Source organism: Balaenoptera ricei, chromosome 2 (assembly GCF_028023285.1).
Source record: "Balaenoptera ricei isolate mBalRic1 chromosome 2, mBalRic1.hap2, whole genome shotgun sequence".
NCBI classification, from domain to species: Eukaryota; Metazoa; Chordata; class Mammalia; order Artiodactyla; family Balaenopteridae; genus Balaenoptera; species Balaenoptera ricei.
Genome location: NC_082640.1, coordinates 11,169,473 through 12,322,905, shown reverse-complemented (window position 1 = coordinate 12,322,905; position 1,153,433 = coordinate 11,169,473). Strand labels below are relative to the sequence as shown.

Here is a 1,153,433-nt window from a genome sequence, read left to right as displayed (position 1 = left end):
TAATATTGACCTCAAATCCAGCCTGTTATAAATGGAACATGTGGTATCCTAACCGTCTCTCCAAATTTGCTTTGTCCCCTGTATTTCTTTTATTTTGTTTTGTACCCTTCCTCATGTATCTTGACTCTGTTTCATTCTCTCCGCCTCCACTGCCACAGCCTTCTTCTGGCCGTTGTCATTGATTGCCTGGGTTATTGCAGTCGTTTCTTCACACAGCCTTCCAGCTAGCCACTCCGAACTCCATCCAATTCCAGATCCAAACTGTCATCTTTCTAAAATAAAAATCGGCTCACGTCATTCTCCTGCTTAAAACCCTTCAATTTCTCCGCATTGCCCTTAAGAAAAGTCTAAACTTTTTGGCATGGCATATGCAACCCTTCAAAAGCCTAAGCCACGCTGACCTCTTCTGCTTTGTTTCCTGCCATTCCTCTCTCAGCTCATCCCTAACTTACAGCCCTGCTGGACTGTTAGCAGCCCTGAGAACGTGAGGATGGGCCGTTCTTTCGTTCACCTCTGTTTCAGTTGCCTGAAAGCAGCCTTCCTTTTGCCGCTCTTCCAACCACCTCTTCTTGGTTCTGCTTACGTGCTCTCCCCCTCTCGGTGGCCCTGGTGCTTCTTCTGCTTTCACCGCATTGCGCCTGCGTGTTCTATCTGCCTGTTTACTTCTTTTGTTTCCATCACTAGACAGAACGCTCCTTGACTGCAGGCACTCAAATCATGTTTACGGCTCACTTCCCCACAGCCCAGGACAGTGCTGGTCTCACAGTATACTTTATGAATTAATAAATGAGTAATTTAAGAGCTTGAATGAGAGGCTGTTACTAAGGCTGGCATAAATGCAGGAGACTTCCAGTAGCAGCATCTTGGCTGAATGAAGTTGTTGGTCCTGTCTTATGGTATCATTAATGTATTCAAGTCCTTTCTTTCTGATTTTTTTTTTGGCCACACCGCGTGGCACGCAGAACCTCCCCGACCAGGGATTGAACCTGCGCCCCCTGCAGTGGAAGCGTGGAGTCTTAACCACTGGACCACCAGGGAAGCCGCAAGTCCTTTCTTAACTTAGACAGAGGTGAAGTTTCATAGTCCACCAGCAAGTATGCATCTTGTCATTCCTACTCATAATAGGCTGAACTCTCTCTCCAGTAATGTGTGAGGTATCCTGTGCACAGGAATGGATGCGTTTGGGAGGCTTATTCATTCGCCGATTTTAATAATCGAAACCGATGAGAGTTATGTGTGCTGAAGCATTTTGAGATATATGCTGAACGTGGGTCTCCTACTTTTCACTTCCCCACATTATGAGTCACGATGTCCTTAGAGGAGCTAAAATGTCCTTTGAATGTTAGGATCCCATTTCTCCATCTCTTCCTTGGTGGCCTGGAATTTACTTTCAGTATGAAAAAGTATTCAATTTCACCCCATTTTACCATGATGGATGAAATCAATTTGTTTGTGTGGCTAATGGTCTCGCAAATGAAAATAATTCCCTTGGTTCATAGCCAACCTGGTGGAAGAAAAGTGTGAAGAGAAAGTTTTAACCTCCTGGCTTTCTTTTCTATATTCTGAGACATCTCCATTCTGAGATTCTGTTAGATTGTGTGTCTTGAAAATATCTGTGACTAATTATGGGCAATTGAACCTGGAAGAGAGACAGTTCAGGTACAGGTTTTGAAAAATGTTGGGGTGAGGGCATATCAGCCGACATCTTTCATGATGTCTACTTTTAAAATAAATTTTCTGGAAAAATTGTTTTTAGAGGCACAGAGTGGTCTGGTGTGTTATTATTTGTTTCACTCCTGACAGCGGATTCCGTATCTCACATTTCTCGAAACCCACCCTCAGGTTAGAGGGAAGACAAGAGGCAGTTTGTGGGTGTTTGTGAGCCCATGGTAGAACCAGTTGGACGCCAGTTTCTATCCTTGTTCAATTATCCTGTGGTGCATGTGAAGCCCAAAATAGTTTTCATAAAGAAACAGATTGAATTGCACTGGGAACATTTTGGTCAATTCCTAGAATCTCAGAATGTCGTTAATTAGCAGTTGGAGTTGTTACCTGTCAGGAGTGATTTAATGAATTGAAATAGTATTAACTTTGTCTCCCCTTCTTTGGGTTCTTAAGACCTTTACATTTTATTTACTCTTTAGCTGTGGGCTTAAGCAAGCCTTTTTTAGAGTGGAAGTCAGTGAACAAAATATTTGTTTGCTCCAAAGATAGGTTGATTTTATTGCTTTGAATTGCATGGGAAAAAATTGTACTTTGATCCAAATGTTAATTGAATGCGGAAGAAGTGTTTCTTAAAATTTGACTATTTTTAACCACTTTGATGTAGGTGCCCATTAAAATAACCACATGTGACATTCACTTTTATTTTCATTAACTCAGAATTAAGAAGTATGTTATAAATATAATTTTCCACTATTCATGCAATCTTGCACTTTCTCTATTTCCCATAGGTATTTTATGTTTGATTACATTTATTTTGAAATGTTTTTTCTCTTGTATCAAAAGCATTAGTTATGACTTGTCAGTAATGAATGTAAGCATAAAGGAAAGACATTTTAATTAACTCCTACCGTTAGATTTTATTCCATGTCTTTAGATTGTTGGCTTAAAAAATTTCTATCATAAGCCAAAGTAAATAGGCATTTACTGAGTGCCTTCTATGGGTCAGGTCTGCACTAAGCTATGTGTTACATATGTTATTGAATTAAGCTATACAAGAGCCCTACAAAGTATTAATATTTACAGTTTCACATAGAAGGAAGCTGAGGCACAAAGTTAAGTACCTAACCCTGGTCCACATAAATAGCAATTGGTGGATTTGGGATTGTAGATCTTTGAAATTAGATAGATGCTCTGCACGTCAATTGTCCAATCTAATGCCTCTTATTTTTTTTTATGAGAGCTTCAGTCTTTACATAGAAAGTATTTTGTGCTTAGTTGAAAAAGATTCTAGATTTGATAGACAGTGGAGCCAGTGAAGTAGATATCAAACAATAATAGAGGAAAAACTGGCTAACACCAGTGGCTCTGGTTAGAGTTAGAATGTCCATGAGGACACCATGGAAGCCTTATAGAATGGAAAGATAGCATCCTTAGTACAAGGATTAGGAGACCATTTGTACCCCAAGAAGCATGACCACTAAGCTCACAATTGTTAATAGAAATAATTTGAGAGCTCTGTACTGTAACATGCTATTTCTGTTATGCCTGCTTCATCTGTACGTTTTGCTTGTGAATATAATCAAAGGTCAAATAGCCACCCACCATTTTTTTGATTGAAGTAACCATAATAATTTTAGAAAATTTAGGATGCAAGCTAGGAATTGGATTTGGAGCTTGGCAGCTTGCACGTGGCTGGGTTGACCCAGCTCTCTTTAATGTATTCTGAAAACATTTGGAAACAGGAATCTTCTGATTGAAGCAAGCATTATCTAGACTTCCAGTTTCTGGAAGAATGTTGGAGAACAGAATGGGAGTCTATTCCATAATAAGCCAATTAATCTTTTTTAATGATTGAAAATACTATTTGTCGCAAATCCACACTAATCTCAACGGTCAATCAATGAAAAATCATTAGGAGCTTTTGATGTACCAACCCATCTGAGTTTTTTTTTCCTTTTTAAATTTATTTATTTATTATTTATTATTTTTGGTTGCATTGGGTCTTTGTTGCTGTGTGCGGGCTTTCTCTAGTTGCGGCGAGCAGGGGCTACTCTTCGTTGTGGTGTGCGGGCTTCTCATTGCGGTGGCCTCTTTTGTTGTGGAGCACGGGTTCTAGGTGCATGGGCTTCAGTAGTTGTGGCACACGGGCTCAGTAGTTGTGGCTCGTGGGCTCTAGAGCACAGGCTCAGTAGTTGTGGTGCACAGGCTTAGTTGCTCCGTGGCATGTGGGATCTTCCCGGACCAGGGCTCAAACCCGTGTACCTGCATTGGCAGGCAGGTTCTTAACCTCTGCACCACCAGGGAAGCCCCCATCTGAGTTTTAAAACATCTATTTTTTAGAACAGGAAGGAAATCATAGATCTTAAAACTTTCAGACTTTCCCTTTCAACTCCTCCTTTGCTGCTTAATTAATCTAACCCCTCCTTGTCTCCCTGACAAACTCTTTTTTACCTGCAAGACCCAGCTCAAAATGCCCTCATCTATAAATTCTTTCGTATAAATTCTCAATTGATTACGTCCATTGCTCACTGTTCCTTCTTCCCTGCCGCATTCAGAGTTAAACCCTCCCCTGTGTCTCCTGTACATCGTTTAATGCCTGGCCTACTGGCTGTCCTCTCTGCTGAGCTGTGAGGGCCTAGGGAGGAGTGGACGGATCATTCATCTTCACTCCACAGGGGATGATACAGTGCCTGGTACATACGAGGCACTCAGTGTTTACTAAAAAAAAAATGAATGAATAACACAGGGTAGGCAAAATGTGTGTACTGTGGACAGTCTTGTCAAAAAGAAGCAGAAATGGAAGAGGAATTTGCCCAGAAGAACTCCAAAGAGAGAAGGATCCCATCCTTGACTAATCTTCTCTGTTCTGCAAGGAAACATGATGACCATTCACAGCAGCCTTCCTGGCCCTGTATGACCTGCGTAAGGAGTCTCTTTAGACTGAAAATTTACTAGAACTCAAAGTTTCACCTGTTCTAGAAGGAACCTTCCCAACATTTTCCCAGATAGTCTAATGGCCAGACTCTCCTTCCATTTTTGTTATGAACTTTGATGGATCTTGTTGGATCCTGTGATCCTGACAGCGTTCACCAGGGCATGATGGGGGCCCGGGGGGGCAGCTGTCAAGACTGCTGCCTCCATATCGTCCCCCACCGCTCTCTACCCCCTTCATCCTTAATGTCCCCGGGTCTCAAGCATAAAGTGTCCCTCCCCTTCTGGTTCTACCCTCCAGCTTCTCTTTGGGGCCCTTTCATCCTGACATTCAGCTTGTGAAATTCCTAAATGCTCCTCTTTTTTTGCTTTCTCAGGTTTCCTTCATCTCTGGGCATCTTCCGAGAGAAGGAGCTGTTACGTCCATTGTACCATTTCCTACAACTTTTTTTTTTTATGAGCATTGCTAATTTTTTCCATTTTTGAGCCTTAATCAGTGATATTTAATAGCTACATTAAGAGGAAAGATAAAGTCAAAGGAAAAGGAATTTTAAAATACCATTGGCAAATGATTTAAAACCACCAGATTATGAAAACAATAATTAAATACAAACTGAATTTCTTCCTCATTATACAAATATGCAGGCAAACCACAGACTGTGTAGCCATCAGGGCTGGCACTCCTGATGCAGAGGTCTGCAGCTATACCACCCCCATGCAGATTCTTCTAGGTGCAGCTGCCTCCAGATGTGGCCCAGATTCTTTCCTGAGCCGTAGAGCAAATGGAGGAAAACGTTTGGAAGAGAAGAAAGCTTAGACCCTTGGAGCTTACTAGGAGAAGTTAAAATCTTGACGAAATCCTAGGAACCCAAAGGAAAAAAAATTGAAGTATATATGGCTGTTCGTAACCACGGACCTTTTGCCATGATCCAGGGAATTAAGACTCCTGGTTTAGTCCCAATTCAGTTTCCAACTGGCTATATCATTTTGGCCAAGTCTGTTAATCTCTACCACCTTCAGCAATCATAGAAGTCTCTAATAGTGCTAAAATTCAGTATACTATGATCCTATTGGTAAGAGTGTACAGAATGTGCAATGTAGAGATGAATGTAGATTATCTTTTCTCCCAAGCGGCCTTGAGTGTGGAGTGAAATACTTGTAACTACATGAATGCAAAGCAACAACAAATGAGGAATGAAAAGAGAGGAGAAACAGAAAATAATAAGCCTAGAGGGAGAAGATTTAATAGGTTGTGGTGGGAATAGCAATACCAGCAGGAGAAAATAGAAAAGTCAATAGTCAAAACAAGATGCTTGGCCATGCTGTGTATCTCCGAGAGCCTAATGGGCTGACTGTGAGCTAATGATTACAAGAATGACTCCAGTTCACGGCCAGTAATGGTCTGTGCTTCATGTCGGTCACAGTTATGAACCAGTACATGATTGCACTGATATTTCATTTTACTTTCTAATCATTCACACATATTTATATTCCTTTCGTCTATTATGTGATTCTCAGGCCTGCCTTAAAGTATAAGGTTAAAAAAAATAGAAACCTATAGATAAAGAAGAATTGATGTGGGTTAATATTTTGAAGAATAATATTGGGAATGCTAAAGATGAGTTTGATGGTTAACTATACGGTGCTTTTAGTGTTTCTTTTTGAAAAGACTGGTATCAATTTTTGGAGTATCAGTATTTCAGTATTTTTTTTGGACATGTTTTTCTAATTCTTTATTTATTTATTTATTTATTTTAAATGAGCAACTGGTCAAGAAGCTGGCCAAGAAGGATGATGCCTTTTTTTTTTTAAACTTTGGGATTATTTATTTATTTATTTATTTTTGGCTGTGTTGGGTCCTCATTTCTGTGCAAGGGCCCTCTCCAGTTGCGGCAAGTGGGGGCCACTCTTCATCACGGTGTCTAATTCTTTTTTTATTGTGGTAAAATACATGTAACATAAAATTTAGTATCTTCACCACTTTTAAATGTACAGTTCCAGTGGCATTAAGCACATTTATATTGTTGTACAATCATCACCACCATCCATCTCCAGAACACTTTTCATCTTGTGAAACTGAAACTCTGTACCCATTAAACATTAACTCCCCATGCCCTTCTCCCCCTATTGCCTAGCAACCATCTTTCTACTTCCTGTCTCTGTCATTTTGACTGCTCCAAGCACCTCATATAAGTGGAATCATATACAGTATTTGTCTCTTTTTTTAAAAAAACCCTGCTTATTTCACTAAGCATAATGTCCTAAAGCTTCATCCATGTTGTATCATTTGGCAGGATTTCCTTCTTTTTTAAGGCTGAATAGAATTTCTTTGCATGTATATACACATTTTGTTTAACCATTCATCCATCAATGGACACTTGAGCTGTTTTCACATTTTAGCTATTTTGAAGAATGCAGCTATGAACATGGGTGTACAAATATCTCTTCAAGACCCTGCTTTCAATTCTTTGGTATATATCCAGAAGTGGAATTGCTGGATCACATGGTAATTCAATTTTAAATAGAATTATTTAATAATGCACAAGGATTCCAATTTCTCCACATCCTTGCCAAAACTTGTTTTCTGTTTTATGGGGTTTTTGTTTGTAGTAGCCATCCTAATGGGTGTGAGGTGGCTTTAATTTGCATTTCCCTAGTGATTAGTAATGTTGAGCATCTTTTTATGTGTTTCTTGCCCACTTGTATATTTTCTTTGGAGAAATATCTTTTCAAATTCTTTAGCCATTTTTGAATTAGTTTGTTTTTTGTTGTTGAATTTTAGGAGTTCTCTATATATTCTGGATCTTAATTTCTTATTGGATATATGATTTGTAAATACTTTGTCCAGTTCTGTGGGTTGCCTTTTTACTCTGTTGATAGTGTCTTTTGATGCACAAAATTTTTCAGTTTTCATGAAGTCCAATTTGTTTATTTTTTCGTTTTGTTGCCTATGCCTTTGGTATTATATTTTTTAAAAATCCAGTGTTGTAAAGGTTTTGCCCTATGTTTTTTCTAAGAGTTTTTAAAAACAGTTTTGGGTCTTACATTTAGGTAATGGATCCATTTAAAGTTGAGTTTTGTATGTGGTGTTACATAAGGATCCAACTTCATTATTTTGTCTGTGGATATCCAGTTTTCCCAGCACCATTTTTGAAAAGACTGTTCTTTCCCTATTGAATAGTCTTGGCACCCTTGTCAAAAATCATTCAACTATATATGTGAGGGTTTATTTCTGGGCTCTCTAGTCTATTCTGTTGGTCTATATGGCTGTCTTTATACCAATACCACACTGTTTTGATTACTGTAGTTCTGTAGTAAATTTTAAAATCAGGAAATTTTTGAACTCTGGTTTTGTTCTTCTTTCAGAATTGTTTTGACTTTTCAAGGTCCCTCAAGATTCCATATAATGTTTAGAATGGGGTCTCCCATTTCTGTAAAAAATGTCATTGAGATTTTGATAAGGATTAAGCTGAATGTATAGATTGCTTTGGGTAGTATCGACATCTATTTTTTTTTTTTAAACATCTTTATTGAAGTATAATTGCTTTACAATGGTGTGTTAGTTTCTGCTTTACAACAAAGTGAATCAGTTATACATATACATATGTTCCCATATCTCTTCCCTCTTGCATCTCCCTCCCTCCCACCCTCCCTATCCCACCCCGCTAGGTGGTCACAAAGCACCGAGCTGATCTCCCTGTGCTATGCGGCTGCTTCCCACTAGCTATCTATTTTACATTTGGTAGTGTATATATGTCCATGACACTCTCTCACCCTGTCACATCTCACCCCTCCCCCTCCCCATATCCTCAAGTCCATTCTCTAGTAGGTCTGTGTCTTTATTCCCGTCTTGCAACTAGGTTCTTCATGACCTTTTTTTTTTCTCCTTAGATTCCATATATATGTGTTAGCATACTGTATTTGTTTTTCTCTTTCTGACTTACTTCACTCTGTATGACAGACTCTAACTCCATCCACCTCATTACAAATACCTCCATTTCATTTCTTTTTATGGCTGAGTAATATTCCGTTGTATATATGTGCCACATCTTCTTTATCCATTCATCCGATGATGGACACTTAGGTTGCTTCCATGTCCTGGCTATTGTAAATAGAGCTGCAATGAACATTTTGGTACATGACTCTTTTTGAATTATGGTTTTCTCAGGGTATATGCCCAGTAGTGGGATTGCTGGGTCGTATGGTAGTTCTATTTGTAGTTTTTTAAGGAACCTCCATACTGTTCTCCATAGTGGCTGTATCAATTTACATTCCCACCAACAGTGCAATAGTGTTCCCTTTTCTCCACACCCTCTCCAGCATTTATTGTTTCTAGATTTTTTGATGGTGGCCATTCTGACCGGTGTGAGATGATACCTCATTGTAGTTTTGATTTCCATTTCTCTAATGATTAATGATGTTGAGCATTCTTTCATGTGTCTGTTGGCAATCTGTATATCTTCTTTGGAGAAATGTCTATTTAGGTCTTCTGCCCATTTTTGGATTGGGTTGTTTGTTTTTTTGATATTGAGCTGCATGAGCTGCTTGTAAATCTTGGAGATTAACAGTATTAAGTCTTCCAATTCATGATCATGGGATGTTTTTCCATTTATTTATGTTTTCATTACTTTCTTTAAGAAATGTTTTGTAGTTTTCATTGAACAAGTCTTTCACCTCCTTTGCTAAGTTAATTCCTAAGTATTTTATTCTTTTTGATGCTATTGTAAATGGAAATTGTTTTCTTAATTTTCCTTTTGGATAGTTCATCGTTAGTGAATAGAAATTCAGTTGATTTTTTTGTGTTGACTTTGTATCCTCCTACTTTGCTGAATTTGTTTATAAGTTCCAACAGATTTTTGTGTGGAATCTTTAGGGTTTTCTACATAGAAAATCATATTACCTGTGAACAGAGGTATTTTTACTTCTTCCTTTCTAATTTGGATGCCTTTTATTTCTTTTTCTTGCCTAATTTGTCTGGCTAGGACTTCCAGTACTATTTTTTAATTCCTTTTCCTCCCAGTTTTATTGAGAAATAATTGACATATGCCACTGTATGTTTAAGGTGTAAAGCATGATGGTTTGATTTACGTACATTTTGAAATGATGACCACAATAGGTTTAGTTAACATCCATCATCTCATACAGATACAATAAAAGGAAAAGAAAAAAATTTCTCCCTGTGATGAGAATTCTTAGGCTTTCTTCTCTTAACAACTTTACTATATATCATACAGCTGTGTTAACTATAGTCATCATATTATACATTACATCCCTCGTAGTTATTTATAACTGGAGTTTTGTACCTTTTCCACTCGCAGAAATTAACCCAAAAAGAATTAAAGAGTTAAATTTAAGACCTGAAACCAGGAAACTCCTAGAAGAATATTAGGAAAGAAGCTCCTTGACGTGGGTCTTGGCAATGATTTTTTGGAACTGACACCTAAAGCACAAGCAGCAAAGTCAAAAATAAGCAAGTGGGACTACAGAAAACAAAAAGAGCTCTGCATAGCAAAAGAAACCATCAGCAGAGTGAAAAGACAACCTATGGAATGGGAGAAATATTTGTAAACCATATATCTGATAAGGCATTAATATTCAAAATAAAGAACTCATACAATTCAATAACAAGAACATCAGTACTATGCTGAATATAAGTGGCAACAGTGGGCACCCTTGCCTTGTTCTTGATCTTACAGAGGAGCTTCCTGTCTGTCGCCATTAGTTTGATGCATGCTGTGGGTTTTTCATATATGGCTTTTATTTTGTTGAGGTATATCAGTGTTTACTTTTGAATGTTACAGTTTCTCTGAAGGCCTGGTTTCAGCATAGATAGTTTTATTGTGTAAAAAGCAATAACAGGAACAACAGCAGCACTCGTAATGATTAGGTGATGGTGTAGAGAGAAGATAATTATGTCTGACAGACCTTAGGCTGATTCAAAACTCTTCGGTTTTATGGTTATTGGATTTGAACAAGGTGCTTCACTTCTATGAGCCTCCAGTTTCCTGTCTGTGGAATTGCCCTCAAAAAGTTGTACGCATGCTATAAAAGTTTCAGGTGCTTCTATATCCACACCTGCATTTTGTGTATGAAGAGTATACTACTTTTCTGTGTTCCTTTCAGTAGAAGGAGGGAGAAATTATTTCCTTGATACCGTATCCCCATTTAGCTGACTTCTTCCATTTGCCTCATATTGTACATACATGTAGGCAACTAGCCAGTTTTATTTTATTCTGAGACTTTTCTTTCTCCTTAGGTTTAGGGAAGTTTTAACTCTCTGCTGAGGCCCTCACATATACTTTTTGCAGGAGTTGGCACGGACAGGTTGGTGGGCATGCATAGAATAATCAAGACGGTGAGGAGCTGAAGGTGCATCCCATCATGTAGCCCTGCCTGCCCCTCCATGGGTCAAGCTCCCTTTCACACCAGCACGAAGGCTGTGAGAACAAGAGCACTGGCCATGATGATGTACGTGCTACAGTGCACGGCCAGGGCAGATGAAAGTAACTTTTTTCACCGCCCTGCTGATTGACTAGTCCCTGATGTTCCCACTTCCGCTGAATAGGACTGAAAGTGAAGTTAGTAAAGAATTTGCATTATAAAGGTGCATCAGTATGCACTGGGATGGAAACATTTAGGAATGAGCAAAGCACAGGGGTCTGGAATGGACAGTGGGACAATAGTTGAATTCTAGGAGTCAGAGTAGGGCGTCTCTATTAGCATCCTAAACTTTTTTTTAACCTTTTCCTAATAACAAGGAGAAGAATAACAGTAAAGGCAAAAAGAGGTAGCAACATGAGAGGATGAAAAAAAAGTCAAAAGTTTACTAAGACCAAGGCTCTACAAATACTTATGTTGAGATAGTTTACCAGCTGGTAAAGAAAGAAAAGTTCAGAGAGTTAAAAAAGTATCCACTTCAAGGCTGATGTAGTCCCACATTCAGTCACTCAATCTTAAATATTGATTTAAAAAATATAATTGGGCATTTAGGTTGAACTTTATTGTTAATTGCAATGTTAGTTTTGATAAACACTGTAGGACAGTTGGACAGACAACTCTTTCCCTTGTTTTCCCTTCTCCTTCTCTATCACCCTTCTCCTACCCCAGCAACATATATTAAACTTCAGAAAAAAAGCATTCATTTGCTATCCTACCTAATACTTGCTACTTTCAAATTTCCAAGTCTTATCAGGGTTACTTGGTAATTTTAATTTTTTTGAATTATCGCAGTAAGGAGTAATTTGAAGGTGACTTGCAGAGGAAAATGCGGCTAATGAGAAGGTAGACAGTAGTTAAATTTCTGTAATTAGCAATGATTTCAATATTCTTCTACTCTGTAGGAGATTTGCGTCAGATGATAAGTTGAAAATCACGTATTCTAAAAGAAAACTGGGTCCTTCCTTAAGAGATTTTTCTGTCTTCTAAATCAAGTGTGGTTTCATGCCTTGGGATTTCCCTGGTGGTGCAGTGGTTAAAAATCCACCTGTCAATGCAGGGGACACGGATTCGATCCCCGGTCCAGGAAGATCCCACATGCAGTGGAGCAACTAAGCCCGTGCGCCACAACTACTGAAGCCCGCGCACCTAGAGCCCATGCTCTGCAACAAGAGAAGCCACCGCAATGAGAAGCCTGCGCACCGTAACGAAGAGTAGACCCCACTCGCCGCAACTAGAGAAAGCCCGTGCACAGCAACGAAGACCCAACACAGCCAAAAAAAAAAAAAAGGTCCCAAGTTGTCAGTTGTCAGTAGGGGGGTGGTAGAGTGAATGTAGCAAATATTGATTTTTGCTTTTGTGATATTTAAATGGTAACTTTTATTCATGGGAATGATCTTGACGTATAAATAAACAGCTAATAGTTTGATCAAGTTTATCACCATGTAGTTTCCTCTAGGCACCGCTTAATAGCAAAGAACAGTCATTTATTTTTCAACCCCAATGTTAACTGTAAGTTCATTCAACCAACATTTAGACTCACAGAAGCCATTTGTCTCCAGAGCCATGGTTATCACTATGTGCTTAAGTTGCCTCTTTGGGAACATGTCATTCTTATTCTGGCCTCTGTTCAGTTATTCATTCAGCAAATATTCATCTCTTGTGCTAAGCCCAAGACAAGCAGAGATAGGAATACAGAGTCCTATCTCCTGTGGGCCTCATGGATTAGCTGGGAGACACAGGAGCATTCAGGGTGCTATGGAAACACAGGGAAGCAGTGAATAATTAGGTAAGTGGTGGGAGAGAGTGGTCAGAAATGGTTTCCAAAAAGATGGACAAAGAAGGCAATGAGTGTGATGGTGGAGAGAGATGAACATGTGTGTAGTCTACCCTGAAAATTACACCTGAGGGTGGGAGGAGATGAGGATGCAGAGGTCTGTGTCATGGAAGAGCTGGCCTTTGCCCTGGAAACTTTGGGGAGACGGAGGGTTTCAAGCAGGAGAGTAATATGATCGAGTTTTCATGTAGAGATCAGTTGGGACAAAGGATTGGAGGTGGGCTGGTCTGGAGGGAAGGCTGAGGCTGGGGCTTGCAGTATTCCAGGTGTGAGGTGCTGGAGCCCCAACTGAGGAAACAGAGATGACAAGAAGGACAATTTTACTCCTTGAATCTTTTTTTAGAGTTAAGAAGAGCCAGGAATGATTAGCAGTAATTTGAACCTGGAGATCCTAGATTGGTCTGAACAAGCCCATGATGAATGTCTGATCTCATGCAGACAGAGATTCTAATGGGAGGGAAATAAACAAAAAAAAATGCAAAAAAAAAAAAAAGAATTGGAAGGTCAAGGTAACTGACCTTGGATAAAGGAGAAGGAAGACGCTAGGACCACTCAGGTTAGGCAGTTACTATTCAGTTGGGGAGGTGCCATTCACCAAGAAAACAAAGGACCAGGATGCACTTGGGTGGGCAGGATTTTAATAACCTTCTCCTGTCCATAGTTCCTTAGCACAGAAGTGTGTATGTAAGAAAAACTCTAACAAGACAAAAAGCACTGCTTTAGTAGTAATAAGGTAAGCATCCTGCACCCCAAAGCAAGCCCAGAGATGAGGCTTAAATCTGGGAATCCAAGCGGGGCTTTCTTCTTTCCTCCTGGGAGGTGGGTGCCAGGTTCTCTAACTCAGGAGACCAGAAGGAGGGGGCTGGCTGGTTGCCCCCCAGGCCCAGGTCCTGCCCAGAAGTACTTTCCCTGGAAAAGCAAGACTTGGGAGAAAACTTATCTCTGAATTAGAAAATGACAACCAAGTGGGTGAAGCCCCATTCTGTCTCCAAAGAATGGTCACCTCATCCATTCTTAAAATGGGGCCCAATGAATGTTTCAAGAGCTGACCAATAAAATTTGTAGCTTTTCCTTTGGGGAAGAAACAGTGAGGGGGTGGAACAGTGGGGCAGGGTCACTGTATCTTCCATGGTCAGAGGTAGAAGCATGGGGACAGTGACAGAGCATGTTTCTTTCACACAGCCACCTCCAACACTGGACCCAGTGACTCTGGAGGCTTTGAAACAACCAAGAGGAAGCATGGCAACGATTCTTGCTCTGGAGAGAAATTGCAGACTGGGAATCATGAGAATGTTGGTTGTGGTTAGAAGTGTCGGAGTGGGGGAAATCTTCTGGGAAGAATGTTTCATGATGGGAAGGGAAGTGGATGGAGGATGGAATATGGGGTCACCGATAGTTAAGTGACAGACCAAAGAAGTGGTATCTAGAGAGGTAAGTAAAACAGGAAAAAGCATTGTCATTGAACCCATGAGAAGAGTAGGTGCTAAAAAGGAGGGGACCATGAATAGGGTCAAGAGCTGCAGACATCAGGTCACACAGGTTTCAAAAGTGCTCACTGAAGTTTTCAAGTTGGGGCCACGGGTAACTGGTAGTGTCCATGGATAGTTGGGGGAAGAAGACAGTTCTATGCACACAAAAGGAAAGGAGAGAGGAAAAGGCTGAAAATGCAAGGCTCAGTGGGGATAAAAGGAGCAAAGTTTGGAGATGCTGGCAAAGGTGGGAGGGAGCCAGAGCTCCAGGTGAGCTGGAGCCTCAGGTGAGCAGCCCCTTTCCCACCTGACATCTTTGCTTCTCCGTACTTCCAACTCTTTACCTGCCAACTCCTGCTCATCTTATATGTCTCTTCCTCAAATAACGTTCCCCAGAAGCCTCAATCTCAATTAAGTGCATCTATTTTATTGTTTCATCACTTCCTAAATCTATTCTTGAATTTCAGAGCACTTGTCACCGTTGACAACTACATATTTTTCTTCATGTTTATTTGTTTAATGCTTGTCTCTCCTCTTAGACTGAAAGCCACATGAGGGCAGGGATCCTGTCTGGTTTTCCTCATAATTGTGTTTTTAGCACTTAACCTGGTGTCTGTCATGCACATAGTAAACGTTCAGTAAATAATATTTGTCGAATCTGTTGGTGAAGTTTCTTGGACTATATTCCTGTCTACTGAAAGATACTTAACCTTTCATTTTGTGGTTGAGGAACAAGGGTATACTTGTGAACTCTTTATGAGGATAGTATAAGCTACCATTTTTAGGATGTAGGGGAAGTACTGTTTTAAAAAAAATTTTTTTTAAACATCTTTATTGGGAGTATAATTGCTTTACAATGTTGTGTTAGTTTCTGCTGTATAACAAAGTGAATCAGCTATATGTGTACATATATCCCCATATCCCCTCCCTCTTGCGTCTCCCTCCCACCCTCCCTATCCCACCCCTCTAGGTGGTCACAAAGCACCGAGCTCATCTCCCTGTGCTATGCGGCTGCTTCCCACTAGCTATCTATTTTACATTTGGTAGTGTATATATGTCCATGACACTCTCTCACTTCATCCCAGCTTACCCTTCCCCCTCCCCGTGTCCTCAAGTCCATTCTCTATGTTTGCGTCTTTATTCCTGTCCTGCCCCTAGGTTCATCAGAACCATTTTTTTTTTTTTTAGATTCCATATATATGCGTTAGCATACGGTATTCGTTTTTCTCTTTCTGACTTACTTCACTCTGTATGACAGACTCTAGGTCCATCCACCTCACTACAAATAACTCAATTTCATTTCTTTTTATGGCTGACTAATATTCCATTGTATATATGTGCCACATCTTCTTTATCCATTCATCTGTCGATGGACACTTAGGTTGCTTCCATGTCCTGGCTATTGTAGATAGTGCTGCAGTGAACATTTTGGTACATGTCTCTTTTTGAATTATGGTTTTCTACCATATAGCCTGAGAAAACCATAATTCAGAAAGAGGCATGTACCACAATGTTCATTGCAGGGGAAGTAGTCTTGATTTTTGAATGCAGCAATTGAGCTTCACTGTGATCTGTGTCACAAGAGATGAGGAGCTGAGAAAATACCTAGACGTGGCTCTTTACCACTTAGTGCAGCCCAGGGATGGGTTAATTCAAGGATTCTGGGCTGAACTTCTCTCGTGGAGGTGCTTGGAGCTAAGGATGGTTCAGGTTTGCCTGGATCTTCTGGAGCCACACAGATCTCCAGCAAACCTTCCAGAGCCATGCCAGATACGTGAGCATTGATGCCTGCGCTGTGCTATTCATGCTCCTGGGGGCTTGGGGGGTCCTCAACTAGATGATGCACAGCCCTCATTCCCACAGAATTTCAAGACTAGTGAGGACTTAGTGTAATGGAGAAAGAGGTGAGAGAGCATTGATTGCTACTACATCATTCTTTCATACCAACTCTCATTGGCTTTGCTATAATGACCTTAGAGTCATTCTAAGCTCTATTCAAAACTCTGGAGCACATTTGGCTTCAACATATGCAATCAGTGCCTGCCATGGGAACTGGCTCCCTTTAAACTCAAAATTAATTATAGGCATTTATATTTCCAGTAACCAAAATGGGTAATCAGACCTGATTAACTGGTAGTCAATCAATGCTTCTTTTTTTCCGCTATCCTTCCCTATGTACAGTGGTAAGCAAGTGAAGATAATTTTGAATCTGAGAAGATTAGAAACCCTTGGGAGTCTGATGAGAACCATTCTGACATCATGCCTGGGGATTTGATCTGTGGTTTTTACTTCTGGTAATGATGCATGGTGGATATGTACCCATCTCTCTCACTGTGCTCCAAACCCACTCCTGCTTGGCTTGGTGGTTTTCATGTCTTCTATGCCAGAGGCTTACTAAAATGTGCAAATCCTATTTCTCAAGTGGTTACACACTGGATGAGCCTTGATTCTTGCTGTCTGCCTTGTTTAGGCTTCAGTTGAGTTGCATTTAGTTTAGTTACACATTGTCTATGATTGGTTAAAAGATCCTTTCCATCTAAGCTGAATTTTCACCAACTACTCGCTGGTAGGTAAAGTTTAGTGTGTTCAGTTGTGGTGATAGAAGGGGAAAAACAGGAGTTTGTGCCATACCACTTCAAAAGCAATATCAAAATATTGCTACATTGGCCCCCAGCGATGGAGATGATCCTGTGAGGAAAGTTATTATATTGTAGCTGCCATCTAAAAAGTTAGTTACAGTTTTCTTTTTGAGGAGTGATATTAATTTTCCTCTTATTCAGCCCTGAGTCAATCTGGGTCCTCTAGCATCTTCATGGTGTACCAGGTCTTCCCAATGTCCCCAAAGTAAACAGGACATAGGAGTAGCATCTGTGCCCAGATAGACCACTCTGTATCTCCATTGGCTTCCAAGAGCCCATCTTTTTTCCCAATATCATGGAACTCCATGGAGTAGGAAACCTGATGGGGTTAAGGAATATATTGGTTACAGAAAACAGGTCACCTTTTTATGACTGGTAATAGTAGTGCTGCACATTCAAGGTACTTTTGGTCAAGTTTGAGGCACTCCTCAATGTGACAACATAATGTAGCATATTTTTAACCTGGCACTCTTTCTGTGATCATCCCGTCCCTCCTTTCATCACCTTGATAGAAGTCTTCAAGTGCTCGGAAGTTCTAAAGAAGTGTCCTTTTTTTAAAATAACTTATTTATTTTTTATTTATTTATTTTTGGCTGCGTTGGGTCTCCGTTGCTGCACGTGGGCTTTCTCTAGTTGCGGTGAGCTGGGGCTACTCTTCGTTGTGGTGCGTGGGCTTCTCATTGCGGTGTCTTCTCGTTGCAGAGCACGGGCTCTAGGCGCGTGGGCTTCAGTAGTTGTGGCACGTGGGCTCAGTAGTTGTGGCTCGCGGGCTCTAGAGTGCATGCTCAGTAGTTGTGGCGCATGGGCTTAGTTGCTCCGCGGCATGTGGGATCTTCCCGGACCAGGGCTTGAACCAATGTCCCCTGCATTGGCAGGCGGATTCTTAACCACTGCACCACCAGGGAAGCCCTAAAGAAGTGTCCTTTGTAAGAGCAGAGCTATCACTGAAATGATGCCACCAGGTTTGGTTATGATATTTCCTTTTTAAAAAAAATTAATGAATTAATTATTGAGATATAGTTGGTTTATAATATATTAGTTGCAAGTGTACAACATAGTGATTCAAAACTTTTATAACTGGATTATACTCCATTTATAGTTATTATAAAATATTGGCTATGTTCCCTGTGCTGTACAATATATCCTTGTAGCTTATTATTTTATATACAGTAAATTTGTACCTCTTAGTCCCCTGCTACTATCCTGCCCCTTCCCCCTTCTCTCTCCTCACTGGTAACCACTAGTTTGTTCTCTATATGTGTGACTCTGTTTCTTTATTGCTATTTTCAGTAGTTTGTTTTTTTTTTTAGATTCAACATGTGAGTGATAACATACAGTATTTGCCTTTCTCTGTCTGACTTATTTCACTAAGTGTAATACCCTCCAAGTCCATCCATGTTACTGCAAATGGCAAAATTTCATTCTTTTTATGATATTTCTTATGCCATTGTTAGAGCCACTGCAGGTATGGTTTCTTATGTGGTTCAGGTTGAATAAAACTCTCCCCTAATATAAATTTCCCAGTTTGTAGAGTTTCTGCAGTGAATATTAGAACCTAGTTTTTTCCTTCTCATACAGTATGCTTTTGAACCACTTTCTTGTACCATAGGTTTTGATTTAGAAAATGCAGGCAAACTTTTAATACTAGCACAAGTAAGATAGAAATGAAAAAGTATATGTTTTTGCTACCAAATCCCCCAAAACATATTACTCCGATCCAAGCTTGTGAATCAAGGTACTGGTGCTTCTTGATGATATTTTATGGCATTTATATTGTATATAGTAACCCTGGCCACTGTACAACAGATAAACTTGAAAATCTCAAGGGCTGAACACAATAGAAGTTTATTTCTTGGTCATATAATGTGTGTTTCTGATTAGTGGGTGGTACCCTTCCAGGCAATGATTTGGAAACTCAGCTTGCTTTCATCTTGTGGCTTTGCCATTTTTGATACAAGGCTTCCAAGTTACCATGAAGGGAGAAAGGGCATGAAGGATTGATTATGTTTAAGGACCATGGCACACATCACTCTGACTCACAGTTCCTTGGGCAGAATTCAGTCACGTGTGAGAAAACTGAGACTGGGGTCCAGCTGTGTGCCCAGATGAAAGAGGACACAGCTGTGGTCCATGGCTAGCTCATCTCTGTCAAAACTGTTTCCTCTTCTCCTTTACAGCCTTTGCATTCCTTTGCAATTTGCCTTTTTTTACTTCTGCAGTGTAAAGTTTTGCGGTATAGCCCACGTGTTGGAAATTTATGAAAGCATCTAAAAATACACAACCCTGTCAAATTTTATGAATTTTAAACTATGTGAATTTTTAAAGTGTGACTTAAATGTTAGTAAATATTAGCAGAATCTCATTTTATGTGTAAAATTTGAAAAAATAAAATATGCCAAATTTTCAAATCATCTGAATTATGTAATTTCAAAGCTGGCTGGCCAAGCAAATTATAAAGTATTTATGCCCTTGACAGTTGGAGGTTCCACCTTACCTGATACCAGAAATACCCACCATCCCTAGTAGGTATAACGTGAATCATAAAATTCCTTCTGTGCCTTAGAATCTCTGATGATGGTTTTAATGACTGATGTGCTGGCCTTAAACTTGGGTTATAGGCGCCTTGTTCTGGCTCCTGCACCTTGGGGAGTGTCACCCTGGCAAGAGGTCCTTAGGGCCCAGGGTACCTGCCAATCTGGAGCCCATGCCCCCTGTGCTCCAGGTCCTGGGGACCTTGGCATGCCTGCTCAGATGACCCCCAAGTTCACTTCCAAGGTCTGTGCAGACCTGCACTGGCAGTTCCCTTGAGGGTTGGGAAGCATGGTGGATGTAGGCATCCCTAAGCCTGAGGTTGGCCCAAGGGGTGGCTGTTTGCAGAGGAGTGTGGTTGAGCTCTGACATCAGCCAGGGCTGTCCACAGCCTGCCCACCATACTGTTCATGGCCGGAACCCAGGAATAGAAGAAAAGGGGAGTGGGGTGCAGGCTGGGGGCCCGGAGTCTTCCTATGCTGCTGTTTCCCATGTGAGACTCTGAGCAGCCCAAGAATTTTAAATTCATCCCTAGTCTCCAAGTCTGTTAAGCAGTTAGGTTTGTTAAGATAGGAAGCTTGAGCATATTTAACAGTTTATGAGCTTGATTTATAAGTTTTTGTCTTCATGCATCTGGGCCTCCATTTCTATTCATGTCTGGGCCCCATAGGTGTAAAGGGTCGATGTCATGCAGAACATGAAGCTGATGAGATAGGTTGCAGTCAAATGATAAAGATCTTGACACGTCATGCCAAGTAGAAACAGGGAGCTAACAGACATTTTCAAGAGTCACACGATGAGATGAGTTTTTATAAAAGACAACTCTGAGGGCAAGGTGAGGCATGAGCTGCTCCAGGGTTAGGGTTAAGGACTGTTGCAGACAATTAGGTCACAGAGAACAAGGCAGTGAACATACAGGTGGGATGATGAGGAGGATCTGGATTTTTATGAGGTGGAATCAGTGAGCTTTGCTGATTAATAGGCTAATGGGTAGAGTGATAGAATGGGAGATGGAGAGTTAGAAAAACTCAGAGGAGGAACTGAGAAGGACTTAACTCTGCTGTCTGGGAAACTGTAAGGGTGGTGATGCCATTGATGGAGATTGGAAGGCAGAGAGGGCTTTGGGGGAGAGTCAAGTTCAGGTTCAGGTTCAGGTGCCCTACGTTGCAGCGGTGGGTGTGCAGCAGGCAGTGGGTGGTATGGAGCCACACTGGGCAGAGAGGCCAGAGCTGCACCTAGACCTTTGTCCTTCTTCACCCTCCAAGCCAAACAGGTGTTGTAGCGTGAGAGTTGATCAACATGTTGTACAAAACGAATGACCACTGTGACCACCTAGAGGGGTGTGGGATAGGGAGGATGGGAGGGAGATGCAAGAGGGAGGAGATATGGGGATATATGTATATGTATAGCTGACTCACTTCGTTATACAGCAGAAGCTAACACACCATTGCAAAGCAATTATACTCCAATAAAGATGTTAAAAAAAAAAAAAGACCAACATTAATGCTCCCTTAAACTAAACAGACTAAATGTTCGATTTAACTTAAGAATTTAAACTTAGTTTATGATAGACTCAACATTTTAGGTCATTCTAGTATTTCATATCACATGGAACTTCAGGGCGGTTAAATTACCTGTCTAGACATGTTGCATTAAAATGGGATAAATCTGCATTTTCTTCCTTTGATATGACTGATTTGTAGAGCAAGACCTTTTCATCACAGACTTTTCCCCAGTGGTCAGTGACTTCTCTCTGTATTTTATTTATTCTTAATTTAAACCATTTTGTGTTGTAACCCTGTTAACTTCTATAACTATAAAACGTAATTGTTCCTCAGACATAACAGATAATGTTATGAAAGTAACATTGAACCAAAATGACTTTCACTGAGTCAGGTAAAGAACTCTAATGATTTCTTTTAAAATTATAGGGCAGGTCATGTTCAGGAAAGAATCAAATATTAAGCAGAGGAATGACATTGGATCAGTGCCCGGATTCTTGAGAGACCATTGAAGATGATAACCTGGTTTCCACAGAGCTAGAATACACATCATGTCTGCTTAATATAGCATCCCTCACAGTGAGCTTAGTTCTTCAGATGCCTCCGTAAAGGACATTGGCAACACTGTAGTTTATAACTTGATTCTTTAAGGAATTTAGTCAGTGTTAACTATGTGAACTTTGGGGAACTATTGGGAAATATATATATATATATAATTTTTCATCCAGAAAAATATAGATGATGATGCTCTTGTGCCTAACTTATTATTGCTTTATTCACACATTTATTTCATACGTATATTCATAATATTCTTCTATATAAACCTCTTCTCCCAGGTTACAGTTGTTTACACCATAAGGGGCACTTTTTGCTATAGGTATTATTACCTGAGGTTAGTATCTCAATGAAATATTTATTAATACTAATTAAAAATCTAAAGATATTATTTTAAGACATATAGACAAAATTACTGGAAAAAATACATTGGAATTACTAGTATGTGTACTGAATGGTATGAATATGGATACCTTTTCTTTCTTTACACATATCCTGTATTTTCCAAAATTTCTTCAATGAACACACAATTCTTATATTTGGAACAAGGAAATATGTCTTTTTTTTAAGGAAAAAGATGCATGAGGGTTATATATGGCTGAGGAACAGAGTGATGAGGTCATAAGAGGTCATATGAAGGCTCACGTGTGTGCACACTCATACATTCAGTAAAAGGAAATAATAAAGCCAAGAAAAAGGAAAAAAAGAGAGCAGCTGTCAATATCCTGCCATCCCTTTGAAATGGAAAGGAAGTTGAACTACAGAAAATACTTGCTTTCTGTCTCTTTAAAATGTCACTGACTAGCAGTCTTAACTAAGGATGTATTTGTGGCAGGTAGAAGCATCCATTGCTGCATAAGATACATCTTTTCTTTATAACTGGAAGAGTTACCATTACCACTTCTTTTTAGTATCGTTAAAGATTTAAGCATAGAGAAAAATGAAATGGCCATGAGCCCACAGTACAACTTTGTCAAAACCTGGCATTTTGCTCGATCGCTTCAGATATTGTGTTGGTCTTGTCAAGTAGAACATTTACATCTTTATTGTGGGAAACGAGGGAAGACTTCAGGTGTGCCTTGATTGGAGGCTGTTGGCATGGGGACATTGTGGGCAGGCTAACCAGAAGTAGGCCTCCTCTGTGATTGGTTAGGAGTGCATATTTGGCTTTCTTTGATTGATCCTAAGTTGAAAGCGGGACAAAAATTAGGGAAACTGTCAATTATTAATCAAGTCCTGGCCATTTCGGGCTGATTGTTACAGAAGTTGCTGGGTGGCCTCCTGGATTGTCACTAAAGAAAGCTGTCCGGCTTCCTGCAAGTCTGACTTAAAGCAGGCTGGCTTCCTGGGCTGTTTATTGGAGAGAAGGGGTTAGTTTCCTGGGCAGGTGGCTGTAGGTTGTGGGTAAGAGTTCTGTTTTTACATAAGGGCTGGCCATTGTCTGTTTGTATATTCAGTCTTTCATGATACTCAAACCTCAAATTTATTCATGTTTATCCGATGAATGGTATTTCATTGTATAACTCTGCAACAATTTATTTATCCATTCTTTGGCTGATAGACTTGGACCCCAGCTTTTTACCATCATGAACACTGCCGCAATTAATATTCATGTCTGCTTGTAAAAGAAATACTTTTATTCAGTGCTTCATACCATGACTTTCCTGGTATATATCTGCTCCAGAAAGAAATGATGACGTTTTATAACTCGTGTCTTTCCCTTTGGTCAAATCTAATGTACTGTATACTTTAAGAGCTGAATCAAGGATTGCTAGAATTAGTAAACTTTGTCTATGACATTCAGGGCCTACAGAGGTAGGCCAGCAAATCACATTTGCCTGGTGTTTAAATGTTTATGATTAAAAAAAAAATCACTTTTGCTCCTCTTTCTGCAAAAATACAAATTCCACCACCTCTTCTTCCTGTCTCTCTCCTCTTCATCTGGAATTAGTCCGTGGCAACTTCACCACTTCACCAGGATGGGAACCTCTTGAAGCTAGCCATTATAAATAGCCTCCAGTGTTGCATATTCAGGACATTATATCACATAAAGCTCACTCACTGTGAATGTTTACGGTCAAGGCCAGGTAACTAATAGATACTTAACTAGAAGTTAAATTGACCGCAAGTTCTAAGATGAACCCCTGCTATTGAGTACTTGTCGGCGTTGTTATTTTGTGTTTACCTTCTCCTTTAAAAGCTCTACTGTGTATTGAATATTAATATTGTAATACGACCTTTTACGTGTATATGCTTTGTAGGATTTTTATAGCTTTTCTATTCACTCCAGGTGATCGCTTAGTGGGCACTCATGTGAATAGTATTTATTTCAAAGAAATTGTAAAAAAAATTTTTAAAACATACCTGATAGAAAAAATATGAAGTTTGATCCTTCCTTTTGTGATCAAGTTTTAAAAACCCAATCTCTTAATTCACAAGCCTGTTCCCTTTGGTATATCCCACTGCCTCCCTTATTTTTTGCCTGGATTTGAAAACAAAAAGATACTTTCTAACAAGTGTTGCTGTCTCTGGGCTTACCCCCTTCAGTTTATTTTTCCAACTGTGATCAGAGTGATCTTTCTAAAATGAAAATCTAATTACCCCCCTGTTTAAAATCCATTAAGGCTTCTTATCATCTGTAGGATAAAGTAACACCTGCTTAGTCTGATATGAAAGGCAGTGAATGCATCCTCTCTAAGCGCCGCACTGGCACTTTCCAGCGCAGCTACACACCAGGCAGCCCTATTCTTCACCTACACCCTGGGGTTCCCAAAGATGCTGCAGGGTCCTAGACCCTTTGCCAGGAATAGCCCTCCTTCTCCTATTTATCTGACTAACTCACCCTTTAGGACTCACCTCCAGAGTGCCTTGCTCTATGAAGCTGCTCCCTTGCCCACAGAATCAGGTCCCCTCCCCTCTCTTTTGTAATTAAGAACATGTTTGCCTCTCCCGTTAGACTGTGTGCTCTTTGAGGGCAGGTACTGTCTTGCAATGCTAATCTCTTTTGCTTTTTCAGTTGTGAATTAAGATTAAAAAAATGTGTACACATATATACGTGCGTACACACATATATATGCAGACATATACCTGACTCCTGTCTGCCACTTGCTTTCTGAACTTGGACACGTGATTGAACCTCAAGCCTTCAGGTTCCTCGCGAGGAAGCTGAGCTTAGTTAGGTGTGGGGATTTTGGAAGAGTCATTAGAAATCTCAACCAAAGATTCACCAAGGAAAGACTATTTCTCTTAACTCCCTTTTCTATCATTAGCACACCCAAAATACCTAACTTGGTAACTGTTGAATAACTGGAGGGAAGAAAGGAGTGAAAGAGGAAGGACAGTGGGCAGGGAGGGAGGAAGGAAGGAAAAAGAGTGAAGGAAGGCAGCATGTGATGATGTGAGACGTTTCTTGAGATCTGCACGGGCGAGGGGTTACCTAAACAATAAGGAGTTCTATTGGAAAAGAGGAAAAAGGAGGAAACTGATACTGGGTAAGCAACTAATAGTGTCCGCGCTAAAAATGTCTTGTGGGATACAAATGGATCTGATGTGCAACCTGCCTCCAAGGAGCTTTCTCTCTGGTAAGGGAAATTAAAACATGTGTCTACACAGAATTACAAAGCAAGGGGGGAGAATTGTCTGGGGCAGTTGGCCTTCTGTAAAAGTCCATTGAGTGAATACATAAATGAACAAATAGGTATATGGATAAAGTTCTTAGGGAGGATGGGGAGAGGAACATTCTAGGTAGAGTGACGAGTGAAGAGGAATGCATGGAAGCTGAGATTAATCCAGTTTGGCCAAACAATTCAGTTTTGATGACTCACAGCGACGATGGCTATGCCTCTATCGTTCCAATTTTTAACAAATTTAGATACATATTATTTACTCATCTTGGCTTTTCTACTGTTAATGATAGCCATCGAATACTATTGCTACCTCTCTAAAAGCTTAAAAATATATTCAGAGGTAGCCAGAAGAACATTAGTGACAGATAACTATTATAACTCCAGTCTTGCCACATGCAACGTGTGGGGTAGGCGGAGAGCTCCCTGGTATGGTGGTGGCAGAGTTGTCATAGGCTTGTTCCCTAATTAGGAGTGCAAGTTCCTCAACCAAAGTAAACCGAAGGCTAAAGGAGGTGCTAAGATCAGCAGGCACGGTGGACCCGGAAATGTGGCTGTGCCTGGCCCTGTGGAGCGGCACCTTCTGCTTGCGCTGCCCAGGAGTCTAAATTCCTGCGGAGAAAGAATGTTTTCCAGTCCTCACAGCCTAATGTTTAATGGTCACGACAGCTATCTTTGTGTGCTGCTCACAGGTCCTCGACAGAGGAGATTGAGTATGACAGTGAGAAAGGGAGAAAATGTTTTCTGTTTTATAGACATTTAAAAAATGTTAAAGTGCAATAGCATCTTTTTCTTTCTAGTAACGTTTTAAAATTTAAAGTAGATCTCTGCATCTTTTTTTTGTGTATTATAAGCAATCATATAAAAGATAGTAAAAGGGGAAGTTCAATATATTTTTTAAATAGTATGAAAAAAACAATTTCCTTATCTTTATGAATTATCTCCTGTTTCCAAATGTTCACCATTCACGTGGATTCTCTGGGGTAATTTAAATATAGAGTTTGATAAATGGAAAATACTCCTGTTAGCAATAGAATGAGAATATATGAGATTCTAAGAGATTTATGTTGTCAGCTTTCAATAACTACTGGTTACCTGCTGCTACATCTGGTATGAGGCTGTGTATTGGAGATAAAATAGTGCATAAACTTCCCTGACAGTGTCATTGGAGGGTCAGGAGAAGCAAGCAGCGTCTCACAATTCTGGGCCATGTAGGTAAAGAGAGTGGTAAACACCCGTGTCTTCAGGATCTTGCAGGAGTGCGCTTAACCCAATCTTGAGGGTCAAGGAAGGACCCTAGAAGGCCATTGAGTTAGAGTAACTCAAAGGGAAGGGCTGGAGGTAATGTTCTGGGACAGAAGGAACAGCATATGCGGAGGCTCAGAGGTGAGAGAAAGCAATATTGCAAGGGAGATGGCCAGGAGCTGTGAGAAAATGAAAGCAAACCAAACCAAAATCCATCACGCGCCCAACTTCCATATTCAAGGTGCCATACACATATTGAATTTCTGAAACAGAAATAGCCTTCCTTGACTGATATTTCTTTTCTAAACCCATTGGTGAAACAAATAATTGTATTTTTTGTTTTGTTTTCATTTTTTACAATCGTGAACAGTGTTTTGATGAGCATCCCTGTATATATATCTCTGTACCTCTGTCCCGTCACTTCTTCACAGTAAATTCTTAGAAGCAGAATTACCAGGTGAAACCCAAGCACACTGTAAGACTTTTGATGAATTTTGCCATACAGTTTTATTTATACTCCTGCTAATATGACAGAGTGTGCCTTTATCTGGATCTTGATTCTCAGGTGTTGACTGCAGCTCTGTCTGCTTACTCAAACACATACTTCTAAAAATGTTAATCTACTGGAATTCCTTTTGGAGTATATTCTTTAGGACAAATTTTTTTAAGTAGTTTTAAAAAAATATTTTATTTATTTTTGGCTGCGTTGGGTCTTAGTTGTGGCGTGAGGGCTCTTCGTTGCGGCTTCTCTCTAGTTGTGGCGTGCGGGTTTTCTCTTCTCTAGTTGTGGCGCGCAGGCACCAGGGCGTGTGGGCTCTGTAGTTTGCGGCACGCAGGCTCTCTAGTTGAGGCGCGTGAGCTCAGTAGTTGTGGCGCGCAGGCTTAGTTGCCCCACAGCATGTGGGATCTTAGTTCCCCCACCAGGGATCGAACCCGTGTCCCCTGCATTGCAAGGCGGATTCTTTACCACTGGACCCCCAGGGAAGTCCCTAGGTCAGAAATTTGTGAGAAGTCTGTTATCTCATGTTTGTGGTTTTGTCACTGGCAAATCTTTTTTTAAAATGTAATTGGTTATTGGAGAGTTAAGATCCCTTTCCATGCCATTTGTAGGTAGCCTGTTGGGAGAAACATGGAATGTCTGTGCTGGAATTCCTCAGGGAATTCAAAAGCCTCGGTCCACTAAGGAGGCCACCAGGTTCATGATGGAGGAAGCACCTTGCCCAGGGTCACTCAGCCTCCAGGGCAAGAATGAATTCTGTCTACAGTTCATGTTTCTAAATCCCCATCCTGTGCAGTTCCCCTAACACCTGAAGTTTCATCCTACATTTTCCAGCAAAGGCTTTGTAGGGATGTGCTAGTTCTTTTGTAAAATGTCTACTGTGACATTATCCTTTGCTTTGCCCTCCTTCCTTCCCATGTGGAGCTTTCAATTAATTAATGAAAGGTCAGGTGACAAATGATTCGCCTTCTGATGCGATTGTGCTGTGAATTGTTGAGCGTGGTTATGTGTGCACATTTTGGGGACGGCAGTTTCCTTACAGTGCTCATTTCCATGGCTAATTACGGCGTGTGGCACTTGTGAGCCAGCTCTGTCGGGTAGGGGCAGGACAGGGACGGGGAGACGCCACCAAGGACATAACACAGAACGCCCAAATTAGGCTCTTTCATGACTAAACAATTAGAGGCTCATTTTAGATAAAGCCAAGTGACTTGTTATTACAATTCTCAAGGTCCTTTTGCTTGAAGCTTCGGATGGCCATAGAACTCAGTGACATTAAAGAGATGAGCTGCGGGTCACAGGGGACGAGTTTTGATAAATTTCTTTACAGTGTGAGGCGGTAAATGAACTCTCAATTACGAATAAAATGCAAAGCTCTTTTTGCATCTAATTCTTAATAAAGCTGTTACTGAGACCAAATGAGAAAACTTTTTTTTTCTGTTTCCCTTCCTTTGATTGCCAAATAAGTGTATTAAAGAAAAGAGGAATAACTTCTATTTTATTGATTTTTTTTTTTGTATTTTTATTACACTGGACCTTGTTAAGTCATCAATATTAGAAGCTTGTGATTCTTCTCAGTGTTGGTGACCTTTGTTTTTAATCTTGGTGATTCAACTTTTGTGTCTTGATTTCTGAAACAGACCACTGTGTGAGTAATCTGGGATTACACAGTTCACTAGTCACCTGTAACCCAAAACAGCCATTTCTAAGTTCTCCTTTTTCTGTAGTTCAGAACCTCCTTTGATGCAGGTTCTGGAATCAGACATTTTTGGGTTCTTATCCCAGCTTAGCCTCTTATCATCTGAAAGACACTGGGTAAGTTGACGTAAACCTTCTAAGACTTAGTTTTCTCACCTGTACAATTGGATGACAGTAATGTCCACACCAAAAAATAAAGAAGATTCCCTGTCATCTTTGCCAAGCTGTCATATGAACACTTGCATGTTGTTATATAGATACATGTATTTTAAATGAATCTTAGTACCTTTCTTCATGAAGAATGTATATATTTTTTTAAATGTTGGGCTTTTCTTTTTTAATTTGAGAGAACTACGTTGTGCTTAATTACTATTTAAATCACTGCAGCGTAATATTAATGACACAATTAGAGTTTGCTTTTTAATTAACTGTCAAAGAAATAAAATAGAACTTTGTTTTCTTCTTCTGGTAAAAAACATGTCCACATCACAGGGTTTTGGTGAGGATTCAATGGGATAAAAAGGATAAAGCTCTTAGCAAGTTACCAAGCCTATCATAAGAGTTCAGTAAATACTATCAAAATATAATGTGACTGGTTATGTAAAATTTTTTAGATTTTCTGGATTGCATTTGCCATTTTAAACTTTTGTACCTGTGCTTTGAGTTCCATTACTGAGAAGTGGCCAACTTCAGTCATTGAAGCATGTATTTCTTTAACACTTACTGAGTTGTCGATGAGTGATCATACTGGTGATATTTGTAGTAAATGCCATGCAGAAATTTTCTTCTGGTGAAAATAGCTCATTTTAAAAGAATAATTGATGTTTCCTCATTGTACTATCAAGTAAAATGAGGGAGAAAGGACTATTTGTGAGATCTCAAGTCTCTAGATGGGTAGCTTTCTTTCAAAGGTCCTTTAATTTGGTGTATTGATGTAGATCTTCTTAAGCTAATAGTAATATGACTTCTGGCAATAATAATAGTTGAATATTTGAATGCTGTTTTCAAGAACTTTGCATCATGAAAAATTTCAAACATGTATGAAAATAGAATAGTATAATAAGCCTCCAATGTGCATATCACCTAACTTCAACAATTAACAATACATAGCCAGTCCTTTTTAATGTTTTATTCTTCCTTTCCCAGATTTATTGAGATATAATTAACATACAACATTGTGTAAGTTTAAGGTGTACAATGGCATGATTTGATACATGTATATATTGTGAATGATTACGAGAATAAGTTTAGTTATTCCTTTCTAATCTGGTTGCCCTTTATTTCTTTTTCTTGCCTAACTGCTCTGTCTAGGATTTCCAGTACTGTGTTGAATAAAAGAGGCAAGAGTGAGCATCCTTGTCTTCTTCCTGATCTTAGAGGAAAACCTTTTCACTGCTAAGTATGATGTTAGCTAGGGGCTTGTAATATATGGCCTTTATTATGTTGAGGTTTGTTCCTTCTATACCTAATTTGTTAAGAGTTTTTATCATGAACCGATGTTGAATTTCATCAAATGCTTTTCTGTTTCTATTGATATGATCAGATGATTTCTTCTGTCATTCTGTTAATGTGATGTGTTGCATTTATTGATTTGCATATGTTGAATCATCCTTGCATCCCAGAGATAAATCCCACTTGATCATGGTGAATAATCTTTTAAATTTGCTACTGAATTTGGTTTGCTAATATTTTATTTTGCATCTCTATTCATCAGGGATATAAGTTTTCTTTCTTGTAGTGTCCTTATCTGGCTTTGGTATTGGAGTAATGCTGGCTGTAAAATGAGTTTGGGAGTGTTCCCTCTTTTCCATTTTTTTGGAAGAGTTGGAGAAGAATTGGTGTTAATTCTTTAAATGTTTGATAGGATTCACCCATGAAGCCAACTGGTCCTGAGGTTACCTTTGTTGAGAGGTTTTTGATTACTGATTCAGTCTCCTTACTCATTATTGTTCTGTTCAGATTTTTTATTTCTTCATGATTCAATATTTGTAGGTTGTATGTTTTTAGGAATTTATCCATTTTTTCCTAGGTCATCCAATTTGTTGGCATCTGTTCATAGTAGTCCCTCTTTTTTTTAATATAAATTTATTTATTTATTTATTTATATTTATTTTTGGCTGCATTGGGTCTTCGTTGCTGCGCGTGGGCTTTCTCTAGTTGTGGTGAGTGGGGGCTACTCTTCATTGCGGTGTGCAGGCTTCTCATTGCAGTGGCTTCTCTTGTTGCGGAGCATGGGCTCTAGGCATGTGGGCTTCAGTAGTTGTGGCACACAGGCTCGGTACTTGTGGCTTGCGGGCTCTAGAATGCAGGCTCAGTAGTTGTGGCACACGGGCTTAGTTGCTCTGCGGCATGTGGGATCTTCCCGGACCAGGGCTCGAACCCGTGTGTCCTGCATTGGCAGGTGGATTCTTAACCACTGTGCCACCAGGGAAGTCCCAGTGCGTAGTGCTCTCTTATGATCCTTTGTATTTCTGTGGTATCAGTTACAATGTCTCTTCTTTCATTTCCAATTTTAGTGATTTGAGTCTTGTCTTTTTTCTTAGTCTAACTAAAGGTTTGTCAATTTTGTTTATTTTAAAAAGAAGAGCTTTTAGGTTCATTGATCTTTTTGATAGTTTTTCTGGTCTTCAATTCTTTTATTTTTTTCTAGGTCCTTAAGGTGTAAAGTTAGGCCGTTTATTTGAGATCTTTCTGTTTTTTTGATGTAGGCATTCATAACTATAAACTTTCCTTTTAGAACTACTTTTGCTGCATCCCGTTAAGTTTTGGTGTGATGTTTTCATTTTCATTTGTTTCAAGATATTTTTTGATTTCCCTTTTGATTTCTTCTTTGACCTATTGATTATTCATGACTGTGTTGTTTAATTTCCACATATTTGTGAAATTTCCAGTTTTCCTACTGTTATTGATTTCTAGTTTTATTCTTGGAAAATATACTTGGTATGATTTTTTATCTTTTTAAATTCTCTAAGACTTGTTTTGTGACCTAATGTATTATCTATCCTGAAGAAGTTCCTTGTGTGTTTGAGAAGAATGTGTATTCTGCTGCTGTTGGATGGAATGTTCTATAAATGTCTTTTAGGTCCATTTGGTCCAAAATTTCCAATTGTATGTTCTGGAAGCCTATTGTAAACTTTTCCTTTGTTTTGCAATTTGAGCTCCTTCTGTACCACATTCTATCTGGAAAAATATTGGTGTCTATGGAAGGTTTCATGACCTTCATCCCTAAAAGCGATGAGTACCCTAGAAATGAATTAAATAGAAACTCTCTCTTTTGGGTGATCATTTTATGATACATTTTATCTTTGTAAACTAGGACACTAGAGGGCAAAAGAAACATTTAGTCTGTCCAGTAGGGTTAGCAAAAGGACACGCCTTTTCACTTCTAGCTATTCCAAAATGGTTGCTGGTAAATCATATTGAATACTTTCAGAACCCAGCAATGCTGTTGATGCCTGTAGAAGCTGGGCTATTTAAGGGGAATTACAGAGAATCCTTTTGCAAAGTGAGGAATGCATTATTCTGAACCTTGAACAAATAGTATCAATTTAGTTCTCTTATCGTAAGCTTTCATATATTAGCCTTTTTCAAATGGATCATGTTTGAATGTCACTACTATTAAAATACTATCATATTCTTACCCTTTTTGTCTTAAAGTGAGAATGGATGTGGGTAAAAATTCTAAGCTTCTATGGCCTTACAACTGCTCTGTTTTACAGAATTGAATTTCCCTGAGATTCATTTACTTTCCTTCTCTGAGCCAGTGTTAGGTTGAAATGGAGCCAATGATATTCTTTATCCTTGTTTCATTGTGCCTTACAGAGTGTTAGACCAGTGGGTTGAGTGATTATCCAGAAACTACCACGTCCCATGTGGGAGAAGGGATGGCACTAAGTCTGCAAGGTCATTGAAGCTCCGGGTCATGTCATGGAAGAAATGAGTGAAGTTTTGTGCATAGTTCTCTTCTATTAATTAATAATTGTGGGCATTTTATTCTCATTACTCTGCATATTATACCATCAGGATGAGACCCCGAACTCTTCAGTTGTCCCACTGTGGTCACAAGCATGGTGACCCAGAGAACCCACTTCCACTAATGGAAAAGCAGCTCACAGGGTGTCCTAATCAGGCATTTGCATCACCTAGAACCCCTTCCTATGCCACTCCAGAGAGCATGTGTCCAATATCTGCTTGGTGCTTTGTTCACTTGGTTAACTTATGGTACTGACTCTCTGGCTAAGGATTAGATGTCTGTGTGAGGAAACCACATTCTTGTTCGTGCCTTCCTTCATCTTTCTCCCCTCTTCTTCCTATTGTAGTACTCTTTTCTTCCTGGACAGTTTGCACTGCAACCAGGAGAATATTCAGTCATTCAGTGAATATTTAGCATTATTACATATACTTCTACTGAGCACATTCTTGGAAAGGGAACAAAATGCCTTGGCCAGTAATCCGTTGCCTAAAACACGCTGATAGTTACTAACCATACACAGTTTTGCACATAAAGTGTGTAGTGTGGAAGCATCTGCTGTTTGGGCCTGGGCTCTTTGCTGTCCGTGGTGCTGGAGCTACGCTGCCTCCCTCTGCCCTAGGGCACAGGCTGGCCGTGGGCAAGTCCATATGAGCTGTGAGCTCCAAGCCCACAGAGGTCATTTAGGCTTCTATCAGTAAAAGCACTTAAAACGAAAAGGAGATGATTTCATTTTGACCTTTTCTCCCCATGTTTCAAAAGGTGAACTTAACAGTCACTCATCAAAGGCATTTTGGCTATTATTATAAAAACATCGCTTTTAAAAGTAAGCAAATGCTTATTAAGAGGAAATTATGGGCTTTCAGATAGTCTTCAATGTAAAAAACATCCTTTAACAATCATAGACTTTCTAGAGCTTTTTTTTTTTTTAACATCTTTATTGGAGTGTAATTGCTTTACAATGTTGTGTTAGTTTCTGTTGTGTAACGAAGTGATTCAGCTATACATCTAGAGCTTCTTAAACTTTGCTTTCCAAGTTGCTTTTAAGTCATTTATTTATAGACCAAAGTGCACAGAGAAATACATCATTCCTTCCCACCTGTTTGGGAAGTTGGTTTTTTAAGTGGATGCTTGTTCAATGTCCAGTCCTGCTGAGATGGTCATTTCTCGCTGATGTCCACTATCGCTGATCGTGAAGTACTTAAATATTTTTGGGAATATTCTAACACATATTAAATAGATGTTTTGGGGGATAAAAGTTTTCATACAATAACTTGACTTGGGGGTAAGTTGAGTAGTAAGGAAGCCACCCCAGCTGGTTCTGCTTTGTATTTCCTTCTGATTATAAGGGACCAAGCAGAGCTCAACTTTTTGCTAAAAGGAACACATTTTTTTTACCATGCTTTTGCTTACAAGAGCTGTAAAAGCTGTTGTTCCTGTTTTCATTTAGCTGACGAAATTGCAGCTATCTATTTTAAGGGAGTATTTGATTTTTGTTAACAACTGTGAGTCATTTCATATATAATACATGCTTTGGTTTTTATTCTGGCAAATTTCAGAACAAAATTTTAGATTTCTTGAAATAAACATGGGATATATGCTTTACCCAATGTAGAATAAACCTGACCCATAAATTAATTTACACAACATAAACAAAATAAATGCATAGTTAATAACCTTAACCTGGGAATCTGGGATCCCTAGAAGATCTGAAAATACCCTGAAAAATGTGGCTGATTTTTTTTTTTAACATCTTTATTAGAGTATAATTGCTTTACAATGGTGTGTTAGTTTCTGCTTTATAACAAAGTGAATCAGTTATACATATACATATGTCCCCATATCTCTTCCCTCTTGCATCTCCCTCCCTCCCACCCTCCCTATCCCACCCCTCTAGGTGGTCACAAAGCACCGAGCTGATCTCCCTGTGCTATGCGGCTGCTTCCCACTAGCTATATATTTTACGTGTGGTAGTATATATATGTCCATGCCACTCTCACTTTGTCCCACCTTACCCTTCCCCCTCCCCGTATCCTCAAGTCCATTCTCTAGTCTGCATCTTTATTCCTGTCTTGCCCCTAGGTTCTTCTGACCATTTTTTTTCTTTTTTTAGATTCCATATATATGTGTTAGCATACGGTATTTGTTTTTCTCTTTCTGACTTGCTTCACTCTGTATGCCAGTCTCTGGGTCTATCCACCTCACTACAAATAACTCAGTTTCGTTCCTTTTTATGGCTGAGTAATATTCCATTGTATATATGTGCCAATGTGGCTGATTTTAATGTATATGTGCAAGTCTCTCTTTTTAAAAAAGTTTTTTTACTGGAGTATAGTTGATTTACAATGTTGTGTTACTCTCTGCTGTACAGCAAAGTGAATCTGTTATACATGTACATATATCCCTTCTTTTTCTTTGGCCATGCTGTGTGGCATGTGGGATCTTAGTTCCCTGACCAAGGATTGGACCCGCACCTCCTGCATTGGAAGCGTGGAGTCTTAACCAGTGGACCACCAGGGAAGTCCCGCAAGTCTCTTTTGATGAGAAAAATATAAAGATATATTCTTTTACCTGATTGTCAGAGGTCACTTGTCAATCAAGTGGTTTTACCACTTGTAACACAAATGTCAGGAGGGTTTCCTACTCTTTGAAGAGCTGCTTACCCCTGGCCTGACCAGTTTCCCAGCTCATGACACCTCAGAGTCCTTTGTGGGAGGGGCTGGGGAGCTCTGGGGCTTCCTTCCTCAGGGGATCCTCAGCCTCGGTGCCTTCAGGTCTGTGCAGGTCTTCTGCTACACCCCAGCCTGGCAATCAGACACAGCTTCTTCTGTAGTCAGTTTTCACAAGAAAAGCCCCACTGGTAACATTTCCTGATTTTAGTAGCCTTTGTTGACAATCCTGGGGCAGTGGGGGAGGGATCACTCAGGAAGTTGCCCTCCTCTGATATCTCCCTGGCTGTGGCTCACTCTCTCCCGATCCCTCCCACAACTCTTTACCCCTCTTCCCCTCACTAGTGCTGTTGGAGGTCTCAGCTTCTACCCCTGGTGCTTCGCTAGATATTTCCCAAAGGAAATCTGGCGTATAAAACGACCTCCATCTTGTTACATGCTGTGCAAAGATTTTAGCTTAGGTTCCCAAGAGGCACCATGTGTGTTAGGGAAGAGCGCCCGCCGGGAAAGCCAGGACACCTGCGTTCCGCTAGGCCTGCCTCTTACTCTTTGTGTGACCTGGTCTAAGTCATGTGACCTCTCTGATCCTCAGTTTCCCCATTTGTATAATAGAGACAATAACCCCTGTGTCCCCTTCCTCAGAGGCTGCCACATTTGTCTCCCACGTTCCCCCTGACATCCTGGAGGGCTCAGTGGCTCCAGAGTCCCTGCCTTCAGCAAAATGCCCACGAGATTACAAATCGGGTGTTATGCACCCACGAGGGCCTTACACAAGAGACCTTCGGAGGAGCAGAGTACTTTGCGTGCAATGACTTAAGCACTTTGTCAAATGCATATTTTGATACAAATATTGGCCATGCTATCATGTATGTCTGGAATATTCCAGCCACGTCACCCTTCCGCATGGGGGGCCTGAGTAGACATAAGGGTATTCTCAGGCCTGAAGGCTTGCGAGGGGGGAACACTGGCCCCCTGGATGCTGGTAGGGGTGTCTTCATTGAACATTCACATACCTGGTGCCACCAGGCCCGTTATATAAACTCATTATCCCCTTACTGCCTACAACCACCGTGAAGATAAGATATTTTTATCTCTAGTTCAGAAAGAAGGAAACTGAATTTCTGAGAGATCAAGCAACTTGCTCAAGGCCCCTGTTAGTAAGTGCGTCTGATTCCAAACTTATGAATGCCTGACTCCAAAACTCATTATTATATTGTTACAAGCGAGGGTAGAGGTGGTCGTTCATCTTAGCAGACGAGCAGCATCTATGCTTTTTTGCTCCCACCTGTTCTCTTGAACCACAGCAGGAGGTGTAAGCTTGGAGGAGTGATGTATTAGAAGACCTTTAGGGTCACTGCCAGCATTTTGAGAGGTTATGAATCCAGTTCTTCAGCCACAAGTTAAACTGAGTGCTCACGAAAGGGATTTCTTTGTTCCTCGTTTTGCTTCTTCCTTTATTTAGAGCAGGAGTCTCTGGAGTGTGGCGTCTGTGACCACACTCCATCAGGTGTGAGGGTAAAGTACTAGACGGGAAGGTGACGTTGCCAGTGTCTGAAGGCCTGGCCTGGGAGCCAGCATCCTGGATTCCGTAGGTCGGGTGGTCACAGTGTCCATCCAGACTCAAGAGGAGGACAGAGACCCCGCCTCTCATGGAAGCAGTGCCACAGGATGTCTGGCAGAGGACATTTATAGGAGCTACTTGCTGAGTTCCTTTCGCCACCACCTCCATCCATGAACTGGAGGGACTGACCCTCCGAATACTCCGTACGCTCCAGGGTGTTTAAAAAAAATCCTAAATCATTAGAGCTAAAGACATAGGCAATCACTTGAATTTAGCATTTTTCTTCTGCTACGAACCAAGCTGAAAACTTAATGATGGAGTGAATGTAGGCTCCCTAGAGTTTGTTGCCTATCTCATGAAACTAGAAAGAAAGGGTAGATTATTATATCCCCACATATTCTGAAATGTGTAGGTGAGCCCTGCCGGGCAAGGTGTTCTATTTCTGTCAATTAACGTCATAACAATAGCTGGCAGCTTCTCTGCACACAGAGTCCTGGCTAGGATGCTCAGTTTAGCTAAAGTGTAGAGTCTGTGGGAAGGAGGGATGGGAGGTGATGCCGGAGAGAAAAGAGGGGCAGATCATGAAGAACCTTTGTATTGTTTGTTCGGGCTGCCCTAACAAAGCACCACAATGGAGCAGCTTAAACAACAGAAATCTATCGTCTCACAGTTCTGGAGGCTAGAAGTCCAAGATCAAGGTGTCGGCAGGGTTGGTTCCTTCCGAGGGATCTGAGGTCAGGCTGTCCCCTGCCTCTCCGCCGGCTGCTGGCGGTCTTTGGTGCTCCTTGGCTTGTAGGAGCGTCACCCTGACCTCTGCTTCCATCCTCATCTCAGCATTCTCCTTGTGTACATGTCTGTGTCCAGATTTCTTCTTTTTGTCAGGTCACCAGCCCACCCTGATGACCTCATTTTAACTAGATTCCCTCTGTAAAGACCCTACCTCCAAATAAGGTCACATTCTGAGGTACTGGGGGTTAGGACTTCAACATATGAATTTTGCGGGAAACAGTTCAACTTCTAACAGCCTTGTAAAGCAGCAAAAGAAAGTTGAGACTTTGTCAGAGTTTTTATTAAGATCATGTAAGATATGTTTATGAAAGCACTTCACAAACTGTGAAGTACAACACAGATGTGAGCTATTGCTGTTTTAATTGCTATGTATTTTACAGTTTTTCAGCCTATTTCTTCCCATTTTCCTCTGATGTTTGGACATTGCAGAGTAGGCTGTGTAGAAAGTATGAAGAAGGCAAAATGTTTCTGCTACCACAGGATTATTAAACGAGAGAGAATAATTCTTCTAAATTATTAGGATCTACTAATTAATTTCTGGTTTTCTGAGGGAATCCAAGAAACTTCCTCCAGAATATTTGTTGGACTTACCAAGACTATTGTACTCAAGGCCACTGGGCTTATTATGTATGAAATTGAAATGTTCTGTTAAAGGAAACCTAGCAGCTTCCATTCTACACTTGAATGAAAAAGCCTGAGGACCACTCTTTGGAATGTCACATTTAAAATATAGAAAAGGGTTTATATTCAGAGAGGCAGAAAATAGGGTAGAGTTCTATTAGACTAAGAATTAAGATTAGCCCTATAAGAAATGCCTTTCTAAGATGCAAACAAGATTAATTTTCAAGTGATTTCTTTTTTCTTTGCCTGTATGATATTTTTCGGGGAGCAATTTTGTTTGCTTTGAAAACTATCACCACCGGGTGTCTAAGAAATCCCTTGGTTGCTTTTTCATCTGGTTACAACCCACCAATCCCCCTTCCTTCCCCAGCCTCTTATATTTTCACAACAATAGAAGATCAAAATTCATTTAAACAGGATGGAAAACACCCATAAAACAGAGCAAATAACGTTATAGGAAACAAGCCACTCATCCATTCTGAATGGATTTGTTGCTCTGCCTAGGTATAGAATGACTTTATTCCTCAATGGATTTGATGTGGTTCATAAAACCACATAAATTACAATAGGATTAAGTAACAATAGAGGGAATGGAGGTCCGGGAGAGAACTTGAGTGATAAAATTAGAAAACTAAGGGTAGGTTTAATACAGTGACATGCATACCACCTGGTCCCGTGTCCTTGTCGGAGGTGGACTTCAGATGGATGGTACCCATCTTCTCAGTGGCCAAGGCACTCATCACAGGTGTCTGGGCTCGCTAACATTATACAGCTAATGAGCTCCTCACCTGAGCAGCTTCCCCGAGTCTTGTCTGCAGGGAGATTTATTCCTTGGAGCCTCATAAAGAGGATACTGAGATGACGGGCAGGGCTGGTAGATGAGTAGTGGGTACCATGTGCTTGACTTCTTGTGTCATCCCTCAGTGTGACCTCACTGGTATAACACTAAGAACTAATTTTTAAAAAGCCAAGTCCAAAAAACATGGTTCAAGTCAAACTTTCTGATGGTCTGACTCCATCTAAGGGTTTAACTGAGAAGAACCAGAGCAGCGTTTCTGAATCTTTTGGGGGTTATGGGCTCTTTTAGTAAGAAGAATACTGGCAAATATAAACTGAGCACCTGCTGTGGACATACATTGTTCAAAGTGCTTTACCCAGACACCTGAGATGATCTGGTTTACTCTGCACGGCAACACCTGGCATAGGTACTGTTATTATCCCCCTGTTACAGGTTAGGAACTTGAGGCCCCCAAAGATAAGCAGCTCACCTGAGGTCATACACTTACGGAAGGAGGTATGATTCAGGCAGTGAGTGGGTGGCTCGCTCCCTGCACAAGCAGAGAAGTTGGCCAGGGAATCCCTGCAGAAAACTGCTCAGGGCTGTCCCAACACATGGATGAATGAGTGATTGAGGCTCCAATGGTTTTGCCTACAATAACCATTTTAGCCAGGAAATAATTGTTCCAGTAACACCACGTTGGCCATACGAAAATTTCAGTAAAGCAGCTGCAGTGTACAGTGTATCTTCCTTTTAAATGGTGTGGTTTCCTGGCAACCTCCCTAGATGAACTCTGCAAAATGTGCCCCCAGATATCTGATTGACTTGATCTGTTGCATAGAGTTAGTGCATCCGAGCAACTAAAGGTTGGAGGATCTCTGAGATTGATGATGGGATTTTGATTTTAGAATAGTTGACCTAACACTATTCTTTCTACTATTCTCAATTGTCTATTGAAGCAATATCTCCTGACAATAAAACCAAGAAGAGAAGAGAAACTTGCCATTTTTCTTATCAATCACATGGAAGTCAACCAAAGGGTGAAGCCATTGTTCTGCCACCTGAAAGGAGGCTCCTGACATTGACCCTTGAAGTGGTTTATGAAGCAGTTCTGAGTAAGCCTTAGTAACCACGGAGTGATATTGAGTTCATAGAGCTTTCCAAAAATAATAATGCTCGTTATAGCTAATGGTGTGACAGTAGTCTTCTGAGACCTTTGCATGGATAATTTAATTTATTCTCCACACCCCATGAGTTTATTACTATTATTACCATCCTTATTGTACAGATAAAGGAACTGAAGCCCTTTCCACAAAGTGCACAAGCATTTTATGCCAGTCAGATTTCTCTACAAGGTGATCGAAGGTACTTTTCCATGTGGAAAATCTGGACTACAGTTGACTCAAAGACCTAAAAAGACAGAATATCAGAATATTTTAAAATTATAAAGTTTAGAAGGGATCTCTGATGGAACAGTGGACTTATAATTTGGAGTAACAAGTAATAGCCGTCATTAAAAAAATGCTATGGACTGGGAATTCCCTGGCGGTCCAGTGGTTAGGACTCGGTGCTTTCACTGCAGTAGCCTGGGTTCAGTCCCTGTTTGGGGAACTAAGATCCCACAAGCTGCGCAGCACGGCCAAAAAAAAAAAAAAAGTTATGGACTCACAAATGTCTTGCGGTGATGCTGAGGTGCACCACCCAGGCCCGGCTTCAGGCCGAAGGCTGCGTTTCCCCAGCTGCTGGGTGTGTCACTGCTGAAGGCTCGCAGCTGAGTCCCTCTTACACCAGGGGCAGCCAACATCCTATGGCCGGTCAGGTCTGAGGTGTAAAGACCCAGCCCCCTGCCTCGCCCTTGGATGTCTCTGAAAGGCCACCCCAGCTCCAGAGCTTCCTCCGGGATCAGCTGAGGCTTCTTTGGTTCCTAAGGAGCAGTTCAGCGCCTCCCTCCCCTCTGTCCTGCTGCCCTCACACCCTAGAACAGCACTCCTCCCAAGGGCACGCTTTAATAAACATCATGCAAACACGTTTTGATCTCAGAATCTGTTTCTTGGGGTACCTGACCTATGATTTCTATCTTCGTTTACGATTTTCCTTTCTTCAATTTTATTTTTTTTTAATTTTTTAATTTTATTGAAGTATAGTTGATTTACATTGTGTCAAGTTCTGCTGTACAGCAAAGTGATTTAGTTATACATATAGATACACATTCTTTTTTAAATATTCTTTTCCATTGTCATTTATCATAAGATATTTAACGTTCTCTGTGCTATACAGTAGGACCTTTTTGTTTATCCATTCTATACATAAAAGTTTACATCTGCTGACCCCAACCTCTCACTCCATCCCTTTCCCAACCCCCTCCCCCTTGTCAGCCACCAGTCTGTTCTCTGTGTCCATGATTCTGTTTCTGTTTCATAGGTAGGTTTGTGTCATATTTTAGATGCCACATATAAGTGATATCATATGGTTTTTGTCTTTCTCTTTTTGACTTACTTCACTTAGTATGACAATCTCTAGATCCATCCATTGTTGCTGCAAATGGCATGATTTTGTTCTTTTTTATGGCTGAGTAGTATTCCATTGTATATATGTACCACATCTTCTTTATCCATTCATCTGTTGATAGACATTTAGGTTGTTTCCATGTCTTGGCTATTGTGAATAGTGCTGCTGTGAACATAGGGGTGCATGTATCTTTTTGAATTACAGTTTTGTCTGGATATATGCCCAGGAGTGGGATTGCTGGATCCTACAACAACTCTATTTTTAGTTTTCTGAGGAATCTCCATACTGTTTTCCACCGTGGCTGCATCAGCTTACATTCCCACCAAGAGTGTAAGAGGGTTCCCTTTTCTCCACACCCTCTCCAGCATTTGTTATTTGTAAACTTTTTAATGATGGCCATTCTGACCGGTGTGAGGTGGTACCTCAATGTAATTTTGATTTTCATTTCTCTAATAATTGGCGATGTTGAGCATCTTTTCATGTGCCTATTGCCCATCTGTATTTCTTCTTTGGAGAAATGTCTATTTAGGTCTTCTGCCCATTTTTCAATTGGGTTGTTTATTTTTTTGCTGTTGAGTTATATGAGCTGTTGGTATATTTTAGAAATTAATCCTTTGTTGGTCACATCGTTTGCAAATATTTTCTCCCATTCTGTAAGTTGTCTTTTTGTTTTGTTTATGGTTTCATTTGCTGTGCAAAAGCTTGTAAGTTTGATTAGGTCCCATTTGTTTATTTTTGTTTTTATTTGTATTACCTTGGGAGACTGACCTAAGAAAATTGGTTCGATTTATGTCAGAGAATGTTTTGCCTACGATCTCTTCTAGGAGTTTTATGGTGTCATGTCTTAGGTTTAAGTCTTTAAGCCATTTTGAGTTTATTTTTGTGCATGGTGAGAGTGTGTGTTCTAACTTCATTGATTTACATGTGGCTGTCCACCTTTCTTCAATTTTAAATCAATGAAAGATTGCTTTCTCATTTCACACAAGATATCTATTAAATTAGTTTTTTATGAATAGATCTATTCTTCTTATATCCCACTGCTTTATGGAAGAAATACTTCTGTAATTGCATCTTGATAAAACTACTATGATTTTACTTTGTGGCTTTGTATGCACACACCACACACACACAATGACCAAGAAATTAATATATGTGCATTTATACAAAATTAAAATCATATGTAACTTCATGAAATAATGATAGAAATTTGAACAAAAATATAGACATAAAGGTAAAAATGTTTTGCATACATAAAATCATTATGTGGAACTCTATAGACATATAGACTAAATATAAACAAACTATAGACACACAGACAAGAACATAGCCATGGGCATAGATATGCAATTTTGCTGTTGGATCGTGTTTTCAGAATAACACTTCTTTTTTTCTGCACTGCGGGCACTTCACCTTTCTCAGGAGGATAGGTGAAGTGAAGCTGTTTAATTACGGCTTAAATCAGCTGCTGGGATAGTTCAGGGAAGGTTATAACTATGTGCTGCAGATATGCTGCAGAATACTGCAGGGCGGTGAGTACATCTTTCTTTCTGAGGCTTTTGTCAAGGGCTTGCTTTCTGTAGAGGCGAGCATGCTACAGAGTTGGGTGAGAGGTCCCTTTGAACGTTCTGAATTTCTTCTCTTCGTGTGAATGCAGGCCAGAAGAGCCACTCACTCAGATGCTTTGTATTGAACATGATACACAACCAGATTTTTTGAAACACGAATAAATGTTGGTCTCTTCCTTGGGCAAACTTTTTTTTAACATTTTTAAAAAAGAGACTATATGTGTGGGCAATATGAACATGAGTCTTGTCCTTGGTAGTCCTATCAGTCTGTATCTTGCCCTGAGTTGCTTTTTCAGTGCAGCATTAGAGAGATCCGCACTCCCTTGCCAGTGGCTCTTACACCAGTGGTGAGTACTGATGAGAGAGCTGGCGGAATAAAGTGTGTAGTCTGAGACAGCATCATTCCTGTTAGTCCTGTAGTCTAACTAACCCAGTCCTGTAGTCTAACTAACCCAGTCTCGTGTGTTGAATGAAACCTAATTTGAACTCAAGACCAGGACCCTGGAAGAGGACAGTGAAAGGTAAATTCTTTTAGTTAAGGTCTCTGATCATCTGATCAGATGGAATTCTCATCTTGGGAATTCCCATGACATTCAACCTAGAGATGCCTGACAGCTGATTGAGGGGTGTGTGAGTGTGTGTGTGTGTGTGTGTGTGTGTGTGTGTGTGTGTGTGTGTATGAAAGAAGAGTGAGAAGGTGTAGAATGGGAAAGGGGTGTTGAAAAGAATGTTGTCATTGATGAGTCATGTGACAATATCCCCACAGGTAAAAAGGATGCGTATCTATGTGCAAATTAAAAGTGACGGCTAAAAAAGTCCAAATTGAAAAATAAACAAGAAATGAATGATAAATTGTGAATGATTATTTTTTTTACATTATATTGGCTGTGCTTTTGGATACTAGCATAAACTGGAGGCTCAGATGGTAATTTTCCATTTCTTCAAATCCTACCCTGGTTACTAAAACTCTATTTACCTTGGTGATGACCTTCTAATTTTATATTCATCAGCCTTCCTAAGGTACCATTTTACATTCTCATGAATTATGCTGTGAGAAAAAAATTCTCAAAACAAACATCTGGGTGGGGTTTTTTTTGGGTATTCACATTTCATATTCTATTACTTGCCTCTGTCATCTCTTCTAGGAATAATGATTTTTTGCTAACCTAGTTGAATCTTCTTAGGTTTGAACCAACTGCCTTTACTCTTTTGAATGAGTTTAATTTGCACTGCAACTTTTTCTTTTTGCCGACTCTTCGAAGATTGCAATCAACTCCTTTTTGGCCTTCACTGTACATTTTCAAGTTATTGATTCACTTGCTATGTGGTATATAAATGAAGCTTACAAATGCAGTTTCTTTGGTTCTTTGGGTTTTTTTTTTTTTTTTTTCTTCCCTTCAGCTCTCTGATGTCCCAGCAATTCTAACTCTACATTCACAGTATCTCGGCCCATTAGCAGCTAGGATTTGTTTGAGCACAGTGAACTATATTTCCTTGCTCTAATGAAGCACACAAAATATAACTTCTATCTCCTCAGCAGGCTACCCTTTCTAAAGAGGGCAGAGCAAATGTGCTCTGAGAGCAGAGAATGCTCTTAATGAACTCAAAGGGTATGAAACTCAACAGTTCGTGTTCACTGGGTCAGCTGCTCCTGTCTGCACAGAGCCCTACTGGCCTTTTGAATGGACACATTCACTCTCTTTGAGTTTTGGTTAGTTTCGTGCATTGGTGACCTGGATAACACAGTCAGCTATGGTTTCAAACCCCATTTTGCATTTTCTGAAATGGAAGATTCAGAGATTTTGAAGAGTTCACAGCCTGAATGAAGGTCACAAGATATCGTGATTAGATATATACAACAGAATATTACTCAGCCATTAAAAAGAGTGAAATAATGCCATTTGCAGCAACATGGATGGACCTAGAGATTGTCATACTGAGTGAAGTAAGTCAGGCAGAGAAAGAGAAATATTGTATGATATAGCTTATATGCAGAAGCTAAAAAAAAAAATGGTACAAATAAACTTATTTACAAAACAGAAGCAGATTCACAGAGAACGAACTTATGGTTACCATTGGGGAAGGGTTGGGGAGAGGGATAGTTAGGGAGTTTGGGATTGACATGTACACACTACTATGTTTAAAATGGATAACCAGGACTTCCCTGGTGGCACAGTGGTTAAGAATCTGCCTGCCAATGGAGGGAACATGGGTTCAAGCCCTGGTCCAGGAAGATCCCACATGCCACGGAGCAACTAAGCTCGTGCACCACAACTACTGAGCCCGAACACCACAGCTACTGAAGCCTGTGCGCCTAGAGCCCCTGCTTCGCAATAAGAGAAGCCACCACAATAAGAAGCCTGCGCACTGCAATGAAGAGTAACCTCTGCTCACCACAACTAGAGAAAGCCCATGCACAACAATGAAGACCCAACGTGGCCAAAAATAAACAAACAAATAAATAAGCAAAAAATTTTTTAAAAGGTGTCTTAAAAAAATAAAATAAAATAGATAACCAACAAGGACCTACTGTATAGCACAGGGAACTCTGCTCAATATTATGTAACAACCTAATTGGGAAAAGAATTTGAAAAAGAATAGATACATGTATATGTATAACTGAATCACTTTGTTGTACACCTGAAACTAACATAACATTGTTAATTAACTGTAGTCCAATATAAAATAAAAATTAAAAAAAAATAAAAGAAATAGAAATTGGATGTAGAAGCCACATCTAAGTGAAGTTTCTTAAAATAACGATGTGCTGTTACATGGAATGTTGGGGGACGAAGCCTGGGCTGTTATTGCTGGAGCATGGGGGAGGGGAATGGATTAGGGATATATTGCAGGTGAAGTCTGGGAGCCAGAATCCCACCTGGATGGGGCGTTTTAAAAATAGCCAGATAAGGAGATTGACATCCTTCAAGAAGATACGTGCCCATCAAAGGCAATGCGATCATATTTGTGTTTGGAAGTGTCGGATGAATATGTCTGAGTTGACGTGAAAGAGCTTCATTGCCTTTCACTTCAACACACAGGAATGTCAGAAAATTATGAAAATGTAATAACATGGGCCAAGTTCAAAATCAAGAAATGGGACTCCTCAGCTGTCAGGAATAAAGAAGAACTCAAAGTCAGATCAGTGAGCAGGAACTGAAGCTTAAATGGACCATGAGAGAAAGCAGTAAGGATGCAGGCCTTAACTGCTGCAACTGAAGTTTTAAGTCCCACTGGAGAGGGAGTTTAAGCCAGAATCTCAGATCTGAGCTACATGCACCAAACCAGGAGTCACAGTGGGCTGCCTAGCTGCCTAGCTCATTAAAAACAGGACAAGAAAACTGTGCACTGGCTCAGAGACTTGGTGACAAAGCTCAGAGACTTGGTGACAAAGCTCTAGGGCAATAGGGGAAAATACCACCAAAGAGAAATGAGAACTACAGGCTATTGTCACTGCGGAGTTATACTCTCTAGGTGACAGGGAACCCAGTATTGAGAGATTAACATGAAAAACAGTTCTGGAAGAGGAGGAAGTAGTAAACCTCTAGCAGAAGCAACTACAGCCATCACATTGATACTCATCCCAACAGAACTCTAATGGAAAACAACCCCACTGAAAATGAGGTCACCTTCAAAAAGTATAAACCATAAGGATAATGAAGTACCATTGAGAGAATTAGAAGACCCAACAAATGGTAGAATGTAGGTTCCAAGAACTAGAAATGATAGAATAACCAGAAACATCAACATATGTATATTTAGAATGTTCAAAGAACTAAAGAAAATAAGAAACACCACAGGGCAAGTACAGAACTGTATAGAAGTAGGTATATTTGAAAATAACCAACAGACTTTCTAAAATTAGAACTGTAGTCATTTAAATAAAAAAGGTAATTGGGTGGAATAATAGACCAAACAGATACAAATGAATTGGAATATTAATCTGAGGAAATAATGGAGAATTTAGTGCAGAAAGGTAGAGATGGAAAATATATAAGTGAAGTTAGGTTCTATCAAACTCTCAAAAGCCAGAGACAAACAGAGAAAGACAAAGAGTCTATCACAAGGCATGTGTAAGAATATTTATGGCAGGATTATTCATCATAGTTCCAACTGGGGACAACCCAAATGTCCATTATGTAGTGTATACATATAGTGGAGTACTATACAGCAATGAAAAATAATTACCAACTACTAAATGCAAAAACATGGATGAACCCCATAGATATAATGCTGAGTGCAAGAAGTCAGATACAAAAGAGAACTTTCTTTCTTTCTTTCTTTCTTTCTTTCTTTCTTTCTTTCTTTCTTTCTTTCTTTCTTTCAGCTAGCATTCAAAAATAGGCAAAATTAATCTATGGTGATAGAGGTCAAAATAGTGGTGATGGAGGGCAATGACTGAGAGGGGGCAGGTGCAAAGGAGGTTCTGACAATGCCTATATCTTGATCTAAGGGGTAGTGACACAAGTGTGTTCAGTTTGTAAATATTCATCAAGACATACCTTTAAGATAAGTGCCATTGGGCTTCCCTGGTGGTGCAGTGGTTAAGAATCTGCCTGCCAATGCATGGGACACGGGTTCGAGCCCTGGTCTGGGAAGATCCCACATGCCGTGGAGCAACTAAGCCCGTGAGCCACAACTACTGAGCCTACGCGTCTGGAGCCTGTGCTCTGCAACGGGAGAGGTGGCGACAGTGAGAGGCCCGCGCACCGCGATGAAGAGTGGACCCCGCTCGCCGCAACTGGAGAAAGCCCTCGCACAGAAACGAAGACCCAACACAGCCAAAAATAAAAATAAATAAATAAATAAATTTATTTTAAAAAATAAATAAATAAAAAAGATAAGTGCCATTTATTGTATTTATCTTATATCTCAGTGATAAAGTTAGCAAGCAAACAAATAAATATAAAACACAAAACAATACTGTATATTGTTTATGGATACATAGTATATATACATATATCTGTAATCGTGTGTGTGTGTGTGTGTGTGTGTGTGTGTGTGTCTTAAAAGTATAGATACTGGAATGATACACCCAAATTCTTAAAATTGTCTTTGGGGCAGGAGGGAAAGGAGTAGGGCTGGAAAGGGAACAAAGGTGAATTCAGTTTTGTCTGAAATGCTTCATTTCTTCTTAGAAGAAAATTATATTTACAGCAAAAGCTACATTGTGTTAATTCTTTGTTTTTTTCTTACATGATTTTCTGTATGAGTGTTTTAAACTTTTTAAAACACACAGTTAAAATGAGAGGAGAGTTCATCCTTACTGCGACATGAAGATGAGAATTGGAGGGCGAAGACTGGAATTGGAGTTGTGATTTAGGAAATGGTTGTACTATTCTACATGAAAGATGGTGAAGGCATGAACCAGGGCGATAGTAGAGGGGAGAAAGTGGAACATTAATCCCAGAGGTTTTTTTTTTTTTTTTTGGCTGAGTTGCGTGGCATGCAGGATCTTAGTTCCCCAACCAGGGATCAAACCCGTGCCCCCTGCAGTGGAAGTGCAGAGTCTTAACCACTGGACCACCAGGGAAGTCCCAATCCCAGAGATATTTAAGAGCTTGGATTATAAGACGTTTGCAGTGGCCTGAGTTGGGAGACAAGGCAGCGAGCAGACCCACAGGAAATTCTGAGGTTTCTAACCTGCTTTCTGAGAGTATGTCGTGCATGTACTATCTGAGAGGTGGGAACAGGAAGAGTGTGCATTTGGTATAGCTACAAGGGGAGCAGTATAGCAGGAGTGGAGGATTAAAATACTGTTTGAAACTTACGTTTGAGATGTTAGCTGGACACTCAGGTGGATATTTACGTAAGGCAATTGGAAATATAGATCTGATTTGGTAGAAATCTATATAAATAACGAAGTTATATTTGACTACTTAGAGAAAGGCAACGGAGAAATGTCAATCCCTATTTCTTGTTCTTCGTAATGTTGTGAGAGAATATATTTATAATTTAGATAATTAGGTGTATATACATGGTAACTATTACTAATAGCATATATTAGTGTTAATTCATGTGAACTCCTTGGAAACAAGGGGTTCACTTTATTTCTGTGTCTTCCATTGGGCTTAACACAAGCTGTAGTAGGAGCTTGGTATAAGGTTGATGGATGAAATAATGAGAATAATTATTCTTGCTCCTTTGGCTTTTAAAAATCAGCTTCATTGGGATATAGTTCACATATCATACAATTCACTCAAAGTGCACAATTCAGTGGCTTTTAGTATATTCACGGAATTGTGCAACCATCACCACAATCTTAGAACTTTATCCTTATCCCAGAAAGAAGCCCCATGCCTAGTAGCTGTCACCCCCCTTCAGCACCCCTCCCCCAATCCACTTCCCACCCTGGCCTTAGTTAACTACTAATCTATTTCCTATCTACCTCTCTAGATTTGCCTATTCTGGATATTTCATATAACTGGAATCATGCAATATGTAGTTCTTTATGACTGACTGCTTTCCCTTTCAAGGTTCATCCATGTTGCAACACAGATCAGTACTTTATTTCTTTTTATTGCCGAATAGTAGTCCATTATATGGGTATATCACATTTTATTTATCCATTTATTGGTTGATGGATAATTGGGTTGTTTTCACTTAGGGTATTATGAATAATGCTGTTATGAACATTCATGTACAAATTTTTGTGTGGACATATGTTTTCATTTCTCTTGGGTATGTACCTAGGAGTGGAATAGCTGGGCCATATGGTAACTTACTGCTTAACCATTTGAGGAACCACTAGATTATTTTCCAAAGTAGCTGCACCACCAGCAGTGTATGAGGGTTCCAATTTCTCTACATACTCTCCAGTACTTACTATTATTTGATGTTTTGACTATAGCCATCCTAGTGGGTGTGAAGTGGTATTTCACTGTGGTTTGGGTTTGCATTTCCTTGGTGGCTAATCATGTGAGCATCTTTTCCTGTGCCTGTTGGGCATGTGTATGTCTTCTCTGGACAACAGTATCAGTTCCTTTGACCTTTTTTCAAAATGGGCTATTTGTCTCTTTATTAATGAGTTGTAATAGCTCTTTATATATTCTAGATACAATTCCCTTAGAAGACATATGGTTTGCAAAAATGTCTTCCTAGTCTGTGAGTTGTCTTTTCACTTTCTTTTTTTTTTTTTTAAACATCTTTATTGAAGTATAATTGCCTTACAATAGTGTGTTAGCTTCTGCTTTATAACAAAGTGAATCAGTTATACATATACAATATGTTCCCATTTCTCTTCCCTCTTGCATCTCCCTCCCTCCCACCCTCCCCATCCCACCCCTCTAGGTGGTCACAAAGCACCGAGCTGATCTCCCTGTGCTATGCGGCGGCTTCCCACTAGCTATCTATTTTACATTTGGTAGTGTATATATGTCCATGACACTCTCTCACCCTGTCACATCTCACCCCACCCCCTCCCCATATCCTCAAGTCCATTCTCTAGTAGGTCTGTGTCTTTATTCCCGTCTTGCCACTAGGTTCTTCATGGCCTTTTTTTTTTTCCTTAGATTCCGTATATATGTGTTAGCATACTGTATTTGTTTTTCTCTTTCTGACTTACTTCACTCTGTATGACAGACTCTAACTCCATCCACCTCATTACAGATACCTCCATTTCATTTCTTTTTATGGCTGAGTAATATTCCATTGTATATATGTGCCACATCTTCTTTATCCATTCGTCTGTCGATGGACATTTAGGTTGCTTCCAGGTCCTGGCTATTGTAAATAGAGCTGCAATGAACATTGTGGTACATGACACTTTTTGACCTATGGTTTTCTCAGGGTATATGCCCAGTAGTGGGATTGCTGGGTCGTATGGTAGTTCTATTTGTAGTTTTTTAAGGAACCTCCATACTGTTCTCCATAGTGGCTGTATCAATTTACATTCCCACCAACAGTGCAAGAGTGTTCCCTTTCCTCCACACCCTCTCCAGCATTTATTGTTTCTAGATTTTTTGATGATGGCCATTCTGACCGGTGTGAGATGATATCTCATTGTAGTTTTGATTTGCATTTCTCTAATGATTAATGATGTTGAGCATTCTTTCATGTGTCTGTAGGCCATCTGTATATCTTCTTTGGAGAAATGTCTATTTAGGTCTTCTGCCCATTTTTGGATTGGGTTGTTCGTTTTTTTGTTATTGAGCTGCATGAGCTGCTTGTAAATCTTGGAGATTAATCCTTTGTCAGTTGCTTCATTTGCAAATATTTTCTCCCATTCTAAGGGTTGTCTTTTGGTCTTGTTTATGGTTTCCTTTGCTGTGCAAAAGCTTTTAAGTTTCATTAGGTCCCATTTGTTTATTTGTGTTCTTATTTCCATTTCTCTGGGAGCTGGGTCAAAAAGAATCTTGCTGTGATGTATGTCATAGAGTGTTCTGCCTATGTTTTCCTCTAAGAGTTTGATAGTGTCTGGCCTTACACTTAGGTCTTTAATCCATTTGGAGTTTATTTTTGTGCATGGTGTCAGGGAGTGTTCTAATTTCATACTTTTACATGTACCCGTCCAATTTTCCCAGCACCACTTATTGAAGAGGCTGTCTTTTCTCCACTGTATATGCTTGCCTCCTTTATCAAAGATAAGGTGACCATATGTGTGTGGGTTTATCTCTGGGCTTTCTATCCTGTTCCATTGATCTATATTTCTGTTTTTGTGCCAGTACCAAACTGTCTTGATTACTGAAGCTTTGTAGTATAGTCTGAAGTCAGGGAGCCTGATTCCCTCAGCTCCATTTTTCGTTCTCAAGATTGCTTTGGCTATTCGGGGTCTTTTGTGTTTCCATACAAATTGTGAAATTTTTTGTTCTAGTTCTGTGAAAAATGCCAGTGGTAGTTTGATAGGGATTGCATTGAATCTGTAGATTGCTTTGGGCAGTAGAGTCATTTTCACAATGTTGATTCTTCCAATCCAGGAACATGGTATATCTCTCCATCTATTTGTATCATCTTTAATTTCTTTCATCAGTGTCTTATAATTTTCTGCATACAGGTCTTTTGTCTCCTTAGGTAGGTTTATTCCTAGATATCTTATTCTTTTTGTTGCAATGGTAAACGGGAGTGTTTTCTTAATTTCACTTTCAGATTTTTCATCATTAGTGTATAGAAATGCAAGCGATTTCTGTGCATTAATTTTGTATCCTGCTACTTTACCAAATTCATTGATTAGCTCTAGGAGTTTTCTGGTAGCCTCTTTAGGATTCTCTATGTATAGTATCATGTCATCTGCAAATAGTGACAGCTTTACTTCTTCTTTTCCGATTTGGATTCCTTTTATTTCTTTGTCTTCTCTGATTGCTGTGGCTAACACTTCCAAAACTATGTTGAATAATAGTGGTGAGAGTGGGCAACCTTGTCTTGTTCCTGATCTTAGTGGAAATGGTTTCAGTTTTTCACCATTGAGGACAATGTTGGCTGTGGGTTTGTCATATATGGCCTTTATTATGTTGAGGAAAGTTCCCTCTATGCCTACTTTCTGCAGGGCTTTTATCATAAATGGGTGTTGAATTTTGTCGAAAGCTTTCTCTGCATCTATTGAGATGATCATATGGTTTTTCTCCTTCAATTTGTTAATATGGTGTATCACATTGATTGATTTGCGTATATTGAAGAATCCTTGCATTCCTGGGATAAACCCCACTTGATCATGGTGTATGATCCTTTTAATGTGCTGTTGGATTCTGTTTGCGAGTATTTTGTTGAGGATTTTTGCATCTATGTTCATCAGTGATATTGGCCTGTAGTTTTCTTTCTTTGTGACATCTTTGTCTGGTTTTGATATCAGGGTGATGGTGGCCTCGTAGAATGAGTTTGGGAGTGTTCCTCCCTCTGCAATATTTTGGAAGAGTTTGAGAAGGATAGGTGTTAGCTCTTCTCTAAATGTTTGATAGAATTCACCTGTGAAGTCATCTGGTCCTGGGCTTTTGTTTGTTGGAAGGTTTTTAATCACAGTTTCAATTTCAGTGCGTGTGATTGGTCTGTTCATATTTTCTATTTCTTCCTGGTTCAGTCTCGGCAGTTTGTGCATTTCTAAGAATCTGTCCATTTCTTCCAGGTTGTCCATTTTATTGGCATAGAGTTGCTTGTAGTAATCTCTCATGATCTTTTGTATTTCTGCAGTGTCAGTGGTTATTTCTCCTTTTTCATTTCTAATTCTATTGATCTGAGTCTTCTCCCTTTTTCTCTTGATGAGTCTGGCTAATGGTTTATCAATTTTGTTTATCTTCTCAAAGAACCAGCTTTTAGTTTCATTGATTTTTGCTATTGTTTCCTTCATTTCTTTTTCATTTATTTCTGACCTGATCTTTATAATTTCTTTCCTTCTGCTGGCTTTGGGGTTTTTTTATTCTTCTTTCTCTAATTGCTTTAGGTGCAAGGTTAGGTTGTTTATTCGAGATGTTTCCTGTTTCTTGAGGTAGGCTTGTATTGCTATAAACTTCCCTCTTAGCACTGCTTTTGCTGCGTCCCATAGGTTTTGGGTCGTCGTATCTCCATTGTCATTTATTTCTAGGTATTTTTTGATTTCCCCTTTGATTTCTTCAGTAATCACTTCATTATTAAGTAATGTATTGTGTAGCCTCCATGTGTTTGTATTTTTTACAGATCTTTTCCTGTAATTGATATCTAGTCTTATAGCGTTGTGGTCGGAAAAGATACTTGATACGATTTCAATTTTCTTAAATTTACCAAGGTTTGATTTGTGACCCAAGATATGATCTATCCTGGAGAATGTTCCATGAGCACTTGAGAAAAATGTGTATTCTGTTGTTTTTGGGTGGAATGTCCTATAAATATCAATTAAGTCCATCTTGTTTAATGTATCATTTAAAGCTTGTGTTTCCTTATTTATTTTCATTTTGGATGATCTGTCCATTGGTGAAAGTGGGGTGTTAAAGTCCCCTACTATGATTGTGTTGCTGTCGATTTCCCCTTTTATGGCTGTTAGTACTTGCCTTATGTATTGAGGTGCTCCTATGTTGGGTGCATAAATATTTACAATTGTTATACCTTCCTCTTGGATCGATCCCTTGATCATTATATAGTGTCCTTCTTTGTCTCTTGTAATAGTCTTTATTTTAAAGTCTATTTTGTCTGATATGAGAATTGCTACTCCAGCTTTCTTTTGATTTCCATTTGCATGGAATATCTTTTTCCATCCCCTCACTTTCAGTCTGTATGTGTCTCTAGGTCTGAAGTGGGTCTCTTGTAGACAGCATATATATGGGTCTTGTTTTTGTATCCATTCAGCCAGCCTGTGTCTTTTGGTGGGAGCATTTAATCCATTTACATTCAAGGTAATTATCGATATGTATGTTCCTATTCCCATTTTCTTAAATGTTTTGGGTTTGTTATTGTAGGTGTTTTCCTTCTCTTGTGTTTCTTGCCTAGAGAAGTTCCTTTAGCATTTGTTGTAAAGCTGGTTTGGTAGTGCTGAACTCTCTCAGCTTTTGCTTGTCTGTAAAGGTTTTAATTTCTCCATCACATTTGAATGAGATCCTTACTGGGTAGAGTAATCTTGGTTGTAGGTTCTTCTCCTTCATCACTTTAAGTATATCCTGCCACTCCCTTCTGGCTTGCAGAGTTTCTGCTGAAAGATCAGATGTTAACCTTATGGGGATTCCCTTGTGTGTTATTTGTTTTTTTTCCCTTGCTGCCTTTAATATGTTTTCCTTATATTTAATTTTTGACAGTTTGATTAATATGTGTCTTGGCGTGTTTCTCCTTGGGTTTATCCTGTATGGGACTCTCTGTGCTTCCAGGACTTGATTAACTATTTCCTTTCCCATATTAGGGAAGTTTTCAACTATAATCTCTTCAAATATTTTCTCAGTCCCTTTCTTTTTCTCTTCTTCTTCTGGGACCCCTATAATTCGAATGTTGGTGCGTTTAATGCTGTCCCAGAGGTCTCTGAGACTGTCCTCAGTTCTTTTCATTCTTTTTTCTTTATCCTGCTCTGCAGTAGTTATTTCCACCATTTTATCTTCCAGGTCACTTATCCTTTCTTCTGCCTCAGTTATTCTGCTATTGATCCCATCTAGAGTATTTTTAATTTCATTTATTGTGTTTTTCATCATTGTTTGATTCCTCTTTAGTTCTTCTACGTCCTTGTTAAATGCTTCTTGCATTTTGTCTATTCTATTTCCAAGATTTTGGATCATCCTTACTATCATTATTCTGAATTCTTTTTCAGGTAGACTACCTATTTCCTCTTCATTTGTTAAGTCTCGTGTGTTTTGACCCTGCTCCTTCATCTGCTGTGTGTTTTTCTGTTGTCTCATTTTGCTTATCTTACTGTGTTTGGGGTCTCCTTATCACAGGTTGCAGGTTTGTAGTTCCCGTTGTTTTTGGTATCTGTCCCCAGTGGCTAAGGTTGGTTCAGTGGGTTGTGTAGGCTTCCTGGTGGAGGGAACTAGTGCCTGAGCTCTGGTGGATGAGGCTGGATCTTGTCTTTCTGGTGGGCACGTCCACGTCTGGTGGTGTATTTTGGGGTGTCTGTGGCCTTATTATGATTTTAGGCAGCCTCTCTGCTAATGGATGAGGCTGTGTTCCTGTCTTGCTAGTTGTTTGGCATAGGGTGTTCAGCACTGTAGCTTGCTGGTCATTGAGTGATGCTGGGTCTTGATGTTGAGATGGAGATCTCTGAGAGATTTTTGCCGTTTGGTATTACGTGGAGCTGGGAGGTCTCTTGTGGACCAGTGTCCTGAAGTTGGCTCTCCCACCTCCGAGGTACGGCCCTGATGCCTGGCTGAAGCACCAAGAGCCTTTCGTCCACACGGCTCAGAGTAAAAGGGAGAAAAAATAGAAAGAAAGAAAGAAAGAAAGGAAGGAAGGAGGAAGGAAGGAAGGAAGGAAAGAAAGAAAGAAAGAAAGAAAGAAAAGAAAAGAAAGAAAGAAGCTATAATATAGTGAAGTAAAATAAAGCTATTGTAAAGCAAAGCTATACAGACAAAATCTCCCCCAGAAGCATATACATATACACTCACAAAAAAAAAAAAGGAAAAGGGGAAAAATTAATATATCCTGCTCCCAAAGTCCACCTCCTGAATTTGGGATGATTCGTTGTCTATTCAGGTATTCAACAGATGCAGGCACATCAAGTTGTTTGTGGAGTTTTAATCCGCTTCTTCTGAGGCTGCTGGGACAGATTTCCCCTCCTCTTCTCTGTTCGCACAGCTCCTGGGGATCAGCTTTGGATTTGGACCCGCCTCTGCATGTAGGTCGCCTGAGGGCGTCTGTTCCCCGCCCAGACAGGACGGGGTTAAAGGAGCAGCTGCTTCGGAGGCTCTGGCTCACCCAGGCCGCGGGGAGGGAGGGGTACAGAGGAGGCGGGGCGAGCCTGCGGCGTCAGAGGCCGGCGTGACGTTGCAGCAGCCTGAGGCGCGCAGTGCGTTCTCCCGGGGGAAGTTGTCCCTGGATCACGGGACCCTGGCAGTGGCGGGCTGCACGGGCTCCCGGGAGGGGCGGTGTGGAGAGTGACCTGTGCTCGCACACAGGCTTCTTGGAGGCGGCAGCAGCAGTCCCAGCTTCTCACGCCCGTCTCTGGGGTCCGCGCTGATAGCCGCGGCTCGCGCCAGTTTCTGGAGTTCGTTTAGGCGGCGCTCTGAATCCCCTCTCCTTGCGCGCCGCGAAACAAAGAGGCAAGAAAAAGTCTCTTGCCTCTTCGGCAGCTGCAGACTTTTTCCCGGTCTCCCTCCCAGCCAGCTGTGGTGCGCTAACCCCTTCAGGCTGTGTTCACGCCGCCAACCCCAGTCCTCTCCCTGCGGTCCGACCAAAGCCCGCGCCTCAGCTCCCAGCCCCGCCCGCCCCGGCGGGGGAGCAGACAAGCCTCTCGGGCTGGTGAGTGCTGGTCAGCGCCGAGCCTCCGTGCGGGAAGTGCGGGAATCTCTCCGCTTTGCCCTCCGCACCTCTGTGGCTGCGCTCTCCTCCGTGGCTCCGAAGCTTCCCCCCTCTGCCACCCGCAGTCTCTGCCCGCGAAGGGGCTTCCTAGTGCGTGGAAATCTTTCCTCCTTCACAGCTCCCTCCCACTGGTGCAGGTCCCGTCCCTATTCTTTTGTCTCCGTTTTTTATTTTTTCTTTTGCCCTACCCAAGTACGGGGGGAGTTTCTTGCCTTTTGGGAGGTCTGACGTTTTCTGCCAGCGTTCAGTGGGTGTTCTGTAGGAGCAGTTCCACGTGTAGATGTATTTCTACTGTATCTGTGGGAAGGAAGGTGATCTCCGCGTCTTACTCTTCCGCCATCTTCTCTCCTCTTTTCACTTTCTTGATGGTATCCCTTGAAGCACAAAATTTTGATGATGTTCAGTTTATTTATTTTTTTGTTTGTTTGTTGCTGGTGTGATTTGATGTCATATCTAAGAAACCATTGCCTAAACCAAGGTCACTCTCCCTTGGTTTTTAAAAAATAACTTTTATTACTGTTTGGTTACCTTGAGTAACTTTCTGTTTTGTTTCATGACAGCCCTTTTTTAATGTATATATACCTTGTACAGTCTTTGCTTCTGTTTCTCTCTGTAATTATCCACCTTTGAAAAAGATCCTCATGTATATAATGGTTTGATCCTGTTTTTCTCACTTAACATTTTGTAGTGATATTTTCCAATATCATTCAAAATGTTTGGAAAAGATCACATAAAATAGCAGTAAATCCTACTGTGTAATTTATGTACCATAATGTATTTAGTCATTTCCATACTCTTGCACATTTATAACTTGCTTTCAATATTGTGGTATTACTATTAAAGGCTAGTAAATGTGCGTATAAATATACCATGGTCCAAATGCCTAGTTTTTACCTAGGATAGATTCTAGTTAAGAGGTGGAGTTACTGGATCAAAGGGCATGAACATCTTTCTAGACTGAATGCAACTTGCTTTTCAGAAAGGTGTGCCAATTCACACTCTCCTAGTTAGTGCCTGTTTCATTGTATCCTTATCAGTATGAATATTATTTTAAAAAATCAGGTAGCAACTGTAGGACCCTTCTCTTTGATGCCCTAATCCACTCATTTACTTAAAGCTTGAGAATGTAGCTGCCAATTCCATTATGCTGCAGTCCCCAAGGAAGCCAGAAATTCTACCAGAGCTTTCACAGTAAATACTGTGACTTTTCAGTGACTTCACACTTCATTTAAAAATGCACAAAACATTTACCAGGTCATTAGCAAGCAGATTTTTAAGGAGCTGGAGAAAAATCTCTCAGAGAGATAATTTCTGAGCTAGGGTTGTCTTATTTGGGGGGGAGGGGGTGGGATAGGAATTATTGACACAAATGAACAATTTAGAGGCAAGCATCGATTTATGGGAAGAATTAGCAAATCATCTTGCTCACTAGATTTCCAGGACTCCAGCTTACTCTTAAACTGAGAGGCACTTAACATCATAGTGTCCAGGCAGGCAGATCAGTGTTAGAACCCAGGTGCTACCACTTTCTGGCAGTGTAGCCTTAGGTTGGCTTTAACTGCACATGAAGCATTTAGCATAGCTAAGCACATACTAGGTACTCAATAAATGTTAGCTATTTTCCATTATTATTCATCTTTTTATCCCCAAAAGGGCAGGAAGCACTGGAGAGAGCTGATAACAAGTACTCAATACAGTTATTAAATGAGTATATAAATAAGTTACGGAAAAACTAAAAGGGATGTGTATGGAAGGAATCTCCCAGTTTTTCATATTATCAGCCTCTCATAATCCTCCATCTCACGTTTGAAACTATGCTTCCTTGGTGAGATTTTACTCTGAAATAAACCATTATTTGTAGCCTGTCATGTTTATATGTTTTCTTGCAGGGATATGCATTGTGTTTTAGTTTTGCTATTTTAAATCATTTAGCAGATAAAAAAAAAAAAGGGAAAAAAAATCACTTAGAGTCTGATTTAATGAAGAGGCACAGGATGAAGTGTGAAAAATCCAGTGTTGTTCTGCTCCTCGGCTTTATTGAAGGCTGCCAAAAGGTATAAATTAAGAGACCTTTCCTTTTAAGTAAGACCTTTCCTTACCTTTTATCATATTTTATGGCTCTGATAAATTCCCCAGGCTAAGCGGTGGTCAGAGAAAAACATGTGAGTGAGAATACGAGGATCCTTTCTCCACAACTGCACCTTTCCATTGAGTAGATGAGATAACGGATTTGAAAGTGCCTCAAGAAAAGTTAAATTTTATAAATCTAAAGTATTATTATTATAATGTAGGGGATATAAGCGCAGCAAAAATATGAAAAAGTTAAAATTGAGCCAAAGTTTCTTTTTTTGTCATTTCATAAGGTCTTAACAGCCAGAGGGATTGTTAGAGGTTTTATGGTCTAAATATCTCACTTTTATATATGAAAGAAGAGTCAAGTGACTTTATCAAGATCACATTGTTTAAAACCAAAGTTCTTTTGCTCTCTATAAAAATAATGGATAGTAAAAATTAAAATTTAAAGTGTTCATAAAAGACTGTATTCTTTATCTTCACAATGCAAGAAAATATAAACTTATATAGTTCATTTCTAATGAGTTTGAATGCATTTTAAATGTCATTGTCCTAAGGTGAATTAAAAAATCTGAAATGAGAAATTTCAATTATGGAGGCTTCATTGGAATTGATCAGTTTAGTGTTTTGAAAATGTTTTTGCTGCATAAGCAGTGCAAAGTTTAAATTCCCAGTCTCCACACTTACTGTGAGTTAGCCAAACAGCCTTGTCCTTTGGAAAACTGCTTTGAAGATCGTAAGCAGGGTGTGATCTTCTCTGGAGGTTAATTTATGTTGAAATTAATAAAGGTTATTGAAGTCTTTTAGGAACGTCCTTTTTTTCCTGTGGGGCCCCATACTTAAAGTTAAGCCCTTCCCTTAAGCAAAACCTTAAGAAAGTTGTTTCATGGTAGCCAGCATTCATTTTACTTGGAGCTATAAAAGTTCTGCATGCAAGGTAGTGAGTGACATTTTGAATACACAAAAACAAACACTAGGTTGCAATTTTTTTTTGCAAATATTACTTTGATTCTTAGGAGGTGTACTTTCCCACACCCACATTTGGATGATACTGTATTTAAAGTACAATTCTCCTTTATCCAACCCTATCTGGAAAGGCTGAAGAGTGGAGGAGTGAGAAACCTAAACCACTTTAGAGAGAAAATACTAAATTTTACATTATAACTTGAAGGGCAAATGGATGCGTGGTTGGAGAGTAAAGCTTTTGTATCGTTTATCACTAACTAGAGAGACCTAGTCAGGAGGTGAGCATCAGAAATTGTCAGTATTCTTTATGCAACAGAGTAGGGCACACAGAAATTCTGGAAAGCAAGCAAAGACAAGGAGAGGGAAATGGAAAAAAAGATGACTCTGCTCCTCTCAGGCTACAGCATATACTGCTGTCCCTGCTGCTTTGAACTTGAAATTACAATGAGCACTGCAGAATATGTGTTGCAGAAGTACTTGACCTCGGATAATCCTACGGAGTTGGGAAGCAAGGTGATCCTTTTCCCCTTGCAAAAAAGACAAAGTCCTAGTTCTTCCAAGAGCAGTGACTATTACATAACACTCATTTTTAATGATTTGAAATCATTTTAATTGGTACTTACCTGGGAAGCTATATCACTTTTCATTTCGCCAACTCGCTCAAAAAGCCATAGTGTATTACCACTCATCGGCAGCTGTGAAAGTATGATAAGACAGGATGATGTATACAAACGATCTCTTCTTCAGAAGAATTCATCCAGAAGAATTGTCAAATTATTTTTAAATGGCTGTAGCTCTTAATGAATCATTGCAGGAGAACTTTAAAGCTTCACTTGCATGAGGGTGGCCTTGCTCTTTGGTAGTTCTGTCATAGAATCGTGGGATGTGTTTGAGCTGGGGCATGCTTTAGGGACTGTCTTTGCAAAAGCACTCCTTTTTCTAATGAGATAACAGAGATCCAGAGGGGTTAGTTAGCTTGAAGGCTATAAAGTAAATTTGAGGGTAAAAGGAGCCTTCGGCAATCCAAAAGCTCACAGTCGCTCATATAATTAATTGTGGAGGAGGCTAATGTCCAAAATTTCTTCAATATTGACAATAGGACATTGGAGATGGGAGCAATGAAGAGATGGAAACAGGCTGTTAAGAGGAGTATTTCATTAACTTTGGCTACAATGTTGGAATAGTAGCAGTATCATTTTGAGACAGTATTGATATTTCAGAAGAGCTTTTGGCTGATAGCCATGTAGGTTTTCTATGTGAAATATAGGGGCCAGGCTCTCATTCTGAACAGCATTCTGGGAAGGGCTCAAAGGGACTGGTGAAGTCCAAAGTGAAAACTCTTTTGCGTTTATTCAAAAGCTCAATTTTGAGTCACTCATATTTTCCAGACTCCCTCATGGTAGTCTCTCTCACATGAGGAATAAGGAGGAAGAATCAGCAATCTTAATCTCTGTATTTGGGTCCAGAGACCAAGACACAGGGCATTCTGTGACAGAGGCAAAAACCGAACCTGTATCTGCTCTAGAGCATCTCCTGCTTTTTAGTGCTTGTCTGATCATGATACAGGTGACCAGAATCAGCTGGGGAGAGTGAAAAGCCTTGGTCGCCTTGATGGATGATTTGGCCTTTGGCAGGGTCTAAGAAAGTAGGAAAGAGGCAGATGAGGTGGGTGGAAGGGGCTGGCCAGACTCTTGAAGAAATCGCCCACTCTTGTGAGCTCTCTTGACAAATGTCATGACCTGGTGACTAATTTCTTGCCCTATGAGGGATTATCTAATAGCCCTAGGATTATTTCATTACTCTTAGTATCAATAAGGCAAAGATGTAAGCTTATAATAATTGCATTCTAATAAAATATTCCCTAGATACCAAATGGGTTTAAAACGATTGTCATTATTCATATTACTTTACCCATATAAATCATAGCATTCCATTTAATACCTCCATTTTAATATTATTTGCATAATATTAAAGTATTATTTGAATTTATTAAGAAAGAGATTGTTGAGCAGAAATTCTATGGAAAAAGATGCCAGGAGCTCCTCATATTTTTCCCTTCTTCTTGCCTGGTAGCAGAACCCTGATATTAGTGGGGCACATGCTACCATGATAAAAGACTTACATGGTCCAGGTCCCTTGCAGCCAGGTAGGGTCACATGATTAGGTTCTATTTAAGATGATGTAAACAGAATTATTGTTTGGGACCTTTCAAGAGGTCTTCTAAAAGAGAGGGGTGTGCCCTTTCTCTGCCCCTTCTCCTTCTTGTTGGCTGAATTTACAGGAGATGGATGGAGCTCTAGGAGGACGTTGAACCTAAAAGTAATATGGGAAAATATGGAGCAGAAGAGATATGGGCCCATAGCTGCCTTGAATCCCCTGCTGCTAGACTTCTTTAGGTGACAGAAAAATTCATGTCATTCTCATTTAAGGCACTACTATTTGGGGATCTCTGGATATATTCAGCCACATATAATCCTAAAGAATACAAGTCTTAAAATATTATGAAAAATGTTTAGCCCATATAGAAAAATCATCAAGCAAAAAGTCTGCCAGCAGACACACAAAAATATGATGTCATTGTAAATGGCAGTTTGCCGTAGTAGTTGGAAAGTTTTCACGTCATAATGTTGAGTTTTTGAACCAGATTTCCCCTTAAATGCTTTAAGGGGGGCCTTGAGAGAGGAATGCTGGACCAATAGCTCAGAAAACTCAATGCTGTACCCCCTGAGTCACTTACTGGTGCTGTGCTCTTGAATAAGCCATCATGACCTTGGTTTGTCTCTCTGTAAAATACAGATTCTGGACTAAGTTGTCTCCATAGTTCTTCTAAGCTCTGTGGGCTATAAATTTATAAAATTACCTGTATCCTTTTAAAACCACTAGAACTGTTTCTGGCCCTAGTAAATATAGGTTAACAAAAATACTTACGGAGTGCCTTGTGTATGTAGATGTCACCCAATTTTGCATTATATGGGAAACCTGTGTGTTGGGGAGAAGAGGACGCAGCAAGTCGTAAGATTTTGAATGACCCATGTCTCCTGACTCCTAGTTGAATGCTATCTCTTCTATCCCATGTTCCTTCTCTTACAGAGCTCCACGTATTAAATTGACAGAGGTCTCCTGGCTATGTGGTCTATAGAGCTCTTATTAAATTCCAAAAATTTCATGTAATACCACAAACTACAATTCTACTCTATTATGACTCATCTAAGGCTAATCTGCTTGCTATAACAGTCATTCGACTTCTAATTAACATAAGCTGTGCTTTATCTCACTTACAAAGCTACATGTCAACGAGGGCAAAATAGCCTATTAGTAACTGAATGATCACGTGTCAAAAGATTTGATGGAACAATTAAATCAGAAAAGACTTTCTGATAGAGACACAGACATAGAGAACAAATGTATGGATACCAAGGGAGAAAGGGGAGAGATGGGATGAGTTTGGAGATTGGGTTTGACATATATACACTACTATGTATAAAATAGATAACTAATGAGAACCTACTGTATAACACAGGGAACTCTACTCAGTGCTCTGTGGTGACCTAAATGGGAAGGAAATCCAAAAAAAGGGGATATATGTATACGTACAGCTGATTCACTTTGCTGTACAGTAGATAGTAACACAACATTGTAAAGCAACTATACCCCAATAAAAATTAATTTAAAAGAAAAAAGAAAAGACTTTCCTGAGGAGGTGAGCTTTGATCTGGAGTTCTAGGGAGGTGACAAATGGGGGTGGTCAGAGAAGTTGGGAAGTCATGTTAATGGGGCGGCGGTGGTGGGGGTGAGTGGTGTTTGCAAAGGGGCTGAGTTGGGAATGATCAAGGGCATGTGACAGATGGCAGCCAGGCTGGCTGTGGGGAGTGGGACCTGAGACCTTTTCTTTCTTTCTCTTTGGGCCCTGACTCTCTTATTAGCATGAAATACACCTTTCAAGCCCAGTGTTTGTTTTGAGTATGGAAGGAGCTCATGGAGAAGAGAGATGGGTGAGAAGCCGACTCTGGTGGAAGTCGTTTTAAAGATACAGAGCAAGGAATGGCAAAATCATCACTGCAAGAATGTGTTCCCTTTGCACAAAGATATTCTGTTTGCATATTTATGTTTAATGCTTCACTGTGTGCTTATGTGGTGGTGATGAGATAAAGTTGCAGAAGGAACTTCGAATTGCCTGACTTTAGAAAGTTAAGTCAGCTGTGACTTTCCAGTAATAAGGTATCTTCATGGGCTTATTTTTCTGGCAGCTGTGTGTGTGTGTGCGTGTGTGATGTGTATGTGTGTGAGAGACAGAGAGATTTAATGCAAAGGGAATAAGTAGGCAGCTGATTTATTGCAAGCGGTATATTTACCACAGTGTATCATCACTGAAATTATCATAGATATTAGAAGTGGAAAAATGTCCTGGTGTTTAGTGTCAGCTCCTGTCTCCTCCTTTTGCAGCACAAATCTGCCCGACAGAATCATGATAGTTCCTAAGCACTGATTTGGACTTTGTCACAGGAATAAAGCACAAAGCCACATGTTCAGCACATGAACAGCTGTCTGCAGCAAACTGGACTGGCCAACCCAAAAGGAATGCATGCACATTACAAACCAATGGGATACTGGTTTGTGTTTTCAGTCAGAGGCGTGGAAACAGTTCTCCCTCCTGGGTCCTCTTCCAAGCTTCTCTGCCATCTTGCTTGTGCCTGGTAAATACTTGTGCACATCAACAAACACAAATGACCGAAAAAACCTTGAGATGAAGGGAGCACTTCCACTTTCCTTCCTTTTTATAGCTAATTTCTTGGAGTCCTTTCATCTACTTTCCATGTACCTATCCATACGTACGCATATAGCTGCATGAATTTGCTCCACAACAATTGTGTACAAAAACACCACATTGCTGTATGTTTCTGTATCAAACTAAATCTCTGTTTTAGCCTCTGTTGACTAGTGTCGCCTGCTACCCAATATCACTCATTACTGGAGGCTTCTGCCCCTGATCGTGGTATTCTGTGGCTTAGAGGAATTGGGGAAGGACTTCCAACTCTGTAGGCCATTGTGGTCACTGCTGAAATGTGTGTTGTGGTCTATTGCAAGGCAGGAGGCTCATTTCCCACTCTGCCAGATGTGGGCTTGGGCATCACTCTTCACGTCAATCAAGGCTCCTTGTGTTCAGGCTCCAGCATCCCAGACCATCTCATCAGGCATCCTGGACAGTCAGTAGAACGGGGTGGTGGGCAGGCTCTGCAGCACCTCTCCAGTCCCTTTTAATTTCCACTCCAATCTCTTTTAATTTCCAGGTCATTTTTTTTTTAATAAATTTATTTTATTTATTTATTTTTGGCCGTGTTGGGTCTTTGTTTCTGTGCGTGGGCTTTTCTCTAGTTGCGGCGAGCAGGGGCTACTCTTCCTTGCGGTGCACGGGCTTCTCATTGCGATGGCTTCTCTTGTTGCGGAGCACAGGCTCTAGGTGCGTGGGCTTCAGTAGTTGTGGCACGCGGGCTCAGTAGTTGTGGCTCGCAGGCTCTAGAGCACAGGCTTAGTACTTGTGGCGCATGGGCTTTGTTGCTCTGCAGCATGTGCGATCTTCCCAAACCAGGGCTCGAACCCGTGTCCCCTACACTGGCAGGCAGATTCTTAACCACTGCGCCACCAGGGAAGCCCTTCCAGGTCATTTTAACCATCTAAACTCAAAGCCACATCCATCTCTTTGTCTAGTAACAGACTCCAAAGCCTGGGTAGGATTATTTTTTAAGTTTCTGGAAATTTCTGTTTTCAACTCCTAAATGTACTATTTCTGGGAACCGTGAACTCAGAACTTAAGACTTTGTCTTATCCAGAAGAAAGGGGGCAAAATTTGCCTTATTTTTCCTGGATCCTACTGCAGTAGCAGGAACAAGAATATAAATTCATATTTTAATAGATTATCTTTCCACATACTTATTATAGGAATTTGTGGCAGGTGGGAAGAAAAACAGGATTTTTTGATCAGTGGAAAATTAGCAAAATTCTTCTTTGTTTTTATTATTGGTGTTGTTTGGTGTTATAAAGTGTAAGAGTTTTCTAAAGGTCAATGTGACTGATAAATTGAGTCACTAACCAGAATTCATTGCTTGTTTATGCATCAAAGACCTACAAACTTGTTCCGTTTATGAATCCAGGTTAATTATTCTTCCAGTCCGGTGGTGTAGTGCAGGATCATATGTCCCTTGAATGCTTCAAGAAGCAAAATGTTTTGCTTAAACCTCTTACAAGGATGGAGAGGCATTTACAAAAAGCCAAATGAAGAAGTTTTTCCCAGAGAGGTTTGTGAGAATGTGAACGAACTAAGTGTTGATAGTAATGATCTGTGCTTTGTGAATGAGTCCCTCTAGATTACTAAGTTTATCCTTTGATCTGAAGACATGACAGTGATTGAAAAATCAATTAGCACGTACACCATATGTCCAAACAGCCTAAAATAAAGACCAGGGAGGTGATTTTTAAATTTTTTAGAAGCCTCCAACCCACGAACCACTCCTTCCCAAATTAAGCAGTGTTAACTATAATGTATGTATACTGTATTCGTTTTCTATTGCTGCTGTAACAAACTACTGCAAATTTAGTGGCTTAAAACACTCATTTATTATCTTGCAGTTCTGTAGATCAGGAATCCTGGTACAGCGTGCCTCAACTGGGTCCTCCACTTGAAGTCTCAAGAGACAAAATCAAGGTGTTGACAGGGCTGTGTTCCTTTCTTTAAAAATTTATTTATTTATTTATTTGGGCTGCATCGGGTCTTCATTACTGCTTTCAAGCACGTTCTGTTGTTGATCAAATCCACTTCCTTGTGGTTGTAGGACTGTGCTTCCTTGATGGCTGTCAGCTGGGGGCCATCCTTAGCTTCTAGAGGCTCTTTCTGGTCCTGGCACAAGGCCCCTTCCATCACGTGACCCTCTCCATCCCAGAGCCAGTAAAAGCTTTGACTTCTTCTCACACTTAGATCACTTTGACTTGCTCTTTTGCTGTGTCTCTTGTCTCTAGCTGGAGAAAGTTCTTCACTTTTAAGGGCTCATGTAAGTGAATTGGACCTACCCAGATAATCCACATAGTTTTCCTTATAGCACATAGTTTAAGATGTAATCTTATGCTTTTTGGAAAGAGGAAAATGAAAACTCATTATATTTTAGATATTAAATCATAATACGCTTTCTAGTATTCTAGTTTTTCCACATTAAAATCTCAGCTTTTCCTTATCCTTTGGGTCCCCTTTAAATAGTTTTACGTTCTTAGAAGTCGTATTCATGTTTGCATGTTAATTAATCTGTATTGGTGAGAACACGTATAAATAATATATAACATGTATAATAAAAGAGCAAGTAACTGATAGGAAAACTAACTCTGGCTTTAATGAGGCTGTATTTCAGGCTGCTTTTGGTTATTAAACCTTGTTTAATAACCAAACTATTGCCTTAGTTATTACACTCAGCAGGACTGGTTATTTGATTATGAGATAGTTTCAATATTGGTTTAAATAAAATTGATTTTCATGGACTACGGTTTAGTTCTGAATATCTGTGTATTATTCTGGATTGTAATGCCTTTAGGAAGTAGTGGATAAAGGAAATATCCAATTTGCCATAGATTGAAATGGTGTGCATTGCTCAGGTCTGGTAACATGACTGAGTGGTTTAAAAAAAAAAAAAAAAGCAAACTTCAGAGTCAGGCAGACAGACCAAATGCTGGCTTCGTTCCTTAGCAGCTGTGTGACCCCAGGCAAGTTGCTCATCCTCTCTGATACTCAGTATCTGCATGTGCAAAATGGGGATATCAATATCAACCTGTGGGAGGGGGGTGTTGGTGAGGATTAAATGAGATTAATGGGAAATCCCTAGAAGCTTCTGCTACGCAGGCAGAGTTCAAAAATTACGATTTACCATTGCCTTTCCTCTCGGGGTCTCTAGTATGCTAATATGTGAACCTCATCCTCAATAGCCAACCTGAATCTGAACCCTAATTTTGTGATGGAAGAGTTGGTCCATTTAGATTTAATATTCTTTTATATTTCTTATTATATTTGAAAAAAATTTTCAGTTACATCCTTAGGGTCTACTAAAAGAAGTATTTTATGATCATTTGCTAAAGCAATAATAAAAAATGCTTTCTAAAAAGGATTAGAAATTTGAAGTTTCATAACAGGGCCAGAAACTATAGAATTTTATTATTTTTTATACATCGGATTTGTCATTTCAATAGCACATGCTCCTAGTTGAAAGGTCTTACCGTAAGAGCTTAGTCATTCTTCTCAAGAGCAGCTAAAATCTCCTTTGTGTTGCATGTTTTTCGGAATAAAAGAAAGTAGCTTTGATTGGTGATTTGGATGCGGGGTCACAGTCCCGCCATGGTTCCTTTGGAGTCTGCTTTATAGCGCCTTCCAGATGCCGCTGTCCGCGGTGCTGACCGCCAGACAGGCTGTGCTCCAGTTTAAGTTGTTATATTTGATGGCTCAGGGTTTCTTCCATGCCGGGTATGTAAAGAACTCCCTTTGGTTTGTAGCTGCTGTTCTTCTCTGTTGAGTCTGTGTCATTTTAAGCTCTTCTTAAACTTCCCCAGTGCTCAAAGGGCTACCTTGTCCCTGGTTACTATTTTTTAAATGCTCTTATCCTGTGTCTTGTTTCATGCCGTGGTTCAGAGTTTTTTGAAATGTTTCTTGGCCCAACTCACTCGTGGTTGCTGAGATTTAAGTCCACTCCAGTGGTATCCTCATTCCCTCATTCCACAAACTTTTACTGCTCCCCTCCCTTTTAGAAAAATCTCAGTCTTCCTCCCGTGTTTCTCTTATACTCTCACACTGCAGCCACACTCACAACAATTCAGGGATCAACCACAAGTCCAGGTTGTCACCTGTGCTTCTGACCAACAGGCTATAGATCCTGGGTTCCAACAGTCTCCCTCCATGGATTCCATTAATTTTCTAGAGCAACTCACAGAGCTCAGAGAAACAGTGTACTTATGAGATTACTGGTTTATTACAAAAGGATATAACTGAGGAACAGCCAGATGGAAGAGTTGTACTAGAGAAAGGTATGGGGAAAGGGCATGAAGCTTCCACGCACTCTCCCAGCACCTCCATGTTTTCACCAATCCAGAAGCTCTCCTAACCTTGTCCTTTTGGGTTTTTATCCAGGCTTCCTTACATAGTCATGATTAATTAAATCACTGGCCATTGGTGATTGATTCAACCTCCAGCCTCTCTCCCCTCCCCAGAGGTTGGGGAGTGGGACTACAAGTTCCAACTCTGCAGTCACATGGTAGGGCCCCTGGCAATCAGTCCCCAACCTCAGGTGACCTAGAGGCTTTCCAAAAGTCACCACATGAACATAACAAAAGACACCTTGATCACTCTCCTCACTTAGGAAATTCCAAGGGTTTCGGGAGTCTGTACTAGAAACAAGGGATGTTCCATACAAGGAACAGAGATGAAGACCAAATATATATATTTTTTATTATAAATCACAACACTACTCCTCCTAAGTACAGACTCCTGTCATGAGCACTACAGGGAAATAAAAGGGGAATATGACTTGGTACCTGACTTCAAGAAGCTTAGAATCTGGTGAGAGGTGAGGGGGGAGATCAGTAAACAGATTTGGGAAATCGAGGCAGGTATAAAGTAAGTGTTGTAGGAGAGGTGCGAGTAGTGTGCTATGTGAGCCCACAGCAGTGACTCAAGCCTGGCCACAAAGAAGAATCACCTGTGAGGCTTTTAAACATCCTGGTGCACACGCTCAATCCCAGACATATTCAGAAGCTCTGGGGATGGAGGTCAAGGTATCAGTATTTTGAAATCCCCAGGCGATTCCAGTGTGCAGATACAGTGGAGAACCACTGGCCTAAAGACAAGCCTGACAAATTCCAGTTCTAACTGGCTCTGTGGCAGGGTCATAGCAAAATCTTGGATACCTTTATTTCCGTTTGATTTCATGCACCTCATGCTCCATATTGGATTTAGACGACTACCCGCTTTAGTGTTGGTAGAAGCTTGTATAATTAGTATACACTCAATAAACGCTTGTTTGTTGATAGATGAATACCCACTTGTCTTAATGCCCCCGCCCCTTTAACAATGTTTATTGAGCACCTACTGTATTTGGGGATAGAGCAGTTCCAAGTGCTGGGGATAGAGCAGTAAGTGCAGCCGTGTCTCTGCCTGGATTCTCTGTTTTCTTCTCCTCCATGAGATCCATCTGGGGAGCTTGTAACAGATCAACCTCTGCGATGCTTCCCCAGCCTATTTTGGAGTCTCTGGGCGTGAAGTCCAGGGATCTTCTTTGTTCACAAGCTGTCCAGATGATTCTGTGCACACGAGAGCCTGAAAGCCCTAACAAGGACTCAGTGCGGACAGAGCAGGGTGAGGAGCATTGTGGTGCCCCCTGCAGAGAGACTGACTTTCAGGGGAGACAGGAAAGGGTGCTGGGAAGGGGGTGGCCTCTGAGCTGGGTCTTCAAGGATGATTACTGACTCACTTGGAGGAAATGGGAGGGAGAGCATTTCAGGCAAAAGGAAAACTCCTGGTCGAGTCGCAGAGACGAGAATGAACACAGCACGTTGAGGAGACTGGAGGCCATCCGTGAGGAGCCATTTGTAATTTTAAGTTAATTAACCTTTATTGATTTCCTGCAATGTTCTGAGCACTGCATACGAGGAGCGTAAAACTGCTCAAGGAAAAGGGTGTTACTGGGTCTGGCTCTGAGCTTTTGTTTGGTTCGGCAGAGCGATGCCCGGTCACTGCCAAGCTCTGGAAGTCTGCCAAGAACCCAGGTTCATGGGGTTGTAAAGCCACAGGTGGGGGTGGCAGTGTCTCTGTGGGAAAGGCACAGAGCTCTGGCTTGTGTCACCAGGATCACCTCTTCCTGATGCATCTCCAAACCTCTGAAGGCTCTGAAGGAGGAAGAGTCTGGTCTGGGAGGGTAGGCATGGAGGTTGGCTGGCAAGACACTAGTGGAGGTCACTGCTGGTGATCCGATGAAATTGGTGGTTTGCTTTATAACACTATGAATGCTGGGCTGTAAACATTCTGAGTAAAACAGACTTTGGAAGCCTAACCTGGAATTCTAACCACTGTTTATAACTTTTTGTCTCGGGAAAGAGTAAACCATGGTCCAAAAACTAAATTGTTTTTGAGGAACGATAGCTATTTATTGATTACTTAGTAGGCACCAGGCCTCCAATGCTCTGAGCTTTACATTTTCTTTTTGTTACCACTCGTCGATGTCTCTCCCCAGCCCTCTGAGAGATGTGGTGTTATTCTGTCTGCTTTACAGATTGTGGGGCTTGTGAGTGACAGAGTTGGGATTTGAATCCAGGTACATGTAGCTATTAGAAACTGAGTGTGTAACAACCGTGCCAGGCTGCTTCTGGAATGTGGTTTTTTACTAAATTGGTGATTTCCTTTGCCTTCTTATTTCACATACACATCCCACAGTGTCTATAGATTTCTTGGTGAGTAGTTAACCATAAAACAGATTGAAAATAAATAAAATGCCCCAGAATAAGTTGGAAGAAAAATACTGCTTTCTCTCTTTTATCCTTCTACATTACTCACATTTGTATACAAAGTCTACAAAGTCCTTCTTCCCAAGTACTTTCACTTAGGAATGCCAGATAAAGGGGTAAGAAAATGTAACATTATTCAATTTGGCAGGAATTGCAGCTAAAGTGGAATATCAGATCCCTCTGTTCCAAGGAGTGTTTTCAGATACAGTGGCTATAAGATGATTCTGATTCTGTAAAACAAAGTTTATAAGGTTAGGATGAATTCAACTGAGTTATGAAAACAAGTGCTGTGATTTGCTAAGTCTAGACCTTGATCATCTGTTTTTTTTCCCCCTGATACCTAGATAATTGCCTGGGGCTTGAATCATGGTTTACGCTTAGCCATCTGATTGTTTGCAATACCTGAAGGGAAAGGTAAACTGTCAGTTCTGTCAATTCTGTTCGTAGGTATCATCTCCACAGGTGAAACATAGAGGCTTCTTAGGTGAGAACTTGCAGCTGAAATATACAAAAGGGGAAAACTGCAGAAACAAAATTCCTTCACAGTGATCTGGTGTTTCAGTAATATTCAGTTATTAAATATTTGCTCTTTTTTACTCAAAAGTTTAATTATTTGCACATTTACAACTTTCTGCTTGGCTGGACATTTAATCCAACTGTTTTATATTTATTCATTGCATAGTCTAAACATGGTCTCACTTTCTAAACTATGACTGATCTTTAGAGTCATTTGATATGGTTTAATTGTGTCGTATTATTGAAATAATACTCTCCTGAGTGCCTTCTGTGTACCAAGTATTTGTAATTTTCTCATCCATGTGGTAATTTCAGGTACCAAAGGGTTGACAAAAAGTATTGCACAGTTGTTAGACATTTCAAAATATTTATAGTGAAGATATGAATTTACATGACCTCTGAGTAAAAAGAAATTAATTGAGCTCCTGCTGTGAAACTAAATAAATCGGTGGGAAGAAAAATGGTAGGGTTTACTAGCGGAAGTAATTAGATCAAAGGATTCTTCTGTATTGTGCTAAGTTGCCTCTGTTTGTTTCTGAATGTCTGCTGATGTTTAAATTTCTGAGCTGCCAGACTTTTACTATTTTGCCAACAACGTTTTCTCTATTTCAAGTGTTACTGGAAAACTAATCAGGTGCAGTAATTCATTTAACGACAGAATGATTCAATAGTTTCAATCTTCCGTAAAATCTCCCTTATTCTTCATTCTTAAGGTAAATTATCAATTTATGGGTCTTCGCAGAAAAGCATTTATTTCTCTTTGCTCCCTTAAAAAGGAGAGTTCTCTGCACTCAAATTTGTTTTGAGGTAAGATGTTCCACCTGCGGAGCCCTGTGCTGAGATATTACTAATACTTCTTTGACAACCAGCTCTAAGATGGTAGTCCAGTATGATAATTACATGGCCTTGTTTAAAATTGCATGTAATCAAAATAATGCAATCTTGATAGAAGATGGCCTTGTCCAGGACTGACTGAGAAGAATTCAGTTGTAGAAGTTGTGTGCTTGCCTATTGCTGTGATAAAGGGTCCAGGGTTTTGCTTTCTGGAACCTTCGCTCTGCCTCACCTACTCACCTAGATCCCAGTCTTCTGATGGGCAACATGCAGATTTGCCCTTACAGGCATGTGTAATACCCATAAGTATATGTGTATAATCACATATATATGTATATATGCTTAATGACCAGAGGAAGTACTAACCACACATGAAAACTGCGGATTTCACGTCAAGGCTGGACAGCTCCTCCAGTGCTCAGAGGTACTGAGTGTGGCACAGGGCTTGTGGTTGAGGGAGTGGGATGGGGTGGGCAGGAGACACCACTCTGTAGAGCCCTGAACCGAGTTGATCCCCTACTTCTAGAACTTGTCTTCTCTGCTGATTCTTGGATAATTGGCTACTTCCCTCCAAACAGCTGGGGACCCTCTCGACTTCTGCACGCCACCACTGTTGCCCAAATCTCTGCACAGCTGCTTTTCCAAATCCTCACTTGTATACCTAAGGAATTTTTTATTATAAATGCAATATGTGTATTGATAATAAAATTTGAATAGTACAGAGATGATCATATAGAAAATAAATATCTCCTCCCCTAACCAGATCCTCAGTCTCCAATTTTCTTTTTCAGTTCTTGTCGTTACCTCCATAATCATCCCAGATAATGTGCTGATGCTTCCACCTCTTGATTTATCATTATATACTATACTATTTAACTTTAAACAATGTATATTGATTCCCTGCCATGAAATATGAGGAATTTAGTATGCTTGTGCTATTTCTTAAAAGGTTTTATTCTTACTAATGATCCATTTATTAATTGCTTTTATAACTTTAAGTAATATATGTAAATCTTTTTCTTTTTTCTATACATTCTTTTTTTATATTCTTTTCCATTATGGTTTATCACAGGATATTGAGTATAGTTCCCTGCACTATACAGTAGGACCTTGTTGTTTATCCATTCTAAATGTAGTAGTTTGCATCTAGCAACCCCAAACTCCCAGTCCATCCCTCTCCCTCCCCCGCCTCCTCCTTGGCAACCACAAGTCTGTTCTCTATGTCTATGAGTCTGTTTCTGTTTTGTAGATAGGTTCATTTGTGTCATATTTTAGATTCCACATATAAGTGATATCATATGGTATTTGTCTTTCTCTTTCTGACTTACTTCACTTAGTATAATAATCTCTAGTTGCATCCATGTTGCTGCAAATGGCATTATTTCATTCTTTTTAATGGCTGAGTAGTATTCCATTGTATATATGTACCACATCTTCTTTATCCATTCATCTGTTGATGGACATTTAGGTTGTTTCCATGTTTTGGCTATTGTGAGCAGTGCTGCTATGAACATAGGGATGCATGTATCTTTTATAGTTTTGTCTGGGTATATTTCCAGGAGTGGGATTGCTGGATCATATGGGAATTCTACTTTTAGTTTTCTGAGGAACCTACATACTGTTCTCCATAGTGTGTGCACCAGTTTACATTCCCACCAACAGTGTAGGAGGGTTCCCTTTTCTCCACACCCTCTCCAGTATTTATTTGTAGACTTTTTAATGATGGCCATTCTGACTGGTGTGAGGTGGTACCTCATTGTAGTTTTGATTTGCATTTCTCTACATAAATTTTTTCTTAATACATCAACCTTAGGCACTGTACCTAGACTCCTCAATATATCTGTAAAATGGGGATAACTATAATACCTACTTTATAAGGCTGTTATAAGAATTAAATGAAAGAGTCCTTTTAAAGTGTTTAGCAAGGGTCTGGCACTTAGTGAATTCTCAGTGTATTTGGCCAGTATTCCATGTGGGCAATCCGCACCCTTCAGCTCTTCGCTGCTCTCACTAAACATCCACCTCCATCCATCTCACTGACATCCACCTCAGTCAGCTGCAGTGTGACTTGCACATTATCAGTATTTCCGTACATTCTCAGCTGCAGCTTTCAGCATTGACATAAAAGCAATTGCTTGCCTTCACCTGATGACTGGGGTCATCAGCTCTTTAACAGCTTTGTTACATGTGAAGACATTCTCTTGGGGCCATTTGCTTTTCTCTTCCAATTTGGACTGATTACTTTCTGGACTGTGGCATAGTCATCCTGGTTATGTTATGTAAAATGATCAGGGAAGGACTTGCTGGAAAAGTGATACTCAAGCAAAGACCTGAACTAGGGAGAGGAGAATTCTAAGCAGAGGAAACAAGTGCAAAGACCTTGAGGCAGAAGGACCTTTGCCTACTTGGGGCACAGCAAGGGGGCCAGCATGGCTTGAGTGAGTGGAGCGAACAGTCTGGGTGGAAGTGATGGAGGTTATAAGTGTTTTGAAGGTTCAACTAAATGGATTAGATGTGGAATATGGTAGAGAGGAATTAAGAACCACTCCAATAATTGTGTTCTAATCAGTTGGAATGATTGGGTTGCTCTTCACTAAGATGGCGAAGAATTCGGGAAGAGCAGCTTTGGGCCATGTGGGGTCGGGGTGGGGTGGCAGGAAGTGGCAGAGAGCAAGAGTTCAGTTTTGGAAGTGTTTATTTAGAATGCCTACAAGATATCCAAGCGGGGATGTGAAGTGGGAAGTTGGGAATATGCTCTGGGGTTTGGGGCAGACATCTAATCTGGGAGTTGAATATGTGGTCCTTAGGCCATAAGATGAGTGAAGTAATGGAGGGAGAGAGTGTGAGCAGAGAAGAGAATAAATAGGGCCAAGGGTCACATTCTTGGTTATGCCCACGTTTGGGTGGCAGGGGGGGGGTGGGGGGTGGGCGGAGATGAAGAAGAGCCAATAAAGAAGATGAGAAAGAGGCCATTGAAATAGGAGAAGAAGGATGGAGTATATGAAGCCAAGTGAAGAAAGCATTTCAAGAGGAAAGAGTAAAAGAATTGCAAAGAGGATTAAGGAAAAAGTAGAAGAAGAAGAGAGGGATAAAAGACAGAATGTTAACAATAGGAAAAAGAATATGAGGGTTGAGAGCTGACTTCTGGGTTTAGTAAAGTGCAGCTCATTGGTAAACTTCATAAAAGCTAAGTGGTTTTAATTTAGCTTCTCTAAGGAGGAAAGAGGGACCATCCCCAATCCTTGGGGCATTTTTATTCCCAGAGATGATGAACAGTCTACTGCCTGCTAGCACCTGCATTAGCGCTCAGCAGGACTGTGCTTTAGTCATGAATGTTTCCGCTCTGTTCTGGTCCAGGGTGATATTTACTTCTTTAAAAGCCTGGCTATGTTGTTTTTGTTTCTCTTTTTCTATTTGGTCGCATTGACATGTGTTTAGAGACGTGGGAGTGTGACAAAGTATGAATCTATTATACCATTTTGACTGAAATTTTTTTCTGCTATATTTTTACCTTCTTTACTAAATGTTCCTTTTATCTTCCAGCCTCACCTGCCTCACCATTAAGGATGTAATTTTTGTGGTCACTTTCTCAAATGGAGAGCCTTTTTTTCTCCACTCCATATAGAATTGGGTTGGTGAAGTTGGTGTCTTACTACATTACACTGCCACTAAAAGTCACTTCTCCCTCATTTATGCTCGTCTCATTTGACATATCCCCCTCTGTTCCTTCTAGTGTTTGTTACTTATCGACCTCCTGGCCACTCCCTGTTATGGGCTGAATTGTGTCTCCCTCTCCAAATTCATACCGAAATCTTAAGCCCCCAGTATCTTAGAATGCAACTGTATTTGAAGATAAGGTCTTTATTTTTTCTTAAATTTTTATTGGAGTATATTTGATTTACAATGTTGTGTTAGTTTCTGCTATACAGCAGAGTGAATCAGTTATACATACACATATATCCACTCTTTTTTAGATTCTTTTCCCATATAGTTCATTACGGTGTATTGAGTAGAGTTCCCTGTGCTATACAGTAGGTCCTTATTAGTTATCTGTTTTCTATATAGTAGTGTGTTATGTGTCAACCCCAATCTTCCAGTTTATCCCTCCCTCCCTTTTCCCCCTGGTAACCATAAGTTTGTTTTCTACATCTGTGACCCTATTTCTGTTTTGTAAATAAGTTCATTTGTACCATTTTTTAGATTCCACATATAAGCGATATCATGATATTTGTCTTCCTCTGTCTGACTTACTTCACTTAGTATGATAATCTCTAGGTCCATCCATGTTGCCGCAGATGTCATTATTTCATTCTTCTTTATGGCTGAGTAATATTCCATTATATATATGTACCACATCTTCTTTATCCATTCATCTGTCAATGGACATTTAGGTTGCTTCCATGTCTTGGCTATTGTAAACAGTGCTGCAGTGAGCATTGGGGTGCATGTATCCTTTCGAATTATGGTTTTCTTTGGGTATATGCCCAGGAGTGGGATTGCTGGAACATATGGTAGTTCTATTTTTAGTTTTTTAAGGCAACTCCATACTGTTCTCCATAGTAGTTGTACCAATTTACATTCCCATCAACAGTGTAGGAGGGTTCCCTTTGGAGATAAGGTCTTTAAAGAGGTGACTAAGGTTAAATAAGGTCATTCAGATGGGCCTTAATCCAGTATGATTGGTGTCCCTATAAGAAAAGGAAATGAGGACACAGACATACAGAGGGAAGATCGTGTGAAGGCATAGGGAGAAAACAGCCACCTGCCCTGCCAACACCTTGATCTTAAACTTCTAGGCTCCAGAATTGTGAGAAAATAAATTTCTCTTTTTTAAGCCACCCAGTGTGTGGTACTTCATTACGGCACCCCTAGCAAACTAAGAGATACCCCCTCACTCACAGAAGATTCTGGCACTTAGTTCACAGACCTTCTTTCCACCCACTGCCCTGCCCTCCTCCTCACCAACTTCAATGTCAGTAGAAAAGGTCCTTTCATCTCCGAGATCCTCTTTTACTCTGCTCAAGCCAAGCACTCCCAGGGCCATTCATTCTCTGGTTTTCACTCAGAACAGTTTCACCTTTGAAATGACACATCCCCCTTTCCAGCGATCTCATTCAATTATTTTTTAATATACTGGTTCTTCAGCTACTTTGTCACATAGGATGTTATCTTCTAGATTTCTCCCTGATTAGCAGGCAACTCTTCCTGGCTTCCTCTTCCCTCACCCAGCTTAGACCCCTTCCTTCAACCAAACGCTACCAGCAGCCCGAGCCGTCTTGTTCTATTGCCTTCTTGTTACATCTGCTTGGCAAACCCCAAACTGGCATTGATCTGAATGCCTGTTTTCTCCATGTCTGCAACTGGGACACATTATAATTTGTTTAATGATGGTTGGACATATGGAGATTGTTTCCTTTTTTACTATTAAATAAGACTGTGGTGAATCTCATTCATTGTACATACCTCTTTGTTTCTCTGTGGGTTACTTAAGCTAAATTCCTAGCAGTGTAGTTATAGGACCCAAAGGTTTAAGACTTTCAAAATACAACATCAGGTTGCCTTTCAGTAAATCTGTAATGATTTTTCATCATTGATGTATGAGAATACATATTTCACTACAAATTTCCTGGAGTTGGGAAAAATGAGTTCAAAATGTTTAATTCAACTAAACAAATGAAAAATGACCTTTAAGATATTATTTTCTTTCATTGCTAGGAAGATAATAGATTTATATGTTTATTGACAACTTGTTTTCTTGTTTTTTGTTTCATTCTATTTCAGCTGTTTGTTTTGTTTCTTTTTAATTGATTTTGTAAGAGATCTCTTTTTCTCATTAATTATTTGATATATTGTTGACTGAGAACTTTCTTAAACTCATAAATGTTCTACTCTATTATGAGTTTGATTATTGTTTTAATAATCTATTATTTGCTCTTATTGTGTCTCAGGGACTACCAGTTATACATACACAAGGGATTTTTTCCATTTAAAATTTGTCATGCTCTTTATCATTATGTTCATCTCTATCCTTTTCCTCTGTATTCTGGAAGATCATCTCAATTATTTTCATATTTCTTTGATTTTTTTGTATTTTTATTTAAGTTTTAAAATAATTTTGCAGGCAGATTTTTAATTCTGCCAATACATTTGTAGTTTTCTTATAGTATCTTCTTATTTTATCTAGTTCCCTTTTCTTCTTTTCCTGTGTCTTAAGAAGCTTCTTGTTAATTTCTTGCTGTCCTACTACTTTCTTTTCTTGTTTCACAGCCTGCTTACATTTTGGAAACACAAAGCTATATTGCTGACAGTCTTGTGACTTTTGTAGTAGACCTTTTCTTAAGCAGAAAGTTCCTCTTCATCTTAAATATGACATTTCCCTCCTTTTTGGTTGCAGAATTTTTTCCGTTTTATCTTTTACCTCTTTGCTTATCTTTAATGAGAAGGTCACTCTTTGGGTCTGATTTTATCAAGGTATAGGATGAGTGAATTCTCTTTGGTGTCCCTCACTGTTCAGTTAGTTGCAGTTAGAATTTCTCTCGCACATAATAATAGCCTGGATTATTTTATACAGAGCCTTTTCTAATCTCCTGAGCCTGGTGGTTATTTACATACAGTATGACTGTGCTGGTCACCCTACATGTCTAATACATCTCGATTTTCTCTTGCCTTTACCTCCCATATATATATTGAGTTCCCACCTGGAGGACAGTTGTTGTCTGCCCTGGAGAATTGCATGGTTCCATAGTATAGACTTTTTGTGAACAAGAAATACACCTTTGTTGTTGCAAGCTTTGAGATGCTGACATTGTTTGTGGTCACCTCATAATTTAGCTCATCCTGACCAATACAATATATGTCAGCGTGTAGTTATGCATTCCTTTTAGTTATTTGGGTAATGTCATCCTTTAAATTGTTAGATTGAGGAGTGGAGAAATTGTGTCTCTTTTCTGTATCCTCAGAACCTGGTACAGCTCCAGCACATAGAAGGTACTTAACAGCATGTGTGGGACAAATGAATAAATAAAAGGACAACAGAAAGCTTCATATTATTGTTGATACAGTTCCTCAAGTAGCTTGCTGTAAGTGTTGTTAGAATGAACGAATAAAGGAGTTGATTTTTGGCTATAATTTATGGCATTTTAACAATGGAAGCCTTGAAATATATAGATCTTCAGTTGAGAAATAGGAACTAATGCTGGAAATAAGCTAGAAGCTGGCATTGAGTTGTCTTTTCTGGGAACCAGTTATCATTTACACATGCAGTCACCATCCATCTAAATTCTGATGTATAGGGAGCTTCAATAGAAGTTAGTTCCTGTGGAAAGTTCTTTGCTTACCTTCTCCTCAGGGCAAGGATCCTGGATCTGTGTTGAAATAAGGGGAAGTGAGGCAGTTGCTCTGAAATGACCTAGAGTAGCACTTGGTTAATAGAGTGTTACTCCACTCATCCTTCCTAAGGAGCATTCTGAAAGTTCATATCAGGATAGCGTTCTCCTCAATACAGCTGAGCTTCACACCTCGCTAACTGCTTCACAGTTGCTCTCACTGGATATTTTTTATCCTTCCAGCTCTCTGGCTAACTCAACTCTTATTCCCTAGATTGATCAGAAGACTTTTTGTCCAAACCCGTTCTCAGCTGTAATGGCCTAAGGTCTTCCAATGTGACAGTCTCTTGGTTGACCTCCTCTGTTCTCTCAGGAGTCCTCTGCCAACTTCCAGGCACTTATAAACATTCATCCATACAGCAAACACATCACAGTCTTACCTGCTTTCTAATCTGAATAGCCCATAAATCCATCCTTCAGAGTCTGCTGTGAATTTTTTATTGTGTACTCAAACCAGGAGCCTATTTTTAAATACAGTTTACAAATTGAACTTTGCAGAATGAGGTGGACCAAATTCTAGCATTTACCACAAGTAAATCCCTAAAAGTCCATCCCATTAAAGAGTTTTTAATTAAAAAGAACAACCCACAGGTGCCTCATTGTTCTAGCTTACTGGATCATTCAGCAGCCTTTAGAAGAAACAGAAGAGTTTACTCCCTGGTTAATGTCCTCTAGACAAAATTAACCCTAGCAAAGAGCTGGGCTGCCTATTAGAGGCTAAGGTAATTTTGTCTGAAGTGCTACCAGCTCCTTACTTTCATTTCTTTAAGTCTCCCAAAATACCAAAGAAAAGAGTAATCATGTCCTCAATTCTTTTATTTCCTCCCAACACCATTTTCAAATGAATTTCAAAGAATGCCAGCTGACAATACCACAGTAGGGGAAAAGCCAGATGCAGAAGTGTAAATAGGGATAGGGTAATTTTCCTCTTCACTACTAAGCTGTGATCTTCATGAAGGAAGTTACAAAGAGTAGCACACCTTCATAGGCCTCGTTCCTGATAGAGCACATCAAGTGTAGTAGCCTTTCAATGAATGTTTTTGAAAGAAATTCACATAAGATTTTGCAGTGCTTTCAATTAATAAATTGTGATCTTAGAAGGAAAAAGTCCCAACACTTTGTTAACTTGTGATGGACTTCAGAGGTCAGTAGATTCTATTCCTCAGACTACAAGAGTTTCCTCTGTTGCCTCTAGTGAACATATATTGTCCAATAGAGTTGATCAGTTATTTATTAGAGCAAAAAGGACAGGACTGAATAGGAGGCCAGAGATAGAAAGGAGTGAGAATCAAAGGGTCAGTTAAAGAAAGAATTTGCTGGAAGCAAAGCTCTGTCATTCGTAATGATGATCTTTAGCTGTAATTAAAACTACTTTGTAGATTTGTTCATGCCTGTGTCTTAGAGTAGATAGAGGTCCCTAAGCCTGTGTCTGCATCAGGATCACCTGGAGAGTGCTGGGTGCAGGTAAAAGGGGTTGAATCAAGAGCTATGGCTGGGACCCAGGAATCTGCATTTCATAAGTGGTTCATGTGTTTCTGATGCACAGCTAGTTAGGAAACCACACTACCTTTAGGAATATCCAGTATGAGTGGAGTGCCATGCCTTCCCCTTTAGGGAAAAAGTGGGGAGTCTTTTCTCAGGAACTTCACATTGATGGATGAATGGATAAAGAAAATGTTACAAACACAATGGAATATTATTCAGCCATAAAAAGAAGGAAGGACTTCCCTAGTGATGCAGTGGATAAGAATCTGCCTGCCAATGCAGGGGACACAGGTTCGAGCCCTGGTCTGGGAAGATTCCACATGCTGTGGAGCAGCTAAGCCCGTGCGCCACAACTACTAAGCCTGCGCTCTGGAGCCCACGAGCCACAACTACTGAAGCCCGCGCACCTAGATCCCGTGCTCCACAACAAACAGAAGCCACCGCAATGAGAAGCCTGCGCACCACAACGAAGAGTAGCCCCAACGAAGTTTTCGCCGCAACTACAGAAAAGCCTGCACACAGCAACAAAGACCCAATGCAGCCAAAAATTAATTAATTAATTTAGAGAAAACGAAGGAAATCTTGTCATTTTTGACAACACGGATGGATCTTGACAGCATTATGCTAAGTGAAGTAAGATAGACAAAGACAAATAGCATATGATCTCACTTGTAGATGGAATCTTTAAAAAAAAAATGGCCTGGGAATGTAATGTACAACATGGTGACTATAGTTAATAATAATGTATTGTATATTTCAAAATTGCTAAGAGACTAGATCTTAAAAGCTCATATCACAAGAAAAAAATGTGTAAATGTGTGAGGTGATGAATGTTGACTTATTGGGATCATTTTGAAATGTATACGTGTACTGAATCATTATGTCATACACCTGAAACTAATATAATATGTTAATTATATCTGAATAGGAAAAAAAAAGAAATTTACAAAGAATCAGTTGTAATACATTGGAAGACAAAAGCAATTGATTGACTGATGTACAGGGAAAGCCATAGATATGGTAAAAAGCCTTCTGATATAGAAGTTAAGGACAGGGAAAATCAATTTCATTAAGTATATATGAAAAAACATTTTAAACGTTTCAGTCTGGTTCAAAGAAGGGTGTAGATGAAGAGACCTCAAGCAGGAGACAGCAGAGGGGAGGCAGACCCAGAGAACCAGGACGAACAAGTGTGTGCTGCTTGGTAATGTTCTCTCGGATGCAGCAGGAAAAAGCCGTCAGAGAAGGATTGCCCTGCCCACTCAGGGAGGGACAGCCAGTCCAGATCCCCTGATGCCTGGGCTCCTCCTGTGATACAGTGGACCAGCTAGGTTCTGTGACAGCTCAGACATGAGTCTGTGAGGTTGTCTGGGGAATGTAACTTCATCTTACTAAGTCTTCCTCTCCTGAAAAATGAGAGAGATGGAGAAGAGTAGTGATTTTCAATTCAGCGTGAGAACCTATGTTTCTACATTATCATTTTAATGTCATCACGAGGAAACCAACACGAGGGCAGTTGTAATTTTAGTGACCATTGGTTGAAAAATTGGTGATAACTGAAGAACGACAAACTTAGAACTTCTTTTCATCAAATTTCATTTTATTTCTCACAACAGCATCTCTCTACATTTTCAGAACAGTCGCATGTACATGTTTATCGCACATACCAGTCCTATTCCTTAAATTCTGGTATATACGAAATGTCGCTTTTAAAACGCTACTTAAATCGGGCTCTGAATATCACAAATATGATTTTGTCCGTATAGTAATTTATCTACTTTCAGTCATTATTGGGGCTCCCCCTTCCATCCTAGGATCCCTATAACCTTCAACCCACACTGATTAGCCCTGAAATACTCATCGATCGAAACCACTTGCTTCTTTTACAATTGCCTCCTTTGCTGGTTCTCTGCAGGGGGTCATCTTTGCCGCGTCTAAAAGTCCTGGTTGTCCGAGTGTATACCTTCCCAGACATACCAGGCATGCTAGAAGACTAGAAAGTCCCTACCTCATTGATTCTATTGCTGCTCCCAGTCTCCTGTACAATCTCAAAAGACTTTCATATCTTTTTCAGTATGGAGCACCTTCCTTCCTTTGACTTAAAGCTTCCATCTGTCTTCCCTGCTCTTAATTCATCCAAGGAGCTTAGGGTTTCAGAAAATAAAATCCAGGAAGAAATGCAAACTTGTGAGCCAGTGTTGCACAAAGAACTTGACTACTATCCTGGAAAGGAGAAGGGAACACAACTGATTTCAATATAGTTTAAAATGTAACAACTGTGTGCGAATGTGTTTGTGTGTATGTGTGTGTGTGTGTGTGTGTGCGCGCTGCATATGAGGCTGGTGGCATTTATAGATTCATAGTTCCTTTGTTATGATAGCAACCCGAAGCCCAGGAATATGGGACCTCTGGATTAGAGGATCTCTAAAATTCTTTCCAGCTCTGTTTAGTGCTTCCTGGATCTCTTTGCCCTTCGGTATTGACCTTGACTGATAGGGGCTGCAACCTACAGCTTCCAACAATAGGCACTAAACTCTATTATGTGTCATGACATGAGTAACTTTGGATGGAATTGTCATTGTTGGTTGGTTGATTGGTTTTCTAACCTGAGGTGAAGTAAGAATATATTCAGAGTCATATTTGGAAAATTAATGCCACAACCTTCCACGAACCGCATGCCTTGAGCCCTTCTTTCCCTGGTTGCCCAAGGGAAAACCACTGCCTGCAACAGTCAGACTGTAGCTGTAGTGATATGTGGGGTTCTTCTACATAGAAGCAGCTGTTTTTCAGTATTTCACATTAAAATATCAACTTTATTACTTTTGGCCATGACATGTTGCAAAGCTTTCATTCCAAAAAACAAGTACAGTGTGTACTTCCGAAAAGGTTATGTGCTTTCAGAAGTATTTTTAAGTATACAAATTTACAACATTGTAGAGATGGGTTTATTAGCCTCATAAAAGCATTTCTGAGTTTAGACTGAAGTGTCTAAAATGACTTTACTGTGATTTTTTTTTTTTTGGCAGACAGTACAAAAACAATTACTCAGGGTCACAGACGTATAAGACTTTCGCTTCTGAATTAGAATATCATGTAGACTTTCAAAGGCATATGTGCTCACTGCCATTTGCCTAATGGCATTTGCAACCATGGTGCTGAATGTCACTTGTCTAAGTATAAGAGGGGTGAGGGTGAGCAGCTCTACGTCTCCCATCACTGACCTCCTAAGCCTCCTCTTCAGGCTGGGGAGCAGCTACAGGCTGGACTTCATAGCCCAGGGCAGGGCCCTTCTTGCTTCTTGCTCTGTTCTTTCTGACTTTCTCTTCCTTCACACAGCTGAGGTAAATGCATAGGTATATATTTTTTATTTTGACACTAAACTCTAACTGACCTTAATGGTGAGATCTTTAAAAATTTATACCTCTGGTTTCCTAGGTGATAATTTAATATAATTCTTTCTTTGCTTCCAACCTACTTGGAAACTACTCCATTTCACTTTTCCATATTCTTTTTCGTGTGATTTCCACTATATAACCCACATCAAAGCTGGCAGGATTCCCTTGCCACCTGTAAAAAGTATATCATTTAATGATGTTAATATTACACATAGTAATGGAATATCTATATACAGGACCAACCATGTTTAAAAATAGATAGATTAAACAAAGAGTTTTGGAGTTAAGAATTGTTATTCAAGTACTTCCTTTGTTCCTTTATTTATAAGCAATTTAAGCATACCATTTTAAAAAAACTATTCAAATACATTACTGCTATAGTAATAATAAAGAAAGGAATTTTTAAAGTGCTAACCATGCAGATCGTAACTATCTTTATGGTTTGCTTTTAACTTGCTATGGGCAAAACAGAGGTCAAGAAACATTACATTTTTAAAAATGTTCTTTTGTATCTTTTTGGGGGGGAGGGGGAAGGGCTCATTATTCTCTGTTATACAAGGAACATGACTCTTCAAAGATTTTGGTAGAGGCTATAGACTGAAAGCTTGTGTACCCCTAAAATTCATATGTTGAAACCTAATCCCCACTGTGATGGTATTAGGAAGTGGGGGATTGGGAGGTGATTATATCATGAGGGTGGAGCCCTCATGAATGGGATTAGTGCCCTTGTAGCAGAGACTCCAGAGGACTCCCTTGTCCTTTTGGCCATGTAAGGACACAGGAAGCAGATGGTCATCTATGAACCAGGAGGCGAGCTCTTACTAGACACTAAGTTTGCTGGCACCTTGATCTTGGATTTCCCAGCCTCCAGGAACATGAGAAATAAACATTTGTTGTTTATCCACCCAGTCTGTATTACGTTTGTTTATAGCAGCCCCAACAGACTGACAGTGGAATATCTCTTGTCTAATAACACAGGCATGAAAGCTGCATGAAGAAAGATAGACTTTGTGAAATTTCATGTTGACGTGGATTGAGTGATGAAATACACAGATACGGGGGGTTTATGGTAGTCATTTTATGGGCTGTAAGCAGTGAGGTAGGCAGAATGGACCCCAAAGACCTCCATGCTCTAATCCCTGGAAACTGAATATGTCACATTACATGGCAAAGTGGATTTTGCAGATAAAATTAAGGTTACAGACCTTAAAATAGGGATATTATCCTGGATTATCTGGGTGGGCCCAGTTAAATTACATGAAGCTTTAAGAGCAGAGAACTTTCTCCAGCTAGAGTCAGAGAGATGTGGCAGAAGGGGAAGTTGGAGAGGTTTAAAGTTTGAGAGGACTCCACCTGCCACTGCTGGCTTTCTAAGGAAGTGGAATTTATGAAAGCGGAGGCCATGAGAGCTGGGACACAGGCTAGAATTGTAACAGATGTGTGATTGCCCCTTGTTTGTGGAAGAGCTCCATTCCAGCAATGTTGACCCCAAAGCATATTCATAAAGCATACTCTATACCCACCACTGTGCCTTATAAAACTGGAGGTGTGTTTCCATGGGGGAAACCTACTAGAACAAGTTGAAACACTGGTTAAAATGGAAACCAACCACTCTTTTTCTTGGTTATCCTGGAATGCCACCAGCCAAGCCTTTGAAGGATTATATTCTGCACCTAGAAAGTAATGGTTCCTTTATAATATTTTCCAAAGCCATGATATCTCCTTTGCTGTTGGCTGCTTTCCTCCTATCAGATGCCTGGCCCCTTGCTTCTATAGGGACGGATCTTAGAACATTTCTCCCTTTTTCTTCTATCTGATTATTTGTAATAGTGGCCAGTGGAGACACCAAAGATAAAATCAAGATGCTTTAGTGAAGACCAGTAACGTACTGAAGAGAGGAAAAAAAGTGTAGAGCAGAAAGAGCATTAGTGCCTACTGACCTAAGAGTCACATAATTACTCCAGCACAAAAGAATGGGCAGTCTGTATTTGTAGAACAATTTACCAAACATTTCCATATCCATTAAGGGATAGAATTTTTGTAACAACATAATGTGTATTTATCCCATTTTATGGCAAGAAACTGAGACGGTTCTGAGAGCGTAAGGGAATTGCCAAAAGCCACACAGCTAATAAGTGATAGGAACAGGGTCTTTGGACTCCAAGCCCAATGTTCTTTCCAATACCCTACTGTTGCTATAGACAGTCCCTCAAATTGCTACATGTTATAGACATGTCCTCAAATAACCATGAGCGTTTCAAGAAACAAAGCTATTATAAACACATTTATTGATGCTTACATAGTAAGCTCTTTTTCTTTCCTCTAAGGAAGCTAACCCTGAAAAATATCTGATTTGTCCTTCCAAAAACAGCAGAATGTGGTAGAGGAGGATGGCAGGGGTGGGGGGAGGCTTCTGTTAATAAAAGGCAGTATGAGGAGTCTGGTGGTAATGGAGCCGCTCAGTATCTTGAACGTGGTGGTGGATACATGTGTGATAAAATCATATAGAACTTAATACACCCATGAATGAGTACAAGTAAAAGTGTGCAAATCTGAGTAAAATCTATTGATTTTATCAATGTCAAAAAAAGTTATTTTGAGCCCTCCAGAGAACTGATTATCTCCACATGACTTTCTCTTTCATTCTTTCCTCACCCCCTGTCTTCAGATAAAACATTACTCATTCCTCACTTTTACTTCCCTTCTTATGAATCTAAGCTCCTGTCCTATTCTCAGAATCTCAGTTGAACCTCTTCACTTGTACAAACTGTTTTCTGGTTGACCTCAACCCACTGTCTATGCTATGAGGCTTGTGTGCTGTTTTTGCCCTACATTAACTTGTGCTCAATTGAATATTGTGTGTGTGCGTGCACATTATATACACACAATTAAATTATGGGCTTTGTAGGAAGAAGTACACTTCCTTCCAACTTTATTACTTAATTCCTTTAACAAAGCTTTATTGAGCTCCTATCATGTATCAACAACTGTTCTAGCTGCTGGAGGTATTATAAGGAACAAAAACAAAGTCCCTCTTCTCATGGAGCTCATGATTGTTGTTAGAAGGCAAACACTAAACAAGTAAATATATGGTGATGGTGATGAGGGCGATGAAGAAAACTATAGAAAGAAGAGTGGCTGCAAGGGACAGGGGTGGAAGGAATGCTGTTTAGGGTAAGTTGATCAGGGAAGGCCTCTGACCAGGAGACATGATGGAGACCTAAATAAAGAGATGCACACGGCAAGAGTAGTGGTCCAGGTTGAGGGCACCGTGGAGTGTGACGCCCCCAGGCAGGAGAGTGTCTGTGCTCAGAACAGCAAGCAGGCAGGTGAGGCTAGAGCACAGTAGGTAGGTCAGGGGGAGATTGGCAGGTGATACAACCAAAATGGTAGGTGGAGGCCAGATCAGATAGGACCTTGTAGGCAAACATAAGGATTTTATTTTATTCTGAGAAAGTTAAGGAGCCTTTGGAGGGTTTCAAGCAGAGATGAGTCATTATAACCACCTTCCTGACTCCTGCTATTGGCTGTTGCATTTCTTGAAAAAATAGTCACTGTTTACCATTTTCTCTTTGGTATGCTCTTCACTTAAAGCTGTTGAACTCAGACTCTATCAAGGATAAGGTTGCCTGTCAATTGCCAAATCCAGTGTCTTTTTTCAGTATTTATCTTTCCAGACTCTTGGCAACCCTTAATGCCTTTGACCGTGGCCTCCATTTTGAAACGCTCTTCATGGATTTGTAACCCAGTTCCAGCAATGGTTAGTTCTGTAACCTGGAGCAAGTTGATAAATATCTCTGTTCTTCAGTTTCCTAATCTGTGAAATGGGAAAAGTAATTGTAACAAATGCATAGGGTGTTGTGAGGGTCATAAGAGATAAGTACTCACTAAATGTTAGCGACTGTCATGTCCCCAACCAAACCCCTTATCTTACACCCTTCTCCCACGCCAGCTCCTCCTGTTAGCAGCACCGCTGTGTAATCCAGAAACTTTAGTCATCCTTGATATCAATAATATTATTAATTATTACTACTAATAACCTTGCGGGTTTTACCTCCAAGATCCCCCCCTCCTCTCATTCCTACTGCCACCACCTCTTCCCTGTAAGGGTGTCATGCACAAATACACACACACACACCTTTCTTACGTACTCTGGCTGTATTGAACTACCAGCCATTGAACTACTCTTTGCAAATTTTCCTTGGACTCTTTCAATGGTCTCCTACTTAGCTCTCTGCCTCTATCTCTAACAGTAAGAACAAAAACAACAGTGGGAATAAATGCTACTGTTTACTCTGGGCCAGCAGACAGCATAGTCTATCACAATACATTTCTTTATAACTGGCTTTTTCTCACAAACAAGATACCATTGATATCCTCCCATGTCAGTGGCTGTAGATCTAACTCATTTTTCTTAATAAGTATATAACACTTCATATTTTACATATTTTATATACTTTTAGCAATATGATGTTCCATAATTTGTTTAGCCATTGGCAATTGATAGATAGTCAGGTTATTTTCAGAGATTTCTTTGTGGGGAAAGGTCACTACAAATAATGCTACATTACAATTATTTTACTAGATGTTATGGATTACTTTCTTAAACTTAGTACTCACGTTTCCACCAGCAGCTGTGAGAGAAATTTTTCCTTTGTCCTAACCAGCACTGGGGATTAGTGTTCTTTGTAATTAATGCCAGTGTGATGGATGAAATATGGCACCTCATGGTACATTTAATTTGCGTTCTCCAGACTATTGGTGAAGTTGAGCATCTTTTCATTTATTTACTTATTAACCATTTGGACTCTCTTTTGTGGATTGTATTTTGAGGTTTGAATCAGATTTCTTGTTCATTTTTGTACTGACTTCTATGCCTTTTCCTTATCAATTTATGTATTATGAAATTTCACTCTCAATCTCTCATGTGATTTGCAAATATTTTTTAGTCTGTTACTCATCTTTTGACATTGTGGTATCACTTATTATTTCAAATGTTTTTCTGGAATTTCTTTTTCTAATCAAAACTGGCTTTTTCTTTATAGTTTTGGAGATTCCTCTGTTGCTTAAGAACTCTAAATTTCATTTTGTTATTAAATTTTTAAACATCTAAACCTTTAATTCATCTAGGATTTATTTTTGTACTTGTCGTGGATGAGGTCCAAAATTGCTTCCTCAAAATGGTTAGTCAACAATGCCTGCAAAATCTACCAAACCTTATTACATTTTAATTTAGTGGAGAAAGGACTAAATAAGCCATCCTTTCTCTTCTAAATTAAATACCATTTTTTCGTGTGTCAATTTCCCATGGATCCTAGGATATTTTTCTGGATTCTGTATTGATCTATCTGTCTGCTCCTGTTGGTTTGATTAAAGAAACTTTAAAATAAGTTTTATAGCTGGTAAGGCAAATCAACGACCTTCTCAGCCTCAAACACAACATGTTCTACTCCTCTTTCTCATAATTCAAAATGTTCTTGGAGACTAATTCTTTCATGTGAACATCAAATTACTTCACCCAGTTCCAAAAATAAAATAAATAAAAATAATCCCCCCAAAAAAAAAAAATAATCCCTACTGTACCAAACCAAACATACAACCCTCTAGGATTCTACTTACACCTTCATTATATTATACGTTATTTCAGGGAGAAACATTGCTGTCTTTATGATATTCAGTCTTCCCATCTCAATGAAAGTTGCTTATTTGCTGAACTGATATCATAATGGTTGCTTCAAGTTGATCAAGTCTCTGGGAAAACTTCCCCATTGGGCCTGGATGGTTCTATTTTATTGATTAAAAAGCACTAAAACTGAAGTAGGTAAAATTTAGTAAAATAAATTTTATGTTCAGCAAGTTTCTATCTTTGCTAGATAAGGACCTAATATTTCCTGTCAGTTTACCCACTCTTTATGATTCCAAAGAGCAAGAAATCCCCTTCCTAATGGGAGCCCTGGTGGTCAAGGGGTTGGTTTCATCTTGCTGATTTCCTAGTGGCTGCTGCCCTCTTAGCCCTAGGCTTGTGTTCCTCTAGTGGGAGGGACCCACTCCCCAGGCACTGTACCCAGGCTTAGGAGGGAGGGTACCATGAGAGCTTCCCTGCTGCTTCTCTCCCAGTTCACCTGAGCCTCCTGGCCTGGCCACTCTGTTTCCAGACCTTTGTGCTCTGTAGACCGCGAGCCCTCAGGTCACAGTTCAGAGGCAGCACAGGCAAGCTTGGCAGGATGGACACTTGTCCTGCAGTCATGGTATGCCCTTCCCCGTGTTTCCTTGTGCCCCTCTGGTTCAGGCTGTTTGTTTTTCTGTTGCTTTTTACCCTTTCTCAACCCCCAAAATGCCTCTGGACCACATGGCTTTCTTTGCCGCTGGGAAAGCAGTCCAGGTGGCCAGCTGCTCAGTTAATCCAGTCTTGGCATAAAGGATTCAAAGAAAGACCAGCAGACAGGCTGAGGAAAGCCTGGGCAGAGACTGCCCTGACATCAGGGCACAGGGACACTCAATCCACTGCTCAAGTTGTGCCTGGGGCTCTAGGAAGAACGGGCAAGTGTATTTGCCTACATCTCTGTGCTTGTCTGTATATCTCTTTGTATGATATTAAAAAAAAATAATTCATCCATCTGTCATCAAGCCATGACTCTCTTAGCAGTCTGCTTCGGTCAAGATGCAGTGGTTGCTTCATTGTTCCTTCTGATGGTTGACATTTTCCAACATCTGCAGCCTAGATATTGAGCAAATAAGTGGCCATCAACTCACTCAGGTGGGGAGGATCCTTCATTTCTCTTGTGACCTACACCTAGGACACATGGCAGGGCCTGAGCTGTCTGTCCTCTTTATTAGCAAAGTCCCATTTCTCAGGCCTGCTGCATGCTTAAGATGTTTGCAAAAACACTTTATTGGCTGTAGCTGCTAATACAAAGTTACTGCTTGATATCACAAGTTGGGGATACACTTCCATGCCTATTTTTGAATAATATTTGAAAAAGTGTCTTCCCTTTGGAAAAACTAGAATGTCTTTCATAAAAATAGACCTGTCCTAATGTCAGTTTTCTGCCTGAATAAAAGTGAAGGAATATTAAACATTGCTGCAGGCTGCCCTGTCATTGGAGTTCAAGATTCTCTGCTGCAATAAATAATTCTGTAAAGACACAAATTTTTGTCTAAGCAGTGCTCAGCACAGAGTTTTTGTAAATGCATTTTCAGTCCAGGGTACATCTATTTGCAGCTTAATGTGTGACCATGAAATGTCAGTTTTTAGAATAAGTAGCATATATTTTGAAAGAGCAGTATAGTCACCCACCTGGTAAAAGGTGGTCCAGTGGCTAAATGGGGAATAGACGATTTTCCTAGTGAGACAATAGTGTATGTCTTGGAGGGAAAGTGAGTCACATCCAGCACTACGGAATTGATGTGCACTTGAATTACACATTGGGCCTCAGCTGAAGGAAATGTGATGTGAATGAAATGTGATGTGTTGTGTAAAAAGAACATTGGCCTCAAATCAGCAGACTTGGTTTCCAGTGGGTGGCAGCTTTGCAACTCGATGACTGTGTGACCTCAAGCATTTTATTTATGCTTTCTGAGCATCGCTTTTATCGACTCCAAAAGGGAAGTATCAGCCTAGGTGGGAGTTCTAAGCCGCGTTATTTTACACACTGGTGTGTCTCAATCGATTCTGAGGTAAGTAATTTATTGCTGCTAGGAATAAAGTCCTGACGTTTGCAAGCAGTTTATAGTTGGAGTGCAGATAAGTTTAGCCCTGTGATGTCATTCTCTCCAACTCACCTTCTGAAGGGGTTTCTGAAGAGTGTGAGTTGTGGCCGCCATACTGGTAAGACCAGTGCCACTGCCACCAAGAACCTTTCAAATGACCAATTTCATTATTGGCGTGCCTATAAAATGTTTTCATGGATACTGCTCCCCCAAAGTTTCTGGATATCTGCCTTTCATAAAAATATTTTTTGTCAACATTTCGCCAACATTCTGTCAACATTTTGTCAACTGGGCAAAATATTGTCAGTCGAGATACTGTCTTCTGGGCACAGCCTGGAGAAGACAGTATCTCTTAAATATGGCCCACCCAGTGTGAACTGCTGGCTGGATTTCCCCTAGCGTTCCTTCTGGCTAACCACCCTCTTTGCAAAGGTAGTTATGGGTGAGGACACACACGGAGTGGGGTGGCTGAGGGAACTGATGCCGATGCTGTTGACACCTGGGAGTGATTCTGGAGGCAGAAGTGTCTCTGGAATGTCTCTGCTGCTCTTTGATTCTGATTTTTGCCGCTGGCTCGTGGAGAGTGATTTCCTGGGGTTTGAGTACTTTGAATGTCAAATTCCATATTTTCATATTCTGGAATTTTCTTTGCCCCAAGGCATCTTAACAAAAGTATATGCTATGAGTCCAGCTATAATGAATAGCTCTCTCTTCGTCCCATTCCCCTCCCCACCCCACCGCTACTCCCACCAAACACAGACACTTAAAGAAACACCAGTAAATGGATAAGGTCACACCAAGGAGTGGTGATAACAGCCAGGGTAGTGAGAACACAACCCAACTCTGCCAGGGCTTTTTTATTGCTTACCCTGTAGTAGGCAGGGGCCAAGTTTTACATACATTAATTCTCATAACTCCATGAGGTAGGTAATATTAATATCTGCATTTTATAGGTACAAATGCTGAGGCACAGAGAGATTAAGTAACTCACCCAACAGGTAGCAATTGGCTGAGATTCACACTCAGGCAGTTTGGCTCCAAAATCAAGTCTCTTGACCCCTCTTCCATGCCCTGTCATCAGTACTCTAAGTTGACTGAGCTTCTGTTAGCTACTTTCACATAGCTCTCCTCTGAAGTAGCTCTTCTTATCCCAGTGTTAAATTTGAAGAAGCCAAGGATAAGCGAAGTGAAATAAAGTGACTAAGTTCCCATGGCTGGAAATATCAATAGGCAGTGAAGGAAATGGGATTTTTTTAATTGAGGTATGATTGATGTACAATATTACACAAGTTACAGGTGTACAGTACAGTGATTCACAATTTTTAAAGGTTATATTCCATTTATAGTTATTATAAAATATCGGCTATATTTCCTGTGTTGTACAATATCCTTGTAGCTTACTTATTTTATACATAGTGTTTGTACTTCTTAATCCCCTATTCCATCTTGCCTCTCCCTCCTCCCTCTCCCCACTCATAAGCACTAGTTTGTGCTCTATATCTGTATGTTTCTTTTTTTAGTTACATTCACAAGTTTGTTGTATTTTTTAGATTCCATGTATAAGTGATGTCATACAGTACTTGTCTTTCTCTGACTTATTGCACTTAGCATAATACTAAGTCCATCCATATTGCTGCAAATGGCAAAATTTCATTCTTTTTTATGGCTGAGTAATATTCCACGGTATATATAAACCACATCTTCTTTATGCATTCGTCTGTTGATGGACACTTAGGTTGCTTCTATATCTTGGGAATTGTAAATAATGCTGATATGAACATTGAGGTGCATGCATCTTTTCAACTTAGTGTTTTCATTTTTTTCAGACAAATACTCGAGAGTGGAATTGCTGGGTTATATGGTAGTTCTATTTTTAGTTTTTTGAGAAACCAAGGAGTTGGGATTTGAACGTAGGTCTCTTTGTCTATAAAGCCACAGCCTTGACTGTATTTCACATTGTTTTCTGAATAATAAAGTCATCTCATGGAAATGAATGTGAAACACCCCAGAATTTTTTCTGAAGACATTATTTGTCCTAACAGTTTGGAGTTTTCATCTGTAGTAGAACATCTTTTTCTAGTCACTGATTATTATTATTATAATTTTGCCAAGCACCAGGTTTTGAAGATCTGTGGAAGAGTCACTTTCACTACTGCTTGGGACATACATTCCAAATACATGGGACTGCCTATCGATCTCTACCTTCCAAAGCCACACTCAGGTGCTGATAACATTTCATCCTCAGACTCAGCCCCTTCAGTCCTGAGCCAGTCAGAATGTGGTTAATCCCTAAATCCCACCCTCTGGTGGGCAAGAAGAGCTAGTAAGCTGTCAGCTTCGTAGCCAATCAGAACCAAGCCTGACAGTGTACCAGATGTTCCCCCTCACCAGCGCTGTTAGGATCTAGAGTTGGTTTTGCTTACCTAAGGCAGCTCTGTGAGCTGCAGCTTCCTTCTTAAATGTCACAGGTGACCCACCAAAAGATGGATGCCATGTCCTCATTCTTGACTTTTCAGTCAAGTTCTTTGATGGGAACTTTGACCACTGAAAAGCCATCAGCGCAGTTCAGCTCCCCTGCTTTGAAAACAGACTGTCATTTATCCTCAGTCATTGGCTAGGATTAACCCAAGTATCTCCCCCTTCCATCCCCATCCCCCAAATTGATCAATTACAAGTTTGCTAAGCCTTTCTAAGTATTTGAATGACACGTCGGTTACCACTCCTTTAATGGCGAGGTCTTTTCAAGCCTCCACCCTAACCTTGGGTTGTTGGGAGGATTCAATAACTGCTATGAAAACTCAGTAGCAGTCAATCACCATTTGCTAATAGCAGCAAGAGTGATAGTAAACAGCAGCTCCAATATGTCATTTTCAATTTCCCGTTCGAAATAACATTCATTAAGTGTTCCCATGGCAGGCACTGTGCTAGGCCCCAGGGATCAGTGACAGTGAGCCTGGATCATGTCCACAAGCTCTTGCAGACTCGTTTGTGCCAGCAGAGCTGCCTTCCACTCCAACTTTAATCTACTTTTCTGAGAAGGTCAAATGACCTGTTTCTTTCAGGATCTTTATATGATTGCATTTGCCTATTTGGGGGGAAAATTTTTAAAAACAGCTCCCAAAATTTAATTCAGAAGAGATACTGCAAGTATTGGTCAGAAGTTGTAGGAGCCCCAGCGTGAGACCACGTGGTCTGGGAAACACAAGAGGAGCATGGGAAAATCGTCAGCGGTGCCTTCCAAAAGGTCAGGGCTTCACAGAGCCAGTAAAGGAGGAGGGCACTCCCAGAATGAACCTGGAAAGGATAAATGGATTTTCAAACACTGAGGAGAAATAGAAAGTGAAAGAAGTTTAAACGTTACCGCGAAGCCTCCTTCTCAACTTGGAGGAGAAAATGTTTGCTGTCAGTTTCTCAAGAGCAGAAGTTGCAAGGCTGACTGCGCTGTCTGCCTCGCGGGGCCAGTTCCCCCAAAGACCACCTTGCACCAACCTTGCCAAGATTGCAAAGAGCTTCATGTACCACCAATGAAAGCTAGCTGGTGGAGATATTTCATTTCAGCCTTTTCCCTTAAGGGAAACAGTTAGCAAGTTAATTATTTGGATTTTTTTTCCCCTTGCTTTTCTATTTTCAAAGCTGCTTTGCCTTGATCAGTAGCCTAAATACTTTTACATGCTCACCGAGCTTGCTTCCACGGTTCTCAAGGCAAGTTTGCGAAAATAGAGCGTTTCAGAAAAGCCAGCCAACTAAAGTGAGAGTTTAATTTCTGACTGTACTCAGCGGAAACTCTTTATATGTTTATATACAATTAATTTTAGAAGAGAAATAGATATGGAGATAGATTTCCAGTTGTTTTCCCAGAGTTTATCTTTGACTTTTAGTATTTTGAGGTCAGATTTCCAGCATTTTCATAATGAAACAAACCCAGAATAAGCAACCAAAGAGCCTTCACTTACTGGTAAGTGAAGTAGCAGGAAGTGACAAAAGGCTGTTCCAAAGCCCATGTATCTTACTCAAGTAGAAACGCAGAGGCTCTCACTGGCTAAAAATGATGTAAAAAATAAAGAACCAAATGAGAAGCAGGATATTCTAATAGGGGAAATCAGGGTCAGAACAAAACAGTATAAGGACAATAATCTGGGGCCATTAAATGTAGGGAGAAGTAACCTGCCACTTCACAGAATCTTTTCAGAGCACTACAGCTCTTGCAATTCATACTCGCCACAAGAATAAAATCAGATTATGTTTAGTATACACTGAAAAGAAAAAACAGCATCATGATTAATGTTCTTTATAAATAATTCAATAAAAGTAAGAACATTTTTCTGAAGGATGCCTCTTAAAGGAAGGTAATTTATCTAAAAAATGAATTTATGTGGAATACCTCTTCTGTGAAGATGCTAGATGATGCATTAGGTTATATCATTGATCATGTTGCATCCTCTCTTACTTGTAAGTTAGGTATTATTACTCCCAACTTTAAGAGTCATAGTAAGGTGAATGGAATTAAGCAATATTTGCATATTCCAGGTGTGATCCAAGACACCATCACTTCTTCTCTAGTTACTGACTTCATCCTATGCAGGTTTGGACTGGAGGGTTGGAGGGAAAACAAGCAGAGCCCCATTGCTGTTCTCTTTTGGTCCTCCAACCAATCTCTCACTCTTTCTTTCTCATTGCTCAGAATTGAATTGAAAGTTAAAATATTCTTTGCCTTAGGTAAATGCAGATTACAAAATGCCAATCTTACACCATTGTAAAGCAAGAAAACTTAAGTACACATGCAATACTAGTCAAACATTCCAGTTATATGAACTAGCACAGTCCAGTTCAGTTGAACTTTGCATAGTGGCAGCAGTGAAGGGAAACACCACCAGTCATTAAGTGAGCACTTACTGTATGCCGAGCATTGCACTTTATATAAGAACATATGTAATACGTGCTTTACTTACATGATAAGAAAATATACAGTATTTATGGAATCATTTCTGTAATTCACCCAAACCTGTCTTCTGTTTGATATTAACCAAGTCCCATTTGGTTTTTACCCTGATTTTCACCCTTCATGGTTAGTTATCATAGCTTGAGCTCCCAGCTTCTCCTACAAGTCTGCTGTGAGCCAACGTGAATTTATCTAATAATCTCTCCTTGATAGTGTTATGACATTTACCTCTTTTTTTTTTTACTTTTAAATTTTATTTTATTTTTGGCTGTGTTGGGTCTTCTTTGCTGCACACAGGCTTTCTCTAGTTGTGGTGAGAGGGGGCTACTCTTTGTCGCGGTGTGTGGGCTTCTCATTGCGGTGGCTTCTCTTATTGTGGAACACAGACTCTAGGCGCGCAAGCTCAGTAGTTGTGGCACACGGGCTTAGCTGCTCTGCGGCATGTGGGATCTTCCCATACCAGGGATCGAACCCATGTCCCCTGCATTCGCAGGCAATTCTTATCCACTGAGCCACCAGGGAAGTCCCAGCATTTACCTCTTGATCGCCATACGTTTTGTATTTTCTGAGTAATGCTGTCACTTCTTTTTATTTATATTCTAAATTCTCTCTTTCAGATGTCAGGAGATGTTCCTTCATTGTTTAGTCAGCTCATGAGTCACGTGGCCAGAGTTCTGGCTCTACCACTAGTTAGTTTTGAGATCCTGATTTATTCACTGAGCATCCCTTGACTTCAGTTTCCTCACCACTATGACAGAGGGTGGTCCTTAAGTTTCTACTGTCCCTACCTCTCTCAAATTCTGTTATTTTATGATCCGATTAATACCCTTTGTGATTTCATAACCTTTGCTCACATTCCTTTATCTGGAACAGTACTGTAGCAATATATACCATCATTTGGAGATCTTTTCAAAAATATTTGATGCCGGGTCCCCACTCCAGACCAGTTAAAACTGGGGGTGGAGTCCAACAACATATTTTCAATTATGTTTCCAGTTCATTCAAATCTACAGCCAGAATCAGGAATTCCTAGTCTTCACTAAAGCATCCTGGTTTTATTTGTGGTGTCTCCATTGGTCAGTACTACAAATAATCAGATAGAAAGAAAAGGGAAAATTGTTCTCAGATCCCTCTTTATAGAAGCAAGGGGCCAGGCATATGATAGGGGGAAAGTAGCCAATAGCAGAAGAGATATCATGGTTTTGGAAGATATTATCAAGGAACCATTATTTTCTAGGTGCAGAATATAATCCTTCAATGGCTTGGCTGGTGAAGTTCCAGGATAACCAAGAAAAAGAGGGATTGGTCTCCATTTTGACTTGTTCTAATAAGTTTCCCCCATGGAAACACACCTCCAGTTTTATAAGGCACAGTGGTGGGGATAGAGTATGCTCTACGAATATGCTTTGGGATTAGCGTTGGAATGGAGCTCTTCCACAAACAAGGGCAATCACACATCTGTTATAGTTCTGGCCTGTGTTCCACCTCTCATGGCCTCCCCTTTTATAAATTTCACTTCCTTAGAAAGCCATCTTGCAACAAGTGTTGCAATTGAATTGGAATCTGTCACTCAGTGCTTTTCTTCTTGGCTTTGAAACATTTACCTCTCTTCCAATGGAAAAGAAATAGACTCAAAGCAATATGTGTGTATGGGTTTATCTCTGGGCTTTCTATCCTGTTCCATTTATCTATATTTCTGTTTTTGTGCCAGTACCATACTGTCTTGATTACTGTAGCTTTGTAGTATAGTCTGAAGTCAGGGAGCCTGATTCCTCCAGCTCTGTTTTTCATTCTCAAGATTGCTTTGGCTATTCGGGGTCTTTTGTGTTCCCATATAAATTGTGAAATTTTTTGTTCTAGTTCTGTGAAAAATGCCATTGGTAGTTTGATAGGGATTGCACTGAATCTGTAGATTGCTGTGGGTAGTTTAGTCATTTTCAAAATGTTGATTCTTCCAATCCAGGAACATGGTATATCTCTCCACCTGTTTGTATCATCTTTAATTTCTTTCATCAGTCTTATAGTTTTCTGCATACAGGTTTTTTGTCTCCTTAGGTAGGTTTATTCCTAGGTATTTTATTCTTTTTGTTGCAGTGGTAAATGGGAGTGTTTCCTTAATTTCTCTTTCAGATTTTTCATCATTAATGTATAGGAATGCAAGAGATTTCTCTACACTAATTTTGTATCCTGCTGCTCTACAGATTCATTGATTAGCTCTAGTAGTTTTCTGGTAGCATCTTTAGGATTCTCTATGTATAGTATCATGTCATCTGCAAACAGTGACAATTTTACTTCTTCTTTTCCGATTTGGATTCCTTATATTTCTTTTTCTACTCTGATTGCTGTGGCTAAAACTTCCAAAATTATGTTGAATAATGGTGGTGAGAGTGGACAACCTTATCTTGTTCCTGATCTTAGAGGAAATGGTTTCAGTTTTTCACCATTGAGAATGATGGTGGCTGTGGGTTTGTCAGATATGGCCTTTATTAGGTTGAGGTAGGTTCCATCTACGCCTACTTTCTGGAGAGTTTTTATCATAAATAGGTGATAAATTTTGTCGAAAGCTTTTTCTGCATCTATTGAGAAGATCATATGGTTTTTCTCCTTCAAGTTGTTAATATGGTGTATCACATTGATTGATTTGCATATGTTGAAGAATCCTTGCATTCCTGGGATAAACCCCACTTGATCATGGTGTATGATCCTTTTAATGTGTTGTTGGATTCTGTTTGCTAGTATATTGTTGAGGATTTTTGCATCTATCTTCATCAGTGATATTGGCCTGTAGTTTTCTTTTTTTGAGACATTTTTGTCTGGTTTTGGCATCAGGGTGATGGTGGCCTTGTAGAATGAGTTTGGGAGTATTCCTCCCTCTGCTATACTTGGAAGAGTTTGAGAAGGACGGGTGTTAGCTCTTCTCTAAATGTTTGATAGAATTCGCCTGTGAAGCCACCTGGTCCTGGGCTATTGTTTGTTGGAAGATTTTTAATCACAGTTTCAATTTCAGTGCTTGTGATTGGTCTGTTTATATTTTCTATTTCTTCCTGGTTCAGTCTCTGAAGGTTGTACTTTTCTAAGAACTTGGCCATTTCTTCCAGGTTGGGTCACCTTATCTTTGATAAAGGAGGCAAGAGTATACAATGGAGAAAAGACAGCCTCTTCAATAAGTGGTGCTGGGAAAACTGGACACCTACATGTAAAAGAAAGAAATTAGAACACTTCCTAACGCCATACACAAAAATAAACTCAAAATGGATTAAAGACTTAAATGTAAGGCCAGACACTATAAAACTCTTAGAGGAAAACATAGGCAGAACACTCTATGACATAAATCACAGCAAGATCCTTTTTGACCCACCTCCTAGAGAAATGGAAATAAAAACAAAAATAAACAAATGGCATCTAATGAAACTTAAAAGCTTTTGCACAGCAAAGGAAACCATTAGCAAGACGAAAAGACAACCCTCAGAGTGGGAGAAAATATTTGCAAATGAAGCAACTGACAAAGGATTAATCTCCAAAATATATAAGCAGCTCATGCAGCTCAATATCAAAAACAGAAACAGCCCAATACAAAAATCGGCAGAAGACCTAAACAGACATTTCTCCACAGAAGATATACAGTTTGCCAATAAATACATGAAAGGATGCTCAACATCACTAATCATTAGAGAAATGCAAATCAAAACTACAATGAGATATCACCTCACACCGGTCAGAATGTGAGGAGATAAATGCTGGAGAGGGTGTGGAGAAAAGGGAACCCTCTTGCACTGTTGGTGGGAATGTAAATTGATACAGCCACTCTGGAGAACAGTAGGGAGGTTCCTCAAAAAACTAAAAGTAGCACTACCATACAACCAAGCAATCCCACTACTGGACATATACCCTGAGAAAACCATAATTCCAAAAGAGTCATGTACCGCAATGTTCATTGCAGCTCTATTTCCAATAGCCAAGACACAGAAGCAACCTAAGTGTCCATCGACAGATGAATGGATAAAGAAGATATGGCACATATATACAATGGAATATTATTCAGCCATAAAATGAAATGAAATTGAGTTATTTGTAGTGAGGTGGATGGACCTAGAGACTGTCATACAGAGTGAAGTATGTCAGAAAGAGAAAAACAAATGCTGTATGCTAACACATATATATGGAATCTAAAAAAAAAATGTTTCTGATTAACCTAGGGGCAGGACAGGAATAAACTCGCAGACTAGAGAATGGACTTGAGGACACGGGGAGGGGGAAGGGTAAGCTGGGACAAAGTGAGAGAGTGGCATGGACATATATACACTACCAAATGTAAAATAGATAGCTAGTGGGAAGCAGCCACATAGCACAGGGAGATCAGCTTGGTACTTTGTGTCCACCTAGAGGGGTGGGATAGGGATGGTGGGAGGGAGGCGCAAGAGGGAGGAGATATGGGGATATATATATATATGTGTAGCTGATTCACTTTGTTATAAAGCAGAAACTAACACACCATTGAAAAGCAATTATACTCCAATAAAGATGTTAAAAACAAAAAAGCAGTATGTGCTTATGGCTGAGACCACTGTGAAATTCTACAGCTATATTTGAGGACAACAGCAAGGGGTGAGTTAGGAAGGGTTAGATTTGGGGTGAGAGGCAGAGCAGTGCAGTAGAGACACTGGTTTATGTGTGCCTCAGCATGGAAATTATACTAACTCTGCCGCTAAGTGATTTTATCCTGCCAACTTCTTTTTAGCTTTTCAAAGTTCTCCATTTCCAAACCGGTGGAATGAGGGTGTGTGACAAGATCAAATCTAAGGTTCCTTTCAGCATACAGGTGCCATAGTTTTAAGCTTATGTGTCACTAGCTGTACTTTCTTTGGCTAACGAATAGATCGTCTTGTCTAATTTTCCTCTTTAAGTGATACTGAAGTTTCTAAGACTGTTATAAGATGTGGTCACATGTAAGGCAGAGAGCCCAGGGGCCACCTCCTCCATAGGAGGCGTTAGACCAAAGGAGGTAGTAAGTCTCAGCCATATCACTACAGCCTGTTTGATTCTTCACTTTACTTTTATATAAGCTTTTATATCTGCGGGAGAGAATTTTTATTTTAATATGTCCTGATGTGTGAAATGATATTTATTATTTTTAACATTTCTAGGACAGTTCCCTTGCACCCTCAGTCTAATGTTTTCCATCCATGAGCAAAACTCTTTCTATAGCTAGAAATAATGAATATTGGAAAAGTGAGACAACTCCATATTTGACATGTTTGTATTAACAGTGTGTATGCTTCAGTATCTTGAGAAGTTAATATATTTTTGCCTAAAGTAATTACAGTTTTTCTAGGATATATAGATAGTTTTCAGTGAGCCATAGATCTTTTGCCCCGTTAGATATGCACAGTGGTCTTTAAAAATTAGGAAGCTAATTCTCTTTGATAGCTTCTGAATAAATGTTCGCTATCAAAGGCTTTAACATTAGATATAAATTGACACTTGAATATCAAATAGGCTTTAAAAAATCTCTCTTCTTGCTTTGCTAGCATCCATTTTGTCATATGCCAGATAAACACAGGTGCATAAAAGATTCATATCGTGATGCAATGTTCCTGATAGAGAGATTCACGGACACAGCGAAATCTTGATTTGCAGTGACATAAAGGCATCGGGTTTCCACCGTTTCTTGTCAAGCTCCTGCAGAGGCACCGTGGGAGCCAGACTGCCGGGGGTGGGGGGCAGAAAAGTTACGGGTAACACAGATGCGGATTGTCTCAGCAAGGAGACGCAAGTGCCCTCTGCTTTTTTCCTGGCAGGAAAGCTCTAAAACAAGACTGACTAATGAGACAGCTTGGCTCCAAGCAGCGCGAGACACTGAGTCAGATCACAGCAAGAAAAATCGTGTCGTGATTTATATTGAAATAACATACACTTCACATTCAGCTCTTTGGGGAGGAGGCATACTTACGTGCCAGAATGTTTTGCCTGTATCACCAAACCAGTGGATAGCGTCCAAAGGTGGTGTTCCAACTGCTGTTTGGGTCAGCTCTTCCTTCTTGCTTAAAAGGATCGCACTATTTTTCTCATGATTCAGTTGTATAATTTTTTTTCCCAGAGGAGTTTGTTTGCTACGATATAAAAGATTCAGTCATTCATTCAACAAATATTTACATTCGTGTTTGAGGCTCCGTTTCAGATACTGGGCTCTCTTGAACCTGTATGCTAAGGGAGAGACAGAATTAACAAATAGGTAAAAGATGTGGTATGCCAGATTGTGATAGGTGCAATGGAGTAAAATAAAGCAGCGAGTTCAGATAGGGCATGCAGGGTGAGGAGAGGGTGCTGTTTCAAATAGTGTGATCGGGGAAGGCCTCCCTGAGTAGATGATATTTGGGCAGTGAAATGGAAGGAAGTAGAGAGTAAGCCATGTGCCTGTCTGGGGAAAAGTGATGGGGGTGAGTGCTTAGAGGCATGAGGAGAGAGCAAAGTATGAAATACACATAAGGAAAACGAGTAAGTCAGTGGACACGGGAAATGTAGGATTGATGGGCAGGTGAAGGATTACAGGTTTGGAGTGAGACCAGCAACATGGTGATGTACGTGTTTTCCAGCCACATTCAGCTGCTTGCCTGGTACAGAGGACCTGGAGTGCTGGGTGCAGCCAGGGTGGAGTTTGCCAGGTGAACAAGGTGGAGGAAGAGGGGTCCACAGAGTTGAAGCTGTATGCAATGGTGTGATGGTAATGATGAACCCTACGAGGCATGCTTGGGGTAAAGTGAGAACACCGGCTGGGGGTGAAGTATGTGAAAAGGTGGTAGGGTTAACGGATTGACGAGGTGTATAAGGTCGTCAGTAATTACTAAAGACATGGTTCTAGTAGTTCATTATGGCATGAAACTATTGTCTATTTTGGTGAACGGTAAGCACATTCATCACTGAAGCTGATTTTACTTTGAATCTACTTAATTAAGTTTTCAGCCATTAAAATTAAATTTATGCAAAGCGGACTATGGCTTTGAACATTAGTATGCATTCTTTTACTTACAATTATGAAATGAATATGTTAGTGTATAATCTAAAAACAATTAGTGATTGCTGGAATACATTTCAGTAATCTGTCTCTTGTAAAGTAATAAATTGCCAAAGACAGAACTTAACTATCCCGAGAACTTTAAAAATATGTATGCTTCTTTGTAACCCCAGTGGTTTGGGAAAATGATGACAAACGACATAATCTATCTCTCCTCCTATTTTGTAAATCACTTTAATTTTTCTAAATTGCTGAAAAGGGATTTACTGTGGTTAAGGAACACTTTTCAAAAATCTAATTGATAAAATTGTGTTCTATAAGACAGATGCCAGAGCTATGAAATGCTTGACCTTGATACGATTTTGTCCATTACACTTCAGAATTTCTATATGTGTATGGGGGTTTAGCCACGCTACAATCTAACCCAATGACCTTTCCCTCCACTGACCTGAGGGGCCATCTTGGATACCTTGCTCCATGCCCACTTCCCTGATTGGATGAGAAGTACCATTTTCCTCTAGCATGAGGACCCGGCCTGGTGGGCCCATGTGCAGCTGTTTCCTCTCACACAGCCTTGTAGCCAGGTCACTTTCCACTGATTCTGTTTTGACTGGTCATGGCTGATGTTCTGCTGCCTGATGCTGGGGCCTGCTCACCCACTTACTAAGATTTAATCACAACACAGGTGTGAGGGACAGTGTAAACCTGTATTGTTTATCCCTTTATCTGGGATAAAATACAGACTCCAGTTCTGGTAAATGAAGTTGCCTCTTTCTGGTCTCGAAAGTGTTATAACATTCATCAGCATAAAAGTTAGACTAAAATTTCGAATACATTTAAAAACAACCAAAACACATATCAAAAATCCCACAGTTTTGAGGTTTATAACCGAATTCCTGGTTAGGACGAGATGACTCGATGTTTGCTTCTATTTCTCAATTTGGGAAGCTTGTGGTCTCAGTCTTTCCTCGCACTCAGTCTCTTGGTCCATACCAGTGACAAATCGTCGAGGCCAAGTTCAGAGTATTTACTATTGTTCCCAAGATTCTCAAGCCTAGATCCACTAGCCATTGTCTTGCCTTCGTATGAGATCAGTCTGGAGCCTGAGTGAACCTAGTAAGGTGGCTCTGGGTTCACCTATATATCCAGTCCTCAACTGACTCTACTTGAACTTCTACCTTGAACTGCTATGCTTAGATACAGGTCTTTGACAAAAGTAGTATTATGGTCTGCATACAGCATATCATGCTATATGGGCTGGATGTCTAAAGCTTTTCTATTTGAATCATGACAGAAGAAAACTACAGCAAGTCCTCTATTTTCACATATAATGTGTTTCTGAAGATGTCAAATGTGGGAAAATTGAAAAATAGACTTATATGTTTCAAGGGATTTCTATTTCTATAGAGATTTAAAAAAATTAAGTCCCTAATTACATTTTACCTATAATCTTCAATGATATGGTTTTAATATTGGGGATACATTCTTAAATTTTTTTCTTTCTTCAAAATTAAACAGGCATCTTCTTAGTTCTAATAAGTGTTCAGTTGAGGCTAGAGATATGCTATTTTGTTTAACAATCTGTGTTCCTTATCAGTAGTATCAGAGCTTTCATTGTGTCTTCTGTTCATTCCTGTAAGATAATCATGATAAAATGCAATATCGTATTCACATTCTCAAATAAACTTCACTGAACAGATGAAGATAGCAGTGTCCCAAACCTGAGCCATTGTATATCAGACATTGCCATTATGCAGTGACTTGAGAGGCTTATCCACCATTGATATCAAAGTATGGCTGTTTAGAGGACCAATGATGCATAATCAGTGGTTTCATGAAAACCAGACTATCACTGCCAAGGAGGGCCTGCTTACTACTTTCCAAAGCAGATGCCATGAATGAGGGAGAGAAAAGTGTTGAAGGGGAACTAGGATAGAGTGGCTAATGGGGGATGGAGGAAGAGGTTACAAGGTGCCCCAAATTTGCCTTACCTGTCCATTGAGGATGGTTGGGAAACATGATTCAACACTCCCTCACATTTGAAGTATGTTTTATTTTGTGTGGAATAGCATCTGGCAGTAATTTTTCTTTTTTTAACATCTTTATTGGAGTATAATTGCTTTACAATGTTGTGTTAGTTTCTGGTGTATCACAAAGTGAATCAGCTATGCATATACATATATCCTTATATCTCCTCCCTCTTGCATCTCCCTCCCACCCTTTCTATCCCACCCCTCTAGGTGGACACAAAGCACCGAGCTGATCTCCCTGTGCTATGCGGCTGCTTCCCACTAGCTATCTATTTTACATTTGGTAGCGTATATATATCAATGCTACTCTCTCACTTCGTCCCAGCTTCCCCTTTCCCCTCCCCATGTCCTCAAGTCCATTCTCTAGTCTGCTTCGTTATTCCTGTCCTGCCCCTAGGTTAATCAGAAACATTTTTTTTTTTTAGATTCCATATATATGTGTTAGCATACAGTATTGCTTTTCTCTTTCTGACTTACTTCACTCTGTATGACAGTCTCTAGGTCCATCCACCTCGCTACAAATAACTCAATATCGTTTCTTTTTATGGCTGAGTAATATTCCATTGTATATATGTGCCACATCTTCTTTATCCATTCATCTGTCGATGGACACTTAGGTTGCTTCTGTGTCTTGGCTATTGTAAATAGAGCTGCAGTGAACATTGTGCTACATGACTCTTTTTGAATTATGGTTTTCTCAGGGTATATGCCCAGTAGTGGGATTGCTGGGTCATATGGTAGTGCTACTTTTAGTTTTTTGAGGAACCTCCATACTGTTCTCCATAGTGGCTGTATCAATTTACATTCCCACCAACAGTGCAAGAGGGTTCCCTTTCCTCCAAACCCTCTCCAGCATTTATTGTTTGTAGATTTTTGATGATGGCCATTCTGACCAGTGTGAGGTGATACCTCATTGTAGTTTTGATTTGCATTTCTCTAATTAGTGATGTTGAGCATCCTTTCATGTGTTTGTTGGCAATCTATATATCTTCTTTGGAGAAATGTCTATTTAGGTCTTCTGCCCATTTTTGGATTTGGTTGTTTGTTTTTTTGATATTGAGCTGCATGAGCTGCTTATATATTTTGGAGATTAATCCTTTGTCAGTTGCTTCATTTGCAAATATTTTCTCCCACTCTGAGGGTTGTCTTTTCGTCTTGTTTATGGTTCCCTTTGCTGTGCAAAAGCTTTTAAGTTTCATTAGGTGCCATTTGTTTATTTTTGTTTTTATTTCCATTTCTCTAGGAGGTGGGTCAAAAAGGATCTTGCTGTGATTTATGTCATAGAGTGTTCTGCCTATGTTTTCCTCTAAGAGTTTTATAGTGTCTGGCCTTACATTTAAGTCTTTAATCCATTTTGAGTTTATCTTTGTGTATGGCATTAGGAAGTGTTCTAATTTCTTTCTTTTACATGTAGCTGTCCAGTTTTCCCAGTACCACTTATTGAAGAAGCTGCCTCTTCTCTATTGCATATTCTTGCCTCCTTTATCAAAGATAAGGTGACCATATGTGCGTGAGTTTATCTCTGGGCTTTCTATCCTGTTGCATTGATCTATATTTCAGTTTTTGTGCCAGTACCATACTGTGTTGCTTACTGTAGCTTTGTAGTATAGTGTGAAGTCAGGGAGCCTGATTCCTCCAGCTCCGTTTTTCTTTCTCAACATTGCTTTGGCTATTCGGGGTCTTTTGTGTTTCCATACAAATTGTGAAATTTTTTGTTCTAGTTCTGTGAAAAATGCCAGTGGTAGTTTGATAGGAATTGCACAGAATCTGTAGATTGCTTTGGGTAGTATAGTCATTTTCACAATGATGATTCTTCCAGTCCAAGAATATGGTATATCTCTCCACCTGTTTGTATCATCTTTCATTTCTTTCATCACTGTCTTATAGTTTTCTGCATACAGGTCTTTCGTCTCCTTAGGTAGGTTTATTCCTAGGTATTTTATTCTTTTTGTTGCAGTGGTAAATGGGAGTGTTTCCTTAATTTCTCTATCAGATTTTTCATCATTAGTGTATAGGAATGCAAGAGATTTCTGTGCATTAATTTTGTATCCTGATACTCTACCAAATTCATTGATTACCTCTAGTAGTTTTATGGTAGCATCTTTAGGATTCTCTATGTATAGTATCATGTTTTCTGCAAACAGTGACAGTTTTACTTCTCTTTTTTCGATTTGGATTCCTTTTATTTCTTTTTCTTCTCTGATTGCTGCGGCCGAAACTTCCAAAACTATGTTGAATAACAGTGGTGAGAGTGGGCAACCTTGTCTTTTTCCTGATCTTAGTGGAAATGGTTTCAATTTTTCACCATTGAGAACGATGCTGGCTGTGGGTTTGTCATATATGTCCTTAACTATGTTGAGGAAAGTTCCCTCTATGCCTACTTTCTGGAGGGTTTTTATTATAAATGGGTGCTGAATTTTGTCGAAAGCTTTTTCTGCATCTACTGAGATGATCATATGGTTTTTCTCCTTCAGTTTGTTAATACGGTGTATCACATTGGTTGATTTGTGTATATTGAAGAATCCTTGCATTCCTGGTATAAACCCCACTAGATCATGGTGTATGATCCTTTTAATGTGCTGTTGGATTCTGTTTGCTAGTATTTTGTTGGAGATTTTTGCATCTGTGTTCATCAGTGATATTGGCCTGTAGTTTTCTATTTTTGTGGCAACTTTGTCTGGTTTTGGTATCAGGGTGATGGTGGCCTTGTAGAACGAGTTTGGGAGTGTTCCTCCCTCTGCTATATTTTGGAAGAGTTTGAGAAGGACAGGTGTTAGCTCTTCTCTAAATGTTTGATAGAATTCGCCTGTGAAGCCACCTGGTCCTGGGCTTTTGTTTGTTGGAAGATTTTTAATCACAGTTTCAATTTCAGTGCTTATGATTGGTCTGTTTATATTTTCTATTTCTTCCTGGTTCAGTCTTGGAAGGTTGTGCTTTTCTAAGAAATTGTCCATTTCTTCCAGGTTGTCCATTTTATTGGCATAGAGTTGCTTGTAGTAATCTCTCATGATCCTTTGTATTTCTGCAGTGTCAGTTTTTACTTCTCCTTTTTCATTTCTAATTCTATTGATTTGAGTCTTCTCCCTTTTTTTCTTGATGAGTCTGGCTAATGGTTTATCAATTTTGTTTATCTTCTCAAAGAAGCAGCTTTTAGTTTTATTCATCTTTGCCATCATTTCCATCATTTTTTTTTCATTTATTTCTGATGTGATCTTTTCTTTTTTAATGATTCAATAGAACAAAGACTTTTAATTTATTTCTCTTTCAAAAAAGAGCATGAGCAAGGAAGTTATCTTTGCATTCAAAGTCTGACATTAAGATTTATGTAGTAAAATCCATATTTATATATTACTAATTGGTATGATTAATGTTTAAGTTTATTTTTGGCTTATAGAACAATTGAATTAATCAAGATACTACAGTGACTAAAATAAAATTGATCCGAATTATATTTTTAAACATCTGAGATTATCCTTTAAGAAGTTTTTCAAGTCCCACCAGCTCTATTCTCTCTCCTTGGCACCTCTAGCTTGAATAATCTCTCGCTTTACTGAACACTAAGGATTTACTGTCTCTACAACTTACTTGTCAATGAACTGGGTGCTACACTGGGGCCCCTGGTTTTTTTTTTTTAATATTTTAATTTCATATTATTTATTATTTTATACAGCAGGTTCTTATTAGTCATCCATTTTATACACATCAGTGTATACATGTCAATCCAAATCTCCCAATTCATCACACCACCACCACCAGCCCCCACCGCTTACCCCCCTTGGTGTCCATACATTTGTTCTCTACATCTGTGTCTCAATTTCTGCCATGCAAACCGGTTCATCTGTACCATTTTTCTAGGTTCCACATGTATGCGTTAATATACGATATTTGTTTTTCTCTTTCTGACTTGACTCTGTATGACAGTCTCTAGATCCATCTGTGTCTCTACAAATGACCCAATTTCATTCCTTTTTATGGGTGAGTAATATTCCATTGCATATATGTACCTCATCTTCTTTATCCATTCGTCTGTCGATGGACATTTAGGTTGCTTCCATGACTTGGCTATTGTAAATAGTGCTGCAGTGAACATTGGGGTGCATGTGTCTTTTTGAATTATGTTTTTTTCTGGGTATATGTCCAGTATATGTCCAGTGTGATTTCTGGGTCATATGGTAATTCTATTTTTAGGTTTTTGAGGAACTTCTATACTGTTCTCCATAGTGGCTGTATCAATTTACATTCCCATCAACAGTGCAAGAGGGTTCCCTTTTCTCCACACCCTCTCCAGCATTTGTTGTTTGTAGATTTTCTGAGGATGCCCATTCTTACTGTTGTGAGGTCATACCTCATTGTAGTTTTGATTTGCATTTCTCTAATAATTAGTGATGTTGAGCAGCTTTTCATGTGGCTCTTGGCCATCTGTATGTCTTCTTTGGAGAAATGTCTATTTAGGTCTTCTGCCCATTTTTGAATTGGGGTGTTTGTTTTTTTAATATTGAGCTGCATGAGCTGTTTATATATTTTTGAGATTACTCCTTTGTCCATTGATTCCTTTGCAAATATTTTCTCCCATTCTGAGAGTTATCTTTTCATCTTGTTTATGGTTTCCTTTGCTGTTCAAAAGATTTTAAGTTTCATTAGGTGCCATTTGTTTATTTTTGTTTTTATTTCCATTACTCTAGCAGGTGGATCAAAAAAGATCTTGCTGTGATTTATGTCAAAGAGTGTTCTTCCTATGTTTTTCTCTAAGAGTTTTATAGTGTCCGGTCTTACATTTAGGTCTCTAATCCATTTTGAGTTTATTTTTGTGTATGGTGTTAGGGAGCGTTTTAATTTCATTCTTTGACATGTAACTGTCCAGTTTTCACAGCATCACTTATTGAAGAGACTGTCTTTTCTCCATTGTATATCTTTGCCTCCTTTGTCATAGATTATTTGACCACAGGTGTGTGGGTTTATCTCTGGGCTTTCTATCTTGTTCCATTGATCTATATTTCTGTTTTTGTGCCAGTACCATATTGTCTTGATTACTGTAGCTTTGTAGTATAGTCTGAAGTCAGGGAGTCTGATTCGTCCAGCTCCATTTTTTTCCCTCAAGACTGCTTTGGCTATTCTGTTATTCGGGGTGTTTGGTGTGTCCCTACAAATTTTAAGATTTTTTGTTCCAGTTCCGTAAAAAATGCGATTGGTAATTTGATAGGGATTGCATTGAATCTGTAGATTGCTTTGAGTAGGATAGTCATTTTCACAATATTGATTCTTCCAATCCAGGAACATGGTATAGCTCTCCATCTGTTGGTATCATCTTTAATTTCTTTCATCAGTGTCTTATAGTTTTCTGCATACAGGTCTTTTGTCTCCCTAGGTAGGTTTATTCCTAGGTATTTTATTCTTTTTGTTGCAGTGGTAAATGGGAGTGTTTCTTTAATTTCTCTTTGAGATTTTTCATCATTAGTGTACAAGAATGCAAGAAATTTCTGTGCATTAATTTTGTATCCTGCAACTTTACAAAATTCATTGATTAGCTCTAGTAGTTTCCTGGTGGCATCTTTAGGATTCTCTGTGTATAGTATCATGTCATCTGCAAACAGTGACAGTTTTACTTCTTGTTTTCCCATTTGTGTTCCTTTTTTTTCTTTTTCTTCTCTGATTGCCGTGGCTAGGACTTCCAAAACTATGTTGAATAATAGTGGTGAGAGTGGACCTCCTTGTCTTTTTCCTGATCTTTGAGGAAATGCTTTCAGTTTTTCACCATTGAGAATGATGTTTGCTGTGGGTTTGTCGTATATGGCCTTTATTATGTTGAGGTAGGTTCCCTCTATGCCCACTTTTCGGAGAGTTTTTATCATAAATCGGTGTTGAATTTTGTCAAAAGCTTTTTCTGCATCGATTGAGATGATCATATGGTTTTTATTCTTCAATTTGTTAATATGGTGTATCACATTGTTTGATTTGCATATATTGAAGAATCCTTGCATTCCTGGGATAAACCCCACTTGATCATGGTGTATGATCCTTTTAATGTGTTGTTGGATTCTGTTTGCTACTATTTTGTTGATTTTTGCAACTATATTCATCAGTGATATTGGTCTATAATTTTCTTTTTTTATAGTATCTTTATCTGATTTTGGTATCAGGGTGATGGTGGCCTCATAGAATGAGTTTGGTAGTGTTCCTGCCTCTGCAGTTTTTTGGAAAAGTTTGAGAAGGATGGGTGTTAGCTCTTCTCTAAATGTTTGCTAGAATTCACCTGTGAAGCCATCTGGTCCTGGGCTTCGTTTGTTGGAAGATTTTTAATCACAGTTTCAATTTCATTCCTTGTGATTGGTCTGTTCCTATTTTCTGTTTCTTCCTGGTTCAGTCTTGGAAGGTTATACCTTTCTAAGAATTTGTCCATTTCTTCCAGGTTGTTCATTTTATTGGCATAGATTTGCTTGTAGTAGTCTCTTAGGATGTTTTGTATCTCTGTGGTGTCTGTTGTAACTTGTCTTTTTTCATTTCTAATTTTATTGATTTTAGTCCTCTCCCTCTTTTTCTGATGAGTCTGGCTAATGGTTTCTCAATTTTGTTTATCTTCTCAAAGAACCAGCTTTTAGTTTTATTGATCCTTGCTATTTTCTTTGTTTCTATTTCATTTATTTCTGCTCTAATCTTGATGATTTCTTTCCTTCTGCTAACTTTGGGTTTTGTTTGTTCTTCTTTCTCTAGTTCCTTTAGGTGTAAGGTTAGATTGTTTATTTGAGATTTTTCTTGTTTCTTGGGGTAGGCTTGTATAGCTATAAATTTCCCTCTTAGAACTGCTTTTGCTGCATCCCATAGGTTTTGGATCGTCGTGTTTTCATTGTCATTTGTCTGTAGGTATTTTTTGATTTCCTCTTTGATTTCTTCAGTGATCTGTTGGTTATTTAGTAACGTATTGTTTAACCTCCATGTGTTTGTGTTTTTTACAGTTTTTTCCCTGTAATTGATTTCTTATCTCATAGCATTGTGGCCAGAAAAGATGCTTGGTATGGTTTCAGTTTTCTTAAATATACTGAGGTTTGATTTGTGACCCAAGATGTGATGTATCCTGGAAAATGTTCCTTGTGCACTTGAGAAGAAAGTGTAATCTGCCGTTTTTGGATGAAATGTCCTATAAATATCAGTTAAATCTCTCTGTTCTATTGTGTCATTTAAAGCTTTTGTTTCCTTATTAATTTTCTGTTTGGATCGTATGTCCATTGGTGTAAGTGAGGTGTTAAAGTCCCCCACTATTATTGTGTTACTGTCGATTTCCTCTTTTATAGCTGTTAGCGGTTGCCTTATGTATTGAGGTGCTCCCATGTTGGGTGCATATATATTTATAATTGTTATATCTTCTTCTTGGATTGATTCCTTGATCATTATGTAGTGTCCTTCCTTGTCTCTTGTAACATTCTTTATTTTAAAGTCTATTTTATCTGATATGAGTATAGCTACTCCAGCTTTCTTTTGATTTCCATTTGCATGGAATATCTTTTTCCATCCCCTCACTTTCAGTCTGTATGTGTCCCTAGGTCTGAAGTGGGTCTCTTGTAGACAGCATATATATGGATCTTGTTTTTGTGTCCATTCAGCAAGCCTGTGTGTTTTGGTTGGAGCATTTAATCCATTCACTTTTAAGGTAATTATCGATACGTATGTTCCTATGACCATTTTCTTAATTGTTTTGGGTTTGTTTTTGTAAGTCCTTTTCTTCTCTTGTGTTTCCCACTTAGAGAAGTTCCTTTAGCATTTGTTGTGGAGCTGGTTTGGTGGTGCTGAATTCTCTTAGCTTTTGCTTGTCTGTAAAGCTTTTGATTTCTCCATCGAATCTGAATGAACTTCTTGCTGGGTAGAGTAATCTTGGTTGTAGGTTCTTCCCTTTCATCCCTTTAAGTATATCATGCCACTCCCTTCTGGCTTGTAGACTTTCTGCTGAGAAATCAGCTGTTAACCTTATGGGAGTTCCCTTGTATGTTATTTGTCGTTTTTCCCTTGCTGCTTTGAATAATTTTTCTTTGTCTTTAGTTTTTGTCAATTTGTTTACTATGTTTCTCGGTGTGTTTCTCCTTGGATTCATCCTGTATGGGACTCTCTGTGCTTCCTGGGCTTGAGTGGCTATTTCCTTTCCCATGTTAGGGAAGTTTTTGACTATAATCTCTTCAAATATTTTCTCGGGTCTTTTCTCTCTCTCTTCTCTTTCTGGGACCCCTATAATGCAAATGTTGTTGCATTTAATGTTGTCCCAGAGGTCTCTTAGGGTGTCTTCATTTCTTTTCATTTTTTTTTCTTTATTCTGTTCTGCAGCAGTGAATTCCACCATTCTGTTTTCCAGGTCACTTATTCGTTCTTCTGCCTCAGTTATTCTGCTATGATTCTTTCTAGTGTATTTTTCATTTCAGTTATTGTATTGCTCATCTCTGTTTGTTCTTTAATTCTTCTCTATCTTTGTTAAACATTTCTTGCATCTTCTCAATCTTTGCCCCCATTCTTTTTCCAAGGTCTTGGATCATCTTCACTATCATTATTCTGAATTCTTTTTCTGGACGGGTGCCTATCTCCACTTCATTTAGTTGTTTTTCTGGCGTTTTATCTTGTTCCTTCATCTGGTACATAGCCCTCTGCCTTTTCATCTTGTCTACCTTTCTGTGAATGTGGTTTTTGTTCCACTGGCTGCAGGATTGTAGTTCTTCTTGCTTCTGCTGTCTGCCCTCTGGTTGATGAGGCTATCTAAGAAGCTTGTGCAAGTTTCCTGGTGGGAGGGACTGGTGGTGGGTAAAGCTGGCTGTTGCTCTGCTGGGCAGAGCTCAGTAAAACTTTAATCCGCATTTCTGCTGATTGGTGGGGCGCTTCCTCTCCTTGTTGGTTGTTTGGCCAGAGGCGACCCAACACTGGAGCCTACCCAGGCTCTTTGATGGGGCTAATGGCGGATTCTGGGAGGGTTCACGCCAAGTATTACTTCCCAGAACTTCTGCTGCCAGTGTCCTTGTCCTCATGGTGAGACAGAGCCACCCACCAACTCTGCAGGAGACCCTCCAACACTAGCAGGTAGGTCTGGTTTTGTCTCTATTCGGTCACTGCTCCTTCCCCTGGGTCCTGATGTGCACACTATTTTGTGTGTGCCCTCCAAGAGTGGAGTCTCTGTTTTCCCCAGTCCTGTCAAAGCCCTGCAATCAAATCCCGCTAGCCCTCAAAGTCTGATTCTCTAGGAATTCCTCCTCCTGTTGCCAGACCCCAGGTTCGGAAGCCTGACGTGGGGCTCGGAACCTTCACTCCAGTTGGTGGACTTCTGTGGTAGAAGTGTTCTCCAGTTTGTTAGTCACCCTCCCAGCAGTTATGGGATTTGATTTTATTGTGATTGCGCTCCTCCTACTTTCTCATTTTGTCTTCTCCTTTGTCTTTGGATGTGGGGTATCTTTTTTGGTGAGTTCCAGTGTCTTCCTATCAATGACTGTTCAGCAGTTGGTTGTGATTCTGGTGTTCTCACAAGAGGGAGTGAGAGCACATCCTTCTACTCCGCCATTTTGAGCCAATCTCTCTGATCTGATCTTTATGATTTCTTTCCTTCTGCTAACTTTGGTGTTTTTTTGTTCTTCTTTCTCTCTTTGCTTTAGGTGTAAGATTAGGTTGTTTGAGATGTTTCTTGTTTCTTGAGGTGGGATTGTGTTGCTATAAACTTCCCTCCTAGAACTGCTTTTACTGCATCCCATAGGTTTTGGGTCATCATGTTTTCATTGTTATTTGTTTCTAGGTATTTTTTGATTTCCTCTTTGATTTCTTCAGTTATCTTTTGGTTATTAAGTAGCGTATTGTTTAGCTCCATGTGTTTGTATTTTTTACAGATTTTTTCGTGTAATTGATATCTAGTCTCAAAGCGTTGTGGTCGGAAAAGATACTTGATACGATTTCAATTTTCTTAAATTTACCAAGGCTTGACTTGTGACCCAAGATATGATCTATCCTGGAGAATGTTCCATGAGCACTTGAGAAAAAAGTGTATTCTGTTGTTTTTGGATGGAATGTCCTCTAAATATCAATTAAGTCCATCTTGTTTAATGTATCATTTAAAGCTTGTATTTCCTTATTTATTTTCATTTTGGATGATCTGTCCATTGGTGAAAGTGGGGTGTTAAACTCCCCTACTATGATTGTGTTACTGTCGATTTCCCCTTTTATGGCTGTTAGCATTTGCCTTATCTATCGAGGTGCTCCTGTATTGGGTGCGTAAATATTTACAATTGTTATATCTTCTTCTTGGATTCGTCCTTTGACCGTTATGTAGTGTCCTTCTTTGTCTCTTGTAATAGTCTTTATTTCAAAGTCTATTTTGTCTGTTATGAGAATTGCTACTTCAGCTTTCTTTTGACTTCCATTTGCATGGAATATCTTTTTCCATCTCCTCACTTTCAGTCTGTATGTGTCCCTAGGTCTGAAGTGGGTCTCTTGTAGACAGCATATGTACGGGTCTTGTTTTTGCATCCATTCAACCAGTCCGTGCGTTTGGTTGGAGCATTTAATCCATTTACATTTAAGGTAGTTATCGATATGTATTTTCCTATTACCATTTTCTTAATTGTTTTGGGTTTGTTATTGTAAGTCTTTTCCTTCTCTTATGTTTCCTGCCTAGAGAAGTTCCTTTAGCATTTGTTGTAGAGCTGGTTTGGTGGTGCTGAATTCTCTAACTTTTGCTTATCTGTAAAGCTTTTAATTTATCTGTTGAATCTGAATGAGATCCTTGCTGGGTAGAGTCATCTTGGTTGTAGGTTTTTCCCTTTCATCACTTTAAGTATATCATGCCACTCCCTTCTGGCTTGCAGAGTTTCTGCTGAAAGATCAGCTGTTAACCTTATGGGGATTCCCTTGTATGTTATTTGTTGTTTTTCCCTTGCTGCTTTCAATATTTTTTCTTTGTATTTAATTTTTGATAGTTTTATTAATATGTGTCTTGGTGCGTTTCTCCTTGGATTTATTCTATATGGGACTCTCCGTATTTCCTGGAATTCATTGACTATTTCCTTACTCATGTTAGGGAAGTTTTCAACTATAATCTCTTCAAATATTTTCTCAGTCCCTCTTTTTTTTCTTTTCTTCTCCTGGGACCCCTAGAACTGGAATGTTTGTACGTTTAATGTTGTCCCAGAGGCCTCTGTGTTTGTCCTCAATTCTTTTCATTCTTTTTTCTTTATTCTGCTCTGTGGTAGTTATTTCCACTGTTTTATCTTCCAGGTCACTTATCCGTTCTTCTGCCTCAGTTATTCTACTATTGAGTCCTTCTAGAGAATTTTAAATTTCATTTATTGTGTTGTTCACCTTTGTTTGTTTGCTCTTTAGTTCTTCTAGGTTGTTGTTAAACGTTTCTTGTGTTTTCTCCATTCTATTTCCAAGATTTTGAATCATGTTAACTATCATTAGTCTGAATCCTTTTTCAGGTAAACTGCTTATTTCCTCTTCATTTGTTAGGTCTGGTGGGTTTTTACCTTGCTCCTTCATCTGCTGTATGTTTCTCTGTCTTCTCACTTTGCTTAACTTACTGTGTTTGGGGTCTCCGTTTTGCAGGCTGCAGGTTGGTAGTTCCCGTTGTTTTTGGTTTCTGCTCCTAGTGTGTAAGGTTGGTTAGTGGGTTGTGTAGGCTTCCTGGTGAAGGAGACTGGTGCCTGTGTTCTCCTAGATGAGGCTGGATCTTGTCTGTCTGATGGGCAGGACCACGTACCATGGTGTGTTTTGGGGTGTCTGTGAACTTATTATGATTTTAGGAAGCCTCTTTGCTAATGGGTGCGGTTGTGTTCCTGTCTTGCTAGTTGTTTGGCATAGGGTGTCTAGCACTGTATCTTGCTGGTTGTTGAGTGGAGCTATGTCTTAGCTTTGAGATGGAGATCTCTCGGGGAGCTTTCATTATTTGATATTACATGGTGCTGGGAGGTCTCTGGTAGTCCAGTGTCCTGAACTCGGCTCTCCCACCTCAAAGGCTCAGGCCTGACACCCGGCCAGAGCACCAACACCCTGTCAGCCACACAGCTCAGAAGAAAAGGGAGAAAAAGAAAGAAAGAAAGATAGAAAATAAATAAATAAATAAATAAAATAAAGTTATTAAAATGGAAAAAAATTATTAAAAATACAAAAATGAAAAAGTAATTAAAAAAAAGAGAGAAAGAAAGAAGAGTGCAACCAAACCAAAAAACAATTCCAGCAATGATAACAAGCGCTGAAAACTATACTAAGAAAAACAAACAAAACAAAAAACGGACAGTCAGAACCCTAGGACAAATGGCAAAAGCAAAGCTATACAGACAGAATCACACAAAGAAGCATACACATACACACTCACAAAAAGAGAAAAACGAAAAAAATATACATATATATAAAAAATAAAAAAAGAAAGAGAGCAACCAAATCAATAAACAAATCTACCAATGATAATAAGCTCTAAATACTAAACTAAGATAAACGTAAAACCAGAAACAAATTAGATGGAGAAAGCAAACTCCAAGTCTACAGTTGCTCCCAATGTCCACGACCTCAATTTTGGGATGATTCGTTGTCTATTCAGGTATTCCACAGATGCAGGGTACATCAAGTTGATTGTGGAGATTTAATCCTCTGCTCTTGAGGCTGCTGGGAGAGATTTCCCTTTCTCTTCTTTGCTCGCACAGCTCCCGGGGTTCAGCTTTGGATTTGGACCCGCCTCTGCGTGTAGGTGGCCTGAGGGCGTCTACTCCCCATCCAGACAGGACGGGATTAAAGGAGCAGCTGATTAGGGGGCTCTGGCTCACTCAGGCCGGGGGGAGGGAGGGGTACGGATGCGGGGCGAGCCTGCGGTGGCAGAGGCCGGCATGACGTTGCACCAGCCTGAGGCACGCCGTGTGTTCTCCCGGGGAAGTTGTCCCTGGATCACGGGACCCTGGCAGTGGCGGGCTGCACAGGCTCCTGGGAGGGGAGGTGTTGATAGTGACCTGTGCTCGCACACAGGTTTCTTGGTGGCTGCAGCAGCAGCCTTAGCGTTTCATGCCCGTCTCTGGTGTCCATGCTGGTAGCCGCGGCTCGCACCCGTCTCTGGAGCTCATTTAGGTGGTGCTCTGAATCTCCTCTCCTCGTGCACCCCAAAACAATGGTCTCTTGCCTCTTAGGCAGGTCTGGAGTTTTTCCCGGACTCCCTCCCAGCTAGCTGTGGTGCACTAGCCCCCTTCAGGCTGTGTTCATGCAGCCAACCCCAGTCCTCTCCCTGGGATCTGACCTCCGAAGCCCGAGCCTCAGCTCCCAGCCCCCGCCTGCCCCGGTGGGTGAGCAGACAAGCCTCTCGGGCTGGTGAGTGCTGGTCGGCACTGATCCTCCGTGCGGGAATCTCTCCGCTTTGCCCTCTGCACCCCTGTTGCTGCGCTCTCCTCTGTGGCTCCAAATCTTCTCCCCTGCTCACCCCCGTCTCTGCCAGTGAAGGGGCTTCCTAGTGTGTGGAAACTTTTCCTCCTTCACAGCTCCCTCCCCGAGGTGCAGGTCCCATCCCTATTCTTTTGTCTATGTTTTTCCTTTTTTCTTTTGCCCTACCCAGTTACGTGGGTAGTTTCTTGCCTTTTGGGAGGTCTGGGGTCTTCTGCCAGCATTCAGTAGGTGTTCTGTAGGAGTTGTTCCTCATGTAGTTGTATTTCTGATGTATTTGTGGGGAGGAAGGTGATCTCCACGTCTTACTCCTCCACCATCTTGAAGGCACCCTGTCTGGCAATAATGTATACCTACCTTATTGATTTACATTGATTGATAGATTGATTTGCAATTGGGAAACAAATTGTCACCATCATTAAAAAGAAAGAAAACCTGAACTTTAATCTTTGTTCACTGCTGAAGGCAACAAATGGCTTCCCTGGAAGTTACTCCGAACAATATTTCTCATGCTAAGTATTAAGTACTGCAATGTCTTCTACTTCACTTCTGGTTTAAGTGTGTTTATAAATTCTCTCTTTGTGAAGCATTGTATAAATTGGAAAATATATGTATGATTCCTCATGAACATGGGTTAAAGAATGAAAAACTGTGGCTAATGCCACAATTAATGAATTAATTAGAAAATAATTCAAAAAGCTTGGTCAGAGATAATGAGACAGAGCGACTGTTAATTGTGGTGGGAGAGTTTTCACTTTTAGAGTGGACTATGCCAGAGGGATAAACCATCTGATACTTTAACCTAGAATGTTCTGCATTAGAGTAATAGCTGCTTTCAGCTCATGCTGGTTTTTTTGTTTTTGTTTTTAAACAAATCAGAGGATTAAAAGCAAGGGCAGATGTATTCCTTGAGTTATTATGGTCACTTCAAGAACCAAACAAATAATACTATGCTGTATTGAAATTATAATTTCTTGAACTGAACGAAATTGTGATGGAACATTGGTTAGATCTAATCAGTGTCCTAACTCACTCTTGACTTTAGGCAAATAATCTAAAGGAAAGGCATGAGACTAGGCTATATTTCAGATTCTAGCTTTCAAAATTTAAATTGTGCAGAGTAAAAAGTGGGTTGTAAGTGAGCTATTTTTGCTTAAAAAATAAAATTTAATTAAAAAAACTTGGCACCTGAGTGTTGGTTGCTGTATACAAAAGAAAATATCAGTATACTTTTCTTACCCATTCTTGATTACAGGCATACCTCTTTTTATTACACTTTGCTTTATTGCACTTTGCAGATATTGCTTTTTTTACAAATTGAAGGTTTGTGGCAACCCTGCATCCAGCAAGCCCATCAGGACCATTTTCCAATAGCAGTTTTTCACTTCCTGTCTTTGTGTCGCATTTTGGTAATTCTCACAATATTTCAAACTTTTTCATTATTATTATATTTGTTATGGTGATCTGTGATCAGTCATCTTTGACGTTACTCTCGCAAAAACATTACTACTCACTGAAAGCTCAAATGATGGCTGGGATTTTTTAGCAATAAAGTATTTTAAAATTAAGGTATGTACATTGATTTTTTTTTTAGACATAATGCAATCACATACTTAAGAGACAGTATAGTGTAAACATAGCTTTTATGTGCACTGGGAAACCAAAAAATTCATGTGACCAGCTTTATTGTGATAGTTGCTTTATTACCGTGGTCTGGAACCGAACCAGCAATGTCTCTGAGGTGTGCCTGTGTTCTGAAGCTGAAAGTGTGCTCTGTGGATGCCCAGACATGTCTGACCGCTGGAAACATGCCAACATCAGGAAAAGGAGATGTGCTGTCTGTCTGGTGACTGCCTACTTGTCCCTTCTTGGAGCAGCAGGTGGGCAAGCCATAGCCTGAACTCTTGTCATCTTCACCTTTTACACCAGTTCAGCCTGGTAATATGCTGTCAGTTCAGTAGTCTCAGAAGCAAAATGATTTTTCAAGGTAGAGTGGCCTCTTTTTCACCAGTAGCCAGACTGAAATCCAGGGAACAGTAGAATTCAGCCACTATAATACAGAATCTCTTGCTTTACCAGTTGCCTCTATTTATCCTATCACAGGCACCGATACGTGGTGGAATTAGAGGAATTATTCCAGCAGATTTGCCCTTTGCTGCAGGCTTCAGGTTTGTTCCAAGGAACTCTTATGTCTGCATCCTGATCGTGGGAATAGCAGAGGGTCTGGCACCTGCTGGTTTCCCCAGGATGCTAATGATCGTAGGGAGCCACAGTCACTAATTAACTCATTAGTCCTTAACTCACTGCCTGGAAATTCAACTGGAAAGAGAACTGTTTGGGATGGGTCACCCACCCCACCTTTCCTTCTCTTTTCTCTCTCTTATCATCCCACACTATCATCTCCTATTTGCTTAAGCTGCAAATAGGAAGGAAGCATTTCTACTTCCTTCAGCCAAGGAAACTGGGTGTTCTTTGAGTTCTGTACTTCACACTGCACTGTTATAAAGCACTTAAGCTGAAATCTTTAGATGAGGATAGTGATGGAGAGTAGATTTGAAGATGAGGGACTTCACCAAGGGGGAGTCTCAGACAGAAGCAATATAGGGGGCAAAGTAGAATGAGAACTGCTTCTCTCAAACTCCTCAGCTCGTTTATAGACTTGACCTCCATACGTTCAGGAAAAGCATCTTGTTCATCTTTGTATCTTCAGCACGTAGTCCTGTGTTTGGCACTTAGGAGGTACTTGATGAACATTTGATGCACCGAGCAGAACTCCGACACACAGCTGAACCAGGAATGGTGGTCAATTAGTGACTGACTATGTTTGATGAAGGAGCAATGGGAGAAGGAAGGAAATAAACTTCTCACCCCTGGTTTTATCCCGGAATATCTCTCCACTGTATCCCTGTTTGAAGCTGTGTGCTTATGTCGCTCATTTGTGCAATCAGCTCTAAATGGAGCTGCCTTTCAAATCACTGAAATATTAGCAGTTGTTGTACCCACGGGTAGTGGATTATTTGTGTAATTTGGGTGCCCAGACAAAATAGTTATTTCCCATAATCACTTCAACAAACGTGAAGCGTTGCCTGCTATTTGAAATGTAATGACTTGTGTTTCTGATTCCATTCTGGATATGATAGCGTCGGTCATGCCTTTACTGCCGAGGGTAGTTGTAGAGTCTACAGCTGTTAGTAGATAAATCATTATCCTGAGGTTGGCCCCTGTTATATCACCTGCCTAGCCTTTACAAAGAGTGAAAAAAAGAAATAAAAAAATCTGACACTCCAGTGACACAGTAGTAAGCTTCCCTGATTTCCAGCAGCCTTGAGTACCAAGTATCACTCTTACTGCTAACTTCGTGGGTGTCATCATGGGTGTCTTCATATTTGGATCAGAAAACAAGATCTTCCTAAAACACACTTCTTTGAAAATCTGATGTCTTGTTCATTCATTCAAAAGGATTGTCACCAGTGGACGGTGTTTGCCTGACCCTACCAGTCAGTTGCTTTTTCCTCAAAGCCCTTTCTGAAACACACCAGCTCTGTGTTGAGCACGCCTGGGGAGAGTGATTGTGGAAGCAGCCAGATCAGTCAGAGGCCAACATGTGCTTGCAGACTAGAGGGTCAGAAGGAGGTATCTGCTGGGCTTTGGTCCATTTGTTTCATTTGTAACATGTTCACTAGAGGGCAGTAGTGAGAAGTTGTGTGTGTTCTCTGAGGTTGAAGCTATCAACCACTTGAAAACCAAACAGTGGACTTACACCAAGGACAGCTGAACCAACAGGAGAGACGCAAAGTTCAGATTCAGGTTCTTTTTACGTGTTTATTATCTGAAAAGACAGGTCTTCTGTTACTAATGTAGCCTCTTTGAGGCTGGGTGGTTAGGATCTTTATTATAGTTTAAATGGTTTTCTTTTCCCTAAAAATGTGATTTAATAACAGATTAGTAATTATTAAGGTGCTAGGAGCTAGGAAACTTTTTAACTTAAAATAATTTTTTTTAAGGAATACCTAAAATGTTACAAATTTTGAATTTTGGACTCAAATTCATCAACTGCTCTACCGGTAGAGAACACATGCTCCCATGTCTTATCTTGTAAGTGTACCAGCAATGTAAGGGATTTGAGGCCCTTGCTAATTTCATATTTACCATTAAAATATTTTGGGCTATATTTGATAGAGAAACAGATTGAGTCAGGAATCCTAGAGTTTAGACTTGGCATTGCCATTGTCTGGCTTTCTTATCCTGGGGATATCATTTAAACCCTCTGAGCCTCAGTTTCCCCAATTGTAAAAAATAAAAGGATAATAATATCTTACACCATTATTTGATAATCATATCTAATAATGTATGTCAGAGTATTTCTAAAAAATGTAAAGTATTATGTAAGTGTTTATGTTTAGACTAGATACGGGTGCAAAGAAAATGGACCGTTTATTTGCTGGGGGGTGTTGTTTGTTTTTAATCTCAAAATCAGATTCCTTTGAAATTTTTCCATTAGTGATGTAAAAATCTTATAACAGAGTTGTACAAAAAAAAAAAAAGTAAAGAAAGAAAGAAACACAGCTATAGGCAACCATTAGGATGAGTTAGAATCTGTGTCTAAAGAATGTGAATCTTTTCACATCTCTGTCCTGAGGGGTCAATATCTATGGTCACACAAGAGAAACAAAATTATATCTGTGAATACAAGCCAGTCCTGAAATCAGGCTATAACAGTACTCATTTTTAGTTATCTCTTTTATATCATGTTTTCTTGGCTTCTTTTAAATAATAATCTGTCTTGTTGGGTTTCTATGAAGATCCAGATATGACTGGCCTGTAAGAACCTGAAATATAAAAATAAGTAAGAAATTTTCCAGTGACTCGGATTCCTTTGGCTTTGGGGAAACCCGAAGTAAATAGTATCCAGTGAACATTTGTTATATATTTCCCTTATGAAGTAGGGAGATGTATAATGTTGTGTAAGTCACATTAATTCTCATAAATTTTTGGTACATTTTTTAGGGTTTCTTCATAGGTAAGATTGTTCTCTGTAGATAGAGAAATATTTGCAATATCTTTAGCAGAATTTTACATCTTCAAAACAATACAATCAAGTTTGAAGCTGGTTTTGTGTAGCTTTCCAGACATTTCCACCTCTCGCATAGGATGTTCAAGACACGTTTGGGAAACAGGTTACTAAACTATCTGTTATTCATTTTACCAGGCTACCACCTTTGGGTGTTAAACCTTGGGACTAAGTTGAAGAACTTGAACTAACACTAAGTTGACCTCATTCAGTAACCATCAAAAGGATACCAAGACTGAAGTTAGGATAGACATTTGCCTGAACTGCTTTTTTTCCCTCTTATTCTCTCTCTTTCTCTCTCTCTCCCCCTCTCTCTCCCCCACCCCCTCCCTCCCTCCCTCTGTCTCCTTTTAGGCAGAAATAAGTGGGATGTTGAATAGATAGTTGTATATGTGATCACGCATATGAAATCATCTGTCTGAATTATGGACATCTGAGTGGTTTACAGTTTGGAACTATTATGCTTAAAGCTATTCTGAATTTTCAGCAGAGGCTATGGTGTTGACATGTGTTTTCATTTCTTTTGGGTGAATATTCTTGGTCATAGAGTAAGTGCATATATAACTTTACAAAAAAATTGCTAAATTGTTTCTAAAGTGATGGGACCATTTTATACTCCTGCCTATAATGTGTGAGAGTTCAGTTGCTCTGCATTCTTGTCAATACTTGGTATTGTTGGGTTTTTTGATTATGGACATTCTAATGAGTATGTATTAGTATCTCGTGGTTTTTACGTCACATTTCCTGATTGACTAATGATGATAAGCACCTTTCATGGGTCGTTATCCATTTACATACCTTCTTTTGTGCAATGTCTGTTCTGATCTTTTACCCATTTATTAGATTGTCGTCAAGAGTTTGTGCCAGATTGATATTGCTTTTCTTCTTAAGTGGTTGACGGAATCCACCAGGGAAGTTATCTGGGCATAATGTTTTCTTTGTGGAAAGCTTTTTGGTTATAGATTCAAATTCTTTAATAGATACAGAGTCATTCAGATTTTCTGTTTCCTCGAGGTAGTTTTTTGGTAATTCTGATGTCAGTAATTTATGTTTTTTCCTCATTTTTCCATACTTAGTCTTGCTAGGAGTTTATCATTTTTAATAATCTTTTCAAAGACAAAACGTTTGTTAATATTCTGTTTTCTTTGTGTTGATCTGTGCTCTTATATTTATTATTTTCTTCTTTCTATTCACTTTGGGATTAATTTGATTCTCCTTTCCTCAATTCTTAAGGTAGACACTTAGATAATAGATTTAAAATCTTCCTCTTTTTAAAATTTAGTCATTTAGAGTTATAAACTTTCCTCTAACTTTCCTCTAAACTTTTCCACATGATTCTGATGTGTTCTGTTTCATTATCATTTATTTTGAAATGTTTTCTGATTTATATTGACTCCTTTAATCTGTGGATTATTTAAAAACGTATTTGTTTAATTTTCAAACATTTGAGAATTTTAAAATATCTTAGTGTTGCTGATTTCTAATTTAACTCTTTTATGATCAGAACACACATTTTGTCAGTTTGCAAATTTTTGCAATTTATTGAACTTATTTTATGGTTAAGCATTATGGTCTTATCTTGATGTTCATGTGCTATCAAAACAAATATGTATAATACAGTTGAATAAAATGATCTGTAGCTGTCAATTAAGTGAAGTTGGTGGGTAGTGTCTTTCAGATCTTCTATATCCTTACTAATTTTTTGCCTACTTGATCTACTTACTGATAGAGCAGTAATAAAAAACCCAACTTTGTCTGCTAATTCCAACATATAGATGGCCCCAGGATCTATTTATATTGACTATTTTTTCTCTTGATAACAGACTTTTTTCTGTTTCTTCACATGTACAGTAAGGTCTGACTGATATTGGAAATTGTAGGTGATATGCTGTAGAAACTGGATTCTGTTTTCTTTCTCTAAAATGTATGGATGTTTGGTCCTGTATGAAGTTCAGTTTCTGAATGATCATATGAAATTTGTATTAAGCTTTTCCATACTTTGTTAGATTGGATCTGTGGAAAGCCCAAGGTGTTTCCTAAGCTCTTCAAATTGACAAATCTTCAAACTCTGTCTCTCCTGTGGATGTTGACGAGGTGTAGTTTTACAGTTGGTAAAGACAGGTATAGTGGAAGTCCTACTTTAAGTTATGGTCCTTTCTCCTAAGACACAGCCCTTCTGGTGTTTCAGCAGTGTCAATATTGGATGCTGGGATATTACAAGGGTCTCTCTCGTCTGTTTGAGCCAGAATTCCAAAATAACCCAGCACTGCTTGATCTCAATATCTCTGGTTCTCAGCCTGGTTGCAGTAGCCCTCTGGTAAGCCTTGCATATTGCTGTGTGTATGCACAGCTGAACCCTTAGCAAAGGGCTTGTGGGGAACACACACTGAGACTTCCAAGTCTGTTTCTCCCACACCCTGGCAGCTGTCTACACTCTAGGACCCAGCCACTCAGGTTTCAGCAGCTTCTTTGCTTGGGCTCCAACCCTTTGTGTGAGTCAGAAAATTATCTTCAGGCAGAGTTCCAAGGTAGTTATGGGGCTCATCACCTCATGGGTTTCTCTTCTCTCAGCGATTGCTGTCTTGTACATCTGTTGTCCATTGCCTAGAAATGATTGCCTCATATATTTTGGCTAGTTGTTTATGGAAGAAGACCTGGTGCTGCTGATATTAGATGTTGAGGTCCCTAAATTCTTTCTAGAAATTTCTTTTGTCTGGTTTTCTTCTTAAACTCCAAGTGTTAATTTTCTCTTATTCGTTACTGTTTCAGTTATTTTTTTTAATTCTAAGAACTATTTATTTTTATATTTTTTAATTAAAAAATCTGTTTCTGAATTCTTATTTGTTTGATTTTAAAAATGAAAACCACAGGAATGTATATATATATATACACACACACACATACATACATATATATGGAAAATAAATGCCATTCATTTCAACAAACTATTAATCAAAACATAAAGAAAAGACATTATTAAATGCTTTAATGTCTGTTTGATTTGCAAATTCCCTTTTAAACGTTGCTGTCAGGTAGTAATATATGTTGAGGTTTCTTTTATGAGAACATGGGTAACTTTTAAGCAAACAGTACTTTTTATGAGATTTTTCCTTTAGTCTGGTTTCTTCTAACTAATGGGAATAAAATTATGATTACAGTAAGCTGGAAGGCTGTTTCCAGTCCCCAGTGGCGTGCTTCAGAAGCCTTGTGGAGTTTTATACATCTGTTATAGCCAAGTGAATCATCTTCCATAATATGTTCAGTGTCTGCTGGCCTCAGGACTGAGAGTCTGCTGACAACCATTGGCCTCTCGGTAACAGAAATCAGCCTGTGAATTAAGAGTTATTAATGACATGCATTAAGCATCAGTTTCCATTTCCTCCAGGGAAGAGAAGTCTCCTGGACAATTTGGACAGTGTACCTCATTTATTGTGTTAAATGTCTTTTAATAATGATAGCTTACTTTTTCATTTTATTCAAGGCTCACAAGTTTGAGAGAGTCATATGCTCTATGTTATAAATAAAAGATACCACAGTTAAGAATTTTGATAGAACTGGAGTGGAAATAAACCTACAATGTAAAATAAGTAATGCCATCATCAACTAACCATGACTTGATGGTAAAAGAAATAGGTGTCTAATTCCTCCTGGCTGCTTTATGGTATAGAAAACACAACTCGGCATTAAAGTCTCTTTGGAAAGTAGAAGAATGACCAAAGGCAAATAGCTCCATATTTCCGTACTCTATTTACAGGATCATTTTTGTCCACTTTCCAATTTATTTTTCTTTGTTTTTGTTAATTCTGTCACCATTATCATGCCATCCAATTTACATTAGATGCATCCTTAGATTTTATTTTGCCAAGTAAAAATATTCTTCTGAATGAAATTGTCACTCTTTTATTAACACTCACTCCACATACTGCAAGGAGTTCTTGCTGTATATTTCTGTCCTCTTCCTCCCCTCACCCTAATCTCACCCCAAGGAAGTCATCACCTGATTATAATGTCTTTGATTCAGGATGTGGATAGAGATCTTGCTGGTGACCTCTACAAAGCTATTTCAGGCTTAGGTAAATCATGTCTGATTTCATTTTGGCCTCTTGAAATCTCTGGCCTTTCATACAGTTGGGTAATGTGTGATGATGAGGACTTATGAAAAATAATTCTTTCAAAAAACTCATGTTTCAGTAGGTTATCTTGGGGGTGGCATCCCAAAGATTGGGTTTATCTCTTACAGGAAGTCTTGAGTACCACAACCTGGATGACACTTGCTTTCTCTGCAAAAACATCCTTAAGCTTGATATGTTTTCCATTATCAGATATATTTTTAAATTCTTGGTGTTTTATGAGACCTGCATTTATTTTGACAAAATTGAATCAAGTGAAAATAGATTTTGTACATTGAAGCACTGATTGAGGTGGGTGGTGATTCATACATTCTGAAGGTTAGAAACTCTTAAGTGGACACTTAGGACTTTTGCTGCTTTCAGTTGTTGGCTGGCCTGTCTCCATTTTGATGGAAACAACTGTGGTCAGTCTAATACTATAAAGAGACATTCCTACATTTCCTTAATAACATTTTTTTTGGAAATTAGTGGAGAATTCTTGAAAGGTAGGACTGTGAACCTCCCTAGATGTTGATGTAGTTAAACTTGTTCATCAGAATCTATTTTAACCACCTCCATTGGTAGAAATAAAGTTCTGATGTAAGCAGTGCTACTCTGTATAAACAGATACCATAGCTTGAGAATGACCTTGTCAGCTTACCGAATGAGGCATGTGATCTGGGGGTCCTCATCAACTTCCTTATTCTCATTTTATTTATAAATTAAAAAAAAATTTTTTTTTTGCTCCTTCATCTGCAACAGTGGTCCAGGTTGTCTGACATGACTAAAATCGTCTCAACGGCACCCTCTTGGTTTGATTTTTCCCTTGGGGTATCCACTGCCGGTCATTCTGCTCTTGGCTTCAGTTTGAACCATCACCATGCTTTGTAGCGCTCATTGACCTAAGGGGAACAATGGACTCAGGGCTTCAGCTGGTGAATTTCTCTGATGGTGACCAGGGCTGTGGGTGGGAGCTCTAAACACCCATGGACTTGACCAGCTGTGGAGCCAGGGTGTAGGGGTGGATCTTCCCATGTTGAAAATTTTTCTAGTTAGCTCCTGGGGGGAAGGAACACTAACTGGCAGCTTGGAGCCCATCCATTATCTTCAACCTTTGCTGAACTCCGGATGATAACAGGACAACAATTTTTAGTTTTATTTGACATGAGGACAAATCACTGTTCCTTGTAGAACTAAAAAGGTCATTCTCTTCTTAAATATCCAAAAAAACTCTTTAAATTTCTACAGTGTATTATACAAATTTAATACCTTAGTCTGACATGACATGATACTTTATTTAATGGTAAATGATTTTTAAATTGTTTTAAGTTCTCTCCTGTATCCTCAATATCCCTTCTTTTGTAAGTAGAATTCTATTTTGGGTTAGGCTAATGGTGAAAGTTTAGAGAGACACTGCCAGAGCATCTGTGATGCGGCTGTGTTCTCCTGTGCCAATGCTTAGCTGTTGCTAAGGGGGTATAAGAAAACAGTGACTACTCATATTTTATTGAACAGGCTGCACCTAAATTCTGACTCTAACCAGGAGATCGGTTGCTTTATTACAGCAGAATGATTTTCTAACCTGGAACTTGGTTTCATATATACTCCATCATGCTGATCTCAATTCTGACATTCAGAGCACAATCTTTTGGCTGGGAAAAAAGAAGTTATATATTTATAAGACATATGCATTATACATGTACAGCCATCAAACTGTATCCAAAACCCAATTTAAGGGTTAGAACACAACTAGCATCATTGAGAACCCCTACGTGCTCTTTCCCATTTCATGGCATCACCTTACTCTCTGTAATAGCTTTACCATGAATGCTTGTACCTCTAAGAATTATATTGTAAGTTTGCAGGTGTTTGAGAGCTATAAAAGTTGAATTATACTCTATATTCTTCGGCAACTTTCCTTTTAAAATTTTTTTAAAGTTTTCATTGTGGTAAAATACGCTTAAAACTTAGTATCCTCTCAAGTGTACAGATGAGTATTAATAAGTATATTCGTATTATTGAGTAACCAATCTCCAAAACAGTATGTTGCAAAACTGAAACCCTATACCCATTAAACAACAGTTCCCCTTCTCCCTACCCCCAGCTCCTAGCAATGACCATTCTACTTTCTTTCTCTATGAATTTGACTATGTTGGATACCTCATGTAAGTGGAATCAAACATTATTTGCCTTTTTGGGACTGGCTTGTTTCACTTAGCATAATATCCTCAGGGTTCATCCATATTGTAGCATGTGTTAGAATATCCTTCCTTTTGAAGGCTTAATGCCACTTTCTCTTGATCCACTCAACATTAAACTTGTGGGCTGAACCATGTTGATATATATAGCTATTGTTTGTTTAAGTTTTACTGCAATATATTAGTCCGTTATATAACCATTCCATAACTTATTTACCCATTCTTTTTTTTCTGGACTTCCAGTTGTTGCCAGGGTTGATTGGTTGGTTTGTTTACTTTACAACCAATTTCTCTGGAGCAGTCTTGCTCATAGCATCTTGCTCATGTTGTACGTACCTGTGCAAGCGTTTTTTTAGCGTATAAACCCAGGGAAGTGCTGAGTGATACAGTATATGCGTGCTGACTTTACTCGATAAGGCCAAATTGATGCCTAAAATATTTATACCGATTTACATTTTTGCATGAGAGTTCTTGTTGCTTCATATCATTGCCAGTGATTGATATGGTCAGAATTTTTAATGTCTACCAATCTGGTGAGTGTGAAGTGATATCTTGTCGTTGTTTTATTTTGCATTTGCTAATGAAATTGGAGCATCTTTTTGTATGTATGACTTGCATTTTTACTTTTTGGACTAACAGAGAAGAAATATATGTCTAGGGAGAAAGAGAATAAGTGCTCTATATCTAAACCGTAACTCTGTAATTGACTATAACTCTGGCAGCTTTTTCCGCCGGTTGGAGCAATTTAAATATATAAAATGAGCACTGCCTTTAAATCCCCTGTTGAATGACTTCTGTCCTTCTGATGCTGTTCATAACATTTGAATGAAAGAGGTCACATAGGCTACTAGCCAGGCCGTGAGAAAGCTCATAGGACCAAGAGTCTAGCTTTTTTGACCAAGAGACCCCTGTGAATATTTATGTGTGTGCATGTGTGTGTGTGAAACACATTCTTTTTTACAAAAGAACAAATCCACACTTTTATTTACTTACTTTTCAATAAGTTTAAATCCTTAAGGGGTACAGCATTACACGGACTCTGTTTCCAATGGCCTTAGCAGGAAGGTTGCTTCACAATTTTGGCACAAACCATGCCACTGTTTCCATAAGCATGAGTTACCTTTCCCCAGATTACCCTGGTTTTGTTCGGTTTGCCACCAGGAGTTACTGTAAAACACACACATGCACCTGCACATAAAAATACCACACACCACAGTAAAACAAAAATTAAATTTACTAGGTGCACGATACAGTTTGATATTTTTACTCCAATTTATTCTAGTCTCCTTTCTTCTTTTTCTTCCTTCCTTCCTTCCTTCCTTCCTTCCTTCCTTTCTTTTCTTTTCTTTTCTTTCTTTCTTTCTTTCTTTCTTTCTTTCTTTCTTTCTTTCTCTCTCTCTCTCTCTCTCTCTCTCTCTCTCTTTCTTTCCTTCCTTCCTTCCTTTGTTCCCTCCCTCCTTCCTGATTGGCACCAGCTAAATGGATTTCACAATATACAAATTGTGAAATTTGTGGTGGTTCTCAGTGGGGACAATATTGCTTCCAGGGAATATTTTGGATATTTGTGAGGGAGTTCATGGCATTTGTTGGCTGGGAACCAAAGATGTGATGTATGGCTTAGTCCCCAACAATGAAACATTATTCCCTGTATCTCAGATCTTTAGATATTGCTACAGGTGATCATTGGCTATTCATGTAGGTTTAAAAAAATTATTAACCTGAAAAAGAACTTCCTTTCACCAAGTACATTTTGCATAGGCTGAGTTTACAATATACACTTCTGTTATAAGACTAATGTCGGTCTGTCCTATAAAATAGTGGTCTGTCACCTGCTGGAATGGAAGATCCTTGAAGGCCTGAGTGGTGTAGCATTCATCAGGGTAACGTCTACAAGTGCTCGGCACAGGGCCTTGTGTCTAGGAGATTGGGAGGAAGTATAGTAAAGGAGTGAGTGCACAAGCTTTAGTTAGGGAAACACTTGATTTAAATTCCAGCCATATCCTGTCTATTTGTTGTGGACAAGGATAAATTATGAAGCTCCTCTAACATCCATCAATCACCTGCAAAATGAATCAATAATACAAAAATCATAAAGTTTCTGTGGAGGTTAAGTAAAATAATGTTTGTAAAAGTGCATATAGTAGTTGCTCAAACTATCATAACTGTTATGACTGGTAACAGTTACTTTCCTTTAATAAATGTTTGTTCCATTGACTTTGACCCATCTTGTTCGAATATGTTTATTTAATGCTAATAATAAGCACTAACATTTATTGAATGCTTGCTTTGTGTCAGACATAAAAGCTTCACAGGGCTGCTTTCCTTAGGTTAACAGTTGCTACAACCCTCCTGTAAGGTAAAATTTACATAAAAAGAAGCTAGGTAACCTGTTCAAGATCTCACTGTAGGAAGGAAGGAAGACAGGGTTTGACCAAGGAAGTCTCATGTCATCATCTATGTCTTAACCATTTTTCTGTTGTTTGCTAATATAAAGAACTTTAAAAAAAAATTTTCAAAATAAAGTCTTCCACTTCAACTGGTTTCAAGTTTGACAACTCTTTGATACTATCCTTCAGAAAATAAAGTTTACCGATATAAAGCAGGAAGTAAAGCCTGGGCCCAAGGATACAAACATGAGAAAGTGTGTAAAAATGTTGCAAAGTAACTTATGTTGGAAATCAAACATCTAGCTCCACAATTTAATTTATGACTTAGGACTGAATGTGTTATGGAATCTTGTTTCTCTAATCATGCCTTTTCATTACTTAACTAAGAACTGAAATATTAAAGAGCTAGCTTACTTGGGTGTGAATCCAGATGATGTGATAGACTCAACCATGAAGGTAAACATTCAGCAAATATATGGAACTTCTCTATTGAGTCCAGCGTGAAGTACAGTGCTGGTCGACCCAGCATTTGTCTCAGTTCTCTGTGTGCTGGTCAACAGCCCTCTGACCCGTGGCCGTGAAGGAGCTGTATTTTTAACCACAGCTAAGTATCAAATGCAACCCTCTAATCTCATGGAGATGGAGTGAGAAGTCTGGATGGATGGACGTGAACACGTCAGCACTACTGGAAACACAACTCAAAGTACCTTGCCATCCTGAGGCGGGGTCAGGTGAAACGTCTTGTTTACCATATACTCTTTATATATGATGAATCATGCAAGAGTGTGAGAAGGAGGGCACAGGAGCCATGCTGAGCTGCTGAATCAGTTCATAGCAGTACTTCAGAAGCAGCATCAGACGGCAGGCAAGGCCGTGCATGACACGATCCCATATGAGTCAGACCACCAATCTCACAAAAGTGCTCATGACAGTTTAATTGTGCTGAGAATGACACGTGACTGGCTGATGAAGTGTAGTAAAGTTAAGACAGGAGAAACCCTCAGCAGAGCTGAGGTCCGGGTATAGCCGCCTGACTGCCCCATTGATTTGACAAAAGGGTCTTTGAGCTCAGTTCATCAGAAGGTTCAAGAGGTCCATAGATTGGAGGATATTGTGGAAGAAAAATAGTAGCAGAACGGCCAAGGGAAAGACTGAAGTGGTGCAAGAAATAGAAAACTTTGAGGGGTAGGGGGGAGGGGTGGAGATGTTAATGACAGGAGGGGTCCTAAAGGAAGGTGGAACAGTTGAGATTGGTGCCAATTTCAAGGAAAGCTTTTCAGCTCCTTTGCACTGTTTTGAAAGAATATACAGTAGTCCCCCTTTATCCACAGGGAATATGTCCCAAGACCCCCAGTGGATGAAACCGCAGATAGTACTGAACCCTATATATACTATGTTCTTTCCTACACATACATACCTATGATAAAGTTTAATTTATAAATTAGACACAGTAAGAGATTAACAACAGTAACTAATAATAAAATAGTACAGTTATGACCATTTACTGTAATAAAAGTTATGTGAATGTGGTCTCTCTCTCAAAATATCTTATTGTACAGATTTAATGCCTTTTCCATCTTAACTAAGCACTTACCCCGCACCGTGGCTGTAACTTTTGCAGTTTGAGGTGCGACAGCAAAACTAGCACAAATTTCTTTTTTTCGTTCATAATTTCACAAATAGAAGGTTTCTTCTTACCGTAGATCTCAGCAGCCTCAGCATACTATTGTTTTCCTTTTCCTTGTTAAGTTGAGAACTTTCACCTTTTCACCTAAAGGAAGCACTTTACAGCTTCTCTTTGGCATAATCCAAATTGCCAGCATCACTGCTCTTGTGCTTTGGGGCCTTTATTAAGTGAAATGAGGGTCACTTAAACATAAGCACTGTGGTACCATGACAGTGGATCTGATAACTGAAGTGGCTACTAAGTGCCTAATGGGCAGGATATGCAGGACAAAGGGATGATTCACATCCTGGGCTGGACGGAGCCGGATGGAGTGAGATCTCATCACCATATTCAGAATAGTGTGTGGTTTAAAATTTATTAATTGTTTATTTCTGGAAATTTTTATTTAATGTTTTTGGACTGTGGTTGACCTGGGTAACTGAAACCACAGAAAGCAAAACCATAGATGAGGGAGGAATACTGTTTGTGGGTAGGAAAATGAAGCCTTCCAATTTCTTCCTGTAAGGTGATTTTTGTTACTAGTCCACACAAATATCAGAAATGGGGATGAAGATAAAGAAGTTGCTCTTTCATCCTATTAGTTTGTTACTGTTGTTAAATTTATAAAATTGAGCGAATTCAATTTTTGGTATTTCCTTAAAACTTGCACGTAGTGAACTTAACTAGTTTCTATCAGGTATGGGTGAGTCTTTGATGGATATTAGAAAAAAAAATCTGAAAAGTCTTTCTAGCCCTGGGGTTTGGGGACAGGTGTATGGTTTCTTTTATATTAAATGAGGGAGAAGTCATTCCCATATACAATCAACCACGTATCTTCAGATTATCAAGAGTTGACAGATTAATTTGCTCAACTACAGTTTAGGGTTCGTGTGCTAGAACATACAAATTCATTGCCATGTAGCTCTTTTTTCTTTTTTTTTACTTATTTTTGGCTACGTTGAGTCTTCGTTGTTGTGCATGGGCTTTCTCTAGTTGTGGCGAGCGGGGGCTACTCTTCGTTGCGGTGCGCGGGCTTCTCATTGCGGTGGCTTCTCTTGTTGTGGAGCACGGGCTCTAGGCGCACGGGCTTCAGTAGTTGTGGCACGCAGGCTTCAGTAGTTGTGGCGCACGGGCTTAGTTGCCCCGTGGCATGTGGGTTCTTCCTGTATCAGGGCTCGAACCTGTGTCCCCTGCATTAGCAGGCGGATTCTTAACCACTGCGCCACCAGGGAAGCCCTGCCATGTAGCTTTTGGAGGACAGTGTTTCTGTGTAGGGGAGCAAAGTTTGCCACCCTAAAATGTGTCTCTTTGGCATGATGATTAATTTAGGTTGATTATTTTTAAGAAATAAGAGACTTAGGAAGTCTTTCTTGTTACCCATCTCCCTCCGTTAGCTGCCTAAAGAATTTAGGTAAAGGGCCTGTTCCCAGAATGGAGCTCTCACCTGAGATATCTGTAAAGAACATGGGCTCAGTGTGCTGGGGGAAACTTGGCAGGGCCTAGAGATCAGGGTCCACTCTGAGTCCCATCATCTGTGCAGGCCCAGCAAACATTTGTTTACCAAACATTTGCTTTTCCATCTCCATGCAAATTACCCTCCTCCCCTTTAACATCCCAAACCACTATGCCCCACATCCTCTTTTGTCTTTAGCTAAAGATGGTATTTAAAGTAAGGGTTTTGGCCATTTGGGGGAGTTATTCAGTTCTTCTGCATCTCTCCATGTTGTTAAACTTTGGTTTGATTTTCTGCTGCTACCCTGTCTCATGTCAATTTAATTCTTAGACCAGCTAGAAGAACTTAGAAGAGTAGAAGAAAATTTCTTCCTCCCTGACACTGTATATACTAAAATATTTTTGTTCAGCCCCTCTCTACCCATGACTGACAGTAAGCTAGAGAGTGCTACAAAGTGGAAGACTTACTTGTATGAGTCTTTGGTCTGATGATGAGTCATCATTATGTTTTCAAAGGGCACGCCAACTGTAAATGCAAGTGGTTTAAAAGATTTTAACATCAAAAAGAAAGTACTGCATGTGTATTGCCTGGAATGATATCAGAAACACAGTGGGTGCTCTGTAGACATTTGATGACGGCAATGAAATGATAAGAATGGGTTACCTTAGCAGTAGATATATTATAATGTTACCATGTTAGGTGTTAATCACATCATCTGACTAGATACCTGAAATAACCATAATTAGTATTTATAGAGCCTGTTATATTTGGCAAAACTTTTCTTATATGTATTTGTCAGGATAGGCTAAGTTTTGCCATTCTTATAACAATCTCCAAAACATTCTTGGCTTAACACAGCACAGGTTCATGCCTCATTCTTGCAAAGTCAGCTGCAGGGCGAAGTGGCCTCCAGACTATGGGTCAGGACTGCTTTTGCTTGGGGCACCTGTACTACCAGAGTCATCACAGCAAGCAAAGGAAGTACATGAAAAATGATGTATTGGCTCTTGACTGCTTCCACCTGGAAGTGACACATGTCCCTTCTGCTCACATTTCACTGGTCTAAACAAGTCACGTGGCCATGTTCAACGGGCAGCTAGTGCTCAAAAGACCCAAACTCCCCCGTGGCTCTCAGGCAAGGGTTTTTAAAGGCAACATTAGGGGTGAGGGCTGCAGGGTGTGTGATCAGCTCATGGACATTTTTCTGACTGGTTGGTGGTGAGGTAACAGGGTAGTGTTTCAGGCATCTTAAACATCAGCCTTCCGGTTCCAGCCAATCTGGGGTCTACGTGCTTGTGGTCAGCATGTCGTTACCATCCTCCACCTGGATGGGGGTCTTAGTTTCTGCAGAACAACTCAAAGATATGCATCAGATTGTTATGTGTATCCCTGGAGGAGGGACGAGGAGTCCTGTGACTCTGTTTTATTACTGAACTTCTCGAATCATTAAGTGTTTGAATCTGCTCTTTGTAACTCGGGGAAGGCCAAACAAGAAGCGGGGGACACAGAGGGGCTTGTACCAGGAGGGCCCTGCAGAGTCCTGCTCAGTTTCAGTGCCCCCTTTTCTTTGATACTTCTCAATCCTGAGGGGAACAGGTGTGGGACAAGAAAGGGAATAAAGTTTTGGTTAGAGAGGTTAATCGTGAACTCGGCAGAGGAACTTGGTTTTAGGGGGACTCGGTTTCACTGTGACCAGAAGGAAATGAGAAAATGAAATATTGGTGAGCAGAGTCGAGTCACTATACCTACATTATCTTATTTATCATTGAGTCTGTCAAAGAGCTCGCTGAGGGTCCAAGTTCTAGTACTCTTGTTTGGCATGTGAAAGATAAAAGAACCAGAAAGGTTAAAAAACTTGCCCCCAGTCACTCAGCTAGTACGAGATGGGCCAGGCTTTGACCCCGGCCCTGGAACTCCAAATGTCTTACTCCTTCCATCCATCACTGGGATGAGTCCATCGCTGAGAGTGTGTTTTTAGGAACAGACTTCACATCGACTTGGTTTATCTCGCAGAGTAGTCACCCTGTTGCCAAGCATGGACCTAAAGTACCAGTATGTGGCCTGACCTCTGACTCTGATGTCGGGAAGGAGCTGCTTATTATGTTGCTGCCGAGAAAGTTCCCAGGTGGGTGGGGAAATCCGCCCAGGACCCTGGAACACACGCGCTGTCTGCCGAGCGGACCCAGAGGTCTGAGCAGAGTGAGTAGTCGGAGCTTGTCTCTTCGGGCCTCTCCACTTAGGGACCGGCCTTCTGTGTGTACCGTGCTGTGACCTGCCCTACCCACAGACACCAGCCTGGAGACGAAGGAGTTCAGCCATCAGCTGGCCTTCCTTCGGGCGCCTTAAGTGTGGTTTCTACTATACAGAGGAGGACAGCAGGCCCTCAGAAAGGTTCAGTCACCTGCCCAAGGTCATGGAGATAAGGGGGTAGGGGAGGGGAAGCCCTGAACGCCATGATCCTCAGGGAGACTCCTTTGATTATACCAGATGGCCTTAAAGTAGCCCCACAAAATGCTTTGCCTGGACTTCTGAGAGCAGATTCGAGGAGGGAGAGGGGGTGTCATTTGCACCCATCAGCTGGAAAGAGCCCATTCTTTAATAAAAAGGGAAAAGAGTTCATGACTATCTCATTCATCAGACAGTATATCATCATCATCCCCCCCAAAATTTGAAACATTGAACAATGAATGTGAACCATTCCTCCCAAATCCAAGATTAAGGTTGTCATGGCAGAGAAGTGGGAACATAAATAGACACTTGCACATACCCCAAACATACAACCAAGGCTTTTCTCATGATCTTATGTTCCTAATCTCTTCATTACTCACTACTTTCTTAGAATAACCAGATGTAAAATGGAAAGTATTTAAACAACAAATAAGAAGTGGAAAAAGAAATTATTTCTGTAGATGTTAGGGGTTTGGGGTTATGAGTGATTTTAGTTTTTTTTTTTAATTTGGAGTAAAACTATAATTAGGGTCAATTTTTATTTTGATTTATATAAAGTAGTCTTAGTACCAAAAATATTTCACAAACTCCCAATTTGCAATTTCTTGTAGAATTGTATCTGGGAAAATAGTTCTGGGTGGACTGCTTAAGAAAGTTGATCAGGGAATTTCCTGGTGGTCCAGTGGTTAGGACTCTGTGCTCTCATTGCCGAGGGTCTGGGTTCAATCCCTGGTCAGGGAACTAAGATTCCACAAGCTGCGCGGTGCAGCAAGAAAAAAAGAAAGAAAGGGGTGGGGGGAGAGAGAGAGAGAGAAAAAAGAAGGAAGGGAGGAAGGAAGGGAGAGAGGGAGGGAGGAAGAAAGCTGATCATCTCCAGGACTAAGTCTCCAGCATGCATTAGTTTCATGATTGCTGTGAGGTAGTCTAAAACGTATGAGAACAGTCCTTAGGGTAAGACAAGCAAAGCTGTGGTTCTTGTTCCTGGAACCCAGCAGGTGTGTGGACATCAGAAAACAGAGAAGTCTCGCTGTAGACCTGATGTAAAATCCGCCCCCCCCCCGCCCCGATCCTGGCTTAATTTCTTTGTAATTAATGATCAGACAAGACCACTGCCACCCACCATTACTGAGTTCCTTTACATTTAATGAATGCCTTTTTTGAGAATGTGTGTAATTTAATGGGCTGAATTCTATCACAGGAAGAATGTTTATGAGAAAAGTAACTGCTTTCTTCAATGACTCAAATATTTATACACTGAGATACTAAGAACACCAGGGTATATGAAGTGGTCTGAGGCAGCTTAAAGCCCCTGATGGATTTCTATACATAAATAATTGACATGAAAACTGCACACTGTTCTCCCATGTGTGTTAAAGCAAATGGCCTAAGGACCAGTATTGGGCTGCTGCTTTGCTTGAGTTATTCAACAAGTAGGCTGTGTCTATTTTCTTTTCTCCCTCTTTTCTTCTCCCCTACTGCCTTCCTCCTTCCTTCTTTTCTTTTCTTCAACTAATAATTATTGAGGGGTAACTATGTGCCTGCCCCTTATCTAGGCTCTGGAGAAACAGCCATGAACATGGCATAACTCTCTTCTCACAGAGTTGGCATTTGAGAGTAAAGGGGAAACCTGGCAGCAAATAGAGGAAGATCATTTCAGGGAGGGATGGGCGCTGTGGCGTTAATGGGACGGGCTTGGCATTGATGCAGGATTGGGTAGTCAGGGAAGGAGTTTGCATTTGAAATGTGAGCAAATGACACATTTGGGAAGACGTTGGGGAGAGAATCCCAGGAGGAGGGAAGAGCTGAAGCAAACGCAGAAGGCAGGGGGCATGTTTGGTTCTGAGAGCTTTTCTGTGTGGCTGGAGCAGGTGATGATGACATGCACAGGATGAGAAGGCGGGCAGGACCCAGACTGCCTACGGGTTGTCTGCTGCCGAGGAATTCAGGTTTAAGATGCTATTGGTGTATTGCTTTGTTTCAAATTTTTTTCGCTATTTGGATTTCATCTTCTGAGCTATACTTCCTCCAATTCCAAGGCTAATCCTTCCCCTTCAGAACCGGTGCCCCTACTGCCCCGATGGTGGTGACAACGCCCTCTTCTCGTTTTCTTCCCACCTCTCTGACTGCTCTGTCTCTGCCCCTCCACTGGCTCTTCCTTGGTAAGCCCCTCAGCTGTTGCTGTGCCCAGATGTGACCCTCGACTGACTTCTTTCTCTAGACAGCCTCTCTGGGTAACCTCTTTTGGACCATAGTTTCTGTTAGGACTAGTTCTCCAACCCGACCCTGACTTCTCAGCTGAACTTACGGGCCAGCTGGACATTCAGTGGGAGATGTCCAGTCTTTTCAGTGTCAACCTTCCTAATGTCTCCATTTCCCTGAAGGATGAGTGACCCTTATGCTCTGCCCCTACTCCATCTTCAACCCTATAACGGTATCTTCCTCCCAAGGCTGTGAGACACCGGTAGGGAGGTTGTAGGTTACTGTCATCACCCCCAACTCTTTCCCCAAGTTCACTTCACTGAAAAGCTTGCTCCATGTACCTCTGGCCACCGAATGGCTATCAGGTGATACCCTGGGGGCCCAGCACAGAAAGATGAACAGGACTGCCTAGATTCATAGGTGAGACAGGAGGTCAAAGATGAGGATGGTGGAGTTCAGGGCAACCAATAAGGTCTCAGAGGACATAACTGAAAGTGAAGAATGTGTTTACAATTTTTAAAGAGCCTGTCAAATTATTTTTAAAAAGGAAATTGAGCCAAAGCATGATTTGGGGAAAAGGAAGAAGGGATAGAAAAATGGTTAGAAAATGGAAGTCATGTAGGAAAGAAAAGCTGAGGAAAAAGTGGACAAACTATTTCTGAACCTTAGGTGAAAATGCCTTCTGAAGAAACAGGGAAGAGTGGGGATTTCTAGATAGGAAAAAGAGAATAGGCAGACTCCCAGGGAAATCTCCACACTTCTGCAATTAGATCATGGACAGTGGGTCCAGCTGCACTCCTGACTGCTGCAGCAGCCTTTACAACCCTCCTCTTCCCTAAGCTAGGGGAGACCTCCTGTAGAACCAGGCTCTAGTTTAAGTAAAAGGAAATGAAATACTCTGAAGAAGAAAATTAAATCCTGGGTAAAGAAACCTTAGGTGTGAAAGATGACAAGGCAGATAAAGACAACCTGAAGCTGTTCAATTCAGTAGGGCATTAGGTGTAAGCTGGTCTGTCCCCACCACTGCCATGAACGGCCACAGGCCTGAGGGCTGGTCCATGGTGGTGATGTCTGGCCCTGAGCAGCATAAAGGCGGCTGGCCAAGAGAGAAATCAAACCCCTGGTCCAGGCCGTATTAGCAAGATGCTCACACCTGTTGGGTCCAGCAGCATGGAACTGCAGATGGTGGACTTCAGGGCTCCTCCAAGGTCTGTACTAGTCAGGATTGGAGTCAGTAATGTACACATTAAAGAAAACACTATTTGTGACACTTGTGAAAGATGGTAAAGGAAACTTTATTCAAAGGGGACAACTATAATGGGGTTTTACAGTAGGGGAGAGAAACCAGCCTCAACTCCTAATACAATAAGGAAAAGTAGAGCAGGTTTAGGAGCAGGGTTAGGAGTTGGTGAATAGGAAATTACTTGTCATAGGTAACCTGTAATTTCAGAGATATGGATGACCATTCCTGGTCCCCAACACAATTTAGATTCAACCAGCACTTAAAGAATATCTACAATGTACAAGTTGCTGTCGAGTGCCTCCATATATATATATATATGTGTGTGTGTATATATATTTTTTTTTTTCTTTTTTTTTTTAATAGTACTGCAGTAAAAGAAGATTTTTTCCTCATGATAGGGAGAAGGTGGCAGCAAATGCCTACAGAAGGGTTTATCAGGGTTTGACAACCACAGCACGTACAATCGTTCCAACTTCCTTTCCCCATGTTTACTTTCTTGGTTAGGAGACTTTGGGAGTGGAGACTTCCCTGCCTGAGATGGAATCCCAGATTCCAATCCATATATTATTCATTTCATCCATACAAGTATCCTGTGATGTAGGTATCAGTAACCCAATTCTAAAGGTGAGAATATTGAAAGTAGTGGAGGTGACCCACCCAATGTCACATCTCTGATAATTGAAAAGCCAGGATTCAAGTCATCTGGCTCCAAGGTCAGAGGTATTTCCATAGCTATGCAACTGTCTACAAGGTTCTAGACTGACCTTATTATCTGCCTGCCTGTGGACCCTTAATCATTTTGAAATGGTAAGAAGTCACCCAAAACAATCTCAGTTCTCCACACATGGCCTGTCTGTATTTCCAATTAGAATTGTTTTAATCATTGGCAGCTATAAAACTTCTACCATTAAAATGCAAACATGGGGGAGACCTTCAAGATGGCAGAGGGGTAAGACATGGAGATCACCATCCTCTCCATAAATATATCAGAAATACATCTACATCTGGAACAACTCCTACAGAACACCTACTGAACGCTGGCAGAAGACCTCACACTTCCCAAAAGGCAAGAAACTCCCCATGTACTTGGCCGTGTGGCAAACAGGGTCTTGGTGCTCCGGCCGGGTGTCAGGCCTGTGCCTCTGAGGTGGGAGAGCCGAGTTTAGGACATTGGTCCACCGGAGACCTCCCAGCTCCACGTGATATCAAACGGCGAAAGCTCTCCCAGAGATCTCCATCTCAACACTAAGACCCAGCTCCACTCAACAACCAGAAAGCTACGCTGCTGGACACCCTATGCCAAACAACTAGCAAGACAGGAACACAACCCCACCCATTAGCAGAGAGGCTGCCTAAAATCATACTAAGGTCACAGACACCCCAAAACACACCATCAGATGCGGTCCTGCCCACCGGAAAGACAAGATCCAGCCTCATTTACCAGAACACAGGCACCAGTCCCCTCCACCAGGAAGCCTAGACAACCCACTGAACCAACCGTAGCCATTCGGGGCAGACACCAAAAACAACGGGAACTACGAACCTGTAGCCTGTGAAGAGGAGACCCCAGACACAGTAAGTGAAGCAAAATGAAAACACAGAGGAATGCACAGCAGATGAAGGAGCAAGGTAAAAACCCACCAGACAAAAAAAATGAAGAAGTCTACCTGAAAAAGAATTCAGAGTAATGATAGTAAAGATGATCCAAAATCTTGGAAATAGAATGGAGAAAATACAAAAACGTTTAACAAGGACCTAGAAGAACTGAAGAGCAAACAAACAATGATGAACAACACAATAAATGAAATTAAAAATTCTCTAGAAGGAATCAATAGCAGAATAACTGAGGCAGAAGAACGGATAAGTAACCTGGAAGATGAAATAGTGGAAATAACTACTGAAGAGCAGAATAAAGAAAAAAGAATGAAAGAATTGAGGACAGTATTAGAGACCTCTGGGACATTAAATGCACCAACATTCAAATTATAGGGGTCCCAGAGAAGAAGAGAAAAAGAAAGGGACTGAGAAAATATTTAAAGAGATTATAGTCAAAAACTTCCCTAACATGGGAAAGGAAATAGCCAAGTCCAGGAAGCGCAGCAAGTCCCATACAGGATAAACCCAAGGAGAAACATGCTGAGACACATAGTAATCAAATTGGCAAAAATTAAAGACAAAGAAAAATTATTGAAAGCAGCAAGGGAAAAACGACAAATAACATACAAGGGAACTCCCATAAGGTTAACAGCTGATTTCTCAGCAGAAACTCTACAAGCCAGAAGGGAGTGGCATGTTATACTTAAAGTGATGAAAGGGAAGAACCTACAACCAAGATTACTGTACCCAGCAAGAATCTCATTCAGATTCGATGGAGAAATCAAAAGCTTTACAGACAAGCAAAAGCTAAGAGAATTCAGCACCACCAAACCACCTCTACAACAAATGCTAAAGGAACTTCTCTAAGTGGGAAACACAAGAGAAGAAAAGGACCTACAAAAACAAACCCAAAACAATTAAAATGGTAATAGGAACATACATATCAAAATTACCTTACATGTGAATGGATTAAATGCTCCAACCAAAAGACACTGGCTTGCTGAATGGATACAAAAACAAGACCCATATATATGCTGTCTACAAGAGACCCACTTAAGACCTAGGGACACATACAGACTGAACGTGAGGGGATGGAAAAAGATATTCCATGCAAATGGAAATCAAAAGTAAGCTGGAGTAGCAATACTCATATCAGATAAAATAGACTTTAAAATAAAGAATGTTACAAGAGACAAAGAAGGACACTACATAATGATCAAGGGATCAATCCAAGAAGAAGATATAACAATTATAAATATTTATGCACACAACATAGGACCACCTCAATACATAAGGCAACTGCTAACAGCTCTAAAAGAGGAAGTCAACAGTAACACAGTAATAGTGGGGGACTTTAACACCTCACTTACACCAATGGACAGATCATCCAAACAGAAAATTAATAAGGAAACACAAGCTTTAAATGACACAATAGACCAGATAGATTTAATTGATATTTATAGGACATTCCATACAAAAACAGCAGATTATACTTTGCTCTCAAGTGCGCACGGGACATTCTCTAGGATAGATCATATCTTGGGTCACAAATCAAGCCTCAGTAAATTTAAGAAAATTGAAATCATATCAAGCATCTTTTTTGACCACAGCGCTATGAGGTTAGAAATGAATTACAGGGAAAAAAATGTAAAAAACACAGACACATTGAGGCTAAACAATACGTTACTAAATAAGCAAGAGATCACTGAAAAAAATCAAATAGGAAATCTAAAAATACCAAGAGACAAATGACAATGAAAACATGAAGATCCAAAACCTATGGGATGCAGCAAAAGCAGTTCTAAGACGGAAGTTTGTAGCTATAAAAGCCTACCTCAAAAAACAAGAAAAATCTCAAATAAACAAACTAATGTTACACCTAAAGGAACTAGAGAAAGAACAAACAAAACCCAAAGTTAGCAGAAGGAAAGAAATCATAAAGATCAGAGCAAAAATAAATGAAATAGAAACAACAAAAAAAAATAGCAAAGATCAATAAAACTAAAAGCTGGTTCTTTGAGAAGGTAAACAAAACTGATAAACCATTAGCCAGACTGATCAAGAAAAAGAGGGAGAGGACTCAAATCAATAAAATTAGAAATGAAAAAGGAGAAGTTACAACAGATACCGCAGAAATACAAAGCATCCTAAGAGACTACTACAAGCAACTCTATGCCAATAAAATGGACAACCTGGAAGAAATGGACAAATTCTTAGAAAGGTATAACCTTCCAGGACTGAACCAAGAAGAAATAGAAAATATGAAGAGACCAATCACAAGTAATGAAATTGAAACTATGATTAAAACTCTTCCAACAAACAAAAGTCCAGGACCAGATGGCTTCACAGGCGAATTCTATCAAACATTTAGAGAAGAGCTAATGCCTTTCCTTCTCAGGCTCTTCCAAAACATAGCAGATGGAGGAGCACCCCCAAACTCATTCTACAAGGCCACCATCACCCTGATCTGAAAACCAGACAGAGATGTCACAAAGAAAGAAAAATACAGACCAATATCACTGTTGAACATAGATGCAAAAATCCTCAACAAAATACCAGCAAAAAGAATCCAACAGCACATTAAAAGGATCATACACCATGATCAAGTGGGGTTTATCCCAGGAATGCAAGGATTCTTCAGTTAATGCAAATCAATCAATGTGATAAACCATGTTAACAAATGGAAGGAAAAAACCCATATGATAATCTCAATAGATGCAGCAAAAGCTTTCGACAAATTCAACACCCGTTTCTGATAAAAACCCTCCAGAATGTAGGCATATAGTGAACTTACCTCAACATAATAAAGGCCATATATGACAAACTCACAGGCAACATCATTCTCAGTGGTGAAAAACTGAAACCATTTCCTCTAAGATCAGGAGCAAGACAAGGTTGCCCACTCTCACCACTATTACTCAACATAATTTAGGAAGTCCTAGCCATGGCAATCAGAGAAGAAAAAGAAATAAAAGGAATCCAAATTGGAAAAGAAGAAGTAAACTGTCACTGGTTGCAGATGACATGATACTATACATAGAGAATCCTAAAGATGCTACCAGAAAACTACTAGAGCTAATCAGTGAATTTGGTAAAGTAGCAGGATACAAAATGAATGCACAGAAGTCTCTTGCATTCCTATACACTAATGATGAAAAATCTGAAAGGGAAATTAAGGAAACACTCCCATTTACCATTGCAACAAAAAGAATAAAGTACCTAGGAATAAACCTACCTAAGAAGACAAAAGACCTGTGTGCAGAAAACTATAAGACACTGATGAAAGAAATTAAAGATGATACAAACAGCTGGAGAGATATACCATTTTCTTGGATTGGAATAATCAACATTGTGGAAATGACTATACTACCCAAAGGAATCTACAGATTCATTGGAATCCCTATTAAACTACCAAGGGCATTTTTCACAGAACTAGAACAAAAAATTTCACAATTTCTGTGGAAACACAAACGACCCCGAATAGCCAAAGCAATCTTGAGAAAGAAAAACATAGCTGGAGGAATCAGGCTCCCTGACTTCAGACTATACTACAAAGCTACAGTAATCAAGACAGTATGGTACTGGCACAAAAACAGAAATATAGATAAATGGAACAGGATAGAAAGCCCAGAGATAAACCCACGCACTTATGGTGACCTTATCTTTGATAAAGGAGGCAAGAGTATCCAATGGAGAAAAGAGAGCCTCTTCAATAAGTGGTGCTGGCAAAACTGGACAGCTACATGTAAAAGAATGAAATTAGAACACTCACTGACACCATGCACAAAAATAAACTCAAAATGGATTAAAGACCTAAAGGTAAAGGCCAGACACTATAAAACTCTTATAGGAAAACATTGGCAGAACACTCTATGACATAAATCACAGCAAGGTCCTTTTTGACCCACATCCTAGGGAAATGGAAATAATGAAACCTAATGAAACCTAAAAGCTTTTGCACAGCAAGGGAAACCATAAACAAGAAGAAAAGACAACCCTCAGAATGGGAGAAAATATTTGCGAATGAAGCAACTGACCAAGGGATAATCTCCAAAATTTATAAGCAGCTCACACAGCTCAATATCAAAAAAACAACCCAATCCAAAAATGGGCAGAAAACCTAAATAGACATTTCTCCAAAGAAGATATACAGATTGCCAACAAACACATGAAAGGATGCTCAACATCATTAATCATTAGGGAAATGCAAATCCAAACTCCAATGAGGTATCACCTCACACCAGTAAGAATGGCCATCATCAAAATATCTACAAAGAATAAATGCTAGAGAGGGTGTGGAGAAAAGGGAACCCTCTTGTACTGTTGGTGGGAATGTAAATTGATACAGCCCCTATGGAGAACAGTATGGAGTTTCTTAAAAAACTAAAAATAGAACTACCATACGACCCAGCAATCCCACTACTGGACATATACCCTGAGAATACTGTAATTCAAAAAGAGTCATGTACCACAATCTTCATTGCAGCTCTGTTTACAATAGCCAGGACATGGAAGCAACCTAAGTGTCCATCGACACATGAATGGATAATGAAGATGTGGCACATATATACAATGGAATATTAGCCATAAAAAGAAACGAAATTGAGTTATTTGTAATGAGGTGGATGGACCTAGAGACTGTGATACAGAGTGAAGTAAGTCAGAAAGAGAAAAATAAATACCGTGTGCTAACACATATGTGTGGAATCTAAAAAAAAGAAAAGGTTCTGAATAACCTAGGGGCATGACAAGAATAAAGACGCAGACATAGAGAATGGACTTGAGGACACGGGCAGGGGCAAGGGTAAGCTGGGACGAAGTGAGAGAGTGTCATGGACATATATACACTACCACATGTAAAATAGATAGCTAGTGGGAAGTAGCCACACAGCACAGGGAGATCAGCTCGGTGCTTTGTGACCACCTGGAGGGGTGGGATAGGGAGGGTGGGAGGGAGACACAAGAGGGAGGAGATATGGGGATATATGTATATGTATAGCTGATTCACTTTGTTATAAAGCAAACTAACACACCATTGTAAAGCAATTATACTCCAATAAAGATGTTTAAAAAAAAAAAAGAAATGCAAACAAGTTCACACCCTTTTCATTTTACCATCACATATAAGAACGTTTGCTATAAGAAGCAAAGTTTATTTTTTCTAATGTATTTGTGTGTGTGTCAGAGAGTGTGAGTGTGTGTGCATTTAGGGTGTGTGTGCATTTAGGAGTTCTGTTTCTCTGACTAACCATTCTCTTCCCCACCCAACTTCCAAGTTAAAATACATAAATAATAGGTTTGAGAAGGAAATTGTATTTATTATGGGTGTGGCAAAATGGACCAGCATCACTGAGCGTTTTAGTAAGGCCTTTGATGGAGCTGGTCTTGTCTTCCGTGGTGAGGGTGACTGTCTAGTTAATGGTTATCCAGTTAAGACAGTGGAGGCTCTGCAGCTCCTTCAGCTCTTACTTCTAGGTAGAGCCACGCTTTGTAGTTGGTCGCAGCTGGGATGAGACTCCCTTGTCAATCACCACCTGGTTCTGTGTGGTTGTAAGTTGAGTTGTGACAGCATCGAGTGCTTCAGGTAATGATGAACGAAAGGCAGGATGGGCACTCGTAACACCCTCCCCTCTGCCACTTCTTTGTCACTAGGGGGCGTAGTGCCTTGACAGGCATCCCTTCCCTCCTCTCCCATTTACCCGCTCACTGATGCTGTGATTCATTAACAAAGAATAAAGCCCCCTCACTTCTCAGATTTAAGGGGAACTTTAAGTGCAAATTCCCTTGAGGGAGGTAATGCACTGACTGAAATTGACATGGAGGTGCTGCTTCCCAGTGGGTCAGGTCTCAGGCTGTGAGCCTTTGGGAGCTGTTGTCCGCCTGTCTGCACTCAGACTTAAATTTAAGATAGTCTTTTAGAGAAGGTCTGGGAGCACCAGGACGACCTGTTGGGCTCTCGTGTAAAATTGAAGACATTGCATAATAAAATAAAGAAGTCACCTGCCTTTTCATGTGATTGGAATAATGTAATAACACGTTCCCCTGGAAAGAATTTGAGAAGCAGGGTCAGAGCAGCAGAAATACAGAGCAGGCATTTAGGCTCGGGTAGCAAGAGGAGGCGTGGATTGCTACTTGTCTTAGTGCCACTTCATTGTCCATAAATACAGTGACTCAGCTGCTTCGGTCAATCTGTCAGTGGTGTTTTCCTTAGAATGTCATTCTGTCTCCTGAGTTGTCTGTACAGCAGCCCCAACATAGCACGGCCAGCTTTGGAGCAAACCAAAGCAATGTGATTGCCACCCATTTACCCTTAGGAGCAAAAGTCACCCCTGGTAACTGTCCTTTCCTGAGATGGCCTTTGAGTTCGCAGTGACTTGTGACAGCCAGCCAGAGTCTTAATGGAGACGTCCTTTTACTGGGAAGAGCGCCCCCGTAGGCTCTGCATTTGCCTCCTTCACTGCAGGGCAGATAAAGGGGCTGTCAGACCAAATCATGCCTGGAGAACAGACATCCTCCCAAGTGCATGAGTTTATACTGTCAAGGAAGACTAGCCGAACTCCGCCGTACTGGCTTTTTACCCAGTGCTTTTCTGTTCCTAAAAAAAGAAAAAGAGGGTTTTTGTTGCTCCTTTATTAGCCCTGCCACCACGATATGCCTTACACACGTGCGTGGGGGGCTGGAGGTGCTTTTTGGATGGAAGCTGGGGGGTGAGGAGGGTGGGAAGATGATTTAATTAGAGGATCAAGGGCTGGAATGGAGAGATAAGTGAGGCGGGGGGTGCCCAGGGACCACTGGAAAGTCCAGGGATGGTGGAGTGTGAGGCAGGCTGCCAGGGAAATTCCTGCGTCCAAAATAGTGTTGGCATTCTTAGTTGGTGTACACTCCAAGAGAGAAAAAAATTCATCCAGATCCTTTAAATAGAGTAATAAAAATATTACTTCTGTTCCTTTTCTAATTCTGCCTTTATGCACTGGAGAGGTGGATGGTCAAATGGAGAAGCATCTTTGGGAGGATGAGGGGGTGGAAGTAACTGCCTCCTGCTCCTTCCATCTGTGATCGTCACGCGTGTGAGGCAAGGCGGCCGATCTGTACTCACGCTTTCAACCCTTCATTCACCCAACCGACATTCACCACAGCCTCCTCGAAGCCAGCGCTTCCTAGATTCTGGAGAAGCAGCAGTTTACACTGACGACATTTCCTGCACAAGTGGAGGGCTAGACACAATGCTAAAGCAGGGGCACAAAGTCAGAAGAGGGACCCAAACCAGTCTGAGGGCTCAAGTAAGACAACCCTATGAAGGGGACGCTGGGGCCAAAGTTTGAAGGTTGGGTGGGCCTTGGCCAGGCTTCCAGGTAGGAAAACCCTTCCAGATGGAAGAAAACTTCTTCTTAGTGGCAGAATGCAACTTAACAAAGGGTCTTGCCTGAGATGTGATGGGGTCACATCTGAGGCCAGTCACAAGGGCACTCACTTCCATCTTTTTCCTCCGTTATGCCCAGGCCCGGTTCCATGGGCATAATTGGAGGCCACAGCAAGTCATCCTCCCTCACCCTACATCACCCCAGCCCAGGCTTGGGGACAGCATGAATGCCTGTCAACCCTCGGTGTCTAGGTCCAGGACGATTCTCCTTTGCACTCAAACCCATTCAAAAAGAGAGGAAATAATTGGCGAGCTGCCTGTTTTGTGATGTTTGACAACCACTCTGTATCCAACCCAACTGAATCCACACTCCCAACCCAGTGCCAGGAAAGGGTGTGGCCAATGCCTTCAAGATTGGGGCAGTGAGGCCTGGACCTAGGAATGGAGTAGGGAGGTGACAGTGGAGCTGGGCTCCAGCTGCCTGGGGAGTTGGCTTGCCAGGGGGGTGGGGGCATTTGTAGTTATGCTCTGATGCTGTCTTGCTCAAGGGAGATTTGGAGTGTAGATGTAAGTGTGAGTCATTTGATGTATTTATTAATTGAAGAATTGAGCAAGATATCTCAGCGAGAATGCCTTGAGTGAGACGAAAAGAAATTATAGATCAGACCTGAAATAACCAACACTGGAGGGAGGGCAGAGAAAAGAGGAGAGACGGGGAGGGGAGGAGAGGAGGGAGGAAGAACAAGAAATAGCTGGAAGGAAGGATGGAAATTAGGAAAGCGAAATTGCACAGAAACTAGGGGCAGTGTTCAATGCAGCAGAGAAGTCATATAGCTAAGAAAAAACAAGTGGACTTGGAAACAGGTGGGTCATAAGCAACCTGGGCACACACTGGTAGTGATTGCAGTGGATTGAGGTGCAAACAGTTTACCTGTGAGGAAGAAGGGAGAGAGAGGGTGGTAACCGTAAGAGGTCGTGGATTTGTGACAGATGCTTTTTGGTTTGGTTTTAATATTGTACAGACATGGATGTGTTAAAATGCTATTAGGAACAGAAAAAAAGGAGATGAGGGGAAAATACATGCATGCTGGTCCTTAATTTTGTCACACGTACCATGGCAATTAATGTGAGATGCTAACATTAGGGAAAACGATGCAGGGTAGATGGGAACTTGCTGTACTATTCTTACAACTTTTCTGGAAATCTAAAACTATTCCAAAACAAAGGGTTTATTTTAATATGAGCTATTGGGAAGATGCCGCTAAGGAGAGACCAGGGAGAGAGAAAGGAGCAAGACTGGGAGGAAGACAGGGCCAGTGACCAGACCTAGGAGGGAGGTTTGGGCAGAGAGAAAAGTACATTTGTAGATGTGATGGTGGCAAGTTCAGGGCCTCCTGGAGGGGATATGTTTTCTATGTCAGAGAGAAGGGTCTATCGTTGGCTAATTTGAGCGGGGGGGAAGAAATGGAAGATTAAGGGCATGGAGATTCTTTAAAAGCCACAGTGTATAATGGGACAGGGAGAACGCGGAGGGCAATGTAGAATATCTGAGCTCCGTGGGTGTGTTGTAGGCACGTTACTATATGCTGGTTTTCAGTGTTCTATTGTGTCATTTAATAATACTCAGCCTCTGGTTGCGTATATACCGCAGTCCAGGTTACTGTTGTCAGATTCTTCTTGCTCCATTCTAACGAAAATGTTCATCTAAAGGTAGCTTTACAGATTGACTGATGTTCAGTGAGGGTGGCTGACACGGGATGCGTCCACTCAACTTCTCATCAGCTGTGGGTCTGCAGGACGGTAAATTAATGCCTGTTCATCCTTGGCCTCCCTCCTTGGCTCTGAGCAGTTCCAACCCAACTACGGTCCGACGGTCCCTCCTCTAAACTCTCCGACATCCCTATTGCTGAGCGCCAACACCACTTCATATATGCTTCAGCAGGAGGTAGCCTTATCTCATTGTATTGCAATCACTTATTTGTTCATTTAATGCTCTGGAGCTAGATTAAAATAAGCACATCGTATCTTTCAAATGCGCAATATGAAAGCATTTCCTTGTAAAGGTTATTAGAGAATTAGAGGTGGTGACCAGAGGGTTTCTTACCCATGTAACTTAGAAACATATCCTGACACCCTGGTAAACTGGAATTGGAAACTTCGGCTCATTGCTTCTTTTTTCTCTCTCCCTTCTTATAGAATAGAATATATGTGCCCCAGGGGGCCCCACATTTTAATGTAACATTTTAGGCCATGCTTCATAGTTCATTTTAGCGTGTTGACAACATCTTAGTGGCTATTATGCCCAAATTAAACAGGAAGTAGTGGAGGAAAACTCAGAGAAGGACAGCATTGCCCAGAGATGCTAAATTGATTCAGAATGGAAGACTTGCTGAATTTCAGTTTCCAAAACCACTCTTTATTCACCAAAAAAAACCCCTCTTTGATTTCAGCCCATTCAGTTGCCAGGGCAGTCGGGCTTCCTACTGCAGGGGGACATGGGGCTAGGTCAGAAGAGGTCAGTGGAAGAAAGAGGGGGAGATTCTGGACTGCCATGGGCGGTGGCAGGGAACAGGTGTGTTTGGGGGTGGGAGAGAGAGAGAGAGAGAGAGAGAGAGAGGGAGAGAGAGAGAGAGGCAGGCAGTGGGATTAAGTAACATATCGGAGATCTGGAGTCCAGGACTCTGGCTATGTGAATGGAAAGTGACTTGCGTTTGAGTTGGGAAGTACTATTTCCCAGAGCTTGTCTGTTACAGTCAATATGCAAGAAAGGTCAGTGAGAAGCGCCAGCAAGAGAGTTCCAAGGAGGTGACACAGGACTCTCCCCAACCGTCCAAACTGCTGTCGCTGACAAATGACATCTGCTTCCCGTTCCCACTGCTCATCCTAAGTATGATCATCAAGGGAGGACAGGGAGAGTGATTCCATCGCCTGCACCTGGGAGTGGCCTGTGTCTCCAGGTTGCCTGTGGTGAGGTTTGATCACCCAGCTCTGTTTTGAGGTTCACGCTATGTATTATGTGTATCTGTACAGACATATGTGTGTATATAATGAGCTAGACTGGTTTTAGCTTAAAAGTTTTAAAATAGGATTCATTTTTTCAATTGAGAGTCAACACATTTTTTTATCCCACTATTCTTAGAGGGGAAAAAAACCCAAGAGGCTAAGGACAACTTGGCTTATCTCATCCACCATGTGAAAAGCAAGTGGAAAAACAAGCAGTCACAAATGGCTCTTGTCATGATAATGTAGCATAACTGACCCTTGGCCAGTCCTTTCGGGCCGCTGTTTTTAGCCAGGATAACCTTTGCATGAGGCCTGCTCCAAGTGCACGGTCACGGCTGAGACCCCTTGGGAATGTCACGGTTCCCACAGATGCTTCAGTGGGAAGGCGTCTGTGAGCCCTTGCGCCATGGCAGAGCCATCCGCAGGCTGCCACCAAATCCTGCTCAGGACAAAAACAGCCAAGTCCAGAGTGTTCCTAGCCTTGGATGGGACATGAATGATTTTACATCCCATGTATCGTGGTAGTTTTGTGATCTTTAAGAATTTAAAGAAGAATGTATAGTCAGTGTCAATACACCAGCAAAAAAAAAAAAAAAACCTGCCCCCAGAGAGCAAATTTGCTGAGAGCGGATGTTGGGATGGTTGTCTTTGCACCAGTGGTGCTGCTACCAAGTCAGAGCTGCATGTCCCTGACGCATGCACGCCCTCAAGAAGCGCATGGCCGTTGAGAGCAGGTTTCTGAGGAATAAGGGGCAGGGCATGTGGCATCAGTAACTGAGGCAAAGGTCTCATTGTCAGTCTGTGATGTTCAGAGAAATAGAAATGACACCCCCATCCATCACTCAGTGTTTATTGTCTTTGGTTTGGGATCATCTGGGTGAAGGTTTATTGCATGGAAATAGTAATCTGGGAGTCCCTAACCAGAAAGGTGTCAAATGCGAAATGTTAGCTCTGTATGTTTGAAGCTAGTCACAGTCTTTGAATAATTTATTCACTTACCTTGGCTACAGCCACCCCCCACCGAATAAATCGCTAATAAGCTATGACTATGCAGATTCATTCATTCATTCAACAAATATTTATTCATACTTATGAAGCGCTCAGACACTGTCTTAGGCTCTGGGAGCAAGTGACAATGTTAGTTACCCATGGCTTTGCTCTCAAACCGCGTTCTGCGGGTGCTGGCCCAAGGAGAGCTGACATGAATCTCGAGGGGTCTCTGTGACAAGACTGGGAAGATCCCAAAATTCTTCCCCAAGCCTTCCTTCTCCTCCACGGCCTAGTTCTTATGTGGCTTCTGCAGGGCAGAGCACTGTGTAGAGTTTACTGGCTTCTAGAACTAAGGAGTTTTACAGATACATCCAGAATGAAAGGGCTTCCAAGAAAGACCAATGCAAGGGGCAGTCCTCCAAGAGAAGACTCCAAATAGGGTGACATTAAAGAGGTCTTGCCCCATGAACAGGAAGGTCATTAAGCCTGCACTCCACACCCAGCAGGACTGCCACCAAAGGGGTGCCTCTCAGCCTTTTTCTGCCCTGAAACACTCTCGGGAGGACTCAGGGGGAGGGGAGAGGTCCTAGATGTCCTTTTCCAGGATCTTGTGTGGGGCCAGCCATGGGGATGCAGATTCAGAGGTGGCAGTTGGACAGTTTTTTTTTTAGTCCCTAATCATCCCATCCTGGCCTGTCCTCTCCTTTGAGAAGGTCTCTGGATGGATTGATTAAAGAGTATTTGATTTCTGGACTGATAAAATTTTGCTTTGAAGGCACCTTGAGCTTTTTGGGTGGCCACAGAATTCCTTGGTCTCTCTGGGGTCTTTCAGGTTGATACTTAAGATGAGTCATCAGAACACTTGAGACTTGGCCTTAGGATGATTAAACACCACATTTGCAAGAACCTTTGAGGACATTAAGGCTAATCCCCTCCTGTATCCCCTTTTGCCACTCGAATCAGTCTGCCACATTCTGACGGGTAATTTTCTGGCTTCTTTTTTAAGACAGTCAATGTCAGAACTTCTCTACCTCAAGGTAGTCCGGTCCACTGGTAGCTCTAATGGGCAGAAAGTTCTCCTGCTATGTGAACCTAGTTTCAGTTTATATTAAACTTGTTTCCATTTTAAAGACAAAGCATTACTTTCATGTTTATATGGGACTATTTCAACAACTGACACATTGGTTTCTGGTGAAATGCACGTGTTGGGATTCCTATACCCAACAGGGAATGAATGATTTCTCTACGAGATTGGGTCAGAGGGACAGAACTTCCCTTCCCTGCAGCTGGAGCCCAAAACAGACAACTGCAGGCTCCTTGCAGCCCTGTTTTCTGATCCAGTAAACAGGTTCCATTAGAAAGAGCCCTTTGGGTTCTCCTGGTTCCATATGATTGAAAGATTAGTTTGAGATTCAAGCATATTGTTGTCACTTCCTTCTCTTATGGTGTTATTGAATCGGGGGTCCCGCTGCTTGCCGCTTACAAAAATCAATACTCGCCAATGTTGGTAGCAAAAGAAAGGTGCCTGTAATCAGAATGCTGGCAATCTGGGGAGATGGTGGACTCAACCTTCCCCAGAAACCACCTTTGAAGACTCTGCTCAGCTATGAAACTTTTAAAGGGAAGGAGCAAAGTCGTATCATTTAGTCACTGAGATGGGGGTACAGAGTCATTGCCATCCCCCGCTGTGTACAGGCTCATGGACCCCTTGTGATCTTCCTCTAGACCTTATCTCGTTCACCCAGTTTGGTTACGCAGTGTGTTTGCGAGATTACCGAAGGGGAAGTGAGGGAAGAGATCTGGTCATCTATTAATGACTTATTCTTTGTTTCTACTTCTTCGATCTATGGATAGAACTGACAAGTTAGACAAAGTATGATGTGATTAAAAGATTTGAAAGGTGTGCTTGGGCCTGAGATGAGCAGAGCATGGGGGTGCGTGGTTTAAAAGTTAGTTACGATATAGCTTTGCTAAAGCGACAGGAAAGGAGGCTTCCTGCTGAGGGTGGTTTCCTGCAAAGCGCTGCCTACAATGGTAGATATAGTATTGCCTATCTGCTCTTACATAGATATTTCAGGTGCAGTGCAAGGATTCCACTTAAACTTTTCAGGGAAATCAGAACCCAGTCACCAGAAGGCTCCAACAGCCCCTATTTAAGGTGACTTCCCTGGTGGCACAGTGGTTAAGGATCCTCCTGCCAATGCAGGGGACACGGGTTCGAGCCCTGGTCCCGGAAGATCCCACATGCCACGGAGCAACTAAGCTCGTGTGCCACAACTACTGAGCCCAAACACCACAACTACTGAAGCCCGCGCGCCTAGAGCCCGTGCTCCGCAACAAGAGAAGCCACCGCAATGAGAAGCCCACGCACTGCAACGAAGAGTAGCCCCCGCTCGCCGCAACTAGAGAAAACCCACGTGCAGCAAAAAAGACGCAATGCAGCTAAAAATAAATAAATTAATTAATTTAAAAAGATGTGTGGTGTTTTGAGGTGGATGCTCAGGGTGGTCTCTGCAGAGTCCGGTGATTTTCTTCGGGGAGGGTGCTTGAGGATGAGCAGATTCTCCCAGTTGGCTCTTTGGTTGGAGATAATTGCCTGTTCCTTTACAGAACAGGTGCGGATGTATTTGGTTCATAGCACTGCTCCTAGCATTATTAGCAAAACGTTGTTTGCCAGGTTGTGACTTTGTGTATCCTTGACTCAAGAACTGAGAGCATCAGAGTTCAACAGATAATAAAGGCTGTGAGGGGGTTATCTTAACGACAGAAAGTGTTGCTGAGGATTACATGAGCATGGGACAAAGTAAAGGAAAACTTAGCCATAACTGAGGGCATTGAAAAGAAGGTGTCTTAGTCCATCTGGGCTGCTAGAAGAAAAATATCATAAACTAGGTGTCTTATAAAGAGCAGACATTTATTGCTCACGGTTCTGAGACCCCTCTTCTGGTTGCTGATTTCTGGTTGTATCCTCACGTGGCGGAAGGGGCAGGGAAGCTTTCTCAGGCCTCTTTTGTAAGGGCACTAGTCCTATTTATGAAGGCTCTGCCTTCATGACTTCGTCACATCCCAAAGGCTCCACCTCCTAATACCATCACCTTGGGGGTTAGGATTCCAACATATGAATTTTAGGGGGACACAAAAACATTTAGACCATAGCAGAAGGGGTAACATTATAAAGAGTACAGTAAAAACTTAGTTTTGATGCAGATTATAAGGTAAACCAAGTAGGACTTTTAAAAATAATAATTCTGTGCTCAGAATGGTAAGAAAAGCATACTGTAGTAAGCTGAATGATGGCCCCTAAAGATGTCTACATCCTCATCCTGGAAGCTGTGAATGTTACTTTTTATGGCAAAAGGGACTTTGCAGCTGTGTTTAAATGAGGGATTTGAGATGGGGAGATTATCTCAGCGTGTAATCTAAAGGGACCTATAGGAGGAAGGCAGAGGGAGACGGGTGTAATGATAGAGGCAGAGATGGGGTGATATGCTTTGAAGCTGGAAGAAGGGGTTAGAAGCCGAAGAATACAGGTGACCACTAAAAGCAAAAAAAGGCCAAGAAACAGTTTCTCCTCCCCAGAAGAACCAAGCCTGCTGACACCTCAACTTAAGCCCAGTGAAAGTGATCTCTGACTTCTGACCTCCCCAACTGTAAGGGAATAATTTTGTGTCTTTGTAAGGCACTAAAGCTTGTGGTAGTTTGTTACAACAGCAACAGGAAACCAGTACTCCTATCTGTATGTTCTTTCCCAAGTGATTAGAGGAAAGTCAAAAATCCTGGAGACTGATGGAAGGAAACTATAATTACCGGAATGCCACAAGAACAAGTGGAGAGTTCTAATCATGAACATAAGGTGCATAAGGTGTGCAAGTGAGCTGGGAAACTTCTGCATGAGAAGAAAATGTAAGGTTGTTTAATACCTGTGTATTGTCAGAGGAAGACGGAAAGGTTATACAAATTTTGTGACGAAAGGAGAACAGAGAACAGCAGTAGGATCAGAGTATTTTAGAAGGAAAGTGACCTTAAAGGTCATCTTATCCATCTCCTCCCATATTGTAGCTGAAGGAATTTGGACATGGAGAGCTTCAGGAAATAGTTCAAAGTCACACAGCAGGGCCACAGCGAGCTGGGTCCATACCCTTTGCCTCTTGATTCCAAGTTCCTCCAGGGATTTTTCTCCCACTCCATTATATTTAAAAGTTTGCAAATAATCTGTAATGAAAAAAAGAAATGAAATGCTATAGATAAAATCCAGTGCACAGGGCCTCAGTAATAGGCGCTAAGCTCATTCTTCATTATGACTTTATCATCGGGATTGAAAGACGGAGTGGAAAACATTATTGCTGTTTGCAAATGCTAGTAAATCAGGGTATGGAGTTTACTGTTACTGGGGGAAAAGGAGATAACAAAGAATTTCAATGTAGACATTTGAAAATATAGATTTACTGAGAGAAAACATTTTTGATAATCTGGTAGGCAGAATCGCGTTCTTCTGAGAGACCCAGAAACTGACATGTTTTTCCCACTCTCCTGGCCTGAAAATGTCTTTGAGGTGAAATACATCTTTTTTTTTTTTTTGGTCCCCAAAGTGTTAAAATTGCCTAGAAATGTAGGAGAAGGAGAGGAGGAGGGAGGGGCAGACCAAGAAGAGGAGGAAAGAGAGGAAAGAAGAGGAGAGAGAGGGGAAACAGCGGCAGTGGCAGCAGAAGTGGAGGGAAAAGAAGGGGAAGGAAAGAATCTATGAAGGGTGGGGTTTGCCCACTCTCCTTCTTCTCCTCCAGCACACTTAGACCTGTAGCCATTCAACAGAGCGTTATGAAGCCAGAGCCAGGCCCTGGGAGGCATCCAGGAAGGAAACTGCTGGGGCTTCTCTCCAGTGGGGAGACATACAGTAAATTAGAGACCTGTTAAGAGAAGGGCCATGCTAAGTACCCCTCTCTTCTCCCACCCGCCTCCACGCTGCATTGTGCCAGGGTCAGCATCTTCTAACTGTCTCTGGCCTTTCCCAGTTTGCTTAATAATTTTCTGAGTTTTTGAAAGAATTTCTTGACTTGAGTGAATTGTCGCTGCACAGTCAGCTTTGATGCTGTTTCATGTTTCACAGGCACAAGCATCATTTTCTCATGAATCCTTAACGATCTTCCAGAACTTGCCACCTCTGATTGAGGTGCTGCCCGTTCGTCATCCTGGAGTGAGAACAGTGGATGGAACCCTGGGCGAGCGTGGACCGGCTGGGTTAATTTCTGATCCCTGTCTCTTTCTCGCCCTGTGACAAGTTACCGAACAGATAAACTTGGGGTCTGGGATTCAAGGAGGCCCCCAATAAAAACAGCACTTCTCTTTTCTGCCTGCATCTTGATCAGTTGAGAATTGAAACAAAGTAGTAAGGCAGATGGGTGTCAAAACGACACCTACATTCTGGACAGAGATGATGCCAGAGAATTTGGCTTGTATCTGCGGGCCGGTAGACTTTCTCTCATTGAATCTCAGGGTGTGCATACTTACCCATCCTCCATCACTGCGATGGTGGGTCCAGGCAGACCTCTTCCCACTGGGGCAGAGGGTGTTCCTAAAGAACCGGGCTAAAAACTCTGCTCGGGCACATTGGTCCTCAGGAAAGGGAAGGAAGAGGGGCTGATTTAGACAGGCCTGGTATCTCCTCCCTGCTCCTCAATTAGATTGAGTCACTTCCCCTCCCGAGGGGAAGGTGGGATAAGGGAGCTTAACAAACCAGGAGCGTACCCATTGGTGCTCCCTGCACATGAAAGGAAGCATCAGAAGTCAAATCCTTGAGCTTCTCATCTTTAAAATGGGTTAATACTCATTTCATGTTAATCTGATGACTATGATGAGGTGTATAGGGAAGACCCTCTATCCCAGTGCCTGGAAAATTGTGACCTGCCTGTCTCCCCTCCTCCCTCCCCTTTCCTCCCTCTTGCCGTCTTTCAATCCCTATCTCCCTCCCTCTCTGCCTCTCTGTTTAGAGGAAGTTACTTGAGAAACAAATCTACCCTATTTGTTTTTTTTTTTAAATTATTCCTAGAATTATTTATTTATTTATTTATTTATTTTTGGCTGTGTTGGGTCTTCGTTTCTGTGCGAGGGCTTTCTCTAGTTGCGGCAAGTGGGGGCCACTCTTCATCGTGGTGCGCGGGCCTTTCACTATCGCGGCCTCTCTTGTTGTGGAGCGCAGGCTCAGGAATTGTGGCTCACAGGCCTAGTTGCTCTGTGGCATGTGGGATCTTCCCAGACCAGGGCTTGAACCCGTGTCCCCTGCATTGGCAGGCAGATTCTCAACCACTGCGCCACCCGGGAAGCCCAACCCTATTTGTTTTAGCTGCCTGAAAATGTTTCCCACAAGTGGATTTCTGCTCTGGCAACAGTACCATTTTCTCTTACCTGTCTTTCCCTAGCAAGTCACAAGAAAGGGGTGCGTGTGTGTGTGTGTAGGTAGCCAGATGTTATCTGTAGTTGAGGTTCTCCTCTTGCAATACTACTGATAATTACTCTATTTAAAGTGTAACATGGAAGTGATACGAAAATTAGGGCTACATAAAACCTCCAGTAAATTTAAGATAGTGTTTTGAGGCATCAAAATCATATTTTATTTTACTATACAAGAAGACTGGTATCTTGCAGTGAGATGCTCATATATGATTCACAGTGAGGATGTGTGTTCAAGAAAGTAAAATCTTAAGGAAGATAAAATGGTTATGCATTTGACCTTTGGGCAAATATTTTGGAGATGGGATTTATCAACCCTCTGTCATTTCCCAGAATAAATGCTTCTGAATGTTTTCTTGCTTTGTGTCCCCTGAATGTCACCTGTTTTTGTTGTCGTGGGTTCTGTAGCACAGATGCAGGTATAAACAGAGGTGCTGTTCTGGCCTCCAGAGATCGGTGAGTTTCTTTTCCAGGCTTAGTTCTGAAACTATTGTGCGATAAACCAAACATCACATTGAACACAAGACAGGGATCTCACGTATAAAAATAAGTATCATGATAATCACTAATAAATTCACCAGAAACCTGCATCACCCAATCACTGAGGACTAGTGCTGCTAGATTTAAGGTCAGATGCAGCAACTAGTGCCCAGCAAACCAGCCAACATGAGTTCCTGAGATGATAGCTTGCTCACTGTTTAAATGTGTAACTTCAAAGAAGAACCAGCAACACTCTACCTCTGTAGTCTTAGCTGGCTTTTGCATAATCATCAAACCATTCAGTCCCTCCCTGAGACACTGTGCTCTTACATTTCACAAGCAAGCCCCATCCTGGAAGCTCTTGCTGAGCAGCACAAGGTTCCCTGAGAGAAGGTTAGACTTGGTAGGGCCATGATCTAGATCTACATGGTTTCTAGCTCTTCATTTTCAAAGCAGATAACACATTCTAGTTGAAAACGTTGCCTTTAACAGCTCCCTGAGAAAGTAGCTTTCCAGAAATTCCAGATGTCCATCAACTGATGAATGGATAAACAAAATGTGGTATATCCATACAATGGAATAATAGTTGGCCATAAAAAGGAATGAAGTAATGATACATGCTACAACATGGATGAACTTTGAAAACCTTATGCTAAGTGGAAGAAGTCAGACACAAAAGGCCACACATATAATTTCATTTATATGAAATGTCCAGAATAGGCAAATTCACAGATGGAAAGTATGGTTACCGGGGGATAGAGTGGTGGTAGGCGATGGGAAGTGACTGCTAAAGGGTGTCCTCTTGGGGTGATGAAAATGCTCTGGAATTAGACAGTGGTGATGGTTGCACAATTTTGTGAATATATTAAAATCACTGAATTACATACTCTAAAAATGAAAAAAAAATTGCAGTGTTAACATTTTCTTTTTTAGTACCATAGTAGACCTTTCTCTTTGCTTATGATTATGTATTTAATGGTCTGTTTGTTCATTTTTTTAATATAAATTTCATTATTTAGTAAGTAGTTATTGAGTGCCTATTGCATGCCAGGTGTTATTCTGGGCCCCAGAGATAGAGGATTGAATAGGGCATTTTTCTCATAGAACTTGGAGCCTTCGGATGTGGAAAAGAGTCAATGAACCAGGAATTATATGCACATGTGCTTATATAGTGCTTGCTATGTTTCATGCTCCCAACAATCCTATGAGGTAGATACTATGATCATCTGCATTTTACAGATGAGGAAATTGAGGTCCTTGCAGCTCAAGGGTTCACAGAGGTCATAAGGAACTTGAACACAGGTGGTATGGCCCCAGAGTGTATTTTCTTCACCTCCATGTGGAAAATTAAAATATGGTGAATCCAAAGCCGTGGAGTGGTTACTTTCAATAGAGAGGTATCAGCAGGCCTCTCCATCTGAAGTCTGAATAACAAGAAAAAGTCAACTGTGCAAAGATGGGAGCAAGGAACAGCATGTTCTAAGGCTCTAAGGCACAAATAAGTTTGGCACTATAGAGCATCCACAAGAAGACCAGTGTGGCTGGCAAGTCAGAGGAAAAAAGTCCACGATGAAGTGGTGATGCAGAAGCCGTATCAGGTAGGGCTTTGTCAGCCAAGAAAAAGAGTGAGTGTGAACATTGATGATTTTGTAAAATATTGCAATGCCAAAAAACATAAAATAAAATTTAAAATACAAAACCTTTCATTTACTGTTGATTAGTCGTACAGTTTTTCTTCTTGGCTAACGACCATGAAGTCAGCATCAGTTAGAAAGAAAAGGCAGTATGGACACGCCAAAATAAGGGATTTTAAAATCAACCCCTGGATCGATACAGAAAAATGTCAGGCTTCAGTAATGTCTGCTTCTGTGTCATCTTACATAGTTATTATCTAAATATTCAAACTAGAAAATGGTTGGAATTCCCAGGGAGTGGCAGTAGGGCTTCAACAAGACTGATGTCCACATTTGTTCTATATCATCCACTTTTTTTTTTTTTTTTGGTCTTTTTTTAAACATCTTTATTACAGTATAATTGCTTTACAATGGTGTGTCAGTTTCTGCTTTATAACAAAGTGAATCAGTTGTACATATACGTATGTCTCCATATTTCTTCCCTCTTGCATCTCCCTCCCTCCCACCCTCCGTATCCCACCCCTCTAAGTGGTCACAAAGCACCAAGCTGATCTCCCTGTGCTATGCGGCTGCTTCCCATCATCGACTTTTTGTTCTCAATTCTACAGCACACATTTTCTCACATCTGGATGTTTTCAGAATTGGTTTGCATCTTACAATCAAAATGTGCATGTATATACTACCAAAATAACTGGCAGGGTCTTTCAGAAGTTGCAATTTCTGCATCTTGCTGGAAAAGGACATTTTGGAAATTGAGCTATTTACCATTTCAACAGAAGCCAGAATCAGTGAAATAGAGCTTTCCAGTGTGTCTGTGACTCCTTTGGCAGAAGTTAGACATCTGAGGATGCTCTAGCTCCATCTCATTCATGGAAGTTAACTCAGTGTGAAGATGGTGTTCCTGAAGTTAAGGCCTACATTCCATGCCTTCAAGTGTCACTTGACCTTGTATGTTTCACAACCATAGACAGCCCCTCGGTATTGGCCCTGCCCTTCCTCAGATGTGTCCCTCACATTGGTCTCCTGAAAGATCCGTCAATTATATAGAACTTCAGTTCAACTACCTCACTGTCTTTTTCAAAATTGAAAGATACATAACACGTCATAAGTCTGGTAGCAGTATCATCATCAAATGGAATGTAGCAACAGAATATTACGTTAAATGCTTTTCTGTAGTTTTCTGCAGTCCCTGTTTTTAGGCTGTGAACTAACTCATCCTGTCTGTCTCTATTAGGTATCACTTACAGCAACACTAGCATTTGCTGAGCGCTTCCTAAGAGTCAAACACCATGTTAAATTCTTTACCTGGATGCCTTGAGCAATTCCCATAACACCCCTGGATGGCAGGTATTGACGTTAGCATCTCCAATTTATAGATGAACAAACTGAGTCTCAGACAGGATGAGTAACTTGTCCTCGGTCATGTAACCAGTAAATGGCAAAGCTAGGATTTGGGTCCACGATCCTACTCACTTACCTATGCCCTTGTCTTTTACCCCTGTACCTAGATACCAAGAGAAAGAAGATTCACTGTGTCTGGGTCACTCCATCAACACTTACCTAGACTAGACTATAAGCTCCTGGAGGCACAAATTATGTCTTTCAGTTCTCCTGTCCCCAGCCCAGTACCTGACACAGAATCTGTGCATGATAATTATTGGTGGATGGATTATCCCTGTTCAAGTATAGGAAACCGCATCAGACTGACCTGAAAGTATTAGCTCGCCAACAACAAATCAGTGCCATTTTCCTTTCTCTTTCTTGGTATTAGATTTACCTTCTAATGTTTTGTTTTAATAGATGGCAAATATGCAATTTCTTAGAACTCTTGTGTATGAGAGTCCTGGCAGGAAACAGATGATTCACTCAGGCAGAGTAATTGAAAGGTGTGGTAAAGAGGCTGTTTGCAGAGCGGTGGACAAAGTTTCAAGGAACACAGCAAAGGACAGTGAAGTCATTCAAGGCTAGTGGCTTCAGGGGTGTCGTCACCCCTCCACTTGAAAAGGCAAGGCTTGGGGGACCATACTGTGGCTTTAGTAGAAAACCACCCCAGCAGCCCAGCAGGAAGAAGCAAGAGAGTAAACCTTGGCTTTGCCATTCTCCCACCTGCATCTCCTGCCCGTGCCTCCCTCTTGGCTGAAGGTAACCGGAAGCCAAGGTGCAAGGGGGCCCTAACTGCAGTCCTGACGTCAGTCTCCTGGGCACAGATAAAGTGCAGAAGGCTGAGAACGTGACTGGTGCAGCAAGCAGACGATATTCATCACAACGTGTGAGAAAAACCAAGAGCATAGTGATGGAAAAAGTTTTCACATACTGAGGTATGGGGAAGTCATTCTGGCTTATGCATGATTTGGCTTGAACTGTGTGCTAACTAGAACAGCCTGTCTTACGGCCTGTCACACGTGCATTGTACATCTGCTTTAACCATTAATGAAAAGAATACGTTTGAAAATCAAAGTGGAGTAACTGCAGTTCAGGCATTCAAATCAAGCCAGTGGCCATTGTTCATGTGGTTTCAGACAAGTTCCTGCATCACAGAGAACTTGAATTCTCTGAACTGTATCAAACTCAAGGACACCACCAGTCATTCTCAAAACAGTGTCTGCTAGCAGTTGCCAGCTGCAATTTTATGGTCTTAAGGTCTCCCGTTGTAACTATGCAACCATTTCAGATCCCAACCAATTCTTGCTTGATGAGCACCCTTTTTTCTTGCCAGCTCCAATCCTAATTCTCAACAAACAACTTGTGTCATTTTGCGGGTTTTACCTTTATAGGCTTTTCCCATTTTGTAGTCCAGCAGAACACAATTCAAGTGCTTCTTGAATCTGTGTCTCCCAGGCTATCATCCTCAGTTTGGATCGAGTAAAATTCTTTTCTATGCCTATTATAAATTGTTTATTGATTATTTGTACCAACAGTAGCCTGTATAGTTCAAAAGTATATTGATGACCTAGTTTAGCTCTCACTTGCTTCATACAGTATTCATTCATTCAACAACTAGTTGTTGATGGTCTCATACATGCTAGTCAAAGTACATAAATTAAGCCAGATTCTTCCAGTCTTTAAAGTGCAACTTTAGAGAATCTTGAAAATGTTAACTCTTCAAAGACGCTTGAGCAATATAATGTATCATCAACTCCAGGAGCCTAATACACAACTATGAAGAAATTTGTACATGGGGAGTGTGGAATAACTACAACATTTTTCACACACAGAATTTCCTCAGACACTATTGAATCTTGCCCTCATGGAGAATTTTCTTTATGGTTTTTAGACAGTAATATTTATAACATCATTTTTACTTCACACTGTTGGTATAACATTTGTTTTTACACTAAAAAGTATGAGTTCTGAAGTCATTAGGTGTTATCTTTCTTCAAAGTAGCCAAATAGATGGTATTAACCATTACTGTCTGGTTTTCAGATTGTAGAAGAACTGGTTGCACACCAAAATTAATAATTATGATAATGAGGAAGCAAAAATAAATAAATGAATACATTTGCCTAGAAAAATGAGCAAATATTAAGCAAAATTAGGGCCTTTTATAAGCAACGCCCTTCGTTCGTCAATGAGCTAGAACTACAGGCGGTTTATAATGTAGAGGCAATATATATAATAATATAGATATATATATTATATATATCTAGTGCTGTAGAGGCATTGTATTAGCCTTTCAACACTGCTTATGATTGCTGTTATTTTGCCCATTTTACTTCCTGTATAATAAAATCAGCATATTCTTTGCTGAACATCGTGGAGCTAGGGCCTGTTAGTATGTATTCCGTGTTGATATCTTCCCTACAAGCTGTTTAATGACACTGAAGGGAGGGCTGATGATAGAAGTTGATAGAACTTCAGACTAAAGGTTATTGTTTGAAAAGCCTCAAAGGGCAACACTCTTCACCGAAGGCTGAGTTGGCTTCTGAGATGAACGTTCTGCTTTGGCCTAGGGCTCCGGGGACCCAGGACATGCTCTTTGCTAGGCTACCAAACCCTTGTGCCTGGAGCAAGGTCTTGCCTTTCTGAACCTTCATCTGTTTAGTTGCGAAATCATTGTGCTAACTTTCAACAGTCACCAAGTTGCTTTCCAGCTTTGAAGTTCCATAATTTTCTGCTAACCAAAAATATAAAGTGGTTTTAGGGTATATTTTTTAAGTTCTCTAAATCAAACATATTCAATGCAAATGCATTAATTTCTCTGGTCTCCAAAGATAAATACCATGAATATTGACCAGAGCATGGAATTGATGACTCTAAAAATCCACAGGCTATTCATATTTTCCTTTGCTACATTGGTGGCATTTCTCGTTAGGATAAGTAAGGTCTATGTCCTATAAGGAAATGGTGACAGTGCAGAGAAAGTGGCACGTCCTGTGTGTTGAATTCTTGGCCTGTTTCAAAGCTGTGGAAGCCAAAAAATGAATAGGAGGCGATTAAAGACCATGGGTTGATTGTTAATTATTAAACTGACTTCAAGTCAATATAAATGGGCATGATTATCCAAATATCAGACTTCTGTCAACCCCAGACCACTGAGGAAAAAACAACTGAACATTCACAATAGTCGCCAGCAAATATCTGCATTAAAGCAATGCACTTTTGTCTGTCCTCACTCAGCAGTTATTGGCTCTAATTTAACCTGGAATTCTCAATTTAACATGCAGTTTTACCTGAAATCCTACAGACTAGATTATATGATTCTCAGACTAAGGTATAAATAAACTAGGAGCTAGGTAAAGGGAGACTCTTAGAAATACACATAATAGGGACTTCCCTGGTGGTCCAGTGGATAAGACTCTGTGCTCCCAATGCAGGGGGCCCGGGTTCAATCCCTGGTCAGGGAGCTAGATCCCATATGCATGCCGCAACTAAGAAGTCCGCATGCTGCAACAAAGATCCCACACATGGCAGCGAAGATCCCACGTGCCGCAACTAAGACCCAGAACAACCAAATAAATAAATACATATTAAAAATAAAAATTAAAAAATATTTAAAAGAAATACACATAATAAAGGCAAGGGAAATGAGGTTTCAGAGCCTAGATCTGAGGAATAGATAAAATAAATAAAAGTAGACAGAAGAGGACTTCCCTGGTGGCGCAGTGGATAAGACTCTGTGCTCCCAGTGCAGGGGTCCTGGATTCGATCCCTGGTCAGGGAACTAGATTCCACATGTAAGCCGCAACTAAGAGTTCACATGCCACAACTAAGGAGCCCGCCTGCCGCAACTAAAGGAGCCTATGTGCTGCAACTAAGGCACCCGCGAGCTGCACCTAAAGAGCCCACCTGCCTCAACAAAGACCCGGCACAACCAAATAAATAAATAAATAGTAATTTTAAAAAAGCAGACAGAAAATTGTATTATAGAGACTATAACTAATATTCATAATAAAGTAATCGTATTATTAATGATATATTGAGTTATTTGCACTAGCATTCATTTAAGAAACAGTGTATAACATTATCTCTAAAGATTTTCATCAAAATGGTTACTTTTTCTTTTAAGTTTTGGTGAAAGAGATGAGCTATATATATATATAAATCATTTATTTAGAAGAACAGAAGCCCAGCTGATGGTGGATAAATATCAGGGTCCCAGTGGGAAACAGATGGCACACACGAATTAGGGTAATTCTAGATGGCTTGTTAATAAAGGGACTGATTACAAAGGAGGCTGTAAGAGATACGCAAGAGCTAACAGAAGCCAAGATATCCCCACCCCTTGTTTCAAAGAGCAAGAAGAAGAGTTTACAGGAACCAGGAATGAGATAAAGTCGAGTAGAGCAGGTGGCCTGGTGACCTTCTGTCAAGGCACACAGCAAGGCTGGGCTCATCTCACAGAGATGAACTAGGTACGTAAGTTCTCTGGCCCCACTCTTCTCAGTTCCTCCCGTCTCCTCCTGGGACTTCCCATCTGCTGAATCCAGCTGGAAGCCAGAGGTCATGGGAGTCCATTGATGTAGCCTATTTAGGTCAGCTTCCAGGGGCTGAGAGAATGGTAGAGAAGGATAGAGTATAGGTTGAGGGCCAGAGGAAGATACCCGGCACACTACTTATGGTGGGTTAAATTGTGTCCCCCAAAAGATATGTTCAAGTTCTAACCCTGGTACCTATGAATGTGACCTTAATTGGAAATAGGGCCTTTGCAGGTGTAATCAGATTAGAATGAGGTCATATGGGATCAGGGTGGGCCTAAGTTCAATGACTAGTATCTTTATTTGACAAAGCAGAGGGATATTTGGACACAGAGATACAGAGGCTATACACAGGCTGTGTAACCATGGAGATAGAGATGGGAGTGATGCAGCTACAAGCTAAGGAACAACAAGGATTGCCAGCAACCCCCGGAACCTAGGAAGAGGCAAGAAAGGATCGTCCCTAGAACCTTCAATAGGAGCACAGCCCTCCTGACACCTGGATTTCAGCCTTCTGGGCTCCAGAGTATCAATTTCTGGTTTTTTTAGCAACCCAGTTAATGGTGATTGGTTATGGCATCCCTAGGAAGCTAACATACATAAAGCAGTGTGTTGTACAGTACCAGTGCACTACAAATACAGTTGAGTTCTCCTTCATCTGATTCTTTTAGTCAAGTGATCACAGCCCCAAAGCTAGGTAACAGATGATGTAATCATAGGGATGGAAGTATTTGGAAATGAGAGAGGGGTGTACCTGCTAGGACTAGAAAATGGTGTTCTTAGACTCCTGGGTTGGGTAATACTCTGCTCACACAAACAAATGCTCCCCTACCTGGCTACTCTGTGGCACATTGACCAGCCTTCCCTAGGGTTCCCTGGAACTCGTTCCTAGAACCTGGCCTCCCAGCTCCCTGAGGATGACCTGCTGGTACTTGTCCTTCCAGACTCCACCCTCTTCACTGTACATGTCAGGCAGTGCTGCCTCAACACTGTTCACCAGAATCTGTGCCTCTCCCAGCCCCACTAACCAAGGCTTCATATGCTGCTTTCAAAAAAAAAAAGAAAGCTGGGTTACAAAAGATAGCTGACAGGAAGATCCATAGACCAGCAAGTTAATCCCTTCTTTGCTTCCCTGCAGCGTCTTGCTTAATTTGGCATCATCATAAATAAGTAGGAACTTGTGCTTCAGGCCAAATTGGGGTAACAGGTCCCTGGCTTTCTCTTCCTTGTTCCTTAAACAATTAATACACCGGGGGAAATATAAGAAACATTGGTTTTCAGACATTAGCTGTAGGCAATATAGGACAGTGATTCCTGAGAGAGAGGAAACAAATGAGATGAGCCTTATCATTGCCCCAGTTTATTTCCTGGAGTGAGTTTCCAGACTCCAGTACTGTGAAAGGAAACCCAGGCAAAGCCCAGAGAAAATCCTGGAGTTGGGAATTCAGGGCAGCCACGATGGCTAGTGTTCACAGGGCAGGGTATCGGAGAGAAAAGAGCTGTTCAGAGAGAGAGCACTGGAGTTCTGGAGAAGGTCCCTCTCAAGTCTTTTGCTGAGTATATTCAGCACATGTGTGTGAAGAAACTTCCTAAGGCTGAAGAAAAAACCAAAGAGGGAACAAAAATTTCTTCAGAGCTCACCTAAGGCTTGGAATAGTTGGTGTTTCCACCAGCCAGAGTAAGAGGGTTTGGTAAACATGAAAAATAAATTTCTATTGAAACTTCAGAAGAGCCAAGCCTTAGGAGACCAGTCTGTATCCCAAGACTAAGGATTCATCCTAAGATTAGAGGTGAAAAGTGAAATAGAACTGTCCTAACAAAATGAAAAAGCAGTGCTTCACAATGTCAAAACAGTCAACCAGTAATTTAACTGCCTGCTAGAGCAAAGATCTACACTCTTCAGAGGAAGAAAACAAAATTCGATGCCTCTATAATATGTTATTGACAATGTTCAGTATATAATCAAAATATGTGAAGAAAAAAGAAAGTATGACCAGAAAAAACAGAAGTAGTAGTAAATAGAAGCAGTCACTGAGAAACCAAGGATTTGGGGATTAGCAAAAAGTGACTTAAACAGCTTTTATAAATATGTTTAAGAACATAGAAAAAAAGATGATAACAATAGGTAGACAAATGAAGAGTATCAGGTGAGAAATGGAAACCTTATTTTTTTTTATTGGAGGAACAAGGAAGAGTAGCTTTATTCTTTTCTTTTATACAGCTGGTTTTTATTAGTTATCCATTTTATACATATTAGTGTATACATGTCAATCCCAATCTCCCAATTTACACCCCCCCCCCACTTTCCCCCTTGGTGTCCACACGTTTGTTCTCTACATCTGTGTCTCCATTTCTGCCTTGCAAACTGGTTCATCTGTACCATTTTTCTAGATTCCACATATATGCATTAATATACGATATTTGTTTTTCTCTTTCTGACTTACTTCACTCTGTATGACAGTCTCTAGATCCATCCACGTCTCAACAAATGACCCAATTTCGTTCCTTTTTATGGCTGAGTAATATTCCATTGTATATATGTATCACAACTTCTTTATCCATTCATCTGTCGATGGGCATTTAGGTTGCTTCCATGACCTGGCTATTGTAAATAGTGCTGCAATGAACGTTGGGGTGCATGTGTCTTTTTGAATTATGGTTTTCTCTGGGTATATGCCCAGTAGTGGGATTGCTGGATCATATGATAATTCTATTTTTAGTTTTTTAAGGAACCTCCATACTGTTCTCCATAGTGGCTTTATCAATTTATACATTCCCACCAACAGTGCAAGAGGGTTCCCTTTTCTCCACACCCTCTCCAGCATTTGTTGTTTGTAGATTTTCTGATGATGCCCATTCTAACTGGTGTGACGTGATACCTCATTGTAGTTTAGATTTGCATTTCTCTAATAATTAGTGATGTTGAGCAGCTTTTCATGTGCTTCTTGGTCATCTGTATGTCTTCTTTGGGGAAATGTCTATTTAGGCCTTCTGCCCTTTTTTGGATTGGGTTGTTTGTTTCTTTAATATTGAGCTGCATGAGCTGTTTATATATTTTGGAGATTAATCCTTTATCCGTTGACTCGTTTGCAAATATTTTCTCCCATTCTGAGGGTTGTCTTTTCATCTTGTTTATAGTTTGCTTTGCTGTGCAAAAGCTTTTAAGTTTCATTAGGTCCCATTTGTTTTGTTTTTATTTCCATTACTCTAAGAGGTGGGTCAAAAAGGACCTTGCCATGATTTATGTCATAGAGTGTTCTGCCTATGTTTTCCTCTAAGAGTTTTATAGTGTCCTGCCTTACATTTAGGTCTTTAATTTATTTTGAGGTTATTTTTCTGTACGGTGTTAGGGAGTGTTCTAATTTCATTCTTTTACATGTAGCTGTCCAGTTTTCCCAGCATCACTCTTTGAAGAGACTGTCTTTTCTCCTTGTATATCCTTTCCTCCTTTGTCATAGATTAGTTGACCATAGGTGTGTGGGTTTATCTCTGGGCTTTCTATCTTGTTCCATTGATCTATGTTTCTGTTTTTGTGCCAGTACCATATTGTCTTGATTACTGTAGCTTTGTAGTATAGTCTGAAGTCAGGGAGTCTGATTCCTCCAGCTCCTTTTTTTTACCTCAAGATTGCTTTGGCTATTCAGGGTCTTTTGTGTCTCCATACAAATTTTAAGATTTTTTGTTCCAGTTCTGTAAAAAATGCCATTGGTAATTTGATAGGGATTAGATTGAATCTGTAGATTGCTTTGAGTAGTATAGTTATTTTCATAATGTTGATTCTTCCAATCCAAGAACATGGTATATCTCTCCAGCTGTTGGTATCATCTTTAATTTCTTTCATCAGTGTCTTATAGTTTTCTGCATACAGGTCTTTTGTCTCCCTAGGTAGGTTTATTCTTAGGTATTTTATTCTTTTTGTTGCAATGGTAAATGGGAGTGTTTCCTTAATTTCTCTTTCTGATCTTTCATTTTTAGTGTATAGGAATGCAGAGATTTCTGTGCATTCATATTGTATCCTGCAACTTTACCAAATTCATTGATTAGCTCTAGTAGTTTCTGGTGGCATCTTTAGGATTTTCTGTGTATAGTATCATGTCATCTGCAAACAGTGACAGTTTTACTTCTTCTTTTCCAATTTGGATTCCTTTTATTTCTTTTTCTTCTCTGATTGCTGTGGCTAGGACTTCCAAAACTATGTTGAATGATAGTGGTGAGATGGACATCCTTGTCTTGTTCCTGATCTTAGAGGAAATGCTTTCAGTTTTTCACCATTGAGAATGATGTTTGCTGTGGGTTTGTCATATATGGCCTTTATTATGTTGAGGTAGGTTTCCTCTGTTCCCACTTTCTGGAGAGTTTTTATCATAAATGGGTGTTGAATTTTGTCAAAAGCTTTTTCTGCATCTATTGAGATGATCATATGGTTTTTATTCTTCAATTTGTTAATATGGTGTATCACATTGATTGATTTGTGTATATTGAAGAATCCTTGCATCCCTGGGATAAATCCCACTTGATCGTGGTGTATGATCCTTTTAATGTGTTGTTGGATTCTGTTTGCTAGTATTTTGTTGAGGATTTTTGCATCTATATTCATCAGTGATATTCATCTGTAATTTTCTTTTTTTGTAGTATCTTTGTCTGGTTTTGGTATCAGAGTGATGGTGGCCATGTAGAATGAGTTGGGAGTGTTCCTCCCTCTGCAGTTTTTTCAAAGAGTTTAGAAGGATAGGTGTTAGCTCTTCTCTACATGTTTAATAGAATTCACCTGTGAAGCCATCTGGTCCTGGACTTTTGTTTGTTGGAAGATTTTTAATCACAGTATCAATTTCATCACTTGTGATTGGTCTGTTCATATTTTCTATTTCTTCCTGGTTCAGTCTTGGAAGGTTATACCTTTCTAAGAATTTGTCCATTACTTCCAGGTTGTCCATTTTATTGGCATAGAGTTGCTTGTAGTAGTCTCTTAGGATGCTTTGTAGGGAAATGGAAACTTTAAAAAAGAATCAAATGGAAATTCTGGAGCTGAAAAGTACAGTAACATAAATGATAAAAATCACTGGATAGGCTTAACTGCAGATTGGAGATAGGGTCTATTAACTTGATTTCAGAGCAACAAAAATTATACATCAGAAAGAAGAGAGAGGAAAGAAGAAACAAAAATTAAATGAGAGAAACAATGGAGCAGAAAAAGTATTTAAAGTAATAATGACCTTCTGTTGTAATCCCGGCATTGAGTCTGAAACAAATAAAGGTATGTTTTAAAGGCATTAAACAAAAAAGAAACAGTGGCCCCCAAAATCCCTAAATTCATGAATAATATTAATTTACAGATCAACATATCTCAAGAAAACAAATTCTGATAAATCAAGCACATACACACACTTAAGTGCATCATAGTAACAATGCTAAATAACAAATATAAAATTCTGAAAGCAACTGAAGGACGGTGATACATTATATACAGGGAACAAGGGTAGACAAGAATCCTTACTTTCCCCACTTCTATTCATTGTACTGGAGACCTTGGCCAATGCAACATGCCAAGAATAAAAATATATATAAAAATATACACACACAAATATATACACAACTGACCCTTGAACAATGTGTTGGTTGGGGTGCCAGTCTCTGTGCAGTTGGTAATCCATGTATAAAATTTGACTCCCCCAAAACTTAACTACTAATGACATAAACCGATAACATAAACAATTGGGAGACACATATTTCTTATGTTATATGTATTATATACTGTTTTCTTACAATAAAGTAAGCTAGAGAAAGGAAAATGTTATTAAGAAAATCATTAGGAGGAGAAAATACACTTAAAGTGTAGTACTGTATTTATCGATACCATAAGTTTACATTTACAAGATAAATTGTCTGTCAGTACCTACGTCAATATTGTCTTATATGGTAAAAAACAGTGTAGATGTTATATGTATTACTAACACTAGACATCAAAAATGAAAGATAATGTGAAAAAAATTCTTATTTACTTACAGATATAACAATTCACTCATTGAAAATTTAGCAGCAGCAATATGATTGCTTTATGGTCACCTAGTGTGATTGATACAATCACAGTTGCCTAGCCTATACACTAATGAATGAATCATTATAAAATTTTTATGCCATACAGTATTATGTATTCATAATACAATATTGGAAACATTGTTACATTTTTAAAAGCCAGTTACCTGTAATAATAGCTTCTCCAATTATGAGAGAGGCATATTGTATGGCAATGTAATTCTTTGAAAGCAGATTTATAAAACAGCAAGAAAACTAACGCATTATTAATATTATATTAAATGTCACTCACCTTATGCCTGTGTAAGGATAGGCTAGCCACTTAAATATAAGTCTTGCAAGAGATATTCTACATGTATGTTTTTGTATATTTATTGAAAAAAATTCGTGTGTAAGTGGAGCTGTACTGCTTAAACCCGTGTTGTTGAAGAGTCCATGTGTGTATATGTATATGTATAAAGTATACGGCACTTCCACAAAATGGAAGTATAAGGAAAGTAAGGAAAAAATAAGAGTTAAAAACTGTCTATATTTACAGATGACATGATTTTTTTAGAAATTCCTGAGCAATCTACAAATCAACTACTACGACAAATAAATTTACCAAGATCTCAGAATTCAAGGTCAATATATAAAAATCAATTGTGTATCCATCTAGTAGAAGCACACAATTGCAATGTGAAATGTTTTAAATCAAAAAACATAAGCTAATTAGGAATAAGTTAAAGAAAAGTGGTGTAATACTTGTACACTGAAAACTATAAAATATTGCCAAAAGAATTTATAGAAGATCTAAATAAATGGAGAGATATACCATGCTCATAGGTTAAAAAAGTCAATATTGTTAAGTTGTTGTTTCTCCCAAAACTCATCCACAGGTTCAGGGCAATTTTGATCAAAACCACAACAGGGGACTTCCCTGGTGGTGCAGTGGTTAAGAATCCACCTGCCAACGCAGGGGACATGGGTTCCATCCCTGGTCCGGGAAGATCCCACATGCTGCGGAGCAGCTCAGCCGGTGCGCCACAACTACTGAGCCTGTGCACTAGAGCACGTGTGCCACAACTGCTGAGCTCATGTGCCATAACTACTGAAGCCCACGTGCCTAGAGCCTGTGCTCCGTAACAAGAGAAGGCCCCGTTTGCCGCAACTAGAGAAAGCCCGTGTGCAGCAACGAAGACCCAATGCAGCCAAAAATAAATAAATAAATAAATTTATAAAAACACACACACACACACAACAGGCCTTTTCTGAGTAGAAATTGAGAAGTTGATTCTAAAATTTATATGGAAAAATGAAAGCCCTAAATTAGTTTAAAACATCTGGAAGAACAAAGTTGGAAGAACCACACTATCTGATTTCAAGACTTCTATAAAGCCAAAATAATCAGCATAGTATGGTAGTATGATAAGAATAGACAAATAGAGATGGAAAAGAATAGTCCAGAAATAGATCCATATATATATATAGGTGATCGATTCTTTTCTTTTTTACCAAGGCACCAAGGTAATTCAATAGATAAAGTCTTATCCGTCTTATCCGCGTATGATGTGGGGAAACTGGATACACAATGAAAAGCTAAACTTTGGCATCTACTTCATCCTGCACAGAGAAATTAATATTAGATGGATCTAATAATAAAAGCTAAAACTGTAAAGCATCTTAGAAGCCAACATAAGTCAATCTCTTCACTACCTTGTTTGGCAAAGATTTTTTTTTCAGAAAGGATACTAAAAGCTCTAAATGTAAAAGAAAACATTGATACATTGTACTTTATCAAAATGAAAAACTGCTGCTCATCAAAAGATGACAAGCATTAAGAAATGAAAAACTATATTCTCTGTACATAAGAAACTCTACAAAATAATAATAAAAGACAGAAAGACAGTGAAGAAGTTGGAAAATGAGTTGCATACATACTTTATCAAAAAAGGTATACAAACAACAAACACATAGAGAAGTGGTCAACATAATAATAAAAGACAGAAAGACAGTGAAGAAGTTGGAAAATGAGTTGAATACATACTTTATCAAAAAAGATATACAAATAACAAATAAACACATAGAGAAGTGGTCAACATCCTTGATCATCAAGGAAATGTTAAATAATTCCACAATAAGATATCATTTCACACTAACTAGAATGGCTGAACCTAAAAAGATAGGTGACACCAACCGTTGATGAGAAGATGGAGAAATTGGAAGAGTCATGTATTGCTGATAGAGATACACATTGGAAAAGTTTGGCAGTTTCTTATGAAGTTAAACATACATCTACTTTATGATCCATTAAGTCCAGTTCTAAGTAATTAAACAAGAAAAATAAAATATACATCCACAGAAAACACTTCTACAAGAATGTTCATAACAGCTTGCTTCATTATATCCACAAATAATGCAATTTTCATCAGAAGGAGAATGGATAAACAAATTATGATATGTTCATACAATAGAACACAACTCAGCAACAAAAAGGAATGAAATATTGATACCTACAACCACATGGATGATTTTCAAAACCATTAATGAAAGATGCTGGACACAAAAGACTGAATACTATATTAATCCATTAATATGAGGTTCAAAAGGAACTTAGCACTACTTTGTGATGTAGAAATTTGAACAGTGGCTGCTTTTGGAGAGAGGTGGGAATCGATTGCAAAAGGAGATAAGGAAACTTTCTGCGGTGATGGAAATGTTTTGTATTTCAATTGAGGAGGTGGTTACAGAAGTGTATATGGTCTTCCCTAGGTATCCATTGGGGGATTGGTTCCAGGGCCCAACCAAGATACCAAAATCTATGGTGCTCAATTCCCTTATATAAAATGGTGAGCATTTGTATCTGACCTACCCATATCCTTCTATATACTTTAAATCATCTCTAAATTACTTATAGTATGTAATACAATGTAAATGCCATGTAAACAATCGTAAATACAATGTAAATGCTATGTAAATAGTTGCCATCATGCTGCAAATTCAAGTTTGGTTTTTTGCAAATTTCTGCAATTTTTTTTCAAAATTTTGTTTGTATTTTTTACTGAAGTATAGTTGATTTACATTTCAGGTGTACAGCAAAGTGATTCAGTTTTATATATATATATACATATAAAAATGAATCACTATATATTCTTATATTCTTATATGTATATATATAAAAAATGAATCACTATATATATATTCTTTTTCAGATTTTTTTCCATTATAGGTTATTACAAGATATCGAATATAGTTCCCTGTGCTATACAGTAGGTCCTTGTTGGTTATCTATTTTATATATAGTAGTCTGTATCTGTTAATTACAAATTCTAAATTTATCCCTCCCCTTCTATCCCCTTTGGTAACCATAAGTTTGTTTTCTACATCTGTGTGTTTGTTTCTGTTTTGTAAAATAAGTTCACTTGTATCTTTTTTTTAGATTCCACATATAAATGATATTCTATGATATTTGCCTTTTTCTGTCTGACTTATTTCACTTAGTATGATAATCTCTAGGTCCATCCATGTTGCTGCAAATGGCATTATTTCATTCTTTTTTATGGCTGAGGAGTATTCCATTGTCTATATATGCCACATCTTCTTTATCTATTCATCTGTCAATGGACACTTAGGTTGCTTCCATGTCTTGGCTATTGTGAATAGTACTGCTGTGAACATTGGGGTGCATGTAAATATCTTTTCAAGTTAGAGTTTTCTCTGGGTATATGCCCAGAAGTGGGATTGCTGCATCATGTGGTAACTCTATTTTTAGTTTTTTAAGGAACCTCCATACTGTTCTTCATAGTAGCTGTACCAATTTACATTCCCACCAGCAGTGTAGGAGGGTTCCCTTTTCTCCACACCCTCTTCAAATATTTTTGATCCCTGCTTGGTTGAATCTGTGCATGCAGAACCCTCTGATAGGGAGGGCCAACTGCACATTTATGAAAACACAAAAAATTACATTGAAAATCTGTGCAAAGTAAATTTTATCTCAAAAAAAAAAAACAACCAAAAAACTGCCTCATCTCGGAACACTAAAGGGCTATCAAAATTCTTTTATTATGCCAGAGAGATTTTTAAAATCAAATATCTCTTCATTTAAAATAAGTGGTGCATTTGCTGGAACTTGTAAATGATTCTCCAGTATATTTAGTTTCTAATAGTGGTAATACTTATTAGTTTAAGGGTCCATTTCTGTAGGATTCTGCACATATGAAATTACAGGACTATTAGCAAGAAAGAAGTAGAAGGTCTGTTCTGACGTATAAAGGCTACCCACAGCTACAGAAGGGCTTTTCAAGTCTCTGTACCTGTTTTCAGCTCTTGGGTAACTGTAAAGTCTGGTTTGTACACCCTGAGAATATTTGGCTGTGGAACTTAGTCTCATGATTAGTAAAGGTCTACATAGATAATAGTTATAAACCACACAGAATTCTTTCCGGCCATACCCACTTCATGAAATACGGCTAACCCTTCTTCTGGGCAGTTTCCCACCCTTCTCCACAGGTTTTTGCCTGAAGAAATACACACAGGCTGTGTGCCTCCAATGTCTGTTCTATTAAAAAGAAAAAAACAAAAAAAAGTAAGGGAGCTACTTGGCAGGTAGAAGAAAATATCATGTAGAAAAACAACCTGACTAAAATCTCATTAAGACTTCCTGATTTATTTCAGGGTCTCAGATTGTGTGTTTTTAAAATTATGTATGTATTTATTTTAAATCGAAATTTTACCCATACACACAGCCATGGTTGAGTTTAAATTCACCCTTCCCATAACAACAATTTTTCAGGCAGATGCAACTGACATCTTCACCTTCCAGAGGAATGAAAAAACTGTAACATAGAACAGCCCTGTGTAGAAATGATCACTGCTAAGTGTTGTTTTCATCTTTCTTTTCCTTTTTTATTATTCTAATACTTAACCTGGCAGGACTTTATCATCACATAAGAGTCTACATATAGACTCTTCAAGAGTCCATAAAAACCCATCTTTCTAATGGGTGAAAGGTTTGTGTAATATTCTGGTTTGAAGGGATGGGGGAGGGGGAGGAGAGAGTTTGAAAAGACCACTTTATTCCTAGTAGAATTAAAATGTAAAGATCAAATGTGTATGCATGTGTAATGAAACATTTGTGACTTGAAAAAAAATGTAGTTAAAAATATTTCAAAGGAGCCTTTGTTTTAGCTGCCCCAAATCTGTATTATGACTTTTAAGCGGTGAATATTGATCTCATTAGCTAATTCTCCATTTCTACGACTTGTAATTAGAGTAATCACATTATATGCAATCCGTAGATAAACATCCCAAGGTTTTTTTTAGCCAATCCTATACATTTCATCCCATAACAAAGCTTTTCACCTAGTTATTCAAAGCAGTAAAAGTAGCATTTTTGCATTTCATAATCTTTCCTCTCCTTCTCTCTTTTTTTCAACAAGAGATAGTAATAGGTGGTGACTGCAGTAGAGTTAAAATTGTAAAATTACCATTAAATTCCTTCATTCATTCAATAAGGTTTTATTGAGTGCCTTACCGTGTGGCTGGCACTGTTCTTGGCAAGGAGATACAGCAGGAAACTAAATAGATAAAAATTCTGCCCTCACGGAGTTTAAACTCTAGTATTGTGATATGAACAAAGATAAGTACATAGGTGACATCATAGATGGTGATGATTAATAAGGGGGAAAGTTAAGAAGAAACATCTAGATAAGAGGAAATGTACCTAATCCAATTTTGGATAATTGAGAAATTACTGCATTCCCGTCAACTCCCAGCCGTAACAGAGAAGAGGATCTTTTTCCTTAAAGCATCAACTCGGATCCTTCCAACACTGGTCATTTACTCAGTTACCTTTCACCCACCGCCACAGGGAACAGAGGCTTTGCAACATGTCTGTGACCTAATCTGATCATCTTCTCCGAGTTCTATATACAAAAATATTACACATTGTCCATTTGTTTGCCTTCACGAGGTTAGTTCATGAGAGTGTGCTGCTGGTACCAATGGAAACCCAGTAGAAACATGGGAAGTTAGCCTGTCAGTAGATAAGGGCTCAGATTCTAGAGAAAACTGCCTTGGTTCAAATCCCATCTCTCGCCAGCTGTGTGACCACAGCAAGATACTGAACTTCTCTGTGTTTCAGTTCTTCAGTTATAGAGTGAGGATGATAATACTTCATAGCATTATTGTGCTAATGTGTACACAAAGCACTTAGAACAGTGCCTGACTCGTTGTTTATTAAATAAAACAATACAGAGAAGACCACTTGGGGTATTTGTTCAGCAGGGTTTCAGATTTAGGTTGGGTTGAATGTTACGGTCAATACCACAACCAAATGCTATTTTGTTAATACCTTGAAGTGATACTGGATTTAGTGAAGTTTTCTTCTAGACTTAAAGAGGTGAGAGATGCTGTATCTCTTAGTTTTGTTGTGGTTTTGAAAAGAAAGCTGAGTCCCTGTATATCAGAAAAGCTTTATTTGTTCTTTACTCTTTACCGTCATTTTCCTTCCACTAAAAGGTAAGCTCCATGAGGGCAAGGATTTTATTTTTGTTCTGTTTCTGTTTTTGCTTTGTTGTTGTCTTGTTTTGTTTATAGATGTATCCCAAGTGCCTAAAATAGTGTTTGGCATGTGGTAGGCATTTAATACATTAGATAAATATATGAACAAAAGAATGAAAGAATGATGAATGAATGAATGAGTGAATGAAGTACAATGTAAATAGAAGTCTGAGGAGCTGGGTTTAATTCTGGTTTAGTCACTAATCCTGATAGGGCTTTATTACTTATCTAGCTGTAAAATTTACTCATTTTTAGAACTTTTTTGAATGCCAGTCTATACAAGTTAATCTGCTAGACTGTGAGCGCTCAACAGGCTCACAGTTTGGGAGCATAGGTATGAAAGGGACGTAAATAAGTAACACAAGGTAGAAAGAACTAGGTATTCTGAAAAGAAAAAAAAAGAAGTGAATGTAATAAAGTGGGAGAGATAACTGGAGGGGTCAGAGAAGATTCTTTACTGGCCTTTTATCTTTTAGGGATGGTTGGGCTGATTCATGTGATCCTCCCATGAAGTCTTCTTAAATAAATCTTTTGAAAATTAAGATATTTGCCAAGTTCACAAACCCTGTGAAAGCCTGACAGAAAACACATGGGGAGTTCTAGTAAAACAAAATACTCTCATGTGCAAAAGCAAATAAGCAGTGAGAGGACAGTTGTTTTCTAGGGGACTCTGATGAGATTTTGTAAGTCTGATTATTTTTCGGTTGGTTCATATATATTTACACCTCCAGTTGTTTCGTTACTTCTCAGAGTTATTTATGTTATTTAATTTGTAGAAATACACAAGATTGTATGACATATGCAGAGTGAGAATGTGTTTCTCTGACAATGATTACTTATATCCGTACAGAATAACATTACAAATGCATTAAATCCAGATACCCCCAAAGAAACTGCAGCTATAATTTTCACTTACCAGAAAAGCAGACATCAACTTTCCTTTATTTTTTACTTTTCTTAGATTTAATCTTTATAATATCAAAGAAAAGATTGTCTGGTTTTTTTTAAAAGCCACTCTGCTGAAAGTCATTTATGATCTTGACAATGAAGGTCCTGTGAATGAAATTTTTATTTAACCAGTTGAAAAGTGTGCAGTTTTGTGCAGATAAAGCAATGGAGAAATATCAAAATGAGAAAATTGTAACTTCTTTTTAAAAAAGAGTACCTATCTATCTATCTGGCTGCGCCAGGTCCCAGCTGCAGCACGTGGGACCTTCGTTGCTGCCTGCGGGATCTTCATTGAGGCGTGAGGGGTCTTCAGCTGCAGTATGTGTGATCCTTTAGCTGCAGTATGCAGAATCTTTAGTCATGGCATGTGGAATCTTTAGTTGCAGCATGCGAACTCAGTTGCAGCATGCATGTGGGATCTAGTTCCCCAACCAGGGATCGAACCCGGGCCCCCGCATTGGGAGGGTGGAGTCCCAACCACCGGACCACCAGGGAAGTCCCGTAACTTCTTGATAATTAAAATTCTCTGGTTTGTTTGCTAAGCCATCTTCAGTTGCACAGGAAGTGAATGCAGTGGGAGAGCATGACAATCTGGAATCAGAATAACAACAGCTAACGTTTACTGAGCACGTCTTATATATCAGACACTCTTCTAAGACTAAATTTTTAAACTCATTGGATTCTTATAATAACCATGGGAGGCTGATGATTTTATGATCTCAGTCATATAGATTAATTAATCAAATGAGAGGCATTAAGGAAACTGCAATCTTCCAGGGCCACTAAGTGGCAGAGCAGAAATTTAAACCAAGATCGCACTGCCTTTAACTCTTTAATCCCTAAAGACTCTGTATCAAATGTGTTGACCCACCAGGCAAATAGTAGTTATGTAGTAGTTGTAATTATGGCAACTATCTAGCCTCTGTCTACAAAGTTTAGGACATTTTTCTCTATAAGATTATTAGGATTTTTTGGTAATTCTTACACTGAAGTGTTGTGAGAATTCTATGATTGCTTTATGAGAAGACAGCAGTTAAGATCAAGTTCAAGTGCTGAATGGTGGAGTATTTCAACATTTTTTCTTGTATGTTTTCATAGTGTTAGCTTTACATTTCATCATTTCTGATCCACGGAAGTTTTAAAGACCTAAGTGACAGGACTCAATCGCAGACAGGAGGATGGGGGGAAAGAAACATTTAATGAGCATGTAATTGGGCCAGGCTTGTGCCAGGGCCTTTACTGGTATTATCTCAAACAAAACACAAAGTAATTCTGTTATTCATTTATTCACTAATTCATTCACTGGGAATGGTGATGGAAATGAATTTCAAGTTGGAGAAGTACAGATGAAAGTGGGGTAGGGTTAGAGACTGGGATGGGGCTGAGGTTGGGTCCAAGAATACAGAAAAGGATAGGATGGAGATGGTTTTGTGTTGGGAATGGGAAGAGGTTGGAGACAGCATATCACCATCTGGCATATTATATGTATTACTTATTTGTTTATTGTCTCTTTCCCCCTACTAAAATATGAGCTCCATGAGGGCTCAGATTATTTTTGTGTTTTCTCTACTGTTGCGTTTATGTGGTCTAAAACAAGGCCTAAGCTATAGCAGGCGTAAATACTGAATGAATGAATGAGTGAGTGAGTGAATGAATGAATGAACAATTTTATAAATATTCATCTTGCTGTGCCAATACTGGAGTGTCCATGATAAAAGAAACTGCCTTGGCTCTTAATAAACTTACAGTTGAGAGATGAACACATAAACGGGATATTACCATTGATGTGAAAGGTATTACTGTGACAGGAGGAATTCAGGAGACACCTCTGTGATCCCGTGAACCTAATCCAGCCCTAGGGAGGCAGAATGGCCTTCCTAGAAGAGACAAGAGCATCTAAGCTGAGACCTAAGGCAACATAGCAGTAGCCAGAAAAGCTAGAGGGAATGATATTTCAGTCAAAGGAAACAATAAGAAAAAGGCTGACAAGTAAGAAGAAGCAAGGCAGGTTCAGGGAACTCTTAAGATTCTCTTAATGTCCTTGTTTTAGTTTTGAGAAGATTGAAGGTCAGAAAATAAAATAATTGGCCCTAGGTCACAATGAATCAAGATTCCAACTCAGTTCTGTCTACATTCAAATGCCATAGCTTTTCCAGTCTGCTGTATCCATATGACCTCACAGACCTGAATCTCTTAGTGTATCAAACGCCCTCTTCCTGTTCATGTAGCTATAGCTTTCCAAATGGAAAACATTGGTCTCATTTCTTACCATTTAACATATTCCTTAGAGAACCACAAAGCTAACTTTTCTGTTTTTTCCCATGCGATGCAGAGTGGGACCAAGCTAAACATATAGGGAGTTGTGTTCACTTACTTAGGACACCAGAGATTCATTTTTTGGACTGAAATGTACATTTAATCAGTGTAGCTTAAAGGGTTGGAAGAATTCATGCACCATCCAAAAAGGTTGATTTTCTCCTGGGAAATAGCTTGCACACAGGGAGTATCATCCTTGTTCCAGGAGATAATTGCTCAACAATTGTTGGGCCAAATTCTGCAATAAGCAGAGACTAACTGATGGAAGATTGGCTTGTGTCCAGCCAGTACCATGTGCATTATGCAGCCTCATTCCACATCACCTGTTGGCTAGCTTTGCCTTCTTCTGGAGACTTCATTTGTCCTTACCCACAGAACCACACATTTCTGAGTTGGAAATGTTTCTGACCTCTTATTTTACATTTCTGCTATAACCATCACCACCCATGTGCTCTAGACCTTTCTGTCTCCCCGTCATTTCTGTGTACTCAGCAGGTATCTTACAAAGGTAGGAACGTAGTGAGATTCAAGTCTGTAAAAGGCAGTCCTATTGCGATCTGTTCTTGAAACCATGGGGGCTGTAATAGTGTCCACTGCTGAGAGAAATTGCCCCCGACTGAATGCTACGAACAGGGCAGTTCTAAATACCTGGAGTCAGCTAGGGATTCAAGAGTTCTTCTATCATGGCAGTGTTAACAAGACTCTTCAATACTCTTCTGGGCCATTTTCTTCCATCTAGCAACAAGGTACTAGGATTTGGAAAATCTGAGTCTCAGCTTTAGCTCTGCCGTTTAGAATTCCATAGTCTTCATGAGCCTCAGTTTCCTAATCTATGAAATGGGGACGGTATTACTGGACTTGCCTACTTCCTAGTGTTGTCAGAAGGAACAAATGAGATAGTGTGTGTGAACATAACCTGTAAACCATAAAACATTCCATAAATGTAAGCCGTTAACATTATTATTATTATCCATGGGTTGCGATACAATTGGGTGTTTTTATTCAGCTCTTTGACTATGACCAGCCATCATTTCAAGCAAGAGGACTTGGCTCAATGATGTATCAATAGAAACGTATTGCTGAGTGTCGGTGGCACCTCCGAATCACTTGGACCACCTGAGCTCACAAAGTGAGGAAAGGCAGCAACACAGATTTCAGGGATTTCACACAAGGGGTCCTATTAACGCCACTTCTTGTCTACTCTCTGGGAGAAGACAGTCAAGAAATTCTATAATTCTGTTTGATGATATCAAATATTATTGAAAGACTAATTTTAGGACTGGGCTCTTGGCAAACATGAGGTACGTGGTCTAGAAGGTATCATATCATGGCTGGAAATATGGGCTCTGATGTCTGCCTGATATTCTAACACAGTGTTTTAGTTGGGTTTGTACTTGCTTATGCTACAGGAACGAATTAATCTTGAAATACCCATGGGTTAACATACTGTAAGTGTATTGATCTTTTATGTAAAATCTGCTGCAGGTCAAGAATGGTTCCCTTCCATCTCCAGTGTCTCAGGAATTCAGGCTCCTTCCAGCTTGAGACATTGCTATCTCAACATGCAGCTTCCAAATTTGCCAAGAAAAGGGGAAAAGCTGGTATAAAATTGACACACCAGCTCTTGAATGCCTTGGCCTCTACGTATCACCCATCACTTCCATCCATGTTTCATTGGCTAGAAAAGTCTAATGGTTTTGCCTAACTACCAGAGTCTGGGTAGCATAGTCCTCCTGTGTTGCCAAGAAGTAGGGGAGAACCAATATGGAGAAGCATTAGGGGTCTCTACTGTACCCAGCCTTATCCCCTTCTTAGCCAAGTGAGTTTTGGCAAGTTAGGTTTCCTTATGTATAAAATAGAAGTAATGATAGTTTCTGCCTCATGTGGCTATTGCACTGATAGATCAAATGAGATAATGAATCTAAAACACTTAGCATAATACCTGGCACAGACTAACTACATAATAAATGTTAGGTATTATTATTGTTGTTATTGATGAACTGATTGACCTAAGAGTTAATTGTATTAGGAGCTGACTTCTGAATTACTTGGTGGAGAGCCTTCAGCACAAGAGTCAGTTTATTTCCAGGAGGCTTTGAGTTTTTTCCCAACAACGATTAAAACATTATGAGTTTCGTAATTTCTAAATGAAACTCTTCTCTTGCTATGAAACCGATATTTTCTTGATTTAGGTCAGTTTTATCCAAAGGCCAGATGAAAATGCATTTGTGTGATAAGATATCAGCTCTTTGAAGGGTTTGTCATTTTCTGCATCCATTGAACAAGGCTGTGGTGTGATTTTTTTTTTTTCGGGTGGCTGTTTTGTTTTTATTTAAACCCATCTGGAGCTTTCTTCCTCTAGTAAGTCAATTGCCAGAAAAATTAGAGCAGGTATAATCAGCAGGCAGGAAAATTCTTATGCGTCCTGGCCACTGGTTCACTCCTCAGTGAAAAGGGAGGGAAAATGAACATATACTGACTACCTGCTCTGCACTGAGCACTTGACGTGTCATTTCAATTAATCATCACAGCACATTTGTGAGGTAGGTACCATCCTTCAGTTTACAGATCAGAAAACTGGATCTCAAGAGGGTCCAGTCACTGGCTCAAGGTCTCAAAGCTAGTAAATGGCAGGGCTTGGATTTGAGCCATGGTTTGAGGGAGGGGGAAGAATAATAGAAAGAATGTACACTTTGCAGTGAGGAAGAGCTGAGTTTGAACCCTGGTTTTGCACTTACCAACACTGTATCTAGATTAAGTTACTTAATCAAGTCTATCCATCTGTATATAATGAAGAGAATAATACTACCAACAGTAACACCAACACATAGAGTGCTTCTTGGCAAGGATTTTTACACAGGGCTTACTATTCCAAGTTCTTTTAATGTGCTTCATGTATATTAACCCACTTAGTCTACACAACTGTCTCACTGAGATGGGCAACATTATTATCCCTATTTTACAGAAGACAAAACTGAAACATTCAAGGATTAAGCAACTTGCCCAAGGTCACATGGTTAGTAAGCAGCAGAGTGTGAATTCAAACCCAAGCATCCTGGCTCCCCTCAGTGGGGGTTCTTAGCTCCTAGCTGTCCTCCACTCAAGGTGATAACGTTGTGCAGTGCAAATAACAAATGAACAAATGAAGTGCAGTGCCCACCCACGGGAGGGCCTCAGCAAATACACATCATTATCACCATCACCTTTCCACTCTACAATCCTGAGATGATATTTCCAGCAGATGATATTTCCTCTGAAAAGGGGCGATCTGGTCTGGGGACCACTGACCATTGGCCCAATGATGAATGACTCTTCACTCCCTTTATCCATCAGAAGGCCCCTCTCCTGCCCTTTATAGTGTCTTGGATGCTGTCCTCCATGGACCAGACATTTATAGTCGCTCTCACCATAGGGAAATCATGTTTTGGATGTCACTGTCTGGCCTCCATTATCCATATCAGGCAGGTTGTCTGCCCCATGGAAAGGCTGTGGGTGATGAAATGCAAGGAGATTAAGGAAGCAAAACATGGCATTTGAGACCATCCACCAAATGGCAAGTTAGCTGGAGAGTATAATTGCTTGGAGATTTTATCATATATTTGGTTTTTGCTAATGGAGAGCCTTAAATAACTACAGTCCTCTTAAATTGATTCGCCATTACTCGTGTTGTTAGCCTGGTAGGTAAGAATGGTTCCTCATTTCCTTTCAGTCCATTTCATCACAGAAATCTATGAGATGAGGAGAAATTCTGTTTTCAGATGAGCAGTTGAATGGACAGGAGCAATAAGAGAAAATGTGACGGCCTGAAATCTTTAGGTTAGATATGGAGTCTGATGAATTTGGAGGAAACGCTGAAAGAGGGAACAACTTGCTAGCTGAACAAAAAGCTAATAAGCTATACTGACTACGGAGATCAGTCATAGTAAGTTACTACGAAAATATTTTCCAAACCTCCAGGCAAAAGCACAGACTCAGTGAAGACAAATAACTCTCAGAGTCGTTTTGTTAGGTGAATCCATAAGGGAGCTACAACTTATGAACAACTCTAATGGCCCCATTTTATCTTCTTCCTTTCTAACACTGAATAAAAAAAGTAAAAGTTGGGGTTAAGTGAGAGCGTGGCCTTTCTTGGTACTTTTGTGTTCCTAGATCTTTTGACATTTTTACCCCACATTTAAGACCTAAAAAATATACAGTACACACACACACACACACACACACACACACACACATTAGTCTTAGCATTATTGTATATCCTATGAATGGCTGTGTGTCCTTGGTAACTTAGGAGGAACATTACAGTAGTTCAATATACATCATTGCAGACATATTATGTTCAAGGCAGTAGGCTAATTACCTCACTGCATTAAGATAAGATGTCTTTAGCAGTCACCTTTATGCACCTTCTAATCGGTTACCAAATCCTGTGGACTCTACTGGGAGGACCTTCCCCACCCCACCTCCTCCCTGCCTTCCCTTTACCCTCAGGTCCTGCTTCTCACCCACCTCCCCATGCCTCTTCCCTTCCTTTGAACAGGCGTCTGTCCTTTAAAATGTAAATCTCATCATGCCCCTCCCCGACTGAGAACTATTCGGTGGTACCCAGCTGCCCTCAGCATCACGACCCTATTCACCTTGACCTTACAGGATCTGGCGTGTGCTGCCCTCACGTACCTGGCCAGCATCCGCGTGTTCCTGGTCCAGCTGCACTGTTCTCCAGTCTCACTTGCTCTTGGTCATTTCCTCAAATGAGCCCTGTCCTCTCCTGCCACATCTGCTGCTTCTGCCTGCGCAGATTTCCACCCTCACTTCACCTAGCTAGCTCCTATACGCCTTTCAGGCACTATGTACTGTACTCTGTGTACTCTGTACTGTGACAATGTCGCCATCATCACAGTTTATTTGCATACTTAATTGTATAATTAAGTTGCAAGTCCCACAAAAACAAACTCCCAGACCTTCGTGAGGAGGTGATTGATTGCTGTATCTGCAGCGTCTAGCACACCTCCCCACGCATAGAGATGCTAAATGTTTGTTGAACGAATAAATGAAATAACTTACTATTCTTGGAGAGCAAAAGAATATTTGCAGCTAACCTAACAGAAAGCAGAAAGAAAGCCACCTTGTGGAGTACAGATAAGACAGCCATTCATTCCCTGGGGTGGGACTGAGAAACTCTCCACAGATGAACAGGGACTTGTAAGGATGAGCAGAATTCAGATATGCCAAATAGAGGGAAAGTTCCTCCCATTCAGAGAAAAGCACGTGGCCAAAGGCAGGCAAGCACATGGTAGTTTGAGGAATGACAAGTCTAGTAGAGCTCAGATGTAAGGGGCTGTATAGTGGCAGGTTGCTGGAAGGGAAGGTGGCATGGGAGATGGATGCCACACCAGAAAGTTGGGGCAAGTCTATAAATAAGAGACAGCCTTTACTGCCCTTGTGAGGGAGAATAGCATGACCCCGGATGATTTTAGCAACACTTCCTAGGTGAAAAAAAAAAGAAAGCCTGAACTTGGCTAACGGTGAGAATAAAGCAGGGAACAGATGCAAGAGAGAGTGCAAAAACTGAGATTTCTTTTCACATTGAAATCAAATGCAAGTTTTGCATAAGAATTTCTTGAGAACAACAGTGACTTTTCCCCTGTGAATGATTCATTTATTTGAAACAACTCTTTCTAACTTTTCTAGGAAATGAAAGAGAGAGATGGAGAAAGATTGGTTGATTGTTTCGGTTGCAAGAAGAGGTGAACTTAACCCCACTAGTTTAGGCAAAACGGAGAATGTATTGGCAGCCTGTCGTGCTGTAGAAAGGCTAACTTGCTGCTGGAGACTCTTTTTACTTCTTGTCATTTTTCATCTTTGTTTTACTTTGGGTATCAGTTTTACTCTCTCAGCTACTTTCTGAGCTTTTTCATGCAAAAGTTGTTACCATGCTTGCTTTCTTTCTTTCTTTCTTTCTTTTTTTTTTTGGGGCCGCACAGCTTATGGGATTTTATAGTTCCCTGACCAGGGATCGAACCAGGGCCCTCGGCAGTGAAAGCGCAGAGTCCCAACCACTGGACCGCCAGAGAATTCCCCACCATACTTTCTTTAGATGTTATTCGAAAATTCCTAGAGAAGTGCTCTCAGTGACCTAGTTGGGGGCTGTACATGCACTTCTGGGGCCTAGAAGAGGTGTGCTATGACAGCCCCTCTCTAGAACCATAAGCTTGACGTTGTCTGGTGGAATGGATCTCTAAACGAAGAGGAGTTCCATTAAGGAAAGAAGGAAAAGGTCTGGTGAGACAGAACAGTAGATGTCTCCTACACACACTGTGGCATACAGCATCTGAAGTGCTGGATATTGTCACATATCGGGGTGCCAGAAATCAGCACAGCTATTCGCATGTCTCTTCCTGGCATTCATTCACATGTCTTAAAATAATCGACAATACCTTCTCCAGCATGCCCTGCTTGCAATTTGAAGAAAATAGAAAAGCTTTTTTAATTTTACCCTCTTATGGATCTTGGGCTTGGTTAACGGAAAGGTTATGCTCTTCTTTTAATGAAGTTGGAGAGCCCTCTTTTCATTCCAGAGATAAAAGAATATTTGTGAAGAAAAGGAAATAACTGAACACAATATTTCTGCTGCTTCTGATTCTACTTTGTTTCATAGTTGAATAATGTGCTAAAGGGCCAAGGGGAAATAAATAAATGGAACCAATATTTCACTTAAGAAATTTAAACAAAGCAAAACAAATACCCATTAAAGCTCCCGGAATCTAACCCCGTTTGACCCATCCTAATGGGTTCATTAAGGCTTTATTCCCCTATATATGTTCAAAATAATTCATTTTACAAAGAACAGATGAATATGGGCTAATTGCTCAATAGCTCATCTTATATTTCATGTAGTCACTCTTACATTATTTATTTTATAATAGCAAAATAAGATTTGACAGATGTGGATTTGAACAACTATATCTGAGGGCAGATAATTTAAAGCACGTTATACTTAAAAGAGATATCTTGATATTCCTAAGAAGCCAAAACCACTAAAATATGAGATTACAATGCATTAAGAATGTTCAAATTATATTTTTTATGGTTTATAAATTGCAAGATTTTTTTCACAAAGCCTCCAGGGGATTTTAGAATTTGCATTGGAAGCCATTCTGTGGAATTCATAAAACACTTTAAAGATAGGAGTGTTCGTGGGTCACTAAGGGCTTCTGTAGGGCCCCATAAAAGTGCAGTTTCCATAAAATATCATATTAATACATTTAAATTTATTTATCTTTGTGCCTTTCCTCCAGCAGTAACCTAACAATCATCCTATCTTTTACTTTTTATGTTATACTTCCTTATGCTTATATTCAGATACAAATCTCTACATTCATTATATTTCATATGGCCTTTTCCGGACCATGTTATCCAAAGATAATATTTGAAATGGCACTGAGAAACATTTTTGTGAAGCTATCAGCCAGCAGTGCTGTGGGTCGGGAGCAGGTTGAAATGAAGACTTTTAAACATTTCCTAATAAGAATATTATACAGCAACAAATTTCATGACAGTTTCTATAACTAAAAAAAAAAAATTCAGCAAGCATTGCATTCAAAGTTGTTCCTTATTCCCTCTGTGTGTACCATAGGTTGGCTGGTAAAAGGGCACTTTCTCATGTGTTCTCACACCTAGAAACTATCTTAAAAATAATCCCTGTGCTTTTTTTTTTTTAATGTGGCAAATTGAATGAAACAGATCTAATGAAGTCTAGGAAAATTATTCTTTTGAGAAGCAGCTGAGCTAAGATGGTGTATGAGTTTGCTAAGGCTACTATAACAAAGCATCACTGACTTCCTGGCTTATACAGCAGAAATTTATTGACTGGCAGTTCTGCGGGAAGAAGTGCAAAATTAGGGTGTCGACAGGGTTGGATCTTTCTGACGGCTGTGACTGAAAGATCTGTTTCAGGCCTCTCTCCTTGGCTTGCAGATGGCTTTTTTCCTGTGTCTCTTCACATTGTCCTTCCTCTATGACACTGTATTTCCTGACATTGTATTTCCTCTATGAGTATCTGTCTCTGTGTCCAAATTTCCCCTTGTTGTAATAACGTCTGTCATATTGAATTAAGGTCCACCCTAATGGCCTCATTTTAACTTGATTACCTCTGTAAAGACCTTTTCTCCAAATACAATCATATTCTAAGATCCTGGAGGTTTAGGACTTAAACAAATGAATTCGGGGGGCACTCAGGTTAACTTGTAACAGGTCGGTTGGCCTGGCTGTCTGACCACGTTGGCCTGCACTGGCCAAGGAACTTCTTAGGTGTTATTCTCGTGGAGAGTGGTTGAGAGAGTAGGTCCTGGAGTTGGAGGGCCTGGATTAGAATATTGCTTCTGACACTTGTTATCTGTCTGACGAGGGACTAATACTTAACCTCTCAAGATCTCAGTTTCCACATCTGTAAAATAGGGGTAAAAAAGAACCTGCCTCATTGGTTGTTCTGAGGCTTAAATGACATATTCTACAAAAGTGCTTAGTAACTGGAATAAACTCAAATATGGTACCTCCTCGTATTATTTTTATCATCATTACATTTTCTGTCTGAAGTTATGGTTGCCCTCCGGTATTGGAATGTTTCAATAATAACACCTTTTATAATTATGTTAACAAAAAAAGGAGGTCCCTTGGTCTACTTGAATATTTGTAGTTTGGATGTGCATCAAGGAACTTGAATGAAGCTACTGTGTACCATGCCTGCAATCTGATTATATTTAGAAAACTAGTGGCAGACTGAATGGTCCCCTCCTTCCATTCCAGTGAGTACATATAAAAGTTCTGATTCCATCTGTGACTTAAAAAAATTATCTTGCACACATAGGACTGGACTGAAAGTGAACTGGACTAGAATTTCTAGTCAAGATTCTGCTACGATCTCTCTGTATTTGTTTCCTCTTCCGTACAAAAGAGGATCCCTGACCTGAGGGTAAGGTTTTGTCATTCAAACCTGAGCAGGAAGGGCTTCTCTTCAAACACGGCCACTAGTTGCCTATCATCAGACAGAGCACATGAGGAGGGGGGTGCCCAGGCTCAGATCTTGCTTCATTTGTGTTGGGTATTTTACAGACAAAATCTTAATAAAATATTAAAAAATTGAAAATCTAGAAAGGAAAAAAAAAGGGAAAAGATTTTCAGGTCCCAGGTAATGATCTTAATTCAAGTATTGGGTTGAACTGCAGTGAAATGGACAATATTTGACCTTTTTTGACCCACAAAAGTAGCAGTTTCATATGGAATAGATGAATTCTCAGAGAAAGGAAGTGTTTCACCATGAACGAAGCTGATAGGTATATGCTTAACAGGGAAGGCTCTCCAAGAGGTACGTGTTGTTTCTTTTCATTTCTTTATTCATGAAGTCTGGCTTTATGGAATTTCACTTCTGGAAAGCACCCAGAACGACCATCTTTTTTGTTGTGATTTTTAATAGTTTTATTGAGATATAATTCATATACCATACAATTCACTCATTTGAAGTGTACAATTCAGCACAACGTACTAAAAAGTATATTCACAGAATTGTGCAATCATCACAATTGATTTTTGGCCCCCTGAAAAGAAATTCTGTAGCTCTTAACAGTTAATCCTCATTACTAACCAATTTCCTAGTCCTACACAACCACTAATCTACTTCCCATTCTATGGATTCACCTATCCTGGGCATTTTGTATAAATGGAATCATACAGTGTGTGGTCTTTTATGACTGACTTCTTTCACTTAGTATAATGTTTTCAAAATTCATCCATCTTGTAGCATGTGTCAGTTCATTCTTTTTTTATTGCCAAATAATATTCCATTGCATGGATATACCACATTTTATTTATCTATTTACCAGTTGATGAAGATTTGGATTGTTTCTACTTTTTGGCTATTATGAATAATGACATTACAAATATCTGTGTACAGGCTTTTCTGTGGGTATATCCTTTCATTTCTCTTGGGTGCATACCTTAGAGTGGAATTTGGGGGTCACAAACTACGTTTAACATTTTGAGGAACTGCCAAACTGTATCCTAAAGTGGCACCATTTTACATTCCCATCACAATGCATAAGTGTTCTAATTTCTTCACATCTTTGCCAACACTTAATGTCTAATCTTTATTATAGCCATCCTACTGTGTGTGAAGTGATACCTCATTGTGATTTTGATTTACATTTCCATACTGCAGGTTAAGCATCTTTTCATGTGCTTATAGGCTAATTTGAGATCTTCTTCTTTGAGGTCTTCTTCTTCATGTGCTTATAGGCTAATTTGAGATCTCGATGTCTAATGAGAACCTTTGCTCATTTTTCAATTGGATTATTTATCTTTTTATTACTGAGTTGTAAGGATTATACATATTTTTTTTTTCTGGATACAAGTCTCTTATCAAATATATGATTTTCAAATATTTACTCCTATTTTTGTAGGTTGTCTTTTCACGTCCTTAATGGAATCATTTGTAGCACAAAAGTCTTTAATTTTGTTGAACTCCAAATTATCTGTTTTTTTTCTTTTGTCATTTTTCCTTTTGGTGTTGTATCAAAGAAGGTTTTATCCATGGTGACAAAGATTTACTGCTGTGTTTTCTTCTTAGAGTTTTATAGTTTTAGCTGTTATATTTAGGTCTATGATCGATTTTAAGTGAAATTTTACTTACGGTATAAGAAAGGGGTCCAACTTCATTCTTTTGCATGTGAATATCCAGTTAATCCAATACCATTTGTTGAAAAAACTATTCTTTCCCTCATTGAATTGTCTTGCCAGCATCACCTTCTGAATATTCTAGAATCAAATGTTGATCGATGGTCCATGAATTTTTATGGTTATTTTGTTAAACAAGAATTTCCTTTCTTGTGAGAGAATTTACATAAAATTTACATTACACTTCATGAGAAAATTACCATGTAGCGTTTTGTTACACTCCAGTTTTCATACACATTTGTCAGTATTAAGATTCTGCTTGAATTGAAAAGCCTCAGTTTGAAAGGCTATATACATGTCTTTGATTTTTCTCTATCATTGTAAAATTGTGATACCACTTTGTCAGCTGATGCTGATGAGTTCAAAGTTTTTTATGTCCTTGTTATTTAGGTGCAACGAGAATTAAGTATAGGAGAAAAAACAGCTCTAGAGAAAGAAAAGGGAATTACTAAAGAATGTTATCCTGATCATCATAATCATAGTTACCATTTATTGAGCACTTACTCTGCACTACGCATATCGTCTGATTTAATCCTTGAAGCAGCTTATTTTACAGATTAGGATCTAAGACTAGACAGATTAAGTGATGTCTCCAAAGTCATGCTATTTATAAATGGTAGAGCTGGGATTCAAAGCCAGGTCTGCATGAATTTAAAGTTCAAAGACAGCTTACTGCCCATTTCTGAAATGGTTTTCAGCCTCACAGAGGCTCATGCTGAAATCCCATAAAATGGCATCCTATATTAGGGCAACAAATTCATGTATTTGTCCAGATAAAAGACAGTTATTTTGCCCAGGTTGAGAAATACCAGTTAGCAAATTCATAACCTACTAAATATACTTCAAACAAGCACACCACTCCCTCCTGCAAAAGTTCTTCTTCCTCACAGGTAATGCTGAGAAACTGGCTCTTGTTGTGAGTCTGTTTGCTTCTGTCAAGTCTTAGATTTCACACCAATCTTCATCAGCAGGTTTTTTCCCCATGGGATCAACTTCTGATCAAGACAGAAAGTATGACTCAAAAACAACAACTCTTATTTCAGCTCAGGAAGGAAATGCAACCACGTTCCGAATGGGCTTGCATGTTCAACACTCTGGAACAATCCTAGAATCAGATGTTAACAAAGTAACCTCCAAATACATAACCAAGTTTGCCAAAGTTGAAAGTGAAAAAGAATGTGACTGATAGGGAAGGCAACTGAGGTTAATTCACTGACCGAAAGAAAGGAACATTCGCATCGACTGTGTATACCCCAGATTGAAAAACACAGCTTAAAAGGCTTAGCCCCTAGCTTTCTGGGGCTCATTATTAATAAGCTGCATAATGAAGGTTTTATACTGGGCAGAGGAGTAAAAGCCTGTGCTGTGAAGGACTGGGTTTTAAGTCTATGTTCAACAATTCCTAAGATGCTAACCTTGGAGAAATTTCAGAGCCTCAAATTACAGTTTCCTTGTCCATAAAATGAGGATGCTATGAACTGTTAAATACGTAGCCTGATATAGAGATCAGGGACCTGGGCTTTGTACTTATTTACGCCAGGATCTAAATCCTAGTTCCTCTTCTTATCAACTGTGTGATGTTGGTTAAATAACTAACCTCTCTGAACCTCAGGTTTTTCTTTTACAGATGGTGTTGTTAATACAGAGGGCTTGTGGAGATTAAGTAAGATAACATGGATAAAGCACATAAAATTGAACTTGGCTCATATTACATGCTAAAAAATACACGTACCATCTGTTGTTTATTATCTGTTGTTTATTATCATCACTACTACTACTGTTTGTGCTACGTGAAACACCTAGTACAACGCCTACTGTGAAGAGGAACTCAGTATATATTACTTCTCTCTCCCCACTTTATAATTTGAAACAATATTCATAAGCTTAATGATTATCCTTCCCTCCTATGGATGGGTATTTCCTCCTTGGCCATCATGTAAACGCAGAAAACTTCTGGCTCCTTTTCGTGAGTTCTGGGTGTAGCTGTGTTCTTTCTTTCTCCTTAGCAGTTAACTTGAGAGATTTCGTTTAATTACTCAAAGCACATTGCAGAAAGCATGACTTTCCTGGGTCAGTGGTGCACACAGCTGATACACACAGAAGTAGAGGAGCTGGGGTGATGGCTTGCTAGTGCCCCTTCTCCTTACATGGAAAATACGCATTTTCAATTAAGAATCTCTGTGGAAGCCACTGGCTCCAGACGCAGAGACTATTTTTATCAGGAGAAGCTGGTCCCTGAAACTTTCTTTGCCAGCTGATTTTACGGCACCCTCACTCCTCTTGTCTGGCTCCCTGCATTCCTTTAGACTGGAAGTGAGATCGGGTTTCAGGGAAATGCTTGGCAGGCAAGCAGGACACATTTTATAAAAAGCAAGTAGCTGAAATTAAGATTTCAACCTGCTGTCCCCACAGCAGCGTCTTCCAGCTGTTCGTTTCTACTCTGAAACAAAATTAGAAATACCAAAAGTTCCTTTGAAAATAAAAGGTAAAAAACGAAGCACTTCATTGGTTCTGATGAAAATGCACAGGCCAGTGCTTCCCTAACTTCCTTGTATGAGTCACGTCACGAGGAACTTACAAAGAGGGACTCACATCACTTACCAGGGTAGAAGTGACTCCCCATGGAAGATGCTGCCGGTGGGAGGAAATGTGAGGGTCAACTATTCCGAGCTGACTTTGAGACCCCAGCGGTTATACTCAGAGCCTCACAGGTACAAGGGTCCCACCCTACCACCCAACAGCACACCTCCGTATTGGGTTGAGTTCCTGGAGATTTCTCATCCTCTTGCTTCCCTTCACTTCTGAAAATGTCACAATGGATCCTTGTAATAGGGGTTATTCATCTGGAAATAGAGATGTTTCCACGTGGCTGTTACCATTCCATGCCCAATTCCCTTTTTGACCCACTGCACCTATTTTCCAGACAGCTTATCTGGGCTAGCCACGCAGACAGTGAGGCACCCACCTGTCTGTGTACGGACTGCACCTAGTAGCAGTTTGTGCCTCTCTCTCTCTCTCTCTTTTTTTTTAATGTATTTTTTCTAAGTCTTTATTGAATTTGTTACAATATTGCTTCTGTTTTATGTTTTGGTTTTTTGGTGACGAGGCATGGTGGGATCTTAACTCCCCGACCAGGGATCAAACCCGCACCCCCTGCATTGGAAGGCGAGTCTTAACCACTGGACCGCCAGGGAACTCCCTGTGCCTCTCTTTTCATTCATCCCCCACAGATCCAGAATGAACTCAGAGACTCCCGGTTCAGTGTCAGAACTCACCAGATCAGCCAATCACATCCACTCATTTTTAGATGAAGGATTGAATTGAGTCTTAGGGAGATAAAGCAATTAATCTACAACCACCCAAGCAGTTTGTGGCAAAACTGGAGCTAGAAATCAAGACCTTTCTTCATCATTCCAGACTGCCGCGTTTCCTGTTACCAAGCAGTGGGGTAACAGGAGTTACCCCACTGAGTAACTGAGTAACAGCTTAACTGGATGTATTCTTCCTCTACAAGGTTAGAAATGGTCTAGTCTCAAAGGAACTGCGACTGTTACATCATTGATAACGACTTAGGCAATATTAAAATACGATAATTTGTGCCCAAAGGCACAACTGCTATTTCTAGGCAAATGACACATACATCTCTGCCAAAACTCTCCCTCTTGACTCAGGCTCACATAATATTTTGTACACAAGAAAATTATTCCTTAATACTCCATCAGCACAGATTTAATGAGTACCTCCAAGAAAATTATTCCTTAATACTCCATCAGCACAGATTTAATGAGTACCTCCAATTTAATGAGTACCTCTTCTAGGTGCTCTAGAGATTAGAGGAAAAGACAAAATTGTCAATACAGATTTAGAAGGAGTTGCCTGTGGAGGAAAGTTAGAAGGAAAATGTCCAAAGACTTTGGTTCCCAAAGACATGCTGCATCTGGAAATGTCAATGGCTGCTCGTGGGCAAGTACGGATCAGAGATTTTATATAAAGTCCCACTGAGGACAATGTTATATCACACCGACCAGGTCAAGGGAAAACTCTTGATGTTTCAAGATGAAATATACTTTGCTTAAATCAAGACTCTGTGTGTGGGTTTAATTTGTTCTAAAGGGGTACAGGAGCAAAGTCAGTTGCAGCCAGAGAGCTAATAAAACCCCGTGAGACACCACTCTCTTTCTCAGCGGAATAATAGCTAAAAGTTAAAGATGATTATGACTTTTAGTCTTCAAGCCTTTCTGCTGACACAGATCTCTTTCATTATATACGGAACGAGGGGTACCCTTGAAAAAATGTTGCCTCTAGAATTAGGTCCTTCTTGGTTCCATAAGCATGATTTGCAACCCAAGGTTTGAAAAGAATTTTGATTTAATTGAGAGAAGAAAAGCATGTTTTGAAATGGTTTCAAACTTTGTCAAACTTCTTTTCTTTAACCAGTTCTGTACCATCTTTCAACCCTAGTTTTCAGAATGTTATAAATGTATATAACTCTGAAGTTTATAAAACACTTTCATTTCCCTGCTTAGAGAGGAGGGAAGGGCAAGCAGTATTTTTTTTCCCCCTTGTAATCAGTACTATTTATTGAGCATTTACTATGTGTCAGACACGGGTTTTTGTTTTGTTATTTTTAACATCTTTATTGGAGTACAATTGCTTTACAATTAGTTTCTGCTGTATAACAAAGTGAATCAGCTGTATGTATACATATATCCCCAATCCCCTCCTTCTTGCGTCTCCCTCCCACCCCTCTAGGTGGTCACAGCACGGAGATGGTCTCCCTGTGCTATGCAGCTGCTTCCCACTAGCTATCTATTTTACATTTGGTAGTGTATATATGTCAATGCCACTCTCTCACTTCATCCCAGCTTACCCTTCCCACTCCCCATGTCCTCAAGTCCATTCTCTACGTCTGCGTCTTTATTCCTGTCCTGCCCCAGGTTCTTCAGAACCGTTATTTTTTTTAGATTCGTATTTGTTTTTCTCTTTCTGATTTACTTCACTCTGTATGACAGACTCTAGGTCCATCCACCTCACTACAAATAACTCAATTTCGTTTCTTTTTATGGCTGAGTAATATTCCAAGGTATATATGTGCCACATCTTCTTTATCCATTCATCTGTTGATGGACACTTAAGTTGCTTCCATGTCCTGGCTGTTGTAAATACTGCTGCAATGAACATTGTGGTACATGACTCTCTTTGAATTATGGTTTTCTAATACCATAATATTCTAATAATATGGTTTTCTATACCATAGAAAACCAGGGCATATGCCCAGTAGTGGGATTGCTGGGTCGTATGGTAGTTCTATTTTTAGTTTTTTAAGGAACCTCCATACTGTTCTCCAGAGTGGCTGTATCAATTTACACTCCCACCAACAGTGCAAGAGGGTTCCCCTTTCTCCACATCCTCTCCAGCATTTATTGTTTGTAGATTTTTTGTTGATGGCTAGTCTGACCGGTGTGAGGTGATACCTCATTGTAGTTTTGATTTGCATTTCTCTAATGACTAGTGATGTTGAGCAACCTTTCATGTGTTTGTTGGCAATCTGTATGTCTTCTTTGGAGAAATGTCTATTTAGGTCTTCTGCCCATTTTTGGATTGGGTTGTTTGTTTTTTTGATATTGAGCTGCATGAGCTGCTTGTAAATTTTGGAGATTAATCCTTTGTCAGTTGCTTCATTTGCAAATATTTTCTCCCATTCTGAGGGTTGTCTTTTCATCTTGTTTATGGTTTCCCTTGCTTTGCAAAAGCTTTTAAGTTTCATTAGGTCCCATTTGTTTATTTTTGTTTTTATTTCCATTTCTCTAGGAGGTGGGTCAAAAAGGATCTTGCTGTGATTTATGTCATAGAGTGTCCTGCCTATGTTTTCCTCTAAGAGTTTGATGGTGTCTGGCCTTACATTCAGGTCTTTAATCCATTCTGAGTTTATTTTTGTGTATGGTGTTAGGGAGTCTTCTAATTTCATTCTTTTACATGTAGCTGTCCAGTTTTCCCAGCACCACTTGTTGAAGAAGCTGTCTTTTCTACACTGTATATTATTTCCTCCTTTATCAAAAATAAGGTGACCATATGTGCATGGGTTTATCTCTGGGCTTTCTATCCTATTCCATTGATCTATATTTCTGTTTTTGTGCTAGTACAATACTGTGTTGATTACTTTAGCTTTGTAGTATAGTCTGAAGTCAGGGAGCCTGATTCCTCCAGCTCCGTTTTTCTTTCTCAAGATTGCTTTGGCTATTTGGGGTCTTTTGTGTTTCCATACAAATTGTGAAAATTTTGGTTCTAGTTCTGTGAAAGGGATTGCGTTGAATCTGTAGATTGCTTTGCATAGTATAGTCATTTTCACATGGTTGATTCTTCCAATCCAAGAACATGGTATATCTCTCCAGCTGTTTGTTTCATCTTTAATTTCTTTCATCAGTGTCTTATAATTTTCTGCATGCAGGTCTTTTCTCTTCTTAGGTAGGTTTATTCCTAGGTATTTTATTCTTTTTGTTGCAATGGTAAATGGGAGTGTTTCCTTAGTTTCTCTTTCAAATTTTCATCAGTAGTATATAGGAATGCAGGAGATTTCTGGGCATTAATGTTGTATCCTGCTACTTTACCAAATTCATTGATTAGCTGTAGTAGATTTCTGGTAGCATCTTTAGGATTCTCTATGTATAGTATCATGTCATCTGCAAACAGTGACAGTTTTACTTCTTCTTTTCTGATTTGCATTCCTTTTATTTCTTTTCTTCTCTGATTGATGTGGCCAAAACTTCCAAAACTATGTTGAATAATAGTGGTAGAGTGGGCAACCTTGTCTTGTTCCTGATCTTAGAGGAAATGGTTTCAGTTTTTCACCATTGAGAATGATGTTGGCTGTGGGTTTGTCATATATGGCCTTTATTATGTTGAGGTAAGTTCCCTCTGTGCCTGCTTTCTGAAGGGTTTTTATCATAAATGGGTGTTGAATTTTGTCGAAAGCTTTTTCTGCATCTATTGAGATGGTCATGTGGTTTTTATCCTTCTATTTGTTAATATGGTGTATCACATTGATTGATTTGCATATACTGAAGAATCCTTCCATTCCTGAGATAAACCCCGCTTGATCATGGTGTATGATCCTTTTAATGTGCTGTTGGATTCTGTTTGCTAGTATTTTGTTGAGGATTTTTCCATCTATGTTCATCGGTGTTATTGGCCTGTAGTTTTCTTTTTTTGTGACATCTTTGTCTGGTTTTTGATATCAGGGTGATGGTGGCCTCGTAGAATGAGCTTGGGAGTGTTCCTCCCTCTGCTTTATTTTGGAAGAGTTTGAGAAGGTTAGGTGTTAGCCCTTCTCTAAGTGTTTGATACAATTTGCCTGTGAGGAATAAAGATGCAGACCTACTAGAGAATGGACTTGAGGACACGGGGAGAGGGAAGGATAAGCTGGGACAAAGTGAGAGAGTGGCATGGACATATATACACTACCAAATGTAAAATAGGTAGCTAGAGGGAATCAGCTGCATAGCACAGGGAGATCAGCTTGGTGCTTTGTGACCACCTAGAGGGGTGGGATAGGGAGGGTGGGCAGGAGGGAGACGCAAGAGGGAAGAGATTTGGGGATATATGTATATGTATAGCAGATTCACTTTGTTATAAAGCAGAAACTAACCCACCATTGTAAAGCAGTTATACTCTAATAAACATGTTTAAAAAAAAAAAAGAATTTGCCTGTGAAGCCATCTGGTCCTGGGCTTTTGTTTGTTGGAAGATTTTTAATCACAGTTTCAATTTCAGTGCTTGTGATTGGTCTGTTTATATATTCTATTTCTTCCTGGTTCAGTCTTGGAAGGTTGTGCTTTTCTAAGAATTTGTCCATTTCTTCCAGGTTGTTCATTTTATTGGCATAAAGTTGCTTGTAGTAATCTCTCATGATCCTTTGTATTTCTGCAGTGTCAGTTGTTACTTCTCCTTTTTCATTTCTAATTCTCTTGGTTTGAATCTTTTTCCACTTTTTCTTGATGAGTCTGGCTAATGGTTTATCAATTTTGTTTATCTTCTCAAAGAACCAGCTTTTGTTTTATTGATCTTTGCCATTGTGTCCTTCATTTCTTTTTCATTTATTTTTTATCTGATTTTTATGATTTCTTTCTTTCTGCTACCTTTGGGGTTTTTTTTGTTCTTCTTTCTCTATTTGCTTTAGGTGTAGGGTTAGGTTGTTTATTTGAGATGTTTCATGTTTCTTGAGGTAGGATTGTATTGCTATAAACTTCCCTCTTAGAACTGCTTTTGCTGCATCCCATAGGTTTTGGGTCATCGTGTTTTCATTGTCATTTTTTTCTAGGTGCTTTTTGATTTCTTCAGTGATCTCTTGGTTATTTATTAGTGTGTTGTTTAGCCTCCATGTGTTTGTATATTTATTTATTTATTTATTTATTTATTTGGCTACATTGGGTCTTCTTTGTGGTGCATGGGCTTCTCACTGTGGTGGCTTCTTTTGTTACAGAGCACGGCTTCTAGGCATGCAGGCTTCAGTAGTTGTGGCACACAGGCTCAGTAGTTGTGGCTAGCGGGCTCTAGAGCACAGTGTCAGTTGCTGTGGTGCACGGGCTTAGCTGCTCCGTGGCATGTGTGTTCTTCCAGACCAGGGCTCAAACCCATGTCCCCTGCATTGGCAGGCGGATTCTTAACCACTGCACCACCAGTGAAGCCCCATGTGTTTGTATTTTTTACAGTTTTTTCCCTGTAAGTGATATCTAGTCTCATAGTGTTGTGGTCGGAAAAGATACTTGATACAATTTTAATTTTCTTAAATTTACTAAGGCTTGATTTGTGACCCAAGATATGGTCTATCCTGGAGAGTGCTCCATGAGCACTTGAGAAGAAAGTGTATTCTCTTGTTTTTGTATGGAATGTCCTATAAATATCAATTAAGTCCATCTTGTTTAATGTGTCATTTAAAGCTTGTGTTTCCTTATTTGTTTTCATTTTGGATGATCTGTCCATTGGTGAAAGTGGGGTGTTAAAGTCCCCTACTATCACTGTGTTACTGTCGATTTCCCCTTTTATGGCTGTTAACATTTGCCTTATATATTGAGGTGCTCCTATGTTGGGTGCATTAATATTTACAATTGTTATATCTTCTTCTTGGATTGATCCCTTGATCATTATAGTGTTCTTCTTTGTCTCTTGTAATAGTCTTTATTTTAAAGTCTATTTTGTCTGATATGAGAATTGCTACTCCAGCTTTCTTTTGATTTCCATGGATTATCTTTTTCCATCCTGGGCAAGCATTATTACCTTCATGTTACAGATGAAGAAACTAAGCTTCAGAGACGTTAGGACACTTGCCCAAGGTTATACAGCTACTAAGTGGCAGAGTTAGATGAGGAGAGAGGTCTTTTCTGATTTCATCCGGTGTTCCTTCTGTTACACTCCAGTAGCTTAGTGTAGAAGGAAGGAAGGGAGGGAGGGAGGGAAGGAAGGAGGAGGAACGTAGGGAGGGAGGAAAGGAGGGAGGGAGGGAGGGAGGAGGAAGGTAGGAAGGAAGGAAGGAAGTTAGTTAGTTGAGGAAAGGCAAGGGTTAGGACTGGTGGATACCTACTAAGGTAATCCAGCTTCCTGAAAAGCAAAACAGTTGGAAATGAAAATCCTCTCCATTTTTATATGTTTTAAAGCCCTCACCAGTGTCATATAGAATGAAAAATGAATGAACACCTGTAAAAGATTTTATTGCCCAGCTCCCTGTGGCCATGATTTAAAGGTAATGTTATTTTCTATATTAATAGCTGTTCCCAATGATGTTTCCTTTTACGTTAATGCAGATGCCAGGTAATTTGGAAGAGACCAAATAGACCATGAGGAGCAACTCAAATTGCTCACTCAGCAGCCCTCTAATTTGAAAAGAGAGCTTCAGGAGCAGTTACTACCACTGGGACCACGTCTGGGGTCATTAGGTGCACACAAGCTACTCCTTAAGAGTAACATCCCCTATTTCTTATCCTTTGGAAAAACTTGTGGTCTCCTAGTAATTGTGGACTAGAATTCCATTATCACAATACTCCCACTGATTTTCTCTGCCACTGCTCATTTCTCAAACATTTTCCTTAAACATGACTGCTTACCCCAGCACAGATAAGGGAGTAGGATGACACATTGTGCTCATAAAACGGCAATGATCATCATCATGGTGATTTCAGATGAAGAATGGAAATGTCCTGAGTCTGAGATCCAAGCTGAGTATTCAGAGACATCCTCAAAATTTTGCAAACTCTTAAGCCATGTCTTTATTCTGGAAGAGCTGAAGCTGCAGCACCTTCCTTTAACCTTCAGCCTGACCTCCCTCAAGGAAAGAGAACCTTCTGAATGTTCCCAGGTTCTTTGCTCCCCCTCTTCTGATCAGAAACGTATTTCTCTGAACAGGAAACAAAGGAAATGTATGGATGTCTTTTCTGACACTGGTTTGAAGTTACTCTGGTAAATTAACCTAAATTAGAGTGGAATTTCTCAAGTATGGTGAATATTTCACGTTGAATTCATGTTGGAGGTTTGTATATGCCTTTGGCCTTTGAAGCACAATGCTATGGGGAATTAAGGGACTAGCTGTAGAAATAACAGACTCCAAATATTTCCAGTAATAGATGTACCTCCATCTATGTAGAATGTGCACATGTTACTCTACAAGCATGTACTAATACACAAAATGCTTTTAAACACACACATAGAAAATGCAGGCTGAAAGATGACATAACTATAAATAGGAGTTGTATTTTTTTCTTTACTTTTAAGAATCATCTTAAGTTCCTCCTTAACCAAACTTTTAAAATCCTCTTATGAGGTCACGGGACTAACCATCATGTTCTATCCGCCATTTGCTCTCCAATTGTCCTGTGAGGATTTGGTAAGGAAAGCAATCTTAATGTACTTTACTTGAGTTATTTCTACTTGCTTGTTACCTGAGTAGCAAAATGAGCATGGCACATGGATGGTGGCACAGTTCCCAAATACCAGGAACATTAAGTAAAGAACAGTGGGGCAGAGACCCAGCTGCATCTTTCCCTCAAAGTCATGTCTCCAATGAATGACTATATGTCTTTGTTTTTTTTAAAAAAAATTAATTAATTAATTAATTTATGGCTGCGTTGGGTCTTTGTTGCTGCACATGGGCTTTCTCTAGTTGCGGCGAGTGGGGGCTACTCTTCATTGCGGTGTGTGGGCTTTTCATTGCGGTGTGCGGGCTTTTCATTGTGGTAGCCTCTCTTGCTGCGGAGCACGGGCTCCAGGTGCGCAGGCTTCAGTAGTTGTGGCACGCAGGTTCAGTAGTTGTGGCTCGCGGGCTCCAGAGCTCAGGCTCAGGAGTTGTGGCACACGGGCTTTGTTGCTCCGTGGCATGTGGTATCCTCCCAAACCAGGGATCGAATCTGCATCCCCTGCATTGGCAGGTGGACTCTCAACCACTGCGCCATCAGGGAAGTTCCTGTTTTTTTTTAAAAAACAATTTTTTTTTAATGTGGATCCTTTTTTAAAGTCTTTATCGAATTTACTACAATATTGCTTCTGTTTTATGTTTTGGTTTTTTGGCCTTGAGGCATGTAGGATCTTAGCTCCCCAACCAGGGATCGAACCCACACTCCCTGCATTGGAAGGTGTATCTTAACCACTGGACCACTGGGGAAGCCCCTATATGTCTTTTTTTTTTTTTTTTTAATTTACTTTTGGATGCATTGGTTCTTCGTTGCTGCGCGTGGGCTTTCTCTAGTTGCGGTGAGCGGGGGCTACTCTTCATTGCGGTGTGCAGGCTTCTCATTGCAGTGGCTTCTCTCGTTGTGGAACACAGGCTCTAGGCATGTGGGCTTTAGTAGTTGTGGCACGCGGGCTCAGTAGTTGTGGCTTACAGTCTCTAGAGTGCAGGCTCAGTAGTTGTGGCGCATAGGCTTAGTTGCTTCGCAGCATGTGGGATCTTCCCGGACCAGGGCTCGAACCCGTGTCCCCTGCATTGGCAGGAGGATTCTTAACTGCTGAGCCACCGGGTAAGGCCCTCCCTGTATGTCTTGATTTAAATGCTCTTATATAAAATCACTTTGAACCACAGAAAATAGAAGAGAAAAGATATTACTCTTCCCAACATTCATTAGATTTATGGACTTGAGATTTCAGCGGAATCTTAGAAGTGATTTTGATGTTCTCACTGAGTTCCAGAGAAGTTGACTGATGTGCCCAAGTTTACGTAGCCAGTCCCAGTGGGTGGCAGGTCTAATGCTCAAATCCTTCTCTGCTCATTCTCACTCTAGTAGAATTTATATTTTAAGGTGGAAGAGTGTTAATTCCCGGGGCATGTAAAATCCCACATTTTATGCTCCCTTAAAACCTTTTTCTCTTCATGCCTTTCCTAAGGGAAAATATATTGTAATAAAGTCTCCTATGTGCCCTTCTTTTTTTTTCTGATTTAAGCTAATTTTTTCCATTTTATTGTAAAATAAAACATAGATACAGAAAACCACACAAAACCCATATTTTTTGTTTGTTTGTTTTCCTAGGGAGGATTTGAGAGCACGGTTGCCTGACCCTCAGCAGGTTAGCGGTGCTGCCTTTCCCAGCCCTGCCCCTCTCCCCACACAGCTGTCCTCTCCCATCCGGTGCTCTAGTGGGGAAGCCAACTTACAGCATCACAGTAAACCCCGCTCCCTCCAGGGCCCGCCCATCCTCGTGTCTCTGGATGGGCTGCTGCAAGGCTCTCAACCTGGAATGTTCCTTTGCTGATATCAACTGATTTTCTATTTTAAAATAGGACTTCCCTGGTGGTCCAGCAGTTAAGACTCCACGCTTCCACTGCAGAGGGCATGGGTTCGATCCGTGGTTGGGGAAGTTCCATGTGGTGCGGCCAAAAAGGAAAAAATAAATTATTTGTTTCTTAGTCCTCATCTCTTTGCCCTGCTTTCTGGAGGATTTATTTAACTTTATCTTCCAGCTTGATTATCATTGTTTAAGTTTTTAATGATTAACCTTTTTAAATGTCGACTATTTTATTTTCCAAAAATTCTTTTTTTATTCACTGATTGTTTCTCTTTTATGGCCTCCTGGGTTTATTTTATGGAGACAGTATTTTCTCTGTCTGATGATAGGGTTGAACATATTTCAAGTTTTCCTCTATTCTTTGCAGTTTCTCATTTTCTGACGTGATTTTTCTTCTTGGCGTTCGTCTTAGTCTGTCTCTTTCAGGAGGAGGCTTTGTTCAGGGTCTGATGACCTCGGCCATCTGCCCTGTTTGAGGAGTGAGGGGTCTGAAAGCTAGATGGAGGGTTCATGTGGGGAGGGCTGGCTGTGCTGACAGGTGAGCATCTCAGGTGATCAGGGGACCGTGCAAACAGGTGACAGATGGTGTTATCTGGAGACTACCTCTCTGAGGTCTTAAGTGTCTGCAGAGCTGAATCATCCGATTTAACTGGCTGGCAGCATTCTGGAAGCAAGACCAGGGAAGGTGTCCAAAGATCCCACCATTCAACATGTAGAGTTTCACCTCATCTTGTTTTGAGTGCTTCTCTCCCTGGCAGTCTTCACTCCACCTGGTGCTTTGAGTCCTGGGTTCATCCAGAAAGAGTGCGTCAGATTTCCTGTAGGCAGAGTGTGTTGGGTGGGTAGAGAAGGAAGGGGACAGCCATCTGGTAAGGCATCAGAGAAGCCCACAACTCTTTCAACCATCCCCCTACTTTGGCCTTCTTCCCCTTCTAAACCCCCAGCTTCCTGGTACCTGGTGTCTCCAAGAGCTCTGCTTCCATCACTTCTGTAGGGAGAATCAGCTGGCTACTTATTGGCCTGGTGGGCTCTTGAGCCATAATTCTGCTCTGCACAATCTGTTATCATTCCTCTTTCATTTTCCTTTCCCTAATATTTGTTAAAACTTCTCATCTTTGCTGTTTACTCCATGTTTTCATGTCTATATGGTTAGTGCCTTTTTAGGTTTTACAAAAGAGAGGAGATAAATGGATGTGGTTAATTTGCTATTTTAAAATCTGGTATTGGGACTGCCCTGGCAGTCCAGTGGTTAAGACTCCGTGCTTCCAGTGCAGGGGGCACGGGTTCGATCCCTAGTTGGGGAACTAAGATCCCGCATGCCACACAGTGTGGCCAAAAATAAAATAAAATAAAATAGAATAACTGATATCACTAGGCTTCATTTGCCTTCTCAATATTAGCCATTATCTCCATAAAGGAACTTCAGTTATATAGTCAATTGCTCAAGGTTACTTAAAAATTTTAAATAAAACTATATTTAGACCAAAGTATAAAATGTCATTTATGTGCCAGGGGATCCTTTAAGACAACAGAAAATTTATCGCTTGCTCACATGGCAGTGATTTTAAACTGGCGGAAACATTTATCGATAGCATCTATATGAGATTTGTTTGGGTACTTTTTGAAATTATAAGGAAATTTAGTTTAATTCAGATATTCATTTCAAATTATAGCATTTTAGATTGAGTCTTCATTTTAGAGAAATTTTCCTGAAATAATTTCTTTGAAATTTTAACAACTTCATCTTAAAATTATAACCATAGCTTTCCTCTTTAGAAAGCATTTGCTAGATTTAGGCAGCCAAAACTTTATCTCACGCTCCTTGTTCAAGAGGAAGAGGTTTAATGCCAAACACATTTGACAGATCAAGAATGGGAGGCACATAGCAGTCACTAAACAACTGTAATTCTGCAGTCGCCCTGTGAAAATGTTGCCAGGTCATAAACAAGAGAGTGTTCCTTGACTGGTCCCAGTTCTGCTCCCTGGGAGCAGCCCCCAGTACGTGGTTCTCCGTGGCTCTTGGCTCTACCTGCCAGGAGGTCCTTCCTTTTGGATCACCTTTCGTGGCCACATCTGAAGAAGGTTGTATTGAATATATCCTTCCTGGTAGCTGAGCAGCTTTCTCTGCCACATCCCTGCCTATGGACTGTTGGTTGCCCTTAGGTCTTTTTACCGCCTAACAGTCATAGGTTCTTTTAACTAAAGGTGGCAGTAATTCTGCCAATATAATTATCTCAAAAGCTTTGCAGGTTTTCCATGTATTTGATTCCAGTCAATTCTTGTGTTTAAGCCACACCCACCATTCTTTTCCTGAGGCGGTGTCTTACCGACTTCATCTTTGATTTGATAAGAAACAGTTTCATTTCCAACCCAACAAGTCCCCAAAACTTCTGGGCTGTCTATTCTGTTCGCAGACTGGCCTTTTCTGAATTCATCTCTTTCTTACAGTACTTTACCAAAGGAACCAACTCATTCTGTCAACATTTTGCCTCAAAACTTTCTCACCCAACACGTTATTATGAATATTCTCTGTGCTCTAAATTATCACAGAGGACAGTCTTATCAGTTGGTTTGTCAGTTCCATAGCATAGGTCACAATTTTTCCATTCTCCTATAATGATTTCCTCATTTCCTGTCAGCTGATCTCATAGCCAATGCTGCAGTGATTTCTTTTGCTAGCGCCCTACTTCTAGGTATCAATTTCTGTGTTAGTCAGCGTTTGCCATGTAACAACCAAAATCAAAATCTTAAGGGGCAAAACAGCAAGTATGTATTTGTCTTGCTCATGGTTCTTCAGGTTTGCTTGGCATGGCTCCAGGCTTTAGGCTGGGTTCAAGTTGGCTCCCCAGGTCTCCTCCTTCCCTTTGGACTAGTGACGACCTGAACCATGTTCTCATGGTGGATCACAAGAGGGGTGGTCAGAGATGCATGATGCCTTGTAGAGTCTTGGGTCAGAAGAAAGTCACTGTCACTTCTGCCCCAGCTCTCTTGTCCAAAGCATGTCACATGGCTAAGCCCCAAATCAATGCCTACTTTACTGCTCTGCAAGTCATGTGGCAGAAAGAGGAAAAGAGTTGAGACAGACAATCAATTTATCTTACATTTCATAATGTGCCTTTGTTTTAATATAATTGCTTAAATATTTACCCTGAAGACTTTAAGTAAAAGTGATATTCCAGGATTATTCCATGGCTTTGAACACTTCTGACATTCTACCAAATGCCACCCCCCCCCCACCTCCCAGTACATTTCGTCCAATTTAGAAGGCGGAGCTTCAAAAAAATTGTGCCTCAAGCATTGGGATGGACGATGATCTTGCAGGTCCCTTCTGATAAGTATATTCTGATTCTCTGACAAGGGATAAAGGAGACACTGAATACTTCATCTAGTTCACAATTTTGCCTTAGGCTGGTTTGAATCAAATTATGTCACTTCTGAAATCTGGCCTCACATGCTCCCTTTTTTCCAGCAACAAAATTATGAGGAGTGAGAATGAATGTGAGAGAAAGCCTTCCTTTGAAAACATGTACAGATTGTTTAGCCTGTGAGCATTGCAAAAGGAACAATGCAAGAATACAATGTCCTTTTACTCATTAATTCATTCATCAAATACCTTTTACACATCTGTCACGTGTCAGATGATGATGCTGGTGGCTAAGGATGTGATGTTGCGGTGGTTAACAAAGTGGTCTAGGGATCCTGCGTGTCCCTGAGAAATTTCAGGTGGTCTTCAAAGGCCAAGCTATTTCTATAACAATCCTGAAAAGTTATTTGCATTTTCACTCTTGTTCTTAATATCTTAATAGAAGATAGAGAAGTTATCATTTATTATACCAGATACTTAAAAGATTTCCAAAAATATAAAACAATGCCACTCTTCTCACTATTTTTTGTTTTATTTTGGAAAAATATAGCCATTTTTCATAAGGGGTATTATATGTATGTTACTATGTAAAGATTTCATTATTGTTATTTTAAATGAATTGGTAAATTAACACTGTTAAATATTCACAATTTAGTTTTCCATTGTGGTAAATATTGGTAGATATAAGCCATATAAACAAAAGCTCTCGTGGGTATCCTCAGAAAGTTTTAAGAGTGTAAAGGATCCTGCGACCAAAATGTTTATGAACTCTGTCAGTAGAGAGAGTACAGGAAAGCAGGATGGATCCTTCCTGTTTGGAGCTTGTATGGAATTATCTGTAGGCAGCCTCGAAACACTCCCTTCTACGCACCGCCCACTATCACGGGAGCTGGAAGCCTGAGAACTCATTTCCCAGAATCCCTTGCCAGGAGGGCTTCAGATTAGATTCTGCCAATGAGACACATTCTCACAAGATGTGGAAAATAGACCCAAGCCACAGCGCTACTCCATGGGCGGGCGTCTGGGCTCTAGTAGATGTGAGATTTTCAACAGCTCTTGGTATTGCTATAATTACTGGTTTTGGTGATTCAGGCAGCTAAGATTATCACCAATCATTTCCTGTACTTCCAGAAAGTTCCTGACTCTCTTAAAGCTAGTGGCAAACTTTGCTTGTCCTCCTCCCGTCATTTCAACATTTTTGTAACCCTAGAATTCCCTTATTTTTATCTCCTTCTGCTTGGAATTACCTGGAGAAGTTTTGTTTTCCTGAACCAGCTTACTTTATAGCTGGAGAGTCAAAGACCAAATGAACAAATAAATTACAAAATGCATGCAGACTATAAGTACCACAAGAGAAATAAAACGAGTGCTGTAATATAGACTAAGAATGGACACTTTAGGTTAAAAAATGTGTACATGAGAACTATATAATCTGTTCATTTATAGTGCTGATTCGGTATCTGTTTTTTGTTTCCTAAGAAGGCATTCATTTTTTTTTAAAGTTTCAAAGCATGAGGAAATAAAATCATAAAATTATATCAGAAAAATGACATTGACTTTAAGAAATTAATACCAGTGTTCCTTGTCACAATGATTTGTGAATGTGTTATAAAATTTTACAGACTCTTACCATATGGAAATGTTTTACATAGAAATTCTTGGGAACATAATTTAGAATCTTGTTACAGAATAGCTTGATATAAAACATTGATTTGGTGATGTGATTAATGAAAAGCAAAATTTCCATTAATTTTATTTTCATTTCTGAGAAAATTTCTACTTCATTAACTTTTCCAGAAATATCAGCACAAGCTAAGTCCTGTGAAACATAACTTCCAGTAACTGGAGAGAAAACTTAGATTGTAGCAACAAAATATATCATACCTCAGCTTTGCAAAAATAAGTGATGTTCACCCTCAGTAATTTATTTAATTTAAATATTTTGCCAAAGTTGGAAGGAAGACAGATGTTGCAATTATATTCATCAGAGAAAATGGATGCAGGGTGTTTGTCTGTGTGTGTGTGTGTGTGTGTGTGTGTGTGTAGTAGAACTAGATCTCCCTGAAATTTAGAGCTGTCTTCTTAGGTCTATCAGACAGAAAATAATGTGGCATGGAGGTACACACGTTTGTCATTATAAACAGTCTTAGAAGTCAAATACCAAATCAGTTCATTTTCCAGATTTCAAAACCCGACAGGGCTAGTGACTGTTCCAAGGGGACACCCAGAATGCAGCCACTGCCTTGATTCTAGAGCAGTTAGTGGAGCCCAAGATCCACCAGCCACTGAGAATTTTCAGAGCCAACTTTCTGGAATTTGTATTATGAAAACAATAGACCTTTAAACCTTTGTCTGAATATAAAATTTACTATAATATTTTAAATACTTTTGAATAACTCTGTCACCCTTCTCATTATGTCATGTATAATGAAGTTTAGAGATATTAAGGAGCTGAGTGTATTGCAAATATATTTATTGGGATTAATTCATTGATGATAAACGATACAAAGAGAAGGACTCTTTGATTAAGTGTATTGTCTCCTAACTTCAAAAGTGAATCATGGCACTTTTTTCCCAACTAAGCAGGTGCTATAAAAAGTCCCACCTGAGCCAAGGGATTGGATTTTCATAGTTTTATTTGTGAATTCTCCTTAAACCCTTTTCTACTTCCCTTTTCTACTTCTTTTCATTAAAGCCTTCAAAAATCATTTTTATCTCGTTCCAGTAAATATCAGTATAACTCCATCACTATTGTTAATATCCTTTTAAAAATGAGGTGGTTTTTTGGTTTATATTTAATTGCAAGAATCCACATTCTTTTCCTAATTCGGTTTCTATGGGTACCTTTCTCTTCTAATGATGAGTCATATCTGTGGGTGCTGAAAAGAAAGGAGGCTATCTAAAATATATTTAAGAAAAGCACACACTTTATTTTTTTTTCTGTGTTTTTTCCCCCAAAGGAGGCATATCTGTTTAAAGTACCACTAGCTTTGTAAAATCTAAATTACTATAGGAGGAATGACAGAACCATGGTCAAATGAAAACTGAGGAATTGTGTTTTAATTATTTTTAAATTGCTGCTCTACATCATTTCTACAAGAGGTCCTGATGAACAGACAAAATGACTTTTTTTACCTGGTAGCAATGGGTGTTACGGGTAATAAATTGATGAATAAGGTGAAAGTCAGAGAGAGAAGAAGGGCTAAAGAGAAAAGAAGTAGGTTATAAGGGCGTAGGTGCTGGAGGTAGAAAGAACCTTGCAAAACAATTTAATATTCCAAATCCCTCATTTTATAAATGAGGAAGTCGCAGGCAAGTGAGATAAAGTGACAATAAAACAGAGAACCTGCCCCTGGAGAATCAAGGGTTATCTGACTTCATCTGTACATGAAAAGCAAAGTGAGAAATGGAGACCCTTCTCTCTGCTTAAATTACATTTAGAACCAGAATCATCAAGTTGTGCTAAGTTGATTGGGTCATCAAACTACTCGGGTATTTTCCCGATTTCTACTAACAGTTGTGCTTTGCAAACCCAGCCTGTGTCTGTACAGGAAAGGAAAGGTCAGATCCTGCGACCCTGAGGCTACCTGGACAGCATTTAACGTCACATACAGCTCTGCTTTGTGCTGAAAAACGACCTTCCCACAATCCTGTTTACATTGGCTTCTCTGCTATTTCCCATGTACTCCATCATCTTAGCACCCGAGATGGGCATAGCCCTGGGTTCAGTGCTTAATGGGAATATAAAAGTCCAAGGAGCTTGCAATCTAATTAGGGGAGAAATTGATGGGTGCAGAAGTGAAGTGACAGATCACGTGCCTCTGTGTGTGTGAGAAGTTCAGCAAAGGGAGTGACTTCTGCACACTGCCCTGGATTTGAGCTGGACCAGGAAAAGTGGATAGATTCTAGGTGTATGAAGTTGATGGGAACTGCATTTGAGGGAAGGAACAACATGTGTACACACTTTACGTTGGTAATAAACACCATATATATCAGGATCCAAAAGGAAAAGTATCTGTAGGGGAATCACGGTTTCATAGTGAGGAATAGTTAGGCAGCTCCATTTTACAAGGACTTGAATACCAAGCTGAAACACTTTATCTAGTTAAATACAGCAATCTTACTACCTCTTCATGGTGGAAAGTAGGAAAGATAAATTGCCTTGCGATCCATTAAAATAATGACATGAAGCCAAGTTGCATGATTTCCCAAAAACCCATCATTTCATGAGCTACTCCTCGGGTAAAATTACTTTTCTGACTGTAACAATATAAAAGAATACTCTCCAAACCACAGCATTGAAACAAGCTGGAGCGCTTTGGGTTGTGCTCCCCGGGTGGATTTATAAGTCTTTATTGCTTTTTCATTGTGGAAATTGTTTTGGCAAATATGTATTCAGAAGTGCATTCAAAAAGCAAAAGCTTACGAAGTGGAGAGACTAAAAATATAATGGATCTGACAAAGCAACAGAGAAATAGAAGTGACGGGGCTTGAATTTCCAGTAAATGTATCAGTATTTTGTGTGACTGAACCAAAAGGAGATGAAACACCCTGCTTACCCTATAATGACCTCTTAAATGTGAAAATGAGACCTGAGAGAAACAGGAAAGTGGTGGGGCAGATGGAGGGAGCCTCTAGAAGGAATCACTTGAATATGCTCCTGGCATGATGTGAGGGTGAGGATCCACCAGGATAAGGGATGGTCCCCATAAGATATGTTTATTTGGCAGAGAACAAACATCAAGGGAACCAAGTTCCATCATTTTTTCTTGGCTGTCCTCATGCTGGGATGTTTCAGCCAATGGTCTGGAGGGAGACTTTGAGGTCAGGATATGAGCTGTCATGGCGTCCCATTGTCCCCTATCACCGTGAAGCTCAGCATCCCTGTTGGTTCCTACAAATGGGCCAGAAGAGCCAGTTTGGGGGTTGTGGCTAGGTCACACAGCTTGTCCCACTCCACTGAGCTTGCAACTCCAGAAGGGACATATATGAAGGGGGGTGGTAGATGGGGTGGAGGAAGGGAGGGCAGACCCACTTAACCAGCCAGATCAATGAGTCAGCGCTTCAGGATAACAGAATCAGTGATGTCACAGCCAGCTTTCACTTCACCCTTCTTTGTACAAACATGTCATTTAAGACACTTGCAGTCACTTCTTCCCATGGACTCTGATAGCTTTATTTTCATCCCCAGCTGCATACGTTGACTGAATAGCAAGCCTCGGGGCTCCTGCTGTGGTCTTCACTCCTTTCTTGTGCTGGGCTATTTGCTCAGCCCCTGGTCCCAGCTGGAAGCAGTCAGAACCTTCAGGACCTCCTTGTGAAGCTCTGGTGAACAGGCCACTGTCCAGTCATCTCAAATGTCTCAGAGTCAGGAGCTTGGCTACGTGTGGGTAGACTTTTCTAAAGACATGCTGGCTGGAAGCAGGTCTTCTGAGTCTTCCTGGGGCTCAGCCCGGGCTCTTAGGCATTCAGGAGAACAAAGAAATGTTCCAGAGTTTAAAAGCCCTCCTGCTTCTCCCGGGTGGATGGGGTCCTACTCCAAGTTTAATGACTGCTTCAGCTCATGGTAGATTTGAGGATCCCTAGAGGAAAAGGGAGAGATGTGAGTGACAGAACCAGCTCTCTTTGAACTAACCTGGTAATGACTGTGTTGTATTCCTAACCCAGCCTAGCCTAGAGAAAGCCTCATGTGGAAAAGCCTTCCTTGGTTTTGAAACCACAAGTTCATGCTGCTGAAGCCAAACATGACCTCAGTGGTCCTTTAGCTGCCATATCACATACCTGGCTTGGGAGTGTGAGGATGTGGGCATTTGAGGAATGGGGGGGTCAGGGATGCCGACAATAGGAAACTTCCTTTGCGCTGATTTTAGGACCTAGGACAGTCCCGCTGTTCAACACCATCTCGCACATGGGCAGTCAGTGTTGCTGGGTTCGTTGAAATCCTAAATCTCCCGCACAGGGCAGGCTTTGGAGAAGTGGAGCAGAAGAGATGTATGAAAATTAAGGAGGGGCCTGAGACTAAATTTTTATAAGTCTAAACCCAGAAGGCTTTCTTGAAGGGGTTGCTGTGGAAGCCAAAGATCTGATCTGGGGTTGACCCCCAACTTGAGGACGTTTCTGAGCATCGTTGAGCATGGCACCACCAGGGGGCAGTGTGAAGCTGCGTCCGGTACTCATCATTTCAGTCTTGACCGAAGTCAAATCGAAACCACGCAACCCTTTCTGTCCCTGTACAGGAGCTTCAGAGAAAGCCCTCAGGTGGCATTTAAACTTGAAAGCTTTGGCAATGATTAGTAAATCTGACAGCATCATTAAGAGTATGCTGGATCCTCCCCTTGAAACCAATACCAAATTCAGTTTTACTGGGAGTATGTTGCCATCATTTCCTCGTCTAAAATGGCCATTTTTCGCTGGTTTCACTGTCTCAAATAAGAATGTAAATTTAAATAAGAATGCATTATGGAATGCTCCTGCCCTAGGTTGTAAAAAAGGAAATTTGCTTTCTTATGTCATGTAAAGCTTTGCTTCCAATCCATGTTATTAAAATTTAAAAGTCTCCAAGGTCAGTACGGTATACCAGAGACGGATTCACACTCAGATTAATGTTTTGTTCGGCTCTTGCCATGTGTCAAGCATTGCCCTGGGAATGGCATGGAGAACTTACGGCCTCCCGGGGCATCAGAACTTACGGCTTCCCGGGGCATCAGACGAAATAACAGAAGAGCCAGTTCCCTGGTACTCTGTTAGCTTTTAGGAAATAACTGGTCAATTTGGAAAATGAAAGAAGAAACAATAGAATAATTTCTGGAACCATCACAGCTTAGGGAACCTGACATGTTCATAATCTCAGATTTTGGGGTAGTAATCCTCAAGTGAATTTTCTACTCTATCAATTCCATCCCAGCCAAATTAGGGTAAACAGCTTTCCCATTATTAAGAGAGCATTTCCCCTTTTCTTAAAGTTTTCATTATTTCCTCACTAGTATTAAGTATTTTCTTAGGGCAGTTTTGCAAATATATGATACTTAGGAATAGACACAGGATGAGGTGGTGATCCAGGACTGTCTCCTAAAAGCTTTGAGAAGTTTGGAAGAACATTGAGTTTTTCAATTGAAACAGCAATGAAATAATGTCACTGTGTTATGAACAGGTGCTGCCTTCTTGCCTAATGTGTGTTAATTCTAATTAGTTAAACAGCAAAACTGAACCCTGATTTTTTGGCAAGGTTAAGCTTATGGTTGAGTGCGCTCGGCACAGGATAGCAATTTACAAACTCTGAATCCTGGTCCCAGGTCTATTATTGACTTTGGGAAAGTCATTTAACCTCTTGTTTCTTATTTCTCTGGAGTGAAATGGAAGTAATAAAATGGGCCTGGGAGGCCGTGATTAATGTCACAAATGATGGAAATATACTTTGCAAATTCAAATTGGTATCGCAGTGCTGGTGTGAACCCCTAGCAAAGGGGCATGTGTCCTGTTTCATAGACAAGGAAACCCTTTTCCTCCTTCTTTTGCCCACCTCTGTCCTCTATGTCCAGACACTCCCAGAACCTTACCCAGCCCTTCTCGCCTTTGTGTGAAGCAAACATGCAATAATTTCGAAGACATTTAGAAAGCATCTCATCTTTACATTCTTCAGGAAGCAAGACTGTGAAAGTCAAGTTACTGTAGCTGTGCTTGCACCCCTTCTTGCTTCAGAGTGATGGGGAAGGGGTGGGGTTTGGGGAAGATAGGGACAAAGTGGCTTTATTACGTACCAGTACCTCTTGCAGTGGATTTGCTCTCACTAGACAGTGAGCATACAAACTAGAACCAGGCGATTTTCCTTTTTATTGTGTACCCAGCAACGGGCACAGTGCTTGACACAAAATAGCCACATGATAAATGTCTGTTGGAGGAAAGATGGAAAAATCAGCTGATTCAGTTGCAATGCTAATAGTCACACCAAAGTGCTCAGAAGCTGCATTTTCCATGAAGATCTAAATAATGATATTCTCATGAAATAACAGAAGTAATACCAGTCAATTTTATCTCAATGTATGCATAAAATAAAAATTTAATACATTAATAAATGAATTTTAACTTCCATCTTTGTTGTTTTTTTGGAGGTTTTTTAGCAGTCAAAATTTTCTACAAGCCTGAGTGCCAAGAATGCAAAAAAAAAAAAAAAAATGAAGAGAGATGCTAGTTTAAACTTATACTGTGGAATTTCCAACTAAACCTAGGTCACTCACATCGGAAAATGTAATTTCAGTCAGATGGATTTTATTCTTGTTTACTTCTAAGCATCCAAAATATTTTAAAAAGTAAAGGTATAAAGAGGAGATGCAAATGCCTTCAAAACCAGTGTTATTTCTCAGAAGCCCAGCGTTGCTTGAGAATTGAGAAACAGCATAGCTTGGTGGTCTAATCTTTTTCAAAAGTAGAAGTAATTCCCAGGTCTCACCTACAGATGATTTGTACTGGGATTTCAGCAGTTTGTTCTTTCAGTGTTCTCTTGAAAAGAAGAAGCCACATTTCAAGACTTTCTACCAACTTAGAGAAAGTTCTATCATGAAAGGAAAAAAGAACTAGGTATTATTTCGAGAGAAGAGTTATATTCTCTCAGATTACCGCGTGTCCCCAAAAAGCTATTGTTGAAGGGAAAATAGATGATCGCTTGGGAGAAAATGTAGGCGTAAAGCCATTTTCAAAAAATATGCTTTATTTTTTTTTTTAATGACTTGGATCCATATTCAATAAAGAGCTTTGCTAATCATTTTTCCTAATTACTTTGGCTAATTCATATTTGATGAAAAAAATATATTGTGAAGACTGCAGTAAAGTGTAAGTTGCTCTCCCATGTAATTAGTTTGTTCTGGGAGCTCATTTTTATTATGAAAATAATTTGCGGTAAGTAGTTATAAGGGAGGGGGCTCAAGCTGGAAGGCTTCGGGATAATATTTCCTGTATGAAGCCTTCCCTACCATGACAATTCATTTTATTCCTTGGAAGTCAAACATCTACTTTACATCTAATTTCAGATCAACAGACTCAACAAGCTCAGGCCCTCGACTGTCTGACAGCATTTCTGTGGCATTCCAGTTGTGAAGGGAATTAAAGGCTTCAGGCATCAGTGGCCGTGTATTTCCTTCCAGAGTACCTATTTCTGGGGTCCTGTTTCTCTTTCTAGCTTCTCTCTCCCTCCTGGTGCCAAATTGATTGCATGGAAGATACAGGGACTGATGGAGGATGGAGGGAGTGGAAAGCCATGCCCATACCTGAGTGACTACCCTTTGGAGACATTGACCACTTTTGTTCATGGTACCCTAAAGCCAGGAGGAAAAGGGGAGGTGCTTTCATTTTCTTTTCTAAAACCAATCTCTCTGCCACTGCTCCGGATCCTATCCATACCAACCCCCAGGAACTTTCTCTCAACTATTTTCAATTTTATCCTCCACTTGGCTCTTTCTCCTTTGCCTTCAAACATGAGTAAGTTCATTTGTATTAAAAAGAAAAAAGAAAAAAAAGACTTAATCTTACCAGTCTTCAAACAAATGTTCTTTCCCTGGTGCTTCTCTTTCTTTGTGATTCACTTCCTGACTTTTATGTACTTTGCAGTTTTGGCCCGATCCTGAAATACCTTTATTTCTAACGTGTTAACTCAATAAAATCAAACCTCAGTACAGAAAAGAACTCCAAGAGACGATCTGATCTCAATCCGTAACTTCAGGCATCGGTGGCCATGCATTTTTCCCCCAGAGAACCTATCTCTAGGACCTTATTTCTTTTTCCTACGTCCTTCTACCTCCCGGTGTCGATTTGACAACGTGGGAGATGGATGGAGAACGATGTTCTGCCTGTATCTGCAGTGATTCCCCATGTTTCAGATAAGGCACTGGGACCAACAGCCAGGGGAGGCTGTGTCTTTGGATAAATCTTAAGGTGTTGTCTCATGCTTTTCAGTCTTTTAACTATGTTTGATACAGTTGAAAGACCAGTTGTGTTTCCAGGACATGGTGTTTTGAATTTAATTTTGAATAATAGGGGAGAACTGGTTAAGGACCTGGACACTTATAAAAAGTCACAATAATCCTGTGGATCGATAAAGAACTACCATAAACAGAGGGCCTTCTATGAGAAAAACCACCGGCATGATTCTAAAAGAGAAAGATGACTGACTTAAAAACGATTCAGAGCTGAGTCATTGTTTAATTAGGGTTCTTTATTTAGACTCTGGAAATATTTCCAAGAGAAAAAGGGGACACTGACTAAGTTACAGTATAAAAGACACTATGTTTAGATATGTATTCAAATATGCACAATTGAATCTCTTTCATTGGGATAGTTTTATAGTCACCTTTCTGAGAATAGTTCTATCACTAAAATAGCCATATATAATTTTTTCCTTTTTTTTTTTTTTTGACTTTTCTTCTGGCCACTAATATTAAACAGTTGGTAAGAAAACTCTGCATTGCATCTTAAAATGAAAATATATATCAGTTAGATTGCCTTGTTGTGTGTGTATTTGGTAGTGTTTGTTTTGGTTAGTCTGTTGAGTGATTCAAACAGGAAAATTCAGAAGAACAAGATGAAGGCTGTGTATTTGCTCTGGGGAGAGTTCCTAATCACAGGAAATTGCAGGAAGCTGACCTGGCCTAGGAGACTGAGGGTTCGCAGACTCTGAGCTGCTAAGGCCCATCTTGGACCCTGGGCAGAGCCAGCTGGGCTCTGACAATCAAGGAGCCGGAGCAATGTGACAAGGGCAAGGCCACTGACATCCTTGCCACTACCATTACATATAACCATCCCATTGTCTTTGAGTCATTCCCTTGGGGTTTAGAGAGGAGCTCAGGTCACCTGCCTGGGCCCTGGCTGCCAGGACTGCTGAAAAGTGTTGGGGGAAAGGGAAGGAAAAGATCTGAGAAAGATTACTCTTCCAGCTTCCTTAGATTGGAGGCTGAGAAGACAGATTCTCTCAACAAGTCTGTACAGTGGAGAGAATTACTCTAGAAAAGAAAGGGGCCTTGGATTTTGGACAGCTCCCCCGCTACCCTCCCCCACCCTCAGTATTCATTATAGAGAGAAAATGTATTCGAAGACTCTGGCTAATAAAAATTCCATCTGTCCTCTGTTGATTTATTAAATTACTATAGAACTCATAACACTGTTCTAAGCGTGGTTAATATTGAATATATTGTAATAATTTCTAGCATTGTATACTTTTGTAATCCAACTCAGTTAAAAGTACATACCTTTACACAATTAGAATCAGGCATTGAGGAATATAACATGCATGTTTTAGGGGGTGATGTCATTTCTTCAGCTTCAGCTATCACCCTTGTTTCACATTAAACCAGCAATATCTAGCAAAGAGTTTAAATGCTTTATTTAATAGGAACTAAATTAACAAGATCCTCTGACCTTTATACTCTTCAAATAATATTTCTTTAACTCTGAATACCATCATTTCACATTTAGGAGAAATTTCATCTTACATTCTTGCATTCTATCTAGTGCAACCAGTTTGGATTTCGCAAATGAGAAAATTTCATCGTTAGCCAGTGGACCAGAGGGAGAAATTCAGCTGCAAAAAAAGGCAAGTTTCACAATTGCTTTTCTCACAAAGATTATGCTGGTAGAGGATAACCCTCTGATAATTAAAGTGTCACTCTGAATCGTAGAATGTTTTCCATAATTCTGCTACTAATAGTAATTTGCAGTATCAAACAATAACATTTCATTCATTCAGACTCAGTAGTTTCATATTCCTCTTATCTCTAAGTCTCTAAATTCTGAAATAATTTGGAATACAGCTGGTTTGAAATCAATATTTACTAAGCAAACTCTCTCTTCCAAAATCTTACAAACTGGGTAGCAATACTCAAAATGTTCTAGGGGCCTCTTTATTTTATTCAAAGACAAGATTTTTGGGTAGTACCAAGTATTTTTATTTTTTTAACAACCAAATGATTGCAAATGGCTATTTTAGGGTCAACAATTAAAAATGTGTTTGTGACACATTTTAATTGTGTTCAATGAATTTTTTTCATAGTTTCATCCATGATTTCCTTTCCACTTAGCAGTGTGTTTCTCTGGTTATTAAGAAGGGTCGATGTAAACAGATTTCCATTTGGGGAAATGTTGTCCTAAAGGGTTGTACTGTTCTGTGTGCCCTCAGTTCACTGACATCAACTAAACTACCAGAACTTCTGGCAGCATAGAAATCTGCTGACTGTAGGGAAAGATGGCAAAGTCAAGTTCTACTTTGGAGGGTTCCTCAGTGATCCTGAAATCTTCCTCTGCAGACGAGGTGCCTCTTGATCTCATCCGTAATTTCAGTATCTTTATGTTGGGCAACTCATGTCCTTCGGTGGCCCAGCCTCCTGCTACGGGTCCTGAATCCCGTGGTTATTTCCCATTTGGTACGGCTGATGGAATCCAGGCATCTCTGTACAGCAGGCTCTTGAAATAATCCAGCAATCAGGGCTGCCCATCACTCCCAACAAAGGGAGCAGAGAGGCCCATCAGAGGTGGCCCAGCCATTCATTCAGTCTCTCTGATTCTCAATTGGCCTTCCTGATTTCCTTCCGCCCCCAACTACACAAGCCTGCCCTTATTTTCACGGTTGATCTAGTTTAATATGTTTCCATTCTTTGGTAGTGTCTAACTTAGGTTTTGTGAAAAACTGGAAGTTAAAACCTCTGGCTTTGGGTAACTTGTACAAAGGCGTATGTGGGATTACGAGGCATTCTGTGCTACACATCATACATGTATACATTGTACTCTTTGTTCTTCCTGTGTTTTTTTAATCAGCATGAATCTCTAATTACTCAGCAGTTGCTGGGTGGAACCATGACATTATTATTTGTATTTTTCAGATGGAGAGACTGAGGTCCTGAATTTGTCCTGGTTGTCCTGTGCACTGTGTGTCCAGAAGACGGAGTTGGAGTCCCAATCCAGAGCCCCTGGGTGTCGCCCCAAAAGACTGTGCTACTTATCGGTGGAGGACGCCTCCTTCTCATTTTCTTTCTAGGTAGGTCTATCTTTTTATTAAATCATAAAGCGAGCATTCATCATCTTGACAGTGAACGAATTATGAGCTAAAGGCCTGTCTCTAAAACTTGGCTTCTGTTAATTCCTCCCTAAGCCCCGAGGAACAAAATGTCTGAGTTGAACTGTTCACTTTTCCTCCAATGTGTATTTATTCTGATATGCAGCTGTTTTATTTTTTTTATCCATTCTTTCTTTGAGCTTGCAGGCAGTGCCGTCGATATAGGTATTGCTTTTCAGGCTGTGTTTTATGTTAGCCTGTCTTTGTGTTCAGACTCTGGCTTGAAGCCATCATGATGACTAAAGAATAAGAGAATGTTCAAACATCATGAACTTTTCGCAAACAATTTGTGAACCTCTGTAGGTATCTGATGACTTCGTGTCTACGGAGTGAATAGAATGAATCAAAAATAAGAACCCTTTTAGTCCTACCCCATGATATGATTTTGATCAAATTCAGGGTCCCACAAAAGTGGCAAAATTAATTTGCCAGTTTGATTGAGGTTCTTTTACTTTGCCCAGATTAGCCTATGGAGGTGGACTTGGGTGTCTGGAATGGTGGGATGACCAAATTGACCTCCAGCTTTAGCTGTACTCATTTGGCCCAAATTCTGATCATAAATCCACCAGTTCAATACTTTATACTAATAAAAGCAATTTCCATTTTGAGTTTTCTCCCATTGCAGAGGTCCTCATAGAGCCCTTACCATTCCAACACCACACTGTAAAATTTTGATATTCGATCCGGAAGAAGCTAGGAAAGAGAATAGATACATACTGTCCCAGTACAGTCCTTATCAACTTGGATTTGCTTTAGTGAGCAGTGTGAATCAACACTCAGTCTCACTGCTTGTTACCCAAGAACATCACGACTTGAGAGTCACTGGCAAGAAGTCATTGAACTTAGTTTCAGCAACCTCAGAATCAGTAATTCATGGCTTCCACGTTTGTACCAGCTCTGATGCAGGAAATTCACTGAGTCATACAAGAGTCAGACTTACAGAACAGCTCCTGAATTCAGGGAACCAAAGAGGGCGTTTCCTCCCCTTCTGTAAAGTGACAGTGTTGGTGGAACACCATCAAATAAGAGAGAACCTGTGGATGCTGGACTTCGTACAGATAGAGAGCTGGTTAGTAGGTCCTAGTTACTCTCAGCCAGAAGCTAAAGCTCAGAAAGGGAGTTCAGGAGTCCTCTTAGCTCCCGGTGATTTACTCTGATTTCCCTTCGTAGGCATATGGAGTCAATTTTCTACTGTCTCTATAAATACTGTTGTGTCTGTCTCTCTGCCAAACCAGCTACCTTTCTCACCCCAGGGAGAAGCCAGAGATCAGACATTCCTACACTACAGCCCCATTAGACATCATAAGGGAAGGGAGCAGATTTGGCAGTCAAAATGATGTGTGTATTTGAATCTTGAAAGAGCCAGGCTAAACTTAGAGTCAGTGGGCTCCCATAAATAACCTGTGTTCCTCTCTCTTTGTGTGGTTTGGACTAGAATGCCTTTCTCTTTAGAGTTGTACAAGCAGCCAGAGATCAAAGAGTCACCCGTTTATGGCTGCGTAGTTCATCACAAAGTCATCATGCTCAGCGGGGGGACTCGGGCCCCAGCACTCATAATTTTCTCCTGTTACTATTTTGTTGCATAGATTGGGTCTGGAGGGCACTCAAAGAACTTGCAACTACTTTAAATAACTTTTTTTAAAAAGAGTACGATGAAAATTCACTTTCAAAGGAGGGTTAAAACTTAACTGGCAACTTTCTGGGCTATGGAATGTGGTAAGAGGGAAGAGGAAGTAAAGAAATTGACCCATTACCACATGGAATGTGGTTTAAAAAGAATAATAGAAGGCAGAACAGTATCCTGTGTAATTGACTTACCCTTGAGTCAACATTACGGAGAGCCTTTGATAAGCAGAGCAGAACATATACAGGAATTTTTTTTTTTTTTTTTAAAGCCCAAACTAGATAATGTATTTGAAAAACAGACTTGGAACTAGTTTGCTAGAATGTGAAGAATAAACGTGTTTCAAAGTATAGCGTTGGTGATGTTAACAGTCCCCGGATTGTGGTTAATCACAGTGATTCAAACTAGTGACTACTATTTGTTCAACGTCTACTGTGTGCTTGTGCTGGGCGGTATACGTGGTATCTTTTAATCCTCCCAGCCACACACAGGGAGGTGTATTCTCCCCACTTATACACAGGGAAACAGAACTGCACAGAGTTTAAGTGCATTGCACAAGGTCACTCAGTCGTTAAGTGGTGAGCCCAGAATCTCTGGAATGAATCAGAAGTGGCGGCCAGTTAGCCTGTAGTTAGCGTTTCTGAATCCCCACGCCTCCTCTGGCCTCTGTTGCAGGAGTTATCGGAGCTCCTTTGCTTTCTGAGTTGGGGGGCTTTGCAGTCTTGTGCTTGCAGCCGTTCAAGCCAGGGTCCATCATCTCCAAGTCCTGCTTCCCTGCCTTCCCCATTACCTCACCCACAAGTCCCGCTCTGGCTTCTAGAACTACCACCAACCACACGCAGGCCTCCTGCAGGGAACAATCCCTTGAAGGCACGATGAAGAAAGTGCTTAAAGAAAATACTTTGTCAGGTCTATTGCCCTTCTCAAGGGCAATAAGGGATCCTTATTGGACTTCTTGTTTAATTTGTATACAGTATGTCAAATACTTTCTTTGAAAGACAACTCAAGATACTGAATGAGTCTGTGTGTTTGTCCACAGGCGGTCAGACTTGATCCCTGCCCCTCGTACGGTGTATTGCATAGCTAAGGTCCTTGATCTGGTGTTTTTGCATGAACAATCAGGGACTACGTATCTAGTAAAATAACTCCTATCACACGCTTGATCGGTTACAGTGATTGCCCGAAGAACATTTCTTCAAATGTATTCTTTTAACAGGAATCATGTTCTAGTTCCTTATACTTTCTTACTTAAATCTTAATCGAAGCTGAACTGTGTGAATCTAAAAAAAAAAAAAAGTATGTGGTGTAGTGCAAAGAACTCAATGAATAGAGTCAATACAAAGTCTCAGTGGCTATGGAATCTCTGGGAGCCTTGTCCTTGTCACAGGTACAACCTGCATCACAGAGATGCCACAAGATCACATAATTCAGATGATGGGAAAACTACAACCCTCTACAAATGTTACCTTCTTTCTGTTCCTTTCAGTGTTATTACCTTTCATCCATCCCATCTCTTTATACTGCTTTAAAAAATAGTTTAAAAGGGTCAGAAATAGAAGCAAATAATCAATCGATTCTTTTTTTACCAATTTAATTGAAAAGCAATTGAGAGCATCATCCAAAATCCTGTGGCTCTTCCCCCCTCCAAGTTTTCTTGAAAGATTTCACACGTGCAACGTAAGAAATTGTGAGTCAGCCTTCTCCGATCCTGACTTTAAGAGTTGCAGAAATCATCTGCCAGGCAGCACATATGTTCTTAGTTCCATGAGAGGAAGAAAACACATTTGCTGAAAAGAAATGGAAATTTTAAAACCAGTTGAGTTGTAATAAAGACACTTCAAATTTTGCTAGCTTCTTTTTCCCTCTGGTGCCTGACTGCTTTCCTGGCCCTGACAGTTTCTCCTGCTCATGAGGCATCTGTCACCCCAACTCTCTCTCCCTGGGGCGTGGGCTCCAGTTGGCCGTGGAGGGAAGGCACAGGAAGTGCAGAATGACAGAAAGGTGGAATTATGATGCAGAAATAATAAGTCGACAGTGACTACTTCTTGAATGCAAGGCACTCAAAGGCTGTAAATCCATTTTCTTATTGAGATCTTGTAACAATTCAATGTGATAATAACCTTTGGTAATAAACTGCAGTCTGCAGTTAAGGGAACATGGCCGTAGCAGATGAAGTCACTTGGCCAAGGTCACACAGCTAGCGAGCCAGGCAGAGGTGAATCATAACGCCCCTCAGTATAACATTACATACGGGACCTCCAGACGTGGGGGAGGTATTTTCTTATTTTCTCTTGGGCAGTTGTCTTCAAGGAAGCATACTCATGACCCCGTAACATCCTAAAGAACCGATTGCTGGCCAGTACTATTGCCTCTATGTTAACATTGCAGAAACCAGATGCCAACAAGTTGTGGGTTTCTTTTGAAGCAAAAGAAATCAATTATAGGGGAAATGAAACTCTCAACTCAGTGCTCTACTTAAAAAATTTTAAATTCATTTTGTGATACTTTTTGCCCTTCTTCACCTCTCACTGAAGCTGTTCTCTTCCTCGGTAATTTACTTGGTGGTTCTCGTGGATTGTCGGTCAGCATGTTTTTATTCATTAAAATGTGTGAGTAAAAATCGATGCGATGGGAGAACCATGGCAGCCTCAGCCACAGAACAAAGGCTTTTCTAAACCAGCATTTCTCCCATCACATCTGGGTAGATGTTTCATGTGGGTTTTCTTTCCCCAAGTATCCAATGGCATGATTGCATGTTTAGACAGAGTCGACAGTGACATTTTCTTCGACCAAAAAAACAAAAAAGAAAGTAATGAAAAAAAAGGAAGAAATTTCTACATTTAACTAGAAAACCTAAAGGCAAGTTGAATAATGCTTTGAAAATTTATTTCCATTTTGTGATCTAAAGCAGACCTAAGGTGTTTCTGCAGACAGGTGGTACAGTCGCAGGTCTGCTGTGAGTCCTTGGGTAAAGGATTGTGTTGACTTTCTGAGAATATTTCAGGATTCACCATCACAAAGGACTTTTTTTTTTTTTTTAAGATTTATTGATTGATTGATTGATTGATTGCTGTGTTGGGTCTTCGTTTCTGTGCTAGGGCTTTCTCTAGTTGCGGCAAGCGGGGGCCACTCTTCATCGCGGTGCGCGGGCCTCTCACGGTCGCGGCCTCTCTTGTTGCGGAGCACAGGCTCCAGACGCGCAGGCTCAGTAGTTGTGGCTCACGGGCCTAGTTGCTCCGCGGCATGTGGGATCTTCCCAGACCAGGGCTCGAACCCGTGTCCCCTGCATTAGCAGGCGGATTCTCAACCACTGCGCCACCAGGGAAGCCCACACAAAGGACTTTGAAACATGGTGTTAAACTCCATTGAAATGGGTCACAGTGTAAATGTTAAAGAGAAAACCAACCCAGGTAAACCCAGGATCTTGGCTCCTTGTCAAACCTCACCATTTAAAACCCCAGCTCAGGGACTTCCCCGGCGGTCCAGTGGTTAAGACTCTGCGCTTCAAATGCAGGGGGCTCAGGTTCCATCCCTGATCCCACATGCCATGTGGTGTGGCCAAAAATAGTAGAAACCCCAGCTCAGCCTTCCAGAAGTCCTCCAAGGGAGTCTTCTCTAAGCCTGTCCTTGTCACAGACACCAGCCCTGTGGCTTCCTTGATCCCGCTGAAACTTAGCCAAGAAGCAAAAGCTCAGAGAGTGCCATTTTGCGTAAAACTATCAGGCAGGAACGAGCACAGCAAGGGAGAAATTCCTTAGTCACAGAAATCCGAGGGGGGGGGTTCGATGGTAAGACAGTAGTCTCTGTCTTTCAGATGAGTGGGGAAAATTCTCCCTTGTGCCTTTGAATGAGGGATTTCCCTAAAGACAATACTGAACTCTGTGTTTAGTTGCTGAAATTCTGCAGCCCTGGGATTTTCTTTTAAAAAGTCAGAGCTTTCGGAGGAATGTAATGCCCATTATAATGAACTGTAACTTAGGAGCACCCAGTAGATACAAGAGAATTGAAGGCTTTTTAAATACGGTCTTAACCAAAATATTTAAACTTTGGCTAGATCAGGTCGACACTGATTTCCACATGCCTCAGTGAGTAGAAAAATGTACCTTTCAAAACTATAACTTTTTTTGGTCACTGATAGCATCTTAGCCCATAACATTTTTTATGATTGAAATGCAGTTAATCTTCATTATTCACAGAGTCTGTATATGCAAATTCGCCTGCTCACTAAAATACATTAAATCAATACTTAGGTGCTTTCACAGTCATTCAGGGACAAGTTGCCGAAAACGCACACACGTTCTGAGCTGAGGTGCACCCTCTGCCTCCCTGTTTGGCTCATACTGTAAGAAAGTGTCCTTTTCATGGCCTCAGTGTCACATTTTTCACATTTTTGTGCTGTGCATTGATGACATCACCATTTAAAATGGCCCCCAAGCGAAGTGCGGTCGTTCTCCCTAGCGATCCCGAGTACAGGAAGGCTGTGACGTGCCTTACAGAGATAGTATGTGTTCGATGTGCTTCGATCAGGCGTGAGTTACAGCCCTGTTGGCGGTGAGTCCATGTTCATGAGTCAACCAGATATGTTAAACAAGATGTCCTTTGACCGAAACACATAAAACAAGGTTATGTATTCATTGTTTGATGAAAAAGTTGTGACCAGAGGCTCTCATGAACCGTACCCTGTATTCTCCCCTAGGAGCAGTGGTTTAGTACCTGCTAACTCAGTATTCCATGGATACTATAGAACATGAGTACTGCAAATAATGAGAATTGGCCGTATGTGACTGAAAGCTCTGTACCATCTGCTCACTTGAGTGGCTCTGTGGTGTGTAGATAGTCTTCACTTACCATCTCAGGTGGGACTCAGAAATGTCCTGCTGTGTTTGGGACGGGGGTTATGGAGACTGGATGAGAATCCAGTGAATTTTATACATGAGGCAAAGAAAGGGAAGCTGGTACTGGAATGTGGAGAGAGAAGAGAAACGTGGCCATAGGTCATGGCCAGGATTGCCATAAAGGAAGGGAGGTCGAGGTGGAGGAAGAAACTGAAGAGAGAAATCTGAAAGTAGAGGAAAAAATGCATGTGTTCATAGTGAAACTCAGAACCGGTACCCAAGATAATGCCATTAACCATGGGATGTGTCATTGAAAGTGTTCAACATCCTCCTCCCACTGGATTATAGAGCAGGAACATTAATGTGCATAAGATGTCATCTGTTGTATTTTCTTGAGAAGCAGTAGGTGAGATACCGAGACATTCAGCAGAACTTAATGGCATCATTTTTACATAAACTGAGCTTTGTTTGTTTTTTGTTTTGTTTTGTTTTGGTTTTGCCTCGTGTAGGGTCATGACTCTTTGTTTCACAGCTATCCAGAAGAGACAGTTTTGATTTTGAATAGATACCATCTGTAGAAATGTTTCTCTTAAGCCAGGGGCATTTGGATGCACTTAAGGTAATGGAATTTTATAACCTATTTAATTCGCGATGGCAAGAGAGAGATTTTTACTAGCTAACTTAGAGAAACGACGTGTTCTCATATTCATGCAAAAGGTAATTTGTGTTATAGGCAGGAAATAGAGTTTACAGTTTGAAATAAACAAATCATTGCTTTAAACAGTGTAGGAGAAAGCATACTACTTCAGAAATTATTGCTTGTTTACAGGCATTTGCTTGTTGGAAACAAAAGACTGAAATGAGAGCCCCTGTATCATTAGTCTGCTATGTGAGAAATGAGAAAGTATATACAGGAACCCAGAACAGGAGGGAGAATTTCCCATAATCCCATGTGGACATGATAAATTGTACCATTTGGCCACTTACTGGTATATTAGATCAATACAGCATCTAACTCATGAGCTTCAGTTAGAAATCTCAAGTCTGATGGAAAAGTATTTTTTTGTATTTCAGGAAAGATTCTCAAAACTTTAGGAAAAATCAGTGCTGACGAAATATGGCCAAATTATATCTTCACATATGAAAAAGGTACTATTTTTTTCTAGGAGTTTGAAAGTCATTTTGAGCACTAAGATTTTTTTTAAGCAGTGTTAAAATCACATTGAACTGCTGCTAATGAGTTATATCATACTCATATTTTTTGAAAATTAAACAAAATAAGGCACAAAATATACAAGACAAAAATTAATACAAATTTTTCAGTAAGTATTAGCTATTATAATAATATTGTTGTTATAGTGAATGTTGACCCTACAATAGTATATAATTATCTAAGTGTCCTAAACCAAGTATCATTTTCTTTTGATTATCATGCAAATGACCTTGTCATTCTTGAAAACCCCTAGAACCAACAAAGTAAAAGATAGGAAATAATGAAGCAAAAGGAAATTTTGAGGGCTACTAAGATACTTTCCTGAATCCTCCAAGACATTTCCTATAAAAGACTATGCATTGATTTTGCTGGTCTGCATTCATATCTGCTTTGTTAGTCAGGGTAATTAAAACTCACTGCTATAACAAGCAACTTCAAAATCTCAGTAGCTTAAAACACTAAAGATTTATTTGTTGCTAACGTCACAGTTATGTAGAGTCTGGTGACTCCTCTGGGGGTTCTCCTTTAAATGGTTTCTTCCACCTTATAGCTTCCCCAGTCTCAGAGGAAGGGAAAGAGTTTGTACTGTCGTTAGGGAAGTTTAGGGCCAGGCCTAGACATAACAACATACTTTCCACTCACATTCTTTAGACCAGAATCTCATTCTAAGGCCACAACATAACTTCAGATTATTCTGGGAAGTGCTGTCTTCCTGTTTGCATGGAGAAAAGAAACAGGATATGCTTTACTGATTCTAAAGAGATACTAAAGGTTTAAACTTTCCAGTGTGCTCTGTTTATTTCTTAGCATGCCATTAAATAGGGTTAACAATTTATTATAAGGGTACCATTTGACATCATAATTTTTGTATCTCAGCATGCACAGTTGATGTTGGTCCAAGTCTTCCCTGAAGCTTCCCTGATCATCTCACCATGCCCTATAGTGATCCTCTGATCTATGCTGTTATAGTGACGTTTAGCAAATCATCTTTGTAGTCTTTATTCTTTCTACTTATTATACGTATTATCTTCCTATTAGACTCTAAGCTTCTTACATAGTCTAGTCTAGTCTAGTCTAGTATGATATAGTACCATATCATATAGTATTGTATGGTAGTTAATGACATGGTCTCTGCAGTCAGACTGCAAAGGTTTGAATCCTGGTTTCATTACTTACTAGCTATTTACCTTACCTAATTATCTAACCTCTTTGTACCCTAGTTTCCTCATTTAAAAATAAGCATAGTCACTAAAGTGCATACCTCATATATTTGTTATGAAATTGCACATGATAAAGTATGTAAAGCACTGAGAATAGTAAGCATTTAAAAACTCCTAGTGAGTCCTTGCGAAATGTCAAATGTAATTACTTATACAACAGAACTATCACTTTTTATTCTTGAATCCTCTACTGCAGCTAGCATATAGGCCTGCCCACAGGAGGTCACAAGAAGTGTTTACTAAGAGAAACAATGAAGATTTTTGATTGATGAAGTAGAGAGTCTTCTACTTCCACATAAGAATCCTTCCTCAATATATTGCCTCCAGTTCCACACAGATACCAACATTAAGGTATAATGTTTTTTCTTTATAATTAGGAATTAACCTTAAAATGGCTTTTTTTTTCACGTAAACAATGCAACGCACTAAACTTTAAGTGAAACACTTCCTGATATAGCATGTCTAAAATTCGGGATCAAATAAAACATCTAATTAATTTTCATGTATACCTGAGCTGTTATGAACATAAAGGAATACCTGCAAAGGCCACAGATTATACGAAAGTGCAATTCTACAGAAATTCATTCTGAGGTGTTTGCCTATTCCTTGTGACCTGGAACCTGGGTTCCAATGGTTACACACAGCAGATCAGAAACAAAGCCTAGGACAACAGAAGAGTAAGAAGATAGATCGGAGACATAGATAAAAAACAAGAAGGGGGATTAGTATAAAAAAATCCCACATCTCTTAGAGAATTAATAGAGATAATTGCTTGCCTCAGCCTTCATTCACTCTGAGAGGAGCAGGAGAAAGAAAATAGCCATCTTCAAAATGCCTAATCTCAATCCTACCAGGTAACCATTGTAGCCACCAAAAAAGGGCAGAATTTGAGTTCAAAGTGGCATCAAGTTGATAGTCTCCCAGGTACTTGACAGGAGAAATGCAAATCTTCTCTGAAAGAATGCATCTTAAACCTAAGCCTCACATTTAGGAAAAAAGTTTCCAGGGAACATGAACTCACACACAAAAAAATTACCAAACAAAAGGGAATAGAACACTATTAGCAAAAGCCAAGAGAAACAGCAAAGTGAAGAATTTCAAAATTGGAGTTTTTATACCAGGAATATGTAAGTTTTATATCTTTAATACTCTCAAGAAACTAAAAGCATATAGCAAGTGTCAAAGTTACATGACATTAAACTGTGGAATTTGGAAAATATTAACTTTCTGGAAATGAGAGATATAATAATTGAAATCAGAAACTGCTTTAAACATCAGGTTAGACTAATTGAAGAAAGAATGTGTAAACTAGAAGATAGATTAACAGTAATAATTAAGAATGCCATGTAGACAAAGAGGAGGTAAGCATGAAAGAGGAGTTTAAAGGTGAAGAAAATATAGAAGGGAAGGTAGAACACATGTCAAATTGGAGGTATAGGACAGGAGTGGGCAAATTGTTCCTGTAAAAGATCAGAGAGTAAATGATTTAGGGTCAGTGGGCCACAAGGGCTCTATCAACCCTGCCATTGTAGTGCAAAATGACACTCTGAGAAATACTCAACTCTGTCATTGTAGTACAAAGCACCCATAGATAATAACATAAACAAATGAGCCTGGTTGTTTACTTACAAGAAAACAGCATACTTGATTTGGTGCATGGATCATAGTTTGTCAACTCGTAGCCTAAGAAATAATAGAAAATCAGGGCAGAACAAAATTTGAGAAGATAGTGGATTACATCTCAACCAACATGCCCTCCCCCCAAAAGTAAAACAATTAAATCTCAAAAGAAAAAGAAGAGGTACAATAATGGCTGGGAATTTTTGTTAAATAATAGAACACAACAATTCTCAGATTCATAAGACCAAAAAATCCAAAGCAGGGTAAAGTTAAAATAAATTCACAACTAGATAAATTATTGTGAAACTGCAGGACAAGAATGACAAAGAAAGATTTTAAAAGTCGCCATTAAAAATTATTAAATTCATTCCCCTAAAAAGATGTAGAAACTGGACAAAATTTTCAAAAATATATCAGGGCCCTGGAACTTGACCTAAGATAAACAATAATTGTGAAGCATTTATTCATGAAAAACTGCTAGAACTTTGAGCGAGAATGGTAGAAATCTGTGATCTTCATACCTGGAGTTAGTCCAGACACCCCACTACCAGCAGCAGCTTGGCTGATGCTATCTATAGTTTTACATGAGTGGGGTTGGATGTGAAAACCAGAAGTTTAACTGTCAGAGAGGAATGACTTGGAATGAAAGGTGAAAACCCACACTCAAGAGTTTTGTCAGTAAAAGTAGCAAAGTTGATAGGAAATGAATTGGAAAAATCTGGTGCTCTTCACCTTAAACTTGAGGTCCCATTTGAGTGAGCAATGGACAAGCAAGAAATTTAATAATGAGATCTTGAAAGTGAGAAAATCCCAAAGAAATGACAAAAAAATTCTTGGAACTAATAAGCAATTATAGCAAGGTAGGAGGATGCAATATATAAATAGTAAATCATATTAATATTAATATAATTATATATAAACTAATATCAATAATATATAATATATTAACATATTGTATAATAATTATATGATATACAATTATTAATTGATGTGTTATTAATAATTAATATTAAATTAAGTTGATGTTAATCTTGATAATTAGTTATGTGTTATGCATTAATTACATAAATTAGTATTATTATAAATTAATTAATATTAAAAAGTCAATTGCTTTCCTATATACCAGCAATGAACAATTGGAATTTGTAATTAAGAACACAGTACCAGTTACATTAGCACCAAAAAAGTGAAATACTTTAGGTATAAATCTAACAAACTATGTACAGGATCTATATGAGGAAAAAACTGTAAACTATGATGGAAGAAGTCAAATATCTAAATAGATGAAGAGAGATTTCATGTTCATGGGTAGGAGGATTCAATTTCCTAACCTGATCTATAGATCTGAAGATTTGCATCCAAAATATACAAAGAACTCCTGAAACTCAACAGTGAGAAAATGAACAACCTGATTTTAAAATGCGTGAAGTCTCTGAACAGACATCTCACCAAACATGATACACAGATGACAGATAAGCATATGAAATGATTCTCAACATTATTTGTCACTAGAGAATTGCAAATTAGAGCAATAATAAGATACTATTAAACACCTATTAGAAGAGCTAAAATACAAAACACTGACAACAGCAAATGCTGACAAGGATATGGACCAACAGGAACTCTCATTCATTGCCAGGAGAAATACAAAACGGTACACTCACTTTTCAAGATAATTGGCAATTCCTTACAAAGCTATACGTGGGCTTCCTATAAGATCAGCAAATGCATGCCTAGGTATTTGCCTAATGAGTAGAAAAAATTATGTTTACACAAAAACCTTCACATGAATGTTTATAGCAGCTTTTTTCATAATTGTCAAAAACTGGAAGGAACCAAGTTGTCCTTCAGTAAGTGAATGGAGCAACAAATTGTGGTACATCCATACAATAGAATATTACTTAGCAATAAAAAGAAATCACCTATCAAGCCATGGAAAGACATGGAGGACACAAATGCATATTACTAGATGAATTAAGAGTTTGTAAAGGCTACATACTGTATGATTCCAGCTGTACAATATTCTGTAAAATGCAAAACTATAGACACTAAAAAAATCAGTAGTTGCCAGATAGGAGAAGGAAAAGGGAAGAGAATAGGGATGAATAGGTGGAACATTAGGAAAATTTTTAAGGCTGGGAAATTATTCTGTATGATACTCTAAAAATGGACACATGACATTATGCTTTTGGCAAAATCCATAGCATTGCATAACACAAATTGTGAACCATGATCTAAACCATGGACTTTAGTTAATCATTATATGCCAGAATTGGTTTATCAATTTTAAATGTACCACATTAATGCAACATGTTAATAATAGAGAAAATTTTGTGCAGGGGGATAGAGGGTATATGAGAAGTGTCTGTACTTTCTGTGTACTTTCTCTATAGACCTAAAATTGATTTTTAAAAAGAAAGTCTCTTAGAATGTTTTTAAAGGGATCAAATGAAAATTCTAGATTTGAAAAGTAAAATAATCAAAATGTAAAATATTTTGGATGGTCTCAACAGCAGTTTGAGATGCTAGAAAAAATAATCAGTGAACTTGAAAATAGATCAATAGAAATTATCCAGTCTGAATATTATAGAGAAAAAATATTTTAGAAAAATGAACAAAAGCTCAGAGCCCTGTTGGACAACATCAAATATACCAATATGCATATAGTAGAAGTCCCAGGAGGAGAGGAGAGAGTCAAACAGGCAGAAAATTAATGGCCCAATACTTTCCAAATTTGATGAAAATTATTACTATACAGACCCAAGAAGTTCAGTGAACCCCAAGTAGGATAAAGAGAGAATCTCTACAACTAGACACATCACAGTTATTACTCTGCTGAAAAAGCCAAAGATCAAGAGAAAACCTTGAAAGCAACAAGAGAAAATTAACTTATTATGCACAGAGAATGACAAAATAATTAAAATATGACATCTCATGAGAAACAATTGAGACCAGAAGGTAGTGGAATGACATTCATTCAACGTACTGGAATAAAAAATTCTCAACCAGGAATTCTCTATCCAAAAACACTGTCTTTCAAAACTTTGGGGAAATAAAGACATTCCCAGATGATCAAAGACAGAAAAGTCATTACTCACAAATCTGCCTTACAAGAAACATTAAAAAAAAAAAAAAAAAAAAAGAAGTTAGTATGAAAGAAATGACACCAGACAGTAATTTAAATTCAAAGGAAGAAATGAAGCGATCAAACATAATAAACATGTAGGTAAATATAAAGCCGGCTATATTTTTTTTCTGTTAATTTTTGTAAAAATCATAAAATTATATGAAGCCATAAATTAACACTGTATTATTGGGCTTATAACAGATACACATGCAAAATATATATGACAATATTAGTGCAAGGGTGGGGGATAAAGCTATATTGGAGAAAAATTGCTTTATTTTACTAGAATTTAGTCAATATTAACTTGAAGTAGATCATGATAAATGTATGAATCTAGGTATGAATCCCTAGAGCAGCCCCTAAGAAAAAAAACTAAAAAATAAAGCTTAAAAATAGTAAAGGGGGCCTCTCTGGTGGTCCAGCAGTTAAGACTCCATGCTTCCAATGCTGCGGACCTGGGTTCGATCCCTGGTTGGGGAACTAAGATCCCACAGGCTGCATGGTGTGGCCAAAAAAATAAAAAATAAAAAAAAACTTTTAAATAATAAAAAAAAAATAAAGAAATTAATAGTAGTACACTGATGTTTCTTAAACACAAAAGGCAGTAAAGGAGGAAAATAGGAAGAAAAAAGACATGAAACATTTAGAAAACAAATGACAAATAATGTATAGGCATCTAACACCAAAACCCCAAAATACATGAAGCAAAAATTGGAAGAGTAATAGGAAAAATAGATAATTCAACAATTATAATGACAAATTTCAGAAAGAATTATAGTGGCAGATTTCACAGAGAAAAGATAAATCATCCAAAGGAACAACAATTTGACTATATCTGATATCTCAATAACAATGGGGGCCATACGCAGTAGAAGTATCTATAAGGATATGAGGAAAAATAACTGTCATGCAAGAATTTTATACCTAGCAAATTATCTTTCAAGGATGAGAGTAGAAGGAAGACATTTTTTTCAAAATAATAAAAAAACCCTGGAGCATATTTTACCAATAGGACCTCACTAAAGAGATGTACTGTACACATCAGAATGATAATTTGAGATACGAGTATTAAGATCTGCCTCTTTTAGTATGTGTGGCATACTTCAGTAATTTTTAAAGTCACTTATGTTTCCATATAACAGGAACAAATAAAAAAACTTGAAAATGATATCATTTTCAATAGTGCAATCAATATAGGCTATGTAGGAATACATCTAACAAAAGGTGCATAATTCATAGGCTATTATAAAACATGATTAAAAGACTTTAACTCTTAAATAAATATGGGAATCAATCTAAACAAGCAACTATAAAACTGTTAACAAACTGACAATTAGACTGATGATGATGTTTAATTTATACTTAAAAAAAATCAAGGGACAATTAATCTTAGACCCCACTAGCATATAAATAAGGAGGGGATGATTGAAATAATATTTCCTGGGGCATTGCGATTGTTCTGAAGAATGGGGAAGGGAAAATATTCATTATTTTTAGAGTTATTAAAGATAAATATTTAAACACATAAGGTAAACACTAAAAATAGCATGTATCTTTCCAAACTTATAGAAGAAAAGGTTACAAGAAAGGAGAAGAAAAAGTCTAAGCAAAGAAAAAGGATCAAAGAAAAATCAAACTAAATAAAAAGGGCAAAGTATGAGAATACAAATAAATCTAAATGTATCAGAAATCACAAAAAATATAAATGAACTATTAATGTAAATCATTTCATTAACAGTTTAAAGGAGTAAAACTATGATTATTCCAAAAGATTCAAAAAGAAAAATAAACGAAAGTGCATGATAAAATTCAGCAGCCATTCATGTTCAAAATTTATAGCAACTAAAAACTAAAGGAAATATATTTATACTGAAAAAAGAATCTACAAAAATCCTACAGCAAATCCGACCATACTGAAGTATTAAAATAATTATCTTTATATTCAACAATAAGACCCAAATGCTTACTATGACCATTTTATTTCAAAATTGTACTAGTGAGCTTAGCCATCACAATAAGAATAGAAAAAGGAATAAAAGGTGTAAGGATTAGAGATGAAGAAACAAAAATGTCATTTTTTGCTGATTACCTACCTAGGAAATCCAAATGAATTCATATATTATTAGAGTTAATAAAGCAGTTGGTAAAATTGCTATATGTAAGATCAAGCTAAGTTAACGTTGTAGTTGAGCATATAAAGAAACTGGAATTCTCCTTCTTTGCTGAGTAAAGAGTAAAATTTTACAACCATTCTGACAAACTATTTGTCTTCATCTATCAAGCTAAATACATATAAACTCTGCAACCCAGAAGTTTCCCTTCAACACATACAGGTATAATTAAGGGAAATAAGTGCTTATGTTCTTCAAAAGATGTACAAGAATGTTTTTAGCTGCTTTACTCATAATATAAAAAAATGAAGGAGAGGAACCAAGATGGTGGAGTAGAAGGACGTGCTCTCACTCCCTCTTGTGAGAACACCAGAATCACAACTAGCTGCTCTACAATCATCGACAGGAAGACACTGGAACTCACCAAAAAAGATACCCCACATCCAAAGACAAAGGAGAAGCCACAATGAGATGGTAGGAGAGGCACAATCACAGTAAAATCAAATCCCATAACTGCTGGATGGGTGACTCACAGACTGGAGAACACTTATACCACAGAAGTCCACCCACTGGACTGAAGGTTCTGAGCCCCACATCAGGCTTCCCAACCTGGGGGTCTGGAAACGGGTGGAGGAATTCCTGGAGAATCAGACTTTGAAGCCTAGTGGGATTTGATTGTAAGACTTCAACAGGACTGGGGGAAACAGAGACTCTACTCTTGGAGGGCACACACAAAGTAGTGTGCACATGGGGACCCAGGAGAAAGAGTAATGACCCCAGGGGAGACTGAACCAGACCTACCTGCTAGTGTTGGAGGGTCGCCTGCAGAGATGGGTGGTGGCTGTGGCCTCACCGTGGGGACAAGGACACTGGCAGCAGAAGTTCTAGGAAGTAGTCCTTGGCGTGAGCCCTCCCAGAGTCTGTCATTAGCCCCACCAAAGAGCCCAGGTAGGCTCCAGTGTTGGGTTGCCTCAGGGAAACAATCAACAGAGAGGGAACCCAGCCCCACCCATCAACAGTCAAGTGGATTAAAGTTTTTCTGAGCTCTGCCCACCAGAGCAACAGTCAGCTCTACCCACCACCAGTCCCTCCCATCAGGAAACTTACACAAGCTTCTTAGATAGCCTCATCCACCAGAGGGCAGACAGCAGAAGCAAGAAGAACTACAATCCTGCAGCCTGTGGAACAAAAACCACATTCACAGAAAGATAGACAAGGTGAAAAGGCAGAGGGCTATATACCAGATGAAGGGACAAGACAAAACCCCAGAAAAACAACTAAATGAAGTGGAGATAGGCAACCTTCCAGAAAAGGAATTCAGAATAATGATAGTGAAGATGATCCAGGACCTCGGAAAAAGAATGGAGGCAAAGATCGAGAAGATGCAAGAAATGTTTAACAAAGACCTAGAAGAATTAAAGAACAAACAAACAGAGATGAACAATACAATAACTGAAATGAAAGACACACTAGAAGGAATCAATAGCAGATTAACTGAGGCAGAAGAACGAATAAGTGACCTGGAAGACAGAATGGTGGAATTCACTGCTGCGAACAGAATAAAGAAAAAAGAATGAAAAGAAATGAAGACAGCCTAAGAGACCTCTGGGACAACATTAAATGCAACAACATTCACATTATAGGGGTCCCAGAAGGAGAAGAGAGAGAGAAAGGACCAGAGAAAATATTTGAAGAGATTATAGTTGAAAACTTCCCTAACATGGGAAAGGAAATAGCCACCCAAGTCCAGGAAGCACAGCGAGTCCCATACAGGATAAACCGAACAAGAAACACGCCGAGACACATAGTAATCAAATCGGCAAAAATTAAAGACAAAGGAAAATTATTGAAAACAGCAAGGGAAAAACGAAAAATAACATACAAGGGAACTCCCATAAGGTTAACAACTGATTTCTCAGCAGAAACTCTACAAGCCAGAAGGGAGTGGCATGATATACTTAAAGTGATGAAAGGGAAGAACCTACAACCAAGATTACAACCAAGATTACTCTACCCGGCAAGGATCTCATTTAGAATTGATGGAGAAATCAAAAGCTTTACAGACAAGCAAAAGCTAAGAGAATTCAGCACCACCAAACCACCTCTACAACAAATGCTAAAGGAATTTCTCTAAGTGGGAAACACAAGAGAAGAAAAGGACCTACAAAACAAACCCAAAACAATTAAGAAAATGGTCATAGGAACATACATATCAATAGTTACCTTAAACGTGAATGGATTAAATGCTCCGACCAAAAGACACAGGCTTGCTGAATGGATACAAAAACAAGACCCATATATATGCTGTCTACAAGAGACCCACTTCAGACCTAGGGACACATACAGACTGAAAGTGAGGGGATGGAAAAAGGTATTCCATGCAAACGGAAATCAAAAGAAAGCTGGAGTAGCAATACTCATATCAGATAAAATAGACTTTAAAATAAAGAATGTTACAAGAGACAAGGAAGGACACTACATAATGATCAAGGGATCAATCCAAGAAGAAGACATAACAATTATAAATATATATGCATCCAACATAAGAGCACCTCAATACATAAGGCAACTGCTAACAGCTATAAAAGAGGAAATCGAGAGTAACAATAATAGTGGGGGACTTTAACACCTCACTTACACCAATGGACAGATCATCCAAAATGAAAATAAATAAGGAAACAGAAGCTTTAAATGACACAATAGACCAGATAGATTTAATTGATATTTATAGGACATTCCATCCAAAAACAGCAGATTACACTTTCTTCTCAAGTGCGCACGGAACATTCTCCAGGATACATCACATCTTGGGTCACAAATCAAGCCTCAGTAAATTTAAGAAAATTGAAATCATATCAGGCATCTTTTCTGACCACAATGCTATGAGATTAGAAATGAATTACAGGGAAGAAACGTAAAAGAAACACAAACACATGGAGGCTAAACAATACGTTACTAAATAAGCAAGAGATCACTGAAGAAATCAAAGTGGAAATCAAAAAATACCTGGAGACAAATGACAATGAAAACACGACGATCCAAAACCTATGGGATGCAGCAAAAGCAGTTCTAAGAAGGAAGTTTATAGCTATACAAGCCTACCTCAAGAAACAAGAAAAATCTCAAATAAACAATCTAAACTTACACCTAAAGGAACTAGAGAAAGAAGAAAAAACAAAACCGAAAGTTAGCAGAAGGAAGGAAATCATAATGATCAGAGCAAAAATAAATGAAATAGAAACAAGGAAAACAATAACAAAGATCAATAAAACTAAAAGCTGGTTCTTTGGGAAGATAAACAAAATTGATAAACCATTAGCCAGACTCATCAAGAAAAAGAGGGAGAGGACTCAAATCAATAAAATTAGAAATGAAAAAGGAGAAGTTACAACAGACACCGCAGAAATACAAAGCATCCTAAGAGACTACTACAAGCAACTCTATGCCAATAAAATGGACAACCTGGAAGAAATGGACAAATTCTTAGAACGGTATAACCTTCCAAGACTGAACCAGGAAGAAATAGAAAATATGAACAGACCAATCACAAGTAATGAAATTGAAACTGTGATTAAAAATCTTCCAACAAACAAAAGTCCAGGACCAGATGGCTTCACTGGTGAATTCTATCAAACATTTAGAGAAGAGCTAACACCCATACTTCTCAAACTTCCAAAAAATTGCAGAGGAATGAACACTCCCAAACTCATTCTACGAGGCCAACATCACCCTGATACCAAAACCAGGCAAAAAAAGAAAATTACAGGCCATTATCACTGATGAATATAGATGCAAAAATCCTCAACAGAATACTAGGAAACAGAATCCAACAACGTATTAAAAGGATCATACACCATGATCAAGTGGGATTTATCCCAGGGATGCAGGGATTCTTCAATATACACAAAGCAATCAATGTGATACACCATATTAACAAATTGAAGAATAAAAACCATATGATCATCTCAATAGATGCAGAAGAAGCTTTTGACAAAATTCAACACCCATTTATGATAAAAACTCTCCAGAAAGTGGGCATAGAGGGAACCTACCTCAACATAATAAAGGCCATATATGACAAACCCACAGCAAACATCATTCTCAATGGTGAAAAACTGAAAGCATTTCCTCTAAGATCAGGAACGAGACAAGGATGTCCACTCTCACCACTATTATTCAACATAGTTTTGGAAGTCCTAGCCATGGCAATCAGAGAAGAAAAAGAAATAAAAGGAATACCAATTTGAAAAGAAGAAGTGAAACTGTCACTGTTTGCAAATGACATGATACTATACATAGAGAATCATAAAGATGCTACCAGAAAACTACTAGAGCTAATCAATGAATTTGGTAAAGTTGAAGGATACAAAATTAATGCACAGAACTCTTTTGCATTCCTATACACTAATGATGAAAAATCTGAAAGAGAAATTAAGAAAACACTCCCATTTACCATTGCAACAAAAAGAATAAAATACCTAGGAATAAACCTACCTACGGAGACAAAAGACTTGTATGCAGAAGACTATAAGACACTGATGAAAGAAATTAAAGGTGATATCAACAGCTGGAGAGATATACCATGTTCTTGGATTGGAAGAATCAATATTGTGAAAATGACTATCCTACCCAAAGCAATCTACAGATTCAGTGCAATCCCTATCAAATTACCAATGGCATTTTTTACAGAACTAGAACAAAAAATCTTAAAATTTGTATGGAGACACAAAAGACCCTGAATAGCCAAAGCAGTCTTGAGGGAAAAAAACGGAGCTGGAGGAATCAGACTTCCTGACTTCAGACTATCCTACAAAGCTACAGTAATCAAGACAATATGGTACTGGCACAAAAACAGAAGCATAGATCAATGGAACAAGATAGAAAGCCCATAGATAAACCCACACTCCTATGGTCAACTAATCTATGACAAAGGAGGCAAGGATATACAATGGAGAAAAGACAGTCTCTTCAGTAAGTGGTGGGAAAACTGGACAGCTACATGTAAAAGAATGAAATTAGAATACTCCCTAACACCATACACATTAATAAACTCAAAATGGATTCGAGACCTAAATGTAAGACCAGGCACTCTAAAACTCTTAGAGGAAAACATAGGAAGAACACTCTTTGACATAAATCACAGCAAGATCTTTTTTGATCTACCTCCTAGAGTAATGGAAATAAAAACAAAAATAAACAAATGGGACCTAATGAAACTTCAAAGCTTTTGCATAGCAAAGGAAACCATAAACAAGACGAAAAGACAACCCTCAGAATGGGAGAAAATATTTGCAAATGTATTAATGGACAAAGGATTAATCTCCAAAATATATAAACAGCTTATGCAGCTCAATATTAAAGAAGCAAACAACCCAATCCAAAAATGGGCAGAAGACCTAAATAGAAATTTCTTCAAAGACATGCAGATGGCCAAGACGCACACGAAAAGCTGCTCAACATCACTAATTATTAGAGAAATGCAAATCAAAACTACAGTTAGGTATCACCTCACACCAGTTAGAATGGGCATCATCAGAAAATCTACAAACAACAAATGCTGGAGAGGTTGTCGAGAAAAGGGTACCCTCTTGCACTGTTGGTGGGAATGTAAATTGATACAGCCACTGTGGAGAACAGTATCGAGGTTCCTTAAAGAACTAAAAATAGAACTACCATACAACCCAGCAATCCCATTACTGGGCATATACCCAGAGAAAACCATAATTCAAAAAGACACATGCACCCCAGTGTTCATTGCAGCACTATTTACAATAGCCAGGTCATGGAAGCAACCTAAATGCCCATCGACAGACGAATGGATGAAGAAGTTGTGGTACATATATACAATGGAATATTACTCAGCCATAAAAAGGAACAAAATTTAGTCATTTGTTGAGACGTGGATGGACCTAGAGACTGTCATACAGAGTGAAGTAAGTCAGAAAGAGAAAAACAAATATCGTATGTTAACACATGTATGTGGAACCTAGAAAAATGGTACAGATGAACCAATTTGCAGGGCAGAAGTTGAGACACAGATGTAGAGAACAAATATATGGACACCAAGGAGGGAAAGCCTCGGGGGGGTGGGGATGGTGGTGTGCTGAATTGAGGATTGGGATTGACATGTATACACTGATGTGTATAAAATTGATGACTAATAAGAACCTGCTGTATAAAAAAATAAATAAAATAAATTTCAAAAATTAAACAACAACAAAAACCCTGAAAACAGAAAAAATAAATTGTAACGTCATATAATTAAATACTACATAACAATGAAAAAGCAACAAACACATACAACAACATGGATGAATCTCACGGACTTTATAGTGAGCAAAGAATATAGGAATGAAAGCATTCATAATGTGTTATTCCATTTATGTGACGCACCATAAAAAGGCAAAAAATAAATCTCTGTTGATAGAGATCAGAATAGAGAGTACTTGGTGGGGGAGTCTGTATTGGCTCAAAAAGTGCATGATAGACCCTTTTGAGAACCTGGACACAATCTACATCTTGAACCAAGTGATGGATGGTTATGCAGGTGCGTACATGTATAAAACTCAATCACTCATAATATTTTTATTTTTAAAAAGGTAGATAGTCAAAATCTCCAGACCTTTATCTATTTTTATTTATTTTAATTAGCTTTATTGAATTATAATGCACAAATAATAAATTCACAATGTTAAGTATACAATTCACAAGTTTTGTTAAATATGTGCAGTCTTGTAATCATTACCATAGCCATGATATAGAACGTTTCTACCATCCGCAACATTTCCATCCTGCCCTTTTGCAGTCAATCTCCTTCATCCACCTTGGCCATAAAATAAATGGAATCATACAGTACGTAGGTCTTTGTTCCTGATTTCTTTCAGTTATATCAGTGCTTTTGCTTATCAGTAGTTTATACCTTCTATTTTTGCATAGTATTCCATGGACATTATTTTTACCCACTCAGTAGTTGATGGATATTTGGGTTGCTTCCAGTTTGGGACTTTTATGAATATAGCTATTATGAGCATTTGAGTACACATCTTCATGTGGATGTGTTTTAACTTCTCTTGCATAAAAACCTAGGAGTGGAACGGCTTAGTCATAAGGTAAGTGTCTATCACATTTTACCAAAAATTACTAAACTGTTTTCCAAAGAGGTTGTATCATTTCACATTTCCACCAGCAATGTATGAGAATTCCATTTGCTCTACATTCTCACCAACGTTTGGTATTGTCAGTATTTTTAATTTCAACCATTCTAATAGGGTTTTAATTTACATTTCCTAAATGAGCAATGATGCTGAACATCTTTTCATGTGCTTATTTGCAATTTATAAATCTTGTCTGGTGAATTAAGTGTTCAAATATTTTACTTATTTCTAATGAATTTGTCTTTTTATTATTGATTTGTAAGAGGTCTTTATATATTGTGGATGCAAGTTCCATTATCAGATATATGTTTTGAAAATATTTCTCAATCTTTGGCTTACCTATGTAAGTGTTACTTTTAAGGAGGAATTTTTTAAAATTTCGATAAAGTGCAGTTTAACAGTTTCTTCTTTTGTGGTTCATAGTTTTTGCATCTTACCTAAGAAATCTTAGTCTAACATAAAGTCATGTTTTCTCCTAGAAGTTTTAAGCTTTTCCATTAACATCTATGATGCATTTTGAGTGGATATTTGTGTTTGGTGTGAGATTTGAGTCTTGTGTTTTGCCTATGATACCCAGCTACTCTAGTGTGACTTATTGAAAAGACTATCCTTTTCCCCATTAAATTGCCTCAATACCTTTTCCAAAAATCAATTAACCTGACATTTATGGGTCGATATCTGGAATTTCTATTGTGTTCCATCGGTGTGTATGTCTATTCTTATTCTAAACACATTCTTGACAAATGTAGCTGTGTAATAAAATCTGACACTATGGAGAATAGGTCCTCCACTTTTGCTCTTCCTCTTTGAAATTGTGTTGGCTATCCTAGTTTTGTTTTTCTTTTTTACATTTCTATATATTTTAGAATCATTCTCCAATTTCTACAGAAAAGCTGGCTAGGATTTTGATTGGGGTTGCAATGAATCTACAGATAACTCAAAGCAGAGCAATAGCTAGCCTTTAATCCATGAATGTGGTATGTCTCTCTATTGATTTATGTCTTCCTTAATCTTTCTGAGCAAAATTTTGTAGTTTCTGGCATACAAGTCTTGCACATATCTTGTTAAATTTATCTTGAAGTATTTCACATTTTTGATGCTATTATAAATGGTATTTAAATTTTTTAATTTCCAATAACTCTTTTGCTAAAATATAGACATTCAGTTAATTTTATTTTTTTAATTTTTTTAAGTTTTTATTTACCTTCCCTTATTCCTTCTTTGATACTCTTCCTTTCCTTATGAAGATTTGAGTTTCTGACCTGTATTATTTTCCTTATCTCTAAAGAACTTCCTTTAACACTTCTTACAAGACTGGTCTACAGGGAACAAATTCCCTCCATTTTTGTTTGTCTGAGAAAGTTTTTTTTTTTTTTTTTTTTGGCTGGTGCCTCACGGCATGCGGGATAACTCCCCAACCAGGAATCGGACCCACGCCCCCTGCAGTGGAAGCACAGAGTCTTAACCACTGGACCACCAGGGCAGTCCTAACATTCAGTTAATTTTATGTATAGATCTTGTCTCCTGTGACCTTGCTAAACTTATTGGTTCCAGTAGCTTTATTGTAGCTTCTTTTGGATTGTCTACATAGAAATCATGTCATGTATAAAGACAGTGTTACTTTTTTCTTTCTAATCTGAATGTATTTCTTTTTCTTGTGCTGCTGTACTGGCAAAAATACCTCAGTAAATTGCTGAAAAGAAATAAGAGCAAACATCTCATCAGAGAGAAAGCAGTCATTCTTTCACCATTGAGATGTTAGCTGTTAGTGTTGTTTTTGTTTGTTTGTTTGTTTGTTTAATCAATTCCTTTTATCAGATTAAAGGTGTTCTCTTTTATTCTTAGTTTACTAAAAGTTTTTACTGTGAATGAGTGTTGACTTTGTTCAAATGCTTTTTCTGGTTCTACTGAGATGATCATTTTTTTTTCTTTTTTTAATCTGTTAAAATAGTGAATTACATTGATTGATTTTCAAAAGCTAGAGTAACTTTGCATTTCTGGGTTATATCTTTCTTAGCATAATATATTATCCTTTTCATATAGTGCTAGATTCAAATTGCTAAAATTTTCTTAGAGACTGTTACATATATGTTCATAATAAATTTTGGTCAGTAGTTTTCTATTCTGATAATGTCATCTAGTTTTGGTATCATGTTAACTTGGCCTGATAGAATGAGTTAGAAAATATTCCCTTTGCTTCTATTTTTCTGGGAAATTGTGGATAGAATTTGTGCTCTACTTCCTTAAATGTTTTTTTTTAGAATGAAACAATGAAGTCATCTCAGTCTGGAATTTTCATCATGGAAAGGTTTTTAATCACCAGTTCAAGTTTCTTTATAGATATAGGAATATTACCTAAATCTTCTTGAGTGAGTTCTGATAGTTTATATCTTTAAAGCAATTTGTACATTTCATCTAGGTTGTTAAATTTATTGGTAAAAAGTTACTCATAACAATTTCTTTCTGTAGTGATGCCCTCGCCTCCATTCCTGATATTGATAATCTGTGTAATTCTTTTTTCTCAATTAGGCTGTCTAGAGTCTCATAAATTTTACTGATCTTCTCAGAGAATTACCATTTGGTTGCATTGATTTTTCACCATTACTTTTCTGTTATCTTTTTCATTGATTTTTGTTCTTCATTGCTTAATCCCTTTTTCTTCTTACTTTAGATTTAATTTTTTTCAAGGTTGAAGCTTAGATCATTGTTTGAGACCTTTTTTATTTTCTGGCAAAAATACCCATAATATAAGGCTATATATAATGCCATAACCTTCCTTTTAAGCATGCTTTAGCAACATCATTCAAGTTTTTTATGTCATGTTTTCATTTTCATTCAATTTAAAATATTTTATAATTTTCCTTGCTATTTCTCCTTTAACTCATGGGTTATTTAATATTTGGAGATTTTTAAAATAGCTTTCTGCTACTGATTTCTAATTTAATTCCGTTATGATCAGAGAAAATACTCCATGCATTTCCATATCTCTGTGCAGCACCCTCCTGTGATATGTTCCCCTAAAATGTTTGCCTTTGCTTCCCTGAACTTTGAACTCTGTCTCCTCAGCTCAGAGATATAGCTGGCCTCAGTTTGAGTGTCCCTTCCCTTCACTGTGGTCTGGAAACTCTCCCAGACAGTAACCACAGACATTTGTTGGGCACTCCTCATTTGTTTTTATTCTCTCAGCAATCACTTTCCTGTGTTGTGCATTGTACAGTGTCTGAAAACCATTGTTTCATATATTTTGTCTATTTTCCTAGTTGTTTGAAGAGGAAGGGTAAATCTGGTCTCTTTTATTCTATCATTGCCAGAAGCAAGCCATAAACTGTTTAAAGTCAATTGTGTTTCCTCAAAACAGCAACAAACAGAAAATGTAACTTTAAAATGATACCTTTTTCAGTAGCAGAGATAAGATAAGGTACCCGGAATATATTTAACAAAAGATGTGTAATTTGTAGAATATTATAAAATATGCTAAAAATAAATTATTTAATACCTGAATAAATGGATAGAAATATAATGTTAATGGATAGGAAGACTCAATCACATAAATTTATCTGTAGATCAATGCAATACCAATGAAAAAAATTTTCAGCTTTATTGAGGTATAATTGACATATAACGTGTAAGTTTAAGGTGTACAACATTTGCATTTGATATATTGAAAAATGATTACCATGATAGCATTTCCTTTGCTGTGCAGATGCTTTTTAGTTCGATGTAGTCCCACTTGTTTTTTTGCTTTTGTTGCCTTTGCTTTTGGTTTCAAATCCAAGACCCATGTCAAGGAGCTTACCCTCTTTTCTTCTAGGAGTTTTATGGTTGTAGGTTTTTCGTTCAAGTGTTTAATCCATTTGACTTGATTCCTGTGTATGGTGTAAGATAGGGGTCCAGTTTCATTCTTTTGCATGTGGCTGTCCAGTTTTCCCACCACCATTTATTGAAGAGTTTATCCTTTCCCCATTGTATATTATTGGCTCCTCTGTCATGAATTAGTTGACCATATATGCATGGGTTTTATGTCTGGGCTCTCTCTTCTGTTTAATTGATCTATATGTCTGTTTTAATGCCAATACCATTCTCTTTTGATTACTGTAGCTTTGTAATATAGTTTGAAATCAGGAAGTGTGATGCCTTCAGCTTTGTTCTTCTTTCTCAAGATTGCTTTTGCTGTGCAGGGTCTTTTGTGGTTCCATACAAACTTTAGGATTCTATTTCTGTGAAAAATGCTATTGGAATTTTGATGGAGATTGCATTGGATCTGTAGATGGCTTTGGGGAGTATAGACATCTTAGCAATATTAATTCTTCCAATCCATGAGCACCGAATATCTTTCCATTTATTTGTGTCTTCTTCAATTTCTTTTATCAATGTCTTACAGTTTTCTATTTCTGATAGTTTGTTGTTAGTGTATAGAAATATAACTGATTTTTGTATATTGATTTTGTATACTGCAACTTTACTGAATTTTCAAATTTGTTCTAACCGTTTCTTGGTGGAATCTTCAGAGTTTTCTGTATATAATATCATATCATATAAAATAGAGATAGTTTTACTTCTTCCTTTCCAATTTGGCTGCCTTTTATTTTTCTTGCGTAATTGCTCTGACTAGGACTTCCAATACTATGTTGAATAAAAGTGGGGAGAGTGGGCATCCTTATCTTGTTTTTGATTTCAGAGGAAAAGCTTTGAGCTTTTTACCATTGAGTATGATGATAATTGCGGGTTTGTCATATATGGCCTTTATTATATTGAGGTATATTCTCTCTATACCCAGTTTGTTGAGTATTTTTATCATGAAAGGATGTTGAATTTTGTCAGATGGTTTTTCTGCATTTATTGAGATGATCATATGATTTTTATTCTTTATTTTGTTAAAGTGATGTATCACAATGATTATTTATAGACGTTGAATCATTCTTACATCTCTAGAATAAATCCCATTTGGTCATGATGTGTGTTCCTTAAAGTACTGCTGAATTCAGTTTGCTGATATTTTGTTCAGGATTTTTGCATCTGTGTTCATCAGGGATATTGGCCTGTAATTTTCTCTTCTTGTAGTGCCCTCATCTGGTTTTGGTATCAAGATAATTTTGGCCTTGCAAGATGAGTTTGGGAATGTTCTCTCCTTTTATATTTTTTTGGAAGAGTTTGAGAAGGGTTGGTATTAATTCTTCTTTAAGTGTTTGGTAGAATTTACCAGTGAAGCCATCTGGTCCTGGACCTTTCCTTGTTAGAACCAGTGAAAAATATAATAGCTTTTGTTTTGTGTGGAACTTAGCAAGATGTTTATAAAATTGCATGAAAGAGCAAAAGACTAGGAATACCCAGGACACTCCTTAAGAAGAACCCTTGCCCAACCAGATATCATGATTTATATGAGTCAGATTTGCACAATCTCTTTGGATAGATTGGGTTTCTAATCCTGCCTAGATACAATTTACTTCTCTGAGCCTCAGTTTCCTCATCCATGTAACAACAGTGACCACTTCACAGGGTAATGATGAGAAATAAATAAGTTACCATGTAAAAAGTACTTGGAACAGTATCTGACATATCATACATGTCAACATGTATTAGCTATTTTATTATTATTTAGTTCTAATTATTAAGACAGCAAAGACAAAAGGGTATTTGTCTATTAAGGGATAGACAAGTAGGTAAACAAAACATATTCAAGAATTCAGAAAAGACTCACACAAAAATGGAAACGAATAAATGACAGAGCTGACATTGCAGATCCATGGGAAAGGATGTATTATGGTGTGGTGTAATTGATTGCTTGAGTATCTATGTGGAAAAAAATAAAAACGGATCCTTTCCTCACCCTAAAAACAAACCAAATGTTCATCAACTGCAGAATGTAATATGCTCCACTATATAAAGTGAAAATGGATGAATTACAGTTTGTCATGTACATACATATAGGAATCTCAAGAAACGTAGTGCTGAGCTAAAAGTAAATCACAGAAGCACAAATATTATTGAGGTCATTTATATAAAGTAAAAAAAAAGCAAAGCCGAACAATATAATGTTTATAGATACATGCACATTTGCAAAACTATGAAGAAAAACAAGAGAATCATTAAAACTTAATCCATCAAAGCTGTCACATCAGGGTCCAAGGGGCATGTGACCTATTGGAAGCACTTAGAGGATTTCACATTCTCCAAAGGTAGTATTTTATATCTAAAGCTTGGCAATAAGTGTGTGGGTGTCCTTGTATTTTTTTTTTATCTTTACATTTTAGTATAGATCCTTTTTATATTTGCTGTATCTCAAAATTTTTAAAAATTATCTGAGTAGTACCTAAAAATCTAAATATCATTTATGTGGTATATCAATAGTTTCCCACTTCCATAAATAAGTGTTATATTTGATATTTTAAAATTTTAATACTGTGTAATAAGCTCTTTGCCATAACCTAAAAAAAAAAATTCTATGTTATAAATATCCCATGAAGAGCTTTTCCAAACAGCAGATTTTCCAGGGATTAGAATTAGGGGTCTCCTAAGGACATAAACAAAGACGTCAAAGAAACAGAAGTGAAGGAAGCCAAGGGCTGTGAAATGACGTTAAAATATAATGGAAAATGAACTTGTATTTCACAGTTTTCTTAACTGCCCATAAGTGGGTACATTTTTCGTCTATGATATATTTTTTAGGGAGGAAAACAATTATCTGAATAATCCTACCTTGGATTGGAGTTGCAAAACAATCCAAAAAGAGACCTTTAGAGCCTCATCGGTTTTGGAAATTAGAAGTGTCTAAAAACTGAGAAACACCAAACCTCTCTTTAAGATACATACTGTTCTGTTTCTCTGCATAAATATCTACATTGCCTTGTTTTTGAACATGGGTCTGCAGAGATATGAGGGTTATAGACTGTTCTTGCACAGCATGGCATAAATTCTTTCTTTCATCCACTCTAAAGAGTATTCGGTGACTGGGGTGAGCTTCTTTTGCTTCATAAAACAAATGCAGACTGCTCAGTGAATCTTTATTCACTCAGAAAAAAAGTGGGACACTCTGGTATAGGAGCTTCTATAATATAATTCAGGGCAAATTTTGGAAAGTTGAGGCCAAAGCATTTGCTAGCAAGGATTCTAAAGCCATGAGGGGAACCTCTCCCTCACTTCGAGGAGGGTGTGCTATTCCTTTCAAGAAAAAGAGATGCTCTCTAAGGAAAAGAAAGGACAGTGGCAGGGAAGCAGAGATAGGAGACAAGTTCTGGAAGGGTGGCTTTAGAGTCTTTCTGAGGCAAATCCATCTCTAGTCTTGCTCATTACCGTTAGAGTAGTCATTTGCATTTGTCTTTGTTAAAGTAAGGAAGAGAGAAGGGAATTAAATTCCAATTCCAAGGGCTTTGCATCCGCTGTTTGCAATGTGGCTGTGTGACAGTGCAAGGGGACTTGTTGGGTCTGCTGGCAGCCATGGTTTGGCCTCACAGAAAACAATCACATCTCTTTTCTGGTAGCAGAATGGCTCTGCGCATCTCCTTAGATCCATCTTGCGAAAACAGAATTTGCATCTAGGCATTGCCCAGAGACTACAGAAGAATGGAGAGAGGGAGAAGGTGGACCATTGTCTAGCCCTAGTTTCACAAGGAGAAATTACAGCGCCAACTGTGTACAAATCTGAATATGAATAATTTTTATTGTGATAAAATATACCACTTTGACCATTTTTAAGTGTACAGTTCTGTGGTAGTAAGTGCATTCACACTGTTGTGCCGCTATCACCACCATCCACCTCCAGAACTTTTTTATCTTTCTTAACTGAAACTCTACCCGTTAAACACTATTCCCCATTCAACCCCCTCCACAGCCCCTGGTAGCCAGTGTTCTACTTTCTTTCCCTATGTATTTGACACTCTAGGTGCCTTATATAAGTGGGATCATACAATATTTGTGTTTTTATGACTGGCTTATTTCATTTAGCATAATGTTTTCAAGGTTCATTCATGTTATAGCATATGTCAGAATTTCCTTCCTTTTTAAAGCTGACTGATACTCCATTGTATGCATACACCACATTTTGTTTACCTATTCATCTATCGATGGACAATTAGGTTACTTCCATCTTTTGACTACTGTGAATAATGCTGCTATGAACATGGGTGTACAATTATCTGTTCAAGTTCCTGCTGTCATTTATTTTGGGTATATATCCAGAAAGAGAATCACTGGAGCATATGGTAATTCTACGTTTAATTCTTTGAGAAACCACCAATACCATTTTACACAGTTGGCTGCTGTATTTCATATTCCCACCAAAAGTGCACAAGGGTTCCAATTTTTCCACATCCTTCCCAGTCCTTGTTATTTTCTGATTTGGGGGGATTTTTGTTTGTTTATTTGTAACATTAATCCGAATGGGCATGAGGTGATTTCTCATTGTGGTGTGTTTTTTTGTCTGCGTTGGGTCTTCCTTGCTGCACGGGGGCTTTCTCTAGTTGCGGTGAGCAGGGGCTACTCTTCGTTGCCGTACGCAGGCTTCTCATTGCGGTGGCTTCTCTTGTTGCGGAGCACGGGCTTTAGGCACGCAGGCTTCAGTAGTTGTGGCACACGGGCTCAGTAGTTATGGCTCATGGACTCTAGAGCACAGACTCAGTAGTTGTGGTGCACAGGCTTTGTTGCTCTGCGGCATGTGGGATCTTCCCGGACCAGGGCTCGAACCCGGGTCCCCTCCATTGGCAGGCGGATTCTTAACCACCACGCCACCAAGGGAAGTCCCCTCGTGGTTTTGATTTGCATTTCCCTAATGATTAATGATGTTGAGCACCTTTTCATGTGCCTACTGGCCTTGAATAATTTTTAAAGGTGTGCAATCTTATATTCAAAGAGCCGTTTTTTAATTTCACTATGTCTTGGTGGCTGGTTTCTTTATTACTTTTGTGTAAAATTTACTGTGGTTTGAATAAAGAGAAAAGAGAATTGTAATCTTTAAACATTTAAAAACAACATTTGTGTGTTGTCTTTGGTGCTGGAGCACATCTCAAAATGTTTAATGGATGCACTTTCTCCTCATCTTGCATCAAAAGTTAATTGAATATATTGCATATTGTTAATTTATTCAGTTTTCTTATTCACATCATGATTTCTTGAACCCCTTACCACCATTAAATCAGAGCATTTTAAAGCCTATGGAAACCAGAAAGGATTTCTCTGGTATTTCAGAAAAGCAGCAGGTATCTGTTGAACTAAATGTCATTCTATATTTCCACAAGTGCCTGGAAGTTCTGAAATAACCTCTTCTTACTTTTTCCTTTTTTAAGATTTGGCTTTTACTAACCTGGAATATTCAACATGTTGGATGTTTTATAATAACTAAGAACATGAGCAAGATAATTTGAAATTATACACATGGAGCCCCATCACCTTTTTAAGTTACTGCAAGAATTAATAAGCTCATGCACTTGCCAAATAATCATTGTGTGTTGCTTGCCTCCTTCAAGTCTTCATTGGATTTATCTGGTGTTTTTTTTTTTTTGCTTCTCAGAACTATATTGATCTAGTTAGGATTCTTTAAAGGGAAGGTGGGCGGTGTCCTCCATCACCATCGCCTCATGTGCATTTTAGAGTAAGTAAAAGGTACTGCCCATTAGAATTACAAGTATTTTAAAACCTCACGGATGAATCTGAATACACTATTATTACCAATAAGTCATAAGAATAACTTTTAGGTTACTCAGTGTTTTCCAACTGTTATATTTTAAGTTATACTTTCAATAATATCACTGAAGTACAGCCTAATAAGAAATAGCTTATCTTTACTTCAGGATTCTACTGTTAAATATAAAATTTTAACTTGCACTTAGAGCAGATATGATTCTTAAAATGGCACATGGGAAACCAACCGTCTGTAACTACTGAATTCCAGCCTCTATCACAACCTGGCCGTCTAACACATTTTTGGACAACTTTTTCAGGCTGCTTCCAAATCTACGCTTGGTTCCGATAAGTTGTTCTGCCTCCTCTGTATGGGAATGTTTTGCAATAAAAACCAAAAAAGTTCTTCTTGGCACTGACAATTTTATAACATACCGAAGCATGTCCTAAATAACTTTAAGGTTCTTTTACAATATAGAAGCGCAGATGGGTGACATCATGGTGTAAAGCAACTTTTATTGAGCTCATAAAAAAATGCTTTTTAAAGGATTCTTAGAAATTAGAGTTGTTAAATCAAGAAATCTCTCTGTCGCATTTAACTAGGAAATTGAAGAATCTGAACATACAAGCCTTTTTCTGGAATCTTAAGCATGAAAAATTTTACAAGGTACGTTCAGACCACAGACTCAGTTATTCAGGCATTCAGACTCTTCCTCCATACATCTAGCAACCTATATAAATTAACTATTGGTACCAAATGGCAAAGCATGGTAGAATCCAGCTGGCCAAAATGGTGGGTGTTACTCCTGGTCCTGTGTTTTGTCATTGTTAGAATCAATATTGGCTGTTCATGGAGACCATCGTGAGACTTACCTTGAGTCCCTGAATGTGATGTAAGGTCTAACTAGAGGGAGGTAATTTGAGAAATTGTTCACATCTAGATTTGGAGCCAGAGCACAGTGTGTTCAGTTAGACGTAGAATGAGGCAAGGAATCCATAAAGCAGGTTTTAGTCAAGGAGACAGGACTCAGAATGATATTGTCATTCACAGACGGTTAATTGGCTGCTATAGAACAGAGATCAGCAAATAACAGGTAACTCTTGTCACACCTGTTTGTTGTTTTTTTTAAAGATTTATTTATTGATTGATTGATTGCTATGTTGGGTCTTCGTTTCTGTGCTAGGGCTTTCTCTAGTTGCGGCGAGCGGGGGCCACTCTTCATCGCGGTGCGCGGGCCTCTCACTATCGCGGCCTCTCTTGTTGCAGAGCACAGGCTCCAGACGCACAGGCTCAGTAGTTGTGGCTCACGGGCCCAGTTGCTCCGCGGCATGTGGGGTCTTCCCAGACCAGGGCGCAAACCCGTGTGCCCTGCATTAGCAGGCAGATTCTCAACCACTGCGCCACCAGGGAAGCCCACACCTGTTTTTATAAATAAAGTTTTATTGGAACACAGCCTTGCCCAATCACTCATGTTTGGTCAATGGCTGCTTTCACACTCTGATAGCAAAGTTGAATAGTTCCAGCAAGGATCATACGGCTCTCAAAGCTGAAAATGTTTACCGTCTGGCCCCTTACAGAAAAAGTCTGCTGACCCGCTGCTATATGAAAGGCTCTGCTGGGATACCTAAGTAGTCTTCAGGAAGGACAAATAGGAAAATTCGTCATTTACATCCACAAAAATTATTACCTTTAATTCATGTGTTATTTTACAATTGTCAAAGTACTTTCATATTCATTATCTTACTTGATCGTTGCAACAGCCCTGTGATAGAAACAGAACAGATACTAGGAGACCTTTTTCAAGGTGATTTGGCTGTGAGAGGTGAAGTGACTTCTCTCTGGCGACACAGCAAATGGGGGTGTTTCTGTAGGCAGGGTGAGCTCAGAAGGCAGACCAATCTTACCAAGTTGTTCTGCTTGACATGTGGCCAGAGAGCAAGATCAGGAGGCAGGGACAGGAAAGGGCAAGACGCCTGGGAGGCGCTGGTACCCAGGCACCTCTCCTCCTTGGGAGAGCGCGCTGCCCCCTCAAGTTCCTTCTCCCCCAACCTTCTCCATGGGCTTGTTGGCTCCACCTCAGAAGCTCCTCACTCACACCTTCCAGGCGGCCGCTCTCCCGTCCACTCCCCAATGCAGGATCTGTGCTTCCAGCCTGGAACTGCTTGACCCCCATGACTCCAGACTCAGGCACACATTCTCTGCGGGAACTCTTGCAGCTACGGGCTTGCGGTGCATTCAGGGGTTTGGCACGACATCTAAGAGGACAGAGGCACTTTTCCCAGGTCACCGCTGTGACTAAACAAGCACTGAATGTTCACACTTGCTGTGCAGTGTGAATTACAATCAGACTTTTTGATGTCTAGAGCTGAGGGCAGACTCTCAGGCCAGACTGCATTCAAATCTCAGCTTCGGTACCTTCAATCTGTGAGATTTGAGGTGAGTTTCTAGGACTCTGAGTGCCATAGTTTACTCATCTGTAAAATGGGGATGAGAACACACACCAAATCGGCCATAAACATGGTGGTCCAGAGACCAGGGATGTTCATGTTTGTCCGACGAAAGTGTTGCTCAGGAAACCCTAACATCTGTCATCAGTTTTCTCCATGTTCTTCCTCTTAGGGTGACTGTGAGGGATAAATGACTTAGAGCAGTGTTGTGTATATAAAAAATGCACAATAAGTGTTAACAATCACTATTAATGATCATTACTCTCTCAAGGAGAGCCAGGGTCCTGTAGCAGCCTGTAGTATTTTCATCTTGGGAGGCATCTCTATTGTCTTGGGGGACCTGTTGCCTTTACCCTCTGAATTGGACATGCATTGTCATCTACAATTTCTCACCTACCCAAGGGACATCCTGCAGGTTGGGATAACTCAGTCCCTGTCTGCAACTCCAACTCCAAGGTGCACTGGGAAGACATTAATCATTCCAACTTCTGAGGCAGTGTGGCTGCCTGGGAAGGTGGCCAGGGCCGATACAAGTCTCCAGATCAAGGGGAGAACCTCAGTTAGACAGGACACAGAACTCTCATCATGCAAGACATCTCTTATGGATCATGAAGAAATGAGGGAGAGTATTCCCTTATGGATGATCTCAATTTCCATGTCAAAACAAGAGAAAGTTTGTTCAAAACCTATAGGAGGGATTTGGGTGGTTACAAAATCAGAATTCAGGAGCTATAGCACAGGGTCAGAGCCAGGAGGAAGAGAGTTCCTGGGAAGAGCTGGCCGGTTTACCCAAGCCCCGTTCTCCAAACATCATAATGATGTCTCTTTCGTGAGGAATTAATGTCAGCAGAATGTGGATTTTTAGGGGAGTGGGCGGAGCTAGAGGCACCCAGATGTGAAGCTAAATAAAGATATATGTGGGGAGGGGGTCTGGGAAGAGCAAAAGTACAATGAACACTAGTGATGAACTTTTAGTGATAACACTAACAATGGTTCAGTAAGATGTTCTCATACTGAAAGAGTGGCAGTGGCTAGTTTAAAATAGGGAATTTTAGAAAAGGAAGAAAACGTCTTTCTGAAGAGGATTATTAGTCAATCCCAGAGGTACTGACAGTGAGATTGTGAGACTCAGGGAGAAAATCTAGAGTGCCTGGGGGGTCAAGGTCATCATCAGTACATGTAAGAAGTTTGTTACAAAGAGTCTTAAGTAGAAAGCTAACATCAAGGTCCAGAGTGTTGACCAGTGCTGTGATTAGGTCATTGTGGGAAACAAGTGGGAATAAAGCCCAAGAATTCAAAGTAAGCCTGAGTCCAAAAACTCAGCTAGGGAATGATCTTAGTCTGGAAGTGTTGTTAGGATCTGGAGTAGATGGACAAGTTGCCTGTTGATCACAGGAGAGAAATTGTCTACTGTAGATTAAAGGAGCTTTCTTGGAACAAGCTGATAGATGAGTACTATTTCCCAGAGAAAGGGAAGGTTTGTTCTGTATGGGCTGGTCTTTGCCCTGAGGTCACTCACAATTCAAACAAGGATCCTTGTGATCCAATGGCAACTACCTAACTTTGGAATCAAACAATGATAAAATAACATAGACCACAAATTTTCCTCTTTCCCTTTTCCCTTTTGTGCTAGGAATCTCAGAGCCAAATTTGCTATCTGTCTGAAGCGTGGAAATATATTTCCATGTTCTGACTTTTCTTCCAGCCTCTATTATTATTTATTTCTTATTTTAACTTCACATTAACTTCCGTCTAGTAGTGTATGTATTTTGTAAGTCAACTAAGATCCTTTTTTGAAATGAGGCAAAGAGAGAAAAAAATTAATAAAACCTCTGCTCTTAATTTCCATCTTCCATTTTTATAAGGGTTTTGTTGGGCTGGTTTGGGGTTGCATGGGCAAGCAAATGCTTCTGTGTCAGCTTTCACTTATTTTCTTGGTTTAAAGTAAAAATATACCACCATTGTTGACCAGACTTTATGATGGCCTGAGGGTTTGATATATACAAACTGACAAAGCATCCCAGGACACTTCCAGTGAGTAGAGAGGAAAGATATTGAACCATGTGGTGTTCCTCAGTGTGCTTTAAAATATTGATCTTGTGGATGAACTAATGTTGTTGATTTTTTAAAAATAAATTTATTTATTTTATTTATTTATTTTTGGCTGCGTTGGGTCTTTGTTGCTGCGTGCGGGCTTTCTCTAGTTGTGGTGAGCAGGGGCTACTCTTTGTTGCCGTGCGCAGGTTTCTTATTGAGGTGGCTTCTCTTGTTGCAGAGCACGTGCTCTAGGCACACGGGCTTCAGTAGTTGTGGCACATGGGCTTAGTTGCTCCGCGGCGTGTGTGATCTTCCCAGACCAGGGCTTGAACCCATGTCCCCAGCCTTGGCAGGCGGATTCTTAACCACTGTGCCACCAGGGAAGCCCCCTGATGCTATTTAAATGGATGCATTTTTCCTGCAGACATGTGAAGTCTATTGTCTGAGTGACAAGGTAAGACAAGTATTACAGCTGAAACCGAGTATGTTTACTGAAACTCTGATTACTTGACAAGTGAAATTGGTTTGGTGTTCTCAGACAGTTTCCCTGGAACCCCCATAAGGGACCCACCAGGTGACCTGCTCATGACAGGTGGTCTCTAAAAATGGAAGGAGCAAAAGCAGCAAACATCCCTGCAGGTGGCCCTCCCCGCTGAGGTGCAGCAGCATCCGGAGGGCAGCCAAGAAAAGCGTGGTCTGGGCACAGGGAAGGGAGATGCCCTAGCACGGCTCCGAAGCCTGCTGCGCCTCAGAGTCACTTGAGAATCACTTTTGTAAACTTCTTGGAACCCCTCCTGGGTGTTCTGCACCATTTGCATCCCCTGGGCCTGAGATGGAGGGAGCCTCAGGGATGTACGTGTGTATATATATATATATATATATATATATGTCTGTGTGTGTGTGTGTGTGTGTATGTGTGTATATACAAACACACACATACATACACATTTTTTCTCAGGGGTCTCCAGAGAAACAGAACCAATAGAAAATGATAGACAGATATAAATATATACATAAATAAGATGTTTGTTATGTATATACACATATACATACATATATATGTGTGTGTATATTTAACAGGATAGATATAAATATATATATATATACGTAGGATGTATGTTTTATATATATATACGCACACACATACATACTTATGTGTGTGTATATGTTTAACAGGATCGTTAGATACAAATACACATATAAATAGGACGTATGTTATATATATACAGATATGCATACATATATTGTGTGTGTATATATGTTTAACAGGATAGATGGATAGATAGATCTAAATATATATATAAGTAGGGTGTATATTTTTTGGGGGGGTGTATATTTTTTATATATATACACACACATATACGTACGTGTGTGTGTATGTGTAATATGTTTAAAGGATAGATAGATAGATAGATATAGATAGATAGATAGATAGATAGATAGATAGATAGATAGATGGGTCCTATTGGTTCTGTTTCTCAGGAGAACCTGACTAATGCAATCCCCGCCTGTACAAGTAGCCTGCTCCATAGCTGACCTTGTGTTTTCTCTCTCCTTCATAAAATGTGTCTAATTATACTGGGCTCTCCCAGAGAATGAAAGTGCACTGTAATGAGCCGTAATTCCATTCCTCGGAAATGCTTCTCTCCACGTTACACAGGTAAACCACCTGCTTCCAGTGGTGTTAGGATGACATTACGCTTCTTTCCTCGTCCTTATCCTTCCAGCCAGCTGCCCAGGCTACCGTCACTGCCATGCACCATAGGTCTTCAGCAGCCATGTGCTTTGCACACCTCAGGGTCCAAGATAAGTCATTGTCGGTCATGGTTCTGAGGTATGATTTTTTTTTTTAATTAATTAATTTATTTATTTATTTTTGGCTGTGTTGGGTCTTCGTTTCTGTGCGCGGGCTTTCTCTAGTTGCGGCGAGCGGGGGCCACTCTTCATCGCGGTGCGCGGGCTTCTCATTGTCCTGGCTTCTCTTGTTGCGGAGCACAGGCTCTAGACGTGCAGGCTCAGTAGTTGTGGCTCACGGGCTCAGTTGCCCCGCGGCATGTGGGATCTTCCCAGACCAGGGCTCGAACCCGTGTCCCCTGCATTGGCAGGCAGATTCTTAACCACTGTGCCACCAGGGAAGCCCTGAGGCATGTTTTAAAATGTGAGCCTGGCCTTAAGAGTGGTCACTTGGCTGGTGAGTGAACTTTTCTGACTGCCAGATCCTATGTCTCAACTCTGATGTTCTCCACTTGACTGTCTATGATGTGGTCAGAGTCAGTTTCCTTATGAAATCTGTTCTTGAAAAAAAAAAGCTGACTGCTAGTGCTGGTGAAGAAAATGAAGAAACCCACAGAGGCCTAAGAAAGCAGTGGTTCTCAGGCAGAAGTAAAAGATAATGTGGATAAATTAGAGCATGGAACTATCCTATTTGGACAGAATTATAAAGAGTAAAGGGGTCACTTAAATTTGGTAGTTATACTTTCTGGTATTTAAAGAGATGGATTTTATGATAGCACAGTATTTGCAAATGTAGTGAGTAGCTCATTTTGTTGACAGGACGCATTTCTCATATTATCAAGGGTCTTCTCTCACATTGCTTTCTTCCAGATCTACGGGTTGGAAATCAGGAATGTAATCTCACAGTGGTCTCTCTGGTCTGGGTCAAGGATTTGATTTTGTAGCTCTCATATTTTATAAGGCTGTACTAGACCTGTTGGGAATCATTAAAACTGTAAACTTTTAGAAGGACACAACAAGGAAATTCACAATTATTGGGTGCTATCATGTGCCAGACAGACAAGGTGCAGATTTGTCACTTTGGTTGAATTACTATCACAATTTTATTGATGAAAAAAAACCCAACTTGCCCAGGGCCAGGCCCACATTTAGAATTTAGAGGTAACTTTAGGTCCAGTTGATTCCAAAATTTATACTCTTTCCAGCTCATAATTCTGCCTCTGAAAAGTGCTAAGTAGCTGAGCATTAATCAACTATAAATGGGGAATAGCATGGTATTTACACTGGGAATGGAGTAGTGTGATCACATATTCCCAGAATCTTTTTATAGTTCATAGAAAGTTTGTGTAGACTCTCCCTAAGGGAAAACAGAATAATTGAGGTTGGAAACAGCTTAACCCCAGTCATAAAAATCTCTGACATGGGAAACTAAGAGGAAAATGGTTGCCCTTAGTGGGGAAAGGGTTGTGTGCCCCTGATACAGGCTGTGTGTTCAGTTGGTGGAAGGAATGTCTTCAGCCTCAGGAAAATATGACCCCTTGAACACACTTTGTTTTTATATCACTACTATTGGTCTTTCAGAAAACACGGTAATTACAAGTATTCATTTGTTCATTAGAATGAAGTCTAAACTCTTTAAAAGGTAAAATAATTTATATCTTTTCCTCAGACGCCCCCCCCCCAACCTCACACATACACACACGCGCACACAGACACACACCACACCACATCTCACTGACACATAACTCCCCTTATCATGAATTAGTAGGTATCCCATGGCAGCCCAAACAGGTATGGAAATTACATTCTTCTGTTTTCTCTCTTTTCCACGGTGCTACATGAGTTCTGTAAACAGCAGAAGTAATTTGTAGGTGGGCCTTCATTATATGGTCAGCCCTTGGAATATAATATAGAAATGTGCTAAAGTAAGGAAATATTTGCTTGAACTAATGCCTGGAAACTGAACGTGGTATGCACTTCATCGTAATATAAACTGCATATCTATGGGGATATACGTATGCGTATAGCTGATTCACTTTGTTATAAAGCAGAAACTAACACACCATTGTAAAGCAATTATACTCCAATAAAGATGTTAAAAAAAAAAAAAACAAATCCCTGCACATCTGGCTTATTTTCATATATTGTACCTGAGTGGGTGGGGTGATATTTACATTCTTTTTCCACTTCTGAGCTGTCCGGTGTCATCCAGTCTGTGCATGCTAGGAAGTTGTGTGTGTGTGTGTGTGTGTGTGTGTGTGTCTGTTTTACATTCCCTCTTCCAGCATCTGCCGTTCACTCTGAGTTGGAGCATGTACCATTGCAAAACTGTCACCGGCATCTTCGAAACACACATGTACATTCCACAGGTCAAGTAAATGGGCTTTGTGACTGCATGATGGCTTTTTGTTTAGAAGAAATCCAGGTGGCAAGCCCAGCACTTTCCATCCAGCAGCACTTTATACTGTTAACTGTGGCAGCTGAAAAGTGACGCTCAAAGGATTTTTTAGAAGCTGTGCCCCAGCAGGTAGCATTCTGGGGTTGGTTCTTTTTATTGTTGTTTGTTTTTTTTTTTTCTTCTGCTGTTTAAAATGTCCAAACCCTCTCGCTTGGCTAGACCTTTCTTTGCTAATGCAGTTTCTAAGCTGCCAACATCTAGAAGGGATGATTTAAACAGCAAACAGAAAAAAAACAGCTTAGGGGAGAAGATTTTGAAAACTGGAAGAGAAGGAAATTTGGTCAAACAGCAGCAGGTGCAAACGGCAGCCACTCCTGCCCAGCGGAAGACTTCGCCACACAAAGGTAATGTTTTAAATCAGCTGCTTTTGTCAGTTTAGGCTTAGAAACTTCTTTCTTAATAATACTGCCACGTAACTTGAGTGAGACTCTTTATGGTTTCAAAAACTTATCTGTGTGAGCGTGGCATTTTCTAAAATCCTAGAGTGCATTGCTAAAATAACCAATAATTAGGAAGATGGAGGTATTAGAACTTTCTTTCGTTAATTAAGGAATGATCAAAGAAAAACTGATTGCTTTCCCTTCTCTTCGAGAATGAGAGATTTTACTCTTGGTTGTGTTTCAGTCTTTCTTAATCCAGTTATATACACATGAAGTTTCTTTTTTTATTGGTTATCTATATGAAAAGAAACAAAAGAAGAAATAATACGTTCTAAAAACACATCATTAACTAGCAAAAGAATTTTTACATGCTTAGTTTTTTGCAGTCTCTTTGAAAAATGAACTTGTATCTGAAATGATAATCTAACGATATGGTTCCTGGCCAAGCATGACAAAAATCTCTGCTAACGTTGTTACCGGAAGCATTTAAATGAGTCTTCTCAGGTGATTATTAGAATGTTTCACTGAGCAAGAATATTGTTGAGTTTTTGACATGGAATTGAGAAATGGAGCAACCAAATAAAGCCATCTGTTGTTTTTGTGTATATAATCACAGAGGGCAATGAAATCATAGTTTAAAATATCATAATTTCCTTCATTATACCAAGAGCCACATATTCAATCACTAAACAACATTTATAATAGTTATTTTAATACATTTTGAACTCTCTATCAAAAATGTAATATTTTTAGCCCTGTGATTTTATACTAAAATAAAAAATTGTTCTAATATACTCATTCTTATAAATAGAAGTTTTTATTTTGTAGAAAAAAATAAGTTCATTGTATAATTTTAATCCTGACCTCTTCTCTATTAAAAACTGTTACCAATGAATATGCAGTTATACATTTTTGTGCCAGGTGCTATTTTAAGGATGCAAATTGCTGTCTGGAAATTTAAAATTTTTTCCTTGATGTGGCTTATTATTGGTTTATCCCCTGTGATCAATGAAGTGTTTGTACAAAAACTATTTCGTTAACCAAAATGCTTTATAAAAGACACATACAGTGAGCACTGAAGGACTTTAAAATGCTTAATAGGCTGAATTTCAGCTGCCTAAAAGGAAAGTTCTCTTTGATGTTATAATAGTCTAAAAAATTCTTCTAAAAAGGAATGTCAATCCCCTCAATCTGAAGAGTGTCCAAACATTTATATGGTATATATATATATATATCTGTGTCTGTGTCGGGTATACTGGGGAGGGAGTTTTTAAACAAACAATCTAAGGCTAAATGCTTATCCCGAAGATTACTCAAAATACTGATCTTCTTTCAGCAACCTATGGGGTTTGAATGGACTTAGTGCGTGAAAATAGTTTTTCTTTAATAACAAATTTGGTTTGGGGGTTAGTTAAAAGTTATTTGAAACCAAGAATGATTATCAAGGTACAAGGTCCATATAGATAATGCACGTTTTTGTAAAAAATAAACTGGGGGCCGATTAAAAAATAATATGGTGGTATTTCCTTTGAGTCTCCCTGAGAGGAGGATCTAGGCTGTCCAAAAGGAAAACTTGAAGAATTTTGAAATTGGCAGCAGGACTGGATTATTTGGAACAACAATACTCATCAGAATGTATATTTGTTTTTCTTTTTAATCAGAATCCTTTTTTCATGGCCACACGTCATATCATACAGAACCAATAGAAATCTATAATTGTTGGAGAACAGGGCTAAGGCTCTCTTTATAGGATAGTCATGTTGTATTAGGCTTTTACTTAAAGTGGTTATTATAAGATCAAGAAATCCAAATAATAGTCATGCTGTCTTAGGTTGTGTTGAGTTGGTATGCATTCTTACCCATGGCGATAGGACCTTAGTGTTCGTTCTTTAGAATGTTTATTTCATGTGATCCACAAGGTTTAGTTTAGTCTCTTTATGTAAGTTCTCATGGACCTGACTTCCTTTTTTCCCTTGTGTAATTTGTTTGGTAATGTATGTGTATTCTGGTACCTTTTTAACTTAAAAAAAAAAAAAGTTAGCCTCTCATTTAGTTTATTCCTTAAATTAGTGCAGTGAGCTTTCCCTTTACTTCTTTTCTATGCCCCCCTCTCTACCTCTTAAATTTTATCTTCTGTACTTTTGTTTTCTTATTAAAAAGGTTGATAACAGTTATTTTTTCATTATCATAATTCATGGTTTATCTATAGGCTAATTCTAAAAGTTGAAAATCAATAAAGTGTATAACTAATAAGAGTTCATAAATATTTTCATTGCTAAGCCAAAAAGTGTGCTGTCATCATTTTCTCTTACAGCCTTAAAACTCTTTTTAGTCTTCTCTCCTCAGCATTTCCGATTCTCCCAAGGACAAATGGATCTGATCCTGTTTATAAAACTCATTTTCAGATACTTGTCTCAGTCCTTTTGCCCTACTTTTTCCTGACTGATTTTCAGAACCCCTGGACAGGTCTCTCTTCTGGAGCACATTCCCGAAATACTTCCTAAGAAGAGCTAAATGGATGTAAACTTTCCAAGTTTTTACATGTCTAAAAAATATCCTTACTCTCTTTTCCCTCTTCAACAGTAGTTGGGACAGGCATAGAATTTTAGACCCAAAATAATTTTCCCCCCATAATATTAAAGGCTTTTCTCCATAACCTTTCAGGATCAAGAAGTGTTGATGAGAAGTCCCATGTCGTTCATACATTCCTTTGTAGGTGATTTTTTTCTCTCTCTTGAAGCTTTGAGGATATCCTCTTTATCCTTGATGTTCTGAAATTTCTCTGAAGTATTTAAAAGTGTGGGGTTCTTCTCGTTCACTTTTACTGGATATTTGATGAACCCTTTCAATTTAAAAAGTAATAGTCTTCAGTTCTGGGAATTCTTTTTTATTATTACTTTGATAATGTCTTCCTCTGTATTTGCTCTAATTTTCTCTTTGTGGATCTCCTATGAGTTGGCTGTTAAATCTACTGTATCAATTTTCTCATACTTATCTTTCCCTTATATTTTTTATCTCTGTCTTTTTATGTTTTCTAGATTTTTTTCGACCTTACCTTTCAGTTCTTCTAAGTTTGATCATCATCATATTTTTAATTTCTAAGACGTTTTCTTCAATTATTTTGAGACCTAAATACATGGGGGTTATTTTCTATATATAAGCAGTAGATCTGTGTGCTTTATTTACCTGATGTAGTTATCTTTGTCTGTTCCAGCTTGAAGGTACAATTCATCCAAGTTTATTGATGTGAGTAACCACATCACTGTGATGTTGGTGTGCTTTTCATTCTGAGCCAATAGTCCGTATTGGCCCCTAGAATAGAAAAGCTTGGCAATCAACAGACTTTAGGACAACAGCATTAATATCTAATTTTCACCATGAAGAACTTTCTTCATTATGAAAACTGTCCACATGGAAGATGAATGTTGAAGTGTGTGTTGAGATGTACCAACAATTTTATTCAGAATCAGGGTACGAGTCAGCATCTGAGAATGTGACATTTCTTCCCGAGTTTTCTGTACTCCCCTGAATTCTGTTTAGGTATATTCCCTCAAATTGTCCTGTCCTGATTTTATTCATTTATGTAGCCTCTTAACTCTTCTAAATAAAGGAAAGCATTTTTTTCAGAAGTGGCAGGAGCACTGACCACTATCTTGGTTTGAAAAAATATCTTCTGTCTCCTGTACATTTGTAATGATGATGATGATAGACTTCAACCTTTATTGAGGTCATCCTATGTGGCCAGCACAGTTCTAAGCACATTATAAATATATTACCTCATATAATCTTTAAAACAATCCTCTGACATCCCTAGTTTGCAGATGATAAAACTGAGACAAAGAGTTTCAGTTATTTTCCCAAGATCGTAAGGTAGACAGAAAAAGGTAGAACCAGAATTCTGCTTCTAGCGCTTTTGACTCATGAACCTACATACTTCGCCACTATGCTAAAGCACCTTTCTAGACAGAAAAACAATTCTTTCATCAAAGAAGTTATTAAAAATTAATCAAAACCTTGAGATTGGATGGACTGGTCCCTGAAAATAACTGTCTGGTGACATTTTGTAGTTCAGAATATGCTCTTCTGTTTTCAGCCTTTTGATTTGTTGCCCAGGGTTGCTGTTTCTGAGACAAAACAAAGAAATGAAGAGGGAAGAGAACAAATTTCAGAGTTAATAAATATATCACAATACTGTAAATGTTTTTCTAATATTGAGGCATGAAAGGATGCACTGAATATAGGACCTTGCAATCCCAACATGTACACTCTTGCCTACAGACTTGAGTGTGTATGGGTGCGTGCGCACACACACAGAAACACAAATACTCTGCGTACAATTCTAGAAAGGCTCTTCCATCTCATGTGACCTGGTGGTCCAAGTACAAGCCTGTAGGCCAAAAATCACTCAAGTCTAATTCTTTTCTAACACAGGCTACCGACGTGGCCTTGAGCAAGGCAATTATCTCTCCTGACTGAGTTTCATCAACCATTAAAGAATAATAATATGTGGTTTATGGTGTGAAGTCGTGGTGAGGATTAATGACTTAGTTAATGTGTGTCCAGAGCTTTCAAGAGCACATGTGCTGCGTGAATACTCTAAGTCAAGCACAATGGGGTCTCTGTTTACATTCAGTTGCTGTGGAACTGTATTTTTTCACAGATATCACACATGTACTCCCGCCAGGAAATCTCCATAATCAACCCCTGACTGCATGCCTTACGCTCTTCTGTATGAACACGGGGTAACCCCACGTGCATCTTATTTGCCAAAGCACATATCGACTGAGACTGTCTCTGGATACCTGGTGTCCAGTATTGTCTGCCTCTGTAAGTCAAAAAGATTAATAACTGGAGCACAAGTGTGTTTTCTCTCTAGTAGCATTCAAATTCATTCTGGATACTGCTGATGACTACAGTGACATTAAGCCCTTGTACATTAGACTTTTGCACAGGGAAGTAATATGGAAGGTAATCACGTCTATAGGTAGGCAGTGTTGCTAAAAGGTGTCCTCAATGGACTGCTTTTACATGTAACAAGCTGATAATACCAGTGAACAGTCATCAACCACTGGTAGGGCCTGCACTTTGTCTAGTACCTTCCAGAAGCAGCAGTGGTTTTGTACTGATCGTGTATGTCCTTTATCTGGTTGCCTTTGTGACCAACACCTCTCACTTTAGAGGAGAGTTGAGGTCAAGTACACAGTAATTCTTCAACAAGGCAGTGGTAACATGCTCACACAGTTAACGGAAATCATACTTTTGGCTCTTTATTGATACCGTTCAGTCCAGAGTCATGCATTACACATCTGTATAGCTCAGCAAGTCTCTCTCCAACCTATCATTGAAACTCACATGGCCTACCTTGGAGAGTTGTTTTACAAATAAAATCTAAACATACTTAATGCTGCTTACCAGTACTTAATGGCATTTTTTCTTCAACTAGACACAGTATGCACTATGACTGTGTGAATATTGAAAATGAACAATTTCTTCTAGAGTTTGCCTTACTTTCCTTGATTTATCTTATCTATATTTGTCTTCTTCTACCTAGTAAGATGAGAAGAAATATAACATGTATTCCCATATTTCGTTTGCTTACTTGATGCTGTTAAAATGTAATATGTCAGAAAAGGAGTATGAGACCACCTCTTAAAATTAATCTGGGATTTTCTTTGAGTAAATCTGTGTGTTATTAGTTACTTTGACATAGTCAATTTATTCTAGAGGGGTCAGTAACTCACAAGTCTGATCAAAAATGAAATGCCCCTGTACCAAAGAAGCATAGGCCACTGAGGAAAAAAAGAATTAACAGTCTCAGAACTTTAGAGTGGGATAAAAACTTTAAAATCATCTAATTTATCTCTCTCTTTTGGTACATATGGAAAAAGCCTAGAGTTACTTCTTTTGATCAAGACTGAAGGTGCACTGTTTGAGCCAGTGTCTTCCAACTCAGTGCTTTTTTCCCTTTCCTTTAGCCTACATGGAAAAGGCAAAAACTACTGGAACATCATGAAGTTTCCCTTCAAATGTTTGCTTCCTTGACATGGACTCCTTTTGACCTCTGATATGTAACATCTCTTGTGCTATGCAACCTACACTCCTAGTTCTCTGTTACTTGCTTCTTCCAAGTTCAAGATTACTGGGCAATGGATGTGCTAATTCTTTATTGGATATTATATATGTAATTAAATTATAATCAGAGCTCATTTAATACTGAAAAGTTGTGAGCACTATCTCTTATTATGTTTATGTTTGGTTGCTTATCTCTAATGAACCTGATAAAGAAATATATGTCTTAGCTTGATAAAGTTAGAAAATCATAAAATGATTTTCTGTCTCTCCTTTAGCTAGAGTTGAAACCTAAAGTAACAAACTATTTTTACAAATCTTTTTCTCAAATCTGTATTATTCAGTACCTTCCAAAATTTAGATCTGTGTCCCAGTGAAGTTTTTCTTCTATAAAGAGCTTAAGAGGTTGTATACAATCACAAATGAGAAATTTGCCAACCTCAATAGAATATTTTACTACCTGAGCTACTTTTTCACTTTCATTCCCTATGCTCAGATTTTTACTTTGTTGTGTATATTGCTTCTAACTTTGAGCTGTCAGGTCTAATGAGCCAGATTATCTTCAAAATCCTTCTATTCCATTGGGTCTATTTAAGCAATCAGAACTTGGCCATTTGAAAAAAAAATCAGAATTAATATAGATGAAAGAGTTTGTGGTTACCTTGCTATTTGGGGATATAGTTATAAAAATTCTTCCAAGCTAATAAATCATCTCTGTATATCATTATATGCCATATATGTTCTTAAGAATAGTTTCATTGATCGTGGCCATTTAGGAGCAAACTACCATGAATCTCTACTTGTCTGTCTGCCTACAAGGCACTTATCTCTTCTATAATCACATAATACCAAACATCTTAGCTCATGGCCAGATATGGGTAGGATGACTGTCTGGGAATTTGAAAACCTTCACAGAAGAAAGGCCTTCTTGGTGATGCTGCTATACCTGGTTAACTATTACAGCTTCTTGAGTTAATCATCTCTAGGGTCTTAAATTAAGTCAAAAACTCTACCTCTGTGTTTTTTCCTCGCCTTTTTGCAACAGGAAAAAAATCTCAAATGGGTTCAGGTTCATTTTATTTTCCATGTTTCCAAAGTGTACATTTACATTACCAAAATAAACTAGAGAAAACCACAAACAAGTAAAGAATCCTTTCTTATGGAAGAAATTTCAGTTGAATGTTATCTGTCAAGAATAGAATTGTTATATTTTGTACTTCTTGATAATTCATCTTTACAAATACACAAGTTAGACTTTAAAGGAAATTAATTTTTTAAACATAAGTATTTATTCAGACCGTGGAATATTATCCTTATATTTGACATACTTATCATATCATGCTTATATCTGCATATGCTTATCATATGCATTATGAATATGTATAATATGCTGGTATATTATATGTATTCATTACTTTGAAATTAATAAACTTAAGAAGTTCCATTTGAACATATGTTCGATAGATAGACCTTTTTGAGCCAGTATTTTAATACTTGATCTTGGTAATTAGGTTGTTTTCTGATAATATAATTGCTACAATCCCTTTACTCACCTAAAAAAATAACTCACTGACTATCTACTCTATGTCTGGCATTGTGCTAAATACTAGAAAATTAGAAAACAAGCAAAACAAAACCTAAAACATGGTTATTGACTTTGAGGAAGATCATATTGAGATATCCAGGTTATCTGATCAAAATAGAATTCTCTGAATAGATTTATATACAACATTGAAATGAGTGCATGGAAAAAGCAGAGCAGGCTACTTCCCCCAGGTAATAGGAGTTTACCAGGTAGGGAAGAAAGGATTATAAAAGACCACATTGCATTTATAAAATGGCAAAGTAGACCAGTGTTGACGGAGTAAAACAGAACTGGGGGAAAAAGAGATGGAGGGAGGGAGAGGGCTATTTGGAATGATTTCAGAAGAGAAGAAGATGTTCATATTTCCATTCCTTCAGTAAACAATTATTGGGCCCCTACTATTTGTCAGGTGTTCTTCTACGCTCTAACCAACTTGAAGGCCATGATAGATGAAGGCTGTGTTTCCATAGGGCTTACTTTATAAAGTGGGTTCTGTGATAAACAGTAAACAAGGCAAAGTCACAGAGTAATGGGAAGCAAGGCAAGGAACTGAGAAAGTCAAAAGTTCTGTTTGTGATATGAATGTGGACCGGCTAGTCAGTATTCAAGAGACAATGCCAGAAAGGAAATTAGAAACGTGGATCTAGAGATCAGGGCAGGGCAGGGGCTGCTGATACAGATAAGTGGATCACCAATATATAAATATTATTTAAAGCCATGGGACTGGATGAAATCACCTATGGAGGATGTAGAAAAGAGACTGTAGCCCATGTCTGAGAAGAGAAGGTGGCCCCGGACTCCAGAGCACCCCAACATTCAAGGGTCAACACAGGGACAGGGGTAGGACCAAAATCTTAAGGCTCGTGTACACCAACTTGAGAACGTTCTTTTAAAACTCCAGGCCAGAGTATTCTAAACAATCTCTCTCAGCAAGACAAATGCATTCATGCCCCCATCTGTGGATACAAACAAATACCCCAAGTAGGAATTTTCTTTGAAATGTTTTATATTTAAAATTATACAAGCCTGAACTCTAGACCATGCTATTTTTTTTGAAGATTTTTTTTGATGTGGACCATTTTTAAAGTCTTTATTGAATTTGTTACAATATTGCTTCTGTTTTATGTTTTGGTTTTTTGGCCACGAGGCATGTGGGATCTTAGCTCCCCGACCAGGGATCGAACCTACACCCGCTGCATTGGAAGGCAAAGTCATAACAACTGGACCGCCAGGGAATTCCCCCATGTTATATTTAATATAACATCATATTTAACTGAATTACCATCAGAATTAAAATGTTTTCGACTGTGTTTAACTTATAGCTTTAGGTATCCACAAAAGCCTATTACATATCACGGGGGTGCCCCTATTACACTTTAAGAAGAAAGATTCAGCAATGGGGAGCCATTAAGAGACTTTCAACATCATTTCATTCTTATTTGCAATTTAATATTTATATCACAGAATTATTTTATATGGCTTATTACTATTTGGCTGGCTATTCTTCATATATCCCTGAGAGTAGTGTTTTCTGTTTTTTGATTATGAACTTCTTTCTCAGAAGGTGAGGGTTCATTTGCTACTTCAATTTCTAGCACAACATAATGTGAATTTTTTTATGGTGAAACATCTATTTTCATTCTTCGAGATTTGTGAAGACACATCTGGAATATTTAAAGATAATACACTAGGAAAACCTCAAATCTGTTCTGTTTGCGCCCTATCTATTAATTTCACAAAGATTTTTAAATAGCTGTAACTAGAAGAATCAACAACAAGTAATAATGGAAATAGTACATAACAGATGTTCAGAGAATGCCCTCCCAGGAGAACAAAGCTAAAAACAACGGTTGTTTTAAAAATACCATGTATATCTTTTGTAATGCCTGGTTAATCTGACAGGAAAACAAAGGAATTTCTCAGAGGCCAAAAAACAAAAAACAAGAAAGCTTCAATGCAAGGAATAACTGAAAGCCAGACCCATCATTTGCTGTAATGGTGTCTGTCCATCCCTTGTGGCCCAGGAGATTTTAATAGACACCTCCAATGGAGAAGAAGTAAATCCTGAGTGCCAAGAAGAGTGGTAGTCATATTGGTAGAGTGGTAGAGTCATAACCTCTACAAAATCAGGTTGACACCATCAGCGGATGAACAAGGAAAATACCAGAGGGGGACCCTTGGAGAAAGCTCTTGACTCAACCTCAGCTCTGTGTGGAGAAGAATGAAAGAAAGGAATGTCCTGAGTATGTCTGAACTTGTGTCTTCACTCACATAGTCTTGGGGCCTAAAGTTATATTATTGTGGAGTAGGGAAAAATCCAAACCCTCTCCCCCACCCCCCCAAAAAGCCAAAAGTATTATATAATGGTAGCAGACTGGCAGTGTCCCCAGCTGCCTAGTGTCAGAAGACAAAAATTATCTTGAAAAAAAGACACTTTATATCCAGGTATCTAAGAATTCCCACAGGTAAAAGTCCAAAAACATGAGCCCCCAATAAAAATTCACAAAATATGTAAAGGAACAAGTGACCATACGTAAGAGTCAGAAAGGGAAAAGAATTGCAGAATTTCAAAATCTACATAAATTGCCAATATTAGAATTATCAGATATAGACTATGAAATAAGTGTATTATATATATTGAAAGAATAGATTCTAACAATATTGACCTGTAACATTTGAACAATAGATTTTCTAGGAATGAAAAATATAATAACTAAAGAAAAAACTCAGTGGACTTGTTAAATGGCTCACTAGCATGATAGACTTTTAAAATTCCTAATAATACAGCGCTGAGAGACAAAATGATGGAAAATATGAAATAAGGGTTAAAAATACAAACAATAGAGTGAGGAGGTCCAACATAAGTCTAATTGGATGTCCAGAAGAAGACCATATGGAGACTAAGAGAGACACATTACTTGAGAAGATAATGGCTGAGAATATTCCAGAGCTGATCAAAAGACATTAATATCTGAAGTCAAGAAACCCGACAATTCTTAAGAAAGATGCGTTAAGAAGGAAAACACTACCACACCTAGACAGAAAAATTATGATAAATAATTATTTAATTTTTATATCTATGGAGGGTTATGATCAAACAGCAGTTGATAGATCGGTATACAGCAGTTCATTAATTTTAATAAAATGTGTCCTCTGTAGATATGTCTATGGATAATACATTAACATGTAAGTTACTAGTTACTAGTTCTTGTTATAATTGGACCAAATACATTTGAGAGATGTGTGTTTTCTGGCCACATCTTGCTTTTTGACCCAAGCAGAAACACAATAGTTAAAACTCAACGTAAAGTGTAAGAGCTACCACCTGTTTTCCCATGGGGGCGGGGGAAGGAGCATCAGTGCTAATATGTTCAAGTTTTGCTGTAAGTGTTTTCAACTCACTTCCATTTGCATACTATCAGATGAGAGAAAGGTTGAAAAAAGGGGAAACTATGTAGAGAACACTATGCAAATGGGCATTAGAAAATGGAATTCTAGAATGAATATAAATTGTTTTATACTCAGGGCATATATATGCATCACTGAAAGCATGTCTCTATGGAATTCAACAAGTAGCCATGTCGCTTGGATGACATTGTAGTCTTGTTAATATTTGTAAGGATATTGCTATAATCATCATGTCTTGAGTATTCGAGAAAGTAGATGCTATATCTACTAAATAAATCACTATATGTGTTAACATACCTATTGAAACCGATTAAAGGGAACACCGTACCATCACTGAGGGAATTAGAACTTCCCTTAATGTATAATCCCCAATTACTGAGATATTGTTTCTTTTCCAGTTATCCATCTAAACAGCTAGAAATTCTAAAAACTGTGCAGATAATTATGTAATCCTCTTCTCTGTGAATCAGGAGTGCACAAAATATTGCAAGTTGTGTTTGTAAAACCTTCATTGGGGAAAAAAAAGTGGTTTGATAAGTACTTTTATACTCACTGGTTCATTTATACATTTAAAACTCTACCGAGGGGCTTCCCTGGTGGCACAGTGGTTAAGAATCCGCCTGCCAGTGCAGGGGACACGGGTTCAATCCCTGGCCTGGGAAGATCCCACATGCCACGGAGCAACTAAGCCCGTGTGCCACAACTACTGAGCCTGCGCTCTAGAGCCTTCGAGCCACACCTACTGAAGCCCGCGTGCCTAGAGCCCGCGCACCAAGAGAAGCTACCACAATGAGAAGCGCGCGCACCACAACGAAGAGTAGCCCCCGCTCGCCACAACTGGAGAAAGCCCGCGTGCAGCAACGAAGACCCAATGCAGCGTAAAATAAATAAATTTATTAAAAAAAAACAAAAACAAAAAAACTCTACCCAGCTGAACTTCATGCACTAAACATTGGTCGTCCTAAGGCTATCTTTCCTCTTTCCACTTGTACTCAGGTAATCTCAGTGTTTCTCCAGATCTGACCCTTAATTCCTAAGTGAAATCAGCAAAAATAGAGAAGAGGGGGCATTTTAAAATCTTTCTTTATAACTTAATATTTTGTTAAATAGACACCTTGCTTAATGATTCCTGATTTTGAAGCACATGTTTTGGGAAGTCACGTTTCTGCTTTGTTGATCCTCTAATGCCAAAAAGTGAGTAAAAGATCAAGTATAGTACATACAGCCCGGTGTGGATTTACACAAGATGAAGAGCATATTTACACCGTGCTGAATGGTTAACTAAATGCCATCAGTTATCAGATGACTAAACGTGAACCATGAGTGCAGCCATAACCCTGAAAAGGCATTATTGCCCATCATCGTCAGAATGTAGGGAGGAAATGTAATGAGCATTGAGGAAGGAATGGGGAAGTATGGCACAGAAGGAGAGAGAGCAGCGAGATAAGGAAAATATATTTGGAAAATGACAAAAATAATAGAATATTATTTTGCTTATTATTTCACCATCTTTTAACTCAGCAGACAGAATCCTTGATTCAGAAGTACTTCCTGAGCATTACTTTTTACGAATGTTACTGAAAAGCAAAAAGGGAAAATGTCTACTCTGTTTTAATAATAAAATCCAATTCCAGAGGAGAGATATCTTGAGAAGCACTAATTTAGTAAAGACATCCTAAGTGGAAGATAGGTCAGTTCATCAGGAAAGAAGAAATAAACATTGTTCTTTCCTAAATGTATAAGGTAAACATAAATCATAATAACACGATCATTTGTGTGCTGCTATTGAGATGTTTAATCTGAGGTTCTCAGTAACATGTTACCTTTGTAAAATTCGTTGAGGGGCAGTGTGTGCTTCCTGACAAATGTGGTCAGATAGCTTCAAGGATCATTAGGTCATTCAAAGGTCAAATGACAAGTGTCATTATTAAGTAGCCACCACCACAGAAGCCTTAGCTGTGCTTCAAACACTGATAATTCAGCAGGACCTGGAAGACTGCTGAGAAGGGGGTGAGTGACATGATCAAATGTATGATATCAAGGTAACTTTGGAAGCAGTTTGGAGGATTGGGAGATGGAGATTAAGAACACAGACAGAACTAAAAATAGAATTACTAGATGATCCAGCAATCCCACTCCAGGGCATATATCCAGACAAAACTATAATTCAGAAAGATACATGCACCTCTATGTTCATAGCAGCACTATTCACAATAGCTAAGAGATGGAAACAACCTAAATATCCATCAAGAGATGAATGGATAAAGAAGATGTGGTACATATATACAATGGAATACTACTCAGCCATGAAAAAGAACAAAATAATGCCATTTGCAGCAACATGGATGCAACTAGAGATTATCGTACTAAGAGAAGTAAGTCAGAAAGAGGAAAATCCTATATGATATTACTTATATGTGGAATCTAAAATGTGACACAAATGAACTTATCTATGAAACAGACACAGACTCACCGACATAGAGAACAGACTGGTGGTTGCCAAGGGGGAGGAGTCTGATGTAAACTTATAGAATGGATAAACAACAAGGTCCTACTGTATAACACAGAGAATTGTATTCAGTATCCTCTGATAAACCATAATGGAAAAGAATATTAAAAAAAAAAAGAATGTAAAAAAAAAAAAGAACACAGATGGAGAGTAAGTAAACCCAACAAAGAGGGACAGGATCCGGGGCAGGTGAATCTTTTCTTTCACTCTCTTGGGGAACTTCTCCTGCCTCTAGGAATCACATTCGCTTTCAAGTGTACAGAGCAGCTCTTTCAACCTCCCTAACAGTCCCCCTTTACAATGAGGAAACTGAAGCTTAGAAAAGTTAAGTGCCTTATTGAGAGGTCTCAAAAGTTGGAGAGTTGCAACCCAAACTCAGGGTCCTCTCTCCCCTGTTCTCTCCTGTCCTAACCAATAACATACAATAAAAGCCTGTTCTCCTTATTATGCTAAGAGAATACTAGAAAAGAGGTAGAGAGACTTGAAATCTTGTGAGTTCAGAAATTTTTAAAAGGATGCTATTATACTCTCAGATGTAATAAGTTGAAATTACTATTTAAAAATTAATAGTAAAAATACTATTTAAAGGAGATTCAGATGTAAAGGACTATGAGGGTCAAGGGAAGAAGCATTATTTCAGGAAGAATTTGGCCCAAGGAATTGAACTGGGCCTTGGGGTTTGGGGACTGGCCACTATTACAGAGAGGAAGCCCAGATGGAGTGGTCCTCTGGGGACCCTGAGAAGTCAGGCCACCTGTAGAAGGGACGTTTGCTTTTTTTTTTCTTGGCCGTGCCATGCAGCTTGTGGGATTTTAGTTCCCCAACCAGGGATAGAACCCAGACTGCCAGGGACTTCCCTATGCAGCTTTAACATACTAGCCTGGCAACTTTCTAGGATTTCTCCTCAGCAAAAGCCAAATCTATTTACTTTGAATGAACTGTTTTTCTCTCCTGTGAGAATCTTCACATTGGACATTCACCAGCAATGCCAATGTGTGGGCAGGTACCTGGGCTCTAACATTGGTGTCTCCTACGACTAGCTGAGTGACCCTCTCTGAACCCCAGTTTTCTCGAGTAGGATGCAGGACACAGTAGATCGTTGGTTTCTAAGTTTCCTTCCATGGCTTTCTTATTCCATGAGAGTGTGGTCAGTGCCGTGGCACTTGGGGTCCTCTTGCCTGTGGAACACACTGGAGGGTTAAGTTAACCCCCTTCATCCCTCCTTTGATGGACTGATTCAGGAAAGGATTTGTCAAGTGTCCATAACGGGCAGGGATTGTGGGAAAAGACAACTATGAAAGAGACGTGAGTAAAGAAAACAAATACTGAAAGGCAGAGAAGAGGAGATGTCCTGGGATGTGTAACTGTGAGGTTTGGAATAGAGACAGAGTGTAGGGGCAATGGGAGAGCAGCAGTCACTTGCACCCCCAAGGAGGGCATGTGAATTTATCATAGGTCCATGAGGCAACTCTGAGCACCGGAGCTGGGTTTGGGCCCTTCCTGTCCACACCATTAAGCCCTCCTGACCCACTGTTTATCAAACGACCACCTCTTATCATTTTCTCTCTGTATGAGCGGGATAGCCATCTCCTTTTCCCTTAGAAAATAAATGGCATAATACCATTTTCCCCTTCATGGTATCATATTGTCATTAAAAAGAAATAAGGTAAGCCTATTTAAATACAAACAAGGTATCTGATTATTCCTATTCCTTTGAAATACTGAAACAGGCTTCCTGTAAAAGATCTATGGTTGCTCTTGGATAAGAGATTACCCATTCCTTGATAGAACGTTTTCTTGCACCCAGATTGATCTTTTGCAAAGGGGAGTGCCACTCCTGACACTGTTCGTAGATAACTTTTGGGATGGTGGCGCAGCTCACATCTACATCCTTTTCACCCACAGATGTGGCCCCGACGTCTATAGTAATATTCGCATCCCCAGCGCCAGACTATAGGTGACCCTACTGAAATGAAACACTGATATAACAGATAATCTCTTCTGAAAATTTAGAATTGGATCTGAGAGATGATAGGAAGTTTCTGTTGGTACTTAGACCAAAATATCCTGGCACATCCAAGTTTGGCCCAGTGCATAGAGAATCAGAGAAAAACAGTTTACAGGGAGAAAAAAATAGAGACGTGCAGAGACACAGATGAGAGAGGCAGAGACAGATGAGACTGCTGAGTCCAGACTCTCCGGTGGCCCTTCTGTGCATCTTTGTGTCTTCTATGAAATGTTGCTGCATCCTTTAAATCTTTTCGCTTAAGCTAGCGTCAGTGGGTTTCTGTTGTGTACAACCAAAGGATCCCTCATTAAATATCTGGATTTCCAACACTTTCTCTACCTTTCTTATTTTTGTTTAAGGCTTCTTGTAGGTGTGTCAGTTCTGGCTAGCAGGGTGAGAGATGAAAACAGGCTCATTGTACTGGTATTGGCTGTTGGCTATGCAGGCTTTTTCAAACTCTGATGATACTCTAAGCTGTTTGGTTGTTTATCCAGTGCTCCTGGGTCAATGTTTGTCCTTGGTTTTTTTAAAAAGGATGGAGGAATAAGCAGGGATACTCTGTCCTTGGCATGACTAGCATTGCTCAGTGGCACATCTGTTTTCCTAAGTCATTAATGGGTCCTTCCGGAAGCAGCCAATCCTTCCTCAAGCATTAGGTCAGCAATCCTGATTAGAATCGCATCAACCACCCATGAAACTAGAAGCTTCCCTGTGATTTATTGTTACAATAAAACCTCACTAATTAATCATAATTAGGAGGAAAAGCCCGTCTCAATTTTAAGGTTCTGAAAGAAACAACATTTTAATTTCTTCCAACTTTACATAGTGATTTAAATTAGGTTAACAAAGTATATTTGACTTGACGTATAAATAAAAATTATTTCTAGATAGCACATCGACTTTATATGTGCATTTCCGGTATGTAAATGGTCTTTAAGGAACAGATTGTTTTTTCCAGGCAATTTAAACATTCTGCTTACACTTTTAGAGTATTAATAGTTCAGGAAGTGCTTTTTCCCATTGAAAGCACAATGGCTAACTTAATCTTAACACGACATGCAGAGAGACAGATGAGAGAGAGACAGATTATTTTTAAAATAATCTGTCAAAATTATTTTTAAACAAGTAGGTTCTGAATTGTAGAGATTGTTGTTATTTTTGGATCAACATGACAATGATTAGGGGAACAAATAGGTTAAGTTAGTATCATGAAAGCCTGTTTGAAAGCTTTTCTATATTTTTCACAGGGGTTTACATCACAGTCAAAAATAAAGCTGATTTATTTAAGTCTAGTGGGATGATTGTGTTGTGGATGTGCTGAAAATTGTCTCTCCTGCCCATTTGATAACTCTGTGATCTTTACACTATGATTCCAATTTACAGAGAGACAAGGGTACATGCAAATAAGCCTGGGACAGAATGTTTGGTGCCCCGTATCATTTCCCCTGATTGTTTATTTGCTTTTATGAAGTCTAAAGAAAATGAGCTAGGAAGCCAAAGCTGATGCTGTGAATAGAGCTATCTTAAAAGCTATGCTAATTTCAAGCCTGCAGGAATGTCTCTATAGGACACCTGATGTGTGCTCATTGGGCTATCATGGCCCAGAGTTTTTATTTTCTGTTTGGGAAACAGATAAAAGCTGGGATGAGGGAGCTGGACACAGCATTTGGATTGACCCTGGGACCACATTTGCTGAGGAGTCCAGAGGACCTGACTTGTGCTGGCTGTTCGTCTCCTGCTGGTGCCCTCTCCCCACCTCCTCTTCCTTCCCATTACATTGGATGCTGTCAGCTTCCTGCCTCACTTTTCACCTGAGCCCATAAAATTATCTGCACAGTCTAGTAGGTTGATGCATGCTTGAAAACTAAGGCAGGTTTTTAGAACTCCTTGGAAACTGCCTACATGCTGGTGTTCCTTCCCCTAGGACGAGAAGCTGCAGCCTTGCCCCGTTGGGCCCAGAAGAGCATCTTCTGACTTCACAGGGTCAAGTCTGCCAGAGGTGTACCCCCCTTGGCAGATCTCCCAGGCAGGTAAAGACAGGGCTAAACACGGCCTTAACGTTGCCAGAATTAGTACAGAAGATGAAAAGAAGCTTTCTGTCCTTGAAAGCCATGGGGCTTTGTCCCCACTTGCCTCTGGACAGGAATGACTGAGGAGTGCGGGTAACTTATCCTCCAAGGAATTTACTATGCTCGCCCAGGGTACCAGCTTCTGTCCCAGTTTTGGGGGGCTTCCACATTTTTGAGTATGTGTGTTATTTGTTTGCCATCCTTATTTCCTTTTTACAACTTTTTACTTTATAAAAATAAAGCATGTGTGAGATACCGCGATCAAGTTTTCCTAAAGAGGGACAGGCGGCAAGCAGGGCCTATGGCATGAGCACAGCCTTCCTTCCAGGGCCACACTGCGGTCTCTCTCCCTGCTTTCCTCCAGTCGTGGTTTCCTGATCACAGCGGGCACCTGGCCTAGAGGACGCTGCTGGCACAGAGCCCCTGAGCGTCACCCTGCCTGGGCTCTAATCCAGACCCTACTATTTGCTATTTGCGTAACCTCCGGCAGACTACTTCGACTCTCCAGCCCTCGGTTTTATGAAAAATACAACTGAATGATATAAGAGGACGTGCTCAATAATCGCTAGTTAGCTTCATGACGTAAGAGTTAGGGTAATAGATGGGCCTTTATATATCTTGGGGGAGAATTGGTCCCCACATCTTCCCAAGCACCTCGACGCAGTAGAGGAATAGCACTTTACGTTTCCGAGTACTTGGACATACATCTCAATATTTTGTTCATCGACTATTAATTAAATTATGTTTGCTTAACTGGTGAGGTGATAAAGCAAATTTAAAGCCAAATGTAAATCTAAAATTACTTCGTTAAGAAATTGCAACTAGTTCCATAGAGGGGAAGGGGGAGGAGGGAGCTGAGGCTGCCCTGGGTTTCAGCCTCAGGTGGTGAGTGATGACGGTTCTTTTCACCCAGGCAGGGATCGCAGGGGAGGGCGCCACAAACAGGTTGATGATCATCAGTCTATCTGAGGACCTGTTGAGTTTCAGGTGCCCCGGGAATATCTAGAGGAGATGTCCAATTAGAGGCTGGACCTCGGGAGAGAAACCTAAGAGCTAACACGTTATAGTTACTAATTGTTTAGTCTTTGCATTTGCCTTCTTCCTGTCTGGAGCACTCTCTTCAGGAATCGCCACAGTTGGCTTTCTGTCTCCTTCAGATCTTTGCCAACACATCATCCTTGCGTTCAGACCCTTCCGGGCACCCAGTTTTAATGGGCAAGTGTTTTCCACCCAAGCACTCCCTGTCCACCTTCTCTGCATCATATTTCCCCCATAATTTGTAGCATTATCTAAACTACTGTATATTTTCCTTATTTTTACTTAATTATCTCGCTTACGATATTCTATTTATTAGAATGTAAGCTCCACGCAGGCAGGGATTTTTGTCTGCTTTGCTTACTTCTGTATCTGCAGCAGCTAGAATGGGGCCTGGGACATAAAAGCTGTCAATAAATAGTTGCGTAAGAGAACGAGCCCTTCCTGTGTGCCTGACAGTAAATGCTTTGTATGTACTCTCTCCGTCTCGGTGAGAGAAATAAATTTAGGAGCTACAGCTTTATAGTTAGCAACGAGCGCCATGAAAATGAATGAGATCTGCAGAGAGAAGAGGACCTAGAACAGAAAAATAAAGGACGTCATCCTTTCAGAGACAGGCAAATGTGGAAATGGACTACACATAGGAACCCAAGAAAAGTCACTCAGAGAGCAGGAGGAAAACCAAACTGCTGTTTTGCTGTCAGACCAACTGGGGGACCATTTCAAGAGGGAGGAAGTACCTGCAAGTGTCGGGTGCCGCAGAGAGGTCGACTTAGATAAGGCACAAGAAGTGATTAAGAGGGATGAACCTGTAGAGTCTCCCCAGCTTGTCCGCTGCATCTGATTCAGATTCCTACTGACAAACCTCTTACCAAAATGGGTGGAGTTGTTTTTACTGTCTCCTCTGACAAAGCATATTGCAAGGATATAAATGGCAGAGTTTACTCTTAAGCAAAATGTAGGTAATGATATATAGTTCAGTGGTTCCTAGACTGTGGAATATCAAAAAATACAAACATCTGAGAAAAAAAAAATGGGTCACTGAAATATTAGATTGCCTTGCCAATCATCTTGTTATTCTGCTCAGTGCATATTGGACAGCCTGACCACAGGGAAGGAATAAATTCAGAATCATTTAGGAGACATGACACCCAGACAACAAGATCATTTCTGTTGGCTTGGCTTCTGGGCCTCAGTGTAAGTCAGAAATCCTTTTGGGAAAAGGGTATGGCTTCCGGTCCTTTGCCACCAACAACTCACCCTATTGCGGGCGCTCTCATTTGCCCTGCTGCTTCCTTTGCCTTTGCCTTAACTCACATCTGTGAAATTCTGGATTGAATCAGAGAAACAGTGGTTCCTAGAGGTGCCAAGGAGTAGCCTGCGAAGTCTTTAGCACCTTTGACCAGTAATCTCCATCAGTCTCCCCACCCCACAAATAAATACACAGCCATATAATCTCAGTTTTTAAGTGTATTTGTTATGTCACTTGAAGGCAAGTCCCCTGGCTGCCCTCACTGTCCCCCTACACACACACACACACATACACTGTCTCTCTCTCTCTCTCTCACGTGCACACACACACACACACACACACACACCCCTAGCACTGGGCAGGTGAGATTCTATGTGATGTGGTGGTCTGGTGCTGGTTGTTAATGGAGTGAGGCTTTAAAAGGAGGAAAATACTGAAAACAGGGCAGAAGTAACTCCAAAAAAGAGCCTTGACAAAGGAGGCTTTTTTCCAGAGGCTTTTGGCAGTAGAGCAAATTAGGCATTCCTTTTGCTTCTGACAGTATTTCAAACCAGTATAGCTTCCCTCATTTTTGGAGAGTACAGATACTCTTTCGTTATCAGATTGACATTAGCCAGAATATTTTAATGTCAACAAAGACACGTGAATGATTGTTCCCCTAATTATTTCTTATTTCCCCTTTGGAAGTTTCCATGTGTACAAGATTTTAAATAAGGAGTATGTCCAGATTAATTTTTTTTTGGTTCTTGTAAGAATCCTGAATTTTATCAAGGATGCAGTTTAAGTGAACTTGGAATAAAGCTTTAGTTTCATATTTTCTGGCTAATGTTCCATAAATGTCATAACTTTGCTGTTTAATGGGGAATGTGTTTTTTTATGTAATAGATACGCCAAACATTAATGAAGGGAAGAGAGGGAATGACTGAGAAATGCCATCTCAAGCTCAAGAACATCAAAATTAGCAATAAAAATAGAAGTTTCTTATCACCAGGAATGGGAGGAAAATAGTCACAGACATTGAAACAGATACAGCTCAGTCCGTGCTCCCAGTTTCCCACGAGTCCCTCATGGGGTGACCTTGACCCAGCAGTTCAACTATCTCATGCCTGTATTTCCCTCATCTGTTCATCGGGGACTAATTGCCTAAAAGACACGGAGGTTTCCAGCTGGTGCAGGGGGGTTGTTACAGTGCTTCCATGACATGGACCTAGGTCACCGCACTGTCCTCTAAGGCCCTGGGTAGGGGCACTCATCTAATCTGGAGATTCATGCATGACATCCGTGGTCTCCAAACTCAGCAAATCTATTAATCCTTAACTGAAAGCCACTCTGCAGGAAAAGTTTTAATACCAACCATGACTAAGGGCAGCAGAAAAAGCATTGGTGTGATTTATTTGGAAGTATGAATCCTAGAAAAGCTTTAGGAAATGTAGTTTTATTTCTTTGACAGATTGATAGTAACTAGGATCAGGTTAAATCTGGCCTAATGGCAATTCTTTAACAAACACTGAGACACATTTTTAAGAGTGGTCTGCTTTTAATGTGTTTTCTTTGTGTGCTTCTAAAGGTACCTCTAAAGTGGGGGTCCTTGAAAATTACGGTCCTACATAATTTGCACATTCTTCTATGACTATATTTATGTTACTCTTTGGCTTAGTAAGTATTTATTTCAGTGTTAAATTTTACATACTTTCCAAATGAGTCTCAAATTGTTAACTAAAGGGGTCCAAATATATGAAGTTTTATTATTGTTATAGTTATCTTTTAGCCCAGATTTTCTCTGCTCATGCAGTGCTTGGCAAACATAATAAATGTTTGAATAAATGAATTAGTGAATAAATGAATGAATGAATGAATGAATGGCAAAAGGCCATAGATTTAACCCTTATACCCCGTAGTTGGTTTCATGTTATTCCATTCTGCAGAGACAGAATCCTAATTCTGACCATCTATTTAGTGCCATCTGCAAAGTCCATTTGTACAATCTAGGCTTAGTTCAGGCTGCTATAAGAAAGTACCATATATTGGGTGGCTTATAAACAACAGAAATTTATTTATCAGAGCCCTGAAGGGTGGAAGTTCAAGATCAGAATGCAGCATGGTCAGGTTCTCGTGAGAGCCTGCTTTCTGGTTCACAGATGGCCATCTTCTCACTCCGTCCTCACATGGAGAAGGGTGAAGGGACCTCTCTGGGGTCCCTTTTATAAGGGCACTAATCCCATTCATGGGGGCTCCACCCTCATGACCTAATCACCTCTCAAAGGCGCCAACCTCCTACAGTCATCACATTCAGGATTAGTGTTTCAACATATGAATTTGGGGGGGACCCGAATGTTCAGTCTGTAACAGCCACAAAGGAGAGCATATTACAGCCATGTGACATGGGGTTCCATCACAGCAGAGCTTCTTGCTCATGGTGACAGATCTCAGCACGCTTCACATTTACACATTTAAGAGTAGGAGGGATTAATAGGGGTATGCACTTCCTGGATGCACAGGAGTTAGAAAGAGCACATTGTGAGTCATTCCCTCTTTACACCAGACCAAGCTGCATTAGGTTACCCAGGCCTTCCCCGATGGGATGTGAAGGAGCAGGGCATCTGCTGGTTTCCCAAACCATGTGAGTGGACTGTCCACTATTGACGAGGTAGCCCAAATGTCCCTGCTCTGGGCTCCCTGGTCCATTCCCATTCCACATCTCCCAGTGGCCCTAAAACTGTGTTGGCATAGGACAAACTTCAAGGATTAGGATGAGAATGGCTTTTCCCTGGAGAACAGGTTTATGGCTTTGGGACACATGGCTTTGCTTCAGCCAGGCTCAAGGAGTCCTTCCAAACTCACATTCTCCAAGTCTCTGAATTCTTTTTTTTTTTAATTTTTTTAAATGAAGTGTAGTTGATTTACAATGTTGTGTTAATTACTGCTGTACAGCAAAGTGATTCAGTTATATGTATACATATATATGTACATTTTTTATTATTCTTTTCCATTATGGTTTATCATAGGATATTGTATATAGTTCTCTGTGCTATACAGTAGGACCTTGTTGTTTATCCATTCTATATACAAAGGCTCACATCTGCTAACCCCAACCTCCCACTCCACCCCTCCCCCAACCCCCTCTCCCTTGGCAACCACCGGTCTGTTCTCTATGTCCGTGATTCTGTTTCTGTTTCATAGATAGGTTCATTTGTGTCATATTTTACATAATTCAAAAAGATACATGCACCCCTATGTTCATAGCAGCACTGTGAACATAGCAGCATTATGAACATAGCAGCACATAGCAGCAGCACAATAGCCAAGACATGGAAACAACCTAAATGTCCATCGACAGATGAATGGATAAAGAAGATGTGGTACATATATACAATGGAATATTACTTAGCCATAAAAAAGAATGAAATAATGCCATTTGCAGCAACATGGATGGACCTAGAGGTTATCATACTAAGTGAAGGAAGTCAAATAGAGAAAGACAAATACCATACGATATCGCTCATATGTGGAAAAGTCTGTGCTGTAACGCCTCTTGGCCACTCTGCCTTGCTCTCTGCCTTCTCCACTGGGGACACCCCGATCACTCACTGAGATTCAGTCTCTGTAGACGCTTTCTTAAACGTGTCTTCTCTAGACTTTCCAAACAGAGCTAAGCTTCCCTTTCCTGTGCTCCGCAATGACACAGATCACATTGGATTCTAGTCTCTCCTTTCCGAGGGCATTTGTGACAGGGGCGGGGGAGCGGTGGAGAAGTAGGAAGAGAGACTGTGAGCATTTTGAGGGGAGGGTCTCTCTCACCTACACCAGATCCCCAGCCCCCAGCATAGAGTGGCTGCTCTGGAGATTCTGGAGTGATTCAAAATCAAGCAACAACTTCATAATCACAGAGCTACTTCCTAACATTCTCAGCCCCGCGTTAATGGTGCTAAGTATTTTGGAAGGAATTTCTCAAAGGTATACACAAATGTATTTATAGTATGGCAGGCTTGCAATATGTAACAGTGTGGCTGAGAAAATCAGAACAATAACCAAAAGTCATTAAAGCACTAGTCACCTGTGTAGATTATTTCGGGATTCACAGCCCAAGTTGCCATCTGCAGAATTCTTCCCTGGTTATATTAGACTTATGACTGTCTTCAAACCTTTTCCAAAAATAAGAGGTTATGTTTCCTGACGTTAAACCCCTCATTTTTTCAGGTACATTAAAATGAGATTACTGCAGCAAGTTCTTTTGTACAGAACTATTCCACAAAACATTTATTGGTTCCTATGAGTTTTGAAGGCATTAAATCGGATATCCAACAACTAACTGTGTTATTATCAGTCCTGCTCCATCTCACAGTGAGGCTTTATGGAATCTGAGTGATTGGCTGGAGTCATTCAAATATCCCCTGAAGGTCTTAAATCCATCACTTCATCCACAACCTACCCAACAACGTGCATCATCATCATTCTGGGTGATAGAATGCTCTTTTTCTGAGTGGGTCATTCTTGTTACACTATTTTCTTTTTAAGGGTAGAAATAGAGGAGGAAAAAATATAGCCTGCTTTACTCATTAATGAGTCAGAGGAAAAGTCACCACAGCTTCGAATTATCAGGTGTCAATGTCAGGGTCTCTAACAAGGAAACGTGTTTATTTTATCAAGAAGCCTGGCTAAGATGCCAAACTGTACAAGGTTAGGGGAATTTCCATGATCATGTCACCTGCCCCCAAGTCCTGTACATACCCAGGTCCTGTGACCTGGGGACTGTTTGGTGACTTGGTGGTTATTTGTGACATTGAGATCAAATTTTGAATATCAGAAGACTATTTTTATAGAAAATGAGGCGAAAACATACCTCTGGGGATGAATCTGTAGCTTTTCTTCTTTTCCTGGCACCTGCTTCATCACTGCTGGACAAGCAAATGTGACAGACTTCCTCCTCCAGAGATGGTGATTGGCTCTTAGAGAAGAGAGGGAGCATGATGTAATCATGAGACAGTCCAGTTGGGGTCAAGGGTTTATGTGGTTGGGTCGTTTGAAAGGTCTGACCTTGTCCTCTACTGTCCCCTGTGAGGTCACTTTAAGGTCAGACTAGGGCTTTGAAAGGCTCGTGGCTTTCCTGCTCTCTCAGTAAGACGGAGCGGGTACCTCCTTCGAATCAAAAGCCAGTCCCTCCCAGCCTCTCAGCAATCTTACTCTGCCCTTCTCCCCCACGCCCTTCTCTTTCCCTCATCTTCAGGCTCTCCCTGTCTGCTTTCTCCTTCTCACCGTCATTAAACACACGCAAGTCTTTTTTATCTTTGGGTTTTATCTTTCAAACCCTCCCTCCCATAACCTCCAACCACAGCCCTGTTCAGCATCTCCGTGTCAGTTAGAATTCTCCAGAGCCTTGCTTTCACTTACTGTATCCCCCTCCTCCCTTCTCTTCTACTTCTTAACCCTCTCCAATCCTGTTGTGACCTTACCACCTCCGCAAAACTGCGAAGTCTTTACAATACTCATGATCATCAAGTTAAACATAGCAGCTTTACTGTATAACTCAGCAATCACACGCCCAAGAGAAATAAAAACTTATGTTCAGGCAAAACCTGCATACGAATGTTTACAACAGCTCTATTCATAATCAACAAAAACTGAAAATTGTCAATGTATCCTTCAACCTGCGAATGGATAGACAATTTGTGGTATGTGTATCTGCAAGATGGAATACTACCCAGCAATGAAAAGGAATGAGCTACTGATTCATGTAATAACATGAATGATTCTTAAATATATGTTGCTACGTGAAAGAGGCCAGGTCCCAAAGGCTACATATGTATGATTCCATGTGACATTTTGGAAAAGACAAAACTCTAGGAGTGGGAAATAAATCAGTGGTCTCCAGGAGCGGGAAGAAAGGTTGAACTACAAAGGGATAGCGTGAGGAAGTCTGGGGGCAAGGGAACTGTTCTGTCTCATGACTGTGGTGGTGGATACATGATTCTTTGCATTTGTCAAAACCCAGAGAACTCTATAGCACAGAGTAAATTTTACTGTATATTAATTTTTTAAAATATCAACTAGGATATAGGGGACCAAGCCAAATGGAATTCAAACTAACAAATGAAAAAACAACACTAAGGACCCCGCGGCCCCATGGTGCATCCAACACCTTGACAGACTTTCTGCCCTTAGCTTTCTGGGCAGTGCGCCCTCTTGCTTTCCCCCTGCGTAATCGGCTTCTCTTTCCTGAACCTCCTTTGCAAGCTCTTTCTTCTCTCCTCAGCCTTTCCATGTGGCCGTTTCTTGAGCCTCAGGCCTAGGCTACTCTTTTCTCACTGTACAAGGTCTCCCTAAACAACTTCATCCACCCCCATGGTCTCAATCACCAAATACACCCATGAATTTCCAACTTCTGCCTCACACTGGGACCTCTCTTCTGAGCTCTAGACCGATGTATGCTGCTGCCTGCTAGAAGTATCCGCTTTGGACTAAACTGTCCCAAACTCAGCTTCGCACCTAAGGCTTCCCCACACTCGTACCTGCTTCTTCTCCCGGGCCCCCAACTCATTAAAGACTAAGAACTTGGACTTCCTCCTTAACTTCCCTCCCCATCTCTTCCTTCTCCTCACTGCTGACCCTGGCATCTCATTCTCTCTTGAATCCACATGTTTTCTCTGCTTCCACTGACGAGCATGGTACCACCCTGGTCCAACCCACCCCATCTGTTGTCTCCAGTACCACCCCACGCCCCCATTTGGTCACCCAGCAGCGTCTTCTTCAAACCTTCTCCACTGTGTAGCTGGAGTGATCTTTTTAAAACACAATCAATTGTTACATTTCTCTGCTTCAGACCTGTCTGTGGTTTCCCATTGCTTTTATAATAAAGCCCAAATTCCTCAACGCATCCTCCCAGGAGTTGCGTGGTCTGCCCCCTGGTGACCTTTGGCCTTTCTTTCCCACGATGCTTCCCCATATCTCTCTGCCCCCTTCCCTCTTCCCACAGATGCATCAGACTCTTTACCCCATCAGGCCCTTTGCGTACACGGTCCCCTTCACCTGCGCCTCACTAATTAATCGTCATTCCCCCTTCAGGCTTCAGCTTAAATGTCGTTCTAGGGAGGCTTTGCACGATCCAAGAGACCAGCTTTGCTTCCCTCGTTACGTGCTTTCACAGTTTCTCTTTCTGAGCATTTATCTTAAATATCAGCCCCCTTCTCTAAAAGGCAAGAAAGAAATGGGTCTGCCTATTCATTTCCCTAGAGCTAAGGATGATGTAGAAGACACTGCAGGCACGGAACAAATATCTGTTGGCAGGAAATAAATGAGTTTAGTAATGCACAGCGCAGTGCATTGCATACAGGTGAGGGTGCGCCACTGAACGCACCGGTGCATGCGAAGAAAAGAGGAGACTGTGTCAAATGGTATTAATTTGGTAGTCATGGGCAGGGGCGATTGGGGAAACGTAAAACACAGAAATGACCATATGATAGGCAGAGTATGGGGTAATAGGATTCTGGGTTAGAATGGTGACAGTACGAATGGAGAGGAAAAAAGACATTATAGGATTGGATGACTCATTGTATTTGGAAGTGAGAAGGGAAAACATAGAATCAGAAATTAGGGTCTGGCGATTTTTTAAAAATAGTAAGACATTAAGAAAAGAGAACTAGCTTTCAGAGGAAGCTAATGATGTCAGGTCAGTAAATTGTCCTGGGGACGGTGAGGCTTACAAAGAAGAATTCCAAGTGGTCTAAAAAACAGAAGTCAGATTTCAAAGACTGTCTGCATGCCTTTTCCAAATCAGGACCATCTGCAGGGAGAGCTGGAGTGAAATTGTTGTTTATGCAGATCATTTTCTCCGCAAGTGGTCCCCTTCTCTTGGGCCTGGAGGGGCGGGGATTGTGTGCGGCCATGGCCACCGCAGCGTGGGAGGTACCTGCACTCTCTTCCAGGGAGACCGCCTGGACTGGAAGCCTCAGTCTCCATAGTCCAGGGCGTCCTACCCTCCCTTCCTCTTGCCTTCCCACGAGCTGCCACCGGCCTTTGGCATAGGGTGACGCAGAGGAAAGGCCGGAGAGCTCCAGACGATAACGCAGTGACCTGTGAGTGTGTGGGTTGTGGACCTGGTAAACTCTGGCTTTCTGAGGCAAAGGGAGAGGAGTAGCCGTCACTAAGACACGTGGATTCTACGGAGACAGCGAAGCTGAGGGGGCCCTGGGCAGGGTGGGACCGGAGGAGTGGTCGCAGAGACCTGTCTCAGCGCAGGGACTGAGAACTCACCCAAGTGCGGACGGGATGGGACTCTTTCGCCTAACTTAGAGTGAGGGGGGAGGATAGAGAGCGGTTTTAGGCTCCACAGCCTGGAGAAAGGAGATGTCTGAATATGGAACTGAGGTTTGCAAAAAACCAGTAGGGCCGGAGCCAGGACTGCTCAGCTGCGCTCTGCCGGGGTGGCTTCTGGCCTGGGAGGGGAGAAGGTTTTGCCCAGCTATGTCCTCAGAGACCAGAGGCGCAAGTTAAGGGCTCAGACACTCTAGTGGAGCAGGACCCATGCCAGTCACTCTCCGGCAGCTCTGGAACCAGGGGAAATTCCCTGAGCTCTGCGGGGAGCTGGGAAGTGGGTTTAACTTGGGCTCCATAGTGTCGTTCTTTGTTCAGACTCCAGACTATTTGACTATCTAATGAGAGCAGTTTGTAGGTCTCATCTGTCTGAGTGAGAGAGAGAGAATGTGTGTGTGTGTGTGTGTGGCCGTGAGATAGAGAGAGAGAGAAAACACTTCTGTTTGAATTTGCCAGTGTCCGTCTTGGCAGGGGTTCAAGACCAGACTACACCCACTTGAGTCCAACCACGGCTGAAAAAACAACAGCAAGAAAAGCTTCAAGGCTCCCTCTCTGATCCCGCTCATGAATCCTACTCTTGTGTCGGCAAATCATTTCCCAACTCATAGGAGGAAGCCTTTTATCAATATTATCCACTGCAGAGGTCAAGTTTCCTAGTTCTGCCACTGGGGAGATTATTCCCACCTGCAACACAGCCAAGCTTCACCTTCCTGAAAAGGAAGACTTAATTTTATTTACTTGTGTCTTGTTTGCTGGCCAATATATCCTACCTGGTAGGAGGGTGATGGCAGCTATTAATACGTCATTAGGACAATCTATTTCTTTATTTGGCCTCCTTTTCTCTCTGGTCCTCACTCTAGCAATCACCCTGCAAGATCCGTGTGTCTTATTGCAGTGATCTTCAGATCTTTGAGGGTTTTTTCATCACTCCACCAGGGAACAAGGGTATGAGACTGCCGTTAGGAGAGTTATGTTGGTAACGAGCCCAAGTTGTTACTCTACTTGGCCAGTAACTTCTGAGGACACCAGGGTGCACGTCTGTCTCAGGGACTGAGAATAAAAGGTGTCTCTGCAGATGGCAGCCTTGTGGGTGTATGTTCTAAAGGTCCCCAGAGAGAAGTCTCTGTAACTCCTGGTACTGAGTCAGGGAAGCAGCAGTAGTAATTTGGAGAGATTTGTCCTCCCCCAAATACTGTATATTCCATACTTTGGGCCCCAAAATTATCAAAAAAAGAATGACAACAAAATAAACATAACTAAAAGTTGCCAGATTATAACATACACTTTCTCAAGTCTATCTACCGATCCTCAGCTTTTACCGTAACTAGGATGCGTTTTCACTCTTATATAAGGCTAGCACTTAATACATAAAGTGAATATTGCTTTTAGCAAGACTGTCATTTAGTTTGTGTCCTGGCCCAGTTTAGAGAGTTGCCTTAAAGGCAAGAAATATTATTAACTCTTCTCTTTCCAAACAATTCTAAAAGGATATCAATTTTTACAATAGAGGATATATTTCTAGTAGAGTGCAATTTGTATTATAAATAATTGAAATTATCCCAGATAGTTTGCTTCTCCATTTTCTTCCTTTTAGTATCAGTTTTAGGGAAATTGTTTTGTTGACATGTTTCTCGTAAAATGGGCTAGGAAAAAAAAAAAAATTAGCTCTGCAAGCCTGTTATTAACTGCTCTAAGAAAACACATGCAAAGAATATATCCAGGGGACCTAGAGGGGGTTGTTCAGTAATAGGAACTTCCTGGCCATTTTGCTGGAAATTTTAGCTCTGCTAACAAGCATTTTTTAAGGTTTTTATGATTTTTTTTCTTTTTCTTAAAAAAAAAAATGTTCCACATGTTACTATTGTCCAAAAGAACTAAAACAACAAACTGCAATTTGCTCACTCAAATCACAATAACAGTCAAGGTCAAGATAGAGTCACAGCTTGGAGAAAGCGGCAACCCTGTGTTGATAGCAGACACTCCTGCAAGAACCCAGCTGATAGGACATCTCAGGAGGAGATGCTAGCAGAGGGCATACAGGATTGGCACGAGTTCCATGTTTTTTTCTCAAATGAGTGTTAATGGAGCTTTGTAATATGTTTATAGATTATTCATGAAATCCCCTAACAAGTTTAAATGCTGTAAAAAAAAAAAAAGTTTCATTAAAACTAGTTTTAAGTATTTAAGTAGTAGTTAATGGCAACCGCCCAGGGCACCCATTCTTATAGAGATGGTTACACTGGAGGATGCTTAAATCCAGGATTTGAATGTGATTTGAAAACGTTTGCAATTTTCATCGATTCATGTTTGGCTGCATAATATTATTCCTATGCCTGGGAGCTGATTTTCAGTTAAATTGAAGGGCTAGAGTCATCAAGATTTTCTGAAACAATTCAGTGATCCAAATATCCCGATGTAAATATTAGATTGAGCTGTATGAAATTGCCACCGTTAGGTCATTTTGCCTATAAAAATGACAGTTGCATAGTGTTTAGCCTAGTATTTTTTCACTTGGAAATCAGTCATATTGTGCTTTTTTCCCTTCCAGTTTTACTGGGGATATAATTGACATACAGCACTGTAGTAGTTTAAGGCGTACAACATGACGATTGATTTACGTACATCATGAGATGATGATCACAGTACAGTTAGTGGACATCCAGCATCTCATATCAATACAAAAGAAAAGAAAAAGAAAACACATTTTTTCCTTGTGATGAGAACTCTTAGGATTTCCTCTCTTAACGACTTTCATTTATCACATACAGCAGTGTTAATTATATTAATCATATTATACATTACAGCCCTAATACTTGTTTATCTTATAACTGGACGTTTGTACCTTTTGACCACCTTCATCCAGTTCCCCCTCCCCCTGCCTCTGGTGACCACAAATCTGATCTCTTTTTCTATGAGTGTGTTTTTTGAAGTATAATTGACCTACAACAGTATGTTAGTTCCCGGTGCACAACATAGTGATTCAATATTTCTATACATTTCAAAAGGTTCACCATGATAAGTCTAGTTACCATCTGTTACCGTACAAAGATATTATACTATTATTGACTGTATTCCCCACGCTGTACATTTTTTCGTCATGACTCATTTATTTTGTGACTGGAAGGTTGTACCTCTTAATTTCCCTCATCTATTTCACTCACCACCCCCAACCCTCTCCTCTGGCAACCAGCTGTTTGTTCTCTGTATCTACGATTCTGTTTCTGTTTAGTTTTGTTTGTGCATTTGTTGTTTAGATTCAACATATAAGTGAAATCTATTTGTCTTTTTCTGTCTGACTTATTTCACTTAGCATAATACCCCCCAGGTCCATCCATGTTGCTGTAAGGCAAGAGCTCATTCTTTTTATGGCTGAGTAATGTTCCATTTTATATATATATATATATATATATATATATATATATATATATATATATATATAATTTTATACATATAATTATATATATATCACATCTTTATCCATTCATCTATCAATGAGTTTCCATATTTTGGTGATTGCAAATAATGCTGCAATGAACATAGGGATGCATATACATTTTCTTTTTTAAAAAAATTAATTTATTAATTTATTTATTTTTGGCTGTGTTGGGTCTTCGTTGCAGCACGCGGGCTTTCTCTAGTTGCGGCGAGCAGGGGCTACTCTTCGTTGCAGTGCGCGGGCTTCTCGTTACGGTGGCTTCCCTTGTTGCAAGCACAGATTCTAGACACGTGGGCTTCAGTAGTTGTGGCACGTGGGCTCAGTAGTTGTGGCTCTCGGGCTCTAGAACGCAGGCTCAGTAGTTGTGGCGCATGGGCTTAGTTGCTCCGCGGCATGTGGGAATCTTCCCCGACCAGGGCTCGAACACATGTCCCCTGCATTGGCAGGCAGATTCTTAACCAGTGCACCATCAGGGAAGCCTGCATATACATTTTCAAATTAGTGCTTTTGTTTTCTTTGGAAAAATACCTAGAAGTGGAATTGCTGGATGTAACTATAGTCCAACCAATGAGATTGAAGTGGTCTGTTGTACAGGACTTCAGGAAAACATCTTCAAAAAGAGGGGGCAAGAATTTGTGACAACATGGAAATAAGTCAGACAACGGAGGACAAATACTGTATGTTTTCACTTACATGTGGAATCTAAAAAGCAAAAAATATATATAATAAATATAACAAAGACAGAAACAGAATCACAGCCATAGAGAACAAACTAGTGGTTACCAAAAGGAAGAGCAATGGGGGAGGGGCAAAATAGCTGAAGGAAATTGTTTTGTACAAACCACCAGTTATAAAATACCTAAGTCACATGGATACAATGTACAGCACAGGGAATATAGTCAATATTTTACAATAACTTTGTATGGTGTGTAATCTATAAAAATGTTGATTTACTATGTTGAACACCTGAAACTAATGTAATGTTGTAGGTCAACTATAATTCAATAAATTAAAAAGTAAAAATTAATTAATTAATTAAAAGAGGGTGCACAAACATCTTCCTCCCTTTCTCCTTCCTAGAATGCAGATTTAGCAGATGGCACTCCAGCAGCCATTTTGTTCCAGGAGGTGACTTGGAGTCTGAAAGCCAGCTCTTGGATACTAGGTTATAAAGATAAAAGAGAACTGGGTCCCTGAGTATGTGTCTCTCCCATTCAAGCCCTGAAATGCCTATGAGCTGACTTCTTTTATATGACAGAATAAAACCCCTGTGTGTTTACGCTTCAGTCATGGGGGTGGGGAAACTCACTTACCTTCAGCTGAATAATAAGCCAGGAAAAAGGTTCTCATTGAATATCTCAGCTTGTCTCGCCTTTCTGTTATCAAGAGTCTATGCCAGATGAACAACAGAATACATCTCAATCTGCTCTGGTCAGTTCACATATTTTTCTGCCTAAATGCACAGGATAGAACCAAATCCTCTTGCAAAGTCCCCATCAGCTATTTCATAACCCATATAAATATATATAGTATATCTTGGAATGTCTTGGTACACCAAATCTCCTAGCAATCAGAATCTTTTTCCTGATAAAAGGCCCTTGCACTCACAGAAGGGATGAAGAATATTGCTTAGTGTTGCGAAGGGGCAGAATAGTTCTGGCAAGGTGCTGGCTGTGATATCATTGATAAGTTACTTCCTGTTAATTGTGGAACTGATAAAGTGGAAGAGAAAAAAATAAATGAAAAATTCATGGTTTGATCACATTACTCTGCGACATGGTTGGTGACTCAGTGGAGTTGCTCACACAAAAGCAGGTCTGGGGGTGCACCTAGGAGAGGGTTCAGAGCACCCAGCAGGCATCTTATGTCAAGGCAGGGAAGAGGGGGTAGAGAAAGATGCTGTGGGAATTAGCAGCCAGCAAGGTTCTGGAAGTCTCCAGATGTCAGATTTGACCTCTTACCCTAAGGCAGACTATCTTACTTTATCCACCAGTTGTGAGCAACTCTGTAACCATAGGGATTGTTTATAACAGAAGGAAACCACACATCTTCAGAAAAATACTAACCTTGATTGAGGCAGGGACAGAAATGCTAGGATTACCTCAGAGCCAAAATTATTTAGGTGGCAAAAATCAGATAAAGCCACCTGATAATCATGTTATTAACTAGAATTCAATGACTGAAGGGCTCTTGAGCTTAAAAAGACATCGTAGGCTGGATAGTAAATAAGAGCTAGAGGGAATCGAAAAAATGTGGCACTTTAAGTTTTAAAAGATAGTAGCAAAATACATCTTAGAATTTACTGCCCTGAAAGCCTGGCTTAAATCTGTTGTGCAACAGTTGAACGAATATTAAGAGAAAAGAAACCTTTAAGCCAACTAAAGGTTAGAGAAACCCAGAGTTAGAAATCATGTTTTTTACTAACTCGATTGCTTTTTCATGGAATGATAAAATTAATGGATAAGGAGAATGCAATAGACATAATATACCTGAACTTCCAAAAAGCAGTTTTTGTGGGCTTCTCTGGTGGCGCAGTGGTTAAGAATCCGCCTGCCAATGCAGGGGACACGGGTTCGAGCCCTGGTCCGGGAAGATCCCACATGCCGCGGAGCAACTGAGCCTGTGCGCCACAACTAATGAGCCTGCGCTCTAGAGCCTGCGAGCCACAGCTACTGAAGCCCGCGTGCCACAACTACTGAAGCCTGAGCTCTAGAGCCCATGAGTCACAACTACTGAGCCCATGAGCCACAACTACTGAAGCCTGTGCGCCTAGAGCCCGTGCTCCGCAACAAGAGAAGCCACCGCAGCGAGAGACCTGCGCACCACAACGAAGAGTAGCCCCCGCTGGCCGCGACTAGAGAAAGCCCGTGTGCAGCAAAAGACCCAACGCAGCCAGAAGTAAATAAATAAAATAAATAAATTTATTTTTAAAAAAAAAGCAGTTATTGCCAAGTCACTGAATTTTCCTGGATAAGTCAACTCAGACTTGCCAAGATCTAAATATGTCCCCTGGATTAAAAAGTAAATAGAAATCTTGGTAACATCTAATAATGATGATGGAGGTAGGGGGGGTTTGAAAAAGCAAAGAGCTCCCAAAACTGGCTATAGCTTGCATTTTACTTTATTCATCACTCTTTTCCTTAAAGATCAGAGAAATGGGATCAACACTATGAATAAAACAAAAAAAAAACAAACAAAATGCCACTATGGATGTTTAATTTATTTAATGTCACAAATGGAAAGAAACGTACTAACTCTTTTGTCTGCCTTCCCAGTGGCCTTTTTAATTTTTCATTGTGATAATTACCTTGCTTTATGTAGCTAGTTGAGTTCATTAACTTTTCAGTTGAATTGTGGTCTTTTTTTTTTTTTTTTTTTAACACTGTAGAGTTCACTGGGTATATTACTGGGCAGTATTTACATTGATCCGCAGCTTTATGGTCTCTGGATGCTTCCCACTTTCTGTCAATAATTCTCTGTGTGCCGGAGAAAACCAGCCAAAAGGCGAATAGATGGAAATTGGGTGATGGAGTGGAAAGTAAGCTAAAGGGGATCTGAAATGAACAGAAATCCAGATGGACATTCAGGGGGAAATGAAGAATGTTGAAAAGGAGAGAAAGAAAGCTTAACAGTTAAAGGATGAATGGAATGCTGGATCCAGAAATAAATATAAAAAGAAACAGAATAAAAAGAAAATGATGAAAGATGAAGCTATGATAGAGGGTTTAGAACAATAGAGGATTTGGTTTGAGAACAGTTTGGACTTGGGGGTTATTGAAATAAAAATTGCATTTGATTGCAGCTGATAATTCATATGTTTTTTTTTCATTCATCATTTTTTTACATACCCGTCAAGTGCAGAATGGCTCTGGTATAACTGTGGTTGAAAACCGGACTTTGGGACAGTCTTACAGACTTGAGTTTGTACAAGAGAATTGTAGTTCATAATTTTCCTTCTCAATATTGGTAAATCAATTAATCTCTGTCTTCATATGAAGATGGACTAGTTGTATATTTTTATCCATCGTAAAAAAGTGAAGTATCAGCACAGATGTTCAGAGCTCTCCTTTCTCCATATGTAAAGTAGGATGATCTGTGATTTTATTCATTGGCCTCAGGGAGCAAAAGAAAAAAAAAAGCGTAAAAACGTGAAGATTCATTTTCCAAAAGAGTTTGTATTCACTATTAGTGATTGCCATGATTGGGCAATAAAAACGTACAAATTTCAGGTTGGCATCCCTTTAACAGTGAAATGAAAGTATGTAATTATGCGGCTGGAGAAGAAAAATACATGTAGATTGGGGCATATATATGCGAAGTCCTGACCAATAGCTTTTTTCCTGTCTTCCTGTGGCTCCACCTAAAGCAAATAGATTATAAACCTTTGTTGAAAAGTGTTATGGGAAATAATTCATTAATAAATGTTAAATGTTACCAAATGGCAAAATGGCACAGGTTTTAAGTGCCTATTACGCCAGTAATGTTTCTGCATTGTAAATTTGAATTTTAAATTATCAGGGGATAAATAGTTAGGTTAGAACAATGCAAGTTTTAGTTTCCTCAAAGTGCATATTAAAAGTCAGGTAATTTGACAGCTATTCACCAAAACCTATTTTCAAATTATTTTTTTCAGACATGACATACTTTTAATACTTTTTTCTTTATGCATTCTATTAACTTAAATATTCAGACTTTTAATAGCTACGATGGGCATTGTATTAACATTTTTAGTGACACATTAATGTATGCCAAGAATGATTGTGTTATGTGGTTTGTTATACCAGTAGTTATTTTTGATGTTAGCTATTTGGTGCAAAATACAATTCTTACATGTTATGGGAACATAAACTTTATTGCTGTCTCATTACCATGCAGAGGCCAAATATGAGCAAAAGAATAGCATCTTATATTAATCTTCCAAAGATTGGTTATGGGTAACCCAAGTGATTATATTATAGTTTAATTAGTGGAATAGGAGGGAATGAATAGGTTCAGTGCTGCCTGATAAATGTAATTCTCTCATGGAAAGATTTGTACAGTGAAAAACAATAAAGGAGTGCTGATGGAATGGCTTTTTGTCTAGTTCAGTAATGCAATCATCTCTTCTATGCCCATAAAAAAAAAAATCTCCATCCTAAGCCTATATTTTGTAGTGTCATTTTAGGTATTCATTTTGGGGGGAAATACTTGCTTCTTCAACTTTAAAGAATTAGATCCCATTGAACTAGAAATAAAAAGCATCTAAAATAGCTTAAATTGTTTTTTGTTTTGGAAATGCAAAAAGTCATCACACTGTACATGTGTGAAGTGGTATTAGTTTCAATGACTGTGTCTGACATTTTTCTGCTCTGCACAAACACTTGTCCTTTGCTGATGGTCCTACGGAAATTTCCCCTGGGCAGAATAAAATCAGAGGGGTGCATTCACGGAGGAAAAAATTTAGATGAGGGGGTTGGTAGTTTTGAGGGTTTATTTGGGGTCAATTATGGGCATTTCCCTGTAACTTTAAGATTTTCTGACCACAAATGCATTGGAAGAAAGCCAGGCATTACTATGTATACAGAGTGGTGGGTACCTGTACGCATACTATGAGTGTTAGGATGTGTCTGAAGGTAAAACAAACTGCAGTGTCTTTCCCTTCCTTCCACACCAGTATGCTTACCTGTAAGTCTTTCTAACCTCATGTGTCTGTAGCTGTTTGGTTCAGCTGGCCGGGAACAAATAGCCATGAGGCCAAGATGTTTGACTTCTCTGTAGGCCAGATAGCCTTATTTTGTTCCATAGGCTGCAATCTGTACCCTGGTGGAGTGGGTTGAATAGTGTCCCCACAAAATACACATCCTCCCAGAACCTCAGAATGTGACCTTGCTTGGAAATAGGGTCTTTGCCAAGGTTATTAAGTGACAATGAGGTCATAGTGGATTAGGGTTGGACCTGAATCCAATGACTAGTATCCTTATAAGAAGACATGAGAACACAAAATTAGAGAGGAGAAAGCCATGTACAGACCCAGGAGGCAGAGGTTAGAATAAAGAATGCCAAGGAATGCCAAGGCTTGCCAGCAACCACCAGAAGCTAGCAGCGAGGCATAGAAGAGATCCTCCCTCAGAGCCCCCAGAAGGAATTGATTCAGCCTCACCTTGATCTGGGACTTCTGGCCTCCAGAACTGTGAGCGAATAAAGTCCTCTTGTATTAAGGCACCGAGTTTGTGTGGTGTCTTGTTGTGGCAGCCACAGGTCACCGAAACACCTGGACGGACAGCTTGTTCACATTCTACCTGTCACAACGGCATCCCGGTGAGACTGTAGGCAGGTATGCTTCTAGGTCCACCAGTGGGAGTCAACAGTCTACCGGTCAGGAAAAGAATGCATCTTCACAGTGAAAGGGTGTAACTAATGTGCCCTCGTCCATCCCTGCCAAACAGCAGCTCCGGTTCTCTGCCTCAGAAACACCACATCCAGAACAGGGAACCTCAACGTGACCGCTAAATTCTAACATCTCTCCAGTACAAAGTCTGATGGTAAAACACTGAGAAAGCTCTTTCAGAAGCCAGGCTTTTCCTCCAGGTGTGTCCTTAATGAGGGATTCGTATGGTTGAAGATAATGGAATCCGCTCTATTTTAAACAAAAAGGGAATTTTGCTCAAAAAATTGTTAGAGAGCCAGGGGATCAGGATCTAGGCTGGGCCTCAAAAAATGGCTCCTGAAATAACCCCCTCCAGCAGACCCAGCCTCCCTCTGTCACGACCAGGAAGATGAGGACCAGGGAGCCACCGTCCCAGCTGGTGACTCCTGGATCATGGCCCCTGAGGCAACATCCAGAGCACTGGAGGCAGTTGCCACACCTGCAGCTCTGGGAACCCATGGCCCTGGCTTCCTGCAGAGTGGAAGAGGCTGACCCCAGGACCACTGGCAGGACCGGCGACATAATTTGTATGGCCCAGCGCCAAATGAAAATTCAGGCCCCTCATTCAGAGTTAATTAAGAATCGAGACAGCAACAAAAAGCATTAAGCCAAGTGTGGGCCCCTCTAGACTTGGGCCCTGTGTGACTGCTCTGGTCACAGCCCAGGAAGCTGGCCCCAACTGTCGCCATATTGGCCTGCTAATCGCACCTGCAAAACAGATGCATCCTGGACCATTGCTCCTCCCCACCTACATCAGGACCAAATCCACGTCTGTGAGAGCGCAGAAGCCTGCCGAACCCTGGCTGCAAGGGCATCTGAGAAAAGCATCCTTTCCGGCGGTGCAAGCTCTTCCAGAGGAAGCACTCTAGGAGGAGCTGGGAAAGACACTGTGAGCTGCTCTGCTTATCTACCCAAACGCTCAGACTGCAGAAGCAAAGATGCCTTTTGTGGAGCAATGTCTTCTCCCTCCGTTGTTTCGAGACCCATCCTGCTCTGTTGTGGCTTTTCACTCACGACATCTGACGCACGGCTGACCGAATGGCATGCGTGCCTTCTCTGTGGGAGGCATGTGTTGGGTGCTGGAGATGCCGTGGCAGTGAAGGAGGATGATGTCCCCGCTCACTGGAGTCTCCCTCAAGTGGGTGGAAATGAAAAATTAGCGCCTGAACAACCAAGTGGGATGACGTCAGGTAGCCATTTCTGGGGGGCAGAGTTGCTATATTCCAAAATACATCTCAAAGCCATTCTCTCCCCTTGAGCGTCAGTGGTACCATTTTATCCCAGCCAACACCATCTCTTAGCTGATCTCCTCATTTTCACCCTTACCTCCCTCCAATCCATCCACCACGGCGCAGCTAGGGAAATCCTTTTGAAAACCTAAATCAGATCATGGACATTCCCTCGCTTAAATCCTTCCCCTAGTTTTGGCCTGCCCTTGGAAAAAGTCCAGACCTCCTCATCAGTCCTACAAGACCACATGCCAGCTGCTCTCTGCCTGTCTCTAACCATCCCCCACTTGCCCACTATGCCGCACCAGTGTCCTTTCTGCTTTTGGGGACATGCCAAGTTCCTTCTGACCTCTGTCTTTGAACTTACAGATCTTATAGTTCACGGGACACCGCAATCCTTCTCAGCTTGCGGGATTCAGCTGACGGGTCACCTTCTCAGAAAGGTTATCTCTGGCCGCCTACCTAGGGCAGAATCTTCACCCCACCCCACAGTTACGCTACAGCATGTGTTTCTCCCCAAGCATATCACAGTCTGAAATTATCCTGTTTATCTGTTTCCGGGTTTCCCCTTCCTCTCCATGAGGTCAGAGACGCCACCTATGCGATTCAGTCCTTCACCCCAAGCTCAGCACAGTGCCTGGCACATAGTAGCAGCTCTAGAAATATTTGTTAATGGGCTGACTTTCTGACAGATGGATGAGTGAAAGCATAGCTACGCTCACGGGGCCTGGAAAGTTGGATCAGCGCTGCTTATTTAAGGAGAAGGAATTAAACTTAAAACCTGAGCAAGATTTGGGGTGGCTGGAGAGTTTGGGAAAATTGAAGCAGAGATTTCAAAGTGACAGGCAGTAATCAAATCATGCAAGTCAGCTATTCTGGAAAAAATGCAGGCTGGCTTCGGGGTGAAAAGGCCAGGCCAACAACTGTCCAGTAGGACGGATGATCTCACACTTGTTCACGGGTTGTTTTCAGGTTATTCTCTTCCTGTTCACATGGTGCACGTTGTCACAGTGAAATCACTTGCTCACTGGAAACAGATGCCCTGTTCTTCTCCGGTGGCTCCAGTGGCCCCTGTAGCACTGGAGCGGCTCCCTGCTTCTTATACAAGACCCCTAAGGACAGAGGGACTAAGTGCTGGAAAGGCCCAGCTGCCGTACTTGAGGGTTTTCTTTTCAGGTTGATTTCCCAGCTTTCTGCCCAGCCCCAGATTAGGGCAGACAACTGTCCAGATTCCTTGGGGCTGAGGAGGTTCCCGGATGCCAGGACGTTCGATTTTAAAACTAGGAAAGTCCAAATTGGGACAGCGGAGTCACCCTTCCACCAGGCCGCCGAAAGAAAGTGTCCAGCATCCTTATTTTTTTCCTCAAGGTCTTAGTCCTGGCAGCTTGCTGCAGCCACTTCCCACTCCACATCCTGACTTGTGACTAATGTTCATTGTTTTTCCCTCCACTTATGGCTTTATGTGCTTCTCACTCTCAGCCCTGCTTCTTTGGCTTCCCTCCTTGATGGTGTCCGGATTCTGCCTCAAAGTGTGTCATCCTACACCACCCTTATATGGTCTGATCCATTTTGTCCCCCAGGAGCTCGGGGTTTCACCCCCTCCTTGTAACCCCAAGAAGCCCTCCTGCCACGTCTACTCTGGGAGGAGTGGGAGAACGTTTAGGGGCATTCCTTAAATACAATTATAATCATACCTCTGACTATACAACTCAGGGAAAAAAACGCCTAAGTATTCATAGTAGTGACCCTCTGTCATATTGAAGATGGGTCTGCAAGCGTTTTCTGTAAAGCTTGCAGTAATCTTTTAAGCTAGACAGTAATCTTTCAGGTTGTGTGGACCATACAGTCTCTCATAACTACCGAGCTTTGCCACTGTAGCACGAGAGCAGCCAAAACAGTATGTGAACCAATGGGCCTGGCTGTTCCAATAAAACTTTATTTACAAATACTGGCAGTGGGCCTGATTCAGCCCCTGGGCCATAGTTTGTGGATCTCTTATGTAGAGCATTCTTCCAGATAATTAAAACATTTTTTTCTTAAGTCCACAGAAGCTTTCTTTGTCCCCACCACACAGATAGGCCATAGCTCCACGTACACCTTACACCCCTTCTTCTGTATTCCTGTCTTTACCTCCTTTGATCATTCATGCCATCACTCAGCTGGGCTTATGGAAACATCTGCCCCACAAAGTAAATTCTTGCACAACGACATTGACATGGAAAGAAAGATCATGTGGAACTTACTTTTAGAGGATGTTTGATGCCAGTTTGTAATATAAAAGCTGGATATGGAGTCTGAGCCAATAACTAGGATAACTGAGATTAATACCTAGTTGATGCTTTGTCAATGGGATTGCTAGATTAACAGGGTAAAACTCCTCTGATGAGCGTAATGTCCTCACCGTCACCCCAAATAGTGGCTTTAAAGGGAGGTTTTGAGATGTTCGCTGTTTCTGGTTTTGTTTTTCAAACTAAAGAGTATTAATCTGTGGGGTCAGGGGGCAGGCCTCTGTAGGCGTGAGTGGCTTACTAGAGTGCTGCTTTCATCATATGTGCAATTTAATATTCCTGAGCCAACCAGCATCTTCGTAACATATTTTGAGATGTGCTGTCCTTAGAAGTATACTTTCTTTTCATGTGCCCCTTGGCCATCTGTATGTCTTCTTTGGAGAAATGTCTGTTTAGGTCTTCCACCCATTTGTTGATTGGGTTGTTTGTTTCTTTGATATTGAGCTGCATGAGCTGTTTGTATATTTTGGAGATTAATCCTTTGTCAGTTGCTTTGTTTGCAAATATTTTCTCCTATTCTGAGGGTTGTCTTTTCATCTTGTTTCATCACTAATTATTAGAGAAACGCAAATCAAAACTACAATGAGGTATCACCTCACACCAGTCAGAATGGCCATCATCAAAAAGTCTACAAACAACAAATGCTGGAGAGGGTGTGGAGAAAAGGGAAGCCTCTTGCACTGTTGGTGGGAATGTAAATTAGTACAGCCACTATGGAGAACAGTAGGGAGGTTCCTTAAAAAACTAAAAATAGGATTACCATATGACCCAGCAAGCCCACTACTGGGCATATACCCTGAGAAAACCATAATTCAAAAAGACACATGTACCCCAATGTTCATTGTAGCACTATTTACAATAGCCAGGATATGGAAACAACCTAAATGTCCATTGACAAAGGAATGGATAAAGAAGATGTGGTACCTGTATACAATGGAATATTACTCAGCCATAAAAAGGAACGAAATTGGGTCATTTGTAGAGATGTGGATGGACGTAGAGTCTGTCATACAGAGTGAAATAAGTCAGAAAGAGAAAAACATCGTATCTTAACGCATATATGTGGAATCTAGAAAAATGGTACAGATGAACCTATTTGCAGGGCAGGAATAGAGATGCAAACATAGAGAATGGACATGTGGATGGGGTGGGGGGGAAGGGGATGGTGGGATGAATTGGGAGGTTAAGATTGACATATATACACTACCATGTGTAAAATAGATAGCTAGTGGGAACCTGCTGTATAGCACAAGGAGCTCAGCTCAGTGCTCTGTGATGACCCAGATGGGTGGGATCAGGGGTGGGAGGGTGGGAGGGAGGTCCAAGAGGGAGGGGATATATGTATACACATAGCTGATTCACTTTGTTGTACAGCAGAAATTAACACAACATTGTAAAGCATCTATACTCCAGTAAAAAAAAAAAAAATCATGACAAAAAAAAGTATACTTTTTTAAATTGAAGTATAGTTGAATTACAATGTTGTGTTAATTACTGCTGTACAGCAAAGTGACTCAGTTATACATACATATATCTATATACACATTTTTTTTCATATTCTTTTCCATTATGGTTTATCACAAGATATTGAGTATAGTTCCCTGTGCTGTAAGAAGTATACTTTCAAATGGAGAAGGGGTAGAAGGGGAAAGAAAACACTGGTAACATTTTAAATTAATTTTCAAATATGATCCATCAATCGCAAAGTGCACGTACGTGGAAACTGTTTATCTCAGGTGAGAAATCAAGAGGTGAATGTGAAGAGACAGGGAGAAAAAAAAAGGGGAAAAGAAGCTTGTATTTCAGCAGAACAGGGTTATGTGCGTTTACCTGTCCCAGAGGTTGGATGTGATTGGAACAGGGGACTCTGACAAACAGGGCACTAACATTCTGTTGACCCTCTTCCTCCAAGTCCTCTCGGCTGGTGGGGTTATTGCAGAAGAAGAGAGCTCTCCGCAGAGCAGCAGCAGCCCATGTGCGCTCATTGCTGAGCAGATACTGCTGAGTCTAGAAAACGGAGAGCCTTAACAAGTAAATTCCACACCCCCTCGAATTTGTGCCTCGGTAGGGAAGCCTCAGCAGGAAATCCTCCATATGTTTTCCTTTACTACAAGGAACTTCAGAGAATGAGTTCATGCTCTTCCAACATCCTCTCATTGCTGTAAAACGGCACCGGTTGGATGATGAGAAATGTCACCAGGAACCCGAGAGGACGCCTACAAACGGAGATAGGGGAGCAGTTACTCTTCTGAATTAGATATTAGTTTGGGAGAAGTTTTATTTTTCCTTTGCTGCTTACATTCTGGACTTCGTGGGCTTTTTTCATTTTGGTTTTTTTTTTTTTAAGGACAGTCTTTTGTTTTTGACTGCTTCCTAGTAGAGCTTGGTTACTTGGAGAAATAAATATCGAAAGAAGATTTCTCAAAGATTTGTCCTATGGAGGAATGGAGCTTACCCTGAGGACCAAAGGATTACAGCTCAGATTAGCCTTTGCTCTTAAACAAAAAAGCCAAATTTGAAATTCAGGATTACTTGAAAAATATCACTGCAAGTAAGTACTTCGTCTTTATTGTCTTCTTTTCTTCCTTTTTAATCTCCTAATAATAAGCATCTTTTTGGCATATTGTAATCTCAGTGAAGTTAACAGTTGGATTCTAAATATAAGTAAAATGATTTTGCTGGCTCGTAAATTAATTGCAAGATGAGATATGAAGTGCTCTGCTCTTAACACTGTTTAGCAGGTAATATTTATAGAAATGTTTATGTTATCATGCCAAGAATCACTTAATTTCATTAACGTTTCAAGTGAATATCTTTTGCCTCATTTCCTCCAGTAATATAAACTCTATTTTAGATTGGAAAATAAGCCAGTAAAAATGTCTTCTGAAAAGAGCGTGGCTGCCCTAGTAAGCAAGTCAACTTTTGTTGACTTCTCTGGAATATTAAGGGAGATTTGCTGAAGGACCTGTAAATTTACAAAGTAAAATTTGCTACAACTCTGACTCTTGTGAACCCCTTTTGAAAATAGGATGAAATCAATGTAGCAAATGTGAAAGAAATCTTAGTGGCAAAAGGGCATTGAAACATTAAAATATTTCAGCAGCTATTACCTTTTCTTGATTACACTATTAAACTGAGCTCCAGCTGTGCATATGTTGTTACCTGCTCAGGACTCCAGGAGTCAAGAGCTGTCAAGCCGATCTAGCAGGATGTGGTAGACGGTGCACAAGTCATCAGGGAGGAACTAGAAGTGGCCAAAGATGTCCTGTTTCCCTCCAGATTCCTAATTTCCACCACCCGTCCCTCTGCCCTCCCTTCCTGATGGGGTAACTGCATCAGTTTGTTAGGAGGTGTCGTGCTCCCTCCCTGGCAATCGTAAACAAAGAACTGGCTGCTTTCAAAGTCAAGCCATGTCTGATTGATCTTTGGACAAGAATGAACATAGGAATGATCTGTGCTTTCTCTGCACTCCAGTTCCCCCACTGCACCACTAAAGCCATCCTCCGGGCCTCAGCTTTCCATACACCAGCTGGTCTGAAACGATGTATTCCAAAGAAAGATAATCGTGAAAGTCCCTTCCATGAATGGAGCGTGTTGCACTCCTTCCTCCCTCCAATTTCCCCTAGTCTGTAGAGACTGTCTGCCTTGTCCTCTAAGAAACATGATTCCTGTTCATCACTGGTTGCCAAAGCCAAGTTCTCCCAGCACTGGCCTCATTACTGTGTAGCCTGTCAGTTAAAGATCATTATCTGCCAAGCCATCTGTTATTTTCCCTTAGGAGAGGGTGTTATTTCAGTTCTATGGGTATCCTTTCAATTTTCCCTGCATGTTGTGTAGCAGCTAAATGTAGTCCAAGGGTTAAGTCCTGTTGATGGCAATGGGAGTCTGTGTCCCACTTTTGAAAGTGTTAGCGGTAATGGTGTAATCTTGACTGGCCCAAAAGGGAAGGGTGAGCTGGGGACTGTGAAAAATGCAGCCAGATGAGAGGCTGGTCTTTGCCATCCTGGAAGGTTGTTGCTTTCATTTTATTTATTTATTTTATTTTTTTATTTTTTTACAAAATTAGCTATAGGTAGAATTGTTTGTTTGTTTGTTTGTTTATGGCTGCATTGGGTCTTCGTTGCTGCCTGCAGACTTTCTCTAGTTGTGGTGAGCTGGGGCTACTCTTCGTTGTGGTGCATGGACTTCTCATTGCGGTGGCTTCTCTTGCTGCGGAGCACGGGCTCTAGGTGCATGGGCTTCAGTAGTTGTGGCACACGGGCTAAGTAGTTGTGGCTCGAGGGCTCTAGAGCGCAGGCTCAGTAGTTGTGGCGCACAGGCTTAGTTGCTCCGCGGCATGTGGGATCTTCCCGGACCAGGGCTCGAACCCGTGTCCCCTGCATTGACAGGCGGATTCTTAACCACTGCGCCACCAGGGAAGTCCGGGTTGTTGCTTTTAGAGGAATTACTTGCTTCCTGATTTAGTTGTGCCTAAGGACTTGTGCTTCTTTTGTGGGGCATCGTGTTGTCCTAACAGCCCCTGTTACGGATGCTGGCTACCCATCAGCGATGGCAGTTTGGAGGCTTGACCCTTACAAAGGAGACCCATGAAGAATGTGAGCTTTCCTACTTGTCACACTCCTCCTTCACTAGTTAGGAAAAAGACTTTGCCTTCTTTAAGTGGTCTATGATCTATCTGCTAAGTGAGAGTGGACCTCTATAACTTCTCCCCCTCAATAATGGAACTTACATTGCTGAATTTCAAAAGCCATCAGGTCATCTATGCAACCTTGGAGAACTTTCCTTTGTAAAGAGAAAGTTTCCTTTGCTTTGAGCAGCTCTTTTATAAACTTATGTCCTGGACAGATCTGAAGTACCCTGTCCTGTGGTACTAGCAGGTGATGACGATGACGATGACGATAATGACATCTAACGAGTATTGACTGCCATCTTTTGCCAGGTGTGATACTAAATATCTATGACACTTATGACATTAAATCTTCCCTGCCTTACCTGTAATGCAGGTAATGTAGACAGCCTCCTTCACACATTTCAATGGAGGAGAAACAAAAAAGATCCAAGAACGTTCCTATCAACTAGCATCCTGTCTTCTTTTTGTTTGTTGTCTTTGTATCTCTCATTCAACTGTCTAATGACCAAGGTTATGGATTGTCCAGGTTCCTTTCTGTATGACTTTAATTCATGGATAACATTTCTGGCAGAACCTAGGCAGTGGGCTGGGGTGGAGTGACGGGAGAAATTGGGACTTCAGCAGTGAGCTTTAGGACATGTATTGGAAATGGATTTCACTTCTTTCTGCTCTGCATTAGACTCTATGTAAAGTGTGGCTTCACCCCACATCATGCTTCTCTATGCTTCACTTTCTGCAGGGTTATGGGGATAATTAAACTTTGTTGGCTTAAAAGCATCAAAATCCTGGGGAGAAAACAGCACATTCGTGAGCAAACGTGTTTTAACTGCTCATGTTGGGCCAGGTTCTCATTGGGAGCAAATAATACACTTAGAAGATAGAACAAAGTGTTTCAAATTACCAGAAGGTGGGTAGTATGGAGGGAGAGGGTTCAGATTTTTTTTTGCAATCATAAAACGTATATTTTAAGTAAGGTTTACTATTAATATCTACTGTTATAAAGATTTTATTAACATATGACAAATTGGGATAAGCTGGTTTGTAGATGATGATTCAGGACAAATGACATCTGAAATAATCAATGAGTAAATGAATAAATAATACATTTATTAATTGGGAAATGGAAGTCATTGGGGATTTAATAATACTTTTTTTGCTTTTTGATATTGTTTCTAATCTGGGTCATGGAAACATTTTAAGATAATTTGCTGCCTTGATTACATCTTTGATTCAATGATTGTTTATTGAGTATCATTTAGGGTATCACTCTCTGGAATAATCCATGATTACATTTGGGAACAAATGTAGGGCTATAGGGTGAGTGAGTATATTAGATGAGGAGAGAGAACAATTGAATTCAGAAATACTAACCTCTCACAACTTCAGATTCACAGAAATTTGAAACTAGGATAGATTTTGGATCATCTTATCCAACTCCTTTACATTATATATGAGGAAACTGAAGTCAAAAACTGATTTACACATCACTAATTAGCTACAGAACTAGGATGAGAATTCTAGCCTCTGGCCTCCAAATCCAATAGCTTTTTGTTTACTTTTCAGTTCTATGTTTTTAATATATTATTTTTTTAATCATTCAAAAATAAAGGTATGCTCCATGATCATGCCAATTGCGTTGCTCTTTCGCCTTTTAAATATCTTAATGTAAAATATCTCAAACACACAAAAATAGTATCATGATTATCTGCAAACACACCACCAAGATTAAATGTTATTTTGCTATCTTTAGTTCAGATAATGTGTAAAATAAAATGAAGCACATTACAAATACAGTCAAAGCACTATCCCCACCTTTCCCCCCTCTTCCCTCCCAAGAGATAATTATCCTTAAATTGCTATATATGATTCCTATGTACTATACTTCAGTACTTTTACTATGTGTGTGGGTTTGTATATGTGTGAGAGGGTGGGTTTTTAGGTCCAGACATGGATGTATCTTTGTGAGGTTATATCTAACATCTATTTGTGGTTATATTATTGCTTTGTGTTCAAATTTTAAGATATATAAAGCATTGTCTTTATATATTTATATATTCTCTAACTTTTTTTATTCAAAGTTGTTTTGGAGATGTATCCATGTTGATACATAGGTATCTAGTTGATTTTGTTATAACTGCAGGTTAGTATCACATTGCATAAATCATTGAAGGTTGATTTATCCATTTTCTTACTGAGGGAAATTTGCATCGTCTCTGCAGTTTTGCTATCTAAACAGTACAGCAATGGTCTTTGTATGTATCTTCTTACACTTGTGCTAGGATTTCTCAAGAAGAGTTCAACCTAGAAGTAGAACTGTCAGGTCATAAGGGTACACATTTTCAGAAGAGATTGTTAAGCTCTTCTGCAAACTCTACTGGTTTATTTGACCACCAACAATGTTGAGCAGTAGTTCTAAACTCTGCCTGCAGAAAGAATCACCTAAGGAGCACTTTAAAATTACCAATGTCTAAGTCCCACCCCAGACCAATTAAACCAGAATCTCTGCAGATGGAAGCCAAGACAGTTTTCAAGTTCCCTGGGTGATTCTGATGTACAGCTAGGGTTAAGAACCACTGATTTAGCATTTTTCTGTTTCCCCTCATGTTTTCCAACATTTGGTATTATCAGACATTCTGTTTTGCTAATCTCTGGGTGCAAGGACTTTGTAATTACTGGTGAAGCTGAGTATATTTGTATAATTTTATTGAGCATTCCAGTGACTTCCATTGAGAATTATGTGTGGCATATTTCACCCATTTTTCTTCTCTTTAATTGTCTTTTATTATTGATTTGTAGGCACTTTCTTTACATTCTGGACAGTAATTGTGAGAGGGGGGCATATAATTGCCAAATATCTGCCCTAGTCAATAACTTATCTTTTCACTTATTTGTGCTACCTATCATATATAGAAGTTTAAATGTTTTAATGTACTTAAATCTGTCAATATTTTCCTTTATGCTTTGTATGATGAGAAATCTTAAATACTTTCTACATGATTTTGTAAATCTATGTTTCTATCTTTTCTTCAAAAAGTTTTACAGTTATACTTTTTCCCAATGAAGTTTTTAATCTGTCTAGAATTTATATTTCTGTATGGTGTAATGTATTGATCAAATTTTATCTTTTTTTTGGTTCTAGTACAGTTTTCTAACTAGTCCATCTTTTCCCAGTGACATTTAGTGCTATTGAGACCTCATATGTCGATTTTTTCCATTCCATCCTTGTACCAATGCCATGTTTTAATTATTACAATCTTATAATAAATGAACCACTGTAAACTATTTTTCCAAAAATGCGCATTGCCTATTCTTGAATATTTACTATACCATATGAATGTACATGCAACACCGTTTCAGGTTACATGAAAGACAGTGTTGTGATTTGGCTTACAATTGCATTGAATTTATAGATTATTGGGGGTTGATTTCTCTATCTAAATTCGAGTCTCCCCATTCATGTACATAATTTAGCTTGCCATTTATTTAAGCTTACTTTCATGTCTTTCAATATATTTTATACTTTTCCCTACAAATATTTTCCAGATTTTTGTTAGATTCATGATTGTTGTTGAAGTGAATTATTCTTATTGTAAATTTTATTTTTTCCTGAAATGTTCTAACTATTGGCTGACGGTTCATAGAAACATACTAGATTTTTGTTTAACTCTTGTTTCCAACCATGTTGAGCTCATTTGTTTTAAAAGTTTATCAATTACTTAGATTTTCTAAATAATCATATATACAAATAATAACAATTCTGTTCATTCTTGTAACATTGATATGTTTTATTTTAATTTAACTGAGTATAAATTAAAGATTTAATTAATTAATTAATTTATATTCTATATATATTTTTTTCTACTTGCTATCATGATTAGGCACTCCTGCACAAGGTTAAATAGAAGCATTGACAGCAAGCATCCTGTCTTGTCCTGAGTTTTATATAAAATTCCTTTGACTTTTTCACGATTAAGTATATTTTCTTGAGTTTTTACTGGATATTTTTTATCAGGTTAAGAAAAAGTTTCCTTCTAATTCTTCTTTGCTGAAATGTTTTATTAGGAAAGTATTTTGAGTTTTATCAATATTTTCTGCATCTGTAGAGATGAATTTATGGTGTTCCCCTTCTAATATGTTAATTGGTAAATTACATTAATAAGTTTTTCTAAAATTGAACCATCCCTGTATTCTGGGATAATGCCTACTTGATCATAATTTTTAAAATATTCATTCTAAGTTTGGTTTGCTAATATTTTGCCTAGAATTTTTATATTTATAGATGAAACTGGCCTGTAATTTTTCTTACTCGTTGTACATCAGTTTATCTTCTTATGGGTTAAAAAATGATTATCAGCTTATTCTATTCTATGGAAACATTTAAATAAGATTAGGATTACTTTTAATTTGAAACTTGATAGAATGTATCTGAAAAAATCCTAGGTCTGTCTGTGTGTGTGTGTGTGTGTGTGTGTGTGTGTGTGTACAGACTTTAGTGATTCCGTTTCTCTTAATATTGGTCAATTAAGGTTTTCTCTTCCTTCCTGAGTAATTGTTAGTTACATTTATAGTGAATTGACCATTTTGGCTAGATTTTCAAATGCATTGACATAAAATTGTTCCTGATATTCTCTTTTTTAACAATTTCTACCTTATCTGTAGTTGTTCCTTTTTTTTCATACTAATATAGTCATTTGTGCTGTCCCTTTCTCTCTTTTTAAATCAGTATTGCAAGAATGTTATCAGTTTATTAGGTTTTTTTCAACTAATAAACAATTTTTGGTTTTCTAGGATATCTCTGTCATTAATTGGCAAATACCCTTGGCAGTCAAACCATAATTTAGTTGGGTATATTATTCTAGATCGGCAGGTATTTTCTCTAATTCATTTTATTGGGTTGGCCAGAAAGTTCATTCAGGATTTTCCGTAACAACTTACAGAAGAACTCAAATGGACTTTTTGGCCAACCCAATAAAATATTCTATTGATTTCTGTTACTTATCTTTGGTTTTGAAAGTCTACTGTGCCTATTGTTATCCCTTGGTGCAACTGATCTTTTCTCTCTGGATACTTTTAAAATCTCTTTTAAGATCTCTTTGTAGTTCTGCTGTTTCACTACAATGTATCTCATTGTGGGTTTGTCTTTTATTTATCTTGATTTCTTCTTAACTCATAGGAATCATATATTTAATCAATTCCGGGACATATACAGGCCTATATCTTTGCATATTGATGCTTTGATAATTCTGTTCGCTTTGTGAAATTAATGTTAGACATGAATGTTTTGTTCATTTCATGCTCTCTGTCTCTTAATTTTATATTTATCCCTTTATCTCACTGTGCTGCATTCTGAGTTGTTCCCTTAAACCTGTCTTTCAGACCATTGATTATGCCTTCAGCTGTGTCTATACAGCTGTTTCACTTCTCCATTGAATTTCTCATTCCATAGCTATAGTTTTCATTTCTAGATAGTCTACCTACCATTATTTTAATACCGTGTTTTTCTTTTCATATGGCTTGTATTCCTTTTAGTGTTAGTCATTTAAAATTTATGTGAAATAATCTCTTATTTTGTTCATTTATCCAAAGTCCTTAGGGTTCAGAGTCTTCTATTTGTTGTGTCTGGTGGTATACTTCTTCTGGTGGATTGTTTCTTCATGTGATGAGTAATTTAGGACAATGAGCTCATCCTCAGTAGGGAATACTGTATAAAAATATGCAACCAGGGTGTCCCCTTCAGACATTTTGCATTTGTTTTTGCTTTTTGTGTCCTAGGATGAATCCTTAGGCTAATTTCTTGATTCACGTATTCCTGGACCACACAAACAACCCTGATTATAAATTCTGGCACTATCTTTTCCCTTCACTTGGTATCTAGATAGAGACAGACAGGCATCTTTACCGTGTCCATTTGCTGGGACTCTATCACCTGTCCGTACCCTTACATAGGAATTTAAACCCAACCTTCTGGGTTACTGAGACGTGTAAGGTTCCCTGATGCAGACCACAATCTGTTTGTGCCCTTACCATACTGCTTTTTAGATCCACATGTCTTACACCCGGCCTTCTCTCTTGCATGCTCTTTCTCTCACTCTTGCTTTCTTTTTTTGCAAGCTTAGTAATGCATTTAAAAGAATAGTGTCTTTTTATCTGTTTTTTCTAAGCATTTCTAAGTGGGAAAGTTTTCAAATTTTCTTGAGAAAAAAATTCAGAACAAGAAGTCCTAGTTTGGCCTTTTTGACATTAAAAAAAAAGCCTAAGAATTTCACAAATCATATTCTCCATGCAAAGTTTTCTCGATAGCTTCTGTAGAAATGTAGCTTATCCAAAAATCAGCTCGAAAATTATTAATGCAACTCTGAATGTTTTGCTGTATAACTGCTGAGGAATTGCATTCCTTTGAACTTCTACGATAAACTCAGCCACAGCCTGGTGTGTTGAGAATGATGGGGTGAGGAGGGGCTATATCCTACTTTGAGAAATTTTTCAGGGAGTGTTCTGTAGAGGAACAAATACTGTTTTCTGAAAAAGTGCAAGCATCATTTGCTTTTTCTTAGTGAGAGACCAGAAGGATATATATTTTTAAAGGTTATAATGAAAACCCCAAAGCCCTTTCTGGCTCTATAATTCTGTGTTTTTTTTACTATCTTGAGAAAATTTCCCAACAAATCTTACAGCCTGTGTGCAGCTTTGTAACCAAATCCTAGGAATCAAAGTTCCTTAATCTTCCCAAGATGCTCTCCTGTTCTCTCTGTCATTCACCATAGCATCTTAGCAAGTCCATAGATATGAAAGGGACTGGGTTCAACTTTTTTTTTTGCTGTTAATATTTTTTGATCTGATTTTTCCACGGGATGTCAAAGAATACATTGCCAAACAAAACAATTAGTTGACTAAAGAGAACGTTAATTATTGAATACTATCTAAACATGACATATTTCAAAGTATACACTGTTGGAAGTTTTCAAAACTTCCGTTGAACATGCTATAATTTTGAGATATTTTACCCCAAAATTCTCTTTGGAAGCAACAACTTAATAATAAGACACAGTTGAAATAAAAACAAAGGATTCATTTAAAAAAATAGCCAATGTTCTTTCAACACTCGATACCCAAAGTTATTTCCGAGGCCTCACCGTATTATTTTAGATTAAATATCTAAAACAAATTATTACAAAAATAAACCCATCCCTTCACTGGATTTCATTCTGTGTTTGGATTGGGGTGGAGTCAGTTGTTAGCTGCATGATCAGAGCACAGGCGCTGAGTCTTTTTATTTTCTTAATTATGAATTACCGTTTCAAGCCCTCATTGGTGGTTTACCATGGCAGCAATCCCTACCAAAGCAGTTGTTCCTCTAGATCCTAAGTGGTTTGCTAGAACATTAACCTCGACTTGACCCCTGATGGTCACAGGAGAGATATACAAGGGTCAATAATTCCAACTTCTAGAAAAGCTATCAAGGAGGGACTGCACCCTGAATTATGTTACTTGCCTTTAAAAATAATTATAGTGTGTTTGTCATTCAGAAGCCCTAGGATCAGCAAGACTAATGAAAATGTTTAAATCCTTATCAGTTGGAATGAAAAGGGCTGGCTCCAGAAAGTGCCGACCTTGGAATTTTTGCGCTGCCTGTGTTGATCCTGTGTGCTGATGCACATGACCCACTGATGTGTGGCTTGGCAAGCCATAGAGGCTTATTCACCCATGCTGGATGTGAAAGGGGCTTCCGGGCCGCTCCCTGTGCTGTGGCATTCCTCTAGTTCTCTAACAAAGCTTTCAACTGGCGTCTGTGACTAATGAGCATGCAGTCCCAGGAGCAATGGAGCATAGTTTTCCGTCACCCATTAAGACGAGCTCTAAGCCCCAAGCTTATCAAGCCTGAACCAGGAGAAGCTAGGGCCAAAGGCTGAAGATAAAACAGTCACTAATAGTTTCATAAACTGCGTGAATCATTCCGCGTTAACAATAAATACTGCATGTTTAGTGACATTACCTCAGCCCTTATAGCCAAGGTGCTCCCTGGCCCTGGCCATTAAAGGCAACATAGCTCTTTTCAGGAGAATCTGAATTAACCCTACTTTACATAAAGTTCAGTCTGAGGACATTTCTCCAAGTAATCTTCCCCCTCTTTGTGTAGACAAGCGACCTCATTCTGCCTGGGGTCACATGGGATGAAGTAAGTGCTAGAGGTGGGCCATCCTGAGCTGGTGGGAAATGTACAGAAAATCCTGGTGCAGATGATTCTGCCTTAGGATTTCAGTTATTTTTGCATTTTAATTTAACCTTTCAATTATGTGCCTTGCTGCAGTGTAATCGGGGAATAAATAGATTAGAGGAGAAGCAGGACGAAAAACTACTCATAGTCGTTACCTATTATTTATTCTATTTGGTCAAGGATGTCAGAAATATAAGGTCATTAAAAATCAGTAAGTTGTTGGAAATGGGAATGATGGGGAGGGGAGTCATACCCCTTCCCTAAGACCTTAACACTGATGTTTGAAAGGACACTTGAAGATCCTATTTGGCCACTGGTATATTGTAGACTTCATACTTATAAGTGGCATAAGTTAATACGGAGACCTACTCAATAAAAATATTTTAAATGTCTTTAAAGTACATAATCATTAATTTTTAATTCTAAGGCTGTTATAGTCTTCCCCACTCGCATTGGTGATCTTGATTTTACACAGCCATCCCTGTACTATATGGCTCTACTATTTTTTGTCCTATATATTTGTATCCTACCATTTCTACTTCTCTGTCTCATTTATTTCACAATTCTGTTTGAGAATCCCTGGAGACCTGGCTTAAACTTCCTTTCATCCTGTCCAGATTGGCCATCTCCTTCCAGTTTTTCATTGAGCTCTTCTTTCTTTCCTCTATCATGGCATTCCATTGGCCCATCGTTGCTCTTAATCAGGTCTGGATTCACGGTCACAGGTCTCATGGGTCTCTGCCCATATACACTGTTCCATGTTACCTTTGATGCCCCCTGCCTCCTTCTTCCTTTCTAATAGGACCTGCATCCTTAACATCTGCAGACTAGTTGAGAAACTTGTTGATCATTCTCTCCTGCCATCTCTCGCACAAAATGTTTCTTTGCACATCCCCTCTGCCCTCAGTATATAAAGTATAACTCAACCTTTCAATGTAAACTTACTTGATTTGGGACTTTTGGGTATTTGAAGTATAACTTGAGCAACACTCCTTTCCTGTGTTAAAATATGTGTGATTGACATGCATTGGGAAGGCTGGATTTGACTGGATACCAGATTATAGGCAATTGTAAGGCAGTCACTAGGTTTCATGTTCTGTAGCATCGCGTGTGAATCCATGAACTCTTAATTTGCAAAATCAGTATCACAGCAGCTGATGGTGGTGGTATCCAACCCCCTAAATGAACTTCTAGCAAATACATAGAGTTGGCAGAGTGCCGTGGAGTTCTAGCATTATTTAAATTATTTTTAAAAAAAGTATCCAGGAACCACCCCAAACAGATAAATCATCCAGATGCTTATAAAAATCGGAACAGTATCCCTTGGAATTACCTTTTCATGCACCTAGTGATGGGCATATACAAGTTCTCAATAAATATTAAATCTATCATCATTGGAATATGTTTTCAATACCATATGATTGATCACCATCATCAACTCTTCCAGCAATTTTTCTATAAAATCTGTAGCTAGTTTAAGGTTACATCAAGAATCCCAAAGCCACTGTGAAATCAATGCAGCAATTGGTGGTCACAGCTCCTTAAACTGAAGTTCTTTAACCTAAGGGTGCAAGCTTCCATCTTCCCTTGGTATGCCTAAAAGATACAAAGTTAACATTTTTCAAGATTGATGAAACAGTGATAACAGTTCTTCCTCATGGAAGAATGAAAATATACATCTTTAGATTACTACATGAATGATTTAATTCAAACATAAAGAATTATCACAGTTCAGCGTTATTAAATACTAAAACAGAAGTAGAAGATATGCAATCACCTTTCTTATATTTTATTAAAAATAGGGTAACACATTGAGATCCAAGGTGGATTTGGAGACTAACTTAAGCTCTACAGACCTAGGATTTTATACTTATCAATAATAGTTCCCCTGTTCTTTGATTACGTGTGTTTCTTTCAAGTTATTTGTAACTTTAGAACACTGAAGCAAAGATGTTCAAATTCAACCTTGGAATTTAATACATCATCTCTTTCGCCAGAGACATTTCACTGATCCTGTGTTATTTAAAGGCCAAATGGAACTGTTATGGTGAAAATCTGAAAAGAATGTCAGAACTAACACAGTATGGAGATCACATTTTCACAGAAATAATGATTCCAAGTCTTGTAATTTAATTTGCATGGTTGAATGAACTTGTCTTTCTCCTACTCCAGAAATACAGCCTACCACATCCCGAACTGCAGCCCTTTCGAAAAGAGGCCAAGTCCCTGAGTTAGCATTCCACAATCATGCCCACTCCACAACTTCAAACCCAGTAACAATTTTTTAATTAAAAATGAATTCTAAGCCTACAAGCTTATCCTTTCTGAGAAAATGATGGGAGAAGGATGGAATTGCTCTATATTTCTTTTAACTAAAAATGAAGTCACTTAACCTAAAAATTTATATCTCAGGTGGGGGCATGCGAACTATCACAGAAAGGAATAGGTCGTGTTACCCGGAACCCAAGGACCACTGGTGGTACCTTCTCAGGACAGCTGACAAAATTCTTCCTAGGAGAATTTCCCTAGGTTGCTTTCATGAGTATATTATTAGAATCTAGCCCTCTGTGTTAGTGGGCATAGTTCTATAATAAACAATATCCACATTTCAGTGGCTCATCACTAAAATGTGTGTTTATTACTCACAACGTAGTCCATTGGTGTGAGGATGAACAAAGCGTGAGGGTTCTGCTCTAAGCAGTCACTCAGGGACCCAAGCTACTTACAACATGTGACTTTGCTCTTTCTAGGACCCCTACCTTCTCTGCACTCAGCCCACCAAAGGGAGCCAATCACAGAGGACTTCCTGGGAGGTTACCTGGGGCCAGATCTGAAAGTAGTGTATGGCTCTTCTGTCCTCATCCCATTGGCTGGAACTCAATCATACAACCCCATTTAACTGCAAGGGAGACTGAAAAATGAAGCCTAAACGGCTGCCAAGAGGAGACTGAAAAATGAAACCTAAATGGCTGCCAAGAGGAGAAAAAAATAGGATCTGATGAACACTGAGCAATGTCTGTCACATCTTTAGTAGTTTTGAGTTGGGGTTGATTAACGGGGTATGTGAAAATGGCCCCATGGTTGGTCTTGAACACTAGTAGCTATAAGAAAATATTGGACCAAGGGTGCCCATCCCAGGAAGCTGTAACTATATGTTCCCTACTAGGGAGGGTGCTCAATTTTAATGTTGTGAGAAATATAAGATGAATCAGATATTGTTTCTGCCCTCAGGCAGTATATAGTCTCCTAAAGGAGTAGGCTATCTGTATAACTAGCTGTGTTCTAGCTCGTATAACAGGATATTAAATTGGAAGTTTTTACTAAGACTCCTAGATCTAATAGACAGGAAATGCCAAAGTTAAATACCAGATCAAGGTTCAGATTTTCAAAGGGCTATCAAAAATGGGTTCCATAACCTAAAATTTTCTTAGCTACAAGTAGGATATAAAAGGTCTCTGAGACTGAAAGTTGAGAGAGGATATCCTGAGGAGGATTTCTGCTTAAAAAATAAATTAAAAAAAAAATTTAAACCATGCTGTGTTTTCACCCACATCCCTGAGGATGAGGGCTGGGGGCTGTCTGCCGCTTCACCTCAATTCTAATAAGACTGACTTCTACAGAGCCATCTAGAGAAGTTGACCTCTACCTCCTGAGGTTGGGAGAGGGGACACAGTAGACTGATGTCTCCCTCAATTCTGAGAAAGCTGGAGGGGGATACACCATGACTGGTTAGCTGTTCTGATGGCAGGAGCAAAGGGAAGTTGTTGCTGGGTTGAAATCAACCTGCATGGTGGCATCTTAGATTCTGTCCAATATGGCGGCCCAGGGGCGATGGGACCTCAACAGAGAAATGCTGGAGGTGGACCGCTAGATGTCCAGGGGCTAAGAAAGGAGCAGGAGGCTGGACTAGAGCTGCAGTGACTGAGTCAGCAAGTCAGGGGAAGACCTCAAGAGTGGGAGAGTGAAGAACCCACAAAAGTGATCTTAGAGAAAAAGAGTCAGCTTTCAATATTGGCCACACCCTCTTATGATTCTATCAGTCAAATAGATCTTTCCTGTCCCTCTTATCTGTCTTCCATACTTCAACTGTGGGGATGGAGGTTGGTCAGCAAAAGCAATTAGTGGATGAAGAAAGATGGAAATGAGGGACTTCCCTGGTGGCGCAGTGGTTAGGAATCCGCCTGCCAATGCAGGGGACACGAGTTGATCCCTGGTCCGGGAAGATCCCACATGCCGCAGAACAGCTAAGCCCGTGCGCCACAACTACTGAGCCTGCGCTCTAGAGCCTGCGAGCCACAACTACTGAAGCCTGTGCGCCTAGAGCCCGTGCTCCACAACAAGAGAGACCACCACAATGAGAAGCCCATGCACCACAACGAAGAGTAGCCCCTGCTCACCGCAACTAGAGAGAAAGCCTATGCACAGTAATGAAGACCCAATGCAGCCAATAGATCAATAAATACATAAAATTAAAAAAAAAAAAAGAAAGAAAGATGGAAATGAGACAGATGGAGGAAACCAAATGCACTCTTTATGTTGAAGACACCAGCTTGCCTGCAGGCAGCCTTGGATGGGAGATGACGATGGTTCAGCTTTGAGTGATGGTTCAGGGCTGATGAATCCCGAGCTGGGCATTCTCATTTCTGAATTGAGACTGTGTTTCGTAACCGGCAGAGAACGTAGAACTTTTCCTTAACTAGGGATGAAAAGTCATAGCTCTGCAGGAATTTTCATCAGGGACAGGGGAAGAGCTAATTTCTTTAATTAGGCTTAAAGGGACAGTGACAGGCAAAAACAATGCTCTTTTTAAAAAAATTTATTTATTTTATTTTTGGCTGCATTGGGTCTTTGTTGCTGCCCGCAGGCTTTCTCTAGTTGCGGCAAGCGGGGGCTACTCTTCATTGTGGTGCGTGGGCTTCTCATCATGGTGGCTTCTCTTGTTGTGGCTCGAGGGCTCTAGAGTGCAGGCTCAGTAGTTGTGGCGCACGGGCTTAGTTGCTCCATTGCATGTGAGACCTTCCTGGACCAGGGCTCGAACCCATGTACCCTGCGTTGGCAGGCGGATTCTTAACCACTGCGCCACCAGGGAAGCCCAACAGTGCTCTTTTATGACTACAGCTGACATAGCTGATTTGTTCAATGTGCCATTTATGTTTGAATTCTGGTGAAGTGCCCTAGGAGAAGTACAAGTAAAGTGCTCTGGGAGGCCGTATAAACAGCGCTTGCTTCTAGCTGGAGTGGAATTGTGCCTAAGGTAGGGATGTGTGGAGAAGAAGGCACATGCAGCAGACCTTAAAAATAAAGGGATTTAAATGTGCAGAGATGTGGGATGGGCTAGGGAGGGTAGGTGGCTGTTGGAGCTTTGTTACAGGCATTTCTAGCAGAGCAAACAATAGAAAAAGCAAAGGATGTGTCAGTGTACATTCATCCTTGGTATAAAAACAAAACAAAACAAAAAAGTGCCATTCTCATGAGGGATATTGATAATGGCTATGCATGGGTGGGGACAGAGGTATATGGGAAATCGCCTTACCTCTCTCTCAATTTATTGTAAACCTAAAATGCTCTTTTAAAATTGTCTTTTTTAAAAAAGGTAGGGAGACAGAAAAACATAACAGATGCCTATAGAATAGCAATTAGTTCCATTTGGCTGAAGCCAAGCATGGGGCAATAATAGAAAATAAGATAGAAAGTGTTGGGCTACAGCTTAGGTAAAAAGCATCAGGCAAGCTTGAAACCTCAGCAAGGAGTCTGCAGAAAAGGCAAGGAATCAAGGACGAGGCAGGCTACCAGGGCAAAAGGAGAAGCCTTGTAGTTGGGCTGACCTTCATGGTAGGCGGCCAGACGTCTACCTTACAGTGTCCAGCAAGGTACAGGGCATTAGTTTGTATCTACATAGACCACGTTGATGCCCAAGGGGGGATAATGTGATAAGTAGGGTGTGAAAACAAGAACCTGTAGGCAATGAAGATGATAAATTCAGTAAGTTGTACCTGAAGGTAGGAATTTCATCTTGGATTAGGTTTGGGAATCAAGTCTATACAGATAGGAAAGGCTTCTTTTCAGAAAGGCAGCTCCAACACACCAGTTCTATGACCTCTGACCAGTAATCTAACTCCTCTAAGCCTCAGTTTCCTCATCTATGAAGTGGTAATAATAATAATATATGATAATTCAGTCCACACACAGATTACCCAGCATGGTGCCTGGCACATTTTTGGTGACCAGGAAAAACCAACTCTCTTCTCTCTCCCTCAAGAGGGGGAGGCTGGAGATTCCTAATAAGCAGACTGCAAATCAGGTTATGGTCCCCGTCTTGGTGAGGGAACTAGAGAAAAAACTCTGTAAGCCACAGCAGATGCTCCATTTCATGGACCAAGCCAGTGGGGGGTGGGGGTAGGGGTGGGAGGGGGGCTTGAGAACAGTGGGTCTTTAGATTCCCTTCATACTGAAGTTAGAGCAAAGAGCACCCACCTTGTGGCAGTTCTCAGCCTGCTGGCCTTGGGTGGGATTGGCTGAGGGACTGGGTAGGGCTGAGTTTGCAAGTCTCAAGTTCTCAGTGTTTTAAGGCTGTCTGGGAGGCAGGAGAAGAATGGAGAGTGGAGAGCAGGTGTGCAAGCCAGGAAGTTTGAACATGATTCCAGTGCAATCTCCAGCTTTCAAGGAGGGCAGAGCTGGAAGAGGGGAAAGACCTGAGACTTCACATGTCCATGCAGCCGAGGAGATGGCAGGATGAGCTGGTGGGGTGGCCCCAAGAGTGAAAACAGCATGGACCATGGCCTGGAGGCAGAAAGAAAAGTAAGAGTCCAGAGATGGGCTCTAGTCATGGTTCTGCCGCTAAGCTTTCTGAGCCTCGGTTTCTCCAGCCATCAAATGCGCTTACAGTGACACTTTACTTACCCACAGGCTGTGATCTGAAACTTCATCTATGCAGAATTTAGCCAAAATAGAAAAGTAAATTAAGATGGTCTTTGGGCAGTCAGTGTGGACGTGATTACAACCTTCATGCTGAAAACATGAGAGAGTACTCCTCTCCAGTTTATTCATCAAGGACTATATACTTAATTTGAACACAATTTTAATATGCTTGACATACTAGTTACTCTTCCCAGGAAACTGAAGATGCAAACAAAGAGGGGGCATTAGAGTAGGAGAAGAACAGAGGAACAAGCAGGGACGGAGAGCCCACTGCAAATAGGAGATAAAAGGAAGTAAAGGAATTATTTTAGAGATAGCAATGTGGATCCACTCAGTACAGGGACAAACAATGTGTGTATCTCCATGTGCTCTGGGGACTATTCAGATTTGTGCTCTAGTTTCTGGAATCTGCAAACAACATGACTAATCTATGTTTGATAATTGAGTCCTCAAAAAATGGATAAATTATAGAAGAGACAGAGCAGGGAAGTAGAATATATTTTTAAAGTACTATTGAAAATTATAGAATTTTTAAAATTTGGGCCTTCCAAGGCCCAAGTCTTCATTATATGGATATATTCATTTATCCAATATTTGTCTTTTATAGATCTCAGTATTCTTATACAGACCCACTGTGACTATAAGATGTTCAGACTGCTTAAAAAAAAAAAAAAAAAGAGGAAACAGGTATACCAGAACATAGTCAAACGAATGGTCATATCGGGAGGCTATAAACTTACATTGATAATCCTACCATTAGGGAGAATTTTGTGTGTGTCATTTGTATTTATTGAGTATATATAGCCTTTTAAATAAGTTTATAATAATATAAGGCAACAGCTTCCTTACTTTAGAATCTCAAGTTATTATTTACAAAGAAAACCACCAATGACAACATATTTTAAGCTTGGTTCTTCTAGAAAACACTGGCTGAGCACTTTATGACATAAGGACACACTGGCTGGCCCTTGAAATTAGCTCAGAGTGAGGCTGAATTATTCGTATTGTTCACTTTTTGATGACTTTCAAGACATTAGGCCTACCCTAAAGGTCAAAATCCTGCCACCACTGAAAAGATTAGTTTAAAGGTACCATAAACCCTAGTGTCAGGATCCAAAGTGGAGTGTCAAAGATGGTTTGAATGATGGTGGCATCATTAAAATAAGGTGACTCCTTTGAAGGGGACAGTGGTCATTTAGTGTGTAAGTTCTGGCATATTTGTTTTAAAAATGCATCCCATGGAATCACACTGGAGAAGGCATTGATCATTATTAGTCCCTTTACAAAAGTAAAAAGATTGTTGTCATATTGGACGCTACCTTGGAGCCTGCAGATTGCAGAGGCTCAAGTTCACCCTCACTGCTGCCGGCAGGATTAGAGTTCTCTGTCTGCCCCCGGCAGCTGGGCAGGTTGATGACTGAATCCTGCCAAGACCCAATGACTACAGGTGCCCGGGCTTGTAGCAAAGCATTGCTGGGCCCTCAGGAAAGTGCTTTCCCAGTGGTGATTGAGAACAGAGACCGACACCTGGCAAATAGCCTGCTGTTCCACCTACACCTGCTTTGAAAGTCCACACCACGTTTGAACGAACCTGCTTTTCCTGAAATGTCTAGCACCATGAAGGTGGGCCGAGAGCCAGCACTTTTTGCCCAGACTTTCTTTCAAATTGTTATGAACTGAGTTCATTTTTTAAGCATAGAGTAAGATCATATTATTACGTAAAGTATCGCAAGCCATTTCTAACTCTACCAGGATGTGCCAAGCCTGAACCTGAAAACTGTGAAGATGGTATGTTGTATTTGGAAGGTTTTAGCATCAAAAATACCTTGTTCACCCTAATGACTATGAAGCATTAAGGTTTAATTATCTATGTATTCTCTGATTAAACTGATGTCATGACATCTTATTAAAAACACTTCTTGGGACTTCCCTGGTGGCGCAGTGGTTAAGAATCCACCTGCCAATGCAGGGGACACGGGTTCGAGCCCTGGTCCGGGAAGATCCCACACGCTGCGGAGCAACTAAGCCCGTGTGCCACAACTACTGAGCCCACCTGCCACAACTACTGAGCCTGCGCTCTAGAGCCTGCGAGCCACAACTACTGAAGCCTTCGCACCTAGAGCCCGTGCTCCACAACAAGAGAAGCCACCGCAATGAGAAGCCCACGCACCGCAATGAAGAGTAGCCCCCGCTCACCACAACTAGAGAAAGCCCGCGCACAGCAACGAAGACCCAATGCAACCAAAAATAAATAAATTAAAATAAAATTTAAAAAAAAAACACTTCTTTTCTACTCATGTTCTTAAAAAGCCAGGTTTAAGTAGACATGTCAATTCATATTTGGCAATTCTTTCAAAAGCACAAATGAATTCTGTTGGGATTTTTTTTTTAATTGCAAAGGGCATTTGTTTTGCTTTAAATAACATAACTTAAAATATAAAACTAATATATTCTTAATGTAGATTTGAAAAATAGAAATTTAAAAAATCTGTAGATAATGACTGTTAAAAATTGGACTTGATCAAAAATTAAAACTTACTCTGCAAAAGACACTGTTGAATGAATGAAAAGGCAAACTATGGACTGGGAGAAAACATTTGAAAATGAGACAGTTGACAGAAGACTTGAATAATGAACAGAAGACAAGAATAATGAACACTTAAAACTCAATAGTTAGAAAACAACCCAATTAAAAAGCAGCGTGTGACCACCTAGAGGGGTATTGTGACCACCTAGAGGGGTGGGATAGGGAGGGAGGGTGGGAGGGAGATGCAAGAGGGAGGGGATATGGGGATATATGTATATGTATAGCTGATTCACTTTGTTATAAAGCGGAAACTAACATACCATTGTAAAGCAATTATACTCCATTAAAGATGTTTAAAAAAAAAAAAGAAGCAGCAAATGACTTAAACAAACACTTAACCATAAAGAAGCATTTATGGCTGGCACATAAGCACATGAAAAGGTGTTCAACTTCATTAGTCATTAGGAAAAGGCAAGTTAAACCATGATAAGATGCCACTATTAACCTATTAGAATAGATAAAATTTGAAAGATTGACAATGCCATGTGTTGGTGAGAATGCAGAGCAAATGAAACTTTCACATACTGCTGGTGGGAATGCAAAATGCTGGAAAACAGCTTGGCAGTTTCTTGTGAGGTGAAACACACAATATGATCCAGCAATCCCACTTCTAGGTATTTACCCTAGAGAAATGAAAACTTGTGTTCACACAAAAACTACACAAATATTTATAGAAGCTTTATTTATAATCTCCAAAAACTGGTAACAACCCAAATCTTCTTCAGAGGATGAGTGGGTTAAACATACTGTGATAAATACTGCTGATAAATACTGCTGACCTGAAACAAATAGACTGACAAGTATTTCTCCAGCAAAGGTGGGTTTATTTGGGATCAGCAGAGAACTGCAGTCTGAGTCTGCAAGCCATGTGCAAGTCCTGGAAGGGCAAGGCAAGGAAAATGCTTTTACAGAGGGGAAAAGGAAGTTGGGAGGGCTACAGTAAACAAAGAGTCCATGGCTTGTCATTGGCTGAACCTTGCCAGGTCTTTCTTCTTCCTGTTGGGCTATGGACACAGGGTATGAGAGCTCCCCCTTCTGGTCTCCCTATTCTATTTAATTGGGGTTTCTGTTTATAAATTGTTTTACAATACATATAGGGGAATAGTCTTCGACAATAAAATGGAATGAAATTTTGACACGTACTTGTATAAATCAAACAACTTGTATAAATCATAAAATAGTTATGCTGATTGAAAGAAGCCAGACAAAAAAGTTTACCTAATATATGATTCCATTTGTATGACATTCTCAAAAGCCAAAAGTATAGTAACAGAAGATCGGTGGTTAGGTATTAGGGAATTGTGACTGCAACTGGATAGTAAGAGGGAATTTGATGGGTGATAGAACTTTTAGGTTTCCTGATGGTGGTAGCAGTTACATGGAACTATATATGTGTTTAAATTCATAGAACTGTTAAATTCATAGAACACACATGCACAAAAGTCAATTTTATTGTATATCAATTAAAAAATAAATAGTATCATGAGTAGGCATAGGTACTAGAATTCCTATGAGAAAAATTAATTTTACTATTAAATTATCACAGCATAGATAATTTTAAAGTAGTTCCAGACTTTTAGTTGTCTTCAGACTATAGGCTACAGCATATTTGAGAGCAATAGCCACAATTTTGCAGAAAAAAACTGTCCTCCCCCACTTTTCCAACTTCGAAATCTTTATTTTGTAATATTCAGGAGATCACAGAATTTTTCCAGTCATCCAGACTAATCTTTTTCATGCAGTCACTGAGCAGTTCTGGCATGTTAAATTTGATAATGGATAGAGTTACTTGATTAAGAAATTGAATCTTTCTTCAAGGGTCTCCTGAGGATTTACTCAGTCATGGGAACAAAATGGTCCAAGGCACAAACAGGTAGAATGCTTGCCTTCCCAGGCTGTAAGCAGACAGGAGAGAGTGTGGGGGAAGTAGAAGACAGCCCCTTGGAAACAGGAGGAATGATTTCTGGGTCAAATATCCTCTTCAAGGTCCAGAGAGTTCCATTGTGTTGAAGAATAATCCTGCCTGCTTGGTACAAAATTGCACAAAAGGAAGTGGGGTTGTTTTTGGTGGGGGGATGGGGGTGGCAGGGAGAATCAGCTCAGGACTTAGTGAAACGCAAATTCTTAAATTGAAATGAGATCGTTTTCCTGCCCTGACTATGGATTCAAGCCCCCAGGTGTTCAGTGGGAGAAGGTGTTCTAATCTCTGCTGGTGTGTTCTAGCTGGAAGACTTGTTTGGAGGAGGCATCTGGGCTCCTTTCAGTTGTGGCTCTGGCACAGGTGACTCCACGCTCACACCTCCGTGATCTGTGTTGAGGCTCTTGGGGTTTTTATGACTTCATGGCAGCCCCTCTGAGAAATAAGAACTGGGTGATTTCTTTAAGGGGATGTTGAACCTTTAGGTATGTGATTTTGGCAACACTTTAAAACAACAAATATCTCCATGAGAAATAAACTTTAGATGTATTGTGGACAAGAATGAAAATGACTCTTTCTTCCAGAACAAATGGGTGGGGGAAAAAAAAGAGAACGGGGAGAGTTAGTGTTGATCTTGCAGCAGCATTTAAATATTTGGGTTGGTTGGGTAAAGAATTTATGAGCAATGTTCTTCACCCTCAGATGGTTATTAGCACTGTAAATTAGCATTGTTCTTAACCCTCAGCTGACTCCATTGGAGAGGGTCAGATCATGACTCCAGAGAATTTCCTCCGAATTCTGAGTCCAGTCACTGGATTCAACAGCTGTGGTCTAATGATATTCAGCCACTGTTCTCTAACAAATACATATCTGGGGTCCATCGAACTTCTGATGCCAAAAAGACATAGATGATAAAAGCAAATTGAATCTGATCTCTACTTTTGATCATTCAGAAGGAGCCAAGATCAACATATACATATAGTACAAGCTTACGGAGCTGTTATATTTATTCTTAAAATATTATTTTAATTGACTTATTAAAACTTAGAAGCAAGTAACGTATAACAATGATGTTAATATAAATAATGATTAGATTCTTAGGCTATCCTTTGAGGATCTATTTAATCTATGACAAAGATGGACTATGGAAACTTGTCACACACAACCTTACTTCTCTTGGAAAATGAATTCCAATTTGAGACACAAAATAGGCGGTGCACATTGTTCCATCCAGGCAGCTAGAGAAGGACCCCTCTACCCTCTCAGTGGATTCTCTGGTGGGCACACTACACATTTTCTTAGGGTAGAAACAAAGCAGAAACACTAAACTCCTTGCTATGGGGTGAATATTTGTGTCCCCCCCAAATTCACATGTTGAAATCCTAATTCCCCAAGGTGATGGGACCTTTGGGAGGTACATAGGTCATGAGGGAAGAGCTCTAATGATTGAGATTAGTGCCCTTATGAAAGTACTGTTCTCAATACTAAAAAACCAGTATATATACAGGAAGAGAAAAAGAATTTATTACTAACGTCAAAGACCCAAACTACCATAATTCCACAGCCGGAGAAAGACATGAATCTACACCATACTGAAACTGTTTTCTTACACCATTATAAAGTAGGGCAGAGAGGAGAAATAGTAAGGAGCAGTTCTCTGGTTGTTTCAGGTAGATTCTTTAGGGTTGCAAAGGGCACCGTGATATGCACTTTACCTTAGCTGAAGAACACTTAAAGTTAAATAAAGAAATAAGGAGGGAAGCGTCTGCATAGCTGAGTGGAGACCTGGTGGAGCAGGGGAGCAGCGCAGGGTGCAGCTGGAGTCTTGCTGCCCGCTGGTCACAGCAGCTGTGACGACCCGCTTATCTTGTCAGCCTGTAAACCTGTGCCCCACCGTGTTAGGGGCTCACTTACCTTCTGTTTCTACTTCTACTTATTTTGCTGCTGTAACCTACTAGTGAACCTTCCTTCTGTGCCCCATACTCAGTCTCACTAAGAACCAGGGTTTGAATGGTTCAGCCAGTCAGCACTTGAGATGTGGCGGCCTTCTTCACACCCTGGCCTCCTATGTGAGCAGGGAGCCTTTGGATGAGTAAAAAGTAATGCACATGTTGGCTGTGTGCATCATTAGACTTGAACCTGCACAATCTAGACAGAGAAGTGAAAAAACAAAGGCTCCAGCAATAAATAAGAAACTATAATAGAATTTTTAAAACTAAAAGTAGAGTTGCCATATGATCCAGCAATCCCACTCCTGGGCATATATCTGGAAAAGACAAAAACTCTAATGTGGAAAGATCCATGCACCCCAATGTTCATAGCAGCAGTGTTTACAATAGCCAGGACATGGAAGCAACCTAAGGGTCCATCAACAGAGGAATGGATAAAGAAGATGTGACATATATATATATGTATATGTGTATATATATGTATATGTATATATATATAATAGAATATTACTCAGCCATCAAAAAGAATGAAATAATGTCATTTGTAGCAACATAGATGGACCTAGAAATTATCATACTAAGTGAAGTAAGTCAGACAAAGACAAATATTATATGATATCGCTTATATGTGGAATCTAAAATAGTACAAATGAACTTATTTACAAAACAGAAACAGACCCACAGACATAGAAAACAAACCTATGGATACCAAAGGGGAAGGGTGGGGAGAGATAAATTAGGAATGTGGGATTAACACATATAAACTATGACATATAAAATATTCAATAGATAAACAGCAAGGATATACTATATAGCACAGGAAACTATATTCAATATCTTGTAATAACCTATAGTGGAAATAATCTGATATATATATGTGTATGTATGTGTGTGTGTGTGTATATATATATATATATATATATATATATATATATATAAAATTGAATCACTTTGCTGTACACCTGAAACTAACACAATTATAAAGCAACTATACTTGTTTTTTAAAAATCTAAAATTTAAAGAATCAGAAAAAATTTATTAAATAAAGAATTTTATTTTTATTCATGCATACACTCAAACTTTATGGTACTTTTCAGTCTTCAGTAAGGGACTAAATTTTCAAAGTATGCATCTCACTTTATCAGTCATCTATGACATATTGGTAATTCAGAAGCCTTTAATTGATTAATGTTAGGAAAACTGAGCAAAAGAATGTTTATGTAGCATCTCTTGTAACGCAAAGGCAAAAGGAAATAAAAGGAAAAATACGAAGTAAAAATAAATGTAGAGTGAGCCCTGGTAAGAGTAGAAGGGATGCAGATTTTAAAATGTGTTTGCAAGCCTCACATCTGCTCTACCCTCGTGCTTCCATGGTTGGTTACAAGGATGAGAGGGGAAAATGTTATTGACTCAGTTTTGTGATTCATGTAAATTCACAAAGAGAAAGCAATGTAACATGAGACTGACTTTTTAAAGTAAGAAATTAAGAAATCCCCGTGTTAAGGGCCACCAGTACGAAACAGGATATGTAATCAGTATCTTTACTGAATAGATAGGAAGGAGGTGATGTATTTTTAAAAGACGTCTTTTTATAGATCCAAACTGAAATGGCAGGATTTGAGTACAATGGCAGATCGAATCCCCCTGGGACGATTTCCTACAGTTCTGCTATATTTAGATGTTGTGCTTACTTCTTCCTTATGTCCTACCGTAGCCTGTCTCCAAGTTACTCCGTACATCTGCTTTTCCCTCTTAACCCCACCTCTCACATCCTTTATAATTTATATATCCTGCTTCTCCGTGAGTTTTCCAATCCTGGACAAAGAGTTATTTACAACTGCCAAGTGGGCACAATGGTTTTGTAAACAGGGAACTCATTTGAGTTAATGATTATCATCTTATTTGGGTTTTCACTGCAGATCAAAGAACACTTTGGAATTTGCTTTACTATGAGATTGAACATTGTAGAGGGTCTCTTTTGGAGCTGCACAGAGAGAAGAACGCAAGCAAAGTCTTCCTACACGTGAACTGGCTCGTGTTCCCAAAACCTACCTCTGCAGTTCCTATTTATTTTATCTCTGCCCCATCGGCAGCAGTTACATAAACAGGTCTTGAATTGTTAGAAAATCGGGATAACAACCTTAAACAATTTGGTCAAGGTTAACTCTGTCCTATTCTTCCTTGTCTGCTTCACTGGAGTTTCAGGCCTTGCTCACAAACACATCCAGTGTTGATAATCTGAGATTACTCAGGAGCTTAAATTATAATTATTTTACACACCTATACAGGTGGTCCTTTTATAAGAGCTATTCTGGCCGTTAATTCTTATAAAAGAATCATATAAACAAGACTTCAAGAAAAGCAAAGCCAGAAAATAAGCGTTGACTGAGTAACCAGCATATGTTTATGCTTTTTTTTTTTTCTTTTGCCTTTGTAAGAAATTCAAGGTACTTCCCTGGCAGTCCAGTGGTTGGGACTCTGCACTTCCACTGCGGGGGCGTGGGGCACGGGTTCAATCCCTGGTTGGGGAAATAGGATCCCGCATTCCGAGCAGCTCGGCTAAAAAAAAAAAAAAAAAAAGAATTTCAACCTTCACCTTATGAAAGGAGACAAGCATCTACCTGTGACAAGAATCAACCACTAAGTTTTACATTTGTAACATTTGGTCAGGAAAGAGACAATGATTGAGCTCCCCCTGCACATTTTCCTGTTTTTTCAGCACCTCTCAAAGTATTTAGTGTGAATACCCTTTGATGTTTGAAGAAAATTCCAAAGTTGCCCATTATCATTTATAGGCTAAGTTTCTAAGTTGTATAAGTTTTATAGAGAAATACTCTCTTTTTAGAAATTATCTCAAAGAGAATCTAGGCACTGTTGCAGGAACCGTCAACTTGATCTATAGAGAACCTGCATCCCTAATTTCACACAATCTGATCATTATCAAGAATTTATTAATTCCCTGATTGAAATATCAAACAAGGTGAATACAGAAGCCTCATCCTTTGTCTGCTAAGCCCTGATGGGAGAAGATAGGCCAGGACGACCCACCTTTCTACCTCCCAAATATGGAGGAAGAAGGGAGTCACAAAACAGATATGTGTAAGAGAGAGAGCTGCTTGGAAAACACTTGGTGCTTCTCTAGGGATCTGAGGGTTGCTCTGTCTCTTCAACATCCTATGCTTTGGCTTACAAACTTCAGTGCACCTAAGAATCACTTACGCATCTTGTTAAAAAAAAAAAAAAAAATTCCTGGAGATTCTGATTCCAATACAAAAAGATTTGGTGAGGTCCCAGGATCTGCAGTTTTAATTAGCCTTTCTCAGCAGTTCTGGAAGAGTCTGGGTAATAGCTTCTGCTGGTTGATAAATGTAGGACATCTTGTTCTGTTCTACCACTGTTTTCATTGCAGAGATCAAACAAGCACCCTGTTTCCTTTTGAAAGTTTGCAAACTTAGTTTTTTTATTTTTGTAATTCAGTGGGGATAGGGTGGGAGTGAAGAGAAGATGATCTTTATTTCTCTAAATACATTTTGTTTTCTAGGAAAAGAAAAACATTTCAAAGTGATCTAAATTGTCAATTCTTAGAGAGCCTCCCTAAACCTTGAAAGCACCATGTTGGAAATTCTTGGAAGGGTCCAGTTAATATCAGAGTTTTAGAGAGTAAGTTGTCCAGCAGATGTGCTGTGTCTAAACAGGGGTAAAATCATCGTAATGTCAGAGATGTACATTGAACAAAGTCATTCAGTCATCCGCAAAATGAACTTTCTACTCTGTGACTAGATTCACTTTGCAATGACGTGTTTTAGAAAATACAAAATAAAAGCTATTAAACTTAATGTATGTGTTATTGAAACACTAGTTTTTAAAAATATAAGGTTAAAATATTGTCTTAAATATAAATAGTCACTTTTGAGCGTATAAGTCCAAAAGAGCTAAGGGGTTTTTTTTTTTTCCTCCACCTTCCTAAAAATAAGTTGCCTTTGAATAAAAACCATATATGGAATATTTATCCCTAAAGGAGATTTTTTTCTTTCTTTGTTTTAAATGACTAAAACTATTTTGCATTCTTAACTACAGCATTCATTCCTATGAATAGATTTGAATTTTTTCTTGCACATATTTGAACTGAGCTTTATAGAACACTATGTAGTGTTATGTAGAAGAACTGCTACTTCTGATGCTAATCTTTTACATCTAAACAGAAAGACACCGGTTTCTAAAGCTAAAAATAAAGTTAAACTTAGTATTTTTCCCACTTATATTTAATTGTACTAAGAAAAGATGTATACTTTTTTTATCTGAATATATATTTTCATTTCTATAAAATGTTTATTCCTGACCCTCAGACCTTAATCTCTTTTGTGTGTCAAAAAATAATATGAAAACTGCAGTGAGTTCTTATTGTTGTTGACACAGATAACCTCATTCTGTGCTAAAGTGAGAATCTTTGGGTTTTGTAAACCCCCTGCTTACTGCCTGGCATTGGGTTTCCCTATGACATCGTCCTTAAGGCCTCCTGGATTTTATAGATGCCCGGTGTGAATGATTTGATAGAACTGACCATTTATAAAAGGGTATAATATCAACAACAAATATTTGCTCCTCAAGAACAGTTATGTGTGTGTGTGTGTGTGTGTGTGTTTTCATGTAAGAAAATAGAGGTGGCTTGTTTATAAACGGATACTAGATTTCATGTGTGAGCTTGAAGTGTCTGGAGGTAAGAAGAAAAATTTAAGACAGATTTTCTTTTTCAGTAGGACTGCAAGAAATTCTGTATTTTTCTTAAGCATTTTTTTAGAAGGCAGGAAGACCTTGTTCACCAATGTGTCCCTAATTAAGAAGAGAGCCAACACTGAGAATTTATTTAAGAGGATGGGCAAGTCTTGCTTCCATATCTTCAGGGACTGGTCTGATTCTGGGTCCACTGGAGAGTGTGGGCCCAACTGCGGAAGATCTATGGGGACGGAAGGGCTTGTTTAGAAGCAATCCTGGAGGTTCTACTGATTTTCAGGTCTACCTTTCCCTCCCTCCTTCTACTCTTTCATGCATTCTTTCAATTGTCTGCGTGGAGTTCAGCTATCAGATCTCTCTCACTTGTCAGGAGCAGAAATCAGCATAAATTGGCCTGGGGGTGGTATGAGGTAAAGATAATAATCAATTGATTATGCGACAAAATGACTGCGGATATATCAGCATCAGGCATGTCTGCCTCCAAGGTCACTGTCATTGGGAATCTCTTCCCCTCCCTCCTTCTCTAGGCTCTTCGTGTCTTTCGGTGACTTATTCTCAATAAGTGGATGATCTCCCAGAGCTGACGTCTTAAAAAAGGGCATACTTTTCCCATGAGGATTTCAGTAGTTGGAACTGGAGAGTGTTATCCCTACTGGCAGACACAGAGGCAAGACTGGCCTGGTCGGCAGCCTTGAGAATTCTGGATTCCAGCTCATACCTGAAATGGACAAGCATGTTATCCGTAGGGGCCAGGAGTAAGATGAGCCAGGGGATGAGGCTTGGAAGACTGGAGAAGCTGAGATCAGACCTCCGGATCCTGGAGATGAAGCCAAATGTTCAGAAGCCCGTTGTGCCTGGAGCTGAACAGAGAGAGATGATAAGTCAGAAGGAGGGAGGCACACTTGAGGCAATTGCTAGAACTAAGTCCTAGAGAAATGTCCCAGTTCTTGTATTTGTGAGAGCTTTGTAAAGACAGACATCACATACTTTGCAATTCCACAGTAGTTTGTGCTACTCAGATCACATTTGGCATATTTTACCTGGTTGAATAAAAACCTCATGTTAAGGATCAGGAGACGGAAGCTTTGAGAGGCTAAGAAAGTGGCTTGCCCAACGTCACTCTCCCCAGGCAGGGCTAGAATCTGGCCAGAGGAGGGACCTTCCTGGAGTTCATTCATTGAGCATGTAGCCCGTGCCAGGCATGCTTTGAGATTCCATGATACAAGCTGGAAGAGAGGTGTCCCAACAATTCAATGCTGTGACATGTTTAAGAGAGGGATGGACCCAGTGCTGTAGGGAGTGGTGTCATCTGGGTGTGAGTGCTTCATGAGGACGTAAAAGCTCCCTGGAGAGAGAACGCTCTCTTGTCTCGGGAAAGAATACATCTGTCTTCCTCTCTACTTAATTTCCTCCCTAAATTTTGCTGAATGTCCCATTGAGGGTCCTTTGCTAGATGCACTATTAGCTTTTTGTGTGGCTTTACCAGAGAACCATGGGCTTATAATGCTACACAGAGGGACTTCCCTGGCAGTCCAGTGGTTAAGACTCCAAGCTTTCAATGCAGGGGTTGAGGGTTCGACCCCTGGTTGGGGAACTAAGATCCCACATGACATGCAGTGCGGCCAAAAAAAATAAAATTAAAATAATGCTATATAGACCCAAGGGAAGGATTTAATCCAGTCCCCTCATTTTATAGGCTCAGGAACTGAGGGCCAGAGGGATGGGTGGATTACTTGAGGTCACACAATGGGTTAGTGGCAGTGCTCACACGTGAATCTAATTCCAAATTTGGTGTTTTTTCCATACTAACCCCAATCACGTAAGTTTTCAGATCAAAGTTAAGTCCCTTGCTGTTAACCAAAGTAGTGAAGTTTTGTGACCATAGGCCAGACCTGACATTTTAGGTTAGAACAACCTTTCTCTCTTGTTCTGCCTCCTTCTTTCCTCCCTCTTAACTTCTTAACTTCCACTGTCGCAAGAATGCTTTGGTTCTTGGCTATGGATAATAAACTCTCTCTGTCTCTCCCTCTCTCAGCACTGAGTATATCATGCAATGAGTGTATGATTTTCTTCTGATGTGCTTTTATGTATTTTAAACTCTGGTTTGACTAGTGTGCATTTGCTGTAAATGCCCAGATTGCAAATGGTAGCGAGGAGCTGTAAAAATAAAACGCTATTATTCTGGTAAATATCCACAGCTAGAGACAGAGCACCCGTTCCCATTTCCTTTCCTTCTCATTTACTGGATAAGTACTTAGCCTTTTAAAAACCCTTCCTTGTGAATAAGTATGTAAAATATTTGCTGTATGTGTCAAAACTGGAAGTTAATGAATTACAAAAAATTCTTATTTTGTGAAATAGCATTTTCTAGCTCTTTCTGCATGAAGGATACAGAAATAGGCAGTGGCTTTCAGCGTAATGATGGTCTTTACAAAGGGGAGATTATGTTGCTTCTGTGAGACTTCGCAATCCCCCTCAACATCCAGTAAATCTCCTTTTGGACTAAATAAGGCAGAACATATTATGCCTTTTTCATTTATTGTCTAATACTTAAAAAAAAAACAAACTTTACCTTGTACTTCCTATTCCCTTTAAAAAGTACAAGTTCTCTTTGTCAAGAAAGATTGTATTGCTTTATTTTAAAAGCAATGCCAAATGTTTTAGCAAGAAGGGAAGACTCTTAAGTTTGGATTTTTTTTTTTTTCTCATTAAAAACAATCTCTTCCTAGAAATTGTGGAATGCTCTCAAGGTTCTTTATTAATGAATAAATAAGTTTCATAAGACCCGTAGAGAAAAGGAAACAAATTCATGCATGCTGGAGTTAAGAATAAACCTAAGAACAGTTTTGTTTGGAAAAAAAAATAAATTCTTGAATGTTAACAAAGCTGACTTAATAGGGTGCCTGCTGGGTGCAAATCCAGTGTTCTTGGGCCTTAGGGCCTATTGTCACCTTCGTGAACTGTTACCCTAAAGTCAGTAGTAGGCCCATCACAGGCAGGCCCTTTATCCTTTCCACCATGAGGTCTGGCTGCGGGACTGACTGTCTGGTTCACTCTGGGGTTGATTGACTACAGCTGGTCTTGGAAGCAAATGTTCCTTCATGTAACATTAAGGATTGCAATCTTGCACCCTAGGATCCACCAACAGCTGAAACAGCAACCGGGAAAGGGTTAGTTTACGCTTTTGAGGGTAAGAACACCACTTGTGGTTATGTCTGTCTGGAATCTTATTCTGTGTTTTCTAGAGACACTTCACTCTAAACATGGGAAGTAATAAAAACATAGACAGTGGTTACATGATATTATGCTTGTTTCAGGAAGAGCTTGGAGCTTTACACATTTTCTCGAACTCATTTTTATTTCACCTTGGTTTTAGGAATAAACCTAAGTAATATAAATAAACACACACACACACATAATTTATAGAGATGGGGAGACTGAGCCACTAAGGTTTTAGAGGCCTATTATAGTCTAATCAGGACTGGCAGTAATTCCACTGACCTATATACTGTTGTCCATCTTCTGTCCCCACTTTGCTAGATCACTGCCTTTTCACTGACTGTGTTATTATCTGATTACAGTAATGGAAGGATTAGGGCTGACCTATGTTTCAATCCTGGCCCACGGATGTGGTAGTTGTGTGATATAGAGCTCCCCACTCAAAGTCTTAGTTTGTTCACCACTTTTTAAAAAAAGGATAATTTCTACTTTTTGGAAGGATTAAAGGAGATAATATAAGAGCACTTGGTACTGTATGATTCGACTTATATGAGGCACCAAGAGTGGTCAGATTCATACAGACAGAAAGTAGAATGGTGGTTCGCCGGAGACTCAGGGGAGGAGAATTCGGAGTTATTGTTTAATGGGTTTGGAGTTTAAGTTTTGCAAGATGAAAGGAGTTCTGGGGGTGGATGGTGGTGATGGTTGCCTAACGATGTGAATGCACGTAATGCCACTGATCTGCACCCCTAACGTTGGTTTAGGTGGTATATTTCACGTGAAATGTGTTTTCCACGTGTAACACTCCGTGCATTGCCAGGCCACTTTTGTTAAGCTGCCACTCCTGCACCCTTTCCTCGTCTTCCTTTTTGCCCTTGGCAGCTGGCTGACCTCACTGGAGATCTGATCAGGGGTTATCTGGAACTCTCTCAGCAGGGCAACTTGGGCAGATCCATGTAACCCTAAGTCGCAATGCTGAATCCACTCCTCAGAAGCTCAGAATCACAGATTGTCCGAGATGATGAGCTCAGAGAATATCTAAGTCCCACGTTTTCACATTAAACACAAGAAAACTGAGGTCCGTAGAAACGGAGTTTTTTGCCTAAAATGACACACACGGAAAATCAGTGGTGGAGCTGGATCTAAAACCCAAGAGTATAAATTCCTAGTCCAGTCTCGGGAATCCTTTGCTTCCCAAGAGATCATGGATCTGTGGACATCCCTAGACATCATTTGGGCCCCTCTGGTACCTCAAGTCGGGGTAAGGGTTTTCTGTACTCTGATAAGATAACCTCGGAGACTAGGATGTAAAACATTACCTTGAAAGGCAGTTGTTCTAAATAGCTTTATGGAGGTATAAATGAGCTACAGAACTATACACATTTAAATTGCACTATTTGAGGACATATGGAATATTCAGCTCTTTATAAAGCCAAACCCATCTATCTTTTCCTTAGTGATATGTTCTCCCACTTTGAAATTCAGAAAGTCTTTGTCTACTGGAGTTTATCAAAGATTCATTTCATCTTCAAAAAATAATAAATTGTACAATCTGATAAGACTTGTCGTATGTATATACCGTGAAGCCATCACCACCATCAGGATAATGGCATGCCCATCACCGCCACAGTTTTCTTGTTCCCGTTTTTAATGTTGCTCCCTATCCTACCTTATTACCAGGCAACCACTGATCTGTGTTCTGTCACCATAAATGGGTTGGCATTTTCTAGAATGAATGGAATCATACATACTCTGTTTTTTCTCCTTCTCTCACCCAGCGTAATTATTTTGAGATTCATCTGTGCTGTTGCATTTATCAATAGTTTATTCCTTTTGTTGCTGAGTAGTAGTCCATTGTTTGGATATACCACAATCTGTTTATCCATTTAGCTGTTAACACGTATTTAGGTTGTTTTCAGTTTGAGGCTATTACATATAAAGCTGATATGGACATTCATGTAAAGTCTTTGCATGGACATCTGATTTCTGTATTAACCATGTGTTTCTGATGTTACGACATCTGGTGATCTTGGAGAGGCTGCCCCCAGGTCAAGTGTGCATTTCATGTCCAAGCTAATCAATCCAGAGCACTTACTCCCCAATGCCTCTTTTTTGGTGCTCTTACAATCTGGGCCACCATCCACCTGCACTAACTACCCCCAGGCCAGGTATCAGACAACTAGGAGCAACCTCCACACTTTGGAGACTGTTGAAATCATTCATACTAGCCAGTCCTGACCCTGCCTGGCCGGCTTACCCTGACTCGCTCATTCCTTCTCGAAAACACCACAGTGAAAGCTCTTGCCTTTATCTTCGCTCGCTCCTTTTGCCTCCTGACTGAGCCACATGCTTCCTGGTGTGGTACCCCTGCATGGTGTGCCACGCCTCGGTTTCTAGGCAAGTGTGAGTAAACCAGCTTCCTTCATGACAGTCATTTCTACATGTGCGTGTCTTACCAGACCTGATTAAAACAAATCCCAGTTTCATTTTTCAACACTTTCATTGCTCTTGAGTAAATCCTAGGAGTGGAACGGCTGGATCACATGGTAGGTATATGTTTAAGTTTTTAAGAAACTATCAAACTGCTTTCCACATTGCTTGTACCATCTTACATTCTCAACAGCAGTGTAGGAGAGTTCTAGCACCTCCATTTCCTCACCAACCCATGGTATTATCAGTCTTTTTAATTTTAACCATTCTAAAAGCTGTGTATCTCATTGTGGTTTTAATCTGTGTACCCTTAATGAACAATTCTGTTGAATTTTTTTTTTTTTAAATATATATTTTTTAAGTATTTGGTTTTTTTTTTAATTTTTATTTATTTATGGCTGTGTTGGGTCTTCGTTTCTGTGCGAGGGCTTTCTCCAGTTGCGGCAAGTGGGGGCCACTCTTCATCGCGGTGCGCGGGCCTCTCATTATCGCGGCCTCTCTTGTTGCGGAGCACAGGCTCCAGATGCGCAGGCTCAGTAGTTGTGGCTCACGGGCCCAGTTGCTCCGCGGCATGTGGGATCTTCCCAGACCAGGGCTCGAACCCGTGTCCCCTGCATTGGCAGGCAGATTCTCAACCACTGCGCCACCAGGGAAGCCCTGTTGAATATTTTTGTATACTAATTTGCCATCCTTATATCTTCTTTGGAGATGTATCTGTTCAAATCCTTTGTTTACTTTTTTATTTTTTTTATTTTTTTTATGGTTGAGTTTTGAGAGTTCTTTATATATTCTAGATACAAATTCTTTATCAGATACATGGTTTGCAAAGATCTTCCCCCAGCTCCTGACTTATCTTTTTGTTCTATTAGCAGTGTCTTTTGAAGAGCAAACGTTTTCAATTTTGATGAGTCCATTTTGTCAATTTGTTCTTTTATGGATTTTGGTTTTGGTGTCAGATCTAAGGAATCTTTGCCTGACCCAAGGTCATAAAGATTTTTCTCTTCTGTTTTCTTTTAGAGGTTTTATAGTTTCAGGTTTCACAGTTAGGTCTATGATTTATGTAGCACTACTTTTTTATCTGGTGCAAGATACCAGTTGAAGTTTTTGTTTGCTTTTTTTGCATATAGATATCCAATTGTTCCAGCACCACTTGTTGAAAAGACTGTTCTTTCCCATAGACCTGCCTTTGTATCTTTTTCAAAAATCGGTTGTCCGTATACATGTAGGTCTGTTTCTCAATTCTCTACTCTGAGATCTCTTTGTCAGTCTTTCTGCTAATTCCACACTGTCTTGATTACTATAACTTTACAATAAGTCATGAAATCAGATGATGTTAGTCCTCCAACTTTGTTCTTCTTTTTCAAAGTTGTTTTGGTGACTCTAGGTCCTCTCCATTGGATATACATGTAGAATCATTTTGTCAATTTCTACACAAAAACCTTCCGGGATGTCAATCAGAATACATCAATTTGGGGAAAACTGATATCTTAACAATATTAAATCTTCCAACCCAAGAACACAATATATGTCTCTCCATTTATGTAGGTCTTTTTAACCTTTCAAGCAATATTTTGTTGTTTTCAGTGTACATGTATTGCACATCTTTTGTGAAACTTATCTTTAAGTATTTCACATTTTTGATGCTATGTGAATGGTATTCTTAATTTCAACTTCCAATTAGAAAAAAACTTGTTATGTCAAACTTGAATGCTCTCTTTCCGTAGAGAAAAGTAAAACAGTGGTTTCCCTGTTCTATTTTGGCCCCTATCTCTCTTTGTTCTATTTTGGCCCTTATGTGTCTCAAGAAGTTCTACAAATGGATTTTCCTCTCTGCCTTTCAAACTAAATGCCATGAGTCCTATCGTGAGGCTGAAAATGTAACCATATTGCCCAGAAGGAGCTAACTGTGCTGTCCTCTTTTGCAAAAGGAGCGCTGCAAACTGAGTATATCAGAAACACAAAGTTCTAGGGCTTGTAAGAATTCTGTCAAGAGTGCATAATGGGGATAAATTACTCTTGCCGTGAGAACTTCAACTTTTGCACTTCCTGGCTTTACTATGGCTAAAATTGAAATACCAACGTGGTAGTACCCAAAGTGCTTGAATTTAATACCGTTAATTACCAAGTCCCCACAAGTCTATAAATTCTTATTCTAAAATTCAACTTTTCTATTTGTAATTCCTAAGAGTGCTTAACTTTCAGCTCCTTACCTGTAAACTTTACAAAAAGTAAACAACCTCGCATCTGACATCAAATCTTTATAAGAAATGAGTGAGCAATTCTGTCTCCCCAACGAAACAGTTGCCCTCACAAGCTATCTCTTGGTCAAAATTTGGCTGACTCTTATCTCTTTCTTTTCTATAAAACTCTTACTCTCTAGGAGCCCTGAGGAAATGTGTTCTGGTAAACCTGTTCAGCATAACATATTAAGAACAGAGAGCTGGTTAATACTCCTAAGAGTATTTGCATTTCAAGAGACTTATCACTGTAATGCAGACATGTATTGTAATCGTGGATTTCAGGCATTGTGGGAGGGAAGGCTACAGAGGGGCAAGAAAGCTTCCAAGATTCCCTCATATCTCATAGTTAGTCATACCTTCGGGTAGTTCTGACCCAGCCTTCACCTCTGACTGTGTGACGGTTGGGTTTTAACTCTTGAAAGACGTTACTGATGCACACAAGACTTTTGTGTCCCTATGTCCCCAACTGTGTAACTAGTAGATCACGGATCTTCCTTCCTTCCCTCCCTCCCTCCTTCCCTCCTTTCCTCTTTCCTTTTCCCTTTCTTCCTCCTTTCCTTCCTTCCTTCTTTCCTTCCTTCCTTTCTTCCTTCCTTCCCTCCTTCCTTTTCTCTCTCTCTCTCTCTCTTTCCCTCCCAGGAAAGTTGAGAGGTAGCACACAATATTCAAAGACACCCTAAAGAAAGTTCAGACCCAAGTTGAATTGCCATGATTACCATGATTCAACTCCTTCCTTACATGCCAGCCTCTCAGGCACTGGCACTATTTGGTGACATTTATTAAGCCCCCACTGTTCAAAGTCTTGAATGTCCTTCAATTCAGAGAATTAATGTGGGGAGCCGGAAAAGACACCCCCAGAGACAAACAGGATGTTGAACCAAGCTCAGATCTACTCAAGCGTGAGGACTAGTGGTAAGAAGGAGAAGGGTAAGAAATGATACTAACTAGATAGCATCTCTTTAGAAAAACTTTATGAATCTAGTGCGCTCAAACTGATATCTGAAGAAGGAAAGAGACATAGTCTAGCAGAGGAACAAGGGTAGGGTGACTCAGGTGCCAGGTGGTGCCTTTAAGACCCAAGGCACACCAGCATAAGTATATTCCATGCCCTAAATTGCAATTTTAAAGAAAGTATCCACATACCTGGAACGGGTTAAGAAGGTATGAAATTTGAGTTCATTGACATCTTCAAAAATCTTTTCCACCAAATCCAGGGCAGGGAAAGAGCAGCCTCTGGAAATTTGCAGTTCTCTGAAAGCGTGAAAATAGCAGCAAGACTGTGCATGTTTAAAGGAAGTCTGCCTAAAGCCATGCTTTATATTCCCTCTTCTCTGTGAACATGAAACTACTGCCAGGCCTTTGTTCCAGGTTTTCCAAGGGAAGTTGAACACCGGCTGACACCTGCCATGAGTTGTCCTTAAGGAGGTGGTGTTGGTGTTCGGCAGGACCCCAATCTCCCCTCTACATCCCAGTTGGCAGAGACTGAGCTGAGGCAGGTCCTTGAACAGAGCAAGTGTGTCTGTCTCTCTCCTGTGTGAGAAGGGCTGAGAAGATGGAGTTATCCCTGAGTAATACAGCCCATCACATGGTACTGAGGATGATTTAGAAGAATTGAAGCACTGTGCCTGTATCAGTTACCTTTAGTGGCACAAAAAGTGACCCCTCAAGATGTCAGCCTAAAGAGCAAATCTTTATTATCTCACAGGTTTATGTGTGTTTTTTGCGTTAGGAATCTGGAGCACTTGAGCTGGGTGGTTCAGGCTCAGGATTTCCTATGAGGTTGCAGTCAACCTGTTGGCTGGGACTGTAGTCACATGAGGCTGGAGGATGTGCTTCCAAGCTCATTCATGTGTTGCTGGCTATTGGTTGAGTATCTCGCTTGTTCACCATGTGGGTCTTTCCATAGGCTGTCTCAGCATCCTCACACCGTGGCAGCTGATTCTCCCCAGAGTAAGTGAACCGAGAGAGAGACCAAGATGGCAGCCACAGTCTTTTATAACCAATCTTGAAAGTGGCATACCATCACTTCTGCCATATTCTGTTGGTCATCTAGACCAACCTTGGTATAATGTAGGAGGGGATTCTAGAAGGGTGTGAATATTAGGAGGTGGGGATCATTGGGGGCCATCTTGAAGGCTGCCTCCACCATAGTCTAACTGTGCTGAGAACACAGTTGGCCCTGGTGTTTGATATAATGTATATCATGTAACATGTCTTAGCTTAGAGATCCTGCAGTGTAGTGGCGAGACTAGTGGACTTGGAGTAGAGGAGTTTGAATTCAAGTTCAACTCTGGCAATTATGAATGCTATGTGAATTTGGAATGCTGCTTAACATTCCAAATTGAATATCTGTTATCTCATCTGACATCTCAGGGTTTTCCTTAATAATGTCAAAGATATCTTTCAGCTCCAAAATTCCATGCTGCTAAGAAATAGGCTATTTGGGGCATGAATGTTATGAAGGCAATTTTAACAAAATGGGCAATTCTAGTGAGAGTTGTCTTATTTCAAAGTAATAAGCCAACTGGAGAAATGGCACCTTAGAGCTTTCTTGGACCTTATTTCTTTTTCATTCGTGATCCATATTTTATTCTAGTAAGTAAACCTTACAATAGCATATTTTTATTTTATAATGCTTTAAGATATAACATACAAATTTTAATGTGCAAGTAAATTCATCTGTAAACCCCATTGGAAGATATTAGGCATGGGAAGCCTTATAGCTCTGTTCTTCCAGTTCCTGGTGGCTGATGTCTACGTGGGTGACAGTTTGGCCAGAGCTACTGATAAGGATGCTTCCTGGCACATGACCCAAATAAATGGATGAAATGCTCACTTATGAAGAAAAGTAAAACTTCTGAGTCTAAAGAGACAGCTGTAGTGGCCTCACGTATACAGGTGTACTAGGACCAGAATGAACAGTGGAGTTCTTTATCTCACGTACTAGCCTGGAGCAAGCAGAGGACAGGGAGAAGCATCTTGGGATGTTTAAGTCTAAGATGAGAATGGGAAAACCACCACTTGCTTATCTTAAACTCCTTCAACATGCCAAACAAACTCTCCTTTCAGGGCCTTTGCATTTGCCCTGCTTGGGAATCATTTAGGTCCAGTTTGGTGATCTCCCCTTCAGATAAGCCTTCTCCGGCCACCAATCTTAAATGGCACCCTTCTCCTTGTAACCATTCTACCCGCATTTTACTATCGCAGAGCGCTTAGCACTATCTGAAATCATCTTGCGGGCATACCTGTTTAAGGTGTTCACCTCCAGTAGACTGTAAGCTGAGAGAGGTCACCCGTCCGTCCCGCTGCTGCCATATCCCTGGTGCCTCCAACAGTTCCCAGAGCAGAGTAGGCACTCAAGAGATATTTGTTAAATGGGTGAATGAACTGGGCAGTCTAGAAAGGCTTGTGGTTTGATGGAGGTCAGCTTCAGGAGATGTTTGGATTGGTGATATGAGAGAATATTAACTGGGCCTTTTTCCTCTTCCCTTGGAATCCATAACTAGGGACTGAATCTGAGAACACAGGCTCCAAGTATCCCACACACCAAAGATAACCCCCAACAAGTGGAAGCAGACACCTTCCCCAAGGCTTCAGGAAGAACAGGCCCAGCTACTAGAAGCAACAACTGTGTTCCAGGAAGGGGAGAAGAGGAGAGAAGGGTTTCCTGTAGTATCGGGGACCATGCCATGAATGCATTTTGACAGAGCAGCCTCTCCCCTGGAGACAGCAGGGATGCTTTTCCCTTCTTAAAAGCCAAGGGAAGATTGACTTTGAAGAGAAGGGTACTGGCAACAGGGGAAGACTGGCACCCCTCTCGCTTGCCACCTCTGCTTAGGTGACAGGCCAGCCAATCAGCTTCTGTGCCTGGTTGACCTGGGGAGACGGAATAGGAGAAAGATGGCAGAACAAAGCAGAGAAGAGAACTGGCCATGAAACCAGTGGTACTTGCAGTGTGTGGGTGGCAAGGATGGGTAGGTTTCTTGCGTGGACCATGGGGGAGGGCAGGCTGGCGCCATCTTGAAAGTTCTCCACTAGCAGACAAGGCTCCCAAGTTTCTAAGAGGATGCATGTATGGGGCTGGGGGTGGGGGCGGGGACCGAGGCAGGGGAACGCTGCTGGTAGTGGGAGCTGGGGGTGGGTGGGTGGAAGAGGTTGAACAAGGGCCTGTTCTGCCATCTCCAGGAACTGTGTAGACCCTGCAAAGTTAGCCAGAAGATTCAGTCAGGTGCTCAAGGGTCACATTTACACAGTAGATGCTAAGAGCTTGTCCGTGTCAGCCCAAGAAGCAAAGAAAACTACCCAGAGAGATTTCATCTGATCCCTTCTCACTGCCCCAAACCCACTGAGGAGTCAGATTTTGGAGGAGGTGGGGGGGTAGAGGAGCCCAGAGGCAAACCGTGTCCTGTCCCCACGGGGTATCCCTAGAGCCACAGCCCAGCCTGTGCTGGGGGACAGAAGAGATGAGATTTTGATTGGATACGAGATTGGCGTTTTAAACTGACCTGGATTTTTTATAGGGGAAAGTGACCAGCAGTCTATAGCATCTAGCAGAGTTGTCATTAAGGGACAGGCAAAAGGTATTTGACAGAGCATGGTGGAAGGCAGGAGCAGGAAAAAAAAGTAATATTGAATATTATATTAAATATTAAATTTTCAACACTGAGTTCAAACTATCCAGTCGCCTAGTTACAGCAGGAAAAGGCAGTTCGATGGACCTTTATTAAGCGAGTTTCTCAAGCCTTTGCTTTTTCTTTGTGTGAACTATTGCTGCTTTTTGTCAGAGGCTAAGGTGACAAGACAGTTTATAAAATCCATGATTCAAGACACACCCTTTAGTACTGCAAATTCAGTTACCTTTCCTTCTTCCACGCACCCTCCCCAGGAGAAGACTAAATGCTAATTTTGTGAAAATCATTTTCCTACAGCTTCAAAAGATTTTTTTTAGATCTTTGAGCAAATCATTTTTAAAATTTCAAAGATACTTTTTACTAAAATGGAGTGGCTAGGTTGAAAGAAAAGCACCTCACTCGTTCCCTCCTTGCTTGATAAATAAATCACCAGGAAAACCCGTCAGACTATTCCCAAAAGGGGGGATGTCCTGGGAAGGCATTTCCTGTTGCTGGTAAAAGCTAGTTCAAGGGAGGACCTACTGAAATCCATGTTCGGAACAGCCTGGGTCAGAGGCAACAGTTTGGTTGTTGTTAGCTGAAAGAGAAAGTTTTCTGGAAAGGAATGATAGTTGAAGAAGTTAAAAGTTAACTGTATAGCTTTGGGTTTTACATAATCTATTTTCAAAAGGAAAATATGTTTCTTGAATAGTTAAAAAAAAAAATCAGAAAACACACTTACTTTTAAGGGGTAACAAAGGTATCTGATGACAGTAAACTGGTAAAACTGTCTTGCTTGGACCTCTCTAATCTCTGCTGCCAAGAACCCCTTTCATCTTCCTGATAAAAAGCACTGAATAACACCTACACCTACGAGAGACATTGGAAAGTTTGTGTGTGTGTGTGCACGAGTGGGGTGTGTGTGTGTGTGTGTGTGTGTGTGTGTGTGTTACTTTAGATATAACAAAAATGTGAAGCAAAGCAATGCCCTGTGTGTGTCCTTTTCAGAATTTTGTGGAATTCGAAAACTTTGTCATGGTATTTGTGCAGTCGTTAGTTGGTTAACAGCCAAAAGTCAAGGTGTCTTTATTTTTCCTGCAGTTTATACATGAAAAACCCAGCTTGAGATGGAGAGGCCCCTCTCTGCCAGGCATGGGATGGTGATCTTGTCAGGGGCCAGGTACCCTGGCCTTCCCGCCTCCGAGACCCCGAAGCTTTTTCCACTCTGCCCAACGCTGACAACTGTGAACTACTCATTGGCCTTCCATTATATGATTATATCCATCAACAAACCCCTTTCCTCACTGACCCTACTCCCCTCCCTCACACAAAACCAATATTTTCTTGTTTTTTTAAGTGTTTTACTTCTTTTTATTTTAATTTTTACTTTATATTGAAGCATAGTTGACTAAGAATGTTGTGTTAGTTTCAGGTATACAGCAAAGTGATTCAGTTATACATATACATGTATCTATTCTTTTTTCAAATTCTTTTGCCATTTAAGTTATTACAGAATATTGAGCAGTGTTCCCTGTGCTATACAGTAGGTCCTTGTTGGTTATCTATTTTAAATATAGTAGTGTGTACATGTCAATCCCAATCTCCCTAACTGTCCTTCCCTCCAACCCTTCCCCCCTGGTGACCATAAATTCGTTCTCTAAGTCTCTGAGTCTGTTTCTGTTTTATAAATAAGTTCATTTGTATCATTTTTTTTTAGATTCTGCATGTAAGTGACATCATAGATACTTGTCTTTCTCTGTATGACATACTTCACTTAGTATGATAACCTCCAGGTCCATCCACGTTGCTGCAAATGACATTATTTCGTTCTTTTTAATGGCTGAGTGATATTTCATCGTATATATACCACATCTTCTTTATTCGTTCATCTGCTGATGGACATTTAGGTTGCTTCCATGTCTTGGCTATTACAAACAGCACTGCAGTGAACATTGGGGTGCATGTATTCTTTTGAACCATGTTTCTCTCCAGATGTATACCCAGAAGTAAAACCAATATTTTCTAGTCGTCATTTAGACCCAGTATAGGAACTAGGTTTTATCTCCTTTGATAGTCGCCATCTGTTGTTAGAGGATGCTGGGGGTACAGAGTTGAGAAGGATTCTGAGCAGGATTCCGGGCAGAACTCTGTGGTAAAGAAAAATGCGATGGATGGAAGAAGTCCTGGAGCAGAGAGTGGTAACATGTTTATGAAGCATTTGTCTTCCCTGATCTAGGCATTGTGTCTTCCCTTAAAACCTCGAACTGTGCTAATGGAGAGACCATCAGGATCCTGATTCTGGAAGACTTTTCCTTCTCAGACTGCTGCTGAAATTGAACCTTTGGAGTCTCTAGGCACATGTAACATAGGGACCTCAAAATTATAAGATTTAAATTGTTATTAGTAACAGTAATAAAAATGTTAGATGATTATTAAGAATAGTAATAAAATGAATTATTATTAATAGTAATAAAAATTATGCCCATCAAGAATTTTCTACTAGACGCTAGGTAATATGTAGATACGGATGTAGGTAAGGCTACAGGTATATAACTTCCCGTCCCTAAAGCCTACGTATAAGGAGGGAATTATTATTTTTACAGATGAAGAGACCGAGGCTTGCAGAAAGTATGTAATTTGCCCAAGGACACACGCGAGTAGGTAGATAAGCTGGGTTTCAGTCCTGAGTTTGTCTGACTAGAGCACGGCCTCCTTCCAAAGAAAACTTTTCAGCAGGAGCTGAAGTACTGCAGGCCGTTTCATCTGGGCTGTGGAGACCTTTTGTGGAGGGGTGGGCACGCCGAGAAGTCTCTATGGGATCCACTATGGGATCCCTGCATTTTCTTTTTTAAGAGAAACATGGCAGAGTGAAGAGCTGATTATTAAAGAATGAGGTTCCTTTCTGAATGATACAGTGAGGTGGGAAGAAGGAGCCGGCTCGCCCAATATATCAGGGGGTTTCCTGACTTCCCCGCGGAAGCAGAAGGGGCTGCCCCCGTTCAGCCCGTTCCCTGGGCCAGTCTCGGGCTCTCCCTGGCCGCTGCCTGACATTGTCAGCGTTCACGTGTGTTGGCATCCAAGGACACCCTGCATTCCAGAGCACCCCACCTCTCAGTTGCTGGAGAAATCGTTCTTCTATTAAGCAAAGAAAAACCCCACAGTCTAAAGAGGCCGTTTTTCGTCTGGACCATCAAACAGCAGCTCTCAAGGTGTATATAAGTCCCCTCTTGGCTGTGCTTGCCAAGCTCACGATCCAGGGGCTGAAGGGGCATAATTCACGAGATTCTGGCTGCCAGCAGGGCCTGGAAGGAGGCAGGAAGGTTGGCCGCTCTAACCAGCTTAGTTAACTCTTCAGAAGCATGAGATACAGCAACACTTCCAAAGATCCTCCGCATATTGAATTTTTGTGCTGTGGCCACTTTTATTTTTAGTTCCCTTTAAATTAGCAAGGGCATTAAAACTCAGAGCTTTGGGGCAAGAAGGCTCTTGATGAATACACTACCGCTTCTCATCAGCGCTCAGCACGAAATTTACGAGACCCTCACGGTTTGGCCGGGGCTGGACCTTCCTGACCGTGTTCTACCACTGTCCCCTCTGTTCTGTCTTTTCTGGTCTCTCCTAGAGACTTCCATGGTGCTCTCTGTGTTTATCAGATATGCTTTGCCTCCAGACGTTTGAGTGTGTTTGCTGTTCCTTCTACCTGCAACGTTTTTCCTCTAGGTGCCAGCGTGGCTCCTTCTACTACCTCATGTAGGTCCCCAGAGCATCAGTATTACCTCATCAGACACATCTTCCCTAATCTCCAGCCCCTGCCCCCCAAAGCACACTGCCGTCACTCTCTACCCCTTATCCTGCCTTGTTTGGCTTCGCTGCTTTTATCAGTCCTTGTTTACTGTTGTCTACGCGACCGGAAGGCTAGCTCCATGAGGACAGGGAATGCATTTTGTTCCCTACTATGTCCCAATGCCTAGCCATTATTTAATAATTTTTTTAAAAAATCATGGTGAATGAGGGAACGAAATACCGATCTGGAAAAGATGTTGGTACACAATCAGTCAGCAAGTCAGTCAAATTTTACTGAGGACTTAACCTATCCTGGGTTCACTGGGCCAGGGTCAGGCATCCTAGATTGCCAGGACTCTTCCAAGGGAGAGGGTGCTTCTCTTAGAAAAATGGGATTAAATTTCTGTTCTCATTTTGGTCGCCATCTTATTTTCGTGGCAGCCTGTACGTGGCGCTTCTAACGCTGAGCCATTTATAGGCAGTAAAGCACCCAACGCTTGTAAAACAGGGAAAAATCCAAGCTCACTACATTGCTATTTTGCAAGATAATTTACTAATATTCAAAAGGCTTTAAGGGATTTTTTTTTCCCCCAGAAACAAGCTATACTTAATAGCAATAGTTGAATATATTATGCCAGTTCATCTCTGCTAACCATGGAAAATGTACAGATTTTGTCCTAGTATCGAGGCTATTGGGTCTGGTTATCTGCACATGTTCATGCATTATACAAAATCCCAAACTAAATGTAGAATAACATTTTCCAGTGCTAGTTTGTTTTTGTCCTAAATACAACAGCGTTGAAAAGACTTTATTTCATTTGCTGCCCTTTGCCTGGCGGCAAGTTGAGACTTTAGAGCAGAGAAATGGAGTTGCTTCCGAAAGCAGAGAGGAAGGTGGGAGTCCCAGGGGGAACTGGCCTTTGTGTTTGGACGAGCGAGTCTTTTTCAGGTATCTCTGTTCTTTGGTTTTTAAAGGAAACAGAGGCACTCTCCCATCTGTCCCCAAGTCCATTGTGTGAAATTTGCCTCGTTTGGGGACTCCGTTATTTTCCTGGCTGTGAAATGGAGAGTCCCTGGGATTTGCAGGAATGTGCTGTCTGGAGACGTTCCCAGGGGAGATTCTTCTTTGGCAGCCTTCCTCATAGTACAGTCTGGGGACGAGCGCTCAGTAAATAAGCCCAAGTTCCATGACAGAGAGAGGACAAAGGCAGTGGTGAATGGATACAACGGTCAAAAGACGCTCTCCACTTCAGACTTTTTGTTCATATTCTTACCACCTCTACTGCTGTAGGTAACAAAAGGTTGAAGTTGTCACCATCCATTTCTATTCTGACTTGACTAAAGCTGTGTTCATCTAAAAGGCGCCATAAAAACTTGAAGAAAAGTCTGCAAGGTTTGAAAGTTAGAAAAAATTTTAAAAATAGTGTGGTTTATAGTTTCATGTCCTCTGGTTGCTCTGACTATAAAACTGCCTTGAAGGGGGGTCCCAGATGGACCTGCTTTTTTCAGGGTAATATCCGTGGAAAAGCGAAGTTCCATTGTTTTCTGAACACCCTCTTTTCTCTAACCTGCATCAGCAAAACTGAGCCTTACCAACCCGTTTAGGAGAGCTAGAAGCTTAGATTGACAGGACCAATTTGCCAAACAAGGCGTAATGCAGTTCGTTCACTCAGAGACTTGTCTTCATACCACTGGAATTTCAGAATTATCCTCAGCCGAATTAGGCACCGTTCCAATGTAAGTACTCAAAGAGAAAAGGTTTGTTACTGTCATCTTCATCACCATCATCATCACCTTCATCATCATTTTGTAGTGAACTTGTAACACCAAAATATACTGCCCTGACAAGAAAAGTTCCAAGAAACATTTTTGTTGAAAAGATCTCATGAGTAGGGGGTATAGTGTGCCTGGAAGGGACTTCGCTAGGCTAGATATTTACAAAAAGCTCAGAAATTCTTTTTAAATAAACAATCTTATTAAAATTTTTAATAAAAAGCATTTGAACTATTTAAAATAAAATACTGTTTTCCCTTCGATAATGATGATCAACATCATAATCCAAATCATAGCAAATAGCTAAGAGTTATTGAAATCTTCCTACCAACCAGGAGCTGTGGGGAGCAGTTTACATGCATTGTTTTAATTTAATCCTCACAACATCCTCTGAGGTTGGTGCTATTTTTATCCCTATTTTACCAAAGAGAAAACTGAGGCTTAGAGAGGGCAAGTGACTTGACAAAAGTCCTATTGTTGGTTTGTGATGGAATCAAACTTTAAACCCAAAAGTGTTGGCTACTGTACTGAGTGTGTAATTCACACAGGCTGGTACAGAAAAGAATTGAATAAATTTGACATTCTGGGTTTTTATTGAGAGAGCAGCCATTTGAATGAGATATAAAGGTTTGTTGTGACTTGCCTTGAAGTGGTGAACAAGGAGAAAAGTTTTAAAGGAAAAGCTGTCCAATAATTTGTCTTTCCTAGAGGAGCTATTTTCCTACTGCTACTATACCAAGAAGGTATTCTTTCATGTCCAGATTCATAGAGACAGGATAAATAGCCTGCTCCAGGATTCTGGAAGTCAACAGCTCAGTCACGATTTTGAGAAGTCTGTGTAGTTCCTAGAAGACCACAAACCCTGGAGCCAAACTCTCTGGGTTCAGGTTCTGGCCCCAGTACGTACTGGCTGTGTGACTTTGGGAAAGTTAGTCAGCCTTTCTGTGCCTCCATTTTCTCATCTGTAGAACTGAGACAATAACAGCACCTATTTCAATGAGATTTTGAGAGGATTTAATGAGTCAACATTTGTCCAGTGGCTAGAGCATACAAGGCACATAGTAAGTACTTAATAAAGGTTGGCTATTACTAGTGCCTACACGGGAATAACCCTTGTTTAAGGCCCGACAGTTGACCAAAGAGTTCAGTGCTGTTCATGATTCCCTATCTGTCCACAAGTTCAAACTCAGAATCTCTGTGTATCTTGTTCTTCAAGGTGTTTAGGGTCTATTTATTTGCTACTGTTTTCTCCCTTTGACATGATGCTTCAGACCTGCTTTCACCTTCCTGGCTCATTTTTAAATGAACATGGACTTTTCCTTTGTTCTGCCCGCAAATTAATGTGTCAGTGAAGTTAATTAACAAGATCATTCACAGAAGCATAAGACTCAAAAGTTACCGAGACTACTTAGATGATATCATAAGAGTTACAGAGACTAAGGATTCCCATTCTAAACTGATCTGGTTCAATCCTCTATCTAAATGGATGGTTCAACTTTGTCACATTAAAATGTTCTATAAGAGGTTAACCTCAAAGGAAGCAGGAGACGATTTTGGGTGAATGAGACTGTTTTGTATATTGATTTTGGGGTTGAACTGTATACATGTATCCAAACTGTCACTAATGAACACACTAGCATGTATAAATTTTACTTTATAGAAATTGTCTTTAAAAAATAAAGGAGAAATGACAATAGTAAAAAAAAAAAAAATGTTCTGTAGGCATTCAAAGTGGAAACTGCTTCTAAAAATGGAATTTTTCCTAGATAATGCTAAAATTTAAAAAGCTTAAAATATGGCCTGGTTCATAGGAAATACTTAATAAATATCAACCAAATTATTGATATTGGTGTTAGCATTAGTTTGAGTAACTCAAGTCTTCTGCCTCCCAAGCCTGTGACTACAAGAAAGTCATATCACCTTCTTTTTTTTTTAAGGAATTCCTTTATTTTTTTAAAAAAATTATTTATTTATTTATTTATTTATTTATGGCTGTGTTGGGTCTTTGTTTCTGTGCGAGGGCTTTCTCCAGTTGTGGCAAGCGGGGGCCACTCTTCATCGCGGTGCGCGGGCCTCTCAGTATCGCGGCCTCTCTTGCTGCGGAGCACAGGCTCCAGACGCGCAGGCTCAGTAGTTGTGGCTCACGGGCCTAGTTGCTCCACGGCATGTGGGATCTTCCCAGACCAGGGCTCGAACCCGTGTCCCCTGCATTGGCAGGCAGATTCTCACCCACTGCGCCACCAGGGAGGGAGGCCCCCATATCACCTTTTAAATTTCCAATATGAAGCCTGAGCTGCGTGGATTTGCCATGAGATTACCAATTTCCCTGTACCCCTCAGGCATTTCTGAACATCCCATCGGGGCTTTCATGTACCCTCAGGACCACGTCCCTCGTGACATACATCATGTTCTACTAGTTGTAGACACCGTGGCCTCAGCCTTGGTAGCACACCATGGAAATGTCCCATCTCTGGGCCTGGTTGCTCTTTGCAAGGTCACTGTCAAGTCCACCACTACCCTGCCTCTGAAGAAGGGACTCACGGCCCAGCGGGGGCAGGACCTCACTGTGAATGGAGATAGGCTTCCTGGGCATTCCATGGAAATGTAAGGGCAGTTCGATGAGGAGCACAAATTATTGTCAGTACTCCTGCTTAGAGCCCCCAGACCCAGGTGTTTCCAGGTCTGCTGGCTCCAGGCTTGCTGCCGTGTGACCTGGCTAGATCTACCCTCATCACAGGGTGTACACCAGGCATCTCCATGTCTCAGAGTGCACACCAAACCACCACCAGAGCCTAGGAGAGAGGAGGACACCCGCATCCCCCCCAGCACCCCTCCGTCACACACCTGCAGCCGCATGCACGCCCACACACCCAATTTCCTGTCACAGAAAATGATTCTCCCAGAAGACTGAAGAGCAAGGATTCCACTTCCTACTTAGTAAAACCACATCCTCCTAAAAAGACGGTGTTCTTGCCTCCCCCAAGCAAATAGTTTACATCAGAACATACTGTTTGTAACTAGTACATCTGGGTTACAGCTCTGCTAAAATATTTAAGTTGCGTAATCAGACCACTTAATATCTCACTCTGAAATATCTGCATTTGGGCATTTCTTTAGTACTACTTTTTTGTCTTTCCCTTGCTTACATTTCATTGGTTAAAAAGCCCATTGTCTGTCCCAAGGTTAAATTCAAGTCTCTAAAACTCTATAAACTGCTTATAACTTGAATTGATCAAATTAATTTGATTTTAAAGCTTAGTCTACAATCTCAGGGAATCCCTTGAGAAGGGACAGACAAATAGGTACATACCCACCCTCAAACGCACATACACATGCAGAATAATTAAAAGTAGGGAGAGAATATTGAGAATTTGATGTGCTATCCCTTAAAAAGGAGTCACTACAAACTTCTTCACAGGGCGATGGGTTAGCGGGATCTTCCAACAGTTTATGTGGGAGGAGATGGTGACTTTGACGAGGTGGAAGCAGTGGAGGAGGGGGAAGGGGTCACAATTGGGATATATTTTCAAGGTAGTGTTAAAAGATGTTACTATGTAAATTGGATATGGGATGTTAGGAGGCGAGAAGTGATTTTGATTTTGTGGAATATTATTCAGCTATAAAAAAGAAGGAAATTCTGCAACAGTAACAGTATTGGGAGAAAAGGCTCACACGTGCCTTATAGGATCATCTCATAAGATCAGATCTGTTTGGAACTGTTATGGAAGATGTCCGTGTGCAGGTGAGTTATGTGCCACAAGCCAAGATAGGCTTGGGGCTACCAGAAGCTGGAAGAGGTAAGGAAAGATTCTTCCTTAGAAGCTTCGGAGGGATCACGGCCCTGCCGACAACCTGATTTCAGACTTCTAGCCTCCAGAATTGGAAAAAACAAATTTATCTTGTTCTAAGCCACCCAGTTTGCTATAATTTGTTACATCAGCCCTAGGAAACTAATACAGGAGCTATAGACGTTTTGACATATTACACATATATGTGTAAATCTGTGTAATAAAGGTGTTCTACTACTTTTACAAGTATCTCAAAGGATGGCATTTTAAAAAATCTCAACTCAGAAAAAAAATGCACAAAATCCAAATCAATGCCCATATTTATTTTTTCCCCAAGTAATTAAATTTAAGGTGGTGGCAGAGGCTAGCTTCCCTTGATTTCCAGTGAATAGTGTTGATGAGTCAGGACCATTATGTCTCTCAGAAAATGCCCTACAAAGCAAAATCTGAGTGTTGTGTTTACTAAAGTGATACCGTATGTCGGTTGATTAACAAGTTGTCAGAATATTAGAAATTCTTGTCTGATTGCAAGAAGGAGCATCTGTTTGCTAAATCTTTTATCTAATATGTGTATAGATATCAACAGGTTTGGCACTTTTCCTAAATATCAGATATAAATTTTTGCAGTATTTAGCCTTCAGAGAGTGACACTGATGTACTGCTGGGGTTTAAGATATTTATTCTCAGGAAAGCAAATGGAGTGAGGCCAGTGAGACGAAGTATACACTTAAGAGTATTATGAGTCATTCATAATTGTTTCACCATTTTATCTCACATCATCTCCTACAACTAATGTTTCCTTGAGTGTCACTTGCATAGTAATTAAGGAAAAAATAAAGATTACATCTCCTTTAGAACTATTTATTGCTTTATGTATTGATAGAATTTAATAATGCCTTCTATTTACAAAGCGACTTACAGTTTACAGATGCTTCAGTAAGGTTGCTCCCAACCCTGTAAGGATGGCAATTAATCGTGTCCCCATTTCACAGATAGAGAATCTGCAGTTGAAATGAGGTAAATCAATCCATCTGGCTTGGAAGTGATAGAACCAGGACATGCAGCCTGGTCTTTTGGGCTCCACCCCTGCACCACCTGCAAATTCCATATGTAGAAGTTCAGGAGCAGGTTGTGGGTACAATAACAGGATCTAGTTAGGGTGAAATTCTGGAGTTTTCCTTTGTACCTTTTTACACCCCCTCCCCCGTTGATTCAATCAGCCACCATATAATAGACTGTTCCATTCTAATTCTAGCAAGTAGATTCTGTTGAGGAGGAAAAAAAGACTTTTCCTCTACCCTCTTAGGTTCAGTGTGTGGGGTCTGCAAATTTAATTGACAAAAAAAAAAAAACAGATTAAGAGGAAAAAGGAATATAAATTTTATTAATATTTTACATGCATGAGATTTCTCAGAAAAGAAGTGAAATTCAAAGAAGTGGTGAGACTCAGGGACTTATATACCATTTTAACAAAAGCTTTCTTTCCTTTGTTTGGGCTTCGAGGGATGATAAATTGTGGGAAAGTGACTAGAAAATACATGGGGGGAACTAATGGAAGATAAGGGTTATTTTAGTAAGGTTTGTTGATGCAGACTCACCTCAGTGCTGACTGTCTCCAGTGATGAGAGTTGCTCTCCTCTTCCTGGTACAGGAATGGGGGACCCCTTCACAAAGGGAAGTTTATGCCCTGCTTTTAGGTTGAAAGGGGGAGGGCAGAGAGTTCCTCCTGCAGCTGCCTTTTCTCAATTGCCTTCAACTCAAAATAATCCTTATGCCAAAGTGGCATATATTGGGGTGGCATGTTCTGATTCCCTTCATTAACTTCGAGGACCTCTACAGTCAGGCCCTTCCCTATATTTCCAGTCATATCCCCAACCACTCTATTTCTGAACCTTCTTTTCAGCAAAGTGCTTCACTTCTTGCCCTAGACTTCCCTTCCTCTGAACTCGTGCTCCTACTTGTGTATCTGTCTACAATGCCGTTTTCCCTCCTCCTCTTCTTTCCAACATTAGCCATCCTTCAGCACAAGATCAAATTAATTTTCCTATTTTAATACCTCCTCTGACCTGCAGCCACATCAGGTAGCTGCCTCTTCTAACCGTTTTGGGCTCTCGTTGTCTGAGGAATACATCTGACAGTCTGTCATTTAGTCCTTCAGATTTTCCGTGGTTGTTTGAACAGTTACATAAATCATCTCTTGTTATTTAACTTCTCACATTTTGCTCCCTTTTGTCTCTTTAACCTCAATTCTGGTTCTCTCCCCTTGCTCTCTCTATCCTGGAGTATTGCTTTCCAAAGTGTGAGCCCAAGACAGTCTGCATCAAAATATCCTGAGTTCTTGTTGAAAGGTAGATTCTGGGACTGACCGTGGTCTGCCGGTTCACTTCCCAGGTGATTCTTCTGCACGGTAAAGTTTATGAATCACTGATATAGAGAGCACGTCATTCATTAATGCATTCATTCAACAACTATTTGAGCACAAAGTAGATGCTAGGTACCTGGGATGCAGCAGTGGTTGAGGCAGACAGGGTCTTTGTTATCTTGGAATTTCTAACCTAGTTTCGGAACCAGACAATGAAGAAGGACATAAAAGTATGATGTGGGTTACAAAGGAGAGCTGTAAAGACCTGTGCGGCTATCTAAGAGGGGACTTAACAGGGGCAAGGGTCAGGGACTACTTACCCGAGGATGTGGAGTTGAGATCTGAAGGAGGAGGAGAATCTGGCTAGAAGAAGAAAGAGAGGGAGAAAGGCAGAGGCAGAAGGAATAGCATGTGTGAAGCTCTGAGATGGGTAAGAGTGTGGCCTCCTCTTTGGAGGGGCAGGGAGTGTCATGACTTGAGTTCTCGAGCACGAGGGGGGAGTGACAGGAGGAACAGCCCGAGAGGTACCAAGTGGCCAGATCATGCAGCACCTTAAGGCTAAGGAGTTTGGAACTTATCCTAAGGGCAGAAGGAAGCTATCAGAGATAACTTTTGTCTTTCAGATCGTTTTGGTTCTAGACTGGAGCAAGCGTGTACCTGCAGAGGCTGATTGGGAAGCTTCTGCGAATGTCTAAGACAGAGAAGATGATAGGTTTGTCCAGGGTGGTAGCGGTAGGGTGGATTCAAATGGTACTTAGGAGATGGATAAAGTAGAATTTAGTTATTAATAGTATACTGGGGTGAAAGAAAGGGAAACGTAAGGGATGTCCTTCATTTTTGTTTTGGTAACAGTTGTCGAAGCCTTGTAACACTGGAGAGGACCAGGGCATGAAGATAAAATTACAAGTTCAATTCCAGGTATACAGATTTTGAAATACTTGTGAAATATTCAGGTGGTCCCTGTCATGTACTTTTTCATATTTCTCATGGAAGAGGTGGAATTTAAGTGGGCTTTGAGAGAATCGTGGAAATAATTAGTACCAGTGGGGATCCAGTTAGAAGACCACAAATATGTTTTTCCATCAAAGGGATTTCTTTGTGTCTTTTTTCTTACTTGGTATTTGGTGTTGAGCTGAGTTCTATATTTTTTCAATTCATCTTCAGAAGTGACTCATTTCTTCAAGGAGATTATGATGGCTTTGTTTATTTGCTTTTAATTTTGTTTTGTTTAGGAAGTGGTTTGGCTCTTTGCATGTATTTGTTCCTTTGGTTGAGGACAAGCTTAATAAAGGTGTGCATGTTCTTAAAAGTTAATCTGTAAATACAGCCTGTATTTTTCTTAAGGTAGCATATTAACCAGTTACAGATGAGCTCAAATATACTAGAAGATCTGAGAGAACTTCCATGAAGAGAACAAATGAAAACAAGGGGTCTATCTTTTTGTACCAACATTGTAGTACTGCTGGTGAAAATTCAGGTCCCGTGAGAGATTTTAGGAGACTGTAAGAGAGAGCTGGTCTTTGATGTACTTCAGTTGTGCAATGCTTTAAATTTGATATGATTATTCAAATATAGCCTAATTTCCAAGAAAGAGAGGATAATGGAAGGCTCTGCATTCTCCTTCTACCCTCTGATCTTCCTCCCCTGTTTCTGTTCATCATTGGCTTCTCATTTATCTTCACAAAGAGAATAAGGAATAAAGAAACAATGGGGCTAAATTACTCTTTTTGTCTTAAAAATAATAACCCCCAAATCATTATTCTCTAAGTTTCAAAAATTACACAAAAGGCTTTAAACTAAGCATGCATGTAAAAATAAGTCATTTGGTTGGTCCTGCATTCCAGGATGAGAAATCTCCACACAATGGAGATTCCTGAGCAATGCTCATCTGGCCTCTATTTGGTTATTCTTAGTGGCAGGGAGCTCCCCCTCTATTTTAGGAATCAACCAACTTTGTTATTAAGTCCAATTAGACAGAGTATCTTTCCTAGAATGAATCAAAATGAGCCCACTTGCTGACACTGGTTCTGCACCTCAGAGTAAATCTATTCTGTGTTTCGCGTGACAGCCTTTCAAATGTATTAAGACAACTGCCGTGTCTCCACAAGCCTTCTCTTCTGCAAACGAAATCGCTCCAATTCCCTCAAGTACATTTCTTGCAAGGCTCAGTTTCTACATCATTCACCATCTTTATAACAACGTCTCTCCTCTGGGCCCTCTCCAAGGGCAGTCACCCCCTTCTAAGTGACAGCCGCACTGACCAGGGACATGTCCGGCAGGACGGCTGCCTCTTTCTTGTTCTTGTGCTTATGTTCAATGACAGACACTTTCGTTTTAAACAGAGGACAATGAGTAGAGACCCAGGGCTGTGTGTGATGCATGTTGTTTTTAGAACTCTGAGGCATTCCACAGTAGGTGGAATATTTATGTTTGGTTTATAACAGAGTGGTTTTTCATTTGTGGGACTTGAAATGTGCTGATGAATCCCAGTGGAATGACTCGGTAATAAATGGGAGGGATTTTAAATTCCATCAGAGTAAAATGGGAAGATATTTCCCTTTTTCACTTTTTATGTGGCAGTTGTACCTTAATCTGCTTTTAGGCACAGCTGTTATGACAGATGTTCGTTTTAGATGCTATCTTTTTTTTTTTTAGTATACCTAGCAAAATCCTTTTCATGAAGAGATGTTTCTGAAAGCCCAGATCTTTTTTCTAATGCAAATAAGCTTCCATTTGTATAGCATATTCAGTCTGTCACCCACACTGACTAAGCACCTTCCAACCTTCCAAGGACACAGTCTGCTACTCCAAGTCATAGAGGCCTCACATGGAACCAGTGCTCCCTCCTGGCTTCAAGAAACTTTCAGTGTCCTGACTGCTGTCCGGGCAGGCTTCCAGCTAATGAGGAGGTCACTGGCCAAAAGAGTAGACTTGATGGGAACAGGAAAGTTGGCCCCATAGCTGGGCGTATTAGACTCAGAGCCAGGAGCAGCATAACATTGTTCTTTTTCCTAATGAGCCTCATTTTTAAATTTTTTATTTTTATTTTTTAATTTTCATTTATTTATGGCTGTGTTGGGTCTTCGTTTCCATGCGAGGACTTTCTCTAGTTGCAGCAAGCGGGGGCCATTCTTCATCGCAGTGTGCGGGCCTCTCACTGTCGCGGCCTCTCTTGTTGCGGAGCACAAACTCCAGACGCGCAAGCTCAGTAGTTGTGGCTCACGGGCTTAGTTGCTCCGTGGCATGTGGGATCTTCCCAGACCAGGGCTCGAACCCGTGTGCCCTGCATTGGCAGGCGGACTCTTAACCACTGCGCCACCAGGGAAGCCCTAGCCTCATGTTTAGATTTGGGGCCCTAGCCCCACAGATAGTCGTTAAAACAAGAAGGAAATCACAGACGTGCTGATGCAGGCTGCTCTTGGTTGGTGGAGGGGCAAAAACTCTATTACCTCAGAGAAAAAAGTATTTCTCTCATTACCTACTGTATATAATGTAGATGCATGTACCATTTATAAAATAGGCGTTTCTATATGCAAAAAGAGAAAGAGACACATGCTGTAATAGTATTTTTCAAATCACTGACCTAAAATGAAACAGGAGACCCTCAAGAAGAGGTTCCCCTTCTAACCTCTGGTCTCCATTTATTTATGATCTAAAAGGGGACATTCTTGGCTCAAGAGTAGACTCCTGGGATCACCATTTACCCAACTGTCACTAATGTGAAAGTCTTCACACTTGCACTGTGTGCCCATAAAACCACAGGTAAGATCCCAATTTTGAGTAATATCGATGCCCCCAGAAGATATGCCATGTGTTAACCCTACAGTATAAGGAATTCCAGTTGAAGTAACTTACAAGTGCATATACCAGGACACTACTCAGTTCCGCTCTTTGGTTGGTAAAATTTTAATTAGAATCCCCTCCAAGACATTCTCTCTTTAGCATTCTCCTTGGAAGTCCTGAAGCTCTTCCTTGTAACTGTTATTTATTTTTTATTTATCTTAAAAAGTAACCTGTAGTAACGTTATTCAGCCATGATAAAGAAAGAAATCCTGCCATTTGCAACTACACGTGTGGATCTTGAGGGCTTTATGCTAAGTGGAATAAGCTAGACAGAGAAAAGCAAATACTGTATGATCTCACTTACATGCGGAACCTAAAAAAGCCAAACTCAAAGGAACAGAGAGTAGAATGGTGGTTACCAGGCACTGGGATGAGGGAAATGAGGAGATGTTGTTAAAGGTACAAACTTACAACTAGAAGATGAATAAGTCCTGGTGATCTAATGCGCAGTATAGTGATTACAGTCAACAATACCGTGTTATAAACTGCCAAGTTGCTAAGAGACTAGATCCTTAAATGTTCTCACCACAAAAAAGTAGTGATAATTATGTGATGGTAACGCAATGGTGGTAATCATATTGCAATATATAAACATATCAACTCAGCACGGTGTACACCTTATTACTTACACAATGTTATATGTCAATTACATCTCAATTAAAAAATTAAAGAAAAAAATAACCTGTACACATGATTTTAAAAAATCAGAGTACTAATCCATACATCTATTACCTGATTTACTAGCTTTAAGGAATGCCTTTTGACCCTCGATGTGAAAAACAAAGAAAGCAACATATGTACCCTAACTTCTAATCTCTCTCCCCTCCACTTTCCAATACATGTTAGCAACATTGTTAAATTCAGTGGCCGTTGTTCATAAAATTTATGTTCTGAAATTATAATTTTTAGTACCAGATGGATTCTGTCCTCAAGGCAGCTCTTTGACTCCAGTTTTTTCAATTCTCTCTTGGATGACTGGGGTTTGCTCTTCCAATATTTCTGCAAAAGGGCTTACAGAAGTTATTTACCTGAATTCTTAAAATTGAAAATCCTTTGCCTTTCTACTTGAATGACAGTGCTGAGTGTAAAATTCTCGAGTCACACTTGACATCTCCGAAGCCTTTGTGCTATCACCCTCTGCCTTCCAGAGTTGACTTTTCCTCTCATGATTTATTTGATATGCATCTGTTTTTTTCTTAGTCTATGTTTCAATCTGTACATTCAAGTCTTATTTCAGAAAAGCTTCTTAAATGATCTCTGGATAGAATTATACCTTTTTCTCCTCCTTGGTCTTCTCCAGAGATACCTATTATTTACAAGTTGGATCTCTTTGGTTTTCCTCAGCTATGATTTTTTGTCTAATCACTTTTCACCCTTTTTTCCCCAGTTCATTTTACTCCGTTTTCTCAGCTCTACACTATGACTCAGATTGTGTTTCCAGCATCATAACCTCCTCCTCTTTTCTTCTTCCAGCGTTGTCTCAGTTCTAGGATAGTTTTATTTATGTGCCTTTGAAACTTTCCTCACAACCCTGACCTCTGCCCACTGTCTTCAGGATCTGTTCCTAAACAGTTTCTGTTTTCTTTTCTTTTTTAAAGAATAAGAAGTGGATTTTATTTTATTTTATTAATATTTATTTATTTATTCATTTATTTGGTTGCGCTGGGTCTTAGTTGTGGCAGGCAGGCTCCTTAGTTGCAGCTCGCCAGCTCCTTAGTTGCAGCACGTGGGCTCTTTAGTTGCGGCATGCATGTGGGATCTAGTTCCCTGACCAGGGATCGAACCCAGGCCCCCTGCATTGGGAGCGCAGAGTCCTATCCACTGAGCCACCAGGGAAGTCCCTGTAAACAGTTTCTGAAAACTTGATTAGGATCCATTTTTCACTCAGTCTTTCCTAACCTGAGCTTCCTCCGTAGTCACAGCATTGCGTGTTCACTAAGCCTCTTTCTCTCATTCTTTTCTCTTTTATATTTGCTCACACAACTTTTGTAGCTGACTGAGCTAGTCATAATTAACCTCTTCACAGTTCTTCCCCCACCCCAAACCTCGCCTCCCAGGTCATCTATTTCCTTTCTCATTCTGGAAGGTCCAGCTTCTAGAAAATATCACTGGCTCTATGTGTCTGTCTCCCTTCACTAATTAATACATTCTTTGCCTTTTAGCTGTCCCTTCTCTAATTAATACATTCTGTACTTTTTAACTGTTTCCACCCAGTTATGAAGGAACCCCTATCAGCAGAGAAAAGAGAAGAAGTACCCTTGGGAACTCAAGGGTGTAAACCCTGAGGGAGGTGACCTCATGCATGCAGTTTCTTTGAAGTCCAGCGTTTTATCTTAAAAATAAGGCAATATTTTTATTCAACTTCATAATATCTGTGTTTGTTTTCAATGTCTGTTTGAAGTGTTGTAAATTACTTCGCTATTAAATTACTTAATTCCCCCACCCCACCTCTAATCTTTTGAGTAAAATTGAAGCCTCAAAGAGACAAGCCATAATAATAATAATGAGATTTCAAGAACTTTCTAGGATGCCACTGGGGGATCCCCGGGAGTATGATGATCACAGCCATGAATAAATAACATGTTTAAAAGGGTCCCTCATTTGCATCTTTGAGTCCCTGGCCTCTGGCACAGTACCAGGTGCAGATTTGGCAGTCAGTAATTGTTTGTGGAATTGACTGGCATTGAAGTTGCAAGATTTCTTCACTCCATTCGGTAGCTGCTGCCTATTCTGGCTGGTTCTTGGTGCTTTTCTAACTAAAATGCAGTTCTCCTTTGTCCTGAAGGAAAGATGGAGGTGGGGCCTTAAAGAATCAGTTGTGACATGTGTTTATACTTTGATCATCAGGAGTCAGCTATTGAAGTAGGTGTTTTCTGGTGGTTCCTTCCAGCCTCAAGAAGACCAGACACTGTCTTGAGTACTTGAAGGAGTACAGTGGACTGTTTGGGAGCCTGGGCTCTGCAGTCAAATTGCCTGATTGCGAACCCTGGCATTACCCTGGTATCTGTGGGCTTTCTAGTTGACCTGTCAAGGCTTCATTTTCCTCAGGTGTAGAACGGGGCTGATAATGAGACCTACCTCATCAGGTTGTTGAAAGGGATAAATGACGCCACCTATGAAAACATTCAACATAAATCCTGAGGCAAAGTCTGCACTCATTAAAAGGCAGATGTTCTTACTACTAGTTGACTGAAGGGGTAGAGAAATCATAGGATGAGCCCAAAAGAGTTCATCTAAAAATACTTTGAAAATGTGACCCAGAGACTAGGAAGCAGCTCTGGACAATAATTAATTGCCTTGGTGTAAAATTCCAAAATTCCCACGATGAATATAATAATTTAAAGTATTTTGGCACTCTCCACCCCTCTGCCATACACACATATACATACACTCTTCACCAGCAATAGTAAAATAGTAGGGGAAGGTTTTGCCTAATAGAGGAAGGTCTTACGCTGCAGCCATTTTTCATCCTTTTCTTCTAAAGCCGGAACTTCCCGGAACAGCTTGGTGTGCATGGGATGCAGAACCACCTAGCTCGTGGTAGAGTGGTGAGCAGCCTTGGACTCCCGCCGAGCTTTAGAAGCTAGCGTTAGAGCTTTCCCGTGGCAGGATTGCCCTGGCTGACAAACATAAGGAGCCCCAAAGTTTCTCCTACCCACAGATTTCCCCATTCCCCCATTCCCCCATATGTCCTGGGAAAGCCCAGCGCTATCTAGGAATTCCAGAATTAGAATGCGCTACTGAAGGTGTCATATTTAAGGGTAGGCAGGCTGCCGACTAGTTATATTTTTTAACATCTTCCCATCCTTTGGCATGTACTCCAGGAAACGCCAGCCAGAACTCTCTGATTAGCTACCATATGGATAGAATTCTATAAGAAAACACTGTATAATCTGTATCATTTAAGTGCTCTGGTGAACAGGTGATTTCATGGTAAGGAAAGGATCACAAGCACATCGGTTTGGCCTGCTGTCTTCTTAAAAAGTTATCAGGCAACCTTGCACCACTATTTTTTTCCTAGCACAGTTTTACTCTGTTGAATGTGATTTAAAGACCTGCATTTTTACCTGATTGATTTGGTCAGGAGTAAGAAACATTTAATGCACAGAATAGAAAAGTTTTTCATTCAAGAGAGGTATTTATGGTTTTGAAATTCCTGCAAAAGAAATCCAGATGGTGATCAAAGACCAAAGCAGTGAAATAGTCATTGTGACCTCATTTTCCAAAGACATCCCCACAAGGTTAAGTGCTTCACATCCCCCTGTTCATGGCCCAGGCTTCTAAGAGAGGCATATTGGAGACAGGTGACATGGGGCCATGCTAGGGTCCTCCAACCAGAGCTAAAGGTCACACCCAGATGAGGACTAGCAAGATCCCTAAAGGCCTGGAGAAAACCATAGGGCCTAATGAATTCATTCTGTGTTTGTGACCAGAAGTGATGTAACAAAGGCTTGGGTAGTGCCTCCCTCAAGACTTTGGGAAGCTTACCCTGATTATGGCTAAACAGCTCTAGCTGCAAAAATCCCTCAGGTAACTTTCCCCTAGTCTCAAACAAACCTTACAGCTCTGGTTTTATTGAAATCCTGTGGATTTACCTTGTTACCAAATCAAACTTAGGTCTGCTCGTCCACCATGCAGCAAAGCCAATTTACTGACACCAGATTGTGGTGAAAGTACAGCATTTATTTCAGGGCCAGCAAGGAGTCTGGGCAGCTCACGCTCAAAAGACCTAAACTCCCCAGTGGTTTTCAGGGAAGCGTCTTTAAAGGGAACATTTGGGGTGAGGGCTGCAGGGTGCCTTCTTCTGATTGGTTGGTGGTGAGGTAACAGGGTGATGTTCCAGGAACGTTAATCGTCAGCCTTCTGGTGCCAACAGTCTGGGGTGTAAGTGCTTGTGCTCAGCAGGTAGTCAGCATCCTCCACCTGGAGTGGGCCGTGAGGTGTCTTTGGTTCCTATAGAACAACTCGAAGATATCCTTCAGATTGTTACGTGTATCCCTTGAGGAAGAACTAGGACTCTCTTTTATCGCTGAAGTGTTGTCATTACTTTTCTTGTTTAAACTGCTTTCCCTTTGTTTCTGCATTCCCTCACTTCCCTAATTAGTTACTGCCTGAGCCTGCTCTTTGGAACTCAGGAAGGGCCTAGGAGACTAAAGCCTTTTTCTACAAACAAGAAATGGGAATATGTTGCAGGAAGGGGGACCCCTTCCAGGGCCTGAGAGTGGGCTCTTGTCTAACACTCGGAAATGAATTGTCTGAGGAGACACACATGCTGACCAAGCAAGAGACTTTATTGGGAAGAGGCGCCCAAGCGGAGAGGAGCAGGGTGAGGGAACCCAGGAGGACTGCTCTGCCGCGTGGCTCGCAGTCTCGGGTTTTATGGTGATGGGGTTAGTTTCCGGGTTGTCTCTGGCCAGTCATGTTGCTTGGCGCATAGTCTGACTCAGGGTCCTTCCTGGTGGTACACGCATCGCTCAGCCAAGATGGATTCCAGTGAGAAGGATTCTGGGAGGTTGGTTGGACATATGGACTGGCGTCTTCTCTCTCCTTTTGACCTTTCCCAAATTCTTCCGGTGGGTGGTAGCTTGTGAGTTCCGCGTTCCTTACCAGAACTTCCTGTTGTAAGATAACTCATGCAAGTGGTTACTATCAGGCCTGGCCAGGGCTGGCAGTTTTGGGCAGTGATTCCCCTAAAAGATAAGGATGGACTTTTGTACCCAGAGGGCCCTGCGGGGTCCTGCTTGTTTTCAATCTGGAGAGAGTATTGGCTATGAAGCAGTAGAGGTCTGATACAAGATTTTGTGCCAGTGACCAGTTTAAACAGTTCCTTGGCAGTGTCCCTCCAGGATCCAAACGCTGAGCCCTATGTAGACAGGAGGGTCTTGGCTGTCGTACGGATCGTCTTCTGTCCTGCTGGGTTATAAATACAGCATGAGAAACTCCTTCCTCATCTTCTCCACCATCAGGTCACATAATACTTGTCTTCCTTTAGCTACAGGCGAGAATTCTCTAAATCGTTGCCATCTAACCTGAACAAGAACGATGGTTTAAATTGTCTCTCCTTGAGGAAATAAGTATGCTGCTAGCTGCCCTAGTCCAAATAGCTCTGTCTGTGTCAACAGTAGATGAGAAAAAATGTTCTATCCTTAGCATTTGAAGGGTGAGAGCAGATCTCAGCTCTCAAGAAAGGGCATTTCTTTTGTCTTGGTGGTTTCTCCCTCTTCTGTGTTTTCTTCACAAAAAGAATAGTCACATACGTGCACTTTGGCTTGTTGATTTAAAGAGAATTTTTAAACTTGGTTAGAAAAAAAATGAGAGGATTATACCACAAAAGAAATTCAAGCAGAGGCAGCATCGCCTGGAAGTAGTTTTTGGGCTCTACAGGTGGAAATGAGCTTGAACGCCAGTTCCTCCCCTTCCTAAGGATGGGAGCTTGGTCGAGCTAATGAATGTCTTGTTTCCTCATTTGCAAAATAATAATAATAGTAATACCTTCTTCCTAGGACTGTAGGGAGGATTAAATATGAAAGCACATTTAAAGAGTTTAGAACAATGACTAACACGTACTAAGGGATAGTTTGTGATTTTAAAAAGGCCCCACTTTCCTTACCCAAGTTCTGAACAAATTAAGTATAAGACAAAAGGAGACTAAAATACTGGGGACTTCCCCGGTGGTGCAGTGGTTAAGAATCCTCCTGCCAATGCAGGGGACAATGGTTCCATCCCTGGTCTGGGAAGATCCCACATGCCGCGGAGCAGCTAAGCCCATGCGCCACAACTACTGAGCCCTCATTCTGCAACTGCTGAAGCCCGCATGCCTAGAGCCCATGCTCCGCAACAAGAGAAGCCACCGCAATGAGAAGCCCGCACACCACAACGAAGAGTAGCCCCCGCTCACCACAACTAGAGAAAGCCTGCGCGCAGTAAGGAAGACCCAACACAGCCAAAAATAAATAAAAATTTTAAAAAAAAGGAGACTAAAATATTAACTTGGTTCCTTGATAAAGTCAATGCTGAAATATAGCTGAGGGTTAGGGCAGCAGTGGGCTGTACCCCTGAATGAGGCTAACATTCTCACCAGTTACATTCTCACCAGACACATGTGGGCCATCTCAAGCCTTCCCACATGGGGGCCCAGAGAAAGACTGAGGGACACAGTGTTAGACTAGACAAGCCCCAATCCTCTCTGGGAGAGAGTGAGGAGCTGGGGAGAGGGTTTGGGGGGAAATCCCACTTTCTGGAAAGTCAGGGAGTGGAAGAAGTGCCTCCCTGCCAACGTGATCATTTATTGTGAGCAATTATAATTCAACCGTGGACCCATCACGTTTAATCTGCATCATTATGTAGTTGAACTGGACATAGGGACCTCCGGACAGATGCTTCTGAAGGGATCAAGGAAGGAGTGCTGTGTCTTTTGCTGTTTGTTTTTATTAAAAATCTCCAAGGAGACTATAAGTAATTTGCCATCCCTTCTAGGAGACCTTCCCCACCAATCCTGGCCTTTATTTTCACCCTCTTCTCAATTTCCAACCCAGGAGTCTGTAGGGCTCGCTTGGGCCTTAGCACAGGTGAGCTGTATTTGCATCGATTTCGTATACCTGTTCTCTCTCTCCACCCACCTCATCCCTCCATGTTCCTCAGCGCCCTGTGCATTATGGGTGTTGCACCATCTCCCCAGATTTCGTGACATTTCCCGCTCCATGCAGAGGCCAGAGGGAGACCCTGGACATGTATCAGAGGAGAGCAGAGCAGAAGCGAGGGCTGATCCACGGACCTTTCTGGACCACAGTGTCTCTACTCTTCACACTGTTTCTACCCCCAGATTGGTGAAGTTGCTATTTAATTCAATTCAACAACCACTTAATAAAAACTGGTGGTCATGGAGAATGAGACAGGCCCTCCCCTCCCCCCCCCGCCCCCCGCAGGGTCACCCTCTGGGGAGACCACACTCAACCAGGCAGCCCCCCGGAGCTGTCTCTCTCCAGGCTGCACGAAGTGCTTCCTCCTCTTGCTTTTTCAGGCCTAGAGAAGGTAAGCGTCCCCGTGCTGACTGCAGCATCCCTTGTGGGCATGTGTTGGACCCTGCCCACCCCTATGGAAACACTGCGGTCCCTTTATTAAGCTCTCCTCAGTTACCAGTCCGGGTGCCATCTCTTCTCACTCCAGACCCCGCCTGAACAAAACGTTAGGCAGATGGCCCGGGAGCACGTGTCCGTGTTTAAACTGAAACCCGAGTCGTCCTTGGATGATGGCTCTGAGCCTGCCCGCTGCCGGGGACACGGCACCAGGAGCGCCAGGCTCTTGTGCAGGCGGCGGCTGTGTGCCTCTGCCCCATCCTCAAGGCTCTCTGGGTGTCAGTTGTTGGTAAAGGGTTTTTTTTCGAGGGCATCCACCAACAGAAAGGCAGGTAAAAACAGAGGGGAGGGAGAGATCAGAGGGCAGCAGAGCCAGTAAGGTGATGTGTGAAAGTGGTCCCGGGAAAGTAGGGATGTTGGGAAGTCTGACGATTCCAAGGTGGGTGAGGAAGTGGCAGAGTGGGGAGGACAAATGAGGAGGAGAGGCAGCTAAGAGATAAAATGGGCCCAAAAGGGAGCCATGGGAGATTTATATATATATATATATATATAAAGAACTAGGGCTTTGCTATTATATTATTTTAAGAATATGTAACTGTGTTGAGTTTCTGCGAGAAGCTGGTCTCTGTGCTAGACACAGAGGACCCAAAGATGAGCTTCGGACAGGATAGAGGCCTTGCCCTGGAGGGCTGGGAAGCCCGTGCCGTGGTTTCCAACCTTGCTTTTGCTTCCATATATAGGAACTTCCATATATTTATCCCCTCCCTTCTGGCCCCCGCTGAGAATCACTGATCCCCTGGCGCGCACACACACCTACCTGAAGTGCTAGGCAGGCGCGATAAGCTACACCGCGCAGGTAAGCGTCGCCCTAACAGCACTGAAGAGGAAGCAAGAGGTAACATCCGAGCCGGACCTTGAATAAGGAGTGTGATACGGGTGGTGAAGTGAGCAGAGCATCCCAGACGGGGGAGGTGGTGTGAGCAAGGGCAGAAGAGTGAAGCACCCAGTAGGTCCAGGAAGAGCAAGCATCCTTGCGCCCCACGCAGGAAGGGTTGCTGGATTCAGTAAATAAAAATAACAGATTGTCCCCCAAATTAGGGCAGATTGATATTTTAAAAGTATTCATTGTTTATCTGAAACTCCAATTTGACTGGGCATCCTGTATTTTACCTGGCACCCCTACCTGACCCATAGGGCCTCTGGGCACACCTCCTGGCCCCTCTAAGGAGCATGTCCGGCCCCAGGGCTTCCAGGCAATTTGCCCAGGAAGCCGCTCAAAGCAGTGGCCTTACTGAGACTTGCTTGGCCAGCGGTGGAAAATGTTCCTGATTGTGTTCTGGTTTCGTTTTTAAATTATGATTAGCACAAGAGGAAAGCATTGCCAAAGGTGGCTATTTCAAATAGCTCGGCGGTGAAATCATACTACTGTTCCTGCTGTACCAAGTACTGGGGGCTCTTAGTAAAAAGAAATGCTGCTTGGGAAGCATGGACGTTTCCACCCTGCAAAGGGCAACGCTGACATCCAGAAGCACGCTTTTGACTCTCTTGCCCTCTGGTGGCCGAATATCTACACAGGAATTTGAGTTCCTGCTCCTCAGTCTCTCGTGCCCTTGGACTAACTGCTCTATCTCTGCAGTAAGTGACATAATTAAGGAAGATGCAAGCAGTTGCAGGTCCAGGCAGATCCTAAGCCCCAAAGCCAGCCCGAGAGGTGCTTGGATCCAGGGAAGAGGCGTAGAAGGCTGTGTTTCTCTTCTGTAGCCTCTTCGTACTTCATGAAGCTCCTGGGCCAGGTTTCAGGCCCTGGGGATTGAATCTGCCCACCGTTGCCTTTACTTTCATTCATTTATCCGACAGATATTTCCAGAGTGCCTGTGATGGACCAGGCACTGTGCTGGGTGCTGGACATAACATCTGGCGTATTTCATTTTGATGTGGAGTTAAACCAGAGGGTTGGCACACAGCTCTAGAAATCGCCCTCAAGGCAAATTGAACACATCACTAGGCACAGGAATTTTAGAATTGCAAAAGCACCTACATGACTAATACATTTTTCGTTGACTCCAATTTTCCTGCCACATCCTTCCTTTATAACTCATACCTACAGCGTCTTTTTGATAAACGGTCCTGAGACTTCTTGGCAACCATTCATAATTTGGCACACAGTAATCAATCAGACTGCACATAATGCAAAATTAATGCCATGTGATGTGCCTAGAGCTATTCCTAACTTTATGAAAAAAGAGGGTCTTGGCAGAATGTTGGATTTTTCCTCCTTTCCTAGAACATGCAATGCTCAGTTGCTGACAGTGAAAGAATGTACCAACAGAAAGCTATGAGAACAGTGAAGTTGTTTTGGAAAGAGTTGGGTCTGTTTGTGGTCGTACTGACCCAAATACATCAGTGTAAAAACCTAGGTGGGATGTTGATACGTCACCTGAGTTTGTTCAGCTCTACAGGGTCACGTTCCCAACTTCTGCCACCCCACATGCAGTTCATCTTTACACCATGCCAATTTCACTTCCTATGTAGTTCTCCAATCTACCTGCTCTTGATGCAGATTAGTATCTATAGGATGGATAAACAACAAGGTCCTACTGTCTAGCACGGGGAACTATATTCAATATCTTGTGATAAACCATAATGGAAAAGAATATGAAAAAGAATGTATATACACGTGTGTGTGTGTATGTGTATATATCTGAATCACTTTGCTTTATGCCAGAAATTAATACAGCATTGTAAATCAACTATACTTCAACTAAAAAAAGAATTTTTTTTAATGAAAATTTGCCTTCAGCTTTCCCTTGAAATTTAAAGCACTCATGTTTCAAATCAATAAATACTTTCTTAAATGACCCCCAAAAAATCTACCTGCTCTTTTAATCCTTACTTCCTCCTTAGGTCAGATTCTTGCATCTTTTTCCCTGAACTGCTACAATAGACACTTTAGTGTAGTCCGTTTTCCTGCTTCTCTGAAATACATTCTCCACACAGATTTGTCTAAAACACAAATCATGACTCTGCAGCACTTACAGGATAAAGCAAACTCTCTGTGCATGGAACGCGTGGGACCACCACCTGTCTAGCCGCATCTAACATCACTTCCGCGTCCTTCCCATTACGTCCCTGCTGGGGTCTTGTAGCTGCTCTGAATTGGTTTGTGGACCTGTTAAACGAACATCCAAACATAGATACCTACTTCTGTGCTACATTGCTTAAGGGTTTTCTCCCTTATATAACCAGGTAGCCCTGAGGTGACCAAATCCCATTCTAACCATACTATGAATCTGTCCTGACTGTGTTTTCAGAGTGCTGTCATCCATGAGTACTGTGTTTGTCAGATTCCAGGCTTCCTGCCTCCCCTTCCCCTGCCCCCAGCTGTGTAGGATTCTCTGGCTAATTCTCTTTGCGTCCCCAGGGTTGCATGAATTGGATTTTGACCTCAACGTGGAGTAAAAATCCTTTGGTTATAAAGGCCTATAACCTTTTTTTTTTGGAAAGGTTACTGGTGGGGCAAGGGTGGGGACGCCCAGTCTCTCTAACTGGGGAACAAGTTTGTTCCTGGCAGGTGCTTCCTACACTAAATTTCAACGTGTTCTAACTTTCCCAATCAGTCTTGCAAACATAATGTCACTGGGCATGCCTCATCCAAATCTATTCTTGATATTTCCATTATGTTTAGATTACTGAGGTCACTGCATTTTATTTTTGTTGAGAGCGCTACAGACTTTGAAGAAAAATGCCAAAATAATTTCCCTGAATTCAGTACAGAGGGAATAGCTACGTGTATCACCGTGTGGGAATGACCTGATGAATACCAAGGGATCTCGGGGTTCTGCCCAGCAGCGTCACTTTCTACCTTGACCCAGCAGCCTTAGTCACCTGTCTGGCTCTGTTGGGGATCATGGCCCACATGGGGATGATAAAGGATGGTGTATCATGTTATCACTGAGATCGATAGCATTGCCTATCAGGTTCTATTTATTCATTTACCACACTAAAATGGCACTTATGAGGTGCCGGGCACCGTTCTTCTTTTATCCTCATAACAACCCTGTGAGGTAGGTACTATTATTATGTCCATCTTATTGGTAGGAAAACTGAAGTCACTTGCCCAGGTTGGCATAGCAAGTAAGGGATGGAGCAGAGACTCAGAGTCTGCGCTCTCTCCATGCTGACACTCCTGGAGAAATAGGAGCAGCTCAAGGTGACTAAAGCCATGTGCTTCTCCTCACCTTAGAGCTCAGTGTGTACCCCGCTCAGCCTCTGTGTAAAGACGAGGCCTCAAGAACTAGGCTGTAGCTTGTATGTGCAGACAGTATTGGTACTCAAGGTAGAACACTGAGAATAAAGCATAAGCAACTCTCTGCTCCCTCCCATTAGTACAGCTGGGGCCCCGGATGGAAGAGCTGCTTACGAACGAAGTAGCCTGAGTTAGTATCCTGCTTCCCAACATGAGCCTGGGTTGTCTGCAAAAGCTGTAGTAGAAGAACTGAGATATTAGGTTATCATTGCGAGGGGTCTCAGAATTTATCCAGCCTAAAGCCTTCATTCTACAGGTGAGAAACCCCAGGGCCCAGGAGGTTAAATAACCACTCATCCAGGCTTCCCTGGTGGCTCAGTGGTTAAGAATCCGCCTGCCAATGCAGGTGACACGGGTTCGAGCCCTGGTCCGGGAAGATCCCACATGCCGTGGAGCAACTAGGTCCGTGCGCCACAACTACTGAGCCTCCGCTCCACAACAAGAGAAGCCAAAACAATGAGAAGCCAGCGCACCACAATGAAGAGCAGCCCCCACTCGCCGCAACTGGAGAAAGCCCATGCACAGCAATGAAGACCCAATGCAGCCAAAAAACAAAACAAAACAAAACAAAAAACAAATAAATAAATTTAGGAAAAAAATTATTTTAAAAAAGGCAAATCAGCTTTATTAAAAACAAACAAACAAAACCACTCATCCAAGATCACACAGCTCAAGCGTGAGCATGAATTTGCTTCTGTGTAAATTGAGAACCTGAATAAAACAGCACTTTGTTAATTACTAGTTTGCTGCCTCTGTTTTGTTATCTTTGGATTTTTTGTTCACCAGGCCACACTTATTGCTGTTGATTTTTTTTTTCTTATTGGATAAACATAGATGCTGGTCTACGTAATTTCTGTGTCATAGTGACTCAGACTTGTGTGAAGTGGATGAGCTTTTCCTTGGGAGAATATTTAAATCAGGGTGGGCGGATCGCAGAGCATGTGCTCTTGTGAACAAATACGCAGAGAAGGCGGGAAGGGGTAACAGAGAGACATTGCCCATGACTCCAGCAGACACACCATGAAACGGTTCGTTTATTATAGCTCCTAACTAACTGCCCTGCTGCTCATCTCCCCCCTGCCCGCCACTCCATGCAATACAGCCTCCATTGTGCCAACAGAATCACTTTCTAAAGCACAGATTTGGTCCATTCACCCCTCATGGCCTACAGATTACAATTTAAACTTCTCCTTTGAAATGCAAGAACCCTCAAAATGGCCCTTACTTATTTTATCAATCTTCTGCCAATCCCCATCCCCATCATCAATTTTTAATTTATTTTTTAAAAATTAAAAAAAAATTGAACTATAGTTGATTTACAATGTTATATTAGTTTCAGGTGTACAACATAATGATTTGATATTTTTATAGATTATACTCCATTTAAAATTATTATAAAATATTGACTATATTCCCTGTGCTGTAGATTACATCCTGTGCTGTGTCTTATTTATTTTATACCTAGTAGTTTGTACCCCTTAATCCCCTTCCACTATCTTGCCCCTCCCCCTTCCTCCCCACGGGTAACCACTAGTTTATTCTCTGTATCTATGAATCTGCTTCTGTTGTGTGATATTCATTCGTTTGTTTTATTTTTTAGATTCCACATATAAGTGAAAATATACAATATTTGTCTTTCTCTGTTTGATTTACTTGACTAAGAGTAATACCCTCCAGGTCCATCCATGTTGCTGCAAATGGCATTATTTCATTCTTTTTTATAGCTGAGTAACATTCCATTGTGTATATACCGTATCTTCTTTATCCCTACATGTAATGATGGACACTTTGGTTGCTTCCATGTCTTGGCTGTTACAAATAATGCTGCTATGAACATTGGGGTGCATGTATCTTTTCGAATTAGTGTTTTCGTTTTCTTCGGATATATACCCAGGAGTGGGATTGCTGGATCATATGGTGCTTCTATATTTAGTTTCTTGAGGAACAGACATGCTGTTTTCCACAGTGGCCGCACCAACTTATATTCCCAGCAACAGTGCACAGGGGTTCCCTTTTCTCCATGTCCTTGCCAACATTTATTATTTGTTGTCTTTTTGATGATAGCTATTCTGACAGGTGTGAGAGATCTCATTGTGATTTTGGTTTGTATTTCCCTGATGATTAGTGATGTTGAGCGTCTTTTCATGTACCTGTTGGCCATCTTTATATCTTCTTTGAAAAAAATGTCTATTCGGGTCTTCTGCCCACCATTAATTTTTTAAAACGTCTTCATTTTCGGCCATTATTTGTCACCATCCCCTACTCCTCACACCCCCTAACACATACCCCACAACTCATGCTCTCAAGGCATTGGCTATTGCACTTGGGTTCCCTGAGTTGAAATGCTCTTTCCCCAGAGATTTTCCTGGTGACACTCTATTTATTCTTTGAGACCACATGGCACCCTCTCTCCCATCTTTCCTGTTCTTAACAAATATGGTTGCTCCTCCTTCCATGCCCCTAGTTTATATCTTTACTAGAAATCTTCTCATCTTTCTCTAATTAAGTCAACATAGATATTATCTTCTTAGTCTACGTGGTATCATCATTCCTTCATTGATCCCACCATGCAAAACATTTTCTCAGTGTCTCAGTGGGCCAAGGGCTGTGGTACGAGCTGGGGATTCAAAAATGATCTAAAGCTATTCTCACTCCTTTGAGACCTTACAATCTCATGACAGAGGCTCACGTATGAGCAAATAAATACTGTGCAGTGTGATAAACATTCACAAATCTATGGCTTGTCTTATCAATTCCTCCATCCTTAACATCCACCAATGGCAAAGTAGTGCTCGATAACTTCTTGAACAAATGATGGTATGAATGAATGATGCCATGGATGGATTGGTCACCTTTAACCTAAACCAGTACTCCACACTGCAGTGTCTTATGAGGCACGTTTAAGAGTTACACAAACAAAACATTTTACTTTTAAAAAGCAGTTATGTGTCTACTCTACTATATGTAAGAAAATGTATAATTATTTATCAAACCCATACTTCTAACAATATTATAGATGAGAAAAAGCTTAATCTTTTTGAGTCAATATAAAGTCCATACTAATATAATGTGAAAATTTGGTTGCAGAAAATAAATGGCTGAACTTTTAGAAATACTGCCTTAAACAAGGTAACTTTCAGTTTCCTTTTTTCTTTTTTTCATAAATTTATTTATTTATTTATTTATCTTTGGCTACGTTGGGTCTTTGTTGCTGCCCGTGGGCTTTCTCTAGTTGTGGAGAGCGGAGGCTACTCTTCGTTGCAGTGCGCGGGCTTCTCATTGCGGTGGCTTCTCTTGTTGCAGAGCACAGGCTCTAGGTGCGCGGGCTTCAGTAGTTGCAGCATGCGGACTCAGGAGTTGTGGCTCGCAGGCTCTAGGTGCGCGGGCTTCAGTAGCTGTGGCACACGGGCTTAGTTGCTCCGCAGCATGTGGGATCTTCCTGGACCAGAGCTTGAACCCATGCCCCCTGCATTGGCAGGCGGATTCTTAACCACTGCACCACCAGGGAAGTCCCCACTGTTCGCTTTTCGTAGGTTTTGTTCTTTTCCTCAATCCAGTCTATATAAATTTACCTTTAGAATTTGGGGAACCTCTTGAAATAAATCTTTTAGTGTAAAAACTTGCAACCAAGGGCAACTTAAATCTTTAAAAAGATAGGACAAAGAAAGTGTGTGTGTTGAAGATGTACCAAACCATATTTATATTGGTTTATTTCAGAAGTGATTCTGTGAACTCTTCACGCGGCTGTGCTGAGTTTCACAGGTGAGACGTGTTCAGATGACAGGGGACAGAACTACACATCGGCTGGGTTGAGGGGGAGGAAGACTGGGGAATAGGCTTTGCCAGGCATTCTGAGCAGTTGGACATGGTTCTCTGACATCTATTAGGTACAGCAGTAGCTACACGAGGATGAGGATGGCAGCAACTCTGGGAAACCAACAGGGATCTGTCCTTGTCCTCGTACAGCTGTTTCATGCCTACCTGGTCTTTTTTTCCTGTGACTGCTGCTTACTCTTTTTTCTTTTTTTTTTTGGCCGCGTGGCATGTGGGATCTTAGTTCCCTGACCAGGGATCAAACCCGCGCCCCCTGCATTGGAAGCGCAGAGTCTTAACCACTGGACCACCAGGGGAGTCCCTGCTTACTCTTTATTTCTCCCTTCTCTCTTCTCTCTCTCTCTCTCTCCCTCTTTCTCTCTCTCTCTCTCGTCCATGGCTTTTGCCTGCTAACGTCTCTGTTTGTGGGTCTCAGCTTTTTACCCATCATATGCTTGCATCTGGGGTGACTAACTCAACCCAAGTTCCCTGGGACTTCCCAGGTTTTAAGCCCCGAATTTCCGCATCCTGGGAACACCCAAAGTCCTGGGCAAACCATCTCTTTTCTATATGGCTCATATTCAAATTTTGTAAGAAAGAAGAGGGAAGACCTGACTGGGTCTCTTAACCCCTCCCCTGCCCAGAGCATCTGAGCTGTCCCACCAGGCTCTCCCATCAGGGTGCTGATCCCTAGTGGCTGGACCAAGGTCAGGCTTGGGGGTGGCATAGAGAAGCTTCCCCAGCGCCTTCCTCAGAAGGCGCTTGTGAGCTGGGCAAGCCTGGAAATTGCTTTGCTGGTCCCCTTTTCACTGTTCACACCAGTTTGTCATTTATCGGGGTCCTGGGGTTCTTATGCATATTGGCTGTGGGTGTGTTGAATGGCGGATGTGTATATGTGAGGGACCAGGTAGAAACTACCTGTTATCATTTCATTCCTTTTATTTTTATGAAATCAATCATGGTACACAGATTAGACTCCTAATATAGTGTTATGGAAACCCTGGCCCAACTTCTAATTATGATCCCAACCCTGTCCACTCCAGAGAACGTAAAGTTTGCAAAAAGGTATGTTTCAATAGCAAAACAGCATAACCTGGGAAACGTCGAATTTTAAGCACACGGGGATGAACACAAAATTCCCCCCCCCCCCCCCCGGCTGGAAGGCAGAGAAGCTGAGCCGTGGAGTGGTTGGTAAAGGCCGGAGGTCTTCATCTCCCTCCCCAATTTCAGCACCCCACCAACCCACTCGGCCCCAGAAATTAGGTCGGTCCTTCATTATTAAAACTGTTTTTCCCATCTGCAAGAGACAGAAGTTCCCCCCGCCTCTTAAATTCTAGGGGCCGGGTTGGGGGAGAGAAAAATGAAATCGCTGTAAAACTACTTAAGTTCTGAAGCACATGATTGGTTTTCAGGAATTGACCATAAAACTAGAGGGTGAATAAGCTGGAGGGCTGAGGCTCGGGGCGGGGCGGAGCTGCGGCAGCGTCCCGCACCCCATCGCACCCCCGGGGCAGCCCCCGTCCTAGGAGCACCCCGCGCCCTTGCAGCATCTGCAGCGCCGCATTCCACGTGCGGGGTGAACTCGGCCAGCTCCGCGCCATCCCGGCGTCACTGCGCGCCCCTGTCGCCCCCACACCCCCCCCCCCCGCGTCCTCTCCCCCCTCCCCTCCCCCCCACCTCTCGGGAACCGAAGGGCCGTATGTTTGCACTGACCTTTCCATTCTCTGCTGTCGGTGGCTCTCTTACAAATAAAGTTTGTGGCTGTTACTCACCAAAGCTAAGAACTGATGAGAAAACTGAAAAAACAAGTCTAGATGCACTATTGAAACAAAGTCTAGTTGAGCGCTTACTTGGCACTGAAGCATATGGAGACCGTCAGTCCAGTTTGAAATGGGTTCCCCTGCCCTGGTAGGAAAGGTGAGGAGCTCTGAGTTCTAGAGGCAGGGGTGGAGGAGAGCAGAGGCTCAGGGGAGGGAGCAGTAAGGACCATCCCCTCCCCTTAGGGCCCCAAGACGCACATCTGTAGACCTGGTTTCTGCTGAATCAAGGTCACCTCCAGGGCAGGCTCTCAGGGCCCCACACCCCACCCCTGTACTGTACAGGTGTGCCTTCCTGGCCACGCCTCCCCCAGCTCATCTCACGGGCTCTTTCCCCTACTGGCCATGTCCAGGCTCCTCTCCGGCATCTCTGATGGCTGGTCCCAGCCTCGCCTCCTCAGGGAAGCCCTGCCCACCTGGGACGGTCCATGGCGGTGCAGAACCAGCACACCGGCTGGCACACACAGCCCACACCAGGTCTCAATGAGCAGAGAGGACGCCGTGCCTGATGCCACGTGGCTTGTACAGCAGTGCTCCCCGAATAATACCAGACCCAATTCTACAGTTGAGGGGAGAGGGGTTTTAGAAGCTGGGTATAACCTCCCCTTTACCAACCCTGACCTGATTCTTCATTTCAGTAGAGCAAAAGGAATTAGAATAATTGAGAGACCCCCTAGGGTGGCCGTGAGAAAAGAGGATAAAAGATCCTAAGTAGGGGGGAGGGATAAATTGGGAGATTGGGATTGACATGTACACACTACTATATATAAAGTAGCTAACTAATAAGGACCTACTGTTTAGCACGGGGAACTCTACTCAATACTCTGTAATGCCCTATTTGGGAAAAGAATCTAAAAAAGAGTGGATATATGTATATGTATAACTGACTCACTTCGGTGTACACCTGAAACTAACACAACAATGTAAATCGACTATACTCCAATAAAAATTAAAACAAACAAACAAAAAAAAGATCCTAAGTATTCAGCAAGTTTAACAGGGCGAAGGCTGACCAGGGTACAGGAGAGACAGGACCCTGACTGGCATTAACGCTCCGGGCCTCAGTTTGCTCATCTGCAGAATGGGGGAGGCCAGTGGGGAGAAGGGAACCACAGGATCCCAGTCTTCTGGCTCTGTGATTGGCTCCCCTTAGTTCTTGTTCCCCCCCACCCCGACCCCCGACAGCTCACTGCAGCTTTTGAGGGAGGCCATGTGGAGAAGCCCAAAAGCAGAAATAGGCCAGTAAAGTCCCTTTCCAGTGAGGCCTCACCAAATACTCCATACTGAAAGGGTTCATAATGGTACCACTGGGAAAAGCGAGGAAGCCAGCAGGGCGCTTACGTCTGTGGAAGTTCTCACATTCCCGTGGATTCCATCCTGGGCCTTTAGGAATTCTGTGGACTCTGTCGTGGTTTAGTTCACTCTGGGAGAAAAGGCGTGATCATATACAAGTTGCAGTTTTCACTTAAAAGCTGCCACCTGGGATCCAGACCGGGTCTGCGGTGACCCCGCGAGAGCTCCTCCCGGACATGCTGTACACATGGCAGCTTAGCTGCAGTGTTTTGCAGAGGTCTGTGCTCTCCTGTATCTAGCAACTTAAAAGAGATAAAAAGAAACCCCAATAAAAACTAACATCAATGGATTCTTTTGAAAAGAAAGCAAATCTGCTTAAAGCATTAACACATTGGATCGAAGTGTGGCTCGTGTTTATAAACGCATGAGGAATTTGTTATGACGTAGGGGAGGAAAGTTCCAGCACATCGGAATAGAGAGATTTGAGTGGAGCGGGGGGCTCTTGGCCCCCTCCCTTCTCCTTGGCCAGCAGGGTCTCTTTGGAGCAATTGGGATTTTAAGAACTGTAAGGAAGGTTGGTTATTCTGTGGAGAGATGCTGGAGCTATAAATGCTTACCTGGTCCCATCTGTGAGATGTTTGCCCTAAACACAGAAAGGAAAATTCTGTTTTGATGGATGAATCATACAGAATATCATATTGTAGAATTTGTGTTTCTTGATGTGAAATTGTTGGTGGGGCTTGTAATACAGAGGTGAGGTTCACACCTTTAACTAATGCTTAAGTTTCTCTTAATGAGGTCTGTGTTGGGAAACTCAAGCAGCATTATTATGTTCATTTTGTATTTGGAAACCAGAGGAGTACGTAGGGCTTATCTTGGACTACACTTGAGTGACCATCTGTGCTGGTTTGCCAGGAACAGTCACAGTTTCTGCATCGTGTCCTGTTGTCATTATTAATGGTGTCCCCTTTCCCTATCACAAGTGCTCTGGTTTATATTTAAGTATACGGTCACCCTACCCAGCTGACACACAGCTGGCAACAGTAGGATTGAAGATCCTCCATCTCATTCACCAGATCACCCACTTAAGCAAATGTTTTCCCAGTTGTCAAAAGTCCTTTATTTCTGACTTACAGAGTGACACACAACAGTGTGTCCTTTAGAAAAGGAGGTGGGTGACACATCAGACATGAGGTCTCTGGTTGAAACATTGTTGCTTGTTTTTCACTTTGTTTTGTTTGACTTTCACAGTTATCAATGCCTTGGAAAATTATATTTTATGACTGTGCCCAGCATTAATTATTTCTTTTCTGTCCCAGTGTCATATTTTAAGCTCTCATGTTCTTAATAGGGTTTAAAGTTAAAAAAAAAAGAAAGAAAGAAAAGAAAACAAAAATTGAAACATAGCAGCACAATTCCACAAATGCTTGATTTCTTGATAGCCATGATTTCTCTCTTGAAAAACTTACACAAAGGAAGTTGACATGCTTTTTTCCTCAGCCCTGTAATTAAATAGGCCTGCCGAGAAGTCATACACAACAGTTTATGATTTTTGTGATTAATGCCCAGCATGGCAATGCCTGTTGAAATTCTATTATCACAACCAGTAATGGCCCAGTTGAGTCATAGGTTTGCTCTGAGTGCAAAATCACCATTTGCCCTTACATCACTCTTTTATCTCATCAGTTGTCTTTCCTTTTATTTTATTTATTTTTAAATTGTCTTTATTCAGATGATACGATTTTTTTTTTTTTTTTTTGGCCATGCCACGCGGTGTGTGGGATCTTAGTTCCCCAACCAGGGATCCAACCCACGTCCCCTGCGTTGGAAGCATGGAGCCTTAAACACTGGACTGCCAGGGAAGTCCCATCTTTCCTTCTAAATGACACTTCTCTGTGTCTTAGCTCATTTTGAGCCATGAATTGCCAACATATGGAGCCATTAACCAAGAAATCGTCTTGCACCCTTCCTGGTTAACTGAAATAGAGTTGAAAATGTAGCCTGCTGGTAACCTCTTGTAGCTCTCTATGTGACTGCGAGAAAATCACATGTCAAGTTCTTCCCGCTTTCCTTACGCCTTTCACAGCAAATTTCAAAGTCTGGCAGTAGGCAGATTGGTTTGTCCTAGCAATTTTTTAATCCAGAAATTAAATTAAACTGAAAAGCCTTGTATACATCTAGTTCAAATAGTGTTTCTTCCAGAAAGAACATCTCCACAGTAACGGCAATGACAATAATAGTGTGTTTCATGAAGATATGAATTACTAGGCTAATGTAGATTGTAGAATACAGTTACTGTTTTCCAGACACCCCTCTCAGAGAAACTGACAATCAACGAAAAGTTCTTAGTAAGGGCTGTGTGTTTTGGGGAGAGATGTATAGAATAGTGCCATGGCATTAACACAGAGCCTCTCAAAGTGTTTCCAGTTCCTGTTCTCAAGGAGGAGGAACAAAGGGCCAGTAATGAGTAGAGAAGAAGCTTTTCCCCACAGAATGATCAGAAAGTTTGACTCCAGGAGAACATGTTTTACTGTAAATATGTCTAAATTTCGTGGTCCTTAATGATTTATGTTAATGATCTTCACTGCTAATGCCTTTTTCTTTTGTGCGTTCCCCAGAGAATTCTGCTTCGAGGAATGTCTACAGAGGCAGCAGTCTGCTTTGCTTTGGGGGAGGGGAGGGTTCGATCAGCTAAGACACGTGGTCCCCCAAGGGGGTTCCTTGGGCTGCCAGGAAACTAAGCAGAGCTCAAGGCGGTTGGGAGAGCTGCCTCCATCTTGCTTATCCCGGAATCAGCAAGAGGAGCTCATCTGCTCTCACACTTTCCAAACAGCCCCAGGCAGGCATAATCTGCATCTCAAAATGAATCTTTTCTGCCTGGATTGAGCTAGTCTGGAAGGGCCCCAGGTAGGGCAGGGTGCTGTTGGTTGTTGAGGACCGCCATTGTAGGTGCCTTGCTGTCTCCTTCATCCTGGGACCCTGTACTCTCCTTTGCCTCTGTACTGTGTCAAGTGACAGGTAGCAAGTGCCAGGAGCAGGCTCTGCACACGCCACATCAAGTCGGGTTGGTGTCCGAGCCCAAAGCCCAGGGACGTCTGGTTTAGGCTGGTGATCTGGTGCTTCAGAGTTGCTGTCTCTCCCCGCCCCCATCCTTTCTGGCGTGAATCATCTGAAGACAAATACACAACATCTATACAAGGATCCGGATAATCTGGACCTGGGGGCCTGAACACAGATCCCTCCTTCATAAGCACTTTGTACCCAAGGAAATAGTCGGGTTAAAAGGAGATTCGTCTGGCTTTTGCCGCAGGCCACCAGTACAGAAACTGTTTAAGATTAGTTCCTCCTTAAAGCAAGATTACCAGGTCATTCTGTTGCAAAGTCACGGAGTCCTTGAGTTACCTGCCCCTTCAAACCCAACTGCCTGCCTTCGTGCTACCAGGCTTGGCTTTAACTTTCTGGATGATCCACCACTTCTTGGGTTTCAAGAAAAATTCTTTTAGGAGTTGAGGGGTCTCTTCTTCCCTTCCTGATGTGACTTGAGCTCACTTCCCGGCAGGATGACTTTTCTTTGTCCTTTACAGCCTTCTGAATCTTTTTTCTCCTAAATGGCCAAAATATGTCCCCCACGCTGCCAAAGCACACAGGTGACTCAAGGTCAGAATCTGGAGGATAGGCCAGCCATTGTTCTGTACACATTCTTCATCTAAATTTAAAACCTTGCCTGAATGACCTGTAAACTGGGTCAAGTTATGGTCAGTGGCCTAACCACTGTGTTCCCCACCCCCCAAAATGATGGGGCTCCTACAGATTAAAATATCACGCTCTCCCTACCAGTGAGTGTGTTACTTGTCCATATCTGAAACAGCAGCACCCACATTGCTCAGATTATTTTCCCGTATTTTTTTTGTGTGTGTGGATACTGTGCCTCCTCTTTTCACTTTCTGGGAAATTTGCCAGTGTTTCAAGGACTGGGTAAAGAACAAAATAAATATTTGTAGGTAGTTTAAAGGGAGAATGAGTAAGTTGGATGTAACTCTGTCCCTTCCAAAGAAAAGCATTGAATCCATTCAAATATTTTAAAGTAATTAACTGGAGAGATTCAAAAGGTTGATTTTACTAGTTTAGTTTTCAGATTTGTGATCAACGTGTGTGTGTGTGTGTGTGTGTGTGTGTGTGTGTGTGTTGGGGAGAGGAAGAAGAGTCGAGAAAGTGTAGGGAAAGGAGTACAAACTTTTAAAAGTCCAGCTGAAGACACTGAAATTGATTGCGTGAAAAGTCAGCTGCCTCTTTGTGTCTGTTAATCAAGCTCTAAACAGTTGGTGCTGGGAAGTGTTTACTCAAGAACCTTCAGCATATACCCTGTCTTTCTCATTGTCCTTTTAAAATGGGATTTCACTGAAATTTGGGACGTTCCGCAGTCGGCTGTTTATTTCTCTGGATATCAGCCTATTGGGGAGGCTGATTCTGTGTCTGAGATTAAAGAGACGGGAGAACCGGCTTCCAGCAAAGGCTCCTGCCGGCGATCCTGGGAAATGTTTTCCTTCCTAGGCTGCGGAGTCGCCGCAGTTGGTGGCAAGGGCCACAGGCCGTGCGGGTCCCGGGCAGGAGAGCGCATCACCTGTTGGGGCCGACGGGAGCGCGCGGCGCGGGGCTGGCCGGGGCACAGCCCGCGTTCCTCGGGGGCCCGGCCCGCGGGCGGGCGGACAGACGGACGGACGCGGGGACGCGCGCGCGGGGGGACGCGGGAGGCCCGGCGCTGGAATGCAGTTTTCCCCGGCGAGAGAGACTTTGTACCGGAGTGGAGAGTAGTTTGGGGTGGGGTTTCGCACCGTCCCCTCCTCCCCACCCCCGGGCCCCCTTCCAGGCGCTTTCTGGGAGCTTTTTCAGAACTGCGCTCTGAAGTTTAAAGACCAGCGAAGGGCCTGGGCCGTAGGCAGGGACAATGGAAGAAAATGAAAGCCAGAAATGTGAGCCGTGCCTTCCTTACTCAGCAGACAGCAGACAGATGCAGGGTAAGTAACAGGCTCATTCAAAGATGGAGTTACGGTTCCGCGTGTCCCTCGCCGCTGGCTGCTGCTTTTTAGAACTGCAGACCGGGTGCCTGGCACAGAAAAGGCGTATTTCTTGGGGTGGTGCGTTTCCCAAACTGAGTGGAGAGCTGTGAGCTGGACTTTATCTCTGGAAGGATTTGCTTAAGCAGCAAAAGAAGTGGCGGGGTGATGTCACGTTTGTAGCCCCGTAAGCCGTCAGTACGTGCTAGATCTCTAGGCAATGACAAATATATCGCTAAAAGCAGCTTTTCATACTCACTGCTCCAGCCGTGGGAGAGAGGAGCTCTTTCTGGAAAGCTCTCTCTGGGACGGCAACACTTCCATTCATTGGTTGGGGGATTCCATGAGGCAAAGGCACGTTGGATGCAAGTTTTGTCGTATTTGAGAGTTAAATCGCAGAGTTTGGGGCTGTTTTCTTTTCCAGATCGGAACAGCAGGGGTGCACTTGTCCAAGTGGGGGAGAGATGGAAAACTCGGTGAATTTTCTGTATGTTTTAATTCAAAAGTTGGGAGCTGTTAGATAATTTTGGTAAAATTTCTCCGAGCAGTTTCCCTTTGTGTTTATAATAGACTTGTGTTTTCCGTAGGGAATTTCCAGAAGCTTATGTTGTTCCAAAGAAATTTTGCAGTGGGGTTGGGTTGCGGTGGAGAAAGGACTCCTTTGCTGTCCAGTGTCTGACGTCTGTGATTCCAGAGCCTACCCTGCAGTATCATACAGGCAGCATGTTCGGACACCAAACAATCGAGAAGCTCCCAGCCCCCAGCCTACCCCAGGTTCATCCGGGGGCCAGTTAGTAATGGTGTTTGCGGGGCTGCTGTGATGTGCGTGGGAGAAGCAACAATGCACAGGGGAAAAGGTGTGTGTTTTCTAAAAAGGCAAAAGGGAAGTAACAAATGACTCATCCACACCGAAAATGCAAAACTAAGCCAGACAGAAGAAAATGCAATTAATTAGAAGAGATAGACACACACACACTCCCAGCCCCCCACCAGTGAAATGCAGGAAACCTTAAGACCAGTAAACCCTGGAGAATCCCAGTCGCATAGCCATCAACTAGCCGGCTGTGTTTGTGCTTCCAAAGCACCACGCTCTCCTCAGTGGGGCTCCCTCGCCTCCCTTTCTCTCCCCATTTTGATAGACAGGATCCTACAGCAAGAATTCAACCTCTGCGCTTCTGTTGAAATAAAAATACTCAGAATCTACAGGGGCAACAAGAGTGGGACCGATTTAAGAAACGACTTTCAAACAACCATAGCAATTCGAAGATACTTCAGCGGCTGGAGACGGTCAGACTGAGTGTGATCACTTTCTTTATTCATTCGTTCAATGAATATTGAGCGTCTGTTACTTGGGAGTTACTGTTTTAGCAGCTGGGGATACAGCAATGACCAAAATAGACTAAAAACACTTGCCTTCATTGAATTTTTATTCAAAGGGCCAAGTTTGGGGGGAAGGGGAGTGGTGGAGCTAGACAATGAACAAATAAGGAAAATAGATGGCATATTAGATGGCAGGGTTACCAGATTTGGCAAAGAAAAATACAGAATGCTCAGTTAAATTTGAATTTCAGATAAATGGCAAATAATTTTTTAGTATCAGTATATCCCATGCAATATTCGGGACATACTTATGCTAAAAATTATTTGTTATTTATCTGAAATTCAAATTTAACTGGGCATCTTTTATTTTAGCTAGTAACTCTGTTAGGTGGAAATAAGGCCGTGGGGAAAAAATAAGTCAGGGAAAGGGAGGATTGAGTGTGGGGAGGGGGCAGGGGGTGAACCCATAGTAAGGTCATTAGGGAGAACGTCACTGCTGTGATATTTGAACAAGCATCCCCGAAAGAGGTGAGGGAAGGAACAGGAAGAGCATTTTCAAAGAACAGAGTGGGGAAAGGACGGGAAGAAAAGAGGTTAAGAGATAATTCTAGGCCGTATCAGGTAGGGCCTGTGAGAGTGTAGTAAGGACTTGGGCTTCCGTTTCAAGGGAGGTGGGAGCTGCTGGCAGGTCTGAGTGGTCTCATAAAGGGTAGATCCTGGGTGCTGTACTGAGAGTCACCCCAGTGGGAGTGGGGGAGGGCAGGGAGCCCAGTTGGGAGGCTTCCACAGTAAACCAGGCCCTAGCTTGGACCAGCGGGTAGGGTAGTAGAGTATTGAGGATGAAACCAAATTTGCCAAGGGATTGGATGTGGGGTATACGAGAGACAGAGGAGTCAGAGATGAGTTCAGAAATTTTGGTCTGCGCCTTTGGGGAGTTGCCATTTACCTAAATGGGAAAGTGTTTGAGAGGAGTAGCTGAGAGGGTGTTTAATGGCTTGCAAGTGGGTGTAGAGCAGAAAATCTTATGGATTTGGTAGGATCGAGAGGCTTATCAGCCATCCAAGTGGAGATGTTGATTGCGATTTGGATATTCATGGCTGGAATTGAGGAGAGGGGACCAGGGATTGTGAAAGATGGATTAGGATTGGGTCCATGTGCAGAAGGAAAGGTCCCAGAGATGCGCCCCAGGGCACACCAGCATTTAGAGGTCAGGGAGGCTGGAAGTGGTGGCTGGAGAGATTGTGGAAGGGAGCTAAGAATCCCGGTTAGATTTCTAAGATCCGGTTGAGTCCTGGGTGAAAATGGTGCTGTGAAGGAGTGTGGCCTCATCTCCAGTTCTTTGATGCGCAAGAGGCCCACGCAAGGGAGGCCAGGCCTCTGATGCCCGCATCACCCGAGATACCACACGCCCATTCCTATCCTTGCACACTTGATCGTATTTGGCATCGTAATGCCGGTGGCAGTGTGGTGTTCGGGGGCAGAGAACATGCCTTCTTTGTCTTCACATCCCCAGCACCTAACTGAGCACCAGGCATGAGACAGGCGATCAAGAAATACGCGCTGAACTGAAGGCAAATTATACCACCCCCGGGCTTTGAGTTTATCAATCTACAATAGATAAGGATCCCTTGGGTGATCATGTAACTTGTTCAAACCGAGACAGTTTTGAGAGTGAAAGGGGGGAATGCTATAAATAATTTCGCTGGGACGACAGTTGTAACCCAGAACTGTTTGGCAAACTGGGCGCATTATGGTCACCTCGAGAATAGCTCTTATAAATGAGGCTCCCAGGGCTAAATCGTCAGCTAGTGAGTAATAACAGTGTGAAAGGGTACTTCCAAGTGCAGAGAGGTGCTTAGTAATTAGCAGTTGAATTTCAATCTAACCGTATCACACTTCTTTTGAAGGCCCTGGGCGCCTCAGAGTGGTCCTGGGGGTTCCCGGGGATGCATGTCTGCCCACAGCAGCCCTGAGGTGACTGCTTTCGCTCTGGCCTTCAAAGGTCTTGAAACCCCTGTGCAAGTGAAGTGCAGTCAGCCACCTGCTTACCTCTACCAGCCCTGATTCTCCCGTGTCTTAAGATATTAGTATTTACTATGGTGGTAATCATTTCACAATACATAAGTGTATCAATTCAATACATTGTACACCTCAAACTCAGACAAGGTTATATGTCAATTATATCTCAGTGAAGCCGGGAAAAAAAATAGTATTGGCAGCTCCACAGGGTGCAAGCTCGGGGAGTCCCAGGCATTTTGGTCTCTGCTCCGGTCTCCTCTAAAATTACCCCATCAGTTTCTGTCTCTTATCCTGCTTTACCCTTCAGAGCACTTATCGCTATGTGACATTTATATACACATTATCTGTTCGTTGTCTGTCTCCCTAATTATAATGTGGATCCTCTTTGAGGGAAGGGAATTAAGTCTGTCTAGATCGCCATTTCACTACACTTCCTAACCCCTTTCAGTGTTTGGAGCAGTCACTCAATAAATATTTGCAAAAAATGAATCGATCAATTAATCAGCAAACCAACCTTTGAGACAAGAATGCTTTCCTGGGTAGGGGAGGGGCTGTTGCTATTTTGTCTAAAATCTCTACCAGAAACCTTCTCTTTTTTAAAATTTCGTAAGGTTTTTAGAGGAATGTACATAATGATCTGGTTTCAGCTGTAATTTCTGTGCCAATTTGTCTCTGGTGGTGATCTTTATGATATTAACAAGAGAGCTGGCAAACTGAGGAACCCTGTGGGCCCCCAACAGAATATGTGATACATAGGAGTCAGATAACCTGATTGCTGTAATGTCTGTGGTTTAGCATAATCAAGGTTAATTTTTTTGAACGCAGTGGAACGTGGACATTCTTGGCCAAGTGGATCTGCTGGATGGTTTACCTGCAGGCCACCCTGGGACCTAGGTTCCTTCTGTCTACTTATGACGCCATTCCCCAGGCTCTGGGAGGCTTCTGCTGGAGCTTTTGCATTTAACCGGCCAAAGGGGAAAGAGAAAGGGCACGGAAGATTATTCAGGAGGTCAGGGGCCAGGACTACTGGTGGCCCACGTCACTTCTGCCCACATTGCATTGACCGGGATTAAAACAAGGCCCCAGCTAGATGAAGGGGACTGGAAAATGCACTTTTCTTCTGTGTGCACAGGAGTATGTTATGGTTTGAATACACGGACAGACAAAATGTGGCTGCTGCCGTGGTAGATCCAGATAGATTGTACAGCGAGTCAAAGCTGCAACTCCCCGCGATGTTCCGATGCAAGAGAGCATCCCGGCACAATTGAAAAAGCGACACCTTAGAGACAGCTGACCAGCAGCCGCTGTGAAGCAGTGGGGGACTCCTTCCCTAGGAGGCCAGGGCCTGCCTAATCTGACCCAGGAATACAGTGTCAGGAAAGCCATCAGCCCTGTTCCCGGCTCTCAGGTAGCAGGCAGGCGTGGAATGCCTAAATGATGCCAGGTCCAGATCCCGGACTTCAGGTCAGCCGACCCAGCCCAGGCAACCCGAGCGGGGGCCAAGAAGCCAGTCTCGGCAGCTCCCGCGGTCTCCCGCCTGCAGGATGATTTGCTGTGTGGGTGTTTACCTTTGGATGACCCATCTTCCATAATCCACCGCCTCCCCAGCATACCTGGTACATACCTGCCCCTCCCCATGTCCCCACTTTCTACTTTTCCTTTCCAGAAGTCTCCATCCCAGCCAGGAGGCCCTTTGAAACTCAGAAGAGTCTCTCTCTGGCACTTCTGCCCTCTTGATCCCCACCCACTCCTGCTTGGGAAAGGTTGGAGGGGCCATTCTCCACTGGAAGCTCCCGTCTTGCTCTTGGCCCTGCTGGAAACGAGCTGCTGGGAGGGATGGCTCTGGGCTGGGGAGGGGCAGGGAGGGAAAACTGGAAGCCTTGTCTTCAGGCTCCAGCTTCATTATTTGTTTGACACCGATTCCCAGAATAGCAAACAGCTTGACACACCCAGACTTAAATGTTAGCACCAAAGCGCACTGCAGGCAAGGTTAGAACTGTGTTTCTGTTTCCACGCCTTGGGCAGCGTGTCCATGTGGATAGTGCGGAATGGGTGGGACTTGAGACCTCTGACTCCGCGCTGGGGAACTGTGACCACACACTCTCTGCTGCTCCCCTTTGTTTGTTTCCTGCTCGGCTGAAAGATCCCGTTCTCCCCAGATGACCGGAACGGGAGAGCCGTCTCCTGTCCCTCGGGCGTGGGAGTCGGTAGCTTCCAAGAACTGAGTCTCGTAGTGGGAAAGGCTCCGGTGACCGGGAGGCTTCGTGTGGGAACGGCGTTGGGTTGTTACGGGTGCCGTGAAAGTGGAGCAGGGGCCTGGTGGGGCCCCGTGAGCAGGCGGGGCCCAGAGCTGAGTGAGGGGCAGGCAGGTGAGGCCGGGGAGGGAGTGGGCGCCCAGGGCAGTTAGATGTCTGCCCCGGGCTGTGCACTGGTGCCATTCGCTGCTGTCCTCCACCTCGCCTTAAACCTCCGTAAGCCCCTGGAGACATTTTAGAAGAATCCACAAGACAGAAAAAAATGGAAAAGTAACCTAAGATTGACGTGACCTTCTTAGTGGGCAGTGTTAGGAAGGGTGGGGCTTGGAGGGTCACAGAGTTGGGGGCTGCTCAAAGGTGGATGTTGACAGATGGACTCTGAACTCCAGCTCTGCCCCTCCCCGCTCCTTTCCCGATTTATTTCAAAGAACGTGCAAAACTCTTTTCAGTCTCCAAGGGACTGCTGTTCTGGCTGTTTTGACCCCTTCTGAGGATCCTGAGATGAAACAGAATAGTTCTTGTGAGTCTGTGTGGCAAAGCAAGGCCGAGTGGAACTTTCTGCCCTTGTTGGTAGCTGAAGAACAGGAGTATTTATCCTTATGGGTGGATGGGGATATTTGTGTGTTATTTCCAGGTGAAGAAATCACCTTCCCAGCGATTCTGTCCTGCTAATTAATCTAGATGTCCTGGATGACTTTTAAAATATATTATTTTTATGATGTCAAAAGTAATCAAAGGCATTTCCTGGCGGTACAGTGGTTAGGACTCCGTGCTTCCAATGCAGGGGGCACAGGTTCAATCCCTGGTTGGGGAACTAAGATCCCACAAGCCGTGCGGTGCAGTCAAAAAAAGAAAAAAGAAAAAAAAAAGTAATCGTAAAAATCCATTTGGAAGTCAGCTGTGTTATATCACGTATATAACAATTTTGGCTAATACAAAACTCACATGCACACACTCACTCAAAAAGATAAGGCTGAACCTCTTCAGATTGTCCACATATTTACCAACCTGAGATACGGCATTTTCTGCACCTGGCTTTATCCCGTAGATCCTGTTACCTCTGTGTCGTTAGAGAAGAAACCACAAATAAGGTAGCCATCACATGAGCCCATATAATGAGAAGGTAAACTAAATGAATGGAATGATAGTTAATCTCCCAATATCTTTTTTTTCCCCAACCCGAAGGTCTTTATTGGATGCTTACTAATGATTAGCATGGGCTGGGTGCTAAGGGAAATTCCAAAGAAACACATGCATGAAAGCTCGTAATAAACAGTCGAGTTCTCTTCTCACAATTTTCTTATTGATCCTGCAGTATCAATAGCACAGGTAATATTATTGAACTCTCCATTTTGTAGGTAGGAAATCAAGACAGACAGACACCAGACAGCTTGGCTAAAACCACATGTGGAGTAGGCAGTGGAGCAGGGCCTAGTACTCAGGGCTTCTCTGTAATTCCTACCGCCATCCCCTTCCCTATTGAAAAAATACTTCACTCAATAATTGCGTAACTTGAGGTGCTCCCATGTTCAAAGTGATTTTCAGTGGAAGACTCTTCTCATCATTTGAGTAAAAGGGAACAATTTCCACCCATTCTTCCAGATTTCAATTCCATTATTTCAGGAGTGAGTTGAGCCTCCCTGGTTTCTTACTGAGTCCCAGAGCCTTTTTATTTACTTGTTTTTTTCAATATCTTTTAATCCAATAGTTCTGTCGTCTCCCCTTCTAAACGTACTGCTGAAACTAATGAAAAGTAGAATGAACTAATTGGGCTATTTTTTTCCTTCGCTTTCCTCATCAGTATCTGATGGAGATGCTGTAATTAGCCATGTAATGAGAAGGGAAGGGTAAACGAGAAGAATTATTCCCAGAACACACATCTAGGGGTGAAAAACTGGAGCAGGACAACGAACCGAAGATTACAGTATTTTCTGTGCCTAAGCAAGGGCGTTGTACCTACAGTTCTAGACACAAGCATTTCTAGGTAAAGAAGAGGGAAACTGTATTAGTGTCATTGCCTCTGGAGGAGCTAGTTTATGTGTAAACTCTGGACACGTGTTGGTTTATATCACTGGCGTCAAGATTTAGTTCTCTGAGACTCTAGTCTAGAACTCTTAAATATTGGGTGTATTTTCTGTACTTAATTTTTTTTTTTAATTTTTATTTATTTATTTATTTATTTATGGCTGTGTTGGGTCTTCGTTTCTGTGCGAGGGCTTTCTCTAGTTGCGGCAAGCGGGGACCACTCTTCATCGCGGCGCGCGGGCCTCTCACTATCGTGGCCTCTCTTGTTGCGGAGCACAGGCTCCAGACGCGCAGGCTCAGTAGTTGTGGCTCACGGGCCTAGTTGCTCCGCGGCATGTGGGATCTTCCCAGAGCAGGGCTCGAACCTGTGTCCCCTGCATTGACAAGCAGATTCTCAACCACTGTGCCACCAGGGAAACCCTGTACTTAATTTTTAAAGATAAATAATTAGCAAATACACTCTTAAATTGGAAACTTATTTTTAAAAATAATTTAGAGTATATTTATAATAAAAAAATTTTTTTTTTTAATTTTTAAAAGTGGACTTCCCTGGCAGTCCAGTGGTTAAGACTCCATGGTTCAAATGCAGGGGGCATGGGTTCAGTCTCTAGTCAGGGACCTAGGATCCCACATGCTGCGTGGCGTGGCACAGCCAAAAAATAATTAACAAATTAACAAATAGAGAGTATTTAAAAGATTTAAATTTGCATATCTAATACCAGTTCAACCATGCTTATTTTATTAATGAAAACAGTGAGGCTGAGAGAGGTCCCGTTGTTTGTCCTCAGTCTAGGATTAAAGGCAGGACTCCCTAGACCCAGCCCTGTGCTTTTTGCAGGGAATTCAGTGGACAAGGATACCTTACTCTGCCTGCGTCTGTGTTACTGTATATGAACTGCTCTACATGAAGAGAACTTGCAAGCTTCTGAAGTACTTCAGAATGCTTATTACTTTCTCTTCCTATTCTGGTTTTTGTTCTGTTTTGTTTTGGGTTTTTTTTTAAGAAGTAACTCCTGGGACTTCCCTGGTGGCGCAGTGGTTAAGAATCCACCTGACCTTGTAGGGAACACGGTTTCGAGCCCTGGTCCGGGAAGATCCCACATGCCACGGAGCAACTAAGCCCGTGCGCCACAACTACTGAGCCCGCGTGCCACAACTACTGAAGCCCACTTGCCTAGAGCCCGTGCTCCGCAACAAGAGAAGCCACCACAGTGAGAAGCCCGCGCACTGCAACGAAGAGTATTCCCCGCTCGCCGCAACTACAGAAAGCTCACACACAGCAATGAAGACCCAACACAGCCAAAAATAAATAAATAATAAATAAATGAATTCATTAAAAAAAAAAAAGTAACTCCTCTTTCTCAGTTAACTGAAATATTCAAACCTGACACTCCATTTGCCATCCACTGAGCATGAGTGGAGATTCCCTATGCGTGGTCATTGCCGGCCCCAGTTGCTCAGTTCTAAGTAGGAATCACTTGTTCTTACCTGGCCAGCTCAGAGGCCAGGTGTCTGGGTCAAGACCTTCAAAATGCACCATCTCTCTTCCCTTTTCATTGAGTATTTCAGATAAAATCTGTTTCAAGTAAAACGTGTCTAAACCTTTACATCCCCTTGATTATTACCTGTAATAATATTCTTCTGCTTGCTTGGTTTGTGATAACAGGGAGAAATTGAATTTTCAAGTGGTTCACATGTCCATGATTATAATGGCTATTTTTGGTCTTGGAGATAAAACAAATGTTTCAGAAACCACCTTCAGATTATAAAAATATAAAAAATCCTGTTACCAGGATGAAACTGTGTTTAAAAATAAAGAAATAATCAGAATCACGGAAGTTAACTTTTCTGTAATTACAGATGAAGGTGAAGGGTAACCCAAATTGCCTGCAAACTAGTCCGACCAGGGGTTCTCGTTTTGAATAACCTCAGGGAAAGAGTCAGAAACTGTAGAGATTTTGCTGCAACATCTTGATTTCTAAAGTGCAGTTTTGCATATTTCTTTCGATTGTTGATTTGCTCCCCTTCTTGCCACACACACACACACACACACACACGCACAAATGTGCTAAGTTGCATTCATGTATTAACAGCTGCCACAAATGCTCTTGGTGCTCTGTAAATGAGATTTCTAGTGTGAAATCATTAATTGTGAGGTGTATCTTTTTTGTTTTTCAGAACACGGAAAGAGCAATCTTCAGGTAGCATCCTTAGAAGATGCAGAATGTCGCAGAACCAAGGAACGCCTTTCTAATGGAAACAGTCGTGTTTCAGCTTCCAAATCTTCCCGAAACATCCCAAGGAGACACACCCTAGGTGGACCTCGAAGTTCCAAAGAAATACTGGGAATGCAAACATCAGAGATGGATCGTAAGAGAGAAGCTTTCCTAGAACATCTAAAGCAGAAATACCCCCATCATGCCACAGCCATCATGGGCCACCAAGAGAGGCTGAGAGACCAGGTACAAATATGCTGCCATTTCACTCTGCAGAGCTCATTCTTTTTTTTTTTTTTTCCTTTTTCTTCCACTTTTATTGAGATATAATTGGCCTATGGCGCTGTACATTTAAAGCATACAGCATAATGATTTGACTTACATTCATCATGAAATGATTATCACAGAAAATTTAATGAACATCTATCATCTCATTTAGATACAAAATGAAAGAAATAGAAAAAAATTTTTTTCCCTTGTGATGAGAACTCTTAGGGTTTACTCTCTAAACAGCTTTCATATATAACCTACAACAGTGTTATTACGTTCATCATGTTTACTTTACATCCCGAGTACGTATTTATTTTATGACTGGAAGTGTGTACCTTTTGACCACCTTCATCCGATTCCCCCTCCCCGTGCAAAGCTCATTCTTTAATGAACATGAGGGAAAGTAAAGACCTTCAGTTTAAAGGGGAAACAAATAGTTGAGTGGATTGTGCCCACTGTTGCGTTGTCCCAGATCTCTTTGGGGGGTTATGGGAAGGAGGCAGATTGGTTTGACCCGACGGCTCAGACCTCTTTACCAGCAACAGTAAGAGAACCGGAGGTGAGAGAAGAGAGACCCGGAGAATATGCAGTTCCCCTAAAAGAGCGTCCCAGGTTCAACCACAAATACATGTAAAGTGCAGGCAATGCACGGGTATCACTTGACTGAGTAAAGCATGGGACCAACTAATGTGTACCCCGATAGCACTGAGTGCTGGGCACAGTGAATGAATGAATACATGCATACATACGTACATACATTTTTCAGGCTAAAACAGAGCATGCAAAGGGGTAGACTTGTGATAAACCCCTTTTCCTTAAAAAGCTGACATTAGGGTTTTGTTTCCTGCTCTTTTTTCTTTCCTAATCAGAGATGTTTTCCTTTTGCATGCTTGGCTTTCTGCTGTCATCAGCTACCTGTTTTCTCAGGTTATCTTGACAGCCATACAGATATCACCCGACTGTGGCTCAGGATGTTTTTGTTTCTTGTCTGTGTGTAGTTACTTTTTAGCAGACAGCGTGGGTTTGGGGTTACAGGAGATGGGGGGGGCCACCCTCCTCTGTACCCCTCACAGATAGGCGTCTCCATCTGTGGATGGAGACCATGGTAACGGAAGCAGAGCACACTTAGCCATAGGACTGGTCGGGGACAAGGGCAGGCTGTTAATTGATTTCGACACTAATTGAAATTAGTAGAGAGACAGGTAGAGACAAGCTCTGTGTTTTAAGTCTGCTCTCTTGCCAGTTAGTTACAAAAGCGATGTCTAACTCGGCTTTTGATCGTCCGTGGAAATGGAGATTGGCACCATCCCAAGTAATTTAAGTCTATACTTTATCCTCAATCTCCTGTGCCCCTTTAAATGGAAGCTTCTCTTCTATGAAATCTTTATCAGAGTGCCTAAAAATGTGAAATATGCCTCATGAACTGCATGTTGAAAAGTTCACATTCCCAAGAGGCAGTAGGCCCAGAAGAAGAGAAACAAAAGAAGAATCCGGGTTGATGTAGAGATGAGCAGATTAATTCTTCAGTAAATAAGAAAAGGATGGCCATCTTCATTTCAAGCATATATAGAAAATACGCCATTTTCTTTTATTTCTATTTATTTATTTTTTAAATTTATCTCCCCACCCCAGTTTTATTGAGATATAATTGACATATAACAAAAATACCTCTATTTTCTATTGATAGTTGGACACTATCCATTTAATCAATGGAGTTTGTGCCTCTCTCTGTGTCATAATATGTGAGGCATCGTACTTTATCCAGTGCTCTTCGGATTGAGGAAACTCAGGACAGTTACGATTATACAATTTGCTAAAGAAAAGTTGGAATTTGAATCTAGTTAAGTCTAAATCCTTGTTTAGTCCACTGTTCTATTAGTTGAAAATAATTGCGTATAGAGCAGATAGTATGGTCTGTGTATGGGGTGTAAGGGACATGGAGTGTGTGTGTGTGTGTGTGTGTGTGTGTGTGTGTGAGAGAGAGAGAGAGAGAAACAGAGATAGGGAGAGAGGAAGAGACTATAGGGACAGCAATCTGGGTGAAGGAGGCTAGAGAGTTGATTTGTGTTGAGTGAGGAAGGCAAATGTATATTTTTGAAGTTAAAATGTATTATTTTGCAAAGAAATATAGAAATTAGTCTGTCAAAAATGGTAAATTTTCCATTTAAAAATTTTTTCAATTGCTGTAACTGTTATTATTTGTGATGTCATAATTGTTGCTACTACCATGATGATGATGGCTTTGGATAAAGTTATTATATGGGGAGCCTAAAAATAACCAGAAGGTTGTAAAGGGCGATGGTGTCAAAAGACAAAGAGTAATGAATGTGGCTGAGTGGCCTCAAGCTCCAATCTCGTGTCACTTGCATCTCTGCCATAATGTAGTCTGGCCACGGCTGGTCAGCTGCCCCTTCGTTGGGTAATTTGAGATGAGTTCTTGTGTATTCCAAGCTGACTATCCAAAAGGGGAAAGGCTGTGATGCTGGATCTGTGTATACATTTTTCCTTCTGCTGCTGTGTTGCAAAGGAACCTTAATCAGCATTGTAAACATTAGAGAGACGCTTAGGTGACGACTTAGGAAATTCCTATGGACAGCACTTCACCTTCTGTCTTTTTCATTCTTTTTCTCCTACTGCCCATTTCCTCTTTCCTATCCTCTTCTCCACAACACCCTTTGTTCCTCCCTGACCTTCTGACAATGGATTATTCCAGGCTTCCTTTACAGGAAGATCACGTGACCGGCCATAAGGAGGAATGCAAATATCACAAGTCTGATGCACTTTCCAGATATGGAGTTTGTAAACACCACATACTCTTCTGGTGGCTGTTTTCTTGGTTGCTTTCCATAAAGGTGGCCTTAGTGAGAAGAGTGCCAGTGAGCGAAATCAAGAATAGCGTGACGAAAATGCTGTATCCGGTACTATACATGAAATATCTTGGTGCTAAGGGAATCCAGGTTCTGATTCCTTGGTATCAAACATCAGGAGAATCAGAGCACGCCTTATGTTTTGAAATATGAATTCAAACACTTGGAAGATTCCTGGTTGAAAACTTATAGTGGAGACTTTGAAAATAAGTCAGTCAAGAATTTTCTTCAGTCTAAATTATTGAAAAGCACAAAGGTTTCCTTTAGTCTCTTCTACTATCTTTAAAAAAATGCAGATGACAGTATTGCAGGATAGAGCTTATCTGCATATAGTAGACGGAATCTTTATTACTCCCCAGCAGACTCCTGTGAGGCGGTCAGGCTGTGAAGCTGCATCATCTGGCAGCGAAAGGCTTGGCTCTGGGGTCCGGCAGGACTGGGTTGGAATCCACTCTCCACCATATGCTCGGTGTATGATTTGGAGCTGATGACTTAATCTTTCTGTTTCAGTTACCTCATTTGTCAAGGGAAGATAATACCTATATCACAGAGTATTGAGAAAGAAAATGACGGATTCTCTTCCTGTTTCAGTGGCAGCGCTTAGCATTACAGTATTCTGATTTGTGATGTCCAAAAGAAGAGTCTCGGAGGCTCTTATTTTCAAATTAGTGTTTAAAGTCATTTCACTTTTTTATCAACACATATTTGAGTACCTGAAGGTGTTAATTTTTCCCATTGTCAGAGCACAATTTTGTTATATTTCTGAAATTCGCTTGTATTTTTCCTTCATTAAAAGCTTCAAATTTGGATTTCTTTCACTTATTCATCCCATATATATTTATTTGGCACCTACCATGGAAAAGGCATTGTGAGAAATACAGACAAAGAGGCACGGCCCCTGCCTTCAAGTCAGTAAAAGAAATAAGGCATTCACATGCAGAGACTAATCTTTCCAGATCCAGCCTAAATGTCACACCTGCTGAGCTGGTCATAGCATCTTGCAGTACCTGTATTGTAGCATCTAATTGTGCCTTTATTGTGCTTTTACTTATGTTTCTTCTCCCATCTAAAATATGCTTTTGGAGCAAGAACTTTGTCTGAATCACCTTTGTAAAGTCAGCATTTAAGGGAGCACGCAACCAAAATTAGGCATGATTAATTTTTGTTGAATGAATAAATGAACGAGTGAATATTTCTAATACAATTAGAATGTGATAGGTACCATTTGTTTGGTACAGATAGAGAGCGGTGGGGAATCCAGGGGTAAAGAGATTGATGACAGTTTGGTCAGTCAGAAGGGACTGAGGCTGAGAAGCTAAGGAAGGCTAAATAAACAATTACCCTCAAGTCAAGAAGCCAGCAGGTCGGCCAGGGTCTGAATTTCCCAAGTCTGTGGTCTCTCCATTTGTTATTGACCTTGGTGTTTGCTTCCTCTGCCTTTCATTTTTCTAAAGTTTTGATAACAAATTACATAGCTCACAGTGGGTCAGGCAATAGAGACATTAATTCCATTGCCATTTCTTTAAAAAGAGAAATTTTATTCAGTTCCCGAGCATATGAGATAACCATAGAAAATAGATTCGAGTATATATTTTACCTTGACAGAAAGTTACTTTTTTGAAATAGCTCTGAGTTCAGAAAGGTCTGTAGTTCAGCCATCTCTCTAGGTCATCGTCACTGTGTCACTCTACAGTTTGGAAATGCTCTTCTTTCATGTCTTTTCTAGTGAAGAAACAGATGTCCAACTGGCCTCTCTCCTACAGAAGCCAGCTGTCCGCTCCTAGTCTCAGAAACCCTTCTGAAAATAATTTTTCAGTCCTTATTCCTAGTTACACACAGAATTTCTATTTAACTAACTAGGTATATAGTATTCTACAGAGTATTAGTTTATGTGTATTCTTATATCTAATGTGGTCAAATCTTTGGAGGAAAGAGGAACACAGTCGGCCCTCCGTATCTGCGGCTTTCACATCCTTGGATTCAACCAACCGCAGATAGAAAATATTGGGAAAGAAAAATTCCAGAAAGTTTCAAAAAGCAAAACTTGAATTTACTGAGCTCTGGCAACTACTTCTATAGCCTTTGCATTATATTTACAACTATTTATATAACATTTCTATTGTATTAGGTATTATAAGTGACCGGGATGATTTATGGTATATGGGAGGACGTACATAGGTTATATGCTAATACTATGCCATTTTATGTAAGGGACTTGAGCATCTTTGGATTTTGGTATCCGAGGGGGGTCCTGGATCCAATCCCCCATGGCTCCCAGGGACCACTGTACATTTTAACTTAAAAGTCTAATGTGTTCTTCCATTCAGTACAAAGAGTGAGAGAACTATAAAGGTTATTTTCCTTTAACGTGAACATTGTGGAGGGTTAAAATAAGGAGATAAGTACATGAACAATGACAGTATCTGAAATGGGGTCCGTAAGTTCAGGAGGCATTTTGTCCGACCTGTCGCTGTCTCTGAGTGCCCCTCAGGTCTCCCTAGGTCTCTCTTGTGTGTCCGTGTGGAAATGACACTAGAGCTGTTTTCTCCGTTCCTGATGAGTTGGGCACCACTTCCACTGTCTACTGTATGTAGTCCAGCATATCTGGAGCCTGCATGTAATTATGCTGCCAACTGTGGAAGTGAAGATAAGGAAGATATCTATCAGTCTGTTTACTCAGAACCATCTCAAGTTCTAGTTCATGCTAGTCTTTTAAACAGCCTCTAAAGAACTTTATCCATTAGTGAAGAGCTGTACTATGGAACTTGGAACTAGAGTTTCAAGTTCAAGCTCAACATTATCCCTTCCTCCACTATGGAAGACAGTATGGAGTTTCCTTAAGAAACTGAAAATAGAGCTACCATATGATCCAGCAATCCTACTCCTGGGCATACATAGGAAAAGACAAAAACTCTAATTTGAAAAGATAAATGTACCCCAATGTTCATAGCAGCACTATTTACAATAGCTAAGGCATGGAAACAACCAGAGTGCCCATCAACAGTCAGTTGGTTTAAGATGTGGTATATATATGCAATGGAATATTACTCAGCCGTAAAGAAGAATGAAATAATGCCATTTGCAGCAATATGGATGGACCTAGAGATTATCATACTAAGTGAAGTAAGTCAGAGAGAGAAAGGCAAATATCATATGATATCACTTATATGTGGAATCTAAAAAATAATACAAATGAATCTATATACAAAACAGAAACAGACTCACAGACATAGAAAACAAACTTTTGTTTACCAAAGGAGAAAGGGAGGAGAGGAGGGATAAGTTAGGAAGATGGGATTAACAGATACAAGCTACTGTACGTAAAATAGATAAGCAACAAGGATTTACTGTATAGCACAGGGAACTATATTCAATATCTCATAATAACCTATAATGGAAAATAAGCTGAAAAAACATATATATATAACTGAATCACTTTGCTGTACACCAGATACTAACACAATATTGTAAATCAACTCTACGTCAATTAAAAAATAAACATCCATTCCTTTGACTGACATCTCCTTATCAGATGGTATATAACTGATTTTGTCAAGAATCATGAAAATCACACAGTTAAAGACAGAAGACAAGAGAAGTCTTAACTGCATTTGAATCAGAAGAGCAGGTATTAAGAAGTGAGCACTGCTTCCAGGTGGTAGAATGAAGGCATTCTTACTCCTGTTCCTTAGTAACTCACTGAGAACAATTAAGGGTATCAACAATGGAAAGAAAGAGGGGGGGAAAAAAAAACAAAAAACCTCTGTCTTGCAAAAAACAAGGAAATTATCAGGACCTATGGAATGTTTCTGTGAAGTATACACAGAATGTAGAAAGTGAAATAGTTTTTAAAAAGCAAAGTGTGCTACCAACTATTTGTATGATCTTGACCTTACCTTCAGTAGAGGAAGCTTTCTGGATGAAAAGCCAAGTTCATAGATGAGAGGAGGCAGTGTTACCAGATCAAAATACTGCCAGTCGCAGGGAGCCTGTGATTTCAAGGGCTGTGCTCTGTGCCTCCCAGACGAAGAATGAGGGTAACACGATTTTAGGGCAAAGCAAGTAACATATTATTGTGGGGAAGGCGTTTGATGTCACAAATCACAGACGAGGGTGCAGGTTACCTCTGCTGACTTCTCCCCCCTGCATGCTAGCTTTCAGTAGCTGGCTGGCCCCATTCAAATGGGAGTTATAAAGAGAAAGGAGTCAAGAAGAGAGGTATACCTTACAACTGATGTGTTAATCAGGATGGTCTTGCTTATGCTGCATAACAAGTAAACCCTGTAGGTTTTCTGATATGACACAAAAACGTTTTATTTCTCATGCACACAAAGTCAGTTATTTGCACACCTCTCCAGAGAAGCTGTCCTTGCAATGACTTTGTGGTTCAGGCTATAACCATGGTGTGGTGATGCCATCTTAACACATGGATTCCAAGTCACCATGACAGGGAAAGAGAGAGCCAATGGTTCTGCACAGCCTCTTAAATATGTTGGCCCAGAAGTGGCATCTGTCACTTCCCTTCACCATAGCATCTTGGTTCTAGCACCTACAGGGATATTTGGTTTATGCAGATTTTGGCTGTGGAATTTAGTTTCAGAAAGAAATCCTCCCCCACCCCAATTTCCTTATATTAGCTTTCCCAAATGTAATGAATGGTTTTATCTACTTTGTTGTACATAACACTTTATGCCTACCTGTACACTAGAATCAATCACATTTATATGTAATATAAATATATTAACATATATTTACATCTGCATATAATGGCACCTTTTTTCATTGAAGTATAGTTGATGTACTATATATATATATATTTGTTTTTTGGGTTTTTTTATAAATTTATTTATTTTATTTATTTATTTTTGGCTGCATTGGGTCTTCGTTGTTGCGCACAGGCTTTCTCTAGTTGTGGCGAGTGGGGGCTAACTCTTCGTTGCAGTGCATGGGCTTCTCATTGTGGTGGCTTCTCGTGTTACAGAGCACAGGCTCTAGGCACGCGGGCTTGAGTAGTTGTGGCTCGTGGGCTCTAGAGTGCAGGCTCAGTAGTTGTAGCGCACGGGCCCAGTTGCTCCGCGGCGTGTGGGATCTTCCCAGACCAGGGATTGAACCCGTGTCCCCTGCATTGGCAGGCGGATTCTTAACCACTGCGCCACCAGGGAAGTCCCCTATATATATTTCTTGGCTGCCCTGCATGGCTTTTGGAATCTTAGTTCCCTGAACAGGGATCCAACCCGTGCCCCCTGCAGTGGAAGCATGGAGTCCTAACCATTGGACCGCCAGGAAAGTCCCGATGTACCGTATTATATGTTACAGGTGTACAAGATACTGAGCCACAATTTTTAAAGGTTGTACTCCATTTATAGTTATTACAAAATATTGGCTATATTCCCTGTGTTGTACAGTATATCCTCGTAGCTTTTTTTATCCATAATGGTTTGTCTCTCTTAATCCCCATGTAATGACATCTTTAGACTTATTTTTGATGAATTTAATTGTGTCATAGCAGAACTTCTATCACACTGGATCACGCCTCATGCCATGGATTTCAGGCTATCAGTTTATACCTTGGGGATAGATGTAGTCCCTCCTTCATGTATGAAAAGCTCCAAATTAATCAAATTTTTGTCTATCCCATTTGTCTTAACCCTGATCAACCCAGATATGTGAAGTGTTCAAAATTCACAAATATGCATTGATATTCATGGATCAATGTATCAGCAAAGCCTGGAAGGGAAGGCTAATGGGAACTACAGATACTCTAAGACCATAGACATAGTGGAGGGCTTGGGATCTGGTAAAAGGCTAACATTGTAGGGGGATAGGTTTTGTACAATTATGCATGTTTTGTAAATAAATAAATACACAAATGAAAAGCTTATAAGTTATAGTAAAGGAGATAGACCCCCAGCTAAGAATTTCCTCTTTAGAGCTATTACTTTATCCTAATCCAAAGTGGAAGATGACAGTAGAATAGCCATGTTTAGCATCAGAAACATATTTAGCTGTTTAAACTAATGACCGAATTGGGGTTTACAGACCAATTTCTTGCCTAAATCTTAAGGGAAGAGGAAACAACTTCTTGGCAGTTAAGAAATCTAATACAGTGTATGCAGAGCAAATAATAATACCAAGTCAAAACAGGAAGAGGGAAGAAATACCCTTACACAGACTGCCGTGCACGTAGAGAATCTTAGTTAAATGTTCAGCTTTTCTTTAGCACTGTTTTCTCAGCTGTTATTTATCGTGGTGGAAAAGTGGAGAAGACTTACAAGGACTACAGATTATTGGCAGCCGCCAAAATTGTGACACCGTTGCAATTTACACATATAAGTATAGTCCATCCTCCCCCAAACCCAGTAGGGTAGGCACTGTTTATTATGAACTTTATTTAACAGAATGGCACAGAGCAGTTAGATCTTGCCCAAAGTGACACAGCAGGTAGGTAGCAGCACCAGGACCTGGGTGTGGGAGCCTTGCTCTTACCCTCCAGATTATCCCATCTTTCTGATGGGTGACAGAATCCAAAGATACTCCAAAACATTGAAGAAATAAGGAAGGACTGGAATGGGGGAGCAGTTTGCCCAGCATCAATATGTAAGAAATTCAGTGGTGATCCCAGAATGGCTGAAGTACCAGCCTCCTGATTAGATCAGCCTTTAATCAGTTTGGGGAAGAAAAGGAATTTGGCACAAGAGAAGCAATGGCATCAATCATGGTGTGTATCTGAGAAAGGTAGAAATTGAGAAAATGTTTCTATTGCCAGAGCAGTGCCTCCAGATGAAAGGAGCACATGTCATAACGGGATTACACAGTGTATTTGGAGAATGTATATTAGTGTATGTGTGAGTATGTGTTTAATGAACTACCAGAGGCTTGTGAATAAAGAATATGATAGGACTGAAAGAATCAGTATAAAAACATTTCTTGTTCTCAGAAATTGCAAATACTATTAGATATGTCAAAGGGAAACAATAGTCATCTAAAGTTGGATGTGATGGAAAACAACAGTAAAAAAATATGCAGAAGGAGCGCTGTGATACTTAACAGATGATGCTACTCAAGGGACCAGATGAAGGAGCTGGCCTGGAAATACTTCCCAGAAGACTGATATTTTGCATTGTGGCTTAGAGGGTGGGGGAGGTGTATTTCAGCAGATTTGGAAGATTACGTGGTACGATGTGTGGCACGGACTCAGTGAAAAAAGACTAAATTCAAGGGGGTGTAGTTTTTACTTGTAAACTTGACATCCAGTTTACATTAATCATACAGGATACAGAAAAAGAGAGAAAGAATACTGAATGTGGGGATCATTCATAACGCATGGCTTTTGATCCATGTTTAATTGGGTGCCACCAACCCCCACGTTAGCTTTCATTTTAATTAGTGTTGTGGAAGAGCAGGAGAACACATCTTGAGAGCAGTGCTATATTAAGAAGGGCTTTCCGAAAAAAAAAAAAAAGAATCAAAATAAGATTCTACTGGAAAATCTGCTGAAGGGTGCCTGGGAGTAGGTGGGAAAGTTGGGGGAAGTCAAGAACTGAAGTAGAGCTGTGCAGTGGCAGGAGACACCTGGGAAGTGGTAATCAGTAAAACCTAGAGAAAATCGCCACCAAAGTAGATGGAAATTTTGGTATTGAGGAATCGGAAAAAGACCGGTGTGATGCAGTCCACACATTGATGCAGAAGTTATATTGCAAACGTCTGAATTGTCCTAACTCTCCTCACTCATCAAGCTCACTTCTTCGCCGTTATTCATCCTTCCCCCTGCAGTGTTTTCTTGGATTAATCCAGTCAAATGGTTACTTATCATGGTCCTACGCTATGAGCTTGGCATTGGGCAGTATGTAAAAAATACAAAACACAACACCTGCCCTGCCAAGTGTACATCGCTTTAGTGGAAAGAGTACCAACTTTTGGATCCGACATGAGTGAGTTGAAACATGCTAAGACACTCAGCTGTGTGACCGCAGGACAGTCAGTCTGTTTCCCTGAGGCTTTTTCTTAACCATAGAAATGAGACAGATAATAGTGTTGGGGTGCTGATTACATGAGATAATATATCTCTACTGTAGCAGGTGTTGAATGCATGTCAAAACTCTTCTCATCAAGGAGAGCATTCTCCTGGGGAAGTCAAGGCCAGTGCCATTAGCGCAGCACGAAACAGTGTACGTTCTCAATGGCAATGATCGAGACCAGCATTTTGTAAAAGTATGTTCTACAGAATCCTAGATCCCTGGGCTGTTAATAGCTGTTTGGGGAATGGGGAGAAAGTTTCTAATTTGGGGACATTCTTGGTTAACCACAGTTAAATGAATTTCTACATTGCAGGGCTGGTCAGATCTTTTAATATGCCAGAAGGCATTGTGAATCCCAGGTTGGAGATTTGGGAGCAGGTGGGTGAGGAATGAAGTAGGCAGTGTTTCCCAAACCTATTTGCTGAATAATTATTGTTGGGGACTCTTGTTTCATGGGACACATTAGAAAGTGGTGGAATGTTATGAGAAAGCTTGTATTCAGAGCAGTGGGAGATTTCAGAGAGGGAAGGTTTCATACAGGAGATCAGATGTTGAATGGAATCTCATGGAATGATTGAGGGTCTTGGCGACAGGAGACTATCCTAATTATCTATTTCCTCAATGCCCAGTATATAGTAGGTATTCAGCAAATATCTATGGCAAGGTTATTGACAGATTACGATCTGAATGATATGATGAAGATGTGGAGACATCCTGATGGAGGGGAGTGGCCAGGAGAGGCAGTGAGGTGACAAGAATGGAGGTGGCTCCCTGGTGAGTCAGTGAGTAGGCCAGTCTAAGTGAGGTGGGAGTGCCATTTGGACAAGGGGGGGGGGAGGTCAGTGGAGTTAAGTAAAGGGAAGTCAGATTGTGCTGGACCTTGAATGTCCAGCAGAAAGCTCAGAATGGCAGGCACAGGGTACCGCTGTAGCCTTGAACCCGGAACTGGAATAAAAGCCAAGTTTGAAGGTTAGCTTTCCAGTGCTATGCAGGAGGGACCATGTGAAAAGCCTGGGTGCTGGCTGGAAGCGGATGGAGTGTCCCGGTGGCTGTGATAAGGTCCAAGGTAGTGGCAGTAGGCATGGTACTCAGCCGGAATGGAAGGATGATGACACATCAGATATTCGAATGAAAAAATGAGAATGGGGACTTCCCTGGTGGCGCGGTGGTTAAGAATCTGCCTGCCAATGCAGGGGACACGGGTTCGAGCCCTGGTCTGGGAGGACCCCGCATGCCGCAGAGCAACTGAGCCCGTGCGCCACAACTACTGAGCCTGCACTCTAGAGCCACAACTTCTGAGCCCGTGTGCTGCAATTACTGAAGCCTGCGTGCCTAGAGCCCATGCTCTGCAACGAGAGAAGCCACCGCAATGAGAAGCCCATGGACCACAGCGAAGTGTAACCCCCACTCGCCGCAACTAGAGAAAGCCCGCGTGCAGCAACAAAGACCCAACGCAGCCAAAAGTAAATAAATAAATAAATAAATTTTTTTTAAAAAGAAAAGAAAAAATGAGAATGACTTGGCGACTCATTAGAGAAGGAAGAAGGTACGAAGAACTGCAGCGGTGTAGCAGAAAGGCAGGAACACCCAGGGAGGCCTGGTTTCTGGTTCCCAAACCCCAAGACCTGGTTTCTGGTTCCCACTCTTCTCCCACCTGTGCCAGCTCCTTGTGCAAGTCACTAAGCTGTCTGCATCCGTCCATATTGTGTGACCCACTGAAGATTTAGAGAAGTACCACTGAAGGTTACAGCCACCATCACAAGAGGAATGGGGAGAAAAGGACACCAGTGTTAACTCTTGGGATCTGATGTTGGAGGTGGAATATGGGGGGGAAGATCTGGTCGGAAGCTCAGTGGATTTTCTGACACAATTCTATAGTGTCTTCCTTCTGAAAGGCTCTCAGATTTGCCCTCGCAGGGCCCCGCTTTGCACCAGCCTCATTCTGCATTCCCATCTCGGCATCTTTGTCGTGTCCGGCCTTTTCTTTCTCCTTCCCTTGCCCTAATCTGAGGTTTTCAGACCTTGCGCAGGTGTGAAGGTGAATCGTGAAGAGTGAGTTAATGTCGTGGGCTGTCGGATGGAGCTTTGAACCGAGGTGTTGATTTTGACAGAGTGTGGAGGGAGATGCAACTTACTGCAATTAAGTAAGAGGCCTCGCTCCATCTCCTGCTTGCACCTAAGATGTACTTAGGGGTTAATGAATGTGTGAGGACTTTGTTTCATGAGTACTTACTGAGACCACCACTGGGGCAGTCAACAGTTCTACTCGGACAGCACCGAGATGCTGAGGGGAGAGCAGGTGGTTGGTGTAATACTTTAGGTAGCGATGTACCTGAGAAAGGAGCAGGTGTATGCACTGTAATTACTGCGGGTGGATTCCATCTTTTGGGTCCTTCTGCCTCCCTCTATCCCTCCTTTCCCATTCCTTTGTTCCTTCTTTCTTTCCTTTTAGCTTTTAAACATTTCAGTTAGACCGGAACATTCTCATATATGAAAGAGTGCTGAATATTAAAAGTGTGAGAACCGTTGCTCTTCCAAGTCAGCCGTGTACTTGTCCCATCTCTGTGATTCTTTCTCCAGCTGCTCTGTACAACATCTGTTTTACTTCTGGTCAAGTACCAGGAAGCTTAGTGCCCATACAGGCTTCTAGAGAACAAATGTCATTTGTGTACTCTCTTGGGTTTACCTGCTTTATTCGTTATTTCAAAGAATCAGTTTGCATTTATTTTTCTTTTCCATATTATTTGTTTGCTATCTTGTTACTCTCAGCTTTTATTATAGTTAATGGCCTTTTCCTAGTTTTTTAAGTTATCATCGTTGTCTTTTATACTTTCTTAGAATGTGTATTGAGTTCACTTATTTTTAGTATTTCTTATTTAATAATGAAGGCATTTAAGGGCAAATATTTCCTGACGCCAACTTGGGCCATGTCCTGCAGGGGTTTTTTTTTGGTTTTTTTGTTTTGTTTTTCTTTTTGTTTTTGGCTGCACCGTGCAGCTTTCAGGATCTTAGTTCTCTGACCAGGAATTGAATCCCGGCCCTGGCAGTGAGAGTGTGGAGTCCTAACCACTGGACCACCAAGGAATTCCCTGTCCTGCAGTTTTGTATGAAATATTTTCTGTTTCATTGTTTAAAGAAAGGTGAAAATTACAGTTTTGATTTTTCTCTTTTATTTAAGGATTGCCCAGGAATATTTCATTTCCAAGTAGTTGAGATTGTCAGTATTTATTTATAATTTCACTGGATGTGATCAGAGAATGCAGTCTGTAAAGTTCCTACTTTTAAATTTGTTTAAGGATTTGTTAAAAAACATTTTTTTGAATAGTCAAATAGGCAGTCAATGTAAGTATGCCATAAATATTCACGGAAAATTACCTATTTTATGTTTTTTATATATGCCCCTGCATGCACATATATATGTCAGGTTTCTTGTTGTTGTTTTGTTTGTTTGTTTGTTTTTTAGGTTTGTTGTTTTTATCACTCATTGTTTCTCAGTCCTTATTTTGTTATTCTACTGCTATTCAGTTTTAAAGTATAATAAAATCACTCACTATACTTGTATTTTTATCCTGTTTTTGCATTCTTTTTTTTGGGGGGGGTTTGTTTATTTATTTATTTATTTATTTATTTATTTATTTATTTATGGCTGTGTTGGGTCTTCGTTTCTGTGCGAGGGCTTTCTCTAGTTGCGGCAAGTGGGGGCCATTCTTCATCGCCGTGCGCGGGCCTCTCACTATCGCGGCCTCTCTTGTTGCGGAGCACAGGCTCCAGACGCGCAGACTCAGTAATTGTGGCTCACGGGTCTAGTTGCTCCACGGCATGTGGGATCTTCCCAGACCAGGGCTCGAACCCGTGTCCCCTGCATTGGCAGGCAGATTCTCAACCACTGCTCCACCAGGGAAGCCCCTGTTTTTGCATTCTTAAGAATTTTTGCTTTATAGGTTTTTAGTTGTTTTATTTGTTGCAAACAAATTTGCGATGATTAGCCCTTCTTCCTAAATTATGTCTTTTTACATTCTGTTTAGTGTGTGGTTAACTTTTCTTAATATTAACATTGTCACTCTTGCTTTAAACTTGTTTGCATTTGTCTGGTATGTTTTACCCATCTATTTTCAAATTTTATTAATGAGTATGTATTAGAAATGACATATAACTTGGCTTGCTTTTTTAGCCTAATGTATCCGTCTTTGTCTTTAATGGGAAAATTCAGTCCTTTGATATCTAGTGTAATAACCAATGGACTTGATTATATTCCTTCATCTTAATTTGATAGCAAATATGTTTATTCTTTATTAAATACCATTCACACTCACTAATACTAAACAGTTACTCAAGTTTTAGTCTTGGGACTTCTCTGGTGACGCAGTGGTTAAGAATCCACCTGCCAATGCAGAGGACACGGGTTCGAGCCCTGGTCTGGGAAGATCCCACATGCCGCGGAGCAACTAAGCCCATGCACCACAACTACTGAGCCTGCACTCTAGAGCCCGCGAGCCACAACTACTGAGCTCGCGTGCCACAACTACTGAAGCCACACTCCTAGAGCCTGTGCTCCACAACAAGAGAAGCCACCGCAATGAGAAGCCCGCACACCGCAACGAAGAGTCACCCCCGCTCGCCGCAACTAGAGAAAGCCCGCGTGCAGCAACGAAGACCCAATGCAGCCAAAAATAAATTAAAAAAAAAAAAAAGTTTTAGTCTTGACAGACCGCACTTGCCATGACAGTAGGAGCTCCAAGTGAAAATGACTGTTACACAGTCAGAGATAGAAGAGGACCAGGACCTGAGCCAGGAAACAAGACTGGACAGAAGCGTACTGGCAGTATCTGCTTGATTAGGGTTCTTCAGAGAAACAGAACCATAGGTTAGAGATAGAACAAGAGTGAGCATGAGAGAAAGAGACTGATTCAGTTTAAGGACTTGGCTCCCACAGTTGTAGGGAGTGGTAAGTTTGAAATCTTTAGAGCAAGCTGGGAGGTTGGAAATTGAGGTACGAGTTGATGTTGCTGCCTTGAGTCCAAGATCGGCAGGCTGGAAACTCAGGCAGGGTTTCTGTGTTACAGTGTTGAGGCAGAATTCCTTTTTTGGGAACTCTAAGTCTTTGCTCTTAAGGCAAAGGCTTTGACTGGATGAGGCCCACCCACACTATGGAGGGCAATCTGACTCAAAAGTGTGCTGACTTAAATGTTAATCACATCTAAAAATACCATCACAGCAGCATCTAGACAGTTGTCTGACCAAACAACTGAGCACCATAGTCTAGCCAAGTTGACACATAAAATTAATCATCACCTCAGTACCATAGAAAAAGCTGACTAAATGTGAATGGATAATTTCTAAAGCAAATGACATCTACAAACAAAAACAGAACCACAGATCAAGGACTTAGCATTAGGCAATTACCACAGTTGGTTTCCATTGTTTCATTAAAAAATCCAAGTGTTCTTAAGCTTTTGGTGATACTCTATAGTGTGCTCTTGATTTACAAAATGTATCCTTGTTTTATTCTTTTTAATGTTGGTCAGTTTTTCTTTACACCAGAACTTCAGGTTGAAGATGCTCTTTGAGAGTGGGCTGTTTTGTTAACCTTATCTGTTTCGTAGTGGTGCTGTTGGTCTCAGGGTTATGAGCTGTAACATGTTAATCCTGCTCCGTGAAGTCCTTGCAGACCTCCACACAGCCCAAAGCTAAACAAATGCCACTGCTCCACTGACGCTGCTATGCTGATGGAGTAGCTCGGTCTGGACTGTTCCAGCCCCCATACCAGCTGTTGACTTGGTATATATGAGAGGACGTGCAGAGAGTCTGTGTTGCCCTTTACAATCCAGTATAGTCAACATTCCTTATCTGCGGGTTTTGCATCCATGGATACGGAGGGCTGACTGTACTACACCATTGTGTATAAGGCACTTGAGCATCTGCAGATTTCGGTGCCCACGGAGGTCCTGGAACCAGTCACTGGTGGATAACAAGGGACGGCTGTATATATTTTCAGATGAGTCTGCTAAATAAATCTTTTCAGCATAGCTTAGTTTAGTTACTATTTAATATCTCCAATTATAAGCAAATTTTTTTATTGGAGCATAGTTGATTTACAATATTGTGTTAGATTCAGGTGTACAGCAAAGGGATTCAGTTATAAATATGTGTATATATATATTTTTCAGACTCTTTTACATTATAGGTTATTATAAGGTAATCAATATAGTTTCCTGGGCTATACAGTAGGGCCTTGTTGTTTATTTTGTATATAGTAGGGTGTATCTGTTAATCTCATACTCCTAATTTATCCCTCCCCCCTTCCTCTTTGGGAACCATAAGTTTGTTTTCTATGTCTGTGAGTCTGTTTCTGTTTTGTAAATAAGTTCATTTGTGTTACTTTTTAGATTCCACATTTAAGTGATATCATATATTTGTCTTTCTCTGTCTGACTTAGTATGATAATCTCAAGGTCAATCCATGCTGTTGCAAATGGCAAAATTTTCATTCTTTTTCACAGTTGAGTGATATTCCATTGTGTGTGTGTCTGTGTGTGTGTGTGTGTGTACCACATCTTCTTTATCCTTCATCTGTTGATGGACATTTAGGTTGCTTCCAAGTTTTGGCTATTGTAAATAGAGCTGCTTATGAACACTGAGGTGCATGTATCTTTTCAAATTAGAGTTTTCACAGTTTCTGGATAGATGCCCAGGAGTGGGATTGCTGGATCATATGGCAGCTCTCTTTTTAGTTTTTTAAGGAACCTCCACTGTTTTCCACAGTGACTGTACCAATTTACATTCCCACCAACAGTGTAAGAGGGTTCCCTTTTCTCCACACCCTCTGCAGCATTTATTGTTTATAGACTTCTTAATGATGGCCATTCTGACCAGTGTGAGGTGACGTCTCATTGTAGTTTTGATTTGCATTTCTCGAATAATTAGCGATGTGGAGCATCTTTTCATGTACCTGTTGGCCATCCGTATGTCTTCTTTGGAGGAATGTCTGTTTTGGTCTTCTGCCCATTTTTTGATTGGATTATTTGGATTTTTTGATACTGACTTGTATGAGCTGTTTGTATATTTTGGAAATTAAGCCCTTGACGGTCACATCATTTACAGATATTTTCTCCACATCTGTAGGTTGTCTTTTTGTTTTGTTTATGGTTTCCTTTGCTATGCAAAAGCTTATAAGTTTGACTAGGTCCCATTTGTTTATTTTTGCTTTTACTTATTTTGCCTTGGGAGACTGATCTAAGAAAATATTGCTACGATTCTTGTCAGAATGTTTTGCCTGTGTTCTCTTCTACAAGTTTTATGGTGTCATGTCAATTATAAGGAGTTTTATTAAACTAGGGATAGCAGTGCCTAGTGGTTAAGCACATGCGTTTTGGTGGGTTTTTTATTTTATTTTATTTTATTTTTTTGGCTGTGCCACGCAGCCTGTGGGATCTTAGTTCCCCAACCAGGGGTCAAACCCGTGTCCCCTGCAGTGGAAGCGTGGATTCGTAACTACTGGACCACCAGGGAATTACCAAGCACATGAGTTTTGGATTCCAATCTTGGATCTGCCTGGATTCAAACCAAGATTCCAACCCTTAGTAGCCATCACTCAAATTACCTAACCTCTCTTAGGCTCACTTTCCCTTTCTCAACATGGGGATATCCATCATTCTTGCATCATACTACTGTTATGAGGCTTAAATGACATAAGGATTGGTTATTTTCATTATGAAAGTACTATTTTTTTTCTACTCAAAAGTGGTATTCCTTTTCTACGTGACACTTCTAACTCATGTTTTTAAGAAACAAAAATTCAGGCCATCAGTGGTGAAAGCCAATGTCTTTCCCAAGTTATTTGTGTTCCTATCTTTCCATGGACTTTTTCAGTGAGCAGTTTTCTATGTCTGTTATAAAGTAGGTTTGATGAAACAAATTCAAGAGAAAGAATTTATATGCCATCCAAGTCCATCATGGATACCTAAAATGTTGCTAAATGTAGAAACAAAATAGCCCAGGAGTATGCATATATTGAGCTTTGACTGGGTTACTGTGGTGCTAAGTTGCTATCAGGCAAATCGCAATGCTGCAATGCTGTTAAAGCTTCGTCCTACTTGATGGTTTCCTCATTTTGGGGATGGTAGGAAAAATCAGAAATAGACTGGTCACCTTTCAGCAAATCTTGGCCTTTCTGCACAGCCCTCACATGTGTTGTCCTTACTGCCGAGATTACTGCTCAAAACTTTCCCCACTCTAAATAGCTCAAGATTGTCACATATCATAATGATGTCATTGTTTGGGTTACAGAGTCTTCGGTCAGTGATGAATGAATGGGTTAATCAAGCTGCTTTCACATCTGAGTTATTTGTGGGACTGTCTCCACTTGCCTGACTTTCAGATTCTGACTCTTCTCCCTCTCTTTTCCAAGCTTGAATTCAGTAAGTAAAAGCTGAGATATTGTCATTTCCTAAATAACCCAAAGGGAAGATCTGGCATAATTTATAAGCACTCTGATGGCTGCATCAACTCTCCCATGCTCCTCTCCCTAATGGAACTTTGAGGAATAACCCTAACTGAAAAGAGCCTCCACTCCATCTTTGAATTTCACCGAACAAAGCCTAGATCTGGTTATTTCTTGTTTTTGTTTGTTTCGCATTGTTTGTGCCCCACTGGGTAAAGCACGAGCGTGGCCTTCATCTGGATGTGTTTTCATCTCACAGAGGCAGTAACTGAATCTCTGACATAGTCTTGCCTCCGAGGAGTGTTCCAACTTGGGCTGCTATCTTAAACCCGTGTAGTTCTCGGTTCCCTTAGAAGGTAATGTCCCATCTGTGGACTGTGAAGGATGGCGATGCAAAACTCTCAGAAGAGTCAAGGCTGGGGATCCAAAGTATCTACTGTTCCTTCCATGCAAAGAGCCATTCTGAGTTTGTGAAGATGATGCTTTTACCTATGACCCTCTCTGCAAATACCTGGGCCGCTTCAGCACGGGGCCGGGGAGTGGGGGGGTTAGTATTTGCTCTCTGACCTTTGAGGACAGAGTTCTTGAGCCTGTTTCAGTTTGCAGCAGGAGCTATGGCAGATTAGCGCAGACTGCCCTCCCAGCCCGTGCTGCTCCCAGGACCCTGCAGTGTTATAGTAGATGCTACTGGAAGCTGCCTTCAGGTGCTTCCCAGCTCCCTGCTCAGCCCCACTGAAGAATTTTCCATGATGGCATTTGACAGCCATTTGACAATATTATTATAAATTCTCACAGATTTGGAGGAAGGTCCCATTCAAACCTTTCTGGTATCTTGATATCATGGATCTTGGACTTGGGGGCATGTGGTGTGTCTGGGGTGAATTTAGAGGTGAGAAGAGAAGGTGCTGAGCCCAGTGTCACCAAGAGGGGTTGGGCACAAATTTGGGGACTCCATAAAATTTGGGATAGTGAAAAGTGAATGAATGAAAGAAGGATTGAATATCTTAGAGTCTAATGACCCTTCCCAAGAAAAGTCAAGAACATGGATTTCAGTGCTATTGTGGTAACATATATAAACTAGGACAAACGTACAAAAGATGTGAGTATGTTAGGAAAGAGTTAAAAAAATTCTCAACACCTTCTCCTACCACCTCTGCAAACACAGAGGCCAAGAGAAAATGCACACACACACACACACACACACACACACACACTCTCTCTCTCTCTCTCTCTCACATTCCAGCAAAGAACCTGTTTTGCAAGTTTTGCTGGTAAAAAGCAGGAAGGGGGTTGCTGGAGAGTGGAGTGGAAAAGCCTTAGAAGTATTCGTAGAAGGTTTTTCAAAACCCAAGTTTTCAACGTAACTTTATCCTGCAGAGAGAGGCACATGGCCCGCTGTAGGTTTTTCTTCAACCAATTAAGCGCATTGTTGGACAGGGAGGGGCAGATTAACGAATGCCTATAATTTTGATCATTGTTTTCTGCAAAACAGCTCAGGCTTTGAAAATGAAGCCATCGTTCTTGGCGGAGTTTCTGCCAACAGCACAAATTATACTGTACAGAGATCCAAAGCCCCTAAAAAGGTTTCATTAATGAACAATTTCAGATGATTGTTTAAGTCTTCGCCCGACAGGTAACGTTGGCATGTAAGCAGGTGGGGTTAGGGTTTCCGTGGAGATTTATGATGTCATGCTTGAAAGAGCATGTCAAGACAGCCAATTTAACAAGTAGCTACTCAAAAAGTCCTATAGGCTGGAAGTAGCTTTTATGCAAATGACAAAAGAGTTTCACTGGGAAAAACTGCAAAAGAAAACTGTAGAGACATGGAGGGGGGTTTACCTGACAGCTCGGAAGGATGACCCCGGAGTCCATTAGAGACGAAAACTTCCAGAAGCCGAATTAGATTTTTCTGCTTTAACGGCCGCTTCACCTGTGGAGCTCCAGGTATGGGTAAATATGGGTTTTTTTTTCTTCTGAGTTATTGCCAAAAATTATTTGGAAACATTGAGGTCTCTTTCTCTGAATTGTTCTCTTGGCAGGAAGCACTGAATCAATAAGCATGGCTTTCCCACACTGAATATTGGAGTGTTCATGCTTCAGGGCTGTTTTTTCAGGGCTTTTTTATTGAATGAACTGAGATTTTTGAATAGAGCTGAAAAACAAGTTATGCATTATGCGTTATGCTGATTCTGCCCTGTGAATAATGCTGTAAAAATGCGTAGGTAAGGATTAGAAGGACGATCTGAGAATTGAGATACTATATGTATTTGTGGATTATTCCCAGATGTTGGTTTCTTTCTCTCTTTTTTATTTTTTTCTTTAACTCTTCAAACAGAACTGAAATTGGGACTGTGTATTTCTGTATTTTCAAGTTGCAAATTGCCAAAAATACAACCGGTGGAATATTACAGAAACAGGTTTATGAACATTGCACTTTTTTTTAAGTGCGTCTGTATATTTTTTCTCACAGAGGCATTTTATAAGACTAGAAAAATATCCTGTTTGAGATATCAGAGTTTCTGGACTTGAGGGAAGCAGGAATTGTAAATTCTAAGACAGATAAAGGCTTCTAGGGTGGGGGAATGCTTGATAAAAGTAGTTTTTAAAGCGTGCTTTCAGAAGGAAACCTTACTTTGGTGGTACGAGGTTTTCTGTTTGCATCAGTTACTAGCAAGACTGAGTAAACAGTCTTGCCTGCGATATGGATGTGATAACAATCGCTGAAGGTAGCTGTGTGTCTGCAAAGTTGACTTAAAGGGGTTAGTTTGGGGACATCAGGGTGCGATATGAGTAGTTAGGTCCACCAAGCTTAAAAGGCAATGAAAATCATGTTTTTTTTCCTCTTTCATACACTGCATAAGGTGAAATCACAGAGTTAAGAAGAAAGATAATCTGTGCAATGGGAATTTGGGCTTTTGAAAGCAAAACTATTTAGGAGCACATGGACAGGATTTAAACTATTTTAAAAACTGACTAATGTCTGAGAATGAAAGCCTCCTGAAATTTGGCCGTCAGCTAACGTAGATTAGCACCTGCATTGATATTCATGTTACATGATCGGGTTACCACAGTTACTGCAGAAGATTCGAGTGGCAGGGAATTCTGCCCCTAACATCAGAATGCCTGGGTGTTGAATCCACCTCCTGCCTGTGCAACCTTAGAAAAGTAAATTCATGTCCTTCAGCCTCAGTGTTCTACTCCATAAGATGGGAGTGATCATTGTGGCGTGGTGAAGATTAAATGACAAAATACATATTGCACAGTTCTCAGAATACATGCTCCACATGTTAACGATTGGTTTTATTTGCTACTTTTGTGGTCCTGGACTGTTTGTAAAGTGTTTGCATCTTTTCCTTCATCTTATCATTGTAACAGCCCAGTGGGATTAGCAGGATCTTTTCATTCCCACTTCACAGACCAAGAAACCCTGGTTCAGAGAGATACTGAAATATACAACATGATAAGCCGTCCTTCTACATTTCCTGCTATTGTTTTCTCCTTTTAGGGGTCTCTAAAAAAATTAATGTGTTCCTGAAATAACTCCTAGTGGCAACTATTATTTCTATAAAGTAATTAAAATGCAAAATGTTAAGTGTGTCAAAGGAGCTAGGATATTCGCGTTTTTACATTAATTATATGCGACATTTTTTTCTTGACAGGCTAGAGAAGTGATATTAATTTACTTTTTACTGGCACCTACTGATAGGAGCTTATCACTTCAGAGACTTAGATGGTTAACTCTTACCTGCCTGTGATTTTTCTGGGCCCTGCAAGAAGCGTCAGGTTTTGCTGTTACCTGAGCAGGAAACCAAGTCACCAGGAGGCCGTGGGAATGGCCACAGAGAGCTCGGGGTCGGACACACTGTCTTTTCTCCTTTGTCTTCTAGACCTTGGCAACTCCCTCCCTTGTCTACCTCCCAGACCAAAACAGCCCATAATTATATTCTACATCCATTGTGTGTCAGAGACAAATATGTTTTTCATTGTGTTATTTTTAACAGCAGGGTTTCCAGCCAGAGAAAACACTCTGTTAGTTCCAGGGTTTCCTGATGACTTGTCCGACGTTACCAAGTTGTCCGCATCAGACCGTTCAGAATGGTCCGGGTTCCCCACTCCTAGAAGAAGGCTCTTAGCAGGAGTGGTGGGTAGATTCATCGAGTGGAATCCTGAAGGCGTTCTGATCTCTGAGCTGCTGAGGGCGAACTCATTCTGTCCCAGATAATTCATTAAATGTGGTCATCTGAACGGCAGCAGGCTGTATGGTGCCCAGTGCTGTTTTGGGACCCTGGGAAAAGCTCTGATTATCTCAAGGGCAGATCTCTGAGTCTGAAAGCAAAGACTGATTTCATTCAGAGTTTCAATTCCAAATATGAACCACCACGCTGCAAGTTGAAAGTAGAAACCAGTCATGAAATCAAACAGCCACAGGGTGCTGAAATTCTACATAGGTTCGGAGTCACTCATGTATATTCTTATAATTTTTTTTTCCCCACAGACTGTTTTAGAAGTCCATTAAGCTTTTTATTACACTTAATTGTTGTATTGCTCAGAGATTATCTGCTGACTCATAAGTAGTGATTGCATCTAGAAGCAGATTTTGCACCCAGTGGGGTTTAATAAAGATTTATTGAATCACAGGGACTGTGCACACAAGGGTTCAAGGGCCAGGTTTCCTGGGTTCGAATCTTGCCTCCATTACTTACTAGTAGCAAGGTTTCCTGTTGAAGAACATACGTAGGTCTCTTCATATTACAAATAAAATGTAACATCTGAATTTTAAAAGCCTCTTAGCGCAGGGATTAGTGATCTTTAAATACAGTTGACCCTTGAACAATGCGGGTATAAAATCCACGTATAACTTTTGACTCTCCCCAAATTTAACTACTAATAATAGCCTACTGCTGACCGGAAGCCGTACCGATAGCATAAACAGCCAGTTAACACATATTTTGTATGTTATATGTATAATATACTGTATTCTTACAATAAAATAAACTGGAGAAAAGCAAAAGTCAAATAACCATAAGGAGGAGAAGATACATTTACAGTATACATATGTATTTATTGAAAAAAGTGGACTGACCTAGTTCAAACCCATGTTGTTCAAAGGTCAACTGTATTACACTTTTCTCTTTTAAAAACGTTTTGGAGATTTTTTCTTCAGAAAGAAAGGCACTGAAATCTCACAGTTCAGGAAGTGGAACCAGGACTTGCTCTGGGGGAGGTGTGCGTAAAGCTCTTCTGAGTGGGAGTGAAGCTAGACGCTGCTTAGGGCTCAGGCCCCTTGTCCTTGCTATTCATCAATTTAGCTTTGTCAGAAACACTCCTGTTTAGAAGCTGATGGGGAGTTGTTTCCAAAAATCTATTTATTTAAAAAAAAAAAAAAGTCCTCCTGGAAAACGGTGGCATCCAGCTGATGTTGCTTTTCTCTTCAGTGTGAAGCCATGAAGGGACCAGCAGGTAGACTGGGAAAGGCCTTCCCTCCTCCTCTCGGGTTTCTTTCCTTAACTTTTTCTTAAGCAGGAGAAACGTAATTCACTGGAAGCAAAAATTCCTCAGGGACCTGAGTTTGGGATTTGTTTTTATGATGAATTGTGAAACACCGTGGCTGGGCTCTGAGTATGAATTCTGGCCATTTTGTATTGCAGGGTGAAATTTCCTCAGAAATCATTCCGATATGGATTGCTTTCTTGTAAACTTCCCATCTTGTGCATTTAACTTGTAACCCGATGAGAGAAAATATGGGAGAGAAGGCTTTTTTTTTTTTTTCTGGAAGCATAATATCAAGGTAGACAGGATTCTGAGGTTACCAAATCTGCTGTCCCCTGTACAACCAAAACAAATCCTCCTTGGTTTGTGCAGACGGTTGTGTAACATCTGGGCACCTGGAGGCCTTGGGGCCCGTGGGTTGTGGTGGAAAGGATGGAATTCCGGACGACCTTAGGGAGGGAGGGACCAGAGGGGGACAAAGGTTGGAGACTGGGATGAGCTTTATACCAGTGACAGGAAGTTCTGCTGCTTTTGCGTCCAGACTTACAGGCAGCGGGAAGAATTTTGAACTACTCCTTTGTACGAATGGCAAGAGTGAATGTAAAGTATTACACGTTTGGAGAAATCCCTTCTCTAGAGATCTTCCAGAGAGGAGCGTACAGCTGATTTTATGGGATGACCTGAAGACAGTCAGTCCAAGGTAAAGGCAGGTGATAGCTTTTCTGGCCTCTTACAGCCCTAGGATTCTAGCCTGTGGTCTCCCCTCACACATGGTTCACTTCACTTCCACCCCTGCCTGCTTGCTCAAGACTAAGCAACAGAAGTGATAGTGGGTTTCCCATCAACATTTTCACCAGGGTTCACAAATGCAGGTGGTCACGTCAGTCTCCATAAACCCGACGGTGGCACCGTCCTCCAAGCTGTTCAGATGGCACAAGACAGAAAGCAAAGACCCCATCAGGGGGTGTTTTTATTGATCCATAGTGGGCCCTGTGAACTCTTCAGAAGGGACGTTCTTTGGCCTTACTACTTGCCACTCAGAAGGAAAGCAGTCTGCTGCCACACACACTTTTTGGAATAGCTGAGAAACCAGATTCGGATGGACCCTTGGTCATTTTCAGTCTTTGACAATAAGAATGTTTGTAAACACCCCTGAGAATGTCACATGGACGTCAAGTCACGATAGGCATTAGTCGGGTACATGTGCCACCATCCCGCAGCCTGCTGGTGCAGAGGGACAATTTTTTAAAATCATCCTGTTTGAATTTTGCACCAGGAAAGGTTGCATGGGCCCCCTTCAACTTTAACTGTACCTTTATTCGAATCCTTTTTCAGGATAAGTTTTAAGACTGCAGAAGAGGGCAGCTCCAGCCCATTGACTCATAAAGGACCATTTTCAATTTCTTCTTTAGGGACTTTGTGTGTGTGCTTCTGTGTGTATCTGTGTGTATATGTGTGCATTTACAATGGTGAGAAGAGCCCAAACTGATTTAGAGCTATTCTCTCTTCAGAGCAATGAAAGTAGTACCCCCCTATAATCTATTAACTTGACCCTTCTTAATTGCTGTTTCGATGGCTTCTTTTTTCTCTCCCTGTTATGAACAGCACTGCGGTGACCTTCTATGTGGTTGTGCACATGTCAGTAAATCTGAAGCACAAATTCCTAGACGTCAGATTACTAGTTTTTTACTATTCATTTACAGGGCTTACTCACATTGAAAGGTATTGCCCAGTTTTCTCTCAAAAAGACTTACCAGTTTATTCTGTCAGTATGAGTGCTTGAGAGTCGGTTATGGTGTGTTCAGATAATACAGTTCTCTGCGGTCATGACAGTAGATGAAATAGGCTGGATGTGCAGGTGTGGACATGTAACCGAGCTATATTAAATAAACAGTATTTTTCACGGAGCAATGTAGGTAGTGTGATCCCATTTATTTTTAAAAGGCTGGATCCTGTTTGTATGGAAAAGCATATCCATTTTCTGGGTACTTATTTTTCCGTTAAACATTTCTAGAGTGACGCCTAATAAATCAGAAAGGGACCAGTGGGCTGGTGAGGACGGAAGCTTTTATTTTTAACTTCTAGACTTCTCTACTCTTTATATTTTTATCATGTGCATAATACTTCCCTGGAGGCCAGCCGTTTCCAGGTGGGCTGAGAAAGTGACTTTCTCTGTCTCATGCACCAACCCATGAGCAGATTTGTGCTTGGATGTAGTTGTCCCTTGAAGAAGGAGGTGATTCTCTTTTTTTCCTTCTTCTTGGGAGCAGTCACTTCTGATGGCACTAGTAGTCTTATTCCCAGCAGAATTTTCCCTAAACCATTTTATTCCAGTCGCGATCCCATTTATTTCTAAATAAATGCTGTTTGGGGTTCTGAACCTCAGGTGTGTTTGGATTAAATATGTTTAAGCTGCCTGAACTTGTCAACAAAAGCACTAAATTCACCTTCCCTTGGTCAAGTCATCCTCTGACCAATGGTATAAAACATTCACTTCACGTCCACATGAAAATACTTTACAACCAAACTTCACCCCTTGCCCGTTAGTGGGGATCCGTTTGGGATAAAGGGTACTTAGGCTTTTATGTTAAGTCTGTTACTGTATAACTATGATTCAGTTTCCTCGGTGAAAAAAGAAAAAGCCCTGTTTTAACATACAGAATATCTAGATTTGAAAAGATTTTTCTTTTACAAGTCAAGAGTAGAAAGCATCCTGTCAGAGGCTGCCTTTTAAAAGAAAAGAAACAACATTTTTTTATGCTCCCAAATCAGTGAAGAAAGCTTTAGACGTTATTTTAAACTCCAGCTCCTTTTTAATTCAGGTGCCCGGAATTCATTAAAACCGCGAGTGATGTCTACATTCCTTTCACACAAATCAGTACAGATCTCCACTGTAATTAGACTTTTCTTCCTTTCTCCTTCTCCAAAGCTACTTCTGAAACTTCACATTCTTTCCTGGATATATATCTTTTTGCTTCATAAAATATCACAGTTCTGCTGCTAAACGCAAATATTTGCAAAAGAGAACCGATATAAAATAAATGCCTCTTAATGTGGTAGTCTGTGAATAAGTGTATGCCTGGCATTAGTTGGTTAACCAAAGAAATAATGAGGAATAACTATGCTTAGAGAGAAAAGGGTAGGATAGTGGCTGTGATGTGCAAAACGAGGAGAGCTATAATTTAAGCGGTTCCGTTAAAGAGAATATAATTACTGTAGCCCCAGGGTGGTGGCAGGTCGCTCGTAAGCCTAACTGAACTTTTTCTGTATCATTAGAAAAATGGACCAAACTTTGGTATCATGGGGTAAATACAATATTTTCTTCCTCCAGATTTTAAATACCACTGGCTTTTTAAGACGTATACATCCAAATCTCAAATGCCTTTATGCATGCCAACATAATACATTAAAAAATTTCCCTGTATGTGTTCAAACCACTGCAAATAAATACATTCTAATGCCCGTAATTATTACTATATGCTGAGACTTTCACCCAAGTTATCTCATAATCCCCTAAATGTAAATTAGGAAACCAAGGCTTAGAAGAATCTAGAGAGTTGATTCTTTTTTTTTTAATTTAATTTTTATTTTATATTGGAGTATAGTTGATTTACAATGTTGTGTTAGTTTCAGGTGTACAGCAAAGTGATTCAGTTATACGTATACATATAGCCATTCTTTTTCAGATTCTTTTCCCGTGTAGGTTATTACAGAATATTGAGTAGAGTTCCCTGTGCTAGACACTAGGCCCCTGCTGGTTATCTGTTTTAGATATAGTAGTGTGTGTATGTCAGTCCCAAGCTCCTAGTTGATTCTTTAGGCGACCGAGCTGGGATATGAACCCAGCAGTTCTGCTGCAAACCTACAGCATTTTCCTGGGACCCTGGAGGTGTTCGTTATGAAAAGCGTTGTTCCTTTCACGAGGGTGTATTTCCAAACAGGGAATGATAATCACGCAGGGGATGATTTACCTCTTGCCTCTGTAGTCTCACATTCTCTTTTGCACCTCCTACCCTTTTTGCCATTTCAACATTACTCCAAAGGGTGGTCTTGGAGAATCTGAGGGGTTGGAACAGCAGTTCATTTTGTTACTTGTTAGCAGGTTTTCTGAAGTCAAGCCTGGAGCTGGCGCGTCAGGAATGCACTCTCGAAGCAACCTTCCTCTTGGCGTTAGAGGAAGAAGGCCTCCTGCATGCCTCAAATCCCTTCCTTTAGAAACCTGCACTCTGTGTTCAGACCTTTAGAATTCACCCTAGAGGAAGAATAGGACCTGGTGGTTCTTAGAAAATGAAAATTTACAAAATGGCGTGGCTCACACCCTTTGCATAATAACCTGCCAACACTCTCTCTCCCATTGCCAGTATTTTTACGAGAGATTGCAAAAGTTCTTACTGGAATTGAAGGGACAAATTGGGCAACTTTCATAGGTAAATTCCTGGTGCAGGCCAGAATAAGTATGGGTCCCAGGCACCAGGCCTGGGGCCGGATTCTCCAGACAGGCCTGGGCAAGGGCTTCTACAAATTTTGATAAGCCACCGAAACTTGGTAGAATCAGGAGTTTTTACATGCGAATCAAATTTCTTACATTAGGAGGGGAAAAAGAAATCAGATGATCAGTAAACACTGGACTCAAATTCCTTTGTTAAAATTTCTCCTAGAACTACGTTGCAGCTGTGCCATTAAGATGGGGGGAGGGTAACAGATCCTTGGGATCATCACAGCCCTCTACTTTCTATTTTTTTTTTTTAATTTTTATTTTTAATGTTTGTTTATTTGGCTGCACTGGGTCTTAGTTGCAGCACGCAGGATCTTTAGTTGCAGCACGCAGGATCTTTAGTTGCAGCATGCAGGATCTTTAGTTGCAGCATGCATGTGGGATCTGGTTCCCTGACCAGGGATCGAACCCGGGTCCCCTGCATTGGGAGTGTGGAGTCTTAGCCACTGGACCGCCAGGGAAGTCCCAGCAGCCCCCTACTTTCCATCCCACACCTGTCTCCCTTACCTGCCTGACTCACATCGTGGATAGCCCCGCCGTTTTTGTTTTGTGTGGGCTTGCTCCATGGGGCACTGTTGGTGGGAGGAATCTGGCCTTTGTTGTTGGACAGAGTTAGGCTTGGGAACTGGTTCTGCCAGTTATTCTTTGTGTGGTCTTGGGCAAGTCCCTTAATCTAAGGAAGCTTCCATTGCTGCATCTGTAAAAAAAGGCTAAGACCTCCTACCCAGCCAGGTGGTTTGCAGATCAGAGACAGTGTGAGAAGTACTTACCCCAGTCCCTGGCATGTAGTAGATGCTCAATTCACAGAAACAACATAATGGAAACATCTCACAAAGCATTTTATAAGAGAGGATCAGCGTCTACCTGTCAAAGTCTTAAATACTCATAGGTTGTTCAAGGTGGGAGGGAGCATAGAGCTGCCTCACAAAACATCCTGGCTTTATGAAGAAGAACTCAAAGCTGGGAGTTGACTTGTCCCAGGTTACTCTGTTACTTCAAGGCAAACAGGTCCAGAGCCAGTGACTTGCCACTGACCCACACAGAGGCCTTAGAGAGTGGTTTTGAGGATTAGGAATGTGAAAGTGCTTCTTGAATTACCGAGTGTGAGAATAATAAGGTAGTTTTGATTAGCATGAAGATGCATAGTGACTCAGGATTGTCGGATTTAGGAAGAATGAACTGTCATCCTGTCATTCATTCATTCATTCATCAGCATGGATTGAGTCTCTCAGTTGGACCGGTCCTCTGATTACAGCAAGCCTGACAAGGCCACTGCCTTCAAAGAGCTTAGACTCTAAGGACTGGGTGGGAGGGGGAGGCAGAGGAGAAAACAGATACAGGGATGACTTCAGATTGAGAAAAAATGTGAAGGAAATAAGGAGGGCTGTGTGAGGAGGAGCCCGTCATGCAAACAGTGGGACGAGGCCCCAAAGAGGGGCAGTGACAGAGGGGCCCCAAGGCAGGAAGCGCCCTGTGTGTCTGAAGAACCAGGTGACCTGGGAGAGGTGGTTGGAGTCCTAGTGAGAAGGTTGGGCTTTATTCTTAGCGTAGTGCAAAGGGTTGTAATCAGAAGAGTACAGAATAATTTCAGCTTTTGTTCAGATGCTATTTTAGGCAGAAGTCCCTTTGGGGGGACGGGACTTTGAACTAAGCCAGTCTCCCCTGCCTCCGTCTCTGGGACTGTCTCCAAAGGGGCTTTTTGGCTCTCCAGAGCCCCTCATAACACGTGGTGGAGTCCCCAATGCAGGCAGGTTACAGAATCCTGAGGGTCTGTGACTTGCCCACCCAGGAGCCCTCGCCTGGTGTCCAGAGACAGGATTCAGTGTTCAGTTCTTGTCATGAACCCAAAGGCCGAAGGCTGATACTTCTGTTCTTTTTTTTGTTTGAATTTTTCGTAATTCTCAACACTTCTGTCAGTCGCACTCTCAGGTCACCAAAATGTCTCCCCCTGTACCACAAAAAAGGCATTAAGTCGATGAAGTACTGCCTGAAACAGGATACATGCGTCATGCGTCCCTGAGTTTGGGTTTTTCCAATGACATTGTGATACATCAAACTTTTGCCCTTTCATCTGCTTTCAACTAAAAAAAAGAAATCATTAGTTTGTCTTTCAGTCCAACTCAGCTTTTTTGTTTTGTGATAGTTGATATGAGGTCAGACAGATATTATCAACAGCAGAAACCACCAGCTTCCACATGGAGCCCACCAGATGGCACCCAGGGAAGGTTGGCCGAACCGTGCAGTGTAGACAAAGTGAATCCCACTAGCACCTTTAATACGGGGCATTGTTCACTTTGGGTTTGTTTGTAAAAATTATGGAAATGCTGGAAAGGTGAGTAGATAGCATTCAACGCCCTCATTTTACAAGTAAAGAAATATTTAGAAAAGTGATGTGAATTGGGTTAACCTCACACTTTGTGGGGTCCAGGCTTCTGATGCCGAGTGACCCCTGCACACCAGCTCATGTGCTTTGGAGACCACATTCTGAGAATGGTCAGGTGGGGTGGAGGGCCTAACATAGGTCCTGCCATCAGGACATCAGGGGCGTGTCCTTTGGGTGGTTCTCAACCCGTGGGTATCATAGCCTCCCCACCTCTTGATTCTATCCTAGAAGTTCCAGCCTGGTGGGGTTTGAGGCAGATATGGCCAAAGATGAAGCATATTCACCATGACTGCACTGCCTTGAGCATGAAGCAATTTGATCAAACGCTGATGTGGAGGCAGTTGGCAGTTTGGGATCTGGCTCATGATGGTAGAGAAGCTATAAATACATTTCCATGTGAACTAAGATCTGAAACTGCATCTGAACTTGCACTGTCCAATTGTACTGATGATCTTTATTTATTTTTTTGATGTGGATCATCTTTTTTTTTTTTTAAAGTCTTTATTGAATTTGTTACAGTATTGCTTCTGTTTTATGTTTTGGTTTTTTGGCAGCGAGGCGTGTGGGATCTTAGCTCCCTGACCAGGGATCGAACCCGCACCCGCTGCATTGGAAGGCGGTCCACTGCCTTAACCACTGGACCGCCAGGGAGGTCCCATGTGCTGATGAACTTTAGATGATGCCTTCCCACTCCGTTCGACTCGAATTTTTTTTTAATGAGTGGTGGGCAGGCCGAGCCCATTTGGCCAAGTGAAATTTATGGAAAAGAGGCCCATCTTGCCCTGCTTTTTGGTGTCCACATCCAGATTTATCTAAACCCCACCCAAGTTGCATTTGCGTAGCTATGAAAAACCGGTATTTTCTATCCGTGAATCACACTCCAAATCCTCTGTCTGTCAGACCTCTGTCTGTCAGGGGCGCGGCAGTCCAGCTTCCGGGAAGGGGGGCCACGGCCGAAGGCGAGCGGAGTGTGGAGCGGGCAGGTCCCGCTGCCCGGGGATCGGGCAGGTAACTGCTGATGTCTGCTTTCAGATCTGGACATAGAGCCATCCGTGTGCCCTCCTGTAAAAAGGCCAAGCAAGGAAGGAGGCGTCCTGAGTTTCTGCTGCCAGGGGCCCTGCCGTGCAGCGGACAAGAGCGAGATGCAGAAGTGGCCTGATTCTCGGGGTCGCCACCCCTCCCTGGGGTCTCTCCTCTGCTGTGTAATGCATTCCTGAGCACCTGGGCATCTCACCTGGGACTGAGCTCTTCTTGGCCACTTAGTGCTGGGAGAGAGCTGGAGAGGGTCATGGGTCACTGTGGTTTCTTTTAAGTTAAATTATGCTTCGGTGCCGAGGATGATTGCCCACAGCAGTTAAACCTTATTTAATGGTAATTAAATTTCTTTTCTTTACTCTGAAAAATCTCTTCATTTTCTGTACAAAGGCAGGAAGCGTTTTTCTTTGATTATCACAGAACGTCTGCAGGTAAGGTGTAATCCATCTTACCACACTGGACTCTGAAAATACTGAGTCTGTGGAATCCTGATTTGGAAATGCCACAAAGAATAGAAAACTGAGTGCTTCTGGTTAAGAATTTTCTCAGAAACCAGAAAAGCTGCTTTTTCCTCCTTCCTCCTCCCCCTTTGGTTCAAAGTTGTTAGGAGACTCTCAAAACATGCACGGCTGCTTCTAAGCCGGTCTGGATCACCTTTTCGAAGCACAGAGGAGTTTTGGCGTGTGCCGTCTTGTTCCCTCCTGACTTAACCCCTACGCACAGACAGCGCTGAGCTACTGTGGGAGCCTGCAGAGCGTGGACAGTAGAAACCTCACCTCTTCCCGCTGCTCCAGGAGTTGACCAGCTCTCTTCCCATGAGGAAAACGCCTTCAGGCCGCAGGGGCAGCAAAGAGACTTTGGCTGAAGCCCACATTTAAAAAAAGAAAAGAAAAAGAAAACTTTCAAGAATGAAAAGCCCTAAAGCAGGAATTCATTGGATGAGTGCTATCATTTCATGTGCCTGACTTCCCACTGCCAGAATCAAGGTGTTCTGAAAAGAAGCTTTAGGAAATGGGTCACGGTTACCAAGTTTGACGGAGGGATAGGATGGAAGGAAAAACTGACTTCTCATGAAGGAACTGAACCAACTGTAGTTTCAGAAACCTGAGTTTTAAGTTTTATTAGAAACGTTTGGCAATATGAGGATTTGGGGGCCTTGTGTGTGTTTTGCCTTGTGTTTGAGCACTGGAACACTTCGGTTCAGACTTCTGTCGCCCTCTCAGTCTTGGAGGTTGGTTCCCTGGCCCAGTGTGCCTTGTTCAGACGTTTTGAGCTGCTGGCAGCAGAAGGGCTGGGGATCGAGGTATGGGATGTCGGGCCTGTGGGGAATAATTACAGAGTAAGACGCACAAGGTCATGGGCAGGAGAAAGAAGATGCTAGTCATTGATGTGGAGAAGAAAGAAAGGCCCAGGAACCAAGGACCGTACAATTTGGACTGGGCAGAGCAAAGGAGTTTGAGTACATATAAATGTATTTAACCAAGATGGTCAGAAAAATCTTTTTTCCAAGAGGGTACGAGTGGAGTGAGGTCAGGGAATTCACAGTCATGGTATTGGTGGCATGATAAGGAAAGGTAGTGACTTGAGTTCTGCCCCCTTCCAGAATAGAGGATTCAGAGCATCCTGTTCTAGAGAGGACACTTCTGTTTCTACCTGGTTTTCTTTTGGCCGCACCTCGCGCAGCTTGTGGGATCTAGGTTCCCCGACCATGGATTGAAGCGGCGCCCTCGGCGGTGAAAGCGCCGAGTCCTAACCACTGGACCGCCAGGGAAGTCCCCTACCCAGTTCTCTAATGGCTTTTAAAACTTGGGTCTATGAGGAAATGCAAAGGAAGCTATCATTAGAGTTGGTTGGCCGGAAGTGGCAAGCATATTCTTGAGGGAGGATGGAGCGGTGTTCGGGGGGTGGGGGGCGGGCTTGGAACCACACTCCAAATTCCCCAAGACTGATCACAACCTCGGTCCAGCTGGACCCCTGATTCCCTCATGCAGCTCCAAAACCCTTTTCTTGTCTAAAACTAACTCAGAGCAAACTCTAACTCAGAGAATCAGAGAACACAGGAGCAGGAAGTTGTATCCAGCCATTTCCCAAGTGACACATGGGGTCATGGAAGCCAGAAAGCTTAGGTGACTTATTCAGGGTAACAGTTCAGCCTTCCTGAGAGTCTTGTGAGAATTTTACCCAGTTTATGACCCTTCTTGAGGAAGGACAGAAGGATACGGAGAAGGCAGGATAACTTGGGAGTCCCGGGTGGCTTGGGCACATACCCTGATGGCTCCCCTTTGCCCCAGCATCCTGCCTTCTGAGGCTCCTTGGCCTGATTCAGGCCTTGCCTCCTGACTCCGCTTCTGGCTCTTCCTTCAGTGGACCACACAGGGTACCACAAGAAGCTGAATGGTGGTCCCGCCCAGGCAGCACCTTTCCCTGGGCTTGTGCCTCTGTCTGTTAAAAACTCTGGTGACGAGTACTGTCTGTGACACGTGTTATATGCCACACAGTTTCTGGATGGGGAAAGGAAAATGATTGTAGGTAAAAGGGGAAACTATCACATACTTAATTTTTTTATGGTGTTATCCAGACCTCAAATGCAGACGTGCACACACACACACACATAATGGGATGGGATGTTTGAAATCCTGACTGGCTTTGAAAGTCTGAGGCTAACAGTTGTACTAAGTGAAAGGTGACTATAAAAAGGCAAATTTGCAAGGACCTCTCAGTTTAGTCCTGAACAGGTTTTTCCTCCAATTGTCCCTCTACTTGTACTACTCAGTGTGTAAAGGTATATAGTTACACCACCCCCTCGATTTCCTCTAATTGTTTCATCTATTGTGCAGTGTTTAATACATTGCACCCTTAAAGCTGTCTGCCAATTTATCTTCATTTCAGAAGTCCGAATGTAGGGCCAGCATACACTTATGTTCAGTGTTGGTGAAATCTAAATGTAAGTAAAATAAAAATAGTATACCCATGTTAAACAAAAAAGGGGCAAATTTGTGAAAGATCCAGGCTGAGAATAGGGACCTGTGACTCGGCCTACAGTCTGTTATTGAAGATGAGCATTATGGTGATTAAAACCAGAGCCAGCCCAGGTGCAAACAGCGCTCAGAAAATTCCTGTCATCCGGGGGCTTACGGTTTAATGAGCCTGTAGATACCTATCAGCGTTGTGTCATCACAGAGGTGATAGGTTTTTCCAGCAAGCGATTTTTCCCTCAAAGCCCAGGGCTCAGGGGCAGCTCTTCGAAGATAAAGCCCCGCCTGATTCTAACAGACGCACGTGAGCAGAAGTTAAGCTGCTTCTGCCCTGTTCAACTATGATGAGATTCCAGCTCAAGTCAGTCAGCAGGGGATTGTGTTTGCAGAGGACTCTGCTATTTTTTTAAAAAATAGAGGTATCTATCTGTGTGGCTGTGTTTGTGAGCGTTTCTTTTCTTTTCTATTTTTTTTTTTTTTTTGACCGCACCGCATCTTAGTTCCCCAACCAGGCATCGAACCTGTGCCCCCTGCAGTGGGAGCACAGAGTCTTAACCACGGGACCGCCAGGGAAGTCCCAGCATTTCTTTCAGTAGGAAAATGCAAGCGCAGATTTTTCACAAATTAAATTGGGAGATTTCTCATAGTCTTTCCTAACTAAAAGCATGCTTGCCAGCTCGCTTGGAATTACCCTAATAAGAACTTTGTCAAAATACTTGGACCCCCCTATTTGGGGTTCCCTTCTGGAAAGTCCTGAAATCTGTAAGTGAACCCTGTGTTTCCCCTCCTCACCCCTTCCAAGAGTCCCAGCACCCCTGAAGATGCCATACTCACAGGGTAGCCTGGGAATGGCTCCCTTGCTCGGGTCCCACCTCCAACGGCCCTGCAGAGGGGTCACTCCCAGGCATGATGGAAAATGTCCTGTCTCAGTGCTTCCCACCCCCCTCACTCTTTCTCCCCTAGATAGAGGAAGGAGGGTGTGAGAGGAAACGCAACAGACTTCTGTTTCCTTCCCTGCCCCCAGGCCCAACCCCCACCACACACATACACACACACACACACACACACACACACACACACCTCCCAGGGTTGAGATTCTTTCTCCCGTGTAACTGGATTGTGAAGGACCAGACCATTCCATCTGTGTTTTGGCTCAGTTGCTCAAACGAGCTCAGGTGTCTGAATCCAGAATTTTCCCATGGTTTTAAAATTTGGTCCTGCAGATCTGTCCCCACCACGGGAAACCGAGGAGCCTTCCTTGGATTTGTTTTTCTCACCCTGTAAAGAAAACAGAAAGCTTTAGACCTCGTTGGAAGAGCCTAAGTAGGAAGGAAAGATCCTTTGAATCAAAGCAGTCTCATTGTAGAGTCATAAACCTGGATTTCGTGTGTGCGGTGCCAGCCGGAGCAATGAAGACAGGGGTCGGACCTCTTGGATGGATTAGGAAGGGGATGCAACAAATGAGCAGTTGTGCTTCAGGCAGCGTGTTTTCATACATATTCCTTGCAAGGGCTCTCTCCAGCTGGATAGGGAACCTCTGACTAGGGAGATACCAGGAAAAACAAAACAAAGTATTTGCTGTATTCATTTGTGCCACAGTCAGCATCTGAATTGCATATTTAAAAAGACAATTTTGAGATGTAAAACGGTCTACTCTCAGCTTTATTGAGACTACCCCCTGTTCTCTAGACTTGATAGAAATTGTTAAATACTGGAATGTGACACTCTCTTGCCTCACCTGTTCTGTCAGTGGACAGAGGTGTGTGTCTGTTACCTTAGTCTGCCGGACTTCCGTGAGGAAAAGTGAAGTGACAATAGATTCACAGTGTTGGAGGTCGAGGCTCAAAATGCCTCTTCATAGAAGAGACCTCGTTACCGAGCTGTATGACGAAGTCACCGTTCAGTGTGTCAGTTCTGGGTAGTGGTTCTCGATGCCACAGAAACAAGGTACCGGGACCTCTCTGCCCTTATACTATACGTATGTCATTCCCCATATGATTGTTTATGGCTATAAGAGTGTATCTTCTAAGCTGGTTGTACGCTACCCACCTTTCAAATAGTGCTGTAGAAGTGCTTTTAGTCTACAAGTTAGCTGATCTCCAGTGCTCTGGTTTTTCTGTTGTTTCTGTGGGAAGTGGGTCCTGAGTTCTAATTCTGTACTGGGACTAGTGAGTGCTTCTTTCCCTGGCTGGGAGGTGGAGGGTGGGCGATGGAGGGGTGGGTACGTGAGATGGGAGCCGTTCCCCTGTGCTGGGGGTCAAGGGGCTGTGTTATGGTTTTTTGGTTTTTTTTTTCTCCATGACTGATTTTTTTTTTATTGGAGTATAGTTGCTTTACAATACTGTGTTAGTTTATACTGTACAGCAAAGTGAATCAGCTATACATATAAATATATCCCCTCTTTTTTGGATTTCCTTCCCATTTAGGTCACCACAGAACACTGAGTAGAGTTCCCTGTGCTCTACAGTAGGGTCTCATCAGTTATCTATTTTATACATAGTATCAATAGTGTATATATGTCAGTCCCAATCTCCCAATTCATCCTATCCCCCTCCCTTCCCCATGGTATCCGTACATTTGTCCTCTACGTCTGTGTCTCTATTTCTGCTTTGTAAATAAGATCATCTATACGAAATTTTTCAGTTTCCACATACATGCATTAAAATACGACATTTGTTTTTCTCTTTCTGACTTACTTCAATCTGTATGACAGTCTCCAGGTCCATCCATGTCTCCACGAATGACCCAATTTCATTCCTTTTTATGGCTGAGTAATATTCCATTGTATACATGTACCACATCTTCTTTATCCATTCCGAGGGACTGTGTTGTTGGTGAGGGCCTTCCTGGGTTGTATGCCAGGCTGGGAAGACGAAGCTTCTGCAGTGGTTCTGTCTCAGGAGGGGTGTGGGAGAGGGGAGCGGACTCTACCTGTGAAGAGGGATGGGTGGGGCTGCTGGAGGTTGGGGTGCACTGTAAGCTTGGTTACCTGCAGCCAGGGCCCTGAGGAGAGACTGGGGCCAGCTGATGGCCAGAGAGAGTTGCGGGGCCTGCTGCCATTCATGGTGCATGGAAAGGACATTTGTCTGAGCTAAGCCATGGGAAAAATCTAAATTTAGAGACCTTAGTTCTTTCCAGCAACTAAGCCAAGACACAGTAGACAAAATGATTTGGCCTTTGAAAATCTAGTTTTTGATCTACAAGGATCCAATTTCATAGGAGAATGAAGCTCCTCAATGCTGTGTGCATATGAAAAAAAACAGACACGCAAAGATCATTGCAATGTGTGGGATCCGCATCACCGTGTTCAGCGCATTTGAGTTATCACAGAGGATTCAGGGAGGGAAGGGGGACAGATGACAAAGGAATGGGGTCATCTGTCACCCTTCCTATCTGTCACCTATTGAAGAGAAGGCTGCCAGTGATGTGTTTGTTGTCTGGGAGTATCAGAGGGATTGCTCTGGAGAAGATTCAGGCATCATTTCAAACGTCCAGAGAGTGCCACACAGGGAGGAAAAGACTTGAAGGCAAAATATTTGTTGACCCAGTTGGACAAGTTGCCGTGACAAAACATTGGCCTCTGTTACCAATTAGGCAGGTGGGCTATTGCTGTTTTAGAGGCTGGATGATTGTCTTTTTTTTTTTTTTTTAACTTTCTTGGAGTATAGTTGATTTACAATGTTATGTTAGTTTCAGGTGTACAGTAAAGTGATTCAGTTACACATATACATATATCCATTCTTTCTCAGATGTTTTTCCCATAGAAGTTATTACAGAGTATTGAGTAGAGTTCCTTGTGCTCTACACTAGGTCCTTGTTGGTTATCTATCTCATATACAGTAGTGTGTGTATGTTCATCCCAAGCTCCTGATTTATCCCTCCCGCCCCACCCTCACCTTTCCCCCCTGGTAACCATAAGTTTGTTTTCGATATCTGTGCGTCTGTTTCTGTTTTGTAAATAAGTTCATTTGTATCATTTTTTAAAATTAGATTCCACATATGAGTGGTATCATATGATATTTGTTTTTCTCTGTCTGACTTTCTTCACTTAGTATGATAATCTCTAGGTCCATCCATGTTGCTGCAAATGGCATAATTTCGTTCCTTTTTATGGTTGAGTAATATTCTATTGTATATATGTGCCACATCTTCTTTATCCATTCGTCTGTCGATGGGCATTTAGGTTGCTTCCATGACCTGGCTATTGTAAATAGTGCTGCTATGAATAGAGGGGTGCATGTGCCTTTTTGAATTATGGTTCTCTCCGGACCCGTCTTAAAGAGTAAATATTCATGGGAGTCTCAATGTAAGGGGCTAGGGAAAATGGGAGTTCTTCCTGGGGTACCTTCTAAAGCACTCGTAACTTTATCATGGAGGGGGGTCAAGGTCCATGGAGGGGGGTCAAGGTCCATGGAGGGGGGTCAAGGTCCACGTGTGAAGTGCTCCCAAGAGGAAGGCTCCTCTCTCTGTGCCTCAGCACCTCCTCGAGCTGAAGTCACATCAGTCTTCCTGCTTCTCCATCTCGGACACTCGTGGTACGTGAGTGTGTGCATGTGTGTGCTTCGGCCTCACCCAGAGCCTGGCACACTCACTCACTCTCTCCCTCTCCCTCTTTCCCACTCCGTCCTTCCTCTTCTCCCCTCTCTCTCTGTCTGTGTAAATGTCCATAGAAGATTAGCATCTATTTTTACATTTTCCAACTGTAGAGAGTCACTGCTACTCCTGTTTGTTGGTAGCTGGGAGGCAGGTGTCTACGTGAAGGTGGCTTCGAACTGAAAAGGTGCAAAAATGCTAGGCCAATTTGGGAGAGGAGAAAAGGCTTGAAAAGAAAGGCTTAGGTCCTTTGGCTGTGCTGAGCTTTTGTGAGAAAGGCTTGCCACGCTGCTGCGTTGTCCCCGCCTGGGTTTCAGCCCACGTGAACGGTGTCTTTAATGTCTTACGGAAGGGATTTGGGCTCTTCAAGGCCAAAACGGGCTTCCCCTTCCGCCACTTCTGCCACCACTGACTCCTCTTGACTCTCAAAAGACATCAGAACCTCTGAATATCTTGTTTTCCAGCCAGAGATAAATTAGCTGTCTCCCGTTTGCATCTGGAAGACTGACCACTAAGCATTAAGTTCTTTATGTTTGAGGAGCTCTTGGATGCATTGTTCTTGGCTGGCCTTGTTCCCCAATTGAGTGGAGTTATGTTTACAATTCTGTGGAGAGCCTCTAACTTTTTTTTTTCTTTTTAAGATAGAAGTTACATTTTTTTATGTGAAAAAAAATAAAGACACCAACACATTGTGCATTACTAGACAATGTACACACAGCCTTTATGCATCATGGCTGGGATGACAATCTCTGGGTTTTCTACGCACTTTTTCCTTTCCTTGAGGGTGGATCTTTTTGCACTAAGTAACTCAGCCTCGAACTCAGCCTGATGGGCTGAATTTATAATATCTGCAGGTGGTACCATTTTTCCCTGGTAAATGAGGAGATCCTCCCCTATTGTCCAGCCGCTAGTTTTAAATTTAAATTAAATAACGTTAAATTAAAATTCAGTTCCTCAATCATGGTAGCCACAATTTCAAGAGCTCAATAGCCACATATAGCTAGTGGCTACTGTATAGAGCCTCTAACATTTTTTATTTTAAAACTAATTTTTTAATCTATTGAAGAGTAGCTTTGGGAGGAGTATTTAAGGTTGCGTAGGGTAATCATAGATTTCGTGGTAGATATACTCTGTCCATCATACATACACCTCAGATCCGTAGAAGTGCAGGGTGATTTTTCTTTCTCTGCTCTGAGGCGAGCAGGCTGAGTAAAACTTATATAATAAAGGCCAGAGCTGTGTTAGGCTGCTTGAAATTCAGTCTTTCCCTGTTTTTGTTATATTTTCCAGGCATAGAGAGGGACAGGATAAAGATGCCTTATAAAAGGATCTGCTAGTGAACATATAACCAAATGGTAATTTGGGAAAGGGGTGGGCAAAATGAAACAAAAGCAGACAGGTTCTGATTTTATCAGGTTGACTCAGTTATGTAAGGAGATGGAAGATAAAGTTTGTGATAATGTGTTGAACTAGTAATACCAGGTTTAGAGTTAAAAAAAGAAGAAGAAAAAGGAAAGCACAGACAGAACATTCCACAAAATCACTGAACTGTGGGTGATAACATGCTTCCTTCTTTTCCTTCAGAGATTTGTTTCAGAGGTTAGCTGGGGTAAGGACCAGTACTGTAAAAACAACACAGGGGATCTGTAAAGAACAGGGGAAGGAACTGTCTGACACGACATTGATTACCAGCAAAGTTTTTTAAAATTTAATCTGAATTTACTACAGCATTGGTCTTGATATCTCAAAGACACTGGCCATGGCCTTCCTAATTTTCTGGACCTGAAGACTTGCTGTCTTCAACCACAAGTAATGCTTAAATTGGCCTCATCCATGGTTTCAGATCCACCAGCGTTTCATTCAGGTCAAATAACAATCATCTTGGTAATGCCAGTGTGGATGAACGTGGTCCTTTAGAAAATATTAAAACATGGGAATTCCCTGGTGGTGCAGTGGTTAGGACTCCACGCTTCCAGTGCAGGGAACACAGGTTCCACCCCTGGTCAGGGAACTAAGATCCCTCATGCCATGCAGTGCGGCCAGAAGAAAAGAAAAGAAAAGATTAAAACATCTTTTGTAACTGACAACACTTTCGCCCTCATGTTAGTTCACACTCCTTAATCCCACAACAGCATGCACCGTCCTATATTCAGCCTTCCTCTTAGCTTTCTTTCCTAAGCTCATTTTCATCCCAAGACAGTGTCTGAACAAAGACTCTTCTTTCCTGAAGCAGCTCAGAGTGGGAAGAGTAGAAGGTGAAGAGACACTGGCCATCCCACCATCGCTGTCTTAATGTCATTGTCTTGCAACCGTCTTCCTGTGAAAGTTCTCCTTTCCCTTTCCTCCCTTTTATCCCCCACTCACTGAATAAAAGATTGGGTATCTGTTTTGTACTGGGCACTGTGCCAGACAGTGGTCATAACTCAGCGAGCAAGATGGACAAAATTTCCATCTTCTTAGCAGGGATTAAAATATTAAGTAATTACAAGGATGGTGAGTGTTTAAAATAAAAGATAAGAAATGTCAAATGAGGGACTGACATAGTCTGCGGGTAGGATTGAGGAGTCAGGGAAGTGTGAATAGGTAGAACCAGAGAGGAAATCAAAGACCTCTAAAATTTATCTTTCGAGGAGAGGAAGGAGAAAGAAATAGAATTCCAAAAGAAAAGGGCCAAAGATGCTTTTTTTTTTTTTTTTGCCTCGCTGCACAGCTCATGGGATTTTAGTTCCCCCATCAGGGATCGAACCTGGCCCTCGGCAGTGGGAGCACAGAGTCCTAACCATGGGACCGCTAGGGAATTCCCAAAAGATGCTTTTTTTATACAGAACATTGGAGGCTACATTACATTCAATTCCAAGTCTGTGCAACTGTGAAGACTGATCATTTTTTATTGGTTTTCCAGATACTTCATCTTTTCTCTTTCTCAGCTAACAGTACTTTTGACCATTATGCTACTCAACAAACAGTGTCCTCTGTGACTAGATGACAGGAATCCCACTGCTCCCCCCACCCCCAAATCTGCCAGTGTGCTGCTGTGATCATGTGAGTAGCTGTCATTGGAGGTAAAAAGTTTGGAGTAGAAATTTGTCAGCTTTGATTACAATGAGACTAAGTTATTTATTTATTTATTTTTATTTTTATTTTTTTAACTTTTTTTGTTTGTTTTTATTTTTGGCTGCGTTGGGTCTTCGTTGCTGCACGTGGGCTTTCTTCTATTTGCAGCGAGTGGGGGCTGTTCTTCGTTGCAGAGCACGGGCTCTAGGCACGCGGGCTCAATAGTTGTGGCACGTGGGCTCAGTAGTTGTGGCACACGGGCTCAGTAGTTGTGGCTCGCAGGCTCTAGAGTGCAGAGTCAGTAGTTATGGTGCACAGGCTTAATCGCTCCATGGCATGTGGGACCTTCCCGGACCAGGGCTCGAACCCGTGTCTCCTGCATTGGCAGGCAGATTCTTAACCACTGCGCCACCAGGGAAGCCTGAGACCGAGTTATTTATAATTTTTTGTTTTTCCTCTTCATAAATATAACAAAATAAATTTTCATCAAGCATCCACCAAGAGCGAAGAATTCATGTAGCTGGTGGGAACATAAAGATTAATAAAGATGATTTGTGTCCTCAAGGACCTTCAGTCTGGTGGCAGAGACTCATATCTATAGAACTGACAGAATAAATCTTCTGCGGGGAATATGAATAAGGCATTATAGGAACCCAGAGGAGGAAAGATTTCTCCCCAAGGGAACCTGGAAGGACTTCAGAGAGAAGGAGGTATTTGAATTGGTCTTAAAAGAATGATAGCCTGCTAATACAGCTAGCCAGGCTTTTTTAAAGAGTCAAATTATTTTTGTAGTTAAGGCTTAATATGAGTAATAATGCGAGTAGTAATGCTATAAAGAGAGAAAAAGCACCAATTGAAGCAGATCTGTTTTCTTTTCATCTAGGTGTCACACTTGGCATATGTTGGTCTAGAAACAGCTTGATGTTTTGCTCACTGCTACGGGTTTGCCTATCGTTGCACAATAGATGGAATCTTGAAATTTGGGTGTCGGTTGAACTTTCATAAATCAAATCGCATTTCCCATTATCTTACATTTAATTAAAGAGGTGGTGTGCTTTCTGATTACCCTGTAATTGGCAGTGGTAGTTGTCTCTTTAACTCTGTTTTCCTGCCCTAAAGCTCTCTTCTCCAGCAGTTAAACATCACTGCCCTTAGACTAACAGCAAGTTACTAGGGGCGATGCTGTTAAAAAAAAAAAAACTGTCAGTGATTCTGGTGCAAATCACCTGCTCCCTAGTTCTTTTGGGTAGAAAGGTCAGTTTTCTTATACTGGATTTTCATAAAACTGAGCAAACTAACAGTCCCCCATATCCAATATGTCAACAACATGTTATATTTGAAATTACTCTTTAAAATGAGGTATAAAACTGCACTACACTTTCTCCCTGTCCATTAATTTGACTTGCTAACCTCCTGCCAAGATTTGTCCATTTTAAACATGATAGCTTTAAACATTCATCAGAAAGCATATAGCAAATTATACTCTGGCATAAACATGAAGGCTAATGTTTGGATCTGACCAGCCACTCACTCAGGGTGTATCACACTGAAGGCAGAGTGAGTGGGGTTGGCTTTCTCTTGGAGGAATGTTGCTTCGGGACAAAGAGTTGTTGGTCTTTGTTCTGTGCAGTCCACCACCATAGAATAGGTTTGGTTCTGTGATATGTTCAAACAATGCAGATATCATCAAGGGGCACTTTCAAAAATAGCAGAGTATCAAATGGTCCCCCTCACCTAAAGACTGGGGCCCCGTGCTATATAAAATCCTAAATAAACCTCAATTCTGTGGCTGTAAGAGACCGGGAGAGGGCCCCTCATCTCTTTCCAACATGTCACCACCTGCCGTAGGCTCAGGCCTAAATCAGCACAGGTAGGGAGGGCGCTCCCCCACCGTGGGAGAGAGCAGTGGGTGATGGAACCAGGACCCAAGTCAGATTGCTGAGTTCTGGGGTCAACCCAAGTCACTGATCTGGTCTGTTTCCCTAACTTGCCTAGGTGTTGGCAATGGAAAATGCTCAATACGCTCTTTGATTTCCAAAAGAGAACAATCAGTTTTCATCATCTCTCTCAGTAACTCTTTCCTGTTTACGATGATCCTGGACTGATACCCAAGATTGTTGTTGATGTAAAGAGTAACTCTGGTCACTGAGCACTGTCCCTTCCAGCTTGGTGACACTCGCATGCATTCTGTCCTGGGCAGCTCACGCTCATCCCCTTGTCAGGCTCTGATGACTCTTTTTTGTTACAAGCAGGATGTTAGATAAAATACTTACAAACCATCCCTCCATCGTTATAAAGGCAATTCATGTGCAGACACTCTGATGAAATAGAGCACACTGTCATTAGATTACATGAAGTATGACATCTTTGTTTTTTTCATCTTTTTGCCAATTAGCAAGCATGAAAAATAAAGGTGACGGGTTAAGCTACTACGTGGTGGAGAAGTGTAGTTTAGATTTCTTCTTTTTGATGATACACAAGAGTAATCCTGGCATGTGCCCCCCTTCCCATTTCCACTGTAGAGTAATATTTCCTTGAACTAAAACCCACAACATATAGTTCTCTATTTATTCTGCTGAAGGGAAATGGGTGAGATTGCCAGATTTCTCTGAGAAGTACAGGGTTTTCAAATCATTGTGAAGAAATTACTGAGGTTCAGTGTCAATGGAAAAAGCATATTCTTAATTTGCCTGTAATTTTTCTTTTAATTGGTACTTTGGTTCCACTTTCAAAGCACTTTTTTCTTTTCCAATTTGGCATCAACATTATTTTTAAAAACGCCGTTTCATTTTAGGATTATTTTCTATTTTGATTGACATAAAATATATCATTCTGAAGGGAAAAATATTAACACATTTTGGGGTAAGGAACTCAGATAAATTGAGCTTTGTAATCACTTTCCTAGGAATGCAGTTTCATGGTTATAGATATTGGAAAAACCTCACAATATAACCAACAAGCTGTTGGAATCTTGGTTGAGATTCCAGACCGTAAGTGCTAATTTCCGTTCTAACAATAACCATTTCACTAGTGAACACTGGCCTTTTACTAAGAGAGTAAAGAATAGGGATAATGAAATTGTACACACACAGGCCTTTTAACAAACTTTTCCCTTGTGCATAGCTCATTCTAAATATATATATATTTCTTGCCCCACCTCCTCACCTCTTCACTGAGAAAATCGTTTCATTCAAAAATATGACCTGGCCCCATACAAGATAAAGTAGCACTCATTGTCAGGTTCATGCAGAACTCACCTCTGTTTTAGGCTGGTCACAAGAAGCACAGAGGGAGCAAGGCCTGTGGAGATACTCAGAAGATCGAGAAATGTGGGCCGGAGCTCTGGGCTGGGGAGGCAACCTGGCATTGCTCTACCCTCCATCGTATGTCTACTAGCAATGGCATTAGAAGGTCCCTCAGGCCTCTCTCTCCCTTCTCTCCACATGATCAGGGTCCCATTCCTGTAACAGATGGCAATGTGTTTAGGCAGTAAAATGAGGTAAGAGGGAACCAGCAGGAGAATCACTATCCACTTAGGGATGGCAGTGATGCTCTCTACAGACCCCGGTTAGTGATGGAGCCGCAACCAGGAGGGCTCTGATCCAGCCTTGTCCTATTTCAAACGCAGTGTGTGACATCGGTCACTTACTTTCTTAGGCCTCGGTAATCTCATCTACTGGAAAAAGTGTTCGAATTGCGTAGATGATGAAATGATGTCTGAGGTTTCTTTCAACTCTAAAAGTCTTCAGGGAGAGACCATTGAAAAGAGTATAAATTCCTGAAGTCACACTCTCAGGAGCCCTACCTTCACCAAGCCACTCTGTCATTGTTGAGAATAAAATGCGGAGGTTGCCTGTCAAATTCTAGTCAAATTGAATGTACATACACAAATTTTAGCCACCTTCTAGTGAAATTGAGATAGCTGTTAAAATAGTAACAGATTTATTTAATAATTGTCTTTGAAATTTTTCACTTATTTCTTTCAAGGTAACCATTAACAGCCATCCTGGAATTTTAGCAGAGATCTCCTTTCACATACTCTTTAATGATCCCTGTGAAATAAATCATATTGAAGGGTTTTTTTCTCCTTATGAGTTATTTGCCTGGAGGAAAAATTCTTAACTTTCTTTTTCATCTAAATGCATGCTAGAATAAAGTGTCCTTTGAAAAGTCTTAATGAAAAGGGCAAACATGGGAATATCTTCCACCCCAGTTCTTTCTGTGGGCTCTAGGCTCTGAGAATGAGGTCTCTGACTGCAGGAGGAATGTCAGGGGACTCCCACTGTGTAACAGTCCACACCCTTCTGCCCCGTAGACAGCTGGCCTGTTAACTACTTATGGAGAGCAGCCTTTGGGAAGAAAAAATATTAAAAATTGGTTCATTTTCTATGAGTTATTTTAGCCACACTAAATATACAAGAGAGAGAAGCTGGCATTTTCTATGTGAGATGCCTCTCCTCTTTCCCCAGCTCAGGGGAGAGAGTAAGAATTACGTTTAGAGGCTGATAAAGTTTCCTGTGGTTACTATCAAGAGATCAGAGTCTTACTAACTTTTGCCAAATGGGAACAAGGAAAAACATTTGAAAAATAAACATTAAGTTATTACTCTCTCCTTCGTTCCCCTTTCTCTAGAGATATTCTTAGGGAGTCCATGCTAGGCATTAACAGTCTTCTTTGAAGCAAAATATACCCTTGCAACTCTCATGTTATTTTATTATTATTATTTTTTTTACCAGTTCCCCCTTTTGGCAGAATCTCTCACATCCAGCTCACTATCCCAACCCAGTGAGGATCCCACAGAAAGGCCTTTTGCTTTCTTCTGTGTACAACTGTCCCACACCACATGCTTAATTAGAACCCCAGGTTATCTTTGAGAGGGTCATGGTGCATCCCTTCCCTATGTCGATTTGAGAACATGGATAGTACTCCCAAACTTAAACATTGAAGATCTGGGGCCTGACTAGAGCAGACATTTAGTGCCGCAAATTTTCCAGTACAGTACCAATGAGTTAGAACTACATACGTTAAACAAGCAAACAAAAAACAACTGAAATCTCATAAATAATAAGATAATGGTTTCCGTTCCACATCCTACCAGAGTCGTTCTAACAGCACACATACATATGAACTAATTTTATGCAAATTACTAGAAACATTTGTGTCAGGGGAAGACCTGAGGTGACTGGTACTTATTTTCAGATTGGTTCAATAGTAGTGGATAACTTGGGGGGAATAACGTATGTGTTCTAGGACTTGGTGGTAAGGAAATTTAACTATTGCTTACTTAAAAAAATTTGGTCATAGATTTAACAGTGTGATACCCAAATCAGATGACAGTGGTTAGTTAAAACTGTGGTAAATAACTTCTACTTTGTCTCTGTTAAGAGGATTTGTCTGTTTTTATTCTAACAATCACGCTGTTGAAGCTGAGCTTTCCATAAAAAATAGGTCTTGGAGACCAGTGGCAACGTGATGTAGGCTGCATAAGCACTCCGTTCCTGAGTGGAAGCAGTGGCCTAACAGTTCATATTGCTTTTGTTAAAGATCACCTTTGCAGAGTGAGCGCATATTAGTCTTTGTTTGCAGAATAGGTTAAGATTAGACTTGAGGTCCTGAAGTCTTAACTCTCCAGTGAATATGAATCATACACTTGTGAAATCCTCATTTCGAGGAAGCCCATTTTGCAGGTGGTTAAGAAGTGTAAACTTCTCTTTTTTAAGCTGAAAAATATACATTATGTTTGTCAGTTAATCATAATAATTATGATTAATTGCTAATAAAACATCACAATTTATAGAGGACTACGTAAGTAGTAGCTGGCTATGTTCTCCCAATGCAAGCCAGTGATCAGAAATTGGCAAATTCTTAAACCTGCAAAAAATAGAAAAGAACCTACTACAGATGAATACCCTTTGCTTTTTTCCTCCAAGTCCTGTTTTATGTACTTACGGCATTTTTGCTGTAATTTGAAAACACAGTTCATTCTTGTTATTCGCAGTAGTTACGTTCTATAAAGTTGCTACAGACACTGAATTAGTAAAAACTGAATTCATGAATATTGAATTTTCTACGGGAAATTCAGGTTAGGTTCCTGTGAGCCTCTGGTCTCAACATTTTTTGTCAACTAGTCAACACAAAGCCTTGTGTGTGTGTTTCTGTCTAAAAACACCTTATGTAGGATATATTGTTGATTCATTAACATTGAACCCATGGCCACTGGCACTATAGTTCATGCCTGAAGGAAGCTTATCTAAGACACATAATTTTGTCCATAAAGCACGTCATAGCCTTCTTGCGCTCAGGACGCCAGACACTTCAGCAGACATGGGGGCCTTTTTATTTTTTGGCCGCACTGCTTGTGGGTCTTAGTTCCCCGACCAGGGATGGAACCTGGGCCCTCGGCAGTGAAAGCGCCGAGTCCCAACCCCTGGACCGCCAGGGAATTCCCTTGGGGGCCATTTTAAATAGTGAAATCACACACCAAAAAAAAGGCAAAAAAAAAAAGCAGAAATTGTGGCCCTACATAGCCTGCAAAAAAGGACACTTTTTTACAGTATGAGCTGGAACAAGAAAGCAGAGTGTAGCCTTGCTAGACTCCAGCTGGGACCACGCTCTACCTGCAACTCAAAAACTGTTCCCTGCTCTGTGAATGTTGGCAAATGACAGCAAAAGTGCTGGGAGTATTATTTGGGGGTTGCAAATAAATTTGAGCAGGTAGGTGAGTTTGTAAATATAGAATCTGTGAATAATGAGGATTGATTGTATAATAATACAGTGGTTTCTGGTATCTTTTTTTTTTTCCCATTGAGCTTTTGCTTGAGATGCAGGTGAATGAAGTACACTTTAAATATCTTACAATTTTATTGGTCAATTATACCTCAATGAAAAAAAAAATGCAGGTGAAATTGATGCTGCTGGCTTGGTTGACTTTAGCATCAGTGTAATTGGCTCCTGATAGAATTTTCCAAAGTTGAGTCTACTCGCTATTATGGCAGCGGGAGTCCCAGCCATCACTTCTACTTTCTTGGCTTCTTTGATAGATGTTCTTTTCTAACCTGTCCTTTTCGGCTCCACCCTCCAGTGAACTTGGCAGTGTTGTCCTACACGATGCAGGGCAGGCAGCCTGCCGCCCCAGTCCCCACCGTTTCTCTTTCTGCCCAGACCTGCTCAGAATGTGGAAGAGAAGTGGAATTTAATTCATAAATTCAACACCTTGAGTACTGTTGCTTTTGCTCTGATTTAGTGAGACCGTCAGTGAATTGGGCCGCAAGGTCATTGGAATCAGTGCTGTTTCATTTCAGATCATTTTACGTGTTATTGTTTTAATAATAGTGCGAACGGCGTTCAGTGCCGTTTGCTGATCTTTCATCTTCTTGATGTCATTAGGCAGAGCCCAGAAACACAAAGGGCATTTCAGCTTTGATGTCCTCTGAATAAGGAAGATCTTTTCAGAAATGTACAATTCCATCTCGTTCTGCCTGGCTTGAGAGCCTCCTTTCCTATTCCTGGGATACCTACTAAATCCTATGGAAACCTGGGTGTGAGTTTTTCAAAAACTTTCAAATCTATAGTCAAATGTTTCGACTATACAATCCCATCCCTAGTTATGTAGACTGGAGATTCTCACTTTGTTCAAACCAAGTCTTAACTCTAACCTGATTAAAAGGTGGCAACTTTTCAGATACAGGCCGTGTCAGTTACTCAGCCTGGATTTGTTACTTCTAGAGCGCGGCTTTTTCAGAATTGCTGAATTTCCTTCCAGTAATTCAGATGTTTCTGAGGCAGACCCTGGAGTGGCTGTCACACGCAGTGGTGCCAGAAGGTCTGTGGCAGGTCGTCCTTCTAGAGGGAAGCCTCAGAGGTGAAGTGGGGGAGAGGCTGCCCTGGGTGGCTTTTGAAGAAGAAGACAGGAGGCTGTACTAGACTGGGGCCAGCTTGCCAGCCAGCAGCCAGGCCTGGAGGCCAGCGTCCACCTGTGCTAAAGCAGTGTGTGCTGGCTTTGCTTTGTGATCCTTGTGGGTGGCAGCTGTGTGATTTGTGCCTTTTGTCCTGCGGAGGCCTGATCTTGGCACTTCAAGGGGGGCGTCATGGGTGGGATGCTTTAAAGCGTGGCGACACCGTCTCTTAGGCTCTGTGTGAAAACAGCGAGGAGAAGCAGGCCTTGAGGAGCCACCTGGGAGAGGGCCACGGGTGCCATGGAGAAGCACGTTCCAGCCACAGTGAGGGTGCAAAGGGTCAACTCAGCCACTGGCTTCTGGCAAGTCTTCATCTTTGAAGGACTGTCCAGTGGAAGATGGATTAGAGTTACTCTGAGAGGCCGATGCCTGGACCTCTGGTCATTGTGCTCCGCCTACCGGGAAAGGCAGTGCTCACAAGGAGTTGAGGACGTTTTGAAGCTACACAGACCTGGCTTTCAGTGCACATACGAGCTGCGTGACCTAGAGAAAGCTGTTTAATGCCCCTGACCTTCATCTGTAAAATGTCCAAAAATAATACAGAGCTTGCCGAGTTGTGTGGCTAAGAGATAATCGAGTCCAAGCATCTGGCAGGTTGCAGGCTGTAGTGGGCGTTGGTCAGTGGCAGCCTCCTTATACTGGGTCTCATTTGTTCATTCTCTCAATGTTTGTGTGCTGACTCGGGTCTGGGTGTTCTCTTCAGCACGGGAGAGACAAAAGGGGTAAGAGAGGCAGGGGAACCTGGTGTTCACGGGCCAGCGGGGACAGCCAACAAACCGGCGGCTAAAATAGCCTCTGAGAAGTGCTGTGATAACGGAAGTTAGTGACATGAGAGCGCAGAGGAGGGGCTCCTAACCCCGTACTTGTGGGGCTAGGAAACTTTTCCATGAGGCTGAAGCATCTCCCCTGAGCTGCAGAAGAGGAGCTGAGTTAGCTGGCCAAGCAGAGAGAGGGCTGGGCTTCCACAGACCAGCATCTGCGGAGACCTGGCGGGAAAGAGAGCATACGTCTTTAGTGGAACTGAATTAAGGTCAAAGCACAGGAGCACAGGTATAACGGCGGTGGGGGGGTGGTTGGAAAGGGTAGAGAGAGGATGAACAGAGCCAGGAGGCCGTGTCTAGATTTTATGTTGAGGGCGATAGACAGCCATTGAAGATTTGCTTTTAGAAAGGCCACCGACTGCAGGGTGGAGATGGGATGGGAGTCCAGGGCTGTCGGAAGACAGCAGGCTGGTGCAGAAGGCCGTACGGGAGAGGAGGAGCGCCTGATTCAGGGTCGACTGAGTGGCAGGGAGGATGGAGAGAAGCGGATGGGTTCAGGGTGTATGAGGGAGCTGAAATCAACAGGACTTGGTGAATGGCGGAGAGGGTGGGGGAACAAGAGGGGGGAAGGGCGACTCTTCAGTTTCTAGTGCGGACATCAGGGTGGATGATGGTGTGTTTCTCAAGATGAGGGAGCAGTCTGAGAGCTTGAGGTAGATAAGGACTTCGGTGTTGGGTGCTGTGGTTGGGATTATAGAGTACATTCAAGGGGAGATGTCCATTAGGCAGTTAAACAACACAGGTTGAAGCCCAGGAGAGATGTGTGAGCTAGAGGGACCGATTTGTGGCTCATTGACATATATCTGTATGTTATTACACATATCCATAGGTCATTTGAAGCCAAGGGAGTGGATGGGATGGCCAAGGGGAGTGGGCAGAGCGAGAAGATGAGGGCAGAGGACCACCCTGCATACAGTGGCACCCAACCAGAAAAGTTGCATGCTCTGTCGGAGACTTCTTTGCATTTTACCAAATTTGATTAGCTATAACAATCATCTCATAAGGGTAAACAGAAAGGTTTTAGGGAATTTTCTACATCTTTTGTTGGCTGATAACAGCAAAAACAAAACTGTATTTTAATAAAGCAGATTTTGAGAAGTTTAGCAAAGTAGTGAGGAGGACTTAACAGAGACAAAATATTCTAAGAAAGTAAGGGAAATTATTTACATAGATCAAGGCCCAGCAATAGCAAAACTGATGTTGAAATGCGGAAGGGCTTTGCAATTAAATGTTGTTCTTTAGGGGATTATGAATTTTCTCCCTCAGGGTGTAGGATTCAAGTCCTCCTAACCATGCCTCACTTTCACCTCTTTGCAAATAAAATAGAACAAAAAGAGTTCAATTCTTCAGGTAAATACAGTTGTTTATAATTGTATAAGTGTTCCCTTCAGTAACATGGAGGATATTTTAACTGAAATCCCCGAAGTTCTCCAGGTTTGCAGAAAGGGTGCTGGAATCAGAATGAATGTTTCAGATGCTTGGCATTTATGTTCTACTTTCAGTCTTGCAAAGATTTCCTGTATAATTAGTAGTGAGGATAAGTTCTCTGTGTGCCCAAAAAAGAAGACTCCTTAGCCTTCACTGGTGTCCAGCTTAACATTTTTAAAAGTCCATGCTGTGGTCCAGGTCAGGAAAGGCTTCACAAATACCATCCAAAATGCATATTGGGAAAAACGATGTTGTGCTTTTGAAAAACTTACTCTGATCTTATTATCTCTAAATTGCATTCCTATTTGAGGCACTTAAAGTAGTTTCTGCAGAGGAAATGGGCACAGAGGTAATGATCTAGATCTTACGGAAAATAAGAATATAGAATGAATACATGTCCAACACACACTTTAATTTCTTAGTAAGGTAACTCAGACTACAAGGGGCCGCCGGTAATCCCCTCCTGTGCCTCAGGTTACAATTTAACAGCACCATAACGTCAAGGGCTTTAACATCTCAGCTAGTTTACAGTGAGTGTGTTGGTTCTATAATTAGAGGTTAATAAACAGGTTGGAGATGAGGTGGTGTCACACACCTCATTTATGTGTGAGGTTCTGGTGACTAAGAGGCCATGCAAACTCTTTCTTGAGCCTGAGGGAACTTCAGGCTCCCTGCCATGGGATCCTAAGTTGTTTCAGGCAGCTTCTTGGTCGTCTCTAAAGAAATTATAGGTGGGAGCAGTTCCCGAATTATGTCTGTTTGGGCAAAATATTGAAATACTATGAACTTTGCTGAAAGCTTCTTCTGAAAGCTTTATTCTTGAAAGTCTTGCCCAGCAACTGCCTGTCAGGTGAACTCAGGTTTTGCATTTCAACCTTCTCCACACTCTCTGTACCTTTTCATGCCACATCCTTTCTGTCCGGGCCCATTCCGCTCACCCAATATAATACGCGTTTCAGAGGGAATGATTCTAAACCCAAGATTCAGTTTTGTTAGGAAAGTCATCACTAAGTTTTTTTTGAGGGGGTGGCATCAATGCTTGTTAAATTTTTTATTTTATTCGGGGTAAAAATGTTGGAAAAATATGAAAAATACTCCCTCATAAATCTACCCCCAAGAAGTAATCCCTGTTCACATTTTTGTTGATAATTTTCAGTATTTTATTGATGCAAAGATATTTTTAGACAAAAGTAGCATCTTTTGGTACACTCGAATCCTTTAAATTTGTCAACATTTCATGAGCATATTCTCAAGTTGTCAAAATACGGGATATAAATTAACTTTGCTCACATCCTCTTAAAACTGAAAATTCATCCTATTTCAGCTCTCCGATCCCTGTTCGGCAAACCCCATCTTAGAGGCTGTCTTTAAGCAGTAAATGTAAAATTACCTTGTGGTAACACCCTTAGAAATAATTATAACTCTTCTACCTTACACCAAGATGTCAGGTTAACTATGTGAAGGGCAAGTAGAGTCCCTTCAGTTGTATTCAGTTGTAGAAAATCATTGCATTCCGTTGTAGAAAATCCCAGGCGGATGTGTAGCATGTCATAATTGTTTCCCTCTCCATCAGAAAGCATTAATTGATCACGTAATTTACAAAGTATCCCAGGATCAATAGGAAAACTACACTGCATCACCTTAACCTTTAAGGACTTACTACTGTAGGCAAATGAGCTCCCAGTTTCCTTCCCTCAAACATGGCTTTGGCATAACAAGGGCCAGTATTGCTCCCGGCTCCATCACACATAGGTTGGCTACTGTAAATCACCGATGCCAGCTCAAGGCACAAGGTATGTTCCAGAAAATCAGAATTGTACCAAAGCACAACGGTGTTTGAGTCCACTAATTCCAACAGCCTGATATTCCTTGCAGAATGAATTAGGGGTTACCACCCCCATGCTTTACAACATGATGCTAGATAGAAATTTGCCTCCATCAAGTGGCCACTCATCTCTTTGTTTTCAAATAAAAAAGAGATTGAAGTAGAAGTAGAAGAGGTGAGACAGTTGAGTCTGCTGGGGTTGAACTCAAATTAATGGGCATGATTCGGGATAGGGCAGAGTAGGTATAAGGATGTATGCTTTCTTTCTTTTTTCTTTAAAACAAAGTATGGTTTATTTTGATGCACAAATGCCAAGTGGAAACTCAACAAAATTGAACGTAGTACCATTTAAGCAGGTTTCTTTGTAGGGACGTATGCTTTCTTCTTCTGGTCCTTTATGTCTGTGTTTTGTAGGTGTGTCCAAAGAAGAAAAGATTTGCAGGGTCCATCATATACCACAGTAGCATCCTTGATTTCAAAGTCCTCTAGCATTAATGGCATTTGACTCAGACATAATTGTCTTTAATACATCACTGTAAAATCTACCATATTACACAAGGGAGGTGCTACCGTTTAACTGGGAGATGCTACTGATTAATGATTATATGTTAAATTTATCTAGAAAATGAAGTCTTTGTGAAAAGGAATGACGGATGTTTGCAAAAGAGTGTATGAGAAAGATATTATAAATCAAAGGTTTATGAATTCTGCATATTAAATATGAATAGCTATTAAAATATTTACTGTATTACAATTAAAAAGAGTAATTAAATTAGAGCCTATCGTGAAGAATTTGGAATTTATGTGAAAACTTACAAAACTTAAATGTAATAAATCCAAAACAGAAAAAAATTTCACCAACTGACTCCAGTTAAAAAAGCTTCCTGCTTCTTTTTGCAGTACCAGAGGGGAAGAGTTATGTGATAAACATGTTATTATGGGAAAAAAGTGAAATTAATATTACTAGTGGACAGAAGAAAGTGAGAGGTAGTGAAAGGGCTCAATTTCATCTGAAGGTTGCAGCTCTGATGTTCTAAGGAAGGTCTCGGTCATTTGATTTTCCAGGTTTAATGTGTGACTTTTTGAAAACTAATTTGAAATTTCACTGTGTACAGGGCTCAGGGAACTCATCTTGTTGAGGAAATGACTCACTAAAATAAATGAACGTGTGGGCCCTTGACCATTTTTAACGCCATGGAGGATAGGTTTGAAGAGGTCAGTGTTTGTCCTTTGTGCTCAGATTATTGGTGACGCTTCTCTAGGAAAGGAAGGTTGAAGTCTTTCACATGGAACCACACAAAATGACACTTAGATATGTCACAAATTGGCGAGTATCTGCAGTTTCATGTAGTTCATGCTAACAAATTCTAAATGGGACTAAGACCATGACTTGACTGAGTTGAAAAGGAAGGAGGTCTGTGTTTTAAGGACAAAACAACATTTGCAAAAATGTAATAGAAAATTGAAAGGAGTAAAACAGTTTTGCTTTGCTGGAATTTCTGGAATAATCTGGGGTACTAATGGTGGACTTTGGGTGATTACCATGTGTCAATGTATGTTCATCAGTTGTCACAAACGTACCACTCTGTTTGGGGTATTATAAAGTGATAACCTGCTGTCAGGTCGAATGGGAGGGTGCTGAACTTCACCGTTAATTTGAAATTTGCCTAGATTATAAATTGAAAATGACCTTTCCCCATCTGTAAACAAATTATTTCCTTTTTTTTTTTGAATTTATTTATTAAAAAAAATTTTTTTTTCAAATTATTTCAATTAAAAACCTAATTTAATTATAATTCTTCAACTTAGGAGAGATATTTTTCTTTTTCTTTTTTTTTTAAGATTTTTTTTTTTTTGATGTGGACCATTTTTAGTCTTTATTGAATTTGTTACAATATTGCTTCTGTTTTATGTTTTGGTTTTTTGGCCACAAGGCATGTGGGATCTTAGCTCCCCGACTAGGGATTGAACCCGCACCCCCTGCATTGGAAGGCGAAGTCTTAACCACTGGATCACCAGGGAAGTCCCACGATATTTTTCTATTTAAGAAAACGTTAGTTTTTTTTGTTATATGAGATACGTGAGAAAAATTTGTTTATTCTTAAATAGTGTGATCTCAACACATGTGAAGGTCAGTGTTCCTTAGATTGGTGTGTTGATAGCTTATTTCAAATCAATATTTTTTATTTATTAAAACTAGACTTCTGGGAATTCCCTGGCAGGTCCAGTGGTTAGGACTTGGCAGTGAAAGTGCAAAAAAAAAAAAAAGCCTAGACTGCCAAGGCACTATTCGGCAGAAAATAATGTGATTTTCAAAACTTCACTTACATATTTAAAATAAACTTTTTAATTTTAGAACAATTTTAGTATCACAAAGATCATTTAAAAGTTCCCATTTACCCCACACACAGTTTCCTCAATTATTAACATCTTAAATGGTACATTTGTCACAATTCATGAACCAGTATTGCTAGATATTATTATTATCTGCAGTCCATAGTTTATTCAGTTTTCCATAGTTTTTACCAAATGTCCTATTTCTATTCCAGGATCCCACAGTACATTTAATTGTCGTGTCTTCTTAGGATTCTCTTGGCTAACAGTTCCTCAAATTTTCCTTGTTTATAATGACCTTGACAATTTGGAAGAGCACTGGTCAGATATTTTGTAGACTTCCCCTCAGATGAGCCTTGTTTGATGTGTTTTTAAAATATGTTTGTTATTAAGACAATATTTTTAGAGCAGTTTTAGGTTCATAACAAAATGAGGGGGAAGTACAGAGATTTCCTATATAGCCCCTGCCCTCCAACAGACTGGTACATATGCTACAACTGACGAACCTACACTGACACATCGTAATCACCTGAAGTCCATAGTTTACCTTATGGTTTAGTCTTGATGTACGTTCTATGGGTTTGGACAAATGTGTAATGGCATGTGTCTACCATTATAGTATCATATTTTCACTGTCCTAAAAATTCTCTGTGCTCTGGCTAATCACTGTTAACCCAACCCCCAACCCCTGGTAACCAATGATTTTTTTATTTTATTCTATTTTTTTACTGTCTCCATAGTTTTACCTTTTTGTAGAATGTCACATAGTTGTAACTGTACAGTATGTAACCTTTTCAGATTGGCTCCTTTTACTTAGTAATATGCATTTAAGGTTCCTCCATGTCTTTTCATGGCTTGATAGCTCATTTCTTTCTAGTACTGAATAATAGTTCCCTGTCTAGGTGTACTGCCGTTTATTTACCATTCATTTACTGAAGGACATCTTAGTTGCCTCGAAGTTTTGTCAGTTGTGCATAAAGCTGCCATAAATATCCACATGCACGTTTTGTGTGGACATAAGCTTTCAGTTCTTTAGGGCAAGTACCAATGGGCACAATTGCTGTATCACTTGGTAAAAGTATGTTTAGTTTTGTTAGAAACCACCAACTGTCTTTCAAAGTGGCTGTACCATTTTGCATTTCCACCAGCAATGAATGACATCCTCACCAGGGTAGGTGTGTAATGGTGTCTAATTGTTGTTTTAATTTACATTTCCTTGATGACATGTGATGTGGAACATCTTTTTTATGCTTATTTGCCATCTTTATATCTTCTTTGGTGAGGTGTCTGTTCAGATCTTTTGCCCATGGTTTTTTTCGTTGGGTTGTTTGTTTTCTTATTGTTGAGTTTTAAGAGCTGTCTGTATAATTTCACTTATTTTTCACAACCGAAATACTCTACATATTTTAAGACACCTTAAGTGCTATCATCAACTTTCAATTGTACAAGATTTCTTATTAATTTAAGAATAAGGTTTACACTTCCTCTATTAATACAGGTTAGAAGGTTTATTTATTTAGTTTCAACAAATACATATTTGTACACATCAAATGAGCCAGACAAGGACCCTACATTTAGAAGTTTACAATTCAGGAGGAGAGAATCAAAGGGAGGTATTGTTATAGATTTAATTTGATGGGAAACAAGGCAGAAAGTTTCAAGGACAATTAGCCCCTTAAGTCTTCCTTATCCTTGGCTGATTCTGGCTTTAGAGACTTCAGAAGTCTTCCCCAGACAGTTCTGTATTCTCTGAAGGAATGTTAAAAATCCTAATTCTGGGTAATTTTGTTTTACTCCAGACTCTGAGCGCTAAGTTTAGGTTAGTTTCTCAAGCAAAACATTCTGTCCCCTCCAGGAATGGAAGCATTGATGAACAGAAAATATCCACCCTCTCTTGATTCTTCTACTTAGCAGTATTGCAATAACCACCTGGTCAGCTTTAAATCGTAATGGGGGGGGGGATGTGTAATTATGTTTGATTCAAGCAAATAATCCAAAATTCCCCAGTCCATGCCTATGGATTTGGGTTTAATAGCATCCTGTACTTTACCTCTCAGAAGCTTTTCTCACTTGTCTTCAATTAGGATGTTAGGTCAGTGAGAACTTTGGTGAGTTAAAAAGAACCACATTGATATTTGAGAAGACCTAGGCTGACAAATCAAGTTTTTAATTACAGGAAATAATCAGAAACTACTGTAGATGCAATTAAAGGCCTTTTTCTTTGGGGGAAGCTTGTTTGTCTTTTGTATTTTTTTCCCTAAACTCATTATAAAAAATACTCTTTCATGCTTATAGCCTGAACTCTATAACTTCCTGCTGTGAATATGGAAATGAATTTTGTCGAAATCAAAGAAATTAGTTAATAGGATTTTTTAAAGCCTGTTAGTAGAAGTGGTTTAACATTTTTAAAGAAAATGTTTGCTTTGTTCATGATTAAACTGAACTAGACACCTGACCTCTGATAATCTCTCAAATCCCATACCTCTCTTTCTGTAACCAATGAATTGCTTTAAACTTTACGAGTTGAGAATTGATTAAATAAAACCATAATTTGATTCTCCAAACTGGTTAAAATTCAAATGTATAAAGTATAGCCCACTTAATAACATGAGAGTTTTTTTGGTTTTCTTTTTTTTTTTTTTTTTAAGAATTTTTTTTTTAAGGCATTGTTTACTTTGTTTATTTATTTATTTTTGGCTGCGTTGGGTCTTCGTTTCTGTGCGAGGGCTTTCTCTAGTTGTGGCAAGCGGGGGCCACTCTTCATCGCGGTGCGTGGGCCTCTCACCATCGCGGCCCCTCCCGTTGCGGGGCACAGGCTCCAGACGCGCAGGCTCAGTAATTGTGGCTCACGGGCCTAGTTGCTCCGTGGCATGTGGGATCTTCCCAGACCAGGGCTCGAACCCGTGTCCCCTGCATTGGCAGGCAGATTCTCAACCACTGCGCCACCAGGGAAGCCCTGGTTTTCTTTTTTTTTATAGCTTTTTTTTAAAGTGAATTTCCTCCCGTGTACTTGTTGTTGTTGTTTTTTTTTTAACATTTTATATTTATTTATGTATGTATGATTTATTTTGGCTGTGCCTGGTCTTAGTTGCGCCACAGGGGATCTTCGTTGTGGCATGTGGGCTTCTTAGTTGTGGCATGCAGACTCTTAGTGGCGGCATGCATGTGGGATCTAGTTCCCGGACCAGGGATCGAACCTAGGCCCCCTGCATTGGTAGAATGGAGTCTTACCCACTGGGCCACCAGAGAAGTCCCTTGGTTTTCTTTTTAAATGGTCACTTTGGCATTTGGTAGCTACCAGAGAAACACATGGGTTTAGAAGGGCATCTTAGGTCAATTCAAAAGCCTGGAGAAGAACTGAGTTGGCAGAATATAATCTTGCCAGTTGAAATTCAACCAGCCTTTGAAATTTATTCTCATCTGAAAAATACTACAGGATTTCAAAATAATGTAGCAGACATGCTACTTAGAAGCCCACTTCCTAATATTCCTCTAATTACCCAGTTGCCAACCCAGCTTGTTTATTTGAAAGATATTAGGATGGAGGTTAGACAACATATATTATGATTACTTTTCTTCCTGTGTATATTTTAATTTGAAAATGTTAAAGTATATTACAGAGTATTTTCCTATTTCACAGATTTGTAGAACTAAGATTTTGATGGGCTTATGCTCCCAGGGCTAGATCTTCCTTTGGCTTTTTCTTCTATTATTCATTGCAATCCATACAAGGCAGCCGCCCTGTGAGCATTTTCCCGGCATCCTCCTTGTGTTTACATTCCTACTGCATTTATATACAGGCGTACTGTACTCCATGTGGGTTTGGTTTCAGACCACTGCGATAAAGCAAACATCACAGTACAGCGAGTCACACGGATTTTTTGGTTTCCCAGTGCATATAAAGTTATATTTACACTACACTGTACTCTGTTAAGTGTGCAATAGCATTATGTCTTAAAACAAACAATGTGCATACCTTAATTTAAAAATACTTCGTTGCTAAAACTGCTAACCAACATCTGAGCCCCCAGCGAGTTGTAATCTTTTTGCGGTAGTAACATCACAGATCACTGGTCACCCTAACACATATAATAATAATGAAAAAGTTTGAGATATCGTGAGGATTACCAAAATGTGATACAGAGACATGAAAGGAGCAAATGCTGTTGGAAAAATGACCCTGGTGGACTTGCTTGACACAGGGTTGCCACAAGCCTTCAATTTGTAAAAACAATGCAGTAAGGTGAAGCACAGTAAAACAAGGTCTGCCTGCATTGGGCAGCACCCACATGGCAGACAGTGGAGCTGCACGTGTGGGCAGTGCTCATCCCTCGCCCTCAAGTCTCTTGGGGGAGGTGGCACAGGGTTGCTATGTAGGATGTAGGTGCTGACTCGAGGGACAGAACATGCAGTGGGGGACACCTCACAAGGAGATGAGAGGCGACCAGGGAAGGTTGCCCAGAGACGCTGACCCTGAAGCTGATTCTTAAAGAATGAGTCAGAGTTTGCCAGACACAAAAGAGTCAAGGGGAAACAAAGAGTCATGATGTGTCGAAGAAATGGCCTATAAGTAGTTTAATGAGCCTGCAACTCAGTGTGTATGGGGGGACTCCTGGGAAGTGAGGGAGCTGGGGCCGGATTAATGAAGTGCTTGGACATCAGGTCAAGAAGTCTGGATTTCATTCTGTGGACAATGGGAGCAAGTGAAAGATCATCCTTAGGGAAGCGATGTGATCAAATGTGCATTTTAGGCAAGTCCAATGAGAAGGGTTTGAGTTTCATCTTATAAAAAGCAGCTTCTAGATGCCCTTCACACTTATATAGCTGCCATGTATTAATCCCCTACTGTGTGCCTAGGCATGCCCAAATATCTTTTTTTTTTTTCCCCCTATACTCTTTATCCCTTTCTCTCTACTGGCTTTTATCTGCCTCATCCCATTCCAAGTTTATAAACATGACTAAGTCCGATGTTATAAATAAAATAATGATACTAAGACATTAAGGTGAGGTTATTGCCGTCGCTGTTGGATTCAGCAACGGTGAAGCCAAGCAACCTTGGAAAGAGCCGTTTCAGTTGAGGGATAGGAGCAGTGGGTCAGGAATTGATTGGCAGGTCAGGAAGGCGAAGTGGGGAATAGAGATGCTCTTTCTGGGAACCTTACCGTGAAAGGAAGGAGTTAAGCATAGAAGATTGTAAGAAGTGTGTGGTACCCAAGGGAGCCTGGGAGGAGAGAGCCCGAAGGCACGAGAAAGTTGGTGGATGGATTTGTTTCAAGAGGGGAAAGAGGAGGCAGAGGAGGGATGGGAAGGTCTTTTCCACTGTCAGTAGAAGATGACTGGAGGCTGAATGTAGATTGCCTGTGGTGTGTTGGAAGTTGGGGAAGTCTTACCACCTGCCTTCCATTTTTCTGGTGAAGATCTTCTGCTGAGAATGGAGAAGAGGCTGGTGAGAAAGGAATCTGAAGGGAATGGGCAAGGTTTGAGGGAGTGTTTGTGTGAGAAGGAGAGGGACATGTTGAGAAGGATGACCACCAGTGCCCTGCGGGAGCCCAGCGAGGTTGGGGACCACAGGCCGGATGGGGCGCCATGCAGCGAGGCTGGTGAATTTCCTTCAGCGTCATCAGCAGACCGGTGAGGGAACAGAGAAGGTCTGAGTGGAAGTTGAGGTTTGGTTGTGTGGGTCAAAGGAGGTGAAGGGTTTGAGAAGAGTGTGGAGACGTGATAGATAACAGCATCCAGTCCATTTAGGAAGAGATGCTTAACAGGGAGGAGACTGTAAGGAGACAAGACATAGTCAGAGGAGGCAATCGTGAGAACTGAAAGGTTGTGATCAGAAGTGAGGATAAAAGAAAGCTGAACATTTCAGACCCGGAGCAACAGTTGTGGGCTGAGCTCCAAGGGATGGCCGTGAATGTGGGTGGAGAGCTGGCAAGGATCCTCTAAAGCAGAGACCCAAGGGACTTCCCTGGCGGTCCACTGGTTAGGACTCTGCGCTTCCACCGCAGGGGGCATGGGTTTGATCCCTGGCCAGGGAACTAAGATCCCACAAGCTGGGCTGCGCGGCCAAAAGAAAAAGAGAGAGAGACCCAAGATCCTGGAGGCAAAGGTGTGCAAGGCTGGTCCTCAGGGCACTGGAGCGCCTAGGGTGGTGGCAGAAATTAGAGTGAAGACGGAGAGGGGAGGAGAGCTCCAAGCATCGGTGAGCGATGGAGTCATTATCTGAAAGGGAGTAAAGGCTCATGTAACATGGGGTGTGTCCCTCTGTAGAAGAAAGCTTCTTCCTCGCATTCAAAAAAATTAAATGTAACTCGTAAAATCTGATTTTTATCACAATTTCTCACAATGGAAACATGACCCAAAGTTAGCATCTACTGGAATTCTGGAAGTATCCTGAAAACCATGCCTGTAAACATCCCCTGTCGTTCATCTCTCAGGTGACGTTTTATAGGTTCCAAAAAAAGAGAGAGAGAAGGGGTAGTTCTTGCTCCTTTGCTGAGTTTCATCTTACTGGCAGAATACAACAGGAAGAAGGCTTTTCAAAGCATAATATGAACAGACATTTCTCCTAAGACCTTTTATTTTGAGAGGATTAAAATCTATCTAGTAGGGATAGCCAACTGTCCTCTCTTTTCAAAGCTTGGTTTCCATCCATCACCTGTATCGGTTGTTCTGTTTTATATTAAGTTGTTCAGTGCCACCGCTTCCACCTTGACTGCAGTTGGTGTTGGAATAGGAAGCATAGACCCTGAGATGGTCAAGGACAAGGGGATGCAGACTGCCTTTTCTTGCCACATACCCACTGGCAGCCCCAGAGCCCGATCCCCAGTGGGAGGGAAGTTCCTACCAGCTTTTATCTTAGAAAACCTTGACCAAACATCCCACTTCTTCTGTTCCTCCCATTCCTTCTTGGCCCGTGAGGACACTTATTTTTTTTTTTTTAGTTTTTTAATTTTTGGCTGCGTTGGGTCTTCGTTGCTACACGTGGGCTTTCTATGGTTGTGGCGAGCGGGGGCTGCTCTTCGTTGCGGTCAGCGGGCTTCTCATTGAGGTGGCTTCTCTTGTTGTGGAGCATGGGCTCTAGGTACACGGGCTTCAGTAGTTGCGGCATGCGGGCTCAGTAGTTGTGGTGCACGGGCTTAGTTGCTCCTCAGCATGTGGGATCTTCCTGGACCAGGGATCGAACCTGTGTCCCCTGCATTGGCAGGAGGATTCTTAACCACTGGACCACCAGGGAAGTCCCTGCATGGGGACACTTCTAAGGCAGTCTTTGGGGACAGTGACATTTATGTTCCTGTGTACTCATGAACTTTTATCAGAAGTATGTTTTTGGTCAAACTGCAATGTTTATTTCTATGTACTACCACAGAGTTAGTATTAACCCATTTCATCTTGCTTTTCTAACCCCATTTGAACAGAATCCTACAAAGGATCATATATCCCTTGCAGATTTTTAAAATCAGGAGCTACTGTTAAAATGCAAGGGATCCCCAGAGTCTAAGACTGAAGGCTTTAGTTTCATCTACTACATGTGAAATTCTCCCATATATATAGACAGGGCTTTAGGTAAATCATAGTTAATGTGTGTCCCTACTTCTCTGGCAACATCAGAGGGTTTTTGTTTAGTGGCTTAAACATTCAATAATACTTGAAACACTTTGTCCAGGTCTCTAACGGAGATGCTTTGATGAATCCTCCAGCGCTTGTCTAATCAGGAAAGACTCACGGGAGGATTAAGCAGCGCATGCGTGAGAAAATAAAACAGTCAAAGCAATGCATTATTCTGGGTATGAAGTGGATTATTACGATGGTATTAAAAAAAAAAAAAAAGGACCCCAAAGAATTAAGTTGATGCAGTTTGGAGTGAGGACTAAATTGTCACCACAGTTTGCTGTGGGCATTGGTTAACTGATGGAAGACTCCAGAAGATGGGTCCAGGAGGCACTGAACTGGACCCATGTGGACCAATAACCTGGAGCTCAGTCGCAGACTCTGCCCCTCCAAGTATGCCTTCCTCTGCCCTGGCAGCTTGGGCTGGTCCAGCACATGTTCCCCAAGCCCCTCGTGGTTCTGGTGCTGGAGGAGGGTCTGCTTGCCTCCCTGGTCAGAAGGCAAAGGGTTTGTTCCATGAACTGCGACCAGGCTAGAGGGAAGGGTGGGAGGGCTGCGCGTGTCCCGACGGTTCATCTAGAGTTAAACGTACGCCATTAACTTCTTAAAACCCTGGCGGGACGTGCCCCAGACTATCCCTGGTGTGCTGCTTATCTGCAGCGGAACTACATGTGTAGTTAATGTGCTGGCTCCAAAAATGGGGAAAACTGTTGCACTGCTCTGTCTCCCTGATAAGGAAAAACTCCCAGGTCGTGGTTGAGGTGGACCGTCTGAAGGGATCAAAGCCTGAGTCAAGTTAAAATTCAGGACGTTAGCTCCTGAGTGGCAGACACTGCCTATTGTGATGGGGAGGGGATTCAGAGCACATCCTTGGGTTTAAGAAGAAACAAACAAACAAGCAAAAAAGCTGGTTTAAAATATTCTTATTTAAGTCATCTCTAGAAATATACAGACATCTAGGACTTTAGTTGCAGCAGCCTATGAACCAGAAATCTGACTTCTGCTTGCTGCAAGTTGTGCTTCAAAATGCATCTAACTGTAAGCTCAGAAAGTCTTTTCAGTGGCAGTAACTAAATGAACTCTGTCTTGCCTTCTCTGCCCCTGAACTCACCATGCCCCTCCCTGCCTTCTCCTCCCTTCCCTGTCACTCATCAGAGGAAAGCACCTGGCATTTTGCATCTTTCATTGTACCCACAGGAAATGACACAAATGCTCAGGGACTTTTCTTCTAACTTGTCACCAGGTGTGTTTGTTGGGCTTGGCAGCCATCAGGATTAGAGGGACTCAACTTAAAAGCTTCCACTGTGGATCTCCACCCCCAGCATGTGCGTGGGGCTTAGAGGTCCAGGATGTCTTGTGTGTGGGCTTCAGCCTCTGAAGCCCCCTGTTGTCTGCTCTTCATCAACTGCATCATCAACAGTGTCTTCAATTAATAGCTTCTCTCTACCAGCTGTCACCTTGGTGCCCATGAATGAAACTAACACATGGGACAGAGGAAACCATGCAGGGTCTGTTTTAGGAGCATTGCTAGCACCTGTCGTGAGAGTCCCCACAACAGTCCTTTTCATAGTCTGCTTCCCCCAAGGGGAGGTGGGTGGAACAGGCCACCTTGGGGCTTCATCTCTGCCAGGTTGGTCCAGACGGTTTCCTCCTATTTCATGTACATTTCACTCTTTCCCTCCACTAGTTTGCATCCATTCAAGTTCTTAATGCAACTGTCTACTCAGATGAATACTTCTTTTAAGAGTCAATCAGTTAAAGACTCCAATTTTTTCTTTTTGAATTTTGAATTTTATTTTATTTATTTATTTTATACAGCAGGTTCTTATTAATCCATTTTATACATATTAGTATATATATGTCAACCCCAATCTCCCACTTCATCCCATCACCCCTCTTTCCCCCTTGGTGTCCATACGTTTGTTCTCTACATCTGTGTCTCTATTTCTTCCTTGCAAACCAGTTCATCTGTACCATTTTTTTAGATTCCACATATATGCGTTAATATACTATATTTGTTTTTCTCTTTCTGACTTACTTCACTCTGTATGATAGTCTCTAGGTCCATCCACGTCTCTGCAAATGACCCACTTTCGTTCCTTTTTATGGCTGAGTAATATTCCATTGTATATATGTACCACATCTTTATCCATTCGTCTGTCAATGGGCATTTAGGTTGCTTCCATGACCTGGCAAGACTCCAATTTTTTTATGTCAATGAGATGGAGACAGAACACTGACATGACACATTTTCCGTCCCTCGAGGGGCATGCCGTTTGCTGCTTCCATTAGGCAAATTCATGGCTGTTACACACTCTCACACGGAGGAGAAAAGAGACTACTGAATATGTATTTCATAAACAGAAATGCAGTCGGTGTATCTGTTTCCTTAATGTTAGAACGTAGTCCTGCTGCCCTGTACAATTCCACAAACTGCTTCAGGGCGAAATTATTCCTTAGAAGAATTTTCACCTAATCGGCGTTCGGAAAGGAACATGGATACTTTCCGATCTCCATTCGCTTCACTGCACATTTCAGGGGCTTCTGCTGTCTCTTGCTGAGAGGGGAAAAGAGTCAGTGGTCTGAAACTTTAAGATCCAAAAGGTAGACACAGTTTGGAAATTGTCCACATTACCGTGGTGTCAAATCACAAGATATCAAGCCTGATAACGTGGAAATTGGGGGATTTAAAGTTATAATAATTTCTGACTTGGAACACCTTGCATCCTCCCACTCTGTAAACTAATGTTTTGGAGGCAGCCTCTTACTCTTTTTCAAAGCCAGACCCTTTTCTCTGGAAATACATCTCTTTCTAAGGTGACCTAAAACTAACAGAATGCCAGGCATGGGGGTCAAGGAAAATGTGGTTAATGACACTGAGACCAACTCTTCTGAGAATGAAAAATGACAGAGTATTTTGTGTTAGATGGGACATTATTCATTCATAACCAACTTAAATTTTAAGTCTCTAGAAAAAAAAATGACAGCATTTCTTAGTTATTTCTGATATAGCCCAGGAATGAGTGCTCCAAGACCATTATAACTTTTAATTCATGTACTTATCTGTTTTTCCCAGACCTTTTAAGAAATGCTTATAGCTTTGCTTGTCAAATTGAGAGAAGGTAGATCATTATTCAAAGGAAAGCCCAATATAGGAAATTCAGATATAAATGGCTCAGCATTTTTTTTCTTGTCAAAGATTTATGACCGTCTCTATTTCAGACCTTCCTTAGCACTCTCTGGACTATTTCAGTAGCCTCTTCATTGGTCTGGAGCCTCTGTTTATCGTCCTTCATCCCTGTGTCTGTCTCTCCCGCTGCTCTGTGGATAGTTGTCATGAGCTCGGTTCTAGATTTCCTGATTGGGTGTCCTGGGTGCTTCTCAATGTTCTTTCACCCTGGCTTTCCAACGCCGTCTTCCACCATTTTATTCACACCTCCTGTAGTCATTACCTCCTAACGGGGAAGAGAGCTCTCCTTCCTCACCTGAGTACACCACACTTTTTGATGCTGTCCCTTGTTGGCCTTGGTCCCTCTGCCAGCCCTAGCCTCTCTGTGGCCACATGCCCAAGCCTACATCCACTAAGGAACCAGCCTAAATGCCACCTTCTTCACCATCCCTCCCCAGACACCCAACCATCCCCAAGTCAAGAGTCATTCTTTGACCTTGAATAGCGCCTTATGTGTTGTGTCACTCTTAGAGCAGGTAGCTCTTCTGTTTACTTGGAAGGTATATATATATCTCCTGACCTAAACCATGAGTTCTTAGAAGGCAGGGTCTGTGTTCGTTTATTTGATTCCCTAAAGCTCCTTGTTACTCAAAACATGGCCTGCTGACCAGCAGGGTCAACATTACCTGGGAGCTTGTTAGAAATCCAGAATCTCAGTCCCCATCCCTAATCTGACGAATCAGAACCCACGTGTTAACAAGCCCCCTGGGTGATTACAACACACATGAAATTTCAAGAAGCTCTGCTTTGTTACATTGCACAGACCCTGGTGTGAAGCAGGCACACCGTGGATATTTGTTAATAACTGGGTGGCGTTGAAAGCTGAGGTTGTTCTCATTGACTTACGGGAAGATTATCTCATAATCAGACGTCGAAAATATAACTCAGCATACATCACTTTTCTGTGGCCATTTTTACTCTTAAATCATGGAGACCCTTTTCTCCTTTTAAAATCTTTGATTTGTTACTTTCAGGTCACCTCAGTCGTTGTTTGGGGGTTTTTTTTGGTGGGGGGGGCGGGTTGGGCTTTGGGTTTTTTTGTTTTTCATTAAAAAAAAATCCCCTCAAAGGGCAGTACTGTATTGGCCTTAGGTGAATGAGTATAGGAAGAAAGCTTGCTAATTGGGTCTAAATATAGATTATGTGCAAAAAATAATTGCTAACGTCTGAAAATAAGCATTCATATGGCGTGTATCGTGTTGTCATCTTGGCAGCTATTTCTTCAGGAGCAAGTCAGGGACAACTAAAGGCTAAGGGGATGCTCTCTGTCACTGTGTCAAAAGCTGAGTGATCCATTTCACACATATTTGCTAATAACCACGGAAGAAGATAAATGACAATATGATATGCTGGGATTTTTAAAGTGCTGAAGAATTTGATATTAAAGTATCCTTTGCTGCCTGGGAATAAAAGGAGAACAGGGAGAAACTTGTAAAGTAAGGAGGAGTATTGCTACAGCTTAGAGCAGTGGAAAGTACCACCCATTGCAAGGCCATCTCTACTTATCACAACAGCTAGAGGGTAGCATTTGCATGGGCACCACCCAGGGATGCTAGATGCCCTGCAATGCATAGGATTGTCTCACGCTGTGAAGAATGGTCCCCTGTGAGGCCACGACTTCAGAACACACTGGCCAGATGTTTCGGGGAGGGGGTGTGAAAAAGTGTTTATATCACTAAAATCGAAACCTATTTTGTATATTTTTTGTATTTTTGTATTTTTATTTATTCATATTTCATATAAATAAATGTTTTATGTAAAATGTTTATATACATGTACATATGTATGTATAAAGCATCATATATTTGTATACGTATGTATACAAAAAGCATTTTAAATACATGCTGAATTTTCCAGGAACGTGACCACCGTATTAATTGAGAGGATATTATTTTTTGTTTTATTTTTTTGTTTTATTTAGAACTTTCCTATATGTTTATTTCAGAAAGATCATGTCGCGGCTCCTGTCGGTCTGCATGGGTAGCTGTTAGATTGATACCGGTCTCACCTAGAGGTGCCAGCATCCTCCTATTTTTTATTTCTTTCTTTCTTATTTTTGGCTGTGCCACGTGGCATGTGGGATCCTAGTTTAGGATTTCCAGTCCAGCAAATTTGTGACTTTCCCGTGGCAGCTTAAGTGTCATTGACACATGTTAGTTGTTGCTGCCGTTGTTTTTGAGAGTCACTACAATTTTATGAAGGATGAGGAGATGAGGAAAGGTATTTCCTCAGGCACTCTTTTCCTCCAGGTCTTCCTCAATCATCCCAGAACCCACTTGGTGCTGAGTTCTGTCCTGCAGCCACAGGGCTTTTCTCTCTGGATTCCACCTGTCACCTCCTTAGGAGACTTAACTAGAATTAAGTCTCCCTCCCACTCCAACTTCCCTGCCACCCCCGCCAAGCCATTCCTGGTTTCCTTCTCTGTGTACCCCCAGAACCTAGGCAAGCTTGGATCCAGCAACAACTCTGCCTATAGATTTTTTCCTAGTTTGTTTAATTTCAGATATAAAAAGGGTGGACTTCCCAAGTGTTCCAGATCTTTTTAAGAGTGGCTTCACTTTTCCCTTGGGGGTGCTAAGGCTGTGCAAATAGTGATGCTTTGCTGCCTCTTCCCTTCCCTCATCTGGAGCTGGGGTGGGGATTACTGGAGACAATGTGAGTTTCTAAGACAATGTGAGTTACTATTTTGCATTAAAATTCCTTTTTTTTTTTCTTTTTTTTTTTTTTAAATGAGGCTTTTTTTTTTTTTTAATGTAATTTTTTTTAATTTATTTTTTTGGCTGTGTTGGGTCTTCGTCTCTGTGCGAGGGCTTTCTCCAGTTGCGGCAAGCGGGGGCCACTCTTCATCGCGGTGCGCGGGCCTCTCATTATCGCGGCCTCTCTTGTTGCGGAGCACAGGCTCCAGACACGCAGGCTCAGTAGTTGTGGCTCACGGGCCTAGTTGCTCCGCGGCATGTGGGATCTTCCCAGACCAGGGCTCGAACCCGTGTCCCCTGCATTGGCAGGCAGATTCTCAGCCACTGCGCCACCAGGGAAGCCCTAAAATTCCTTTTAAATGATAATAACGAAATGAATCCCCTGCTTTGTAGAGAAAAGACATGGCTGCTTAGGTCACTTTGGGAAGAATTATTTCACATTTCTTTTGAAAGTTAAATGCTCATCCTTAGACGTGACACCATGGCCCCTTGAGTCTATTCTGACCTCTCTGTCCATGTTTTTTTTTCTTCTCCACCTCTTTATTCACTTGTCACAATGTGTTCACAGGTTCCTTCTGTTCATGTCTTTGGCAAGATTGTCTTTGGTTAAGTGTGGTATAAATATATCCCTCTCCGGTCCCATTACAAAGGCTGCTCTTAGTATTTCAACTCTTGTCTGCGTTTTGGGTGACATCTACCTTCTTAATGCTGCTTCTAAGCTTTGGCATCTCAGCCAGTAAAATCCAGTGCATCTGGGGCAGATAATGCCCTCTGCTCTGATATTTCTCTTTGGTCTTGGTGTGTTAAAGTTAGACCCAGGTCATTATTTTTGTAACAATGACATTTTCATAATGCACTAAGTAATGAAGTGTTAAGAACACCCAGAAAAAGCCTTAAAGATGCTGAGAACATTTCCTGAAGCATTTAATATTAAGGCTATTAACTTTTTACATCTCTTTTTTAATATAAATTTTTCATAAAGCATATTGAAAGTGACTTTACACCAAGGTATTCAGTATCAGGAAAATTGACATTTAATTGCAATCTGCCCCACATCAACGCAGTCCCATGCCCAGCTCCGGCCTCGGTGCTCCAAGCACCTTCCACTTCGAATCCCAAATAGTCCTAGGTCTTCTGTCTACCTCTCCCCAAAGCCCAACCCTCTCCACCTGCTGAAAACCCAGCCAGGTCCACGATCACCCTAGCTGGAAAGTGGTTTGCCCTTTTCTGAATTCCACAAGTCTTTTGCTTCCAAAAATGACAACAAAGTTTCCACATTCACTGTTTTATAGTCACACTCTATCTTCCTGAATATAATACAGTAGAGACTCCATGAGGGCAGGCGATGACCAGTTGCTGTTTCACTCTACGGTGTCTGATACTCAGCTTGTCAGTCACTACACAGTGTGTTTTGAATGAGGAATCAAATAGATGTCTCTTCTGCACTAGCTATAGAGTAGCATGTGAATTGACTTTTTTAAACGGAATCCTTCAGAGAGAGAAGCTCATTGTTTAAAAGAAACTTTCAGAGAAGGCAAATGATTCTTTTTTTTACCATAATGAGTCCCTATCTAAATGAACTACCTTTGATCTGGCATTTAAACTGTTATATACATGTCTTGCTTCTCTTATACCCTTTCATTTATTCAGCATGTATTTAATAAAAGCATATCACATACCACTGTGCAGTTGTGGGAACACAGTAGCGAACAGGACAAAGGACCCGCCCTCTCAGCACTAACTTCTCAGAGAAGAGGAGCAGGCAATAAACAAATCTAAGAAATGCCATGTGGTATAAAGGCTGTGTAGAAAAATAAGGTGGGGTAAGGGAAATGGAGAGACTGGGGGTGCTTTTTATAGAGGAGGAATTTCAAATGAAGGGATAGTCTGAGCAGAGACCAGGGAGGACAGAGGGTGGGAGGCCCCCAGGTGGGTATCCGTCAGAGGAAGAGCCCAGGCTGCAGAGGAAACAGCAAAGGCCGGGGATGGGCAGTGGGCATCTGAGGAACAGGGTGCAGGGAGGCCATGTGGCTGATGTGGCTGAGGGACCGGTGTGGGGCGGGTCTTGAGACAGAGCTGGGCAAGGTCAGTAGAGCTAAGGGGTAAAGACTTGAGTGTTTAGTTAAGAGGGGCTGTCATTGGACATTTGGAGGACCTACATCCTTTTTTTTTTTTTAAAGAAGACTGAGTTCGGCTGCTGTGGAGAGTAGTCTGTAGAAGCAGGAAGACCCACAAGGAGGCTCCTGAATAGGAGACAACAGGGACCATGACTAGGGTGGTGGCCTGAGGGGTAAGAAGCCATCAGACCCTGGTTCTTAGAGGTGATGGGATCTGCTGCTGGTCAGACTGTGGAGGCCCATGAGAGGAAGAGGGAAGTCAAGAGTAATCACAAACAAGGCTTTGGTTTTAGCAGCTGGAAGATTCATGTTTTCATTGACTGACACGGGGCAGGTCTGAGGAGGATCGAGTTTGAAGGACACACTCAAGTTGGGTGTTAGACGGATTGTCGAACATCCCAGACTGTTGGCTGTGAGTCTTTCTTCCAAAACTGTGAGTCCTGGAATTCAAGGTCATGTCTTGGTCATCTTTGTGTTCTCCAGTTAATTTGCAGAAGTTCTCGCTCATAGGACCCCTACCACTTGTGTTTGAGTTCATGGAATTCAGATTTGCATACGTGGGAGTTTCTGAAAGTGGCCTGTGGTTTCACTTGCATTTTTGTATTCCTTTTCATCATAATCTGGAAAAGCAGAGAAGAGACAGTTGGAAAAAAATGCTGTATGAAACTTGCTGGAAACGGGTAGAACCAGAAATGATGCTGACAAGAGGTTTAGAAGTACAAAATAGAGAGTACTCAGACCAAATATAAGTAAATTAGCATAAATCATCAATCTCTGATTTCCATGCCTGTCTTCTCCGAGTTGGCTGACTCAACAGCTGCTTCTGTGACTACAGCTGTATAATTCCTCCACATTTCCTTTTTGCATGGAAAAAGTATTCCAGTTTGTCATTGCTTCATCATTTGCAATTTTATATTAGGTTCTCGTTTTTTATTTTTTGGGCCTGACCATATGGTTAAGAAAGTCATGCAACTGTCATCCATTCTGAACTGTTTTGTTTTCACTTGGGGTTTGGTTTTAGGTCCACTTGGGGTTTTATTATTTGCCCTTGGGGTTCTCCAGGCTTGGAAATGCTTCTCTCAGTAAACTTCCTGATACCTGGTTGAAACTTGCAGGACAGTGGGGATTCCAGGTAGAGAAAGCCCTCACAGGCAGAGAGAAAAGCAAGGTGAGGGCAGGTGCCTAGCTTGTTGTGGTTGCAACATAAGCTTCATAGGGAGTGTGAAGAGAGTGAAGAACACGTGATGAGAAGGTAATAAAGGTCGTTACGGGGACTTCCCTGGTGGCTCAGTGGTTAAGAGTCGCCTGCCAACGCAGGGGACATGGGTTCGATCCCTGGTCCGGGAAGATCCCACATGCCGCGGAGCCACTAAGCCCGTGCACCACAACTACTGAGCCTGCGCTCTAGAGCCCACGAGCCACAACTACTGAGCCTGCGTGCTGCAACTACTGAAGCCCGCGTGCCTAGAGCCTGTGCTCTGCAACAAGAGAAGCCACCGCAATGAGAAGCCCATGCACCACAACGAAGAGTAGCCCCCACTCGCTGCAACTAGAGAAAGCCCGCATGCAGCAACGAAGACCCAATGTAGCCAAAAGTAAATAAATAAGTAAACAAATACTTTTTTTTTTTTTTTTAAAAAAAGGTCATTATGGGCTATGCTAAGGAGTATAGAAAACGAGGAGCTTCAGACGCTTAGAGTCTGGAAGTACTGTGATGAGATTTGTATTGTAGGCAAAGCTGCTTTGACTGCCATAGGAAGAGCAGACAGGCGTGAGGGAGACAGGTAAGAGGTTCTGGTGATGAAGGCAAAAGATGATGAAGGTCTTGTAAAGTTCTTAGACCAGTGACTGGCATGCATTCAATAATATATCAGTCTTTATAAAATAAAATTAAACAAATGAAAGTAGAAATGCTTGTGATGGGGAGGAGAACACCACATTAGAGAGCCATCTTACAGGTGGGATGATTGCAACATCTACTTGTGTGAGTGGTGATGTCATTCCACGACAAGGAGCAGGTGGGGTTACGGGGAGCTTGACCAGGTGCCATGGTTCTGCCTGGACGTGCGTTCTCTTTGTGGAGCCCATGAAGCATCCATTAGACAGCTGGCAATATAGCTCTGGGACTCAGCTGAGACTTTGGCTTGGAAGGACATGTTTGGGACATGTTTAGAAGTCTTCAACATCTTGATAGGAAAGAAAGAGATCACTCCAAAAAAGGAAATTAAGCAAGGAGAGTCTCTTATCATAGCAATGAAGTTAAAAAAAAGTTATCTCCAAATTCTGGTTGATATAACCTCTTACTAAGATTTTCTGGCTAACCTACTGGTACCTGTTCCAGGAAAATAGTACCTTATTATTATTATTTTTTTTTTTAAAGAATAGAAGCTACTTATTTGATCACCCTTCAGGCAGGGCTAGGTGGTGTCCCTGTCAGCAGCTTAATAATGTGCCCTTTCTGCTCTGAAGACCCACCACAACTGACCTGGAAGTGCAGTCTTCATAGAGGATCACTGCATGATCCAGCTTCCCCAGAGCACCGGGAATTTGCAGCTTTGGGCATGGCTGTCCCATTTCTGGTATTGTACCACCCTCAGTGGTACATGAGCCTTCTGGGATCTCAAGGAGTTAAAGCAGAGGATCATTTTGCCCCCAACCTAAGTGCCACAATAGAAAGCTAAGCAGCCTCCTCTTAACAGCAGTGTAGATTCCCGAAAGATATGATGGAAGAATAATAAGTGCATATGTACGTGAATTCTCTCCAAAACTCCGTGGCATGGTACTTAAAGCTGCCTCTCTGGGCACTGGCGTGTCTCAGTGACTTGCAGGTAGAGTCGGCCTTTAGCAGGAGTGATTCTCTGAAGCCGTAGCGTGCATCAGGGCAGGCTGGACGCGTACCACATGCGCGCCTGGGAAACATTGCTTTCGGCAGCAGCATCTTCCAAGTGATAAAAATAACTTCGCTTTGGTCAGTAGCCCTGGAGCCAGGTGTCCCCTTTCACTTCCTGTTCTCTGTTGGGTCCTGCAAAGGGACATCTCGTCTTCCACAGTTTGGAATGTGACATTTCTGGTCTCGCCACTCTAACTGTCTCATATCTAGCTGTCTGTTCTCCTCTTGTTGTGTATTTTGAGGGTCCTCTCCTCTTGAACCTTTGCATTTTACATCCTCATGTCTACTGCTCATTCCTACAGGGGGAGATTGACAGCTCCTCCCTGCCAGACACTCGATAACCTAGATGTTTCTACTTTGATTTCTGTCATGTCCCCACTTTTTAAAGCCTAAGCTGTTTAATTACGGGGCAACAACTTTCCTGTCCGTGATTCTCTTAAAAGTCTTACTTTATCTTATTCCCCCGTCACAGAAGCTTCTTTCTGGTCCTCTGTTCTGATAATAGATGTATTTCCTGCACAATCTCGGATCGTCTTTTAGATTCTAAAGTTCTTCACACGTCTCCTTTTTGAAACTGTTGTTGACTCGTGAGTCTGATTTCTTCTTTTCCATGAGCTCCAGGTCAGACTCTCCTTCTCAAGAGTTCTTACGTTCTAAAGCCTTTGTGAGCTCGGAGGGATGGATGGTGGGTGTGATTAATCCCTGAAAGATGTGGCTGTGGGTGGGGTTATTTCTGTGTCAAGCTTCCCACTGTCAGACCGGGAAGAGAGCTGATGCTCTGGGGGGCCGCCTTCGTGTGGACACTGCCCGACCCCGTGCTCTCTCTCCTTCCTTCCCGTTGGGATAGAATCGTGTCCGTCTGCACCCAGCACGCCGGAGCAGGAAGGCCGTCTCACTCCCCGTGGAGAAAAACCTCCCGTGGACCTGCTAAAGTAACTGCTGCGTGGTTTTTTACTGCAGGAGACAAAGGATGGTTAAGTCTCCTGAGTCCTAGCTTGCTAGTCCGTAGGTTTCTCTGGCGTGAGCCCTAGAAAATTCCTCTTGATTTCAGCAGCCATATTTAACTGACCGTTGACATTTAAAATTGTAAAAGAAAACTATAGCCCAAGATAATTGGATACAATAAACCAATTTATCTTATCTGTGAGGACATGTCAAAACCGTGGTTTGGGGACTGTGTCCTTTATTGCTAGGCAATGTATGGAACCTTCCTTGTGCACCCCTGGCTCTTCTTCCCCATCATTTCCTCAGCCGTGTCCCTTCTCAGCCTCCTGGGCTAACTGATAGCACATGTGTTTCAGAATGGAACCTGGAAAAGGAATGCATAGGGCCTCGTATGGAAATGCCATTCCAGATTCCATACGCCAATCGATAATACACTGGCTAGACTGTCGAGAGTCACCCCAGAAAGGAGGAATTTGGATTGGAAGGGAATCAAAGGAATTGTGGACCTAGTATAATCGATTGCAGTGAAGCAGTAATGGGGTGGTCTGGACAACTGGACGCAGGCCAAGTTCAAAATCACAAGCAATTCCCCCTACCCTGTGAGAATGAGGTGAGGTCTACTGAATAGAGAACAGAGTGAGTCAACAGCTTTCTTATGGTTTAATTCAAACCTGGGCCCTGAGCTTTGTCTGTTGTTTTTTGAAATGGACAGAGGTGTTGAATCCAGCCAGAAAAACCTGTGCTTATCTGTCCAATTACTTCTTTTATCCCCCCTGCCCTTCTCTCTCAGAAACAGGATTCTAAAAGTAAGTTCTCGGTTGTGTCTGATAAATGTCAGCTGATATCCAGGGCTCATTTATTTTCTTTGTCCCAGGCATAATGTCTAGCATAACATACTGTATAAATGAATGAATAGCAATGGTGTGAAGAAACAGGGAAAATGTTAGTGAGTGGAAGAAAGAGTGAAAACAAATCCTGGTGTTAAGAAGAAAGAGTTTGCCCTTGATGCCATGGTGGAAGCAAGATGGTATGACTGTGGGGTTACCAAACTCTATTCCATGGAACAGTAGAGCATCTCACACGCACACGCACGGGGGCTTCCATGATGTGACAAATATTGCACACTATATCACACTGTGGGATCCACAGTATAGGTTTGCATACTGAAGTCTCTGAAAAGACCTGCAATGAAGACAACCTGGTTTACCTTTATTTAACTCAGCTTTTCTCCCAACATATTTGGCTGTGGAATTCTCTGCCTTAACATCTCCTTACATCCAGAACCCACCGAACACACTTTGGCCAACACTGGTAGAAATTTACAAAATCGTCATAGACTTGAGTCCAGCTGACCTGGGTTTGAATCATGGCTACCATTTTCTGTGTGATCCTAAGTCGAATTAAGTAAGCTCTAGTCTCCTGTTTCCTCATCTACAAGATCAGGATAATGTCCACTTCCTGAAATAAGAGAATTAAAGCAGATAATGCAGATAAACCATCTTCTGGGCACCTAGCACAGGCTGACTCCTTTGTGGCTGCTTATTTCCACACTGATGCACTGCATTTCTCTGTACCACGCTGGTACCCACATACAGGGGCTTCTTAGGATGCAGCCTATTCTCCTTAATCCTTACAACCAGTGGCAGACAAATTGTTGTTTGCGCTTGTAAAATGTGAATAATTAGTCTTTTTTAAGAAACTGCTTTCCCAAAGGAAAATTATGGCAGAGAGCTCATAGTTACTTTTACATTTGTTGGTGCTGTTGGCTCCTAAATTCTGGTATCACTATTGCCCAGTTTTTTTTCTTGGCTCTCCAGGTTCTTCTAAATTAGATATTAAAAAGGAAGAGTCTTTCTGGAAATGTCTTATTAACCCACCAAATAAATGGCTGTTCAAAAACTATACGTAACAAGAATACCAGCCGTGAGCATTTGTTTCGCTTTTACCATGTACCAGGCACCGCTCTGAACTCTTTATGTGTATAACTCATTTAATCCTTACAGCAACCCAGCGAGTATGCACTGTTCTCTGCATTTTGCAGATGAGGAAACTGAAGCTTTCAGAGTAGTATGTCTGAGGCCACCAGGTAATAAAAGATGATGGTGACTCTGAGTGACTCTAGTTGTGCAGGTTAGCACCGACAAGGACCAGCTGAAGATTGGAAAGCCAACTCGTGGTCGACCTTGAGGTTGTTATTTGCTTGCCTAGTCTAGGTGAAAACTTTTCCTTTTTTTTAGGAAATAAAAGTTATGTATCCTATATTAGTCAGGGTTCTCCAGAGGAATGAGCCAACAGGATATATATACACACACATACATACACACACACACACACATATATATAAAGAAATTTATTATAAGGAATTGGCTCACTCAGATATGGAGGCTAAGATGTCCCAAGATCTAGAGTTAGTAAGCTGGAGACCCAGGAGAGACAATGGTAGAAGTTCCAGTGTGAAAGGGGTAGGTGTAAGGCCCAGGAAGGGCTGATGTTTCAGCTCCAGTCCCCAGGCAGGAAAAACTGCTGTCCCAGCTTAGGCAGAAAGGTAGGAAGAGTTCCCACTTATTCTTGTGTGTGAGAGGTCAACCTTTTTGTTCTATTCAGGTCTTCAACTGATTGGTTGAGGCCCACCCACACTAGGGAGGACAGTCTGCTTTACTCAGTCTACCCATTCAAATGTTAATCTCACCCAGAAAACTCCCTCGCAGACACACCCAGAATAATGTTTAACCAAATATCCGGGCACCTTGTGGCCCAGTCATATTGACACATGAAATTAACCGTCACACAACACATGGTTTTAAATCACAAATTAGACATCCTCCTCTCTTGTTTCTGTTTTCAAGCAGACCAGTTGAACCCAGTGGGGTTCTACTGAGTTCAGAGACCTCATTCCAAAGGTTCCTCCAAAACTTTCGTAAGACATGGATAATTGAATATTGTCAAATATTCAGATGTCAATGACTAGTAATTTAAATACATAAAGTTTGAGCCGGGGGGTCTCCTTAAGTCAAAAGCTACTGTTTCCCATAATGCCAGCAATCATAATAGGGGACCCCAGGCTCTCTGGGGGGATCCATAGTGACCCCAAATTCAGAGCTTTGTGCTCTGCATGTGTAATGCAGCCCCAGGATCAGATAGGCGTTAAGTCATAGCCTGTGCCCTGTGACCATTGGGAGAATGAGTGAGACTGATTTATGTTTGCAGAGGTGAGGAAGGAAGCTTTCTTTTGCCAGCTACTCTGCTGTTGTCTGAGCATCCTGAAGGCAGTGAACTGATCTTAGTTGGACATGTGTCTGAGCTTCACACCTTGCCTTGTACACAGGAGTCAAGTAGTAAATATTGGCTGAAGGTATCAGTAACTTTGTAGGTATCCACTGTAATCTTCTTTGATATTTGCTTGGGAGACGGTGATGAGAAAAAAAGACTGCGGGACCAGTACAGAGCTGTTTTCTGAGTGAATCAGTGACGCCAATTATGTTACATTTCTTAGCGCATGGTTGCAGCTGTATGTAACTATTTCTACCTGATGACCTGAAAGAATCACCTTCAAACCCTGATAACTGATCCCGTGCAGGGCAGTACTGCAGCGGTGGCCTCTCAGTTTGAGTTAGGGTTCCTTATATCTCACTAAGAGACACATATTCTTCTGGAGTCAGGGTGTTAAAAATCATTTGTCTCTTTTCTGTCATCTGGGAAAAACAAGGCTCTTCCAGAAAATAAAAATGTCTCCTTTTTTACTTCCTAAAGGTGAAAAAGAAATGCAGTTGGAATGGGTAGGGGCTTTTTATAGGCAAGAAAAGTGACCGACTTGACAGATGACTCCTGAACTTTGTTCAGCAGCAGAGACAGGAGGAAGAGGGCAGGAACACAGCAGCTTTTTTAGACTCACTGACCCTATGGCCCACTGATAAGAAGCTCTGTGCCCTGCAAAGTGGACTCTTCTTGCAGCGGAATCTTTTGTTCCTCCCTGGGCCGGTGTTGGATTCTCTGGATACCTGAGGTGACACAAGGAGAAGCAGATGATGTCAACAGTTTATTTGTGGAACCTGGGCCTCCTCTTCAGGGCCAAGGCTCTTCCTCCAAAGGAGGGACACTTATGCCCAGGCTGCCTGCTCCCACACGGAGGCTTTCGGCACAAAAGCAAGAAGAAGATTCCAGCTAGTGGGGGCCAATCCACAAGTCATTTCAGGAAAAATGGATATAAATAGAAGCGCCTGGAAGGCTGAATATGTTTTCTGCTGTGGGAAGGTTAAAGTGGAACCCTAAGTCATAGATATTCTGAAAACCAGCATTTAAGAATATACCAGGTGTGGAAACTGGTAAGAGAGACTTGGTTTAATAACATGTGCAGGGAAATTTAGCACCACCAATGTTCTCCTTCCCTCCATCATCTCCTCCGATGAACCTCTTGATGAAGATCAACAGGAAACTGGGACATATTTTGCAGTTTTGCAGTTGATTTGCAGGGAACCTGGGAGGGTAGACTTACAAATGCTTCTCTGAGGACAGTGCCGGGGGCCCTGGTTGTCAGCAGGGCTGAGGGTGAAGCTGTCGTTCCGTCTGCTGGCAAGCACTGATTACTAGCGCAGGATAGAGCGCTCTCGTTGGCAGGCGTGGGAAGAGTAGCCTGGTGATTAAATGCTCTCGTTACAGAGTGAGCGGTGTGACTGTGTTCAGAAGAGCCCATTAATGTTGAGTGTGAGGCTCATCAACAGCCCAATTAAGAGGAAAGGAAGTGGAAATATCAGTGGGTTGTGTTGCTAAAGCTGCCTGGGTTTAGAGCCAAATGGAACTTTTCAGTACGAAGTCGATACGAATCTCTGGTGTGTTTTCATGTCAGGTGCCCTTCTACAGAGGGGGGTAAGTTTTAGAGAATGATTGTTTTGCTTCTTTGGGTACCACCTGCAGAAATGTGTTTATTTTGACTATTTTGTAGAAACCTGGTGAAACAGCCTTGTGTGAGAGAGGATTCTTTGGATGGGGGTTTTCTCATCAGGTGACAATGCCCAGCTTGGAATTGCCACCAGGCTAAAGGTTATAGGCCGTGATACTGGAGCTGAGTGTTGGTTTACAGAACGGCTGTAATGGTTTTGGTGGGCGTCCTTGGGAACGATGGGGCCAACCTTATTCGCATCTGAAAGACAATCCTCAGCAAGGGAGCTTCAAAAACACCTATTATTCCATACTTTCATTTAGAAAATAAATGCTTATTGCCTTGTTAAGCCTTACGCAACTCCTCCTCTAGTTCTGTTTACATGTTATAAAATGAAGGGAACCCACTGCATGGCTCTGCAGAGGACTAGCCCCATTAATCTGTGCTAACGTTTCTGCCTGGAATGTAAGCATCTTGATAACAGGGTGAAGACTCATGGGGCGGGGCAGTTAAGGAGCAGCTCAGGACCACTTTACAGAGGAATAACCCCTTAGCTCGGCAAAGTTGTGTCATCTGTCCAGGGAGGCACTTGCACAGGTGCTGCAAGCACAGTTTGTGTGTGGAAGGAGCCCTGCTACAGTTCCACTTAGCTCCCTTGGTTGTTGATGGAGGTTCAGATGTGTTATTTGATCACGTCTGCTATCTACAAAACAAGCCCATTGTTTACCCAGGAACCCACGTGTGTCTTTTGGGTGGCTCTTCATCTAGCCTTAATGTTGACCATCTCTAGCACTGAGGGTCTTCCGTGGGACCCAGCAATACCCAGAAGCATCTCTGGAAGGCTAATGCAGAGAAAGGAAGGGGTGTGGAAAAGGTTAACGGTGCGGGGAGGGATGCAATGTACAGGAACCTTACAAAGAGGAGAAGGTGGTACAAAGCAGTCAGGAGCAGTTGCCTCAGCTACTGATGTTAAGGATAACTGCAGAAAATCAGTGCTGCTATCTTAAAGAAAGGGAGAACCAAATTTGAGGCAGAGAGTGGGTGTTTTTCAAAGGTGAAAACGAGCCCAAGAGTTTCACAGGATTACCAGGACAAACAGGAATTCTTCTCTGTCTTTGTCAGATCTTCTGCTTCAAAAGTGGAAATCCTGTAGTTAGAGGAGATAGAACACAGGGCAAACTACGTGCTTTTCCACCTCGTTTCTAGAGAGTGATCCTGGGTGTTGGAGACTATTTGAAAGGGAGAGGTGAAGCTGTGGTGAATCCTGAAAACAGCACTTCTCTGTTTTCACAGGGGGCAGATTTATTCGCATCCTGCCTTGACTCAGCACATCAGCCGGATCTTCTGCCCCTGGGCTCTTGAGTCTTAGTATGTTTTCAAGTGAGATATCCACTGATGGAAACAATTGTCATTTTGTCTGTTGCCAGAATGGGAGTTAAGTATTTTAAAAACATGAACAGTGAAACAGTATCAGATTATACTAAACACATTGTGTTATTTTCGATGATTTTAACTTTTGATCATTTAAACGGTAACTGCAAAGTTTATCGTGATATTATCTAATAGTGGATAAAAGGAGTTTAACTAAAAGAGATCTGATGTAATGATGACAGTAAAGAAGAGAGTTATCTACTGAACTGAAAATGCTTTCTTTAAACACTGTGGGTATCCCTTTCTACCTAAAGATGAGCTGGAGCCCAGTCTGGGCCACCTTCAGCTAGTGCTTTTCATAGGTTCAGTACACATCCTGATGATGTAGGAAATACCAGGTTTCCTTCATCTGGTTTAGGTAATGCGTCTACTCCAACAGGTATCCCTCAACCTGGGCTCTTCATCGGTTGCTGGATGGCTGTGATTGGAGGCACTTCAAAGTGAGGTCAGCTGCCAGCAGGAGCGATTTTATAGTATTATGTGGAGGGTAGAGTATCTAACTGCCCTGTCCCCCTTTGCCAGCAGAGAGGGGGTTCCCGGGACATGGGACTTCCAGTTTTCATACTGGGGAAGTCCTGGGCAAACCAGTATGAGTTGTCACCCTGTGTGAGGTAATGGATTTGACCATAAACTTCAACATTACACTTCAAAATACTAAGCGGTTGAAATTCTGAATGTTCTTGAACTTACTTTACAGTACAGAGTGGACTTGTTCCCCAAATACCCTGTGTCCATGCCTAGCTGACCCCATCAACTCTTGACGCTCTCCTTCTAGAAAAGACCACCAAAATGGCTCCAGAATGCATCTCATTCCCCTTCAATGGCTCTTTGTTCTTGCAGACTGGGGCAGAGGGCAGCCTGAGAAGACAGGGAAGCCCCTGACCCCACCCCCTTCTTCAACCAAAATGTCATCACTTTTACCTACCAAGACGAAAGCTTCCCAGCTCAGATTTTTAAAAAATAGTACATTTTCAGCACCATGAATGGACCTAGAGATTATCATACTAAGTGAAGTAAATCAGAGAAAGACAAATATCATATGATATCACTTGTATGTGGAATCTAAAAAAATAATACAATGATAGATCTGTGAGTCTATTTCTGTTTTGTAAGACTCACAGGTATTGAAAACAAACTTACAGTTACCAAAGAGGGAAGGAGGGGGGTGATAAATTAGGAGTTTGGGATTAACATAGACACACTACTATATATAAAATGGATAAACAACAAGGACCTACTATATAGCACAGGGAACTATATTCAATATCTTGTAATAACCTATAATGGAAAAGAATCTGAAATATATATATGTAGGTATGTATACATATGTATAACTGAATCACTTTGCTGTACACCTGAAACTAACACAACATTGTAAATTTTAAAAAAATAATATATTTCCAAGCCAGTGACTAGATGCCCGCATATATCCCTTCTCGCTCCAGTATTTTGTGGTCTTCCATGGAGAACTGCTCATTTTCCAAAGGCTTTGAATGAAATGAATTTAAAGAAAACTGCCTGTTCCAATGGTTCTTATGAGAGAGATACTGACTGTGTGGTCCTTTTATTCTTAGCAATAGTGTTGGAAAAATCAGGTTATGTTTACTCTGTCTGGGGGCTGGTGAGATTGTGTAGTCTAGAAAATGCTGGAATTATAAATTATTATAAATGTCGACCGGGTGGAGAAATTCGTATATGAAAAAAAACTGTAATATACAAGTCAGCCTATAGGTTTTCCCCTAGTTCATTGTCCAAAAATGTATACATTGGCCAAGGAGAATAAACCAAGAAAGTACTTTCACAGAGAAATATAAATACGTTTCACTGTGCTGTTCTTTTGTCAGATGTGTTTTTACATCATCTTTGTTGCTCATCCCAAAAGCCCCAGTTTTGAGTTTATTTATTTCTTGCTGCCTTCATTGTAAATCTCATAGTGTGAACTTGTTTTTCTATTAGATAAATACATTCAAACTGTAATACTTCCTGGTTTTTAGCATTAATCAAATATTTTATGGACGTTCTCTGAGTTACCGTTTATTTTTAGCCTTTTGATGTTTGTTTTCACTAGAATACTGAATTTTGTACAGGGCTGCCTACTTCTTTAGGTATCTGGAGGGCTGATGATAGCAGCATTCACTCAGCTGGAGCCAGAAGCCCCATTTGAATGGGTTGGCTTATTTTATTTATTTATTTTTCAAAATTTTTATTGGGGTATAGCTGATTTACACTGTTGTGTTAGTTTCAAGTATACAGCAAAGTGAATCAGTTATACATATACATACATCCACGCTTTTTTAGATTCTTTTCCCATATAGGTCATTACAGAATACTGTGCTACACAGTAGGTCCTTATTAGTTACCTATTTAATAGATAGTAGTGTGTATATATCAATCCCAATCTCCCAATTAATCCCTCCACCCCGCCCCCTTACCGTTGGTAACCATAAGTTTGTTTTCTACATCTGTAACTCTATTTCTGTTTTGTAGATAAGTTCATTTGTATCCTTTTTTTAGATTCCACATATAAGGGTTATCATATGATATTTGTCTTTCCCTGTCTGACTTAACTTCACTCAGGATGATAATCTCTAGGTCCATCCATGTTGCTGCAAATGGTATGGGTTGGCTTCTTTTAAATGGCAAACCTACTGCTCTCAATGAATAAGAAGTTCCCCTCCTTGAGAGGGAAAAATCACATTGCCTTGGTGTCTCAGGAGTGCAGTTCCATAAATATTATCATGCATCATGGAACACATCTTTATTCAATAGAGCAGATATTGCCAACAAAAATGAAATAATAGAGGAAATAACTTCTAGTGGTTTCCAGCTTTAATTATGAGAAATAAGTGAAAAACAGAGTTTTCAATCAAAGTTTTCTGTACAGTGACGGTTTACTATCTTTCCCTCAATGATGCTTATGCTCTCGGGGGAAAACAGATAAAATGAATGTTTTGGTTTTGTTTTTTTCTTTTTTTCAGCATTTTCTGCCTTTGGTTTTTGCTTTATAAGGTCAAATGTTACACTTGTCTTTTAGGCCACCCACAGACTCAGCTCTTTGGGTGGGGCTGGGCTCATCACTAGAACAGAGGGAGGGCGGGGGCGGGGGGTGGGTAGGGGGGGTGCTCAAGTTCATGAGTATGGGATGGCCTCATCATGTCAAGACTCACTTTCATGAAATTTCTGCCTTCAGAATGTTTCACTAGAGGCAATACTTTAGAGTGTTGTTATTTTCTAAATCAAGGAGAATTTCCCTTAAAAAGAATCCTTATTTATCGCCAGGCTGGGTACTGTCTCTAAACTATCTTGACTGCTTTTTCTAAATATGAAGACATGGAAGAAGTGAAAAATAAACATTACCCACTAAAAAATTATAAGCCCATAATTTGTGACATAGGTAAAAATCATTGTATTATACTGCTTCAGGAGAGTGCCGTGATGTGGGTGGACTGAATAGTTAATGCGGAGGAAGAGTGGTGAGGACTAAAAAATACTTTGTTGGAAGTCAGACTGACAGTCGATTTCGTGGAGGAAATAAGAAACTGAGTTTCGGAACATTTGAGGTGAGGTAACTGTGGAAATTCTCCTCTTTGGAATATACATGTATATTGACATGCATTTAGAACCTACGTATATATATATATTTTTTTTTAATTAATTAATTAATTAATTTTATTTTGGGCTGCATTGGGTCTTCCTTACTGCACGTGGGCTTTCTCTAGTTGCGGCGAGCGGGGGCTACTCTTCGTTGAGGTGTGCGGGCTTCTCATTGCGGTGGCTTCTCTTGTTGCGGAGCATGGGCTCTAGGTGCGTGGGTTTCAGTAGTTGTGGCACGCAGGCTCAGTAGTTGTGGCTCGCGGGCTGTAGAGTGCAGGTTCAGTAGTTGTGGCACACAGGCTTACTCCGCGGCACGTGGGATCTTCCCAGACCAGGGCTCGAACGCATGTTCCCTGCACTGGCGGGCAGATTCTTAACCACTGCACCACCAGGGAAGTCCCTAGAATCTACCTGTATATTGAAGTGCATTTAGGACATATGCATATTCACAAACATTTAGAATATGTATGTCTGGATTTGGGGAATACAGGCTGGACTGCAGCCATCAATGTATAGGTGCGTTCTTTTTTTTTTTAACATCTTTATTGGAGTATAATTGTTTTACAATGGTGTGTTAGTTTCTGCTTTATAACAAAGTGAATCAGTTATACATATACATATATCCCCATATCTCCTCCCTCTTGCGCCTCCCTCCCACCCTTCCTATCCCACCACTCTAGGTGGTCACAAAGCATATAGGTGTGTTCATCAGCTTTTTCTGTTCACGATATTCTCAGTGCCCCTAGGCCAAAAGAAATACCTAACAGCTCTGTTCATTTAGGCAGTAGAGTCCATACAACTTAATTAGAATTTATGTCCTAACAATTTAGTGGCCAATTGAAAATATAATTGTACACATTGAAAGGAAATACATATATCTTTTTCATTCTTAAGTGATGGTTAATTTTATGTGCCAACTTGGCTTGGCCATAGTATCCATGTGTTTATTTGGTCAAGCACCAGTCTGGATGCTGCTGTGAAGGTCATTTTTGTATGAGATTAACGTTTGAATCGGTAGGCCTTCAGAAAAGCAGATTACTCTTCATAATGCGGGTGGGCCTCATCCAGTCTCCCTGAGGCCTTAAGGGAACAGCCAGGATCTCGGGAGGAGGAGGGAATTCTGCCTCCAGACTGCCTTCAACACAGTGGTTTTTTAAAATTAATTTATTTATTTTATTATTTATTCTTGGCTGTGTTGGGTCTTTGTTTCTGTGTGAGGGCTTTCTCTAGTTGCAGCAAGCGGGGGCCACTCTTCATCGCGGTGCGCGGGCCTCTCACTGTCGCAGCCTCTCTTGTTGCGGAGCACAGGCTCCAGATGCGCAGGCTCAGCAATTGCGGCTCACAGGCCCAGTTGCTCCGCGGCACGTGGGATCTTCCCAGACCAGGGCTCGAACCCGTGTCCCCTGCATTGGCAGGCAGAGTCTCAACCACTGCGCCACCAGGGAAGCCCCAGACTGTCTTCAGACTCAGCTGTGTCACCAGCTCTTCACGACGTCACCAGCCTGCTGGCCTGCCTTGCAGACTTGGGACTTGCTCACCCCTACAAGGGCATGAACCAATTCCTAAAATCAATCTCTTTCTCTCTGTACACACATACATACACACACACACACACACACACACACACACATTCTACTGGTCTGTTTCTCCAGAGAAAACTTAGCAATGGGATGTGTGTACCGTTGGATACTGCACAGCTTCTCAAGCATTGGAAACAGATGGGACACCGTTTCTTGTTCCACCTTGATTTTTGTACAGATCTTGCTTTTTATCACAACTACTTCTCAGGACCCCACTTTGCAAAGATGACATCATCCAAGGGAATGTAAGTGATCTCATGTTGAAACCGGGAGCTACCTCAAGCTCATATTTTGCACAGTGTTCAACAAGGGTTGAATATGGCTATGTTTCCCTCCGAAATATAATGCATCCCACAGCGCATCTGTGCACTGGCTGTGACATCAGGGCAGCTGCGCGCACGGTTTGGGAACTGCAGGTACCAGTGTGGCAGTAGTCATGGGGATGAGATTAGCTCACACAGAGAGCAGAGATGAGCCCCAGAAAACACCTGCAAGGAAGAGGCAGTAGCAGAGGAGCTTTAGAGAGGAGAGTCTAAAGAGAGACTCGAGACACAGGAAAAAATTCATACGCTCTCTGAACAGAGCAAGGGAAATATGATCCCAGCTAAGAAATGAATCCAGGCGTAGGACGGAAGGCAGGAGGAAATATTCTCTGATTCTTACGCGGTTGGGGAGTTAGGGTGATGGGGCTGTGGTAGTGTTTTCACCTTTTTCTCTCTTTTCCAACATTTTTTCACATGTGTGTCTTCATTGTATAATGAAAAAAGAGATGTTTACAACCATAAAAAAAAAAAATGCTTTCTAGCTTTCCTATTATTCAACATACCCAGTCTTTTTTTTTTTCCTTTTATTCTGTTCAGTTCCAGCATTCAGCTGCGTGTGTGTGTGTGTTCGTGTTCGGGGTGAGGGGGTGGGCAGGAATAGGTAGGAGGAGATAGTTAAATAAGGACGTAACAGAAAAAAACTTCGAGGTTTGCTTTCCTTCATGAAACATTCAGTAGAATTGGGGAGGTAAGATGTGAAGCAGGTTCACAGAAGTCCATACAAGGAAGCCACAGATAGAAGCCAAGGCCACGTGCACTAGAGCAGGAGGTGGAAGGCGGGCAGGGCTGGAGCAGGCCCTGGGGAGGGCGTGAGAATCGTACAGGTGAGTAGAGCTGGGAGGAACGCCCTGGCTGAGCCTTAGCACTGCACTTGGGCAAGACCCCAGCACGGGGCCTGAACGGATGGTCTGGGGCCCTGCTTTAATTCAAAGCCGTAGTTTTCCCAAGCCAGCATAAAAGCCATCCGTCTTTGCCAAAGCACTTTAAGTTTCTTGGCATTTATTGAAATTAATTTACCTGCAAGAAAATTCATGTATCTAGCTTTGTGAAGTATACATTCAGGGAAGTTTTTCTTTGCATTAGCTAAAGCCCATATTACTGATACAATAATGTGACACAACAGAAAGGTGATATAATTAAGCATATAAAACTCCAGATTTTTTTGGAATTACTATCATCTTGACACTGGTTGTTTCATCAGGTAAAAGTAGTGATTCCAAGAGTTATGTGGCTGGAACCAGTGGGCTTATTCTGCATATAATATGAAACTATTTGGCATCTATTTTTATTTTGAGGAAAGAATAAAGCACAAGAAAGCATCCTGTTCCAAGTCTCCAAGAAGGTTGTGATTTTAATTACACACCACAGAAAATGCAAAGAAATTTGTAATTACACTTCATGCATAGAGCTCTGTAGAGGAAAAATAAATTGGTACCCATCTACCCCAAATCCATAAATCAGACATAGAATGGCTAATCACAGATATGAATTGTATAAATTGTATGCTTGGTGCTGATTACTTTCTCCTCAGTCTGTTGTGGGCAATAAAGAATTTAGCTCTTAGGCTGGCTGTGCTGCTGCTTTTGAAGTGTGACTCAAAAGCAAAAGTTCATTTTAAATTCTCTTAATCCTGGTTTACACTTTTCATTCCTTTTTGGTTGAAGTATTATCTTCAGGAGGCCCATATTAAACTGTAAGTACCAACTTGGGCTGTTTTCAGAGTTAATAGGATGGAACTGGTTCTAACGGGCCCAGCACTGGTTTTGCACATTCTCATTCTCATCCCAGACATCCCGGAACATCTTAAAAACTACAGAATAAATGATGCAGCTGCTAGGAAAACAGTTTGGTAGTTCCTCAAAAAAAAAGTTACAAACAGAATTACCATATGACCCCACAATTCAACTTCATGGTGTGTACTCAATAGAATTGAAAGCTGGGACTCAAAGAGATTTTTGTACACCCGTGTTCATGGGAGGATTATTCATGACAGCCAAGAGGTAGAGGCAACCCATGTGTTTACCAGTGGAAGAATGGATACACAAAAGGTGGTCTGCACATACAATGGAATATTATTCAGCCTTAAAAAGTAAGGAAATCCTGTTACATGCTTCAACGTGGATGAACCTTCAGGACATTATGCTAAGTGAACTAACTCAGTCATGAAAGGACAAATAAGATTCCACTTTTATGAGGTACCTAGAGTAGTGAAATGCTTAGAGGCAGAAAGTAGAATGGTGAGTGATTATTAAATGGGTACAGAGTTTCAGTTTTGCAACATGGAAAGAGCTCTGGAGATGGATGGTGGTGATAGTTGCACAGCAACGTGAATATACTTAATGCCACCGAACCATACACTTAAAAATGGTTAAGACAGTAATTTTATATTATGTTTATTTTACCATCATTGAAAAACCAAAACCAAAAACGACAGAGGAGTGAGCTCCACCACAGAAATTCAGTTTCGGTTAGTCTGCAGCAGGGGCCAAGGTGCAGTGATTCGGGTCTAAGGCGTGGCTGGTCTCTGGAGTGGTGAGGCCTGAGTGGTACAGCCAGCAGTGGGAAGCCCACGCCGCCCTATGATGGGAGGGGAAGGAGAGAATGGAGCGCACAGGGCGGGGAGACCCCTGCAAAGGAGACCCTGCCTTGGCCAAGGAGTTAGTCCAGTGAGCGGAATTTCAGGCATTTTGGAATAATTTGTGCACATGGGCCAGAAGGGTCTTTCAGTCACATCTGAGCTACTGTCGTTCAAAGCACGCAGAGTGGGTGGGTGGATGTCTGTCACGCCTCCAAGAAGCATCAGCTCTGCCCTGGGTCTCGCCTCACTGGCTGCTCAGGTGAGAATCTGGAGAATAGTGTATACGCATCTGCTCAGAGTGAAGCAGAGGTAGAAGGGAGGCCCAGAATGAACAGACCACGCTACGGACCAGCGACTCGTGACTGAATAAAACAACTTTTTTAGATGCTTCAGAGAGAGACGAGGTGATGTGCCTTACGAGTGGTCCTTCCCTCTTTCATTTGTGAGGACATGAACCTGGGGTCAGACCTTTGTTTCCTCATGAGCCTGGCCTTCTCCTGGCGCAGAAGCACTTTACTGAACGTCTGATTAATGGAGTGACACGTGCATCCATTCAATTAATACACGTGCTCAGGGAGTTTCATGCGTGCTGCAGCGGCTCACCAAATAAGATGAACCAGAGTTCAATTGAGTCAGTGCTTCCATGCCAGGAGAAATCTCTGACAAGGCTGCATTTCTCCTTTGCCAGAGAATTTTATGGCAATCAATAATAGCTAGCCCTGGTGTCCCTGCCGAAGCTCTTTATTGAATACAATTCATTTTAAGTGACCTTTGCTTTTCTGGAACAGTTCTTTATTTGTGAAGTGCAGATTGCAAACAGCCTAATCAGCCCTCTGGCTTTTGGTTATTAGCATTCCATCTGCTTTATAATGCCATTTAAAAACCAGCTGTGCTAGGGAAGAAAAAAGTAATGACTGAATCTTTTTCTCTGGAAGAAAAATTCGTGTGACATTAAGATTGCCAAATGGCAATGTCTTCTTTTGGGTGTGTGTGTGTGTGTGTGTGTGTGTGTGTGTGTGTGTGTGTGTTTGTTTGTATGAGTGACTTAAGGTGTTTGTCATATTTCTTCTTAAAGGACCAGAGTTCATGTGCCCTAGTTAATGTTAGAATTATGAACAAAAATGTTTCTAGAAACCAAAGGAGGAATAATAATTTAAATAATAAAATGTTGTAAGTAATTTTATTATAAATGATACCATGTTACAAAGTTAAGTATTAGATCTTGGGCTGAGGAGCCAATGTAAACATGGAGAAGAAAATACGGATGAACGGTTGAATGCAGGGTGGGAGTATTATGAAGAATTCTTGGATTTTTCGTCCCAGGGTGTGGCTCATTAGTTGTTTATTTTGTAGTTCTGCTTCTTCAGTACTCTTTGTGTCTTAGACTGTACTTTTTTAAAAGGTGATGTTGATACTTGTTTGTATGCTGGTCTTGTCAAGTCCTGCAAACTTGTACTGCTGCTGTGCTAATTGCTTGGATAGAAGCCTAAAATCATCATGTGTGTTCATAATGATGCTTATACCTGCTTTTATTCAGAGACTGCTTGAAAGAGCCTTGCCTTCCTGGATTGATCATGGCTTGACCCTCCTTCGCCCCCCCCCAGATACTTGAGCTGGGGAAGGTATAAGCCGGTGATCATAAAGGTGCTGGTCGGGTGCCACCATCTCAACTTGAAATAATCCTAGAAATTCTCATTTCTGTTTATCAAGGAACAATGCCAAAGTCACCTGGAAATGAGCAGTAAATTGAGGCTCAGTTTTCTGACTGGTCTTCATTCTCTCAACATTCCCTCATTACAGGCGTGTGGGACCATGATTTGCAAGTTCTCTGAAGGTAGAGTCTTGCCTTTGGGATTTTCTTTTCCTTTTCAGGTTTGGAGCTTAGCTCTTTGATTGCAGGGAGGAAAACTCGGACAGGCTATGGCAGTTCAGCTCTGTCCGCTGGCATCAGTTCCTGGAGTTATGGATAAATTGGGAATTATTAGGGGGGGGTATATGGAAGTGCGATGAGATGAGAAAGAAAGGTGTGTTTGGTCCCTGGGTGAGCATCTAAGAATGAGAGTGGGAGGGTCACCCTGGACTCAGCCCTTCACCTTACAGATGAGACCCCGGAGAGAACACAGGGTTCTCGACCAAGCTCCCAGATAGTTAATGGCAACTCAGCCACCAAACCCCTTACTGACTACATTTTACACCGCAGTATGGATGGATCCTCTTATACCTCTCAGACAAGACTAATTACAAGCAGCCAGTTGATCCTACAATGCACCGATTGGTCTGGTCTGGCTATAAGATGAGAGAAGATTATGCTCTTGATGCAGAGTGAGGGAAACAATGATGTAATGGGGCAGAAGCTTTGGTCTGCACGTGGATCTGAGTGGACATGGATGGGCATGTATGTACACTTTGGCGTGGTGATGAAGAAAAGGCAGAAATCTGTTAATTTGCTAGTTTCTCTCCTAAATTCAATTTCAGTATTTTGTAGTCTTTCTATCCCGTGCTCTTTTCTCGTATGGGTTTGTGTTCTTTGAGTTATGTTTTCTGGGACTGGATTTGGGGTTCTTGTTCTTCAAATCCAGGGTTCTAGAATTATTTGAGTTTACAGGTGGGAAAGTATGCACTGGTTAAGTCACTTGTCCACTCTAGTCGGTTGCATTGATGGTTTACAGTTGTGGGTCTGTCGGTGACAAGGGTGGGTTACTGCCACCTCCCTCCTCAATACTCTTTTAGGTTACTCATGGGTCCATTGCATAACTTGTTAGACAAAATGGGCATGTTATTGAAAAATAGGCTCAAAATTCTATTCATCCTTTTGATAACAAAAAGAGTTTATCCTGAACATTATTCCCTACATTGGAATTCAGAGGAGATGGCATAAGGATGATTCTGAGATATGCCCTTCTCCCCCTTGTCCCTTGTCTGCAGTACTGGTCTTCTGCCTCTTTCTTTCGTAAGTTGTGCGCTGTAGCCTCTAGTCTCCTTTTCATACACGCTATGTATGTTAGCATCTTTCAGGATTGTCTCTCTACCAGGCATCCCCCGGAGGACAGGCAGGTCCAGATCCCAGGCCTGCTCAGGAGGTTTCTAAGAGAACACCATCGTTGCTTTTTCCTAGACCCACCAACCCAGAATGAACAGAGGGTACCATTCCCAGCCACCTCAGGAACTTATCCTGCCTCCTTCTCAGAAGTTTTACCCACCATGGCATCCATGCATTTGAGAGAGGAGCCACTCTCTCTAAATGACCCCTCCGATGAATTTGTAAGGAGAAACCTCCTTTGGGAATGCCAAGTAATTACACTCAGATTTTTGTTTTAAATTTTGTTCATACTGTATGTAGTCTTGTTCCGTTTATGTGTTACATTGTCAATGAAATAGCATAGTCTCCAGCTAAGTAATTTCCAGAAAATTGCTAGGTGTTCATGTACTTAGAGCTACTCAGCTAAAGGATAGGTCATCTTCGTAAGAGCTAAAATGTTTTGGTTTCACTTCATCAAATATATATATAACTATTGCAGATAGTTAGGTTGAACCTGTATTGATTTGCCAGGCTGGTGCAATGGCAGAAGAGAGTGTCAAGGCAGATGAAGATTACTGGCAAGGAATTGATCATAAAGTTGGACCACAGACTCTAAACTGGGTGTGGTGAAGTGGACAGTGGATTGGGATTGAAGGATAAGATCCATGTGGGTCAAGGAATCGTTGGAAAGTGTTTTCGATGGTTTAATCATTATGCCTTCAATTTGTTATGACTGTGCATTGTTTAAACTATGCCCTGTGTGGCCAACTGTCCTGAAGTTGCTTGGTGGGGTAGCTGGTGGGGAGGATGGATGTCCATAGGTCCAATAGCCAAACTCTCATATCAGGAGAAAACTAGGGAGCATGGTTTTTATTTAAACGACTATGTTAGCAATTTGAAAGGTGATAAAAGTGGGTTTTTTTTGTTTATCAGCCTTTATTCAGTTTGAGGTTAGTAATTTTTTTAAAGCTCAGCTATTTTTTAATAGATTTTTAAAAATAGCTGTCCCTTTTTATTTTTTATTTTTATTTATTTATTTATTTATTTTTGTCTGCGTTGGGTCTTCGTTGCTGCGCACGGGCTTTCTCTAGTTGCGGCGAGCGGGGGCTACTCTTTGTTGCGGTGCGCGGGCTTCTCATTGCAGTGGCTACTCTTGTTGTGGAGCATGGGCTCTAGGCGCATGGGCTTCAGTAGTTGTGGCTCGCCGGCTCAGTAGTTGTGGCTCGCAGGCTTAGTTGCTCTGCAGTATGTGGGATCTTCCCGGACCAGGGCTCAAACCCATGTCCCGTCCCCTGCATTGGCAGGCAGATTGTTAACCACTGCGCCACCAGGGGAGCCCCTGTCCCTTTTTAAAATTTCTTTTTTACTTATTTGAAGAGTAAATCACAAGTAAAAGTGAGAATTAATATTTAGTCCTCTGGAAATAATTTTTTTTAAGTAAATCATGTCCATTATGGAAATTCAAAAAGTTCAAAAAGCATTGTAAAAAATCCTGTCCTACAGATAGACAGAAATGTCTTTCTATTTTTTGGGCATATTTTTAAGATAGTAGTTTTTATTACCTAATGTCTTGTCATTTTATTTTTAATGGCTGTAAGATATTTGTGTTAATTTTTAAAATATATGAAATTATTATTGTTATTAGACATTGAAATCTTTTCACATACATGTATGATATGATAAATGACTCATCATTGAGCCCCAGAAAGGGACTATCTTAAGTTGTAAATATACCAATTAAAGGGGCTGCGACCTTACCTGCTAAGGCCTGGCTGGGAGCAGTGTTTCTATTTCAGCAAGTTCTAGGACTGTCTGGAAGAAAGTACCACTATGAAGACTTTGGATACCTGTGAAAGTAAAGGGACCTTACTTTATACCCAGTTTTTACTTCTTTATCTTTTCCATCAAGCTCTTTCATCACTAGAGTACCTGTTGGTTGATGCTATTAGATGTTATAAGTTGTAAAGTTTCCTTCCTATAGGCTGTCATCTTACATATCTCCAGGATCTTGAAATTGACATCTTACAGGAGAAAACCTTAAATCGCAAAAATTCTACTTGCTTCCTCTACCCAGTCCCCCACTAAGAATTAAAAAGAGTGCTATTTTTAAAATTTTGATGGCGGAATACTTTGGTCTAGCTCATGCAATGCAAATATTTGTGATACCCTAGTTTGAGAAAAACAGACAAAAGCTCTTTATAACACAGGCATTGTACTTATCGAATTCATTTTTTCCAGCGTGCTCTAACATTTCTCAAATGTAAAGGTGTGAAGGGCATGGTTACCAAAAACAAATAGATGTGATCGGTACTGTGTTATTAAATGTCATGCTTCTTGATTTGTCGGTCATGTATTATCTCAAACAAAAATGGATTATCCTACTCATGCTTTTGCACTTTCTCAACTGGGCTATCCATGAACTGGTTTGTGGCATTCTTATTTTGCAATGAGGAATGAAAATATAAATTGCTTTGGTTCCTTTCCCAATTATATGAATTAATACTGGTTCTGAAAATTCTTATATATAAGAAAGGTACAGTTGAAGTAGAAGGGTGTTTTGTTGGTAACGAGGGAAGAGAGTGATGGAACAGCTGATGGTTTGTAAATGATGCTTAATAATTTAAGCAGAGTAAGGTGGTAAATTCTTGTCCACATTGGAAATGTTTTGTGCATACCACTTTTAGATTTCCTTTCATTGGATTATACTGGTTTCTTGGCATTTTCAAAAGAGAGCATAAATGTTTGGTTTTTGTTTTCTGGAAAATGAAAAGTGCAAAGTCATTGCACTTATATTAGAAAGGGTGCAAACTAGTTGTAGTCTTCTAAATTGGTTTCACTTCTCCTTTGGTAAGAACTAGACTGAGTATTGTCAGCATTTTAGAAAAACTTTCCATGAGTGTTGCCTTCAGAAGGCAAAGTAAGATGCCAAATAACAGATGTTTCAGAAATGTTAGTTCAACAGGCTAGCATCACTGTGGTACCCAATTTTGACATATCAAGAAAGTGAGATGTTCAACAGTCTTTCCCAAAATGTGACTACCTCTGTGATTTTTAGTGTATTTCTGCTCTTTTATTAACTGGTATAAAATCCCCTTTCATTATAAATTTAAGGTAATTGCTCATTGAGTCCTCCATACTTTCCACATTATTATGTATTAATATCTCTCAAATACCCTTTGTTTTTATTCCCATTTCACTGATGAAGAAATAGAGGCAAAGAGGATATATGTAACTTTTCTGGGATCACAGCTAACAAATGGCAGAGCCAGGATTGAAATTCTAGATGTAGGGAGTGTAATCTTAAGTTTGTGTATTGTATTTTTTTCAGTTGCAGGATTCTGGGACCTAATGTGCTCTGTCTACTACATGCTATAGTGGTACACTCTGTTCTGGAATGTTAGTCATCTTTGTGTGTGACCTTGTGACTCTGATTGGGATCCAAACTGGGCCACTGAGCAGTCAAACAGCTCTATTAACAGAGATGGCAATGTCCTTATTTTTTATTTACTAAGAATAAATTAGTAATTGATATGTTGTTTTCAAATTTCCATGACTGTATCCCTCTTCTCCTCTTTATATCTACAAAATGTCCTAGGAACAACATAAATAATATATAGCTTTATCTTTTTATTTTTGAGACCCACACTTATATCTCTATTCATAGCTTGTCTTAGGATCCATGCAATTCTATGCACTGAACTGGTCACCATAGATATCACCGTGTAAGCTGGGATCCCAGTTTTATTAACTGAATTTGCAACATGGGATATGAAATCACTGTCCTTCTGTATGTATCTTTCCAAGTTTCAAAACTAATGGCATTTTTTGATAGGGTTCACTAGTAGCATTGTTATGATTTACACGATATTACATTTATACTCTCTATCCCTTTGTGCCTGTTACTCAGAGGAAAATAAGAATTCTTTTACACTTAAGTAATGAAAAAAATCTCTTCTGTGGGTAAGACCCCATAGAGTATTCCCCTTGCTCCAGAGCCAAAGGAGAGAGGTAAATTGCCTTACGGTGTAAGTACATCTCTCGTCCTTTTACTGACCTGAGGGGGCAGCGATCCAATGTCCCCTCTGATGGAGCACATCAGTGAGAAGTTGAGTGTGAACACTCCTGTATTTAGTAAACCAGACGTTATTTAACTTCTCTGAGCCTTCATCTTCTCACCTGTTAACTAGGATCAAGAATACTTATCTTGGGACTTCCCTGGCTGTCCAATGATTAAGACTCCATGCTCCCAATGCAGGGACATGGATTCGGCCCCTGGTCAGGGAACTAAGATCCATGCTGCGTGGCACGGCCAAATAAAAAAAAAAAAAAGAATGCTTATCTTACTGGCTTTATTGACATTTAAGTATTTCATATAATGTGCTTAGTACTGTGCCTCTCTCCTAATGTAGGCATTTAGTAAGGAGTAGTTACTTGATTTTTAAAAAATATTTATTCATTTATTATTTATTCTCTGGCTGCGCTGGGTGTTAGTCGCGGCACAAAGGATCTTAGTTGCGGCATGCGGACTCTTAGTTGCAGCATGCATGCAGGATCTAGTTCCCTGACCAGGGATCGAACCCAGGCTCCCTGCATTGGGAGCTCAGAGTCCTACCCAGTGGACCACCAGGGAAGTCCCGTCACTTGATTATTGATTATTAGTAGGCTACCAAAAGGAACTAGAGCAGGTTTGGAGAATCAGTCATTAGCAAAGAAATCATAATGGAAAATGCACTTAGGCAAATGCACTAAGCCAAGTAAGTAGTGTTTCATGGGTTTGCCTAAAACATAGGAAATATAAAAAATAAAAGGAAAAATAGGGATAAAGGAATCTCCCCTGTTGACTTAAGGCCTTGTTTGACTTGTCTCATGTGTAATTTACGTTTAAGACTCCAAAGTGTGGACTGTTTAAGAATAGGTAGGAACTTGCAAAGTAAGACTGTGTTACCCTTTGCACAATTCTTTGGGTGACTTAAGAGGGCATAAAATGAGGTCATCAGACAGAAAGGTTGTAGTTTCCAAAGAAACACTTTAGAAAAAGCAAAGGGAACCCTTTCAAGGAATTTTGATGCCGATCTCTCATTTAAGAGAAGAGGTGGACAGGCTTTCTGAACCTCTGAGCAAGTCATAGATCTGGACAGTGTCAGGGATCTCCTTGCCCTCGTCTGCCTTATAGAGCCAAATCAACTCCTAGAGAAACAGGGTGGTCATTCTGGAGAAGAAAGAAGAAAAATCAAACAGGATGACTGGCCTGTTTGAAATTAACTATTACAAATGTAGGAATTAGATGAGTGTCTAATTGTGAAAGATGTTGGTATTTCTTAGGATCATCAATGGCTAAATGTCAGCAGTATTACTAAAGTTGAATTTGTGAAAGAGGATTTCAGGTATTTACGAGGAAACTCTCACTTACAGAGATTGAATAGAAAAAGACAGGAGAATCCCAGTGGTCCTGACGGACCGCTTTAATGAAATTCGGTTACAGGAAACAATGAGAGGCCAGTCCAACGAAGGTAGGGAAGGTAGGAGGAAACCCAACAGGGTGAACAAAGAGCTGCTTGAATAGCTGAGACTTGATCAGGAATGCTGCCACAAAGCAGGGGGTTGGCAAAGGGCCAAGGAGGAGTACAAAGAAACAGCAACAGAGTGAAGCAGGCAAAGCTCTTGCAGGAAATGAGAAGCAACTTTCAGAACACATCAAGGAAAACCTTCTTTAAATACATCAGAAGCAACAAGACAGGGAAATGTCGTTTCTCTGTTCGGTGGAGGGAGTTGATTTTAAATGACAGTAATAGGTCAAGTTGTCTACCTTCCCTCCCGCCCCGCCCCCCCCCCCCAAAAAAAAACCACAACTTCTTTGTTTTAAAAGAGTCTGATAGTATTGGCTGGGAGTGGAGGGAGGCAACAGTATTAGAAGAGCTGGGGGAAGGCTGTTTTAGCAGACTGCTTATATTAAAATCTGTAGGCACCAATGGGTACTGGAATAATCGTTTAGAATGATAGCCTCAGAGAACACCAGCTGTAGAGAGAATATGGATCTAGGGAAAGAGCAGCATGGCATTTCCAGGTAACACGGAGAAGAAATGACCTTGAAATAACAAAGCCGGAAGCTTTTATGACTTGGAAGAAAAGGGGGTCAGGGTTGGTGGGGGGGAGACATAGCAGGTATCATCACAACATTGATTTGGAAACACCCTGCAGACTGAAAGGTAGCAGGGGTACTAGTGTGATTTGAAAGAGACCAAGTCCTGTCAGCCTAATGCAGTCTCTCTCTGTGACACGATGGCAGCCCGGTAGCTTGAGGGAGAGTGGAAGTGATCCAGTCTGATTTTAGGAAAGCTGACGATGGTCCTCCACTGGTCACACTTAACGGGACCTCAAAGAAATGATGATTTTTCACTACACCACTTTCGGGCTGAGCGGCTACCACATTGGAGCATATTGAAAGTGTGTTTAAATAGGAACTGATGTTCATGGCGAAATAGGTAAAAGGGTCATAACAAGACATGTTCTAGAGTGATCAGTACCAGATCCAGTGCTTATTCAAAATGTTCTGTAACCTGTAGGATGTGCAAGAAACACAGAAAATGACCAGGCTGTTGGTGGGGATGGGGAGGTGGGAGGGATTTAGGTCAGAATGGTCTTGGCCATTTGGGACGCATGGTTGAAAATGAAGTAGTGGAAGGTGATGTCAGGGCAGAAGGGTAACACTTACATTTTCATATGTAAGCGTCATGATGATCATGATTTGAATGCACGCTCAGAAGGCATACATTTTGAGTTTATCTGATGGTTTGTTTTTTCCCCAAAGCAGTGTTGAGTTGGTTTCTTTCTGAGCCTTGTAAGTTGTTTTTTTCTGGGCCAACTACCCTCTAAGAATAGTTTAAGAGAAGGTTGTGTGGGTGTAAAGTTCAGAATCAATAGGCCAACCTTCAAGGTCGGGTAACAAAGTACCTTGTACTAAGTTCAGGTCTTAGTCTTGGGTAAGCAAGGATCTAGTCTTAGCTCTACAAGAAAAGGAGTGGTTGAAGACGTTGAAAATAGTCACAAGGATGTTAAACAAATTAGGAAAAATAAGGCATCCAGGCAAAACAAAACTTGAATTCAGTGTGGAAGATGTTGAGTGATAAGTTATTAATGTTAAGTATCTGAAGGACTTTTTTTTAAAGTACATTTGTACTTTAAACATATGTTTTATATTTCTTCTGATGACAGAGAGGGCAAAGACTTACCTGAATAAAGGATTTGGAATAGATTTAAAGGAAGGACGTGTGACCCTTATTAAACTTTGAGATAACGTTGTGAGGAAGGATGTATGTCTCCTCCTAAGAGATCTTTAAAATTATGAGCAATTATGTTTTGGGGATGAGTACATTTGATGTATTTATAAAATGTTTGAGTTTGGACTTAGGCAGTGAAGGAGATGAGCCCGTGGATCGCTTTCAACTGTATGTATTTGTATTTTTTTTTAAGGACTTAGCCTTTTGTTAGAAAGTTTTAATTGCCATTTTCCTCTTCCTACTACAGCTGTGTGCTCAGCTGTCTTCTGATGACCGTGTCATTCCTTTATGGTAGTATTTATAAGCTTTTATTATATTTGTTTGCTTAATTAACAGTCTCCTTGATGCCTCTCAGCTCTGTAAACGGACCATGTCTATCTTGTTCACCATTATAACTCCAGTTCCAACCCATTACCTGGCACGCAGTTGTAATATTTGTAGAATGAATGATAATTTTGAATGAAGCATGACGTAGAAGGTTGCAGGCTTAGAGGGTTGTCATTTTTAGAATGATTTGTTGGAGGCTAGAATATCGCTAAAATGGATTTCCCAATCTTGAGCATTTTGTTGAAGTCCTGTGTCATTTGAATGAAAGAACTTCCTCTCTAATCATCTTCTTTTAAAATGCAAATGGAATCCACACAAAAACTTGTACATGAATGTTCATAGCAGCATTATTCATAATTACCAAAAAGTGGAAATAACCCAAATGTCCATCGATTAATGAATGAATAAACAAAAGATGGCATACCTACGCAATGGAATAATATTTGGCAATAAAAAGGAACGAAGTACTGATACATGTCACAGCATGAATATATTTTAAAAACACTATGCTGGTCACAGAGGGCCACCTAGTATATGATTCCATTTATGTGAAATGTCCAAAATAGGCAAATCCACAGAGATAAAAAGTAAACTGGCGGTTGCCTAGGGCTGAGGAAGTTCGGGGGAGATGGGATGTGACTGCTAGTGGGCATGGGGTTTTATCGTAGGATGATAAAAATGTTCTAAAACTGACTGCCATGGTGGTTGTACAACCCTGTGAATATACTAAAAACCATTCAATTGTACACCTTTTTTTTTTTTTTTTGCAATTTTTAAAACTCTATTTTTTGAAGTATAGTTGATTTACAATATTATATTTGTTTCAGTTGTACAAGATAGTAATTCAATATTTTTATAGATTACACTCCTTTTAAAGTTATTGTAAAATATTGGCTACATTCCCTGTGCTAAACTGTACCCTTTAAATGGGTGCATTCCTGGGGCACCAGGCACCCTGGTAATAGGCCTCTAGCAAGAAAAAGAGCATGAAGAACATATTCAGACAGCACAACATTCAATTTTTGTCTACTGTCCAGTTGTGCCTTTGGCTAAGGGTATTTAAGAATTATATTTGGCAAAAACCTTTTCTACAAAACAAGCATTGTAGAGCATTGCTGTTTTCCCTTAGAATATGTGCAGATCTCCTAATCTTGCCCTTAGCACAAAAGATCTTAAGTGTGGGTTTCTGTGTCTGTCTCACCCTTCACAACATGGACATGGGTATGTGATCCCATCCTGTTCAGCACTCTGTCCTTGTTGATTTACCCAGGACCTGGCTCAGGGTAGGAGGACCACATTGTTGCATTATCTATAAGTAATAGGTAAATATTAAATATAAAGGTCTGTGCAGATTTTGCTTTAAGATATGGTACAGACTCTGTTATGAGCTTGAGTTGCTTACTTAGAAAATGCTTTTTAAAAAATTATTATTTAAATGATTTTCAATAAGCATGCCAAGACTGTCCAATGAGGAAAGGACAGTCTTTCAACAGATGATGCTGTGGAAACTGAATATCCAAAACTTGGAGCCTTACCTCACACCATATACAAAAATTAACTCAAAGTGGATCAAAGACCTAAACATAAGAGCTAAAACTATAAAACTCTTGGAAGAAAACATAAGGGAAAAATTTAATGACATTGAATTTGACAGTGATTTCTTGGATGTGACACCAAAAACACAGGCCACAAAAGAAAAAATAGATTAAATTGGATTCAAAATTTAAACATTTGTGCAACAAAGGACACTATCAGTAGAGTGAAAGGCAACCCATGGAGTGGGAGAAAATATTTGCAAATCATTTATCTCAGAAGGGATTGCTATCCAGTTTATATAAAGAACCCCTACAACTAAACAGTAACAACATTTTTTAAAAACCCAGTTTGAAAATGCGCAAAAGACTTGTAAAAGGAAAAACTCTTCCTTCTTCTGACACTAGATATATGGGGTTTTCCACATCAAACAATTCTCCAATTCTCAGCAGACACCAGTTTCTTATCCTACAATTTAACTCCCCAGAGTTAGTACAGACCCCACAGATTAAGGGCTCAGTTCCACAAGTCTGCCTCCCATCCTGCTTCAGACTCCAGTCACAGGTAGTGGGTTCCAGGTGACCCGCAACTTCTGCCTGGCCTGGCTACCAATCGGAGGTTCATATTCCTCCCTCCTCAGGTTTGATAATTTGCTAAAATGGCTCACAGAATAGAAGGAAACAGTTGAATTACTATTACCAATTTATTACAAAGGATGTATTAAAGGATACAAATGAACAGCCAGAAGGAGAGGTGCGTAGGGTGAGGTCTGCAAGGGTCCTCAGCTCAGGAGCTTCTGTCCCTGTGAAGTCTGGCATGTGCCACCCTTCCAGAACATCAATGCATTCTTGTTCACAGGCCCAGAAGCTCTCCAGATTTCTTTGGTTAGGGTTTTTATGGCGGCTTCTTTGTATAGTCGTGATTGATTAAATCACTGGCCATTGGTGATAAATTCAATCTTCCTTCCCTGAAGGTTGGGGGGTGGGGCTAAAAGTTCCAACTCTCTAATTACAGGGTCGGTACCCCTGGCAACCAGCACCCTCATCCCATGGGCTTTCCAGAAGTCACCTCATTAACAACTCCAACGTGCTTGAAAGGGGCTTGTTATTAATAACAAAAGAGGCTGCTTTCACCTTTATCATTCTGGAGCTGTTGCAGGAGCTGGGGACAGAACCCAAATATTATAACAAAAGATGCTCCTATATCACTTAGGAAATTACAAGGGTTTTAGGAGCTCTAGCCCTGAGCAGGGAGCAGGGACCACTTTATGTTTCTTATTAGAAGTTGAATAAGCATTTCTCCAAAGAAGATATGCAAATGGCCAATAAGTACATGAAAAGATGGTCAATGTCATTAGTCATTAGAGAAATGCAAATCAAAACCACAATGAAATAATACTTCACACTCTTAGGATGGCTATTGGAAGGAAGGAAAGGAGAGGGAGGGAGGGAGGAAGGAAGGAAGGAGGGAGAGGAGAGACAGGAAAAGAGAGAGGAAGAGAGAACATGCAAGTATAACAGTGTTGGTGGAGATGTGGAGACATTGGAACCCTTGTGCATTGCTGATGGACTGAAATGCTGCAGCCGCTGTGGAAAACACGATGACAGTACCTCAGAATAGTAAACATAGAATTACCATCGGATCTAGCAAATCCACTTCTGTATGCATACCCAAAATAAGCAAAAGCATGGACTCAAACAGAAATCTGTGCACCCATGTTCATAGCAGCATTATTCCCAAGAGCTAAAAGGTGGAAGCAACCCACCCAGTGTTCATCATTGGGTGAATGGCTAAACTAAGTGTGGTACATATGTACAATGGAGTATTATTCAGCCTTAAAAAGGAGGGAAAATTCTGACACAGGCTACAACATGAAAAACCGTGAAAACATTATGCTAAGTGAAATAAGCCAGTCACAAAAAGACAAATATTGCATGATTCCACTCATGTGAGATTTCTAGAATGGTCAGATTCTTAGAGACAAGAGTAGCATGGTAGATGCCAGGGGCTAGGGGGAGTTACTGATGAATGGGTACAGAGTTTCATTTGGGAAAGCTGAAAAGGATGATGGTGATGCTTGCACAACAATGAGTACGTACTTAATGCCAGAACTGCACCCTTCAAAATGGTTAAATTGGTAAATTCTATGTAATATATTTTACCACAATAAAAAATATTATTTTCAAATGAGGGCCTTTACGTATACAGACAGAAGTCTGCCATAAAAGTCCCATGTCACCTGTCCCAGCATAAGTATCCTCAGTTGCTTCTTCTAGAACATAGCAAGCACAGTAAGCATCGCCTCACCCAGATTCTTTCACAGCTTTTACTACAGAATTACTGAGTGAGGGACTTCCCTGGTGGTCCAGTGGTTAAGACCTCACCTTCCAACGCAAGGGGTGCAGGTTTGATCCCTGGTCGGGGAGCTAAGATCCCACATGCTTCACGGCCAAAAACCGAAACACAAAAGAGAAGCAATATTGTAACAAATTCAATAAAGACGTTTAAAAAAATGATCCACATCAAAAAAAAAAAATCTTAAAAAAAAAGAGAAAACAGAATTACTCAGTGAACCAACCAGTAATTGACAACATTTTCAACAGTGCTTCATAGACTATTGTAAACCCTGGGATTTGTTAGTCATCACCTGGACCAAACTCTATGAGATTCCATAGTGTTGTTTTGTATTTGTTATAATTTTTCATACTAATTTATTCAATTCAGTAATTTAAAAATATATTTATAAGTAATGCATTTTTGAAAGATATACTGCATCTCATAAGCTATTTCCTACTAGAAACCAAAGACTTCCTGATAATGATGGAATGCAATTTTGATGCTTGGAAAGGGGTCTGGAAAATGGATGCTGTGCACACATTATTTCTTCCGTGACCTGTGGCTTATCACCTTGGGTTGGACCGTTCACGCATACCTCGCTTTGTGGGAGCAAGACGCATAGCAATTTGTTAACCTGCAGACTTAACATTTTTGCATTTGTCTTTTTCCTAGACTTTTTGCCAAGTTTCAGCAATGAATTGGACATTGTAATCTCTCAAAGTGTTTTCTAAATTTAACTTAAGTGAGTCTGAAGTCTAGAAGGCAACCAACAAATGCTGAATCCGGCATAAAAGTCACCAGAAGTGAGGAGTAGTCTCTGTCCCAGTGTGGGTTATTTTCTAAGTTCTTTTGTCAAAGATTCCTTCAGGAACCTTCCCAGGTGATTCTGGTATCTGAAGTTCAAGGCCTTTGGCTGTACCCTTCAGAATACTTACCATCCCATTATGGGACTTCAGCAACCTTCTTAGCCCGCATCCCCCAGTCCTGGGGGGTCTCACCTAAGTGGCACTGAAACAAATGACTTGAATGGCCCCTTCCTTCTGGAGGACAGACGGACTCTTCAAGTCCTGCAGGATGTGCACATTCTGGAAACAAGCTCATGAAATTATTGCCTTCAAGCTTGGCTAAATTTAATCCTTCAGAGACAGGCAGCTATCAAGTTTTTAAGATGTCGAGCATATTTATTTTATAATTTTGACCTGGATGCTCAAGATATTCCTCTGTGTCTAACCTAAAACTGGTTTGAAATGGGTTTTCTTTTCACATAATATAAATTGTATATTTTACATGTTCCTTTTAAACGATTGTCAATTTTTAAGACATTTTATATCCTTGGTTCTTTTCTTGTGGCTTTGAAATTTAGACAGAATTGATTCTTAAAATACAAATGACTCTTAAGGAATTGTAATTTCATCTTAACAGAATCATGTGGAAACTCTTTTAGAACGACATCTAGAAAAATGTAAACTAATGTTTCTAGAATAAATTTTATTTTCATGGAGAAGGAAAACTTTGAGTCCAAGTGACACACTTAGATCCAGGTTTATGCCTGAACCAGCTTTTTAAAGCAAGTTTTCAAGCTTGGTTTCCTTATGTATAAATTGAAGAAACATATTTTTCTCAGGTTTGTGTGAACTGAATAAAATACTACATGTGAAAGACCCTGATAGGAATCAGGTACACAAAGTAGCTTCTCAAATAATCATTTCTCCTCCCATACCTTCTCCATCTCTTCTTAACTTCTTTTTCTTGCATATATTATCCCTTTTTAGACATCTCTTTATCAGCACAGAAAATATGTTTTTTTTCTGGGTTGTAACATTGCAATTCAGTCATTGAATATATTTTTCCCCTTTTGGGTATTGCCACCCAATTTTTGGCCTTTCAAAAAAATCTTCAAATATAGTTCATTAGTTATTACCTGAATCTAAAATTCCAACTTAAAGAAAATCAGCCTTCTAAGTGTAAAGAAATCCCGTGCCATCCTTTGTAAAGGATTTGCTTTCTTACTGTCAAAGTAGTGTATTTGGGGCTTGGCCTTAGCCTTCCATGGACTTGTTGAATTACTAGGTCCAGAAGCTAGTAAACTCACAGGTAAGATGATAATCAGGAATTTTGGTACTACTGGTACCAATAACCAGGAACTAGGTCACGTGCGTTATATGTGTTTCAATTCTAATCTTCCCAGCTCTCCAATGGGTATTATTATCACTGTTTTACGGAAGAGGAAAGGAAGATCCTTAGAGGTCGGCTAACTCACTCAGGATGGCACAGTGAGAAAGTTCTAGACCAAGACTGCACCGGGTCTGCCTGAGACTTTTAGTATTTTCCACAATTTGATTACATTTAGGGGGTGTAGTTACGGGAGACATAGCCTACCATGCGGAAGAGCAGTATCCCATCAAAGCCAGGGTTTGTCTCACAGGACAGAGTCTTTCCTGGCCTCTGACGCCGTCTTCTCTCTGCTGCCCCTTGCTTGCCAGGATAGCAGGATCATAGTTGCGAGTGTGTTCATCAGTCTAGCTAATTCCAAGGACTGACAGTATCATGATGTCCTACTGCAGGCTGTGCAGTTCTACACAGGATGGAAGGAGAATCTAATCAGGACTTGATCGCTAGGCCGTTTGGGATCAGGTAGGAAGGAGGACTGCCTGGTCTGTTCACTATCCTGGAGGAGCGTGAATTCAACCACAACTGCTGTGCTAATTCTCTCCCAACTCGCATCTCTCCCCTCCCATCCCCACGGTGCCCATCATGGGGCCGAAGCCAGGCAAGGCTCCCTCCCCTGACCCAAACAGACTGATTCACGGTGAAGTCTACTCCTGGGAGCCTCCTTTGGCCTTAAACTGCCATCAAAAGAACTCTCCAGACAGCTTCCTTCTGTCATTGAGTTGACTATCTCACATTTAGTTGAATGTTCTTTTCTTCTGTGATAGCCACCTCACAAGGAATCATAAGATTTGCTTGGACATTATTTTCAAGTAAGCAGAAGTAACTCAGCATTCAATCCAGCTTTTTAATGGTGGAAATATTCTTTGACTGTGTGTGTGTGAAAATGTGTCTGACACATGTTATGTGGAGATAGTTCTCTGTCATATAATCCTCAAAATACACATCCTGTTCTCTGACTGCTTTGCTCTTCCCTTCCTTGTAGATAATTGTGTTATGCTCACTAGGATGCCACGTCCATATGGATTAGAGCTGCTTGTAATAGTTCTCCTATTCCGGTCAAAATAACCAGCCATCATTGTGCAAAAGGAAAACCAAGAAATGCATTCTTCCTGGGCTACCGTGGGACTCAGGGTCCCAGCTTGCAAATGAACTTATTCTTTCTTTCTGGAAGCATTCTGTCATCGTATGTAATAGGATTCCCTTTTTCATGTCTTCTGCATGTAGGCAAAATCTTTATCAAACCCCTGTTGAGATGACAATCAGGAGGTCACTTGGGAGATTGTCATGCCAAGGTGATTCCTACTCCTCTATTCCTGAAAAAGAGACTTCACAAAGTTGTTTTTATTTAAATTGTATTTAAATCACTATGCGGAGTTGAGTTCTCCTTTTGCTTTCCTTTTCAGTGGAGACTTGATGTTTATCTCATTACTTCCACTTCTAGATAAGTATAGATTCTCCCTTATCTGAACCCAACACTCCTGGGAAAACTGTAGGAAACTGAATCAGGAAAACAAAGTATATTTCCTTTCATACTGTATGTCATATCCTATGGCTCTTTTAATATTTATTTTTATGAACTGAGGCTGTAGTTTAGATTTCCTCAATATGGTTTTTAAAGCAAAAAAGCACAAAACTGGCATTCGGGAGATCAAGGATTTCCCACTGGCTCTGCCAGTTGCTAACTGGTGACTTCAGACGGGGCATTTAACTTTGGTTCCAGTCTCTTCAACGTGTGGGTTGAACTGGATGGCCTCGAAAATTCCTTTTAGTGTCAACATTCTGGGACTCTGAACTAAAGATAGTTGCATAGAGTAAAAAATATCCTTTGTTCCTAGAAGATTGCCCTTTGTAATAATTAATGTTGCTTGAAAGGAGTGCCGATATACAGATCTTGGACAAATAATTAAAATTTAAGGAAGTCTACCAGACTGTTATTACGAGCATGAAATTATGCTCCAGGGCATAGCCCTGTGGCCTTTGCAGGAAGTCAGCTTGTTTTTGAGAAGCACCATCCGCTGTAGACCTGAGAGTAGCCGCTGAGCTCTGTGTTCAGATGTGTACAAGGTCACCAGCGCAGAGAACAGCAGCCACAAACATCTGGAATATAGCCATAAATTCAGATGTGGAGAAAATGATTGCCCCTACGCCTAAACATTTCAATTAGAGCGACAGCCACCTACCTTATACACTTGCCCAATTTCGTAGAAGGCTATGACAACAGAAAGATGGCAGCTGACAGCAGAAAGGAGGCTAATTTTTTAAATTAAATGTAACATAAGTACATGGTAAAATCTTCAAATCATACCTGAAGCCCATGCATACACCCACAAATTAAAAGCTTCTACCCTCAATTCTCAGTCCCTCTATCCAAAAGTAACCATTGTTAATAATTTCTTGTTGGATCCTTTCTAAAGATGGTACATGCATGTCCCAGTAGATACATGCATAGCTTCTTTTTACGTTTATATAAATTATATACAGTTGTTCTATACTTTGCTTCTTAATGGTGCATCTTCGAGATATGACCACATATGACGATCTTCTGTATGACCACATCAGGTTATACAGAATCAACTCATTCTTTAATGTCTAGATTGTTTACTGCTGTATAGATTATCATAATATTAAATCAGTATCCTGTATAGAGTATCGTAATTTTAAATCAATGATCATTTCTGTGTTTCCACCTCTCTCAACCTGCAACACCTGTGTTTTGGTCACTGTTCTCATTCTGTTCATGTATCTAAGTCTTTTCCCCCAGCTGTTCTATAGGGTAAATTTCTAAAAGTGGAATTGATCAAAACATTTACAGATTTTTACCAGAAAGTTTGAACCAACTTAAATATCCCTGCAACATATAAGGATGCTGTTTTCTCTATTGTTGCTACCCTGGGTATCAAATTTTTAAAAATTCTGCAAATCTAATAAGTGAAAAAAAAAGACACTCATTGTTTTGATTTATCTTTTTAAAATGAGTGATGTTGAGGTTGATTTTCCTGTTAATTAGTTGATTTGTGTGTGTGCATAAGGTTTCAGTTTGTGGTTTTGCTCATTTTTAATTGGATGATGACTCTTCATTGATTTGCAAGACGGAGTCATAAACTAAGGAATTAACTTTCTATCATACTTGTTGCAAATAGTTTTCCAGTCTGTCTTTGTTGGCGGAAATTTTTTTCCCTAGAAATTTAAAAATTGCGTGTAATCCAATTTAGAAATCTTTTCCTTCATATGTCTGCCTGTAGAGTTGTGTTTTTAGGAAGGGCACCCCTGTTGAAATATGACATATTAAAAAATTGTGTTTTATTCTAGTACTTTTCTTTTTTTTTTTTTCAAATGTATTTTCCAGCTCTGTCTTTTTTTTTTTTTTTTTTTTTTTAATTTTATTTATTTATTTATGGCTGTGTTGGGTCTTCGTTTCTGTGCGAGGGCTTTCTCCAGTTGCGGCAAGCGGGGGCCACTCTTCATCGCGGTGCGCGGGCCTCTCACTATCGCGGCCTCTCTTGTTGCGGAGCGCAGGCTCCAGCCGCGCAGGCTCAGTAATTGTGGCTCTCGGGTCTAGCTGCTCCGCGGCATGTGGGATCCTCCCAGACCAGGGCTCGAACCCGTGTCCCCTGCATTAGCAGGCAGACTCTCAACCACTGCGCCACCAGGGAAGCCCTCTAGTACTTTTCTTTAGAGTTTAACTTTCCTAGGTTGTAATATTTGACGCTTCTGAAGTGTGTTTTGAGGTAAGGAGTTTGATAGGCATCCAGCCTAATTTCTTTTTCCAAGTAGCTAATCAATGGCGCCACTACCACTGACTGTATAATTAATCTTTTCCCGCTGATTCGAAATACCACCTTGTGAGAGCCAGATTCTGCTTGTTTCTGAGTCTGTTCCTGAGCTCGGTTTGGTTCCGTTGAACTGCTTTTTTCTTCCTTCTCCAATTCCAGTATGTTTGAGTTGCAGTAGTTTCAGATATGAGTCAAGCAAGGGGAAGGTTCTGTTCTGCTCCACTCATAGGCACCCCGTTTTGAGGCTACTTAATGAAGGGACCTCTGTTTTCAATTGTCTCTATTAACATCAGAACTAATGTTCATGCCGACATCGTGTCATCCAAAAAAGAATTAACTTTTTTGATTGGGTGTAGGCCAAATTAAAAATAAATAGGGTGATTTTTTTTAAAATAGCATCTAAAAAGATATTTTAAAAATCTTATCTGGAAATCTCACTTCTGTGGCAGTGTTCCGTAAATAAGACATTACTGTATCTATTTGCGCATTTGTAGATCAGCCAGGAAAGTATTAGTGTTTCTGTGCCATGTCTTTTAGTATGTGGCATATCAAACAGAGTTATGGGTTGCCCTGATCTGATTGATTTCGTTTAAAGGTCTTTTTTGGCAACGTTTGGGACCTCTTCACTCTCCGAGGTAAATCTTGCAGAGCAGGAAGTTGAGGTTTTGGGGTAGATTCCAAGAGTCAGTTCTGATCTTATGGTTGGGGAATGTGGAAACCTAACGCTTTACTTAATAATGTGAGTAGTGAAGGATCTTTTTCCCCCTGAGCTAATTAAGTATTTTCTAAAAGAGGGTGAACTTTTAATAATAGGAATATAACTTTTAACTTTTTATTTTACACAGATCTGTGCTTAAACGTGGTCAGAGAACAGTCCCTGCTTTAAAATCTCCTTATTTGTACATGTTATAGTTCAAAGGAGAGACCTTACCATTTATGTGGAGAGAAAATAAATGAGATTTCTTTCTATCTGTCTTCCATATGTTTAATGGTAGGATTTGTGTCTTGGATCCTACTTTGAGTTAAAACAGACGGTGGATTCAAAGAGTTGCTACAATAAAGAACTGTTCTTATCTCAGAATCGGCCCTGCAGACGATCTCTGAGAATCCCGTATCAACTGTCCAGGCGGTAGATCCATCTTAATCTGAACAGGCAGTTTGATTGCTTCTTTTCGATTAAACAAACATGGGTCCTTATTAGTCCCAGACCCCAGTCAGAGAAGCAGTGTGGGCGAGACACCAAGCATAGTGATTTCTGCACCGACAATTAGCACTGAAAATGAACACCTGTGTCTTCCTTCGGTACGTAAGAAGGGTCAGTGAAAAGCTATGGCAGATGGTACTTGAGAGACAGTTGTAGTGCTTGGCTTGAGTTTCCCTCAACCCAGCATGGAACTGCCCACTTGGTACCAATACGACAGTATTTGCCTGCACATCACACTCACCTCAAATAAGAAGGGCCGCATAGACTCAGCACAGTCTTACCTCAGCGAGCTTATCCAAAGGGCATCCATACATAGTCCAGCATTTGGGGTAAGAGCATGGTTAAATATCTCAAGGAATCAAAAGATTGGGGAAATACCAAAGGGACCATCAGGCCAAATGAAATGTAGCCAAGATCTTCATTCGAACTTGATTGGGTCCAGAGCCATGTCCCTCTGGAGCAAGCCCTTAAGGTAAGACTTAGCTTTCACTAAATACACAGGCAAGGACTTGCTCCCACATCACAAATGATATGCTAGGAATAATTTGCCATTTGAGCCCCCCTTATATATCTAGATACTTTGTAGAGAACCCTGGCTAGAGGTTACTCTTTCTTGTTCACTTTTTTTCTCTCTCTCATTTTATTTATTTTGACAGTTGACAGGATTTTATTATTTTTAAAATACTTAATTGTGGTAAAATACACATAACACAAAATTTTTACCATCTTAACCATTTTTAAGTGTACAGTTCAGTAGTGTTAAGTATATTTACAGTGTTATACAGCTAATCTCTGAAACCTTTTCATCTTGTAAAACTGAAACACTATACCTTTTAAACAACAGCTCCCCAGACCCCTTCCCCAGCCCCTGGCAACCACCATTCTACTTTCTTTCTTTCTTTTTTTTTTAATTGCAGTATAGTTGATCTACACCGTTGTGTTAGTTTCTGCTGTACAGCAAAGTGAATCAGTTATACATATACATATATCCACTCTTTTTTAGATTCTTTTCCCATATAGTTCATTACAGAGTATTGAGTAGAGTTCCCTGTGCTAGACAGTAGGTCTTTATTAGTTATCTACCTTATATATAGTAGTGTGTATATGTCAATCCCAATCTCCCAATGTATGCCCCCCTTCTTTCCCCACCGGTAACCATAAGTTTGTTTTTTACATCTGTGACTCTATTTCTGTTTTGTAAATAAGTTCATTTGTACCATTTTTTTTGATTCCACATATAAGTGATATTATATATTTGTCTTTCCCTGGCTGACTTACGTCACTCAGTATGACAGTCTCTAGGTCCATCCATGTTGCTGCAAATGGCATTATTTCGTTCCTTTTTATGACTGAGTAATATTCCATTGTATATATGTACCACATCTTCTTTATCCATTCATTCCTCTGTCGATGGATGTTTAGGTTGCTTCCATGTCCTGGCTATTGTAAATAGTGCTGCAGTGAACATGTGAGTGCATGTATCTTTTCGAATTATGGTTTTCTCCAGATATATGCCCAGGAGTGGGATTGCTGGATCATAAGGTAGCTCTATTTTTAGTTTTTTAAGGAACCTCCATACTGTTCTCCATAATGGTTGTACCAATTTACATTCCCACCAACAGTGTAGGAGGGTTCCCTTTCTCCACACCCTCTCCAGCATTTATTATTTGTAGATTTTTTTTTAACATCTTTATTGGAGTATAATTGCTTTACAATGCTGTGTTAGTTTCTGCTGTATTGTAGATTTTTTGATGATGGCCATTCTGACCGGTGAGATGATACCTCATTGTAGTTTTGATTTGCATTTCTCTAATAATTAGTGTTGTTGAGCATCTTTTCATGTGCCTCTTGGCCATCCATTCTACTTTCTGTCTCTGTGAACTGACTACTCTAAGTACCTTACATAAGTGGAATCATAGAGTATTTGTCTTTTTGTGACTGGCTTTTATTTCACTGAGCATAATGCCCTCAAGGTTCATCTATATTGTAGCAAGTTTCGGCATTTCCTTCTTTCTAAGGCCGAATAATATTCCATTGTGTGTATAGACCACATTTCGTCCATTTATGTGTCAATGGGCATTCAGGTTTTTTTCATTTTTAATTAGTAAAATATACCCACACGACTATTACCCATGTGAATATGTCTGAATTGAAAAGTTTTAGAATCTGAAGGGACTTCCCGGTCAGACTTTTACTGTTGTCAGTAACTGTGAGATGGCTTAGTAAGTGTTCAGGCACAGAATAGAAGTCCAGATGATTGCTTTAAAAATAAATTACAGCAATTGCTCACTGGTCTCGAGACCTCAAGTCTCCCCCATTTCAAGTTCAGGCAGCCACGGGATCCACAAGAGAAGTCGAAGGACAAAAGTGGCAGCCACTTGGTGAGAGATGTTTACTTTCTTAAATTGATTTCCCTCTACCTGGCATCCAGAAAGGTGTGTTTTCCATGGACATTTTCAGACCTCGAAGCTTGAGATGTGGATTTATTTCCTCAAAGACACAGTACGTGATCTTTCTCACCAGACGCTCTTGAAGACTCCACCAGATAAACACTCAGAGGTCTGGAAAATGGGAGGAAGGGGAGCCGTTTAGATTATTTCACATCCTCTGCCCTGGAGTACTTGTCTTACTCAACACTTTCCTCACATTTCTCAGAGGAAGAAAGACATGGAAACTTGGTACATTTATTTTTTACATACGTGCCAGCTTTGACCGCTCTTGGCACTGGGTGAGCGGGAGATTAATGATCCGGGTTATGCCGTGGAAAAAGCCATACACTTTTACATCACAATTTTTGTTTTTAAGACATTTTGTTTTCATAGCTGGGTATTACTCTATTAGCATGGGAGGAGGGAGAATGAAAAATATGTAATAGAATAAAAGAGGGAGTACTAATTTAAAAAAAAGAAACAAAACCCAAAGTACAAAGCACGCACATACACAAAAAGATACTCAATTTCCTTGTCGGTTTTGTGAAGAAATGCTGAGTTTTGAGGTGAATAAACAGGATAGGATCCCTGTGTATATGCCATTCACATATCATTCCTTGACCTGGGGAACACTGCTATCAACTAAGAGGTAATTACTCACCCAGTGAACTTAGGGTATGATTATTCTTATCCTGAAAGGATTACCAATAAAGTTACTTCTAAAAGAGAAGTTACTCTAGTTCATTTCAATATTGACATACTAGACTCAAAGTTATTTTACAGCCATACGCTAAATGGTGAAAATTTAACTGAAGATAAATTACAAATGAAAATAAAAGCATTGGTATAGTCCTAATAATTAACTAGTTAAGAAATGGAAACTATAATTCCATTAAAATTTGTTTGACTTTTATGCAACTTTGGGGGAACTTCCTGCTATATAACTTGATATACACAAGTAGCTAGAAATGTGTAAGTGCATGTGAATTGTTATTGCTCGTGGATACAGTGGCTTTAGAATAGTGTAGCAAATGGACATATATGTTGACCTTGAGTATATGCTCGCAACAGATAGCTCTTTGCTTTATACTCTGTATTTATAAGAGTATAAATACTCTTATTTATATGAATATTTATATATCTTATTATATGTAAGTATATAAGTATTTCTATTTACTTATCTAAGTGTATCTTATTTATATGAGGGTGTATCTATCTATATATGTATATATATATATACACACATATATACATATATATGATTTATATAAGGGCATAAGAGATCTTTTAAAATTATTTTGTATTTTTGGTAAAAACTACCTAAGGATAAAGGGAAGTGATTACATTTTTTAAAAAATTAAAAATTAGTGAGAGCTTAAGAATTAGATCTTGGGGAAAAAAGAAATATCATATATGGTCAGGAAAGCCACCTCTTGCACGTTCTGTAGGATCTTGTAGATAAGGAAACCAGAAAATCTAAGTTAAGAGTAGATCTCAAGAATAAGCAGACCAAAGTCTCATACCCATTCCTTGGGCAGTGGGTTCAATGAAAACCAATGACTTTGGGGAGAAACATGGGGCCCCAGCAAGGGTATATGGTGCTCTGGGCAAGTTCCAGCTCACCAGAATAAGCTGGGCTCCAGTATTTCTATAGGAGGTTACACTGATTATCAACAGATACATATTCACTTAGAGATTTTGTGAAGAACGTGTAACCTTGGTCATTTGAAAGAAAAAATGACCGCCAGAATCAGCCAATGTGTAATATTGAAAACCACCCCCATAGCCTGGGGATCCCCTAAGATCTCTGTGTATTCTAGCAGGGTTTGTTGGAATGAGCAAAGCAAAAGTATTTATTGCACATGGACCATGTGCCAGGCACAGAAGTGATTCCATTTACTCCTCACTGAAACTCTGGATAAGCTACGTGGTGGTTTCCCATTTTGCAGGCAAGAAGACTGAAGCTCAGTCAGGCTAAGTTATTTGGTAGGCAGTGTATATATCCCGGACAGTCTGATTCCAAGCCTGTGCTCTTTCTTAAACACCCTCCTGCGCCACCTGGCCAGCTGGTTCTACCAGACGCACTGACGTGGCACCTTCCTCGTATAACCTGAGGCTGTGTTACCTCCTCTGCTTGGAGTAGTGGAATTGTAAACGTTGGAAGGGGCATGCCAGTACCTGAAAGCCATTAAGGGAAAATGAGTCACTTGCTGGATGCATTGAACGTCTTTCGATTATGAGAGTTTCATGGAGAAAGAAAGCACCCAATGATTTTTCTTCTTAAAAAGAATTGAATCTCTCTCCTGAACAGAGATCGTTGGCAAGTCCATGTGCAATCATGGTCAGCAGAAAAGAACTTTAAGCAATAATGAAAAGCTTGTGGGCCCAGAATGCCTTTACCTCCTCCCTCCCCCAAAGAGCGCTGAAGAGCAGGCCTTTGCGGGGAACTGATGTTGAAAAGAATTCTGATCCTGGAGGAAAAGACAGGTAACAGAAAATAAGAAGATTAAAAGCAGGCATGATAGGTAGTTACTCATCACCCCTGGGTTACGTGGTGTACATCGCTTTGTTTCACCCCCTATCCTCCAAATATTTTTTTTGTTGTTGTTAAAGAAAGAGAAGAAAATATTTTTGAGGTAACTCATTACCTTTTGGCTTTAGGCCTAGAAGCTTCAGAAGTTGAAAGTAATTTTATATGCTGCAGATGCTTCCTGGTTTTAAAAACTATGACCTGGCCTCTAAACAATGATGACATCAACTCAGAAGGATAATAATCTTCCATATCGTGTAACTCCAGTAGCAGCTGTGGGGTAGTCTTTATGAAATTAGAAGGAGGGGAGGCAGTCTGATTTAGATCATGAAATAACCGAAGCAAAGTTAGTGTGACTTCTATTGTATGTAAAGATAATTTTTTATTGCATTTTCGTTCTGAGACAGTTATTTGATAAACCTATCTTGCCTGTTTGTACTTTTAAAAAGTCTTTTTATGGACTACATACTTTCGATGTGTTTTCACGATCAGTTCAGACTACCCAAGACGACCATAAAACACCAGTAATTAAGAAAAACTCTCCTTCAGAGAAGAATCAAGGAAACTCTGCTTCCATTATTTAATTTTTGACATCTCTGGAGGGACACAGTAAATTTTTTTTTAACCCATTAAGAGTTGACCTTGAATCAGGATGTGGATTTCCTCTGTAGTGTGTTAGTGAGCCTCAGTTTTAGTCTTGTTAGCATGAGGTTAAGTGTTAGAACCAAAAGAAATTTCATAAAACAGCTGGTTTCCAAATCCCATCCTCCTACATTCATTGGAGCTAGCTAACAGTAGATATGTGATGTTTATGGTTGATGAGACCTTAATGGGCCATATATTTCAACTGCTATTTTTTGGAAGAGTGAATATGTGGTTTGTAAATAGATTTTTGGAATCTAACCCTTCAAAGATTTCTAGCTAGCTTCCTTTCTTCCCGTCTAAGAGGCCTCATTTTCTTCCCTGCCCTGGGCTTCGTTGTTTTCTGGAGCTCCTGCCAGGCTCTGTAACTCTGCCCTTCACAGCACAGTCCAAGGTCAGCATCATTCATGTCTTCATTTGGTCGTTCACCATATGGGGGGTTGAAGCTGTGCTCTGCCACTGCCGGCAGGGGAGGGATACCAACAGTCTCAACCACAGTCTGACCCTGTTGCCCAGTGTAAGATGGGGAGATTCGTCCTGTAGGAGACGGGGAGATGGAGAGCCCGTGAGAATACTGGACTTTTTCCCACCTTGGGTCTAGGCTCGTGAACTCATGAAAAACAATGAAGAAAGGAATAGTTGCCTTTGCACCAGTGATTTCGTTTCTGGATCCCGTTTCCCGCACCTTACCAAAATCTCCTCTCAAGAAAGGCTCTCCTGAATTATTGACACTAGTTCTAACTATCTGATAAGGCTGCTGTCGTTTCTCTCCCAGTGGTATCTGGTGCTTTTAGTGATGGAGTCCAAAGCCCCTGCTTAGCTGGGCTAGGGATCTGCAGGGTTCTGCTGGCAGGTTGGTGGGGCATTCCTGGAACAAGATGATGGTTCCTTAGTGCCCACGAAATCACCCTCCTCCTCTCGCAACCCATCCACAAGCTACTATCCTGCCTGCTCATAGGGCAGATCCTACCCTTGTGGTTGGTGAACAGGACAAGGGTCCATATACACTGGTGGATGGTGGTACAATGGGGAAGAGCTGTGTTGTCCTGCCTGGGGGTGTAATGCAGCTCTGTGCCAGGAATGAGCCTCCCATCAGCATGACAGCTCTGTATGCCCAATGGAAGCCTGCCTTACCCCTCTGAGCCAACGCTGGAGTAGGAAAGAAGTGAGCAGACAAATCTGCAACAGAGCTAAACACTGGATTCCACTTCATCATAAATCTTTTCATCAAAGATCTGCATGATGAATGGGGAGGAGGGTGGCTCACCAAGATAATCTTTTTTTTTTTTTTTAATAAATTTACTTATTTATTTATTTATTTGTGGCTGCGTTGGGTCTCCATTGCTGCACGTAGGCTTTCTCCAGTTGCGGCAAGCAGGGGCTACTCTTCATTGTGGTGCACAGGCTTCTCATTGCGGTGGCTTCTCTTGTTGTGGAGCATGGGCTTCAGTAGTTGTGGCACACGGGCTCAGTAGTTGTAGCTCACGGGCTTAGTTGCTCTGCGGCATGTGGGATTTTCCCCGACCAGGGCTCAAACCCGTGTTCCCAGCATTGGCAGGCGGATTCTTAACCGCTGCGCCACCAGGGAAGTCCCAAGATAATCTTTAAAGAGTGATTGGGTCCATAGAAATTCTACCTTCTTTCCAGTGTTCCACATGGAGCAATCATGGGCCACATAATAGTTCTGCACTACATGCAATTAATTGCAAGGTGTGGTGTATATTTTAAGTAAAACTTAAAAACTATGCTTTACGCTTCTTATAAATGGGCGCTGATCTGCCTGTTGTAGATTATGGTGGCCAGAGCCCCACCATTCCCTTAAAATCTTTTTTTTTTTTTTTAATTGCCAACGAATCAAATGCTTTATCTGCTTAAACTCTGTTCTCTGCTCTGGATTTTAGAGCTCTTCAGTCACATTTCAGAACCAGCCGTGTTGAGAAGGTGAGTGTCAGTCGAAATAAATGCAGAGTCAAGGTCATTCGTGCTCTGCAGCCTTACCTTGAAAGAGTGAGTAGCTGTACCCAGAGGCAAAGGAACTGCCACTGTGCTTTAGTTGATGTTCTGCAAGTGGGATTTATTAACTTTGTGAAGGAAGTAGAAGGCCATCGTGATACTTGGTAAATTATGAGAGAGGCCAGTGGGTCAAAAAGAGGGGGATTCCATGCCAGACATCTTTGGCTAAGAATTGAAATACCGTGGAGCAAATAGTCTGAAAATTGTGAGTGACCTTCTCAACTTTATCCTAAACCCTCCTGCCTGGGGGTGCGAACCCATGGACGGAGTGTGACTTGGCCAGGATTTGGGGGAGGGGAGAATGGTGGCTGGCCAATTTCTTGGGATTCTCCAGGGAGTGCTGGAGGGTGAAAATGATGTTGAGGCCTCCCCGTGAGCCCTAGAATGACCGCATGTGCCCACACAGCAGCCTCAGACCCACGGCAGCCTCAGACCCATGGCAGCCTCGTGGGTCTTCCTGGCAGAAGAGGAGAGACATTTGCACGCAGGATGTATTCAGACCAGTGAGGAGTACTCATCTCCATGGTGTGGTTTCCTCTTTGCTCCCTGACTGCAGTTCCCCCATCCCCTTTACTGCACCTCAGAGCTGCCAAACCGGACCTCCTTCAGAGGAGGGAAGAGAAGGCCACTTCACCCCGTGCTGTTAACATTCGAGCATTGCACCTGCCCAGTGTTCTCAAGGACAGGAGGTGGGGCAACCCAGGCGGATGGTCCAGATGGAAGTGCCTGTGACCCATTTGGAGCTTATTGATGGTGAAAACCACCTTTACAGTAGCTCTGTATTTTGTTTGTAAGTCACAATTTCTGTTTTTCTTTCCCTTTCAACATATTATTCCTCATCGGGTTTGTTCCAACATATATTTTCAACATATTTCTGTGAAGTTTGGATGGGAGGAGTGTCAAAGGAGTTCTGCATTAAGGTTTTTGTGCCCTAGTTCTAGAAGGGGAGTTGGTAATCTTCTTAAATGATTTTTTTGAAAGCTTTTTAATGGCACCACCCAGTGTCCTGCTCATTGTGAACTGTGGTTGCAGCCCAGCTCACAAAATTCCATATTGACCATGATGAATAGGAGCTCTACAACTTTTACTTTTGCTAAAGGGCTCTTTTCTCTCTTCTGAGCACAGTCTGTCAGTTTTTCAGTGTAAGGCTAGAGGCTGTTTGTGTACTTAGAGCCTGTTTTCAACTTTTTACTTCTGCTATTTCCAAGCAATTAGGAAGGTCTGTTTAGAGTTGAATTGTTATGTGCACACATTCTATTTTAATTCATTGTAATTAGAGGGGCGCGTATTAAACTTCTTCAAGAAGAACTGCTAGGATCCAACCTTCTGTTTCAAAAGATTATTTTATGCGCAAAAATTTGACTGGATATTAAAAATGAGAGCCAGTAGTATTCACCCACCTAGAAGAATGTATGAACTCTACTCCTGTAATCTCAAAATCATACTAGAGAGCTACAGCTGGGGGTTTTTTTGTTGTCGGTGGTGGTGGTGTTTTTGTTTCTCCAAGGATTATTTACCTTAATTGCAATGTTAAAAATACTAATTTGTAATTATGGCCTCGATCATGTTGTATTTACTATAATGATGAGGTTTGATCACACACACTAGCTATTGATCATAGCCTGTGTTCCTTGTCTATTTAAGTAACAGTAATCCACTTCTGAATTTAAGAAATGGCATCACTCTCTTATTTGTTTGCTCTTAGCAGTGAAATGGAACTGTCAAGAAGAGTATTTGTATAAGAAGGGATTTTTCTCCCAGTAAAGCTTATTTGTTTTCACAATAATTTTCAGCCCCTATAATGTATTTGGGCTGTTTCTGGAGAATAATAGGCCAGAAGCTGGGAAATGAGGTCGGAGGCCAGCACTGAGCTCTCAGTAGTGTGGGCTGGGTCAGGAAGGTTGGCCAAGCCCCATCCACAGGGCTCCACACACCCGTGGCAGCAGAGAACGGGAGATCCAACCAGGAGTTAGGTTGGGGTCGGGAAGCATTGCAGCTCCACGGGAAGATGCGTCTCGGGACCTCAGAACAGCAAGTCTCACGTCGCGGCCCAGGCTCTCAGCTGGGGATGGGGGTGCTGACCTCCGCCGCCTGGATTTTCATCTGCTCGTGAATTGAAGCTGCGCGTTGAAGGTCTTGTGTCCCTGCTGCAGAGCCAGCTGCGATGGGCATAGGCATAGCCAAACCTTGTCCTTGAGCAGCAAAACATTTTAGCAGCTCTTTTCTGGGTGCATGCCTCAAGCTCCTTCTCCTTAACCATAACACCGCTGCTTTATTATTTTTAGAGCCTTACAGTTAGCAGTGCTTTTGTCTGCTTTCCCTCATTCGTGCTTCGTGGTGACCTTGTGAGGTCTGCAGGATGGCTGTTGCCATTTTGCAGATGTGGAAAGGGAGACTCGGTTGGTTTAATGGGCCCCATACAAAACCTAATGTCGGGTTAAATCACTCCTTCAAAGTAAAAGAGTTAATGAGGGCAGAACCTTGGTCTTGAACCCACGACCTTCTGACTTCAGGTTCTTCCCCCCTGCATGTGGAGCTTTGGAGATGGAGCGCTTGCAGCTCTGACCCAACATGCTAATAAGCCTTCCTTGGGAATGACTTGTGAGGGGCTCTCTGGTGTGGCAGGGGTGCTGGGGGGCAGTTGCGTCTAGAGCTAAGGTCTGCCGTAGAGGTTGACTCTGTGCTTTACACGTAAGGCAGTTGAGGACCAGGCTGATGCTACCTTACGTTGCGTGGGCGTCTCCTACTCTCGGCCCAGCACTTTCTGGACCACTGAGTCATACCCCCGCCTCACACAGGGTGCAGGACCCCCCTTGATAGTTCTGCCAGCCATCCTGGAATCTTCCAGAGTAGATGTGTGTGGAAAGGCCAGCCTCTGCTCGCTATAGGTCAAGGAAGACAAGAGTCTCAGAGTGGTGCGGACGCCAGCGCCTGGGAAGGTGTGAATCAGCACACTTCTGACGCAGGTTTGGGGATCTGAGAGGTTCCAGACTCTGTGCCTGTTTTCTGTGGGAGAAAAAGGGGAATTAGAATTGCATTCCCAACTGGCCTCAGTAAATGACCCCATTTCTTACCCCACCTCCCCTCCCTATTAAAATTAAATTCTCTTACCTCTCCGCCCTATGAAAATTCTTTTTGTTTTAAATTTCTATAAGGTTTAAAAAATTTTTTTTTAATCAGTCATCAATTTTATACACATCACTGAATACATGTCAATCCCAATCGCCCAATTCAGCACACCACCATCCCCACCTCACCGCAGTTTTCCCCCCTTGGTGTCCATACGTTTGTTCTCTACATCTGTGTCTCAACTTCTGCCCTGCAAACCGGTTCATCTGTACCATTTTTCTAGGTTCCACATATATGCGTTAATATACGATATTTGTTTTTCTCTTTCTGACTTACTTCACTCTGTATGACAGTCTCTAGATCCATCCACGTCTCAACAAATGACTCAATTTCGTTCCTTTTTATGGCTGAGTAATATTCCATTGTATATATGTACCACATCTTCTTTATCCATTCGTCTGTCGATGGGCATTTAGGTTGCTTCCATGTCCTGGCTATTGTAAATAGTGCTGCAGTGAACATTGGGGTGCATGTGTCTTTTTGAATTACGGTTTTCTCTGGGTATATGCCCAGTAGTGGGATTGCTGGGTCATATGGTAATTCTATTTTTAGTTTTTTAAGGAAAAGTTTTTAAAATTTTTTTTAATTTTTAAATTTTTCTTGGAGTATAGTTGATTTACAATGTTGTGTTAGTTTCAGGTGTACAGCAAAGTGATTCAGTTACACATACACATATATTCATTCTTTTTTCGATTCTTCTCTCATATAGGTTATCACAGAGTATTGAGTAGAGTTCCCTGTGCTAGACGGCAGGTCCTCGTTGGTTATCTACCTTATATAGAGTAGTGTGTGTATGTTCATCCCAAGCTTCTGATTTATCCCTCCCCCCAGCCCCGAAAATTCTTACCTTTTGTCAGGTCTCGAGCCCGAGAAGGCTACTCCCAAGGCACGGTCCAGTCAGATCACGGTTGAGGCAAGGGCTAACTGGCGCCTGCCGTTCCGGCACAAAGCACAAAGCTGCTTCTTGCAGCACTTTCCCGGACTGGCCCCTATTAAAGCAAGGGTGGAATGGATTGCAAAGCCTTTGTATAATGAGGGAGGAATGGAAACTTCCGGTTTGGAAGGCCTTTCTCTTCTTGAGGGGTTTGGAGTATTTTTGATGAACTTGAGTTTCGTGTTCCAGGGCAAGAGGGTTTTGGTGAAAATGGAAGAGAAACCCTGCCCAACAGAACTTCCGTATCAGATGGAGATTTTCCTCCTTTCGAGAAGGTGTGAGAGCAGCCGAGGAGCACAGAGCACGGGGGAGTCAGGGTGACGGGCTGGCAGGCTCTGATGGGGCATGAATGCCCTGATGGGGCATGAATGAAGCAGCGGTGGCTGGAGAGGCTGGCGTGAGTGCGCCTGAGCTCGCCCACCTGCCGGCTGTAGGCATGGCCCCTCGGGCACGTATCTGAACTCCTCACACCCAGCGAGGTCATTGGGTCCAGGGGGAAGCCCTCAAGTCAAGAGGCTGCAGGAAGCCCAGGCACCCAGAGACCACCACCTCCTGTCCTCCAGCCTTCCATCCATTCATTCTAGAAGGGAAGTCTGAGCCCTGGAGACACCCTGCCTTCCTGGTGGTTACACTCGTGTGTGGGGCAGGGGGGCGCCAGGGAGACAGACAAGAAACCACCAAGGAAGTAAAATATCCAGTGTATCCGGTGGCATTAATGCTGCGGAGGAAAAGTCAGCAGGGTTCTCAAGGAGCCGGTCATGCTGGTGGCCATAGGCTGTCCCCGGTGGGGGAACACCTGTCACCCTTGTGGAGATGACCCGGGTTAGCTCTTCCCAAACGCTCTCCACCTGGCAGGCATATTTCCAAGCCAGCTGACTTCCGTTTCCCTCTTTGTTATGTGGGAACGTGGAGGATCGGGAAGGGACTCGGAGATCTGTTCACGAGACACCAGTCAGTCTTATAAATAGCTCCCCGAAGTGTTTGTTATCCTACGGACACCTTTCATTTCCATGAGACTCGACTCTTTCAAATCCCTCATAGATCTATTGCGTCACTTAAGGCTCCTGCTCTAGGAGGTGGGAAGGGTGGAGATTGAGACACCAAACGGAAGATGTGCGACCAGGGTTAGTCTTAGGATAATTGAGAGTCGCTGTGGCACAGGCTGTCCTATGGGAGCAGTGACCGTAAACCAGGGTGGTAGCTGATTCACTTTGTTATAAAGCAGAAACTAACACACCATTGTAAAGCAATTAGACTCCAATAAAGATGTTAAAAAAAACATGGTGGTGCAGCTCCAGGGAGAACTGGCTGAATGTCTGCCCTGCATGTGGCAGGTTTGCTTGCTTCCTTCACAATCTGTTTTTGCAGACAATGGCAAGGTCATAGAAAAAATTGTGTGACCCTGCAAACCCACTACTTTGAAGACCAGCACTCCATTGTATGCATAAGTATACTAAGTTTATTTGGGTTTTGTTTTTCTTTAAAGCAGACTCCTTCCCACCATTTGACTCATGAGAACACGCACAAAGAGGGGTTAAGACACTTTCCTTGGCCCCATACTGGGTAAGAGCCGTGGCAATCCTATTATTTATCAGGCTCTTATTAAGTCAGGTGCTGCCTTATTGTATGCTAGGCACTGGGGTTAGCGTTTTTCATAAGTTATCTTATTTCATACAACAAACTGTAATTTAAGTCTTATTATTAATATTTCTATTATCTTATGGATGAGGAAGCTACAACATGACCAAGGAAGGTAGCATTTCCAAGGTACATGGCCCAAAGTCTCACAGATATTAAGTGCTGAAACGGAGGCTCAAGCCCAGTTTTCTTTCCAAAAGAAAAGAAAAGTTGTTTTCCCAACCACTGTCCTAAATTCACTACAGAATTACTTCGGATTTTTAGTTAATTAGAAATTCTTAAGATTTCTTAAGATTCTTAGTTAATTAGAAATTCTTAAGATTTCTACCCTGAACTCTTTCTGTGACATGTTGCAGCCTTTTTTATTTGTGTGTTTATCCTTCAGAATCCTCAGACGTCATCCTACATTTTAAGCTTACGGTTGACCCAGGAACAGCATTGGGTTTGAGCTGCGTGGGTCCACTTATACGTGGATTTTTTTCAATAAATATATTGGAAAAATTTTTTGAGATTTGCAACAGTTTGAAAAAAAACTTGCAAATGAACCGCATAGCCTAGAAATATCCCCCCAAATTAAGAAAGAGGTATGTCATGAATGCATAAAATATATGTAGATATACATATGACATGCACAATATGTGTTAATCAACTGTTTATGTTAACAGTAAGGCTTCTTGTCAACAGTAGGCTATTAGTAGTTAAGTTCTGGGGAGTCAAAAGTTGTACATGGATTTTCAGCTATGCAGGGGGTGGGAGGTGTAATGCCTCTAACTCCCCAAGTTGTTCAAGGGTCAACTGCATTCTTATATCAATTATAAATCTTAGCATGACTTAGAAAGCCTCACACGTCCACCTAATTTGATTCCGTCTCTAATATTTTAAACATTTTTAGAAGAAGAATTATATTACACTTGGGTTTCTCAGTTGAGTAACTTTTTTTTTTCCTTTTAACCCCAAATAACCTGAAATTGCTTGGTCTCCAAGCTGATAGAACTCTGTGTCTTTAGGATAGAATTATTTCTAAGACTGTTTCCCCAACATTTGCTTTTGTTGGGCTCTTTAGTTTTGTGCCACAGTGGCTACTAATGTTAAATCAACTCTCTTTCCCTTCTGTCATTGGTAGCAGCTACACAAACGGTCAGCCCATTGTGGTTTCTTTCGAAGACTGGTTACGTACCTCCAAAGTGAGTTTGTACAGGGGACTCTGTGAGGTATACTGAAGAGGGTGAAGACTGACGAAAAGCAGTTAGTGTGGAGTGCGTCTTGTTTCCTCCTAAGCTTGGGACGTCAGCTGCTTCCTTCCATCATGCTGGCGACTGTATTATCGTACTTGCTAAGTTCAAGGCGCCCCCTTGTGGTGCAACTGATACTAATCAACATGAGAAAACAAAATGGCGAGATTACAAGTGATACAGAGGCAATGCCTTTGGATATAATCTTATTGCTCTCCTCATTTTTAAGGCTCTCAAAAGAATAAAACATTTTTTCTCCTTTTGTTTTAAATTCATCTGTAGCTATTCAGCTCATATTCAATGCTAAGTTTTTTGGAGGTAGAAGCGAATCAGAAAAGCAAGCGCAAATAATTTGATGCCAAATCCCAGGTGACTTTTAAAAATAATTTCGTTTTTTTTTTTTTTTTAAATGAAAGCTTCTTTATTTATTTATTTATTTTTATTTTTGGCTGTGTTGGGTCTTCGTTTCTGTGCAAGGGCTTTCTCCAGTTGTGGCAAGCGGGGGCCACTCTTCATCGCGGCGCGCGGGCCTCTCACTGTCGCGGCCTTTCTTGCTGCGGAGCACAGGCTCCAGACGCGCAGGCTCAGTAACTGTGGCTCACGGGCCCAGTTTGCTCCGCGGCATGTGGGGTCTTCCCAGACCAGGGCTCGAACCCGTGTCCCCTGCATTGGCAGGCAGATTCTCAACCACTGCGCCACCAGGGAAGCCCCGTTATTTTTTATTACAAAAGTAATACTTGTAAATTCTAGAAATGTTAGAAAGAACAGATAAAGAGTAAAAGAATCATTTACCCTCTCACAACCCTCATGGATTAACGTTTTGTTATGTATCTTTTTTTTTTTAAGGCATATAGACTCAAAAGAAAACCAAACGTGCCATTTTTCGAACATGATTATATGTGTGAACTTCATTCTGTGTTGTTACAGAGTCAGTTACTTCATCATTCTTAGTGTTGCTTGATTTGGTTGGTTCCATTGTGTGCACACTTTACAATATACAGACACAACACCATGTGGGGTTTCCTTGTAGGTTATTGTAGATTTCCTTATGATTAATTGCTCGAAATAGAATGGCTGAACCAAAACGGTGTACAAAATTTTAAGACATTTGACATTTATTGCCTGGTTATTTGTTAAAGTAAGGCATCTTTTTGACAACGCAATTTTTTTTTTTAAAGTTTCAAATTCCTAGCATTTGCCTTCTTAGTCTGTGCCAAGAATTGTGCATCGTGTTTTACATGCCTCAGTCTCAATTAATCCTCACAACAACCATGCGACTTAAATACTATTAATGTCCCCACTTACAGATAAGGAAGGTCAGGCTTAAGGAAAATAAATCGCTGTCACGTGACTACAAAAGCAGGAAGACAGTAGCAGGCTTTCAGAAAGGTGATTAAAAATAGCGCTTTGCATCCCTCCAATCTTGAACTAAGTGGAAACTAAGAGTGATAATTTTCTATTTGTAAAATAAAGACAGTAAGAGAGGAGGAAGAGGAAATGTGCTTCCATAAATTTAGAAACATGAATAAAAATCTAAGTTGAGGCTCTGGCAATTAGATCTTCATGTGAGAAGATATGGTGGACAACTTAGTGATTACTGTGTAATTACAAACTCTAGGGAACTCCTAATATAGACATGTTTTCACTAGATCTTTTCATTTTGTTCCTGAATGCATTTTCTTTAACCACAGTTAGTCTTCAGACTGGTTCAACCACTCCCAAGTAGTCAAAAGTTGACTAAAGGGAAAGTGGTATCAGAAAAATCTCCAATTTCTGAGTGAAACCAGAACTTTTTTGTGAGTTCAAAGAATTTGGCAATCTCCAACCTTTTTGCAGTTCTTCTTCTCTCATTGTTGCTCACTAGAGACTTAACATTTCACTTTTGCCACCTTTATCCATACTCTTTTGATTTTTCTATTGTTATATAACTCTTTATTATAGAAAACTCAGACACAGCAAAACAAAGAAAATAAATATCCCCCATCAGTGTTACAAATACTGTGTTTATTGTTCATCTTTGGTTCTCTCTGCCACATCTGGGCGTTAGGCATTTGCCCAATATTTGCTATTCCTGGTCAGCTCTTCTTGGGCTCATCAGCATTGTTTTTATTCTTAAGGAAAAAAAAAAACTGTTAAACCTGTTTTCCTTCCAGCTACACTTAGCCTTTCAAAGACATTCCAAGTACCATTCAGTATAAGAGCAACATCTGTAGTTTCTCTGCCATTTTCCTCTTCGGATAGCCATTGGATTTATTAGGAGTCTTTGAGGTAATTAAAGTGTCCTTCTGTTTAATTTTTACAGCGTTACTATTTTTGCCGCTCCAGCTGTTTCCTTGTGGTGGTAAGCTGTCGGTTTTTTTCCAGTTACATTTCCCTTAATCTTGATGTAACCTCACTATATTGATAAAGTACTTGACTATCATTATAATTCTCTGAAGTGACTTGCAGACACTTGACTCCTTTCCCACCCAGTCTTTTTTTTTTTTTCTTTAAGAACAATTTTCTAGTTTATAGTCAAATCCATAAATCAGGCTTATAAGTTCTACGCACTTGATTTAACGGGAGTATGTGAGTGGCCTAATAAAATCCACTTTTCTTTCTCTGCTTTCTTACTGTCGGGCTCAAAACCTGTAGGGCTCAAAATATTTTCCACGCAGATGGAGCCTGGCAAGAAGTGAAAAAGTTTCCTGTGAGTTTCATTTTGTAATCCTGAGAAAATTTATATCAGTGTAGAGATTAATGTTCCTGTGACCTCAAGTTCTAGAGCCCTTTCTCTGTAGGAGCCATTGCATCTTCTGAGATGGACCCCCCCCCAGCACCCCTGGGTCCTTCCTGCTCTGACACAGGGACACTCCTCCAGCTTTTTATTTATTTATTTATTTATTCTTTTTTTGGCTGTGTTGGGTCTTCGTTTCTGTGCGAGGGCTTTCTCTAGTTGCGGCAAGCAGGCGCCACTCTTCATCGCGGTGCGCGGGCCTCTCACTGTCATGACCTCTCTTGCTGCGGAGCACAGGCTCCAGACGCGCAGGCTCAGTAGTTGTGGCTCACGGGCCCAGTTGCTCCGCGGCATGTGGGATCCTCCCAGACCAGGGCTCGAACCCGTGTCCCCTGCATTGGCAGGCGGATTCTCAACCACTGCGCCACCAGGGAAGCCCACTCCTCTAGCTTTTGCATTTCCTTGACCTTAGTCAACGAAGGCAAGAAAGACGCAGCCACGGTTGGGTTTGCTCCAAGCGTGGAGCGTTTGACCATTTATGTGATTCTCTTGCCCTTTCTTCCTTGGATTTCAGGTGATTCTCACCTAAAGGAGCTGCTGTAGTGACTTTCTTTGTCCCCTCTTGTCCAGCTTTTCTAAGCTTGTTGCAGGTTTCTCTGCTGAGAGTCGCCTTGCAGAGAGAGGTTGGGGGTCTCTGCCCCTCCTGGCAGCCTCACGGTTGGGGCGCTGGTCTCCTCTAGCCCCTTCTGTTCTCTGTCGCCTGTGTGCAGGGCTGTGTCCCCCCCAGGTCCTCTGCCCTCAGCCCATTTTATTCCCCATCTCCTTGAGATGGAAACTCTGTGATTTTCTGTACCTCTTTCCCCCTTGTCTGTCCACAACAGCTCTTCAAATCTATCCTCCTGTTTGCATCTTGCACTTCTATTTATCATGCACCTACAGGGTGTTATTATTTGTGGTCTACACTGGGGTATTTCTTTCATAGTTGATGAAACCTATAAACTTGGGAACAGGAGAATCAGAGGCCCTACAGCAACCCTCACCTTTCAAAGGAGAATATATTCACCTCAAAAAAAACCTTTATGAGGTCAGTCTAGCTAATAGTTCTTCTAATGGTGTCACTCCCCTATTCTCTTAAAAGTCTCTTCAAAGTCTTTTCCTTTTTTTTTTTTAACCCCCAGGTGCATTCTGGGTAGAATATTTTAGTACTGTTCTTGTCTGGAGACCTGTCTTCTGGCTTTTGGAGATAGCTCTCTGAATTCAAGTGTTCTTTTTCTTGTGGAGATTTGTGTCTGATATGTGTGAGATTAGGTTCTAAATAATACAGAATTATTCAGAAATAAAGGACATACATGCATAGTACATATCTATATCTAAGTCTATCATGGTGGTATGAATCATGGATATTGTATAATTCAGTTATGATGGTATTTAGGGGCTCTGTTTGTGCTGGTTATCCATATGGATATATCTGTAATGCATATGCAGTAACTTATGAAGTGAGCTGCCAAATCGTGACACCTCATTGGCTGATTTTTTTCTCTTTTTTGCCTTTTTCTTTTGAATTGTGGAAAAATATACATGACTTACAATTTAGCACCTTAACCATTTTTAAGTGTACAGTTCAGTAGCGTTAAGTACGTTCACGTCGTTGTACCGCCAACCTCCAGAACTCTTTTCATTTTACTAAATTGAAACTCTGCATGCATTAAACAACTATTCCCCAATCCCCCTTCCCCAGCCCCTGGTGACCACCATCCTACTTTCTATCTCTATGAATTGACTGCTGTACATACCTCACGTAAGTGAACTCATACAGTATTTGTCTTTTTGTGACTGGCTTGTTTCACTTTGTATTATGTTCTAAAGGTTAATCAATGTTGTAGCATGTGACAGAATTCCTTTTTAAGGCTGAATGTCTTTCAATATGTATAGACTACATTTTGTTTATCCATTCATCTGTTGATGGACATTTGGGTTGATTCCACCTTTTGGCTATTGTAAATAATGCCACCATGAACGTGGTGGTAGAGATATCTCTTTGAGACCCTGCCTTTCATTCTCATGGCTGATTTTGGATGCAAGAGTAAGTCATTCTTCTTGCATGAGGATTATGAAATTTTCATGTTTTAAAACACAAAACCATCTTTCCATCATGGTTTTTTAAAAAAATTAAGTTGTCCGAAAGTTAGTCAGTGGATCAATAAGAATTGAAATGTTTGAATACTGGTACAGTAAGCATAGTAAATGGAAGACATCCTCCAGGGTCAGCCAGGTTCAGATGTCAGAATTTGTTCCCTGAACTATAATTCTGATCTGCTGTTCCTGTAAGTATTCACCTTGGATCTTCTCGTGAAGAAGTCTTGTCATCTGGTGTGGCACAGCCCAGGCACAAAAAGTCCTGCACTCTTGTCTTCATAGAGCAGCCCAGTGGCCAGTGGCCCAGTGGCCAGTGCCAATCAAGATGGCAGGCTGGGGCTCACCACCAGACTGCATTCTGACTGAGGAAGGTATTTCATTCTGGCTCTGGTCACCCGCCTGCAACCTTGAGACACCCTCAAGGACAACAAGGCAGTGTGACATATTCTCAAATGACCAGGTGAACTTAGAAGGGCCCCGCTGTAAGATATGTCGGGGACAACTCACTGCCAGTCAGGGCTGGCTTTCACCATATCTCTCTAAATCCTAAGGATGGAACTGCCACCCTTCTGTCTTTCTTTGTCTGGGGAGAGGGCTTCACGGTGCTGCATTCTCATCATGAACAAATAGATGATTCCTTTGGGTCAACTCTTCTTTTTCTGTTCCTGTTTTCACCCTTTTTCTTTTCTATTTTTTTTTTCTCTCTTTTTCTCCTGATACACAGGCTTTGCAGCACATGCTGATCTCTCTTCAGGCAGAACTTGACATTCAAAGGTACTTGATGAAAATTGAATCATCTCAGCGAGTTAGTACTTCACCTTTTCTTCTCTGCATTGAGTCCTACCTCGCCGCATGCCTTTTCGCTCAGCCGCGTGTGGCATTCTAATGAGTGTCAGCCTCTCCCTGTCCCCGTCTACCCGGAGCCTGGGTTTAAACCTCTCAGAGCCAAATGCTTGCAGCATTCCTAAACTTGTGCATTTTTTTTTTTTAATCATGAGAGTGAATATTAAAAATGAACACTAATTGCATGCTTGCTTCAAAATCTGTCATTAACTTTTCCACAGTTTGAGTTGTGTGATCAGCAGTAACGCAACAGCAATTCAGAGATCTCTGCACAATCCTCTGAAAAGTGGGGCTCTGGCCGCAGCAGCTTGCTCAAGGCAGAAAGTTTCTGGAAGTGGAACAGAAACCTGTCCTTCTAACAGCCTCAGAGCTCTGGGACTCTTCCTTCGCTTGGCTCCGAAACATCCAGTATGGGGTCCAGACCATTTCACTGGCATACATCTTAATAATAAAAATGATAGGAACAGACATATTTATATAAAATTTACTAGGCACCAAGCACTGCTCTAAGTGCTTTACAAGCATTAACCTCTCACACCAGCCCCATGGGGTAGGCATCCGATGGTCCCCATTTTATAAATGAAGAAACTGAGGCACAGGGAAGTTCAATACCTTGCCCAGGGCCACATAACAGGTAAGTTAGAGTTGGGACTCCAAGCAGTAAGGCCCCAGAGTCAGTTTCAATATATTATTTATTTCCCCATAGTCCTCAATGGCCCCTATTTCATAATAGGTCAGTTTAGAATGTTCCACCTGGAAGGGAGTGGAGAGTTTCCAGTACTTGGACACCTGGCTTGGCATTGGATACCTGTACCAACTGACCCATTGGCACACGGCCACCCGTATCCTTTTTGTCCCCCAAACGTGGCCTGTTTCTTTATTGACTCCGGAGCTTGCCCAGATGAGAACCATTTGGTCTTTACTGCGAGGCCCAAAGCACACTGTGCTTAGGAAGCATCCAGCGGTCTGGCTTTAGTGCATCTGTGACTTCCTGGCCATTCGGTCAGTCTTCAGTGACCTCTTCACCTTCCTTTTCTTAATTATCAGTCTCTTTGATCTTTTCTAAGGTCACAAGCTCAAATTAGAAAGTTCCTGCCCAAACGAACAGACATAGAAGGAAAAGTGGGGGGACATATACTACAGAGACCCATGGTCCTACTCCACACCAGCTCAGTTCTGATGAGGTGTTTACCTTTAATTTTTTCCACGAGTTCTTACTTGTTTTCACATCTGTATAATTCATGCAAAATAGAGCTGTCTTTATGATTTCCTTGCACACATATTGTGCACCAAATAGAAATGCAGAAAAGGAAGCATGGTGAGCTCTTCCCCACAACTCTACATGCTGCCATTAACTGCTCCTTTCTACTTTCAGAACAGAGACTTGACATCGTGATGTAGGGTTTTCTGCAGAGTTTGGGGTCCATCTCACAGTTCTTTCAAAGCCTGAGATAAATTCTCAAGGCTAACTTTTATTTTTTGACATATCAGCAAATAATGGGATATGTGTGAATTTTTCAAGAGCTTTCTTTTTTAAGGCTTTAAACACAAGTTACAGTGACAATGGTGTTTTTTGGAGAAGGAGTGGGATGAAAGTTCAGGTGGGAAATGGAAGATGTTCTTTCTTCTCTTTGATAAAGAGTGACTCCCAGAGCCTCTGAGGATGTCACAGTCTCTATTTTGAAGTTGGAAGTAATCATTTACCGCCTTCAGGCAAGGTGGTGGCAGTAAGAGGTCGGGTGTGTCCTCTCCTCGCACACAGGACCCCACAAACCGTGGGACCTCCCGACCACAGCAGGAAGCCAAGCCATGTAGAACCATCCTTACGAGAATGTACTACATAGGAGCAGCTGAATGCTTTCCATCATTTACTGTTGACAAATTCCTGTGCGTTTTTTCCTCAGTGACTCCTCACCACAGTTATATCAAGCAGATACTCAGATTTTTTTTTTTTTATAAAAGTGAGAACTAAGGTTCAAAGAGCTTCCCTAGGGGATCGCAGTCCCAGTGCCTGGCAGGATTGGAGTCTGTGTTCTGCAAGAGCAGCGTGACAAAAAGACTAAAGTCCTCTCATTCTAAATCTTGTTTTCCTTCCATCTCTCCAAACTCTGGTATTTTTTCTTATAGCAGAACTAGAGGGAAAAAGAACCTTTGGCCTGAAAAGCTCATGGGAATTTTCACAAGGTGTTTTTTCATTTGAAAATCAATGCAGGGGGAATTGGGAGGGCAGTTGGTGGTGGTAATGGGCTGTGTGTGTTTAGAAACGAGCGTTTGAAAACTAACAGCAGCTTCTACTCCCAGGATGTCCGGAAAGGGTTCTGGCCTCAAGCACTGAAGCTTGGTGACCTCGGGCACCACAGTATCCCCGCTGATACTGAAGGCCAGCTCCTTCTTCACTGTGAGGATGGAGATCTTCAAATCTCCCAGGACAGGCTGAGGAAGGGGGGCCTCTGCTATCGGGGAAACCTCTTTGGTTTCACAACAATGTAGTTAAGCTCTAGGGGCATCACCCCTGGGCCTGGGGTCCCACATCCTCTCCAAACTGAAGTCTGGGCTGCAGAGATGAGCTTAATAATGGCTTTTGTAAGGAGGCCTTCTAAGGTGCATATTTAGTACTAAGTGTGATGCTGGTTGTATTTTACTTGAAATTTCAAAGCCTGCAAGCAGGTCCCTTTCCTTTCATCTCTGTAATAACACATCCTCACGGGGACACCTATTATCCTGAAGCCTTTTAACTGCATTCCAGGCACTCTGAGTTGCAAAGGCACCTGCTGCCTTGCTCAAGCCCCTCCCAATGCGGACGGTAGGAGCCAAAGCCTCGGAAACTGTTTGTTTGTTTATAATGCACACCGTCTTGGTTCACGAGTAAAAGGAAAGAGAAAGAAACGGATTGGATTGATTGACTTAAGGCAGCTCGCAATAAAGAGACATCTGCCTTCAGGTGGCTAAACTAAAAATCGAAAGGGAAAACCTCATAAGAGGAGGAGACAAAGTTATGAATATGGCTAACTGATTAGCTTGAACATTAAATTTAGCTTCGACTTTTCTGATATATGCTGTATTTTATATATATTTGATATACTTCTCATTATAGGACAAAGTAATACTTATGACTCCTTCACAAGGCAGAATTATTTTCCTTGTTTTAAATAATAAAAGAAACATTGTTTGCTCATGCCTTCAGAAAAGGGACATCCATCAATGTAACAGACAGGATCAACAGGAAAACAGCAGTATTCTTTCTTCATCTGGCCTTTTATTTTACATCAACTCCTTCAAGATGAAGCACAACACTAAATAATAATTGCAGGAACGTGCGTCTGAAAGGGGTGAGGGGCTGAGTTAATGAGATCCAGTTTTGGAACTTGCTGATGGTGTAAGTTTCTAACTTGATGGAAGGATGCTGAAGAGAGATGATGGCGAGCCAGGCCTCATCATCTTTAAATACGATTTATCTCTTTCTGTCTTTGAAGGGAAGTCAGAGAGCAGCCGATTCAAGGTGTTATATCAAAAGCGAGTCTGTCACATCCCAGGTAGGCCACCAGGCAGGCAGGTGGCAGGTTGACATCCAAACATCCTGGAAGTGGGAAAGGCTACACCTTATCTGTGGGTCAGCCCACTTTGGCCTCTTCTCCAGGCACAGCTAAACCTCTTAAAGGAAAAAAGAAAAAGAATCGCATCATCTACATATTATGAAGGGATTGGAAAGTAGAAAATATCCAAGAGATGGTAGAAAATTGCTAAAGTTCCAAATTTACCTGGAGTCAAATTGTAAAAGCCTTAAAATGCAGTTACTGTAAGAGTGTCGGAGCTCTGGATAGGAGAGTCTGTCTCCTTAAAAGGTGAAGTGCATGATCTGCATGTCCAAAAAAATTGAATTAATGACTTTGGGCTCTTCTTTCTTAATCATTTCTTTTTTGGAAGTGGAAGTCTGTGCAATTTTGGATTCCTGCAAAATTTTGCATGGCATGAAAATGGAAATGCGTCTTTGTTCCCATGTTTTCCCCATGAATTTGTGTCCTTGTTTCAGGGGCCATCTATGAGGACAAACCTTTTACCTGGAATCTAATTGTAGGAAATAACACATGAGAAGCCCAGTTGGGCATGGGTATCTTCAGATCACCATAGACAAGAATCCTTCTGGATTCTAAATGTTTTGTGAGAAAGTCTTCCCTTCCCCTGATCCACTCTAGAAAAATATCATGCTTACCCAGTAAATCTCTGATTTGCAAGAGCAATATTATCCTCATTTTGGAGAAATAAAGAAGAAAGTATATTACTCATAATACTATTGTGTAAAAGAAACCAAGGCTAATATTTGGGTGTATTCCTTCCATTTCTTAGATTATGAAAAAAAAGTTCTTTAAAACACCTTGATTATGACTGCATAGTATTCCATAGTGTGGCTCCATTGCGATTTGTTAACCAGCCTTCTCAGTTGTTTCTAGATTTATTTATTCTATTAAAGATGTAATATGTACAGATTTGTTCCCTGACCCTCAACTATAGTAAGTATCACTCTTCTTCATTTTTGTATATCAAATTAATCTGGCTTGGCTTCAGCAGTTATTGAGAAATGTGTTCTCGTCACTTGGGGTCATAAAGAAATCCTAGGGATCGCATCTAGTCTGATAGAACTGGGTAAGGTTTCTGGGTCTCCTGGGACTCAGCAGATGGCCTCCTGGTGGTCTGTTTGCAGGTGGGCTCGCGGGGCTGTCTGCCAGGCTAAGCCAAGGCACACCTTTCAGCTGCTCTGAGCACACCACACACCCCCCTCCACCCGGGCCACTCCTTGTAAATGGAATCCAGGCCTCCACAGTTTGAAGAACATCATCACCCATCACCACCACCACCAACAAAGCTAGCGTCCTCTTCCTGGCCCTGCAAAGCCACTCACCCCCCTCTTCCTGCCCAGCTAGCAACCCTTCTCCTCTCACACTGGGGGGGTCGGGGGTGGGCAACCCCAGACTCATCTTCCAGACACCTTTACCCTCTGAGCCCAATCTAGGGAGGGAGTCTTTGGGGAGGCCTCTGTAGCACTGAGACACTGATCACAGCCCTTCCACCGGGGAGGACCTTGGAACACAAAAGCTTGGCAGTTTCCCCAGGAAGTTGGGGATGGGGGTAGATGTTCCATCATGTGTGTTGCTGACGGCCATGAGGACAAGATAAGTTGATAGTATCTCAGAAGAGTCATCTGACGCACAGATACCTCGAAGGAGAGTGTCTGTGTCGTGTGATGCTTCTTGAAATAGTGAGGAAGCATCCTTGTCTGAACACAGGTGTCCTTGTCATGCGTTCCTTGGCATCTGCAGGAGGGGGCTTTGCCTGGTGAGAGCGCGTTGGCAGAGGGACCCTGCCTGTCTCACTCGGCTCTGTGCAGTGCCTGCCTCGCCGCAGGGACGCCTGTGGCCGCCTCTGGCCGGGGAGGCGAGGGGAGCTGACTCCTCAGCCTCACGGCCTTTTCATCTTTCTGATCTGTTAATGAACTAATAGGCACATTGAAGGAAAAATGGGGAAGCAAAAGACACAGCTGTACTTTGCTCAACTGCTGAATCGTCTGATTTTAGTCCAGACCAAACAGCTTTTCTGTTTTCACAGGTGAAAATCATGAAAAATGTCTGGGTACCCTTTTGGTGGAAAGAGGGAGGAAGGGGTTGAAATATTACCCTTGAAGAAACAGGGTATAAACTGAGTTTATCAAGGATAATTCATCGCAATAAATCCTAGAGAAAAATGTATCCCCTTTGTCCAAGCTGGGGAAGGGAAATACTGATTTGCAGAGCTAAACCTAAGTCCATCTTTATGAGAATCTCAGATATGCACAGTTGGAAGTTGGTATTAGAATGGGAGGTGTGTGTGCATATATGTCCTTCTTGTTATAAGGCCCAGAAATACCTGGTTACCGGTGAACCTGGCATGTGTCCACAAACTACTCCCACGAAGCACCCAGATACACATTCAACACTGTATCATGTGTGTGTGTGTTACCAGCAGGACCCTTTTGTGCTTGCACCCAAGTTTTCTATTAAAAACAAAAGCTGATTTCTTCTCCTCTGAGTCATTAGCACCAGGGCCACCCCAAAATTACACAGTTGTTACAAAACTAAGTACAGTTCTCTCTTACACTTGTATTCCAATTCTCACATCAATCTGTCATGTTCTAGAACCGGGATGTCCTAGGTCTTTTCCCTAATTGACCATCAGGATAAGACTGGCCCAGAGGAGATGTTGGCTCAGGTTTCGTTACTCTGGCCATCAGCCACGGAAGTTGTGAGAAGTAGACAAAAAGCTGTGGGGAGACCCGGTCCCGCTGCTTTCGAAGCACCCCAGGGTGTGGGTCCCCGGATGCACCTGAGAATGGCAGGTCCTCGGTGCTGCGGCCACCTGGATGGGTTTATGTAAGGATGGAAGCCCCTATGGGAGCTCTTGGTCTTCGCATCCCCAGACCCAAACCCAGCAGAGGCCTTAGACTCTGGAAACAAGGAGGGCCGGAGAAGGGAGCGAAAGGACTGCACTGTGGTTCTAGAAAGCACTCTGAGCAAATTTCAGAGCTTAAACCTTCCATGGCCACAATTTGTCTGTTCTCCTGAGGCTAGAGGAGTGCAAAGCGGGGATGGTAAAGAAAACTAAAGTCTGGGGATCTTCCAGTGTTTGTGAACTTCAAATATTTTGCTCCTTTTGTCTTTCATAAGAGTGCATAGCACCTAGAAAAATCTCTTCAGTTGACGTCACAATTTTAACTGGATTTTGAGTTGAAAGCTTCCCAAGTGCAAGAAATGGGGTGAAAGTGTCTGAATGTCATGATTAAATTAACCATGTCAATTAGTGAGTATTAAGATAATGAGTCATTCTGAATACATTTGCATTTGCATGTGGGAAGCTTTATTCTATTTCCAAACTCTCTATGGAAATTGGGCATTCATTAAAATGAAGTAAAATTTCAGTAAGGCAACTTTGGGTTTTCTTTTTAAAATAGAACATAATCTGATGCGACACGTACGCCCTGGCTAATCAGACACCCCACTGTTGCCAACAGTTAGCGTCTTACATAAAGGTACACTTGCAGGCTTTATTTTCTGGACCTTGGCATTTCAAATTAGAGTTTACAGGGTCTGAAAAATGGGAATGACGAAACATCATCAATGCCTCCAGCTCTAATTTTCTTTTCTCTTTGCTTTTAGTCCCCAAATACAGCATTGCGTAGAATAAGAACACATTTGATCTCCTAGCAGAGCATACTGTTTATGGTGAACACTTCAGCAAATGTTTGTCCATGACCTTATGCATGTATGGCAGCCTTTTAAAAATTAATGCTCTGCAACTGTGTTGCATGCACTTGAGGAGATAAATGCAGGAACCTGGACCTTGGTGCTAGCTAGCTACATATTTCTGTAGAGCAAATGCAGTAGGGGAAATCATTTGGGGGAAACCATTTGAAGGAATCTCAGTAAACTAAAGTTTTCTGGGTGACATGATTTTTCTTCTTCTTTGTGATGTGTATCTTAGAGTGATGAAATTTTACTCCTGAAAGGACTAACCACCAACCAGTCAACCTCTGGTCTTACAGAAGAGGAAACTATGACTTAGTGAGATTGTACGTTGCCCAATTTTGGTACAAGCTGGCCGACAGACTCCTGGTTAAATGACTTTACCCCTGTCAGCTCTGGAATCCTGCAGACTTGGTCCCAGTTCCTTCTCTAGCTAGAATTTTCGGGCAAGTTGCTTCCATGATTTGTCTCCTCAGTGTAGCCAGTATTATGCAGTGGCAGTGAGGGTGAAATGAGATGACCACACAATCAATCACAGTGCAGCAGGCACTGAATTTGTGAGTTCCTTTCTCTCTCCCCACACCCCTTCACTAGGAAGACAGTCTTCCTAGAGAACCGGTCTGCACATGTTACGGATGAACCAGAGGAGGGATCTGCCTGAAGCCTCTTACCCCAGCATCCCTTGGTGATAGAAAGCCCTTTTTGAAGAAGTAAAGACTAGAAAGGATCAGTGGGGTTCAGGTGGCCTGGTTACACAGACTGCCCCTTCCTGCATGACCCCAAAGGACTTCCTGTTTGGGTGGTAGGTTTGGGATCACCTGATGATTTAGGGGAAACATCTAGAAGGTTGTGATGGAAACAGAGGGAGGTGGTCATGGGTGTCCATGAAGCACTGAAATCCAGCTTTCCAGGCCCTTGAGTCCTGCCCAGGTGGCTCAGAGAGCGTTTCCACCATTCTCTGCTTCCTGAATCTTCCCAGTTAGGGGCAGCTCTCCACTCAGAAGCTTAGGGCAGGGGCTCCAAACACCATGCTGTAGACGACGCATGACCAAGAAAAGGCTTCTCCTGAGCCAAAATGAGAACAGTAACTCCCAACAGAAAGACTTTTTTCTTAAGCCAAATCTGAATTGTGTGAGTATCCTGCCTCCCATTTTGTTGGTATTAAAATATCTTTCCTTTCTCGTGGCAACATGGTACCATACAGAGGGAAAATTTCAAGAGAGAGGGCATTTTTGGATGCCCCTTACTTTGTAAAATAAAATCTTAGTAACCCTGTATTGTGCCCTCCCCCCTAATTTTTTTAAATTAATTAATTAATTAATTTATGGCTGTGTTGGGTCTTCGTTTCTATGCGAGGGCTCTCTCTAGTTGCGGCGAGCGGGGGCCACCCTTCATTGCGGTGCGCGGGCCTCTCACCATCGCGGCCTCTCTTGTTGCGGAGCACAGGCTCCAGACGCGCAGGCTCAGTAATTGTGGCTCACGGGCCCGGTCGCTCCGCGGCATGTGGGATCCTCCCAGACCAGGGCTCAAACCCGTGTCCCCCGCACCGGCAGGCAGACTCTCAACCACTGCGCCACCAGGGAAGCCCCCCCATAATTTTTAAAAGAATGTTTAATTTGTGAAATACAAATAATGAGAACAAATGCTCCAGAGAGTTTAACTTTCTCCACAGTTATTACCAATGCTATAAACCTGTGAGCCTCATAGCTGCCCAGGCAGGGGAGCTGTTAGAATTGGTCTTTGTCTGTGATGGTTTGCTTGGAAGACACAGAGTCAACCTCAAACTGGTTCAAGTATAAGAATTGAATTAGTTGGAAGGAATAATTCGGAAAGGCCTCACCGTGTACTGGACTCAGGAGCTGGGATACCTAGGGGCCCAGATAGCTGTTCTATCTTTTAGGGTCTCCCATTGGAGTCATGGGGGTCTCTTGTCTCCCTTTTTCTATACAGATTTGCTTCATCCTTTCTCTGTACTCTTCTCTCTCTGTTTCGCATTCCCTGTGCGTGTCAGCCACAGCTTCAAATGACCTCACATTTTAAGCTCTCAGTGGATACAGACTAAAGAGCTTCTTTGTCCCAGGGCTCCATTTCCAGGAAGAGCATGTGATTGGTCCAGCCAGGTCAGGTGGCTACTGCTTGGTCCAGTCAGCTGCAACTGGGCTGGGAGTGGGTGACCATACACTGCATCACTCAAACCAGGATACCTTTGAGAGTGGAAGGGAGTTACTGCTAATACTTACACTGGGACAATAGGTGCAAAGCAGAACGGTCCAGGGATGCTACAATGTGTATTTACCCTGGATGTGGGACATTGGACATCAGGAACTTATCCATATGGGCAGGGAGGAATTCCGCAGAGAGGGGGGCATTGTTGGAGGGCCAGAACCCTTTCAAAGATGGCTAAGTGTCAAGTCAAATAACAAAAGGGGAACTTTGTCATGTATTCACTGTTACTGGAGAGGGGGTTGCCTGTACAAAAAGACGACTTGGTACTCAGCTGCTTCTGGATGGTGCATCTGTTAGCTCATTTGAGAGAGCAGAGAGGGACCTCAGAGTGGGCATAGGGGGGGCAACTCCTTTAGAGGCCACCAGCTGTCCCACTCCCTCCTCCCGTGTGCCCCCGAGTGCACACAGACCTGAGAACCTCAGTGGGTGACTTCGCTCAGACCAGCCCTAGCACCTCCTCACCTCTGCTCTCCGCCCTCTCCCGACCCATCCTGTAATGTCAGCGTTTATCCCCCAAACCCCGTCCTGTCCTGCGCTGTCACAGTGACACACCTCTTAGCGCTTCCTGTCCGACTGTTACACATATATTATCCTTGGCCCCAAAAGATACCTTAAATGCGTTATGAGCTCAAGAACCACATACAGCACATAGAGCACCTCCCGAGCCTCGCACCGTGCTGAGTACCAAGTCCCTGTTTCAAATGCTTTTTGACTTTTTTTTTTAATACGTCAAATCATAGGGTATCTGACACCAGTGTCAGCAATTTTCATTGTCTTTCCTCTGCCCTAAATGATGTCTCAGCCTCGAGCTGGCATCTGAGGGGAGAGCACGGTGTGAGAAGATTGCTAATATGCAGTGATAGTTTGCAATGAGAACGTGAATGACATAACAACGAGAGCAGGAGTTTATATTTGGAACTGAATAGCTGTGTTTAGGAAGCTTAAAAAAAAAAAAGAAGATTGAGCCCTTATATCTTTATTTTTATACATACTCCAGCCACGATGACCCTGAACAAGAAATAGAAATTTGATTTTGATTTTCTTCAAGGATTATTGCCTTTTGCAATGGAAAATGACAACTCATCAAATGCATTGCGTCTTCCGTGGGCTGCAAAGATGACCAAACACCAGAGGTTGTCATTGTAGCCATGTTGCTTCAAGTAATATTATTTCTTGGCTATTTTGCTAAACTGAATGTATTTTCTTTCTTTCTTTCTTTCTTTCTTTTTTTTTTTTTTTTTAAGTCAGGGATGAGGACATTTGAGCTTGATATTCTGCTGAGCGTAGTAACCAGCTATCTACTTCACTGAAGACCATATGAATTTACATAACTCTTGGTGAGCTGGGCAGTGATTTAGGGTTGGGTTTTTTTTTTAAGTCTGGTAATACTCTTAAAGAGTGCCAAAGCCAGATCCCAATCTTTGTAACACAAGCAGACTTTATGAAAAATAAACCTCTTCGGGGCCTTGCACGGAAACATTAACCCAAAGCAAAGAGACAAGTTAACTGTTCATGGGTGTCCTTTCTGGCCATGATAATGGGCATGTCATCTGAGCTGAGAGTTTCCTGTGGAACACCGAGACTGGCCGCCTCCATGAAGGGGGTGCAGGGGACTATGTGCTGACCTTACTCCTGTTTTCTTCTGTACAAATGTCCTAAGAGGTGTAGCAGGTGTGGGTGTCTAGATAATACAGAAGTGCTCCTGCCAAGAGGGGTCTCCTGGTACTTTTAGCAAGAAAAGGGAAAGGAACTGATCATCACATCCTCAAAGGGCTCCCCTAGAACATCAGGCACACCTGGGGCATCCCTGAAAGAGTTCTGTAGCTGAAGCCTTGAGGCAGGACCGGCTATATATAATTCTTAGTGTACTTTGTTCCAAAAAATTATTAAGGGTTTCAAGACAGCCACAGCAGAGCATGAAACCAAGCCCAGAACACTTTTAAATGCTGGGTCGGTTGTACACCCACAAAGCTGGTCCTACCTTGACAGTTAAGTGTTTTTGTGTTTTTAACTTCAAAATGCATCCTTAGGAAGACTTAGAGGACATTAAGGAATGCAAACCACCCCCCTCCTCCCAAAAAAAAACTGGCTCCTGGGGACTGCCTGTGTCCCACCACCAGCCCATCAGCACCTTGGGCATCTTAGTAAGAGAAAACTCACCTGCTGATTAATTCAGATCAGTTTGCCCTCCAGAAGGTGCCTGGAATCGTAATGAAAGCAGGGGCGGGCTTTGGGCGGAGGAAAGCTGAGATCATGCATTCATTCAGCCTAAGCCCCCCAGTTTCACTGACTCCCTTTCTTTGACCTTCTACACGTATAATCTCCAGCCTCCACACAATAGCCCAGATGATCTTATGAAAAACGTATCTGATCCTGGCCACCTCCCCCTTCTCCCTGCCTCAAAATACCTCAGTGGCATTCTGGTATCTTAGAGTCACATTGAAAATTCTCCCCTTGACGCCAAGGCTCCATGAGATCTGGGCTCTGCTGGTCTCCAGTCCCACCACGTCTCCAGTGCTTGCCACTTCTTTCTGCCTCGGGGACTTTGCACATGCTGTCCCTTCCACCTGGAATGCCTTTTTCTTTTCACCCCACCCGCTGGCTTGCCCCCTCCTCCCAACTTCCCTCATCCTTGAGGTCACAGTTTACTTGCTTTTCCAACTTTCCACCCACATACACCCCCTCCCCAGCCTGGGTTACACACTGTCAATGTCTTCAGTGTCTGTCCCCTGACTCGACTGTAAGCACCATGAGGGCAGGATCATGTCTCTTTTGTCTGTCGTTCTGTTCCCAGTACCTAGCATGTGCTAGCATGTACCTAGCAGGTGCCTGGAACATAGTAGGCACTCAGTAGGTGTCTGTTGAAAGGATAAATGGACGTACCACACAGTTCGTGGTTTAAACTTAATTATACATTATCTTGTGTTATTTGTTGTCCTTCATTCATTTCACCAATTAGTTTTGAAACTCATTCACATCAGGCAACGTGACATCTGTCTGTCTCTGAATCGCCCACAGTGCTCAGTATATGTTCAAGGAATGTTATTGACCAACATAGATTATGAGTGTTTTACACATTCAGTCCCTTGCCATTACAGTATAGATAACCAAGCGAGAAATTCAATTTTGTATTGTGTGTGTGTAAGTTATTATAGATACTGTCTGTTGATTGGCGAGGTAAGTAATAACCAAAACTAGACATAATCCAAGTTATGGGATTTCTGCCTCAAAAGAAAAAAATCAACTGTGATAGAAATATCTCCCTCACAATCATATTTTACTGATTTTGGAAACAGTCTTAATAGAAGAGTTTAAAGAACTGGGTGTGTTCAGTTTAGTCGGGTGCGAGTGCATCATCCGTGTTAGGTGATACAAACGTGCACAATCCCATCTGCTGTGATCATAACAACCACTAGAATTTGTCTGGCCAAAGGAATTGATTTGCCATCGTTCTTTCCTGTAATGTGGCTTGTCCTCAATGCCTTGCTTGAAATGGCATTTGCACAGTAGATGTCCAGTGATAAAAATCTTAAAATGGAATACTCAGGGACTTTTTTCTCTCACTAACTTTCACAACTGATACTTTGACCCACTGTGTCTTTATTTTTGTATCTAGTCCTTCCAATGGACTTTTTCTCATTGCCATGTTGTTTTTCCAGATTAGTAGACCTTGATGGCATTAAAAATATCTTCAGCATAATTAATAATAGGCTATTTTCTACTTTCTTTCAAATGCCTTTTGCAGACAAGAAGCCCCAAACTGTCTCACAGTCCTCAACCTCCCAACGTGGGTGACCCAGTGGAGCATTTATCAGAGGCGTCTGCAGATTCTTTGGAAGCCATGTCTGAGGGAGAAACTCCAAGTCCTTTCTCCAGAGGCAGCCGGACTCGAGCGAGCCTTCCGGTGGTGAGGTCGACCAACCAGACGAAAGAAAGGTCTCTGGGTAAGCTTCAAAAGGCAGTTTCTAATTTTTATTACTGCATGTGTGTATGTTTATACTTCTGAACACATACCCCTGCATCTGGATGTTAATTTGATCTTGATTTGTAAACACACAAACTACTCAGAGACTCTGTTGATATAACATCAAGCCTTGAGGAGTTACCTGCTGAAGAAGCAGCAAGTCCAACTGGTCTTTGGGGCTGGGCACATTCAGAACTGGCTGGGGTTAGTCACTCAAACAAGAGACTAGCAGTGCCTGTCGATATTCCTGGTATAAGGAACAGCAAGGGCCGGATTACAGAATGAGCCTCATTTCTTAGGGAACCTCCTCCACAGTTTCCCAATTGTGGACGGATGGGGTGTGAGCCCCATTCCACTGTCTGGCCGTCCAGGAGAGGACATGAATGGCTCCAGGAGGAAGAGGTACAAGGTGGCCAACACCCCCATGACCGGTAAGGAAAGCCAGAAACACAGGGCTGTTTTCTCTGCCACCACATGAAACGGTGGAGGGGTTTGGCAAGAGTTTGGCATAGCCTTGTCTTTCAATAAGCTTTTAGGAAAAACAGGATTCTATCCTTCTGCCTTCACTTATCGTTTGCTTTTTCATATTGGATATTCACTTTGTATCTTGCTGTGCTTTTTTTCTTCCTGCTAGCCCCTTAACAAAAGGTACAGGCCATAAAGATTTAGACCTTTTTGCAAATTGTGCTGGTGTTTCATATGCTTAACCTGCCATCTCAAGGTTCTGAGTCGGTACCTGTGTTTTTCAGCTGTTTGTGGGCAGGAAAAAGAGGGGACAGAAACAAGGTCAACCCACAGAAGGCTTCAGGGTCTGGCCTCTGCAGAAGAGAGCTGAATTCTGCCTCTTAAAACTGAGCAGATGCCTTGCTTGAAGAAGACAAGAGAGGGACGTGGGGAGGTATCCTGATTTTGTTTCCTCGGTTGCAGATGATAGCCAGAGCAGATTGGGTTCAGACATTGTCCTAGCTCTTCTGAACAAAAACAAAAAAAGCAAACAAAAAAAAACCCTGTTATTAATTTTTAACGTTCAACTTTGTATACTTCATCTTAGTTTAATAATCCAGGGTCGTCATTTTACAAATGAAAGATGAAAGCCCCAGAAAATCTGGTTTCTGTTTTTTGAGGTTGCAGAGTTAATTAAATGGCAGAAGTGGGAAGTCCCTCCAGTTCCTATTAACTCCATTTACCAATGAAGGCACGGGACTTGCAGGGGTGTGGTGCACTCAGGGAGCATACAGGGCTGGGGCAGTGTCAAGATGACACAGGCTGGGGCTTTCCATCTGGACGACAGAGCTTAGTGTTCTCTTAACCCCACTCATGCTTGAGGCAGGAGCACAGGAGCCTGCCAAGGAGTGGGATTTCTCCTCTGTGCTTTGCAGGAAATGAATGAGGTTCAGGTCTCTGTAAAGAGAGCCTGTGCTTTGCAAAGTAGAAGGAAAGATAAGAACAAACGCCTGTGCGCTCCCCCATACCTGGGGAGCAGCGAGCCTGTGGAATAACGGACCCTCCGTCTTGCAGGCAGGAATTTGCCCCACAGCCAAGTGCACTTGGCAGTGCAGGTAGATACTGGCTGCCTTTAGGAAGCAAGTCTCTGGGTGCAGGGGCTGCAGGAGCCGATGGCAGCCTTGCCCTAGGGATTGCTGAGGGCGGCTGCTGTTTTCTCCCGGGGTGGCTGCACTTGGCGAAACGCTGCTTTGCGCTGAGCGCACCTTGCTGTGAAGTTCTGGCGAGTCCCAGCACATTCGGAATGCACAGGAGGTACTTATTCTTCCAGCTCCAGGAGAATGTTTTTGGCCAGTGCTTGCCACAACTCGTGGATAGAAACCAAGGAACACAGGGAGAGGAGAGGAATGAGAAGTTTGCCCCAGCGAGGGGAGCGCCGGGGCCAGAAAATGAGGCTGGCCCTGGGCCGGCGGCTTGGTGCTGCCCCTGACCGCCTCTCTGTGGCCGATTTGCGAATGTCCTCGCGGCAGCACCTGGCCTTCACAGCGTAATTCAGTTGAGCCGGGATGGGAAATAAACAGGAAAGTGTGAGTCAGGGAGAGTCTAAACACAATCTCCCTGCCAGGGGCCTTGCTAGCCTTGTGTTCGGGAAAATCCCCGTGCGCCTGGCTGTGTTTAACACACAGACGTGGGGTCCTGGGAACAGCAGGCTCCCCAGAGAGCCCCGGAGTGGGGGCAGCGGGGTCCCCCAGCATCTCGGTGGCAAAGCGCAGCTGGGACCCCAGGCCGCAGAGGCTGCAGATGGAGACTGAGCTGGGACCTCCTGCACATCCACTCTTGGTGCCACCTGGAAGGCCAGCGTTGCCGCTGGGATCTGTACAATGTCATTTTATCTTTTTAAAAAATTCTATTATTTTTTTTATACAGCTAGTTCTTATTAGTTATCTATTTTATACATATTAGTGCATATATATCAATCCCAATATCCCAGTTCATCCCACCACCATCACTCCCCAGCCCCCCGCCCCGCCACTTTCCCCTCTTAGTGTTTGTTCTCTACATCTGTGTCTCTATTTCTGCCTTGAAAACCAGTTCATCTGTACCATTTTTCTAGATTCCACACATATGCGTTAATATACGATATTTGTTTGTCTCTTTCTGACTCAGTTCACTCTGTATGACAGTCTCTAGGTCCATCCACGTCTCTACAAATGACCCGATTTTGTTCCTTTTTATGGCTGAGTAATATTCCATTGTATGTATGTACCATGTCTTCTTTATCCATTCGTCTGTCAGTGGGCATTTAGGTTGCTTCCATGACCTGGCTATTGTAAATAGAGCTGCAGTGAACATTGGGGTACATGTGTCCTTTTGAATTATGGTTTTCTCAGGGTATATGCCCAGTAGTGGGATTGCTGGGTCATATGGTAGTTCTATTTTTAGTTTTTTAAGGAACCTCCATACTGTTCTCCATAGTGGCTGTATCACTTTACATTCCCACCAACAGTGCAAGAGGGTTCCCTTTTCTCCACACCCTCTCCAGCATTTGCTTGTAGAATTTCTGATGATGCCCATTCTAACTGGTGTGAGGTGATACCTCATTGTAGTTTTGATTTGCATTTCTCTAATATTAGTGATGTTGAGCAGCTTTTCATGTGCCTCTTGGCCATCTGTATGTCTTCTTTGGAGACATGTCTATTTAGGTCTTCTGCCCAATTTTTGACTGGTTTGTTTGTTTTTTTAATATTGAGCTGCATGAGCTGTTTAAATATTTTGGAGATTAATCCTTTGTCTGTTGATTCATTTGCAAATATTTTCTCCCATTCTGAGGGTTGTCTTTTCGTCTTGTTTATGGTTTGCTTTGCTGTGCAAAAGCTTTTAAGTTTCATTAGGTCCCATTTGTTTATTTTTGGGTTTATTTCCATTACTCTAGGAGGTGGGTCAAAAAAGATCTTGCTGTGATATATGTCAAAGAGTGTTCTTCCTATGTTTTCCTTTAAGGGTTTTATAATGTCCGGTCTTACATTGAGGTCCTTAATCCATTTTGAGTTTATTTTTGTATATGGTATTAGGGAGTGTTCTAATTTCATTCTTTTACATGTAGCTGTCCAGTTTTCCCAGCACCACTTATTGAAGAGACTGTCTTTTCACCATTGTATATCCTTGCCTCCTTTGTCACAGATTAGTTGACCATAGGTGCATGGGTTTATCTCTGGGCTTTCTATCTTTTTCCATTGATCTATGTTTCTGTTTTTGTGCCAGTACCATATTGTCTTGATTACTGTAGCTTTGTGGTATAGTCTGAAGTCAGGGAGTCTGATTCCTCCAGCTCTGTTTTTTTCCCTCAAGATTGCTTTGGCTATTCAGGGTCTTTTGTGTCTCCATACAGATTTTAAGATTTTTTGTTCTAGTTCTGTAAAAAATACAATTGGTAATTTGATAGGGATTGCACTGAATCTGTAGATTGCTTTGGGTAGTAGAGTCATTTTCACAATATTGATTCTTCCAATCCAAGAACATGGTATATCTCTCCATCTGTTTGTGTCATCTTTGATTTCTTTCATCAGTGTCTTATAATTTTCTGAGTACAGGTCTTTTACCTCCTTAGGTAGGTTTATTACTAAGTATTTTATTCTTTTTGTTTCAATGGTGAGTGGGATTGTTTCCTTAATTTCTCTTTCTGATCTTTCATTGTTAGTGTATAGGAATGCAAGAGATTTCTGTGCATTAATTTTGTATCCTGCAACTTTACCAAATTCATTGATTAGCTCTAGTAGTTTTCTGGTGGCATCTTTAGGATTATCTATGTACAGTATCATGTCATCTGCAAACAGTGACAGTTTTACATCTTCTTTTCCAATTTGTATTCCTTTTATTTCTCTTTCTTCTCTGATTGCCATGGCTAGACTCCCAAAACTATGTTGAATAATAGTGGCGAGAGTGGACATCCTTGTGTTGTTCGTGATCTTAGAGGAAATACTTTTGGTTTTTCACCATTGAGAATGATATTTGCTGTGGGTTTGTCCTATATGGCCTTTATTATATTGAGGTAGGTTCCCTCTATGCCCGCTTTCTGGAGAGTTTTTATCATAAGTGGGTGTTGAATTTTGTCAAAAGCCTTTTCTGCTTCTATTGAGATGATCATATGGTTTTTATTCTTCAGTTTGTTAGTATGGTATATCACATTGATTGATTTGCATATATTAAAGAATCCTTGCATCCCTGGGATAAATCCCACTTGATCATGGTGTATGATCCTTTTAGTGTGTTGTTGGATTCTGTTTGCTAGTATTTTGTTGAGGATTTTTGCATCTATATTCGTCAGTGATATTGGTCTGTAATTTTCTCTTTTTGTAGTATCTTTGCCTGGTTTTGGTATCAGGGTGATGGTGGCCTTGTAGAATGAGTTTGGGAGTGTTCCTTCCTCTGCAATTTTTTGGAAGAGTTTGAGAAGGATGGGTGTTAGCTCTTCTCTAAATGTTTGATAGAATTCACCTGTGAAACTATCTGGTCCTGGACTTTTGTTTGTTGGAAGATTTTTAATCACAGTATCAATTTCATTACTTGTGATTGGTCTGTTCATATTTTCTCTTCCTCCTGGTTCAGTCTTGGAAGGTTATACCTTTCTAAGAATTTGTCCATTTCTTCCAAGTTGTCCATTTTATTGGCACAGAGTTACTTGTAGTAGTCTCTTAGGATGCTTTGTATTTCTGTGGTGTCCATTGTAACTTGTCCTTTTTCATTTCTAATTTTATTGATTTGAGTCCTCTCTTTTTCTTGATGAGTTTGGCTAAAGGTTTATCAATTTTGTTTATCTTCTCAAAGAACCAGCTTTTAGTTTTATTGATCTTTGCTATTATTTTCTTTGTTTCTATTTCGCTTATTCCTGCTCTGATCTTTATGATTTCTTTTCTTCTACTAACTGGATTTTTGGTTTGCTTGTTTGTTATTCTTTCTCTAGTTCCTTTAGGTGTAAGGTTAGATCGTTTATTTGAGATTTTTCTTGTTTCTTGAGGTAGGATTGTATTGCTATAAAGTCCCCCACTATTATTGTGTTACTGTCGATTTCCTCTTTTATAACTGTTAGCATTTGCCTTATGTATTGAGGTGCTCCTATGTTGGGTGCATATATATTTATAATTGTTTTATCTTCTTCTTGGATTGATCCCTTGATCATTATGTGGTGTCCTTCCTTGTCTCTCGTAACATTCTTTATTTTAAAGTCTTTTTATCTGATATGAGTATAGCTACTCCAGCTTTCTTTTGATTTCCATTTGCATGGAATATCTTTTTCCATCCCCTCACTTTCAGTCTGTATGTGTCCCTAGGTCTGAAGTGGGTCTCTTGTAGACAGCATATATATGGGTCTTATTTTTGTATCCATTCAGCGAGCCTGTGTCTTTTGGTTGGAGCATTTAATCCATTTACATTTAAGGTAGTTATCAATATGTATGTTCCTATGACCATTTTCTTAATTGTTTTGGGTTTGTTATTGTAAGTCCTTTCCTTCGCTTGTGTTTCCTGCATAGAGAAGTTCCTTTAGCATTTGTTGTAGAGCTGGTTTGGTGGTGCTAAATTCTCTTAGCTTTTGCTTATCTGTAAGCTTTTGATTTCTCCATTGAATCTGAATGAGATCCTTGCTGGGTAGAGTCATCTTGGTTGTAGGTTCTTCCCTTTCATCACTTTAAATATATCATGCCACTCCCTTCTGGCTTGTAGAGTTTCTTCTGAGAAATCAGCTGTTAACCTTATGGGAGTTCCCTTGTATGTCATTTGTCATTTTTCCCTTGTTGCTTTTAATAATTTTTCTTTGCCTTTAATTTTTGTCAGTTTGCGTACTATGTGTCTTGGCGTGTTTCTCCTTGGGTTTATCCTGCCTGGGACTCTCTGCACTTCCTGGACTTGGGTGGCTATTTCCTTTCCCATGTTAGGGAAGTTTCAGACTGTAATCTCTTCAAACATTTTCTCAGGTCCCTTCTCGCCCTCTTCTCCTTCCGGGACCCCTATAATGCAAATCTTGGTGTGTTTAATGTTGTCCCAGAGGTCTCCTAGGCTGTCTTCATTTCTTTTCATTCTTCTTTCTTTATTCTGTTCTGCGGCAATGAATTCCACCATTCTGTCTTCCAGGTCACTTATCCATTCTTCTCCCTCAGTTATTCTGCTATTGATTCCTTCTAGTGTATTTTTCATTTCAGTTATTGTATTGTTCATCTCTGTTTGTTTGTTCTTCAATTCTTCTAGGTCTTTGTTAAACATTTCTTGTGTCTTCTCGATCTTTGCCTCCATCCTTTTGCCAAGGTCCTGGATCATCGTCACTATCATTATTCTGAATTCTTTTTCTGGAAGGTTGCCTATCTCCACTTCATTTAGTTGTTTTTCTGGGGTTTTATCTTGTTCCTTCATCTGGTACATAGTCCTCTGCCTTTTCATTTTGTCTATCTTTCTGTGAATGTGGTTTTCATTCCACAGGCTGCAGAATTTTAGTTCTTCTTGCTTCTGCTGTCTGCCCTCTCTTCTTTTATCTTAATCCACAGAATTTTAGGATCTCCCCCCCAAGTCCTGTTGGTTTTGTGTTTATTTAAAATGGTCCTAGTTGGTTCATCATGGGTTATTGCATTAATTTTGATTTTTAAAAATGTCTCATTAAAATATTATTTTATTTTGATTATTGAGTTTGGTGGGGAGGAGCCTTAAATTTTGCACCCAAGGAGAGTGCCTCACTCTCCTCACCCCAGTAGCTGCCTGTGTGTCACCCCAGGGACTTCACATCTCATGGGGTGACCTCCAGCCACAGAGCCCAGAAGGGGCAGAGTTGGGAAAGCCCAGCTCCCAGGCTTCACTTATGCACATACGCATTGTGTCACTGGAGCCGTCCCCCAGCTCTGGGAGCCACATCTGGACCAATCCACCAACCACTCCTGCTCCCTGGAGGGGATGCAACCTTGCTGTCTCTCTAGGCAGCCTGTGCCTGGAGATAAACCTGCCAGCTTAATCATTTTTCCACTTGGATAATCCCTCCTTTCTACTACTTTGGCATAGTAGAAAGGGAGAAGCAGGAGGAGGCTGGGCTTGGTGCATTGCACAGAGGCTGTTAGAAGCCGTACAAGAGAGAGAAGGTTTAGCCCTAAGCTGCTGTTTAAGACAGAGAAGTTAGACATTGCTGGTGTCTGTATATATTCTTTCTCCGATGCTGTCCTGCATGCAAGGTGTGAGCTTCTCATTCTGGCACTTCAGGCAGGACCAAATGACAGCAAAACCCAGAAATCTTTCTGATGCTGAGGGCCAACTAGTCACTCTTGGAGATTTACAAAGCAGAAAGGTAAAGAAAGAATTTGATCAGTGGCTCTGATTTAGAACGTGACCGGGTTCCAAAAACCTATCACCTCTAAATCTTCACTTGTACAGAGTGGTGGGGTCCCCAAGCCCTCCACCCATCCAGAGACCAAATGAAATTCTTCTCAGTGGAATTTATGCCATTTCTGCTTCCCTCTCTCTTCAGTGAAAAGAGAGACCATTAGGAGAAAGGAAGTTTACAAAAGAAAGTAAAAACAGTTTTGCAGTAGATTTGGGTTTTAGAAATAATTTCCGTGAAAAATTGTCCCGCTGATATTAGGTCTGGGTCTTAATGATGGAGTCGTTTCCTTTTAATCATTGCTGTCTTATAAATGTCTGTCTGGAATGCAACCACGGGCAGGGGCTGCTGTCTGGCTTCTTTGTGGTCGGCCTCGGGGGAAAGGATAGCCACAAGATGTTCCCACCCTTCTGTGTACCCTCAGGAATTTGAAAATAAAACTCATGTGAAAACAAGAACAGCAACTTCCTTCTCCCTGCAGCCAGATGCCTTGGTTGACCGTATCCTGAATGGTTAGCCTTGGAAAAGACACCTCCCTTACCAGCCCATCAGCCAGAGGTGCTGCCATTTCTGTAACAAATTACCTGTTAAACACTCAGACTCAACAAGCAAGAATGATTTTAAAAGGCTCGGGAGTATTTTAAACTAATTGAAGGAGAACTTGCCCAACGCGTGTCACTTCTTCGTGGCTGTTCTTTTATTTAAAGGTGGTAACAGTGATGGTGACCATTTGCTGGTGGGGGTATTTAAGGAACAGAAGGTTCTCTGTTGTCAGAATCGCCCCTCCTGTGCAGAAGAGTGGGTAGGAGGTTAGAGAAAAAGATGGCGGAAACGTCCATCTGTAAAGCGGAAAACCAAGAAGGTTTATGGGCAAAGACTGTGAGCCTCGTATTAGATTGCGCATGAAGAGCTATCCCTAGGCTAGTTTAAAAAAGATATGAATTTCAGACAAATGGAAAGGTGTGTATTGCTCTATAGAGTAAGTGAAGCGCTTATGGAATTTGCTTTCCTAAGTGCCAGTAGTGATTGACATGTAATATTATAAAAACTAAAATTTACGGAAGAGAGTTTGATTGCAGGTCAGTAGCTTTGGGGCACGTTCCTGACCTTTTTAAGGTGCAATCAAAGAAAAGGTCAGAGGATCGTCTCTAGCTTGGGAACTCAGTGGGCAGGGTGGGAGGACTTGGTGACCGGCTGGCGTGGTCCACTCCAATCTCCTTCTGGCGTGCCTCCCTTTACTTTGGAGGCTGGAAGGCAGACCCATTCTGGAATAGAAGATGCGCTGGGTTCTGGAAGTAGGGACCAAGGCGTTCGTGGAGGCTTTGGGTTTTCTTTAGTATCATTTGCTGAGAGGTCTCTAGGCAGGTCACTCGCTTGATAGGGTTGAAAGTCAGGGTGCCAGACGTCCATTCTTCTCCTTCCGAGGGTGCAGGTGTGGTCTGGCTTTTCAGCAGGACCAGCAGTTTCCTGACTTCCAAAGTGGAATCACAGTGGTCCAGGGCTGTGACTCTGGACCGGAAGCTTCCTCCTCATCAAACGGGTTCTGCAACGTCCCAGTTCTCCAGTGAACTTTCAGTTCAGTGATTCCACAAGCCATTTAATAAATCTGTTTGGGTTTTTTGTTTGTTTGTTTGTTTTGCTTAAAGCTGGAGTTGGTTCAGTTGTCTGCAGCTGAACCCTGACAGATACACGGGGTCTGATTTGCTCTTTTTGTAGAAGTTGTAGTGCCTGCCTCTTCTTCACGTTCTAGAAAATATGGCAAGTAGCGGTAGATACAGACTGATGACTTTTAGAGACTTGGCAGTGAACTGGAGAATGAACTGGAGGTGTGGTTTCCCAATTGTGTTCCTCAGAGCTCTGGAGTTTTGTGGAGTTTTCTCTACTATAAATGTTGTACTTTCATATAAGATTTCATTTGACAAATGAGCTATGCTGAACTGCTAACACCCACACAGTAAAAAACATTAAGTAGACCAAGGGGCGTTGGAGAATAAGGAAAGAGAGAAGTTATGAAGAAATTTCCTTTCAATAACGGGAGTCCTCGAGTACTTCTATTTGGCTATATCGGGTGAGTCAAAAAGATTGTCTCTTAGGTTTTTTGCACTTGATATCATGAATGTCCTAAAAGGTAATTTTTTAAAAAAGTGAATCAATCTTTAAGCTAAGGGAGAAAAAATGGATTTGGGACTGGGAATTAACCACTGAAAGGAATATTTCAAGAAATCCTCTGGTATAGCAAAACATGTTTTTGTGATACAAGTAATCACCCCCCAATTTTCCTTTATAAGCTTGGATTTTCATATATGAGGTTTTCTGAAAGAAGGGAGTACTTATCCAAGTTTACCCACTTGGCTCTTAAATTCACCCATAAGAAAGAATGTTCTTGCAAAAGATTGTGTAGACTCATGATTTGTTTGTACTTACTTTAAAAAATAAAGTTAGTCAGATGTCTTTCAAAATCCTTTGCTATTAACATTCCTGGGTTGAAACTTTAGGACAGATTTCTCAGACTTTGAGGAAATGATTTAGTTAACGCGGTACCTACAGAGTTCCGTGCCCTTTACCGACATCTCGAGGATTGCTTTGCAGACAGGGTGCAGGTAGGGAAAGCATCAATGAAGGTGAATAGAAGGTTTGGTGGAATCTAAGGGTCGGAGCCCTCCCCAAGCCACCATTAATTTACCGTCTGTTGGCTGAGTACCAATGAAAAGACTTGCGGAAGACTTGAGGTGTACTGTTTCTGTTCCCTCCTTTACAGCTGGGGTGTTGCTAAACCTGGACCACGGTCACCTTTTTGTAAACTTAACAGCAAACATTTCTAAACTGCAGGTGGAGCTATAGGGCTAAATAGCTGGAAAGGTGACTTCAGTTTCCTAAGCTATTTCAGAAAATCAATCTGCCTATAAGCCAGTGTGAAATATTTCTCTCTCTCTGTCACAGCCATGAAACCCCATTCAAACCCAGAGATCTAGATAATGTTTATGCTTTTTTTTCTGATGTTAAAATACCCTTATTCAAAAAAGAACTCTTCATCAGGTTTCATAAGACAACAGAAGAAAGCAAGGCAAGTTTTATCTGTATAAGGTATAAATTACTTCTCTACATCCAAAATAGATTTGATTTGGCTTAAAACAGTAATAGTATATAAGAACCATTAAAACAAGAATTAATACAAGTAGCAGTTGGGCATAATATGTGTGCCAGGAAAATTAGGATAAGAATAATTGCTGTAATTACAACTGAGACAAAAAAAGAAGATAAAAGGAGAAACGTAATGAGCTCCATGAATTTCATGATTTAAGAAGAGGTTTATAGCAGCCCATTTAGAACATTATAATCCAAGAACCCCTGTATCTTAATGTTGTTGACATCATATTATGTAATAGACAGTTATATTTAACAGTTGTTTTACGGAAAGTTTCCTTGTCTAAAACTTCAAAATCCAAGGACGTAGTATGAAACCATCCTATTAGAGGTTATGTCTTTTGGACTCTGTAGGTTTCTAGTGATCTAATCTGATACAGGGAATGAGTTCATACTGTCTTGATAATTCACCTGGCCCCCCCAGGTGGTTGGCCCTTGGCTATTAATCATCTCATCAGGGTGGGTAACTTCAGATAGAGAGGAAAATTTGAGAAGCATGTCATGGCTGAAGGCTTGAAAGGAAAAAGAGAGTTGAAGAAGAAATCTCTCCCCGAATTCCAAATTCCTAATAATACCAACTGTTACTCTATACTCTCTCCAGGGATGAGCTTGACAGTATCTGGATTGAGATGATGTACACTGATATACTCTGCTACAGTTTGGTTGGAACAAGAGATGAGACATTGAACTACTTTTGGGGAAAAAAATTTCATTTACCGGTTGCTGTTGTTTTCCTTTGCCTCAAAAACTCTACCTAAAATCTGTTGACTATGCCTTGCTATTTTTTCTGGTAAGTGCAAAATTCATTGCACCCTTAAGAGTTTCTTTCCAAGTTAGTTTGTTTTGTCAAAGCTGACTTTAAAACATAATCCTTTACATGCATCTAATTCTATAAGAGTTCGCACACATTTTTTGCACCTGCTTTTAAAGACGATTCTATGAACTGCTAAAAATAATATTAAGATGCAAGCCAGCTTTATGTCATATACCCAAGTAAAATTCCATCCTTGGTGCCCTCATCCTAAACGTGGCCTCCAGAGAGCCGCCTGCTGACATCTGGAAACTGAGATTTGTGGCAGCTTCTTCTATTTCAGGCAGAGTGTAAGAACAGAGGGAAATTCACATCTGCGTTGTTAGAGGGTAGATGTATATCTTCTTAGGCAAAGGAATTGGTGATTTTCCATCGAATTTCTCAAGTAAGCTCTGTGACAGGGGATTGCAGCTAAGTGGCTTCGGGTCTGGAGATGAGGTCCTGTCTGCACCTCACCTAGCTGCATGAGGTCCAGTCTCCATTCCAGAAGCTGCTTTTGAGCACGACAGTAGGTGAGTGCCACGGCGCCACCACGATGGTCTTTAGTTTCTTATCAGTTTGAGCCACTCTCTGAGGGACTGTTATTGGCCAAGCTGTATCTTCCCCTATTCCCCCACCTCCAAGTTCGTATGTTGAAGTCCTAACCCCTAGTACCTCAGAATGTGACTGTCTTAGGAGAAAGGCCTTTAAAAAGGTAATTAAGTTAGAATGAGGTCACAAGGGTGGGCCCTCATCCGATAGGGCTGGTGTCCTTATAAGAAGAGAAGGTTAGGACACAGACAGGTGCAGAGGGAAGGCCATGTGAGGACACGGGGGGAAGACTGCCATCTATGAGCCAAGGAGAGAAGCCTCCGAAGAAACCAATCCTGCTGACACCTTGGTCTCAGACTTCTAGCCTTCAGAACAGTGAGAGAATAGATTTCTGCTGTGAAACCCCCCAGTCTGTGGAATTTTGTTATGGCGGCCCCCGCACACTAACACAGAGACTCAGGACACTCTTTTCCTCCTACTTCCTTTCTCATATGAGGAGACAGTCAGGTTTATGGCAGTTGTCACAAACTTAAAGTATTTCTTTTTTTTTTTTTTTTTTTTTTTTAAGCTTTTTTTTTGTGTGTGTACATGGCACTACAGTTACTCTTTTTATTTTATTTATTTATTTATTTATTTATGGCTGTGTTGGGTCTTCATTTCTGTGCGAGGGCTTTCTCTAGTTGTGGCAAGTGGGGGCCACTCTTCATCGCGGTGCGCGGGCCTCTCCCTGTCGCGGCCTCTCTTGTTGCGGGGCACAGGCTCCAGACGCGCAGGCTCAGTAGTTGTGGCTCACGGGCCTAGTTGCTCCGCGGCATGTGGGATCTTCCCAGACCAGGGCTCGAACCCGTGACCCCTGCATTGGCAGGCAGATTCTCAACCACTGCGCCACCAGGGAAGCCCAACTTAAAGTATTTCTTTCTTCAAGACAGTAAAATTAGATTCGTCAAGTTTTCTGTTTATTTTGAGTTGAGTTTTATTCTATCCTCTTCCACCTTTGCTCAGTGCATCAACTTGGTTTCTTAGCATTGCAAGGGAAAATTTTAAACTCTTGGGACAGATTCATCTTCCATGACTACTTTTCTGTCTGACATCTCCCCAGCCCCATCCTCAGATTTAGCAAATGAAAGTTGCTTCACATCTAAGTGACTTAACTGGATTCCATCAAGAAAAGCTCCGAATGTCATCATGCCGAGTTTGAGGTCTCAGAAGTTTGGTGATGTCATTAAAAATGATATTCCCACCAACTTTCCACTTTCAGAATTTTTCTAAGGTGTTAATTGGCTTTCAGGCGTCTCTGGCTAAATGTCTCCCAGTAATATTAAAGCTAAACATGATAAAAATAAATCCTTCATTTTTTTTCCTCCCCAAGTTTTGCCTATTTCTCAATTTTTTTTCTCCATTCATGTATTTATGCATTTATTAAGAATCTGTTCAGTTCCTGGCACTGTTAAAGGTGTCATGGTGAGTTATTTAAAAAATATATGAAATCTGGTTCTTGTATTCAAGGAATTTTCAGTAAACTAAAGACACATGGTAACCATGTAAGGTCTTTAAAATATACGTAAATCAAAGAGTACACAGATGAAGCTGTGCATACACCCAGCCATACTGGCCTCCTGGCTGTGCCACATCAGGGATAGACCCATGCTGCTCTCTCTGTCTGGACTCAGCCCCCATTCACAGGCCCCCATGTCTGCACGGCCCCTCCTCACTTCATTCAGAGCTGAGCTCAAATGGCCTCATCCGAGAGCCCTCCCCTGCGTAAGATGGCACCCACCCTGCCAATCCTTTTTGCATCCTTTCTCATGACACATCATTTGGGACAGTGGTTCTCAAATTTTAGCCGAGATATTATTAAAACACAGGCGTCTGGCTCTGCTTATTGCATTTATGGTTCAGTGGATCTGGGGTGAGACCCAAGAAGTTGCAGCTCTAGCTAGTTCCTAGGTGATGCTGGCGCTTCTGGTCAGGGGATCACTGATTCAGGGTAATATTGTGCCCTAGGAAAGATTTTAACGTGTCATTACAATGTAGCACCACATGAGGGCGCTTTAATCGGTTCACAGTAGGGCATGGAAAGTAGTCCTCATACTTTGGCAGGAAAATATGGAGGCCTTAAATGTCTGGCCTGGTTCACGTCCTTGAACTAGAGTATTTAATTCCAGCTCACGTGACTGGCAGGACCCTCGCAAGAAGTATGGGGTGCACATCCTCCTGCAGCAAGCTGTAGAGCCAGCCTGCTAAGCTAGGGCTGTCTTGCCATCTGCTCTGCGCATTTCCTATTTTTGATCCTTATTTGATCGGTGAACTACCTTTATCTTCCACCTCATCACCCAGCTTGACACACTTGGAAATGTCGGTAGAGCCAACAATGGAAAGGTAGCTGGACTTTTCACAGGACTTCATGCCTCTCTCTACCATGTTCCAGTTTCCTCAGTTCAGGTGTTCCCCCCACCAGCGTCCTGCCCTTGTCTGCCCCAGGGGAACCCTGGCCCCAGTCATGGTCAGTTAGCACCCAGGTATTGGTACTGCTTGTTGTACTGACAAGGCAGAGGCAGATGGACGAGGCCAGTGCTGAAGACTTTCCTGGAGGAGAGAGTTCCCTTGGTTTTGCATGATTCTAGAGCAGCGTTCTTTCATATGCTTTCATTTGCCTTCATAAAAAGAGTCAAGTAATATAGGAACCTTTTTAAGAGTAAAAGAGTTCAATTTAACATATTAATTGAGTACATTTTAATTTTTATTTATTTACTTATTTTTGGCTGTGTTGGGTCTTCGTTTCTGTGCGAGGGCTTTCTCTAGTTGCGGCGAGTGGGGGCCACTCTTCATCACGGTGCGCAGGCCTCTCACTATCGCGGCCTCTCTTGTTGCGGAGCGCAGGCTCCAGACGCGCAGGCTCAGTAGTTGTGGCTCACGGGCCTCGTTGCTCCGCGGCATGTGGGATCTTCCCAGACCAGGGCTCGAACCCGTGTTCCCTGCATTGGCAGGCAGATTCTCAACCACTGCGCCACCAGGGAAGCCCTTGAGTACATTTTAAATACCTGCAATACACATGGTGCTGTATTAGGTAGGAAGAAAGAAAATCATTCTTTTAATAAATACTTACTGAGTTCCTACTAGCACGGCCCTGGGTGCAATCAACAAAAGAGTCACAACCCTCTGATCTTCTAGAGCTTCTATTCTGTTGGGAGAGGCGGAGGATAAACAAATAAAATAGAGAATAGATGGTATAAATACTAAGGAGAAAAATAAAATAGGGGCAGCGGTATAGGGAGTGCTGAAGAGATGAAGGTGTTAGAGTTGTCATTTTGAAAAGGATGGACAGGGAGAGCATCACTGAGAAAGTGGCACGTGAGCCATGATCCAGAGCACGTGAAGATGTGAGCCGCACAGATTTCTGGGGGAGGAGAATTCCAGGCAGAGGGATCGGCCAATGCAAAGACTTTGAGCAAGGGCACACCAAGAGCATTCAAGGAGCAGCAAGGAGACCACTGTGATTGGAGTCACTCTGTGACAGAGGAGTAGGGAATGAGGTTGGAGAAGCCACGGGAGCCGAACAGTATAGGGCTTTGACAACAGCAAAGGCTTGGGCTACGCTGTCCTCAGCGTGACGGGGATGGCTGTATTGCAGAATTATGAGCAGTGGCATCGCTCCCATTTTAAAGATTGTATTGTGGCTGCTGGGTTTGGAATAGACTAAAGGGAGTCTGGGCACATGTTGCGAAGACCAGTTAGGAGTCTTGGCATAATGTGGGGAGATGAGAAGGTTAGCAGTGGAAGCGGTGAGAAGAATTTGGATTCTGTAGGTGTTCTGAAATTAGAGTAAGAAGGATCCCTGCCATGCAGGGGGTCTAATGAAGGAGGCGTACATATAAGAAATCACCATAGCAGCTATATTTACGAAGCACTCACTCTATGCCAGATATGCAAATCTAACACATGGTACAGCAAAACCAGGATCTGAACCCTGGCAGTCTGTCTGCAGAGCCCACATGCTAAACCACTATACTGAAAAGAGAAAGCAAGAAGAAGTCAGAAAACAGTGGAATAATATCTTCAAAAGGCTGGGGAAAATATGACTTTTAATGAATATTTCTTTAACCGGCAAAATTATTACTTAAGAGTGAGGGCAAAAAGAAGACATTTTCAGGTAAATGGATTAACAGTATTTAGCATTCACAGGCTCTGGCTGAAAGAACTAGTAGCATATGTATTTCACACAAAAATCCTCAACAAAATATTAGCAAATCAGATCCAAAAATGTATTAAAAAAATACATCACCACTGAGTGGGATTTATTCCAGGTATGCAAGGCTGGTTCTGTGTTTGAAATACAGTCAGTGTAATCTACCATATCAACAGGCTAAAGGAGAAGAAATCATATGATTATATCAACTGGCACATAAAAAGCATTTGAAAAAACCAATACCCACATATGATTTTTAAAAAACTCCTAGCAAACTAGGAATGGAGGGGAACTTTCTCACATCATAAAGAGCATCTACAAGAAAAACCTACTGCTAACATCATGCTTAATAACGAGAGACTGAAAGCTTTCCCTCTAAGTTTGGGAACAAGGCAGGAATGTCCAACCTCGCGACTCTTATTCAACATAATTCGGGAAGGTCTAGCCAGTTCAGCAGACAAGAAAAAGCCATTTGGAAAAGAAAATATAAAACTGTCTGTTTCCAAGTAATGTTATCTACATAGAAAATCCCAAAGAATGTACCAAAACAACAACAATGACGACAACCCTCTTGCAGAATAAGTGAGTTCAGCAAGGTCACAGGATCCAGGATTAACATACAGACTCAATTGCATTTCTGTATACCAGCAGCAAACACCTGGAAGCTAAAATAAAAGGCATAATAGCATTCACAATTGCTCTGAAGAAAATTAAATATTAAGTATAAATCTAACAAAACATGGATAGATCTGTATGCTGAAAATTACAATATGCTGAGGAAAGTAATCAAAGACCTAATAAGTGAAGAGACACTGTTTTCATCAATTGGAAGCCTCAGCAAAGTAAAGATGTCTGTTTTCCCCAAATTGATCTATGGGTTTAAAACAATTCCTGTTAAAATCACAGCAAGATTTTTTTGAAACATAAACAAGCTTATTCTGAAATTTATATAAAATGGCAAAGGAGCCTTTTATAGACTATTTAGAATAGCTAAGACAATTTTGACAAAGAAGAATAGAATGGGAGAACTCAATTTACCTGATTTCAAGCCTTACCATAGAGCTATAGAAATCAAGACTGTACCGTATTAGCAGGGGGGTAGACACATAGATCAAGGAAACAGAATAGAGGACCCAGAAATACCCCCATAAAATTATGCTGAACTGATTTTTGACAAAATTGAAAAAGCAATTCAATGAAAGAAAGACAGCTTTTTCAACAAGTGACACTGGATCAATTGGACATCCACAGGCAGAAAAGAGAACTTTAACCTAATTCCCACACTTGTACAAAAATTAACTCAAAATAGATCATGGACTTTAATTTAATATGTAAAACTATAAAAACCTTTAGAAAAAGATAAGAGATGTTATTCAGGACTTGGAGCTTTGTGAAGAGTTCTTAGATGTGACACCAAAAGCACAATCCATAAAAAGAAAAACTAAAATAGACCTTATCCAAAAAAGGGTCCAAAAAAATGGACCCTGTTAAGATGAAAATATAAGCTACAATCTGGGAGAAAAATATTTGTAGTCATGTAACTGACAAAGGACTAATGTTTAAAATATACAAAGAACTCAAACTCAACAGTAAAATATCAAACAATCCAATTAGAAAAGGGACAAAATACGGTAAGAGACATTTCAACTGGAAAGGATGTACGGATAGTAAATAAGGACATGGAAATATGTTCATCACTAGCTTTTGGGGAAGTGCAGATTTAAATATAGTGCAGAGATATCACTACACATATGTCAGAGTGGTTGAAATTTAAAATAATGATAACACCAAGTGTTAACAAGGATGCAGATAAACTGGGTCACTCATACATTGCTGGTGGGAATGTAAAATGGTACAGTCACTCTGGAAAACAGTTTTACAGTTTCTTTTAAAACTAAAAATGGACTTATAGTATGACTCAGCAATTACAGTATTTGGTTTTTATCTCAGGAAAATGAATACTTATATTCACCAAGAAATTTGTACATGGATGTTAACAGCAGCTTTGTTTGTAATACCAACAGCTGGAAACTATGCAAATGTCCTTCAGTGGGCGAATAGTAAGTAAAATGCAGTACCTCCATACCATGGAATACTGCTGCCATAAAAAGGGACAAACTGTTGATTCTTGCAACATCTTGGATGTACCTGGAGGGAATTATTCAGTGTCTGTGGGGCGGGGGGGGGGGGGGGGGGGGGAAAGCACCAATTTCTAAAGGTACTATTCCATTTATATAAAACACTATTTAAATAAAATTATACAAATGGGGAACAAATTAGTAGTTGCCAGGGGTTAAGGGGTTTCTACAAAGGGGTAGCATGAGGGGAACTTGTTACAATGATACAATTATGTATTGTGATTGGGGTAGTAGTTACACAGAGTTAAATTTCATAGAATTACACACACGTGTAAATCTGAGTAAGCTCTGTGGGTGGTTCCAACGTCAATGGCCTAGTTTTGTTATTATACAAGATGTCATCATTGGTGGAAGCAGGGGAAGGGTGCGTGGGCCCTCCCTGTATATTTCTTTCCAACTTTCTGTGAATCTGTAATTATTTCAAAATTAAAAAATGAAAAAAAATTTACTAAGAAGTATAATAAACCTAGGAGGAAGAAGCAGAGTATGTGAAGTGATGGTGAGAAAAATAAATTGGTAGTCGTGTTTTCCAGAAAACTGTAAATAAGCGTCAATCCCAATGAATTCTTTATGGGAGTTAAAAGCAGAATAAAATAAAAATACCAGAGAGAAACAAGGTAAGACCAGAGAGCGTGATCAGAGTAAACGCATTCTGAAAGCTTCCTATTGTCTAAGAGGACAGAAAACCAAATATTTGACGTGTCTTTATGATGAAAAGGTAGGACAGCATCTAAACCAACAATGCTATTTTAATTCATGCTAAAATCACTTACTGAGTATCTGCTGTGTGTCTGGAAACCTACTAACGTCACTAGTTCTTATCATAATTTTGAAAGAAGGTCGTTTTATCCCCTTTTCATTGATGAAGCAGAGCCTAAATGGGGGTGAATGACATATACGAAAGGTCATAGCAGGAAATGGCAAAGCCAGGATTTGAACCCTGGGCTCTCTGATGCCTAAGCCTTTGTTCTTATAATTCCACTATGCCCTCCTGGGCATGATGAATATTGAAATAAGTTAATTTTCTAAAGAGAATGCTTGCAGCGTTTTGAAGGTGAAATATTTTGACTTCTTATGGAATGAAATATAAATCATCTCTAAATTATGGGAAAAACAGAAAGCTTTCAAACTATGGGCAAAAACTTACTGCAAAATAGAAAGCTTTCAGGACTTCCCTGGTGGCACAGTGGTTAAGAATCTGCCTGCCAATGCAGGGGACGTGGGTTCAACCCCTGGTCCGGGAAGATCCCACATGCCGCGGAGCAACTAAGCCCGCGTGCCACAACTACTGAAGCCCACGCGCCTAGAGCCCGTGCTCCGCAACAAGAGAAACCACCGCAATGGGAAGCCTGCTCACCACAACAAAGAGTAGCCCCCGCTCGCCACAACTAGAGAAAGCCCGCGCACAGCAACAAAGACCCAACGCAGCCAAAAGGAAAGAAGGAAGGAAGGAAGGAAGGAAGGAAGGAAGGAAGGAAGGAAGGAAGGAAAGAAATGTATTTAAAAAATATTTCTCCCCCCAAAAAAATATAGAAAACTTTCATGTCTTCCCTTTTCCTTCGTCAGTGCTAAACAATCCTTGTGAAGCTGGGTATCTCAGGAGCCTATACTTCAACTAGTTGTGTTACCTGGAAGAATAAATAGCATCAATTAACATTCGAATTTAATGTTTTCTCAGTAAAGCTATGAGCATAGAAATATAATTTTTAAATCTTATCCTGTGTGGATGAGAAAAAGGTGATTTTTAAAATTTAATTTAATTTTTAATTGAAATATAGTTGATTTACAATGTTGTGTTAATGCTGTACAGCAAAGTGACTCAGTTCTACATATCTATATACCTTATTTTTCATATTCTTTTCCATTATGGTTTATCAGAGGATATTGAATATAGTTCCCTGTGCTATACAGTAGGACCTTGCTGTTTATCCATTCTGTATATACCAATTTGCATCTGTTAATCCCAAACTCCCAATCCATCCCTCTCGCTCCCTACTCCCTCTTGGCAAGCACCAGTCTCTTCTCTATGTCCATTCTGTTTCTGTTTCATAGGTAGGTTCATTTGTGTCATATTTTAGGTTCCATTAGTGATATCATATGGTATTTGTCTTTCTGACTTAACTTCACTTAGTATGATAGTTTGTAGGTCCATCCATGTTGCTGCAAATGGCATTACTTCATTCTTTTTTATGGCTGAGTAATATTCCATTGTATATATGTACCAGATCTTTTTTATCCATTCATTCGTTGATGGACGTTTAGGTTGTTTCCATGTCTTGGCTCTTGTGAATAGTGCTGCTATGAACATAGGGGTGCATGTATCTTTTTGAATTATAGTTTTGTCTGGATATATGCCCAGGAGTGGGATTGCTGGATCATATGGCAATTCTAATTTTAGTTTCCTGAGGAACCTCAATACTGTTTTCCATAGTGGCTGTACTAACTTACATTCCTACCAACAGTGTAGGAGGGTTCCCTTTTCTAGGAGGTGGTATTTTGGAGATCAAAGAAAACCACAAGTCTATCAAACTATTGGTTAATTTCCCATTTGTAAATCTTGTTTCTGTTTCTCCTGATGCTAAAATGATCTTGAAGCCCAAGTGTTCTAAGATACATTTTCACACACACATATATTCACAGAGCATGTGGTGAGAACACACACACATGCACAAGCACGCATACACACACACACACGGGTTGATAATGGGTCCTTAGGAAAGAGGTGTTAGGGCTTAGTTTCTCCTGTTTGTTGACAGGTGTGAATAAAAGAAACCTGAAGATTCATCTTTGATCTAGCAAACTTTTTCTCCTTCTTTTAGCCTGGAATAAATGGCTAAATAAAGCTCTCCATTTTATAGGACTGAAAAGAAGGAGTACTTTGATCTTACTTGAAACATTGTTCAGCAGAAGCTTCTATTTACTGGCTCATAAAAGATTTTATGCCTCATCTGTTGTACTTAGGATGACTCTAGCAAATGTACTGGGAAAAGATTTGAAATGTGTTGCTTCCTGAAGTTAGAATTATAATCAGGTGTATTATTGAACCATCCAACTTTCCTTAATGTGTACAGATTTCTGCACTGGCAGGAAGTCTTGAAGTTAAACCCAAAGAGAACATTAAGCAAAATGTAGCCTTAGACTCTGAAAACATGGATGATCACCCACCTCTTTGAGCACAGACTTCAGAATGTGTGTGCCCGGCTCTTCCACAACAGTTTTATCTGATGAAACAACAGAAACACCTGTCACGGGCTGAGCTCACTGCCATCTATGAAAACATCAGGAACATTCTGATCCCAGCTCTGTTATGGAACAACTCAGAGACCTTGGGCAAATCTTGCCTCCTTCTTAGGCTTCAATTTCCTCATCTGTAAAATATTGACCCATTTCCTAGGAGATCTCAGAAAAAGATTGGCACTAGAGAGATGGTTATGAAAAACAGAAAATTTTCCAGAAATTCTTAGTGATAATTTAAAAAGGGGACCATTGGTTTATGTTGTGCCCTTGATAATGTGAAGATAGCTACTCTTTTAACAAGGGAAAAACAAAAGGAAAGTACCAGAAAGAAAGAATTCCCCAAAAGACAGGCAGCCATGGCCCTAGTGCTCTGATTCTTCATGTCCAGCCCCGTTTTAGAGTCAGTGCTTTTCCAAAGGGTCACCTTCAGTGCAATCTTAACAACACTCACCATTCACATGGCCATGGGCATGAAGAGTGACCAGGGAGCTCTGCCTTATCCAAGTGGACCTATGAAAAGTGGCTCCACTGACAATTGGTTTATCTTTTTCTTTTTTCTTTTAATTGTTTTTCTTTATTTCTTTATTATTTATTTTTGGCTGCGTTGGGTCTTTGTTGCTGCGCGTGGGCTTTCTCTAGTCGTGGTGAGCAGGGGCTACTCTTCATTGCGGTGCGCGGGCTTCTCATTGTGGTGGCTTCTCTTGTTGCGGAGCACAGGCTCTAGGGCTTTAGTAGTTGTGGCATGCGGGCTTAGTTGCTCCACAGCATGTGAGATCTTCCCAGACCAGGGCTCGAACCCGTGTCCCCTGCATTGGCAGGTGGATTCTTAACCACTACACCACCAGGGAAGTCCCTGTTTATCTTTTTCTTAACAAAAGATAAAAAGGTATTTCTGAAATTTTTGTTTGAGACTCTTAATTTTTTAATGAATGGCCATTAAAATATTTTTTCTCAATTTTTTGATTCAATAAGGTTCACCTGGTCAACATAGTTATTAATTCTCTTATACATTAACCTTGAGAAGTCAGATAGCATATACTTAAAGCACAGACTCTGAAGCCAGATTGCTCGGGTTCACAACCCAGCTCCATCATCTACCACTATGTTATGCTGGTCAAATTACCTCACTACTCTTTGCCTCAATTTCCTCATCTGTAAATGGGAATAGAAGTAGAACCTACTTCACAGTGTTATTGTAAGGAGCAAATTAGTTTATGTTAATTGCTCAGTGTAATGTCTGAACCATAGTAAGTACTACATAGTTGGGAACATTATTAAGTATCAATATTTCTTAAAACCACTGTGGGCAGATAAATCGTGAGCTATCAGCTCACCTTCAAAATGTATCTAGAACCTGACCACTTTTTACCTCCTCTGCCCCATGTCCACCACCACTTCTTGCTAGGCCTATTGCAGTAGCCTCCTAACTGGTTCTCCTGCTTTCTCTCTTGCCACCAACAAACTCCACAGAGCAACCTGAGTGGTCATCCCAACCCCCGAGTCACATCACATCACTCCTCTGCTCCATGTGCTTCATGACCCATCATCTGTTCAAAGTACAGGCCATCCACCATCTGGATGAGTTCAAGTTTATCCACCATCTGGCATCATCTTACGCTACCCTGTTCTCATCCCTCTGCTCCAACTACTGACATCTTGGTAGTTCCTTTTTTTTTTTTTTTAACATCTTTATTGGAGTATAATTGCTTTACAATGGTGTGTTAGTTTCTGCTTCATAACAAAGTGAATCAGCTATACATATACATATATCCCCATATCTCCTCCCTCTTGTGTCTCCCTCCCACCCTCCCTATCCCACCCCTCTAGGTGGTCACAAAGCACTAAGCTGATCTCCCTGAGCTATGCAGCTGCTTCCGACTAGCTAGCTATTTTACGTTTCGTAGTAGATATAAGTCCATGCCACCCTCTCACTTCGTCCCAGCTTACCCTTCCCCCTCCCCCTCCCCATGTCCTCAAGTCCATTCTCTACGTCTGCGTCTTTATTCCTGTCCTGCCCCTAGGTTCTTCATAACGTTTTTTTTTTTTTACATTCCATATATATGTGTTAGCATATGGTATTTGTTTTTCTTTTTCTGACTTACTTCACTCTGTCTGACACACTCTAGGTCCATCCACCTCACTACAAATAACTCAGTTTTGTTTCTTTTTATGGCTGATATTCCATTGTGTATATGTGCCACATCTTCTTTATCCATTCATCTGTCGATGGACACTTGGGTTGCTTCCATGTCCTGGCTATTGTAAATAGAGCTGCAATGAACATTGTGGTACATGACTTTTTGAATTATGGTTTTCTCAGGGTACATGCCCAGTAATGGGATTGCTGGGTCGTATGGTAGTTCTATTTTTAGTTTTTTAAGGAACCTCCTTACTGTTCTACAGAGTGCCTGTATCAATTTTACATTCCCACCAACAGTGCAAGAGGGTTCCCTTTTCTCCACACCCTCTCCAGCATTTATTGTTTGTAGATTTTTTGACGATGGCCATTCTGACTGGTGTGACTGGTGTGATACCTCATTGTAGTTTTTATTTGCATTTCTCTAATGACTAGTGATGTTGAGCAACCTTTTATGTGTTTGTTGGCAATCTATATGTCTTCTTTGGAGAAATGTCGATTTAGGTCTTCTGCCCATTTTTGGATTGGGTTGTTTGTTTTTTTGACATTGAGCTGCATGAGCTGCTTGTAAATTTTGGAGATTAATCCTTTGTCCGTTGCTTCGTTTGCAAATATTTTCTTCCATTCTGAGGGTTGTCTTTTCATCTTGTTTATGGTTTCCTTTGCTGTGCAAAAGCTTTGAAGTTTCATTAGGTCCCATTTGTTTATTTTTGTTTTTATTTCCATTTCTGTAGGAGGTGGGTCAAAAAGGATCTTGCTGTGATTTATGTCATAGAGTGTTCTGCCTATGTTTTCCTCTAAGAGTTTTATAGTGTCTGCCCTTACATTTAGGTCTTTAATCCACTTCGAGTTTATTTGTGTGTATGGTGTTAGGGAGTGTTCTAATTTCATTCTTTTGCAAGTAGCTGACCAGTTTTCCCAGCACCACTTATTGAAGAGGCTATCTTTTCTCCATTGTATATTCTTGCCTCCTTTATCAAAGATAAGGTGACCATATGTGCATGGGCTTATCTCTGGGCTTTCTGTCCTGTTCCAGTGATCTATATTTCTGTTTTTGTGCGAGTACCATACTGTGTTGATTACTGTAGCTTTGTAGTATAGTCTGAAGTCAGGGAGTCTGATTCCTCCAGCTCCGTTTTTCTTTCTCAAGATTGCTTTGGCTATTCGGAGTCGTTTGTGTCTCCATACAAATTGTGAAATTTTTTGTTCTAGTTCTGTGAAAAATGCCACTGGTAGTTTGATAGGGATTGCATTGAATCTGTAGATTGCTTTGGGTAGTAGAGTCATTTTCACAATGTTGATTCTTCCAATCCAAGAACATGATATATCTCTCCATCTGTTTGTATCATCTTTACATCTTGTGTCTTATAGTTTTCTGCCTACAGATCTTTTGTCTCCTTAGGTAGGTTTATTCCTAGGTATCTTTTTCTTTTTGTTGCAGTGGTAAATGGGAGTGTTTCCTTAATTTCTCTTTCAGATTTTCCATCATTAGTGTATAGGAATGCAAGAGATTTCTGTGCATTAATTTTGTATCCTGCTGCTTTACCAAATTCATTGCTTAGCTCCAGTAGTTTTCTGGTAGAGTATTTAGGATTCTTTATGTATGGTAGCATGTCATCTGCAAACAGTGACAGCTTTACTCCTTCTTTTCCGATTTGGATTCCTTTTATTTCTTTTTCTTCTCTGATTGCTGTGGCTAAAACTTCCAAAACTATGTTGAATAATAGTGGTGACAGTAGGCAACCTTGTCTTGTTCCTGATCTTAGTGGAAATGGTTTCAGTTTTTCACCATTGAGAACGACGTTGGCTTTGGGTTTGTCATATATGGCCTTTGTTATGTTGAGGTAAGTTCCCTCTATGCCTACTTTCTGGAGGGTTTTTATCATAAATCGGTGTTGAATTTTGTCAAAAGCTTTTTCTGTATCTATTGAGATGATCATATGGTTTTTTTCCTTCAATTTGTTAATATGGTGTATCACATTCATTGATTTGCATATATTGAAGAATCCTTGCATTCCTGGGGTAACCCCACTTGATCATGGTGTATGATCCTTTTAATGTACTGTTGGATTCTGTTTGCTAGTATTTTGTTGAGGATTTTTGCATCTATGTTCATCAGTGATATTGGCCTGTAGTTTTCTTTCTTTGTGACATCTTTGTCTGGTTTTGGTATCAGGGTGATGCTGGTCTCATAGAGTGAGTTTAGGAGTGTTCCTCCCTCTGCTATATCGTGGAAGAGCTTGAGAAGGATAGGTGTTAGCTCTTCTCTAAATGTTTGATAGAATTGGCCTGCGAAGCCATCTGGTCCTAAGCTGTTGTTTGTTGGAAGATTTTTGATCACAGTCTCAATTTCAGTGCTTGTGATTTGTCTGTTTATATTTTCTATTTCTTCCTGGTTCAGTCTCGCAAGATTGTGCTTTTTTAAGAATTTGTCCATTTCTTCCAGGTTGTGCATTTTATTGGCATATAGTTGCTTGTAGTAATCTCTCATGATCCTTTGTATTTCTGCAGTGTCAGTTGTTACTTCTCCTTTTTCATTTCTAATTCTATTGATTTGAGTCTTCTCCCTTTTTTTCTTGGTGAGTCTGGCTAATGGTTTATCAATTTTCTTTATCTTCTCAAAGAACCAGCCTTTGCTTTTATTAATCTTTGCTCTTGTTTCCTTCATTTCTTTTTCATTTATTTCTGATCTGATCTTTATGATTTCTTTCCTTCTGCTAACGTTGGGGTTTTTTTATTCTTCTTTCTCAAATTACTTTAGGTGTAAGGTTAGGTTGTTTATTTGAGATGTTTCTTGTTTCTTGAGGTAGGATTGTATTGCTATAATCTTCCCTCTTAGAACTGCTTTTGCTGCATCCCATAGGTTTTGGGTCGTCGTGTTTTCATTGTCATTTGTTTCTAGGTGTTTTTTTTATTTCCTCTTTGATTTCTTCAGTGATCTCTTGGTTATTAAGTAGTGTATTGTTTAGCCTCCATGTGTTTGTATTTTTTACACATTTTTTCCTGTAATTGATATCTAGTCTCTTAGCGTTGTGGTCGAAAAGGATACTTGATACGATTTCAGTTTTCTTAGATTTACCAAGGCTTGATTTGTGACCCAAGATGCGATGTATCCTGGAGAATGTTCCATGAGCACTTGAGAAGAAAGTGTATTCTGTTGTTTTTGGATGGACTGTCCTCTAAATATCAATTAAGTCCATTTTGTTTAATGTATCATTTAAAGCTTGTGTTTCCTTATTTATTTTCATTTTGGGTGATCTGTCCGTTGGTGAAAGTGGGTTGTTAAAGTCTCCTACTATTATTGTGTCACTGTCGATTTCCCCTTTTATGGCTGTTAGCATTTGCCTTATGTATTGAGGTGCTCCTATGTTGGGTCTATAAATATTTACAGTTGTTATATCTTCTTCTTGGATCGATCCCTTGATCATTATATATTGTCCTTCTTTGTCTCTTGTAATAGTCTTTATTTTAAAGTCTATTTTGTCTGATATGAGAATTGCTACTCCAGCTTTCTTTTGATTTCCATTTGCATGGAATATCTTTTTCCATCTCCTCACTTTCAGTCTGTATGTGTCCCTAGGTCTGAAGTGGGTCTCTTGTAGACAGCATTTATACGGGTCTTGTTTTTGTATCCATTTAGCCAGTCTGTGTCTTTTGGTGGGAGCATTTAATCCATTTACATTTAAGGTAATTATCGATATTTATGTTCCTATTACCATTTTCTTAATTGTTTTGGGTTTGTTATTGTAGGTCTTTCCCCTCTCTTGTGTTTCCTGCCTAGAGAAGTTCATGTAGCATTTGTTGTAAAGCTGGTTTTGTGGTGCTGAATTCTCTTGGCTTTTGCTTGTCTGTAAATGTTTTAATATCTCTGTCGAATCTGAATGAGATCCTTGCTGGGTAGAGTAATGTTGGTTGTAGATTTTCCCCTTTCATCACTTTAAATATGTCATGCCACTCCCTTCTGGCTTGCAGAGTTTCTGCTGAAAGATCAGCTGTTAACCTTATGGGGATTCCCTTGTATGTTATTTGTTGTTTTTCCCTTGCTGCTTTTAATATTTTTTCTTTGTGTTTAATTTTTGATAGTTTGATTAATATGTGTCTTGGCGTGTTTCTCCTTAGATTTATCCTGTATTGGACTCTCTGTGCTTCCTGGACTTGATTATGTATTTCCTTTCCCATATTAGGGAAGTTTTCAACTATAATCTCTTCAAATATTTTCTCAGTCCCTTTTTATTTCTCTTCTTCTTCTGGGACCCATATAACTCGAATGTTGGTGAGTTTAATGTTGTCCCAGAGGTCTCTGAGACTGTCCTCAATTCTTTTCATTTTTTTTCTTTATTCTGTTCTGCAGTGGTTATTTCCACTATTTTATCTTCCAGGTCACTTATCCGTTCTTCTGCCTCAGTTATTCTGCTATTGATTCCTTCTAGAGAATTTTTCTTTTCATTTATTGTGTTGTTCATCGTTGTTTGTTTGTTCTTTAGTTTTTCTTCATCCTTGTTAAACGTTTCTTGTATTTTCTCCATTCTACTTCCAAGATTTTGGATCATCTTTACTATCATTACTTTGAATTATTTTTCAGGTAGACTGCCTATTTCCTCTTCATTTGTTTGGTCTGGTGGGTTTTTACCTTGCTCCTTCATCTACTGTGTGTTTCTCTGTCTTATTTTGCTTAACTTACTCTGTTTGGGGTCTCCTTTTCACAGGCTGCAGGTTCGTAGTTCCCGTTGTTTCTGGTGTCTGCCCCCAGTGGCTAAAGTTTTGGTAGTTCCTTTAACAGCCTAGCTTATTGCTACCCAAGGCTTTATATTTTCTGAAATGTTCTTCGAATAGACATCTGTGACAAGGGTGGCTTCTTCATTCAGTCTCTATTTACATGTCATCCTATCTGAAGTGAGTTCTTGGCCACAGTTTCTGAAATACCATTTCCTTTGCTGTTAGGTTTACCCTTACCTGCTTTATATTCCTTTAGTGAACTACAGATCTTCCCTGGTTTATGATGGGGTTATGTCCTGATATACCCATAATAACTGCAAAATACCATAAGTTGAAAATGGGTTTAATACACCTAGCCTACCGAACACTGTAGCTTAGCCTAGCTTACGTTACACATACTCAGAACACTTACATTAGCCTACAGGTGGGCAAAATCATCTAACACCAAGCCTGTTTTATAATACAGTGTTGAATAGCTCATGTAATTTATTGGCTACTGTACTGAAAGTGAAAAACAGAATGGTTGTCTGGTACTGAACGGTTGTAAGTGTCTTGGTCGTTCCCCCTGTTGATCACATGGCAGACAGGCAGCTGCAGCTCTGCGTCTGTGCAGCATCACGAGAGACTATCTACCACATATCACTAGCCCAGGAAAAGATCAGAATTCAAAGTCTGAAGTACGGTTTCTACTGAATGCATATTACTTTCACACCGTCATAAAGTCAAAAAATCGTAAGTCAAACCATTTTAATTTGGGGACCGTTCGTAATTACCGCCTGATGTGGTATATGCTCGTGTGTGTGTGCTAGCACATCCCTGACTCTCCCCAACTCGCGTAAAGGATCCAAGAGAGCAAATGTCTTGTTTCATTTGCTGCTCTTTTACAAGCTCCTAATATGGTGCCTACGTATAGTTAGATGCTCAATAAGTACGTGTTGAATGAATTAACGAACTGGAGTAGATAATGTAGTTGTTTATATTTGAAAACACTTTTACACGCACTATTTTATTTGATTCCACGAAGTAGGAATCAACAGGGGGGCAAATTTCTTTTCTTGCACGTTACACCTATATACAATGGGTCCGATCCCAAAATGATTTCCATAGTGACAGAAAGCAGATCAGTGGTTTCTCAGGGGATGACGAGGATCACAAAGGGGATGTGGGAATACTTGGGAGCAATCAGATATTCAATATCCTCATTGTGGTGATAGTTTCATGGGTATATGCGTATATCAGAACTTTCCAAGTTTGTACATTTTAAATACGTACAATTTATTGTATGTTATTTTCCCTCAATAAAGCTGTTTTTCAAAAAAGCACATTAGATAACTTTCAAGATCGTGCAACATTTTAATGGCAAAGTTTGGAGCCACATGGGCAGATTCCTTGGGTCTTTATTAACAGTAACAATTTACAATTTTGTTTACATATTCCTCTGTGTTGAAAAGGGAACTTTGATTTTAAAGTTTGGAGATGTTCTCCATCACTTACGTTTCATCCCTTAAATTAAGTGAAAATCAAATAGCCAGAAGTAATTGGATAGTATTTGAAGAATTGCAAGTTTATAGAATTTTCAGACGAGCAAGTTAGAGAATTAAATGATTGGACCGAGGTCATCTAGAACAGCAGGTTTGGCACAGGAATTAGAAGCTGGATAACGCTGAATTTTGTTTCTCAGCATAAAAGCCATATTTCTCTTCCTTCCATTCTTTATTGACAAATTGTAATTTTTTCCCCCCAAAGTACTGAAAATATCTGTTTCTCAAAGTCCTTTGAGTGTGTTTTCTTTTCCTCTTTTGTGAATGAGGCGTTCTAAATGCCTTCTGGCATGTACAAGACTCACTGTGAAGCTCTTTTTTTTTTTAATTTACTATTTAAGAGAGGGACCCTCTGTTGAAAAAAAAATACCAATAGAACTGAAGTCAGTAAAGATATCAGCAAGATGTATGTGTCAGGTCAAGTTAAGGCTGAAATCCCATCTAATGTAGTCAAATAAGCCACACTTTAATTAATAAATCTGTTCCTGAGAAAGCAACTCTTCTCAAATTGATGAATATTTTTCTGTTTAAATGGACACATTTTTAAAATTTCCTGCTGTATGCTACTGAGTACTTACTGAATGCGAAGTATACAGAGGGATACAAAGAGGTCAGCCTAACTCTCAAGGAGATGGAATAGAACAAATGACAGGTATTTTGGAATGCAAGGAGTATATGTTTTTGAGATTCTTGAGACCATTTTTTTTGTTTTGTTTTGAATTGTTACTGAATCTTTACCTTTTAGCTTTAAATTGATTGGTTTATCCCCTTTATTTCACTAACATTCCCAAGACACTTGGTCAAATAATTTATAATTGTGATTTTAAGTGCATTTGAGTACTAATAACTACTTAAAAGGTATGCTTGGTGAATTCTTTCATAATATTAATAATTACTCCTTGGTTATTTATTATGAGAAATTGTGTTTATGCATGTGTATGTGCATATGCACATATGCGATTTGCTTAAATTGGGACAAGCTTTTCCATTATATTTGCAAGCATCACACAGTAATCTTAGGCAACCCTATTTGGGCAGAGAGAAAGAAAACAATGGAAAATTAAAACTCCTATGTGATTATTTTTCCATTTGCATCACTTCTCACATCTAAACAGACACTAGGATGTTTCCTTGTGTCTAGCTGTGAACACTGAATATTTTTAGTTTCTCTTTAGAATTGGAGACTAGACATATCAGTAGGTAGTTGCTAATGGAAATTGATGCTTTTGCTTCTGGCCAAGCATACCACAGAGATCATGGAGGTAACATCCAACTCATGCACAGAACATGCCTTATAAACAAGAGAAGTCATCGACCAGGGTAGATTAGTAATATCTGTGTAGAAACAAGCTCTAGTTGGATTGCCAGATACCACTGTGACTAAAAGTTGTTTGTGTCTGCAGAATTCTAAAAGAAAGATCCCTTGCAATTTTTTACATTTGTTATAATTTTCCATTAAGGTTGTAACAATACCACAAAAATGTTTGGTCAAAAAAAAAAAAAAAGAAATCTGAATCTTCTAAAAATATTTCTCATATTACTGATGGCATTTGAGCAGTGTCTCATATGACTTGCTTTGCCAGTCTTCTGCAATCCTTTGGGACTATTTTGAGACTGGATTACCCAATGCTTTAGCTTAAGTTCTCCATATTTTACAAAATCCCCTTCCAGCTACGTGACAGAACGACTAGAAAGTTCTCTATAAGCACTGTCTCCAATTCCCCTCCTGTGGTTCCTCTTGAACCCGTCCATTCAGAACTTTAGTCCCACCACTCCATACAAACAGCTGTGGTCAAGGTCACCAGTGACTGCCCCATGTAAATCAGCCCTCTTTTCATCTGACTTGTGAGCACTCAACATGCTAGGACTTCCTGTCCTTAAGACATGAACTTCTCCTGGCTTCCTGGACGCCTCTCACTCTCAGCCATCTTCTGACCTCACCGGCCGCTCCTCTTAGATCTTCTTTGTTGACTCCTTTTCAATTTCTCACCCTTAAACACTGGCCTCAGCCCCCAGACCACTTCTGTTCTCAGCTATGCTAGTGCCCTCAGTGGTCTGATCAAGCCTCCTGGTGCCAAATGTTACCTATATGATTGTCTTGGTCAGCTCAGGCTGTCATAACAAAATACCATAAACTCAGTGGCTTAAACAATGGAAATGTATTTCCTCACAGTTTGGAGGCTTGGAAGTCCAAGATCAGGGGCCAGCATGGTCAGATTCTAGTGAGGCCTCTCTTCCTGGCTTGCAGATGGCCACCTTCTCAGTGTGCTCACCCATGGCCTTTCCTTGGTGCCTATGCATGGAGAGAGAAAGAAGGCAAGCTCTCTGGTGTCTTTTTTTATAAGGGCACTAATCCCTTCATGAGAGCCCCACCCTCATGCCCTCATCCAGACCTAATCACCTCCCAAAGGCCCCACCTCCAAATACTGTCACATTAAGGTTTGGGGCTTCAACATATGAATTTTGAGGGGACACAGACATTCAGTGCATAACAATATAATGACCCCTCTGGCCCAGACCTCTCCCCTGAAGTCCCCAGATAAATATTTCACATCACCTACTTGACATCTCACCCTTAACAGGTCTAAAAATGACCTTCTGATTCCCCCAACAAAACCTACTTCTCCAACATCAGTCCATTGCAGCCCTCCCCTGCCAGCTGCTCACACCAAAACCCTGTCATTTTCCTTGACTCTTTTTTTTTTTTTTAATCTCATTTCACATCCAATCTGTCGGGAAATCCTATTCACTCTCTTTTCATACTATATCCAGAAATCTGACCACTTTTTACCACCTCTAATACTCTGCCCAGGTCCAAACCACCATAATTCCTGTGGTCTCCTGATGTTAACCCTTATCCTGTTTAGTCAGTTCTTAACAAAGCAGCCCTGGTAAATAAATCACACCTTCACCTTGTCTCACCTCTGTTGTTTTCCTAGCTTATCGAGAGTTAAGGGTCTACACCGTCTGACCACTTGCTTCCTTCCTAATCTCATCTCATCCATTCGCTACCTCTCTCACTCTCCTCCAAACACACTAGTCCTTTACTGTTCCTGGGACGCACCAGGCACACTCCTGCCCTAAGAAAACTTGCTCCTCTCTCTGGCTGGATTGTGCTTCACCCAGATATCTGCAAGCCTTGCTCCCACCTTCTTTCAAATATTTTATCAGCAGGACATCCAACTACTGGGAATAAAATAGCAATGCCCCACTCCCGCCCCACTTCTCTCTGCCCCCCACACTCTGTTTTATTTTACTCCGTTATTTGACATATTCTCCACTGTCTCGTCTATGAGCTTATTGTCTATTGTACATCAATAGAGGGCTTCCCTGGTGGCACTGTGGTTAAGAATCTTCCTGCCAATACAGGGAACCTAGGTTCAAACCCTGGTCCAGGAAGATCCCACATGCCGCGGAGCAACTAAGCCCGTGCACCACAACTACTGAGCCTGCGCTCTAGAGCCCGCGAGCCACAACTACTGAGCCCACGTGCCACAACTACTGAAGCCCGTGCACCCAGAGCCCATGCTCCGCAACAAACAGAAGCACCGCAATGAGAAGCCGGCGCACCACAACGAAGAGTAGCCCCCGCTCGCCGCAACTAGAGAAAGCCCGCGCGCAGCAACGAAGACCCAACACAGCCAAAAAAAAGACTGTTAGGAAACTTTTGTACATCAGTAGAAACTCAGATCTCTGAGCTTGCCGTTGTACAGCTTACCTGTATTACACCCAGGTACTCAATAAGTATTTATAGAAGGACCGAAATCTGTCTTTCATGCTAATTCTGCTGAAGTGAATGCAGAGCTGCTGCTCTAAATCTGAAAGAGCCTCGAGTTTCACCAACGTTTCTCCCTCCTAAAGTTTTCATTGTGGGATCAAAATAACAATTCAGCCTGCTTTTGCTCTTAGTTGTTTTAAACGGCACAAACACACTGTGTAGGTTGAAGTACTTGTCCCGTGGAAAGGGTACAGAGTCTATGATTCTGCCTTCTGTTATGCTTGTTTTAAAGCATAATGTTTATGTATCAGTTGAACTGCTATTATAGAAGATAAAGCCGGGAGAATGCACAGATGCCTGGATGTGATAGTAATTTGGGTTGGGTCTTTTTTCTCCAGGTTACTTCCAGCCTAGGGGAGGGACTCTACTTGTCCAATGCCTGTTGTGATGGGGCAGCCCAAGACGATGGCTTGATAAATTCTTCAGCTCTTAAAGCAAGTAGAGGTATTATGGGCTTTCCCATATCACTTCTTTCCCAGGGCTTTCAGTAGGAATACCAACAATTGTCATTTTGATCTTGAGGCATTTAGGGGTGGGTTGGGGGGACTCTTACCTCTGAAAGCAGGGAGAAAGGTTATTGATGGCATGTCTGGAAGCAGGGCTTGTATTTTGCTGGCAGTGCTGGGAAGACCTGGGGACATGGATCTGAGCAGGACCACTTTGTCATCGCCGTGCCTTCCCAGCCACCACTCCCAGAGCTACTTTTGCCACCCTCGGACATCTGTTCTTTATTGCGATCGTGTGGTGGAGAACAGAAGCTACTTTCAAAAGGCAGCACTGCAACTTCAAAGGGAAATGGGGAGGAAAAGGAAGTAGCCATGTGTCATGTCTCTTAAATGCCTCTTCAGCAAGTACCAGAGGAAACAGAAGGTAAAGGTACGATAAAGTCTCTTGGGGTCCTTTGAGGGCAGACTGGAAAGCTCAGATTGTCAAGCCCAGCCCTGGAGACTCATGTCATGGGAACCAGTGCCCAGAGCCAGCCACTGCGGGCTGGAGGCGGGGCCTTTGGGGGGAGAGACTGTGGCTTCATCTTGTTACCCTCTTGCACCTAGAATTCCACTGGCAGCAACTCTCTTTTTCCACTTGCTTGTAAAGCAAGAACAGGCGTACAAGAATACCTCTGTCAGAGATTAGATAAACCTTACAAAAGCTTTGTAAAGCCCCCTTCCAACCAGGACAAGGGCCACCAAGTGACCTAGGTTGGCACGCTTGACCGGCAGGCACATCTCAACCCCGTTCTCTCTTCTCCGTGGCTCACACCCTTGAACACACGACTGTGATCTGAGCGCCCATCCGGGCCTCAGAGAATGCCATGTCTCTCGGGACCCCCTTTATTCCTCTGGCCAGGGCTGAGAGAAGGACATTCCAGATCTCCCCAGAGGGGCAGGGTGTGGAGAGGACCAAAGACAGGAGACACAGGAGAGGCTTCCAGAAGAGCCACACCCTCTGGCCTGGGCCCAAGGACACAGCAGGAAAGACACAGGGAGAGGGGAGCAGGCAGGCGGCCAGGGACAGGCCTTGGAAGGGCCTCACCCACCTCTCGCTCCATCACTGCGCACTCCAGGCTGGAGTCCGGCTGGATTTGTCTGGGAGGGTCCACAGGGCAGCTGTGGCCTGTCGTGGTGGAGGGGAACATTTATTACAGCCTGGGAAAGCCTATTGAAAAGCTCAGAAGAACCCAGTGGTGAACAAATAACAGAATAATTAGCACATAATCATCATGGTGAAAATGTGAAGCTTAAATTGTCACCGAAGCAGTTCACCAATGTATACAACGTGGAGACACTAAAAGCAGCTCAGCGTGACTCAGCTTTCCTGCCAACATTCAACCAAAAATAAAGTAAGCAAATCTCTGGAGAGGTAGAGGACACTCAAGTACCCTGGTGCGTGAGGACCACTCAAAAAATAAACGTAAAATCACCTGTCGATAGAAGCTTCTATTCCTAGCGCTGAGGCTGATGTTCAGGAAACGTTCCTCATCCTGTGTCACAGAGCCTGCCTGGGGCAAGATCACAGAGGCTCCTATACTGTGTGTCTAAATATTTTTAAAGCTGTAAATCAAGCTGACAAACTGTTAGATAGAACATGCTCTATCCTCTCATGCTTTGACCAGTATACCTTCGTAATGACGTAGAAAGGCAGTTTTGCTTTTAGTGTTTTTGAAATTCTCAGCGTCCTCTGCTGGATCATGAGGCAAAGGGGGGTCCCCCTCACCCCCTACCTGCAGCAGTGCCCCTTCCTCCTGACTCTCCCTCCGGCTCTTCTCTCATTTCACTTGTGAGTGATGCCCGACTGCAAACACAAGCTCCCTCCACACGCCCTGCAGGCGCCCGAGCCTTGATCCCCCCCTCAGCACTTGGGGTGCACATGCCGATGTGGGGGGGAGGAGGTGCTCCAAAGTGTGGCCCCCGGGACAGGGCCCCTCTGCCACCTCCTCATCCAGCACGTACTTCAACCCTCATTCCATCAGGACTTAAACGCATAAGCCCTGCCCTTGCATCAGATATATACGCGTGTAACTGAATCACTTTGCTGTACAGCAGAAATTAACGCAGCACTGTAAATCAACTATGCTTCAATGAAAAAGAATCAGATCACAGGCCTTGAGGGAAGCTGATCATTCCTATGAGAGCTGGCTGGGTGGGTTAGTTCCTTTATGTTTCTCATGTGACGGAGCAAGTCTCTTGTTTAAGAGCTTTGAAATGAAGGCCGGTGAGATGTGAATTCCCCTAATGGCCCACGCCCTCTTTCTCACCACTCTCCACAAAAAATTCTGAGCCTCCCCCTTGACACCTAAGAAGCTGAGAAAAAGCAGCCCCGAGGAGGACCGGCCACTCAGTGCGTGCCTCACCTGCCAGTCAGTCATATTTCCAACTGCACCGCCTTCTCCACAGACCTGGGAGCAGAAAAGCAAAGAGTGAGATGTGAGTGTTCTGGAATATTCGTCAGTGGCTGCCTGTGCTCAGAGTATCACCCTTCGACCAAGGCCCTCCAGGCTTTCCGGCTCCTTTACCTGCGTGGGTGCCCCCCCACCCCAGGCCCGAGGGTGGCAAAGGCCAGCTGCTTGCAGACAGATGGCTTTTATCCCCCAAATATTTCACTGAGGCGCTGGGGGACGGATGCGTCCCATGAGAGTCACAGATGGACAGAGACCAGAATTACTGGGGCCAAGAGCCCCGGCAGGAGGCTGGGCCTCCAGAGGAGACCAAGATGTGGGGTCCGGGAATGAGAGTGAGGAACGGAAGGATGTAGGAAGAGGTGGCGCCAAAGGCTCTTTGGGGTCCAAGCATCCCACAGTTACTGCTTTTAAAACATGAATTTGAAAAAGTGGGGGGTCTGTCTAATGAAATGGAACCCACAGATATGGGTCTACTGTCATTTGTTTACAACGTTTGTCATCAAAGGATGATTTTTATTTTTTGTCGTTCGCGTGAAAGTATAAGGAAGCAGCACGATTCCCATTGACCCTGAAAGTTTCCTCTGGAAATTGTTGACGATCCTGAGGTTTGCTTACCAGAGGAGAAAAGAAGTTTGTCCTATCAACCCCTCCCAGTGTCTTTCTCCCCCAGTTCAGGGACCGGACAGGTTGTATCTTTTCAAGTAGAATAATTTTCATATAATAATAGAAAATAAAAGAAACTATGAACAATAAAATTCATAACACTATATATGGGTGGGTATTTTTAAATCTACATGTAATTTATATAAAAACCAGCATTTCATACTGAAAGGTTTTCTAAAGATATATTCATTCATCCATAATAATTACTGGTTATTATTATGTAAGACACTAATAATTTAGCATAGAAGAAAATAAATTTCCGATTAACTCAGATGGTTTCTCACTAATGTCCATAACCTCTGGGCTTAAATCTGCTAATCAGTATGATTGAAGACCATGCACGATGTATAAATCTCCTACTGGGATGGGTATATATACATTTTGATTTATAGTCAAAGTCTTTCTGATACTTGGAAAACATTCATTGGAAATTCTGTAAAAGTTGTACTTTTCGTATCCATAAAAGGCCAATTAGTTTTTTTCTGGGACCATGATTATTGTACTTTTATACTTTTGTTCTTCAAGAAAATCTGCTTCCTTTTGTGGCCTTTACTCTTTGGGTCTGTATTATAGAATTTCAACACCCACTTTTTTATCAAAAGCCAAGGGAAACTTCCAAATTTCCATAACTACATCCAGGTTTAAGCTCCTAGGTCAGATCTGGGTGCTCTGTGGAAGCAACACTATTCAGATAGTATTATCTTAACATTAAAAAAAATGATTTATTCTTTAATTTTTTTGGTTGGAAAAAGTACAGAAAACCTAACAATATAATAATATAGTAGACATTACCGAAATTAAACAGATACTCGCATCTGTTTAACACCTAAGAGGCAGAGTGGCACAGTGGTTAAGATCATTAGCTGGGTGAGTCACACAGGTTACTTCTCTTTGCCTCAGTGTTCCTCATCTGTAAAATGGGGATAATTACAATAGCAATCTCATAAAGAAGATTAAATGAGTTAATCTGTTTGGAGAAGGTTTAGATCAGTGCCTGGCACACAGCAAGTGCTATGTAAGTTGTCAAGTTTTATTTTTTTTATTCCCCCACCCCACCCAAAGCTTATCAAAATATAGTTAGGCTGACCTCTGGTGGCCCTCACATTTTAAAAAGAAAGTTAATATTTCTATAATAGCTTCAGGCTTCATATGTTTTTAAAGAAGTAAAATGTAAAACCCCATCTTCTCTCCTCCCTCCTTCTTCTTTCCCAGAGCTAACCGACCCCTACAGTTGGAGAGTATAACTGCCATGCAAGTTTTGGTGCTATATTTGGTACACGCATAAACAATATATATTACTAATTTGTGTGTTATAAAACTTTACATAAATGGGATCATACTGCATGTATCCTTTTGTCACTTTCTGTGTTCACTCAACTTTACCTTTTGGAGATTTATCCATGTTGGTAGATGTGGTTCTACTTCATTCATTATAACTGTTGTTGACAATTCCATTATATGAATGAACCACTGAGAACAAATCAGTGAGAAATAGTGCCACAATGAGCATCATGGAGCCGGTGACCACACATGAGATTTTTATCTGTGATGGATAATTTACAAGAAATAGCCATTTTACAGGATGCACATCTGACACTTCACCAGGTGTCCTAAAATGATTGTGCAAATTTGCACTTTCACCAGCAGTGGATAGCAGACCCCATTTTCCCATGACTTCGCCAGTAATTGAGGTTATTGGATTTACTAACTTTTGCCTGTCTGGTGGGTATAAAATAGTACATCATTGTTTCCATTTTTATTTCCATAATTACTGGTGAGATTGGGCATTTTTATATTCATTGGCTGCTGGGGTTTCTTCTGCTATGAGTTGCCTATTTATATCCATTTTTGCATATCCACTATTGTTGCCCATTTTCTATTTTCTTATTGATTTATGAGGGTTCTTTAATTATTTGGACTACTAATCCCTGGTAGAGCATGTGAGTTATAAATATCTTCTTTCAGACTCTGGTTTGTCTTCTTTACTTTGTTTTCAATGTCTTTTGTAGTACAGAATATTCATTTTAATTAAGCAATACTTTCTGGGAGTTCCCTGACAGTCCAGTGGTTAGGACCCTGCACTTTCACTGCCGAGGGCCCGGGTTCAGTCCCTGGTCGGGGAACTAAGACCCAGAAAGCCATGTGGTGCAACCAAAAAAAAAAAAGGCAATACTTTTCTCTGTGGTTTATAGTTTTTATTTCTTTTAAAAGTCTTTCCCTCTACCAGTATGCAAGTATGCAAAAACACCATGTTTTATTTTATTTCATAGTTTAGCTTCTCACACATAGGTCTTTAGTCCATTAGGAATTTATTTTACTTACGTTGTAAGGAAAGGATATATTTTTTACTTTTTCCATATGGTGCACCAATTTTCCTGACACTGTTTATTGAATAGTTGTTTCTCCAGGGACTTGTACCACCACCTCAGTCATATCAAGCTTTCATAAAAACTGTGGCTTCTTCTAGGCAATCTATTTTGTTCCATAGTCCTGTTTGTTCTCTCCCTGTGCCAAAACCACACTGTCCTAATAGTGTTGATATCTGGTAGGAAAATACTCCCTCTTACTATTGTTCCTCAAAATTGATATATTGTTATAAGTGGTATGTTTTTATCAAACTATATTCTCTGATTTTTTTCTAGTATTTGGGGTTGCTTTCGAGTCTCTATGTTGATCTTATATTATTCAGTCATATTGAATCCTTATGAGTTCTAACACTGTGTCTGCAGGTTTCCTTGGATTCTCTGTTATATCATCTGAGAATAATCACAATTCTGACGATCCCTTCTAATCCACATGCCTTGTATTTCTTTTTCTTGTATTAACTGGGACTTTAACTGCAACGATAGCAAAATTTCTGAGTTTGAAGAGAATGCTTCTACGATTTCATCATCAAGTGCTATGCTTGTCGAAGGTTTTTGGTGGATGCCTTTCACCACATTAAGAAAGTTCTCTTTAATTCTTTTTTTTATTTTATTATTTTTTAATTTATTTATTTTAATTTATTTTTGGCTGCGTTGGGTCTTTGTTGCTGCACATGGGCTTTCTCTAGCTGCAGTGAGCAGGGCTTACTCTTCATTGTGGTGCGAGGGCTTCTCATTGCAGTGGCTTCTCTTGTTGCAGAGCACGGGTTCTAGGTGCACGGGCTTCAGTAGTTGTGGCACGTGGGCTCAGTAGTTGTGGCTCATGGGCTCTAGAGCACAGGCTCAGTACGTGTGGCGCACAGGCTTAGTTGCTCCGCGGCATGTGGGATCTTCCTGGACCAGGGCTCGAACCCCTGTCCCCTGCATTGGCAGGCAGATTCTTAACCACTGTGCCACCAGGGAAGCCCGTTAATTCTTAAGTTATTGTATTTTTTTAAAAAATTATGGATGTGTTGGATTTTTCTTCACATTTTTCTGACACCATCAATTATCAAGATTATCAATTATCAATTGATAATTATCAATTATCAAGATTACTGTAAAGTTTCTCTTTACTTATTTATTATTGCAGAACATATTAGTACTAGATTTTCTAGTGTTAAACCATCTTACACTCCTGAGATAAACTCTTCTTGGTCATGTTGTACTTTTTTCATACATCGCTAGAGTTGCTTTGCTATTATTTAATCTAGGGGGTTGCATTTAAATTTGAAGTCTTTCCTTTTATTACTTTCCTAATATCCAGGTGAATACTAGCCTTATAAAATGAGTTGATATGGCAGTGTTTAATTTAACCAGCAGTTCACCCTAAGTGTAAGAAAGAATCCAATTACAGTTTTAGTATACCCACAATCAGTTATGTTTCTCACAGCATTTTCTTATAATATATATTTTTTATAATTTCTGCTGCTCTTTTTTTTCTAACTTTATTATTTTTTTTGGCTGCATTGGGTCTTCATTGCTGCATGTGGGCTTTCTCTAGTTGTGGCGAGCGGGGGCTTCTCTTGTTGCGGAGCACGGGCTTCTCATTGCAGTGGCTTCTCTTGTTGCAGAGCACAGGCTCTAGGCATGTGAGCTTCAGTAGTTGTGGCATGCGGGCTCAGTAGTTGTGGTGCATGGGTTCAGTAGTTGTGGCTCGTGGGCTCTAGAGCACAGGCTTAGTAGTTGTGGCACGTGGGCTTAGTTGCTCCGTGGCATGTGGGATCTTCCTGGACCAGGGCTTGAACCCATGTCCACTGTATTGGCAGGTGGACTCTCAACCACTGCGCCACCAGGGAAGTCCTTATAATATGTTTTGCCTTAATTGTTGAGTAAGCTTTAAGATTAAATTATTGACCCAGCTGCTGTTGCTCTGAGTGACTTTGTGCTGTAACCTCTTCATAGTCAAGTGTCTAACTCTCCATGTAAGAGGGCAGTAAGACCCACTGGGAAGGACTGGCTCATGGCACCAGAAATCAGCATCTTAGATATGCACATCTTTAACACAGCTTGAACTCCAAAAGTTATCAACAGATATCAGTGTTTTTTAGAGAAATCCTTTGGGATGCTCACTTCAACAGTATTATTATTTCACTTGAGTCCCAACTGTACTAATTTGTCTGGAACAAAACCAAGTTAAGGGATTAAGCACTAATGGTGCCGTTACTAAGACTCTGTGTCAAGAATGAGTACCTCCCAGAAGGATCTCTGTCCACTGACTGCTGTCAGTCAGGTTGTTGGGTGGGCAAGACTCTATCATATTTAACTTTTATACAAAGTTATTTTTTAACACATCCTGTCATGATTCTAACATGTGTTGCTCTTTATGACTCTTTAAAGCACATTCTAAATTAGAATTTCCCTTAAAATTGCTGTTGCAATTTTTCAGTCCCTCATTAAGACTTTCCAGAGGGTCTTCGTAGTTCTCCAGTTATAACTCATAGAAGGTAAATTAGTTAAAAGACTTAACAAAGTCTTGCCTTGTCTTTAAATATCACATGTCTGAAAGAAATAAGAAAATATCTGATTGATATAATCCATTTCAGATACTGCAGCAAAGATTTGGTATTTACCTAAATCAAAGACACTAAAATCTTAAAGTTATTCCCCCCAACTGCCCAAAAAAAAAAGAGCATCCAGACTTTCTGTGGAGAACAGATTTTCTATTATCTTTTTCCTCCATGTAAGGCAACGCTCAACATCTTGCTTTGTCACCTACTTGAAAAGCTATTCCGTAGGAAGGGGCGTGACAGCATGAGTCCTCTCCGGGATGTGAAATGTTTCCAACATCAGAGGGCATGCTAGCACTTTTCAAGGAACACATGTGGCCTGGTCTTCAAATTACTGCTGTGTCTGAAACAAAATGTCAGCTGGTGTTGGACCTGAATTGTTAACTTCTAAATAACAGTGTCATTTATGGAACCACTGTGTGGGTTAGAACGCAGGGTGTGACCCTTGGTTTACCACTGTACCTCCCATTCCTGGCACAGTATAGAGGCTGGTCTCTTGAATGAATAAAGCCATCTCTACAAGTCCATCCAAGGTACATCTCAGTGCATTACACTTTTTTTTTAAATCATAAGACTCTTAAATTCAGTCTCTTAAGGATAACACGACGACATTAACTATCCTAGAATCTTTCGCTTATATTAAATACCAATGTCTTCCCCATTTCAGATGCCAATTTATATTCTACCAGCTCCACTTATAGTTTAATATGTTCCCCTCCCTTGGCCCATCACTTCTGGCTTAAAAAATTAACCAATTAACTGAATAGGAACCCTAATTGGCCAGTCTCTTTAGATCTGTGAGGGTCATCTTTTAAGATGATCAAATCAAAGCATGCTAATTTGAGAAAATATAAAAAATATAGAAAATCATGAAGAAAAGAACATCACCCAAGAACTTACCACCCAAAGACAACCTCTCTGGACATTTCATCAAATAGGAAGACTTAGCCATGAACCTGATGAAACCAAGGTTCAGGCCCCTATAAATAAATGATTTACTTTCATAATGAATTTTATGTTTCTAACTTTGTATTCTTATTCTGAAAGAGGTCCCTCAAAATTGTAATAAGCTTCAGGACCCACAAAACTTGGATCCATCACTGCCATTAAGGTGATTAATTGATTTTTTAAAAATCTAATTCCTTTCTGTTTTATAACATACTTTGCCACTTGACAAAATACAAATTTTTTTCTCATTGCCGTTTTCTTTTAGAATTCCTTTTAATAACAGTGTAGTGTTCCAGTGAATGGATTTATTATATGAATTGATTTATTAAATGAATCCTCTAATGTTGGAATCCACTCTTCCTCCCCCCTCACCCCCCCCGCTTATTCTTATAAACGATGCTTTCTTGAGCATCCTGGTAAGTATATCTGTGTGCATAAATGTGTAGAAATTGAATTACTGGCTCAAACCATATGTATATTTTGGGGGCTTTTGACACATATTGACAAATAGCCCTTTGGAGAAGTGGTATCAACTTACTTTCCCAACAGTGGTTTGTGAGGGAACTCATTTTCCCAGCTCCTGTCAGCACTGTTTATTTTATTGTAAAAACTTTTGCTAATTTCATGGGTGTAAATGATTACTTATTACATTATTACTTATAATTATTATCTTATTATTTTAATATTTATGTTTTTCTTATTAAGGTGAAAATTGTTAGTTTTCCATCAGAAAGTACTCTGAGAGCTCTTTATATTTTTAGGGCATTAGCCATTTGCCAGTTCCAATGTGTATTGATTCGCCTAGTCTTAAACTGGATTTGGAGAAACGGAGGAATTTAAGTTGAGGAATTTAGGTCATTTGGAATTGTCACCATCATCTGCCTGCAGAAAATGCCATTTAGGGGAAACTGTAGAAGGCATTCCAGAAGGCAAGCCTACGTCTGATTAAGTTGGCCACGATACGGGGAGAATTGAATTCATTTCAACTAAAAGATATTTGAGCATCTATTATGTGCCTAACACTTTACTATCTATTACCCTTTGATGAATACAGCTAATTGTAATGCAGAATTTCGCAGAAATGCAAAAGCCATGCTTGCAATTTCAATAAGACATATTTGAGAAAAGTTCCTCATTTCTTAATGGAAAAGTGTTGGCGGAGTGTTTGGGGAAGATGGCTCAGAGATAGAGCACGTGCTACGCAAAGAAGTGGTGGGAAAGTCCCCCAAGTGGGTGGCACAGCGTGGAGAGCGAGCGTGCTTCATAAAGTCACAGAGCAGCAAAATGTCCAGTACAACTATGATGTCCTGGGAATGTGGCGTGATTTGGGGTAATAAGGCAGCAATGGGAGGCTGAGGTCTGTTTTAGTTGGTTTGGGCGGCTGTGACAAATTACCGAAGACGGGGTGTCTTCAACAACAATGTATTTCCCACAGTTCCAGAGGCTGGGAAGTGCAAGGTCAAAGTGTCTGGGGAGGACCCACTTCCTGGTTTGCAGTTAGCCATCATCTCATTGTATCCCCACAAGCCAGAGAGCAGAGATAGAAAAGAAACTCTCCCATGTCTGTTCTTATGAGAGTGCTAATCCCATTGCGGAAGGGGCTCCACCCTCATGACCTAATTACCTCCCAGAGGCCCCACCTCCAAATGCCATCACAGTGGGGATTAGGATTTTAACATGAATTTTGGAGGAACATAAATATTCAGCTCTTAGCAAGGTCACGCAGTGAAAATCCTTGCATGCCATATGAAGATAAAGAACATTTTAGGGCTTCCCTGGTGGCACAGTGGTTGGGAATCCGCCTGCCAATGCAGGGGACACGGGTTCGAGCCCTGGTCTGGGAGGATCCCACATGCCGCGGAGCAGCTGGGCCCGTGAGCCACAACTACTGAACCTGCGCGTCTGGAGGCTGTGCTCCGCAACAAGAGAGGCCGCGATGGTGAGAGGCCCGCACACCGCGATGAAGAGAGGCCCCCACTTGCCGCAACTAGAGAAAGCCCTCACACAGAGACGAAGACCCAACACAGCCATAAGTAAAAATAAATAAATAAATAAAAATTTTAAAATACGTTTAAAAAAAAAAAAGAACATTTTAGAAGATGTCCCGCATTCTGGAATGGATTCTGAGATTCAGAAAATTATGAGGATGTGTAACATGATGTGACCTGCCAAGTGCACTTAATTTTTTGCAAAATGTCACCAAGAGTTCTTGGTGACAAACACACGTTCCATTTGCAGAGCCATTGAGATGGAAGAACCCAAGTGTTCAGGCTTCTCAGAAGGTCTGCAAGTGCTGTGAGGTTCCTTTCAACACTCTCGCTTTCAGGGCTCTGGGCCTTCCCCTGCTCCCCCAGCATGTGCGTTATTTCTCACCATGTGTCATCATTTACTTCAGTTGACTTCAAGACAGGAATATTTTTTCCAAGCTGCCCCCATGATGCTGCCACATCTTCAAGCAGATGGTCAGGCTAAAAGTGTGAGGACAGCTAAGATGGTCCAGAGAGGCCAGCTGGAGGGGATGGATGTGGCTAAATGCAAAATTTTAGAGGCTGTGTGCTTCCAGGGAGAGATTGTGGCTTCTGCGGATTGACAAAGTGGGGTATATAAGTTAGTTAAGCCATTTTACCACCTGTAACTTGTGGCAAGTTACTTGGACCTTCTGAGCTTCCTTCTCCCTATCTGTGAAATGGGGCCATTACACCGACCTCATCAGAGATGCTGATTCAATGAAATTTCATGTGTACCGTTCCTGACACAGAGCAGACATCCTATAAATGCATTTCCCGTGTCCTCTTCCCTTCCTCATAAAAAGGGAGTTTATCATCTAAAGTCCTTCAGACTTCCTCTGAATCTGGAACAGCCAGCACTAACTCAGAGCGAGGGAAGAATGCCAGAACATGCTGAATCTCATCACCGTGCCAACAAAACGCCATCGTAGATTAAGAGAATTCCTTCTGAGTTTAAGCATTTCTAAATACCTTTCCTGAACTGAGAAGGCAGACTGAACCAAGTGTAAAAAGACTATTCTCCTGTTTGTAAAGGCATCTTTTCCGTCTTCTTTGGATTTTCATGATCTGTAACTGGACTTGTGTACCCAGCTGGCAGCTGCACCAGCCAGACCCTGAGGTAACTGTAGTTTAGGCCCAATTGTTTTTTTCACTCAGAGCAGCCTACAAATTCTATTTCAAGCACACACATGTACAGAATGCAGATGTGGGAATGAAAACCAGGCCCTTTTGGGGGAATGAGGCCGTGATATTTGACTGTAGTGAGGCCACTAGTGGCCCATGTACAGGGGCCCCACCCAGGCATAGTTGGGGCTCAGACCTCAAGAGTGGTTTTGGCCTTTGGGTATGACATTAGCGATCACATGGACGGTCACCACATCTCCCGTTTGGGGCACGGACGTTGCACAATCTATGGTCAGACAGGCTTGAAAGGCTTTTTCTGTACACTGAAAAACGTGTAACAGCACGGAAATTCTAGAAAACTAACTCTCTGAAGAAGCTAAGTATCTTGCAAAAGGTCTACTCCAATCAAGGAAATGGCCACTTCAGAATGTGGTTCTCATGTGTATCCAAACCAGGAACGAGATCCCTAGGCTGTTCACATCATGCAGCAAAAGCTCTTATAGCCCAGATGGATCCCAAAATGAACATTCCTTTTGGATGACTAATAAGTCATTTATTCATTCATTCATTCATTCAACAAATATTTATTAAGAACCTACTATATCACTGGTAGTATCACAGGTACTAAGGATACCCTGGTGAACATCAACAACAAAAAACATTGTTTTTTTAACATCTTTATTGGAGTATAATTGCTTTACAATGGTGTGTTAGTTTCTGCTTTAAAACAAAGTGAATCAGCTATACGTATACATATGTTCCCGTATCTCTTTCCTCTTGCATCTCCCTCCCTCCCACCCTCCCTATCCCACCCCTCTAGGTGGTCACAAAGCACCGAGCTGATCTCCCTGTGCTATGTGGCTGCTTCCCACTAGCTATCTATTTTACGTTTGGTAGTGTATATATGTCCGTGCCACTGTCGCACTTTGTCACAGCTTACCCTTCCCCCTCCCTGTACCCTCAAGTCCATTCTCTAGTAGGTCTGTGTCTTTATTCCCGTCTTACCACTAGGTTCTTCATGACCTTTTTTTCCCCCTTAGATTCCATATATATGTGTTAGCATACTGTGTTTGTTTTTCTCTTTCTGACTTACTTCACTCTGTATGACAGACTCTAGGTCCATCCACATCTCTACAAATAACTCAATTTTGTTTCTTTCTATGGCTGAGTAATATTCCATTGTATAAATGTGCCACATCTTCTTTATCCATTCATCCGATGATGGACACTTAGGTTGCTTCCATGTCCTGGCTATTGTAAATAGAGCTGCAATGAACATTTTGGTACATGACTCTTTTTGAATTATGGTTTTCTCAGGGTATATGCCCAGTAGTGGGATTGCTGGGTCGTATGGTAGTCATGTTTTTAGTTAGTTTAGTTTTAGTTATCACAGGTACTAAGGATACCCTGGTGAACATCAACAACAAAAAACATTTTTAAAGAAATTCCTGGCCGAATTCCCTGGTAGTCCAGTGGTTGGGACTCTGCACTTCCACTGCTGAGGATGCGGATTCAGTCCCTGGCGGGGAACTAAGATTCCGCAAGCCGTGAGGTGCAGCCAACAAATAAATAAATAAATACATAATAAAAAATAAAAAGGAGACAAGAGGAATTGGATATTTTTTTTAAATCCCTGGCCTCATGGAGCTTCCATTTCAGCAGGAGAGACTGACAATAAACAGTAGTAATAATGAAAATATGAGTTATAGTGTATAGTGAAAAACACTCAGGAAGAAAACGAAGTAGGGATGGGGTATGAAATATGAGACAGAGTGGGTGCTGAAATTTTGGAGAAGGTGGTGAGGGGAGGCCTCGCTGGGAAGCTGACTTTAATGAAAGACTTGATTGATGGTTTGGATAAATATAGACTTAGATCAAAAATATTTCCTCCCGGATTTTCAAGGCTGTGTCTCCATTGTCTTTGGTTTCTGGGCTGCTGTTACGAAAGCGAATGCCCTTCTGACTCCTGCTTCTTCCTTTGTGACTTTTCTCCACACCCGCTGGGAACTTGTAGGAACCTCTGTTTTTCCCCTGCCATCTGGAAGGTCTCAGTGACAAGCCTGAGCGTGTTGAGCATTTCATGAACGCTTTCAGTCTCCAACCTCATGTCCTTCAGTTTGGGGAGAAAAGAAAAATCTTATAATACTTTTGGAAAACTGCTCTGTTTCTCCTGACCTCCTTACCCAAATCCCCAGTATTAGGAATTGAGAGGCTCTGAAGTAATTCTCTATTGTGCTTACTGCTTCTCACCTTTTCCCGTCTCTTAGTCATTTTGCTGCCCTTTTTGACATTTCGTCAACTTTTTCTTCTCTGCTGAATTTGTCATTTCTCTTCTCATGGTTCCCAGAGCTCGCTCTTGCTCTCCGAATTTCCCCTTTTCTTGGACTGTCTCGTCTCTTCTGAGTTTCTGTTTTCTGTTTATTTCTCACATGAAAGAGGCTTTATGAAATGTCTATTAACCCTTGCTAGTCTGTTCATGCATAAGCGAGGCACAGTTGTACTCAGTGAAGCTTTTATATACAGCCCAGGGTGCTTCACGATGGAGTGACCGGACAGAATCTAAACCTTACCCTCAAAAATCTGTTGCTGTGTTCTTGGAGGACAGTCAGCTTTCCTCCAGTTTCCTGACCAAGATGCCAGCCCTTTGCCAGAATTTTGTCAGAGGGTACCTCATGCACCTTCCCTTGTGCCTCGTGACCCAGAATCCAGTCCTTTGGTTCAACCTCTTCAGTGGTTCTGCTGTGGCTTTGGGAAATCGCTTGGCTGAATGGGGTAGACAGGGGGATGGAGGAAGCTTGCTGCACCATTACAAAGATTCAGCCGGCCCTCATGCTTTCCACTCACTCTGCATTCTTAGCTTCAGAAGGATCTGGTGCCTCTTCTCCTGAACTTCCCTGGCCCTGCCGTTATGCAGAGTTCTGTGCTTGAAGACCTACGTGTCAGCTTTCTCTTGTCTGCTGTTGTTTCCTCTCTCATCCCCTTCATTCTTTGATTTACGCTTTTTTAATTCTTCATTGTCATCTGAATGGAATTTCAGAAGGAGATGGACATAAATTGGTTACATGAACTGCCATATTTAAGCACAAGTCACATGCCGTTCTGTTTTGAGTCTCTCCTGCCAAAAATTACTCTATTGGTACTGGTAGAGTGCCTCAGGAGTTTCACAAGAAGTAGGATTCAAACGAAATGTCAAGATCTTCCGTCCCGACGCAGTTATCTATCTCTGAACAACAAGTGACCCTCAACATAGTGACCTAAAACAACCACAATTGTTTATTTGCTCATGATTCTGCCATTTGGGCAGTGTTTGGAGGGGGCATCTCATTTCTGTTCCACGGGACATCGGCTGGGACAGCTCTCCTGAGACTGAGGGTTCCCCTCTCAAGGTGGTGCACCCACATGACCGGCCAGTGGTCCTGGCTGGAGAATGGGTGCTCAGTGGGGACCATCAGTCAGGGCTTCCGTTCTTCTTCATGTGGCCTCGGTTGGACTCCATGGAAGCTTGGTTCCGTGAGGGAGCGTCCAAGACCACGCTCACCAAGAAGGCAAGCTCTCCTGTGCAAACTCATATCAGGCTTCCATTTTGCATCACACTTGCTAGTGTCCCATTGGCCAAAGCAAGTCACATGGCCCAGCCCAGACTCCACGTGGGAAGGGACACGCCACAGGGGCATGATGGCTGGGAGGCATGGTTCGTGGGGAGCCACATGCCCCCTGGGAATTTAACATGCTATGACCCTGTGCTTGTGTTGTTCTTTGTGTAACTGATATGTTCCATTTTCTTTCTGACACACTGGGGCACCAGACTCTTGTATTGTAGATATTTTCATTTGATATAAACATTCAATATGTATTAGAGCCACAGAAATATTGTAGCATTTCCACTTAAAACGTTTCTGAATGGACGTAAAGACATAACCTATGTTGTTTACCTATTGCTATAATGATTGTGTTCCTGGTTAGTGAAACACATGGGAAAAAATTCACCCAATGGGGTCCAATTCCTAAATATACCTTTCAAGGGAATTGAGTATTGTCTTTTGCCTTAGGTTACCAAAGGTTAGCTTCTTGTCCTTTTGGTTTTAAAATAGTTGAAAATGAGCCTCTTTAACACCTGCCCGGACTCCAAAGAATAAAAGTGGGTATTTACATCATAACCAGAGAGTGCGTTTCTTGGAAATTCCAAACACATGTCTCTTGTGACGTGCTTTGCAAGCGTGTCCAGAACATTCCTGCCTGTGGTAGGGCAGAAGTGGCTTAGCTTGTGCTGTGTGTTGTGTGAGTCTTGGTCTGTGACTGATAGCTGTGTCCATCTTGTGTGCAGGGGTTCTTTATCTCCAGTATGGAGATGAAACCAAGCAGCTCAGGATGCCGAACGAAATTACAAGTGCAGACACAATCCGTGCTCTCTTCGTAAGTGCCTTTCCACAGCAGCTCACCATGAAAATGCTGGAGTCGCCCAGTATCGCCATTTACATCAAAGATGAAAGCAGAAATGTCTATTATGAGCTAAATGATGTCAGGTAAGCAGTTACGTCATTTGCTCGTGTGCGTGTGTCTACCATCTTGCGTTGACGGTTGGTACCGACTCCCTATCTCTTTGTGTTCCAGTGAAGAAAGCACACCTGTTGTCCTGATGGGCAGGTTTATTTTACCAAGGTGTGAAACCACTATCTGGTTTTCTAGAACTCATTGACAAGGTTTGGTTTACAAAGGTGAGGACAGACTTCTCCCACACAGTTCTTTGCATGTTACATCTGAAAGGAATGGAAGAAATGAGCCAGTCTGCTATTTATCTAAGAGTTAGGGGAACTAAGGCCCAGAAAGATCATATGCGTTGAAGGTTATACTTACAGGTGGAACTTAACCAACTCCTTCTCAAGGGTTCTTGTCGTCACAGACAGAGCCTGTGGACATTTTAGGTAATGATCTCACTGGGCCTATTCTTTATACGAACAAGTTAGAATAAAAGCAGTGGACTCTATGCTATTGTCCACAAGAAAGGAGGCTAAGAAGTATTCTCCTTTTCCATTTGTTTCTTAAATAGTTGGCCTTTACTAGAGGATCCCACTTTCTTGGTGAGCTTTCTCCTGGGCTCCTAGTAATATGTACTCTAAAACGAGGCTAAATGGAGTCATGCTGTGGCATGTGGCACGGAAAAGAGAAACATCTTTATCGACCGCAGTGGTGTTGTGCATAGAACAGAAGGGACCATCTGAGCTCTTCTAGCCAAACAAGCCTGAGAAACAGAACTTAAATCAACACAAGCAAGCAGTCGCTAGTATAACCGCTGAACATTTTAGAGCTGAAAAAATGATTGAGCGACTCATCCAGCCCTTTCATTTGATGGGACCAGAAACTCAGATGCATAAAAGTTAAGACTTACTCAAGATCGTGTAGCCAATTAATTTCTAAGCCCAGACCCAAACCTGACTGTCCATTTTCTTGGCCAAGAATTTTTTATTCCCTCAGAATGTTCTCCCCTCAACTCATCTGGGCCCCAAGTTGGATTTCTGGATCTCTTCCCTGTGGGGATAGCAGGCTTTCCTGTTTCTTCATCATGGGATTAATAGGAACTACTTTTTAAAAATATGCCTTTAGTGCATAATAAATGTAAACTGATAAATATCTAACAGTGATCTGAAATGACATATTTAGGCGTGTACCAAGGTGTATGAGTAATTTAGAGCTTTCAAGGTTCGACACGTGCCCTAAGGTATAGATGCTATATCTGTTACCCAACCTTCCTGCTTTTTAAAAACATGTTTAAATATTCATGGGTTTCAGAAAATTCACGCTTGTTTTTTGAAATAAATTATTAATCAAGCTGTCACCAAAAAAATCCTGAATTTACAAAGCATAAACTTAAACGTGAAGTAATCACATGATATTTAGAGAGTATGTTCACAGTAATATAATCTCATGTAGTGTTTTAACGCGGACAACCATCTTCTTGAATTTCTGCGTTTTGCAGTTAGAGAACTTGAGGGATATGGTAATAATAAATATACATGAAACTACACAAAGCCACTTTTGATTGTGGAGCTCAAGGCTGATGAGATTATTGTAAGCAGTTGGACCCCACTGTCTTGCAGCCCGTGCAAGAATTTTTGTATTACAATGAGTCATGATTTTCTAGAGGCTTTCCCAAGCCTCAGAGTATTACTACTAAGACTTTCTGCACACTTTCTTTGGGAATGTTGTGACGTAGTCACAAAAAGAGAAATGGGAGGGACGACAAAGAGGAAAAGGTGCCCAAAACTTCCAAACTGAGATGATCCTTCCTGATGCAAATTCAGTTGATAAAAGATTGGACTGGCCAAAAAGTTCATTCTAGTTTTTCCATAAGATGTTATGGAAAACCTGAATGAACTGTTTGGCCAACCCAATAAATGAAAGCAGAGCTTGAGAGAAGTGATCACTTCAAACAATAATAATTTTCAGTTAGTTCGTTTCTATTTGCAAAAGTGATGGTCTCCTTGATTCTTAGGCTGTGGTACTGATAGCCTGATTTTTTAAAAATCTCATTTAAAATGTTTAAGAAGTGGAAAGTCATTGGTTTATAAATTTGTCTATAATTTTACTTTTCAGTGTTTTGATTTACATATAAAAAGTGGATCTAAAAATATTTAAGTGGATAAAATGTGTTTATGTGGTGATGATTATAATATTTATGTGAGATGATCACATGTATGTCCTTTCCAAAAAATTATTATTCTTTGCTTTTATGCATAAAATGCCTCAAGTATATTTTATTTTATTTTATTTCACCATCAGCATTAAATAGAACCTCGCTCCTTGCAAGAAAAAAAAAATGTAGCATGTAGATTTTACCTGAAGACACTGGCTTTAGTCTTCTAAACCCAGAGACAAATTTCATTTCACATCCAGTATTTTTGAAGTGACGGTATATTTGTTAAACATTTGGCTCTTTCATCATGGTGTTGGGTTCTCCATTTTTTACTTAGGGAAATGCTACAGAGAGTTTAGGCTGAAATTCTGTGTTGTAAATGTTGCCATGGTAAACGCAAGCTGGGCCTTTACTGTTGGTTCATCTTGGATGAACATGTTTCTAAATTAATAAATCAACCTCCTGTGTTTTAAATACCTTCAGACCCACACTAAGTTTTTTTTATGGCTCAAGTAAGGTTTTCAGTTTCTTTACATCGTCCCTTGGGACTTTGCCCCCTCCTCCTCCCAGCCACAGGGTGAGTTCCTGCAGTGAATCCCCACATCCTTTTCTTCTGCAGCCTCTTCCCCTCCTAGTAAATTAGTCCCTTTTAATAACAAGGACCGCACGCCTCCCCTTAAGCAGACTTCTAATGAGCTGCTTGAAATTCGGAGCAACCATGGAAGCTGGGGCTAGTCACTGCTTTAAAGCAACCACTGACGGATATTTGATGGAGGGAGGCAAGCCTGGTCCAAGGATGCTCCACTTCGTTGAAAACAGAAACACAACCCAATAACCCCAGTGATTGCGATCAGCCCACAAAACACGTGGCTGCAGCTGGAGGAAAGGAACGTGTCTTCCTGCACAGGGTTCCCTGAGCTCACCACGCTGGCGCTGGCAGGAATCACAGTGTAGACGGGGCTAAACGTTCCTGGGGATGGCCCTTCTGCTGATGAAAGCCGCAGATGGAGGGCGAAGGACTTCGTAGACATTCCTAAGCTCTTAAATAATTTTGAGGTAGGCTCTTAGCGAATTGTGGTTCTGTCCTTTGCAGCAGTACGAGTGACTCCAGGGTTCTAAGTGGGTTCAGAGGGAGAGACAGACCAGTGGAAGAATTTATCCGCTGCTTTTCCTGTAATTCAACTTGTATGTAGAACAGTATTTTTAAAAATCCACTATGGAGAGAAGAATCTAATGAAATTTTTAAATGCCTTCAAAAAAAAAACAAGTCCACTATGGAAGAAAAAAAAGGCATCGTAAAGATACTAGTTTTGATCTTTGTGGTACTTTTCTTTTCTGGACTGCAAATACATTTTCTTTCCCTTGCTTAAGGTGTTTGAAGGAAAAACATTTTTCCTTTGCATGTATTCGTGAGATAAGCAGAAAACCAGGTGTCTGGGCAAAGTAAATGATTAAATATTTAAATATTAACCAAATCCCTTTGAACGTATTGTAAATATGGGAGCTTTATTGTTTCTTAAAGTGTTAGCTTTCATTGCCCAGAATCTTGAAGGAAGGTTTATGCTACCTGATATTTACAGGTGGAGAACTACGGGGAAAGAATAATACTTTCCTGAGGAACCAAAAAAAAAAGGAAAGGAAAGAAAAGCTGAAGTCATTTTTCTCCTTTGCCATATTTATTTTTGCCTATTTTTATGGTAAAATAACTTTTTGCCTGGTTGATTGCACACAACGGCTAGATTGTCTGTGGATGTCTTTTACCTGATTCTTAACGGTCAGGCGAAGGAAATGGCCAAAATAAGGCTCCTTTCATCTGCCATAGTTATTGATGTTTTTGATTCCAGGAACATTCAGGACAGATCCCTTCTCAAAGTGTACAACAAGGATCCTGCCCATGCATTCAACCACACACCGAAAACTGTGAACGGAGACGTGAGGGTAAGTGTCCCGGTTCTATTTTTACTTTAATTCTGTGGGTTGAACCATCCCTCCTCCTGGCGTGTGGTCCCTGTGTAATCACACCCAAACATCAGATTTGGGGGGTTCTTGTCTGATAACTCATTATTTGTTCATTGGTAGAGAAATCGGATTTCCTGATCATTTGGAGTAAAGGGATTGAAACAGGGCTTCACACATCCTAATTCATCTCTAAGCATGGGGTTTAGTTATGTCCTTACTCCAGGGGGGTCCTGAAAATCTGTACATGAAAGGGTTCTTGGTCCATAATACATTAACTTATTCAGAGGATCTCTTGCTGTTTTTTCTCCAGTTAAAACAAGACTAACATACCAACAACAACAAAGCCCGTGCATAACTGCATGTAGAATCTATTAATATCCTTATATCTGCTATTCCAAGTCCTGGCAGCCTAATTAAATTATTCACCTCCTGATTCAGGACTGTTTGCTGTTATAACAGCAAATAGTGTTAGATATTATCAAATGTCACCTGAATTGTGTTGAGGGCAAAGTACAAAAATCTGCATGCTTTGTGAGCTAAAATTCTCTAGATTTAGATCATCGTAGAAGATTATCCAGACATTCAAAGCACACAGGGATATTTTGAAGAATAAAGAACAGGGAAACTGAAAAGGCAGATTGTAAAATCACACTAATGCAAGTCCATTAGAAAGGGATTGAGTTTCTAACCGTAGCACTACACTCCTCTGCAGTAAAAATGAGAAGAAAAAAAGATTAACTTCTCCAGATGCACCTTCCCCCCTACCCCACCCCATCGCCCCACACAAATTTAGAAGGTGCCTCGCCATTTTATTTCATCCTTTCTGAGGATTAGCACTGGATGCTGAAAAAGTTTAACTAGAAGAAAAGTAAATGAGTAGGTTCTATTGTCAAGAAACCCAGGCACTGTCTGTCCTAGAGTTGCAGTAGCGTTCTTCAAGGTCTTTGCTTCCTGACAGTGGGTATTAGTTTTTCTACTGCTGCTGTAACAAATTATCACATATTTAGTGGCTTAAAATGACACAGATTTACTATCTTACAGTTCTAGAGGTCAGAAGTCCGACATAACTCCAGTGGACTAAAATCAAGAGGTCACTGGCATTCCTTTCCAGAAGCTTGGAGACAATATGTTTTCTTTTTTTCTCCAGCTTCTAGAAGCCACCCCCATTCCTCATCTTGTAACCCTTTTCCTCCATCTTTAAACCCAGCCAAGTAGCATCTTTCTGACCCTGCTTCCCTCATCACACCTCCAGCCCTCCCTCTTCCTTTGTTAAGGACACTTGTGATAACATTGGGCCCAATACTCCAGAATAATCTCCTTGTATTAGGGTCAGCTGATTGGCCACCTTCATCCCCTTTTCCGTGTAGTCACAGGTTCTGGGGACTAGGACGAAGACATCTTTGTTCTGCCTACCACGCAGGATCTGTGAGTTTAGGACCAGGAGGCCAGGAGGTAAAATATAAAGTGCTGGGAGAATTTCCATGTCATTCTGGACTGGACGATGAGTGATGGCATTGTGGGATCAGATCCTACACACTTTTGGAGGAAGAGGCCTCTCACGTTCTCCACGGCTGCTTTTTTATGTCAGAAATAATCTGTGATCTGAAGTGGAGGCTGTGCTGCTACTTCAGGAGAGCTAGGATTTGGAGGTTTGCTTTTAGGCAGTTACACTTTCAGTATAAACGAGCTCCACGTGAAGACCGATGGAATCACGCTATTGACGAAGCCTGCGCCGAATATTATGGTACGCTTCGCTTTTCATGACCTCGTTCTTCTCTTTCTCAGTGACATTCTTAAGAGTCTTTGCTCCCTTGGAGATCCTTACTTTTTGAGACATCTAGCCTTCAAAGTTTCATGAGTTTCAGAGTTCTGTTTTTGCTACGTGCAGTCCACACAGGGGTCCCAGAATCGCCTCTGAAAATCTTGTTTATGGCTGGGGAGGACACCTGTTTTTAACTCTTGAGCAGATGTGGTATCTCCATGAGGCGCAGCAGTGAGCACGGAGAAAATCAATTATTAACCATCTGGACAGAGTCTATGAGGATTCAGAACGTTGGCTCTGGGTTTCAGTAGAGTTGTTCAGTTTTTACTTTTAGACGAGACCCTGGTGGGTCACTTTCCGAGTGGCCCACAGCCTGCTTTAGACAGCAGTGTTCTCTGGAGGAAAGTCAGACTGTTCGCCCTAGAGGAGGAGAAACGAATGTTCACCATCCAACCCACAGAAAAACTTTCAGGTTTCAGTGAAGACGACTTAGACGTGAGAAATAGAACTCAGTTTTAAAATCAACTCAGTGTGATCGTGCCTGCAGTTTGCAACTTGGCCCCTATTGATGGATTCCAGAAGCTAAAAGACCTGGAATTCCTTCCGCCTCACCTTTTGGCTCTGGGGGTTGGAATTCTGTCTCCTTCTTGTTGAAGGTGGCTGCCTTGCTATTAAAGGAAAGGAAGCTTTGTTGAATCCTGCCAGGAACGCAGCTGCATAAGCCCATTGCTCATGGTAAAGAACAGAAATAGAGAACAGAGCAAGGCTCAACTGCTGTAGACTAAACCAAGCTGCATGGTGGGTGGAGAGCTCCATCTTCTCGTATGTGTGCAACGCGCACGTGGCCGGGCAGGAATTTGATGATAACTGCTCACCTGAGGCAGTTGTGCAGCCCTGCGCCTGATGTCTCTGGTCTTCATCCCCCAGCCTCCGGAGGCAGCCTGGGCCAGACCTCCCAGCTGCCCACTCGTTACCGATCCACGTGCGTGTCTCGGAAAACATGGTTGGGACCAGGCAGAGGCACAACAGCGGCAATGCCAGCACTTTGTGGTGGCCTCGGAGACTTTCCTTAGACAATGCATTTAATATCTTGCCTGTGAGAGAAGAGAAAATGTGAGACTCTGGATCCAAAATGGTCAGTTATCCAGAGCAGTGATGGTAGTGGTGTTAGTCATGAAGCGTGGGAAACTAAAGTATTAACGCCGAGGTTTTGGGCCTTAGGGCGTGCGTGGAATAGATGTTTGGTGGGGAAAACACGTGTCGAGTTTTTCATCGAGCATCTAGCTGAGCATTTTTTAAATTGATTTATTTTTTTACCTGAAGTATAGTTGATATACAATATTGTGTTAGTTTCAGGTATACAGCAAAGGGATTCAGTTATTTTTTTCAGATTATATTCTATTATAGGCTATTATAAGATATTGAATATAGTTCCCTGTGCTATACAGTAAATCCTTATTGCTTATCTATCTTCTGTATAGTAGTTTTTGTCTATTAATCCCATACTCCTAATTTGTCCCTCCCTTCTTCCCTCCCTCTCCCGTTTGGTAAACATGTGTTTGTTTTCTGTCTGTGAGTCTGTTTCTGTTTTGTATATAGATTCATTTGTAATATTTTTAGATTCCACATATAAGTGATATCATATAGTATTTGTCTTTCTCTGTGTAACTTCACTAAGTATAATATTCTCTAGGTCGATCCATGTTGCTGCAAATGACAATATTTCATTCTTTTTATGGAAGAGTAATATTTCATTGTGTGTGTGTATATATATATATATACATATACATACATACACACCCCTCATCTTCTTAAGCCAGTCATCGGTTAATGGGCACTTGGGTTGTTTCCATGTCTTGGCTATTGTAAATAGTGCTTCTGTGAACAATGGGGTGCATGTATCTTTTCAATTTAGAGTTTTTGTTGCTTCCTGAGCTGAGCACCTTTGAAGCTAGTCTATCCAATGAGACTTGTGGTTCTCTGCTGGAACTGAGCATCCCCTGATTCTTTACATGTGGGTGCAAATCACCCAGATCTAAATGAATCGCCTGGCTTTTGTTTCATCACATTAGATAGTAGCTTTGATAATTAAGTTCCCAAGGGGCTGAGCTCACCACATGGAACGGGCCCTTTTGCCAAAATTACATATGTACTCATGGGTTTGTAATTCACACATGTACAACTCAGAAGATGAGCTCTTCCATTCCGTGGCTCTCAGAGGGTACCAGGGACTTCCTGTTCACCAAACCTAGTGGCTTTTTCACAGTTTTCAGGCTTTTCCACCTTCTTGTGTGCTTTGAGATTACTTCCCAAGGTTCTTTGCTCCAATCAGTCAGTTCTCTCCTTCCTGTATGTCTTTAATTTTTACTTGCATGTAAGACAGCTTCCACATTTGCATAGAGAATGCATTCCCCAGAATGGCCCTGCATCTTAAATTACTTCCTAATGGCCAACTCACTTACTGCCCCCCAGACCTCTTCTATCTGACCTCTGCATTTCACTGTGATGGGTGGTCTCCTTAGAAACCTTGGTTCCCATTACACTGCCATCTCTAAATCCCTTGCCTACATGCAAACACACCCCAGCCTCCTTCATTTACTAACTCTTCTTCTTCCTCTTGCCCTCTACCTGGTCTTCAGTGCCTTCAGGCAGGCTTCACCTGTGTGTGTGTGTGTGTGTGTGTGTGTGTGTGTGTGTGTGTGTGTGTGTGTTTGAATTTGCTTTTTTTCTTTCATCTGCACCTTTTCACTTGTCATTTTTGTCTTACTACTGATTTAACCATTAGGTCAATGTAGGTGACCCTTAGAACTCTGTCCCTAACTCTGCCATTTCTCTAGAGTTCAAAACCAATGTTCAACTTTCAAGTGGTTGTCTCCACATGGATATTCTTCCAGTGTGTCCAGTGTATCCTGTCGAAGAAAAAAGAAATCCTAATCTTTTTTTTTAGCCCCAAGCCTTTTCCTCCTTGTTTTTCTGTCTTTGTGAATGAGGACATGACTGCTCATGGTGTGTATGTGTGTGCATGTGCCTGTGTGTTTTGAAGGGTGAGAGAGAAGAGATTTAAGAAGTCGAGTTATCAGTGAGTCTTCAACGGCCTAACTCCTGTTTCTCCCCCCATCCCACCAGTGCCCAGAGCCCGTCCATTTCACTCTGCAAGGACTCTTACGCACCACCCTGCCGCCCCGGCCTGCACCATAACTCTCACGATAGCTAACTTTTTTGTGCATTGATGAAGCACGTTGACGGCTAATTTCATGTAAATCCTCCAGGCGCCATTTTGAGGCAGGTATTGGTACAAGCCCTTGTATTTATAGCTCAGAAAACAGTTGCTTAGGTCTGTTGAAGACACCTGCCCAAGGCCACACAGCAAGAGAGTGCAGAGCTGAGATCTGAATCCAGGCAGCTTGGCTGCAGATCCCAGGCTCTTAGCAACACTGCTCTGATGCTGTAGTTCTGGCGTTCTTTATTTTTCTATCAGTCAGTTATGCAACAGCCTTTAACCGGTCTCCCCAACTCTTTTTACTCCAGTCAATCAGCTATTTGCCGAGTCAGGTCCCTAAGCGCAACTTGCCATTGTGCAAAGAATAGCACAGGCTGATGGTCGATATCATCTCCATCCCAACAGCCAACCTGAGCCACCTCAGTTCTTGCTCCGAGTCTCTGAAATGCACTGTCCTTCCCCACATACAGTAAATCCCCTATATACAAATGAGTTCCGTTCTGAGAGCGAGTTCGTTAAGTCCAATTTGTTCATTAAGTCCAACCGAGTTAGCCTAAGTACCCAACTAACACGATCAGCTGTATAGTACTGTACCAGCTACATCACCACTGCTTTTATGCTTGCTTCCGGACATCCTGGGCTTGAAATAAAGATACTGATTACTGCACCGTATACAGTAGTGTACAGTAAAGTACACAAAAGCACAGCCATTTGTAGGGGATGCACACACCTGACAATGTATGCCAGACACGTGAACTAACTTACGTGATTGGACATGCAAACGCACGTTCGTATCTTTGAAAGTTTGCAACTTGAAGGTTCGTATGTAGGGGACTTACTGTCTATACCTTCCGAAATTCCACGCATCAAACATACTACAAGACAATTGCTCAATTATGTCGACAAGCTGCTGGCATGAAAAAAGGGTGGGAAGGGACACTGTTCTATTTCTCAGGTCTCTTCTATCCCCTAACAACCAAAGACCATGTGTGCACCATGTTTGGATCCTGATTGGAACAAACCAACTGTAAAAGACATCTTTGAAACTATTTGGGAAATTTGAACATGTGTTAGGAATCAGATGCTATTAAGGGATAACCAGTAATTCTGCTGGGTATAATAATGGCTTGGTGGTTATGTTTTTAAAAATGAGACACACTAAAGTATTTACAGGCTAAAACGGCATGACTGCTGGGGTTTGCTTTAAAATGCTCTGGCAAAACAAACCCAAAAAGTGTCAATTGATGAAACAAAATTGGTAAAATGTTGAAAAATGTCAGAGCTGGATGATGGGAGTTCATTATATTATTTTCTCTACTTATTTTATGGTGGAAATGCCCATAATAAAATGTGAAAAAGTAAAAACTTGCTATTAGAGGCCAAATAAAAGACCGCCTACTCTATGAAGACTTCCCTGTCAGATTTAATCTTTCCTTTTTGGGGAGGCATGTTATACATTCTCCTGGTGTTTTAATCCTTTAGGTGCATGCTTATCTTATCGCACAAGATTATAAGTTCTCCGAGGGCACACACCAGCTCGTGTTCATCTCAGAAAGCCAGTCTTGGTGCTTCATCCGTGGCGAGTGTAAATGCTTGTTAAGCAGATGCTTTGAGTGCTAGAATCATGGTGCTACAACTGGTGTATTATTCATTTTCTGTCATTAATGAGAACCCACTGTAAAAATATCTCTCTGTTCTCATCACCAGAAATAGTTGTGTTCCTCCTGGTTTATTTTTATCATATGGACACTTTGAATCTTGTAAGTGATCATTTTTCCTCTTTGTGTTGCTACTCTAAAGCTTAGAATTAAATTCATGGCTCACCCACAGCTAGTGTACAGGCATTTACAGCGTGAGTGTTGGTGGTGTGCTGGCTTCGTGCCTGGCGTCTATTTTTAATTTTCCTACTTTCATCTTCTTTGTGTCATACATTCCAATTTGACTTTTTCGGGGGGTGCAAAATTGTAATGATTTCTGTGAACTCTATTAATTTCTTTGTGGAATCAGTCAGGATATATAAGTAGTATTCAGTTGGGACATCCCTGGCGGTCCAGTGGTTAAGACTCGGCGCTTTCATTGCTGAGGGTGCGGGTTCAATCCCTGGTCGGGGAACTAAGATCCTGCAAGCCGCGCGGTGCGGCCAAAAATAAATTAATTAATTTAATTTAATTTTCTTTTAAAAAGTAGTATTCATTCTATACCATTGTGTTTCTAGATATGATAATAGACCTTTTTGTGTCCCCGTAGAAGTAGAAGGCAATGTGTTAAATACTTCACATGTTATTTAAATTAGTCAACAACTCTACAAAGCATGTAAGCTGACTCAGTTTTTACAGATGATAAAATTGAGGCCAGTGATGTCTTTTCCAGGCCCGAATAGCTGGTACATGTCAGACATGGGATTTGAACCCAGTTCTTTCTGACTCTTTGCACTCAGCCCACAGCCTCCCTTCCTTGACGTTCCATTCAAGTTTTGCAAGTTTTGAAATGATGTTCTTAACAAGATTTTAGAACATGTAAAATATCCTTTGTAAATATTTGTCTCACTTCTTAATTCTATTATGTGTCTATTTCCTGGCATCTTTTTATATTGAACATGCTCCATTCTATTCTGTTCTGACTGGGCTAAACGGATATCCCACCAAAAAACAAAAAACAAAAGAACGGAGAAAGAGTAGAAGAAAGAGAAAGAAGAAGTATGTACCGTTTAGTATGTATGTCTGAAATGGCCCTTCCACAGAGCTCAGAGCCCTCTTTTCTACAGGGCAGTGCTCTGATTGAGAAGAAGTGTTTGGGATTTGGGGAAGGATAAAGTAATCCTACAGAAGTGGAAGACAGGAGAATCCCTTAGAAATAGAAGTTTCAGAAACCACTCCTAACTAATTTTCTCTCATTCACTCAAGATCCTCCTTGACCCGGCCACCCTGGTGTCCCCTTCACTCACGCAATGGCAGTGACATTAATAACTAACATTCATGAAACACTCTGTGCCAAGTACGGTGCTGAGCATGGTGCTCAAAATCACTCTCATTTGTTCAGAACAACCCAGTGTGAGAGGAACTCTTATGGCCCCCTGTTTCAGATGTGGAAACTGAGGATCAGAGAGGTTAGGGAACTTGCTCAAAGCCACACAGCTCATCAGAGATGGAGCTAGATTCGGAGCCAGACAGGCCGGCTCCAGAACTGACCTTCTCACCACTACAGTGCTCACTACTGCCCTTCCCCACGCTACTGTCTTCATCATCAGTGTCCACGGGCCACCCATTTTTTTAATTATGTAAGCTTCAGGTGGGCGGCATCTATATAGACTCCAGAGCAATCACTACCGCACATCTAGTTTCCATCCATCATCATACAGTTGATCCTCTTCCCCCATTTCACCCTTCCCCCAACGTCCTTTCCCCCTAATAACCACCAATCTGTTCTCTGTATCTGTGAGTTCGTTTTTGTTTTATCTTGTTTGTTCACTGGTTTTGGTGGTTTTGTTTTTGTTTAGACTCCACATATGAGTGAAATCATACAGTGTTGGTCTTTCTCTGTCTGACTTATTTCACTTAGTGTAATACCCTCCTGGTCCATTCATGTTGTTGCAAACAGCAGGGTTTCATTCTTTTTTATGGCTGAGTGGTATTCCATTGTATGTATGTATGTTTATGCATGTGTACATTTCACAGCTTCATCCATTCATCCACTGATGGACACTTAGGTTGTTTCCATATCTTGGCTACTGTAAATAGTGCTGCAGTGAACATGGGGGTGCAGATATCTTTTCAAATTAGTGTTCTTGTGTTCTTTGGATAAATACCCATCCGTAGACTAGCTGGGTCATATGGCAGTTCTATTCTTATTTTTTTGAGGAATCTCCATACTGTCTCCCATAGTGGCTGCGCCAATTTACAATCCCACCAGCAGTGTGCGAGGGTTCCCTTTTCTCCACATCATGTGCTGCCCATTTCTGAACTCAACAGCCACTATCTTCTTCAAGCCTTTCCTTACTCCTCTCGTCTCCAAGCCTCACTCACTACTGTCCCTTCTCTGATTCCGTAGAACCTCACCGGTCCCCCCCCGCCGCCTCTGATCACCCTCACCTTTTCCTGTCTGCATCGTAGTTACTGATGTGTACATCTTAAGTTCTGTTCTAAACTCCAGGCTTCAGGGGGCAAAGCCCCTATTCCATTCATCTTCACACTCTCTGTTTCCCTGAGAAAATGTCCTGCTTTGAGGAAATTCTCATTAAACGTCTGGTTGGAAAAGGGGCTCATGTCAGCACTTTTCGTATCACAAACTTTTAGTTAATAACGTTCTCTGCTAAGACCAGCACAGTGATTTACACATGTAAACATTTGAGATTTATAGCACATCCCCTTGTTTATCCCAGGAATAATTCCTGACCAAAATGAGAACTAAGAATGTCTATTCTAACAAAATTACCCATCCTATAAATATAATTTTATCACAGTTAATTACCCTATAATTTAAGATGAGAGTAACAGATTTGTCAGATTGAACTAAGTGATTGTCAGAAATGCACACATACCTGCATTTTATTTTCAAGAGTTAAATTCACCCGTGGTAGAAAGTAAGCAAATCTCTGGATAACAAATTAAATAAGACAGATCTTGGTTTACTGTATTTATAACTCAGCAGGACAGATCTTGCTTTTAGACTGCATGGGAATCAGTATTTCAAATACCTCCAAACTTATCAAGTAGGGGTGATGATTTTGGAACAGTTAACCTACTTCCGTTATTGTGAAGTTTCGCTAATCCACTCACCCAACCATTATGCATTGAGTCTCTCTGATGGTTCAGGCTCCTGTATAAGACTCCGAAGATATAATAGTGACCAAGTATGGTAACTGCCCTCACAGATCTTCCAATCTAGTAGAAGATCAGAAAGTCAATAATCAATAATGATACAGACATCTGTAATTTTCACATCCATTACAGGCTATGTGCCATCTTGCCTTCATCCGATTATTTGCTGGAGTTAACACTATGGAACTGGCTTTCGAGGGATGCACCTCATTATGTCCCTTTTATGCCCTTTTATGACGTGTCTTTCTTTCTTTCTTTCTTTCTTTCTTTCTTTCTTTCTTTCTTTATGGCTGTGTTGGGTCTTCGTTTCTGTGCGAGGGCTTTCTGTAGTTGTGGCAAGTGGGTGCCACTCTTCATCGCGGTGCGCGGGCCTCTCACTATCGCGGCCTCTCTTGTTGCGGAGCACAGGCTCCAGACGCGCAGGCTCAGTAGCTGTGGCTCACGGGCCTAGTTGCCTCGCGGCATGTGGGATCTTCCCAGACCAGGGCTCGAACCCGTGTCCCCTGCATTGGCAGGTGGATTCCCAACCACTGCGCCACCAGGGAAGCCCTGACGTGTCTTTCTGACAGGCGAAAAGATGTTTCTGTTGCAGTTGGTAAGGAATTACTCTTACTGAAATGATTAGCTGGGCAAACACATTCTAATACAGTGGCTCTCCAGAGCAAGGTATTTGCTTCCTTCCTCCCTGCTTCCAGCTTTATTTTTTAAGACGCAAGAAAGAGTAATATATGCATATCTGATAGGCAGCTTCCGAGTGTTACAAATCTCATCTTTCCTGCTGTGTGGCTGCTTGCTTTTCCTTGCACTTTTTTTTTGGTCGTTGAGAGGTTATGACAACATGAGCCATATTGTATTTATAAACATCACGTGTTCCCTTGATATGGCTTGCCGTTTCTGCCAGACGGAACACATGGAAGAAACATTTCTTGTTAACTCAGCATTGGTTTTTAGTTATGCTGATTTCCGGGACAGGAAAAATGCCTTCCTACTCAGATTTAACTTTCACAGAGGAGAAACAAAACCTCTGAATGTCCGTGAAATAGTTTTAACAAGGGTGGATACAGCTCCTTTAAACCACATATTTTGACTAAAACTTCCTTCTGTAAAAAACCCCAAGCCTTGCATTTATTTACCATCAAGACAGGCAGAGCTGGAAGCATTTGAGAGATGGGTGGTTTCAGGGTCTCTGCACGTCTAGAAAGTTTCTTCTAGAAGAGAACGGTTCGTGGAAGATGTAAGGTAAGAACTGTGCCTTTATAACAAAATAAGATTTTCAGAATTTTTTGGTCCTGCTGTAGCACACTTACCTCCATTTGAGTTAACTTTTCTGTATTCAAGTTCAATGCAATGTGGAATTTAAATGCTGGGTTTTTATTTTAACTTCTTGCACACTGCTTAGAAGGAAACTTCTTTGTTATTGGCATTAGTCTGTTTTTTAAAATCCACTTAAGTTACATTGGGCTGTCTCCAATCTATAATCTCATGATCTAGTTTCTGCTTAACCTTACAATTTAGAAAAGGATTTCAAGTGTCAACCTTGTTTGCTAGTACAGATCTCATTGATATATGTGTTTTGTGACAATTTTCAGTGTTTTCACAAAGGTATTGGACTTGCCTTCGGTTTCTGAGACAAATGAAAATTTGAAGGCGTGGTACAAATTGGGGGGAGCGGAGGGGGCGTTAGTATGCTTCTTTCAACATTCAAGGAAAACGTTATTTATTGTATTTTCCTTGTGAACATCACTTTACATTTTAAAATATAAAGTGCTTTTTTATCTGGGTTTTTAAAACTTCTTTAAGAAATATCAATTTAAGCCTTATGTATAACATTAAAAATGTCTGCAATTTTTATATAACAGATATAAGCCTGTTATTATCAGGTTTAATGGAAAAACCTGGAAAAAAAATCTTTGGCAGAAATTATATTTACTTGAGATAAGTATTCTGTCTTATTCTTGTAATAGTTCAGTCACAATGTTTTGTATTTATTTCTTTTAAAGACATTTAATGAGAGCAATGTCCTTTTAAGGCAGTCTGTTTCCTTTTAAAGGTACATGTGTGCGTGGATCTGTTTATCTTTATCCCAATTTATAGATGAGTTAGTATGGATGAGAAGTTGTTAACCAATGTGGTCTCAATAATATATATTATTTCATTTAGTCATCGTTATAACCCCAAGGCATAGGTACTTTTATACCCATTTTAAGGTTGGAAAACTGAGGCTGAGAGAGATTAAGTGACAAATCACACACTAGTGAGGAGCAAAGCTGGGATTCAGCCCCAGGCTGACTGTGTCTATAGTCCCTGTTTTGAAATCCCACACTGCACACCCTTCCTTACCAGTAGCTAAGAACTCCCAGTCTGCAGTCAGATACAGGTAACTTATCTTGAAAATCATCATCATCAAAGAGCAATACTTATTCGGCTTCAAGAGAAATTATTTTGTACAGTTTGGGGATTTTTTTGGTTCTATCTGTAGCATCCAAAACCCTAGTATCAGACTGGTTGTTTATCCGGGGACTTGGTTGCAACTTACTTGGAGTAAGAAGAACACAGTGAAAGTCAGATCGTGTGGGGATTGCAAAAAGCACCGTGGATGAACTACGCTCTCCTCCTTCCTGCTTCCTTCTTTGCTTCATGTGCTGCGTCACTCATAAAAACCGTCTTCCCGGGACAGGGCAGGGAGCTGATTCATGAGCCTGATTTGGAAGTGAGAAAGTGTCTTGGAATGGAGATTTGCCTACATGTGCCTGCCTGCTGCCCTTTCAGGCTTCTGGCAGAGCCGTTAGGAGAAGGACAGCAAGAAAGTTACAGAACATCGGAGGTGGAGGGTTCTGGAGTGGCTAGCCAAGCCACCCCAGAGGCAGGGACTGTTGCTCTCCTCAGCACACCTTCCACCCCACTGCCCGAAGATTGAGACCTCCCTCGGCTGCAAAACACATCCTGGTGATTTGCGATGAGAAGTAATTACTGCCAACAGCATCAACAGGGATGCAGCTGCTCATCACGGCCCTGAACTTGGGCTGCAGGATCAAGGCAACTTGCTTCCAGCTCCATGGCTGCATAAAATCCAGGGCTGGCCAACAGCCAGCAAATTGGATCAGAACAGGACTTTCCTCTTCCTTCAGCACGGGCTGGGTTGTTAGCCATTGCTGGGGAGATCCGGAGGGGTTTACGCCACACCCTCTGCCCTTTGATACCCAAACCGCGCCTCTTGGCTTGGCTTTTGTAAATACAGATGTTAGCAGAAATTGCCTCTGACGGGCAGTTTATTAAATCCTGGTATTTTCAGGTTGTATTCTTTGTACCCACATGTTGCTTTCTTCCTGGGGTTTTGTTTTTCTGTCTTCTCCGTGGGTCCCCATCAGGGAAGCCCAGACTATAGGAGATTGCATCCGGCCACCTCAGCACAGGTTCCCTTGGTCCAAGACCCTAATTTGTAGAGAGCTTCCAGGGGACTATTCTTTTTTTATTTCTTTTTTTAAATTGAAGTATAGTTGATTTACAGTATTGTCTTAGTTTTTGGGTGTACAGCAAAGTGATTCAGTTACATATATATATTTTTTCAGGTTCTTTTCCCTTATAGGTTATCATAAGATATTGAATATAGTTCCCTGTTCTATACAGTAAATTCTTGTTGCTTATCTAATTTATGTATAGTAGTGTGTATCTGGGGACCATTCTTTTCTTTACACTTTTTCTTACATTTCTCAGCATGTTATATAAATGCTTTTATATAAATAGTGTTACTTTTATATATATATATATATATATATATATATATATATATTTGTTGGGGGAAAAGCACATGTTAATTTTTCTAAAGAGGGAAAAAAAAGTTTTTAAGCTATAAATCACCTGGTGCTAAGCCATTTCCTTTTCTTGCCCATGGGGTCTGCATGTAATTTGCAGGAGCCATACGTCTGCCCCTGAGACACTTGCACTGCTACTCCAGACTGGTGGCTGAGGAAATACACCTGATCTGTGTCATTGATGTTACCTCAAGAAACAGGCCTGGCTGACTTGGAATCATAGAGTTTCAGAGGTGGAAATAAGGTCTTACAAATCATCTTTTATAACCCTTCACCTGTCAGTTGAGACTCCGGAGGCCTGGCGTGGATGGAGTGACTTGGTCCAGATCACAAAATTAGGAAGTGACAAAAACCTCAGACCAGCTCTTTCTCCATGTCTAGTGCCCCCCTGCTTTAGTTCTCACCCGACTGGATCCCCCAAGGTGTGTTTTCTTGGTTGATTTAGGAAAAGACTCTACATCTGACTTCCCTGAGCCATCCGTGTTGCAGTTAAGTGTATAGCCAGGTCCCCCTTCCTGTTCAGATAGCAGCCCAGCCCTGCAGTGGGACCAGAGCTCATTAATTGGAAATGCATGGGCCTGGCCCAAAAAATAAATGGATTTTGAGCTAACCAGATTTAGATTATCCAATATTTTTATTGAAAGAGAATAGGCCATCAAGTCAACTGAAGAAACAGCAGCTGCTTCAAATTATGAGATGCTTTGAATAAAGCAATCTTGGCTTAAAAGAGTTGGGAAGTATGATAGCATTATTTGCAAAAGTCAGCCTCTTTGCTGAAGCAATGGCTCCTATGATAACCCTGTTGGAAACTCCCACATATCCCTACTCAGACTACTTTGTAAGTTGCTCTTCACTTGGAACCAGTGATTTTTGACAGCACACAGAAAAACAGATTCCTACATTTTAATGATTATATAATGTTGTTGTATGGAGTATTGGAAAGATAAGTAGCACAAAGAACCTGAGAGTTAATGAATATGATTGTTCATCACAACTAGGTAAGAAAGAAAAGGTCAATTTAAAACTGACATCAAGAAAAGCATTAAAGAGTAAATAATACAGCCGGTGTGAGGATGTGGCCGAAATGGTGACAGTCTCTTGTGACTGAGCAAAGTGTAGAAACCAAGGCTTTAAGGTAAAGCCCAAATTACAGAGAGGACAGAGCAAAACGTCATTAAAGATTATACAGTTGACAGCCATGAACCGTTCTGATGTCAGAATAAAATCTAATTCTTGTTTAAGAGTCCTCAGGACCTCTGGTGTCTTGTTACTTGGCCCAAAAGAAAAGCTGTTCAGTACATCATTTTTGTGCAGATTTATTTATTTAAGACCTGTCCAGATAAGAGGTGTGAACGCCGAGTGCATCGTTTCAGCTGGAGGACCACTGCTCCTCGCTCAGGCTGCACTAACTCACCCCATATTCCTGAAATAGGAAGACTGTTTCCCTCAGTTGGTTGATCGCCACATGTACTTGATTTCTTTCTTTTTATTTTTTTTTTCTTTTCCTGTGAAATCAAAGGTCATGCTTTCCCTTGTTCTGATTGAACTCTTTGAACCTGTTCCTTTTTGCTTGCCCTTGATATGGTATCAAGAGCTGCCAAAGGAAAACCGAAACAAGAAATGGTAATGATGTTAATGATGAGGTAATTCAGACATAGGGGGGACCTGATCTACAAGGCACTTAAACTTCAAAGCAAACGCCTCTAAAGTGTTGGGTGTCACGGTCAGGGTCTGAAGGCTTCATACAGATGAGCAACTAGGGCTGTTCCTTGTATTCCCTTCCAAGGAGGAAGGCAACTGAATGGAACATTCTGTAGGTGGGTCCCTACTCCCTTGCCAGAGGGACTGAGGGAACATTCTGGTTACATATCCACAAAGTGGGTATCATTTTTGCTTGCCTTGAAAAGCAAATCTAAAAATATATTTCCTAGCAGCTGTGTAACTGCAAAACAAAACAAAAAAAAATCTGCTCTACTGCAGCACAGATTACTCACTAGATATCTCCAGGGTTCAGATGTTAATGCTTCAGAAATTTGCTGCAGATTTTACTGTATATATTTAGACCAAGGAACCTATTAGCTTGCGATCCGCTAGAACCTCTACATTCTCATGAAAATGAGAAATGTGCCACTGTTGGCAACTTAAGGCTATAATTATGTTAATCTGACCATTCTAAGACTGAAATACGTTGTTTTAAAATGTTTCTGTATTTTTTATTATTCGTAACAATGATCTGAAGAAACTTGGTGAAATGCTAATAAGTTTCTATTCAGTATCACTTTGTGACTAGAGCATAAAAATGAGTCAAATGTGGTACTTGGATATTTTTAATTTGGGCAGAGAATTTTTATCTACAGATATGTACTCATATACACAGTGCATCTTAATAATATGAAAACTACCCAAATGTACTTTTATATTTTAAATGTAGAGACAGTGCATATACATGCAAGGCCGTCTCCACATGTATGCCCAGTAACAAAAATTTCAACGTTTGCATTGAATCACCACACTTTGCTATACCAAAAAAAGGAAAGGTCAAAAATCATTTTTTGAGCAATACCACAAGGTAAATGTTTTTCTATCACGAAGTATTCTAAAGCACATGGGTCCCTGTTTTTAATGTGGGACCGGACTAAAATGGACTGTATAGTTGAAATTCTGAGCACATCCAAAAACTTGCCTTTAGCTACTTGGTTCAGCTTCCTCCTCACCAACCAAAACTTTTATTCCAGCCACAGTCAAGTGATGACATGGATTCTCTTTTCATTCCCAAAGAGAAGTTCTCCCCGATGATAAGATAGGAAGGGAAGAAGAAAGATCCAAAACAAGGATGTGGGTCATCACCCATCTCACAATTTTTATAAATAATTAATACTTGAATCTGCTAGTTGAACCAGTATCAAGTGGATGGAGAGTCTTATGTCTCCTGATCTGGGTTCAGGATCACCAATTCGTGTGGGAATGGGAATGAGGAAAAGCGCCTCCTTGAAATGCGAGTTGATCGCATATGAATGGACTTTTTTTCTCAAGGATGAGGTCTTCGGAATATAATACAGCATGGTGTTCTTGTGTTGGCTGCTTTCAGAATCTTCTTTCTTTCGTGAGCTCTTGTATCTCAAGAAGAGAGTGTATCATTCTCTTTACCCTCCTGTGCGTGTGTTAAAGTGGGGATTAGCCATTCTATTCGTGTTGCTCTCACAATTCATGGGGTGAGCCCGTGAATATTCATCGTACTGTGTGTGGACCATGCGCTTCTGCACGCAAAGTCACAGAAGGATAATTCAGCCCATTTGATGTTCACAGCACCAGCAGGGTAAGTACAGAAGCTGTTCCCGAACTCACTTTGCAGCAGAACCAGTGGCAGGACCACAGTCACCGCCGTGAGACCACAGCCCGAGGACATCCTCGGGAACAGAAACCAAGTCTTTTCATTCATAATCCAGCATTCTCTCCACCACACCCTGCTGTCCCCCTTCTGTATCACGGTGAAGAAGGGGACTGATCAGAGAGGGAAGATGATGAAATCTTTTTAAAAAAAAACTTTGGAAACTACTTTGTGGGCTTCAGCACATTGAAGAAGTTGAGAGTTGAGGGTCTCTGGAATCAAGACAACGTCTTCTAATTTTAAGAAACTCCCTTTGTCTGTTGATTGACCCATATCTTCCTGTCCTCTTTTGGAGAAATTTTGCCCCAATGTTGCTTTTCAGAGAAAGGAAGAAAAGTGAGAGAAAGGATAATACAGAGAAGGAGAAAAAGAAAGCTGGAGGTTGGCTCGGGCAGTGGGGGAGATTGAGCTACTTTGGGGTCGGCCCGGAGCCTGTTTCTCTTTGAAGGGAGTTGCAAGCTCTTCCTGATAATCATGAACTTCGGAAGGCGCCCCATAGATGGCACCGCATTTTTGTCACCTGCCTCACCTCCTGTGTGACAGGATTCTTTCCTTTCAGGGGGCAGTGTTTGGAGGTGGGGGGGACACAACTAGATTGGGGCTGCCCTTTTGCCTGATGTGGGCATCTTGTCACATGGCACGCGACTTCCTTACATACTGGGCCGGTAGCTGTCCATTTGGTTCCTCGTGGTTACTGCGAGTCAGGAGTGCAGGGAGTTTCTTCCCTACTGAAATTCTGCTCAAGGGTAGGAATGCTCAGAGGCTCAGCGGTGTGTCCCTAGATGCAGGGAAGCAGATCTTGTGTCTGGCAGGGAGGCTCCTGGCCTGGTCAGAACCTGGCGGGGAGCAGGGGCTGTCAGTGCAGGGTGAGGCCTGGCAGGGCGTGGGCAGAGAAGCGCGCCAAGCCCAGCCTCAGGGTGTGCTCGACTCCCAAGCTGGTTGTCTTTGAGGCTGTTATTTATCCAAATAAGGAGAGGCAGTGGTTTTGCTGACCATCTCAGATTCCAGGGCTTGTCCACTGGCTGGCTGGTTGGCTGACTTGATATTTGAACTGAAAACACTAAGGTATTCCTTTGAAATGGAGCGCTCTCGTGGGGCTCCTGGGTGCCCTGGAGTCAACGTTTGGAAGGCAGTTATCTACCCACATTCGTAGATAACAGTAATATGGTCTGATCTATGTTACTCTCCTCTCATGCCTCTTGCAACATTCAATCCAGATGACTTCGTTCAGGTATTTCTGGACCTGATTTTAGACGGGAATCATACGGACCTTAGTGATTCTTGAACCACTGCCCTCCTTTGAACCTTGAACCATTCAGAGAAAGTCAGGTCTCTACACTGATTTCCTAACCCTAGAGTTTGAGATTGTTCTGGTCCTGGTATTCGACTTTGTTCCTTCATCTGTCAAATGGGGATTATATTGTTTATCTGATGGGAGTGTGCTAGGGATTAAATGGAAATGCATTTGATAAGTAAGAAGTCTCCAAAAATATTAGTTTCCTTTCCCTATTTCCATCTTCTCCTGGCAGATGTAATTGCCAATATATACAGATGGAGAAACTCTAGGTAATTATGATTGTCACCCAAAGTTGAGTAAGGTCAGCTTTCTGAATTAGGATTTAACCAAGCCCACAATAGAATGGAGATTTGGATGTGAGCTTGCCTCTCCCCTTTCCTCCCTAGAGCAGGTTTTGTCAAAGAGTGGTCCCTGGACCGGCAGGTCAGCATCATCTGGGAACTTGTTAAAAAGGCAAATTCTCAGGCCCCACCCGAGTCCTGTTAAATCAGACACTCGGGAAGTGGGGCGCATTAATCTGTGTTTCAGCAAGCCCTCTGGGGGATTCTGATGTTGTTGAATTACGTTGAATTTGGAGAACCACTGCCCTAGAATAATTTGCTGGTCGGATCAGAGGTCTAGTCATTTCCCAGGACACTTGACACTTCCCCACCTCTGGTCTATGACCATGCCTTTCTTCCTGCCTGGAATTCCTAAGAAAGGAAACTCTTTCTTCCCTACTGAAATTCTGCTCATAATTTGTGGACTCAGTTAAATCTCACCTCTTCGGAGAAGTGTTCCTCAACTATCCCAGCCAGAAAAATCTTATTCTTCTAGAGATTCCAGAGGGTTTGTCTGTTGCACTTATTTGACACTTGCCACAGTTATTCTTGCTTTTTGTCTTATTTTTATTACTCATGTACATGCTTCATCTTCTCTACTCTTAAAAGGTAGGAATTGTGGCTTAAAGATTCTTTTTCCTTCCTCAGCCTTAACCCTGGGCTTTGCATAGCTTTGCATACATAGTGACTACTCACATATTTCACAGACCCACAAAATGTTGCCTTTGGAATGGGCCTGAGAGACAACAAGAGATCAGACTTCTTGCTTACAGGTAAAGAACCGGATCTTAACACCTGGATCAGAAGTCAGGTTCCGTGATACCCAGTTTGGTGTTCTTCCTTCTCCACGTACTGCATTGACTGGTGAGAGACACCTGACTGGGATACTCGGGGCCACTGGCCTGGTCCAGACTAGCAGATGTTCTTGGTTTGCTGCCACAGACTCCAGCTAAACCCAAGGAAAACAGAAGGGTTTTCAAAGGTGTATTCATGTAATTTATAAACCTGGAACCTTTTCAGTTCTTTCATAACCAGTGAGAATTGGGAAAGTTCACAAGCCTATATAATTATATAACAAATGGCATCTATTCCCAGGCATACGTGAGAGAATTTTGCCAGTTCACATACTCAGTATACCTGGGACACCCATGGAACTTGTTTTAGTTTCAGGAGTTGCTGTTAAGAGTAGAAAGAAAGTGGCTCTTCTGAACCTGGGAAAAATACGCACAAGGGCTGTTTTCATCTGGATCGCCATTATTGTTTTTTCATGTTTATTTTGAGGGAAAAATTGAACTTGGTGGATTTGTTGAATTATTGTCCCTCAGTGTTATCCTCTGGGGCTCTTCGCTCACACAACCCTTTGTTCTTTTGACACTGGCTAATATTGTGCAGCCGAGGATCCAAAATAATGGCACGGCTGAAACACCTTTCATCGGAAGTCATCCATCAAATTCCCTTTAAAATGGGCTCTGCTGACATAGCTCACCTTATATTGTGTTGTTTGTTCTATCACTTGGTAATAGAACCAGCACATATCCTACCCCGATCAGTATGAAAACAGAGCAGAATGCAGGCAACGGGATGATTCCAATAGAAGGGCCATGGTTATAACCCAGGTACACAGAGTTGATTCCAGAAAAGTTGTGAGGAAGGAAGGGGGAGAGGGGCAGGGGAACAGGAAGCAGGCCTGAAGGGGTTAAATCTACCAGGGAACGCTTGGTGTTAAGAAGCCGAGGCTGTTTGAAGCCCTGAGAAAGGGGCTGATGGCGATTTGAGTAGCTACATTGTGAGCGGGCAGTGGCAGACCGAGAATAAAAGACCGTTTGTTTTCCAACTTGGCATCATCCATTCATCAGTTTGTTTACCAGCATTTTCTCCAATGTTCTCTGAAGAATATCTGTCCTTTAAGCTGTAGCTGTAGAGCGTAAAATTCTAGGTAGATCGTTGTCAGTTCGCTGTTTAGGTTTGGATACGGTGAGGATATGTTGTATCATCAAACTAAACTTTTTTTTTAAATTCTTACATTGTTGTGAGCATCCTAAAGCTATATAGTGTTGTGTCAGCTTTCTTTCACTTACAACATAATCACCTAGATCCGTTTCCTGAATGAAAGGTAAGTGGGACATAGGGCACAGTGACAGAGGTGGAACGCATCTGAGAGATGTGGTCCCAGGAATGTCACCCAGTAGCGGAATCGGGGTCCTAATGGTAAAGAATGTTAATCAGATGAGGCCCAGATATTTTATCCCATAAGTAATCTGGTGTCTGTGACTAATGAAGACATATATATGTGTGTATACATATACGTATATGTGTATATACACGTATTTACACGTATGTAACTGGCGATGTAATGATACCCATATAGTGATAATTAACTAGTGGTATATAGTATATAATACATGAGGATATGTAAGTATATTATATATAAGCATTATGTATACTAGTTAAATACAATGTATAATTAATTATATAACTAATTTTGAGGCAGGAAGATAAAAATTAATAGTAAGTCAAGAGAGTACCTGTATCATTATATCCTAAAGCCACTGAGGTGTCCTGTTACTCTTTTCCTTTGCCCTGAAAATCTGGACCTAAAAGGCGAGCAAATGAGGTACGTCCCGAGCGGAGTTCACCAGACTGCCCACTCGTGGTCAAAACTCAAGGGCATAAACCCTCAGTAGTTCTGTAGGGAAGACCTTGGGAGCATGAGTCCTTGCAGAGCTGCTCAGTGACCTGAAAGATGTGAGATTTCACACTTAAACAGAGAAGGAAGTAGTGACAGTGTTGAGGCTGAAGATGGGGATTCTTGCTGCTTTGCTACTTGGTCCTGCGTGAAGTTGGACAAGGTCCTTACCTCCTCACACGTCCATTTTCTCAACATTCACATGTGGAGAGTGACACCGGACCTCCTGACCCATGCATTTCACTTCGTTCTGTGGCTCGTGAAATAAAATCACCATTGAAAGCACCGTCTAAACTGCAAACTGCTGGATGATGACGATGATGATGGTGTGTGTGTGTGTGTAGCCATCTTCCATCGTACCTTCACCCCATGGAGTTACCTAGATTTTTCTTGGCTGTCATCCCAAGATAAGAGAAGTGGAGGAGAGGGGAATTCCCTGGCAGTTAGGACTCCACGCTTCCACTGCAGGGGGCACGGGTTCAATCCCTGGTCGGGGAACTAAGAGCCCACATGCCTCGCGGTGCGGCCAAAAAAAGGAAAAAAAAAAGTAAAACCCTTCGTAGAATAAAAAACATTATAAATAAATAAAACAGTATATTGTATATTGTAGCATGTTATGTTGACCAGTGAAATAGGAGTTTAGAGACTTGCCTTAAAAAGAAAAACAAAATCTAAAGCACTGAACATTTGTATTTGGGTGATGGAGATGACTTATCTCGGAGCACCAAAAGGGAGTTGTGTATAAAAGTAATTGTCTGTGCGGGAAATGGGTGGATGTGCAGAGATGAGATAAATAATGAGGAGTTCTTTGTACCGTCTGTTGCAAGTGGTAGCAAGAAAATATCCTTTTACAAACTGTAACTATTTTAGATATAAAAAGAGGTTGTCCTTGCCTGAGTATCCCAACAGAAGATTGTGTCGGTATGAGGACATTGTTCTTTTATCTGTGCTGCAGCTCCGCACGGTTACTGATTGTGGCTTGGAAGTTACATGATGTATTTCATGTTTCTTGTTACGCGTTTCCATCCTGAGATCTTGAGTCACCACTGGGCACAGTTTTAAGTCAGCCAGCGGGTCTGGTGCAGGAGGGCTCAGCAGAGTTGGCTGTGTCAAAATATTTGTGGGAATAACACTCATCTTAAATATAGCCAGAAGCTCACCGTGTCTTTCCTGAGGATTAAATAATTTTGGCAACAGTCTGTCTGTCTCGTGTCTGGGAAACATTCCATTTATGACCAAATGAAACGTTAATAGACCTTCCAAATGACCATCTTTCCAATTTTAACAGTGTAAGAAAGATGAATTTGAAATTTTTCCAGCATCAAAATCACTCCCCTTCACAATAGCATCTTCGTGTTTATAAGAGTGGTTTAGATTTTCTTTTAGCATATGTACTTTTTTAAAAAGCCAATAAAGCAGCGAATGCGAAAGGGGAAATAGGAATAAATTTCACAAGACCGTTAGCCTTACCAGAGCATAAAAAGTATTTCCTGTTGAGGTAATGCTGACTATTTATTAGCATGTCTTTCCTTAATACTCACTAGAAATAAATTGCTTCCACTTTGCCTGTAGTGCCGGTCAGTGAAAGGAACGGGGAGAATGAATAGTAGGACACTTAACACGCTGCTGGGAAGCGCAGGTTCACAAAGGCTGTGGCATCTGAGCTAGGCAGCTGAGAACTTGGCCAAGTAACAGAACCAGAGCGTGGGATGTTGGTGGTTGGGTCCACCCAGAATGAGCCAAACTTTGCAGTAAGTTGTCCTGTAAGAGCCATTCTCTGGAGGGCATGAAGCTGAGTTCTGTGGCACCAGAATCCTGTTTAGGAAATTACCTTGCCTGATGCCCCAGCCGGCATTGGGTTACTGAACTCCTCTCTGTCTTGGGTGAGCTGGGCACTGAATCCTTACTAGAGAGCATTTAACTCATCCCGATTCACCACGGGATTGGGCCAGCTTTCACACTCCTGACGGTGGATTACTGCTCTAGTCCTGACCAAGCCATGCCTCTCCTGCCCAGACGGTGCCCTGAAGCATTTTGAGTGTAAAAGAAAATTGCCCTGAACATGGCAGGAAGGCAGAGATGGGAGAGGTGACCGGGACCACGTCTCACCTTGCACCCGCCGACTCCCAAGGTAGCAGGGTCCACAGAAGCCACCTGCCGCTAAAGCGGCGGACGTGCCACTCCCGTGCTGAACTTGGCGGGGTTCACGTGGCCAACAGCAGTGACAGCTTAGTGCTTCTGGGCTGGGGGGCAGGGCCAGCAGAACCCAGACACTGCACATTCGTTCACCTCCCAAACAGCCCTACACATACGAAGAGCCAGGTCAATTCGTACAAGAATGCTGCTGGGTAGGACATCTTATGCCCACAACCGGGGCTTTGGGGAGGCAGTCGGGGTGGACCCACAGCTTCACCGGACCAGAAAGGCCAACCCCTCCATCCCCCTTCCTGGAAAGCACGCGCTTGACTGAGGGAACAAGACCTGCCAAATGTATACCAGATGTGTCAGGGACCAAGGCTGTGTGCTTCCCATACTCTGGTGAGAAATAACAAACTCTTGCCAATTAGATTAAAAATCAAAACAAGGCTTTTCACATTCCGTCTACTCTTCTCCGACCTCTTAGGTGGCATCTGTTACGACCACTTCATCCAAATATTGTTTCGAATGAGACATCTTAGGAGGGAAGCAATGTCATGGGCTCCGTGTTCTCCTTCCTTTAATCACCACAGAGCTTTTTGATAGCAGTAAAGAGTTTTTTTTTTTTTTTATAGAGAGCCCGCGACACTGACTGGATTTGAACTTAAGAAACATCATGGAATTCTTTTGGTCAGCAAGAACGACCTCTAAAGGCCTTAAAATGTTTGAAAAATGCACGTGGTCGTGGGGTGTGGCGTGAGGCCAGCAGGGCCTCCAGCCCAGCCTTCTGAGCTGTTTGTCCGCGGATTCCCACTGGAATGGCTTTGTGCTCCATTCGGTCCCCGAGGGCTCGGAAAGCATGATGGTGATTAAACAGAGCCTACCTGGGAGCTAGGGAAATGCTTCCTCGCTCTCACCTTTTGTTGGTAACGTGTTAATACCTGTCTCCTCCGAGGGCTGCACAAGCCACTTCTTGTTGGGGACACAGCCCTCTTAGTGCCTGTTCCCCTGGAAGAAAAGAGCTGCATTGATGGCGGTTGCCCACGGGCGTCTCTGGAGCCTGCGCTGGCCTTCCCCTCCTCTGTCATGTCGAGGGTGAAGCAGAAGGACTCGGGTTCCCTTTCCCAAATACCCTCTTTGCTTAGCCTTGGCTGGCCCTCTGTCTCTTTCCCTCCCCTTTCAGGTATGTTTTCTAGAATGATTGCACTTGCTTGCCTGGTGCTGCCTAGGTCTGATTCATGGCTGCTACTCAAAGTTCAGCTTGGTAAAACCTGGTTAATTAATAGACAGCCTCCTTCGTCACCCTCGTGTTTACTCGCCGGTGTTATAAACCAGGGGGAAAGGCTCACGTTTCTTTCGGTCAAAAGTCTGGCAGCAGAATGGGCATTGGGTGCTGGCCCATCTGGGTTTTCTCAGGAGCCCCCCATCTCCAGCAGAACGCTGAGAGTTGAACCTGGGGAAAATGAGCATGTTGGGTTTTCTGATGATTTTGTTTGTTGGTGGCTGGTTGTTTGCTTGTGTTCGTGACCCTCTTCGCCTTAGTAAGATCTGTCTTGTAATATTTCCTTCATTGTCACCCCATTTACCTAGGCCTCTCTGAGTTCATTTGTTGGTGTGTGTTTTCCGTGTGAGCAGTTGTTAGAGGACTGAGTCACCCGTGCGGTAGCCTGTGGTTGGATGTGGGCTGAGGTTATTCAGTGACTAATATCCAAGGGGAGGAGAAATTGGCTTATCATGGGGAGGACGTCTTTTTATCCATGCCTGTAGCAGCTTCGCTCAGAAGACCGGGGTAAAACAGAATGGTCTTTACTGGTTGTGAACACCAGGGAACATTTTAGGATCTGTGTTTTTGTGTGTGTGCTTTCTTCTCTGGAGAGAAAGCTGTCTAAAATAGCCACGTGTGGAACTGAGGATTGAGATGAAGCCAGCAAACAAAGGAATCGCGTGATTGGGAGCTCAGCCAATGTGCTTTTTCCCGGCGTTAGCTGGACAGGTGATTTCCTTAAGAAAAAGTAAGTGGCTTTAATTCTTTGAGGATGAAAGAGTCTCCTAAGAATCATTTTCAGTTTTGTCTGGTGACTTCACTGTATGGTCTGATTGAGTGGTGTGTTTACAAATTCTAGACTTGGAAGGGTGGGGTTTGAAATACAATAAACTGTACATGACATTCCCTTCCGCAAAGAATATATATATATATTTTTTAAATGCTCCATAAAGAGACATGATTACATGAGACAGTTTCCCAAATCATTTGAAAGAAACATTTTTCATGCTAGATTTTTTTTTTTCCCAGAAGCCACTGTAAGTTTTTTCTCCTCTTTTATATTCGAGAAACTTGTAAATGAGTAATATTGGATTTAACTTGCAGTGTCTGGGGGGAAACGAAATATAGGTATGTTAGGATTCCTACCTCAGACTTCAGGTGATGAATTTGAAACTGCCCCAGATTCGTTCTGGTCTTTACAGAGGGTGAGCCAAGCAGCGTATTGAGCCGTGTGCTATGAGCAGGGCAGCGGCCTCTCAGCTGGGGCCACGGTGCAGAGGCTCTGGAAGAAACTATGCTGTTTACAAGAATTGGAAGGACTCAACCAAGAGCTGGCTGTAGTTTGGGCAGTAATGGAAGGAGGGAGACAATGCCCAACAAAACAGATGAACGATGCCTCATTCATGCGTTGCCAATATATCTAGCGCAAATAAATGAATTTTTTCTTTGTCTGGACCGAGGTGCAGGGAAATAAATATCCATGTTGTGTCCTGGGGAGGTGTTAAAAGAATCTTTAGTTTTGTATTTAGGTCATCTCTTTCTTGCTGTAAAATGAAATTCTCTAAAGCTCACATAAAGACGTGAGGGTTGAAATTTTCTGGGCTAAAAGTGTCAGTGATACAACATATCAGATATTTTCAACTTTCTAAGAGTGATGAAATGATACAGAAGATTAGTGACCATCAGGAGAACTGGTGGGAGAATAAAGGATTCAGGTTTATTACGGTGAATAGCAACTGTGGGCATGTGTGTGTTTTGCTTATTTATTTTACATTTAAAGTTTAATATAAGTTTCTCCTAAAAGGTCTGAACTTTGAGTAATAGTATAGGAAAAACCTAGCATGTATTTAATGTCATTTCTTTACTCATTAGCCAAAACACGGTTAAAATACAAAACAAAACAAGACCATGCAAGTGCCTGATTCTAGGAAGATATCTCCATAGAAAGAACACTAATACAAAGGGCTGGGATTTTTTTTAAACTATGAATTATAGAATCTTAATGGTCATCCTGGTTCAGTCAGTCAGGCAATGAGTATCTCCTGTATATAAAGTCCACTTTTTATTGGAATAGCAAGTGGACTCCTCGGAAGATCACACTGAAGACTTCAGAAAGATTCTTTCTTTTTGTCTCCCCATACATTCTGCCTCATCCTAAGAGTGGTTTGCCTTTAGTTGAGCTGTATCCTTTAGTGTATGAACCCAAGTTATCTCATTTTAAGGGTTTATTCAAGCGGTAGGTTTAAAACATTGTCCCACTCTATCATGGGAAGATGATGTCCTTCTCTACTTGGGCCCCATGTAGAGCCAAGGATGAAATTATCAAGGTTCTTCTCAAAACTCAGTCTTGGAAAGTCAGTCCTGGGTTGGCAAACCAAAAGAAGAATTTTGCCAAAGGCTTCCAACCTCTAGGTCACCCACATTGATGGAGACATTCAACCTTAGATGACCTGTTCTGGCATAGCAGAATGCTTGTATTCACCTCCACTGTGGATAACTCAGGGGGACAGTGGTTCATTCAGTGACCCTGTTGGATAATGGCAGGATTATTTCGAAGTGGACAAGGCAGGGCTGACATACAGCATTACCATCAGGTACCAGGTACGTAATGTTGATTGCTTGTGGCTACGATCCATCCTCGTTGGCCAAGGTCCCATTCTGGCTGCTTGGTACTCATGTGATACTGGCTGTTGGATGTTAAATATTTTTACTATCACCTGCATTTCCCATATGAATGCACAGTGTATCTGAATTATTGTTAACTAATTGTTACATTTCTTTCTGAATTCATCTGCACAAGGCATCCAGAAAGTCTAATGAGATTTTTCTAATGAGTTTTTTTGCATGTGTTTTATTTTAAATTTTATATAACTTCATTTCATTTAGTTACATAATGTGCCTCCTAGCCATTTCTTTTCACATCACCAAACATGTTTTTAAAACACCTATGCAGGCACCTCTGTTGTTTTAAAAGAAATTTACTCAAATTTTTATTAATTAAAACTAACTTTACATTTTTCTTTCATTAATACTGTTTATTCTTCTAGACAGTTCTGTACTCCTAGGAATATTGATGTCTCATTTTGCTCTCTTACCAGAAAAGGAGGGGTTCTCTATGTGTTCATTTGGTTCAGGATCCCCCAAATCCAGATGAAGCCGGATGAGGAGGAAAAAGAGGACAGGGAATAGTGACTAACCCCGTTAGGATTATTGTTCATCCTAAGTGGGTTCTAGACATTTGAAACCCTATTCTTTGGGGGGAGGGGGGATGAATAACAATAATGACAATAGTACCTACTATTTGTTGCACCTGATTGACCTTGAGCACCATGTGATGCTTTATACACAGTGGCATGTTTGAATTTATCTTTACGTGTGTTTGGGTTGATTATTGCATTGTGTGGTCTGATTGGGTGGGGAATTTGGCCAAATATGCACTGCCGGCTGAGCCAGTCCCTCTTGTATTTTATCACCTGTGAAGCCCTGCCTTGCTTACCACTGAGCCAGACCTTTCTTTTCATTGAGCCCTGCATTGAGGAAGACAGGGTGGGAGAGGTATTTACAGAGGATCCATGTTGATCTACTACAAAACTTTGGTTATATGGTTGCTCCAGCCATTCTGGAATGGGAATCAGGTATATTATCACACAGTGACCTTGGGAATGCCCTCCTGGTCTATGGCCCTGAGCCCCTGAGCCTTGAGAGTGCGTGGGCTGGAGCATCGGGACTGGGCCATGTGGTGGAGCGGACACACCTGGAGGCTGACCTTGACCTCACCCTAGGTGTGACTCCCCAAGGGCTAGGAGCTGGGGTGAGGGTCCCAAGGGTGAGGACAGCTTGAGGATATCCCAAGTCCGGTTTAGAGGGGGAGAACAGACTAGTCTACTGTGGTGTGTGTGGTGTGTGGTGTGTGTGTGGTCCGTGTGTGTGTGTGTGGCATGTGTGGTGTGTGTGTGGCATGTCGTGTGTGTGTGGCGTGTGGTGTGTGTGTGGTGCGTGTGTGTGTTGGGGAGGCAGGGGTAGTGGAGATAAAATTGTAATGTCGAGCGAGGAGCCTGCATACTCTGGGATCCCCTAAGGGGGCTCAGGAGCCAAGTCAGTGGTGCTTGGATAATGTACCCCTCAAAGGGCTCCTTTTGGTTGCTAATATTTGCATTTTGCTTGCATTTTTTTGTCAGTCATTTCTGTTATGAAATCCACCATAATGTGTAAAACTCCCCGGGTCAGGGATTCTGCATTGCTGGGTCCTTCCAGTGACACAAAGCTGTGGGAGAAGCTGTGGGAGACCAGCCAGTTCATCCCCTGCATCCTCATGACCAGATGCAGGCAAGAACGTATCCTCTCAAGAGCAGGAATTTCCCCTCCAGGGCAGGAACTTCCGGGCTTGTTTAGAGCTGCGTCCTAGAATCATGCTTGGTTCTTAGCAAGTGTTTGGTAAATATTGTTTACTAAGTGAATGAATTTATAAGGTAAGGAATCAATATGTATTCAGGGCATTGGGCTCTGTTTCCTTTTCAACCTTCTTGTTGCCTCTTCTATGTCTTCTCTCACCCACACTATGGGTCTCTCAGCTGCTCATCTTGATTTTCGTCCATTTGAGCCCATCTCCTCACTCCTCACGCCCCTACCTCACCCACCCTCCAATCATTTATACCCTCCTTGTCTGTCACATCTCTGAGAAGTCCAAATGGAAATGTGGCTTCTGTGACAGCACAAATCAAACTAGAAGACAGGGCTTGGGAGGTGCCACTGGCTGTCTGTCCCCTCCCTTGTAGCCATTTGGAGAATCTCAGTGAGCAAGACCCTCTTGGGCTTTGATCAAACAAAAAGTACCACCTCTTCACATCCTGAATTCATTTGTATTTTTGATTCTGCCCCTTGCTAAATACAATAGTGCACTTGCAAATTAGTTTCCTCTTTTGCTATTAACTTGATTCCTTTTTTTAAAATTAAGATCTAATTGACATATAACATTATATTAGTTTCAGAGGTAAAACATAATGGTTCAATAGATGCATATATTGCGAAAAAATGACCACACTAAGTCTAGTTGACATCCATCACCACACATAGTTAACAATTGTTTTCTTGTGATGAGAACTTTTAAAATCTACTCTGTTAACTTTCAAATACAATACAGTATTATTAACTATAGTCACCATGCTGGACCTTACATCCGCAGGACTTAAATGTATTTTATAACTGCAAGTTTGTATCTTTTGACCATCTTCACCCATTTCACACACATACCCCCAGCCCCCCCGGGCACCCACCTCCTGCGTCTGGCAGCCACCGATCTGTTCTCTGTATCTATGATTCTTGAGTCTTTGATTCTTTAGTCATTGTTTCTTCTAAAGGAGAGCTAGTGGGAGAGTCCTAACTCTCCTGAGCTGGGTGGTAATGAAACAGCCCAGCAATCACTGCTGCCTGGGCAAGTCCTGCGGGGCTTATGACGACCTCTCCCAGCATGCTCCTCATCATCGCGTGGCAGCCCCAGGGGGTGTACTGTTAGCCTTCGTCCTCCCCGCCATGCCTGGGATTCCCTTCCCTCTTCTATCTCTTGCCATCCCTACTACGAGTTTGCCTCCAATTGCACTCATCTCCTGAATCATTATTTCCTCCTGACCTCTCAGATCTTGTTTCTTATAGTAAGGCATCAGCAAATGAGTAAAACTTCCCTCCAAACTTTTCCCATGCATCTCCTTTCTCTCTCTGGCCATGTCCCTATATTGTATCAGCTTGAAAAGATGGGAAAGATGCTTACTATCTACTTTCCAGGGCTACCACTCGAAAAATGTGCCCAAGATGCGCTTTAGAAGACAGTTTAGCACTTTTGGTACATTAGACCCACATAGTTTCTTAGTGTCTCTAAGAAGCTATGACCTCAGTATTTAAACTGCTGCACTGTTTTTTCCCTCAGACTCCACGATGTTGAGCTCTACATCAGGTATATTCATTTCCGGTGATTGCTGTGACAAACTACCACAAACTTAGTAGCTTAAAACACCACAAATTTGTTATTTCCCAGTTGTGGAGATCAGAAATACAGAATGGTTTCACCGGCCAATACCAAGGTGTTGGCAGTGCCACACTGCCTCCGGAGACTCTAGGGGAGCATCCCGTTCTTTGGCTTTTCCAGCTTCTGGGGGCTGCTGCGTTCCTTGGCTCCTGGCTCTCTGCTCCATCTTCAGAGTCAGCAGTGTAGCCTTGTAATAGGGAAGAACCTTTTGTGTTCTATTACAAGCTAGCTAATCACTAAAGGGTTGTTGCCTATAAGCTTAAATTATACATAATGGCCCATCTCTGGGAACCCTGCCTCCCAGGTAATGAGCATTAAGTTAAAATAATTTTTTTTTAGCTCACAAGAAACATCTTGACCAGACCCACCTGTGAATGACTGCAGGGAGAAAGAAATTAACACCTCCCCTCTGGAGGCTGACCGGAAACAGGAAGTGTTTGACTTTACTCCCTCCCCTTTTAGTATAAAAGGAGCCTCAATTGTAACTCAGGTGAGATGGCTTTTCGGCGGGGGTGAGTGTGAGCACGTCGTCTTCTAGGTCTGCTGGCTTTCCGAATAAAGTCGCCAGTCCTCACCCCAGCACCTCATCTCTTGATTAATTGGCCTGGCGTGGGGCGAGCGGTATGAGCTTGGACTCAGTAACAAGTTTCGGGGAAACATCCATCAGCCTTGCTGCTCCTGGCCAGCCGGCCCCGGTTGGGGAATTTTCCGGTAAGGCCCTAGCAGCTGCCGGGACCACTTGTCGTGAGGGTCTTCCCTTCAAAGTTCCTCGAAGCAGCACCGGCTGCCCCAGCACTTGGCAGTTGGAGCAAGGAATTGACATCTGGGAGCCGATGGGCTCCATGCAGTAGGGTAAGTCGCTCCAGTGTGTACAGTCGGGAACTCTACTTCCTCTTCATTTGGGGCCTCTTCTCCGGAATAAACCAGTTTGTTCTGTATTTGAGTGGGATACCCTGTTGGAGAGAGGGAAGAGTTGTTGGGCTTCCACCCTATTTGTCAACTGGTTTGTTTGTTTCTTTGGATGCTAGCATGTGTCTGCCATTTGTGTTTTGTTTGTCTTGAATTTCTATCTTTAAAAATGGGGAATGTTGCAACTATCCCTAAAGAAAGTTCTCTGAGGTGCATTTTGGGTAAGGGATCTGATTACAGCTATGAACCCATGTGTCAGAGGAAGATGATATTTTGTTATAATAGCGTGTAGCCACAGTACCTGTTAGGATCTCTACAGGGGGGTTAGGCAGGGTTATCTTGCGGCCCTGTGCACCATGTACTGTTACCCTTGCTGTGTTAATTATGTCACTTATGGTCTCCTGTGTCGTTGGTATATGTAAAAACCCAAGACCAAACTTGAGGGTTTATTTAGGATTTTCTGTTTGTTCTTTGGGTTTTTGGTTTCATTTTGTTTGGTACCGTTTCTCCGTTTACAGCCAAATCAGTTTTGTGATACTTTAAACTTTTACTGATGTCAAATGGAGAAAAGGAATGGAAAAAAAAAACCTGTCTGCTCTTGTCCAAGAGTGGAACATTCCGAGGAAAAGAAAGTTTCCACTTGGTTCGTAAAATCACCAAAAGCTACAAATAGAAATAAAAGTCTTCCATAAATATTACTAAAAAGGGTTTAGCCGTCTGTACAGGTGACCTTGATTTGTCCCATCTGCCAGAAACCCAATCTGCATCCAATCTTTTGTAACTGATGGGTTTTACATTGTTGTACCTGATACATGGCTAAAATTTTGGAATGGGAACTATGACGTCCCTGTGTGTGTACGTGTGTTATAGATGTGTGGCATTGCCAAAAATAATTTGTAAAAGAGCTCTATTTAATTGGTTTAAAGGAAGTTAAGTGCTTATGTGAATACTCACATATAAAAGAAACTGTCCAGAATGAGTTTCAGGCTCACGTCATCTAGGAAATATTCAGTATTGAATTAACATCTGGTGTTAAAGTTGGCTTAAGCTTCTTGGTTTGGTACAGGTATGTCATTAGAGTCATCAACATTAGGTATAATACTTTCATTGTACCTGGGTTTACTAGAAATCAAATAAGACCTTATTATTCCTGTTAAAAAGTTTGTCAGCAAGAAAAATAATGTGACAAAGCTTTTAAGTAAATAAAGGTAAATGAAGTAAAGAGTTTTGGGTAAACTCTATGGGAATAATGTTCTGGAAACATCTGTCTGGAATAGTCTCTCCAGATTTTCGTACCTTGAAACTAAACTTAGTTCTAAGATAAGATTGAACTTAATTAAGAAAATAAATCTTGAAGGTAAAGTGGTACAAAATCTGAATTTGGTTCTCTAAGAGGACAAAGTTTTCTTAAAATATTGAACTCCTTCTGGTAATAGATCATGAGTTTAAGTGACCTGTATTTGCCATTGGGATCTTTTATCACTGGTTAAAACTTTTGATATTTTTGACAGATGTCCCAAAGATCAGGTTCTAAGTGGGATTCATTTGACCTCTGGCTAACGTTGGGGTTTTCTGGAGGGTCTCTGGAACACCTCAAATTACTTGTTTTCTCTCCATCTCAGAGAAAGGAATATTAAACTAATTGGGCTTATGGTGTGATGAATTGCATGGGAGGCATTGTCAAATGGGTGGTGATAAAACTTCTTAGGTTGTACCGTATGGGTATATGTTATTAACATATATATATATTCCAGAAATTATATGGAACTCCTAAAATTCTGGCACATCCTGGTAAATGATATCAGTCATAATTTTAGTATTGTCATAGCCACAGCAGTAGTCAATTTTCTATTCAATTGCACTGTAATCCCTGCTGGTTGATGCCAAGGCAAAAAGGCATCCTTTTAATGGCTAGATGATCAATTGCTATCTATGGTTTTACAGGGGCTTTTGAATGACACTCTAGCTATTTTGTGAAGAAACAGGCAAGAATAATGAAATCCATTATGTGCAAGCATTTGTACTGTTCCCAGGGAAAATAACGAAGGGAGTGAGAGGATGTGTTGCTTCAGACCTTAATCCTCTGGCTGAGCTGGCTGTCCCAGCCGCTCTGGCCATTATGCCAGTATATCCAACCCTTACACCACCTTCCATTCCTATCCAGGCCCAGCTCCTGACACTGGGGCTCAGGACTTCCCTCCTTATAGGATCAGTTAGAAAATGCTGGGAATTCCCTGGCAGTCCAGTGGTTAGGACTCGGCACTTTCACTGCGGTAGCCTGGGTTCAATCCTTGGTCGGGGAACTAAGATTCCACAAGCCGTGCAGCACGGCCAAAAGAACAAAACAAAACAAGAAAATCCTGTGCTAGTTTCTGGGGCACAGGGACTTGGTCTGGAATCGCCATCTAAGACCCAACAGGGCACCCAGTTTGGGCCTGGAGCCACTTCTGGGACAGGGCTATTTTCCTTACGCCATCTATCTCATGGGGGGCCTAAATGGAAATGACCAGCTGGCTGGGTTTCTCAGACTTGTTTAGTTGGAAAGATTGCAGCCCTCCTTATAGAGAGGATGCTCTACACCTGAAGCCCACTTGCCAGCACCCACAGCTGAACCGAGTGGGGGCCCCGGTGAGGGAAGAAGGCCCTTATGAGAGCACTGCTCATTAGTGCATCTTGGCAGGGCCTTGAAAGGGGAAACCAAGGCAAAAGAGTTTGAACAAAATTCAAGAAATTTAGCAAAACAAATGAAGACCTCTGAATTTTTGGAAAGGATTAATCAGGCCTACACACATCATACTAATGCAGATCCCGAGGCCCCTGCAAATATTAGAATGGTAAATTTGACCTTTTGGGGGAAAGTGCCTCAGATTTCAGGAGAACATTGCAAAAATTAGATGGTACATTTGGAATGAACCCTTCTCAATTGGTAGATGTTGCTTTTAAAGTGTTGAGGGAACAGCAACAGAAGAAAGATGCACAACAAAATGCCACTGTTTTGGCGGTGGCATTGGATTCCCGGAAGGCAAGTAACCCGAAGAGAGGTAGGCCACCATTGGGGAAGGAACAATACGCTTATTGTGAGGAGGAGGAACACTGGAAAACAGATTGCCCTCGGCTAAAACAGAAGAACAATAGAAGACGAGAGCCTCTCATGGTGGAGAGGAACACTCTGAATGATGAGACCCAGGGACTCCCTTGGCCTTGAGGCACCCAACTCCCCACAGGAGCCCGGGGTGAAATTGACAGTGGGGGGGATGACCTGATTGACTTTCTGATAGACCTCACCCTGAAGTTTTTCACCACAGTAGCGTGACATCTGAGTCCCACCAGAACATGCTTTAAGCCAACAGATGGTACTCATGAACGTCCCGGAAGAGGAGACCAAGCCCTTTCCCCCAGAGTCTTTAAAATAACCCAAAGACTGCTGTCAGACCTCCCAGGTGGGGATTCAACACAGAGGAACCTGCCCCACCGAGGACTGACAAATATTTACTCAAAGGCCTCAAGCCGCAGGAAATCTCAGATAACTGCTAGTGTTTGTGTGGACACTTTTTCAGGATAGATAGAAGCATATCACACCCAGGTAGAAAAGCCTCCGAAGTGGCTAAAGCCCTCCTTAGCGAAATTATCCCCTGATTTGAATGAAGGCATTAAAACTGCATTCATTCTGGAGACCACAATCAACAGGAAAAACCAAGAAAATGAATCATATATCAGAAAGGAACGTTGCTAAAATGTCAGGAGACATTTAACTTGGGATAACCTTGCTAGTTGCCATGCTGCGGATCAGTGGCTCCCAGAAGCAGGCTTAAATTAAACACCTTTAAAATATGGTATGGTACTCCATTCCAGGTGTGTGCCCAGGCAGGAGAATCTATAAACGCTAAAAGACCTAGCGGTTGCCAATTACATTAAAACTTTGGGCTCTATACTGACCTCTGCTCATGAGTTTGACTCCAACAGGTCTGCCCATCCAACTGAAGTAGATGGGAATTCCATTGCAGCTGGAGAAGGGGCAACCAATTTCTTTAATTGTGTCCAAATAAATAGCACAGGAATTTATATGTATTAGGAACTGGAACCAAAACCCCAAGTTCAATTATGAATTAGACAACAAAGTGCTACTAGGTTTCATCGGGTTCAAATAGTTGTAGATAAGCAAAGGCTGGCAAAAGATTCTAAGGAATATTCGTCACCTCCATTCAACAGGAAGTAACCAGCCGGAGTCGTCTTCCTCCCTTTTCCCACAAGATTGTGGAATGGACATTGACAATGGGCAATTATTATAGGGAAGAACCTTTTGTGTTCTATTACAAGTTAGTCACTAAAGGGATATTGCCTATAAGCTTAAAATATACATAACGGCCTATCTCTGGTTACCCTGACTCCCAGGTAGTGAGCATTAAGCTAAAATACCTTTGTTTAGCTCACAGGAAACATCCTGACCAGGCCCACCTGTGATTTCTTTCTGCGGGGAGAAAGAAGTTAACACCTCCCCTCTGGAGGCTGACCGAAGGAGGAAATGTTTGACTTTCCTCCCTCCCCTTTTAGTATAAAAGAAGCCTGAATTCTAACTCAGGCAAGATGGCTCTTTGGGGAATGAGTCCACCATCTTCTCGGTCTGCTGGCTTTCCAAATAAAGTCACTCTTCGTGCCCCAACACCTCATCTCTCGATTTACTGGCCTGTCGTGGGGCTAGCAGTATGAGCTTGGACTCTGTAACAGCATCTTCCCATTCTCTCTCTCTGATCCTGCTTCTGTCATCACGTCTCCTTCCACGACACTGACCCTCCTGCCTCTTTCACATATAAGTGAATGCATTGCATTACTTTCACATAAGTGATTGTGATTGCATTGAGTCCACCTGGATAATCTCCCCAACTCAACATCCTTAACAGGGGGCATCTGCAAAGGCCCTTTTGCCCTGTAAGGGGACATGGTTCCAGGGATTAGGGCCTGGACATCTTGCAGGGGCCACTCTTCAGCCTACTTCATCAGGGAAACCACACTGAGATGTCTCTAAAAACATGAATATCAAAGTAGATTTTCTAATTTCTTGTTCTCTTTTCAGATGCAGAGGGAAATCGTTTACGCGAGGGCAGATGGCCCTGGCGCCTCCCGGCCTGGGCCCGCAGCTCTCCTGCCCCACGTCGTCCCAACTTCTCCGCCGCCCACTCCTGTGCCACATTCCCTGCCTCCCTCTCCATCCAGAATCCCGTACGGAGGCGCCCGGCCAATGGTCATTCCTGGTAACGCCACCATCCCCAGGGACAGGCTCTCCAGCCTGCCGGTCTCCAGACCCATCTCTCCCAGCCCCAGCGCCATCTTGGAAAGAAGAGACGTGAAGCCGGATGAAGACATGACCGCCAAGAGCCTCGCGATGTACCGAAACGAGGCTTTCTACGCCGATCCTTACCTTTACCACGAGGGGAGGATGAGCATAGCCTCTTCGCACGGCGGCCACCCGCTGGACGTCCCCGACCACGTCATCGGGTATCACCGCGCGGCGGTTCGTTCAGCCAGTGCTTACTGCAACCCTTCTTTGCAAGCGGAAATGCACATGGAGCAGTCACTGTACAGACAGAAGTCACGGAAGTATCCGGAGAGCCACTTGCCTACTCTGGGCTCCAAAACGCCCCCGGCCTCTCCGCACCGAGTCAGTGACCTGAGGATGGTGGAGGTGCACGGCCTCCGCAACGCCCACGGGCCCTCCCACAGCGCGCAGTCCGACCGGGTCTCACCCAGCCGCCAGGCCTTCAGAACGGAGCCCGGCAACTTGGGGTACATTGAGAAGCCACGGGCCACCCCAGGGTTATCCGGAATTGTGGACCTCGGCCCTCCTCTAGTTGAGAAGCAGGTGTTCGCTTATAGCACGGCTACGATACCCAAAGACAGAGAGACCAGGTAAGGCGGTGAGGGTGGCCAAGGGTGGTCCCCGGCCACGTGCTGGTTTTGAGGGCTGCTTCACAGAAGTCGAACCAAGAGAACAGTGGCCAGCTGAGCGCCAGCCTTGAGCCCTGTGCCCTGTGGGTACTGGCCGTGGGGGGTAGGGGAGGAAGAGGAGGATCAGAGGCCTGCTGTTGTCAGCAGAGAGTTTCTAAATCCGGTGGGCGAGTGAGGCTGGGCAGTAGCCAGGATAAAGGCAGGCGGGCAGGCACCCCGACAGGAGAGGTCAGACGGGCCTCCCGAGCGGGGATCTAACGGCAGCATCGTTAACGTGAATCTGAATAATTTGGAAGAAAATTACGATTTCAGAAACCAGACAAGTCCATCAAAAGCTGATCATAAAAAAAAAAAAAAAAAAAAAAGCTGATCATAACTGATCTCCCACGGAAAACACGGAGTGAGTGGTTCAAGTGTTAACCGTTTGAAATGGCAGTTTGTGTTCTTCCTTGTGAAGGTGCAGTTTTGTTTTCTCATCTGGTTAGGAGAAATGAAAAGGGCGTGTCACTGTCTGTCATCCAGGGTGATAAAAACATGAATTTGCATAAAAATAGGATGGTGTCAATGTAATACTCATTCAGGAGTGGTACAGAGATCAGCAAAATTTTTCTAGTGGATGTGACACTCCAGGTATTTAAATTTCTTTCTAAGTTTACATGTGTTTATAATTTACCAGCCCAGAACCTTCATACTACATCTTGAAAACCCTCAAGTTTGTAGAGTAATAGAAAAGCTGATCTTTTTTTTTTTTTAATTTATTTTTGGCTGCATTGGGTCTTTGTTGTCGCGCGCGGGCTTTCTCTAGTTGCGGCGAGTGGGGGCTTCTCCGTTGCGGTGCGCGGGCTTCTCTCTGTGGTGGCTTCTCTTGTTGCGGAGCACAGGCTCTAGAGCGCAGGCTCAGTAGTTGTGGCGCCCGGGCTTAGCTGCTTCGCGGCATGTGGGATCTTCCCGGGCCAGGGATCAAACTCATGTCCCCTGCATTGGCAGGCGGATTCTTAACCACTGTGCTACCTGGGAAGCCCCAGAAAAGCTAATCTTGATAGAGGGAATTTCTCTACCCTGAACTGGTTGACAGAAGGCAGCATAATAATTATAATCATAAAAATCTAGTCAAAGAAACTGAGTCCAAAGGAGGTTAAGCACTTGACCTGTTGTCATATGGGAATTCAGAAGGGGCGTGAAAAATAAAATTCAGATATTCAGCCACTCAGTACCTTATTGGAACCACTCTTCCCTCCTTACCCAAACCGATCATGTCACTTTCTATTACATAACCTTGTAAAAAGAAGGCCAAAATTGTGACTGGAATGTGATAGTATATCTTATTATCTTAATTACACAGATCAGAAAGCTCTGTCCTCACTGGCAGAATTTTATCATGAAAGGGCCATCTCTTATCTGGTTCCAGAAGAAAGATTCCAGGAAGATGGAAAGAGAATAAACCTGGAAGTTGGGGGATCATCAATGTACCAAAAAGCTCTAACCCTCTCTACACAGCTTTAAAAAAAACAAACAAAAAAAAAAACAGCAGCAGTGACTGGCTTGAACTAGAGTGAAGTGGTTTATAGACAAGAGCTACCAAATATTCAAGGAACAAGAGGTTACAAATTGTCTTTGCTCTGCTGCTGTAGTACTGGGTGTCAGGGCTACAGATAACTTGGCTTTTTAGTTAACTGCTTGCGAGATCACGAGGAGCCACATCTGATACCGATGCAGAAGATTGCACATTTCCCAGAGGTCCTGTAGATTGTGCTGGATCCCATGACAGAATGAGACTTTGCATTGTTTCCCTTGTGGAGGGAGAGTATATATTCTTTGTGTGGAAAGAAGGATGAAACAGGTATTTGCTGACAGAAGAATAGATGATGGCAGAGACAAGGCTATGTGGTTACCAAACCATATTTTCTTTTCCTCTGGGGCACAAAACTATCTGCATCTCCGAGCCTCCTTTGCGGTTAAGTGTGGCCATGTGAGTGGGTTCTGGCCAATGGCAAGTGGGTAGAGTTGATGTAAACTGTCTGCAAGAATAGTTCCTATAAAAAATTCTGCTGCATGGGAAACAAAACAAAACGGTGACAGGCTTGATTATGCAGGACTAAGAAAAATGAAGACTCGGAAAAAGGTATTTATTCTCCCCTTTCCAAAGTCCTTAGGAAGTTAAATTCTAAGAATCGAAGAAAGGGAGGCCTCCCATGACCATAGAAAGCTGAGGGGTGTGGGATAAATACTGAGGCTCTTTGAACAGACCAGTGTCACAACCAGAGGGAAATCTACCAAGACGTGCCTTAAGGCTAGGGAGCTTGCGCCCTGTGCTTCTAAGAAAGGGTAACACATCTGCCACGGCGGGCTGTGAGGGGCTCATTGGGAAATGTGTGTCACTGATAGGAAGAGACTTGGAGTCATAAGAATTTAGTCCAGGAAAAAATAAGAACTATCCATCTCCAGGGCCGGAATCCATCCTCCCCCACCACCCTGCTGACCCGCCTTGTGGGAATGAGAGGATTGTGAGCTTGATTCCACTGTTTATCACATCAAGCCGTGTGCACTCTGCTGAGTGCCAGGCACACTTTGGCCAACGATGGCGTCTGGCTTCTTGCTCAGCACCTAGTTCCTCGTCATGCATGTGGTTACCACGTGTATATAACCGAACATCACTGAACCCAGTTCCCAGGATTGGGTTAGGGGTGGGACCAAAACGAAGGGCCCTCTGCTATGTGGAGTTGCCTCTGTACTGCTCCCTGATCAGAGTCTTGAAGAATTTTAGCCTTCGGTAGCATCAGTATGTTTTATATTTTCAGGACCTCTGCTTCCTCAGAGGTTTCTGTTTTTTACCGAAGCTCAGAAAACGCTATGGGTTTCTGTCTTACGTGTTAGCAACTCCTTTTAGAAAATCCAAGTTCTTATTTCTAGAAAAACAAGGATTAGGACAGTTGACTAAAGATTAATGTTCACCTAAAATATACTGCCGTGATCACTGCCGTATTCTGACATATGGTTGTAATTCGGAATATAATTTTACATTTTTGAATTCGTTTCTGTAAATGTGAAATAGCAGAGGAGGAATTTTATCTCACATCTTGCCTAGGTGATTCCTCACCACAGGCTAGATTCCCTTCTCCTGTAGCCCTACGCACGCACGCACACACACGCACACACACACACCCTCTACATTTAGAGTTGGTGTTACTGAAACACCTAAACGTTCCCACTAACTCAACCCAGGCACATGACAAAAGTATGTAGAGAATGATTCTCTAGTAAAAATTTGAGTCTGGACATTGTGCTGCTAATACTGCTACCCACCACCCCACTGTTACGTAGACAGGTCGGAATGTGCCGTACTTCCTCCTTTTCAGCTGCAATTCTAAACTCTTGGAAAGCTTGATGTCTAGGCTGAAATGTAGTACTGCTGGGTAATATAAGAACACTGACAATGGCTATCATTTATTGAGAGTCTTTTATGGACCAAGCACGATGTTAAGTAGTTTGCATACATCATATGATGTAATCGTCATGACGATCCAGTGCGGTATGTACTATCATCATCCCTATTTTACAGATGCAGAAACTGAGCTCAGAGAGGTTAAGTAACTTGCCCAAGGTCACAAAGCCAGTAAGTGGCATAGAATGTCCAGGTGCATTAAAGAATCCATACTTTTTACCGCTGTGCAGTATTCTGCCTGGTGGGTGAGAACTATGAACCCCACCTTCACCCAGCAGAGAAGTGAATTAGGGAGTGAATTCTAAGCATTTCAACCAGGACAAAATGCTAAGTAGCTGCTCTGAAAGGATATTTACAATCATCAACATGGTAGAATTTGCATAATTATGCTGCTAAATATATACATGTCATTTAAAATATAACTGTCCCAGCCAGTATATTAGCACAATTATGCAGAAATAGGGGAAGAAAGAAGAGAACATTCTTGGTAGATTTTATTTTGAAAAAAATGAATGTGACTACCATGTCAAAGAAAATTTTAAAAACAAGAACACCAGAAACAATTACTGAAGCACAAAATTATAATCCATTGTTACACCTATACCGTGGTGCTATTTTAGATATATTTAGTCTGTGCAAGTATTTGTAAAGAAGCTTCAACCCATAAAAGTCTTAACTTCATGAGTACAGGGTCCTATAACGTGCCAAACCAATTTCTGTTGCAATTTCATAATATTAAAAAGCAAATCCGAGTGTTTTTTATATGAAACTCTCAAGTGGAATTTTACATCTAAGATGTGAAGCTACAGAAACACAGGAGGGAGACTGAGAAATCTGTAGAGATGCTTTCTTTTGGGCACTGCTGGATTCATATACTCTTCAGAAGACTACTTCTATGAAATAGCCCGTTAACTGCAGAGTGTTTGAAATCAGAGAGAAAAATTTTCTTTCTCATCTGTACTCAGGAAACTTCCAACGGTAACTTTTTTTTTTTTTTTTTGAACGCAATCTTCTAACAGCTCTATTGACTTGAAAATGAGTTAAAGACAAAGTAATTTCACCTTGATCTTGTACGTAGCTCATGTGCTTCGATTTAATGAATTTGGCATCTCTTTTCTTATAAAGATGCTTCCACAAAGCATCTAGCGATGACAAATTATATATAGGAGATCTGGAAAAAATAGTGTAGAACATATATGATGGTAGCATCTTCCTCCCAAGACGGCCATGGACTTTGGGGTAGGAAAGCGGATTACAACTGCTTTGACCTTCAGAATAGTATGGTCGTCTCTCAGTATCCATGGGGATTGGTTCCGGGAGCACGTGGATACCCAAATCCGCAGATGCTCAAGTCCCTTATTGAAAAGGGCGTAGTTCAGTCAGCCCTCCGTATCCGTGGTTCCACATCCACGGATTCAACCAACCTGCAAAATTCAATCTGCGGTTGGTTGAATCTGAGGTCGCAAAACCTGCGAATATGGAGGGCAGACTGTGATTCTCAAGTCTGAGCTTCTAGAAAGAAAATGACCTTGAGTGATGCGGTGGTTTTACCCAGATGATGTCCTTTCAGCGAGGACTCCAAGAAGAGGGCGGGTCCGTGTGACTGTGAGGCCCTGTGCAAGGGAGACAGTGTGTGACAGGTGACTGAGGGCGTGAGGCTCTGTCTGGCCAAGGTTATAAAATTACTTCATTAAACACCATCATTATCCCTATCCACGGCACATAAAACAGCCCTTAAGAATTGTACGACTCTAGGACATTTATGTTTTGCTATTTTGTATTTATAGCTTGGCTCGTATAATGTGAAATATCTCTATTGAAATAACACTCAAAATTCAAGGGCGCTCACTGCAAAGTGACTAATAGCTCTCCTCCCAAAGATATAACAGCTTCCTCCTGATACAGTATTTTTCAAGACATGGTAAACTTGAACTGAGATCATACTTTTTACCCTACTCTGCACCTACAGTAGCTAAATTCAACAAACTAGTCAAGAATTCACTTGGGAGCAAATTCTTGCCTGTCTGGGCACCTGTATGTGGAGATAAAGAAGCCCCATGACATCTGCTATGATTTCTAAGGCATCGCAGATGTAGAGAAGTAGAATCCCGTGCCTCAGAATGAAAGGGAAGGAAAATTTCTATGTACAGGAGGAAGCCTGCATGCCAACTGGTAGCTTGGGTCTGTTCTTAATCATTTTACATCACTTTGTCATTTTATGAGCATTAACTATTATTGTGTTGGTAGCTTTGAGGAATAGGATGCATCCTTGGTTTACCAGTTAATTGAAAGTCTAAATTCATATTGGTGTCATTTTAAAATGTTCACAGTGCCTGGCATACCTTTGAAGATTTTCTAAACTATGTTAGATATCCCGCTAGAGAGGTGATTCTGAAAAAGAATGGTTAATTTTTTTCCTTTTCCTGATTGTATAGTCAAAAGGGAGCCATATCAGACATCTCGTAAGTAGTTAGACTTGGGATCTTCCCAGAGCAAGGTTTCTTAACTTTTGCCCTCTTGGTATTTGGGGCCTGTCCTGTGCGTTATGGGATGTTTAGCAGCATCTCCAGCCTCCCCCACTCCCACTAGATGCCAGTAGCAAACTCCCCTGAAATGCTGCCCCAGTCGCAACAACCGAAGATGTATGTCTCCAGACATTGTCAAATGCTGTCAAATCCAAAACGTGGCTCTTGATGATGATTACCTCAGTTCTACCCTTTCCCTCTTGGTAAAGCAGCTTCATTATTGTTAGAACTTGCTGTTACCTTTGGTTCAATCAACGTGTGATCAATCATTCACTGAGAGGCAGTCACGTGCCATGTTTATGAACACGGTCTCCAAAGCCAGATAGCCTGGGTTCAAGTGCCTGTTCTAACACTTGCTAGCAGTTGTAAACTTTGACAGATCACTGAGTCTTGCTCTGCCTCAGCTTGCTCGTCTGTAAAATAGAGATAATAATAGCACCTACCTCATAGGATGGAACAACTCATTACAGTTAAGTGCCTTGTGCCATGCCTGGCATAGCATAAGTGCTGAGTTCCTACTTTGAACAAAGCACTCCACTAAATGCTACTAAGCCCAGAGAGGAATACACAGAAATGGCTAGGACAAGGACTGTGCCAGAGGAAGCAGGGAGACAAATTGTTAACTATAATGCTAGGAAAAACATAAAGCAGGTGGGTGGGGGCATGGGTACAGGAGAGAGTAAAAGTAAGTGCGCACAGAGAATGGAATTAGGTGGGATGAAAGACCCAAATGAGAATGTTTAGACTATCAAAGCCACTTTACAGTCCGTATCAGGAGAATAGTGGGGGGTCGTACGTTGTCCTGGGACCAGGTGCAAAGAGACAAGCCAGGATTACAGCATCTTCTTAAAATTGCACCTGAGCTGTATGACAGATGATAAGAACACCTAACCAGGTAGCGCTGAAATTATTAGGTTATCTGATGCCTGTTTTGATGCCTAACAATGCCTGACCGATTCAGTTATTGTCTGAATTGCTTTCCTGGGTAGCTCTAATTAGGGATCAATAAATGGTTATTGAGCTCCTCTTTGTGTGCTTAGCTGGGGACTGATTGCTTTGCAGGTACAAAGAAACTTAGATGTGTCCCCACCTGCAAGGAATACGAACTGGGAAGACAGTCATAAAACATTAAAAGCATAATACGAACATGTAGGCTATGCCACGGTTAAGTGCAGGAAGCTTCCGAGCTACGAATGCTTATTAAATAACTGGTTTTTAAGAACAACCACAACAATAGGATTTCATTCGTAGGTGTTGCCCAGGGGTGATCTTCTTGTCACCCTAAGAGTGGCAGTGTCTCCTGGTGAAGTGGAGAGAAGGGAGGAGGCTTTACAAGTCACTAAAGGGGGCCAGTGCCTTTCCCTGAGGCTGGAGCTGCAGGGGGAGATCTTGTTCCCAGTATCTCCCAAGTTCAGCTGGAAAGTCAGGACACATTTTCCTTGAAAACAATGAGGAACAATGAAAGGACTAATAATACACTGTAGGTTAAAGAGGCTTCCGTGGGCCAGCTGGAAATCCAACCACCATTTTATTCCAAGTTCTAAACAATGAAAGTAGACGAAAACTTTGCAATTACAAGCCTACCATAATTTGGGGACGGCTTGTACATAATTCCAAAGAAGTGATACAGGGAGTCATTGCTGTGAGTTCAGAAACGGGAGCACTTTCCTGAACTTAGGCTGGGCTGGAAGCCTTCATGAGAATGCCAAGACGGACTCGCATTTAAGGAATTTACATAATGGAATGAAAAGATACCATTTGGAAAGACAGATTGATCTCTATCCAAAATTTGCTGTATTTCTACCATTATGCTACCTATGAAAATGACATCTTGATATGATGTTTTGGCAGCCTCAGAGCACATAGGTGCTGATAAATTGAATTACGATTTCATTCACAGGAATATAACTTTATGGTTAAGTAATATTTGCTAGTCATTCCTTAGGCTGCTGAGTTCATTCAAGAGCTGTCTGATAAACGTGATATTCAACCAACTGACAAATGTCTGAAGATAGCCCTACTCTTATCCAAGGGATATTCTATCAAAAATACCAGTGGAATGACTGTCACAAGCTCTGTGTTACTTTGAACAAATCAGTTTCTCAAAAGGGAAAGCCATCCTCTGTCACTAATTAGGTGACATTAAAATGCACCCCTGTATCTCCTTTGAATATTCACGAGGTGCTGTCAATCAGACGCCTTAGGTCTGAAACCAGAATCTAAGTCAGAGCAACCTAAATTCTGTGAGATTCAGGTAAGCCCCTTTCCTTGCCGACTGAAACCTCTTTCTTCAAAGAGAAGAGAAATAAATGTTTAGGTACAGGTTCAGCCTGGCAAGATCAACTCACTGCAGAATCGGTGTGACTATGACCCAACCTGAAGATGGGGCTCATCTAAATAGCCTGACGGCCCAGCAGCTGAATAATCCAGGGCTGCCACGATGTCCCAGCCATTTAACCCCTCTTGTGATTAGTCGTCCTGCTCTCTGGTGGAGTTTACAGAGATTACACTTGTCCGTATTTGAATTTTGGACTTGATTTTTCATGAATGAAGTGATTCCAAAATATAGCCAGGTCTAAGCATTAATTTGAACTTCTAAAAATTGTGGGTCTTAAAAAGTCTGTATTGACTCTTACAGAGCCAACATATATTGCCAGTAATACCTACACTTTCTCCCTGTCCATCTTCAGAGCTGAAGGGATGCAATCTCTTTTTTTAAGTTTATTTTCTTGAAGTATAGTTATTTACAATGTTGTGTTAATTTCTGCTCTACAGCAAAGTGATTCATATTCTTTTTTTTTTTAAAGATACAAGTTTATTAATTAATTTTTTTTTTTTTTTTTTGGCTGTGTTGGGTCTTCGTTTCTGTGCGAGGGCTTTCTTTAGTTGTGGCAAGCGGGGGCCACTCTTCATCGCGGTGCGCGGGCCTCTCACCTTCACGGCTTCTCTTGTCGCGGAGCACAGGCTCCAGACGCGCAGGCTCAGTAGTTGTGGCTCACGGGCCTAGTTGCTCTGCGGCATGTGGGATCTTCCCAGACCAGGGCTCGAACCCGTGTCCCCTGCATTGGCAGGGCAGATTCTCAACCACTGCACCACCAGGGAAGCCCCCATATTCTTTTTCATATTCTTTTCCATTATGGTTTAATCACAGGATATCGAATATAGTTCCCTTGTTGTTTATCCATCCTATATATAATAGTTTGCCTCTGCTAATCCCAAACTCCCAATCCATCTTTCCCCCAACCCACCTTCCCCTTGGCAACCACAAGTCTCTTCTCTGTGAGTCTATTTCTGTTTCATAGATAAATTTATTTGTGTCATATTTTAGATTCCATATGTAAGTGATATCGTATGGTATTTGTCTTTGTCTGACTTACTTCACTTAGTGTGATAATCTCTAGTCCATCCATGTTGCTGCAAATGGCATTATTTCATTCTTTTTTGTGGCTGAGTAGTATTCCATTGTGTATATGTAACACATCATCTTTATTCATTCATCTGTCAGTGGACATTTAGGTTGCTTCCAAGTCTTGGCTATTGTGAATAGTACTGCTATGAACACTGGGGTGCATGTATCTTTTTGAATTAGACTTTTCCTCTTTTCTGGATACATGCCCAGGAGTGGGATTGCTGGATCATATGGCAACTCTATTTTTAGTTTTTTAACTGTTTTCCAAAGTGGCTGCACCAATTTACATTCCCACCAACAATGTAGGATGAAGGGATCCAATCTCTTAATTGCAGACTTTTAGAAGAAGAAACAGGACACTTCCCAAAGGACCAATGATTGCTACTTCTCTAGGCAAATGATGTTTTCACTATCATGCAGACTCAGGTTTTTTTGTCTTTGTAATAAAGGCAGTGTGTCCCTACTCCTGCAACAAGCACAGGGATCTAAGAAGACCAAAAAAAAAAAAAAAATGAGAGAGAGATAGAAAGAAAAGAAAAGAGAAAAAAAGAAAAGAAACCCATGAGAGAGACCAAGTATAGGAAATGCCTTCCTTCTTTTCCCTAGGAATCATTATCTTATCTCTTTGGAGTCCACCCTGAGAATTTGTGGATCAAAAAGCAGGTGGGAGGGACTTCCCTGGTGGCACAGTGGTTAAGAATCCGCCTGCCAATGCAGGGGACACGAGTTCGAGCCCTGGTCCAGGAAGATCCCACATGCGGCGGAACAACTAAGCCCTTGTGCCACAATTACTGAGCCTGCACTCTAGAGCCTGTGAGCCACAACCACTGAGCCCACACGCCTAGAGCCCGTGCTCCGCAACAAAGAGAAGCCACCATAATGAGAAGCCCGCACGCCGCAACTAGAGAAAGCCCGTGTGCAGCAACAAAGACCCAGTGCAGCCAAAAATAAATAAATAAATAAATTTATTTTTAAAAAAAGAAACAGGTGGGAGTGGGGAGCTTCCTTCTACAGCCCCCGTAGGATCACTCAAGAGACCATCACCCCGTATCCTCTGATACCTTCACTCATTGGAAGGTCAAATACAGGTCTGTATTCAAGTAGCCAGAACATGAACAAAGAGCTATTCATACTGGTTTGTACCTGTACCAAAAAAAAAAAAAAGTGCTCTGTCACTTCCAGAGCAGGAATATTAAAAATTGCCCTCGGGGAAGAGAAAGAAAATGCAAAGCAGGTGATATCATAAGGCAGGGTGTAGGCTTGCCCTGGGGAGCGAAGGCTCTCATCAACTGGCAAGTGGAGCCTCACCCCAGATGGTGGGTGAGTCACGGGAGGTGGCCCAGAGCCCTGCTGGGAGCCCTGGATGGGCGAGGGGGTACACGTGGCCGGCTGTGTTTCCTTAGACCCTGCCTCGCCAGTAAGCCTCCGTGTCCTTGTTGTGACCAGGGGATGGCAACTAGGACCTCCGACGGGTTCTGTTGAAATGAAAACGGGTGTAAAATCGCTTTGTGAACTGGAAAGTTCTCCATAAATAAGAGACTTTATGACATACACCGTGAAGCCATAGCCCCTTTGCATAAAGGAGCAGTAGCGCACGGGCCATTTGGAGACTGTGTGTCTGAGGCGCCGTGTGTCCAGAGGCGGGCTTAGGTCCGTATTCTGGTCTCAGCCAGAACAGCCCGCCCAGACAGTACGTTGTGAAACAGATTAAAGGCGACCTGGAGTTTTTCCAGGTGCAGTTGCCTTGCTGCGCGGACCCCTCCCCTCACCCGGTCGGCCATTGTGCCCGTCAGCAGCGCAGGCCCGGGTGTGGCTGAGCAGGGCCTGCCACGCTTTTTTTTTTTTTTTTTTTTTTTTTTTTTTTTTTGCTTCAGTCAAGATCACCAGACCAGAATGGAAAGAAAACTGTGGAGTCTAAAATAAGTTTCCTCTAACTAGACAATTGTGTGAGTCCAGAATTCTGCACCTGGCAGGGTGCGGTTCTCCTTGGGTTATGGGGGTAAAGAGCAGGGGCGCCTCTATTTAACAAGGGGTGGGAGCCCCTTGGGGGAAGGTGGGCCCTGTTTCCTGTGTGTCAAGTTCATTCAGCTACTTACGTTCCCTGCCATGACCTCGTTCACTGGCTTCCTGTGTTTGAACTTCTTGGGACTTTCCTTGCCTCTGGGATTTTGCATTTACTCTTCCTTTGCCTTGCGCTTCCTTCCACCTTCATCTACCTGGATGGCTCCTCCCTGACCTCAGGGTTTCACTGGAAGGCCATTAGCTCAGCAGGGCACACCTGCACACGTACCCATGCACATACACAGAACCGTATAATTAGTATATCGATATTACAAATAATATATTATTACATTATAAATAAGGAATATCTGTATATTTATATACATATATATGGGCTTGGCTAAAAAGTTCATTCAGGCTTTTCCGTGATATTGTATGGAAAAACCCGAACGAACTTTTTGGCCAAAGATATATATATATGTATTTTTTTTTTTTTTTACTTATTTAGTATGTTGTACCATTACTTTCAACCCCTAGAATGTAAATTCCACCAGGGTAAGCCCTTTGTTTTATTTATTTATTTATTTTATTGGAGTATAATTGCTTTATAGTATTGTGTTAGTTTCTGCTTTACAATGAAGTGAATCAGCTATATGTATACATATATCCCCTCCCTCCCACCTCCCCCCCATCCCACCCATCTAGGTCGTCACAGTGCACCGAGCTGAGCTTCCTGTGCTTTATAGCATGTTCCCACTTGCTATCTGTTTTACATATGACAGTGTATATATGTCAATCCAATCTCCCAATTCATCCCACCCTCCTCCCCTTCCCCCTGTGGGTCCACATGTCCCTTCTGTATGCCTATGTCTCTGTTCCTGCCCTGCAAATAGGTTCCTCTGTACCATGTTTCTAGATTGCACATAAATGCATTAATATACGATATTTTTCTCTTTCTGGCTTACTTCACTGAGTATGACAGGCTCTAGGTCCATCCACATCTCTACAAATGACCCAATTTTGTTCCTTTTTATGGCTGAGTAATATTCCATTGTATATATGTACCACATCTTCTTTATCTATTCGTCTGTCAGTGGGCATTTAGGTTGCTTCCATGACCTGGCTATTGTAAATAGTGCTGCAGTGAACATTGGGGTGCATGTGTCCTTTTGAATTATGGTTTTCTCAGGGTATATGCTCAGTAGTGGAATTGCTGGATCATATGATAGTTCTATTTTTAGTTTTTTGTTTTTGTTTTTTTTTCCCAAGAACAAACTTTATTTTGAATTTTTAAAATAATTCAAAATAATAATATGAATAGTATATAGTAATTCCTAACACTATGTGCCAGCCACCACCCTAAACACTTGATACACATTAACTCATTCACTCCACACAAGTACCCATTTTAGAGGTGAAGAAACTGTGGCACAGAGAGGCTAAATAACTTGTCAAGGGTCTTACAACTATTAAGTGACCTAGCCAAGATTCACACCCAAGCCTCCTGGCTCCCAGCTCTGTGCTCTTGCCCACCTGCTGTATTGCCTCTCAAATGCCAGATATTCTGACAGACCACTGCAGCCTCTGGCAATCTCCCTTTAACAATGTTTTCTCATAACTCACTTTTAATGCAGAGCAGGGCTGAGATCCAGGAGATCTGTAGCTCTGCTACAAGTATCTGTGTAGTAAAATAATAATAATATTATTTGTCAAGCACCTACCATGTGCCAGGCACAGTGCTAAATTCTTTTTTTTTTTTATATCAAATTGTGAGCATTTTCCAATGTCATTATAAACTTTTTTTTTCACACACACACTGTATTTTATTTTTACAAGAGATAAATAGACTGACACCAAGCATTGTACATGGATGACCACAACAAAAGCAACAATGATTGCAATTACCAAACATGAAACACACTCATACTATGTCATAATATTGACATTCAGCCCAGTAATCCTCCACTGTAACAGCTCCTTTACTTTGCAGTGAACATTGATTTGTATGTTCTTTGCCTCTGAGTCCTTGTGGGATTTTTTTTTTTAATTCAGACAGAAAGTCACAAAAATTATACTCATCATCATCAGTTCACTCAGTCGCATGTAATTAATTTTTTTTTCATCTTGATCTTTTGTTAGCACTTTTATGAGCTCATCAGTTTTTCATTAGAGTTCTGAAAATGCTTATTCATTCAGTTCAGCAGTACAGTCAGTTACCAGAAACCTGTACTTGTCAGAGTCTTTTCCATGAATTTCCTGAAGATGAAACCCTTTTATAGGAACATATTTACAAAAGCATCAGAGTACACCCAGAACTGTCTGTAAATGACAAAAGACTTAAAAATGACCACGGTTAAAGATTTGATGAAAGTTCATAATAATGCAGTTGACAAGAAAATTAGTTATTTCTGAGATATACATTTTAAAGTAATAACTAGGATTATGACTTATAACATTATACCAGACCATATAAGATTTTTAGAAATTTCATGTAATGTCTGAAACATTTATATTAACATATTTCCATACAAATAACCCAATGAAAGTTTAGTATTAGTTGTTTTGTTTGTTTGTTTGTTTATACTGCAGGTTCTTATTAGGCATCAATTTTATACACATCAGTGTATACATGTCAATCCCAATCGCCCAATTCAGCACACCACCATCCCCACCCCACCGCAGTTTTCCCCCCTTGGTGTCCATATGTCTGTTTTCTACATCTGTGTCTCAAATTCTGCCCTGCAAACCGGCTCATCTGTACCATTTTTCTAGGTTCCACATACATGCGTTAATATACGATATTTGTTTTTCTCATTCTGACTTACTTCACTCTGTATGACAGTCTCTAGATCCAGCCACGTCTCAACAAATGACTCAATTTTGTTCCTTTTTATGGCTGAGTAATATTCCACTGTATATATGTACCACAACTTCTTTATCCATTCGTCTGTTGATGGGCATTTAGGTTGCTTCCATGACCTGGCTATTGTAAATAGTGCTGCAATGAACATTGGGGTGCATGTCTCTTTTTGAATTATGGTTTTCTCTGGGTATATGCCCAGTAGTGGGATTGCTGGGTCATATGGTAATTCTATTTTTAGTTTTTTAAGGACCCTCCATATTGTTCTCCATAGTGGCTGTATCAATTTACATTCCCACCAACAGTGCAAGAGGGTTCCCTTTTCTCCACACTGTCTCCAGCATTTATTGTTTGTAAATTTTTTGCTGATGGCCATTCTGACTGGTGTGAGGTGATACCTCATTGTAGTTTTGATTTGCATTTCTCTAATACTTAGTGATGTTGAGCATCTTTTCATGTGCCTCTTGGCCATCTGTATGTCTTCTTTAGTGAAATATCTATTTAGGTTTTCTGCCCATTTTTTAATTGGGTTGTTTGTTTTTTTTGATATTGAGCTCCATGAGCTATTTGTATATTTTGGAGATTAATCCTTTGTCTGCTGCTTTGTTTGCAAATATTTTCTCCCATTCTGAGGGTTGTCTTTTCATCTTGTTTATGGTTTCCTTTGCAGTGCAGAAGGTTTTAAGTTTAATTAGGTTCCATTTGTTTATTTTTGTTTTTATTTTCATTACTCTAGGAGGTGGGTCAAAAAAGATCTTGCTGTGGTTTATGTCAAAGAGTGTTTTTCCTGTTTTCCTCTAAGAGTTTTATACTGTCCGGTCTTACATTTAGGTCTTTAATCCATTTTAAGTTTATTTTTGTGTATGGTGTTAGGGAGTGTCCTAATTTTCATTCTTTTACATATAGCTGCCCAGTTTTCCCAGCACCACTTATTGGAAGAGGCTGTCTTTTCTCCATTGTATGTTCTTGGCTCCTTTGTCATAAATTAGGTGACCATATGTGCTTGGGTTTATCTCTGGGCTTTCTATCCTGTTCCATTGTTCTATATTTCTGTTTTTGTGCCAGTACCATATTGTCTTGATTACTATAGCTTTGTAGTATAGTTTGAAGTTGGGGAGCCTGATTCCCCCAGCTCTGTTTTTCTTAAGATTGCTTTGACTATTCAGGGTCTTTTGTGTTTCCATACAAATTGTAAAATATTTTGTTTTAATTATGTGAAGAATGCCATTGGTAATTTGATAGGGATTGCATTGAATCTGTAGATTGCTTTGGGTAGTAGAGTCATTTTCACAATATTGATTCTTCCAATCCAAGAACATGGTATATCTCTCCATCTGTTTGTGTCACCTTTGATTTCTTTCATCAGTCTTTTATAGTTTTCTGAGTACAGGTCTTTTGCCTCCTTAGGTAGCTTTATTCCTAGGTATTTTATTCTTTTTGTTGCAGTGGTAAATGGGATTGTTTCCTTAATTTCTCTTTCTGATTTTTCATCATTAGTTATAGGAATACAAGAGATTTCTATGCATTAATTTTGTGTCCTGCAACCTTACCAAATTCATTGATTAGCTCTAGTAGTTTTCTGGTGGCATCCTTAGGATTTTCTATGTATAGTATCATGTCACCTGCAAATAGTGACAGTCTTACATCTTCTTTTCCAATTTGGATTCCTTTTATTTCTTTTTCTTCTCTGATTGCCGTGGTTAGGACTTCCAAAACTGTGTTGAATAAGAGTGGCGAGAATGGACATCCTTGTCTTGTTCCTGATCTTAGTGGAAATGCTTTCAGTTTTTCACCATTGAGAATGATGTTTGCTGTGGGTTTGTCATATATGGCCTTTATGTTGAGGTAGGTTTCCTCTATGCCCATTTTCTGGAGACTTTTTATCATAAATCAGTGTTGAATTTTGTCAAAAGCTTTTTCTGCATCTGTTGAGATGATCATGTGGTTTTTATTCCTTAATTTGTTAATATGGTGTATCACATTGATTGATTTGCATATATTGAAGAATCCTTGCATTCCTGGGATAAATTCCACTTGATCATGGTGTATGATCCTTTTAATGTGTTGTTGGATTCTGTTTGCTAGTATTTTGTTGAGGATTTTTGCATCTATGTTCATCAGTGACATTGGTCTGTAATTTTTGTGTGTGTGATAACTTCGTCTAGTTTTGGTATCAGGGTGATGGCGGCCTTGTTGAACGAATTTGGGAGTGTTCCTCCCTCTGCAATTTTTTGGAAGAGTTTGAGAAGGATAGGTGTTAGCTCTTCTCTCAATGTTTGCTAGAATTTGCCTATGAAGCCATCTGCTCCTGGACTTTTTTTGTTGAAAAAGATTTTTAATTTCAGTTTCAATTTCATCACTTGTGATAGGTCTGTTTATATTTTCTAATTCTTCCTGGTTCAGTCTTGGAAAATTGTACCTTTCCAAGAATTTCTCCATTTCTTCAAGGTTGTCCATTTTATTGACATATAGTTGTTTGTAGTTGTCTCTGATAGTCCTTTGTATTTCTGCAGTGTCAGTTGTGATTTCTCTGTTTTCATTTCTAATTTTATTGATTTGCGTCCTCTTCCTTTTTTTCTTGATGAGTCTGTCTAAAGGTTAATCAATTTTGTTTATCTTCTCAAAGAACCAACTTTTAGTTTCATTGATCTTGGTATTGTTTTCTTCGTTTCTATTTCATTTATTTCTGCTCTGATCTTTATGATATCTTTCCTTCTACTGACTTTGGATTTTCTTTGTTCTTTTTTTCTATAGTTGCTTTAGGTGTAAGGTTAGATTGTTTATTTGAGATTTTTCTTGTTTCTTGAGGTAAGATTGAATTGCTGTAAACTTCCCTCTTAGAACTGCTTTTGTTGCGCCCCGTAGGTTTTGGGTCATCCTGTTTTCATTGTCATTTGTGTCTATGTATATTTTTATTTCCTCTTTGATTTCTTCAGTGATCTCTTGGTTATTTAGTAGTTCACTGTTTAGCTTCCATGTATTTGTGTTTTTTACAGTTTTTTTCCCTGTAATTGATTTCTCATCTCACAGCGTTATGGTCAGAAAAGATGCTTGATATGTTTTCAATTTTCTTAAATTTTCCGACGCTTCCTTTGTGACCCAAGATGTGATCTATCCTGGAGAATGTTCCGTGTGCACTTGAGATGAAAGTGTATTATGCCACTTTCGGGTGGAATGTCCTATAAATATCAGTTAAGTCTATCTGGTCTGTTGTGTCATTTAAATCTTATGTTTCTTTATTAATTTTCTGTCTAGATGATCTGTCCATTGGTGTAAGTGGGGTGTTAAAGTCCCCCACTATTATGTTACTGTCAATTTCCCCTTTTATAGCTGTTAGCATTTGCCTTATGTATTGAGGTACTCCTATGTTGGGTGCATATATATTTATAATTGTTATATCTTCTTCTTGGACTGATCCCTTGATCATTATGTAGTGTCCTTCCTTGTCTCTTGTTAACATTCTTTATTTTAAAGTCTATTTTATCTGATATGAGTATTGCTATTCCAGCTTTCTTTTGATTTCCATTTGCATGGAATATCTTTTTCCATCCCCTCACTTTCAGTCTGTATGTGTCCCTAGGTCTGAAGTGGATTTCTTGTAGACAGCATACATATGGGTCTTGTTTTTATATCCATTCAGCCAGTCTGTGTCTTTTGGTTGGAGCATTTAATCCATTTACAGGTAAGGTAATTATCGATATGTATGTTCCTATTACCATTTTCTTAATTGTTTTGGGTTTGTTTTTGTGGGTCCTTTTCTTCTCTTGTGTTCCTGCCTAGGGAAGTTCCTTTAGCATTTGTTGTAAAGCTGGTTTGGTGGTGCTGAATTCTCTTTAACTTTTGCTTGTATGTAAAGCTTTTGATTTCTCCATCTGAATGAGATCCTTGCCAGGTAGAGTAATCTTGGTTGTAGGTTTTTCTGTTTCATCGCTTTAAGTATATCCTGCCACTCCCTGCTGCCCTGCAGAGTTTCTGCTGAAAAATCAGCTGATAACCTTATGGGGATTCCCATGTATGTTATTTTTTGCTTTTCCCTTGCTGCTTTTAATATTTTTTCTTTGAATTTAATTTTTGTTAGTTTGATTAACGTGTTTCTTGGAGTGTTTCTCCTTGGTTTTATCCTGTATGGGACTCTCTGTGCTTCCTGGACTTGGGTGGGTATTCCCTTTCCCACGTTAGGGAAGTTTTCAACTATAATCTCTTCAAATATTTTCTCAGACCCTTTCCTTTTCTTTTCTTCTTCTGGGACCCCTATAATTCGAATGTTGGTACATTTAGTGTTGTCCCAGAGATCTCTGAGATTGTCTTCAATTCTTTTCATTCTTTTTTCTTTATTCTGCTCCTTGGCAGTTATTTCCACCATTCTGTCTTCCAGCTCACTTATTCGTTCTTCTACCTCAGTTATTCTGTTATTGATTCCTTCTAGTGTATTTTTCAGTTCAGTTATTGTATTGTTCATCTCTGTTTGTTTGTTCTTTAGTTCTTCTAGATCTTTGTCAAACATTTCTTGTATTTTCTCAATCGGTGCCTCCATCTTTTTCCAAGATTCCGGATCATCTTTACTATCATTACTTTGAATTCTTTTTCAGGTAGGTTGCCTATTTCCTCTTCATTTATTTGGTCTTGTAGGTTTTCACCTTGCTCCTTCATCTGTAACATATTTTTTTGTGATCTCAATCTTTTTTTTTTTTTTTTAATGAGTGGGATTGTGTTCCTGTCTTCCTGGTTGTTTGGCCTGAGGCTTCCCGCACTGGAGTTTGTAGGCTTTTGGGTAGAGCCGGGTCTTGGTGCTGAGATGAGGACCTACGGGAGATCTCACTCTGATGAATATTCCCGGGGCTCTGAGGTTCTTTGTTAGTCCAGTGGTCCTGACTCAGAGCTCCCACCACAGGAGCTCAGGCCCGCACCCCGGCTTGTGAACCAAGATCCTGCAAGCTGCGCAGGGTGGCAAAAAAAAAAGGAGCAGAACAATTACAAAGAGTAATAAATAAGATGAGAAAACTAACATATATGTTAAACAAAATTAAAATATAGATGAAACAACATCCAGAAGGTAAAACAGAACCACAATAGCCAAAAAAAAAAAAAAAAAAACAGCTGGAAAAGGCCTTGGCTGTGGGGGGCGGGGCTTTGGCAGCAGCAGTGTTTAGGCCAGGGCGGGGTCTAGGTTTAGAATCGCGTTTGGATGGGAAAGGCCCTGGGGGGGTGGGGGGTGGGGCTTAGCCCCAGCAAGGCTGGAGGGGCCCAGGAGCGCTTCTGGCCTCAGAGGGCAGCGGAGCAGGCCCAGGACCCCAGCAGGCTTTCTGGGCCCGAGTGGGCAAGGGAAACACTAGGTGCGTTCCCCCCATCCTCTGATTCCAGAAGCTCCTTCCCTGTTCGTCTCTCCTCTTCTCACTGCCCGCCCCCCCCCCACCCCTATGACCCACGCAGCTGGAGGCGCCCCCCCCCCCCACCCCTATGACCCACGCAGCTGGAGGGGGCCCTGAAAGGCAGGGGACCAGGCCCGGAAGCCCAGCAGGCTTCCCAGGGCCCAAGTGGGTGGGGGAAACTAGCTGCATCTCCCCTGATCCTCCGATCCTGGAGGGCCCCTCCCTGTCTGCCTCTCCTCCTCTTCTCCCCCTCCCTACGCCCCTAGGACCAGCATGGCCGGCGGGGGCCCCAGAAGGCGGAGAACCCAGCCTGGGACCCAGCAGGCTTCCCGGGGCCTGATTGGGCAGGAGAAATGCTAGCCACACTCTCCCCTGATCCTCCGAGCCCCCAAGGGTCCCTCCAGGTGTGGGAACCCCTCCCCTCTCCCAACCACCCCTCAGGGGCACTGGTCCCATCTGGCCTCCACTTTTCCTCCCCCCTCAATCCCCCCCATGTCCTACCCAGTCGCTCGGGGCTTCCTCCCGTCTCCTTGAATGTCGAGGTCCCCCAGCAGCATCTGGTAGGTGCCCTAGTTGTGGGGAGACGTGGACTCTGTGTCCTCCCACTCCACCACCTTGACTCCGCCAAGCCCTTTGTTTTATTCACCACTAATTCCCCAGCAGTTAGAATTGTGCCTGGCATAGTTGATGCCAGAAAAATCGTTGCTGAATGAATGAACTTGAAGGGATAAAAGGAAGCCTTACGTATCCATAAGGTTTTGCCTGTTATAATGTGCTTGCGCATGTATTTTCTCCTTTGCCCTCCTTCCCCATGTCACTGTAGGAGGACAGCCCTGTGGGACAGCTAAGGCAGTTGTTATCCTAGTTTGATGGTTGAGGAAACTGAGACTCAGAGACATGCAATGATTTATGAGTGCTAATTTGTATCTCCCCTTGAATGTCTGTTGGTCAACTCAGCATGTCCAAAAACGAACTCCTGTCTTCCCATCTCGGGTATGACTACTTCTTTGATCCATTACTTGGGCCAAAGGCCTTGGTGTCTTACTGACGCTGTCTCTCACATTCCACACCAGGCAGCAGAGGATGCTCTCAGAGCTGTATCCGAAGATGCCCAGACTCCAGCCCTTGCGCTCGACCTCACTGCCACCACACCAGTCAATTTCTTCTCATCTGTTCTGCTCCTCAGTCATTCAGGGGCAAAGTCATACCAGCAGAGGGACAGCAAGGCTGAGAAAGAGGTCAGGACAGGGGAGAGTATGTGAGGGGGTCCACCAGGTGAGGAGCAGGAAAATTAAAAGGAATTCCCACACAGTATTGATGGCTGGCAGTGAAGGAGGTAAGGCCAGCATGCAGGCAAAGAGCTGGTTTGTGTGAATAAGGGAACAGAAGACAACCAAAGATTGCTATTCTTAAAGGGGACTTTGGAGTTTCAGATCTAGAACGTAAAACTGTACCAAGTAAGAATTTAAGGTCAGAGAATGTCTGAAGAAGAGTTTGGGGATCTTAGTGCCAAATTTCTGAAAGGGTTATTGGTGTGGATGTTGAAGCTATAAAAGGTCATGGCCTGGGGTGTGGCAGCCAGGAGGCCAGCTTCCTGTGCTGAGGTCATCCAAGGATGTGAGGGAATTTCCTGGATGTGGTAGGGAACTTAAGGATGAGTAATTCAGAACTCAGAAGCAGGGGAGATGGTGAGAGTTTGGACAGATGATGGATTGAAGTGGCAAAGGGAAGATAGAACAGCCCTAGTCTCCTTTCTCCATGAGCAGAGGGCAGGGGGAGAGATAGCAGCCTTCAAGGTCAGGGTTACAGATGATATTTCTTCCTGAGCCTCTGTGTGCCCCGTCCTCCTCTAAGGACTGAGGATGCAAGAAAAGGTGCAAGACGCGGCTGTTATCCCTAAGGAGCATGCGGTGGTACCCAGGCAGTACTGTTGCCTACGAAATATTTAGAGGTACATGTCATTGCAGCCCCATTGCAGTTACCACTAACTCTGTCAATATCTCCTCAATAAATCTAGATATTTCCATGAGAAGTTAAATTTATTGGGCACTTTTAGAAGAATGTCTTTAGTTATCAGCTCTTTCACCAGTAGGTTAACTTTGGGCAGAAATAGGAAGCTCATGGCTCAGAATCCTCTTTAAAGCTTTAGCACAAAGTCAGATCATTTGAATTCCAGTACTCTGTGAACTCATCTAAAAACACTGTCTTCAATTACTCTGGATTTTTTTCCCTCATAGCAAAGAATCGGGGCATGAACAAACAAGGGCATGGCCTAGCTTTAAACCTGTTCACTGTTCAAGTTCTGGGAAAAACGCCTTCAGCACTGCCAAGACGAAAGGGTTTTAAGTCACTTAGATTGCTCCTAGAAAAAAAAATTGACTTTGTGAAAGGCAGGCATTGCTTAAGGATGATGATACTTGCCATGTCCACAGCAGCTCACATGGTGCCTAGCACATACTAAGTGCTCAGAAATGTTTGTTGATGACTCATTGACCATTTATCACTTTCTGAAGGGGAGAGAGGTGACAGGGAATGAGCAGGAACCAGAAAAATAATTACAAAATATTAGAACTAGAAGGGAATGATGGACCACCTAGCAAGTACTCTCAGAAAGCCAGCCCTGATTACTACAGTTGTTACTGACTATCCTGTACACTACGTTCCAAAGTTAGTAACTGGTTACCAAGGTGAATGTGGACTTGGGACCTTATCCACATCAGCTTGGTTGGCTGGTGTCAGCCAGCTCCCAGCACTTTTGGATATTTAACAACATTTCCTTAGGGGTTTATTATAGGGGAATTCCATTCTTATACTACTTGTTTTTTAATAGCCATTAATTTACCTAGGTACACAATGATAAAGACTTAATTCAGGCTTAAGGAGGCCTCAGTCAGTCCAAAGACAAGTCCCCAGTCAAAAAACATTGACAGTGAAAACTTAAATCAAAAAGTCGTATGAATGGACTCACTGGCTAAAAATATCTCCCCAAATGCAGATTTTTTTTTTTCCTTCCCTGGACTCTACAGACAGAGAGCAGACCACGAGCAGTCTGGGTTTTGCTTCATCTTCACAGGCAGACATGAGGCTTGCAGGAAAGCTGGTTGTAGCAACAGGAATTTAATACTGGGATCAGCACCTTCTCTGGATTGGATTTGAATTTTTTATTAATATTATGCTTGGACCCTGAGAAAATTCATTCAGCCAGCCTGACTTATGACACTAAATGACTAGTTAACCATACATACTAATCACATAAATATGGTTTATGGAATGATATAAAATGGTTTATGAAATCACTTTTAAACCGTCTTTTCAACAGTAGTAATTATACCTGCCCTGGAATACCTTAAACCAAGCGATACTGGCAAGAATTAACTTGAGCATCTTTAGTATTCTGGTGATTATCGTACAAAATTGCCACTGCAATAAAATGACAGGGTCGTTTTAATTTCTCTTCCACTGCATTTCTCTCTTTTCCCCTTTCCCATTAAAACATACTTCATAACATTTCATCATAGAAGTCTGCCTAAGTTTCCAGTTGCTGAAATTTAGTTAAACCATAAAATTGTTTCCAGATTACCAACCATGAAATGGAAAGACAATCTTATTTATGAATTTATAGATCAGATAATCTCCCTCAAATGAATCCTGAAACCAGAAACACTTTGATGATTAAACAGGAGGGAAAAAGTTTTCTCATTACCATGTGTCAAAAGAATTATATTTTTGTGAAGTGGATTTGGCCAAGACGGTGGAACACGCATGTGCAATCCGTGTGCACGGCGCCTGGGGCATGCACTGTTTCCTGAGCAGGGAGAGAGAATCGCTCTCCCTTGACCGTCAAGCTCAAGTGTACTGAACTCTCAAGGTTCTGGCAGATCATGTCTCCTTCCTGGTGACCCCACTGGTGACATAGCCTGGAGGAGGCCACCCAAGGAGCATCCAGTCCTGTCCTCACAGATACAAAAAGGAGAACAAGTGTGTGTGTATCCGGACTAGACGCACAGATGCAAGAAGGAGAACAAGTGTGTGTGTATCCGGACTAGACGCACAGATACAAGAAGGAGAACAAGTGTGTGTGTATCCGGACTAGACGCACAGATACAAGAAGGAGAACAAGTGTGTGTGTATCCGGACTAGACGCACAGATACAAGAAGGAGAACAAGTGTGTGTGTATCCGGACTAGATGCAGGGCTTTTGTTCCACAGCATCCAGACCCTCATCCTACGTCAACATCATCCCTGGGGAGTCAGGAGAGTGGGGTGCCATTTAGGGGTTTTCTTTCTCTGCATCCTAAAACCATTGTCTAGCGGAAGATGGGTGAGAAGCCAAGTACCTACTGAGCCAAGGAGGATGCCAAAGGCATGTATGAAGCCCTGTGGACACCCCTCTGAGAGGACCCACCTGTGCTGAACCATTCGGCAGTACTCACCATGGTGATGAATCTGTTGACGGTCAATGTCTTGAATCTGGAATGATTCTGGTGCTTTGTTTCAGTTTTTAATACTGCTGCCCTCCTTTGTTAGACCAGTTAATGAAAGCTGGTGACCAGAGAGGGACCAGAGAGTACACTGATTTAGCCCTAATCAGGACCGTGCCTAGGCCAGCATTGGAATCCATCTGCCGTTTCTCTCCCACCACACTCTTGCTTATTCTCTGCATCTGTGGACTTACCTACTGTTTACATCTCTTAATATTATTGCCTCTTGAGTGTAGTTAGTCTGTCTCCACACCTTCGTATCCTGCACTACAGCTTCACAGAACCCATTAAGCCTCTTCCTAACCAAAGCTGTCTAGACCCTAAGAATGTCCTGCCATTTTAAAAGAAATGAAATCCTTTGCATTTGCCTAGGATTGAATAAGAGCAGTAAACTCGTACATCTCGGGGTAGATCTCCGCCGCTCTTAGGGCCTTGAGTTTGGCTTCCAGCATTACTGTGGGAAGAATGAGGGTTCTGGACAACTTCTACCTGGAACTCAGCAGGTCCCCCCAGAAGTGGTCCATTTCCCAAGAGCTCATTTGTGTGAGTCTGTTCCCCTGACCCGTGGAGACCAGCCACCACCCCATCGTTTCCAAGGTGCCATGCAACTTGGGTCTGATAAACTTGGGATCTCCAGTGGGTATTTACTAACCTGCTTTCTTGAGTGGAATTTCTTATTTTTCTCTTTGGCAATGCACTGCTTAATGGCAGATGGGCCGCCAAGAATACACGTATAACTGAAAATGCTCTTCAGCTCAGAGGTTTAGCGTTCACAGCTATGCCTGGAAACACTTGGAAAGTCACTCCGGGTAGATGCATATCTCTTCTCACTGTTTGAGATTTCTTCTTTCCACACTATTAGAACAAAGAGATCATACTATTAATACTTAATTTTTCCCCCCAGTGGGTTGACAACCATTAACTCTCCAGACTGCACGACTTACATCCAAAAAACCCAATATTATGACACAACCATCCATTTTAAACTAAAGAAAATGCATGGAATTCTGAAGTCAGAAGCTTGCAATTGTGAAATGAATCTCAATGTTTTTTTTACGGCACTAAGAGTTATATTCCAAAGGCAAAACGCAAGACCAAAAAGTTGTGTATGAACAAAATTACCCTTGAAAATCCTCTTGATTGCCATGAAGTTCAAGATACAGATACAGCATCTCTCATGAAGTCCAGCATAACCAGTTATTTTGTTCTAGTGAAAGAACAGGCCACCATGACTTTTTCTGTTGGGTACCAGATAAAGTAGTTGGCTTGTATTTAAAAGCCCCAGTGTCTGAAAGTGCTGTTTGTAGCCCAGGAATCATCACCATTGCTCATACTACAAGAGGCCCGTGGGACTGAGACCCCCAGTGAAGAATGGGGTCCCTTTTCTGTCTCAGGCTGGGACTAGACACTTGCTGATGGGATACGATGGTAGTCCAGGTGTCCACACTGTTCTGACTCTTCTCCCTTCTCTCTTTTATTGTCTTGAACTACCAAGTAGGTATAACTGAATTCACATGCCATTGCGTGTGTGATTGCTGTCCTTAGCAGAGGTCACTCTGTGGTGGTGATTTGATAATGTGTTGGGAATACTGGTAATAGTTCTATGGCACTGCCATTGTCTGACGTACAGAAATGTGAGCCAGTTTCAAAAGCTACATGAATTGTGCATAGCACTGGAGAGCCCTGAACAGAGAGGTGTAGTATCTGTGCATAATATCAAAATTGGGAAGAGTTTTTATTCAGATCTTGAGATAACCAAGTTGTTAGGGGTATTTGTTTCCCTGCTTGGTCCTGTAAAAGCCCCCAGGTTCCTATGACATTGATTTGAGGACCCTCTACCCTCAAGGAAACATTGATTTCAAGCACACTTTTCCATGTTCGTAAGAGACATTCGCTTTGTGTTGCTCTTGGGCTTTACAACAAGTTTTACTCCAAACACACAACGAACATCTCCATCATTTACACCAAAATCAGTCAGCAGCCTCCCAGCTGCGGGGAGGAGCACAGCTCAGAAGTGGCCTAGGGCCCCGCTGGTGCAGAGGTCAAATAGTAAAAGAAGGGCAGAAAGGCTCAAAAACACAAAGATGCACAAAGAGAATTGTTTCCAAGCTTTTCCGTTTTCCATGAGGCCTCTGCTGATCTGTCCAGTGTCTTTTCAGTAAGGTCATCAGGTTAATACTAAACTCTGACCATCAAATCTTGAGCTCAGTGGGAATTTGCAGGCTCGTTAGCTTCCCCAAGCCAGGTTGGGGTGAACTTTGGAGGCCTGCTAAGTGGAACTTCTATAACCCTCAGATGATCATTCACCTAGACAAACCAGTCTGAAAGTCAACATAAGCTTTAACAAACAATTCTCTTGTTTTACAGAGAGAGGATGCAAGCCATGGAGAAACAGATTGCCAGTTTAACTGGCCTTGTTCAGTCTGCGCTTTTTAAAGGGCCCCTTACAAGTAATAGCAAAGATGCCTCTAGGTAAAAAAAAAAAAAAAAAAGAAAGCAAACCAATTCAAAGTAATTCAATCTGTTTCTCTTTAATGATTAAGATCATTCATTCATTCCAATCGTTTTCTTGTAATCATTTCAAGGCTGAAAATATCCACATCTCTATGAATCATGGTTTGTTTGTTTGCTTGTCTATTTCTGGTAATTCTCTGGCCCAAGAAGGGTACATGGGCTTCCCAGTGCATGTGGCTTCATGGACCACTGTGCAGTGCCTGCCGCCACCATCCACATGTATCCACATCCTCCGTCATCTGAGAGCCATGAGCGTGCCTCAGCTGCACACCTGGGAAGCCTTTTCCATCCCGGCCAATAGTGGTGCTGATGCTGAAATACCTTCATTGCTTAATACCCTCACTAGCTGCTGCTGATTGCTTAGAATAGTGAATGGAAGGGGGGAAACGCATTTGGGAAACTGTATCGCTGACTCTCTTTTTCTTTCCTTCAGCGAGAAAATGATGAAAACCACAGCCAATAAGAACCACACAGATGGTCCAGGTGAGTGTTCTCCAGACCTGCAGGAGGCCTGGAGGCTGCCTTTGATGCGCCTGGTTTGCTTCCAGACGTATTAACCTCTCCCCAAGTCACCTATTTGGTGCAACTTCAGAGGCTTCTGGGGTAACTCCCTACACCACCCCTTCCCTGCTTAATGCTGAAATTCCAGACGAGTCATTAATTTGCAGGGGGGGTCTTTAGTCCTCTCCCTTCAGTCTTCATTCATTTATTCACTTCCTCGTTCATTTATTCATTTATGAGGCCATATATCCAACAAATACTTCTATGCCTGATACTGGACCAGGACCGTGGGCATCACTAGGGCAGGGCTCCCGACTCCCTAATCCGATGCAGAAAATGGATGTGGGACAGGTCATTATATGTGTGCTGAGTGTTAGGAAAAAGTGCAGGATGAATGTTTACCCAACAGAGCTGGCCTCAACCAAGGCCATTTCCCTGAGGAAGTAAAACAAACTGAGGCCAAAAGGATGAGGACAGAAGGAAAGAGCCATTCAAGGAGAGAGCAAAGCAGGTACAGATGCTATGGTGAGGAATTTAGATACTATTCTAAGTGCAAAGGGAAGGCAGTGGAAGGTTCTACACTGGGGAAGGGCCTCAGCCCAGCTGCAGGATGTGACCGGATGAGAAGGGGGCACGAGCTGATAGGGAGCCCCATGGGTCGAGGCAGGAGAAGAAGGCATGCTTGGACCAGGGCCTGCTTTCAAATGCCAGCGCCCCTCAAAGAGGCCCCAGTTTCTGTCCCTGTGCGCTTTGCTAGTATCCAGGTGTGTTTGATGTCCGTCGTATCCTGCAGACTCCAGGTGGGCCTCTCTCAAGAATATGAGGTCTTCCCTTCCCTTGGGTTAGAAATAGAAATCGTCACCAGGGAAATGCTTGGCTACTGAATTACTCAGTAAGCACGTGGCAAGTTGGGCGAAACCCCTAATTTGGAGGAAACCACAGAGCGTAGTGCCACATGGTAGAATGGACAGAACTGGGGACTTAAGTTGAGACGTCTGTTGGTCCTGGTTCCGCGCTAGCCAAGTTCAGGCCCTTCAGCCGTAAAGCCAGCAGGGCTGCTCTTCCAGCATTCCCAGTCCTCATGGGATTGGTTGGCTTACTTAGAAATCAGTCAGTGACCTTGGTGGCAGCGGAGAATTGTTGCATGGAAATTGCTGAGCTTGTCTTCATAGCAACTGCCAGTTTGCTTTGGAGATATTTATTCATCTATTTTCTGATCTATTATGAACCTAGAGAAAAAAAGGCACTTACTGAACTTGTAGAAACAGCAGAAGGGTGGTTGCCAGGGGTGGGGGACATGGGAGATGTTGGTCAAAAAGTACCAACTTCCAGTTAGAAGATGAATAAGTTCTAAGGTACAGCATGGTGATTGTAGATAACAGTGTTGAACTATATACTTGAAAGTTGCCAAGAGAATAGATCTTAAATGTTCTCACCCCAAGAAAGACATGGTAATTATGTGACAGGATGGGCGAGTTAGGTAATAATCGTACGGCAATGTGTAAGTGTATCAAATCAACACATTGTACACCTTAAAGTTGTACAGTGTTACAAGTCAATTATAACTAAATAAAGTTGGGGGGTTGGGAGGGGGAAGCTACCAAACACTAAAACATTTTACTCCTCTGGATTCTATTCTAGAAATGATTCATATACAATACCATTGTTCTAATCAATATGTACATGCTGTTTTGTATTCTTCTTTATTCCTTTTCCCTTTTGGTAAAATAATAATTAATAGTAATAATAGGAAGCATTTAGTGAAGTTTCCTATGTACCAGGCACTGTTCTAAGTGCTTTTCTAACCTGAACTTGTTACCCCCTGACGCAGCCTCATGGGATCGGTACACTCATGATTCCCATGTTCCAGATGAGGACACTGAACACACATCCATACACACATGACACGCATCAACATGCTCCAGCAACCTGTCCCGATATCTCATCCTTTTGTGTTAAGGTGCCCCAGTCCCTTTAAAGAAATGTAGGTTGCTTCATTTCTTCGTTTTGAAAAAGTTTGCAAATGTCTTTTTTGAAGCATGGGGGAAGGAGCAGGTGTAATTTCTTTGGGATGCATTTCCCAAAGTGGAATTAATAAATCCAAAGGGACAAACAGCTGAGTAGCACTGGTGACACACTGCCAGTTTTCTCTTCTGAAAGGCTGGGCCAGTTTTCGATGCCACTGGCAACACACACGTGGGTTTGCTCCCCTGCGTCTCTGCTGGGGTTGGTCTTTTTCATTCTAATCTGTCAGGGCTACATGTGGTCCACAGGGCTTTCGTTGCCATAGCAGCCTTGTACAATGTGCAAAATATATTCTTCCAGAATCCTAGGAAGTTAGCGACGAGAAGTATTATCCCTGTTCTGTAGACAAGTACACGGAATTATGTAGTAAGTCAAGGAAGCTCATTTGGCCAAGGGTACATGAAAAAGGGAAACCCAGACTTCCTGTTACTTTAGGAATATTTGGTTTACCGTGGGTATAAGCGAACAGAAGGAACTTCCCATTTCACAGTCATCGCATGTGTTTTATCGTGTATTGTATCATTTAAACACATAGCCCTGTAAAGAAGATGTTAGCTGTGGAGCTAGTAAGATTCGCAGCCAGTCTGGCCAACCCCAAACCCATTAAATTCCCATCAAATGTGTACTTAGTAATATTTATATTAAGATATACCTGACTGAAGTAAATTACCTAAGAGCGGACTTGGTAGGAGGAAGAAGAGGCCTTTGCCTGGAGAGGGTGAGGTGCAGGGAAGGGAGGCTCTGAGGATAAACTGCTTACTGACTCTCCTCCCTAGACTAGCATGTGACCACCCCACTTGTGGGTTCAGAGAGCGGGTCCCAGGTCCCGTGACTAATCTGAAGCGGAACTCATTTACCACTCAGGGTCCCCACCCACCAGATCCAGCTCCATCCATAGATTTTGGGGCACCTGCCTATAGCTCTCAGCGTGCCACCACTGCCACCTGCTGCCACTCCAGGTGGGGAGTGGAGGTCAGCAGGGGCTCCTCCCCCTCACTCTGCTTAGAGAAATAATCACAGCCAGGGCTTCCCTGGTGGCACAGTGGCTAAGAATCCACCTGCCAGCGCAGGGGACACGGGTGTGAGCCCTGGTCCAGGAAGATCCCACATGCCGCAGAGCAACTAAGCCCGTGCGCCACAACTACTGAGCCTGCACTCTAGAGTCCACGAGCCACAACTACTGAGCCTGCATGCCACAACTACTGAAGCCCACGTGCCTAGAGACCGTGCCCTGCAACAAGAGAAGCCACCGTAATGAGAAGCCCGTGCACCGCAAGGAAGAGTAGCCCCTGCTCACCGCAACTAGAGAAAGCCCACGTGCAGCAACGAAGACCCAACACAGCAAAAAATAAATAAATTTTTTAAAAACTTAAAAAAATAATAATCACAGCCAACCACAGTGGGGTCCTTCTGTGCCAGACACCGGGTGGAGCAGTTTATATGTGTTAATTCCATCATCCTGCACAATCACCCTTACACCCATTTTACAGATGAAGAAACTGAGGGGGAGAGAGAGAGAGAGAGAGAGAGGTTAAGTCAGTTGCCCAAGGTCACACAACTAGGAAGTGGATGCTGAGAATGACTTCCAGGTTTCTGGTTTAGATACTTGAGTGAATAATAGTGCCATTGGCTAAAATGAGTTCAAAAGAGATTTGGGGGAAATGAGTAGAAATAATGAATTCAACCTGCTTGTGGAAAAGTCCTGTAGCAACATGAAGGTATGGGGATGGGGATGTAAAGAGAATCGTGTGCTGGAGGCAAAGATGTGGAGGACCTTGGTGGGTGGCGTTGTGGAAGTGACCTCCCTTGAAGTCATGTCTAGTGAGAGAAGAAGCAGGCCAGGATTCAGAAGGTTGGCCGAGGAAGAAATTAGGAAAGAGGCTGACCAAGATGGGCTGTGGAGAGGGAAGAAGACGAGGGAAAGGAAAGTTTCAGTTACTGAGAAGGAAAGGAGTGACTGACAAAGCCCAGCATCACATCAGGGTGCCATCATGGCAACCCAGCGTCTGTTGGGTTGACAGCTGACCACTGGCCACCTTCTGAAGGGCCAGTGCAGTGAATGATGGAGTTGGAAACCGGATTTAGTGGATTAAGAGGTTATAGATGAGGAAATTTTATACATGAGCATAGATTCCATAAAGAAACTCGGTTGTGAAAGATATATTTTAAACCCGTTATCGGTATTCAACTCTGGCAGATGGCACGTAAACTTGAGCCTCTCTCCTCCATGGAGCATGTCGGCGAGGTGCAACAGTGACCTCAGAACATACACGGAGAAGCACGATTGTTGAAGGAATATGTGCCTTCAATTGGCTGAGGAATTAGCAGGACAGTTCTCATTACTGAACAGGAGTAGCTGGCTAGCACAGTGTCATTTTTGTTGGAGAAACACCTTGATGGTGTCATTATTTGTACAGATGAGGTTGTGTGGTGAGGGTAGGTGGGTGTGCGTGCACGCGTGCATGTGTGCGTGTACACACGCACCTATGCCTGAGAATGTGGAGTGATGATAAAGTAACTTGACTGAGTCTTAAAGGAAGACTTCCAATTCATTGTCATCCCCTCAGAATACTTGTTCTCGAAGGTGCTGTGTTAACTCGGACAGGCTGCTATTATTGGAAATGTTACTGGATGTTCTTTCACTGAGGACCTTCACAGTTAGAGAACACTCTTTGGAATAATTACAGAGATGGCAAATCTTGCTCTTTCGAGGGTGATTTTGATCTGGGGGGGATGGTCAAAAGTCGGTCAGAGTCATGACTGGTGATGACGCAAGTGGCCAGTTGGCTCATAAAGATAACAAAAAGCTCACCGTCTGGTCTGCTGGGTCTCCTTTGTAAATCCTTCAGATGCTTTCCCACGTGCCCCCCCGACTCTCCAAGGGGGCCATGAGAGCTGGGAGACCGGTTCTGTTGGGACGGGCACCCAGGGGTGAGGAATTTGGTGCTCCGTCAGCTCTCCGTTGGCATTGCTGAGGCCACGCAAGTAAGAGGACAGTTGCGAGGCACTTCCTTGCTCACTGGCGCACCATCCGTAGCCGTGGCAGCAGCTCTGGGAGGCTTGCGGGGCTGTGCACTCTGGGGAAGGACAGGTTTCCACGGCTGTTGAGCCTAGATGGAAAGAGAGGCCGCTGTGCTCTAAGCACTCCAGGTACACAGAGCAGCGAGAAGGTTCTGCCGTGCGAGGCCGGCCTGGACTAAGCAAACCTTCCACTTTGTCCCTTACAGGAAAGAGAGCTGAACAGCCCCTTCAGGTGTGAGCGAGTGTGTGTGTCTGTGTGTTGTGGATTCCCTGTCTACGCTCTACTTGAAGCCTCTTCCACAGAATTGCATTGTCCTAAAAAGGAAACAGCGTCTCCTTTTGATTCCCACACCTTGCTGATCCTGTGAGCGCTACTTGGGATCCTTTGTGGGGACATTTCTAAAACAGACTTGCTCAAATCAGGCCCTTCCCAGATGGACTTAGGAACTACGTGAGGATGATTTAAGTTGCACTCAGGGAGCAAAAGTTTATGGCAGCAACAAAACTGTTGAGGAAGAGTTTCTCTCTGCTGCCTTTTTTTTTATTCTTCTCCTAAAGAATATTCGCATCATGCCTGATTTTCTCACTAAAGGAGATGTATGCAGAGGTCCTGCTTCTTTTGGGCTGGAAACCCGAAGGGAGTACCCAGTGCCTATTAGTTTCCCCTTGGTGATTGGCCAAGTCTCTGCCCAGAACTAAGTGGGTGTTCTTGGGCTACATCTGCCTGTAGGGAATAGTCACAGTAGGCAGCCTGTGTTAGGGCCCAGAGTTTTAAGTTATTTTTTCTATTATAAAATTATAGGGAATTCCCCGGTGGTCTAGTGGTTAAGACTCCGTGCTACCACTGCAGGGGGAATGGGTTTGATCCCTGGTCTGGGAACTAAGATCCCACAAGCTATGTGATGCAGCCGCCCCCCAAAAAAATTATAGATATTCACTATGCAAATTTTAAAATACAAAAAGTAGTGATATCAAAAATAGAAAACTCACAGAATACCACCAGCTAGAGTTACTGTTAACACTTTGTTATATGTACATCTGTCTTTTTTCTGTGCACACCCGTGTGTTTAAAGAAGACACATGGGTAGATAGACAGACAGCTGGTTCCTTAATACAGCATCATGTTGTACATACCGCTCTGTGATCTCCCTTCCTATAGCACCAAACTTCTAGAACATGACTTCTACAGACTACACACTATAACACTGCATGCACCTTCCTTAATTTATTTAAATTCGATTCCCTCTTTTTGCCCTTTAGAGAACCAATGTCATTTTTTAAGATTTTTTTCATCGTGAAGGAAATGGGCGTTTTCAGAGTTACCAGTAGTCTGTTGGGATGGGACTTGCAGCTTCGACTTTCCTTCCTGGCATTCTCAGGAACTTTGCTGCTCTTTTCTCCTAGGAACTCCCCAGGTTTCCGGCGGGAAGCCTCTTGGCGCCCTGGAGTCCTCGGGGTCCCCCAGCCAGCTCCTGCCTGCTGGCACCTCCGCCACCCACATGAGCCTGCTCGACATGAAGAGGAGTGTGGCCGAACTCAGGCTCCAGCTCCAGCAGATGCGACAGCTCCAGGTACAGACCATGTTCCCTATGGATGGTGTCCACCGACTTAACTGCCCACAGTCAGCTTCCTCCTCCTCCCATCCGCCTCCTTCCGCATCCCTGGCCCCATGGCACCTTCTCGGGGTTCTTTCCACCATCCTTTCTAGGGATAACTGAGGACCAGGATGCAGGCGCCATTCCCCAGTGGTCTCCTCTCCCACACACGTAATCTTGGTCTAGAGCCTTCCACTGCAGTGGTAGTCTGTAGCCACTTCTTTAAGCTGTGTGTGCTTTTACCCATGAAAAAAGCATTAAGCCTCTGTTTTCTGGAGGAGAGCTGAAAGCAGAGGAGCCCGCGGAGCGTTCTAACAGCCAGTTATGACTTCCTGCTTCACTGAGCATGTGCAAAGGTGCTGCAGGCAGCTCAGGTTTTTTGCAAGGAGCTATGATGTATTTAGAAACAGGAGTTCGGACCAGAGGGTGAATTCATAAGGAAAAGGAGCCATCGTGGATGACTTGAGAAAAACATCTGCATTTTATTTGGATAGTGTGTGTGTGCCACAATATTTTCCTTACTCATTCCCATTGTTAGGACTATATGAACTACACAGGAATCAAAGGGTAGGGAAAAATGACCCTTCGTGTCACGAGTCTTGGTGAACAAATCCCATAAATCTGACGAGGCAGGGTAACGTGTGCCCTGGTTCAGGGTGATAAGGAACTGGGAGGGCGTATCTTTATGAGGTCATCTGTCTCCTCCACGGGTCAGTCTCACGCCTCTCTGCCCTTGGTGGCAGGCTGATGAATGCGGAGGTAGTGCTGGCTCAGACTATTCCCAGGCTTCCTCCTGGACTTCGAGAAGCTCGTAGTCCAAACGTTAGTAAGAGGCGCACGTAGTCAGGAGCAGTCACGCAGCCGTGGTGCCCTCAGTGGGGTGCAAGCTCCTGGGCTGGTGAGTCCAGTCAGGAAAGGGCTTCAAAGCACAGCTGCTCTCTCCCTTCAGCTCGCCGATGCCTGAGTCCTGCCTTTTCCACAGCCTGATTAAAGCTTAGAAGCTGATTTCCCCTTGCCCTCTACCTACTGGAGAACAAACAGAAGGGAAGGTAGCTTGAGAGCCTGCCTTGAGGTCCCATCACCGACCAGGCTGCTCAGGCTCAGGTCTCCAGAGGCTACTCTGCCTCTCAGGCAACGTCCCAGACTCCTGGACAGCCCGTGCACATTCACTTAAATCCTCTTCTGAGTCGTGTCACCGGGGAAGTTCCCCATCCTTTACATTCGCTTCTCCTTGCTTGGTGATTTTAAAGACACTTTGCAGTGAAATGAAGTGTACAGGTTGGGCTGAGGGTGTGTGCAGGGTGCGAAAATCCAGTGCCCACAGTGTCTGGCGGTAACTTAGGTGAGTGGACGAGAGACAGTGACAAGTTGGCCCCTCTAAAGGACAGTCGCCACTCAGCTCCAGGCAGCTCTTGACCTGGTAGAATGAGAGTCCATTGTTTCTAGATGTTTCAGTATTTCAAGAGAATCTGGAGGTTTTATATGAAATATCTGTACTCATTCTAAAACTGGTGGAAGGTAATTTAAAAATCAGTTATTTCGTACTCTGCAGGCCAGATGACGCATGTGCAGGCCAGAGAGGGTCTGTGGGCTCCCAGGTTCTTACCTGGGGGTTATGGAGGTTAAGCCCCCATCTTGCGCTGCATCTGCCTTTTAGTGCCACCTGCTGGTCACTTGGAAATTGTGCACTCCTAGTTGGACCCTCACAAGAAAAAAATTCCTAAATGCGTCGTGTGTATGGTAGTTCCTACTGCTTTCAAAAGTGAGCATTTGCTGGTTTGGGGCAGAGGTGGAATTGCCCTGAAGTGTGGCGAATTTGATACCTAGGCCGTGATGTGTGAGGCTACAGCATCACCCTGCTGGTGGCCGGCAGTGTTTGGTCCTCTGGCCAGGAGGGAGGGGTCTCCCACAACTTGCCGCTCCTTGTAACCCATGAACTGGGGAGGCTCAGTTGCAAAATCACAGCTTCTCAGACAAAGAGGTTCTATAGTCAAGTCCGGGACACTATGTTAACCACACAGTTTTCTTTATCGCCCCAGAGCTGCTCAGCTTTCCTGCCTTTCTGGGTAAAGAACACAGAGCAGGTGTGCTCTTGAGCTGAGATGGTACAGTTCTAAAGCACAGGCACGTGGGGAAAGAGAAGCACTTTGTTTCCTAACCTGGATGCTCTTATGTGTACCTCGGTCTTTGCATCCTCCGTGCCCCCATCAGCTTTAAGGGGAGTCTATTTGAGACAAAACCAGTTTAGAATAATTACGCTATCCCAGCACCAATCCCCCCTCAGCACATGTATTATACACCAAAAGTAAAGTGCAACCCCCCAAAATGATTATAAGCCCAATAATGGAGCTATCATTAGAGAGCTCCGAAACTCCAGAACAGTCTCAAAAGAACAAACATTGAATTAGAAATTCAAATGTTCTTTGAACTGTGTTATAAAATAGTGAAAACGGATGAAATCTGTCTGTGCTTGGCAGCCGGCTCCAGTAATTAGATAATTAAATCAGTGGGAAAATCCTAGACTGTCAAGCGTAGTCTATTTGAGTATTTCATTTGCAGAATTGATGGATTATTCTCCAAAGCAGAAATTTGATGCAGGCACTGTGGGGCGTATAGATTTAAATAGGGCAAAGAGAATGTTGAAGGGAAGTGAAGGAGCCTGAGAAAATGATCCAAAAAACATGAAAACTTTGCTCCTGTCTTTCCGCTCCTCAGTCTCGCGTGAATTACCAGTCTCGGAGAACGGTTCTTAACCCTGGCTACCCATTAGAATCACCTGAGGCCTTTCACAGAAATATTGATACCCGAACACCCCTGCCAGAGTCTGACTTCATTGGTATGGATCGAAGGCCAAGCACTGGTGGTTCTAGAACGTTCCAGGGTGAGAACTAGTGCTCTCAGATATTATGAAGTCTCGGTCCATTGAGATGCCTTTTGGAAATTGAGATCTCAGCCAGCTATCACAAGGGGTGAAGCACAAACACCCTGTAAGCATGAAAAACACACCCGGTGACTTCAAAGCCCTGATTCTAAACAATGCGCCTCATTCCCAGTGGCTAATCAGACGTATTCTCTACTTAGTCATAAATGATAAGAGCTATATGGAACTTTTATACTGTGATGGTCCCACTCCCAGGTAAGAGCTGCACCTGCAGTTAGCTGGCAACAACGGAAAAAGAGACAGGGGAAGGTCTGGCACTTAATAAATGTGCCCTTCCAAAGATGATTGTCTTTGTCTATTACCTTTTCTGGTATGATTTAGGAAAAAAAACAAAAAAAAGTGATGAGCTACATCTCTTTTCCAAAATGCCACAATACTTGGGTTTTACTCAGGTCATCCAGTATCCACAGAAGTGGCTGCAGTTCTGCCCCTCTTTGTGGGCTTGAGGGGAGAGAGAAATTTCTGGAAGAGCGGTTTCAAGTTCCTTGGGGAGGCAGATGAGACTTGGCCTACTTTTCCAGTTCCCACAATTTTTTTCTTTGTCCCTTATCTCTTCCTTGTGCTTCCCGATAAACTAAAAATTAGATTATTCTGAACTTAGTGTTCCATTTTTAAGACTACTGAGAACTTACTGTGTGTTCCCAAGAGAGGGAAAAGAGGTAAAACATCAACATAAAAAGGAAACATAGCAGGACACAGAGCCATTGTATTTGAAATGATACAATTCAGCACAGTTATCTTAAGGTGTCTTTTTATAAGATAGTGCCTCATAAAAATGTGCCAGAGTCTCATTTATCTTCTGACATTCAAAATAACGGTCATGGGAATGTGTGTCCCTGAGAAAAGCACTCGAGAGGTTGGCCCATGCTGAGCAGGCCTATTTCTCCCCACCAGGCAGAAATAATGAATGGAACTAGCACAGGAGTTGACAATCAGGCTGCCATACAATGTATCAAGCCCTGGATAGACCTGCACACACAGGCTGTCTAAGATGGGGCAACATCTCCCAGATAACATGTGCTTGTGACGAGGCATCCTATACCTGGTTCCCTACAGCCTGGGGAGCTAACCTGGGTGGTCAGGAGTCATTCTGGGGTCTGGCTATTATGAAACTTCCTGATCTGTTGTACAGCCACTGTTTACTGTCACTGCTGGACAGCAAAATCAGTTCAATTAAACTACACTGTTAGCAAGACTGATGGTCTTAAATTTTACCTGAGAAATCAAGATGAGTATGTGAGGTACATGTCCATTTTGAGGTGGGTGGAATTAGGTTTAGGCAGTTTCCTAGCTTCTCAGTGAAGCTGATATGGATAACTTATTTGGTCCACTTAAATTTTTAATAGCGAAGAGCGTTACTTCTGTCTGAGTATTTTTATAAAAACGTCAAGGCACAGAATTTACAATAAACTGAAGTTTCCAGAGATGAAGGGATAACTACAACTGTACTTGCCTTCCTACTGTTGACAACTAGAACACTGAAAAATAAATAAATGTGTGAAACAACTCTATTCAGACATTGGACAACAGACAACACAGGAGTGTGATCCTTAGGAGAATGGAAGGAAAGGAGGTGAAACCTGTCACTTCCTCAGCTATCTGTCTGGGGACACTTTTTAGATTGTGACACAGAGAGGGATGACCCAAACAGAGCACTGACCATCCAACTGAGTTGAGGGTAAAGAGCTGAAGCAGCTAGAAGTTGTGGAGCGAAGTACCAAATAAAAGGAAGGTCTGTGGAGAAAGAAGTATGTAAATCTGTGGATCTGCTGTCTACTAGTAATCCAAGCATGTGTATTGTGAAAGACCACTAAGCCAGACACAAAGTGGGAGGCTGTACGCCAGAAATTTCCCAGAGCTCACACAGGGAGATGTTTATGTCTTAACCAGCAGGCACAAAGAGGTTTTATTAATCACCTGGGGCATTCAGTAGCAATCAGAGAAAGGCCATGCTTCAGTCTTAAGACTAAACTAGCCCTAGAGTAAAGGCTACCCTAGATTCACCCTGACAAAGCTTAAACACAAGCTTCTAAAGAAGAAGAATGTCCACAAGGAACTAAATTGTCTGCCAAAGGAAGTCTAACATCTGTAAAGGAAAACAACAAAATCCAGAACTCCATGTCCAGCATTCAATCAAAAGTTACTAGACAGGTGATGATGCTGAGAAATGTGACCTGTAAGCTTAAGAAAAATCAGTCAGTGGAAACCAATCAGAAATGACAGGGATAATGAGGTCATCAGCAAGGACTTTAAAACAGCTATGATAATTATTCTCAAGGATTCAAAGAAAAACATGAACACAATGAGACCAAAAAAAATGGAAGATATTTTAAAACTCTAAGTAAAACTTTCAAGAGCTGAAAAACAATATCTCAACAGACTTAATAGAAGATTAAGTCACTGCTGAAATGAAATATCAGTCAGCTTGAAAAGATAGCAATGGAAATGTCCAAACTGAAGGATAGAGAAGAAAAAGTCTGAAGAAAATGAACTGACACTTAATGGTTCTTGGGACACTATTAAGTGGTCAAGGGGGAAGAGAAAATTACTAGAAGAAACAGTGGCTGAAATTTTTCCAAATCTGATGAAAGCTGTAAATCTACAGACCAAAAAACTTAATAAGCTCCTAAAAGGATAAGCACAAATGTAACCACACCAAAAGCAAAAGCAAATTGCTAAAAACCAAGAATAAAGAGATAAATCTTAAAAGCAGCCAGGGGGAGGTGGAGGACACATTACGTACAGGGAAACATAAATAAGAACACTGACTTCTCAGAGACAAAAGTTAGAAAACAATGGAATCACATCTTTAAAGTACATCTCAAAAGTAAAAAACACCTTCAGAAAATAGAGGACACTTCCCAACTCATTTTACGAAGGCAGAATTACACTAAGAGCAAAACCAGTCAAGGATATTATAAGAAAAGAAAACCGCAGACCAATATGCCTCATGAAAATATATGTAACAAATCCTTAACAAAATATGAGCAATTGAATCCAGCAATATATAAAAAGGATAATACATTATCCTGGATTTTATCCCAGGAGTCCAAGATTGTTTTAATATGAAAAAAAATGAGTCAATGTATTTGACCTTTTAGCAGAATAAAGGAGACAATCATATCATTTCAGTAAGTGCAGGAAAAAACATGTGACAAAATTCAATACCGATGATAAAAGCACTCAGCGCTCTTGGAGTAGAAGGAAACTTACTTAACCTGATAAAGGATGTCTGAAAATCCTACAGAAAACATTATAGTTAGTGGTGAAACACTATCACATTCTCCATAAAATCAGGACCAAGGCCAAAGAAGCCTCCTCTCACTTCTATTTAACTCTGTACTGAATATCCTAGCAAGTGCAGTAGGGCTGGAAAAAGAAAAAAAAGGCACGTGGATGGGAAAGTTAAAACTATAATTGGCATTACTCGCAAATCACAATCATGATTGTGTAATATCAAATCAAAAAAGATGCTTCCAGGGGCTTCCCTGGTGGCGTGGTGGTTAAGAATCCGCCTGCCAATGCAGGGGACACAGGTTCGAGCCCTGGTCCGGGAAGATCCCACATGCCACAGAGCAACTAAGCCCGTGCACCACAATTGCTGAGCCTGTGCTCTAGAGCCTGCGAGCCACAACTACTGAGCCCACGTGCCACAACTACTGAATCCCGCGCGCCTAGAGCCCGTGCTCCACAACAAGAGAAGCCACCACAATGAGAAGCCCACAATGCACAGCAATGAAGAGTAGCCCCTGCTCGCCGCAACTAGAGAAAGCCCACGTGCAGTAACGAAGACCCAACGCAGCCAAAAATAAATTTTAAAAAAAGATGCTTCCAGAAACAAGTGAATATAAACAAGATCATCAGAATCAAGTCAATATGTAAAAACATTAAAATGTTAGTACAGGCAACGTACTAAATCCATACAATAGAATGCCACTCAGCATGAAAAATAATGTACTAAAACTCTCAACAGCATGGCTGGACCTCAAAGACAATATCCTGAAGGAAAGAAGCCAGACACAAAAAATTTCATAGTGTACAATTCCATTTGTGTGACATTCTAGAACAGGAAAAACTAATCTAGAGGAACAAAACGCATATCGGTGGTTTCCTTGAGCTGAGGGTTAGGAGATTGCGTGCAGAGTGTCATGAAGGAATTTTCTAGGGTGAGAACAAATGTTGTCTCCCTTTTTAGTGGTGCTTCCGTCAGTGTATACATTTGTCAAAACTCATTGACCTGTGTACTTAAAATGGGTATATTTTCTAGTTTGTAAACTATACCTTAAATAGAGTTTTTTTTTTAAGTTAATTGGGATTTAGAATCCCTGCTAAGCAAAACTAAATGTCATGTTTTAACGTGCTGGTGACTAGTTTATTCGAAGCACTTAGTGAGAGATGTTGGCACACTTCCTGCCTTCAGCACTGCTTTTTACACATGCTGGAAGTCCTCGAGACGGTGGTAAGGACGCCAGACAGGGAGGGCAGGGGACCGGGGGACAGTGGAAAGAGGACCTGTGTACGTCTTTATTCCTTCGTGAGTAGCTCATTGTTGCCCATGTGCCAGCCAGTGTGCTATGGGAATTCCCTGTTTAGTCTCTCTCTAGCTGGCTCCAGGAAGCCCCTCTTTCTGGGAAGGAAGATCATACAGCCTGGAACTCGAGGCAAGCCTCTCCTTGCCTCTGCTTTGAGTGGAATAATTTGAGTGTGATCTGACCCTGTTACCAGTTGAATAATTTGAATATTACATGCAGTTGTGTTCTTCTGATATGGCTGTAGGCATCTCAGAAACGTTATGCATATGATCCGCAGTTGATTGAATCTGCGGATGCAGAACCGTGACTATGGAGGGTGGGCTATAAAGTTATACCCGGATTGTCGATTGCGTGGAGGGTAGGCACCCCACCCCTGCATTGTTCAAGGGTCAACTGTATTGTCATTCATACCTCAAATATGTGTTGGGTACCTACTGTGTGCCAAACTGCTTGTGGCTGGGATTAAAGCAGACATTGCTATGTAGTACTCTGTCTAGCAGATGGTGATTGGAAAATTACTGGGTTGAATTTGAAAGACCCAGTTCTCATGCTGATTCTGCCCCCGTGCAACTGCTGAGTGACTCTTAACAAGTATCCTAACTTCTCAGGGCCTCACTTCTCCCATCTTTCAAATTTCAATTTTAAGAATTTGAAATATTCTAGTAATAATTTCCGGCTTCATAGCCACTGTCAATATGCACTGCTGATTGGACCATAACTTCATTGGAGCTTGTCTGTGGGTCTTGGGCAGGAGGAGGGTTAGGTGCAGAGGGCCGTGCCACACAGCGCATGGCACAGTGACGTCATCTGTCCATTCCTGAGCCCTTTTCTTAGACCACAGTGCTCACCCTCGGTGGCACATCAGAATCGTCTAAGGGGTTTAAAAAATTCTCAGTGCCAAGGCTGCATCTCAGACCAGTTAGAATCTTTCAGGGACGGACCTCAGCATCAGTCATTTTTGGACACATTTAATTGTCTTCTTATTTGTGCCTTACGTATCCATTACCATTCACCCTCAACCCCCAAAGGAAATAGGTCTGTGGGATCTGACACATGGCATTGAACTTGAGCGTACCATTTTGATAACAGCTGACGTTACTGTGTGTATTTAACAACTACAGTCAGAGCAAGTCAGGGCATCAGCACTGAGCTCAAGGCATAGCTGAGCCCATGGGTCACCCCGCATTTCTACCCTCCGGGAAAGGATTTTGGATACTCCATTGTCTGTTATTACCAACATCATTGCTTAACTCAATTCACGCATTCAACAAATATTTATCGAATGCCTGCCATGTGCCAGGCACTTGTGTCCTGGAGACTCTGTGGAGAGCAGAAATTAACCAGGTAGAGGGAGTAGCACATGCAAAGTCCCTGTGGCAGAAAGGAGGTTGGGCAGTCAGAAGAACTGAAAGGATGGTCCTGTGGCTACAGCAGAGAGAGTGCCATCTGCACCCAGGGCAAGGAGGCTGGCGATGTGGGAAAGTGCCAGCCTGCCCCACACCTTGTGGGCAGAGCTGTAGCTGCAGAGAGCACGGGGGGAAGTTGCCGTCTGTGCATCTTCTCCAAACGTGTTGCCTTTCAGCAGTAGACTGTTTTTAAGACCTTAATAAAAAGATATTATTAGCAAGAACAGTGTGAAACCACAATCATGAGTCATACAGAGGAGGTAACCCAAGGGCAGCACATTTTTATTTGGTTCCCTCCCAGACAGACCAGCAGGTCCCGCCCCCAGGGTGATGCCCCCTGATAACAACAGGTCATCTGCACCGAGAGCTCGGTTTGTGCAAGGCATGACTGCAAGCACTTTATTGCCTCTCGAAGCTCCATTACCAGTCTGTGAGATATGAACTATTACTATCCCTTTTTTTGTTTTGGAGAGACACAGGGAGATTAATACAGTAAGTCCCCTGCATACGAACGCATTTCGTTCCAAGAGTGCGTTCGTAAGTCCAATTTGTTTGAAGTCCAAGAAAGTTAGCCTAGGTACCCAACTGACACAATCGGCTATAAAATACTGTACTTAATAGGTTTATGTATATGTATACATAAACATATGTATATGTATACATATGTACAATATGTATAATACATTTCACACAAATAATACATAAAAAACAAAAACACACAAAAAATAAACATTTTTAATCTTACAGTACAGTACCTTGAAAAGTACAGTAGTCCAGCACAACAGTTGGCATACAGGGGCACGTCTGCATCTTTGAAAGTTCACAACTTGAAGATTTGTGTGTAGGGGACTTACGGTAACATAACCGCACTGATTTCCCACTAAGTGGGAAAACTCGGAAATGAACCCAGGCAGTCTCTCTCTGGATGGCCAGTTGATCCTGGTGCCATGTTGATGTTCGAACATGATGGTGGTTTTGCTTGAGTGGTTCGTGCTGAAACGTTTTATTTTTATTCAGAGAAAACGGAAGCCGTGATGAGGCTTCAAGCGGGTGGTAGGTAACACGGTCAGATGGTATTTCCACTCTGTTTGCACAGATGATGGACAGTTGACAGAGGCATCATTATTCCTATGAGGTGATACACGGTGCACGAAACCAGAAAACGAAGAAAACAATAACAGCTAATTGAAAATTTCAGGGGAACTTTAGCTAATATAATAGGTATAATATAATTACTGGTTTTGAGGCTGATTGAATGAACTCATTTGATGTATGTGCTGTCAGAAAATTGTCCTGCCCCAGGAAAGCACTTAACGCCTTGTTGGAAACAGGACTCAAGTGTTTGGCTAGATTGTTGTGAAGCCTGGATTCAAACTCACACATCCTGTACTCTGGGGTGAGAAACAAGAGTGTTCTGGAAACTACATGGAAAATTATATGGAAATTGTGGTCTTATGTATGCAAGCAAGCTACGTATAATCCAGGGAAATTAGTTAATTGCCAAGAGCCTTGGGCTCGTCTGGAAATTATCATTGCCACTGTCAACATCAAGTTCTGTGTTTTGGGAGTTTTTTATTTTTTATTTTTATTGAAGTATAGTTGATTTACAGTGTTGTGCCCATCTCTGCTGTACAGCAGAGCGACGCAGTTATACACACACACACATTCTTTTTTTAATATATTCTTTTCCATCATGGTTTATCACAGGATATTGAATATAGTTCCCTGTGCTATACAGTAGGACCTTGTTGTTTATCCATCCTATCTATAATATTGAATAGTTTACATCTACTCATCCCAAACTCCCACTCCTTCCCTCCACCACCTCCTCAAGCACTGTGTTTTGATGGTCTGTGATTACAGGGCATTTGGTCCATGGACCCATTAACAAGAGGGACACAGATTCTCTTTTAACTGATAGGCTGAAACAGTCCACACTCCAATCACCTTTCGTTGGGTACCTTTCTGTACCAAACAGTATCTCATTTAATTTTCAGACTAGCCCTGGCAAAGGAAGTGAATCCCCATCCTTAGAGATAAGGAATGTGGCCAAAGTCTCACAGCGCATCCGGGAGAGGGTTTAGGGTTTGATCCAAAGTCAGCTTGGCTCCAGAGCTGGTACTCTTGGCTCTCCCTAGGAAAACACGTCAGTGAGACTTTACACCCATTGCCAGGATGCACTACCAGCGTACAGAAAGGACCCTATTTTTTTTTGCAGACAGGGACGTGGAAGTCTGGTTGTCAGCTGGCTGCTAAAACTCGGATGTTGGCTGAAGCAGCAATATTATATACGGTCTGTGCTCCCTTCCCTCTCTCACTGAAATAAAGAGAGACTCAGCTGCAGGGCTGTTTATCCGAACCCGCGCTTGGAGCCTGTCAGGCGGCTCCGGTACCCCCGTGTCAGCCCTCAGAGCCAACGGAGGGTGGCTTCTTTTGTCCAACAGCTGCAGAACCAGGAGCTGCTGAGGGCGATGATGAGGAAGGCTGAGCAGGAAATCAGCAGCAAAGTGATTGAAACGTTAAAGAGACTGGAGGACCCTGTGCAGCGACAGCGGGTCCTGGTGGAGCAGGAGAGGCAGAAATACCTGCACGAAGAGGAAAGGGTCGTCCGGAAGTTGTGGTGAGTGCGGTCCCTTGTTGCGTGCTTAGCTGTTCAACCTGGAAGGCAAGCCTGTCTTTGCCAAGGAGGAGGCCCTTCCTCGACGGTGTTCTCAGCCTCTTTCTTTATTGAGCACCTACTGTGTACATTTAGGGTTCTGCTGGTTCTGGGTATCTGTGGACACTTAGCTAGTGCCCCTCCATCCAGGCCCAGGAAATTCAACAGCCCTTGGGAGTCTGAGCTAGTCTCTTTGAAGCCAGAGCATCACACTGTTCTGTAGGGCTTGGCAACGCATAAAATTAAAAGGAGCCAGTGGCACAATCCGGTGATAAATGGGAAGTCTGCATTTAATCTCAATAAATTAAAACTAATAGCCAAAATAACACAGTGCCAAAATTATCCTCCTACCTATTATTCAATGGTAGTTAAAATCACAAAAGAAGAATTTAAATGTAAAGTATGTCTGATCCAGAATGAAAGATGCTTCCTTGAATGTTACCCATCTTCTGTGGTTCTTATTGAAAGCATCTATCAAGTCCCACTATTAAAATGAGCAGAGTTTTATTACGCCCCAGTCACTGGGGCAGGCCCGTCTTTTATGTTAATGTATGTTTTGTTATGCGATGAAGATTTATCATAGAACAATTTCACCTTTTAGCATAATGAATAATCATTTGCGTGGGTTCTTCTAGTGTTGGTAATTCATTTTTTTTTTGAATTTCATAAAGCCTTTTTTTAAAATTATTTTTTAAATGTTTTATACAATTTTTAAAGGTTATACTCCATTTATAGTTATTACAAAATATTGGCTTTATTCCCCATGTTGTGTAATACATCCTTGTACCCTATCTTTCACCCACTAGTTTGTACCTCCCACTCCCCGCCCCTTACATTCCCCCTTCCCCCCCTCACTGGTAACCACTAGTTTGTTCTCTGTATCTGTGAGTCTGTTTCTTTTCTGTTATATTCACTAGTTAGTTGTATTTTTTAGATTCCACCTATAAGTGATATCATACAGAACTTGTCTTTCTCTGACTTGTTTCACTTAGCATAATGCCCTCCAAGTCCATCCATGTTGCTGCAAATGGCAAAATTTTCATTCTTTTTTATGGCTGAGTAGTATTCCATTGTATATAGGTAATTCTGTTGTTTCTTGGAAAGCTTAAACCTCCCAGAATGGGACTGTAAGGGAGCAGCTTCCAAATTCTTTTCATGACCAGAGTCACCAGAAGCCTACAACATGATGGAGAGTACTATCCTCTATCACCTATTTGATATTTGAGCTGTAGCTTATGTCACCTCAGATGCCAACCCAATGTGCCTGATTAAAATTAGAATACCCCTCTCAGTAGCAGTCTAGAGGAAGAAATCAGTTTGAGTTATTATTTTCCTGAAGAAGAAAATTTGATGACTGTGCATCATCTCGAGTAGCCTCTAAATTTTTATTTAGTTCATGCCTTTATAGACAGTTAATCACCCACCATGAAGTAAAAAGGCTATTATTTGTCTGAAACATTTCTGTGACAGCCCGATTGTCTACAACTACATCTCAAGGTTCTCCTTGAAAAGTTCTTTTAAAAAAACATAGACTTTTAATATTTTTATAGAATTGCCAATTAAATGATTTTTCCTTCCAGCTTAACTGAGATGTACTTGTCATACATCACTGTAAGGGTTCAAGTACAGCGTAATGATTTGACTTACACACATCTTGAAACTGTGGCCACAGTAAGTTTAGTGAGCATCCAACATATCATAAAGATACAAAATTAAAGAAATAGAAAACAAATTTTTTTCCTTCTGATAAGAACTCAGGATTTCCTCTCTTAACAGCTTCCATATATAACCTACAGTAGTGCTAATTATATTTATCGTGTTGTACATTACACCCCGAGTACTTATTTATCTTATAACTGGAAGTTTGTACTTTTCTCAACCTGCTGCCTACCCGATGACACTCAAGGCTCTGGCAGTGGAATAGTTGTTCGCTTACTGCCACCTAGTGGTTCTTCAAATCAAAGCTCTGTTCCTGTTCCTTTAAGAGGGGTTTTTCTATTGTTGGATTTACAGGCAAACTGCAAGGGTGGGGTGAGGTTATTAATGGGCCGAGGCGACAGGATGTTATTATTGGTGTGTTTGTTGAAGTAGGAGACCTTAATTTAGTTCTGTTGGAACTGGCAGTACCCTAAGAGGTGTGTGTAAGTGTGTGCACACATCCCAGAAATCAGATCTGTGATCATTTCTTCTCTTTGTAGCCTGGAGAGGACACTCAATCCTTATTGACAAGACAATTGGTATAAACCAGAGGTTCTCGGTCAGGGGCAAGTTCGTTCCCCTCCCCTCCCCCAAGGACATTTAACAGTGCCTGCAGACATTCTTGTTTGTCACAAGTAGGGGAGGTTGCTACAGGCATCTATCATCAATGGGTGTTGAATTTTGTCAAAAGCTTTTTCTGCATGTATTGAGAAGATCATATGTTTTTATTCTTCAGTTTGTTAATGTGGTGTGTCACACTGATTGATTTGTGGATATTGAAGAATCCTTGCATCCCTGGGATACATTCCACTTGATCATAGTGTATGATCCTTTGAATGTGCTGTTGGATTCGGTTTGCCAGTATTTTGCTGAAGATTTTTACGTCTATGTTCATCAGTGCTGTAATTTTCTTTTTTGTGGTATCTTTGTCTGGTTTTGGTAGCAGGGTAATGGTGGCCTCATAGAATGAGTTTGGGAGTGTTCCTTCCTCTGCAATTTTTTGGAAGAGTTTCAGAAGGATAGGTGTTAACACTTCCCTAAATGTTTGATAGAATTCACCTGTGAAGCCATCTGGTCCTGGGCTTTTGTTTGTTGGAAGTTTTTTAAACACAGATTCAATTTCAGTGCTTGTGATTGGTCTGTTCATATTTTCTGTTTCTTCCTGGTTCAGTCTCGGAAGGTTGTACCTTTGTAAGCATTTGTCCACCTCTTCTAGGTTGTCCAGTTTGTCGGCATATAGTTGCTGCTCCTGGCTTCTAGTGCGTCGAGGCCAGGGGTGCAGCTAAACATCCTGCAGTGCACAGGACAGGCCCCCCACCCACACACACACACACACACACACACACAACACAGAAAAGAATTACCTGACCCCAAAGGCCAAGTGCCAAGGTTGAGAAGCCTGATCTAAAGCAATCTGGCCTCCTCTTTTGGCTCCCTCCGTCCCTCTCTCTCCTCTGTCACGTCGCAGGGTGCACACACCCTCCCTTAGCTGGCATCAGCAACACTGAAAACGAAGAGTGGGTCCTTGGTCAGCCAGGCGGCCAACCTGGGCCTCCCCGTGGACAGCCCCGGGAAAACGGCCTCGCACCTGCCTCATACCTCAGCAGAATATCTTAAGCCAAACCAAGCTACGCCTGTACCAGCTGCTTCCATCGCCTCCGTGGGCGTGGAGGGGGCGGCCAGGACGCGGTACAGGAGGGGAGGCCAGGCGGTGAGGCTCAGGGGGCCCTCTGCTCCGGCACTGTCCTTATTGAAGGCCCCGGCGCTCACTCCATCTGTGGTTTGCACCCCCCCCCCAGTGACCTGGAAGACTTCGTTGAAGACTTAAAGAAGGACTCTGCCTTGGCCAGCCGCGTGGTTACTCTAAAGGACGTGGAAGACGGGGCTTTCCTCCTGCACCAGGTGGGAGAGGCAGTAGCTTCCCTGAAAGGTGAGCGTCCTCCTTTGGGGGGGTGGGGGGAGTCTGAAGCCTGGTTCCTGGGGTGTTTGAAAATCCATCAGACAGAGAAGGATTCATTCGTGCCCATGGGCAGGTACTCATCCAACACCTCCATGTGCCAGGCACTGTTCTGGGCACTTGGGCTACATCACTGAATAAAACACGTGAGCACCCCTGTCTGTCTTCTGGGAGCTGATATTTCAGTGGTGGCTGTAATATTTAGGACTGAATGACTCTCAGAACCGTCTCTCTTCTCTGGGCTCTTACAGTGCCCCAGGCACCTGTACCAAATTCATGAAACACACCCCAAGGGCCGCGTGAGCTTATCCCAGACATACAGGCAGGAAATGACAGGCCTGGGGGCTCTGCCTTGGCCCAGGTCACGCTGAGCCCAGCTCGGCCTCAAGGCAGTGAGCTGCCCTGTGGTGGGTGAACCCCACGCTTCTCAACCCTGTCCGGGGTCAGGGCTCGGGACAGGGGGCTTGCTGCTCTGGCTTTTCCCTGCAGCTCACCAGCTGCTCTTGGCCCGCAGGAGAATTTCCAACCTTACAAAACAAGATGCGGGCCATCCTGCGCATAGAAGTGGAGGCCGTGCGGTTTCTGAAGGAGGAGCCACACCGGCTGGACAGCCTCCTGCAGAGAGTGCGTGGCATGACCGACGCCCTGACCATGCTGCGCAGGTGACCGGGGCTGCCTGGGGCTGGCGGGGCGCGGGGCTGGCAGGGGGCGGGGCTGGGGTGAGAACTGATGGTTTGACGCCAGACTTCTTGTTGGTTCTGATCTCACAGCCAGGCAGTCAGCCGTATGTGGACGTTCTGTCTGCTCCAGCCCTGGTGGTGTTAGGTGTCAAGAATATAATAATAAACCAAACAGGACCCCTGCCCTTATAAAACTTCCTTGCCCACGTGGGAAATAGACACGACTACCACACATGAACCACTTCCCAAGAGTGGCAGTCCTGAATTTTCTTTTTTTTTTTTTTAGTAGGACTTGGAAATTACAGAGATGTTACCCTTTAGATCTTGGACCAGATTTGAGAGCAGGTCACAAGCAGAAGTAACATATAAATTCTCGGGAGAATTTTAATCACTATAATCTTTTGATCAGGTTTGTAGGAGACATATGTTAAATGTGCAGTTGACTTTTAGATGAATTATTAACCACAAGGAGCAAGTGAGATTTTTTTCTAGTAACAGTGGCCTCAAAAAGAACCTCTTCCGAGATGCTGACACTACAGAGCGCTCTGTAATCACCTGTGTAAGTTCCAGGATGCCAAAAATCACCTGGATTAAAACAACAATGGCCTCTTCCTGGGGAGCCCTCATCTGCCTGGGCACAGGAAGAAACTGTACCTGAATTGCATTTTCTCATAGGTTCACTCATTTTAAATTGCCAGAGTGAACTTTTTCTTCCAGTAGGATAAAAATATGTTCAAAGAATGCTTACTTAAGCTCTTACCTAAATGTGGTAACCCACCCACAAAGCCTAAAACAAACCATCCTTATTAAGTGTTTGTTTAAAGAGGGAGCAGGCTGGCTGGTAACATTGCCCACCCTCCCTTCTCTTCCCTGAAAAACAAACAATTTTTAAAAAATTTTAGAGCCAGCACAGATGAAGCTGGAGATATTTATCTTACCTCCATCTAAAAAAAGATGGGATTGTGTGTCTTGAATGTTATAGGACTTTTTGTCCCATAAATTCTCAGTGGTGAGAATGATAGATAAAGCCAGTTAAGTAACTTTAACAATAAAAATAGAAGAAATATTAGCTGCCATCACGCTGCTCGTCACAGGCCTTTATACTATTAATCTTTCCTTGGTATCTTTCCCGTATAACATTTTGTACTCAGCACTGTGGAAGACACAAGAAGGAAGGTAGGAATATGCACGACCCCAAGGACAGGCACATGTCCTGGTGCCTGATAGAGAAGACAGAGCGGGTGACAGTCACAATTCAGAGCAACTTAGCGGCTTGGGAAGATGCTGAAGGGATTTGGTATGTGTCGACTTTGAGGTGCTGGAAGGATAGCAAAACAGAGCTGCCCATGAGGCACTTAGAATGTGGACCGAAGTTCAAGAGGCAGAGTTTAAGGGAGTCCCTGCCTAACTCAGAGGGAGAGAGGGAGGAGAGATTTAGAGTTGGAAGTCGCCTTCATGAAGATGATTACTGAAAATGGAAGCAATGGCTATGATAGAATGAGAAGGAAAGGAGGAAAGAGACCCTTAGGGCTTTGGGATTGAAGGGACGGGGTAGGTAAAGAGCAAAAGAAACAAAGAAGTGAATAGAAGAGGAGAGTCGTAGAAAGCAATGTCTTCTTTCAAATCAAAAAAAAAAAAGAGTATTTTGCTAAGAAGGGAATGAGGGACTAATTAAAACTTATGGGTCGAGTACCATGTGTGACCAAGTCTTCCATGTGACTTCATTGATCGCAGCACCCAGCCCTGAGGAAGGCATTGAACAGCACTGTCACCATCATTATTATAATCTCCAGAAAAGTATCTGAGGCTCACAAAGGTGAAGTTCCCGGCATTACAGAGCTAGAACATGGTAGAACGGATACTCAAACACAAGCCTGTCTGACCCCGAAGGTCATGTCTTTTCCACTGGACCATGGGTGGAGGCGGACAGACAGACAGCATCAAATGACCCCCCCGCCCCCAAAGCAGAGGAGGAGGAGGACTAAGCCGGCGGTTAGATTCAAAGTCACTCTTGATGTTGCAGAAAGGCTGGTCAGGTCCAGGTGGGGCAGCCAGATGGCACCAGGCTGAGCTGTAGGAAGAGCAAAGCAAAAGGAACTGGCATATGAACCACCCTCCCAAGATGTGTAGCAGGGAAAGGAGGAGAGAATGGAGGGTTTGGGAAGCTTTGGGTTAGAACCGAGCATCTCTGAGAGCTGCCCAGGCCTGGATCCGGTGCAGGAGTTATTGTTAGAATCGTGTGTCCACTTGATGTCACCACCCCCCAAACAGTGACGGGACTGCATCAGTCTGGACACAACAGTGCACGTGGGAAGGGAAAGATAGACCATGTCCTGAGGGAAAAAGTAGGAAAGCAGCTGCCAGAGATAACTAGGAGGCAGTTAGGTTGCTATGGGAACCCTCAACTCTAAGCTGCTACTCCGGGTTTTAGAATGTCTTAATTTTGCAACAAAGTCTTGCCTGGCTTTGGGATGACACAGCACTCAAGCATGCCATACAACTAAAATGCACGTTACCTAGTTCACCAGTTCATGCTGCTGTGTGTGGTTTCTCCCAGGCATGTCACTGATGGGCTCTTGAAAGGCACAGACGCAGCCCAGGCCGCACAGTATGTCGTGATGGAAAAGGCCACGGCCGCAGAAGTCCTGAAGGCCCAGGAGGAGGCTCCCCGCGCCTCGGGCCAGCCCCTCCCCGGTGCGGGCGTCCCCGGCGATGTGAAGTCGGAAGTGGTGCCCTTGACCGTTCACCACGCTCAGAGCTCTCCTGTGGTCATCCAGCCGTCCCAGCTCTCCTCCGCGCTGCTGAACCCTGCCCAGCACTTGCCAGGGGGGCCCGGGCCTCACCCGGCCAGCCCTCCCGCTATCACACAAGAGGTGACCTCAGCTCTGCAGTCCCCGCAGATGCCCGGGAATGGTTCCTCCGTGCAGAGCCTGTTCATGGACGAAATCCACAGTGTGAGTGCCAAGAACAGGGCAGTGTCTATCGAGGTAGAGTCCTATTTCCATTTTTCATAATTCCGTAAAGGAGGAAAGGATGTGGTCCTTTCCCTCCAAGAGTATACAGTCTGGTTATGGAGATAATGCATATATGTATCAAAGATATATGTTTATCAAATACATTATCAAAAATATATATAACTTTCTATCTTATATACATAGCGATTTTTTTAAACTGTAAATGGGTTTCAATGGCCAGATTGAGAGAGAGGCCATCAGATTTCAGACAAGGGTCAGGCACCCAACCTGTAGGAAGGTGAGGCAGTGGTGTGCTGTTAAGTGTTTAACAACCGGCATTCTGATGGCAGAAGCCTGATTTGTAGTTATCTGCCAGTTTCTGTGGTGGAAAGACTCCCACCATCGCTGACATCACTGACCATGCTGGTGGGAAGAAGGGTGACAGTCAGCCCTCCCGAGCCAGTGTGAGCTGGGGAGGGTGTGCCAGTGACCTTGAAAATGAAGTAGAATCTGGGTAAGCAGAGGGTGGTAAGAACATTCTAGGACAAAGGGATCCTGGGGCAAAGGCTGGACCTTGGATAAACCAGTTTAAGTGGAACAAGGAAGAGGAGATAAGGCTGGCAAAACAGGCTGGAAACTGGTTTGGGGCAGCTTACTCACCAGTCCCATGGGGCCAAGGTTCATTTCGTGGGTATCAGAGAAATGCTGTAGCTTGGACCAGTGGTAAAAAATGGCATCTTCAGAAAATTAATCTGGAAACAATATGCAGAATAGATTAAGGAAGGTAGTGGGTCTTAAATTAAGGGTGCAGGATGGGAAGTTGTTACAGAAGTCTCAGAAGGAAGGAGAAAGAAGGTCTCAAGGTCACACAATATAGAGAGAAAACTTGCTGTGTTCTTAAATATTCTTTTCATCAAGAGCTGGTGTAGGTGCTCAAGCAGCACACTGCGTTTCCCTGGCTCTCTCCTTCCTCTTCCCTAAAATGTTTCCTCCACTCATTACTGTGTCCTTAGCCACCTGGTCCTAAGCATTCCTGCCTCTCTTGCAAGTCAGCAGTGGATAACTCTGGTTTCAGGAGGAGATGACCTCTTAAAACCACTAAGGCCACAGTCATGGCCACCGGGCCTCTGAACACTAGGTAGCTCCCCTCTGCTCCAGAATCAGTGGCTGTGCCCCCTAATCCAAGTTAGCTGCTTACAAAATGCATAAGATGGGGTGGAATGTGATTGGCTGATGATGATTCTGCCTGTCAGGGTCAGGGAGGGGACCAAAAACACATTTCCTCCTGAAAATTAGTGGATCTGCCACTTTAAACATCTCTACATTTAAAGGATGTCAGCAGGATGATTCTTTTATTTAAAAATGTCTATTGAGAACCCACTAGGCATAGTTACCATTGTTACGTGTATAGTAAGTTTGACGGCACACTTACAAGTCATCTCTGAAATGCTCTGATCCACAATAAGGAGGCCTGAGTCTTCCTGACAGCTCTGCTATGGAGCTTCATTCACTCAAAGGTGTTACTGAGTCCCAGTAGGTGCCAGGCCTTCATAGGCTCTGGGGGTGGCAGTGAACAGAAGGGACCAAGCCCAGGCTCTGGTGATAATAAATGCTGCGAAGGAAAAACAGAGGAGGATAAGGACGGTGACAGTGGTGGCTGTTACTCATAGAGAGTGAGTCTCGGGCAGATCCTTCGTCTCACTGGGCCCCAGTGTTCTCGTGTGGGAAATACACTGATTCCGTGATCTCCTGGGTCTTCTCCAATTCTGACATTATGGGGTTCCACTAATCCTGGTGCTCATTTCCACTCTGTCCTCCTGGAATGATTAAGGTGGCATCTCAAAATCACAGGAAAATGCTCTTTAAAAAAATGTACTGGTATTTAAAAATGCATTTTATATACTTCTCTCTCCTGTAGAACTTGATGGAGCTTAGAGATCATCTCAATAGCCCCTCCTTTTGTAACCAGGAGAATGTGACCCAGAAGATCATATAGCAATTCTTTGACAGCAGTGGAACTGAGACATAGGATTAGTGAGTGTTTTGGTGTTTGTTTCTGTTTCTTTGAACATCTCCTCTACAACGAAAACTCAGTGTAGAAAAACAAAACCTTAGTTATGGGATACATGCCTTTGAATGCATATATCCCTGTGTCCCTGCCAAGAGTGTTGGCAGAGTATGTAGTAAGTGCTCAGTAATAATTTAATGAATGAATGATTGGGTTTCTGAGCTTGCTTCTCTGTGAATGAATACCACTTGGGCTTCAGTGGCAGCCTGTTTAAAACATGTAGCAGACAGCACAAGGGTCAGGTTTGTCTGATGGGCAGAAGTGTCCCTGGACACAGAAACCAGAGCATCACTTTACCAACACTTTAACTGTGTTATACTTCCTCCCGCCCCGACATGAAATCTCAAAACTTTCTTTACTTGCTGTTGTCCTTCAGAAAGCAGAAAGGAAATGGGAAGAGAAAAGGCAAAATCTGGACCACTATAACGGAAAAGAATTTGAGAAGCTCCTAGAAGAAGCCCAGGCCAATATTATGAAGTCGATTCCAAACCTGGAGATGCCGCCAGCCTCAGGCCCACAGCCAAAGGGCGATGCTCCAGCGGACAAGCTAGAACCTTCAGGTCAGGCGCTACCAGAGCTTTGTGGGCTGCTCACGCTCGGGTCAGTGTGGTGCCACCCACATAGGCACATGCTGGCCAGTGGGACCAATCTCTCACTTCCTAAAAACCTTATCAATTAAAACAAAAAAATTAATTGGGAAAACAAGCCCCAGGTGTCCCTAGAGCCTCCCTACTAGTTTTTGTTGTTGTTGTTTTATTGACTACTACTTTTTAGTTATAAACCTAGCAGGGAAGCTGTGTTCTGCGCTAGGAATCCAGAACAACGCTCACTAAGGAAAAATGTAGCTCCCCAGCTTCTGCCTTTCCTACGAATTTATGACCCTTCACAGCACCAGCTGGGAGAATATGAGACCTGCGTTTAAATTGAGAGGTTTTCTTAGAAAACGTCAGCTTTTATGAGCTCCCAGAGGGATATTAGATCACAAGGAGAAATCGCATTTTTTAAATCAAAATTATTAGATGGTATATTTAACCAACCAAAACTATGGAAATTAAGCATCAGTGTGTCAGTAATAATATAAAAAAGCTGTTAAAAAAACTCAAACTGCTAAATCTTCAACCAATTACAAACCATGTGCCTTATTCTCATCTTAAAATTACGGACAAAGACATTATTTTACTTGCAGCCCAGTGCATCTCAGGTTGGTCAGAGAGGGGGCCTTTGTCATTACACATGAGAGGGAGACCAGAGCCCACCTCCAGGGCCCATCAGCCTGTGCCCGTCCCCAGAGGCAGCCATCCCGAGGCCAAGCTGCTGGCCTAGGACAAGACACATGTCCCGGTGGTGCTGGTGCCCTGTAACCTGGCACCCTCTGCATAAGACGGGAACCGCCCACTACAAATAATCACTGGCTTGTCACCCTGATGACTTAGCCAAATCTTCGTCACAGCTTTCAGTAGGAAGTCCTCAAGCACCTCCTCTAAACAACTCTGTTTCAGTTGCTCAGAAAAGACACACACACTCCTGGGAGGCCAGGCAGGCCTGTGTGTCCCCAGAGTTGGGACAAAGGCCAGCTGGAAGCTCTGATCCCGAATTTCTGGTTTTACCACTTTTGTGAGCTCTTAGGTAGAGTGTTGGTAAAAGGCTGAAGTGAAGAATGTTGGTAAAGGGCAGGAGTGAAGCTCTTTGCGTTTTGAGAAAGAAATGCCTTTTTCGGGGCATTTTTCTGGCGAAAGCTCAGCAGACAGCTTCATCTCCTAACCTTTGGTGTCAATACTGATTTATAATTCTGCATTTCTGAGAGAAATGAGAATGAGAAATTCTCATTTCTGCATTTGCTGCCTCCTTTTCTTAGCAGAGAACCTTTTCTAACCACATAACCGTGACCAAAAAGATCCACTTTCTCCCTGACTTTGTCCTCTGACCCCATCTGCCTCTGGCTCTTCCTGGGCCAGATTCTACTCTAACCTCCCTCCTCTACATGAATCCTTCCTGCCAACACTGCTTTCCAGACTCAGGGATGAAGGCTCTGGAAGCCATGCAGGGAGCTCTGACCCTTCATCTCTCCAAGTAACACTCAACTTTTTGGGGTAACAAGAGATTTGTTTAATAATAATAATAGGTAATACTTGCATAGCATTTACTATAAGCCAAGCACTCTTCTAAATGCTTTATGTATATCAAGCCCATTTGATCTTCACAACACCCTGGTGGAGATGATATTATTAGAATACCCATTTAACAGATGGGAAAACTGAGGCAGAGAGAGGTTAATTAACTTGTGCAGGGCCTTTCTGGGACTTTGAGCCAGTCAGGCTTCAGGGCCTGTATTTTCAGTTGTTGCACTATGGAGAGAATAGAGAAATTTTTAAGTCAGATTGCATCGAGATTCTAGAAATACATTGGGCTTTCTGGATGTTATCTCGAAAGATGATTTTGCAATGACACACTGTTTTCCAGAAGACTCTCCAAATTCAGAACAGGACTTGGACAAGCTGGGGGCTAAGTCCCCGCCTCGTCCTCCCCCACCTCCACGGAGGAGCTACCTGCCAGGATCGGGGCTCACCACCACGAGGTCCGGCGATGTGGTCTACACCAGCAGGAAGGAGAATGCCACCACAAAGGTCTGATGGGTGAAGCCCTGGTAAACTGGTCTCTGGGTTCAGATGCTGCCCTTAGACAAAGTCTTCTCTGCTCTCATTTAGAACATAAAAAGTAGTGAGGCAGAGAAGAGAAGTAGAGAATAAACTAGGTCTCCAAGGAAGTGCCACTGAGCTAGGTGGCACTGCGTTCCCAGGTGGTACTGAAGTAGGCTCTCAGGCACCTTTAAGGCGTGTGTAAGGAATGCCTATTGCACAGAATTGCACAGATGGGAAAATGTCAGCCAGTGCTATAGGACTAGACTCAGCACCAGGAGTTTTATCCTTACTTGACTTTGAGCTGTAACTATGTGACATGCAAATCACCAGCTACTCCCCCAGCAAAGCACACTAAGATTGAAAACAGGGGCCTGAGGGGCAAGCAAAAGAAAGATCATCTTACAAAGGTAACTGAGATTAGCTAACATAGTTGTGGGAGTCTTCAGAAATAGGTTCAGAGAGCTTTAACTTCCACTTAACCTGGCAAGTTTTGTCATGTATGTTAAATGTAAAATACAATTTCCAAGGAGGGCCTTTCTTAAAGGCACTGAAGTTAACTTACAATCTTATTATAATTCTTCAATCTGTTTGCCAAAATGACAACGTTGGGCAAAGAAAAACCCAAACTAAACACAAGTAGACAAAGCAGCCTTTCAGCTCGATTTGAAGAGCTAGGAAGCCAGGGCACCAGGCAGTGACAGAACGTGTGTTCTTTTGCGATCTGTCCCTCTTTTGCCAGCACCTGGGGGTGTTAAGCCAGTATCTGTGGTTTGAATCTTTCTCAGGCAAGCAGTGAAGATGCTGGACCAAGCCTGCAGGCTAGAGCCACGAAGTGTCCAGCAGAGGAGCCTGCTTCAGCCTGGGCCCCATCACCACCACCTGTCACTACTTCCTCCTCAAAGGATGAGGAGGAAGAGGAAGGAGACAAAATCATGGCAGAACTCCAGGTATGTGGATGAGGTAACTGACGTGGCTGCCTGCCCTTCCCATCTGGGACTCTGGCTGCGTCTGTCACCGATTCATTAGCTAGAGAGGGCTGGGGAAGAGCCCCGTGGCCCTGGGCCATGTAAGCTGCATCTCCGGCCTTGGCCTCCACTTTGCCCAGGCGGCACTGAACTAGGCTCTCAGGCACCTTTAAGACATGTGTGAGGAACGACCATTGCACAAAAGAACTCAGAAAGTTGATACCAAAAAATCAATTCCAAGCTTTCCTAGCTCTGGCTGCTAGGATTGCCTTTCTTTTCCTTTCTTTCAGTGTGAAAATAGTCCCTGCTTCATTTTAAAAGCACTTAAGATGGGGATTAGAAATACCAGCCATTGTCCTGTCTTCCCAAGGACTGATTAAAGCCCCCTTCAAGTGGGGTCCCCTTCTTTGGCTTTAATTCTTAGAATGACAGGCCTGGAATCATGTGGCCGTCTGTCCTCCATACCAAGTTTCCAGTCAGTGTCAATGTCATCTTTTCAGGTATTCCAAAAAGCTTAATAATTTTGTTTCCCGTCTTCTTTGTTCTATTTGAGAAATGATACTTTTTTTAGATTTTTATTTGTTAACTAATTGCCACAGTCTACTCCTAGGACTAAGGATGGGGTACAGGGCTACACCCAAAGCTGATCCCACATTCAGATCATGGTGTGAATCTGCCCTAGGTGTACATTTTAAGAACTTGTCTAATCAGTCATAAAACGCAATTCCTAGACCACAGTCTGTTGATAAAGTATTTCATTTTGATCCATGAATTAACGTAGGATTTTTTTTTGCCCATGTGATGGTCAGGTCACAGCCTCCTTCGGGCTCCAGAACATGTTCACTAAGGTACTGCTGATTTTGTGCAGGCCCAAGGATCTGCCTTCTTCATTTGGAGGAGGGAGAACATTCTGACCATGTCACCTCCACCTCAGCTCTTCTGCTGCCCATGGAAATAATTGCCAACATTAAGCACCTTGGGTTTTCCAGGGAAAACAGGGCTGCTGGTTTACTTGTCACATGCCTGAGCCCTGTCCAGCCCCATTAAAACTCAGACTGGCCTGAGACATCCCCTCCATCAAACAAACAGTTTGCTTACAGGTTTTTAGATTGGTCAGAGAATTTCATTCATAGGAACCGTAGATTTATAAAGTTACTGACTCATGAAACAGTTGAGAGCATGGAGGCCTCCATCAGTTATCCACTGAGGGCCCTCTGACTAAGACACTGGTATGTCAAAGCTACATATTGCTGGGCATTGGTGCGTCTCCTAAGACGTGCAGGCAGATGCTGGCGCCATTCATTGTAGCATTTGCCCCCAAATTATGGTATAAATAACAAATATGGAGGGAGAAAGAACAAGATAGTGGAGTAGAAGAACGTCAGCTCACCTCCTCTCACAAAAACACCAAAATCACAACTGACTGCTGAACAACCATCAACAAAAAAGACTGGAACCTACCAAAAAAAGATATACTACATCCAAAGATAAAGAAGAAGCCACAACGCGACGGTAGGAGGGGCGCAATCGCGACAAAGTCAAATCCCATACCCCCTGAGTGGGTGACACACAAACTGGAAAATAATTAATTATAGTGCAGAGGGTCTCCCACAAAAGTGAGAGTTCTGAGCCCCACATCAGGCTCCCCAGCCTGGGGGTCTAGAATTGGGAGGAGGAGACCCCAGAGCATTTGGCTTTGAAGGCCAGTGGGGTTTGGTCGCAGGAGCTCCACAGGACTGGGAGAAATGGAAACTTCATTCTTAGAGGGCACACACAAGGTCTCATGCACTCCGGAACCCAGGGAGAAAGCAGTGACTTCATAGGAGCCTGGGCCAGACCTACCTGCTAGTCTTGGAGGGTCTCCTGGAGAGGTTGGGGGGTGGCTGTGGCTCACTGTGAGGTCAAAGACACTGGTGGGGGCATACTGGGAAGTACTCGTTGATGTGAGCTCCCCAGGAGGCTTCCATTTTGACCTGCCCCACCTGACAGCCTGTAGGCTCCAGTGCTGGGACGCCTCAGGCCAAACAACCAACAGGGTGGGAACACAGCCCTAGCCCAAAGCCACCTCTAAACACACCCCTTGACACGGCCCTGCCCACCAGAGAGACAAGATCCAGCTCCACCTACCAGTGGGCAGGAACCAGCCCCTCCCACCAGGAAGCCTGCACAAGCCTCTTAGGCCTCATCCACCAGGGGGCAGAGACCAGAAGCAATGGAAAGTACAACCCTGCAGCCTGTGGAACGGAAATCACAATCACAGAAAGTTAGACAAAATGAGACAGCAGAGGAATATGTTCCAGGTGAAGGAACAAGATAAAACCCCAGAAAAACAACTAAGTGAGGTGGAGATAGATAGGCAATCTACCCGAAAAAGAATTTGGAGTATTGATAGTAAAGATGATCCAGGATCTTGGAAAAAGAAAGAGTGGAGGCGCAGACTGAGAAGATGCAAGAAATGTTTAACAAAGAGCTAGAAGATACAAAGAACAATCAGAGATGAACAATACAATAACTGAAATGAAAAATACACTAGAAAGAATCAACAGCAGAATAATGAGACAGAATGGATAAGTGAGCTGGAAGACAAAATGGTGGAAATCAGTGCTGCAGAATAGAATAAAGAATGAAAAGAAAGAAATGAATACAGTTTCAGAGACCTCTGGGACAACATTAGGTGCACCAACATTTGCATTATAGGGGTCCCCAAAGGAGAAGAGAGAGAGAGAAAGGGCCTGAGAAAATATTTGAAGAGATAGATAGTAGCTAAAAACCTCCCTAACATGGGAAAGGAAACAGTCACCCAAGTCCATGAAGCACAGAGTCCCAGGCAGGATAAACCCAAGGAGGAGCACACCAAGACGCATATTAATCAAACTGACAAAAAGACAAAGAGAAAATATTAAAAGCAACAAGGGAAAAAGCAACAAGTAACATACAGTGGAATCCCCATAACGTTATAAACCTGATTTTTCAGCAGAAACTCTGCAGGCTATAAAGAAGTGGCATGATATATCAATATTTAAAGTGATGAAAGGGAAAAACCTACAACCAAGATGACTCTACCCATTTGACAGAGAAATCAAAAACTTTACAGACAAGCAAAAGCTAAGAGAATTCAGCACCACCAGACCAGCTTTGTAACAAATGCTAAATGAACTTCTCTAAGTGAAAAAGAAAAGGCCACAACTAGAAACAAGAAAATTACGAATGGGAAAGCTCACCAGTAAAGGCAGGAAATCATTCACACACAAATGTGATATCAAAACCAGCAGTCGTGAGAAGAGGAGAGTACAAGTGCAGGATACTAGAAATACATTTGAAACTAAAAGACCAGCAACTTAAAAACACTCATATATATTATACAGACTGCTATATCAAAACCTCATAGTAACTGCAAATTGAAAACCTACAATACACACAAAAAAGAAAAAGGAATCTAAACACAACACTAAAGTTAGTCATCAAATCACAAGAGAACAAAAGGAAGGGAAGAAAAAAGACCTACAAAAACAAATCCAAAACAATTAACAAAATGACAATAAGAATATACATATCTATAATTACCTTAAATGTAAACAAATTAAATGCTCCGAATAAAAGATACAGACTGGCTGAATGGATACAAAAACAAGACCCTTATATATGTTGGCTACAAGAGACCCACTTCAGATCTAGGGACACATACAGACTGAGAGTGAGGGGATGGAAAAAGGTATTCCATGGAAATGGAAATCAAAAGAAAGCTGGAGTAGCAATACTCATATCAGACAAAATAGACTGTTATAAGAGACAAAGAAGGACACTACATAATGATCAAGGGATCAATCCAAGAAGAAAATATAACAATTGTAAATATATATGCACCCAACATAGGAGCATCTCAATATATAAGGCAAATGCTAACAGCCATAAAAGGAGAATTCAGCAGTAACACAATAATAGTGGGGGACTTTAACACCCTACTTACAGCAATGGACAGATCATCCAGACAGAAAATCAATAAGGACACACAAGCCTTAAATGACACATTAGAGCAGATGAACTTAATTGGTATTTATAGAGCATTCCATTCAAAAGCAGCAGAATACACATTCTTTTCAAGTGCATGCAGAACATTTTCCAGGATCACACACCGGACCACAAAGCGAGCCTCGGTAAATTTAAGAAAATTGAAATCGTATCAAGCATCTTTTCTGACCACAGTGCTATGAGATTAGAAATCAAATACAAGGAAAAGGAAAAAAAACACATGCGGAGGCCAAACAATATGCTACTAAACAACCAATGGATCACTGAAGAAATCAGAGGAAATCAAAAAATACCTAGAAAAAACAACCCAATCCAAAAATGGGCAGAAGACCTAAATAGACATTTCTCTAAAGAAGATATACAGATTGCCAACAGACACATGAAAGAATGCTCAACATCATTAATGATTAGAGAAATGCAAATCAAAACTATGATGAGATATCATCTCACACCAGTCAGAATGGCCATCATCAAAAAATCTACAAACAGGGCTTCCCTGGTGGCGCAGTGGTTGAGAATCTGCCTGCCAATGCAGGGGACACGGGTTCGAGCCCTGGTCTGGGAAGGTCCCACATGCTGCAGAGCAACTAGGCCCGTGAGCCACAACTACTGAGCCTGCGCATCTGGAGCCTGTGCTCTGCAACAAGAGAGGCCACGATAGTGAGAGGCCCACGCACCGTGATGAAGAGTGGCCCCCACTTGCCGCAACTAGAGAAAGCCCTCGCACAGAAACGAAGATCCAACACAGCCATAAATAAATAAATAAAATGTCTCTTAAAAAAAAAAAAATCTACAAACAGTAAATGCTGGAGAGGGTGTGGAGAAAAGGGAACCCTCTTGCACTGTTGGTGGGAATGTAAATTGATACAGCCACTATGGAGAATAGTATGGAGGTTCCTTAAAAAGCTAAAAATAGCACTACCATATGACCCAGCGATCCCACTACTGGGCACATACCCTGAGAAAACCATAATTCAGAAAGAGTCATGTACCACAATGCTCAATGCAGCTCTATTTACAATAGCCAGGACATGGAAGCAACCTAAGTGTCCATCGACAGATGAATGGATAAAGAAGATGTGGCACATATATACAATGGAATATTACTCAGCCATAAAAAGAAATGAAATTGAGTTATTTGTAGTGAGGTGGATGGACCTTGAGTCTGTCATACAGAGTGAAGTAAGTCAGAAAGAGAAAAACAAATACTGTATGCTAACACATATATATGGAATCTAAGAAAAAAAAAAAAAGTCATGAAGAACCTAGGGGCAGGACGGGAATAAAGATACAGACCTACTAGAGAATGGACTTGAGGACACGGGGAGGGGGAAGGGTAAGCTGGGACAAAGTGAGAGAGTGGCATGGACCTATATACACCACCAAATGTAAAACCGATAGCTAGTGGGAAGCAGTCGCATAGCACAGGGAGATCAGCTCTGTGCTTTGTGACCACCTAGAGGGGTGGGATAGGGAGGTTGGGAGGGAGGGAGATGCAAGAGGGAAGAGATAAGGGGATATATGTATATGTATAGCTGATTCACTTTGTTATAAAGCAGAAACTAACACACCATTGTAAAGCAATTACACCCCAATAAAGATGTTTAAAAAAAAATGCCTAGAGACATGAAAATGAAAACAGGACAATGCAAAACCAGTTCAAAGGGGAAGTATATAGCAATATAATCTTAGCATATAGCAATATAATCTTAAGTATACAGCAATATAACCAGTTCAAAAACAATGCATAGGGGAAGTATATAGCAATATAATCTTACCTCAGGAAACAGAACTCTCAAACAACATAACCTTACACCTAAAACAACTAGAGAAAGAACAGACAAAACCCAAAGTTAGTAGAAGGAAAAAAATCATAAAGATCAGAGCAGAAATAAATGAAATAGACAAAGAAAGCAGTAGGAAAGATCAGTGAAACTAAAAGCCGGTTCTCTGAAAAGATAAACAAAATTGATAAACCTTTAGCCAGACTCATCAAGAAAAAAAGGGAGAGGGCTCAAACCAACAAAATTAGAAGTGAAAAAGGAGAAGTTACAATGGACACCACAGAAATACAAAGGATCATAAGAGATTACTACAAACAACTATATGCCAATAAAATGGACAATCTAGAAGAAATGGACAAATTCTTAGAAAGGTACAGTCTCCCAAGACTGAACCAGGAAGAATAGAAAATATGAACAGACCAATCACAAGTACTGAAATTGAAACTATGATTTTAAAACTCCCAACACACAAAAATCCAGGACCAGATGGCTTCACAGGCAATTCTATCAAACATTTAGCGAAGAGTTAACACCTGTCCTTCTCAAACTATTCCAAAAGATTGCAGAGGAAGGAACACTCCCAAACTCATTCTATGTGGCCACCATCACCCTGATACCGAAACCAGACAAAGATGTCACAAAAAAAGAAAATTACAGGCCAATATCACTGATGAACATAGATGCAAAAATCCTCAACAGAATACTAGCAAACCAAATACGACAACGCATTAAAAGGATCATACACCATGATCAAGTGGAATTTATCCCAGGGATGCAAGAATTTTTCAATATCTGCAAATCAATCAGTGTGATATACCACATTAACAAACTGAAGAATAAAAACCATGTGATCATCTCAATAGATGCAGAAAAAGCTTTCAACAAAATTCAACACCCATTTATGATAAAAACTCTCCAGAAAGTGGGCATAGAGGGAACCTTCCTCAGCATAATAAAGGCCATATATGACAAGCCCACAGCTAACATACTCAACAGTGAAAAGCTGAAAGCATTTCCTCTAAGATCAGGAACAAGACAAGGATGTTCACTCTCATCACTTTTATTCAATGTAGTCTTAGAAGTCCTAGCCATGGCAATCAGGGAAGAAAAAGAAATGAAAGGAATCCAAACTGGAAAAGAAGAAGTAATACTGTCACTGTCTGTAGATGACATGACACTATACATTGAAAATCCTAAAGATGCTGCCTGAAAACTATCAGAGCTCATCGATGAATTCAGTAAAGTTGCAGGACAAAATTAATACTCAGAAATCTGTTGCATTCCTATACACTAACAATGAAAGATCAGAAAAAGAAATGAAGGAAACAATCCCATTTCCCATCGCATCAAAAAGAATTAAATACCTAGAAATAAACCTACCCAAGGAGGCAAAAGACCTGTACTCTGAAAACTATAAGACGCTGATGAAAGAAATTGAAGATGACGCAAACAGATGGAAGGATATACAATTTTCTTGGATTGGAAGAATCAATATTCTCAAAATGACTATACTACCCAAGCCAATCTACAGACTCAGTGCAATCCCTATCAAACTACCAATGACATTTTTCACAGAACAAAAAAAAATTTTTTAATTTATATGGAAACACAAAAGACCCTGAATAGTCAATGCAATCTTGAGAAAGAAAAATGGAGCTGGAGGAAATCAGGCTCCCTGACTTCAGACAGTACTACAAAGCTACAGTAATCAAAACAGTTTGATACTGGCACAAAACAAGAAATATATTCAATAGATCAATGGAACAGGATAGAAAGCCCAGAAATAAACCCATGCACCTATGGTCAGTTAATCTTCGACAAAGGAGGCAAGAATATACAATGGAGAAAAGACAGCCTCTTCAATAAGTGGTACTGGGAAAACTGGACAGCTACATGTAAGAAAATGAAATTAGAACATTCTCTTACACCACACACAAAAATAAATTTTAAATGGATTAAAGACCTAAATGTAACACTGGATACTATAAAACCCCTAGAGGAAAACACAGGCAGAACACTGTGACACAAATTGTAGCAATATCTTTTTGGATTCACCTCCGAGAGTAATGAAAATAAAAACAAGAATAAACAAATGGGACCTAATTAAACTTAAAAGCTTTTGCACAGCAAAGGAAACCATAAACAAAATGAAAAGACAGCCTACAGAATGGGAGAAAATATTTGCAAATGAAGCAACCAACAAGGGATTAATCTCCAAAATATACAAACAGCTCATGAAGCTCAATATCAAAAAAAAAAAAAATCCAGCTCAATCAAAAAATGGGCAGAAACATTAAAAAGAGTGAAATAATGCCTTTTGCAGCAACATGGATGGACATAGAGATTATCATATTAAGTGAAGTAAGTCACACAGAGAAAGACAAATATCATGATATCACACACACAAAATAAAATTCCAAAATCCCACCAGGGTTATTTACTGTTGCTTTCTTTCTCCAACAAGTAGTTATTTTCTTTAATTGATTAATTATTAGCGATGTCTTAATAAAGATTAATCACGTGATAGTATTTATTGTAAACTCTACATTTATTAAAAAAAAACAATGGGCAGAAGATCTAAATAGACATTTCTCCAAAGAAGACATATAGATGGCCAAAAGCACATGAAAAGATGCTCAACATTCCTAATTATTAGAGAAATGCAAATCAGAATTACAATAAGGTATCACCTCACACCAGTCAGAATGGCCATCATCAAAAAGTCTCCAAAACAATAAGTGCTGGAGATGGTGTGGAGAAAAGGGAACCCTCCTACACTGTTGGTGGGAATGTAAATTAGTACAGCCACTATGGAGAACAGTATGGAGGTCCTTAAAAAACTAAAAATAGAACTACCATACTACCCAACAGTCCCACTACTGGGTATATATCTGGAGAAAACCATAATTCAAAAAGATACATGCACCCCAATGTTCATAGAAACACTATTTACAATAGCCAAGTCATGGAAGCAACCTAAATGCCCATGGATATATGAATGGATAAAGAAGATGTGGTACATATATACAATGGAATATTACTCAGCCATAAAAAAGGAATGAAATAATGCCACTTGCAGCAACATGAATGGACCTAGAGATTATCATACTAAGTGAAGTAACTAAGACAGAAAAAGACAAATACCATATGATACCACTTATACGTGGAATCAAAAAAAAAAAAAAGTGATACAAATGAACTTACTTACAAAACAGCAACAGACTCACAGACTAAGAAAACAAACTTAGGGCTGCCAAAGGGAAAAGGTGGCGGCAGGGGAGGGATTAATTAGGAGTTTGGGGTTAACATATACACACTACTATATATAAAATAATCAACAAGGACCTACTGTATAGCATAGGGAACTCTACTCAATATTCTGTAATAACTTAAATGGGAAAAGAATTTGAAAAATAGGTATACATGTAACAGAGTCGCTTTGCTGTACACCTGAAACTAACACAACATTGTAAATCAATTATACTCCAATATTAAATAAAGTATGGTATAAATAATAAATAAATCATGGTATAAATAAATCATGACCTGGTTTCAAATGGATGACTAAGCACTAGATAACTTCTAATTTGTGAAAGGTGAACAAGCACTAATAAAGAAGTGAGGCTTTTAAGCTTGTGAATAATCCTGCACTAGCCCCCGAGAGAAGTAATTTTTGTTCTAGCCACTCAGAGCCCATCACTTGAGGATATTTCCCTCCATTGAAATCTAAATATCTTTGATGCTTTCTTTGACTGAAAGCTTTACAAAGGCAGAGTATCTGGCTTCTTGTTATATTATTGGTGGTCAGGTAACAGTGGTGAGTGAAGTACTCTAACCCTAAGGTAACCAAACCTCATTAGCCAGCCTGCTGCATCAGAGAGTCGGCCAGCGGCCATGCTGGAGCCTTTGCAGGCTCTCGAGTTAGACAACCCCCCACCCCCACCCCCCAGCCGCTCTGAGGCAGGACAAGAAGCAGCTGCAGCCCCCTGAGTGTGATCGTGGAACAGCTTTCCTGCTCTGCGTCACCAGGCATCAGAAGAAACCACAGGCTCCCGAGTCCAGGGTCTAACAGCCCAACGGAAATGCCGAGTGGCTTTAGCAAGCGGAGCCCCGGGCCCCTCCAGGGCCGGCGAGGAGCGGGTGGGTGTCTAAGGAGGGAACCGGGAGCCAGCAGAGCGCCAGCAGAGCGAGGGAAGAGCAGGCCGGGGAAGGTCCCAGGCCTCCGCTCCGCTAGTATTTTTAAACCTGTGCTGGAATGTTCACCTGGGGAAGGCATGGGGTATTCTTTGGGCCTGCAGTTATTTCCAAATGACAGTATTTGACATGAAGGAAATAGGCGATCAGTTGAAATTATTCACTTCAATAACTGCTCTTTAATCCTGCCTGCACATTAGAACAATTTGAGGAGTTAAAAACAAAAAATCCTACAGCCCAGAGAGTCTGATTTAATTATGCTCTGGGTGAGGCCTGGGTAACAGTATTTTTTTTCAACTGGATGTCATGTAGCCTGATTGAGAACCACCGATTTCAGGACATTTCGCTGCTTGGGTCACCGTCTCTCCTGCTCTCGCGATCATATATATTGTCACTTCTTTTCTGCCCTATAGACGCAGCAGATGCTTTCTCTCTGAGAACCGACCTCCCTCACTCAGTGTTCACAGGAGTGGCCCTGGGCTCCTATAACTACGATTCATCATTAGTTTTCAGAGACAGGTCTTTGGGGGCCAGGCAGCTCCCAGGCCGCTCAGAATCCCTTGTGTGCTAAAGAGCTTGCTTCATTCTCCGTGAGAGTCAGAGGCACCCAGAGCACAGGAGCTTGTTGCTACTGCAGACAACGAATTGTTAAGGATTACTTTCCTTTTAAGGTTTAATGGTTTGCAATATCTTGTGCCCTTTTATAATGAAGAGGAAAAAAAGATAGCTTCTTCTTAATTCATTTACATATTCAGCATTTTTTAAAGGTCAAAGCCCTTTAAAAGAAGCCCTACTAAATGCAAATCAGGTTCACCCGGACAGGAAGAAGGGGCGTTCTTTTCAAAGGCTCTATCCATTTAATCTCAGCCTGGACCAGAAAATAAGGAAGCCTTTGCCCCGGGCTTTGCTGACCTGAGGTCAGATGGGGAGCCGGTTTTCAGGGCGCTGACGCCCTGGCGTGACCCACATGTAGGACCGGGCCGGGGTCTCGACCGGGAGATCCTCTGGATTCCCTGCCTGTTCCCTCTGACCTCCTCGCTGCACTCGGATCCCTGTTAACCTCAGTGTTTTAATTCCTTAGGCATTCCAGAAGTGTTCCTTTATGGATGTAAATTCAAACAGTCACGCTGAGCAGTCCCGGGCTGACAGTCACGTTAAAGACACTAGGCCGGGGGCCACAGCCCTACCCAAGGAGAAGAAGGTAACGTGGCAATTACACGTTGGCCGCCCGGTGGGCCGTCCTTCTTTCCTTGCTCTGACACTAATACCGCTCTGTGCTTGAGCTTCTGTACCTTCTCTTTTTTCCTCACCCTTCTTTTTTTTTTTCTTTTTTTTTTTTAAACTAATGGAGACAGAGCTTGGGGCTTCACCAAAGATCTCTGGCTCAGGTTTCCTGAGCGGACGCTGTGTTCCTGTGCACAGTACACAACAGTGTATGCAGAATTCAGGCATTATCTTCCCAAACCAAAGATATACATACACCTTCCAAGATTTTCTAGAACAATGCTGGTGGAACAAATGGAAACATCAACCAAGTAGGTAGCACTTTTTCTAATTTGTAACATGTCTTCTGGACCAAAGACATCTACATTAAAAGTAGGTGAAAGCTTTAGATTCCAGGAAGAGAATACACAGCAGAGCTGTCTACCTGCCATCCACAGGTGTATCCATGGAAACAAACACACATGTATTTGCACACATGTTCGAGGAGGCCAAAAGAGTTTTTGTTGTTACTCTTAGAAATTCTCAAAGTGTACCTTCCAAGATAGTAAGTTCAGTATCGTTTTAGTGCTACTATACTTTGTGGCATTCTCATGGCTTCCAAACAGACGTCCAGGCTCTGAAACAAAGGTCACTATCATGACATAGAACTTTAAGGAGAGGAGATTAACCTGCATATTTGAACTTCAAATTTGTAAGTTGAATCTAGAGCTTTTGAGATTTTTGGAAATAGAGCCATCGTATTTAAATGAAGCCTCTGTCTAAATTTCACGGTAAAAAGCTTATCATGACCAGCTCAAGTCTTAACATTTTTTGCCAGGAACTTGTATCTTAGAATTCAAAGGTTCTAGCGTCCTTTAAATAAAGTCAAACGAATCAGCCATAATATATAGCCCAGTAGTCACTCCATGTAGGTACCTCAGTCCAGGAATAAGTCAGCTCAGTGAAAGAGATACAGGATCACACAGTCCTTCAGGGGAAGCAGTCCTGGGGCTTACAGCTCTCAGCCGTGCGGCCCTGCCGCAGAGGCTGACCTGCTCCTCCCTGGCTCCCGGCCATCCCACAGCCCTCGTGTAAACTCTGCCTGCCACGGATCTGGCAGGTGAAGCTGTTAACCAGGTGATGGGGATGGGGGCTCTCTAGGCACGGGAGAGATTAGGAGATTGTCTTGATAAATCCTTCTTGTGAGGGAAACCTCCTGTTAATGGGAATTGAAACCATGATCATCACACTGGAAATAATGTTGCTTCTTCAGTCTGTGGACTTTCCTTCTGTGGCCTTATTAAAGCCAATTCACAGAAGGTCCTGGCGGGTCCTGAGTTATGTGCTGTACTTGGGCCAGTGTGACCGTTTCTTTTGAACACTGACCCGGAGCTTCTCGAAGATCCCTCTGGAGACAATCATCATCTCACTGTAGAATTTTGCTAATTTGCTAAAAAGCTGCATGGGATTTCTTGCCCTGCAATTAGAAATCCATATTCCATCGATCACACTGATCTCAATCAAGGGTCCATCAGATACTAAGCAGGTCTGTACTGAGTGCCCAACACCATGGCATTAAACACTAGGTTTAATTACAGATGCTTTTTCTGGATAATTATACTCAGTAGACTGATCTACTTCATAATAACCATGACTATCAGACCTGTCCCCAAATTATTGTCATTATTAACCTCTTCCTGGGCTGTTCATCTACCCTTCTATAACTCAAATGTTTCTTAAAGTTTCTTTCCTCTTATTATGAAGTGCTAGCCTAGTACTTACTTTTATGCAATTTTTCTATAACTTATGTTTCTAATTTTGGTTTCTTGCCCAAATGCATGTGGTCCCTGCTTCACCAGTTGTCTGAACAACCCAAATCTCGGGGCTCCAAAACAGATATTAATGAGGCTTAATTACCTTTCCTGCAGAGTCTTGACTATCTAAGACTACCTAAGGTATCGTTGTGAGATTACATGACGACCGTGAACAAGTTACCCTGGACAAAGTTGATGCACTTACTTTGATCCATGCCTTCATTTTTCTAGCCCAGTGCCAAAAATGCCAGGTCATGTGAAACGTACACTTGACACCTTTATCTTAGTGACTTTCCATTGGAGGATTCCTGCTACTAGATCTGTTTTAAAATAACATATATTGCTGGGTGGCATTTGAAATATTTAACAATGGGTATGACACGGGCCCTGGCCAATCAGAACAGATGTCAGCCCCAACCCCCCAATAAATGAGACCAGCAGAAGAGCAGCCCCGCAGATGCCAAGTCCTCCTTTGACTCAAGGGTAAAGTCGCACTCAGGTCCTAGCACGATATGCTGACTCCCTGTTTGGAGCTGAAACCTCATTTATTTTTCTTCTTGCAACTTTTACTTGATGCATTAGTTGCTGATTCCAAATTTAAAATCCCACCAAAGAGATTATATTGTTCCACTGTAGCAGCTGAATCTTGTTGCTCTTGTTTGGGGCCTGATGTGGCTGAGGGGAAGTTAAACAGGAGGTGTTTGGTGGCTATGCACCTTGGATCCTGTGCCATATTTCCATGTGATTAATACTGACTTTGTTGTCTCTGTGCGTTATTGCTTGAATGTGTACAGACATTCTTTCTGGTTTTAAGCAGGCAGTAGGATCGCTCTAGGCTGTCTTTGGTGGGGCCTGGGTTCTTGCGCTTCGTTATGTTGTCACTGCTTTAACCCAACAGCCTTCTTGGGATCGTGTCCCATCCTGTTCTAATCACCTCTTCCTCTTGGGCTTCTACAGCAAGAAGAAAGGGCAGCAGTGCCTTGGAAGTGACAAGGCATGGCTAGTGGTAGCATGGTGGCAGGGCCCGAGGCTACCGATACACCCATGCCTGGTGGAGCATTCTCCATACCCGGTTCTCACTGCTGGGTTCTTACCTTCTGAATCTTGGTGAGAACCTCAGAAGTGCATCTTTCCTCTGCATCAGAGCACACAGAGAATCAAAGCTGAATCACGTAGTTAAAATATTGTACCTAATTACCTATTTGGTATAAATACCCAGAAATGAGAATTGAAATTTCTAGGTCAAACAGAAACCATTTTAAAGGGTTTTGATTTGTTTGTACCACCAAAGGGCCAAGCAGAAAAACTGTAGAGTACCCAGATCTTCATGGATGAAAGCTAGAGTCTTTGTTAATGGGTATTATATTAAAAATTCTTGTCTCTTCAAGAAAAAAGCTGAATCATGACGTCACAGTCGCCACTTGAGCCTCAAATGTCTGCTTTGTAGATGTTTACATGACATCTTGGCGGCATGGGGAGCGCTGTCACTCTGAATTGGGATTTGATCATCTTGGCTACGATGAGTTTGAAGGTTATTTTGACACTTTACTTGGCAAGTTTAAGTACAAACTGCAAGTATGTTTTCAAATCTGTGATTTGACCAGGGAAAAATGGGTTTTTTTTTTTTTCATCTCAGAGTACCATACCCAAGCAATGCAGAGTCGTTATAGGACAATCCCCAAACAAGAAGCAGAGATGAGACTGAAATATGAAATAACTAGTTGGCAGAGACGTGAAAACTTTCCTGGTCTAGTTCCTTGGTTTATAAGCAAGGAAACTGAGGCCCAAGGAAGTGAAATGACTTGCCTAAAATAACACAGTTAAGTGGCAGATCTGGGTTAGAATCAGAATCTGCCTGCTCATGTATTGTGCTTTCTACGATGCCATGCCACTCTTCTGGTTTTAGAGTCGGCTAAGCTCACAATCAGATGTTGGAAAGAGGAGGCGTTGGTCCAGAACTGGTCCCTTTATTCTCTTAACTGCTCCTCCCACCAAAATTTGAAATCCTTGAAATATTTTGCTAATTGAGATTTTCATCTTGTGCAAACACAGGGCATTTTTGGAAGTTGGAGAACCAAGCCACCCAAGGTAAACAGAGCTGTAGGCTTTGGACTGGTGTGTAACGAATGTGCTTGGCCCGCGTGTTTTGGGCGTGTAATTAAAGAAACAGTCTAGCTGTAGTCCACTTTGGGGGGGTGTGGTTTTGTGGAGTAACATGTCCTACACTATTCTACCAGAATTTGGAATTTTTCCACGAAGACGTACGGAAATCTGATGTTGAATATGAAAATGGCCCCCAAATGGAATCCTGGAAGGTGAGTCCACCAGATCTGTGTTCCAACTGATACCATGCAGATTAATTCCCTTCCTTTGCAGATCCATTTCTGATCACTATGTGTGGTTTCCCTCCTCCACTCTCCCTCCCAGGTTACCGCAGGGGCTCCCATACCTAGTGACCATCCTAAGTGGGAAAGAGGAATGGAGAATAGTATTTCTGATGCAGCAAGAACATCAGAATACAAAACTGACATCTTAATGAAGGAAAGTTCCATATCCACTAAGAGTTTACTTAGAGACGGTAGAAACTATTCCCAGAAAAATGTGTCTAGGGTCAATTCTAGTTTCTCTGGCGTTAGTTCATTAGAAGATGAAATCAACAAAGGACCTAAAATCTCAGGGCTGCCGTACCCTGTATCTGACACTGAGAATCAGAAGATGAATTATGGGACGACAAAGGGGGTGAGTCAGCAAGGACAAGAAAATACAGATAAGTGTCACCTTCCCTCTCCCACTAGATCAACCGAATCGACTATTCGTGATGTCAAAACTCAAGACCGAGAGGTTCCCATGACAGAGTTTGGCCAAGTTGTCCTAAGACCGAAGGGAGCGAGGCATGCTAACGTGATGCCTGATGAGGATGGGGAGTCAACACCAGGTTCTCCCACTGAGGAGAATGCAACCACCGACAACATTGCCTTCATGATCACCAAAACCGCGGTCCAAGTTCTCTCCAGCGGAGAGGTCCGCGATATAGTGAGCAAACAGGGGGAAGATGTACAGACGGTCAACATTGACGCCAAAAAAGAGACAACTTCCCAGCAAGAAGGCACGGACAATGAAGAGCCGGTCGTGTGCCTGGACAAGAAACCCGTGATCATCATCTTTGATGAACCCATGGACATCCGGTCCGCATACAAGAGACTTTCAACCATATTTGAGGAATGCGATGAGGAACTGGAGAGAATGATGACAGAGGAAAAGATAGAGGAAGAGGAGGAGAGTGGAGATACTGTGGTCCAGAATAACACTTCCCAAAAGCTTCCTAAGGAGGGGGCCTCGGGCAACCTCGGAGCAGGGCGGGAGGCTGAGAGTAAATTCCAGCCACACTTCCTTTCAGCGGAGACCGGAATGTCAGGAGGACAGGAAGTGAATAAAACCGAGCAGAGCAAGTTCAACCAAGCCGATTCTCCAAGTTCAGAAAGCCAGGGTGACACGACCGATGACCAGTTTGAAAACCCCAAGAAAAAGTTCAAATTCAAATTCCCGAAAAAGCAGCTCGCCGCTCTCACGCAAGCCATTCGCACGGGAACCAAGACGGGGAAGAAGACGTTGCAGGTGGTGGTCTATGAAGAGGAGGAAGAGGACGGCACTTTGAAGCAGCACAGAGAAGCCAAGCGATTCGAGATCAGTGGGTCTCAATCCGAAGACACCCCTAAAAGTATGCTCAGGAGACTAGGGCAGCCCAGTCTGGAGAGCACAGCTCCGATTTCGAGAACTGATGAAATCAGAAAAAATACCTACAGAACGCTGGACAGCCTGGAGCAGACCATCAAACAGCTGGAAAACACAATCAGTGAGATGAGTCCCAAAGCCCTAGGTGATACCTCGTGTTCCTCCAACAGACAGTCTGTTGCAAGCTCGTCCCACATGGCCCAGGAGGCCTGTCCCCAGTCCTTGGTAGTCCTGGATGAAGCTCCCACTGCCCTAGAGCCCCCCTCGTCTGTACCTTCAGCTTCACGTAAGGTATCTTGGTCTGATGGAAAATGAAAAGAGCCAGCTGCTTTCTTAAATCTGCCATAATCACCATTAGCGAAAGGTGTCTTGTGATTTACTTGCTTCCTTTCAGGTGGCTCGTTTTGTTTTGTTTCGTTGTCTGTTCGCAATGATCCTTTCTCTCACACTTTCTCCCTCGCCTTCAGAACAACAACAACTAGGTGTCTAACAGCTAATTGATTCTGTTTTTACCTCTGTTGCTGACTGGTGTTGGGAAAACCGCAAGGATGCTGGGTCAGCCATTTGCCGTTGAAGTGATTGCTCTGATACTCACATTAAAATCCGTTTGATCAGTAGTGGAGCAGTGTTATTCTGTTTGATTCTTCGAATTAACCCCAGTGGTGTCTCCTGATGTCCGTCTCCTAGATCTGTCCTGCATGTAGGGCTGTGGCTTCTCACGTTGAGCTTCTCTGCGCACAGTGGGGCGGCCTCGGGGATAAGCCACTCACACGCGTCCTCTCTCTCCCCCCTCTCGCTGCTCCTCCCCACAGGGCTCCACTGGAACCCCTCAGACGAGCAGGATGCCGATTCCCATGAGTTCCAAGAACAGACCCAGCAGCCTGGACAAACCTGGCAAGCAGTCCAAACTGCAGGATCCCCGCCAATATCGTCAGGTAGTTTTACCTTAAACCCAATATTGGATGGACACTCTTGCGCTTAAGAAGCAAGTCACTGACTTAGTTTATACCAAATATTGCATTTTTCTTTGTAAGATACGGTTTACGTAGACATCCTGGATCTGGGGGCATGAAGAGAGTCTAAAAGCCTCTGTTGAATTTCTCACCACTCTTTTGCATGCTCGCAATAAAACATCTTTTACTGTGTGACTCTAAAGTTGACCTGTTAACACCAGGTGGCAGGCCAGGTGGCTTTCCTTGGGGGAGTGTAGTGGTTCATCAGAACACCTTGGGAAACCGAGACAGACAAAGCTGCCCTGAAAGTCGCCAGCACTAACGTGTACGTGGACGGCGTCGCACTAGAGGTGCATTAACAGCCCGTCACGATGCCTCACCCCCGCCCCAGTAACAGCCCTCACGCAACCCTCACGTCTCCACCCAGCACCCGGAGACGGTAGTAGAATGATGTGCCTGTTCTCACAGACGCCCTGCTTCCTTCTTCCCTGTTCTGTGCATCCTCTGCTCTGCACTTTGGGGGTTTCTCCCAGGTCCGGTACAGCACGACAAGACTTAGCTCAGGCCTTGAACTGGTTTGGTTTGGTGTCTTTGATTTAATGATTCTCAGAAGGGCTGTGTTGCCAGACCCTGTGGACTGATGGTGTTACCAGCTTTCTGACAGACTGTCTCCCGCCATCTTTATTTGCAGGCTAATGGAAGTGCTAAGAAAGCTGGTGGGGAATGTAAGCCTACTCTCCCCTCCTTGCCTGCTTCTAAGATTCCAGCCCTTTCTCCCAGCTCTGGGAAAAGCAGTTCCCTGCCTTCTTCTAGTGGTGACAGCTCTAACTTCCCTAATCCACCCACTACTAAACCATCGGTTCCTTCTAACCCTCTCAGCCCCCAAACAGGACGATCTGCTCCCTCTGCCTCCCTCATCCCCTCTGTCTCTAATGGCTCCTTAAAGTTTCAGAGCCCCGCTCATACAGGTAAAGGTCACCATCTCTCATTCTCACTGCAGACTCAGAATGGCCGAGCAGCCCCTCCTTCCTTCTCCTCCTCCCCGCCCTCCCCTGCCCCCCCAGCTTCACTGAATCAAGGTGCCAAGAGCGTCAGGACCATCCACACTCCTAGCCTCACCAGCTACAAGGCACAGAACGGAAGTTCAAGCAAAGCCACCCCATCCACAGCAAAGGAAACCTCTTAAAGGCCAAATCCTATTAGGCACAAGTCGGAGTTACATTTAAGAAAAAAAAAAATTTTTTTTAACAGTCTTCGACAAGTGTTTTCACAAGAGAATGTAACGTATTGCTGTACTGTTTGAGGTTTAATGCTAAGTATGTGCTAAATACTGGATTAATAGATTTCAGTAAAGCTTGTTTGTTCTTTTACTTTGTTGCTGTTATAATTACATAGTGTTTACTGTCTCTATTCAATACCTGTTAAATGAAGTAAGCATGTGTTACCAAAACAGAGTATGGCAGGAGAGAAGGGTGTGGTGAGACAAGAAAAAAAATGTATTAAGCATGTAAAACATGTATGATTCCAGAATTTTAGTATGTTTTGTATAAAAATATTTTTCATTACGGAGACTAGACGTGAACAGAGAAATACACAAGTGTGACTATACAAATTGTAAAACAGATACTATAATATTTCCTTTTATTTTAGTGTTATTTAGCTTTATTACAGATTTCTATTTTTGTCAAAACTTCATGGTTCCTTTCGAGATCTTTTTTGCCAAAACATTTTGATACTGTAGCATTGTACATTTGAAAGTAGTGTGCTAGACAATAAGCCAATGAACTTCTACACAAGCCAACAAGAGGCACATGTAGAAGGCAATTATCAACCCTACTGCACTGCCATGAAAATTATGTATAATAATTTGCCGGCCCAAGCAAGCTAGTTTTGTTCTGTTTCTTTTTCCTCTTTTCTAACATATTGGGATTCTCTAGTTGTTTTCTTTGCAGTATCTAAATCCTTCCTTTGTTTTCTGAGACCTGGTAACCCACACTATTGCATTGTGGATTCTAGAATGTACACTTCTGTACGGTTCTGTAAACTGATCAATTTTTGTAAATATATAAATAGACACCAAAAATACTGTATGTGACAGCACATAGAGTAGTTTTCCCACACCAAAGTTAATTTTTATGCATGCTTTAAAAATATATCTTGGGATGGGCAGAAATGGAACTTCCTGGACATTTTTAAAAAGCAACAAGTTTGCACAGCTAGAGTGTTTTTGTAAATAAATGTATTTGTATAACACAGTTATGTAATATACAGAACTATAAGCAGAGACTTTGCAAAACTAAATAAAGGGCTGCATGCTTATTATTTTTTGTACCTCGTCCCTATAACTACTTCCTAGTCAAAGAACAAACGTAACCGTTACCAAGTTAAAAGGTTTTGGCTTTGCGGGCATGGTAAGTAAACATGTAACCAGATGCAAACTGCTTTTCTGAAAGTTCTGCTTTTCTTTTTTTCTTTTTTTTTTTTTTTAACATCTCTATTGGAGTATAATTGCTTTACAACGGTGTGTTAGTTTCTGCTGTACAACAAAGTGAATCAGCTATATGTATATGTATCCCCTCCCTCTTGCATCTCCCTCCCACCCTCCCTATCCCACCCCTCTAGTTGGTCACAAAGCACTGAGCTGATCTCCCTGTGCTATGCAGCTGCTTCCCACTAGCTATCTGTTTTACGTTTGGTAGTGTATATATGTCCATGCCACTCTCTCACTTTGTCCCAGCTTACCCTTCGCCCTCCCCGTGTCCTCAAGTCCATTCTCTAGTAGGTCTGCATCTTTATTCCCATCTTGCCCCTAGGTTCCTCATGACCATTTTTTTTGTTTTTTTTTTTAGATTCCATATATACGTGTTAGCATGTGGTATTTGTTTTTCTCTTTATGACTTACTTCACTCTGTATGACAGTCTCTAGGGCCATCCACCTCCCTACCAATAACTCAGTTTCGTTCCTTTTTATGGCTGAGTAATATTCCATTGTATACATGTGCCACATCTTCTTTATCCATTCATCTGTTGATGGAAACCCATGCACATATGGTCACCTTATCTTTGATAAAGGAGGCAAGAATATACAGTAGAGAAAAGACAGCCTCTTCAATAAGTGGTGCTGGGAAAACTGGACAGCTACATGTAAAAGAATGAAATTAGAACACTCCCTAACACCATACACAAAAATAAACTCAAAATGGATTAAAGAACTAAATGTAAGACCAGACACCATCAAACTCTCAGAGGAAAACATAGGCAGAACACTCTATGACACAAATCACAGCAAGATCCTTTTTGACCCACCTCCTAGAGTAATGAAAATAAAAATAAACAAATGGGACCTAATGAAACTTATAAGCTTTTGCACAGCAAAGGAAACCATAAGACGAAAAGACAACCCTCAGAATGGGAGAAAATATTTGCAAATGAAGCAACTGACTAAGGATTAATCTCCAAAATTTACAAGCAGCTCATGCAGCTCAATATCAAAAAAACAAACAACCCAATCCAAAAATGGGCAGAAGACCTAAATAGACATTTCTCCAAAGAAGATATACAGATTGCCAACAGACACATGAAAGAATGCTCAACATCATTAATCATTAGAGAAATGCAAATCAAAACTACAATGAGATATCATCTCACACCGGTCAGAATGGCCATCATCAAAAAATCTACAAACAGTAAATGCTGGAGAGGGTGTGGAGAAAAGGGAACGCTCTTGCACTGTTGGTGGGAATGTAAATTGATACAGCCACTCTGGAGAACAGTATGGAGGTTCCTTAAAAAACTAAAAATAGAACTACCATACGACCCAGCAATCCCACTACTGGGCATATACCCTGAGAAAACCATAATTCAAAAAGAGTCATGTGGGCTTCCCCGGTGGCGCAGTGGTTGAGAATCTGCCTGCTAATGCAGGGGACATGGGTTCGAGCCCTGGTCTGGGAAGATCCCACATGCCGCGGAGCAACTAGGCCCGTGCGCCACAATTACTGAGCCTGCGCGTCTGGAGCCTGTGCTCCGCAACAGGAGAGGCCACGATAGTGAGAGGCCCGCGCACCACGATGAAGAGTGGCCCGCGCTTGCCACAACTAGAGAAAGCCCACGCACAGAAATGAAGACCCAACACAGCCAAAATAAATAAATAAATAAATAAAATTAAAAAAAAAAAAAGAGTCATGTACCAAAATGTTCATGGAAGCAACCTAAGCGCTGCTTTTCTGAAAGCTCTGGGGTGATGCATGGTGAGTTCCTGATAAATTCATCGCAAGTATGGTGCCTTCCCGTGTAACCTGCTGACCCTCTTCTCCATGGCTTAGCAAGGTTTGGCTGACAGCAAGCAAACCAGATACAGTTTCCACCACCCCCATTTACCAGACAGACTCTTATTACTTTCTTTTTTTAATTTCCAGTATTAGTAAAGTAGAAATAAAATGCCTTTATCACTAGGTTTTTTTGTTTTTGTTTTTTTGAGTTCTCAATTTTAAAAAATATTGTTGGTCTAGAGGGAAATATGCTAGCTAACATTACACTATATGTATTCATTTAAAAAATCAGGAGAAAAGCTAGTGAAAATAATACCAAGATTATGAATTGACTGTAAGAAATCTCAGGAACCTGCTTACCATTATCTTTTGCCCCCTCCCAATATTTAACTTGACTTGATGTAAAGTACAAATATTACTATTACTTTAGCAACTGATTTTTTTTTTAATTTATTTAGTTTTTTTATTTTTTGGCTGCATTGGGTCTTCGTTGCTGCACACGGGCTTACTCTAGTTGCGGTGAGCAGGGGCTACTCTTCGTTGCGGTGCACGGGCTTCTCATTGCGGTGGCTTCTCTTTGTTGTGGAACACGGGCTCTAGGCACGCAGGCTCAGTAGTTGTGGCGCGGGGGCTCTAGAGCACAGGCTCAGTAGTTGTGGCACATGGGCTTAGTTTCTCCGCGGCGTGTGGGATCTTCCCAGACCAGGGCTTGAACCCTTGTCCCCTGCACTGGCAGGTGGATTCTTAACCACTGCGCCACCAGGGAAGCCCAGCACCTGATTGTTAATGTGCTCAAACTTCAGGTTTACTGAGCTGGGATGCCTTCACCAGTAATATGTTAGTATGTCTCTACTCATTATATTAATTGTAATCACATATTTCAGGGCACACTCAGGAAAGTCATTATCTTTTTTGCCCCCTTTTTTGTCCAGTTTTATTGTGATATAATTGACATATAGTGCTGTATAAGTTTAAGGTGTACAGCGTAATGATCTGACTTACGTACATCATGAAATGATGAGCACTATAAGTTTAGTGTCCAAAGAAGACATACAGATGGCCAATAGGCACATGAAAAGATGCTCAACATCACTAAAAGAGAAATGCAAATCAAAACTACAATGACGTACCACCTCACACCAGTCAGAATGACCATCATGAAAAAGTCTACAAATAACAAATGCTGGAGGGGGTGTGGAAAAAAGGGAACTCTCTTACACTGTTGGTGGGAATGTAAATTGGAGTAGCCACTATGGAAAACAATATGGAGGTTCCTCAAAAAACTAAAAATAGAGTTGCCATATGATCCAGCAGTCCCACTCCTGGGCATATATCCAGACAAAACTATTATCTGAAAAGATATGTGCACCCCTACATTCATAGCAACACTATTTACAATAGCCAAGACATGGAAACAACCTAAGTGTCCATCGACAGATGAATGATAAAGAAAATGTGGTACATACATACAATGGAGTATTACTCAGCCATCAAAAAAGGATGAAATGATGCCATTTGCAGCAACATGGATAGGCCTAGAGATTATCATACTAAGTGAAGTAACTCAGAAAAATACCTTATGATATCACTTATATGTGGAATCTAAAATATGACACAAACCAACATATCTATGAAACAAAAACAGACTCACAGATATAGAGAACAGACTTGTGGTTGCCAAGGGGGAGGGTAGGATTGGGAGTTTGGGATTAGTAGAGGCAAACTATTATATATAGGATGGATAAACAACAAGGTCCTAGTGTATAGCACAGGGAACTATATTCAATATCCTATGACAAACCATAATGGAAAAGAATGTATATATGTATGTATAACTGAGTCACTTTGCTGTACAGAAGAAATTAACACAACATTGTAAATCAACTATACTTCAATAAAATTTTTTAAAAATTTAAAAAATAAGTTTAGTGAAAATCCATCGTCTCATATAGATACAAAATTAAAGCAATAGGAAGCCATTATCTTATACTTTTTAGGTATAAAAGGTTCCAACATTTCAATCATGTCCCATAATCTCAACTATATTATATAAATTATAATGTATATATTACAATGTATACATAAAATATAGCTAAAATATATACACAAGCTAGCTGTTCATGTCAGTTTATTTGCTCCTGTGTGTAGACAAGCTGAGAATTCTTTGTGAGAAGGTATACAAAGTTTTCAGTTGACCTTCAGACTTACCAGAGCTCTGGCCAGGATGATGGTCAGTTTCAGCCAGTGTAATAAAGACTGGAGCATGTTCACCAGGTAAGGAAAAGCATGGCTCCAGCATTACCTTGCCCAAGACCCAGCCAAGCACTGCCTGCCTCCAACACCATACACAAAAGTAAACTCTAAATGGATTAGAGACCTAAATGTAAGACCGGACACTACAAAACTCTTAGAGGAAAACATAGGCAGAACACTCTTTGACATGAATCGCAGCAAGATCTTTTTTGACCCACCTCCTAGAGTAATGAAAATAAAAACAAAAATAAATAAATGGGGGGCTTCCCTGGTGGCGCAGTGGTTGAGAATCTGCCTGCTAATGCAGGGGACATGGGTTCGAGCCCTGGTCTGGGAAGATCCCACATGCCGTGGAGCAACTGGGCCCGTGAGCTACAACTGCTGAGCCTGCGCGTCTGGAGCCTGTGCTCCGCAACAAGAGAGGCCGCGACAGTGAGAGGCCCGCGCACCGCGATGAAGAGTGGCCCCCGCTTGCTGCAACCTGAGAAAGCTCTAGCACAGAAACAAAGACCCAACATAGCAATCAATCAATCAATCTAAAAAAAAAATAAAAATAAAATAAATAAATAAATAAATAAATAAATGGGACCTAATGAAACTTAAAAGCTTTTGCACAGCAAAGGAAACCATAAACAAGACAAAAAGACAACCCTCAGAATGGGAGAAAATATTTGCAAATGAAGCAATGGACAAAGGATTAATCTCCAAAATATACAAACAGCTCATGCAGCTCAATATCAAAAAAACAACCCAATCAAAAAATGGGTGGAAGACCTAAATAGACATTCCTCCAAAGAAGACATACAGATGACCAACAAACACGTGAAAAGATGCTCAACATCACTAATTATTAGAGAAATGCAAATCAAAACTACAATGAGGTATCACCTCACACCAGTCAGAATGGCCATCACCAAAAAATCTACAAACGATAAATGCTGGAGAGGGTGTGAAGAAAACGGAACCCTCTTGCACTGTTGGTGGGAATGTAAATTGATACAGTCACTATGGAGAACAGTATGGAGTTTCCTTAAAAAACTAAAAATAGGGGCTTCCCTGGTGGCGCAGTGGTTGAGAATCTGCCTGCCAATGCAGGGGACACGGGTTCGAGCCCTGGTCTGGGAAGATCCCACATGCCGCGGAGCAACTGGGCCCGTGAGCCACAACTACTGAGCCTACGCGTCTGGAGCCTGTGCTCTGCAACAAGAGAGGCCGCGATAGTGAGAGGCCCGCACACCATGATGAAGAGTGGCCCCCGCTTGCCACAACTAGAGAAAGCCCTCGCACAGAAATGAAGACCCAATACAGCCCAAAAAAATTAATTAATTAATTTAAAAAAAAAAACCTAAAAATAGAACTACCATGCGACCCAGCAATCCCACTACTGGGCATATACCCTGAGAAAACCATAATTCAAAAACACCCCAATGTTCATTGCAGCACTATTTACAATTGTCAGGATGTGGAAGTAACCTAAATGTCCATCAACAGAGGAATGGATAAAGAATATGTGGTACATATATACAATGGAATATTACTCAGCCATAAAAAGGAACGAAATTGGGTCATTTGTAGAGACGTGGATGGGCCTAGAAACTGTCATACAGAGTTAGGTAAGTCAGAAAGAGAAAAATATATATTAACGCATATATGTGGAATCTAAGAAAAATGGTATAGATGATCTTATTTGCAAAGCAGAAATAGAGACACAGATGTAGAGAACAAACGTATGGCTACCAACGGGGAAGGGTGGCGTGGATGAACTGGGAGATTAGGATTGACATATATACACTACTGATACTATGTATAAAATAGATAACTAATGAGACCCTACTGTATAGCACAGGGAACGCTGCTCAATGCTCTGTGGTGACCTAAATGGGAAGGAAATCCAAAAATGAGGGGATATATGTATAGCTGGTTCACTTTGCTGTACAGTAGAAACTAATACAACATTGTAAGGCAACTATACTGCAATAAAAATTTTAAAAATAAAGTGGGTGATGTTAGACTGGGTGAGCTCCTGGATTTTCAGATTTTATTAAACCACTATTAATGGACCCTCGCTACATATTATTTTAAGCTCATCATTCAACCAACAGATGGTTGCACCTGAAAAAAGATTCTTAGAAATAAACCATGGGGGCTTCTCAGATTCATTCACCAATCAGTCCATCAACCAGTGCCACTCACTGGCTGTGCAACCTTGGACTTGTCTTGGTTTCCTCATCTATTAATAGAAAATAGTATTGGAGCCTCCCTCACAGGATTGTTGAGAAGATTAAATGTGACGTAGTACAGAAAACTCTTAAGACAGAACCTGACATATAGCATACTCAATAAAGGTCAGTTAGGGTGGTGGTTGTCCTTGTCACTGCTGCCATTATGACTGGACACTGTCCCTGCCCTTAAAAGGCTTCTGGTCTGGCAGAGGAAGGGGTGGCACAAACACAGACACCCAGGGAGCAAGACAAGTCTCACTGTGGCTGGAAGAGTCCAGAAGAGCGATCACGTCATTGGCAGTGAGGGCATTTGGCCCTCGCAGGTACAGTACAGAACTTTTAATAGTGTCACAGCACTAAAGAGGCTGCTTTTACTTTAATGCTGCTTGAGACTGAATTCTTTCCAACGTAAACAAATACGTACACAGACTAGGAGCCAAGCCAAGACCCTGGAATTGTGGTTACAGGAAAGGGGTCCTTTGGTGAGATCTATTTTCCATTTTCAGGCATGGGAGAAGGTGCCCTCAAATCACCCCACCCAGATGCCTTGGGTGGTGAGAGGTGCTGGTGGCCATCCCTGAGATAAGTCCCATGAGAAAAAGTGGACACATCCACTGGGGACCGAGAGCAGGTTTGGCCGTGCCCCTCCTCCAGCCAGATTCACGGCAAACCCAGACCGCCTCCACCAACCGCCTTGTAATTAGAACTAACTTCCCTCTCCGTGGTTCTGTAAATGCAAATGCATTTGAGAGCAATCAGGAAGCTTTTTTGGAGGGAGTCAAGGAATCAAAACTGCTTCAACTCCAAATTCAGAAGTTAATTTCGCAGAAGTAACCAGGTGACATCATCCAGGAAAACACGCCACTGACCACAGGCAAGCACGCACTCTCTGATCTATGCTCCTGACGGGAGGCTGTCCAAAAGCAAGGAAGTGATCACGAGCGCTTCTGAGGAGAGAATCCCAGACTCTTCCACGGCTCCTGGCCCTCCAGCTCCAGAGCCAAGCTCACCCTGGAGGCAGGAAGTTCAAGTTATGCAGCACACACACCACCAGGAAGGCGGGGGAGCTTACAGAGCAGACCTTGGAGTCACACACAATGCTTTATTTGTTTAATGGCCTTGAATACATGGGGGAGTCTTTAGTCCTCATGTCTGTGGACACATCAACAATAACTGCCATCTGTCGCCTATCATGGGCCGGGTTGTGGGCTAAAGTGTTTTGCATATATTGCCTTTTAATCCTCACAAAAGCCCTGTGAGAAAGTTCCTGCCGTTATCCCCCCCATCCCGCTGCGGAACACACAGGCTGGGTAAAAGATGTAAAGTGCAGGACGGCCGTCTGGGATGAGGCTTGACCATTTTGCTCAGAGTGGACGGTTTTTCATTCCTGAACCAAATGAATGAGCATTCAGAAAGTCGTCCGTTTAGGGATTACTGGACGGCAAATTTTGGCTGCCTGACCTTCGAAAGAAGGTTGGCAGGAAGGCGCTCAGCTCAGGGGACTAAGGGTCCCATCCTGCATCCTTGGAAGGCAAGTGAACCTGGGTCCGTAACTCAGATCGTGACTCCTTTCTCCCTGAGCCCCAGGAGGGCTGAAACCCGAAGGGCAAGGGGCAAAGCGCAGAAATCCAGCCACCTGACGCGAAAGGCCCCGCCCTTCCCGACCAGGCCACGCCCCGTTTCCCATGCTCTGCCCAACCCCTGCGGCCACGCCTTCTAGGCCACGTCTCTCCCGCGGCCCCCCCCCCCCATCCTCCTGGTACCTGGTTGAACTGTCCCTTCTCCAGCCCTGAGGGTAAGAGGCTCCCAAGTGGCCCCTAAAAGACGTTTCTCAGGGATTTGTTTCCTGAGGCTTCCCAGGCACAGACGTCAGGGGGCAGTTCAGCCCCTCAGAGCCTTTGAAATGCGAGGACGAGGGTCTCAATCCTATCAGATCCTAAGCTTGCTTTTAAATTACAGATGTTTTGCACGAGATAAAATGCTTGATGGCATATCCTACCTACTCTCCTAGTTTCCAAAGCAAACAGTAATATATAAGGAAGCCGTCACACGCCCGCACGGATAAGCAGAATTCAGCAACAAATGCTTTTGCTGCATTTGGAGACAAACCCCATGTTTGCTGATATGACTTTTCCAAAATAGTGAACGACTCTGTTTAAAGCTTCAAACAAAGTACGATTCTTCCTCATATTACACATTCCTGAAAATTTTACTGCCTATTTTAAGAATGCAAAAAAAAAAAAAAAAAGCTTCTTATTTGTAAAACAGAACTGACCTCTAGACTCAGATCATTATAAACAGGTTTTTTGCTACGTAAATGTCCAGTGGGACATCACACGGTCCTGCTGGAGGGGACAGTTCTTCCTCAGCAGCTCACTGTAGGACATCGAGCATCCCTGGCCTGCCTCCATGAAATGCCAGTTTTGCCTCCATCACTGTGACAAGTGAAAAAAAAAAAAACCAACCTCTCACAAATACCCCAAATTTCCTCTAAAGGGCGCTGCTGCTTTGGCTGAGAACCACTGGCATAGAATAAGGAGCAGACTCTACTATTGCAAAAGGCAGGGCAAACGCCAAAGGCACAAGGATCCAGCCCAGAGACACCCCTCCCGCAAAACAACAGCACTTAGGAGCCACGTGCAGAGCTCGGGGCCACGTGAATGTCCTCCTGCCTTTTCTGGACATTTCCCATGACGCTTCTATCCTTATTAGCATTTATGCTCTTTCATTCATGCCTGGAAGAGCAAGTGATTCACAACAAAAGAAACCCAATCTGTAAGCAACTGTAAGGAGGAGAGGGAAGGTGGGTGGGAACGGATTTTTCTTTTCTAAGTGCTGAGCCTCTGGGTTTAGCAATGGGCTGTGTCATTTAGAATGAGGGCCCTACCCTGCTACAGATACTATCTCCTCTCTGATTTAATGTGAAAAGATGGGGAGCCAGGTGGTGGCCCATGGACTACACCCCAGCAACCCAGGCTTGCACTTGGGATAACTCTGACTCATGTTCCAAGTTCTCAAACATGGCTGCAACCTGGGATCACATGGAAGACTTTAAAAATGCTGAGGCCGGGACTTCCCTGGTGGCGCAGTGGTTAGGAATCCGCCTGACAATGCAGGGGACACAGGTTCGAGCGCTGGTCCGGGAAGATCCCACATGCCGCGGAGCAACTAAGCCCGTGAGCCACAGCTACTGAGCCTGCACTCTAGAGCCTGTGAGCCACAACTACTGAGCCCACGTGCCTAGAGCCCGTGCTCCACAACAAAGAGAAGCCACTGCACCGCAGCAAAGAGTAGCCCCCGCTCGCCGCAACTAGAGAAAGCCCACGCGCAGCAACGAAGACCCAACGCAGCCAAAAAATTAATTAATTAATTATTTTTAAAAATGCTGAGGCCTGGGTCCTACCTGCAAAGATTCTAAATCAGGGATCTGAGGTGTTGCCTGTGCATGGGGACTGTCAAATCTTTCCAGGTGATTCTAAGGGGAAGCCAGGGCTGAGAATCACAGTCTTACACTAGGAAAGCAGCGGCCCCAGGAGTACTGAGAAGAGGCTGTCTCTTAACAATAAAAGGTGACTCTTACCACATGACAGCAGATTCACCCCTGGAAAGTATGATGTTTTTCAAGCTTTCCAACTGTTTAAAAAAAAAAACAATTTGAATTTATAGACTTTTTTTCCCCCTTCCAGCAGATGTTGTCATCTGGTGCTTTTTAGAGTTTTTCTTATGTTTTGATACTTCCAGTGCAGTCAGGGTCTGTCAACACTGGCTGAACTTGGAGCTTGTTTGGTTTGCAGGTAGCTAACATGTACAGTATTCAAGTGCCTTTGGAGCTGGAGTAATTTAAGGATCTGACTTAAAGAAAATCCAGATGTAGCTCCCCCACTTAGTTTCTGGAAATCCTGGAAGTGCCCAAAATGGTTCCCAGGGTTTGGTTAAATGAGACATTTCAAGTGCATTTGTTACAGAGGCCCCACTTGATGGTGAATATCTTTTTAGTGATTATTTCAAATGTTGCATCTGGGTCTCTGTTTGACATATTATGACCGTAGAAAGCCGAAAAAAGCAGAAGTGGGGAACTTCTCCTCCTGGGGAGGGGGCCAGCGGGAGAGTGGCTCATGTAGACATGAAAACTATTCAGGTGACGAGGAGTCTGGGGACAGGAGAGTTCAGAAACAAAGATGTCCACGGTAAGCAGAGGAAGACTGGGCGGGAGAAAGCCTCTCTCCGACCTCACCCTTACAGAGTAAGAAGGTGGGGAGGGTGGGATGGAGACTCTTCCAAGAGGCCCTTCTCCTCTCCGAGAGCCCCTCATCCTCCCCTTTGTCCTCAGAGGATTAGCTCTTCCAGCTGGCCCCTGCCCGCCTCTCCCACATCCTCCTCACCCGGAGTCCTTCCCTTCAGCACGTAGATGCTGCCCAGTTCCTTGCCCAGCCCCCAATTTCTCTCTTTCCTTCAGAGAAGACCTTCTGCGAAGCCCTGTCTGGGTCTCCAGCGCCCTGCCCTCGCTCCCACAACACTGCGTCCTGGAATGGATCCCCCCAGTGGTACCCAAGCCTCCATATTGCCACGCCCAGTGCACATCCTTCAGTCCCCATCTGTGGCTTTATTTAAAGGCTTTACCTACTAATATTCCCTATTAAACAAAGAGATGAAGTCCCTTTTCTATGATGAAGGGCAGCAGGAACCAATTTGCACCTTTACCAACCCATATAGGGCAGTAGGAACACAGACTAAACACAGAGCTACCATATGATCCAGCAATCCCACTCCTGGGCATATATCGGGAGAAAACCATAATTTGAAAAGATACATGCACCCTAATGTTCATTGCAGCACTGTTTACAATAGCCAAGACATGGAAACAACCTAAATGTCCACTGATAGATGAATGGATAAAGAAGATGTGGGATATATGTATACAATGGAATACTACTCAGCCATAAAAAAAGAACAAAAATAATGCCATTTGCAGCAACATGGACGGACCTAGAGATTATCATACTAAGTCAGACAGAGAAAGACAAATACCATATGATACCACTTGTATGTGGAATCTAAAAATATGATGCAAATGAACTTATTTACAAAACAGAAATGGACTCACAGACTTCAAAAACAAACTTATGGTTACCAAAGGGGAAAGGTGAGGGGGAGGGATAAATTAGGAGTTTGGGATTAACATATACACACTACTACTATATATGACATATACATACACATACATACAATATAACACATACATACTATATATAACATATACATATACTATGTATAACATATACATACTACTACTATATACAAAATAGATAGTCAACAAGGACCTACTGTCTAGCACAGGGAACTCTACTCAATATTCTGTAATAACCTGTGGGAAAGATTCTGAAAAAGAATGGCTATATGTGTATGTATAACTGAATCACTTTGCTGTACACTTGAAACTAACACAACATTGTAAATCAACTATACTCCAATATAAAATAAAAATTTTTAAAGCAAATGTTGGCCAACACAGTCCTGCATTAGTTAAGTGCTTCTGCATAGCAGTTACTTAATCATATTCTGTTTGAGCCAACTCTTAAAGTGGTTTTCAGTGATGCCTCTTAAGGCAGATTAGATCTAAGATTATAGGCAGATTACAGGGCTAAGCTTCCTTAGATCTGTATGGAAGATGAAGTCTGTCTTTGAGCTGTTCAGTCTCCTTGCTTGAGTGTCTTTCCCCCTTTCTGATTTTGCGATCACTGGACCACACATACCACTGCCAGTGTCTGGGGCCCTGGTGCCTCTCGCCTCCCCACCCCTGGTCTCCTCTAAGCCAGAAAAGAGCCGTATGGGCCGGCTCTTTCTGAAACAGAGGGCCCTGAACACCTCCTGTATCTCAAGAAGGGCTTTTTTTTTTTTTTTACCCCTGCCATCAGCTCGGGTAAACCAAGCCAAGAGAGAATATTTTGCACACAAGAAAGAGTTCACCCCCGTGAAGATGGAGTCAGGGAATGAGACTTTCAGGAATAAATAGGTCATTGTATGGTGGTTGCAATCAGACAGTCTTCATTTCCGCAAATGAATAGAATCACACAGTGAAAGGGGTCTGGCCAGGTCTGACACACCTTCCAGGTCCCAGAGAAAGAATGTCCTTTCATTGAGTGACCCCAGAGAAAGGGGCTATGCCCTCCTTCTGCCCCGTCTGTCCAAAATTCCTCAAGAGACACTCCCAGGACATTCCTGCCCTAGGGGATCTGGCTGTTACCTGCCCTTCATCTCGGCTCAGAGTATCTGCCACATCACTCCCTCTGCTCCAGCTGCCCTGCTGTAGGTTCCATCCATCAGACAAGCCTGAGCCACAGGCTGCTCTCTCTGCCTGGAATATTCTCTCCAGGAAGCCTGGATCAGGACCCCTGCTATGAACACCCTCTCCTGCATAATCCTTGGGAGAGCTGACAATCCCCCAAGTGGTATGAAGTAGTCAGTAAAAATTTAAGAAGTACAGGGATTAAGGTCCATCCATACACACAGAGAGGCCCATAGCAGTGAGGCAGGAGATAGATGGGCCCCAAGCTAAACAGATAAAAGACAGAGACCACATATTTCTCATTCCTGAGGTCAAGGAGATCTTCCCGACTATACATGCGCAGAAAAGCTCCTCGAAGGTCAAAAGGGGAGTGATATCAACCTACCCATAGGCCCCTCTGCTGGAGTCCATCTTGGCTAAGAAATGCACGCACACACGGGAGGGCCCTGAGATACACCAAGTACAGACTCAGATTCAGGCAAAGCAAGATGACTGGCCAAGGAAACCTGAAAGAAATGCCCCATATAAGTGATTTAAACTACCACGAGGACACGACTCTCTCTGAGTCCGCCCGTGTGTCTATCCTCCTAATAAATACTTTGTTTCACTACTTTCTGCCTTTGTGGGAATTCATTTCTGCAAAGCCGAAGGGCCAGGGCCTTGTCACTGGTCATTGGTCTAGTGGCTAGGATTCAGTGCTCTCACCATTATGGCCTGACCTCAATCTCTGGCCGGGAACCAAAATCCTGCTTCAAACCACTGCAGGCCAAGGCCACCCAAGATCAGCAGGACCTGCTAAAAACCATGAAGGACGATGCTCTTCTGTGGAACCTGGTGGAAGGGGGCTGGGAGGCTCGTATAGTTTCCCCCATCCATGTCATCCAGAGCTTAAAGACTCCCTCCGAGTTCAGCAGCGTTGCTGCCACCTGGTGGTCATTTCTGGAACTTCCTCCAAGAGACTTGCAAGCCCTGCTCCTCACTAAATCCAACTTCCTTCATCTTAGTTTTGGCCACGGGTGTACAAACGTACAACCCACCAGTGGTACGCAGCCATGGCCCTGGATGAATGTGTGAGGCAGGTGGCATTTGTACTCATTTCAGGGCCTCCCTTTCAGAACTACTCAGTACCTCTCATCATTCCTATTTGGGGGAAAGTGATAAACTAAAGCACTAGAAAACTGTTTCCCTCTTATCACCTTAGGGCTATAGGAAGACGGCAACGTTTAATCAAAGGGTCGAGCATCCAGTGGTGGAATTCCAAGTATCAGAGGCCAGAACTGTTATGGACTGAATACTGGTGTCCCTCCTAAGTCCACGTGTTGAAGCCCGAACGCCTAACATGATGGTATGCGGTGGGGGGAGGGTGCCTTTGGAAGGTAATGAAGGTTAAATGAGGTCATGAGGATGAGGACCTCCTGTTAGGATTAATGCCCTTCTAAGAACACACACCTGAGTCTGAGAAAATATTTGAAGAGATTATAGTTGAAAACTTCCCTAACATGGGAAAAGAAATAGTCAATCAAGTCCAGGAAGCATAGAGAATCCTATACAGGATAAACCCAAGGAGAAACATGCTGAGACACATATTAATCAAACTATCAAAAATTAAATACAGGGACTTCCCTGGTGGCGCAGTGGTTAAGAATCCGCCTGCCAGTGCAGGGGACACAGGTTTGAGCCCTGATCTGGGAAGATCCCACATGCCACAGAGCAACTAAGCCCATGCGCCACAACTACTGAGCCCGCACTCTAGAGCCCATAAGCCACAACTACTGCAGCCCACATGCCACAACTACTGAAGCTCACGCACCTAGAGCCTGTGCTCCGTGACAGAGAAGCCACCAAAATGAAAAGCCCACACACCACAACAAAGAGTAGCCCCTGCTCGCCACAACTAGAGAAAGCCTGCACGCAGCAACGAAGACCCAACACAGCCAAAAAATAAATAAATTTATTTAAAAAAATTAAATACAGGGGCTTCCCTGGTGACGCAGTGGTTGAGAATCTGCCTGCCACTGCAGGGGACACGTGTTCGAGGCCTGGTCTGGGAGGATCCCACATGCCACAGAGCAACTGGGCCCGTGAGCCACAATTACTGAGCCTGTGCATCTGGAGCCTGTGCTCCGCAACAAGAGAGGCTGCGACAGTGAGAGGCCCGCGCACCGCGATGAAGAGTGGCCCCCGCTTGCTGCAACTAGAGAAAGCCCTCACACAGAAACAAAGACCCAACACAGCCAAGAATAAATAAAAATAAATAAATTTTTTAAAAAAAGTTGTCTTTAAAAAAAAAATTAAATACAAAGAAAAAATATTAAAAATCAGCAAGGGAAAAGTAACAAATAACATACAAGGGAATCCCCATAAGGTTATCAGCTGATTTTTTCGGCAGAAACTCTGCAGGCCAGAAGGGAATGGCAGGATATGTTTAAAGAGATGAAAGGGAAAAACCTACAAACAAGATGACTCTACCCAGCAAGGATCTCATTCAGATTAAACAGAGAAATCAAAAGCTTTACAGACAAGCAAAAGCTAAGAGAATTCAGCACCAACAAACCAGCTCCACAAAAAATGCTAAAGGAACTTCTCTAAGTGGGAAACACAAGAGAAGAAAAAGACCTACAAAAACAAACCCAAAACAATTAAGAAAATGGTAATAGGAACACACATATCCATAATTACCCTAAATGTGAATGGATTAAATGCTCCAACCAAAAGACACACACTGGCTGAATGGATACAAAAACAAGACCCATATATATGCTGTCTACAAGAGACCCACTTCAGACCTAGGGACACATACAGACTGAAAGTGAGGGGATGGAAAAAGATATTCCATGCAAATGGAAATCAAAAGAAAGCTGGAGTAGCAATACTCATATCAGACAAAATAGACTTTAAAATAAAGAATGTTACAAGAGACAAGGAAGGACACTACATAATGATCAAGGGATCAATCCAAGAAGAAGATATAACAATTATAAATATATATGCACCCAACATAGGAGCTCCTCAATACATAAGGCAACTGCTAACAGCTATAAAAGAGGAAATCGACAGTAACACAATAATAGTGGGGGACTTTAACACCTCACTTACACCAATGGACAGATCATCCAAAATGAAAATAAATAAGGAAACAGAAGCTTTAAATGACACAATAGACCATATAGATTTAATTGACATTTATAGGACATTCCATCCAAAAACAGCAGATTACACTTTCTTCTCAAGTGCGCACAGAACATTCTCCAGGATAGATCACATCTTGGGTCACAAATCAAGCCTCAGTAAATTTAAGAAAACTGAAATCATATCAAGCATCTTTTCTGACCACAACGCTATGAGATTAGAAATGAATTACAGGGAAAAAAACGTAAAAAACACAAACACATGGAGGCTAAACAATACGTTACTAAATAACCAAGAGATCACTGAAGAAATCAAAGAGGAAATCAAAAAATACCTACAGACAAATGACAATGAAAACACGACGATCCAAAACCTATGGGATGCAGCAAAAGCAGTTCTAAGAGGGAAGTTTATAGCTATACAAGCCTACCTAAAGAAACAAGAAAAATCTCAAGTAAACAATCTAACCTTACATCTAAAGGAACTAGAGAAAGAAGAACAAACAAAACCCAAAGTTAGCAGAAGGAAAGAATAAAGATCAGAGCGGAAATAAATGAAATAGAAACAAAGAAAACAATAGCAAAGATCAATAAAACTAAAAGCTGGTTCTTTGAGAAGATAAACAAAATTGATAAGCCATTAGCCAAACTCATCAAGAAAAAGAGGGAGAGGACTCAAATCAATAAAACTAGAAATGAAAAAGGAGAAGTTACAACAGACACCACAGAAATACAAAGCATCCTAAGAGACTACTACAAGCAACTTTATGCCAATAAAATGGACAACCTGGAAGAAATGGACAAATTCTTAGAAAGGTATAACCTTCCAAGACTGAACCAGGAAGAAACAGAAAATATGAACAGAACAATCACAAGTAATGAAATTGAAACTGTGATTAAAAATCTTCCAACAAACAAAAGTCCAGGACCACATGGCTTCACAGGTGAATTCTATCAAACATTTAGAGAAGAGCTAACACCCATCCTTCTCAAACTCTTCCAAAAAATTGCAGAGGAAGGAACACTCCCAAACACATTCTATGAGGCCACCATCACCCTGATACCAAAATCAGACAAAGATACTACAAAAAAAGAAAATTACAGACCAATATCACTGATGAATATAGATGCAAAAATCCTCAACAAAATACTAGCAAACAGAATCCAACAACACATTAAAAGGATCATACACCATGATCAAGTCGGATTTATCCCAGGGATGCAAGGATTCTTCAATATACACAAATCAATCAATGTGATACACCATATTAACAAATTGAAGAATAAAAACCATATGATCATCTCAATAGATGCAGAAAAAGCTTTTGAAAAAATTCAACACCTGTTTATGATAAAAACTCTCCAGAAAATGGGCATAGAGGGAACTTACCTCAACATAATAAAGGCCATATATGACAAACCCACAGCAAACATCATTCTCAATGGTGAAAAACTGAAAGCATTTCCTCTAAGATCAGGAACGAGACAAGGCTTTCCACTCTCACCACTATTATTCAACATAGTTTTGGAAGTCCTAGCCATGGCAATCAGAGAAGAAAAAGAAATAAAAGGAATACAAATTGGAAAAGAAGAAGTAAAACCGTCACTGTTTTCAGATGACATGATACTATACATAGAGAATCCTAAAAATGCCACCAGAAAACTACTAGAGCTAATCAACGAATTTGGTAAAGTTGCAGGATACAAAATTAATGCACAGAAATCTCTTGCATTCCTATACACTAATGATGAAAACTCTGAAAGAGAAATTATGGAAACACTCCCATTTACCATTGCAACAAAAAGAATAAAATACCTAGGAATAAACCTACCTAGGGAGACAAAAGACCTGTATGCAGAAAACTATAAGACACTGATGAAAGAAATTAAAGATGATACCAACAGATGGAGAGATATACCATGTTCTTGGATTGGAAGAATCAATATTCTCAAAATGACTATACTACCCAAAGCAATCTACAGATTCAATGCAATCCCTATCAGATTACCAATGGCATTTTTTACAGAACTAGAACAAATCATCTTAAAATTTGTATGGCGACACAAAAGGTCTCAAATAGCCAAAGCAGTCTTGAGGGAAAAAAATGGAGCTGGAGGAATCAGACTCCTTGACTTCAGACTATACTACAAAGCTACAGTAATCAAGACAATATGGTACTGGCACAAAAAAAGAAACATAGATCAATGGAACAAGATAGAAAGCCCAGAGATAAACCCACGCACCTATGGTCAACTAATCTATGACAAAGGAGGCAAAGATATACCATGGAGAAAAGACAGTCTCTTCAATAAGTGATGCTGGGAAAACTGGACAGCTACATGTAAAAGAATGAAATTAGAATACTCCCTAACACCATACACAAAAATAAACTCAAAATGGATTCGAGACCTAAATGTAAGACCAAACACTATAAAACTCTTAGAGGAAAACATAGGAAGAACACTCTTTGACATCAATCACAGCAAGATCTTTTTTGATCCACCTTCTAGAGTCATGGAAATAAAAACAAAAATAAACAAATGGGACCTAATGAAACTTCAAAGCTTTTGCACAGCAAAGGAAACCATAAACAAGACAAAAAGACAACCTTCAGAATGGGAGAAAATATTTGCAAACGAATCAACGGACAAAGGATTAATCTCCAAAATATATAAACAACTCACTCAGCTCAATATTAAAGAAACAAACAACCCAATCCAAAAATGGGCAGAAGACCTAAATAGACATTTCTCCAAAGAAGACATACAGATGGCCAAGAAGCACATGAAAAGATGCTCAGCATCACTAATTATTAGAGAAATGCAAATCAAAACTACAATGAGGTATCACCTCACACCAGTTAGAATGGGCATCATCAGAAAATCTACAAACAACAAATGCTGGAGAGGGTGTGGAGAAAAGGGAACCCTCTTGCACTGTTGGCGGGAATGTAAATTGATACAGCCACTATGGAGAACAGTATGGAGGTTCCTTAAAAAACTAAAAATAGAATTACCATATGACCCAGCAATCCCACTACTGGGCATATACCCAGAGAAAACCATAATTCAAAAAGACACATGCGCCCCAATGTTCACTGCAGCACTATTTACAATAGCCAGGTCATGGAAGCAACCTAAATGCCCATCGACAGATGAATGGATAAAGAAGTTGTGGTACATATATGCAATGGGATATTACTCAGCCATAAAAAGGAACGAAACTGAGTCATTTGTTGAGACGTGGATGGATCTAGAGACTGTCATACAGAGTGAAGTAAGTCAGAAAGAGAAAAACAAATATCGTATATTAACGCATGTATGTGGAACCTAGAAAAATGGTACAGATGAACCGGTTTGCAGGGCAGAAGTTGAGACACAGATGTAGAGAACAAACGTATGGACACCAAGGCGGGAAAACCGCGGTGGGGTGGGGATGGTGGTGTGCTGAATTGGGCGACTGGGATTGACATGTATACACTGATGTGTATAAAACTGATGACTGATTAAAAAAAAAAATCTTCCAACAAACAAAACACCAGGACCAGAGGGCTTCATGGGTGAATTCTATCAAACATTTAGAGAAGAGCTAACACCCATGCTTCTCAAACTATTCCAAAAAATTGCAGAGGAAGGGGGCTTCCCTGTTGGCGCAGTGGTTGAGAATCCACCTGCCAATGCCGGAGACACAGGTTTGAGCCCTGGTCCGGGAAGACACCACATGCCGTGGAACAACTAAGCCTGTGCACCACAACTACTGAGCCTGTGCTCTAGAGTCCAAAAGACACAACTACTGAGCTCGCGTGCCACAACTACTGAAGCCCGTGCACCTAGAGCCTGTGCTCCGCAACAAGAGAAGCCACCACAATGAGAAGCCCGTGCACTGCAATGAAGAGTAACCCCTGCTCGCCGCAACTAGAGAAAAGTCTGTGTGCAGCAACAAAGACCCAGTGCAGCCAAAAATTAATTAATTAATTAATTTTAAAAAATTGCAGAGGACGGATCACTCCCAAACTCAGTCTATGAGACCACAATCACCCTGACACCAAAACCAGACAAAGATATCACCAAAAAAGAAAATTACAAACCAATATCACTGATGAACATAGACACAAAAATCCTCAACAGAATACTAGCAAACCAAATATGACAATGCATTAAAAGGATCATACACCACAATCAAGTGGAATTTATCCCACTTGACAGTGGAATTCAGGGATGCAAGAATTTTTCAGTATCCACAAATCAAATCTCAATAGATGCAGAAAAAGCTTTTGACAAAATTCAATACCCATTTATGATAAAAACTCTCCAGAAAGTGGATATAGAGGCAACCTACCTCAACATAATAAAGGCCATATACAACAAACCCACAGCAAACATCATTCTCAATGGTGAAAAACTGAAAGCATTTCCTCTAATATCAGGAACAAGACAAGGATGTCCACTCTTGCCACTATTATTCAACATAGTTTTGGAGGTCCTAGCCACAGCAATCAGAGAAGAAAAAGAAATAAAAGGAATACAAATTGGAAAAGAAGAAGTAAAACTGTCATTGTTTGCAGATGACATGGTACTATACATAGAAAATCCTAAAGCTGCCACCAGAAAACTACTAGAGCTAATCAATGAATTTGGTAAAGTTGCAGGATACAAAATTAATGCACAGAAATCTCTTGCATTCCTATAAACTAACAACAAAAGATCAGAAAGAGAAATTAAGGAAACAATCCCATTCACCCCTGCAACAAAAAGAATAAAATACCTAGGAATAAACCACCCAAGGAGGTAAAAGACCTGTACTCAGAAAACTATAAGACACTGATGAAAGAAATCAAAGATGACAGAAACAGATGGAGAGATATACCATGTTCTTGGATTGGAAGAATCAATATTCTCAAAATGACTATACTATCCAAGCCAATCTACAGATTCAATGCAATCCCTATCAAACTACCAATGGCATTTTTCACAGAACTAGAAAAAAAAGTCACAATTTGTATGGAAATACAAAAGACCCCAAATAGCCAAAGCAATCTTGAGGGAAAAAAAATGGAGCTGGAGGAATCAGGCTCCCTGACTTCAGACTATACTACAAAGCTACAGTAATCAAGACAGTATGGTACTGGCACAAAAACAGAAATATAGAACAATGGAACAGGATAGAAAGCCCAGAGATAAACTCGTACACCTATGGACATCTAATCTATGACAAAGGAGACAAGAACACACAATGGAGAAAAGACAGTCTCTTCAATAACTGGTGCTGGGAAAACTGGACAGCTACATGTACAAGAATGAAATTAGAATACTCCCTAACACCATACACAAAAATAAACTCAAAATGGATTAAAGACCTAAATGTAAGACCAGACACTATAAAACTCTTAGAGGAAAACATAGGAAGAACACTCTTTGACATAAATCACACCAAGATCTTTTTTGACCCGCCTTCTAGAGTAATGGAAATAAAAACAAAAATAAACAAATGGGACCTAATGAAACTTCAAAGCTTTTGCACAGCAAAGGAAACCATAAACAAGATGAAAAGACAACCCTCAGAATGGGAGAAAATATTTGCAAACGAATCAATGGACAAAGGATTAATCTTCAAAATATACAAACAGCTTATGCAGCTCAATATCAAAAAAACAAACAATCCAATGAAAAAATGGGTGGAAGACCTAAGTAGACATTTCTCCAAAGAAGACATACAGATGGCCAAGAAGGCACATGAAAAGATGCTCAACATCACTAATTATTAGAGAAATGCAAATCAAAACTACAATGAGGTATCACCTCACACCAGTCAGAATGGCCAGCATCAAATGATCTACAAACAATAAATGCTGGAGAGAGTGTGGAGAAAAGGGAACCCTCCTACACTGTTGGTGGGAATGTAAATTAGTACAGCCACTATGGAGAACAGTAGGGAAGTTCCTTAAAAAACTAAAAATAGGATTACCATATGACCCAGCAATCCCACTACTGGGCATATACCCAGAGAAAACCATAATTCAAAAAGACACACACACCCCAATGTTCATTGCAGCACCATTTACAATAGCCAGGTCGTGGAAACAACCTAAATGTCCATCAACAGACAAATGGATAAAGAAGTTGTGGTACATATATACAATGGAATATTACTCAGCCATAAAAAGCAACGAAATTGGGTCATTTGTAGAGACCCAATGGATGGACCTAAAGACTGTCATACAGAGTGAAGTAAGTCAGAAAGAGAAAAACAAATATCGTAAATTAACGCATATAGGTGGAATCTAGAAAAATGGTACAGATGAACCTGTTTGCAAGGCAGAAATAGAGACACAGGCGTAGAGAACAAACGTATGGACACCAAGGGGGAAAAGGGGGTGGGGTGGGATGAATGGGGAGATTGGGATTGACATATATACACTAATATGTATAAAATAGATAACTGAGAACCTGCTGTATAGCACAGGGAACTCTATCTACTTCACTTTGCTGTACAGTAGAAACCAACACAACACTGTAAAACAAGTATATCCCAATTAAAAAAAAAAAAAAAAAAAAGACACCTGAGAAGATGGCCATCTGCAAGCCAGGAGGACAGCCTTCACCAGAACCCAGCCACCCTGATCGCCAACTTCCAGCCTCTAGAACTGTGAGGAAATAAATGTCTGCTGTTTAAGCCACCCCGTCTGTGGTATTCGTTGGTGACCAGAACTAAGAAGCGAGGTGGAATCCCCTGGGGACTCAAATCCCACCAGCGGGAGTGTGAATCCGTGCAAGGCAGCCCTGTCTCCCACCTCTGCTCACCATGAACTTGCTGCCCTTTCATTTTTAGTTGTGGGACTTCTGGAAGAAGTTGTGCTGCCCACAGCAGGGATGAAGGAGCCAGAAGCTGCAGACACGTGGGTGAGGAAGGAAGCCAGGGAAACCGAGGGCCTGACTCAGGTGTGCTCACCAGAACAATGGTTCAACCCAGAAAAGGCAGTCAGCGAGCAGGTGACGGTGTATTTTAATTGAAATCTGAACAAAAGGCTCCAGGCAGAGCCTAGTGAGAGGGTTCCCGCCCTTAGCCTGAAGATTCGGTTTCTATTCGAGCTCCCCACGACTGCATTAGATTCTGAGCAGCAGGACCTCACAGTTCATGCTCGGGTGTCAGCAAAAGACAAACGTGCGCAAACGCCAAGCCACCCAGCCCCGTTCTAGACTGTGCAATTGATACTTTGTACTCAAGGACGAATTTACATGTATCCCTGTTGCATTTCCAGCTGTTGACGCTAACAGATCATTCCAGGTGCATTAAATAAAACGCAAACCCTTTACCGGGGGCCACGGGGCTCCGCTATGCAGCTCCTACCAACATCTCCAACCTGCTCTGCAGACGCTTGTGCTTGAATGCAAGGAATGCAAAGATATTACCTCTGTCTTTCAGTAACTCTTAGCTGGTGGGAAACCTTTATTGTGCCCCAGAGCCCTATCAGGATGGCGGGGGAGGTGTGTGGAATTTTCATCTGCAACAAAAGGCAACGTGCTACCAAAAAAGGAGGAGAAATTCTGCCCTGGCGTCTTTTTGAAGTGCCGCTGCCAGCACCTCACGCGTCCAGGCTCTCGGGTGTCAGCGCACCTGGAGGCCTGATCACGCGGAGTCGGGGGCGGGGGGCGTGGGGCGTTCTCACTGTGCATGCGCTGAGTCCCCGCTCGCTCCGTTAACTCCCCCTCCCCCAGTCCCTCCCCCCGCCGGCAGAGAGGATCCCCCATCTCCCGACCAATAACTCTGCCTCCCGGGTTCCCAACCAGAGGGGATTTGCCCCCAGGAGACAGCTGGGAATGTCTGGAGACAATTTTGGGGCCTCACCATTGTGGGTCCTGGGGGGTGCCACTGGCGTCTAGTGGGTGGGCGCCAGGGTGCTGCCGACCACCCTACAACGCACAGGACAGGCCCCCAGAAACAAGAGTGACAAGGCTTGTCAACACTCACCTGGGACGGCCTTCCAGTCTCTTCACAGCCGAGGGCCCAGGGAGCATGGCGTCTGGCTTGGACGGATCCGGTTCTTGGCCGTCGGAAGACGCCAGGGAGGGAGTGGGCTGTATCCCACTTTCCAGCCCCAAACCACTCCTTTTCGGCGCAGCCCCTTCACGGGCAGCTGACCGTGACATTGTGGCCCCCAGCGGGGAAGAAGGAAGCGGGCCTCCGGTTCCCCGGGGCACCAGGCCTCCTTCCTCTGGCCTTCGCACGCCCCACTCCCTCTTTTTTGCCACCACCGTTTAGCCTTTTCTAACCTTGGCCCTTCCGTGTTGGTTTTAAGCTACGTCCGCCGTCACAAGTAGGGCCTGGGTGGGAGGAGCCGGGGGCGTCCCAGGTTGCAGAGCCCGAGTGGGCGCAGCTGGGCGCGCTGAGCCGTAATTGCGGGGCGTGGAAAGCCCACCGGCCGGGAATTTGCTGGAGAAGAGGATCAGCTGGAAGCTCAGCGAGGAGGAAAGGGCTGAGGACCCGGGGGCAGCTCTACGGAGCTGGAGAGGCAGGACCCACCCGGGGAAGCCGGGCCCGGACACCCGCTGTTCGGCTGGGTTGGTGCCTGAGAGAAGGAGCAGAGGCGAAGTAGTAAATGTCGGTTGCAACCAAAATCAGAAAGGCCTTGCACGCGAAGCCACAAAGGCAGTGCTTTTCCTTGTGGGCGCAAGGGAAGTATGAGCGGATTTTAAGCAGAAAAGGGACGCGATTTGCATCTTGAGCGTTTTGGAAGAGGTGTGGAGAGAGATGAGAGGGAAGCAGAGGCTCAAAGGTGGGAAGGGCCCGTGAGTGGGCACGGTGCCCGCGCAGCAGCTAAGGGGACAGATCACGAAGAAGTGACTCCATCTGGTCCTAACTGGAGGTGTGGGTCTGTGTGTTTCCACTCGGCCCAGAGTCTCACTTCTCTTGCCCCTTCCGTCCACCTCTGCCTTCTGCAAAACTAAAGCGCACTGCTCGCCCACGGATGACATTCACAAGAGGGAAATCTCCGAATTCCATCAACATTAGCCATTGCCTATGCGGCCAAGCACGCGGCCTGCATTCTGTTGCCATAGCAATACCAGATGCTTCTGGGAAGATGGCGGTACTGAGAAGAACTGACAATATTTTTTCTTTTTAATTTTTTTTTTTTTTTTAACTGGAGACCAAAGTTTTGAGGAATTAGCTCAATTACTGTGTCAGGTTCAGTCACACCAAAGCCTAAGGAAGGACAGACCTCCCGGCAAATACCTTGACGCGTCCCCAGCTTTCTCAAGGAACCAGTATGATGGGGGCAGCCACGCAAGTCCACCTACCACCCTGGGCTCTAACCACCCGCTTCTCGGTCAGGGCACAACTGTCCTGCCCTAGCTGCTTCCAGAGAGGTTGCCACCCACTTCTGGTTGCCAGTTCTGGGAAGAAGAGCACAGTCCCTTCAGGTGAAGACCCGTGTGGCCTGCAGCCCGGCTGATGGGCACGCCCACAGGTGACACAGGCCAGCTCCAGGCCCCCCTGCAGCTCAGGCTGCCCTCCCCTCACGAGAGCACCAGGGCATGGAAGTGGCTTTCTGCCACACTGTCTTCCTGCCTCGGAATTAGAAAAGACAGGGCGTCGCTTTGAGTAAGTGACCCCATCCGCTCACCTCTCCCAAGACCTTTCCTCACATCTTTCCCAGTGGGAACCAGGGCTGGAAAATGGCAGCTGAGGGGAGATGGCCTATTCCAGGGATAAGGGGGAGAAGGAGGGAGGTGACTGAGGGGACAGGCACTCTGGGGTGATGTGATGGGGGCGATTGTGGCTCTCAAGTCAGGAAGAGCGGCACTGATGTCAGTAGGCAGCTTCCAGAAGTTGAGAAGCACCAAAGAGACAAGAGAGGTTGAGTCAAGGAAGATTCCAGGTGACGTGTGCAGAGCCAGAGGGTTTGCTGCCCACGAGAAAATAAGAGGAGCTGCCCTAGAATGTGGCAGCAGAACGCACGCCCAGGGCTCAGTTCCGGTCCGTACAGAGCTGGTATGTTCTGTTTTGTTTCTGAGAAAAGAAATTGCATGTACCAAGCTATTGTTTGGATTTCAAATGAGAATTGAGGTTGGCGGTATTGCTCGGTTTGAAAAATTGAAAATATATATTTTATCTAAGAAATGATTTTTGTTCCCAGAAAATAAAAATATTTAAACAAATCAAAGCTTTTTTCTTGAGGGAGTTTTATTTCTCAGAATTTGGCTTTCCTACGGAAAACTGAGATTGCTTATGGAAATGGCCCAGAGTTAGTAACTAAAAGCAAGTTTAAGTTATGTATGTAAGAGAAATTAAAAGTGCTTAAACGATCGAAAGTCATGTTCTGATGTCCTCTGTTTCTTCCGGATACACCTCCTGAAGTAAATTCTCTCATTTTAGAAAAACCTCCGATAGATCAGTCTAAAATCCTCAAGTGACTAGTAGGTTTTATTCAGATACATAATACTAACCCGATGTTTTTACTTTTGTGTTCTTAGCATATTATAAAGAGAGAGAAATCTCTACATTAAGTTCTAAAATTCTGCCTTACTAAAACAAAAACCGGAATCATTGGAGTCAATTTAATGAATCCTAATGCCACTGCTAGGTATGGGACCACACGTGGTACATCTGACCTGGGTGGAAAACCATTTGGCATTCTTAGCTGCAAAATCTTGGACCAGTGGCTGAACCTCTCTGCCTCAGTTTCCTCATCTGGAAGAGAGGGATATCATAGGATATTATACTTCTGGAACATCTAGGACTAGGTTCAGCTACGCATGCCAGAAAACCCCAAATAATAATGGCCTAAACCAGAGAGAAGTCTATCCCTCTGTCATGCCCAGGCCACCTAGAGGTGGGATCCACAGCTGGTGTGGCAGGCAGTCCACGGGGTCAGATGTGGAGGCTCCCCCTCGAGGCTCTCTCCTGTTCCCGGTTACCTCATGGTTCAAAAGGGCTGCTGAAGCTCCAGGATCCATTGGTGAAAAGAGGAAAGCAGGGAGAAGCACATGCCCCTCCCTTTAAGGAGACTTGCTGAAAGTTGCATAAACCACTCCTTTTAGCTGGTGGGCACATGGCCACACCTGGCTGGGAGAGAGGCTGAGAAGTGTGACCTTTACACTGGTGAGAAGCAGGACTCTGCACCACGTCTGTTGCACGGTACCTCTGTGCAGTCAGTGTTGTTGCCTGGAAAACACTGAGAACGCTGTGGGCCTGGCAGTCGCTGCACCTCGTGCGAGCCGCTGTCATCGCACATGCAGTGGTGGAGGCGTTGAGGAAACATCCGTCCAGGACTTCCCTCCTCGGCTGTCCTTTTCTGTTCTTTCTTACTCCTGATTTTAGACACTGGGATTGGGGTTGGTGAGAGGCCACAGTTGTACTTTCTTTAATCAAGGACGGCTTATCCACTCTAGGCGTCGGGGTGGTAATTTAGGGCTTAAAGCAGAGACTGCAATGCTCTGTGCAGTGGCCCCAGGCTGGTGGAGGCAGGGGTGGGGGGCCTGGGGGAGCCAGAGAGCTGTAAGGAGTGGCAGCTACCCAGTTTCTGTGGGGATGTGGGTCTAGAGGAACCAGAGCTGCCAGATCTTCCAGTTTTAAGAGAATCTGGATTCTTACGTGACATCTCTTTTTGTTCACTGTGAACACTTTTCTTATTATGGCCACAGGCAAGCAATCCGTCCACTAAGACCGCATGAGATGAAAATAATTAGGTAAGGGGCAGGCTGGACGAAGCGATCAGGAGCCGCAGCTGGAGGGCGCACTTGTGAAAAGCGCACGTGGAGAGACATGGGGGGAGGTGCGCCCGAGGTCCTTGAGTCCGCAGCCCCTTCTTAGCAGGATGAGGAACCCAAGGAAGGAAGTTTGAATGCTTAAGCTTTAATTTTATGATTTAAGAGCTTTGTTTGCATGATGTCTATTCCAAGGGGCTGGAGGAATGGGAAGATTACTGTTTCCTAATATTTAAAATGGTATCAGGGCTTCCCTGGTGGCGCAGTGGTTAAGAATCCGCCTGCCAATGCAGGAGACATGGATTCCAGCCCTGGTCCAGGAAGATCCCACATGCCGCGGAGCAACTAAGCCACAACTACTGAGCCTGCGCTCTAGAGCCCGTGAGCCACAACTACTGAGCCCGTGAGCCACAACTACTGAAGCCCGCGCGCCTAGAGCCCGTGCTCCGCAACGAGAAGCCACCGCAACGAGAAGCCCGCGCACCGCAACGAAGAGTAGTCCCCGCTCACCACAACTAGAGAAAGCCGGCGTGTAGCAACGAAGACCCAGCGCAGCCAAAAATATAAATTAATTAATTAAAAAAAAATAAACTGTCCATTTCGTAGTTTTAAAATGGTATCTATCCTAGAAATATAATACAGTGGTCACTTAAAAAAGAACAAAGTCCTATTTCTGCTTCTGTGTTTGATTCACTAGGAAGCTAGAGACGTTATTCTCTGAATCTTAAGGGCTCCTCTAAGAAAACTCTCCAGAGGTTCTTGTGTGACTCTATGAGCTCCTAGGAATTTTACGTTGACTTTCAAAGCCACAGAGGAGGTGGCATGAAGATGCTTGATTCTTCCTCTCACTTTCTCTTCAAAAGGCAACCTTCCAGTATTCTCAAAAATAGAAAAGGGGAAAATTATCATTTGGGTACATTGAACTATGTACACCGTGACCAAGGTATATTTTTTTGGCACAAAGATAATGATAAAATTATAAATCTCTTATTCTGACTTGTATGAGTAAACACTATAAATATATGAGAAAACAGAATCACCATAGGCGGGGGTCAGTAGAAATATCAGATTAAAGAATTAGAGGTTAAAGATGAAAGAAACAGACCTGATAAAACTGAAGCTATGGCAAGCATCAGATCTAAAATATAACAATAACAGCAAACACATATAACAATGAGACTTCTCTGCGCCTTTTCTTCATTCCACATGTGAGGAAAGGCACAGAGAAGTTACGTAGCTATCAAACTCATCCAGTTTGTAAACGGCAGAGCCTAGATCTGAAGCCAGGCAGTCTGGTTCTAGAATTCATGCTAACATCAATGGGTGTAATACTTTATAGACATAAAAGAAGGCTTAAAATGTGATGCAAACAAAAGGGATCTCAAAATTGACTAGGCTGTTTTGAAACAACTAAACAGAACTTTCAGAAATGAGACATAAGTGAAATTTATTTAAAACTGGACAGATTTTTTAAATTTAATAATCTCTAAGTACCCATTATTTCTAAGAGTATCTCTGATATACATTTTGCAAGTAATGTGTGGCAGGCACTATATTTGGAAGAGTATCTCATTTAAATCTAATAACCCTTATAGTAGATACTATTATCGTCATTTATACAAAGGGAATAAATTAAGAGACGTTAAATAGTTTGTCCAAGTTTATGTATCTAGGAAGTATAGAGTTGGTTTGACTTCCAAATGCATGTTCCCTTCACTCATAATCTCCAGAAAAAGGTAAACAGCATATATGACTTCAGCTAGAAAAGTTAAATATTATCCGTGTACACGAGTGAAGTTAGGCCAATGGAAACATTTACAAGAGAGCCCTGCCAGACACGGCCAAAAAGAGAGGGGAAATGTACAGAGTAGGTAAATTTTTAAAAGTCAGAACCAGGGACTTCCCCGGCCATCCAGTGGTTAGGACTCCGCGCTTCCACCGCAGGCGGCACAGGTTCAATCCCTGGTCAGGGAACTAAGATCCTGCGTGTCGCACGGCAGCAAAAAATTAAATAAATACATAAATAAATAAATGTCAGAACCAATTAAGGCAGTTATAAATGGATGGCATTTAAATATATATATTAGAATAAGTTTCAAGCCATGCAAAGTTCACCAAAACAATTTTTATTTCCAGTGTTTAATTGGGTATGCACACAGGCATGACACAGGTTTGGATCCATTAAGTCCTCATGCAGAATTATATTCTTCTCCATAAAGAAGCCAGTTCCATCCAGGTCACTATCTACACACCTATGTTACAACATTTATATCAAATCTGGTATCTGAAGAAAAGATACACATATAATATGTTCATTTAAGTTACGTATTTTACAGAAAGATTAAAAATTCAAGTCACACAAAACTCAAAAACTGTATTAAAAGTTTGAATAGAAAACTCAGAGATCCACCTGGAATGACTAGAGAATGGAAGTTCTGTATCTACCTGTGTTAAAACTGGTAAATGTGATGAAATTTGTTACCAATAAAACGCATTTGTTTACTCAGTGTAAGTTATCTAATTTTAACAATATGGCACCCTAAAAACCAAATGTATTTTTATGATGAGGCACTTTTGTTAGTGATGAAACCAAAAGAACACATTTGCTGCATACTAATGCCAGCTATTTTCTTCAGTAATCTTGGGTGTATGCACTATGCGGTGAGTCGCAACAAATAACCTTGCTCATTTGTATACAACTATCCAATATATTTTTAAATATATATATATGTTCTTCTGGCTGTAGTAATGCACTGTAAAGCTATTTCACAGTGCAAAATGATGAAACCAGCCCAAATGAAGGCTGCATAATAACAATTCTGGTACAAGAAAATATTTACAGAGTTATGGAACGTGTAACAGTAGCTTTTATTCGCTGGAGTGGACGTACCCCCAGTTTAAAGACAGGGCTGGAACTGTGCTTTGCTGCCTGGGGTTTCGGACAGTTGATGAGGTTGGGCCGTCACTGCAGAACTGGCGTTTTGGCTCGTGTTCTGGAAGCTTTCTCCATTGATTTGGTCAGGTGACTGTGGTGGTGTGGAAAGAGGGGGCCTGTTAGTTGACGCCAAGGTGCTGGGAGAACCGTCTGCATGGGACTGAGAAGACAGGGCTGGGTCCGTGGTGGGTATGTCTAACGTGCTAAGGCTCTGGGGCTGGGGGTCCCCCGCGTCCCCTCTGCTCAGGTCGGCCGTGCTGGTGCGTAGCCGCTCCCTGGCCAGCCAGTCTGAGATGGACAGGTCCTGGGCTGAGCATTTGGGCTTCAACCGAGTCACAGCTGAGAGTTCGGATTCTCTGTCCCCACTCTGCTCCTGTGCTCTCCAGAAATTCAAAACACTGATTTCAGTAGCATCCCTGTGCCCTCCCAGCGTGTGTCTGCGTTTGATGTTTTTCCTTTTGGCAGGATCGGCATTGGTTTTTTGAGTTCCTACTCCAAACATGTCATCTGCCGGCGCTTTGGGCCTCAGTTTTAACCGATCAGCTATTTTCGTTTTCCAGGTGGGTTCCTGTTTCTCGGATTCGCTTCTGGCTGGTGGTGTCAGCAAACTCCCTGTTGATTTTCCTTTTTTCATCACCTCGAACACCTTCGCGATGGAAGGGGCTTCCTTCTCATTCTTGGCATCTCCTAGAGTCGCGCTGTCTGACTTGAATCTGGCGGATTTTTTCCTGGACAGAGTGTCACACTCAATCAGCTTATGGGAACTAAAGAGCAGTCTCCGGCTCTCTAAACTCGGCGTTAAACTCCCCTCCGTACCGCTGACTTCGCTGCCTTCCGAGTTCCGCCGGCTCGTCTTCGTGGCCTCTTGCAGCTTTCCTCGCAGGAGCCTCTCGGAGGCCAGCGCGGCGGGGAAGACGGGGAAGTCGCTCTCGCTGTCCGTCTCCACCGGCCGCCCCTCGCTCACCAGCTCGCTCCTCTCGTCGTCGGCGTCGTCGCCCCTGCTCTCGGCCACTGACTGCACTTCGGGGCTCAGCCGGCTGGAGTCGAGGCCGGTCACGGAGGGGGCGGGCGACGTCGCCGGGTCGTCGGCGGTGATGGTGCCGACACTGACCAGAAACTCGCCGACTCTGGGTTCGGGGCTGGTGGATTTCTTGGTGGAAAACCTCGCCAGGGCGCCGGAGTCGGGCCCCGTCTCGTCCGGGTGGGAGGCCTTCTGGGCCGCGAGGGCTCTGGGGCCCTCTTTCAGGATGGCCAGGCGACAGCTCGGGGTGGGCGACCTGCTCTGCTTGGCGCCCTGGCGGGCCGGGGGCTCCGCGCTCTCCCCCCGCAGGGCTCGCTGATCAGCTCTGGCCGCGCTGCCGTCTTTCTTCGCGTGATTCTCTTTGCAAGCCACGGTCCTTTGTTTCCTGCCCGGTGTCTCGCTCTCTTTTTTGGACTCTTCTTTAATATCATTGTGACCCTGCTCTGCGTTTTCTTTCTTAAAAAACACATTGTCCAGTTCGTCTTCCGAGCTGCTGGGCTGTGCTTTTTCTTTTGGTTTTTTCCTCTTGCGACTGGCGGCCGCGAAGATGGACGACACAAGCAGGTCCCTGCTATACTGATCTTTTCCGGATCCCCAAGAACCCTGGGGGGCAGAGACACGAGACTTTGAACATAAGAACGTTATTGAGTTCATTTTCTGAAAAGGTTCCCCCCGCCCAGCACCAATATTTCTTTTTTTGTGTGATTTCCATTGCTTTGGTGATTATTTTTTATTTTCTAACTGAAATATAGTTGATTTACAATGTTGTGCCCGTCTCTGCTGTACAGCAAAGTGACTCAGTTATACACATATAGACATTCTTTTTTTTCATTTTCTTTTCCATTATGGTTTAGCACAGGAGACTGAATATAGTTCCCTGTGCTGTACAGCAGGACCTTGTTGTTTATCCATCCTGTATATAACATTGAATAGTTTGCATCTGGTCATCCCAAACTCCCACTCCTTCCCTCCCCCTCCCCCAAGTATTTCTTAACCACTAAAGCCAAGTAATAACAGGGTGTAGTTTTTACACCCCCTTTTAACTTGTACCTAAGACAACTTCTTATTTTTATTTAATCTGTCCCATTTCTTGCCTGGTGGTAATTATCTGCCATGTCACAGCTGACATACACCTGTCTTTCAGGGACACCTTCTGTGCTTGGGGCCCTCTCGCACTCCTATTCTTCTTGACTTCCCTCCATCTACAGACCGTCCCTGCTTCTGCTACCCTCAGAGGGTCCTCAGGTTCCTGATTAAGCCAATTAAGATAAGGGAGCTCCTGGGTTCTCATTAGTTCAGGCAGGCTGGATCTGCAGAGACTGGCCTTAGGTAAATCAAGTTGGCACTGTCTTCACTGACCTCAAGTAACAAGCAAATCACGAAGTTCAAAAAACATAAGGTCAATTAAAGACCTTAAATCCCTACCAAAGAAACACTGCAGTGCCCTGTATTGAGAAAGTGGCAGTGCGGCCAACTGGCTTTGTCAGCTACGCCTAATAGGTTCTTGATGATGAGTGTTTAAGTGTCATAATGCCTACAGGCTAAGTAAATTCGGGTGGGGGCGGTCAATAAACACTAGCTGGTGTAACACACACCATTTAAGTCAAGCAGGCAGGCAGGAAGTATGCAGAGTAACAGAAACTGAGTAATAGTTTCTCTATTGTCATAAAAATCTTAGACAAGCTAGAACTACTATACTGAAGTCTTGAAAATTACAGTAAAAATTCAGGCTTTTGTACTAGAAAGGATTCACCAAAATGAAATCACAGATTGATGGAACTTTGTTTTTATAAGTTATAAAGGATTTTATAATTATACAGGACCTTTCTAAGGGTTATTCACATTTAACACATTCTGTTGAAGACCGTAGGGGATGATGGCTGTGACTGAGCTCTGAATTAGAAGACCTGGTGTTCCTTCCCTAGCTTGCAGTGTATGACACTGAGCAAGTGATTCACTTTTAAACACCTCAACTTCATTGCTGATTTAAGTGAGAAGAAATCAGATTATACTATCTTTAAGATTCCCAACGGTTCCCTTTAAAATTCGATGTTTCTGTGATCACTATGTGTTGGAGCAAATGACTATATTATTTTACAACTGAAAAAAATTGTTACAAAGAATTATATCATTTGGACATCCATTATATTATAGGTATAATACAAACACCACCATAATTTACTTAAGATGAAGAGACTGCTATAACCACAGGTTAAGAAATATGCATCTAGTGAGAGGAAAGGAGGGAATTTCAAACAGGTATGAAATCTAAAACCTAAAAATCTAAATCTAAAATCTTATATTCTGGCAAAAAGAGGTGGGAAACTGTTCCAAAGTAAAGAAGTCTAAGGAGACATGACAACATAACGCAAGGGGCGATCCTTGATTGCATCCTATATACAGGAAAAGAAAAAACAACACACATTATTGGGACAACTGGCGAAATTTGTGTAAAAACTGTACATTAGAAATAATAATGTATTGTACTCATGTGAACTACCAGAATACAATAATTATGCTGTAATTACATAGAAGAATCCCCTTGTTCTTCGGAGATGCACACTGAAGCATTTAGGGGTAAAGTGTTATCATGTCTATAAGTTAACTCTCAAATGACTCAGAAAAAAAAAATTACATATATATCAAGATTTACCAACTGATAAATCTAGGGCAAAAGGTTTGGGTGCTATTATTCCAATAACATTTTTGTAGGCTTAAAATTTTTCAAAATAAAAAGTTGGGGTAAAACAATGGTAAAAATCACAATATAAGTGATAGCGAATGATATATCATTAAATATTTTATGATATTTTCTGCAAAAATTCAATTCTAATTTAGTCATATGTGATCCCATTATGTTTAGAAATGATATATAATGATATGTATGTCTCATTTCCAAATAGAACATTTGAAGAAATTTATTGACAGTTCTACTTGCTACAGTCTCAGAAGAGCAAAGCTGGCACAAACTGAATTAATGAAAAACTTTCTAACTGAATGTCTTAAAAACTACTCAAAAAGTGCACTTTGGTGGTGGTGTCAACAGAACACAAATTATGTAAACAAAAATTGATTATAAAAACAAAATTAGGGACTTCCCTGGTAGTGCGGTGGTTAAGAATCCGCCTGCCAATGCAGGGGACACGGCTTCGAGCCCTGGTCCAGGAAGATCCCACATGCCGCGGAGCAACTAAGCCCGTGCGCCACAACTACTGAGCCTGCGCTCTAGAGCCCGTGAGCTACAACTACTGAGGCCCGTGTGCCTAGAGCCCGTGCTCTGCAACAAAAGAAGCCACTGCAATGAGAAGCCCACACACTGCAACGGAGAGTAGTCCCTGCTCGCCGCAACTAGAGAAAGCCCGCAAGCAGCAACGAAGACCCAATGCAGCCATAAATAAATAAATAAATAATTTATTAAAACCAAAACAAAATTAGTGATCTTGTTGAAAAGAAGGCAAGAATATAATTTTCATAAAAAATGTATAATAATAATAAAGTCTATATTACTACTGAAATGTTTACAGAATGAAATAAAATGTTTGGGATTTGCTTCCAAATAGTCCCGAGGGACTTCCCTGGTGGTCCAGTAGTTAAGACTCTGAGCTTCTACTGTAGGGGACACGGGTTCCATCCCTGGTAGGGGAACTAAGATCCCACCTGCTGCGAGGCCAAAAAAAAAAAAAAAAAAGTCACGAGGAGGAGGAAAGTGGGTGGGTGCAGATGAGACAAACTTGGCCATGTGTTAATTGTTGAGGGTGGATAATAAGGGCTCATTATATTATTCTCTCTGCTTTTGCATATGTTAGAAAATTTTCACATTAAGAATGGGGGGGGGGGGGCTTCTCTGGTGGCACAGTGGTTAAGAATCTGCCTGCCAATGCAGGGGACACGGGTTCGAGCCCTGGTCTGGGAAGATCCCACATGCCGCGGAGCAACTAGGCCCGTGAGCCACAACTACTGAGCCTGTGCTCCGCAACAGGAGAGGCTGCGACAGTAAGAGGCCCGCGCACCACAATAAAGAGTGGCCCCCGCTCGCCGCAACTGGAGAAAGCCCTCGCACAGAAACGAAGACCCAACACAGCCAAAAATAAATAAATTAATTAATTAAAAAAAAAAAGAATGAGGGGGTAAATGCCTACTTCTTTGAATTATGCTAAACTACACTGAGACAAATCCAACACCCCACCTCACAATCCAGTATTCCTCTATCATATTCTATTTTAAGCATTAATTTTTCCCTTTATAAGACTCTGTTGGCCTGTCATCAGACACAGACAAGGGTGCATCTGCATACGAATCATAACGATCAACCACAAAGCAATTCCCCTCTAAAATATTCCAAACTGTACAAAACAATTTACCTTAGATTTTGTTGAGTCACTAGTAGCTGAATCTGTGAGAAGTTAAAGAAAACATGGTCAGTATTGGTCAGATTCTTTACTGCTTTCAACAAACAATGCAAAACTTATGGAAAAGACAGGCACAGAACAAAATGTGAAAGCAAAACTCAAAAACAATAGAACACAGTGGATAGTCAGAGCTCACAAAGATGCAAGCTGCACCACAGAAAGCCACCGCCATGAAAGGATGCTGTGAATTGTAGGCAGAATCAGCTCAATGATAGGTATGGCAAAGGAGCCCTGTGCTAAACAAAACAGAAACACTAGTGTTTATTAAATTTGCTAAGTATTAAATCTAGCAATAAAGCAGCTCGAAGACCTTTTGAAGAATTGCACTATGTACCACATCCTGTATCTGAAACTGATACACAATGTAGAACGTTTAGGATTGTTGGCCGCCCTCGCTACAAATTGAGATGCTCAGACTCAGTGTATTTATGTTGATTTTTGTCAGACTGTCCATGTTAAATTTTGGAAGCATATACTGTGTGCGTAAGGATGCATTACGATAACCCTGCTTCTGGGTCACTCTGACGTTACGTTAAATCATGCTGATCTCTGTGCTTTGGACCCCGGTTTCGCATCTGTGCAGTCAGGGATCCTTTTGACTAGTTAAATTGCTACCAGTTTTCCAATTATTTATTCACAAATGCTATTATGGAAATGGAAAAATGGAGAGCATCATTTTACTGTCTGGCAAAAACTCAGATTATACAAGTATAAAGAGGGTAGGAAGGGGCTAGCACTCTTCAGGACGACACCAATTTGGAAATTTTCTCTTTCAACTTCAGGGAAATGGATTTTCAGAACTAATGAGCTGAGCCCCATGCCACGCCCCTTTCAACACATGGCTCAATGCTTTATGACTTTAAGAACTGGTAGACCATACCATGCTATTTCTCCTCACGGTCTGCTTCAGAAATAACAAGAAACAGCAGAAAAACTTTTAAGAAAGTAGTAGTGATCTGTTTCCAATAACCGTAAGAGAAAGTGTACACCACAGATCAGCTCGGTTTGCGTTTACAGGAAGCGGGGGCTTCTGCAGACAAGGCAGCTACAGTGCGGACAGCAGTCCTCCTTCTTCCTACAGTTCCAGCTGTCCGTCAGGGACACCACGGAATCCACTAGCGACATTACCGCGCGATAGACTCCTCCCATCTCGCCTGTGCAACATCAGTACAGATGTGCCTGTGTCAGTAAGTGCTGGAAAGAGAACCCTTTAGAACTACAACGAGAACTAGAGACAAAGGGAGAACACGGTGTAAAACATGCTAGGTTAGTGCAACAGTTTGGCAGGAGAAAATCTGCATCGAAAGAGCCTATTAGAACTGATACTTCACTGAACGTTAGGGTGGCAACAGAAGACAGAAGAAAATGTCAGAGAGATTGTCTTTTACGGTGACCTCTGTAGTGACAAGATAATAGACTGCATTTATGGGAATGGTGCCCATGAGCATTTTACATATTTAACTGGCTGCTTTTTCAACAGAATGTCCAGCTCAAGAGTGAGAACTACTCATACAGTCTAGACCACACTTTCTGCCATCACAGCAACCACATACTCAGTAGCGTGTATCTGTTTTACCTTGTGATGACTATTACATGGAAACTGTGAATTAAAAAAAAAAAAAAAAAAGAACAAAACAGTGGTTTGCATGCTCATTTTCCCTCATATTTCCTTTCTGATAAGCATTACAACTCCATGCACTGCCAATGGCATTACAGTCACTGGAAGATAATTCAGATCAATCAGAAAAGGAAGATTACATTTTTTTTTATTAGTGGAAAGGGAAAAAAAGGAGAAGAAAAGGAAAAAAAAAATCATAGTGAATTGTTACTTATGATTGATTTGCTCTTTCATGTTATAAGAATTTAGCTTTTAACCTAGAGATCAATACTGCCCAGGCAAGAGTTACCTGATACATCTCCAGGGGAGACGCCTGTCCTTCCAATGTTGGTGAGTAAATGATCTATGTTTGGCACTGGCTGGGAGTCTACTGTGTTTTCCTCCTGCACTGTTGTCTATGGTTAATAAACAAAGATCTCTTCATCATCTCTTCAAAGATACTTTCTTTAAAATTCAAACAACATTTAGTAAAAGACACATTACTGAGTGGAGGACATATGCTTAATTTTTTACATTATTTGCATATAATTAATTACCAAATAAGTATCATACTTGGATTTTCATTAGATCAGAAACTGAGGCGCTATAGACCTGCTTTTGGGGTGCAAAGCAGACAATAGCATACAAAGCAGGAAGGTGACACAGTTGTAGGATCAGGATCTTGTGTGTCCCAAATGAGAAGAACAGAGTACAAACACTGACGGACAATACTTACAAGAGGTTCTTCAGCACCTTCTTCTGTGAAAAACCAGTCATGCTAAAATTTAAAATAAAAAAGGTGAAAAAGAGAAATTAAATAACCCCCTACAGAGATCTATATTTTGGAGGACAGCACAGAAAAAAAGGTAATTCTCTTAGGGAAAAAAAAAAAATTATAACCAAATTCTGCCCTACCGACTATCAGCTGCTCACGAAAAAGAATTTTCTCGATGAGCCGAAGCCTGGACTTACGTGCTGGATAAGTGTCTCTACGATCTTGTACTGGTCTGGCATGTGAGTGACCATGTGCGTCATGTTATCCTCAGAGGTCCTCACGAGAGTTGGACCAAACACTATGGCTAGGTTTCTTGGTTCCATCTGCAACAGAGGATGATATTAGAAAATATCACAACTTTTCTTAAGAAAGTAGGCTTAAATTCCCATTGCATGTTTGGCATTTCACTTCTGAAAGACTCTTTTGATGAAAAAGAATTCAAAGAATGGCTGACTGATGTGTGTAAAAAAAAATAATGCTTCAGGGTTAGAGTTTCCATAAACTGATCTATATGTAAATTCTTTTTCTTGCTTTAATGACAACATACAATACTTAATTGGCATTCGTTTTTCCCAGGAAGTCTATGAGTGAAAACAATTGATCTGGTTCAAAACTAGTATTACAGGGAATTCCCTGACAGTCCAGTGGTTAGGGCTCCGCGCTTCCACTGCAGGGGGCACAGGTTCGATCCCTGGTCAGGGAACTAAGACCCCACAAGCCGTGCACCTCGGCCAAAAATAAGTATTAACAAAGTTGGATCAACTGACAAAAATATTAAAATCAAAGGGAATAAAACTTGCAAAAGAATAGGGAAAACCTCTCCCCTCAAAAACTAAACAAATGGAAAGAGATACATAAAAATTTCCAAATTTGCCTGAGTAGTACACATTAAGATCATGAATATGTAAAACCTAATGTCTGAAAATATTCTTTTGACAAAATTTTTACTTCAACCAAGACTTCCAAAGCTTGTTGCTTATCCTTGTACCAATGAACACCTCAGTATTACATGCCTATATGTTTGTATGTTTCCTTCCATGATAGTTTGTACTCCTGTTTAAGTACCTGATTGTCAAAGGTGCGAATCTTTTGTTTTTCTTTGTTATATCTTATAAGTGTCTGGTGTAATTTTTTGACCTTAGGATTTGATTAAAATATTAAATAACCAATCCCAAAAACATACTAGAGGGTAAAAAACCATTGTGGAACTCAAAAAAAAAAAAAAATCAAACTGGTCTTGGGATCCACACCAAAAATTTAGTTTCCATCCATCACCAGAGTTGATCCCCCTTAACCCTTTCACCCTCCCCTGCACCCCTGCCCCTCCCCCTCTGGTAACCACTACTCTGTTCTCTGTATCTATGTGTTGTTTTTGTTTGGTTTGTTCATTTATTTTGTGTGTGGTTTTTTTTTTATTCCATGTGAGTAAAATCATACAATATTCATCCAAAAGATATTTCTTTAAACCAATCAGGAAAAGCTACACGTGAACAGACTAGATAATACGAAGGAACAATAAATTTTGGTGTGTTTGATAAAGGTAATATGGTGGTGTGAAAACAAAACCAAAAAAAAGTATCTGCTAAATCTAAATGAAACAAAACAAAAAAAGAAAATGTCTGTTGTTTTTCACTGTATACCATTTGATACATTTTTACTGTTGTTTGTGCAAATATTGCCCATTCAAAATATTAATATACAGTTGAAAAATAAAAGAAGTAAAATTTCTGACTTTTTCATTTTTCTTGCTGGATAAACATAAAAGAAAATGTCTTGAAAAAAACAACAATTCATATTTTGGGGATCTTTTGCTTTTAGTAGTGATCTTTAGAGGGACGTGATCACCAGTATGATGTATTTTAGAGCTTTTGTTTAATTATAACCTATTTTTGACTATTTCGCATGAAGCAGTGAAGTACATCTTTTCAACTAAAGCCACTGAAAGTACATCTCTTCAATAAACAGTTTACACACCTTATTTTTTTCTGAATTTTCTGCCACTGTCTTCAGATGAGCCGAAAGAAACTTGAGTGTTTCATAATGATGTTCGGGCAAATCATGAATCTGAAACATATTATTTCATGATGGATTTAAATGCTGAACTTTTGTTGTACCTCCAAAAATATAAAATAATACCTACTAGTCTTTTTAATGTTTTCAGACGATCTAGAGGATCTTCCTTACGATTGGCTTCAATAAAGTCGGCATATTTATCTGACAACAGTAAGAACAAAAAAAACCAAATTCATCTTAAATTGTTTAGGTAAGCTGTAATCTAGTTTCCCTTTAAGGTTCAATTTCAAACCACAATTAAAAAGAAAAAAATAGTAGGGAGGACCCCAAATAGCCTTTGAAATGCTGTCCTAAAACTACTATAAGGGGCTTCCCTGGTGGCACAGTGGTTAAGAATCCACCTGCCAATACAGGGGACACGGGTTCGAGCCCTGATCCAGGAAGATCCCACAGGCCACGGAGCAACCAAGCCCGTGGGCCACAGCTACTGAGCCTGCGCTCTACAGCCCATGAGCCACAACTACTAAGCCCGTGTGCCACAACTACTGAAGCCCGCGTGCCTAGAGCCCGTGCTCTGCAACAAGAGAAGCCACCGCAATGAGAAGCCCGCACACCGCAACGAAGAGTAGCCCCCGCTCGCCGCAACTAGAGAAAGTCCACGCAGCAATGAAGACCCAACGCAGCCATAAATAAATTTATTAAAAAAATAAATAAGTAAAATAAAACTACTATAGTTTTTAATGACTCCCCTAGGCCTTATCAAACAAAGGAAATTCCCTAAAATGTGAGTTCTCTGAGGGTACATCCTGTATTTACACAGTCTGTCCACTTTCTCTCCCCGCACTGCAACATCTACTACAAGGTCTTATCTAAGTCAAATAGTTGGTTTGGCTGAAAAAATGCTTTTCTACTAATTGTACCTTATTATGCCTGAGGCTTTTCACTGAGAACAATAATAACATATTTTCAACTCAGCTGTAAACATGAATGAACAGGATAATATACATTTTTACTGAACTTTAACAACGTTTTATAAACTGTTTTTCACTGAAATGTATCAGGAGGAAAAAACAATCCAAATGACAAAAAATAGGACATGATTATGCTTTGTATACAAATAAGAACAAAACCTCCTGTTTCTTTTGACAAAAATATTTTCCCCTGGTTCAATTTAATATGCTGTGGTTTCCCAACAATGTAATGTTCAACTGTTGCATCGGTGTCTTTGGTGGGGTTAACTCACCATTTGTGAAAAGTGGTTCAGGGAGTTTTCTGAAGAAGGATTTTAGTAAACTGCTTATCACATTCAAATCTCGCCATTTCTAGGTATGCAAAATAAAAATACAGTAGGTTTGTAGTCAATACCACAAAGGAAGAAAACACAGACCAGTTATTCAAATAGAAATACACAAACTTACATCGTCTTGTATATCAATATCAGCCATTCCCTTGTTGAGTTCCTCTTGCATACTTGAGATTGCTGCATTGTTTCCAGGAACTCTATAAATACCTGTATATTCAAGACCTCTTTCTTCAACTAATTTGCAACATATGTCAACTATTAATGGAATATACTGCAAAACAAGAAATAAACATTTTATTTAACACAGCATGAATGTTTATCTTCAGTTAGTAGATACATATCGTAGTTACAAGGCCCTTTTCATCCAAAAGGAAACAGTATATAAATTGCTGTTATTTGATATAGAGAAAATAAAGAATATAAACATTGGAGAACTGGGAAGAGATAAAACCAGCAAGAGATAGTTGAGTCAGTGGAAAGAGAATGAATAGGTCTAGACTGAAAGAGGAGGACCCACAGGGAGATAATAGTCTAAAGAAGAAACAAGAGCAAGTAGGGAGAATGTGGAAACAGTTCAGTGGAATAAAAGAAGGGGGGCAGGGGCAGAGGAGGGGGAAAGAATAACATCCATCCACTCATGATATGAATCCTAACGTGGGCACTGTAAACACACACACACACGCACATTTATATTTATCACACTTTCTTAATCAGATTCTTGTTCCCATCCTTCTTTTAAAATGCTGAAAGCAGAAACACACATGACTTGAAAATGACTTCTTACCGATCGTTTCAGATACATTCCTAGCAGTTGAATAATTATTCTACTTCAGAGTCAACACATTAGAAAAAGGCATTATAGATAAAATTACTCCATACACCCGTACAGGTCAGACATGCTTAGAGAAACTAAGGTCTGTTAAGAAGAGGAAAATACTCAACAGATGGACAGATACTCCTTGTGATCTGCACGGCTGTGTATGCGGGTCCTGTTATGACTACGGCTGAATTAATGGCTTTAGGAAATCTGGCTGGCTGGTGTCTCTTACCCGATTAGTATGAGCTGGTGGGCAGTCATCCAGTCTGACCCCGAACGTTCCTGTAGCAGTAGGCTTTTTTTCAAATGTCTTTCTCATAATACTTGGAATGCCTTTTCTCCATGTGCCTTTGTCTTTTGGGGGACTAGTGTCATCTTTTGATCGTTATTCAAAAGAAAATGACATAAAGAAAAGAAAATAGAAACAAGAGTGTTTAAATCATGACTTTAAAGATCCTTTATCAATATTTATATAAATCAGAGTCCTGTACTATAAATAACATATCCTTTATCTATCAAACATATTCTATTCTATTCTCTTCCTAATATAGCACTCCTTTCAACCCTCCATATAATTTAGTACGAATCAATTATGTTTCTTCACCCTTTGACAATCTGTACCATGATTTTCTTTAAAACAGTCAAGACAATAGAATTGATGTGACATCTTTGGAGTGAAATTGTAGCAAAAGGAAACATAATGGTTTTATTTCAAAATGAAAGCACCTGGATCCTCTGCATTTATCAAATTGGTAGTTTTTGACATAGATGTATGTGTTGTATTTTCCTTCACTTGATCTTTATTATAAGAACTGGTATCTTGGACCCCAGCTTAAGGGAAAGGCCCCACCAGCCTGGACCAGGCCCCCAGTGATCTCTGGGTTAGCTTACCCTGAGCTGAGGTCCGCAGAAAACGCACAGAAAAACATGAAAACACCTTTAAAATCCCAATTTTATTAAAAAAAAAATTTTTTTTTTTACTTAGGTATAGTTGGTTTACTACAAACCCAATTTTAAATCCTAGATTTATCTAGGAATGCTGGTATCAGTACCTTTACTGAGAAGCTTCCTTTCTGACTCTTCCTTGGGGGAGTGTGGACTTTGAGTCCGAGGCTCTGCTTTAGCACCAAGTAGAGTCTGCCGGATGCTGAGACTCTGGCGAGGGGTCTTTGGCAACTGCTCTGCTTTGCTGCTGAAAGAAAGGAACATTTCTGACCAAGTACGTATTTTACATCCCAATTAACCTGCAGGCATGGTGGGATTCTCACCTCATCAGACTGTTGTATTCTTTTATTCTTCGACTAATCAGATCCCTGTTAGTAACTCCAGTGTCCTACAGAATAAATAGAAGGTACAATTAGAAAGTCAATTCTAAACTCCCTAAATAGGTATCCTACTCTTTTTGGGGGGCAGGGGGGAGCTCTATATTGTACTGCTTTGCTTATTCAATACAGACTCCATGGAGTTGTTTTAAAAGCTCTATTCAAATCATGACCTAACATCACTAAGTGACAAATGTTCAAGTGCCTCTGCCACTGCCAAGAGTTTTCTGTTTATTTTCTGTACCCCAGCAACACCTAGACTCGTACCAGCAAGTAGCCAGTGTTCAAACTTACTGAATTGATCTGGCGTTTTTAATAAATGACTGGGAAGCAGTGAGCCAGTTTTTTCTGTCACTAATACCAGAAAGAATGATCAGCATTTCAAAATAATACAGTTGGATAAAAGATGGAATACTGCCAAAATGTGTTAATGATTAATTGATAGGAACAGTGAGATTGAGGGTCAATTAGTATCAGAAGTGGCAGTTATATTTTGAGAAGAAAAAAGCTCAAAACTGGTTTTTTTAACCTCAACAGGTTAACCTCAATAATATGCTACATGGAAAGAAAACTCAGAGTTGACCATAAGGGGATGATTTTTTTTTCCCTATTGGTTCCAATTATAAATTGACATGTGTCCGCAAACATTTTTTTTACTTGTCTCGTTTTGGTCATAGTGAACGTTACAATTTACAAAGAATATAGGCTTTGTAAATTCTCGAATTCAAATCGATTCTTCTCATTTACCAACTGAGAGAGGATATGGTTAAGATCTAGAATAAGACTGCTTGACAATTCTGAGCTATGTGACCCTGGGGAAATTACTTAACTTCTCTTTGCCACAAAGTTCCCTTGTTTGAAACATGGTGATGATAATAATAAGATGCATTCATATGGTTGCTGAGATTAACTGATATAAAATGCTTAAAAGAGTGACTGCCATATGGTATATGCTCGGTGAATTATTACTCTCTTAGCTATAAAACTCGGTGAAAATACCCGTGTCTTAGAATCAGATGATAGTAATGATGCTATAATGGCTGACATGGAGTACATGTCATGACCTACCAGGCACTGGCCTGCGTTCTTCATAAGCATCACTTCATTCAATTCCTAAAAAAGCCCTATGTCTCAAAGATGAAGTCATCTACTGCCCAGCAGGACGCCTGGCACAGAGCAGGGGCTGATCAGACAGGAACTCCTTTGAACTGCTACTTAAAGCTGAAATCTACAGCCAAGTTGTGATTCTCCCTGTTTACTTTGCCAAAACTCAGGTCTGATGTCTCTTTATAGCGGTGGTTGTAGAAAAAGGGCTGTATCGATATGGATCTGGTATTCGTTGTTCACGACAAACAAGGTAGAGTGTAAACTGTCAGACGAGAAAAATTACAGGCGTTTTCCTATGGTCTAAGTTTTCATGACTTGAATTGGATATAATGGAAATGACAAAATTCGAGAACATAATTTGCATAACTTCATGGTTAATGTAGGTGTTCCTGCATACTGTAATGGGAAAGTAGGGGGAAAGAACCTTGTGGGTTTTTTTCTGTCATAACAACAGGCACACAAAGGAGAATAACGTCTAAGAAAAACTGTGTTGATGATATGAAAAAGGCACCCTTGAGCAAAATCTAAACTTAATCATTGCTGAATCTACTCTGTAAAGTTTACAGTTATGTACACTTAAAAAAAAAAATCTTCACTACTGAAACTTCTGCTGTGAAAAATATCTTGATGGTTGTGAGTCAGAAACTCTCCTTATTAAAAAGAAAAAGTGGCTTATAACATGATTTCTGATAGTACAAGTTTTCTTAGAAACCAATTACTGTATTACAGTAGGCTATATTATATTCTTGCCTGCATAATTTCATTAACAAGAATCATGCTATCCGTGTCTCTGCATTTACACAGCAATTTGTTTGGAGAAGCATTTTCACTGTAACTTAAGCCCACAACAACCCCGGTTTTGACGCAAAGAAACAGATCTGGAATTGTTCAGTCATAAAGGTAATGACCAGGACTAGGAACCTAGGTCTCTGCTCAGTGGTTCACTGCTTCTGAGAAAGTATGCAGAATATATGAATAATCTGTTTTTCTAGGTCAGTAAATGGTGATTTTCCCAGTAAGTGAAAATAATATAAAATAGGTACACTTGAGTTTTCCTTTTTTTTTGGCTGCACCATGTGGCTGGTGGAATCTTAGTTCCTCAACCAGGGATTGAACCTGTGCCCTTGGCAGTGAAAGCATGGAGTCCTAACCACTGAACTGCCAGGGAAGTCCCTGAATTTTCCTTCTGATCAACTATTTTTTTTCTTTAATTTACTTATTTCATTTATTTATTTTTGGCTGAGCTGGGTCTTTGTTGCTGTGTGTGGGCTTTCTCTAGTTGCTGCAAGCGGGGGCTACTCTTCGTTGTGGTGCAGGAGCTTCTCATTGCAGTGGCTTCTCTTGTCGTGGAGCACGGGCTCTAGGCACATGGGCTCAGTAGTTGTGGCTCGTGGGCTCTAGAGCACAGGCTCAGTAGATGTGGTGCACGGGCTAAGTTGCTCCACGGCATGTGGGATCTTCCTGGGCCAGGGCTTGAACCCGTGTCCCCTGCATTGGCAGGCGGATTCTTAACCACTGCGCCATCAGGGAAGCCCTGATCAACTATTTTTAAGTGAAGATAGCACATTATAATTTTTTTAAAATGATGTATCAGATTCTTTCAGTCTTCTTTAAAAAGAAAATGTTGTGACAGCGTCGGTTTTATCAACGTCATTTTGGACACTAACCTCCTCATTTAAGTTGCTGCTCTCCTGGATGCTCTTGATCCAGGCTAGCATGTCATCCCTGTCTTCAGCCTGAAACAGGCACTCACAGTCGGACGTGGTGAGTCGAAAGACATTTTTCCTCTTGGTCTCGCTGTAAGAGATGTCTATTAAGCAAGCGTTAACACTGATGGGCTGTTCCTCTTCAGATGGAGTCGTCTGTTCTCGTTTATCTTTGTACAGGTACAGCGAATGGCCCCGAAGTACAACATACATCTGCTTCCATGGTCGAATACTTCCACCAACTCGCTGGAGAACATGAGACAGATCAGGCATACTCAACACTTGGCTAAATCTTAGTGACAGGACAGATGCATCTAGCAACACTGTTAACACGCTTAAATGTATACCCAACGTGGCAGGTGCCTGCTTTACGTCAATATATATTTGTTAGCAGAGGAAAGACAAAAAGTGTGGAACGTAAACCAAGTTGGGTAATGTATTCCTATCACAATCAAGGGCAATGAAATCTCAACTTTAATTGGGTTGAGAAAATAAGATGAACAAAGTTAATTAGGATAAAGCGAGTGTAGCAAAATATATAAAAAATGCTAAGGGAATAGAAAATAAGGAAAAAGGTCAGTCAGAAAAATCTTTTGAGTGAAAGCAAGGCTTAAGACAAGTCTTAGATCACACAAATGACAAACACTGCAAAAGGTAATCCCAAAAGGATATGTACACATAATGAATTTAGTTAACAAAACTGATCAACTTTATACAGTCAAGCAACAACATGCAAGATGGGTTTTCTAAAAAAAAATTTGATACTCTTTTGATAGTATTAAAGTTTTCTTATAAATTAAGCTGCCCAAATATTGTAGAAAATTTTCTGGCAAAGTTTTTGTTATATTGTTATCTTCTTAATGAAGCATATATTGATATTGATATTCATTTAAATACCTCTATATTTGTAAAATAAGGGGAAATAATAAAATTATTATAAAGGCAACTTGAAACTCTGCAAGCCAGAAGGGAGTGGCAGGACATATTTAAAGTGATGAAAGGGAAAAACCTACAACCAAGATTACTCTACCCAGCAAGGATCTCATTCAGATTCGATGGACAAATTAAAACCTTTACAGACAAGCAGAAGTTAAGAGAATTCAGCACCACCAAACCAGCTCTACAACAAATGCTAAAGGAACTTCTCTAGGCAGGAAACATAAGAGAAGGAAAAGACTTATAATAACAAACCCAAAACAATTAAGAAAATGGTAATAGGAACATACATATCGATAACTACCTTAAATGTAAATGGATTAAATGCTCCAACCAAAAGACATAGACTGGCTGAATGGATACAAAAACAATATCCGTATATATGTTGTGTACAAGAGACCCACTTCAGAGCTAGGTACACACACAGACTGAAAGTGCGGGGATGGAAAAAGATATTCCATGCAAATGGAAATCAAAAGAAAGCTGGAGTAGCAATTCTCATATCAGACAAAATAGACTTTAAAATAAAGACTATTACAAGAGACAAAGAAGGACACTACATGATGATCAGGGGATCAATCCAAGAAGAAGATATAACAATTGTAAATATTTATGCACCCAACATAGGAGCACCGCAATACATAAGGCAAATGCTAACAGCCATAAAAGGGGAAATCGAAGGTAACACAATCATAGTAGGGGACTTTAACACCCCACTTTCACCAATGGACAGATCATCCAAAATGAATATAAATAAGGAAACAAAAGCTTTAAATGATACATCAAACAAGATGGACTTAATTGATATTTACAGGACATTCCATCCAAAAACAGTAGATTATACTTTTTTCTCCACTGCTCATGGAACATTCTCCAGGATAGATCATATCTTGGGTTACAAACCAAGCCTTGGTAAATTTAAGAAAATTGAAATCGTATCAAGAATCTTTTCCGACCACAACGCTATGAGACTAGATATCAATTACAGGAAAAAATCTGTAAAAAACACAAACACATGGAGGCTAAACAATACACTACTAAATAACTAAGAGATCACTGAAGAAATCAAAGAGGAAATCAAAAAATACCTAAAAACAAATGAAAATGAAAACACAATGACCCAAAACCTATGGGATGCAGCAAAAGCAGTCCTAAGAGGGAAGTTTATAGCAATACAATCCTACCTCAAGAAACAAGAAACATCTCAAATAAAAAACCTAACCTTACACCTAAAGCAATTAGAGAAAGAAGAACAAAAAAACTGCAAAGTTAGCAGAAGAAAAGAAATCATAAAGATCAGATCAGAAATAAATGAAAAAGAAATGAAGGAAACGACAGCAAAGATCAATAAAACTAAAAGCTGGTTCTTTGAGAAGATAAACAAAACTGATAAACCATTAGCCAGACTCATCAAGAAAAACCGGGAGAAGACTCAAATCAACAGAATTAGAAATGATAAAGCAGAAGTAACAACTGACACTGCAGAAGTACAAAGGATCATGAGAGATTACTACAAACAACTCTATGCCAATAAAATGGACAACCTGGAAGAAATGGACAAATTCTTAAAAAAGCACAACCTTCCGAGACTGAACCAGGAAGAAATAGAAAATATGAACGGACGAATCACGAGCACTGAAATTGAAACTGTGATTAAAAACCTTCCAACAAACAACAGCCCAGGACCAGATGGCCATCTATCAAAGATTTAGAGAAGAGCTAACACCTATCCTTCTCAGACTATTCCAAAATATAGCAGAGGGAGGAACACTGCCAAACTCATTCTACGAGGCCACCGTCACCCTGATACCAAAACCAAAGATGTCACAAAAAAAGAAAACTACAGGCCAATATCACTGATGAACATAGATGCAAAAATCCTCAACAAAATACTAGCAAACAGAATCCAACAGCACATTAAAAGGATAATACACCATGATCAAACGGGGTTTATCCCAGGAATGCAAGGACTCTTCAATATATGCAAATCAATCAGTGTGACAAACAATATTAACAGATTGAAGGAGAAAAACCATATGATCATCTCAATAGATGCAGAAAAAACTTTTGACAAAATTCAACATCAATTTATGATAAAAACCCTCCCGAAAGTAGGCATAGAGGGAACTTACCTCAACATAATAAAGGCCATATATGACAAATCCACAGCCAACATTGTTCTCAATGGTGAAAAACTGAAACCATTTCCACTGAAATCAGGAACAAGACAAGGTTGCCCACTCTCACCACTATTATTCAACACAGTTTTGGAAGCTTTAGCCACAGCATTCAGAGAAGAAAAAGAAATAAAAGGAATCCAAATTGGAAAAGAAGAAGTAAAACTGTCACTGTTTGCGGATGACATGATACTATACATAGAGAATCCTAAAGATGCTACCAGAAAACTACTAGAGCTAATCAATGAATTTGGTAAAGTTGCAGGATACAAAATGAATGCACAGAAATCTCTTGCATTCCTATACACTAATGATGAAAAATCTGAAAGAGAAATTAAGGAAACACTCCCATTTACCACTGCAACAAAAAGAATAAAATACCTAGGAATAAACCTACCTAAGGAGACAAAAGACCTGTATGCAGAAAACTATTAAGACACTGATGAAAGAAATTAAAGATGATACAAACAGATGGAGAGATATACCATATTTTTGGATTGGAAGAATCAACATTGTGAAAATGACTATAGTACCCAAAGCAATCTACAGATTCAATGCAATCCCTATCAAACTACCAATGGCATTTTTCACAGAACTAGAACAAAAAATCTCACAATTTGTATGGAAATACAAAAGACCCCAAATAGCCAAAGCAATCTTGAGGGAAAAAAAATGGAGCTGGAGGAATCAGGCTCCCTGACTTCAGACTATACTACAAAGCTACAGTAATCAAGACAGTATGGTACTGGCAGAAAAACAGAACTATAGATCAATGGAACAGGATAGAAAGCCCAGAGATAAACCCACGCCCATATGGTCACCTTATCTTTGATAAAGGATGCAAGAATATACAATGGAGAAAAGACAGCCTCTTCAATAAGTGGTGCTGGGAAAACTGGACAGCTACATGTAAAAGAATGATATTAAAACACCCTCTAATACCATACAGAAAAATAAACTCAAAATGGATTAAAGACCTAAATGTAAGGCTAGACACTATAAAATTCTTAGAGGAAAACATAGGCAGAACACTCCATGACATAAATCACAGCAAGATCCTTTTTGATCCACCTCCTAGAGAAATGGAAATAAAACCAAAAATAAACAAATGGGACCTAATGAAACTTAAAAGCTTTTGCACAGCAAAGGAAACCATAAACAAGACGAAAAGACAATCCTCAGAATGGGAGAAAATATTTGCAAACGAAGCAACTGACAGAGGATTCATCTCCAAAATATACAAGCAGCTCATGCAGCTCAATATCAAAAAAAACAAACAACCCAATCCAAAACTGGGCAGAATACCTAAATAGACATTTCTCCAGAGAAGATATACAGATTGTCAACAAACACATGAAAGGATGCTCAACATCACTAATCATTAGAGAAATGCAAATCAAAACTACAATGAGGTATCACCTCACACCAGTCAGAATGGTCATCAAAAAAATCTACAAACAATAAATGTTGGAGAGGGTGTGGAGAAAAGGGAACCCTCTTGCACTGTTGGTGGGAATGTAAATTGATACAGCCACTATGGAGAACAGTATGGAGGTTCCTCAAAAATCTAAAAATAGAACTACCATATGACCCAGCTATCCCACTACTGGGCATATACCCTGAGAAAACCATAATTCAAAAAGAGTCATGTACCACAATGTTCATTGTAGCTCTATTTACAATAGCCAGGACATGGAAGCAACCTAAGTGCCCACTGACAGATGAATGGATGAAGAAGATGTGGCACATATATACAATGGAATATTACTCAGCCATAAAAAGAAATGAAACTGAGTTATTTGTAGTGAGGTGGATGGACCTAGAGACTGTCATACAGAGTGAAGCAAGTCATAAAGAGAAAAACAAATACCACATGCTAACACATATATATGGAATCTTAAAAAAAAAAAAAAGGTTCTGAAGAACCTAGGGACAGGACAGGAATAAAGACGCAGACGTAGAGAATGGACTTGAGGACATGGGAAGGGGGAAGGGTAAGCTGGGACAAAGTGAGAAAGTGGCATGGACATATATACACTACCAAATGTAAAACAGATAGCTAGTGGGAAGCAGCTGCATAGCACAGGGAGATCAGCTCGGTGCTTTTTGATCACCTAGAGGGGTGGGATAGGGAGGGTGGGAGGGTGACGCAAGAGGGAGGAGATATGGGGATATATGTATATGTATAGCTGATTTACTTTGTTATACAGCAGAAACTAACACATCATTGTAAAGGAATTATACTCCAATAAAGATGTTAAAAAAAAAAAACTCAAAAAAAAAAAAAATAAAGGCAATTTGAGTAAACTGGGCGACACTGAATAAAAATTTTAAAATTATTAATATGGAGAACTGCCCCTCCCTAAAGTACTACTCTGTAATAATCCATGGGTAATAAACTACTTAATAAGAAAAGCAGAGTTCCTTCTTAAATACTCCGATGTCTCTTTTACATTGACAAGATGTAAGACAACATGTTCCATATGTAATTGATATAAAGGATGAAAAAGGTATAAAATTAAATCTCTGATTAGAATTTGTAAAAATAATTTTTCCTTTATGTAGAAAAAGATACTTATAAATGTTTTCCACTCTTTATTCTGGATATTTTGCCATTTTATGTATAGAGACTTAATGCTTTATGTTTCAGGGCCTGCATTTCCCATGCTCACAGTAGCTGAGAAAACACACTACCTTGCCCCTATCAGTGACAAGTGGCCTGAAATGAAGCCACCCTTCCTTGGCAGCATCGCTGAAAACCTCTGAGGAAGAATCTTTCCGGGATCCAGAATCTTCTGATGACTTTTGGCTGTCTGTGATCTATAGAAAAGGCCAAAGAAAACACAGCAAAATGTCAGCTTTTTTCTTTATAAGTATTTGCATGTTGAAATTGTTTTGCTTAAAAAGTCTTTTACTAAATCTTCCAAATGAAAGACTATTTTTGAAAAACCCTAACTTTACCAATTACATTAGAAAAATTTCTGGTTTTGCTTTTTAAAAAAATGGGTATTGACCACCATCATTTTTAAAGTCACCTGAAGGAATTTTTTTAACCACTAAAAAATAATAGAACTAGTATAATTTTCCTACTCTCAAGAGCTCACATTTTAGTGGGAAAAGGCAAAGAAAGAAAAATAAAACAAGAAAATGATCAGATTGTGATTAGTGCCATTTGGAGAATGAAACAGGGAGATGCAATAAGGAACAACAGAGCAGCAGCTATAAACTGGTGGTGCTGAGGTGAGACCTCTCTGCAGAAAGAACATGAGATGAAATTTGGAGAAAACATTTTAAAAAGAGGCAACCACAAAAGATCAGGGGAAAGAAAAATTCAGGGAGCATATATAGCTACTGAATGTACATTCATTGTTATCATTTTTTTTTTGGCCACATCGAGGCATGTGGGATCTTAGCTCCCCAACCAGGGATTGAACCCGTGCCCCCTGCAATGGAAGCGCAGAGTCCTAACCACCGGACTCCGAGGGCATTCCCTCACTGTTGTCATTTTAAATGTTCACTTTTCCATGGGAGTAAGAGAAACAGCTAGTTATAGACTGTTCAGGGTACTTCAGGCTGTGGCAGGAAGTGTGCGGGAGGCCATGAAGTGATGAATCAGAGGAGTAACATCATCTGATCACACAGCTGAAAGGTTGCTCCGCTTGCTACCTGGAGAACGGATTTGAAAGGGACAACCATGAAAGGAGGTGGCACTGTGGGAATCCAGGTGAGGCACGGTGGCAGCTGGGACTAAAGTAGCGAAAGTGAAGACAGAGAGGAAGATAAAGGTTCAGGGTATGTTCTGGAGGTAGAGCGGACGGCACTTGAAAGGGAAAAGAAGAAACAAGCTTCATTCCTAGACCTGGCGCTTGAAAAAGTGGGTAAATTGAAGCGGACTTAGACAGATGGGGGAAAAGGAGGGATTCACATGTCTGGGGGGGTCACCGAGGTCTACTTAGTCATGGAAACCTTGAATTGCTTGTTAAACATCCAAATGGAGATGGTGCAGGGCAGGAGCCCACATGAGCCTCGGTTTGGGGAAGAGGTCAAGGCTGGCAATATACACTCGGGGAGATCTCTGGGTAGAAGCATCAAGGAAATGAGGGTAGGTGGAGAGGAAAGGGGAGTCATAACCAGCTCTAGACTTTCCAGCATTTTAAATATTACGCAGAGGCAGAAATGGAAACCAGCAGAAGAAAGTGTTTCAGGAAGTAAGTGGGAAATTACGTTGGATACTCCTAAAAGGTCAAATAAGTGAAAAATCCAAGCAGCCAGTTGTTCTGGAACCTGAGTGTCACTGGTAACCTTGGCCTGAACAGTGTCATTCTGATGTGTGTGGGGTGAGAAAGATGTGATGTGGGAAAGTGGAAACTACTGACAATTTTTTTCCCAAAGAATTTTGCTATGAAAAGTGGAAGAGTAAATCACAGCAGTAAACAGAGGGGGACGTGGATTCGAGGAAGGTTTTTCTTTTAAATACAGGAAATCATAGAACATGCTTCTATATGATGGTGACTGAGCCAATGGAAAGAGTGATTATGCAGAAGAGAGAGGGGTCTTGAGAAAGTGAAAAGTGATGGAATCCAAAGCAGAAACGTGGGTGTTTGTGCTTAATAGGATAATGTGCCACGCAAAAAGATACTTATTAAGATAAGGGTAAGGAAGGCAGAAAGTGTGGGTATAAATGAAGGTCCTGGTATCTTTGGAGGAGGTAAAATAAGGAAATTCCTGTCTAACAGCTTTTATTGTTTCAATGAGGGAAGGACAGACAAGAGAGGACAGGGCGGATTGTATTGGGGGGGAACTGGGGGGAGGCAGGAAATAATAATGTTGAGGATAGAAAAAAATATATACTGCTGGGCAGTTAAATATTTGGCTGCAAAATTACAAAATAAGAAAATCAGCACGATGTATGTAAACTGCTATATATTTGATGTATATGTTTAGAAATCACAACTTAGAGTGATATTTTCCAAATGCACTTGCAAGTTATAGAATAGGAGGTTACGATATTTAAATATGAAATACCTAAGGGATAAAAGAAATAATTCTCTATGAAGAGCTAAAGTAAATTCAGGTAAATAGAAACATTTATCATTTACCGATATTTTAAAAATACTGAATACCTACCTTGATTCCCTTCAGGCTAGATACATGCTTAAAGGACCTGTTGGAAAAGAAGTCTATCAATATTTGCAGTAAATGCATAAAAATACCTTAAAGATGTAAAAGTAATTTGACTATTACAACTACCCTTTCATTAGTAAGCTGACATTTCATTGTTACCATGTTAAATGATCAGAGTTTGATGCAAATGAGGAAAAACAGCTAGTTTTATAAGTACTTAAACTTTCGATTCCATGATAGAAGTTTTCTTAAACTGTAAGTTAAAACCATCTCTGAATAAAAGGTGAGATTTTCTTATCCTCTTTTTTTTTTTTATATCAAGAAAAAAGCTACTCAGACTAAACATTGGGCTTTATGTTATTATTTACCCACAGGTGTAATGCCCTATTAAGGATTTCCACATTGTCAATAATGACAGTGGTCACCATCAGCGGTCAGGTAGACACAGGCACTTCCACACTCGTCCAGCTTGTGGACACGGCGGCAGCAAGTGCATTATCAGGGCTGCTCATGGCCGCCACTCTTCCCTCTGACCATATTCTGGATGTTTCAGCACAGAGAACAGCAGATGCCACTGAATAAGCTTAGGGCTTTGGAGGACAGGTTCACATTAATTATTCAAAAACAATTTAACCTTATGGGACAAAGTTGTTTTGTTGTTGTTTTAATTTAAAGTTCATTAAGGAACTTAGGATTTTAAGGTGTGATCGAAGATGGCGCTGCCCTCTCCTCTCAGAGCCCACCACCCCCCCAAACAAGGCAACCAGAAATAGATATGCAAACTCATCTTCGACAACATCAGGAGACGCCTGTAATCTGAACTACAGCATACGAAGAAGTGGGGTTAAATGCAGTGAAGTAAAAAGTGGATACAGGGAGAGAGGACGCCAGTGCTTACACGTCTCAAACAAAACTGCAGAGTGCTGTTCTCTGAGAGATCAAAACTGAGCTTCCCTTGTTGGAACAACAGGAAAGGGCGTACCAGTGACAGGAGCCTCACTGATCACCATGGAGCATCAGGCGAGGTGAGGATGAAGGAGGAAACACACAGTCCTGCCATCTTTGCAGGAAGCACTGTGTAGCTGGGGTAAGGTGAAGGCGACTCTGAAATGTGGCTGTTTACTGATACCTTTTAATGAGGGAGAGTAAAGGCTAAAATGGCTCACACATCCCACCCTGCATCATTAGAAAAATCCCTGCTAGCCACTGCCACTGCCCTTGGCCACACCTCACACAGGCTCCCCTCAGGCAGCTGGTTCAGGAGGAATAAATCGGAGAGCAACTGACAATAGATATTAAAGTAAAAAATACACATACCCTTTGATGTAACAATCCTTTTTCCAACTGTACTCACTCACATATATGCTAAATGAACTATGTACAAATATAGGCACCGAAGGATTATTTGTTGTAGCATAAGATTTGATCAACCTAAATGTCTGTTAGAATACAGAATACCAGTTAAATATATTATGGTACAACTACTCAGTGGAAAATTAAACAATCATGAAAAAGAATAAGCCAGGCATACATGCACTGAATGCTCTCCAAGATCAGTGTGTAGAGCACCTACCATTTGTTTATAAAAACAATTAGAACACACACAAACGTATATAAGCGTACGTAAATGTGTGTATGATTTTATGCACAGCATAGCTCTGGAATTATATAAAAGAAAATGATAGGGCTTCCCTGGTGGCGCAGTGGTTGACAGTCTGCCTGCCAATGCAGGGGACACGGGTTCGAGCCCTGGTCTGGGAAGATCCCACATGCCGCGGAGCAACTGGGCCCGTGAGCCACAACTACTGAGCCTGCGCGTCTGGAGCCTGTGCTCCGCAACAAGAGAGGCCGCGATGGTGAGAGGCCCGCGCACCGCGATGAAGAGTGGCCCCCGCTCGCCGCAACTAGAGAAAGCCCTCGCACAGAAACGAAGACCCAACACACCCATAAATAGTAAATAAATAAATTAAAAAAAAAAAAAAAAAAAAAGAAAATGATAGCATAGTTATGTCTGAGAGTAGAACTGGGTGACTGAAGGCCTAAAGCAGAAGTAATTATTTAATATATATTTTTTTATATGTATTTTTGTATTATGTTTGTGTATCAGTGATTTTTCAACATTAATTGTTTAAAAAATTCAATTGAATGTATTATCATGTGACAACTTTGAGTTTTTATTTGCATTTCTAACGTCATAAAGTTAGAAAATAGGAAAGACAGCAGTAAATTCAGTATTTGCATGTCACGGTCATACCGAGCGCCCACTGGCAAGTGTCTAAGACGACGCGCTTGAGACTTACAGTTCCGCGTCTTCGCTGTAGCCGTCCAGGCCCGCGTCGCATGATTTTGATCGTTCTGTCTTTGAGCTGGCCTGGGCATCCAGGCTGGGGGGTCCAACAGAGTCTGCAATCAAAACCCAACACTTAGACGTGCGCAAGTGGTTTCCAGATTCTTTTTAAATGGTGAGGAGATCACGGGCTGTCACAGTATTCTAAACGGAAAACTGAGAACGCGAGACAGTGCACATAACCGCTCCTTGAAACGTACCCTGGTCGTGGGAGAGCTGACGTCGAATTAAAGGAGCTGAAGTTGTGAGGCTGGGAGGGGCCGCTGCTATGGAGGGTACCTGGGAGGTGGACGCAGAGATGACCGCAGAGGCGGGGATGTGTGGGATATCGTGATCGATGCTGGGGCTAGTCGGCTCATCTGTAAGGTGAGAGGAAATAGGTATCATCAGTAATGATAAAATAATACAACAGTAATCAGTGTTCATTATTGAAAGAACCACCGGGAATGTGTCACAGTTACTTGGCTGCATTTCTGCAGGCTCATGGGTCAGACAAGTTAACTAGAGGTTGTACGATTTCATGGGTTTGTGTGTATGTGAGGGGCACATGTGTATGAAAGATGACCCAGCTTGCCAGCTGACAAATGCTGGAAGTACTAATTTCAAGGAATCCAACATTTACCTTAAAAGAAATGAATAAATGTTAGGCACCGATGTCACAAATCCGTCTTCAGAACGATTTATTTTAGCACACAGAATAAACCAGCTGTTAGGCATGGGAAGACTGAGCAGGGCAGGGGTCAAAGGACTTGTCTTGCTGGACTTTGTGAAAGCCACTTAATTCCTCTGGGTATTAAATTCATTCCCTATAAAGAAATTGGACTAGGATTATCAGGAAGGGTCATTTCTAGCTCAAGGGGGCTACACAATAAACCCACAAAAGGGGTAAAATTATCTGTTTAATTTATGTAAGAATATAAAATACTTTTGGGCTTTCATAAGCCAAGGATTTTTTAGGGGGCTTTTGAGGTTTGCGTTTATTTTAAAAACTGAAAGATCTGGCTGGGAGTGTAGTTACTATTGGATCTCTTTTCAACATTAAAGGAACTAGCTGAAAATCCAGAAAGTCTGCTTTAGGGATACAATTCTATAATTTTTGTAAGTGTGACGTTTAAAAAAATTTTATTTCCCTAAGGAAGTAAGCATAGTATTCTATAAGGTGTGCTACAGATCGATTTGAAATATTCTGGGATAAAAGCCGACTACCAAAAGGAAGATAAATGAACATCTAAAATTATTCTGTGGTGAGCAGTTTTGTTAAACTTGGAACACAGAAATTTATCTAGTAAGAAGATGCCAATTCAAACTTGGGGAATCAGAGCTAAGAAGAGGGAACATTAAATTCAGGATTATTATTTAGTCACCCAATCACCCAGTCCCAGCCCTTTTGGGTAAATTTCAGATAGCTAAATTTACCTATAGAGACACTGTAATCCAGCCATATCCTACAAAACTTCTAAATTGGTTTAAAATGCCAGGGCCAGCACGGCTGCACCAATCAAATGCAATTTTAGTTAGGCTAATCCTAATTAAGTACACACATACTGGCCAACTTTGGGGTGAGAAGAACAAGAAGAAATATTAGAAGTACGGCAAAAAAGAGGGGAGAACGAATTTGAGAGGAACTCGATGTGGGTAACACAGCTGGTTTCTTTATATTAATAGTTATGAGTAGTTAAAAAGAAACATAGAAAATCAGGATTGGAGAATACACCTTATTAATACCTGCTACTGTAGAACAAATTACTTAGGAACTCATTACTCGTTTTGTGTTTACTTGTGAAAGACGTTGAAATTTATTTTCAGGACTTACTATGAAGCTTTACAAGAGCATGTATGTGTGGGAGTGGGCATAAACAAATTACTGCTAATGACTGATATTCCTAATTTAAAAACAAAGTGGTTTATTTTCTTCATTTTTCTAAGTCTTTGTGACCCCAAAGGAATATTAGATATTAAATGTGTAACAAAATGTTGGAAAATTTTCTTTCTGCAAGACGTTTCATTAGCTCTGTATATTACACAGATAACTAAGTAAATAAATTGGCTCCATTCTGTGATATTTTAGGAATAAAGCCAAGGCACCTATTTATTTATTTATTTACTTATTTTGCATTGGTTATAATGTTTTCAAGTAACAAAAATAACTATTAAATTCACAGACTATTAAAGACCCTGTAGTGTGACGATACAACAGCAAGCCTTAATTCTTTTCTTTTCTTCCTTTTAATTTAAATGTTCCATAAAATAGCATAGAGTATAGACCAACATTCTCCAAAGTGTGTTTTATGGTATACTAAACTGAAAAACTCTAAATGAAAGAAAGGATTCATGGTCAAATACTTCTGAGACAAATTGTACTATATCCTGTCTAGAAAATTCACGATATATAGGAGCATGTTAATGATGCTGAGAGTTCTACGGTGAAGACAGACAAAACTTGTTTTACTTTCAAAACCCAGCATTTCTCAATTTATTTGATCACTAATCTTTTTTGTTTCTCCCCCTTTATCAAATGGAATTAGTTTTCCTAGAAAATACTTTGAGAAACATTGCAAATAGTCTCTTTTAGTCCGTTTCAATGCTGGAGTCCATCCCAGTAAAACACATATTTTTAAAAATAGCTAGATTGGAAAGACAAATACCCATTGGTCAGATAAAACTTTGAAGCTCAATAATAAAAGGATTTCAATATTAAATTTTGGAACTTAAGAACACTTACATCCATAGACAGCATTTACATCTGAAACAGTAAAATCAATTCTGTGTTCATATCTCAGTTCTGTATTCTACCCTATTCCACTGGTGCTGTTCAAATGATATATCAGAGTAATCATATGCAATATATTAAAGTCCTGGGAGGCATACAGGAAATAAATGGATTATAAAGACATTTCTATGCTGGGGGACTTTTAAGTCATGATTCATAAAATAGAAGATGTCATTCAGTAGGAACTAAGGAGACTCTAATAAGTACTTAAAGTAGAATGTGATCAGAACAAATTAGTGAGCATTTTTATTTTTAATAAACAAACAAAATGGTCTATTTTAATAATTATTCTAAATCTTTATGTATATAGAATTAAATAGATTTTTGTTTTATATTTTAGCCAAACTTGTCTTTAGAAGCATAATTAACCTTTTGATTTATTCCTGTATGTAGAAATATTAACAGATATAACTAGCGAACTTTTTATTACTCCAGTATAATTTCATTATATTATTATTACTAAGTAGGAAGAAAGTATAATGCCATTATTCTGGTAACATCTCACAGGCCTGGGAAATACAGCTATGGGTTGTAGGGCTTTTTATGTTTTAAAAAAAATCATAAAATAATCATTTCTATAAAATATCATTTCCATCTACAATAGAATTCTACTATTCTTTGAGGCTGGCCTTAAGGGTACAGATATAAATATGAGCACAATTTAGGTTGAGAGTCCCTACAATGTTTACAACTTGAATATGTCATATTTATAAAAAATATAAGTTATGTGGAACTTTTTAAAAAAAACTGATTCTGACAGTGTCACCTGACAGTCCAAGAGCTCAACGGCTTTAACAAGTTTCTCTAGAAAAGAGAAAGTCTGAAACAGTACTGAAAGAAAATACAATATATTACAAAATTATGGCAAACTCTTCCTGAACCTATGGGGTAACAGGTTGAGTGAGAGTATGGCCTTGGCCTCAAAGCAAGCCTTGCATCACACATCTCCAGAGGGCGCTGTTCACAACGCATTCTGTATAAATGGTGCCCTCTGGAGTTGTGCTCTGCAATGAGGTTGAATCAGGGAAGTCTCTATTGCATATTGACTGTGTGACTTTGGGGAAGTTATTTAACCTCTCAATAGCTTAAATTTCTCATTTATTAAATGAAGATAATATGAAGGATATATATGATAATCCTGTTAGCATATGATATCTTAGAGCTGCATAGTAATTATTTTTTTTTCTGCATAGTAATTATGATGAAAATTTGTTTTGTTTTGCTACACATTTAACCATCAAATCAAAATTATCATTCACCTATTATTTCGACAAATATTGAGTGCCTTCTCTATGCCAGGCATTAAGGACACAGAAGTGAACAAAAGAACTAAAATCCTGGCTCTCACGTAGCTCATGTTTTAGCTCTGCAGAGAAACATGTAATAAACAAAAAATACAAATGCCAAGTGGAAACAAGTGGTATAAAGATAAATAAAGTAGCTTAAGGAGATAGAGAATGTCAGGTTCTGTGTGTATGTTAGATAGGCTGGTCTGGAAAGGCTGCTTTGATAAGGTAATATCTGAGCAGAGGCCCAAATGTACTGAGAGAGCGCGAGTCTTGTGAATATCTCTGGAATGCACTCCAAGGCTTGGAACTGGTGCCAGGGCGCTGAAGCAGGGTGTGCTTGGCGCGTTTCAGGACTGCTAGGAGGCTGGCGTGTGTGAAGACGGCATGCACAGGAAGACGGGAGGTAGGGGTGAGAGGTGGAGCAGGGTTGTGACCCAGATCACAGAGGGCCTTGTCCACCGCAGTAGGGTTCTGGGTTCTATTCTGAGTAACACGGGAAGTAAAAAAGGGTTCTGATCAGGAGTGAAATGATCCTATTTATATTTTAAAAAACATACTGGCTGCTTTGTGGATAATATACCTGGGGCATGTGGGAGCAGACTAAAGCCTCAGTCAACATGATAGGTGTTCTCGATCAGGGCACATGCTTGTAATTTAAGTAATTTCCCCCCATCTAGTCCAGGACAGATTCTAAGACAAAGTAATGTGACAACAAAGAGGTCTTTTCAGTTGGCCCACAAGTTAAAATTTACAAAGAAATAAGCTTTAGAAAGTAAAAAGCACTGTTTAAATGAAAGGTTGATTACTAGCGATCAAAGCTGTTCCACTTGGCTTTTGTTTCAGCTGAATCAACAACTAAGCACAATTTGGTTTGCTGATGGGTCTCCTGACCCCACCCCAGATGGTGGGGATTTGTCTCATTAAAATCAAAATTAAAAATGGGTACCGAGTACGTAAAGTTTAAAAAAAAAAAAAGGAAAATGGATACTAGAAATAATTTTTGAGAGTAAAAGCTTATGCCTCTGGTTTTAGCAGAGTGTAGAAAATGTGGAACAAGTGTTTTAAGATCACACTGTAAAATTCCTGTACCTGTTGAACTAGAAATACTTTGCTGAAAAGATGTGTTAAGTATTTGACATACTAGCCAATGACCATTAAGTGAGCTCACCTATAAATGGGATGGAAGCCAAGGAATCACTGGGTGGACTGGTACTTGAGGCCTTCCTCTCCTCCATCCTTTTTATATGGACCTCTCGGCGAGCATCATTAGGTAGCCAGCAAGTGGTGTCTGACCCTGGTTCTTGGTCATTCACTGCCAAGATGTAAGACTGATGCCTTAAAGGCTGCGGCGTTTGGCGACCAGATGGAGGTTTTTCTCTTAGGATGACAGTTTCTTTATTATCTACAGCATTTGATGGCTGAATTTCAGCCTCTTGTAAATTTAAATCTTGAATCCTTTGAGTGGCGGATAATTCCAAATCTGGAGTGCCAGCGTTCTCACTCATCGGAGGGGTGGGCTTAACAGAGGCTCCGGATAGAGAGGGGGGGTTCCCAGTGTCCACTTGGTGATCGGGGGCACTTTCAGTCCTTAACCATGTCTGCTGATTCAAGAGACTGTTTTGATGCAAGTGATTTACTGGTCTTTGGTCTTTGATGGAAACAAACGAGTTCTGGCTGGAGGGTGGTTTTATGACGTGCGTAGGTGCTTTCAGAGAATTATTTCGGACTTTCACAAGAGGTGACCTGTCTTGTGAAATACCTCGAGGCTGGGACATTCCGCAGGTAGTTTGAAAATTTCTGTTGGGCTGCAGTGGTTTCAGATCTGCTGGAATTCTTTTAAACTGAGACACCAATTCCACCCCTCTGCCACTCACTCGCCTGTTGTCGGAATTCACAACACTCGGAGCCACTGTAAAATTGGAACCTCGGAAAGATTTGTGAATTTCTTGCTGCCTATGCCTTTCATAAATACCTCGCCGATCATCCTGTTCGGTAAATCCACTCCACTTGTAAGTCTGCTTTCGTTCTCCCTTTACATCGGGTGGTGGACATTCAGAATGGACATTTTCTAGGGTTTCACCCTGTCCCTCGATATAATCCCACGAGTGAGTCCTGTGGTTACTAAAACTAATAGAAGGAGAGGTCAGCGCTCCTTGAGATGCACTCCTTGGACAGTACTTCATTAACACCGAGTCCTCCAGCCTCTCTTGAGACACGCTGCGTTGCCGGATCTGAACGGACTGGGGCACTCGGTCCTGAGAGGTGCTCCGACGTCGTATCTGCAAGGCAGCGCGGTTCAGTACCACCTGGTTATAATCTGTTGTGCTCTGCGAGGCTGCTCTTAAACTATCTAATCTTTCTTGAATTGTCCGACAACCCATGTGCAACCGCCGGTTATCAATATACTCTTTGTAAGTTTTATAGTTTTTCCAGTCTATGTGCTGATGGGAGTTTGGAGAATAGTGATTGACAGATACGGAAGGAGGATCCACAGCTGGAGATCTGCTGCTTGCCAGTCCTTCTGAGTGTCCACTGTAATGGCCTGATTTAAGTAAAATGCCAGAAGGTTCCAAAGACCTGGAGCCGGTCTGATGGATTAGATGGGACGTGGGAATGGAGGATGGTGGCGATGTCTTTCTTGATGCTGTTTTGAAAGAGGTCTGCTCGCTTCTGCCATACCTCACCTCCTCAGTCCTGTGGGAGGGAACTGTGTGGCCGCTTCTATTAGGTAACAAATCTACAACCTTCTCAGAAGGTACAATGACGGTCCTTACGCTTTCACTGCAGACACACACTGCTGTGTTTGACTTGGCCACCTCTGGTGGTGACGGAGGCACTTGTATTTCCATCCTGTAGGCCCTGCCGGGCTGCGTCAGTACTGGGGGACTGGCCTGCGGTTTGCTCGTGGAGGAGTCTGGAGGGGCTGTTTCGGGGGGCTGCACCGGGGCGGGAGGGGCGGGTGGCAGCCAGGGGTAGCAGACCAGTGGAGGTTCAGGTATGTTGCGGGCATTGCCGCTGTAGGCTTCGTTGCCCTTCAGGTAGGCATCTTGAGAATACGCCTACATGAAGATGAGAAAAAGGGGTCACTTCAGAGTCATCAAAGGAACACTTGTTTCCATTCTTGCGATGCACTATGTTATTTTACGGTGCCCTGCTCTTGGGTGGCATTCACTAAAGCATGCAGGCAAACACAGTGTAAAGGGTACTCCACAAATTCAGAAAAGGGCTAGTCTCTCAGAAATCAAATAAATTCTAGAATTTGCAAAAAATATAAATTACCATTGCCTATTTTCTCAAAAGACCTGAAACGCACCAAACTCCGCCCCGCCCTCGCCACCGTTAATTAGATACGGACGTCTTGCTTCTAAAAATTTCCCCTTTCAAGTTTTATGATTTTTTTTCCGCAGCAGTTGGCAGGTTAAATGGCTGCCTAATAAATCTCAGCAAAACAAGACTCTGATCTTTTGCCAGAGTGAAGGTGAAAATATTTAAAATCTTCACCAAATACATCTTCACTTTAGGCACTACTGCTATCATAAATAATACACTGAACACTGTCTTGCCAATTAATGATTACTGAGTCCCTAAAAATAATCCATTTTGATAAATTAAATCCTCCAACAGCCAGGAGAAATAGAGAATATGCACATTTAAGAAATTAAGTACACATTAAAGGCGTAAAATATGAAAAAAGGTAATTCATCTTCCTGTACATAATTTATAGTTTTTTATTTTATGGTAATGCAAAATTGTATTGTACAAATTTATTTGGTCTCTTTTACCTGTTATAAGGAGACATTTCTCTATTACTAACAGGCAGGCATGCAGCTCCAATTATTTTTTATCAATTATTCACAAAATTATCTAGCAATGTTTTTTAAAACTTAAAAATAACAAATTAAGTAACAAGACTCTATAAAACAGAGCTAACTGATGTAATTCAGGACTACGTTCGACAGCTGAGACAGTTAGGTGTGGTGTCATATTACATATCCTCCCCTAATCAAAACAAGCTTAATTCAAGACTATCATCACATCCTCTCTTTGCATTAGACAGCTTGCAAAGCTCAAGTGCAGCCACAAACATAACATAACAGCAAAGTACTAGGAGAAGAGAGAGTGTGAGATGCTTAAAAAAATACAGATGCAGATAAATGTTATGTTTTAACACCAGTTATGCCCAGGATACAAAAGAAAACCAAACATAAAAAGAAAAAAATAAAGAAAATAATATATCACAAACACATTCTGCAAATTAGTAAGATTAACACCATGGAGAGATTCCTCTAAGCAAACTTACAGTTTTAATAGATTGGCTTACTACAAATCTCTACAAAACATGATTTATAAAGCAAGGAAATGGCTTCTGTGCAGTTCTTACCAGAGCTGTGACATCCTTTGTAAATTGTAGCTAGCAGAAAATAGGAAAACATAGTAGAAGCTGCTTACTGATATAAAGACAGAATCATGTTGTCATATTGATGCTGGAAAACAGCAACCTAAAAATACATCTATACTGATTCCTCCGGAAGGTACCAAGAGAAGTAAAGGGCAGTGAGGCATAAAGAATAACTTCAGTATCCTTCTGAGCATCTTTTTCTCAGGCTTTTCTCTGGTTCTTATTTGATTTGTCTACCATCCTCGAAAGCAAAATACATCTGGTGACATGCATTCCTAACAGATATTTTCTTCAATATGCACTGCTGTCTGATAATGTGCCACAAAGCTTCCCTTCCACAAGAGCAACATTGCTGCCTCTCATTTCCCCTGAGTTTCTTCCATCTCTGCTTCCAGATGACAAAACGAATGCTCTATTATGCATTTAAAATAGTACAACCTCCTCCTTCCCCTGTAAATCAGAGCATAACCACAAGCTGTCAGCTGACTGCAGCTGCCTTTACACTAGGATTTGGAATGAAAGAATGACTGTTTTATTAAATGGGTTTCCCTCAGAAATTAAGATCTTCCAATGCTGTACCTTTTCTCCTATTTTATTAAGCTTATGAAAATAACTACTGGATGGACATAAAAAAATATTACTTCCAGAGTAATTCTTTTTAACTTATAAAGAATATTATAGAACCTAAACCAGGATGCAGTGAGAAATGAAAGCCCAGTAGCTAAAAGAAAACATGCATGCCATAATATTTCTAAGGTATGAATACAGTCAGTCAAAATATACATTTTGGCTATGTGCCACTGACATAATAAGCTTATCTTTTTAATGCTGACTGTAGTAGCACCAGCGCTGTTCCATGACAGGAAAACTGTGTGTGGACGAGCGGAGTCGCTGGTACAGTATTTCCGGAGCGTGTTTGTGCAATTTTATTAAGCATCACCTGAAAGGGGTGATGTATTCCTTATGCTTGATGACGTAGGGGAAGTTTGGCTGCTGGGCTTCATGACTTCTCAAGACCTCTACGACATTAATGTACATTGTAAAACTTGACGTGAAATTACAAACTTATTTGGCCACGGAACCCATTTTTTTCCCGGGGTTTTAACACGATTAGAACTTCTGCTGGGAAATGCTGTTCTAGAACTAATAATTTAGAGATACCTCCTTTATTCAAATTTGGGGAGGAATATTATCTTTTAATAATAAAAGTATATGACCAGAACTATTAAATACTTGAAAAGGTATTTGACATACTTTGGATATTGCTAAGATTCCTAAATAGTCTATATTCATGGGTCCCCACTTCTGGGTAAAATTATGGCAAAGGGGTCCTTAAATATGCACACGTGGACCGTGCATTAACAGTGGACTGACTAAACAGAATACCTTACACATACAGTACTACTGTCTAATGCAAGCAGATATGGTTGAGATAAAGTATGAATTCATTCAGTAGTAGTACTGAATTTCCTCACATATCCTCTCAGTTCATGGATACTAAAAAAGCTTGTTTGCTTATCTATCTATTTAAAAGTTTCTCATTCTCATAAAGTTTGAGAACCAATACCATTCAATTAACATCCATGGGGAAATCAGCAGTGCTCCAAAGGCCACTGTCGCTTGGTATGTGTTCCAGGTAAGTCATGGGAATAAACTTCTACGGCTATGCTGAGAGGTGCGGTACAGACACAAATTATCTCCAGAATAAGTGTAGGGATGTAAATTAGGAATAGACAATATGACAATTTTAAGGAGTCCCCTTCTCCCAGGATGCCTTTAAGTGTTCCTCTAGAAAACAAACTGCCTGCAGAGGAAAGCTTTAGATGGGGCTTGTGCAAACACTGGGGTGGATTACAACATTCAACTCTTCGAGGAGAACATGGAACCCATTAATAAGGTTTTACACTCTGAAAACAGAATTTTAAACTCCATAACTTGCTCATAGCTGTGACTGTGGTATGCTTTCTCTTGAGTCAGAAAGTACTCACTCTTTCACTGAGACACCATGGTCAGACATTTCAATGTTTTAACTACCCCCTGGGAATCTCTGAATTGTCAATAGGCACCAATTAAACAGTACAAAATATCACTTAAAGTAATTTTTATATAATGATGTCAATTTATATTCTTTTATAATGACATCAAAATCATCCTGTATTAATAAGTTTGCCTGAAATGGTGTGGCCCAGAAATTTTTGAAACCAATGTCATAAGAATTGCATATTTGGCTCATAATAATTTTAATTTTTCCGTTTAAGTCCAAATGGATACTTCACAGTATTGAGTTGGCCAAAAAGTTCATTTGGTTAATGAATATGTTGCTGAATAAAGTTCTTGGTGAAAATGAAAAATGTGTCATTTTTACTTATAACCGAACGAACTTTTTGGCCAAACCAATATATATCCATAAGTTTTGATGGAATTAGACAACACTCAGATTTTTTCCAACTGATTAGCACTTGGGAATTCAATAGGATATGACAAAAAAATCTTTAGCCAATTTTTTTTTCATTAGGCCTTTTATATATCACTCTACATTTTTTCTTGAATTTCCTTTACCCTTGTATTAAAGTTTTATATCTTATAGTAGCTTAGTAGTTTAAAAGTTAGTATTTTAAAATTCAAACCACACCTAATGAAAATGGAATAGTAGCAGCCCTGTGATGCCTACAGATCCAAAATGTTCTTTAAAGGGGGAGGGGGGTGAGGGGAGGTGAGTAAGGAAAGATGCCTCACGGAAGTCTTCATTTGGAATTAGAATTGTAAAGAGCGTTTAAATAAAATGTAATGTTAACAGTCTGGATCTTGACTGTAGGTATAGTGCCTAACAGTAGCCAAATAGTCCTAAAATAATCTTTCAGTTCAGTTTTAGTAGAACTGCATCAAAATCACTATTACCATACCTATTACTATTGCGATAGTATTACTATTACTGTACCATATTTACTGTCTTGTAAACAGGAAAAACAAACAAAAAAGTGCACAATAAATAAGCTAGTAAGATTAAAATTCCTGCCTACCAGTTTGAGTTAACAGGCTGACATGTTAATTTGATACCATTACTTATGATAAAAGCAAAAGTAACTACATATCTGTTTGGATAATTTTAAAATACACGTCAGACATGCCACAGTGGGACATGGGAGAAGCGGATGGTGTGGATATTTTATACCTTTCTAAATTATTTGAAACTTTTCTAACAAGCAAGTACTATTCTTATAATTATTAAAAATACTTTTTTTTTAAATACTTTTTTTAAAAATAGAAGTAACTGCTTCAAACTTGCAAATGAAAGAACCCTCCAGAATTCCTGTTCTTGCTTCCCTACTCTAAAGCAAGATTACCTTGATCCACACGTGACAAATGGATACCTAATTTTAAATAGAATAGTATACTGATTGTGGAACATAATAAATAATTATTTTGAAAGGAACTCTAATAAATCTAAAGAAAAATTTGGGTTAAATGACATTTTTCAATTTACATCGCACATTCATGGAGTGGTAACTAGGGCAATGGACGCAGATCCCAAAGATGAGTTTGCCTAGCAGCTCTGACCCTGACCGGCGGTGTGAATGTAACAGCCAATGACACTCTTCATCTGGACCCAACGACAGTATGGGACTGTGGTTTAGTTTCAAGTACAGCCTACATACAGTCTCAGGCCTACCTGGGTTCAAGTCCTAGTGCTGTCACTTTCTTCCCTGTTACACTAGAAAAGCTGTTTAGCCTGGCTGTTAAAACACAAAGTAGGCTCCAAATACCCTCGTCAAACATCAGACACACCCGAGAATCTCCACAGCCATCAGAACTGATCTACTTAAAACTGAATTTTGAGTCCATGGAGCTAAAGGCTTAATGAAGTCTGCACAGAAAAGAACACCCAGATCTAGCGCTGAGAGCTACCATGGGTCCATTGAGGACATATTTTTTTTCAGTCAGCATCACTGTTTAGGTGACTTGACGGGTGGTGGCTATTTCATCCACTCTCAGTGTCTGAGAGGCAACAAAATCGTTTTGTCTTTTTACAAAATGCAACAGGAAGTGCTTTTTATTTTGTAGTATCACCTTAAAAATATGAACTTGTCTAAGACTATGATCATGGTCTAAAATATTATTATATAAGACCACCAAATGACTCAAATGAATACAGTACTATTGTATTGTTAGTTTAAAATGTATGTCACTGTACATACATTTTACAATGTATGAAAATGTATGTTAGTTTAAAAAATGAGGTTGCCAAGTACAGGAGTACTATTACCAGCACTAGTTTAATAACGTAATAAATAATTCTTAATTTTACTTCATGTTTTTCAACATCATGTCATGGTCTTCTGTGAATTATGAGATTTATTATTATATACCTGTCCTTACATGAGGTAAGTTTTAAACCAAATTAAATTTTCTATGCCACCTCTCAGAGATGAGCTGAATACCTCTAGAACAACTTGATCTTTATGTCACTTGAGGAGCAAACGTTCATGGACACCTGATCCTGCCGTGACCCAGGCAAATATATAAAAACTGAGACAGGCTTTCTCTTGGGTAAATGATGTTTATAGTAGCTGTAAAAATGTTCATGTTTATGTTTTCTTTACAATGAATATTCAACCTCACAGGGACAAATACATCTTTAAAAGCATATATTTTAAGTAACAGATTTAAGACCAACATAAATACTTCTGAAGGCCCCTTATAGAACATTTTCATTCTAGAATCTGTTAGAGAGAAGTATTTCCACATATGGTTTTTCAAATCCCAGATTCTCTTTGTGTTTTATAATAGATTTTAAAAATGCCACTTGTAGATATCCCAGCTAAAAGCATTTGTGTGGAAAAGAAGTTGCTGCATTTCAGTGTCCTTCAGGGAACAACGGAGAGTCTGCATGAACTATATATACTCCTTCAATTTCCTAACAAATTATAGCACACGCAAATGTGAAGGAAGACTGGGTTTAAAAGTGAGGTGTTCTTTTATCATCAAGGATATGGGCTTTTAATTTCTTACGATTAAAATAACTCAACAAGTTTTAAAAATGAATTTTCTGTTACAATATACCAGGACCCTGAGGAACCTGGAAGATCTGTGTGCTCAGGTCACCCCAGTGAACCAACTTCTCCCTGTGTTGCAACACTTTGTATTTTCCCTTTATCCTAAATAAAACACAAGGAGATTAATTAACCTAATTTCCCACTGATCACATCCTCAGAACATGACTCCTTGCACTGTTGCGCCCCTGCATCAACCACACAGCAGGCTAGGATGGTAATTCTGTGCTTGATTCCTTCCCTGGGAATTTATACAGCGCCGGCCATTCTGTGAAATGAGCTGTTCGTTTCACTGTTCTAAACAGTGTCCAACCAGTGCCTTCACCTTGGCAAGCAAAGAGTCTACTGAAGATGAGATATCAGTTCTGTTTCGGAAGTGCCCTCTGTCTCTGAGTCAGGAGAATGAAAGGGTTCAAGGTAAAGTTTGCCCTACCGTGTGGGCATCACCTCCTGGTCCTTTGCATAAGTGGAGCCCTACAGGAGGACCCCCCTATTTATTTTCAGTCTAGTGACTTCACTGCCTTCCGTGGTTATGTCTGTTGTTCTCTCACTGTGCTGAATGATCAGGGGAGGACTCTACAACTAGTGCTACTTGACTAAGAAAACCACCACAGATGGTTACAACTTCCTTGTTGAGACACTCACCCCAGCAGAACTGTGCACTTAAGAAGGGTAATAACCTGTTGTCAGTAAACATGCCATTTTGAAATAAAATCAGTATGTCTTGAAAACATAAGGTTGATCTCCATGGATTTCGGTTAATTATATTTTATGTGTAAGTGAATAAACTGAATAACTAGGATTGGCTTTAGTGATTTTTTTGTAACAAAAATGTTTACAGAAGATTATTTAGGACTTTTGTTGGGCTAAGTTCAAATGAACACCTTACAAATGAAAAACATTCCGACTTCCATTCCTACCACAAGGATTCCATCAGTTCTGAGTAAGAAAACAACAGCGACAACAGCTATTCACTAAAAGGAATTAAAAAAAAACAAACAAACAACAAACTTCAGCAGCCACTGCTATTTCCTAGCTCTAATTGTTTTACTCTGCTGAACTACAGAATCAATTGAGGAAAAGTATTATTTTCCTGAATGAAATTTATTTTATCATCTTTTTACCCTCAGCAATATCTAAGCTTAATGAAGGAGTTAAGTACTCCAGTTAATTTGTTTTCTTTCTCAAGAGGAGAAAGATATTTTAAGATAAATGCTAAAGATTTTCAACTATATAGTTTCACTCCCTCTCTAAGATGCTAACATATTTTTCCCTTAAGGTGTAGACTCTATTCATTGTGAACATTATTTCTAATGGAATGAATGGATACTGTTAAGAAAACTGCTCGGTAAGTAATTTACAGACAGTAATGCTTATTGGAAAATTAATAAATGCCTTTCATAAAATTTCTGACCTCATAGTTTAAAAAAAAAAAAATCTAATTCCTGGGGATATGTACTTGCAGCCTGAGGTTTGGCTTTTGGTTGAAGGAGTATCTAGAATGCAACATTTGGGCAAACAAACTCTTTAGGAATCTCATTCCAAATGACAACAATAAGAGTTTACTGTGGAATCAATAAAATATTCTCATGTTGTTTAATTGTAAAAAATGGACAATAGTCTCTCTCTCCCCTTTTTCTGTTTTTTTGGTAAAATGTAGAGAAAAACAGAGCGTTTGAGTTTTTTTCCCTAGAATCTTTTAAAAAAAGTTTAATCCACCTCCATCTTTAAAGACTTTTTATTAACATTCATGACTATAAAACAATCCACATATTTGAATAAATAAAACTCACCACTTGGAGAATGTCTTCATCTTTCGGCATAACACTAAGTTCCAATGTGGTATCGCTGAAATTGAATAGATACATACTATTTTAGGGGAGGCAGAAGTATACAAGAAAGACATAAAGGAAAAAGAGTTAACTCACAAGTATTTTTTAAATTGCTTACGAGTTTAATATGGGGGTTTAAAAAATCTTTACATTTCAAATTCGAATCATTAAAATGAAAAGAAGTCATTTATATATATAGGCTAATTATGTACAAAAGAGGGCACCCTGCCGTGTGTTTGAGCTATTCATAATCAGTCATGTGTTCTTTATAACATGTTTCTAATTTAGAAACATGAAGTATATTACTTATATTGAATACTCCTGGAACAAAACTCATCAATATATAATTGTGTATTATTTTCTTTCAGGTCACAGAACAAATTACAAATTTTACCACAAATTCTCTGTTTATCAAGTTAAAAATACATTAACATAAAAATAATCAGAGAACCCTCAAATTTAACACTTTAAGCAATATTAAACATCCTAATTTTGAAATATTCCCTCTTGGCCTCAAAGGGGAAGGAAATCAGAGTTCACCATCACAACCATCAAAATGACTCCTTATTTTTTAAAAACCATATAGCATCTCAACAATTTACTTTCTTCTCCGTGATTTAATTTTAGAGCCTTTACAGGAATAGCTCAAAGTCTCATTTTATTTTGGTACTGTAAGTGTCCTGTTAAAAATAATAGAGACGTTTCTCTAGGTTTAAAACAGTTCAAAGGGATAAATTATACCGAGTCCTGTGATCTGGAATTACACTTAGATACGGCAAGGAGAGCAGTGCTATCCCCAGCAAGTGCTTCAGTATCTACCCTAACAATATCAGATAGATTTTCCCCCAATACAATCAAGAGATTAAGAAACAAACAACAACAAAAACAAAAAACCCCAAATCTAATAATTTACTGGTGTCTCTATTTGAACCCTTATTTTTAGGTTCATAAATGCTGAGAGAATAGTAAAACAATTAGAACCACAGGTTCAAATAAATTCTACGAAGAAAATATGTAGGTACTTGTATTTCAACATTTAGAGTTGGTAGAAAATACATACTGATGCTTAGATAAATTCTTCTGCAAGGATACATTTTTACATTAATACACTGCAGAATCTCAATGGCTTTGTGCTGCATTAATCCATTTGCTACCAACTGCAGACAAAAGGAACACAATTTTTTAAAAGAAAAATAAGATCATGAAAAAACAGTATTTATTTTTCAAATTGCTTTATTGGTTGAAAAATTAAGACTGTCATTCCAAAGTGTTATTATTATTCTGAAAGACGAACTGCACCAGTAACAAAAAAAACAAACAAAAAAAATTAATGTGGATTTTGAGGAAAACAAAGATTAAGTTATGGTTGTTTGGAAAAATAGTACTTTTAAAGAAGACATGTTAACAAATACACTAAAAAACCCTTAAATTACAGGCTGACAAAACATACTGGTATATTTATCATGATCTAAATTATTTTCAGTAAAAGAAAATTTGGGTGGATCTCTCCACTGCCTCCGAGGAGGCTTTCAATTCTTCACCAGTGCCCAGGTCTCCTCAATATTTAAGATCAAATAGGGCTCACTGTCAGGAACACCTAGAATCCAACAGTAAGGAGAATACTCTGAGATCAGTAAATCGTGATCACATCACCGAACTGTAAAAGTGACAACATATTAGGGCATTCACGTACATAAGTTAGATTATAGCATGAACAGCTTTAGACATGGTTAGAGGAGCCTGATAGAATTCTTCAGAAAATAATGAACCTCAATTTAATTATAGACAGGTGAGTATGGCTAATATAAAGCAACAGATCATCCAAAAGTTACTGTATTTGAATCTGGGAAGAAGCTCTTGTGGTGATGAGCTGGAAATCGGATCCCAGAGTCATGGCTTATTCTTGACAGATATTTAATACAGCAACCTCTTTGGCTTTCGATTTCTTTATTTGTAATTAAAAAAAAAAATTCTAGGTGTGTGATAGAGAGAAAGAGTAGGACTAAATTATCTTTGCAATCAGTCGCTCTATAAATATTTATTTACCTTTAGAACTCAAAATCCTATTCTGTAGAATGTAGGCAAACAAACGGATTAAAAGACGATTTCTTGCTGTCTTTGTTAAAACAAATGAATTTGAGCCAAGAATATCATTCAGTGAGCTATTTAAGATAAGTTATCCTTAGTGGTTTTAAAATAAATTATATATGCATTTATATATATTTATTATAAACAAATTAGAAATTTGATTATCACTTCAAATAAAAGTAGGAAACTTAATGGTAAATCTAAAACATATGCCTCTCGGGCTCTAAAGGATTTTAATTACAAATCTGATAAATTTGCCAAAACAAAGCCACCAAATAAGCCATCCTCAGATAGTTTGTTCTTGGCAACTTTCAAATGCATTTTCCACTTTAAGGGAAAGTTTCATATTTCCACATCACATCAATTTCTTATAGGAATATAATATTGTATTAAATCTACTAGCTTCAGTGATTTATAAAACCCATCTCTGGCCAAAATTAATCCTATTTCAAGACTCTTACCTGTTCTGGATTAAAGCAATTACTTGGGAATAGGTCTTTCCAATAACACTTTCTCCATTGACTTTTATAATTCGATCACCTTCAAAGAGAAATTAAATAACACATGAGGAATTCCTTTAAAAAGTCACTTGTGAGTACTTTTGAAATACTTCTTGAGTAATATATTATTTTTAATATATCCTTACTTGTTTTTTAAAGTGTCTTTTTACAAAAATGAACCTAACTTTTAATATATCTAGCTACTTATGAAATATAACTATATTTTAAATAAGAGTCCAGCCATCGATGAATTTAGAAACCTCAAAAAGTATAATCACCAAGTGACCACAACTATACTATTTATGCCCCTATCATTTGTTTTCTGAGTTGTAAAACTACTATTTATTCCTCCGTTTACCCTGTCATTACTAATAGAGAAACATTGTTTAACAGCCTTAGACAATTATTTTTGTTATCTCAGTGGTCTCTAATTTTAGTCCAACTGATTTTCTTTGTCGTATTCTCTCAGTCTATTTAGTTTATTGATTAGTGCTACATTGCAGAACTTAAACATGGGTATGGACATGGTTTTGACTTTATATATATTAACTTGTTCTTCATTTTAATGGGGAAAAGGATGTTTGGTTACTCAGAAAAATTCAGTGGAGCAGAAAGGAAAATAATGAGAGAAAGGACAGAGGAAAGAGGAAAACAGGAAAAAATGTATTTTTTGTGGGCTTTGCACAGTCCCTCAACTTCATCCTCCCAACCTTGGGAAGCTTAGAATATGAGAGATGATACATTCTAGGTAATAGAATCCTATATGTTCACTGATGTACATATTATATATACTAATGATATTGAAATTAGGCTTACTTTAACTATGACAAAAAAGATAATTAATAAGTTAACAATGCATCCTAATAAACCTTACCAGTGACACCCACTACTTATATTTGTAGCTGCAAAGATAACATTTTATTCAAAAGGCAGTAAAAGAGTTTTTCACTAATTCCCATTTTAAATTATTTCATGTTTAGAAACAAGAGAAAAGGGTAACTATTTTAGTGTGTGCATTAATCTAAACTAAATCCTACTTAGTTTTTTTAATTAACATCACAAGTCACAGAATATTTCAGGACAAACAGCTACCAGACCACACCCACTGACAGCTGCAGATGGGGCTGGGCTTGCATCGCACTGGAGACTTAAACTACTCTTTGTGGTGGACGAGTTCATTCACCTCTAGCAGGCCAGGCTCTTCCAGAACTTGGAGCTCCAAGATTATTGCATTTATTTCAACGAATATCTCCTTCATTTGCTATTTTATTAACCTTTGTCAAAATTAAATGTAGGCAAAATAGGTTAAGAGGGCCTCTGAGGGTCCATTATCTGAGTGGTAACTAAAAGTGTCCACAATATATCAATTACGGTATTTCTGCCCACCCATCCATTTGGGTATCAAAAAACATATAACTAACTAGGTCTGAAAAACAGTAATAACTGATATGAAGAAAAAGGAAGAAACATACAGTAGGAGACAGAAGGAAAAATATGGAAAATGAAATATGGAAAAAATGAAGTAGAAAAGAAATTAAAAGGTAGGTTTAAGTAAGAATATCAGCACCTGTGCACAATCCAGCTTCAAAAGCAGGTCCTCCCTCTTTAACCTGTTTGACAAAGATGGTATCCATGGGTTCCAAGCGGTTTCTTTGTTTTCCTGTGAGAAAGAAAAGATCCAAGGCATAATTTTACCTCACAATATTTTCTTAAAATAGCAAAATAAAAAATGATATTTAATTGAGACAGTGAAGCAAAGATTTTTTAAATGAAGTGTTAAACACATATCCTAAATCTGGATGCTAAAGTCATCATTAAGAGGGTTTCAAGAACTCAAACATTCATTTTTCTTCTTCCATAACACAACCACCACGATAGCAATGATTTCCATTTACTGGAAACATTCTGTATGTAAATTATTGCACTAAATATTACACATACCTGAGAGCTAATTTCCATAACAAGTAAGTATTACTACCGCCATGGAATGAAAGAGGACACCCAGGCTCAGAGAGACTAAGTAAATTCTCTGAAGGTCACACAGCTAGATCACACAGGCGGCATTCAACTCTACTGCTTTTTAACACTGCATGGTGTTAAGCGCTAAGTCATAATCCTAAATAAGACAGTCCTTTCCCTTCAGGAACTCTGCAGGGAGAAAGGCATATGAACAAAGAATGGTACTATGGTATTAAGAAACAGAGACAGATACAACAACATACAGTCATGGCGATGAGGAATACGTGATCAAATCTGAAAGTCAGTACTTCACAAACTGCTATCCATGGATCGCCTGCATTAACAGCTCAGGGGTTTGACAAAAATCACTGTTTCGGGGTCCAATCAGAAATCTGCTTTGTCAGGAAGTTTCCCAGATGATCCTTCTACACACTAACATTGGAGAACAACTGACAGTTTCAATACATAGAAGTCAAAGAAAGAGCCACAGGTGAGAGGACATTTAAACTAAGTGACAAGCACCAAGGTAAGTACTGAGAGGGGACAAACAGGTAGACAGTGGTTCTCAAAGTGTGATCCCCAGGCCAGCAGCATTAACACAACCAGGGAATGTGCTGGAAATGCAAATTAACGGACCCACCACACCAGATCTACTGAATCAGAAACCCTCACGTGACCGTGATGCATACTCAAGATGGAAAATCAATGAACCAGAAGACACAGCCCTGACCCGTAAAGAAGACTATAACTGAGAAAATAAGGCATATATATGTGTGGAGTACTTTAACCATACTTGTTAGACTGTGGCACTGGGCAGAATATGACTGCCAAATATAAAGAAACCATAATTACTGTCATATAAAACCGAAATTTTATCCAGGTATATCACAAAGGTGGCTCAAAAGAAGTAGAAACCAATAAAGGAACATCTATCAGCAACTCCCCTTACATATTTAGCTATTTACTCTGAAAGAAATCCTCTAAAAGTAGTGAATGGCTAACTCTCCTTAAAATGCAACAGGGCACAGAGGAAAACTGCTTATGTTTTAGACACCAGGAGACAGGGATCCAAATCCTTGCTTTGCCACTGGATAGTCCAGTTGCAGGTAAGTAAACGTTTTTACTTAAAAGAAATGATTGTTTTTTCTTTTACAGTACAGAGACACGTTTTTGCATTCTTGAAGGGTTTCTATGAAGACTCAAGAAGATAACATGTAAAAGCGCTCAGCATAGCTTGTAATTGGAGCAATTCCTCGGTAAATGTGTTATTTCCACTCTCCATGGTGCTTAGATGAAGACTAGTCTCATATTCTTACGTTTTCAAGAATGAAAAATTTGAAAGGTTATAAAAATATACCTGCAAAGTATCTATCATCCAATTTTCAAAAATATAAATATATATCAGATCTCTTCCCAAGGAAACTCTATACAGCTCTCTAAGTTCAGAAGACGTGAAAATATTATAAATCCTTTGGTCACTTCTGATTGGCTATGACAGACAGCCCTGACTGCTTTCTCCATGAGGTTTTGGAGGAAACAGAGAACTAATGCTAGTTAAATCCCTATTGTAAGGAAGAATGTCCTCATTCTTAAGAGATGTTTGCCGAAATACTTAGGGACTAATTGTAACCTTACATTATCATATTTTATTATTATATTATTACATTTCCAGTATTATGATAATGATATCTACAACTTAATTTTCAAATGGCTTGAGAGAAAAAAATAAGCCAAGATAGCCAAACACCCAGACACATGTATGGATGGACAGATAAAGCAAATATATATTCAACATTAAGTTAATTGTTGAATCCAGATGGACAAGGTAATTGCTGTACTTTGAAAATTATAATACAAAGTTTGGGAAAACTTTCTGTATGTGCCAGGCTTTATTTTTCTTCACAGAACTTGTCATCCACTACTTAAAGTTACATGTTTATTTGCTCTCATGCTGGTTGTTTGCCTCTTCCACTAAAATGAAAAGCAGGGATTTCTGTCACGTTCACTGATGCTCACGGCACCCAGAACAATGCCTGGCACACAACAGGCATTCGATAAAGCATTGCTCACTAAATGAACAAAGTTATTATTTAATTCTTACATCAAGCTTTCAAGAAAGGCATTGTGATTTTAATACTGGCACTGTACTGAGGAGGAAGCAGACTAAGTAACTTACGAAGAGGCAGAGTAGGGATTTGAATCCAGATCCAAATCCAAACATGGTGTTCCCTCATGCTTCAAATGTAACTGAACTACTTATTCAGTTGTCAAGCTTTGCCAAATACAAGTAGACAGTCCACTTACAACTAGTTTGAAAGGGAAAAGAAGGTTTCTTTCAGTATAAGTCACTTAAAATGCAAATACTTCATGCCAGTCCAGCTGGTAATCAGGCTAGGTCCTTAGGTAGCCAACTCAACATTTACAACAGCTGGTATTTAAGGAAAACCATCTATTTTTTCTAGGCTAGAGATCTGAAGGTTTAATAAGTTTTGCTGTGCCAAGTCACTGCTTTCAGGGAAAGATTTACATAATTAAAGAGAGGACACTTTTTTTTAAATTAATGTCCTCTAGTCCACTATGCCCCAAAGGTGATTATACCCTACTTATATTTAAAAATACAAAATGTAAATGAGCATTAATGAATTCTACAAAATAATAAAGAGCTGGCTGGGTAGCAATGTAGTGACTTCTGAAAGTTCTGATAGGCACTTTCACTCACACAGAATAAATGTAGTCCAAAATAATTTGGGTTTGATTTCTATAAAGGAAATACTAACTTTGCAATGACTACCATTACAAAATCAGAGAGACTTTGCCACAAATTGACAAATCCTTCAATACACTATGCCTGAAAATACATGAAGATGGAATAGACTAAAAGAAGGGCCAGTCTTACAGCAAGCACTACCACATCTGCTGAGAGCTGTACTTTGATTCTTCTTGTTCACTTTCCTTTCTGGACTCTCTCCAAAATTCTGACTTGCTATTACTACTGTAGATTTTAACCAATCCCTTCTGGACAATAGAAAAATTTCCCATAGGTGTCCTTTAATTACAGGCAGGTTTAACTAAGAAATATCCCTCTCTTCAATTTCCATATTCCTTGACTCTAAATCTTGTGTTAAACACGTGGTTCAATAATTTTAAGAGTGCCATGTCTTTAATATATGCTCTCTGCAATTCCACTGGAACTGGAAATCACAAGCATCAAATTTAAAGTGTGTGTTATTCAATCTCTTACGTCTTTAGTTTTTTAAAGTTGGTTTCTAGATATGCAAAACAAAAAGTCCCATCCCGAATTGTAATTAATCAGGAAAAAGTATTCCTTGCTTCCCTGTAGGATCATTTGGCAGAGCCAGGTGGCTTCCCTGGCAACTCTTAGTAAAAAGCCTCTTTCAATTCTACATGTGTATTTTATAATTTCTCAATTTTTTGAGAACACATAGGATGTGTTTCAAAGAACTGCTACAGACCTTATTCAAGTGTTATTTCCTTGACCTTATCAAAAGAAAAGGGAAATGTGTCTTTCTAGCACACACATGTAATTAAATCTTTCTGTATTTGAGAAAAGGAAGTAAGAAGACAATGACCTTACATGAATGAGAATGGCTAAAATGAGCAGGTACTGAAAAAGTCCCACTTTATGCTATTTAACATACAATTAGTAAAGACTTAAATAAGAAGCTATAAAAAGCATACATGAATTTGCCTGAAGTTGAATGTTACACTTTGAAATCAGAGAGAATGCACATACTTTTACATTATAGTAAATATAATCAGTTGGGGAAAAATAACTCAACTAAAAGAAATAATAATATATAGGTAGTAGCTGCCATCCAAATACTGGATGAACATCCAGGTGGATATGATTTTTATTCTCCATACCTAGTATAAGGCAGTGGTTAACAGCTTGAGCCGTACGACCAGATTACCTGGTTTAAAATCCCAGCTCTACCACTCACTTTCCAAGTAAGGTTACTAGATTTTGCAAAAATGACTGTCTATGAGAAATTCAAATTTAATTGGGCATCCTGTAGTTTATCTGGCAACCCTATCCCCAAGTGATGTTAGACAAATGATTTATTTGTACCCCAGTTAACTCATCTGAAAAATGAGGATGATGACAATTTATTTTTACCTGGCAAGGCTATTGTGAGGATTAGAGAGAGAATCCAGTAAAATACTTATATGATGCCTAATACAAGTAGGTATTTAATCAATGTTATTACTATGCTAATCTGATGATAAAGCTTTAGAAAGTTTACATAGAGATCAGGGATGATTGAGGCCAGGGGACATGGCACTTGTCACACTGCTCGTGCTTGATTCAATACTGGTCCAAAAAGTAACAATACAGACTCAACTGGCATATTGAGGGGAGTTGAAGAGTACAAACCGAAGAACACTGAAGAAAAGAAGGAAGAAGGAAGAGAGACTCTGTACTAACATATTTCCAGTAACTCTGACACGGACTACTCACCTGTCTTCAAAGAGACTGGCATCTAAAAGCCAGAGTGCTCTAATGACCCTCTTCTTTGGAGAATGCTAAAATCCAAATCACTTGCAACATTTAAATTGTTTCAAAATTTGAAATATGAAGTATACAAAGCAAGCAGCCTAAAGCAAATAGATTATTTTCAGAAGTAATATGCTTAGAACTATACCAGTTAGAAACAAGACACAGAGAATGAAGGTACACAGAGAAATAATACGTATAGATCAGGGAATCCTATAGTTAGTTCTAGGGACAAGAGAAATATATTTCTTATCAGAGTTAAAAAAAAAAAATTATACTTTAAACAAAGAAATACCATCTTACATTTTAACCAAAAGCAAAGCAGCAGAAAATAATGGCTATCACTCAGATTGAGATTTTTAAAAATTTTTCCTTCTCTCTCACAGTTCTCATAGATGCTACCGAACAATTTTTTTAATGGAACCAAATCTGTTTTTATAATGACAGTTTTTTAAAGTATTCTTTTTACTGATTTCTTTGTTGTAAAAAGAAAAAAAGACAAAAACAAAGAAACCCTCTATCTATCTCTACACTAGAAAAGGCTGTTGAAATTAAACTGTGCTTCATATGAAAGTTAAAGTTAGATAAGCCTTGGAAGACGTGTGCTCTCCACAAAGGCAGAAAGCTATAGAGGTCACATAATGGAGTACTAAAGCTCCAGGCAGTAATTATTTAAAGAAAATCAATTAAGTAGCTTATTGAAATTAATATCTATTTTTCAGACCCAAAATAATTGAAACCACAATGTAGATTGAGACAGACAGATATCAAAGTTAAATCTGAATAATAAAAAATGATCTTTGTTTCTCTTTGCTGGGTCACAGATTGACACAGAAAAAACAGGGCATGGAGAAGCACTTACTGAGCAAAAGTTAGGAATTATGGATCTATTAAGGCAAAAAACAAACAGAGGGAGTGATAAATAGCAAATTCAGGCTAGTAGTTACCTCTGGGGGAAGAGAATAGAAAAGGAGTGGTATGGAAGGGCCTTAACCATATTTATAATCATTTATGTCTTAGTGAGAGAGAAAGAGAGAGAGAAATGGGGGGGGGGGGTGTTAAAATGCTAAGATGACAAGGACAGGTGGCCAGCATTTGGAAGTCACATTCCTTCCCTTTATTTTCTGTTTGCCTGAAATATTTCATAGCTGTTTTTTTTTTTCATTGTTGAAAACAGTCTTCTAAAAAAAAGAAAGAAAAGAAAAGAAAACAGGCTTCTAATTTTTATTTTAGGGGTTTGGTTTGCTAACGGCATACAAAACTATCTTAAGAGCCTAAGAGAGACATTGTCTCACATCAAAAACCCGTATGTATCATATGATAAATAGTGATACATATGCAAGAGAACATACACTACATGAAAATCTCTGGCACACAGAACAGTGTCTGGCATATAGTGGATGCTCTATAAATATTACTGTTGATTGATTCAAATTAAAGTCCTAGTAAATGCCAATAGCAAGACTGCCCAAAACCAACTTGGAGACATGTTTCAGGAACAAAGCTCTTATTGTACTGCAACTGATCTGCAGGATTTCCCTGAAATAGAAGGAAAATACTGCCACTTAATAGTAATTTGAGTACAATACCACTAGGTGGCAGACATGAACCAAAATTTTCTGGTGTTATAAACCACCTAGGCAAGAAAGACTCTGGAGGATGTTATTCATTCAACAAATATTTAGTGAGCTTGGACAACGTGCCAGGAGCTGATCACTCTACAACGAACAAAACAGTCCTGGGATCTGTTTTCTGGAGTATCTGAAGTTTATGCAGCATCGTTTTTTTCTCTCTCTAAAAGTTTCAGGAATTTCACAAAGTATGTATCACGTGTGGATTCAGAGCCCTGTTATTCCAGTTGTGCTAGATTTTACGTTCTCTGCAAACCTGGAAAAATGTGTTGCAGTGCGCTAACCACGGGCAACTATCTTTCCATGTCTGACCTTACCACTGCCCGACCCCATAACTGATTAAACCTGCCCCTCATCTTTCTCCAAACCCTTTAGTCCTCTCTGGTCTTCAAGACTATCAGTCTCCCTCAGAAATCACTCTTTCTTATAAGTTTACCCACAGATCAATATTACAACCAAATTCACCAGCAACCTCAACTTCCTTTCCCCCTTGACCTTTCAAAGCATTCCACTTGCCGATGTCCAGCTATGGACAATTCCAACCAGACCCTCCCTCTGCTCTTGTTCTTGGCCTGCAATGTCAACTGAGTAAAACTTCATGACCCACTGATTTAGAGTTTCCAAGTTCAGCTAAGTGCTTGACATTACTCACTAAAGTCTCTTGCTTGTATTTTAATCCCCGTTCCCTCAAGGCTGCTGTTTCAAACTTCTAATATCCCTCTTGGACTTGTTCTGCCATCTTGATTTGCTCACACTATTTGGATAACCTTATCTCTTACTTCACTGTATTTCAACTGCTGAATCCTCATTTTTTTCTTTTTTAAAATCTTTGTCTATCCTTACTTCCCTTCGTTCTATCTCAGGTGAGGATTTAGTTACCAGCTTTCTTCAGGACCTTGTTCCCCAAATGGTCTCTTCTCAAGTGTAAAACCAATCTCTCTTCTTCTCTCCAGATCTCACAACACACAAAAGCTTCCCAAACTTAAGAGAACAACAAAACTTCTCCCTACCCTGCCACACAGCTTTCACCTCTCATTCCCCATCCTTTCATTTTCATACTTCTTGAAGAATAGTCTATACTCACCTACCCTAATTTCTTTACTTCTAATTCAGGGTTTCTCAGACGTTGACAAGTACCCCGTGGGGGACAGCACGCATCCCCCCTCCCCACCATTCCCTGTTCTAATTTATGTCACAGCCCACTGACGCACCGGATCCACTCTGCCCACCACACTGAAACTATTCTTGGTAACTTTACCAATTTGCTACTTGTCAGGTCAGGTCCAACAGTATCTTTTTTTCAATATTTATTTATTTGGCCACGCCGGGTCTTAGTTGTAGCATGCGGGATCTAGTTCCCAGAGCAGGGATCGAATCCAGGCCCCCTGCATTGGGAGTGCAGGGTCTTAACCACTGGACCACCAGGGAACTCCCCCAACAGTATCTTTTTAGTCTCCACCCTAATGAATTCTCTAGGACAAATGCAAGTTACCCACCCTCCCCTAAAAATGATCACCCCTTAATTAGCAAGCCATCAACTCCTCCTGGTTGTCCTTATACCTTCCAAAATTTATTTTCAGATTTCCTTTCTGATTCTCCTTTCTCTGACCAGCTCTTAGATGTTGTCTTTCCTAGGGTTCTGTCTTTACGCTGTGTGTCTTCATGCTCTCTGTGTATGATTTTATTGATGCCTAGGGCTTAGTTATAGCATATATAATGATGACTTCCAAATTTATTTTCAACCCTACCTCTCCCTATGAGCTCCATACCTAAATTTTCAACTAGGTACTGAACATTCTACCAGCATCAGAAATGTAACTTATCCCAAACTGAACTCACTTCCCCAGGGGAATGAGGTGGGTGTGTTTCCTTTCTGTATCCCTCAGTCAATGGCACTTCCATCCATCCACTCATTCATGCCAGAAAAGCCAAGCATAATCCTCCACAAGTCATCTTTAACTGTTGACATACAATCTACCCCATGTCCTACTACCAAATCTGGGCAAATACAACTTCTAAATACCTCCGAAATCTGTTCTCGAATGCTGTTTTTTTCCTTTGTCCTGATAAAATTCTATTCAGCACAAAGCACACCCCATCTGAGAAACCCTTCCCTGGTGGTTAGATGACTTGCCATGCTGTGATCCTGCCACAGTTGTGCAGACCTCTGTTTCTGCACTTATGTAATTATTTTACACCTTCATCTTCCACCATCCTATATAAAGATTCATTAAATGTATATAGGCCAGGAACTGTTCTGGGTTTAAAGAAAAAAAGTAATAAAATAAAGTTGGGAATTTCCTGGTGGTCCAGGGGTTAGGGCTCTGCGCTCCCACTGCAGGGGGCACGGGTTCAATTCCCAGTCGGGGACTAAGATCCCACATGCCACGTGGCCATAAATACATACATACAAATTATTTTTAAAATTAAAAAAAATAAAAATAAGGTTCCTGCTTGACCATCCAACTGAGGCAGAAAAATGTTCAATGAGAAAAAAGTAGCATAAGAGATGGTAAAAAGTGTGACAGAGAATAATAAGCAGAGTGAGAAGGGAAGGGAGAGGGAGAGACAGGGATGTGATACTATTTTTAGGAAATGGTCAGGGAAGTCCTCTCTAGCAGGTGACATCTGAATCACTATCTAAAGGAAATGAGATTAGAGGCTATATTGCTCCCTTCCCAGCAATTAGTTTAGTGACTGGCTTTTGGAAGTGACTCAACAAATGTCTGCTAAGAGAATGAATAAACAACAGGAAATATATTTCTAGACTTAACGCATTTAGCATTCATACGCAAATACTTCTATTGCAGTTCTACACCAGAGATGAAAAATTATCTGTTAAATTTTGAAAGCAGGGACCATCACAATTAAATTCACTTTTTATTAACTGGATCTACGAACCATGTATTTTGAGTATAGACTAACTGGAGAGCAATCAGGAAGAAAATGGGCCTATTCAGCTAAGTGGTGTCTGTGATCAAAGTCTTAAGTTACGGAGCAGCTAAGAAAAGACAGCTCAAAATCACGTAATTACAGGTCATCTCTGGAGCAAGAGTTTCTATAGAGAAGTGATTTCTAGGACAGTCTAGAACATTAATACTCCAAACAGGTACTTTCCTGGACTTTCACCTTTACAGCCCTATTGTCCAGTATCTCCAATTAGTTCTCTAAAATCCTAGATCGCCTATTTCCTAAAGGTTTTAGAACCATTAAAGAGATTATTTAATAGCCTTTACCCTCTTGACTGCCAAACTACCTTCATGCAATGTCTTACAAAGCCTGAAAATCTACTCCAAAAATTGGATTTCTGACAATACTTACTTTAATGCAATCAAATTCCCTTCATTTTAGATTACTGTAAGTATGATTTCCTGGGACCTTTAGAGTGAAGTTAGATTTTTTTTTTAAAACCTCTCATCTAACTTGACCAGCGTACCAGTTTATTTTACAAATTCCTACTAAGGTCCAGGATTACCGTGTTTTTGTTATTAGTGTTCCAGCTTACACACTTAGCAACTGTGTGAAATAAGATTTCTAAATTTAAAAAGTGCCACCGAGACTTTGTGTTAAAGGGGGACTGATAGGAGAAAGGTGAAAGAAAAATAGGAAGGAAGTAGAGAGACAATAGTTCCTCAACAGCTGAGGTCAGATACTAACATGCTGACTTTTGCAGCTTTGGGAACAGTCATTTGGGAATAGTACCAAGTGAAGGTGGTACTAGGGTGGTACCCCCCCTTTATTCAATACATTTACTCAACAAACATTTGTGCTCCTACTATGTACCACGCACTTAGTAGGCACTGAAAATTCAACAATGAAAGACAGTGTCCACCCTTAATGATCTTTGTTCTTAAAGTAACACATAAAAACATTTTTTAATAAACATAGTGACTAGTTTGGGTATGTAGGAAAATTTTACTTCGAACATTCTAACGTCCAATTCTTGATAAAAGATAGAATCCCCCTTCTTATTTTTCTATTTTCCGTTATCAGATCTGTATTACTATCATCACCTCCCAGGGAGGTATATTCCTAGGAAGTAGAAAGTTTTCACTTGTTTACTACAATCACTCAGATTAACTGTGTCCAAAATAAGAGTAGGGATTTTCCAGGAGAGAATCAGGGAAAGAGCCTACCTGCATCTTTCACTAGCTGCGAAACAGCAATCTACTCCATCTTGTACAAAATATACTTTCAAACATTTGGAAACTATTGAACATATTGAAAGCTATCACTTTCTCCCCCGTGTGTATATTTCTATATCTATCTATCTATCTATCTATCTATGTCCTTGTCATCATTGTCCTTTACATCTGGTGCTCCACAGTGTTTTGCTTTGTCCTATTTACTCAGAAGACCCTAGAGCCCTCCTTTCCTGTGTTTCCTACCTGTCAAATGAAGAGAAACAAAATAAATATATTGAGTTAACCTGTTGCTAGCAACATATAATATAAAAATCACTTATTATCTTTGTGTGTGTACACATGTATGTAAGTTTATACATGTGTGTATATATTTTTAAAGTAAGAAACATTGCCCATAATAGCAAACTACAAATAACTTGATAATTTTATTATAACTATGTTGATAGAATAAAGTTATTTTAATAAGACAAATACATGGGCAGCAAACATTCACTGAAGTATCCATATATTAGCAAAGTGAGTGAGTACAGGGAATACATCACTTACATTTGCGCCATAGCGTATATGCATACGAAGTCCAGCTACTAGAAAACTACCTCCCAGGACTTCCCTGGCTGTCCAGTGGTTAAGACTCCACGCTTCCACTGCAGGGGGCGTGGGTTCAATCCCCGGTAGGGGAACTAAGATCCCACATGCCACACGGTGTGGCCAAAAAAACAACAAAGAACAAAAAAAGAAAATTACCTCCCAAAAGACTACTAATATCATATGTTCAGGTTAGAACTTCCATCTTAAGGGCTTCTGCACTCAGCAGGCAGAGGAAAAAACCCAAGTCTTGTCCAGTTAGGAATCTGTTAGGAGACTTTCCCCAAACTGAAGAGTAAGGGTAACTGGAAAGAATGTTCCCACCAGCCCAGAGGCTACGTCAGTGCTAACTAAGCAGAGTAGGGGGTAAAGGAAGGGAAACTGATCTCTAAGAAGTAGCTAGAGGCCAAACTTCACATAGATTTATAGGCTAAATCAAGTAATAGCCTGGATCTGGATAAAGCAAACAACAATCTTTTATCCTAGATCTCAAAAAATCTTCAGTAATGATATTTGAAGGTCAATAAACACAAAATAGTCAAACATCCACAAATAATAATAATAACAGCAACAACAACAACAACAAAAAACTCCAAAAACACAACACCCTCTGAGCTAGAGCCACCAGGAAAAAAAAGAGAGAAAGAGACCCACAAAGGCTTCTGATAATGGAATCACTAGACAGACATTATGAAACAACTCTGCTTATCATATCTGAAGAAGTTTTTAAAATAAGCCTAAAAATGGTAAAGAGGAAACTATAGGAAGTGATCAAGCATATTCGGTGCACTACCTTAAAGAACTTCTAATAATTAAAATTTAAAATGCAAACAGCTATAAAGAAAATTATTGAATATACATAGGGAGAAATTACCTGGAATGCAGACACACACACACACACACACACACACACACACACAGAAGAAACAGAAAATTTAGGAGCCATGGTGGGTAGAGTAAGAAAATCTAACTTATGTTTAATTGGAGCCCCAGAAGAAGAGAGCATTGGGTTACAGGAGGACACAGGTAATATGTGATGAGATGCTGGGTGAAAATTTCCTAGACTGATGATAGACATCCATCTACAGACACAAGAAGCTCAATGAATCCCAAACAAGAAAAATAAAAATAAATCCTCACCTAGACTCATCATCACAAAATAGCCAAACATCAAAGATATAGAGAAATTTTTATTTATTTATTTATTTATTTATTTATTTATTTATTTAGGCTGCACTGGGTCTTAGTTGTGGCACATGGGATCTTTGTTGTGGCATATTTAGTTGCGGCATGCGGGATCTTTAGTTGTGGCATGCTGACTCTTAGTTGCGGCACGCATGTGGGAACTTAGTTCCCTGACCAGGGATCAAACCCGGGCCCCCTGCATTGGGAGCGTGGATTCTTACCCACTGGACCACCAGGGAAGTCCTTATAGAGAAAATCTTAAAAGCAGATATAAAAAAAGTTTGCCTTCAAAAAATCGATAAACCAAAATAGGAGAATGAAGTCCAGGGAGCCCATGTTTTACACTGCTTTTCACCTTGAGGCAAATTCTGCTTCCAAAGTAAAGGCTGAGACTGAGAAGCTGTTCACGGCCTCCCCCGGTCTCAAAGCGTCAGGGACACAAACATGGACGTTGGGGTCCAGCAAGGAAGAGGGCCCTGGAAAACACCATATGCTTTCAGCTGGGCCTCCCAAGGAGTACAACACGTGAGTAGGGCTGCAAAGGTAGAAGCCCAGCCCTGTCCTGCCAAAGAGAACACAGCTGACTGCCAGCCCCAGCCTGGACCCACCATCACGTTCACACTTGCCACTCCCCCGCCCCCCGAAGCAGGACTCCTCTAAGGGACAGTGTTGGTTTGGGGACTCCTCTCTGGCCCAGCACAGGCCTTCTGAGAACTGTGCTGCAGTCAGGGCCTTCCTACCAAATCCTTCTTTTTCTCTCTTCTTTCACAGGCGTCAGACCTGTATCACAGTCTTAAGTCTTCCTCGTCCTTTCCTGCTCCTTTCTACAGGCATTTCTCCCAATAAATCTCTGCCATGTCTAATCATGTCTTGCCACCATTTCTGTCTTTGTGCCTGCTTCTCAGGGAACCCAAAGTGATACTCCAAATATCAAAAGGACCAAAGTCCACCTTTATGTGAAGCAATCCTTGAACAGAGATGCAAAAATTCTAAATAAAACAGAAAGCCAAAACTGGTAATATATAAAAAGTACATACATTAGGAACAATCTTGGTTTAGTTCTGTAATGCAAAGTTGGTTTAACATTTAAAAAATAAATCAATATAATTCACTATATTGAGACTAAAGGAAAAAAAAATAAAATGTTTATCCCAAAAGATGCAGAAAAATTCAAAACTCATTCATGGGAGAGATACACCACATTCATAGATTGAAAGATTCAATACCTCAAATATTTTCAAATATTCAACATTGTAAATAATATAAAACCAATCAAAATTCCAGAAGAATTTGTGTGTGTGTGTGTGTGTTACTGTAAATGGACAAGAACAGCCAATCCAATCTTGAAAACAAAATTGGAAGACTTACTCTACCTAATAGCAACACTTATTATATAGCTACAGTAATTAAGATCACAGTCTTGCAGCAAAGAAAGTGACCAATGGAATAGAACGGAGTTCAGCAAACTTTTCTGTAAAGGGCCAGATGGTAAATATTTTAGCCTTTGCAGGACTCATACAGTCTCTGTCACATATTCTTTTTTTAAACAACCCTTTAAAAATATAGAACTATTCTTAGTTTGGAAGCTATACAAAAATGAGCCACATGAGCCACATGCCGACCCCTGGAATAGAATATGGTCCAGAAACAGACCAAAACATATATAAACACTGTATGATCAAGGTGGTATTACAGAGCAGTAGAAAAAATAGACTTTTCACTAAATAGTGCCAGGCCAAATGCATATCAATATGGGGAAAAATTAACCTTGATCCCATACCACATGTAAAAATAATCAATTACAAGTGAATTGTAGATTTAATTGTGAATGACAAAACAATAAAGCATCTCGGAAGATAACACAGGAGAATATCTTTGTGACCATGGAGTAGAAAAAAATTTCTTCAATAGCACTCAAAGTTTTAACCATAAAAGAAAAGATCGATAATTTGGACTACATTAAAATTAGGAACTTCCCTTTATCAAAATTACTAATAAGAAATTGAAAGGCAAGTCACAGCTGAATATCTGCTAAATATATAACTAACAAAATCTTCATCAAAAATATTTAGACTCCTACATATGAATTATTTTAAAAAGCACTGATAGCTAATAACCAAATAAAAGGTAATCGACTTCATCAGTGTCAAGAAAGTTTAAATTAACCCAAATTCCACTCCACTACACACTCACTAGAATGGATAAAATTAAAAAGACTGACAAATGCCAAGTGTTAGTGATCATATGGAGCAAGTGGAATGCTCATACCCTGTTGGTGGCTGTGTAAATCGACTTTGGAAAACTTTTTAGCAGTATCTACTAAATGTGATTGTATGCATACCTACGAGTCAGTAATGCCATCCCTAGATATTTATACCCACCAGAAATGAGGACATTTGTGCACAAAGTACGTGTAATAAGATGGCTCACAGTTGCACTGTTTGAAATAGGTAAACATTGGAAAAAATCTAAATGTCCATCAACAGTAGACTGAATAAATAAATTGCATATGTTCTTTTTGTTTTAAATCAACTTTACTATAATTTACCTAAGATAAAATGTACCCATTTAAGTACACAGTTCCTAAGTTTTGACAAATGTACACACCCATGCAACCACCACCACAATCAAGATATAGAAGATTTCCATCAAGCCCAAAACTTCCCTTGTGCCTCTTCCTAGTCAATTCAGGCAACCACAGACTTGTGTAGATTTGTCTTTCCTGGAGTTTCACATAAATGGAATCAGACGGTATGTACTCTTTTTGCACTTAGCTTCTTCACTAATCAAAATGAGTTTGACAGGAAAAGCATGAGCAATAAACGTAGATAAATTAGATTTCATCAAAAGTTAAAATTTTGTGCATCAAAGGACATTATCAAGAAAATAAAAAGACAACCTACAGAATGAGAGAAGATCTATGCAAATCATGTATCTGATAAGGGCCTAGTATCTAGAATATATAAAGAACACTTCCAACTCAAAAACAAAAAGACAAACAGCCCAATTTAAAAAATGGGCAATAGATTTGAACAGACGTCTCTCCAAAGAAGATATAAAAATGGCCAACAAGCCCATGAAAATGCTCAACATCATTAGTTTTTAAGGCAATGCAAAGCAAACCAAAATGAGACACCACTTCATACTCGATAGGTTGGTTATAGTAACAAAAATGGAAAATAACACGTGTTGGTGAGGATGTAGAGTAACTGGGGTCCTCATATATTGCTATGGGAATGTAAAAATGGTGCAGGTACTACGGAAAACCGTTTAGCAGTTCCCCAAAATGTTAAACATAGAATCACCATATGACCCAGCAATTCCACTCCTAGATATATACCTCAAAGAATTTAAAATAGGAATGCAAACAAACACTTGTACATGCATGTTCATAGCAGCACTAATCACAACGGTCAAAAGGTGGAAACAGCCCAAATGTCCATCAATGGATGAATGGATAAACAAACTGTGGTATATACCTACAATGTAATATTATTCAGCCATAAAGAGGAATGAAGTACTGATATATGTGACACACAGAAAAACCTCAAAAACATTACACTAAGTGGAAGAAGCCATATGAAAAAGGTTGCATATTGTATGATTCCATTTATATGAAATATCTAGAATAGGTTAAATCCATGGGGACAGAAAACAGATTGGTGGTTGCCAGGGACCTGAGGGAGGGGAGAACAGTGAATGACTGCTTACTGGACATGGGTTTCCTTTTGGCGTGATGGAATGTTTTGGAACTAGATAGAGGTGGTAGATGCACACTGCATACATGTCCTTTAATTCTGTACTAAATGTCACTGAATTGGTCACTTTAAAAGGGTGAATTTTATGTTAGGTGAATTCCACCTCAAGAAAATAAATGTTTTTGAGATTGATCCAAGATGCCCTGTGTAGTCCATTATATGGATATACCACAATTTGGTCATCAATTCATATGTTGATTAATATTTAGGTCGACTCAATCCAGTGCTTATTTAATATGAATAATTTGAACATTTCTGTACAAATATTCTTGTAGGCATGTTTCATTTACCTTGGGTAAATACCTATAAGTGCCCTTATCATTTCACAAAAATAAGTAAAAAAAACAAAACAAAAACAAAAAAAGTGTTATCAGTCATAATATAACTGAATCAGAGAAGAAAACCAACTGCAGACATTAAAGCAATGATGCTTTATCCTTAAGCCCAGTAGATTTAAGCCAATAGTACATATTCAATTATGAAGATAAAGAAGAAAACTAAAGAATAAGTATGATATGCTAATTCTATGTTAACAAAATTATACCTGAATTTTGAATCAGTGACTTTTTTACTTTTTTTTTTTTTTTTTTGGCTGCATTGGGTCTTCATTGTTGTGCACGGGCTTCTCATTGCGGTGGCTTCTCTTGTTGTGGAGCACAGGCTCTAGGTGCACGGGCTTCAGTAGTTGTGGCTCGCGGGCTCTAGAGCACAGGCTCAGTAGTTGTGGCACACGGGTTTAGTTCTCCACAGCATGTGGGATCTTCCTGGACCAGGGCTCGAATCCGTGTCCCCTGCATTGGCAGGTGGATTCTTAACCACTGCGCCACCAGGGAAGTCCCTCAGTGATTTTTTAAATACTGCTTGACTTTCAAGGGAACAGAACCCTCTTTCTTTCACATTTTCAAGAATGAATTATGTGAGAGTAAAGTTCTTTCTGAGAAGCTGGGGTGGGAATTGAGAGAAAACTCTAGAATCAAACTGTCCAACTCTACCACTTGCTAGTTACTTAGACACTTTGTGCCTCAATTTCCTCATCTTAAAAATGGAGATGAGGGCTTCCCTGGTGGCGCAGTGGTTGAGAGTCTGCCTGCCAATGCAGGGGACACGGGTTCGAACCCTGGTCTGGGAAGATCCCACATGCCGCGGTGCAACTAGGCCCGTGAGCCACAATTGCTGAGCCTGCGCATCTGGAGCCTGTGCTCCACGACAGGAGAGGCCGCGACAGTGAGAGGCCCGCGCACCGCGATGAAGAGTGGCCCCGGCTCACCGCAACTAGAGAAAGCCCTCGCACAGAAACGAAGACCCAACACAGCCATGAATAAATAAATAAATAAAATTAAAAAAAAAAAATGGAGATGATAATAATATCCACCCCAGAAGGTCGTTGTGATGATTAAATGAGTTAATCCATGCAGAGTCTTAGAACAGCACCTGGCACATTGTAAGTTAGCTGCTTCTGCCACCCGGTCACTACCACCATCATCACCGTCACCACCATCATCGTCCTCATCACCACAATCACAACCATCATCATCATCACCACCACCATCATCATTTCTACTTTGTAAAATATCTTCAAGACAGTTTAAGACACCTGTGGTTGTTTAACTGAACGGCACTAGAAGTTAATAAAAATATGCAGCTAATTAGTATATTTACCTAACTACCAGAGAAACTCAAAACTCAAATAATTTACCTGTCAATACAGTTAAAAATGGGTCCTAAGGGGTTCAGTTAATGTGCCTTCCCAAAGATACCATGAGATCTGTGGAGCCCACTCGGGTAGTATTGCTACATTTCAAAAGTAACATGAACACAATTCTGACACCCTACCACCACACCATAGACCACAGACCTACCCATAATAAGAATTTCTTCTTCCAACCAATTTTCAGGTCCATAATTTAGTGTTATATTATCCTGAGGGAATAGGTTTTCAATCTATTAATGGAAATCAATGGCATAAAATTTACTCAATTTTCTCAGCTCTACAGAATTTAGATCTTCATTAAACTGAAGAACATTTGATCTCTAAACATAGTGAGTGCTGTTCATTAAATGATGAACTAGGCCAATTACATTTCTCTCTTGGGGAATTTGGAATTATTATGATGAGAGAGGAAGGAAGGAAGAAGATACAGTGAGGGTTGTTCCTTCTACAGAGGTCAGCATGTGAGACAATCATGTATAATCAAAATTATCTGTGAACATCATTTAAACCATCCTGTAAGTAGCAGAGTTTGGGCCTCTGGAGGATCATATGCCAAGATTTTGTTGCTGTTGTCTGTGTTGTTACTCTGCATTTAGTTACTTTCCAGGTCCTAATTCTGGTGTCTGGGGCACCCTGGGTATCCTACAGCACTTGACTTTGAATTTGGAGATGTCTTATTTGTTTCTTAGAATTAACACATCTTTCCTAAGGTGGCCTGGCGGGGGCGGGGCGGTTCTATGTCTTGCCACTAAACTATCCTTCATTAGAAAACTCTAACACAGACTACAGAGCTGTTTGTCAGAAGTGACTGCAATCACAAAATACGAATTTTTACTACTGAGAAAGTATACAGGATTCCCAGATACTTTTTTTTTCTACTATTAACATGCTTGAATATAAAGTTTAATGCCAAAGTAGAAATCCACCAGTTATTGAACATCTAACAAAATGACATACACATTTTAGAATACTGGAAGTGTCCCTACAACTAAGCTGAGGTAGACTTTCTCTCATAGAATAAGTAAAGGAGAAATAATGGTAATTACAAACCTTCTATTATTCTTATTTTGATTATTTATGAATTTATGATTTAAGGGACAACAGGACGTCAGCAAGGTAGCAATTATCCGCCAGCAATTATTATCACCAAAAAATATTTTTCTACCTTAATGGCCTTTCTCTTGTAAACAGTATTTGCATTATAGCGCAGAAAACTAACCAACAAGAAAGAAAAATAACTTTTAAAACACAAGAGAGGACACATATATACAAGATATGATAAATAATATATAACAGAATGGAAAAGTTGGGTAAAGAGAATAATCAGAAAAGTAACTGGCAAAAGAGACTCCACTGAGGTGCCAAAAGGAAAGAACAGCAAACAAAACCTTTCAACCGTCTCACAGAATTCTGGCAACATAGCAGGATCTCTTAGGAGCTTGAATAAAATTCTGGGAATTCTTTTCTCTCCAGTGATTCTAGGCTCTGACTCGGATCATTACACCGGAGGTTGGGATTCTATTTCATTAAACAAAATTCATATAAAAGGATTTCGTAATCTCAGTACGCTTGAAAATAAGTCTGAAAAGGAAATGAGACTATAAAATAAATATCGAAACATTCAGCTGAGTCAAAATAATAGATTACATGTCGTCTGTCTCTAAATAGGTTGTATTTTTTAAACGGATCTATAAATAATTGTTCACAAGTCAGAAGATATTTTTCACATAGAATATGTTCTGACGGATGGTCTGATCAGTTTATCTGAAATGGTATTATGAGTACTAAACGTAAGCTAAGTAGGCCTCTGTAGACCAGCCTGTGACCCCCACTGCCAACTGGGATGACGAAAGCAAGCCTGGCCCAGGGAGGCAAAAGGACACGAGAACTAGGAACTCTTTAAACTCATTTAACTTTCCAGGTCCACTGCCGGCCAGCTATTCAGAGTCCAGTAACAAGTGGTGGGTGCTCCTATAAGATGTCTGGGGCCTCTGAACTTGGTGTTTCCCTGACCTTGTTGTGAATTCTTTGTCTTTAAGTGTTCACAAATATGGAACAGGTTTCCTTGTTTTGGGGTTTTTATTTTCATTTTTTGGCTGCGCCAGGCAGCATGTGGGATCTTAGTTCCCCGACCAGGGATCGAACCTGCACCCCCTGCATTGGGAGTCCTAACCACTGGACCGCTAGGGAAGTCCCCCATGTTTCCTTGTTTTTAACTTTCTCAATGCGGAGACATTTCACAGAGTTAATTTCCTAACATAGTAAATATACCCTATATTTATCTACTAATTCTTGACCCTACGTAAGTCAAACTATTTTTTTAAGTCAACAGATATAAAATCGCACAGTTTAAAGAAGATGGGCTTCAGAGTTATACATGCCTGATTTGGAAGTCCAGCTCTGTCACTTAGCTGTGTGATCTTGGGCAAGTTACTTTACGTCTTTTTCAGCCTCAGTTTCCTCATCTACAAAATGGGAATACTGTCTCACACCTCACAGCATTACAGTGAGGATTAAACAGCATAATAACATATATTATGATTCCTACTATAGATTAAGTCCTCAATCATATATTAATTTCTACCACCCTCCAAAAAATAAAAAATCAAGTAGTTCTCCTTTCAGGTATATTACAAACATATCATAAAATAATTTCTTTAGGTATTCTCATATCTTCTTATAGTCTTCTTCTTAGGAAGAAAACATACAGATGTTCTGGACTTTATAAATAATCTTACTTTGATGGACCTTGCTTCGTAGGACGTAAGGTGCTTGAATTTGTATTTTGCTTATTTTAAAACCTTAGTTATGGGCTTCCCTGGTGGCGCAGTGGTTGAGAATCTGCCTGCCAATGCAGGGGACACGGGTTCGAGCCCTGGTCTGGGAAGATCCCACATGCCGCGGAGCAACTGGGCCCGTGAGCCACAACTACTGAGACTGTGCGTCTGGAGCCTGTGCTCCGCAACAAGAGAGGCCGCGATGGTGAGAGGCCCGCGCACCGCGATGAAGAGTGGCCCCCGCTTGCCGCAACTGGAGAAAGCCCTCGCACAGAAACGAAGACCCAACACAGCCAAAAATAAAAATAGTAAATAAATAATAAATAAAAAATTAAAAAAAAAAAACCTTAGTTATGTTGTGTTTATTTTAATTCTTCTATTGGCCTTTTAAATTAAATTGTTAACCTAGCTTCTAATTATCTTCTCCCTCAATCTGTTGGATTCCTGATAAGATTATTACATTTCAATTATTTACATTCTTTGATTTTTTTTCTTTTAGCTATTTTATCTTCTAGTTATTAATATATTGATTGACTCTGTATTTTCTTAAACTAACATTTTTCTTACTCATGATTATTCCTTCATTGACAACATGCAATGCCAGTAGAATGGCCAGATAATTTAACCTCAAACTATAGCGGTAACTCAATTCAGATCAAAATTCAGTTGTGAGGTATAATAATCATTAAAGATCACTGGATATGTAGTCCTGAATATCCATTCTTCTAAATGGTCTGAGTATTGTCACCAGATCAAGCCAGACTCTTGGGGACCTGTACAGTTGGGCCATTGTTTTGGTATCCATCACTATAACCCAAGGTTTCTCAACATTGGCACTATTAACATTTGGGCCGGATAATTCTTTGGGGCGGCGGGGGCGGGAAGGGGGGGTGTCCTGTGCATTGTAGGATTCGTACCAGCATCTCTGGCCTCTCCCTGCTAGATGCCAGCAGCACACCCTCCCCCCACCCTAACTGCGACAACCGACACTGCCATGTGTTCCCTGGGGAGCAAATCTGTCCCCAGTTGAGAAGTTCTTTACACTAAATTGGACCGTGGGGTTTTGAAATCAGCTTACATTGAGGAGTCTCTTAAAAAATAGTCATATAAAGGGATGGTATTGAGGATGTTACCTACTATATTATTATTTGTTTCCATTAGGAGGAACCACAGGAGAAATGTGTCTCAGACTTCCGTGCAAACCAGATGTTGTTTTCTTATGGATAATGTGAATCCTTGGCTAATCCTTAAATAATAATCCATCCTTCCTTCCTTCTCTCCTTCTTTCGTTCTCTTGCTCTCTCTCTCTTTTTTTTTTCTTGCCACTGGAAAAGCTCAGAAGCAAATTTATATATAGCCCATCTTTGATAACAGTGTAGGATCTACAGCACGCATTTATGTGTACTAAACCTCTCAAATGTCAGTTTAATTCATTTTTCCCCCATGAACGTTTTAATCTTATTTTTATCTTACTATAATACATGCATGTGGACACAAACACTTTTTTGAATGAGATTAAGTATAAATTAATAAATAAAATGGTATTTAAACTGTAATTTTTCCCAGCAGATCACACCCTTTAGTCTCACTTTATCATGCCTCTCCAAATCCCCTTCTGTTAGATCTAGATCTTTCAGGTTTTCCTTTACAAATGTTTAAGTCTATTATCTCCAGTCAAAGCATATAATGAAATGTCACTTCAGTGAATGGATGTGTCAGAAATATAATCATCTGCAGAATAAAGTTTTATAACTAAGTCCCTCTACATGTATTAGCAGTTTATCTCTCCCAGTAGAAACTAGAACACGGCAGGCATGAAATTCTAGGTGCTGTGTGTCTGGTAGGTAGTCCAGGCATCAGTACATCACTCTGTAGGATGATGGGGAGACAGAGGACCCACGTCTTCTTTTCTCTTGCCTGTCGTGGTTGTCAGTCTTCCCTTTCCCCACTAAGGCCAGGTAACATTTGGAATCCATCCTGAGCCCTGGTGCACGACAGATGGTGACACAGGAGTGGCCCATCTTGCACAACGGTGACAACTATGAAGGGTCCTACCTCACCCTACACACTCATTACTTTTGATAGTGCTGAAAGAAACCATTTTCCTCTCAGTTTAACCCTTAACATAACCATTCCAAGACCTCAAATCAGATATGGGTATTATAAAGGTTCATCAACAGGTGAGTGGATAAACAATTTATGGTCTATTCAAACAAGGGAAAAACCACTCAGCAAAAAAAAGTAGTACTATTAGTACCTACACTTACAAAGTGGTGAATCTCAAAACTACTATGCCAAAGAAGATGGGCTGAGAAGATGTATCTTTGAAAGATACAAAGAGTACACATTGTATCATTCCATTTATAAGAAATTCTAGAAGAGGCAAAACTCATCTATAGTGACAGAAAGCAGATCAGCGACTGTCTAGGGCCAGCAGAGTGTTGACAGCAAAGCCATACAAGGGAACTTTATGGAATGACGGAAAGGTTCTTTTTGATATCACATCTTGATTGGAATGGTGGTTTCCTGTTACATATTTATCACAACAAAACCGTAAGTGTGGGCTTCCCTGGTGGTGCAGTGGTTGAGAATCTGCCTGCTAATGCAGGGGACACGGGTTCGAGCCCTGGTCTGGGAAGATCCCACATGCCGCAGAGCAACTAGGCCCGTGAGCCACAACTACTGAGCCTGCGCGTCTGGAGCCTGTGCTCCGCGACAAGAGAGGCCGCGATAATGAGAGGCCCGCACACCGCGATGAAGAGTGGCCCCCGCTTGCCACAACTAGAGGAAGCCCTCGCACAGAAACGAAGACCCAACACAGCCAAAAAATAAATAAATAAATAAATAAATAATTTAAGGTGCTAATAATTAAAAAAAAAAGATGAAACTTACAACCTTTAAAAAAAAAAAAACTTAAGTGTAACAGTGCACTTAAATTACATGCAAATGGGTATTCTTGCTAAAAATGCATCACTTCAAACTAATAATAAGAAAACATCAAGACAAAACCAAATTGAAAGACATTCAAAATAACTGCCCAGTGCTACTCAAAATTATCAAGCCCGTGAATTACAAGGAAAGACTGAGGCACTGTCACAAACTAGAAGAACCAAGGGGGTGTGACAAGTGAATGCAATGTGAACTCCAGGAACAGAGAAGGGGAAAAATCCAAATAAATTCTGCAGTTTAGATAGGAGTGTCTTAATTTTGTTAATTGTACCATAGTTATGTTTTTAACACGAGGGGAAGTTGAATGAAAGATATATGGAAACTTTTCACTATTTTTAAAACTTTTTAAACATCTAAAATTATATACAAATAAGTTTTCTAGATGGGTGCTTTTTATTGTGTATAAATTTTAATTCATTAAAGTTCATATAAGATTAAAACAAAAATAAATGGCAGTTTTTAAGAAATAACCCCATCCCCAGCCTTTTAAGTTCATTAAATATGTTTAAATCAAGAGTAAGACTAACTACAAGAACCAAAATACTCTACTTCTCAATATTTCAACCAATATATCTAGCAGATAAAACACACACTAAAAGAATCACTAAATTTAAAAGATTACTAATTGAATAAAAAATCTCAGAATTACTTCCCTGAGATTCATGATACGTTCCCCCACATAAACACTAATATATAAATGACAATAAAATCACCACACATTCAAATTATGGTGACACAATGGAATCCATAAAATTTTGAAGCCTACGGTAAAAACGTTTAATTTCTATGACTCTCACATCTAAGGACTGTTATATATTTGGACTCCAAAAACTATATCATCTCATTGAATATTACTTAAAGACTGGAAGGGCATGGGTAAAAAAAGCATTCAGAGAAAAATTAAACCTTTTATAACATACCTCCTCTGTTGACATTTTCTTCATCCTACAAAATAAAAAAAACATATTCATATATGAATAATGTTTATAACTGGTAAAATCACAGTGAGGCTCAATTCAAGTCAAATTGCCCTCCCCAAAATGTGCCAATTACAGTCTCACTAACAGTGCCTCTTGCCAGAAGGAGGGAGCTGTCATACACGGAGATGGGAACGCTACAGGTAAAGCCAGTTTATGAGGAGGACAACAGAAGTTTCTGACATACTGAATGTAAGATGTCTAAAATGGACATCCAAGGAGAGTTATCAGAAGTAAACAGCTGTATAGAGAGGGCCAGGCTGGTCATCACTTATGTACTATACACTGAAAAATGGGCCTTCAAAGGCTATTACTGGACCCAGAACTGTCTTTGGATACATTGGCTCCAAATTGGTATATATTTAAAACCTTGAGCTTTATCTATTTGGTTGCTTTCATTGCTACCAGGCTGTCTTGCTGCCATGTTATCTACCTCTAGCTGGGAAATTAGAAAAGCAACTTTGAAAAACTAGCACAAAAATACATTTATTCAAATATTTGTTCAGCCTCTACCATACAAAAACTACAATGTACTGCAGAAAGAAAAACAGAGATTTAGTGAAGGGCTGATAACTTGTTATATAATTTTTGACCTTTATTTTGGCTGCCCAAATACATAGTTTTTTCCTGGTTATATGCTCTGTTCTGAGACTGCCAAGGTTGCCAGCTACATAACATAATAAAGACGTTGTATTAACTGAACATTTTCTGAAAGCTCTACAATATTAATTTTTATATACTCCTTTGAAGTGAATGAACAAATTTTTACAACTGAAAAGATTTCAATAAATATTTTCCATGTAAAAGGTACAAGACAGACCTATTTTCAAGAACATCTGTGTTAAATAACAGCACTAATAGCTGAGGTTTAATGAGCAATTACTGTCTGCCAATTCCTGTACTGTTTTATATGTATTACATCACTTACTCAACACAGCCACAGTGAGGAAAGTGCCGTCACTGTCTATTAGGAGACTAACCCAAGGTCACAAAGCTAACAAGGGCAGAGATGGGACTCAAACCCAGGCCCTTTTGACTCCAAAGATTGTGTTAGCAGCTACACTGTGCCTCTAAAATTTCTAGAAATATTTTCCGATTATAACAATAACAATAATGCATTTGAAATCCGTGTTTAGTAAAATTATCTTATAAAAACTGTACTATCTATATCATTATGATCCAAAGCTCTTCTTCAAAACAAAACCAAAAGACAAAAAATAAAATTCAGTCTCAATATGTAATTAACGCAAGGGACTCTTAAATTTTCAACTACTCTCATATGTGACCTAATACCTAAGTTATACTATTTAAGACATTTAAAGATAAAGTAGATTCTTAGGGAATCCAGTTCAACTGTTTTATATATTTCAGGAACACCAAACTGGTGAATTTTAATTCTAAAGATAGCAATTATTCATAATTCTTAAAAACTCTTTAGTACCTTTAAAAGCTTATCTTATAAGACATTTTCCTAGATAGAAATATTTAAGAAAGATATAATAAAAAAAGTGTGACCTCCAGAAGCAATTTGACACTATGTTTTACAAGACAGCCCAAGATTCATAGATATTTAGAATTAGAAAGGACTTTCTAATCTTCTAGTACAATCCCCTCAAATTAGAATGGAAATCTAGAAGCCAAAAGAAGTCAAGTGGCTTGGCCAAAGTCTTCGAAGTCTTCTGAATGTCATTATTTCCATTACACTGTTGAACAATAGTTAAGCATCAGGCATTCACATTGGCCAAGTTCAAATCCTAGGCCCACCACTTACTCATTTTATGACTCAGACCAGTTTCCACATCTGTTATGTGAGGTTAATAATAAACTGATATAATGTTCATAAAGAATACAGAACAAGTACTCAGGATGTCAGCTGCCATTATAATGATTCCATCCACTGCTTATTAGACTATGTTCCTATACGTTGAAGCATATTAGTGTAATGCACTCTAGTGAGAAGCTGTGTTTTTAAATTCTGACTTGCCATCACATTACCTATCTGAAAGTTAAGTATCAGTCTAATTCTAATAACTTTTTATAACTGTCCAAATATTTTAATGAACTATAATATTTCCTCTGCATGCTCTGCCCAGAAAACTCACCACCTTTCTAGATATTAGAAAAACAGCTACATATTAGAAAAAGTAGAGTGAAGTTTAGAATTAGAAGTTCTAGTAAAAAAGATTTGGAGTTCATGATCAGTATGACCTTTCAGAGGAGATTAAAGTGTTTGTTCTAGAAGGTAAAAAATATCTAAAAGATGGAAAAGAATATAATAAAAATGCAAATATAACACAATTCTTTTAAGATAGAAAGAAGGCAGGATGAGAAGAAGACAAGAAGGAGACAGGAATTGCCTTGTGTTCTACTTTAATTACTTCTCTTACCTTATATGAAAATTGAATTGCAGACTCTGGGGGATAAACAATAAAATGCCTTAATGTAAAACCAAAGCCTTGAGATGTTCTTTTCAACATAACTGTTTTGGGACCTGGCCAGGAGAATGTTTCATCTTCGGATGGTGATACAGTTTCACTTTGTTCTTTTCCATCTTTACTTTTTGATACCTAAAATGAAAAGACGTTTAAAAGTTAACTATGTATTTTACGTTTGGTAGTGTATATATGTCCATGCCACTTTCTCACTTTGTCACATCTTACCCTTCCCCCTCCCCATATCCTCAAGTCCTTCTCTAGTAGGTCTGTGTCTTTATTCCCGTCTTGCCACTAGGTTCTTCATGACCTTTTTTTTTTTTTTCTTTAGATTCCATATATATGTGTTAGCATACTGTATTTGTTTTTCTCTTTCTGACTTAACTTCACTCTGTATGACAGGCTCTAACTCCAACCACCTCACTACAAATAACTCAATTTCGTTTCTCTTTATGGCTGAGTAATATTCCATTGTATATATGTGCCACATCTTCTTTATCCATTCATCCGATGATGGACACTTAGGTTGCTTCCATGTCCTGGCTTTTGTAAATAGCGCTGCAATGAACATTTTGGTACATGACTCTTTTTGAATTATGGTTTTCTCAGGGTATATGCCCAGTAGTGGGATTGCTGGGTCGTATGGTAGTTCTATGTTTAGTTTTTTAAGGAACCTCCATACTGTTCTCCATAGTGGCTGTATCAATTTACATTCCCAGCAACAGATAGCTAGTGGGAAGCAACCGCATAGCACAGGGAGATCAGCTCTGTGCTTTGTGACCACCTAGAGGGGTGGGATAGGGAGGGTGGGAGGGAGGGAGATGCAAGAGGGAAGAGATATGGGAACATATGTATATGTATAACTGATTCACTTTGTTATAAAGCAGAAACTAACACACCATTGTAAAGCAATTATACTCCAATAAGGATGTTAAAAAAAAAAAAAGTTAACTATGTAACACAATATACTTCATCATTTGAGGAAAAATTTATGTGTAAAAATATAATACCTGAGTGTAGAAAGGAACTTACTGGAGAAAAAGAACCATATTCTGATGCATGAACTATATGTGGTACAACAAATCATGCGGATTATCAAAAACTCAATTTTTTTCCTAGAGAGGGATGCTATGAAAAGTTAATCAGAAGCAAGAAAGAACTCTGGGAAATGAGAAATATAATGGCTAAAATTTTAAATGCAATAGATGGAATGAAAGACAACAACAAAGAAAATCTCACAGAGCACTAAGGACTAAGAAACAGAATCTATGAAAGAAGAGACATGAAACTGTTGCGAGTAAGAACACTAAACATGTTATCAGTCCAACGGCAGCAAAGGATATTAGAAAATAAGAGCTAAGGCTTCAGGTTCTGAGCGCAAATTCAGTATCTACATAGAAAATCCTTCCAATATCCTGGCTTTCCAGTTCTCTACTCTCTCTCTCCAACTCTTGGCTTGTATCTGCTCATGAGTAAAAACCCTCTGCAATCTCAAATCAAGCGGCCCACCCTGCATCCCTCTCACATGCCAACCCTTAGGATTCTTCCATCCGAGGCTGACCCTACCACCTCATCCCCGGCCCTCACTGCCCCATGTCCTCACCTCTCTCTTAAACCAGCTTCAGTTCACTCCTTTGCCTTTCTCTCACTTCCTCAAAGTCACCTGAGAAAACCTCACCCTGGATAAATCAACATGACCTGCTCTGGACCTGCACACACGTGGCCAAACATGGGTGGAGAAAAACAAAAACTTAAGCCGACTGCTTTCCCTCTAAGTTCATGACCACTAACCTCAAGCGAGCCGTCAGTGTTGTCTGTCTATTTCTCTCCAGTCCATTCATCCAAGACGACCATTTCATCCCTTCTCCCCCGCCCTCACTTGGAGCTGATGACCTTGCTTTCATTACACCGAAAACACACAAGCAGGACAGTGAGAGCTTAGTCGCTGGCCCCATCTCCCCACCTACCTGCAACCGTGCCACGTTCCCGTTTCCCTCCTGTGACAATGGCTGCACTGCCCATTGTTCTAAGGCCCCAGCACTTATGTACTAGATCCCATTCTCTCTTCCTAGACAAAGAAATGGTCCCAGCGATTCTCCCCTCGCTCTTTTACATCATGTTCTCTCTTTACGACATCATTCCCATCGGCGTATGTGTACATTTTCTAAGTTCTTTTATCTTAAAACAACAACACAAATCCTCTCTTGACCACAGCCCTCGCCAGCTTCCACTTTGTTTATCTGCCTATCTTTACAGGAAAACCTCTTGAAAGTTGTCTATGCTGCTATCTCCAATTATTTTTCTCCCATTTGTCTCTTAAATCCCCTTATATCAGGCTGTTGCCTCCCTAATTCCCGGAAACTGCTCTTGTCAAGGTCCCCAAAGACTTCTACGTCTCTGAATTGAATGATCAATTCTCAGCCCTCGTCTTCTGTGACCTATCAATTGGTGCAGGGGATTACTTCCTGCCTGAAAAATTTCTCCACGTGACTTCCCACACCGAATTTCCTCCTAACTGCCGGGCTTCTTCGCTCAGTCTCCTTCGCTCAGTCTCCTTCGCTATCTCATCAACTGCTCCACTTCTGAATTTAGGAATACCATGGCCTGAATACTCAGCCCATGGGCCTTTCTACCTCTACTCTGGCTTTCGGTGATTTCCCCAATTTTTATCTCTAGCCCAGACATCTCCCCAATCTAACAGGTATCTCAAACTTAACATGTCTACCTTGCTGCTAAGATTTTGTATGAAATTACAATTCCAAGTTCATCTCAGCAGTTTTGAAATGTCACCTTTATCAAATGACAAATACTTGAATATGCTTGATTCCATTACATTTTTTATTATGTTCCACTTAGTGAATCTTATCTATTCTTCCACAATGATCTGCTTAACATGAAGGTATTTAAACTTAAAAAATGCTCCTGGAAGCAATTTTTCAAGAGACTTCTAAATCCTGAACATTTTCATCATTAGTCAATATTTGGGTTGTTACTAGTTAGCTATTTTATCAATTTCATGTTCTTTTCCATTTGGGAAGACACTAGATAGTAACATTTCCCAGCCAAACCTGCAATAGGGGAGGCTGTGACCAAGTGCTATCCAACAGAATGGAAGTATTATAAATATACAAAAATGAACAGTATTTCTACACACTGACAATAGGCACTTGGAAATTGAGACGTTTAAAATATACCATTTAAAATGTGAAAAACTGGAACTTCCCTGGTGGTCCAGTGGTAAAGAATCTGCCTTATAATGCAGGGGACACGGGTTCGATCCCTGATCAGGGAACTAAGATCCCACATGCCGCAGGGCAACTAAGCCCGCACGCCACAACTACTGAGCCCACATGCTCTGGACCCCGCGTGCCACAACTAGAGAGAGAAAACCCGGATGCCACAACTAGAGAGAAGCCCAGGCACCGCAACAAAGAGCCCACGTGCCGCAACTAAAGACCCGATGCAGCCAAAAATAAATTAAGTAAATAAATAAACTTTTAAAAAAATAAATAAATAAATAAAATGTGAAATACTTAGGTATAAATATGACAAAAAATTTGCCAGACCTGTAAATTATAACTCCAAAACACTGCTGAGAGATTTAAAGAAAATCTAAATAAACGGAGAGATACACCATGTTCATGGTTCAGAAGACTCAGTATTGTTACAATATCAACCCTCCCCAAATTGATCTATAGATTCAATGAAATCCCAACCAAAATCCCAGGAGATTTCTGTGTAGAGTTGATAAGCTGTTTCTAAAATTCACTTTGAAATGAAAAGGACCTAAACAACCAAAACAACTTTGAAAAAGCAGAATAAAGTTGGAGGACTTAACAAGACTTCATATAAAGCTACAGTAATCAAGACTCTGAGCCACTGATGGAGACTCTGTACATTTGAAACTCATTTATCATAAATGCATTTTAGTTTATTCCCCCTTCTAAAACTTGGAGATTTTAAGGGGGAGGGGGAGTTACACCAAACATCAACATGGCGGACTCAAGCTGAGTCTCAAATAACTGCAAAAGCGATCACATAATCAGGTAGAATTTGTAGCATGAAAGTTGTTATTCTAGGCTTAACTATCCAAGTAGTTTAGCTAAGCTTTAGGCAGTGACTGGATCCTCCTTTTGAGATCCAAATGAGAGAATTATTTTATATATGCACGCAAGTTCATTCCCCGTGTGTGTGTGTGTGTGTGTGTGTGTGTCTCTCTCTCTCTTTCTAAGTTTCTCTGCAACCTCGAGGGCGTTTGGTATTGTCGTTATTTTTTCTCTTAGCCACTGTGATAGATGTGTGGTGATATCTTGTTGTGGTAATATTTGCATTTCCCTACTGGCCAATGACGAACATCTTTTCCTGTGCTCAGTTGCCGTCTCCTTGTGTAATTTTAAAGCACAAAAGAATCTAAGGTATGAGCAATATAAGTGAACCTTTTCCTGTTACATATGAGGAAACTGAGGCCTGGATTATTGAAGTGATTTGTCTAAGATTACTGTTGGCTAGTATCAGGACAAGAATTAAAATCATGGTTAAATTAAAATCATGGTTTCCTGAATCTGAGGCTAGAATATTTCCCTTGTGTCACATTACTTTTCGTCATCCCTTCTACTGTGCAGTCTGCATAGACTTTTCCCTCCAATAGGTCTTTGATCTAATCTATTATTTTTAAATTATATTTTTCTGCAGGACTCTAATTTTACCTTATAAACACTTTACATGTATTAAATTTATTTCTAATGGATTATTATGACTTGGCCTCACAGCTCCCAAATGTATTCAACTTTTCTTTCCTTTTCCTTTGAACCATATAGATAAGGCTCTTGGATGCCGGTGTCATGCTTCAAGTTTCTGTGTTGAGCCTGTCCTGTCTTGTTCTACTGAGTTCTTTACAAAAATGGAGAAAATGGGATGAAGAGTAAGCAATTTCTTTTTCGCTCCCTGCAAACTAAGATTTTCTGATGCAACAAAGCTTCGTTGTCTCAATTATTTCAGCCTCCCAAGAACATCACATTGAATCCTCTTTAGTCTCCTTACCTTTTCCCTACAGGAAAGAAGGGTTACAATTCTTTCTACATAAAAAGAGAAGATGAAAAGAAATACACATATGTGCCTTTCTCACTCCTTCTCTTCCTTACCTGCAGAGGCTTTTGATCTGTTGAATTTTATAACAAGGGCAAACTGCAGGCACACAATGAAGGACACAGCAGTCAGATTTCTCCACTTGAGAAGACCCTTAATATGTTATCTCTACACGTGTCTCACCTCCCCACCATGAGCACCAATTCATGTACCAACAGCCTCAGCGTGCAAGAAGCCAAGAAGTGGCTGGAACCAAAGCAGTCACATTCCTGTGCACTAAGAACTGACATTTGATTCCCTGAAAAGACTTCATAACAAGGTCACCTGCTTGAATAATAACTGAAGGTTAAAAGAAACCGAAATAAAGATTAAAAACTAGATATAACAACCAGACAAAGCAAAGAGGACAAAAGTATAGGGGAAAATGCTAATCATACAACAATAAAGGTAATAAAAACCTCACAGAAGGGAATGCACACTGGCACGACAGAACCTTTTGGGATAATGGAAATGTTCTAAAAGTGGATTGTAATGAAAGTTTCACTACTGTATAAATTTACTACAAGCCACTGAAATGTCACTTAACAACAGGTGATTTTCATGGTTTGTAAATTACACTTCAACAAAAATGCTTAAAAAAAAAAAAAGTGGCGTAGGTAAAAAGTACAAAGTCTAAATGTTTGCCAGAGGTGAAAGACGCAGGGCTGTCATGAAAGCAAACACAAGAGAGTTAAGAAACAATCCCTGTATACACAGTAACTATATAACCCCTAAGCTATCTTTTGTAATTATTTGTACTTTAAATAGAATGGGGATGGCTTCCTAGTATATATTCCAGGAATCATTCACGATAAAGCATAAGAAAGTATTATGTTCATCCTAAAAGATCCTAACATTGACTCCATCATATTCCTAAGTTTATAAGCCTTACTCCTATGGATTACTTGAAAATGTTTTGCTATTTTTTTAAAAAATCTTACCACTGATAATATTAGTAGTACCAGTTGCTTAAAGTAAGATTTTTCTGCCTTATTTTAGGGCCAGGCTTTCTCGTGGTGATGATTTGAACATGTGAGTCCTTTTCCTTTTTTATAGTTGAATTACTGAACTCTTCTAGTTATGACTGTTGTCTGGGCTTGATGTTTTTTCTTTCATTACATGGGGAGATGGCACACACAGGGGGGAAGGGCGTGGACTCTGGAGCCGGAGTCCCTGGGCCTGGGTCCTTGATTTATCACCAGCTGTGTGCCTTGGGCATTTGGACCTCGGTTACTTGTCTTCCATACCAGGGTGGTAATAATAGTGCCTACTTCATAAGCTTCTCATGAAGATTAAATGAGTTAAAGTTTGTAAAGTGTTTAAAACAGTACGTCACACATAGCAAGTACTCTTTTAACTGTTTTTCTAAAACCACAGGGGTCACCAATACATAAAGGCTTATTTCAAAAGTGTATTACACAATAACACTTTTCAGATACTCAGGAGAACAGTGTGTAAAACATAGTTTTGTCTAAAGCGGAAAACAAAATCTTGAATACCCATAAAACTTCCTAGATTTTTATGTACCACAAGAAGTCGGATGGAGATATGGGTTCACTGTGGTTGACTGACTTGTCAAAATAGCTAGTAAGTGATAGAGCCAACCTACTCTTTCCATTCTATGCCATGAGTGGAGAGGAAATGCCATGTGGTTTACACATTTGGACACTGCCTATCTTTAAGCTTCTGTCTCCACAGTCCTAACGCCACAGAGAGTTAATCTCACAGCAAATTATTTCTCACATATTGACTTTCTGTCATGAGGCATTTCTCTACAAATTTTCAACATGAGGAGACCTTGTGTGTTTAATTAAATAGCTTGTTTGTTTAATTCCAATTGAGTTAAAAGAATCTTGAATAAAGCTTCTTTATATGCTACATATACCTGGCAACTCCTGATGTGGAGCTTCTGTTGACGGGGAGTCTCTTTCTTAAAACTTTAAAAAAAAAAATTTTTTTTTCTCTTTTGCCAATCCAGGTTGATAACAATTGAAACTACTTTGATGTTGAATATCTAGATGTGTCTAGATGTACTTTTCCAAGAATTAATTCTAGCTCTCAGTAGATATTTTAATATTTAAGAGATGAAAGATGATGGCCAAAGAAATTCTAATACTTTCGTAACTTGAAGTTAAAAGATCTAGATGACGTTGGTCCAAAATATTTCAATCAATGCTTGGGCTTAATTTTTAAAAATATAACTCTTAATTTTTAAGTTTATTATTTACTTAGACATTCATTTATAATATCTTTCATATAAGTTGATCAGTGATATGGGTCCTTTCTGCTGCTGTTTCTTCTGTAGGTTTCATTTATGGATTGTTTTGAAACAGCTGGTATTTTCCTATGTGATTTCCTTCCCTATTCAGGGTTCTGGTCTTTAATGTAATTTTTATCTAGACAGTACTGTTCTCTCTTCTCTCTCTGATTTACTTTCAGATCCCACCATGTCAAAGACATGAGTTCTTAATTCCACAATTTTAGAACTTCACTCTCATAGAAGATAGCTATTTTAAAATCTGAAGTAAATGAAAAAAATTGGAAAGAATGGTGTGAACTTTCTAGAAATGTTTTATAAATAGCTTAGTTTTGACTACTACTATGACTTTGGTAAGTTATCTCTAATTTTCTTTTGACACATTATAATCTGTCAATATTATCAGTCTCACAAAATGGTAAAAATCAGAACGTACTTCTCTTCATAAATTATCCATTCAGACCCATTTTCTGGGCATAGTCTTGCAGCTGTCTTACTAGTAGTGATGATGGGATTAGATTATACTTACTTCTGCCCCTTGGACCTCCTGTGACTAACAATAAATATCTTCATGATATTAGAGGAAAGTCTGAGCTTGTTTCCTAAAATAGAGAAATCACTTTCAAGATGACACATTAATGAGAATCCTCACTTGTCATTTCTGTAACTTTCCATATAATTTGAAAGAATTCATCTTTATTACTGATTCCAGAAGTAAATATGACTGAATCTAACTGGCATATTGTCTGCACTCATTCTTTCATCTTTAATAGCTTCTGACATTACTTCCTAATTCTGTTATCAAAAATATTCACTAAAGTAAGGGAATCTGGGAATGTGATTAGCTGTTTACCAGAAAGAGGAGGAAAAGGGTTGATGAACAGCTAGCCAATCTCTGCTGTGGTTCACTGATGTTCACTGGTGTATAAAATTTCATTGTGAATATACCACATTTTATCTATATTATCCTCTAAAAGAGAATAGGGTTTTTCCCAGTTATTTTGCTATTACAAAAAAAAAAAAAAATGTTGCTAAGAGCATCTCCTGTTTATAAAGACATCCATCACACCATAGTTTCTTAAGGTATTTACACAATAGTCACATGGTTTCTTTATGGTATTTACATATGTTTACATAGTATTTAGATGGTTTCTTTAAGGTGTTTACCTGGTACAGGATAGGTGTTTATAGTATAATGACAGATGGTGGCTTAACACAGTTAAGTGTCAAACGTCTAATTCAGAAACCTGACCTGTGCCATCACCACAAGCGGCCACTACACGTCATCTATCCCATCGTCCTTCTCCATCAAAAGGGGCACATGGTGGCTTCCCTGGTGGCGCAGTGGTTGAGAATCTGCCTGCCAATGCAGGGGACACGGGTTCGAGCCCTGGTCCGGGAAGATCCCACATGCCGCGGAGCAGCTGGGCCCGTGAGCCACAACTACTGAGCCTGCGCGTCTGGAGCCTGTGCTCCGCAACAAGAGAGGCCGCGATAATGAGAGGCCCACGCACCGCGATGAAGAGTGGCCTCCACTTGCCACAACTGGAGAAAGCCCTCGCACAGAAACGAAGACCCAACACAGCCAAAAATAATAAATAAATAAATTTTAAAAAAAAAAGGGGGGCACATGGTTAGGAGACCACCCGCCTTCGCACGTGCAGAGACTGTCAGTATCCCACTCTCAAAGTTTCACGGGTACTCCCCTAGTGCTATCCTTAGAGATAACAAAAATGCATCTTTCATTTTTTTTAAATGGTTTATACATTGCAGGGTTGTTTCCTAAAGGAGAGGGAGCCTACATTCTACTTTATGTAGGGGGAATATTTCCACTTCAAAATACATCGCTATACCAAAACCTCTCTAATTATTAACCATAATTAAATATGATAAAAGTTCAGCTAGCATCCAGCGAGCGTCTACTGAGTATGCCCCACGTGTTCCATCAGTATTGCCGTATTGAACTATTGTGACATCTCTGACAGGCATCTATTTACATTTTTTTTAAATGAGGCTCAAAAAAGTGAAGTGACTTTCCCATAGTCATAAAACATATAGCTCCAATTCTAGAGATCTCTTATCTAAAAAACAGCTCTTTACTCAAAAATGTATAAGAACTCAGTCTGATTCTTATATATTCCAATGAAATTTTTACTTACTTTTCTGGGACTATGTTTTTCAGAAAAATAATGTTTGCTAAGCCTTTTAATACTGATGACTTCTAAACAATATTTTGTTTTTTAAAAAATGTTCATCAGTCCATTTATTATTAGCAAATAAAACTAAGTACACATGAAACTTACTCAAGTATTTATTTCAATAAAGTACTCTTAACGTTACGTGGCAGACTTAACTCCGCACAGAAGAATCTGTACAGAAGGATGATCTGCTGTATATCTCAAGCATTTTTTTAAATGAAGTCTTAAATAACTTAAATTTTGCAGAAACAACAATTCCAAACTAAATTCCTATGAAAAAACAAAACTCCCAGAAGTTTATCAGTTTGACTGTTGAACATCTGAGCATATTAGAAATGGGTTTGTAACAAATAATGACTGATATCTGGATGGCCAAAACTATTTAAATCTGCTTTACATAAACTTTTATTTACCTTTTTTCTTTCCTTTTTTCTTTCCTTTTTTGTAAAGGAGCATAGAATAGAATGACTAAATGAAATACACATCTAAAATGAAAAAAAAAAAATTTTTTTTAAATGTAACTTTAGCCATTCAAGTACTTCCCCAACAAACCATGTAGCAGCACTATATTAATGAGTTTTAACATTTCTGCTTAATTGCTTTTTTCTTGCCTATATTTTAATAAATATGAAACTTCCTACAGGCAGGAAGAGAGCCAAATAATAAAAAGAAATAAATAAGCAATTAAATACACATTTAAGAGTACAGTGGTGACCAACCACATTCAGCACACACCCGAAACAACAGCTGAGCATTACATCACTATAGATACTTGCAGCCTAACACCATTTATACTAGCACTAGCATCTTGCCCCTATGCTCAAAGCCTAACTAGCTATACTAAGCATTTCTAACCTATTTCTCAGCATGTCCACTAGAATGAGGGAACACAGTTTTAGTTACTTTCCTCATTCACTGCTAACGCGCCAGAAAGTATCTGCTAATCACAAAAATGCAGTGACAGAATGACCACGTAGTGCAACAACAACAAAAGTTCTAAAAATTTAATACTATACTGACAGAATAGTCTTCTTAAATATAAAGTTCCTAAAATCTCATTCCATGCCAAAGATTTTCAAATTATAAAGGAAAGATATTAAATTTCCAAAATATTTTTCTGCAAAGGATTTCTGAAGAAATTACTTTACTAACCTAAAGTTTAGTTAAGTCTCTCATTAACAAATATTCTCTACTAGCAGAGAAGGACACTGAAGAAAAGGTATTATTCTAAAATCAATCAGGAAAACCCGTGAGAATTCTCAAACCCTCTACTGGGAGTACGATCTTTCTGTAAACCCTCTTGGTAACATTTATCAGTTTATCAATTTTATACCTTTTAACCTAGTAACTAATGAAATAATAAGAGATATGGTGAAGATTCATTTTACAAAATGTTCATTCCAAGGTATAATAAACTCAACTTGGAAACTATATCAAAGTCCAACAAGAGCAACAAAAAGGAAGAGTTAAGTAGATTATGATACAGCTGAAATATGAAAAAATTTTAATGACATGGGGAAATGCCCAAAATATAATATTGAGGGAAAAAATAAGATTAAAATGTCACAGTATGACTACAGTTATTTTAATCACACACACACACACACACACACACACACAGTTTGGAATAAGGGGCCAGGTTTTTTTCCCTAAACAATTCACTGATTTTCTGTAAGGAACAGGCATGGGTGCTAACTTTTCCCATCAGCCTGCAATGCTGTGCAGCCCAACCCTTGCTGACAAGCTGTAATTTGAAAACTTCATCTGTGCTAATGGAATAATCCACTCCTTTCTTGGTACCAAGGTGCCTTATGGCAGAAGTCCCCAAGCAGTGCACTGCAATACTCAGAGGCAGCCTCCCAGGCCCTGCATCTCACAGAGCACCTTTCGTGTAGGGCGTACCCTACCATACTACAATTACTTGTTTATACATCTCTTTTTTCAATCTTAGAGCAGCTTCCCGGGGAGAGAGGAGAATAATGGCTTATTTCAGTGCCCACCACAAATCCTAACAGAAAGTAGGACACAAAAAATAAATTAAATTTAAATGAATTAAACGAGTAAAGTTTACATAAAACAAGGATAACAGAAAACAAAACGATGACTTTAAAACTTTGTTGGGGAATTACTCCTGTTTACCTACTTCCCCATTTTTCTCATTTGAGACAGTAAGTACATACAGGTCTAACAGACATAAACTCAAATATAGATGTCTATTTTTACACATATTTTCTTGTAAAGAGGCTCTATGACCAGATAATAGAGCTGTTTTCAGAAGCTACTTATTTTCTGATATGAATAAAATTTTGTTTACTCTGAATCAGAGAACAGATTGTATTTTTAGGTTAAAAACAATCACCTCCCTATCCCTTGGGCAGACAGGAATCTCCAAATTAAGAGGCAAGCTTAAATTTCAGTTCATCCTAGCTACCAACGAAATAATGCAGTCCCCTCTGAGCAGACGCAGCGATACTGAGCATGTCTAGAGGCTGGAGAAGATATGGGTACAGAAGGTCAGACCCATATCATGTGGTTTCACTATTTTGTTTGAAGCACTGTAATGACCTAGAGTATCATCTTGCTAAATGTACATACAGATAAGTTTTCTGAATCTATGTTGATTTTAGATTCTCAAAGACACTACACTGGCAACCAATGTTAATAGTTGCCTCAATTTCACTAGACTGAACTATGGAAAAATTTCGCACAATTTTATATAGCTAAGATGGAAACGTGCAGATAATGTAATCCAACTTAATCATTCACCATTTTACAGAACACTGAGTCTCCAAGAGGTTAAGTAACTTGCCAAAAGTTACAAATTATTAGTGATCCAAACTATTCATTAGGGTCCAATTGAAGAACAGAGCAGGCAGAGAGTATTACTCCAATGGATCAGGAGCAAATGGGAAAATAATTCATAAAAGATGCTGAAATGGTTTTTTAAATGTGTAAAAAATAGGTCTCCCTATGTCAGCTAGGGTGAAGGCACCCCATACCACATGAATTATTCATTTAGCCACAAGCTCTCGATGAATGTAGAGAGCTAGTGAGTAAATGAATCATAGCCTGATACTTCCAGGAGAGCAAGGGCATCCTGGTACATAAGGCCAGCTCTGTCCTACTGGAAACTTGCCCTAGTGAATAGGAAGAAGGTGGGAAGCTAAAAGGGAGTCACATAGACCGTACTTAGAATTACTACATCTCGGAAATAGGATATTCTCCCCCCACCTTTTCCTTACCTTTTGCTGAAAGATAGCTTAAAATAGAAACTCAATATACAGAATATCAAATATACAGGGTTGCTCTGTCTGGGGACAGGGGCAGGAGAGTTTGTACAGAAACCTGCTCCATTTTGCTAGTTTCCCAGAAACCCTAACAGTCTGTTAAGGAGTTTAAAAATCAGAGATGTAGTTCAACCAACTTACTTTACAAATACAAAAACGGAGGTCCAGAGAGACTTGCTGATGGTCTCATAGCTACTTAGTGACACAGCTTAGGCTAGAACCTAAGTTTCCAATCTCCTGATCCTGGAACTTTCCCACTATATTACACCACGAACAGATTGTTTCAGCAATTTGAAGATCATAGTTTCTGGGTCATGTACCCTTAGTTTTTTCCTTTATAATTGATATTTGTCAGATATATAATATATTTTCATTAAAAACAAATTAGAAAATAAAGCTAAGCAAAAAAAACCAATAATAATTTAACTTACCTACCATTACCCCTCTAAAGAAAAGTGATGCCAATATTTTGGTGTATATATATCTTTTCAGACTTTTTCATATGTGAATATATACAAATACACACTTTAGAAAAATGCTCTTCTAATCTACTTATTTTTATTTAATACGTTATGAATGTCTTTCCAGGTTAATATAACATATATCTACACATTATTTTTAAAGACTGCATGGTATTTCACCATATGAATAAATCAAATTTTATTTATTCATTTCTGTCTTTGTCATTTAGGAATGCACACTGTTTATTAAGATTTTTTTATACTACTACTACTACTACTGTTATTATTGTTATTATTGTTACTACTATTACTACAACTACCCGTAGACCAATCTCCATGAAAAACCATGAATAGGTCATTAGGATAAATTCCTAAGAATGGAGTTGCTGGATCAAATCATCATGTTCTGTTTCTTTGTCTTATAGTTTTATATACAAAGTGTCAAAGGGCCATCTATAAAATGGGGAACCAAGTCACAAACCTACGGACAGCATAGCAGACTACTTAACTATGGATATATATTCTAGCCAACACTGGGTAGTTATTTTTTAATCTTTGCCAATATGCTAAAATGAAAATGGTTCTTATTGTTTTATTTTTTTGTTTCTTTCATTAGTAATGAAGCTAAACATCTTTGCATGTAACATCCAATTCTTAAATACCTATAATATAAATAATATAGAAAAGAATATACAGATATTCAGCTTAGTCTCCAGCTTAAGAATGATAGTCTCCAGCTTAAGAGTGAATTACAAAAGAACGTGTCACTGGAGTTCAGAACACAGTTCTCGTACAAAATGAGGGTTGACAGCAATGCCTTAAAACATAGTAGTAGAAACCAAAGCAAAATCCCTGGGAACTGGAAACGGAGCTTAAAATACACAGGAACCCAGGGGTGACAACCCAGGGAAGCAGACCCCAGATCTCAGAGAGGAGAGAAGCTCCCCAAGGAAGGAGGGTCAAACCAGCTCATGTTCAGATTATTCTGAGCACTGAGATGCACCCTAACTTCAGGACACCAGACACCAGAGCAGGTCCAACTTTGAGTTGCCAGGTCCAGCCAAGGCAGATGACATGAAGTGAGCTAACTGCATCCACGGTCCTTGGGGGGAGACTGGGCTTGGAAATGGAGCAACTTGGCTGCCATCCAACTTCTAATGTGGTAATGTACCGCCTGCTTGTGCCCTTTCAGGCGCATCACGGTTTCTAGGTCGAGCTCAATTGTGTCTTCTTTATTTCAAAAACCCTGCTAAGTAAAAATTTCCAAATGCAGGAGGTACTTGTTTCATAATCTGTTCATGAAAAGTCATGATTAAATATAAAGAAGTATCCTGTACACATTTTATAGGCACTGGTGGAGCTTACTATTTAAAAGAACGCTGGGATAAAGCCTTTTGGAAGGCTTTAAATTGTTTAAATTGGAAGCAATTGTTTAAATTGGAAGCAATAAATTGTTTTAATCACTCCATAATTTATGTCCCATAAATACAACTGCCTTTCAACGTAACGTTTTTCTGGAAACTACATTATAAAATGAATCATTTGAATAGATAATATTTTTACATAGAAAAAATGCGTTAATTGGCTAAAACACAGAAATGATTTAACAATACATCAGAAAAGCAAAGATGTAACAATTAGAAACCTCTAAAATCATTTACAAATGCAAACTGTCACAATTTTTAAATAAGCATAATTATACCAGCTGGATATTATATAAGGAGGAGCTTAAAGTATTATAAAGTACATACAGCACTCATTAAAAATACAAATCCAATATACCATAAATTTTACTAAAAGTTTATAAGGCAGAAATAAGAACCATTAATCATTCAGATCAGCCTGAACAGCCCAAAGGGAATTCTATATTAAAAGAAGGGCTTTTTACACTCCTTTACATTCTTTTGCTTTGGCTACAGTGCAAGTAGTTTATGGTTGAGTTGGATACCATGGGGCATTTCTTTAAATACTAGCTGGCTGGACCATCTCCCAAATCAATTTCCAGATTTTTGTTAGTGATGCTGATATTACTGTTATTGTTGTTGTTGAATTAATTCAAATTTGATTAAATAATTATAATTTCCATAGGAAGAAACAAGAGTCTGTCTTCCTATAAAATTATCTTATTTTTGGAAAATTTCTGTCCCTATATCCATTTTAGCTAGGCTAAAATGGTAATGCCGCTTACTCCCTGGACCTTACATCTTTAAAAATCTTTATATTCAAGTAGATATTGCCAATGCAGAAAATATTTAATAAGTAGTTCTTAAAGACATGTGGAAGATGAAGCTGCATGAAGGATTCTAACTTGCTTTGGTCACTCAAATAGACGAGTCAAAGAAACTGAAAATTAGATGACATTATTCCTCTTTTAACGTATTGCTAACACTGTACTCAAAGAAATTAGGTAACTTATCCAAGTTCTTACATCTAGCGAATGATGGGCAAAAGATCTGAACACTTTCAAAAGAAGAAATCCAAGTGGCCAATAAGTTTAAGAAAAGATGCTCAAACTCATTACTCGTGAGGCAAATGCAAACCAAAACCATAATAAGATACTATGACACATACACCAAAATGGCTAAAAGAAATATTTTTTAACTGGCAAACAATGACTGGCAAGGATGTAAAGTAACAAGAGTTCTCAAATACTGCTGATGGGAATATAAATTGGTATAAGCACTGTGAAAAGCTGCTTGGTAGCGTCTGTCAAAGTTGGGCCATAAAACGTACACAACCCTTGTCCCAGTAACTCCACTCCTAGTTAAACACTCAGCAGAAATCCATACATATAAAGCCATATGCAAAAATGTCCACAGCAGCATTATGTGTAGTGGCCGAAATTGGAAACAAGCCAAATGCCATCAAAAGTAGAATGGATAATAAACTATGTTATATGCATACAATGAACTACTATAAATAAATTTTTTTAAGTTTACAGCTAATGCAACAACATGGATGAATTTGGAAGCTAATCCTAAGTGAAAAAAAGTCAAACATAAAAGGGTACTTACGGTGCAATAATATTCATAATAAAATTTAAAGCAGGCAAAACCAATACATAGTGATGGACACCTAGATAGTTATCGTCTTTGGAGGAGGGGAGAATACTGCAAGGGGCATAACAGAGGCTGAGAGGCTGTTACTGCTTTGTAGCTTTATCAGAGTAATGATTCCACAGGTGCGTCCACTTTGTAAAGTTCATCAAGCTACGGATTTATGATTTAAAGATATTTTAGGTATTGCTATATTTCTAGTCACAATGTTTACATGTTTGTTAAAATGTGTTCATGTCTAATTAAACATGAATCTGGCCGTCACTGTCACGCTCAACACCCTACAACAGGCTTCCCATCACCCTGGGAAGACACTCCGAAACCCTCCTCTTACAGACCCTCCTAGGACCTGGTCCTGGATATGCCTGATTCCCTCAGTCCTCTCCCTCCGTTCACGATTCCTGCCACACCAGTCTCCCGGCTGCCTCAAACACACCAAGCTCCTTCCCATCTCGGGGACCTTACCTGTGCAATCCCTCTACCTGGAGTGCTGATATTTGCATGGCTTTAGGATTCTGCTGACACATCATCGACTCAGAGAAGTGACCTCAGAGGGACTTTTCCTGACCACCTTTTTCTAAACTAGTCTCCCCATCGCTCCATCTTACTTTATTTTTCCTCATAGCACTTGTCACAATCTTGTCACAAATATACAATATTGTATATTTGATTATTGATTGTCTGTGCCCCTCCCCTCCCCCATTAAAATGTAAGGTCCGTAAGAGCAGGGACTGTGTTTTGTTCACACCAGAATAGCAGCACAGAGCAGGGGCATAAAATATTGTAGCGAATGAATAGAAATTGAGTATCTTCTCCCGTAAGGGAAAGTTTGCACTTGTAATTATATATTTATTTCTGTGCATTTGTTTCCTATCTGTCTCTCCCACTCCGTTAACAGTCACCATCTTACAGACAAGGCCTAGCAGAGCAGCCATACGCACTGAATCAGCATGTCCGGAAGCAAAAGATATAGTACATTAATGCACCACTGAAACTTCACTTTTCTCTAAGCTCACTACAAATATGCATTGTAAGGGCCCAGTCAGGATCTAAACACTGTGATTACTGCCTGAGTTAAGCTCCTTTAATCTCCAGGCCCTAAAAAGCACCGTTGCCCCCTCCCCACCAAGCGTAGGTCCAGAATCATCAATGTAACAGAATATTTTGACTGATCGCCATTATTTACGGTAAACCTAACCTGCTCCCTCCCGTGCAGAAAAGAGTTACCACAGCACGCCTGAGATTGCTATCCTCAGAAAGGCCTGCTTATGAGGTTGGCCCTTGGTTAGCATCTGGGAATTTGGACTTCAGGAGGGTTCCCCCCATTCCCTAACAGAGAAGACTGGCCCACTGGGCCTCAACTGTTAGTACAAACAATATGGTTTATGCTGACCGCCTGCCTTCCTTCTGGGAGTCTGGAATTTTGGCATATGCTAGTCACATGACCAGCCCCCAATGAAAACCTTGTCTCGAACGAGCGTCCCACATAGACAACATTTTACACGTATTGTCTCAGTTTGTTGCTGAAGGAATTAAGTGCATCTCGTGTGACTCCACTGGGAAAGGACCCCTGGAAGCTTGTGCATGGTTTTCTCTGAGCTTTATCTCATGTGCCTTTGCCCTTTGCTAATTCTGCTTCGTATCCTTTTGCTGTAATGAATCATAGTTCTGAGTACCACTGTGTCGTGAATTCTGTAAGTCACTGAACCAGGAGGTGATCTGGGGGATCCCACCCCACATCTCCCAGTTCTGAAATGGATGATGATCAGTCACAACTGTAGAAAAACAAAGAGGGGCTTCCCTGGTGGCACAGTGGTTAAGAATCCGCCTGCCAATGCAGGGGACACAGGTTCGAGCCCTGGTCCAGGAGGATCCCACATGCTGTGTAGCAACTAAGCCCGTGCGCCACAACTACTGAGCCCGCATGCCGCAACTACTGAAGCCTAGAGCCTGTGCTCTGCAACAAGAGAAGCCACCGCAGTAAGAAGCCCACGCACTGCAACGAAGAGTAGCCCAACTCGCCTCAACTAGAGAAAGCCCACGTGCAGCAACGAAGACCCAACACAGCCAAAAATAAAATAAATAAATTTAAAAAAAAAAAAAGAAGAGAACAGTGACCCCCCCGCCTTCTAGCATTCCTGCCTCTGTGCGGTCCCCTCCCCTTGAGTGTGGGCTGGACCCGATGATTTGCTGCTAATGAATGGAATTCGGCAAATGTGATGGGTGTCACTTCCAAGATCAGATTACAAAAGACTGCAACCTCGGCCTTGCCCACACTCTCTCTCTCTCTGGCTCTCCTCCTTTGCTGCTTATGATGTAAGAATTACTTTTTGTTACGACTGGAAGAAGGAAGCCCTGAAAATCCTCTAATCAGATTATAGATCAGAACACTAAAATCCAGAGAATTGACAGAATTGTTCAGAATCACACAACCAAGAGGTGGCAGAGCAGACAAATACGCAGGAGCCTCTACTCATCGTCCAAGGCTCTTTCTTTCCACCAGACCATCTGACTTGCCAAGCAGCTTTCCCCAAAGCTGGGGAGGAGGGAACATCAAAAGCTAATGTTTGTAAGTGCTTTTCTCCTTGCGATCAAGTCCAACTATCATCAAGACAGACGAATCTGCCATTCCATTCATCCACAGACCATCTGGACTGTCCTTCTGGAATCTGCCTTTTCCTTCAGAAATTTCCATTTTGTCCTTCTCATTCATTTACACCTGATTTCACCCATCAAAAGCTCCCAGGCAGTATACCTCGGCCAAGACAGAGTCAGCCTCTGGGCCCTCTAAGTAACAGATCCAGAGGCAGCCGGCTTGACGTTCACCATCAATATAATCTAGATATTTAAACTAATAGGTCATTATTCTAACTTAACCACTTTGCAGCTCAAGAGCAATTATGAATATCGCTAAAGGACATTAACAACACCACTTTTTAAAACTTTATTTCAACATTAAACTCTGCTCGCATAGACTGTGTTTATCATGAATTGCTTATATTTACCAACTCATAATATATTTATGTTTATATTTATATGTATTAATAATGCTAAAGTTTCAGTATCAGAAGGGCTAAGAAAGTGACTTATCAACTAACAATCATTACAAAAGGCACCTAAACCTCACAGCTACCACTATTTAAGGCAAAACCAAATTCTCCCTTTTTGTTTCCTTATCTTTCTTTTAACCTTTTATCTCTTCTTCAATCCTGTGTATCCATCATTCCAGACATTCCTATCCCTTTTTTCCCCCTTCTCTTCTCCTTTTTTTTTTTTTTGAGGTTGAGTAGTCTTTATTCTGGGTGGCCAAAGGTCCAATTCCCTTCCCCTTTTTCCTTCTGTTTTTCTCTATTGCTCTCTACATTGGTCATCAGTTGGAAATATATATATATTTATATTCCAACATACATACAAAAATTGTTTATCATTTACTCTACATTCTTAATACAGCTTTAGAATTACTAGTTTTAAAAAAGCTGATGAGTTGCTATTATCAGTATATCAACTCCTTCAGTACAGAGTGACAGGTAAGGGCAGGCACTCCAGAGCTTGACCCCCACCCCCACCCCCCCCACCCCCACCCCCACCCCCCGCCCCGAGGTTTACATCCCATCCTGCTCTGCAGCTTCTAGGCTGTGTGGCCCTGGGCAAGTAACGTAAGCCCTGTTTCATCTGTTTCCTCACTTGTAAAATGAGAATATGAAAATAATATCATCTCTGTAGCGTTGCTATAAGAATTAAAGGAGGTCAACTACGTAAAGTGTCTGACATACATACTAAGTGCTCGCTAAATGTTACCTATTTTTACCTCTCACAAAATATTGAACTAAAAAGCTCCTTGTGACATTTTTTCAGCATTTTAGAGCCTTGGTGTTATAAGGCTAGTCACAGGGACACGGGGATGGTTTTTATCTCTCCTATCTTAGACCAGTAATTCTGAGAGTTACAATTTTAGGTGAATGGTTCTCAAACACTACTGGTGAAATGTAGAAATGATCTGCTTGGATTTCTCCTAACAGCGATTAAGAGGCTTCTCTCCTTGAATCCTCAGCCCCCATGATTTCACCTGCAAGCTCTACCTGTGGAAAATTAGCCATCTGTGTGTCTTGGCAATGTCAGTGGTACCCCGGGAAGTGTAAGTGTTTCTGCTAATCTCATATTCACCCTGCCCAGCGGAAAGCTTCTTCCAGCTGGTATCAGCTACACATCTCCAGGCCCAGGCCACGTACGTGGAAGTGGGCAGTGCACATAAGTGAGAGAGAAGATGACAAAAACAGCACACCGCAGGCTACACAGATGGTGGAACTAGAAGTCAAGCCAAGAGAAAAGGCCATTTCCACTATTATGCCTCGCAAGGCAAAATCCTAGGGTCCTTAACCTGAAGTCCTCCTTTTCAGGCTACCTGAATTAAAATAATAAAAGTTAAAGATGGTTCCGGTTTTTCCCATCTATGTCAATAATGAAGCATGAAACAAGAAAAGTTGAGTTCTTGTTCTTTAGGTTCAGGTATCCTGAATTAACTGGTCTCTTATCCAGTGATTAAAAAAGCACTTAACCCCTTAGAATTTTTTTTTTGCCTTAATTTTTAAAGGAAGATACAATGTGAAGTAATATTCAAAGAAAAACAGTTCAATTCAGCATCTCTTGAAAAAACAAGCCAACAAAAACCAGCTTTAACTCTTTCCAGGCGGAGCTTTAAAGTGCAGAAGAATCACCGGAGGATCTTGCTAAAATGCTAATTCTTTTTTTTTTTTTTTTTTTTTTTTTTTTTAAATGCTAATTCTTAAGTCTGGGCTGCGACCTCAAAGTCTGCATTTCTTACAAACTTCCCAGAAGCACAGACACTACTGGTCTGTGGACCACAGAGCAGCGAGAATTGAAGATACCTTAAGTGTCCAAAGGCCTATTCCCAATTCCCTAGGTTATCAAGTGAAAGCCTCCTTCGACTGGTGTGAGAAGCAACAGCTTGTCCTAACAGCTCTAAGGAACAGAGTGAGCCCTAGGCTACCAACTGCTTCTTAATAATAAAGGAGAGGAGCTTCAAGGGGGAGGGGGAAGCAATTTAAAAAAAAAGTTCTCCACCATGGAAGAGAGGAAATATTTAAGCCTGGGTCCTCAGTGTGGCTCTCTCCTGGTTTCCAATTCAAGGCAACAATCCAGCATTCCTCTCTGGCTCTCCTTCCCTGAAATGGACTTATATGCAGAATGACTATTTCTGTGAAATAATAAAGTTGCTAATCATTTTTATAATCTTCTTTCAGAGAAAACAAATGGATCTTCTTTAACGGTACGATTATTTTTCCCTTCGTAACATTTTATAACAAATTTGAATAGAACACTTCATTGGGAAGGGGACAAGTGAGTAAGAACCTAAAGAAAGTGACGCGGTGAGCCATGTGGAGATCTGCGAGAAGAGCACTTCAGGAAGAGGGAACAGACAGCAAGAGCAAAGGCCCTGGGGTTGAACAGCAAGGAGACCGGTGTGGTTAGAGAAGAGTGAATAGGGAAAGATCTAAGTGGAAACAAGGTCATGGTGATGATGGAGGGAGGGGGACAAATCACATAAGGCCTTGGGCTTTTATGCTGAGTGAGCCGGGCAGTCTTTGGGGGCTCTGAGTAGAGTAACTACGTTCTGATGTTGAACAGGATCAGACTGGCTGCTGAGCGAAAAACAGACTGTAGGCTCTATACAAACACAAAGAATGACAGTGCCAGGACTTCCCTTGCTTGGTGTTTCTCAGTTTTCCTTCTGAGTTGTGCAGTATCAGTTGCACTGGATTTGTGGGAAAACCAAGAACTGGCTGATGGGCTCTGTCATCGACATGAAGCTTTAATGCCCAACTCCTTGGATCTGACTCTGCTGCCCGCGAACAGTCAGCCCCTAGTTCTAAATGCTGATTAGAACATTTGAAATTTCTCACATACCAACAAGAAAACAGGGAGAGAGAAACACAGGGTTCTTCTCTGCCTAATGCTGTTGTGGGAATTAACAATATTACTATCTATAAAATTTTAAACTTCACCCATCTCTCACAAAGTTTGTCATAATTAATATAAGATGTCTTAGATTGTCTCAAAGATTGTCTTAATTAATATAAGATGTATTTTGTTAAAGTTATGCATCACTGACCCAGTAATTTCGTTTCTGAGATTGTATCCAATGAAAATAATCCTAAACAGGAAAACAATTTTAATCACAGAGATATTCACCATACGTTATTTCTAAAGCAAAAATCTAGAAGCAATTTAAATGTTCAACAACAGACAGTTAATTATATTGATAATATACATAAAATATTAAATATGTTATATGTGCGTGTGTATATCCTCTAGCTAGAATATTATTCAGCTGTTAAAAATGATGTCACAACATGGCAAAATGTGCATAATACGATTACAACTCGTAAAATACACTCTCCCGCCCACCACACACACATACATAGAGGGAAAAAACACTGTGCACAGGAAAAAGAAACCTGGCAGTATACGTATCAAAATATTAGCAGGAGTTGTACTGAACTAGGTAAATCAACTTTATATTTTCCAATTTTTACATGTGACCATACATTTTATTTACAGGGGTTTTTTTCTTTTTTCTTTTTTTACAACTTTAGAAATTAAATTAATGGAACCACTTTACTCCCATCTTTTTATTTCCAATATAAATGTCACAGAGCATCGCCTCTAGGTCTACTGTATTAACCTAATATATATAGTAATAATAGCAAGCATGTATTAAGCACTTATCATGCCAGGCACTGTGTGAAACGCTGTATCCAGGTGGTCTCATTTAATCGTCACAACACTGCACAACGCAGGTACTGTTAGAAGTGAGGAAGCAGAGGTGAGTAATGCTAGAGTCACCACAGAGCCAGCTCCTTCCTCATCCTGCCTTTTCATCTACTCCTTTTCTTTCTTTCCCATGCTCCCCTACCAATACCATAAGCCTTCCAAAGGTGTCCAGCAACATCCCTGGGCACTGCTTAGCTTCAATAATAAAACTCAAATAAATCCAGCTGCTGCCCTAAAGTCTTTCTATAAATCAGAAGTTACACACTGGAAGCTGAGAGCCACATCTGGCCACAGATGTGTTTTGCTTAGATCTCAGTATTTTGAAAAACTTGAATTAGTCATCTCCTGAAGCTGAATCCCCAGTTAGCCACAGTCTTCACCAGCCCCTGTTGTCCTATACTTGACTCTCCCCAACTCCCTTTACACTTTTATGGAACCTGCCTAGTCCCAAAAGCATTGAGTCGGTGACTTCCACCAAATACTTTAAGTGGTGACATAAAAGCCACAGGAGATGTGGTCACTTGCCATTTTTACTTCATGCTAAGTTCTGCAAACTCTTCTTCTGAGAGATGCGAGCAACTAAATGGCCTACTGTCAGATCTAAACCACAGGGTAAGTAGCAACAGCAATCCTGCAAAACCCCAGGCCAAGGCATGTCCGAAAGCACTTTCTATTGCTGGCTTACTGGATCAACTCATCCCTGGATTCTGTTGCAACCACAAAATTCCTTTGGGATTAGCTAGAATGAAGAAGTCTTGACAAGGTCCCGGATCTTAAAGTAGAAAGTTTTCTGATGACACCAATAAGTTGAGTAATAGGGTCAAACTAAATACTATTTTTTTTTTACATGCTAAGATAATTGTAGTATCTATCTTCTTTCATTCTCTAAGTAGACATTCAAAATCCATATTTTTTATGGTAATGTAAATCCATTAGGGAAAGAACTAGAAAGTGCATTGAGGGATCAATCTCTTGCTGGAAAAAATATAGATGAAATGACCTTCTCCATCTCTAATTTCTCTGATAAATTAGTCTATTGTGCCCAACAGAAACTATGAAAACACCTTGTCACCATTCCAGAATAAAGAGAATATGGCATAAAGAAAGGTATTAGGGACCCAAAAGTCCCACTTGGAACTAAGTTCATGTCTCATAACGTTCTGTTCATGCCATGGCTATGGGGGAACCGAGAAATGGCAGGGTGTGTGTGTGTGTGTGTGTGTGTGTGTGTGTGCGCGCGCGCGCGCGTGTGTGTGTGTGTATGTACGTTGGGTGGGGTACATTTCACTTATCATTCACTGCTTTCAATATTTTTAATTTAGTTTTTCTTCTAAATTTCAAACAATACTAAAGAACTTTTTAAAATAATGAAGACAGAAATCCACAAAGTGATTAATAACCCTACAAGGTAAATAATTCATAAGATTCACTGATAACTGGAACAAAAGATATCAATCAGGTTTCTTTCTATTTTCTAACAGAAGCTATTATGTTAAATATGTACAATATTATTTATGAATTACAAAAGCAGACTGTACTTGATAATAACAATGCTGATTGAAGGTTGAAGGGAGAAATAAGAGTTTTTGCTTCTTAGGGGAGAAAACTCAAAAGCATATGATAACTGTCATTAAAAAAAAATACCCAGCAAAGTTCCTCTATCGCAAAATAACTATTTTCTCAAAAGGCTGTCTAGTAGTCGAATATCAGATTCTAAACAAGAACTCACATTTAATCCCATACATTTCCCAAAGAAATCAAGAACTGTATTTCGTTAAAAATGAAAAAATAGTTAAAAAGCAACTCATTCCAAATCTTGCCTACCTTCTTATAAATATAATGTTAAATGTCTCTAAAAATGTATAACATTTGCCGAGTCTCAATTTATTGCTTTAATTTTTCCTAGTTTTATTTTTTAAGTAATTTGTTCTAACTTCCCCTCCCCACCACCACTTAAAGCTCTACAAATAAAGTCTCATCTGTGCAACTTCAGAGTTAAGCCTTTTAGAGGAATTCAGAGGATGAGATTTGAGATACGCCATGCTGAACAAGTATTTCAATAAAGAGTCATAGTCTAAAGATTACTTTTTCACTGTTACCGGAAGACAGTGACTTGATAGCCAGCACTTTCACTGATTTTTTTTTTTTTTTTTTTTTGCTTTATACATTACAGTAGTTTTGAATTAAAAAGCAAATATATATATCCAACAAACCTGACCGCTCCATGCACAATAGAGATTGCACAGTAAACTCCAATTGTGGTTGATCATGCAGTCTAAAATCCTGAACTGGGCCATGACCGCCTATAGCGCAGCCTGCGCGTCTTCTCTGACTCAGCCCTCGTCAGCACCGAGGGCTGTTACGGGAGCTCTGCAGTCATGCGATCGGCAAATAGGATCTTCCCCTCCTTTTCCTGTCCAAGCAGCAATAGCTCACTGGCAGAACAACATCATCTTTCCAAACGCTGGTACGTTCACACTGTTACATCATGAAGGAAAGTCTTTTCCTAAAAGTCTTCTTCTATATTCATGATTATTTGCTTTTTAAAAAGATTATTGCTTTTTCCTTCTTTCTGGGTATCATAGGCTAGCCTTTATACATTCAATGAAATCACAACTTAGGGAGGTGGTATAATAAATCAATCATGCCGACTGCATCCCACAAGCCAGCTCTCGACGACTCGAGGCTGAGGCAGCACCGGTGACCCTGACGCTGTGCTCAATCCAGAGGGTGGGTACCTCTTGGTCCTCTCTTCATCTCTCAGGACATCTTACACTGTAACAACCCCTTAGATGTCTCTCATCCTGGGTACCGTATTACCACTCTTGGCTTTCTTCCTATTCTCTAACCATTCTTTCCTTGTAAGAAAGCAGATGTCAACTGCCACCTACAAATGTATGACCGGGAGCCAATGGCTTAACTTTTGAGCCTCAACTCATTCAGCTGTAATATGGAGACAATTTTAACACCTGCTCTCATGGAGTTTTTAGTATGAAATAAAATAACATCTGTAACGTACTTGAAACAGTATCTAACAGACACCTAACAAATAATTATTACTATTCTTAAGATGGGCTTCCTTCCTGTCTAAATTAGAATTCTACCTCATGTCTCACACTATCCCTAGATGATGTCATCCTCCAGACCCATGATTTTAATTATGAATTACTTCCAAACCTCTCTTCAGCTCCACCCTTTCTCCCAAGCTCCAAATCTGTATGTCTGAATTCTCGCTAAGCACATGCACCTAGAAACCTTAGACCACGTGTCCAAAATGGAACGGGTCTTCCCTTTCACAACCTGCCCCAGCGCTGTACCATCTCATTTGCATAATGGCAGCACCATTCATCCCTTTGGTCAGGCAAACAGAAACCAGAGTCCGCCAGACTCCCTCTTCCTTACCTCTCACATCCGGTTACCAACTCCTGGCACTTCAAATAAAATCTGTAGTAAATCTGTCCCTTTTCCATTCCCACTGTCACTGCCTATATGGAGACCCCCATCAGCTTGCTCCTGTACTCTAGCTGGTCTCCCAAACATTCTGCCTCACTGCTTCTGCGACCTTGCCCACAGAGGACCACCTAAAGAATCTTTGAAAAACACTGCAATGGCAAATAAGTTCAAAAAGACTGCTCAGAGTCTAAGTACAAAGGTCAGATTCAAAGGCCTCAAGATCTAAAAAGCGAGGCTCCTGGAAAGTTTGTTTTTAACCAGTTCTTCTTAAAGATCTTTAGCTGGTTTGTCTGCCTCTCTCTTTCCTTAATTGGTGGCGGTCCCTAATGTTTTACCCTTGGCCGTCTTCTCTCTCCTCATCCCTCTCAATGAGCTCATCTTATTCCCCAAGCTATAAGTATAGTCGATGTTGGTTTAATTGACCTCTGCCTAACATACCTGCCAGACAAACCAGAATTCTCAGTTCCAGCTGTATGAATGAATGCTGGCTGGTCCCATGGCAAGCTCACCTCTTACGCTTGCGAAGATTTTCTCTAGCCACTTATTTCTCCTCCCACCAAATGAGACTCATTGTTCCCACCAAGTGAGACTCACTGCTCCCATCAAATGAGATTCACTGCTCCCACCAAATGAGACTCAGGCTTAACACAGTTTATTTTTGCACAAATCCCTTTATGTCAGTTTTACTTTTGGTATTGTTATTATGTAGCTTATATGATATGGAAACTGATAAAATATGAGTAAAAATGAGAGCTGCTATTTCTATGAAAACTTGAATGCTTTGAAAAGACCCAGTAAAGGGTAGTGTTTACTTCTACATTTTTCTCTTCCTTGGTCTTGTACACATCTCTCCAGTGAGATATCAGAACTTCTCCCTAGATGGAGCCATGGGGCATATTCAGAAACTAAGGCTGTTCCCAGAGCATTCTTCTCTTCTTTCTACGTAGCTAACTCCTACCTGACTTAGCGCAAACACAATCTCCCCAGGAAGCTTTTCCCTGATCCCTACACTAGGGGAGGTCTGCCTGCTGTGTATATTCATAGCTCCCTGCGCTTCTCCACTCACTGCACTCTATTACAATTGCTTGGTTCAATTGTTCCCACTTCCCACCACCCAAGTACATCCACGAATGCAGGGACCAGATCGTGTCTGTATTTTTTCACTGCTGTATCCCCAGTGCCTGGTACTTAGAAGGTGCTCAACTAATATTTGTTGAATGAGTTAATAAATATGGAAGGACGGTTCTAAGTATAATAGGAATCTTTGGCGCCAGAAGCAGCAAACTCGAATCACTTTAAGATAGAACAATTTTTATCTTGGGGTCTAGGGGGGTCATTAACACCACTTGAGGGCAAAACACAGATTGCGTCTTTCCTCAAATGATCTCACTAAGCTCTTGGAGCAGATGGGATTCTAGTAAAATCCCTAAATACCTACACTGACACCGTATATTCTATCCCCATCTTGAGATTCTGAAAAATTCTAGAAGATGGGGAAAAGGGGGTTTCAGGCACCTGATTTTCAGAAGTTCTCAGGGGATTCTGACACACCTTAATAGTTAAGAACCACTAAACAAAAGTTCAGACCCAAAAAAAGGACTTGGAGACTAAACACACAGCTGCGATCAAGCTTTTACAGATCATTCCTAAACAGTGTGTAATTTAATAATAACAGTGCAGCAATACTAATTTCCCCATTTTGATTATTGTACTGTGGTTATTTAAGATGTTTACAGTAGGGAAATCTGGATGAAGGATATAAAGGAACTCTCTGTACTATTTTGCAACTTTTCTGTGGGTCTAACATTATTTCAAAATAAAATGTTAGTACGAAAAGGACCATGCACAGTGCAACCCAGTAGCAATGAATATCTCTAACTTCCAGACATAACCTTGGATATCACCTACCACTAAAGAAAAGCAGGGCTCTTTGGAGGAATGGCTGATTCCAGGTCTTGAGCAGGAAATATACATAAAAGATATGCTGGAAAATCACACTGGACAGTAAGGAAGCTACCAAAAACAATTAGGTTCATGTGTAAAGGACCCAGGAGAAAGCCTGAAGAGGCTACCACTATCCAAAACTGGGAGAACTGGAGCTACAATAAGAAATGAAACGGGGTTTCCCTGGTGGCGCAGTGGTTGAGAATCTGCCTGCTAATGCAGGGGACACGGGTTCGAGCCCTGGTCTGGGAAGATCCCACATGCTGCGGAGCGGCTGGGCCCGTGAGCCACAACTACTGAGCCTGCGCGTCTGGAGCCTGTGCTCCGCAACAAGAGAGGCCGCGATAGTGAGAGGCCCGCGCACAGCGATGAAGAGTGGCCCCCACTTGCCACAACTAGAGAAAGCCCTCGCACAGAAACGAAGACCCAACACAGCCATAAATTAAAAATAAATAAATAAATAAATAAATAAATAAAAATTAAAAAAAAAAAAAGAAATGAAACGTCTACCAGTTAATACTAGATAGACACATACATACATACACATATGTACACACATAATACACACATAGGTCACCTTTGAAAGTTGATCAGGGTATTGATTCATTTCTATAAGTAAAGAGAAAGAATGAAAAAAAAATCATAGTGTCATATTTTCCCAATACACACAGTTTATACTTCTAAAAAATTAGGTAATATATATCTATAATCTTATATTGACACTTCTGAAATTCAAACAGCTCTGAAAGTCAAAACGTTTTTGTAACTCATCAATAGTGAATCTGCCCTGCCCTGCCCTGACACAATGTTCTTTCTAAGCCTTTATGTGTTAGTATGAATACTCATACATTTTACAGCAGAAATTACTCCTCTGATAGCTGCGGGCTGTCCCACAATCTGCATCACCTTACATTTCTAAAACCTGAAAACTTCTGATTTCTGAAAAACCCAAGGATTTTGGATAGTGGATTACAGATCTGCACAAACAGCACTGGAAATAAGGGTAACTGGACAGCAGGAGTCCAGAAGAAACAAACAACAAGGGAAGAAGATTACAGAGAGCAAGACCGTCTCCCCAGGACTGGGAACATCTTCTCCACCTACGATCACTACGGTCAGAGGGAGCTTTCTAAGCAGGTAAAACGTGAGCCAGACTTTGAATGAAGTATGGGATTTACATAAATGACAAGACGTGGGAAAAGCATTTCAGGCAAAATGAACATGAACAAACATGAAAACACTTCAGACTTCATGTACATTCAGGGGACAATGGACCTGCCATTTGCTCTGAACAAATGTTTCACATGGGACAGTAAGACATCACGTGGAGAAGCACCTGTACCTTCAATCCTGTTTACAGCCTCTCAGCTTTAAATGAACTGCAGGCTCTCTTCAGAAAAATATATTTATATATGACCAACTTACCACTCTAGAGAAAGGATAAGCAGAAACTTAAAACACCTCTAGAAAATCTGCCTCTAAACCTTAGTCTTAAAAGACCATCCCTGAGACTCAATAAATTCGGCACATGGCTTTAGCTCAGTAATTTAACACACTGAAGCAACAGAAGATGCCAGTCATATGTGTACCATAAGCTGACACTTTAAAGATATCAAGTCATCAAGTTCCCTGGTTGCCAAGAGACAAAAGAGAGGGTTGACAAAATTTTCAAGCTATTAATCTGTCACTGAACTGTTTATCACTTAGCTAAATGAACACAAACTATTTCCATCTAGGTGAAACCAGTAAATCTAGATCAAAGTAGAGACTTTCTCCCTGAAATTTTTTTTTTCCTTCTACTAAAGCTGCTATGGTCATGTTAACACTCTATCCATTAAATTTCCATCTTCCCCTTCTGGCTGTGTAACCTTGGTTAAGTTAATTAAGCTCTATGTACCTCAGTTTCCACATCTTTAAAATGAATATAATAATAGTACACACCTCATGGAGTTGTTTTGAGGATTAAACAAGGTAAATAATCAGTGTTACGGTACTTAGTAAGGGTCCAGTGTTCTCTCTGAAAACCCTAAAAAATTATCTAAAGTCTACTTTGCTTCACTGTATGTTTCTAGGAAACAGACATTACAGCCTAGCACTTACAAACGGTATATTAAGATTAAATAGGGACTTTCCTGGTGGCGCAGTGGTTAAGAATCCGCCTGCCAATGCAGGGGACACGGGTTCAAGCCCTAGTCTGGAAGATCCCACATGCCGTAGAGCAACTAAGCCTGCGAGCCACAACTACTGAGCCCGCGTGCCACAACTACTGAAGCCCGTGCGCCTAGAGCCCGTGCTCCGCAACAAGAGAAGCCACCGCAATGAGAAGCCCACGCACCGCAACGAAGAGTAGCCCCCATTCGCCGCAACTAGAGAAAGCCCGCGCACAGCAAAGAAGACCCAATGCAGCCAAAGATAAATTTAAAAAAAAAGATTAAATAAATATTAAGGCTAGTAAATGTCAAGAGCATAAATACCTAAATTATAACAGGAATAAAAAATATTAAAAGGATGTGACACTCAAAACTGAAGACAAATAGATACATATTGTATGCTGGAAATCAAATGATTACTAACTAACCTTTTATCCTAATTTACATATTTTAGGCAAAATAAAGTATAAACTATACAACCTCATCACCCTTTGCAAAGGCTTAATGACTCTTTTATATCCAGCTATTGGGAATCTATTCTGATGGCCTGTATTTTCAGTCTAAGACCAAAAATACCCAACTAGCCTCTTTCCCTACGAGGAGTCTGAGACCATCTTGGCAGTCAAATTGAAATATATGTAGTTAATCTAACAAAAACAAATTCTCTTTTCCTGACCTTGCCTGTTCGGATTATCTATGGAAAAGCAAAACCAGGACTTCCCTGGTGGCGCAGTGGTCGAGAATCTGCCTGCCAATGCAGGGGACACGGGTTCGAGCCCTGGGAAGATCCCACATGACAGGAGTAACTAAGCCCGTGCGTCACAACTATTGAGCCTGCGCTCTAGAGCCCATGAGCCACAACTACTGAAGCCCGGGCACCGTAACGAAGAGTAGCCCACCGCAACTAGAGAAAGCCCGCACGCGGCAACGAAGACCCAACAACGAAGACCCAATGCAGCCATAAATAAATAAATAAATTTATTTTAAAAAAAGAAAAGAAAAGCAAAACCACACCATAAGACCCCAGAACTTTCACAGGTTATAAAATAGTAGAGGAAGGAAATTAGCAGAAGCAAAGATTAAATAAATGAAGGCAGCTACAAAACCAGAATACATGAAGATATTTAAAAAGGAGAAGAACTACCTGATTTAACTCTTTAAAAAGGAAAGCTTGGACTTCCCTGGTGGTGCAGTGGTTAAGAATCCACCTGCCAATGCAGGGAACATGGGTTCGAGCCCCAGTCCGGGAAGATCCCACATGCTGCGGAGCAACTAAGCCCGTGTGCCACAACTACTGAGCTTGCGCTCTAGAGCCCGCGAGTCACAACTACTGAGCCCACGTGCCACAACTACTGAAGCCCTAGAGCCCGTGCTCCGCAACAAGAGAAGCCACCGCAATGAGAAGCCCGCACACCACAATAAAGAGTAGCCCCTGCTCGCCACAACTAGAGAAAGCCCGTGCGCAGCAACAAAGACCTAACGCAGACAAAAATAAATAATAAAATTTTAAAAATAAATTTAAAAATTTAAAAAATAAAAAGGAAAGCTTAAAAAAAATACTATCACCAATATCACTGTTTCTCAGGGTCCTCAGGCCAATTTGCCTGTGAGAATTAACAGATTATACAGGTTGACTTTGTAAAAAATTACTCGCTTACAGCTAGCTAGATCTAGCTTTTATAAAAAATCAGATTCTTGTCACAAAATATACTAGAGGTCCCCTATGTAGAACTTTAATCTATCAAAAACAGTTTGAACCAGAAAGAAAAGCAGCAAAAATAAGTTCCGGACTCCAAGCTGTGTGTTTTACTCATACTATATATACTCCTTACTCAGAGGCAATGGCAGAGATAAGTCTTATATGGAAATTGATGTACAGACTATCAAATGTTTATTTTAATATGACTTATTCTTCCTTAATTTTTTGGTGGATTTCCTCCTTAATCATTCTCTCACACTTTGCCTTTGCCATACTGTTCTCTCTGCCTGTAACATTCTGCCACCACCTGCTTCAGAAATTTCTACATGTCCTTTAAGACTCCACTCAAGGGCCACCATCTTCCCTCTCCTCTTCCAGGCTGTTAGACCCTCCTGTCTCATGTTCACAAGGCCACACGTGCATCCTTAGTTGTCGCACAATACCCTAACTGAAGCTTTCTAATCTGTCTCTTCCCCCTTAACAGTGAGCTCCATAAGGGCAGAGGCTACTGTTTTTGTCTATCTCTGTTCCCCTAGGGGGAATTCCCTGGCGGTCCAGTGATTAGGACTACGTGCTTCCACTGCGGAGGGCCTGGGTTCGATCCCTGGTCGGGGAACTAAAATCCCACAAGCCACGCAGCAAGGCCAAAAAAAAATTAAAAGTTCCCCTAGGAACTTCCTGGCATAGTCATAAACCTTCAATAACTTTTTGTTGAATAAAAGAATGGATGCAAATGAGGCAGCAAAATAGAACAGAATGAACAGTTCAATGAATTCTAACCAATGTATACATCCATAAAATCACCACCACACAATCAAGGTACAGAACATTTCTATCACCCCAAGTCCCTTGATGCTTCTTTGCGATCGATCAAAGCCCTGCCCAGGCCCAGGCAACCACTGATGTGCTCTCTATCACTATAAGTTAGTTTACTCAGTTCTGGAATTTTAAATAAGTAGAATCATATACTACGTACTCTGCCAAGTCTGGATTCTTTTCCTCAACGTTCTGATTCATTCATGTTGTTGAGTACATCAATAATTCATTCTTTTTAAATGTGAGTAGTATTCCATTACATGGACATACCGTAATTTGTTTTCCATTCATCTCTTAATGGGTATTTGGGTTGTTTCAAATTTGGGGATATTATGAATAGAGCTGTTATGAACATTCACATACAAGCCTTTTTGTGGACGCTGTTTTCATGTCCTTTGGGTAAATATCTAGGAGTGGTCACACGATAAATGTATGCTTAACTTTCTGAAAACCGCCAACATGTTTTCTTAAGTGGCTCTGTCATTTTACATCCCTATCAGCAACATGTGAGTAAGAGGTCATTTGCGCCACATATTCAACAACCCTTGGTATTTTTTACCTTCTTAATTTTAGCCATTCCAATGGGAGCATAGCGGTAGCTCATTGTATTGATAGTTTTAATTTGCATTTTTTCCCTGATGATTGGTGCTAGTGAATATCTTTTCATGTGCTTATATGTAATTCATATATCTTCTTTTATGGAGTTCACTTCTGCCCATATTTAAAGTCAGGTTGTCTTACTGAGTTGGAAGACTTCTTTATAATATATTCTGGAAGCAAGTCCTTGATCAGATATATATTTTGCAAATATTTTCTCCCCATCTGTGGTTTAACTTTTCATTTTCTTAATGGTATTTTACAAAGAGCAGAAGTTTTTAATTTGGATGAAGTCCAACTTATAATTCTTTTTCCTTCTCCGGTTAGTGATTTTTGTGCCCTGTCTCAGAAATATTTGTTTACCCCTCAAAGCCATGTATATTTTTTTCTTGGCTAGAAGTTTTATTGTCTTAGCACTTACATCAGTGATCTATTTGGGGTTAACTGTTCCGTGTGATGTAAAGATGGCGGTTCATTTTTGTTCCAGCACCACTTGAACTCACCCCACTGAATTCAAATGATCATATAGATATGGGTCTCCAAACTCTCCATTCTTTCATTGTTCTATATGTCTATCATTACACCATTCTACTCTGTCTTGATTTTTGTAGCTTTGAGTCAGTATTATAAAATAGTACTGTAAGTCCTCCAAACTTTGTTCTTTTTCATTATTGTTTTGGCTACTCTTTGTCTTTTGCATTTCCATATAAATTTTAGAAGCAGCTTGTCTATTTCTAACAAAAAAAAAATTTTAAACTCTGCTAGAATTTTAAATGGGATTGAATTGGATTTACACAGCAATTTGTGGTGAAGTCCGATCTTAATAATATTGAGTCTTCCTATCCATAAATACAGCATATCTCTCAATTTATTCAGGTTGTCTTTAAAATATTAAAATCACAATGCTATTATTTTCTATTTCATTTCCCAATTGTTTGTTGTTAGTATACAGAAATACACTGATTTTGTATATTAACCTTGTATTCTTGTCTGTAGTCTTCTAACCCACAACCTTGCAAAATTTACTTATTAGTTCTAGGATGTTTTCTTGGTAGATTCCTTACAATTTTGTGTGTGCACAATCATGTTGTCTGCAAATAGAGTTTTATTTCTTCCTTCTCTTTTTCCTTCCTCCTTTTATTTCTTTTCTTGACTTACCACACTTGGTAGGGCCTCCAGTATGAGGCTGAATAGAGTGGTGAGAGCAGACATCCTTACCCTGTTCCTGCTTTTAGTAGTGAAGTGCCCAGTGTTTCACCAAGGATGAGAGCTGTAGGCTTTTTCGTAGGTCCCCTTGATCAAACTGGGTAAGTTTCCTTATATTCCCACTTTTCTGAGAGTCTTTATGATGAATATTATAAAGTTTATCAAATGCTTTTTCTGCATCTATTGAGATGATCATACAAATTTTCTCCTTTATTCCATTAATATATTAAATGGTTAATATGTTGTTGATATGTTAAAATGATAAACTAATCTTTCATTCCTGGGATAACTCCAACTTAATCATGATGTACTATCTTTTTCATATATTTCTAGATTTGATTTGTTGACATTCTGTTAAGGATTTTTACATCCACAACCATGAGGGTTATTGGTCTGAATTCCTGTTCTTATACTGGTTTTGCCTGGTTGTTACTAAGCTTATGCTGGCATCATAAAAAGACGATGGGAAGTGTTCCCTCCACCTCTATTTTCTGAGCTTGTATAGAACTGGTATGATTTCTTCCTTAAGCATGTGATAGAATATGTCAATGCAGCCATCTGGATCTGAAGTTTTCTTGGTGGGGAGGTTTTTAATTCTAAATTCAATTTCTTTAACACGTATGGCAGTAGTCAGATTTTTTCTTTTACATCTCTCCTTGTGGCAGTTTTGGTAATTTGTATTTTCAAGGTGTGATAGTGTGATTTATAATAAGAAATACATATTTGGTCTTCATCCCCATTTCTGGCACAGAGTCCCTAAAACCCTTGGAATTTCCTAAGTGATGAGAGCAACCGTGGTGTCTTTTGTTATGATAATTAGGTGACATCAGGAACACACCTGAGGACAGGGGTTGATTGCCAGGAGAACCAACCAACCAAGTGATGAGAGGGTCAGAACACTGAATCCCACCCCGACCTCAGGGGAGGGGAGAGGGGCTGGAGGCTGATTCCACCTCCAGTGGCCAATGATTTAATCAATCATGCTGATGTAATGAAGCCTCAGTAAAAACTCAAAAGGATGAGGTTCGAAAAGCTTCCAGGTTGGTGAACACATGGGGATTTGGGAAGAGTGGGGCACCTGGAGAGGGCGTGGAAGCTCCACACCTTTTCCCCACCCCCTGCCCTATGCATCCCTCCTATCCGGCTGCTCCTGTGTTATACTCTTTATTATAAAACCCATGATCTAGTTAAGTAATGTTTCTCTGAGTTCTGTGAACCACTCTAGCAAATTAGTTGAACCCAAGGAAGGGGTCGTTGGAACCTCCAATCTACAGTCAGTAGGTTAGAAGCTCAGGTGACAGCCTAAACTTGCAACTGGACGCTGAAGTTGCGGGTGGTAGGGGGCGGGGGGAGGGCAGTCTTGTGGGACTGAGCCCTTAACCTGTGGGATCTGACTCTATATTCGGGTAGACAGCATCAGAATTAAGTTGAACTGTAGGACACCCAGCTGGTATCGGAGAATCGTCTGGTGAGGAAAACCCCACCACCACCGCCCCTACCTAACATACGCACACACAACTCTGAATTGGTATCAGAATATTTACGCAGAATTTGTCCATTTCACCTAAGTTGTCAAATTTACTGGCATATAGTTATTCAGATATTCCCTTTTTATCTTGTTAATGTCTGTAGGCTCTGAATGGTGCCCCCTCTTTTACCCCTGATATGGGTATTTTATGTTTTCCCTCTTCATTAATCCTATGGACTGATTTCTGATGTTCAAAATCCTTTTCATAGACTACCAAGAGATCCCTGTCTTGTCTGCTGTCAATTCAAAGCCAACTGGAAAAGACATACTTTTTTCCTGTCAAATATATGCTAAACACTTCACTGTAGTTTGTAGAAATCAAGCAGTATTCACTTTCTAAGCCATGCGTTTTTGGGTATCCTTATGCTTCCTAAATATATGTATATTTTAGGCTTTATATATCTGCCTTTTTCCTAGAGATCCCACTTGATCCAAAAACAATGTTTCAGTAACTTATTTGAAAGTAAGAGTTAGATAAAAAGATTATGGTGGTCAAATAAAAAGACAGCCAAGAATGGCAGCAGTAGCCAAGGATTAAACAGGGAAAAGTGATTCTTCTTCCAAGGTCCTCTCCTAAACTGAAGAGAATTTGCATTCGCCCTTGGTCTAGAGCAGATGCAGTTCTAGTAGCCATAAACTATGAAGCTCTGTCAATATCCTCAGGTAAGGATTGTAGTGGGGCTCATACACCCCCAAGGAAGACGTCAGTGGTACCCAGTCTCTCCCACTAAGTCTACAGTGTAACTGTTCCTACTGAGATGATTTTTAATCAATTGCCCATTTTGCTAAGGCATCATCATGCTTTTAGGTAGCAAAGACTAGTGAGAGTCAGAAATCAACACAGCTAAACAAACAAACAAACAAATAACCCAATTTAAAAATGGGCAAAAGACGGGAACAGGCATTTCTACAAAGACTTACGAATGGCCAATAGGTATATGAAAAGGTGCTCAACATCACTAATCAACAGAAAAATGCAAACCAAAACCACAAAGAGATTGCCTCACCGTCGTAGAATGGCTACTGTTAATACAAAAGATAATAAGCAGTTAGTGAGGATGTGGAGAAAGGAAACCCCCTGTACACACTGTGGGTGGGAATGTAAATTGGTACAGCCATTATATGGAGGTTCCTCAAAAACTATCATATGATCCTGCTATCCCACTTTTGGGTGCTTATCCAAAGGAATTCAAATCAGGATCTTGAAGAGAACATTATTCAGCCTTAAAAAAAAGAAGAAAATCCTGCCATTTGCAACAACATGGATGGATCTTGAGGGCATTATGCTAAGTGAAATAAGCCAGATACAGAAAGACAAATACTGTATGATCTCACTTATATGTGGAATCTAAAGTAGTCAAACTCATAGAAGCAGAGAGTACATTGCCAGGGCTTGGGAAGTGGGGGAAATGGAGAGGTGATGGTACAAAGTTTCAGTTATGCAAGATAAATAAATTCTGGAAATTTATACTACAGCACAGTGCCTGTAGCTAACAATACTGTATAGTATATGCAAAATTTGCTAAGGGGGCAGATTATGTTAAGTAGGGTTTATATATGTTACAATAATAATAACAACAACAATAATAATAAAGAAGGTGGGAGGAAATTTGGGGAGGTAATGAATCTGTTTATGGCCTTGATGGTGGAGATAGTTTCATGGGTGTATACTTATCCACAAATTCACAGAGTTGTATATGTTAAATATATAGTTTTTTACATGTCCATTGTACCTCAATAAAGAAATTTTTAAAAAAAGAAATGAAGGCATCTAAAATATTCAAACTCTGAAGTATCTTTGCACCTAAGAACTATTACAACAGCAGTGTCTTTCAAGACACTACTCCTGGACCTCTGTTTTAACAGCTTTATTTCTAAGTCAATTAGAGAAGCTAGGATTTTCTATTCACTCTCAGCTGCACTGTCTCTACTTAGAAAAAGAAAGCACAAGAGAAATCTGTTCACTGCTGCTATTCCTTCTAGATTCACACCCACTTTTTAAGGTCTCTTGGCAAACAGAGCTTCAGGCATTGGGTCCAAACTAAACATCACTTCCTAGAAGAAAATGTCACTTCCCCATACTTGCAATTGCCCTCAAGGGCATCAGTTTTCTCAAAAGCTTCTCTTAATCCCTAGAATTCAAATCATTCCCTTTTGAGATACCTATCAACCTTGATGATGCTTTCTGCATCTGTTCACCGGTCTCACTCAGCCTCTTTGTCAGTGACTTAGCTCCTTCTGCAACATCACTTTCACGGACTATAAGAAAACCTGCTTCTTTTGCAGAATTGGCAGTTGGACACTGTAATTAGTTTACATTGTCTTTGCAGCACAGTATCCAATGCATCTCACAATCAGTGAGATTAAAAGACAAGATGGATTCAGTGAACAGATAGAGTAACTGTTGCTGTTAAATGAAGAAGGGTGTGTAAAGAGAAATTAGTTTGCTAATGATTAGTTTATTATTATTTATGTTAGAATGATTTTTGAAACCCTTCACAATGTATACTTAGGTAAAGATAGAAATACATCTTTTTCTTTCACTGTAACTTTTCCTATTCTTGATAAAAGAGTTGGTATTGGGGGCTTCCCTGGTGGCGCAGTGGTTGAGAATCTGCCTGCCAATGCAGGGGGCACGGGTTCGAGCCCTGGTCTGGGAAGATCCCACATGCCGTGGAGCGGCTGGGCCCGTAAGCCACAAGTACTGAGCCTGCGCGTCTGGAGCCTGTGCTCCGCAACAAGAGAGGCCACGACAGTGAGAGGCCCACGCACCGCGATGAAGAGTGGCCCCCACTTGCCACAACTAGAGAAAGCCCTCGCACAGAAACGAAGACCCAACACAGCCAAAAAAAAAAAAAATTAAAAAAATAAATTAAAAAAAAAAAAAAAAAAAAGAGTTGGTATGAACAAATGATTACAAGATGCAAAAGAAATCATCCTAACAGTTATTTGCTTAAAGAAAATATGCCCTTCTAGAAATGACATGAAACAAATTACTTTTATAATAAATCTAAAAAGTAACAATAGCTTTGATATAACCAAAGTCAGAGTTCTATCACTTTAAAATATTTAACTTTTGATTAAAGTATAACATACATACAAAAAAGTGTAGGGGCTTCCCTGGTGGCGCAGTGGTTGAGAATCTGCCTGCCAATGCAGGGGACACGGGTTCGAGCCCTGGTCTGGGAGGATCCCACATGCCGCGGAGCAACTAGGCCCGTGAGCCACAACTACTGAGCCCACGCGCCTAGAGCCCGTGCTCCGCAACAAGAGAAGCCACTGCAATGAGAAGGCTGCGCTCTGCAACGAAGAGTAGCCCCCGCTCACCGCAACTAGAGAAAGCCTGCGTGCAGCAACGAAGACCCAACGCAGCCAAAAATAAATTAATTAATTTAAAAAATAAAATAAAATAAAATAAAATAAAATAATAAATTCCTACCAAAGCAGGAATCCTCTCTGGAGGCCCGTAACTGAAGGTCATCCCAACTGTGCAAAGAACACATTCTATTCCGATTAGCTTCTAATTTAACAAAAAATTTTCTTCTGAATTTTGGAAATTGGCCCATCTGTCTATCTGCTAATCCTAGTTCTGCCTTTTACAGCCACACAAAATAAATCTAATCTCTTTTCCATATTACAATCCCTGAAGATATCTTTGCATAGTGCTTTTTAAGAGTTTCTTTTCCTCCGTTTATAAAATTGACATATATATGTGTGTGTGTATATATATATGTGTGTGTACATATATATATACATATATATGTGTGTATATATATACACACATATATATGTGTGTATATATATACACACATATATATGTGTGTATATATATATACACACACAGGTATATATATATATCTCCCTTATGAGCAGAGAAGTGTGTCTATAATATAGTATTAAATGAAAAATAAGTAAACTGAAATGTTTTTAGTTTCCTAAAAGCATTATAATAAAGATCTGATTTAAACTGGGTGCCCAGAGTACTTCCTCCCCCTCACATTCACTAGGTATGTAATGTTTCCAGAAGCCAGTATGTAGCACCCAAAGGAGAAAGTAGGTCTCACTGATCTAGCTAACACAAATTCTCTTAAATACAGAATCTGTGTTTATTAGGAAAATACTGGGGATTAAAGATATCTAGATATCTTAAGGTTAAGAAAAAAAAAAAAAAAAAAGATGCCTGTTAATCCCCAAGATCACAGTAGCTAAGACATATCCAGAAGAAATGTAATCATAAATCCAGCTTTCTAGCTTCTGATATTTAAGGATATTCTCCATTCTAAGGAGGGAGAAAAATCAAAAGGTTCTCAAGAAAATAAGTCCTGTCAAGATCTATTAAAGATGAATGCAGTGAACCAGAGTTCAAGTCGAGAGGCTACGTCTTCATTAGGTTATAAGAAGGAAAAAGAACTTGTGGGATTATAAGCAGACTACTGCTCATAACTATGCCAGGTGTCTATTCAGAACAGAGATAAGCAACAAGGGGAAAAGGCAATAAGTAACCAAGTCTGAATCAAGAACACACCCAGTATCCAACAGAAGGAAGGTTCAACAGGAGCTGGTCTAAGGAAAAATAAATAAATTCTTTAACTCGCCATTTGTTGATAATAACAGTTTTTCTGGTCTGCCTAAAAACTTTCCCTAAAATAGATGAATATTTCAGAAATATCAAATTTGGGTTTTAAATCTATTCTCTTATTCACAAATCTACATGGTGGAATTTTTTCTATATTAATAAATAACTAGAAAATAGAGGACTTATAAAAAAACAATTTCCATCACACTAAGTTTCTTAAACCTATAGTACAGTATATCCATTTGTCTTCAGATTATCTTCGAGGTACAAAAGGCCATCTTCCACATTTTGTTGTGAAATAAACTATCTGCACAATACTCAGTTTTTTAAAAAATACGACAACTTAAACTAAAAAACTATTTTGGTAGAAGCAATCCAAAACTGAGCTTTTGAGTGAAGACATCTTCCTACTTCAAACCAACAGAATATATCGACGGCTCGTAATATTTTTAACATACTTAATTCCTTATGGTCAATTAAGATTAAATACATACTAGGACAATCTAAGTCCAATAACCTTTCATTTTACTAATCTAATCACATCAACCAGAAAGAAAAACAATTGCCTGCCATATGGTCTTTCTGTAATAGAAAATAGCTGCATTCGATAACAGCATCTGTGCATCTACATCCAGCACTGCCCATACTTAAATCATCATGTTGTTAAATATAATAAGATGACGGGTCTCTTCACAAAGCAGAGAACAAAAGAAACTGAGTATCACGTTTGTACCAGATTATGTGATCTGGTAATAACTAAAGAAATGAGGAAGGGATTAGAGATTCTGTAAGCAAGGCACAAGGACTTCATAAAATGTTTCACTTGGAAGAAATGAATGCTACAAAATACTAACAATGTGTGGAGAAATCTTCTTAGACCTGGGTACTCATTTTGTTGATGGCTCTTATCTTGAGATGGGTTCCACTCAGTACCTCCAAACCCAGAGCTCTGCTGCTGCCACTCTTCTTAATTCCAACAGGCTATACTTTTAACCCTAATTTGCAGTGTAAAGCTTTTGACATACAATGGTATTCTGCCATTTAGATTCAAGTGTATGAAGGAACACACGTTTCCAATTAAATAACAGTGTTATGTTATACTGTACTATCGCTAGCCTGCAATGAATCCTCCACTGAAGAAAACATGTTTTTTTAAAAATGTTTAAGTACTGTTTTGAGCAACGTGTATCCTTTTCAAAAAGTGTCTAAGTATTATTTTAAGCAGCGTAGGTAGGTTCGCTAGAAACCTGATTTTCACAAGACTGGTAACATATTACCTATTTTTTAAACCTGTAAATGCTGTCTTTTTATTGTAACTTTGGAATTAAACAAAAAAAGAGAAAATACAAAAATAATATAATTCTGCTATTCTCCCCATCCAGAATTAACAACTGTTAACATTTTGCCATAGTCAATGTTGTGATCATTTTTTAACTTACAGTGAAATATTCATGACATTAAAAAAATTAAAAACGTAAGGAAGATTCCTATACTGGCCAATTGTTTTAAAAGAAAACATCAGACATACAGTTGGTCCACTGTATTTAAAGGTACTGCACCTGTGCATTCAACCAATGAAGGATCAAAAATATTTGGAAAAAATTTTTCCAGAAAGTTCCAAAAAGCAAAACTTGAATTTGCTGCACACTAGCAACTATTTACACACCACTTACATTGTATTAGGTGTTATAAGTAATCAAGAGATGATTAAAAGTATAAGGGAGGATGTGTAAGGGTATATGCAAATACTACCCTATTTTATATAAGGGACTTGAGCATCTGAGGATTCTGGCATCCATTGGGTGGGAGTTCCTGGAACCAATGCCCTGTGGATCCTGAGGGATGACCCTATTACCTTTCCATAGCTTCACCACCAGTTTGGTTCCCCTCCCCTAGTCTGTTCATTACCATTATCTCACCTTAGCACGAAGTATTTCATACATTTGTACTACACACTGCCTTGGTTACTGTTACTTGGTTACCAGCTTCCCAAAGGTAAGAAAGATGCAAAGAAAAATGTGAACAGCCATCCCAATGGAAATGGAGGTCTAAAGAAGAACCTACAATTCACACTACACATCGTTATATAATCTAAATTACTTAGATGCAAACTCAAGAACATTCTGGAAATTTTCCTTAGGTCTTCATTCATTCATTCGAAAAAATTATCTGAGGGCCTACCATGGGCTAGACTCCCTTCCAGACACAAGAAATACCAGGTGAACAAAACAAACTGTACTCTTAACACTTACGTACATCATCTGTCCAAATCAATAAGCAAAATCAAATGGAGGAGCACGTCAGATGGAGAGTAAGTGACAGGGAAAAAAAATGAAGTGAGGAAGGAGGGCAGGTTGTGTCATGGGGAGCAGGGGAGGGAAGATCCTCCCAGAAGGTGACTTCTACGCAAATCTGGAGGAGACAAGGAAGCGGGCCCTGCAGACACCTGGGGGACAGTGTCCCAAGGAGCCGGTACACAGCGAGCGGGAAGGCTCTGGGGCCTGCTGGGCTCGTGTGTCCGCAGAAGGGGGGAGCGCCCGGGAGGTGAGCTCGGGGAGGAGACGGGAGGCTGTCCAGGGGTCTGCAGGCACCCTGAGAACTTCGGCCTTTCATCCTGAAGGAGATGAGAAGCCAGTAGAGGAGCCGAAGCAAAGGAGTGCCAGGACCTGACTTCTAAAAGGCCCACCGGGATGACTGTGGGGACAGACTGCAGGCTGGCAAGGGCTAAGCTGAGGGGCCGGTGGCCAGATTTGCAGGTGATGCACGAGAGAGAAAAAGAGGGATCAAAGATCACTCCCAAGACTCCGTCTGGGAGGGTGGGATTGCTATTGCTTAAGACGAGAGAGACTGTGGAAGGAGCAAACGGGGAAGCTGGGCGGGCGGGGGAAGGGGCTGTAGAGAAGGAGGAATTTGGTTTGGGATGTAGCTTCTCCACACGCGAGTGGAGGTTCTGAGTGGGCAGGTCAGCTAGATGTGGGCATCTGAATTCAAGGGAGAGGTCATGGTGGAGAGACACACACACACACAAATACGTGTGTACATGTATGTATGAATGATCAGTTTATACCTGATATTTAAAACCATGAAACTGAGTCTGGAGAGAAGAAAAGAGGGTCAAATGGAGTCCTGAGGTATAGGAAGACTTAGTAGGTCAAGGGGCTGAGGAAACTTCCAAGGCTGAGAAGGAGGGGACAGTGAGGCAGGAGGACCATCAAGACGGTACAGTGTGCTGGGATCTAAATGAACGGTTAATAGAAAACTAAAGCCTTTCCCGCTATGTTCATTGGCTATTTTGACATATATTTATTGAGCACCTACTATGCGCCACTCACTGTAGAGACAAACATGGTCCCTGTTTTCATGGGACTTGCAATCCAGGGGAATATAGATAAATAAACTAGTAAGTGCTCTTCCTGATAAAGTACAGGAAGGGTGTTTGAGGATAAGGCAGCAGAGCCAATTAATCCAGTCTTGGAAGGTCAGGGAAAGCTCTCCTGAGTGATGTTGAAGAAAAGACCAGAATGATAGTAAAAATCAGCCAGGGAGGGGTGGAAGTGGAGGAGGGGAGAATGGAAGGAAGGCTGGGAGAAAACAGGATTTATAAGGACCTGAAGTAAAGAGAGAGACATTGTGATGCCCTTGGGGGGGGGGTTGGTACTGACAGTACAGGAAGTACAGAGAGAGGTCACAGATGCCATAGGAGAAGGGCGGGCCAGAAGTCCTCTCAGACTTCTCTCAGGAGTTTGAGCCTTATTCCAAAGGCAATGGGAAGCCAGAAAACTGTTTTAGGCCAGGGAATGCAATGATCAGCTTTCTATTTCAGGAGGAGCGCTCTGGTTACGGCAGATCGGAGAGCTGGAAGGGGGCAAGGCTGGGAGCCTGGGACGCTAGTTAGGAAGCCTGGTCCATGATTCATCGCTGAGATGCAGCTAATCTGAACTCAGGGAGTGGCAGTGGGATTCGGAATGTAGGACTTTGACAGGAGGAAGAAGGAGAGAGAGGGGTCAAGGACTGTAGCCTGGCTTTTGACTTGGACAGATAGGTACCTAGCAGTGTTACTCACCAAGAGAAGGAAGTCAGGGAGAGGGCAGGTTGGTGGTCAGGGTAGAATCTGTTGAGTTTGAACAGCCTGTAGACTATCCAGAAAAAAAAAAAACAACTGTATGGTAAATAGGCAATTGGCTATCTAGGTCTAGAGAGCAGCCATAAAATCTGAGATACAGTTGTAAATTAGGAATCACGGGCATGTAGATTAAAGCCCTGGGAGGGTGTAAAATGAAACCTAGGGAGTGAGAAAAGAGTAGAGGAATGGAAAGGCCCGGCTCCTGTAAAAACCAACAAGAAAGAGGCTGCAGAGGAATAAGAAGCCTAAAGAGAGAGAGAGAAAGAGAGACAGATGGAGGGAGCGAGAGCCTGAGAAGGAACAAGGGAGTCTGGGGTAAAAGCAAAGTGTACAGTACTCCAGAAAGAAGAGCAAAAGTATGAATTTTTACGTGAATGAATTCGCGCACAGAAAATGCCTTATTTTATTATTTACACTGTTCCAAAATCAACTAACAAATATTTTTCATCAGCTTATAATACGTTTCAGTCACAGGATCGTTTTAGCCTCGGTGAAGAAGCAAAACATAAAATGAACTAAGTTAATTAGCATGAGTAAATAGGTTTGTTCTAACAGTAGACAGTGAAAGTGCTAAACACGTGTACAATCCTGTGGAGAAGAGATTAAAAATGAAATAAATGTTAGAAGTGGGAAAAATAATGTGGCCTAGAAAGCTTTGAATAAAGAAAGAAAGAGAGAGAGAAAGAGAGAGAGAAAGAGAGAGAGAAAGAGCGAGCAAGTCGAACCATAAAGAAGAAACACTATATGATGTGAAAAGGGGTGAAAATACCACAGAGGATTCAGAGTCTATACAAAGTGATTTTGTGAGCAAAGTTATGCAAGGCTAGGTGTCACAGATCAGCCTGTACACATGCGTGCACAACACACACACACGCCCCCCCCAAAAAACACTTATCTGGCTCAGTGAGTGAAACCAATTTTCAAAAATACATATTTAGATGTGAAAAGTATATCATTTTGTGTGAACACAACTATGCTATCCTTACTGTATAATGTCAAGATATATTTTACTGAAGTGTCACAATTCTTTATTTGAAGAGGATTGTTTGTTATTTGTTTGTTTTTGACCCTTCCAATATAGTCTTGGGAGGTGGTGCCTACATTCATATAGCAACACAATTAGATTCTAACACTTAATATAAACAAGAAATTTCTGATTGTTTTTCAGCAAAACAATAGACCTTATTCACAGCAGGTGGAATTAGCCAATTAGATAAGGCATAAAACAGGGACTCTTTTAATTCACTACATTGCTTTCTTCTGTGCTACAAAGTTAGTTTTGGCTAATACCATTAATATTAAGATATGTACTCTCGTTTCTTGGGTAGGTAAAAGCACACACAAATTTATTATTCAAATACACATTTAGGAACATAGCAATCAGTTTTTTGTTTGTTAGTTTTTTAGCTATTGGTTTTTAAAATTTTAAAAAGAATGTCAGTGCTACTCTAGAATGTAATTCTAATAAAATTAAGTACAAAAATTAAGTGCAGTATTCAAAGACTTAAATATCTGTCAACCCAAAATTGATACCCAAAGTATTCCAGTGGCAACTCTTTTTATTACTAATAAATATTCACAAGATTTAATGTGCATCAGAAGCATCAGTAAGAGACAACTAAACAGAGCCAGTAAATACAAGTTCCCCTCACTCCTCACCCTGAGATTTTAAAATGTTTTCTGACACCATACAGCCCCTTTATTTCTATTTCCACACAGAATCCAAGCAAACTATCTGCCTATTCTTTAAAAAGCCAAGCAACACCACAGTTTATTACCAAACCCAACTACTGTATATAGTCTCTAAATGAGCAAAATACAGACAATACAGTGTTTTCTTGGCTCCCAAACTAGAAATACTACGGCTATGCCATTAGTAAGGTCCAAATGAAAGCAAATTTCACAGCCCTTAAAAAAAATACATAATTGTCATTGTTAATAAAAGCCAAGTTTGCAACTGGAAACACTGCCTTCTAGCCAAGGACAAGATGTGTCTATTATAAATTCTTGGTTTCCGGGATATCCCTTAAATGACCCAAAAAAAAAAGTCAAATAACATTAGTTCTTGCAAATACAATGCAAATAGCATGCTAATTAAGGTATTCACAAGTCAATGACAAATAAGGCTTTAAGACCACAGTATCTATCATTATGGAACTACAATACACATTAAGCAATCACAAAGTTGTAGGCAGGCCTTCCAAAAGGAGTTATTATGGTTCACCATGATCGGAGAATTGTGGTGTTATACTTACTCACATTTTTACCTGTAAGCAGGTGTTTATAGGTGTCAAAAAGTAAAACACTGTTTCTAACTGTAAACCTATAGTTCTAATAAACTGTACAGTAATGGCACACTGTACCTACCTCACTGGTTTCTGCATAAACTTTCTAATGCAGTATGAAGTAAGCTGCATGAAGCAAGTTCCTTTGCCTGCTTTATGAACAAAAACTTAACTTCTAACTCATTTTTATTAAGATGCCAAAAATCACACACTGAGAACTAGACCCTGTTTCAATGACCATGAAGTTAAAATGTAACACAAGCACAAAATAAACAATGAGAGTGATGGCTCACTGGGGGATGTTACTGTTATCTAAAGTAATCTTCAACCTTTCCTTAAAAATATAGGCAGCTCAAAAGCAAAATCTAAAGGAAAACAGTATTCAGTATGTTTAGCAAGCAAATTACAGAAACCATCAATAACAAAGTAAACACAAAGGAGCCATTATAGAATTAAACTCCAAATATAAGGAGGAAAAAAGATAGGAGAGGCAACAGGGCATAGGGGTGCCACAGATCAATGGATTTTCTATTTCTCTCCTGCTTGCCCAAAAAATTTCAGAAAGCCTGGTGTAAAATCTTCTGGGCCCTTCCAAAGATGCTGGTCTGAAGGCAGAGCCACCCACCTGACAGCTCAGGCTGACACTCACAGGACTTTTGAGCAGTGAAAGGAAGGGAATAAATAAAAGAACAGGAAAGGCAAGACATTTTTAAGGGAGCTGGAATTACAGCTCCATTAAGCACTCTTCCAAGGCTGTGCCTAAACTAAACTGTCCACGGGAAAAGACTTGTTTCTCTACCCAAAGCAGAGATCCACAGCAACAGAATCAGTGTCGGAGAGAGGTGGTGGTCCAGGAGCAACAAGCATTCCAGACAGATGCCCTCTCTCCACCTCCAGAGCAAACCTTGGATACACACACGAAAGGTACAAAGCACCCCCTAACCAGCCCAGCTCCAAAAATACTGGAGAATGGGAACTGTAGGAAAACAGAAGCTTGTAGTAGTCCCAGCCACCTAAAAAGGGAGAATTCCGTGCCCTGAGATGACCAAGATGGGGACATTTCAAAGTAAGTAAGGAAAACGTCCTTGCAGAAGAATCACTGTAAGTTCCTCGAAACAAAAATGGGCAAGGCTTCACCTCCCTACCGGTCAAGCTGGGGCACTCCCACCATTCAGTCCAAAGCCCCACAAACCTCTTCTTAGGCCCGGGGGCAACTGACCCCCCACTGGCAGGACACCTCACAGACACAGGTCACTGCGGGCTACACAGGGGTGCTGCCTCTGCGCTTACCTCACAGGCGGGGGACCCGCAGGCCTTGAGCTTGTTGTCACCATCTCCCTCCGGCAGACCAGTCCGACGTGTGGCCATCATTTCATTTCAAATTACAAAGAAGGGACCAACCCATGGGAGTCCACATTGGGGGGGAAATGCCACCAGACACCCAAAGGGTAAGAATTCCACACCAGGCTCCCAGAAGGTGCAGTGCCGGTGAGACAATTAAAGCGCCAGGGAACGAAGGTTTTGATGAAGCGCCTTCGAAATGCCCTGATGATTATTTCTTCGGACTTCAACTGACTTCACCGTCTTCGTCCATTTCTCCAGACATAAAAAACAAAGAAGAGAGGTCTCCTCGGCGGCTAGAAAGCGGTCCCCTTCTTCCTAGCGCTCCTCCCAAGTCCAAGAGCAAGGCGAGCGCGTCGTGAAGGCTCTCCCAAAGAGATCTTTCCTAGAAGAGGGAAAAGTTAAAGGGCATGAACTTTCTCCATACACTGACCTTAGCCTTGATCACATGTCTACCCCAAGCTCGCCTTTCCAACATATGGAAAGATAATTCGGTCCATGCTGATGAAGTATGAAAGATGAAAGAATCTTCCCATACAAAAAGAGAAAGAAAAAGGGGAAAAAATCCTATAAATCAGGGGGGAAAAAAAAAAAAGCGAAACATCAGAACTGCACGGTGGTTGCCTCAAACATGCCCGGCCGTTGTGCAGCCGTCAAGAAAAACCGTTCCCTTTTCAAGTGCATTTTAATTAATGTATTTTCTGGGCAGAGGAGAGGGAGTCTGTGTTCTTCTGCATCACCCGGATAAGCAGACTTAAGGGAAGTTTGCTCCCCGCGGGACTAAAATGGGATAATCCTTTTTCAAAAGCCCTCCTTGCTCCCCGCCATCTCCCCAGCTCCCCAAAATAAAAACAAAAAGCCCTGCTCGGACGCGACCGGCGGCTCGGCCGGCGTCTCCAGGCGGCCTGGGGCACCCGGGGCGCCCGCCCTCCGCCCTCCGCCCCGGCCCGCCGGTGTCCCCGAGGAGGCGGCTGTTTTCCTTGGCCCGCGGCGGGGCTGGGCGGCGACGGCGCGGGGCCGGGCGGGGAGGTGCGCGCGGCGGCAGGAGGGACTCCCTCTCCGGGGCATTATTCCGGAGCTACAGAAATGAAGCCGCAGCCCCGGCCACTTTTATTTAGTTGCCGCGCCCCAAACTACGCCTCGACACGGTCTTCCCCGTTCCCCGTGGCCACCTAGGGAAAAAAAAAAAAAAATATGAAAAAGAAAACCACCACCCACCGACCACTATTTCCTCCGCCCCTTCCAGAGGCGGGTCGGGGATCTCGATCTCCCGGGAAGGGCGGCCCAAATATGTACTTTCCAAAACGAACGGGGACACCCGGGGGAAAGGCCCAAAGCGAGGGGGCTCACCCTGCGCGCCCCGCCTGGCCCGGCTTCCGAGGCGCGGCGGCGAGCGGCGGCGGAGACGCGGGCCGGGCGCCGGGCCCAGCCGGTACGCGCTAGGCCGCAGGCTCGGTTAATATTCATGAGCGGACGGGAGCCGCCCCTCCTCCACGGCCGGCCGGCGGGACCCCGGCGCCCGCCGCCGGCCTTTGTGCCCTTCCCTCCTCCCGCCGGCCTTCCCTCGCTCCGCACACGCGGGCGCGGCCCCTCCGCCCCCGCCGGGCGCCCGCCGCCGCTCCCTCCGGCCCCGCGCCAGCGCCGGGGCGGGGTGGCCCGGGGTGGCGGGAAGGGAGGGAGCCAGCGGCGAGCCCGGCTCTCCCTCTCCACCCGCCCGCCGGCCCTGCGCCCCGTCGGCCGAGGCGGAAAATAAAGCAGACACGCACCGGAGAAAGCGCGGCGAGTAGATCCGCACCGAGCCGGCCGGCCCCCGGACGGCGCGCCCCTCACGCCCGGCGCGCACCGGACCGAGCGGGAGGACGAGCCGGCGCTGTCCTCCGCGGCCGCCGCGCTCCGAGGCCGCCGCCGCCCCCGGCCGGCCGCTCCCAGGCACCGCCGCGACCTGCCCCGGCCGGCCCCGGGCTCTCGGCCGCCGCGGGAGGGCGTGGGGCGGGGCGGCGGCCGCCGGACTCTCCCCTCGCCTCGCCGGGCCGGGCCGGGGCCGCGCTCGGGCGCCCGCGACCGCCAAGTGACAGAAGTGCCTCGTTCCGCTGCCGCGCCGAGCTGTTTCCCGGGGGCGGATTTCTCGCTTCTTCCTCCCTGGATCCACCTCCTCCCACTCCACCTCCTTCCCCTCCCCTCCCCAGGGGAGGCTCTAGGGCTGAATATTTTCTGTCTTGAATAATATGGTCCCGGGAACCGACGCTGGAGAAGGGGGATTAGCCTGGGGCGGGGGCGGGGACGGGGGGTGCTCGCCAACCCCCCCCAATGTGTGTCGGGACCTACAAGCCCTCACCACCCCCGCAACACCTCCCCAAAAACCAGACATACAAAACCCTCCCCGCCTTCTCCAGTCTCCCGAGCGCAGAGCGGGAGCGGCCAGGAACCCGGGCTTCCACTGGGGAAGGGACTAGGTACTCGGCGTCAGGGCCGGGGAGGGGGTCGATCATACGGCTAGACTCGCAGAATTGGGTCCCAGACTGCGGGGGACACGCCCGGGTGAGTTTTTGACCCTTTTTGCAGCGGGAGGGGTGCGATGTGGGACTTCAAGGTAAGGGAGTGTCCTCTCACGCCCGACAGTAAGACAGCTTCTCTTTTGGGGTGGGTGGGTGGGGGGGTTGGGGAGAGGTCGCAGCCAAGCGTTGTTCATTCAATTCTTTGCCCTTTTTACATCTTCAGGGCAGCTGAACAATTCGGCGTGGCTAGCGGAACTGAGGAAAGGTGGCGGCGCTTCTCCACACAGCAGGTCGCAGAAGCGCGGGGTCCCGGGCACAACCGCCGCCCCTCCCCGCCCGATTCCGGGGCTTCGCCCCAGACCCCCGGCGGCTCGCTCCGCCCCGCCGCGCCTCACAACATCTCCCGCTGCAAATGGCCCAATCGGAAGACGCGACGAGAGAACGCCAGCCAATCAGGGGCTGCTGACTCAGGCGTCCCTCCACCCTTTGCCCGCCCCCAGTAGGAAAGCCACCGCCCCTCGGGCTCCCCTTCCCACCCCGCCCCCCTCCGGGGAGGTGTCTCACAGCTCCTGTCCTCGCCGGGCTGGAGTGGAGGACCCCGCCGGGGCGGCGGGGTTTGTCACCTAGTCACCCTCATCCTCGCCTCCTCCCAGACACACCCCTCCTCCCTTTCCCAGTCCTCCTGCTGGTGCTGTTGAGGGTCATTTTTATCTTCGTGCCGGCGGGGGACTGCCAGCTATTGTGTCTGATCAGCTGCCACCGCCCTCCTAAGGGGAAAAATAAAAGAACAAACCCGAGAAGCTTTGGGGTCTGCGTACCTTTTCCTTCCTTTCTTACCGCACTCTCCCCCGAAGATTTAGAGACACCTCCCCGCTCCACCCACACCGCCCTCCACACCCAGCTCTCCGTCCGCTGCCTCGGGTCCTGTTTTTCTGTTGTTGTTGAGAAAAAAAAACAAAAACCACTCCCTGGAGCCTGAATACCTGTGCTGTAGTTTTTAGATCTGCCTAAGAGTGGAAGGTGCCGAATATTTAGAATATACAACTAAATCCTCCGCCTCGATTAGGGGAACGACTCTGACTAGATCATTTTTATGTGGCCACGAAATTTGCATGTTCTTGACAGCCCCTGACAAAACTAGTCAGCCAATAACAAAGGAAAAAAAAAAGAATAAAACAGAAGGAATTCCTGCCAGTCAGTCGGTAATTTACTGAATAGCCCACTGGGCTATCCAGTTCTGGATGCGATAGGGTAAATGAACTAGAAGTGAATAGAAATGCAGGGTTCAAGTAGTGTACCTCTAGTGGGCTTATAGAATATGTCCAGAAAGGAAAAACAATTCTAAGCACAAAACAGCTCCTTACAAATGCAAATGCACGTGTATGGCATAAACTGAGTACCTCACAGCTGAGGACGTCTAGGGTTAAGGTTTTTGTCATGGAAATTTTTATAAATGTTGATTTTGAAAAAGGCTTTCAGTTTGGTAAAGGAGACTAAATGTTGGCCATGGAAGGAGATATGAAAAGGAGGTAAAACACATTTTAGGAATTGTGGGAAACTAACGTAACCTAGAAAGACATTTCTGTAAGAGGTAAGCAGAAGAATCAGGGTTACAGTCTAGCTTCAACATTTACCGTGTGACCTAGGGTAAAGTTTTACTTCTGTATATACATACTAGAGCTACCAAGTAATAGTAGTGACTACTACAGTCTATAACAGCACTGCCTGCCTGCTGAGTATTCCAGAGCTTTACACACAATTTAATGAGACAGGTACACTGCACAGCCAGGATTCAAGCCCAGGGGGTAGGGTCCAGAGTCCATGCTTCTCTCCACAACACTATCCTACCTCTAACACAGTTTTTAATAATAACAACAACAAAAGCTAACATTTACTTAGCTTATCCTCTACTGATGATTGTGCTTTGTGGGTAACTGATTTAATCCAACCTCTGGGATCGGCAGGATTATGGTGTTCGAAAACTTAGGATTGTTTTTAAGAACCATTATAACTTGCTACCATATGTATCTTCTGTGTATTAGGCTACCTGGATGCAGAAGAGCAAAAGCACATAACTAAGATTTGGGAAACCTGAGTCCTAGTCCTCTCCTGGGACCTCCGAGTATGACAGAACCTTCCCTCTCTTGCTGGGAGGTTGAGAGCATCAAATAAGACAATAGACGTAAATATTATTCCGATTAAAGTATTATTATGAAGAAGGGGTTTGGCCTGTTTTTCCAACAGGAGCCCTATGCTTTTATAACATTTCATTGGTATTTATTAGGAACATATTAACCCAGTATAAAAAATTAGGTCTATTCCTTTCTAAGGCATGAGCAGTAACAATACTTTAATAGCTGCTTGAGCTCTCATTTAGATGCATTCTGAGTAGACCCAAGTGGATGCCCTCTAGGCATCTGGGAAGTGGCAGCCATCGCTCCTCTTTCTCCGTTCCAAAGGCTGACGGTATAATTGGGGGAGGATGCAAATCAAACCCTTGGCGTTGTCTTCAGCTGCCCATCTTGGGTGTTTCACTCATTAACACTTCCACCAGAGGGAGGGCAGGAGAAAGGAAAACCAGCCAAACCTAACTCCTGTGGCTACTTGTTAACCATTCCAGTGAGAGATCTGGTGAAACAGTAGGTTTGGGGATCATTGTAAATGAAGAGATATGGAACTAACCGTGGGTTTTGCAGTTGATATCTTGGTAGTATTCTTTATCCCTAATATCGTGGATAAACAAGAGCTCACAGTAATTCTAGCTTTGTTTACTTTGAAAGGCTGATATTTTCCTCTTTTGAGCATAGCTAATAAATGTATGGATTTCCTAGAATCTAACTTCCTTGAAACAGTCTCAGAAATTACTATAGCTATATTAGTAACAACTATAAGACAACCTTGCACACTATAATTCTTGCAGTGTAGGCGAGACATTCTTAAAGGTGGGAACTATAACCTTAAAATGTTCAGTTTTGACTTTGTTAGTGACACAGTAATATTGTTTTGGTGAACCATTATCAAGGAAATATGTCAAAGCCAGAAATAGAACCAAAATGCCCTAGCCCCTGGTCTAATGTCATTCTGTAATAATCTATGGATGATTTCTACTCTCAATATAGAAGTTGGCAATTCTAAGAGGCACAAGTGTTTGCCAGCGAATTCCACAGATGAAATGTGTAATTTGGGATGGAGCGTTTGCCAAACTATATGTCTGAAGCAGTTAAGACCAATGGCCCTCAGAGGAGTAAGGCTTTTCTTGGTTTTAGGACTATACTGTAGATTTTATTTCTTATTCATACAATAGTAAAAAGATACATTATCTACTAATATTTCTTTGAAAAAGACTTTCTTGTTGAATTGAATAACTACAGAAAACTCATCTCTCTGGCAAGGCGTTAAACTATTGTAATCAAGGGAAGGGAGTGATTTTCTACAGTAAATAATTTCTAGGGAATTCCCTGGTGGTCCAGTGGTTAGGACTTGGCGCTTTCACTGTCAGGGGCCCAGATTCAATCCCTGGTCCAGGAACTAAGATCCTGAAAGATGCGCCATGGCCAATAATAATAATAATAATAATTTCTAAGATTCTTCTTCCTTCATCACCTCTTTTTAATTAATAATGTAAACGATTTACTAACTTAATTCTCTGCATCTGCCAAATATATGATTTAATATTTCTGTCCACATGATTACTATCTATCTTCGGTTATTAATTTCTAATCTACAGGGTATTGATGCTGTTTTATTCAAAGTCTATAGTGCCTAGCAAGTACCACACACAATAGATACACTTGAATAATTTCTCTGCCCTCCACTTAACCTGGTCTTTCCTTTCTCTGGCCCAGTACTCTGCTTGAATGTTTCTTTTTAGTTTGTTTGTTTGTTGCTATTAATTGGTTACTTGATCATAAACAATTTTATATTATTATTTACCTGATTATTATCTCCTTTTCTATTTAGATTAGAAACTTCTCTAGGGCAGATTCCTAGGGCATTTAGTTCTTTTTCAGACCTCCATAATACCTACCACAGCTTTTATACATTTCACTGGAAAATTATTCAAGAAAAGAATGATGATTATATCACTATTACTGATAAATATTTATACCTCAAGAAATTCCTGGCTGTCCGACAGCTCTCTGGGTTGGTTGCTGGAAGATATATGTATATGTCTGTGTGCATATGCCTAAAAGGGAAAGTGTAAATTACAAGAGGTGTCCACACAGAGGACACTAGATGTGGGCCTCAATTTCCAGAAATGCCACATTTTCTCTCTTTACCTACCTCCACCTCTGGTGACTGAGCTGTTTTTTGGCCACACTACCATGCCAAAAACATAGCACTTGCATTTTGGCAATAATTACAAAACCCATAGTTTAACCATAATCATGTAGCAAACATTTTCTTCTGGATTCAAATTGTTTTTCAGCACCAGCACCTCCATAATTAAAATTGAGTGGTATGGTGCTCATATTCATCAGCATTATTAAGAGTTTATTTATATATTTTGAGAAAAAGAAAGAATAAAAATGTACACATTTTTCTTTTATCCTAAGAATCGTGACTTCCATTTATAAGCATTCCAATTTTCCTTAAAAATATGAGGCCAGTTTTTTAAAGGTTTCCACCCACCCAACTAAATATGAGCTGGAACATCCTGTGAAAATACTGTGCAATCTGGGTAGAAACCCAGATTCAAACTGGAGAACTGAAATGTCCTCATCATCTTGGAATAGAACACTAAATTCCAACCATTCCAACTAGGAAATTGTGCTAGCAATTGATTTTGATATTACAGGCCTAATCCAGAGCAACCAAATCTTTTTCATCAGAATGAAAAAAATATCTTAGCCTTCCCTTTCATCTTTACAAGGCAGAAGTAGGAGAGACATCAAAAGACCTCTCCACTCCTTGATTCATTGCCTGCATTCTCTTCTTTTTTTATTTATTTATTTTCTTTATTTTTTTGGCTGCGTCAGGTCTTAGTTGCATCATGCGGGATCTTTCATTGCAGCGCGCAGGCTTCTCTCTAGTTGTGCCCTGAGGGTTTTCTCTCTTTAGTTGTGGCACGTGGGCTCTAGTTTGTGGCATGCGGGCTCCCTCATTGAGGCACACAGGCTTAGTTGCCCTGCGGCATGTGGGATGCGGGATCTTAGTTCCCCGACCAGGGATCGAACCCGCGTCCCCTGCATTGGAAGGAGGATTCTTTACCACTGGACCACCAGGGAAATCCCGACTGCATTCTCTTCTAATCCAAAAGTCAACTAAACAAGGGTTCTACCTTCAGATAGGAAAGGTTTGCAGGATAATATGTGGCAGTTCACATCTGGGCTTCAGTAGGATAGATGCAGGCTTGCATAACTTTTCTCCCAAAAGATTTTTTCAATTACGTTTTAACTTTTAAAAATTGCAACACAGAAAGAAAAAAGTAGATATTGCAACTAGGAGACAGCCCAATCTTGTGTCACATCCTATGAACCCATCCTCTCGCCCTCTTCCAGCCTCCTACTGTGGCTCTTCGTTGGCTGGATCCACTCAAAGATAATTCATTAGCTGTGTCTTTATATACATAGAAAATCTAGATAGCAAATCTGATCACAGATGGATAGAAAGAAAATAAAAAGATTGATGTAAACGTTTTAATTTGGACAGGAAAAGGGGAAGATGAAATAAAGAAGCATATTATTCTAAAGTGAAAGAAAAGATGTATTATAGAAGACAACTCACCACAGTAAACAGAAGAAAAATAGAGACAAATGTTTTCCACCCTGAAGGAAATCAAATTTGTCAAAAGTGAAATGACAAGATGGGACGTCCCTGGTGGCACAGTGGTTAAGAATCTGCCTGCCAATGCAGGAGACACGGGTTCGATCCCTGGTCCGGGAAGATCCCACATGCCGTGGAGCAACTAAGCCCGTGAGCCACAGTTACTGAGCCTGCGTGCCACAGCTACTGAAGCCCGTGTGCCTAGAGCCTGTGCTCCACAACAAGAGAAGCCGCTGTGATCAGAAGTCCACACAGCGCAACGAAGAGTAGCCCCCACTCGCCGCAACTAGAGAAAGGCCATGTGCAGCAACAAAGACCCAACGCAGCCAAAAATAAATGTATTAAAAAAAGAAGTGAAATGACATGACAATGAATGAGATCTAAAAGGAGACGGAAGAGCTAAGGGAAGATACTGAGAGGGGAAAAAAAAATCATACCATTGCAGAAGTAATAACTGAATTATAAGTAATAAGGAATAAGAAGAAACATCTAGCAGAAAATAGTGGGGTGGATGACAGGCTTCTAAAAAGCATTTCAAGTACAAAGGAAAAGGACAAAGAGGTTAAAGTGATTAGACAGGAGATGAAAAATATGGAGGACAAGGAACCAAAATCCAATTTAGAGAAACTGATGCCTCTGACATAGAGTTTAGAACTAATGAAACTAGAAAAATCATTAAAAGATGTAAAATGTCCTCCTAGATCTGTTCTCTCCTTCCATAAAAATAGCGTTTGAGCTGGCCACATGGTGAATAAGCTGGACTTGATTTTACAGCCTTTCTTCTAACTAGGTGTGGCCCTAAGACTACATTTTAGGCAATGAAATGTGAGCAGGAATGGGTGTGTGCCACGCTGGAGGTCTTCCTTAAAAGACTGAACCTGTACCTTCCTAACCCTTTTCCCCCTTCATGATGGCTGGAAAAAAGGATTCCCAGATTTAGCAAATAAAAATAAAGAATGCCCAGTTCAGTTTGAATGTCAGATAAACAAAGAACACATTTTCAGTATATCTCAATTATTGCATGAGACATACTTGTCCTAAAAAATTATTCATTGTTTATCTACAATTCAAATTGAACTGGGTGTCCTATATTTTATCTGGGAATCTTCCTGTAGATACTGAGAATGGGAGCATCTCCTTTGACCCAGAGATGGAAGTCACCTGTGGAAGATGCCAGAGACATTGCCACAGGCCTGAATTGCCTACTTCTGGCTTGTTACCAGAAACAGACATAACCTTCCATGTAACCACTTCTATATATAAGGAACACAGTATTTTTAAGACCTTTTTGGTATAGGAGCTTAGCTTTTGTCTAAACTATATGTGAACACCTTTTTTGCAATGTCAAAGATTAAAAAGACTTACCATGTTTCAGGAATTATTGAAAGAGAATAATTACTTGGGGGAAGTCATTAAACTTTGATTATTTAAAAAAAAAAAAAAAAAGGAATCCTAAAAGTAAATCAAAGTGAATCACTTAAAGCAGGGGATGACAAACTATGGCCCACAGACCAAATCCAGTCTGCTGCCTGTTTTTGTAAACAAAGTTTTATGGGAATACAACCATGGTTATCTGTTTACTTGTCTACGGCTGCTTCAGCACTGTAATAGCAGAGGCAGGACACTGCAACAGAGACCATACTACCTGCAAAGCCTAAAATATTTCCTATCTGGCTCTCTCCAGAAAAAGTGTGCTGACCTCTGGCCCAAAGGAAAAACATTATTGACCGCAGAACTCTTCTCAGTATGAATTGATATAAAAGAGTTTTGAAGAAAAAAAGGTGCCTTAAAGATGATACTTTGTAGTCATCCACATTTAAAAGCCACAGAAAGACACTCTCCACTATGTAGATATTTGGGAAATGTATCACCTTTCCTAAAAACAATTATATGATACAACCGTATAATCCACTAAGACAGGGTTCAGAGTAAATATAAAAGGACTGAAACAACTGATTATATAGAATGTACACATTATACATCTTGAAAGAAAGGTCCTACAATGAAAAGTAATAACGCTGTCAGTATAATATATGAGAATCAAAATGAGGGTACAAAAAATTGAGAGGTGGAAGGACAAAGAAAGGTGAAAAAGTGTTAATTGCAGTAATTTCCTCAGTGGTTATAGGGAGTTAGTATTCCCTAATAGTATTCTTCTGGTATCTAAGGCAGAAGTGTTGAGTGACTAAATAATTAGAAATAATGTGAAAAGACACAGACTAGCAGAAGATATATGTCACTGATATAACCCACCAAGGATTTACATCGATAGTTTATAAAGAGCCCCTATAAACCAATAAATACAATAGAAAAGATAAATACGCAATTCACAAAAGAGGAGACACAGGTGGTCACTAACCATAATAAAAGATGCTCGATATCAATGGAATCAGCATAATGCAAATTGAAATGATAATGAGACCATTTCAAACCCATCAGCCTGGCAAAAAATAAGTCTGATAACATCAAGGGCTGAAGTGTTGATGAAAACAGAAGCTCTTACACACTGCAGGCGGGAAATATAAATTCATAAAACCAGTAAATGGCAACTCTACTTGCTCAGTCCCCAACCCCTGGATTGTCTGCAAAAGTTGTAATGACTATTACCTCCACCTTGATACTCAAAAGGGGTCTCAAGTGTAAAAGGCCTTAATCTGCTTTTCCCATATTAATCGGCAACTCTGTTTATTCTGTTGCTTCAGACCAAAAACTTTGAGGCAGCCTTGACTTTACTTTCTCTCACACCCCCCATCTTACCACCAGTCAGCTCTGTTAGCTCTAATATTAAATCGTATCCAGAATCCGATCACCTCCACAGCTATCACTCACGTCTAAGCCAAGTCATCTGTCACCTGGCTTGTGATGACAGTCTTTAACCAATCTTGGAGTTTCTGCCCACAACTTTGCTAGTGCCTGCTCTCAACACTGGAGCCAGTGTCACCCTTTTAGTATCTAAGTCAGGTCGGGTCATTTCTCTGCTTAGAACCTTCTACTGGCTTCCCACTTCCCTCAGATAAAAAGCCCAAATTCTTACAATAGTTTCCCTTGGTTCTATTTGAGCCACCTCCTGGCTGCTGGTTCCGGTGCAGCCACACCTATACCCTTGCTGTTCTTCAAACACACACACACACACACACACAAACACACACACACACACACACACACACACACACACACAGCTCCTGCAGCCCACCTGCTGTTTGCACCTGCTGTTTCCCCAGCCTAGACTACACTTTTCCCCAGATATCCACTCGGGTTTCTCCCCCTCATTTCATTCAGTCCTTTGCTCAAACATCACTTTACTAGACAGGTCTTCCCTGAGTCCCCAGCCCGACTTAAAATAGTACCATATCTGCCCACCCCACCCCAAGCCAACTGCTCTCTCCCCACCGCTTACACTTTATTTAATTTTTCAAAGCACTACCCCTAACCCTAATTGCCACCTGGTGTTTAATATTGTTATTTATTGCCTCTCTTCCCAGATTAGAATGTAAACCTCAGAAGAACAGGAAATAAGTATCTTGTTTATTGCTAAATCCCTGTGCCTAGAACAGGCCTGGCATATACTAGACACCCAATAAAATATGTGCTGAAGAGTAAATGAAAACCACTTTGGCAAGCACATTTTAAAATATAATAGCGAGGAAAACTGAGGATGTACATACTCCATTCTAGACAAAATCTACTTCTGGATATCCACCCAGAGAAACTGTCCCTTTTATAGCTAAGCAGAAAGTATAAAGTAAGCCTTTCTAGAAAAGCAGAAATAATATTCTCTTTAGTAGGTAAACAAAAATCAGTTTTGTTTAAATGATCCAAATCTATTTAGCAGGTAAAATGAAAATATCAACAAATATCAATTTATATCAAAAGAATTATGTTGAGTGAAAAGGCGAATTGTGATAAGATGAGCAGTTTGATGATGTAAATATTATATACATATGTATCCATATGTGCAACATATATTGTTTATAATGTACACATGTGAATGAAAAGTATAAAAATCATGGAATGATACACATCAACTTCAGGAGGGAAGGAGGAAGGAAAGAAAAGAGGGATGGGGAAAGGGTTTAGCTGCAACATTTTGGGTCTTTAAAATAAAAAGCTCTGAAGACATATCAAAAACATATTTTATCCCACGCACCTGTGGTCACCTAATCTATGACAAAGGAGGCAAGAATATACAGTGGAGAAAAGGCAGCCTCTTCAATAAGCAGTGCAGGGAAAACTGGACAGCTGCATGTAAAAGAATTGAAATTAGAACACTCCCTAACACCATACACAAAAATAAACTCAAAATGGATTAGAGACCTAAATGTAAGACCGGACACTATAAAACTCTTAGAGGAAAACATAGGCAGAACACTCTTTGACATAAATCACAGCAAGATCTTTTTTGACCCACCTCCTAGAATAATAAAAATAAAAACAAAAATAAACAAATGGGACCTAATGAAACTTCAAAGCTTTTGCACAGCAAAGGAAACCATAAATAAGATGAAAAGACAACCCTCAGAATGGGAGAAAATATTTGCAAATGAAGCAATGGACAAAGGATTAATCTCCAAAATATATAAACGGCTCATGCAGCTCAATATCAAAAAAACAAACAACCCAATCAAAAAATGGGTGGAAGACCTAAATAGACATTTCTCCAAAGAAGACATATAGATGGCCAAGAGGCACATGAAAAGATGCTCAACATCACTAATTATTAGAGAAATGCAAATCAAAACTACGATGAGGTATCACCATACACTGGCCATCATCAAAAAATCTGCAAACAATAAATGCTGGAGAGGGTGTGGTGAAAAGGGAATTCTCTTGCACTGTTGGTGGGAATGTAAATTGATACAGCCACTATGGAGAACAGTAGGGAGGTTCCTTAAAAAACTAAAAATAAGAATTACCATATGATCCAGCAATCCCACTACTGGGCATATACCCAGAGAAAACCATAATTCAAAAAGACACATGCACCCCAATGTTCATTGCAGCACTATTTACAATAGCCAGGACATGGAAACAACCTAAATGTCCATCAACAGATGAATGGATAAAGAAGATGTAGTATATATATACAATGGAATATAACTCAGCCATAAAAAGGAACAAAACTGGGTCATTTGTAGAGATGTGGATGGAACTAGAGTCTGTCATACAGAGTGAAATAAGTCAGAAAGAGAAAAATATCGTATATTAATGCATATATGTGGAATCTAGAAAAATGGTACAGATGAACCTATTTGCAGGGCAGGAATAGAGACACAGACATAGAGAACAGACGTGGATATGGGGAGGGATGGGGAGGGCAGGATGAACTGGGAGATTAGGATTGACACATATACACTACCATGTGTAAAACAGATAGCTAGTGGGAACCTGCTGTATAGCACAGGGAGCTCAGCTTGGTGCTCTGTGATGACCTAGATGGGTGGGATGGGGGGGTGGGAGGGAGGGGATATATGTATACATATAGATGATTCACTTCGATTCACTTCATTGTACAGCACAAACTAACACAACACTGTAAAGCAACTATTCTCCAATCAAAAAAAATAAAGTTAAAAAAATAACATATATTTAGACATAATATAGTATGTAATACAATCTATCTATTTCCACAACATATATTAAAACCAGAAAATCTGAACAGCATTTGTCTTTGGGGTGAGGAACTGAGAATGGCGAAGGAGAGGAAAAAGCACCTTGATCACCATTTGGAGTTTTTTTCCTAAAATTATTTATGAGAAAGCATTACTTCCATTTTTTAAATGACAAATTTAAAATGCCTTTCTTCAGTCCTTGTTGGGGCAAACAGGTAGGAAAATAAAAACACTGAGAACCTGAATAATATAATTAACAAGCTTGAAATTATAAGTATCTATCAAACTCTCTCTCTAAAAATAAAAGACTACCTTCTCTCAAGGCTCCCATGAAACCACGATAAGAATTGACCATAGGTCAAGCCATAGAAAAGATTTTGGTACATTCTACAAGGCAGAAATAGCATAAAACAGTTTTACCACATACAACTCGAAATTGGTTTTTTTTTAAGTGGAGGCAAAGCCTTCAACCCTTGGGAATTATTCATGTGCTCCCCTAGACAACTCTTGTATTAATTACACAGGTGACCAAAATCCAAATGTCAGAGTATCAACAAAAGAAGGAAAATGAGAACAGTAGTTATCAAGGCCTGAGGAATGTGAGCAAAGGTGTACTTATAAGAACATTCATAACCTCATATATTTTCACTACCAAAAAAGAAACAATGAAAATGATTTTTAGAAATCAAGAAATTAGAAGCAAAGTTAAACCTAAGGAAAGCAGAATGAGAGAATTAATAAAAGTAAAACACTGAATCAAATAATTGAAAAGCAAAAAGCAGTGCAAATTACAAATAAAATTTTTGTAATAAAAGCAATAACACAAATAAATCATTTGATTATTTAATAAGAAAAAAAGAGAAGAAAACATGAATACCTGGAAATAAGAATAAGAAAATAACCACAGAAATGGAGGAAATATAAGAGAAGTAAAAGCAAGAGCTTGATAATATATCTGAAAACAGGGAAAATATAAAATTCCAAACGTTGACTCAAGACAAAGCCTACGTGGACTTCCCTCATGACACAGTGGTTAAGAATCCGCCTGCCAATGCAGGGGACACGGGTTCAAGCCCTGGTCCTGGAAGATCCCACATGCCGTGGAGCAACTAAGCCCATGTGCCACAACTACTGAGCCTGTGCTCTAGAGCCCGTGAGCCACAACTACTGAGCCCGCATGCCACAACTACTGAAGCCCGCGTGCCTAGAGCCTATGCTCCGCAACAAGAGAAGCCACCACAATGAGAAGCCCATGCACCGCAACGAAGAGTAGCCCCCACTCACTGCAACTAGAGAAAGCCCGTGCGCCGCAACAAAGACCCAACGCAGCCAAAAAAAAAAAAAAAAAGAAAAAAAGACAAAGCCTATGTAAAGAAGACAATAACAATGGAAGAAATCAAGAAAGTTCTCAAAGAAATACCTTTTTAAAAAGTGCCATAAATAAAATGCTTTCTGGGATACAGAAATTTCTTGTACAGCTCTTTAAGGAACAGATAATTCCTATGCAATTTAAATGGCTCTAGGGTATAAATAAAGAAGCAAAAAATTTTAAACAATTTTCTAAAGGCTGAATGATAAATATATGCCGGAAGAAGAAAGCCATGAGCCAATTTCCGATGCGAATAGTGATTTTTAAAATTTTTCTTAAAATACTGGTATTAACTTTAAGCAAAATATTAAATAATATCCCATGATGGGTGGCAGGGGGGAGAGGTTCATTGAATAAATGGAAATATTGTTAAAAATTAGCACATCTCCCCATTTTAATCCATCAGGTTAGTTACAGTTGAACCATTCAGTACTCACTCGATAAAATTCCTTAGACTTCAGTTTCCAGGAAGATGGAGTAGACATACTTTTCCCTATTCCTCTTACTAAGTATAGTTAAAAACCTAGATATCTTATACCGCAAAGGTTTTTTTCTTTGCTCACTTCACATATCCATCATGAATCAGTTCTACATCATTTTCTCTACATCTTCTTAACTCGAGAACGCAGTTTGATGGAACAGCCTTTACCTAAAATTTTCTGGTCTCACGGAAGAGGATAAAGCAAAATAAATTAGAGTGTTGGGAAGAATATTCACTATAAACTTTGATATATTTTCTTTTGGTAGTGTGGGTAGGATTAAAGGACAACATGGCTACTATTTTCTGCCTTTCATACTTTTGTAATATTACAGGATTTTGCAACAAACATGTATTAATTTTAGATTAAACTAATATTTGAGTTAAAAAGTCAAAAAGGAAAAAATCTGATTTCAATCTCTCTGCTTTAATTGAAACACATGCATTTTCCCCCCAGTCACTAGTGGACATGGAAAATAATGTGTGATCATTCACGTAACAACGTTTGAAAACATTTACTAAATAAATTTATAGTTTTTAAAAACTAATCTTGCTTGAATCAAACACACCATTGAGTGAGAGGTTCTGTATATACTGCATCAAGCTATAAAAAAATTCAAAGCCTAGTCAGAAAAAAAAGTACCCATGCATCAAACAACTTCAGAGCATGACCATATATGTGATACACTGCAGAATTTTATTAACCAGAACTGAAAACACAGAGACAGAAAAATGTTGTTTCCTAGGGGATTTTATAACTTTTCCTCTGTGTGAAGAAAGGGAAGAGAGCCGGGGTGGTGGTCATAGAGCCGCCAGCTCTTCTGGCCATCGTAGAGTGGCTTGGTTCTGCCATTGGGCAAGAGTAAAATCCCAGTGGACCATTTTCAGTTTGGAGGATGTATGCTATGGGGCAATGGAAGAGAGTGAAGTCACGGGAAAGAGAGTGAAGTCACAGGAAAGAGAGTGAAGTCAAGGAAGAGAGTGAAGTCATAGGGAAAACAGAATGGTGATGAGGATGTGTATGGCTGAGAAAGAAGAGACACTTTTAGCATATTTCCGTAAAAGTGAAGGAGGACTGTCTGAAGAGGACAGCAGTGTTCCTTCTGTGTGGTGTTCTGTCTAAGACCCCATACTGTCCCCGTGAAGAAAGTCTTCTATAACGAGTTATAGGTGCTTGTCCCAGAGAAAAGGATCCTCCCTACTCCCATGTGATATCAATGCAGCAAGCCCTTGGCATCTTCAAGAGACACCTACGAATAGGTTAGCCAACCCCCAAACTCTCAGGTGTAACTCAAGGAACCACATGCACATACTGCTCTGACCTCTAGGGACTGACCACAGATGGAGATAAGGGTAGGAGAATATATTTTTCTGCAGCTCCCCTTCTCCTGAGACACTTAGAGGGAGCTTGTATGTAGTTTAAAACAAAAACGAAAACAAAAAACGGTAATTTCAAAATCCAGGCAGTTGTCCTTTTAGCCAAGGGGTTGAGGACTGTATTGTTTGGAAAGACATCATGAGGGACCTCATTTCCTACTGGCATGGCTGGGAGGGAGAGAAAGAAAACAAGAGTATTGAACTTGCCCTGCGATATAATGTAGAATATGCTCTCTACTGTGAACAGGGCAGCTGTGCAGATTTTGTTGCTTCTAGGAAACTCTTTCTTTCCTTTAATGTGGACGTAGACAAGTCTGTCCCTGAGAATTGCTTGTCGTCGGGAGAAGAAAGTGTGAATGTGTGTGAGGGGGCGGAAGTGGGTGCACCTGTGTAGGAGTGTGTTTGAGTCTGTTTCCTCAGAGTTACTCACAAAGACTGGTAGCCTCAGAATGAATGGGGACTTTCACCTCATTGTGATGCAAAGATCTCAAACACCAGGAGCCCTGGACTGCCACAACCCCAACCGTGGACAGTTCACCTGTCAGAGCTCACCTGGATGATTCTGCTGAGGCCTCCAAGTAGCCTCTTATGTGAGGGATTGTCTAAAGCAGGGGTTGGCAAGCTAGGACCCAGGGGCCAGGTCTGGCCCACTGCCTGTTTGTGTAAATAAAGTTTTATTGGAACACAGCCCTGCCCATTTGTCTACATATTGTCTACGGCTGCTCTCACATTACAGCAGCAGGGTTGAGTAATAGTGACAGAGACCACACAGCCCACAAAGCCTAACATACTGACTACATAAACTTTTGCAGAAAAAGTTTGCTGACCCCTGGTCAAATGTCAACACTTCCAAAGGGAAAATTCCATATAAACATTATCCTTGAAAATCCTTTAGGAAGTGAAGACAGATACATTGTCACCCAGTAAGTCCCAACCAGTGTTTCCTCCAGCAACAGAGGACGTCATTGTTACTTCAACTGGATGCCTAATTAAGTGGTTGGCATATGTTTAGGGACTGTTTTGTGTGAAAAATGCATGTACCTAATATCAGAATTGCACTTAGCACAGCAAAATGAGAAGCTCAGAGAAATGCTACCAACAGAGGGCACGCAGACTCATGGCTCCCAACTCATTTTCGTTTTTGGCCAAAAGCTTTTTAAGAAGAAGGTAGGCAGCGTCATCTGCACTCTACAAATTGTCACTGCTCACTTTTTTTTAATTTATAAATTTATTTATTATATTTATTTATTTTTGGCAGTGTAGTGTCTTTGTTGCTGCGCACGGGCTTCTCATCGCGGTGGCTTCTCTTGTTGCAGAGCACAGGCTCTAGGCGCGCGGGCTTCAGTAGTTGTGGCTCGTGGGCTCTAGAGCGCAGGCTCAGTAATTGTGGCGCACAGGCTTAGTTGCTCCGCAGCATGTGGGATCTTCCCGGACCAGGGCTCGAACCCGTGTCCCCTGCATTGGCAGGCAGATTCTTAACCACTGCGCCACCAGGGAAGTCCCTGATCACGGTTTTAAGGAGGACTGTAGAGTCGATTTTAAGCTAAGTGGATGCACGCTGCAACCCCCTTTTGGGAAATGCACCGAGAGTTGTAGGTGCCATGGATTGCCCTGGTTACGGAGGCGTTATTTCAGAGGGAGGGAAGGATTTTTCCAGTACTGTAAAGAATTGGAGAAGGGCCTTTCTGCAGAGAGAGAGAGGGAGAGAGGGAGAGAGGAAAGTAGATCTTGAAACAGGGAAGATTGGCTAAGCACTGCAACGTGCCAGGACAGGGCCCTGTAAGGAGTGTTGTTTCTTTTCCTTTTGTCTTAGACTGAGAACAGCTGTACTTTGCCTCCTGTATAAAGTTCCGTTGCCTACATTGTCATTCTCTCCAGTGAGTTGCAAACTTTCAGTAAATCTTCTCACAGACTCAGTGTCATGGTATCATGGTACTAGGGAGAAGCAAAGGATGGGGCGGAAGACGACATCTGCCCTTCTCCACATCACCCCTCCGCCTAGCATGGCACGACAGCGTTTTGTTAAGGAAAGCTGGGAGTGCCAAGGTTTGGGGCAGCAACTAGCCCCACATTGGACCGAGGCTCAACACAAAAGCTGGAAGCCTTGGGAGGGAACAGAGGGGAGTGCAGGTGCAGCTACATGGTTACCTGATTCCAGGACAAACCGGAGATAAACGCGCTACTCCTTTCCCGGCAAATATACTATAGAAACATGAGTGGCTCTTGAAAATGATGGAAAATATGACTGTGTGTGTCGGGGGGTTGGGGGTGGGGGGGGGAGGAAGGTAAATACATGAATTACAGAAACATGGGAACGTTTCACAATGGAATGTTTTTGATGGATATCTTCACACCAGAAGTGAACTGCTCTTTTCACTTTCACCAGCATCTTCCTTCTCACCTATAGGCCATTTTTAAAGGTGCACATAAAGATGTTATACAGTGAGCCCAGCCATGACAAGGGGAAAACTGCAAGACTGAATTGAGAGGTACCTGCCCTTGCTCTCCAGCCTGCAGCGCATCTCATTCAAGTTTGTGCTGCAGCCCAATTACAACTGCTACATGTCAGAGACCTCCAGTTTGTTCATGAACACCCAAACTGCAAAATCTAACTTACTAATTTTTTTTTACTAGTAAAATTTAGGAGCATTTAAAAAAATTTTTATTGAGGAATAATTGACAAATAGAGCTGTATGTATTTAAAGGGTACAACGTGATGACTTTATATACATAGACATGGAATGATTACCAAGATCAAGATAACTAATTTACTAATTTAAAATTGAGCTAATGGGCTTCCCTGGTGGTGCAGTGGCTAAGAATCCGCCTGTCAATGCAGGGGACACGGGTTCGAGCCCTGGTCCGGGAAGATCCCACATGCCAGGGAGCAACTAAGCCCGTGCGCCACAACTACTGAGCCTGCGCTCTAGAGCCCACAAGCCACAACTACTGAAGCCTGCGCGCCTAGAGCCCGTGCTCCACAACAAAGAGAAGCCACCGCAATGAGAAGCCTGCGCACCACAACGAAGAGTAGCCCCCTCTCACCGCAACTAGAGAAAGCCCGCGCACAGCAACAAAGACCCAACGCAGCCAAAAATAAATAAATAAAACAAATAAATTTATTTAAAAAAAGGAAATAAAAATTAAAAAATAAAATAAAATTGAGCTAATTACTGAAGAGGGAACTTAAATCCTTGATGTAAAGTCTGATTTAGAATTCCAATTACATTTTTGAAAAATGCAGCTTCATCAGGCTAGGAATTGAGCTGATAAAAACAGCAAATTAAATGGTACCTGGATTTGATCAAACACATAAAGATTTGATCAACCCAGGCTGTATATTTGAAATTTCTGGGAGCTCTAAAAACTCCTGAGACTCAGGCCACACTGGAAACCTATCAATTCAGCTCTCTGGGGGTGGGGCCCGGGCACCAGTGTTTTTGAAAACTCCTCAGGTGATCCCATCCTGCAGTCAAGACTGGACATTGCTCTGAATGCAAGTAGAGGAAAAGGGAATGGTTACATCACAGAAGCCTGCAGAGGCTTGACACTTCAAGAAGTGCGTAAAGCTTTGCATCTCTGCTTTCTTTTATTCTAGAGCAGAAGGCATTTCAGGAGTTCTGATTTAGCCCAGAAATGTGAACTGTTCTATTTAGACTTCATGAAAGCACATGTGGGCGATGTTGCCATGAAATCATTCTAACCATCTGGCAATGCAACAGGAAGTGATTCTGGTATCGAATAAAGTGAAACAAGTAGGGTGAGGCAGCAATTAAAACTTATCAAAATAGCTTTGATTTTCCGAGTGGTAGAGAAGAGTATTCATCCTTTCCAAAGGGATTTTTTTCCTTATTTCCATAGAAAAGATTTCTTAAGCTAAGATTTAATTTGGGTCTATTATTTTAAGAAATAAAATAAACCCTAATACTTCAAAGGCTTTAATAAAAACATAAAGCTCTACTTCTTAGTCTCATGGAGGAGAATGTATAAATCCAATTAACAGGCATTTGAAGTGAATATTGGAGCCCTATTAAAACTTAAACAGCTTTAAAATGTATGAAAGACTTGACAGGTACACGGCCAAGTTGGGAAGAGGAAGCATTATTGTAGGTAGGGGGGTGAGGGGAAAACGGTCTCTATAATATGAGTTTACCATCACTTAGGGGGTGAGGCGTCTTGTGGTAATCACCATAACATCAACTGTTCTGTCTTAACACTGTTTTATTTATTTTATTGGTCATGCTGTGTCTTTTCATAGATTTTTCATGTGCCCTCATGAGTTCTATTTTCTTAACCTCTCCATTTGAAGACTTTCTCTGAGCCCTGCCATCACCCTACCCCGCCCTACCCACGCCACCCCTTCAGCCATAAAGGATGCTAGAGTGGTAAGTCTGAGTGTGTCTTTTTGTTGCCCTTGAACATAGAAATATGGTTTTCCAGATTTAGGAACATTATCCATTTCTTAATTAAACGTGTTATTTTGGGGAAATTGTGGCTTCACATGCAATTGTGAGAAATGATGCAGAGAGAGCCTGTGTCCCCATTACCTAGTTTATCCCAATGGTAACATCTTGCAGAACTATAGTAGAGGGGCTTCTCTGGTGGCGCAGTGGTTAAGAATCCGCCTGCCAATTCAGGGGACATGGGTTCGAGCCCTGGTCTGGGAAGATCCCACATGCCACAGAGCAACTAAGCCCATGAGCCACAACTACCGAGCCTGCACTCTAGAGCCCGTGAGCCACAACTACTGAGCCCACGTGCCTAGAGTCCACGCTCTGCAACAAGAGAAGCCACCACAATGAGAAGCCCGGGCACCGCAACGAAGAGTAGCCCCCGCTCACCACAACTAGAGAAAGCCTGCGTGCAGCGACGAAGACCCAAGACAGCCAAAAATAAATAAATTAAATAAATAAATTTAAAAAAACAAAAACAAAAACAAACTATAGTAGAACTTGGTACATATATACAATGGAATATTACTCAGACATAAAAAAGAGTGAAATAATGCCATTTGCAGCAACATGGATGGACCTAGAAGTTATCATACTAAGTGAAGTAAGTCACACAGAGAAAGACAAATGTCATATGAGATCACTTATATGTGGAATCTAAAAAAATGATACAAATGAACTTATTTACCAAACAGAAACAGACTCACAGACTTCAAAAACAAACTTATGGTTACCAAAGAGGAAAGGTGTGGGGAGGGATAAATTAGGAGTTTGGGATTAACATATACACAGTACTATATAGAAAGCAGATAATCAACAAGGACCTACCATATAGCACAGGGAACTCTACTCAATATTCTGTAATAACCTAAATGGGAAAAGAATTTGAAAAAGAATAGATACACGTATAGGTATAACTAAATCACTTTGCTGTACACCTGAAACTAACACAACATTGTAAATCAACTATACTCCAATATAAAATAAAAACATTTTTTAAAATGACTTAGGAAAAAAATTGTGAATCACTATATTGTACACCAGTAACATATAATATTGTACAGCAACTATACTTCAATTAAAATAAATTAATTTAAGAAAACTATAGTAGAACCAGGATATTGACATCGGTACAGCCAAGATCAAGGACACTTCATAGCCGTAACCAACAATCCCTCAGGTTGTCCCTTTTTGCGACCCACATGTCTCTCCCACTCCACACCCCTTCTTAACTCTTGGCAACTATAATGTCCTCCATTTCTATAATTTTGTCATTTCAAGAATGTTATATAAATGGAATCATACAGTCTGTTACCTATCGGGATCACCTTTTTTCACTCAACATAATTTTCTGGTGATTCATCCAGGTTGTCGTGTGTATCAATAGTTTGTTCCTTTTGATTACTAAGTAGTCCTCCACGATGTGGCCATCTCACAGTTTGTTTTACTATGCACCCAAGGAAAGACATCTGGGTTCTTTCCAGTTTGGGGCTGTTACGAATCAAGTGGCAATAAAAATATTTGTGTATAGGTTTTTGCATGAACATAAGTTTTCATTTCTCTGGGATAAATACCCAGGACTGCAATTGTTGGGTCATATGCTAATTACAGGTTTTTTAAGAAACTGCCAAAGTGTTTTCCAGGGTGACTCTACCTCTTTACATTCCCTCCAGCAATGTGTGAGGGATCGAGTTTCTCCACATCCTTGCCAGCATATGGTGTTATTATTTTTTATTGTAGCCATTCTGATAAGTGTGTAGTAATAGCTCATTGTGGTTTTAATTTACATTTCCCTAATGGCTATTGACATAGAACACCTTTTCATGTACTCTTCTTATGTTTGTTTTATATATACTGTCCAGGTTTTCAGTTGTATTTAGCAGCAACGAGAAGGAAAGCACCACATTATCTTCTATGGTGAGTTAAAACAGAATAGCAGTTAAGGGGGCAGGTTCTGTTCTCACATGGCCAAGGTCCAAATCTTAGCTTAATCAAATCCTGGCTTTGCAAACTTGGTCAACCACTCTTTCCTCGGTTTTCCACTCTGCAAAATGGGAAGAACACCTATCTTGTTTTGAGGATTTAATGAACTAATGCAAAACATTTCAAGTAATATGTTCAATCATTTCTAGTTATTATATAGAATTCATATGCCTTGTATAAAACTGATTATATGATTTGACAAAATTTTAATATTTGCTTCACGCTCATCTAGTTTTTAATATTACAGAAGACTATTTTGATGCCAACCTATTTTTCCTTTTTTAAGTGACCTTTTCTGGGTGTGCCAAGACTGCCTGACATGAAGACTAAGGGATAGTGAAATCTTCGTTGAATCACCTTCATAAATATCTGTTTAATTTATCTCCTCGTCTATACTAATGGAATGAAATGGCTGAATGAGGTTTCTTTCTGTTCATTCTGAAAAGTCAAGAAATGAAAAAATAAGAGAGTTAAGGTTGAAAACATAAAGACTGATACTGTATAATAAAAACATTTCTGGAAAACCATACAACAAAGTTCTCTAATCAAAATCTATTAGTAGTTTATGCTAGAGCTAATTAATGAATATGGTAAAGTTGCAGGATACAAAATTAATGCACAGAAATCTCTTGCATTCCTATACACTAATGATGAAAAATCTAAAGAGAAATTATGGAAACACTCCCATTTACCATTGCAACAAAAAGAATAAAATACCTAGGAATAAACCTACCTAGGGAGACAAAAGACCTGTATGCAGAAAATTATAAGACACTGATGAAAGAAATTAAAGATGATACCAACAGATGGAGAGATATACCATGTTCTTGGATTGGAAGAATCAACATTGTGAAAATGACTCTACTACCCAAAGCAATCTACAGATTCAATGCAATCCCTATCAGATTACCAATGGCATTTTTTATGGAGCTAGAACAAATCATCTTAAAATTTGTATGGAGACACAAAAGACCCCGAATAGCCAAAGCAGTCTTGAGGGAAAAAAACGGAGCTGGAGGAATCAGACTCCCTGACTTCAGACTATACTACAAAGCTACAGTCATCAAGACAATATGGTACTGGCACAAAAACAGAAATATAGATCAATGGAACAGGATAGAAAGCCCAGAGATAAACCCACGCACCTATGGCCAACTAATAAAAAAAAAAAAAAAAATCTATTAGTAGTTTAAAGTTCTATTTCTAGTCTTTTTTAATGGATAGCTCAATATATGTCAGTTTCCTCTAACTAAATATTTGTTAAGTTTTCAGTTATTTTGATCAATTGTATGCATGTCTATTAATTAATGAGTTCAACATATAAAGTGATCATTTACTCTTTGTCGCGCACTGTGATGGAAGCTATGAACACCCACAGGTGAATAAGCAAAGTCCCATAGGGAACTTATATTCTGGTAGAATAGAGTAAAATTTGTCTAGAAATGATCATGCTTTGAGGTAGAACATGAGGTACCAAAGGATCCACAGAGGAAAACCTCTAGGTATAGGAATCAGTTAGAGGTGAAATGAGGTTAAAAGGTGGGGTAGACTTGGGATATGCAGAATGGGAGGAAAGAGCATTCTAGAGTTAGTAAAGTAAAATCACATAAGTAGCAAAGTGGGATGCATCCCTAGGGCCCAGTGAGCAGCTCAGGTTGACTGGACCATAGTTTGCAGAAAGGAGTTTAATGAGAGAGAAAGCTGAGAAGACAAATAGGGACTAAAAAGTGCAGGACCTGGGCTTCCCTGGTGGCGCAGTGGTTAAGAATCCACCTGCCAATGAAGGGGACACGGGTTCGATCCCTGGTCTGAGAAGATCCCACATGCCGCAGAGTAACTAAGCCTGTGCGCCACAACTACTGACACTGTGCTCTAGAGCCCGTGAGTCACAACTACTGAGCCCGCACGCCACAACTACTGGAGCCCACGCACCTAGAGCCCGTGCTCCTCAACAAGAGAAGCCACTGCAATGAGAAGGCTGCGCACCACAACGAAGAGTAGCCCCTGCTCGCCATAACTAAAGCCCACGTGCAGCAACAAAGACCCAGTGCAGCCAAAAATAAAGTAAATAAATAAATAAATTTATTTTTAAAAAAGTGCAGGACCTTTTAACAATATAATCTAACAAGTTTAGAGTCTATTTAGTAGACAGTTGGGGGGGCGGTCACTAAAAGTTTTGAGGCATGTGACTGAGTGACACGACTAGGGTCCCTTCACGGTGGTTAGTCAAGTAGTAGCGTGGTTGGCAGAGGGACTGCTGGATGGAACCCATGTATAGAGAAGAGAATACAGTCAGAAATCTGAGCGAGGACCATGGCAATAGCTTAGGGATAGGGAAGTAAGAGCCTGATTAGGAGAGTCGTAATGGAAATAGAAGTATTGGGCAGTTTGAATCCATCTGATGTGTGATTTAATTGATTTTATGAGAGCTATTTTGGGAAGGGGAGCTTTGGGCGTGTTGACTTCAAAGTTCTGGCTGGACTTCATGTCCACCAGCAGGTGGAAAGCTGAGTCTGGATGTCAGAACAAGATCAGAGCTGAAAATACATTTTTTACCTTGTATCCGTCATGAGTGATAATCTGGTAAAGTAAGCCTCCGTCTTTAGTAACATTTTTCTAATTTGTCTTTTGGTTATTCTTGTTCGATGAGTCATCTCAAAAAATCTCATTAAGATTTTAATCAAATAGTATTAAATGGATAAATTAACTTGGAAAGAATTAACTTTCAGTATATTAGAATAGAATATTGTGCTGTCCTATTAATGAACATAGATTTTTCTCTTCAGTTATTTGTCTTCTTTTATCACTCTTGGTGAAGTTTTATCATTTTTACAATGTCATTCCTACCTATTTCTTTTTTTTTTAAATATATTTATTTATTTATTTATTTTTGGCTGTATTGGGTCTTCGTTGCTTCACATGGACTTTCTCTAGTTGCAGCAAGCAGGGGCTACTCTTAGTTGCGGTGTGTGGGCTTCTCATTGTGGTGGCTTCTCTTGTTGTGGAGTACAGGCTCTAGGTGTGCAGGCTTCAGTAGTTGTGGCACACGGGCTCAGTAGTTGTGGCTCACAGGCTCTAGAGTGCAGGCTCAGTAGTTGTGGCTCATGGGCTTAGTTGCTCCACGGCATGTGGGATCTGCCCAGACCAGGTCTCAAACCTGTGTCCCCTGCATTGGCAGGTGGATTCTTAACCACTGCGCCACCAGGGAAGTCCCCCTACCTATTTCTTATTGCGCTTATTCTTAGGTATTTTATACTTTATAATGATTTGTGATTATATATTTTCAAACCATTTACTGGCATACAGAAAAATAATCAATTTTGCATATTTATTTTATAATCAACCAACTTACTGAACTCTCTCCTCAGTTCTAAGAGCTTCTGTTTCCTCTTCTTTCTGACATTTGTATCTATTTATTTTTCTTATTTTATCAATACTTGGTGACTAGAACAATCAGAGCAATTCTGAAAAATAGCAATTACTAAGTGAAGAATTTCTAGATATTTCCTTAGCCCTTGCATATTCAGAAAAGTCCCTATGTTTTCTTCATAAATGAAAAAATGACTTTATTTTACCTGTGCTATTTGTTTTTCCTTTTTAAAGTTGTCCTCATTTTACTCATTTTGCTTTTTAAATCTTGCTTTGCCTTTTTATCCCATCCTGTCATCGTTTTGGGGTTTTTCTTCCTTCTTTGTCTTTCTGCTTTAATTCATTGAGACAGCATCTTCCTGCGCTTTGTGGAGGAAGGCAAAGAGATTCCTGAAATTCTTCAAAACTTTGTGGAGATTATTCTTTTCCTCTAGTCTTATACCACATTTTATAGACCCTTACTTTTCTTCTGTTTCTCATTCTTCAATCAGTTGAGATCTGGTCATACTTTTTTATCAACAGATAGAAGCGTGGACTGTCCTGACCCCACTTGGCAGATTTGTGGGAAGATGGACGTCCCTTCCTGAATATGCTGTTTGAGAGCAGGTTAAAGTGCACTTGTCCACTTGCTGGTTTTTAGGGTATTTTTAATTGTTGTGATTCTCCTCATGACATCTTATCTCACCCCTTGCACTTTGAAACTATGGAATGGTTGAAAAATTAATATCCTTACTAGGTACCTGTAATGGTTAATTTTTGTGTCAACTTGACTGGGCCATGGGGTGCCCAGATGTTTGATCAAACATTATTCTGGGTGTGTCTTTGAGTGTGTTTCTGGACGAGATTAATATTCGAATGAGTAGACTGAGTAAAGCAGATTACCTGCCCCAGTGTGGGTGGGCCTCATCCCATCAGTTGAAGGCCTGAATAGAAGAAAAAGGCTGAGGGAGAAGGAACTCCTTTTGCCTGACTGTCTTCCAGCTGGGGCATTGTTGTTGTTGTTTTTTTCTGTGCCTCTGAACTCAATCTGAAACACTGGCTCTTGGAGCCTGCCAGCTTTTAGACTTGAACTACATGATCAGTCCTCCTGAGTCTTCAGCTTGCCAACCGCAGCTCTTGGGACTTTTCAGCCTTCAACATTGGGTGAGTCAATTCTTTATAAAAAATCTCTTCCTATATACATTCCATTGGTTCTGTTTCTCTGGAGAACCCTGACTAATACAGTACTCCTACCGGCATTCTCCGATCTTGGCCCTCTCTGCCTTTGGAGCATGACACACGGAGTCTACACTGGCCATATACTGATACTGCCACCAGTTTTCCTGAGCCCTACTTTCTGTTCCATCACTCTCTGGAATCATAATCACCTCTGAATTAGAAAAATAAAAAAGATAATGTAAATGTCTAACATTAATGGGAACTTACTAGGACTCAAGGGCTATGCTAAGAACTGTATACCTATTTTCCAGCTAATGCAAAAATATAGCTAGATGTGGGGTAAGGAGGAATGGAGAGTGAGATGCGGAGCAAGAAGAAAGTATCAGTGCTCTGGCTGCCAGATAAGGATCTATAGACTAAGTACCACCTGCCCAATATTCCAGTTGGTACAGATACAGGGCCTCTGAGTGCAAGGATCACCAGGATGGTAAAAGTCACACTCCTGCTTCTTTCCAGGTGGTTTAGGTACACTATGAAGCAGTGTCTGGGAGATTATAGTAAGCTGAGCTAGACTGTGAACTCTGTGAGGCTATTTACAATTGTATTTACTGACAATATATTCCCAGTACCTTGCACTGTGGCTGGCACAAGATAAGTGCTTAGTATTTCCCATTAATGTTTGTCAAATCTACTTTTCCATTGGTCAAGATTCACCCCAAATTCTAATAAGTTGTATAACTGTCTTAATTTTCCTTGGGATAACTTTTCTTCTTTATTCTGTAGTTTCATAGCTATTTTAAGGGGCAATTGGGAGAAATTTTGTATTTTTTTAAACCAGAAGTCACCGTAATGAATTTTAAATGATATTGTATCAAAGCTGAGGAATGGCTTTACTACAGATCAATAAGACTACACATGTCATAAATGGAATTAGTTGGTTAATGCATACGAGTCAGAAATATGAAGGGGGGGCTTCCCTGGTGGCGCAGTGGTTAAGAATCCACCTGCCAATACAGGGGACACGGGTTCAAGCCCTGGTCCGGGAAAATCCCACATGCCGCGGAGCAACAAAGCCCGTGCGCCACAACTACTGAGCCTGTGCTCTAGAGCCCACGAGCCACAACTACTGAGCCTGCGTGCCACAACTACTGAAGCTGGCGCGCCTAGAGCCTGTGCTCCGCAACAAGAGAAGCCACCGCAATGAGAAGCCCGCGCACTGTAATGAAGAGCAGCCCCCGCTCGCCACAACTAGAGAAAGCCCACATGCAGCAACAAAGACCCAATGCAGCCAAAAATAAATAAATTTTAAAAAAGAAAAAGAAATATGAAGGAGGAACATGGGTTTGTGACTGAGTAAATACCTCCAGCGGTCAGAGTCCATTTCTCATCTGTGCAATGAACAAAATTACAGCCACCCCCTTGGTGTGGTGTGTGCGTGTGTGTGTGTGTTGGGGGAAGAGGGGCTACAATATGTCTATTGTATGGCTACAAAACTGCTTTGCAAACTGCCTATCCTGTATATATGTTAGATGTTTTGTCTGCTATCACTATGATCATTTTCTGTCTCGTGTGCTAATCTATGGACAACATCTTTCTGTGACCAAGATTCCAACCACAGATTTTATCCTGTCGTTCCCAGAAGCAACAGTACAGTATTATACTCAATTTCTCTACCAGATTCAAGGGTCATGATCCCTTTGGCAGGGAGAGAGTTACTGTCAGGAAAATCCTGTTGGATCCAGGACAAACCATTAAAAAGTTGCGTAAGTCTTTGTCAGCTTTGAGTTGTTATCCTGCAGGTGTTTTGCTATGTTGACACAGCTCATGTTTGCCCTGCTTTATTTATTGCTCTTTCTTTTGGAGGAAATCATAGAGAAAACAGGACTCATCCCACGGATGGAAACAGTTTCTCTATTTAGCTGCTGAACTCCTCGGGAAAGAGGGAAGAAATCAGTAAGAGACGCACGAATGAATAAAAAATATTCACCTTCAAAACACACTAAAAAGAGCAATGAAGGATCCAGATTAGAAGAACTTGTGCCTAGTGGGAAGCAGCCGCATAGCATAGGGAGATCAGCTCGGTGCTTTGTGACCACCTAGAGGGTAGGGAGGGTGGGAGGGAGACGCAAGAGGGAGGGGATATGTATACATATAGCTGATTCACTTTGTTGTACAGCAGAAACTACCACAACATTGTAAAGCAATTATATTCCAATAAAGATATTAAAAAAAAAAAAAGGAGAAGAACTTGTTCCAGAGGGACTCTTGAGCACCTGGAAATGCAGAGGAAAAAGTAAAAGCCAATTTGATTAATTTTAATTGAGTAAGTAATGCTTAATCTCCAGTCATGTTCAAGGCTCTGACAGAGATACATAAAGGAAGTAAGATGCAATTCCTGCCCTCACGTTGTTTATAGCTGAACAGAGACAATGGAGTGAGCAAACGATTCTAATATAAAGCAACCCATGAGAAAGTGGCTGTCGCCAGCGTGACACCCCCATTCTAGTAGGTCTTTATTAATTATATGAACATATTTCTCAAATTATGTATTTTCTTGAAAATCATGTTAAAATCTTGTTCTCAAATACAGCACTTAATGAGTCCACTGAATAAACTTTCAGAGAATAAGATATGTGTTTGGGAAGAAATAAGGTTTTGGAAAACCTAAGTAGTTTCTGTCCAGATGTCTGTCCCTGTGCTTGTTGATGGCCACTGGAAAGGCTGAGCATATAGGAAATAGTCTTCTTTCTAATATGAAAGGCATATTTGTGTCCCGTGGAATGAGAGGTATGTGTGGTATGAGAACAGGACCCAAGGTCACTGCAGGGCTCCCAGTTCTAACGCATATTTCCTGACTTAGGTTCCTCTGCATGGATCATGGCTTGTTGGTTATTCACACTCACAACTTCTATTGCATTCGTCCTAGGATGCTTAATCATTCTTGTAACTTTTAATTGTTCTCCCCTTTCTTCATCATTCTCTTTGTTATGGTGGAGTTTCATTTCAGTCTTGAAACCCGTTCCATCTCATCTCCGTTTCAGTAGCATGTTTTACAGACATGGTTCAGCAATTTTTTTTAAAAAATTAATTAATTTATTTATTTTTGGCTGTGTTGGGTCTTCGTTTCTGCGCGAGGGCCCTCTCCAGTTGTGGCAAGCAGGGACCACTCTTCCTAGCAGTGCGCGGGCCTCTCACTATCGCGGCCTCTCCTGTTGCGGAGCACAGGCTCCAGATGCGCAGGCTCAGTAATTGTGGCTCACGGGCCTAGTCGCTCCGCGATGTGGGATCTTCCCAGACCAGGGCTCGAACCCGTGTCCCCTGCATTGGCAGGCAGACTCTCAACCACTGCGCCACCAGGGAAGCCCCAATTTTTTATTTCTTAAAACTTTTAACTCTTTGATGAAGTAAGGGCTCAGAGTTTTTATACAATTTTTATAAACAGATGCATTTTAAGTCTGAAGAGATGTCATATATTTAATGACTTAACGGAGTAGAAATTTAAAGCCTACTTAAAAAATTAAATATTCAGAAATACAAGCTTTATAAACTGTCACTCATCATCTGTTACCCGACGAGATTAATATTTGTCTAATTTTTAAAGCAACGTGTGTATAAGAATAAAATGCAGAAATCTAAAGCATACATTTTGACCAAGTTTGATAAATGTATAATAAACCCATGAAACCACCACCCCAGTCAAGACAACAAACATTTCCATCACTCCAGAAAGTTCTCTCATGTCTCTGCCAGTTAATCCTCAACACCCGGGGGCAACCACTGATCTGAATCCTATCACCATGGATCCATTTTGCCTGTTCTTTCACTTCCTGTATGGAAAGAGACAGTTTTTACACTTTTGTGACTGTCTTCTTTCCACATTCTGTTTTTGAGATTGGTCAATATGGTTGAGTATGAATATACTGCATTATATGAATATACCACAATCTGTCCATTCAACTGTTGATGGATATTTGGGTTATTTCCAGTTTTCGACTATTACTAATAAACATTTACAACTAATCCAAGTCCACTTTCAAGTAGTTTCCTCACATACATCCACTGATCAATTCTCTGCTGCATACCTGAGGCCGACCTTCTGCAGATATCTGGATTTCTCTTTTTGTGCAAAACTCTCCTCCTTATTACTCTGTCCTGAATACTCCAGCTCCCACCGTCTCTCTGGACTCTCAGTGCCATCTCCTCAATTCAAGAAGTCACTGGGTTTTGCCTGGTTTTTTCTGTGCTGAAACCTAGAAGCTCCCAAACTCTTTCGAGCTCATAAGCTTAGGCAATCATAGCGCTCCCCTTGCTTACCTTCTGTTTTTCAGGGATCACTGTCCTTCATTGCCTGATAATCAGTGTCTTCAAAGTCATTGTTTCATATATTTTGTGCGGGTTGATTTACTGATCTATTTATCGATTTTTGGTTGTTGCTTGGTTGTTTCAGGTGGGACAGTAAAACTGAGCTGGAAGCAGAGGTTCATATTTCATAATTTTATTTTTTTATAAATTTATTTATTTTATTTATTTTTGGCTGTGTTGGGTCTTTGTTGCTGTGCGCGGGTTTTCTCTAGTTGCAGCGAGCTGGGGCTACTCTTTGTTGCGGTGCACAGGCTTCTCATCGTGGTGGCTTCTCTTGTTGCAGAGCACGGGCTCTAGGCGTATAGGCTTCAGTAGTTGTGGCACGGGGGCTCAGTAGTTGTGGCTCGCAGGCTCTAGAGCGCAGGCTCAGTAGTTGTGGTGCACGGGCTTAGTTGCTCTGCGGCATGTGGGATCTTCCCAGACCAGGGCTCGTACCCGTCTCCCCTGCATTGGCAGGTGGATTCTCAACCACTGCACCACCGGGGAAGCCCTTCATAATTTTTGATGCTATTTCAAATGGATTGTTAAGTATTCTTTTTCCATTTGCTTGTTTCTAATACTTAGAAATACAACTGATTTTTTGTTTCCATCTTAACCTCCAAACAAGTATGGTTTTAACAAGATCATTGGATCCCTGGCCACTGGATTAGGGAGGAAGAACTCACAGCTGAATGGAGAAATTACTAACAAGGCTACATGGAGGAGGTGGGGCTTGAAAGATATGTAGAATATGGCATAGATCAAAGTTTCAGCATGAACAAAGCACAGAAGAAGGCATAACCAAGGATTCCAAGTTGTTCAATTTGAATGAAAGATCGATTGTGAGTAGAGGATTTGAGAAAAGGGAAGTCTCTACATGTATGATATATAAACATAAAACTTCTGTGGGAAAGCCTTCTCTGATCCTCCAGATCAGGGGACGTCTTTGAAATAGCCTTAATTTCTCATTCATAAAATGCTGACAATTCGAATTAACTTTTTGTTTGCCCATTCATGCAATGCTAGTCTGCCATACTAGACTGAAAATTCAGTGAGGGCAGGAATCAGGCCTGTTTTTCTCATCTTTGTATTTCCAGCACTTAACAATGAATATTCATTGAAGGAATGAATAAATGGAACCAGGATAAGAAGTCTGAATTTGATTTCATATGCAATCAGAGTCTTTAAAAGTACGTGCTGTAGGAGAATGATTTGTCCAGAGTTGTGCGTTAGGAAGATTTTTCTGGCAGCACGTAGTGAATGAATTAGAGGGAGGCGAGGATGAAGAGAGGCTACGGGAATAGTTTAGACAGGAGGCAAGGTAAGTCTGAGCCATTGCAGTGTCATAGAAATTGGAAGGAAATAGATACAAAGGATTCTGTAGAGGGTAAACCAACAAAATATGAAAATTGTGGAGGAGAAGGAATAGAGAAGTCACATATACCTGACATTTTGAGAGTGGGGAATTAGGAGGAAAACGGTGCCATTTATAGAAATAGCAGTCTATTAGGAAGAGCTGGTTTGGGGGAGGGAGCTGTCAATCTTGAGTGTTAATTACCCAGGAGCTTTCTAAGTGGCAATTGGAAACAGTGTGGATCTCGAAACAGAGCTGTGGACTAGGAATGTAGACATGAGAATTGTCCACCTAAAGGGGATACTTAGCCAGGTAAGATTGGCGAGAGACACAGGAGAGAGAGAGAAAGAGAGAGAGAGAGAGAGAGAGAGAGAGAGAGAGGGAGAGAGAGAGAGAGGGAAAGGAGAAGGAGAAGGAGAAGGAGAAGGAGGAGAAACCCAAAGAGACAATTTCAGGGGTATTAACTTTAGGAGGCAGGAGAAAGTCTACAAAAGATAGGAATGAAGAAACTTTTCTAAAGTTGGGACTAGAACACATAGAGTGTTACATTATGAAAGGAGAGAGTTTGAGGCTACTTAACTAAATATATAGAATGCTTGAGTAACACAAAGACAGAAAGGGCCATTGGCTTTGATCATTAGATTACGAACAAACTTCAAGATAATAACACATGTATTCTAAGAATCACTTGGCTCTTAGAATAATCCATTAAGGCAAAGGGCGGGGGGCATTATTACCCCCACTGTGTAGATGAAGCAGCAGAATCTCAGAGAGTTCAAGTGTCTTCCTCAAGTCCACACAGACATGAAGCATCAGAACTGGATTTTACCCCAGTGTCATCCTTGATATCGTCCTCTAATACCATACTGCATCCGATTCTTTCTAAGATTCTTCAGAAAAACGTGTTTGTTCTCAGACCTATACTCTGTTTTAATTCATCTCATTATTGCCTATTTCCCTAGGAAACTTATAAAAACACTTGGATCCTGCTAATATAAAGATTGATATCAGTAGCTATTGTCAATAACTTAGAAGGAGTAAAGGCTCAGAATCCTTGTTTACCATCATAGGGTGTTGTTTCTTGAAATAACACAGGTAAATAAATATTAGGTGATTTCTTTTTCTGTTACAGCAGCGAACACCAACTAAGGAGAAGGTCAAGTTTTCCTCATCAATTCTATAAGTTTCCTTAGGTTCAAACTTGATTAAGGACTCAGGTATTCACTTACTTCATCTAATTAGTGACTTACAGTTATTATCCGAAAGTCATATAAGAACATCAGTAGCATTTTAAATATCAGTAACACTTTATTATAGTACTATAAGGCCCAGAACAGCATGCTTATTGTCCCAATGTTATCAAATATTCATCCTGAAAGGCAAAGGTGTGTGGTGAGGGGTGGAGAAAAGGCTCAGAGGATTCTGGTTTACTAATTTACTTTTTTTTTAAATACAGATTTGTTATTTATTTATTTATTATTATTGTTATTTGGCTGCATCAGGTCTTAGTTGCGGCATGCGGGATCTTTATTGTGGTACGTGGGCTTCTCTCTAGTTGTGGTGCGCAGGCACCAGGACACATGGGCTCTGTAGTTTGCGGCACGCAGTCTCTCTAGCTGAGGCGCGAGGGCTCAGTAGTTGTGGCTCGCAGGCTTAGTTGCCCCGTGGCATGTGGGATCTTACTTCCCTGACTAGGGATCGAACCCACATCCCCTGCATTAGAAGGTGGATTCTTTACCACTGGACCACCAGGGAAGTCCCCTACTTTTTTTCTTTTTTTTTTTTTTATCTTAAGAAAGAAGAAAGACATCGGAGAGAGTTAAGCTGATAGGCTTGGTTGCTGTCTTAAATAAGAAGCTAATATGAGATGATGATATGAACAATGTGTGCTGTTGTCATCTTCCAAAACTTCTATAACAAATAAACAAACAAGAAAATAACTGTTCTACCTGTAGAATCTGTTGTTAGAATCTGTGAGTAGAATCTTGGGTCTGCTGATTCCTGTGATGGGCATTTATATCTAGGAAGAACTGACCCCATCACAATCAGTGGTCATTAAAATGCTTCCTATGAGTCCAAAGAGGCTGGTTCATTTAGTTCAGAGAAAAGTTGCAATTACTGTCCTGAAAGGCTTAATGTCAAGGCCTCACAGAAGGAGGGCAGCCACTGTGAGCAAGAGAGAGCTCTTTATCATGAGCAAATAAAGTTGTGAGCACGTTCTGAAAGGTACGCGTAGCTGTCTTATTAGTGCCTCAGAACGTAAAGCTCACACCAGAGTTTTGGGTAGTTTGATCCTTCTTTGAGAGTCTCCATTTGGTGGGTATGCTGACCCCTTTGACTAGGACTAAAATTTCTTTATGAATTGGTATGATTTTTCAGAAGAAAATGAGGACAATTTTAAGAGCATCTCCATGGATATTCACTTTTCCCTTTTCCAAAAAGTAATGAGACAAGCCTACAGGCTTGGTTCCATTTTGGTCACATTGCAAATATGTGACATTTTAGGAATCTTGGGCTGTTTTATTCTTCACACCCATTTAACCACAGTTTGGTGACTGGGGTATGATGGAATAAAGCAGTTCTGTAGATTCAGTGCAGTTCTGTTTCTGGGATTTTGTAGCAACTATGGTTTCAGGAGAGAATGGAAAAAATAAACACACTTAGCAACTCAAAGGCCAGCTGCTTTAAAACTGGCTTGGACATTCTGGACTCATCATCATGACTTTTTCTTTTTTGTTGTTGTTGTTCTAAATTGTAAACAGACTTGTGTGGATTCTTCTTTTGTATATTTATATTTGGGGAAGGAGCAGATGGGGGCATTCCTCTTTTCTACATTTATATAAACTTCAGATATCTAAAAACATAAGGCCCAGATTTCATATTTATTGAAAACTAAGAGAAAAGACTTGAAAGAAATGTAATTGATGACTATTGGTACCATTTCCTTCCACTTTAAGTGAAACTGGATAACAGTATCCTCCCCCTAAATAACACTCTCTAGCCTAGAGTGTCAAAGAGCTTTAGAAACATTAATCAGAGACCTCAATTGTACTGACTTGCATTATAAGGAATGCAAGAGAAATGTGATATAAAAGCTTAATTAGTAGAGCTTAACTGAATTACTGAAGTTTATACAGTAGCATACCTGGAGGTTACCCATTCACTGAGTATCCCCTCTTTAGGTCTGGGCAAAGCTCTTGAAATTGAATTCCCATTACTATGGTACATCCAATAATTCTGTACCTTCTATGATACCCAAAGATATATATCTTTTATATATACATCATGATGGGGCACCCTCACAATATGGTAGAAAGTGTGCTGCCTGGGAGTACAGAACCTAATCCCAGCTACACCATTGCCTGAGTTCTGTGACCTCCAGTATGGCATTTTAACAGAACCCTAGACATCATTTTGGAGAAACAGTAAAAATAAAAGGTATAGTGGATATTTGGGAGGTAACTCACCAAAATTTATTCTTTTCTTCTGCTTAAAGTACTCTGAGGTTTTTTTGTTTTTTTGGGGGGGGGGGCGGGATCTCTTTGTGAATCTATTGTATATTAGTCATGAAATTATAGTAATTACAGTGGGATTGACCCAGGCATGGGCCTGATTGACTTAAACCCAGAACGTTCTATCTCTGTCTCTCTCGCCATAGGATTACTGAGAGATAAACATCATTAAATCTGGGTCAGTGAGACATGTCCATACAGAGGGTAAGACTTCTGAGAAGTTACTTCCCTCACTCTTCTAAGTACTCCCCCACCCCACCCACCCAAATTCTTCTTCCTCTGATGGGAAGGTTTGGAACTACTAGCTATTGTCGCCATGAATGGATCTGACCTTAAGACAAGCTGAGGCACTGGGGGGAGGGGAGGAAGTGAGGGGAGGGTAGGCATGAGAGATAAACAGGAGGAGGAGCCCACATGACTTTAAGAACCCTGAGTTAAGTCCTGGATTATCCAATTATGTGAACCAATAAATTCCCCACTCTTTCATTCTTTGGATAAGTCATTTTGGGCCAGGTTTTCTTCGACCTGCAGCCAAAAGCATCCTAATTGCTACAAAGGGGTTGAGTTAGAATGTAGTCACTAGAACCACACTGGCCAATAGAAATTTCTGTGATGATGAAAATATTCTGTAAAGGCACTGACCAATATGGTAGCTACATGTGTCTGTTGAGTTGTAGCTGGTGACTGAGAAAAGAAGTTTTTGATCTAATTAGTTAAAATTAAAATTTCAATCGTCACATACAGCTAGTGGCTACTATTTTGGACAGCACATCACTGGATAGTCTTTAAGATCTCTGATAGTTCTAACATTGTTTGATTTTATGAGTGTACTCAGTGCACGTAACACCCACGAATAGATCCAAATGTGACTGAAACTAAAATCTTTTGCCAACACACACAAGACATCTGATTTCCAGTAAGAAGGGAGACATGAGATTTATGTTTTCATTTGAAGCTGCTATGGCAGCTAATTTATGAGCAGATGATAAAAAGATCAATATCCACTACTTCTTTCCACATTAGGTATTTTATAGCTGGGAGGACTTGGACAAAATTCATGAAATCTCTAACGATATTTTGAGGATTAACTGAGATAATGCATGTAAAGGATTCAGCACAGAATCTTGCCCAGAATAAATTTCAGTGGATGGCGGTTGTGCCTGCTGCCACTACTGTTACTCAAGACAGACATTGATGACCAAATGTCACCACGCCTTAGTATCTAGAAACGCCTCTATCTGACTGAGTAGACCAGTGATAGGTCACTGACATATTGAAGTTGGAAAAGGCTTAGAGAGCAAGTAATCCAATGAGATACAGTTGCAGAGGGTTAAACTAAGATTCAGTCACCCAAGTGACCAGGAAGTTAGTACAGGAGAGAAATTAAAACCAAGCCCTCCTGGTTCAAAATTCAGGGCCCCGTGTATTTTCTTTTACTGTACTTTATTTTGCTTCACATTTCCCCAGATTTTTCAAACTTCCTGGCATTTTCTATTCAACTTAGCAAACAAGTTAATACTGGTGACTTACAGAAAATTCCATTTGCATTCTAGGCAGTTTTACAATAAGATAATCTTTTCAAGATCACTTAACCTCATGGTTAACTCTAGCTTCACTCTTCAAGAAGTGATGGGAAGACTTTGGTTGTCAATGTTATTCAATGTCTGGAGCATAGCTGTTTAAAAGATTTCAAAAATTCAACACTGTTTGGATCTCTTTCTCTATTTCCTTTTTTTTTTTTTTTTCTTAGCAGAGAAAAAAGTCTTTTTCTTGAGTTTCTAGTATTGTATTATTATGGTCAAAGGTGGAATCGTGGTATAAATTCCTTACTGGATCACAGATTTTCCTCTTTACTTCCTTCTCTTGTTCATGGGCTGCCATTTTATCGCTTTCAAAATGGAGCAAACAAGGCTTAAAAACAAAATCCCTGCTGATTCAACACTGAGTTAGCTCATCTATGGGTCAAGGTGACAGGACATAGCTCACTGACAATTTATCACTAAAGAAGCAGATACCGTTTGTTCCACACCTCCAAATTCAGGAGTTTCAAAGTCATCCCAATTCTCCCCATGGCACTAGAGGGATGAACTGGTTAGAGTGTGAATTTTGCAGCTGCACTACCTCATTAAAAAGTTATTATTAGATTGATATTCTTATTAGTGATCAACACATTACGGCAGAAAGTCAGAATGAGGAGGTGAGACCCCATATGAGTTAATTTTGCATTATATTGCTTCTACATGGATCTATATCTTTTAAGCTACTGTATGAAATTAACTACAAGTATTTTGAAGGAAATATCTGATTTACAGAGACGTTTTTGTCTTACCATCCATCTCAGGCCATACCAGATGTTCTAAGAGGATCACCTCAACTACCTGAAGAGGGAGAAAGAGTCCTATACCTTCATACTCTTAAAAAAAAAAATTATATATATATATATAATATCAGTAGATCATTCTTTCCATGGCTGTAAGAAAGAGAAAAAAGGTGTTCCTAGGGCTGCTACCTTTTTTTCCTTTCTTGTAAGAAAGTTTAGGGGAACAAACATTTTCTCCAAATAAATGTGTGCCTTTTTTGATGCTAAAGAATTGGTTTTCCCAAACATTGTTACGTATTAGACTTCTAAGATGACACACACAGACTATATATATATATATATATATATATATATATATATATATATATATATTTCAACTACTTTAGGGTTTAAATTGGCTTTGGGTGGCTAGGGTGGAAACTAATCATGGATTTCAGAATTATTTTTCGGAAATATCACCCAAGCTCCAAAAAGGAGACTATAAATTTTCAGAACAAAATCCACTGGGGAAGCTGGGAACTTGCTATATTTCAATCAGGTTTAAAGTCTGAATGATATTAGCTCAAACATTTTTTTAACAATATAATTAAATTTATGAGCAACAGTACAAAATAAAATAACAGATTCTAAAAATATAATAACGAAGGTTATAAGAAAAACTTTAAAATGTAAAGCATTAATGCACACAAAAGGCTACCAGGCCTCTTCAGGAAGGCATTCGAATACTGGTAACCAAAAAAATGTCCTATTGGAAAAATAAATGTTATGGTTGATATATACATACAAAAGATGCAATAGGTCAATGTTAATCATATCATCTATTGCATTTTCTTCACTTTGAAAGCACTGAGAGATCCAGTAGTGAGTCATAACTGTTATTTCCAAACTAGATCAATTCTGAAGGAAACCTATTCCTGAGAATAACTGATAAATGTCATTTGTAATGGGAAACATTTGCTTTCTGGCTAGTTAAGTGCATTTAGGTAGACAGTAATGAGTTGCAGCTGAAGGGTGGAGCACCTCTAAAAAGAAGTATACTTTTTCTTTGCCAAATATAATGAAAAAAGTATGACTTCCAACTGCCCCATTATTGATATTCATTCAAGAAAGATTCTTGCAATATGACTCTTTCACAGGAAAAAAAAAAAAACACTGGAAAATCAGAAGAGTGGATTATTACAGTTCAATAAACAGTGAGGAGATGTAAGAAGAATAATCCCAATTTATCACTATAGAAACGAAGACACAGATGAAAACAAAAAATAGACACGGCTTAAAGTACAGGAAAATAAGTGTATGATAAACCACATATTAGAATGGGCTAATTTTTGTTTTAGTTACAAATAAATCCAAAATCTCAGGTGCTCAAGACAATAACGCTTTATTTTTCACTCTGCTCCACGTCTGGCATGGGTTTGCAAGGGGGGTCTGCTCATCCTTAAAAACACTGACTTGAGGGAAGTTTCTAGTTGGTATGCCGCAGGGATCTACTCTGTTAAACATTTCTCTCGGTGATTTGATTTAGGACACTGACTGAACTTCAATTATGTTTGCAGACAAACGATAGCAGACTGGAAGATGTAGCTAACATGGCCTTAATAGGCTGTAACAACGGGTCCAAGAAAACAAGTTGAGGTTTCAAAGAGTTAAAAGTATAACCCTACACTTGAGTCTAAACGATGTAAACCATATATCCCAAAGAGGGGACATATTAAAAAAATTTTTTTTTTCTTGTAGAAGGAGGTATGGTTTAAAAATAGAACGTATGGGAAAGATTTCAGGATTTCAATTTACTATAAGCACGATCTGAGTCATCAGGGTTAAGTGATTGCGAAAATAACCAGGTGAAACTGAGTTGAAAAGCAATCACACGAGGAGTCCCTGAAAGCCTTTCTTGAGGCCAGAGTTTACCTGGGGATTTGCATTTACTTCTCAGGACCATATTTTAATCAGGGGGCAATGACAAATGAGAACAGGGTCAATCAGGATGGCGGGGAAGAATCACATCACATGAAGGATAGTTGAAGGATCTCAGGGTGTGGAACCTGAAGACTCAAGAAAAGGTGGTCTTCGAGTATCAGAAAACCTGATATGAAATCCCATGAAAGAAAGATGACACTTGCTCCCTCTTCTCCCAGACGGCAGAATCATTCATTCATTCATTCATTCATTCATCATTCAACAAACATGTATTGAGCACCTATTACTTTTTACTAAGCAAGGTTTTAGAGGTACAGGAATAAAAGCAACTCAAAAAACACACAGTCTCGTGCAGATGAAGGACAAGTTCCAGCTTTCTGAAACTTGCATTTATGTCTCTCATGGCAGCACTGTTCCTTGGGCTGGCATAGCCCCCTGGCAATGTGCTGTCTTCTGTGTAGGACTGGTTTATTGTTCAGACTCATGGTCTGTATGGTGTACCTGACCATGTCACCATCCAGCAAAAATCTTTCAAAAGCTCCCAGTTACCTTTACAATAAAATCTAAAATCCAAAGGGCACCCAAGGCTTGTTTTCAAAATCTCTGTTTTCATCAATATCTCCTGCCGCCCCTAACTCCAGCTATTTTAAATTAATTTCAGTTCCCTAAATGTGCCGTGCTTTCTCACTGCCTTCACAACGCTGTGTGCCCTTCCTCATCGCCAGCCCCCCAGCTGACTTCTGTATTTCCAACATGACAACTCAGTCACCGCCTACATCGGGAAGCCTCCATGACTCCCACTGGCGGTGTTCCATGACCCTTCCTCTGGGCTCCGTGGCACACAGTGCCCCTTTGTTACTTATCCTAGTGAACTGTCAGTTACCTAGAAACTCCCTGAAGACAGGAGTGTTTCCTCTTGGTACCTCAGCACCAGCTACAGTGGGTGGCACAGAGCTGGTCCTCAGAAAGGCCTGTTAAACGTATCAATGAATGAAGGGTGCAGAATGAAGGGCTCTGATTGAGTCAACAGATAAGTATTCCCTGTAACAACTTTCAGTGGAGTATAATCTTTAAAAATATTGAATCACTATGTTGTACACCTGAATCTAATACTGTAAATCAACTATACATCAGTTAAAAAAAAAAGATCAGTATTCCCAAAGATTGAGCTGTTCATTGACTTTCAACTTTTGAAAATGAATCTAAATAAAGGAAACGTGAGAGAGATCTTTAGAAACTTACTTCTAAGGTCAAGACCACCGTTGACTTCTAGGCGATAGGCATCCTAAATCAGTCAGGTAACAGGAAGCACTCCCCGAAACTTGCTTCACAGGGACGCAAGGAGAGGATGAGGATGGGTTATTGACAGTCATCATCAAAAGGTGATATCCATTTGCTGCTTTGTAAGTTGTGCTGGCGTCGCAGGGGGCGTCCAGCATTTCTCTCCCGCGTGAAGGCTGGCACCAGGCAGTCCATGCGTCGGGGCAGTAAAACAATCTCGCATGAAGGGCAGCACGTTGTCCGTGGGCAGTGCCAGCCCAAGGAAACAGTGCTGCCTTTGAGAGACACAAAGAGCCACTGTCCTCGCCTCTTTTTTTCTTCTTCGAAAACTGTAAGAGTCCAAAACTCGCTGTGGAGATAACAAAGGCTCCTCGCAGGCGGAGCATAAGGCTGTAGTCATTTCACCTGTAGCGTCCCAGCCAAAACCAGCCCACGGGCCACGGCCCACAAGATTACGGTAGTCAAGCATCCTTTCCACCTGGGCTGCAATCGGAAAGAAAAACTTTGCAAGCTTTGCAGAAAAAAAAAGAATGTCCCTTTTTTTCTCTGCCTCTATCGGTTCTGGACTGCCCTGTTCTCATCAACAGAGAGAACTGGCTCCCATAAGCCAGGATGTCTTCTTGGTAATGTTTACCGCACACGCTGGTATCTTCCACGATGCTCCCATTATATTCACTTACTATAAAAAGACTTAGGAGTTATTTCAGCAAAGACTGAGGGACCATCCATAGAGCAGGTCCTGCACTAAATGGGAGGTTGGACTGACTGACCACTGAGATCCCTTCCTGGTTCTGTAATTAGAAGGCTGGGAGAGGGAACCTGTAATTCATTCAAATCTGTGGTCACCCGGTAGTCACATTAATAGCCAAATGGCTCAAATGTGGAGAGTGCCGCCAAGGATTCAAGTGCAGAGGGCAAGAGAGGTTAGGAGAGAACAGAGGGAAGAGGAAGGCTAAGAGACAGGGCTGAAGTTAAGAAGGAAACTGACTTCAGTCTACACTGGGCACTCGCTATGTTTCAGGCAGGAGCTCGCAACACAGAGATGAAATTCAGATTGCTTTGAGGCAAGCAGGGAACGAGACCTGTACCCAGGGCACTCCAACGCAATGGAATGGGTGCCTTGGTACTTCTGTGCCATGCAGGTAGCACAGAGTGTCTGCAGGCAGCATAAAACAAGACTTCTTCAATGAGGTGACGAGTGAGCTTAAGCTTAAGAACGAAAAACAGCTGATTTAACTTGGAAGGAGGGCGTGGGAAGATAGTCTACATAGAAAGGAGAGCAAAGGCAAAGCAGTAAAGCATGAGAGAACGCGGCAGGCGTGATGAGCTGCAGGCGGTCCCTTGCCACGGCTGGTGTAGAGGACACCTGTGAAAAGATGGCAGAAGTATCGGGAAATCGGTGGCTACCGGATTGTGAAGCTCTTTCTTGCTATGTGTAGCAGTGGGGAACTTACTGTCAGTGTTGAGAAAATATGGGTCCCAGATCCATGGGGAAGAAGAATTGCTTCCTGGCAGTGACCTGGGGAGCGAGAGGGCAAGACTTCAGACAGGGAAAGAGACTACAGGCACTGGACTTCTCAGCCTGAGACAGGAGGGAAGGGGGCAGGGCACAGCCTTTAAGAGAATGACAAAGTCGTTAAGGATACAGCAAAAACTGGTTAGAACCGACGAGGTCTAAGATGGTGGAAGAGGTCTAAGATGGTGGAAGATTCAACTTCCAGTGGACCTTGAGCCTCATTATTCACTCACTGTAATACATTAGCATATGCTAAATGACATACCCACAGGCGCCATGACAGTTCCAAGCCAGACCATAAAAGGCCAAAAAGTGGGCGGTGGCCCAATTTCTAGAAATCCCCACCCCTTCTCCAAAATAGTTGGAATAATCCTCCCACTCATGAGCCTATGAAATTACCCAGGGACTTCCCTGGTGGCGCAGTGGTTAAGAATCCGCCTGCCAATGCAGGGGACACGGTTCGAGCCCTGGTCTGGGAAGATCCCACATGCCGCGGAGCAACTAAGCCCGCGCACCACAACTACTGAGCCAGTGCTCTAGAGCCCATCCTCTGCAACAAGAGAAGCCATCGCAGTGAGAAGCCCGCGCACCGCAACGAAGAGTAGCCCCCGCTAGCCGCAACTAGAGAAAGCCTGTGAGCAGCAACGAAGACCCAAAGCAGCCAAAAATAAATAAATAAACAAAATTTATAAAAATGAAAGAAAGAAAAGAGCAATTACCCAGCCAGTAAAAACTAACCACTCCATATTCCGGGGCCTCTTGCCTTCTGAGGTGGCCCACACCCTGTGGAGTGTGCTTCTCCCAGGGCCGCTCTTGCCTTTTGAGAGGACCCTCATGCTCTCTATGGATGTGTATCTCTCTAAATAAACCCACTTCTTACCTATCACTTCGTCTCTCACTGAATTCTCTCTGTGCTGAGACATAAAGAACCTGAGCTTCATTTAAGTCCTGAGACCAGGTGTGATTTCAATTAAAAGACTGTGGGTTCAAGTCCCAAGCTGGGTTTTGCCTGGGTCCGAGCCCAGGCCCGTGCGTTCAGAATAGTCCCAGTCTGAGGTGTGCGACTGCATACTCACAGATGCTCTTATCTCAGTGTGGACGAAGAAGAATGTCATCTCGCCGTATCAGCAAACAAAGGCCACTGCAACCTCTCCAACTGTGCACCCTGAGGGGATTCAGGATGGAGAAATACAGGTGGCTGGCCCTAGACAGCTAAGGTGCCTGTCAAAGGAATGATTTCAATGAGCCCAGATTCTTGCATCTTCCCATAGCGCGAAATTCATTAACTTGAGATGTCAGGGTTTTCTTTAATTAACAGTAATCCTTTGATGTTTCCACTACCCGGTTTTTGTTGCAAAAACTCCTATATCTCCTGGCTTCTCCATTTTCTTTTTGGAACAGTCCCTCAGAGCGATCTGAGAGGCTGTCTCCCAGGCTTTCGTCCTTAGTCATTCTGCCAAATAAAACATAATTCTCAACTTTTAAGTTGTGCATTTTTTTTTTTTTCAGTCCATACAAGCATGGCAGGAGACTGACTGAAAGGCCCATGTGGGCAAGGGCAATAGACATCTCAAAGATAGACTAGAATCCCTCACCCACAACTATATCCTGGTGCTGTGTAAGGCCCTGGAACTCTGTCTGGGGATGTAGGGAGAAAGATCCAAGAAGATCTGAAGTTAAATTTCTAGTAACCCAGAGGCTTAGGGCTCGGAGAGCATGTGATTTTTAGAAAGTTATATATGTAGTTCTTTTATATCAGAATTTGTGGATTGAGATTTACACCTCCTACATGTGTTTTCTCATTTAAGCCCCACAATAACTTATATGTGAGGTATTATTCTCCCAAGTTTACAGTAATTAAACCTGGAGGCTACGTAAAGAATGAGAACATAGGGACTTCCCTGGTGGCTCAGTGGTTAAGAATCCGCCTGCCAATGCAAGGGACACGGGTTCGAACCCTGGTCCAGGAAGATCCCACATGCCGCGGAGCAACTAAGCCCGTGCGCCACAGCTACTGAGCCTGTGCTCTAGAGCCCGTGAGCCACAACTACTGAGCCTGCACGCTGCAAGTACTGAAGCCCACGCACCTAGAGCCCATGCTTTGCAACAAGAGAAGCCACCGCAACAAGAAGCCTGTGCACTGCAACGAAGAGTAGCCTCCGCTCGCCGCAACTAGAGAAAGCCCGTGCACAGCAATGAAGACCCAACACAGCCAAAAATAAACAAATAAAATAAATAAATTTAAAAAAAAAAAGAATGAGAACATAAAAAGAAAATATTCTCATTCAAGCACCTCACTTTACAACTGAGGTTTTGGAAAAGCTAAATGGGTCTTCCAAGTTCAAAGACCAAACCCGGAGGAAACGCCGGTTATACCAATGTGCATTTTTATAAACTTGAACACTGCCATTGTTGCTTCTCTGTTTGCAAGGCAGGCATGTTTGAAAGACAAATTTCCTGGAGATTTTCTACTTTTGAAACATTAATTGCAGCCTATGATAATAGGAGCATGCGGTAAGGCAGCGCTGGGTCACACTGGGTTAACCTCTTCCCGAAATTCCTCCCATCCCAAGTTTCCATGAGAGAGGCAGCAAGTATAGTGAAGGAGAGAGAGGGAAACTTCTGGAAGGGCTCCTGCTGCTGGAGCAGGTAGGGAGCCCACGGGTGTCCAGCCTATAGAGCAAAACCGGCAAGGCCAGTCGGCCGCCAGGGTCAGTGGAGCTTGCTCAGGGGTCCGGGGCATCCTGCTTGGAGGCAGAAGTTCCCTCTCTGCAGTCAATGTGCTGTTGGCTTAAGGAAGAAACTGCTATTTCTAAGAGCCTACTGTGTGCCAGGAACTCTTCCTGTGTTACCTGACCTTATAATTGTCGTGAGATTACCGTCAGAAAGGAATTCTTTCCATTTAGAAGGAGAGGAAACTGAAGATCAGAGAGTTGAGGTTGCCAAAATCAGAGCGCTAGAAATCAGAAAGGTGAGATTCAAAACCAGACCTTTCCCATCCCCCAAACCATTTGCTTCTGTTTTTGTTTCCCTACCCCACCCAACCTCTCATTATTTTCTATATCACCCTCCCTTACTGGTTTTTTTTCCCCATTTGTAAAAAGAACCTAGGAAAGGGCTAGTAAAATATCCCTCACCTTCATTAAAATTGAGTGAACAGATGAGAAAGTATTTGTAATGAATGGTAAGTAAAATATATTTAAAGGACACTTGCAGTAAAAAGAAACGCGGCTTGCAATACCAGGGAGCCTCAGCTTAAGTCCTGACACTTGGCAGCAACATACAAAATCATTTTGAGTCCATTACTGGTACAGGAGGGGCAGGGAGAGGGGGAAACGCACTGTATTTCCACGTGCCTGTTTTTGGGGAAAAAAAAAAAAAAAAAAAAGCTTTGGTGAGCTAATCTTGAACTTGAGGCACTGTTCCTTTGTTGTCCAGCTGCTGCCTTCGAATCCTGTGTTTGTGTTACCGACAATTGCCACGGAAGCGTTTCATTTCATTTATTTATTATTCATATCCCTCCAACCTCCAAAGATAAACGCAAAGCAGGGAAGGGAAGCTTTTCCATTTTCGTACACCAGGTTCACATCTCAGCTGCCTTGCTTTGCTGATATGTCAGCGTAAAAATTACGGCGCTCCTACACCACCCGTCCAGAGGGCTAGGCGACAGTGGTTACTCTAAAATTCAAATATTTGGATTCGATGCAGAGGTCCAATGCCAAGGACACGCTGATCTGCGATTGAAGAGCTAAAACATGAAAGTCCCAATCTTACTCTCCCCTGACTGTGTCGAAGGGATGCACTTTGGATTTAATCTCTTTAATCTGCCTTGCTGCTTCCAAAGCCACAATTATTCTGAAATCAGGCAAGGGCCAGCAGTGGTGCCGGCCCGCCCCTGAATGCAGGGCGAGGCTGGGACCACAGATCCCCACGGACTCTTTGTTCCATAGCAGAGGATTCTCTCGGTGACCAGCTGAAGGCCTTTTCTTTGTGTTGTGATTGACAGACATGAATTAAATATCACCCCACTGGGCTTTCTGATTGGTGAATGGCCATGGATTACAAGAATGTCTTGGGAAAATGGCGTTTCACGATAGGGAGACAAGACCAGAAAGGCAGGGCTTTTCCAGCTAATCCTGAACTTGACAACAGCAGAGACCTTGATTCTGGGCTCTGCTTCTTTTTTTCTTTTTCCTTTTTTAGCTTGATATGCCTTGTTCAGGTCTGGGAATGATCGAGCCTAGAATGGTCAAAGAGAATAGGATGAAGCCAAAGGAAGTAAAAAATTGGGGGAAGAGAAAAAAGACTGTTTTCTTTAAAAGACTGAAGTTTCTGGAGATGTGCTTTAAGGAATCTATCCTTAAATGGGTCTGGCATTGTCCCTGAGGCATTTCTTATTTCTCAGTTTATCAGCGTGGCAATTAGTGCTCCTTAGGGCAACGCTCTGTGGCTACAGCATCCACGCTATTCCCAGCATACAGTGCACAGCCTTGGGCATAAACAGATCTGCACACACAAGCCTCTGGTTTTGAATAAGCAGAAATGGTGCAATCAGAAAGCACCAAAGTGTGGGGAAATGGAGAAGCAGAGAAAAGCATCCCAGAATTCTAGGTGGCACAGCACGTATGTGGCCAACTGCCAGAGGAAGGAGGAAATGGGAACAAAAAGGACAAAATGACAGAAGCAAACCTATCATCTAGTCTAAGAGCTGGTGAGGGGTTTAGATGAGTGTTGATTTCAAAGAAAGGAGGTTACGCTGTTTCGATTGATGACCCTCAGAAACAGAAAGGGGTGACTCCCAACAGAGGTTGGGGGCAGCATTCTTTTTTTTTTTCTTTTTTTATATTACTCAGCCATAAAAAGGAACGAAACTGGGTCATTTGCAGAGACGTGGATGGACCTAGAGACTGTAAGGCAGAGCGAAGTAAGTCAGACAGAGAAAAACAAATATCACATATTAACGCATATATGTGGAATCTGAAAAAATTGGTATAGACAATCTTATTTACAAAGCAGAAATAGAGACACAGACGTAGAGAACAAACGTATGGATACCAAGGAGGAAAAGGGGGAGGGCGGGATGAATTGGGAGATTGGGACTGACATATATACACTGCTGATACTATGTATAAAACAGATAACTAATGAGAACCTACTGTATAGCCCAGGGAACTGTACTCAGTGCTCTGGGGTGACCTAAATAGGAAGGAAATCCAAAAAACAGGGCATATATGTATATGTGTAGCTGATTCACTTTGCTGCACAGCAGAAACTAACACAACATTGTAAAGCAACTATTCTTCAATAAAAATTTAAAAAAAGAAGAAGAAGAGATCCGGACACAGACACACACAGAGGGAAGACCACACAGGACTCAGGGAGAAGATGGCCGTCCACAAGCCAAGGAGAGAGGCCTGCAGATCCTTCCCTCCCGGCCCTCAGAAGGGCCCTGCCAACATCCTGATCTCACCCTAATCTAGTCTTCAGAATTGTGAGAAAATAAATTTCGATATTTCAGTCAAAAAAAAAAAAAAAAAAAGGGAGCAGCATTCTTAGTCTTAGTTTATATTTTGTGAATGATGTTTTCTGATGCCTCTAACATACATTCCAATGTGAGAGTACGCTGGATTCTTAGGTCTGCTATCAGTAATACTGTGGGAAGATGGCATTAGGGAAGAATCTTTTGCTCGGCTTTCAATAAATATCAAAGTTGTTTTGCCACTGAGTTGAGCACAAAGATTCCTTCTACAGGGACTCCCCTGGTGGTCCAGTGGTTAAGAATCTGACTTCTGGGACTTCCCTGGTGGCACAGTGGTTAAGAATCCACCTGCCAATGCAGGGGACATGGGTTCGAGTCCTGGTCTGGGAAGATCCCACATGCCACGGAGCAACTAAGCCCGTGCGCCACAACTACTGAGCCTGTGCTCTAGAGCCCGCGAGCCACAACTAGTGAAGCCCGCTGCCTAGAGCCCGTGCTCTGCAACAAGAGAAACCACCACAATGAGAAGCCTGCACACCGCAATGAGGAGTAGCCCCCGCTCACTGTAACTAGCGAAAGCCCACACACAGCAATGAAGACCCAACACAGCCAAAAAACAAAACAAAACAAAACAAGAATCCGCCTTCCAATGCAGGGGACGCGGGTTTGATACCTGGTCGGGGAACTAAGATCCCCCATGCCGCAGGGCAGCTAAGCCTGCACGCTGCAACTACTGAGCACACGGGCTACAACTAGAGAGAAGCCCATGCACCGCAACGAGGAGACCACATGCCGCAGCACAGGATCCAGCATGCCGCAACAAAGATTCCACACGCCGAAACTAAGACCCGATGCAGCCAAAAAAAAAAGATTCCTTATACAAGATGAGAAGGGAGAAGTATTTAAATGTTGGCCAGATTTGGGGCAGTTAAATAGCGTTTAAAAAAAAAAGGGCAAAGAGTTTGTTTGGCCTGGGGAGTTCTTACTAGGTCTAGAAAGGTAGTCAGTATTAACCAGGGCACCAGTGACAGGCTTGTAACCCTCAAACAGGAAAACTTATGGGCACCTTCCAGGTGAGCAGATGAGAATTGGAAGCTAATATCCAAGTGTCAGGAGAGCAGCCATGGGCATACCGGGAGCAGAGGGGCGGTTATAGATGAAGCACACAGGGCATAGGGCTCAAGAAATTAGGGAAAAGCTGAGAAAACAGTTTCAAATCCTGGCAAATTTGGGCGATAGGTAGAGTCCATAGCACCAGAATCATGCTTGAGCCAAAGAATCATGCTCTAGGCATCTCAGCCTGGAGGCTGTAATGTTCCCCAAAGAAGCAAAAGTGAATCTTGGCATGGCCAGGCCGAGTGGGCGGTATGGCCATATGGCTCCTCCCGTGGGGTGTGTGGGATGTGGTTGTGAACGAGAAGAAATACAAGGCAGACGTTTTAGGAGTGCAAAACTCAGGAGCTACCCACCTACATTCTCTGGCTGCTGGAAATGGCATCCTTCTTTTGGGACGAAAGTTTAGGAGTTTTCATATTCATGTAAATCCTAATTGCAGTGAGGTCCTTATTTAGAGGACACTGTCCTTATTTAGATTGTTCACTGCACAATCTCAGTGAATTGCTTGCAACAGGGGCGAATAGATCCCTGGCTGTTCAGCTTTCAGTGCAGCAATGCCAGCTCCAGGAAGCCTTCCTCAGCTGGAAGAGTCCTACTCTGGGAGGAAATGGGAATAATAACAAATATGCTTTTTCAGTAGATCCACAGCTTGCCGAGCTGTAACATGGTACATCCCCACCCCCTCCCACCATGTTTTGTTCTTCCTCAGGCACACTGTGTTGCTAGGAAGATTTATGAGCTGTGTGTTCCTTCGGCTCCTTCATGAATCCAAGCAGTTCCATCCTAATGTCTTGGATATGATGTCACTGAAGGGAATGGGGTTATTAAGGCGTCAGAGAAGAGGACTGGGCAATGATGGAGTGTATTACTGCTAGGGTTGCCATGACAACATACACAGACTGGGTGGCTTAAGCAACAGAAATTTAATTCTTCATAATTCTGGAGGCTAGAAGTCTAAGTGAGGGCAGGGTTGGTTTCTCTGGAGGCCTCTCTCCTTGGCTTGTAGACGGCCGTCTTCTCCCTGCGTCCTTACACGGTCTTTCCTCTGTGTGTCTGTGTCCTAATCTCATAAGGACACTAGCCATATTGGATTAAGCACATCTTAATGACCACACTTGAAGTTAATTATCTCCTTAAAGACCTTATCTCTAAATATATTCTGAGGTACTGGGGGTAAGGATTCCAACATATGAATTTGAGGGGAGGGGACACAATGCAGCCCGTAAGATGCCACTAATTGCCCCCTGAATACCTAGGAGATACAACTGCTTTGGGGTCTATAAGACTGAGGTGAAATAGTCTTCGTATAAAAGCAGAATGTTTATGGACCTATAACCAGTGGATTTCCACTTAATCAGACTCATTTATTATCATAACCCTTTTATTACCACACACCATGTAACTATCCTACCAATGTCAATAAATATTTATTGAATTAATGAATAATTCTTTTTTCTTGAAAAGACTCACCTTTCCTAGTAAGAAGGATTTGACAGTTGAGAGGTAAGCCAAGGTCTCAGGTTATTCTGCCGATGGCCTCCTATTGCGTGAATCGTGGGCAGTCTCTAGCGAACTGTAAACCACCATAAATAATTCAAATTAAACAACCCTTGTCAAAATGCATTAATAGGCTGCTCTTTATGACACCGTCACTTCAGTTTCTGCAAGTCTGTTGGCTCGTTTACCGACTTGAAAACTCTGAGGGTGAGGTCCTCTCCTGGGAACGGAGGATGGAATGCTGGGCAAATAGCCTCTTTCAAAATGAGTTTCTCTGAAAAATGCCAAATTGGCAGGAATGGGGACAGGGGCCGTTCACTTCAGGCTCAGTCCAGACTACAGCCAAACATGCTATTGGTTAACTGATGGGCCTGTGCCCTGCAGGTTTATGGGCAGATGAGACCACGAGTGGCATGTGAGTCTCGCCCTATCAGATTCTAGCATTAGTTAGTTGGCTGTGGTCCCTGAAGACAAGTCTCTGCTCTGGGAACACATTGGTTAACGTTTGTCACTGTCACAGCAGCCCTGAGACAGCCGTGTGTCAGGAGTATCTCTAAGTCAAAACAGGCCTTAAAAGGAAGGGCAAAATTGTGGATCAGAGCCAGGAAAAGCGGTGGAGAATTGAATGCTGTACTATCTAAGGGCCGAGGATAAGCTGATGCTTTTTTTATTGTAGTAAAATACACGTAACATAAAACTTACCATTTTAATCATTTTTTAAAAAAATAAATAATTTATTTATTTAGTTAGTTTTGGCTGCACTGGGTCTTCGTTGCTGTGCGCGGGCTTTCTCTAGTTGCGGTGAGCAGGGGTTACTCTTCGTTGTGGGGCACGGGCTTCTCATTGCGGTGGCTTCTCTTGCTGCGGAGCACAGCCTCTAGGTGTGCAGCCTTCACTAGTTGTGGCATGTGGGCTCAGTAGCTGTGGCTCGGAGGCTCAGTAGTTGTGGCGCACAGGCTTAGTTGCTTCGTGGCATGTGGGATCTTCCCGGACCAGGGCTCAAACCCGTGTCCCCTGCACTGGCAGGCGGATTCTTAACCACTGTGCCACCAGGGAAGTCCCACCATTTTAATCTTTTTTTTTTTAATTTAATTTTATTTTTGGCTGCATTGGGTCTTTATTGCTCTGCGCAGGCTTTCTCTAGTTGTGGCGAGCGGGGGCTACTCTTTGTTACGGTGCGTGGGCTTCTCATTGCGATGGCTTCTCGTTGTGGAGCACAGGCTCTAGGCAGGCAGGCTTCAGTAGTTGTGGCACATGGGCTCAGTAGTTGTGGCTCACAGGCTCTAGAGTGCAGGCGCAATAGTTGTGGCGCATGGGCTTAGTTCCTCCGCAGCATGTGGGATCTTCCCGGACCAGGGCTCAAACCTGTGTCCCCTGCATTGGCAGGCGGATTCTTAACCACTGCGCCACCAGGGAAGCCCAATTTTAATCAGTTTTAAATGTCCAGTTCAATAGCATCAAATATACTCTCATTGTTGTACAACCATCACCACCACCCATCTCCAGAACTTTTTTCATCTTGCAAAATGGAAACTCAGTGCCCATTAAATACCAACTCCCCATTCCCCTCTTGCTCCATCCCCTGGCAACCACCATTCTGCTTTATGTTTCAATGAACTGACTACTATAGGTACCTTATTTAGGTGGAATCATACAGTATTTGTTCTTTTGTAACTGGTTCATTTCACTCAGCATAATGTATTCAAGGTTCACCCATGTTGTAGCATGTGTCAGAATTACTTTCCTTTCTAAGGCTGAAAAATATTCCATTGTATGTATAGACCACATTTTGTCTATCCATTTATTCGTTGATGGACACTTGGGTTGCCTGTACCTTTTGACCATTATGAATAATGCTGCAATGAACATGGTTGTACAAATATCTATTCGAGTTCCTGCTTTCAATATTTTTGGACATTTACCCAGAAGTGAGCTCTCTGGAAGGGCTGATTCTTAAAGCCAGGCGTCTCAGGCTATTTTCAAGCTCAGGAGGGAATGATAAGGACAAACAGGGACCCATACCGTGCACTGGAACTGAGTTGGTACCTGGAAGAGACTGCTGGGCAAAGTCTGGTCAAGGAACCTGGGCAGTAAGAACTCTGCCCTCAGCCTCTTAAGATAGCGTTTATTGGGAAGGATTTCTGTTTTTAGATTATGTATCCCCTTTGCATCCCCTAGCTCCGTATCTGTCCTATTCCATCATCTCTTACACTTTCTACGTTGGAGGTTATTTATACATGTATCTTAAGTTTCCTACTAAACTGTAAGCTCCTGAGGGCAGCAACTATGCGGTATTCATCCTCGAAGCCCCAGTAGCATCCAGTATAGTCTCTGGAGCACAACTTGTGGTTATTAAATATTTACTAGAGAGATGAACCTAATAGTAAACATTAGAGAAACAGACCTACTTACTCATTTCCTGGAATTCTTCAAGGAAAGCACCATGCTCATGTCAGCTTAGATGTTATTAATAGCAGTTGAATAACCAGAGGAAGTAATAATATCGCTGTGGGAAAATTAGGCCACATCTGAAATCTCATGTGCAATTTCAGGCTTGATTTAAGTAGCCTCTATCTTAGGTATTAAGAATAATCAAGAAAGAGCAGAAGAATAAAGAGTCTGGAAGCTGTCAGATAAAAACAATTGAGTGAATTGATTGTTTAGCTTGGAGACAAGAAGACTAAAGAGAGACATAATAAATGCTTGCAAATATTTGAAAGGCTTTCTTGTAGAAGAGGAAGCCAACTTAGTTTTGCTTCAGCGGAAGGCCCAGGACCAATGGGTTTGAGAGCAAAGAGATGAGATTCAATTTAAGAGAGAACTGTTCAACTTTTAAATTCGTGCTCGCCTACAATGGAATAGACTGCTTGACAAGATAGTTCCCTGTCCGTGCAGAGATGGTCAGGAAAGGGAAATACAGACTCGATCCTGCAGATTCTTGTTTTGACCATCATAGTTTTTATGTCCAAGCTTCTAGTAATTTCCTTTAAAAAAAAAAAAAAGGGCCGTCAGTTTCAGGGATGCTATATCCCCTGTAAGGGATGCTATATCCCCTGTAATCTCTCACAAGATTACCCTAGGTCCTCAGAAGAAATACTTCCACTTTTTGAGTTTGGTACCACTATTCAGGATACTGTTGTTTTTTTTTTTTTTTTTCCCAAATGACTGACGATTCTTAGCTGGGAGCTCATCATTGTAGCTGGAATCTTCTTGGAGCCTGCCTATGAATGCTTTCTCTGCTTCCTAGTATTCTCAAGCAGGAATGGGACTTACTGTCAGGTGAGGTGTGCCAGTAGTTAGTGTTCTGGGTATAGGGAGTCCCCATTCTTTCTGGATCTTTCCAAAGCATTCTTCCAACACTCTCATTCATTTCTCCTGCCTGAAGGCAGAAATCTCTCTTTGGCAAGGAGGGGTCAGAGCTTGTCCCATCTGACTGCTCATACTGTATTTCTGTAACAGTCACGCCTACATTAGCCTCTGGGCTCCCCTCTTGCTTCTCATAACTGCCATCTCCAAGCTTGGGGTTGGAGGCTTGGAGCATTCCAGAACAATTTGTTCCTTCTATAACAGCCTTTTGCTTTTTGAAAAACATCTTCCTCTATTATCCCAATCCTGCTTGCCTTCTCTCATTCAGGAATACCGTCTTATTTCTAGTCCACCAAGAATATCTCTTCTAGTTTTTCCAGTTATATTGTGGGTTTGTTATTTTATTTTATTTTATTTTTAAATTTTTAAAATATTTATTTATTTATTTGGTTGCTCCAGGTCTTAGTTGAGGCAGGTGGGCTCCTTAGTTGCAGCTTGCAGGCTCCTTAGTTGCAGCACGTGGCCTCCTTTGTGGCAGGCGGGCTCCTTAGTTGTGGCACATAAACTCTTAGTTGTGGCATGCGAACTCTTAGTTGCGGCATGCATGTGGGATCTAGTTCCCTGACCAGGGATTGAACCTGAGCCCCCTGCATTGGGAGTGCGGAGTCTTATCCACTGCGCCACCAGGGAAGTTCCCATGGGTTTGTAATTTTAAACATGTCATCTCTTTTCTGTCATTTTTAGGTATCTGTGCTCAGTTCACCATCTTAATTTAATCTCCTGTCCCTTCCAATTCTAAAAATTTACAATTTTATAAAAGCAAAAGGGAGAGTAAACAGAAAACACAGCTTTTATAAAAAGAACTCATTTAAAAACTGTTTTTTCTAACTATAACAATAATAGCACATAGATGAAATTCAAGATCATTCACAATACCAGTATCAACACCATAATACCCATCACTGCTAACATTTTGGAATATATGTAGAATATACATATATACACACACATATATAACTTACTATAAATAGATCTGCATATATATACATATATAATATGTTACTTTTATATACATAGATATATTTATATGGAATGAAAATAAACTCTCCAAATTACCTTAACTATCTCTTGAAATCCCTCGTAAACTGTTATGTGATTATTTCAGTAATTAAGCCAGGTATAAACTGCTGGTTACCTTTTCTCTTCTTCCAACTTTTTGTTTTTTCTCATTTTTGTGCAGTTTTGTCTTATAATTGTTACTCTTTCACTTTGTTCATTTCACTCAGTGTAGCAAACTCTGCAAGGCTTACCAAACACAAAAACATGGCATCTGCCATCTTAGATGCCTGGAATGGCACATCCACACTGCCTTTTTTTTTTGGCCATGGTAGGTAACCTGCCTGCCTATACAGAGAAAACGAGAGCAGCCGCACCGTGTACACAGTCTTTCATCCACATTTTCAGTTCCGTGCCTCACCAACCTTCCACGTTACTTGATGACTTCAAGATCAGGCTTTCTAGGGCTCTGGGGAGCAAACTGACGCTCTGTTCTTTGTTGTTTACTCTTGCAGGGGTTTAGGTGGCGGAGTCTCCATTCTGCATCATATCTTACCCATTCTTTTTTTTTTTTTTTTTAATCTAAAGAGATGTTATATCATTCATTTGGTCATTTGGACTATTGACTTATTTATTCCTGACATTCTAGTACTGACATTTTATTAGATGTATTAGGCTTGTGTTAAACCCATCATATCTCGCCAGAAATCTAAAGAGCTTCTAGAGTGAGTCTTTGAAGCAAAAATGGCCATAGTTTGCTGTGAAAGCAGTTATTGGGGAAATGTTTCTGAAGACAACAAAGAATTAGGAATATCCTGTTTCTCCTGCAGCAAGTGATATAAATGACAACAATCAATTCCAGCCTTTCCCTCTTACCTGAAGTCTTATCTATTGCTGTCTTCACCAATCCCTGCTTGGTTGCTGACAATGAAAGGATCTACTGTTTTACACACTTGGACTGACCAAGGGCCAGGAGTCACTCTGAGTGCCAGTCTACAAATCTGACCTAAATACAGAGATTATTAGAGTAGTTAACCTTAGGGACCAGATGTTACTTCATCTTAAGGGCACTAGACTCTGAATTCCTTCCTTCCTTTTTTTTTTTTTTAACAATTTCAGCAAAGGCAAGAAGAAAGATGCTGACACAGTGATGCCACCACAGCTGTGTTGTATTTTTGATGATGCATTTGATAGTCTTTCTATAATATCCTTCTAACTCAGAGAACTATCGACCCTCCATATCCCCAGGTTCTGTATCTGTGGATTCAACCAAACGCAGATCAAAAATATTCGGAAAAAAAATTCAAAAAAGCAAATGTTTGCCACACACTGGCAACTATTTACATAGCATTTGCATTGTATTTACAACTATTTACATTGTATTAGGTATTGCGAGTATACATGAGGATGTGTGTAGGTTATATGCAAATACTAAGCCATTTTATGTAAGGGACTTGAGCATCCATAAATTTTGCTATCTGAAGGGGAGGAGGGGAGGGGAGTGGGGGGATGGGTGTGTCCTGGAACCAATCCCCGTGCATACTGAGGGACGACTGTAGTATATCTCTCCTAGACCTGTTAGATGTCCACACTGGGGTCAAATTGCCTAGGTTTGAATCCTGGCTCTACCACTTATTTGTCCTGTGACTTTGGGTAAGATACTCATGCCTCAGTTTCCTCATCTATGAAATGGGGATACAATAGTAGCCAGCTAGCTCATAGGGTAACTGTGAGAATAAAATCAAAACAATGCCTCATGCATTATAAGTACTATATAATTGTCAGCTATGATTATGGCTGTTGTTATTTCAAATGGCAGGATGTTGGGATTGTTACTTTGGTTTTAAAGAAACTCACTGGAGGAAAAACAAAACTGAATGGTCTGGAGTCGCAGCTGTTGATCAAATACAAGATGTGGAGCTGATTCCTTAGCAATCACGCCTCAAATGACATATGAGAGACTCCTTTTTGAAGACCCACCTTGTTCCTTTTCTGTATTAATTGTTTTCAATATTCCCAAGGTGAAAGTTCAAGTTTGCCTGATGAAGCCAGTATTGCACATGTGAACAGAATGAGTCCAGGGGACATCCCTAGATTTCCTTTTTCCTTCTCTTCAGGAAATCCCCTTCCTTATCGGATTCTTTTTCTATAAATAGATGCAATATGTTTGGAAGGCCATGACTAGCTCCAGATTTGGATGTGAAGCCTTTGTGAGAAATGAGAGTCTTTGCCGGGGCTTTTCTGCTGCACTGAACCCTTGCCCAGGGCTGAGGGAAGGCGAGGGGCTGGCAGGTAGGGGGACCTGTGTGCAGGAGCCAGAGGCCAGGGTGCGGAGCAGGACTGAAGATGCCCTCCCCTTGACTCCTCTCCCTAAGGAGGATTGTGCTGCGCCAGAGAGAGCCCAGGATTCAGTCTGTCAGATCCAAGTTCCAATTTTACTCCGATTCAATTCCTCATGGCTTTATAAACTTTGGTTTCTTCCTCTGTAAAATCAACACTGCTCAGTGTTGTAATGCGGAGCAGATGAGTAAGTTAGCATAAACAAAATTATTTTGCAGATCACAGAACCTCCCATTCTTCTCTCCTTTTTCTACTACACACGCTTATCAGTCCAAAAGCACATCTCCCAGATTCCCCATGCAAGGCAGGCTCTGTCCAGTCAACACCAGGATGCACGAGGCCCGGGTGATTATCCTGTAGAACATTCACTTAAAGGATGTGCAGAGGTCAGGTTTTCAGGGCTAACCTAAATGACCTCCAGCAGTGGAATCACGTGTATCTGATCAATTTAACTATTCACTAAGACCTGTCCTGTGCCCTCGGTGCTACAGAGGACATAACGAAGAAAAGAGCTTATAATTTAGCAGAAGAAACCCAACAACTGGATAAGTAATCTAGAACCAACCCAAGTAACGGACTGTGGACAAAAGTCTGCAGGACTTGTTGAAGTTCAAAGTGGGAGAGATTTAGCTTTGATGCATATTTGCTGCTCCCATGCCAGAGTCAAGCATCACCTCGTCCAGGCTAAGTGGGGTTTAGGGAGTTACATGCCAATGCGGGTCAGGGTCTGGGGCTTCTCGGCACGTGTACACGTGCTGACTTTTCTTCAGGAGCCAGAATGTTTTCCCAGCCCAGAGCTGTAACAGTCCAAGGTTTTCTCAGCTTCTTGGGAAAAAACCAAAGGGAGCCTGCGAGTGGATACAGCAAGTTCTTTTCAGAACATGTTCTTGGCCAGGCTCAGCTGCCTACTGATTTTGAATTTTTGGTGATTTGCTAGAAGCAGGGCCTCAGTCTTAGAGCGTGAAGTCTTTCCCAAAGCACAGATGCTCTTCCTGCCCACCTCCCCTCCCTCTATTCTGTGCAGAGAGGATGGAGGCTTGTCCTGTGCATCAGTAGAATACTTGGCACACCTATATGACTTCTCATTCAGAGAACATCAGACTCTCTGAAAATACAACTAAACTCAGCTCAGCGTCCTTCAGGTAAGGTCATGGCTATTTTCTAGGCAGGAACTCTCTAGTTCTAGTTGATTAGCAGCAAATGCCCCTTTATTTCTCCTCTTGTGTAAGAACTGGAAGGGAGGCCTTGACAGGCTAACTTCTGCTTTTCTGAACTACTTTGTACTGATTTGACCTACACTAATATCATTTCTCCTTAATTAAGTTGGGTCATCTCCCACATTGGAAAATTCCCAGTTTGTGTCTTACAGAATAAATAAAGGCAAACCCTCAGAGCTTGGAGGGCACTTTGGGTTAAACTCAGATGCCATCCTGACACACTAAGGCTCAGACTCTTCTATTTCCTGGCTGCTGCTTATCTCACAATGATGGACTGGCCTGTTGGAAGTTTTGGAGAGATTCTGTCAGACCTCAAGCTTGCCCAGGCCACAAATATTTGAGGCCACAAACATCAGGGCTGCGTTGAGTGAAAAGCAGTACTTCTTGGTTCTGGCTGCCCTCTGCTATTGCAGTACCTCTGGGACTCTCGAAAAGTTCATACCAGTGTTTTTGACGGGGGCCCAGTCGGTATTTCACATGGGTTTGCAAATAAGTCTTCCCCGTGTTGGCCATGGGGCTCCTTCAGGGGGACGCTGCCCTGGACGGTGCAGCAAAGCCCCTCAGCCGAGCAGAAGGCCTGGTACTTGGTTGCTCTCATTAGCTGCCACTGAAGCCATGGCCACCACCCAAGGCACTGCTGCTCTGGGGGCGCTGTGCCCGATGGCGGGGTGTGTCTGCCCAGCCAGGGCCATCATCGCGGGCCTGCCCATGGGGCTGCTGCCCACAGCAGCTGTTGCCCTAGTGCTGGTTCGGGGGTGGGTTCTGCCACCCCCCGTGGGGCAGCCAACACCAGAATCAGGCTGCAAAGGCTGATGTGCACGCTGCTTCCCAGGGCTACAGTCTCACTGCGTCCATGACGTCCAGAAATGGCCTCACTGAAGTAGGGACAGACCTTTTCTCCCACTTTCAGGCCACACTCTCACACTTCAGGCCAAAGTAGTGCTGCTTTATGTTCCCAAAGTCTTACAGAGAGTTTCGCACGATAACAGCACTTTCAGTTCTTACTGGCCTCCTCCTCTCACCCCCTGAGACCTCACAGCTTATTCACTGGGGATGAACCAGAGGAAACATCTAGGTCCCGGGCACCATGTTATTTGCTGCTCCCCTGGCCATGACGTCGAACCAAGCTGGTGAGCGCTTTCCTAGGGGTGCTTCACTCCCTTGGACCATAAATCTGTCTCCAACCCTCCTTCCAAATTCCAGCCAGAAGCACAGTTTGTAAACCTATTTTGTTGCAGAGAAGCCTAACAGCATGATTAATTAATTATTTTTCTTATAAAAATAAAGGACATAGCATTTCCAGATATTAAATAAGAGTTTTCATGTATTCTTTTTTTTTTTTTTCAGCAGATGAAAATGAGTATCAAATTGTCTGGATGTTTAGATTCCAGCAGACACATTTCAAAGTGATGTGTACTTTTCGTTTGAAACAACATTTACAATATGCTGGAAGTTACACCCTTGGCAACCATTGAAACTTACATTGAAAAATTTTGGAAGTTATCTTTAAAACAGGAGACAAGTGGAGTTTTTCAAAATTCTTTCTTTGGAGGGGCAGGTGAGCTGTGAGCAAAAATGTTTGAAGACCTCCACTTTAGAGTGTTTTGCAAAGATGCTCTCGACAAGTGACTGACGCCTATGAATTTTATTTCACAGATTGTTGTTTCATTGAAGTATTTTATATTGTGTTTGTTTAAATTTGTTTTTCACTGGAAACCCTAAAGAACAGCAATTGTGTTCGAGAATTAACGTTAGTTTGGGGCATTCTCCATCCTTAAGGGGCTGCTCCATCCATTGCTATGAGATACTGGCCTTAAGCAAGTAGACCTCAGGTTGCCAATCACTAAATGAAGGAACACACCTTGCAGGGAATCACGATAACACTTCTATTTTAAAGCCTCATCTGTTTCCATTCTCTGCTGCCTTCTCCTCCTTCTGCTTTTTAATGTGTAAAAAAAAAAAGTTGGCAAAACTCGAGACTGGCAAGAAGGATGAGTGGGAAGGAAACATAATTAGTGAGTAATCCTTAGTCTTCTCTGTGAAGTTATGTTTATTGCTCCTCCAACCTTCAAATAACAGTGGGGAGGGAAGAGTTGAGAAGAAATGGGTAACTTGATTATCAAGAGAACCTTTTCCTGATTGGAAAAATAACTGTCCCAGGAAAAACTGGCTCTCAGGGATGCACTTTCCTTGAACATCTTTACACGCTTTTCTGTTGGTTACAGGAGAGGCAGCATTCAGTGGCTGAAAGTGGGAAAGTTCGTTTCCTCCTTGGTCCTGGGAATGAACAGCAGGGTCACATTGAACAGTGAAAACTGGAAATGTAGCCAGAGAGGAACTGAACTGACATCTATGTATTTGTATTTATTTAACTCACGTTCTAAATTACATCCACTCTGAAATTTGTTGGCAAACGTTGAGAAATTGCGTTTGTTAGAGATTTATACTGATAAGTCTGTACACACTGTTTTACATCCGTATCTACACACTTACATTTTATGGGAATGTTTCCCTTTTGGTTCCTTCTGTTAGATGTTCTGATGATCAGCACTGCAGTCCCAAGAACAGCCCAGATGGTTGTTTCACATAATACAACCAAGCCTTCAAGCACCGTCGTTTATCAACCAAAATCGTAGGCACTGTGCCTCAGAGGAAATGATCAAGGCCTTCAGGGCTGCCCTTGTTGACCCCAGGCTCAAGGTGAGGGCAAGTGCGCTGTCACTCTAAACACACAGAGGGGCTGCCTGCAATGGCTGAGCCTTGAGTAAACGTCTGTCTGTGAGCTCACTGCCCCAGTCTTCCCGGATGCCCATGTCTAGCCTGGGAACCAGTATTTCTCATTCCGATGACTCAAATGTGTGTCCTCTGGTAGGTGGGCCAAAGGAAACCTGAAATAACCGCGGAGTTTTCATCGAGTCCCACGGCAGGCTCATCTCACAGCTATTGTGGTGCAAATGACCAGGTGGACACCCCTCCACCGCTGACGCGGAGCTTCGTAGTGATTAGACCGTCGCCTCGGGGGAAAGGAACATCCGCAACCGGGCATCATTGTTCCTGCCCTGGGTCAGAAAGCTGTGAATGGACATTCCACATGGAGACTGGAACGTATTACCCAAAAGCCCCACCTCTGAAGAGCCCAGAGGTACGTACATCAAAGCAGGCCTCCATGTGCTTGCTGTTCTTGGCCAAGTGGGAGGAGGAATGTGGGAGAGCCCAGGACGTTCCCATAGAGAAGTAGGGCCCTGACTCGGTGCGTTGTTCGCAATTGCTTTCTGAGCTAATTCCGCGGCAGCTCTGCTGGCGCGGGCACAAGCGTTCACAGCTGCATGAAGAGTGTTGCAGGGGACATAACGGCTGCTGTGTGTGCTGCAGTACAAACTGTCCCACACAGGCCTGCGCCGGAGAAACAATGCGGCAACAAACAGCCTTCAAAACAATGCATTCATTTCCTGTCCTAACACTGGGCTGAATGAGGCCCAGTAGGCTGGTTCCACCTCACCAAGAGACCTCCACTGACGCCATCATTTTAGAAGCCCGCCGTTCATCAGGAATGAAAGACACACATACAGAGAAGAGAGACGACAAGCATTTGGGGTTTTTTCCCTTCAGAGCAAGATGTAATTAAAACTTTTTTTTTTTTTTTTTTAAATGTCCTTATCTGGGCATAAAAAAAATACAGTGTGGTAAAAATACTGGAGAGGTGTTAGAAGCTATTTCAGTTTTAAGTGTTTCTGATATTAAATGCTTATGATTCACTATTTCTGCTAAAAATACTGGCATGAGGCTCCCTGGGTTTCTCTGCTTCTCAGCAAGCCGACTGGCTCTGCCATGAGCTCACCTCTCCACCCTACCTGAGCTTCCATCCTCCTGCAGGGGAAAGTCCTATTGGGAGCTGGTTTCAGATAGCTCCCTAGTAATGATAATGGTAATAATAATAACAGCCGACAGCTACTAAGCACCTACTAAGTAGCAGACCCAGTTCTAATTCCCTGAATCCTCACTAGAACCCTATGAGGCAGGTTCCATCGTTAGTCCCATTTTACAGATGACGAAACTGAGGCATGGAGAGGTTGAGCAACTTGCCCAAGCTCATAACTTGTAAGTCTTTCCAAATACATACCCAGAGTCTCCCGTGAGTCCACCTGTGCGGGTAACTGCCTCACCCCATGTTCGTGATGGAGTGCATCCACAGCCCTTGCACGAGACACGCACATCTTGAGGGGGCGCTGAGGGGGCTTCTAGGGTAGGAAGTGTTCTGAGGAGATACAAGAGGGGAATGGGGATGAAGCCTTGTTAGTCTGAGAAGGGAATGCATGTGGAGCGGCAACCCCAACAAGGATGCTTACTTCCACGGCTGCCAATTATTCAAACACGAGGAGACCCTCCGTGGATCTGTTCAGAAAGCCATGACCCGCGCACAGAGCGCTCCTGACTGTTGAGGCTGGCTGGGCTGAACTTGTGCATCAAATATGCCTCAAGACTGTTCATGATGTTGGGAGGGTCTCAGAGGGGTCAAATAGTGGCAGCGGGAAAGGACAGGGCAGGCTGGGGAACATCACTAAGACGGAAATATACACATGGGACTTAGGAACTGAAAGAGCCTTTAGAGATTGGTCCAGCCACCTCCTCATTTTATAATCGAGGGGCCGAGGGGCAGGAGGGCGAAGCCCCAGTGGATACCACTCAGATGGTTCAAGGCAGAGCCAGGAGTGAAACCAAGGTCTGCTCTCTCTACCTGCAGAAAAGGACAAACCTGTTAGGGAAACGTTGACCGAAACCTCCCGCCTTGGCCAGGTACAATAATAACACCCTGCATGAGTTGTCTCACAACAGGAGGTCCCAATAAGGAACATGGTGCTGAAAACTAACCGGGAGAATTCGGGAGGGGCCACAAGGAGGGAGGAGATCCCAGCCTGTAATATTGATGTTATGGAAAAACCCAAACAAACTTTTTGGCCAGCCCAATATAGCCTACCAACCTCCCAGAATCCTTTGCGCTGGAATCTGTCCTGGCTGAGCAATGCGTGTACCATCAAGAAGGACCCTGAGTCAGACTACGGGTTAAGCAAGATGACTGGCCAGAGACAACCCAGAAACTAACCCCATCACCATAAAACCCGAGACTGCGAGCCATGTGGCAGAGCAGTTCTCCTGGGTTCCCTCACCCTCCTGCTCTCCGCTTGGGCGCCCCTTCCCAATAAAGTCTCTTCCTTTGTCAGCACGTGTGTCTCCTCGGACAAATCATTTCTGAGTGTTAGACAAAAGCCCACTCTCGGGCCCTGGAAGGGGTCCCCCTTCCTGCAACAAAGCCAGTTAGAACCATTTGTTACTTACTGAAGACCAAAGGCTGTGCTAGTTAATGTCTTGGCAGAGATGTAATGGGAAAGAGATAGAAGATATGATTCCTCCTCTCCCAAGGCTTACAACGTCTCTGGGGATACACATGATATATAAAAGCGAGCACTGGTGAGCTGACCTCGCCTCTTCCCTCGTGAATCCAGCCACAGGTAAGAACAGAGGAGACACGAGTTCAAGGGAGAATCAGGTTAGGGCAGTAGAACCCGGGAAGGGGTCCTAGAAGTGCACCCTGTTCCATACTGAGGTAGACGAAAGGGGTGTCAATTGGTAGAGAGAAAGTAAAAAACATGCAACGTGGAAATAAATACCTCTTGTGCCAAAGGACAAAGGAGCAATGAGTGAGAACCATCCACACGGGCTGCACACAGGCTCGTCTGATGGGCATGGAGAGTGTGTGTCCACAAGCGGTGAGAAATGATGCCATGAAGTGAAACGGGCATTAAAAACATTCCTGTCACACCGTGAGCAGCTGGCCCTCTGAGGAATCTGCCCTGGTTTGATGGCTAAGGAACAAACCAGTTGTAGGCAGCACCACGAGATGAGTGCATGCGATGTTTCCCAGCACATCGTCACCTTGACAACCAGGAAGCTACCTAAGGGTGTCAAGAACGGTGATGGGGTTTCTCACTGTCGTCTAGGTGTGACGCTGGGCTCAGATGATAAGTTGAGCAAGAGAGACTCAGCCCTGATCGGGCTTTTCACAGATGCGTTGGGTCACAAGCGTTCCAGCAGAAAGTTAGCACTTTTTCGTCATTCAGAAGTACGGAGGCCTAGCAATTCTCAGAAGCAGTAAACAATCAATATATTTCGTGGATGTTTAAATGACTGAATAAAATCCTGGGCTTATTCTGCCCTGTCACCGACTCAAGTGGAGAAACAGGCGTCCATGCCTCCCGCTTCCTGCTCTGCTGGCCGGGAGCTGGGGCAGCATGTGGCTGCTTTCCTATGTGGTACCCCCCACCTCTAGGTGTGCTGCCTCCCTGTAGAGACTGTGGAAGAAAAATGTCTCCTGCCATATGGCACTGGTATACAGGAGGTGTATTAGTTTCTGGTCGCTGCTGTAACAAATTGTTACACATTCAGTGATGTAAAACAATACAAATGTATTATTTTGCACTTCTGGAAGCCAGAAGTCCAAAACAACTTTCACCAGGCGAAATCAAGGTGTCCCTTTTAGAAGCTCTGGGGGAGAATCCATTTCCTTGCCTGTTCGAGTTTCTACAGACCTCCTGCGTGCCTTGGCTCATGGCCTCTTCCGCCATCTTCAGAGCCAGCAGTGGAGCGTCTCCAAATTTCTGTCTCTGACCCCTTCTTCTGCCATCACATCCTTCTCTGAGTCTGACTCTCTTGCTCCTCTCTTATGAAGACCCTTATGATTACAATGACCCCACCTGGACAATCCAGGATAAGTTCCCCGTCTTAACATCCTTCATTTAATCAGCTGCAAAGTCCCTTTTGCCATGTACGGCAACGTATTCCCACGCCGTGGGCATGAAGGCGTGGATATCTTTGGGGAACCATCGTGTGTTGACTGCAGTAGGAGTGAATGAACAGCACGTTACATGCACATCAGCACTTCCTTCTAGAGCCTCTGCTCACCATGTGACCTTGCCCAGTTTGTCTCATGCTGAACAACTTTGCCCTGGACCTCCTATACATTCAAGGACATTTGACTTCACAAGAGGCCTTTCTAGATGCAAGCAGTTTAGCAGCCTGGCCTCAGAGAGAAGGGCAGTGTCTCATGGAGGTAAAGAGCACAGGGTATCTCTTTTTCCCAAGCTAATTGTAAGCATCTTAACGTTTGCTATTGCCAATAGGTTTACTTGTCTTTTATTTACGAACTTTTCCTCATAGCTACACAATGAGGAGGCCTGTCTCTCTGTCTGGCCTGGGCTTATAGATGAGTAAAAGCAAGGCCTGGAGAGGACCAGCTGGGGCCTGGAACTCGAGCTCAGTGCTGCAGAAGTCACAGTTATTTGGGTTCGGAGTTTTGGCTTCAGCATTTCACGTCTTTGTCTCTAACTGGAAGAGTGGAACCTCTTGGGTCTTACTTGTTTGAGTTACAGCTTAGAGTTATGATGAGATCAGAATTCTCTTTCTTCCTCTCTCTGTTGGCACACTTTCTTTTTTTCAGTGCCTGACTTGAAGGTTGCTATAAGAAGAACCTTGATGAACTTGTGACACTAAACTAGCGGGGACATAGCACCCCTCGGGTGATTTCTCCCCAGCATGGAAATGATTTACCAAGTCCTTCTGGCTTCCTGATTCAAAACTGGAACTTCTTTTCAAAGTTTTAATGACAGCCAGTTCAAAGTTGGTTGCCAAAATAATTTGTACTTCAAAAACAAAAACAAGCCATCTGTTCAAGTTAGAGCAGCACCTCAATTATTTTAACCATTGTTTTGATTAGGATAAGTTCAAAAACTAAGATTTTGTACCCTTGGAACAAAATCAAGGTTCAGACAACTGTTACTTGGCCATAGAAATGTTGAGTAATTATTTAAAATATGTTGTAAAGTACAAGGACTGAGATGAAGTGGAAGGGACCGCATGGAAGATGAAGGACAAGAAAAATGCCAGCGTTAAGTATCTACAGATGATCATACGCTTGTATATTGCGTATGATTCTTGATTAATGCTAAGTGCGAAGAACTTTACATATGTTATCTTATTTAAGCCTTACAACAATACTAGGAGATAAGCATCATTTCCAGCCAACACTCATGGAATCAGGAGGATGGGTACAGCCTGGAAAAAAGGATCCACTAGAAGATTAACAAAACTAAAGTGGTTTCTTTGGTGCAGAAAAAAAAAAGGTATTAGAAGCAAATAAAATATGGAACAAAAAGAAGAAATGACTACATACACAGTGAAATGTTTTAAAGTAGTACAAATGTCAACATATGGCGAATCCCTATCTTATACAAGTTGTTCCAGAAAACAGAAAAAAAGTAAAGGCTGTTGTCTTTTTTTTTTTTGGCCACGCTGCGAGGCATGCAGGATCTTAGTTCCCCAATCAGGGGTCGAACCTGTGCCCCCTACAGTGGAAGCATGGAGTCCTAACCACTGGACCGTCAGGGAATTCCCTGATGTCATTTTTTAATTTTAATAAATTTATTTATTTATTTATGGCTGCATTGGGTCTTTGTTGCTGAGCCCGGGCTTTCTCTAGTTGCGGAGAGCGGGGGCTACTCTTTGTTGCGGTGCCCATGCTCTAGGCACACGGGCTTCAGTAGTTGTGGCTCGGGCTCTAGAGCACAGGCTCAGTAGTTGCAGCACATGGGCTTAGCTGCTCCGCCGTATGTGGGATCTTCCTGGACTAGGGATCGAACCCGTGTCCCCTGCATTGGTAGGCGGATTCTTAATCACTGCGCCAACAGGGAAATCCTACCTGATGTCATTTTTGAGGCTAGAATAATCCTGATTCCAAAACCAAATAAGGATAACAGAAGAAAAGAAAATTATAGGACCATTTCTTCTTTGAATGTATTGTAGATGCACAAAAATAGTAGCTAATGAAATCCAGTTGTATGATTACCCAGAGGTCAGTGGGCAGGGCTGAAAATTCCAACCCTCTGATCACTTGTTCTTTGAGGTCATCTAGGGTTCCCACTCAAGTCACCTCATTAGCATAAAGCCAGGTGTGATCAAAAGAGGCTTGTTATAAATAACAAAAGACACTCCTATCACTTTGGAAATTCCAAGGGTTTTAGGATCTCTGAGCCAGGAACCAGTGGGGAAAAAACAAATAGATTTCTTATACCACACCATCCTTTCTTATACTCATCTAATTGTCATCCATAAGTCTGCAGACACACTTTCTAGTGTCCATGAACTTAGTCCTGTGTATTGAGTACCGACTCAGGAGTCCAATAGCACTGCTTCCATTTTTGGCTTTGAACAAAGCTGTGTGACCCTGGGTAAGCGATTTAATCTCTCTGATACTCACTTCCTTATCTCTAAAATGGAGATGCCAATTCCTACCTGTGAATTTTGTGCTAAATATTACATTGAGTTATCCTCAAGTTTTTGCATAGTGCATGATCCACAGTAGTTTCAGCCAAATCTTTCATGAAATGTCAGCACACCCAATGCCTGGGCTTGAATCTTGCACAAGATGCTTTGTTATACTCATGACATGTCTCTTTTGAATACAACTATAAGGATTTGTGCAATTACCCAGTAGCTATGTAGTATAAGTCATTTTCTCATGCTATTGATGAATATTCTTCACATGGCAGAACCAAAATCCTTACTAAAGATAAGACAAATTACATTGATTTCTTTTTCCAGTCAACCAATTCTGTCATTCAATATTAGGAGATGAGATAAATCAGAGCAGTTTTCATTGTAAAATCCTGTAGGTTAGTACTGAGTAATCTGTTGTTTTTAAAATTGACTTGATGAGTATTGTTTCTAGTATAATGTATGCAACATATATATGTAATTGTTCACCTAGTTACATTCATTGTGTTTTAAGGGCCCTTATCCTGAATCACTTTCTTGGCCAAATTATTATGCAACTTTTTCATAGAAAAATGGAACTACCAAAATTTCAGTATGAATTTACATCTATAGGGCATTTGTCAAGAAAAACTATTCTACTGTTTTTTATATTTCAAACTTAAGCACCTTAATAGAAATAAAGCTGCTCTTTCAAAGTCTTCTAATTTATTCCAAATACTCTCAGTGGGAAGACATGTATTTCTATCTTTGTAATCAAGATGTGCTATTGCCTGGTGTCCTTTTCATCATCTCATATTTTCCCACGTGGCTAGGTAGTATTTTGTAATCTTTAAAAATCTGTGCAAGCAGGCTTGTTTTCAATTATGCATTATGACCACTGGATAATCAACTCCTTCACTAACCTTATTAGTAGGGAAATGTGCAGGGCACATCGCTTTTCTGTGGCAGATTTCATCTGCAGGTTTCTGAAGATGGCCACAGCAATATATATGCCATTCTGCTTGACCTTCTTACAATATGATGATTATGCTAATCTACCACTGAGTGGTGGCAGTCTATGTTCCTTCCCCTTGAACTCAGACAAATCCCTGTATCTGCTTTGACTCACAGAACATGGTGGAAGTGAGTCTGTCAGATAAGAGGCAATATGGCTTCCACCTGCTTCTCTCTGTCTCTGTCTGCACTTGCCTTGGGAACCCAGCCGCCATGTTGTGAGGAAGCCCAAACCACATGGAGAAACCACACAGAAGAATTTCAGCCTCAGCTAAAGTTCATGCTAACAGCCAACATCATCCACCAGACAGGCCTTCAGATCAAAGCTACCCATAGAACGTTCTGCAATTATGGAAATTTTCTGTTTGTGCTAATATGGTAACTTACTACCACATGAGGCTAATTGAGCAATTGTAATGTAGCTAGTGTGAATGAAAAAGTGAATTTTAAATTTCATTTAACTTTAGTTCATTGAAATTTAAATAACTGCACGTGGCTAATGGCTGCCACACTAGACAGTTTAGCCCTCAGCCTTTGAATCTTCCTGCAGAAGCAACAAACATCACGGAGCTGAAACAAGCCATCCCCACTGTGCTCTCTCCATATTCCTAACTCTTGGAAGCATGAGAGATCATTAATAATTATTGTTGGTTTAAGCCACTCAGTATTGGGGTGATTTGTTACACAGCGGTCAACAATGAATACATTCTACTATTCTGTTTGATTTTTTTTGTTCTCTACAGCGAATAAAGATGCACAAGCCTCTTCCATCTTTTAAAAGGCTTCTAGCTATGGTTTTGTGTCTCTTCTCTTCACAGCCAGGTTTCTTGAACAAATCATCTAAACTTTACCATCCTCACACACAGCTTATTCACTAGTCAACACCCACTAGGACCTGGATATGGATGAGGTCACAGTAACATTAGTTCAGGCTTATTCTTATCACTTGGAAATTGCAGGACTTCAGAACCCACACCCTGTCTCCATGTTCTCCCCTACCTATTTCTGAGCAAAGCTCACCCTGGCAGAAAAAGACACCCTTTTGTGGATGAGAAATTACAAAAAGATAACCTTTTCTGGTGGCCTAGAAAAAGAAACCCCTTTAAGAAAAAGACACCCCTACCTGAAGGCTGATGCAGTCCATGGCTTGACAAGTGGCGTGTGGGCTGGATCTCAGCTCCTCCTTGTTCCCCTCGGCCAGGCATCCTTGCCTAGGGTAACAGCAGCACGGACGGTACGACCCATGCGGTAGTTGTGTGTCCGGGATGCTCAGAGCTTTCTTACATGTGGCCATCAACATCCCTCTCATGGGCTGCTCTGGTCCCCTGTGGAAGCCTGTGGCCTGTGAAGTCTCTGGAGGGGGCATCTTGTGAAGCGCCCTGGATGTGGACACCCTTCCCAGCCCAAGAACTCCCCTAACTGCAGAATCCTTGGGATCCTCAAACGGAGCTGCTTTCCCAGGACTTCTCCCCACTCTAAAACTGCACCAGGATCCCCAGTGAGATGTGGAGACCAGCCTGGAGGCTCCACTGTGTGGCATGAAGGCTACAGGAAAACAGCTCTTTCTGCTGACATCTTTGCCTTCTTCTCTCCACAAGGTTCAGAACCACTCATGGGGTACGGCTGGGGCCATGGCGCCTCGCGGCCCTCTCCACATGCATCCTCTTTCCTTACTCTGCACACTTCCCAGCACCAAATCCCAGATGTCCCTCCGTGATCCTCTTTTCCCTTCGTGAAACTCGCCAGCCCAGTGGTCCTCAGATGCCATCAGGGGATCCAAAGGAACTTTATGATGGTAAACTAAGTCAAACTCCCAAATGCTATTTTTTGCCCAAATTAGCCAGACATCTGGGCGGAGAGTGTGGTATAGGGTTTCAATTTCCTAGAACGCAGTAACTCTGTTACAGAAGTGGGGAAACATTTCCACGACAGCAGGTCTTTAGAAGTGGGATGGGTTACCTTCTGTCTCCATTGGGAAAATCCGAGTTCACCACACAGGAGGCGGAGGAAGTGGCTGCTTGCGCTCTGCAAGGCTGTTTTCAGTCTCCGGAGGCCTGAGACGTGGCAAAACAAGTGATATCCAAAGACATCCAAAGGTTAAACAAGGCACCTCAGGATCTGACCTTCACGCAGCTCACCTTGGGCGCAGTACATGGTCCAATATGCGATACATTCCAGTCCAATAGGAAAGGGCCAATTTGCAATGAGGGATTCTGATTTGTTTGAGAGATCTCAAAGTATTACTAAAAGTCTGTTGATTATAACTGAATCCAAATGTTTCCAGGGACACATGCCACACTTTTTTTTTTCCCCACTATTAATCAGCTTTGGAACACTAAATTAATAAATGCATTGGTTGTTAATCAGATGATAAGCTTTTACATTTTTGGTCTAGGTTGAATAAACTCAGCGATACTAAAAAGATTAGAGTGCTCAAGAGAAAAGGAAATACAATTCTTCCCAAGATGACGTTCTTGGATATCACTGTCAAAATATGGTCTGACAGGAAAACATTTCAGGAACGATTAAACTTCTTGTGTGTTTGATGAATTTTTCTTTTTCAGCATTAACTCTCACAAATCCTTCTCAAAATCTTGTGAAGGAGATCAATTTCCTTTCTAATCTGAATAAACCTACAGTCCTCAAAAATGATACTGATGTTTACTAAAATTCGACATTTTAAAGAAAATCTTTCAATAATACATACTTTATGGCTAATTTTATATTTAAAATCAAATGTCTTTGGATTTTTCTAGGTCCTCTGATATAAATGTGGCATAGTGGAAAATTATATTTAGAAGATTAATTTTGATAGTTCAAGAAACTGGCCAGTTAGACCAAATTATCAACCTATAACTTGGATACCAATTTGTCTGTGGAACAAAGCCAGAAGGAATTCCCTTTGCTGGTTTGCCCCTTGGGATAGCTGGGTGTGGTTTATTTTCTTCTCTGACTGGAACAAAGATATGCAGGAAAATCTTCTTTTACAACTAAAATTCCTTGTTTTTACAAACAAGCTTAACGAGAAAAAAAAAAAAAAAAGCAGCGGATCAAGCCTGGCTTAATCGTTTGCTTATACTGGTGCATATACTGGATTTTTTCCAGGTTAACAAAAATAAAGCCACAGGGAAGATGTATGCAGTCGTATATTTAAGCTACTGGCTCACACACAGTTTAATGGCTGAAAGTATATAAAAAATATGAAGGCGGAAGAAAAACAGTAAGCAGTTATGAGACATAACAAGTTTTCTTATTCTTTATTAGTTTAAAGGAAGCTGGAACCCGATAACAATACACCACATACGGTTCAGAACCAAACAAAGGCTGCTTAGTTATTTATTTTGCATTTGCTCCTTTTAGGAAGTGAGAAAAAACAGCTCTATTGGCACTCAAGTTTATTTTCTATTAAAATCCCCATAAATTAGAAAACCTCTCATAAAACAGTGGAAATGGAAAAAAATGTTATTCAGAAAAAACTTTCTTAATTATCCTAGTTTTCTATAGCGCGTTGGGTCGTGTGATCAGTCTCATAAGGCCACTTAAAAAAATAATTCAACCTCTGTATTCTTCTTTAGGATAATACATAATAGTGTCTTGCCCTCTGATGGAAATACATGAAAAATTTATACTTGCTCAGTTTTGAGCACTGAAAACACTTCTCCTTCCACCCCCGATTTGCTGTTTCTCATGTCCTGCATGAATAAAAGGATGCCGCTTAGAAACCAGGGCCTTGCTGCCATTGTATTTTTTCTAATTAAAATTCAGAGTATTAAACACAGTTGAGTACATCCAAGCATACATGACGTACCGTTATCACATACCGGAAGCTCCAATCAAGAGCACTGGGCAAAGGCCCATTTCATAACATCATTAAGATTCATTGTAAGCTGCTGTTCAGAAAGACTTTGTCAAAGCAGATAATAATGGCCTGTCAGAAGTGCGCAACAGAAATTTATATTAAATTGTCCTTTCCCTCCTTTATTAGGATGGGAATCTACTTGCAGTTCCAGTACATGGGCTGAGAGGTTCAATAAAAAGGCTTCCAGGTTTTAAGATTGCAAAATATTACCAAAGTAAAGTATTAAAAAAAAAAGGTAAGTGAAAAATATTTGAGTAACTAGGTGGCGGTATAGTAATCAAGCATAACGACTTTATCAGAACAAAAGAAGGTGTATCTCAGGGGTGTGAAGGCAGTTTGAGTCGAAAGGCAGAGTGTTTAATTTGGAACAAGTCAAATAAAAGGATTGCTTTCTTTTCCTTAAGAACCTTTGGGACTCTTCATGTTATGTTATAATCTCAGAAAAGAAAGCTCGCTCATTAAAAAATTTTTTTCCTTTTAAATCCTGCTGAGTGAACATGCCTGGGAGACAAACTTTACATGCTGGCTTCCTGAGTGTAGTCATAAGTAGGATGTTATCTGGAGATTCGATGGTGAAAATTTACTTCTTTAGACTCGATACTTTTCTTTGCCGTGTTCATTGATCACACATATGTGCTGAAACAATAAAGGATTTAAATGCATCAGCCTCTTAACAAAATATAATAAGTCCCCTACATATGAACGAGTTCCATTCCGAGTGCGTTCGTAAGTCCAATTTGTTCGTAAGTCCAACAAAGTTAGCCTAGGTACCCAACTAACACAATCGGCTATATAGTACTGTACCGTGATAGGTTTATAATATGTTCGCATCTTTGAAAGTTCACAACTTGAAGGTTCATATTTAGGGGACTTACTGTATAAAGTGCAGAAAATGGGATGCAGTAAGAACAGAATGTCATCTCCTACCTGCTTATTGTTCATTTAAATACATATCTATGTATTTATATGTTTATGTACATTCATACATGTATAAGCACACACATGCACACATATATGTATACGTGCACATATACGTAAAATCTAAAGAGACCCGCTAAAATGCTTGACAAAAGTTTCTTCATTGTTTTAGTTTTGAGCTCTTTTCTGAATCTGGCTCTGTAGGTCTGTAACAACCAGAAATGCTGAGGGTGGTGGAGTATAGTTAGCAGTGGTGGAGATAGATGTGTCCCACTGGTGAAGTTACACCTTCTAGGGTGAATAGAGAAAGAGCTGTGCTAAACACAGTACTGACTCTCTTTTGACCCTTTTTCGGTAGCAAGAAATGTGTCAGAAATATTTTGATGGCAAGCAACAGAAATGGTGTTAACAGGGTGAACGTAAGCAAAAGGGGGGTGTTACTGGTAGGGTACTGGGGTAGCTCACAGAGGTAGAGGAAGAGCAGAGCAATGAAGCAACTAGAAGGCAGGAACCAGGGTAGCTCCAGACCTCAGCCCACGGCTTAAGTCCAAAATCCCTTGGTCTCTGTGGCGTTTGGGTTTAGGTTTCTAAATCCTAGGAGAGAGACACGGACTGGTCCACTTCGGGTAAGATATTTACCTCCAGATCATTCAGCAGTGATAGGGTCATACAGTTGGGGGTCCACGTCTACATGTTAAAATGATTTCTCCCAAAGGGGGAATAGTTATGAGCTACATGCTGCTGTAATTGGAAACTTCTAGATTTCAAGCACTGACACTAAACAGTTTATTGAATATTGACTGTTAGTATGGTTGAGAGGAGACACAGTCGATGACGACGGAGAAAAATCAGTAACAAGCTGTCTTTCTGCTTTTAACTTCCTTATTTCCTTCATACAAAATAGAGACAATCATAATTGCTTCCATCAACCTAATACCTACCTTGCTGGGCAGTGGTGGAAATTCATTGGGATTACGAATGCCTAGTGCCCAGAATATTCCTGACACAGAAGACACTCAATAAATGGCAGCCATCATTACAGCTATTGCAAAAATTTGTTAAATTGATGTCATTGTTAAGTTCTTGTGAAAAGGGGGCTAGGGATTTGCATGCAAGACTTACGTTCAGATCTCTGAAGTATTCATTGTAATCTAAGGCATAACCCACCACAAATAAGTTTGGGATCTCAAATCCAGCATCTGAGCAGAGAGAGGGAGGGAAAAAAAAAAAAGGAACACAATTTAAATAACATAAGTATAAAGTCACCATATGCTATTGTTGGCACTTAACCTATGACGACCTTCCATTAGGCAGAAGTAAGTGAGAAAAGTGACAGACAATGCATAGGATGAGCCCAGTAGGACCTGGACCAGAGTGACTCTACTTAGGGAGACAGGACGACCAGCAAACAGACAGTGAAAAAGGACTGCACTCCCGGTAGACAGAGCTGAGCAAGGGCTCAGGCAGCCCCGTGGATATCAAGAAGTGTGCATGAGTCAGGCACGCAGCCCTGCTGTTCCAAAGCAAGCAGTATCCAATGATATCATGCCAAAGGAAACACTGCAAAGCATGAAGTGCAGTTCAAACAGAAGGTGTCCCAATGCTGTAATACATGAAGAGGGGCACAGGCTGTTGCAATAGGAAGCCATCCTCCCACGGCGCTCAGTGTCCTCAGCTGGATAAAGGGCTGGAAAGCAAAACCCGGGAGACAAGATGAGAGGAAAAGGGACTGTTCGGCCTGAGGAAGACAATGCTAAGGGTTACTCTAATGCTAGTCTTTGAGTCCATAATGCAGATGATAGTACTTAGCTCTCTGTCTCCACTGAGGGCAGGATGAGAGTAAATGGATTTAAATGCAGTAGGAGATACTTAGGTTAAGCAAAGGATGAATATATTGAAAGAAAGATGATTTTTTTTAAAATTTTATTTTTTTATATATTTTTTTATTTTTGGCTGTGTTGGGTCTTCGTTGCTGTGTGTGGGCTTTCTCTGTTTTGCAGCGAGTGGGGGCTACTCTTCATTGCGGAGCGCGGGCTTCTCATTGTGGTGGCTTCTCTTGTTGCGGAGCACGGGCTCTAGGCGCGCGGGCTTCAGTAGTTGTGGCACGCGGGCTCAGTAGTTGTGGCTCGCGGGCTCTAGAGCGCAGGCTCAGTAGTTGTGGCACACGGGCTTAGTTGCTCCACGGCATGTGGGATCTTCCTGGACCAGGGCTTGAACCCGTGTCCCCTGCATTGGCAGGCGGATTCTTAACCACTGCGCCACCAGAGAAGTCCAGATGATTTTTATTGAAAAGAATTCTTAAGGAATATATAATAGCTCTTCTTCTTTAGGTCTTGAAACTATAGCCCAATGATTTTTCAAATTCTTTCCAGTATTGGGGAATCTTATGCTTATTACGGTATTGCAAACGAGAGATGTACTTGCTTACTTTTATGAAACAGTACTTTGGCATAGCCAGTGGACTTACAGCCCAGAGAAATATATCTCCATCATTGACCATTCACCACCATTTTGGTCCTTCTGACCAAGGATGCTTTCACATGGAGAAACCAACTGGTTCTTGCTCGCAGAAAGTGCTACAGGTGAGGGACTTATTTTTCTAAGGATTCCATTATGTGTCACTGTTAGGAAGCCTATTTGATCCCTCCAAACTGTAGGTTTCTTGAGAAAAAATAATCAAAGAGAAGAAGCAGAGCAGAAAATAAGATGTCAGAGGATATAAAAGGTGTCATTGAGCATAAAGGAAAAAGTCAATTATGAGAAAGGACCAAAAAGTACAAAGCCTCAGAAATCCGGGAAGAAAGATAGAACAGAGATTCTGAGCTAGCTAAAAGAATATTAGCAAATCCCAGGAACCCCTGGTTGTAAGGATAATGATGACTTTACAGCGAGCAATGCAATCCTTAAAACAGGCGTGGCAACTCAGACTGGAAAAGTCAATTCAGAAGGCCAAACCTTCTGAGTAAAAGAACGTTGGGGCTTCCCTGGTGGCTCAGTGGTTAAGAATCCGCCTGCCAATGCAGGGGACACGGGTTCAAGCCCTGGTCCAGGAAGATCCCACATGCCGTGGAGCAACTAAGCCCGTGTGCCACAACTACTGAGCCTGAGCTCTAGAGCGCACGAGCCACAACTACTGAGTTCGCATGCTGCAACTACTGAAGCCCACATGCCTAGAGCCTGTGCTCCACAACAAGAGAAGCCACCGTGATGAGAAGCCTGCACACCGCAACGAAGAGTAGCCCCCACTCGCCGCAACTAGAGAAAGCCCACGTGCAGCAACGAAGACCCGACACAGCCATAAAAAAAAAAAAAAAAAGAACGTTGGATCAGGGACTTCCCTGGTGGCACAGTGGTTAAGAATCCTCCTGCCAATGCAGGGGACACAGGTTCGAGCCCTGGTCTGGGAAGATCCCACATGCCACAGAGCAACTAAGCCCGTGCACCACAACTACTGATCCCGTGCTCTAGAGCCCGCGAGCCACACTACTGAGCCTGTGCTCTAGAGCCTGCAAGCCACAACTACTGAAGCCCATGCACCTAGAGCCCATGCTCCACAACAAGAGAAGCCACCACAATGAGAAGCCCGTACACTGCAACGAAGAGTAGCCCTCGCTCGCTGCAACTAGAGAAACCCCGCGTGCAGTAACGAAGACCCAACGCAGCCAAAAATAAATAAATAAAAATTAATTAAAAAAAAAAAAAAAAAAGAAGAACACTGGATCAGTAGGACAGGAGAACAGCCAGGAATCAGAGTGACCTATCTCTAGCTGGTAAATGGCTGCAGTTCCTACACTTATATTTGCAATGGCAGATGCTACTTACAGATGCAGGGCAAGAGTAAAAGCCATGATTGCAACCAGACTGCCTGGGTTCAATACTGACTCTACACTTACAGCGTCGTGACCTTGGCAAGCTCTTTAACCTGGTTGTGTTCAATTTCCTCATCTGTAAAATGGGCACAGCAATAGCACTTACTTTAGAGGAATGTTGCAAGGATTAAATGTGTTAATCTCTGTGTAGCTCTTAGAACAGAGTCAGGCACATCATAATCTCTTACTATGTCTGTGAGAATCTTTCTGTTTCGTAAATAAATTCATTTGCATCTTTTTTTTTTAGATTCCACATATAAGCGATGTCATATGATATTTGTCTTTGTCTGGCTTACTTCACTCAGTATGGTGATCTCTAGGTCCATCATGTTGCTGCAAATGGCATTATTTCATTCTTTTTTAAGGCTGAGTAATATTCCATTGTATATATGTACCACATCTTCTTTATCCATTCATCTGTCGATGGACATTTAGGTTGCTTCCACGTCTTGGCTATTGTAAATAGTGCTGCAATGAACATTGGGCATGTATCTTTTCAAATTATAGTTTTCTCTGGTTATATGCCCAAGAGCGGGATTGCACGATCATATGGTAACTCAAACTCACAGACATAGAAAACAAACTTATGGCTACCAAAAGGGAAAGGGGAGGGGAGAGATGAATTAGGAGGCTGGGATTAACAGATACACACTACTATATATAAAAGAGAGACCCAACAAGGACCTACTGTATAGCACAGGGAACTATACTCAATACTTCATAATAACCCCTATAAGGAAAAAGAATCTAAAAAAGAATATATATACACACACACACATATATGTATATAACTGAATCACTGTGCTGTACACCTGAAACTAAGACATTGTAAATCAACTATACTTCAATTTTTAAAAAATTTTAAAAATTAAAAAAGTAAATCTCTTACTACCGTTAGCTGCTATTATTTTATTAATGCTGTTGCTGTGACACAAGACATTTGTAACTAGTTGGATATGTCTGAAGTGCATGTCTTTCAACTTCAGTTGAAATCTTCTCTATACAGTATCTTACATTATTTCCTTAGATTTCTGTTTATTAACCTTGTTGGACCTTAACTATATCCAGATTACATTCCCCAAGCCAATAACTGGACAGGGACATGCTACTGGGTCTATGTGGCCAGAACTGACATTGTCTAGATTTAATACACCCCGCGTAGGAATGAAATTTGTTTTTAGAATAAAGAATCACTGGTTCAGTGTCACTGGCACATTACCCATCCATAGTGTGCTTCTTGTGCTTATGTTTGTTCAGCTTGCTGATGAGAACTGCAGCCAAATTATCCCAGAGGCTTGAGTGCAAATGTAAGTCATAAAAATCAAGCCGAAGTCTGCCTATGCAAGTGAAAAAAAATATCGCCTCTAGTGTTAGAATAATAAATAATCAAGCAGCTTGTTTATCCTCTCTGGCATTAGAACTATTCGTATCCCGGAGAGGAGGGAGGAAAGTGCCTTAGATGAGGAAAGTCCTTCAGAACATGTGTCTGAACTCAAGTGCGAAGATGGTATCTAGAGATATTTGCTCTGTTAATTCTCTGTGTTATTATACTTGTGTCTGAAGGTGGTGGAGAGGTGTCTCATATTTCCCCTTCGGTGCTAAAATTCAGGCTTGCTGAAGGTCAGCACTGTGCGTTGTCCGCTCACAGGTCCTGGAGACAGTAGAACACCTCTCGACCTTCCCAGCGCCTCTCTGTGTCCAACTGGTGGGGACAGAGGCCAAGGCAGGAATCCTGTGCATCCAAGTCAGCCCAGGAGGGGGTCACGTCTCCCCCTACCCCCTGAAACCAATTTAGCTGAGTTCTTAGGAGTGAAGGTACTATGGAAAACCTAAAAATAAAAACATTCGGTGTACACAACACAGTTCCTGGGAAAGATGCAAATGAGAAAATGAAAACCTCTGGTTGTAGAGGGGTCTACTGCTGGGGAGACCATAGACCATTTATGGGACCATCAAATCTTTATAGCTTCCGTTTCACAAGAATGCCAACAACTAGGAAACCAAAGATTCTGAGATACAAAACACCACCACCAGCCAACAAACAACCAACAAAACCTCCCAAAACACTTACAGTCAGGTCTAAAGCCATCACTTCTAGGTGTTCTCTTCACCAACAAACTACCATTAAAAGAAAAAAAAAAGTTTTAGTGATCCAGATGAAATGTTTGTGAATCGCAAATAGGATTGAAAATCATTAAAATATATATTTGAAACATGCATTTTTTTCCCTCGGGCACATGGGGCATGAGCACAGCCCTCAAATTGCCTCCTGCGGCACCTCATCAGTGAGATTCTGGATAAAAGGAAGGGAGAGGGGCGCGGGCACTGGGGCTCTGCCAGCTGCTCCTGGAAACAACTAACAGAGGCATCGGAAAGAGGGGCTCAGACACACAGCAAAGCATGTCCTCTTCCCTTTCCTCTCTCTCAGGCTAGCGGTCAAATGGGCTGTTTGTTCAGTATGGTCAAACCATAACACTCCAGGGCAAAGGGTCAGTGGTGTGGAATTGGCTGCACTCATTGGAAACAGCTTCCTGTGTTAGCATCCCTCTCGTGCTGGTTTGGAAAGATAGAAACAGCGGTGATGTGAATGTGGTACTCACCTGGCGACCTTAATCATGTTGGGCTTGTATTTCTCTATGCTACCGAGCAATGCTTTCATGGTCCTCCCAGTTCCGACAACATCCTTTGCAAAAAGGACAGACAAATTCAACCAAATGCCTTTGGGCTACATTAAAAGGCGTTTCATCCAGACAGATGATTCTAGTCCTTATTAATAATGCATCATAATTAGAACTGCCATCAAATTAGAGTAAAAGTAGGAGGCAGAGCCGGTTATATTTTTTAGACAGGTGCTTCTTTCTGGAAGCTGGGTTTGGCGGGGATATATTGGTGACTATTTCCTCCTAGAATCCTTGAGCTATGTTGAAAGGCTAAATTCAGCCTCTGGAAGGCACGTGGGGCCCTTTATTGAGTGCATTTGGACTCGTGCACGTGCATTCAAGGACTAAATTTGGCCCTGAGGTTATGTAACACGACACAGGACGCATGAATTTTCATGCACTTGGGATGTACATCTGAATACGCTGAATGGATAAATGCCTCCCCCCTTGCTCTCCTCTCTTAATAGGAGATTCTATGGCTGGGAAGCGAGATGTGTCTGGGCAGCAGCTGGGGACAGCCTGTGAGTTCTGAGGGCGTGAGGCTGCCGTGAGCTGAGGCTCACCCCCGCTGATGAGCTACCGCACAATTAGAGTAGAATGGGCAGCCGAGATTGATTGTCCGTGGGGCAGAAATCAGCTGCCAGGAGCTGACTGTCAAAACAACAGGTCTGAATTTAGCCAGGGTTGGGCCATGCATTTGGCTAGAGGGTCTACTTTATGGGTTATGTCTGAGGCAGAACTGCAGATACATGTGGCACACTCAGGCAAGTGTAACCAAAGCTTGAAAACAGCTTCCCTGAAGTTTTGCCAGCTGATAAGACAGGTCTGCTGGGCTACAGGACCCATTCTTTCTTTCTTTTCTTTCTTCTTTTTATTTTTTAAACAGAAGAACAAATTAAATTATAGATTTCCCCTGGATAGCAAATTTTTAGATTGATTCTATTTATGATTTGGATGCCGAAGGGAGAATTGTTCCAAGTCATTAGAAGACATTAGCAAGAACACTGAATTAAGGGTGAAGAGCGTTCTAACCTTGGTTTTGCTATTAAAAAAATTTGGTTCTGTGGGCTAGTTTTCTCTTCTGTGAAAATGTCTGATTCACAAATAGGTATAAGAACCAATTTAGACATGGGTGGCATTAGATATAAAACCAGATAAAGTACCACGCAACTATTATTGCAAAGCTTCCATTCTAGGTTATTTCAAGCCAGTGATTCTAGTTGACTCCTATTCTGTAAATTTGAAGAGCCCTAAACACAGTGGGAATTCAATAAATCCTTGGCCAGTTTGATAACAAGTTCTATATTTCGAAACTCACCATTAGATTCTTTCAGCTTCCAAGTATGGATAAATAAAAGTCAGCTTACCTCGACAATGAGGACATTCTGAAATAAAAAAACAAAACAAAACAAAAAACACAACTATTTAGAATATGAGGCAAATCTGGCTCATAAGATAAACACACAGTTTGCTGAGAGTTAGAATTTCACAATTAGCTTAGCTGGTCCTCCGCCGTCCATCTAACCCGAATGTTTGGAGGTAATCTAGGCTTCCAGATTCATTTTAACAGTCTTTCTGGGATTACTGAGTGCTGCAATATTGGTGTCTGTACAGGTACAGTCTTTTTATTCATTAAATCCATTAAAGAATCTTAATTTTATCATTAAAGTATAAGATTATTTTGTCCGTTTTTAAAATAGGTCATGCCCACGGTATCCCCGGTGGATCACACTGACTGAGAAGTCCCCTTGGTATACTGAACGCATTTGCTATATTCTTAACCATCAACCCATCACAGCTAGTTAGGGTGTGCATTTTTAGTTTGATTGAGGCTTATCAACCATGCCTATTAACCAACCAGAATACTGGGAGAATACTTGGTTAATTTAATGTCCTAGTTCACAATCTCTTTTTGTTTCAATCTTATAATGAAAACGCCTTTTAAACTGTTAGTCTGCATTCTTGCCTAATTAAATAAAGTGCACTGAACATAATTAAATCTGTTTTTCTGAAAGCTCAGAGCCTTGCAAAACAAGACTCATCCTTGAAGTGATTAGTTTCAACTACAAGATATAGTGGTGGCTGGGAAGTGGGATTTGTATAGGCACAAATCCAGAGATATAGTGTCAAAATTAATTAAATACATTTAAAAAATCAAGGTAATGCATACACATGATGAAAATCTAATAGAAAAGTCTAAAGATTTTCTCGATGTTGGTGTGTTTGTAACTGTTAAAAGTATTTAAAAATGCTTATGGGGTTGGTATAGGGAGGGTGGGAGGGAGGGAGATGCAAGAGGGAAGAGATATGGGAACACATGTATATGTATAACTGATTCACTTTGTTATAAAGCAGAAACTAACACACCATTGTAAAGCAATTATACTCCAATAAAGATGTTAAAAAAAATGCTCATGTATTTTATATTAGAGTTATCATGACATTGCACATTATGCATAGCCAAAGTATTAGCACCTCTAACAAAAATGGCAATAATTTATTTTTTTTTCATTTTTTCCATTTGATTGAGATATAATTGACATATTCCACTATGTTAGTTTAAGGTGTACAGCATGATGGTTTGACTTAGATATATTGTGAAATGATTACTGCAATAAATTTAGTCAGCAGCCATCCTCTCACGTAGATACGATACAAAGAAAAAGCAAAAGAAGCAAAACCATCTTTTCTTTGTGATGAGGAGTCTTAGGGTTCACTCTTTTAATAACTTTTACATATATCGCTCAGTAGTGTTAACTAGAGTTACCATGCTGTACGCTACATCTCTAGACTTATCTGACTTAAAGCTGGAAGCTCGTGCTTTTTGACCAGCTTCCTCCAACTCCCCGGGCCCACACCCTGCCTCTGGTAACCACAGATCTGACCTTTCTTCCTGTGAGTTTGGCTTTTGTTTTGTTTTATTTTGTTTTAGATTCCACATATAGGTAAGATGACACAGTATTTGTTTTTCTCTGTCCGACCTATTTCACTTAGCGTAATGTCTTCAAGGTCCATCCACGTTGTTGAAAATGGCAGGATTTCCTTGGTTTATTTTTTTAATGGCTTAATAACATTCCACTGTATATGTATACCACACTTCTTTATTTGACAATAATTTCTTTTTTTAAAACCAATTATTTATTATTATTATTTTTAAATTATTTACTTTTGGCTGCATTGGGTCTTCATTGCTGCGCAGGCTTTCTCTAGTTGCGGCAAGTTGGGGCTACTCTTTGTTGTGGTGCACAGGCTTCTCACTGCGGTAGCTTCTCTTGTTGCAGAGCATGGGCTCTAGGCGCACGGGCTTCAGTAGTTGTGGCACGTGGACTCAGTAGTTGTGGCTCGTGGGCTCTAGAGCGCAGGCTCAGTAGTTGTGGAGCACGGGCTTAGTTGCTCCGCAGCATGTAGGATCTTCCCGGACTAGGGCTCGAACCCGTGTCCCCTGCATTGGCAGGCGGATTCTTAACCACTGCACCACCAGGGAAGCCCCTCGACAATAATTTCTTAATATCGTATAAACCTAGTACATATTTAACTTTTCCCAGTTGTCCTTCAGATGGCTTTTGTTGTAGTTGGTTTGTCTAATCTAAGACCGTGCACTGGATCTTTAATCTCTTTTAATTTAGAATAGTCTGTAACAATACAGAGGACTTTCTGAGTTCTGCAGAGTACTAAAAAAGTAGAATTATTTACAGGCTCCTAAATGATGGGCACGGGAATACGAGTGTAGAAAAACCACCTGCTCTTGAAAGGGAACTAAGCAGAAAACTGGAGTTCTTTAGTGAGTTCTACAGAGCGGTCACTACATATACCTTTACTTTCCTTTATAGAACATCAACAGTGTTTTCAAACTCTTTCATTAATGGTATATGGATTGACTCCTGGATTTTTAGTGGCCTGCCTGTTGTGTGAAAAGTGCACCTCCAAAAACAGCAATGTTTTTAGTACCTTTGGAAGATTGGCTCTGCCTTGCAAAACCCTCCTTGAGTAGAGAGAAAGTGACTACCCCAACTTTGGAAGCATTTTCAGTATTGTCCAAGAGCACTAATCTCTTGATACTTTAATGGACCAAGATTAGCTCCACAAGCTAAGAGACAAAGACTAACTCATCTTTATATGATCATCATGTAACATGGAGACTGGTAAGTAGTAGGGGCTCAGAAAACTGCCCGTGGAACAAATCAACAATTCTGACCTTCTTTCTTTCTCTGGTTCATTATACTTTTGACACATCCCCTCCATTTTTCTCCTTAATGATGTATAATCCCTCCTTAACTGAGCTATTATTAATGTCTATTGCTTTTAATTTTGCTTTAAGAAATCTTCTAAAATTCCCATTTTCTTCAGTGGGCAACCTTGGGAATTTTTCAGAACATACTGTGCCTCCCTTAAACACTTCCAATCTGCTAACTCCAATCACTGAATGTGAGATGTTCGCCAGTCACCATCTCAGTCATCTCCTCACACCTAGCTCATTTCCTCCCAGAAAGCCAGTAAAATCTGTAACTTGGGAACCGCAGGCAAAAATCCTATGGGGACTCTCCAGAGTGTGTCCTCTCTTTGCTATTGCATGATCCTGAATGAAGCTAATCCCATCGGGTTTCCTAAAGAGAAAGAAAGGAAGGAAGAAAGAGAAGAAGAAAAGAAAGAAGGAAAGAGTTATGCACATCTAAATGGTTTTCTTAAATAGGTTATTCCTTTCAGTCTTTCAAAACGCACAACGGTCAGCACACCACAGTCTAATCTGCAGCAACGTGTTTTTGCGGCTGTGGTCACACCCAGCAGAGGGATGATGGCAGGAATGATGGTGAGCTGAGCGTGCACAGGAGTGTGAATATCAACCCCATGGAGAAAGGCATGCAGTCCAGCGCTCCACTTTATGTGATAATTCACAAAATTGCCAGAATCGTCAGTCGGTGGGCATTTCCGTTATTGTTCTCAGCCTAGTCAGATGCAATTTAAAAGGAATGATTTAAACAGTTAAGGCAGCCAAGGAGGAAATGTTGGCAGGTTCCGATGCTTCACTCTGGCATTTGATTAGAAACTTATTTGGGGTGGGGTGGCACGTCTCCTGAAATCTTGCACTTAACCTGCACATCTGTGTTTTTCCATTGCCGGATTTGGGCCTGTTTCCATGCGTTTGGTTTTATTCCACCCTTTCAGAGATTTCTCTTGAACATGAATAAAATGGTCTTGCTTTGATGGATACACACATTTTATGAAGTGCCAGGATTAAATCAACTTTGAAAAAAATCAGCCAGAGAGCGCATTGTGCAGACAGCTTAAACACACCAAGTGAAATGCTTTTAATGCTGTGAGCTGAAGGGGCCACTGAACTGAATCATTGAGGGCTCCCTGTATTCAACTGCCGTGACCTACTTAGAACCATGACGCAGCCAGCCTTTCTTGGGAGTTTTCCTCCTTTTGCTTTAAAAAAAAGAATGGAGGAAGGAAGGGAGGGAGGGAGGGAGGGAAGGAAGGAAGGGAGGGAGGGAGGAAAGAAGGAAGGAAGGAAGGAGAGAGAAGGGAAGGGAGGGAGGGAAGGAAGGGAGGGAGGGAGGGAGGAAAGAAGAAAGGAAGGAAGGAAGGAGAGAGAAGGGAAGGAAGGAAGGAAGGAAGGGAGGGAGGGAGGAAGGGAGGGAGGGAGGAAGGAAGCAAGGAAGGAGAGAGAAGGGAAGGAAGGGAGGAAGGGAGGAAGGAAAGAAGGAAGGAAGGAAGGAAGGGAGGGAGGGAGGAAAGAAGAAAGGAAGGAAGGAAGGAGAGAGAAGGGAAGGAAGGAAGGAAGGGAGGGAGGAAGGGAGGGAGGGAGGAAGGAAGGAAGGGAGGGAGGGAAGGGAGGGAGGGAGGGAGGAAAGAAGAAAGGAAGGAAGGAAGGAGAGAGAAGGGAAGGAAGGAAGGAAGGGAGGGAGGAAGGGAGGGAGGGAGGAAGGAAGGAAGGAAGGAGAGAGAAGGGAAGGAAGGGAGGAAGGAAGGAAGGAAGGAAAGAAGGAAGGAAGGAAGGAAGGGAGGGAGGAAAGAAGGAAGGAAGGAAGGAAGGGAGGGAGGGAGGGAAGGGAGGGAGGGAGGGAGGAAAGAAGAAAGGAAGGAAGGAAGGAGAGAGAAGGGAAGGAAGGGAGGAAGGGAGGAAGGAAAGAAGGAAGGAAGGAAGGAAGGGAGGGAGGGAGGAAAGAAGAAAGGAAGGAAGGAAGGAGAGAGAAGGGAAGGAAGGAAGGAAGGGAGGGAGGAAGGGAGGGAGGGAGGAAGGAAGGAAGGGAGGGAGGGAAGGGAGGGAGGGAGGAAAGAAGAAAGGAAGGAAGGAAGGAGAGAGAAGGGAAGGAAGGAAGGAAGGGAGGGAGGAAGGGAGGGAGGGAGGAAGGAAGGAAGGAAGGAGAGAGAAGGGAAGGAAGGGAGGAAGGAAGGAAGGAAGGAAAGAAGGAAGGAAGGAAGGAAGGGAGGGAGGGAGGGAGGGAGTAAGGAAGGAAGGAAGAAGAGGTAATAAAAGAAGCCAAGAAACAGAAAGGAGCACAGGGGCTGTCTAGAATCTCCCTTTCCTAAACATTTTAACTTGCACATCTATAGAGGACTTAAGAAGTTACATAGTGCAGTTATGGGGTTTACAATGCATGGAAAATTATACAGGTGATTTTCCCATGTTTTTAAAAGTCCTTCTATAAACAAATTTGATTTAAAAAAATCCTTTCTAACCCTCCCTCTTTCAGGAATCATTGAACTCCTTCCTGCCCCTTTGGAGAGGGCTATTCCTTCTGTTTCACCCCCTACTTCGTTCGTGTAGTTCAAGTGCTCCAATCAATCAATCAATCAAGTGGACAATCAGGTGGTCTCCTAACTGGTTTCTCTACCTGGAGTCTCTCCCTTCTTTCAGTTGATTCTACCCTCCCATCAGGTGCATTTTCCCCAAAACACAGCTTCATGATGTCACCATGGCTCAGCAACTTTTGCGGCTCTTTGCTTTTCCGAGCAAGTTACACTAGTTATTCAACATATTCTATAAACCAAATTCAGTCGACATTTTCAGTTTTTCAAATTATCGTTTTCCTAATTTTGACTAATTTCCTTCAGTCACACTGGGCCACTCCTGTCCTCTGGCTCTGCTATTCCCTCCCCTTCCTCCCCCTTTCCACACGCTAATCTCTCTCCCTCTTCGGTGCTATTCCCAGACGTTCTGGTCCCAAGTAAAACCTCACCCTCTTCTCTCTAAGACGATTACAGTCCTAAGGAATCATTCCTTCTCTGGATTTCTTTAAGCTCAAGGAAACAGTCGTGGGTGGAAAGAATCCCTGAAGTTCTTCTCTGGGTACCGAGCATTAACAAAAAGGCGGCCTGAATAAGTTCATGGCAGAGTAATAATATAATAAGTATAACTTCAATGTAAATTCGTTGATTGAGAAATTGTGTGATTACTCTATGAGAAGGGATAAGTTAGCTGATGGCTTGTAACAACCCTTCCAACGTAGATATTCACCCAAAGCATCTTCCATCCCAGGCAGACACTTATTGCAGTTTCAGACTTTCTTCTTCCACCATTGATAAAAGGACCCACTCATTGTTGGGTGCCTTTTCCTTTTAAGTTTTTTTCCCAGCTGGTGTACATTCTGCATGATGGAAAAACTCTGAAGGGCCTCTGAATTTTTTTTTCTTTTTCTTTTTCTTTTTTCAGCCACTCTGCGTGGCCTGCGGGATCTTAGTTCCCCGACCAGGGATCCAACCCGCGCCCCCTGCATGGGAAGCGCGGAGTCTTAACCACTGGACCACCAGGGAAATCCCTGAAATTTATTTTTAAAGTTCTCTCAAACTCTTAATGGATAGCCTTTTCTGAAATGCTGAAGAAGGGATGAGCAGAGCAGGCCATATGAATGCCTTTATCCTTTTAAGGAAAAGGAAATTCCAAAGGTTAAGTGAAACTTTTTTCATCCTCCACTCTCAGGTGTGTAGCACTCACCAACTCCGTCTAGCCTGGACTCTCTTGGGACACTGAAGCCCTTCTGCTTCTACAGAGAGAATGTCCCCTCACTCGACATCACTCATCCAATTCCCAACCAAACCAGCTGGGTGATCGTCCTTCCGTGTGATCAGGTGGGCTTCTATTTACCCTTTCCTTCTGCCATGTCCGCCCGTTCCCAAACTTAATTGAAGAGGTCTTTCGGATTTCTGTCTAAGAGAAAGAAGAGCCTGCACTCACTCGATCACCAAATACTTATTCCGACCTGTTGCGGACTAGGTGCCGTGCACGATGCTGGGACAGAATGGTCCCTGCCCCCATCACACTGACATCCTGGTGGGGGAAATAGGCAAATAAAAAAAATAAGCCCCAAATAAACACCGGAAATTATGGAAAGGGCTTCAGTGGAAACAGGGTGGGTATAGAGACTTAATGGAGAATGTGGGGCGGGGGGACGGCTAGAGGGGAAGAGCTTTGCTCATTTCAGACTGAGAGTCGGGGAAGGCCTCCCTTACACGGGAGCCTTTAGGCTGAAATCTGACGGATAGGAGGAAAGTGGATTCCAGGTGGCGGCCATGGCTTGTCCGAGGTCTTGGCAGGAAGGAGCTTAGCCAGCGTGCTTACGGCACTGCGAGGTGGGGATGAACGCTGTACCGTGATGTTGGGAGGGAGACAGCGCCAGATCACGCGGGTCTTTGAGGCTGTGATAAGGAGGCCGGACTGTAATCTCAGAGCACTGGATTGCCAGGTAAAATACAGAACATCCAGATACATCTGAATTTCAGATAAAGAACAACTTTTTAGTTTACGTGTGTTCCAAATATTGCATGGGACACACTTACACTGAAAATTTATTCATTGTTTATTTGAAATTCAAATTTAACTTGGCATCCTGTTTTTTGCTTTGTTTTTTTTTTTTTTTTTTACTAAGTCTGACAACCCTAATTGACAGGCTGCTGAAAGGTTTTCAGTAGGCAAGTGATGCGATCCAATTTGTATTTTAAGAAGATCCCTTTGACTGCTTCTTGGAGAATGGTTTGCAGGGTGGCATAGTTAAGTGAAGGTAAGTTCAGGGAGACTGGTTAGGCTTTCACAGCAGCTCAGAAGAGGGACAGAGCTAGTCTCGCCCTAGAGACTAGTCTTCTCAAACTTTAGTGTGGATAGAAATCATCTCAGGGATCTTGTTAAAATGAAGATTTAATTCAGTAGATCTGGGGTGGGATCTGAGATACTACATTTCTAATAAGCCTCCAGGTGGTGCTGACCTTGCTGGTTTCTAGACCAAGGGTCAGCAAACTATGGCCCATTGGCCAAATCTGGCCTGCCGCCTGTTTTTGTAAATAAAGTTTTATTGAAACACAGCCATGTCCATTGGTTTCCATTTCATCTATGGCAGCTTTCTGCTTTCATGCTATGATGGCAGAGTGAAGTCGTTGAACAGAAGACTGTATGGGCCACAAAACCGAAAAATATTTACTATTTGGCCCTTACCTGGAAAGTTTATCTGATGCCTGCCCTAGACCACAACTTTGAGTAGCAAGGTCTAGATTTGGATGGTTACCGTGGAGATGGAGAGACATAGGCAGAGTCAAGATATATTTGAAAGCACAGAGTGTGGTCTACACTGGTTCATTAAACATTCCCTTCTGACATGAGCCTAGGGACCCCGAGCTGCATGTTGAGACAGCTGAGAACCTGATTATCAATGGTGATTCATCTTGAAAACATTTACCCAAGAAGCCCAAGGGGTTCTACTCGGCACACCTTTGAATGTATATAGAAATGCGTCTATGCACACACTGAGAGTGGAAACATAACAGCACCTGGTAACCTGGACGAATCATTTGTCATGCTAGCAAAAAACTGAAGCCCACTCCTGCTCGGACTTACTGCTGGCTGGTTTCCATTTTTCCTACCTCAACTTCCATGATCTCTACTTTCTCATGATGGGGGTGGTCTTTGCAGTAATTGTAGGTGGGGAAACTGAGGCACAGCCTTGTTACCTCCTCTGCTGACTCCACCCCCAGTAAGAAACTACCCTTTCCTCAATCTCCTCTCGCTCTCTCTTTTAAAAAATTTATAACCTTTATCCTATCTCTTAAAGGAAGGGAATGTCCAGTGCTCACTTAAGAGGGAAAATCACTTTAAAACAAAATAGAAGATGATTTTAGAAGGCAGGAGAGAAAGACTACACTTTTTCTGTGCAAATTTTTTCTTGGCATTCCTTCGGGATTCTTAGAGTTGCCACATTGACATTTTCCACGGTAAATGCACAAGGTACGATAATTCTCTTGTGTAATAAACTTACAAGGCAGTGTCATACAACAAAGTACTAAAATGACTTATCATTTAAAGACCACTCCAGGGTTGTTAGAAGTTATGAATTTCTGGAAATTGCTTTGAGTATTTTATCTTTCTAGGATAAAATACTCAAATATCAAATAATATTTTATGCACTGATGTAGTAACATTAAATTGTGGCCATGTGATACATACATTAACACCAACAAGTTAATTCCAATTTCTGCGGGGCACAATTTCCTACTAGATAGCAATTTAACACTCAGATGCTATGCTATCTTCCGAGGAGAGGGAAGCAAGCTGTTCTGTAGTTAGTCCTTGTGGCTCTGCAGTGTTCCTAGTGTTATTATACCTTTTTTTTAAAATTAAATGTGGCTGCTCTTTCTTTCCCCATGAGGTCATTGCAAAACAATAACAACCGCAAATATGAGAGATTAAGCTTGTATAATAGACTGATCCGTTTCACTTAGAAAGCTGAAGTTGCTCAGGGATAATGAATACAAGATACGTCAGCAGAGGTGAACAAAAACAAATTCTGTGTCGCTTTCATTCACGGCAAAACTTGCATTTCAGATCACATTTGCACAAAGACCATCTGCTGGATGAAACAACTCTTCCTTCCCAAATGCATGGATTTATGTCAGAATCCAAACAGGTTTTCACTTTATTATTAAGCACTGGCAGGTCTGGAACTCCAAGTTACCATCGGAGGTGTCTGCCTCATGATCTCCTGGGCTACATTCTTTTTAATGCGGGGAAAAAAGGCAAAGTGCTGAAAAATGAAAAAAATCTCCAGATATCCTTTTTTTATTCCCTGCCTAAATTTTAAACATTTCAACAAACCTGTTTTAATGTCTTACTGAAGTGCTTAGGTGCTGAGGCACAGATGAGAGGAGAAAAGCAGACAAATAAAGGAAAAGTCTTCCCTTTCAGGAGGTACCTGAAAGGGTGAGTAGGAAAAGAAAGGGAAAGAGAAGAAGGAATGCTAAGGGGTTTTGTAATGTGAGGTTGTCTGAAACAAACTTGGAAGGAAGCCTAGAGACAAAAGATTCGGTTCGCATCAGGTCTTGGAAGCATGATAGAAGGAGTGTTTTATAAAAGAAGAAATCATTAAAAGGATTCACACATCCATTTGCATGAATTAGCAAACCCGGGAGAGTGCCTAAAATGGACTACAGCGCTGACCTGAAATGAAGGTCACTGATTTCCCCGCAACCTCAATGCCTCAGTGTGCACAGAGCATAGTTACATGAACGAACCTTTCCAGCCAGTGTTGAGAGATCATCACCTCCAATTATCTGCATCTCGCCCATGGACTGGTCGTTCTAAAAGAAAAAGGGGAGACAATATTTTACCGTACAAGAAAACCTTTAAAGCACGTTTCCCTGTCTACCCGGCCAGCGGCGAGACTGCGCCTTACAAATATAGCACAAATAGCTGGTACGGATTCATGGTTGCCTATGGTTACCAAGAGCCACTCTCCTGCCACTGTGCTTGAGACAAAGCACTCTAATGGCTGGCGGCGAGTCTGTGTGGAGAGGGGATGGAACGAGTAGAGAGAGGACAAGCAAACCTAATTTTGGGACAAAAAAACCATGGAAGGTGCCTGAACCTATTCTGAGACAGATGGAACTGGAGGAGACAGTCATGCTCCTGAACTTCCCTGGGGTGAGGGGGGGGCTACGGGAGCCCCAGGAGGGGCCTAGCATTTGTCAGCTGTGCCAACGGGCCTCAGTTACAGCCCTGCAGTGGGGAACAGTTAGACTGGTTCCCAGAGAGGTTAGAGACCCCCTCTACTCCCTACCAGCGCTGGTCCAATCCCTCATCTGGTGTTGAGGGCAGTTCTGACAGGCCAAGGTTCAAGAACTATTACAGTCAGACCTTCAGACATGGATGATGAAGGCTTAGGAACTTTCTGCAGTTCCAGGAATATGAGACCCAGAACCCCATTTGGAAGACGTTATCACAGTACCTTGTAATAACATATAATGGAAAAGAATCTGAGAAAGAATATATATATCTGAATCACTGCTGTACACCAGAAACTAACACAACATTGTAAATCAACTCTACTCCAATTAAAAAAAAAAAAGCCTTTTCACTCAAATCCTATCAGGGGTTATGGGCATTCCTTTCCACAATATTTATATACAGGACATTATCCTGTCCCAATTAAACCTCACACACACACACACACACACACCATGAACAAAATATGGATTGTTCCTTAGTATAAATATCACAATAGAATAACATGGGGGCAGAATGGGAAACAGAGAGCAGGCAGCTTGTTTTCTGGCCTCCTTGCAAAGAGGCATTAAAGGAACCGAAGCAGATATCCTACAGGCAATTGGTTTCATGACCAAGCAAGACTGCTGCGATGTTGCAGTCCCTTCATCCAAACCATAACCAAAGTGAGAAGACACCAATAGAGGGACCAGATGTACACTGTGCTGAACCAGGAAACATCTTCGGTTACTGCTGTGGACAGCTGTTGCTTTGGCTAGTTCACTGCTTTTCTCCCTTATTCTGGCAAGAAGGTCCTGCTTCTTTCTCAGGAGAGTTCATTCCATTTGGATCAGGTGGAGCCAGGCCTCACCTGTATAAATCAGCTATGCCTGAAGCTATAACCAACCTTGAACTTTCCAGCTACTTAAGCCAATTCATTCCCTTCAAAGAATTTTCCCTTGGGTTGGTTTGAATTGGATTCTGTCACTTGCAACTGAGAGTCTAGACCTAGAGTTACTTTGTCATAGCACTGGTCATCCGGAAAGGGAAAAAAAAAGCCAACCAACCAATATAACAGTTTTACCAATGAAGCAGCCTTTTATTTTTTTACCTTACTGCTCAAGAGAAAAAAAAAAGTGACCTTAAAATGTTCTTACTTCCACTTTGAAAGCATTCATTCCTTATGGCAAAGGAGTGGAGACAATGCTTGAAGTGGCCCATAAGTTAGATAAAACAAATGATTTTCTTCTTTTGGGAACTGATCTTAAAAGGAGAAAATCAAAGACTATCCAGAATTCGCTGATCTTTTGCTGTTTTTGTACAGGCGTATATAATCATATATTCACAAGCAGTCATGTCAGCAGGTTGAGAACTTGTCAAAAATGTCAAAGGAGAAAATTTTCTTGTCACTTCTAGAGGTGCTGAGATAAGAGGAGTTAACATAGAGAGAATTTCTGTGTATTAGACTCACACATGGTAATAGCAGCAAGAAAAATAAAATTTCAGTGTCTCCAGAGGACTGAGGTATGCAGAATTGGATGGAACAACTAAACCACAAAGTTTAATGTAAAAAATGAGATTTATACTCTGCTAGATCAGAGTAAATTTCACAATAATTCTACTATTATCATCTCTATTCCATTGATCAGAAAAAAAAACACAATACATCAGAAAGCTGAATACAGTGCTCTAAGTCATAAATTTAGTGTGTTTTCAAGCAAGTCTTATTTCAGAAGGCCTCACTTAGTCCAAGCTTATAACGTATTTTTAATATTAGATTTGCCCTTAATTCATCTGGAATTTATATCTTCCAAGTGTGTATACAGTCAATTGTCCTAATACCATTTATTGAATTGTTTATTTTTTTCCCTACTGGTTTGAAATGTCATTTTTATCATATCCTTCATTCTAATATGCAAGGATCAATTTCTATATACTTCTGTTTCATTAACCGAAAATGTCTATTTCAGCATCAAAACCATACCGTTAAATTATTGTAAGCTTTTTAGTATGTTTTAGTGTCTGGTAGAGCAAGTCCCAATTTTTTGTTGTTCTAAAAAATTGTCTTGGCTACTTTTGCACAGTTATTCTCCTATCTGGTGGGCTGTTAAGAAGATCAAATGAATTAATACACACAGAACATTTAGAACAGAGTCTGGCATATGGTAAGCACTCAGTAGATGCTAGCTGTGACTGATTTCTTCCTTTTCCTCCCTCCCTCCCTTCCTTTCTTTCTTCCTTCCTTCCCTCCTTGGAAACAATCACCCCTCAATCCTCCCTAGTACACTGGAGTCTGGAGCTCCCTGGTTTAATGACTCCGGAAAATACGTCTGGGATGGAGAAGGGCACTTAGGGGTCCAACTTCTCCATTCATACGCTTCCCATTGCCTTGCTGCGTCCAGACCATTCCTCACTCTACCTTCTAAGAACCTGGTGACAAACTAGTAAGCCTTTCAGGAATCCTGTGGCCTGATGACTCCTCTCTACTCTTTGAAATCAGCCTCCATAGACATTTAGATTTTCACTTTCTCTATTTTGCTGAGTCAATGCCCTTCCTTAATCAGTTTTATCGCCTAAAAAACACTGACATCTCTTGCCCACTGAGGTCTTCTCCCTTTCCTCTCGTGCTTGTGGGTATATATATACCTTGTTTACTTCTTTACTGTCGTTTCGCTGGGGTTTCAGGAAAAAAAGAAGTTAACTAAATGCATTAAATTCACTGTGTTTAACCATAACATTTTTCTAGTGGTTCAAAAACATCCTTATATTCCTAGGATTGATTTTTTTTTTTTTTTTTTTTACACCACTGGTTTTGATTTGAAACTATTTTCTTTGGGATTGTTCATCTGATCTTCGTAAGTAAGAATGACCTACAATTTTCCTTTCTTTTGCTACCTTTGTGGATTTTTAAAGCCAGTTATACAAGCCTCATATGAGTTGGGTGATTCTTTGTCTTTTTTTCTATATGCTAGAAAAGTCTGTATATGGGTGAATTTATCTATTTTGTTAAGGTTCAGTAGAGCTCAGAATAGGTATTATTTAATCCCCAATTTACAAACAAGGAACTGGACGCAGCAAGAGTCTGAGTAACCTGCCCAAAGAGGCACTACTAGTAAGTGAAGGGATCCAGTTCAATTCTAGAATTGTCTGAATTGACATTATTCTTGTGTTAATCACCCCCGTCCTCCACAATATTCCTAGAAGGTAGAAGTAATAGTACATCTCTGAGGGTAACATGGAGAAGAAATTGGGTCCCGGTTGTACTAATGTAGTAAAATATATAAGCTGAAATGGCTAGGAGAAATCTACATCTTGAAAGAAATATTGTTAGCTGTTGTGTGGATTTATTTAAATAGCAAAGGAAGTCTATGACGTATAGTCCAGGCATCCTCAGAAAGAAATATATTGGAAATTTCTAGTTTAGGTGACCTGATCTCCAGGTGCAAAAAAGAGCTCAGCAGGTATGGTGACTACTCAAGCAAGAGAATGTGGACTGTTTAGATAATGTTTAGAAAAAAACATAACCGAAGAAGAATAAATATCCTGAATTCCTTTTGAGGAACCGGAAGGGGAAAAGTAAAGAAAACAAATAAGCAAAAGAACCACTCTCTCAGCCATTCACTTCCAAAGTCACAGCAACTTGCTTCATTCAGAATCTATACACGCAAAGGCTTTCTCAACATGCTCCGCCTCCACAGATGCCTTAACTTTGCTTTTTCCCTCTTCTTTTCAGCCTCATCCTTCCTCTCAGCTCTTCTCCTGTGCTCAGTAAGGTCATCAGTACTGTATCAAATGGATAGAGAGGCAAACCCCAAACCAAAACAGTTCGTTATAAGAAGCTTTAACGATCAAACCGGAGAGCTTCTAATGAAAATGTTGCAAACTGTTGAAAAAATTTTCAAAAACTCTAACATTGATACCAAGTCAGATAACAAGGACAGGTGAATCAGTTCCACTGTTTTCTTTTTAACCAGCTGTTGATGTAGGGTGTGGGTCCCAGAGTCCTTTAAGCAGCCTGGGGTCAAAGTAGAGGTCACAGGGCAGTCAGAGCCGGTGGCTTGTGTGCCTGTCCCTTGCTTCACCCAGTACAGCTCCTCTTATCTCTGTTATATTAACTGGGTTCCAGGTAAGATGGTGGTGGCCAAAAAGTTTGAAAACTCTCATGTCAATATTTTCTTCCTTTGAAATGGACTTGCCTTCTTTTCAGTTCTTGTTCGTTTAAATATCCATTTGTTTCTGAGATCATTTCTGTTTAGAAACTCATTCTTACAACCTATGTGGGTGAATTGTGAGAAAGGAACACGGTGACTGGTGAATAGGCAGCTGGTGTCCCCAGGTCCCCTGGGGACCAGACTTCCTGGGTTCCAGTCCCAGCCCCACCTTCTCTTAGTTGTAGGACCTTGAGGAAGCTACTTAACCTCTCAATGCTCCACTGTCCCTGTCTATAAAAAGAGTATGTCAATAGTTCCTACCTCCTAGGATTATTGGGAGGAGTAAATGAATTAATACGAATTCAGCAATTACAAAAGTGGCTGGCGTGTAATAAGCAGTTCCTAAAGTAAGCCTTGTCTTCTCATCATCTACGTTTAGTCTAAGAAACTTGCACGTCTACTGAGTTTCCTAACACTGACTTCGTGACAATTCTTCGTTCAGTTCACTGAGCACACAACTGCTATGTGAATGCCTCGTGCTCTGAGGTTAGTGTTTCTGAGGCTGACAGCCACCCATGAGGCATGGGGTTAAGAAGGACTCATGGCCTTCTGTTGCCACTCTGCATCATGGCTACAGTCTTGATTAAAAACAAGCTCAGCTGTATGGTCCTTTGGGGTTTCTCAGTGACCTCTCCCCAGTTCCCAAGCTGTGATGTCTGAATCTTTAAAGTAGACCATTTCATGGGTATAATAAGCATCATTCCACTCTGCTGTTTTCATCTTTCTCCTCAATAGACAGAAGCCACTGGGAGATCATGCTCAGATCCACTTTTGTCCTTATCAGCTCTCGTCTGTACTCTGTTGGAGCCATTTATAGTCAGTAAAGAGTTAACCTTGAAATTGCTTTACAAGATGGCAGCAGAAGATCTGTAGTAGAACATGAGAATGGATGGCTGGTTTCCTGATAATTTTCCCAGGCCTGGCTCCATTTTTGCCTTGGGGATCATGAGATACCCCAATTCTTTCCTTTAATCCACCACCTCAGCTTAAGGTAATTTAAAATAGATTTACACTACTTGTCAATAACAGCACCTTGACTAAGGTTTCACACCAACTTACAGGAGAAGTCAATATTTGCAAATTATGATAAATATTATTAGTGACAACGTAGTGGTGACACATCATCACTCATCACTGAGGGACACTCATCACTGTGCTGCATGAGACCCTAGAGTTCCCGGCACACGACGTACTGCTTCCTCCTCCATGTCTTAGCTCGTGGTTGCTCCTGTCACACCTCCCCATCTTTCTCCACAGGACTAATTCCTACTCTTTCTTCAAGACTCAGTTCAGGCATCATGTCTTCTAGGAAGCTTTCCAGGAGTCCCCTGGACGTGATGTGTCCCCATAACACTCTATGCATATCTGCACGTCAATAGACCACGTCCAACTGGAATTTTCTGTGAATGCAGCAATTGCCAATGGCATGAGAACTTCAGCACAAACAGCTTTATTTTCATCCTAACTGCACCCCCAGTGGCTGGCACATTGTGGCATCCAGTGTTTGTTGAGCTATACTGAAGCATCTGCGTACATGAGTTTGCTATATTTTTAATACTTCTTCCTCTACCCATGGGAGACACTAAGTGCTCTCAGGCAGCACTTGGTTTCTCTTGCTTTAAGTTCTTTCTCCAGCTGTCCAGGAGACGGAAGGAGCTTACTGCCCAATAGAGACAGAGAAAAAATAAAAACTATAAACAAACACATATGAGAAAATATCTGTAAAGCTCAATTGAAAGGGGCACAAATGAAACTGACTTGAGTAACTTGCAAGATGGGAAGACTGAAAGAATACAGAACCTCCTTTGTGATGTCTGAATGATTCCCACCCAAACTATGTTTCTTTCTTCTTATTACTAGTATTTTATAATCTGTTATCAAAGAGCCTTCTCAGTACTTTGAAAAATCTAAATGTGAAAATCCATGTGAATTCTGAACATGAAAAATATGAATTAGTAAGGTATATTAATATCAGTCTTTCATTTCATGATTAGTAAAGGATACATTTTAAAGCCAAACTAGCATTTTAACCCAGAAAAAAATATGTATATGTTAGCATGTACAATTTAGCTCATTTGAAAGAACACACACGTTTTGCATTTCCTGAATTTGGTGTGTAACTTTGCAAGCAGGATGAGACCTTATTCAAGGACAAAATGGCCTTCTGTGTAATGACAATGATTTATTGCTCTATTGTGATTGGTATTCCACACCACCCAGTCTGTAAGAGGGGTCCTGGTTAGCTCAGAGTAATCCCCACCCAACAGAGAAAAGCTCTTTTCTTTATGAGAAATAAAGCAATCTTGGGTCAGAAGAAGCGACCACAATGATGAGAAGCTATAGGCTGGTAGGAATAATAAAGGGTCACCAAGAAAAAGGAAAAAGGGAGAATAAAGAAGAAAATGGATCTTTACTTCAATTTATTTATAAAAGACCCCAGGAAAGAGGAAACTCAGTTTAAAAACAGATTCGGTGACTTTGCTTTACATGGACTCTGAAACCTTGAAGCAGGATATCCTTCTGTTTTAAACCTCAGTATGGATTTGTTGTTTTGGTTTAAATTATGTTTTTAAATTATGAGTCAGAAAGAAAAACAAGTTGAAGCCTTGACACAACTCAATGACCCCAAAGGACTTCGGTAAAATCTCTGTTTTCAAATGTGGATGACCATATCCCAGTGGTGACTATTTCTTGAAAGGTCATTTTCTCCACACAATTTTTTTTCCCTAGATAACCCAGGGAAGATTCATAATTATAACTTTTAAAAAAAAGAACCAAATGGAAATTGTTTTTCAACAGTAAAGAAATCTTAAGCCAGCTCTCACAGACCTGTTTTAAGATTGCCAGGGGATGGGACGGTGAATAGGAAGGGCCAAGGGAGAGGGCTGGTAGCACATCCTGCGCCAGGGAGACCTCCAAAACACACATTGCTTTCTGGCATTAGACTGGATCTGCCTTTGTTCCCACCCAATTGTACTCTGGGTCCAAAGGGTTCTGCTTCCTTGTGTGACTTCTCAGCTCAAAATATTTCTGCAGTTGCCCATGCCTGCAGAATGAAGTCTCATTTTGTCATCGCGACGGGCAGGGCCATCCTTAGAGCCAGGCAAGAGAGGTCTTGCACATCACAAATACCAAAACACAAAGACATTTGCTTTTTTCTTTTTGGTCTTAAAAGGAAGTTTTGGGGGAAAATTCTGGAATAGTTTGAGCTAATGAGAATTATGCAATAGGGACATGTGTGCTGAACTGGGCTTTTCCTCCCATCCCTGACCCTCACAGGGCCAAATTTGTGGTGGGGAAGGTGGTGGTGGCCTCCCTTGGGAAGCCAGACAAAGAGGCGTTGGTCTATTTTCCAGTTGGCTGCCCTAAATCACCCAAAGCAGGTGCCTCAGAGACTGGACTCCCCAGATAACTGTGTTCCCTCCCGCCTCTCTGCTCAGGAAGTAGGGTCTCAGAGGCATCTGAGTTGGAAAAGAGAGGCATGAAGAATCTAGCTGCCCCAACTCCCCGGAGAGCTTAACCCGGCCAGTCCCATGAGGGGTTCAGGCAGACTCGGTCACCATGCAGGAGCTGGTCCTGGGCCCAGCTGGTGCCCCACCCTGCCTAGCAGGTACACGGCTCTGCTCGGGCTTGTAGGCTGCAGGGATGAGCACCGCTCCTGCAGCCTCCAGGTCAGGTGATCTGGCTAGGAACATGAGCCTGGCCATGGACAAAGCTGTGAAGTTTCAAAACCTTAACTATTTAGGTATATGCTACGTGAATCTCCATTTGTTCTCTTGCCCTGGGCCTCATACATAGTAGGGGCAAAACTAACTTTGAGAACCATTTACCGAGTGCCAGGCGCTACGCTAAGGCCATTGCTTACATGAATCCTAACAAAATCCTATGAGGTGTGATCCAGCCATTGCGCTCCTTGGTATTTACCCGCAGAATCGAACACTTAGGTGCATACAAAAACTTGCACCCTAACCACTGTGGAAAACAGTATGGAGGTTCCTCAGAAAACTAAAAATAGAATCACCATATGATCCAGCAATCCCACTCCTGGGCATATATCCAGAGAAAACTATAATTCAAAAGATACATGCACCCTTATGTTCATAGCGGCAATATTCACAATAGCCAAGACATGGAAACAACCTAAATGTCCATTGACAGAGGAATGGATAAAGAAGATCTACACACACACACACACACACACACACACACAATGGAATACTACTCAGCCATAAAAAAGAGTGAAATAATGCCATTTGTAGCAACATGGATGCAACTAGAGATTATGATATTAAGTGAAGTAAGTTAGAGAAAGACAAATATTATATGATATCACTTATATGTGGAATCTAAAATACAACACAAATGAACCTATCTATGAAACAGAAACAGAATCACGGACAGAGAATAGACTGGTGGTTGCCAAGGGGGAGGGGGTTGGGGGAGGGATGGAGTGGGAGACTGGGGTTCGCAGATGTAAGCCTTTATATATGCAATGGATAAACAACAAGGACCTACTGTACAGCAGAGAACTAGAGTCAATATCCTATGATAAACCATACTGGAAGAGAATATTTTTAAAAAGAATGTATATATATGTATAACTGAATCACTTTGCTGTACAGCAGAAATTAATGTAACATTGTAAATCAACTATACTTCAATAAAAAATATTAAAACTGAAGAAAAAACAATTAAGGAAAAACTTGCACCTGGATGTTTAGAGCAGTTTTATTCACAACTGCCAAACATGGAAGCAACCAAGATATCCTTCAGTGGGTGAAGAGATAAATAGACTGTGATACAGCCAGACAATGGAATATTATTCAGCACTAAAAAGAAATGAGCTATCAAGCAATGAAAAGAAGCTTAAATGCATATTACTAGGTGAAAGAAGCCAATCTGACCAGGGTGTATATTGTATGATTCCAACTATATGACTTTCTGAAAAAGGCGAAACTATGGAGACAGTAAAAAGATTGGTAGTTGCCAGGGATTCAGGGGGAGGAAGAGATGAAAAGGCAGAGCACATTTTTTAGGTGATTTTTAGGGTCGTGAAAATACTCTATGACACCATAGTGATGGATACATATTATTACACATTTATCTAAACCCATTAGAATGCACAACACCAAGAGTGAACCCGGTGAGAGCTGCCATTTCTTCTCCTCCGGGTCCGTTTTTGATTGACATCCTTTCACAAGTGTGGTCCTTGTCATCAAGGTGGTCAAGACCAGTGCCCATCACTGATCTGGTAGTAGTTTTGACAGGTGAAGAAAGCAGCCTGGCTGGTGTCATATGCGGTCTTCACCACGGACTTCACCACGCGCCAAGCTTGCGGGATCTTGGTGCCCAGGCCGGAGGTTGGGCCCAAGCTCCTGCGGTGGGAGCTCCGAGTCCGAACTGCTGGACTAACAGAGAACCTCAGACCCCAGGGAATATCAATCAGAGTGAGGCCTCCTGGAGGTCCTCATCTCAGCACCAGGACCCAGCTCTATTCAACTGCGTGCAAACTCCACCAGGACCCAGCTCTATTCAACTGCGTGCAAAACAGCACCAGGACCCAGCTCTATTCAACTGCAGTGCTGGACGTCTCAGGCCAAACAACCAGTAAGACAGGACTACAGCACCACCCATCAAAATAAAAAAAAAGAAAAGAAATGACAAAAAAATACATTACAGATGAAGGAGCAAGGTAAAAACCTACAAGACCAAATAAGTGAAGACAAAATAGGTAACCTACCTGAAAAAGAATTCAGAGTAATGACAGTAAAGATGATCCAAAATCTGGGAAACAGAATGAAGAAAATACAAGAAACATTTAACAAGGATCTAGAAGAACTAAAGAGCAAACAAACAGTGATGAACAACACAATTAGTGAAATTAAAAATACTCTAGGGCTTCCCTGGTGGCGCAGTGGTTGAGAGTCTGCCTGCCGATGCAGGGGACACGGGTTCGAGCCCTGGTCTGGGAAGATCCCACATGCCACGGAGCAACTGGGCCTGCGAACCACAGCTGCTGAGCCTGCGCGTCTGGAGCCTGTGCTCCGCAACAAGAGAGGCCGCGATAGTGAGAGGCCCGCGCACCGCGATGAGGAGTGGCCCCCACTTGCCACAGCTAGAAGAAAGCCCTCCCACAGAAACGAAGACCCAACACAGCCATAAATTAATTAATTAATTAATTAAAAAAAAATACTCTAGAAGGAATCAATAACAGAATAACTGAGGCAGAAGAATGGATAAGTGAGCTGGAAGATAAAATGGTGGAAATAACTGCCAGGGAGCAGAATAAAGAAAAAAGAATGAAAAGAATTGAGGGCAGTCTCAGAGACCTCTGGGACAACATTAAATGCACCAACACTGGAATTATAGGGGTCCCAGAAGAAGAGAAAAAGAAAGGGTCTGAGAAAATATTTGAAGAGATTATAGTCGAAAACTTCCCTAACATGGGAAAGGAAATAGTCAATCAAGTCCAGGAAGCACAGAGAGTACCATGCAGGATAAACCCAAAGAGAAACATGCCAAGACACATATTAATCAAACTATCAAAAATTAAATACAAAGAAAAAATATTAAAAGCAGCAAGGGAAAAGCAACAAATAACATACAAGGGAATCCCCACAAGGTTAACAGTTGATTTTTCAGCAGAAACTCTGCAAGCCAGAAGGGAGTGGCAGGACCTATTTAAAATGATGAAAGGCAAAAACCTACAGCCAAGATTACTCTACCCAGCAAGGATCTCATTCAGACTCGATGGAGAAATTAAAACCCTTACAGATAAGCAAAAGTTAAGAGAATTCAGCACCACCAAACCAGCTCTACAACAAATGCTAAAGGAACTTCTCTAGGCAGGAAACACAAGAGAGGGAAAAGAACTACAAAAACAAACCCAAAACAATTAAGAAAATGGTAATAGGAACATACATAGCGATAATACTTTAAATGTAAATGGATTAAATGCTCTAACCAAAAGACATAGACTGGCTGAATGAATACAAAAACAAGACCCATACATATGCTGCTTACAAGAGACCCACTTCAGACCTAGGGACACAAACAGACTGAAAGTGAGGGGATGGAAAAAGATATTCCATGCAAATGGAAATCAAAAGAAAGCTGGAGTAGCAATTCTCATATCAGATAAAATAGACTTTAAAATAAAGAGCATTACAAGAGACAAAGAAGGACATTACATAATGATCAAGGGATCAATCCAAGAAGATATAACAATTGTAAATATTTATGCACCCAACATAGGAGCACCTCAATACATAAGGCAAATGTTAACAGCCATAAAAGGGGAAATCGACAGTAACACAATGACAGTAGGGGACTTTAACACCCCACTTTCACCAATGGACTGATTATCCACAATGAAAATAAATAAGGAAAAACAAGCTTTAAATGACACATTAAGCAAGATAGATTTAATTGATATTTATAGGACATTCCATCCAAAAACAACAGAATACACTTTCTTCTCAAGTGCTCATGGAACATTCTCCAGGATAGACCATATCTTGGGTCACAGATCAAGCCTTGGTAAATTTAAGAAAATTGAAATTGTATCAAGAATCTTTTCTGACCACAACCCTATGAGACTAGATATCAATTACAGGAAAAAAACTGTGAAAAATACAAACACGTGGAGGCTAAACAATATGCAACTAAATAACCAAGAGATCACTGAAGAAATCAAAGAGGAAATTAAAAAATACCTAGAAACAAATGACAATGAAAACATGACAACCCAAAACCTATGGGATGCAGAAAAAGCAGTTCTAAGAGGGAAGTTTATAGCAATACAATCCTACCTCAAGAAACAAGAAACATCTCAAATAAACAACCTAACCTTACACCTCAAGCAATTAGAGAAAGAAGAACAAAAAAACCCCAAAGTTAGCAGAAGGAAAGAAATCATAAAGATCAGATCAGAAATAAATGAAAAAGAAATGAAGGAAATGATAGCCAAGATCAATAAAATTAAAAGCTGGTTCTTTGAGAAGATAAACAAAATTGATACACCATTAGCCAGACACATGAAGAAAAAAAGGGAGAAGACTCAAATCAACAAAATTAGAAATGGAAAAGAGGAAGTAACAACTGACACTGCAGAAATACAAAGGATCATGAGAGATTACTACAAGCAACTATATGCCAACAAAATGGACAACCTAGAAGAAATGAACAAATTCTTAGAAAAGCACAACCTTCCGAGACTGAACCAGGAAGAAATAGAAAATATAAACAGACCAATCACAAGCACTGAAATTGAGACTGTGATTAAAAATCTTCCAACAAACAAAAGCCCAGGACCAGATGGCTGCACAGGCGAATTCTATCAAACATTTAGAGAAGAGCTAACACCTATCCTTCTCAAACTCTTCCAAAATATAGCAGAGGGAGGAACACTCCCAAACTCATTCTACGAGGCCACCATCACCCTGGTACCAAAACCAAAGATGTCACAAAGAAAGAAAACTACAGGCCAATATCTCTGATGTACATAGATGCAAAAATCCTCAACAAAATACTAGCAAACAAAATCCAACAGCACATTAAAAGGATCATACACCATGATCGAGTGGGGTTTATCCCAGGAATGCAAGGATTCTTCAATATATGCAAATCAATCAATGTGATACACCATATTAACAAACTGAAGGATAAAAACCATATGATAATCTCAATAGATACAGAAAAAAGCTTTTGACAAAATTCAACACCCATTTATGATAAAAATTCTCCAGAAAGTAGGCATAGAGGGAACTTACCTCAACATAATAAAGGCCATATATGACAAACCCACAGCCAACATCGTTCTCAATGGTGAAAAACTGAAACCATTTCCTCTAAGATCAGGAACAAGACAAGGATGTCCACTCTCACCACTATTGCTCAGCATAGTTTCAGAAGTATTAGCCAGAGCAATCAGAGAAGAAAAAGAAATAAAAGGAATCCAAATTGGAAAAGAAGAAGTAAAATGGTCACTGTTTGCAGATGACATGATACTATACATAGAGAAGCCTAAAAATGCTACCAGAAAACTGCTAAAGCTAATCAATGAATGTGGTAGAGTAGCAGGATACAAAATTAATGCACAGAAATCCCTTGCATTCCTATACACTAACAATGAAAAATCTGAAAGAGAAATTAAGGAAACACTCCCACTTACCACTGCAACAAAAAGAATAAAATACCTAGGAATAAACCTACCTAAGGAGACAAATGACCTGTATGCAGAAAACTATAAGACACTGATAAAAGAAATTAAAGATGATACAAACAGATGGAGAGATATACTATGTTCTTGGATTGGAAGAATCAACATTGTGAAAATGACTGTACTACCCAAAGCAATGTACAGATTCAATGCAATCCCTATCAAACTACCAATGGCATTTTTCACAGAACTAGAACAAAAAATTTCACAATTTGTATGGAAACACAAAAGACCCTGAACAGCCAAAGCAATCGAGAAAGAAAAACGGAGCTGGAGGAATCAGGCTCCCTGACTTCAGACTATACTACAAAGCTACAGTAATCAAGAGAGTATGGTACTGGCACAAAAACAGAAATATAGATCAATGGAACAGGATAGAAAGCCCAGAGATAAACCCATGCACATATGGTCACCTTATCTTTGATAAAGGAGGCAAGAATATACAGTGGAGAAAAGACAGCCTCTTCAATAAGTGGTGCTGGGAAAATTGGACAGCTACATGTAAAAGAATGAAATTAGAACACTCCCTAACACCATACACAAAAATAAACTCAAAATGGATAAAAGACCTAAATGTAAGGCCAGACACTATAAAACTCTTAGAGGAAAACATAGGCAGAACACACTATGACATAAATCACAGCAAGATCCTTTTTGACCCACCTCCTAGAGAAATGGAAATAAAAACAAAAATAAACAAATGGGACCTAATGAAACCTAAAAACTTTTGCACAGCAAAGGAAACCGTAAACAAGATGAAAAGACAACCCTCAGAATGGGAGAAAATATTTGCAAATGAAGCAACTGACAAAGGATTAATCTCTAAAATTTACAAGCAGCTCGTGCAGCTCAATATCAAAAAGACAAACAACCCAATCCAAAAATGGGCAGAAGACCTAAATAGACATTTCTCCGAAGAAGATATACAGATTGCCAACAAACACATGAAAGGATGCTCAACATCACTAATCATTAGAGAAATGCAAATCAAAACTACAATGAGGTATCACCTCACACCAGTCAGAATGGCCGTCATCAAAAAAATGTACAAACAATAAATGCTGGAGAGGGTGTGGAGAAAAGGGAACGCTCTTGCACTGTTGGTGGGAATGTAAATTGATACAGCCACTATGGAGAACAGTATGGAGGTTCCTCAAAAAACTAAAAATAGGACTACCATACGACCCAGCAATCCCACTACTGGACATATACCCTGAGAAAACCATAATTCAAAAAGAGTCATGTACCACAATGTTCATTGCAGCACTATTCACAATAGCCAGGACATGGAAGCAACCTAAGTGTCCACCGACAGATGAATGGATAAAGAAGATGTGGTACATATATACAATGGAATATTACTCAGCCATAAAAAGAAATGAAATTGAGTTATTTGTAGTGAGGTGGATGGACCTAGGGTCTGTCATACAGAGTGAAGTCAGTCAGAAGGAGAAAAACAAATACAGTATGCTAACACATATATATGGAATCTAAAAAAAAAAAAATGGTTCTGATGAACCTAGTGGCAGGACAGGAATAAAGACACAGACTTGGACTTGAGGACACGGGGAGGTGGAAGGGTAAGCTGGGACGAAGTGAGAGAGTAGCATTGACATATATACACTACCAAATGTAAAATAGACAGCTAGTGGGTAGCAGCTGCACGACATAGGGAGATCAGCTCGGTGCTTTTTGACCACCTAGAGGGGTGGGATAAGGAGGGTGGGAGGGAGATGCAAGAGGGAGGGGATATGGGGATATACGTATGCATATAGCTGATTTACTCTGTTATACAGCAGAAACTAACACAACACTGTAAAGCAATTATACTCCAATAAAGATGTTAAAAAAAAAAATCGAAAGGCAAATCATTATGATACGGAGTGAAGAAAGCATTTCTTAAATAAAACACCATAAAGAAAAAAAAAAAGAGAGTGAACCCTACTGTAAACTATGGACTTTGGGTGATGATTATGAATCAATGTAGGTTCATCAGCTGTAACCCAGGTGCCACTCTGGTCAAGGATGTTGATAAAGGGAGAGGCTAAGTGTGTGTGGAGGTGGTGGGTATACAGGAACTCTCTGTCCTTTCCCCTGGATTTTGCTGTGAACCTGAAACTGCTCTAAAAAATAAAAAAATCTTTAAAAAATTAAAAAAAAATCTTATGAGGCAACAGGTAACTTAAATAAAGTGTAAGTAATTTTGCTGAAGTTCCCACCACAGCTGGAAAGTGATGGAGCTGAAGACAGAGCAGAGATTGACTCTGTGTCTTGCTCCAAGGCCTCCATCTAACCAATACGTCCTACAGAAGCTACCTTTCTGTGTGACTTGCCCCTTTACTCCTTCTGCACATGAATCACCTGGGCAGGATGTGATCCCGTCTGGGGTGGGGCCTGACAGCCTGCATTTCTAACGAGTTCCCTGGCAACAGGGATAGGGCAGGTCCAGAGGGGACACTCTGAGTCGCCAGGGTCTGTGTTCCACCGACACCAACCTGCTGCCTGAGTCCAGTGTACACCCTGCGTTTTATCATCACCGGTGTCTTATTGATGCTCCCTCCACCAAGAATGTCTTTCTGCCACATTTCTGCTTGTCAAAGATCATAATCTCCCTTAGATATACAAATTAAAGTCTACTCTCATGATAAATCATCACCTGACCCTTATGCACCCCCACCAACAGCCAGAGTCAATTTCTCCCTCTGATGTGCTTCCCTTGCCTTCAGCGCCATTTCATGCAGTGCTTGCTTCTTCCTTGTTAACTGGCGTCTCCCTGCTCATTGGCTGTGCATTTGTTCACTTCTGCTGTTTTGAAAGCATCTTGAGGAGAGGGACTCTTTCATCTTTATAGGTTCCTTAACAGTGAGCAGGACTTTGTATGCAGAAAGGAACATGACCCTCCCTTGCCCACTTCCTTATCTTCCTGATATTGGTCCTCTCTTCTATAAAATAGGACAATAACACCTACACATTTGGATTGTTGTGAGGTTTAAATTAAATGTCATACGTAAAATGCCTCACCCACGGTAAGCTCCTGATAAGTATTTATTGAACTGGATTTTCCTCTTTTATTATCTGAATCAGGAAAGGACGTGGGCGTGGAGGTGAGTTAATGACAAGAGCCAGGCCTGGTACCAGGTATCTTAACCTTTATTCTAGTCTAGTCATTTTTCCACCGTATCAAGCTCTATTTTGGTTATGTGAGTAACTCCCAGTCATTCGTGTGACTAAAATTTATCGCTATTTACAGAAGAAACCTAGAATATTGTTTCCTGGTTCACATTTTCTGTACGATTTCACTGGCTAAAGTTCAGACAGAGCTTACAAATAAAAGGCATTGATGTATCCTCACATCTTGGTAAACGATAAAGTAACATAATATATTTAATATCCATCTATAATGTAATGGTATGTCTATGTAACTCAAAACAACCAAATTTAAAAATAGGAAATGGTTCCAGATTAAACATGATCATACAAGAGAAAATGAATGATTATGATCAACCAGAGTGATTACCTTCACCAATTACTCACTGGGACACGTTGGCAAACTCACTTGATTTCTCATTTACTTCATCTAGAAAACGCACACACTACCAACCGCCTTACTTGCTTCTCAGGGTTCATGTAATGAGCAAAAAATTGCCAATTTATGCAAATGCTATGAAAAATATAGCAAACTTTCTATGTGCAAAAAATCATTCACAGTATCTTTGGGCATAATCCTGAGCTGAGGGGAAAGGCAACATATAGAAAGTGGAAGACTTGGGGAGGACCAATTATTAAGTATTTCATCTACTATTATTACTTTTTAGATTGATGGTCTTGGCTCCAACTGCTCCAGGTATCTAAATGAGACATGAGTCATATGTGAGGAGGTTGGAGAGCAGAATGCTTCTAGAGCCACCTTCCCTTTTTCAGAATAAGAAGAGATGGTTTATTTGATGTAGGCATGTTGATTGGCAGTGCAGGCTTGCAAATTCCTTCGGTATTAAGTCATGTCTTCAAAACTGGGTGGGGCGCTGAGTTATGAAGTTTTTTTCTTTTCCTCTGGAAGCCAGGGCTTGGAAGTAGCTGAAGAGGTCATGTGAACTAAATTGGGTGGTCTCAGGAAAATTCCGTGTAAACAGCATTGCTCATCTAAAAGTAGCCCAAAACGCTGCACATCTGTCTCTCCATATAAAACAAACAGAATCTGGACTCCATTAATGTGCCTGAGGAATAAATTATTCTCTAGTAAATGTTCTTATAATCACAGTGGAGAGGAAGGTCCAGGACACCAAAGGAAATGAGACTCCACTGTACCAATCTGTTGGCAGAAGCCTGGAGGAGGAGTGGGAGGATGAAGAAGTCCACAGCTGTGTCTGATGCAAGAGAGGCCGTGCCTTCTCTAAAGACGGGGAATGTAGAGGCTCCGGGAGGGTACCTTATTCTAGACTGCCAAGGAGAATGCCAAATCACCCTGGGAGGGGCTTTTGTTCTTAGCTTTTGCCAGATGATCCAAGAACAACTCAATGAGACATTCAACTGAGCTCCAGACCCGATGACCTCTGTGCCCTGAAGGTCACAATGTCCCCATGACATGGGCTACTGAGCTCCAGCAACTATGGAACAGGGCACTTGGGCTGTCGGGTTTTTGCATCCAGATATTGCTAATGCACGAAATACCTACTTTTCTCTGCCTTTGCCCTGTCGAATATTTGCTGTCATTGGCTGATGAGCACAAGGGCCCTTGTTTTTTAAGGGGAGACAGAGAAGTCTGATTGACTCAGAGGTGGTGGGGAAGAGAGAAGAGGAGGCTGGAGGGTGATGTGGCCTCTGTTCCCTGTCTGGCTCCCTGGACTGCATTTGAGCCCTGCTGCTGAAGGACGGAACTGCTTTCATTACAGACTGTAAGATTCTTGCAGGGGTGAGAGGTCTGAGGCACGGTAGGCTCAGAATTGTCTGGGGCCCCCTGCCTCTGTGAGAAACCTGGCCCGGCCCTGAGACCCAGAGGGTTGGCACTCTCACAATAGGGCCCATTAGCGAAGGCTTCACTAATGATGCTAGAAGAGGCTTCTCAGGCACAGACTGAGTAGGGGCTGACCGAGGAGGTGGCAGGTGCGTTGTGGTAACTGCAGCTGACAGACTGATTTGTGGACACACATGAGGACCCATTTGGGGACTCAGAAATCACTGAAGATTACATTCTTGATTGGGCAGATGGGAAACGTTCAAGCCCAATTCAATGAACTTTGGGCGTACTCATAAATGGATCCAATTTTGTATTTACCGACTGGTAATGCCAAAGGTCAAAGCTACACAGAAAATGACATTTGGGTTTTGGAAATTTCAGGTATTTATTTGGCATTTATATAATCTTCCTCTGGCTATGCCACATTCATTTGCTGTAAAAGTCACGATGTCTTTAACATAATGGGGTTCGTGAAACTATTTCCTAATACACCTTGCTTTCCTAATTTTAAAAAATGTTAAGGCAATTATTTTTATTATTGTTGTAGCTTCAAAATTTCATTATACTTTGGATAAGGCTCTGTGACTTCTGTTTCTTGTCAAGACAGAATAAAGAAGACCAGATTTACTCTCTTGCAAGTCACACAAAGTTTTTGGTTTCCGAGTGCATATAAAAGCTATGTTTACACTATAGTGTACTCTATTAAGTGTGCAATAGCATTATGTCTAAAAAAAAAAACTATGTGCATACCTTAATTTAAAAATACTTTGTTCCTAAAAAATGTTAACCATCATCTGAACCTTCAGTGAGTTGTAATATTTTTGCTGATGGAGGGTCTTATTTCAACATTAATGGCGGCTGACCTATCAGGGTGACAGTGGCTGAAGTCTGGAGAGGCTGTGGCAACTTCTTAAAATGAGACCACAGTGACGTCTGCCGCATCGATTGACTCTTCCTTTCAAGCACAACTTCTCTGGAGCGTGCAATGCTGATTGACAGCATCTTACCCACAGTAGAACTTCTTTCTGAATTGGTGACAATCCTCTCAAACCTTGCTGCTGCTTTATCAACTGACTTTATGTAATATTCTAAATCCTGTGCTATCATTTCAACAATTAAGTTTGCCATCTTATATGGGTGCAGTTCACGGTGCTTCAAAATAATTCAATAGTAACATCAAAGATCACAGATCACCATAACAAGTATAATGATATGAAAAAGCTTGAAATATTATGAGAATTAGCAAAATGCGACACAGAGACACAAAGGGAGCAAATGCTGTTGGAAAAATGGTGCCAACAGACTTACTTGACACAGGGTTGCCACAAACTTCAATTTGTAAAAAGTGTACTATCTGCGAAACTAAATAAAGTGAAACAATAAAATGAGCTTATGCCTGTATGTTGTTTTAAGCTGTTAAATCTGTAGTAATTTGTCATGCAGCAATAGAGAAGCCATACAACTGAATAGGATTAATGGCAGATGGGACATTGCAGAAGAAATGATTAGTGAACTTGATGACAACAACAGAGTATCCAAAATGGAACAGAGAAAAAAGCATTTAAAATAAAAAAACAAAAAGATCATCAAAGAGATGTGGAACAATTTTAGGATATGGCTTAATAGACATGTAATTAGAGTCCCTGAAAACGAGGAGTGGGGAAAAAACAATTAGAAGAAATAATGGCTGAATAACTTCCATGTTTGATGAAAAGTGTAAGTCCACAGATCTAAGAAGCTCAATGAAATCCAAGTACAAGTAACATGAAGAAAACTACACCAAAGCATAAAAATAATAATGACAATATATTTCTGATTAGAAACAAATCAAGTAAGGAAATAATGGAAAAACACATTTAAAGTACTGAAAAAAGACTGTCAACCTAGAACTCTATACCCCCCAAAATTATCATTCAAAAACTGAGGGTGGAATAAAGATGGTTTCAGACAAACAAAAGCTGAAATAATTCATCACCAGCAGAGCTGTACTGTGAAAACTGTTAAAGGAAGAACTTCGGACAGGAGGAAAATGATTATGAGAAGGGAATGTGGATCTGCACAAAGAAATGAAAAGCACTGGAAATGGTAACTACATGAGTAAATATAAAATATTTTTTTCTCTTAGTATTTAAGTCTTTTTAAAAATATAAACTTTTAATTTTGGAATAATTTCAGACTTACAAAAAAGTTGCAAAGTTAGTAGAAGATATTTGTATATATGCTGCCTTCAGACACCAACTTCACATATTAAGAAACAAAGGTTAAAAGCAAAAGGAAAGAGAAACATATAACATCAGTATTCATTAAAGAAATACAAACTAAAATACGAGATACCTTTATTCCTTTGAATGGCTGAAATGAAAAACCATACCAAATGTTGGTGAGAATGTAGAGCAACTGGAACTCTCACACACTGCTAAAGGGGATATAAAACAGCACAGCCACTTTGAAAAACAATTGAGCAGTTTTTAAGAAAGTTAAATATGCGTCTGCTATAAAGTCCAGGCATTCACCACTACGTATTTACCCAGGAGAAAAGAAAGCTCATGTACACACAAGGGCTGTTACAGACGTTCATAGCAGCTGTATCTGTAACAGCCCCAAACTGAAAACTGCCTCCATGTCCATCAACAGGTGCCAAGGAGGCGGGCTCAGAGGGGGTGCTGTGCACTAGGAAACGGAAATGCCTCACACTGGCAAGTGGATGAGTGGATGTGCAAACAGGATCCTCTGCTAAGTGTGCTATGCCCACGTGTGCCTGTAACAGTGCTTGTGGACTGGCCATTTTCAAAGAGGACTTCACATCTGGTTGAAGTATTGGAAAATGTAAAAAAAACAAAAAACAAAAAAACAAAATGAAAAGTTCAGTTTAAAAAAATCAATCAGGGACTTCCGTGGTGGCGCAGTGGTTAAGAATCCACCTGCCAATGCAGGGGACATGGGTTCGAGCCCTGGGCCGGGAAGATCCCACATACCATGGAGCAACTAAGCCCGTGTGCCACAACTACTGAGCCTGCGCTCTAGAGCCCGCGAGCCACAACTACTGAGCCCGCGTGCCACAACTACTGAAGCCCGCGCGCCTAGAGCCCGTGCTCCGCAACAAGAGAAGCCACCACAATGAGAAGCCCGCGCTCCACAATGAAGAGTAGCCCCCGCTCACCGCAACCAGAGAAAGCCTGCGCACAGCAATGAAGATCCAACACAGCCAAAAATAAATAAATTAATAAATTAAAAAAAATAAAATTAAAAAATTAAAAATCAATCAACAGTTTTGATTAATGTTACATAATTTACACCCTACTGTGGCCAAAAGTTCTAGGAAGCTGCTCCAAGTGCTCTAACTCCGTTTCCACCATAGAGACCAACAAGGCAAACTTCTTTCAGATGTGCTTTTAAATCCCATTCAAGTTGCCAGGATTCTGATTAAGTCACACGTTTTATGTAAAACTTTTGGCCTCCTTCTGTTTACTCACCACCATCTGTTTCTTCTGCATGTTCACCCCTGATTCTCATCTGCTCAGATTGGCTGTGCACTATGGTTTTTAACCCTACAGTCAAAATAAATTCTCTTCTCCTCCCATTTATCTAATGATTAATGCCACCGGGGCCAATTAGGTAGTGTAGCTGTGGTTCTGTGCTCACAGGCCCTTCCAGCACACCTAACTCAACAGCTGAAATTTAATATCAAATTGTGGGTGTTATAAATACACTGGTCCATAGTGGAAAGGGACTGAGGTATTTCAGGAGGCAAGAGGCAATGAAAGCAGTATTCTTCTTCACTAGAAAACTGACATTTCAGATTCTATTAAAGCACTAGTTATTTCTGGAGCATTAAAGACCTAAAAGCAGATTTTGCTACCACTGGCAGACATGGCTAGATATTAAGGATGCATTAATGACTCCCAAACCTGTCACACAGGATGTTCAATTTTTATAACTCTGGTTTTTATTTGGCTAAGAAGAACGGGAAGAAGGAGTTTCCAAAGTCTCTTAAAACCCTGGGATTTAGCTTATCAATAGATAATAAAATCCACCCAAACTCTGATCATATAACATCCCTCTTCATAATGGCACTTCTGACTGAAGTGCCACGAAATGGAAGTAGCACATCCTATATTACATAATGAGAGAAAACTCACTTAAAATTCAAATGCAACTTTCAAATATACAATACTATTACTAGTATTATTATTAACTATAGTCAACAGGCTGTACATTACATCATGCTGAGAGTACATCTTAGAAGTTCTCATAAGAAGAAAAACAATTTGTAACTGTGTGGCAATGGATATTAACTGGACTTATTGTGGAGATAATTTAAAAAAATGCAAATGCAATTTAGAAGGAAAGTATTCAAATTAAAAAAAAAAAAAAGTTTTCATGGGTCCATCTCTTAATAATTAAATAACCATATATATTAATAGAGTTTTTGGATTCTTCTTATTTTCTTATAACTAGAAACATGTTTTGTGAACTTATAATATTATTAATAGCTACCCTTTATTGTGATAGATGCTGTGTTGTGTTTTACTTGCTTTATGTCATTTTCTAGATGAGAAAATGGCATCTCAGTTAAATAGCTGGTCCAAGCTCACTTACTTATTGGCAGGGCCAGAGTGGGAACCCAGGCCTGCCCACATCAGAGTTCTCACACTTGACCATTATGGTGAACTTCATGAAAATGATACAAATTTGGGAATTCCCTGGTGGTCCAGTGGTTAGGGCTCAGCACTTTCACTCCAGGACCCGGTTTGATCCCTGGTTGGGGAACTAAGATCCTGCAAGACATGCGGCGTGGCCAAAAATAAAAAATAAAAGAAGATACAAATTAACACTAATCAAGTTGGCAATGCTAGTGGCAGCAGTGCTCCAAAATGAAGGCCCGAGGGCTCCTTCCTTATCATGTCCACTGGAAATGTGAGAGGGTCAAGGCAGAGGAAGCGCAGACGCTGCCTGTCTCCTGATAACATTTCTGCGGCCCTCAAAGGAAGCATCAAAATAGGGCAGCTCTGATGGCCCTTTGGCTGCTGGCACCGCTGCTTAAGCTGTGAGTCATGCCCTTGGGCCTCTGCCTCTGTGGACCCTGACTGCTTGATCTTCACCCAGAGTCTCTGGGGAGGAGGGAAGGTGAGTTTTGCTCCATCACGGTCGCGTGTAGTCACGGGAATACAGTGGTTTCTTTTCCCACCTCCTGTAGCTCAGGGTTCTGTGAAAGCACTGTGGTGCCAACCGAGGCTTGTAGATGAGGCAAAGCTGCTGAGACCTGGGTTCCCACTTACCCAGAGCAGCTCCACTGTTGAGGTTTTAGGGAAGATATCACTTAAAAAGTTTCAGTGCTGAAACAAAAGTTTGAGAACCACCAGGCTGCTGGGAGACGGCACAGTTCAGTGGCTGAGATCATGGCTTTGTAGCTTGATAACATGGGTTCAAGTCCAGGTTCAACCACTCCTGGACTACGTGCCCCACGGAGCAAGTTAATCCACTCTCTGAACCTCAAACCTATTCTGGCTCCAGAATAGGAATCAGTGGTTGTTATTAACACTACCGTCTGGCCCATATTAGAGGGAAGAACTAGAGGGAATTGGGTTAAAATTCAGGAGAAGGGGAAACAGCTTCTGGTTTGTGAAAGATTTGGGGCCTGGCTTCAGACAGGTCTGAAGTTAAAAGTTTACCTGTGTTATGTCTTCTAATGATAAAACTCTGTTATAATTATAAAATCTGAGGTCTAGAGAAGTTGTGACTTATACCAAGATTAAATTGGAAACGTATATTCTATAAACTATTCTGTTTCTATGTCCATGTACATTTTTTCCTTTCTTCTGGAAATCTCTAAACTTTCTTATTCAAATAAATAAAGTAGTTTTCTACATACGAGGGGACCTGATGTAAGCTTAGGGGAAAGCTGTAGTTCTGGAATACAAGTGAAAGAAAGCCTGAAAATCTACGAGGGATAGAGTTGAAGCTGGCCAAAATATATATATACACATATATATTTAAATATAGAAATACGTATTTAATACTTAATATATAAATATATATTACTTACAATAGACTGGTTAAAGATGAAAATCAACATGGCTTAATGCAATCTTTTTAACCCATTACATTAATAATAATGATATAATAGTACAGACTTTATTAAAAAAATTTTTCATACAGTAATTCTCAGACCAATGGAAGCTAGGACAACACACACCTAATCTAAAAATAAAATGAAAATAGTGCCTCCCCCTTCTTTCTTATTCTGCGCTGTCACGGTGAAAAATCTCAGGCATCAGCTCTCTTTGGCCACATCACACTCACACTGCAATATGCAGAGAAGGGGCTTTGGCTGGGCAAAAAGGCACAGAAGCCAATGGCACGTGCCCTGAAGGATGCTTCCTGAAGCCTTTAATTACGAGACCCGGCCTTTCTTCACTCGAGCCCCTTCATGAGAATCCCGGAGTTCACTAAGTTCAACTTCTGACAATGTAATGCTAGATTTAGTCTGTTCCTAATGGAAGGGAGGGAAAAACACGAGAGCAAACGCACCCTATTTGGAACCGCGACAGAGGAAGGACGGAACATGAGTCATTCCATCTGCAAGGAGGGGCACTGTGCCTCTGTGAAATCCAAGGTCATTCCAACTCCACACCAGAAGGAGGAACTACTGTGAATGCGTTAAAAAATCGAGAGCAATCTGGGTCAAAAGAAAGTCTCCCTAGGGTCGGTTTCCCTGCCAGAGAAAGGGCTTTCCCATCTGCCCTTCAATCACCACGTCTAAACTTAACAAATCCAGACAAATGAAAGCAGAAATGCTCCTGCGACCTGCTATCATGTCTTAGGATGTTTGCTTGATGCTTTTTCTCTTCCCCTCCTGTCAGAACGAAGAGGGTTGTTGGCATTTTGGATCAAAATTAGGCAAGTGGTATTCTGACAGAACCCTGTGACAGCAGGAAACTCTGTTAGCATTTTGATAGCGTGAGTCAGTCAGCCACGGAGGCCCAGTGGAGTGATAACAGTGCCACCAGCATGAGGCTCTACAACGTGAGGGAAATCCAGGACTTCTTTGTAAGAATGACCTGTTTTTCCCAAGAAGTACAAACTGAAAAAACAATGAGTTGGCACTTTTTGAGTATGAAATTGAGAAACGTATTAAATAGATTGACAATATCCCGAGGTGGTGACACTGTGAAAACAACAGACACTTTCATGAACCGCCGTTGGGAATACACATTAAATGCAACTGTTTGACAGGGAAGTCGGGCGATAAGGTATCAAAAGCTTTCAAAGGGCACACGGTTTCAGTAGCTAGCCGACTGAAAGGATCAGAGACGCGCACAACATTTTGTGAATAAGGATGTGTACCACAGCCTTATTTACCATGCGGGAGCACTTTAAGCCAGGGGTCCCCAACCCCCGGGCCGCGGACCAGTACCACTCGCTGCCGATTAGGAACCGGGCCGCACAGCAGGGGGCGAGCAGCGGGCAGGTGAGCGAAGGTGCCGCTCCGCATCGCTCGCGTCACCACCTGAACCATCCTCCGCCCGCACCGCCCTCCGTGGAAACGCGGTCTTCCCCAAAACCGGTCCCCGCTGCCAAAAAGGTTGGGGACCGCTGCTTGAAGGGATCTAAGTGTCTAATAATAGTGGGCTACCTGAAAAATCTGTGAATATACGCATATGATGGGATGCTCACCAGCCACTGAAAGTGGTACCATAAATTACTCTTCTAAAACAATATTTTATTATTTTTATTTTTTCTTCCATTTTTATTGAGATATAATTGACATACAGCACTGGCGCACCGCATACACGGCGCACCGCATGATGATTTGACTCCCACATAACATCATGAAGGGATGATCACGGTAAGTTCAGTGAGCATCCAACATCTCACAGAGACACAACATTAAAGAAATAGGAAAAAAATATTTTTCTTGTGACGAGAGCTCAGGATTTCCTCTCGTAACAGCTTTCCCATATAACAGAAAGCAGCGTCAATTATATTCATCATGTTGTTCATTACTAGTACTTTTTTTATCTTGTAACTGGAAGTTTGTACCTTTTCACCACCTTCATCCAGTTCCCCCTCCCCCCTCCCTCCAACCCCCAACCCCTGTCTCTGGAAACCACAAATCTGACCTCTTTTTCTGTGAGTTTGAAATTATTCTTTTTTAAAAAAAATTTTATTTATTTATTTATTTATTTATTTATTTATTTATTTATGGCTGTGTTGGGTCTTCGTTGCTGCGCGTGGGCTTTCTCTAGTTGCAGTGAGCGGGGTTACTCTTCCTTGCAGTGCGTGGGCTTCTCATCACGGTGGCTTCTCTTGTTGCGGAGCACAGGCTCTAGGCACGTGGGCTTCAGTAATTGTGGCACACGGGCTCAGTAGTTGTGGCTCAAGGGCTCTAGAGCACAGCCTTAGTAGTTGTGGTGCACGGCCTTAGTTGTTCCGCCGCATGTGGGATATTCCCAGACCAGGGCTCGAACCCCTGTCCCCTGCATTGGCAGGTGGATTCTTAACCACTGCGCCACCAGGGAAGTCCAAAATTTTTCTTTTTGATACGTGTGCAACTCAGGCTTTTCTCAAGTGCAGGTGATAGGAACCTCACTTGAACTAATTTAAACAGAAAGGCGATTGATTACAGGAAGAGTTGGATGACTAAGCTTATAGGAAGGCAGGACGGACACAGGGCATCTAGAACCAGGGACTCAGCCTCAGGACCTCTCGTTCGCATGTGTCTGCTTCCACTCCATCTCTGGGCTCAACCTAACAACCTCATCACCCAGGAGAAAACAGTGTCCCCCTGTAATAAATTCCAAGGAAGGCTTGATTGGTCTGGTTTGGATCACATGTCTATTCCAATCATTGTATACATGACCTGGAAGGATTAGCCTACCTCGTGTCAGATAACCGCTCTGAAATCACCCGCTGTGGTCAAGGGGGCGATCTGGAGCCCCGGGAGAGGCGTGGAGAGGATGGGACAGCGCAGTCAGGGCCACCTGGCCAGCTGCTAGGACCTGGGGAGCTACTCCCATGTGTGTCTCCCACGAGTTCAGTTGGTGATATTATTTGTCAGTGCCTCCTCTCCATAATAGCTGGGCCTAGGCTTTTTGTGAGGTTAGAGAGGAACTTTGTCTTCCTTTATTTCATGTACAGGGATTCCTCTGGTGGTTGGGAAGTGCTCTGGGATAAAGGGCACTGGACAGGGGTTACCCTGTGCATGACTCCCCCGGCCACATTGTTTGAATGGGACCAGACAGATGAACTGATGAAAGGCTTCATACCTTCCACAGAACACAGTGGGTAAGAGCTGCTTATGGGAAACAGCAACTTATCTACTGCATTGAAATCTAGCATTTCTAAAACATACTGATTTCTAACTAACCAGCAAGTGGACTCTATCATGCTATCATTAGAGATGCCGTGTTTGAACCACATACTTTAGAGAGAAAAAGAGAGAGAAATCCGACATAAGTCTTTAAAAAACCAAGATTTCAAGACAGTAGAGACAAATCACATGACAAATGATGGTCATTTAAACATGTTAGCACAACAGTGAAATGCTTTAAATCCATTAAAGAACAGCCAACGATGTTGCAGGAAGTATCCCAAATTAAACAATATTGCTGCTTTTACAGATTTTCTTTATTGTTCAGATGTGGATAACTGTGGACTCTTACCTACTAAAATTGGGGGATTTAGGAAGTAGGTTGAAGATGAACTGGAAATGAATGCACAGATTTTATTTATGAAGAGAACGGATCTGTAGAGATTGCTAGCTGGTGAAGGTTTGAAAATCAATTAAAAAAAAACCACTTTAGTAGTTGCTTACTGCCCATCAGTAGGCAGAATTCCACAGCTCACCTAATTACCTGATGCAACCGAATTCTCTCTTTTGAAAAACACGCCATTTATTTTATTTCTTATGTTGCTAAGTTGAGAGAACTTAAATATTTGCCTCTTCAGAGTTTCTTTCCAAATACGAATTCTTGTGAAAACCTAAACCAGTATCAAGGGGACATGAGAAGAAGACCATGGCAGTAGTGTTGGTCCAAATGGAAACCAAAAAAAACAGAAACTCTGAAATTGCTTCTCTGCAGCTGACTTTTTATATAACCTTAGGTAACTTAGTATTTTTGCAACTGAATTTTTCCCATCAACTTCTGCAGCTCCTGAGAAGTTGCCCTCTTACTCTGGCTAATTAACAGACAGGCAATACCTCAGACCCTTCTAGAATCTTGAGTGGACGTAAAGAAAGAAGAATGTGCTAATCTGGTGACCAAAAAAATGCTCTTTGGGATACATAGCTCTTTATTTTAAATTGTCTCCTCAAATTCATTCATTGAATTAAAAAAAAAAAATCAGTCATTTCTCCTACAAACCAAATCAACAGATCTATATAACATTATTGCAAGCCCAGTGAGTTTGGATTTTAGTTGCTAAATTCTGTACATGTTTATTTTCAGAATTATAAAAAACAAAATAACTGGGCTGAGTGCTATTTACAAAGACTTGGGATGCACCTTTTATGTAAATAAAATCTATGCATAAAGGCTGCATTTAAAAAGGAAGAACCTTGTTTCCTGTGCATGTCCTTAAGAAAGGAAATTACCTCATGGCCACCTGTCATGAATTGGTGTTTGAAATGAGAATTTGAAATTTCTACTCTGAAAGTTGAACCTCAAACTATCATAGTACAAAGTAATTACAACCTGGAAATCATAATTTATCATCAGAAATGTGTCTAGTCTTCTAAAATTCTTCAGAATCATATGCCTCAAACATCATCACACAAGTTAATAGGAAATTGTATCTTGGTTCCTTTACATATGTGTAGTGGATTGCAAGCCACAGTTAAAATCTCTCAATTGTCAGGCTCCTGTTTCTTGAATGGCTGAGCAGGGTAACATCAAGTCACTATGAAAAAAGGAACCTGCAACTGTGTGAGAAAGGAACCATCTTTTCTGGCAGAACGTCAGCGATTAGAAGAGGAAGGAAACTGGCAAGGGTGAGAGCGTGTGCATGCTGTCACAGTAAGACAAAAACAGAAGTTACCGATGGAAGAGAGGTGACTACCACCGCCTCACCTCACTAATACACGCTAAAGTGTGTTTGAAAAAAGGCTGAAACAGAACATTTCTAATCTTCCCCGTGTCGTGGTGTCATGGTTCTAGTCACACCCAGAATGTCTTACTGTATTAGATCACTGCACTTGCAGTGAATTTCTCTTCCTGAGCATCTATGAATATCCAATTCCCCCAAATGAGGTGGTCTAAGGGCACAACAACTGGTCACAGGAGGTATCCATCCACAAGGTCCAAAGCCCCAGAGTCCCCCCGACGGACACCACTGCATTTCCTGCACCATTAATCTGGGGGGAGCCTACACAGTCGGAGTTGCTTTTGGCAGTGAAAATTCGGCACCAGCAAATCCGGATGGAAGAAGAAGGCTGATGGCTTGGAGCAATCGATAGATTACTCACCAAAGCTGCCCATTTAGCTGAATGGTAGAGGGATGTGATTGACCAGGACTTTTTTTTTCCCCCCTTAATCTTCAAATTGCTCTTTTGCAAAGCGACAACTCACATTCTAGTCAGGCATTAATCTCTGCCTGGTTAGTAGGATTGGCCAACTCACAGAGCCGTGGACCCGTGCCAATGGCTTACTACAGTGGGGCCCAGGTCATTTTTATCTGCTCTATGGCCACAGGCTGCACCCTGAGCTACAGCCAGTCATTGCGAAAGAGTGGGTGTTGGAATCTTAGAGCAGGAGTAATTTCTAGCAATTGTCTACTTCTGTCCTTTCACAGATGAGAGACCCAGTCAACTTCTGTCCGAGACCTTGTGATTCACAAGGTCACATCAGAACCAGGACTAGAATCTAGTCCTTGTAAATCCAATCCAGTGCAAACAGCCTCTCTGGCTCTTTCTAGAAGCCCTAGAGGAAGTTGCCTTTTACATTTTTCTTCATACTTGGAACCAAAGAGAGTGACAATAAAGCTTAGAGAGCTTTCTTCCCTCACCACCCAGTGATACGGTCTTAGGAATAGGAGCTAAGAGAGAAAGTAAGCAAATGTCGTCTAACAAGATTATAGTTAGATTGCTTCCGCCCTCATTTTCTTGGTGCTCCACCATAATTGTTGGCTTGGGTAGCCATTCATTTAGTCTTTCAACAAATATCTACTGATTCCCCTTAGACCATAAAAGACTGAGTAGATTATCTGGCACGAATTTCCCACTATGAATGGATTAACACGGTATAGAGACTTCTGTGAGAAATGACTGGATCATCTTCACAGACTAGGTAAATTGTTATTTACTGAGCATCCCTTAAAAGTTGAAAACTAAAACCATAAGGACCTACTGTATAGCACAGGGAACTATATTCAGTATCTTATAATAATCTGTAATGGAAAAGAATCTGAAAAAGAGTATCTAGCTATATCTATCTATCTAGAAATCAACTATACTCCAATAAAAAAGTTGAAAACTAATAAAGAAGCCATTGGTAATGTTCTGTTTGTAGTTAACTGGTAATGATTACACAAGTGTATTTATATTCACTTGGTGAAAAATTCCGTGAGCTGTACACTCACAATTTGAGCACTTTTCTGAATGTAATTACACTTCAATAAAAGATTTTAATGAAATTCAAAATTTTTTTCCATTTTTAAGTTGTGGTATAGTTGATTTATAATATTATATAAATTTCAGATGTACAACATAGTGATGCAAAATTTTTAAAGGCTATACTCCATTTATAGTTATTACAAAATCTTGGCTATATTCCCTGTGTTGTATACTATACCCTTGTAGCTTATGTATCTTATACATAGTAGTCTATATAGTTTGTACCTCTTAATCCCCTACCCTTATCTTGCCCTCCCCCCTCCCTCTCCCCACTGGTAACCACTAGTTTGTTCTCTGTATCTGTGAGTTTGTTTCTTTTTGCTATATTCACTAGCTTTTGTTTTTTAGACTCCACATACAAGTGATATCACGCAGTATCTGTCTTCCTCTGCCCAACTGAGTTCACTACACACAACACTCATCCTCCAGGCTCAGGGCACCAGGGCCAACTCCCAGAGGCTGACCAGGCCCATCTCTGCAGGCCTGTCTCCCATCACGCCCCACGTGCCTGGTCCTCCATCCCTCCCAGATCAGGCTTCCTCCTGTCCCTGTGCAGTGGCAGATGCTGCTTTCTCAGCCTAACTGCTGTCTCCTCTTGTCTGCAAAAAGAACGCTACTCTGCCTTCATAACTCAGCTGAGGAAGTCTCCCCAGCCTTCTCTCTGCTCCCCGTGCTTTGTGTATATGCCTGATGACAGTGTGGCTGCCAGGTCCTCTCTGAAGTCAAGGGAGGCCTGGGTCACCCATCACATGAGGATCCTTATACGTTGGATACGGAGAAATACTAAGAATTACAAAAACGTGGTATAATTTGGATGCTAACAGAACACTAGCATGCATGCGTGCGCGTGTGTGCATGCGCACACACACACACACACACACACACACACACACACACACACAACAATCTCCTACACGCAGATGGGCCTCGCTCATACCTGGAACTAATGACTCGGATGAGTGAATGAACGAGTTTGTCTTACCATGTGAAACAAACAGAATAATATCTCCCTTGGTAAGTGGCCAGAATATAGACCACACAGAAGGAACACAAAAGGCTCTCTTTACTTCTTTGATATCCTTGGCATTTCTGCTAAGAGGCCAGTGAACTGGAACATTTTTATTTATCAAGGAAATAAAAGTGAGATTGCTACAAGACCTCATTTCACGGGAGCCACACATATAAGAGCTTCGCCTCAGCTGCTCCTCAGAGCTGCCTTGAGGGCTCCTGGCTGCATGCTCCCATTTAAGCATCACAGGCCCTGGTTCTGAAAGGCATGGGGTCAGAGGAATAGAGAAATGGACAAGATGCCAGGCGATCTTGGCACTTTTCCTGGTTTTGCTGCTAGTTTATCTTTCCTTAAATGGATTTCTTTGGAATATGGGCATATAGTTATGTCACAGTTATATCCACTCAGCATATAAAGCAGCTTATGTCTCACTTTCTTGAATATAAAAGTCACATGAACACATTACGGAAAAATGGGATAGTGTAGATAAGTATAAAAATGGAAAATGACCCAAGAAATGGAGACGGAGAGATAGTGAGTTTATGAGTTAGAATTCCCACAGGATAAAAGTATCTGACTTGAATCACTTCAAGGCAAATTCTTCAGAAAAAAAATCATTTCTATGAAAATAGCAACATAATCATTTTTGGAGCTATTACACTTTCACTTGAGCTCTGAAAATCCGTAAAAGCTTCCACAACACCACTGAAGAAGTTATAGTCTTTCAAATGTAATGTCTCACAATAAAAAAAGTATTTGGAATGATTGTTTTCTTTCTTTCTCTTTCTGTCCTTTTTTGTTTTAAAACTGCATCCAAATACATTTCAAAGTGAAGTACTCTAACCCAGTATAAGTAGAGAATACAGAGTAAAAGACTATTTCGTTCTGGAGCCAGGCAACAAAATGTCATGACCTTTGCCCTCAGAGTTTGATTTTCAGTAAAATTTCTTTACAGAGTTTTCTAGCAACCAAGTGTTTTGAGCATTAAATGTGGGAAAATTTTACTTGAGGGTAACACTGCTTTCTAGGATATGGTCCAAGACATTTAACATGAATGTTGAATAGGGCCTTTTAGAATAAAGTTTCACTGACTGTGGCTCCATCTATAACAAAGTCCCCCAAGGCCCAGGGCTACATCACATGCTTGTAAGCCCACCCCTGTGGTACAAAAGACCCTCAATACATTTTTGATGAACTGCATTTAATTGAACATGCCTTCTATCCTTTATCGAATAAAGGACTGGAAGACTCCATGCTGTATTTCAAGGCAATATTTTTAAGGCCTAAACAATGTTTCTTTACATATTTTGATATTTTTCACAGTCTCAGGCAGGAAGAAATATACCAAGTGACAAAATGTCCAGTTTTTCCCCTAAGGAATGACGGCATAGCCAGGGCTGGAAGGGGCTGGGAAGGGCTGAGTGCTATAACTTTCCACGTGCAACCATGCCCTTCACTGGATCTGAGACCTACGTCCACTCGGAGGCAACAGATGAACGTTAGGAGTTACCCCCTTTCCAAACAGCCCTTCAATTCCAGCTACACCCAAGGAAAACAGATCTCTGGCTGGAGTGAGGATGCAGGAGAGAGGGCGTCCGTTTGAAACACCAACTCCCACCCTGGGGCGATCAACCTTAAACAGGGTGTCTAACCTTCCTGAGCCTCGGTCACCTCATAAGTTAAGTAGCGATAAGAACATCTACCTCAAAGATTAGAGAGAGATTGCAGGACTTTTAATAAGTAGCTGGGATCATATAGCCATTACCTGTGATCTCACGGTTCAGCATTCATTGTTGGCGCTGTCTCCCTTACGAGGCTGTGGGTCCCTTTAAGGACAGGGATCGTGTAGGGCTTGTGTTTTCGCAGGATCTAGCAGAATCACTGATGCACGGACTTGCAGCAAATGTCAGTCGAATGGGTGAATTTTTAAATATTGCGTATACTTCTTAATTTGTACAGCTTTGTGGGGGGGGGGGGTATGTCCCTTTCTTACCACAGTGAGAGTCTAGTATGCTCTTCCTGGCACTAAATTTAGGTTTCAAAGGTTCTTATTCCACATTTACCCTCTATATTGAAAAATGACACTTTGTTTCATCTTGCCTCCTACTGAAAGTCCATGAAACACTTACACTTCAATGAAATTAGGCAGGGGGCTAATTTAGCTGTGCAAGGACCTTTCTCAATGCTATGGCCAGACTCTATCAACATTGCTGGGTTCCCACACAGATTCAGTCCAATAAAATGAAAAAAAGAATATGTCTAATGAGCTGAACCATGGCAGAAGATGGGGTCTCAGCAAATTAAGAACCATTATTAGCGTGACAACTTACATATATTTTAAGGACTAGGGGAAGAATGCACCTTTGGCTGAGGAAAGGGCATAAAGCCCAAAAAACTAAGATTTAATTCTGGTTTTACCAATCACAAGCTGGGTGACCACGAGCAAGTCATCTAACAACTCACATATTTTTATCTCGTTATGTACATGATGGGGACAATGACAGCCGTCTCAAAGGCTGTGGAAGATTAAGATAATGTATGTGAAAATGCAGTGTATGATCACAGTCAATCCTGTAATCGATGTTAGCTCTGTGAGAATCACTAAAAACCTAGAATTTCTGGTTGTTTGTATGAGAGCAAAAGCCTTTTTCTCCCCTCAGGAATATCTGATTATAGATCTATTCAGCCTTAATAAAATAGAGTATTCAAAAATGCAAGTCTAAGATGGCCAAGAAGCACATGAAAAGCTGCTCAACATCACTAATTATTAGAGAAATGCAAATCAAAACTACAATGAGTTATCGCCTCACACCAGTTAGAATGGGCATCATCAGAAAATCTACAAACAACAAATGCTGGAGAGGGTGTGGAGAAAAGGGAACCCTCTTGCACTGTTGGTGGGAATGTAAATTGACACAGCCACTATGGAGAACAGTATGGAGGTTCCTTAAAAAACTAAAAATAGGGCTTCCCTGGTGGCGCAGTGGTTGAGAATATGCCTGCCAATGAAGGCGACACAGGTTCAAGCCCTGGTCTGGGAAGATCCCACATGCCGCGCAGCGACTAGGCCCGTGAGCCACAACTACTGAGGCTGCGCGTCTGGAGCCTGTGCCCCGCAACGGGAGGGGCCGCGATAGTGAAAGGCCCGCGCACCGCGATGAAGAGTGGCCCCCACTTGCCGCAACTAGAGAAAGCCCTCACACGAAAACTAAGAGACCCAACACAGTCATAAATAAATAAATAAAATAAATAAAGTATTTAAAAAAAAAAAAACTAAAAATAGAATTACCATATGATCCAGCAATCCCACTACTGGGCATATACCCAGAGAAAACCATAATTCAAAAAGAGTCATGCACCCCAATGTTCACAGCAGCACTATTTACAATAGCCAGGTCATGGAAGCAACCTAAATGCCCATCGACAGACGAATGGATAAAGAAGATGTGGCACATATATATACAATGGAATATTACTCAGCCATAAAAAGGAACGAAATTGAGTCATTTGTTGAGACGTGGATGGATCTAGAGACTGTCATACAGAGTGAAGTAAGTTAGAAAGAGAAGAACAAATATCGTATATTAACACATATATGTGGAACCTAGAAAAATGGTACAGATGAACCGGTTTGCAGGGCAGAAGCTGAGACACAGATATAGAGAACAAACGTATGGACACCAAGGGGGGAAAACCGCGGTGGGGTGGGGATGGTGGTGTGCTGAATTGGGCGATTGGGACTGACATGTATACATTGATGTGTATAAAATTGATGACTGATAAGAACCTGCAGTATAAAAAAACAAACAAAAAAACAACTAATACTAAACTTTCTTTGGGTTATTTGTATGGAAATATGTTAATATAAATGTTTCAGACATTACATGAAATTTCTAAAAATCTTATATGTTCTGGTATAATGTTATTAAGTCATAATTCTAGTTATTACTTTAAAATGTATATCTCAGAAATAACTAAATTTCCTTGTCAATTACATTATTATGAACTTTCATCAAATCTTTAACCGTGGTCATTTTTAAGTCTTTGGTCATTTACAGACAGTTCTGGGTGTATTCTGATGCTTTTGCAAAAATGTTCCTATAAAAGGGTTTCATCTTCAAGGAATTCATGGAAAAGACTCTGACAAGTACAGGTTTCTGGTAACTGACTGTACTGCTGAACTGAATGAATAAGCATTTTCAGAACTCTAATGGAAAACTGATGAATTCATAAAAGTGCTAACAAAAGATCAAGATGAAAAAAAATTAATTACATGGGACTGAGGGAACTGATGAGGATGATTACAATTTTTGTGACTTTCTGTTTGAATAATAATAAAAAAAAAATCCCACAAGAAAAAAAAAATGCAAGTCTACAAAATAATTCAAGCCCACTTATTTCACTGCAAAAGGATACCAACCCTATGAATCACTACTGGATTCCATTAAATAAAAACTGAACCTGAGACAATTAAAATTCAAAACCATTTACAAAAATAGTTATTATACATGACTTTTCAGATTTAAAAAACCCCACTAAATCAGGAACAATGGTCTTCATTTTACAGGTAAGGAGACAGATGGCCAGAGAGTTTAGTAGTTTTTTTCAAGATTGCTTATGCACTGTACACCTGTGCATTTATTTATTGAATCTCAAACAATTAAAATATACTAACCTCAAAAATAAAGACAGTGATATTTAGAGCTACTTTTTAAAAAATTTGCTCTTTTAAGGTTTCAGTTACATATACCAATTTTGAGCATATAATTCAATGAGTTTTGACAAATGTATGCAGCTATGTCTCCGTCATGACAATCATGATATAGAATACTTCTATCACCCTGAAAGCTCCCTGTGCCCCCCTTTTTCCCCTCCCCTCTACCTGCAGCCTTTGGCAAACACTGTTCTGCTTGCTTGTTATGATAGCTTTGGCTATTTTTAGAATTTCACTGAAATGGAATCATGCAGTATGTAACTTTTCTAGTCTGGCTCTTTTACTTAGCATAATGCATTTGAGATTCATCCATGTTGCTGTGTGTATTATTCTTTGCACGTAGTTCATTCTTTTTAATTGCTGAGTAGTATTCTATTCATGGAAGTACCACAGTTTATCCCTTCTCTGGTTCATGGACACTTGGATTATTTCTAGTTTTAGTTATTTTTATAAATAAAGTTGCTATGACTATTTGTATACAAGTCTCTGTGTAAAACATGTTTTTATTTCACTTGGATAAGTGCTTAGGAGCAGAATTGTTGTGTCATATGGCAAGTGTATATAAGAAACTACCAGAGTTTTTTTCTGTTTTTTGTTTTTTTAATTTTACACTTTATTTATTTATTTTTGGCTGTGTTGGGTCTTCGTTTCTGTGCGTGGGCTTTCTCTAGTTGCGGCGAGTGGGGGCCACTCTTCATCGTGGTGCGCGGGCCTCTCACTGTCGCAGCCTCTCTTGTTGCGGAGCACAGGCTCCAGATGTGCAAGCTCAGTAGTTGTGGCTCACGGGCCTAGTTGCTCCGCGGCGTGTGGGATCTTCCCAGACCAGGGCTTGAACCCGTGTCCCCTGCATTGGCAGGCAGATTCTCAACCACTGCGCCACCAGGGAAGCCCCAGAGTTTTTAAAAGCAGTTATACCATTTTACATTCCTACCAGCAGTGTATGAGGGTTCCAATTTCTCGACATCATCTTCTGACTCTTTGATCATAGGTATCCTAGTGGGTGTGAAGTGGTATCTCGTGGTTTTGATGTGCATTTCTCTGACGGCTAACGATGCTGGGAATCTTCCTGTGTTCTCATTTGCCACTCGTTTATCTTTTTTGGTGGACGGCCTATTCAATCCTTTTGCCTATTTTTAAAAATTGGGTTATGTGTCCTCTTATTAATGAGTTATAAGAATTCTTCATATGTTTGCATACGAGACCTTTATCAGATATGCTTTGCAAATATTTTCCTCCAACTGGTGCCTAAGTCCCAAACCTTAGAGTCAGCTTTGACACCTCTCATCCTCTTTCCTTTCACAATGCAATCCTCCTGGCTCTATCTTAAAATGTATCTAGAATCTGACACTTCTCACCACCTCCACTGCTCCCGCTCTGCTCCACCATCTATCTCTCACTGGGATTACTGCAGTAACCTCTTAACTGGTCTCCCTTGCCCCTTCATGCTATTCTAAACATAGCATCCTGAGTGATCCTTTTTTTTTAAATTTTATTAATTTTATTTTTGGCTGCGTTGGGTCTTCATTGCTGCACGTGGGTTTTTCTCTAGTTGTGGTGAGTGGGGGCTACTCTTCGTTGTGGTGCACGGGCTTCTCATTGCAGTGGCTTCTCTTGTGGAGCACGGGCTCTAGGCGTGCGGGCTTCAGTAGTTGTGGCACACAAGCTCAGTAGTTGTGGCTCGCAGGCTCTAGAGCGCAGGTTCAGTAGTTGTGGTGCACGGGCTTAGTTGCTCCGCGGCACGTGGGATCTTCCCGGACCAGGGCTCGAACCCGTGTCTGCTGCATTGGCAGGCGGATTCTTAAGCACTGCACCACCAGGGAAGCCCCTGAGTGATCCTTTTAAACCAAAAGTCAGATCCTGTCACATTCCACTCAAAACCCTCCAAAGTCTTCCCTTTACTAAGTCAAAAACTACAGTCGTAAAAACAGAGAAAATGTTTACATTTTCATTTCAGAAAATATTACCCATTTACTTTTTTTTAAATTAGGTTTGACAATACAGTATAATAAAATCTTTTCACTAAATCAAATAGGAAGGATTTCAAGTATGGCCTCTTGAATGGTTCTAATACGATTTGCCATTGAAATTTCAGCTACTTTATGGAGAAAACACTATCTTTTCTAGGGCTGCCCAGTTTCCAAGGCAGAGTCACCCAGTAGAGGAACGCTATGCCGATAAAGAGATAACCTTGTAATCGTCTTCCTCTTGTTAGTTCAAAGTTAGGTTAGCAAAGAGAGGGGAGTGTAAAGCTGTCAGGGAATAACATCAAGCAATCTTAAAGTTCCTTTAAGCTTGACCCATTAAATAACTTCATGTGTATGTTAGGTTTGTGAGATGCTTAATGCAATTTTTAATTATAATAAACTTGTGTCATTTCTGCCAGAAATGACCCTTTTGAGTTAACTTAAATGATTTCCAATGCCCCTATTAGGATGTATTTTCATGCAGATTATAGTCAGATGCTACTAAGGGTAAAGGTCACTCGGGCAGTGATTTTAAAGAGATTTTTAGAATCTATTTGCCTCTCATATAGGGACTAGAATGCATGTAAGTGAAGGTCAGGAAACATACAAAGCAGCCGTGCATTCAAGATGCACAAACAAATCTTTCTTTGAGTCACATGTGAAGAAATAGGATTTCCATGGTTATTATTAAAGAGAGTTAGGAGATTTTAAACTTTAGGAATTAATGGCATTAGCATGACTCCCTCTGGGGAAATTACTTGACTTCTGGGAATATCCGTTTGTTTGAATTTTTTTATGTTGATAAATTAAATGACCACGAACTGTAATACAAAAACAAAATCCAAAACCAACACTGCCCTATGAACCTCTTGGCTCAAGTGTTTCAATGCCATAAAGTTTCAGAGTCAAGTCAGTTAGAAAAAACAAATCGTAGAGCCAGGACTCAAAATTACATATTTAAATAAGAAAATGAAGTCAATAATAGCTACAAGTAAACATTGTTTTAGGACATAGAACCCATCTGCTAAATTTCTAAATATGTTACTCAAGTGTGAGGAATGTGACACTTTCTACTATAAAGATTCCAGTTTGGTCTGAGTTACTGTGAAAATAAAAAGAAATTCATAATGTACTTCCACAGAATTATTTCTTAGGCATTTGCTATCTGCTTTCTATTTTGTGAACCAGTGAGAATAGAACCAACACCCATGTGTACACAGTGTTCTAAAGTAAAAATGCATAATGGTGAGAGGAAAACACAGAATGAAGGTTGACAGCCAGCGAGTGCTTCACGAAGATGTACTTCTTGGCCTGGCGACATCCTTAGGCAGCAAGGTGTTCTCTCCTGCTCAAGGTTTCTGCCCTCAGCATCCCAGGGGTGTGGTATTATCTTAACCTCAACCCATGCTATGATCTGGTTTAAAGAGGAGAGTTTAAGAGAAGTCAGTGAAATTTGTTTTGGGATATATCGAGAAAATATGGCCTTCGGCCCTGCTCTGCTTCTTACAAGGTCTGGGCCATAAGAAATGCCTTTCAAAGAATTTTATTGAAACTGCAGGCACAGCCAACTCCTTCTCCAACTAGGTTCATGTCAACAAATGCTTCATCTTTTCCACATCAAAGCAAGTGGCCTCTACCTCAGACCCTAACTAGTATATAATAATAATAATAATGATAATAATAAATCATAGTTGTTATTTATTGATCATCAATTTGCATGAATCTGTACTAGGGGTCTTCTACAGGCTATCTAATTTATTGCTCATAAAATCCTCTCATGAGATAGGCATGAACAGCCTGAGATGAGAATACTCAGATTCAGAAAGGTTTAGTAACTTGGTACCAAAAATTAGTATGTGATGCTGGAATTTGCATCAGATGCATCTTTATTCTAAAGTTTATGCTTACGGTTTCCACATTCTTCTTTATTACGCTTGCCTTTTTCAAAGACCTCTGACATCTGGACAGGGAAATGGGTCTTCTAGCTTCCTTAGCCATGCTTCCAAATAAATAAGAGCTTCAGAGAGAATTACTACTCAACTTAAAGGTAAAACCATTACTATTTACCATTATTTTCCTCTTAATGACCCTGTCCAACATTTGGCTTCTATTTCCCCAAAGGCAATGTTAGAATTGCACACACCTCCTAGGCAAGGAGTCATTTCCAATGTTGTACCCCACTTCCGATGACCAGTTGTCTAGGTTAGCTGCTATTGCTGACAGCATCATTTGCTGAACCTGTCCTTCTCTCTTTGTTCCTTAAGACACTTGGGCTCTTGTCAAGGCCAATAACAAGTTCCATCTTGCTAAATGTGGAGGTGAATTTTCAGTCTTTTTACTCGATCGATCAGCTGCATTTTTGATCAGCCCCACCTTCACTCGGCTCCCAGGACATGACTCCGTCGCTGCTTCTCCTCCGACTCCTGTGCTAGTTTCCTCTTGCCCTCCTAGTTTCTAAATGTTAGGATGCCCCGGGGCTCAGTCCTTGGATCTCTTCTCCACCTACTCCCTGGGTGACCTCATCCTTTACCGTGGCTTTAAATTCCTTCTATACATTGACCTATTCATCCTCAATCTTTTCTCTGAACTCCAGACTGGCATATCCAGCTGCTGCTCATCTCAAATGTGCAAGAGGAAAAATAGCTTGAAACCAAACTCCTGGTTTCCTTTGCAACCCTCCTCTTTTCATACTCTTCCTCATTTTAGGCGAATGGCAGCTCAGTTCTTACTGTTGCTCAGGCCCAAAACCTGGGAGTCGCTCTTGAAACGCAACATCAAATCCATCACAGCAGCAAATTTGGCCGATGGTTTTGGCTTTACTCTAAGACGTATACAGAATCCAAACACTTCTCCCCACGTTTTCTGAAACCAGCCTGATTCAAACTATTATTATCTTTCAAATTACTGTAATGGCCTTCCAAATGTCTCCCTGCTTCAACCTTTACCCCATTCTTTCTGTTCTCAACACAACAGACAGACTTACCCTTTAAAATATAAGTAAGATCGTGTCTGCTCAAAACCCAACAAAGTCTTCTCACTTGCTCAAAGCAAAAGGCAAAGTCCATACAATGGCCTGCCAGATTCTAGTTCTGTTACTTCTTTGACTTCATCTCCTGTCAATCTCCCCTCACTTACACTTCTCTGGCCCCCTTTGCTTTTCTTCAAAGGTGCCAAGCACATTCTCACCTAAGAGTTATTACACTTGCTGTTCCTTTGCTGGGGTCTTACCTCCCTTATCCATATGGTTTGCTCTCTGTTTTTTTCCAGTCTCTGCTTCAAATGACCCTCAATTAAAGTCCACCTTCCCTGACTACTCCTCCCATGACCCTCTTTAGCCCACCCTATCTCTCTGATTCAGCTTTATTTTTCCCTAAAGTATTTTTCACTACTTGACACATTTCATATTTTCTTGTTTTTGTCTTATTTTAAATTTCCCGTCTGTTTTACCTAGAATGTTAGCTGCAGAATGGCAAGAAATTTGTCTTGTTCACACCTGTCTCCCTAGTGCCTAGAATAGGGCTTGACCCATAGTATAATTATTTGTTGAATGACTAGCCTACGGCAATCTTGTGCTCAAAGAACCCCCAAATGCATCATCTCCCACTTCCTGACAAGGCTGTCTCTTCCACCTAAACTTCAGACCTTCCCTCTTACGGCCCAATTGCCATATTGTCCTGTCTTGCCGTTGCCCTAGAGATCAGAGTTAGCGCCTTGGCTCAGTGGCGCCATCGAGGATGCAGGCCCTGTCCCTCTTTCCTTCCCGCCATCCTCAGTAATTAGATGAGCCCTTACACTTCCTCTTGTGGTCCCGAGAAGACTGCCACAGTTCCACGAGTCACTCACTCTGTGACAAAACCCCACCTTGCTAAAGAGAGAGAGCTTCCTCCCACGGTTTGTCTATCATTAGGGAAACAAACTATTCCCTCTGAGAAGACTCACAGTGGGCTTCCCTTTACTGTGTCAAATGCCCACTTCTTAAGTGCAAGGGAGGGTAGGAAAGAGAGATGCGGCACCAGCACCCTCTGCAGTGGGAGGTGGAGAAGTTATGGTCGGGGTAGCAATGGTTTCTGGACAGGCAGGCAAGAGTATCTGCTACCGTGCAAAGAGTTTTGACTTCCAAGAATTTTTCTTCCCCTTTTATTTGTCTTCTCTTTTTCTGTTACAGAGTCTTGTTCTTGCTTTGGAGATACAATATCTCATTTTTGACCTACGTTCAATATTATTAAACATAATATTTTGAAATTTTCTTCTGTTCCCTGCTTTACTTCTATTTTCTTGGAGTTCCCTTTATATGTTTTTTTGCTTTTATTTTGTTTCGTGTTGTGTAGTCTTTCTCTTTCATGTTAGAGACTGTTTTGCTTGTTTGTTTTTAAAAGTGTATTTAAAAGTGAGACACACGAAAAGTCCATTGTAAGGAGTTATGTGTCCATTGGGGGCGGAGAGGGACGACAGATGGATTTACTAGATGGGGGTGGGAGTAGTAATACGCCTGACTGCCAAGGAAGGGAGTGATGGTCCCAAAATCTTATATAGAGATTTTAGCTGAATTCCCCCAGGCCTCTGCTTTACTTGATGTCCACACTTTTGACACCTTTTGGTTCATTTTTCCTGAAAATTTAATCCTCAATTTTCTGCAACAGTGGAAGAGGCAGATGAGGGTGGGTTGGAAGGGGAAGACAGCAGTCATGTGACTTCAAACTATGGAGGTGGGGTAGTGCAACCAGGAAGTCCAAATGGTCTGTTCAGATATGAGCCCACTGTCTGCTGCACTGACACCTTTGGAGCCCTAAGTCTCTCAAGGCTCTCTGTGTCATTCCTGCGGGCATTTGGGGCCTGTTCACCCCATGCCATTATGTCCATTATCCCTGGCACTATTATCTTGCCTCCTGTTCAGTGTGCCATGTGAGGTATTATATATAGTGTATATAAAATATATTACTGTCACTTCAGGGGAGAATGTAAATCGAATACGTGTGGTCAACCTGTCATTTTAATGCAGACATCCCAGGATTTTAAAGATTTTATAAATTCAAATCTGTCAGGAACCCTACCCATCTTGAAAGCTGACCTTGTCATTTTACAAAAGAAGACAGGAAAGCTCAGAGAAATGAGGTCCTTGCCACAGTGATCTGTAGTGACGGGGTCCTTCTGGGAGCAGCACGAGACATGGTCCGGCCTCCATGCTGTTGAGTCAGGCTGCCTAGTTTTGCATCTCAGCCCCATTCTCTATCAGCTCCGTGATCTTGGGACAGTTTCTTAAACTCGCTGTGGCACGTGTTCTTCAAATGTAAAATGGGGATAATTATACCTAACTCAGCAGGCTGTGGTTGGCATTAATGCATTAATATTTGTAAAGCACTTAAAATAGTACTTTTACACTGTAGTCAATTATTCAATATTACTATTATTAGTTTTGATAAATCTAACTCAACTTTCAAAAAAACCCAGGCATAGTGCTATTACAGTACTATTATAGTAGAAAGAGATCTTAATTTAAGAATTTGTACAACTAATATTAGGGATAATTTATTCTAGTATATGTGTTCTGTATGGAGAGATTAGCTTAACAATACTGCTGACAGAAAAACCATTATCCCTGAAAAAGTCTGCATTAACCCATCCTTTTGAAATATGTTTAAATTTATCCAATGAAAGAAACAAACTGAATTACATAATGGTTTTCAAATTAAAACATACTCATTAATCATCTAAAATGACTAACAATTCTAATTCTTACAAGAACACTACCTTTAAAACATCAGAAATAATTACCCTTTTTTGCTGGTCCAAACTGATCTGCATTAAAAGTGAGTGGATTTTGCTTCAAATAAAGAAATAAAGCCAGGCTATGTTTCTTTCATAGTTAATTATTTCCCTGCCTACAATTCAACAACAGTTAGAAGTGATTTAAAGAATTGAACAATAGAGGCATAATTAATATCTTCCTGAGTGACTTGGGCTCAGAAAGCAGTGGAATAAGGGGAAAATCCTATTTTCATCTTTAAGAAGTTATCTTCAGGGGGAGGGGCAATATAGGGGTAGGAGATGTAGAAGTACAAATTATTAGGTATAAAATAAGCTACAAGGATAGGACTTCCCTGGTGGCGCAGTGGGTAAGAATCTGCCTGCCAATGCAGGGGACACGGGTTTGAGCCCTGGTCCGGGAAGGTCCCACGTGCCGCGGAGCAACTAAGCCCGTGCGCCACAACTACTGAGCCTGTGCTCTAAAGCCGGCGAGCCACAACTACTGAGCCCGTGTAACACAACTACTGAAGCCCATGCGCCTAGAGCCCATTCTCTGCAACAAGAGAAGCCACCGCGATGAGAAGCCTGCGCACCACAACAAAGAGTAGCCCCCGATCGCTGCAACTAGAGAAAAGCCCGTGCGCAGCAACGAAGACCCAATGCAGCCAAAATTAAATAAATTTTTTTTAAAAAGCTACAAGGATATTTTGTACGATACAGGAAATACAGCTAATATTTTACAATAACTATAAATGGAGTATAACCTTTAAAAATTGTGAATCACTATATTGTACACCTGTAACGTATAATATTGCACAGCAACTATACTTCAATTAAGATAATTTTTTAAAATAAATTATCTTCATAGGAAGAGGGCTAACACTGTACATTTTCACTTCTCAGATTTCTTAAACACAGGCCAAGATGAACTTCAGACGTGCATTGCACCCTTACCAGAATTCTAATTGGGGCAGCTTCTGGAAGCCATCTCTTCCAGCTGCCTTTCCTAATTAGAAGAGGCTCTACAACCAAAACAACCCACAGAGGTTAGTAGGGCACTAAGCCCACGCCGGCACTTCTGCAGGGGCTCATGAGAAAGGAAGGAGTAATTCCTGGTTTCCAAGTGTCACATGCCTACCCATACTTCCCACTACTGTATTAGATTAGCATTTGTAGCAAAAGCATTGCTGATTCATCACGACTACTGCTCTAGAGTGACTGCTGAGTCTCTTCCGGAGGTGTTTCTGACCAGTCATTTCTGTCTCTGGCGTGAGTTTCAGGGCCCTTGACGTACTGCTGTGCCCTTTCCCTCCCTGAGAGTCATCCTGTTTTCATGGAAGACTCTCATTTGTCAATGTCTGTTTGAATTCCATTTCTGTTCTCCAGGAGAAAATAATGCTAGGCAAACAAAAAAAGAAGTATTTTCAAAACTATCCTCTAAATGAATGCCAAATTAACAAAAAGAAAGTGAAATCATTCTTGTCTTTGAAAGCTATGAATCTCAAGCATTTTAATATGTGTTGAAATTACCTAAGTTGTTAATCATCTTGTGTTTAATAATGGCAAACTCATGCCATAAAGTAACCCATATTATAATCTAAAATGGAATCAAAACATTAAATTCAAACTGTGTTATAGCACAATGACCATCATAAAGGATTTTTTAAAAAATAAATTTATTTATTTTACTTATTTTATTTTTGGTTGCGTTGGGTCTTCGTTGCTGCGCGCGGGCTTTCTCTAGTTGCCGCGAGTGGGGGTTACTCTTTGTTGTGGTGCGCGGGCTTCTCATTGCAGTGGCTTCTCTTGTTGCGGAGCACGGGCTCTAGGAGTGTGGGCTTCAGCAGTTGTGGCACGTGGGCTCAGTAGTTGTGGCGCACGGGCTTAGTTGCTCTGCGGCATGTGGGATCTTCCCAGACCAGGGCTCGAACCCGTGTCCCCTGCATTGGCAGGTGGATTCCTAACCACTGTGCCACCAGGGAAGCCCTGAGGCTTTATGGTCTTGATGCTAGGTTTCATATTCTATATCAGTAACAAAATGTTGATTAAGATAACGTAACTTAAAAATAAGGGCAAGGATTTTTGCTGCCAGCAATTATTTTTGTGCCAAAAATTAGAAACTGTCTGGACATAATTAATAAAACACCATGTTGTATCTTTTTGGGAAAAGGTCAGGTACAAATGGATTTAAATGATTTTTAGCATTCTTACTGTATACAGGCAGGACGCCCGAGTTTCATGGGTCCAGCGTGCCTGTGAATGCTATATGGGGCAAGGCAGGGACATGAAATATAACTGGAACCCTGGGGCATGTGATGCCATCAATACTCCTAGTACATACGCCTTCTGGTGCGCCAGGCCCTGCCCCGTTGGCAGGTGCTGCAGCCTTCTCTTCTAATAGCTAAGTCACTTGACTCCCGCCCACACCTCACCTACTGGCTCAACCTCATCAAACCTCTAGGAACAAAGCCAGCCGCAGATGGGGACTGGAACTCCTCGGAACTGTTGAGCAGGCATCTGGAACCTAATGCCCCATGACTCAGTAGTACGTTTCTCCTGCTGGCTTTGGCATTCTGCCTTGTTCTCAAGGTTCAACACCCCACTGTACTCTGGATCTGTGGCTTGTCCTGTTTGAAACTTGCCCAGCACTCTTAAGGAACTGGGGGTGCTCCCTTCTCCTGCCTGTCTACCTCCTAGGCCCTGGGGTCCTTTGCCTCCTCCACAGCTCCAAAGGCAGCCGTGGTGCCCTAGTTCAGGAGTCTGACAGACCTCCACTTCCTGGCCATGTGTCCTTGGGGTTCCAACTAACCTCTCTGGCCTCAGTGTCCTTACTTGTGAAAAAGGGGTATTAGGAGCACCCACTTCATAGGGGTCTTGTGAGGGTTTAAAGAGTTCATACATATAAAGCACTTAGAACAATAGTTTGCCGTAATATGTAAGTACTCAGCGGATATCCAGCTTTATTAATAGTAGAACCCACAGTAGGACATGAGCTGGCGGATACTACCGGCCTCGTGCTTGGAGCTCTAAAGGCTGTGGTCCTTCCGCCCATCCTTCTACTACCTGTTACACCTGCGGCACTGGACTTCACCTTGCACTGGCAGCAAAGTCCGCCCCCCAGCACGCCCCCCTCCAGGCTGGGTCTGGTTTCTTGTCCCGGACCCAACCCCGGCCTGAGGCAGATACAGAGTTAAGCCCAGCTCTGTCCCCAGTGTTCTCTGAAAACTTGGTTGCCTCTACAATTTAATCATTGCTTCTGCATTACTCTCTTATTTGCCCTCTCAGTTTTCGCTCTTCCTAAGGAAAGACAAATCCTAATAAGCATCTCTATAGGAAATTAAATTTGAATACAAAGAATGTACACTAAGAAAATGCATAGATATTTACAAAATAAAGACCAGGAATGATAACTAAAAATGTTGCTATAATCCCTACCATCTTATTACACAGTTTGGTTTCGCTTTTTTTTAAAATATATTTTACTTGACAGAATTAGAAATCTCAAAGTAAACTTCCCTAGAGCAACAGTAGATGATCTCTTTTAAGATCAAACTAGATATTTGCTTCATGCCAAGTTTCTTCATCCATGCATCCTGGAAGCCAGCAGTAAATATATCTTAAGAACCAAAGGTCAAAGACAAAACAAGTAATGTCAACGCTCTTTGTTTCAGTAAACATATAAACATGACAGATGTTGCAGCATCTCTAGCCAGAGGTCACAGAGAAATTATGTTCTGGTTTTCATATGTGCTTTTGATGACGCTTAAGGATTTATGTGGATTGAATCAAACCACCCAGGCCTCTCCCCGATTTATTCTTTACTAAGTAACTCTCCCTTTGAAGTCTGCATAAATGTTTTGAGGATATTAAAAATATTTTAGATACTAAGGTGGAAAAAATCTGTAGTCTCAAAGAAATATCCTACCATTTGCAAAAGAATATTGGAATAATATTACAGGACCTGAGATTTAAGAATAACCAAAGGGTAAAGACAATGTTTTCTGCCACATGTCAGCTATTGAAACACTTGGTACTGCCCAAAAGAGGGGAACTACCAATTCATCGATTCCAAGTTGTACATTTTCCTTAAATTTTAATATACCCAAAATCAGGATGCATCTTACAATCATGTCATGTCATGGCTTAATTTATAGCACTTTTTTTCTTTCTTAGTAGTACCTAAAGTAATGGTGTTCTTTACCATCAGTGATGTCTGAGATTTAACAAAATGTAACTTTTGGAGTTTCTTTTCTCTTACCTTCCCTCTTTCATTCCTTTATTTTCTTCTACTTTTCTATTCCTTTAGTTTTCCTCCCTTTCTCGCTTAAAAAGGCATGTGTACATATATGTACATAATATATACACATATATATGTAAAATGTATATACATATATACAAATTACACATACATACATACTATAGATACACACACACGTACACACACATATATTCCTGTCTTGGACCCATCCAGCACCCCCAAGAACTGAGGACCTCTTTTCTACACCTGTCCCTCTCTACAGAATCGAACTGGGGTCCTTTTCTTCACCCCAAGCCCGATATGGGACTCTGCTAAAGGTGGACTGCCTGTCTCCAAAAGAAAAGGGGAATTCACCAGTGAAGCTGTCTAATCTTGGACTTTTGTTTTTTGGGAGGATTTTGATTACTGATTCAATCTTCTTAATAGTAACTGGTCTGTTTATATTTTCTATTTCAAATAACAAGTGTTGGTGAGGGTGTGGAGAAGAGGTAACCCTTGTGCACTGTTGGTGGGAATGTAAATTGATGAAGCCACTACGGAAAACAGTATGGAGGTTCCCCAACAAATTAAAAATAGAACCACCCTATGATTCAGTAATTCTACTTCTGGGCATTTATCTGAAGAAAATGAAAACACCAATTTGAAAAGATTTCTGCACCCCCATGTTTACTGCAGCATTATTCACAATAGTCAATATGGAAACAACCTAAGTGTGCATTTATAAATAAATGGATAAAGAAGATATAGTATACACACACACACAGTGGAATATTATTCAGCCATAAAAAAAAATGAAATCTTGCCATTTGCGACAACGTGGATGGACCTTGAGGGCATTATGCTAAGTGAAATAAGTCAGACAGAGAAAGACAAGTATTATATGACCACTTATGTGTGGAATCTAAAAAAAAGGAAAACTCACTGATACAAAGAACAGACTGGTGGTTATTAGAGGCAGCAAGGGTAGGGTGGTGAGAGGTAGAAGAGATGGGTGAACAGTTCTTGTTTTTGTTTTTGTTTAAATAAACTGAAAAAAAATACAAAAGAAAGGGGCATTCAACACGAGGCCCCCTTACTATGTGGAAAACTTTCAGTGAAAGGCTGTTGCAGGGTGAAGTGAAAAGTACTCACTTACTCGCTAACACTCAGGATGCTGGATCTGGTTTATCTAACGGGTCCCCATTCCTCACTAGCATGGATGATAAAGGACTGACTTAAAGCCTTTGTTCTGAACTCTGGGAATGAGAGAGAAGAAATGTATTTTGGCTTTCCCCTTCCTTCATGGGAATAGGTCTGTGGCCAACTCTTTGCTCTAATGAGCCTCTTTACTAAAGGTGCCAGCTTCCCCAGGGGCCCACGTGCCCTGCATGGCAAATGTTTCAGTCCCACTCCAGCCACACTCTGGATTCCATTTTATCTCCAGAAAGCTTTCCCTTGGCGCTGCCAACACACAGGAATTATTAATGAATACAAGCAGGGCATGTGCAAGCAGCATGGGGGAGGGATCCAGGACAACAACAACTTGCCTAAAATTAAAGTCTCAGTTTGTAACGACTTGAAGTTTGATGAAGATTTTACTTTGCTCACAGGTTAGTTAACCAAATTGGTGGAAAACAAAGAAATCAGAGTATAGCTCCCTGAAATACACTTTATCCTCACATGGGCTTGTACACAAATTAACGAAGCTTTAAATCAAGGCAACATTTCAGAGGGAATAAAGGAAAAACACTTGGCAAACAATACATCCACGGACAAAAAAGCTGGCTGAGAAGTAACTTGCTGGCACCTACTAATACTCCATCCCACTTCTCTCAAATCCTCTCGTTCCTCTACTCCCAAGCCCCTTAGGACAGATATTCCAAAAGTCTTCCCACCCCTACCCTTACAGAGCTTCCTCAGAACACACTAAACTGGGGAGCTCAACTGGTAGCTGAATGATGCCTGTTTCTTTTTGCTTCAAGTCTCTATACCCTCCAGAGTTGGTAGGTAGCTTGGTGCTCAAGGTTCCTTTGAAACTCTGCTAGATCTGGCTTCCCAAGTGCAACAGCTCTAAGTGAATCCAGACAGAAAGCAGGTGTAGGGAATGTTCTTATCTTTTGGAAAATCTCCACAGTGTAGGGGGCAAAGATGAAAAGAAAATCATAGCTTCCCATCATTTACAAGAAAACCAGCTGTGAATATTTATTATTCATTTTTTGGAGGGTACGTCTTCATAGTTTATTAATATCGAATATAAGACATTTCAGAAAAATAAGCAGTTAAGTGTCTATTTATGGACACTGTCATTCTTCTAGCAATTACAGGAGCTGGCTTAACCTAGTAAGGTAAATATTAAAATAAACCTCGGGAAAAAATTATGCTGATATGTTTGGTGAAATTTCCCTCCTTTTAGCCTAATACATCTCAACACATCAACATATCTCTAGATTCACAGTATGTTTTAGTAGTGGTCACAATCTCGGGCTCTGAAGTTGAACTTGGGTTTGAATATTAGTCCTCCACTTAAAAGCTGTTTGACCTTGGACATATTACTTAACAGCTCAGGTCTCAGGTTCCTCATCTGTAAAATGGGTATAACAATATTACCTAATTGTTTCTCATTTTCTGTCTACTATTGAATCAGTCAAGTTTGGAGTTTTCTTTATTCTTTCTCGTCCTTTCTATTTGCTGGAAAGTTATACATAATATACATAGTATTCTTATTCTTTCAGTGTTACACTTAAATTTTTAACAGGCATACCTAACTGAAATTTTGTAAATCATCAACCTCTCGATGCTTCTCCTAAACCATATACAACCTTAGAATGCTATTATTCTGGTCTTTTTAAATTCCACTTTGTTTTACCACCAAAATGGGTTATAGTGTTATTGTTTCATCAATTATTTGAACCAATCAAAACTTTGTTGATTTACCTACATGCTTGTCAATCTCTTTGCATCACATTTATTCATTTGGGTTCAATTTCCTTTTTACTAAAATATACCCTAAATATACTAAAATAAATTAGGAGATGTTTTCAGTCAGCATCTGTTATCGGGAAACTCTTCTAGAATATTACTACTGAAGTCTTTATCTGGCACTCACACTTGAGTTCAAGATCAGCTGGGAATGAAAATCTAAGTTAACAGTTATTTTCTCTCAAAATGATGACACTACTCCACAACTTCTGATTTCTGCTGTTGCCTTTGAGAAGTCTGTTGACAGGATAGTGGTAATTCCTTTAAAGGCAATTTTCCTTTTCTCCCCAGTTACTTTTACAATCTATTCTTTGACTCTGGGGTTTTGCCTTTCAGTCTCACCAGGATGTGTCTACATGTGGTGTCACCGTGCTTCCTGAATCTGAATATTCGCGTCTCCTGTCAGCTCTAGAATATGATTAGGCATTATCTTATCAAAAATTGCCTCTCCTCAATTCTCTCTAGTCTTCCCATATGGAATTCCTAGGTGACACATTTTTGATCTTCTCACTCAGTTTTTCATGTCTCCCATCCTCTCTTTCTTATATTCCATCTCTATCCATGCTACCTTCTAGATAGTTTTTTCAGATCTATCTTCCAGTTCAAAATTCATACCCATAACAACATTCAATCTGCTGTTTATCATTCAAGTTACTTTCTTATCCATTCAATTAGTATCTTTTTCCTTGCTAGACATTCTATAATTTCCCTGCCAAAAGTTCTGTTATTTTTTCTTCTCGTGTTGTCTTATCTTTCCTTTAAATCCTTTAACTTATGTCTTTAGTCATGTTAAGTACAATTATGTTATATTCTCTTTCACATAGCTTGTTTACTTATTTTTGTTATTTACTTTGCCAGCCGATCTGGCCTATGGTAGATTGTTTCTATGCATCTGTTGTGCTTTGGGTGTGTAAGCTCAGGTTAAGTGAGGCTTATCTGTGGAATCCTGCCTAGGTTGAGATATTCCCTCCAGAGAGGTTTTCCACTTGCTTCTGCCAGGGAATTTGGGACTATTGTGGTCTGAGACCAATTTTAATATTAAATTCTCTGGTTGGAATTTCCCAGATGATGCAGGTAAAGTAAACGAAAACTTCAAACTCACATGTGGTAAAGACCCCTGTTTAAAAGTTCCCACAGGATATTTCACTTTCCCACTCCAGCCCAGGCCAAGAAGGACAAGCTAGTTTGTTAGGGTCTTCCATTACTAAAGGATGGATTTCTTTTCAGCAAGGGCATATACATTTGAAGGCACTGGCTTTGCATGAGGGTCTTATCTAACTTCCCATTTTATATGGGTCCAAGGCTTTACCATCTGCCTCTCCATGGGGGTTAAAGTCAGATTATTGAGACAACTCTCAACCCTGCCTCCTGGGAGCCCCCAGTTCACACTTACGAGCTGATTCTCAGATCTTCATTTCTGCCCCTTGGATATTCCCTACCTTCTTGTGAGCTCCAGTAAGCATTTAAAAGGCTTTTTAAGTTATTATATTCACCTAGCATTTTTAGATGTCTGTAGCAAGAGGATTTTCAAGTTGTTTATTCCATAAAACTACCACAATCAAATTCTTTGTTTGGGTTGTTAACCTACTTGAATGTATTACTTTGAGAAAAAGAAAATATTTTTAAAATGTGTAACATAATGGTGTAACACAAATAGGTGCTCATGTAATGCTCATAACATTACATGTTATCTTTGGATTATTAGATCAGCTGAAAAATTAGGCTCCGTAGACAAAAAAATTTTTATGAGAAATAATTGATATTTGATTCTTTGTTAAATAAAATAAACACTGAATACTTTCACTTGTTTTGTTGATCTTGTAAGACAAGCTACAAAGTATAGCCATTTGTGGGCATATGGGGTGTAATACATGTAATAATTTCTTTCTTCATGCAACTTCCAGATTTTCTCAAGTAAGGTCACCATTTCTTAAAGGCAAATTATTGCATAATGATAATAATTGTATATATGAACTTAATATTTGTCTTACATATATTTTAGGAAAAAAAAACTCCTTTATAAATGTTAGCAAACATATTAATATCTTGTGAAACAGTAAAATTTTGTGGAAAACCTTAGAAAAAACTGTGGGAAATGTGGTATGTTGCAAAGGGCACAGGCTTGAGAGACAGATGGGTCTGGGCTCTGGTGCCATCTCTACTATTTATTGGCTGTGTGACCTTAGGTGAGTTAATTAACCTCTCTAAGCCTCTTTTTCTTCATCAATAAAAGAAGAGATGAGAGATACCTGGCAGAGTTACACTCAGGATTAACTGAGATAATGAATTCATCTAGCAAATGCTAAATGAACGCTAGTGAAAAGACAGAAAGAAGGACGGAAGGAAAGAAGAACGGAGGGAAGGAGGAAGGAAAGCTTGAAATGTTCAGGAATCCAGGCTGCCAGTACCTCTCATTTCACTTAAAGAACAGGAGTATGTGAGGCCATGCTCTCCAATGAATCAGCCTAATGCTAATTTCTAAGTAATCTTCGTGTAGATGGTTATCATTCATGCAAATTCACTTCATGTCCTACGGGAAGTTTAATACAAAACAAAGACAAGTCAAATTGCCTAGAGCCTTGAGATATCTGGACCATCCATCCCTCAGGAAGGTCCCTTAGTAAACAGTGGAGGGCGTCAAACAACTGGGACCCCTCCTGGGAAAAGAGCCCCTAAAGTGAACTATGAATGCTGATGGCTGTGACCAGGAGACACACTGCCTCTCAGTAAACTGAACTTCCAACTTTTTTCCTCAAAAAATAAAAAAAATAAAAAATAAAAAGAATCACAGAGCAGAAGGATAGGAGGGAGTAAAACTACATGATGCTTCTGGCCAGCAGTCACAACAGCCCCCAGAGTCCTGACTGCCCTCTAGAAATCTCTAAAGGAATGAAGAGAACACCTTAGTGGCCACTGTTTCTGCTAAGAGGTCTTCAAGATGTCTGCTCCGGATGAGTCGGTTTGGAGGTACGGGGAGCACCAGACAGCCCCAGAGGAAAATGAGCTAGCCCTGCTCCCCTTATTTGGTGGTGTCTTAATAGGTCTCTGTCCTCGGGAATGTTGAAAGAGCTCAAGTGTGTAAAGGGATGGTCAGCTCAAGACTAACCTGAGGGCAATGAATTCACCTCTGGATGAGGACAGCTTACGCTCTATGAGCAGAGAGCTGGGCTGTTCACCTCGTAGCCTGGTCTATGAATATGGCTTTCCATCCATTTCTGAGGAATTTAATCAGGGGAAAACCTGGCTCTGAGTGAGCAGATAGGCTTTTACGTGAGGTCGTCTCTCAGGAGATGATCTGTGTCACCTTCAGTGATGGACAAGAGGAAGGACATTTTGTAAGAAGGGAAGAGAAGAGACACCACAATTATCCTTGGCTCCTACAGGATTTAAGGGTGGGACAAACACTAAAATGTGCTGTGTGTGAGAATGGACGCTGGTGGTAAAGATTGAAAGTCTAGGGCTTCCCTGGTGGCGCAGTGGTTAAGAATCTGCCTGCCAATGCAGGGGGACACGGGTTCGAGCCCTGGTCCGGGAAGGTCCCACATGCCACGGAGCAACTAAGCCCGTGTGCTACAACTACTGAGCCTGCGCTCTAGAGCCCACGAACCACAACTACCGAGCTCGCGTGCCACAACTACTGAGCCTGCGAGCCACAACTACTGAGCCTGCGCTCTAGAGCCTGTGCTCCACAACGAGAGAAGCCACCGTGATGAGAAGCCTGCGCACCGCAACGAAGAGTAGCTCCTGCTCGCCGCAACTAGAGAAAGACAGCACACAGCAACAAAGACCCAACACGGCCAAAAATAAATAGTAAATAAAGTCTACTATTGCCTTCCTCCTTCATCAGAACCCTGGGAAGGCGTCCCGACAGCCCTATCCCCAGGGAAAAAATACGGTGACTTGAAAATATCTGTCGAGATGCAGCAAAAATGATCACAATAGTCTTGGAGCTATACAAATGCAAATGCTTGTTCAGAACTAGTATCACATAAACATGAGATAATAAGTGTTAGAATGTGTGCCTCTAGGTTGAAACATTGATGAAATAGAGGATGTTTAGAGAAATGGACAGTGAGAGTTAGCAACATGGTTTAATCTCACATGGATCCTAATGCTTTTAGTTTCAGCAAGATTGATGTATTCTGGACCATAAAACAAGACTCAAAAACTTTAAAAGAATTGAAATCATACAAAGTATCCTTTCTGCAACAGAATTAAACTAGAAATCGTATAGAACTATCTCTGGAAAATTCCCAAATATTTGGAAATTAAACAACAAGAAATAATCCATGAGTGAAAGAGGAAGTCACAGAGGAAATGTGAAAATAGTTTGAGTTGAATGAAAATGAAAACAATACATCAAAAATTTGAGGATGCAACAGTTAATATCACACTGACTGAGAGCAAGGCAAGAATGTTTTCCTTCACTATTTCTATTCAGAATTGTACAGGAAGTCCAAGCCAGTGCAATAAAGCAATAAAAAGAAATAAATACACAAATTAGAAAGAAAGAAGGAAAACCATCTCTATTCACAGAAGAAATGATTGTGTTCATAGAAAAATCCAAAAGCATCTACAAAAAAGCTATTCAAACTAATAAGAGAGTTTTGAAAAGTCATAGTATTTGATACACAAAATCATTAGTATTTCTATATACTGGCAATAGGCAACTGGAAATTGAAATTCAAAGAAAAACTTACCATATATAATAGTGAAACCAAGGGCAGTCATCAGTTAGATCCCTTAAACTATAACTTGCTTAATAAATAACATCCTGTAACTTGCCTTCACTGACGAAGCTTGCTTTGTTTTCGAAAACTGCATACCCTCCAAGCTTCACGTAGCTTAGACAATATATCACAAGACGCCTTTCATCACCCCCTACAGATAACACCTCTGACATATGGATTGCTATAGTACAGTTGTTTTTTCAGGAACATGGAGTTAGTCTTGCCCAGGTCAAATCAGTCAAGACCCCCCAACCATTAAACTGGTCCTGTGCAAATATCTGATGGATGACCATTTGACGTCATAGGACCGAAAATTCCACCCTCAGATCATCCTAACGCCGTCATTTTCTGAACATGCGTCCCAGGAAGAAGCATGTAACTCAGATACACCTGTGCAGAACACAGGTTATGCTGCAGAAATCAACAACATGATTTTTAAACTTATATGGAAAGACAAACAACTAGAATAGCTAAAACAGTTATGAAGAAGAACAAACTTGGAGGACACATACTACCTGATTTCCAGACTTCTGTACAGATACAGTAATCAAAACAGTGTGGTATTGACCAAATCAAAATAAGCACGTAGGTGAACAGAACTGAACAGAGTGCCCAGAAACAGACCCATGCATATACAGTCAATTGATTTTCAGCCAAAGATCAAAGGCAATTCAATGGAAAAGAACAGTCTTTTCATCAAATGACCTTGGAACAAGTGGACATTCACTTGCCAAAAAAAAAAAAAAAGAAACCGTTATCTGTACCATATTAATAAGTTAACACAACACGGATCATACACCTAGATCTAAATTTAAAACTAGGAAACTTTGTGAAGAAAATAGAGGATAAAATCTTCATGACCTTGAATTAAGCAAAGATTACTTAATGAAAGGATGCTCAACATCATTATTCACCGGGGAAATGCAAATTAAAACCACAGTGAGATGCTATCAGCTAGCTGAATGGGTAAAAAACAAAGAAAATAAAGAAATCCTGACAATACCTAGTGTTGCCAAAAATGTGAAGCAACTGGAACTCTCATACACACTGGTGGGGATGCAAAATTATTCAATCACTTTGGAAAACAGTTTGGCAATTTCTTATGTATACTCCCCATATGACCTAGGAATCTCAAGACAAATTTACTCAAGAGAAACAAAGACATAAGTACAGACAAAAACATGCAGGTGAATATCTATAGCAGCCTTATTCATAATCACCCCAAAAAGGGAACAAACCAAATATCCTTCAGCTGATGAATGATTTTAAAACTGGCATATCCATATAATGAAATCTTACTTGACAATAAGAAATGAACTACTGGGACACAAAACAATATGAATGAATTTCAAATGAATGATGCTAAGCTTTACAGATTTACTAAGGCCACATGATATTTGATTACATTATACGACATTCTGCAAAGAGCAAAACTCTAGGGACAGAAAATATATCAGTGGTTGCCAGAGCCTGGGGCCTGGGGGAAGGATTAACTACCAAGGGACACAAGGGCATTTTTTGTGGTAAGGGCTGTTCTCTGTCTTGATTGTGGTGACTTCCATGACTGTATGCATTTGTCAAAACTCATAGAACTGCAAACTAAAAGAGGTAAATTCTATTGCACGTAAATTATGCTTCAATAAACCTCACTTTAATTTTTTTAAGATTTTAAAAGATTTTTTTAAAAAGCTGTTTGCTGGGGAAAAATACAGTAAGAATCAGAGTCAAGTAAAAAAGAAAAAAATGTCTTCTAAGAAGGAAGCACAGCTACTTAAATCAGGATGAAAGACACCTCAAGAGAGAAAAGATTTTTAAGAGAAGATGAAACCAATAAATCAGGTTTAAGATGTCTGCAAAAGCAAACAAACAAACAAACAAAAAACAAAAACAAAAAAACCCCAGCTTCATCCTGCCCTGAGAGGTCATCAGGAAAATACAGAGTATCTTAAGAAATAAGAACTAATTTGCCAGATACTCAAAAGCTGAGGCAACTGAGTAAAAGAAAGAGAACAGTAGGCAGAAATCTAAGATGCCCTCCCATCCCTATCCCCCGTGTACACACCCTTTGTGTATAATTGTGTACACACCCTTTGTGTATAATCTCCTCCACTTACGTGTGGGTGTGACTTGTAAATATAACAGGAATTCACTCCCATGATTAGGTGATTAGTCAATCGACTCTGAGTTCATCAAAAAGAGCTTATCTGGGTCCCCTGGTGGCGCAGTGGTTAAGAATCCGCCTGCCAATGCAGGGGACACAGGTTCGAGCCCTGGTCTGGGAAGATTCCACATGCCACGGAGCAACTTAACCTGTGCGCCACAACTACTGAGCCTGCACTCTAGAGCCCATGAGCCACAACTACTGAGACGGCGTGCCTTAGAGCCTGTGCTCTGCAATTTATTTATTTATTTATTTATTTAAAAAAAGCATCACAAAAGGTAACAGCATAGAGAAAAGAGGCGAAGGCTAAGGGCAGACGTCTTTGGAGAATAATCTCTATCAATTCCATCCAGTGGTGGCCAAGAAAACCCAGCACAGACTGGTGGAGGTTCCCTGTTCTTGTCTCATTGCTCTTGATAACTCATTGTCTCTACAGGTTTTACTTCTCTACCTCCGGGCCCTGACTGCAGTCACCCAAGTACTAACACTCCTCTCTGGGGGGGACACCCTCCCACAGGTCTCCAGGGCCAACAGTGACATCCAGAGCAGAAACACGTCTGTATTCACTGGACTTCCTTAACACTCATTCTCAACACGGCCATTGGTGAGACTAGGCACCAGGAAATAACCACTGAACTTTATAACCATAAAAAAAGCATGAATCATTCCTGAATCATCTTTCCCTATATGGGAAATATAATAGGAGGGTTCCCCCTGCCCAAAGAATATTATCTGAATTACAGGTTGTAGTATCTTGCAAATTAAAATAAAATACATCCTTCATCTTCATAATATTATTATTTCTTTGATTTACAGCACTGTTCATTCTGAACATCATATAATGAAAATGGAGTAAATCATAACTTACCCTGTAACTTTTTAGTCTGATGAAATCAACCTTCATAGAGACAAATCTATCGGAATTTCGACTGATGTTCTTAAGGTGTTCTACCAGATCTGCACAGAACTTGTAGCCTCCTTTAAGTACACATAGGACCATAATGTCACAGTATCCTATGTCTTTCATAATATCCTTAGCCAGCCGTTCAATTCTGAAAGAAGGGATTAAAAGATATATTAAAGCATGATTACTTCTGAGCATTTTTGTTCCTTTCCCCAAAAAATGCATGATGTACTCTACATATTAGATTATGCAGGAGAATGTGGAGAAGGGCTTGGGAGACAGAAGCTTACAGATAAAGAAGCTTTGTTAAAGTTGGACAAAGAGAAAGTGTTCAAAACATATTTCTGATAACCACATCATCAACCATACATTTTTGCTCCTCTGCATCACAAAAAATGATTAAGGTGTAAAATATGATGTCAAAGATCACAAAGGCTATTATTTGATCACTACAGAGCCTGGTTGTTAGCTTTAACAAGGCTATGATGGTATGTGGTGATATTACGTTCCCTTTAAAGCAGAGAAAAAGGAAATGGAGAATGACTCACCCACCTGACCATGTTAGACGAGACTGGAGGAAAAGTCAAGACCATAATAACTATCGAAAGGATAATATTTGACTTATATTTGATGAAGATAACACGTTACCTATATGAAAGGTGCTCCAGACAATCTCAGTGGACACCGTCTCCACAGATCATAGTTTGAATAGTGTCTCCTGAAGTTCTACACTGATGCAGCCTTGGGCTGGCACCCAACACCTAATGTGGAACTGTCATTGTATTTTTTCTCATTGTTTCATATGTGTAAGTCCATTGCCCATACACCCATACAACACTAAAACCTTGAATGGAGGTAGGATCTAAGGTGCACACTTTTTAAAATATTCCCACTGGCACCTCAAACTGAATTAGATTTAAAACAGATGAAGTGAATGATGTGAAAAAATAAAATATTATATCACATATGTTCTAAATATGTAATATATATACTTCTAAGTATATATACTTCTAAGTATATACTTCTATATACTTCTATACTTCTAAGTATATACTTCTAAGTATATATATATATATAATATATATACTTCTAAGTATATATATATAATATATATACTTCTAAGTATATATACTTCTAAGTATATACTTCACTTTATATATTTTTATAGGTTTTTTATTTGTGTGTGTATATGTGCCTACATATACATATAAAATGACAACCATGGTTTCAGGTCATGTTTCTCAAAATATGATCAACGAAACATGTACATCAGCATGCCAAATATTCTTTTTTTTTTTTAAAGATTTTTTTTGATATGGACCATTTTTAAAGTCTTTATTGAATTTGTTACAATACTGCTTCTGTTTTATGTTTTGGTTTTTTTGGCCATGAGGCATGTGGAACCTTAGCTCCCCAACCAGGGATCGAAGCTGAACCCCCTGCATTGGAAGGCGAAGTCTTAACCACTGGACTACCAGGAAAGTCCCCAGCATGCCAGATATTCTATAAAAAGGGACACTTGTTTCCAGCATGATGCAGTGAGGAGGTCAACACATCCTCTTCACAAAAAGAAAGTAGAAAGTCGACAAAACTGTCAAAAGCAACCATTTCAGCACTCTGGAAATCAACCAAAGGCATGCACCAAACTGAGAATCATTTATTCATGAAAACACTGAACACTGGGTAGAAACAGCACAGATCTGTGGTATTCTTGTCTGAGAATGGTCCCCTCTCCCTGGCCCCCAATCTGCTCTACCGTTCAACCAGGTAGTCAAACAGGGTGGGGCACTGCTCACCCGATGGGGAGCACCGTCAGTTAACAAGGCCATCTTGGTAGCATGCCAACAGGGAGGGCCAGGGGCCCTGTTATCCTGAAGTTGCAGTCCTGTTTGAGCAACTACCTGGCAGACTAGTCACAGATTTAGTAGAGAGTTCCGGGAGGTTACAGTCATGGGAGTGGGGCAGATAATAAACTCTCCACATATCCCAAGTTGACCGGAAGCCGTGCATATGCACTGCAGAGACTAGTGTGGGCCTAGGCCACCACACATCCCTGGATGGTGGAGCCCGTAAGCCTGTGTGGCAGAGACACAGGAAAGCTCAGTGGAAAGTAAAAGCCAAGGAAGGCTTGAAAAAGGCTGGAAATTTGAATGTGCTTGCCAGGCTCCCACACACATTCATCAGCAAAGAGTGGAAGCCTCCCTGGCTCAAGGTGTTTGAGTACAATCTCTACCCAATCTTAGGCTGAAGATTAAGCTATTCAGACACAAGCATGAACTCTGGTGAGCAAAACTTAAAAGGAAAAACAAGAAAAATAAACTGCACATCATCAGAGGCTACACATTGTGGGGGAGACAGTTTTCACAGACTGGCAGACAAAAAAAGAAACAAAGAACAAGGGCAGGGGCTTCCCTGGTGGCGCAGTCCTTAAGAATCCGCCTGTCAATGCAGGGGACACGGGTTCGAGCCCTGGTCCAGGAAGATCCCACATGCCGGTGGGGCAACTAAGCCCGTGCGCCACAACTACTGAGCCTGCGCTCTAGAGCCCACGTGCCACAACTACTGAAGCCCGCGTGCCTAGGGCCCGTGCTCCGCAACAAGAGAAGCCACCGCAATGAGAAGCCCGTGCACCGCAACTAAGAGTAGCCCCAGCTTGCCACAACTAGAGAAAGCCCACATGCAACAGCGAAGACCCAATGCAGCCAAAAATAAATAAATATATAAATAAATTTATTTTAAAAAAATAAGAAGGGCAATGAATAGGAAATAGTTACTAATATGGTAGAGATTAAACCAAGTATATCAATCATCACTTTAAACGTGAATTGTCAAAACACACCAATTAAAGGCAGAGACTGTCAGAGTGGATCAAAAAAACACCCTAATATATGTTGTCCACCAGAAATCCATTTTAAATATGAAGACACAGATAGATTAAAGGGGTTGAGAAAGATGTACCATGCTAACATAATCCAAAGAAAGCTGGAGTAGCTGTATCAATTTCAGACAAAGCAGACCTCAGAGCAAAGAAATTGTCAGGAATAAAGGCTGACCTTAGTGTATTAAAAAGAGGTCAATTCTCCAGGAAGACATCACAGTCCTTCATGCATCTGCACCCAACAACAGAGTATCAAAAAATTGATAGAACTGTAAGAAGTAGATGAATCCACTATTGCAGTTAGAGACTTCAACACCCCTCTCTCAGTACTTAACAGATCCAACAAGGCAGAAAACCAGTAAGGATATAGTTGAAAGGAACAGTACCATATACCAACTGGACCTGGCTGACATTTGTAGAATACTTCACCCAACATTCTCCTTAAAAGATATCAATAATAAAATGAAAAGACAAGCCACATACTAGTGGGAAATATTTGCAAATCATATGTCTGATAAAGGACTTGTGTCCAGAATATATAAAGAACTCTTACAACTCAATAAGAAGAGAAACAACCCAACTGCAAAATTAGCTAAAGACTTAAATAGGCATCTGTCCAAAGAAGATGTATGAATAGCTAACGAGCACACTAATCATTAGGAAAATGCAAATTTAAACCACAATGAAATACCTTTATATATCCACTAGAATGGCTATAATTAAAAGGACAAACAATACTAAATGTTGGCAAGTATGTGGAGAAACTGGAACCCTCAAACACTGCTGGTGGGAATGTAAAATGGTGTAGCCACTTTGGAAAATAATTGGCAGTTTCTTAAACTTACCATGAAACTCAGAATTCCTCTCCAAGAGAAATGAAAAGATATGTCCACACAAAGACTTATACGTGAATGTTCATGGAAGCATTATTCACAATAGCCAAAAACTAGAAATCTAAACGTCCATCACCTGATGAGTCAATAATCAGATATTGTATGATTTAATTTATATGAAGTGCTCAGAAAAGACAAATTTATAGAGAAAGAAATCAGATTAGTGATTGCCTGATGGTGGGGGTAGGAGCAGAGACTGACAACAAACTTCTGGTGATGATAGAAATATTGTAAAACGATGGTGGTGATGGTTGCCTAACCATAAAAATGTACCAAAAATCATTGAGTCATTTACCTACAATGGGTGACTTTTGTAGTATGTAAATTATATCTTAATAAATTCATTTTAAAGGTGGGAAAGGGCATTCTTGGGAAGCCACTCCAGACCACTGAATCAGAATTTCTAGACATAAAGCTTAAGATTATGCATTTTTACAAGTTCACTGGGTAAGTCTCCTGTAGAGGGAACTGGTAACCTTACCAGGATTCAATCGTGTACTAAATCAGGATGCAATTAACTTAAGTCATAAATTAATTTTCAGATGAGAAAAGCAGGAATTTGTTTAAACCAGGGGTTCCCAAACTCGTGTGAAGAGAAAATGCTTCTGAGAGTTATTAAGAAGTGAATTGAGTACAAAGACACCCACTACACAAAAAAGGTGCTTTAACTGCTAAAGTCAAGCAGATTTCTTCCCTACCCCTCCCTTTTTCTTTGCAGGAATCTGTATCTTTAATACGAATTGCCAACACGGAGGTTTAGCAAGTTGGGAGATGCCAAATTTCTTACATTTATTTCATCACAGAACCTTTTTTCCTTTCAAGGATCAAAACTTGTATACCATGGAAGGCCACCTGAGGCTGTGAGAAACCACAAACTAGAACTTATTTTAATAATATATAATAGTTTGAGAGAATACACAATGTGCAGATCTTATCCAATGGAAAATCTTAGAATGTGAGTGAGAGAATGACATTTCCTTTTGCTTACAGACAGGCACTGATGGAAAGATAATATCCTGGGAATAGTGACCATCCAGCGCTTTTCAAACTTTCCTTTGGCTGAGGATCTATTTTACAAGTTAAATTTTAACTCAGGAGAATATAACAGCTTAAAAAAATAGAGGCAGAAATACAACGGCTTAAGGAAAAGGGGGGAGCGCGGAGCCCAAAGTCTCAGTTTGCTCCTGCTTCTCAGAGCCTCTCCCACCCCAATTTCTGAGTCTGAAATCCATGAGGCTTGCTTTTCATATAAATGTGAAGGCTTAAGTACTTGATCTTTGTACAAGAAATTAGAGGTCCATGGAAAGGCAAGAGTCGGGGCATTAAGGAAGCTTTGTTAAAGGGATAGGGCCTATCAATCCTGAAGCCTGTGGTGGGCTGAACTGGAGGGGGCTCTCTGAAAACCAAAAAACAAATGAGGGTGACTTAGGGGCTTAGAACAGGAGAGAAAATGTTAGCTTTCGAAAAGCCAATCGGCTAGGAAGGAGCCAGAGGATATCTATGTCGATGGGTCCAAAAGAACTAGAAACTCTACTCGAGAAACAGTTCTGTGCTGCTATTTTTAAGCTGCAAATATTTCTATTTCTAAAACATTACCACTGAAAACGTAATTGTGCACAGACTGGCCGACCTGTGAGAAATGACTTATTTGAGATAAACACAAGTCGCAGGAAAAGCCTTCAGGGGTGTGGCCTGTGAAAGCAAAGGTCACCTCTTAACTGTCCCTGGTTAAGAGTCTGTGAAAAACGTGAGATAAACGCTTTCCCAACCCTCATTTGCATCAGTTTGTACAGGACATTGTTATTTTGAGGCTGTTACTTGTGATGTAACACCTTCCATATGTATAGCCTTCTCACCATTTCCCCTGAACAAATATCCCAGTAAATAGTTCATGTAAAGCACAGATTTATTTTATTCCAAATTCTCTGCAGTATAAAAGTTCTGTGTACCATTATATAGAAGAGACTCTGGAAGAGGGTCCCCAAGTGTACCGTTTGACTCACACAAGAGAGGGCTAGACAAAACTTACACGGCAAAGAACACTCACCTGTCCACAACGATGCCGTGAGGGATGAGGACATAGTCCAAATCTCCGTAATAGTGCTGTGGGTACGTGAACAAATTCAAGTCGTACCCTGGCCAGTCGTCCATAATCTGCAAATCAAATTATCTTGGTTACAATATTTTTCATTGGAAATTTATTTTAAGAAACATAAATAAACAAGAGCATCCTTTGAAAAAAAGAATAATATTGAAAACAGACTAGGTCTGATAATTCATATGGCATTAAATTATACTCTGTAGGACTTCCCTGGTGGTCCAGCAGTTAAGACTCCACGCTCCCAACGCAGGGGACCTGGGTTCGATCCCTGGTCAGGGAACTAGTTCCCGCAAGCCGCAACTAAGACCTGGTACAGCCAAATAAATTTTAAAAAAAATTATATTCCGTCAACCTATGAGAAGCCAGGTGGGACAAGGTAATTTGTTTCACGTAACCTGACGAAGGACCTACTGAAGTGAACAGGGAACTCCATTCCTGACTTTTGGCATCACAAGATAAAATACCAACTTAATGTCTTACAGCTAACCTGATAGCATTGTTTGTAAGAGTGCACATATGTAAATATACAATTTATATCTAAATTACAAATACCATCATGAATATATTATAAGTAAAATTATGTTTGTAATTACAGGCACACCTTTTATTGCGCTTTGCAGATGGTATGCTTTTTACAAATTGAAGGTTTATGGCAACCTTGTACTGTCAGATGATGCTCAGCATTTTTTAGGAATAAAGTATTTTTAAATTAAGGTGTGTACATTGTTTTTTTAGACAATGCTATTGCACACTTAATAGACCATGGTATAGTGTAAACATAACTTTTATATGCACTGGGAAACCAAAATAATTTGTGACTCATTATTGCGATACTTGCTTTATTTTGGTGGCCTGGAAGCGAACCCACCATATCTCCAAGGTCTGGCTGTCTACTGACAGAGACGGGATCGCCCCACATTATTATAATATATTATTATATATACTCTTACATGTCTGTGCACTGTAATCACCTCATCTGCCTGGGAAAGATTACCTACTAAAAGTACATGTCTCCTGGGATTATTGTGGACCCAAACTTCTGAGTGGTCGGGTCATTACAGTAAAGACTTCAAAAGGCTGTGCTATGGTGGGAACGTAAGTCAGTCCTGTTGGGAGCCGACTGCTCCAGAAAACTGGTATATTCAGATAGCGGACAGCCTGCTAGCAAGTCTTCCTCTTGCTTAGGACAGGATGTGCAAGTCTGATGGTTAGACAGCGAAGAGGCGGGAGAGGAAATGATGGTGAAGACCAAGTTACGTTTACTTTCAGGTCATCCAGAAAGGCTGTGACACGGAGGTGTCAGACACCAAGACAGACCACAGCTGAATGGGCTCTGGATTTCCGGTTACTCCCGTACACTTCCACCAGACTCCTCCATGCAGCTGTAAGCTTCCGGGGCCTTTCATAATGCAGACCTATCCTAATTTCCCAGCCCAGTTGCCTACACCATCCCCTCCTGCCCTCAGATTGGTCTCCAGTCAAATCAGGATCCTTCCCAGCTCTGTGTTCTGCCATTTGTCTTGCACCTATGCCTTCTCCCTCTCTGTCCCCCCTACCCCTGTATCCCAAACTCAGCATCTTCCACAAAAACTCAGGTCAGGCCCCACTTCTTTCTGGAGGCCTTGCTGACTGTTCCTGCTCTATCATCACGTCTCCCAAACTCCTGGTGCCCCTCAGAGCTCAGTGTGTTCCCACTGCTTGCGACATATGTACGTCTGCGTGTGTGTTTTGTCTTGTCTCCTCCCACTGGAATGTTAGCTCCTTTTGGTAGAGACTTCGTCTGTCTCATTCACTGTTGAAACGCCAGTGCTCAGAACCCTGACCCAGAATATGGTAGGAGCTCAAAAATGTTAAGTGAGTGAATAAATGGCACAGTCTCCACCCACACGTTACCCAACCCTCAGTTTATCTCCTTGTGATAAAGAGCACCACTGTTCATGGCTCCAGAAATTCCTACCTACCGTGGGCCGACTGACAGTCAAATGATGTGTCATCTCCGTATCTGAAGAGCATCACATCTGCTCTGCCTTGACCAGCAAATCAGCTGGTGGCAACTGTTGAATCTGCACAGAGCAACTCTGGCTTCCACCCTGAGAACTCCTGGGGCCTGCTGTCACCATCAACACCACAACGGCTGGTCAGAGCCTGAACCGCCAGCTGAACGTGAGGAGATTCCAGAAGATGCACTAGCAGACCACGACAAAGACCAGACGAGAAGCCTGACCAGCACCAGGCCCCAGGGAGATCACCCAAGGGCACAGCACTTTCTGGCTCCCCTGCCAGACCACGCACACCACCCACCCTGCCTCTTGCAGCCCTCCCAGAGGCAGCGGCATGAACTAGTGGCCACTCCTCCCACCACGGAAATCCTGTAGAACCCCCTGCCTGGCTGAATCTGAGACCACTCCCTAGTCCCTGGTCTAGGGCTCAGCTCTGACACTTACTATGATGTTAGGAAAATTACACTTGAGACTCATTTCCCCCTCCTTTAAATAAGACACAATAAAACCCATGGACAGGGTTGTTTTGAGGATAAAAAGACAGAGCAGATAATGTACTTAGAGTTCCTAGCACATCTCCAGGTATATAATAAATGCTTAATAAATGACGCCCCCCAAAAAGAAAAGAATGATAAAATGACAAAACAAACCTACATATAAAAACTGTACTGGCAATCTGTAGCTCAGAGGCAGCACGGAGTAATGGTTAAGAGCACGGATTAGAAGTCTAACACACCCGGGGGTGAATTTACTAGCTGTTGGACCTTGGGCATTTTAACCTCTCTGGGTCACAGTGTTTTCATCTATAAAATGGAGCCGATGCCTACCTCATATGGCTATTTCAAGGACCAAATAAGATAGATAATGGATATAAAACTCTTACATCAGTATCTGGTCTACAGAACGCTGCCGTAAATGTTAACCAGTTAGATGTACTGAAACATCAATAGTTTACTTACAAATTACGCGTGTTAATTAATTTAAAGAAGTGCTTTAAACCTATCTGCCAAAGTCTTATTACCCTAGTTAAAGCTGTAAATTTCAAAGTAGAAGAAACGTGTTTCTCTAAAACTATCCTATAAGCCAAACCAGCCTATTTCTCAATGAGTCTGAAATAGTGAGTTTTCACTGTAGAGATAAAAGACAATTAGAAATGAGGGAACCACTGGTTTATCCTTAAGAGTGCGTGCAAATTGCACTGTAAATGTGTCCTAGACCTGAAGGAATGGAGGCTGCTAGGAACTGCAGATAATTATGTTTTTCATCTGCTTTTTGAAAAATCAAAACAAGAAGTCTTTAAATAGTTTCAGTATCACAGATAATACGCTCTAAGTTTATTCAGAACAATGGCTTCTCTGTTCAAAGACGCAAAATATGGCCAAGCTGGGGAAGTGACAAACACACTGAGCCATTTTACACCACATGCAAACCCCGGAACTCCTTCGGACTCTCTTTTCCCCATTGGAAGATATACTGAAGACCTTCTTTCTAAGTCATCAGAAATAAATTTTTTGCTTAGAATATTTCTTGCCTTGTTTTTCAAGTTGTAACCCCTAGGGAGAAAAATAGTTTGGAAACACATACAAAAAGCTAATCTTGGGGGACTTCCCTGGTGGCGCAGCGGTTAAGAATCCGCCTGCTAAGGCAGGCAACATGGGTTCGAGCCCTGGTCCGGGGAGATCCCACATGCCGCGAAGCAACTAAGCCCGCGAGCTACAACTACTGAGCCTGCGCTCTAGAGCCCGCGAGCCACTACTACTGAGCCCGCGTGCCACAACTACTGAAGCTCGCACGCCTAGATCCCGTGCTCCTCAACAAGAGAAGCCACCGCAATGAGAAGCCTGCGCACCGCAACCAAGAGTAGCCCCCGCTCACCGCAACTAGAGAAAGCCCGCGTGCAGCAACAAAGACCCAAAGCAACCAAAAATTATTAAAAAAAATTTTTTTAAGTATTTGCATCAACGTCTTTAAAAAAAAAAAAGCTAACCTCGGCTCCTCTCTGCTGCTAAGCCCCAAACCCTGGGCCCTACTCTCTCCTTCAGGCAGTGATCACAGTGGCCGCCAATTTCAGGTTCACATCCACCCATCCACTGTTAGAGAGGAAGGGTGTCTCATCCCACAGCTCTGCTTCTGGGAATCCCAGACAAGAACATCAACTGGCCCAGCTGGGGTCACTGGTCCAGCCCTAGAGCCAGGGAAGGGGGTGCACTGTGAGGGATGCCTCAGAGCCACACATTGAGAAACTGAGTCGAAGCTGTGTCCTCAAAGAAGGGTCCCAGGTTCTGCTACCAGGGGAATGAAGGGGGGCTCCACAGACCAAATAACATCCTGTATCTGCATGCCTTCCTCTTCTGTGGGGGGCTCTATACCCGGAAGGGGAAACTCATCACATCTAGTAAAGTCGTTTCCATGGGGGGAGGGGGAGGGAGATGCCATAACAGAAGCACAATCATTTCAGATTTTCTCTTCTCCTTACTCCTACCAAACTCACATGTGTAGGCACTAACTATGCTTCTTTGATAATGATTCTGTAAAAGTAAACCATATCTAATAACCTGATCCCCAAAGACCAGAGAGGTAGAGAAATCTTTTCTCTCCCTGAGAAACAACAAAGATATACCAACTGAGGTGTGTGTGTGCGGCATGGTACGGGGGACACTGGTAGCCAGTCTATCCTGAGCAAAGTTTCTAAACTCAGGGTCTACATCTCCGATTTGGTAATTAGCACCTGCTCCCATTTACTGTTAATAATCTACTAATGTCCTACCTCCCCGAGTAAACTGAAAGCCATTTGTAGGCAAGAGCCATCTTCAGTCTCTTCATTTTCCCTTCTCTTGCACGAACTGTATTTCTCGTTTTAGGCTCAAGTCATCTGGCTCTATGTCCCTTCCCATCTTTATCACCAAGTTTCTACCAACTCAGACTTCTCTTCTCCACCTCATTTTGGACACTCCAGTACACGCCCTGATGATCCTTCTAGCTACTCCATCTTGTAGTAACTTCACCTACCTTAGCTCAAGTGACTTCGCCTCCGGTCCACCTTAGCCACATCCCATCCGCCACAGCAGCCTCCCCTTTGACATTCTTCTCCAGAAGCACAGCTTCCCATGTAGCACGTGCTGGAAAGCTGGCTTCAACTCCTGCTTCTGCCACTTGCTAATCATGTGACCTTGGCGACTGCTTATCATTGCCTCAGCTTCCTCCTCTGTAAACTGGGGATTATAATATCCCTACCTCGAAGATTTGTAAGGATTAAATGAATCATACAGGAAAACCACATAGTAAGTGCTCAATAAATGCTTGCCATTACTAACTGCCCCCTTTTCCACTGGTACTAAAATTTCCCTTTGATTTTTTCCAACCCATCCTTGAGTGCTCTCTGCTTTCCCCGTATTACCTACCCTCCTGAGCTTTCCTTTTCCTCTCAACCCTTCCATCAGCACCTTGAATTCATTCTGAATTTACCTTGCCTGCCCATATCCAACTTGATATTAATGTAATTATCCCAAGTTATACTGGAGAGAATGACATAAAGGCAGGGATGATCTCCATTATACCTTATTATTTCCAACCTTGGTGGACCCTCTCACTACCTTCCTGCATCTTTCACCAAATTACCTTGCTTTTGAGAAAGCTTCTTTTCACAGTGATAGATTGGGCTACTTACTGTTCCATCATTTGCTTTTTAGACTTTAACAATCTACCGTTCCTATTAGTCATATCGACTGACCTCATTCGTTTTTAAGACTATTATTAGATACTAGTACTATACTTTAACCATTCTACTGATGAAATAGTTGTTTAAAAGATTCTCACTACTGATGGCTTCGTCTTTTCCATCGTGATGCCACTTGCTCTTCCTGAGGCATCTGCCCCTCCTGCTGACCTCTTAGCCTCCTCATCTCCACAAAACTCTGTTCCCTAGGCACCTACCACCTCGTCTGCTCTCTCCTACTTTGCTACTCATTCTTGGTCTCCTTATCTGGCTTCTCCCAGACACTCAGCCTGTTACATTTGGGGCTTTCTACCCTTAACAATAGTTTCACATTTCTTCTCCATGTTCACTGGGCATCCCTATCCACTGCCAAGCATCAGATATTTTTCTATTTGCTGACAATTTCCAAATCTATCCAATCACCCTCCTGAATTCCAAACAGGAATTTCAAATTGCCTCCTGTGCATCCTGACCCATAGGCTTTACAGGTACTAGAGACTCAACTTGCCCAGAACTGAACTTAGTGATTTCCCCTTTTACATTTTCATCCCCCTCCAACGCACCCCAAGTCTAGGCCTGCCCATCCTCTCCATGGCAACTGGAATGATCCTTCTTTTTTTTTTTTAAAGCGTAAACTGGATGTCATGATTGCTTCTCAGAATGTAATGATTTCTTTGCCCTTGGCAGGCGCTGTCTTGAAGACCCTTCTTCAGAGTCTTCACGTGGCTACCTCCTGCTTAGCCTTCAGCTCTTGGCTCAGATGTCACCGAGGGGCTGCTCTGCCTGAGCTAAAGCAGCATCCCCAGCCCTCCGCCAACCACTCTCCATCTCATTGCTCTTGTCTTTTCACTGCACTTATCACTCTCTGAAAGTATCTTCGTTGTGTATTTGCTTTCTTACTGCTTGCCTGTGTTCCCCTCTAGAATGTGAGCTCCACCAACACAGGGCTTTTTGTTTCCCCAGAGCCTAGAACACGGTCTGGAACACAGCAGGACAGTCAACATGAGTGGAATGAATAAATAAATGAACTCCTCCTTTCAGAAGGAAAGGCCCGGCTTTGAAATTAATACTGGGCAACAGGGTTCGACCTGAACAGATCGGTTAGGCTGTGAGATGTTTCCTAGCAGAACGCTCCTATCCTGTAGTCCCTTCCCCGTCACACACAGATTATCCGTGCATTAGAGGCTGATCCCTGAACAAAGACTCTTAATGTAGCAAGTTAGCCCACACCGCACCCTCACCACCGGGTCACTTTAAACCTGACGCGTTAAAACTACCACCTTCCATAGAGACCATTCTAAGCCAGGCCGAAGCCGGCGCCATAGGCCAAGACCAGATTTGATTCCAGGACACCGAGAGATGGGAACCCACCGGGCGCTGGCTGACTTCGAGGGATCCCCAGGGATAAAGAGGCTCTGGTCTGGGACCCCATCCTCCCCCACCTTCTCATTCGGACACACTACTAGCTACTCTGTACACACCGTCTCTAGCTGGCTCAGCGGGCCCAGCGTGCTGTTTCCCTTCTGCCGAACCGGAGGCTCGCTCGACGGCGCTAGCGTGTCCCGAGCCCGCGCGGAGGCCCCACAGAGAGAGCCCTCGCCCGGGTTTCCAAGCTCAAGCTCCGTCCACTAGAGCTCCTCTACTTCCTGGCTGCCCCAGAGCGCCCCGAGTATCCCTTCTGAAAACAGCACGTGAAGCCCGCGCTGGACGAGTCAGGAGGGAGCACGAGAGGAAGGAGGCCCACAGGAGCGGCCCGCGGGGGTCCTCGCAGGCCCGCCCGGCGCCCGGAGGTGACTCCCGGTGGCCAGCGAGAGTGGGGAGCCGGCACCACCCGGGCTTAACGAGGGAGTAGCGGATTCCTGGCGGGGGGAGGGGGGGACACTGAGGACACGGGGTGAAGGGATGTTAAGCGCGGGTCAGACTGGGGGAGGGGCAGGATGGACGCGATCCCGTCGCGAGGGAGGAACAAAGCCGTGGCCCGCTCTCTCCCGAATGCATTTCGGGCGTTTAATCTAAAAGGGGAGGGAGGGGTGCCAACAAGGGAGGGGCGGGGAGCGCGCGACTCGGCCCCGAAACCGGAGTTTGCATTTACCACGACGCCTCGCCCGTAGTCTGGCGCCTCCTCACGGCTCCCGGCCATGTTTCTCCGGGGAAAGCGGGAAGGAAAGAAGCGCGCGGGAAGGAGCCAGGACGGTGACGGGCCGGGAGGGGGTGGGGGGAGGTGGGAGGGCGGGGGAGGGGAAGGGGGCCCGCCCCGCCCCGGGCCGCCGGGCGACCCAAGCCGCGGCGCGCCGACGACCCCACGCCTGGCACGGCTCCAGCGCCTCGGCCCGCGCCCCCAACCCGGGCGGCTCCTCGGGCGCGGGGCGCGGGGCGGGGAGGCGGGGCCCGGGGCGGGGGCGCGGGGCGCAGCTGCAGAGCGGCGTTCTCTCCACCTGAGCGCCGTTCCCCGGGCGCCCGCGCGGGTCCCCCTGCGGCCACCGCCCATCTGCGAGCCCCCAGCCCGAGCCCCGCGGGGACCCGGGAGACCCAGGCTGCCCGCGGCTCGGTTTTTACAGGAACAGAAAGCATGCCCAGATCCCCCGCCTCCTTAGGTCTGTCCTCCCAGCTTTCAGGCTGACAAGGTCCTTGAATCCTTCCTGCTGACTTTTAGGCGCTCTTTATCCCAAGTAAGTCCGCGAAAGAGCCTGCGGTAGAGGATATTCTCGAAGTACGGCTGTGGGCGAAGCTCTGATGTGTTTTTAAAATCCTCGAACTGCCCAGCCAGGCGTTTGAAAGAGCCGTGCGGTGGCTTATCCCTGAACCATGCCCGCGGTTACAGGATGTGGACTGGGAAATAGGGCCTTTCCTTTACCCCTTTCAGGGCGAAAAAAAGAAGTTTTGACACATCATCTACTTTACCACTTTTGTAAGAACGTATGGTCAGATTTTAACTGTTTCAGGTTGCAGCTTAAAGCCGTCGCTCTTCTCAGATTCAGAAGCCTTCTTTTATGAATCTTTTGTTAATTCAACCCCTGATCCCAGCCTTCCCCGGAATGAGGGTCCCCGTTCTTTGTCCGTTCCTCAAGGGCCCTGCTCTCCCTTTATATGCATTCATTGCCCTGGTCTTTTCCCTCCCGCCTCATCCTTTGCAGACCCGCTCAGGTTTGAAGCCCCGAGCAGAACTCGGGCCCCTCCGAAAGACTATTTTGTTCATCTTCGGGTTCTGGCACAAGGGAGGGAGAGGAATGCTGATTTTGCTTGGTTTGAGCGGAAAATAGTTATCAATCAGTAATGTCACTCTGGGTTGGAAAAATGTTAGTCATTCCGACATGGCCGTGCTCAGCCCTGTTTGTCCTCTCCTAAGTGCCAGCACGTGGAAGGAAGGCAGCCCCGTGGATTGCTGAAATTAGGTGCTGTGCTTGCGGACTGGCTCCCATAAACTGGGTGACAGTGTTTCTTGCACAGGTAAACATTTTCTCTCAGTAAGTGTCAGACGTCCTTGTTTTGGGCCATTTTTATAGTTTGACCTCTTTTCTCAAAAGTGAGGGACCATCTTCTATTTTCATTGTCAAAGGCCAGGCCCAGGAAGCATCTTCACAACCAAAGTCATTAAAACTTCCAGAAACTGAAAAGTGGTGATCCAGCTTTAGAGTTCAGAAGACTCTTCTGGGGAGGCAGCCACCCGCCTACTCAGTAGGTTATGGTGGAGAAGCTGTGTGTTCAGACTCAGACATCTGAACCAAGACACTCAGGTGAGTGTGATGCAGTGGTTCACCAACCATGCCTTAAGGAATCCCACTGTCTTACTGCTGCAAAATCACATTTACCCATAGGAGGCTCAGTGCTGGTACATGGGCCTTAGGGACAAGAAACTTCAAAATAGGTTACAGATGTAGCTGCTCTACTGAAATCAAAAAGCTACTACTGTGTGCCCAGCCCAGGCACTGTGGAAGATGTAAAGGAAATGGTAGATAAATCTTTGCTTAGAAAGGCCATTAATTAAATGTAAAATCCAATAGGTTCACAATAGAAAAAAAAAAAAAGTCACTTACTTGAATGACAACAGGAATCGTAAGAATGCACACTCAAGAACATCCTGTAGAGACCCATAGGACATCCTATGAAGGATACAGAATGACACACAAATCGTTTAAAATTCAATTCATTTTATTTATTATCTTTTTATATTTTGATAACATTTTGTGTGATCTAGTTATACTTCTATACTTTGGACAGCATTAATGTAATACAATATACATTTGATATCACAAATAGCATTTGCAAGAACCGATGATACCCAAGAATAACAAATCATTTGTCCAGACTTTACTCTTAATCTTGCATATGAGGACTTAGAAGCAAAAATTCTTTTTAAATCTCAAATTTCTGTTATGTGTCTAGTGCAATGGCTTCAGACCAGGATTCTGATTTTTCTAGCAATAATCCATATGACGTGAGCCACTGAGGCTAAGCCAATTACATCCATCAATATGCCTCAATTTTCTCATCGGTAAGAGGGGCACTACATTTCTGCTCTACTGCATATGAAGATGAGATTAACGTGAGCTAACATGCAAGAGAATCCTTTGAAGAGTGCTATAAAACTGTAAGGTGTTATTAATTGGAGATGCTGTGACAATGTGTGACCAGATGTTTATAAAGTTATTTGATGGGCAAAATGACAGGGTAATTGCCTTTTTAAGATGGGTGTAGGGTGACCAACCACGGACAGTTATAATCTAGGGACAAGATGGGACTGGTATGAGAATGGATACAGTAGAAAGAGAAAATTATTAAAGTAATGGAATTTTCCATAAAAAAGGATGTTTTAGCTCAGATTGTCCATTTTCTGATACTCCCTTGAAGAAGCTGTAAGGATAAAGACGTAGATCTTTACAAAGTTAATAACCAGTAAATATACTTGCATTTTTTTGTCCTTCTCTTAATCCCCTTTTAGTTGGAGGTTCCTGCATTTTCAATTCTGAAACTGTCTAGTACCATTACCATGGTGTAAACACAAATATTTATGTTTACCTGAATTCTCCACCAGGCTAAAAACTTTGTCCTAAAAGTATATACTAACCTTTTGCCAGTTTGGTTAGTTCTTGACCTTTTGCCAGTGTTAATCTGTTGTTGAAGGAGTGATTCAGTCTATGTGCTGAGTTGTTCAGAGCCAGTCACTCAGTGACACCAGATTCGAAATCCGGAAGGGCATTTAGTTTTTTGAGTCCTGAAACATGAAAATAAACAAAAAAATGTGTTGAAATCCATAAACATGTGAAACTTAGTGACTCAGATTGTTAGTCACAGAGTAACTGATTAGAGTCTGGATGAAATCCATTGTGAACAAAGGCCAGTAATAATGATGATGATATTTTGCTTTTTCTTAGTGCAGAACAAAACCCTTTACAAATGTTACAAGTACAAAAAAAAAAAAAAAAAAAGTGGCAAGATACTTTCTTCCAGATATTCAGCCTAAGTAAGAACCTTGCTACCTTTCAGGTATTTTTTTTTCCCCTCAACATAAATACAGAAAAAAATATAGTTGCAAATAATTGTAACACACAACCACTTAAGCAAAAGCCTAATTAGTATTCAATTAGCATAGCAAGCCCTCTTTCCTGGCTTCTTGTTTGAAGCAGACTGGATCCAATGCATAGTCTTAGAGTAAAAAAAATAACGGCTCCATAACGGTTCTTACAGAGAAACCCAGGAACTACATTCAGAATTATGTTTTGCATTATTACACTTTCACTGGTAATTAACCTTCCACTGAAGAACATGGAGGATAAATTTGCCCGTTCTTTTGCAGTAATGTCAGGCATGAGTAGTATCATCAACAGTAAGTGCTGGGCTGCTTCAGAGATATCCTCCCACTATCTCCCCATCTGACCGGAACAGGAATTGGATAGCTTCAGAGTAGAGGAATAATGTGTCCATGTGTTCCTCCAGATCTCAGAGTCCTGGCAGGCGACTTCAACTCTCTTGGCCACCATAAAGCAGTCATTGAAAGGACACAGCTGCAGGAACTAGAGGCTAAGGACTAAATAAATCCATAGTGCTGGAGGCACAAGTCATGTACATGACCCTAACACAATACCTTGTGGTTATGAATGAACGGATTAGCCTCTAATGGTGCAGTGGCAGCTTATGCAAAATTAATTGGTGCCTCAGCCAGTGCCAAGTTTCTAATGGAAAGATGTCCACTTCACACACACACACACACACACACATACACATACACACACAAAACAAGGAGACCTTAGTTGATGAAAACTTTTGCTGGTGTGGGGAGACTAAGGACCAAGTGGAATGGGAACTGAATGTTCTCTTGGCTGAACATGGATTCTCTTCAGATCAGAGCTGATATACGAAACCCACCAGCAATATCTCAGGAACTGATCCAGTTCTTGCCAGGTTCTGGGTTGTATTTTAGGGTCGAGGTGGAGGGAGCTTGGGAAAGAGGCTGGGAAGAAGTAGTTTGAGGTCTGATGTCTCACATGGGAAAAGAGACTGAGAAAGAAAAAAGAGATTTGGACACGGAGATACCTAGAGAAACACTTCCCAAAGTGTGTTTCGATTCACTTTTCTTTTTTTAAAATAAATTTATTTATTTACTTTTGGCTGCATTGGGTTTTGTTGCTGCACGCGGGTTTTCTCTAGCTGCGATGAGCGGGAGCTACTCTTCATTGCGGTGTGTGGGCTTCTCATTGCAGTGACTTCTCTTGTTGCGGAGCACAGGCTCTAGGCACGCGGGCTTCAGTAGTTGTGGCACACGGGCTCAGTAGTTGTGGTGCACAGGCTTAGTTGCTCCACAGCATGTGGGATCTTCCCGGACCAGGGCTCGAACCCGTGTGCCCTACGTTGGCAGGCAGATTCTTAACCACTGCACCACCAGAGAAGTCCTCGATTCACTTTTCTTTATGCTTGAAAAAGATGTTGTGACTCATTAGGCTTGAGAAACAATGGGATAAGCAAAGCTAAACCCTTCTATCTTGTGGAATGTCTGGAAGCCTTTAATATGCCAACCTGCACTGTCAATATTCAAGAAGACTGTAGCAAAATGGAGTGTTTCTCAAACTTTTTGTACCATGCAAACCTTTTTAGAGGGTGTTTTATAAAATTTTTTAAAATTGCATTATTATAAATTATTTAAATTTATACTTGTTATCTTGAAATAAGCAATTTATATGGTCTTAAAGATACATCTGAGAGGACTAAATATTTAAAATATAACATTGTTTTCCAACTATGCATTGGGGTTTTTTTTTTCTCTTTAAAAATATGCGGGCTTCCCTGGTGGCGCAGTGGTTGAGAATCTGCCTGCCAATGAAGGGGACACGGGTTCGAGCCCTCATCAGGGAAGATCCCACATGCCGCGGAGCGGCTAGGCCCGTGAGCCACAACTACTGAGCCTGCGCGTCTGGAGCCTGTGCTCTGCAACAAGAGAGGCCGCGACAGTGAAAGGCCCCGCGCACCGCGATTAAGAGTGGCCCCCGCTCGCCACAACTAGAGAAAGTCCTCGCACAGAAACAAAGACCCAACACAGCCAAAAATAAATAAATAAATAAGTAAATTTTTTTAAAAATATGCAAAAAGAACTTAAATGGACATGGCTAAGGGCTTTCTCAACCTCTGAAAGGCCATGACTTTGCAATTTATGCCATCCTTCCAGTTGACATGGAACTTGTCCTAAAAGACAAAGAACTTACCCCCATGCCCACCCCCCTTCCCTCTGCCATGCATACTTTCTTTTTTCCCCCAGCTATGAACAAGATCAGCCTTCAGAGTAGCAAGAGAGAGGCAAGGTATCTCATTGTGGCACTTCCTTTTGGTCTCTTTCAGTGATAGTGTGGTGGCTTCCAAAGACCATTGCTTTGAGACACTGCCAGCATATAGGGTATCCAGATGAACCAAGTGGCAAAGTTGGGATGTAATATAGCAAGTCATACAAGGGCCTGGGCATACTGGGCTCCTGGTTGCTTCTAAGGAGCTATCACATCCAGGACAATGGGAATCTATTGCAGTGCCCACGTTAATAGTCCTGTGGTTTGTACTTGACGGAACTGAGTTCTGTGTTTTCTACCTCGGGATCTCTAAATACACTCACTACCTCAGCTGCACCAGTGGGATTCGTGGCAAGTTGAACTTGACTCACAGACGGTTGAATTTGCTAAGTTTTAGTAATTCTGTTCATAACTTTTAATTTTAATTTTTTGTTTTTGTTCCGGCTTTATTGAGTATAATTGACAAATAAAAATTGTGTATATTTAAGGTGTAAAACGTGGTAACTTGAGATATACATTGTGAAATGATTACCACAATCATGCTAATTAACACATCCCCATAGTTATCACAGTTATCTTTGTGTGTGTGTGTGTGTGTGTGTGTGGTGAGAACACTTCAGATCTATTCTCTCAGCAAATGTAAAGCGTACAAGATAGTATTATTAACTGTGGTCACTGTGCTGTATATTAGATGGCCAGAACTTATTTGTCTTATAACTGAAAGTTGGTACATTTTGATCATTTCCCAATTTCCACCTCCACACCTTCAGTCCTTAGAAACTACCACTCTATTCTCTGCTTCTGTGAGTTTACTTTTTTAGATTTTATATGTAAGTGAGAGTATACAGTATTTGTCTTGTCTTATTTCATTTAGCATACTGTCCTCCGGATGCATCCATGTTGTCAGAAAAAGGAGGATTTCCTTCTCTTTTATGGCTGAATAATATTCTACTATATGTATATAGTGGAATATTATACATATATATGAAATAAAATATAATTTATATATAAAACAGGATATATTGTATACTATAATGGAATACATAACATAAATATAATCGATAACATATAATATTACATTATATTCCATTAGATATAGGTAAAGGTATTTCACATTTTGATGAAGATTGCATTGAGTCTGTAGATTGCCTTGGGTAGAATGGACATTTTAACAATATTAATTTTTCCAATCCATGAACAAGGGATATCTTTCCATTTATTTGTGTCTTCTTCAATTTCTTTCATCAATGTCTTATAGTTTTCAGTGTACATATTTCTTTCACCTCTTTGGTTAAATTTATTCCTAAGTATTTTATTCTTTTTGATGTTATTGTAAATGGGATTGTTTTCTTCATTTCTTTTTCACATAGTCCATTGCTGGTGCATAGAAACACAACTGATTTTTGTATGTTGATTTTGTATCCTGCAATTTTACTGAATCTGTTTATTAGCTCTTAACAGTTTCTTGGTGGAATTTTTAGGGTTTCCTATATATAAGATCATGTTATCTGCAAAGAGAGACAGTTTTACTTCTTTCTTTCTGAGTTAGGTGCCTGTTATTTCTTTTTCTTGCCTACTCAGGTTAAGATGTCCAGTACTATCTTGAATAGAAGTGGTGAGAGTGGGAACGTTTTTCTTGTTCTTGATCTTGGAGGAAAAGCTTTCAGTTTTTCACCACTGAGTATGATGTTAGCTGTGGGCTTATCATATATGGTCTTTATTATGTTGAAGTACATTCTTTCTATACTTAATTTGTTGAGAGTTTTTATCAGGAAAGGATGTTGAATTTTGTCGAAAGCTTTTTCTCCAACTATTGAGATGATCATATGATTTTTATCCTTTATCTTGCTAATGTGGTATATCATATTTATTGATTTGTGTATGTTGAACCATCCTTGCAACTCAGGCATAGAATTCACTTGATCATGGTGTATGATACTTTTCGTGCGCTGTTGAATTTTGTTTGCTAGTATTTTGTTGAAGATTTTTACATCTATGTTCATCAGGGATATTGGTTTGTAATTTTCTTTTCTTGTACTGTCCTTATCTAGCTTTGGTGTGAGGGTAACGCTAGTCTCATAACCAGAGTTTGGAAGTGTTTCCATCTCTTTAATTTTTTAGAAGAGTCTGAAAAGGATTAGCATTAATTCTTCAGTAAAAGTTTGGTAGAATCCACTAGTGAAACCATCTGGTTGTGGGCTTTTCTTTGTTGGGAGATTTTTGATTACTGCTTCAATCTCTTTACTCATTACTGGACTCTTCAGATTTTCTATTTCTTTATGATCCAGTCGTGAGAGGTGTATGTTTCTAGGGATTTATCCATTTCTTCTATGTTATCTAATTTGTTGGCATATAATTATTCATAGTAGTCTCCTATGATCCTTTATATTTCTGTGGTATCAGTTATGTTTCCTCTTCCATTTATAATTTTATTTATAATTTTGTTAAATTATTTTATTATAAAATTATTATTTTATTTATATTATGTATTTTTTCTTGGTTAGTCTCACTAAAGGTTTGCCAATTTTGTTCACCTTTTCAAAAAGCCAACTCTTAGTTTTATAAATGTGTTCTAAAGTCTTTCTGGTCTTTTATTTATTTATGCTCTTCCTTGCTATTTCCTTTCTTGTGCTAACTGATGGCTTAGTTTGTTCTTCTTTTTCTAGTTCCTATAGGTGTAAATTTAGGTGTAAATTTGAGATCTTTCTTTTTTCTTAATGTAGGTATTTATCACTGAAAAATTCCCTCTTAGAACTGCTTTTGCTGCATCTCATAAGCTTTGGTATGTGTTTCCATTTTCATTTCCATTTCATTTGTCTCAAGATCTGTTTGATTTCTTCCTTGATCCATTGGTTGTTCAGGGGTATGGGTCCACAGTGGTGTTTCATGATGTTGGTGGGCCTATTACCAGGGGCTCAGGTGGGCATGGATCCTGTTTGGTCTCTGGTTGGATGGCTCCAGGACCTTGGTCAGTAGGGCTGGTGCCAGGACAACTGTCCACTTCAGGGTCTGCAATTGGGTCTGCAGATAGCTGGCCTGTTGTCACGTACACAGACAGGTGTGTCTCCCACCAGGTTCCTGGGAGAGATCCTGCTGGGTCACTGGTCAGATCCCTGCGCATGCAGGACTGCCCTGGACCATGGCTGAGAGGGACTGAGCTGAGATGAGAGGCTGCTTTATGATCCACAGCGGGAATTGAGGTCTGCAAGCCTGCTTCCAGGGGCATGGGGAGGCATGTCTCCTGCTGGGTTCTTGGGTGAGCCGAACTGCCTCTGGACCATGGCTAAGTAGCGCTGGAGCGAGGTCACAGGGCTGCTTCAGGATATGTAAACAAAGCAAGGTCAGCAGGCCCACCATCAGGAATGTGAAGGACCACATCTCCCATCATGTCCCTAGGTGGTCAAGACTACTCTCAGACCACGGTTGAGAAGGGCTAGAGCCAAGCTGTAGGGCCACTTCAGGCTCCACCATCAGACCAAGGTTGGTGGGCCTTCCTCCAGGGTCACTGACGGGCATGGGTCCCTGGGTGAGCAGAACTCCTTCTGGATTGTGGCTGAGAGGGACTGGAGCTGGGTCACAGGCCACTTCAGGGTCCTCAACTGGGACTGAGGTTGGCAGGCCAGTTATCCTCCTGAGTCCCTTGGGGAATGGTGCTGTTGGCAAGTCCACAGGGAGAAGAGGCTGTTTCTGGGCCTGTCGTTGGGACCTCGGTCAGTGGGCCTGCCGCCTGGGTGTGGGCGTGCCTTCTTAAAACGGCCCTCAACGATCTTGGGCTCCATCAGGCTTTCACAACCTCTTACCTGGATCCAAAGCTCCCACAAAGGCACTTTTGTCTGAGGATGACCAAAGTACTGTTGCCGTGGGGGACACAAGCAGGGGAGCTCTCATTCTGCCATCTTACTGGCCTGTAACTTTTTTAAAAGAAAATTAAAATGTGTTTTTTCATTTTAAAATTAGTACGTGCAAATTATTTTAAACTGGAAAATATAGAAAAATAAGAGTACAATATAAAGGCATTTTAAACGTGTTTGGTATCTTCTAATTTTGCGATTCTGGAAAGTTTATCTTACACGGTTGTGACTAAATGCTTACTCTATAATGCCCTGCTTCTCTGCTTCACACACTAAGTAAAATAAACATATAACTCAAGTGTTTTTCCATGGTATAGTAAGCTCTTTATAAATATCACTTGAAATGGCAATGCCATCATTTATTTAACCATTCCTCAATATATTTTTATTACTTCCAAATTCTGATTTTATAAAAACATATAAATAACTATGTTTGTAATAAAATATTTATATGTATTTTAACTATTTCTGGAGGAAAAATTCTCTAGAAATTGAATTCCTAAGTTATAGGATGCAAATATTTTAAGGCTCTTGATATATGGTTCTAAATTTAGCTTGCAATATTAATGTCTTTCTTCAATGGAAAATCATAGTAAATCTCATGGGATTTTTAACTGAACATGAATAAAATTTTATTGCAAAAACACTTTGAGATTTGAGGGAAGAGCATTAGCTAACATATGTTAAAAGCTTAGTAATTGGAACTAATAAGAAAAGTCTGTTTGAATTTGTGATTAATTCTTAACTATAGACTACTACAAAAACAATGTGCTTTGACTGTAGTCCATAAAGTAATACCTAGACTAATGAAAAGTTTACGGTACTGTTTTAGGCTTTTGGCTCCAAGTCAGGCAGACTCAGCTTTAAAATCAGACTCCACCACCTACCACCTGACCTTGGGCAAGTTTCTTAACTTCTTTGCCTTATTTTCTGCACCTGTTCAATGAAGATAATGTTAGTTCCTGCTTCTTAGGGTTATTGTGTGTCTTAAATAAAATATCGTATTCAGAGTACCAAATACTTAAGGAGTGCACAATACATTTTATCTATTATTAAAAAATAATTTAAAATGGAATTCCTAGTAAGTTAGAATTTCTGCATTAATAAACAGATCAGTCGAAAAGTTTTAAATAAATAAACCTACACTCTATATCATTTACAGTTTCTTTATGTAAATGAGCTAATATTTTCCATGAAATTATAGCTCTTGGGTTATCAACTTCATATATATATATAATCTATATATATATGTCATCTATGTAAAACAAAAGTAAGCTACAAGAAAAGCCTCTGTATAATTAGCACAAATAGTAATGGAATCCAAATTAATTAAGAGGTCTATTTTTTTATTTATTGCTTTATTATTTTTTATTTTATATTAGAAAGAAAAAAATTAGCTTGACTTAATGGTCTTCATGTTTGGAATATGAAGGACAACAATAAAAGTTAACTTCAAAATTAATGAATATACTTCAGATAAGTTTCCATCAAACATACATTGATAATCCCAATATTTATAACTTACACCTAAGGAACAAGTATAAATGGATCAAATTTTAAAATCACTTAACATTTTTCTAATTTTCTCTGTAAGGCGCAATTGGGGAAAGTCTTTTAGTGGAAAGTTGTCCCTCAATGCAGGACTGGGCATTGCATTAGTATTTGGGTGAAGCCATGCTCTGTTTCTACAGGCCATTTTTAGATGCTATTTGGTTGCTGTGGTCAGTGGTTTTCTTGCTTTAGCACTCACTTTACCTCAAATTCTCCACTATTTCTGAGCTCAGCAAAACTATCATGATCCTTTTGAACTCAAAGCTCAGGCCAACTTTGTCATTATCTGAGTTTGTCTCTTGGCTTGAGAAATAACCTTCAGATTCTTGTTGGTTCATACCAAACCCACACATGGCAACAACCCTAAAAGTCGCACAGGTGAGATATTTTCAACACATCTTTAAGTTAAGATCATTTAAAGAAACAGGAGGCCAGAAAAATCTAGTTTGTATGATAAGGCCAAATGCGTAACCAGGAAATAATTTCTTTCTCACTTTACAACTGATGTCGTTGGCTTTTTATTCTCAGATTTTCATCATGTTCAGCACAATCAGTCACAGAATATACACCCAGGTCACCTTTTTTACAGAGAATAAAGGAATGAGGGATGACTCAGTCTTCTCTGTGAGTCTGGGGATTTTGCCAAAGCTTAAGTGATATAGACAGACTGTCTCAAAAATCATAAATGTCATACCTGGACTTTGCACTCATTACCTTTTCACCTTGATAGTCAAGTTCTATCACCTTTTGTATTATGTTTTCTTTTTTTCTTACCTGTGAACTTTCTGCATTCTTTATCAACATTTCTTTTTTAAGTTTTAAAACTAGTTTGTGTTTCTGAGTTCTTGCTTTCAGCATACTTCTTGGATTCAGGCCAGTTGTCTAATCAGATTGAATTTTTTAAAATAGCAGACTTTTAAAAATTATAAATATTGAAAATGGTTACTGAAATTGTCATTCGAGTAGCTGTTCAGAAACCATTTGGTGTTAATTCGGAAAACTTGGAACATAAATTTCCAATGATTGTTCTTATTCTTAGAGAGATCAGACATTTAAAAGTTTTTTTTTCCAAATCTTCTTCCACATTTTCTTCCCTTTGTAAAAAAAATTAAATTAACAAAAAGGAAAAATCTGGCCTAAAAATCAAACCATGAAAAATGATGTAAAATAATAGACAAGCAAAAATTCTCAAAATCCGGTTTGCCTTTGCATAATGAGAAAGAATGGAGAAAGAAGACACTGGAAATAATTATCTAAGCCCAGTTTATGAACCTGTGAAAATTAATGGAGAATACAGGGAAAATGTTCTCTTCCCAGAAAGCTCTAGGCAATTCCACTGTGCTGAGATTCCCTAGGTTTGGAGGCCTAGAAGATTTTGCCAGGGGCATGCCCAGGTATGTAAACTCCCAAGCATTTTACCAGGTCTTAGACCAGGGTTTCTCAACCTTAGCAATATTGACATTTTGGGCCAAATAAGTCTTTGTTGTTGGGCTGTTCAGTGCTTTGTAGGATGTTTAGCAGCATCCTTGACTTTTACCTACTAGAAGCCAGTACCACTCCCAGTTGTGGTAATAAAAATATCTCTAGAAAGTGTCAAATGTCCTCCTGGAGGGGAGGAAGGGACAAAATCATTTCTAGTTAGGTATCACTGTCCTAGAGTAACAGATCTTATGCTGGTCTCAACTGTTTCTACTCTGTTTTGAAGAGATAAAGGAAAAGCTTTGTCTGATAGCCAGTAGACCCATAGCTAATTAGTCTGTAGCCCTCTCTCAGTGGAATAATGTGAGAAAAGTTTGTGGGAGGGTTTTCTTTCTTTCATGCTTTCTGGAATAGAGAAACATAACCAAACACAAAGAAAACATTGATTATGTTTCAGACATAGAGAAATATAAATCAAAGCTTGGGTCAAGAAGCAAAATCAAAACTTGGTTTCTACACTTTCTCTTTATTATGGACTCAATCATTTTCCATTTTCTCTTAGTCCTTCAAAATGGGAATTTGAGTTTATAATATTAATAGACTTAGGGAGCTCCCTGGCAGTCCAGTGGTTAGGACTTGGCACTTTCACTGCCGTGGCCCGGGTTCAATCCCCAGTCAGGGAACTAAGATCCCACAAGGTACGTGGTGTGGCAAAAAAAAATTAATAGACTTACAGGGTTCATTAATATTATTTCCATCTCATATAAAGAAAGGTGAGTTTCAGGTGAGGCTGAGCAACATAAAGACTTCCCAAAGTACTGATATTTTAAATTCATGAGGCTTATGGCAGGATTCGGAAATAAGCTTCTCTTCTCAGACCTCTGTTTTGTTTTGTTTTGTTTTTTTAAATAAATTTATTTATGTATTTGTTTTTATTTTTGGCTGTGTTGGGTCCCTGTTCTGTGCGCAGGCTTTCTCTAGTTGCAGCGAGTGGTGCGCAGGCTCCTCACTGTCGTGGCCTCTCTTGTTGCAGAGCACGGGCTCTAGAGCGCAGGCTCAGTAGTTGTGGCACACGGGCTTAGTTGCTCCGCGGCATGTGGGAATCTTCCTGGGCCAGGGATCGAACCCGTGTCCCCTGCATTGGCAGGCAGATTCCCACCCACTGCGCCACCAGGGAAGCCCAGACCTCTGTTTTTAAAAAAAAAAAAAAATTTATTTATTTATCTGGCTGCCCTGGGTCTTAGTTGTAGCACATGGGATCTTTGTTGCCATATGCGGGATCTTTTAGTTGTGGCATGCAGGATCTAGTTCCCTGACCAGGGATCAAACCCAGGCCCCCCTGCACTGAGAGTGCAGAGTCTTAACCACTGGACCACCAGGGGAGTCCCAGGCCTGTCTTTAATACAGAGCCACGCATGCTAGGCTGAGCAAGCTACTGCACAGGTGAGTCACAGCTCTGCAGTCTGTGCCCTGCCTCTGCCGCTTACCGCATGGTCTTGGGACTCACGACCTTGAGATTCAGTTCCTCCATGTGAAAAATGAGAACAGCCATGATTCTCTGATGTGACTGTTGTAATGATTACATTCGTATCAGGATCCCTGTCACTTGTATTATTCCTCTTTTCCTCCATCCCCTTCCTTCCTCTCCGCTGTATCTATTCCTTGCACTCAGGCCCTCAGGGACCACAGCCCTCACATACTTGCTCAGCCCCGATTCTGAGCCCCAGCACTGCAGAGGGCTTGCCAACTTATCCAGGGTATTTAGAAAACTAAGACTGCATGCTTCATAAAATTAACTGAGAGCTCTGTCTTTCAGTTTCTTACTACTTAAAATGGTTTCATTAAATTTCCAAATCTTTAGATGTCTATGAACATAAAAAATCAAGTTCCCTGTGAAAATAATCACCAAAGTCTTAGCACTGGGGCAGGAGGAATATTAGAAGTCATCTGGTCCAGCGGGGATTCCTGGCCTATGGTCAGGATGCTTTTACTGATGGCTACTCAGCCCTTTGCAGGCACCCCATCTCATTTTTGAGAAGTTTTATTTACTGGAAAGTTCTGATCTTGCCTGAACCTCTTTTGGGTTTTCTTCTGGAAAAACACTGAATGCATCTCCTTCTTTATCTGCTAATGAGCTACACAGTCCTCAGCAAGTCATACATTTGCTACATTTAAAGACTTGATATGTGAATTTATCAAATACAAAGCAATGAAACTAATCCTATAGGTGCACAACCACCTTTGTAATTAGAGAAGAAAAATGAAACATGCAAAATCCTTAACACTTAACTGGCTAATAAAGGAGAGACCCCATTGCGTGTGGTATATGCAACTTTCTCACTAATTTTGAAAGCAGTGCCGACTTTCTCGTAGGCAGTAATGCCCTCCAGTTTCCTTCCTTTTTTTCTCCCAGTGCCTTGGGGCTTTTTCTGGACACTTTCTTCTGAGACACTTTCTTCTGAGACACTTATCCACTGAGCAGCCTGTGCTGCCAGCCCACTCCCTGGGGTGCCTCCTCCACATGGTGCAATCTCGCTCTGTTAGAATGTGCCACTTCACTTACATAGGCATTCAAGTGGATGGACTATGGTACAAGAAAGATGCTGGAGTTTAAGTGAAATCTTGGCGCGGTGTACGTCGTTTACCCTTCAGGTGCCTAAGGGTATGCCTCTATTAATGGGCATCCACACTCTCCCCTGTCAACACTTCCGCTGCCAGTCAGTAACGGTGCGTTCTTGGACAATCACCTAACCTCTCTGTGCCTCAGTTTTCCAATTACTAGAAGAGGAGGAAAATCATACTTAACCATAATCATAAGGTTATTATGAGCATTAAGTGAATTTATTTAAGCCCTTAAAACAATACAGACCCTAGTAACTGCTATATATGTTTGCTATCATTACTATTTTAGAGAAGCAAATGTGGCAATATCTCTGTTTCTCATTTTACTGGCTATTCATGGCTTTGAAAAGTCATGTAATAATTTAGCTTTTTTTGGGCTAATTTAATAAACAAATTTACTCTTTACTGTGAGCAAGACCCGCTGCTTTGCCCACCATAACAGACCCAGAAGATTTAAGATTCCTCAGGTACTGGGTTCAATTCCCGCCTCCACAAATTCAGTCTTCTTTTTCTGCTCTGTGTGTGTGTGCACGCGTGCACGCTTGAAAAAGTGGCAGAAATGGGTCCAGTTGGTCTGAACTGCCCATTCCTGTCATTACTCTACACAATGAAATCGTGTGATTTCTTTCATCATGTGCAGCTGGTACCACCTTGTCTGCCTCTGAGGTATGCCATGCCCAGAAATGATGAAAGGCTTTGGCTCTTACAAAGGAGAATAAACCTCCAAATGAACTGAATACTTATCATGGAGGTAGGGCATGAAAAATCATGAATTCTGTCTTTTCTTTCAGTTAAGCCCTAGTATTTCTCATTGCATTACTCTTTGCTTAATTCTACATTTAGATCCTTGAACAAAAATTTTACAAGAGACTTTTCAGCAGTCTATCATCCTGACCCTCCCTTATGCCCTATGGTAATGACAGCTGTATACCTTTGTGTACATATCTATATGTGTTATATATATCTCAGCTGATCGAATAATTACGGCTTCACACACCCAAGACTGAAAGAAATTAGCTGCAGCCTAAAAATATAAGAAGATGTAGTAAAGTAATCTATAGTCTTCTAAAAAAGATTTTAACCAGAGATCAGGCTTCTAGTATTTCTGGCCATCAGCTACATCATCACTGGGACACTGAAAGAGTGGAAAATATTGGTGGAAAATGTTGTTACCTGGTAGATTTTTAAACCCATATGCTGTTAAGATCCTGGGCTCCCATTCCTTCTTCCTTCTCATCCGGATATAAGGAGCAGGGTGTTCCCAGGCCCAAGAGGAAGAAGAACTCCGTTTTCTTTCTCTGCGACAACAATCCTTTTCCGGGGCTGATGAACAAGGAAAACAAAGCATAAGCTGAGCTGTTCTGAGGTGATCCTGCCTGTGAGGTCTGAGACTGCACAAAACTGAGGTCTTGCAGAGCCAACACGGCAAGCTTAGAAAGCAGGAAATGCCTTCTATGTCTTCCGCCAACCTCTTTACACAGATGCTGACACGCTGTCACTCATCAAGCAGCTAATATCCTTCATAATATCCTCTGCCGTCCAAGCTTCCCCTGGACCTGCCCTGTATGGTGTAACTGTGCACCCGCGCTTTTTTTCAGTCCCCTATGCTGCCCTACTCTCTTACGTGCCTTGTGACTCCTTCTATTGGGGCCTTCTCCCTGTTTGGATAATCTAATTCAGGAGTGCCCGATAAAACATGATGGTGGAATTTCAGACACTGTCACATGTTGATGAGAGGGCAGGATGTTTGGAAACCCATAATACCACCTACGAATCCTGTACCTTATGCAGGGTGACCTGTACTCAGGGACTGCTACCTTCATTACTGCTACCTACATTACTGTCTATAAGTCATGTTTGCTGAGGATGGGGTTATGTGCTTAAGATATTATCAACATTTTTCCTAATTCCTCTTCTATCACAGAACTATAGAATCCACAGATCTCTAAGTAAGCTCTGGAGAAAAATTCACACACACAAAAAGAAAGATAAAACAAAAAGGAGACCATAATGCAAACTTTTCTAGCGAATACTAAAAATTGTAGTTCTGATGTATTTGTTTCTTTGCTTTAATAAGATTGTAGCATATAATTTTTTAAATTATTTATTTATTTATTTTTGGCTGCGTTGGGTCTTCATTGCTGCGCGTGGGCTTTCTCTAGTTGCGGCGAGCAGGAGCTACTCCTCATTGCGGTGGCTTCTCTTGTTGCGGAGCGCGGGCTCTAGGCAGCGGGCTTCAGTAGTTGTGGAGTTGTGGCTCGCGGGCTCTAGAGCGCAGCCTCAGTAGTTGTGGCGCACGGGCTTAGGTGCTCCGCGGCATGTGGGATCTTTGCGGACCAGGGCTTGAACCCGTGTCCCCTGCATTGGCAGGCTGTTTCCTAACCACTGCACCACCAGGGAGGCCCTGTAGCATAGAATTTTTAAAGGGAAAAAACTCATAGAGAGTAACTAATTTGAAGAAAAAAGATGGAGAAAGTCTTGTTTGCAAAAATACAAATAAGAACTGTGGTTTAAATGATATCAATAGTTACAAAAACCCTGGAACTGATTAATTTTCTCATGTGGAATGACATTTTAGGCCATTATTGACATTTATCCTTTCTTATCATGAGCATTCTTAAATCATTCCCCGAGGTATGCTAAAATTTTTCTGAGAAACTTCTGCATCATCCTAAACTTGCATTTGCTAAGCTTGATTGCCTTAGGAAAAAACCCCACTCTTTTATATCATTTTTGCATAGCAACATCCCAAACACAGCAAACATGATGAGACATGGAAAACAGAAAGAGTCTGGGAGGAATACAGCCATAGAGGGATTGGACATGTATTCTCAGAAACCACTTGAGGGCTGCGTTGCTCTCCCATGACAGCTGCAGGGGCGAGACCCATCCACGGTTCTCATTTCCTCAAGCTCTTCCTTAGCACTTCTTACAAAGTTTTATTTTATTCTGAAATCAGGTGAAAATGGGGGAAAATATCAATCTTTATTGAAGGGAGAAAATTCTTTCAAGATGATGTGTATTCCCACAAGGCTGGGCTGCATATTTTAGAAGTATAGTAAGTATGCACTGTTCTACAACAGTTACCATAGGAACAAAACTTTTCCCCCCATTAGATGGTAGAGTAATCATGGTAGTAAATTTTCACAGAAATATCTAAGCTACACAAATTAAGCATCGGTTAGGAGTCAAATCCAACAGATTGTGGATTTAATAGGCAGGTGTTACAGAGGGAGGACAAGAGCTCTAAATATAAGGGGAAATGTTTGCACATCGAATGATCAAACTATAAGTTTGCTAAACTAACCATCGAAGTGGGCACTTTGATGCCCACTGCTTTTTATTCTGCTCTAATTTCCCAGGAGGGCATCACCCCAGCTGTCAGCTGAAAGCCATGCTAAGCAATATCAAAGAGGATTCTTACAGCCTGGTTCCTAAGAATTTATTCTGAAAAAGAGAGCAAGTGTGACATACCACTGCGTAAGTGGATACTCGGGGTTCTGTGAGCAATGTGGTGTGTTGAGTGGTGTAATAATCGTGGGCGCTTCCACAATGAGCTGGATTTGAGCCGGGTTTTAAAAGAAAGGTAACATCTAAGAGGTGGTGTGATGTTTTAGTAGAAGGGCTACTACTATATTACATCTACTTTAAGATGCATAGTTTTCACATCAAAACATCTCTGAAATGAGACTGCCTTAGAATTCATGGTATCTCATAGTCACTATTGACTAGGTGCAGTTGTGATGTTTCATTATACACACATGAGCAAACTGAGTCATTGTCACTTCAACTGAGTTTTGTCCATTGTTGGCTCTCTCTATATGTTGAGTTTAACTGACATTTATAAATGATTATACTACTATTTGTCCTGGAAATGAAAAGTTTTTGTGTCTACAGAAAAGCATGGAACAAAGCAGAGATATGGGCATGAGAAGGATGAATAAGCAAAATATGATCTTAAGAACATGCAATAGAAAAGTTCAATGTGTAAGGTGGAAGAGCAGGTAAAAAGAATCACACTACATAAGACCCCCATAAGAATACTGGTTAGCAAGTATAATAATTTTAGAATTAGTTTTCTCTTAAACATTTGAATAAAATATCTTGAACACGTGAATTCTGATGTGACTTTTAAAAGAATCTAACCATTTAAAATAGTTTTCAAAAAATCTATTTTAAGATAATTAGCCTCAATGTGTGTATTAAAGGGATTGTAATAATAAAATATCAGTCTGAACACTCAATATAATTAAGTTCCATTTACATGAAAAATACCTGAGTCCTAAAACAATACCCAAAGTGCCATATGATGAATCAATGTCAGATAACTGCTTAAAATATACTTAAACGTATGAGATATTACTAGAAACACAAGACTAAATCATGCTAGAATAATGCGTTTTTTACAAAGAGGATTATTCTCTTTAAGGCCTGTGGCTTACATTTTTACTTTATGAAAAGTTTCCATTTTATTTAATTTTCAAAAAGTGTATGAGTCAATTGTCATTAACTTGTTTGGCTAATTCTGAAATAACTAGAAATTCTGAAAACTTGGAACCTTGGCACATTATTTTTTACGTTATAAAATACACTTAGAAGAAATAGAGTCTTTTAAGCTTTACTACTGTATTTTAAATCCCCAAAGGGTGTGTCACAGTGATTTTTGGAAAAGCTATGGGTGCACTGCAAAAGAATTACAGCAGTTTAATGATATAGCAAGATGGTGTTCCAAATTCTAAGATAATTTAATAATTTAAAGCCTAACTCACCAGTCTCACTGTCTACCACCCACATACTGTAAGGCCTTCGTGTTAGTGCTGGACACCATCTTACCACGTGGGTGGCAGCTGCCTGTCATCTCAATAATTCTGAAGAAAAGCCAGGGAATTTGTTTTGAAGTGTTTGTCCAGATGGAACCACATGTGACCTCCAGGGTGCTGGGCCTGAATCCTAGCCTGCTGGCTGTGTACAGCCATAGAGCTTACCCAGGAGAAAATTTCACTGTCTCCTCAAAGCCAATGAAGATAAAAGAAACCTGTATCAGTCCAAAAAGCACAGCTCATACATGTGGGAATTGCACAAGATTAAAGTTTGTCCTTTGTGTTGTCCTCAAAAAGACCAGGAGATAGAAAGGAAAGCAGACAGCTGCTGGGTCCCTCTGTTTTGTTGCTTTCCTTGCTTAAAAGAAACTTTGAATCCTACTGGTGAATAGGGGGCCTTGAGCGTGTAATAGCAAACTCTGGTTATTATGTCCACTTAGGTGATACAAGAACCACATCATTGGAACAGGATCCTATGAAAGGTAAGACTTGACAGACTTCTGAGCCATGAAAGGTCCAATTCCTTTTAATAGTCATGAACAGGGTGGCATAAGCATGATAGGAAAGATTCTTGGACAGGCTGGGAAGCTGCTGACCCTTGTTATTCCACGGCAAAGTATTTGGTAAAATTGTCTCTTGTACTGTCACAGAAGAGAAACCACGTGACTTAGCTACACTCTCAAGGGGGATTGTCTGTAAAAACTTAGGATATTGTGGTGGGTCGACTGCTTCTTATTTTTAACAAGATACTAAGAAAGAGAAGAACTCAGGCCCATTTGCACAGAAAGATGGGAGTGAATAGAGTTAAGGGAGGTTCTCTGAATGTGGCCTGCAATCTAAAGTTAATTAATGTGTAGGCTTCCAGTGTTTCTAAGAAAGAGAAGAACACCAAACACAGGAATCAGTAGACTCAATGCACACCCCGCCACTAGGAAGATGAAAGCAGATCTCAAATGGTTGCAATGAACCCAGATTGGAAATTCAACATGGTGTGGCCAAGGACAGGGCAAGGTCCCATATCCATGGCCTCTCTTCCATCCAGAATGAACACACAGGCATAGTGAAAGTCAACAAAACCTCTGCTTTCTTGATCGAATCTACAGATAATGGCGATAATGAATGATGGGACGATAAAAAAGCTATTCCTTGCCTGAGTGCTTACACTGACTATATGATACCTCTCTTGGCAAGAGTCTTCTGATCTCCACTGACATACCAGAAGAAAACCACATACCTGTTGAATTGGAGTAATTCTCCTATAGACACATATATCATTACTTTTATCCTACACACATATGCCTAGAGTTATTATTTGGAAAGTACACAGAGGCTGGTCACAGTGGTTGCTTCTGGGCAGGGGGATTCAGTGGCTACAGGAAAGAAGCATGAGGGAGACTTACTTCTCCTTACTCACCTTTGGGTAGTTATGAATTTTGAATTTTTGACCATGTATATACATCACCTATTCACACACACACACACACACAAACACACACAGAGCAAAATTTAAAAGAGTTTCTAATAAAATTACAAGTGTACATACCTTTTGACCTAGTTATTTTACTCCTGGGAATGATTTTCTACAAATATAGCCAAATGTGTAAAATGAGGTAGGTTCAAGGTCAGTTACTTCAGCACTGCTTTTAATAGGAAATACTGAAAAAACTTAAATGAAATAAATGTCCATCAATAGGGTGCTGGTAAAATATATTATATACACCCATACAACTTAATACCATTCATCTACAAAAAGGAATGAAGAACATTATGTATTGATAAAAAATGAGCTTACTAACTGAAAAGGCAAGTGTTACTGTGTGCTCTTAGTTGAGTTTTTTAAAAGTGAGAGAAATATGTATGTATATATAATATACATAATTAGGTGTATTGCTTTTTTTTTTTAAATTTGATTTTTTTTTTTTTTGACCACGCTGCGAGGCTTGCAGGATCTTATATATATATATATATAAATTTATTTATTTATTTTATTTTTGGCTGTGTTGGGTCTTGTTGCTGAGCGCAGGCTTTCTCTGGTTGTGGCAAGCGGTGGCTACTCTTCGTTGCGGTGCGCGGGCTTCTCATTGCGGTGGCTTCTCTTATTGCGGAGCACGGGCTCTAGGCTCACAGGCTTCGGTAGTTGCAGCACGCGGGCTCAGTAGTTGTGCCTCGCGGGCTCTAGAGCGCAGGCTCAGTAGTCGTGGCGCACAGGCTTAGGTGCTCTGTGGCATGTGGGATCTTCCCGGACCAGGACTCGAACCCGTGTCCCCTGCATTGGCAGGCGGATTCTTAACCACTGTGCCACCAGGGAAGTCCATTCATTTGCTTTTATATTTCTGAAAAGGTACATAAAAAATTGAAGCATTGGCTGTCTCAGGAAAGGAGAACTTGGTGGTAGAGGTTCAGGGGTGGGAGGAATGCTTTTTATTCCAAAAGAATTCCACAGATGTTTTCCACATCAGCAGCATCATTTAGATAAGTGTATACCCTAACTTCATAGACAACACTCATCTGGGTGCCTAAGTGAAGGCAGGTAAACAAACAAACAAACACCCATCCAGTTTCATTTCCTATAGAGGCAGCATCTTTTAGAATAAAAAGTGTGTATCTAAAGGCCATATCTGCATGTGCAGTTTAAACAAATTATTATGTGCATGGTCTTTTTACACCAATCCTGTGAAACATTATCTTTAGTTTTCAGGGATAATTAGCATTAACTTAGTCTGTTGCTAATTTCAGTTCTTTCTCATCAGGCACATTATGTGTGAAGAAAAAATGACCTCATTCAGTATTTTTTTATTATGAAGACAAGTTTTTTGTTTTTTGTTTTGTTTTGTTTTGTCAGATATCGTCTAAAAGCATAGAGGCTCTGGTACAGTCAGAGAGAATGTTCTTCTGTAACTGGAACCACTCTTTCTAGCTAAAGGGACATTATCCCATTTCTTTTTAAACACTTCTCCTCCCCTCCCTCCCCCTGTCCCTTTCCCTCTCTCCTGTCCTCCCTTCCTTCCTTTTTCCTTTCAGCACTAGTTTTCTAGAGAGACCATCTACTTAAAATCCTTAGAGTGAAGAACACCCTGTGATTGAAAACCTCAAATGACTATTATTAAGAAAATCTTCATCTAAAAAGATCTGCAAACAAGTGATGTTTTTCACTTTACTTAACATTTTTTCCAGTTTGTCAAATGGCGGGTTGAGCTGATGAGGGCTGGTGAAAATCATTGGCTCTGGATCCTCTTAACGATTTTCTGCATTCTGATCAGTCTAAAGACCAAACTTCTGCTTAAGCGAGGTTGAAAATAGTCATATAGTTTTATAGTGATATACCATTAGAACTGGAAGGAGGGTGAGACAGAATCTAGTTCAGTTTGCTTTATAGATGGAACTAAGGTTGATGAACACTAAGTGATTGCCCAAAAAGTCACATAACTTATTGTCAGAGTCAGACCTGCTGATTTTTTTCACCATAGCACATCAGAGCAGGAAGAAAGAAATGCTCCAAAAAAACTACCTTGCTCTTTTTGTCCCTTATAAATGTTTGTCTCCAACTTGGAGTAATCAGTATTTATGAATAGACCACCTTCTGTGAAATTAGATTGCCCTCTAAAGAGTTAATTATGATATTAAGCAGCATTGGCTTCCTTAACTGCTGAAAAATGTCCTTGAGCTGCTGAAAAGTTTCCTTCACTTTGGTAGTCGAATTGTGTTCATGTGGGCTGTATTAATGGGCACCTTAAGTCACATGCTAATTTTGGGACATCGATCAATGAGATTAACATACCTAGAGAGATAAAAGGGTTTCAGCATAAGAGTTTGGACTGCAAATATAAAACAGGAGCAGAGGAGCCCATATAGAAGGTGACCTGTAGCCTGCTCAGAGCAGGGAAGAGGAAGGCGTGGCCAGGTGTTGAGAATTTCATTCCCATTTTCAAAGTTCTACCTTAGGAAAAGGGCACTCCTTTCTTGAATTTTCTTGGCTTCCTGTATTTCTTCTGACCTCTTGGGTCACTCAATCTTTCATCTCCTTGCTCCTTCCTGCTCTCCCATCTGACTTCTGAACACAAGAGTTGATGGGAGCTCATTCACTGTCTTCTCACTCAATTCTTTGTCCCAGGGTCTCATTCACACTGCTGAATTTCAAAATTTATCATTCTACCCCAGATCTCTTTTCTGACTCAAATATCTACCTACCTATCTAAATTTCCAACTAGATGTCACAAGATTATCATAAATACAACATGTCAAAAATCGTATTCTTGGGACTTCCCTTGCCCAGTGGTTAAGACTCCACGCTCCCAATACAGGGGACACGGGTTCGATCCCTGGTTGGGGAACTAAGATCCTGCATGCCGCATGATGTGGCCAAAAAATAAATAAATAAAGAACACTAGCTTAAAAAAAATTGTATTTTTCATTCTTCACCATAACCTCCTCCAATCTGCTCCTCCTTTAGATTTTTCCACCTCAGAAAATGGCGCCCTCACTGACCAGTTGCTCAAATCAGAAATGTAGCTGTCATCCTTGAAACCACTCTCTTCTCCTTTCAATCCATCACCAAGTTACATTTTTATTTCTTACATATTTCTGGAAGCCAACAGCTACTCTTTGCCTTCACTACCACAGCTTTGGTCTATGCCACTATCTTCTTTACCTGGAGGACTATGATAGTCTCCTAATTAGTATCCCCACATTCATTCATTCTTCCACTTTAATCCATATAGTAAATGATCATTTAAAAATACTCTTTGGGACTTCCCTGGTGGTCCAGCAGTTAAGACTCCATGGTCCCAATGCAGGGGGCCCGGGTTCAATCCCTGGTCAGGGACTTAGATCCTGCATGCTGCAACTAAAGATCCCACACATGGCAACGAAGATCCCCCGTGCTGCAACTAAGACCTGGTGCAGCCAAATAAATAAATATTTAAAAAATAAAAAAATAAAAATATTTTTCGCCTCGTGCCACCTCCCTGCTTAAAACACACCAATGGCCCCTGCTTCCCTCTTCATCTTCACCTTGCACCTTTCTCCCTTCTCTAAGTACCATCCAGCCCTAATGGCTTCCTTCCTCCTATGGGTTCAGGGTTTCCTGCCCCAGATCCTTTACACATTTTATTCTCTCTGCTTGGATTCTTTTTCCCTCCACAATATTTCTCTTCCCCATCTCTCCTAACTTTTACTCATTCTTTAGCCTATTTTTAAATGTCAGATCCTCAGAAATGCATCCCCTTAACTATAAAATCTGATTTAGGACTCACTTTATATTCCCTTGCAAAATAGCCTCCTATTTTTTTTTTTCTTACCAATCACTAATTTCAATTTCTAATTATAGATGCATTTGTCTGATTACTTGTGTCTTCCAACATAGTTATTTTGTTCACTTTTCTACCCAGCAATCAGAACAGTTCCTGGCACATTATAGACAGTTAGTATTTGTTGAATGACAATGAATGAGCTTTGTTAGCTGAAGAGATTTTTATAATCTAATTACTTTTTTTTACTCTGTTCTAGCCAAGATACCCTTTTGATTATGATTTTTCTTCCCACATAGCTTGATAACTAGGAGAGAACACACTGATCATTTGAGAGATAGCTCTTAGTTTAAAAAGTGATGTTCACAACACCCTTTCATGATAAAAACACACAAAAAAACCCAACAACTAGGAATAAAAGGTACTTATCTCAACATAATAAAAGCTATATACTAAAAACCTACAGTGAACATCATGGTTAAAGACTGAAAGCTTTTCCTCTGAGATCAGCAACAAGGCAGGGATGCTTGCTTTCACCACTTCTATTCAACGTAGTACTGGAAGTTCTAGTCAGAGCAACTGGCAAGAAAAAGACATAAAGCCACCCAAGTTGGAAAGGAAAAAGTAAAATTATCTGCAGATTATTTGATATTCCATGTAGAAATCTCTAAAGATTTCATACACAAAAAAAACTGTTAGAATTAATTACTGAGCTCAGCAAAGTAGCAAGATATAAGGTCAACACACAAAAGTCAGTTGTATTTCTATAAACAATGAATGATCTAAAAAGGAAATTACAAAAACAATTCCATTCACAATAGCATCAAATATACTTAAGAATGTACTTAACCAAGGAGGTGAAAGACTTGTATAATGAAAACTATAATATGTTGCTGAAAGAAATTAAAGAAGACAAAAATAGATGGAAACACATCCCATGTTCATGGATTGGAAGACTTAATATAGTTAAAATGTCAGTACTACTCAAACCAATCTACAGATTCAATGCAATCACTAGCAAAATCCCAATGACCTTTTTTTGCAGAAATAAAAGAACCTATCCTAAATTCATGTGGAATCTCAAGGGACTCCGAATAGCCAAAATGATCTTGAAAAAGATGAACAAGACTGGAGGATTCAAAACTTTCTGATTTTAAAACTTACTAACATCATGTATAAACATTAGCTCAAAATGGATCAAAGACCTAAATGTAAGACCTAAAACAATAAAACTCTTGCAAGAAAAAACAGGATAAAAGATCCTTTACAACATTGGATTTGGCAGTGATTTCTTGGATATGACACCAAAGGCACAGGTAACAAAAGAAAAAATAGACACACTGGACACTTCATGAAAATTGAAAATTTTTGTATATCAAAAGGCACTATCAATAAAGTAAAAAGGCAACCCACAGAAGAAAATATTTGCAAATCCTATATGTGATACGGGATTAATATCCAGAATATACAGAAAATTCCTAAAACTCAACAACAACAACAAAATCAAAAAATCCAATTAAAAAAATGGGCAAAGGGCATTTCTCCACAGAAGACATACAAATGGCTAATAAGCACAAGAAAAGATACTTAACATCAGTAATCAGTAAGGAAATGCAAACCAAACTAAAATGAGGTGCCACCTCACACCTATTAGTATGACTACTACCAAAAAACAGAAAACAACAAGTGTTGGCAAGGATGTGGAGAAACTGGGACACTTGTACAGCATTGGTGGGAATGTAAAATAGTATAGCTGCTGTGGAAAAGAGTATGACATTTCCTCAAAAACTTAAAAATAGAATTACCATATGATTCAGCAAATCTACTTTTGGATATATACCCAAAAGAATTGAAAGCAGGGTCTCAAAGAGATATTTGTATACCTATGTTCACAGCAGCCTTATTCACAACAGATAAAACGTGGAAGCAACCCAAGTGTCCATCAACAGAAGAAAGGATAAGCAAAATGTGGTATATACAGACAGTGGAGTATTATTCAGCCTTAAAAAGGAAGGAAATTCTGCATAAATGAGAATTTATCATATACAGTTGACCCTTGAACAACATGGGTTTGAACTGTGTGGGTGTACTTACACATGGATTCTTTTCAATAATAAACACGGTGGTACTACACAATCTGTGGTTGGTTGACTCTGAGGATATGGAACCATGGATATGGAGGAACCAAACAGACAGAGGACTAACTATAAGGTATACACAGATTTTCAACAGTGTGGAGGATCAGTGCCCCTAGCCCCTTAATGGTTCAAGGGTCAACTGTACTATTCTTTATTTTATATCTGTCCTAAGGTAATAAAGGAATAAAGAAATGATGCCTAGACAGATACATGAAAAAAAGTTTAAAGTGAGTTTTCAAAAATATTTGTATATAAAAATTTTTCTTTAATGAAAGTTAGCTTTTCTACAATGCTCCCAAATTCCGTGTTTGTGAAAAAGCCTGAAAAAATTATCATTTTTTTCTGTGTTGCCAACAGGATAAAAATCAGTGTAAGCAGTAAAAATGGTTATTGCTCTGATATTTTATAGTTTCATATATTTTACCAAATCTCTCTATTTAAAATTTCATAAAAGAATCTTTTCCTTCTTGGACATTTATAGGCTCATTTATTTTGAGTTGAAGACAGCTCTACTTACATAAACTTATTGCTTAATAAATTATGTAACCTTACAAATAGAAACATTAGAATTCATGAAATAGAGAAAGCCAAAAAGAAAAAGTAATATCCATTTTAGTGAAATACACATAGTAAATTATGGAATAAAGCACCTAGAATAGCAGTTTTTAAAAGTTGGATGTCAGGAAGAAGGCTATTCTCTTCAACAATCCTTAGTGACACAATTTATAAGTTGTCTCCTTGATTTTATGTTATCTTCTTAATTTTTCTTCCTCCAAATGTAAACCTCTCAGCCTATATATAACATTATGGATATTGAAAATATTTGTAGGTGTGAATAGCTGCAAATGACATAGGCTACCAGAAAATATATGTAATTTTTGGATCTCTGGAATAATATGTAGAAAATACTTCAGAGTAGTAAAAAAGCTTACACCACTATTTCCAATTCAAAATACTTTACAGTTTTTAACCCTGTATTCCTTGTATTACGCAGTGTAGAAAAAAACGTGAAGTTCTGAGTGCTGACTTTATTTTTCAGGGCCCAGAAATGAATGTTTATCTGAAACAAGTACATCAAATTTTAATCAGGTTATACATGGAAACCCTGACGCTGGTGAAAAAAAAATTTTTTTTTTTCTCTATGTAAGTAAATAATACAATTATTCTTTAAACGTTGCCTAAGCATTTTGGTAAAGACTAGTTTTATACTCTTCATAGTATTTTCCTCTTTGAAAAAAACTTATGATTTAATTTCTATGTTTTCCGTGGGTTTTCTTTTCTATGTTAAAATGACTATATTTTTAAAAATCCACTATTGCTTATTAGCAATATAAATAATTTTGTGCTTTTCGAGGACACCAATGTCGTGTTCCAGCTGCTTCATCTCTTCTTCCAGCTTCTGCTTGCGAATCTTCTTTGGTATGGAGTCGATGAAGACCGAGAGGGACTGAAACTCCTTATGTACTTCTTCCCAGTTCTTTTTCAGCCCCTGCAAATGGTAAAGAAAACTGTACATAGCCAAGTAAACTGCAGAAGCAGAGTAAATTGCAAAGAAAATTGCACTGGGAAGGAAAAATGTAAACAGGTAAAGAAAGCTGACAAAAATAACTAAAAAATGATATGTGTTTATCAAGTTCTTGGCCACAGTAACAAAAAATACTGTACAGAGGCCAAACCCTGTCCTTGATTGTGTGCTCAATTCCCACTGGGAGTATTTATTTTCTTTGTTTTTAATGTTACTGTACTTGTTTTTACCATCAAATACGTGTATGCAGAGTTATGAGTAGTATGAAACTAAGCTCGTAGCAAATGCTTTGGTAAAAACAACTTAAGAGTTGATGTCCCAAGCAAAAAAACAATTTTGAACAGGAAATTATTTCTTATAAAAATTTTCATTTTTTTTCTTTAGAAAAAAAATATTATCCTCATTCTTCAACAGAGAAATCACATCAAAACACTTGATTCTGACTTACATGGCCATGTTTTCTTATATCTGACTAAATGGAATTGTATAAAATGCCAAAATTCAATTTAACAAGTGATAATCTTTTATGTGTTTTCAGTATTAGAAAGAATTCTTCCTCCATATAGTTAATGGATCTATACTTTCCATTAATTTATTCTAGAAATGACTGAAATATCATTACATGTAACACATATGCTAATTCAATAATGTAAGTTAACCTTTTATGTTCTCAGAAACCAACAAATTCAAAATAAGGAATCTCTTAGGAGCAATAAAGGTTATTTCCATCTCTGCACAGTTATCATTTCTTATCACAATGCACTAGAGGCTCCACTGATAAAATGGTCTTAAACTAATTGAACTCATGCAATGAAATTTTATAAATTAACACTTTGTTATTCACTATGGGTGCACAAATCATTTTATTTACACAAAAATGAAAAGTAAAACTGAAAGTAGAATTTAAAATATTGCCTGGAAATTATGATCCCTGACACACAGATGGAAAAACATATCCCATGCAAATGAAGACCAAAAGAAAGCTGGGGTAGCTATACTTATGACAGAAAAAACTGACTTTGAAACAAAGACTGTAATAAGGGACAAAGGGCATGACATAATGATAAAGGGGTTGATACAACAAGAGGGTATAACATTTTTAAATATTTATGTACCCAACATAGGAGCATCAAAATATTAATGCAGGGCTTCCCTGGTGGCGCAGTGGCTGAGAATCTGCCTGCCAATGCAGGGGACACGGGTTCGAGCCCTGGTCTGGGAAGATCCCACATGCTGTACAGCAACTAGGCCCGTGAGCCACAACTACTGAGCCTGCGCGTCTGGAGCCTGTGCCCCGCTACAAGAGAGGCCGCGACAGTGAAAGGCCCGCGCACCGCGATGAAGAGTGGCCCCCGCTTGCCACAACTAGAGAAAGCCCTCACATAGAAACAAAGACCCAACACAGCCAAAAAAATAAAATAAATAAATAAATAAGTCAGGAGCTCTTAAAAAAAAAATTAATGCAAATATTAACAAATTGAAAGAAAAAACCAGACAGCAATACTATAATAGTAGGGGACTTTAATATTCCACTTACATCAATGGATAGATCATCCAGACAGAAAATCAGTAAGGAAACATCAACTTTAAATGACAGGTTAGATCAGATGGACTTCACAGATATATATAAAACTTTCCATCCAAAAGCAACAAATACACATTCTTCTCAAGTGTACACAGAACATTCTCCAGCACAGATCATATGTTAGGTTACAAATCAAGTCTTAATAAATTTAAGAGGATTGAAATCATATCAAACATATTTTCTGACCACAATGGTATGAAACTAGAAATAGACCATAGTCTATTAAGTATGCATAGCATTATGTTTAAAAAACCAAATACTGTAATTAAAAAAATACTTTACTGCTAAAAAATGCTAACCATCATCTGGCAGTGCAGGGTTTCCACAAATCTTCAATTTGTAAAAATCTCAGTATCCGTGAAGCACAGTAAAATGAAGTGCAATAAAACAAGGTATGCCTGTACCCTATTCAAGTGGGATTTATTCCAGAGAGGCAAGGCTGGTTCAATATTCGCAAATCAGTCAATGTGATACACTACATTAATAAAGTAAAGGATAAAAATCATATGATCACCTCAATTGATGCAAAAAAGCATGATAAAATTCAACCTCCATTTATGATTAAAAAAAACTCTCAACAAAGTGCATACAGAGGGAACATACCTCAACATAATAAAGGCCAAATACGACAAACCCACAGCCAACATCATACTCAATGGTGAAAAGCTAAAAGCTTTTCCTCTAAGATCAGGAACAAGACAAAGATGCCCACTCTTGCCACTTTTATTCAACATAGTATTGGAAGTCCTAGCCAGAGCTCAGGAGTAGCATAATTTAAAATTATTGATTAAAAAAAAAGAAAGAAAATATGGTCCTTGAAAATCATGGCCATACATTTAGATTTATGAGAGAATTAGAAGTGCCTTATATAACAATACCTTCATAATAAGCCCTTATAGTACACATTTAATCTTGTAAACTTTTCGGGGACAAAATGATTTATTTCCATGCTCAGGTAAAAATGACTACAAGTTTGGACACACTTTATAGAAAAGATTTGTTGAGAAAAAAGGCCACAAATGCTGAACATTTCTTGAGTGAGATTATATCAAGGATTTGGGAAAGGGAAAAGGTAGAAGCATCTTCTAAATTTTAAAAAGAGGGGGATGGGCTAACACAGTTGTTAATAGTGTATGAGAAGTATTCCAATAAGAAGTCCTCAAAAGAATTCTGTTTCTCTACAGCCTTTCATTATGAAATGGGAAATATGTTTCCACAGTGCTCCACAGGGTTGCCTATTGCAGAGAAGAAATCTATGTATTTATACACTTTGAAATATCAAAGGTTTCTCATAGCTCCTTGGGTGATCTTTCCCTATTATTTGTGGTCACAGCAGCTACACGTTTTGCAGTCTTTCTTTTTAAAGGATAGTCTTCTTTATCTTCCAGTGTGTACAATAACATTTGGATCAAAGTCAACCTCTAGGGATGGGAACTAAATGGATTGATATTTCATATTATACCAAAATAGCCTCTTAGCGGTTTTGTGGTTATTTCATGTAAAAAAAATCTTTTATCCACTGCAGCGATACTGATTTTCCCTTACCTTTATTTCTTCATTTTTCTCTCTGCTAGTTTAATACTGAAATAATATTGTTAATTTTGGAAAAATTTCACATAGGAGAAGCAGTCATAAAATAATAGGAAGTGTGTTCAGGTCCATCCTCCTCTGCTGCCACCCCCATCCATTCTCTACCTTCTTGTTCTGCGCTGTGACTAGGGGCTGCGCGGTGGTGGGGCTGAGGTATTTATTCCTATGGGCTGCTCCTCCCCCAGCACTGTTCCCTCCAGCCTCTGCCTGAATTCAGCCAAGGAAGGCACCGGTGGGAGGAGAGCGAGCTTGGGGCATTTCTTCCCCCCCCTTGACACCACCTGGACACGACTGGCCCTTCCATCTGTGACTACAGTGCCTGTTGGGGCCCCTCTTCCAGGCTCCAGCTCCCACCCGGCTCTAGTAATGCTGTTTCCTGCCCCTGCCCTTCCAGCCCAGGGTGGTGGTGATTCCCACTGTCCCTAGTCCTGGGTGCCTCAGTGTTCCTTGTTGGTTCCCTTAGCCCTGCTTCACCTCTGTAAATAGTTCCTTTGTAAATTCTCTTCAGAATCCCAGTCGAGTATGCCTTCTATCTCCTGCTGGATCCCAGGTGGGAAGAGCTTCCCTCTGTTGCCTCTCATGCACGTGCTTATCATGTGGTAGGAAAACACCGGCCTGGGAACTGGTGGATGTTCCTTTTAGTCCCTCGTCAGCTACTTGATAATGTTGTGACCAGGGGCAATGTAAACCAACCTCCAAGTTCACTGACAGTAAGGACCACATTTGTTTTGCTCACAACAGTATATCCCCCAGGCTGGGTACAGTGAGTGGAACATGGTAGATTAGATGTTCAGTAGATGAATGGAGGGATGAATGAACAGATGTGCCCACTTAATACTGATATATTTGTATTTTCTATCCTCATCTGTGAAATGAGAAGTCTGGAATAATTAGACCAGATGATCCCTTCCTGGATAATGAGACTGTTATTTTATGAAGAATGAGCAGAATGTGCCCTACTCGGGGACATATGACCATACTGTCACAGAACTACATGCAACTCTCAACCAGGGAAGGGAGCAGGGCTCAGGGTTTGTCAGGGACAGAGCTCGTGGCTTTGTTACCATGGCAGCTACACTACCCAGCTAATACGGCATCCAAGGGAGGATCGGCTATTGTCTATCAAAGTGTCTGCAAAGAAACTCTGCAGCGACCACATCAGGAAGCTGAGAGCTGCTGACCCACTAAGCAGGTGCCCGAGGGAAGAGCCTTTTCCTTCCCAGGGAGGTTCCTCCTTTCTTTTCCTATTTTTCTTAGATATGAAAACCTGGCTTTCACAAAGGCATGTATGTTTTAAGAATGGCAGACTCTGATGGAGGGAGGGAAGGAGGGAGGGAGAGAGGGAGGAAGGGAACCAAAGAGCGGTGCTCTTCCTGAAAATGACGGGCTGAGTCCCACTTCCACCTGTGCCAGACTTCTTGCCTGCCTGTCCTCCTTCCTTCTCTCCAGCGCACCATTATTAATCACCTGTGTTTACACTGGGCACTGGGTTAGGCATTGCAGAGATTGCTGACAACAAAGAGACAGGGTCCCCGCCCTCAGGCCACTCCTGCTGTCTGCGATATCCTCTTACTCTGCAGTTTAAGGCGCAGCTAAAGACCTACCTACGTCCTGCACTGGATGTTCATGCCTGTGAACCTTATAAAACATATGATCTGTACACACACACATCTTTCTATATGTACATATATACACAGCACCTCTTATCAATTAAATTACAACATTATCCATAGCAGAAATTTTATTTTATGCCCCTTGGGGCTTAGCATGATACTCTATGCAGAACAGACATTTAATAAGTGTTTACTGATGATTGGGATGACACTGATAAAATGCTAAGAATTTATAACAGCATATGAATCCATTTTTCAATGGAAATTAATGTTGTAAAAATGGCTTTTTTTTTTTCTGTTTTGAAAAGGTCACCAGAAATGACTTTGTAGAAAGCTTTCAAAGTAACAAAACAAAGAATAAAGTACTATTTTTACCTCTGCAAGAGAGCACAACTACAGAACAGTGTAAGTAGGTGCTTAATAAATACTCTCTAAAGATGATGGAGCAACGGTGCTCACATCCCCCAATATTTTAAATGCTTCAGATAGAAGTCTTGCATTAAAAACTCCAGTGTAAGTGTCTTTAAGTCTGTTTTATTCCAAATAAAGAAAACATATGTAAAGCCTAACACCTGGTTATTTTAAAATCTGGACACTTGCTTATAAGAAAGAAAAAAAAAGTTGGTCTAGGGACAGTTTCAATTATTCTAGAGCTCCACCTAGTGAAAAATATCTACCTTATGGATATTATTTTTGAAAAATTCAGGGGCATGGGAATGAAAATCAAAATGCTTTTTTACTTTATTTATTCACGTTCATTGAAGGAGAAGCTTAGCTTGCTTATGACACTACTTCAGGAAGAAACAGAAGCTCACCTAGTTGGAAACAAATTATTATTCAACAATCCCTATATCACAACTTTTTGCTCTCCCCAAAGAGCCAGCTTTGTTTCATGCAGTTGTCACTATAAGCAAAAGAGAGTGTTCTGATTTCAAAATCAAAGTGCTGGCCATAATAATCACTGATGGTGGACCTTTCTTTCACAGATGTTTTAAAGAGTTACACATGAATGTAAACTACAGACGCTTACCTGCAGAACTGCCTCCCTTTCTTCATCAGATAGCCTTTTCATAGCTGCTTCCCTGAGGTTTTCCTGGATATAGTTATCATATTCTTCCTGGGCTTTCTTCACTTCTTCATTTCGCTTACGTATATATTCAGGCGTGACACCATAACCCTTGTAAGGATTTTTCAGGAAAAAAAAAATCAACATCCTGAAAGTAATCTTATATATGCGTACATACCAACCAATGATTAGGAGCAAAAGAAATGTTACAGACTTAAAGCCTTTGCTCAAAACACTGCAAGTTAACAAAAGTCGGTGATTTTTTTTTTTTTTTTTTTCCTGTTCGGAACTAGTTGATTCTGGTCATTTAAAACCAGCTGTGCTGTTATCATGGCTGTTTGTTTTCCCTCTTTTGAATGTTCCCAGTGCCTGTTCTTGGCTGATGACTTGGCCCTTACTTTAACCCGAAGAACTGGATTTTCTTTATATCTTTTAGGTGCTTCAGATTTTACCTTGAAATATCTCAAGTATCTTAAGGTCTCTTGTGCATGATCTCGTAAAAAAAAAAAAAAAAAAAGGAAGATAAATGCTTCCAATGCATTGTAAGAACAAACTCTTAAAGATGCTAGGCACATCTGCTTTAAGAAAAAATTGACTTGGGCCCCTAAGGTTGTTTTTGGAACTACAAAATACAATTTTAGGCTCCTGGGCTGCTTACAAGGACTGACAGTGAAGCAATCAGCTATGATTCTTTCAAGTTAGTGAATGTGTCGATACCACTGTGTAGAGAAACAGAACTACTCCCTGTTCATTCTTCAAAGAATTATTTCAGGATGTACTTGGTGCTAGCTACACTAGTGAATAAGAAAGGCAAAGTTTCTGTCCTCGTGGAATGTGCATTCTATACTGAGAGAAACTCACCAAAAATAAAGTATAAAATAATATATATAAGTGCTCCACAGTAAAATACAGTAAGAAGAAACAAAGTCATGAGAACTATTTGAGATAAATAAACATGTCAGGGAAGACCAGACGGCAGACAGCAGAAGCAAGAAGAACTACAATCCTGCAGCTTGTGGAACAAAAACCACATTCACAGAAAGACAGACAAGATGAAAAGGCAGAGAGCTATGTACCAGATGAAGGAACAAGATAAAACCCCAGAAAAACAACTAAATGAAGTGGAGATAGGCAACCTTCCAGAAAAAGAATTCAGAATAATGATAGTGAAGATGATCCAGGACCTCGGAAAAAAGAATGGAGGCAAAGATCAAGAAGATGCAAGAAATGTTTAACAAAGACCTAGAAGAATTAAAGAACAAACCTAGAAGAATTAAAGAACAAACAAACAGAGATGAACAATACAATAACTGAAATGAAAAATACACTAGAAGGAATCAATAGCAGAATAACTGAGGCAGAAGAACGGATAAGTGAGCTGTAAGACAGAATGGTGGAATTCACTGCCATGGAACAGAATAAAGAAAAAAGAATGAAAAGAAATGAAGACAGCCTAAGAGACCTCTGGGACAACATTAAATGCAACAACATTCGCATTATAGGGGTCCCAGAAGGAGAAGAGAGACAGAAAGGACCTGAGAAAATATTTGAAGATATTATAGTCGAAAACTTCCCTAACATGGGAAAGGAAATAGCCGCCCAAGTCTAGGAAGTGCAGAGAGTCCCAGGCAGGATAAACCCAAGCAGAAACACGCCGAGACACATAGTAATCAAATTGGCAAAAATTAAAGACAAAGGAAAATTATTGAAAGCAGCACGGGAAAAATGACAAATAACATACAAAGGAACTCCCATCAGGTTAACAGCTGATTTCTCAGCAGAAACTCTATAAGCCAGAAGGGAGTGGCATGATATATTTAAAGTGATGAAAGGGAAGAACCTACAACCAAGATTAGTCTACCCGGCAAGGATCTCATTCAGATTCGATGGAGAAATCAAAAGCTTTACAGACAAGCAAAAGGTAACAGAATTCAGCACCACCAAACCAGCTCTACAACAAATGCTAAAGGAACTTCTCTAAGTGGGAAACACAAGAGAAGAAAAGAACCTACAAAAACAAATGCATCACAGTTAAGAAAATGGTAATAGGAACATACATATCGATAATGACCTTAAACATGAATGGATTAAATGCTCCACCCAAAAGACACAGGCTTGCTGAAGGGATACAAAAACAAGACCCATATATATGCTGTCTACAAGAGACCCACTTCAGACCTAGGGACACATAAAGACTGAAAATGAGGGGATGGAAAAAGATATTACATGCAAATGTAAATCAAAAGAAAGCTGGAGTAGCAATACTCATATCAGATAAAATAGACTTTAAAATAAAGAATGTTACAAGACACAAGGAAGGACACTAAATAATGATCAAGGGATCATTCCAAGAAAAAGATATAACAATTATAAATATATATGCACCCAACATAGGAGCACCTCAACACATAAGGCAACCTTCAACAGCTATAAAAGAGGAAATCGACAGAACACAATAATAGTGGGAGACTTTAACACCTCACTTACACCAATGGACAGATCATCCAAAGAGAAAATTAATAAGGAAACATAAGCTTTAAATGACACAATAGACCAGATAGACTTAATTGATATTTATAGGACATTCCATCCAAAAACAGCAGACTACACTTTCTTCTCAAGTGCACATGGAACATTCTCCAGGATAGATCACATCTTGGGTCACAAATCAAGCCTCAGTAAATTTAAGAAAACTGAAATCATATCAAGCATCTTTTCTGACCACAACGCTATGAGATTAGAAATCAATTACAGGGAAAAAAACGTAAAAAACACAAACACATGGAGGCTGAACAATACATTACTAAATAACCAAGAAATCAAAGAGGAAATCAAAAAATACCTAGAAACAAATGACAATAAAAACATGACAATCCAAAACCTATGGGATGCAGCAAAAGCAGTTCTAAGAGGGAAGTTTACAGCAATACAAGCCTACCTCAAGAAACAAGAAAAATCTCAAATAAACAATCTAACCTTACACTTAAAGGAACTAGAGAAAGAAGAACAAACAAAACCCAAAGTTAGTAGAAGGAAAGAAATCATAAAGATCAGAGCAGAAATAAATGAAACTGAAACAAAGAAAACGATAGCAAAGATCAATAAAACTAAAAGCTGGTTCTTTGAGAAGATAAACAAAATTGATAAACCACTGGCCAGACTCATCATGAAAAAGAGGGGGAGGACTCAAATAAATAAAATTAGAAATGAAAAAGGAGAAGTTACAACAGACACCGCAGAAATACAAAGCATCCTAAGAGACTACTACAAGCAACTCTATGCCAATAAAATGCACAACCTGGAAGAAATGGACAAACTCTTAGAAAGGTATAACCTTCCAAGACTGAACCAGGAAGAAATAGAAAATATGAATGGACCAATCACAAGTGATGAAATTGAAACTGTGATTAAAAATCTTCCAACAAACAAAAATCCAGGACCAGATGGCTTCACAGGTGAATTCTATCAAATATTTAGAGAAGAGCTAACACCCATGCTTCTCAAACTCTTCCAAAAAATTGCAGGGGAAGGAACTCTCCCAAACTCATTCTATGAGGCTACCATCACCCTGATACCAAAACCAGACAAAGATACTACACAAAAAGAAAATTACAGACCAATATCACTGATGAATATAGATGCAAAAATCCTCAACAAACTACTAGCAAACAAAATCCAACAACACAGGGGCTTCCCTGGTGGCGCAGTGGTTGAGAATCTGCCTGCCAATGCAGGGGACATGCGTTCGAGCCCTGGTCTGGGAAGATCCCACATGCCGCGGAGCAGCTGGGCCCATGAGCCACAATTACTGAGCCTGTGCATCTGGAGCCTGTGCTCCGCAACAAGAGAGGCCGCGATAGTGAGAGGCCTGCGCACCGTGATGAAGAGTGGCCCCTGCTTGCCACAACTAGAGAAAGCCCTCGCACAGAAATGAAGACCCAACACAGCCATAAATAAATAAATAAACAAATACTTAAAAAAAAAAAAATCCAACAACACATTAAAAGGATCATACACCATGATCAAGTGGGGTTTATCCAGGCCTGCAAAGATTCTTCAATATATGCAAATCAATCAATGTGATACACCATATTAACAAATTGAAGAATAAAAACCATATGATCATCTCAATAGATGCAGAAAAAGCTTTTGACAAATTCAACACCCATTTATGATAAAATCTCTCCAGAAAGTGGGCATAGAGGGAACCTACCTCAACATAATAAAGGCCATATAAGACAAACCCACAGCAAATATCATTCTCAATGGTGAAAAACTGAAAGCATTTCCTCTAAGATCAGGAATAAGACAAGGATGTCCACTCTTGCCACTATTATTCAACACAGTTTTGGTATTACTAGCCACAGCAATCAGAGAAGAAAAAGAAATAAAAGGAATACAAATTGGAAAAGAAGAAGTAAAACTGTCACTGTTTGCAGATGTTATGACACTATATATAGGGAATCCAAAAGATGCCACCAGAAAACTACTAGAGCTAATCAACGAATTTGGTAAAGTTGTAAATAATTACATAATTAATGCACAGAAATCTCTTGCATTACTATACACTAATGATGAAAAATCTGAAAGAGAAATTAAGGAAACACTCTCATTTACCACTGCAACAAAAAGAATAAAAACCTAGGAATAAACCTAACTAGGGAGACAAAAGACCTGTGTGCAGAAAACTATAAGACACTGATGAAAGAAATTAAAGATGATACAAACAGATGGAGAGATATACCATGTTCTTGGATTGGAAGAATCAATATTGTGAAAATGACTATACCACCCAAAGCAATCTACAGATTCAATGCAATCCCTATCAAATTACCAATGGCATTTTTTATGGAACTAGAACAAAAAATCTTAAAATTTGTATGGAGACACAAAAGACCCCGAATAGCCAAAGCAGTCTTGAGGGAAAAAAACGGAGCTGGAGGAATCAGACTCCTTGACTTCAGACTATACTACAAAGCTACAGTAATCAAGACAATATGGTACTGGCACAAAAACAGAAATATAGATCAATGGAACAGGATAGAAAGCTCAGAGATAAACCCACGCACATATGGTCACCTTATCTTTGATAAAAGGCAAGAATATACAGTGGAGAAAAGACAGCCTCTTCAATAAGTAGTGCTGGGAAAACTGGACAGCTACATGTAAAAGAATGAAATTAGAACACTCCCTAACACCATACACAAAAATAAACTCAAAATGGATTAGAGACCTAAATGTAAGACTGGACACTATAAAACTCTTAGACGAAAACATAGGAAGAACACTCTTTGACATAAATCACAGCAAGATCTTTTTTGATCCACCTCCTAGAGTAATGGAAATAAAAACAAAAATACACAAATGGGACCTAATGAAACTTAAAAACTTTTGCACAGCAAAGGAAACTATAAACAAGACGAAAAGACAACCCTCAGAATGGGAGAAAATATTTGCAAACGAATCAATGGACAAAGGATTTATCTCCAAAACACATAAACAGCTCGTGCAGCTCAATATTTTTTTTATAATAACTTTTTTTAATAATAATTTTTTTTTAATTTTAGGAATTTTTTTTAAATTAATTAATTAATTAATTTTTGGCAGTGTTGGGTCTTCGTTTCTGTGCGAGGGCTTTCTCTAGTTGCGGCAAGCGGGGGCCACTCTTCATCGCGGTGCGCGGGCCTCTCACTATCGCGGCCTCTCTTGTTGGGAGCACAGGCTCCAGACACGCAGGCTCAGTAGTTGTGGCTCACGGGCCTAGTTGCTCCGCGGCATGTGGGATCTTCCCAGACCAGGGCTCGAACCCGTGTCCCCTGCATTGGCAGGCAGATTCTCAACCACTGCACCACCAGGGAAGCCATCGTGTAGCTCAATATTAAAGAAACAAACAACCCAATCAAAAAATGGGCAGAAGACCTAAATAGACATTTCTCCAAAGAAGACATACACATGGCCAAGAAGCACATGAAAAACTGCTCAACATCATTAATTATTAGAGAAATGCATAACAAAACTACAATGAGGTATCACCTCACACCAGTTAGAATGGGCGTCATCAGAAAATCTGCAAACAACAAATGCTGGAGAGGGTGTGGAGAAAAGGGAACCCTCTTGCACTGTTGGTGGGAATGTAAATTGATCCAGCCACTATGGAGAACAGTATGGAGGTTCCTTGAAAAACTAAAAATAGAATTACCATATGACCCAGCAATCCCACTACTGGGCATATACCCAGAGAAAACCATAATTCAAAAGGAGCAATGCACCCCAATGTTCATTGCAGCACTATTTACAATAGCCAGGACATGGAAGCAACCTAAATGCCCATCGACAGATGAATGGATAAAGAAGATGTGGTACATATATGCAATGGAATATTACTCAGCCATAAAAAGGAACGATATTGGGTCATTTGTAGAGATGTGGATGGATCTAGAGACTGTCATACAGAGTGAAGTAAGTCAGAAAGAGAAAAACAAATATCGTATATTAACGCATATGGGTGGAACCTAGTAAAATGGTACAGATGAACCACTTTGCAGGGCAGAAATAGAGACGCAGATGTAGAGAACAAACGTATGGATACCAAGGGGGGAAAGTGGCAGGGCGGGGGAGTGGTGGTGGTAGGATGAATTGGGAGATTGGGATTGACATGTATACACTAATATGTATAAAATGGATAACTAGTAAGAACCTGATATATAAAAAAATAAATAAAATTAAATTAAAAAAAAAAAGATGTCAGGGAAGACCTCTCTGAGGAAGTAGCTGTTGCGAGATATGAGTCATTAAAACTATTCACAAATATTCTGGTTCTTCTCCTTCTAGGCACTTGGTATGACAATATTTTCCTGCTCCCCTTCAAGTAAGATGCAGCCATGTGACCTGAATTTCCCCGTGTGAGTGGAAGTCATGTCCTTTTTGGGAGAAGCCTCATGAACTAATGGCTGACTTGCCGTGTTCTGTTTCTCTCTGGTATGGTGATGGGTGATGTTTTCGGTTGCCTGAGTCCTGGAATGAGGACGAGAAGCAGAGCTCCCGACAGTCCTCAATGCACAGGTCGCACGAGCAAGCAATATGACTTAGTTGCTTTTAGTTACTGAAATTTGGGGGTTGTTAACCACAGCACAACCTAACCTAATCCTGACAACAAGGGATAGAAATCCTAGCTACAAATGTGTTCTGGGAAGTTGCAAAGCACTATACAAACAGACTCTAAGAGCTCAGTATTCTGGTAAGTTAGTTTCATGGTAACCAGTTCAATCCATTTCACAAAACACTGAGGGCAACACCTCATTTCAGCTTAGTATAACCACTGAGGTTCATAATGATGATTGTGTCATCACAAGTGATTATATTATACTTAGCATACTCTGTTTAGGAAAAAGAACTACCTCACAAATGGGTAAAAGCTGCAGTGATCTGAAATATTCCCATGTGCTGGATCATTGAGGGCTAATGCATACTATTAATATTAATAATTGCATATATTATAATATCCACTCTTTACTGAACTTCTAGTAGGTACCAGGTATTGTGTCAAGTGCTTAATACATTTTATATCATTTAATCCTCACCATGCTGTGATAAATCTAATAACTTGTTAAAAATCACAGAGTTAAGTAAGTGGCAGATTTAGAATTTGAAATGCTTGTCTTCCTATTATTGCTATGTAACTCAGGCATACATCTATGTTTCAGTTTGCTTACACAAATTATTCTCATGGCACAAATGGGCATGTAATACTTTATATGGAACTAAAACATGAGGTTCATTCGCTTTTAAAAAATGGCCTTGCCTTTAAAAGGACTTACTATCTCACTTACCAACAATAGACTATAAAGCTTAACTCAGATAAGTAGAAAGTAAGTTGAGTTAGTTCTTTGTAAGCCCTGACTGGTTAGCCATCGAGAGTACACTAGGAGCAGAGGATGTGCGTGGCTTCATAGACAAGCACAGGTAGACTAACCTTGTATTTTTCTGTCTCTGTGATGGAGACTCTCAATTTCCTGTTCAAGGCAGAAAATGTATTGAAATGGACAGCTTAGGTGGAAGGCAGCCAGTGTGGCGGTTTGTGGCATGACCATCAAAGGAGAAGGGTTTTTACATGATGGTGGAGAAATGATGGATTGGAAATGGCTTTAAAAAGCCAGGAGAGGGGCTTCCCTGGTGGCGCAGTGGTTGAGAATCCGCCTGCCAATGCAGGGGACACGGGTTCGAGCCCTGGTCTGGGAAGATCCCACACGCCGCGGAGCGACTAGGCCCGTGAGCCACAATTACTGAGCCTGCGCGTCTGGAGCCTGTGCTCCGCAACAAGAGAGGCCGCGATAGTGAGAGGCCCGCGCACCGTGATGAAGAGTGGCCCCCACTTGCCACAACTAGAGAAAGCCCTCGCACAGAAACGAAGACCGAACACAGCCATAAATAAATAAATAAATAAATAAATAAATAAATAAATAAATTTAAAAAAAAAAAAAAAAAAAAAAAAGCCAGGAGAGGGGCTTCCCTGATGGCGCAGTGGTTAGGAATCCGCCTGCCAATGCCGGGGACAGGGGTTCGAGCCGTGGTCTAGGAGGATCCCACATGCTGTGGAGCGGCTGGGCCCGTGCGCCATAGCTGCTGGGCCTGTGCTCTGGAGCCTGCGTGCCACAGCTACTGGGCCCGTGCACCCTGGAGCCCGTGCTCCACGACCGGAGGGGGCGCAACAATGAGAAGCCCGTGCACCGCAACTGAGAGTGGACCCCACTCGCCGCAACTAGAGAAAGCCGTGCACAGCAACAAAGAACCAAAGCAGCCAAAAATAAATAAATAAAATTAAAAAAAATAAAAAAAATAAAAAGATCCAGGAGAATGAAATTTCTGCTTTTCCACACCCTATGGGACAAGGACCCTGAAGAGCCTCCAGGGGCCATAGAAGGAAGACATATCCAGAGAAACTTGAAATCTTTGTAAGCATGAGCTGCCAACTCCTAGATTCCTACTAAGGTCTTCCAAAGGTGTCTCAGCCAACTGAGTGACAAGGGTTTCTCAGGGAATAAGTAGTGTTCTCTGACAACAGCCTTGACGTTCCTGTTTTGATGGTGAACAGTCATTGGATTCACCATGGTAGATCACTGGATGACCTCAGTACAAGCCCCTCTTACATCAATGTTACAATTTCCTCTTTTTCTCTTCTTTTCTTCCTTCTTTCCTTCCTTTCTTTTTTGCCACAAGTTATTATTATGCATTATTATTCTTTAGGATTTTGTACTCATATTATACTATGTGTGTTTCCAGCACTTTTATGCTCTATAAGTATGCAAAGTAAAATAGGTCTTATATAAGGTATTTTTCATAAGCTTTTTAAATTTTAAAGTTCTACACTTAAACTGCTAAACCCAAGCTTCTATAATTTTCAACAATGAAATTATATGCCTATCTGATAAGCACCTTTTCAGATAGAAATGAAGGTCCTGAAAAGACTAAATATTGTACAGCACTTTCAAGGTCTGCTTTACTCCAAACCAAACACAAATGAGTATATTCAAACTGAAACAGTACTGTGAATTATTTACAGTACACTGATAGGATGGATGGTTCTAAAGTTGTTTTCCTCTTCATTTCTCTCATTCTGTTAACAAGATAATGTAAACTAATGACTAAATCTTAGGATCTTCTGAAAGGTTATTCCTTCTAGATTTATAGTAACAACTGTGCTTCTAGTGACAATTCCACCTCACCGAAAATGAGTACCTTTTAGAGAATGTTTCTTATAAATGTGAAATATATTAATAATTGAAATTATGAAAAACAATTACAGTTTTCCTCTACTGAACTATATGTTGTTGTTCATTCCAAATTCTCTGTAATTTCATCACACTAGATTTGGACCAAACACAGACTTCAGAGGAGTGAGAACTGGCAATCTAGATAATTTATCCAGTGAGAGCACTATTTTTTTAACTGAAGTACAGTTGATTTACAATATTATGTTAGTTTTAGGTGTACAACGCAGTGGTTCAAAATTTTTATAGATATAAACTCCATTTAAAGTTATTATAAAATGTTAGCTATATTTCCCTTGTATCTTATTTATTTTATCCATAGTAATCTGTACCTCTTAATCCCCTACCCCTTTCCAACCCCTTCCCCTTTTCCTCTCCTCACTGGTAACCATTAGTTTGTCAGTGAGGGCACTATTAGTGATAATACAGACAACCATTATGAATACCATATTTAAATTATCTGAATATCAGGTCTTATTAATATATCACAAGGCTACCTTTTTATTGATGTACTTTGGAACTAGTCCTGAAGTTTCAAGGTCATGCTTGTCTCCAGTTCTTTTGTCAACATAAATTGGTTTAGGTTTTTTAGCCACTCCCATAATGACATCGGCTGCATTTGTATTTATAAAATTTTTTTCACTCTGTATTCCCATGACTGGATGGTCCGTCCTCAATGGCACAGGAGGCTTTCTGGGCTCATTCCGTTCAAACTTTTTTTCTGTTAAACATAACATTTCCTTGTTAATATTAAACGATAAATGTGGCTACTCAGTACTATTTATAGCATCCAGATATTTTACCACTAGTATATTAGAGTTTTATTAATAATATATTCAAATATTTAAGGTAAAAATCAGTAATCATAAATGCAAAAAATTAAATGTGACATAATCAATTAATACGTTGGAGAACAATATAAAAATCTAAGGGAAGAAAATAAACACCCCAAATCATATGCTAGCTAAAACATTTTTATTAGCTATTATAAAAATATTTTCTTATAAAGATTTCAATAACAAATGTTCAGTATGCCCATTGAAAAAAGTCCAAAGAAACATTAACACTTTTTTCTGAGTACCTTCAATATTATGAATAATTCCCTCTTCAGAGGAAAGTTACTGTAAAATCGCCAAGTAAATAAATCAAACTTGATGTATCTGATGTATCCAAGAATCTGTGGATGTTTTTCACTAAAACGATTACTATTTTAAGGTATAAAAATCATGTAATAGCAATGTACCTAACATGCAGCTTAAGAAATGATAAATGACCAACACTGCTGAGGTTTCCTATTCACTCCTCCCTGATTACAGCTCACCTCCTAAAATAACTGCTCTCCAAAGTGACTTATCTCTCTCTACCACATTCTCTTCGTTAGCAGCAGATGAAACTGGCCATTTTTACACAGTCTGTTTGACTTGACCATTCCAACTTATCTATTTTGATACAGCCACATCAAAGTGGTTTGTCAAAATGCTAAAATGTAAAATAATTACACTTTATTTCCAAGAACCGAAGGCAACAACTATCTTGACAAAACCTTACTCAAAGGCTTCCCTGGTGGAGCAGTGGTTAAGAATCTGCCTGCCAATGCAGGGGACACGGGTTCCAGCCCTGGTCCGGGAAGATCCCACATGCCGCGGAGCAACTAAGCCCGTGAGCCACAACTACTGAGACTGTGCTCTAGAGCCTCTGAGCCACAACTACTGAGCCCACACGCCACAACGACTGAAGCCCGCGTGCCTAGAGCCCATGCTCCACAACAACAGAAGCCACCGCAATGAGAAGCCTGCACACCGCAATGAAGAGTAGCCCCCGCTCACCGCAACTAGAGAAAGCCCGCATGCAGCAACGAAGACCCAATGCAGCCAAAAATAAATAAATTAAATAAATTTAAAAAAACAACAAAAAACCCCACCTTACTCAAATCTTAACCCCATCACAATTACTACGGACTTTGACTTTATTCATTTCTGTACTGTTTGAACTTTTAAATCATTTTATATAACTTTTATTATCAGAAAAAATACTTATTATTAAAAGTTTATGAACTGGATTATCTCTTGTTATAGGCTGAATTGTGTCCCCCCCACCATATTCATACATTGAAGCCCTAAATGCCAGTACCTCAGGATGGGACTGTAGTTGGACATGCTTTTAAAGAGGGACTTAAGTTAAAATGAGGTCATTAGGGTGAACCCTAATCCAATATGACTGATGTCCTTGTAAAAGGAGGAAATTTGGACACAAACACACACAGAAGGAAGCCATGTGAAGACACAGGGAGAAGACAGTGATCTATAAGTCAAGGAGAGAGGTCTCAGAAGAAATGAACCCTGGAAACATCCTGATCTTGTTTTTTTGTTTGTCTGTTTTGTTTTGTTATTGGTTTTTTTTTGTTTTTTTTTTTGGCCATTCCACGTGGCATGTGGGATCTTAGTTCCCCAACCAGGGATCGAACCCATATTCCCTGCAGTGGAAGCCCAGGGACCACCAGGGAATTCCCACTGGACCACCAGGGAATTCCCAGTAACACCCTGATTTTGGACTCTAGCTCTCAGAATTGTCACAAAATAAATTTCTGTTTAAGCTACCCCATACTTGTTATGGTAGCAGCCCTAGCAAACCAATATACCCCTGATAATTCTACACCCCGCCCCGGAAACATTGTAAAGGAGGTTTTGAATGTTCACTTATTCATTAATTCATGCAATATATTTTTCTTGAGCAATTAGTATGTCCCCAGGTAATGCTCTAGGAACTGCGGATATAGGAGTGAACAGAAGAGACAAAGTCCCCTTTCTCATGGAGTTTACATTATAGTGGGGGATGAAAAAATGAAATATAATATGTAGACTATACTGTATATATTTGCTTGAACTATATGTAAAATTGTTTATTGTTTTTGACCTACAAAAATGGTTATCCTCTTCCTATTTAACATACTACTGAGATGTTGTGAGCATTGTCAGAAATTGAATTAGGGAGTTCTTCCAAAGCTCGGAGCAGAGAATAAGCCTGTTACAACCCAAATAGCTCCCTTCTACCAGATATACCCAAGTCAGGTTGGGTATATCAAGTAAGGTTGGCATAATCAGTTTGCCTAAAAAACCAGAGGCATCACATCTTATAGATGTTCACATGGGAAACATTTAGAAGCCAGATTTAATTATGAGTTGAAAGCGCATGCAAAGGACTCCCATAACCATAGCTTTAGAAATGCAATTAAGAGGCAAAACTGAATTCTCAGAAAATGAGGAAACAGTTTAGAAAGACTGATAATTCATTCTTAGTTGAATAAGTATATTATAAACCTTGGTTGTTTGTGGTTATGCACTGGATAGAGCCTAAAGCCCACCCCATCTTACCCTTATATCTATCAATATCTAAACATCATATTTTTTCATCCGAGGAGTAGGGGTTGGCAATGTGGGGTGGCTCGGAAAATGGGGCGAGGATGTCTCTTTACAAATTATTCGGTGGTAGTGTTAATAAGTCTGAAAACCAAATGACTGGGTTTCTTTTTAGGCTATAATAAAACGGCAATATCAACATGGTCTCGTAGTCATGCAGATGTTCTACTACTTAAATTTAGAGAAATCTTCTTGCACCGGTTAGGTATTTTTCAGTGTGTCTAGCAAATTATTGTGTTCAGAATGGCAGAATATTCACCAAGAGACTGGCAGTAGCTTTGGCCTATGTTACCTTTAACTTTGTGTCACTGGACGGGGCCTTTAAAGCTCTTGCAATGCCCTGAATTTCTTTATTCCTAAGGCCAATGAAATTTTGTGTTTGTTTTGCCTTATAATGTTTATAAGAGAAGAGACAGACTTCTTCCCTTTCTCCTTATTTGAAACTTAGGATTTATATAGTTAGGTTATGTAATATGCTTAACCTTGGAGAGGATTCGTGAGGACCCAAGTAATATCATTGGTTCTAAGGCACTTAAAGTATTAAATTCCATTTTAAGACTTTCCAGTGTTCTCAAATGCTTGTGGGTCACAAAATATCAAGACTCCACTTAAGGGAGCTACAAGAGAGGCTTCTGGAGACATGAATTTCATCATGAATGTTGTATTTTCAGACTTGCTTCTTCCACCTTTCCCAATAATGTCCTCATCCTCTGTCACGGCATGAGGGTTATGAGAGAGGATTGTGGGACACATAATATTGCCATAGGGAGAAATAGTTTCATTTTTGTCAAAAGGCACACCCTAGTTGGGCTTGAGATATTGCATTATTTCCTTGATGCCAGAAGATGGGAAGAGGCTTTTTTTGGGCTGCTTCAGGTCTTCGTTGCTGTGCACGGGCTTTCTCTAGGTGCGGTGAGCGGGGGCTACTCTTCATTGCGGTGTGCGGGCTTCTCATTGCGGTGGCTTCTCTTGTTGCTGAGCACGGGCTCTAGGCGTGTGGGCTTCAGTAGCTGTGGCACGCGGGCTCAGTAGTTGTGGCTCGCGGGCTCTAGAGCGCAGGCTCAGTAGTTGTGGTGCACAGGCTTAGTTGCTCCGTGGCATGTGGGATCTTCCCCGACCAGGGCTCAAACCTGTGTCCCTGCATTGGCAGGCAGATTCTTAACCACTGCGCCACCAGGGAAGTCACCGAGGCTAACTTTTTAAAATAGATAGACTCATTGCCCTCTTCTCTTTATTATCTGAAAACATCAGGGAAGACATACCCAAGATGGGAAGAAGTTGCTTCCATGAATACCATAACAATTCCTTTTTCATCCACTCTCCACTTTCCTGATGGCCTTTTCCCCTGATATCCATATTCTCTATGACCACAATTGACTACATAATTTGTGAGGCCCAGTACAAAATGAAAATGTGGGGCTTCTTGGTAAAAAATTATTAGGCATTTCAAGATGGCAAAAGCAGAGCATTAAACCAAGTGTGGGATCCTTGAAGCACGGGGCCCTTTGTGACTGTACAGGTAGCAAGCCCAAGAAACTGGCTCTCATTCATGAAGGCTCCTCCATTACATCTAACTCTTTCAGTGTCCTAATGGTCTTAGAGATCGGAGAGAGTTAAAGCCCATACTCAAGGCTAAAGTGAGCCTGACAGTTGCTTCGACAACTGATAGTAACGGTTGTAGTTTTCATCTCTTGGAGAAAAGACTAGACAGGGTTTAGATGCTGAGCTATCTTGCCCATTGAGGTTTAGAACTCTTCTTATGATCCTTGTTATTGAAGTCATATAGCTAGTTATGAAGATGGTGGGGCATGTGGTGCTGGAGGTGGGGTTTTACCAGATAGTCCAAGATGTAGTTCAAGATGCTTGCACCATCAAAGGAAAGTCTATTTGGGGGGCAACTTGGCATTCTCCACTCTCTTTTTCTACTACATTGTGGGTCTTTTTGAGAACATTTATTTAAAATATTTTTTCACTGAAGTATAGTTGATGCATAATATTGATATTATATAAGTTACAGGGGTACAATATAGTGATTTTAAAGGTTATACTCCATTTATAGTTATTATAAAATATTGGCTATATCCCCTATGTTGTACAATATATCCTTGTATCTTATTTTATACATAATATTGTACCTCTTAACCCCCTACTTCTGTTTTGCTCCCTCCCTCTTCCCTCTCACAACTGATAACCACTGGTTTGTTCTATCTGTGAGTCTGCTTCTTTTCTGTTATATTCACAAGTTTGTTGTATTTTTTAGATTCCACACATACGTGATGTCATACATTTCCCTGTCTGACTTCTTTCACTTAGCATAATACCCTCCAAGTCCACCCACGTTGCTGCAAATGGCAATATTTCATTCTTCGTTATGGTTGAGTAGTATTCCATTGTATACATATACCACATCTTTATCTATTAATCTGCTGATGGGCACTTAGGTTGCTTCCATGTCTTGGCAACTGTAAATAATGCTGCTATGAACACTGGGGTGCATCTACTATGTTCTTGCCTTCTGCTTTCTCCTAGTCTCTCAAATTCTGTTAATATGAGGTAAAGTTGCTATCACTGTAAACATTTAATATTCACACACAAAATAATTTTAAATTATCTGCTAATACTTTTAATATTAAAAAGAGTGATAAAACCTACTGGGCGGTAGAGTTTTTTCCTTTGAATGTTTCTTCAGGAAATCCTTTGGAGAAGGTACTTCAAGTTTTGCTGGTCCCATAGTTTTCACTGCAGTTTTAAATTTTTGCTCGTCATCTTTTACAGCTGCCTTAAAAACTGATACATACCTAAAATTAAAAAAAAAAGTTGTAGCATTTATATTTCTAGTAAAAATTATTTGAAGTTTAAAAAAAGATATACATTTCTAATTTATATAAATCTATATTCATTTGGAGATAGCCATAAAGCATAATTATCTGAATTATCTGAGCCCTGTCCATCAGCCTTAGGCAATCTAGATGGAACCTTTGCCCTAAGAAAAATGTGCCAGGATAAAGATGGTCATAGTAGTTCCTTACTATGCTTTGAATATGTGTAGCATCTATAGTGATGTCACCTCTCCCATTCCTGATATTGGTAATTTATGTCTTCTCTTTTGTTTTTTTGCTGATAAGTCTAGCTAAGGGCTTATTAATTTTATTGATTTCTTAAAAAACCAGCTTTTCATTGATTTTCTTTAATGTTCACATGTTTTCCATTTCAATGATTTCTGCACTGATCTTTACTATTTCTCCTTATTTGGAGTTTAATTTGCTTTTCTTTTTCAATTTTTTTTTTTTTTTTTTTTAGTTTCTTAAGGTACAAGTTTATATATTTGACTTTAAACCTTTATACTTATCTAACAGAAGCTATAAAATTAAAAAATACCTTTTTAATTCCCTTCTGATATCTTCTTTGGCTTAGGAGTTTGTTTAGATGTGTTTTGCTTAATCTCCAAATATTTGGGGATTTTCTAGATACCTCTTTGATTTCTAATTAATTTCTATTGTGGTTAAAGAATATAATTGTAAAATTTCAATCCTTTAAGATTTTCTGACACTTGTTTTATGGCACAAAGCATAGTCTATCTTGGTAAATGTTCTACATACACTGGAAAAGAAAGTGCACACTGCTGCTGTTGGCTGTAGTGTTCTATAAATGACAATTAGGTCAAACTGGTTAGAAGTATTTTCAAGTGTTCTAATAATCACTGAAAGAGAGATGTTGAAATCTCTGACTATAATTGTGGATTTGTCTATTTCTTCTTTTAGTTCTATCGGGTTTTGCTTCATGTATTTTGAAGCTCTATTAGTAGGTGCATAGCATTTAGAATACCTTCCTGAAATACTAATCACTTCAATATTATGAAATAATACTCTATATCCCCTTTAAAATTCTGTACTCTAAAAATCTACTCTGTCTGATATTAATATAACCAGTCCACATTCCTTTGATTTATGGTAACAGTATTTTTCCATTCTTTGACTTTTTACTTACTTGTGTCTTTATTTTTAAGGGGATTTTCTTAAGGAAAGCACAGAATTTTTATCCTTTCAAAGGGTTTCATTTCTTTGTTGTATTTAGAACATTCACATTTAATGTGATTTTTAAAATATGTTTGTGTTTAATAAACTTTCCATCTTGCTATTTCTTTTCTACATACCCCATTGCTGGTTCTTCCTTATTTTATTCTGCCTTATTTTTTGTTTTTGTTTTATTTTGTGGAAGTTCTAAGGTTTACAATATACATGTTTAACTGATCACAGCCTACCTTCAAGTATTATTATGTCACTTCACATAGGACATAAGAACTTTACAAGGGCTTCCCTGGTGGCATAGTGGTTGAGAATCTGCCTGCTAATGCAGGGGACACGGGTTCAAGCCCTGGTCTGGGAAGATCCCACATGCTGCGGAGCAACTAGGCCCGTGAGCCACAACTACTAAGCCTGCGCGTCTGGAGCCTGTGCTCCGCAACAAGAAAGGCCACGATAGTGAGAGGCCCACGCACCACGATGAAGAGTGGCCCCCACTTGCCGCAACTAGAGAAAGCCCTCGCACAGAAATGAACACCCAACACAGCCAAAAATAAATAAAATAAATAAATTTTAAAAACAACAATGACAAAAAAACGCAAATGAGTTTAAAAAAAAAAAAAGAACCTTACAAAAGAATACTTGCATTTACCCCCCCCACCTTTATCCTAATGTTCTATGTGTGTTATAAAACCTGTAATTCATTGTGATTACCTTCCCTTTAAAAAGCCAAAGAAATTAAAAAGAAATTCAGAAGTAAATTTACAAAGAAGAAACTTTAATATTTACCCATATATTTACCATTTTATGTGTTCTTTATTTCATTGTGTAAATCCAAATTTCCAACTCATACCCTTTTCTTATGCATTATGGACTTTTAAACTTCTGGCTTCCACTGTTTCTGATATTTGCTGACCTTCTTTCTTCCTCTGTATGTAATGTTTCTTTTTTCCTTGGCTGTTTTTAGGATTTTTCTCTTTATTACTGGTTTTAAGAAATTTTATGTTAATGGCCCTTGGTATGGTTTCCTCCCCCTCCTCTTGCTCCTCCTCCTTCTCCTTTTCCTGCTTGGGGTTCATTATGATTCTTGGATTTGTGGATTTAGAGATTTCATTAATTTTGTCAAAATTTCAACCATTATTCAAATATTTATTCTGTATCTCTCTACTCTCCTTCTGGGACTCTAATTACACTTGTGTTAGGTTGCTTGATGTTGTCCATAGCTCACTGATTCTGTTTTCCTTTTCAGTTTTTTTTTCCTCTCATTTTCATTTTGTATTGTTCTAGTATAACTATGTCTTCAAATTCAACAATATTTTCTTCTTCAGTGTCTTAGCTGCTGTTATTCCCATTAAGTATACTATTTTCGATTTAGACATGGTATTACTTATGTCTTCAAGTTAGATTTGGGGTTTTATTTACCCTTCTATTTCTCTCCATATCTTGCTCATGTTTTCCTCTGCCTTTTTGAACACATGGAGAATATTTAAAATAGTGGTTTTAATCTCCTTGTCTACTAATTCTCTCATTGATGTCATTTCTTTGTCTGTTTGTATTGACTGATTTTTCTCTTGGTTATACATTGTACTTCTGGGTCCAGGAGCTTTTAGTCTATTTCTGATTTGGCCCTACTACTGAGGCAATATATTTCTGAGGGCACTACTCAACCCCTTGCATCTTAGGAGGAGTTTCCACTCTGGTTGGTGGGAATATAAACTTTATCTGGCTCTGCTGCCTTCTGTTGGTTATTTCCCTGGCCTTGGTAGTTTCAACATACAAAAGTACTGTCAACCAAAGACTTCAGGGAAATTCTCCTGCATACTTCTATAGTTCTCTATATATGTAGTTCTTTCCTCTCTGGTACTCTTGTGCTGTGAACTCTACATGCCTTGTCCACCTCAAACTCTGAACTCTGTTTCTTTAACTCAGGGAAACTGCTGGATTTTGTTTTAATTTCTCTTTCCTGGACTTTTGTCTGGAGATTCTCTCCAGAGAGTATGTTGGGACAATTGTAGGGCTTGTTTCCCTTCTCTTAGGGGTGATTGCTCTGTGTTGCCTATTGTCCAGTGCCTGAAAAACCATTGTTTTACATATATTTTTCTGGTGTTTTAGTTGTTTAAGGTGAGAGGGTAAATTCCACTCTTGATTGGAAGCAGAAGTTCAGCTATACCACTTTTAATAATTTGTATTCTCATCTTACTATATAGGTAAGTTTGTGTGGAGAAACATTAAATTGTTTCTTGCTTTTAGAAGCCTTTCCTCAATCATGAACTAAATGGCTGGGAATTAATTATGGTCCAAACTGAATGAGCTCACTAGATACCATCAGGAAATAATGTTCAATCCAAATCTGTGCCTTGAAATTCCCATGGAAGTTGGAATTGGCAGATATGATCCCTTAATAAAATAACTTCCTCTGGAGTAAAAAGGAGTGCATATACTCTCACCTTTTTAAAATTTGCAATCTTGTGATTCATTACACTATTTTGTGTGAGTTGAAAGCTCACCATCTGTTATAGAAAACAAGATATTCTATTCTATATGAATAATAATTTTGTAATTTTTCCAAATTACAAAAATTCTTTTAAATGATGAAACTAATGTAATGGTATATGTCAATTATATCTCAACAACAACAAGAAGGAATAAAGATCTAGGTTCCCTCCATCTCCTCAATTCATTTTCCAGAAAAAATTATGTTTTCTATATCTCTATTTATGTATGAATTGTAACTTGATTTTTAAAACTTAATATAGGGGCTTCCCTGGTGGCGCAGTGGTTAAAAATCCGCTTGCCAATGCAGGGGACACGCATTCAAGCCCTGGTCCGGGAAGATCCCACATGCCACGGAGCAACTAAGCCCGTGTGCCACAACTACTAAGCCTGTGCTCTAGAGCCTGCGAGCCACAACTACTGAGCCCACGTGCCACAACTACTGAAGCCCGCGCGCCTAGAGCTTGTGCTCAGCAACAAGAGAAGCCACAGCAATGAGAAGCCCGCGCACCACAACGAAGCGTAGTCCCTGCCCACTACAACTAGAGAAAGCCCGTGCACAGCAACGAAGACCCAACACAGCCAAAAATAAATAAATAAAATAAATTTATTTTTTAAAAAACTTAATATATGTGATACCTTTCCATATTAGTACACATAAAGCTTACTTTCTTTTCTTTTTTTATTGCATGAAAGAGTCTTTAAATTCTATAGCACTTTACAATTTTCAAAAGTTTCACCCACATCATTTCATATAATCCCATAATAATCCTTTTTTCCCCCACCCCCTATATTACCCTTCCCCCCTTCCCTCTCCCCACTGGTAACCACTAGTTTGTTCTCTATTTCTGTGAGTCTGCTTCTTTTTTGTTTTATCCACTAATTTGTTATATTTTTTAGACTCCACATATAAGTGATATCATACAGTATTTGTCCTTCTCTGTCAGACTTATTACACTTAGTATAATGCCCTCCAAGTCCATGCATGTTGCTGCAAATGGCAAAATTTCATTCTTCTTTTTATGGCAGAGTAGTATTCCATTGTATATATATACCACATCTTCTTTATCCATCCATTTATTGATGGACACTTAGCTTGCTTCCATTATACTTTCTTTTCAATAGTTGCATTTTATTCCATTTTCTGTATAGTGTGGTTTTATTATAAAGATCCAGAGGGTGACTTTATTAGACAACTGGCCTTACTTTCTACTTTTTATTAGATGTGGGCTATAGATTAATTATTCTAAAACTAAAGTTATCTTCAATAGATGTATCATACTTGCACTTATTTTCTTGCCAATAGTCACCACATAGTCATATTAAATCTGTAGATACACAGTTCTAGAGTAGTTTATCTTAAAAAGCACACAGAGAAATACAGACCAAGAGTTGGTACAGTTTGAGATTTTTTTTATCCTAATGGGTTAGATGAACATCTGGTTAACTACTGTTTTTTGTTTGTTTTGTTTTAAATGTCAGGCCAATATTATTGCAGCACTAGTCAATTGTGTAGAATTTTGGGACCTAGACTGCTCATAGCTCATTGTTCAACTGGAAGAGGGTGCCCTTCATCCCACTTTGATTACATATATCCATTTTCTAAATTCTCATTTAGCATCTGCATCTCTCATTAGGGTTTTCAATAATATATGGTTTTATTGTTAACCAACATTTTAATGTTTATCTTTCAGTTCCCCAAGGAGCCTGTAACATCTGAGGTAAGGGAGATCACAGTGCTGTCAATTGTTGGTTTCCCCAAGGAATCCACCTCTTTGCGAAAGCTGGACGATCATCTTGCCAGTCTTGCAAAGAGCTGCATGGTTGTGCTGACAGTGTAGGCTAACTTCACCCTAATGCAATGAGTTCTTTGCCATCACATTTGGATGCTTTCTACTCCTTTCACCGTAGGTTAGTTTTTTCTCCTTACTCCTTCAGAGTAAACTAAGGAGTTTGTGCTGTCACTCCAACATTGCCCAAGGGCAATGTTATACACTAATAGGAGTTCAGTAAGTGCTTGCCAAATGAATAAAGATTTTTCCTATAAAATTTCTTGAAAAAGTCACCTAGATGCAGTAAAGCTTTTAAATTTACCAAAAAACAAAACACCTATTTAATAAACTATCTTAACATTCAAATACAGTATTCTATGGAAAATATAATCTGCCAGTGAGTTATACAAAGAAGCTTTATCTTGTACAATATACAGGAATTTTTGACCAAAAGTCCATTCAGCAATAGTTAATTTGAACACTTCTCATAAACTCTGCAACTGTACCATATCATACTTTGAATTCCTATTTCTAATTTCTACCAGATTTTGAGACGCTAATGAAAAACAAAATAGGTACTGGTTTGGTTAAAAACAGATACTCAGGCTTAAAAATGGAAGGATCTGCCCTCTTGTTGAAGATGTTATGCACCCCAAGTAATTACTAGTAAAGATAATTGATAATTAGATGTGAAAGACCTTAAAGATTATCTAGTTCATTTAGTTTGTTTTACAGATCAGAAAACAAATGAAAATGTATTCATGATCACAAAACCAATTAGCTGCAGAGCCTGTTTTTTTCTGTTTTTTTGTTTTTAGCCCAGTGCTCTTGCAATGCGGTTTTGATTGGATCAGGAAAAAGAGAAAGGTAAAAGCTGCAAAAATCCTAGGAGGAATGAGATTTTCTCTATCAGTTACCTTCTTTTCTCCCCATAGATTTAAGTAAGTGCTAAGTCCCAGGAGACTAACTGGGATGTTTACTGTGTGGTTACCTTTTCGAAATTTGGGGAATTAAAGGGGGTCCTAACACCTACATGAAAATCTTAACTCAGTTACATATTTTTGGGTCTCTATCAATCCACTCTTCCTTCCATCAACTATCAGATCAAGAAAAGACCTTAGAGGGACTTCCCTGGTGGCACAGTGGTTAAGAATCCACCTGCCAATGCAGGGGACACGGGTTCGAGCCCTGGTCCAGGAAGATTCCACATGCCGTGGAGCAACTAAGCCCGTGCGCCACCACTACTGAGTCTGCGCTCTAGAGCCCATGAGCCACAACTACTGAAGCCCGTGTGCTACAACTATTGAAGCCCACGCGCCTAGAGCCTGTGCTCCACAACAAGAGAAGCCACCGCAGTGAGAAGCCCGCACATGGCAACAAAGAGTAGCCCCCGCTCGCCGCAACTAGAGAAACCCTGCATGCAGTAATGAAGACCCAATGCAGCCAAAAATAATAAATAAATTTATTTTTAAAAAAAGAAAGAAAATGACAACTTAGTTAACAAAAAAAAAAAAGACCTTAGAAACGATCTCATCCATTTATTTTGTTTCACCAATCAAAAAACTGAGGCTCAGAAACAAACAGGAATTTATATTTGACAATACTCTTGGGGAAAAAAAGTAAGTATTATCCCTTTATAGAGGGAGCAGCAGTGTAGTCAGAAACAAAACAATGAACTCCTGAAACCAAGTTTCAAGCATCCTAACACAGGATAATAAAATTGTGATTTTCTCTTTTCAACAATAAGAAATTTCAGGCTATGGTGTATGCCACATCATACACGAACAATTAAATTACAAACACTCACACACGTATTAAAAGGAGGCTAACATAAGAAAACGGCCCTATCACAGCACCAGGCCGCCCTCTCTGTGAATTGTGAGATGCTAAATACTTATATTTTGCAAACTCTTCTTTAAGAAGTTGTCATCCAAGGCTACTTCACTGAGACAAAAATACATGTTATCTCGTTTTGAAAGTGATATGACGCTTATTTAATCCTGAAATGGAACAATAATTCCCCATTCTTGTTTCAAGTGGTAATCTTCGCTTACCCACATACCTAGGAGGCGGAGGAGGTTCCTTCCAGTCACTGGGTATGAGGTTATAAATGCTCTCAGAAGAGCACGTTGGATCCATGGCCACCAAATGAGTCCTTAAAACTACTCAGCTTTTTTCTCAATATACCAATATCTCCATCCCTTTCTTCATCGCTTCCCCTTTCCTCTCCTACTCTCTTGCCTTCTCAAGGAACTAAGCCTTCTCTCTTTCACACAATTCCCCTTTGACCTCTTCTTAGCTGTCCTCTCTTGGGAAGAAAATAAAATATCTCTTCTATTACTCTTGGGATCACTTAGCGTTGTTGACGGCGCGACTGCCCTGGAAACAGTTACTAGGCAACGGGGAAGTGGAAGGTGGCCCTGCAAACTACCTTTCCTCTCTTCCCTCTCTCTGCAGCTCCTTTTCTCTCAGAGAAGTTCAACCCGAAAACCACTGTTTATATGTACCTTTGGTAGTAAAGGGGTGAAGAGTGGCGTCCCCTTAAAAATGTTGCTCTTTCCTGTTTCTGTATATTTGGAGAAAAAGATAAACTCTACCAGAGACACGTGCAGCAGCGAAGCTGGCGTGCAGGCGTCGCACAATAACATTCTTGTGCGCAGGTGCCAACCCGGTGGGGGCGGGGCGAGCGGCTGAGGCCACGCTGACGCACGTCCGACGTCGGGAGTGGGACGAGGGTGGGAGGAGCCCGAGGAGCGGAGCCGGCTCGGGTGGGTGGAGCGCGGGCCGAGTCACGTACCCGGTGCTGGGCTGCTCCGGCCGTGGGCGTCGCACGAGGACGCGGAGGCCGACCTCGGCGCAGGCGCAAAGGCCGCTGTGCGGAAGCTGGGTGGGCCTAGCGAGGCCTGGGACCGAGGGTGTGGGCCGTCCTGGGCGGGAGCCCGAGGTGTGGGGTTGCGGCCCGAGGCGGCACTGGCGGCTCCCGGACGCTCCTTCCCATTTCCTTTCCTTTCCCCCGTCTTCTCAGTGTGATTTTCTTGGTGAGTTATTTGAGGAGAAAGGGAAACTGTAGAAACCAGTCCGTTCCCATCGCATGCCTTTCCCGCTCCGCGCCTTCCCCTTTGCGCTGCTCGGCGGTGATCCCAGCGCTCTGTCCGCGCCCGCCTTCCCGGCTGCTTACGTCCCGGGCTCAGCCCTGCCGCCACCTGTGCGGGCGCGCCCGCGCCCCGCCGTCCTCCCGTTTCACCTGTCGCGGCCCGTCCTCCCCTGGGCCACCTGCCTCCCTTTCTCCCGCACCTCGCCCCTTCTCCGCCAGTTTACCTCTTGATCGGGCCCCTCCTTTTAGGTCTTTGTTTTTTAAACGAGAAGCCTAAGCCTGAAGGAGAAGCCTTTTAAACGGGCCCTTGAGTTGTTGCCCTTTTTTTTTTTTTTTTTGGTGTCCCTTTTTGAAAACGATCTTAGGTTTTATTCCGTTTGAACCATTTGGTCTTCCGTGAACCTACTTATTCGCATATGACTGCTGAAGGAAGCTCACCGTCCCGAGGCTTTGAAAGACATTTTGGCAATATGGTTCTGAACTAACCTTATAGAGGCCACTCTGCCTGAAGGGACTAAGGATGCTCTAAGATAAGAGAAGGCCAGTTTTGGTCATCTCACTGCCAGGGTGCTCGGTGGAGCGATTAAAACAGCCTGGTGGCTTGGTTAACTTAAAAGGGTTTGCTGAATGTGTGGATCCTTATCATCTTGGGCTCTTAGTGAATTTCATTAGACAAGAATAAATTTAGTTTTTTCTTATCCAGTTGGTCAGGTTTTTATTTTTTATCCCAGGCGTTTAACAAACATTTTATTTCAGATGATTGGCACCTTGGGGGTAATGCTCCTGTTCTTCACGTCGGATTTTCTGTTTTGAAACAAAACAGTTTATATGTATATGCCACTTTGCCCTTTTCCTTTCCACTTTGAGTATTTTACGTTTTTGGGTTTTTTGCTTAGCATGTATAGAGAAGAATAATGTTCTCTCTATATGCTAAGATTTGAACTAAGGACTCAGAATGATAATACCGTTAAGCCAAGTGGACAGTCATTGGCCAAAGTTTATAAACTTTCTAATTAGAAGGAACGCTTTAGGACTGTTTATGTGAATCAGTTCCTAAAAGAGCCAATAAAGGCAAAGCATGATTTCTCCAGTTAGTAAGCACCCACTGGCTTTAGCTAGTCTTGACTTTCTGCTGTTAATGAATACAGTAATTTCACTGATGTCAGTATATTTATTATGGTTTTAAAAATACTAAACAGAATTTAAGGTCTCAATGTAGTGTATTCAGTGCACCATCTTTTTTTTTTTAAGATGTTAACTATGAGTTTTTCTTTTTTTTTATAATTAATTAATTAATTAATTAATTTTTGGCTGTGTTGGGTCTTCGTTTCTGTGCGAGGGCTTTCTGTAGTTGCGGCAAGCGGGGGCCACTCTTCATCGCGATGCGCGGGCCTCTCACTATCGCGGCCTCTCTTGTTGCGGAGCACAGGCTCCAGACGCGCAGGCTCAGTAGTTGTGGCTCACGGGCCCAGTTGCTGCGCAGCATGTGGGATCTTCCCAGACCAGGGCTCGAACCCGTGTCCCCTGCATTGGCAGGCAGACTCTCAACCACTGCGCCACCAGGGAAGCCCTCAGTGCACCATCTTAATGAAGTTGTTAAATCATTTGGAAAGGAACTTATTTTCCTTTAGATACTTGGTCTGTAATTCTTGCCTTTTGAAAGTATGTTTACAAAGAATGCATTTCTAATTTTTATAATTCCCTCAAAATGGCAGTCCTGTTCAAGGAAATGCCTATGTTCAGTATGTCCACAGAGAATTAGTATTGGTGTACCATCAGAGGTCGTGAACTTTTTCTGTAAAGGGCTAGATAATAAATATTTTAGGCCTTTGCAGGCCAGATGGATCCTTTCGAAACTACTCAGCTCTACCATTATAGCTCAAAAGCAGCCAAAGACAATACTTAACAAATGAAAAAAATGAATGAGCAAAGTTTTGTTCCCATGAAACTTAATTTACAAAAATAGGGGTGGGCCAGATTTGGCCTGTGGTTGTAGTTTGCACACACCCCTTATATGAATGGTTGTACATACAAATTAGGTTTTTTCACTAAGTATTATTTTAATCTACTTAAATGAATAAAATGGGCAGAGGTGGGACTATAAATAGGACAATTGGGAGGTAAATAAACCCTTTCTAAAGACATATTCTTTACAATATTTTTCTAAGTTATAGAATTGCAAAGGGTACTTAAAGAGGCTTTTGAATTAGATACGCAAGACCTTAAAGAGAATATCTAAGAGCGTTAAGACTACCAACAGGAAAGGCTTAGTCAGCTTGATTCTAAGATAAAGGCAGATGAGTGGTGAACTTGGAAAATGCTTTTATTGTAAGACCCCTGTGATTACCACATGGCACTGAAGTGTGGTCCTTCCTCCTCGCTGTTTCAGTCAGCTGACTGACTGAAGGCTTGTTAAGAGGATTTTTACTTAGTAGTCAGAAGCAGCAAAGCTTCTAACCTTCTGCTGGTTAGTTTATATACTAATATATTTGCATTTTTTTCGTATTACTTATGGGAAAACAATTTATTGTAAAAATGCAGTAATTTTTAAAGAATTTTTTAAAAACCTTAGAATGTCTTTCTTCATAAAATAGTGGACTAGATTTAGTCATTCTTAGAAATTTAAATAGAGATTGTATTAAAACAGGATGACAAGTATAATCATGGCATAAATATTTTCAAAAGTTCATTGAACTGTAGCCAGTTCTCATCATGAAATAATTTTTGAAGTGCTATGTCTTATGTTTTATTTTGGGAGAGTAATAACAAATATTTTAAATGGGTGACAAATGCTAAATCATTTTCACTAAATAGATTTTGACAATTTCCCAGAAGTATTCTAGGTAATTTTATAATGGAATTGAAAATTTCTGGACTATTTTGGAAGTAAAAATTGATAATGGGTTTAATATGATTTTGGCTGATTATCAATCATCTAGTGGTAAATGTAGGAAAATATCACTGTAAATAGTTTCCTGGAAATTAATATGTAGTTCTGTTTTAAAAGTATATAACTTTGTTATCATTCTTAGGAAATAATTTAAAAACCTTTAAAAAAGTGGTTTCTGTACTTTTTTCCCTTGAATTCTTCAGCTTTGATCAGCTTGCCACAGTAAAATTGTTAAATTTCATACTTGGAGGTCACACAGTACTTAAATTAATATGTACATGTGGACATTCTGTTTTTGTTTTTTAAAGTTCTTGCTGTGATACTGACACACCACTGCCTTTCCATTTATCTATTTGAATGGCAAGTGTCTTTCATGTCAAAAATGTGCCCATTAGAACTAGTGGATCAAAAAACTCCACTGTAAGTGATAAGAAAACCTATTTAAAAATTATTAATGTATAATGGAGTGGTATATATCTTCTATCCTCTGAGAAATTAGAGAGTTTACTAAAATATTTTTTGTGTAGGACTTGACTCTACAAAAAATATTTGAGAACATCAATGATTCAGTAAAACCTGAGTACTTAATGATCAAGAGATTTAGCCTTTAAGTACTGTTTTTGTTTCTTGACTCTTATGTGATTGACTTGCATTTAATTTGAAATAGTTTTGTTCTTTGGCTGAAGAAAAATTGCCTATTCATAACCCCTGTACTGAAAAACGTATTAAAATATAAGTAAATGAAAAAGGCTAATAGCATGGCTTTGAATCATAAAGGAAAATGATATGCAGTTGGTCCTCACTTTTCACAAGTTCTATATTTGTGAAGTCTACTCGCTAAAATTTATTTATAACCCAAAATTAATACTTGTAGCACTTTTGCAATCATTCATGGCCACGTGCACAGTGGTGAAAATTTTGAGTCACGAGATACGCATTCCAAGCTGGAGTTAAACAAGGTGATGCTCTGCCTTCTTGTTTCAGCTCCTACTATAAACCAGTGTCTTTTTTGAATTCTATTTAAGTGCCACATTTTTTGCATTTTTGTGCTTCTAGCTGGTGATTTTGCTGGTTAAAATGGCCCCCAAGCAGAGCGCCGAAGTGCTGCTCGTGTTCCTAAGGCACTAAGGCCACGATGTCCCTTACAGAGAAAATGTGTGTGTTAGATAAGTTTCCTTCAGGTGTGTGTTAAAGGCTGAGTTCAATGGTAGTGAATCACTATTTATATATATTAAATAAGATGTCTTTAAGCAGAAACACACATAAAACCTTACGTATTGATCGGTTGGCAAAAATGTTGTGACCAGAGGCTCACAGGAACCTAACCCTGTATTTCCCCTAGGAGCAATGGTTCAATATGCACTAATTCATATTCATGGTGACGTGATAGTACAGTGGATGTTGAAACCCTAAAATGAGTTTGTGGCTAAATGTTACAAAATTTAGTATGTAGCTTCTTTAATTTTCTTTAAAAATGATAATGTTAGAGCACTTAATACCTGCCTTCTGCTAGTTTCAGGAAGATCTTCATGGTGAAGTAATGTTGATACAGAATTAATAAGTTGAACTGTCATAATTTTCTACTTTGAATTCATATAAAACAAAGGAAGAATAAGGTTACGAAAGATAAGGTGAAGTTAACATGCATAATGTTTGTGTTACAGTCTTCTGCTTTTTTTTTTTTTAATTTTTTATTTATTTATTTATTTATTTATTTATTTTTGGCTGTGTTGGGTCTTCGTTTCTGTGCGATGGCTTTCTCTAGTTGCGGCAAGTGGGGGCCACTCCCCATCACGGTGCGCGGGCCTCTCACCATCGCGGCCCTCTTGTTGCGGAGCACAAGCTCCACACGCGCAGGCTCAGTAATTGTGGCTCACGGGCCCAGCCGCTCCGCGGCATGTGGGATCCTCCCAGACCAGGGCCCGAACTCGCGCCCCCCGCACCGGCAGGCAGACTCCCAACCACTGCGCCACCAGGGAAGCCCCAGTCTTCTGCTTTTAATGGAGTTGATGTTAAGCATTGTAGCAACCAACATAAAGTGGAAAAGATCAGATAAAAGATTTAATGCCCATAAAAACAAACCAGCTACTCAGGTAATACACAATTATTACCAATATAGACCTCAGAAAGTTATGCATTGGGAACTAAAAAAGAAGACACTCTGTGATGTTATAAGCAAAAGCCACCTGAATAGGAGGTTAATCAGGCTGTTTTATACAGTGTCCTCAAAATAATGTGTTAAAGAAGAGTTCCAAAATAAAAGTAGTTTAATAAAAGAAATTGCTGATAGGATTCAAGTGTACAGTTCTCTGATCCTTGGTTTGTTTCAGGGAAAGGATTAGACTGTGCTTGACAAAACAGTTCTTGATTCACAGACGAGTACCCCTGTTTTCTCTGAAGGTTTATAAACAAACCAAACCATAAAAAAATATGCCTAGCTTTGTGCCTAGATATTCTGATTCAATTTATATGTTTTTAGTCTATTGTCATTGAGTGACAGTGGTTAATATTACTATATAAATGGTCTTATGTGCCAGCCACCATGCTATGTGCTTTGAATTTATTATAAAATCATTTAAATAGCCAAGAGGTACCCATGTGTGGCAGACACTTTGTTTGCACTTTTTACAGGAGATATTATTGCATCTAAATTATGTAGTGATTCAGATGGATAAAACAACCTAAAAGAGTAATTCAGATACTCATTTCATAGCTTCAGTCCACTGATCACTAAACATACAGTTAAATCATTGAAAGTTTTAGGTGTCATGTGAAAGATTTATATTTATCATTTGGTTATGTTGTCTTGTATATTGCTTTGTGGCAGAAATTCGGTACTGTCTAGTAAAAACTTTTTTTTTTTTTTTAGTAAAATTCTTTTTTATCATAAGATGTACATATTGGAAAAAAAGACAGTATTTTAATCTTTTAATAATAGTTTTAGGGAACCATGAAAAGGGTCAGTTTATTATTTTTCTGTACTTAAAAAATTTCAGATGGACATTTTAACAATAGACTATGTGGAATTTTATGATACTGTTATGATTAACTTGAAATTTTTTCCCTTATAGACTCCACTTTTTGCAAAGATGGCTTTGCCTCAGCATCCACAAACTCTTCACCTAAGATTGGTTCCTGTGTGTCATATGTTTACAAGTCAGTGGGAGTTAAGCACAAACAAGCTGAAAAGCCAAATAAGGAAATGTATTCCTTCTCTTAAAAGTTCTAATTTAACTTAAATTCAGTGTTAGCTTAAAATAGTTTAAATGTTTTATTAGAGAACAGTTTGAGTAGCATAGATGATCAGAGTGGCAAATGACTGAAAGTTTTCAGAACATGTCTAAACACACGATCTGACATTTAATGTGGCTTAGTTGCATATTGGTTCTACCACAGAACACGTGAAAAGCCCCACTACATGTCTGTAATGTTACTTTAGTCAATTTAAATAAACATTGCAGCAGTTATTAAATGGTACTTTACATATGACTAAAAATTTGACTTGTCTTGCATACATTTGTGTTTTAATGGTGAGTATATTTCCAAAGACAGGGATTTGACCAGTATGGGGAATTACAGAGCTTCTCTGGATGCCAGAATAAGTTTGTCCTCTTATCATTGGAAACATTCCTGAGTTTTTTTGCTATCACTCTGGAGTCTGGAATTTGAGTTAAGTCTCTCCATTGATGATGTTTATAGGACAGAAATTAAAGTGATGGTCCCATGCAGAGAAGGTTATAGATATGTAGCCTTTGACTTTGCTGCTGATTATCAATTTTTCTTAAGTATTTGCATAATGTTATATCTTTCACTAGCTTTTTTTAAGGCCTTCAACATGAAAAATATGTAAGAATGATTCTTAACAGTATGCATGTAAAAGGCATGTAAGAAAGAAAATGTCATACCTTTGCCCTATAGTTTGGAAAATTATTTAAGCATCTTATTTATTTATTTTTATAAGCAAATGTTTTATTCTGGTTTCTTGTGAATTCTTTGACTAAGAAATTTATGAGTAACATGATAATCTGTCAGCATTTTCATATAACTAAAGAGAAATTAAATATAAAGAGTATTGTTCAGCTTTTTGAATTGCAAGTAAATAGCATTCCAATTCCAAATAATCCTTATTTACATGGGTTATAAACCATGAGACAATTTTCATTATAGGAAAATAAATACTAATTTGATTTAGTATCTTTTTGAAAAAGCATCTATGATACGGCGTTTTCTGAATAAAGTGTTGCTCATAGTTACAAGTTGTTAAAGTTTTGATTACTCAATGTCTTGAGACTTGAAAAGATTGTTAAAAGGATAATATGAAATAAATGAGAATTTGTGTTTGAATACTTTTTTAAATATCCCATAAATTTGGAAGAATTTTAAACAGTTTATGTACTGTGGGCATGGTTATACTTAATCCTATTGGGATAGTCTTTTGAAATTAGTAACCAAATGTCTTTTTTGTTTGTTTTTATGTTTGAAAGGGCCAAAGCCAGTTTTTAGGTTGGATTGCACAGAAAAGTGAAAAGAGAATGCTCCACTTTAACCGATGTCAGCATCTGAAACAAATAACTCAGAAATGCTTTTCTAGTACACATGTGAAAACGGATAAACATGCACAGCTATTTCTTTCAAGAAGCTTTGCACTTGCAGAATTAAGGAAGTCATGGCACTCAATCTACTCTCTTGTTGGAGACAAAAATATTATCCTGATGGGACCACCCGGTGCTGGGAAAACAACAGTAGGCAGAATAATAGGTCAGAAACTAGGTTGTTGTGTCATAGATGTGGATGATGATATCCTTGAAAAAACCTGGAATATGAGTGTGTCTGAAAAATTGCAGGATGTTGGTAATGAGCAATTTTTAGAAGAGGAAGGAAAAGCTGTGTTAAACTTCTCTGCATCTGGAAGTGTGATTTCCCTTACTGGGTCCAATCCAATGCATGATGCTAGCATGCTGCATCTGAAGAAAAATGGAATAATTGTTTATCTGGATGTACCTCCAATAGATATAGTTAGTCGTCTAAAATTAATGAAAATAGATAGGATTGTAGGTCAGAATTCTGGAACATCTATGAAAGACTTACTTAAGTTTAGAAGACAGTATTATAAGAAGTGGTACGATACTCGTGTTTTATGCGAAGATGGGGCTTCCCCGGAGGAGGTGGCTGACAAAGTGCTGAATGCAGTTAAAAGATACCAAGATGTGGACTCGGAAACATTCATTTCCACAAGACACATTTGGCCTAAAGACTGTGAACAGAAGGTTCCAACAAAATTCTTTAGTGAAGCTGTGATTGAGGGGTTAGCTCCTGATGGTGGACTTTTTGTTCCTGAGAAGGAGTTTCCAAAATTAAACTGTGGGGAGTGGAAAAGCCTCGTAGGAGCAACGTACATAGAAAGAGCACAAATACTCTTGGAAAAATGTATACATCCTGCTGACATACCTGCTTCCAGGTTGGGAGAAATGATTGAAACTGCTTATGGGGAAAACTTTGCCTGCTCAAAAATTGCCCCTGTCAGGCACCTGTCAGGCAACCAGTTCATCCTGGAGTTGTTCCATGGACCAACGGGATCATTTAAAGATTTGTCTTTACAGCTCATGCCCCATCTTTTTGCACACTGTATTCCACCAAGTTGTAATTACATGATACTTGTAGCCACCTCAGGAGACACCGGGAGTGCAGTCTTAAATGGCTTTAGTCGTCTTAGTAAGAATGACAAGCAAAGAATAGCTGTGGCCACATTTTTTCCTGAGGATGGAGTAAGTGATTTTCAAAAAGCACAAATAATTGGCAGTCAGAACGAAAATGGATGGGCAGTAGGTGTCAAGTCAGATTTTGATTTTTGCCAGACATCTATAAAAAGAATTTTTCAAGATTCTGATTTTACTGGCTTTCTTACTGTGGAATATGGAACAGTCTTAAGTTCAGCTAATTCCATAAACTGGGGCCGACTGCTTCCCCAAGTAGTTTATCATGCTTCTGCATACCTTGATCTCGTTAGCCAAGGATTTATTTCTTTTGGAAGCCCAGTCGATGTGTGTATTCCCACAGGAAACTTTGGTAACATTTTAGCAGCAGTGTATGCCAAAACCATGGGAATCCCTATTCGAAAATTTATTTGTGCTTCTAATCAGAACCATGTTTTGACTGATTTTATTAAAACAGGACATTATGATCTAAGGGAAAGAAAATTAGCACAAACCTTTTCACCAGCAATTGATATTCTCAAATCTTCAAACCTGGAGCGACATTTACACTTGATGGCTAATAAAGATGGACAATTAATGACAAGATTATTTAATCAATTAGAAGAGCAGCATCACTTCCAGATAGAAAAGATTCTAGTTGAGAAAGTTCAGCAGGATTTTGTAGCTGACTGGTGCTCTGAGGAAGAGTGCCTAGCAGCTATTCACTCCACCTACAACACTTCCGGGTATATTTTGGATCCACACACTGCTGTTGCAAAAGTAGTTGCAGACAGAATGCAAGATAAAACCTGCCCAGTGATAGTCTCATCTACAGCTCATTACTCAAAGTTTGCACCTGCTATCATGCAGGCTTTAAAGATCAAAGAAATCAGTCAAACTTCATCAAGTCAGGTTTATTTACTGAGTTCATACAATGCATTACCTCCACCTCATGAGGCTTTATTAGAGAGAACAAAACAGCAAGAGAAGATGGAGTGCCAGGTCTGTGCAGCTGATATGAATGTCCTGAAAAGTCACGTGGAAAAACTAGTACAAAATCACTTCATATAGAAGTTTTCTGAGTAAAAAAAATTTCTGGTGATAAGCATGCAATAATAGATCACAAAAGTTGATTTGGAATACAAATAACATTTTGTTTTTTATGTAAATATGTATGTCTATATGTAGATCTGTTATCTTTCGGAATTTCAATAGCCTAATCTCTAGATCTGAACATTATACCTACACATGCTCCTTGGATCCTTAATCTGGAAGTGACAGGTAGCATAGTGCACAGACCCTTGTGCTGTGCTTTGCACTCATGAGGGATATATCAGTTTCTACTCCCTCACCCCCACTTTTAAGCAGACCAAAATGTCTGGTATTCAATCTGGCAATTAAAACATTTAAGCATAGTTGTTACGTAGTACATCTGTAACCATTACCAGTTCTCTATTGAATAGAAAGATAATTTACCACTCTAATGGTTAACTTCTCTGGAGGAAGTAGTAAGCTCATCTATTAAGAAAGGGCTAGTAGTGTTTTTGACTCTCCATTTCGGACTTGTAATTAATTATGTGTATTCTATGCTACCCAGATTAGATAAGTGCTCTGGCCTTCACTCCCCTTTGGATCTGTATAGTTAAGGTGATGTAGTTTGAAAATCAAGACACAAGATTTAAATCCACGATGTAATAATCAACAGAACTACTTAGTAGTGGATACAGAAATAAAATTATGTATCTATTTCAAGAGAAAAGCTTTCCAAAATTCAGGGTATTTGAATAGTCTTAATGGAAGTATGTTTCTAGTTCTACCAGTTTTCCTGTATTATTTGGACTCCATTCCTATATAATTTGTCTATTGTCTCTCTTTTCAATGAACATTGTCTTTTTTGGTAACTAAAATCACATACAATTGATGCACATATTTAGTTTTTCCTTCTTTGTAGTAACAATACATTATAAACATGATTTACATTTGTGAATTTCCTGGGTGTTTTATTTCTGAATTAAAGATTATCAGTGAAAGGACCTGTTAGTGTAATGGACTACTCTCAACCACAAGATGGCATTCCTAACATAATTTGTTTTTGCTGATAACATTCTGCTTCATTTTCTGGGAGAACTACCTCCATAAAGAAACATATTACAGGGGCTTCCCTGATGGCACAGTGGTTAAGAATCCGCCTGCCAAGGCAGGGGACACGGGTTCAAGCCCTAGTCCGGGAAGATCCCACATGCCGCGGAGCAACTAAGCCCGTGTGCCACAACTACTGAGCCTGCGCTGTAGAGCCCACGTGCCACAACTACTGAGCCTGCGTGCCACAACTACTGAAGCCTGTGTGCCTAGAGCCCGTGCTCCACAACAAGAGAAGCCACTGCAATGAGAAGCCTGCGCGCTGCAATTAAGAGGGGCCCCCACTCACCACAACTAGAGAAAGCCCACGTGCAGCCACAAAGACCCAACACAGCCAAAAATAAATAAATAAACTTAAAAAAAAAAAGAAACATATTACAAGTAGTCAAGAAAAAATTGTAATCGTTCAATGAGCAAAAACAATCTGTTTAAAAAATTTTTAAATTAAACTAATTATGTTAACTTTGGATCTATGGCTTCTAACAAGTACATTTTAAAACCAAAACTTGAAAACCAAGAGCCGTTACAAGAAAATAATGGAAGATTCAAAGTTTACTTATTCACATAGGTCTTAGTTATTTTATCATTTGCTTTTAAGGATATTTGTTTCAGTAAATGACATGTTTAGAAAATGCATGTAAATTATCCTGTGTGTATGAGAATGCACTATTTCTCTGAAAGTGGGAGGGACAGTGTTTAAAAAAAAATGACATGATTTTTGCCCACAAGAACTGTAGTTAAGGAGACAACATGTAAAATTAAATCATGTATTGATACAACACAGAAGAGTTATTGCAAGACAGGTCATGAGTAAGTGAAAAATGATACAGTCAAGAGCTGTAGGATTACCATGGACCAGTCAGAAAAGGCTTCACAGAGGACAGAGAAACAGAGGTAAGTCCTGAAGGATGGCAAGATTTTCTAGGTGAAAAGGAAGGGGAAATACATTTTAGGCAGACAAAGGAAATAGGTATGGTGAGTTGTTCAAGAGGGCACCTGCCTTTATCTGTGGTTGGTTTGTTCTCTGTCCAAAACTTATTTCATGCCTTCACTTTTTCTTAAAACCAACTCTAGCCCTTCCCTCTCAGCTAAAAACCTTGCCTCAGTCAAGAGGGACAAGCCAGCAGTGAAGACATGGTTTCCCACCACCAAATGTCTAAATCTGCTGTACCTGTTTCTCTCCTCGCCTGCCTGCCGCTGGGTTGAACTGGGTGGTATTCCTTCAGGTGTGTCTTGGCTTCTGTTCCCGTCAGGGCACTCACGTCACTTGCCTCATCAGTTCTCTCCTCTGCTGTTTCTTCAGCTTCTCCCCTCTGATGGAAGCTTGCTTTCTATGCCATTCAGATGCTCTCTTTTCATATCTTATAAAGCATAAGAGCAAAACAAAACTAAACATCCACATTTCCCCCCATCTACTCTTTTATTTCTTTATGTTCCATTCAAGACCAAGCCTCTTCAAAAAGAGTTGTCTGCATATATGGTCTCCACTTTCTTACCTCCCATTTTCTCCAGAGTATGTAAAGTACACTCACAGTTTAAGGAGGAATAATAAACAACCATGTGCCCCACACCTTGCTTTATGAATAGACCATTCCTCCTCTCTGACACCCGCTGTGGCTCCTCTTTGATTACATTTACTTCTCTCCCTCAGAGGTAACCACTATCCTAAATTTTCTCTTCATCATTCCCTTGTTTGTATTACAATTTTGCACTGTTTAGTTTTGCCTCTTTTTAAATTTATGTAAATGGAATCATACTATATTCTTCCATGATCTTTTATTTAAAAACTTTAAAATTCATCCATGCAGATGAGTGAAACCATAGTTCATTAATTTTTATTACTGTATAATATTCTATAGTATGAATACCATAATCTATCTATTTGCCAGTTAGTGGACATTTAGATTGTCTAATATTTATATGTTCTTGTATCCAATAGGTATACTGTTTTGTAAAATTGTGTTGAAGGCTAGTGAAAATGGACTTCCAAACATTTGTGATTCTTTCTAATGACGTAAAAATAGATTTCATATCTTGGCTGTATTAAAATAAAAACGTATGGTCTGTTTATGATATGAAAAATTATCAGTTCTTAGGCTATGGTTATAATTTCTACCTTATCTTTGAAATTATTTTACCACGTCAAAAATATAGTGAACTTGTAAGATTTTTGAGAAAAAAGAAAGATTTTTAAATTACATATTAATGAAAATTGTAAAATATTTTTTCATCAAAATAGAGTTTAGAAGGTAATAAATTGTTCTCTTTGAAGTTTTTGTTAGATTTTAATAGCAACTCACTTTCAAAAACAATCATGGCAAATACTGTTACTCTCAATCCATTAAAAATTGCCATTTTTCAAAATGGAAACTTTTAGATATTCCAGAGCTCATAAGAAATGCTAAAATAAGAAAAAAATGCTAGGAATCATTTTGAACAGAAGTTAAAAACATTTTTAAACAACAACAAAAACTCTTCTTGGCACTCTTTAAGGCACAAATATCAATGCACTTTGATGTTTAAATCACTCAATTTTATTTCAGATTAAACTAGGCTTGCTTGTATTCATAGCAACATTAAACTTTAATTTATAAATATATGCCCAGCAATAGGTTTTCTTTTGAAGCCACATAAAAAAATACTGTTTGGGGTATACTTGACAGCACATGCCCCAGATTTGCAATCCATGTTGTAGTATATCATTTTCTTTAAAATTAGAGAACGTCTGGGTTTTCAATATTTTAAAAAAATATTTATTCATTTATTTATTTAGGCTGTGCCAGCTCTTAGTTGCGGCACGTGGGACCTAGTTCCCCAGCCAGGTATCCAACCCAGGCCCCCTGTGCTGGGAGCGCGAAGTCTCACCCACTGGGGTGCCAGGGAAGTCCCTCTATATGTTTTGTTTGCAGCACTTACTATCTCATGTTCTCATTGAGTCATTCACTTGCTTTCTGTGCTGCTGCTGGTCTTTTCATCTGACATTTTTGTCCATTTATGACTTACTTTTTTAATGACTTCACTGCCATTTTAGTGTTCCCCAAAAGCAATTCAATGATGTGACCTGGGTATTGTTTCTGGTGCCAACCTCTAAAGTTGATTCTCTGGTTTTCTGGAGATTCTTTGGTCCATTTATTATCTTTTAATAAATTTATTTTAATTTAAGCTTAAACTTGTTTGGAGTAACTTGTTATTTGCAATTAACAACCCTGCTTAATACAGTTCTAAGTGATGATTACAGGTAAAATTAGTGAGATTGGCACCAAGTGATATAGAGTAGTTAAACATTTTGAGCTGGGCAAATATAAGTTAAAGCATTCGGTGGAAATTGGTTATATACAGTTACAGGAAAGTGTATTGTATATTTTATTATTATTTGTAATTTTGTGTTCTACATTGTTTAATCAGTAAAAGTCTTAATAAACTTATGTATACACACACACACTTTTTTCAGAGAGCCATTTATTACTACCACACTGAATATATGGCAAACACGTGACATTACCTTTCTAAAATCTTAAAATTTTGGAATTGCAAAACATTTAACCCATGATTTTGCATAATGGATTGTTAACTTGTTCATTTTAGCACAACACAGTTTCCTAATCTAACAGAAAAGATATGCAAGAAAATAGCATTTCTACTGGATCAAGTGGCCTGGTTAAAATGATTTGACATCCTGGTTTGACAAGATTGGAGATTATTCATATTTGTTTTGAATTTTACAAGGTTCAAATCAAATAGCAGAAGTTTTCAGAAAATAATTTTACTTGCCCTTGATATTACCTTTTTTTTCTGGGACTATCTCTCCAATCTGTTTGAGATTTTAAATATAATTGGCTGACATAATATTTAAACAACTGCCAAATCAACATGGGTCATTACCAGAAAAAACATCATTTCTTGTAAGTTCCACATCTGTTTAGGGTTCTTCTCTATTAAAGTAATGTAACTTAATCCTAAAAGATCTGAAAAGCTTATTTATTCACAGTATTCTGTATACTTTCCAGAAAAAGAGTCAAGTCAAAAGGTACCCCCTTTTCCCTTCAGTGTTGTAGCCTACTATGAAGAAACAGAACGTCTTTCTCTTGAGAAAAGTTGAGTATAATAATATTTTACTGGCAAAAGAAGGAAGGAAAATATTAGTTTAAATTGGGTCAAGAGCATAAAATTTCTACTGGCCAAAAGTCATACCGAAATGAAATGAAATTTTAAGGAGAAAACAATCAAAGTTAAAATATCCTTTGAAATATGCAGGTCATTCTTATCAAAGAGGAAAAAAATACATGTAGGAGCTTTATAACTTTGAAAATGATTACACATAAATTATTTGATTTTCCCAAGACCTCAGAAAGGGACATAGTGCCTTGATGCAGTCACCAGAGTGAGAAGTCCAGAAATTAAATTTTGTTCAGGTACACAAAGTTGATCAGATTTAGAGATTTTTATCTTCCACTAATCACACTTATAGAAGAATTAACATAAACTAAAATGTACATTTATTGATTTATAATGGTTGATATATCTTTCCAGTGACCACATACTTGGTCTTCTCCACCTAAGACTCTCCATCCCTTTTAAGAAGATACCCTGGAAATAGTAGTTTATTTGGTAAATATGAAGTCAAACCAAAGAGAGAAGGATAGTTTTCAGGGATGTTTCACTCACAATTAACTGTAGTTATCCCACAATATAGAATACCTCTTGGGCTTCCCTGGTGGCGCAGTGGTTAAGAATCTGCCTGCTAATGCAGGGGACACGGGTTCGAGCCCTGGTCTGGGAAGATCCCACATGCCGCGGAGCAACTGGGCCCGTGAGCCACAACTACTGAGCCTGCGCGTCTGGAGCCTGTGCTCCGCAACAAGAGAGGCCACGATAGTGAGAGGCCCGCGCACCGCGATGAAGAGTGGCCCCCGCTTGCCGCAACTAGAGAAAGCCCTAGCACAGAAACGAAGACCCAACACAGCCAAAAATAAATAAATTAATTAATTAATTAAAAAATAAAAATAGAATACCTCTTGAGTGAACAGAATATTCTTACCTGTTTGACTCAAGATCGTTCTTCTCTGGACAGTGCTAAATATACACTGCTAACTCTTGATCTTTGTATCATCATCCCTCTAGATCACACACTTTGAGTGAACATGTACCTTTTTCAGATTTGTAACAAAACAAAAAAATCATACTCTCAGTCCTTGGGAAGCTTATGGAGAACTTAGGCAAGTAATTCAACTTATTACAAGATCATATGATATATATTATGACCAGAACCAGCCAGAAACATGGTGTACCCTGAAAAAGCTAGTTAGATATTTGGTTCCCCTTCAAACTGATGTTCTTTGAGCATTCGTTCCACTTTCCTTTTGGGGAGAGACCACAGTTTTTGCACAGACCCCCCACCACAAGCACAGTGCAGGGAAGGACAGAGAAGGACACCTATTGGCAGAGGTTCCCTCTCCTGTGCTGTCCTAAGCAGCTCAGCTTGGACTCCTAACTTGCATACCTTACTAGCAAAACAAAAACATGGAAACTAACCAAACTCACCCTCTTTGAAAGGCAGTTTAGAAATCCTTTATTGTTAGTCAAGCATATTCTTGGGTCTTCTCACCTTCTGATTCCTAGAATCTTGTTGAAGTAGTCCTTCTAAGCACCAGCGGTATTGATAAACACTATATTCTCTCTCTGCAATGTTCCTAACCATGTGTAAATCTTTTTGAAGACTGGTGCCCTGGACAACTGCCTGGCTGGCCCTTGCCTAGTCTGCTTCAGGCCATGATCATGTTTTAGACCTGGGGCTATGGATGGGAGCCAAAAAGAGAGTCATAGATATCAGACTGAGGGATTAAAGACGGCATTCTAGAAGAGGTGATCACGTGGGAGTCAAAGTTTAAAAGTCAAGTGACAGTTGTGTAGGTGAATTGGTGAGCAGAGGGAAGAACATGGTGGCGAGTAGGGATGTATCACTCAGCTTGCCTGGAACAAAACATGCATGTATGGGGTTGTGAAGATGAAGCTAGAAAATCAGGCAGGATCCATGAGTTTACACGTTTCTGAAAGCTATGAGATATCGCTGAAGAATTTTAAGTAGAATACCATAATTAACTCTTTATTTTAGAAGGATCCTGCTAGCAACTGGGTGGGGTGGGGGGATTAGACTCACAGACCTGAGACCCATTAAGAGGCCAGAGTATAAGCTGCAGTAGTGGAACCAGAAGGAGTATTTTCAAGAAATACTTAGGATGTCACTTTATAGGATTTGATGACAGATTAAATGAGAAGGGCATGGAGAAAGATTCAAGTTTGTAAACTAGATGGATGGTTTTACTATTCACAGAGATCAAGAATATAGTAGGATGAGCAGACTTGGTGATGAATAGAATGGAGAGGAAATGGTGATGGTTTTGCATGCCTAACTCACTGGACACTTAATTTTCACTCTAATTTTCCATCACATCTTGAAATAAATAGTCTCCAAACCCTCTTCAAAGAAGAGAAAGTAAAGTGACTCCCTTACTGATGAAAGCATGTGGGGATCTGGAGAACTTTCACCTCCAAACAAATGCATCTCTGTTTCTCCCCTAACACACACCCAAAACTGTCTTGCTCTTCTTTCCTCCTGTCTTTCCTTACCATGTTCTACTAAAAATGCTTCCTAAATCCTGCCCATCTATTTGTCAACATTTTCAAGTTGCAAATCAGAATTCACTTCATTTAAATTATTCCCTGAGCAACGACCATTCCTGTTCATTTTAGCTTTAGCATTTATATGCTCTTCTGTAGTTAACTTGCTAAAATCCTGGCTTTCTTTCTTATAAATATGTATCATTTAAAAAAAATTATTATAAAATTCTTTACAAGTTCAAATTCTTTGATATCAGCCAAAGTACCAGTGTATTACTGTCTAAAGGATAAAGTCTTAGTTAATTGACTTCTTGGTATACTTCATTCTGATAACTGACAATAAAACAGATAACACAACAAATTATTGAATTTTAAGCTTGTTGGGCAGCCTTCTTTATGTAATGGAACATTTTGACTTGCAGTCACTTTCTAAGGTAGAGTATTATAGGATATTTCAGATTATTTGTGGGTACCTTTTTTTTTTTTTTTAATCTCTATTTTTTTTTTTTTTGGCTGCGCCTCTCAGCATGTGGGATCTTAGTTCCCCAACCAGGGATCAACCTGTACCCCCTGCAGTGGAAGCACGGAGTCTTAAACACTGGACCGCCAGGGAAGTCCCTGTGGGTACCACTGTTGTTCAACATCTACTCACAATTTTTTGGTTTGTTTTCTAGGGTAAGGTGTCACAGGAAATGGTTTCCCTTTAAAAGGAGTTGTTTTACTTTTTTGGTTATCAGGAAAGATGATAGAAATCTGATAGCTGTCTGAAGGATGCCCATGAAATTTACACTTTAAATAGACATGGAATGGTGCTGTGTCCCCACTTCCCCATGTCATAGTGCTGCCTGTCACAGGTTGTGATCTCCACTTTTAATAGTAAGTGAATTAGGCATTAGACATTTGTTTAACTCTTAAGGAACTTAGGTTTACATTTAAAAGATACTCTTATTACAGTATCAGTGAGTACCTTTCTCATCTGTACAGGCCTCTATTTTTTAATCTGTTTCTTAATCTTAATCTCTTAATCTTAAAATTGGTATATACTTGCTATGGGGATCTGGTAAATTGATGTATGTGAGAAGTTTTAAGGAATACATCATATTATTCTTAGGGTGCCGTAAAAAAAAAAAAAAAAAAGGACGTCGAAAAACAGGGGCTTCCCTGATGGTCCAGAGATTAGGACTCCACGCTTTCACTGCCATGAGCCTGGGTTCAACCCCTTGTCGGGGAATGAAGATTCCACAAGCCGCACGGTGTGGCAAAAAAGAAAAAAAAAAAAAAGATATTCTTAGGGTGCCATTACGAATACTGCCTTAAATTTTGAGAGAACTGAGAAGCACATTGATTTTTTTTTTTTTTAAGTAGTAGTTTTCTTTTCTGAGAATGATTTAATGTATTCAAGAAAAATCCCTGCAATCCTATTAGGTTGATTTCTGAAATGAATGCCAGTTTTTGACACTGGAATAGAATGGGACAATATGATCTTAAATGCACACTTTTGCTTCAAACTATGTTTTTTTTTTCTTTCAGTAGTTCATGAATGGTATCTGTTTCTCATAATGTCAGTGATGTGGAATGACCTGGACATTATTTCCTGAAATTGCTTAAATCAGCCTTTGGTTTGATTTAGCACTGATTAAAGCCTTGCTCATCTTCTCAGTATCCTTTTTTATCAAGAGTAAAAGGATTAAGAAAAAAAAAACTGCAAGAGGATGTGGAGCAGTGCTTAACCAATGCTATGGAGGGGGGTTTATTAATTATTATGATTCAATCTGGCTGTTTTCTCTTCTTCACAGGGGAAATGAGAAATCTCCTGGTGGTACAATCAGAATGATACTAGAAGCCATATCTTTGCAAAGCCAAAATGATCTATTTAAAACTTAGATACATTGTATCAAGTCCAGAATTAATCTCACTGACACAAAAGAGGAATTCACGATCAATAGTATCATGGGCTTTTTTTTTTTATAGATCTTTATTGGAGTATAATTGCTTCACAATACCGTGTTAATTCCTGTTGCACAACAAAGCGAATCAGCCATATGCATACACACGTCCCCATATCCCCTCCCTCTTGAGCCTGCCTCCCATCCTCCTTATCCCACCCCTCTAGGTGGTCACAAAGCACCGAGCCCACCTCCCTGTGCTATGCTGCTGCTTCCCACCAGCCAACTAGTTTACATGTGGTAGCGTGTGTATGTATCATGGACTTTTGATGAGAGCATTATGTCAATCATTAGAACTATCACCTCCATTTTCTTGTGTGGGTGGTAAGCTCTAATTCCATACTTTAAAAGTTTTCTTGCATCTTACCATCTTTATAATATCCCAGAGGTGAAAAACTTTTCCCGTATGCTTTACAGAGGTAGTTCTGAAGCTGGATCACCTGTATCCAGGCCCTGGTTCCAAAACCAGCTTTAAGACCCTGGGAAAGTTACTAAATCTTCCTGTGCCTCGGCTGCTCATCTAGAACATATGGATAAAAATACCTGCCTGGTTGGGTTGTAAGAACAACATGAGATAGTACATGTGAAGAACCACAATCCTTTGCTTTCTCCAAAAACATGACCCTTCCAAAGGCTAAGCCTAAAATAATTTTGTTCCGTAAAATACTGAAATCTCACTATACCTTTCCTTAAACAGATTGACTTCTTTTTTACCAAACTGCTGTGTTGTATTCCAGCCAAAACATTTATTTACTGAAGTGCCCAAAGGTCTTTAAAGTAAGTCATATATGTTAGTTTCAATATCCTAGAAATTCACAATGTTTCAGTAGAAGCTATTTTATTTAGGTGGAGAAAAAATGACAATTTGTCATTTGCAAGTTTTGGCCAAATCAGTAGACTCTCACTTTGCTTTCCGCCAACTAAAATTAGTTTTTGGCAACAAGATTCAGGGTTATTAACTCTGAAGCTGCTGGCAGTTTAAGTTTTTATCTATCCAAATTCTTACAGTTCAGGGAACAGAAAAACCCAATTTTTCCTCTTATAAAGTTAATCCAATGTGAACACAAATTTTCAAGTTTCGTTCAGGGATGCCAAATCTTTTCGTGTTCAGTTTTTCCATGATGAAGCTCTTCTTGGATGCTAGTGAGCAGGATTAAACCTCAGGAGCATGTGAGGCCACCTGAAAGTGCCTCATTGTCTTTTAGTCTTTCTGGGTCACTCAGTATTTGATTATCCAGACTAATTGTGGGCAAGGAAAGCATGAATAATCAAATTGTACAGACAAGCTCTTGTATCTTATTTTGGCTGACGGCTTCATCCTTCTTCTCAAACCTTTTTTCCAGAAGAGCTAACAAGGAAAGTAGAAGCTTTGTTTCCTGTCTTTGCTTGACTTCCTCTGTCCTTTTAAAGAAGTATTTACAAATGACATGATGTCTTCCTCCCAAGTGTCCCCTTCCCGGCCATAAAGAAGTGGCATCAACAGTATGCCTAGGTAGTAATTCCCTGAAAAGGTGGACTTGCGTGTTCTAGAACTTTCTGGTATAAAAAGGAAGACAGAACTTAAGCCTGAACTTGGCTTCTGGCTTTTTCTTTTCTTGATCATTTTCCAACAGTCTTAAAGGCTATTTTCTTCTTTCTTCCCATTACAGGATTTTTGGCACCTCAGAAGTAATAATGGAAATAAACATTTAACAGATGGTCCCAGCAGTTTCCCTGACATACACGCATAGTACAGAAGGAAAGCATGTATAATGGAGTTGATTAGATCTTATTTTAATTTATTTTATTTCTCACGGAATATTTTCCTGGTCACATTTTTCATTTTTTGTTTATGCTTTTTATTTCCGTGGTCCCTTACACACAGTTTCTGAATCATTTCTCAAGGTCAAGACCCTGTTCCTCCCTTTGCCCCCTCTCTGCACCACAGAGAAAGTGTATCAATAGCATCAGCACAAATGGCTTCGCCACAGCAGCTCTGCAGAGGTTCTGCGGGAAAACTTAGGGAGTGTTCCCACATCTGCATCTGGTTCTCTCGTGAAACCAGAGGTCACAGGGTGGAAGTAAGCCAAGGAAATATTAGCAACAGGGGGAAGAAAGGAAAGAATTGAGAGAATATACTAAGGGGTTTTCACTGATAAGTGGGAAAAAAAAATCCTAGGGTAAAAATGTCAGCCTCAGGTAAGAGGGACAATAAATACTCCTGGGTGAAGCAGTCTGCGTGTTCATATTCCCACAGAACTCTGCTGGGTCCCTTCCTGAAAGTTTGAGAGAGATCACTAAGCTGTTGAAGCGAACAGGGCAGAAGCAGGGGTCTTCAGGGGCTGAGGACAAATCCAGCTCACCTTTGTGCATGAAGACCTATCCTGGTGATCCTCTGAAATGAGACTGTAATTCGCCATTGTGACACCTAGTGGCTGGCAGCTGTATCTGCATCAGCAATGTACACATTTATAAAATAATGTTATTTTTGATTTATAAAAATGGAAAAAACTTACCTTAAGCTGCAAGATCACAGTGTAATCACCCGAGAACAGAGCAGAAAGCCAGTTGTCTTTAATCACTGATTTGAAAGCTACATTTCTTAGAATTCTTGGATAGAATGTGCAGAAGCAGGTGGACAGAAATGTCAAATCCTTGGCAAGGTCCATTACTATTTAATATCTGTCGTAGAGGCTAATGAAATAAGTGAGAAAATGTTCCCTTAGTTTAACAACTTGATAAGAGGAAGGAGACAAAAAGTCAACCTAAATCAAGCCTTCTCACCTGGAAAGTAAAGAGGCAAGTATGCTAACTAAAGGCTAACTTTTGTAGGTCCTGATAGTAGGTGGCCTCGCTTGGGCCTTGCAAATTTTTCCTTCTTCTTATCTCCTTGTTTAAGTATTAAATATTCTTATATGTGTGGGATGATGCACAATACTGACTGAACATTTCTAAATCCTCAGGAATACTCACCTAAGTGGATACATTTAGACCGATAATGGGCTTAATAAAGTACTGGAGAAAATGAAGTGGGAGGAATCAAATTTTCAATTAGGTGCCAATTTTCTGTCATCTTCCACTCTCAATGGTAGAGGCAGCGGCTAGCTCAGTGAAACGAGGTGACTTAAGGTTCATAGGACAATCATAATAATATTAACAATATTATCTTCCTTCTTTTTTTACTGTGCCAAAATTTATTTAACCAATTTTCTATTGTTGGACAGTTTAAAATATTTTGATTGTTGCAAATTAATAAGCATCCTTGCACATAATGCTTTGTACCCAGCACTGATACTTTGTTTTAAAAATTATAATGAAATATTTAAAACACATACAATACATAAATCATTAAAAAAAATACTTGCGTACCCAGGACTCTACTCAAGAATTTTTTTTTTTAACTCTAATGGCTTTTTAAAAAAAAATTTATTTATTTAATTTATTTATTTTCCTTACATTTTTTGGCTGCATCAGGTCTTAGTTGCGGCACATGAGATCTTTTTCATCACGGCCCGCTGTCTGCTCGGGCTTCTCTCTAGTTGTGGCATGCTGGTTTTCTCTCTCTAGTTGTGGCGTACGGGCTCCAGAGCAAGTGGGCTCTGTAGTTTGCGGCACACAGGCTCTCTAGTTGAGGCATGTAAGCTCAATAGTTGTGGCATGCGGGCTTAGTTGCCCCGTGGCACATGAGATCTTAGTTCCCCGACCAGGGATTGAACCCTCATCCCCTGCATTGGAAGGCGTATTCTTTACCTCTGGACCACCAGGGGAGCCCCTACTTAAGAATTTGATCTTTACCAATACAGTTGGAGCTTTCACGCATTCTTCTCCACCCCATCTCCTTTCTTATCCCAATGGTAACCTTATCCTGAAGTCAGTGTGTAGCATTCTCCCACATTCCTTTATACTTTCACTACATGGTGTGTATCTCTAAGCCACACATATATTAACTGGTTAATGTAACTTTCTTGATTGCAAATGTAATGCATGCTCATTGTGGAAAGGTTGGCAAGATAATGAGGTACAAACAGAAGTATAAATAAAAATACAAACAAAATTGTTGCCCCAAACACAACATTATGAAATAGTAACCATTGTTACTATTTTGATCTATTTTGCTCCTCTTATTACACACTTTACAAAATCAGTTGGGTTTAAAACAATTGCTTTAAAATGAATGGGGCTGGGACTTCACTGGTGGCGCAGTGGTTAAGAATCCGCCTGCCAAAGCAGGGGACACGGGTTCAATCCCTCGTCGGGGAAGGTCCCACATGCCGCGGAGCAACTAAGCCCGTGTGCCACAACTACTGAGCCTGCACTCTATAGAGTCTGTGAGCCACAACTACCGAGCCCATGTGCCACAACTACTGAGGCCAACGTGCCTAGAGCCCATGCTCCCCAACAAGAGAAGCCACCGCAATGAGAAGCCCGCGCACCGCAACAAAGAGTAGCCCCCGCTCGCCTCATCTAGAGAAAGCGCGCGCCGCAACGAAGACCCAACACAGCCACAAATAAATAAATTAATTAAAAAAAAATGAATGGGGCTGTTGCATTTACAAGGTGCTTTTGTTTCCTATCTCACTCAGTTCCCCCGCATCCCTGTGAGGTCGGTGATGTACTTTTATCTCCATTTTAGAGATGAGGAACAGAGGTCCTGAGAGATGAGTTAATATCTGAAGTTCTCTCAGCTCTCTAAGTGAAGGAACCAGAACTCACATCTGGATCTTTGGATTCGGAGTCCGGTGGTTTTTCTGTTAAAATATTCTAGTGTCACCACCATTCTCCCTCACTGAGATCCCTAAGAATCAATGATGGCCCTTCCTTCTCACTCTGTCTCCCTGCCCTCTCATGACCTCTTTTTAGTTTAAGTGCCATCTTTATTTTAAATCAATTTTGCCTGTGTTCAAAAGTTGAGTGGGGAGAAGGAATACAGTGTAATTTACCTTAGAGGCCACATCTCAAAGAAATGGTCCTGGTTTTCAACTGTTACCGCTGTTACCCAGCTTGCATTCCGCGTAGAGGCACAGCTTTTACAGGATGTTATCAGAAAGGTCCACGCTTCCAAAATATGCTTCAATTACTCCGATGTAGTAGAATCTCTCTCTGCGGACATGAGCTCCAGGGAGCAAATAAATTGGCAAAAAAAAGTGGGGGGGATTTCCATTAAGATGGCTCTAGATTTGGTTTAAGTTGGAATGTTAACAAACAGAAGATTCCACAGAAATACTGATGATCAAAAAATTATCTTTTTTTTTTGCAGGGGGGGAGATTTTATTATATTCCTTTTTGCGTGGTTGATAAAAGGACACAGTGAAGCTCTTTTATGTATCTTTTCAGCTGCTCTTCTTTTTACTTTCATTGAAGACATCTCCAAACATTATGATTCATCTGTCTATTCCTGCAGCACTGCCAACCTTCTTTTCTATTAGAGAAATTCCAGTCACCAACTAAAGCATCTCTAGCATGGCAGGTGTGAGAAAGACTCTGGAAATTCTTACGGAATAGTTGTTTTCTGGTGGCGTCAGTTTTATTATATTGCTCATACACAGAAGTTGAGGATGTTACGTCTTTATCCACCATCATCATTATAACACGGGTCAGATGGTACAGCATAACCACCACATTCCTGGTACTGTCTTTAGACTCCTTTGAGGTAATTGTTATCTCCATTTTACAGTTGAGGAAACTGAGGCTCAGGGTGGTTAATCAGCTTGCTGAGGTCACCTTGTTAGTAAGAGTCAGGGTCAGAATTTGAATGCAGGTCTGTCTGCAAAGAGTGGTCCATTTGTGAAGCGCTTCTGTCACGTGCCATGTACTATAAGCTATACAGAGGTGACAACACCTGCCTGTTACCCCAGGAGTTCCCAGTTCAATGGGAAGAAAAAGACACACAGAGAAACAATTGCAGTGCAGACCCAGTGTGTGAATTGTTATTAAGAAGGACTAGAAACATGTCGTGTGGGCCTGGGGGAAGATTAACTCATATTTGGGGGAGGGTTAACTCATTTGGGGAAAATTAGGGATTGGAGGAGGGCCTTGAAAAGATCAAACTTCATCAGGTATCACTATGGAGTAGTTCCCATAAAGAGAACATTATGAATGTAAGTCTGGAGTCGGGAGAGTATGTGGTTGGTGTTTAGATAATTGTAAGTGGCTACTGCCAGCCCCTCTGCCAGCCCTCTATCATTCAATTTTTTTAAAATTTATTTTTTAAATTAATTTTTATTGGAGTATAGCTGCTTTACAATGTTGCATTAGTTTCTGCTGTACAGCAAAGTGAATCAGCTGTACGTATACATATATCCCCTTTTTTGGATTTCCTTCCCATTTAGGTCACCACAGAGCACTGAGTAGAGTTCCCTGTGCTATACAGTAGGGTCTCATTAGTTATCTATTTTATACATAGTAGTGTATATATCTATCATTCAGTTTTAAATAGAGCAGGGATTGGTTCTCACCTTTGACCTAATCCCACCCTGATTAGAAATTACAGAGCCGACCAATGACATCAAAGGCGGGCAGCAGGGAAGAAAGCTGTGGCTGGCAGATTGCGGGGGCGGGGGGGGCACGTGGCAGTGACCACTAAGGTTCAGAGACCAACCAGCTGCTCTGAGAAGCCCCTGCCCACTCCCTCCCCACGGCCCAGGCTTCCATTGCCAGTTTCCCCTTTGTAACTTATTTTTCTATTTAAGAGGACACTTGATTGATGTTCATTTTGTCCTTCTGTCTGTACAAAGTATAAAGAAAAATGTATATAGCAAATATCACGGCAGCTTTCAACCCCTCCATGAGGGAGGAGCCTTGTCTGTTCTGTTCACTGCCACGCCTCCAGGGCCTAGCCCAGAGCCTGGCACACACTGCTTGGCCAAATAAATGTCAACACACACTTACTGTATGAAGCTCTGTCTGGTGGGGATGGAAGGATATGCTGGCTAGTGTTGACATAAGGAGAGATGGGAAAAAAGTCCTGGATGAACTGGACGTGTTTCACCACTTTGCCTAGGGCAGCCTGGTGAGAGTTTTGTAGGGCTGGAGGTGATAAAACCCTGTTACCAAAACCTGGCTGTCCCAGGTGAGTGGGCATCTAATATATGCAATCCTTTCATCTGCCCAGGCCTCTCTGCTTCCTGAAAGGAGAAGCCAAGGTACTAGAACTCTGCTGAGTTTAATGCAAAGTGATACCAAGAAGAGAACGTAAGGTGACTCGGAGTCTAAAACTGTATTGTGCAAACAGACGGGGTGCCAGTCTCCCGGGTAAGAAAGACTCCGGATGAGGAGTGCTGGTCTCCGCTCTCTACATGCTCTCCACAAAAGGCCAAAGTAACCCCCCACCAGAGGCAGCAGGCCGCTCTGATGTCTGGAACAGATCAGCAGCAGAAGCAGCGCTCATGCTCAGCAGGTGAGGTCTACTGAGGAAGAAACTCTTGACCGCCTCTGAGTACCCAATGAACTGAAGAAGCCATCAGCCCCTTCCCACGTGCTCCCCACGTGCACAGACTCACCGGCACCAAAGCCACGGTGCCCTTTTCCCAGGAGGAACGTCTCCAGTTTTTGTGGTCTTAAGTCACAAAGCTTGAGTGGTGGTTGAACTTGAAGTGAATGGTAGGCAGTTCACCGTGTTGGCCAAGTAGACAGCATCCCAGGGCTGTGCGGATGTAATGCAATGATGATCTCAACCTTTCCTGTTTCTTTCAATGAGACAGGAGGTCTCTCAGGTCCGCTAATGGGCTGGCTGCCCAGATGCAAAATCTTTGGGCACAAGAATGTCGGCCTTTGCTGGCGCGCCACCTCCAGCCACCTGCTCTGTCTTCACGCGCCATGGCAACCGAGCACCACGGGAAGCTCCCGGGCGCCTGGCCTGTTCGCGGCTGCCAGACACGCCCGGCTGACGGAAAGAAACCTTACGCCAGGCGCAGCGCCGAGAGCGCCGTCAGGGCGCCCCCCCCTCCAGCCGCCTTCCCTGTTGGGGGCGGCCCCTCTGTACCGGGGCTCTGGGAGGAGCAGGGACAGGGCAGCAGGCGGCGCCGCAGACGCTCCCAGCAGGAGCGAGCCCTCTCTTCCCGCTTCTGTTCCTCACCGTCAGGCTAGTCTCGTGTTCCCCACGCATTTCCGGTTTCCCGAGAAGAGGAAAAAGCTTCAGTGAGCTACGAGCTCTGGGCGAGCTCTCCTTCGGCCTTTTTGCTTTTTCCTCACATTCCTGCCGAGGGTCCTGCTGAGGGGGCAGGAGAGGTAACTAAGCCTGGTTTTTTCATAGCTGTTCTGGAACGTTTGAGGAAAACCTTGGGCTTTGCACAGCCGCTCCCTGTCTGGGAAGTCTCTTGCCGTTTTTTTCTTCCATTTTTCCTCTTTGTGTGCCCCCCCCCACACACACACCCCGAGGGTGCTGTCCTGTTTCCCGAGGCAGGAATCTGTCTGCAGGCAAGGTCAGGGAGTTGATGGCACCTCTGGCAGCTGATGACGCAGCGGGCCTGGCCTCATCTGTTAGTAATTGTTGACACCTGGTCCAGAGGAATGCGTTAGGAATAGGGCTCACCTCCATCAGGTCCTCTCAGGCCTGCTTGGAGAAGACAGGCCGTGACTCACATCACGGCGGGAGAGGCCCAGCCACTTGGGCTGCAGGGCAACGACAGGAAAGGAAGGGCCGGGAGAGGAGGGCGCGTCTCTCCCATCCCCCCGCCTTCGGCGCCACCCCGGTCTACTCTACAGCCCGCATCCTGCCATGCACTCGGCACTGAAGCCAGGCCCCCTACCCCCGCCTCCTCAGCGGCTCCAGCCCGTGGGGGATGTGTCTTCCTCTGTATGTACCTCGCGCCTCACGCCTCTGTGCTTTCGCACGCCATTCCCTCTGCCTCCAGTGCTCTTCCTTCAAGTCTGCATGGGTTTGGTCTTGTGCTTCAAAGCACAATTCAAAAGTTTTCTCTCTTTGGAAACTTTCCTCTGTTCCCCTTTGCAACCGGGAAGCCCTTTGGGCAAATCCACGCTCCGTAAGGCAATTATTAGATTGTCACAGCTTTTGTATCACAATTTCAGCAGATTTGGATTACCTGAGGGCAGGGACTGCCCCTGGTTCATCTTCGGATCCACTTTACCAGCCAGGGGCTGGCACATAGCAGACACTCACTAAGTGTTCATGGGCTGATTGTGGATCGAAGCAGACATACTGTGCCAGGGACACAGGACGCTGGCTTAGTAAGTGGATGATTTGAGTCCAAAGTCTGAAATTCTAAAGAGTTTGCCATCCTCAGGCCCCTATAAATCTGTTCACTCTTCCCAGAAAGATCCTCGCCACATATCTGGTTGTAGGAGGGGTCCTCTCACGGGTCTCCAAGCGCAGGGACTGCCAGTTGCAGGGTACAGCATTAGCGGATTTCCTTGGCCATCATGTCTGCGCCGTGTCAATAAGAATTTATAAACTACCTACTCAGTGCTCAGCTTTACAATAAATGAAGTGGAGGATCCAAAAGAGGTAAAAGATATAACCTCTACTCCTATTGACCATAAGGACAGTGTGGCTGAAATGAGAACATATCAGTCAACACTGGCCCACCCACGGTTGCTCGGGAGAATCACTAAATGTTTTTAAATAAAGAAAATCCTGCTTCTCGTTGCCCTGGATCTCCCTATACACTCACGTTAGAAACAGCTGGACTGAAAATCAGCGCTTGCAGTTACGAGCACCTGCTCTTGAATTTCAGCTCAATGTGTTGATTCACCAGGCAAGGTGGAATCACAGGATGGAAACTCTGGTTTTGGCAGGAGGGAGGGATGAAATGGAGGCAGAGAATTGTCAAGAGATTCTTGGAGTAGTTCCCGCAGGAGATTGCAGAGGCTAGAGGAGGCTGCCACGAAGAGAATAAAATAGAAGTGGGGGACAACATGGCTTTTGTCAACCTCTCCTAAGACTACACACAGCTCTTGAAGGAGGAGGGAGGCTGGAATTGTGCCAGGATAAAGAGGGTAGCACAGAAATGGAACCCCAAGCAAAACAGGGATTCTTCTGTTGCTGAAGGCTGACGTTACATTTTAAAGTATATGTGCTCAGGTTGTGTTTAGACTCTATTTGGCAATATTCAGTTTGTTGGATGCTAATTTGCTTTGATGTATTGCCTATGCTTCCTGGCATTGGTGATTAGCTCCAGGCATCCAAAGAAACCAAGAGCCACTATTTCCCAGAATTACTTAATCGTTAATATTAATTAGTATTAATTAGTTCATATTTATTATCATTAATTTAATTATTATCATGTCTGGTCTTGAGTTATCCTACCGGGCCTGCATCCAACAACAACGATGGGTTGTATTTCTAAATAAGAACTTGCATTTTAAAATATTGTTATTGGGACTTCCCTGGTGGTGCAGTGGTTAAGAATCCGCCTGCCAAGGCAGGGCACATGGGTTTGAGCCCTGGTCCAGGAAGATCCCACATGCTGCGGAGCAACTAAGCCAGGGCACCACAACTACTGAGCCTGTGCTCTAGAGCCTGCGAGCCACAACTACTGAGCCCACGTGCTGCAACTACTGAGCCCGCGTGCTGCAACTACTGAAGCCCGCGTGCCTAGAGCCCGTGCTCCGCAACAAGAGAAGCCGCCGCAATGAGAAGCCCGCGCACCGCAAGGAAGAGCAGCCCCCGCTCGCCGCAACTAGAGAAAGCCTGCGCACAGCAACAATGACCCAATGCAGCCAAAAATAAATAAATTTACTTTTAAAAAAAGTACATTAAAAGAATAATGTTATTGCTTTAAAAAAATATCAAATCGTTGCAGAAAACATAGGCAATCCATATAAAGATATGTATAAATACATATACCAAAATTACTTATAAGCTCATAACCCCAAAGTAATTACTATTAACATTTTATTGTCCCCTTTTGGTGTTGTCTTAATGTTTGTGTGTATGTTTTACTTATTTATTCTTGGCATATGCATTCTCTTTTTCTTCAAATAAGAATCTACCCTCTCGGGCTTCCCTGGTGGCGCAGTGGTTGAGAGTCTGCCTGCTAATGCAGGGGACACGGGTTCGAGCCCTGGTCTGGGAAGATCCCACATTGCCGTGGAGCAACTAGGCCCGTGAGCCACAACTACTGAGCCTGCGCGTCTGGAGCGTGTGCTCCGCAACAAGAGAGGCCACGATAGTGAGAGGCCCGCGCACCGCCATGAAGAGTGGCCCCCGCTTGCCGCAACTAGAGAAAGCCCTCGCACAGAAACGAAGACCCAACACAGCCAAAAATAAAATTAAAAAAAAAAAGAATCTACCCTCTCTTTTTGCCTGGGACTGGGAGTATATGTAGGAGGGGGTGAGGAGGAAACAAATTCCACCAGAAAACTGAACTTTGACCCCCTAGGACTAGACCTCTAGCCCTCAAGTACTCCTAATTGCTCATCTCTGTCTTCTTAGTCCTGGAGGAAGTTTGATTCCTAGGCTTGCTTTTCCTGCCCCTGGTCCCATCCCCCAGTCCCCACCCACTCTGTGGGCCTAAGGGAGTTGGGAGTGAGTGGACTTGGTAGGTAGGGGCTACTGACCTCATGGATGTTAGAACTGATTCTGATGGAGACCTAAACCTCAGACGACCTTTGACCTGCCCGTGGGAAGATGAATTCTCCGTGACTCCTGAAGATCCTTCAGCATCTCCTTCCTTGGGGTCATACGGGTGTGTTGGAGCTCAGGGTGGACCAACCCGAAACATGCCACAATGGCATATTGACTATCTTGAAATGAAGTCGCTTGAGAAGCAGCCAATGCAAGAAGAAAAACTGACCTTCCTCTGTCCCTCTGAAAGCAGGATATCGGTTTCTCATGTGAAAGGTGCCCTCGCTGCATCTGGAAGTAGAAGGACACCCTTCCTGTCAGAGACAGGGAAAATCCACGGAGAAGCAGATACAAACAAACATGGTTACTTTTTAAATTGACTACCCCAAGCCCAAACTCTGTTTAGAAAATTGACTACCCCAAGCCCAAACTCTGTTTAGATTTTTCACTAATCGGGCAGCCAAAACCCGAGTTTCTTTGTCCTGTGAATTCCTCACAAATTTATTGTTCCTTTGTCTAAAAAGTATAAAAACTGTCTGCTTTGGCCATTTCTTAGGTCCTGTTTCTATGAGACAGCCACATACATGAATTAACATTTGTTTCTTTTTCCCTGTTAGTCTGTCTTTGATGTGTCAATTTCACTATTAGTCCAGACACAAGAACTCAAGAGGAATAGAGGGGGAAACTTCCTCCTCCCCAACAGATATTTCAAATGGAAGCTCATAGACTCTTAAGGGTTGAAAGGCCTATGTGTAAGGCGTCTTGCCCAATCTGCCATCCAGTATAGGAATCCCCTCTCTAGCATCCTTGCCAGGAAGCACCCAACCTTGGCCAAACATTACCAAGAATAAGGAAATCAGGGTTGTTTATGCCACTGCCAGACACTCCAAAGAACAGACAATTCTGTTTTTATTTTGAGCTAATTTGATTTGAAATGAGATGAAATTATAGAAAAGGTATTTATTGTGATTTTTTTTTTTTTTTTTTTGGCTGTGCCACGTGGCATGTGGGCTCTTAGTTCCCCGACCAGGGATTGAACCTGTGCCCCCTGCAGTGGAAGCGCAGAGTCTCAACTACTGGATCTCCAGGGAAGTCCCTTTATTGTGATATTTTTGCCGTCCCAAGATATTTCTATCTTAGGCTGCACTGAAAGATACATAGTTTTTTAGGGAAGGGGAAGGTCCACGTTCCTTCTGAAATTATGTACAAAACCATGTATGTGCCTATGTGGTCTTTCATTGTTTCTCTGGGAATGGGGGCCAGAGCTTTCATGGGATTCTCTCAGCCCAAGGGTCCCACAGGGCTCTGTGCCATCTCTGAAGTGCTGTGTTAAGTTGATTTTGTCACATGTAAAAGGAAGACAGACGGGATCTTGCTCAGATCTCTCCCAGAGGGAGACATACTGACACCCCTGCCTGGCCTGCTTGTTGCAGGGGTGCCAGGGCTTCGTCTGTTTTTAGCCCAGAATAAGCCTCCCTTCCCCAAGCAGAGCCCAGAGACCGTGCCTCTCTCTCAAGGCCAGCCACGTGGAGACATGATGCTGTCAGAGCCTTGGTTTCAGATCCTGCTCTCAATTCTCAGATGTGTCAGCCTGTCTGCCTTGACTTCACGTCTGTACTTTGGAGCTATGGGAAAGGCGTGAGGGATAATGGTTGTGTTTGTAGAGCCCAAGTGTGTCACGAGGGTTTTCAGACAAAGGGGTGCAGAGGCTCACGCATTGCTAAGTCACCCGCACACCCGGTCAGGAAAAGGAAATGACTAGGCCACATCACTCAGAGCATGTCTCTGCTCGTCCTCCAACACACACACACACAAAGGGACACTTTTCTCTCCTGTTTTTAGTAGCAAGCCCTATCTAAGGGCTACGTCGTCTCTATGTCGATTTAGTTTGAAATATTTTGGTATAATCTACATCCTGCAAGTAGTGAGGAAGCATCTGACGTGTCTGAATCAGGCACCGACATTCCAAAGGTGGTTAGTTAGCATCTGAAATGCCCTAATTAGGGATTGACACTTCAGAGGGGGGTGACTTAGCACTTCAAATATTATTACTGAAATCTACACCAAAAAGGGTACGTTCATAAGCATAATGGATGTTAGGAGTAAACTTTTCATTGGTGGAATGGATGGTATTCAAGTCATGCAAACTGGCAGCACCAGGTCTCAAATAAAATAAAGGTAAACAAACTAAAGCCTCCATATGTAAATATACTCTTTTTCTTCCTGTCCTGTGTGGGATCCTTCAAGAGGTTTCATAGCTATGGGACTAAATCCAAAATACTTAACTTAGCCACTCTGCAAAGCTTGGCTACAGCCCGTCTACGCATGTCAGCAACCCTCACTTCTGCACATACCAGTTTTGCTTCAGATGTACAGTCCCACCTGTGTGGCTCACACGGGCAGTCTATCTCCCTTCTTAAGACCTTCTCATATGCTGTTTTCTTGGCGGGAGGCTCTCTCCTAGATAGAGCTACGCTACTTGCTGTGTGAACTTGCTTAAGGCACTGACATTTCTAAGCCTCCACTTTCTCATCTATAAAATGGGGGGCGGGGAGGAAATCACTCTCTACAGTATTACTAAGGATTAATGAGATTATGTCTGTAACGGGTTTAGCTCAGTGCCTGGCTATGTTAAATGGGATCATTGTGGTTTTTTATTAATCACCTAGCTAACTCCAACTTGATCATCAAAACTCATCTCAAGTGTCTTTTTTTCTAGGGGGTTTCTCTGGTCACCCACCCCCAAACCAAGATAATGTGTCCCTGCTCTAGGCTTTCACAAAGTCTGGCCAACCTCTGTGGAAGTACATACCATACTGTATAGTAAATTTATTTTTATGCATTTATCTCTACCTAAAACCATTAGTTCTATAAGGGCAGGAAGTGTGTCCCCCCCCCTTTTTTTTTAATGTCCCCAGTGCCTAGTATATAATAGATACTCAATAAATATTTAATCAGTGAATGAACAAGTGCATGAATGAACTAATTAGGGATGTGTGGCTCTCTGCAGAGACACCTGGGAGGGGCTTTGAGAATTACCGTCCAGTGGTGGAATCCGAGTCATGCAGAAGAGGAGTAAACCAAGTTTGATTTGGAAACTGTAGATAGAATTCAGCTCAATACATGGAAGCCCTTCTGTGACTTGAAAAAATGGAAGGAGCCTCCTCAGTAGTATTTCTTTCTCCCAAGTTATTTCAACAGAGGTTAATAACAAGGCAAAATGGATTTACCCACAGGATAACATTATCTGACATTATCTGACATTCTATGAAAATTCCACTCGAGAAATAAAGTTTTGTGAAACATTCTCAAATGACTATTTAGGCTTTATTGCATATTGATTCTATATCTTAATATCCTTAACTCTTCTCCTAAGTATACGTTTTAGTTTTCAAATGATCTGTATCTCTTTTTGATCAGTTCTATTACTTATCCTATATGGAGCTAATATCAAAGCCAGTCTTATTGATAGGATGATATATTCTGTGAGACTTTTGCTTGGCTTTTGGGAAATGGAGGTAGAGTTGTAAATTATTTGCATCATACTGTTGGGTTTTAGGTCCATTTACTGAAAGCATAGGGATGGCAGAGGAGGCCATTTTGGCTTAAAGACCAGAATGACTTTAAACCAACAAGGGCTTTAAAACCAAAAATCAAGTATCTTGAGCTGAACTAAACCTCTATATTCAGTGTTATTGAATGTTGAAAAAAATGTTAAATTTCCAGAGAATAGCCAAACCCCAAATAAATCCAAAGCCAGAGATACTTTTTCCAATTTGCAGTAGCCATATTAATCACTGAATGGGGAATATTTTCAAGCTATAGCTTGTGTACAAACTTCGTGTAACCAGGAAATTCCCATGTTCCCTCTGGGGCAAGTCTTGCTTTCTTTAGGGGCTTTCCACTAAGTAGACAGTTTGTGAATAGGTAAAAAAAATAGATCTAATCTACTCATCAAGAATGATCTTGTCTTTTTATTGGCAAAACTGGATTAAACATTTAGCAATTTTTCCCGAGGCTTTTTTGGAAAAGCGGAGAGACTCATACTACCTTATGAAAGAACCAGATCACTCCAAGTATTTATATCTTACAAGCATTTTTCTTCATTACTTTATACATTTTTCTCTGCATCCATTGGGCAAGTGTCTAGAATAGGATAAAAGCTATGCCTTAAGACTAAGGTGGCTCTTTTCAGCACCAAGTATAATGAAGACCAAAATAAGCAGCTGAAATGTGATGCTTTCTGTAAAATAGGTTTGAATAGATTTGAGAATTATTTGGCTCCCTATTTTGGTCAGATGAACAGAACATGGGCTATATCTTGACTCCACTTTTGGCCATGTAGATCGGGTTTATTGACGTTCATTCCTAAGAATTTTCCTCGGCTTTAACAAAATATAAGTATGCTATTGTTCTTATGATGTATGTGACAACTGGTCACACCTTGTAGATTGCATTAGGAAGACTAAAATTCCTGTCAAAAGCCCACGAATTACTAAGAGGCATCACAGCCACAGACAAAAATAAGTCATTGTAAGTTTTCTGTAGGTATTCCATTATCTGAAAATAGGTACCATACGGTGCTTAGGACAGGCTCATGATAAAGTTTACTAAATTTCTTAGAAGATTTCATGTTGCATAAAGTTGATAAGAGAATAACAGTCTCAATCTCATTATACCAAGATTCCATTTTTATTTTCTTTTCTAATTTTCCATGTCAAAAATAGAGTGAATAGGGCTTCCCTGGTGGTGCAGTGGTTGAGAATCTGCCTGCTAATGCAGGGGACATGGGTTCGAGCCCTGGTCTGGGAAGATCCCACATGCCGCGGAGCAACTAGGCCCGTGAGCCACAACTACTGAGCCTGCGCGTCTGGAGCCTGTGCTCCGCAACAAGAGAGGCCACGATAGTGAGAGGCCCGCGCACCGCGATGAAGAGTGGCCCCCGCTTGCCGCAACTAGAGAAAGCCCTCGCACAGAAACGAAGGCCCAACATAGCAATCAATCAATCAATAAATCTTAAAAGAAAAAAAATAGAGTGAATAAAATGATAGCAAGCATCTCAATAGCTGGATAGTGAAATTAATCTTATAAGGGTGCCTCACTGGCACCTATATGTCACTATGATTGTTTAATGGAATAATTTTAAGGAATACCAAGGGAATATCAGGCTCACAGTATTTTTAACCAGGGAAATAGCATGGACTTTAAAAAAATTCTCACAACTGTATTTTACAAATTCCCACCTTTTTTGGCCTTGGATACACTTAGAATTTCATTTCTTGTTTAAAAGGTTCCTCACTTATAAAGCAGGAGGAGGAGAATGCCAATAGTCAAAGTTTGGCTGAAAATTAACCTTAAAATCCTATAATTATATACGAGGAATAATGTCATGTCTCTGAATTTATAGCAAGTGCCCTGGAGGTAGTGCTTAAGAGGCTAGAATTTTCTTAGATTAAGCAATCCTGTGAGAATTCTGAGATACTGGCAGATGTGAGAAAGTCAAGTATCTGAATTACTTACCACTTCTCTTAAATAGTGAAATCAAAATAGCCTTGAGCTTTAAGAAGATATTCGGAAACCATGACCCACAGGATTAACAGAGGCTGGTGACTAGCAGAAATTCTTGAGCCTGTTTTACAGAACAGATAAAGCAACAGCTTGTTAAAAACTCCTCTACTTGTAAACTGCCTTCACTGATTAAGTCCCCTTTAGTTCTTTCTTTCTTTCCTTTTTTCCTCTCTTTACTTGCATACCCTCCAAGCTTCATAGCCTATGGAATGTATCACCAGACTCCTTAACCACCTCTACAGATAACAGCTCTGACATATGGGTTGCTATAGTAACAAGACTTACGTTGTTTTTTAGGAACTTGGAGTCAACTTTGCACAGGTCAGGCTAGCTAAGACTAGTTGGGGCCACCAACCCTAAAACTGGGTCTTCAATAAACGACCTTCTGACATCAGAGGGCCGAAAACTCCACTGTCAGGTCATGTTAAGTGCCTCCATTTTCAAATATGCATCCCATGAAGAAGCACGTAACCCAGATACACGTGCGTAGAACACCGATTACCTCACTTTTTCCCTACCTCCAATGACCTTTCCCCATGCCTAAGACCACCTTGCTTCTTTATCCCATAATTACCTCCAGCACCTCACCTTCAGGGAGGCAGATCTGAGACTTGTTCTCCCACCTCCTTGTTTGGTTGCCTTGTAAATAAACTTCTCTGCTGCAAACTTCAGTATTTCCGCGCCTGGCTTGCTGTGCGTCTGGCAAACAAACCTGGTTCGGTAACAATTCTGCATAATGCAACGTTCGGGGAAAAAATACACCAGTGTATCAGTGTATCTCTAAGCAGATACATACGCAAAATGAATCAGCTCAGGCACCGTTCTATAGGGTATGAATTAAATACTCTGCCCATTCAGGACACTATGAGAGTGACCACACATGCCATCTAGGTCCTCCCCATTTATTTACTGTTTCTCAAAAATATCTTAAGTTGAATACTAAATAAGCAACCTCACCCCACTACTGAGAAGCACTTTACTCTGTGGTGGTTCTTTGTGTTCTTCTACCATGTCCACTATGGCTATGGTAGTATTCCCTTTACATTTCATTGTTCCTTAAATATGTTTATTTATCTTGATGTAGTGCCATAATATTTAAAGTAGAAACCTCAATAATTTCCTTCCCTGGAATGATTTTCCCCGTAAAACCAGAAACAATTTTCAAGCTAAGGAAGGTACAAACTAAATTGTCTCTGTAAATGTAGAAAACCATAATGACCTCTTAAGTTACTTGCGCAGCTGTATGCTTTAAATAGGGTTGGGAAGAAGGAGGTTGGAATGGGGAATCTTTGAAAACAGCATTGCAACCTCCACTGATTTGGGGACCTCTGGGCATACCCAAGCAAGCTACTGTTCCATATATGCCACAATACATATAAAGTTAGCTTAGAATGGCAATATTCAGTGCAATCTATTGTATTTTTTGGCCCCAGAGAGCTGAGATCTCTTACCCAGTTTTGCTGGGTAAGAAAGCAAAAAGAATATGGGGGAAAACCGCTCTAGGCTCTTGGCTACAAAATAGTGGCTGAGGTGAGGTTAAAGTGTGTGTGTGTGTGTGTGTGTGTGTGTATAATCAGACTTTTAATAACCCTTTCTTTAATTACAGTGGTACTCACAGTGATACGTACAAGGTAATTTTTTCCATTTTAATGAAAGAACTGGGGATATTTACTTTGAAAAAAAAATGGAGAACTGAAGGATGGTAAGGATGGTGTAGAAGGGACCAGATGGATGTGTTCAAGAGGAAAGATCTGTCCCATGGCAGAGGGATTTGATTCACCTTCAAGGATATAGGAATGCTAAGGGCAGAGTGAGAACCAATGAGTAGATGTCATCATAGTGGAGAATATTTTAGCTCAAAATATGGACAAACTTTCTACCAAGTCAAGCTGTCTGAAGCTGATTGACTGAATGGTTACTTTTCAAGGACTCTGTAAGGAGAATTTACGCATCAGGTGGAAACGGCCTCTAAGATTTCTTCCAACAATGATGTTGGGGGAACCTATTATTCTAAATCTAAATGATGCTTGCTCTCTGCTGAATTTCCCTCTGAACTAATTTCTTTCAAAACCTGGGACAGAGATCAACTGCATGGCTCTTAGAAGAGTGGCTTCCTAGAAGACTTACTTTTTCTTCAGCACATCCTAAAGCCTTGAGTGTGCTACTCAGGTGACTGGAGTAATCCAGACTAAGTATGACTTAGCCAGAAGCTTCTCTGAATGTCTCAAGGGAGACAAGATATATCTTTGGCCCAGGAAGGTCAATGACATTCATTACATTAACACATTCAAAAGGGAAAATTAAAGATGAGGAAGAAATATGTGTGAACTCAACATCTTATATTGTTTCATCCACCAGTAGAACTCAGGCAAGCAGCAGATGAGCACATAATGTAATAAGAACTAAAGTTTGTTCTAATAATCTCTAATATTGCTGGAATGTCTATCATTTCACAGTATTGTTTCATTTTATCTTCAAAAAACTTTTATGAAATAGGTAGCTATTAGGCTCAGTTCTTAAGCACAGAGATGTTAATTATTATCCAAGCATGAACAACCAGTAAATGGCATAGCCGCGATCCAAACTCAGGTGTGCTTCCACTTGACCGTCTTAACTACTATCTCAGAGGAGCCTGGGGCCTCCCAAATATCTTGGATGCCTGTAGCCCAGGTATCCCTGAATCAGGTTCTCTGAGAAACATCTTCAACCAAGACCTTGAAAGGACAGCACCAATCCTGGATCACACAATCCCAGAACTATTTTGAACTTTGGAAACAATTGGTACCACCTATGTATAAAGAATCATGTATAAGGAGGAATTGAAGAAATTAGTAATCTGTGATTATTTGAATTGCATGAGAGAAAGTTGAAGGAGTAGACCAGTATCACACATAGGCGAAGATGTACTATTGAATTGTATTCAGTAATATAATGTTCTTTATTTTTTCTGAGGACAAAATAAGAGACAATTTTGTGAGAAATGGCCTAGATCCAATATGAAGAATTAAATTCCCGAAAGAGAAAATTGTAAAACTTAGGAATAGATTACCAAGGAAAGTTGCAACTTAAAAAATCATTCATCTCTATGGACTAATTTGTGTTTTGACTACTGGAATGACTACATGATACTCAAAAACATTCAGTAGGGGAAAAAAGTCAGCTAAATTGTTGTTTACTATCACGTAGTCTTAAAAAGAAAAAAATATATAATTTTTTTCTTTTGAACTAGTTATTGAAGAGAAAACTAGGACCCATCTCACTTTTCCCAAATGACTGGGCTGTGACATCAATGGCACATTGCAGAGCAATGCGTGTTCACATTTTAGGTCTTTGCACTTCGGTTGGCCAATTTCTGAGTGGGAAGATTAAGTCGAGGCTATTCGGGTTGAGCCTCCTGCTGCCTCTTGCGGCTTTTGGATTATGGATCCTGGTGCTCAGATAAAAGGTATGATTCTCTCCAGCCCATGTGCTAAGCCTATGTGAGTGAGGAGCAGCAACATGCCTGGCTCTGCCAGCAACACAGGTAAATCAACACTTAAACCTTTGGGAAGCCATTGAATACATATATTCATATATGTATTCCCTTGTTGATTCAATGTTTCTCTCATTCCAGGATGGGTAAAATACTAAGTAGTACTTTCCAACATGAAATTTGGATGTCACCCAACCCCTTGGAAAAGCTGACACATCTGCCCCCTGGGAGTTGGTAAAACTTTGCCAACACAGAGAAAGCGAGATCTACAGGGGACCTCCAGCTTGTGGCAGTGTGTCCAGAGGCTTTTCCTGACATGCTCTCTGAGTTGAGTCTTTGTTTCTCTTCCTGTAAAACAGGGTCAATGAGACCACACGTACGAAAGCACTCGGTAAACAGCCAAGTCCAAGAGACATGTTATGTTAGGTATTGGCACAATTATTGGATTTCCCATTGATGGGGCATCATTTTACAATTCCGATCAGATATACACTGTTGAAAAATTGCCTTCCAAATTAATAATAATCCCCAATTATCTAGCCTTTACTATGTGCCAGGTACTGGGCTAAGCTGATTAAAATACAAGATCTTGTTTAATAAAGATCTTGTTTAATACTTATCCCATAGCTAAGGTAGTATTATTATCTCTAATAATAAATGTATTTATATTTATTATTAATTTATAAATGAGAAAACTGAGGTTTAGAGAAAGTGAGTAATTTGCTCCATGTTATAAAGCTTGAAAGAGTTAGTAGGCATCTGGTCCACATTTGTCTGATTTGTTATGTGAGCGTTCTACTATTGATTTAACTTTATCTCCTGCACTTCCAAAAAGGAAGGACTTTCATTCTGGTGAGGTGGGAATGGATTCGAGGGAATGTCCGTAGTAGCTTCCTATCATGTTCAGCCACTGCTCTGCCCAGCATCTCTCCCACTCTGTGCATCAGGTCATGGCCTGACACTCGCTTGGTACAGTGGATGCCATGGGCGGCCCCATCCAGACGCCCTTTGCCAGCGAGTGCACCCATCCAGTAGCTGCTGTGACCCGCAGCTGCCCCCACGCTGCAGACTGCCCCGCTCCGTCTGCTCCAGCCAACCCGGCACCCTTGGGTAGCCTCCCCCCCGCCCCCCCCCCCCCGCCCAACGGACCTTGGCAGCAAAAGGTGGATGGGCACAGGCCAGCCCCCTCACTAAAGATGGGACCTAATTCAGGTGCGATTTGTGCTCCACAGTGTCCCAGTGGCAGCCATACTGAAGCTGGTCTCCAGCTAAGACTAGATTCTTGCTTAGCTTCCCCCTCCACCCCCCAGACGAACTCCTTCCCCTTATTCCCCTGTCCTGAGAGCAAGAGCCAATAAGTCACTGGAGCAAGAATCCCCACTTTAGGCTCTGCTTCTAGGAAACCTGAGCTAAGACAGTTAGGCATTGTTGAGTTTTTCTATGCCTTGTTCCTTACCTCTTCTTCAAAGAATTCCATGCCTTTCAAGCCTTCATCTAAATACATTTTCTCCCTGAGCTTATTTAGGTTATTTTTGTTGTTGTTTGGAACTAATCCTGGTTTCTTTGTTTTCAGCTGGGGGGGAAACAAACCATCTTACAGTGAGTGAAGGTGTGATATCACGAACACGTGATGAAGGAGTTGCTGGGACGCAGTTGTTTCTGTGATCTAATTACTGACATAAGAAATGGCTTAATACCATTTATTCGCGTCCCTGATTCTTGTCATATGTTTACAAAACTGTTGAGATTCCTTCTCAGACAACCTACCGGATAGTTCCTATCTGGTGTACGTGATCACTATAGCACTAAGTCCCTGGGATTGGCAGGCACGGAAAGGACAGCTGTCTCTTCCCTTCTCACGGTGTCTGACATGTCTTTTTCTTCCCTCGGGGAGAGCACCTTCACCTTCTCATGGCTTTCTCTCTTCCTTCCCTGCACGCTTGTTCCTCAGGCTCCAAGGGAGACAGTGGTGACTGCACTGAGGCACGACGACCAGGCTCTTATGTGTTACCCTGAAGCAACAACACAGCACTTGTTTGAGCTGAAGAAATAAGTAAAATAAAAATGCACTTTCCAAAGGGACCAATCTTACAATTTGAAGGAAAAGTTTCTCTGATAAACAGGCACAGTATTGGCTGTGGAGGGAAAGTATCTTCGGAAACTGCCAAAAGGATTAGGCATTTCGTTTCTACCCGTTAATCATTTACAATTGTAAGCCTAGGCAGATCAGTAAGATCCACCACAAAGAGATAAGAAAGTTGGCAACACAGTTACAGAAAGATAGAGAAGATGAAAAGGCAGAGGGCTATGTACCAGATGAAGGAACAAGAAAAAACCCCAGAAAAACAACTAAATGAAGTGGAGATAGGCAACCTTCCAGAAAAAGAATTCAGAATAATGATAGTGAAGATGATCCAGGACCTTGGAATAAGAATGGAGGCAAAGATTGAGAAGATGCAAGAAATGATTAACAAAGACCTAGAAGAATTAAAGAACAAACAAACAGAGATGACCAATACAATAACTGAAATGAAAACTACACTAGAAGGAATCAATAGCAGAATAACTGAGGCAGAAGAACGGATAAGTGACCTGGAAGACAGAATGGTGGAATTCACTGCTGCGGAACAGACTAAAGAAAAAAGAATGAAAAGAAATGAAGACAGCCTAAGAGACCTCTGGGATAACATTAAACGCAACAACATTCGCATTATAGGGGTCCCAGAAGGAGAAGAGAGAGAGAAAGGACCAGAGAAAATATTTGAAGAGATTATAGTCGAAAACTTCCCTAACATGGGAAAGGAAATAGCCACCCAAGTCCAGGAAGCGCAGAGAGTCCCATACAGGATAAACCCAAGGAGAAACACGCCGAGACACATAGTAATCAAAGTGGCAAAAATTAAAGACAAAGAAAAATTATTGAAAGCAGCAAGGGAAAAACGACAAATAACATACAAGGGAACTCCCATAAGGTTAACAGCTGATTTCTCAGCAGAAACTCTGCAAGCCAGAAGGGAGTGGCATGATATACTTAAAGTGATGAAAGGGAAGAACCTACAACCAAGATTACTCTACCCGGCAAGGATCTCATTTAGATTTGATGGAGAAATCAAAAGCTTTACAGACAAGCAAAAGCTAAGAGAATTCAGCACCACCAAACCAGCCCTACAACAAATGCTAAAGGAACTTCTCTAAGTGCGAAACACAAGAGAAGAAAAGGACCTACAAAAACAAACACAAAACAATTAAGAAAATGGTCATAGGAACATACATATCGATAATTGCCTTAAACGTGAATGGATTAAATGCCCCAACCAAAAGACATAGACTGGCTGAATGGATACAAAAACAAGACCCATATATATGCTGTCTACAAGAGACCCACTTTAGACCTAGGGACACATACAGACTGAAAGTGATGGGATGGAAAAAGATATTCCATGCAAATGGAAATCAAAAGAAAGCTGGAGTAGCTATACTCATATCAGATAAAATAGACTTTAAATTAAAGAATGTTACAAGAGACAAGGAAGGACACTACATAATGATCCAGGGATCAATCCAAGAAGAAGATATAACAATTATAAATATATATGCACCCAACATAGGAGCACCTCAATACATAAGGCAACTGCTAACAGCTATAAAAGAGGAAATCGACAGTAACACAATAATAGTGGGGGACTTTAACACCTCACTTACACCAATGGACAGATCATCCAAAATGAAAATAAATAAGGAAACAGAAGCTTTAAATGACACAATAGACCAGATAGATTTAATTGATATATATCGGACATTCCATCCAAAAACAGCAGATTACACGTTCTTCTCAAGTGCGCACGGAACATTCTCCAAGATAGATCACATCTTGGGTCACAAATCAAGCCTCAGTAAATTTAAGAAAATTGAAATCATATCAAGCATCTTTTCTGACCACAACGCTATGAGATTAGAAATGAATTACAGGGAAAAAAACGTAAAAAGGACAAACACATGGAGGCTAAACAATACGTTACTAAATAACCAAGAGATCACTGAAGAAATCAAAGAGGAAATCAAAAAATACCTAGAGACAAATGACAATGAAAACACGACGACCCAAAACCTATGGGATGCAGCAAAAGCAGTTCTAAGAGGGAAGTTTATAGCTATACAAGCCTACCTAAAGAAACAAGAAAAAGCTCAAGTAAACAATCTAACCTTACACTTAAAGAAACTAGAGAAAGAAGAACAAACAAAACCCAAAGTTAGCAGAAGGAAAGAAATCATAAAGATCAGAGCAGAAATAAATGAAATAGAAACAAAGAAAACAATAGCAAAGATCAATAAAACTAAAAGTTGGTTCTTTGAGAAGATAAACAAAATTGATAAACCATTAGCCAGACTCATCAAGAAAAAGAGGGAGAGGACTCAAATCAATAAAATCAGAAATGAAAAAGGAGAAGTTACAACAGACACTGCAGAAATACAAAGCATCCTAAGAGACTACTACAAGCAACTTTATGCCAATAAAATGGACAACCTGGAAGAAATGGACAAATTCTTAGAAAGGTATAACCTTCCAAGACTGAACCAGGAAGAAATAGAAAATATGAACAGACCAATCACAAGTAATGAAATTGAAACTGTGATTAAAAATCTTCCAACAAACAAAAGTCCAGGACCAGATGGCTTCACAGGTGAATTCTATCAAACATTTAGAGAAGAGCTAACACCCATCCTTCTCAAACTCTTCCAAAAAATTGCAGAGGAAGGAACACTCCCAAACTCATTCTATGAGGCCACCATCACCCTGATACCAAAACCAGACAAAGACACTACAAAAAAAGAAAATTACAGACCAATATCACTGATGAATATAGATGCAAAAATCCTCAACAAAATACTAGCAAACAGAATCCAACAACACATTAAAAGGATCATACACCACGATCAAGTGGGATTTATCCCAGGGATGCAAGGATTCTTCAATATACGCAAATCAATCAATGTGATACACCATATTAACAAATTGAAGAATAAAAACCATATGATCATCTCAATAGATGCAGAAAAAGCTTTTGACAAAATTCAACACCCATTTCTGATAAAAACTCTCCAGAAAGTGGGCATAGAGGGAACCTACCTCAACATAATAAAGGCCATATATGACAAACCCACAGCAAACATCATTCTCAATGGTGAAAAACTGAAAGCATTTCCTCTAAGATCAGGAACGAGACAAGGATGTCCACTCTCACCACTATTATTCAACATAGTTTTGGAAGTCCTAGCCACGGCAATCAGAGAAGAAAAAGAAATAAAAGGAATACAAATTGGAAAAGAAGAAATAAAACTGTCACTGTTTGCGGATGACATGATACTATACATAGAGAATCCTAAAACTGCCACCAGAAAACTGCTAGAGCTAATTAATGAATATGGTAAAGTTGCAGGATACAAAATTAATGCACAGAAATCTCTTGCATTCCTATACACTAATGATGAAAAATCTGAAAGAGAAATTATGGAAACACTCCCATTTACCATTGCAACAAAAAGAATAAAATACCTAGGAATAAACCTACCTAGGGAGACAAAAGACCTGTATGCAGAAAACTATAAGACACTGATGAAAGAAATTAAAGATGATACCAACAGATGGAGAGATATACCATGTTCTTGGATTGGAAGAATCAACATTGTGAAAATGAGTATACTACCCAAAGCAATCTACAGATTCAATGCAATCCCTATCAAATTACCAATGGCATTTTTTACGGAGCTAGAACAAATCATCTTAAAATTTGTATGGAGACACAGAAGACCCCGAATAGGCAAAGCAGTCTTGAGGCAAAAAAATGGAGCTGGAGGAATCAGACTCCCTGACTTCAGACTATACTACAAAGCTACAGTAATCAAGACAATATGGTACTGGCACAAAAAAAGAAACATAGATCCATGGAACAAGACAGAAAGCCCAGAGATAAACCCACGCCACCTATGGTCAACTAATCTATGACAAAGGAGGCAAGGATATACAATGGAGAAAAGACAGTCTCTTCAATAAGTGGTGCTGGGAAAACTGGACAGCTACATGTAAAAGAATGAAATTAGAATACTCCCTAACACCATACACAAAAATAAACTCAAAATGGATTAGAGACCTAAATATAAGACTGGACACTATAAAACTCTTAGAGGAAAACATAGGAAGAACACTCTTTGACATAAATCACAGCAAGATCTTTTTTGATCCACCTCCTAGAGTAATGGAAATAAAAACAAAAATAAACAAGTGGGACCTAATGAAACTTCAAAGCTTTTGCGCAGCAAAGGAAAACATAAACAAGACGAAAAGACAACCCTCAGAATGGGAGAAAATATTTGCAAATGAATCAACGGACAAAGGATTAATCTCCAAAATATATAAACAGCTCATTCAGCTCAATATCAAAGAAACAAACACCCCAATCCAAAAATGGGCAGAAGACCTAAATAGACATTTCTCCAAAGAAGACATACAGACGGCCACGAAGCACATGAAAAGATGCTCAACATCACTAATTATTAGAGAAATGCAAATCAAAACTACAATGAGGTATCACCTCACTCCTGTTAGAATGGGCATCATCAGAAAATCTACAAACAACAAATGCTGGAGAGGGTGTGGTGAAAAGGGAACCCTCTTGCACTGTTGGTGGGAATGTAAATTGATACAGCCACTATGGAGAACAATATGGAGGTTCCTTAAAAAACTAAAAATAGAATTACCATATGACCCAGCAATCCCACTACTGGGCATATACCCAGAGAAAACCGTAATTCAAAAAGACACATGCACCCGAATGTTCATTGCAGCACTATTTACAATAGCCAGGTCATGGAAGCAACCTAAATGCCCATCAACAGAGAAATGGATAAAGAAGATGTGGTACATATATACAATGGAATATTACTCAGCCATAAAAAGGAACGAAATTGAGTCATTTGTTGAGACGTGGATGGATCTAGAGACTGTCATACAGAGTGAAGTAAGTCAGAAAGAGAAAAACAAATATCGTATATTAATGCATGTATGCGGAACCTAGAAAAATGGTACAGATGAGCCAGTTTGCAGGGCAGAAGTTGAGACACAGATGTAGAGAATGGACATATGGACACCAAGGGGGGAAAACTGCGGTGGGGTGGGGATGGTGGTGTGCTGAATTGGGCGATTGGGATTGACATGTATACACTGATGTGTATAAAACTGATGCCTAATAAGAACCTGCAGTATAAAAAAACAAACAAAACAACTAATACTAAACTTTCATTGGGTTATTTGTATGGAAACATGTTAATATAAATGTTTCAGACATTACATGAAATTTCTAAAAATCTTATATTTGTATTTGTATGGAAATATGTATGGAAATATGTTAATATAAATGTTTCAGACATTACATGAAATTTCTAAAAATCAAAAAAAAAAAAAGAAAGTTGGCAAGCAGCAGAGGAACACTTACAAGTTCAAAGTCTCGAGGTTAGTCTCTGGCCAGTGCAGTCATTTCATGGTTCCGGTTCCCACCCCGCAACCCCATTTTGGGCTACGGGCTGAAGGCAGGGTGACGACAAGAGGGAAGATGATTTCAGGTTCACAATGGAGGGCTCCAAGTTCTTAACCATGTTGCTGCGCCTTCTGACACTTAGGACAGAACTCTTTGTCTTCCACAACTTTCCCTGTGTTTTTAAAATACATTTATTTATTTATTTTTATTTTTGGCTGTATTGGGTCTTTGTTGCTGCGCGCAGGCTTTCTCTAGTTGCGGCGAGCGGGGGCTACTCTTCGTTGCAGTGCGCAGGCTTCTCACTGCGGTGGCTTCTCTTGTTGTGGAGCACGGGCTCTGGGCGTGGGGCTTCAGTAGTTGTGGCTTGTGGGCTCAGTAGTTGTGGTTCGCGGGCTCTGGAGCGCAGGCTCAGTAGTTGTGGTGCTTGGGCTTAGTTGCTCCCTGGCATGTGAGATCTTCCCGGACCAGGGCTCGAACCCGTGTCCCCTGCATTGGTAGGCGGATTCTTAACCACCGCGCCACCAGGGAAGTCCCACAATTGTTGTTTAGATTCCCATAGATAAATAGAAAAATCCTAGGTACTTATTCACATATTCACAGATATACTAGTCAGCCATTCTAGTTTTCTCACCTCTTACTTCCCATTTTCCTTCCATACACTGTCTCTCTGGGTTGCCCATAGTCTAGCAAAAATCTTGGAAGGAAATTAGCTCTAAGAGAGACTTTCTGTGCCTGGAAGAGATACCTCTACGCTTTCTTTCAAATTGTAATATATGCTTGAAACACTCCCTCATCCAGGTGGTAATTTCCTGCTAACGTCACTTTACCAAGTAATGTTTGTTCCCTTTCTTCCATGCTAAATATATTCGCTCCATGGTGTATAATGCAAATGTCTTTCTATATATAAAACACCCAATCATAGACACCTGCAAGTGACCAAATGAGTTCTATGAAGGACAGAAAGCCATTTAGAGCTTATTAAACATTATTTGGGCCATTCATAATCAATGGGAATTGAGCTGAGCAGAGTAAAAATAAAACTTTAAATGGTAACTAATTTTTCTGTTCTCTCTGCCTTGCAAAGCCATCAAAGCAAAGATCTCAAAGTCCGTGTATTAATCTGTCTCTTATTAAAAGTGCTTGTTTTCATTAGGCAAGGTCTTCAATGATGTCATTCTCTTTTTCTTGATTTTTGACCCTGGAGAACAGAGATTGGCTGGGCCCAGTGCTGCCCTCCGACCAGGGAGGGAGGTGAAGCAAGGTCTTACTGTGACAAGGTAGTAGTAGGAAAAAAATTGTTTCTCAATCTTTCCTTCCCATCCCCCTACTCACTCCCCACCCACTCCCTGCAGGCCTGCCCCTCAGTTCTCCTGTCAACCATCCCTAGCTCTTGGTTAGCTGTTAAATCTCCCTTTTTCTTTTGACAATCCCAAAAAGTTAGCTATCACTTTTCCCTGGACTAATAGTATACAAAAAATTCTTTCTGATTATAAAACTAATAAATATTCATTTGAACAGGTTTTTGAGGAAACTACAAAAATAAGACAAAATGTAAGTCCATCTGTAACTCTACCTTTTAGAGATATTGATCTCAGGATTTGGGTGCCTTTGCTTTTTTTTTTTAATTAAAAAATCAAGATTTTTTACATCAGAACTCCAATATGCTGTTTTTCACTTAACACTATTTGGTAATCATTTCTCATGTCATTATAATTATATTAAAGCATGATTTTAAAGTTGTCATCATATCACATCCTGTGGCTTCATCATAGTTTATTCTGCTGTTCACTTGGTATGGAGTCTCTAGTCTCTTTCCGATTTTGCTATTGTAAATTATACTGTAACATACTCTCCCCCCACATATCGGTGGTGTTTTAATAGGGGATTCTTGAAGACTCCAAGGAATGTCTCTTTAACACAAAACTGCAGAAACTGGTTACAGGAAGGAGTTATAATTTTGAAGGGAAAAGAGACTTCATTTTCTTGCTAAAAGGTTAACTACCTTTGTATGTGGCTGAAGTCGGAGACAGATGAAGCAACTGCTGCTTTTCACTTAGGTAGGACGAAAGTGGGGTGAAAGTTGACCAGTTTTCAACTAGTAAATCGAGATCACAGGCTTCCTAGCTTCTACTTTCCATACATTGTTCGAAAATGGAAGTGAGGCTGGCCCTTCCGTGTGTGTTGATGTCCACTGTTCCCATTGCCGACTTTAGACACACATGACATAGCCCTTCAGTGATTGTTTGTGGAAGGAAGAGCTAAATCCATGAATTAATTAAGCGTTCTTCAAAGAGAGGTGTGTCCGAGGCAGAAGTGACACCTTCGTCCTCTCCCAGCTTCCATAGTTCTGTTTCTATTTCAGATGACTGCAGTTTGGGAAGTTCGTCCCTGTAGAAATCCACAGAAGGACCCTGACTCCCCCTAGTGGATGTCAGCACTAAGCAAACAGACTGATTCTCCCCTGCAAGGTCCAGAAGCCAAGAATCAGTGTCCTTAAATGCCCTTCTGAAATAATGGAAGCTGTGTTTCTGAAGGAGACTCTTCCCACTCCATGGAAGTTTTTGTGTTTAACAGGCCATCCGTGTCAACTGCTGCCACAAGACAAGACATCAGGGGATGTTTTTTTCCTGCAGGGCAGTATCCTGGCCTCTTTTTTCTTTTAATTAATTCAGCACTGGGTTGTGCTTCTTTTTCACCAGTGTTAGAAACTTGTTATGTCCAGATTCACTTTCTGCTGTGTCATGAGCTAGAGGCATTGCAAATATGAACAGAGCCCAGAATAAAGCAGCTGGGAACGTGAGAAGATTCAGATAAACTATTGGAAAATGTCATAAAATCACTTTCTTTTGCTTTCCTGTAAATGTAAAATTTTAGGAACGTTGAGAAAAACAGAAGAGAATATTACAAGAGTTACCGGCAAATCACTTATTGAGGGCTATGTCTAAAGTCTCCATGGTATTATTTTTCAGAATTTAGCCAATCACCTCAGATAGCCATGTTGCTATTTTAAGAATGAACTGAGAAGCTTTCACACATGAATTGTCTAAATCCTATATTGATCTCTTCATGAGCTTATAAAGAAGTCGAGCTATAGCCTGATGAGGTGAACTGGTATCTGGTAAAGAACCCACCTACCTACTTACGGTCTCCCTCCCTCCTTGCATCCTACCTACCTACCTATCGCCTTCCTTTCTGCCTGCTTACCTACCTACCTACCTACCTACCTACAGCAAACTGCTTGAAAGCTCTGAGTCTAGATTTTATTTGCAAAATTAGAGGATTGAATTAGATGAGATGTAAGCAGCTCTTCCAGTTATAATCGGCATGAAAAAAACAGCACTTAACTTCTTCTTAGAGAGCAATCTACGAGAAAGTTCCTTTCCTCCGTCCACCACCATTACTGTTTGCTCGTGATCTAAGGCAAGTTCGAACAGCAAAGCAGGAACTATTTCCTTTTTCTAATTCCCGGCCCAAGTGTCCCCTGAATTCATTGCTGTTCCGCCCAGGGCGTCTGAGCATCTAAGTCTGCGCCCTGACAAGCAGGCAGCCTCCAGCATTCCATGTGTAGTTGCAGTGGGTTAAGAAACCCGTCCCCCATGTCATGGGAATCTCGACACCGAGACTGCTGTACTCAAATTCTTTGCCTTTTATTTAAACTGAGATCAGAGCGCACACTATAGCTCTGACCTGTGCAAATACAATAAGCACTTCAGCCCAGAAACAGTTTTACCTCTTTTATTAAATTGGGCTTTCAGTTTGTGTTTGAAGAGGAGCTATTTATGGGCTTGCAAACAAAGTGCTGGAGGAAAGGAATTTAAAGGATGTCCTTGAGCAAATTCAGGGGGTTTTATTTCAAGAGGCTAAGCTTCATATTAACCCTTCATCTCCTGGTGCACATTAACTCCATGCTGCTTCCCTAGATGCCTGGGAGAGATGAGTGGTCCCGCGGCCTTGAGAAAGTCACTTCCTCAGTGTGCTGGCTCGTACCCTGGAAAATGAGAGGGCTGATGGTGACCTCCTGACCACAGGAAGGAAGAGAAGTTCAAGATGTGCAGGTCTGCTGTGGGGGGATATAGGGCCCGGTGACGGTGACTTGGTTATTTGGCTCATTCGTGACTTGCTGTTTCCAGACCTTAGTCATGGCTATCTCGTTGAAAGAATGCATGAACTTAAAAAAATAATGATAATAAAGTAGCCTACTACTGCTTCGGTGTGCCCGATGTAAAGTAAGGCTACAGTTGCAGATTTTATAAATCAATCCGTTGGACAAAAGTGCAATTAGCCAGGGTGGAGTTAATTTGATCACCTGCAGATGACTCCTCTGGCTCTTTAGGTGTAGACAATGGGCATTGTGATTTCACCATATCATTTTGTTTTTAGTCTTTTCTTCTGCGATCCACAGCTTAGTCATTTGACATCTCTGGGTTAGAGAAAGTAAGAAAATAAATCTTTTATTTGATCACTTGGTTACCTTTTTAAAAGTCGGATGGGGGAGGCAGTTGAATCTCCCATTAGAACAGGGCAGTACTGTAATTCCCCAAATTCTTGCACGTGATGTTAATAGAGGAGACTCCAGAAAAAGGGTTTGTGCTCAAAGGAACTGAGTTAGCATTTTTCAGTGTGAACAAAGTAATACCTGTTCTCACTGGAACCTCGGTTGACCCTGCTGCTGTGTCATCCCCTGACTGGTGATAGAAGGAAGGAGAGCATCCTCGTGCCCCCTGGCACTTGGACTTGGTTGGAGTAAAGAGGCTGGTCAGCTGCTAGGGAGTATGTGTCTCCTGATCAAATGACCGGACTCCAGTGATGAAAACATGGCTGCATTCAGAGTTGCAGGCACCCCATTAGGCATTATCCCCTGCAATGTCTCAGGCTGCCTGGTATACCTTCTGCCACTGCCAAGTAGCCCTGGACAAGAGAGCCCTGTCCTGGGCCCCGTGTTTAAGAAGACCCTGCTCTGGCTCTCCTCCAAAGGGCCCTCCCCAGAGGCCAATGAAGCTATGCCCGCCCAGAGCCCGTCTTCTTTCTAGGCCTGTGGCTCTCAGAACGCCGCCTCCAGAACAGCAGCATCACATCATCTCGGAATTTGTTAGAAATGCAGATTCTTGGACCCCAATCAGAACTACTCAGTCAGAAACTCTGAAGGACGGGGCCAGCAATCAGTATGTTAACAGCCCTCTTGGTGATTCTGTCTGCTCCAATTTGAGAACTGCTGTGCTAATCTGGATCAGGCTCTGGGGTCTAATACCCAGAGATTCCCCTCTCAGGTGGCTCTGGGCCCCCTCCAGGGCTTGCACAGGTCTCTTCCCCCGGTTTGAGGACAGATGTGCCTCCAGAGGCCAAAAGCAGATCTTGGAGGAAGAGTGGGAGACAGAGTTTGAAGGTGGTGGGCTGGGTTGTTCGCAGTCATACCGCAAGTACCTAAGTCATTATGCAAGTACATGTTTCAAAGTATGAGGATAAAACAGTTTACTAACATACAGTCTGTTAGTTTGACATATCTTTTAAATATTTAGATATGTAGTAGGCAGGCCTCCATTTTTCACTCTTATCCTAGACCCTGCAAATGTTAGGGGTAGTCCTGCTGCTAAAAGTCTATTCTTTCATTTACCAGTTCATTCATTCATTCATTCATATATTAACTTATTTCTTCATTGATGTTCTTTCTCTGATGTGATGTTATCATCATACCTTTCTTTACTTTCATCATAGTTTCCTTTCCTTCACTGAACAGATTTATAACGGCTACTTTGAAGTCTTTTTTTTTGTTAATTCTACCATCTGTTTGCTCTCACAGGCTGTTTCTGTTGCCTGCCCAGGATCTGGGTCATACTTTCCTGTTTCTTTGCATGTCTTGTAATTTTTTGTTGGAAACTGGACATATTGTAGCAACTCTGGTACTTTCCTCGCTCCCCCACCCCAGGGCTTGTTATTGTTATTTGCCAGTTTCTTTTTTGAATGATTGGCTGGATTGTTTTAGTGAAGTTTCCTCCCCCTCACCACCCCTGTGTCCTCCCACACACAGTGTTAAGCCTCTGATACGGCTCCTCAGGGAAGCACAGCTTTGGGGGCGCCCAGTCACCCCGGGATGGGATGGGATGGGATGGGCAGAGCTTTAGTCTTCTCTTTGCCTGACCACACCCAGCTGTTAGGCTCCACTACTGCTGGCTGATTAATCCTTCTATTATTTTCGACAATACCCTAGAGGCATAAATTGCTCTAGAGACAAATTCAGTCACATTCAGGTTCTCTTGAAGGAAAAGTTCCCAAGGTCACTGGTATTTGTTCTGACCCCAGGAGGGCTCCACCCAGCCACCTCCATCCTCAACTCCCTTCTGAGAATTAGCCAACTTCCTCCCAGTTACCCCTACAACAACATCCACTGTCCTTGAGAGCTCTTAGGCTTGAATTTCTCTATACTGTGCTGCAAAAATAATTCCTCT

General features: G+C 41.0%; 5 protein-coding genes and 2 long non-coding RNA genes across 41 annotated transcripts; 4 read left to right on the top strand and 3 right to left on the bottom strand.

Moving 5' to 3' along the window:
* Positions 1–226,029: 226,029 nt before the first annotated feature.
* Positions 226,030–720,761, top strand: KIAA1217 (KIAA1217 ortholog). 24 transcript variants are annotated; one of them, XM_059910966.1, is made up of 24 exons: positions 267,514–267,741; positions 402,530–402,813; positions 536,182–536,262; positions 549,543–549,741; positions 600,653–600,851; positions 604,804–604,897; positions 641,620–642,452; positions 668,946–669,050; positions 669,526–669,575; positions 676,044–676,210; positions 687,558–687,733; positions 691,267–691,397; positions 691,939–692,086; positions 694,662–695,091; positions 697,503–697,686; positions 699,587–699,750; positions 700,551–700,712; positions 711,819–711,938; positions 715,807–715,842; positions 715,992–716,069; positions 716,182–717,777; positions 718,299–718,421; positions 719,131–719,164; positions 719,440–720,761. In XM_059910966.1, the coding sequence occupies exons 1-24, from the start codon at positions 267,531–267,533 to the stop codon at positions 719,550–719,552; spliced, it is 5,718 nt and encodes a 1,905-aa protein (XP_059766949.1). In that variant the 5' UTR covers positions 267,514–267,530; the 3' UTR covers positions 719,553–720,761. The 24 variants fall into 24 exon arrangements, with proteins under 24 accessions (XP_059766976.1, XP_059767027.1, XP_059766999.1 ...); XM_059910993.1 differs by lacking the exon at positions 267,514–267,741 and adding an exon at positions 226,030–226,126 and having other exon boundaries at positions 719,131–720,761; XM_059910959.1 differs by lacking the exon at positions 719,131–719,164.
* Positions 720,762–750,415: 29,654 nt separating this feature from the next.
* ARHGAP21 (Rho GTPase activating protein 21) lies at positions 750,416–875,255 on the bottom strand. 7 transcript variants are annotated; one of them, XM_059910811.1, is made up of 26 exons: positions 875,108–875,255; positions 873,291–873,726; positions 824,404–824,583; positions 821,960–821,984; positions 797,391–797,483; positions 795,785–795,863; positions 793,197–793,251; positions 786,335–786,364; positions 783,122–785,012; positions 778,095–778,253; positions 777,848–777,950; positions 775,551–775,587; positions 773,118–773,243; positions 767,272–767,556; positions 764,444–764,508; positions 764,228–764,367; positions 763,408–763,550; positions 762,474–762,629; positions 762,299–762,377; positions 761,183–761,256; positions 761,017–761,106; positions 759,240–759,365; positions 759,004–759,045; positions 758,578–758,683; positions 756,623–756,654; positions 750,416–752,864 (listed from the first exon to the last, which is right to left on the bottom strand). In XM_059910811.1, the coding sequence occupies exons 2-26, from the start codon at positions 873,369–873,371 to the stop codon at positions 751,203–751,205; spliced, it is 5,859 nt and encodes a 1,952-aa protein (XP_059766794.1). In that variant the 5' UTR covers positions 873,372–873,726; positions 875,108–875,255; the 3' UTR covers positions 750,416–751,202. The 7 variants fall into 7 exon arrangements, with proteins under 7 accessions (XP_059766794.1, XP_059766809.1, XP_059766802.1 ...); XM_059910826.1 differs by having other exon boundaries at positions 764,228–764,364; XM_059910819.1 differs by lacking the exon at positions 875,108–875,255 and adding an exon at positions 874,692–874,900.
* Positions 875,256–875,335: 80 nt separating this feature from the next.
* Positions 875,336–876,636, top strand: LOC132360249 (uncharacterized). The gene is made up of 2 exons (XR_009501062.1): positions 875,336–875,879; positions 876,060–876,636. It is a non-coding gene; the product is annotated as an uncharacterized LOC132360249 (long non-coding RNA).
* Positions 876,637–947,196: 70,560 nt separating this feature from the next.
* PRTFDC1 (phosphoribosyl transferase domain containing 1) lies at positions 947,197–1,043,455 on the bottom strand. Of its 3 annotated transcripts, XM_059910787.1 has the most exons (10): positions 1,043,336–1,043,455; positions 1,042,305–1,042,370; positions 1,032,502–1,032,608; positions 1,026,648–1,026,831; positions 966,774–966,839; positions 956,642–956,659; positions 955,215–955,297; positions 954,686–954,732; positions 949,868–949,944; positions 947,197–948,463 (listed from the first exon to the last, which is right to left on the bottom strand). In XM_059910787.1, the coding sequence occupies exons 3-10, from the start codon at positions 1,032,603–1,032,605 to the stop codon at positions 948,416–948,418; spliced, it is 627 nt and encodes a 208-aa protein (XP_059766770.1). In that variant the 5' UTR covers positions 1,032,606–1,032,608; positions 1,042,305–1,042,370; positions 1,043,336–1,043,455; the 3' UTR covers positions 947,197–948,415. The 3 variants fall into 3 exon arrangements, with proteins under 3 accessions (XP_059766770.1, XP_059766778.1, XP_059766762.1); XM_059910795.1 differs by lacking the exons at positions 1,042,305–1,042,370; positions 1,043,336–1,043,455 and adding an exon at positions 1,040,363–1,040,486; XM_059910779.1 differs by lacking the exons at positions 1,042,305–1,042,370; positions 1,043,336–1,043,455 and adding an exon at positions 1,039,752–1,040,325.
* Positions 1,043,456–1,049,843: 6,388 nt separating this feature from the next.
* On the bottom strand, positions 1,049,844–1,099,354 carry ENKUR (enkurin, TRPC channel interacting protein). Of its 4 annotated transcripts, XR_009500221.1 has the most exons (6): positions 1,098,598–1,098,759; positions 1,090,901–1,091,046; positions 1,085,330–1,085,553; positions 1,075,030–1,075,176; positions 1,056,656–1,056,805; positions 1,049,844–1,049,950 (listed from the first exon to the last, which is right to left on the bottom strand). XR_009500221.1 is itself a non-coding variant. In XM_059910768.1 (5 exons), exons 2-5 carry the CDS (start codon positions 1,090,977–1,090,979, stop codon positions 1,068,999–1,069,001), a joined length of 627 nt encoding a protein of 208 aa, XP_059766751.1. In that variant the 5' UTR covers positions 1,090,980–1,091,046; positions 1,099,333–1,099,354; the 3' UTR covers positions 1,068,880–1,068,998. The 4 variants fall into 4 exon arrangements, 3 of the variants coding, with proteins under 3 accessions (XP_059766751.1, XP_059766742.1, XP_059766732.1); XM_059910768.1 differs by lacking the exons at positions 1,049,844–1,049,950; positions 1,056,656–1,056,805; positions 1,098,598–1,098,759 and adding exons at positions 1,068,880–1,069,175; positions 1,099,333–1,099,354; XM_059910759.1 differs by lacking the exons at positions 1,049,844–1,049,950; positions 1,056,656–1,056,805; positions 1,098,598–1,098,759 and adding exons at positions 1,068,880–1,069,175; positions 1,099,043–1,099,160.
* LOC132357391 (uncharacterized) lies at positions 1,058,856–1,068,819 on the top strand. The gene is made up of 3 exons (XR_009500223.1): positions 1,058,856–1,058,962; positions 1,060,743–1,060,784; positions 1,068,726–1,068,819. It is a non-coding gene; the product is annotated as an uncharacterized LOC132357391 (long non-coding RNA).
* THNSL1 (threonine synthase like 1) lies at positions 1,099,318–1,110,762 on the top strand. The gene is made up of 2 exons (XM_059910733.1): positions 1,099,318–1,099,573; positions 1,107,004–1,110,762. Exon 2 carries the CDS (start codon positions 1,107,052–1,107,054, stop codon positions 1,109,281–1,109,283), a length of 2,232 nt encoding a protein of 743 aa, XP_059766716.1. The 5' UTR covers positions 1,099,318–1,099,573; positions 1,107,004–1,107,051; the 3' UTR covers positions 1,109,284–1,110,762.
* Positions 1,110,763–1,153,433: the final 42,671 nt, after the last annotated feature.

Bases quoted from the DNA above. Each gene is read 5' to 3' on its own strand.
- KIAA1217 (XM_059910864.1), top strand. From the start codon at position 267,531: ATGTCCAAACCCTCTCGCTTGGCTAGACCTTTCTTTGCTAATGCAGTT. The intron at 536,263-549,542 runs GTTAGTACTTCA...TGCCTTTTGCAG, and splicing joins AAATTGAATCATCTCAGCGA to ACAAGAAGCCCCAAACTGTC. The intron at 600,852-604,803 runs GTAAGCAGTTAC...TTTTGATTCCAG, and splicing joins TATGAGCTAAATGATGTCAG to GAACATTCAGGACAGATCCC.
- ARHGAP21 (XM_059910811.1), bottom strand. From the start codon at position 873,371: ATGATGGCCACACGTCGGACTGGTCTGCCGGAGGGAGATGGTGACAAC. The intron at 795,864-797,390 runs GTGCTGATATTC...TTCTCTTTGAAG, and splicing joins TGAAGCTGGATTGTGCACAG to GTGATCGAATTATAAAAGTC. The intron at 778,254-783,121 runs GTGAGCTCACTT...CTCACCTTACAG, and splicing joins GGCTTCCATCCCATTTATAG to ATGAGCCGACTAGCCCCAGC.
- PRTFDC1 (XM_059910795.1), bottom strand. From the start codon at position 1,040,410: ATGGCCGGGAGCCGTGAGGAGGCGCCAGACTACGGGCGAGGCGTCGTG. The intron at 1,026,832-1,032,501 runs GTGAGTGTTCTT...CCCTTCTTTCAG, and splicing joins CACGGCATCGTTGTGGACAG to AATTGAACGGCTGGCTAAGG. The intron at 949,945-954,685 runs GTAAGTGTTTTG...CTCTCTGCTCAG, and splicing joins TGATGGCTTTAGACCTGACT to ATGCTGGATTTGAGATCCCA.
- ENKUR (XM_059910749.1), bottom strand. From the start codon at position 1,098,674: ATGGATCCAACGTGCTCTTCTGAGAGCATTTATAACCTCATACCCAGT. The intron at 1,085,554-1,090,900 runs GTAGGTTTTATC...TATGTTTAACAG, and splicing joins GGAAAAAACTCTACCGCCCA to AAAAAAAGTTTGAACGGAAT. The intron at 1,069,176-1,075,029 runs GTAAGCGTCTGT...TACCATTTGCAG, and splicing joins AAAGGGAGGCAGTTCTGCAG to GGGCTGAAAAAGAACTGGGA.
- THNSL1 (XM_059910733.1), top strand. From the start codon at position 1,107,052: ATGCTCCACTTTAACCGATGTCAGCATCTGAAACAAATAACTCAGAAA.